This window comes from Bufo bufo, chromosome 3, assembly GCF_905171765.1.
Source record: "Bufo bufo chromosome 3, aBufBuf1.1, whole genome shotgun sequence".
NCBI classification, from domain to species: Eukaryota; Metazoa; Chordata; class Amphibia; order Anura; family Bufonidae; genus Bufo; species Bufo bufo.
Window position 1 is genome coordinate 277,019,109 of NC_053391.1, and position 1,107,740 is coordinate 278,126,848.

Consider the following 1,107,740-nt stretch of genomic DNA (forward strand, 5'->3'; position numbering starts at 1 on the left):
TATATTTATAGTTATATTTACATGTATATTATATTTTTTAATTTATTTAATGTATAATATGATCATTTTTAAAATTATGAAATGTACAGTTGGGTTTTATTTATATTTATGTATTGATTAATTTCAGTATTGATCCATTTTTTAATAATCACACATTATTTTATTTTTAAGTAATTAGTGTGCATGACCACACAGCACACAATCAGACCTAAGTAGTCTGCTCCAGGTTTCCAGATCAGGCACATGGAAGATGAAGCAGAACACTGTGTTTTCGCTTACAACGACATCATGTGTTTTCTCGAAGGCAGAGTGCTGTGGAATTGTCGGTGTTTAGCAGCGGCTCTTTTGTTCCTCCTCATGTCTGTGAGGAGGAATGTGTCCCGACGCTCCACCCACCCATACACGATCAGTATCGCACACACGCTAGTCTACATCCAACTCCTACACCCATCCCTCATGTGCCTTTGTGAGCACCAAAGGCAGTGATGAGCCAAGTTTCAGCGGGCGGAGTCTGGAAGCGTTCCGCCGTGATCCAACGGGGGAAACGCAATCTCCCTTAGGTGATGAAGCAGCGTTGTTCCAAAGCTGATGAAAGGGTCCACATTGGGGCTTCCACCAGTGAGCAACCTGCATGATCTCTTGACGGTCATAGGGTCTAACGATCCATTTAAAGTGGCTATTTTGAACAACCGGGGTATTGATGTCAGGCGCAAAGGGTGCATACTTGAGCATGGCACAGCGGATCGCCAACACTGTCATCCAGCATAGTGCATTTTTCAAGCTGTTTAGAGGGAAACATGTGTTCTTCAGTTACATAGAACTGACAGTAAACTGTTTGTGCTTTATTAATCACGGTTATGTTTTTATTATGTTTTTTATATAATTATAAAAAAATTCAAATATACATTGTATATCTATGTGCAGTAATACGGTCCAATAGAATGTTGATTTCAGCCTTATTAGCAAATTTGATTGCTTCCAGGGTGAAATGGGTGAGATTGATATATTAATATTGCATTATAGACAAAATCTATATATTTACCTACCACATCAGATCTATTTAAGTGCTGTTTTTTTTTCCTTCTACATACAACTGCATTTTAGAGGAGCGTATTACTGTAAATTTATATAAATCCTCAAAGAATAAAAATTTAATAAAACTAAAAAAGAATTAAACTTCTTTCTCATGGTCAATTGAAACACACGGTAGGAATGTGTGATGTCAACGCATAGCACACGCACTGAATACTGAACCATAAATTTTTATGGGTCCGTGTACAGGAGCCAAACTGCTAATCGTTATGCACAAACAGTTTACTGTCAGTTCTATGTAACTGAAGAACACATGTTTCCCTCTAAACAGCTTGAAAAATGCACTGTGCTGGATGACAGTGTTGGCGATCCGCTGTGCCATGCTCAAGTATGCACCCTTTGCGCCTGACATCAATACCCCGGTTGTTCAAAATAGCCACTTTAAATGGATCGTTAGACCCTATGACCGTCAAGAGATCATGCAGGTTGCTCACTGGTGGAAGCCCCAATGTGGACCCTTTCATCAGCTTTGGAACAACGCTGCTTCATCACCTAAGGGAGATTGCGTTTCCCCCGTTGGATCACGGCGGAACGCTTCCAGACTCCGCCCGCTGAAACTTGGCTCATCACTGCCTTTGGTGCTCACAAAGGCACATGAGGGATGGGTGTAGCAGTTGGATGTAGACTAGCGTGTGTGCGATACTGATCGTGTATGGGTGGGTGGAGCGTCGGGACACATTCCTCCTCACAGACATGAGGAGGAACGAAAGAGCCGCTGCTAAACACCGACAATTCCACAGCAGATCTATATGTACATGTTAATTCCTTTATATATTTACATACATTTTATCGATATCTATAATGTATAAAATTAATATCAATATGTCTCAGTTGAGGTATGGTGTTGCCCGGGTCTGGTGGGGGCCCATTCCCGGGAACACACTGCTGCTGCCCACATGTCACATGCTGTTGCTGCTGCTGCTGTCGGAGATGTCTCAGTTGAGGTATGGTGTTGCCCGGGTCTGGTGGGGGCCCATTCCCGGGAACACACTTCTGCTGCCCACATGTCACCTGCTGTTGCTGCTGCTGCTGTCGGAGATGTCTCAGTTGATGTATGGTGTTGCCCGGGTCTGGTGGGGGCCCATTCCCGGGAACACACTGCTGCTGCCCATATGTCACCTGCTGTTGCTGCTCCTGCTGTCGGAGATGTCTCAGTTGATGTATGGTTTTGCCCGGGTCTGGTGGGGTTCCATTCCCGTGAACACACCTTTGCTGCACACACATTGGCTGCTGCTGCCTGTCCCGCGGAGTTAGGCCTAGATATTTATAGGCCTTATACTGCAATTTAAATACAAGCTTCTGATGCTGCTGCTCATGTACCTCACGTTGAATTGTCTGTATGACTTTTAAAACAACGTTGGCTAGTGAAGCCTCTCCTGCCAAGTTAGGCCGAGATATATATAGGCCTTATACTGCAATTTAAATACAAGCTGCTGATGCTGCTGCTCATGTACCTCACGTTGAATTGTCTGTATGACTTTTAAAACAACGTTGGCTAGTGAAGCCTCTACTGCCAAGTTAGGCCGAGATATATATAGGCCTTATACTGCAATTTAAATACAAGCTGCTGATGCTGCTGCTCATGTACCTCACGTTGAATTGTCTGTATGACTTTTAAAACAACGTTGGCTAGTGAAGCCTCTCCTGCCAAGTTAGGCCGAGATATATATAGGCCTTATACTGCAATTTAAATACAAGCTGCTGATGCTGCTGCTCATGTACCTCACGTTGAATTGTCTGTATGACTTTTAAAACAACGTTGGCTAGTGAAGCCTGTCCTGCCGAGTTAGGCCGAGATATATATAGGCTTTATACTGCACTTTAAATACAAGCTGCTGATGCTGCTGCTCATGTACCTCACGTTGAATTGTCTGTATGACTTTTAAAACAACGTTGGCTAGTGAAGCCTCTCCTGCCCAGTTAGGCCGAGATATATATAGGCCTTATACTGCAATTTAAATACAAGCTGCTGATGCTGCTGCTCATGTACCTCACGTTGAATTGTCTGTATGACTTTTAAAACAACGTTGGCTAGTGAAGCCTGTCCTGCCCAGTTAGGCCGAGATATATATAGGCCTTATACTGCAATTTAAATACAAGCTGCTGATGCTGCTGCTCATGTACCTCACGTTGAATTGTCTGTATGACTTTTAAAACAACGTTGGCTAGTGAAGCCTCTCCTGCCCAGTTAGGCCGAGATATATATAGACCTTATACTGCAATTTAAATACAAGCTGCTGATGCTGCTGCTCATGTACCTCACGTTGAATTTGTCTGTATGACTTTTAAAACAACGTTGGCTAGTGAAGCCTCTCCTGCCCAGTTAGGCCGAGATATATATAGGCCTTATACTGCAATTTAAATACAAGCTGCTGATGCTGCTGCTCATGTACCTCACGTTGAATTTGTCTGTATGACTTTTAAAACAACGTTAGCTAGTGAAGCCTGTCCTGCCGAGTTAGGCCGAGATATATATAGGCCTTATACTGCAATTTAAATACAAGCTGCTGATGCTGCTGCTCATGTACCTCACGTTGAATTGTCTGTATGACTTTTAAAACAACGTTGGCTAGTGAAGCCTGTCCTGCCCAGTTAGGCCGACATATATATGGGCCTTATACTGCAATTTAAATTGAAGCTGCTGATGCTGCTGCTCATGTACCTCACGTTGAATTGTCTGTATGACTTTTAAAACAACGTTGGCTAGTGAAGCCTCTCCTGCCCAGTTAGGCCGAGATATATATAGACCTTATACTGCAATTTAAATACAAGCTGCTGATGCTGCTGCTCATGTACCTCACGTTGAATTGTCTGTATGACTTTTAAAACAACGTTGGCTAGTGAAGTCTCTCCTGCCCAGTTAGGCCGAGATATATATAGGCCTTATACTGCAATTTAAATACAAGCTGCTGATGCTGCTGCTCATGTACCTCACGTTGAATTTGTCTGTATGACTTTTAAAACAACGTTGGCCAGTGAAGCCTCTCCTGCCAAGTTAGGCCGAGATATATATAGGCCTTATACTGCAATTTAAATACAAGCTGCTGATGCTGCTGCTCATGTACCTCACGTTGAATTGTCTGTATGACTTTTAAAACAACGTTGGCTAGTGAAGCCTCTCCTGCCCAGTTAGGCCGAGATATATATAGGCCTTATACTGCAATGTAAATACAAGCTGCTGATGCTGCTGCTCATGTACCTCACGTTGAATTGTCTGTATGACTTTTAAAACAACGTTGGCTAGTGAAGCCTGTCCTGCCGAGTTAGGCCGAGATATATATAGGCTTTATACTGCACTTTAAATACAAACTGCTGATGCTGCTGCTCATGTACCTCACGTTGAATTTGTCTGTATGACTTTTAAAACAACGTTAGCTAGTGAAGCCTGTCCTGCCGAGTTAGGCCGAGATATATATAGGCCTTATACTGCAATTTAAATACAAGCTGCTGATGCTGCTGCTCATGTACCTCACGTTGAATTGTCTGTATGACTTTTAAAACAACGTTGGCTAGTGAAGCCTGTCCTGCCGAGTTAGGCCGAGATATATATAGGCTTTATACTGCACTTTAAATACAAGCTGCTGATGCTGCTGCTCATGTACCTCACGTTGAATTGTCTGTATGACTTTTAAAACAACGTTGGCTAGTGAAGCCTCTCCTGCCCAGTTAGGCCGAGATATATATAGGCCTTATACTGCAATTTAAATACAAGCTGCTGATGCTGCTGCTCATGTACCTCACGTTGAATTGTCTGTATGACTTTTAAAACAACGTTGGCTAGTGAAGCCTCTCCTGCCCAGTTAGGCCGAGATATATATAGGCCTTATACTGCAATTTAAATACAAGCTGCTGATGCTGCTGCTCATGTACCTCACGTTGAATTGTCTGTATGACTTTTAAAACAACGTTGGCTAGTGAAGCCTGTCCTGCCCAGTTAGGCCGAGATATATATAGGCCTTATACTGCAATTTAAATACAAGCTGCTGATGCTGCTGCTCATGTACCTCACGTTGAATTGTCTGTATGACTTTTAAAACAACGTTGGCTAGTGAAGCCTGTCCTGCAGAGTTAGGCCGAGATATATATAGGCCTTATACTGCAATTTAAATACAAGCTGCTGATGCTGCTGCTCATGTACCTCACGTTGAATTGTCTGTATGACTTTTAAAACAACGTTGGCTAGTGAAGCCTCTCCTGCCCAGTTAGGCCGAGATATATATAGACCTTATACTGCAATTTAAATACAAGCTGCTGATGCTGCTGCTCATGTACCCCACGTTGAATTTGTCTGTATGACTTTTAAAACAACGTTGGCTAGTGAAGCCTCTCCTGCCCAGTTAGGCCGAGATATATATAGGCCTTATACTGCAATTTAAATACAAGCTGCTGATGCTGCTGCTCATGTACCTCACGTTGAATTTGTCTGTATGACTTTTAAAACAACGTTAGCTAGTGAAGCCTGTCCTGCCGAGTTAGGCCGAGATATATATAGGCCTTAAACTGCAATTTAAATACAAGCTGCTGATGCTGCTGCTCATGTACCTCACGTTGAATTGTCTGTATGACTTATAAAACAACGTTGGCTAGTGAAGTCTCTCCTGCCCAGTTAGGCCGAGATATATATAGGCCTTATACTGCAATTTAAATACAAGCTGCTGATGCTGCTGCTCATGTACCTCACGTTGAATTTGTCTGTATGACTTTTAAAACAACGTTGGCCAGTGAAGCCTCTCCTGCCAAGTTAGGCCGAGATATATATAGGCCTTATACTGCAATTTAAATACAAGCTGCTGATGCTGCTGCTCATGTACCTCACGTTGAATTGTCTGTATGACTTTTAAAACAACGTTGGCTAGTGAAGCCTCTCCTGCCCAGTTAGGCCGAGATATATATAGGCCTTATACTGCAATGTAAATACAAGCTGCTGATGCTGCTGCTCATGTACCTCACGTTGAATTTGTCTGTATGACTTTTAAAACAACGTTGGCCAGTGAAGCCTCTCCTGCCAAGTTAGGCCGAGATATATATAGGCCTTATACTGCAATTTAAATACAAGCTGCTGATGCTGCTGCTCATGTACCTCACGTTGAATTGTCTGTATGACTTTTAAAACAACGTTGGCTAGTGAAGCCTGTCCTGCAGAGTTAGGCCGAGATATATATAGGCCTTATACTGCAATTTAAATACAAGCTGCTGATGCTGCTGCTCATGTACCCCACGTTGAATTGTCTAAATGACTTTTAAAACAACGTTGGCTAGTGAAGCCTCTCTTGCCCAGTTAGGCCGAGATATATATAGGCCTTATACTGCAATTTAAATACAAGCTGCTGATGCTGCTGCTCATGTACCTCACGTTGAATTTGTCTGTATGACTTTTAAAACAACGTTGGCTAGTGAAGCCTGTCCTGCCGAGTTAGGCCGAGATATATATAGGCTTTATACTGCAATTTAAATACAAGCTGCTGATGCTGCTGCTCATGTACCTCACGTTGAATTGTCTGTATGACTTTTAAAACAACGTTGGCTAGTGAAGCCTGTCCTGCCCAGTTAGGCCGAGATATATATAGGCCTTATACTGCAATTTAAATTCAAGCTGCTGATGCTGCTGCTCATGTACCCCACGTTGAATTGTCTGTATGACTTTTAAAACAACGTTGGCTAGTGAAGCCTGTCCTGCCCAGTTAGGCCGAGATATATATAGGCCTTATACTGCAATTTAAATACAAGCTGCTGATGCTGCTGCTCATGTACCTCACGTTGAATTGTCTGTATGACTTTTAAAACAACGTTGTCTAGTGAAGCCTCTCCTGCCCAGTTAGGCCAAGATATATATAGGCCTTATACTGCAATTTAAATACAAGCTGCTGATGCTGCTGCTCATGTACCTCACGTTGAATTGTCTGTATGACTTTTAAAACAACGTTGGCTAGTGAATCCTATCCTGCAGAGTTAGGCCGAGATATATATAGGCCTTATACTGCAATGTAAATTAGAGCTGATGATGCTGCTGTGTGTCTTTGTGCTGTTGACTTAGTTGTAGAACTTGGACCACTAAAGTTAATCTTCTAGTGGCATTGCTTTTATTTAGTCTGAATATTTAGTCCTATGTATGTGTACAACTTACACTATAGCGTTGACATTAATACGATTGGTTGATTATTGATCATGCCTGCGTAGTTTTATTAAAACTTTGGTAGTACTTTAAGTGAAGAGTTATCATTTATAAGCTGATGCCTGTCATGGCAGTGCTGGGTTATGCAGATCGATGGGTAGCCCTTGTTCTGTAGCTTTAGTATTTTAATTCTACTGTCTGCCATTATTCTGCTAAATTTTGATTGATCCATGTATTACATTACAACAAACAACTTTTTTAAGCAATATTTAAAAATTGTTTTGAGACAACCGGCATGGAAGACTATTTTTCAATACTAGTTACTCTAGTATATAGTATTTGAAGTATCAGAAATTAGTGTTCATGTTTGCTATTCTGACCTGTGATATGCTCAGAGTCATTATATATAATCATTGATCAATAGAATATTATTAAAATAATTAAACTTTCATTAAAGTGTTAATAATAAACATTCACAAATTTTTTATATTTTGATTTATTTATTTTATTTTGGTTTGTTATTTTGAAAAAGTTGTGTTTGGTTGAGCCTTGTTGTGGTTGTCATTGTTAAAGGTGGGGACTGCACCTGGCCTTCCATTGTCAGCAGTTGTTGTGCAGTTAAAACTGTACAGGACTGATTGATAAACACAAAAAATGTTGTTTTTTTTATTATTATTTATATTTTGTTTTATATAAGGATCGAGGTTCGAACATGGTGTCGTCAGTCATCCTGGGAGGGATGTCTGACTTCCGTGTTGGCCTCTCTCTACATGGTTTTGTGTGACTGGCGTCATACGCAGCCGTGTGGTAATCCGGTTTTGTGAATGTATAATTATTGGCACATTTTGATGTAGATATATACATTATTAATTTTGTTAATGAATATATGTAATGAAAATTATCACATGATTATTATAGAAATCATGTCACGATTTTTTGAAAGATTAAAATAAATTCATCACAGTCTTTGTTTGTAAATGAGGATGAAATTCTCCAAGAATTAAATTTGTGTAATCACTAAAATTATTTAAAATCCATGCTGGTTTTTTCTTAGAACAATCATTTATTTTTATTTTAGTAAAACTTATAAATTTTTTAGTAGATAATATATGTCATTTTTAAATGAGATGAAAAAATTCAATGCTCATACAGTTTTATAGTTAATAATCTCTACACTGTATGTATTAAATTTTTTAATACTAATTTTAATATTCAAATTTTGGATATATTGATAAATTAATAATTTAGCAGAATTTTGTTAACACACATAGTAATATATATTTTTTTTATTGACAAATATTAATATTTAACTAATTTAATTTGTACTTGGCACTATTACTTTTTTACACTACTTGACTGCTGTGTAATTTGTAACAAAATTGCTTACGGTTCATGAAAGAAAAAAATTTAAAAGTAAATTCCTACGCTTAGGAAATGTGGTCATGAAATTTAAAAGCTGAAGGGGCTGTCATTTGAAACTTGCTATCTGGAGAGAAATTGGGAGTGGATAGATAATACTGTATAGTTAACCTGCATGTAGTGAATTCAAAAACTCCCAAATAAATTTAAAAAACATGTGTAGCATAACTGAGAAATCAAAGTTTGTAATGCAACTGGTTTATTAGTCTTGGTTTGATTAAAATCTGCCTGTGGTAAAGAATAAACTGACACCTGTGTGTGGATAGTGAATAATTTAAGAAATACACTGCTAATAATTTTAAACCATGACGGAGGTGTTAAAAACATCGTCCTCATCCTACTCCTCGACTTCCTCGAGTGACTATGAGTGTAATGAAGGTGGTTGGTGAGAGGGTACTGCTTCACCTCTTAACCACAACTGGTGTGCTAGAGTCAGAAATTTATCTAGATGAAGGACCATGATTGGCGCAGGTATATTTCATATCTTTTTATTAAACATGTTTCAATGGGTCATGAAATTAAATCAACAGTATGCTATTAATAGTGAACGTACAACAGGCTAATTTTCTTGAATTTAACAAAGATGGGCCATATCTTTAAGTGTGCAATAGTAATGGAAAATTCGGCGCTTGTGCTGGGTCCACCAATAATTTATGAACAATTACACGCCACATCTCGGCCTTACAGGAGACAGTCACAACATTTCTCGTGTGAGTGGGGCCCCAGCATTTTCATGTCTAGGTTCTACCTTCTATCCTCGATACAGGCTTCATTTTGTGGTGGGTCTCATACCGATACCATAATAACGTCCCAAAATTTTTTTTTTTTCAAGGGTGGCTATTGGCTAATAGACTGTCCTTACATGTCTCATTATGCTAATCCTCCCTTAACAGCTCTCTGCATTTCTGAGGTGTAAATTAACCTGGCATAAAGGTAGGGGAAATTAGCATGTGTTTAGCTTGGGTGCCTAACAATAGCACCAGTAGACCTACGGTCTAAGGTTTCCTTATGAAGCTGCATGAGGTGTGAGGTGATCTCAGCAGATGGTTATTAGGGTCTGTTGTCTTCTGAGTCTAAAGGTGCGGCCATATGACATCCTGCTTCCTGGCTTAATATTCTTAATATTCTTATTTTACATTACAAGTTAGCCTGATTATAGTCCTTTAAATTTTTATGAGTGAGATCCGGATAGGGATATGACATTGCGTAAGACCTAAATCATAGCATATCGCTGTGTGGTTGTGTCATCATCCGTCATATGACTGAATATTTCAGGAGCTGAAAAGTGGTCAAAAGTTGTGATCAGTGCTTCTTGCAACTGGGGATAGGAGCTGAAACCATTTATTAACTAATAATACAACATGTGTATGGCTATTAGGATTGTATTGGCTATCATAATGTTATTTATTTTGGTATGTATCTAGATAGTACGTCCAAGAAAAATTAGAACACAGCAAGAATTATTTCCTGTTAGCAATGGATCTGTATTCAAAGTTTCATTTAAATAAATTTTTCCTTTTTTGGAGTTTTTGAGTGACATACATACATACATACATATGGTACATTTGATATATATATATATATATATATATATATATATATATCAGGGCCGGTGCAAGGATTTTTGCCGCCCTAGGCAAGATAAAAATTGACGCGCCCCCCCCCCCCCTTATCAGATGATCTGCCGACTCAGTTTTTAAATTAAAAGAACTGCTATGTTTCCCTTAGGGTTAATCCAGCTTCTTGTAGCTGTCTCTTTTTGCGGAACGGAATTGCGGGCCCATACAACGTGCGGCCCCGATCCGGAACTGCGGACCCGGATCCGCAATTCCGATCCTGAAAAAAATAGAATATGTCCTATTCTTGTCCGCAATAGTGCCGGCAATGTGCGGTCCGCAAAGTGCGGAACGCACATTGCCGCTGTCCGTGTTTTGTGGATCCGCAAAACACACACGGATGTGTGACTGGACCCTAAATATGAGGTAAATTAGTCTCCAATGTAGTATTAATAACTAAACAATTAAATAATAAACATATTGCATTGTTTACTTACCACCAGGACAATAAGATGATCTGGTCTCTGGCTGCAGTCTGGCTCTGGGGACTCCCTTGTCACTCTCTTCTCCCCCCCCCTCCCTCCCTTGTCACTTATTATTGCCACCCTCCCCTCCCCACTCATTATTTCCCCCCCATGTCACTCATTATTTCCACCCCCTCCCCCCTTGTCACTCATTATTTCCCCCCCTTGTCACTCATTATTCCCCCCCCCCTTGTCACTCATTATTCCCCCCCCTTGTCACTCATTATTCCCCCCCCTTGTCACTCATTATTCCCCCCCCTTGTCACTCATATTCTCCCCCCCCCTTGTCACTCATTATCCCCCCCCTTGTCACTCATTATTCCCCCCCCTTGTCACTCATATTCTCCCCCCCCCTTGTCACTCATTATTCCCCCCCCTTGTCACTCATTATTCCCCCCCCCTTGTCACTCATATTCTCCCCCCCCTTGTCACTCATATTCTCCCCCCCCCTTGTCACTCATATTCTCCCCCCCCCTTGTCACTCATATTCTCCCCCCCCTTGTCACTCATATTCTCCCCCCCCCCCCTTGTCACTCATATTCTCCCCCCCCTTGTCACTCATATTCTCTCCCCCCCTTGTCACTCATATTCCCCCCCCCCTGTCACTCATTATTCCCCCCCCTTGTCACTCATTATTCTCCCCCCCTTGTCACTCATTATTCTCCCCCCTCCCCCCTTGTCACTCTCTTTTCCCCCAACTCTAGTGTAGCGTGGCCGAGCTCTGTTCGATCCGCGGTACAGGAGCATTTGTTTCCTGTACCCGACCGGACTGACAGGAAGTGCACACTAAGTAAGCACTTCCTGTCAGTCCGGCCGGGTACAGGAAACAAAAGCTCCTGTACCGCGGACCGAACAGAGCTCGGCCACGCTACATTAACAGCACAGAGCAGGATTCTTTAGAGCGGCAAGCGCTCAGCCTCAGCCGCTCAGGCGGCGCCGCATGAGGGGCGCCGCCGGCCGCCCCCAACTTATATAAGCAATTTTTTTTATTTATTTTTTACCGCAACAGGCGCCGGGCGCCCCCTGCTGCATGGCGCCCTAGGCGACTGCCTAAGTCGCCTTACTGGTGGCGCCGGCCCTGATATATATATATATATATGTGTGTGTGTTTAAGGAATGATTTGCTACGTTTCTAACCATGTACAAAGTAAACAATTTGAGATGAATAAAAAAAATTACTTTCATAGGAGAACATGTACATTACTGAGTGTTGGTGATGTTATGTCAGCATTGTACCGGAACATTGTTTTCTCTCGTATCTACGTGATCCATTTAAATGGTCCAGCATATGGTTGTAGCAATTATTCACGATGACTATTTTATTGTGCCGGTGGTCATGTGTATGCCACAATTAAAAACGATTACTGTGGATTTTGGCGCTCATGGCAGCACGCGTGACGGGACCAGGTACAATCATAGACCTTGTACAACATGTATACATTTAATGCAAAAAATGAAAATACAAAGGTTAATTAATTTATGTGATCATGTCTCCAAAATAATCCAATTTTTTTTTATATCAATGTAAAATTTAGGATTTGAGGTTACCGTTGTAATATTGCATTCTATGGAAAATGTATGTTTGTGTTGTATGAAGAATGGTGTATTAGCCATCTGAGGAGAGGTGTACCTGTCTAGTGAATTGACGGTACTGTATGGGGTGTACGGCTGGTTCGCCTCCACGTGGTGCACCCTGGGTAACGCAAAATGAACCAGCATATACTGAAATACTGGAGGTCGATCATTACTTCTTCTAAACTGTGTATGTGTGTGTGTGATTGAGGAGGTGGGGGGTGGATTAATTGAAGGAGGTGGGTTTAAGGCGGTGAAGTGTTTAAGGGGGAAGATGGGGTTGGATGTGGGTTTTATAGCGTGGGATATACAGTGTGTATATCGTAAATTGAGGTGCTATTTGCATATGAGAGAAATTTGTCTGCTATTCAAACATACATTATACTGACATTGTAGTGTGATGTAATCGCTTTAATTTGTGCAAAAATCATTTACCACTTCAAACACAATGACGTAGCTATACTTCTTCGTCTGATGTCTGTGACCATCAGTAATACTTATGGTGGACATTTAACCCATAAGATGCAGTGGTAACTTGTTAACTGTAACAATACAAGCAATATGGAACTTTAAACAATACTGTTGGATTAGCAATGCAACCAAAATTATATCATTGCCAATCCAGCTTTGGCAAATTTGTTATAGGGGGTATTGGTAGACTTAACCTCTTCAGGACACATGACATACCGGGAACGACATGTTGTCCTGTTACTTAAGTTTATGGATTTACCTGCGGTTTTTTCGGCGGAAATCGGCGGTTGCATCGGGTCCCCATGCGGCTGTGGGGGGGACCATATGGCATTGAAGTCACTGGCAGCACGATGCCTAAGGAAGGCATTGCGCTCCCTTCCGTTGATGAGCCTGTGAGATCCAGCCCCCAGGATCTCCCAAGCCCCGGGAGCTTTATGAGTAACACACACAGTATTACTCATACAGCCAATTCATTCCAATACTAAAGTATTAGAATGCATTGTAAAGGGGATTAGACACCAAAAAGTATAATTTCAAAAAGTGGTTAAAATTTATTTTAAAAATAAAGTTTAAAAGAAAGAAATATTTTTCCACAACAAAAAAAAAATTATTGTAAAAATCAATTATTTTTTAAATAATAAATGTAAACAAAAAAGCTAAAAAGGACTGTGATAAAAATAAAATAATATTAGGTATGGAGCCAATTCTAGTGCCAATAAAACCGTCATCTCATCTGACAAAAATCATACCCTACCCAAGGTATTAGCCCCAAAGATTAGCAAATTAATTTTCTCAGACTATGTAAACACTAAAACATGTTTTTTTGGTTTGTAAAAATAACTCATTGTGTAAAAATTACAGGAATTAAAAAGAAAACCTATTAGGTATCCGTGACAACCTAGTCAATAAAAATATCACATGATATAACCTGTCAGAAGAATGTTAAAAATATTTAAAAAAATGGTACTAAAACAGGTTTTTTTTTTTTAAGCGGCCTAACGAAAAGTAAAATATAGAGCAAAAAAAAAACATATTTACCCTGAACTATTGCCAACAATACTGCCACCCTATCCCGTAGTTTGTAAAATGAGTCTATTTTTTAAATTTTGTACTCTGGGGGTGCATCAGGGGGGCTTCAAATGGGACATGGTGTCAAAAAAATAAAGTCCAGGAAAAAGTGCCTTCAAAAAATCATATGAAATTAATTTCATTCTGTGCCCTGCCGTGTGTCCGTACAGCTGTTTACAACCGCATATGGCGTGTTTCTGTTAACTACAGAATCAGGGCCATAAACACTGAGGTTGGTTTGACTGTTAACCATTGCTTTGTATCTGGAAATAAATTAATAAAATGATAAATATAACAAACAAGTGAAATTTAAAGATTGTATCTCTATTTTCCATTATTTCTTGGGGGACACCAAAAGGGTTATCAATTTTTTTTAAATAATTTTCAAATACCTTGAGGGGTGTAGTTTATAAAATCGGCTCAGTTTTAGCATGGTTTGTATTATGTAAGCCTCACAAAGTGACTTCAGAACTGAATTGGTACCAAAAAATTTCTTTGGTGAAAATGAATGAAAAATTTAAATATTTGCTTCTAAACTTCTAAGCCTTGTACCAACGCTAAAAAATTATATATCATTCACAAAATAATCCAAAAATTAAGTAGTCATGTTGGGTATGTAAAGTAATAACAAAATATTAGAGGCATTAATATGTATTATAGAAGTTGAGAAATTGAAAGTTATAAAATTTGTAATTTTTTACAAGTTTTTATTGAATTTGGTGTTATTTTATAAAATATAAATCATTATTTAGAATTCATTTTAAAACTGTCATGAAATACAATATGTAATTAAAAAAACTAAATCACAATGGCCTGGATCAATTGCTATTTTAATTTACAACTATCCAGATTGAATAAGTTTTAATCGCGTTCGAATGGAACATTAGAGCTATTAGTCTGATTTACTATTGTCTGACTCAATAGAATTGAGTTTCATTCGTAAGCGAATATAACTTAGAGCAAGTTAACAATATGAAATAAGTATCATTCGTACTCGAATTAAACTTAGAGCAAGGTAACAATATGAAATAAGTATCATTCGTATGCGAATATAACTTAGAGCAAGGTACCTATATGAAATTTGCCTGCCTATACAGTATACTATGTGTGGTTTGTTTTCGCGAAAATACGTCATTAAAAAAAATCGTTTGCGTGCATCTGTGCGTGCGTGCGTCTGTACGTGCGTCCCTGGGATTGCAAGGAGAGTGGAGAGAGGTCGATTTAAGTGACGAAAATGGCAAGAAGCAATTTCGATGCTGAAGAGCTTGAATATTTGATCACTGTAAGTAATTCTAACTGGAAAAAGTATGTCACTGTGCTGTTGTCCAAGTCCAAGGTGCGGTCAGTGTTCAAAGTCACTCTTAAAGGGCCGGTCCCAGTTAAAGTCACTGTGCTGTTGTCCAAGTCCAAGGTGCGGTCATTGTTCAAAGTCACTCTTAAAGGGCCGGTCCCAGTTAAAGTCACTGTGCTGTTGTCCAAGTCCAAGGTGCGGTCAGTGTTCAATGTCACTCTTAAAGGGCCGGTCCCAGTTAAAGTCACTGTGCTGTTGTCCAAGTCCAAGGTGCGGTCAGTGTTCAATGTCACTCTTAAAGGGCCGGTCCCAGTTAAAGTCACTGTGCTGTTGTCCAAGTCCAAGGTGCGTTCAGTGTTCAATGTCACTCTTAAAGGGCCGGTCCCAGTTAAAGTCACTGTGCTGTTGTCCAAGGTGCGGTCAGTGTTCAGAGTCACTCTTAAAGGGCCGGTCCCAGTTAAAGTCACTGTGCTGTTGTCCAAGTCCAAGGTGCGGTCAGTGTTCAGAGTCACTCTTAAAGGGCCGGTCCCAGTTAAAGTCACTGTGCTGTTGTCCAAGTCCAAGGTGCGGTCATTGTTCAAAGTCACTCTTAAAGGGCCGGTCCCAGTTAAAGTCACTGTGCTGTTGTCCAAGTCCAAGGTGCGGTCAGTGTTCAGAGTCACTCTTAAAGGGTCGGTCCCAGTTAAAGTCACTGTGCTGTTGTCCAAGTCCAAGGTGCGGTCATTGTTCAATGTCACTCTTAAAGGGCCGGTCCCAGTTAAAGTCACTGTGCTGTTGTCCAAGTCCAAAGTGCGGTCAGTGTTCAATGTCACTCTTAAAGGGCCGGTCCCATTTAAAGTCACTGTGCTGTTGTCCAAGTCCGGTCAGTGTTCAGAGTCACTCTTAAAGGGCCGTTCCCAGTTAAAGTCACTGTGCTGTTGTCCAAGTCCAAGGTGCGGTCAGTGTTCAGAGTCACTCTTAAAGGGCCGGTCCCAGTTAAAGTCACTGTGCTGTTGTCCAAGTCCAAGGTGCGGTCAATGTTCAAAGTCACTCTTAAAGGGCCGGTCCCAGTTAAAGTCACTGTGCTGTTGTCCAAGTCCAAGGTGCGGTCATTGTTCAAAGTCACTCTTAAAGGGCCGGTCCCAGTTAAAGTCACTGTGCTGTTGTCCAAGTCCAAGGTGCGGTCAGTGTTCAATGTCACTCTTAAAGGGCCGGTCCCAGTTAAAGTCACTGTGCTGTTGTCCAAGTCCGGTCAGTGTTCAGAGTCACTCTTAAAGGGCCGTTCCCAGTTAAAGTCACTGTGCTGTTGTTCAAGTCCAAGGTGCGGTCAGTGTTCAAAGTCACTCTTAAAGGGGAGGGCACTGTTATAGCCACTGTTAAAGGCGATGTCTTTCTCAAAGTCACTATTAAAAGGTGCAGACTCTGTCAAGGTCACTGTTACATGGGAGGCCATTGTTGAAAGTCACTGTTAAAGAGGCGTCCACTGTGGAATTTAATTCTTATATTTGCTTTTACTATAAATGTTTGTATTATTACATTACTTTCATATAGTTCTAAAGAGAACTATAAAAAAATCTACTATTTTAATAATTTCGTATAAAATTAAAATTTTTATTAGTTTTGATGACTATAATTACTAATAATTGTATTTTAGTACTTTTGCATTACATCCTCTAATTTTTATCTGGTAGACTCTATTGAAAAAAGGTTATGACGACATAACTAGACGCGAAGAAAAGCAGGCCATTTTAAGGAGAATGGCCAGCGCATTAAGTTTCAAGAATGGAAAGAGGCATTCTAAACAGGCATATCTGAAGAAATGGTCTGACCTAAAAAGACACAATATGAAACTAGTGAAAGAGGTCAGAGATAAAAACTGTCCAGGTACGATGCTTACATTAATTTTATAACTAACACCTATTTTTATTTATGTGTTGAGTTATGCAAATAAGTATTTCTATCCCTTTACAACATTTTACTTACTTCAGTAGTGTTGAAACGATGGAACGGGTGCTAGAGGCGGCACTCAAGCACTCTCTTTGGGCCGCATACCCTTAAAAATGTCTAATGTGTACTAATCGGCTTTACACATTCCCTACCATACAGCTTCGCAGGCACACTATTAAAAGCACAGTCAGCATATTGAATGTAGGCAGCTGTTACAGCAAAATGATAATTGTGTGGAAGACAGACTATACTGGTATTCTGGTACAATGGTAAAGTCGGAAATTTGCAATAAATAATTTAGTTGGCTTGCTCTTCTGCCTAAAAGTTCTCCAGAACGGATTTAGTAAATGCTGATTAAACAGTTAAAATATATACATTCACTCACAGTGAGAAATAGATATATGATGTAAACCCCGAACCAATGTCAAAACAGTTGACTTTGTACACCTCTTTCCAATAACCATGCAACAGTACCTTGCGAACCAATACCCCCTTCTACCTCATCCGAGATATAAACGTACTCAACTGTAAAACATATGAAAAACTTCATTCATAGTTCCATCTAACACCAAATCATGTGAAATCAAACATAGGGGTAATGATTATGTCATCCAGATCCCACCATAGATTAATTTTGTGTACCGTTAAGTTTTGTTTTTTCTTTGCTTGTTTATGTTGGTATTTTTGAATAATTTGGTCATTACAGGAGTGCCTCTTCCAAAATTAAGACCGAAACGCCCTAATAAGAAGAAGGTGGTGGAAGAGGAGATGATGGAGGATGAGGAGGATGAGCAGGAAGAGGAGCAGGCAGGACCATCAGGGCATCAGGCCCATAGCCCACCTGAGGGAGAGGAGGGGACGGTACAGGAGGATGAGGAGGATGAAGAAGACGAGCTGGTGACCACCCCCCGCCAGGAGGGTAAATATATTCTGTTGATGTTTTAATTTAAAAAATGTCTCAACACACATAGAGGTGTCAGTTTAGTCTTTAATTACCACAGGCTGATTTTATTCAATCAAAAAATTATAAACAAGTTCAAGTTCAACCTCAAAATTTTATTCAGACTTCAGATATTGCATAACCTAAAGTACCACACTTTGCGTTCATTCCAAGAAGTGTAGCTAAAATATTTGTATTTCACCACTCTTCAGGGTCTGTCAGAGACCATGCTCATTTATCTGCAGGTTATTTTTTCACATCTTTTGTCCACACTTGAAAAAAAATATATATTTATTCCAAACTTTATTAAAAAGGGTTGATGGAGTACGGGAGTGACCTGTGCCACTATATCTGTCTGTGCACTCAGTCTAAAAACCCAGACACAAATTAAATCCACGTAAAACATTTTTTTTACAGCTAGCTGATGTTACTGGTGTACTGATTTCAGTAAAGTATCTCAATGAGGCATACAATTTAATTAAGATGTAACTAGCATCCAATATATAAGAATTTAGTTAAACTAAAAAAATTTAAGTGCACAAAACAATATAAATAATTATCTACAGAATGGGGTAAAAACTATGAAACTGTGAACAAAGAACGTACAACACACAACAGTAATATAAAACATGAACAGTATAAAGTAATTAATATACAAAAAAACACAATAACTAAAATACTAAGTCCATAACCATAAATTCAAAAGAACTATTATTAATCCTAAATAAAAGAATATATAATGGATTAACATAGTAACATAGTACAGAAGGCCTAAAAAATAGATCTCTCCATCCAGTTTGGCCTGTTATCCTGCAAGTAGATCCAGACCATGGAAAAAAAATAACTGTGACTTATAAGCCAATTTTCCTCACTTTAGGGTAATAAATTATTCCTTCCCGACTCAAATCAGCCAATCAGAATAACTCCCTGGATCAACGACCCCTCTCTAGTAGCTATAGCCTGTAATATTATTACGCTCCAGAAATACATCCAGGCCCCTCTAGAATTCCTTTATTGTACTCACCATCACCATCCCCTCAGGCAGAGAGTTCCATAGTCTCACTGCTCTTACCGTAAATAATCCTCTTCTATGTTTGTGTACAAACCTTCATTCCTCCTGACGCACAGGATGTCCCCTCGTCACAGTCACAATCCTGTGGATAAATAGATGATGGGAGAGATCTCTGTACTGACCCCTGATATATGTATACATATTAGTTAGATCTCCCATCAGTCGTCTTTTTTCTGAAGTGAATAACCCTAATGCTGATAATCTTTCAGGGTCCTGTAGTTGCCACATTCCAGTTATTAATTTAGTTGTCCTCCTCTGAACCCTCTCCAGCTCTGCTATGTCAGCCTTGTTCACAGGAGCCCAGAACTGTACCCAGTACTCCATGTGTGGTCTGAAAAAAAGATTTGTAAAGTGGTAGGACTATGTTCTTATCACGGGCATCTATGCCCCTTCTCATGCAACCCATTATCTTATTGGTCTTGGCATCAGCTGCCTGACACTGGTTTTTGCAGCTTAGTTTACTGATTATTAAAATTCATAGGTCCTTTTACATGTCAGTGTTAACGAGTGTTTTAACATTTAGTATGTACGGGTGACTTGCATTATTCCTTCATATGTGCATAACTTTACATTTGTGAGTGTTAAACCTCATCTGCCAATTATCTGCCCAAGCCTGCAATCTATCCAGATCCCTCTGTAGCAGTATATTATACTCTGTAGTATATATATATATATATATATATATATATACACAGTATACTGTCCTCTTCATTGTTAATTCGTTTACACAGTTTATTTTCATCTGCAAAAATTGATATTTTACTATGCAAGCCTTCTACAAGATCATTAATAAATATATTGAAGAGAATAGGGCCCAATACTGACCCCTGAGGTAACCCACTATTGACAGTGACCCAATCTGAGTGTGTACCGTTAATAACCACCCTCTCTTTTCTATCACTGAGCCAGTTACTTACCTACATAAAGACATTTTCTCCCAGTCTGAGCTTTCTCATTTTATATACTAACCTTTTATGTTGTACAGTGTCAAATGCTTTGGAGAAGTCCAGATAAACGACATTCAGTGATTCGCCGCTGTCAAGTCTAGAACTTACCTCCTCATAGAAACTGATTAAATTAGTTTGGCATGACCGATCCCTCACGAAGCCATGCTGATATGGTGTTACTTGCTTATTTTATTTGAGATGCTATAAGATTGCATCTCTCTGAAAAAATTCAAACTGTTTAACCACAAGAGATGTTAAACTTAACGGCCTATAGTTTCCAGGCTCTGTTTTTTAACCGTTTTTGAATATTGGCACCACATTTGCCATGAGCCAATCCTGTGGGACATTCACTGTCAGAATACAGTCCACAAATATCATAAATAAGGGTCTGGCTATGACATTACTTAATTCACTTAGGATACGGGTGTGTATGCCATCTGGTCCTGGTAATTTGTCTATTTTAATATTTTTAAGTCGAAGATGTAACTGGCTCAGACAGCACTTTATCTGCTTTATACACCAAACAATGATTGTCTTTTAAAGTACATTGAAAAATTATATTTCCTTTACTTTTACAGCCATAAAAAATTTTAGTAAAGAAATGAAAATTGTGCAGCGGGAGCAGTGCGAACGCATGAGAAAGTTGAGGGCACTGCACATGAGAAGAATGAGGGAGCAGAAGCTACAACACTCCCATGAGTTGGCACAAGCAGAGGAGGTCAACCAAAAAGCCATGGATGGGCTGCTAAAAAAGCTAAAAAAAATTGAAAAATTGCCTTAATTATTTTTTTTCATTTATTTTTTTGGGCCTTCCTTCAGTTATTGATGTTAATATTTTTCTTTATTTAAAAATTGATTTATAAAAGTTTATTATTCTATAAAATTTGTTGTGTTTTTTTTTATTGTAACCAATGGGGTTACAGTACGGACAATTTAGTCAGGGCCAATGTAATAATTCATTATCAGTACATAAAGCAGACGCCGTTACATTGAAACTGGGTAATAGACATGGCGCCGCTTATGCTCGCACCACTTATTCACTATGACTATTTTATTGTGCCGGTGGTCATGTGTGTGCCACAATTCAAACCAGAATACTGCGAACTGTGGCGCTCTTAGCAGCACGCATGACGGTACCAGGTCCAATCATAGACCTTGTACAACAGGCACACATGTAATGCAAAACTTTCAAAATAGAAGTATTAGTACTACAAGTTATTAGTACTTAATGTGATCATGTCATCAAAATTTCAAAAAAATTAGGCCTATAAATGGAAAATATTTGATTTTAGGTTACCGTTATAATATTACATTGTATTTAAATTGCATGTGTGTGGGGTATGAGTAATGGGGTATTGGCCAATGGCCATCTGGGGAGAGGTGTACCTGTCTAGTGAATTGACGGTACAGTATGGGGGGTATACAGCTGGTTCGCCTCTACGTGGTGCACCCTGGGTTATGGTAAATGAACCAGCAAATACTGAAATACTGGAGATCAAACATTACTTCTCATAAACTGTGTGTGAGTGAGGAGGTGGGGGGGAGTTGATTGAGGGGGGTTTAAGGTGGTGGAGGGTTTAAGGGGGGAGGGGGGTTTGGTGTGGGTTTTATAGCGTGGGATATACAGAGTGTAGCACGTAAATAGATGTGCTATGTGCATATGAGAGATATTTGTCTGGTATCCATACATACATGTTACAGACATTGTAGTGTGATGTAACCTCTTTTATTTTTTGACTAGAGTTGAGCGAACACCTGGATGTTTGGGTTCGAGAATTTCGGGCGAACTTCACGGAAATGTTCGGGTTCGGGATCCGAACACGACCCTAACTTCGTCCCAAACCCAAACACCATTAAAGTGAATGTGGACCCGAACTTTTGGGCACTAAAAAGGCTGTAAAACAGCCCAGGAAAGAGCTAGAGGGCTGCAAAAGGCAGCAACATGTAGGTAAATACCCTGCAACAAATGTGGATAGGGAAATGAATTAAAATAAAAATTAAAAAAATAAAAATGACCCAATATCAATTGGACAGAGGTCCCATAGCAAAGAATCTGGCTTCATGTCAGCAGAGAATCCGTCTTCATATCATAGCAGAGAATCTGGCTTCATGTCAGCAGAGAATCAGGCTTCATGTCAGCAGAGAATCAGTCTCTTCATGCCATAGCAGAGAATCTGGCTTCATGTCAGCGCAGAATCAGTCTTCATGTCATAGCAGAGAATCAGGCTTCACGTCAGCAGAGAATAAGTCTTCATGTCATAGCAGAGAATCAGGCTTCACGTCACCCACCACTGGAACAGGCCACTGTCACACATTTAGGCCCCGGCACCCAGACAGAGGAGAGGTTCATTCAACTTTGGGTTGCCCCGCAATATAATTGTAAAATGAAAATAAAAATAGGATTGAATGAGGAAGTGCCCTGGAGTAGAATAATATATTGTTAAGGGGAGGTAGTTAATGTCTAATCTGCACAAGGGATGGACAGGTCCTGTGGGATCCATGCCTGGTTCATTTTTATGAACGTCTGCTTGTCCACATTGGCTGTAGACAGGCGGCTGCGTTTGTCTGTAATGACGCCCCCTGCCATGCTGAATACACTTTCAGACAAAACGCTGGCCGCTGGGCAGGCCAGCACCTCCAAGGCATAAAAGGCTAGCTCTGGCCACGTGGACAATTTGGAGAGCCAGAAGTTGAATGGGGCCGAACCATCAGTCAGTACGTGGAGGGGTGTGCACAGGTACTTTTCCACCATGTTAGTGAAATGTTGCCTTCTGCTAACACGTTCCGTTTTAGGTGGTGGTGCAGTTAGCTGTGGCGTGGTGACAAAACTTTTCCACATCTCTGCCATGCTAACCCTGCCCTCAGAGGAGCTGGCCGTGACACAGCTGCATTGGCGACCTCTTGCTCCTCCTCTGCCTTCGCCTTGGGATTCCACTGATTCCCCTGTGACATTTGGGAATGCTCTCAGTAGCGCGTCTACCAACGTGCGCTTGTACTCGCGCATCTTCCTATCACGCTTCAGTGCAGGAAGTAAGGTGGGCTTATTGTCTTTGTACCGTGGATCCAGCAGGGTGGCAACCCAGTAGTCCGCACACGTTAAAATGTGCGCAGGCACTGCAGCATGTAGTCGCTCATGTGTGCCAGGCTGCCCAGAGGTAAGGACAAGCTGTCCTCTGTGTGAGGCGTATCGTCATCGTCCTGCATTTCCCCCCAGCCACGCACCAGTAATGGGCCCGAGCTGCGTTGGGTGCCACCCCGCTGTGAACATGCTTCATCCTCATCCTCCTCCACCTCCTCCTAATCCTCGTCCTCCTCGTCCTCCAGTAGTGGGCCCTGTCTGGCCACATTTGTACCTGGCCTCTGGTGTTGCAAAAAACGTCCCTCTGAGTCACTTCGAAGAGACTGGCCTGAAAGTGCTAAAAATGACCCCTCTTCCTCCTCTTCCTCCTGGGCCACCTCCTCTTCCATCATCGCCCTAAGAGTTTTCTCAAGGAGACATAGAAGTGGTATTGTAACGCTGATAACGGCGTCATCGCCACTGGCCATGTTGGTGGAGTACTCGAAACAGCGCAACAGGGCACACAGGTCTCGCATGGAGGCCCAGTCATAGGTGGTGAAGTGGGTCTGATCCACAGTGCGACTGACCCGTGCGTGCTGCAGCTGAAACTCCACTATGGCCTGCTGCTGCTCGCACAGTCTGTCCAGCATGTGCAAGGTGGAGTTCCACCTGGTGGGCACGTCGCATATGAGGCGGGGAGAGGGAAGGCCGAAGTTACGCTGCAGCGCTGACAGGCGCGTGCAGCAGCAGGGTGTGAACGCCGGAAGCGCGAACAGACGGCCCGCACTTTATGCAGCAGCTCTGACATGTCGGGGTAGTTGTGAATGAACTTCTGCACCACCAAATTCAGCACATGCGCCAGGAAAGGGATGTGCGTCAAACCGGCTAGTCCCAGAGCTGCAACGAGATTTCGCCCATTATCACACACCACCAGGCCGGGCTTGAGGCTCACCGGCAGCAACCACTCGTCGGTCTGTTGTTCTATACCCCCCCACAACTCCTGTGCGGTGTGGGGCCTGTCCCCCAAACATATGAGTTTCAGAATGGCCTGCTGACGTTTACCCCGTGCTGTGCTGAAGTTGGTGGTGAAGGAGTGTGGCTGACTGGATGAGCAGGTGGAAGAAGAGGAGGAGGAAGCTGAGTAGGAGTAGGAGGAGACAGGAGGCAAAGAATGTTGCCCTGCGATCCTTGGCGGCGGAAGGACGTGCGCCAAACAGCTCTCCGCCTGGGGCCCAGCCGCCACTACATTTACCCAGTGTGCAGTTAGGGAGATATAGCGTCCCTGGCCGTGCTTACTGGTCCACGTATCTGTGGTTAGGTGGACCTTGCCGCTGATGGCGTTGCGCAGTGCACACTTGATTTTATCGGACACTTTGTTGTGCAGGGAAGGCACGGCTCTCCTGGAGAAGTAGTGCCAGCTGGGAACAACATACTGTGGTACAGCAAGCGACATTAGCTGTTTGAAGCTGTGTGTGTCCACTAGCCTAAATGACAGCATTTCATAGGCCAGTAGTTTAGAAATGCTGGCATTCAGGGCCAGGGATCGAGGGTGGCTAGGTGGGAATTTACGCTTTCTCTCAAATGTTTGTGAGATGGAGAGCTGAACGCTGCCGTGTGACATGGTTGAGATGCTTGGTGACGCAGGTGGTGGTGTTGGTGGTACATCCCATGTTTGCTGGGCGGCAGGTGCCAACGTTCCTCCAGAGGCGGAGGAAGAGGCCGAGGCAGCGGCAGCAGCAGAAGAGGCCGAGGCGGCAGCAGCAGAAGAGGTAGCAGGTGGAGCCTGAGTGACTTCCTTGTTTTTAAGGTGTTTACTCCACTGCAGTTCATGCTTTGCATGCAGGTGCCTGGTCATGCAGGTTGTGCTAAGGTTCAGAACGTTAATGCCTCGCTTCAGGCTCTGATGGCACAGCGTGCAAACCACTCGGGTCTTGTCGTCAGCACATTGTTTGAAGAAGTGCCATGCCAGGGAACTCCTTGAAGCTGCATTTGGGGTGCTCGGTCCCAGATGGCGGCGGTCAGTAGCAGGCGGAGTCTCTTGGCGGCGGGTGTTCTGATTTTGCCCACTGCTCCCTCTTTTGCTACGCTGTTGTCTCGGTCTCACCACTGCCTCTTCCTCCGAACTGTGAAAGTCAGTGGCACGACCTTCATTCCATGTGGGGTCTAGGACCTCATCGTCCCCTGCATCGTCTTCCACCCAGTCTTGATCCCTGACCTCCTGTTCAGTCTGCACACTGCAGAAAGACGCAGCAGTTGGCACCTGTGTTTCGTCATCATCATAGACGTGCCGAGGTGGTATTCCCATGTCCTCATCATCAGGAAACATAAGTGGTTGTGCGTTAGTGCATTCTATCTCTTCCACCACTGGGGAAGGGCTAGGTGGATGCCCTTGGGAAACCCTGCCAGCAGAGTCTTCAAACAGCATAAGAGACTGCTGCATAACTTGAGGCTCAGACAGTTTCCCTGATATGCATGGGTGTGATGTGACAGAGTGATGGGCTTGGTTTTCATGCGCCATCTGTGCGCTTTCTGCAGAAGACTGGGTGGGAGATAATGTGAACGTGCTGGATGCACTGTCGGCCACCCAATTGACTAATGCCTGTACCTGCTCAGGCCTTACCATCCTTAGAACGGCATTGGGCCCCACCAAATATGGCTGAAAATTATGGCGGCTACTGGGACCTGAGGTAGTTGGTACACTAGAACGTGTGGCTGTGGCAGAACGGCCACGTCCTGTCCCAGCACCAGAGGGTCCACTAACACCACCCCGACCATGTCAGTGTCCACGTCCGCGTCCCTTACTAGATGTTTTCCTCATTGATACCGTTCACCACAATAAGAAAAATATTATTCGGGCCAATGTATTGAATTAAAATTCAGGCCTTTTTTTCCTGACACCTATCACTGTCTGGCTATGTATTTAGGTACCGTATTGCACTAATACAGGCACACCAGTAATGACAGATTTGGATGAATATAAATGTGAGGCCTATTATTTAGGCGCTGGGTGACAGGTATACGTTTAATCACAGAATTAGACTTGGACCTGCACTGTAGCGTGTGTGTTAAGTTCTTGAGAATTACCCTATCAGCACCTTTAATCTAATATACCCTTTTAGGGATAGATTTCAAGTAGGCCTGATCCAGCAGATACCACTAAATTTGTTAATTGCAAATTTGGGAATTGTTTTTCAACCCAGAACAACAACTGTGCTTTGACGGTCACTAAAAACAACTTGACCAGCTAAAACAGTACTGATTTGGATGAATATAAATGTGAGGCCTATTTTTTAGGCGCTGGGTGACAGGCTCAACTTGCCCCCGATGTAGTATATGTCCAAAAAATAACCACACTATTGATGGTTAAATGCACTTGATGAAAGCTTGACCCTGATGTAGGATATAGCAAAAAATAACCACACTATTGATGGTTAAATGCACTTGGTGGCAGCTTGTGCTGGCGCACCACAAGACACAAAATGGCCGCCGATCACTCCATAAAAAAGTGACTGAAAAACGCTCTGGGCAGCCTAAAAACACTGAGCAATTGAATAGCAGCAGTTCAATGATCAACAGCTGTAGATCGATCTCTGAATGAAGTCTTTTGGAGGAGTTAATCTGCCTAATCTCGCCCTAACGTCTCAGCAGCAACCTCTCCCTATGGTTCAATCAGCAGAGTGACGTGCAGCGCTACGTGACGCAAGCTTATATAGAGGCTGGGTCACATGCTGCACTGGCCAATCACAGCCATGCCAATAGTAGGCAAGGCTGTAATGGCCTCTTGGGGCAAGTAGTATGACGCTTGTTGATTGGCTGCTTTGCAGCCTTTCCAAAAGCGCCAAGAAAGCGCCGAACACCGAACCCGAACCCAGACTTTTAGGAAAATGTTCGTGTGATGGTCCGTGTCACGGACACCACAAAATTCGGTACGAAACCCGAACTATACAGTTCGGGTTCGCTCATCCCTATTTGTGACATAATCATTTACCACTTCACAGCCAATGACGTAGCTATACTTCATCCTGCAGAATAATTAAACATAGATCAATCCTTATGCGGGCGCCGTGGCCACCTGCTTTGTGTGGCTGCATAAACCCTCGGCTAATGTCCGTGACCGTCAGAAAATACCGATAGTGGACATTTAACCCATAGGATGTAGTAGTCACTTGTTAACTATAAGAATACAAGCAATACGAATATTTTAGCAATAGTGTTGAATTCGAAATGCAAATAATTTTTATTGCATTGCTTGCAATTCCTGCTTAGGAAATTTTGCGATAGGTGGTATTGGTAGAATTATCTAATAAAACAAATATAGTACTGTATGTCAGAATATTGCAATATAAAAGTTGGATTAGCAATGTGGTTATTTTATTATTAATAATAATAGAAAATATTATCACATTGTGATTGAAAATTAGCAGATAGATTCAATATCAGTTAAGTTCGTTAATTCTAGACCCATCCCATTAGAGACCCATCAGCAGCCTCAAGTTGAAATCAAAGTTCGATTAATACAAGTTATAATAATCGAATTGCGATTTGAACTTTCAATATATTAAGAATATTCGAAAAGACGAAGTTAAAGCATTAGGAATATACGTAAAAAGTTGAAATCGCTATTCGATTGGTATAACCTGAATGAATCGAATTCCGATTTCAACTTATACAGTCTACCTTGTTTGATTTGTTATCGCGGAAATACGTCATAATAGTGTTTGTGCGACCGTGCGTGCGTGCCTGTCTTTCTCTTTGGATCGCAAACGGAGTGGAGAGAGACAGAGAAGAGAAGTTTATTCGAAAATGGCAAGGAGCAATTTCAAGCAAGAAGAGCTGGAAGCTTTGATAACTGTAAGTGATTCTACTGAAAAAAGTGTCACTGTTAAGGACGGCCACAGTTTTAGTCCCAGTTAAAGGGGCAACACCAGTTCTAATCACTGTTAAAGGGATGGGCAGAGTTCTTGTCACTCTTAAAGAAACGGTCACTATTGAAGTCACTCTTAAAGGGGCAGCCAACTTTCTTGTCACTCTTAAAGGGCCGGTAACTATTCAAGTCACTCTTAAAGGGGCGGGCAAAGTTCTAGTCACTCTTAAAGGGGCGGCAACAGTTCTAGTCACTATTAAAGGGGCGGCCAAAGTTCTTGTCACTCTTAAAGGGGCGGCCACAGTTGTAGTCACTTTTAAAGGGGCAGCCACAGTTCTAGTCACTGTTAAAGGGATGGTCACAGTCAGGGCCGTTTCTAGGGGCGGGCGGAACGGGCGGGCGCCCGGGGCGCTGTCAGAAGGGGGGCGCCCTCTTGTCGTTTCTCTGCCGTGGTTATATATAATTGCCGGCCGGCGGCGCCCCTCATGCTGCGCCTCCTGAGCGGCTGAGCGCTTGCCGCTCCTCTAAAGAATCTCCTGCCTGCGCCTGCTGTCTCTGCTCATGTTAGTGTAGCGTGGCCGAGCGCTGTTCGGTCCGCGGTACAGGAGCATTTGTTTCCTGTACCCGGCCGGACTGACAGGAAGTGCTCACTTAGTGTGCACTTCCTTTCAGTCCGGCCGGGTACAGGAAACAAATGCTCCTGTACCGCGGACCGAACAGAGCTCGGCCACGCTACATTAGAGGTGACAAACTGACAATAGAATGGAAATGAATGACAAGGGGGGGGGGAGGAATGGAAATGAATGACAAGGGGGGGGGGGAGGAATGGAAATGAATGACAAGGGGGGGGGGAGGAATGGAAATGAATGACAAGGGGGGGGGGAGGAATGGAAATGAATGACAAGGGGGGGGGAGGAATGGAAATGAATGACAAGGGGGGGGGGGAGGAATGGAAATGAATGACAAGGGGGGGGGAGGAATGGAAATGAATGACAAGGGGGGGGGAGGAATGGAAATGAATGACAAGGGGGGGGGGAGGAATGGAAATGAATGACAAGGGGGGGGGAGGAATGGAAATGAATGACAAGGGGGGGGGAATGGAAATGAGTGACAAGGGGGGGGGAGGAATGGAAATGAATGACAAGGGGGGGGGGCCCGGGGGAGGAATGGAAATGAGTGACAAGGGGGGGGGGAGGAATGGAAATGAATGACAAGGGGGGGGGAATGGAAATGAGTGACAAGGGGGGGGGGAGGAATGGAAATGAATGACAAGGGGGGGGGAATGGAAATGAGTGACAAGGGGGGGGGAATGGAAATGAATGACAAGGGGGGGGGGGAGGAATGGAAATGAATGACAAGGGGGGGGAGGAATGGAAATGAATGACAAGGGGGGGGGAATGGAAATGAGTGACAAGGGGGGGGGGAGGAATGGAAATGAATGACAAGGGGGGGGAATGGAAATGAGTGACAAGGGGGGGGGAATGGAAATGAATGACAAGGGGGGGGGAGGAATGGAAATGAATGACAAGGGGGGGGGAATGGAAATGAGTGACAAGGGGGGGGGGAGGAATGGAAATGAATGACAAGGGGGGGGGGGCCCGGGGGAGGAATGGAAATGAGTGACAAGGGGGGGGGGGAGGAATGGAAATGAATGACAAGGGGGGGGGAATGGAAATGAGTGACAAGGGGGGGGGGAGGAATGGAAATGAATGACAAGGGGGGGGAATGGAAATGAGTGACAAGGGGGGGGGGAATGGAAATGAATGACAAGGGGGGGGGAATGGAAATGAGTGACAAGGGGGGGGAATGGAAATGAGTGACAAGGGGGGGGGAATGGAAATGAGTGACAAGGGGGGGGAATGGAAATGAGTGACAAGGGGGGGGGGAGGAATGGAAATGAGTGACAAGGGGGGGGGAATGGAAATGAGTGACAAGGGGGGGGGATGGAAATGAGTGACAAGGGGGGGGATGGAAATGAGTGACAAGGGGGGATGGAAATGAGTGACAAGGGGGGGATGGAAATGAGTGACAAGGGGGGGGGATGGAAATGAGTGACAAGGGGGGGATGGAAATGAGTGACAAGGGGGGGGATGGAAATGAGTGACAAGGGGGGGATGGAAATGAGTGACAAGGGGGGGGGGATGGAAATGAGTGACAAGGGGGGGATGGAAATGAGTGACAAGGGGGGGATGGAAATGAGTGACAAGGGGGGGGGATGGAAATGAGTGACAAGGGGGGGGATGGAAATGAGTGACAAGGGGGGGGAATGGAAATGAGTGACAAGGGGGGGGAATGGAAATGAGAGTGACAAGGGGGGGGGAATGGGAGTGACAAGGGAGGGAGGGGGGGAGAGAAGAGAGTGACAAGGGAGTCCCCAGAGCCAGACCAAGAGCCAGACTGCAGCCAGAGACCAGATCATCTTATTGTCCTGGTGTTAAGTAGACAATGCAATATGTTTATTATGTAATTGTTTAGTTATTAATGCTATATTGGAAACTAATTTACCTCACATTTAGGGCCCATTCACACGTCCGTATGTGTTTTGCGGATCCACAAAACACGGACACCGGCAATGTGCGTTCCGCATTTTGCGGACCGCACATTGCCGGCACTAAGAGAATATGCCTATTCTTGTCCGCTATTGTGGACAAGAATAGGACATGTTCTATTTTTTTCAGGATCGGAATTGCGGCCCCATAGAAATGTATGAGTCTGCAATTCCATTCTGCAAAAAGGGACAGCTACATGAAGCTAGATTAACCCTAAGGGAAACATAGCAGTTCTTTTAATTTAAAAGCTGAGAAAGGGGTGGAACATATGTGATGTCTGATAAGGGGGGGGGGGGGGGGTGGCGGGAATTTTTATCTTGCCTAGGGCGGCAAAAATCCTCGCCGTGCAATGTGGTTCCACATTTTTTACAATGGGGAGACACTTATTTCATCGAGCAGTTTTGAGGGGGGGGGGGGGAGTTTTTTTGACACTCGCCCTGAGAGAAATTTTACCTAGAAACTGCACTGGTCACAGTTCTTGTCACTCTTAAAGGGACGGTCACTATTGAAGACACCCTTAAAGGGGCGGCCACAGTTCTTGTCACTCTTAAAGGGGCGGTCACTATTCAAGTCACTCTTAAAGGGGCGGACACAGTTATTGTCACTCTTAAAGGGACGGTCACTATTCAAATCACTCTTAAAGGGGCGGAAACTATTCAAGTCACTCTTAAAGGGGCGGCCACAGTTATTGTCAATATTAAAGGGGCGTCCACAGTTGTAGTCACTCTTAAAGGGGCAGCCACAATTCTAGTCACTGTTAAAGGGATGGTCACAGTTCTTGTCACTCTTAAAGGGACGGTAACTATTGAAGTCACTCTTAAAGGGGCGGCCACAGTTGTTGTCACTCTTAAAGGGGCGGTCACTATTCAAGTCACTCTTAAAGGGGCGGCCACAGTTCTAGTCACTCTTAAAGGGGCACTCACTATTCAAGTCTGTCTTAAAAGGGGAGGCCACAGTTCTTGTCAATCTTAATGGGGCGGTCACTGTGGAGTTTAGTTTTATATTTGCCTTGAATATAATTTTTTTTTTACTTTCATATAGTTTCCATAGGGAAACAGATAAATATCTACTATTTTACCGTTTCGATATTACATTATATTTTAGCTTGTTAACATGACTATAATTACTAATAATTGTATTTTAAAACTAAGGGATTACATCCTTTCACTATTATCTTGCAGACTATGTTGTCAAAGGGATATGATGATATAAAATGCCGTTTTGAGAAGCAAACAATAGTGCGGAGAGAGGCACGCCGGCTGTGGCAGCTGCATGGAAATGTGCATTCAAAAGAGGCAATATTAAAAAAATGGTCGGACATTAAACGACACAAAATGGATCTGGTGAAAAAGGTCAGAGACAAAAATTGTCCAGGTACGATGCTTACATTAATTTTATATCACCCACCTATTGTTATTTATGTGTTCAGTTATGCAAATAAGTTTTTCTATCCCTTTACAACTAATTATTTACTTCAGTGGTGTCGAACCGATGGAACGGGTGCTAGAGGCGGCACTCTCTTTGGGCCGCATACCCTTGAAAAGGTCTAAGGCGTACTAATCGGCTTTACACATTCCCTACCATACAGCTTCGCAGGCACACTATTAACAGCACAGTCAGCATATTGAATGTAGGCAGGCTGTTACAGCAAAATGATAATTGTGTGTAAGACAGACTATACTGGTATTCTGGTACAATGGTAACGTTGGAAATTTGCAATAAATAATTTAGTTGGCTTTCTCTTCTGCCTAAAAGTTCTCCAGCACGAATTTGCTAAATGTTGGGACACGTAGCTTATTTTCCCTTTAAAATATATACATACACTCACAAAGAGATACAGATATATGATGTAAAACCTTATCCAATGTCAAAACAGGTGACTTGGTTCACCTCATTGGAATAACCCTGCAACAGTACCTTGCGAACCAATACCCCCCGCTACCTCATCCTAGCTATTAACGTACTCAACTGTAAACCATCTGAAAGACTTCATTCATAGTTTCATCTAACACCAAATCATGTGAAATCAAACATAGGGGTAATCATTATCCCATCCAGATCCCACCATAGATGAATTTGTGTACCGTTAGCTTTTTTTTTTTGCTTTGCTTTTTTTTTCTTGGTATTTTTTAAAAATTTGTTCATTACAGGGGTGCCTCTTCCTAAAGTTAGAGCGAAGCGCTCTAATAAGAAGAAGGTGGTGGAAGAGGAGATGATGGAGGGTGAGGAGGATGAGCAGGAAGAGGAGCAGCCAGGAACATCAGGGCATCAGGCCCATAGCCCACCTGAGGGAGAGGAGGGGACGGTACAGGAGGATGAGGAGGAGGAAGAAGAAGAGCTGGTGACCACCCCCCGCCAGGAGGGTAAATATATTCTGTTGATGTTTTAATTAAAAAAATGTCCCCACACACAAACAGGTGACAGTTTAGTCTTCACCACAGGCAGATTTGATTCAAGAAAAAAATTATAAACAAGTTCAAGTTCAACCTATAATTGTTATTCAGACTTCAGATATTACATACCCTAAAGTCCCCCACTTTGCATTCACTCCAAGCAGTGTAACAAAAAGATTAGTATATCACCACTCTTTAGGGTCTGTCAGAGACCATGCTCATTTCTCTGCAGGTTCAGTTTTCACATCTCCTGTCCACACTTGAAAAGAACAGCATTTTTAATCCTAACTTTATTTAAAAGGCTTGATGGAGTACGGGAGTGACCTGTGCCACTATATCTGTCTGGGCACTCAGTCCAAAAACCCGGACCCTAATTAATTCAACGTAAAGTTTTTTTTACAGCTAGCTGATGTTACTGGTGTACAGATTTCCGTAAAGTATCAGAATGAGGCATACTGTTTAATATTGGATGTAACGAGCATACAATATATAAAAATTTTATTAGACTAAAAAATAAAGTGCACAAAACAATATTAATATTTATCTAAAAAATGGTGTAAAAACTATGAAACTGTCAACAAAGAACGTACAACACACAACAGTAATATAAAACATGAACACTATAAAGTTATTAATATACAATAAAAAATTAACTTAACTACTAAGTCCATAAACCAAAAGTCTAAATAACTATTATTAATCCTAACTAAACCAATATATAATGGATTAACATAGTAACATAGTATAAAAGGCCGGAAAAAGACATTTGTCCATCCAGTTCAGCCTGTTATCCTGCAAGTTGATCCAGAGGAAGGCAAAAAAAAAACTGTGAGGTAGAAGCCAATTTTCCTCACTTTAGGGTAATAAATTATTCCTTCCCGACTCAAATCAGCCAATCAGAATAACTCCCTGGATCAACGACCCCTCTCTAGTAGCTATAGCCTGTAATATTATTACGCTCCAGAAATACATCCAGGCCCCTCTTGAATTCCTTTATTGTACTCACCATCACCACCTCCTCAGGCAGAGAGTTCCATAGTATCACTGCTCTTACCGTAAAGAATCCTCTTCTATGTTTGTGTACAAACCTTCTTTCCTCCAGACGTAGAGGATGTCCCCTCGTCACAGTCACAGTCCTGGAGATAAATAGATGATGGGATAGATCTCTATACTGACCCCTGATATATTTATACATATTACTTAGAACTCCCCTCAGTCGTCTTTTTTCAAAAGTAAATAACCCTAATTTTGATAATCTTTCAGAGTACTGAAGTTGCCCCATTCAAGTTATTACTTTAGTTGCCCTCCTCTGGACCCTCTCCAGCTCTGCTATGTTTGCCTTGTTTACAGGAGCCCAGAACTGTACACAGTACTCCATGTGTGGTCTGACTAGTGATTTGTAAAGTGGTAGGACTATGTTCTTATCACGGGCATCTATGCCCCTTTTGATGCAACCCATTATCTTATTGGCCTTGACAACAGCTGCCTGACACTGGTTTCTACAGCTTAACCAAAATTCATTGGTCCTTTTCCATGTCAGTGTTACCGAGTGTTTTACCATTTAGTATGTACGGTTGACTTGCATTATTCCTTCCCATGTGCCTAACTTTACATTTGTCAGTGTTAAACCTCATCTGCCACTTCTCTGCCCAAGCCTCCAATCTATCCAGATCCCTATGCAGTAGTATACTGTCCTCTTCAGTGTTAATTACTTTACACAGTTTAGTGTCATCTGCGAAAATTGATATTTTACTTTGCAAGCCTTCTACAAGATCATTAATAAATATATTGAAGAGAATAGGGCTCAATACTGACCCCTGAGGTACCCAACTAGTGACAGTGACCCAATCTGAGTGTGTAACGTTAATAACCACCCTCTGTTTTCTATTACTCAGCCAGTTACTTACCCACATAGACGTTTTCTCCCATTCCGAGCATTCTCATTTTATATACTAACCTTTTATGTGGTACAGTGTCAAATGCTTTGGAGAAGTCCAGATATACGACATCCATTGATTTGCCGCTGTCAAGTCTAGAACTTACCTCCTCATAGAAACTGATTAAATTTGTTTGGCATGACCGATCCCTCACGAAGCCATGCTGATATGGCGTTATTTGCTTATTTCCCTTGAGATACTCTAACATAGCATCTCTCAGAAAACCTTCAAACTGTTTACCCACAACAGATGTTAAACTTACCGGCCTATAGTTTCCAGGCTCTGTTTTTGGACCCTTTTTGAAAATTGGCACTACATTTGCCATGCGCCAATCCTGTGGGACATTCCCTGTCAGTATAGAGTCCACAAATATCAGAATTAAGGGTCTGGCTATGACATTACTTAATTCCCTTAGGATACGGGGGTGTATGCCATCTGGTCCTGGAGAGTAGTCTATTTTAATCTTTTTAAGTCGCTGATGTACTTCTTCCTGGGTCAGACAGGGCTTCATCTGCTTTATACACCAAACAATGATTGTCTTTTAAAGTACATTGAAAATGTATATTTCCTTTACTTTTACAGCAATAAACAACTTATTAAAAGACATTAAAAAAGTGCAGCGGGAACAGTGCCACCAGATGAAAAGGGTGAGGGATGAGCTGACCCTAGCAGAGGAGGCCAACAAAAAGGCACTGGATGGACTACTCCAAAAGCTGGAAGCAATGAAAAAATTGCCTTAATTTTTTTTTCATTTGTTTTTTTGGGGTTATCTTGTTTATAGTCTTAATATTTTTATTTATTTAAAGATTGTTTTATAAAACTTTATTGTTCTATAAAATTTGTTGTGTTTTGTTTTATTGTAACCAATGGGGTTACAGTACGGACAATTTAATCTGGGCCTAATTTATTATACAAATATAAAAAAAAATATCAACAAAAAAAAAATAATCAAAAAGTAGTTACGCCTTTAACCCCTTCACAGATTATCAGGTAAAGGTATGTCATTGCGTGACAGGGGATGTATTGAGCGGGCCTCTGCAGTGAGCCCGCTCCATACGCACTATCTGCCGGCTATATGATACAGCCAACATCCGGCCGCACTAACAGGAAGCGACGATCGCGCCGCCCCTGCCATTCAACCCCTCAGGTACCGCGATCAAGGCTCATTGCGGCACCTGTGACATGTGCGCCTCCATCTTCCTTCCAATCGGAGCCACTGCAGTGAAATTGCGGGGCTCCGATCGGTTGCCATGGCAGCATGGACGCTGCTGAAGCTATTCAGGCCTGACATGGCTTTCTCCATACTGAGCTATGCACGAGGCATAGCGCAGAATGGAGTGTGTAAAAATCCTATTCACCGTAATAAATCTCTATTATAGTGAACAGAAGATGGGATCAATTAGCCTATGGGGGCTAATTGCTGTAAAAAAAAAAGTTAAATAAAGTTTAATAAACAACACTATATTAAAAGTTAGAATCACCACCCTTTCCCAATTTTACATAGAAAACAATTTTTTATAATACAAAACATGGTAAATTAAATGGTGTCATTAAAAAATGCATCTTGTCCCGCAAAAACAAAAAAAAACTGACTTTATATTGAAAGTCAATGGGGGACGGATCCGTTCGAAAATTGAGTCATATTGTGTGAAATTGAAACGGATCCGCCACCATTGACTTCCATTGTAAGTCTGGACGGATCCGTTTGCCTCCAAACGGCCAGGCGGACACCAAAACGCTGCAAGCTGCGTTTGGGTGTCCGCCTGCTGAGCGGAGCGGAGGCTGAACGACGCCAGACTGATGCATCCTGAGCGGATCCGCATCCACTCAGAATTCATTGGGGCTGGACGGATGCGTTCGGGGCCGCTTGTGAGAGCCTTCAAACGGAGCTCACAAGCGGAGCCCCGAACGCAAATGTGAAAGTAGCCTTATGGTCGAGTGTTGCTAATGCTAGATATTGTTCTGACATAACAGTGAGAATAATTTCTTCTTCATCCTTTTGAAATAAAATTTTGCCCATTTTCGATCGCCGATCGATTCCAACCTGCTTCTTGCAATAATATACGTTAAAAAGTTGAAATCGCAATTCGATTATTATAACTTGAATTCATCGAATTGCGATTTCTACTTGGACCTTGGTTGAATTAGCGAATATGACGAATGTATTCGTCATACTCCACAAAACGAAGATAACGAAGTATTCTGCATCTTCGTTTTAGCTACCTATTCATCAACTTCGCTAATTCTAGCAAGCCAATCATATAGCAGTCTACTATAGAGACAGCCAAGTTTAATTCGCTATGCGATTATATGACTTTTTTTTTTAATAAATAGAATAATTATACCTGATAATTATTCTATTTATAAAAAAAAGCAAAGTAATATAATCGCATAGCGAATTAAACTTAGCTGTCTCTATAGTAAACTTTCCTATATGATTGCTAGAATTAGCGAGGTTGTTGAATAGATAGCTAAAACGAAGATGCAGAATACTTCGTTATCTTCGTTTTGTGGAATATGACGAATACATTCGTCATATTCGCTAATTCTACCAAGCCAACCATAGTAAACCACTGAAACCAGGTCCAAGTTGCAGCGCTGTTAAAATCGAAAATCGATTATCAAAACTTGAAATAATCGAATTGCGATTTTACACGTAATTCTCAAATCCGACAGTACATTCTAGTATATGGAGACGTTCCCATGGTGATGGGGACGCTCCATGAGCACGGAAGTCGGCAGAAGCGGCAAAGGGCAATGACTGGAGCAGCCAGGAAGACAGGAATACAAAGGACAGGCAAGAGCAACTTTAGGAAGTAGGAAAGAAAAAAATATAACAAAAAAAAAAAAAAAAAAATCGAATATTCGAAATATCGAATTTATATCACCATATTCGAAATATTCGCGAATTAACGAAGTGCCGATATTCGCTAAAAAAATTCGATATTCGAATATTCGCGCCCAACACTAATGATCATTGCTGGCAGGCTGGTGACGAACTTGTTCTTTAACTTTTGCCGGCCCGCGATGCGCATGCTCGGGCCGGCTTGGAGCGAAATCTCGCGTCTCGCGAGATGACGCGTATATGCGTGACTGTGCGCAGCGCTGCCACCTCCGGAACGCGAATCTGCGTACAGCGGTCCGGAGGTGGTTAAGAAGGCCCCAAACCTTTCTAACCTGGTGGCACCTTCTATCACAATCAATAAACCACCCATACATAAACAAACTATGAAGAAGGGTTTTTATCCCTGTAAATTATGTGCCAACTGTAAACTGACCAAAAAATTCACAAAAGGACCAATAATGGAAATAAAAGAAAAAAACTCTGTTTTTAAAATCAACCATTACATGACATGCAATACCACAGGAGTCATATACTATATAAGATGTCCCTGCCAAAAAATATACGTGGGGAGAACAAAAAGACAGCTAAAAACCAGAATCAGAGAGCACATTAATAACATACACAAAAAATTTGAGGGACACCCACCATCCCGCCATTATGCCCAAAATCATGCGGGCAACTTTGCGGGATCCATATTTGGAGGCATTGAAAAGCAAACCAGATGTATGAGCCATGTGTTCATTCTTTTGTTTAAGGTCAATAGGGGAGGGGGGAAATGGGGATTACATTGCATTTTTCTAATCTACCTATGAACTTAGAGTTGAAGTTGCTGAAACTACTCCTATCAGGTTAAGGAGCCAATAGTCTCTTCTTAAGGAACACCCCTTTTGTGATGTCATGTCTGCTAGTTAAGTCAAGGTAATTTGAATAAAGCTATCTCCTCTACCATGGCTCAGGGGGGATGAGAAGATGCTTTCATGAAACCACCTAGTGTGTCTGGTCTCATTATGAAAGCAGTATGATACATACATACTTATACTTCTAATTGATTTGGCACCACACAAACAAGATGAGAATCGCATGAATTGCGCTGACAAAATGGCATCCCTGGGTGGGCAGACAGCTTGCATAACTTCCAATTCAAACGCCACGAGAGCGACTTAAACGTCAGATGAGATCACATGCCGGCAAGGTAAGAAAGCTTTATTTCTTACGATTCTCCTTCCGCTTTTGTGGGTTCTCGAGAGTTGAATTGGTGTTATCGCGATTCAAGGGTTCAAATTATAGCAGATCTGTCTGTTAGAACGAAAGAACCAGTTTGAGTATTCCTTCTTTGTGTGGCTTTTCATGCTGTATTGACGTGCTGAGCAGAACGGAAGTTGTTAGACAGCTGAGTCGGAAATCCGTGACATAGTATTGGATCCCAGCCAAGCTCTGACAAGAGTCTTGAGGACAGGGTTAACACCAATTATCATAGGCGATTGGATGTTATTAAAATTTTATATCCCGGTGAATGGACCAGGGGTCTTCACCAAGAGATATTGTGGGCTCGATACTATTATATATCTAAAATGTATCTGCCCACTCGCGCTACTGTGGCCATTTGACACTCCTCACCCGTAAGGGAATCGCTGCTAGGTCCCCAAACACAGTCTGCTGCTTGGACTGGTAAAATCTGCACACACATATATAAAGGGAGTCTGGTTTTTGAAACAACCAGAGTGGGAACCTGCGCTGATTACGGTGTAGTCAAGGGTTTAGAGACACAAATATAAAGTTGTGTGGATTGGTACCTTATAGAAGAGCGATCTATGCGTGGAAGATCCTCCTTGTTATTGCAGGGAAGCTGGTGTCCGGATGGCTTCTGGTTCAACCTTCTAGCGTGAGTGATGCTCCGGCTGGCAGCAAATCACTCGTGTGAGGGAACCACCAGTTTGAAGTCCAGGAATTTTGGCGTGTGATGTCACCGCACTCTGTATGGATGCCTTCAGGGGACAAAAACTAACTGACGCGTTTCTGAGCCAATCGGGCTCCTTTGTCAGGGATGGTGAGATTTGTCAGTCCTGAGAATAAATAGGCACTCGTTCCCATGACAACCACTGGTTTATTATAACAAGGAGTGTTTAACCCCGTTTGGTTTATGGGTTAGTATTATACATTAATCAAAGGCAAATAGTTCGATCTCCTGATTTAAGCCATATGGGCTAAACTATTTAATTTAAAAAATCCATTTACTTTCTTTCCGTGACATTTCCTTAATATAATTGCCACCTCTTTTATTGGTGGGCACCTTTTCAATGCCTCCAAATATGGATCCCGCAAAGTTGCCCGCATGATTTTGGGCATAATGGCGGGATAGTGGGTGTCCCTCAAATTTTTTGTGTATGTTATTAATGTGCTCTCTGATTCTGGTTTTTAGCTGTCTTTTTGTTCTCCCCACGTATATTTTTTGGCAGGGACATCTTATATAGTATATGACTCCTGTGGTATTGCATGTCATGTAATGGTTGATTTTAAAAACAGAGTTTTTTTCTTTTATTTCCATTATTGGTCCTTTTGTGAATTTTTTTGTCAGTTTACAGTTGGCACATAATTTGCAGGGATAAAAACCCTTCTTCATAGTTTGTTTATGTATGGGTGGTTTATTGATTGTGATAGAAGGTGCCACCAGGTTAGAAAGGTTTGGGGCCTTCTTAAATATGAATTTTGGATATTTTGTGATCATTTCACCAATTTGCTTGTCCTGTTTTAATATTTCCCAATGCCGTCTTACAGTTTTTAGAAAATTGAGGTGCCTTCACTATATCTGCTGATGATAGGGATTTAAATGGTTTGCGGTCCTACGTGTTTGTCATCTTTTGGTAATTTTACTTCATCTTTTCTTGTGTCTTTCTGTAATAACGCGGGTTTACTATCCGATAATAACCGTACGCATTCTGTACGATATGTTTCCTGATCCAGAACTACTATGCCACCCCCTTTATCAGCCGATTATGATCCCGTTATTGACCTGTAGTGTTTTTATGGCCTTTATTTCGCCCTTAGATAGATTCCCTGGGCCTCTCATTTTATACGGGATAATTTTACGTAAATCTCGAGTCACTAAAGTCTGAAAGGTTCTGATTGCATCAGAATATTCATTCATGGGATTAAAGTTGGATTTTTGTTTCAGTCCCGTATGGATGAATTGACCACCCTCCTTTGTTATTGGGTTATCGTTATCATTATCATTATGATTATCATTATGGATATCATTATCGTTATCATAGTCCTTGTCAAAGTCTTTGTCATTGTCATTGGTCTTCTTTTCTTTTGCCACATTTTTCTGATTTTTTTATGTTATTTCCATATTATTATTGGCCTTTTTGATTTTATTTGTAATATTTCTCTCTTTTAGGATTCCATCTTTTTTCAGAAAGTATTTTCTTAAGGCTAATTTCCGGGTAAATTTTCTTACACCAATAAAAGCATCAATTATTGGAGAATGTATTACGTTCATTTTGAAGCACAACTATTTTAAACATGGCAAAAATTAAAAGGGAAGGGATCCGCTCACCTCTATTCTCTCAGGATAGGTGCTCCAAATCAAAAATTGAGTCACCCCTCAAAATTCAGATATCAATAGTAAAAAAAAAAGTTATGAGATGGTCACTTGTATATGGAAATATAGGACAATTTATTGAACATATAAATTAAAATTGTATATGATAAAAATTATAATATGCTAAAATAATCTATTAAAACAAATTGACAAAGCACAATATACTTATTCCCTATCAAAGCACAATATACTTATTCTCACTATAAACAATGATGTATTCTGTGGGAGAACTGTTTGAGCAGATACTGGTGACTCCAAAACCCTCTCTCCAATAATCCCAGTTGGGCCTGTCAGGTCCTGAGTATAATATACGTGTTAATGATTTGTTTGGAGAGTAAGGTTGGTGCAAACAGTAACCGTCTGTTTGAATGACGATTCGCCCACCAACTTTATATAATGGCAAAATACACCAATTCATATAATTAATATAAAACTTGGTAAAATAATGTCCTATATTCGGTTAGAAAATCACACCGTTATACTGATCCGTCGCTGGACATTTTGATGTTGTCCTATGTCGATGCACAGTCTATCCAAGGATCGGTATCAAAGGAGCGCTCCAACCGCTACAAACTGATTTTAAATTGTGTCAGTTTACTATTCAGCCGTCTGCTGACTGTTGCAATATCAATTTGCTAAAGCAGGGGATTCTTCGCTAAATAGCTGGTACAGTTCATTTGTTAATAACTTGATGAAACACCTCCTAGTGTCATACCCACTCGTGTGGGCTTACCTTTGTCTGCGCCGTTGGTCTAATCGGGACTTGCTGCCGAATCTTTGCTCGGTTATGTAAGCCGGCGTCCCGCAAACCATTGAAATCCCTATAATCAGCAGATATAGTGAAGGCACCTCAATTTTCAAAAAAACTGTAAGACGGCATTGGGAAATATTAAAACAGGACAAGCAAATTGGTGAAATGATCACAGAATATCCAAAATTCATATTTAAGAAGGTCCCAAACTATGAAGAAGGGATTTTATCCCTGCAAATTATGTGCTAACTGTAAACTGACAAAAAAATTCACAAAAGGACCAATAATGGAAATAAAAGAAAAAAACTCTGTTTTTAAAATCAACCATTACATGACATGCAATACCACAGGAGTCATATACTATATAAGATGTCCCTGCCAAAAAATATACGTGGGGAGAACAAAAAGACAGCTAAAAACCAGAATCAGAGAGCACATTAATAACATACGCAAAAAATTTGAGGGACACCCACCATCCCGCCATTATGCCCAAAATCATGCGGGCAACTTTGCGGGATTCATATTTGGAGGCATTGAAAAGGTGCCCACCAATAAAAGAGGTGGCAATTATATTAAGGAAATTTCACGGAAAGAAAGTAAATGGATTTTTAAATTAAATAGTTTAGCCCCATATGGCTTAAATCAGGAGATCAAACTATTTGCCTTTGATTAATGTATAATACTAACCCATAAACCAAAAGGGGTTAAACACTCCTTGTTATAATAAACCAGTGGTTGTCATGGGAAAGAGTGCCTATTTATTCTCAGGACTGACAAATCTCACCATCCCTGACGAAGGATCCCGATTGGCTCAGAAACGCGTCGGACCATCACTCACGCTAGAAGGTTGAACCAGAAGCCATCCGGACACCAGCTTCCCTGCAATAACAAGGAGGATCTTCCACGCATAGATCGCTCTTCTATAAGGTACCAATCCACACAACTTTATATTTGTGGCTCTAAACCCTTGACTACACCGTAATCAGCGCAGGTTCCCACTCTGGTTGTTTCAAAAACCAGACTCCCTTTATATATGTGTACTATTATATATCATTTGATCTGTGTGCAACTGCGCTTAAGTTTGCGGGTTCGATAATAATTAGAGATCGTTTGATCTTTGTGGTACCACAAAAATGGGAAATTCTAGCGTTGGAGGATATAGAGAGGAGATAGCAACAGCGGCTCAGCTAATGCAGTTAAGAAAAAAAGTTGAAAGCATTTTGTCATACTAAGTAGCAGCAATTTCCGGTATTATCCAGAAATACGCAGTATTTTGTAAGAGTTCCCCCTAGAGGTTGCAAATGCAGTAGGAGATAGATTAAATGAAAGATTGTGGATAAGTGTATTGAAGGAAAAGGAATGTTGATTAAAGGATAATAGGCTGCTGCCAGCTGAGTTATGGTTGAAATTGTATATGAAAGTGATTGATAGAAGTTGAAGGCAAGATGGAGGATTTTAAATCATACAGAGAACAAAGAAGTTGCCATTGGCATCCTATTCCCCTTTCTCAAAATCTGCTGTAACCCTAACTGGTTAATCTGTGACTTATAGTTCCACAAGAACATTTCCTGTTTTTCCTCTGGAATGTTCTCCTCCAGAGAGAACCCTTTCCATCATGTATTTTGCTCCTTTCCTTTCCATGTGCTCTTCCTGACCTCCCCCCCTCAGGAATTCAACCCCCCTCCAGGGAGGGGGGCTTGTAATACATCTGAAAGAGCCAATTCAGGTTATAGATTAAATACAATGATGCATCTGCAAATAACCTTTCCCAGTTGTATGTTTCACTAGTTAAGAAAGTACCCGCAGTGATTGCCCCATGATGCCAATTGGAAGTGTCCAAGCCTATCAATCTAAGGTTGCACCCATTCTTAGTCCTTATTCAGACTTATTTGGGTTGCAGTAAGAGAAAAGTGTAGGGATATCTGCATCATTTTATGATGTATGACATCTACCACACCCAGTAGTAACATCAATTTTGCCATGGTGAATAAAATTCTCAATTCAGAGAACTTACTTACGCTGCTTTATAGAAAATTCGGTAAAATATGGAGAGTTTTCTCATATTATTGGTGAGATTTGGAAAATTTTGTCCAATGTAGAGCTGGGGATTTAATGCATAGTGAAGATCATTGAGTCTGGGAGGAAGCATTTAGCTGATTAGCCTGTCACAATGTCTGAATATGCATCAGGACAGAGAGCGTGGAGAAAGTTTTCACTAGACTCCAGGAAAGTTGGGTGGATATGGGAGTTTGAGCTTACCTTAGAGATGCATGAGAAAATCGTAAGTGCTGCCTTTGTGGATGGTCTTAAGGATCATATGGAAAGGTCTAGTATTAGTTAGGCTTGAGAGAAGTTCAGTCTGTCCCTCCATGTTGTTAAAGTTAAATCAAACAAAGGCCTAAGGCGGGCGTGGCTGCCTATTAGTCCTCCCAACTAGAGGGGGGAAGGAAGACTTTGTATGTACTTTCCCACTTCGTTGCCCGTGGGACGAGCCACAAATGTTCAGCCTTTCAAGGGCAATGCCCATAGGAAATTAACAATCCACAAACAAATGCTGGATCCCTATTATCTATACAATCCTTAGGATCTAATTCCATTGCCTCATAGCAAACATGTTCCATGATCTCGCCTGGCTAAGGGTAATATCACATGTGTAGGAGTAGATAGTAATGCAATTCCTACTCCTCTGACCAATTAATCACCATCTTAAGGGTGTACAAAATTAGATCCAACTACTCTGCTGCGTCTGGAGGTAGGGAGGGAGTAGTAGTAAATAAAAATACTTTCCCACCTCTGTAAATAAAAATAAAAAGTGCTTTCTGGGAGTAGTAAATAAAAATTCAAATTTAAATGACCAAATTTTTGAGTTTCTGGTAGATCATTTCGGGTTCTTGGAAGATGGATCATCTTGGACAGGATATGCGGTTCCTACTTAATCTGATGTTGTCAAGAAAGAACCCCTCTCTCTAGCAATGTTAGTGCAGGAGACAAACCTGAAGACACTTGCTGAGGTTTGTAAGATGGCTGAGGGTAAGACTCATCAATATTAATCCAGGTATGTCTTCGGTATCACTCATTATTATGGTCTAATCTGGTGAAGCTGAGATTTTGTTTGATCCATGGGTAAGCCCATCAATAATGAATGCTGAGTGTATGAAAGATGTTTGATGCCCTGATGCTGCCTGAGAAGGTAGAGGCTAAACGATTACCTGAAGTCTACGCTAAGTGGAAGTCTGTGTGATACAGGATGGCTTAGGGCCAGTGGACTTCCAAAAAGTTTGTCTTTTTAAGATACATGCTACAGAGGCTGAAAGGAAACCTCAAAGGATAGAGGTAAAAGGGATGATTGAGAATGGACTCTTGAGGGTTGGTAAGAAACTTTTCTTTCAGGGGGCACTCTACCTAAAGAGGATGGATTTAGAATTGTCACCGCCAGATCTCTGAGAAGCTCTGACAGACGTTCTTCAGTACCTCCTGCATGATCTTCTTTTGTTTTGGTTTCGCTTTGACATCTCTTCTCCCTCTCCCAGCTGTCATCTATTAACAGTGATTGCCTCCCTTTATATCCCCTCCCATACTGCCTCACTTTGCGGTTTATACTACTTCCTGGATTGTGCTCACTGCTAGAAGTTGCAACTGCTGGTTCCTCAGATAAGTCTATTCCTTTATTTGTGTTTTCCTGTTGGCTTGATTCTAGGTGACCCTGACTCCCTCCGTATTAAGTGCAGGGAGCCGGTGGTCGTGTCCCCTCACTATTATAGGGATTTCAGGTGTCCCTCAGTCTAGGTACGTGGACATGCAATTTTCTATCATAGAGATCTTTGCATGCGCTGAGCAGTCAGGGAGAGCTCTAGGGCTTTTATAGGGCTCACCCATTTGTTCCTTAGTTTGGGATCAAGTCAATCGATCTTTATTTGTTACTTCTTGTTTTCTGCAACACCATCCGTGACATTATAAACCGCCAAAACCGTGTTAAGCATGGATCCGGTTTCAGCCTTGACAGACCGCATGCGGGGTCTTTCACTGGAGGTAGCAGAGCTCCGTAAAACTGTCTCTCAGTTTCAGGTGACCGGTTCTGCTTGCGTTCATGGAGTTTGTTCTGAGCCTAAGATCTCGCTTCCGGATACCTTCTCTGGGGGTAGTGAGAATTTTGTTCATTTTAGAGAGGCTTGCAAACTCCATTTTCGCCTACTTCCCCATTCCTCTGGTGATGAGGAGCAGAGGGTGGGGATCATCATCTCACTGCTCAGGGATAACGCTCAGTCTTGGGCCTTCTCGCTGCCGGTGGGGGCACGGCCCCTCTGATCAGTGGATGAATTTTTTGTAGTCCAGGGTTAGATATATGATGATCCGGATGGTATTGCTCTGGCTAAATCTAAACTGCGTCTTTTATGCCAGGGTAAACAGTTTGCAGAGATATACTGTTCAGAACTTCGGAGATGGGCAGCTGATACTGGTTGGAATGATGCTGCACTCCGAAGTCAATTTTGCCATAGTCTTTCAGAGGGATTAAAAGATGCATTTGCCTTTCATGAGAGACCTACCTCCTTGGAGTCTGCCATGTCTCCGGCTGTTCGTATTGACAGGCGTCTTAGAGAGAGAGGAGAGATCACTCCTTCCTGTCATACTCAGTCCAAGGGCAGTGGGGCGGTCGCATTCAGTGCGCAGGGGTCTCAGTCTCTCTCAATCCCCTCTGAGCAGGAGCCCATGCAGCTGGGTTTGCTTGCCTCTAACAACAGAGGATTCAGCTCTCAGAGGAGAGTTTGTTTCTGTTGTGGAGGTATAAATCATTTGGCAAATGTTTGTCCCTCTAGAAGATTCAGAGAGTTTTTTGAGGGTAATAAAGAAACAAAAAGAAAAAAGTCCTCTAAGAACGTTCCATCTGTTACTATTGGCAAGGTTGATGCGGAAATTGAAGGTTTTCCGTTTGCTTGTAGTTCCCGTTTTGTCCTACCTGCCAGGGTGGCGCTAGAGAACAAGATCCTTGCTTGTGAGATTTTTGTAGATAGTGAAGCAGCTGTCAATCTCATTGCTAATCAATTTGCTATAACACATGGTTTCCAGGTATGCACTTTGGGAAAGGACATACAGTACCTGTTTTTGCTATTGATTCCGCTCCACTTTCTCAAAAATCGTTAAAGGGCATAGTTCATAATATCCGTTTGACTGTGGGTGATACTCATGTTGAGGATGTGTTATGTTTCGTCCTAAGCGGATTACCTACTCCTCTAGTGTTGGGGCTACCCTGGCTCACTAAACATAACCCCACCATTGATTGGCAAGCGAGGCAAATAAATGGTTGGAGTGACTTTTGCAGAGAGAATTGCCTCTCGATGTCTCTTTCAGAGGTTTCTACTAAGACTGTACCATCTTTTCTCTCGGAATTTTCGGATGTGTTTTCTGAGAGTGGTGTTCAGGAGCTGCCCCCTCACCGGGAGTACGATTGCCCTATTAATCTCATCCCAGGCGCCAAGCTGCATAAATCTCATTTATACAATCTCTCTCAACCTGAAAGGGTCGCTATGCGTACTTATATCTCGGAGAGCCTGAGAAAGGGACACATACGACCCTCGAAGTCACCTGTTGCTGCTGTTTTTGTTTTTTGTTAAGAAAAAAGATGGTTCTTTAAGACCATGTCTGGATTTCAGGGAGCTGAACAGTATCACAATTCGTGACCCTTATCCCCTTCCTCTGATCCCGGACCTGTTTAACTAGATTGTTGGGGCTTAAGTTTTTTCCAAGTTGGATTTGAGAGGGGCATACAACTTGGTCAGGGTCAGAGAAGGGGACGAATGGAAGAAGGCCTTCAATACCCCTGAGGGGCATTTTGAGAATTTGGTTATGCCTTTTGGTTTGATGAATGCTCCAGCCGTCTTCCAACATTTTGTGAACAGCATTTTTTATCATTTAATGGGGAAATTTGTACTAGTGTATCTAGATGACATTTTGATTTTTTCTCCTGATTTCAAAACTCATAGGGACCACCTACGTCAGGTCTTGCTCATTCTGCGGGAGAATAAATTGTACGCTAAACTGGAAAAATGTGTGTTTGCGGTTCCAGAAATTCAATTTCTGGGTTTTCTTCTCTCCGCTTCTGGTTTTCGCATGGACCCTGAGAAGGTCCGCGCTGTGCTTGATTGGGGGCTTCCTGAGAATCAGAAGGCGCTGATGCGCTTTTTGGGTTTTGCCAATTATTACAGGAAGTTCATTTTGAATAATTCCTCTGTTGTTAAGCCACTCACTGATATGACTAAAAAGGGGGTAGATTTTTCCTCCTGGTCGGTAGATGCGCGTAAGGCCTTTTCTAGTATCAAAGAGAGTTTTGCTTCCGCTCCCATCTTAGTACAACCTGATGTCTCTCTGCCCTTCATTGTTGAGGTGGACGCTTCTGAGGTGGGTGTGGGTGCGGTCTTGTCTCAGGGTCCCTCTCCTGCCAAATGGCGACCGTGTGCCTTTTTATCGAAAAAACTCTCCTCCACAGAGAGAAATTACGATGTGGGAGATAGGGAGTTGTTGGCCATCAAGTTAGCTTTTAAGGAATGGTGCCATTGGCTAGAGGGAGCCAGACACCCTATTACCGTGTTTACCGACCATAAGAATCTGGCCTACTTGGAGTCAGCCAAGCGTCTGAACCCGAGACAGGCCAGATGGTCTTTGTTCTTTTCAAGGTTTAATTTTGTTGTCACGTTCCGCCCTGGGGTTAAGAATGTGAAGGCGGAAGCCCTGTCACGTTGTTTTCCGGGAGGGGGAACTTTGAAGACCCGGGTCCCATTTTGGCTGAAGGGGTGGTTGTCTCTGCTCTTTATCCTGAATTGGAGGCAGAGGTTCAGGCAGCCCAGGCAGAGGCTACTGATCTTTATCCTCCTGGGAGGTTGTTTGTGCCTCTCGCTTTACGACACAAGGTTTTTAAGGAGCACCACGATACTGTCCTTGCTGGGCACCCGGGGGGTAGAGCCACAGTGGATCTCATTGTTCGGAGATTCTGGTGGCCGGCTCTTCGTAAGTCGGTTGAGGGTTTTGTGGCAGCCTGCGAGACCTGCGCTCGTGCCAAAGTCCCTCATTCACGGCCATCGGGTCCTCTCCGCCCGTTACCCATTCCTTCTCGTCCTTGGACACATCTGTCCATGGACTTCATTACGGACCTGCCTTATTCCTCAGGGAAGACTGTGATTCTGGTGGTGGTGGACCGTTTTAGCAAAATGGTGCATTTCATTCCTTTTCCTGGGTTGCGCAATGCTAAAACGCTGGCGCAAGCATTTATTGATCACATTGTCAAATTGCATGGCATTCCTTCAGACATAGTCTCTGATAGGGGCACGCAGTTTGTTTCCAGATTCTGGAAGGCTTTCTGTTCTCGCTTGGGGGTTCGGTTGTCATTCTCTTCTGCTTTCCACCCGCAGTCGAATGGCCAGACAGAGCGCGTCAATCAGAATCTGGAGACATATCTGCGCTGTTTTGTGGTGGAGAATCAGGAGGATTGGTGTTCTTTTTTGTCCCTTGCTGAGTTTGCTTTAAATAACCGTCGTCAGGAGTCTTCTAATAAGTCACCATTTTTTGGTGCATATGGGTTTCATCCGCAGTTTGGGACATTCTCTGGAGAGGGGTCTTCTGGTTTACCTGATGAGGAGAGATATTCCTCATCTTTGTCATCTATTTGGTAAAAGATTCAGGATAATCTAAAGAGCATGAGTGAGAGATATAAGCGTGTGGCGGATAAGAGATGTGTGCCTGGTCCGGACCTGAATGTTGGTGATCTGGTGTGGTTGTCTACTAAGAATATCAAATTGAAGGTTCCCTCCTGGAAGTTGGGTCCTAGGTTTATTGGGCCTAACAAAATCTTGTTGTCATCAATCTTGTTGCCTTCCGTCTTGATCTTCCTCAGACTTGGAAGATCCATAATGTTTTTCACAAGTCCCTATTAAAACCTTATGTCCAACTCACTGTACCCTCCTCTTTGCCTCCTCCTCCGATTGTGGTTGATGGTAATCTTGAATTTCAGGTCTCTAGGATTGTGGATTCTCGTATTATCCGCAGTTCTCTCCAGTACCTCGTTCATTGGGAGGGTTATGGTCCTGAGGAGAGGATGTGGGTCCCAGTGGCGGACATTAAGGCCACTCGTCTTATCAGGGCGTTCCATAGGTCCCATCCTGAGAAGGTGGGCTCTGAGTGTCCGGAGTCCACTCGTAGAGGGAGGGATACTGTCACCGCCAGATCTCTGAGAAGTTCTGACAGACGTTCTTCAGTACCTCCTGCATGATGTTCTTTTTTGGTTTCGCTTTGACATCTCTTCTCCCTATCCCAGCTGTCATCTATTAGCAGTGATTGCCTTCCTTTTTATCCCCTCCCATACTGCCTCCCTTTGCGGTTTATACTACTTCCTGGATTGTGCTCACTGCTAGAAGTTGCAACTGCTGGTTCCTCAGATAAGTCTATTCCTTTATTTGTGTTTTCCTGTTGGCTTGATTCTAGGTGACCCTGACTCCCTCCGTATTAAGTGCAGGGAGCCGGTGGTCGTGTCCCCTCACTATTATAGGGATTTCAGGTGTCACTCAGTCTAGGTACGTGGACATGCAATTTTCTATCATAGAGATCTTTGCATAGGCTGAGCAGTCAGGGAGAGCTCTAGGGCTTTTATAGGGCTCACCCATTTGTTCCTTAGTTTGGGATCAAATCAATCGATCTTTATTTGTTACTTCTTGTTTTATGCAACACCATCCGTGACAAGAATATGGACAAATTAAGTGAGAGAAGGTGTGATTGGGTTCTGTGGTGGATGGCTCCTGGGTTCAACAATGCTGCCACTAGGTTAGTTGAAGGTGAATTCTGTAATAATGATGGCAGAACTATGGGACTTCCAGGAAGGCATATGCCAAGGTCATCTTACCCATTTCAGAGACTGAGGATTGACTACATTCAGAACAAAAGTGGAACAGTGTGAATATGTCTGTGTCTGCATTGATCTCTTTCCAGGATATTTGGAGATTTGGCCTGTAGCAAAGGCTACAGCTAAAATATACTGACTGAGGTGAAAGTACCTACCCCTAGGGTTTTTCTCCATCTGATATACATCTAACCGGAAGATAGGCCTAAGTCCTTATGAAGTACTCTTTTGGAATGCCCCTGGATTAGGTCTCTATTTCCCCAATAGTTCCAGATGCAGCATAGTAGTTTTCAAATTATGTTGTCTGTTAATTGTCTAATGTGTATTTCCAAGTTTTAGTTGTTTTCTAGAATCCAGACTGTATAGAAGCGATTCATTCTTTACAATCAGGAGGATGGGTAGTGGTGAAACAAGTCCTGATAACTGCCGCCACTGCTGTCGAATTGGAAGGAGAGCCTGATCGTATTGCAATCAAAGATTTGTGAATTACATCTGCGATGCTGCGAAGGGAATGGTGGAACAACTGAGCTCTTTTTCTGTGATGACTCTATAGAACCGACTGGTCCTTGACAGCAGAAAAAGGAGGGGTCTACAGGAACTGCTGCATCTACATTCTGGACAACACTGTCCCTGATGGAAGGATCACCAAGGATCTGAAGAAACTGATGGACTTTATCAAATGAACTGACAGGAAAACTTCTGAAATGAATCACATTATGGCCAGAATAATGTTTTGGGAACTGGTTCAGCGACTACAATGTTTTTAGCATTTGGTTTTAACAGGCTATTATATAGTTCTCAATTTTAGGAAAATTGTTTTTGAGAATGTTTAATACATCCATGCCCACACTATATATATGTGCTGTGCCGCTGTCAAAGACAAAGATTATTCTATCTCGAAGTAAATAAAACCTTGTTGATGGTTGGGGGGGAAATAGGACAAGGTGAAGGCAAACCCGAAAGGGTGAAGCAATAAGGAAAGTCCAGCTCTTCGTTCTTTAGGGCGTTGGGAGAGTACCTCACTTTTGCCTATTCACCTTTGGCCTATTTCCAGCAAAAGGATGGATTTGTGAGAGATGGGCTTTGTTTCTCTATGTGTATGTGGTGTGAACATTCTGTAGTACACATTTTCTGTGTAGTACACATTTTTGTCCACTAGATGGCCACAAACCAGATGTATGAGCCATGTGTGCATTCTTTTGTTTAAGGTCAATAAGGGAGGGGGAAAATGGGGATTACATTGCAGTTTTCAAATCTACCTATGAACTCAGAGTTGAAGTTGCTGAAACCACTCCTATCAGGTTAAGGAGCCAATAGTCTCTTCTCAAGGAACACCCCTTTTGTGATGTCATGTCTGCTATTTAAGTCAATGTAATGTGAATAAAAGTCTCTCCTCTACCATGGCTCAAGGGGGATGAGAAGATACTTCCATGAAACCACCTAGTGTCTCTCGTTTCATTATGAAAGCCGTATGATACGTACATACTTATACTTCTAATTGATTTGGCACCACACAAACAAGATGAGAATCGTATGAATTGTGCTGACAGAGATGATAGGGATGAGCAACCCCATTAACCCCTTAAGGACGCAGGGCGTATCGGTACGCCCTATTTCCCGAGTCCTTAAGGACTCAGGGCGTACCGGTACGTCCTAACTTGAAATCAGTATTCCGGCACCCCAGGGGTTAATCAGAACGGGATTTCGGCTGAAATCCTTCAGCCGGCATCCTGTGACAACGCCAGGGGGGGTCATGTGACCCCCCCGTGTCGGCGATCGCAGCAAACCGCAGGTCAATTCAGACCTGCGGTTTGCTGCGCTTTTTGCAGTTTCTGATCCCCGCGGTCCCTGACCGCGAGGATCAGAAACTTTACAGTGCCTATAATCAATATTTTTCACCCCCCCCCTGCACCCCTGCACGATTTGATGCCGGCGGGTGGTGCGGGGGGGGGGGGTGTCGCATGCGGTGGGGGTGTTGCGGGAGGCGGGCGGTGCGGCAGGCGGGATCGCGATCCCCCGCCCGCCTCCCCATGAACGATCGTTGGCTTCTAGTGGGTATACCAGGGTGCCAGCACATTGCTGGCACCCTGGTATAAACGGCTGACATCTGTAGATGTCAGCCGTTTAACCCTTTCCATACCGCGGTCCGTACAGACCGCTGTATGGAAAAAGTTAACTGTCATCGGTCAGGGAGCTCCCTCCCTCTCCATCGGGGGGCTGCTGTGCCTTTGCAGCCCCCCGATAGAGAGGGAGAGAGCCCCCAGAGAGCCCCCCTCAGCCCTGTGCTTACCCTTCCCCGTCTGCGAAGTTGTGGCAGACGGGGAAGGTTCCCATGGCAACAGGACGCCTGCTCAGGCGTCCTGCTGTCCATGGTGCTGAACAGATCTGTGCTAAAAGCATAGATCTGTTCAGACAAGTGTAAAATACAGTACAGAACAATATATATTGTACTGTACTGTATTATACAGACATCAGACCCACTGGATCTTCCAGAACCAAGTGGGTCTGGGTCAAAAAAAAAGTAAAAAAAAGTGAAAAAAGTTAAGATAAAAAAAAAACATTCATCCCTGAATAAAAATTAAAAAAATAAAATACACTACACATATTAGGTATCGCTGCGTCAGTAACGACCTGATCTATAAAACGGTCATGTTACTTTCCCCGCACGGTGAACACCATAAAAATAAAAAAATAAAAACTATGAGAAAATTGAAATTTTGCCCACCTTACTTCCCAAAAAAGGTAATAAAAGTGATCAAAAAAGTCACATGTACGCCAAAATAGTACCAATCAAACCGTCATCTCATCCCGCAAAAATCATACCCTACCCAAGATAATCGCCCAAAAACTGAAAAAACTATGGCTCTCAGACTAAAGAAACACTAAAACATGATTTTTTTTTGTTTCAAAAATGAAATCATTGTGTAAAACTTACATAAATAAAAATAAAGTATACATATTAGGTATCGCTGCGTCCGTATCGACCGGCTCTATAAGAATATCACATGATCTAACCCCTCAGGTGACCACCGTAAAAAATAAAAAATAAAAACGGTGTAAAAAAAGCAATTTTTTGTCATCTTACGTCACAAAAAGTGTAATAACAAGCGATCAAAAAGTCATATGCACCCGAAAATAGTGCCAATCAAACCGTCATCTCATCCCGCAAAAAATGAGACCCTACTTAAGATAATCGCCCAAAAACTGAAAAAACTATGGCTCTTAGACTATGGAGACACTAAAACTTTTTTTGGTTTTAAAAATGAAGTTATTGTATAAAACTTACATAAATAAAAAAAATTGTATACATATTAGGTATCGCCGCGTCCGCGACAACCTGCTCTATAAAATTACTACATGATCTAACCTGTCAGATGAATGTTGTAAATAACAAAAAAAAAAAAAACGTGCCAAAAAAGCTATTTCTTGTTACCTTGCCGCACAAAAAGTGTAATATAGAGCAACCAAAAATCATATGTACCCTAAACTAGTACCAACAAAACTGCCACCCTAACCTGTAGTTTCTAAAATGGGGTCACTTTTATGGAGTTTCTACTCTAGGGGTGCATCAGGGGGGCTTCAAAAGGGACATGGTGTCAAAAAAAACAGTCCAGCAAAATCTGCCTTCCAAAAACCGTATGGCATTCCTTTCCTTCTGCACCCTGCTGTGTGCCCGTACAGCGGTTTACGAACACATATGGGGTGTTTCTGTAAACTACAGAATCAGGGCAATAAATAATGAGTTTTGTTTGGCTGTTAACCCTTGCTTTGTAACTGGAAAAAAAATATTAAAATGGAAAATCTGCCAAAAAAGTGAAATTATGAAATTGTATCTCTATTTTCCATTAAATCTTGTGCAACACCTAAAAGGTTAACAAAGTTTGTAAAATCAGTTTTGAATACCTTGAGGGGTGTAGTTTCTTAGATGGGGTCACTTTTATGGAGTTTCTACTCTAGGGGTGCATCAGGGGGGCTTCAAATGGGACATGGTGTCAAAAAAAAAACAGTCCAGCAAAATCTGCCTTCCAAAAACCGTATGGCATTCTGTTCCTTCTGCGCCCTGTTGTGTGCCCGTACAGCGGTTTACGAACACATATGGGGTGTTTCTGTAAACTACAGAATCAGGGCCATAAATAATGAGTTTTGTTTGGCTGTTAACCCTTGCTTTGTAACTGGAAAAAAAATATTAAAATGGAAAATCCGCCAAAAAAGTGAAATTTTGAAATTGTATCTCTATTTTCCATTAAATCTTGTGCAACACCTAAAGGGTTAACAAAGTTTGTAAAATCAATTTTAAATACCTTGAGGGGTGTAGTTTCTTAGATGGGGTCACTTTTATGGAGTTTCTACTCTAGGGGTGCATCAGGGGGGCTTCAAATGGGACATGGTGTAAAAAAACAGTCCAGCAAAATCTGCCTTCCAAAAACCAAACGGCACACCTTTCACTCTACGCCCCGCTGTGTGGCCGTACAGTAGTTTACAGCCACATATGGGGTGTTTCTGTAAACGGCAGAGTCAGGGCAATAAAGATACAGTCTTGTTTGGCTGTTAACCCTTGCTTTGTTAGTGAAAAAAATGGGTTAAAATGGAAAATTAGGCAAAAAAATGAAATTCTCAAATTTCATCCCCATTTGCCAATAACTCTTGTGCAACACCTAAAGGGTTAACAAAGTTTGTAAAATCAGTTTTGAATACCTTGAGGGGTGTAGTTTCTTAGATGCGGTCACTTTTATGGAGTTTCTACTCTAGGGGTGCATCAGGGGGCTTCAAATGGGACATGGTGTCAAAAAAACAGTCCAGCAAAATCAGCCCTCCAAAAACCAAACGGCGCACCTTTCACTCTACGCCCTACTGTGTGCCCGTACAGTAGTTTACGGCCACATATGGGGTGTTTCTGTAAACGGCAGAGTCAGGGCAATAAAGATACAGTCTTGTTTAGCTGTTAACCCTTGCTTTGTTAGTGGAAAAAATGGTTTAAAATGGAAAATTAGGCAAAAAAATGAAATTCTCAAATTTCATCCCCATTTGCCAATAACTCTTGTGCAATACCTAAAGGGTTAACGAAGCTTGTAAAATCAGTTTTGAATACCTTGAGGGGTGTAGTTTATAGAATGGGGTCATTTTTGGGCGGTTTCTACTATGTAAGCCTCGCAAAGTGACTTCAGAGCTGTAGTGGTCCCTAAAAATTAGGTTTTTGTAAATTTCTGAAAAATTTCAAGATTTGCTTCTAAACTTCTAAGCCTTGTAACATCCCCAAAAAATAAAATATCAATCCCAAAATGCTACAAACATGAAACATGGGCGGTTTCTATTATGTAAGCCTCGCAAAGTGACTTCAGAGCTGTAGTGGTCCCTAAAAATTTGGTTTTTGTAAATTTCTGAAAAATTTCAAGATTTGCTTCTAAACTTCTAAGCCTTGTAACATCCCCAAAAAATAAAATATCAATCCCAAAATGCTACAAACATGAAGTAGACATATGGGGAATGTAAAGTCATCAAAATTTTTGGGGGTATTACTATGTATTACAGAAGTAGAGAAACTGAAACTTTGAAATTTGCAAATTTTTCAAAATTTTTGGTAAATATGGTATTTTTTTATGCAAAAAATTTTACTTTTTTGACCCAATTTTAGCAGTGTCATGAAGTACAATATGTGACGAAAAAACAATCTCAGAACGGCCTGGATAAGTCAAAGCGTTTTAAAGTTATCAGCACTTAAAGTGACACTGGTCAGATTTTCAAAAAATGCCCAAGTCCTTAAGGTGAAATAGGGCTGAGTCCTTAAGGGGTTAAAGTCTAATCACTGTATTATTTTCCCTTATAACATGGTTATAAGGGAAAATAATAGCATTCTTAATATAGAATGCTTACTAAAATGTACCTTGAGGGGTTAAAAATTAAGAAATAAATTAACTCGCCTCATCCACTTGTTCGCGCAGCCGGCATCGTTTTCTTTCAGGACCTGCAAAAGGACCTTTGATGACGTAATCGCGCTCACCACGTGGTGAGCGTAGTGACGTCAGCGCAGGTCCTGCAGAATGAAGATAAAAGGTCCTTCTATGACGTCAGCGAAGGTCCTTCAAGAAGAACAAAAAAGAGGATCCCGGCTGCGAGATCAAATTGATGGGGTGAGTAATGTTTTTATAATTTTTTTTACCCTCAATTGACATTTGACTTTGCATTCTGTATTAAAGAATGCTATTATTTTCCATTATAACCATGTTATAATGGAAAAAATTAAAATATACAGAACACCAAACCCAAACTTCAGTGAAGAAATCTGGGTTTGAGTCTGGGTACCACATTCAGTTTTTTTTTCACTCGCGTGGAAAAAACTGAGCAACGGAACGCAATCACAGCCAAAACTGACTAAAATCGCATGCCTACTCGCGCGGGTTTTCCGCAATGCCCCCTAAATGGTCAAATGGCACAAACGAATCCTCGATGCAAGTAATCGTATGTCAATGACATGCTATGACAACGATGAGACAGTGGCATAAATTAACAACGTAAGTCACGCACAATAGGCAACTCACCTGCAATGTGTCTGCAACGTATTTTTGTGTTGCACAATTTGTTGCTGTGTAGCCATAGCCTTAGGCCTGTTTTACATTGGCGTTACATCCATGCGCTGCCTGAAGTCCATCTGACCCCATTCATGCAAATATGTTGAGAGGCGGACGGACAAATACTGCTACACAGAGCAGCCTGCCGTAACGAGTAACACAAGTGTGAAATAGGCCTTAAACTGTAGAGGTTTTTTTTTCCTTACCACTAGGATTGCCATCCGGCCAGTAACTCACGTCAAAGCCAGTAATTTAGACCCCCTGCCGGTGCCAGTAATTTTTTTCTACCAGCAATATTAATTGCCGGTATTTTCCTAAATGGATTAGTACAGCCTTTAACTTCTGCCGCCTCCACTACTTTTGTTAGGATTTTAAAAAAAAAGAACTCAGCTCAGCCATTTGCTTGCACTGCGATGAACACTCGCTGCTGACTGGATGTGCAGGACAGGACTTGGGAGACATCATTACAATGGAGCGCAGGTCCTGTCCTGAGCTTCCAGTCAGCAGCGAGCAAATGGATGAGGCGAGTTCTTTATATTTTTTTGCAGAGGCAGAGAAGGAGGCACTAATGGGGCATTAGTAATTCTGGGGGGGGGGGGGGGGGGGGGGGGGCACGAATAGGGGCATTACTATTATTGGGGACACTAATGGGGGTATTACTATTACTGGGGGGCACTAATGAGGGCATTACTATTACTGGGGGACACTAATGGTGGCATTATTAATTCTGGGGGGCACTAATAGAGGCATTACTATTACTGGGAGCACTATCGGGGGCATTACTATTACTCTGGGCACTAATGGGGACACAATTAATTCTGGGGGGCACTAATGGAGGCATTACTGGAGGCGCTAATGGAAGCATTATTAATTCTGGGAGGCGCTAATGGGCATTATTAATTCTCAGCAACACTAAGGCTACTTTCACACTTGCGTTCAGAGCGGGTCCGTCTGGTATCTGCACAGACGGATCCGCTCCTATAATGCAAACGCTTAGATCCGTTCAGAACGGATCCGTTTGCATTACCATGAACAAAAAAAAATAAAACATTTTTTTATTTTTTTTTGTTCATGATAATGCAAACGGATCCGTTTTGACTTTACATTGAAAGTCAATGGGGGACGGATCCGTTTGAAAATTGAGCCATACTGTGTCAACTTCAAACGGATCCGTCCCCATTGACTTCCATTATAAGTCTGGACGGATCCGTTTGCCTCCGCACGGCCAGGCGGACACCCGAACGCTGCAAGCAGCGTTCAGGTGTCCGTCTGCTGAGCGGAGGACAAACGCTGCCAGACTGATGCATTCTGAGCGGATCCGCCTCCATTCAGAATGCATTAGGACTGGACGGATCTGTTCGGGGCCGCTTGTGAGAGCCTTCAAACAGAGCTCACAATCGGAGCCCCGAACGCTAGTGTGAAAGTAGCCTAATAGAGGTATTAATATTACTTGGAGCCAAATTATAACATCAACTTAGAAAACCTTTCATGGGTCTAGACATTATGAAATAAGTAGCAGGAGGTTATGTAGAGCATAGAGCAGGGATCTAAGAGCGCTTACTATTTTTTATGGGCGCCGCTCCGTTCGCCCGCTGTGCCCCTGTTGAATTCTCCCGCCTGGTATTCTAATGAATAGCATCGGTACAGGTAGGAGGAGACTGCCCTGTTTCTCAATGGGCGTCTCCTTCTCCCTGGCTGTAGCGCGGTCCAATCACAGCATAGAGCGTCACAGCCAGGGAGAAGGTGAGTTTTTTTTCTCTCTGGCTGTGAAGCTCTCCTTTGTGATTGGACCGCGATACAGCCAAGTAGAAGGAGACGCCCATTGAGAAACAGGGCAGTCTCCTCCTCCCTGTACCGATGCTATTCATTAGCATACCAGACGGGAGAATTCAACAGGGGCACCCAGAAAAAATAGTAAGCGCTCTCAAATCTCTGCTCTATGCCCTACATAACCTGCTACTTATTTCATAATGTCTGGACCCATGAAAGGTCCTCTTTAACACCACAACCACATCCCTTTTGGGGTGTGGCTCAACTTGGCCAATATTTTTGGTTGGGAAAGGTGGCAACCCTACTTAAAGGGGTTCTGCAGTTATTTTAAACTCATGATCTATCCTCTGGATAGATCATCAGCATCTGATCGGCGGAGGTCCAACACCCCTGCCGATCAGCTGTTTGAGAAGGCAGTGGTGCTCCAGGAGTGCCGCGGCCTTCTCACTGTTTACCGCAGGCCCAGTGACGTCACGACTAGTATCAATGGCCTGGGCGGTGCTAAGCTCCATTCAAGTGAACAGAGCTTAGCCACGCCGAGGCCAGTTGATACTAGTCGTGACGTCACTGGGCCTGCTGTAAACAGTGAGAAGGCCGCGGCGCTGCCTTCTCAAAAAGCTGATACAGAGGATAGATCATCAGTTTAAAATAACAGTAGAACCCCTTTAAAGGGGTTGTCTGGGTTCAGAGCTGAACCCGGACATACCCATATTTTCACCCAGGCAGCCCACCCTGTTAGCATTGGAGCATCTCATGCTCCGATGTGCCCCCTTGCGCTAAATCGTGCAGGGCACGGGCTCTTTTGTTTACAATAACACACTGCCAGGTGGAAGCTTCTGCCCATTAGTGTGTTCGTTGACGTCACCGGCTCTGAATGGGCGTCCTTTAGCGCTGCCCTAGCTGTTTTACTGGCTAGGGCATCGCTAAAGCCTGCCCATCAGTGCCAGTGACATCACCGGGCTTCCTGGCAACCCCATGAAGAGCCCGGTTTGTCACCGGAACTCCTGAAAATGCCTTTGCCTTGCCCGATTAAGCGATGCTCAAGTCAGGGGGGCTGCCTGGGTGAAAATGGAGGTATGTCCGAGTTCAGCTCTGAACCCGGACAACCCCTTTAACACTGACATTTTTCACCTATAAAGGTGTTGTAAAAATGCCTTAAAAAAAAAAAATGCCAAGCGCTACGGCATGCTGCATTTTTCTAAAGAAACAAGACAAAAAACAAAAACACCACTAGCAAAACAGGCTTGTGTTTCATAGTTCCCAAAGAGCTTCAGATATCTGGAGACGGCATTTTTCCAGTGAAAAACTTATCAAAATGCAGGCATAAAAAAACGCAACAAAACCGTGTGAACCCACCCTCTTAATAGCCCACGCATATCGTGCATATTTCAGCACGGTTATCAGCAATTCAACACAGCCGCTTAGCAGCAGCATCTTGTGTTTGATATTCTGTTCACAATCTCGTATAGACGTATGTAGGTAGCACAGAAACTATTATGCGTTACCAGTATTGTATTTGAACAAGCTTTATTAATCCATGTCTGAGCACACCAGAACATCAGACATACGTGTCACGGCATTACGTTGCCCATACACAATACCAAGGATTAGTTGTTTGTGGAATGTCCGTGTGACGTAAGTACGTGGAGTCGGAAGTGGCGGTGGAGGCGTGGTTGCCGGGGTGACTGCGGGATGGGGAAAGAGCAGGAGCTGCTAGAAGCCGCTCGTACCGGAAACCGGGCAGTGGTAGAGAGATTGCTAGGGGGTAAGAGATTAAGTGGAGCCGGTCAAGGTGGATCTTCAGGGGGCGGGCCTGGGGCGAGTGGAGGAGTGTCTGTTAGTCACCCACTAAGTAGTCTGCTCAGGTAAGACGCTTACTATAACCTCGAGATAACTTGTTATTGCAGGGTAATATGGCGATGTTTCTGGTGTGAAGATGTTTTTTCCTGTGATTATTTTAATTAACATGTCATGTTATTGCCTTCTATTAATATCTGAAGCGCAATCTTAGATTAAGTGTAACAGTTCACCAGCCAGTGTTTAGCTCGCAGTGAATATGTTGTTCGTTTTTGTTCCCTGCAGGTGGTATTATAAGCTCTTCTGTGTCACTTTGGTATAGAATAGCATAAAGGTTAATTTACCAAAAGCAGATGAGATATTATATATATATATATATATATATATATATATATATATATATAAAATGTTAAAAACTACTTTATAAGTCTACTTTCACACTCGTGTTTTGGCTTTCCGTTTGTAAAATCCGTTCAGGGCTCTCACAAGCGGTCCAAAACTAATCAGTTTGCATTCTAATGCATTCTGAATGGAAAAGGATCCGCCCAGAATGCATCAGTTCAGTCTCCATTTCAATTTTGGAGTCTGACACACTTGCAGCGTTTTGGTGTCCGTCTGATTAAACTGAGCAAAATGGGTCCGTTCTGACACACAATGTAAGTCAATAGGGATGGATCCATTTTCACTGACATTCTGACACAATAGAAAACGGATCCGTCCTCCATTGACTTTCAACGGTGTTCAAGACGGATCCGTCTTGGCTATGTTAAAGATAATACAAACGGATCTGTTCTGAACGGATGCAGACGGTTGTATTATCTGAACGGATCCGCACAAAACGCAAGTGTCAAAGTAGCCTTACTTTCACACTCGTGTTTGGTGTGGATCCGTCATGGATCTGCACAGACGGATCCGTTCAGATAATACAAATGTCTGCATCCGTTCAGAACGGATCCGTTTGTATTATCTTTAACATAGCCAAGACGGATCCGTCTTGAACACCATTGAAAGTCAATGGAGGACGGATCCGTTTTCTATTGTGCCAGATTGTGTCATAGAAAACGGATCCGTCCCCATTGACTTACATTGTGTGTCAGAACTGATTTATGCCGGAAATATGTAATGAAGTGAAGAATATCGGAGAGGTCACGTTGCTGTACTCTGTGCATCTTCATGGGAAGGATTACATCAGGCCAGGTGGGTATGATGCATGAAATGGAGAAGAAATCCAGTTAATTTCTCTCCATTTCATGTTAAAACAGACAAACGGTGAATAATAAAATAAGGTGGTGGTGGGGGGGCAATGGGCATATAATAGTGATCCCGAACCAGTGTGCCTCCAGCTGTTGCAAAACTACACCTCCCCAGCATGCCCGCACAGCCAAAAGCTGTGCGGGCATGCTGGGAGTTGTAGTTTTGCAACAGCTGGAGGCACATTGGTTGCGAAGCACTGTTATATGCCCATTTATTCATTTATTAACCCTTGTACAAAGGAAAAGTAAAGCAGTTGTCCATAGCAACCAAATTCCAGCTTTAATTTTTTTCATTGCTATCAGCAACTGCGCCGCTATTTCTTTGTACAAAGTTTGATAAATCTCCCCTAAGACTAAATTAAATTTGAAGTAAAAACATTACCACACCATAATTGGTATCAGTAATTGGTATCGGTGAGTACTTAAGTAAAAGTATCGGTACTCGGTCTTAAAAAAAATGGTATCGGGACATCCCTACATTTTACTATTTTCCCTTATAACATGGTTATAAAGGAAAATAATAGCATTCTTAATACAGAATGCTTACTAAAATGTGGCTTTAGGGGTTAAGTTTTTTTTAACTTACCTCATCCTCTTGTTCGCGCAGCCAGCATAGTCTTCTTTCAAGACCTGCAAAGGTCCTTTTGCAGGTCCTGAAAGAAGAAGAAAGGAGACGGCTGCGCGAACAAGAGGATGAGGTGAGTTAAAAAAAAAATTTAACCCCTAAAGCCACATTTTAGTAAGCATTCTGTATTAAGGCCTCAAGCACACGACCGCTGTTTTGGTCCGCATCCGAGCCGCAGTTTTTTCGGCTCGGATGCGGACCCATTCACTTCAATGGGGCCACAAAAGATGCGGACAGCACTCCGTGTGCTGTCCGCATCCGTTGCTCTGTTCCGTAGCCCCCGCAAAAAAAATAAAACATGTCCTATTCTTATCCGATTTGCGGACAAGAATAGGCATTTCTACAATGGGCCGCCAAAAAACGGAACGGTCGTGTGCATGAGGCCTAAAAATGCTATTTTTCTTTATAACCATGTTCTAAGGGAAAATACTACAGTGATTAGACTTTACAGGGAGTGCAGAATTATTAGGCAAGTTGTATTTTTGAGGATTAATTTTATTATTGAACAACAACCATGTTCTCAATGAACCCAAAAAACTCATTAATATCAAAGCTGAATATTTTTGGAAGTAGTTTTTAGTTTGTTTTTAGTTTTAGCTATTTTAGGGGGATATCTGTGTGTGCAGGTGACTATTACTGTGCATAATTATTAGGCAACTTAACAAAAAACAAATATATACCCATTTCAATTATTTATTTTTACCAGTGAAACCAATATAACATCTCAACATTCACAAATATACATTTCTGACATTCAAAAACAAAACAAAAACAAATCAGTGACCAATATAGCCACCTTTCTTTGCAAGGACACTCAAAAGCCTGCCATCCATGAATTCTGTCAGTGTTTTGATCTGTTCACCATCAACATTGCGTGCAGCAGCTACCACAGCCTCCCAGACACTGTTCAGAGAGGTGTACTGTTTTCCCTCCTTGTAAATCTCACATTTGATGATGGACCACAGGTTCTCAATGGGGTTCAGATCAGGTGAACAAGGAGGCCATGTCATTAGATTTTCTTCTTTTATACCCTTTCTTGCCAGCCACGCTGTGGAGTACTTGGACGCGTGTGATGGAGCATTGTCCTGCATGTAATCATGTTTTTCTTGAAGGATGCAGACTTCTTCCTGTACCACTGCTTGAAGAAGGTGTCTTCCAGAAACTGGCAGTAGGACTGGGAGTTGAGCTTGACTCCATCCTCAACCCGAAAAGGCCCCACAAGCTCATCTTTGATGATACCAGCCCAAACCAGTACTCCACCTCCACCTTGCTGGCGTCTGAGTCGGACTGGAGCTCTCTGCCCTTTACCAATCCAGCCACTGGCCCATCCATCTGGCCCATCAAGACTCACTCTCATTTCATCAGTCCATAAAACCTTAGAAAAATCAGTCTTGAGATATTTCTTGGCCCAGATATCTCACTATTTTTGACTTTTCTGAGCCTGTCAAGTCCTTCTTTTGACCCATTTTGCCAAAGGAAAGGAAGTTGCCTAATAATTATGCACACCTAATATAGGGTGTTGATGTCATTAGACCACACCCCTTCTCATTACAGAGATGCACATCACCTAATATGCTTGATTGGTAGTAGGCTTTCGAGCCTATACAGCTTGGAGTAAGACAACATGCATAAAGAGGATGATGTGGTCAAAATACTCATTTGCCTAATAATTATGCACTCCCTGTAATGGGGTTGCTCATCCCTATCATCTCCTAGCAACCATGCATGAAAATCGCACCGCATCCGCACTTGCTTGCGGATGCTTGCGATTTTCACGCAGACCCATTCATTTCTATGGGGCCTGCGTTGCGTGAAAAATGCAGAATATAGATGCTGCGATTTTTATGCAACGCAGAAGTAATGCGTGAAAATCACCGCTCATTTGAACAGCCCCATTGAAGTGAATGGGTCCGGATTCAGTGCCGGTGCAATGCGTTCACCTAACGCATTGCACCCGCGCGGAATTCTCGCTCGTGTGAAAGGGGCCTAAATGCATTTTTGAACAGAATAAAATCTTGTTTTTGTGTTGCCATTACCTGACTGCCCTATTTATTATCATTATTTTTTTTCTGGCGATTGTCTTAGGTAGGGTCTCATTTTTTTTTGTGGGGTGAGATGGCGGTTTGATTGGTACTATTTTGGGGTACATAAGACTTTTTGATCGCTTGGTATTACACTTTGTATGAGGCAAAGGTGACCAAAAATTGGTGTTATCCCTTCGTCCTATGACAGCACCAGGAGAGAGGGATCCACCTCCCAGGACAGGAAACCCACAGGTATAAATCTTCACAGACGCCCCTCCTCCTCAGTGGTTTCCTGTCCTATGGGGACAACCTACAGGTGTTTGTTATTTTCGGTGGGGAGTAGTTTCTCCCTTTTAACATTGCAGGCTGGCTGGAGAAGGTGTGCGCCGGGTGACCCCCGCTCCACACACCCTGGAGAGGAGAAGGACGGCTAAATACCGGGTACTGATGTCCGCTCTACCCTCTCTTTAACCCTCCCAGCTCTGTACCTGAACAATATTGGGGATCCCGTGCGAGTACATGTGCGGCGCGGGCAGCGAGCACAGGGCAGAGGAAACAGCAAGGGAGTGAAAGATCCACTGACACAGAGAAGGGGCGGAGCTTAAGGGAAAGGTGGCAAATTTGAAAAGTAAGGAGCGCAGAGCGTCCAGAGCGGCACATAGGCTTCTGCCTGGCGTTTTGTGTGCAGTTTCTGAAGATAAAGCCATAATCCAGCCAGTCTCCCCTGTGATCTTTGCTGGGGTCTTCCAGATCCAGGGCTATAGGGATATTTCCAGTAGGGATCGACCGATATTGATTTTTTAGGGCCGATACCGATAATTTGTGAACTTTCAGGCCGATAGCCGATAATTTATACCGATATTCTGGGAATTTTCATTTTTGAGAAAAAAAAAAAATTCCTACACAAATCTGCTGAAAATTAATATGTTTATTGTTAATGTGTATTTTTTTTTTTTTTATAAATCTTTTTCATTTATACTTAATATTTTTGTTTTTTTTTTACTAACTTTTAACCCCCTTAGGGACTAGAACCTTTGTCCTATTCACCCTGATAGATCTCTATCAGGGTGAATAGGATCTCACACTGTCCCTGCTGCTCTGTGCATAGTGCACACAGCAGCATGGAGCTGAACATGGCAGCCAGGGCTTCAATAGCGTCCTGGCTGCCATGGTAACCGATCGGAGCCCCAGGCTTACACAGCTGGGGCTCCGATCGGAGGAGCAGGGAAGAGGGGACCCTGTGGCCACTGCCACCAATGATTAATACTGGGTGGGGGGGGGGGGGAGGGGGCGCACTGCGCCACCAATGTTTTCACTATTGGCCGGGATTGGGATGGGGGGCGCACTGCGCCACCAATGATTAATACTGGGGGGCTTGGGGGGGCGCACTGCGCCACCAATGAAGATAAGTCTATCGATCATTCATATACAGGAGGCGGGAGCTGGCTGCAGAATCACATAGCCGGCTCCCGACCTCTATCAGCGGTAGCTGCGATCCGCGGCACCTGAGGAGTTAACTACCGCGGACCGCAGCTATTGCTCATAGAGGTCGGGAGCCGGCTATGTGATTCTGCAGCCAGCTCCCGCCTCCTGTATATGAATGAATGAAAGGCTTATCTTCATTGGTGGCGCAGCGGCCACAGCCCCTCCCCTCCTCTTATGTTCTATCCCCTCATTGGCGGCAGCGGCAGCAGCAGCACAGGGGGAGGAGACACTGCTTCCTTCTCCCCTGTGCTGCGGAGGGAACACAGAACGCGCTGTCAGCAGCGCGTTCTGTGTTCCCCATACGTTATCGGTATATCGGCAAAATTGATGCCGATACCGATAACGTTCAAAATCCTCAATATCGGCCGATAATATCGGCCAAACCGATAATCGGTCGATCCCTAATTTCCAGCATGGAGAGTTCTGGAGAAAACCCTAAGGACCCAGTTACCCCTGCACCTATGGTAGGAATGGGTATGGGCCTGAAGAAATGTAAGTGATCTACATTTAACTTCTTTCTCTAGAGATGCAGATTTTTTAAATTTCCAGGGTGTAACTGAGAAACCCCAAAAAGCTACCGCTAAAATACGTCATAAGGAATGTGGTATCTGTAAGGTTAAACTAGATTCTTCATACACTAAGCCCCTATGTAAAGGGTGTATTGAGAGTACTATAGCGGAAGAATCCCCTAGTATGGTCAAATGTATGAGGAAAATGATTAGAGAAGAGTTAAGTCTTATGTCAAGTAAAGAACGCAGGCGAAAGAGCGCCAATGATAACACATCTTTTTCAATTGGAAATTCTGACCCCTCTAGTTCAGAGGACGGACTTGAAAGCGGTGAAAGGGAGTCCGTTACATCCTCTTCAGATGAGGAATGCAGTGGTAGGCCTTTTTTTCCTGTTCAGGAAGTAGATCAATTAATCAAGGCAGTGAGGGCGACTATGAATCTTGAAGATACAAAAGAGGTTTGCTCGATTCAGGATATCATGTTTGGGGGCCTGCAGACTAAGAAAAGAGCCTTTTTTATCCACAAGAATGTAGAGGCCATGATGAATAGAGTGGAAACATCCGGATAAAATAAGCTTTATCCCATCAGTAATCAAAAGAAAATATCCGTTTGAAGAGGGTGAATGTTCTCTATGGGATAGGGCCCCCAAAATTGATGTGCCCATAGCTAAAGTGTCTCGAAGGTCATCCCTACCCTTTGATGATTTGGGCAATCTTAAGAATCTGATGGACAGAAAGGCTGACACCTTTTTAAGGAGAACATGGGAATCCATAGGTGCATCCTTTAACAACGTCTGATATACCTGGTCCTCTTGTGGTCCCTTTTGCTTGGATCGACCACCAGAGGACACAGGCAGCTCTGTAAGTAGCACCAAGCACCACACTACACTACACTCCCCCCCCCCCCCCCCCCCCCCCGTCACTTATTAACCCCTGATCACCCCATATAGACGCCCTGATCACCCCCCTGTCATCGATCACCCCCCTGTAAGGCTCCATTCAGACGTCCGTATGTGTTTTGCGGATCCGCAAAACACGGACATCGGCAATGTGCTTTCCGCATTTTGCGGATCCGCACATTGCCAGAACTATATAGAAAATGCCTTTTCTTGTCCGCAATTGCGGACAAGAAAAGGACATGTTCTATATTTTTGCGGAACTGAAGTGCAGATCCGCAATTCCGGATCCGAGCGGGACAAAGTCTGTCCCCATAGAAATGAATGGGTCCGCAATTCCGTTCCGCAAAATGCGGAACAGAATTGCGTACGTGTGAATGGGGCCTAAGGGTCCCTTATCACCGCCAGTTAGTTAGCCACTTGTTAGGTAGTTAGCGCCCAGCCCACCGCACCGCAGTCACTGATTAGTCGCTGATTAGCGTCATCACTGTCGCTAATCAGCACTAGTACAATATACACTGCTCAAAAAAATAAAGGGAACACAAAAATAACACATCCTAGATCTGAGTTAATTAAATATTCTTCTGAAATACTTTGTTCTTTACATAGTTGAATGTGCTGACAACAAAATCACACAAAAATGTAAAAATGGAAATCAAATTTTTCAACCCATGGAGGTCTGGATTTGGAGTCACACTCAAAATTAAAGTGGAAAAACACACTACAGACTGATCCAACTTTGATGTAATGTCCTTAAAACAAGTCAAAATGAGGCTCAGTAGTGTGTGTGGCCACCACGTGCCTGTATGACCTCCCTACAATGCCTGTGCATGCTCCTGATGAGGTGGCGGACGGTCTCCTGAGGGATCTCCTCCCAGACCTGGACTAAAGCATCTGCCAACTCCTGGACAGTCTGTGGTGCAACGTTGGTGGATAGAGCGAGACATGATGTCCCAGATGTGCTCAATTGGATTCAGGTCTGGGGAACGGGCGGGCCAGTCCATAGCATCAATGCCTTCGTCTTGCAGGAACTGCTGACACACTCCAGCCACATGAGGTCTAGCATTGTCTTGCATTAGGAGGAACCCAGGGCCAACCGCACCAGCATATGGTCTCACAAGGGGTCTGAGGATCTCATCTCGGCACCTAATGGCAGTCAGGCTACCTCTGGCGAGCACATGGAGGGCTGTGCGGCCCTCCAAAGAAATGCCACCCCACACCATTACTGACCCAATGCCAAACCGATCATGCTGGAGGATGTTGCAGGCAGCAGAACGTTCTCCACGGCGTCTCAAGACTGTCACGTCTGTCACATGTGCTCAGTGTGAACCTGCTTTCATCTGTGAAGAGCACAGGGCGCCAGTGGCGAATTTACCAATCTTGGTGTTCTCTGGCAAATGCCAAACGTCCTGCACGGTGTTGGGCTGTAAGCACAACCCCCACATGTGGACGTCGGGGCCCTCATATCACCCTCATGGAGTCTGTTTCTGACCGTTTGAGCAGACACATGCACATTAGTGGCCTGCTGGAGGTCATTTTGCATGGCTCTGGCAGTGCTCCTCCTGTTCCTCCTTGCACAAAGGCGGAGGTAGCGGTCTTGCTGCTGGGTTGTTGCCCTCCTACGGCCTCCTCCACGTCTCCTGATGTACTGGCCTGTCTCCTGGTAGCGCCTCCATGCTCTGGACACTACACTGACAGACACAGCAAACCTTCCTGCCACAGCTCGCATTGATGTGCCATCCTGGATAAGCTGCACTACCTGAGCCACTTGTGTGGGTTGTAGACTCCGTCTCATGCTACCACTAGAGTGAAAGCACCGCCAGCATTCAAAAGTGACCAAAACATCAGCCAGGAAGCATAGGAACTGAGAAATGGCCTGTGGTTACCACCTGCAGAACCACTCCTTTATTGGGGGTGTCTTGCTAATTGCCTATAATTTCCACCTGTTGTCTATCCCATTTGCACAACAGCATGTGAAATTGATTGTCACTCAGTGTTGCTTCCTAAGTGGACAGTTTGATTTCACAGAATTGTGATTGACTTGGAGTTTCATTGTGTTGTTTAAGTGTTCCCTTTATTTTTTTGAGCAGTGTAGTATCTGTAAGTGATCAAGACTGATCGCAATCAGATCTATATCAGTACATTAGGGTCACCTTAGGCTCTGCAAAAAACGCAGTGTTCGCCTGATCAGGCCTGATCTTGTGCGCACACTTGCGTTCAGTCTGCCCCACCGCAGTGACAGAAATGTGTTTTTTTTCTGATCACTGCAAAAACACCGTAAAATCGTTGCGGCGCTATAAAGATCACTTTTGAGCTTTTTGGATGTTTATTAGCAATCGTAGTTTTTTTTTTTTTTTTTCACATTTTTTCATCCACATTGATCGATGCGAATGAAGAAATCTGTGCTGTTCATCTTTTCTTTCAGCCCAGAGGCTGAATGAAAAAAAAAAATCTCATTACCCGTATGTTCAATATAAGGCCTCATGCACACGACCGTGCCGTTTTTTGCGGTCCGCAAACCGCGGATGCACAAAAAGCGGAAAGACGCCCGTGTTGACTTCCGCAATTTACGGAACGGGCGCCGGCAATATAAATGCCTATTCTTGTCCGCAAAGCGCGGACAAGAATAGGACATGTTATATTTTTTTTAGCGAAGCCACGGATGTGGACAGCACACGGAGTGCTGTCCGCATCTTTTGCGGCCCCATTGAAATGAATGGGTCCGCATCCGAGCCGCCAAAACGGCGGCTCAGATGCGGACCCAAACAACGGTGTTCATGAGGCCTAAGGAGAATAGCAGAAACTCCTAATGCTGGCCATATATGTAATGATTGCGGAAACCCTCAAATGCCAGGGCAGTACAAACACCCAACAAATGACCCCATTTTGGAAAGAAGACACCCCAAGGTATTCGCTGAGGGGCATATTGAGTCCATGAAAGATTGAACTTTTTGTCACAAGTTAGCGGAATGGGAGACTTTGTGAGAAAAAACAAAAACAAAAAAATTTCTGCTAACTTGTGCCAAAAACAAAAATCTTCTATGAACTCGCCATGACCCTCACGGAATACCTTGGGTGTCTTCTTTCCAAAATTGGGTCACATGTGGGGTATTTATACTGCCCTGGCATTTTAGGGGTCCTAAAGCGTGAGAAGAAGTCTGGAATCCAAATGCCTAGGTGCACAAAGGTGCCCAAATTCCAATGAATACCTTTAGGATTTCACAGGGCATTTTTTATGCATTTGGATTCCAAACTACTTCTCACGCTTTAGAGCCCTCTAAAATACCAGGGCAGTATAAATACCCCACATGTGACCCCATTTTGGAAAGAAGACACCCCAAGGTATTTCGTGAGGGGCATGGCGAGTTCATGTAAAATTTAATTTTTTGTCACAAGTTAGTGGAATATGAGACTTTGTAAGAGAAAAAAAATATATATCATTTTCCGCTAACTTGTGCCAAAAAAAAAAAATTCTAGGAACTCTCCATGCCCCTCGCGGAATACCTTGGGGTGTCTTCTTTCCAAAATGGGGTCACTTGTGGGGTATTTATACTGCCCTGGTATTTTAGGGGCCCTAAGGCGTGAGAAGTAGTTTGGAATCCAAATGCTTAAAAAATGCCCAGTGAAATTCTAAAGGTACTCATTGGAATTTGGGCCCCTTTGTGCACCTAGGCTGCAAAAAAGTGTCACACATGTGGTATCGCCGTACTCAGGAGAAGTAGGGCAATGTATTTTGGGGTGTATTTTTACATATACCCATGCTGGGTGTGAGAAATATCTCTGTAAATGACAACTTTTTTAAATTTTTTATTCAAAGTTGTCAATTTACAGAGATATTTCTCTCACCCAGCATAGGTATATGTAAAAATACACCCCAAAACACATTGCCCTACTTCTCCTGAGTATGGCGATACCACATGTGTGACACTTTTTTGTAGCCTAGGTGCGTAAAGGGGCCGAAAGTCCAACGAGTACCTTTAGACTTTACAGGGTTGCTCAAAATTTAGCCCCGTCCAAAATGCCAGAACAGTAAACACACCCCACAAATAACCCCATTTCGGAAAGTGGACACCCGAAGGTATTCACTGAGGGGCATAGTGAGTCCGTGGGAGATTTTTTATTTTTTTTGCCAGAAGTTAGCAGAAATGGAAACTTTTTTTTTTTTTCCTCTGAAAGTGTCATTTTCCGCTAACTTGTGAAAAAAAATTAAATCATACATGAACTCACTATGCCCCTCCGCGAATACTTTGGGGTGTCTTCTTTCTAAAATGGGGTAATTTGGGGGGTATTTATTAGGGATCGACCGATATAGGTTTTTTAGGGCCGATACCGATAATTTATGAACTTTCAGGCCGATAGCCGATAATTTATACCGATATTCTGGGAATTTTCATTTTAAAAAAAATATAAAATTTCCCACACAAATCTGCTGAAAATTAATATGTTTATTGTTAACGTGTATTTTTATTTTTTTTGTAAATCTTTCTTTTTCATTTATACTTTTTTTTTTTTTTTACTAACTTTTAGCCCCCTTAGGGACTAGAACCCTTGTCCTATTCACCCTGATAGATCTCTATCAGGGTGAATAGGATCTCACACTGTCCCTGCTGCTCTGTGCTTTGTGCACACAGCAGCATGGAGCTGAACATGGCAGCCAGGACTTCAGTAGCGTCCTGGCTGCCATGGTAACTGATCGGAGCCCCAGGATTACACAGCTGGGGCTCCGATCGGAGGAGCAGGGGAGAGGGGATCCTGTGGCACCTGCCACCAATGATTAATACTGGGGGGGGCGCACTGCACCACCAACTTTTTTAGAACTGGGATGGGGGTGGGGGGCGCACTGCGCCACCAATGATTAATACTGGGGGGCTTGGGGGGGTGCACTGCGCCACCAATGAAGAGAAATCTCTCATTAATTCATATACAGGAGACGGGAGCTGGCTGCAGAATCACATAGCCGGCTCCCGACCTCTATGAGCAGTAGCTGCGATCCGCGGCACCTGAGGGGTTAACTACCGCAGATCGCAGCTACCGCTTATAGAGTTCGGGAGCCGGCTATGTGAATCTGCAGCCAGCTCCCGCCTCCTGTATATGAATTAATGAAAGACTTATCTTCATTGGTGGAGCGGTGGCCACAGCCCCTCCCCTTCTTTTGTCCTCTCTCCTCTAATTGGCGGCAGCGGCAGCACAGGGGGAGGGAGACACTGCTTCCTTCTCCCCAGTACTGCTGAGGGAACACAGAGAGCAGCTGAGAGCAGCGCGTTCTGTGTTCCCAATACGTTATCGGTATATCGGCAAAATAGATGCCGATACCGATAACTGTCAAAATCCTGAATATCGGCCGATAATATCGGTAAAATCGATAATCGGTCAATCCCTAGTATTTATACTATCCTGGCATTCTAGCACCTCAAGAAACATGACAGGTGCTCAGAAAGTCAAAGCTGCTTCAAAATGCAGAAATTCACATTTTTGTACCATAGTTTGTAAACGCTATAACTTTTGCGCAAACCAATAAATTTACACTTATTGGATTTTTTTTAATCAAATACATGTAGCACAATAAATTCTGACACAAACTTGTATAGAAATGTAATTTATATTTGAACAATTTAACCAGATAAAGTTAAAAATACTTTTTTTGAGAAAATTGCGGCCTATTTTGATTAATATCGGAAAAACAAAAAATCTTAGCAGCAATCAAATATCACCAAAAGAAAGTAGTGCAGAATTGTAAAAAGTGGTCTGGTCATTAAGGGGGTTTAAGCTAGGGGGGCTGAGGTGGTTAACCCCTTAGGGACCCATGACGTACCGGTACGGCATGGATCCCGAGTCCTTAAGGACCCATGACGTACCGGTACGTCATGTATAGTTCCGATCACTGCCACCCGGCGGGCGGTGATCGGAACCTGGTGCCTGCTCAAATCATTGAGCAGGCACCTAGGCTAAATGCCCCGGGGGGTGGGGGGGTCTAGTGACCCCCCTTCCCCCTTGTCAGCAATCGCCGCAAACCGCAGGGCAATTCAGACCTGCGGTTTGCGGCTTTTTATTGTGCTGCGGCGGCTGGCAGAGGTGCTATCGGGTCCCCATGGGGCTGTGGGGGGGACCCGATGGCATGGAAGGCAGCGCGATGTCTAAGGAAGGCATCGCGCTGCCTTCCGGTTACGAGACTGTGAGATCCAGCCCCCTGGATCTCACAGTATTACTCATACAGCCAATACATTCCAATACAGAAGTATTGGAATGCATTGTAAAGGATTAGACCCCCAAAAGTTCAAGTTCCAAAGTGGGACAAAAAATAAAGTGAAAAAATAAGTTGAAAAAATAAAGTTTTCCACTCAAAAAATTACGTTTCAAGTAAAAATAAACAAAAACATCATTTTCCTCAAATAAAGTAAAAAAAAATTGCCAAAAAATAGGGAAACAAAAAAGTATACTTATTAGGTATCGCCGCGTCCGTATCGACCGGCTCTATAAACATATCACATGACCTAACCCCTCAGATGAACACCATAAAAAATAAAAACTGTGCTAAATAAACAATTTTTTGTCACCTTACATCACAAAAAGTGTAAAAGCAAGCGATCAGAAAGTCACACGCACCCCAAAATAGTGCCAATAAAACCGTCATCTCATCCCGCAAAAATCATACCCTACCCAAGGTAATCTCCCAAAAACTGAAAAAATTATGGCTCTCAGACTATGGAAACACTAAAACATGATTTTCTTTTGCTTCAAAAAACTTACATAAATAAAAAGTATACATATTGGGTATCGCCGCATCCGTGACAACCTGGTCTATAAAAATATCACGTCCTAACCTGTCAGATGAATATTGTAAATAACAAAAAATAAAAACGGTGCCAAAACGGCTATTTTTATCTTGCCTCACAAAAAGTGTAATATAGAGCAACCAAAAATCATATGTACCCTAAACTAGTACCAACAATACTGCCACCCTATCCCGTAGTTTCTAAAATGGGCCATTTTTTTGGAGTTTCTACTCTAGGGGTGCATCAGGGGGGCTTCAAATGGGACATGGTGTCAAAAAATCCAGTCCAGCAAAACCTGCCTTCCAAAAACTGTATGACATTCCTTTCCTTCTGCACCCTGCCGTGTGCCCGTACCACGACCACATATGGGGTGTTTCTGTAAACTACAGAATCAGGGTTATAAATATTGAGTTTGGTTTGGCTATTAACCCTTGCTTTGTAACTGGAAAAAAATTATTAAAATAGAAAATCTGCCAAAGTAAAATTTTGAAACTGTTTCTCTATTTTTCATTAATTCTTGTGGAACACCTAAAGGGTTAACGACGTTTGTAAAATCAGTTTTGAATACCTTGAGGAGTGTAGTTTCTAGAATGGGGTCATTTTTGGGTGGTTTCTATTATGTAAGCCTCGCAAAGTGATTTCAGACCTGAACTGGTCCCTAAAAATTTCAAGATTTTGCTTCTAAACTTCAAAGCCTTGTAACATCCTCAAAAAATAAAATGTCATTCCCAAAATGATCCAAACATGAAGTAGACATATGGGGAATGTAAAGTAATAACTATTTTTGTAGGTATTACTGTGTATTATAGAGGTAGAGAAATTGAAACTTGGAAATTTGCAATTTTTTACAAATGTTTGGTAAATTTGTTATTTTTTTTATAAATAAAAATGAATTTTTTTTACTTCATTTTACCAGTGTCATGAAGTACAATATGTGACGAAAAAACATTCTCAGAATGGCCTGGATAAGTCAAAGTGTTTTAAAGTTATCAGCACTTAAAGTGACACTGGTCAGATTTGCAAAAAATGGCCAAGTCCTTAAGGTGAAATAGGGCTGAGTCCTTAAGGGGTTAAACCTAATATACGGTAGCTTCCACCTGTACGGCTAGGGCACAAATATTGTGGCTGAAACAGCTGGAGACGCAGATCCGGGATAAGACCCCTAGAGATAAATTATTAGAATCGGTCGAGGCTATTGGAATAGTAGCCGATTTTTTCTTTGGGCAGACGCCTCTGCGGATGCATTTAGGTTGTCCGCTAGGGCTTCATCCATGGCTAATTCTGCTTGTAGGGCTATTTGGCTCAAGAATTGGTCAGGAGATGTGGCCTCAAAAAATCGCTTATGTGGTATCTCTTGTGAGGGGAAATATTTGTTTGGGTCTTCCTTGGACGACATATTAGAGAAGGTAGGGTATAAAAAGAAAGGGTTCCTGTCTTCTTTTCAGTCGTCCTTTCGTAAGCAGGACCGTTTTTCCCAGAGAGGCAGAGGAAATAGGGATAGGAATCCAGCAAATAGGAGTGACAGATGGAAATTCTCCAGGTCCAAAGGGCTCCTGTTCAAAAATCAATCCAGGGACCCCCCTAAGAAAGACAGCTCCCAATGACGCCAGGGTGGGAGGAAGATTACAATCTTTTCTCCCAGCCTGGTCCAAAATATCCAACACCGCGTGGATCCTGCGTTCATTTGAGGAGGGATTCAGGCTAGAGTTCAAAAAGTTCCCTCCGGAACGATTCAAAATTACGCGAGTAGATCATTCAACTCAGACTGCCTTAGAAGAGGAGGTTTCAAACCTCATCCAAAAAGGTGCACTCCTTCAGTATCTGGAAAAAGAAAGGGGCGCAGGATATTATTCTACTGTTTTTAGTAAGAAAACCAAGTGGAGAATACAGGACTATCATAAACTTGAAGTCTCTAAACAAATACCTGTTATACCAACGCTTCAAATTGGAGACTATAAAGACGGTAATTCAGCTTCTTTACAAGGACTGTTTTATGGCAGTTTTAGACATCAAAGATGCCTACTATCACCTTCCGATTTTTCCAGGGCACCAGAAGTATCTGAGTGGCCTTAAGATTCCAGGGGGAGCTGAAGCATTTTCAATTCCAGGTATTACCTTTCGAAATCTCGATGCCGCCAAGGATTTTTACAAAATGAATCTCAGAGATGGCAGCCCATATCAGGGAAAGGGATATCCTGTTTTTATCCCATATTTGGACAACCCTGGGCTGGATCCTAAACAGAGAAAAATCGAGATTGATTCTAGAAAAGAAACAGTTCCTGGGAATCTTACTGGATTCAGTGTCTCAGAGATCCTTCCTAACCTCAAAAAAAAATGGTCAGGGGTTCACACCCTGATAAACAATCTGTGTGTATCCATAAGGAAGGGGATGTCAGTACTGGGAACTCTGACCACCTGTATACCAGCAGTTCAATGGGCTCAGATCCATTACATAGCCCTCCAAGAGGAAATCTTGGGGAACTGGTTAGGATGAATGGAGGACCTGGAAAGCAGTATAGTGATATCAGCCCAGACTTGTCAGACACTGAAGTGGTGGTTGTCAGTAGAGAACCTGGGGCAGGGAGTTTCATGGAGGATCAAAGATCCCCTTACACACTGCTTAAAAAAAATAAAGGGAACACTTAAACAACACAATGTAACTCCAAGTCAATCACACTTCTGTGAAATCAAACTGTCCACTTAGGAAGCAACACTGAGTGACAATCAATTCCACATGCTGTTGTGCAAATGGGATAGACAACAGGTGGAAATTATAGGCAATTAGCAAGACACCCCCAATAAAGGAGTGGTTCTGGAGTGGTAACCACAGACCACTTCTCAGTTCCTATGCTTCCTGGCTGATGTTTTGGTCACTTTTGAATGCTGGCGGTGCTTTCACTCTAGTGGTAGCATGAGACTGAGTCTACAACCCACACAAGTGGCTCAGGTAGTGCAGCTTATCCAGGATGGCACATCAATGCGAGCTGTGGCAAGAAGGTTTGCTGTGTCTGTCAGCGTAGTGTCCAGAGCATGGAGGCGCTACCAGGAGACAGGCCAGTACATCAGGAGACGTGGAGGAGGCCGTAGGAGGGCAACAGCCCAGCAGCAGGACCGCTACCTCCGCCTTTGTGCAAGGAGGAACAGGAGGAGCACTGCCAGAGCCCTGCAAAATGACTTCCAGCAGGCCACAAATGTGCATGTGTCTGCTCAAACGGTCAGAAACAGACTCGATGAGGGTGATATGAGGGCCAGAGGTCCACAGGTGGGGGTTGTGCTTACAGCCCAACACCGTGCAGGACGTTTGGCATTTGCCAGAGAACACCAAGATTGGCAAATTCACCACTGGCGCCCTGTGCTCTTCACAGATGAAAGCAGGTTCACACTGAGCACATGTGACAGATGGGACAGAGTCTGGAGACGCAGTGGAGAACGTTCTGCGGCCTGCAACATCCTCCAGCATGATCGGTTTGGCATTGGGTCAGTAATGGTGTGGGGTGGCATTTCTTTGGAGGGCCGCACAGCCCTCCATGTGCTCGCCAGAGGTAGCCTGACTGCCATTAGGTACCGAGATGAGATCCTCAGACCCCTTGTGAGACCATATGCTGGTGCAGTTGGCCCTGGGTTCCTCCTAATGCAAGACAATGCTAGACCTCATGTGGCTGGAGTGTGTCAGCAGTTCCTGCAAGACGAAGGCATTGATGCTATGGACTGGCCCGTCCGTTCCCCAGACCTGAATCCAATTGAGCACATCTGGGACATCATGTCTCGCTCTATCCACCAACGTCACGTGGCACCACAGACTGTCCAGGAGTTTGCAGATGCTTTAGTCCAGGTCTGGGAGGAGATTTCTCAGGAAACCGTCCGCCACTTCATCAGGAGCATGCACAGGCGTTGTAGGGAGGTCATACAGGCACGTGGAGGCCACACACACTACTGAGGCTCATTTTGACTTGTTTTAAGGACATTACATCAAAGTTGGATCAGCCTGTAGTGTGTTTTTCTACTTTAATTTTGAGTGTGACTCCAAATCCAGACCTCCATGGGTTAAAAAAATTTGATTTCCATTTTTACATTTTTGTGTGATTTTGTTGTCAGCACATTCAACTATGTAAAGAACAAAGTATTTCAGAAGAATATTTAATTAATTCAGATCTAGGATGTGTTATTTTTGTGTTCCCTTTATTTTTTTGAGCAATGTATTATTTCAAGCTAGACTCCTTATACTTAAGAACTGGGTAAAGGCAGACTCTCCGACAGTGGAGAAAGGCTGTGGATAATCTGATTAAAGAAGAACGGGCGATGGAGGGCCATAGTAAAAGATCACAAAATGTTGATGAACTATGGAAAAGATGGTTGCTTTAGGGCTGGACAGTTATGTGTTTTTTTTTTTTTTTGTTTTGTTTATTTTGCGTCCCCGTCCCTCCCCCTAAGGGTGGTGGGTGGGTAATAGGGGTTTGAAAATAGTTTTTTTTTTTATTACAGAAAATCAGTGTTTCTGATATAAATTGTAACTGAATTCTATTGTTAACATGGAAATTTTGAATTTTACTATTGTTGAGTTGACATGTTAAAATAAAGAATTAAATTTTTTTTAAAAAGTGAAAAATTTCTTTTTTTTTTTTTTGCAAAAATTTAGGTAACTTTTGATTAATAACAAAAGTAAAAATGTCAGTAGCAATGAAATACCACCAAATGAAAGCTCTATTAGTGAGAAGAAAAGGAGGTAAAATTCATTTGGGTGGTAAGTTGTATGACCAAGCGATAAATGGTGAAAGTAGTGTAGTGCAGAATTGTAAAAAGTGGTCTGGTCATTAAGGGTGTTTAACTCCTTAAGGACATAGGACGTACTGGTACGCCCTATTTCCCGAGTCCTTAAGGACCAAGGACGTACCGGTGCGTCCTAACTTTTAAATAGGCATTCCGGCGCCCCAGGGGTTAAACGGAACGGGATTTCAACTGAAATCATTCAGCCGCCATCCTGTGACAACGCCAGGGGGGGTCATGTGATCCCCCCGTGTCGGCGATCGCAGCAAACCGCAGGTCAATTCAGAACTGCGGTTTGCTGCGCTTTTTGCCGTTTCTGATCCCCGCGGTCCCTGACCGCGGGGATCAGAAACTTTAGAGTGGCTAAAATCAATATTTTTCACCCCCCCCCCTGCACCCCTGCATGATTTGATGCCGGCGGGTGGTGCAGGCGGTGGGGGCGTTGCGGGAGGCGGGATCGCGATCCCCCGCCCGCCTCCCCATGAATGAATGTTGGCTTCTAGTGGGTATACCAGGGTGCCAGCACATTGCTGGCATCCTGGTATAAACGGCTGACATCTGTGCAGATGTCATCCGTTTAACCCTTTCCATACCGCGGTCCGTACGGACCGCTGTATGGAAAAAGTTAACTGTCATCGGTCAGGGAGCTCCCTCCCTCTCCATCGGGGGGCTGCTGTGCCTTTGCAGCCCCCCGATGGAGAGGGACAGAGCCCCCCGACAGCCCCCCTCCGCCCCTTTGCTTACCCTTCCCCGTCTGCGAAGTTGTGGCAGACGGGGAAGGTTCCCATGGCAACAGGACGCCTGCTCAGGCATCCTGCTGTCCATGGTGCTGAACAGATCTATGCTAAAAGCATAGATCTGTTAAGTGTAAGTAAAATACAGTACAGAACAATATATATTGTACTGTATTATACAGACATCAGACCCACTGGATCTTCAGGAACCAAGTGGGTCTGGGTCAAAAAAATTAAAAAAAAAGTGAAAAAAGTTTAGATAAAAAAAAAAAACATTTATCACTGAATAAAAATTTAAAAAATAAAATACACTACACATATTAGGTATCGCCGCGTCTGTAACGACCTGATCTATAAAACGTTCATGTTACTTTCCCCGCACGGTGAACGCCATAAAAATAAAAAAATAAAAACTATGAGAAAATTGAAATTTTGCCCACCTTACTTCCCAAAAAAGGTAATAAAAGTGATCAAAAAAGTCGCATGTACGCCAAAATAGTACCAATCAAACCGTCATCTCATCCCGCAAAAAATGAGACCCTACTTAAGATAATCGCCCAAAAACTGAAAAAACTATGGCTCTTAGACTATGGAAACACTAAAACATGATTTTTTTTTTTTTTGTTTCAAAAATGAAATCATTGTGTAAAACTTACATAAATAAAAAAAAAGTATACATATTAGGTATCGCTGCGTCCGTATCGACCGGCTCTATAAAAATATCACATGACCTAACCCCTCAGGTGACCACCGTAAAAAAATAAAAATAAAAACAGTGTAAAAAAAGCCATTTTTTGCCATCTTACGTCACAAAAAGTGTAATAGCAAGCGATCAAAAAGTCATATGCACCCCAAAATAGTGCCAATCCAACCGTCATCTCATCCCGCAAAAAATGAGACCCTACTCAAGATAATCGCCCAAAAACTGAAAAAACTATGGCTCTTAGACTATGGAGACACTAAAACATTTTTTTGGTTTTAAAAATGAAGTTATTGTGTAAAACTTACATAAATAAAAAAAATTGTATACATATTAGGTATCGCCGCGTCCGTGACAACCTGCTCTATAAAATTACCACATGATCTAACCTGTCAGATGAATGTTGTAAATAACAAAAAAAAAAAAATGTGCCAAAAAAGCTATTTCTTGTTACCTTGCTGCACAAAAAGTGTAATATAGAGCAACCAAAAATCATATGTACCCTAAACTAGTACCAACAAAACTGCCACCCTATCCCGTAGTTTCTAAAATGGAGTCACGTTTTTGGAGTTTCTACTCTAGGGGTGCATCAGGGGGGCTTCAAATGGGACATGGTGTCAAAAAACCAGTCCAGCAAAACCTGCCTTCCAAAAACCGTATGGCATTCCTTTCCTTCTGCGCCCCGCCGTGTGCCCGTACAGCGGTTTACGACCACATATGGGGTGTTTCTGTAAACTACAGAATCAGGGCCATAAATAATGAGTTTTGTTTGGCTGTTAACCCTTGCTTTGTAACTGGAAAAAAAATATTAAAATGGAAAATCTGCCAAAAATTTGAAATTTTGAAATTGTGTCTCTATTTTCCATTAAATCTTGTGCAACACCTAAAGGGTTAACAAAGTTTGTAAAATCAGTTTTGAATACCTTGAAGGGTGTAGTTTCTCAGATGGGGTCACTTTTATGGAGTTTCTACTCCAGGGGTGCATCAGGGGGCTTCAAATGGGACATGGTGTAAATAAACCAGTCCATAAAAATCAGCCTTCCAAAAACCAAACGGCGCACCTTTCACTCTACGCCCCGCTGTGTGGCTGTACAGTAGTTTACGGCCACATATTGGGTGTTTCTGTAAACAGCAGAGTCAGGGCAATAAAGATACAGTCTTGTTTGGCTGTTAACCCTTGCTTTGTTAGTGGAAAAAATGGGTTACAATGAAAAATTAGACAAAAAAATGAAATTCTCAAATTTCCTCCCCATTTGCCAATAACTCTTGTGCAACACCTAAAGGGTTAACAATGTATGCAAAATCAGTTTTGAATACCTTGAGGGGTGTAGTTTCTTAGATGGGGTCATTTTTGGGTGGTTTCTATTATGTAAGCCTCGCAAATCGACTTCAGACCTGAACTGGTCCCTAAAAATTTGAGTTTTTGTAAATTTCTGAAAAATTTCAAGATTTGCTTCTAAGCCTTATAACATCCCCAAAAAATAAAATATCATTCCCAAAATAATTCAAACATGAAGTAGACATATGGGGAATGTAAAGTCATCACAATTTTTTGGGATATTACGATGTATTACAGAAGTAGAGAAACTGAAACTTTGAAATTTGCAAATTTTTCCAAATTTTTGGTAAATTAGGTATTTTTTTGTGCAAAAAAAATAATTTTTTTGACTTCATTTTACCAGTGTCATGAAGTACAATATGTGACGAAAAAACAATCTCAGAATGGCCTGGATAAGTCAAAGCGTTTTAAAGTTATTAGCACTTAAAGCGACGCTGGTCAGATTTCCAAAAAATTGCCTGGTCCTTAAGGTGAAAATGAGCCCGGTCCCTAAGGGGTTAAGCTAGGGGAGCTGAGGTGGTTAATATAGTTTTATCCTGCAATCCATGTACTAGTTTAGTAGCTCTTCTCTGAATTCTCTCCAAAGTATCAATATCCTTCTGGAGATGTGGTCTCCAGTACTGAGGACAATACTCCAAATGAGGTCTCACTAGTGCTCTGTAGAGCGGCATGAGCACCTCCCTCTTTCTACTGGTAATGCCTCTCCCTATACACCCAAGCATTCTGCTAGCATTTCCTGCTGCTCTATGACATTGTCTGCCTACTTTTAAAGGGAACCTGTCACCAGTTTTATGGTGTCCTAACTAAGGACAACATAAATAAGTGACTGATTCTCTTAGCACAATGCTGGGTCACTTTCTTTAATTGACCCATTCAATCTGCCAACATCTTGTATTGAAAAGCTCCAGCTGATAATGATGAGTCATGAATATTCATGAGCTCCTGACTCCCCGCCCACCTGCTGCTGAATGACAGTTTGTTTCCATAGGAACCAGCAGCAGGTGGGCAGGGGAGTGGCTATAACTCTGAATTAAATATACGCTGGACTCAATGACATCACGCCGGACTCCAATCAGCTCATTAGCATGCTGTATGCGGCATCTTTATGTGTACAGTCGTGGCCAAAAGTTTTGAGAATGACACAAATATTAGTTTTTTCACAAAGTTTGCTGCTAAACTGCTTTTAGATCTTTGTTTCAGTTATTTCTGTGATGTAGTGAAATATAATTACACGCACTTCATACGTTTCAAAGGCTTTTATCGACAATTACATGACATTTATGCAAAGAGTCAGTATTTGCAGTGTTGGCCCTTCTTTTTCAGGACCTCTGCAATTTGACTGGGCATGCTCTCAATCAACTTCTGGGCCAATTCCTGACTGATAGCAACCCATTCTTTCATAATCATTTCTTGGAGTTTGTCAGAATTAGTGGGTTTTTGTTTGTCCACCCGCCTCTTGAGGATTGACCACAAGTTCTCAATGGGATTAAGATCTGGGGAGTTTCCAGGCCATGGACCCAAAATGTCAACATTTTGGTCCCCCAGCCACTTAGTTATCACTTTTGCCTTATGGCACGGTGCTCCATTGTGCTGGAAAATGCATTGTTCTTCACCAAACTGTTGTTGGATTGTTGGAAGAAGTTGCTGTTTGAGGGTGTTTTGATACCATTCTTCATGGCTGTGTTTTTGGGCAAAATTGTGAGTGAGCCCACTCCCTTGGATGAGAAGCAACCCCACACATGAATGGTCTCAGGATGCTTTACTGTTGGCATGACACAGGACTGATGGTAGCGCTCACCTTTTCTTCTCCAGACAAGCCTTTTTCCTAATGCCCCAAACAATCGGAAAGAGGCTTCATCGGATAATATGACTTTGCCCCAGTCCTCAGCAGTCCCTTCACCATATTTTCTGCAGAAGATCAATCTGTCCCTGATGTTTTATTTGGAGAGAAGTGGCTTCTTTGCTGCCCTTCTTGACACCAGGCCATCTTCCAAAAGTCTTCGCCTCACTGTGGGTGCAGATGCGCTCACACCTGCCTGCTGCCATTCCTGAGCAAGCTCTGCACTGGTTGCACTCCGATCCCGCAGCTGAATCCTCTTTAGGAGACGATCCTGGCGCTTGCTGGACTTTCTTGGACACCCTGAAGCCTTCTTAACAATAATTGAACCTCTTTCCTTGAAGTTCTTGATGATCCTTTAAATTGTTGATTGAGGTGCAATCTTAGTAGCCACAATATCCTTGCCTGTGAAGCCATTTTTATGCAACGCAATGATGGCTGCACGCGTTTCTTTGCAGGTCACCATGGTAACAATGGAAGAACAATGATTTCAAGCATCACCCTCCTTTTAACATGTCAAGTCTGCCATTTTAACCCAATCAGCCTGACATAATGATCTCCAGCCTTGTGCTCATCAACATTCTCACCTGAGTTAACAAGACGATTACTGAAATGATCTCAGCAAGTCCTTTTAATGACAGCAATGAAATGCAGTGGAAAGTTTTTTTTGGGATTAAGTTAATTTTCATGGCAAAGAAGGACTATGCAATTCATCTGATCACTCTTCATAACATTCTGGAGTATATGCAAATTGCTATTATAAAAACTTAAGCAGCAAATTTTCCAATTTCCAATATTTATGTAATTCTCAAAACTTTTGGCCATGACTGTATATTATGAGATAACCATCTGTCACACCAGTAAGTGAATACATCTAAGGTACTTTTTAGTAGTTAATGATTGTATATAATTTGTTAGATTATAATCAAATATCCACATGACAGGTTCCCTTTAAGTCTTCTGAAATAATGACCCCTAAATCCCTTTCCTCAGATATTGAGGTTAGGACTGTATCATAGATTTTATTTTCTGCTCTTGGGTTTTTACGCCACAGGTGCATTATCTTGCACTTATCAACATTACATTTTAGTTGCCAGATTTTTGACCATTCCTCTAGTTTTCCTAAATCCTTTTCCATTTGGTGTATCCCTTCAGGAACATCAACCCTGTTACAAATCTTTGTGTCATCAGCAAAAAGACACCCTTACCATCGAGGCCTTCTGCAATTTCGCTGATAAAGATATTAAACAATATGGGTCCCAGAACAGATCCCTGAGGTACCCCACTGGTAACAAGACCATAGTTTGAATATACTCCATTGACTACAACCCTCTGTTGTCTGTCCCTCAGCCACTGCCTAATCCATTTAACAATATGGGAGTCCAAGCCTAAAGACTTCAGTTTATTGATAAGCCTTCTATGTGGGACAGTATCAAAAGCCTTACTAAAGTCTAGATAAGCGATGTCTACTGTACCTCCGCCATCTATTATTTTAGTCACCCAATCAAAAAAAATCAATAAGATTAGTTTGACATGATCTCCCTGAAGTAAATCCATGCTGTTTTTCATTTATCAATCCATGGGATTTTAGATGTTCCACAATCCTCTCCTTAAGTATGGTTTCCATTAATTTCCCCACTATTGATGTCAGGCTTACTGGCCTATAGTTGCTCGATTCCTCCCTACTACCTTTCTTGTGAATGGGCACAACATTTGCTAATTTCCAATCTTCTGGGACGAATCCTGTTGCCAGTGATTGGTTAAATAAATCTGTTAATGGTTTTGCTATTTTACCGCTGAGCTCTTTTAATAGCTTTGGGTGTATACCATCAGGCCCCTTTGACTTATTTGTATTAATTTTAGACAGCTGACTTAGAACCTCTTCCTTTGTAAAGACACATGCATCAAAAGATTCATTAGTCTTCTTTCCTAATTGAGGTCCTTTTTCCTTCTTTTTCCTTTGCAAAAACTGAACAGAAGTATTCATTGAGGCAGTCAGCTAGTTCTTTATCTTTTTCCATATACCTTCCTTTTTTTGTTTTTAATTTTGGTAATTCCTTGTTTTAGTTTCCTTTTTTCATTTATGTATCTGAAGAATGCCTTATCGCCTTTTTTCCCTGACTGAGCTAATTTCTCTTCTGCCTGTGCTTTAGAAGCTCTTATAACTTGCTTTGCCTCTCTGCCTAATCTTATAAATTTGCCTGTCATCCTCTTTTTTTTTTTTTTTTTTTTTAATAATTCCTAAATGCTATCTTTTTGTTTTTAATGATTTTGTCCACTTCTGCTGAGTACCACAGTGGTCTCTTCCTTTTTTTGCTTTTTCTGACCAGCCTAATGCCATTTTCTGTTGCCTTCAATAGTGCCACTTTTAAGTAGTCCCATTTCTCCTGGACTTCATTGAAACTATTCCAATCTGATAGGGACTCGTATACCACTAATCTAATTTTAGAAAAGTCAGTTTTTCTAAAAATCTAAAACTTTTTTGTTTGTGTGGTTTGACTCAGTCACTGTACTTATAGTAAACCACACTGACTTGTGATCACTAGATCCCAAGCTTTCCCCTACGGTAATATCTGATGCCAAATTCCCATTTGTGAATACTAAGTCTAAAATGGCCTCCTTCCGGGTTGGCTCCTCAACTACTTGCTGTAGAGATAATCCCAGTAGGGAATTTAGAATATCTGTACTCCTGGCAGAACTATCTATTTTGGTTTTCCAGTTTACATCAGGAAGATTGAAGTCTCCCATAATGATAACTTCCCCCTTCAATGTCATTTTAGCTATTTCCTCAACTAGTAGATCATCTAATTCTTTGACTTGGCTAGGTGGTCTATATATCACACCTACACGAGTTACCTTATGATTATCAAGCTGCAAGGTAAAACAAACTGACTCTAAATTGTTCTCGCTAACTAATATCAAATTAGATTTTATGCTTTCTTTCACATACAGGGCCACCCCTCCCCCTTCTTGCCTTCTTTGTCTTTCCTGTATAGAGAGAACCCTGGTATTGTTATATCCCAGTCATTACTCTCATTGAACCACGTCTCAGTAACAGCCACTAAATCTATATTCTCAGATGCCATTATAGCCTCAGGTTCATTATTCCCTAAACTGCGAGCATTTGTAGACAAGAATCTGAGCTTGTCATTTCTTAACCTTTGTGCTACTGGCATCTTCTGCCATTGTTCCGTGGGGCAGTTGGACTGCTGGATTATCACTCTTTTGCCCCCCTTTCCTAGTTTAAATGCTCCTTAGCAAATACAAGAGCTAACATGAGACACAAAGCCAAACCCTTGGTTCAGACACCATTCACCAAGCCAAACATTGAATTCCTTAATGCGCATCTTCCTGTCATGCTGAAGGTTATGCACAGGCAAAACTGCAGAGAATGAAACAGTTGATGCAACCTCCCAGATATCCTTTCCAAATGTGTGAAAATCTTCTTTCACCTTTGAAACCTCATTGCAAGCCAGATCATTTGTCCCAAGATGGACAATAACATCCACCTCCCTTTCCTGCTTTGCTTGCCTTTTTTCATTTATAGAATTGAAGAACATTTTAGGGTTAGTTTTACTCTCTTTGGCAATTAATCTCTCGGTCTTTAGTTTGACCGTTTTTATTTGTTTTTTACATGTTCTATTTTTTTCCTTTTTTATAGTTTTTCAGTGCTTCCTCGCTACCTTCTTGTTTTAGTGATTTTTATATGCTTTCTTTTTGTCATTTATTGCTTTCTTTACAGTTCTATTAATACACATTGGTTTCTTTTTGTTCCTTAACCTTTTATTCCCATACGGTATGTACCTCTCACAATTAGATTTTAGGATGCCTTTAAAGATATCCCATTTTTTTGTGGCTGGATTTGGAAGTTTATTACTTTATGGTCACTATGGTCACTATTTCCCAGGTGATCTCCTAACCTGCACGTCTGTTGTTCTGTCAGGCCTATTGGTTAATACGAAGTCCAGTCGGGTCCTGAACCAGTTGGGAGAGGTAATTGTCTTTGGTTATTGCCAAGAACCTGTTACCTTTATGGGATGTACAGCTTTCAGTTTCCCAGTCTATATCTGGGTAGTTGAAGTCCCCCATAATAACCACCTCATTATGATTTGCTGCCTTGTCTATTGCGTTTAGTAGTAGATTTTCTATGGACTCTGGTATATTAGGTGGTTTATAGTAAACTCCTATTAGTAATTTATTATTGTTTTTAGCTCCATGTGTCTCTACCCACAGTGACTCCCCATGTTCATGTCCCTCACTTATATCTTCCCGGAGTGTGGGCTTTAGACAGGACTTTACATAAAGGCAGACGCCCCCCCTTCCCACTGGTTTTGACGATCCTTTCTAAACAGACTGTAACCTTGTACATTAAGTGCCCAGTCATAGCTATCATCCAGCCATGTTTCCGTTATTCCCACTAACGATTTGATACATATGCAAATTAACCTGAGATGAGTCCTGTCCCTGACTCATCTCAGGTTAATTTGCTTATGTATCAAATCTTTTTTTTTTACACAATAAAAGCACACAGAGCTATGGGGATTGGGTATTGTGGATGTGCTAGCGGCCATCTAGCAACCCATGTCCTCAGCTCTATACACAAAATTCCGGTGACAGGTTCCCTATAATCATAGTGCTGGCAGAAGGAGGGGAAGGATTTTATTCAACATTTTCTCTGGTCCCCAAACCAAACTGGTCCTATCAGAAAATAACAAATCTGAAAGACCCGCGCTCGTGTCTGTCCTATCATAAGTTCCGGATGGAATCGGTAGCATCAACAATCCTTCATCTGTTCCCCAATTGCGTTATGGCTTTAATAGATATCAAGGACGCCTATTATCACATACCCATGCATCCCTCTTCCCAGAAGTTTCTCAGGGTTGCCGTGCAGACAAAAGATTCAGTCCTTCATCTACAGTTCAGAGCGCTTCCCTTTGGGGAGTCTCAGGCACCGAGAATCTTAACAAAACTAATGGTGGAGGTGATGGCGCAAATAAGGAGATTGAACATCATAATCATTCCGTACCTGGACGATCTCCTTATAGTGTGACAGTCTCCGAATATCCTTTCAAGACAGATTCAGGAGGTGTTGGGGACCTTGACAAATCTAGGTTGGCTCATAAACTGGGAGAAATCGTGTCTGACACCAAATTACCGATGTAGTTTCCTAGGGATCCAGCTAGATTCATTATCACAAAGATCCTTTCTTCTGTAAAGGGAGAGACTTTTTAATATAACAAAAGATGAGTGAATTCAGCGAAACCAGAGTCTCTACCCTAAGACAAGTCATGTCAGTGCTAGGGCTAATGACATCATACATTCCAGCAGTGAAAGGGGCCCAGTTCAGGTCCAGAATCCTTCAGGCTTACATTCTATCATGCTGGAGCTGAGATCTTGCATCCCTAGATTGCAGGATTCCGTTCCCGAGTCAGTGATGGTGTCCTTTTATTGGTGGATGGTTCAAGTAAACCTGACATCAAAGGGGGAATGGATAAAAGTCAATCCTATAATAAATACAACAGATGACAGCCCCAGGGGGAGAGTTCACTCAGATTTGTTTTTTTTCCAAGGTCAGCGGTCGTTTGCCCAAAGCCAGCAATCCCAGAATTTCAGAGAGCTGAGGGCAATATTTTGTGCTCTAAGGTATTTCTCCCCTTTTTAACCACCTCAGCCCCTATAGCTTAAACACCCTTAATGACCAGGCCACTTTTTACACTTCTGACCTACACTACTTTAACCGTTTATTGCTCGGTCATGCAACTTACCACCCAAATGAATTTTACCTCCTTTTCTTCTCACTAATAGAGCTTTTATTTGGTGGTATTTCATTGCTGCTGACATTTTAACTTTTTTTGTTATTAATCGAAATTTAACGATTTTTTTGCAAAAAAATGTCATTTTTCACTTTCAGTTGTAAAATTTTGGAAAAAAAACAACATCCATATATAAATTTTTCTCAAAATTTATTGTTCTACATGTCTTTGATAAAAAAAAAAAATGTTTGGGTAAAAAAAAAAAATGGTCTGGGTAAAAGTTAAAGCGTTTACAAACTATGGTACAAAAATGTGAATTTCCGCTTATTGAATCAGCGCTGACTTTCTGAGCATCTGTCATGTTTCCTGAGGTTCTACAATGGCCAGACAGTACAAACACCCCACAAATGACCCCATTTTGGAAAGTAGACACCCTAAGGTATTCGCTGATGGGCATAGTGAGTTCATAGAACTTTTTCTTTTTTGTCACAAGTTAGCGGAAAATGATGATTTCTTTTTTTTTTTTTTCTTACAAAGTCTCATATTGCACTAACTTGTGACAAAAAATCAAAACTTCCATGAACTCACTATGCCCATCAGCGAATACCTTGGGGTGTCTTCTTTCCAAAATGGGGTCACTTGTGGGGTAGTTATACTGCCCTGGCATTCTAGGGGCCCAAATGTGTGGTAAGGAGTTTGAAATCAAAATCTATAAAAAATGACCTGTGAAATCCGCAAGGTGCTCTTTGGAATATGGGCCCCTTTGCCCACCTAGGCTGCAAAAGTGTGTCACACATGTGGTATCTCCGTACTCAGGAGAAGTTGGGCAATGTGTTTTGGGGTGTCATTTTACATATACCCATGCTGGGTGAGAGAAAAATCTTGGTCAAATGCCAACTTTTCCCATTTTTTTATACAAAGTTGGCATTTGACCAAGATATTTCTCTCACCCAGCATGGGTATATGTAAAATGACACCCCAAAACACATTCCCCAACTTCTCCTGAGTACGGCGATACCACATGTGTGACACTGTTTTGCAGCCTAGATGCGCAAAGGGGCCCACATTCCTTTTAGGAGGGCATTTTTAGACATTTGGATACCAGACTTCTTCTCACGTTTTGGGGCCCCTAAAATGCCAGGGCAGTATAAATACCCCACATGTGACCCCATTTTGGAAAGAAGACACCCCAAGGTATTCAATGAGGGGCATGGCGAGTTCCTAGAATTTTTTTTTTTTTTTTGGCAGAAGTTAGCGGAAATTGATTTTTTTTTTTTTTTGTTTTTTCGCACAAAGTCTCCCTTTTCGCTAACTTGGGACAAAAATTTAAATCTTTCATGGACTCAATATGCCCCTCAGCGAATACCTTGGGGTGTCTTCTTTCCAAAATGGGGTCATTTGTGGGGTGTTTGTACTGCCCTGGCATTTGAGGGTCTCCGCAATCATTACATGTATGCCCAGCATTAGGAGTTTCTGCTATTCTCCTTATATTAAGCATACGGGTAATGAGATTTTTTTTTTTCGTTCAGCCTGTAGGCTGAAAGAAAAAATGAACGGCACAGATTTCTTCATTCGCATCGATCAATGTGGATGAAAAAATCTCTGCTAAAAAAACACAAAATGGAGGGGAAAGGCGTCTGCCAGGACATAGGAGCTCCGCCCAACATCCATACCCACTTAGCTCGTATGCCCTGGCAAACCAGATTTATCCATTCACATCAATCGATGTGAATGAATAAATCATTGCCGGGATTTTTTATTTTTTTATATACAAAGTGTTTGCCAAAGTATATCAACACCGCCACCTCCTCAGCTCATATGCCTCGGCAAACGTATCTTTTACTGCAGAGGAGAAATCTCGTCTTGAAGCGCCGCATACACCGACTTGTGTGTAATCTGACAGCAGCGCAATGCTTCTGTCAGAATGCACATCAGTGCTGCAGCTAGTCGATCGGTTGGTCCACCTGGAAGGTAAAAAAAACAAAACAAAAAAGAAAAAACCAGGCCGCAACGCAATAAATTTTTTTTAACTTTAGAATAACTTTGGAACAGAACATATAAACTTTATTGAACTGAACGTTTACTTTTATACTTACCGGTGATTTTTTTTTTTTTTTTACCTTTTATAGAATAAACCTCTCCTTCCCCATGGGACAATGTGCAAAGCGCAGATCGCCCAAAGATGTGGCGAAGTACGTTATGCACTTTATCCCAGGTGAAAGGAGAGGTTTGCAGCAGCTGTGAGTAAAAGGGCCCTAATAGCCCTGTGTGCCTGTCCTGTGAGATGCAATCCCTATGCTAGGTGTACCTGTGTGTGGTACTTCCGGAAACACTCTCCTAAGCATAGGGCAGGGTGGTCAGGACAGTCAGGACAGAAATAGCGGGTGTCACGCCTTATTCAACTCCTGCTACAGACACAACATTTTATTCGGGGTGGCGGTTAGGTTGAGGTACCAGGAACGACACTGGGGAAATGTTGCTCGTGTAGACGGCTAACTACATTGGTGGTTGGGGCCACGGAACCTCCTGGATACAGGAGGTTCTCGATGATCTCTTCCTGGAATTTTAGGAAGGATCGTGTTCTCCCAGCCTTACTGTAGAGAACAAAACTATTATACAGAGCCAATTGAATTAAATATACAGACACCTTCTTATACCAGCGTCTGGTGCATCGGGAAACTAAATAGGGAGCCAATATCTGGTCATTGAAGTCCACCCCTCCCATGAGCACATTATAGTCGTGGACACAGAGGGGCTTTTCAATGACACGGGTTGCCCTTTCAATTTGGATTGTCGTGTCTGCGTGAATGGAGGAGAGCATGTAAACGTCACGCTTGTCTCTCCATTTCACCGCGAGCAGTTCTTTGTTACACAAGGCAGCCCTCTCCCCCCTTGCAAGACGGGTGGTAACGAGCCGTTGGGGGAAGCCCACGCAACTAGTTCGCGCGGTGCCACAGGCGCCAATCTTTTCTAGAAACAAATGCCTAAAGAGGGCCACACTTGTGTAAAAATTGTCCACATAAAGATGGTACCCCTTGCCGAATAAGGGTGACACCAAGTCCCAGACTGTCTTCCCACTGCTCCCCAGGTAGTCAGGGCGACCGACCGGCTCCAGGGTCTGATCTTTTCCCTCATAGACACGAAATTTGTGGGTATAGCCTGTGGCCCTTTCACAGAGCTTATACAATTTGACCCCATACCGGGCACGCTTGCTTGGGATGTATTGTTTGAAGCCAAGGCGCCCGGTAAAATGTATTAGGGACTCGTCTACGCAGATGTTTTGCTCGGGGGTATACAAATCTGCAAATTTCTGGTTGAAATGGTCTATGAGGGGCCGAATTTTGTGGAGCCGGTCAAAAGCTGGGTGGCCTCTGGGACGGGAGGTGGTGTTGTCGCTAAAATGCAGGAAACGCAGGATGGTCTCAAATCGTGTCCTGGACATAGCAGCAGAGAACATGGGCATGTGATGAATCGGGTTCGTGGACCAATATGACCGCAATTCATGCTTTTTAGTTAGACCCATGTTGAGGAGAAGGCCCAGAAAAATTTTAAATTCGGAAACTTGGACTGGTTTCCACCGGAAAGGCTGGGCATAATAGCTTCCCGGGTTGGCGGTTATAAATTGTGTGGCATACCGATTTGTTTCGGCCACGACTAAGTCCAAGAGCTCCGCAGTCAAGAACAGCTCAAAAAATCCCAGGGCCGAACCGATCTGAGCCGTCTCAACCCGAACTCCAGACTGGGCGGTGAAAGGGGGAACTAATGGTGCGGCTGAAGTTGGTGACTGCCAATCAGGGTTTGCCAGCACCTTTAGGGATTCTAGGGGCTCTACGGGCCTGTCTGTGCGGTGGCTGCGACGGGGTAACTACTGCACGTGCCACCGTACCAGCTTCAACTGCCCTTCTGGTGCTCGCTACTTCACCATGTTGTACGGCAGTGCTGGTACTAGGTCCAGGAAGGGCTGCGCTGCTGGTGTATGCCTCACCACGTGATCCGGCAGCGACAGCCCCACTCTGCTGCTCTTGAAGCGGATCCTGCGCAACCTGTGGTCTAGCGACACGGGGCCGGATACGCCTGGTTCTATCAGGGACCTCCACCTCCTCGTCCGAACTTTGGTTCAGAGAGCCACTGCTTTCTACAGGTTCATATTCTGACCCGCTAGATTCGTCAGATGAGGGTTCCCATTCCTCATCCGACTGGGTCAGAATCCTGTAGGCCTCTTCAGAAGAATACCCCCTGTTTGACATTTAGGCAACTAAATTTAGGGGTATTCCCTGAGACTACCCAAGAAAAAAAGCAAGCCTGTCTTACAAAGGGGAGGCTAGCGAAGTACCGGAGGCCGCTGCGGTTGATAAAAAAGATCAAAACTGATTTTTTTATCGCCGCAGTGCGTGTAAAATGAATGTGCAGTGATCAAAAAAAAATAATTTTTTGTCACTTCGGTGGGGGGGGGGGCGTGGGTGAACGCACGTGTGGGCGACCGATCAGGCCTGATCGGGCAAACACTGCGTTTTGGGTGGAGGGCGATCTAAGGTGACACTAATACAATTATAGATCTGAGTGTGATCAGTTTTGATCACTTACAGATACTATAAAAGTACAAATGCTGATTAGCGAATAAAAGTGACTGCAGTGCGGTGCGGTGGGCGCTAACTACCTAACCAAGGGGCCTAAACTATCATAAAACCTAACAGCCAATACTAGTGAAAAAAAAAAGTGACAGTTTACACTGATCACTTTTTGTCTTTCACTAAGTGATTGACAGGGGGCGATCAAGGGGTTAATTTGGATGATGGGGGTGATGGAAGGTGATCTGGGGCTAAGGGCAGTGTTTGGTGGGTACTCACAGTTCAGTCTGCTCCTCTGCTGGATCCAACCGACGAAAAGGACCAGCAGAGGAGCAGAGAAGCCATTTAACACCTTATATTTACTGATATAAGATGTTAGTTGGCTTCTGATTCGGTTTTTTAAAAATCAGCAACCTGCCAGCAACGATCATTGGCTGGCAGGTTGCTGATGCAATACTCCTCGAACTTTTGCCGGCCCGCGATGCGCATGCGCGTCCCGGCTGTGACCGAAATCTCGCGTCTCGCGAGAGGACGCGCCGGCGCGTCCAGGAGGAAACAATCAATCAACCACCTCCAGGACGCGTCGCTGCGTTCGGCGGTCCGGAGGTGGTTAATAAACAAACATGTGAGGATATTTTACGACAGTGCGACATGCAGCCTTACTAAGCAGGCACAGGGTCAGACAGAGGAAGTGGTGCCTTTGTCAGGAAGTGTTCAACCAAATAATGGGTTTATGGTGGACCCCTTCAATAGACCTGTTTTGCTTCCAAAGAGAACAGCAAGTGTAATAGTTTTTTCTCTCTCAGTTCAGCGGATCATTCTCGGGATAGATGCTCTGTCTCATCCATGGGGTGAAGGTCTATGTTATGCGTTTCCCTCTCTGGCCTGCTACCCAGAGTAATTCAGAAAATCAGGAGGGAGGATGCTACATTAATATTAATAGCCCCTATTGGCCAAAAAGAGTGTGATTCACGCGGCTAAGGAGACTGTCCCTTTCAGATCCTTGGGTACCTACAGAGAGATACAATTGTTGTATTAAAGCCTCTACTTCATCCGGTAGTAGCAAAACAACATTTGACGACGGAATGCCTTAGATCCAGTGGTCTGTCAGAACAGGTGATTGGTACGCTTCTGGCTAGCAGGAAAATGATTACTTCTGATATATATTTGAGAATCTAGAAAGCCTTTATTATTTTTTTCCAGATCAGACTTGCATCTATCCTTTCCCCCAGATATGCCATTGATTTTAAACTTTCTACAGGAAGGGCTTAATAAAATGTTAAGACCTAGTACCTTAAAAGTTAAGGTTTCTGCACTTGGTGCTTTTTTTGAGGTTAGATTGGCAGTTCATCACTGGATAAAGAGGTTATAAGAGCATCCTCCAGACTGAATCTGTCCATTAGGCCCAGATCATCCCCTTGGGATCTTAATGTGGTCCTTTCTAGTATAACTTCAAGATCAGTTGAACCTTAAGATTCCATCCCTGTAAGAATGTTATCATACAAGACAGCCTTTCTGGTGGCAATTACCTCAGCTAGACGGGTTGGGGAGATTACGCCTTATCTGCCTTTCCTTATAACTCTGTGTTGGATGACAGGATCGTATTCAAACCAGATCCAGCTTTTCTACCAAAGGTAGTTTTGTTTTTCATGGATCCCAAGAGATAATTATTATCTTCATTCTGCCAGAACACCAAAAATGAAGGTGAAGAGGGGTTCCATAAACTAGATGTAAGAAGGTGTGTTTGCAAAAACTTAGTTAAGGAGTGGAGGAAGGCCCCTCAGTTCATTCTATTTCAGGGAGGCTGTGCCTCCATTGATCTTATTCGTAGGGCTGTGACTTGGAGCTCTCCAAACACCTTTTATAAACATTACACGTTGGACCTTCATCTAGTCAGGACTTGGTCTTGACTTCCCTTCCCTAGGCATCTATTTTAGTCTCACAGGTGCTGTCATGGGGCGTAATGGAAATACATAGATTACACTTACCGGTAATCCGTTTTCCATGAGCCCATGACAGCACCTACATTATTCCCCACCCTATGTATATAAAAAAAAAAAAAGGAAGGGGGGGCATGTAGATTTAGGCGCACATATGTATGTAATAGAAGTGAATGTTTCACTGTATATGCAATTATTTCAGTCCTGTCGATCTTGTCACAAATTGAGGAGTGGCGAGAGGAGGATCCTTTTAAAGATCTGGGAAGTTCCTCTTTCCTGTCCGGAAGGGGGAGGATTTCTCACAGGTGCTGTCATAGGCTTGTGGAAAACAGATTACCGGTAAATGTAATCTATGTATTTGCAAATATTTCAGTCATAAAAAGGGTGCACCTACATAAGATCGATAAAAAGTCACAAAAAGTAGACAACTGCAGATATAGTCTCAAACTTCTAAATTGTTAAATGAGGCACAAAAGTCTCCTAAACAGGCACTACTAAAAATTACTAAACAAAATTAGGCTGTCAAAGGCTGTGTTCACATCTGTTAGGAAATCCCTTAAAGGGGTTGTCCGAGTTATGAAAAAAAAATAATATAGCACTGAAAATCTGATATATAACTGATCTAAGCAAGTTTTATGCAAAAAAAAAATGTATTTTTTCCTCATTTCCCTGGTTCTTTTCTGGCCCTTTGTTTACATGCAATAAAAACAATCTCTGCCCCTCCCCCTGCACTGCTAAGGGAGTGAATACAAGAGCTGCCCTGAGTGACATGTCTGCCTGCTGGGAGACTCTGCAGCATGTTGTATGTGTAGGACTACAAGTCCCAGCTGTATAATGACACTGCTAAGGGAGTGAATACAAGAGCTGCCCTGAGTGCTGGGAGACTCTGCCGCATGTTGTATGTGTAGGACTACATGTCCCACCTATATAATGACACTGCTAATACACACAGGATCTTCCCCCTACCTTCTTGTGTAATGCTCTCTCTAGTATGTCAGCTTCAGTGCCCAGAATTGTCTCCTCACTGCCTGCAGTCTGTTCAGCTGAAGGGGTTAAGAATCCTAGCAGAGAGTAGACAGCAGTGAAAGGGGCGTGGCCAGCACAGTGACGTCTCCTTTACAGGCTTGTAAACGACCTTTATCAGAGCAGGGAGAGAAGCTGACATCACAGGTCATGTGACCCTCAGTCAAATCTGAGAAACCAGCCACTGCAGATAAAGTGAGTGAATTGGAAAGCTGTTACATTTGCTTAGTTAGGAACATAGAAAGAACAAAAAAATAACTCGGATAACCCCTTTAAGCTGTTATGCAGGGTGGATTTGATTTAAATCAAACTGATTTAAATCACTAGTCAGTAAGGCTGGATTTAAATCATAGTTTTCTACATAAAGACTAATTCTTGGTGGTATAACTTATAATATGCATGTAGATTTTTAGAATAACAACTTCTCATATTAGTTTGATTAGGTTGATTCTGTATTCATAGGTTTGTAGAAGTTAGGATTAAGGTCTTTTTCTCAACTCTGTTCATGTTATAACATTTTTGCTGTGAAGAAGAGGCATGTGATCTCTGCTGAGTCAAATTCAGTTTTGAGAACTGCAAAAGTAAACAAAGCATCTGTGATGATATCTTGTAGGCAGAGAAACTGCCCAATAATCTTAGAAAAACCTCTGGAAGAGCATGACATTGTGAATGGATTATTGGAATTTATTTACCAAAAAATTAAACATATACAGCCTTATTCTACATAATTAAAAAAAGAATCTTTATTTCATGATGGAATAACCTTTGGATGGTAATAGATTTTCCTGGAAAAAGCATTTTATATAAAAAAAAATCAGATTTAAATAAAAAAAAAAATCAGAATATTTTTAATTTTTTAAATCATTGATTTTTATCCACCCTGCTGTTAAGGCACAAAGCACTGTCGTTAGGAACGCTATATTTCTGATAAAACATTTACTTTATTAATCAGAAAAACAAAGGGAAGGGGAGCTAACCTATATTAAAATTCTAGGACGCCATCCACTCAGTATAGGGTCGATGATGAGGACCTATAAACCGCATGTACGGTAAATACGACTGCGGATGGGGTCACCAGAAGTGCCGCAGGCTAGTGCTGTACTGCAGGTTAAAGTAGAGGGCCATAGGGCCGTGCTAATTGGATCCACAGAAGTAAGCACTATAGCGCGGTCAGAGTGCTCTGAATCACTGCCAGCTGATGATCCCTCGACTAAAGTTATGGATAAACTAATCCAGTGATAAACATCTGCCTGCAGAAGCCGATCTCAATTGAATCCATCCGTTCATGTAAAACGGATGTCTGAGAGTCGGCCCTGCAAACACGAATCACTGGATCTAAGCTAAGCTGGGTGAAACAGACAGAACTGGATTGCCATTGCTCATTTACTTGCAGAGGGCTGAGAACCGCAGACCTCAACTGCAGTGTGAGCGCAATGCAGATGCATATGAACATTAATTCATCCCCACACCACACTCGACGTGTTTCGCCATAAGGCTCGTCAAGAGCGTGTATCTGTGGTTAACAGGATAAATATTCAAAGCTGCTGAGCCTCCGTTACAGAGACTGCAGCTGTAAGTACGAGGTGGCCGAACGCGGCCGCTCAGGTGCACAGAATATGAGGAGAGTCCTCCTCCCCTCTACTGAACCCCGCCTACAGAGCGGCCAATGAGGATGCAGGAGGCGCGGCTTCGCCGCATAATCCATCCCGCCCCCATTGTGCCGCCCCCTCAATGAGACCGGCCCAGATGAATGTAATAACATTCTACATTAGAGTTAGAGTAAATATACACGGCGACTTACTATCCTGGCGACATTGGTATGGCACCGATCGGGACGGGGATCATACAGTGGTATGAACCGCATTATATTTTGTTTTATTTTTATTTTATTTGTTTTATTTCAATGATTGAGGACATCAATCGGTAGTGGTGGAGACGATACAGAAGGATAAGGGAAGACCCAGCAGCATTTTTTACTGGATGGCGATGCTGTGATAAGGCTGATGTACATGACGATCCCTTCATACATAAAAGGGGCAGTGCGTGGTATAATGTGGTATGAGTATTCACAACCAATAATTGCACTATCCCGCCCCTAGTGTCTCCTGGCCCCATCAGTGGCCTAGGTGATCTGATAACATGAGATCATTACTGGTCAATCCTGCTGGGACACATGGATCGTGGGCAGTATGTCATCACCTCTAATATTCCCCTGTTGCACCTCCCCTCCAGGGATCTAGAGAAAACACACAAAGGAATTATACTCCTTCAGTCCCTGGGGCTGGAGCGTACACAGGCGGTAAATCCATTGTGTCTCTTTTTGTAATAAACGCCTATCAAAGTCGCCTCCTCTTGGTGATCTTCTGACCACCTCCACAGCCTGAAATTTGATGACATCCACATCACCATTGTGCATGGTCGATATGTGTCTAGCAATCGGGGTATCCGCCCCTTTGCGGATGTCATTAAGATGTTCTGCTACTCTTCTACGGAATTCTCTTGTGGTTTTCCCCACATATTGCTTTCCGCAAGTACAAGTGGCCAAATATACCAGGCCTCTTGTTTTGCAATTAACAAATGATCTGATCGTAAATCTCTGTTCAGTGACGCTACAGATAAATGTGGCGCCAGTCTGGATTGCAGGGCAAGCCACGCAACTGCCACAGCGGAAGGTCCCTTTAAGGCTGGTACTCAGCCATGTGGATGTAGTCGGGCCCTGAAAGAAGCTGTGGACCAGGCGATCTCTCAAACTACGTCCACGTCTGTACGTAATTAAAGGTACATCGCCTATCATATCCCCAATATCTGGGTCTGATTTAAGAATACCTTGTCCTTAAGGTCAATTGAGTGGAGCATGGTGAGGAGGAGTTTATGGTCTACGGTATCAAACGCTGCAGAGAGATCCAGCAGAATCAGTAGAGAATAGTCACCATTTCTTTTTGCTGTTAGGAGATCGGCAGTTTCTGTAGAGTGAAGAGGGCGAAAGGCAGATTGTAAGGGGTCAAGAAGAGAGTTTGCAGAGAGATAGCTTATTAAGTGAGAGTAGACAAAACGTTCAAGGAGGTTAGAAACAGGTTGGTAGTTAGCAGCAGGGCTGTGGAGTCGGAGGCAGAGGCAATTTTGGATACCTGGAGTCGGCAAAAAATGAACCGACTCTGACTCCTACTAGATTTAAATTGAAATAAAAAATAAAAAAAGCAAGTTTAAATGTCCCAATTCACAAAAAGTTATAATTAATTACTGTATTTTTCACCCTATAAGACGCACCTGCCCATAAGACGCACCTAGGTTTTTGAGGAGGAAAACAAGAAAAAATTATTTTGAACCAAAAGGTGTGCTTTTGGTGGGTTTTGAACTAATGGTGATCTGTGGATGACACTATTATGGGGCATCTGTGGGTGGCACTGTTATGGGGGCATCTGTGGGTGACACTGTTATGGGGGATCATTGTGGGGGCATCTGTGGATGAGATCCCCCCCCCGTAACAGTGTCCCTGTGTAGGGAATGGGGGCCGGCATCTGTTTCTGTAATGGCAGCGGGGCCTGGTGCCTGCTTCATTCATAAAGTGGGCGGAGCAGGTGCGTGACGTAGTGAGCTACGCTAAGAGCGCCCACCCGGCCGCCTGACTGCCAAGAAGTTAGTACTAAGTAGTACAGCGCTAGATTTAACCCCTTAGGGACACGGCCTTATTTCACCTTAAGGACCAGGCCATTTTTTGCAAATCTGACCAGTGTCACTTTAAGTGCTGATAACTTTAAAATGCGCTGATAACTTTAAAATGCTTTGACTTATCCAGGCCGTTCTGAGATTGTTTTTTTTCGTCACATATTGTACTTCATGACACTGGTAAAATGAAGTCAAAAAAATTATTTTTTTTGCATAATAAAATACATAATTTACCAAAAATTTGGAAAAATTTGCAAATTTCAAAGTTTCAGTTTCTCCACTTCTGTAATACATAATAATACCCCCCAAAATTGTGATGACTTTACATTCCCCATATGTCTACTTCATGTTTGAATTATTTTGGGAATGATATTTTATTTTTTGGGGATGTTACAAGGCTTAGAAGTTTAGAAGTAAATCTTGAAATTTTTCTGAAATTTACAAAAACCCAATTTTTAGGGGCCACTACAGGTCTAAAGTCACTTTGCGAGGCTTGCATAATAGAAACCACCCAAAAATGACCCCATTCTATAAACTACACCCCTCAAAAACTGATTTTACAAACTTCGGTAACCCTTTAGGTGTTGCACAAGAGTTATTGGCAAATGGGGATGAAATTTGAGAATTTCATTTTTTTGCCTAATTTTCCATTTTAACCAATTTTTTCCACTAACAACGCAAGGGTTAACAGCCAAACAAGACTATCTTTTTTGCCCTGACTCTGCCGTTTACAGAAACACCCCATATGTTGCCGTAAACTACTGTACGGCCACACAGTAGGGCGTAGAGTGAAAGGTGTGCCGTTTGGTTTTTGGAAGGAAGATTTTGCTGGACTGGTTTATTTACACCATGTCCCATTTGAAGCCCCCTTGATGCACCCCTAGAGTAGAAACTCCCTAAAAGTGAACCCATCTAAGAAACTACACCCCCAAAGGTATTCAAAACTGATTTTACAAACTTTGTTAACCCTTTAGGTGTTGCACAAGATTTAATGGAAAATAAAGGTACAATTTAAAAATTTCACTTTTTTGGCAGATTTTCCATTTTAATATTTTTTTTTCCAGTTACAAAGCAAGGGTTAACAGCCAAACAAAACTCATTATTTATGGCCCTGATTCTGTAGTTTACAGAAACACCCCATATGTGGTCATAAACTGCTGTACGGGCACATGGCAGGGCGCAGAAGGAAATGAATGCCATACGGTTTTTGGAAGGCAGATTTTGCTGGACTGTTTTTTTTTGACACCATGTCCCATTTGAAGCCCCCCTGATGCACCCCTAGAGTAGAAACTCCAAAAAAGTGACCCCATTTTAGAAACTACGGGATAGGGTGGCAGTTTTGTTGGTACTAGTTTAGGGTACATATGATTTTTGGTTGCTCTATATTACACTTTTTGTGAGGCAAGGTAACAAGAAATATTGTTATTTACAACATTCATCTGACAGGTTAGATCATGTGGTATTTTTATAGAGCAGGTTGTCACGTACGTGGCGATACCTAATATGTATACAATTTTGTTATTTTTGTAAGTTTTACACAATGATTTCATTTTTGAACCAAAAAAAATCATGTTTTAGTGTCTCCATAGTTTGAGAGCCATAGTTTTTTTCAGTTTTTGGGCGATTATCTTGGGTAGGGTCTCATTTTTTGTGGGATGAGATGACCGTTTTATTGGCACTATTTTGGGGTGCATATGACTTTTTGATCGCTTTTTGTGACGTAAGATGACAAAAAATGGATTTTTTTACACCGTTTTTATTAAAAAAATTTTTACGGTGGTCACCTGAGGGGTTAGGTCATGGGATATTTTTATAGAGCCGGTCGATACGGACGCAGCGATACCTAATATGTATACTTTTTTTTATTTATGTAAGTTTTACACAATGATTTCATTTTTGAAACCAAAAAAATAATGTTTTAGTGTTTACATAGTCTGAGAGCCATAGTTTTTTCAGTTTTTTGGGCGATTATCTTGGGTAGGGTATGATTTTTGCGGGATGAGATGACTGTTTGGTACTATTTTGGCGTACATGCGACTTTTTTGATCACTTTTATTACCTTTTTTGGGAAGTAAGGTGGGCAAAATTTCAATTTCCTCTAGTTTTAATTTTTTTTTTTTATCGCTTTCACTGTGCGGGGAAAGTAACATGACCGTTTTATAGATCAGGTCGTTACGGACGCGCCGATACCTAATATGTCTAGTGTATTTTATTTTTTTAATTTTTATTCAGTGATAAATGTTTTTTTTTAAACTTTTTTCACTTTTTTTTTTTACATTTTTCTGACCCAGACCCACTTGGTTCTTGAAGATCCGGTGAGTCTGATGTCTGTATAATACAGTACAGTACACTATATAGGGTACTGCACTGTATTTTACTTACACTTTGAACAGATCTATGCCTTTAACACAGATCTGTTCAGCACCATGGACAGCAGGATGCCTGAGAAGGCGTCCTGTTGCCATGGAAACCAAGACGGCATGGTTGCACCTAGGCCAACATGTCTAAGAACAGTGAACAACATAGGCCAGGGCTGGCCAACCTGCGGCTCTCCAGCTGTTGTAAAACTACAATTCCCACCATGCCTTGCTGTAGGCTGATAGTTGTAGGCTGTCTGGGTATGATGGGAGTTGTAGTTTTGAAATAGCTGGAGAGCCGCAGGTTGGCCAGCCTTGACATATGCCATCCCATCCGGTCTAATAACTTCTCTGCGTCTGTGGAAAGAAAGCACATGGGAACATGTTTTAATTTAGCATAGTGCACTAGCTTTAAAAGTTTAGTGATGTTATCCCAATATAGTTTGTAGGTAGCGGCTCACCCCACTCATCTAGTGGACCTAGGTTCTCGTGTTCCAGGACTACCCCACAGTCCTCTCAGAAAATAGGATTTGATGAATTGTAGTAGAACAGGCACTCTATCACCCGGAATTGTTAATAGAAAATCTGTGTTTTATTATTGCTATATCCACAGTTAAAAATTCCCAAAAATTATACAAGGAGTTAAAAACATACAATGTAAAAATAGGATGTATTCTAACAGACACCTCCCGATAGTGGCTATATTCCAACAGACACCTCCCAATAAGGGCTGTGTCTGTAGGGATAGAGAGAGCAAACCAATTTGTTTATTTAGTTGTTGCAGATAACATCCTTGATCGACATAAATTACATAGTAACATGGTACATAAGGCCGAAAAAAGACATTTGTCCATCCAGTTCGACCTGTCATCCTGCAAGTTGATCCAGAGGAAGGCAAAAAAAAAAAACCCTGTGAGGTAGAAGCCAATTTTCCTCACTTAAGGGGAATAAAAAATTCATTCCCGACTCCAATCAGGCAATCAGAATAACTCCCTGGATCAACGACCACTCTCTAGTAGCTATAGCCTGTAATATTATTACACACCAGAAATACATCCAGGCCCCTCTTGAATTCCTTTTATTGTATTCACCATCACCACCTCCTCAGGCAGAGAGTTCCATAGTCTCACTGCTCTTACCGTAAAGAATAAACAGACAAGAGGGATAAAACATAAAGTAAGATATTGAGTTAAAATTCCAGGATGGATTAACAGTCCTACACACTCCTGGGATCATATAACTGTAGGCTAGATTGTTATTTTATATCCCAATGGTCCTCCTTTATGAGGGTTATATCAAGACACTTTCCTGTATGGTAGAATTCATTAATCAATCAAGTCTCCTGTGACCCAATATGTCTCAGTTTGTGTCTATTTCAATAGTATTATCAAAATTAGGGGTCCATTGGTTAGTACCGTTTAGTACAATAAGCAGTTGTATAGATGTTACTCCTTGTCCAACAAGGTTACAGTTTGTAGGAATAATCGCAACAATGAATAGTTGGTTCGGTTTTACCGTGTCCTCTGCATCTCTTTTTGCAAATATCAGCCGGCTTACTAGGATTCCACTCGCTGCCGAAGTCTAAGGCTTGTCTCGCGATCTGCGAGTCTCTTCCGAGTGGCAGATCACGTGTAGTCCGGCGGGTCACGTGGCGTCCCACATGACAAGTTTGTGTGCAGGAGTTCCAATTTTTCAGCGTGCTCTTGCTGGCTTGTAGGTACTTGGTCACAATGTTTACATTAGATGTCAAAGTTTCTCAGGATAACGCAATTGGCCATACGCGTTTCGAAGCTGCCTGCTTCTTCATCAGTGGCTATCAACATTATCCCACATAGATGCGGATTTTTATATCCCCAATGGGGGTGTGACCAAATTCCCAATTGGACTTGAGTGAAAAGATGGACCGGATTCTCATATTATATACATAACTATAGTATGGCTATATAAAGCAGAGGATGTATCAATGGTATATATAGAGGAGACAATATATGAATAAAAATACTGGGCACTCTCAATATATGGAAACCATACAATGTATTATTTGTTATGCTAAAACACTAGTGTATAACGATATATAGATAAAGCTAAGGCTACTTTCACACTTGCGGCAGTGTGATCCGGCGGGCAGTTCCGTCGTCGGAACTGGCCACCGGATCCGCCGAACTGCCGCTGACTGAAAGCATTTGTGAGACTGATCCGGATGCGGATCCGTCTCACAAATGCATTGCAAGGACGGATCCGTCTCTCCGCTTGTCATGCGGACAGACGGATTCGTCTTGTATCTTTTTTCAGATTTTTACCGGTCTGCGCAGGCCGGAAGGACGGATCCGGCATTCCGGTATTTTGAATGCCGGATCTGGCACTAATACATTCCTATGGGAAAAAAATGCCGGATCCAGCATTCAGGCATGTCTTCAGTTTTTTTCGCTGGATAGAAAACCGTAACATGCTGCGGTTTTCTCTTTTGCCTGATCAGTCAAAACGACTGAACTGAAGACATCCTGATGCAAACTGAACGGATTACCCTCCATTCAGAATGCATGGGGATATGCCTGAACAGTTATTTTCCGGTATAGAGCCCCTGTGACGGAACTCTATGCTGGAAAAGATAAACGCAAGTGTGAAAGTACCTTAAGACGTTATTGTCCTAAAATCACATACATATTCAATATCCTAAAATCCGTGCATGAAAGATTCTAAACTTGTATAAAATCTACCTGAGTACAGACTATAAAATATATAATATATGTGAAGTAAAATATATATAATCTGGGATGGTACAAGATTGAGCCTCCGTAATAGATAACACAGCAATAGTCTTGAATTGTGAATCTGCGTTTCTAATAGTGACTTATACGGGTTCTCTGAACAATAGCATTTTTCGCATCTCCTCCGATTGCAGTGGTGATGCAATAAATATGTATTAAATCTCAGTAATTGTTTAGCTGCGTCCCCCTGTACTCACTGGTCAGCGGCGCCCCGCTGAGTTGTTTCAATAGTTGGCTTTGCAATTCTGATATTCCGGTTGGTATGCTGCTGTGAAACTTCTTAGGTGCCTCTACCGTATCCTTCAGTAGCTCTGGATGCCGCTCCGGTATAACGAGGAGCCGGTGTCTTACGAACTCGAACCCACCTTCTCCCGCGCTGATGTTTGTTTGCACGTGTTGATTTGCTGTATAGCCATGCAGTGATTTCTGTTAGTAGCGCGTCGGGTTTTTAGTTTTCAGGATTGGTTTGGCATCGAGTTATTCAGCAGATGATATTCCGATCCATCAGGGGGGTCTTGAACCAAACGCGTTTCGGGGCTTAAAATCACCCCTTCCTCAGTGGGGTGTCACAGATACATTTTTGAAGCGCACACGTTACACAGCAGTTGTGGCCCTGGTAAGGTCACTGTCAGAAGTGGACAACGTCTATGGAAAAAGTACACTGGATGTCACTGATATTTTAGGGATGCGCACTCTTTACTAGGGTTGTTGCGGGTATCGAAATTTCGATACCCAATCGATACTTTTATCCCGGTATCTGCGCAGTCTAGTATCTCTGAACATGAGCGTGCTGCTGTCGGCGCGCTCATGTTCTCTCAGCAGCACAGGGGAGAAGGAAGCTGTCCTCCCTCCCCCTGTGCTGCCGCCGCCACCAATGAGAAGAGAGGGGCGGAGGAGGGGCGGGCGCACTGCGCCACCAATGATACGACTTTTCCTACACAGAGCGGTGCCCAGCGATGTCCCAGCACTCACCATTATTCCTGGGCACCGCTCCGTGAATATATTTTGTTCAAAATCATTTGTGCCTGTCCGCCAACGACAAGGCAATTGCTTTAGGACAGAAACTTAAACTAAATGCTGCCTCCTCTGGTGCCATATTGGCTTCCATTAAGTTCAGGGAATACAGGTTCCACATGCATGCTGAGCCGACTCTGTATTCTGCCTCTTCTGGTGCCAAATGGCTTTCATTAAATTCAGGGAGAGCAGTCTACAGTTTTATACTTGAACTAATTAAAATCAGCCTATGGGACAGACAGGTTAGTTAGGAGTCCACGAACAATGGAGTCGGAAATACCTCCAATGCAGACTGCAAAGAAAAGAAAAAAAAAAAGTGGGGGTTAGTCAGCACATCCCAGTGCGCAGGTGCACGTTGCCATGGCTGAAAACACAAAAGCAAAAACAAACACAATATAACAGCACTCTGCAAACACAAATAATAAAGTAAATACAATAGTGCAATGCTCACTATAGAAAATGTACTAATCTTAATGCTACGTTATAAATGTGAGATTCTTTTGCAAATACATTTTATACAAAATAATTTGTGCCTGTCTGCCAACGACACGTCGCTCTCTTTAGGACAGGAACTACACTAAATACCACCTACACTGGTGCCATACTGGCCTCCATTAAATTCAGATTTCAGCTCTCCTAATGGATATATAAAAATATTTAATCCTTTACTGATGCATGTACATACATGGACAGGACTCGAACAAAATTATGTACGTGTTTTGCCCTAAAGAGGTCTTAATCATAGCATGTTCACCAAGACACTGACTTAGAGCACATTAAATAGAGGACATGCCCTCTTTAACAGCGAATCATATAACCTATGTCACAAAACACATTTTGTAAGTGAAATACATAAAAAACATACATCTATAAGTATGCCAGGGTGGTGGACTTTTGGTGGTTACACAGTTTATCGGGTATGGTGAATGGGAAGCCGATTACAGTGTACTTTAAATCACTATTACACGTGAAAAAAATATATAATAATAATAATAATAATAATAATAAAATATATATATATAATTTTTTTAAGCTGTAACAATGATTGATTTATTTTTCCAGCTATTGCGTTTTTAGGTGTATTACATTTTGCTAGAATTGTGCACCTGAATTTAGATGCATCTGAAGCCACACCACTTTCCCTGTGCCTAAGGACTGAGTGTGGGAATTTTGGCTTAGTTTCAGCAAGAATTGTAGTGCATTTGCAGTAGTACATCTAGCCTATTGTATGCATTTAAAAAAGAAATTGATTTGAAGTGAATGTATTTATTTCTGCTTTAGGTTAGGGCTACACAGTGACTTTTGGCAACAATTCATTTAAATTGGATTTGTCATTCTGCAATCACAGCTAATGATAGTGAACGTAACCCTGCAGTAACCCAGCAAGTCTCTGTGGACTGATGTGTTGTGGTAACCTGTAGGTAGTAGCACAATAGTAGTCACCGCGTAGCTGTGCCTTACCGACAAAAAAGGGTATTTACAGTAAAAAATATTTAATTTACTAGGCTGCTAGCAGCCTCATACCTCTCAGCATTATATTTTCTTATTTTGTTCTAAGCCTCCAACATGCAGAATGCCTTATTGTTAAATGGCTTCCATGTTTAATTATTGCATTTGCCTTCGTTCTGTTCGAGAAGACAGAAATATAAGCTATGCAGATGTATTGTTGTGTTGCAGTTGTGATTAAATGACTTTTCAAAATGTAATTCTTTATTTATTTTAATCCACTAAGGCTACTTTCACATTTGCGGCAGCAGGATCCGGCAGGCTTTTCCAGCGTGGGAAGAGCCTGCTGGATCCTTGCTAACGCTAGTCCACTGTACCGCTGGAAGTCCGGCAAACAAGAGGCGGACAGACAGAAATTGCAGCATGCTGTAGTTTTTGTCTCGGTACAGCCTGCCAGACCCTGCTACCGCAAGTGTGAAAGTAGCCTAAAAATCTTTTGCTATGCGTTCCTTTCTGTGTATATTGGTATATACATAAAATGTTTTTTTTTTTTTTTTTTCATTTCCTAGCATTTGGCGTGGACCCAATGTGAATTGCGTTGACAGCTCAGGATACACTCCTTTACACCATGCTGCTTTAAATGGTCACAGGTAAGCACCATGATCTGAAAAGTAAGAAAAGAGCTTGGAGCTTTTTTTTTAACCATTTTAAAATATGTTATAGAGCAGGAGTAGCTGAGCAGATTGAGATATCATTTTGTGGAAAAAGATTTTTATATGTGTCATTTCTGTACTCTGCTCTTTCTGTACTTAAAGGGGTTGTCCGGGATTGGGGACATTGTTGTAAGGGTACAACAAGCACATAAATATTACATACATTCCTGTCCTACCTTTGCCAGAGTTTTCTGATGCCCTGTATTTCTTTCATAAATTCTCAGCCGGAAGTTCAGATTTTCAAAGATTCAGTGACGTACCGACTCCTTACTGGTGTGCTAAGCCTCTTCCTTCCGCTTAGCAAGGAGCCCGGTGACGTCACCAGCACACAGGATCGTTCTGCAGCTAGCAAGGAGGCTGTCAGTAGGAGGGAAATGTCAGAGCTAAACCACGCCCCTCTGTGACATCACCGGGCACAGAGGGCGTTAGTCTGGGAGGAAGGAGGCAGTATTGGAGGAGGGAACTCGCCTCACTAAGGAACGCCCCCCTCTGCCGATGATGTCACCGGCCATAGAGGAGTGTTAGGAGTAGAAGGAGGCTCTATTGGAGGCAGCAAACTATGCTATTTAGCATAGTGCACGCCTCCCATGGTCATTTGCAATGAATGGGATGTGCTACAGCTCCCTGCCACTATTATCTTTTATGCAATGCTAGCAGAGAGCAGATACATGGAAGCAGGGAGGGATTCAGTTTGTAGGCTTAGAAAAAGGTGGTTTTAGGGGAGGAATACTGATGAGGAGTATGAGTGGCAGGAGGCGGAATACTGATTAGGGGGAGTGGAAAGGCTTGTAAGATCCAGCTGCAGAGTCACACAGCCTTGTGGGACCCATAAGGCAGTGTGGCCGGAAATGACATAGCACAGGAGCTGCTATGTAAACAATACTAACAGCAGTATTAGAGACTCATAGGAGCAAAGAGGATGAAAAAAAAAATACACAGAGCATCAGAATGACTTTACTGCGTAATATCAAGGTGATTATTAACGTTTTTAAAAATTACTTTGATCCCGGACAACCCCTTTAAAGGGAATGTGTCATCAAAAAATGACACTGTTTAAATCACATTTTTATGTTTAACATGATATTTAATGATATTAGTTTTCCATGTCTAAATGTAAACAAAAACCATACAATCCTGCAGTGTTTGCCCTGGTCACTAAGCCTAATAGGTTCTAGTTCGTAGTCTTTACTGCAGTTACTGGCTTATCTGTCATTCTAATTCTGCCTGTAATGATATCACCTCTATGTAAATAAGACAGGATCCAGGATTATCTATTCTTTTCTTGTACAATGACCTTTGCCCAGGTCACAGAGCATGCCTAGAAAACTCTCCTATACAAGTCAATGAGCCCTTCCCCCAGACCATTGGGTCTATGGCCCATGTGGCTGCCATAAAGCAGTTTTCTTAACCCCTTAGTGACCACCCATAGGTGTTTTTACGGCGGTCACTAAGGGGCCTTGGGCTGGTGCGCCACCTTCATGGCGGCACTTCAGCCCAAGCTAGTGCTATAAAAGAGCACAGGAGATCCCTGCCCGCAGCTACCGGAGGTAGCTCGGGGCAGTGATCAGAGACTGTGACAAGCGGTCTCTGATAACGTGATGGCTGTGATACAATGTATCATGGCGATCACCGAAAATGCCAGCAGCAGAGCTGCCGACAGTAGACTTTCTCCCTCCTCTCATGTAAGAGAGGAGGGATAAAGTCTCCAGTGCGAGGATCGGGTTCCCCAGCTTCCCCATAAGGGAAAGCTGGGGTCCTGATCCTCACCCCCCCCCCCCCTCCTTCCCCAGTACCTCAACATAAATGGCAGCAGCCCTTATAACAGTTCTCTCTCTCTCTCTCAGGAGAGGAGAGTTTGTGAATTATGCCCCGATCAGGTCCCCCAGCACTCCTATCGGGGCAATGTGGCCCCAACAAGTTTAATAAAGGGCAGTTCCCCCCCCCCCCATAGAATAAAATAAAATGACGCGGACATGCTCACTGGTTACTGTGCTGAAGATCTGTCTTTAGCACAGTGACCATCAGGGACCATTACTATTGGTCCCTGATCATGTGGTCTCCATGATAACCCTATCATGGAGATTGCATCTATTATATTTACTAAACAAAGCCGGGACAGAGGCTGTGCTACTCTCGCCCCTCAGTGCAGTTATTCTGTGAGGAGAGAGATCAGACTTCTGTCCTGGTTGTGCGATTTACTGTCAAAAAAAGAAAAATCATTTCTTAAACTGTCCGTCCGTAACTGGCGGGTAGTGGGCACCCGTCAGTAAGCGACTGTTAGTCAGTCAATGGCCGTCCATCATTAGGGGTCTATTAGGGATGGTTAGTTACCTCCATTCATTAGCGACCATGTGTCCGTCTGTTTCTTGCAGGCAGAGGCCATCTGTCACTGTCCATCTATTAGTTGGTCAGTGGGCATCTGTTTCTGTCCATCTGTTAGTCGGCATGTCGGTAATTTTTAGGGTGGGATATATATAATAATTTTTTTTTTCTTTCTGAGCTTTTTAACCGCCTCCGGACCGCCTAACGCAGGATTGCGTTCTGGCGGCGGTCGATTTGTTCCTCCTTCACGCATCGGCGCGTCATCTCACGAGACGCGAGATTACACGCATAGCCGGCCCGCGCATTCGCATTGCGGGCCGGCAAAAGTTACAGGAGGAGCTCGTCACCAGCCTGCCAGCCAATGATCATCGCTGGCAGGTTGGCGATTTTTAAAAAATCTAATCGCAAGCCATTTAACACATTATATTTATAAATATAATGTGTTAAATGGCTTCTGTGCTCCTCTGCTGGTTCCTTTTCGTCGGTTGGTCCCAGCAGAGAGCACACATCACTGTGAGTACACCAAGCACAACACATTTAGCCCCAGATCACCCCCCATCACCCCAATTAACCCCTTGATCACCCCTGTCAATCACTAGTGAAAGGGAAAAAAGTATCAGTGTAAACAGTCACTTTTTCCCCCCGCCAGTATTGACTGTTAGGTTTAGGATAGTTTAGGTCCCTTTAGTAGGTAGTTGGCGTCATTTAGCGCCCAGCCCACCGCACCGCAGTCACTGATTCGCTGATTAGCGTATCGCTAATCAGCATTGGTACTTTTATAGTATCTGTAAGTGATCCGAACTGATCACAGTCAGATCTATAATAGTAATAGTGTCACCTTAGTTCGCCCTCCACCCAAAACGCAGTGTTTGCCCGATCAGGCCTGATCGGTCGCCCACACGTGCATTCACCCACTCCCGCCCCGCCGCAGTGACAAAAATTATATATATTTTTTTTATCACTGCACATTCACTACACAAGCGCTGCGGCCTGCAGGCTTGCTTTTTTTCTTGGGTAGTCTCAGGGAATACCCCCTAAATTTAGTTGACCAAATGGCAAGGAAGGGGTATTCTTCTGAAGAGGCCTACAGGCTTCTGACCCAGTCGGATGAGGAATGGGAACCCTCATCTGATGAATCCAGCGGGTCAGAATACGAACCTGTAGAAAGCAGTGGCAGTCTGACCCAAAGTTCGGACGATGAGGTTGAGGTCCCTGATACCACCAGGCGTACCCGGCCCCGTGTTGCTAGACCACAGGTTGCGCAGGATGCGCTTCAAGGGCAGCAGAGTGGTGCTGGCGCGGTTGGATTATGTGGTGAGGCATACACCAGCAGCGCAGCCCATCCTGGACCTAGTACCAGCACTGCCGTAGAACATGGTGAAGTGGCGAGCACCAGAAGGGCAGTTGAAGCTGGTACGGTGGCACGTGCATTAGTTCCCCCGTCGCAGCCACCGCACAGACAGGCCCGTAGAGCCCCTAGAGTCCCTGAGGTGCTGGTAAACCCTGATTGGCAGCCCCCAACTTCAGCTGCACCAGTAGTTCCCCCTTTCACCGCCCACTCTGGAGTTCGGGTTGAGACAGCTCAGATCGGATCGGCACTCAGATCGGATCGGCACTGTTCTTGACTGCGGAGCTCTTGGACTTAGTCGTGGCAGAAACAAATCGGTATGCCACTCAATTTATAGCCGCCAACCTGGGAAGCTTTTATGCCCAGTCTTTCCGGTGGAAACCCGTCCAAGTTTCCGAATTTAAAACTTTTCTGGGCCTTTTCCTCAACATGGGCCTGACAAAAAAGAATGAATTGCGGTCATATTGGTCCACGAACCCAATTCATCACATGCCCATGTTCTCTGCTGCCATGTCCAGGACACGATTTGAGACCATCCTGCGTTTCCTGCACTTTAGCGACAACAGCACCTCTCGTTCCAGAGGCCACCCAGCTTTTGACCGGCTCCTCAAAATTCGGCTCCTCATAGACCACCTTAACACCAAATTTGCAGATTTGTATACCCCTGAGCAAAACATCTGCATAGACGAGTCCCTTATACATTTTACCGGGCGCCTTGGCTTCAAACAATACATCCCAAGCAAGCGCGCCCAGTATGGGGTCAAATTGTATAAGCTCTGTGAAAGGGCCACAGGCTATACGCACAAATTTCGAGTCTGAGGGTAAAGATCAGACCCTGGAGCCGGTCGGTTGTCCTGACTACCTGGGGAGCAGTGGGAAGACAGTCTGGAACTTGGTGTCATCCTTATTTGGCAAGGGGTACCATCTTTATGTGGACAATTTCTACACAAGTGTGCCCCTCTTCAGGCATTTGTTCCTAGAACAGATTGGCTGCTGTGGCACCGCGCGACCTAGTCGCCGGGGCTTCCCCCAATGGCTCGTTACCACCCGTCTTGCAAGGGGGGAGAGGGCTGCCTTGTGTAACGAAGAACTGCTCGCGGTGAAATGGAGAGACAAGCATGACGTTTACATGCTCTCCTCAATTCATGCAGACACGACAATCCAAATAGAACGAGCAACCAGTGTCATTGAAAAGCCCCTCTCGGTCCACGACTATAATTTGCTCATGGGAGGGGTGGACTTCAATGACCAGATGTTGGCTCCTTACTTAGTGTCCCGCCGCACCAGACGCTGGTATAAGAAGGTGTCTGTATATTTAATTCAATTGGCTCTGTACAATAGTTTTGTTCTCTACAGTAAGGCTGGGAGAAGAGGATCCTTCCTCAAATTTCAGGAAGAGATCATCGAGAACCTCCTGTATCCAGGAGGTTCCGTGGCCCCAACCACCAGTGTAGTGAGCCGTCTACACGAGCGACATTTCCCCAATGTCGTTGCTGGTACCTCAACCCAAGCGACTCCCCGAAAAAGATGTGTCTGTAGCAGGAGTGGAATAAGGCGTGACACCCGTTATTTCTGTCCTGACTGCCCTGACCACCCTGCCCTATGCTTAGGGGAGTGTTTCCGGAAGTACCACACACAGGTACACTATTAGTATAGGGATTGCGTGACACAGGACAGACACACAGGGGTCTTAGGGCCCTTTCACTCACAGCTGCTGCAAACCTCTCCTTTCACCTGGGACAAAGTGCATAATGTACTTCGCCACATCTCTGGGCGATTTGCGCTTTGCACATTGTCCCATGGGGAAGGGAGAGGCTTGTCCTATAAAGGTAAAAAAAAAAAAAAATCACAGGTAAGCAAAAAAGTTAATGTTCCAAAAGTTCAATAAAGTTCATAAAAGTTAATGTTCTGTTTCAAATGTTATATAAAGTTAATGTTAATAAATTGATTGCGTTGTGGATGTTGGGCGGAGCTCCTATGTCCTGGCAGACGCCTTTCCCCTCCTTTTTTTTTTCTTTGGCAGGGATTTTTCATCCACATTGATCGATGCGAATGAAGAAATCTGTGGCGTTCATTTTTTCTTTCAGCCCAGGGGCTGAACGAAAAAAAAATATCTCATTACCCGTATGCTCAATATAGAATAGCAGAAACTCCTAATGCTGGCCATACATGTAATGATTGCGGAGACCCTCAAATGTCAGGGCAGTACAAATGACCCCATTTTGGAAAGAAGACACCCCAAGGTATTCGCTGAGGGGCATATTGAGTCCATGAAAGATTAAACTTTTTGTCCCAAGTTAGCGGAAAGGGAGACTTTGTGAGAAAAAAAAATAAAAAATCAATTTCCGCTAACTTGTGCAGAAAAAATAATCTTCTATGAACTCGCCATGCCCCCCACAGAATACCTTGGGGTGTCTTCTTTCCAAAATGGGGTCACATGTGGGGTATTTATACTGCCCTGGCATTTTAGGGGCCCTAAAGCGTGAGAAGAAGTCTGGAATCCAAAAGTCTAAAAATGCCCTCCTAAAAGGTACTCATTGGAATTTGGGCCCTTTTGCGCACCTAGGCTGCAAAAAAGTGTCACACATGTGGCATCGCCATACTCAGGAGAAGTTAGGCAATGTGTTTTGGGGTGTCTTTTTACATATACTCATGCTGGGTGAGAGAAATATCTCTCTAAAAGGACAACTTTGTATAAAAAAACGGGAAAAGTTGACTTTTAGAGAGATCTTTCTCTCACCCAGCATGGGTATATGTAAAAATACACCTCAAAACACATTGCCCTACTTCTTATGAGTACGGCGATACCACATGTGTGACACTTTTTTGCAGCCTAGGTGAGCAAAGTGGCCCATATTCCAAAGAGTATCTTTACGATTTCACAGGGCATTTTTTACGCATTTGGATTCCAGACTTCTTCTCACGCTTTAGGGCCCCTAAAATGCAAGGGCAGTATAAATACCCCACAAGTGACCTCATTTTGGAAAGAAGACACCCCAAGGTATTCCGTGAGGGATATGGTGAGTTCATATTTAGTTAGTGGAATATGAGACTTTGTAAGAAAAAAAAAAAAAAAAAAAAGACCTGTAGAACAATAAATTTAGAGAAAAATTGATAGAAATGTAGTTTTATTTTAAAAAATTTACAACTGAAAGTGAAAAATTTCGATTAATAACAAAAAAAGTAAAAATGTCAGCAGCAATGAAATACCACCAAATGAAAGCTCTATTAGTGGGAAGAAAACCCCCTTAATGACCAGACCACTTTTTACAATTCTGCACTACACTACTTTCATGGTTTATTGCTCGGTCATACAACTTACCACCCAAATGAATTTTACCTCCTTTTCTTCTCACTAATAGAGCTTTCATTTGGTGGTATTTCATTGCTGCTGACATTTTTACTTTTTTTGTTATTAATCGAAATTGACCGAAATTTTTGCAAAAAAATGAAATTTTTCACTTTCAGTTGTAATTTTTTTAAAATAAAACTACATTTCTATATAAATTTTTCTCAAAATTTATTGTTCTACATGTCTTTGATAAAAAAAATGCAATAAGTATATATTTATTGGTTTGCACAAAAGTTATAGCGTTTACAAACTATGGTACAAAAATTTGAATTTCTGCATTTTGAAGCAGCTCTGACTTGGGTATATGTAAAAAGACACCCCAAAACACATTGCCCTACTTCTCCTGAGTACGGCGATACCACATGTGACAATTTTTTGCAGCCTAGGTGTGCAAAGGGGCCCAAATTCCTTTTAGGAGGGCATTTTTAGACATTTGGATTCCAGACTTCTTCTCACGCTTTAGGGCCCCTAAAATTCCAGGGCAGTATAAATACCCCACATGTGACCCCATTTTGGAAAGAAGACACCCCAAGGTATTCAATGAGGGGCATTTGAACAGAACATTAACTTTTTTATAAACTTTATTGAACTTTTGGAACAGAACATGAACTTTTTTGCTTACCGGTGATTTTTTTTTTTTTTTACCTTTTTTATAGGACAAACCTCTCCTTCCCCATGGGACAATGTGCAAAGCGCAAATCGCCCAGAGATGTGGCGAAGTACATTATGCACTTTGTCCCAGGTGAAAGGAGAGGTTTGCAGCAGCTGTGAGTGAAAGGGCCCTAAGAGCCCTGTGTGCCTGTCCTGTGTAACGTAATCCCTATGCTTAGTGTACCTGTGTGTGGTACTTCCGGAAACACTCCCCTAAGCATAGGGCAGGGCAGTCAGGACAGAAATAGCGTGTGTCACGCCTTATTCTACTCCTGCTACAGACACAACATCTTTTTCGAGGTGGCGCTTGGGTTGAGGTACCAGTAACGACATTGGGGAAATGTCGCTCGTGTAGACGGCTCACTACACTGGTGGATGGGGCCACGGAACCTCCTGTATACAGGAGGTTCTCGATGATCTCTTCCTGAAATTTGAGGAAGGATCCTCTTCTCCCAGCCTTACTGTAGAGAACAAAACTATTGTACAGAGCCAATTGAATTAAATATACAGACACCTTCTTATACCAGCATCTGGTGCGGCGGGACACTAAATAAGGAAGCCCACATCTGGTCATTGAAGTCCACCCCTCCCATGAGCAAATTATAGTCGTGGACCGAGAGGGGCTTTTCAATGACACTGGTTGCTCGTTCTATTTGGATTGTCGTGTCTGCATGAATTGAGGAGAGCATGTAAACGTCACGCTTGTCTCTCCATTTCACCGCGAGCAGTTCTTCGTTACACAAGGCAGCCCTCTCCCCCTTGCAAGACGGGTGGTAACGAGCCATTGGGGGAAGCCCCAGCGACTAGGTCGTGCGGTGCCACAGCAGCCAATCTGTTCTAGGAACAAATGCCTGAAGAGGGGCACACTTGTGTAGAAATTGTCCACATAAAGATGGTACCCCTTGCCAAATAAGGGTGACACCAAGTTCCAGACTGTCTTCCCACTGCTCCCCAGGTAGTCAGGGCAACCGACCGGCTCCAGGGTCTGATCTTTACCCTCATAGACTCGAAATTTGTGCGTATAGCCTGTAGCCCTTTCACAGAGCTTATGCAATTTGACCCCATACTGGGCGCGCTTGCTTGGGATGTATTGTTTGAAGCCAAGGCGCCCGGTAAAATGTATAAGGGACTCGTCTATGCAGATGTTTTGCTCAGGGGTATACAAATCTGAAAATTTGGTGTTAAGGTGGTCTATCAGGGTCCGAATTTTGTGGAGCCGGTCAAAAGCTGGGTGGCCTCTGGGACGAGAGGTGCTGTTGTCGCTAAAGTGCAGGAAACGCAGGATGGTCTCAAATCGTGTCCTGGACATGGCAGCAGAGAACATGGGCATGTGATGAATTGGGTTCGTGGACCAATATGACCGCAATTCATTCTTTTTTGTCAGGCCCATGTTGAGGAGAAGGCCCAGAAAAGTTTTAAATTCGGAAACTTGGACGGGTTCCCACCGGAAAGGCTGGGCATAATAGCTTCCCGGGTTAGCGGTTATAAATTGTGTGGCATACTGGTTGGTCTCTGCCACGACTAAGTCCAAGAGCTCCGCAGTCGAGAACAGCTCAAAAAACCCCAGTGCCGATCCGATCTGAGCTGTCTCAACCCGAACTCCAGAGTGGGCGGTGAAAGGGGGAACTACTGGTGCAGCTGAAGTTGGGGGCTGCCAATCAGGGTTTGCCAGCACCTCACGGACTCTAGGGGCTCTACGGGCCTGTCTGTGCGGTGGCTGCGACGGGGGAACTAATGCACGTGCCACCGTACCAGCTTCAACTGCCCTTCTGGTGCTCGCCACTTCACCATGTTTTATGGCAGTGCTGGTACTAGGTCCAGGATGGGCTGCGCTGCTGGTGTATGCCTCTTCACCTAATCGGACAGCGCCAGCCCCACTCTGCTGCCCTTGAAGCGGATCCTGCGCAACCTGTGGTCTAGCAACACGTGGCCGGGTATGCCTGGTGGTAACAGGGACCTCAACCTCATCGTCCGAACTTTGGGTCAGACTGCCACTGCTTTCTACAGTTCGTATTCTGACCCGCTGGATTCATCAGATGAGGGTTCCCATTCCTCATCCGACTGGGTCAGAAGCCTGTAGGCCTCTTCAGAAGAATACCCCTTATTTGCCATTTGGTCAACTAAATTTAGGGGGTATTTCCTGAGACTACCCAAGAAAAAAAGCAAGCCTGTCTCACTAATGGGAGGCTATCGAAGTACCGGAAGCCGCTGCGATTGATAAAAATATCAAAACTGATTTTTTTTTTTATTGCTGCAGCGCTTGTAAAGTGATTGTGCAGTGATTAAAAAAAATATATAATTTTTGTCACTGCGGCGGGTCGGGCGTGGGTGATCGCACGTGTGGGCGACCGATCAGGCCTGATCGGGCAAACACAGCGTTTTGGGTGGAGGGCGAACTAAGGTGACACTAATACTATTATAAATCTGACTGTGATCAGTTCTGATCGCTTACAGATACTATAAAAGTACCAATGCTGATTAGCGATACGCTAATCAGCGAATCAGTGAGTGCGGTGGGCTGGGCGCTAACCGACGCTAACTACCTAACAAAGGGGCCTAAACTAACCTAAAACCTAACCGTCAATACTAGTGGAAAAAAAGTGACCGTTTACACTGATCACTTTTTTCCCTTTCACTAGTGATTGAAAGGGGTGATCAAGGGGTTAATTGGGGTGATGGGGGGTGATCTGGGGCTAAGTGTAGTGTTTGGTGTGTACTCAGTGATGTTGGCTCCTCTGCTCGGACCAACCGATGAAAAGGACCAGCAGAGGAGCACAGAAGCCATTTAACACATTATATTTATAAATGTAATGTGTTAACTGGCTTGTGATTCGATTTTTTTGAAAATTACCAGTAGGGATCGACCGATTATCGGTTTTACCGATATTATCGGCCGATATTCAGGATTTTGAACGTTATCGGTATCGGCATCTATTTTGCCGATATACCGATAACGTATTGGGAACACAGAACGCGCTGCTGTCAGCGCTCTCTGTGTTCCCTCCGCAGCACAGGGGAGAAGGAAGCCAATGACAGGAGAGAAGACAAGAGGAGGGGAGGGGCTGTGGCCACCGCTCCACCAATGAAGATGAGTCTTTAAATAATTCATATACAGGAGGCGGGAGCTGGCTGCAGAATCACATAGCCGGCTCCCGACCTCTATGAGCAACAGCTGCGGTCCGCGGTAGTTAACCCCTTAGGTGCCGCGGATCGCAGCTACCACTCATAGAGGTTGGGAGCCGGCTATGCGATTCTGCAGCCAGCTCCCGCCTCCTGTATATGAATGAGAGACTTATCTTCATTGGTGGTGCGCCCCCCCCCCCCCCCCAAGCTCACCAGTATTAATCATTGGTGGCGCAGTGCGCCCCCCATCGCAATAGTAAAAACATTGGTGGCGCAGTGCACCCCCCCCACCCAAGCCCCCCCCCCCCCCCTATTAATCATTGGTGGCAGTGGCCACAGGATCCCCTCTCCCCTCCTCCTCCGATCGGAGCCCCAGCTGTGTAATCCTGGGGCTCCGATTGGTTACCATGGCAGCCAGGACGCTATTGAAGCCCTGGCTGCCATGTTCAGCTCCCTGCTGCTGTGTGCACAAAGCACAGAGCAGCAGGGACAGTGTGAGATCCTATTCACCCTGATAGGTGAATAGGACAAGGGTTCTAGTCCCTAAGGGGGCTAAAAGTTAGTAAAACAAAACAAAAAAAAAACCAAAAATATTAAGTATAAATGAAAAAGATTTACAAAAAAAAAAAAAAAACACGTTAACAATAAACATATTAATTTTCAGCAGATTTGTGTAGGAAATTTTTTTTTTTCTCAAAAATGAAAATTCCCAGAATATCTGTATAAATTATCGGCTATCGGCCTGAAAATTCACAAATTATCTGTATCGGCCCTAAAAAATCTATATCGGTCGATCCCTAATTACCAGCCTGCCAGCGATGATCATTGGCTGGCAGGCTGGTGACTAAATACTCCTTTAACTTTTGCCGGCCCGCAATGCGCATGCGCGGGACTGCTGTGAGCGTCATCTCGCGTCTCGCGAGATGACACGCCGGCGCGTCAAGGAGGAACAAAACGACTGCCTCTGGAACGCAATCCTGCGTTAGGCGGTCCGGAGGCGGTTAAAAAATGAAACTTTTTTTTTTCCCGTCTGCTTAGCATTAATTTCTACAAGAAACTAGGGGGTCTAAAAGCTCATTACACCCATAGATGAATATCTTAGTGGGTCTAGTTTTCTAAATTGAGTCATTTATGGGGGGTTTTCTATTGTTTTAGCACCTCAATGCCATTACAATTGTGCAAAACATTTTCAAGCAAATTTTGTGTTCTGAAAGCCACTGGGTGCTCCCTTTGTTTGGGCCCTGCCGTGTGTCAAGACATAAGATGAGGGCCACAATGGGGATATTTCTGAAGACAGGCAAAAAGGTTTGATACGTTTTGAGGCATACTTCTTCATTTTCATGTGCTCTGTAGAAAAAAAACCTGTCTTTAAATTGACACTTTTGTGTAAAAAAAAAAAAATTTCCCACCACTTTAGCATTCATTTCTTTAGACAACTAGGGGGTCAAAAACTCATTTCACCCATAGATGAATACATTAAGGGGTCTAGTTTTCAAAATGGGGTCGCTTTTGTGTGGTTCTATTATTCTGACACTTATAAGCCTCTGCAATTTTGGCTTGATGCAGGAAAAAATATGTACTAAAGTTAAAAAAAAAAAAAAAAAAAAAGTAAAAGTTTTATGTACGTGCAGCCAAAATAAACATGTGGAAATATTTCTGATTAAAATATTGAATAGTATTATGTATGTATGTGAAATATTGCAGTTGAAAATAGGAAAATATGGCAACTTTTACAAATTTTCATAGATTTTTAAGTTTTTTAAAAATAAAGACACACATATTGTATCAGTAAAATTTTACTGGTCGTAAAATTTTACCAGTGAAGTACAATTTGTGACGAGAAAACAATGTCAGAATTACTTTGATGTGCAAAACCTTTACGAAGTTATTCTCTGACCCATGCCAGATTTCCAAAATCTTGCTTGGTCATTAACCCCTTAAGGACATAGGACGTACCGGTACGCCCTATTTCCTGAGTCCTTAAGGACACAGGACGTACCGGTACGTCCTGACTTAAAATCGGAATTCCGGCGCCGCGGGGGTTAATCGGAACGGGATGCCGGCTGAAATCATTCAGCCAGCATCCCGTAACAATGCAGGGGGGGGTCATTTGACCCCCCCGCATCGGCGATCGCAGCAAACCGCAGGTCAATTCAGACCTGCGGTTTGCTGCGCTTTTTGCAGTTTCTGATCCCCGCGGGCCCCTGCACGATTTGATGCCGGCGGGTGGTGCGGGGGGGGGGGTGTCGCAGGCGGTGGGGGCGTTGCGGGCGGTGCGGCAGGCGGGATCGCGATCCCCCGCCCGCCTCCCCATGAACGATCGTTGGCTCCCCACGGACCGCTGTATGGAAAAAGTTAACTGTCATCGGTCAGGGAGCTCCCTCCCTCTCCATCGGGGGGCTGCTGTGCCTTTGCAGCCCCCCGATGGAGAGGGAGAGAGCCCCCCGACAGCCCCCCTCAGCCCTGTGCTTACCCTTCCCCATCTGCGAAGTTGTGGCAGACGGGGAAGGTTCCCATGGCAACAGGACGCCTGCTCAGGCGTCCTGCTGTCCATGGTGCTGAACAGATCTGTGCTGAAAGCATAGATCTGTTTAGACAAAGTGTAAGTAAAATACAGTGCAGAGCCCTATATATGGTTCTGTACTGTATTGTACAGACATCAGACCCACTGGATCTTCAAGAACCAAGTGGGTCTGGGTCAAAAAAATGTAAAAAAAGTGAAAAAAGTTAAGATAAAAAAAAAAACCATTTATCACTGAATAAAAATTAAAAAAATAAAATAAAGTACACATATTAGGTATTGTCGCGTCCGTAACGACCTGATCTATAAAACGGTCATGTTACTTTCCCCGCATGGTGAACGCCATAAAAATAAAAAAATAAAAACTATGAGAAAATTGAAATTTTGCCCACCTTACTTCCCAAAAAAGGTAATAAAAGTGATCAAAAAAGTCGCATGTACGCCAAAATAGTACTAATCAAACAGTCATCTCATCCCGCAAAAAATGAGACCCTACTCAAGATAATCCCCCAAAAACTGAAAAAACTATGGCTCTTAGACTATGGAAACACTAAAACATGATTTTTTTTGTTTCAAAAATGAAATCATTGTGTAAAACTTACATAAATAAAAATAAAGTATACATATTAGGTATCGCCGCGTCCGTATCGACCGGCTCTATAAAAATATTACATGACCTAACCCCTCAGATGACCACCGTAAAAAAAAAAAAAAAAAAACTGTGTAAAAAAAGCAATTTTTTGCCATCTTACGTCACAAAAAGTGTAATAGCAAGCGATCAAAAAGTCATATGCACCCCAAAATAGTGCCAATCAAACCATCATCTCATCCCGCAAAAAATGAGACCCTACTCAAGATAATCTCCCAAAAACTGAAAAAACTATGGCTCTTAGACTATGGAGACACTAAAACATTTTTTTGGTTTTAAAAATGAAGTTATTGTATAAAACTTACATAAATAAAAAAAATTGTATACATATTAGGTATCGCCGCGTCCGTGACAATCTGCTCTATAAAATTACCACATGATCTAACCTGTCAGATGAATGTTGTAAATAACAAAAAAAAAAAAAGTGCCAAAAAAGCTATTTCTTGTTACCTTGCCGAACAAAAAGTGTAATATAGAGCAACCAAAAATCATATGTACCCTAAACTAGTACCAACAAAACTGCCACCCTATCCCTTAGTTTCTAAAATGGGGTCACTGTTTTGGAGTTTCTACTCTGGGGGAGCATCAGGGGGGCTTCAAATGGGACATGGTGTAAAAAAAAAAACAGTCCAGCAAAACCTGCCTTCCAAAAACCGTATGGCATTCCTTTCCTTCTGCGCCCTGCCGTGTGCCAGGACAGCTGTTTACGACCACATATGGGGTGTTTCTGTAAACTACAGAATCAGGGCCATAAATAATGAGTTTTGTTTGGCTGTTAACCCTTGCTTTGTAACTGGAAAAAAAATATTAAAATGGAAAATCTGCCAAAAATGTGAAATTTTGAAATTGTGTCTCTATTTTCCATTAAATCTTGTGCAACACCTAAAGGGTTAACAAAGTTTGTAAAATCAGTTTGAATACCTTGAGGGGTGTAGTTTCTTAGATGGGGTCACTTTTATGGAGTTTCTACTCTAGGGGTGCATCAGGGGGGCTTCAAATGGGACATGGTGTCAAAAAAACAGTCCAGCAAAACCTGCCTTCCAAAAACCAAACGGCGCACCTTTCACTCTACGCTCCACTGTGTGGCCGTACAGTAGTTTACGGCCACAAATGGGGTGTTTCTGTGAACAGCAGAGTCAGGGCAATAAAGATAGTCTTGTTTGGCTGTTAACCCTTGCTTTGTTAGTGGAAAAAATGGGTTAAAATTGAAAATTAGGCAAAAAAATGAAATTCTCAAATTTCATCTCCATTTGCCAGTAACTCTTGTGCAACACCTAAAGGGTTAACAACGTATGTAAAATCAGTTTTGAATACCTTGAGGGGTGTAGTTTCTTAGATGGGGTCACTTTTAGGGAGTTTCTACTCTAGGGGTGCATCAGGGGGCTTCAAATGGGACATGGTGTAAATAAACCAGTCCATAAAAATCAGCCTTCCAAAAACCATACGGCGCACCTTTCACTCTACGCCCCGCTGTGTGGCCGTACAGTAGTTTACGGCCACATATTGGGTGTTTCTGTATACGGCAGAGTCTGGGCAATAAAGATACAGTCTTGTTTGGCTGTTAACCCTTGCTTTGTTAGTGGAAAAAATGGGTTAAAATGAAAAATTAGACAAAAAAATAAAATTCTCAAATTTCCTCCCCATTTGCCAATAACTCTTGTGCAACACCTAAAGGGTTAACAATGTATGCAAAATCAGTTTTGAATACCTTGAGGGGTGTAGTTTCTTAGATGGGGTCATTTTTGGGTGGTTTCTATTATGTAAGCCTTGCAAAGTGACTTCAGACCTGAACTGGTCCCTAAAAATTGAGTTTTTGTAAATTTCTGAAAAATTTCAAGATTTGCTTCTAAACTTCTAAGCCTTATAACTTCCCCAAAAAATAAAATATCATTCCCAAAACAATTCAAACATGAAGTAGACATATGGGGAATGTAAAGTCATCACAATTTTTTGGGGTATTACTATGTATTACAGAAGTAGAGAAACTGAAACTTAGAAATTTGCAAATTTTTCCAAATTTTTGGTAAATTAGGTATTTTTTTGTGCAAAAAAAATATTTTTTTGGACTTCATTTTATTAGTGTCATGAAGTACAATATGTGACGAAAAAACAATCTCAGAATGGCCTGGATAAGTCAAAGCGTTTTAAAGTTATTAGCACTTAAAGTGACACTGGTCAGATTTCCAAAAAATGGCCTGGTCCTTAAGGTGAAAATGAGCCCGGTCCTTAAGGGGTTAAGACCCAAACAGGCTTGGTCACTAAGGGTTAATGCTTTCTAGATGCTGTTAAGAACAGCTCAGGAAAGATGGCAGCCACCATAATCATGTTCAGGAAATGCAAAAAAATCTGCAATCAGAAAATTAAAACAGGGGAAGCCTTAATTGAGGTGATGACGTAGGTGGTGTGTCGTGCACCCCCTTCCTGCCATGCTGCGCCGCGCTCCTTGCTTTCCACCCGTTGGCTCTGTTCCGGAGTTATAGATCTGTGCCCCTGACAAGTTTGCCGTTTGTTGGAGTGCTACCTTTCTGGCTGTTACATGGAACCTGGGGGTCTGGCCGGAACGAGGTCTAGAGTCCCAAGAAGCCCTGTATCTTTCCGCTCTGCCATCTACGTCTCTGTATCTTGGAGAGGCTGGTATTGATTTCGATCTCTGTATTTCTTCATGGTTTGGAAGGTCTGCTCGCTGATCCCTATATCGTGTTCCTGTGTTCTCCTGGATAAATTGCTGCAGTCCGTGGCATGTTAGAAGAAGACTGGTGAGATCTTTTTGATTTGGACTGTTTTTCCTTTTTCTTTGTCTGTGTTGTTTTGCCTACTGTTCTCCCTTTAAAGCACCAATAATCAGGAATAACAAGAAGAGGGGGAGGGCAAAAGGGGACTTCAGATACTAATGCTAAGAAAAATATTTACGCTGAATCTACAGTGGAAGAAACACTGGATGATTACTCTCAGGCAGAGGGGCTGGAGAGCGTTGCTGAAAGTGATTCCTCCAATGTTGAATCTTTTCCTTCGAAAGAAATCTTCGCTGCGGTAAAAATAATAATAAAGAACTAATCCCAGACATCTCAACTCAGCTTGGGTCAATTCAGTCGGATGTGGCCTTCATAAGGGACGATGTCTCACAGATCCGTGATACAGTTGTAACCATAGAAAAATCTGTGGGGGCCCTGCAAAATGAAGTTAAAATGCTCAAAAATGAAACCCACATGTTGGATCTAAATATGCTTAAAAAAAGTGGTAGATCTGAAAGCTAGATCTAGGAGATGTAATGTGAAAAATTCTGGGGCTTCCTGAGGGCATAGAGGAGAAAGATTCTGTTCAAATGATACAGACTTTGATTTTGGAAAAATTTGGAAGAGATCATTTTTCCTCATTCTTTGTGGAAAGGGCACATCGAGTACCTGGGGGTAAAGCAATTCCCGTAAGGCAGCCACGGGCCCTCTTGGTGAAGATACTTGCCTCACGGGACAAAGGACAAGGGAGTCCCACCCTATTCTACATAATAGGAATAAGTTGTCCTTTTATCCAGACTTCTCTAAGGCGATCCAAGAGAGGAGACGTAGCTTTATTGTGGTTAAGAAACGTTTGTAGCAACAAGACATCAAGTATTCGTTTGTGTATCCAGCAAAAATGCATATTATTTTTGACGGCGATACCCCAGAACTTGCCTCAGAATGGATTGACTGCAATAATATCCGAGTAGATTTTTATTTTCTCTTGTGCAGCATTGGTGGGGGTGGGTGAGAGGGCGAGGGGTGGTCTTTGGTAAGATATCTGTTGCATAATGTGGCGGATGAGGAGATTGGGGGGGTTTAGGCGGTTGGGTTGCGATGCATCTCTTAGTATCAGGGAATGGGGTGTGATACCCCCTAGAAGCTTAATATTTTTTTGGGGGGGGGGGGGGGGGGGTCTTTTGCTCCATCTTGTCCTTGGACGCGTCCAATGCTTTTTACAGAGTGGAGATTCCTCTGCAGGGTTTTGGAGAGAATGGGATTTCAAGTTAGGTTCATAAATGATGTTTTTGTATAATTCTTAGTGTTGGGCGAGCATGCTCTGCCGAACACTAATTTTACTAGAGCATCGCGATGCTCGGCACATCACTGTGTTCTGCCGAACCCTGCGTGTGCTCGAGCACAATGCTCGAGACTCCTCCCCGCATGTTTGTTAGCTGCTATGCAGCCAATAAATGTGAGTGTAGGTGCTGGCATTCACTGTAATTCCGTTGCCATGTTGGCTACTGGCATTACAGTGATTGGCTGGCCGGAATGCGTCATCGGATGCTATATAGCACCCGATGACATGTTTTTGGCTCAGTCTTAGTCAGGTAGAGCTGTGCTGAAGAAGGGAGTGAAATAATATAATTTTATTTAAAAAAACTTGTTAGAGACACAAAAGTCCTTTTAAGAACTATTGTTGTATCTGACAGCAATATCATTATCAGCGCAACCTGCGCTAAATTGCGTGGAATTGTAAGTGCCACTTCTTATAGTGACACAACCTTTGGTACATCTTTTATTTTACATTTGTGCAGCCTAAATATCTGTGACATTCAGCGCAATTGTTTGGCCGCTGGTGACAGCGACATTACCAGCGCTACATCTCCTGCATAACGTTTGCGCATCCTAAATATCAGTGACATTAATTCAGTGTAATTTTTTATTAGCCGCTGGTGACAGCGACATTACTTGCGCGTTTGCACATCCTAAAATTATCTGTGACATTCAGTGTACTTTTTTCAGAGAGACGTTGCGGACAGCGACATTATCGATCTGTGCTAAATCTCCTGTTTAACGTGTGCGCATCCTAAAAAAAATCTGACATTCTGTGTACTTTTATTGCTCATACATTTACAAAACCTGCGCTACTGTACGTGTGACATACTTGCAAGCATATATACCATTTAATATGCGCAAGGCGAGCAGTAAGGGATGGGAAAGTGGCTGTGCTGCTGATGGTGCACGCAGAGGCTGCGGCCCTGGGCGCGGTGAAACTGTGTCTGCTGCCAGAGCACAAGAAACGCACTCATCCACGATACCTAGCTTCATGTCCCAGTTTGCAGGGCGGCGCAGGACACCACTCTCGAAGTCAGACCAGTGCGACCAGGTGGTCGGTTGGATTGCAGCAGATAATGCTTCCAGTCGGTTAACACCCCCCTGTCTTCCACAAAGTCTAGTCTCTGTAGCCAAGAGTCTGGTCAACAGAATCCTCACCCTAATACTCCTTCCTTCCACCATGGAGAGTCTTGCCAAACAAGTGATCCCACACACAGATATTCCGAGGAGCTCTTTTCATTGCCATTCCTTGATTTGGGCCTCTCGACAAGCTCGCGCGAAGAGGGACATGAGGAGATATTGTGCTCTGATTCCCAAACACTTGAGCATCCACAGTCACAATAAGATGACTGTGGGGAACGGTAATTAGTGTTTTATTAGGTGGATGATGATGATGAGACACAGTTGCCAATAAGTCAACCGCATTTAGTGTCTCAAGAGGTTCATGATGAGGAAGAGACAGTTGTCAATAACTGAGGTTGTTAGGTCAACAAGTCAGGAGGATAACAAGAGTGAGGAAGTGGAAGAGGAGGAGGAGGTGGTCACTGACCCAACCTAGGAAGGTAGCAAGCCGAGCGACGACAGCAGTACAGAGGGAGAGGGATCTGCAGCACTGCCACAGGCTGCAAGAGATGTCTATACCCCAGGCCTTTGAACGAAAGTGCAAATACCCAGCCACCCACCCACAGGCCATAGCACTAATTGCGCACCTTTCCAAATTACTGGCCCTGGAAATATTGCCATTTAGGCTTGTAGACACTGAGGCTTTCCGCAGCCTAATTGCGGTGGCCGTCCCACGTTACTCTGTCCCCAGCCGGCAATATTTTTCATGGTGTGCCGTTCCAGCCTTACACCAGCATATGTCCCGTAACATCACCTGTGCCCTGACCAACGCAGTTATTGGGAAGCTCCACTTAACGACTGACACATGGACAAATGCTTTTGGCCAGGGACGCTACATTTCCCTGACGGCACACTGGGTGAACGTTGTGGAGGCCTGGAGCGAGTCATACCCTGGGATGACACAGGTGCTACTGACGCAAAGGTTTGCGGACCCTACTTCCATCAGGGTTTCTGCCACCACCTACATTAGTGGCTCCAACCCTCCCCTTCTTCTCTTCCGCCTCTGAATTATCATCTTGTAGCACCAGTCAGAGATCAGTCAGTAGCTGGAACCAGTGTAGCACTGCAGTGGGGAAGCGGCAACAGGCCGTGCTTAAACTGATCTGCAGAGCTGTGGCAGGGATAAGGGACCAGACTGAGCTGTGGCTCTCGCCACTCAACCTAGAACCAGGCATGGTTGTGTCTGATAATGGCCGTAACTTGGTGTCAGCTTTGGAGCTTGGCAAGCTCACACACATACCATGCCTAGCCCACGTATTCAACCTAGTGGTTCAGTGGTTTCTCAAAACCTACCCCAATTGTCCTGAGCTACTGGTGAAGGTGCGCCGCATGTGTGCCCATTTCTGCAAGTCATCGACAGCTTCCGCCGGTCTGGCAACGCTGCAGCAGCGCTTGCAATTGCCAGCTCACCGGCTGTTGTGCGACGTAAGCATGCGCTTGAACTCGACGTTCCACATGTTGTCCAGCCTTTGTGAGTAGCAGAGGGCAGTGGTGGAATACCAGCTGCAACATGGTCGTTGCCTTTCCAGTCAGCTTCCGCTCCTCACAAGTGACGAGTGGGCATTGATGTCTCACCTCTGTGAGGTTTTATGTAACTTTGAGGAATCAACACAGATGGTAAGCGGCGATCATGCTATTTTCAGCATAACCATCCCACTTTTGTGTCTACTCCAACGCTCGCTGCTCACAATTAAAGCGGACGCTTTGCATGTGGAAGAGGGTGAAGACAGTACACAGGTTGATAGCCAGACCACCTTCATTTCGTCTTCTCAGCGCGAGACGGTTGCCTCCGCTAGAGAGGGTAGTACCCATGGAAGTTTTTTTTTTTCATCTGTTCAGTGGGAATGGGTAGAAGAGGAGGAAAAGGATAAGGAGATTGAGAGTCGTCATCCTGGGTTTTTCACCATATTTTTTGTATGGCCCATTTATATATTTGTATAGGTTAATCATGTCCCCCCTTAGATGTCTCTTAAGACTAAACAAATTGAATTCTTTTAATCTTTCTACACGTTGTGTGAAGCCTGATACTTGCTCCCTGCTGATCTCAAAACCAGTGGCGCTGGAAGAGGGCACATGGTGTCCGGCGCCATTTTGGTTGTGGGCACTTATGGTGCGGGTGGTGCGGTCTTCCATCAGGCAGCAGGTAATAAAGTTCTGGATGCAGGGGGCCAAGAATTTCTTCAGACGGGCTAGCAACGAGTCCAAGAGCAAGTAATATTGCCTCACTTTGCCCTTACTCGTCCTGCATCATGCTGGAAGTGACGAGGATATCGTAACTTCCGGTTTTAGCGTGCCGGCACCTCACATGGCCTTAGTTTATAAGATGGCAGAGGCCAGAGGTCGCACTACGTTTTTTCCAGAGGAGTAAAAATACTCCTCTGACCATTTTTGAGGAGTATTTTTACCCGAGGAGGAGTACGAAAGCTGCAGTAATACAAATACATAATACGTAGGCCTGCGCTTGTTCACATCTGCATTGGAGGCTGCGTTTGGAGCCTCTGTTGCAGATCATGTTAAGACAAGACAAAAAAGCCTTGTATTCAGCACTTTCTGGTCTGGTAAAAAGACAGATCCCGAACATAAACTGAACGGACTCCTTCATAGTCGTCGGAGTCTGTTCAGCTTCTTCCCAGTCAGGCTGGACTCGCATCACATTTTTGTCATACATTTAATTTACACAAAAAACTTTCAGACGCCTCAGACAGATGTAATACTGTTGCATCCGTCACCACAGAGTTCCATTGTAAAAAAATAAATAAAAATAAAGTATACGTTAGCCTTTGTTTTTTTTGCTGAACCATCTTGTAGAATGGAAAAATGTGGTACACTACACTTTCCAGTTCTGCAAAAACGTATACTTTTTTTAAATTTTTTTTACAATGGAACTCCATGGTGACGGATGACCACAGTATTTCATCTGTCTGAGGCGTCCTTTTAATGTTTACGGATTTTGTGTATGTTGACAAAAATCCACCCTTATGTGCCCGATCCAGCACTTCTGTTATTTTTGTTGCTCTGCTCATCTAACGGAGCAGAACAGAAATAAATATTGGTGGTGTAAACGTGGCCTAAGAGATGGGTATTTATGCAGGGGACCATTACTAAATACCATCAGGCAATTATAGCTAAGTGATAAAGTCCAGTCCAATATAGCGGAATTAACCCTGTCCTGTATCATTTGCAGTACTTAACCACTTCAGCCCCCAGTGCTTAAACACCCTGAAAGACCAGGCCACTTTTTACACTTCTGACCTACACTACTTTCACCATTTATTGCTCGGTCATGCAACTTACCACCCAAATGAATTTTACCTCCTTTTCTTCTCACTAATAGAGCTTTCATTTGGTGGTATTTCTTTGCTGCTGACATTTTTACTTTTTTTGTTATTAATCAAAATTTAACGATTTTTTTGCAAAAAAATGACATTTTTCACTTTCAGTTGTCAAATTTTGCAAAAAAAACTACATCCATATATAAATTTTGCTCTAAATTTATTGTTCTACATGTCTTTGATAAAAAAAAAATGTTTGGGTAAAAAAAAATGGTTTGGGTAAAAGTTATAGCGTTTACAAACTATGGTACAAAAATGTGAATTTCCGCTTTTTGAAGCAGCTCTGACTTTCTGAGCACCTGTCATGTTTCCTGAGGTTCTACAATGCCCAGACAGTACAAACACCCCACAAATGACCCCATTTCGGAAAGTACACACCCTAAGGTATTCGCTGATGGGCATAGTGAGTTCATAGAACTTTTTATTTTTTGTCACAAGTTAGCGGAAAATGATGATATTTTTTTTTTTTTTTCTTACAAAGTCTCATATTCCACTAACTTGTGACAAAAAATAAAAACTTCCATGAACTCACTATGCCCATCAGCGAATACCTTGGGGTCTGTTCTTTGCAAAATGGGGTCACTTGTGGGGTAGTTATACTGCCCTGGCATTCTAGGGGCCCAAATGTGTGGTAAGGAGTTTGAAATCAAATTCTGTAAAAAATGACCTGTGAAATCCGAAAGGTGCTCTTTGGAATATGGGCCCCTTTGCCCACCTAGGCTGCAAAAAAGTGTCACACATCTGGTATCTCCGTACTCAGGAGAAGGTGGAGAATGTGTTTTTGGGTGTCTTTTTACATATACCCATGCTGGGTGAGATAAATATCTTGGTCAAATGCCAACTTTGTATAAAAAAATGGGAAAAGTTGTCTTTTGCCAAGATATTTCTCTCACCCAGCAGGGGTATATGTAAAATGACACCCCAAAACACATTCCCCACCTTCTCCTGAGTACGGAGATACCAGATGTGTGACACTTTTTTGCAGCCTAGGTGGGCAAAGGGGCCCATATTTCAAAGAGCACCTTTCGGATTTCAGGTCATTTTTTACAGAATTTGATTTCAAACTCCTTACCACACATTTGGGCCCCTAGAATGCCAGGGCAGTATAACTACCCCACAAGTGACCCCATTTTGGAAAGAAGAGACCCCAAGGTATTCGCTGATGGGCATAGTGAGTTCATGGAAGTTTTTATTTTTTGTCACAAGTTAGTGGAATATGAGACTTTGTATGAAAAAAAAAAATAAAAATAAAAAATCAGCATTTTCCACTAACTTGTGACAAAAAATAAAAAATTCTAGGAACTCGCCATGCCCCTCACGGAATACCTTGGGGTGTCTTCTTTCCAAAATGGGGTCACTTGTGGGGTAGTTATACTGCCCTGGCATTTTCCAGGGGCCCTAATGTGTGGTAAGTAGGTAAATGACCTGTGAAATCCTAAAGGTGCTCTTTGGAATATGGGCCCCTTTGCCCACCTAGGCTGCAAAAAAGTGTCACACATGTGGTATCGCCGTATTCAGGAGAAGTTGAGGAATGTGTTTTGGGGTGTCATTTTACATATACCCTTGCTGGGTGAGAGAAATATCTTGGCAAAAGACAACTTTTCCCATTTTTTTATACAAAGTTGGCATTTGACCAAGATATTTATCTCACCCAGCATGGGTATATGTAAAATGACACCCCAAAACACATTCCCCAACTTCTCCTGAGTACGGCGATACCAGATGTGTGACACTTTTTTGCAGCCTAGATGCGCAAAGGTGCCCAAATTCCTTTTAGGAGGGCATTTTTAGATATTTGGATACCAGACTTCTTCTCACGCTTTAGGGCCCCTAGAATGCCAGGGCAGTATAAATACCCCACATGTGACCCCATTTTGGAAAGAAGACACCCCAAGGTATTCAATGAGGGGCATGGCGAGTTCATCGAAATTTATTTTTTTTGGCACAAGTTAGCGGAAATTGATATTTTTAATTTTTTTCTCACAAAGTCTCCCGTTCCGCTAACTTGGGACAAAAATTTCAATCTTTCATGGACTCACTATGCCCCTCACGGAATACCTGGGGGTGTCTTCTTTGCGAAATGGGGTCACATGTGGGGTATTTATACTGCCCTGGCATTCTAGGGGCCCTAAAGAGTGAGAAGAAGTCTGGAATATAAATGTCTAAAAAATTTTACGCATTTGGTTTCCGTGAGGGGTATGGTGAGTTCATGTGAGATTTTATTTTTTGACACAAGTTAGTGGAATATGAGACTTTGTAAGAAAAAAAAAAAATAATTCCGCTAACTTGGGCCAAAAAAATGTCTGAATGGAGCCTTACAGGGGGGTGATCAATGACAGGGGGGGTGATCAATGACAGGGGGTTGATCAATGACAGGGGGGTGATCAGGGAGTCTATATGGGGTGATCACCACAGTCATTGATCACGCCCCTGTAAGGCTTCATTCAGACGTCCGGATGCGTTTTGCGGATCCGATCCATCTATCAGTGCATCCGTAAAAATCATGCGGACATCTGAATGGAGCTTTACAAGGGGGTAATCAATGACAGGGGGGTGATCAGGGAGTCTATATGGGGTGATCACCACAGTCATTGATCATGCCCCTGTAAGGCTTCATTCAGACGTCCGGATGCGTTTTGCGGATCGGATCCATCTATCAGTGCATCCGTAAAAATCATGCGGACATCTGAATGGAGCTTTACAGGGGGGTGATCAGGGAGTCTATATGGGGTGATCACCACAGTCATTGATCATGCCCCTGTAAGGCTTCATTCAGACGTCCGGATGCGTTTTGCGGATCGGATCCATCTATCAGTGCATCCGTAAAAATCATGCGGACATCTGAATGGAGCTTTACAGGGGGGTGATCAGGGAGTCTATATGGGGTGATCACCACAGTCATTGATCATGCCCCTGTAAGGCTTCATTCAGACGTCCGGATGCGTTTTGCGGATCGGATCCATCTATCAGTGCATCCGTAAAAATCATGCGGACATCTGAATGGAGCTTTACAGGGGGGTGATCAGGGAGTCTATATGGGGTGATCACCACAGTCATTGATCATGCCCCTGTAAGGCTTCATTCAGACGTCCGGATGCGTTTTGCGAATCGGATCCATCTATCAGTGCATCCGTAAAAATCATGCGGACATCTGAATGGAGCTTTACAGGGGGGTGATCAGGGAGTCTATATGGGGTGATCACCACAGTCATTGATCACGCCCCTGTAAGGCTTCATTCAGACGTCCGGATGCGTTTTGCGGATCCGATCCATCTATCAGTGGATCCGTAAAAATCATGCGGACGTCTGAATGGAGCTTTACAGGGGGGGTAATCAATGACAGGGGTGTAATCAATGACAGGGGGGGTGATCAGGGAGTCTATATGGGGTGATAACCACAGTCATTGATCACGCCCCTGTAAGGCTTCATTCAGACGTCCGGATGCGTTTTGCGGATCCGATCCATCTATCAGTGGATCCGTAAAAATCATGCGGACATCTGAATGGAGCTTTACAGGGGGGTGATCAATGACAGGGGGGTAATCAATGACAGGGGGGTGATCAGGGAGTCTATATGGGGTGATCAGGGGCTAATAAGGGGTTAATAAGTGACGGGGGGGGGGGGGGGTGTAGTGTAGTGTAGTGGTGCTTGGTGGGACTTTACTGAGCTACCTGTGTCCTCTGGTGGTCGATCCAAACAAATGGGACCACCAGAGGACCAGGTAGCAGGTATATTAGACGCTGTTATCAAAACAGCGTCTAATATACCTGTTAGGGGTTAAAAAAAACACATCTCCAGCCTGCCAGCGAACGATCGCCGCTGGCAGGCTGGAGATCAACTCTCTTACCTTCCGTTCCTGTGAGCGCGCGCGCCTGTGTGCGCGCGTTCACAGGAAATCTCGGCCATCGCGAGATGACGCATATATGCGTGACTCTGCGCAGGGCTGCCACCTCCGGAACGCGATCCTGAGTTAGGCGGTCCGGAGGTGGTTAAATAGCCTGCCTGCATTCACTATACAGTGCAATACATACACTACACTACATGCATCAGTGTGTGATGTATGCATGTGTGTGATGTCTGTAGTGCAGTGTGTGATATCTGTAGTGCAGTGTGTGATGTATACAGGTGTGTGAGGTATGTAGTGCAGTGTGTGATGATCACACACTGCACTACACTATGCTGTCACCTTGATGTCCGGGGCTGTTTGTCACCTCTGAGGACTCCTCTTCAGCTCCTCCGCCGCCATGTTTCCCGTGGTCCTTATACAGCGCGCCTCGCTCTCCTTACTGTAAAAACTCCCGGGGAGCCGCCCCCTCCTCCTTTCAGCTCCCGCCGCCTTCCCCTGCTGCAGGGCGCTGTATCGTTCTGGTGCCCGCCCAAACCACCCAATAGTAAAGCTCCTTACTGTATGGAGCTTTGCTATTGGTCATTTCAGGCACAGGCAGCATCGCTGCGCTGCCTGTGCCGTTTCCTGTGCTGCTGAATGTAGGGGAAAAGTCTAAGGCGTATTGGTACTCCTTAGACTTTTTCCAGGCAGTAAAATGGCCTGAACAGGCATCAATGACGCTTGTACAGGCGTTATTGCGACCTCTGGCAGAGGTTGTTATGTACAGTGGCCAGAGATAATCCTAGATCGCAGCCCAGCTAATACAGGTCGAGCATCTCTTCAAACTGTGAGTAATCAGGATCTGGGTCCCATTTATCTCCCTGCTGGTACTTATCACAGCTTATATCTTTATCATTTCCTAGAGAGAAAAGGAAGCTGTTTTAAAAGAAAAATGTATGGCTTCTAAATGTGCTATTTGCAACAAAAAGCAGGAATCAGCATGTAAAAAACCTGTGTACTTCTTGTACATCAAATATTGTGCAGGATGAATCTCCTGTTTTGATGAATGATCTAAGATCTATGGTTAAGGATGAAATCCAATCCGCTATGTCTGGATTATCCGCATCATTATCTAAGAAGAAATCTAAGAAAAGGATTAGAGAGCCTTCATCATCTGATTCATAATGTTCGTCTGATGTGTTTTTTTCATAAAGAGAGGAAGGCGAACACTTAAATTTCATCTTCTAAAAAAGCCAAAAAGTTTTTTTTTTTATTTTTCTCTGAGGATTTAGACCTATTAATCAGAGCCATATGTAATACCATGGAAATTGAGCAAGCAAAGAAAGCGAAATCAATTCAGGATACTATGTTCGGAGGTCTTGGTGAAAAACAAAAAAAATAGTTTTTTCCAATCCATGAAAATATTCATAGCTTAATAAATAAGGAATGGAATACTCCTGATAAAAGATCTATTTTTCCTAGGGGCCTCAGAAGAAGATACCCGTTTAACGAAACAGAGATAGAAAATTGGGACTCTATACCTATGATTGAGCGAACCCGAAATGTAAAGTTCGGGTTCGTACCGAACTTTAGGTCTTTCGGCACCCGAACATTTACGTAAAAGTTTGGGTTCAGCGCTTTCTTGGCGCTTTTTGAAAGGCTGCACAGCAGCCAATCAACAAGCGTCATACTACTTGCCCCAAAAGGCCATCATAGCCATGCCTACTATTGGCATGGCTGTGATTGGCCAACTGCAGCATGTGACCCAGCCTCTATTTAAGCTGGAGTCGCGTAGCGCCGCCCGTCACTCTGCTCGGATTAGTGTAGGGACAGGCTGCAGCTGCTGTGAGGGAGAGATCAGGGAGAAATCTTATGAAGAACTGCTTCTTTACTCAGCGATCTACAGCAAATGTGTTTTGTGGGTGCAGTGCACAATTGTTTTAAGCCTGCCCTGAGCCAACTACTACTGAAAACAGTTAGTCAATATCAATACATAATCGGCAGCCATTTTATGCAACGATAGTGCATCAGCACAGGATATCTGCATGTCTCCAAGTCCAGAAATACTGCTTTGAGACACTGGGGTTAAAAAAAACCTTTTTTTCATATAGTGCACATCTAGGATTAGACATGCATAAGTGAGTGTCACATTTAGGCCAGAAATACAGCTTTTTGCTTACTGGGGTGAAAAAAAAAACATCTGTTTCATATAGTGCACAAACCTAGGTGCGTCTTATAGAGAAAAAAAATACAGTAATTTTCAGAGCCAAAACTGGTCAGAAATCTGGGAGGTGGAGTTAGTTTTTTTTTTTTTTTTACATCAATGGCGGTCAGTCACCAACAACAGTTGGGTTATTCAGGTTCTACTAAACGGACACAAAATTAAATTTTCGGTTTCTTCTCGTCAAAAATGTCTCACATCCTTTACTCCAGGTCCATTTTAATAAAATCAGCAAAAAGGGGTAAGAAAGTTATGGGAGTAAAAAGCCATAGAGTCAGTTCCAGAAATAGAAAGACACTTAGGGCATTACTCTCATCCATTTCTAGTCAAAAAGCCCAATGGTTCCTGCAGGACAATTATTTGGCTAGTTTCACACTAGCGGCAAGGTACTCCGGCAGCCTGTCGGATCCGTGCTGCCGCTAGTGCACACGTGCCGCCGGACTACCGCTCCAGCCCCATTGACTATAATTGGGGTGGGCCGGAGTTCCAGCGGCAGCACGAGAGGCGGCCAGAATAAAACTACGACATCTCAAACCTCTGAACAAATCTATTATATACAGAAGGTTCAAGATGGACTCTCTAAAGACTGCAATTCCTCTGATTTCCAAGAATGTGAGCTTGGTCACGATAGACCTAATAGATGCTTTTTTTTTCCATATACATGCAGATCATCGAAAATTTCTCAGATTTGCTATCCCAGAAAAGGGAGGTATATAACACTACCAGTTTACTTCTCTTCCCTTCAGAATGTCTTCCGCCCCCAGACTGTGAAATCATGGCAGAAGTAATTGCTTTTCTCAGGTTGAAGGGGGTTCTAGTTTTGGCCTATTTTGACGATCTATTAATAATAGAATCCCAGAACCACAACTTTCAATGTCAACTAGATCTCTTTCTAGCAACCTTACAATATCTAGGTTGGATCATAAATTGGAAAAAATAAGATCTCTCTTTCTCTAAAAAGAAAATGTTCCTGGGAATGATTCTAGATTCAGGGAAACAAAAAATGTTTCTTCCTCAGGAAAAGGTAGAAAACTTAATCCAGATGCTCAAATTCTTCAGAGGTCGGAAAAAGATCTCTTTAAGACAAGCCTAAGACAAGCCATGAAGATACTGGGACATATGATATCCTGCATCACGGTGGTCCCATGGGCACAACATCATTCCAGAACACTTCAGGATCCTACCTTAAAGGTATGGAGCAGAAACCCTTTACATCTGGATTATATGTTCAGTCTTTCTATAAAAGTGAAGAGATCCCTCGATTGGTGGCAGATGAAAAGCAACCTCTTATCAGGCATAGAGTGGATACAGGAACCCTCTCTATTAATGACAATGGATGCAAGCAGCAGAGGTTGGGGAGCACACCTGGGCCAGATATCTCTTCAGGGAGTTTGGAGCAGACGAATGAAGGAGGCATCATCAAACCAGCGAGAGTTGGCAGCTGTATGGTAAGCAATGAAAGCATCAGGAAAAATAATATCCAGATCCCACTTGAAGATTTATTTGGACAACATGACTACAATTGCGCTTCTCAGGGAAGTGCGAGGGGGCAACAACTGAAAAAAATTATCGGGAGAGATTCTTCAGTGGGCAGAAGAGAATCTATTATCTCTGACGGTGGTTAACCTCAGCGGTCAAGAAAATGTTTGGGCGCATTTTCTAAGCAGAAATTGGATCATTGCGGGGGGAATGGACCATTGCGAATCAAGCATTCGATTTAGGCTACTTTCACACTAGCGGTTTTTGCGAATCCGTCTTGCAAAAATGCTTCCGTTACAATAATACAACTGCATGCATCTTGAAAACCATTGAAAGTCAATGGGGGACGGATTAGTTTTCTATTGTGTCAGAAAAAACTGATCCGTCCCCTTTGACTTAAATTGTGTGCCAGGACGGATCCGTTTGGCTCAGCTTTGTCAGGCAGACAGCAAAACGCTGCAGGCAGCATTTTGGTGTCCGACTCCAGAGCAGAATGGTAACTGAACGGAGGCAAGCTGATGCATTCTGAGCATATCCTTTTCCATTCAGAATGCATTAGGGCATAACTGATCCGTTTTGGACTGCTTTGCCTTTCTTGTATAAAAAAAAATTATAATAAAAAAAAGACGGACCTTTATTCAGCCTGGTATCATCTTATGTGCATGTACAGAAATAAGACTGGATAGAATCATTACAGTCTCCAAAAAGTCCATTAGAGTAGTCCCTTAGCTGGTAGACCACTCCAGCATTAAAGGAAGGGTTGTTGACACCCCCCTCCCCGGATTTGCTCTACACTTTCAGGGTGCAATGACTTGCAACCACCAAGGATAAAATCTTGTTTCCCCATCCAAGCGGCATTTAATGGAAGTTGTCTCCGCTCTTGGCATCTAGGTAGGCACCACCGCAGGACTGGTCAAAGTGAATACTGCTGTGTTCAAACATACGGGCACAGAGCTTCTCCTCTGCATAGTTTACAAGGCTGGCTGGTGAGGGGCACTGAGCCTGAAGTCCCGCAAAGAGGAAAGGTACCAGGAGCACACAGCAGAGCAGCTTCATGGCGACAACAAACACTAATCTGATGGCCGCCACCATGTGTACAAATTTTAAATACTTAACTTTTGTTTGAGAAGCTGACCAAGGTTGCTGTGGATATAGAAGATGCACAGTCTTTATGGGAGGAGAGAGATTTAGATGCGCTCATTCCCACATTGAGTTTATCCTAAGAGTTTAAATGCTGTCTCTTGTGCTTGAGGATCTCAGTGGGGGTCAAAACCAAGTCCTTGTTGCATACATCACAGTGATAGATCTTGTGTAGAGAGGTCACTGACAAAACCTTGGTTCCTGGGTCTTCTACCTCCTGAAAAGTTCCCTCTTCTGCGCAGCTGTTCTGGTGAGCCATATGTTCCAGAGGGGTGAATGGCATGTATAGACCACAGCATGGACAGGTCCAGAAGGAGCGCAGACAGTCACTGTTGAAATCGGTGTTGCTCTGCAAACAATTATACACTGCTCAAAAAAATAAAGGGAACACTTAAACAACACAATGTAACTCCAAGTCATTCACACTTCTGTGAAATCAAACTGTCCACTTAGGAAGCAACACTGAGTGACAATCAATTTCACATGCTGTTGTGCAAATGGGATAGACAACAGGTGGAAATTATAGGCAATTAGCAAGACACCCCCAATAAAGGAGTGGTTCTGCAGGTGGTGACCACAGACCCCTTCTCAGTTCCTATGCTTCCTGGCTGATGTTTTGGTCACTTTTGAATGCTGGCCGTGCATGAGACGTAGTCTACAACCCACACAAGTGGCTCAGGTAGTGCAGCTTATCCAGGATGGCACATCAATGCGAGCTTTGGCAAGAAGGTTTTCTGTGTCTGTCAGCGTAGTGTCCAGAGCATGGAGGCGCTACCAGGAGACAGGCCAGTACATCAGGAGACGTGGAGGAGGCCGTAGGAGGGCAACAACCCAGCAGCAGGACCGCTACCTCCGCCTTTGTGCAAGGAGGAACAGGAGGAGCACTGCCAGAGCCCTGCAAAATGACCTCCAGCAGGCCACAAATGTGCATGTGTCTGCTCAAACGGTCAGAAACAGACTCCATGAGGGTGATATGAGGGCCTGACGTCCACAGGTGGGGGTTGTGCTTACAGCCCAACACCGTGCAGGACGTTTGGCATTTGCCAGAGAACACAAAGATTGGCAAATTCGCCACTGGCGCCCTGTGCTCTTCACAGATGAAAGCAGGTTCGCACTGTGCACATGTGACAGACGTGACAGAGTCTGGAGACGCCGTGGAGAACGCTCTGCTGCCTGCAGCATCCTCCAGCATGACCGGTTTGGCATTGGGTCAGTAATGGTGTGGGGTGGCATTTCTTTGGAGGGCAGCACAGCCCTCTATCTGCTCGCCAGAGGTAGCCTGACTGCCATTAGGTACCGAGATGAGATCCTCAGACCCCTTGTGAGACCATATGCTGGTGCAGTTGGCCCTGGGTTCCTCCTAATGCAAGACAATGCTAGACCTCATGTGGCTGGAGTGTGTCAGCAGTTCCTGCAAGACGAAGGCATTGATGCTATGGACTGGGCCCGCCTGTTCCCCAGACCTGAATCCAGTTGAGCACATCTGGGACATCATGTCTCGCTCTATCCACCAACGTCACGTTGCACCACAGACTGTCCAGGAGTTGTCAGATGCTTTAGTCCAGGTCTGGGAGGAGATCCCTCAGGAGACCGTCCGCCACCTCATCAGGAGCATGCACAGGCGTTGTAGGGAGGCCATACAGGCACGTGGAGGCCACACACACTACTGAGCCTCCTTTTGACTTGTTTTAAGGACATTACATCAAAGTTGAATCAGCCTGTAGTGTGTTTTTCCACTTTAATTTTGAGTGTGACTCCAAATCCAGACCTCCATGGGTTGAAAAATTTGATTTCCATTTTTTTTATTTTTGTGTGATTTTGTTGTCAGCACATTCAACTATGTAAAGAACAAAGTATTTCAGAAGAATATTTAATTAACTCAGATCTAGGATGTGTTATTTTTGTGTTCCCTTTATTTTTTTAAGCAGTGTATGTCAAGAAGCTGGTGACGCTGTATCCTCCGTTTTGGACCGCTTTTGAGAGCCCTGAACGGATGTCAAACGGAAAGCCAAAACGCTAGTGTGAAAGTAGCCTTAATCGTAAATGCCTGGGGATACCCATACATAGATCTCTTCACAAGGAGAGACAACCGAAAAGCTAAAGAGATTCCGCTCTCTTCTTCCAGAAGACATCCCGACTCGCATGGATGCGTTTTCCATCAAGTGGACTCCGATTCTCTGTTATGCCTATCCTCCGATAAACATACTATCCAGGGTACTTCATATAATAAAGAGAGACCATGCCAAAGTTATACTGGTTGCTCCATTCTGGCCCAGAAGAGCGTGGTTTTCACTCATAGCGGAAATTAACTCTCTTCCTCCTCTTCAGCTTTCTCATATTCCCAATCTGGTCATGCAAGGTCCAGTTCCACACCCAAGACTAAAAAAAGAGTCTGGATGTTGAATCTGTCTTCAGATAATTTGCAATCATAGAAAACACTCAAAGCTGCAGCCTGAACTCTAAGAGTACTAGGTTTAAGGCCAAAATCCAGTCCTTCCTGAAAAAAATCTAGAATTGTAGGAACACTAAGAAAAGAAAAATCTATATTTTTGTCTGTGCACCAAGAAGAAAATTTTCCACAAGTTTTACTGTAACTTTATTCTGCAGTAAGGTGTCTACCACTCTGGATAAATATCCTTTATTTTCTAAGCTGCCCGTTCAACATCCAGACTCTTTTTTTTAGTTTTGGGTGTGGAACTGGATCTTGCATGACCAGATTGGGAATATGAGAAAGCTGGTGAGGAGCTGCAGCTTTGAGTGTTTTCTATGATTGCAAATTATCTGAAGACAGATTCATTTCTAGATTTCTTTTAGCAACAGAACGTTTCCGTCCCATCATCCTTGACCTGGTCCCTCCATGGAATTTAAATCTGGTTCTGAATGCTTTAATGGGCCCCCCTTTGAGCCCATTGATGAGATCTCGTTAAGATTTTTAACTTTGAAAACTATGAGTTACAGCCACTTTCTACTGTTTTTCCATATTTTCAATCTTTTGAAGACAAGCTTGTTTTCAAATTCGTACCCACCTTTCTCCCAAAGGTAGTGTCATCTTTTCATAGGTCCCAGGACATAATTATTTCCTCTTTTTGTGATAAACCCAGTAATGACACTGGTGAAATGGAGTAAAAAAAAATATATTTTTATTTATTAAAAAAATACCAAATTTACCAAAAACTTCTCTTTTATAAATAGATAGTAATACCTCCAAAAATAGTAATTACTTTACATTCCCCATATGTCTACTTTATGTTCTGATCATTCTGAAAATTTATTTTTTTGGGACGTTAGAAGGCTTAGAAGTTTAGAAGCAAATCTTAAAAGATAACGGTCACATTTAGACCTTAATTTCAATTTTCATATATGTAGTTACTAATAACATGATATTCCAGAATCAGTTACTATTAGACTGACTTACCCCATATTTAATAAGATTCAACCCTTAGCAACCAGTCTGCATAAAAAAACTACAATTTCACTATTCAGTTAAGATGGCTGCCACTGCCCTTACCCTGAGGCTAATCCCGCCTGCCCTCAAAAGTGTCAGTAACCAGAGCCCTCCCCCCAGAGCCCTCCCCCCTAAAGGGTTAATCTTCTGAAGCATAAAGGGGTCCTCTTAACATATGTTGCTTTCATGTATACACTGAGCAGATGTTATCAGCTGCTGGGAAGGACCTGGCTTTAATCCCCTTTAAGGACCTGGCTTTAATTATTTTAATCCCCCCGGTAGTTTTTGCTAGACTTCTTGCCTCGTTTCCGTTTAGGCACCAACCATTTTCAATTAAATATTTGGGGGTACAAATTCCAGTGGACTTGGATGTTTTATATTATCTAATTTATTTTCCCTTACTGGAATGTACAAGCCAATAAAAACAGCTTGTCTTGGTTCGGTTGAGTAACTGGTTTACTATAGGCAAAGTTTAGCCTTAGAGGAGTACCCCGGCTGAGAACTATATTACTTTCCCCAATTCCCCCCCCCTTCCCATAGCGTTTTTCTTTTTTTTTTTTACTTTTTCTTTCTTCTACCTTTCTGTTTCTCTATTTCTCTATTTTCCTTCTTTCTTTCCATTCTAATTTCCAGTTTCTTTTACTTCTCTCTCTTTCTTCAATATATATAGTAATGTATATGCTAGGTTGCATATAGTAACATAGTACATAAGGCCGAAAAAATACATTTGTCCATCCAGTTCGGCCTGTCATCCTGCAAGTTTATCCAGAGGAAGGCAAAAAAAAAAAAACTGTGAGGTAGAAGCCAATTTTCCCCACTTTAGGGAAAAAAAATTCCTTCCCGACTCCAGTCAGGCAATCAGAATAACTCCCTGGATCAACGACCCCTCTCTAGTAGCTATAGGCTGTAATATTATTACGCTTCAGAAATACATCCAGGCCCCTCATGAATTCCTTTATTGTACTCACCATCACCACCTTCTCAGGCAAAGAGTTCCATAGTCTAACTGCTCTTACCGTAAAGAATCCTCTTCTATGTTTGTGTACAAACATTCTTTCCTCCAGACGCAGAGGATGTCCCCTTGTCACAGTCTGTCCTGGGGATAAATAGATGATGGGATAGATCTCTGTACTGACCCCTGATATATTTATACATAGTAATTAGATCTCCCCTCAGTCGTCTTTTTTCTAAAGTGAATAACCCTAATTTTGATAATCTTTCAGGGTACTGTAGTTGCCCCATTCCAGTTATTATTTTAGTTGCCCTCCTCTGGACCCTCTCCAGCTCTGCTATGTCTGCCTTGTTTGCATCAGTTCAGTCTCCATTTCGCTTTGGAGACAGACACCAAAACACTGCTTGCTGCGTCTGATGAAACTGAGCCAAACGCATCTGTCCTGGCACACAATGTAAGTCAATGGCGACGGATCAGTTTTCACTGACACAATCTGGCACAATGGAAATCGGATCCGTCCTCTATTGACTTTCAATGGTGTTAAAGATGTATCCGTCTTGGCTATGTTGAAGATAATACAAACGGATCCGTTCTGTATGGATGTAGACAGCTGTATTATCTGAACAGATCAGTCCATGGCGTGACAATGAAAGGAGAAGTTATCATTATGGGAGATTTCAATCTTCCAGATATAAACTGGAAAACCAAAATAGCAAGTTCTACCAGGAGTACAGATATTCTAAATTCCCTACTGGGGTTATCTCTACAACAAGTGGTTGAGGAGCCAACCCGGAGGGAGGCCATTTTGGATTTGGTATTCACAAACGGGGATTCGGTATATGATGTCATTGTAGGCGAAACCTTGGGATCTAGTGATCACCAGTCAGTGTGGTTTAATATAAGAACTGTGAAAGAGTCCCACCACACAAAAACAAAAGTTTTAGATTTTAGAAAAACAGACTTTTCAAAAATGAAATTAGTCATAAATGAGTCCTTATCAGACTGGAACAGATTACATGGAGTCCAGGAGAAATGGGACTACTTAAAAGGTGCATTATTAAAGGCAACAGAAAATTGCATTAGACTTGTCAGTAAAAGCAAAAAAAGGAGGAGACCAATGTGGTACTCAGCAGAAGTGGCCCAAATCATTAAAAATAAAAAGCTAGCATTTTGTAATTATAAAAAAACCCAGAGCAATGAAGATAAGGAAATCTACAAGATTAGGCAGAGAGAGGCCAAGCAAGTTATAAGAACTTCTAAAGCGCAGGCAGAAGAAAAACTAGCTCAGTCTATGAAAAAAGGGGATAAGACATTCTTCAGATATATAAATGAAAAAAGGAAATTAAAACAAGGAATAACTAAATTAAAAACAAAGGACGGAAGGTATGTAGAAGAGAATAAAGGGCTAGCCGACTGCCTTAATGAATACTTCTGTTCAGTTTTTACAAAAGAAAAAGGAGAAGGACCTCCACTAGAAAGAATGACTATTAAATCGTTTGATGCATGTATCTTTACAGAGGAAGATGTTCTAAGTTTGCTGTCTAAGGTGAAGACAGATAAGTCACAGGGGCCTGATGAGATACACCCAAAATTATTAAAAGAGCTTAGTGGTGAGCTGGCAAAACCGTTAACAGATTTATTTAACCAATCATTAGTAACAGGAGTCGTCCCGGAAGATTGGAAATTGGCAAATGTCGTGCCCATTCACAAGAAAGGTAGTAGGGAGGAATCGAGCAACTATAGACCAGTGAGTCTGACATCAATAGTAGGCAAATTAATGGAAACCCTATTAAAGGATAGGATTGTGGAACATCTAAAATCCCATGGATTGCAAGATGAAAAACAACATGGGTTTACTTCAGGGAGATCATGTCAAACAAATCTTATAGATTTTTTTGACTGGGTGAATAAAATAATAGACGGTGGAGGTGCAGTAGACATCGCATATCTAGATTTTAGTAGGGCTTTTGACACTGTCCCACATAGAAGACTTATCAATAAACTGCAGTCATTGAGCATGGACTCCCATATTGTTGAGTGGATTAGGCAGTGGCTGAGTGACAGACAACAGAGGGTTGTAGTCAATGGAGAACATTCAAAACAAGGTAATGTTACCAGTGGGGTTCCACAGGGATCTATACTGGGACCGATTTTGTTTAATATCTTCATAAGTGATATTGCAAAAGGCCTCGCTGGTAAGGTTTGTCTTTTTGCTGATGACACAAAGATATGTAACAGGGTTGATGTTCCTGGAGGGAAACTCCAAATGGAAAAGGATTTAGGAAAACTAGAAGAATGGTCAGAACTCTGGAAACTGAAATTTAATGTGGATAAGTGCAAGATAATGCACCTGGGGCGTAAAAACCCAAGGGCAGAATATAGAATATTTGACACAGTCCTGACCTCAGTATCTGAGGAAAGGGATTTAGAAGTAATTATTTCAGAAGACTTAAAGGTGGGAAGACAATGTAATAGAGCAGCACGAAATGCCAGCAGAATGCTTGGATGTATAGGGAGAGGTATAAGCAGTAGAAAGAGTGAAGTGCTTATGCCGCTGTACAGAACACTGGTGAGACCTCACTTGGAGTATTGTGCGCAGTACTGGAGGCCATATCTCCAGAAGGATATAGATACTCTAGAGAGAGTTCAGAGAAGAGCTACTAAACTAGTACATGGATTGCAGGATAAAACTTACCAGGAAAGGTTAAAGGACCTTAATATGTATAGCTTGGAAGAAATAAGAGACAGAGGGGATATGATAGAAACTTTTAAATACATAAAGGGAATCAACTCGGTAAAGGAAGAGAGCATATTTAAAAGAAGAAAAACTACCACAAGAGGACACAGTTTTAAATTAGAGGGGCAAAGGTTTAAAAGTAATATAAGGAAGTATTACTTTACTGAGAGAGTAGTGGATGCATGGAATAGCCTTCCTGCAGAAGTGGTAGCTGCAAATACAGTGAAGGGGTTTAAGCATGCATGGGATAGGCATAAGGCCATCCTTCATATAAGATAGGGCCGGGGGCTATCCATAGTATAGAGTATATTGGGCAGACTAGATGGGCCAAATGGTTCTTATCTGCCGACACATTCTATGTTTCTATGATCCGCACAAAACGCGAGTGTGAAAGTAGCCTAATTTTACCATGCCAAATATACTGCATCCCAAGGTTTACCTCTTTGGGCTTATTTATCTTCTTGCTGTGGCTTTACGCACCTTATTTAAACTACTACTCTGTTATGCCAAAAAGGTTATTCTGTATAATTGTAAGTACCCCAAGAGGCCCACCAAAAATGCCTGGCTTAGAGAGATGAATATGGTAATCACACTTTATAAGCTTAGCTGTTTATCCTGATAAATTTGACAAGGTCTGGGACCTTGGTTAAGGATTCTTTCCCACTGGTTTGGAACCTTTTGGCTCCTTAGCCTTTATTTCTTATAGATAGCCATGTTTCTTCCCCCCCCCCCCCCCTTTTTATTTTTTTTATTTATTTTTATATAATAGTCATGTCAAGTATCTATTTCCAGACAGTAGGACATGTGGCCATTAATAGAAAATACACAATTTCCTTAAATTAACTAAACATTGTGATTGGCCATCAAAGTAATAGCATATATGAGTGGTTACTTGTGTTTGATCTAGATTAGAGATGAGCGAATTTCATATTTTGAAATTTGTTCACACTTCATTTCTTGGTAAAAGGTAAATTACGTTATGGATTCCGTTACCACGGACCATAACGCAATTCTATGACGGAATGCATAACGAAATGCCTTTTAGAGGCATTCAGTTATTCATTCCGTCATAATAGAAGCCTATGGGCTGCAAAACGGATTAGACTTCTATTATGACGGAATGAATAACTGAATGCCTCTAAAGGCATTTCGTTATGCATTCCGTCATAGAATTGCATTATGGTCCTTGGTAGCGGAATCTATAACGCAATTTACCTTTTACCAAGAAATGAAGTGTGAACAAATTTCAAAATATGAAATTCGCTCATCTCTAATCTAGATCAAACACAAGTAACCACTTATATATCCTATTACTTTGATGCCCAATCACATAATGTTTAGTTAATTTAAGGAAATGGTGTATTTACTATTAATGGCCACATATCCTACTGTCTGGAAATGTATACTTGCCATGGCTATGTTTTTATTTTTTGTACATGCTTTTTTTCATACCGTTTCTTTGAATAAACTGTAAAAAAAAAAATTGTAAAACCTTAAAAAAATATAAATTTAGCATCTCCATAACTGTTTCAACCCACAGAATACAATTATCATATATTTACTGCAAGAGGAACCCCATAAAAAATAAAAATCAAAAACACTTACATAATTGCCATTTTTGCCCCCTTCACCTCAACAAAAAATTGTTTAAAAAGTGACTAAATAGATATTTATGTGTTAGTATTTGGTGATGCAAAATATTTATTTTTAACATAAGTGATTTTATGCTAAAAAAGTAGTAAAACATAAAAAAACTACATAAATTTGGTATCACCATAACCGTATCTACTCACAGAATAGAATCATATATACCACATAAGGAACTTTACCATACCTTACCATAACAAAAAAATTGTATAAAAAGTGATCAAAAAGACATATGAACACCAAAATGTTACCAATAAAAACTACAGCCCATCCCACAAAAAGCAAGACCTCACACAGCTACATTTTATAACATAGAAACACAGTTACAGTATCAATACTGATACGCGCCCTTCCCCCCAAAAGAGTTAAAAAAAAAAAGTAAATTGTGCATACCCCAACTTTTTGTTGCTAGGCTAAATACCTTTTGCGTCTAGCCCTGCTTGGCTGAACGCCTTTTGCGTCTAGGCCTGTGAGCCCAGGAGGTCTTAGACCTCTTGCAAGAGATCAGTGGGCTCCTCCCAGAGGGATGGATGCCACAGACTTCCATTATGGTTAGTGATTTGCAAAAATATTTGAGATTTTAGAGTCTGAAGTACTTCGGGTAGACGTAACAAAAAAAATAGATTGCAATTTTCACTTTGCACCACCTGCTGTAAATTCATTTCTGAAAAACACTTTTGGGATCAAAAAGGTCACTACACCCATTGGTAAATATTGTTAGGGTTGTCGTTTCTAAAATGGGGATATCATTTTTATTTTTATTTTTTTCTATTTTAGCCCAGATCCTTTATAATTGTCAGCCAGTGCTATATAAATTGCCAAACTAGGCCACAAATGCACATGTTGCTCTTTCTTTTCAGAACTCTGCAGTACGGTTGCATTGGGTATCGAATTATCGATACCCAATCTATACTTTTGTACCGGTATCGATTCAATACCGGGATTTTCCTTTTATCGATACTAGGCTGCGCTACTGCACAGCCTAGTATCACAGAACATGGAACACACTGCTCTCAGCGTGTGCCATGTTCCCTCAGCAGCACAGGGGAGAAGAAGGGAGACTCTCCCCTCCCTCCTGTGCTGCTGCTGCTGCAGCTGCCGCCATTGAGAGGAGAGAGGGGCGGAGGAGGGGAGGGACTGTGGCCACTGCGCCACCAATGAAGATAATTAACTTTTAATACAGATAGAGGAGGCGGGTGCCGGCGGCAGAATCACATAGCCGGCACCCGACCTCTATGAACGGGAGCCTAAATCAGCGACAGTTAACCCCTCAGGTGTGGCCTCTGTATTAAATGTTAATTATCTTCATTGGTGGATCAGTGCACCCCAACCCCCCCCAGTATTAAATCATTAGTGGCAGTGGCCACAGGGTCGCCTCCCCCCCCCCCCTCATCATTGGTGGTGCAGTAGCCGTTATGATAGGAGCCCCAGCAGTGTAATCGCGGGGTTCCGATCGGTTACCATGGCAGCCAGGACGCTACTGAAGCCCTGGCTGCCATGGTAAGCTCATTGCTGCTGTGTGCACAAAGCACAAGGCAGCAGGGACAGTGTAAAGTCCTATTCACCCTAATATATCTTTATTAGGGTGAATAGGACAAGGGATTAAAAAATTGCAGGTTCTAGCCCCTAAGGGGGGAAATACTTTTTAAATAAAAAGTAAAAAAATAAATAAAAACACCAAAATATTAGGTATAAATCATCCCCTTTCCCAATTTTACATAGAAAATATATAAACAATAAATAAATAAACATATTAGTCTACTTTCACATTGGCGTTTGTGAGATCCGTTCAGGGCTCTCACAAGTGGTGCAAAACGGATCAGTTTTGCCCTAATGTATTCTGAATGGATAAGGATCCGCTCAGAATGCATCAGTTTGGCTCCGTTCTGCCTCCATTCCGCTTTTTAGGCGGACACCAAAACGCTGCTTGACGAAACTGAGCCAAACGTATCCGTTCTGACACAATGTAATTCAATGGGCATGGATCCGTTTTCTATGACACAATATGGCACAATAGAAAACGGATCCATCCTCCATTGACTTTCAATGGTGTTCAAGACTGATCAGTCTTGGCTATGTTAAAGATAAGCAGATGCAGACTGTTGTATTATCTGAACCATCTGTCTGTGCAGATCCATGACGAATCCACACCAAACGCGAGTGTGAAAGTAGCCTAACATATCGCCACTTCCGAAAAGTCCAAACTATTAAAATATTTAAAAAAAATCTATGTGGTGAATGCCATAACAGAAAAAAGAAATGCGTGATTCGCTATTTTTTACGTTTCCTTGTCCCCTCAAAAAATAGGATAGGACTGTTCAATTATGGGCCGTAAAATGCTGAAAGCACGCAGCTTTTTTGGTGTTTTATTTTTTCGCGTGTTATTGAATGGTATCGAGTATCAAAATACTTTTTTATTATATCAAAATCGAATCAAAATTTTGGTATCGTGACAACCCTACTCTGCAGTGCTCAAACATCAGTTTATCACTATATATGGGTTGTTGCCGTATTCAGAAGAAAAAGGGTAACAAATTATGGTGTGTATTTTCTCCTGTTACCCTTTGTGAAAAATTTGGGCCTAAAGCGACATTTTCGTATAAAATGTTATTTTAAATTTTAATGGCAAAGTGTTCCTAAATTCTATGAAATGTCTATTGGGCCAAAGTGCTTACTACAATCCTTGAAATATTCTTTGGGGAGTGTAGTTTCCAAAATGGGGTCATTTCTTGGGGTTTTCCACTTTAGTGGTACATCAGGGTCTATTTAATATGTGACATGACACTCAAAAACCATTCCAGGAAAATTTGGCCTCCTTTTCTTCGGAGCCCTATGGTGTGCCCATTCAGCAGTTTAGGACCACATATGGAGTGTTTCTGTTAAAGGGGTTGTCCGGGTTCAGAGCTAAAACCGGACATATCCCCTTTTTTACCCAGGTAGCCCCCCTAATATGAGCATCGGAACATTTCATGCTCCATTGCCCTCCTTTGACCTGTGCTGGAGATCCTTGGGGAAAGCTAGATGGAGACGTCATCGGCACTAATGGGCAGGCATTAGCGCGGCTCTTGCCTGTAACTATCTGACCTGAAAAATACATATATTGCTGTTTACCCACACAGCAGGATATGAGCACATATGGGATGTTGGCACATTCAGGAGAAAATGGGTGACAAACAGTGTGGTGCTTTTTTTTTTTCCTGTTACCCTTTGTGAAAACAAAATATCTGGCCCTAAGGGTGCTGGCACACAGTGCAGTTCTGATATGCATTCAGAGTGCAGTTTTCAATTTAACCAGTTTAGCAGCCTCATTAACCCCTTCGCTACCAGCACCGTACATGTACGGCGTTGGAGCGAAGTGCAAACATGGCGCCAGCTTGTGCGTGCAGCGGGCGTCATGGCCGGTGGGTCTCCTCTGTTTCAAACAGCAGCAAACCTAATGACTGCAACCAGCAGTAATGCTGATTCTGGTCATTAAAGCCTTTAGATGTCGTGATCAAGCGTGATCATGGCATCTAATGGGTGAAAATCTATTGAGGATGATGATAATTGGTTTCAATACGCTGGATCTCTGAAGAGGGTATTGTAACTGCAATTCTTATTTGGGCCAGCAGGTGGCAGGACAACATAGGAAGTTAGAAATTTTCCTCATCATGGGTCTAAAAGGAAAAAATAAAATTAAAAATGGGGTTTTGTAGGCACAAATACAAGCTTCAAAACCATAAAGTTTAAAAAAAACTTAAATATAGAAAAAAAATTCAGTTGAGCATCACAATAAATACATAAATTACAAAAAATATAAACCTCATGGGTATAAACGCGTCAAACAACTGTACTAATAAAATATAAAAATATATTTCAAATACAGCGAATGGCGTAATGGAAAAAAGGGTCAATTGCTTCTCTTGGCCAAAAAAATTGTAATAAAATGTAATCAAACAATCACACACTCCAAAAAAAACTACAGATTGTCCCGCAAAAAATTAGCCCCCACACAGCTCTTCTACAGAAAACTTTTTTTTTTTAAAGTTTACAGTTATTTTTACACTATTTAGACATAAAAACGATACATATGTGGGATTTTTGTAATCGTACTGACCCAGAGAATGAAGGCTACAGGTCAGTTTCGCCACAAAGGGAACACTGTGGGAACAAAACCCATAAAACGGTGGAGAATTTGTTTTTTTTTTCCCCAATACCATCCCATTTGGAATTTTTTCCCCCTGCTTCTTACTACATTGTATGCCATATCAAATGGTGCCATTAGAAAGTACACTACTTCTCCTGCAAAAAATAAACCCTCATACAGCTATGTGAACAAAAAAAAAAAAAATGGTTATTGCTCAAGAAAAACACAGTAGGGAAGAAAAATGAAAATGCAAAAATGAAAAAACCTCTAGTATCCCTGGTGTTCTGCAGTGGGAATGATTTAATTAATTTCCCCTAGCTACAATAAAAAACTAAATTATTGTGTATAGATGGAGGGCACACAAAATATCTGGGGCAATGTGGACTAAACAATAAATATTTATTAATATACATAAAACCTATTTATACATAGATAAAAAGTCAGCAATCCATACCATAAGGAATAAATAGTAAATCCAGAATCGTATATCTGCAGAATAAATATGATACTTCAATAGTTGGTCAATGTCAAATAATTGCACTTGGTTATAAAAGAACAGATCGTTCATATGAAGCAGCGTATCTGTAAAGAAAATGTCCTGCTCAGCAGATCCACACCTCAAACGCGTTTCAGAACAACACTGTTCCTCCTTCAGTGGTCAACCACTAAAGAAGGAACAGTGTTGTTCCGAAACGCGTTTGGAACACAGCAAGGACAAACAAGGTGCCATCTTATCAAAGATATACATTAAGGATTCACTGTTTACAAGTTACATTTTGGCCGTTTTCGTCTCTTCCGGCACCAGCTTTTTCAGAGACTACTAGTACTAGCATCATTACACAGTTGATGGACTGAGTCACGTGATTCACTTTAACACGCGTGGGACGCCACGTAGTGCAAGCATAACGTGACTCCATGCTGAAAGATCCAATGCCGACTCCTCAGTCCCGCAGTGAAACTCCAAATGTGCAGCCACAACACCCACCGGACCGGTAATGTACACAAAAAATATCTGTGTGTATGTGTCCGCATTATAACACGTTTGGGTGTGAAAAGTGAACCACAGAGTGCTGTTAAAATTGTTAGGAAAACGGGTGCTTTCATTTGAGATCTTGAAGAGGTGTGGATCTGCTGAGCAGGACATTTTCTTTAGGCCTTATGCACACGACCGTTGTGTGCATCTGTGGCCGTTGTGCCGTTTTCCGTTTTTTTTCGCGGACCCATTGACTTTCAATGGGTCCGTGGAAAAATCAGAAAATGCACCGTTTTACAGCCGCATCCGTGATCCGTGTTTCCTGTCCGTCCAAAAAATATGACCTGTCCTATTTTTTTGACGGACAACGGTTCACGGACCCATTCAAGTCAATGGGTCCGTGAAAGAACACGGATGCACACAAGATTGGCATCCGCGTCCGTGATCCGTGGCCATAGGTTACTTTCTTACAGACGGATCCGAAGATCCGTCTGCATAAAAGCTTTTTCAGAGATGAGTTTTCACAAAGTGAATCCAACAGTATATTCTAACACAGAGGCGTTCCCATGGTGATGTATTGTATTATCATTGGTGGCCAGTGTGCGGTCCCCCGGCCCCCCCCCCCCTCCATTGTATTATAATTGGTGGCCAGTGTGCGGCCCCCCCTCTATTGTATTAATATCTTTGGTGGCCAGTGTGCGGCCTCCCCTCTCCCCCCCGATCATTGGTGGCAGCGGAGATTCCGATCGGAGTCCCAGTTTAATCGCTCTGGGGCTCAGATCGGTAACTTAGCAATATTACAATATTAGAAGCATGACTGAAGGGTTAATTGTGCTGATCACAGCCCCCTGTAAAAGATCGGGTGCTGCCAGGCAGCAGGGGGCAGTCATGTACACAGTTAGTAGTATATTCTAACTAGAAGCGTCCCCATCACTATGGGAACGCCTCTGTGTTAGAATATACTGTCGGATCTGAGTTTCACGATGTAACTCAAATCCGATGGTATATTCTAACATAGAGACGTTCCCATGGTGATGGGGACGCTTCAAGTTAAAATATACCATCGGATTGGAGAAAACTCAGATCCTATGGTATATTAACTCCTGACTTTACATTGAAAGTCAATGGGGGACGGATCCGTTTGAAATTGCACCATATTGTGTCAACGTCAAACGGATCAGTCCCCATTGACTTGCATTGTAATTCAGGACGGATCCGTTTGGCTCCGCACGGCCAGGCGGACACCAAAACGACTTTTTTTTCATGTCCGTGGATACTCCAAAAATCAAGGAAGCCCCACGGACGAAAAAACGGTCACGGAAAACGGAACCCGCAAAAAAATAAACGGTCGTGTGCATGAGGCCTTACAGATACACTGCTTCATATGAACGATCTGTTAATTTATAACCAAGTGCAATTATTTGACATTGACCAACTATTGAAGTATCATATTTATTCTGCAGATATATGATTCTAGATTTACTATTTATTGCTTATGGTATGGATTGCTGACTTTTTATCTATCTATGTATAAATAGGTTTTATATATATTAATAAATATTTATTGTTTAGTCCACATTGCCCCAGATATTTTGTGTGTCCTCCATCTATACACAATAATTTATTTTTCTTGCTACAACCTGGGGTGGGTTGTGGAGTGAGCACCTATATATATCCACTCGCCAAGTGTAGCCACTACTACCTTTATTCATACAATAAAAAACTGCATCCTGACTGCATGTCAAAACAGCGCTGTAACTTTTTCACAGCTGAGTGCTTCTGAATTCTTTGACAAGTGTTTCTAAATTCTGTGAGACACCTGTTTAGCCAGAAATACCCTTTCCACCCCTTAACTACCGTACTTTTAAGTACTGTTGGGGAATGGTAGGGGTTATTGAGCTGCTAGGCACTTTTGCAGATGTGCCATGGGCTCCATACCCATTCAGAGTATTCAGCAGTGTATTATACTGGTGTTTTTTCTCTTGATGTTTTTGCAGCTCTTATTGTTGCCTATATGTTTTGCAGCTGCTATTTTATTGGTCTCATGTATAAATGCTTGTCAAATTCCTATTGTGTACTTTAATTCTGTTGCTCATAAGTTGATGGTTTATCTCTTTGTATCCCTATAGGGAATTGGTAGAAGTTCTGTTGAGGTATGAAGCTGTAACAAATATCGCAGATTGTAAAGGATGTTTTCCATTGCATCTAGCTGCATGGAAAGGAGATGCCTATATTGTGCGTCAACTCATTCATCATGGACCTTCACATGCTAAAGTTAATGAGCAGGTATTTAAAAATTATCCTTTCTTTACCCTTTAAGAATATTTCTGAACTCTATGACAATGACTATAGAAATAAATAAAAAAGTACATTTGTATTTTTCTATTAACCCCTTCCCGACATATGACGTAATAGTACGTCATAGCGGGAAGAGACTTAATAAATGGGCGGGCACAAATACCCGGGCCCCTGCAGTATGTAAAAGCGCTGACCGCGGCATGGAAGGTGTTTGCTGCGGGTGAGGGTCTAAAGAAATGAAATGACATTTACAAAATGATTCAAACATAAAGTAGACATATGGGAAATGTTAAGTAATAAATATTTTATGAGGTAACACTTTCTGTTTTAAAAGCAGAATAATATAAATTTTTAAAATTGGGAATATTTTAAAATTTTTGCTAAATTTGGGATTTTGGATTTTTTTTGTAAATAAAGTGAAATATATTGACTCAAATTTAAGACTGTCATGAAGTCTAATATGTAATGGGAAAACGGTCTCAGAATGGTTTGGACAAGTAAAAGTGTTACAAAGTTATTACCTCATAAAGGGACACATGTCAGATTTGCAAAAAATGGCCTGGGCAGGAAGGTGAAAACTTTCCAATAAGGCTCATAATCTAAGTTCCCTATTAGTATGGTTTTCGAGTGTGGGAAGAAATTGGAGTATCCAGAGTACCACCCATAAATTGACATCTACAGTGGGCCCATAACAGTGACATTCACAGTGTTCTCATAACAGTTACATTCACAGTGCCCCCATAACGGTGACATGAACAGTGGTTCCAGAATGGTGACAGCCACAGTGCCCCCCATAACAGTGATGCTCACAGTGCCCTCATAACCGTGACATCCACAGTGCCCCCATAACAGCGACATGCACAGCAGCCTCAAGAGCAGTGGCATACACAGGTGCCGTTATAACAGTTAAGAAATATGACTGGGTTGTTATGGAAACCTGGTGTAAAACTGTGTGTATGTCAGTGAGGCTAAGGCTACTTTTACACTTGCGTTAGAGTATTCCGGCAGGCAGTTCCGTTGCCGTAACTGCCTGCTGGATCCAGAAATCCGTTTGCAAACGGATAGCATTTGTTTCCTGATCCGGCTGACAAATGCATTGAATTACTGTATCCGTCTCTCCGGTGTCATCCGGAAAAACGGATCTGGTATTTTTTCCCCCCTGGATTTTTAAAGGTCTGAGCATGCACAGACTGGGAAACCGGATTCGGTTTTCTGGAACACTTGGTACTGGATTCTGCATTAATAAATTTCAATGGAAATTAATGCTGGATCCGGCATTCTGGCAAGTGTTCCAGAATTTTGGCCGGAGAAAATACTGCAGCATGCTGCGGTATTTTCTCCAGCCAAATACCGTAAGAGGGACTGAACTGAAGACATTCTAATGCATACTGAATGGAATGCTTTCCATTCAGAATGCATTAGGATAAAACTGAAGAGTTTTTTTCCCGGTATTAAGCCCTTGTGACGGAACTCAATACGGAAAACTTTATCGCTAGTGTGAAAGTGCCCTTAGAATAAAAGACCTGCGAGCATCGGTAAATCAATAGGGGTAATTTAAAGGGTTGAGTAAGTTAATAAAAGGCACTTGCCAATGTATTGTGATTGCCCATATTGCTTTCTTTGCTGTCATTTTTTCCATCACATTATACACTGCTTGTTTCCATGGTTACGACCATCCTGCAATCCATCAGCGGTGGCCGTGCTTGCACACTCTAGAAAAAAGCACCAGCTTATGTGCCCTCCCACGGTCCCAATCACCAGAGAGGCCAACACTTTTTCCTATAGTGTGCAAGCATGGCCATCACTGATGGATTGCAGGGTGGTCATAACCATGGAAACAGGCAGTGTATAATGTGATGAAAAAATGCATCAAGCCAGCAAAGGAAGAAATATGGATAATAACAATACATTACTAAGTGGCTTGTATTAACTTTCTTTACATGTGTCACTTCAGCAAGTTGCATTTGTCAAGTGTATGTTACTAAGGCTAAGCCTTAACCCCTTAAGGACCCATGACATAGCTGTACATCATGGACCCAATCCCTAAACATGGCGCCCGCGTGCAGCCTTAGCCGCGGGGTCTCTGCTATTTTAAATAAGGCTGATCGCATACATCTTACCTTTCAGATGCTGTGGTCAAATGTGACCACAGCATCTGTACAGACCGGAACCGGAAATCGCGCGCTTACGGTCCGGTAACAGTGTTCCCCGACTGAGATCGGGGGACGGGTTACCTCGATCTACAGTAATTGACCGAAGCCTCAAGCCAGCTTCAGAGTCAATTAGATGTATATATCAATACAGGCCACTAGGTGGCAGCCTTGTATCGATGAAGTCTTCAATGATGGCTATTTATCCATCACTGAATACTATGGGCAATTGAATGATTGGCAGTTATTGTCACCCAAGGTACACCCAAGGCAATAAAAAAAAAAAAAAAAAAAACTAAGTTTAAATCACCCCCTTAACTTAAAATAAAAAATAAAAATACTTCACCAATAAAAAAAATAAACATCATGGGCATCGCCGTGTGCGAAAATGCCCATACTATTAAAATCTAACTATATATTAATGGCAAATAGAGTAGCGGGAAAAAAAATAAAAAAAAGCCAATTTGCAATTTTTTGTCACTTCAACTACCCAATAATTTTTTTATAAAAAGTGATCAAAAAGTCGCACACACTTAAAATTGGTATTACTGAAAAGAACAGATCGTCCTGCAAAAAATGAGCCCTCACACATAGCTGCAAAAAAGTTATAGGGGTCAGATTATGTTTATGAAAAAAAACAAATTTCCCTCAAAGGTTACATTTTTTTTCAGTATTAAAACGCAAGAAAAATTATCCAAGTGTGGTATCGTTGGAACCGTACTGACCTGAAGAATTTAGATAACAGGTCAATTTTACCGCACAGTGTACAATGTCTAAAAAATAAAAACCTTTATAATTTTTTCCCAATTCTACCCCATTTGGAATTTTTTTCCTGCTCCATGGTATGCAACCGTAAATGATGCCATTAGAAAGTACAACTTGTCCCACATAAATAAACCCTCATAAGGCTATGTGAAAGGAAAAATAAAAAGGTTAGGACTATGGAAAGGCGGGGAGTGAAGAACGAAAACGCAAAAATGGAAAATCCCAGGGTCCTGAAGGGGTTAAATAGACCCTGTCACCAAGCAAACTACCCAATTGAAATAAAGTTTTAAAATTTTTCCACCTAAATAATAATAATTATAAATATAAATAATAAAAAATATATATATTTCAATAATAATAAATAGAGTGAAGATCACACGCACCCCATTATATTTCCGACTACTTCAGAAGAGTCGCTGCCAGGAAGTTCCCAACATGCCTTAGGCCTCTTTCACACTTGCGTTGTCCGGATCCGGCGTGTACTCCACTTGCCGGAGGTGCCCGCGGGATCCGGAAAAACGCAAGTGTACTGAAAGCATTTGAAGACGGAACCGTCTTCCAAATGCGTTCAGTGTTACTATGGCACCCAGGACGCTATTAAAGTCCTGGTTGCCATAGTAGGAGCTGGGAGCGGTATACTTACAGTCCGTGCGGCTCCCGGGGCGCTCCAGAATGACGTCAGAGCGCCCCTTGCGCATGGATGACGTGATCCATGCGATCACATGATCCATGCGCTTGGGGCGCCCTGACGTCACTCTGGAGCGCCCCGGGAGCTGCACGGACGGTAAGTATGCTGCTCCCCGCTACACTTTACCATGGCTGCCAGGACTTTAGCGTCCCGGCAGCCATGGTAACCACTCTGAAAAAGCTAAATGTCGGCTCCGGCAATGCGCCGAAACGACGTTTAGCTTAAGGCCGGATCCGGATCAATGCCTTTCAATGGGCATTAATTCCGGATCCGGCCTTGCGGCAAGTGTTCCGGATTTTTGGCTGGAGCAAAAAGCGCAGCATGCTGTGGTATTTTCTCCGGCCAAAAAACGTTCCGTTCCGGAACTGAAGACATCCTGATGCATCCTGAACGGATTTCTCTCCATTCAGAATGCATTAGGATAATCCTGATCAGGATTCTTCCGGCATAGAGCCCCGACGACGGAACTCTATGCCGGAAGACAAGAACGCAAGTGTGAAAGAGCCCTTAATCCCATAATGTGTGCTATAATGCTAGATCTTGCGATAATTTTTGAGATCTTGCAGTTTTCCAACAAAGTACTGTGAATTGAAGCCAGAGAAGATCACTGGAGCAGCCTGAGCTTCCCCAGCACAATCAACTGAACATATGTAGAAAAGGGCTAGATCAGGTTAGTAAAAAGTGATGCCATTCAAATAACCCCCCCTCCAAAAAAATTCAATAAATGAGTATATATATATTTATGGTAATTATATTATTTATCCCATATATAGATATATATATATGTAACCCATATATCTATGGGTTACATATCACCACTATCCAGTGACATAACAGTGACATCTACAGCACCCCATCCCTTAACACTGACCCTCCCCCCAGTGCCCCGTCCCTTAAAATTGGACCTCCACAGCAGCCCACCCCCTTAACTTTGACCTTTACAGCATCTGTCCCCTTCAACAGTGAGTTTGGAGTGGCTTATTGGGACCTAGAAGTTAATTTTTAACTTTATTTTTTCAATCCGTGTTGGCTGAGGAGTGTGTGTGTGGGGGGGGGCGTGGCTTAGTGGGACCTGGGAGCGCGGTTTTAAGTTCGCCTTTTAAGGGTGGACACATTGTGGCAGGGGGTGTGTCTGGGCTCCTTCCTGCAAGAGTGACGCCCATCTGGGCACCTTACTGGCTCATTTGCATTTCAAATAAACTGGATTTTCAGAGGATAAAAACATCTATTGCTGGAACAAAGGCACATCTTGAAATACTGAAGGTACTAAGTGCTATTAGGCCATGGCTTTACTTCAATAGCGATTATCCTGGTGACTGATTTCCTTTTAACCACTTAAGGACCACAGGTTTATACCCCCCTAAAGACCAGGCCCTTTTTTACAAATCGGCACTCCACAACTTTAGCGGTTTATTGCTCGGTCATGCAACTTACCACCCAAATGAATTTTGCCTCCTTTTCTTCTCACTAATAGAGCTTTCATTTAGTGGTATTTCATTGCTGCTGACATTTTTACTTTTTTTGTTGTTAATCGAAATTTAACGATTTTTTTGCAAAAAAATGACATTTTTCACTTTGTTGCAAAATTTTGCAAAAAAAAAAACGACATCCATATATAAATTTTTCTCTAAAATTATTGTTCTACATGTCTTTGATAAAAAAAAATGTTTGGGTAAAAAAAAAATGGTTTGGGTAAAAGTTATAGCGTTTACAAACTATGGTACAAAAATGTGAATTTCCGCTTTTTGAAGCAGCTCTGACTTTCTGAGCACCTGTCATGTTTCCTGAGGTCCTACAATGCCCAGACAGTAAAAACACCCCACAAATGACCCCATTTCGGAAAGTAGACACCCTAAGGTATTCGCTGATGGGCATAGTGAGTTCAAAGAACTTTTTTATTTTTTGTCACAAGTTAGTGGAAAATGATTTTTTTTTTCTTTTTTTTTTTTTTTCTTACAAAGTCTCATATTCCACTAACTTGTGACAAAATAAAAACTTCTATGAACTCACTATGCCCATCAGCGAATACCTTGGGGTGTCTTCTTTCCAAAATGGGGTCACTTGTGGGGTAGTTATACTGCCCTGGCATTCTAGGGGCCCAAATGTGTGGCAAGTAGTTTGAAATCAAAATGTGTAAAAAATGACCGGTGAAATCCGAAAGGTGCTCTTTGGAATATGGGCCCCTTTGCCCACCTAGGCTGCAAAAAAGTGCCACACATGTGGTATCGCCGTACTCAGGAGAAGTTGGGGAATGTGTTTTGGGGTGTCATTTTACATATACCCATGCTGGGTGAGAGAAATATCTTGGTCAAATGCCAACTTTGATAAAAAAATGGGGTCCGCTACCTGTGTCCTCTGGTGGTCGATCCAAACAAAGGGGACCACCAGAGGACCAGGTAGCAGGTATATTAGACGCTGTTATCAAAATAGCGTCTAATATACCTATTAGGGGTTAAAAAAAACACATCTCCAGCCTGCCAGCGAACGATCGCCGCTGGCAGGCTGGAGATCCACTCTCTTACCTTCCGTTCCTGTGAGCGCGCGCGCCTGTGTGCGCGCGTTCACAATCCCGGCTCACGCGAGATGACGCCAATCGGCGTTAGCGTAGCCTGGGGGAGCCGCCGCGATGACTCCTTTCGGCGTTACAGTTGCGGCAAGTGGTTAAAAGAATTCTGTCACCAGGATTTACCCTACAGAGAGATTCATATGTGCCCATCAGTTTCCTTGTTTTGTATTAAACTCTTACTGCTCAGCGTGTCTTTTATTCGTCAAAAAACGTATTTATTCCTATGTAAATTACCTTGATAATGAGCCCAAGGGGTTGTCCCACGATCCGTTGGAGCCCTTTTTGGAGGGACGTCCACTTCTTGGTAATGTCACTGTTGTGCCATATTTTCACCACTTGATGATGACTGTCTTCACTGTGTTCCATGGTATATCTAATGCCTTGGAAATTCTTTTGGACCCTTTTCCTGACTGTTACCTTTTAACAATGAGATCCCTCTTATGTTTTGGAAGCTCTCTGTGGACCATGGCTTTTGCTGTGGGATGCGACTAAGAAATTTTCAGGAAAGACCAACTAGAGCAGCTGAACATTATTTGGGGGTTATTTAAGTTAAATCAGAGGCACTTTAAATGATGGCAGGTGTATGCTGACTCCTATTTAACCACCTCAGCCCCCATAGCTTAAACACCCTGAAAGACCAGGCCACTTTTTACACTTCTGACCTACACTACTTTCACCGTTTATTGCTCGGTCATGCAACTTACCACCCAAATGAATTTTACCTCCTTTTCTTCTCACTAATAGAGCTTTCATTTGGTGGTATTTCATTGCTGCTGACATTTTTACTTTTTTTTGTTATTAATCGAAATTTAACGATTTTTTTGCAAAAAAATGACATTTTTCACTTTCAGTTGTCAAATTTTGCAAAAAAAAACTACATCCATATATAAATTTTGCTCTAAATTTATTGTTCTACATGTCTTTGATAAAAAAAAAATGTTTGGGTAAAAAAAAAATGGTTTGGGTAAAAGTTATAGCGTTTACAAACTATGGTACAAAAATGTGAATTTCCGCTTTTTGAAGCAGCTCTGACTTTCTGAGCACCTGTCATGTTTCCTGAGGTTCTACAATGCCCAGACAGTACAAACACCCCACAAATGACCCCATTTCGGAAAGTAGACACCCTAAGGTATTCGCTGATGGGCATAGTGAGTTCATAGAACTTTTTATTTTTTGTCACAAGTTAGCGGAAAATGATGATTTTTTTTTTTTTACAAAGTCTCATATTCCACTAACTTGTGACAAAAAATAAAAAGTTCTATGAACTCACTATGCCCATCAGCGAATACCTTGGGGCCTCTTCTTTCGAAAATGGGGTCACTTGTGGGGTAGTTATACTGCCCTGGCATTCTAGGGGCCCAAATGTGTGGTAAGGAGTTTGAAATCAAATTCTGTAATAAATGGTGAAATCCGAAAGGTGCTCTTTGGAATGTGGGCCCCTTTGCCCACCTAGGCTGCAAAAAAGTGTCACACATGTGGTATCTCCGTATTCAAGAGAAGTTGGGGAATGTGTTTTGGGGTGTCTTTTTACATATACCCATGCTGGGTGAGATAAATATCTTGGTCAAATGCCAACTTTGTATAAAAAAATGGGAAAAGTTGTCTTTTGCCAAGATATTTCTCTCACCCAGCATGGGTATATGTAAAATGACACCCCAAAACACATTGCCCAACTTCTCCTGAATACGGAGATACCACATGTGTGACACTTTTTTGCAGCCTAGGTGGGCAAAGGGGCCCATATTCCAAAGAGCACCTTTCGGATTTCACTGGTCATTTTTTACAGAATTTGATTTCAAACTCCTTACCACACATTTGGGCTCCTAGAATGCCAGGGCAGTCTAACTACCCCACAAGTGACCCCATTTTGGAAAGAAGAGACCCCAAGGTATTCGCTGATGGGCATAATGAGTTCATGGAAGTTTTTATTTTTTGTCACAAGTTAGTGGAATATGAGACTTTGTAAGAAAAAAAAGAATAAGAAAATCATCATTTTCCACTAACTTGTGACAAAAAATATAAAATTCTAGGAAATCGCCATGCCCCTCACGGAATACCTTGGGGTGTCTTCTTTCCAAAATGGGGTCACTTGTGGGGTAGTTATACTGCCCTGGCATTCTAGGGGCCCAAATGTGTGGTAAGGAGTTTGAAATCAAATTCTGTAATAAATAGCCGGTGAAATCCGAAAGGTGCTCTTTGGAATGTGGGCCCCTTTGCCCACCTAGGCTGCAAAAAAGTGTCACACATGTGGTATCTCCGTATTCAAGAGAAGTTGGGGAATGTGTTTTGGGGTGTCATTTTACATATACCCATGCTGGGTGAGAGAAATATCTTGGCAAAATCCAACTTTTCCCATTTTTTTATACAAAGTTGGCATTTGACCAAGATATTTATCTCACCCAGCATGAGTATATGTAAAATGACACCCCAAAACACATTCCCCAACTTCTCCTGAATACGGAGATACCACATGTGTGACACTTTTTTGCAGCCTAGATGGGCAAAGGTGCCCAAATTCCTTTTAGGAGGGCATTTTTAGACATTTGGATACCAGACTTCTTCTCACGCTTTGGGGCCCCTAAAATGCCAGGGCAGTATAAATACCCCACATGTGACCCCATTTTGGAAAGAAGACACCCCAAGGTATTCAATGAGGGGCCATGGCGAGTTCATAGAAAAAAAAAAATTTTGGCACAAGCTAGCAGAAATTGTTTTTTTTTATTTTTTTTTCTCACAAAGTCTCCCTTTCCGCTAACTTAGGACAAAAATTTCAATCTTTCATGGACTCAATATGCCCCTTAGCGAATACCTTGGGGTGTCTTCTTTCCAAAATGGTGTTATTTGTGGGGTGTTTGTACTGCCCTGGCATTTGAGGGTCTCCGCAATCATTACATGTATGGCCAGCATTAGGAGTTTCTGCTATTCTCCTTATTTTGAGCATACGGGTAATGAGATTTTTTTTTTCCGTTCAGCCTCTGGGCTGAAAGAAAAAAATAAACGGCACAGATTTCTTCATTCGCATCGATCAATGTGGATGAAAAAATCTCTGCCCAAAAAAAAAAGGAGGGGAAAGGCGTCTGCCAGGACATAGGATCTCCGCCCAACATCCATACCCACTTAGCTCGTATGCCCTGGCAAACCAGATTTCTCCATTCACATCAATCGATGTGGATGAATAAATCATTGCCGGGATTTTTTTTATTTTTTTTTTATATACAAAGTGTTTGCCAAAGCATAGGAACACCGCCACCTCCTCAGCTCATATGCCTCGGCAAACTTATCTTTTACTGCAGAGGAGAAATCTAGTCTTGCAGCGCCGCATACACCGACTTGCGTGTAATCTGACAGCAGCGCAATGCTTCTGTCAGAATGCACATCAGTGCTGCAGCTAGTCGATCGGTTGGTCCACCTGGAAGGTAAAAAAAAAGAAAAAACCCGGCCGCAACACAATAATTTTATTAACTTTGGAAGAGAACATATAAACTTTAACTTTTTGAACTGAACATTAACCTTTTTGCTTACTGGTGTTTTTTTTTTTTTGTTTTTTTTTTACCTTTATAGAACAAACCTCTCCTTCCCCATGGGTCAATGTGCAAAGCGCAATTCGCCCAAAGATGTGGCGAAGTACGTTATGCACTTTGTCCCATGTGAAAGGAGACGTTTGCAGCAGCTGTGAGTGAATGGGCCCTATTAGCCCTGTGTGCATGTCCTGGTGAGATGTGATCCCTATGCTAGGTGTACCTGTGTGTGGTACTTCCGGAAACACTCTCCTAAGCATAGGGCAGGGTGGTCAGGACAGTCAGGACAGAAATAGCGGGTGTCACGCCTTATTCCACTCCTGCTACAGACACAACATCTTTTTCGGGGTGACGGTTGGGTTGAGGTACCAGCAACGACATTGGGGAAATGTCGCTCGTGTAGACGGCTAACTACACTGGTGGATGGGGCCACGGAACCTTCTGGATACAGGAGGTTCTCGATGATCTCTTCTTGGAATTTGAGGAAGGATCGTGTTCTCCCAGCCTTACTGTAGAGAACAAAACTATTGTACAGAGCCAATTGAATTAAATATACAGACACCTTATCCCAGCGTCTGGTTCTGCGGGAAACTAAATACGGAGACAACATCTGGTCATTGAAGTCCACCCCTCCCATGAGCAAATTATAGTTGTGGACTGAGAGGGGCTTTTCAATGACACGGGTTGCTCGCTCAATTTGGATTGTCGTGTCTGCGTGAATGGAGGAGAGCATGTAAACGTCACGCTTGTCTCTCCATTTCACCGCGAGCAGTTCTTCGTTACACAAGGCAGCCCTCTCCCCCCTTGCAAGACGGGTGGTAACGAGCCGTTGGGGGAAGCCCCGGCGACTAGGTCGCACGGTGCCACAGGCGCAAATCCGTTCTAGAAACAAATGCCTAAAGAGGGCCACACTTGTGTAGAAATTGTCCACATAAAGATGGTACCCCTTGCCGAATAAGGGTGACACCAAGTCCCAGACTGTCTTCCCACTGCTCCCCAGGTAGTCAGGGCAACCGACCGGCTCCAGGGTCTGATCTTTTCCCTCATAGACACAAAATTTGTGGGTATAGCCTGTGTCCCTTTCACAGAGCTTATACAATTTGACCCCATACCGGGCACGCTTGCTTGGGATGTATTGTTTGAATCCAAGGCGCCCGGTAAAATGTATTAGGGACTCGTCTATGCAGATGTTTTGCTCGGGGGTATACAAATCTGCAAATTTCTGGTTGAAATGGTCTATGAGGGGCCGAATTTTGTGGAGCCGGTCAAAAGCTGGGTGGCCTCTGGGACGGGAGGTGGTGTTGTCGCTAAAATGCAGAAAACGCAGGATGGTCTCAAATCGTGTCCTGGACATAGCAGCAGAGAACATGGGCATGTGATGAATTGGGTTCGTGGACCAATATGACCGCAATTCATGCTTTTTAGTTAGACCCATGTTGAGGAGAAAGCCCAGAAAAATTTTAATTTCGGAAACTTGGACTGGTTTCCACCGGAAAGGCTGGGCATAAAAGCTTCCCGGGTTTGCGGTTATAAATTGTGTGGCATACCGGTTTGTTTCTGCCACAACTAAGTCTAAGAGCTCCGCAGTCAAGAACAGCTCAAAAAATCCCAGGGCCGAACCAATATGAGCCGCCTCAACCCGAACTCCAGACTGGGCGGTGAAAGGGGGAACTAATGGTGCGGCTGAAGTTGGTGACTGCCAATCAGGGTTTGCCAGCACCTCAGGGATTCTAGGGGCTCTACGGGCCTGTCTGTGCGGTGGCTGCGACGGGGTAACTACTGCACGTGCCACCGTACCAGCTTCAACTGCCCTTCTGGTGCTCGCTACTTCACCATGTTGTACGGCAGTGCTGGTACTAGGTCCAGGAAGGGCTGCGCTGCTGGTGTATGCCTCACCACGTGATCCGGCAGCGACAGCCCCACTCTGCTGCTCTTGAAGCGGATCCTGCGTAACCTGTGGTCTAGCGACACGGGGCCGGGTACGCCTGGTGCTATCAGGGACCTCAGCCTCCTTGTCCGAACTTTGGGTCAGAGAGCCACTGCTTTCTGCAGGTTCATATTCTGACCCGCTAAATTCGTCAGATGAGGGTTCCCACTCCTCATCCGTATGGGTCAGAATCCTGTAGGCCTCTTCAGAAGAATACCCCCTGTTTGACATTTGGACTACTAAATTTAGGGGTATTCCCTGAGACTACCCAAGAAAAAAAGCAAGCCTGTCTTACAAAGGGGAGGCTAGCGAAGTACCGGAGGCCGCTGCGGTTGATAAAAAATATCAAAACTGATTTTTTTTATCGCCGCAGCGCGTGTAAAGTGAATGTGCAGTGATCAAAAAATATATATTTTTTGTCACTGCGGCGGGGCGGGCGTGGGTGAACGCACGTGTGGGCGACCGATCAGGCCTGATCGGGCAAACACTGCGTTTTGGGTGGAGGGCGAGCTAAGGTGACACTAATACAATTATAGATCTGACCGTGATCAGTTTTGATCACTTACAGATACTATAAAAGTACAAATGCTGATTAGCGATACGCTAAACAGCGAATAAGTGACTGCGGTGGGCTGGGCGCTAACTCACGCTAAACTACCTAACCAAGGGGCCTAAACTATCCCTAAAACCTAACAGCCAATACCAGTGAAAAAAAAAAAGTGACAGTTTACACTGATCACTTTTTTTCCTTTCACTAGTGATTGACAGGGGCGATCAAAGGGGTGATCAAAGGGTTAATTGGGGTGCAGGGGGGTGATCTGGGGCTACAGTGTAGTGTTGGTGCTACTCACAGTTCAGTCTGCTCCTCTGCTGGATCCAACCGACGAAAAGAACCAGCAGAGGAGCAGACAAGCCATATAACAGATCATATTTACTAATATGATCTGTTATATGGCTTGTGATTGGATTTTTTGAAAATCGCCAGCCTGCCAGCCAATGATCGTTGCTGGCAGGCTGGTGACGAACTTGCTCTTTAACTTTTGCCGGCCCGCGATGCGCATGCGCGGAACGGCTCTGACCGAAATCTCGCGTCTCGCGAGATGACGCACGGATGCGTCCAGGAGGAATCAATCAACCACCTTCCGGACGCATCCGTGCGTTAGGCGGTCGGGAGGTGGTTAACATGATTTTGAATGTAAGTGATTAATTCGGAACACAGCTACATCCCCAGTTATAGGAGGGTGTGCACACTTATGCAACCATATTATTTTATTTTTATCTTTTTTCTTCCCTCTACCTAAAAGATTTAAGTTTGTTTTTCAATTGAGGTGTACAGTTTATAGGTGACATTAAAGGTGGAAAAAGTTCTGAAATTATTTATCTTTGTCTCATTTTACATCACAGAAACCTGACATTTTAACAGGGGTGTGTAGACTTTATATATCCTCTGTATGTGTGAGTGTGTGTATGTGTGTGTGTGTGTGTGTGTATATATATATATATATATATATATATATATATATATATATATATATATATATATATATATACATACAGTCATGTGAAAAAATTAGGACACCCTTTGAAAGCATGTGGTTTTTTGTAACATTTTTAATAAATGGTTATTTCATCTCCGTTTCAACAATACAGAGAGATTAAAGTAATCCAACTAAACAAAGAAAACTGAAGAAAAGTCTTTTCAAGATCTTCTGTAAATGTCATTCTACAAAAATGCCTATTCTAACTGAGGAAAAAGATAGGACACCCTCACATGTATTCCCTCTTAAATTGGCTCAGATCTCACACAGGTATATCACACCAGGTGCACATAATTAGTAGATCGTTACTCTGCATGTTGAATGAGGCTTGCCCTATTTAAACCTCAGACATTTAGTTTGGTGTGCTCCTGACTGTTGAAGTGAGAGTGAGCACCATGGTGAGAGCAAAAGAGCTGTCAGAGGACTTCGGAAAAAAGATTGTAGCAGCCTATGAGTCTGGGAAGGGATTTAAAAAGATCTCAAAAGATTTTGAAATCAGCCATTCCACTGTCCGGAAGATAGTCTACAAGTGGAGGGCTTTCAAAACAACTGCCAACATGCCCAGGACTGGTCGCCCCAGCAAGTTCACCCCAAGAGCAGGCCGCAAGATGCTAAAAGAGGTATCCAAAAACCCTAAAGTGTCATCTCGAGAACTACAGCAGGCTCTGGCTACTGTTGATGTAGAAGTACATGCCTCTACAATCAGAAAGAGACTGTACAAGTTTAACTTGCATGGGAGGTGTGCAAGGAGGAAACCTTTGCTTTCCAAGAGAAACATCGAGGCCAGACTGACATTTGCCAGCGATAAAGTTGACAAAGACCAGGACTTCTGGAATAATGTTCTTTGGACAGATGAGTCCAAAATTGAATTATTTGGACACAACAGCAGAGGACCTGTTTGGCGTAAACCAAACACAGCATTCCAAGAAAAGAACCTCATACCAACTGTGAAGCATGGAGGTGGAAGTGTCATGGTTTGGGGCTGCTTTGCTGCAGCAGGACCTGGTCAGCTCACCATCATAGAATCCACGATGAATTCTACTGTGTATCAGAAGGTGCTTGAAGAACATGTGAGACCATCAGTTAGAAAATTAAAGCTGAAGCGGAACTGGACCATGCAACATGACAATGACCCAAAACATACTAGTAAATCAACCAAAGATTGGCTGAAAAAGAAGAAATGGAGAGTCCTGGAATGGCCAAGTCAAAGTCCAGATTTGAATCCCATTGAGATGCTGTGGGGTGACTTGAAAAGGGCTGTACGTGCAAGAAACCCCTCAAACATCTCACAGCTGAAAAAGTTCTGCATTGAGGAGTGGGGTAAAATTTCCTCAGACCGATGTCGAAGACTGGTAGATGGCTACAAGAACCGTCTCACTGCAGTTATTTCAGCCAATGGAGGTAACACTCGCTATTAGGGGCAAGGGTGTCCTATCTTTTTCCTCAGTTAGAATAGGCATTTTTGTAGAATGACATTTACAGAAGATCTTGAAAAGACTTTTCTTCAGTTTTCTTTGTTTAGTCGGATTACTTTAATCTCTCTGTATTGTTGAAACGGAGATGAAATAACCATTTATTAAAAATGTTACAAAAAACCACATGCTTTCAAAGGGTGTCCTAATTTTTTCACAAGACTGTATACACACTCACCTAAAGAATTATTAGGAACACCTGTTCTATTTCTCATTAATGCAATTATCTAGTCAACCAATCGCATGGCAGTTGCTTCAATGCATTTAGGGATGTGGTCCTGGTCAAGACAATCTCCTGAACTCCAAACTGAATGTCAGAATGGGAAAGAAAGGTGATTTAAGCCATTTTGAGCGTGGCATGGTTGTTGGTGCCAGACGGGCCGGTCTGAGTATTTCACAATCTGCTCAGTTACTGAGATTTTCACGCACAACCATTTCTAGGGTTTACAAAGAATGGTGTGAAAAGGGAAAAACATCCAGTATGCGGCAGTCCTGTGGGCAAAAATGCCTTGTGGATGCTAGAGGTCAGAGGAGAATGGGCCGACTGATTCAAGCTGATAGAAGAGCAACGTTGACTGAAATAACCACTCGTTACAACCGAGTTATGCAGCAAAGCATTTGTGAAGCCACAACACGCACAACCTTGAGGTGGATGGGCTACAACAGCAGAAGACCCCACCGGGTACCACTCATCTCCACTTCAAATAGGAAAAAGATGCTACAATTTGCACGAGCTCACCAAAATTGGACTGTTGAAGACTGGAAAAATGTTGCCTGGTCTGATGAGTCTCGATTTTTGTTGAGACATTCAAATGGTAGAGTCCGAATTTGGCGTAAACAGAATAAGAACATGTATCCATCCTCTGATGGCTACTTCCAGCAGGATAATGCACCATGTCACAAAGCTCAAATCATTTCATGTGGGGGGGCCAATGTGATTGGTTGACTAGATAATTGCATTAATGAGAAATAGAACAGGTGTTCCTAATAATTCTTTAGGTGAGTGTATATACACACATATATACAGTGCGGCCCATAATTATTCATACCCCTGGCAAATTTTGACTTCGTTACTTTTATTCAACCAGCAAGTATTTTTTTGACGGGAAATGACATAGGTGTCTCCCAAAGATAATAAGACTATGTACAAGAGGCATTATTGTGGAAAAAAAATAAAAAATTGCAGCTTTTATTTACATTTGAGCAAGAAGTGTCCAGTCCAAAATTATTCATACCCTTCTCAATAATCAATAGAAAAGCCTTTTTTGGCTATTACAGCAATCAAACGCTTCCTATAATTGCAGACCAGCTTTTTGCATTTCTCCACGGGTATTTTTGCCCATTCATCTTTAGAAATGAGGTCCATATCTTTCAGGTTGGAGGGTCTTCTTGGCATCACCCTGATCTTTAGCTCCCTCCACAGATTCTCAATTGGATTCAAGTCTGGACTCTGGCTGGGCCACTCCAAAACGTTAATGTTGTTGTCTGCTAACCATTTCTTCACCACTTTTGCTGTGTATTTTGGGTCATTGTCATGCTGAAATGTCCACTGGTGCCCAAGGCAAGTTTCTCTGCAGGCTGCCTGATGTTGTCGTTGAGAATCCTCATGTATTGCTCTTTTTTCATGGTGCCGTTTACTGTGATTAGGTTCCCTGGTCCATTGGCTGAAAAACACCCCAAAAGCATTCGGTACCCACCACCATGTTTGAAAGTGGGGATGGTGTTCTTTGGGTTTAAGGCTTCTCCTTTTTTACGCCAAATGAAGGAAACATCATTGTGACCAAACAATTCAATTAACGAAGACGACCAGAAGTCGTCGTCTTTGTCCAGATTAGCTTTTGCAAAGTCAAAGCAATCTTTTGTGTGCCTTATCTGGAGAAGTGGTATCCTCCTTGGTCTGCATCCGTGGAACCCAGCAGTGTGCAGTGTCCGTTGGATTGTCTGCCTTGAGACATTGCCACCAGCAGAGCCCAAATTCACCAGGATGGCCTTGGTGGTGATCCTTGGATTCTTTTTCACCTGTATAAGTATCCTCCTGGCCAGCACAGGTGTCACTTTTGGCTTCAGACCACGTCCTCTGAGATTTTCCACAGTGTGGAACATCTTGTATTTTTTGCTCAAATGTAAATAAAAGCTGAGATTTTTTTTTTCCCACAATAATGCCTCTTGTACATAGTCTTATTATCTTTTGGGAGACACCTGTGCCATTTCCCATCAATAAATGACTATAAAAATGACTATATATATGATATATATATTAGCAGAAGGACCCGGCTTTGCACAGTTATATTTAATCTATTTTATTTTATGTTTCCGTGTGTCGTAAAAAGATATCGACAGTTTCCCCCATAACAGTGACCTCTACAGTACCCGCCCCTTTAACAATGACTTCCACAGTGCCTGCCCCTTTAACAATGAACTGCTCAGTGGCTGCCCCTTTAACAGTGACCTCCATACTGCCCGCCCCTTTAACATTGACCGCCCTTTTAGCATTGACCACCCCTTTAACAGTGACTTTCTAAAAACTGTGTTTATGGCAGTTGGGATTTGAAGAGAAAGACTTGTAGGCTTGTATTGGCTAATGTGGGTAATTTTTTGGGAATATCTCAGGAACAGTATGTCCTAGAGAGCTGAGACCGGGTCTAAAACCTTCCCGGACACCTGATGTACTTGTGTGCCAAATTTGGTGAAGATCGGTTTAGTCGTTTGGTCGCGCATAAAGAACAGACAGACGTCTAGACGGGCAGACAGAAACTATATATATATATATATATATATATATATATATATATATATATATATATATATACACACACACATATACACATATATATATATGTGTTTGTGTGTGTGTGTGTGTATGTGTGTATATATATATATATATATATATATATATATATATATATATATACACATACAGTCGTGGCCAAAAGTTTTGAGAATTACATAAATATTGGAAATTGTTAAAGTTGCTGCTTAAGTTTTTATAATAGCAATTTGCATATACTCCAGAATGTTATGAAGAGTGATCAGATGAATTGCATAGTCCTTCTTTGCCATGAAAATTAACTTAATCCCCAAAAAAACTTTCCACTGCATTTCATTGCTGTCATTAAAGGACCTGCTGAGATCATTTCAGTAATCGTCTTGTTAACTCAGGTGAGAAGGTTGACGAGCACAAGGCTGGAGATCATTATGTCAGGCTGATTGGGTTAAAATGGCAGACTTGACATGTTAAAAAGAGGGTGATGCTTGAAATCATTGTTCTTCCATTGTTAACCATGGTGACCTGCAAAGAAACGCGTGCAGCCATCATTGCGTTACATAAAAATGGCTTCACAGGCAAGGATATTGTGGCTACTAAGATTGCACCTCAATCAACAATTTATAGGATCATCAAGAACTTCAAGGAAAGAGGTTCAATTCTTGTTAAGAAGGCTTCAGGGCATCCAAGAAAGTCCAGCAAGCGCCAGGATCGTCTCCTAAAGAGGATTTAGCTGCGGGATCTGAGTGCCACCAGTGCAGAGCTTGCTCAGGAATGGCAGCAGGCAAGTGTGAGCGCATCTGCACGCACAGTGAGGCGAAGACTTTTGGAAGATGGCCTGGTGTCAAGAAGGGCAGCAAAGAAGCCACTTCTCTCCAAAAAAAACATCAGGGACAGATTGATCTTCTGCAGAAAGTTTGGTGAATGGACTGCTGAGGACTGGGGCAAAGTCATATTCTCAGATGAAGCCTCTTTCCGATTGTTTAGGGCATCTGGAAAAAGGCTTGTCCAGAGAAGAAAAGGTGAGCGCTACCATCAGTCCTGTGTCATGCCAACAGTAAAGCATCCTCAGACCATTCATGTGTGGGGTTGCTTCTCATCCAAGGGAGTGGGCTCACTCACAATTTTGCCCAAAAACACAGCCATGAATAAAGAATGGTACCAAAACACCCTCCAACGGCAACTTCTTCCAACAATCCAACAACACTTTGGTGAAGAACAATGCATTTTCCAGCATGATGGAGCACCGTGCCATAAGGCAAAAGTGATAACTAAGTGGCTTGGGGACCAAAACGTTGACATTTTGGGTCCATGGCCTGGAAACTCCCCAGATCTTAATCCCATTGAGAACTTGTGGTCAATCCTCAAGAGGCGGGTGGACAAACAAAAACTCACTAATTCTGACAAACTCCAAGAAATGAGTATGAAAGAATGGGTTGCTATCAGTCAGGAATTGGCCCAGAAGTTGATTGAATTGCAGAGGTCCTGAAAAAAGAAGGGCCAACACTGCAAATACTGACTCTTTGCATAAATGTCATGTAATTGTCGATAAAAGCCTTTGAAACGTATGAAGTGCGTGTAATTATATTTCACTACATCACAGAAACAAAGATCTAAAAGCAGTTTAGCAGCAAACTTTGTGAAAACTAATATTTGTGTCATTCTCAAAACTTTTGGCCACGACTGTGTGTGTGTGTGTGTATATGTGTGTGTATGTATGTGTGTATATATATATATATATATATATATATATATATATATAATGACAAAAATTGGACTGCACTCCACAGGACTTACCAATGAGTCAATATGCTTTATTCACCCATTAAGTGGCACAGAGCGATGTTTCTGGCGGAGTTTACAAGGGAGTCGATGCTGCGCATGCGCCGCCGGCTCCAGTCGTCAGCTAATAGGCTTGGAATGTGATTCACGCTTGCGCCGCTTTGGTCATCGGTTGGCGACTTTGCGGCTCACTCGTGTCTCCATTCGGCCCTACTTTGATGACGTAATGCAGCCGGAACATACGCAAAGGTAATCTTTTGACGCGCCGATCGGTGCGACGGTATGTGTGGGCTTCATCGTTCATCCAGGTATCAATTTGTTCTCTCCTCCCACTATTGATCACATTGATTACGTGTATGCACTGATTGCACATATATGCGTTACAGATGGATCTAATTATGCACATTATATGGTGTTGTATGTAATGTACTGTACTACGTATCTGATTTACAATATGCACTTTGTCACTTTATCTTTTAGTGATGTTAATTAACCTTTTATGTATTTTGATATATTTTTTATCTGTATTATTACTCTAATTATGAATCATGTTATTTTTACTGATTACTTTGATTGTTACACCTTTATATGTTTGCTGTTCATTTTGTACCAATGCTTGAGAAAGGCTCATGTATGAGCAGAAACATCGCTCTGTGCCACTTGATAGGTGAATAAAACATATTGACTCATTGGTAAGTCCTTTGGAGTGCAGTCCAATTTTTGTCTTATACAAGTGGGTAAGCACCTATTGCCATACTCGGGCCTTGCACCCTCCCTTTTTCCTTTTCTCTTGGATGGTGCTGCTGGTGGTTTTTCTTTTGTATGTATGTGTGTGTGTGTGTGTGTGTGTGTGTGTGTGTGTGTGTGTATAAGTTCAGTGGCAGCACAGTCAATGGAATAGAGGCGGGTGCAGCTGGCCCAGTGTGGATATAAGCCAATCCAGATAGATAAAAATAACAAAAAGGGCAGCACTCCAAAAAGTTAAAAATGAAAAAATCTTTATTTACCCATATGGGACAAGCGACGTTTCGGCTCAGTATGTGAGCCTTTCTCAAGCAGTGAGTACAGACAAAATACTGAGTATATATACCAGTGGAGTGAATCCAATCAATGTGCAATACAGGTGTGTTCAATTCATAACAAATAAATTAATTAAATAAAAAATACAATACATATACCAAATTTACAGTGTATCTCATAATGGACATCAGTGCATAATCGTACAATAAATAATCAATTATAAAAATGAGTGTATTATTCTGTGGAATACACAAATATAAGCAAAAAATACATAATTATCAATCATATAGTGAACAGTGTCAGCTGTATATGCTGATAAAATGCTTAGTGCTTACTGCGTAGGTCAAGCAGACGGAGGGTGAAGGAGGAGGCAAAGCATAGACGGCTGTCATAATTCATGCGGTTCGGCGTGCCTGTAGCGCAACTGCGCATGTCTCGATGACGTATGTGACGTACTTTCGGGTTACGATGTGCTTGCAGTGCCGCAACTGCATGTTAGCCTTCTGATGTCTCTTGCGCCATCTTAATTTAGGGCATCTTGCCTTTATTGCCAGGAACTTCTGATGGTAGCAACCGATGCATACCAAAGCAAGGTAATGGCACATATTAGTGCTCTATAGCCTATAATGGTGGCGGGGTGAGTTCAGATACGGGCCGCAACAACATCAGAGCTGCAGCCCACATCCGTTGCCCCAGATCAGTTGCGCACCAACACGCTAGTGTAGGGTCACACTGCATCTGTGATCAAAGCCCACCCATTGCCACCCAATAGGGAGGGATCTCCTCATAAATACCTGCTATGTAAACAACGGACTGCGATTGCATTAGTACCAGGTACATACAAAAGTAAAAAATACACTATGAAAAAGAGACAGTCCTTGTATAAGCATGCCGTCCATAATTGCAGCCTCATACTTCCTCACTTCATACTCCGTGGCCCACCTACTGCAGAAGAAGAGAAAAAGAAAAAAGAAGAAAAAAGAAGAAAAAAGATCAATTTGTTATATTAAAAATGAAAATTCATAAAGAACATATGTTTTTGTCCTGTACAAAAAATCACACAATATACATGGATGCGGTCGACATCACAATATGCAGCAAAGAGGCAAACCACAAACCTAACCCACCCCGATTTTATAGTCCACATTTAGACCATATGGTTTAAGGGAATTAAGTGTGTGAATCTACTTCAACTCCCGTTTTTTTTTAACCGCTTCACGTCCGCCCATAGGATATAAACGTCCTATGGGTGGACGTCTATTTCTGAAAGCACGTTCTAAAACGTCCTTTCAGAAATAGCAGCTGCACGCTAATCGTGCAGCTGCTGATCGGGTTGCCCGCTGTCAGTGACAGCAGGGCAACCCTAAGACAAGGCAGGGACAGTGCCCAGGTGTCCCTGCCTTCTAGATCGCTGCAGACACAGCGCTCACCGAGCGCTGTGTCTGCAGAGAAGGAAGCGCTGTGCGCTTCCTGTTCCGGCCCGGCGGTCATGTGACCGCCGTGACCGGAGTGTACAGGAGCTGTGTGAGGTCTCTCAGAGACCTCGATCAGCCCTGCTGTGAGGCTGTACAGCGCAGGATTGCTGCTGTACAGCCTCTATAGGGGTGCATTTGTCCTGTAACTGGGGCTACTATGTCAGCCCCAGTTACAGGAGAAATCAACTGTGAAAAAAAAAAAAAAAAGTGAAGTAAATGTCCCCCAGAGGTCTTGTATGACCTTATGGGGGACGAAAAGTGTAAAATAAAAATAAAAGGTTGAAAATAAAAAAAATAAAAAAGTTTCACATGTTAAAAAAAAAAGTCCACAAGTAAGGAATGAGAAAAAAAAAATTAAAAATAGAAAAAAAAAAAAGTATACATATGTCCCACAAAATAGTACCAATAAAAGTCACCTCATCCCGCAAAAAATGAGCCCCTTCATAAGAAAATCTCTCTAAAAATAAAAAAACTATAGCTCTCAGAACATGGACACATTAAAACATAATTTTTTTGTTTCAAAAATGCTATTATTGTGTAAAACTTTAATAAATGAGAAAAAGTATACATATTAGGTATCGCCACGTCCATAACGATCTGCTCTATAAAAATGTCACTTGACTGAACCCCTCAGGTGAACGCTGTAAAAATAAATAAATAGAAACTGTGCTAAAACAACCAATTTTTTGGTCACCTTGCCCCATAAAGTGTTATAATGAATGATCAAAACATCATATGTACCCAAAAATAGTACTAATAAAACTGGCACCTTATCCCCTAGTTTCCAAAATGGGGTCACTTCTTGGGAGTTTCTACTGTAAGGGTGCATCAGGGGGCTTCAAATGGGACATGGCATCTAAAAACCATGTGGAGTTCCTTTTCTTCTGCGCCCTGCCGTGTGCCCATACAGCAGTTTATGACCACATGTGGGGTGTTTCTGTAAACTGCAGAATCTGGGTAATAAATATTGAGTTTTGTTTGGCTGTTAACCATCGATGTGTTAAAGAAAAAAATTGATTAAAATGGAAAATCTGCCAAAAAAGTGAAATTTAAAAATTTGATCTCCATTTTCCTTTATTTCTTGTGGAACGCCTAAAGGGTTAACAAAGTTTGTAAAATCGGTTTTGAATACCTTGAGGGGTGTAGTTTCTACAATGGGGTCATTTATGGGGGTATCTACTATGTAGGCCCCACAAAGTGACTTCAGACCTGAACTGGTCCTTATAAAGTGGGTTTTGGCAATTTTCTTATAAATTTGAAGAATTGCTTCTAAACTTCTAAGCCTTCTAACGTCCTAAAAAAATAAAATGACATTTCAAAAATGATGCCAACATAAAGTAGACATATGGGGAATGTTAAATAATAAATATTTTATGAGGTATCACTTTCTGTTTTAAAAGCAGAGAAATTGAAATTTAGAAAATTGCGAATTTTTCAAATTTTTGGGTAAATTTGGGATTTTTTCATAAATAAAGGTGAAATATTTTGACTCAAATTTATGATTATCATGAAGTACAATGTGTCACGAGAAAACAATCTCTGAATGACTTGGATAAATAAAGGCGTTCCAAAGTTATTACCACATAAAGTGAGATATGTCAGTTTTGCAAAATTTGGCCTGGTCAGGAAGGGGGCAAATGGCCCAGATGGGAAGTGGTTAAGAGATTGGCTCTATTGCCACCTCTCCTGGGCATTGGTATAAAGTCAATGATGCAACACCTAAGGTCTCTTTCTGTGTGTTTGAGGTCCGCAAAGTGTTTAGACACTGGCAAGTCAAGCAGTTTTTTTCTTATACTTAGACGGTGATTATTGAGCCGTGACTTAAAGTCAGTAGTTGTCTCGCCCACGTAAATTAAATTACATGGACATGTGAGCGCATAAATGATGTAGCTAGAGTCACAGGTTAAGTAGTGTCGTATCTGATATGTCACCCCAGTTTGTGGATGCACAAAATTTCTACCTTTTAGAATATATTTGCAGTTTACGCACGATAGGCACGGGAAGCATCCTGTACTGTTTGTTGTCAGTGTTGTCTGTCTTGATTTTTTTAGTGTGCCTACATCAGCCTTGACTAATTGGTCTTTGCTTTTGGACCTGCGGTAGGACATTAAGGGTGGGGAATGAAATTCCTTAACGGCACTATGGCATCCACCCAGTATATTCCAGTGACGTCGGATGATGTTTCCTATCGCTATACTCTGTTCAGGGTGCATGGAGATGAAAGGAATCCTGGTCGGTTTTGTTTGTTGTACTTTTCTTTTAAGAGTGTCATTCCTATTTAATTTCCTGACCAGTTCTTTTTTATCCTGAAGTAGTTTAGAAGGGATACCCTCGTTTCTTGAACTTGTTAATCAGTTAATCCAGTGTGTCATCAAACACATCTGGATCTGAAACTATGCGCCTTGCCCTTAAAAACTGGGAATAGGGCAAGGATCTGATCATGTTTTTAGGATGATTACTACTATACGTCAATAATGTGTTCCTGTCGGTCGGTTTCGTGAAAAGTGCAGTATGCAATTCACCGTCCGCCAGGATCACACACGTGTCGAGAAACTGCATTTCAGTGTGGGAATGCACTAAGGTGAATTGAAGTGCACTATCAATCCCATTGAGAAATTCATGGAATTCATAAAGCTGCTCAACAGTACCAGTCCAGATGAGGAAGATGTCGTCTATGTACCGCCACCACGCCCTGACGTGCTTGAAATGGTGGCTTCCATAGACGACATCCTCCTCAAATCGACGCATGAATATGTTGGCGTAGGTTGGGGCCACATTGGACCCCATTGCCACGCCCTGTTCCTGCATAGAGAAAGAATCTTGAAAAAGAAAATAGTTGGACCTCAGGACAATTTCAAGAAGGGACAATATAAACTGTTGGGCTTGACTAGTCAAGGAAGACCTATCTAGCATGTACGCAACTGCTGATAATCCCTTACAGTGATCTATTGAGGTGTAAAGAGAGGTGACATCAAAAGATGCTAATGTCACCTCCTGTACATCTGTCAAATCGATCATCTGCAATTTAAGTAAAAAATCGGTAGTATCTTGTATATAGGAACTACCTCCACATCCAAAGCTGCGTAGTATCCTATCTAAAAAGATAGCAACATGACTGAAAATTGAATCAGAACCTGATACAATAGGTCAACCGGGGGGATCGATGAGAGACTTGTGGATCTTAGGCAACACATACAGCACCGGGGTGACTGGATGCGTTACAGTAAGGTAATCCACAAGTCCCTCATCAATGACCCCCGCGTCCAAGGCACTGGCCAAAACATTTTTGATCAATTCAGCGATTTTAAACTTAGGGTCAGCATCAATGGGCCTGTAGATGGTATTATCACTCAATTGCCTCAAAATCTCTGCAATATATTTGCAGGTGTCTAGTACAACCACCGCACCGCCTTTATCTGCGGCCTTAATAGTAAGTTCGGGGTCACATTTTAATTCATTGAGGGCAACAATCTCATCAGCAGTCACATTGGGGCGACCAAAAGGTTGTGGAGAGTGTCTCTCTCAATGTCTGAATATCAGACTTAACCGCAGCCATTTACGCCTTAATTGCAGGATCACAGATGACAGGATTAAAGTTACTTCCAAGTGAGAGATTGAACATGCCAAGAGATAACTCACTCATCTTGGCATGCTCGATCCGCTCCTTGTTCTGGAACCAGACCTTTAGTTTAATGGCCCGGAAAAAAACATGCAGATCAAAATCAAGCTCCAACCAGTTGGCAACAGTTTTAGGGCAAAACGAAAGTCCCTTACTAAGTACACTCACTTGAGAGTTGGTTAAGTCCTTTGATGAAAGGTTCACCACAATCATTTCTTCCTGGATGGAATGTTCCTGCCTGGTGTTGGTCGTGGCTTGTTGCTCAGCAGCCTTTTGATTCCTTCGATGTCTGCGGCCTCCACGCCTGATGCGTTGTTTCCGGACAATTCCGGTTCTTTCAACCCTAAAAAAGATTGATCTGTAGATGGGGTTTGCGCATTCCTTTTCTTCCATCTGTCCTTGTTGGACTGCGTGTTTTTGTCATCCGATTGCCAGGAATATATGTTGCCTTTCTTATAGTCATCCGCATCGCGGTTCCACTTGGAGCGCTTTCTTTCCTCCATGTCTGTGCGAAAATTTTGTAGTTGAGTAGAAATCATGTCATAAAATTTCCCACATTCCTCTGCTGAGGACAAATTGCTCAGCTGCTGCTCAATTTTGGTTAAATCAAGTGTGACACCAGATAATTCCTCCTGCAAATATTCAATATTCAGCAGTATAAAGTCCAATGCATAGCGATTAAATAAATTTTCAAATCTTTTGCAGAAGGATGGACAGCCAGAAAATAAATTAGGACGTAAACTGGACCTCATCCCTCTCGGGATCCGTTGTACCTTGTAATATTCGCCCAAAGTGGTCATATGTAGACGTAAGGAAATAGATTTCTTGGACAGGAATTCATATTGCCTTTTCAACTCTTTAGCTGTAGGGGTGACAAGAAATGTAGCATCTCCTCCAATACCGCACAGTATCCTGTCGACCTCATCCTGTGTATACTTGGAGCCCCCGGGTGTAATTTGCTCGTTGGTAGACATGATAAAAAATTAATTAAACAGTAAAAAGACGTGCAGACGCCACAAAAAAGGGCTGTATATAGAAAAACAAAAAGTTCAGTGGCAGCACCGTCAATGGAATGGATTGGCTTATATCCACACTGGGCCAGCTGCACCCGCCTCTATTCCATTGACGGTGCTGCCACTGAACTTTTTGTTTTTCTATATACAGCCCTTTTTTGTGGCGTCTGCACGTCTTTTTACTGTTTAATTAATTTTTTATCATGTCTACCAACGAGCAAATTACACCCTGGGGCTCCACGTATACACAGGATGCGGTCGACAGGATACTGTGCGGTATTGGAGGAGATGCTAAATTTCTTGTCACCCCTACAGCTAAAGAGTTGAAAAGGCAATATGAATTCCTGTCCAAGAGATCTATTTCCTTACGTCTACATATGACCACTTTGGGCGAATATTACAAGGTACAACGGATCCCAAGAGGGATGAGGTCCAGTTTACGTCCTAATTTATTTTCTGGCTGTCCATCCTTCTGCAAAAGATTTGAAAATTTATCTAATCGCTATGCATTGGACTTTATACTGCTGAATATTGAATATTTGCAGGAGGAATTATCTTGTGTCACACTTGATTTAACCAAAATTGAGCAGCAGCTGAGCAATTTGTCCTCAGCAGAGGAATGTGGGACATTTCATGACATGATTTCTACTCAACTACAAAATTTTCGCACAGACATGGAGGAAGGAAAGCGCTCCAAGTGGAACCGCGATGCGGATGACTATAAGAAAGGCAACATATATTCCTGGCAATCGGATGACAAAAACACGCAGTCCAACAAGGACAGATGGAAGAAAAGGAATGCGCAAACCCCCTCTACAGATCAATCTTTTTTAGGGTTGAAAGAACCGGAATTGTCTGGAAACAACGCATCAGGCGTGGAGGCCGCAGACATCGAAGGCATCAAAAGGCTGCGCAACAACAAGCCACGACCAACACCAGGCAGGAACATTCCATCCAGGAAGAAATGATTGTGGTGAACCTTTCATCAAAGGACTTAACCAACTCTCAAGTGAGTGTACTTAGTAAGGGACTTTCGTTTTGCCCTAAAACTGTTGCCAACTGGTTTGAGCTTGATTTTGATCTGCATGTTTTTTTCCGGGCCATTAAACTAAAGGTCTGGTTCCAGAACAAGGAGCAGATCGAGCATGCCAAGATGAGTGAGTTATCTTTTGGCATGTTCGATCTCTCACTTGGAAGTAACTTTAATCCTGTCATCTGTGATCCTGCAATTGACGCATAAATGGCTGCGGTTAAGCCTGATATTCAGACATTGAGAGAGACACACTCTCCACAACCTTTTGGTCGCCCCAATGTGACTGCTGATGAGATTGTTGCCCTCAATGAATTAAAACGTGACCCTGAACTTACTATTAAGGCCGCAGATAAAGGCGGTGCGGTGGTTGTACTAGACACCTGCAAATATATTGCAGAGATTTTGAGGCAATTGAGTGATAATACCATCTACAGGCCCATTGATGCTGACCCTAAGTTTAAAATCGCTGAATTGATCAAAAATGTTTTGGCCAGTGCCTTGGATGCGGGGGTCATTGATGAGGGACTTGTGGATTACCTTACTGTAACGCATCCAGTCACCCCGGTGCTGTATGTGTTGCCTAAGATCCACAAGTCTCTAATCAATCCCCCCGGTCGACCTATTGTATCAGGTTCTGATTCAATTTTCAGTCATGTTGCTATCTTTTTAGATAGGATACTACGCAGCTTTGGATGTGGAGGTAGTTCCTATATACAAGATACTACCGATTTTTTACTTAAATTGCAGATGATCGATTTGACAGATGTACAGGAGGTGACATTAGCATCTTTTGATGTCACCTCTCTTTACACCTCAATAGATTACTGTAAGGGATTATCAGCAGTTGTGTACATGCTAGATAGGTCTTCCTTGACTAGTCAAGCCCAACAGTTTATATTGTCCCTTCTTGAAATTGTCCTGAGGTCCAACTATTTTCTTTTTCAAGATTCTTTCTGTATGCAGGAACAGGGCGTGGCAATGGGGTCCAATGTGGCCCCAACCTACGCCAACATATTAATGCGTCGATTTGAGGAGGATGTCGTCTATGGAAGCCACCATTTCAAGCACGTCAGGGCGTGGTGGAGGTACATAGACGACATCTTCCTCATCTGGACTGGTACTGTTGAGCAGCTTTATGAATTCCATGAATTTCTCAATGGGATTGATAGTGCACTTCAATTCACCTTAGTGCATTCCCACACTGAAATGCAGTTTCTCGACACGTGTGTGATCCTGGCGGACGGTGAATTGCATACTGCACTTTTCACGAAACCGACCGACAGGAACACATTATTGACGTATAGTAGTAATCATCCTAAAAACATGATCAGATCCTTGCCCTATTCCCAGTTTTTAAGGGCAAGGCGCATAGTTTCAGATCCAGATGTGTTTAATGACACACTGGATTTACTGATTAACAAGTTCAAGAAACGAGGGTATCCCTTCTAAACTATTTCAGGATAAAAAAGAACTGGTCAGGAAATTAAATAGGAATGACACTCTTAAAAGAAAAGTACAACAAACAAAACCGACCAGGATTCCTTTCATCTCCATGCACTCTGAACAGAGTATAGCGATAGGAAACATCATCCGACGTCACTGGAATATACTGGGTGGATGCCATAGTGCCGTTAAGGAATTTCATTCCCCACCCTTAATGTCCTACCGCAGGTCCAAAAGCATCAAAGACCAATTAGTCAAGGCTGATGTAGGCACACTAAAAAAATCAAGACAGACAACACTGACAACAAACAGTACAGGATGCTTCCCGTGCCTATCGTGCGTAAACTGCAAATATATTCTAAAAGGTAGAAATTTTGTGCATCCACAAACTGGGGTAACATATCAGACACGACACTACTTAACCTGTGACTCTAGCTACATCATTTATGCGCTCACATGTCCATGTAATTTAATTTACGTGGGCGAGACAACTACTGACTTTAAGTCACGGCTCAATAATCACCGTCTAAGTATAAGAAAAAAACTGCTTGACTTGCCAGTGTCTAAACACTTTGCGGACCTCAAACACACAGAAAGAGACCTTAGGTGTTGCATCATTGACTTTATACCAATGCCCAGGAGAGGTGGCAATAGAGCCAATCTCTTAAAAAAACGGGAGTTGAAGTGGATTCACACACTTAATTCCCTTAAACCATATGGTCTAAATGTGGACTATAAAATCGGGGTGGGTTAGGTTTGTGGTTTGCCTCTTTGCTGCATATTGTGATGTCGACCGCATCCATGTATATTGTGTGATTTTTTTGTACAGGACAAAAACATATGTTCTTTATGAATTTTCATTTTTAATATAACAAATTGATCTTTTTTCTTCTTTTTTCTTCTTTTTTCTTTTTCTCTTCTTCTGCAGTAGGTGGGCCACGGAGTATGAAGTGAGGAAGTATGAGGCTGCAATTATGGACGGCATGCTTATACAAGGACTGTCTCTTTTTCATAGTGTATTTTTTACTTTTGTATGTACCTGGTACTTCTGCAATCGCAGTCCGTTGTTTACATAGCAGGTATTTATGAGGAGATCCCTCCCTATTGGGTGGCAATGGGTGGGCTTTGATCACAGATGCAGTGTGACCCTACACTAGCGTGTTGGTGCGCAACTGATCTGGGGCCACGGATGTGGGCTGCAGCTCTGATGTTGTTGCGGCCCGTATCTGAACTCACCCCGCCACCATTATAGGCTATAGAGCACTAATATGTGCCATTACCTTGCTTTGGTATGCATCGGTTGCTACCATCAGAAGTTCCTGGCAATAAAGGCAGGATGCCCTGAATTAAGATGGCGCAAGAGACATCAGAAGGCTAACACGCAGTTGCGGCACTGCAAGCACATCGTAACCCGGAAGTACGCCACATACGTCATCGAGACATGCGCAGTTGCGCTACAGGCACGCCGAACCGCATGAATTATGACAGCCGTCTATGCTTTGCCTCCTCCTTCACCCTCCGTCTGCTTGACCTACGCAGTAAGCACTAAGCACTTTATCAGCATATACAGCTGACACTGTTCACTATATGATTGATAATTATGTATTTTTTGCTTATATTTGTGTATTCCACAGAATAATACACTAATTTTTATAATTGATTATTTATTGTACGATTATGCACTGATGTCCATTATGAGATACACTGTAAATTTGGTATATGTATTGTATTTTTTATTTAACCACCTCCGGACCGCTGTACGCAGATTCGCGTTCCGGAGGTGGCAGCGCTGCGCACAATCACGCATATACGCGTCATCTCGCGAGACGCGAGATTTCGCTCAAAGCCGGCCCGCGCATGCGCATCGCGGGCCAGCAAAATTCAAAGAAGAAGTTCGTCACCAGCCTGCCAGCAACGATCATTGGCTGGCAGGCTGGCGATTTTCAAAAAATCCAATCAAAAGTCATATAACAGATCATATTAGTAAATATGATCTGTTATATGGCTTCTCTGCTCCTCTGCTGGTCCTTTTCGTCGGTTGGATCCAGCAGAGAAGCAGACTGAACTGTGAGTACACCAAACACTTCACTGTAGCCCCTGATCACCCCCCTGCACCCCAATTAACCCTTTGATCACCCCTTTGATCGCCCCTGTCAATCACTAGTGAAAGGAAAAAAAGTGATCAGTGTAAACTGTCACTTTTTTTTTTTCACTGGTATTGGCTGTTAGGTTTTAGGGATAGTTTAGGCCCCTTGGTTAGGTAGTTAGCGTCAGTTAGCGCCCACCCCACCGCACCGCAGTCACTTTTATTCGCTGAATAGCGTATCGCTAATCAGCATTTGTACTTTTATAGTATCTGTAAGTGATCAAAACTGATCACGGTCAGATCTATAATAGTATTAGTGTCACTTTAGTTCGCCCTCCACCCAAAACGCAGTGTTTGCCCGATCAGGCCTGATCGGTCGCCCACACGTGCGTTCACCCACGCCCGCCCCACCGCAGTGACAAAAAATATATATTTTTTGATCACTGCACATTCATTTTACACGCACTGCGGCGATAAAAAAAATCAGTTTTGATATTTATCAACCGCAGCGGCCTCCGGTACTTCGCTAGCCTCCCCTTTGTAAGACAGGCTTGCTTTTTTTCTTGGGTAGTCTCAGGGAATACCCCTAAATTTAGTAGTCCAAAATGTCAAACAGGGGGTATTCTTCTGAAGAGGCCTACAGGATTCTGACCCAGTCGGATGAGGAGTGGGAACCCTCATCTGATGAATCTAGCGGGTCAGAATATAAACCTGTGGAAAGCAGTGGCTCTCTGACCCAAAGTTCGGACGAGGAGGTGGAGGTCCCTGGCAGCACCAGGCGTACCCGGCCCCGTGTCGCTAGACCACAGGTTATGCAGGATCCGCTTCAAGAGCAGCAGAGTGGGGCTGTCGCTGCCGGATCACGTGGTGAGGCATACACCAGCAGCGCAGCCCTCCCTGGACCTAGTACCAGCACTGCCGTACAACATGGTGACGTGGCGAGCACCAGAAGGGCAGTTGAAGCTGGTACAGGCCCGTAGAGCCCCTAGAATCCCTGAGGTGCTGGCAAACCCTGATTGGTAGTCACCAACTTCAGCCGCACCTGTAGTTCCCCCTTTCACCGCCCAGTCTGGAGTTCGGGTTGAGACTGCTCAAATCGGTTCGGCCCTGGGATTTTTTGAGCTGTTCTTGACTGCGGAGCTCTTGGACTTAGTCGTGGCAGAGACCAACCAGTATGCCACACAATTTATATCCGCCAACCCGGGAAGCTTTTATGCCCAGCCTTTCCGGTGGAAACCAGTCCAAGTTTCCGAACTTAAAATTTTTTTGGGCCTTCTTCTCAACATGGGCCTGACAAAAAAGCATGAATTGCGGTCATATTGGTCAACGCACCCGATTCATCACATGCCCATGTTCTCTGCTGCTATGTCCAGGGCACGATTTGAGGCCATCCTCCGTTTCCTGCATTTTAGCGACAACACCACCTCCCGTCCCAGAGGCCACCCAGCTTTTGACCGGCTCCACAAAATTCGGCCCCTCATAGACCATTTCAACCAGAAATTTGCAGATTTGTATACCCCCGAGCAAAACATCTGCGTAGACGAGTCCCTAATACATTTTACCGGGTGCCTTGGCTTCAAACAGTACATCCCAAGCAAGCGTGCCCGGTATGGGGTCAAATTGTATAAGCTCTGTGAAAGGGCCACAGGCTATACCCACAAATTTCGGATCTATGAGGGAAAAGATCAGACCCTGGAGCCGGTCGGTTGCCCTGACTACCTGAGGAGCAGTGGGAAGACAGTCTGGGACTTGGTGTCACCCTTATTCGGCAAGGGGTACCATCTTTATGTGGACAATTTTTACACAAGTGTGGCCCTCTTTAGGCATTTGTTTCTAGAACGGATTTGCGCCTGTGGCACCGCGCGAACTAGTCGCGTGGGCTTCCCCCAACGGCTTGTAACCACCCGTCTTGCAAGGGGGGAGAGGGCTGCCTTGTGTAACTAAGAACTGCTCGCGGTGAAATGGAGAGACAAGCGTGACGTTTACATGCTCTCCTCCATTCACGCAGACACGACAATCCAAATTGAGCGAGCAACCCGTGTCATTGAAAAGCCCCTCTGTGTCCACGACTATAATGCGCTCATGGGAGGGGTGGACTTCAATGACCAGATGTTGTCTCCGTATTTAGTTTCCCGCAGAACCAGACGCTGGTATAAGAAGGTGTTTGTATATTTAATTCAATTGGCGCTGTACAATAGTTTTGTTCTCTACAGTAAGGCTGGGAGAACACGATCTTTCCTCAAATTCCAGGAAGAGATCATCGAGAACCTCCTTTACCCAGGAGGTTCCGTGGCCCCATCCACCAGTGTAGTTAGCCGTCTACACGAGCGACATTTCCCCAGTGTCGTTCCTGGTACCTCAACCCAACCGTCACCCCGAAAAAGATGTCGTGTTTGTAGCAGGAGTGGAATAAGGCGTGACACCCGCTATTTCTGTCCTGACTGTCCTGACCACCCTGCCCTATGCTTTGGTGAGTGTTTCCGGAAGTACCACACACAGGTACACCTAGCATAGGGATTGCATCTCACAGGACAGGCACACAGGGCTATTAGGGCCCTTTTACTCTCAGCTGCTGCAAACCTCTCCTTTCACCTGGGATAAAGTGCATAACGTACTTCGCCACATCTTTGGGCGATTTGCGCTTTGCACATTGTCCCATGGGGAAGGAGAGGTTTGTTCTATAAAGGTAAAAAAAACTAAACAAAAAAAAAATTACCGGTAAGTAAAAAAGTTAAAAAAAAGTTAATATGTTCTGTTCTAAAGTTAATAAAGTTATTGCTTTGCGGCCTGGTTTTTTCTTTTTTGTTTTCTTTTTTGTTTTGTTTTTTTTACCTTCCAGGTGGACCAACCGATCGACCAGCTGCAGCACTGATGTGAATTCGGACAGAAGCATTGCGCTGCTGTCAGATTACACGCAAGTCGGTGTATGCGGCGCTGCAAGACGAGATTTCTCCTCTGCAGTAAAAGATATGTTTGCCGAGGCATATGAGCTGAGGAGGTGGCGGTGTTCATATACTTTGGCAAACACTTTGTATATATATAAAAAAAAAAATCCCGGCAATGATTTATTCATCCACATCGATTGATGTGAATGGAGAAATCTGGTTTGCCAGGGCATACGAGCTGAAGTGGGTATGGATGTTTGGCGGAGCTCCTATGTCCTGGCAGACGCCTTTCCCCTCCTTTTTCTTTTTTTGGCAGAGATTTTTTCATCCACATTGATCGATGCGAATGAAGAAATCTGTGCCGTTCATTTTTTTCTTTCAGCCCAGAGGCTGAACGGAAAAAAAAAATCTCATTACCCGTATGCTCAATATAAGGAGAATAGCAGAAACTCCTAATGCTGGGCATACATGTAATGATTGCGGAGACCCTCAAATGCCAGGGCAGTACAAACACCCCACAAATAACACCATTTTGGAAAGAAGACACCCCAAGGTATTCGCTGAGGGGCATATTGAGTCCATGAAAGATTGAAATTTTTGTCCCAAGTTAGCGGAAAGGGAGACTTTGTGAGAACAAAATCAAAAAAATCAATTTCCGCTAACTTGTGCCAAAATTTTTTTTTTTCAATGAACTCGCCATGCCCCTCATTGAATACCTTGGGGTGTCTTCTTTCCAAAATGGGGTCACATGTGGGGTATTTATACTGCCCTGGCATTTTAGGGGCCCCAAAGCGTGAGAAGAAGTCTGGTATCCAAATGTCTAAAAATGCCCTCCTAAAAGGAATTTGGGCCCCTTTGCCCACCTAGGCTGCAAAAAAGTGTCACACATCTGGTATCTCTGTATTCAGGAGAAGTTGAGGAATGTGTTTTGGGGTGTCTTTTTACATATACCCATGCTGGGTGAGATAAATATCTTGGTCAAATGCCAACTTTGTATAAAAAAATGGGAAAAGTTGTCTTTTGCCAAGATATTTCTCTCACCCAGCATGGGTATATGTAAAATGACACCACAAAACACATTACCCACCTTCTTCTGAGTACGGAGATACCAGATGTGTGACACTTTTTTGCAGCCTAGGTGGGCAAAGGGGCCCACATTTCAAAGAGCACCTTTCGGATTTCACAGGTCATTTACCTACTTACCACACATTAGGGCCCCTGGAAAATGCCAGGGCAGTATAACTACCCCACAAGTGACCCCATTTTGGAAAGAAGACACCCCAAGGTATTCCGTGAGGGGCATGGCGAGTTCCTAGAATTTTTTATTTTTTGTCACAAGTTAGTGGAAAATGATGATTTTTTTTTTTTTTTTTTCATACAAAGTCTCATATTCCACTAACTTGTGACAAAAAATAAAAACTTCCATGAACTCACTATGCCCATCAGCGAATACCTTGGGGTCTCTTCTTTCCAAAATGGGGTCACTTGTGGGGTAGTTATACTGCCCTGGCATTCTAGGGGCCCAAATGTGTGGTAAGGAGTTTGAAATCAAATTCTGTAAAAAATGACCTGTGAAATCCGAAAGGTGCTCTTTGGAATATGGGCCCCTTTGCCCACCTAGGCTGCAAAAAAGTGTCACACATCTGGTATCTCGGTACTCAGGAGAAGGTGGGGAATGTGTTTTGGGGTGTCATTTTATATATACCCATGCTGGCTGAGAGAAATATCTTGGCAAAAGACAACTTTTCCCATTTTTTTATACAAAGTTGGCATTTGACCAAGATATTTATCTCACCCAGCATGGGTATGTGTAAAAAGACACCCCAGAACACATTCCTCAACTTCTCCTGAATACAGAGATACCAGATGTGTGACACATTTTTGCAGCCTAGGTGGGCAAAGGGGCCCATATTCCAAAGAGCACCTTTCGGATTTCACAGGTCATTTTTTACTGAATTTGATTTCAAACTCCTTACCACACATTTGGGCCCCTAGAATGCCAGGGCAGTATAACTACCCCACAAGTGACCCCATTTTGGAAAGAAGAGACCCCAAGGTATTCGCTGATGGGCATAGTGAGTTCATGGAAGTTTTTATTTTTTGTCACAAGTTAGTGGAATATGAGACTTTGTATGAAAAAAAAAATGAAAAAAAAATGAAAAAAAAATCATCATTTTCCGCTAACTTGTGACAAAAAATAAAAAGTTCTATGAACTCACTATGCCCATCAGCGAATACCTTAGGGTGTGTACTTTCCGAAATGGGGTCATTTGTGGGGTGTTTGTACTGTCTGGGCATTGTAGAACCTCAGGAAACATGACAGGTGCTCAGAAAGTCAGAGCTGCTTCAAAAAGCGGAAATTCACATTTTTGTACCATAGTTTGTAAACGCTATAACTTTTACCCAAACCATTTTTTTTTTACCCAACATTTTTTTTTTATCAAAGACATGTAGAACAATAAATTTAGAGCAAAATTTATATATGGATGTCGTTTTTTTTGCAAAATTTTACAACTGAAAGTGAAAAATGTCATTTTTTTGCAAAAAAATCGTTAAATTTCGATTAATAACAAAAAAAGTAAAAATGTCAGCAGCAATGAAATACCACCAAATGAAAGCTCTATTAGTGAGAAGAAAAGGAGGTAAAATTCATTTGGGTGGTAAGTTGCATGACCGAGCAATAAACGGTGAAAGTAGTGTAGGTCAGAAGTGTAAAAAGTGGCCTGGTCTTTCAGGGTGTTTAAGCACTGGGGGCTGAGGTGGTTAATTAATTTATTTGTTATGAATTGAACACACCTGTATTGCACATTGATTGGATTCACTCCATTGGTATATATACTCAGTATTTTGTCTGTACTCACTGCTTGAGAAAGGCTCACATACTGAGCCGAAACGTCGCTTGTCCCATATGTGTAAATAAAGATTTTTTCATTTTTTACTTTTTGGAGTGCTGCCCTTTTTGTTATATATATATATTTTAGCAGAAGGACCCGGCTTTGCACAGGTATATTTCATCTATTTTATTTCATGTTTCCGTGTGTCGTAAAAAGATATCAACATTATCCCCCATAAGGGACCTCTACAGTAACCGCCCCTTTAACATTGACCTCCACAGTGCCCGCCCCTTTAACATTGACCTCCACAGTGCCCGCCCCTTTAACATTGACCTCCACAGTGGTCGCACCTTCAAAATTGACCACCACAGTGCCGTGCCCTATAACAGTGACCACATCTTTAACAGTGACCTGCAGAGTGCCACAGTGACATTCATAGTGACTGCTCCTTTAACAGTGACCTCCACAACGTCCGCCCCTTTGATAGTGGCCGCCCTTTAACAGTGATCTTCACAGTGCTCGTCCCTTTAACAGTGACTTTTCCAGTACCTTCCCCTTTAACAGTGACTTCCACAGTGCCCGCCCCTTTAACAGTGACCTCCGTCCGTTTAATAGTGCCCCTGCCCTCCATGCATGTAGCAGTGTTGTTGTCCCCTCATACGTCATATGACTGAATATTTAAGGACCTGCGAACTGCTAAAACCTGTGATCAGTTGTTATGGCAACCTGGAATAGGACCTGCGAGCTCCTATTGGCTAATAAGGAACATGTGACCGTGTAAATGGCAGTTCAGATTTAAGTGAAAGGCTTGCCGACTTCTATTGGCTAATGCAGGTCATTTTTGGGTAATTTCTCAGGAACGGTAAGTTCTAGATAGCTGAGGCCCGGTCTAAAACCTTCCCGGACACCTGATGTACCTGTGTGCCAAATTTGGTGAAGATCGGTCCTGTCATTTGGTTGCGCATAAAGAACGTCTAGACAGACAGAAACTCATTTTCATATATACATATATTTTGACTGAACTCCACGGCACTTCCAAAATCAAACGTGTAATTATTCACCAAGTGACAGCGACGTTTCGGTCCGCTCAATGGAACCTTTCTCAAGCGGTGATGACAATAAACCAGGCATCCTCAAACTGCGGCCCTCCAGCTGTTGCAAAACTTCAACTCCAAGCATGTCCTAACAGCCTACAGGGCATTATGGGAGTTGTAGTTTTACAACAGCTGGAGGGCCACAGTTTAACGATGCCTGCAATAAACTAATGCTTAGTGCAGGTATAAATACATGTCCACATGATCATAAGTAATTAAGATCAATTAAAGTTCAAAGTGTTCAAAGTATCTAAATATCCCCCAAAAAATCAATACAATTCATATTGTGTATAGCCATCTATTATAAAAAGATAAGTGCATCCATAAATATACAAAATTCATAAAATCAAAGTGAATCCTAGAGTTTTGTAATATAACCTCAAGATTACCTGAATAAAAAAATATGTGCAAATACCAGAATCATGATTGCATAAATAAAACCATGCTAATGCGCAAATACCAGAATCATGATTGCATAAATAAAACCATGCTAATGCTTATTAAAAACAAGACTGATAGGGAAGGACCTGTGTACTAACCAGCATGGTGTCTGTAGCATCCAGGGTTGCAAACTGAGCATGTCCAAATTGAGATAAAGAAAAAAACACATCCAGTCATGTGGCATGTAGAGATCACATGATCACAAGCCATAAATTCAGAGACTCCAGCCAAGTATGTATGAAGTACAATTCTTTTTATTTAGCAAGTAAGGTATTTGCTACGGCAATGTAAATAGTGACGTTTCGGCACATCCGTGCCTTCATCAGACTAGTGCCGCTTGTAGAGCAGAAGATCTCAGGTGTGGACGCAGTGGAGGGAGAGACATGCGGTTGTACCGCTGAAGTGAGTAGGCGACATGGCGCCTACTCACTTCAGCGGTACAACCGCATGTCTCTCCCTCCACTGCGTCCACACCTGAGATCTTCTGCTCTACAAGCGGCACTAGTCTGATGAAGGCACGGATGTGCCGAAACGTCACTATCATACATACTTGGCTGGAGTCTCTGAATTTATGATTGATAGGGGTGGGAACCCTACTCCAGCAGAAAAATCCACCGTGCTACAAGGGCTCTGCTTGCAACATGATCACAAGCCAGTGAGTGGTAGAAACAGTGCAGGTACAAGGGGAATAGCCTCGCTGTCCACATGACTCATCCAAACCAGGTGATACAAAGAATCACATGATCTGATTATATTACAAGGCCTGCAAGGGAATATTAACCCTTAAAGTGGTTGTCCTTGATTGGGGACATTGCTCTCATAGTACTAGTGTGGCATATACATTACATACAAGCATGTAGTACCTTTGGCACAGATTTCTGCAACCCAGTTTTCATCTTTGAAATTGATGGCCGGAAGTTACTGTTTACTTCTCATTGACATACCGGGTCCCTTGCAGGTAAGCAAAGCTTCCTCTTCCGCTGCTCAGGGAGCCCGGTGACGTCACTGGCAGCACAAGTAATTTATGCAGAATAGAAGGTAGGGGCGGTAACTAGGCTGGCCGACATCCCGCTAAGCCCGCCCCTCCAGTCTGGTGACGTCACCGGGCAAGGAGCTTTGGAATGAATGGAGGTGAATATTCATGAGGGGACGGAGTTACAGCAGAGCAGAGAGACAGCTGTAACCACCTGATACCGCGCTGCCCCAGGACCCACAGGGCAGTGCAGCCGGAAGTCAGGGAAAGATAAACAGATATATAAACAATGAGTGGGGGACCGTTGGAGCCACATAGAAGTGGCGAAAATAGTTGAAATTATATGGAGGCACATTGTGAGTAAACGTGTTTAAAAAAAATAAATAAATTTAACAGTGACTTTCACAGTGCCCGCCCCTTTTATCAGTGACTTTTACAGTGACCGCCCCTTTAACAGTGACATGTGGACATGTATTTATACCTCCACTGAGCATTAGTTTATTGTCATCACTGCTTGAGCGGGCCGAAACGTCGCTGTCACTTGGTGAATAAACACACGTTTGATTTTGGAAGTGCCGTGGAGTTGAGTTTGTTGGATCGCCTCTACAGCTGCTGGCACTCTGTTTTTACTCTTCTTACTGCTGTGCTGCCTGCCTCTTTTTATATATACAGTGCTGCCCGTAATTATTCATACCCCTGTAAAATTTTTACTTCAAGTTACTTTTATTCAACCAGCAAGTAATTTTTTGAAATGACATAGGTGTCTCCCAAAAGATAAGACAATGTACAAGAGGCATTATTGTGGGGGAAAAAAAAACATTTCTCAGCTTTTATTCACATTTGAGCAAATATTTTATTGTTTGGTCACAATGATGTTTCCTTCATTTGGCGTAAAAAATGAGAAGCCTTCAACCCAATGAACACCATCCCCACTGTCAAACATGGTGATGGGAACCTAATGCTTTGGGTTTTTTTTTTCAGCCAATGGACCAGGGAACCTAATCACAGTAAACGGCACCATGAAAAAAGAGTAATACATGAGGATTCTCAACGACAACATCAGGCAGTCTGCAGAGAAACTTGGCCTTGGGCACCAGTGGACATTTCAGCATGACAATGACCCAAAACACACAGCAAAAGTGGTGGAGAAATGGTTAGCAGACAACATTAACTTAAAGCAAGAAGACCCTCCAACCTGAAATATTTGGAGCTCATTGCTAAAGATGAATGGGCAAAAATACCTGTGGAGACATGCAAAAAGCTGGTCTGCAATCATAGGAAATGTTTGATTGCTGTAATAGCCAATAAAGGCTTTTCTATTGATTATTGAGAAGGGTATGAATAATTTTGGACTGGACACTTTTTGCTCAAATGTAAATAAAAGTTGAGAAATGTTTTTTTTCCCCCACAATAATGCCTCTTGTACATAGTCTTATCTTTTGGGAGACACCTATGTCATTTCAAAAATTACTTGCTGGTTGAATAAAAGTAACTAAGTCAAAATTTTCCAGGGGTATGAATAATTATGGGCAGCACTGTGTGTGTGTGTGTGTGTGTATTTATATATATATATATATATATATATATATATATATATATATATATATACTGCTCAAAAAAATAAAGGGAACACTTAAACAACACAATGTAACTCCAAGTCAATCACACTTCTGTGAAATCAAACTGTCCACTTAGGAAGCAACACTGAGTGACAATCAATTTCACATGCTGTTATGCAAATGGGATAGACAACAGGTGGAAATTATAGGCAATTAGCAAGACACCCCCAATAAAGGAGTGGTTCTGCAGGTGGTGACCTGACCACTTCTCAGTTCCTATGCTTCCTGGCTGATGTTTTGGTCACTTTTGAATGCTGGCGGTGCTTTCACTCTAGTGGTAGCATGAGACGGAGTCTACAACCCACACAAGTGGCTTAGGTAGTGCAGCTTATCCAGGATGGCACATCAATGTGAGCTGTGGCAAGAAGGTTTGCTGTGTCTGTCATTGTAGTGTCCAGAGCATGGAGGAGCTACCAGGAGACAGGCCAGTACATCAGGAGACGTGGAGGAGGCCATAGGAGGGCAACAACCCAGCAGCAGGACCGCTACCTCTGCCTTTGTGCAAGGAGGAACAGGAGGAGCACTGCCAGAGCCCTGCAAAATGACCTCGAGCAGGCCACAAATGTGCATGTGTCTGCTCAAATGGTCAGAAACAGACTCCATGAGGGTGATATGAGGGCCCGATGTCCACAGGTGGGGGTTGTGCTTACAGCCCAACACCGTGCAGGACGTTTGTCATTTGCCAGAAAACACCAAGATTGGCAAATTCGCCACTGGCGCCCTGTGCTCTTCACAGATGAAAGCAGGTTCACACTGAGCACATGTGACAGATGTGACAGAGTCTGGAGACGCCGTGGAGAACGTTCTGCTGCCTGCAACATCCTCCAGCATGACCGGTTTGGCATTGGGTCAGTAATGGTGTGGAGTGGCATTTCTTTGGAGGGCCGCACAGCCCTCCATGTGCTCGCCAGAGGTAGCCTGACTGCCATTAGGTACCGAGATGAGATCCTCAGACCCCTTGTGAGACCATATGCTGGTGCGGTTGGCCCTGGGTTCCTCCTAATGCAGGACAATGTTATATCTCATGTGACTGGAGTGTGTCAGCAGTTCCTGCAAGACGAAGGCATTGATGCTATGGACTGGCCCGCCCGTTCCCCAGACCTGAATCCAATTGAGCACATCTGGGACATTATGTCTCGCTCTATCCACCAACGTCACGTTGCACCAAAGACTGTCCAGGAGTTGGCAGATGCTTTAGTCCAGGTCTGGGAGGAGATCCCTCAGGAGACCGTCCGCCACCTCATCAGGAGCATGCACAGGCGTTGTAGGGAGGTCATACAGGCACGTGGAGGCCACACACACTACTGAGCCTCATTTTGACTTGTTTTTAAGGACATTACATCAAAGTTGGATCAGCCTGTAATGTGTTTTTCCACTTTAATTTTGAGGGTGACTCCAAATCCAGACCTCCATGGGTTAAAAAATTTGATTTCCATATTTTGTTTTTGTGTGAATTTGTTGTCAGCACATTCAACTATGTAAAGAACAAAGTATTTCAGAAGAATATTTAATTAATTCAGATCTAGGATGTGTTATTTTTGTGTTCCCTTTATTTTTTTGAGCAGTGTATATATATATATATATATATATATATATATATATATATATATATATATATATTTATATATATTTTATTTTTTTATTATATTTGACACCACATCCTGAGACTGACTTCCTCTGATAGGACAGGAAAAAACACAGAGAGGTTAAAGACTCCACCCCTCCCCCTCATCGCCAGTGTTTTTTCTTGTCCTGCCAGGGAAGGACGAAGTGAGAGGTGCTGGGAGCTTTATGGGGTTCATGGCAGTATCGTTCTTTGCGCATCTTTTATATAGATCGGAGGTTGGTTCCGGCGGCTTGGCTCTCCCTCCTCCTGCAAAGGTCTGTGCCCGGGCCCCTGCTGGTGTTGGTGGCCCCAGCGAAGTTCCTTCCAGCAGTAGTTCAGGCGGGCTATATACGGAGTGGTAGGGCGGCTGGAGTGACTCTAGAACGCACTTCCCTCCAGCTGCCGGGTGACGACGTCAGACCCCGAGGGGGTGTGGCTTAGCATCATGAAGTCACGTTGGTGCGTGCCCAGTGGAATAAAAAGGACAAAATGCCGGCAGAAGATGGTGCCCAGCGTTTTCACCCCTGCTTCTGCCTTCGGCGATTTTGGTGGGCGGGACCTGCTGAGCATGAGTGCCCCTACCACACCTGCCTCAGGATTGGAGCCTCCATCTACCCAGGGTCCAGTGAGTAGCCTGTGTCAGGCATCCTCCTTTGTGATGTTGCCCTGTGGCGGCTGACCCTTCTCTCCCTTATTTCTTTCAGGGAGAAAAGGAGTCTTCCTCCTCGGTTAAGGTTATGACCAGGAAGTACAGTGTTTAGACATTTTCTGGTTCTAAACCGCTGTGCAAGGAATGCACTGCATCTGTTGTGACGTCCGAGTCCTTTGGCCTGTTGGAAGACATCAAGGCCATGGTTAGAGAAGAGGTTCAATCTGCCCTGGCATCCCAAAAAAGAGATGAGTCACCCTCTCCCCCCAGGCCGCCTCCTCCTAGACAGAGATCTACTTGAGATCTTATCAGTGTGGGAAGTGATTCTGATTCAGTAAATCATGATCTGTCGGATCCTGAGATCCTGGATATAACCCAAGAATCTGACGAAGACAACGAATACAGAGGATTTCTGTTTAACCCTGCAGATATTGAAGAGTTAATTAAAGCCATAAGGGCCACAATCAGGATGGAGATTCCCAGGAAGCCCAAAACGGTTCAGGAGGAGCTATTTGGGGGTCTGGGAGATAGGCATCGGATAACGGATAACGTACAGAAGCTAATTAAAGCCAAATGGGATAAACCTAAAAAAGGTTCCTTCATTCCCCCGGCATTAAGAGGAGGTATCCTTTTGACGAGGCAGATTGCACAGACTGGGAGTCCATCACTAGAGTCGATGCTTCAGTGGCCAAAGTGGCCAAAGTCGCAAAACGCACGGTTCTTTCCTTTGAAGACGCCACACAATTGAAAGATTTCATGGACCGGAAGGCGGGAAGCCTTCTAAAGAAAACATGGGAAGCTATGGCAGCTCTTTTAAATCCGGGAGTAGCTGCGACATGTGTGGCCCGTACCTTAAAAATCAGGTTGGAGCAGTTTGAGCTCCATTTAATTAATAAAAGCTGCTGGAACAAATCTTGGATAGCCTTCCCTTATTAAAGTTGGCCACTAGTTTCCTAGCAGACGCTATCTGCCTGTACAACGGTCCTATCCAATACCATTAGAAGAGTCCTTTGGCTGAAGGCCTGGTCGGGTGAACATCCAAGAATAAGCTGATTTCTCTCCCGTTCCATGGCCAGTATGTCTTTGGCCCCGACTTGAATATAATCCTGGAAAACTCCACCGACAACAAAAGAGTGTTTCCCCAAGACAGATCCAAAAATAAGAGGCATTTTTTTTTTCGAAATAGACAACCACATTAGGATTCCAAAGCAGAAATCAGGAAGGTGGAGCTATACGAAAGAGGGGAAAGGAAGGAATTTCCTATTCAATCCCAATAAGGGGGATCCTTACTCCTCCTCCAAACAATGACGCCATCCGGGTTGGAGGAAGACTCAGCTCTTTATACACACCTGGGAACAGATCATCACAGACCCCTTTATTGTAAAAATTATAAGAGAGGGTCACATGATAGAATTGGAATCTCTTCCTCCACAAAAATTCACCTTAACCCGGCTCCCCTTATCTCAAATGTCCTTTCTGTCCGACGGCAAAAGAGAGTTATTATGCCTTGGAGCAGTAGAATGTGTTCCCAACCGAGAAATAGGAAGGGGTCACTATTCCTCATTATTTTTAGTCTGGAAACCAATCGGGAAATTCAGGACTATACTTGATGCCACTAAACAAATTTATCACTTATCGCAGATTCCAGATGGAGACAATAAGATCCGCCGTGAATCTCATCAAGAAGGGGGCTATGATGGCCACAATAGACCTCAAGGATGGTTACTTCCACATCCCAATCCACCCAAAATCAAGGAAATATCTAAGATTTGCAGTTCAGCTGTAGTGAAAGACCCATCATTACCAGTTCAATTGCCTTTCTTTTGGAATATCTTCTACCCCACAAGTCATGGCAGATGTAGCGGCCTCCCTATGCCAGAAAGGAATACTAATAATTCCATACTTGGATTAATTGTAGCATAAAATGTGGATCTCCTTCATTCCCATTTCCAGGTGGTCCTTTTTCATCTTCAGGCCCTGGGCTGGATAGTCAACTGGGAAAAGTCCAACCTCCTTCCCGACAACAGAAGAATATTTTTGGACATCCTTCTAGATTCTTTCCTACATAAATCCTTTCTACCTCTTCCAAAAGTCCAGGACCTTAAGCTCAGAATCCAACAATTCTTTAAGAGTACCATTTGTTCCATTAGAGATGGCATGAAGATGCTAGGACGCCTCTCATCCTGCATTCCTGCATTTGCCTGGGCGCAATACCACATGAGAAATCTACAGGACCTTATCCTCAGGAATTGGAGCAGGTCACAATTCACCCTGGACCAGAAAATAGCGTTGAACAGGGAGGTAAAAAGCTCTTTACAGTGGTGGCTCAGAGACAAGAATCTACAGACGGGGGTCTTCTGGAATCAGGAAGAGGTTTTCTCGCTGACAACAGACACCAGTTACTGGGGCTGGGGCACTCTTACAACCACAAGCTCCTTTCACGGAACTTGAACCGAACCTCTGTGGAGTATGTCTTCCAATTACAGGGAACTGGTTCTGACCGACCAAGGGACCCTTTTATGTCCAATTTGATGAGGGAACTCTGTAAGTTGCTGCACATAAAACATCTACAGACGTCTGTTTACCATCCGCAAACGGACGGTCTGGTAGAACCGTTTAACCAAACATAAAAAAATATGTTAAAAAATGTAGTGTCTAAAGATGAGAAGGACTAGGAGCTTCTTCTGCCCTATCTCATGTTCGCAGTGCGAGAGGTACCCCAGGCCTCTACTGGGTTCTTGCCCTTCAAACTGCTATATGGCAGACACCTTCTCGATCTCTTGGACATGGCCAAAGAGGCGTGGGAACAACAACCCACTCCGCATAAAAGTGTAAAGTACGTTACCCAGATACAAGATCTGATAGAGACAGTGTTGCTTCTTGTTAGGGAGTATAAGGAAGCAGCTCAGCGAGCCCAGAGTCTATAATCGGCAGGCTCGGGTCCGGAATCTTTAACCCGGGTGATGGGGTTTTGGTTCTGGTGCCGACCGTGGACAGTAAGTTCCTGGCTAGGTGGCAGGAGCCCTACGAGGTACTCGAGAAAATCGGAGATGTAAATTACAAGGTACACCAGCCAGGGTGGCGAAAGCAGGAGCAGGTTTACCATGTGAATTCATTCAAACCGTGGAAATATAGGGAAACCTGTACAGATAATCGCCCGCGGCCGGGTTTTCTAGGAGAAGAGGTTTCGGCCCCTCTGTCTGATGCAAGAGAGAGACACAGTAAAAATTGCTGACAGCCTCTCCTCTAAACAGACTCTGGATGCCAGGGAGTTCGTTAGTCGTAACACGGATGTGTTCTCGGACCTCCTTGAACGCACTTCCATAATCCAGCATGACATTGTCACTGAGCCTCAGGCAAAAGTCCAATTAAAACCATACCGGGTGCCCGAGGTCCGACGACAAGGTCGGAGAAGGTGCAGCTAGACGTCATTGAGGAGTCAAAAAGTGAGTGGGCCAGTCCTATAGTATTAATACCCAAGCCGGACAGGACGTTGCGGTTTTGTAACGACTTTCGAAAACTTAACGGAGGCTGCCAAACACAAAACTGCCTTCATCACGCCTGAAAGTCACCTACCCAAAGTGCAGGCTGTAGTGGACTCCTTTCGGAAAGCTGGCCTAACCGCTAACCCCAAAAAATTTGCGATAGGGTTAGAAGAGACTAAGTTCCTGGGGTATGTCATTGGGCACGGAGTAATCAAACCCCAATTGAACAAAATAGAGGCGATACGGAATTGGCCCCGACCTGTCACTACTAGGCAAATAGTCATTCCTGGGAATGGTGGGCTATTACATGAGGTTTGTGCCCCACTTTGCTACTCTAGCCGCGCCCTTGACAGGACTCTTGAAAGGACACAAGTTAATGATGGTTCACTGGGATGATGGGGCGGAAGAGGCTTTCTCTGCTTTGAAGTAGTCACTGTGCGGGTCCCCGATTTTGGTGACGCCCGACTTCAAAAGGGAGTTTATAGTACAGATCTATGCTTCTGAAGTAGACCTCGGTACTGTACTCTCTCAGGAAGTCAACGGGGAGGAGCATCCCGTTGTCTTCCTCAGCCGTAAGCTCACCCCAGCCAAGACTCGGTATAGTATAGTTAAGAGAGTGTGCCTGGCTATCAAGTGGGCACTAGAATCTCTCCACTATTATTTATTGGGGAGAAAATTCCGCCTGGTGACTGACCACTCCCCTCTCAAGTGGATGAGCCAGGCTAAGGACAGAAATGCCTGAGTCACCCGATGGTTTCTCTCCCTACAAAACTTTTCGTTTTCGGTGTAACACAGGGCAGGCCGGTTACAGGGAAACACGGATGCACTGTCCCAGGTACACTGTCTGGCGTGTGTTCACCCTCGCAGGGTTGAACAAAGGGGGGGAGGGGGGCTATGTGACACAGTGAAAGGTTTAGTCTGGGAAAACAGGTATTTTCTTCCCAACATGTGCTGCTGGGCTGATTTAGGCTACTTTCACACTTGCGTTCGGGGTTCCGCTTGTGAGTTCCGTTTGAAGGCTCTCACAAGCGGCTCCGAACGGATCCGTACAGCCCCAATGCATTCTGAGTGGTTGCAGATCCGTTCAGAATGCATCAGTTTGGCTCCGTTTGGCCTCCGTTCCGCTCAGCAGGCAGACACTCGAACCCAGCTTGCAGCATTTTCGTGTCTGCCTGGCCGTGCGGAGCCAAACGGATCTGTCCAGACTTACAATGCAAGTCAATGGGGACGGATTCGTTTGACGTTGACACAATATGGTGCAATTGCAAACTGATCCGTCCCCCATTGACTTTCAATGTAAAGTCAGGAGTCCCTATTAATATACCATCAGATCGGATCCTCACAATTAACCCCTCAGGTGCCGTATCATAGCCCCCTGGAAGAATTCAGGTGCTGCCAGGCAGCAGGGGCCAGACCCCCCCCCTCCCTCCCCAGTTTTAAATTCATTGGTGGCCAGTGCGGCCCCCCTCCCTCCCTCCCCAGTATTATATTCATTGGTGGCCAGTGCGGCCTCCCCTCTCCCCCTCCCCCTAATTAAAATGACCGACCCGCCATCATTGGTGGCAGCGGAGAGTTCCGATCGGAGTCCAAGTTTAATCGCTGGGTCTCCGATCGGTTACCATGGCAGCCAAGACGCTACTGCAGTAGCAAAAACAAAAAATGAAAATACAAAAAAACACCACCTGATGAACAAAATTGCAAGAGAAAAACATTGTGTGTCCTGTGTTTTACATTTTCTATAGTCCGCAATATACGGACACCGGCTGTTTGTGCACCACAACCCGGATGTTGACCCATGCGGCGCGGAACGGAGGGGCGGAACCCCATGGAAGTATTAGAGTGCTTCCGAGGGGTTTCTGTTGGTGCCTCCACAACGCAAAAAAGTAGTGCATGCGCTACTTTTTTGCAGTGCGGACCATCGAATGCGGATTGTGGATCGCGGACCCCTTTCAAGTGAATAAGTCCTGTGTCCGCATACAGTACAGACCAAAAGTTTGGACACACCTTCTCATTCAAAGAGTTTTCTTTATTTTCATGCCTATGAAGGCATCAAAACTTTGAATTAACACATGTGGAATTATATACATAACAAACAAGTGTGAAACAACTGAAAATATGTCATATTCTAGGTTCTAAAAAGTAGCCACCTTTTGCTTTGATTACTGCTTTGCACACGCTTGGCATTCTCTTGATGAGCTTCAAGAGGTAGTCCCCTGAAATGGTCTTCCAACAGTCTTGAAGGAGTTTCCAGAGATGCTTAGCACTTGTTGGCCCTCACTCTGCGGTCCAGCTTACCCTAAACCATCTCGATTGGGTTCAGGTCCAGTGACTGTGGAGGCCAGGTCATCTGGCGCAGCACCCCATCACTCTCCTTCATGGTCAAATAGCCTTTACTTTCAAAGTTTTCCCAATTTTTTCGGCTGACTGACTGACCTTCATTTCCTAAAGTAATGATGGCCACTCGTTTTTCTTTACTAAGCTGCTTTTTTTCTTGCTATAATACCAATTCTAACAGTCTATTCAGTAGGACTTTCAGCTGTGTATCCACCTGACTTCTCCTCAACGCCACTGATGGTCCCAACCCCATTTATAAGGCAAGAAATCCCACTTATTAAACCTGACAGGGCACACCTATGAAGTGAAAACCATTTCAGGGGACTACCTCTTGAAGCTAATCAAGAGAATGCCAAGAGTGTGCATAGCAGTAATCAAAGCAAAAGGTGGCTACTTTGAAGAACCTAGAATATGACATATTTTCAGTTGTTTTACACTTGTTTGTTATGTATATAATTCCACATGTGTTAATTCATAGTTTTGATGCCTTCAGTGTGAATCTACAATTTTCATAGTCATGAAAATAAAGAAAATTCTTTGAATGAGAAGGTGTGTCCAAACTTTTGGTCTGTACTGTACGTCCGCATGTGTGCATTGATGGCCATAATTTGCCGTCCACAGTACAAGCCTGGCCGGCACACGTTCATATGCATGAGCCCTAAGACTGAGTTCACATCACATTTTACTCTTGTAAAAAAAAACAAAAAAAAAAAAAAAACCCTTATCCTGTACATCCATTATGCACATTTTGCTGTTTTAGCCATTTCCATCTGAGGTCCTGCATGCAATACTTTTTTTTTTTTTGGGGCTAAAAAAATATATAAAATCGGCCAGTATCACGTGATCAGATTACATACAGAGGCTCAGTGGACAATATCACACATGGTAGGATTAGTTATAGAGGCTTAGCAGACAGTATCACATATAAGATTAGATTCAGTGTCTCATCATGCAGTGTCTCTGATTAGATACACAGAAGTGGCAGCACAGATACACCAAAACTACAGGGAGTGCATAATTATTAGGCAAATTAGTATTTTGACCACATCATCCTCTTTATGCATGTTGTCTTACTCCAAGCTGTATAGGCTCGAAAGCCTACTACCAATTAAGCATATTAGGTGATGTGCATCTCTGTAATGAGAAGGGGTGTGGTCTAATGACATCAACACCCTATATTAGGTGTGCATAATTATTAGGCAACTTCCTTTCCTTTGGCAAAATGGGTCAAAAGAAGGACTTGACAGGCTCAGAAAAGTCAAAAATAGTGAGATATCTTGCAGAGGGATGCAGCACTCTTAAAATTGCAATGCTTCTGAAGCGTGATCATCGAACAATCAAGCGTTTCATTCAAAATAGTCAACAGGGTCGCAAGAAGCATGTGGAAAAACCAAGGCGCAAAATAACTGCCCATGAACTGAGAAAAGTCAAGCGTACAGCTGCCAAGATGCCACTTGCCACCAGTTTGGCCATATTTCAGAGCTGCAACTTCACTGGAGTGCCCAAAAGCACAAGGTGTGCAATACTCAGAGACATGGCCAAGGTAAGAAAGGCTGAAAGACGACCACCACTGAACAAGACACACAAGCTGAAACGTCAAGACTGGGCCAAGAAATATCTCAAGAATGATTTTTCTAAGGTTTTATGGACTGATGAAATGAGAGTGAGTCTTGATGGGCCCGTGGCTGGATTGGTAAAGGGCAGAGAGCTCCAGTCCGACTCAGACGCCAGCAAGGTGGAGGTGGAGTACTGGTTTGGCCTGGTATCATCAAAGATGAGCTTGTGGGGCCTTTTCGGGTTGAGGATGGAGTCAAGCTCAACTCCCAGTCCTACTGCCAGTTTCTGGAAGACACCTTCTTCAAGCAGTGGTACAGGAAGAAGTCTGCATCCTTCAAGAAAAACCTGATTTTCATGCAGGACAATGCTCCATCACACGTGTCCAAGTACTCCACAGCGTGGCTGGCAAGAAAGGGTATAAAAGAAGAAAATCTAATGACATGGCCTCCTTGTTCACCTGATCTGAACCCCATTGAGAACCTGTGGTCCATCATCAAATGTGAGATTTACAAGGAGGGAAAACAGTACACCTCTCTGAACAGTGTCTGGGAGGCTGTGGTTGCTGCTGCACACAATGTTGATGGTGAACAGATCAAAACACTGACAGAATCCATGGATGGCAGGCTTTTGAGTGTCCTTGCAAAGAAAGGTGGCTATATTGGTCACTGATTTGTTTTTGTTTTGTTTTTGAATGTCAGAAATGTATATTTGTGAATGTTGAGATGTTATATTGGTTTTACTGGTAAAAATAAATAATTGAAATGGGTATATATTTGTTTTTTGTTAAGTTGCCTAATAATTATGCACAGTAATAGTCACCTGCACACACAGATATCCCCCTAAAATAGCTAAAACTAAAAACAAACTAAAAACTACTTCCAAAAATATTCAGCTTTGATATTAACGAGTTTTTTGGGTTCATTGAGAACATGGTGGTTGTTCAATAATAAAATTAATCCTCAAAAATACAACTTGCCTAATAATTCTGCACTCCCTGTATCATGCGTGATAATGTGCTAATGTATCTGATCCCTTGATTTTTAAGACAGTAATTTTTATCCAGTGTCTCTGCCTATATTGTGTAATGCTGTGCTACTATGCCAATATATCTTAGGCTACTTTCACACTCGCGTTTTGGGCGCATTCGTCATGGATCTTCAAAATAGTTACAATAATACAACCGCATTCATCTGTCATGAAAGGATCTGTTTGTATTATCTGTAACATAGCCAAGACTGATCCGTCATGAACTCCATTGAAAGTCTATGGGAGACGGATCTGTTTTCTATTGTGTCAGAGAAAACTGATCCATCCCTATTGACTTGCATTGTGTGCCAGAACGTATCTGTTTGGCTCAGTTTTGTCAAGCGGACAGCTGAAGGATCTCGTAAACAGAAAGCCAAAATGAGAGTGTGAAAGTAGCCTAAGCCTATCTAGGGTGATACTGTAGCAGATACATTGCTTTTGCAGCACAGCATTATACAGTCCTGATCAAAAGTTTAAGACCACTTGAAAAATGGCAAAAAAACATATTTTACATTGTTGGATCTTAGGGCTCTTTCACACTTGCGTTGTCCGGATCCGTCGTGGACTCCATTTGCCGGAAGTGCCCATTGGATCCGTAACACCGCAAGTGAACTGAAAGCATTTGAAGACTGATCCGTCTTCAAAATGCGTTCAGTGTTACTATGGCAGCCAGGACGCTATTAAAGTCCTGGTTGCCATAGTAGTAGTGGGGAGCGGGGGAGCAGTATACTTACCGTCCGTGCGGCTGCCGGGGCGCTCCAGAATGATGTCAGAGCGCCCCATGCGCATGGATGACGTGATCCATGCGATCACGTCATCCATGTGCGTGGGGCGCCCTGACGTCACTCTGAAGCGCCCCGGGAGCCACACGGACGGTAAGTATACTGCTTCCCCGCTCCCCACTACACTTTACCATGGCAAACAGGACATTAGCGTCCTGGCAGCCATGGTAACCATTCAGAAAAAGCTAAACGTCGGATCCGGTAATGCGCCGAAACGACGTTTAGCTTAAGGCCGTATCCGGATTAATGCCTTTCAATGGGCATTAATTCCGGATCCGACCTTGCGGCAAGTGTTCAGGATTTTTGGCCGGAGCAAAAAGTGCAGCATGCTGCGGTATTTTCTTCGGCCAAAAAACGTTCCGGTCATGAACTGAAGACATCCTGATGCATCCTGAACGGATTTCTCTCCATTCAGAATGCATTGGGATAATCCTGATCAGGATTTTTCCAGCACAGAGCCCCGACGACGGAACTCTATGCCAGAAAAGAAGAACGCAAGTGTGAAAGAGCCCTTAACAAGGTTCCAAGTAGAGCTTCAACATGCAGCAAGAAGAAATGAGAGTGAGACAAAACATTTTTTGAGCATTCAATTAATTGAAAGTAACGATTAAACTGAAACGGGCTGTTTTTCAGCTGATCCAAATTTTAGGACCACATGCCTTTTAAAAGGCGAAATCTGTGCAAAGATGTGGATTCATTGTCATTCTCTGTCAGGTAGTCACACTTTGTGATGGCAAAGGCAAAAAAACTCCCTTTTTGAACGTGGTCAGGTTGTTGAACTGCATAAGCAGGGTCTCTCACAGCGCGCCATCGCTGCTGAGGTGGGACGCAGTAAGACAGTAATTTGGAATTTCTTAAATGATCCTGAGGGTTATGGAACAAAAAACAAAAGTGGAAGACCCAAAAAAATTTCATCAGCACTGAGCAGGGGGATCAAATTGGCTGTCCGTCAAGACACTGGACGATCCTCGACCCAAATTAAGGCCCTTACTGGTGCTGACTGCATCCACATAACCATCAAACGGCATCTGAGACTGAAGGGCTTCTAAAACAAAAAACGTCTTCAAAGACCTCATCTCCTTGAACGCCACAGAACTGCTCGTTTGGACTTTGCAAGACAGCACCAAACATGGGACATTCAAAGGTGGAAGGAAGTTTTATTCTCTGATGAGAAAAAAATGGAACCTTGATGGTCCTGATGGTTTCCAACGTTACTGGCATGACAAGCAGATCCCACCTGAGATGTTTTCTACGTGCCACAGTGGAGGGGGCTCCATAATGGTCTGTGGTGCTTTTTCCTTCAGTGGAACAATGGAGCTTCAGGAAGTGCAGGGGCGTCAAACGGCCGCTGGCTTTGTCCAGATGTTGCAGAGAGCATTCCTCATGACTGACGTCCCTCGTCTGTGTGGTAACGACTGGGTTTTTCAACAGGACAACGCTACAGTACACAATGCCCGCAGGACAAGGGACTTCTTTCAGGAGAATAACATCACTCTTTTGGCCCATCCTGCGTGTTCCCATGATCTAAATCTAATTGAGAACCTTTGGGGATGGATGGCAAGGGAAGTTTCCAAAAATGGACAACAGTTCCAGACAGTAGATGGTCTTCGTGCGGCCGTCTTCACCACTTGAAGAAATGTTCCCACACACCTCATGGAAACGCTTGCATCAAGCATGCCAAAACAAATTTTTTAAGTGATAAACAATAACGGCGGAGCTACTCATTTCTGTGTTCATGTTTGGAAGTTGGATTTCAGTTTTTTTTTTTTGGGGGGGGGGGGGTGTTAGATTTTTTTTGGAGGTGTGGTCCTAAACTTTTGATCAGCTGAAAAACAGCCTGTTGTAGTTTATTTGTTGTTTTTATTAAATTGAATGCTCAAAAAATGTTTTGTCTCACTTCCATTTCTTCTTGTTGCATGTTGAAGCTCTACTTGGAACCTTGTTAAGATCCAGCCATGCTAAATATGATTTTTTTGCCATTTTTCAAGTGGTCTTAAACTTTCATCAGGACTGTACATTATAGGCTTAGGCTACTTTAATACTTCCGTCGCAATCTGCATGCAAAAGAACAGCATTTGTAGACTGATCCGGATGCGGATCCGTCTCACGAATGCATTGCAAGAACAGATCCGTCTCTCCTCCTTTTGTCATACGGACAAACGGATCTGTTTCTATTTTTTTCTTTTTTTATTTTAGAACTGATCCGGAATTCCGTTATTTTTAATGCCGGATCTGGCACTAATACATTTCAATGTAAAATAATGATGGATTCCAGCAACTGATCCGGAATTTTGGACGGAGAGAATACAGCAGCATGCTGCAGTATTTTCTCTGTCCAAAACGCCGTTCAGTGACTTAACTGAAGACAACCTGATGCATCCTGAACGGATTTCTCTCCTTTCAGAATGCATGGAGATGAAACTAATCAGTTCTTTTCCGGTATTGAGCCCCTATGACTGAACTTAGTGCCAGAAAAGGAAACCGCTTGTGTGAAAGTTCCGTTACATACACCGAATAAATACCACTGCCTCAAATACAGGAGACTAGCAGCACAATATCACACATGATAGGGCTACTTATCCAATATATCTAAGCCTATCAGAGTTATCATGCGGTTACACACTCACCTAAAGAATTATTAGGAACACCATACTAATACGGTGTTGGACCCCCTTTTGCCTTCAGAACTGCCTTAATTCTACGTGGCATTGATTCAACAAGGTGCTGATAGCATTCTTTAGAAATGTTGGCCCATATTGATAGGATAGCATCTTGCAGTTGATGGAGATTTGAGGGATGCACATCCAGGGCACGAAGCTCCCGTTCCACCACATCCTAAAGATGCTCTATTGGGTTGAGATCTGGTGACTGGGGGGGGGGCATTTTAGTACAGTGAACTCAGTCATGTTCAAGAAACCAATTTGAAATGATTCGAGCTTTGTGACATGGTGCATTATCCTGCTTTAAGTAGCCATCTGGATGGATACATGTTCTCATTCTGTTTACGCCAAATTCGGATACTACCATTTGAATGTCTCAACAGAAATCGAGACTCATCAGACCAGGCAACATTTTTCCAGTCTTCAACAGTCCAATTTTGGTGAGCTCGTGCAAACTGTAGCCTCTTTTTCCTATTTGTAGTGGAGATGAGTGGTACCCAGTGGGGTCTTCTGCAGTTGTAGCCCATCCGCCTCAAGGTTGTGCGTGTTGTGGCTTCACAAATGCTTTGCTGCATACCTCGGTTGTAACGAGTGGCTATTTCAGTCAACGTTGCTCTTCTATCAGCTTGAATCAGTCGGCCCATTCTCCTCTGACCTCTAGCATCCACAAGGCATTTTTGCCCACAGGACTGCCGCATACTGGATGTTTTTCCCTTTTCACACCATTCTTTGTAAACCCTAGAAATGGTTGTGCGTGAAAATCCCAGTAACTGAGCAGATTGTGAAATACTCAGACCGGCCCGTCTGGCACCAACAACCATGCCACGCTCAAAATTGCTTAAATCACCTTTCTTTCCCATTCTGACATTCAGTTTGGAGTTCAGGAGATTGTCTTGACCAGGACTACATCCCTAAATGCATTGAAGCAACTGCCATGTGATTGGTTGACTAGATAATTGCATTAATGAGAAATAGAACAGGTGTTCCTAATAATTCTTTTGGTGAGTGTATACAGGGGTATCTGTGAGCAGTGACACTGATAGGAGGCTGCAGAGTTCACAGGCCTAGAATGTGGGGACGGGGCTTGTATGCACACATCATGCTGAGCTGCCAGTCACAAGATTGCAGTCCATGAGCTGTTTTCTCTCATAACATAATGACTGAATTTACTGTCCCTATACTTCCAAAGGTATCTTCTTGTGTGTTTAATTATTTCTACCTCCTCCCTCCTGTAACTATCACTGAACATAAACCCCTATAATGTAACTTTTATTTCTATTCAGATAAAATAATAACAAAACCCCAGACTTATATATATTAAAGGTAAACAAGATGACCTATATCTGATGCCTGCACTGAAGATACAAAGTCAGTGTAGTACAATATTATACAATATCAGTAGAGAAAACTAACCAGCCTATCATCTGCATGTATGATAGACCTTGAAGCAATTCAATAAATAACCAGCGGTTGTCAGGTAAAAACTCACGGTTACTTGCATACAGATGGTCTCAAGATGTTGAGGGACTCACGGTTACCCATCACCAGGTAGTCTGTGGGCCAGCAGCCGAGAAAATGGGGTAGGGAAGATGTCCTCTCCCTGGGTTATCCCTGCCTAAAAGCAGAGCACCCCACTTCTTGGTGTCCCTTTTGACTAAAACAATCTTCCTACTGCGTTTCCCCAAAAGGAGATATCCAAGTGGTTCATCAAGGGACAGCGTTTAGTTGATGCATAAACGCTGCAAGTGATACGTAAGACAACACATATGATAAGGGCACCAAGATAAAAAGGACCGCACCAGTGATGTTATTATTGTTTCCTTTTATAGGCTATATTGAAAACCGCGCGTCTGACGTCACTTCTGGTCACGTGGTCAGCCGAACATTATGTTGGTTTTCAATACCTATATGATTGTCCATTAAATATCATGCACACCCAAATTTATAAAGGTAGCAGCGACATTATTTATAAAAATTGCAAGCGCTGTATCATACATACTGGTTCGGGCGGATGGGACGTCAGCCAGGCGCTGTGGAACGCATCTTGGAAGTGCCGACAGACAGTGGAACGCATTATGCGTTCCACTTACCGGAAGTAAGGTACACAAGACTGGATACGCCTCATACAAAGCAGCGCAGATACAGCACAGCGCTACCATGGATACCGGATGCAATTCCCATGCCCCATTACTTCTTAATACACAACAGCGGTATCGATTTGGGTAAATCACAGAGGAGCCAATTATGGTGCCCTAATGGGGAATAGAAAAAGGGACAAATTAAAGTAAAAAAAAAAACCTGGTATCTCATCCATGATAAGGTGGTCCAGGGTGTCCCTAATGGAATTGTGTACATTTTTTTTGCCTGTATTTTTGGTTATGAAACATAGGCAGGAGGATCATGGTCTGTACACGGACTTGGTACCCGTATACTTTTTTATATAATCAAAACACTGTTTTTTCACAACATGAACTACAGAAAGCAAGAGTCGGATATCTGTTTGTTGAGACCCATTGGATTCACAGTTTATATTTTATACTAGCATGGCAGGATTTCTACAGGGATGGTCAATTTGTATAGGTTAATCATGTCCCTCCTTAGACATCTCTTCTCAAGACTAAATAAATTTAATTAATTTAATCTTTCTTCATAACTAAGACCCTCCTTGCTCCTTTTCAGTTTAGTCGCTCTCCGCTGTACTTTTTCCAGCTGCAGAGCGTCCTTTCCATGGACAGGTGCCCAGAACTGAACTGCATATTCCAGATGAGGCTGCACTAAGTGGTAGTATTACATCCCTGCCCCGCGAGTTCATGCCTCGTTTAATGCATGACAGTATCCAGGTAGCCTTAGAAGCACCTGATTGACATTGTATGCTGTTATTTATTCTACCGTCTACAAGGACATCCAAATCCTTCTCTATAAGTGACTCTCCCAGTGTTACATCCCCTAGGACACATGATGCACAGAGATTATTACTACCAAAATGCTTAACTTTATATTTATCCACATTGAACCTCATTTGCCAAGTTGATGCCCAATCACTCAGTGTTCAAGTCAGCTTGTATTTTATGGACATCTTCCATAGACAGGTTAGTGTCATCTGCAAAATTAGAAATGGTGCTATTAATCCCGTCCTCAATATCATTAATAAATTAAATAATAGAGGACCCAGCACTGAAGGTTGGGGTACACCACTTATAAACTGGGACCATTCTGAATAGGAGTCATTGACCACAACTCTCTGGACACGGTCCTTCAGCCAGTTTTCAATGCAATTACAAACTATACTTTCCAAGCCTATAGACCTTACTTTACCTATTAAGCGTCTATGAGGGACTGTATCAAAAGCCTTTGCAAAAACCAGAAACACTACATCACTATGATGATGGATCATGTGATGGACCATGTGATGAGCGCAGTGACGTGACCACAGGTCCTTTTCCTCAAAGAAGAGAAGAGAAGAGAAGTCGGGCTGCGCGAACAAGTGGATGAGGTGAGTCAAATTTTATTTTATTTTTTTAACCCCTTCAGCCCTATTTTACTAAGCATTCTGTATTAAGAATGCTATTATTTTCCCTTATAACCATGTTATAAGGGAAAATAATAATTATGGGGTCCCCAACCCGATCGTCTCACGCAGCCCCATTCACTTCTATGGGGCCTGTGTTTCGTGAAAAATGCACACAATAGAGCATGCTGCGATTTTCACGCAACGCACAAGTGATGCGTGAAAATTACCGCTCATGTACACAGCCTCATAGAAATGAATGGGTCAGGATTCAGTACGGGTGCAATGCGTTCACCTCACGCATTGCACCTGCGCGGAAATCTCGCCCCTGTGTGAAAGAGGCCTAAATGTAATGCTGTGGAGTTGGCAGTTTTATGTTGACACTTTGTCATATCTTAACCCCTTCCTGACCCTGCCATATTTCACTTAATCTCCCTTTCTCCCACGGGCCACTATTCACCTTCCTTCCCAGGCCATTTTTTGCAAATCTGACATGTCACTTTATGTGGTAATAATTTTGGAACTTTATTTATCTAAGCCATTCTGAGATTGTTTTCTCATGACAAATTGTACTTCATGACGGTCATAAATTTGAGTCAATATATTTCACCTTTCTTTATGAAAAAATCCCAGATTTACCAAAAATTTGGAAACATTCACAATTTTTATTTTTTATTTCTCTGCTTTTAAAACAGAAAGTGATACATCATAAAATATATATTGCTTAACATTCCTCATATGTCTACTTTATGTTTGCATCATTTTGTAAATGTCATTTTGTTTTTTGGGGACGTTAGAAGGCTTAGAATTTTAAAAGCAATTCTAAAAATGTTTAAGAAACTTTCCAAAACCCACTTTTTAAGGACCAGTTCGGGTCTGAAGTCACTTTGTGGGGCTTACATAATAGAAACCCCCCATAAATGACCCCATTGTAGAAACTACACCCCTCAAGTTACCCAAAACAGTTTTTTTTACAAACTTTAACCCTTTAGGTGTTTTAGAAGAATTAAAGAAAAAAGGAACTGGCATTTCTAAATTTCACTTTTTTGGCAGATTTTCCATTTTAATCCATTTTTTTATTTAACACATCGAGGGTTAACAGCCAAACAAATCTCAATATTTATTACTCTGATTCTGAGGTTTACAGAAACACCCCACATGTGGTCGTAAACTGATGTAAGGACGCAGAAGGAAAGGACTGTCATATAGTTTTTGGAAGGCAGATTTTGCTGGACTGGTTTTTAGACACCATGTCCCATTTGAAGTCCCCCTGATGCACCCCTACAGTAGAAACTCCCTAAAGTGACCCTATTTTGGAAACTAGGGGATAAGGTGACAGTTTTATTGGTACTATTTTGGGTACATATGATTTTTAGTCCCTCAATATTAAAAAAAATTGTGAGGCAAGGTTACCAAAAAATGGCTGTTTTGCCACTGTTTTTATTTTTTTACATCTTTCATCTGCCAGGTTAGATTATGCACTATTTTTATAGAGCAGGTTGTTACGAATGTAGTGATATCAAATATGTCTACTTTTTTGGTTTGTTTCAGTTTTATGTAATAAAGCATTTAGAAAAAAAAAATGTTTTTGTGCATCCATTTTTGGAAAACGTCTTATCGTTTGATCGTCTTGTGCAGGGGCTTGGTACCATTTTTGATCATTTATTATTACACTAAAAAAATGTGACTAAAAAAATTGGTTGTTTTGGCACAGTTTTTATTTATGTTTACAGCGTTCACCTGAGGTGTTAGGTCACGTGATTATTTTTCTAGAGCAGGTTGTTACGGACACGGCGATATCTAACTTATCTACTTTTTTATTTTATTTATTTCACTTTTTTGTGTGATTGTCCTAAGTAGGGGCTCTATTTTTGCGGGATGAGGTGACTGGTATCATTTTGGGGGGCATACAGTAGGTGAACCCGATTTTGTGTCAATCTCGCTCTCTTTCTCGGCGAGATTGAGCACCTACGAGCCCCATCGCGGGAGCCAGCGCCGAGCTGGCTTGCCGCGATGGAGACAGAGCCGTCATAGAAGCGACGGGAGATCCGACTTGGATTCCCGCCAATTCTACACGTGTGCGGCGTTTGTTATGAATCCTGAGGGGGAAGTCCCCGCCGGATTTTAAATAAAAATCCGGCCTGGGTCCCCCCCTCAGGAGCATACCGGGCCCTTAGGTCTGTTATGGGTTGTAAGGAGAGCCCCCCCTACGCCGAAAAAAACGGCGTAGGGGGTCCCCCTACAATCCATACCAGACCCGTATCCAAAGCACGCTACCCGGCCAGCCAGGAAGGGAGTGGGGACGAGCGAGCGCCCCCCCCCCCCCTCCTGAGCCGTACCAGGCTGCATGCCCTCAACATGGGGGGGTTGGGTGCTCTGGGGCAGGGGGCGCACTGCGGCCCCCCCACCTCAGAGCACCCTGTCCCCATGTTGATGAGGACAGGGCCCCTTCCCGACAACCCTGGCCGTTGGTTGTCGGGGTATGCGGGCGGGAGGCTTATCGGAATCTGGGAGCCCCCTTTAATAAGGGGGCCCCCAGATACCGGCCCCCCACCCTAAGTGAATGAGTATGGGGTACATCGTACCCCTACCCATTCACCTGCAAGAAAAGTGGTAAAAACACAAATAAACCACACAGTGTATTAAAATATTTTATTTTTCTGCTCCGGAGGCCGCCCCCTGTCTTCTTTATTAGCTCTTTTACCAGGGGGGGGCTCTTCTTCTTCCGCTATCCCGACGGGTCTTCTCCGCTATCCGGGGGGTCTTCTCAACTCTCCGGGGTTCTCCTTCTGTCTTCTCCGCTATCCGGGGGGTCTTCTCAACTCTCCGGGGTTCTCCTTCTGTCTTCTCCGCTATCCGGGGGGGTCTTCTCAACTCTCCGGGGTTCTCCTTCTGTCTTCTCCTTCTGTCTTGTTGACTCGGCGCACCCCGGTTCTTCGTCTCGCGAGACTCGGCGCACCCCGGTTCTTCGTCTCGCGAGACGAAGAACCGGGGTGCGCCGAGTCAACAAGACAGAAGGAGAAGACAGAAGGAGAACCCCGGAGAGTTGAGAAGACCCCCCCGGATAGCGGAGAAGACAGAAGGAGAACCCCGGAGAGTTGAGAAGACCCCCCGGATAGCGGAGAAGACCCATCGGGATAGCGGAAGAAGAAGAGCCCCCCCTGGTAAAAGAGCTAATAAAGAAGACAGGGGGCGGCCTCCGGAGCAGAAAAATAAAATATTTTAATACACTGTGTGGTTTATTTGTGTTTTTACCACTTTTCTTGCAGGTGAATGGGTAGGGGTACGATGTACCCCATACTCATTCACTTAGGGTGGGGGGCCGGTATCTGGGGGCCCCCTTATTAAAGGGGGCTCCCAGATTCCGATAAGCCTCCCGCCCGCATACCCCGACAACCAACGGCCAGGGTTGTCGGGAAGGGGCCCTGTCCTCATCAACATGGGGACAGGGTGCTCTGAGGTGGGGGGGCCGCAGTGTGCCCCCTGCCCCAGAGCACCCAACCCCCCCATGTTGAGGGCATGCAGCCTGGTACGGCTCAGGAGGGGGGGGGGGGGGGGCGCTCGCTCGTCCCCACTCCCTTCCTGGCTGGCCGGGTAGCGTGCTTTGGATACGGGTCTGGTATGGATTGTAGGGGGACCCCCTACGCCATTTTTTTCGGCGTAGGGGGGGCTCTCCTTACAACCCATAACAGACCTAAGGGCCCGGTATGCTCCTGAGGGGGGGACCCAGGCCGGATTTTTATTTAAAATCCGGCGGGGACTTCCCCCTCAGGATTCATAACAAACGCCGCACACGTGTAGAATTGGCGGGAATCCAAGTCGGATCTCCCGTCGCTTCTATGACGCGCTTGCTGGGATGTGCTGTCACTATTCCAGTGAGTGCGAGATCTCGGCACCATGTTGCCGAGTATCAGCGCGACGCTGTCGTGCTAAAAGCACAATCTCACAAACACCTACTGTACACCTTTTTAATCGCTTGGTGTTGTAATTTTTGTGATGTAAGGTGACAAAAAATTGCTTTTTTTTTTTTTTACTGTGTTCGCCTGAGGGGTTAAGTCATGTGATATTTTTATAGAGCTGGTTGTTATGGATGCGGCAATACCTAATATGTATACTTTTTATTTTTTTCACTTTAACACAATAATTGCATTTTTTAAACAAAAAAGAAAATGTTTTAGTGTCTACATGTTCTGAGAACTATACTTTATTTTTTATTTTTTGTACGATTGTCTTAAGTAGGGGCTTTTTTTTGCGGACTGTTTTATTGGTACCATTTTTGGGGGCATATGCCTTTTTGATCGTTTGGAGTTTCACTTTTTTGTCATGTAAGGTGACAAAAATGGCTTTTTTTAAACAGTTCTTATTTATGTATTTTTTACAGTGTTTATCGGACTGGGGGGATAATTTTATATATTTATAGAGCCGGTCGTTACGGATGCGGTGATACTTAATATATGTGTTTTCTTTTTCTTTCTTTTTTTTTATATAAAATCAGGGGAAAAGGGGCATTTTTTTAATCTTTTTTTACTTTTACGTTTTTTTTATTTAAACCTTTTTTTTACTTTTTTTTTATACTTTATTTCTGTCCCACTCTGGGACTTTAGATTTGTGGGTCTGATCCCCTCTGCAATGCATTACAATACATCTCTATTTTAATGCATTGCCTGTTGGTGTAGAGTAATACTCTAAGGCTGGGTTCACACGGGCATTGCGGGAAAATGTGCGGGTGCGTTACGGGAACACCCGCTATTTTTCCACGTGAGTGCAAAACATTGTAATGCGTTTTGCACTCGCGTGAAAAAAATCGCGCATGTTTGGTACCCAAACCCGAACTTCTTCACAGAACTTCTTCACACAACCCCATTCACTTCTATGGGGCCTGCGTTGCATGAAAAATGCTGAATATAGAGCATGCTGCGATTTTCACCCAACGCATAAGTGATGCGTGAAAATCACCGCTCATGTGAACAGCCCCATAGAAATGAATGGGTCGGTATTCAGTGCGGGTGCAATGCGTTCAACTCACGCATCGCATCCGCGCGGAATACTCGCCCGTGTGAAAGGGGCCTAACAGGTTGCCTAGGAGACCTAGCCTGAGGCTGGATCTCCTGGGCACCTATAGAAGGCAGGTCATGATGCTGTGTAAGGCATTGGGCAGCCTCTGCACGGCATCGGGCTGCCTTCTCACCCATCGGGTCCCCGCCACAGCAGCACGGGGACCCGATGAGCTCCCGCTCCCGCGGCATAGAAGGGGTTAATCCGCCGGCATCGGCTTGTACAGCGATGCCGGCGGATACAGCAGGGGCCCGGCTATCAGAGACTGCCGGGCCCCTGCAGTGATCGGCCGTGCACCGCTCCGGTGCCCGCCCGATCACCATGACGTAAATAGTACGTCAAAATGCGGGAACGCACCTGCCGCCATGACATACTATTACATCATATGTCGGAAAAAGGTTAAAGAGGACCTTTCATTACAATAAAAAATCTAAACTAAGCATACAGACCCGGAGAGAGGCGCCCAGGGATCTCCCTGCACTTACTATTATCCCTGGGCACCACTCAGTTCTCCCGGTATAGGCTCCGATATCTTCTGATTTTCGGCTCGACTGGGAGGAGCCTGCAGGCGTCTCCTTCTCCCAGAGAGTGCTGGCCAATCACAGCGCTCAGCCCGTAGCCTGGGAGAAAAAAAACTCTCAGGCTATGAGCTGAGCGCTGCGATTGGCCAGCGCTACAGCCTGGGAGAAGGAGACACCGGCAGGCTCCTCCCAGTTGAGCCGAAAATCTGAAGATATCGGGAGAACTGCGCGACGCCCAGTGATAATAGTAAGTGCAGGGAGATCCATGTCTGTATGCTTAGTTTAGATTTTTATTGTAATGAAAGGTCCTCTTTAAGGACCAGGCCGTTTTTTGTAAACTTAACGTGCCATTTTATGTGGTAATATCTTTGGAACGCTTTTACTTATCCAAGCCATTCTGAGACAGTTTTCTCATGACACATTGTACTTCATGATAAAGATTAATTTGAGTCAATATATTTAATATGTCCTTTTTTTTTTATATTTATTTCACTTTTACACAATAAAAGCATTTTTGGAGAGAAAAAAAAGCTTTTATGTCTCCATATTCTGAAAGCCATGTTTTTTTTAATATTTTTTTTGGGCAATTTGTCTTACTGTATGTAGGGGGCTCATTTTTTTTCTGTATGAGGTGACTGGTACTATTTTGGGGTACATATGACTATTTTATAATTTGGTGACAAATTGTTTTTTGTTTTAGCGAATTTTTATATTTTTTTTTACAGCGTTCAGGTGACGACGCGGTAGTAGTATATACATTTTTATTTTTTTATTTTATTTTTACAATTTTTATTGTATAGTGTTTTATTATGTGTCCCACTCTGGGTCTTCAACTTCTGGGAGTCTGATCCCCTTTGCAATGTATTACAATACATCTGTATTGTAATGCATTTCCGGTCAGCTTTTAGATTGGCCTAAGGGGCTGGATCTCACAGGCTTTCGTAGAAGGCAAACCCTGATTCCTATGGAAGGCATCGAGCTGCCTTCTAAGCCATCGGGTCCCTGTCACTGCAGTGGGGGGACGTGGAGGAAACCCGTACCCTCCGCAAACCCCCTTCATCCTGCAGTCAGCTTTCACCACAGCATACAAGAGGTTAATACGCCAGCATCGGTGTGTTCATTGATGCCTGCATATGCAGCAGCGTCCCGGCTGTCAATGACTGATGAGTCTGGGCGGGTGCAGCTCAGGATAGGTCATAAATATCAGATCGGTGGGATTCCGGCACCCCTGCTGATCAGCTGTATGATGAGACGTGAACGCAGTGTGCACGTGTCGTCTCCCATCTCTCTTGCTGCTCGCTGCTGCTTTTCCATAGACATAGCAGCAGAAAGAAGAGAGACGAGAGATGGCACAAGCACTGAGGATAGGTCATCAATATTAAAAGGTTTCTGTCACCTGAAAAATGGGTATTAAGCTAGCTGACATTAGCGATGTGCTAATGTCAGCTGAACATAACTATATTAGAGCCATCTGACTGCCTGCCGCCGTTATTGAGAGAAATCTAGTGTAGCAGGACGTGGCCGGAGGTGGGAGAACTGAGCCTCGAGGAGCAGGGGCAATGTCTCCCCCCCCCCCCCCCCCCCCCCCTGCTCCTAGAGGCTAATTAGCATATTATAAAAGTTAGTTTTTTTTCAATAACTGCGTCAGGCAGTGAATTGGCACTAATATATTTATGTTCAGCTGACATTAGCACATCGCTAATGTCAGCCAGCTTAATACCCATTTTTCATGTGACAGAAACCCTTTAACCTGTTGGGGACATATAACGTACCGGTACGTCATGATGTCCTGGTACTTAAAGACACATGACGTACCGGTACATCATGTGTAGTTCCGATCACCGGTGGGCGGTGATAGTAACTGGGTGCCTGCTGAAATCAATCAGCAGGCACCCTGGGACAATGCGCGGGGGGGTCCTGTGACCTGATCGCCGCAAACCGCAGGTCAATTCAGACCTGCGGTTTGCGGCGTTTACAGGTCGTTCCGGCGAGGATCGGCGGTGCCATCGGGTCCTCATGCTGCTGCTGATAGCGGGAAAGGCAGCGCGATGCCTTCTGGTGAAGAGCCTGTGAGATCCAGCCTCCTGGATCTCACAGGCAGGAAGCTGTATGAGTAATACACATTGTATTACTCATACAGCCAATGCATTCCAATACAGAAGTATTTTTGAGTGGTTTCTATTATGTAAGCCTCACAAAGTGACTTCAGACCTGAACTGGTCCTTAAAAAGTGGGTTTTTGAACATTTCTGAAAAATTTCAAGATTTGCTTCTAAACGTCTAAGCCTTGTAACATCCCCAAAAAATAAAATGTCATTCCCAAAATGATCCAAACATGAAGTAGACATATGGGGAATGTAAAGTAATACCTATTTTTGTAGTTATTCCTATGTATTATAGAAGTAGAGAAATTGAAACTTGGAAATTTGCTAATTTTTCAAAATTTTTGGTAAATTTGGTATTTTTTTTATAAATAAAAAATAGTTTTTTTGACTCCATTCTACCAGTGTCATGAAGTACAATATGTGACGAAAAACCAATCTCGGAATAGCCTGGATAAGTCAAAGCGTTTTAAAGTTATCACCACATAAAGTGACACTGGTCAGATTTGCAAAAAATGGCCTGGTCCTTAAGGTAAAAAAATGAGCCCGGTCCTTAAGGGGTTAAAAGCCTGGAGAGCCCCTTTGACTATATTGCTGCTTTTAGTAATTGAACAAAGTAGGCTGGTGCTCTGATATTATTAAGCTGTGGTTTTCTGCTTCCATGGTCAGTTTGATCTGTAACTTCCATTCTCCTTCTCTGTTTTAACACACTTTTTGTTAAAATAATTACGGAAAAATTTGTTTTATTTTCTTATTACATGTGTGTGTGTGTATGTGTGTGTGTGTGTGTGTGTGTATATATATATATATATATATATATATATATATATATATATATATATATAGTTATTATTATTTTTTTTTAGAATTTCCCTGAAGTGAAAAAGTATGGCCCCTTCCATCCCTATGTGAATGCCAAGGTGTGTACACATTTTTTCTGTGTATGGGTTAAGTTAAAGTTAAATCTTTGTTTGCCCTGTGGCTTCAGGCTGTTAAGCTTAAACTACATTTTGGCTATGCTCGCGCATTTCAGCCACGATTCGGGTTTTGCAGTGGTTTTGCTAAATTTCAGGAAATTACACATTTAGAGCTCAACCTTAAACCTTGCTCGTTTACAGGTCGTTCCGGCGAGGATCGGCGGTGCCATCGGGTCCCCATGCTGCTGCTGATAGCGGGAAAGGCAGCGCGATGCCTTCTGGTGAAGAGCCTGTGAGATCCAGCCTCCTGGATCTCACAGGCAGGAAGCTGTATGAGTAATACACATTGTATTACTCATACAGCCAATGCATTCCAATACAGAAGTATTTTTGAGTGGTTTCTATTATGTAAGCCTCGCAAAGTGACTTCAGACCTGAACTGGTCCCTAAAAATTGGGTTTTTGAAAATTTCTTAAAAATTTCAAGATTTGCTTCTAAACTTCTAAGCCTTGTAACATCCCCAAAAAATAAAATATCATTCCCAAAATGATCCAAACATGAAGTAGACATATATGGAATGTAAAGTAATAACTAGTTTTGGAGGTACAGATGTAGCAACGTTACCGCTCCTTTCACAATCGCAAAAGCGAAGAACGATAATGAAAGTAAAAACAGAAACCAAAAAAATCTGAATGCAATTTACCTTTATAACCAGCAGATGGCACATAGAACTATTACATTCTAAGATTTGAACATACCTACAGACAATTTACAATGACCACACTAGCACTTAAACTATTTTTAATTCTATAATTAATTTAATAAACTATTAATCAAATTTTATAGTTTATATTTATCCTACTATTTATAATTATTTTATTAAAGTTACTTTTATTTAAATACCTATTTATAACACAACACAAAAAAACACACAGGCTATGTGCCAAAAGCCGGGTATAATGCAAGCCAGCACCTATTCATAAAACAGGTAAGCGGGATACCTTACAATGGCAGCATGGTGCACTATGAGACATTTAAAACCATCTCTCATCTAAGTGAAAGTCAGTAAGTCTCAATGTTGCCTGAGAGCTCTTGGATAGCTTGGGGGACCATGCACCTAAATCTTTATCATTAGGGTGACAAAATTATAATTTTTTTTTTTTTTTTTTTTTTTGCTAGCTAATTCTTCTCTAACTGCTTAGGAAGGCTGCATAAAAATTTACGGGTTTCTAATTGTTCTAATATATATTTAATAACCCATCTACGGTTTTGTTATGTCAACTAATTTGCATAAATATGAAAGACATAGCACATGTGATTAGCCTACCATGGATAGCGCAATCTATTGGATACATAGTCTTATGTCCTACAGTCTGCAGAGTATTATCATTTTCCTCATGGACAGCTCCATCTATTGGACAGCTGAAACACTGTTTGCAATATCTTGGCCATATTTATGCAAATGAGCTTACTTGACAAAACATTATAGAAAGGTTATTTGAATTGACTTGTAGTTCGGACAATTAGAAAACAGAACATTTTTATGCAGCCCTCTTAAGCAGTGAAAGAGGAGTTATCGTAAAAAGCGAAATGAGAGTATGAAAGCCTACATTGGCAAAAAAATACAAATGTTGTGGAATTTAAATTCTCCCCCCACCTAATCATTCTCCATCTACAGTATTGTTCTAAAAGAGAAAAAAAATAAAATAACAAAGGGTGTAGCGCATCTCCTTTCTCCCATCACAGCTTGAGACCAATAGATGGACAATGTTGGGGGTTGGTTGGTGTTAGTCACAACTGGTGTGAGATACATTTCTGTTGATTACAATACTGACACACACGTGCCTATAATTGTGTATAAAAAACAGACAATCAAACACAAAGTACAAACAATTAGTTTTTTTTTTATCTCTACCTTATATTAATAACCACTTATTATATAGCTCTCTTCCTACCATTTATAACTCCTTATTACTAAAATGACAAAAGACAACACAAAACAGTTTTTTTTTAACTGAAGGCTATATGCCATAAGTAAGATACGTGCAAGCCAATGTCCTATCTGTGAGACAGATACCATCAGCATACTTCACAGTGGCAGCCTGAGACATTTTAAACTAGCTCTCTATCCAAAAGAAGAGAGCCAGTAAGTCTCAATATTGGTTTACTTCGGATTTCTAGGGAGTCCTGTGCACCTGTCGTTACCATTAGGGTGAAAACAATTGTAATTTTTTTTTATTTTTTACGCTAGATAACTCCTCTTTCACTGCTTAAAGGAAATCTGTCACTAGCAATTTACCAATTATTTTTTTTCATGAATCCATGTTTAACAGAGTAGCTTTTTTCCATCTGTCTGATTCTTTTGATTGTCAGTCTTGTCATTTCTTCAAAAACTCGATTCTTATGATATGTAAATGACGCTGTAAGGAGCCCAGAGGGGCGTTTTTCTTTCTCCACGGTGCCCAGGAACGCCCCTCTGAAGTGCCGTGCCCGGCAAAATTTGAAAACTAATAACGCCTCCAAGTTCATCTAAATCGCCTCCCAGAGGCGCGGCTAAGTGCTCAACACCCCCCCTCCTCAGCGCCGCGCTCTGCGGCAAACACCCCGATCCTCCTCTCGCCGGCATCCCAAATCCCGCGCAGGCGCAGTGCCGTCACTCATCTCATAGCGCAGGCAATCGCCGGCACTGCGCCTGCGCGGGATTTGGGATGCCGGCGAGAGGAGGATCGGAGTTTTTGCCGCAGAGCGCGGCGCTGAGGAGGGGGGGTGTTGAGCACTTAGCCGCGCCTCTGGGAGGCGATTTAGATGAACTTGGAGGCGTTATTAGTTTTCAAATTTTGCCGGGCACGGCACTTCAGAGGGGCGTTCCTGGGCACCGTGGAGAAAGAAGAACGCCCCTCTGGGCTCCTTACAGCATCATTTACATATCATAAGAATCGAGTTTTTGAAGAAATGACAAGACTGACAATCAAAAGAATCAGACAGATGGAAAAAAGGTACTCTGTTAAACATGGATTCATGAAAAAAAAAAAAAGGGAAATTGCTAGTGACAGATTCCCTTTAAGATGGCTGCATAAAAATGTTCTGTTTTCTAATTGTCCGAACTACAAGTCAATTCAAATAACCTTTCTATAATGTTTTGTCAAGTAAGCTCATTTGCATAAATATGGCCAAGATATTGCAAACAGTGTTTCAGCTGTCCAATAGATGGCGCTGTCCATGAGGAAAATGATAATACTCTGCAGACTGTAGGACAAAAGACGATGTATCAAATAGATGGAGCTGTCCATGAGGAAAATGATAATACTCTGCAGACTGTATAGAGAAAATGAGGGGGCACACACACCAGGGAAACACTAGATGGATGAATAATGTGGTGTTTTTTATTTATTTAATACTCTAAAAGCAAACCCCTAAAATCACATAAAACGTACATTAAATAACTACAATAGCAGCCTATGTAACATGTACATATAACACCACAGATATCTGTACTGTGCAGTCGGTGTAGTGGTGTAGCACTACTGTGGGTAATATATATAGAAGTTCAATGAATAGCAGTTCATCCGAACAGTGTCCCAAATCATACAATGCTGCACAGAATAAACCAATTGATGGTAGTATAGGAAGTCCTGAAGATAGCCTCAACAAGTGTATCGGACGAGGCAATGAAAATGACACAATGTCAATGTCCGGTAATGAAAATAAGTGCAGAGATGCGTACGGGTAAAGCGCACAGGCACTGGCCTTCAGATTACTTACAATGTCCAGCCGCTTTCGGTCTCCCGGTCTCACTCCTCCTTGCTGCCTAGCCGCAGCACGATTTCCCAGGTGGCCGAACACGGCCGTCTGTGGCGTCCCACGTGACCTGGTGCTCTTGGGTTCCGGGTAGACGCTTAGATGACGTCACTGTTTTGCGGCGGTAATTTTGAATCTGAATCTGGATCCCTTGCGCTTTCAATTTGAAGTATAGTGTCTTTATCCTTTATCCTTTATCTTCTCCTTGAATCCACGCTCACTCTGTATGCCAGACGCGTTTCAGGGTCTTGCGCCCCTTCCTCAGTGGCCACCGAGTGAGTGGATTCTCACTCCTTATATATGGTATTAGCCCACCCTCAATTGTGCTTTGTTCAGCTTGTTGCAATATGTGGGATGGATTTAATTACTGCTGCATTTCTACTAACACTTAAAATTCAAATTAAAAGGCATAATATATAATACTCCCCTTTAATACATACAACGTTAAAGAATGTTAAAAAATGTTAAAAAATGTTCTTGGTATAGGACTGCAGGGTCAAAAACTGCATTATGGGGAAAATCGCATTAGAAACGCTTCAAAGACGCAACAGTGTGAATTGCGTCTTCACTGCGGTTTTTGTATTTTTATATTGTATAAAGTGGGACGACCCCACCTAAAAGATTCGGACCATAATTGTCAGTATAGCCTTCACATAAACAGATGTAGGGCAATGGTCTTCATCAGAAATCATATATTGCAGGGGTAGTTCATGATTGTATTGTTGTATATGTAGGGAGTCGTCCGGTGGGGAGGTGAATCACAGTGTCAATAGCTGACCCTCCTGTGATATCTCATCCCCACCGGACAGCCCCCCCCAAGGATATTTACAGGAACCCGAACACCTCCATCTCAGCATTGAGACCCCTCGGCATAATGGTGTCATATTCAAAAATTCTACGGGATTCCTGTCGTGACATGTGGGCAATATGATTCCCTCCTCTCCACATTTTTTTGACCCTTTCTATGGCAGTGAATTTTAAGCCAGTTGGGTCACTATTATGTTGAATTTTAAAATGTTTAGATAGGGAGTGTGTTTCTAGACCTTTTTTAATATTCGCCACGTGTTCGGCTACCCTCTTTTTAAGTGTCCTTTTAGTCCTGCCTATGTATTGTTTCCTACATCCGCATTCCAGTAGGTATATGACATCAGTGGAATCGCACGTAAGGCACTCTTGTATTTCTACACTAAAAGAATTTGTAGTAGATTTCACCCTAGTTGTTTTTTTGGGAAAACTGGTGATTTTACAATTCGTGCATCTACCACATTTAAAAAAGCCATTGGTTGTTAGCCAATTTTTTCTTTGTTGTTGTTGGCTATCCTTTTTAGCTTTAACGGTTGGGGCTATTTTACCTGCCAGATTATTTGCCCTTGTATAGGTTATTTTTGGGACATCACTCAAAAGTGGGCCAATTATTTTATCATCTAACAGGTGTGCCCAATGTTTTCGAATGCTCCGTTCCATTATTCTGTATTGTGAGCTAAAAGGGAGAATAATTCTCAACGTTTCTTCTAGCGGTTGTGATGGGCCTATCTCAAAGAAGCCTTTTCGTTCCATCTTTTTCACTTTCTCCAGTGATTTATCAATTATCTGGACGGGGTAGTCTCTCTCCAGCAGTTGTTGTTTCAAGTGTGCAGCCTCTTCATCAAACTTGCTATCTACCGTACAGTTTCGCTTTAGTCGGCGAAACTGACTGGTAGGTATATTAATTAGCCACCGCGGAAGGTGGCAGCTAGCGAATCTGATGAAGCTATTTTTGGCTACAGGCTTGAAAAACGTGTTGCATTGTAGCTGGTTGCCCCTAATCCATATCTCCAGGTCTAAGAACTCTATTTTTTCTTGACTGATAACTGGACTGAATACTAAATTTTTATCATTTTTGTTGATGTTATTGAGGAACAAGTGTAAAGATTCAGTAGTGTCACGCCAAATGAACAAAATGTCATCAATGTACCGCCGCCACAGCACCAGATCCGTCCCCAGCCTGGGTAGGATAGTATCTCTCTCCCATTGAGCCAAAAAAAGGTTGGCATAGCTGGGGGCGAATCTGGTGCCCATGGCGGTTCCGGTACACTGCAGATAGAACTCCTGCTCGAAAGAGAAATAATTGTGAGTTAAAATGTATCTCACTCCCTCCAGCAGGAACTCTAATTGTTCCACAGGCAATCCGGCAGCTCCTGACAGTTGCTCATATAGTGCCTGTATTCCCCTGTTATGTTCAATAACTGTGTAGAGTGATCCAACATCCAGTGTCCCCAAGATCCACCCATCTACCCACTTGACTTCCTCCAATGTCTTAATAATGTCAGTGGTGTCACGAATATACGATGGCACCTGCTTGACATACGGTTGAAGCCATTGATCGATGTACTTGGATAGGTTACATGATATAGATTGGATACCTGACACTATCGGACGACCTGGAGGTGCTTCCAGGTTTTTATGGATCTTGGGGACACCGTAGAACATTGGTATTCTTCTCTCAGTGTCCAAAATGAACTTGGCTTCCTGATCGGTGAGAAAATCTGCTTTTATCCCCTTTGCACAGTAATCTTTCAAGATATTATAATATTCCTGTGTCGGGTCTCCCTTTAATTTTTGATAGGTGTTCTCTGATCTTAATTGCCTATAGCATTCCTCTATATAATTTGTTGTATTGAGAATAACTATGGCGCCGCCCTTGTCCGCTGGCCTAATTACAATATTGTTTTCCTCCTGTAGAGATTTTATGGCCTTGATCTCTTCTCTACTTAAATTTGCATTAACCCTACGGCTTTTTATTCTTCTCAAGTCTCGTTCAACATTGTTCTTAAAGGTGGCCATTTCACTGCTTATCTCCTGTCTAGGGAATTTTTTCGATCTAACTTTGAGATCTGTGTTAGATCGAAAAAAGTTAGATCGAAAAAATTCCCTAGACAGGAGATAAGCAGTGAAATGGCCACCTTTAAGAACAATGTTGAACGAGACTTGAGAAGAATAAAAAGCCGTAGGGTTAATGCAAATTTAAGTAGAGAAGAGATCAAGGCCATAAAATCTCTACAGGAGGAAAACAATATTGTAATTAGGCCAGCGGACAAGGGCGGCGCCATAGTTATTCTCAATACAACAAATTATATAGAGGAATGCTATAGGCAATTAAGATCAGAGAACACCTATCAAAAATTAAAGGGAGACCCGACACAGGAATATTATAATATCTTGAAAGATTACTGTGCAAAGGGGATAAAAGCAGATTTTCTCACCGATCAGGAAGCCAAGTTCATTTTGGACACTGAGAGAAGAATACCAATGTTCTACTGTGTCCCCAAGATCCATAAAAACCTGGAAGCACCTCCAGGTCGTCCGATAGTGTCAGGTATCCAATCTATATCATGTAACCTATCCAAGTACATCGATCAATGGCTTCAACCGTATGTCAAGCAGGTGCCATCGTATATTCGTGACACCACTGACATTATTAAGACATTGGAGGAAGTCAAGTGGGTAGATGGGTGGATCTTGGGGACACTGGATGTTGGATCACTCTACACAGTTATTGAACATAACAGGGGAATACAGGCACTATATGAGCAACTGTCAGGAGCTGCCGGATTGCCTGTGGAACAATTAGAGTTCCTGCTGGAGGGAGTGAGATACATTTTAACTCACAATTATTTCTCTTTCGAGCAGGAGTTCTATCTGCAGTGTACCAGAACCGCCATGGGCACCAGATTCGCCCCCAGCTATGCCAACCTTTTTTTGGCTCAATGGGAGAGAGATACTATCCTACCCAGGCTGGGGACGGATCTGGTGCTGTGGCGGCGGTACATTGATGACATTTTGTTCATTTGGCGTGACACTACTGAATCTTTACACTTGTTCCTCAATAACATCAACAAAAATGATAAAAATTTAGTATTCAGTCCAGTTATCAGTCAAGAAAAAATAGAGTTCTTAGACCTGGAGATATGGATTAGGGGCAACCAGCTACAATGCAACACGTTTTTCAAGCCTGTAGCCAAAAATAGCTTCATCAGATTCGCTAGCTGCCACCTTCCGCGGTGGCTAATTAATATACCTACCAGTCAGTTTCGCCGACTAAAGCGAAACTGTACGGTAGATAGCAAGTTTGATGAAGAGGCTGCACACTTGAAACAACAACTGCTGGAGAGAGACTACCCCGTCCAGATAATTGATAAATCACTGGAGAAAGTGAAAAAGATGGAACGAAAAGGCTTCTTTGAGATAGGCCCATCACAACCGCTAGAAGAAACGTTGAGAATTATTCTCCCTTTTAGCTCACAATACAGAATAATGGAACGGAGCATTCGAAAACATTGGGCACACCTGTTAGATGATAAAATAATTGGCCCACTTTTGAGTGATGTCCCAAAAATAACCTATACAAGGGCAAATAATCTGGCAGGTAAAATAGCCCCAACCGTTAAAGCTAAAAAGGATAGCCAACAACAACAAAGAAAAAATTGGCTAACAACCAATGGCTTTTTTAAATGTGGTAGATGCACGAATTGTAAAATCACCAGTTTTCCCAAAAAAACAACTAGGGTGAAATCTACTACAAATTCTTTTAGTGTAGAAATACAAGAGTGCCTTACGTGCGATTCCACTGATGTCATATACCTACTGGAATGCGGATGTAGGAAACAATACATAGGCAGGACTAAAAGGACACTTAAAAAGAGGGTAGCCGAACACGTGGCGAATATTAAAAAAGGTCTAGAAACACACTCCCTATCTAAACATTTTAAAATTCAACATAATAGTGACCCAACTGGCTTAAAATTCACTGCCATAGAAAGGGTCAAAAAAATGTGGAGAGGAGGGAATCATATTGCCCACATGTCACGACAGGAATCCCGTAGAATTTTTGAATATGACACCATTATGCCGAGGGGTCTCAATGCTGAGATGGAGGTGTTCGGGTTCCTGTAAATATCCTTGGGGGGGGCTGTCCGGTGGGGATGAGATATCACAGGAGGGTCAGCTATTGACACTGTGATTCACCTCCCCACCGGACGACTCCCTACATATACAACAATACAATCATGAACTACCCCTGCAATATATGATTTCTGATGAAGACCATTGCCCTACATCTGTTTATGTGAAGGCTATACTGACAATTATGGTCCGAATCTTTTAGGTGGGGTCGTCCCACTTTATACAATATAAAAATACAAAAACCGCAGTGAAGACGCAATTCACACTGTTGCGTCTTTGAAGCGTTTCTAATGCGATTTTCCCCATAATGCAGTTTTTGACCCTGCAGTCCTATACCAAGAACATTTTTTAACATTTTTTAACATTCTTTAACGTTGTATGTATTAAAGGGGAGTATTATATATTATGCCTTTTAATTTGAATTTTAAGTGTTAGTAGAAATGCAGCAGTAATTAAATCCATCCCACATATTGCAACAAGCTGAACAAAGCACAATTGAGGGTGGGCTAATACCATATATAAGGAGTGAGAATCCACTCACTCGGTGGCCACTGAGGAAGGGGCGCAAGACCCTGAAACGCGTCTGGCATACAGAGTGAGCGTGGATTCAAGGAGAAGATAAAGGATAAAGGATAAAGACACTATACTTCAAATTGAAAGCGCAAGGGATCCAGATTCAGATTCAAAATTACCGCCGCAAAACAGTGACGTCATCTAAGCGTCTACCCGGAACCCAAGAGCACCAGGTCACGTGGGACGCCACAGACGGCCGTGTTCGGCCACCTGGGAAATCGTGCTGCGGCTAGGCAGCAAGGAGGAGTGAGACCGGGAGACCGAAAGCGGCTGGACATTGTAAGTAATCTGAAGGCCAGTGCCTGTGCGCTTTACCCGTACGCATCTCTGCACTTATTTTCATTACCGGACATTGACATTGTGTCATTTTCATTGCCTCGTCCGATACACTTGTTGAGGCTATCTTCAGGACTTCCTATACTACCATCAATTGGTTTATTCTGTGCAGCATTGTATGATTTGGGACACTGTTCGGATGAACTGCTATTCATTGAACTTCTATATATATTACCCACAGTAGTGCTACACCACTACACCGACTGCACAGTACAGATATCTGTGGTGTTATATGTACATGTTACATAGGCTGCTATTGTAGTTATTTAATGTACGTTTTATGTGATTTTAGGGGTTTGCTTTTAGAGTATTAAATAAATAAAAAACACCACATTATTCATCCATCTAGTGTTTCCCTGGTGTGTGTGCCCCCTCATTTTCTCTATACATTTTGCACTCTTTGTGGTCCTGAGGGTAGGACTAGAGGGTGAGCACCTATCCATACGTGATAGGGGTGAGCCGCTGTATCCCATTTACAATTTTTTACTCTGCAGACTGTATGACATAAGACTATGTATCCAATAGATGGCCATGTCCATGGTGGAAAGTAGGCTAATCACATGTGCTATGTCTTTCATATTTATGCAAATTAGTTGACATAACAAAACAGTATAGATGGGTTATTAAATATATATTAGAACAATTAGAAACCCGTAAATTTTTATGCAGCCTTCCTAAGCAGTTAGAGAAGAATTAGCTAGCAATAATAAAAAAATAATAATAATTATAATTTTGTCACCCTAATGATAAAGATTTAGGTGCATGGTCCCCCAAGCTATCCAAGAGTTCTCAGACAACATTGAGACTTACTGATTCTCAGTTAGATGAGAGATGGTTTTAAATGTCTCATAGTGCACCAGGCTGCCATTGTAAGGTATCCCAGTCACCTGTTTTATGGATAGGTGCTGGCTTGCATTATACCTTGCTTTTGGCACATAGCCTGTGTGTTTTTTTGTGTTGTGTTATAAATAGGTGTTCTGACTCTACAGTGGAAGCTGGCTTCTGCCAGCCCATACTCCCCGCCCATCAATTAATCAGAGCTGAGGCAAGCACTAGCAGCTATGAGTCACACAATACAGCGAGTGTTAGGGTCCATTCACACGTCCGTTGTTTCTTTCCTGATCTGTTCTGTTTTTTGCGGAACAGATCTGGACCCATTCATTTTCAATGGGTCCTGAAAAAAAATCTGACATTGAGCTGTCTGTTTTTTTTTCAGGACCCATTGAAAATGAATGGGTCCAGATCTGTTCTGCAAAAAACGGAACAGATCAGGAAAGAAACGGACGTGTGAATGGACCCTAAGAATGGAATGAGTAGAATCTAAAGATACAACTTAGTTAGAGACTCATTCGATTCTTTGAGTTAAAAAGAACCGTGAGTCACCGAGTCCCTGCCAGGCTTCCTGCTCTGCGGCTCCCTGTCTCCCGACAAGTCCGTCCGGGGGCAAGGGGGGGCATTAGTATAGCATGTAGCTGAGCTGTGTGTGTACAGGGTGCATGTAGCAGAGCAGGAAGTCTGGCAGGGACTCGGTGACACGATTCTTTTAACTCAAAGAATCCAATGAGTCTCTGACTTATTTGATTTTTTTAACTAATAAACTCTCAGACAATTATCTGAGTCCCTGCAATAACTATACATTGTAATTACATCACAGTCTGCTCCACTGCAGCAGAGCTGTGTTTGCCAGGAGACATTCTGTTAACTTGAGAGACGATTTAGCAAGTGAAACGAAGATTCGATGAGCATTGATATGGTCTTCACTTGCTTCTGCCGGCTCAGGAAGTGAACCGAAGATCCGATTCATGAATCGGTTCTTTTGAATGAAATGATTCAAAAGATCCGAACTTCCCGTCTCTAGTATATAATTGTGCATAAATAACAGACAAACAAAAACAAAGGACAAACAAATAGTTTTTTTTTTTACCTCTATCTAATATTAATAACCACTTATTATATAGCTTCCTTCCTACCATTTATAACGTCTTATTACCAAAATGACAAAAAATCACAATAGACAACACATAACAGTTCTTTTTTAACTGAAGGCTATATGCCATAAACAAGGTATGTTCAAGCCAATGTCTTATCTGTGAGACAGGTACCATCAGCATACCTCACAGTGGCAGCTTGAGACATTTTAAACTAGTTCTCTATCCAAAAGGAGAGAGCCAGTAAGTCTCAATATTGGTTTACTTCTGATTTCTAGGGAGTCCTGTGCACCTGTCGTTACCATTATGGTGAAAACAATTGTAATTTTTTATTTTTTTTACGCTAGATAACTCCTCTTTCACTGCTTACGAGGGCTGCATAAAAATGTTCTGTTTTCTAATTGTCCGAACTACAAGTCAATTCAAATAACCTTTCTATAATGTTTTGTCAAGTAAGCTCATTTGCATAAATATGGCCAAGATATTGCAAACAGTGTTTCAGCTGTCCAATAGATGGAGCTGTCCATGAGGAAAATGATAATACTCTGCAGACTGTAGGACATAAGACTATGTATCCAATAGATGGCGCTATTCATGGTGGAAAGTAGGCTGATCACATGTGCTATGTCTTTCATATTTATGCAAATTAGTTGACATAACAAAACAGTATAGATGGGTTATTAAATATATATTAGAACAATTAGAAACCCGTAAATTTTTATGCAGCCTTCCTAAGCAGTTAGAGAAGAATTAGCTAGCAATAAAAAAAATAAAAAAAATAATAATTTTGTTACCCTAATGATAAAGATTTAGGTGCATGGTCCCCCAAGCTATCCATGAGCTCTCAGGCAACATTGAGACTTACTGACTCTCAGTTAGATGAGAGATGGTTTTAAATGTCTTAGTGCACCAGGTTGCCATTGTAAGGTATCCCGGTTACCTGTTTTATGAATAGGTGCTGGCTTGCATTATACCTGGCTTTTGGCACATAGCCTCTGTGTTAATTTGTTGTGTGTTATTAAAAATGTTTTGAAATAATGAAAATAATATTATAATAATAAAATAATATGTAACTGTTTAAAAATTAAGCTTAAAAAATCCTTTAATATACAACTTAATGTGTTAAAAAGAGGTAGATATAGTTTAGTTTAAACAGTTACTGTGGTTTTCATTAGGATTGGTTATTGCTGCCATCTACTGGCTTTGTTATGAATTGCAGGTTAGTATCGCAATTTGTTGCTTTCATTATGCGAAAAAAGGGATCGCTAACGTTGCTATATCTGTATTACTATGTATTATAGAAGTAGAGAAATTGAAACTTGGAAATTTGCAATTTTGTACAAATTTTTGGTAAATTTGGTATTTTTTTATAAATAAAAATTTATTTTTTTGACTTCTTTTTACCAGTGTCATGAAGTACAATATGTGACGAAAAAACAATCTCCGAATGGGCTGGATAAGTCAAAGCTTTTTTAAAGTTATCACCACTTAAAGTGACACTGGTCAGATTTGCAAAAAATGGCCTGGTCCTTAAGGTGAAATGAGGCTGTGTCCCAAAGGGGTTAAAGAGTATTTCTTTAAATTTTAATGCTATCCTCTGGATAGGACATTACTATCTGATGGTGGGGGTCTGACACCAAGAAAGCCTGCCAATCAGCTGTTTGAGCAGGCAGCAGCACTTGCAGAAGCTGAATCAGGCTGAACCCAGATATCACCTCTTCTGTATTCAGTTAGTAGCTCCGATGCTCCCATTTGCCTGGCTGCATCGCCTTCAAAAGAGCCATAAGCAGCGCTATACACTTTCCATCTGTGGCGGTGACGTCACCGGGCTCACTGTAAGGGCTCATTCAGACGGCTGTGAAGCCCTACGACACCTAAACCTACTTTCTATTTTGGCCTGTTAGAGTGTACTACCAGTCATCCACACCATCTTTTGGAGCCATAGGGATGGAATTCTTACATTTATGGGGTCTATGTTTGAAAAAATAAATAAAAATGGTGGCAATTTTATACTATATCAGTTCACATGTGATTTATACACTCTATTCATATTATGTTCTATATGTAAAACATTTTTTTTCATTTACACTGATCAATTGTTATTCTTTGATGTATTTTTTTTAAAGTATTTTTAATAACTTCAGAAATATCTTCACTAGTACAGGTGTTCTGGTTGTAATATTGCTGTTTTTTGGCACATTAATTTTTCACGTGTGTTGCATGAGCACTTTGCACTATGTGGTGGTTGTCTATTTTTTTTATTTACTTACTAATTAAATTTTTTCTTTATTCCTCATTTCTTTTTAGTTTTTTTGTGCCCGTTACTTTACCCAATACCCCATGATTGTGTTCCACAGTGAAACTCATTATCTCTCCTGTTTTTGTAGCCACTGCTAGACTCCATTACATGTGCTCCACTGTGGAGCACATTTTCTGTGGTGGCACTGTAACCTACAGACCTTTAATAATGATTTCAGTGTTTCTGTTGGTTGGTGCCCGAATGCTGGAAGCCCTTATGCTCTGTTTGAATGACCCCTCTATTTTTTATGTATGTGTGTGCTGAGATGCCATAGTTATTAATAGTAGCATATTTCTATTGATAGGTAGGTTGGCTCTTGGTTCTCGTCAGGGTGGATTTGATTTGGGTTGGGATGGCTCACCCTCGAATTAACAAGGAATGGGTGCTCCCCCTAAAAAGATAACCCCAATCTTTAAAGGAGAATAAATTAGAAGAATTAGAGGGGCACACCTGCATCCGGAATTCACACAGAGCACTAACCAATGATGTTGCTAAATTATTTATTGGATATAACCATAAAAATAGGCGGTACCTCTATTAACAATAAAAATGACATAAAATACATACATTAGTAACTACTAAAATTGGTGTAACCGAACTAAGAAGTTAGTTATGTGCACAATAGTGATTGCCAACAGTCTTGTGAGTGACTGTTGGACCGTGGCCAATAGGTTTTGGGTAAATCTCCGGTTTTATTGCACTTGTGAAGTGCGTGGTTCCCCTTTATATCCGTGTTTTTTTTGCGACTGGTGTAAAAATTTCCAATGTAGCTGATGTTTTACAGATGAGTATAATTTCCTTTCGATTTGTTGAATATATATTCACGGCTATAGCATATTAATCTGCTACTACAAAATAGTCTATTCAAGCTAGGTTACTCACTGTTTAGAGCGATAAGGTTTCCAAGTGTTCGTACCTGGCGTGTTGCCCACGTGTTGCGGCACAGATAGTCTTACCTCCGATCTGCTCTTGAGGTGAGTGAACAAGCTCTTGCTCTTGCAAGGACTCTTGCTCTTTCCTATAAAAAATTCGGAAGCGCTTCAGAAATTCGCAGATGATCTGCAGGTTATAGAAACATAGAATGTGTCGGCAGATAAGAACCATTTGGCCCATCTAGTCTGCCCAATATACTAAATACTATGGATAGCCCCTGGCCCTATCTTATATGAAGGATGGCCTTATGCCTATCCCATGCATGCTTAAACTTCTCCACTGTATTTGCAGCTACCACTTCTGCAGGAAGGCTATTCATTCCATGCATCCACTACTCTCTCAGTAAAGTAATACTTCCTGATATTACTTTTAAACCTTTGCCCCTCTAATTTAAAACTATGTCCTCTTGTAGCAGTTTTTCTTCTTTTAAATATTCTCTCCTCTTTTACCTTGTTGATTCCCTTTATGTATTTAAAAGTTTCTATCATATCCCCTCTTTCTCGTCTTTCTTCCAAGCTATACATGTTAAGGTCCTTTAATCTTTCCTGGTAAGTTTTATCCTGCAATCCATGTACCAGTTTAGTAGCTCTTCTCTGAACTCTCTCCAAACTATCAATATCCTTCTGGAGATATGGTCTCCAGTACTGAGCACAATACTCCAAATGAGGTCTCACTAGTGCTCTGTAGAGCGGCATGAGCACCTTCCTCTTTCTACTGGTAATTCCTCTCCCTATACACCCAAGCATTCTGCTAGCATTTCCTGCTGCTCTATGACATTGTCTGCCTACCTTTAAGTCTTCTGAAATAATGACCCCTAAATCCCTTTCCTCAGATACTGAGGTTAGGACTGTATCACTGATTTTATATTCTGCTCTTGGGTTTTTACGTCCCAGGTGCATTATCGTGCACTTATCAACATTAAATTTTAGTTGCCAGATTTTTGACCATTCCTCTAGTTTTCCTAATCCTTTTCCATTTGGTGTATCCCTCCAGGAACATCAACCCTGTTACAAATCTTTGTGTCATCAGCAAAAAGACACACCTTACCATCGAGGCCTTCTGCAATTTCGCTGATAAAGATATTAAACAATATGGGTTCCAGAACAGATCCCTGAGGTACCCCACTGGTAACAAGACCTTGGTCTGAATATGCCCCATTGACTACAACCCTCTGTTGCCTGTCCCTCAGCCACTGTCTAATCCATTCAACAATATGGGAGTCCAAGCCCAAAGACTGCACTTTATTGATAAGCTTTCTATGTGGGACAGTATCAAAAGCCTTACTAAAGTCTAGATAAGCGATGTCTACTGCACCTCCTCCATCTATTATTTTAGTCACCCAATCAAAAAAAATCAATAAGATTAGTTTGACATGATCTCCCTGAAGTAAACCCATGCTGTTTTTCATCTTTCAATCCATGGGGTTTTAGATGTTCCACAATCCTCTCCTTAAGTATGGTTTCCATTAATTTCCCCACTATTGATGTCAGGCTTACTGGCCTATAGTTGCCTGATTCCTCCCTACTACCTTTCTTGTGAATGGGCACAACATTTGCTAATTTCCAATCTTCTGGGACGACTCCTGTTGCCAGTGATTGGTTAAATAAATCTCTTAATGGTATTGCTAGTTCACCGCTGAGCTCTTTTAATAGCTTTGGGTGTATCCCATCAGGCCCCTGTGACTTAGAACCTCTTCCTCTGTAAAGACACATGCATCAAAAGATTCATTAGTCTTCTTTCCTAACTGAGGTCCTTCTCCTTCATTTTCCTTTGTAAAAACTGAACAGAAATATGCATTGAGGCAGTCAGCTAGTTCTTTATCTTCTTCCATATACCTTCCTTCTTTTGTTTTTAATTTGGTAATTCCTTGTTTTAGTTTTTTTTTTTCATTTATGTATCTGAAGAATGCCTTCTCGCCTTTTTTCCCTGACTGAGCTAATTTCTCTTCTGCCTGTGCTTTGGAAGCTCTTATAACTTGTTTGGCCTCTCTCTGCCTAATCTTATAAATTTGTCTGTCATCCTCGTTTTTTTTAATTTTTTTATAATTCCTAAATGCTATCTTTTTGTTTTTAATGGTTTTAGCCACTTCTGCTGAGTACCACAGTGGTCTCTTCCTTTTTTTGCTTTTACTGACAAGCCTAATGCAATTTTCTGTTGCCTTCAATAGTGCCACTTTTAAGTAGTGCCATTTCTCCTGGACTCCAATGAAACTGTTCCAGTCTGATAGGGACTCGTATACCACTAATCTAATTTTAGAAAAGTCAGTTTTTCTAAAATCTAAAACTTTTGTTTTTGTGTGGTGTGACTCAGTCACTGTACTTATAGTAAACCACACTGACTGGTGATCACTAGATCCCAAGCTTTCCCCTACAGTAATATCAGATACCAAATTCCCATTTGTGAATACTAAATCTAAAATGGCCTCCTTCCGGGTTGGCTCCGCCACTACTTGCTGTAGAGATAATCCCAGTAGGGAATTTAGAATATCTGTACTCCTGGCAGAACTAGCTATTTTGGTTTTCCAGTTTACATCTGGAAGATTGAAGTCTCCCATAATGATAACTTCCCCCTTCAAAGTCATTTTAGCTATTTCCTCAACTAGTAGATCATCTAATTCTTTGACTTGGCTAGGTGGTCTATATATCACCCTTACACGAGTTACCTTATGATTATCAAGCTGCACGGTAACCCAAACTGACTCTAAATTGTTCTCGCTAACTTGTATCAAATTAGATTTTATGTTCTCTTTCACATACATTGCCACCCCTCCCTCTTCTTGCCTTCTCTGTCTTTCCTGTATAGAGAGAACCCTGGTATTGATAAATCCCAATCATTACTCTCCTTGAACCACGGCTCAGTAACAGCCACTACATCTATATTCTCAGATGCCATTATAGCCTCAAGTTCATTGATCTTATTCCCTAGACTGCGAGCATTTGTATACAAGACCCTGAGCTTGTCATTTCTTGACCTTTGTGCTACTGGCCTCTTCTGGCATTGTTCCGGGGGGCAGTTGGACTGCTGGATTATCACTCTTTTGCCCCCCTTTCCTAGTTGAAATGCTTCTTAGCAAATACCTGGAACTGTTCACCGAGGACATTCGTTCCTTTGATAGAAAGATGTACAGTTCTTTTCCATTCCAACAAGAGCTAACATGAGACACAAAGCCAAACCCTTGGTTCAGACACCATTCACCAAGCCATACATTGAATTCCTTAATGCGCATCTTCCTGTCATGCTGAAGGTTATGCACAGGCAAAACTGCAGAGAATGAAACAGTTGATGCAACCTCCCGTATATCCTTTCCAAGTGTGTGAAAAGCTTCTTTCACCTTTGAAACCTCATTGCAAGCCAGATCGTTTGTCCCAAGATGGAGAATAACATCCACTTCCCTTTCCTGCTTTGCTTGCCTAACAATATTAAGGATCCGTCATCTATCCCTGCTAGCGGTAGCACCAGGAAGACATCTCACAACACCATTCTCCTCAAACTTCACACCTCTTATGATGGAATCGCCCACCAACAGCTGCTTACTATCAATCCTCACCACCTCCTTTTTGTCTTTGGCTGCAGTCTTACATACTTTAGGCATGGGAAATGATGGTTTCTCACCCACTGTGCTTGAGCCATCCTCCATGTTGTTCTTGCACTCTGAAAGTGCTGCAAATAAATTATGGAGAGCCACAGACTGTGGGACATGCCTTCTATCTACAACTCTCAGTCTACCAGAACCTACAGTAACCCATCTTCCAAATTTAGGGGGCCTCCGTGGCAGTGGCATTGCAATGTTCTCAGCCTGAGTTTGTTTAGTGGTTAATTTAAAAATCTCATATTTCAAAAAGTTAATTTCCTGCTGCATTATGGAGAGCTGTCTACAGATCACACAGTATCCAAACCTCTGAAGAGTGGAACCTGAAATAAAAGCACAACAATTCCTGCACAGAACCAGGTCTGCCATTGTAAAGAGGGGAAAGATTTTAAACAAACAAATCTTACTTGTTTAGATTGTATCCACCTCCAGATTACCTCCTGAGTATCTCCTGAATATCTCCAATGCTCTTGTAGATCAGCTCTTGGTAAAGCAGTCTTGGAAAAGCAGCAAGCTATAATTAGCAAGCTAATACTGTGTGGGTATATATCCACACACTCCCACAAAGGCTCCTCCCCCAACAGCAAATTAACACCTTACTTGCCTATGCTAATTTGCAATCAGACAATAGAGATACTGTGTCTAGCAAATTCCTTACCTTTCTTGAAACACAGTGTCTGAGTATTCACCAGAAATACCACTGAAGTTCTGCTACAGTGGAAAAACTCTGTGTTAGACTAAGTTGGTCTCCTGAATATCTCCAATGCTCTTGTAGATCAGCTCTTGGTAAAGCAGTCTTGGAAAAGCAGCAAGCTATGTGCTGCGGTTTCTTCTTCCTTTGAGACCACTGAGGAAGGAGTCTTTGTTAACTCTGAAACGCGTCTGGTGTACACTAGTCTCAAAGGAAGAAGAAACCGCAGCACATAACCTGCGGATCATCTGCGAATTTCTGGAGCGCTTCCGAAACCTTATGGCTCTAAACAGTGAGTAACCTAGCTTGAATAGACTATGGTGTAGTAGCAGATGAATATGCTATAGCATTTAGTTTTTAGCTGAAAGTAATGGCTTTCTTCTGGCCACTCTGCCATAAAGTCCAACTCTATGGTGCGTAGGGCTTATTGTCGTCCTATGTACAGATACTCCAGTCTCTGCTGTGGAACTCTGCAGGGTAACCTTAGGTCTCTGTGCTGCCTCTCTGATTAATGCCCTCCTTGACCAGTCCGTGAGTTTTGGTGGGCAGCCGTCTCTTGGCAGGTTTGCTGTTGTGCCATGTTCTTTCCATTTGGTCATTAATAGATTTGATGGTGCTCTTGGGTATCATCAAAGATTTGGATATTTTTTATGACCTAACATCGTTGCTTACTTGTTTGGAGAGTTCCTTGGTCTTCATGGCAGTGTTTGGTTAGTGATGCCTCTTACTTAGGTGTTGCAGCCTCTGGGGCCCTTCAAAAAAGGTGTGTATATGTAATGACAGATCATATGACACTTAGATTGCACACAGGTGAACATCATTTCACTAATTTTGAAGGTAATTGGTTGCACCAGAGCTTTTTATGGGCTTTTCTATTTCTAAACAATAGTTTTATTTTATATATTTTTCTCAGTTCTGATCCATCACATAGAATTCAGATTAACAAAACATTGAACTTAAGGCTGTAATGTAACAAAATACAGAAAAAAGTCAAGGGGGTGAATACATTTGCAAGGCACTGTAGGTGTTTGGCACTTCTGGAGCATTGCTGGAGGAAGCAAGTTTGAGTTATAAGCCTGGGTTGTTTTTGTCTCTGTTTGGAGGCTTTGAGCCTAGGGGGCAATACTTCATCTAGTGCACTTCTGAAGGTTGTGCTGACTCCTTATAGTGTTCTTCAGCCAGTTCAGGAAAGAAGAGATTGTGGACAGAGATGACTGTAGAGAGTCTGTAAGTTTTGTTAGTGTCATTGGCATGTAGATTTCTCAATGTGTGAGAGGAGATAGTTGAATGGAGGTGTAACAGGGTGGTGAGTGTGGAGGAAAAGAGCACATAATAAAATGGACAGAGAGACCACTTAGAACTTAGTTATAGAAAAGGATGAAAGTGTTGAAGGGTGTTTTACATTACATACCTAGCTCTTGTCCTGTCTGTCTTACCTGCCAGGATTTATGACCTGGACAAAATGGCATCAATGTGATGGTAAGAGATTGAAAAGTATGGCAGGTAGTCGTAAAGCTCTGCGGTCTTACAGTATATTCTGGTTCAAGATACATAAAAAGAGATAATTTAAGAACAATTACAAAATTAAGACAAAAATGTGATTAATGGAACGAAAAGGGTCTGAAAAATATTCAACACATAATAAGGTAATAAGCCAACCCAATGAGAATCTTGAAAGAACTACAGGGCAAATACAGTCTTTCAGATTCATGTTCTTTTTATTATTTGCAATTTACCGGTAAATCTTTCTTCAACTCTTTGTTGGAATGTAAGGAAGTGCTGCTTGATAATTTAAGTTTTGATGACTTGCTTAAAGAGATTTTCTGAGATTTTCTTACTGATGACCTATGCTCAGGATAGGTTGTCAGTATCTGATCTGTGAGGGTCCAACACTCGGGACCCCCGCCGATCAGCTCAGCGATGCTCCTGTGAGCGCCTTCTCTCTGCGTTTCCTAGCCTGAGCGATGACACGGTCATGTCACATGGCCTATGAGCAGCTCAGCCCTATACAAGTGAATGGGGCTGAGTGCAATACCAAGCACAACCGCTAGGCTGTTAAACTGCGAGAAGGCAACTGATCAGCGGGGTAGCGAGGTGTCTGTCCCTCACCAATCAGATACTGATGACCCATCTAGAGGATAGGTCATCAGTAAAAAAAATAAAGTAAAATGGAAAACATTTTTTGGGGACTAGTCATGCAGATAATGAAGTCCAAAATAGATTAGGTAAGGGACTAACTAGAAATAATAGAAAATGTAAGTCAGAGAAGTGGATATTTTATGCTATATAAAAGTGCATATGTCGCTTATCACCTTCCATTAGAAGACTACATAGAAGGCTATAGACAGCAGTGCCCCGAATGTGGATTGTGTAGGACAGACATAATAGTGAAGTAGTGGTGTTCTCTGCAAGGTGGGATTGGCTTTTGAGTAAAGCTGGCCATACACTTGAGATAATATTCGGTCGCATTGCGGCCCATCAGTTGTCCATGGGATCGTTCATATGAACAGTTAGACCAATTAAACTGCCCAACTATAATATAAACAGACTCCCTGGTGCTTGAGAAGACCTATAACAGAACACTGAGACTAATTAGCTGTAAAAATATAAATTTTATTTTAATACATGTTAAAAAGCATTTAAATCGAGATGACAAACGTGTATATATATATATATGAAGTGCTGTACACCCCTGGGAGATACAAGTTATAGGTATTACATAAAGAGGAATGTGGAAAGAGGATACAAAGGTAAAACTACTGGATGGGCATCTAACCAAATAAAGTGCAAAGTGCCATGTAGATGATGTACAGAAATAACCCCCTATTAAACAACAGAGGTCGCATCCCTACACTGCCAAATAACTCACAAGTAGTGCATGATACAAAATGTATACAAATAATCACATACCGTTTGTAAGAATAATATCTCCACAGGAACACCGCACACCTCGACGTGCGTTTCGGTGGAAACCTTTCTCTGGGGGCACTGGTGCTTGAGCATAATTGCAAGTGATTGGCTGAATTCAGCTGATCATGCTATCAACAAGCAATTTCGGCTGATGAATGGCTGAAGTTTTCCAGCATGGCGGATTACATTTTCGCAGACAAGAGTCTGCCGTTAGCGATCATGAAGTCATTTGCGCTAGTTTTTCATTCCAGACTACTTTAAAGGGATCCTGTCACCATGTTATGACATATAAAACCCAATGTACCATAATGCTAGTTCCCAGCGATCGATCCATAATCTTCTCAGGACTAACCTGAGCCACATCTTACTTGTTTGATTTGAGAAGAGTCAAGCACCTCAGCTCCACCTAAGAAACGCCCCTATAGATAAGATCTCGCACATGCTCAATATTCATTTTGGGAAGAGCTCCTTTGCGTAAGTATTGCGAAGCGGATATTTGAGAATATTCCAGCTATTAGTGGCGTAATAGGGACATAAAAGGCAAGTGCGCGATTTCGGACGAGATTACAAGCAGTAAGGGCAAAAATAGGCTGTCAATCAAAGTTTAGGGTTCGGGAAATAGGCTATGATGGTGTGAGGGAAAAGAATGATTTATGCAAATGAGCCTAACGGCTGGAAAGGTTTATAGGGCGATAAAATGGGACAGGTTAGTCCTGAGAAGATTATGGATAGATCTCTGGGAACTATTAGGGTAACCAAGCATTAAGGTACATTCGGTTTTATATGTCAGAACATGGTGACAGGTTCCCTTTAATCTTGTGTGTATGGCCACCTTAAGAAAGAATGTAATAGCCTTGTTAGAGTTAATAACAATATAGTTTTAGGGAGGAGGGTGTGCTCCAATACTCGTGGGAAGGAAAAAGTAATTAATTTTATGGATGGCAGGGTGGAGAAGTAATGTGAATGGGGTGGAATAGTAAAACTGTATAATTTTGTATGGCCTTTTTTGAGAAAATACAAAAAATACTTAATGTTAGGTCAAATTGTAGTGTTATTTTATGATTTAAAACTCATGTACATATATGGTAAGATTAATCTACAAATGTATTGTCCTACAGAATAATGATAATGAGACAGCCCTGCACTGTGCTTCACAATATGGACACACTGAGGTGGTTCACGTTTTGCTGGAGGAATTGACTGATCCTACAATGCGAAATCACAAGATGGAGACACCACTTGATCTGGCAGCGCTTTATGGGCGTTTGGAAGTAGTGAAGCTCCTTCTGAATGCACACCCTAACTTACTGAGCTGCCACACACGGAAGCACACCCCTCTTCATCTGGCAGCTCGCAATGGGCACCGAGCCGTTGTCAGAGTATTGCTGGATGCATCTATGGATATCAACTATACGGTATTTTATCAGCCTATAAACAATAAAAATGCTTACATTGTAATTTTTTTGTCAGTAACATTGCTGTTAATTCTTTGTTTCTCCTCACAGACAGAAAAAGGAAGTGCATTACATGAAGCTGCTTTATTTGGGAAGGCTGATGTAGTTCAGATGCTTCTAGATGCAGGTTATTCATTTATATAGATTAATGATTTATTTGTACTGTACATAACTTTTTTTTTTCCTGACTGTTAAACATTTTATAGTTTTATGCACAGGCTTTAATGACATTAAAGTTCATGTGTTTATTCCATATAGTTAGGGTGAAATCACAGATTAAGTATATGCGTAAGAGGGAATGAAATGAACTATCACTGCACCACTAATGTGATCACAGATTATTGGAGATATAGGGTCCCTTCTTGATGTGTACTAATATCCTAGGTAAAGGACAGACTACATTATATTTGATTATAAATCCCATATTTACTCACTGTTCCCTTAATCGGGAAGTAGCCTGTAGAACTGATAAGTGGAGTCGGGAGATGTTTTTACCCTGCTCTTTACCTGTAGCTACATAGAAACATATAGAAACATAGAATGTGTCGGCAGATAAGAACCATTTGGCCCATCTAGTCTGCCCAATATATCTGAATACTATGGATAGCCCCTGGCCCTATCTTATATGAAGGATAGCCATATGCCTATCCCATGCACGCTTAAACCCCTTCACTGTATTTGCAGCTACCACTTCTGCAGGAAGGCTATTCCATGCATCCACGACTCTCTCAGTAAAGTAATACTTCCTTATATTACTTTTAAACCTTTGCCCCTCTAATTTAAAACTGTGTCCTCTTGTGGTAGTTTTTCTTCTTTTAAATATGCTCTCTTCCTTTACCGAGTTGATTCCCTTTATGTATTTAAAAGTTTCTATCATATCCCCTCTGTCTCTTCTTTCTTCCAAGCTATACATGTTAAGGTCCTTTAACCTTTCCTGGTAAGTTTTATCCTGCAATCCATGTACTAGTTTAGTAGCTCTTCTCTGAACTCTCTCTAGAGTATCTATATCCTTCTGGAGATATGGCCTCCAGTACTGCGCACAATAAGTGAGGTCTCACCAGTGTTCTGTACAGCGGCATAAGCACTTCACTCTTTCTACTGCTTATACCTCTCCCTATACATCCAAGCATTCTGCTGGCATTTCGTGCTGCCCTATTACATTGTCTTCCCACCTTTAAGTCTTCTGAAATAATTACTCCTAAATCCCTTTCCTCAGATACTGAGGTCAGGACTGTGTCAAATATTCTATATTCTGCCCTTGGGTTTTTACTCCCTAGGTGCATTATCTTGCACTTATCCACATTAAATTTCAGTTGCCAGAGTTCTGACCATTCTTCTAGTTTTCCTAAATCCTTTTCCATTTGGCGTTTCCCTCCAGGAACATCAACCCTGTTACATATCTTTGTGTCATCAGCAAAAAGACACACCTTCCCATCGAGGCCTTTTGCAATATCACTTATGAAGATATTAAACAAAATTGTTCCCAGTACAGATCCCTGTGGAACCCCACTGGTAACATGAGCTTGTTTTGAATGTTCTCCATTGACTACAACCCTCTGTTGTCTGTCACTCAGCCACTGCCTAATCCACTCAACAATATGGGAGTCCATGCTCAATGACTGCAGTTTATTGATAAGTCTTCTATGTGGGACAGTGTCAAAAGCCTTACTAAAATCTAGATATGCGATGTCTACTGCACCTCCACCGTCTATTATTTTAGTCACCCAGTCAAAAAAATCTATAAGATTTGTTTGACATGATCTCCCTGAAGTAAACCCATGTTGTTTTTCATCTTGCAATCCATGGGATTTTAGATGTTCCACAATCCTATCCTTTAATAGGGTTTCCATTAATTTGCCTACTATTGATGTCAGACTCACTGGTCTATAGTTGCTCGATTCCTCCCTACTACCTTTCTTGTGAATGGGCACGACATTTGCTAATTTCCAATCTTCTGGGACGACTCCTGTTACTAATGATTGGTTAAATAAATCTGTTAACGGTTTTGCCAGCTCACCACTAAGCTCTTTTAATAATTTTGGGTGTATCTCATCAGGCCCCTGTGACTTATTTGTCTTCACCTTAGACAGCAAACTTAGAACATCTTCCTCTGTAAAGATACATGCATCAAATGATTTATTAGTCATCCTTTCTAGTGGAGGTCCTTCTCCTTTTTCTTTTGTAAAAACTGAACAGAAGTATTCATTAAGGCAGTCAGCTAGCCCTTTATTCTCTTCTACATACCTTCCGTCCTTTGTTTTTAATTTAGTTATTCCTTGTTTTAATTTCCTTTTTTCATTTATATATCTGAAGAATGTCTTATCCCCTTTTTTCATAGACTGAGCTAGTTTTTCTTCTGCCTGCGCTTTAGAAGTTCTTATAACTTGCTTGGCCTCTCTCTGCCTAATCTTGTAGATTTCCTTATCTTCATTGCTCTGGTTTTTTTTATAATTACAAAATGCTAGCTTTTTATTTTTAATGATTTGGGCCACTTCTGCTGAGTACCACAGTGGTCTCTTCCTTTTTTTGCTTTTACTGACAAGTCTAATGCAATTTTCTATTGCCTTCAATAATGCACCTTTTAAGTAGTCCCATTTCTCCTGGACTCCATGTAATCCGTTCCAGTCTGATAAGGACTCATTTATGACTAATTTCATTTTTTAAAAGTCTGTTTTTCTAAAATCTAAAACTTTTGTTTTCTTGTGGTGGGACTCTTTCACAGTTCTTATATTAAACCACACTGACTGGTGATCACTAGATCCCAAGGTTTCGCCTACAATGACATCATATACCGAATCCCCATTTGTGAATACCAAATCCAAAATGGCCTCCCTCCGGGTTGGCTCCTCAACCACTTGTTGTAGAGATAACCCCAGTAGGGAATTTAGAATATCTGTACTCCTGGTAGAACTTGCTATTTTGGTTTTCCAGTTTATATCTTGAAGATTGAAATCTCCCATAATGATAACTTCTCCTTTCATTGTCATTTTAGCTATTTCTTCAACTAGTAGATCATCTAGTTCTTTAACTTGACCCCTGCCTAAAAGCGGAGCACCCGCCCAGAAAGGGGCGACCCCACTTAACGGTGGCTAAACCCTGGATTGGCCCTTGCCAGATCCTAAAGAAATCTTCAATAGGCTTCAAACAGCCAGTCCTGACGTGTTTCCCCAGTTGAATGTGTTAAGTGGTTCATTAGGAGACTCATATCAAAAAGATAGGTACATTTTTAGATAATGGCAACTTACATAGAATGGGCGCACCTGAGTATTGTGTGGTGTCAATATTTTTAGTCCTAAGATCTGGAAATTGGATATTGCCGCCAGTAATAGCAGTATTTCCGGTAGGTGACGCACTTCCGGTTTGGAAGACGCCGAAAAGCGGTCCACAAATTCAGCCATTGCAAAGAAGAGGTTAATGTGTAAATATTGATTGATTGAATTAATCAAATATAAAGCGAATCTACACTATAGCAGGCAGTTATAGTAAAGGGCTTGAGGTGAAGTATGGTGGAATGCATCGTGCTTTCCACCACGCTGAAAGCGCTTTCCGCGCATGTGTAATAGGAAAGACAGAGACAGGGGAAGAAAAAAGAGGGTTAATCACTGGGCCTTTCAAAGCGATGGTCCAGGGATAACTTCGCAGGGCGCCAAAGGTAGGGCAAAAACTATGTATGGTATGTTTATACCTGAGTTTTTGGAACTAATATACAGGGAGTGCAGAATTATTAGGCAAGTTGTATTTTTGAGGATTAATTTTATTATTGAACAACAACCATGTTCTCAATGAACCCAAAAAACTCATTAATATCAAAGCTGAATATTTTTGGAAGTAGTTTTTAGTTTGTTTTTAGTTTTAGCTATTTTAGGGGGATATCTGTGTGTGCAGGTGACTATTACTGTGCATAATTATTAGGCAACTTAACAAAAAACAAATATATACCCATTTCAATTATTTATTTTTACCAGTGAAACCAATATAACATCTCAACATTCACAAATATACATTTCTGACATTCAAAAACAAAACAAAAACAAATCAGTGACCAATATAGCCACCTTTCTTTGCAAGGACACTCAAAAGCCTGCCATCCATGGATTCTGTCAGTGTTTTGATCTGTTCACCATCAACATTGCGTGCAGCAGCAACCACAGCCTCCCAGACACTGTTCAGAGAGGTGTACTGTTTTCCCTCCTTGTAAATCTCACATTTGATGATGGACCACAGGTTCTCAATGGGGTTCAGATCAGGTGAACAAGGAGGCCATGTCATTAGATTTTCTTCTTTTATACCCTTTCTTGCCAGCCACGCTGTGGAGTACTTGGACGCGTGTGATGGAGCATTGTCCTGCATGAAAATCATGTTTTTCTTGAAGGATGCAGACTTCTTCCTGTACCACTGCTTGAAGAAGGTGTCTTCCAGAAACTGGCAGTAGACTGGGAGTTGAGCTTGACTCCATCCTCAACCCGAAAAGGCCCCACAAGCTCATCTTTGATGATACCAGCCCAAACCAGTACTCCACCTCCACCTTGCTGGCGTCTGAGTCGGACTGGAGCTCTCTGCCCTTTACCAATCCAGCCACGGGCCCATCCATCTGGCCCATCAAGACTCACTCTCATTTCATCAGTCCATAAAACCTTAGAAAAATCAGTCTTGAGATATTTTTTGGCCCAGTCTTGACGTTTCAGCTTGTGTGTCTTGTTCAGTGGTGGTCGTCTTTCAGCCTTTCTTACCTTGGCCATGTCTCTGAGTATTGCACACCTTGTGCTTTTGGGCACTCCAGTGATGTTGCAGCTCTGAAATATGGCCAAACTGGTGGCAAGTGGCATCTTGGCAGCTGCACGCTTGACTTTTCTCAGTTCATGGGCAGTTATTTTGCGCCTTGGTTTTTCCACATGCTTCTTGCGACCCTGTTGACTATTTTGAATGAAACGCTTGATTGTTCGATGATCACGCTTCAGAAGCTTTGCAATTTTAAGAGTGCTGCATCCCTCTGCAAGAAATCTCACTATTTTTGACTTTTCTGAGCCTGTCAAGTCCTTCTTTTGACCCATTTTGCCAAAGGAAAGGAAGTTGCCTAATAATTATGCACACCTAATATAGGGTGTTGATGTCATTAGACCACACCCCTTCTCATTACAGAGATGCACATCACCTAATATGCTTTATTGGTAGTAGGCTTTCGAGCCTATACAGCTTGGAGTAAGACAACATGCATAAAGAGGATGATGTGGTCAAAATACTCATTTGCCTAATAATTCTGCACGCAGTGTATATATATATATATATATATATATATATATATATATATATATATATATATTGAAAAGTTATTAAGTACGATGGTAGAACACAGAAAGGCAGGCTGCCAGTGGTCTCGACCCACCCTGATGCCCTCAAGGTGGGTGATTGGGAAGAAGACAGTGGGGTAGCGTGGAGACGCTAAAAAGGACCACAGAAAGGCGCCAAAATCCCTAGTATTTAGGGTTATGATGTATATAACCGAAGAAAAAATTTGAAACTTGAGTTATTTGATACACCTAAATGGGGTGGCGATATTTTCACACTCACGATTGTTGTGATTCTCACGGTAAATTCGTATATGGTATGCAGTTAAGCAGATATGGTATAAGGTAAATGTAAAATATTATACAAATATAAAATCAAGGTATAAAATCAAATCAAAATTTTAGTGACTCACTTCACCCAGGAGGGTAATGTGGGATAAAGCACATAACACCCACATCACACCTCCTGCGCCTGGATCGCCAGTAGAGTCTCACGGATGAACAATGATCACTCAGGAATTCTTGTTCATTCTTTAAGTTCTTTTATTCCAAAGCCAGGGTGGGGGAGTGAGCAGCTCGGTGCGTTTCGGGGCCTCTTAATGGGTCCCCTTCATCAGGAGCATGTCGTAATAGGAAAGAGGCGGGGATGGCAGCGCTAAGTGAGTGGAACGCATACTTGGTGCATACTGCGTTCCATTAAGCCGGAGGCAGTCTCCAATTGGTGTGTCAGCCCACATTTAGCTATAGGGAAAGAGACACTTTCAAAGTGCCAGCAATATCAGTACACATGAGCAAACATAGATACATAAGGAGAACTTCACAAAGATATTAAGGACCATGATTGGATGAACATAATTTAATCGATATACAAACCTTCATAAGAGAAAGAAGAATGAAAAATGCATAAATTCATATAATTCCAACCATGTTTAGCTACACGATTGCCTAGAGAAAAAGGGGTATAAGGAATTACTGATAGTTATAATAAACCCAAAAGTGTCAGAAATTAATGACTCAAATGGGATCCCTAAAGATATAATTGTGTATAATATTAACCATTCATGCTTAGATAGAGTAACAGGTAATCTAACTATACACAGAAGAATAGGTACCGTGTTCTAATGAATAAATATGTATATACCGGGGACGGTATAAGTGAAATTAAAGAAAGCAACCAAATGAAATCTGTTCATTTAGGCCCATTAGGCTCAAGGTCTTAAGACAGTGAATCCACTGGGCCTCCTTACACAAGATCCTCTTGTCTAGATATCCACCCTGGTGAGATCTACGCACCAACTTAAAATTTAAGGGACTTATAATTCCCATCATGATGTTCAAGAACGTGGTGAGCTATGGATTTATCCCTACGATTATTGATATCCCCAATATGGTCTCCAACTATTCGTCTCAACTCTCGTTTTGTTTTCCTGACCTAGTTAAGAGGACATTGACCGGTACATAGATACAGTTTGCAAAATCCCTCATGGAATACTTTTTTCCAGCGGAGATACTAGTAAACTCCGTGGACTAAAGTATCAGGGGTCAACATATACAGTTACTCCCACATTTGAAGGTCCCATATGGTTTGCTATTCAGCCATGTGCCTTCATTTTATGGTCTCTGATAATGATTATGTACCAATCTATCTCTAATTGATCTTCCTCTCCTATATGTGATTAATGGTTTAGAGGGAATGAAATTCCTTATGTCAGGGTCCAAGAGGAGAATACTCCAGTGTCTTCTTAGGAAACTCAAAACTATTTGATTCTGTGCGTCATACGTGCCAATAATCCTCAGTGTATTACTGCCCTGGTTCGAACGTTTGCGGTAAGTAGGGAATGTCTGTCTCTTCTGAGGGAGTAATTATACGCTTCTTTCAAAAACTCAATGGGGTATCCTCTCTGGGAGAACCTATCACACATATCCCTTGCCTGAGATCTAAAGGATTCAGTTGATGGACAATTTCTTCTGATGCGTAAGTATTGTCCCTTGGGAATACCCTCTTGTAAGGCCATTGGATAGTAACTGTCCCATCTTAATAAGCTATTTGTAGCTATGGGTTTTCGGTAAGTTTCTTCGTGTAACTCATCATTCGTTTTTGTTACACGAATATCAAGGAATGCAATGCTATCATGTTGGATCTCATAGGTGAATTTTAAACCGACATCATTAACATACAATTGTTGAATGAAGCCTTAAATAAATTACCAGTGCCATCCCATAATATCAGGATGTCGTCAATGTAATAACCCCAGAATAATGTGTGAGATCCATTCCATATTTTTGTCTCCAAAAACCAAAACATCTTCCCACCAGCCCAGGAAGAGATTTGCTTAACTGGGGGCACAAGGGCTTCCCATAGCTGTCCCCCTGAGCTGGTGGTAGAAACCGCCTTCAGATAAGAAGTAATTATGTCATAAAACAAATTTTAATGCCTTCAGTACAAATGTATTGTGTTTCTGAAATTGAGTGCCCCTAGTTTTTAATAAATATTCTGCAGCAAAAAGGCCTTTTTTATGTGGAATACTTGCATACAGGGCTTCTGTGTCAATTGAGGCCAGGCAGATTCTCTCATCCACCATGATGTTATCAATTTTTTTCATCAAGTCTGTTGTATCCCGTATATAGGACGATAGAGAGGAAGCAAATGGATAAAGGATCTCATCAACATAAAGTCTAACATTCTGAGTAATGGAGTCCACTCCAGATACAATGGGGCAGCCCTTCAATGGGGGATACCCCTTATGAATTTTTGGGAGAGCATAAAAAGTGATAGTCTGTAGATGTTTTGGTGTCATAAACTTCATTGCATCACTCGAAATAATCTTATTCTCAAGATCATTAATCAGGATTTATTCTAGTTTTTCAGAGAAGTCTATCATAGGGTTATTTTTAAGAACATTAGAACAGGATCATTTAGAAGGGTGGCGGCCATCATAGTGCCGGGGCTATGTTTGTTGATGCAGCACGCCGTCTCCCACACTAGGGTTTCGGTTTAGGCAGATTCAGGTGTACTGCTACTTTGGCTCCTGACGAAGTGCACGAGATATGTGCACAGAAACGCGCTGAGCCGTAGCGAAGTGTTACTAGGGACTGCTGGTAGCTGGTGGTACAATAGCCAGACCAGCAATCACCTTTTATTGTGTTGCACCGCACGTGTGTCAGTGTCTGAGGGGCGGTATAGTGCACAGCAGTCCCTCTTGCTGACTATAACTGCCCAGTGACTGATTAGGTACTGGACAGTTTGGTAATGCTGTGTATGTTACCCCACTGGGTTCCTCTTTGTGAGATACCACATCTCTAGTAGCGGTGGGATTTGTATAGTTCAATATCTGGGTCCTTATCAATTACAGCTTGTTCACAGTGTTCCCCCATACTACACACTGAGTGGGGACTTTGACAAGATTTCTGTGCACCCTATTGAGTATTACTGGACCGTTATTTGGCCCAACACGACTATATTTAGGTCATTCACCTCTATACGTTTTTCTACTTTACACAATTAAGGCTACTTTCACAATGCCGTTTCTGGGTCCGCCTGTGAGATCCGTTTCAAGGCTCTCGCAAGCGGCCCAAAATGGATCACTTCAGCCCCAATGCATTCTGAATGGATAAGGATCCGTTCAGAATGCATCAGTTTGCCTCCGTTCAGCCTCCATTCCGCTCTGGAGGCGGACACCAAGACGCTGCTTCAGCGTTTTGATGTCCATCTGACGAAACGGAGCCAAACGGATCCGTCCTGACTTACAATGTAAGTCAATGGGGACGGATCCGTTTTTACTGACACAATATAGTGCAATTGAAAACGGATCCGCCTCCCATTGACTTTCAATGTAAGTCAAAACGGAACTATTTGCATTATCATGGTAATGCAAACGGATCCGTTCTGAACTAATACAAGCGTTTGCATTATAGGTGCAGATCCATCTGTGCAGATACCAGACGGATCCGCACCTAAACGCAGGTGTGAAAGTAGCCTAATAAAACTTTATTTTTTTTTGCTTATTTTAACGTCCCTTCATATATTTGCTCTCATTGTAACCAACGTCTAGGGACGTATACCTTCACTACCTTTTTTTTTTTAACCATTTAGAACGGTGAGACACATTACAGTAGGTATGGTGATCCATAATTACAACGTTCCCCCCATCATGGGACGGCTTACTAATGGTAGATTAATCTGAGGGCTACCAGCTCTTCTGAATCAAGATTTGTTACTGCACTTTTGATTAAAGGCTGGAATTTTTTCAATCTGATCAATGACCAGATTGGTAAATATCTCCAATGCAGGGCAAACCTGTGGTGGGGGCATTTTTGTAATATATATATATATATATATATATATATATTTATATATATTTTTATTTTTTTAAGGTGGTAAATGCTCCTTGCCCGGGGATTTGTTCATTTTCGACCAATAGTGAGTTTAACCGCCTCAGGACCGCTTAACGCAGGATTGCGTTCTGGCGGCGGTCGATTTATTCCTCTTCGGCGCGTCATCTCTCGAGACGCGAGATTTCCTGTGAACGTGCGCACACAGGAGCGCATGTTCACAGGATCGGAAGGTAAACGAGTGGATCTACAGCCTGCCAGTGGCGATCATTCGGATCCGCAAAACACATACGGACGTCTGAATGGAGCCTTACAGGGGGGTGATCAATGACAGTGGGGTGATCACCCCATATAGACTCCCTGATCACCCCCTTGTCATTGATCACCCCCCTGTAAGGCTCCATTCAAACGTCCGTATGTGTTTTGCGGAATCGCAAAACACGGACTCCGGCAATGTGCTTTCGGCATTTTGCGGATCCGCACATTGCCAGAACTATATAGAAAATGCCTTTTCTTGTCCGCAATTGCGGACAAGAATAGGACATGTTCTATAGGCTCTACAAAAAACGCAGTGTTCGCCCGATCAGGCCTGATCCTGTGCGCACACTTGCGTTCAGTCTGCCCCACCGCAGTGACAGAAATTCTTTTTTTTCTGATCACTGCAAAAACACCATAAAATCGCTGCGGCGCTATAAAGATCACTTTTGAGGGGCATGGCGAGTTCATAGAAGATTTTTTATTTTTTTTGTCACAAGTTAGCAGAAATAGATTTTTTATGCCAGGGCAGTATAAATACCCCACATGTGACCCCATTTTGGAAAGAAGACACCCCAAGGTATTTTGTGAGGGGCATGGCGAATTCATGTAAAATTTTATTTTTTGTCACAAGTTAGCGGAAAGGGAGACTTTGTGAGAAAAAAAAATTAAAAATCAATTTCCGCTAACTTGTGCCAAAAAAAATAAAACTTCTATGAACTCGCCATGCCCCTCACGGAATACCTTGGGGTGTCTTCTTTCCAAAATAGGGTCACATGTGGGGTATTTACACTGCCCTGGCATTTTAGGGGCCCTAAAGCGTGAGAAGAAGTCTGGAATCCAAATGCCTAAAAATGCCCTCCTAAAAGGTACTCTTTGGAATTTGGGCCCCTTTGCACATCTTGGCTGCAAAAAAGTGTCACACATGTGGTATCGCCGTACTAAGGAGAAGTAGGGCAATGTGTTTTGGGGTGTATTTTTACATATACCCATGCTGGGTGAGATAAATATCTGTGTAAAATGACAACTTTGTATAAAAAAATGGGAAAAGTTGTCTTTTACACAGATATTTATCTCACCCAGCATGGGTATATGTAAAAATACACCCCAAAACACATTGCCCTACTTCTCCTGAGTACGGCGATACCACATGTGTGACACTTTTTTGCAGCCAAGAAGCGCAAAGGGGCCCAAATTCCAAAGAGTATCTTTACGATTTCACAGGGCATTTTTTACCCATTTGGATTCCAAACTACTTCTCACGCTTTAGGTCCCCTAAAATGCCAGGGCAGTATAAATACCCCACAAGTGACCCCATTTTGGAAAGAAGACACCCCAAGGTATTCCGTGAGGGGTATGGTGAGTTCATGTAAAATTTTATTTTTTGTCACAAATTAGTGGAATATGAGACTTTGTAAAAATAAAAAATCATTTTCCGCTAACTTGTGACAAAAAATAAAAACTTCCATGAACTCATTATGCCCATCAGCGAATACCTTAGGGTGTCTACCTTCCGAAATGCCGTCATTTGTGGGGTGTTTGTACTGTCTGGGCATTGTAGAACCTCAGGAAACATGACAGGTGCTCAGAAAGTCAGAGCTGCTTCAAAATGCGGAAATTCACATTTTTGTACCGTAGTTTGTAAACGCTATAACTTTTGCACAAACCAATAAATATACACTTTATTGCATTTTTTTTTTTCATCAAAGACATGTAGAACAATAAATTTAGAGAAAAATTTATATAGAAATGTAGTTTTGTTTGAAAAAATTTTTTGCTAAGATTTCGGTCAATTTCGATTAATAACAAAAAAAAGTAAAAATGTCAGCACCAAACGAAAGCTCTATTAGTGAACAGAAAAGGAGCTAAAATTCATTTGGGTGGTAAGTTGTATGACCGAGCAATAAACCGTGAAAGTAGTGTAGTGCAGAATTGTAAAAAGTGATCTGGTCCTTAAGGGGGTTTAAGCTAGGGGAGCTGAGGTGGTTAATGTACGGACCCCTTCTAAGTCTTCAATTGTAATTCCCAATTTCTCACAAGTTTCCTTATCATGGGTCTTATACATTTTTTTTTCAATTTCAACTTACGGATAAAAATATGAATATCTTTGACCCAATTAAAGGAATTAAATCTGGTCGTGGGTACAAACGAAAAACCTTTGGTCAAAACTCTATTTTCTGCATCAGTTAGTAAGCGTGTGGGAAGATTTGTTATTTGGTTTTCTTGTAGTTCTACTTTGGTTTCGATACCTTTTAACTGATTCCCACATCCCTGTTCCTGAGTTTTTACGGGAACGTATGTGCGCCTCTTCCCCGCCAGTCCAAAAAAAGGACTAAGAGGATAATGGGGATAGGGTAGAAACCACAGATGTAGGTGTAATTCCAAACATTGTTCTCTGTATGGGGGGCTGGGAAGGATTTTCTATACTACCTCCCTTTCCCTTGGATCCCTTCGTGGGCCATCACCTTCCTCTCCCCCTGCCTCTGATACTTGTTTTATAAGTTGAGACAGACTTTTTTTTGTGTCTAAGGAGTCTAAGTCAGTGGTGGAATATTCCACTGACTGACTGACTTGGGTATCGGTTGTAATCAAATGCTTGTTTTTCTCTAAATTCGGTGAGGTCCCGAATAAACTTTCTATGCTTTTCTTTCCTATAATATAGTGTGGTATCACTCCACACTATTCAAACTAGATTCACGTCTGTTAAAATCAGATTTAGTTTTTGTCTTAGAGCAGACTCAATAAGGTTATTCAAATGCCTTGAAGATTTAACTAATATCAGACGTTCTTCATCCAGTAATAATTACATAAACTGTGTACTAATGTGTATCCAGGATATTAGTACACATCAAGAAGGCACCCCATATCTCCAATAATTTGTGATTACTGTGATCATTAGTGGACACTGGATAAATTGTGCATCTGTATTTATACTATCTACATTTCATTGTTGTGGGGAATTTAGATTTTGTTTATTATTATTACTATTTTAAATGAAAAATGAATGGTTATATTTTAGAGGATATTTTATTCAAGCAGTGATAGTTCATATAGTTAGGGTGCATTAACACGACTGCATTGACTTCTATGGATCTGTGGTCCACATGTTGAGGCAAAGTATAGCGGAGCGGCTGCATGGATGCACAAGCATAGGGAATACCGCAAACACTTATGGTTGTGTGAATGCCCCCTTATGATGATGATTCTAGTAATAAACCAATAACTACTGTTAACTAGCTTCCTAGAGACTTAATAGCAATTTTGAGCCTGTATCACTTACAGTAGGTATTAAATGGGATTTTCATAGAGATGGCCTATTCTCAGGATAGGCCATTAATATGAGATTGGTGGGGGTCCGATTCCTGTGAGCGCCACAGCCTCCTCACAGTTTACCAAGCACATCGCCATCCATTGAATAGCGGCTGTGCTCAGTATAGCAACTCAGCCCCATTTACTTGAATGGCACTGAGCCGCACCTAGGCCATGTGACTGATGAACATGTCACATGGCCAAAGTTATGTCTTGCATATCTATGTGACGATTTTGTGTGTCTATTTCCACATGAAAAATATTTCTTAATTATCCATTAGTGGTTGAATTTTAGCAGAGAATTAACTGTTTATTAAAGGGGTTCTCCAGGAAAAGTTGATAATGACAATACTGAAAAAACATGCTATTATAAATAAACTTTTAAATGCCTTTAATTATTTAGAATGGGTCATTTAGTCTAAGGGACAATCAGCGAAGGAGATGAAATGGTGGCTTAGATTTATGATCATACAAAGCATCCTTCTTGTGATACTGCACGACAGCCTGCGTGAGAAAGCAGAGCACAGAGCCTTATGTAAAGCCTGCCTGTCTCAGCACTGTGAAATTCTATTTAATGTGCAGATTACAGCTGAGATAACGGCTCCTCTGTGTCCCTGCGCTTCAGAAAGGAGTTTGCCTCATCCCGTATTTGGAAACTGAAGGGTAGGAATGAGGATCAGACGTGCTGCTGTAAGGAGAGGGACATCTTTAGAAAACGGCCTCTAAAGCTAAGCCCGCCCCTTACCCCTCCTCTCTACAATTAGATGGACATGCTGCCGTGATGCCGGGATAGTGCTCTTGTTACAGCGCGATCCTCACTCACCCGCCTGCATTTTGCTGACGGACAGTTCGATCGCGCGCCCGGCCGTCACGCTGTAACAGGCAGCGTACCGCGCATGCGCTAGAAGAGCGCGATCCTGGCATCACGGCAGCATGTCCATCTAATTGTAGAGAGGAGGGTTAAGGGGCAGGTGTAGCTTTACTTGAAGCAAGGAGACCGCTGACCCCTTGACTTCAAGCCTGACTCGGAGACAGCGCCAACAGACATTAAAACAGCGTTTTTAACAAGTATGAAGAAACACAAAGAAAGAAAAACATGATTAGCAACAGACTGGGGGATACTGTAAGGTACTGTGGTCGGTTTAATATGCATTTTGCAGGTGACGGGTTCCCTTTAACTTTGAGCATAATTTCCTCATCCACGTTTATGTATGCTTGAAAAAGACTCCATGAGGGGTTAAAATGTCATATATTTTGGATTAACATAGCACTGGGACTGTAAAGCAACATTGTCAGTATTTTTATTTATTATAAAGTACATATAAAATGTTTACAGAAATCAATATTTTGTTTGTAATCCAGTTGAACTCCTTTCTCATAACAGGAATTGATGTCAACATAACAGACAGCAAAGGAATGACAGCACTAGACATTGTCCAGGAGTTGCCGTCTCAGAAGAGCCAGCAGATAGCTTCACTTATACAGGGTAATACAGATGCTGTTCCACATACACATGCATGGAAGCATATTCAAAAAACGATCAAGGCAGTTGGAAGCTGAAAAACATATCAAATTGCATGAATAGAGAGACTTCAATTCCAGATAGTTCCTTGTATACAGCAGAGTAATTGGTAAAAAAAAAAATCGTCAAAGGCGGGTTGCTTGTGAAGACTGCACTTTTGCTAGACTATTAAGTCCTAATACTCAAGTTGGGCCAGTAAGCACATTGATCTACCTTTTTTCCATTTGCTATTTAAAGGAAATCATATCTGCATTAACATCACTATAATCCTCTAGCCACAATGCCTGGTATGGTTGTCTCAGTAGATTATGTGCATAACTGTATTCCCAATTTGTTACTGCAATCCAGTCAAAACATGTTTTTAATCCATATGCTATAATTTGACTGCTATATTTGGTCAAACATATAAGTGACTTAGGGGTAAGTTAGAGAAATTAAGCTTCAATTAAAAAAAATCTAGAGCACTGTATTTTTGCTGCACAAAATGGCGTCTGCAAAATAAATATATATATATATATATATATATATATTTATATATTTATATTTGTGGTCATGGCTGCGGATGAGAGAACCTTGTGTGGAAGAAGTGGTGAGGATCAGACCTGACCTGTTATCCTACGACTGGATGGCTGGTGGTGTGCCCTTAGCCATGAACGAGGGTAGGCCTATAAGGGGGCAAATAGCAAGCCAGGTAGCGTAGAAAGGAGTTTATTAGAAACGCATAAAACCAAACTACAGAAGGCCTCAGATATCTCCACGTGAGGGTTCGGAAGGTACCGACTGTAACATAAAGAGTGCCAGCGACTCATTTTTTTAATGATGTCACCTGGAACATTGTGCTTTGAAGCTGCAGATGCAGCCCCAAAATGGTTTTCGGGTCATACCCTAAACCGCCCGCTAGTAAGCGGATGTGCGAAATAAACTGGGATGAAGTGATGAACCTAACCTTGAACGGGAGCAAAGGGCTGTCTTGGGCCGAGTCGCCCAAAGCCACCAGTAACTTTCCTGAAAACCTGAACCGGACACCATTCATTGAAAGTCTGGAAGTACCTGATTTCTACCGGTGGCCCAACTTGGGACGTTTTGGAAGAAGCGAGGTACAGTACGAATTGGTCATTGCACCGGACTAGTTGACCCCTGGTTAAACCCTTGACTCTGGCAGGGGTGCTGGTGAACTCCCCTGGCCTTAAGAAACTGTAAAAGCTAAAATACATGGCCGCTTTGATAACTGTGCTACAAAGGAGCCCAAAAGGATTACCATCTAGTGAGGTGGATAATTTCCTGAAAAGCTCTCCTGATACTGGCTGTCTGCAAGTGCCAGTCCCCCCGCTGCTCTTTTGTATGCCCCTGAGGGTAGCTTTTATCGCCTGTGACAAGAAAACCGACCTACTGTCTGGATCTTCTAACGTGAGGAAATGCTGTACCCCGGCCAGGTATCATTTTATGGAGTTGTAGGAAAGTTTGAGTTCCGAGTGGCAATACGCCAAAAAGGCCATGATGTATGCGGTCCTGCCGGTATTATGTCTTGGGTGAAGGAGTGTGAATTTGTTGAAACGTTCCAGCCGGTTTTATAATTTCTAGACGTGTTGATAGACAAAGACTTTTGCACCAGATTTTTTTGCTGAATCAATGTAAGATTTTAATCCATGACCAATGTTTGGAAAGCTAGAGGGGATAAACCCGCTCGTTCCGCCTCCGGCATTGCCTGGAAAAAATTGCGAAAATTAAATCGTGACAAGGCACCTTTGAAGATGTGACGGGGACGTTAATTTCAGAGAAGATCTGGAGAAGGGACCTGAGTTTGCTGGGTCTGCAGTCTGGTGGCTCTACCAACAGGAAATCATCCAGGTAATGAATGACCAGCTTGCAATCACAGCAGTTGACTAAAACCCAATGCAGAGCCTGCACAAATTGATCGAACAGCCAGGGACTGCTCTTGGACCCGAAGGTCAAATGGCTTGCAAAATAGTACAGGTCTTGCCATTTAATGCCGTAAAACTTCCAGAGCTGCGGGTGGATAGGCAGCAGCTTGAAAGCGTCCGCGATGTCTGCTTTGGATAGCAAAGCCCCTCTGCCTACCTGGAGGATGAGATGGATGGCATCATCGACTGAGGAGTATCGCATAGAGAATTCCTCAGAGGGAATTAGAGAGTTGAGGCTCGGAATGCTGGAACCATGAGGCGCATAGAGATCTTAAATCAGACGTTTTTTATTGGAGAATTTTTTAGCCACAATGCCAATGGTGCTGACCCTCCAATAATCAAAGGGAACAGTGGAAAATGGCCCGATAAGGAACCCCTTCTCTAATTCGAACTGTATTAAGACTCCTACAGAGTCGGGATCCCTGGCGGGTGAGAGGAGATTAGGACCCTCCCAAGTGGACTGGGGAAGAGCGACTAGACCCATGTGGAACCCCTCGGCAAACCCGGATATTAAGAAATGGACGAATCGGGAATTGGGATGGTCTTGGAGGAGTGCTGCCAACAGGTCCAAGTTAACCCTGGCTAGTCATGAGGTCCTGGATGAACGCTGTGGGAAGGCTGTCAGGGGGTGGGCTCTGAAACAAATTACATTTGTTGTAGTTACAGATGGCCATGTTGTAATTGTTGCAAATTTGGCTGTTGCCCAGGAAAACTATGGAGCGGCCCAATTTATCAGTGGATGGGGCAGGTCTCTGCGGAAAACCAGAGGTACTGGCAAGGAATCTGCCCTGAGAGACGGGAGGAACTGCGTTAGGGCACTAATCTGAAGAGTGAAGGATGGAGTGGCAAGAAGCACATGCTGGAGCCCTGAGGCCAGCGAAATGGTGACAAAAGAGCTCCATATCCATGGAAGCCCAGTTGGTGGTGTGCTGAAATTGAGCAAGAGTGGCGGCCGCCTTGGCGGAAAACGAGCGGTGGTAGTCGTAGGAGGAGTGGCCACCATACTTGTGACCTAGATCCGTGACCCTGTACAGATAGGTGTCCAATTCCTCTCGTCTCCCAGGGTGGGCAGAACAGGTGATGTCCCTGTATAAACTAAAGGCCAGAACAAATTCAGGGATGGACAGTTGTTTATTGAGGCGGACGTCCCTGGCTTTTAGAATGATGGAAACGTCGCCGCAAACTATGGTCCTGTTGTCTACTGTGTCGTGGGTGGCTATAAGGATGGAAGATAGATTAATGTATTTTCCCTCTAGGATATCCTTCCTGATGTTGTCAGGGACAAAATGTGCTGGAGCTACCTCAGGTGTGTATGAGGCCCTACCTGGAGAATGAGAACAGGAAGCAGAAGCCACTGGAACAGGAGGGGCAGAGGGACTAGGTGTTAATCCCCTGGACTCTACAGCAATCAACCTGGCCTGCATGTCTGACACAGAGGTGGCAATGTTGTTGATGGTAGAATGCAACAGTGCCAATGACAGTTGGATGGTCAACATGGGGACACTCTTCCGCCGGTGGAGCCGTTGGCTCAGACACCAAAAGTCTGTATAGCTCTGCCTTCCGGGCCGACGCTGATAGCGAAATCCCTCGCCTGTTGAGTTCCGTAATCAGTTTGGGCACTGTCCAACTTCTTAGCGACATGGTGCAGCCATGTCCGGAAGCGTACGTTTTCTGGGATTGATAGGGATTCCTAACGTCTGATAAGTGAGACATGCTGCGTAGTGTGAGATAATGACAGAATATAACGTTCGGATGGACGGCCCTGGTGTAAAGAGAGAGACCCAAAGACCTTGAAGTGAAAAACTAACAAAGTGATGGTGCTGGTGAAGAACGGAGTGTGGGCCGCTTACCAGTGCGGGAACCTGGGAAAGAAAGTTACAAAACTAGGCAATGACTATGACTTGAACGGAGAAGGGGGTCGGACAGTGGAAAAAGGTGCGCACCAAAGTGATAACTGACTAGATGGTACCTGAAGAATGAATCGGGAAAAAAACAAGGATGAAAAAGAACTGGCCCCGGACCTGAATTGTACAGGATGATGATGTTAGTTCTCATGAGCATGAGAGTGGCGGACGAGAGTGATGTAAGGTAGATGTATATTTATATAAAATCATATGTATATTTTTTTTGGTAACCAATGTGATCTGAAATGTAGCGACCAAAAGCATTGACCTTTATAAATGTAAGCCTGAAAAATGTACCAGGCAATGGATATTAATGAATTAAAACGTGAGCCTGAATAAACGTGACAGGAAACATACATTAATGATTTAAAAACGTAAGCCTGAATAACGTACCAGGCAACAAAAATTAATGAATTAACGTAAGCCTGAATAACGCCAGGCAACATACATTAATGATTTAAAAACGTAAGCCTGAATAACGTACCAGGCAACAGACATGTAATGAATTGAAACGTAACCTAGTTAAACGTGATCGGCAACAGACATTGAAGAATTGAAAAACGTAAGCCAGAAACGTAACGGCCTTAGACATTAATGGATTAAAAACGTAAGCCTGAACGATGTAGCAGGCAACAGGCATTATTAAAACTGAAAACATGAGCATAACTAAGTGGTGGCCCCTGAATTTAATGACTTAATGAGTGTGAACATGACTAACGTGGCGGCAGCCGAAATTAATGAAATGAACGTAAGCCTGAATAAGGTGACAGGCAAATCTAAAAATAACAGTCACAGGCCCCATAAGATATATAAGATGAGATGCTCCGATGCTAGCCTCGGGGGCTGTCTGGGTGAAACTATATATATATATATATATATATATATATATATATATATATATATATATGTGTATATATATATATATATATATATATATATATTTATATGTGTATATATATATATATATATATATTGTATGTATGTACGTATGTATATATAATATATGATCAATATGTATAGTGCAGGCGCCATTTTGTGCTGCAAAAATACAGTGCTCTCGATTTTTTTAATTGAAGCTCAATTTCTCTAACTTACCCCTAAGTCACTTATATGTTTGACCAAATATAGCAGTCAAATGTTTTAGTTGAGAATGTTATATATTTTGTTATTTATTTGGCATTAATGGCAGCCAAGCTAAAGCCAGAGAGGGGTCCACAGAGAGGTTCATCCAGCTTTCACTCTCCCTGCCTCTTTCTTCGCATTCCTTTGCTGTCTGCCTTTGTCCCTTTCTCAACCTCGGATCTGCCCCCCACCTCCATCAGCCTCAAATCCGCCTCCTATCAACCCCCCCAGCATACATCAGCCTCAGATCAGAGCCTCTCCAGCCTTAGATCAGACCTCCAGCCTCAGATCACACCCCCAACAGACCTCCCAACCTCAGATCAGACCCCCATCACACCCTACCCAAGCCTCAGATCAGCCCCCATCAGATGCCCCTGCCTCAGATCAGACCCCCCAGCCTCAGATCAGACCGCCCATTAGGCCGCCCAGCTTCAGATCAGACCCCCCATTAGGCCGCCCAGCTTCAGATCAGATCCCCCATTAGGCCGCCCAGCTTCAGATCAGACCCCCCATTAGGCCGCCCAGCTTCAGATCAGACCCCCATCAAACCCCCAGCCTCAGATCAGACTCCCCAGCGTACATCAGCCTCAGATCAGAGCCTCCCTAGCCTTAGATCAGACCCCCAGCCTCAGATCAGACCCCCAACAGACCTCCCAGCATCAGCTCAGACCCCATCAGACCTCCCAGCTTCAGATCAGCCCCCATCAGACCCCCCAGCGTACATCAGCCTCAGATCAGACCCTCATCAGAGCCTTCTCAGCCTTAGATCAGACCCCCAGTTTCAGATTACACCCCCAACAGACTTCCCAGCATCAGACCTACTCAGACTCCCCAGATCGCCTCAGATCAGCCCCTTCCCACCCTCCATTAGCCTCAGATAGGCCCCAATCAGACCTCAGATCAGACATCTAAAAAAAAACAAAAAAAAAAAACTTACCTCTCCAGCTCCAAGCAGCACTGCCTCTTGGCAGATTCACTTACCCTCCCTAGTCTTCTTCCTGCCACGCTGTACTGTGACCTGACAGCGCACAGTGTCAGGTCATAGTGCGCGTCTACGTGCACTACGTCCTGACACTGTATGTGTCAGGACACAACGTGGGGCTGGAAAAAGACTAGTGAAGCGGAGTACAGCCAGTGCAGCGCTGTTCTCATCTTCATTTGGCTCCCGCATGCTAATGACCGCTTCCATAATGGAAGCGGTCATTAGCATTTTCACAATATGTTCTGGCAGGGGGCCCGGAGCCCACATGAAATGGTTCCGCGGGTTGGAGGTTCCCCACCCCTGTTATAATCCATGGATATTTAATCATACTGCGGCTTTTTAGGTCCAAATAATTTGTTGCTCGATGGGTCACAAAAGCCACTTGCAACGTGTGTGAATTTACCATATCTGCAGCACTTTCCATTTATCTATAATAATCTCGGCAAGGAGGGTTTTCTTGGTCCATAAACTGTGCATTAGTAATGTTCTCCTGCTGTTGTAATTGATATTGATATTGGTATTGGAGCATTTGTACAGATGTGCTGTCTTATTCCATTTTGTGCTATTACCCATTTGTATTTTCTTGTGTCTTAAAGGTCACACGTCAGTGTGGACAGCAGCAAGAGAGCCAGAACTGAAACCTGCACCATTGCCTAGTAGATCTATGTGCACTGATTCTCAAGGGGGTAAATAAGCGTAAATATTTTCTTTTATGTTTTTATTTTTACAATAAGAAAAAAATACTAAAAATTCTGCCAGTCACACACCCAAGTCTTGTATTTCATTGCACCATTTCACTTGAGATAACATACCGTATTTTTCGCCCTATAAGACGCACCTGCCCATAAGACGCACCTAGGTTTTTGAGGAGGAAAATAAGAAAAAATATATATTTTGAACAACAAGGTGTGCTTTTGGTGGGTTTTGAACTAATGGTGGTCTGTGGATGACACTATTATGGGGGATCTGTTGAGGACACTGTTATGGGGGGGATCTGTGGGTGACACTGTTATGGGGGGATCTGTGGGTGACACTGTTATGGGAGGATCTGTGGGTGAAACTGTTATGGGGATCTCTGGATGGCTCTTATTGGGGTCTCTGGATGACACTGTTATGGGGATCTGTGGATGACACTGTTATGGGGGGATCTGTGGATGACACATACATGTGTCATCCACAGATCCCCTCCATAACAGTATCCCTGTAGTGTGAATGACCCCCAATACAGGGGGTGGGGGTCGCATCTGGTTTTATAATGACAGCGTGGCCCGTGCAATGACTGTATTCTACTACATGGGCCCCGCTCACTGTATATACCGTAATCTTATCTATAATTGTGGCATTGTTAATAGTAATCAGCGCCTGTATTACCTACAACAATCGCTCGGTAGCAGAGAGGAGGGAGGAGGCAGGACGGGCACTGGCAGTGTGAGTCACTACGTCATGCGCCCACGCCGCCTGCTTCATTCATAAAGTGGGCGGCGCAGACGCGTGACGTAGTGACTCACGCTGCCAGCGCCCGTCCTCCCGGCCTCCCTCCTCTCTGCTACCGAGCGCTTGTTGTAAGTAATACAGGCGCTGATTACTATTAACAATGCCACAATTATAGATAACATTACGGTATATACAGTGAGCGGGGCCCGTGTAGTAGAATAGAGTCACTGCACGGGCCCCGCTGTCATTATAAAACCAGAAGCCCCTCCTCCCTCTCAGCTGATACACTCGCCGCGCGGCATCGCGGTGCGGCTTATCATTGACAGTTCGGCAAAATGCAGCATTCGCCCCATAAGACGCACTGCTATTTTCCCCCTACTTTTGGGGGGGGCGGGGGGGAAGTGCGTCTTATAGGGCGAAAAATACGGTACATGTTTGGCTGAAGAGGTCCTTGAATCAATAGCTGATGGCCAAGTTATCTTTTGGTGGTCTTACAGTTAAAGAAGCACTTCCACACAATGTGGATAGGAAGTCAATTTCTCTTTGTATTTCTATAGAACCCTCAATGGCCGTCTCATAGGAATGAATAGTGAAGGTAACTGATTTCCTGTCCTGTGTCATTTGGAAATCATAGTGTTGGTCAGATGACACAGCTAAGGATCAGAAGGGAGGTTATAACTCACAAGTACAGTCACAGATCAGAAAATTACTTTCACTACAGTTTACATCATGTACCTTTCTAACAGTTCAGTGAAGGAAAAATGTTGTGGGAGTTCTACTTTAAAGGGGTTATCTGAGGCTTGAAAAGCCCCTTGATATGCCCGGGTCCCTCACACTGATTCTACTCACCTGGCTCCCTGTGCGGCTCCCAGTCGCTGCTATTGGCTGCCCTCCCCCCACAGCTTTTAAAGGGAACGAGTGCGCCATGCTAGCCTTTCCTTCTCATCATTGTTTACCTGCTTGCTGTCAGAACCACAGCGGTGAGCAGGTGTAATTACACCTAAGCTGTCCCATTCACTTCAATGGGACAGCTTGTTCCTGTACCATTAAATAGGAATGAGCAGTCACCTTGAAGTGAATGGGATGGCTTAGGTGTAATTACGATCAATGGAAAAAAAAAAAAAAAAAAAAAATATATATATATATATATACACTCACCTAAAGAATTATTAGGAACACCATACTAATACGGTGTTGGACCCACTTTTGCCTTCAGAACTGCCTTAATTATACGTGGCATTGATTCAACAAGGTGCTGATAGCATTCTTTAGAAATGTTGGCCCATATTGATAGGATAGCATCTTGCAGTTGATGGAGATTTGAGGGATGCACATCCAGGGCATGAAGCTCCCGTTCCACCACATCCCAAAGATGCTCTATTGGGTTGAGATCTGGTGACTGGGGGGGCCATTTTAGTACAGTGAACTCATTGTCATGTTCAAGAAACCAATTTGAAATGATTCGAGCTTTGTGACATGGTGCATTATCCTGCTGGAAGTAGCCATCAGAAGATGGATACATGTTCTCATTCTGTTTACGCCAAATTCGGACTCTACCATTTGAATGTCTCAACAGAAATCGAGACTCATCAGACCAGGCAACATTTTTCCAGTCTTCAACAGTCCAATTTTGGTGAGCTCGTGCAAATTGTAGCCTCTTTTTCCTATTTGTAGTGGAGATGAGTGGTACCCGGTGGGGTCTTCTGCTGTTGTAGCCCATCCGCCTCAAGGTTGTGCGTGTTGTGGCTTCACAAATGCTTTGCTGCATACCTCGGTTGTAACGAGTGGTTATTTCAGTCAACGTTGCTCTTCTATCAGCTTGAATCAGTCGGCCCATTCTCCTCTGACCTCTAGCATCCACAAGGCATTTTTGTCCACAGGACTGCCGCATACTGGATGTTTTTCCCTTTTCACACTATTCTTTGTAAACCCTAGAAATGGTTGTGCGTGAAAATCCCAGTAACTGAGCAGATTGTGAAATACTCAGACCGGTCCGTCTGGCACCAAAAACCATGCCACGCTCAAAATTGCTTAAATCACCATTCTTTCCCATTCTGACATTCAGTTTGGAGTTCAGGAGATTGTCTTGACCAGGACCACACCCCTAAATGCATTGAAGCAACTGCCATGTGATTGGTTGACTAGATAATTGCATTAATGAGAAATAGAACAGGTGTTCCTAATAATTCTTTAGGTGAGTGTATATCACAAGGGGTTAATACGAGTGGTTCCAGATAGGTAACGTCAAGGTATTCAGATAAAGTATACCACAAAAAGCAATGTTCTGGTATATAATAATAAGTACTAATACAGGTGATCAGTCTGTATAGTATATCTCTAATGTTTACGTCAATGTGCACAGTGTGTGGTCCTATGTGCACAATTGGTGGTGATGTAGATATACGGATATCCAAATAAAATAAAATAAAATTGTATCAGATAGCTCGTCTTACTGTGGGTATTAGAATCCCTTGTTATGTCCGAATATAATTGAGTCAGCTGTATATGGAGACTGGAACAGTCTTACCCCATTTGTAGTGGGTCCCAAGTGGTGGCTATCAACGTTGTATGCTGACGGTGATCCAGTCCTGGGGGGGCGTTGGTGCGCACGTGTCCTGCTGCTTGCTCGGCGTCTCTCTCCGTTGCGGCGTCTCTTGGTTGCGTCCCACGTCCCATGTGACTCGAGACGTATCTGCGTCACTGCGGTCAACTGACTGAGAACGTCATCTATTGCGGCCGGCTCTGTTCTGTGACTTCGGATTACAGTCTGTTTTGTAGAGATCTTTAGCTACTGAACAATTTGATAAATGGATCGGAATACTGTCTGAAATAGTACCAAACGCGTTTCGGTGCACACTTGCACCTTCATCAGTGGCAGACAGTATTACTGATCAACATCCTATTTATAGGGGAGGGATCTGTAGGGTGTCTTGGGTATTGGTAAAATCCGGAATGGATCCAATTGGTTATATACAAAGTTCACATGTATTCACCATGGTGACTGTATGTATATGTAACATTGCCGTGTGTGCAGCCATAGTAGGGTGCATGCACCATAATTAGGTGAAAATATGATAACAGATCAAGAAATAAAATAAAAGTAAGGATAAAAATAGGGTGTTCCCCATAAAGTTATAAAAGTATACATATGTATATAAAGAGGTCAGTGGAAATGATGTTAGTCGCTACGGTATGCAGGAGATGAGATATATGGGTTGTGAGAGGAGAATCCATTATTCGATTATGGTGCAGACGGATACTGTCGAAACAATTATCCCCGCTGGCCTGAACGCAGAACTCGAATTATTCGGATTTCTATAGGGAGGTCTGTTCTTCGGGGACGGGTTGTCGAGGTCCAGCTGTCTTCAGCACCCCGATTCCCTCTCCCTGTTGGGCCCCCCTCCCCCCATCTACCAGGCAGATTTCACTGGGCAGATTTCACTGGGATAATTTTAAGTTGCCATGTCGCTTTAGAAGACCTCCTGATGCACATCTACAGTAGAAACTATTACAATGTAACCCAATTTTGGAAATGGAAAAGAATACGATGCCAAATAAAAGAGGACATTTGTGACCTAAAGGATAAAAAAACAAAACATAGCTAAATTGAATGGAAGTGCATGGAGAGTACACATTACATGTGGCAATATTAACATCTTATACAAGACAATGCTGCCCATCCAGCTTGGCTCATATCGTGTAAGGCGATATACCGTATTTCCTTTTGTAGGGATAAGAGCAAGGGAGAAAAGTTTGCTCAGACTAGTTGTTTAATTGAGGGAGTAAGTTGGATGCTTAAATAAGGAATAGAACCGATTGCCTATAGAAATGGGGTTGACATTGAGATATTCTGTTTCACTGTAGGGGGTATATGAAGCCCAAGCATTTGCGATTTGTACACATTGACCTTGTTGTAGGAAACCATACTAAATTGGTCAAGAACATCCTTCACCACTGGGAGAGACTACCTTGGTTCAGATAATCATAAAATCAGCCTACGGTATTTGCAGATGACGTTATATTCTGTCTAAGAGAATTAATTGTAACTCCTTACTAGAGTTGTTGCGATACCAAATTTTTGATTCGGTTTCGATACCATGAAAAAGTATTGCGATACTCGATACCATTCGATACCACGCGAAAAAAATAAACAAAAAAAGCCACGTGCATTCCTCATTTTTAAAAATGGCGAATCGCGCAGTTTTTATTTTATTTTTTCTGTTCCGGCATTCACCACCTAGATTTTTTTTTTATATTTTAATAGTTTGGACTTTTCTGACGTGGCGATGTAATATGTTTATTTATATATTTTATATGTGAAGTTTTTTTTTTTTTCACTTTTTATTTAATAACTATTTCCCCCCTTAGGGGCTAGAACCTGGGATCTTTCATCCCTTTTCCTATTCACCCTGATAGATCTCTATCAGGGTGAATAGGACTCCACACTGTCCCTGCTGCTCTGTGCTTTGTGCACACAGCATCAGGGATGTTACCATGGCAACCAGGGCTTCTGTAGCGTCCTGGCTGCCATGGTAACCGATCGGAGCCCCAGGCTTACACAGCTGGGGCTCCGATCAGAAGCTGCCACTGCACCACCAATGAGGGGGAGTGGAGAGGTCCCTGTGGCCACTGCCACCAATGATTTTAATACTGGAGGGTTGAGAGGGGCCGGCGCACTGTGCCACCAATGATTTTAATGGGATGGGGGGATTGAGGGGGGGGGGGGCACACTGCACCACCAATGATTTTACCCCTTTATACAGGAGGCGGGTACTAGCAGATCAGCGGCAGTTAACTGCCGCTGATCGCAGCTCCCTGTCAGGGGCAGGGTGCCGGCAATGCGATTCTGCTGCCGGCACCCGCCTCCTGTATGTGTTAAAGACTGACTACTGTATATGAGTCCAGACTTTCACTATTAGGCCACACAGAGCGGCGCCCAGCGATGTCTCAGCACTCACCATTTAGTCCTGGGCGCCGCTCCGTTCGCCCGCAGTGCCCCATTACTGTCTCCTCTCCTGCTCCACATGCTGCTGATTACTATCGGAGCGATGGGAGGAGACATCAGCTTCACTAGTGGGCGTTCCTTCTCCCTGGCTGTAGCGCTGTCCAATCGCAGCGCAGGGAAAAGGAACGCCCACTAGTGAAGCTGATGTCTCCTCCCATCGCTCCGATAGTAATCCTATCATTGGGGGCGCAGTGCGCCCGCCCCTCCTCCGCCCCTCTCTTCACATTGCCGCCCCTCCTCCACTTCCTCTCTTCTCATTGGTGGCAGCGGCAGCAGCACAGGGGGAGGGAGGACAGCTTCCTTCTCCCCGTGCTGCTGAGAGAGAACATGAGCGCGCCGATAGCAGCGCGCTCATGTTCAGAGATACTAGACTGCGCAGAAGCGCAGCCCAGTATCGAAAAAACGGAAATCCCGGTATCGTATCGATACCGGGACAAAAGTATTGATTGGGTATCGAAATTTCGATACCCGCAACAACCCTACTCCTTACACTGAGCTATGCGTTCCAATTTTTTTCTGCTAAGGGTTCCATGAAAATCAAGCCGTGAAAATCAGTGCTGAAGGTGGGCAGCCTTGAAGAGTCCCATTTGTGATGTGGAAGGGGTCCGATAGGATCCCATTAACCATTACCTGTGCCAAGGGACAAGAGTAAAAGTCTTTGATAGCTAATAGGATAGGTCCTCAAAAAATCAAACTTCTCCAGAGTCGTGAAGGCATACCCCCAATGCACTCTGTCAAGTGCCTTCTCTGCATCTAATGAAAGCAACAGAGAGGGCATTTAGTGTTTATTGACATAGTGTATCAGAATGATTAGCCATCTAGGGCCGTTGGGTGCTTGGCAACCTCTTGTGAAGCCAACTTGATCTTCCTAGATGAGGAAAGGCAATATTGGCAACAGGCGGTTGGTTAGGATTTTTGCATACAGCTTTATATATCGGAGTTCAGGAGCAATATGGGCCTGAAGTTAGAAGGCGTATATGGTGTCTTGCCAGCCTTAGGTAGCATAATGATATTTGCTTTTAACATTTTGTCAGGAAATTTTCCTTCAAACATAGCGAAGTTAAATATGTCACATAGAAGAGGTGTTAAAGCCTCCTGAAAATGCTGGTAATACTCCCCAGTAAAGCCGTCCGGGCCTGGCACCTTACCCACTTTTGTCGATTTTATTGCTCTGGGTTTTTCTTGTGGAGAAATGCTCCTGTTCAATATAGAGAGTTGGCTAGGTTGTAGAGAGGGCAGTTGGATAGAGTGTAAAAAAGTACTAATATTCTCAAATGTCGGTTGAGGGGTCGAACGATCTTCCCGCAAGTTACACAGATTGTGGTAATATTTACAAATATCTTTAGCTATGTTAAACGGGTTGGTAATATCTCTCTGCTGTGTTGTGAACCACAAGGCTACTATGTTTGTGTTAAGGTGAGTGTCCTACACCCTTTGTGCTATAAGCCTGCCTGGTTTGTTATGGGATACGCAGTATGTTATCTTAGGCTACTTTCACACTGGCGTTTTGGCTTTCCTTTTGTGAGATCCGTTCACGGATCTCAAAAGCGGTCCAAAACGGATCAGTTTTGCCTTAATGCATTCTGAATGGAAAAGGATCCGCTCAGAATGCATCAGTTTGCCTCCGTTCCGTCTCCTTTCCGCTTGCAGTGTTTTGGTGTCCGTCTGATGAAACTGAGCCAAATGGACGGGTCGGTTTTCTATGACACAATCTGGCACAATAGAAAACAGATCCGTCCTCCATTGACTTTCAATGGTGTTCAAGACGGATCCGTCTTGGCCATGTTAAAGATAATACAAACGGATCCGTTCTGAACGGATGTGGACGGTTGTATTATCTGAACGAACCGTCTGTGCAGATCCATGACGGATCCGCACCAAACGCGAGTGTGAAAGTAGCCTTAAGTGTTTGTCAAAGGATACTGCTAAATGATTTTTAAGAGTTATGGGGAATTCTTGTAATTGGACTAATATTTGTGGGTAGGGAGTCTGTTTATGAGTATTTTCTAAAGTAGCTATCGTTGCCAGAAGATCGTGTAGTTCTTTAGTTCTTATCTTGTTAAATCTGTCAGATTGTTGCGTAAAAAGGCCTCTCATAAATGCTTTATGAGAATTCCAACTGTATCCAGTGTTAAAGGAAATATGTTCAGTACCTACACATAGGTGTTAGCTGGATAGGCAGGAGTGCGTACAACTAAGGATATAGGGACTTGATCTGACCATGTGATATTGTGTATCTGGCAGGATTCAATATCTGGTAGCAACCATTTAGAGTGCAGAAACTTGTCTATTCTAGGATTTGTATTATGGTGGTGGGAGTAGAACGTGTTATCTTTTTCGTTGTTTTGCGTGCACCTCCAACCGTCATATAGATCCTGTGTGGTCATCAAAGAGCCTAGGCTAGAGAAGGGCCTGTTGCGCTGAAATGTGGAGTCCATATGTGCGTCCGCTACTATATTAAAATCACAGCACTATTTATTTTCCCTGGATCTTGGGCTCCACTTTTTTCATTAAATTGTTCAAGTATGAGTTTTGAGAGGTATTTGGCACATAGACATTAATTTTAGTATAAATGGTGTTGTTCAAAGTACAAACCGTCCCCTTTTGCCCATTATCACCTCATGCTCCATGAATGTCACTGAGTCATGAATTTCTATGCATACCCCTGCTTTTTTAGCAGGTGCCATTGAGCAATAAATATTAGGATAACTTTTATGAGCAAATTTAGGTGCATTACCCCTTTTAAAATGAGACTCTTGAATACATAATACATCTGCTCCATGAGATCTCGCTTTCTTTCACAAAAAGGATCTCTTGTATGGGCTGTCTAAGACTCTAAGATATGAGTTTAATAGATTTAGGCATTCTTCACTGTGCTCCCTAATAAATGTCCTCTGCTACTCTTCAGTAGAGAACAAAATCCTGTGTCGGCATAAGTAATGAGTGTGCGTGTCTATAGACATTTGGCTAACTAGGCCGGTGCTTTGAGAACAAACTGAAAAGGAAAAAAAAGGAAAAAAACAAAAATGAGCAGTGTGTAAGACTGCACATACCATGGAGATGGTTTGAAGAATATAGTAACAGTGTCCTGTACACTGCGTACAGAATTATTAGGCAAATGAGTATTTTGACCACATCATCCTCTTTATGCATGTTGTCTTACTCCAAGCTGTATAGGCTCGAAAGCCTACTACCAATTAAGCATATTAGGTGATGTGCATCTCTGTAATGAGAAGGGGTGTGGTCTAATGACATCAACACCCTATATTAGGTGTGCATAATTATTAGGCAACTTCCTTTCCTTTGGCAAAATGGGTCAAAAGAAGGACTTGACAGGCTCAGAAAAGTCAAAAATAGTGAGATATCTTGCAGAGGGATGCAGCACTCTTAAAATTGCAAAGTTTCTGAAGCGTGATCATCGAACAATCAAGCGTTTCATTCAAAATAGTCAACAGGGTCGCAAGAAGCGTGTGGAAAAACCAAGGCGCAAAATAACTGCCCATGAACTGAGAAAAGTCAAGCGTGCAGCTGCCAAGATGCCACTTGCCACCAGTTTGGCCATATTTCAGAGCTGCAACATCACTGGAGTGCCCAAAAGCACAAGGTGTGCAATACTCAGAGACATGGCCAAGGTAAGAAAGGCTGAAAGACGACCACCACTGAACAAGACACACAAGCTGAAACGTCAAGACTGGGCCAAGAAATATCTCAAGACTGATTTTTCTAACTTTTTATGGACTGATGAAATGAGAGTGAGTCTTGATGGGCCAGATGGATGGGCCCGTGGCTGGATTGGTAAAGGGCAGAGAGCTCCAGTCCGACTCAGACGCCAGCAAGGTGGAGGTGGAGTACTGGTTTGGGCTGGTATCATCAAAGATGAGCTTGTGGGGCCTTTTCGGGTTGAGGATGGAGTCAAGCTCAACTCCCAGTCCTACTGCCAGTTTCTGGAAGACACCTTCTTCAAGCAGTGGTACAGGAAGAAGTCTGCATCCTTCAAGAAAAACATGATTTTCATGCAGGACAATGCTCCATCACACGCGTCCAAGTACTCCACAGCGTGGCTGGCAAGAAAGGGTATAAAAGAAGAAAATCTAATGACATGGCCTCCTTGTTCACCTGATCTGAACCCCATTGAGAACCTGTGGTCCATCATTAAATGTGAGATTTACAAGGAGGGAAAACAGTACACCTCTCTGAAAAGTGTCTGGGAGGCTGTGGTTGCTGCTGCACGCAATGTTGATGGTGAACAGATCAAAACACTGACAGAATCCATGGATGGCAGGCTTTTGAGTGTCCTTGCAAAGAAAGGTGGCTATATTGGTCACTGATTCGTTTTTGTTTTGTTTTTGAATGTCAGAAATGTATATTTGTGAATGTTCAGATGTTATATTGGTTTCACTGGTAAAAATAAATAATTGAAATGGGTATATATTTGTTTTTTGTTAAGTTGCCTAATAATTATGCACAGTAATAGTCACCTGCACACACAGATATCCCCCTAAAATAGCTAAAACTAAAAACAAACTAAAAACTACTTCCAAAAATATTCAGCTTTGATATTAATGAGTTTTTTGGGTTCATTGAGAACATGGTGGTTGTTCAATAATAAAATTTATCCTCAAAAATACAACTTGCCTAATAATTCTGCACTCCCTGTATTAATAATAGCATTTATGCCTTACGTGCTCGAAGACGCACTGTTCCAATCCGTCTGGATCCTGAATAGTGGGGAAGGCACCAGTTTTGGTGAGTGCGCAGAACTACTAGTTGGGACCCCATTGTTGAAGGTCCAGACCTTTGTCTAGTGTGGAAAAAAGATGTGTTTCGCTGTTCTTGTTTATAGTCAGCTTCGTGGGGTACCCCCACTTGTATGGGATCCCCTGTTGGCAAAGGCCTTGCGTAAGAGGCAGTAATTTCCTTCTGGCTAACAGAGTTGCTTGTTATAAATCAGCTTTAAATCCTGGAATGGTTTTGGGAGTCTGCATAAGCTTATCCTTGATATGATAAAAGTGGACCCACACAATAGTGTCCCTAGGTAGAGAGTTCGGCATGTCTTTGGAAGCCTATGGGCCCTGTCGATAGTGATGTCTGTGACATGTGGGAGAGTTGCTTTGATCAACTGTTGGAGGTACCTTGAGAGATCAGCCTCACTGACCGTTTCTGGTATCCTGCGAAATTTGACATTGTTGCAGCGGTTATGGTCTTCTAAATCTGCCATTTTTGCTACTTGAAGGGTTTCTACCACCAGAAATACTGTTATGTAGCTGACTGATATAGCGATGCGCTAATGTCAGCACTACATAACAGTATGTTTCTAACATTAGTCCCTGCAGCCGTTTTTGTAAAAAATGCACTTTTATTATATGCTAATGAGCCTCTAGGTGCTATGTGGGCGTAAAATCAGCACCTAGAGGCTCCGTCCACTCACCCATTATCCCGCCCAGGTCCCCTGTTCTGCCCGCCCCGCTCTTTTGATTGATGCCACGTCCACCGCATCATTAACGAAATCCCGCGCCTGCGCCGTTCACTTCGGTCTTCGGCGCAGGCGCAGTGAGTGAATGATGCGCTCCTGGTGCCGGATTCCTCACTGCGCCTGCGCCGACTACGTCACAGTGAGGAAGCCGGCATCAGGAGAGCAGCCTTCACTCACTGCGCCTGCGCTGAAGACAGAAGTGAACGGTGCAGGCGCGGGATTTTGTCAATCGAGAGAGCAGGGTGGGCAGAACAGGGGACCTGGGCGGGATAATGCGTGAGTGGACGGAGCCTCTAGGTGCTGATTTTACGCCCACATAGCACCTAGAGGCTCATTAGCATATAATAAAAGTGCATTTTTTACAAAAACGGCTGCAGCGACTAATGTTAGAAACATACTGTTATGTAGTGCTGACATTAGCGCATCGCTATATCAGTCAGCTACATAACAGTATTTCTGGTGGTAGAAACCCTTTAATCTGCCAGAATGTTATGGGCGTCAACCAGCTCAATGTGAGCTGAGGAAAATTCTCCCATCCTTCTATAGTATTAGATATATTGGTGAGGGCACGAGTTATGTCCTTCTTAATTGATCTTCATAGGGCTAGCATTGCATATATCATGAAGTCCTCAGTGGCTGTCTGGTTAGAAAGTGATGCTGCAGATAAAGCGTCATCCAGGTCTATAGCAGGATTTGTGCCTTGCTGGTCTTTTTTTTAAATCAGATAATTTTTATTAACAATTTTCTATTAATTGCAAAAAAAATGCTTGTACAATATCCATGTAACAGCCAATAAAGGGATTACCAAAACATCACATGTTCAGTCACGTTGTTAATTGCATGGGTATAATATACAGCAACCAGCATAGTAGTAGACCTAATTGAGATTAATCATCACTGTAACACAGTGCCAATTGTACAAACCAAATTTTCCACCTTTTTTTATTTAAAAATAAAGGACCATCCCTCCCCCCCTCCCTCCACCCAAGTGATGGAACGGGCATGGCTCCCCCATCTGAGTACCTTATCCAAACTTCAAGAGGTCAGCATATGGTGTACTCCTCGCATCAGTCTAAAAGGCCACCTTGCACCCATCATATGTCCTTCCATTCATATTGAGTCAACATTCAAGACAAGAAAAAAGAAAAGCTAACAGAAATAAAAAAGATAAAAGGAGGAGAGAAACAGGGCCCTCGCTACTTCCCTAACACATTATATTTGGGAAGGGAGGCTAATCTGGACACCGTATCCTGTAGTTTTCCCAGTTTTCCCATATCTTATCAAACTTCGCCACTCACTTTCTCTTGGTATATACACCTTTTTCTAGGGGCAATATGTCCAACATCCTATTTATAAATTCTTCCTGGATGGAGACTGGGGTCTAAGCTAGTATCTGTCTATTAGTTTCCTAGCTTGGAATAGCAGGCGCTGTATTCCCAGGCAGTGATGACGATTTTTGATGTCCAATATCCCGACCACACATGTTCTCGGCCCAGGCGGAACCGCAATATTGTAGGCATCTTTTATAGAGGCCAAAACCGCGGTCCAGAGGCTCCGGAGCTCCGCACATTCCCAAAACGTATGCAACAAGGATGCAGGACTTATACTGCATCTAGGACAATCCGCATCTGCCTGAACACCTATCCGGCATAAAAATTCCGGAGTCCTATACACCCGGTGTGATGAAAACAGTTGGGACATACGTTGCCCCTCACACACCGACCGTTGCGGAGTAAGTGCTAGGAGCTACTTCCATTGCTCCTCTGAAATCGGCCTGACCTCATCTTCCCATATGTTTAACTGCTAAAACGTCTTGCTTCAATGATTTCACATACAAGTCCCTGTAAATGGATGATATCAGACCACTCGAGGAATTGTTTGTGAGAAGCTGCTGAAACAGCGGAACCGTAGTAAATTTCAGCAATACTGATTTCGCCTGCGTATGGAAAGCGTGACGTAATTGCAAGAATTGATAAAAGGCCATGTGTGGGAGACCGAATTCACTTCTTAGCTCTTCGAAGGACTTATAGACGCCAGCACTCTGTAGCTGACATAAATATCTCACTCCTTTACGTTCCCATGGCGAGAAGCCATCTAAATGGAATAGTTCAGGCAGGTGCGGGTTTTTCCATATAGGGGAAAACTGTGTAAACATTTCTGCCATACCTTGTGTATCATGAAAAGTGTGGGATGACCTGTCATCTTGCCAGCAAGCCCACTGTTTTCCAATAGAGTCACCGGGGAATCATGACCTATGATGTGTGCCACCAATCTTGCTGAAGCACTATCCCCAGGAGTCCTCCCCCATCCCCTCAGCTGTTGCAATTGGGACGAGATGTAGTAGAGCGATGCGTTCGGAACTGAAAGCCCTCCCGCCTCTTTCCCCCTTTGCAGAGTGTCTAGTCTAATCCAAGCTCTTTTATGACGCCAGATCAGGTCCTTAAATAGTCTATCTAATAGTCTATGGACGGGCCCTACTGGGCTCTAATAACCCTTGCTAGTAGCTTCCCAGAACTTTCCCCTGCCTCAATACTTTTGTTTTAAAAATAAAAAAACTGCGATGATCCGCCGTATGCAAGAAATGTTGCTTCAACCCCACTTGTGCTGCTATAAGGGATTCCTCACTTGCCCTGTCAGGTGAATTTACAAATCTTTCCTCCGCCTGCACTACTAAAGCTTGCAACTTTTTCTGGGCGTCCCGGGATTTCGTTTTATGACAACTAATCTTTTGGGTGTAAAGACCTCTAGCGTATGCTTTGCATGTATCCCACACCACCCCCATAGACGCCGACCCCACATTCTGCGCCAAAAATTCCCTCAGTTCCTCCACCATACCATTCTCCCCATCTACCAGCTGCAACCAGAATGGTTTAAGCTTCCATGTACCAACGCCAGGGGGACGCCTGGTGCCCAAGTGCAATTCTACATATATCGGGGAATGGTCGGATAGACTTCTAGGTAAGTATTTAACCTCAGCCACTAGCGACAATACCTCAGGCGATCCTATAGCTAAGTCAATCTGAGACAGCGAATGATGAGAGCTAGAGAAACATGAGAACTGATGTGAAGTTGGATTCCTCACCCGCCAAATGTCATGCAGGTCCAATTCCCGCAGCACACTGGCGAAAATTGGAGTCCCTACTCGCTCCTGACATCCCACCCCTATCTAACGTTGCAGAGGGACAAGTATTAAAATCTCCTACTATCAGTATAGAACAGTGAGGTAATTCCTCAACATACCTCATAATTTCCTTTAGCACCTCACTACTATAGGGAGGGGGAATGTACACTGCTACCAATATGAAGGACTAATGATAAGTACAGTGGAGACATACATATCGTCCACCATAGTCTATATGGAACGAATGACACACAAACGGCAGTGATTTATGTACCAGAACACTTACACCCCTGAATGTGAAGGAAAGCATGGATTGATACTCATGACCAACCCTCGGCCTGTGTATGACCAATGTAGTGTTAGGAGATAAATGAGTTTCTGACAGATTTATAAGCGGGGTGAAAGCTTATGCAACGCCAGAAACATTGCGGTTCGTTAGTCACCTAACATTCCAGGCCTATTATCTAAGACTATTCACCATAAGGACTCACAGTAACAATTAATAGCCAAGCACACCACTCCATTCATACATGTTACCTCACACTCCCTTCATTACCACAGAAGAACCCCAAACCCATTCCATCGCTCATCCCACCATTCCCAACCCCAGAAACTAACCCAAAAAACATAACCGCTTCCGGCAAGGATAGAATTCTTCTACCCTGAAAAAAAAAAAATTATTTCCCTACAGTCGGCCAAATATGATGGGGCTGCATAACTGCCAAAGGAGAACCCGTGAAAGAAACATAAATCGGGTTGCTTTTGCTGACCCGCCTATAGGCAAGTAAATCTGCAGCGTAATATGCATGAACAAAATGCAAAGACATATCGGAACATCACTAGGTGACACCCATAACTAGTCACAAAGATAGCACAGGGCCTAAGGACCCGACATATAGAACACATATAAGATAAACAAGAGGTCATAAAAACATTAGGTAAGAAGGAGGTACATCCTATACGTAAAGCAATATTATGCTAAACATATCAGGCGCGTCCCATAATATTTTCAGCATAGCTCACGTGTCCCATCGATGGCAGAGGCAGGACACTCATCCCACAGTTGCCGAGTTCTTGAGCAATGATTCATTGGCGTCGATCCACTGCGCCGCCTCTAAAGGAGTATCAAAGAAGCAGACTTCTCCATGTGCCACTACTCGATGCTTAGCAGGATACAGCATAGAGTACGGAATTTGTAGATTCCGGAGGCGACGCTTCACATCCAGGAACTTGACTCTCTTCCATTGGACCTCAGCAGAGAATCCGGATAAATCGCGATTTTATTTCCATTAATCAATAGCTCAGGATGGTCTCTCGCTTTTTTAAGAATAGTATCTCTGTCCCTGAAGTGTAACAATTTCATTAAAACTAGACGAGGTGGGGCCCCTGGTGGTGGAGCGCGGAATGGCACTCTGTGCGCCCTTTCAATAGCAAACATCCTGGATAACGAGTCCTTGCCAAATTTAAGTGTAAGCCAGTCTTCAAAAAAAGTTACCTTATCAGAACCTTCTGCCTTCTTGGGAACCCCCACCAAACCGAGGTTGTTCCTCCTTGATCGATTCTCCAAGTCGTCCGTTTTTTACATCAACAGGGTCACATTATGAATAATCCTGCCCAGATCCCTTTTTACAGGAGGCAATTGGTCCTCAAGGGTGCCCACTCTGACTTCAACCTCAGCCATCCTGTCAGTGACTTTTTTTAAGGTCTTGACGAAGAAAGGAGACATTCTCTTGCAGGCTGCCCATGTTAGTAGCAAGAAGAGCAAGCAAACTACTACACTGCTGTACAGTATTAATGATATCTTTAGATGTGGGCTCATCAGTGCCATTAGCAGGCTGTCCATGCTGGATACACATACAAACCGGATTCCAAAAAAGTTGGGACACTATACAAATCGTGAATAAAAACTGAATGCAATGATGTGGAGGTGCCAACTTCTAATATTTTATTCAGAATAGAACATAAATCACGGAACAAAAGTTTAAACTGAGAAAATGTACCATTTTAAGGGAAAAATATGTTGAATCAGAATTTCATGGTGTCAACAAATCCCACAAAAGTTGGGACAAGGCCATTTTCACCACTGTGTGGCATCTCTCCTTCTTCTTACAACACTCAACAGATGTCTGGGGACCGAGGAGACCAGTTTCTCAAGTTTAGAAATAGGAATGCTCTCCCATTCTTGTCTGATACAGGCCTCTAACTGTTTCAATCGTCTTGGCCTTCTTTGTTGCACCTTCCTCTTTATGATGCGCCAAATGTTCTCTATAGGTGAAAGATCTGGACTGCAGACTGGCCATTTCAGTACCCGGATCCTTCTCCTACGCAGCCATGATGTTGTGATTGATGCAGAATGTGGTCTGGCATTATCTTGTTGAAAAAAGCAGGGTCTTCCCTGAAAGAGATGATGTCTGGATGGGAGCATATGTTGTTGTAGAATCTGAATATATTTTTCTGCATTTATGGTGCCTTTCCAGACATGCAAGCTGCCCATGCCACACGCACTCATGCAACCCCATACCATCAGTGATGCAGGCTTCTGAACTGAGCGTTGATAACAACTTGGGTTGTCCTTGTCCTCTTTGGTCCGGATGACATGGCGCCCCAGATTTCCAAAAAGAACTTTGAATCGTGGACTCGTCTGACCCACAGAACCAGTCTTCCATTTTGCCACACTCCATTTTAAATGATCCCTGGCCCAGTGAAAACGCCTGAGCTTGTGGATCTTGCTTAGAAATGGCTTCTTCTTTTGCACTGTAGAGTTACATGCTGGCAAACGGCGGATGCACGGTGGATTGTGTTCACTGACCATGGTTTCTGGAAGTATTCTGAGCCCATTCTGTGATTTCCTTTACAGTAGCATTCCTGTTTGTGGTGCAGTGTCGTTTAAGGGCCCGGAGATCACGGGCATCCAGTATGGTTTTACGGCCTTTACCCTTACGCACAGAGATTGTTCCAGATTCTCTGATCTTCGGATGATGTTATGCACAGTTGATGATGATAGATCAAAGTCTTTGCAAATTTTTCGTATCACCTTCTGATATTGCTCCACTATCTTTCTCGCGCAACATTGCGGGAATTGGTGATCCTTACCCATCTTGGCTTCTGAGAGACACTGCCACTCTGAGAGCTCTTTTTATATCCAATCTGTTGCCATTGACCTAATTAGTGTTAATTGGTCTTCCAGCTCTTTGTTATGCTCAAATTTACTTTTTCCAGCCTCTTATTGCTACTTGTCCCAACTTTTTTGTGATTTGTTGACACAGTGAAAATTGGAATCAACGTATTTTTCCTTTAAAATGATACATTTACTCGGATTAAACGTTTGATCTGTCATCTACGTTCTATTACAAATAAAATATTGACATTTGCCATCTCCACATCATTGCATTCAGTTTTTATTCACAATTTGCTTAGTGTCCCAACTTTTTTGGAATCCGGTAGGTGGAGCTAAGGGGACAGAGGCTGCAGCTTCAGCCATTTCTCTATGCTGTGAACACCCATGAGTAGGCCCCATTGCAAAGGCTGGCTGACACAGGGATGTCTCCCCAGAGATAGCAGGGGGTGGAACAGGCACATCAGAGGGAGGTATTGCAGAGGCTGTACGGACATATTTACCCAGGCGGGCCGCCACCTCCGATGCGGCGCCATCTTGTTTGACCGGCGTGGAAGTCCCGGCTTCTCTCAGCTCCCTCTCCTTCTTGCCAGTGCGGGTCATAATGTTTCCTGCAGGTTCTGCACACTCCCCGGCGTCTCCCAGCGCTGACCGGCGCAGGAGCACTCACTGTAGATGAAGGATTCCTCAGGATAGCAGACGGCAGGTGAGGAGCTCCCCGCAAGCACTTCCGTTCAAATGCCCGACCAGGCCTTGCCCCCCCCCCCTTGCTGGTCTTTAGTTACTGAGGAGGATAGGGTTGTGTCCCACCTGGGCTTTTGTTTAGCTGGTCTTGTTGTCCCTTACTCCATGCCCAGGGGAACTTGTGGTGCAGCAGGTTTTTCTGCCCATACCGCTTGCTGGCAAGATGGAGGCTCCACCTGCGTTGCTCCTCTCTTGCTTCCTGCTGTCTGGTCTGCAGGTTTGGAGATTGGTGAGACCTTTACTGGGCTGCTGCTGTCCGAGCCGCTATCCGGGCAAGTCTGTGAGGGTTTGGTAGCATCCCATACCCAGTCATTGTGTTCCACGGCCTCTGCCCCATGTTACCTCTAGTCTTGAGGCTGCTAGATTTCTCCCGCTATTGCCAGCTGTTGGGAAAAAGGCAGTGAGTAGTTTCAGGGCCTCTTTTTTTCCCCCTTCCTTGGCATCCTGGGTGGTAAAGAGGGTGGATGATCCAGGATCAGTGGCTGAAGAGCTGTGAGGAGCCGCTGTGGTTGTCGCTATACAGGTTGCCTGAAAGTAGCGTAAGAGCTAAGCAGCCATTTTGCTCCCACTCCAAGCCATGATCCCGAGTAGATATTTTTTATTGGTACTATTGTTGGGTACATTATATTTTTTAATCATTAAATATTATCCTTTTTTGGGGCAAGGTGACCAAAAATGGCAGTTTTGGCACAGTTTTATTTTTACGGCACTCACCTGAGGGGATAGATCATGTGACATTTTTATAGTGCAGGTTGTTACGGACGCAGCAATACCTAATTTCTATTTTTTTGTTAAGTTATACAAAGTAAAAGCTTTTTTTTAAAGAAAAAAAAAATTGCTTTTGTGTTGCCAATTTCTGAAAGCCATATATATTTTTTTTTCTGCCGATTGCTTGATTGATACCATTTTGGGGTACATCTATAGGCACTGGCACAGTCATTATGAGCGCGGCAAGACCCAATGGATACGGGGAAGGAGCCCGTTCCCTCCACATGCCCTATGTATGCTGCGGCATACAAGGACTTAATACCTTAATACACCTGTATCGTTGAATTCTGCATATCACCTGTATTCTGCTAATACCCCTGTATCGTTGAAATTTTGCATATATGACTTGTCATTTTATGTGGTAATAACTTTGGAATGCTTTTACTTATTCATGTCGTTCTGAGAAACTTTTCTCGTAGTACATAAAAAAAAAAAGATATAGAAAATTTTGAAAAATTTGCAATTTTTACATTCCCCATATGTCTATTTTATGTTGGCATCATTTTGTAATTGTCATTTTATTTCATTAGGATGTTAGAATGCTTAGAATTTGAATAGCAGTTTTTAAAATTTTCTAGAAAATTTCTAAAGCCAACTTGTTTTACGGACCCGTTTAGTTCTGAAGTGAGTTTGAGGGGCCTATATACTAAGAAACCACCCAAAAATTACTCCAAATTACCCTAAATCAAAACAGATTTAAGATTGATAAAGGAGAGCTATTGCTTTTTAATATCGATAATTATCAATAGGAATATCTGAAGTTACTGGTATATAAAGAGCAAAATATTTCCAATCATCAGATGATAATGGCCAATGTTCTACTTTTCCCCCTAGATCGTGGGATTATTATCAGTTTTTACCACAGTTACAGTATGCTTCTTTGGTATCACCAGGAATAACACACAACTCTTGCAGATGTAGCATAAACGACACCTTTATTTTACTACAATGTACTACAACATATACAAATACTTTCAGTATCATGGTCATATCAGTATACATACACCATGTAACCGGCCTTTAGTCTAACAATATAGACAAATTATACTTAGCCTTAGAATGTAAGGTGGCCCCACTTTTTACACCTAAGACTTAACAGGAAGCTGGTCTGGGTGAGGAATGCCCCCATGGCTAGGTGTATTGCTACTACACTGCTCAAAAAAATAAAGGGAACACTTAACCCCTTCACGCAACATCACGTACATGTACGTGGGGGGAATGTGGTGCCTCACCGCATCCCCACGTGCATGTACGTGATCGGCTTTCACTGTCAGCGCAGGGAGCGAAGCGCTGAAGCTTCAGTGAAGCCGGCGTGCTGGGGTTGCTAGGCAACCAGAGAAGCCGGCAGGAGCTGTATTGGAGCTCTGACCCGCCCACGATCGCTGTGATTTGTACATTACTGCAGAGGGACCAATCGCAGCGCATCGGGGCAGGTAAGGCGGGGTTAGGGAGGGACTATGTGCTTCTCCTTCTCTGATCGCCCCAATTCCTGTCAGGGAAACGATCAGAGAAGGAGAAAGTGTGAAAATATTCCCGACCTATGACGAGTATACTCGTCATGGAGCACTGCTACTTAGCGCGCCATGATGAGTATACATGTCATGGCATAAACTGTCACCATGTCTGCAGACATGGTGACAGCGCTGAGATCCCGGCTGTCACACACAGCCAGGCACCTTGGGTCAATGCCGAGGGGGGTCCTGTGACCCCCCCCATCGGCGATCGCTGCAAACCGCAGGTCAATTTAGACCTGCGGTTTGTAGCGCTTTCTGCGGTTTCTGATCCCCGCGGTCCCTGATCGCGGGGATCAGAAACTTTAGTATGTCCAAAATAAAGATGTTTCACCCCCCCTGCACCCCTGAATGATGATATGTGGGCGGGTGGTGCAGGGGGGGTGTCGCAGGCGGTGGAGAGGTGCGGTAAGGTGCGGGAGGCGGGCGGTGCGGCAGGCGGGATCGCGATCCCCCGCCCGCCTCCCTTTCAATGATCGTTGGCGTCTAGTGGGTATACCAGGGGGCCAGCACATTGCTGGCACCCTGGTATAAACGGCTGACATCTGCGATGCGATGTCAGCCGTTTAACCCTTTCCATACAGCGGTCCGTACGGACCGCTGTATGGAAAAGGTTAACAGCGCAGGGAGCTCCCTCCCTCTCCCATCGGGGGGGCTGCTGTGCCTTTGCAGCCCCCCGATGGGAGAGGGAGAGAGCCCCCAGAGAGCCCCCCCTCAGCCCTGTGCTTACCCTTCCCCGTCTGCGCAGTTTTGACCAGTACTGAGCAGACGGGGAAGGTTCCCATGGCAACAGGACGCCTCTCAGGCGTCCTGCTGTCCATGGTGCTGAACAGATCTATGCTAAAAGGCAGAGATCTGTTCAGAAAAGTGTAAAATACAGTACAGTGCAATATATATTGTTCTGTACTGTATTATACAGACATCAGACCCACTGGATCTTCAAGAACCAAGTGGGTCTGGGTAAAAAAAAAAGTTAAAAAAAGTTTAAAAAGTAAAGTTTCAAAAAAACACATTTATCACTGAATAAAAATAAAAAAAATAAAATACATTACACATATTAGGTATCGCCGCGTCCGTAACGACCTGATCTATAAAACGGTCATGATACTTTCCCCGCACGGTGAACGCCATAAAAATAAAAACTATGAGGAAATAGAAATTTTGCCCACCTTACTTCCCAAAAAAGGTAATAAAAGTGATCAAAAAAGTCGCATGTACGCCAAAAAAGTACCAATCAAACCGTCAAGTCATCCCGCAAAAAATGAGCCCTTACATGAGACAATGGCCCAAAAAATAAAAAAACTATGTGTCTCAGACTATGGAGATACTAAAACATGATTTCTTTTTTGTTTCAAAAATGATATTATTGTGTAAAACCCTGATAAATTATAAAAAGGTAGACATATTAGGTATTGCCATGTCCGTAAGAACCTGACCTATAAAAATACCACATGACCTAACCCCTCAGGTGAACACTGTAAAAAAAATTAAATATATAAACGGTGTCAAAAAAGCTATTTTTTTGTTACCTTACATCACAAAAAGTGTAATAGCAAGCGATCAAAAAGTCATATGCACCCCAAAATAGTACCAATCTAACCGTCATCTCATTCCACAAAAATGATACCCAACCTGAGACAATCGCCAAAAAACTGAAAAAACTATGGCTCTCAGACAATGGAGACACTAAAACATTTTTTTTTTTTGTGTCAAAAATGATATTATTGTGTAAAACCTAAATAAATAAAAAAGTATACATATTAGGTATCGTCACGTCCGTAAGAACCTGCTCTATAAAAATAGCACATGATCTAACCTGTCAGATGAACGTTTGTAAAATAATAAAAAATAAAAACAGTGCCAAAACAGCTATTTTTTTGGCAAATTTTCCATTTTAATTCATTTTTTCCCATAACAAAGCAAGGGTTAACAGCCAAAACAAAACTCAATATTTATTGCCTTTGATTCTTTAGTTTATAGAAATTGCCCCATATGGGGTCGTAAACTGCTGTATGGCCACACGGCAGGGCGCAGAAGGAAAAGGAGCGCCATATGGTTTTTGGAAGGCAGTTTTGCTGGACTGGTTTTTTGACACCATGTCCCATTTGAAGCCCCCCCCGATGCACCCCTAGAGTATAAACTCCAAAAAATTACCCCATTTTTGAAACTACAGCCATCAAGGTATTCAAAACTGATTTTACAAACTTTGTTAACCCTTTAAGTGTTCCACAAGAGTTAATGGCACTTTGCCTCACAAAAAGTGTAATATAGAGCAACCAAAAATCATATGTACCCTAAAATAGTACCAACAAAACTGCCACCTTATCCCGTAGTTTCCAAAATGAGGCCACTTTTTTGGATTTTTTAACCTAGGGGTGCATCAGGGGGGCTTCAAATGGGACATGGTGTCTAAAAACAATCCAGCAAAATCTGCCTTCCAGAAACCATATAGCATTCCTTTCCTTCTGCGCCCTGCCGTGTGCCCGTACAGCAGTTTACGACCACATATGGGGTGTTTCTGTAAACTACAGAATCAGGGCCATAAATAAAGAGTTTTGTTTGGCTGTTAACCCTTGCTTTGTTACTGGAAAAAAAATATTAAAAGGAAAATCTGCCGAAAAAAAGTGAAATTTTGAAATTGAATCTCTATTTTCCATTAATTCTTGTTGGAACACCTAAAGGGTTAACAACTTTGTAAAATCGGTTTTGAATACCTTGAGGGGTGTAGTTTCTTAGATCGGGTCACTTTTATGGAGTTTCTACTCTAGTGGTGCATCAGGGGGGCTTCAAATGGGACATGGTGTCAAAAAAAATACAGTCCAGCAAAACCTGCCCTTCCAAAAAACCGTATGGCATTCCTTTCCTTCTGCGCCCTGCGTGTGCCCGTACAGGGCTTTACGACCACATATGGGGTGCTTCTGTAAACTACAGAATCAGGGCCATAAATAATGAGTTTTGTTTGGCTGTTAAACCCTTGCTTTGTAACTGTAAAAAAAATATTAAAAATGGAAAATCTGCCAAAAAATGTGAATTTTGAAATTGTGTCTCTATTTTCCGATAAATCTTGTGCAACACCTAAAGGGTTAACAAAGTTTGTAAAATCAGTTTGAATACCTTGAGGGGTTTGTAGTTTCTTAGATGGGGTCACTTTTATGAGTTTCTACTCTAGGGGTGCATCAGGGGGGCTTCAAATGGGACATGGTGTAAAAAAAACAGTCCAGCAAAAATTAGCCCTCCAAAAACCAAACGGCGCACCTTTCACTTCTACGCACCGCTGTGTGGCCATACAGTAGTTTACAGCCACATATGGGGTGTTTCTGTGAACAGCAGGAGTCAGGGCAATAAAGATACAGTCTTGTTTGCTGTTAACCCTTGCCTTTGTTAGTGGAAAAAAATGGGTTAAAATTGAAAAATTAGGCAAAAAAATGAAATTCTCAAATTCATCTCCATTTGCCAATAACTCTTGTGCAAACACCTAAAGGGTTAATGACGTATGTAAAATCAGTTTTGAATACCTTGAGGGGTGTAGTTTCTTAGATGGGGTCACTTTTATGGAGTTTCTACTCTAGGGGTGCAATCAGGGGGCTTCAAATGGGACATGGTGTAAATAAACCAGTCCATAAAAATCAGCCTTCCAAAAACAAACGCGCACCTTTCACTCTACGCCCCGCTGTGTAGCCGTACAGTAGTTTACGGCCACATATTGGGTGTTTCTGTAAACGGCAGAGTCAGGGCAATAAAGATACAGTCTTGCTTGGCTGTTAAACCTTGCTTTGTTAGTGGAAAAAATGGGTTAAAAGGAAAAATTAGACAAAAAAAAATGAAATTCTCAAATTTCCTCCCCATTTGCCAATAACTCTTGTGCAACACCTAAAGGGTTAACAATGTATGCAAAATCAGTTTTGAATACCTTGAGGGGTGTAGTTTCTTAGATGGGGTCATTTTTGGTGGTTCTATTATGTAAGCCTCGCAAAGTGACTTCAGACCTGAACTGGTCCCTAAAAATTGAGTTTTTGTAAATTTCGGAAAAACTTCAAGATTTGCTTCTAAACTTCTAAGCCTTTATAACATCCAAAAAATAAAATATCATTCCCAAAATAATTCAAGCATGAAGTAGACATATGGGGAATGTAAAGTCATCACAATTTTTTGGGGTTTACTATTGTATTACAGAAGTAGAGAAACTGAAACTTTTAAATTTGCAAATTTTTCCAAATTTTTGGTAAATTAGGTATTTGTTTTGTGCAAAAAAAATAATTTTTTTGACTTCATTTTACCAGTGTCATGAAGTACAATATGTGACGAAAAAACAATCTCAGAATGGCTTGGATAAGTCAAAGCGTTTTAAAGTTATTAGCACTTAAAGTGACACTGGTCAGATTTCCAAAAAAATGGCCTGGTCCTTAAGGTGAAAATGAGCCCGGTCCTGAAGGGGTTAAACAACACAATGTAACTCCAAGTCAATCACACTTCTGTGAAATCAAACTGTCCACTTAGGAAGCAACACTGAGTGACAATCAATTTCACATGCTGTTGTGCAAATGGGTTAGACAACAGGTGGAAATTATAGGCAATTAGCAAGACACCCCCAATAAAGGAATGGTTCTGCAGGTGGTAACCACAGACCACTTCTCAGTTCCTATGCTTCCTGGCTGATGTTTTGGTCACTTTTGAATGCTGGCGGTGCTTTCACTCTAGTGGTAGCATGAGACGGAGTCTACAAACCCACACAAGTGGCTCAGGTAGTGCAGGACTTATCCAGGATGGCACAATCAATGCGGCTGTGGCAAGAAGGTTTGCTGTGTCTGTCAGCGTAGTGTCCAGAGCATGGAGGCGCTACCAAGAGACAGGCCAGTACATCAGGAGACGTGGAGGAGGCCGTAGGAGGGCAACAACCCAGCAGCAGGACCGCTACCTCTGCCTTTGTGCAAGGAGGAACAGGAGGAGCACTGCCAGAGCCCTGCAAAATGACCTCCAGCAGGCCACAAAATGTGGATGTGTCTGCTCAAAAACGGTCAGAAACAGACTCCATTGAGGGTGATATGAGGGCCTGACGTCCACAGGTGGGGGTTGTGCTTACAGCCCAAACAACCGTGCAGGACGTTTGGCATTTGCCAGAGAGACACCAAGATTGGCAAATTCGCCACTGGCGCCCTGTGCTTTTCACAGATGAAAGCAGGTTCACACTGAGCACATGTGACAGATGTGACAGAGTCTGGAGACACCCCAACCGTGGAGAAACGTCTGCTGCCCTGCAACATCCTCCAGCATGACCGGTTGGCATTGAGTCAGTAATGGTGTGGGTGGCATTTCTTTGGAGGGCCACGCACAGCTCCATGTGCTCGCCAGAGGTAGCCTGGACTGCCATTAAGTACCGAGATGAGATCCTGAGACCCCTTGTGAGACCATATGCTGGTGCGGTTGCCCTGGGTTCCTCCTAATGCAAGACAATTGCTAGACCTCATGTGGCTGGAGTGTGTCAGCAGTTTCCTGCAAGACGAAGGCTTGATGCTATGGACTGGCCCGCACGTTCCCCAGACCTGAATCCAATTGAGCACATCTGGGACATCATGTCTCGCTCTATCCACCAACGTCACGTTGCAACCACAGACTGTCCAGGAGTTGGCAGATGCTTTAGTGAAGGCCCTGGGGAGGAGATCCCTCAGGAGACCGATCCAGCCACCTCATCAGGAGCATGCACAGGCGTTGTAGGGAGGTCATACAGGCATGTGGAGGCCACACAACACTACTGAGCCTCATTTTGACTTGTTTTTAAGGACATTACATCAAAGTTGGATCAGCCTTTAGTGTGTTTTATTTCCACTTTAATTTTGAGTGTGACTCCAATCCAGACCTCCATGGGTTTAAAAATTTGATTTCCATTTTTTATTTTTGTGTGATTTTGTTGTCAGCACATTCAACTATGTAAAGAACAAAAAATTTCAGAAAAATATTTAATTAATTCAGATCTAGGATGTGTTATTTTTGTGTTCCCTTTATTTTTTTGAGCAGTGTATATTAACACCTATCTACCACAAATTCATTGTACTTGTAATGTAAGCACAGGAAGGGACAGGTCAAGACTATGGACCACATGGCGATGTGATGTACTTCACTTAAACCATGTGTCTAATTTAAATATCAAAACAGGACTTAATCTCAGACCTAGTAACAGAGATATTTTCCATTTAGGTGTTCCACAGGAATTAAATTGGTACTCTGGGCTTTTAATATTGATGACCTGTCCCCAGGATAGGTCATAAATATCAGATCAGCAGGGGTCTGACAACTGGCATCCCTGCCGATCAGCTGTATGAAGGGAAGGCACTCGCAGTGTGCACATGCCATCTCTTGTCTCTCTTCCTGCTGCTTTGCCACTTTTCTTTTTTGCAGATTTTTCATGTTAATCAATTTTTTTCCTGCAAGACTTAACAGTAACACAAACCTCAATATTTAATACCTAAATAATGCAGTTTACAGAAACACAATATGTGGTCCTATAGTCCAAACCCCAGAAAAACAACCCTATTTTGGAAAGTACACCCCTCCAAAAAAAAATTAAAGGAGTTTAATGAGCTTCTTGACCCAACAGACGCTTTATAGAATTTTAGGATATTTGGCTGTAAAAATGAAAAATTACATTTGTTCAAATAAAATGTTGCTTTAGATCACATTTTTCATTTTCACAACGGGTAATGGGAGAAAATCATCCCTCATTTTTTTACCAATTAACAAGACAACAGCCACCCATCTATAGCACAATGCAGGGTTCATAAGGGAAGGAGTGCTTTATTGCATTTGGAAGACCAATTTTGCTGAAATGTTTCTGCCATGTCGCAGTTGAAGAGACCCTAAGTACCTCTGCAGTGGAAACCCTCAAATTGGAACCCCTGCCCTTCCCCCCCAAGGAATCTTTTAAGTTGTATATTTAGAGAGCATTTTGACCACACAGATGTTTTGCAAAACAGATGGTGCAAAGTGAGAATTGCTATTTTTCCACAGATATGCCATTTCAGTTCTAAATATCTTGTGCTCATTATGTGCCAATGTGAATTAGTCAGTCATCTAAATATTTTACTGTGCTTTCTGGTTTTAGAAGCCCCAAACATGGTTTTAGAAGCACCAAGCCATTTTGTGAGAACCATTCTTTTTTTTTTTTCTATCGACAGAGCTTATTTTTGAGTTAGTACTATTTAGCTGTATATACATTTTATAAAATTCAATGGAACCCGCGCTGCCGTAACAAATTGGGAGAGAGATACTGCACTATTTAGCACTAGATTGTGTCACTGCTTGGTCTAGAGAGGGTTAATTGCCAATACCCTCGGTTTAATTCAAGATCAGAAAAAAGTAAAAAACTAGACCCGTGCTGACTTGTAGGGGCTGTACAATAATGTAAGAGTATTTAGATATATAGTTCCCTAAATGAATTGTTCAACAGTATTACACTGATTAGTAGTAATGTGTATTATTACTGCTATATAGTAGGGAGAGAGTTGCAGCCGATCAGATTCAATACTCCAGAAAAAAACACACTACTTGCCTGTATTGCTGCAAGCGCTCTGTCTTCACTAAACCGGAGCGGTGGCATTGTTCTACTATTCAGCGGTAGGTTTAGGAATCTTCAGCCTCCAACGCGCCCGGCCCCAGCCGGTGACTCGTTTGCGTTCGAGGAAAGCCGCGCTGGTAATCCGATCGAGCGAATTTTCTGTGTGATGTCACACCAGGTACGGATGGTGTGATTTTTCCATTTTAATCCATTTTGGGGTTAACAGCCAAGCAAAGCTCAATATCTATTACCCTGATTCTGCAGTTTACAGAAACACCCCACATGTGGTGGTAAACTGATGTAAGGGTACACAGCAGGCCGTAAATAAAAAGGAGCGCCGTTATGGTTTTTGGAAGGCATATTTTGCTGGACTGATTTTTACTGACCCAGTTTGAATTTTTTAGTTTTTTACAATGTTCATCTAACAGGTTAGATCATGTGCTATTTTTATAGGGCAGGTTGTTGCGGACCAACAATATCAAATACGGTATGTCTACTTTGTTTCAGTTTTACATAATAAAGCATTTTTGAAAAAACAATTATGTCTCCATTTTCTGAACGCCATATTTTTTTTATTTTTCGGCCTATCGTCTTCTGCAGGAAGAGGTTTTTTTTTTAAATATATTTTATTGAAATTCAAAGGTTCATAAAGAAAACCTATCTCTTTCATATTAACAAGCTTACAATCATCAATGTCATATGCCTTACATTTTTTCTGACAATATAACAGGATAAAGCAACTAAAATCTAAACCCAAATCCCAGTGCCAGTGTCTCATTTTCTAATTCTGAAAACTCTTCTCCTCGCCTCTCTCCATCTCCTATGAGGACCGCTCTGTAACTCTAGTGTGTTAAGAGCTACCATCCTTCTGTCCGTGGTGTGTTTATACTGTATGGTCACCATCTGTTCCCTAATGTCTTTAATCCATGGGGAACTTTAGCATCTCAGCATCCCCAATGATCCTCTCTGCTTCTCCCTGATGTACCACGGGAGACGAAATGGAGACACAATGGCCCTGATTTCCTCACCTAAACAGCATGATTCCAGGAGCCTACACCATTTGTTAAAGAGAACGTCTAGATGTATGCTCTTTGTGATGCTTAGCTTCCCGAGTGCTCTAAATGCAACAGTTTTTTTGAGACCCTCTATTACCTGGTCACAAGTGGGTACTGAAGGCTGTAGCGAATTGACCAGTATTCGCCTCTTGGTTAGCCTCATACACACGACTGTTGTTTGGGTCCGCATCCGAGCCGAAGTTTTGGCGGCTCGGAATGCGGACCCATTCACTACAATGGGGCCGCAAAAGATGCGGACAGCACTTGTCCGCATCCGTGGCTCCGTTCCACGGCCCTGCAAAAAAAATATAACATGTCCTATTCTCGTCCGCGCTTTGCGGACAAGAATAGGCATTTATATTGCCGGCTTCCGTTCCGCAAATTGCAGAAGGGAACACGGGCGGCTTCCGTTTTTTTTTGCGGATCCGCGGTTTTGCGGACTGCAAAAAAACGGCACGGCCGTGTGCATGAGGCCTTATCATGATAATAGCATGAGATAAAGATGGTAGATGTGCCACCCAGTTTCGCCAAAACCCCCCGCCCCTGAATACTATGAAAACAATGCTTCATTAGGGCCAATAGAGCCTTGGTAGTCACAGAAAGACTTGATTAGTTTCCCACCTGTTCCCACAAGGACTTCACGCGTGGGCAAGACCACAAGCCGTGGTATAAATCAGATTGGGATTCTTTGCAATTTTCAGGAAGACAGTGATCCTGTTAGGGGCTTGTACTGAAGGCGGTAAGTTTGAAAGCGTATATCGCCCTATGCAATATTTTTCAATGTGTTTCCCTCCACTATTTATTTCTTCCACTTTTTATATGCTACTTCTGGAGTTACACATGCTAAGGCCTCATGCACACGACCGTTGTTTTATTCCGTGTCCGTTGTGCTGTTTTTCGTGAATTTTTTTGGCGGACCCCATTGACTTTTAATTGGTCAGTTGAAAACTCGGCTATTGCACCGTTTTGCCATCCGCGTCCGTTGAACAGTGGTTCCAGTCCGTTCAAAAAAAATATAACATGTCCTATTATTTTTGTGGGAAAACGGTTCGCGGACCCATTCAAGTCAATGGAACCGCTAAAAAATGCGGAGGCACACAAGATTGTCGTCCGCGTCGGTTTTTTTTCCTTTCCTTTGCATGGCAAACTTGACTTAAACTTTTTTTTACTTTCCTTTATGTCTGGTGGTCCTCCAAAAATAAAGGAAGACACACGGAAACAAAAACGGAAATGGATCACGGAACAACTGAACCCCATTTTGCGGAACGGTCGTGTGCATGAGGCCTAAGGCTACTTTCACACTTGCGTTTTGTGTGGATCCGTCATTGACAGATCTGTTCAGATAAGGGTACTTTCACACTTGCATCAGAGGATTCCGGAAGGCAGTTCCTTCGCCAGAACTGCCTGCTGGATCCGGCAATCCGGACGCCTACTGATGGCATTTGTACTGATGACGTTTTTTGTTTTGGTTGCATATGATTTTTTGATTATGCAATATTACACTTTAAGGGGCAAGGTGACCAAAAAAAATTGGTTGTTTGGGCACAGTTTATATATATATTTTTTTTTTACAGTGTTCAGCTGAGGTCATATTTTTAGAGGTTTTTTTTTTTAAATGTATGTAGCGATACCTAATATTCTAGTTTTTTTATTTTACTTTAGAACAATAAAAGCATTTTTAAAACTATACTAAAAAATAATATATATTTAGTGTCTTCCATAGCCTGAGAGCCTTAGTTTTTCATTTTTATTTTTTGGACTATTGTCTTAGGTAGGGTCTCATCTTGATCACTTGATACCTAATATGGGTGTTTTTTCTTTTCTTTTTTTTATTCTGAAATCAAGGGAAAAGGGGATTTTTTTTTTTTACTTGAAACTTTATTTTTTATTATTTAAAACACTTCTTTTTACTTTTTTTCTGTCCCACTCTGGGTTTTGGGGGTCTGATCCCCTCTGCAATGCATTAAAATAAATCTGTATTGTAATCTATTGCCTCTTGGTGTATTACACTGAGTAATACACTAACAGGTTGCCTATGAGACCCAGCTTTGGGCTGGATCTCCTAGGCTTCCGTAGAAGGCAGGTCCCTATGCCTCTGCAAGGCATCGGGCTGCCTTCTCACCCATCGGGTCCCCGTCTCCACAGCTTGGGGACCCGATGGTATCCCTCACCCGCCGTCAACACCAGTTATGCCTCGGTCAGGGCTAACAGCAGCATAAAAGGGGTTAATCCGCCGCACAGTGAATGCCGGGCCCCCGCAATAGTAAGTCAATTTGCGGCATGTCACCTTTAAGGCTCCTTGCAGACGAGCGTGTCCAGATTAGGTCCGGATGCGTTGCGTCTGTGATCAGGGAAAATTGTGCGAGTAGGTACTCAATTGCAGTCAGTTTTGACTGCGATTGCATTCTGATGTTCAGTTTTTAATCGCGCGGGTGCAATGCGTTTTGCATGCGCGTGATAAAAAACTGACTGTGGTACCCAGACTCGAACCCGGACTTCTTCACTTAAGTTCGGGTTTGGGTTAGGTGTTTGGTATATATTATTATTTTCCCTTATAACATGGTTATAAGGGAAAATAATAGCATTCTTAATACAGAATGCTTACTAAAATGTGGCTTTAAGGGTTAAAAAAATATAATAACTCACCTCATCCTGTTGTTCATGCAGCCAGCATCATCTTCTTTCTTCTTCTTTCTTTTTCTTTCAGGACCTGCCAAAGGACTTTTGATGACGTAATCGCGCTCACCACGTGGTGAGTGCGGTGACGTCATCGCAGGTCCTGCTGAATGAAGATAAAGATTACGTCATCAATGGTTTTTTGGCAGGTCCTGAAAGAAGAAGAAAGAAGATGATGCCGGCTGCGCGAACAACAGAATGAGGTGAGTTAATATATTTTTTTTTAACGACTAAAGCCACATTTTAGTAAGCATTCTGTATTAAGAATGCTATTATTTTCCCTTATAACCATGTTATAAGGGAAAATAGTACAGTAAATTGACTTTTATCAATTTACTTACATCATCTCCTAGCAACCATGCATGAAAATCGCACCGCATCCGCACTTGCTTGCGGATGCTTGCGATGTTCACGCAGATCCATTCATTTCTATGGGGCCTGTGTTGCGTGAAAATCGCAGAATATAGAACATGCTGCGACTTTCATGCAACGCACAAATGATGCGTGAAAATCACCACTCATCTGAACAGCCCCATTGAAGTGAATGGGTCTGGATTCAGTGTGGACTGCTGATCTACATTGTGTCCAGATCTAGATTTAACTTATCAAGGGTGTTAATTACCCTGTCCCTGCTTTCTCCATCACTCTATACACATGTACAGTACAGACCAAAAGTTTGGACACACCTTCTCATTCAAAGAGTTTTCTTTATTTTCATGACTATGAATGCATCAAAACTATGAATTAACACATGTGGAATTATATACATAACAAACAAGTGTGAAACAACTGAAAATATGTCATATTCTAGGTTCTTCAAAGTAGCCACCTTTTGCTTTGATTACTGCTTTGCACACTCTTGGCATATGACACTCAATGTATGGCATATGACATTGATGATTGTAAGCTTGTCAATATGAAAGAGATATGCTTTCTTCATGAACTTTGAAAGCTGTACCAAATTTCAATAAAATATATTTAAAAAAAACTAAAAACTCTTCCTGCACAAGACGATCGGCAAAAAAATAAAAATAATATGGTGTTCAGAAAATGGAGACCATCATTATTTTTTAAAAAAAATGCTTTATTATGAAAACTGAAACAAACATAAAAAGGAGACATATTTGATATAGTCGGATCCGTAACAACCTGTTCTATAAAAATAGCACATGATCTAACCTGTCAGATGAACATGTAAAAAACAAAAAGTAAAAACTGTGCTAGAGCAGTTATTTTTTGGTTACCTTGCCTCACAAAAATCATATGTACCCCAAAATAATACCAATAAAACTATCACCTTATCCTAAGTTTACAAAATGGGGTCACTTTTTGGGAGTTTCTACTCTAGGGTGCATCAGGGGGCTTTCAAATGGGACATGGTGTCTAAAAACCAGTCCAGCAAAACTTGCCTTCCAAAAATCTACGGTGCCCTTACATCAGTTTACCACCACATGTGGGGTGTTTCTGTAAACTTCAGAATCTGTGTAATAGATATTGAGCTTTGCTTGGCTGGTAGCCCTTGATGTGTTACAGAAAAAAAATGAAATTTAAATGAAAATCTGCCAAAAAAGTGAAATTTTAAATTGAATCTCCATTTTCTTTTAATTCTTGTGGAATACCTAAAGGGTTAACAAAGTTTGTATAATTAGTTTTGAATACCTTGAGGGTGTAGTTTCTAAAATGGGTCAATTATGAGATCTCAGGTGGCAGGTCTGGAGTGCAGTAAAAAGTGGAGACAATGAGGCGGATAACAGTAGGAGATGGTTACAAATTCCCACAGCTCAGGTAGGGGAAAGTACCCCTCCTCTATGTTGCAAGGAAACTCTGTCTTTCCATTTTTTTTAGGGCGTATGTCACTTCTAATTAGCATGATATTTAGAGAGGCACCTTTTTATAGGCAAAAAGGGGGTTGTCAACAAACATTCTCCCAAATTTTTGATCATGTGTAAGCATTTCCCAATATTTCCAAATTACCTTTTTTATTATTTTATAATGTCGATCATATTTGGAAACATACACAAATTGTTTCTTTTGCTTAGCCCTATTTTTAACCTGTCTGATGTCCTGTCTTGTTTTGTTTTTACCAACCTCTATTTCAATTTCAGTCACCTCTTTCTTGCCCCTCTGCATGAATTTATTAGCCATCAATAAACAGTTTTTTTTAATATTTTCTTTTTTTATCTGTGCTAAATATCCTTCTGGCCCTGTTAACTGGCTCCTTATAGATATTCAAAAAAGTGTCAGGGACATGTTGGCTGGAATGAAGAAGCAGGTTATTTCGATAAGTGGTTTTTGTGAATAAATGTGGTCTCAATCCTCCCTCTAAGCACTGTAATTCCACATCAAAAAATGAATAACGTTTTCATCATTGTAAATGTGATGGTATTATGACACTCGTTTAAATGGTTTAACAAACTGTAGAAGGAAAATTAATCACCCCTCCTTAGCATGACACATCGTCTATTCACAAAAAACCACAGATCAAAATAACCTGATTCTTCATTCCAGCCACCATGCCCCTCACATATTACCCAGTTATGCTTTTGAAATAATCTGTTTTAAAACTGGTGCAACCTTTTTTTCATTACCAAATGTTCTACTATTTTTAGGGAGTATGCAAAGACCATTCCTGGATATGCGTTTGGATTTAGACAGCATATCGCAGTCGGAATCCCCTTATGAAGCGCTATAACAATGCCTCTTCTTGTCAATCTTTGGATTGTATATGTAGCGGGCACTCCTCTGACAGGATTCCCTATGCCATGAAAATCCAAAAACTGCGACATGTAAGTGAACTTGCCACTTTGACTGTTGCGTTTATCCATTGTCATAGCACCAACTTTTTATTGTTATTTGTTTTTATATACAGAAGGAAAGGCCACCTCCACCTGCTAAGCCTCCACCAGAAGATGAAGAAGAGTTACAGAGAAAACTGAGTGTAGGTGCTTTTCAGGAAGTATGTTGGCTTTTTCTAAAGTTAATGGGGGTCATTTACATAAAAACGACATGGGTACAGATGTGACCAATTTTTTTAAGGAGTTTAAACCTACTAGAAGCAATGGTGCAAATACCCAAAGCAGAAACAGTCACAGAATATATAATTATTTTCCTTTATTGAATGCAAATAAAATACATGTATGGAAGTTAAAAAATTGGAGGAATCCACACAACAGTAGGGAAATAAATTTATGTGAGGGACAAACTCAATGCAGATAAGTAAACAGATAGTGTAAAGTGCAAATGCTCGAAATATATAAGTTAATAGTCAAGGGATCAGATGTAGACACTTCCAAAAACGGATTGCAGTACAATGCAGTGCAAAAAGTGCAAATATGGTGAATGCTGCTGTGTGAAGGTGCTTAATTTTTATATATTTTTTGTTTTAAGGTCAATAGTAATATACCCATTAGTCGGGAGGAAGAGAATCCCTATGAGCTGCTACTGACTGCTGAGACCAAGAGGCCAGATAAGCAAGGTAATGGAGTTGAAGCAACACCATACATATTTGTTCAATGTGGTGCTGAACACGCCAGTTTGTTTTGGTTGTCTGCCTTTTATACACCTCCTCCAGTGTACTTCATCTTCTATAAAAATCTTTTATGGACATGAACATTACTTTTGCATAAATTTGTATTTATTTTGCTATAACAAACAGCTGATTAAACACATCTATTGTGATTCTGCTGTAGGCATGGAAACAAACTGCTTCCAGGCTTCCTGTAGCCTAGGATCCTCTCTGGGCTATTATCCTGGGGAGATTTTCACTGTAGCTGTCAGTAATTCAACTGTACATAAAATCTTCTCTTTATGATGGCGTACAATGCAATGCTTACCAGAGGAAAGTGGTTGATTCAATGCCAAAACACATTGGGTCAGATTAAATATTGAAAATGCACCAGTTTTTTTTTTGTGTTGTGCCAAAAAGCTGTCGTGCATGCATTTTGGGCCATTCGTTTTTCCTATCACACACACTCTTTACACATTGCCCGGCCAGGGGACGTAGCTTCATAGGAAAGTGGGTGGGCCCTAAATGTCCCTTTATGTGCCAAAATGTAGGTGATGTAAACAGCTTGTCTAATATTAACCTTTTCAGGACCCTGCCATTTTTCACCTTAACCCCTTAAGGACATGGCCATATTTCACCTTAAGGACCAGGCCATTTTTTTGCAAATCTGCCCAATGTCACTTTATGTGTGAATAACTTTAAAATGCTTTTACTTATCCAGGCCATTCTGAGATAGTTTTTTCGTCACATATTGTACTTTATGACACTGGTAAAATGGAGTGTAAAAAATATTCATTTTTATTTATAAAAAAATACCAAATTTACCAAATGTTTGGAAAAATTTCCCAAATTTCAATTTCTCTACACTTTTATAATATATAGTAATACCTCCAAAAATAGTTATTATTTTACATTCCCCATATGTCTACTTTCATGTTTGTATCATTTTGGGAATGCCATTTTATTTTTTGGCCTTAAAAGTTATGAAGCAAATCTTGAAATTTTCAGAAAAGTTCTAAAACCCACTTTTTCAGGACCAGTTCAGGTCTTACATAATAGAAACCACCCGTTTACTGCACTCCAGGACTGCCACCTGAGATCTCATAATTGACCCATTTTAGAAACTACACCCTCAAGGTATTTCAAAACTGATTTGACGAACCTTGGTAAACCCTTTAGGTCTTCCCACAAAAATTTAAGGAAAAATGTAGATGAAATTTCACCCCTAGAGTAGAAACTTCAAAAAAGTTATCCCATTTTGGAATCTACACCCCTCAAGGTATACAAAACTGATTTTAAAAACTTTGTTAACCCTTTAGGTGTTCAACAAGAATTATGTAGATGATATTTCAGAATTTCACTTTTTTGGCAGATTTTCTATTTTATATCCATTTTCCCCTTCACTCAGGACAGCACCATAGAGAGATTGTTCCACCCCCCACAACTGGACAGAAAGGCTCCAGAGCAATCAAAAAGGGAACACCCCACTTCCTCAGGGCTTCGGGGCCTGGTTGACTGGCTCAGGGCTTCCGGGGCCTGGTTACTGCCTCAGGGCTTCGGGGTCTGGTTGACCTGCCTCAGGGCTTCGGGGTCTGGTTGACTGCCTCAGGGCTTCGGGGCCTGGTTGACTGCCTCAGGGCTTCGGGGCTGGTTGACTGCCTCAGGGCTTCGGGGCCTGGTTGACTGCCTCAGGGCTTCGGGGCCTGGTTGACTGCCTCAGGGCTTCGGGGCCTGGTTGACTGCCTCAGGGCTTCGGGGTCTGGTTTTGACTGCCTCAGGGCTTCGGGTCTGGTTGACTGCCTCAGGGCTTCGGGGCCTGGTTGACTTCCTCAGGGCTTCGGGGCCTGGTTGACTTCCTCAGGGCTTCGGGGCCTGGTTGACTGCCTCAGGGCTTCGGGGCCTGGTTGACTGCCTCAGGGCTTCGGGGCCTGGTTGACTGCCTCAGGGCTTCGGGGCCTGGTTGACTGCCTCAGGGCTTCGGGGCCTGGTTGACTGCCTCAGGGCTTCGGGGCCTGGTTGACTTCCTCAGGGCTTCGGGGCCTGGTTGACTTCCTCAGGGCTTCGGGGCCTGGTTGACTTCCTCAGGGCTTCGGGGCCTGGTTGACTGCCTCAGGGCTTTGGGGCCTGGTTGACTGGCTCAGGGCTTTGTGGCCTGGTTGACTGGCTCAGTGTCACGGATGTTGTAGGGGAGAACACCAAAGGACAACAAGAAGGAAGGGAAAAGACACTAGGCCTCACCGCTAGGGACAGAAAAGGGTCACCACCTATAAAACCCTGCTCCTGGCCCTAACTCCTATCCGTATGGGCACCTCTCGATGGTAGAGATGCCCATACACAGGTAACTAGAAAAGCCTGGTGGCCCTCAGTTGCCCTAATAGTAATGACCGGGCAGAGACAACCCGCTCTTTCCCTGGTGAAGGAACCAGCGTCTCGCTGAGGCCTAGTAAACAACAAAGGTGGGGGGGAATACAAAACACAACAAGCGGAACACTTATCTTCTGAGGCTGATGGATGATGGACGAACAGGACTTCACCATGAACCATACTCCAGCTCTTCCAAAAACCATATGAAGCTATCCAGAGCAAGGAGTGATGGGTAAAGTCAGACTAAATAGGGGGAGGTGAAGGTCACATGATCCACACCTGAACAGGGGGTGTGGACATACCAGCAACACACAGACAAAGTGAAACCAAAAGAGGCTGTCAGATAACTAATGTGCAGATATTCTTTCAGACCTTCTCAAACCTGTCACCGGCGTGACGCTTCGGGGCCTGGTTGACTGGCTCAGGGCTTCGGGGCCTGGTTGACTGGCTCAGGGTTTCGGGGCCTGGTTGACTGGCTCAGGGCTTCGGGGCCTGGTTGACTGGCTCAGGGCTTCGGGGCCTGGTTGACTGGCTCAGGGCTTCGGGGCCTGGTTGACTGGCTCAGGGCTTCGGGGCCTCTTTGACTGCCTCTTGGTTTTTTGGGCCTGATATCTTTGGAGCCTGGTTGCTTGCCTAGTTGGCATGGTCACAAAGCTAGAGCGCCGAAATCTCGTGATGCACGACCTTGCGCATGCGCAGTGTCGGCATAGTGTTCCTTCCCTGTGCTGGCATCAGCCTCAGGGAACGAACTGTGCATGCGCTAACTCGCGCATGGTGAGATTACGGCGCTCTAGCTTTGTGATGTCGTGGAGCAAGAAGAAGATTCGGAGGGTGCGGTGCTGGGCTCCTTCACAGTGGGCGTGACTGGACTCATCTCTGAAGCATGGAGGAGACGAGACTCATCTAAGGTTCATTTACATATATATATATGTGTAATTATCATTTTATCCGCCAACAAAGAAAGGTTTAACAGCCGAACAAAACTCAATATTTATTACTTTGATTCTGTAGTTTACAGAGACACCCCATATGTGGTCGTAAACTGCTGTATGGGCACATGACAGGGCACAGAAGGAAAGGAACACCATATGGTTTTTGGAGGACAAATTATCGCTGGAATAATTATAAGTTGCCATGTCACAGTTTTTTTTAATCCGATACTTTTTTATTATTTTGTAAAAATAAACAATATAATTTTACAAAATTCTTGTGTCATATATTATGTGCAAAAATACTCATTGTACAAAACAGGATAGTCAATAAACAGGATCCTTAACATAAAGATCCCAACAACCAAACTCCCCCCCCCCCCCCCCCCCCCCCACCCACTGTGAAACCTTGTTGTGAGTAGATAAGCATAAACATAAGTTCTATATACCCTGTGTATCATATACAGTTAGGACAGTCTAGCCGCTTCGCTAGGGGTTAGAGTAGGAATCTGTGCAAGATCTTCTTCCCATTGCTCATATAGCAAAGTATTATAAGCATCCGAAATAGCTCCTTTTACAGGACCTGGTTCTATCCGTTTTTTAAGCATGAGAAGTGATACAAATTGTAGGGTTTTATTTACAGTTGGTCATTGAGACCATTAAGGTCCCTGGGTGACACGTGTTACTAAATATAAAATTTTACATTTATTTCTTATCCTTAAAATATTTAGAACTAAAATTTAAATTATCAGCTCTGCCTGCCTTGTATATATTAATAATCACTGTGGGTCTGATTATTAGGTTGATCCACTAGGGGGCACTCTTCACTTGTAGCTATTGAGGTCTCTTTTCTTTTAATATCATCTGCGCTCAGTTAATGCACCCTGTTCCTTTCACAGCGCGCTACTTACTAACAGTGTTTACCCTTGTGGAGTACACTCCTCTTGCTAATATATCTACCAGACCTCTATTGGCTAGGCATCCGCTGGCTAAAACTCACTAACAACACTTTCTGCTCCCCGATATGTTTCGCCAAACACTTGGCGTCTTCAGGGGTATGAGCAGTGAAACATATCGGGGAGCAGAAAGTGTTGTTAGTGTGTTTTAGCCAGCGGATACCTAGCCAATAGAGGTCTGGTAGATATATTAGCAAGAGGAGTGTACTCCACAAGGGTAAACACTGTTAGTAAGTAGCGCGCTGTGAAAGGAACAGGGTGCATTAACTGAGCGCAGATGATATTAAAAGAAAAGAGACCTCAATAGCTACAAGTGAAGAGTGCCCCCTAGTGGATCAACCTAATAATCAGACCCACAGTGATTATTAATATATACAAGGCAGGCAGAGCTGATAATTTAAATTTTAGTTCTAAATATTTTAAGGATAAGAAATAAATGTTAAATTTATATTTAGTAACACGTGTCAACCCAGGGACATTAATGGTCTCAATGACCAACTGTAAATAAAATGTATGTAAAGTCCCAACACGTGTTAGGGAGCTCTATGCAAATTAAGTTAGACAAATTGTAGGGGGCGCACTTTATCCTGCGAACTAATAGCGTGCCTTAACTGAAGGTATTTATAGAAATGGGTAGACACTAGGCCATATTCAGTGCAAAGTTGTGCAAATTGTTTTAGGATACCTTGTGAATATAGTTGACCTAATTTCCATAGTCCTTTACGTTCCCAATCAGAAAATCCCTGCAGTTTTGACAATTCTATTAAATGAGGGTTATTCCAAACAGGAGACAGGTCCAATAGTTCCTGAACACCCAGAATTTCCCTAACTTTTCCCCAGACCCTCCTCATTAATCCTACTACTGGGAGAGGTTTAAAATAGTCAGGTAAATCTTTCTCCATAATCGAAATAGGCTGGCAGACCCCAGGATGCCCCACTTCACCAATTCTCCACATCTTCCCATCTCTCTCCAGGGACCCCCAGCCCTTAAGGTGTTGCAACTGAGCTGCTAAGAAATATATAAAGGGGTTAGGTAACGCCAGTCCCCCCGCTTCTTTACCACGCTGTAAATGTTTCATATCGGATTCTACTATTTTTATTTTTCCATAACAAGGATCTAAATATTCTCTATAACTTATAATAATAATGCATGGGAATCCATACTGGTGAGTTATGCAGTATGTAGAGCAATTGCGGCATCCATATCATCTTAAGTAGATTACCTCTACCTATCATTGACAATGGAAGCTTATGCCAGGTGACCGCTTTCTGTTCAAATCTATCCATTAGTGGTACTAGGTTATTCGCTACTTAAGATCGGGGGCTGTACTGAAATAGTGACTCCAAGATATTTAAAGGAGGAGACCACTTTCAGGTTAACATGATCTAAGCAAAGAGATTCAGAAGAGGGGACAGCGGAAGAATAACTGACTTATTCCAATTGATAATAAACCAGACAGTTTTCCAAAGTCTGAGATTAACGATATAATGGGATCTATTGATGATGTCAGATCACCCACACATAATAACATATCGTCCGCATATAGCGAGACTCTTTCCTCCACCGCCCCCCTCTCCAGACCTCGAATCAGTGGCATAGAACGCAAAATACAAGCCAGGGGCTCAATAGCAATGGCAAACAGGAGGGGTGACAAGGGCATCCCTGCCTGGTGCCTCTCTCCCAGTGTCATAATTGGGGATAGCTTACTATTTATTCACAGCCTAGCTCTCGGTGACTAGTAGAGCAATTTTACCCAATTAATGTATCCAGGGCCGAATCCTAGTGTTTGCCATAACCGCCATAAGTATTCCCATTTCAACACTATCAAAGGCCTTTGCAGCGTCTAAAGAGACACTGCAGGGCATCCCACATCCCATTCTGTTCCCCTCATCTGAATATTGAGGAACAGATGACTAAGGTTTAATGACGTGGATTTTTCCTGGCATAAACCCGCACTGATCTTCATGTATAATGTGGGAGATAACATTCAGGCTGCCTATTAGCAAGTACCTTGGCCAACACTTTTATATCTACTGTTAAGAGTGAGATGGGTCTATTATGAATCTAACCATATTGGGATCCTTATCTGGTTTAAGGATCACCACCACCAATGCTTCTCTCATAGAGCTAGGTAGAATACCTGTCCTATAAGATTCATTAAACACCTGTAGGAGATGCGGGAGCAAAACTTCTTGATGTTTTTTGTAGAATTCCCCAGGCAGACCATCTTCCCCGGTGCTTTTCCGTTAGGAAGCGACTGCACCGCCAGTACCATCTCTTCCAATTGAATGTCCCTATCAAGTAATAACTCTGATCATCAGACAGACTGGGCATCTGGATATTAACCACCTCAGCCCCTATGGCTTAAACACCCTGAAAGACCAGGCCACTTTTTAACACTTCTGACCTACACTACTTTTCACCGTTTATTGCTCGGTCATGCAACTTACCACCCAAATGAATTTTACCTCCTTTTCTTCTCACTAATAGAGCTTTCATTTGGTGGTATTTCATTGCTGCTGACATTTTTACTTTTTTTGTTATTAATCGAAATTTAACGATTTTTTTTGCAAAAAAAATGACATTTTTTACTTTCAGTTGTAAAATTTTGCAAAAAAAAACGACATCCATATATAAATTTTGCTCTAAATTTATTGTTCTACATGTCTTGATAAAAAAAATGTTTGGGGTAAAAAAAAAAAATGGTTTGGGTAAAAGTTATAGCGTTTACAAACTATGGTACAAAAATGTGAATTTCCGCTTTTTGAAGCAGCTCTGACTTTCTGAGCACCTGTCATGTTTCCTGAAGTTCTACAATGGCCAGACAGTACAAAACACCCCACAAATGACCCCATTTCGGAAAGTAGACACCCTAAGGTATTCACTGATGGGCATAGTGAGTTCATAGAACTTTTTAATTTTTTGTCACAAGTTAGCGGAAATGCTGATTTTTTTTTTCTTTTTTTTTTCTTACAAAGTCTCATTTTCCACTAACTTGTGACAAAAAATTAAAAATTCTAGGAACTCGCCATGCCCCTCACGGAATACCTTGGGGTGTCTTCTTTCCAAAATGGGGTCACTTGTGGGGGTAGTTATACTGCCCTGGCATTCTAGGGGGCCCAAATGTGTGGTAAGGAGTTTGAAAATCAAATTCTGTAAAAATGGCAAGTGAAATCCGAAAGGTGCTCGTTGGAATGTGGGCCCCTTTGCCCACCTAGCTGCAAAAAAGTGTCGCACATGTGGTATCTCCGTATTCAGGAGAAGTTGGGGAATGTGTTTTGGGGTGTCATTTTACATATACCCATGCTGGGTGAGATAAATATCTTGGTCAAATGCCAACTTTGTATAAAAAAATGGGAAAAGTTGTCTTTTGCCAAGATATTTCTCTCACCCAGTATGGGTATATGTAAAATGACACCCCAAAACACATTCCCCAACTTCTCCTGAATACGGAGATACCACATGTGTGACACTTTTTTTGCAGCCTAGGTGGGCAAAGGGGCCCATATTCCAAAGAGCACCTTTTGGATTCACTGGTCATTTTTTACAGAATTTGATTTCAAACTCCTTACCACACATTTGGGCCCCTAGAATGCCAGGGCAGTATACTACCCACAAGTGACCCCATTTTGGAAAGAAGTCACCCCAAGGTATTCGCTGATGGGCATAGTGAGTTCATAGAAGTTTATATTTTTTGTCACAAGTTAGTGGAATATGAGACTTTGTAAGAAAAAAAATAAAAATAAATCATCATTTTCCACTAACTTGTGACAAAAAATAAAAAATTCTAGGAACTCGCCATTCCCCTCACGGAATACCTTGGGGTGTCTTCTTTCCAAAATGGGGTCACTTGTGGGGTAGTTATACTGCCCTGGCATTCTAGGGGCCCAAATGTGTGGTAAGTAGGTAAATGACCTGTGAAATCCGAAAGGTGCTCTTTGGAATGTGGGCCCCTTTGCCCACCTAGGCTGCAAAAAAGTGTCACACATGTGGTATCTCCGTATTCAGGAGAAGTTGGGGAATGTGTTTTGGGGTGTCATTTTACATATACCCATGCTGGGTGAGAGAAATATCTTGGCAAAAGACAACTTTTCCCATTTTTTTATACAAAGTTGGCATTTGACCAAGATATTTATCTCACCCAGCATGGGTATATGTAAAATGACACCCCAAAACACATTCCCCAACTTCTCCTGAATACGGAGATACCACATGTGTGACACTTTTTTGCAGCCTAGGTGGGCAAAGGGGCCCAAATTCCTTTTAGGAGGGCAATTTTTAAACATTTGGATCCCAGACTTCTTCTCACGCTTTGGGGCCCCTAAAATGCCAGGGCAGTATAAATACCCCACATGTGACCCCATTTTGGAAAGAAGACACCCCAAGGTATTCAATGAGGTGCATGGCGAGTTCATAGAAAAAAAATAATTTTGGCACAAGTTAGCGGAAATTGATTTTTTGATTTTTTTCTCACAGTCTCCCTTTCCGCTAACTTGGGACAAAAATTTCAATCTTTCATGGACTCAAAAAGCCTCTCAGCAAATACCTTGGGGTGTCTTCTTTCCAAATTGGGGTCATTTGTGGGGTGTTTGTACTGCCCTGGCAATTGAGGGTCTCCGCAATCATTACATGTATGGCCAGCATTAGGAGTTTCTGCTATTCTCCTTATATTGAGCATACGGGTAATGAGATTTTTTTTTCCGTTCAGCCTCTGGGCTGAAAGAAAAAAATGAACGGCACAGATTTCTTCATTCGCATCGATCAATGTGGATGAAAAAATCTCTGCCAAAAAAAGAAAAAGGAGGGGAAAGGCGTCTGCCAGGACATAGGAGCTCCGCCCAACATCCATACCCACTTAGCTCGTATGCCCTGGCAAACCAGATTTCTCCATTCACATCAATCGATGTGGATGAATAAATCCTTGCCGGGATTTTTTTTTTTTATATATACAAAGTGTTTGCCAAAGTATATGAACACCGCCACCTCCTCAGCTCATATGCCTCGGCAAACGTATCTTTTACTGCAGAGGAGAAATCTCGTCTTGCAGCGCCGCATACACCGACTTGCGTGTAATCTGACAGCAGCGCAATGCTTCTGTCAGAATGCACATCAGTGCTGCAGCTAGTCGATCGGTTGGTCCACCTGGAAGGTAAAAAAAACAAAACGAAAAAAGAAAAAACCAGGCCGCAACGCAATTAATTTATTAACTTTTGAACCAAACATATAAACTTTTTTAACTTAATGTTAACTTTTTTACTTAGCGGTATTTTTTTTTTTTGTTTAGTTTTTTTTTACCTTTTTATAGAACAAACCTCTCCTTCCCCATGGACAATGTGCAAAGCGCAAATCGCCCAAAGATGTGGCGAAGTACGTTATGCACTTTATCCCAGGTGAAAGGAGAGGTTTGCAGCAGCTGTGAGTAAAAGGGCCCTAATAGCCCTGTGTGCATGTCCTGTGAGATGCAATCCCTATGCTAGGTGTAGCTGTGTGTGGTACTCTCGGAAACACTCACCAAAGCATAGGGCAGGGTGGTCAGGACAGTCAGGACAGAAATAGCGGGTGTCACGCCTTATTCCACTCCTGCTACAGACACGACATCTTTTTCGGGGTGACGGTTGGGTTGAGGTACCAGGAACGACACTGGGGAAATGTCGCTCGTGTAGACGGCTAACTACACTGGTGGATGGGGCCACGGAACCTTCTAGATACAGGAGGTTCTCGATGATCTCTTCCTGGAATTTGAGGAAGGATCCTGTTCTCCCAGCCTTACTGTAGAGAACAAAACTATTGTACAGAGCCAATTGAATCAAATATACAGACACCTTCTTATACCAGCGTCTGGTTCTGCGGGAAACTAAATACGGAGACAACATCTGGTCATTGAAGTCCACCCCTCCCATGAGCAAATTATAGTCGTGGACTGAGAGGGGCTTTTCATTGACACGGGTTTGCTCGCTCAATTTGGATTGTCGTGTCTGCGTGAATGGAGGAGAGTATGTAAACGTCACGCTTGTCTCTCCATTTCACCGCGAGCAGTTCTTCGCTACACAAGGCAGCCCTCTCCCCCCTTGCAAGACGGGTGGTAACGAGCCGTTGGGGGAAGCCCACGCGACTAGTTCGCGCGGTTGCCACAGGCGCAAATCCGTTCTAGAAACAAATGCCTAAAGAGGGCCACACTTGTGTAGAAATTGTCCACATAAAGATGGTACCCCTTGCCAAATAAGGGTGACACCAAGTCCCAGACTGTCTTCCCACTGCTCCCCAGGTAGTCAGGGCAACCGACCGGCTCCAGGGTCTGATCTTTTCCCTCATAGATCCGAAATTTGTGGGTATAGCCTGTGTCCCTTTCACAGAGCTTATACAATTTGACCCCAAATGTATTAGGGACTCGTCTACGCAGATGTTTTGCTCGGGGGTATACAAATCTGCAAATTTCTGGTTGAAGTGGTCTATGAGGGGCCGAATTTTGTGGAGCCGGTCAAAAGCTGGGTGGCCTCTGGGACGGGAGGTGGTGTTGTCGCTAAAATGCAGGGAAAACGGAGGATGGCCTCAAATCGTGCCCTGGACATAGCAGCAGAGATTATGGGCATGTGATGAATCGGGGTGCGTGGACCAATATGACCGCAATTCATGCTTTTTAGTTAGACCCATGTTGAGGAGAAGGCCCAGAAATTTTTTAATTTCGGAAACTTGGACTGGTTTCCACCGGAAAGGCTGGGCATAATAGCTTCCCGGGTTGGCGGATATAAATTGTGTGGCATACCGGTTTGTCTCTGCCACGACTAAGTCCAAGAGCTCCGCAGTCAAGAACAGCTCAAAAAATCCCAGGGCCGAACCGATATGAGCCGTCTCAACCCGAACTCCAGACTGGGCGGTTGAAAGGGGGAACTACAGGTGCGGCTGAAGTTGGTGACTGCCAATCAGGGTTTGCCAGCACCTCAGGGATTCTAGGCGCTCTACGGGCCTGTCTGTGCGGTGGCTGCGACGGGGTAACTATTGCACGTGCCACCGTACCAGCTTCAACTGCCCTTCTGGTGCTCGCCACGTCACCATGTTGTACGGCAGTGCTGGTACTAGGTCCAGGGAGGGCTGTGCTGCTGGTGTATGCCTCACCACGTGATCCGGCAGCGACAGCCCCACTCTGCTGCTCTTGAAGCGGATCCTGCATAACCTGTGGTCTAGCGACACGGGGCCGGGTACGCCTGGTTCTATCAGGGACCTCCTCGTCCGAACTTTGGGTCAGAGAGCCACTGCTTTCCACAGGTTCATATTCTGACCCGCTAGATTCGTCAGATGAGGGTTCCCATTCCTCATCCGACTGGGTCAGAATCCTGTAGGCCTCTTCAGAAGAATACCCCCTGTTTGACATTTTGGACTACCCAAGAAATACCCCCTGTTTGACATCCCTGAGACTACCCAAGAAAAAAAGCAAACCTGTCTTACAAAGGAGAGGCTAGCGAAGTACCGGAGGCCGCTGCGGTTGATAAAAAATATCAAAACTGATTTTTTTATCGCCGCAGTGCGTGTAAAGTGAATGTGCAGTGATCAAAAAAAAAATATTTTTTGTCACTGTGGTGGGGCGGGCGTGGGTGAACGCACGTGTGGGCGACCGATCAGGCCTGATCGGGCAAACACTGCGTTTTGGGTGGAGGGCGAACTAAAGTGACACTAATACTATTATAGATCTGACCGTGATCAGTTTTGATCACTTACAGATACTATAAAAGTACAAATGCTGATTAGCGATACGCTAATCAGCGAATAAGTGACTGCGGTGCGGTGGGGTGGGCGCTAACTGACGCTAAACTACCTAACCAAGGGGCCTAAACTATCCCTAAAACCTAACAGCCAATACTAGTGAAAAAAAAAAGTGACAGTTTACACTGATCACTTTTTGTCTTTCACTAGTGATTGACAGGGGCGATCAAAGGGGTGATCAAATCGTTAATTGGGGTGCAGGGGGGTGATCTGGGGCTAAGGTGTAGTGTTTGGTGTACTCACTGTGAAGTCTGCTCCTCTGCTGGATCCAACCGACGAAAAGGACCAGCAGAGGAGCAGACAAGCCATATACAGATCATATTTTACTAATATGATCTGTTATATGGCTTGTGATTGGATTTTTTGAAAATCGCCAGCCTGCCAGCCAATGATCGTTGCTGGCAGGCTGGTGACTAAATTGTTCTTTAAATTTTGCTGGCCCGCGATGCGCATGCGCGGGCCGGCTTTGAGCGAAATCTCGCGTCTCTCGAGATGACGTGTATATGCGTGACTCTGCGCAGCTCTGCCGCCTCCGGAACGCGATCCTGGGTTAGGCGGTCCGGAGGCGGTTAAGCAGGTATTGCACTCTGTCACTACAGTCAATCACTAGTCTGGACTTATAGACATCTGCATAGTGCTCATGGAATATGTTCATTGTTATCATCTCCCGATACCTGTACGCCCATTTTATTAGTGATTCCTAATACACAAGAGGGGCCCGATTGGGTTTTAATAATAGTAGCTAGTAGGTGACCCGTACATTCCCCTTCCATAAAATAATGTTGAGTCTTAAAAAATTGTTTGTCCCCAGCTCTATTAATCAAATGTTCCTTCAGTAGATCTTGCGCCTCCGTCCAGTGCGAGGATTTTTCTAGGGAGGGGTCAGAGATGTACTTATCTTCCGTAGTTTGAACTCTATCGAGTAGTTCTGTCGTAAGTGCCCTGCTTTTAGTTTTATGGGAACTAATCCGTTTAACCCTTTAAGGACTCAGCCCTATTTCACCTTAAGGACTTGGCCATTTTTTGCAAATCTGACCAGTGTCAATTTAAGTGCTGATAACTTTAAAACGCTTTGATTTATCCAGGCCGTTCTGAGATTGTTTTTTTCGTCACATATTGTACTTCATGACACTGCTAAAATTGGGTCAAAAAAATTAATTTTTTTGCATAAAAAAAATACCATATTTAACAAACATTTTGAAAAATTAGCAAATTTCTAAGTTTCAGTTTCTCTACTTCTGTAATACATAGTAATACCCCCAAAAATTGTGATGACTTTACATTCCCCATATATCTACTCATGTTTGTAGCATTTTGGGAATGATATTTTATTTTTTGGGGATGTTACAAGGCTTAGAAGTTTAGAAGCAAATCTTGAAATTTTTCTGAAATTTACAAAAACCCAATTTTTAGGGACCACTACAGGTCTGAAGTCACTTTGCGAGGCTTACATAATAGAAACCGCCCAAAAAATGACCCCATTCTATAAACTACACCCCTCAAGGTATTCAAAACTGATTTTACAAACTTCGTTAACCCTTTAGGTGTTGCACAAGAGTTATTGGCAAATGGGTATGAAATTTGAGAATTTCATTTTTTGCCTAATTTTCCTATTTTAAAACCATTTTTTCCACTAACAAAGCAAGGGTTTAACAGCCAAACAAGACTGTATCTTTATTGCCCTGACTCTGACGTTTACAGAAACACCCCATATGTGGCCGTAAACTACTGTACGGGCACACAGTAGGGCGTAGAGGGAAAGGTGCGCCGTATGGTTTTTGGAAGCCAGATTTTGCTAGACTGGTTTTTTGACACCATGTCCCATTTGAAGCCCCCTGATGCACCCCTAGAGTAGAAACTCCATAAAAGTGACCCCATCTAAGAACTACAACCCTCAAGGTATTCAAAACTGATTTTACAAACTTTGTTAATCCTTTAGGTGTTGCACAAGATTTAATGGAAAATAGAGATACAATTTCAAAATCTCACTTTTTGGCAGATTTTCCATTTTAATATTTTTTTTCCAATTACAAAGCAAGGGTTAACAGCCAAACAAAACTCATTATTTATGGCCCTGATTCTGTAGTTTACAGAAACACCCCATATGTGGTTGTAAACCGCTGTACAGCACGCGGCAGGGTGCAGAAGGAAAGGAATGCCATACGGTTTTTGGAAGGCAGATTTTGCTGGACTGGTTTTTTTGACACCATGTCCCATTTGAAGCCCCCCTGATGCACCCCCAGAGTAGAAACTCCAAAAAAGTGACCCCATTTAGAGACTACGGGATAGGGTGGCAGTTTTGATGGTACTAGTTTAGGGTACATATGATTTTTGGTTGCTCTATAATACACTTTTTTGTGCGGCAAGGTAACAAGAAATAGATTTTTTGGTACGTTTTTTTTTTTGTTATTACAACATTCATCTGACAGGTTAGATCATGTGGTAATGTTATAGAGAAGGTTGTCACGGACGCGGCGATACCGAATATGTATACAATTTTTTTTATTTATGTAAGTTTTACACAATGATTTCATTTTTAAAACAAAAAATATGTTTTAGTGTCTCCATAGTCTAAGAGCCATAGTTTTTTTCAGTTTTTGGGCGATTATCTTGGGTAGGGTTTGATTTTTGCGAGATGAAAATGACTGTTTGGTACTATTTTGGCGTACATCGCGACTTTTTTTGATCACTTTTATTACCTTTTTTGGGAAGCAAGGTGGGCAAAATTTCAATTTTCTCATAGTTTTTATTTTTATGGGCGTTCACCGTGCGGGGAAAGTAACATGACAGTTTTATAGATCAGGTCGTTACGGACGCGGCGATACCTAATATGTGTAGTGTATTTTATTTTTTTTATTCAGTGATAAATGTGTTTTTTTAATCTTAACTTTTTTCAACTTTTTTTAAAACATTTTTTTGACCCAGACCACTTGGTTCTTGAAGATCCAGTGGGTCTGATGTCTGTATAATACAGTGCAGTACAATAATATTGACTGTACTGTATTTTACTTAAACTTTGTCTGAACAGATCTCTGCCTTTAGCACAGATCTGTTTTAGCACCATGGGACAGCAGGATGCCTGAGACTGCGTCCTGTTGCCATGAGAACCTTCCCCGTCTGCTCAGTACTGGTCAGAACTTCGCAACGGGGAAGGGTAAGGACGGGGCTGTCTAGGGGCTCTCTCCCTTTCCCATCGGGGGGCTGCAAAGGCACAGCAGCCCCCTGATGGGGAGAGGGAGGGAGCTCCCTGAGCCTGTTTAACCTTTTCCATACAGCGTCCGTACGGACCGCTGTATTGGAAAGGGTTAAACGCTGACATCGCATCACCGATGTCAGCCGTTTATAACCAGGGTGTCAGCAAGAGTGCTGACACCCTGGTATACCACTGTACACCAACGATTATTCAAGGGGGAGGCGGGCGGGGGATCGCGATCCCGCCTGCCGCACCGCCCGCCTCCCGCACCTACCGCACAGCCTGCGACCCCCCCCCCCCTGCACCACCCGCCCACATAATATCATTCAGGGGTGCAGGGGGGGTTAATAAAACTTTATTGGGGCATTTTAAAAGTTTTGATCGCGGGGATCAGAATTGGCTACAAGCGCAGCAAACAACAGGTCTGAATTGACCTGCGGTTTTCTGCGATCGTCGATACGGGGGGGTTAAATGACCCCCCCCTGCGTTGTTACGGGGATGCCGGCTGAATGATTTCAGCCGGCATCCCGTTCCGATTAACCCCCTCGGCGCCGGAATCGCGAATTAAGAGCCATGACGTACCGTACTTAAGGGGTTAATGTAGTGTCCCTCTAATATAAGCTTTCATTGTATCCCAGATAATGGAGTGACTAGCTGAACCTTCATTATTGGTAAAAAAGTCAGTCAGAGTAGCAGATATCACAGTACCAGTATAATTAACTGGATCCAAAAAGGGTTTAGTCGCCATGGTTTGTCTCGACCCAGTAGCTCTCTCCTAAATCCAGTACTACCAATAACGGGGAGTGGTCAGAAATACTTCTGGTTAAGTACCTAACATCCTGGACTTATCTAACACACCCCTTAGATCCACAGCGAGATCTATCCCAGAAAAGAGAACTATGTATGACGAGTAGCAGGAGTATTGCTTCACACCGGGTTTTCTGACCTCCACAAATCATACAAGTCTATTTCAGCGAGCGTCTTGGCTAATGAGGATAGAGAAGGGCTAGATGCCCACTATCAGATTGGAATTTATCTAGGGATTTGTCCAAGACATATTAAAATCACCAATTTATGAGAACTGGCAGATCTGGAAATTTGGAAGTGAAGGATATTACTTTTTTGAGAACTTCACTGAAATATGGGGGAGGTATATAAACAGCCACTAGTATCATTTGGTAATGAAACACAGAACAGTTAATACAGATAAAGCGACCCTCCTCATCCACATGTAACCTCGCTCGATATAAAGGGAACATTTCTATGCACCAACACGCTCACCCTTCTCGATTGCGTGGGGTAGGAGGAATGAAACATCTGTGCCACCCAAGCTTTATGAATAAGAGTGTTTCTCTCAGAAGTGAGATGAGTTTCTGAGAGGACACAGAATTGCCGGTTGGTACGTTTGCAAGGCATAAAAGACGCATTGCGTTTAGAAGGGTGATAGCATAATAACTTGTGGCAATCAGCAGAGTTAAGTGCCCTCCCTTAAATCCTTTTCAGTGGAGTCAACCACTGACATGCCGCACCCGGATCCTCAAATAAGGCGTTTATCTTTCGCCACGACTCGCATTTTCGCAGGATATATCATAAAATATGGAAGCTGTAATAGTCGCAGTCTGCGTTTAAACATCAATAAAACGTGCACGCTTCTTTTGGATGTCAGGTGAGAAGTCCGGAAACAAAGAGATCCGGTTCCCATCAATAGTCAGATCAGTGCAGTCTCTTGCTCCACTCAAAATGGTATCCCGATCACGAAAATGGAGGACTCTAAGCAATAAAGGGCGCGGTGGTGCACCTGGTGGTGGGGGGGCGAAACGGCACCCTGTGTGCCCGTTCCACAGCAAACAGATGGAGACATCTTTTCCTTTCCTATTTTCTCTGTTAGCCACTTTTCCCACAAATGTAACAGCATCTGTTCCTTCGGTACATTTGGCACACCAATCATGCGCACACTTTTGGGGAGGGAAGGAAAAAAATTGCTGTTTTGACAACCGTTTTTATTTTTTGTTATTTACAATGTTCATCTGACAGGTTAGATCATGTGGTATTTTTATAGAGAAGGTTGTTACAGACACACAATACCAAATATGACACTTTTTTTGGTTGTTTCAGTTTTACATAAAAAAGCATTTTTGGGGAAAAAAACATTTTTAGTGTCTCCATATGCTGAGAGCCATATATTTTTTTTTTTGGGGGGGGGGTGGGGGGGGGGGGGGGGGGGCGATTGTCTTAGGTAGAGAATAATTTTTGCGAGATGAGATATGATTTGATTTGCTCTATTTTGGGGGTGCATATACAGTTGCAAGAAAATGTATGTGAACCTTTGGAATTATATGGATTGCTGCACAAATTGGTCATAAAATGTGATCTGATCTTCATCTAAGTCACAACAATAGACAATCACAGTCTGCTTAAACGAATAACACACACAGAATTAAATGTTACCATGTTTTTATTGAACACACCATGTAAACATTCACAGTGCAGGTGGAAAAAGTATGTGAACCCCTAGACTAATGACATCTCCAAGAGCTAATTGGAGTGAGGTGTCAGGCAACGGAGTCCAATCAATGAGATGAGATTGGAGGTGTTGGTTACAGCAGCTGCCCTATATAAAGCGACACACCAGTTCTGGAGTTTGCTTTTCACAAGAAGGCATTGCTTGATGTGAATGATGCTTCACACAAAAGAGCTCTCAGAAGACCTACAATTAAGAATTTTTTGACTTGCATAAAGCTGGAAAGTGTTATACTAGTATCTCCAAAAGCCTTGCTGTTCATCAGTCCACGATAAGACAAATTGTCTATAAATGGGAGAAAGTTCAGCACTGCTGCTACTCTCCCTAGGAGTGGCCATCCTGTAAAGATGACTGCAAGAGCACAGCGCAGACTTCTCAATGAGGTGAAAGACGAATTCTAGAGTGTCAGCTAAAGACTTACAAAAGTCTTTGGAATATGCTAACATCCCTGTTAGCGATCTGTGATACGTAAAACACTAAGCATGAATGGATTTCATGGGAGGATACCACAGAGGAAGCTACTGCGTCCAAAAAAATACATTGCTGCACGTTTACAGTAGGCACAAAAGCACCTGGATGTTCCACAGCAGTACTGGCAAAATATTCTGGTGGACAGATGATGAAACGCAAAGTCGAGTTGTTGGAAGAAACACACAACACTATGTGTGGAGAAAAAGAGGCACAGCACACCAACATCAAAACCTCATCCAACTGTGAAGTATGGTGGTGGGGGGCATCATAGGTTTGCGGCTGCATCCGGGCCTGGACGGATTGCTCTCACATCGAAGGAAAAATTTAATTCCCAAGTTTATCAAGAAATTTTGCAGGAGAACTTAAGGCCATCTGTCCACCAACTGAAGCTCAACAGAAAAATGGGTGTTGCATACAGGACAACGACCCAAAGCATAGAGCTAAATCAACAACATAATGGCTTAAATAGAAGAAGATACGCCTTTCTGTAGTGGCCCAGTCAGAGTTCTGACCTCAACCCGATTGAGATGCTGTGGCATGACCCTCAAGAAGCAATTCACACAAGACATCCCAAGAATATTGCTGAACTGAAACAGTTCTGTAAAGGGGGAATGGTCAAGAATTACTCGTCTGATCTGCAACTACTGGAAACGTTTGGTTGAAGTTATTGCTGCCAAAGGAGGTTCAAACCAGTTTAGTTAAATCCAAGGTTCACATACTTTTTTCCGACCTGCACTGTGAATGTTTACATGGTGTATTCAATAAAAACATTGTAACATTTAATTCTTTGTGTTATTAGTTTAAGCAGACTGTGATTGTCTATTGGTGTGGCTTAGATGAAGTTCAATCACATTTTATGACCAATTTGTGCAGAAATCCATACCATTCCAAAGGGTTCACTACTTTTTTTTTTGCAACTGTAACTCTTTGAATCACTTGCTTTTACACTTTTTGTGATGTAAGGTGACAAAAAATGGCTTTTTTGACACCTTTTATATTTGATTATTTTTACAGTCTTCACCTGAGGGGTTCGGTCATGTGGTATTTTTATAGAGCAGGTTGTTACCGACACGGCAATACCTAATTTTTTTTTTTTTTTTTACATTTCACATAATAAAAGAACTTTTGAAACAAAAAACAAACGTATTTTAGTGTCTCCATAGTCTGAGAGCCATAGTTTATTTTTATTTTTTTGGGCGATTGTCTTAGGTAGGGGCTAATTTTTTGTGGGATGAGGTGACTGTTAGATTGGTCCTATTTTGGTGAGTTTTTTTCTCCCTGGCTGTGACGCTCTCTGCTGCGATTGGACAGCGCTACTTAGTTTATAATGTTTGGACCCATGAAAGGTCCTCTTTAAGAGGTTAAGATTGTCATTCGTATACTTAGTATAAACTGCCAACACTATTAGTAAATCTGCCCCTTTTATTTGTATATGTACACTATAATAAAGATTGTATGTTCACTAATCCAGTTTTTTAGATTATTCGGATAGCACAGGCAAATCTCCCTATTTTACTGTTGATGGATCTCTAGTTAGTTCTTTTAGGTATGTTTATTAGTTCATTCAGTTCTTTAACCATAATGCAGTTTTACCTTTTTTTTTTACTTTTTTATTTTTTTTATTTAAAAAATCATAACAAACCCCTTCCGAACCAAGACTCTTCTCGCCTTAAAGGAGTTGTCTCACTTGGAACAATGGTAATTATGTTCAATATAACCCCATAATAAACAACTTACTAATATACTTCATGCTTCAAAACTGCCTCCTCTCCTAGATAATCCTAATCTTGTAGCCCTTTAGAGCATGCCCGTTGTCAGGGGTTACGGCCACCACTGCAATCTAATAGCGGTGGCTGCGTCTTCTCATTGCGAAGTACAGAGCTGGCTTGTATGGTGGCCGGGATCACGGAAGCGAGTTCTCAAAGCTGCTCATGCTCGCCTATCTTCTGTCCCGGACACCTCCTATGTACTGTGTTGAACAGCTCCCGATAATGTCAGAAGCCTGGGACCTGTTCAACACAAGAAAAAGCAGCTCCAGGCATGGGGGTGAACTACTACATGTTCGGAATCTAGGCTGTCATCTGTGATAGATGACAGTTCTTCTGCCTGCTTTTAACTTAGTAATATAGTGCGCCCTTGCACTCTCAGCCAGGGGAGCGAGCATGGCACAGGCAAGCTGTGGGCGTGATTACAGCTCTCCCTGTGCCATCAATCTAATGAAGTGTGACGGCCCCCAAAATGAACTGAAAGTGCACAGCTAAAGATCCAGGCTGTGCTCAAATTGCAAGGTGAGACAACCTTTAAGGCCCAGGCCGATTTTTGCACTCCATTTGGTAATAAGTCCATAAGGTAATGTCCAAGCCATTCTTTGATAGTTTTCTTGTGACACATTGTACTTCATGTTAGTGGTAAATTTGAGTGGCTATGTCTTACACTTATTTTCTTACCCGTTTTTATTTTTCTTCTCTATCTTCCTGAAGCCATAACATTTGTATTTTTCCGTACGCGTATCTATATAATGGCTTGTTTTTTGCGAGACAAGTTAATATTGCATACAAATGTGTTGGAATTGGAGAAAAAAATAATTCCTCCACCGTTTACTGGTTTGTCTCTCGCCTGTTCTCTTCATTCTTTGGGTCAGTACCATTTCAACGATACCACATATGTATAGGTTTTAGATGTCTAATTACTGTAAAAATTAATTAATACTTTGAAAAGAAAAATATTTATTTATTTTTACATCGCCTTATTTTGACCCCCATAACTTTTTTTTATAGTTATGTCTCCTGAGCTGTGTGGGGCTAATTTTTTTCAGGACAAGCTGTTGTTTTTAGTGATTAAAATTTTGGAGTGTGTTTGATCACATGTTTTTCTGTTATGCCATTCACCGTATTGGAAAACATATTTTTATATTTTAATAGTACCGTCATTTTTGGTGATGCCCATGATTAGGAATGAGCGAATTTCATATTTTGAAGTGCTTTTTCTTGTTGTGGTATTTACTGAATTGCGTTATGGATTCCGTTACCATGGACCATAATGCAATTCCATGAATAACGGAATGCCTTTAGAGGCAATGGCCTGCATAACGGATCCGTCCGGTTTCCGTTATGCATTTTGTCATGCAAACCGTTTGAGGTTTGAATATAATGCCTATTACAGACTAAAACTCATATATCCGTTCTCCCCAAATAAATTATCATCCTAATAATTAGATCTTTAAATCTTTTGCTTTATAACCTTAAATAAGAAAGACCTGTTACTTACTGGAATGGGATTGTTTTGCACAGGGTTGCTCTACTTGCAAGCAGGTGGTGGTAACGCTCAACCTCAGGTATGATTATTTATACCAATCTTGAGTTTTAAAATGTCTTGATAGTATCTTATAAAAAATCATTGTTAATATGCAGTAACAATGCACCATTACTTTAATACTCTTAACTGTATTATTAACGCCAGGTTCGAGCACGACTGACAACACTGTTACAAAATCCACGTTGCCCTGCGAACTGTCGCGGTTCTTCTGATTTGTCCAGTGGCCATTCTGAAGGAGAGTCACATGGCTATGAAAGGCTGAACAGTAAAAACTCACTATTAAACATATCTTCAAAACCTACCTCTCTAAGATTTTTTTCCATATTTGCTAAATGATAGAGATCAGGCTTGAACAATAGTAGTCACTGTTAAGCTGTTGACAGTATTTCTGCGGCTGACTGTGTCTTAGAAGGATTGGTATTTTAGTTGTAGTTCATTTCTAGTCTTTCTGTTGGGTGGCTCTCTTCTTGGTTTGTATTTTTTCTGTTATTAACTGTGTTATGTACCAAACTTGGTTTCTATAATTTTTTGGGTTTCTTAGAGAGTTTTCTCTTTTTTACCTCTTTTAGGTGGGCAACGGAGGAACAGTTCAGGGGGTTGGAGTTTAGCCTCAGGTGATAGTTCTGATTCCCACATGCTTCAGCACTTCTCTGGACTTCTACATGGTTCTTCTCCAGTTTGTGAAGTTCGAGATCCTCCAGTTCCTTGTGAACCTCCTTGCACAGACAGTGGAAACAACGGTGCTGCCTCGCATATGGAGTTGCCTCTTCGTCGCAGTTTGTCCAAATCTGATTCAGACCTGTTAACGTGTTCCCCCCCAGCTGCTGGTGATGGAGAAGACTGGAACCGCAGCGAGTCTTTCAGCAATTGTGCTGCTGGGAGCAGCAAGAAAAGACTAGAGAAGTCTCCTTCCTTCACATCTGAGTGGGATGAGGTCAGTCACTTAAATGAAGTGTGAGTGGACAGTAAAGGGGAAGGATGTTTAATTTAGCAAAATAGGGGTATTTTACTCTATTTCAAATTGTGATTTGGAAAGAAAATAATATTGCTTTCACTTAGCTCTTAAAATAAGGCCCTTTTGGATTTTTATGGTCTATGCTTTGGTCTGAAATGAACACTTTCATTTTAAATGGGTAGGGGGTTTGTTTAGATCACTCTAACAATGCTGCTTTTCCAGCAGAACCACCAATTGGTCACAGAATCTCTACCCAAGCATTACGTAAGGACAGTGAGCTTGGGTCTGCTGGTACTTAAGGGCGTCTTCTTGTTTGTGAAATTTCTTTTGTTGCATTGTTCTACTTGTGTTTTGGTGGTGGAGACTGTAACTTTATGTGAAAATACACTTGGGAAACCATCTTTCTTCTCCGCTGATGCCTGGGCATATGGGTGTAAACATATACATAATGACCCCTGCTTGCTTTTAATGTTTTGGAAAATTTTCTTTAACATAAATATTAATGCTACTTTAATGTATAAAAAATGTTTTCTGTTACACTGTGTTTAGAACTTTTATTTGTGAAAAATTACACAAACTGAGAGTTCACATTCTACATTATACATCTACTGTATGCAACTTGCCCAGACAAAATTGTCCTTAGTACCGGTAGCAGCTAATCTGCCATGGAAAATGAAAGCAAAATGGTGATAGGTTGCAGTATAACCTTTTCTCTGAGCCAATTGTTGCCACATGAGCAAAGCCAGCCATACACTCAGGACAAGATTGAGCTGAATCTGATGATAAGCTTAGGTGTGTATGTTGAGGGGGCGGACATGTTGGATTTCTGTATATCTGATCCTTTGTTCCAGTGGGAGAGAAGCCACTACCAAAGAATTCTAGCATTGGTTTATCCCCCATTATGTTTGCTCTGCTTAGTCAAAGAATGTTCAGTTGGAAAGTAGCCAATGTGTATGGCTGACTTAAATGGCAAGTGGAGTTGAGAAAGTAAATAAGATATACTGAGCTGTTTTTTGGTTTTCAAAAGCATTTTGCTAGTTTTCTACTGTAATATTGCATCATATTCAGAAGTCTTCAGAATCTTTGTTAATTAAATTTTTTTTTTTACTAATTGAAATAACTTTTCAAGTTATCTCATAGGAATTCCCTCAGATGCTTGCTTACTGCAGCCGTAGCGTTGGTAGAACTGCTGCAGTTCTTTTGCCTTGACTATGCCATCATGGCATTGGTCACGTTTTCCAGATGTGTAATATGCCACATTGGGATGAGCTTGTTGTAAGTGAGCTGAAAATATGGATGGCAGCTAGCACTCAGGAATAACTTTATTTAGGGCACCTAGAAATTTTTAAATCCAAGTTGACTACTTTTTCTGTGTCCTAAATAAAAGTATTGGATTTTATTCCTGAACACTGGATGCCTTACTTTTTTGCAGCTAGCTTTGTAACTGAGAGCCAACCCTGTTTGTCCATGCAGTGAGAGGATTTTTTACCTCCATCCTACCACATTTGGCACATCAGCAAAGATGTGATATACATAGAAGAGGGATAGTTTCGGAGCTGCTGCACTTGCACTACAGTAGCTTTGATGCATGCACAGTGCTCAGTCAATTCATTTCAATAGATACTATAACAATGCATGCATTGTAGATGTGAAAGAAATTGGGCGTGACAGTTCGTGTAGTTTTCAGCAAACCTGCAGTCCCGCTCCTCTTCAGAAGGGAAAGAAGATTAATCGGGCAAGGAACCAGGAGGCAGGTGAACAAAAAACTAAAAGCTTGCACAGATGTTTGCTGTACAAACAGTAAGGACCCCAGAAAATCCCCTAAAACTTAGTAGCAATGCCAACATTTTAAACTATAATCCATCCCCATGAAAGTACTTATTTACATCCTTTGCCTTTGTTCTAGTTTTTCTTTCTTTCTTTCTTTTTTTACAGATTGATAAGATAATGAACTCAATTGGAAAGGGCATAGAATTCTCTCAGGAGCTACAGGTCATGGCAGGTAACAATACAATAAAAGCATAATATTTCATAAAATCCTTTCTGCCGTCTTTGCCATAGTAATCTTTTTCCCCATACTGCATCCACAGGGTCTCGTATGCCTTGTCAGAGTGTAGCCCAGTGGTTGCAGTCTCTGGATCTTCCTCAGTATGAGAGTAAATTTGTGTTGAATGGTTTCGATGATGTCCGTTTTTTGGTGAGTTAATCTTTTGAATTAGTATTGTTCATTTGACAATTCTGAAAGAGAAAGTTTAAGGGTTACTTCCACTACCAGCAGTGGAAAGGACAATGCTTATTTTGGCCTTTAAAGGGGTTATCCCATCTTAGACAATGGGGGCATATCGCTAGGATATGCCCCCATTGTCTCATAGGTGTGGGTCCCACCTCTGGGACTCGCACCTACAAGGAGAACTGAGCAAGAAAAGTTGAGGAGGGCGCACTGCGCATGCGCAGCCGCCCTCCATTCATTTCTATGGATGGAGGACGCACTGCGCATGCGCAGCCGCCCTCCATTTATATGGAGCCGCCGAAAATAGCCGAGCGCTGGCTCGGCTATTTCCGTTGGCCCCATAGAAATGAATAGGAGTAGTGGCCGCGTAACCCCTTTAAGGCTAAAACCCCATTATGTGGTAATTTTGGGAACACTTTTACATATCCAAGCGATTGACAGTTCTTTCTTTACATATTGTACTTTATAGTAGCGGCAAATTTTTGTAGGTATGTTTCTATATTATGTTGGCATAATTTCTCAAAAGTACTTTATTTTTGTTTGGGGGAAGGGGGGGTGTCATTAGAGGAGAACTTTTTCCAAATCCTATTTTCCATTCCACCACCATTACAGCATAGATATGGAACAAATTGACTCCTGACCTCTGTAGCGGGAGGAACAGAGAGAGGTTAAATTGCTCCCTCCCACCACCACAACTCAGTGTTATCTGTCCCTACAGTGGCCAGGGCAGAGAAAATGATGATTACACTTACCGGTAATCAGATTTTCCTGACCCCATGACAGCACCACTGAGAGATGGCTCCGCCTCCATGGACAGGAAACCTGTAGCATAAAAAGGTGGAGCCACTCTCCCACCTCAGTGGGTTTACAGAGTAAGAGAGGGACTCCCCTTTTGGTTAATACAATATATATAAAAAAATAAATTTCATCTCACCACGTGAAATTTAACACCAACCACCACCTTAGGGAGGGAATTAGACGGGTGCTGTCGTGGGGTCAGGAAAATCCGATTACCGGTAAGTGTAATCATCATTTTTCCCCTCCCCCACGACAGCACCACTGAGAGAGATTACATAGGAATCAAGGGTGGGTAACAACTTCTAACACCTTTGTACCGAAAAGGAGGTCAGAGATAGAGTCAAGCTGAAGTCTATAGTGCCTATAGAAGGTAGATGGAGAAGCCCAGGTGGCAGCTCTGCAGATCTGGTCAATTGACATGCTGGACCTTTCTGCCCAGGAGGTAGACACCGCCCTAGTAGAGTGAGCTTTTAAGGATAGCGGAGGAGAAACCCCAGAACAAGAGTAAGCTAAAGAGATTAGCTCTCGAATCCACCTAGCGATGGTACTCTTAGAGGCAGCATTACCTTTCCTAACCCCAGCGTAAAAGACCAATAAAGATGAGGATTTTCTCCAGTCCTTGGTTTTTTTCTAGGTACTGGATCAGACACCTCCTTACGTCTAGGAGATGCCATTTTTCTTCATCCTCATTCTTTGGGTCTGGAAAAAAAACTGGGAGAACTATCTCCTGTAATCTGTTGGTCTTAGAATGAACTTTAGGAATAAATTTGGGATCTGGCCTTAATACTACCCTAAACAGGGCCTGAATCTCGCTAATTCTCCGCGCAGAAGTGAGAGCTATCAAAATCACCAACTTTAGAGTGCGAATTTTTATAGAACTATCATCGATAGGTTCAAATGGATGACTAGTCAGAGCTTTCAACACTAAATTTAAGTCCCAGGGGGGGAATCTAGGTCCCTTAACCGGAGCAACCCTATCCACTGCCTTGAAAAACCTGACTATCCAGGGATCCATGGCCAGACTCCTACCACTTAATCCTGAGAGGGCCGAAACCTGAACCTTCAGAGTGCTTTTTGCTAAACCTAAAGACAACCCGCGCTGTAAAAATTCTAACACCTCTCTAGTAGAATTTTTTTCTGGCCAAACATTGCTGTCAAGACCTGCAAAGGATAAAAATCTTTTCCATATTCTAGCATATATAGTGTTAGTCACTTTTTTCCTGCTTTTAAGTATGGTATAAACCAGAGCCTCAGAAAATCCCTCCTTGATTAAGTGCGCCCTTTCAATCTCCATGCCGTAAGATGTAAGAACTCTACCTCTGGGTGCATTACTGGGCCCTGCTTCAGGAGATTCAGGATCTCGGGAAGAACCCACGGTTCTACCACTGACATGGACCTGAGAAGAGAGAACCATGCCCTCTTTGGCCAAAAGGGGGCGATAACTATCATGTCTGATTTCTCCTCTCTTATTTTCCTGAGAACCCTGGGAAGGAGCTGAAGCGGAGGAAAGGCATATGCTAGATGAAACTTCCATTCTAGGAGGAAAGCATCCACCCCAAACGGGGATTCGTAAGGGCTGAGAGAGCAAAATTTCTCCACCTGCCTGTTCTCCCTGGTGGCGAAAAGATCTATCTCCGGGTTTCTCCCTAACTCCACAATCTTCGCAAATGCTAAGGGGTCTAGAGACCCCTCTCCCTGTCTCAAGCGATGGCGACTTAAAAAGTCGGCCTGGATATTCTCTTTCCCTCTTATATGCAGAGCCGATATATGTGTTAATTGGACCCTTATTTCCAAGAATATTAATTCTGTTTCCCTCATTAAAGATTGGAATCTGGTACCTCCCTGACGATTCAGGTATGCTACTACCGTTCTGTTGTCTGACATAATCCTGACATGCTGGTGTTGTATCTCTGGAAGAGCTGCTCTTAAGGCTAATAACACTGCTCTTAATTCTTTCCTGTTGGAGGAGAATTGTCTCTGCAACGAAGACCAACTTCCCTGCCTTAACTGACCCTGGAAATGTGCCCCCCACCCCCATGGGCTGGCATCCGTCGTAATAACTACAGGATCTGGGTAATTCCACGGAATACCCTGGTCCAAATTCTTTACCTCCAACCACCAGTTGAGGAAGATAAGAGTCCTCCTGCAGAGATTCATCTGGGAGTCCAAGGTAATCCTTTTTTGTCTTGTTAGCTCCAAAATCTCCTCCTGCAGCTGTCTTGAATGGAACTGTGCCCATTGTACTGCTGGAATACAAGCTGTCATTAGACCTAGCAGTGACATGGCCTTCCGGACAGACATACTCGGAATCTCCTGAGCTCTCCGGGCTTCGTTCCGAACTTTCTCTATTTTTTCTAATGGAAGAAAAGTCCTCTGTTGCAAGGAGTCCAGTTGCAACCCCAAAAATGTCTGGCTTGTGCTGGTTTCTAACCTGGATTTCTTTACATTGATTATCCATCCTAGATGTTCCAGAATCTGAATCACTCTCTGAACAGAATTTTGACACTTCTCCCTTGACTTCGCTATTATCAAGAAGTCGTCTAGATAGGGCAGGAACAGAATATCTTCCTTGCGGATAAAAGAGGCCACTTCTGCCATCACTTTGGTAAAGGTTCTTGGTGCACTCGACAGCCCAAAAGGCATCGCCTGAAACTGCAGGTGTCTGATTCTTTTGTTCTCGACTACTGCAACCCTTAGGAATTTTTGGAAGGAAGGATGCATCGGGATATGCAGATACGCATCTTTCAAATCTAATACCGCCATAAAACATCCCTGAAAAACTAAATGAATTGCAGACTTTACGGACTCCATTTTGAATTTCTTTGTGACTAGAGATCTGTTTAATTGTCTTAAATTTATAATCGTCCGAAAGGAGCCGTCCGTTTTTTTTCACCAAGAACAGAGTCGAGTAGAAGCCTTTCCCCCACTCGGCTTTTGGCACTGGTATTAACACTCTTTTGCCTATCAGCTGATCCACTTCCTTTGACAATTTTTCGGATTTTCTTGTAACCACAAACCTTTGTGGACAATGTCCTTTGAACTGCAGTTTCAAGCCCTCTGACAATCTCTCTCACCCAACTTCCTCCGATTTCCTTCCAGGCAGAAAGAAAGAATCTTAGTCTCCCTCCTACCTGCAGCCTGGCGTCATTTCTTGGACAACTTGTCCTTCTGGGAGGAGGAACTCCTGAACATGAAACCCTTACCTCCTGATCCTCTAGACCTGGGAAACTGATCTCTGTCCCCCGACTGCCTCTTTCCCTGAAATCTGAATGCATTACGAAAGGGACGTCTGTAGGGTCTAAACTGTGAGAAGGAGGACACCTGTGGCATTCTCTTCTTTCTGTCGGCTGCCTTTTCTAGGAGGGCATCAAGTTCTGTGCCAAACAGGAACTGTCCCTGACAGGGAATACTGCACAAGTGTTGTTTAGAAGCCATGTCTCCTCCCCTCCAGTTCTTCAGCCATAAGGCTCTACGGGCCGAGTTTGAAATGGAAGCAGACCTGGCCGACAACCGAACCGCCTCAACAGAAGCGTCGTATCAAAAATCCGCTGCTTTTTGCAGGGACGGCAATGAAGTCAGAATCTGATCCCTAGGGCACTTCTCTCTTAACTGCCCCTCTAGCCTTTCAAGCCAAATGGCCAAAGACCTGGCTGTATCTGTTGCAGCTATGTTGGGTCTGAAGGAAGCCGTAGACGCCTCCCATGTATTTTTGAGACAGGAGTCTATTTTCTTATCTAGTGGGTCCTTTAAAAACCCCATGTCCTCAAATGGTAAGGAGGATCTTCTGGAAACTTTGGATATGGCAACGTCCAATCTAGGCACCTTATCCTACGATGTAGTGGCTTCCTCCTCAAAAGGGTATTTTCTCTTAAAATTTTTGCTTACAAAAGCCTTTCTGTCTGGCTTCTTCCATTCTTTTTCTATTAGAGCAGATATACTTTTATGTAAAGGAAAACATCTTCTTTTTTTTTCCCGTAAACCCTCAAATACTGTGTCCGCCATAGATCTGTCCTCTCTGACGTCCTCCAGCTCTAGAGTAGCCCTAATAGTTTTAAGTAGTTTTTCCGTATCTGTTACTGGAAACAGGAATTTTTTCTCATTCTCCTCTTCTGAAAAGGACGAATCCTCAGATCTCTCATCCTTATCCTCCTCACTAGCGTCTACAGACTCCACATCTGAATCTGTCTTTTCCACAGATTTTTTTAGGTTTTTTAAACGTTTTAAGGGATTCCTTAACCTCCGACTTAATCAATGCTCTAATATCCTTCATGAAATTCGGGGATTCCTCTGCCAGTGTCCTTTCGATACATTCCTGGCATAATTTTTTAGAATATGACGAAGACAAGGGGCATCTACATAATGCACACTCCTTATTTTTCCTTTTTGGTACGACTTTTTTAGGTGCCATCTAAGGAACAAATAGTAGATACGAAGAACACTAATCAGTATCCTCAAAAATCATTGTATCTTACCCCCTCAGAAGCTCTTTATACCGGCGTCTGCTTTTCTGACTCCACTTCCTCCGACCTCTTGTCCTCCTCCATTATATACCTAGAGGCATAGAGGTTAAGAGTCAATATGAAGCAGGGAACAGCACCTCTCCTTAGAGAGTTCCACATGTTCCCTGGGAGCTGCTGTGCCAGAAACCATCTGTGGTTCTCACCAGTCGTCGATCCGGTTGTTTAACAAGTGCTTCCCTGAAATAGGGGAATAAACTGATAGCCCAGAGTTAGAAACACTATCCACAGCAGACCTTAATGGTGTCTGCAACTCTGAGAACACTGAACAGCCTGTTCACACTTTTATTTCCGGCCACCTGACCGGAACTTGACTGTGGAACGCACGTCTCACCTCGTGACGTCATTCCTGCGACTTCCGGTTTCCGCTCCGGCACGCTCCACTGCTCCTGCGCCGACAGTCTGCAGCCCACACGTGCGCGCCCGGAACAACTGCCCTCTGGCGTGTTCCCAATCTGCCGCTCTCCTGCTCTGCGGCACCCACAGTGTCTCACTCCTCTGAGGGACCGGTGTCCTCAGCCTCCGGATGAAGAGTTGGCCCGGACCAACCCGCAACCTTAAAGAAAAAAGACCTGGCACCCGGTCTCAGGCTGGTAAGACCCATGACTCTCTAGGCTTTCCTAGGATTTCCAAGCCATGGGCCCCTAAGGAAAGAAAACTACAAGTCTCCTGCTCCAGGGACAGGAAACCTCACTGAGGTGGGAGAGTGGCTCCACCTTTTTATGCTACAGCATGTCAATTGACCAGATCTGCAGAGCTGCCACCTGGGCTTCTCCATCTACCTTCTATAGGCACTATAGACTTCAGCTTGACTCTATCTCTGACCTCCTTTTCGGTACAAAGGTGTTAGAAGTTGTTACCCACCCTTGATTCCTATGTAATCTCTCTCAGTGGTGCTGTCGTGGGGGAGGGGAAAAATGATGATTACACTTACCGGTAATCGGATTTTCCTGACCCCACGACAGCACCCGTCTAATTCCCTCCCTAAGGTGGTGGTTGGTGTTAAATTTCACGTGGTGAGATGAAATTTATTTTTTTATATATATTGTATTAACCAAAAGGGGAGTCCCTCTCTTACTCTGTAAACCCACTGAGGTGGGAGAGTGGCTCCACCTTTTTATGCTACAGGTTTCCTGTCCATGGAGGCAGAGCCATCTCTCAGTGGTGCTGTCGTGGGGGAGGGGAAAAGTCCTCTCTCTGAACAGTCAAGAGAGGTGAAATGGAAATTTGAGTCTTTGTTGTTTAACAGATTTTTTATTTTAACTGATGGTGTATTGGAGGTATACAGTTGCAAGAAAAAGTATGTGAACCCTTTGGAATGATATGGATTTCTGCACAAATTGGTCATAAAATGTCATCTGACCTTCATCCAAGTCACAACAATAGACAATCACAGTCTGCTTAAACTAATAACACACAAAGAATTAAATGTTACCATGTTTTTATTGAACACACCATGTAAACATTCACAGTGCAGGTGGAAAAAGTATGTAAATCCCTAGACTAATGACCTCTCCAAGAGCTAATTGGAGTGAGGTGTCAGCCAACTGGAGTCCAATCAATGAGATGAGATTGGAGGTGTTGGTTACAGCTGCCCTGCCCTATAAAAAAAACACACCAGTTCTGGGTTTGCTTTTCACAAGAAGCATTGCCTGATGTGAATGATTCCTAGTCCAGCAGTTCAGTACGAAAAGGTCTCTAAGGGTTTAGTATATGCAAAACTACTTCCAGCAACTTATATAACCCATTAAAAATTATATACTTTAATTATATTCCTTAAAAAGTGAAATAAATACAAAAAGGACAATACTAACTGAGGGTCCACTCAGCCCAGCGATGACACATAATGGTGGGGACTCCCTGTCCTCGAACCTGGGCTAATCTAAACCTCACACAGCCCTGACACGATGGTCCTAAGAGGGTGGGGAGGTAAAAGGGATGGTGCTTGAAAGTGGGCAGATACAGAAAAAACAAAAAACTACAATACTACATATAGCTACCCTAATGATATAGGGCCTATTAATGAACTGTGTATACAGCCCTCGCACTGCTGGTTATTACAGCCAACTAGCTACACAGTGCATCGTTATTTGTACATATAAACGTCATTAATACCACAACGCGTTTCCCCTACTCTGTGGGATCATCAGGAGGTCAATACATTATAGATGCCGGATATCTATATGATATTATGATATCCTATATTCTCAATACATTCATTGTGGATGTCGGATATCTATATGATATTGTGATATCCTATGTTCAATAGATGTGCAAAAAGGTAATAGGGGGACCACTCATTGATAACAAGGGGAGAGATTACAATCAGACGGACTAGGTAAGGCACATAAGATCGTTAGCCAATTTCGCTGGAGTCCCGTGCAGGTATCTGTGGAGGAAAAGTACAATGGTATAGAACAAGATATGTCCAATGCATAGCCTACACCAGTGTCCACAGTTAAAAGGTAGAACTCAGTCTTTTTTAAACTCGTTTTATTGAGAATAACAAATGAAAATTGGTACAATTACATATGTGACAGTATCATATTACATACACGTGAATATACATACTCCACAGTGGAGTCTCCTGGTACAATCTAAATGAGGTACATTTCCTCAATTAGGACATTTGAAAGCGACATATAATAAAGAAGGAGCACAACAAGTGGTATCTCTAAATGAAGTACAGTCCCCTCCCACCCCCTCTCCCCCACACAAACAATGAAGTACTGAGGTAGGTAGTATTATGCGTTTTGCACCGAGAGCATATGGGATGGCATTGCAGTAGCTGATGAAGAACACCAAGAATCCCAAATCTTTTCAAATTTTCTATTGCCATACATTATTTTTTCATAGGTCAATATCTGATTTACCAGTGCTTTCCACTGACCTATGGTAGGCGGTCTATCCGCCATCCAACGTAAAGCTATAGCTTTTCTGGCTAGGAATAGGGTCTTTCTTAAAAAGATGCAAACATGCAGGGAACGGGTATCACTATCCACTACCCCCAGAAGGCAAATTTTAGGACAACATGGGATCACCTCTGTGACTAAAGTGGATAAAGTATCCACTACCTTTTTCCAAAAGGGTTGTACGTATCGACAGTCCCAGTTAAGATGCCAAAAATCTGCATTGTTTTGAGCGCATCTGTGGCATCTCGTGTGGTCTAATCTGCCCATCTTGTGTAACCTGGTGGGTGTCAGGTAACTCCTGTGAAGAGTGAATAATTGAATAAGCCTGTTGTTGAGGGAAGGCGACACAGTTGATGGTGCACTCAAAGCTTCAGCCCATTCCTCATCAGTGATCTGTGTCACTTTCTCCTTCCACCTAGCTTCCACCAACAAAGGTTTGGATCGTACTTTGAGATCAAGAAGGTGTGTGTAAAGATTCGAGATCATTCCCCCTGGACCCTGTGTCTTGAGTATGCCTATTAATGGGTATTTGGAAATACTTCTTGTTATCCCATGGAATTGAGACTGAAGAGCATGTCGCAACTGCAATAATCTGTAGAAGTGAGGCCGCAGAACTCCAAACTTCTCCTGTAACTGAGAGAATGAGTATAGAACACCCCTCTCATACAGGTCCCTCAATGCGAGCACGCCATAATTTTCCCAGATAGTTCTCCCTTCACAGGGCTGCAAGTATGGAAACATAGGATTGTTCCATAATATTATATCTTCAGGAAGGTCTTGGTATTGCTGAAGCTTAGCAGCTCCCCAAACCTGATGAGCTAACCTGTGTATGGGTAGTATTCGGCCTTCTATTGTTTGTAGGTTTTCCAGAACCAGCCACAAGGTTGACAGACCCAAAAGACATTTCAGGTAAAATTCAGAATTTGGCAAGGGAGTCTGCGAAACCCAAGTGGTCAAAAATCTAAGCTGTCCTGCCAAGAAATAAAGAAAAAAATCTGGCATGGCCGCTCCCCCCTGCTGCCAGCCCCTCTGCAAGTTGTCAAAGGCCAGCTTCCTTCTCTCCTTTCCCCACACAAATCTCGCTATAGCAGAGTGTAGCCTTATGAAGAAACTCCTCGGAACTGGGGTGCATACATGTCCTAATAGATATAATGCTTTGGGTAGGAGAATCATCTTGATAAGGTTCAATCTGCCCATTATGGATAAAGGCAATGTGGTCCAGACTTGAATTTGTTTCAGCATAAGACTGAATAGGGACAATGTTAAGCTGGTGTGACATTGCTGGTTCCTTTGGTAATAATGACACCCAGATATTTAAAATGTTCCACCACCATAAGATTGTGATATACAGGGGGGCCAGCTCGGGGACAAATGATGGCATGAGGGCCTATTTGGACACAATTAATACTTAGGCCAGAAAAATTACCAAATCTATCGATAAAATCAATTGCCCTTGGTAGGGATAAATCTACTGAGTCCATGAACAGAATAAGATCGTCTGCATACAACCCCAGTCCTATCCTCCCTGCCTCCCATTGACACTCTTTAAAGATATTGTCTTGGCGTATTCTAATGGCTAAATGTTCAATCGCCACTGCAAAGAGCAGTGGAGATAGGGGACATTCCCTACCGGGTACCCCTGTTCAGAGGAAAGGTAGAGGACAAGGAGCCCATTGACCATAATATTAGCTGTAGGGCCGGTGATAGAGTACCCTTATCCATTTGATAAAAGTGGGACCAAAGCCGAAGCATTCATGACATGCAATAGGAACGCCCACTCTATTGAATCAAATGCCTTGGCTGTATCTAAGGATGCCCAAAGCCCACTGTCTGCCGTCCATACATCCCACCTGCGCCACTACTTGGGCTCTCCTGATATTGCAAGAGGTGATCGACCTGTATGAACCCAGATTGATCCTCATGAACAATTTGAGGCAATCACTTCTATTCAATCTATTTGCAAAAAATCTTAGTCAAGATTTTGTAATCTAGATTCAATAGTGATATTGGCGCTAAGACCCACATTCTAGGGGATTTTTATCTGGCTTTAGGAGGACTACAATAGAGGGCGTCGTTGTATCTGGTAACTGGCCCTTGTCCCAGAGAAGCAGCATACATCTTGCGTAGCTGAGGACCCAAGATATCCTCATATTTAGAATATACCTCCAGGGGGATGCCGTCTGGGGGGCCCTGGGGACTTTCCTAAGTTTAAACCATTAATCTGCAGCAGTTACCTCCTCTAGCGTAATCTTTGTCAAGAAGCCCCCTATCCAAGGGGGATATTGAGGATGAGCCACCTCCTCTAAGTACGTTCGTAGATCAGACAATGTATACTGGTTCTTGAGGAGTATAATTCACTATAGAAATCTCTAAATCTTTTAATATTCACCAGGGGTCCTCCACTACGGTTTCCATCCTCATTCTGGATGCGAATGATCGAGGAGCCATAGTGTTGCGTCTGACAACCTGTGCTAGGACCTTCCCTGTTTTACTACCTTGCTCAAAAGCTTGTTGTTTAAGGAAGAAGAGCTTGTGATCGCTCTTTTCTTGCAAGCATAACATATACTGCCTGCCCTTTCTGCATCCAATCTAGTCTGTTCTCTTCAGAGGGGGTCAGAAACGTATGCATTCTCTGCTGTTTTACATATTGCACACAGCTCCTCTCCCTTAAGCCTCGCGGTCTTCTTAATGTAAGATATGGATGATTTGACGCAGCCTCTCATAAAAGCTTTCAGGGTGTCCCATAATATAAGAACATCGCTATCTCCCTCTGTGTTAAGATCTAGGAACACTCTCAACTGGTCAGGTATACGGTCATTTATGTTCATCAGGGACAGCCAGAATGGGTGAATGCGAAGACTGTGACCACGTGACCCCCCATCAGATGGGAGCAGCGTCCCCACAATAGGCGCATGGTCAGACGGTCCCCGAGGCACATACTTCACATCAGAGATTGTGAGATAAGCTTGCACATCACATAACAGATAATCTATACGGGATAGCGCCCCTTTAGAGGGCGTGAAGCAAGAGAACTCTCTATTAGACGGGTTTCTTTCCCTCCACACATCTAGCCACCCCAGCTCCGATATGAAGCGTCTAAGTCGCGAATCAACCATTTGTAAGCCATCCGCACGGGGATTGGCCTGAAACCTATCTAATGTCTCGTCTCCTACCAAATTAACCACCTCCGGACCGCCTAACGCAGGATTGCGTTCCGGAGGTGGCAGCGCTGCGCAGAGTCACGCATATACGCGTCATCTCGCGAGACGCGAGATTTCGCTCAAAGCCGGCCCGCGCATGCGCATCGCGGGCCGGCAAAATTAAAAGAAGTATTTCGTCACCAGCCTGCCAGCAACGATCATTGGCTGGCAGGCTGGCGATTTTCAAAAAATCCAATCCAAAGTCATATAACAGATCATATTAGTAAATATGATCTGTTATATGGCTTGTCTGCTCCTGTGCTGGTCCTTTTCGTCGGTTGGATCCAGCACAGGAGCAGACTGAACTGTGAGTACACCAACACTACACCTTAGCCCCAGATCACCCACCTGCACCCCAATTAACCCTTTGATCACCCCTTTGATCGCCCCTGTCAATCACTAGTGAAAGGAAAAAAAGTGATCAGTGTAAACTGTCACTTTTTTTTTTTCACTGGTATTGGCTGTTAGGTTTTAGGGATAGTTTAGGCCCCTTGGTTAGGTAGTTAGCGTCAGTTAGCGCCCACCCCACCGCACCGCAGTCACTTTTATTCGCTGTTTAGCGTATCGCTAATCAGCATTTGTACTTTTATAGTATCTGTAAGTGATCAAAACTGATCACGGTCAGATCTATAATAGTATTAGTGTCACCTTAGCTCGCCCTCCACCCAAAACGCAGTGTTTGCCCGATCAGGCCTGATCGGTCGCCCACACGTGCGTTCACCCACGCCCGCCCCACCGCAGTGACAAAAAATATATATTTTTTGATCACTGCACATTCATTTTACACGCACTGCGGCGATAAAAAAATCAGTTTTGATATTTTTTATCAACCGCAGCAGCCTCCGGTACTTCGCTAGCCTCCCCTTTGTAAGACAGGTTTGCTTTTTTTCTTGGGTAGTCTCAGGGAATACCCCTAAATTTAGTAGTCCAAAATGTCAAACAGGGGGTATTCTTCTGAAGAGGCCTACAGGATTCTGACCCAGTCGGATGAGGAGTGGGAACCCTCATCTGACGAATCTAGCGGGTCAGAATATGAACCTGTGGAAAGCAGTGGCTCTCTGACCCAAAGTTCGGACGAGGAGGTGGAGGTCCCTGGCAGCACCAGGCGTACCCGGCCCCGTGTCGCTAGACCACAGGTTACGCAGGATCCGCTTCAAGAGCAGCAGAGTGGGGCTGTCGCTGCCAGATCACGTGGTGAGGCATACACCAGCAGCGCAGCCCTTCCTGGACCTAGTACCAGCACTGCCGTACAACCTGGTGAAGTAGCGAGCACCAGAAGGGCAGTTGAAGCTGGTACGGTGGCACGTGCAATAGTTACCCCGTCGCAGCCACCGCAAAGACGGGCCCGTAGAGCCCCTAGAGTCCCTGAGGTGCTGGCAAATCCTGATTGGCAGTCACCAACTTCAGCCGCACCAGTAGTTCCCCCTTTCACCGCCCAGTCTGGAGTTCGGGTTGAGACGGCTCAAATCGGTTCGGCCCTGGGATTTTTTGAGCTGTTCTTGACTGCGGAGCTCTTGGACTTAGTCGTGGCAGAGACCAACCAGTATGCCACACAATTTATAACCGCTAACCCGGGAAGCTATTATGCCCAGCCTTTCCGGTGGAAACCAGTCCAAGTTTCCGAACTTAAAATTTTTTTGGGCCTTCTCCTCAACATGGGCCTGACAAAAAAGCATGAATTGCGGTCATATTGGTCAACGCACCCAATTCATCACATGCCCATGTTCTCTGCTGCTATGTCCAGGACACGATTTGAGACCATCCTACGTTTTCTGCATTTTAGCGACAATACCACCTCCCGTCCCAGAGGCCACCCTGCTTTTGACCGGCTCCACAAAATTCGGCCCCTCATAGACCATTTCAACCTGAAATTTGCAGATTTGTATACCCCTGAGCAAAACATCTGCGTAGACGAGTCCCTAATACATTTTACCGGGCGCCTTGGCTTCAAACAATACATCCCAAGCAAGCGTGCCCGGTATGGGGTCAAATTGTATAAGCTCTGTGAAAGGGCCACAGGCTATACCCACAAATTTCGGATCTATGAGGGAAAAGATCAGACCCTGGAGCCGGTCGGTTGCCCTGACTACCTGGGGAGCAGTGGGAAGACAGTCTGGGACTTGGTGTCACCCTTATTCGGCAAGGGGTACCATCTTTATGTGGACAATTTCTACACAAGTGTGGCCCTCTTTAGGCATTTGTTTCTAGAACGGATTTGCGCCTGTGGCACCGCGCGAACTAGTCGCGTGGGCTTCCCCCAACGGCTTGTAACCACCCGTCTTGCAAGGGGGCAGAGGGCTGCCTTGTGTAACGAAGAACTGCTCGCGGTGAAATGGAGAGACAAGCGTGACGTTTACATGCTCTCCTCCATTCACGCAGACACGACAATCCAAATTGAGCGAGCAACCCGTGTCATTGAAAAGCCCCTCTGTGTCCACGACTATAATGCGCTCATGGGAGGGGTGGACTTCAATGACCAGATGTTGTCTCCGTATTTAGTTTCCCGCAGAACCAGACGCTGGTATAAGAAGGTGTCTGTATATTTGATTCAATTGGCGCTGTACAATAGTTTTGTTCTCTACAGTAAGGCTGGGAGAACAGGATCCTTCCTCAAATTCCAGGAAGAGATCATCGAGAACCTCCTTTACCCAGGAGGTTCCGTGGCCCCATCCACCAGTGTAGTTAGCCGTCTACACGAGCGACATTTCCCCAGTGTCGTTCCTGGTACCTCAACCCAACCGTCACCCCGAAAAAGATGTCGTGTCTGTAGCAGGAGTGGAATAAGGCGTGACACCCGCTATTTCTGTCCTGACTGTGCTGACCACCCTGCCCTATGCTATGGAGAGTGTTTCCGGAAGTACCACACACAGGTACACCTAGCATAGGGATCACATCTCACCAGGACAGGCACACAGGGCTATTAGGGCCCATTCACTCACAGCTGCTGCAAACCTCTCCTTTCACCTGGGATAAAGTGCATAACGTACTTCGCCACATCTTTGGCGATTTGCGCTTTGCACATTGTCCCATGGGAAGGAGAGGTTTGTTCTATAAAAGGTAAAAAAAACTAAACAAAAAAAAAATACCGGTAAGTAAAAAAGTTAAATGTTCAGTTACAAAAAGTTTTAAAAAAGTTTCTATGTTCTGTTCAACAGTTAATAAAGTTATTGCTTTGCGGCCTGGTTTTTTCTTTTTGTTTGTTTTTTTTACCTTTCAGGTGGACCACCGATCGACTAGCTGCAGCACTGATGTGCATTCGGACAGAAGCATTGCGCTGCTGTCAGATTCCACGCAAGTCTGTGTATGCGGCGCTGCAAGACGAGATTTCTCCTCTGCAGTAAAAGATTCGTTTGCCGAGCATATGAGCTGAGGAGGTGGCGGTGTTCCTATACTTTGGCAAACACTTTGTATAATATAAAAAAAAAAATCCGGCAATGATTTATTTATCCACATCGATTGATGTGAATGGAGAAATCTGGTTTGCCAGGGCATACGAGCTGAAGTGGGTATGGATGTTGGGCGGAGCTCCTATGTCCTGGCAGACGCCTTTCCCCTCCTTTTTCTTTTTTGGCAGAGATTTTTTCATCCACATTGATCGATGCGAATGAAGAAATCTGTGCCGTTCATTTGTTTCTTTCAGCCCAGAGGCTGAACGGAAAAAAAAAAATCTCATTACCCGTATGCTCAATATAAGGAGAATAGCAGAAACTCCTAATGCTGGGCATACATGTAATGATTGGCGGAGACCCTCAAATGCCAGGGCAGTACAAACACCCCACAAATAAACACCATTTTGGAAAGAAGAAACCCCAAGGTATTCGCTGAGGGGCATATTGAGTCCATGAAAGATTGAAATTTTTGTCCCAAGTTAGCGGAAAGGGAGACTTTGTGAGAACAAAATCAAAAAAAATCAATTTCCGCTAACTTGTGCCAAAATTTTTTTTTTTCAATTGAACTCGCCATGCCCCTCATTGAATACCTTGGGGTGTCTTCTTTCCAAAATGGGGTCACATGTGGGGTATTTAATACTGCCCTGGCATTTTAGGGGCCCCAAAGCGTGAGAAGAAGTCTGGTATCCAAATGTCTAAAAATGCCCTCCTAAAAAGGAATTTGGGCACCTTTGCCCACCTAGGCTGCAAAAAAGTGTCACACATGTGGTATCTCCGTATTCAGAAGAAGTTGGGGAATATGTTTTGGGGTGTCATTTTACATATACCCATGCTGGGTGAGATAAATATCTTGGTCAAATGCCAACTTTGTATAAAAAAAATGGGAAAAGTTGTCTTTTGCCAAGATATTTTCTCTCACCCAGCATGGGTATATGTAAAATGACACCCCAAAACACATTCCCCACCTTCTCCTGAGTACGGAGATACCAGATGTGTGACACTTTTTTGCAGCCTAGGTGGGCAAAGGGGCCCACATTCCAAAGAGCACCTTTCGGATTTGGGTAAAACTTTTACCCAAACCATTTTTTTTTTACCCAAACATTTTTTTTTTATCAAAGACATGTAGAACTATAAATTTAGAGCAAAATTTCTATATGGATCTCGTTTTTTTTGCAAAATTTTACAACTGAAAGTGAAAAATGTCATTTTTTTGCAAAAAAAATCGTTAAATTTCGATTAATAACAAAAAAAGTAAAAATGTCAGCAGCAATGAAATACCACCAAATGAAAGCTCTATTAGTGAAAGAAAAGGAGGTAAAATTCATTTGGGGTGGTAAGTTGCATGACCGAGCAATAAACGGTGAAAGTAGTGTAGGTCAGAAGTGTAAAAAGTGGCCTGGTCTTTCAGGGTGTTTAAGCACTGGGGGCTGAATTGGTTAAGGTCCCCCATGCATAATACCCCGGCGAATGGGAACTGAGCTGCAAAGCCCGCCGCAGCCTGTAGGACAGAGAGGTTAGCAGGAGGATATACACTAGTATAACATAAGGCATGCCATTCAAGTGTGCAAATACAAAGACATACTGGCCTTCAGGATCTATCACCTCCTGTTGTACCTCCCACCTGACTGATCGGTGAACCAGTAAGGACACGCCCCTAGAATATGATGTACCATATGCACTTCTTGCCCATTGTGCCCATGGTTTATGCAATCTACCCTCTGTTTCGGTTGTGATATGGGTTTCCTGGAGGCATAGTATGTGTGGATTATATATACGGATTTGTGCGAATACCGCCATACGCTTCCTGGGACCTCCTAAACCACGCACATTCCAGGACATGCATATTACAGATGCCATGTGTTCTGTGTAGATATCATTAAATAGAATAGGCCAGGAAACCCATATTCACATGCAGTAAGCCTACCACAGCAGTGTATACTATAACAATAGATGATGCACCAATTGACATATAAACAGTTAAACTGAGAACTAAACATTAAATCCCAGCGAACCGGGCAATAAACATATTTGAAGCATGGAACATTTGTGACCATGATAGTGGGGGACCTGCACAGTGTAGAGATGTTATAAACAAGTGCAGGTGAAAGAGCTGGCTCCCAATATTAATTATAAGCATGGTCAGTAGCATATTGCATCTTAAACATAACCTGAGACATATGTCAGACATACCTACGGGTCTCTCACACCCGATTGCTGACAGATGTAATGATCATATGGTAGTCCAATAGAACCCTCAACGCTCATAATAAGAAGAAACATATGATCAGCAAGTCCCGACCTGGATCCAGGACATATATTATTATTTCTACTGAAGTGTCACCTCATCTCTGGGGCGCATTCCGGGGCCTCACTAGGAGCCAGTCCTCGGCCTCCCTAGGGTTGCTAAAGAAATGTGATTTCCCGCCATCTAGGACTCTCAAACGGGCCGGATAGGCCATTGAATATTGCAAATCGAGATCACGCAAACGTTTCTTTATAGATATAAACGTAGCCCTCTTCTTCTGTAGCTCTGCTGAGAAATCCGTGTATAAGGAGATGTTAGCAGATCCGAGGTTGATGGTTTGCTTGATTCTTGCCTTGGAAAGAATGAGGTCACGATCCCGCCAGTTAAGCATGCGAGAAAGGAGCGGTCTTGAAGGAGCCCCAGGTAGGGGCATTCGAGCCGGGACCCGGTGAGCCCTCTCCACTGCATAGGCCGCCGAGAATGATGCGTCCGGGAACGTTGATTTGAACCATCCCTCTAAAAATGAAGCACGGTCAGATCCCTCAGACCTCTCAGGCATTCCCAATACACGTATATTATTTCTTCTCGAGCGGTTTTCTAAGTCGTCGCATTTCTGACGCCACATTTCAACCGCTCCCTCTACAGCAGACACCCAAGCTGCCAAGGGTCTGGTCGAGTCCTCCAGCTCTGACACCCTTTCCTCTGTGAGCCGAACCCGCTCCCTCAATTGCTGAACGTCATGGCGCAAGAGGCCCAGGTCCACTCTGACCTCCTCTATCTTGCCTGTGAGTGACGACTGGCATCCCATGATAGCTGCCATCAGCTGACTGTGGGAAGTCTGCAGGGTAAGTTCGGGTTCCTCCTCCGTCTCTGTCGCTGGGGCTTGTCCAGCTTGTCCCCTGGTTAGCGGTGCACGAGGAGTGGAGGTAGCGGCGGCGCCATGTTGGTGACTTCTGGTGGGCATATTCCTTCAGGCCATCCGCCGCTTGTTGTGCCTTGCTGGGACCCATGACCAGGATGTACGGTCTCTGGGGGTTCTTTGGCTCAGGTTAGAGTGAAAATAGCTTTACCAGCTCAGGATGGAATTATGGAGCCGGAGCAGCTCTCAGACACGTCCGGCCATGTCGGCAGTTAGCCACGCCCCCTAGAACTCACAGTCTTAGAACCAGCATTAAGAGTCCAGTAATTCTTGAATGGCCTTAAGTAAAGTAAATTGCTAGACTGTAGAGGGTAAAAATTCCTAGTCACCAGTCACACTAAAGATAGTAAAGACTAGACTAGTATAGATATCCCTACTTACAGTTAGTTGTCCGTCTCAGGGTTCAGTCACCCCTTCTCCTCCAAAGGCCCATACATGTTTGCGCCAGGTGCCCCATTTAAATACACACGCTCATCACTCTTAAATTTCCCACCCAGAATCATCAAGACGCGACCGCGTCCACTTCCTGGTTCCATCACTTCCGTTCGGTCTATGGATATAACCACTTCCGGCCGGTGGAAACGCAAAGCAGCGCTCAGCTCTGAGCGCGCTGTTGCGGTCACATGCTTCCGGTCCCTGGAACGCAGTGGAACGCAGTAAGAGAGAAAGCATAGGACATTGGGCATAGCCATATTGATTGCTTATATTCATACGCACAGATCAGTCCCCCCTTATGGATCACCCCTCAGTTACGTACCGTAGAGGGAGGAGTATAAAAGATCGTCTTGTCCATAGCCACTTTACACCCCCGGCTAAGAAGGGGACATGGTTGGATCGAAAACTCTATAGGTGTCTACAGATGTGGTTCATGCAAGGCATGTGACTACCTTTCAACTGCCAAGACTATTACGTGCTGTGTAACCAAACAGATTTTTTCAGGTCAGGGATTTTGTCAACTGTAGAAGTAAAGGGGCAATCTACATTTACCACTGTACTTGTCCTATGGACTATATAGGCAAACAGAGAACTCAGGAGAAGGATCTTCGAACACGTGAATGACATTGTGAAAAAGAATGTCACACCCGTGCAACACATGTTATTGAGTGTCATGGGGGGGACCCGAAGTGCTTAAGATTCTCAGTTCTCAAGTTTGGTACCACCGACTGGGATAGGAAAACCTCCAGAAGCAATGTGAATAGATCCATCGCTTCCGGTCCCAGGTCCCCCCTCAGGATAAACGAGAAACTGACATTCTCCTGTTTTCTCTAACTGTTACGACGAGTACAATCTGTGGCCCCCCCCCCCCCCTTCCTTTTTCTTTCCCTCTTTGTTGCCTTTTTTCTCCCTGTCTGAAATTGCCGGGCCCGTAAAAATAATTTTAGATCCCTTAACTGGCCAGGATGCGGGAATTGAATATCATCAAAATCATTGATCATTATCTTTTTATTTGATAACTATTACACCCTTTACATAATTTATAGGGTTTTACGGGTTTTACTCTCTTACTGCGTTCCAGGGACCGGAAGCATGTGACTGGAACAGCGCGCTCAGAGCTGAGCGCTGCTTTGTGTTCCACCAGCCGGAAGTGGTCATGTCCATAGACCGGAAGTGATGGAACCAGGAAGTGGACGCTGATTCTGGGTGGTAAATTTGAGAGTGATAAGCGTGTGTATTTAAAGGGGGCACCTGGCGCAAACATGTATGGGCCTTTGGAGGAGAAGGGGTGACTGAACCCTGAGACTGACAACGAACTGTAAGTAGGGATATCTATCCTCGTCTAGTCTTTACTATCTTTAGTGTGACTGGTGACTAGGAATTTTTACCCTCTACAGTCTAGGCAATCTACTTTACTTGAGGCCATTCAAGAAATTACTGGACTCTTCATGCTGGTTCTAAGACTGTGAGTTCTACCTTTTAACTGTAGACACTGGTGGAGGCTATGCATTGGACATATCTTGTTCTATACCATTTGTATCTTTCCTCCACATATACCTGCACGGGACTCCAGCGAAATTGGCTAACGATCTTATCATGTGCCTTACCTAGTCCGTTTGATTGTAATCTCTCCCCTTGTTATCAATGAGTGGTCCCCCTATTACCTTTTTGCACATCTATTGAACATAGGATATCGCAATATCATATAGATATCCGACATCCACAATGAATGTATTGAGAATATAGGATATCATAATATCATATAGATATCCGGCATCTATAATGTATTTACCCCGTGATGATACCACAGTGTGGGGGAAACACATCTGGTATTAATGACGTTTATATGTACAAATAACGCTGCACTGTGTACCTAGTTGGCTGTAATAACCAGCAGCACGAGGGCTGTATACACAGTTCATCAATAGGCCCTATATCATTAGGGTAGCTATATGTGGTATTGTCGCCTGATGGTGAATGATGCCTCGCACAAAAGAGCTCTCAGAAGACCTACAATTAAGAATGTTGACTTGCATAAAGCTGGAAAGGGTTATAAAGTATCTCCAAAAGCCTTGCGTTCATCAGTCCACGGTAAGAACAAATTGTCTGTCTATAAATTGAGAAAGTTCAGCACTGCTGCTACTCTCCCTAGGAGTGGCCGTCCTATAAAGATGACTGCAAGAGCACAGCGCAGACTGCTCAATGAGGTGAAGAAGAATTCTAGAGTGTCAGCTAAAGACTTACAAAAGTCTCTGGCATATGCTACATCCCTGTTAGCGAATCTACGATACGTAAAACACTAAACTAAAAAGAATGGATTTCATGGAAGACACCACAGAAGAAGCTACTGCTGTCCAAAAAAAACATTACTGCAAGTTTACAGTTTGCACAAGAGCACCTGGATGTTCCACAGCAGTACTGGCAAAATATTTCTGTGGACAGATTAAATCAAAGTTGAATTGTTTGGAAGAAACACACACTACTATGTGTGGAGAAAGAGGCACAGCACACCAACATCAAACCTCATCCCAACTGTGAAGTATCATGGTTTGGGGTTGTTTTGTTGCGTCAGGGCCTGGACGGATTGCCATCTCGAAGGAAAAAATGAATTCCCAAGTTTATCAATAATTTTGCAGGACATCCTAAGGCCATCTATCCACCAGCTGAAGCTTAATAGAAGATAGGTGTTGCCACAGGACAACGGCCCAAAGCATAGAAGTAAATCAACAACAGAATCGCTTAAACAGAAGAAAATATGCCTTCTGGAGTGGCCCAGTCAGAGTCCTGACCTCAACCTGATTGAGATGCTGTGACATGACCTCAAGAAAGCCGATTCACACCAGACATTCCAAGAATATTGCTGAACTGAAAGAGTTCTGTAAAGAGGAATGGTCAAGAATTACTCCTGACCGTTGTGCACATCTGATCTGCAACTACAGGAAACGTTTGGTTGAAGTTATTGCTGCCAAAAGAGGTTCAACCAGTTATTAAATCCAAGGGTTCACATAATTTTTCCACCTGCACTGTGAATGTTTAAATGGTGTGTTCAATAAAAACATGGTAACATTTAATTCTTTGTGTGTTATTAGTTTAAGCAGACTGTGATTGTCTATTGTGACTTATGAAGATCAGATCACATTTTAAGACCAATTTGTGCAGAAATCCATATCATTCCAAAGGGTTCACATACTTTTTCTTACAACTGTATTGTGCCCCCATTACATATATACACTTCTTACATATCTTAACAAATCCCCTGCTTGCTGGCAATCTCGTACTAATGGTGGGCTGTGGGAGAAGTTGGCCTGTTGAACAGTCGCCTGGTCCATATGCTTCAAATGGCCGCCTTTCCCCACTTGGTACAAGAATCTGGAGTCTGACATCACATGTGGGGGTGTGGCGTAACGTGAGCCGGGCTATGGTACAGGCTGTGTCCCAATTGATCATGCAAATTCCCACTCCGTCGGAAAGTTAACTTGAGATGGTCTGATATAAGATCACGTATATCAGTGTCTGACCGGAGGATTCCCCAGTTGTCTTGTAATATATCACGTGCTTTTCAGTTGGCCTTATCATATGTCCCTATAATTCTCAGCTCGTTGTTTGTTGTCTATCAGTTTTGGGGCATAATAATTGTGTACGATTTAGAACACGGAGAGTGGTGGTAAGCCTGTTTTGATAATGTATTGCGGATAACTCCGTTTAGTAAACAGAGTTCTCTAATCCTGGGCTGCGTTTCTAAAGTCTCCCAGCTCTGAGCAATTATGCCGCCCCCTCAAATATTGCCCCTTTGGGATTTCTTTTTTCCTTACACTCATGACAGCACCCTTGAGACCACCTCCATCCAGGACAGGAAACAGGAACTTTCTTGGAGAGCTCTAAAGGAGGGGCTCTGCTCCTATACCACCAGTTCCTGTTTCCTGTCCTATCGATAGGACATCTAGTAGAGAGCTAGGATCAGCTGCAGGAGCCCCTGATGGGCAACAGTTAGTCGGGCGTTACCTGGTGCGGCATAAGACTCCACTAGGGAGCCGCCTGCTAAGTCTGGGGCCGTGTTCCTGGGCAGTCCCAGCATAACCGGGAGGTTATCCCAATTAACTGGTTGTATAGGTGCAGAGCCCATCCACGAAAGTTCCTGCTTCCTGTCCTAGATGGAGCAGTCTCTCAAGGGTGCTGTCATGGGATCATGGAAAAACGATTACTGGTAAGTAGAATCATTTATTTTAGGGCTGACGGATGTCCACTCTCTCATCGAAACAGATTGTTGGTAGCCGTCTTTTTGCGAAACATATTTGTAACAATCTGTCCCCCACTATCCAAAGAAATAGACAGATCAAGGAATTGATGCATGGGCAGGGATGTCAGAGTAAAAAAACAAACCCAATTGGGGTTGTTCAGTATTGTCACAAAATCCATGAACAATACTTATTGCTCCATTTCTATATTATGAACACATCGTCTATGTACCTGATCCATAACAGTATCAGTGACAAATAATTGTCCATGGATTCGTTAAAGACAACTTCATTTCCCACCACCCAGTAGAGATTGACAAAAGTTGGGCGCATGGACTCCCCATTGCCACTCCACTCCCCTAAGCTGTGTGGACATATCTGCCGATCAAAAAGGAAGACATTGTGCGTCAGCACAAATTCAATCACTTCCAAAAGGAACACATTTTATCTCTTGAGGTGGTCCCCTCTCTGTGAAGAAAGGCAGATATAGCTCGACATCCCGTATCATGGGTATCGAGCTATACGAGGCCCATATTGAGGCTAGCCAGCCTTGTGCCTCTATCACAGTGTATCCCCTCCAGTCTGTTGAGAACTTCCATAAGTGTCTCTGCATATGAAGGCAGACTTGTCGCAAAAGGCCCTCAGTACCATGTCAATATATGCGCTGATATTAGTCGCGAGGCTGCTTATCCTGAGACAATTGGACGATCCCTTCAGTGTTTAGCCCTTCCTTGTGTAGTTTGGGCAAGCTATAGAACGTTGCCAGTGTAGGGAACTCTGGCAGAAGATACGTCCAGTTCGATTCTCCTTGATAAAATTTGCCTGATAGCCCTGTCGAGAAATCTGAGACAGTTTTGCTTTTAAAAACGGTCCATTGGATCATGAGGCAGCCGCCTGCCTATATGTCATTGTGTCTTTCAGGATCCTGAGAACATGTCTCGATATTGTATATGGTCTAGAACGACAATGTTCCCCCCTTTGTCGGAGGGTTTGATGGCAATCGAGGGGTCTTGTTCAACTACTTTTTATTTTTATTTTTTTTCAATTTTCTTTATTTAACCATTCATATATGTCATATAACAAATTATATCAATTTCTTTTTGCTTTTATAGCATATTCATTTTACATCCAATTTCTTTTTACATATACCGTCGATCCCTCTTATTTCCCTGATGCTTTGTCCTCTCCCGGGAAGGAAGGAGGAGGGGGAGAAAAAAAAATAAAAAATTAATTCTATATATCGTTTTTCTCTCCTACTTCGCGCTCCCCCCAAATCATTTTATCCACTTCTGCCATAATCTAGCAAATCTATGTTTTTTCTTGCTTGATACCAGAATGGAATTCCTCTCGGATCAGCGAAGCTCTAGTCAAATTTTCCCATTCCTTAACTGTAGGTCCCACTTTATCTCCCAGTGTGCAATATATACATTTCCTTGCATAAAATATTAGTTTAGATATTTACAACCCGATCTTGTGGGGTGTCTATTTTATCCATCATTCCCAGGACACACATCTCCAAACATATAGGAGTTTTAATCAGATATTTTTTCTCAATTGTTTTTTACCTTCCCCAGAATTTCTGTATTTTTATACATGTCCAAGTTATGTGAATATCAAGCCCCTTCTCCTCCACATTTTTTACAGCTAAATTTCCACTTTTTTTTTAACATTTCATAAGAATCCTGGGGGAATAATATAAGCGGTACAGTATATTAAATTGAGTGATTCAATAAGAAAAAATTTTTTGAATACCCTATTTTTTTCCTGGATGGCTTTTTCCCCGAATTTCTTCCTGTTGCGTATTTAGCACTTTTTGCCATCTATGATTTAAAGTAGTAATGGCGCTTTTATATGTCTTCTGTTTATGTTGAAAACCGCCATCCATGTTATTTTAGAGGTCAGTTTCCTACCCACTAATAAATTGGAGATGTTTATCAACGGTCTTGGCAGGACGACAAATTGAGTTTCCTTTTCCTATCTCAGCTCGCAAAGCATGTTTCAAATGTAGGAAAAAAAAACCTCCAATTTTATTTCCTATTTCATATTCATTTTTAAGATCTTGATAGGGGATTATATCCCCCTCTTTCCATACTTGACCTCCTTGATAATTCCGTATTTCCACCACACTTTTTGTTCTATTGATTTTAATTCCCTAAGGTGAACGTTGTCCCACAGCAAAGTGTCGAGATGTATTACCCTCTGAGGCTCATAATTCTCTAGCAGTTTTCCAGACTTTGTCCACAGCTCAAATAATGTATTTTACTTGAGTTTTGTTTGACAAGATATCCGCTTCACAATTGAAAAATGCTACAGTTTCCCAGATTTTCATTAATCCCCGCTATCATGATCTTATTCTATGTGACTTACTCCACATTATCATATTTTTATCTGCCCAGAAATAAAATACAATTCTACATCCGGGACTGATAATCCGCCCTCTTTCTCATGAATATACAGTATTTGTGCTCTTATTCTCGTTTTTTCGCTCTCCAAATCAGTCCGTTATTAAAGTGACTATTCTTTTAATTATGCTTTTGGGAATTATTACCGGTGCAATTCCAGAAAATATAATTCAAAGATGGTAATATGCTCATTTTCAACAGCGAAATGCGCCCCCTCCCATCGAGAGAAGTTTTTTTTCAAACTTCTATTTTCTTCCGAATCTCCTGTATTTTAGAAGCACATTCAACTGTACTAATCCCTAGAATTAGATGTTATCTGAATTCCTAAATACTTAACCGGATCTTGTTTCTTTTTATTTTCTAATAGTCCTGGTACAAACCCGTTCAGAGGGGTCAATCGGGATACAGGCCGATTTACACCACTTTATTTCAAACCAGCATGATCACCATACTCCTCAAGAAACCATAAAAAATCTTCAAAGTGGAGGCGTGTGACCCCTCAAACAACATGATATCGTCTGCATACAGAGCAATTTTTTCCTCCTGGGACCCATACCTAAAACCCTCTATTTCTTTGTCTTGTCTAATCAGATCAGCCAAAGGTTCCATGGCTGTGGCAAATAGCAAAGGAGACAGAGGGCAGCCCTGCCTTACTCCTCTCCCAATATGGAATTATGGAGTGTTCACCATTCAATATTAACCTTGCAGAGACTTCAGTATATAATAACTTAACTTAAGCTACAAAACTTTCTCCAAATCCCATTCTCCCTCAGTGTTTGCAAATAAAAATGGCCATTCTATCGTATCAAAGGCTTTGAGGCATGCTATAGTTACGATCATGCGTTCACCACAATTTATAGGCTCCAACTGTATATTCATAAAGTATCTAATTATATTGTCAGTTGTGGCCTTTACTGCCATAAAACCCGACTGATCCCCATGAACGATATCAGACACTACTTTCCCCAGTCTACTTGCCAGAATGTTTGCTAATATTTTATTGTCTGTATTAATTAATGAAATGGGACGATATGAGTCCATGAGTTCTGGATCTTTCCCTGTTTTTTTTTTGTTTATTTTTTAACATATCCTTTTTATTTTATTTATAATGTATCATCTTACATGGCATTTTCATTGCATGTCACATAATGGTGAGTAAAGGATACATTATATATTTTAAGTATATTAACATAGTGCAAATACATCGAGTGCAATACATGTTTTGAAAGAAAAAGTACAAGTAAAAGCAAAAGCCCCCCCCCCTCCCTCCTCCTAGCCCTCCCACCCCACCCTAAAGGATGTCTGTTCTTACTTCCCCCTTCTCATATTATATCGAACGGGATTAATTTTATTTAATTTACGTGATGATGACATAGGATAGGACCCCCCGATTACCACCAGATAATCTCCCAATGCTCTCGGTCAACAACGCCTTTGAGTACCACTCTGTATATCTGAAGGATGTCATCAGTTCCTCAATATCTCTCCGTGGGAGATGTTTTTCAATAAAGGTTTCCATTTGCGGAAAAATCCTTTGTTTTTTTCTTCTTTTGATGTTCCGTGTCAAGTTTGTCTATGTACATAAAATGAGACATCTGGGAAATCAGTTCACTAATTTGAGGGTGTTAGGTTTAAGCCAACTGTTTAGAAGGCCACGAGAGATATCAACAGGGCCACATTAACTATCAGCCTGGGTTTAGAGGCATTGTCAAAAATGTGAAAAAGTAATGTCCCAGGACTGTGGGATAAAGATTCCCCCCATGTGCCCCTAACCCAATCAGAACACTGTTTTCCAGAAGGTCTGGACAGATGCACATTCCCACACACAATGCAGCAAATCTGCCTGATCTGCACCACATTTCGGGCATTTTGTTAAATAATCTTTTTAGGTATCCTTCTTGAAATATTGAATGCATAAATCGCTGAATGCATGAGGCGGAAATGTGGACTCTCTCCATTTTTCACAGGGCACTGCCTTACAAACTCTCATCCACCCCGTCAAAACTTCCTCCACTGGCAACGATACCTTCAGTTTCCTCCCCCCAGACCGGCTTCTACTTTCTTGTCAACTGATTCTCTCATAGTATGGGTAATATGGGAAATAGAGTATATAGCGTTCCCATGCATTAATGAGAATGCCAAAGATTGATTTGTACATTCGCTAGAGACATCTAGTAGTCCTCTGTCTACAAAAATGAATAAGTTGTTGATAAGCCAGAAACTGGACTTTTCAAGGCCAAGTTTGTCACATAATTCTGGGAACGTCAGATATCTTTTCTCTGATATATGGAGCACATCTAGAAATGTGTGTATTCCTCTGGATTTCCAGATGTTAAAACATTTTGTTTTGCGCCCCTAAGGGGAATTCCGGGTGCCTCCATAATTCCATGTTTCTGGAAATCAGGAATGGTCTCTTGGCTAACTTACGTACCTCCTTCATGCAACCATGGTGTCTCTAGTATCAGTGAGTGTTTTAGATGGGGGTGGGAGTGTCTGCCTCCTAGTATGCATCAAATTCACCAACGGCCAGTCATCAGCCAGTTGCTGTTCCAGAGTGGGGGTCTGAGTAAAAGTGAGACTTATGCGTCCAGTCTAGGCAGTGTCTGAATAGACAAGCAAGGTTATAAAGTCGTATATTTGGGATGTTCAAACCCCCTTGGTGCCTGGGCAACATTAGCTTGGATAGGGCCACTCTAGGTTTTTTTCCTGACCATAAAATGATGTTGAACATGGACTGAATACCCTTGATGTCAGAGTGCTTCAAGAGTAGCGGCAATGTTTGCATAGGCTACAAGAGTTTCGGGAAGCAAATCATCTTGATGAGATAACCTCTGCCCGTTAAGGACAGTGGCAGATTTTTCCACCTCTCTAAATCATTCTTTATTGCTATAAATAATGGGGTATAATTCAGGGCGTAAAGTGACTCAGGGGTTATCCCTATTTTAATACCTAAATATTTGATATGTGCATCAGCTACCACGATCTGACTGCATGACTCCGGCAGCTTAAGTTTTGACGAGGAAGCTCTCAATGTGAGTAGCATACATTTGTCCAGGTTATTTTAAAGCCTGATACCGGGGGCAAATGATGTCAAGGAGTCCGCAGCACTTTATCATGGTCCATCAACGGGTCAGCAAGAAAAATGAGGCAGGTCGTTCAGCAAATAGCGATGTCCGCAACTCTCACTTTTACCTATTTTTATACCTTGAAAGATATTTCCCTCCTCTAGCAATCTAGATCAAAGGCTCCAGGGCTATATTAAATAATAATGGCGAGAGGGGACAACCCTGACGCTTTCCCCTGGCTAGCTTAAAAGGTACTGATAGGAATCCGGGTGTTGAGATTTTACGCTCTAGGGTCACTATATACTGCTGAAATGAAAGTTCTAAAGGGACCAAGGATCTGCATCCTCTCCAAAACGCTATCCAACCAATCCATCTCACGTTATCAAATGCCTTCTCCGCATCAAATGCAACTAACGAGGGCATAATAGATCTGTCAAATTCCCCTCTTACTGCATCTAGTACTGTGAGGACTTTGCGAATATTGGAAACCGCTGCTCTGTTCTTGATGAATCCCGACTGGGATGGAGATACCAGGTCAGGCATTACAAATGAGAGTCTATCTGCCATTATTTTAGCTTCTAACTTTAGATCGACATTGATAAGTGAGATGGGACGGTACGACGATGGAAGCATAACATCTCTTCCGGGCTTGGGAATTAATTTAACGTATGCTACATTATCCGACGATGACAAAGGTGAACCCGTGAGGATACCATTAAAAACCTTTGTGAGAGGTTCTGCTGTTTCTCCTGCCAGCATCTTATAGAACTCTATTGAATACCCTGGTGCTTTGTGTAATTTCGAGTTTTTTTATTGCCCTCAGAACTTCGGTGTATTTAAAGTCGGTGTATTTAAAGTCTCTAGCTGAGCCTGCGATGGCGACGGGAGAGTGGTGCATCTCAGAAAAAACTTGGACATTGGATCTATTGGGCCAGGGTCCTCATATAACTTAGCATAGAAGTCACGTAAAACTGATACTATTTTCTCTGTTTTTTGTGTACCTCACCCCAAGGATCAGCTATGGGACTTTAATGATGTTGTCGCCTAGCATTTTTCACTAATGACGCCAAAAGTCACCTGACCTTATTACCTTCTCTAAAAAAATTTGGCTGTGGTAGATTGACATATCCATCTTCGCCTTTCTCTCATACCATAGCTTGTAATTTTCCCTGGCTACCCTCCATTTTATTCTACTTTGGTCTGAAGGTATGGTCATATGCTCAGTATAGGCCGAACGGAGCAATTGACTATGTTTTGTCAACTCATGCGCCACTTTCCTCTTGAGTCCCTGCGTATATGCCATAATGCGTCCTCTTAGCACCGCTTTAGCTGCATCCTAATAGATGGACGGTGAATCCTGGTAGGAGCTGTTATATCCCTTGTATTCCCAATACCAACCCCTAAGCAGGTCCGCGAAATTCTCATCATGATATAAGAATGATTGGAAACGTCATATAATGTCTGAACCCCTGGGCTGCTGTTCTGCTATATTTATGGAGATGGGGGCGTGATCGGATATGATTAGATCATGGATCTTGGTTCCTAAGATCCTGTTAGTTAGATTACCAGAGGCAATAAGGTAGTCAATTCGCGACCACGAGTCATGGGGGTTAGAGTAGAAAGTGTATTCCCTACTATCTGGGTTTCAAAGTCGCCAGGAGTCTATCAGTGCCGTATCTTCCATAAATATTACCAACGCCCCTTCAATTATGGATAATCGCTCATTAGGTTTCCGTGAAGATTTCCTGTCTTCCCTCGGGGAGTATACGGCATTGAGGTCTCCCCCCACCACCTTATTGGCTGACGCATCTTTGGCAATAATCCCAGCTAAATCAGATAGGAAGGGCCTATTATCCCCGTTAGGGGCATAAACGTTATAAATCGTGAATTCATCCGTTCCTAGCGAGATTCTCGCTGTACACCATCTCCCCTCGTCATCACACGACTGGTCCAGGACAATAGAGGATAAATTCTTATGCAATAAGATCAACACTCCAGCTTTGCGGTTGATCGCAGCGGAGCCCACCACAGTACCCACCCACGTCTTCTTCATTCTGACATAGTCCTCCTCTGCCAAGTGAGTCTCCTGTAAGAGGGCTATATCAGTACGAAGGTTCTTTAGGTGCCGAAGTATTTTGTTGCGCTTTTGAGGAGAGCGTAGCCCCTTAACGTTCCAGGAAACTATTCTCATGGGGGCTTCCACTGGACGTTAAATCGCAAGTGAATACGGAGAGAGGCAGACATCCTATAGTTAAGAGCAACATTAATATTTCCCATAATCCCTTCAAAATAACAAAAAACAACAACAAATAAAGAACTTAAGGGCTCTAGGCCCTAGATATGACCCTAAAGGTCATTTTCTATCTTTTTGAGTCTTCACTTTTTTCCCCATGTGTAAGCGAACGATCAAAATACTATGATCGCTACACTCCCCAAACTACCCTGCAGCTGAAAACATAATTCCATCATTGACTGAACAGAGCATACAAATAATGAAGATGTGGTACAGTATGTCCCGTCCATTGGACCACCCCTCTGGCTCAGGAAACCAGGGCCTCAGGGATTAGAGAGTAAACTAATATCCCTGCAGGAGCAAATTTTGCCCCCGGTCACCTGAGCCCAGAAGTCTGGCCCGAGCAAACGCAGTATTTCTTGCAAACCACGTTCTGAGATATCTTCCTGGCCCCTGAGATTAGGCATAGCAAATAATCACTTCAGATAGGTCAACAACTGAACAGACCGTACTAACAATAAAGTGACATGACATACTGTTTTAATGAATCCACCTCCCGGATTCGGGAAACCGGGGCACCAGGGATTAGATGAACCTTAACCCCTTCCCGACTGCAATCTGTATATATACGTGATAGCTGCACATGCCCCGTGCAGCTATCACGTCTAAACGTCAAGACAGTTCTTTAATCCAAGCGATGCAAAACGCTTGGATTAAAGCTTCTGCCCCTGCCCTGCTGCTGTTACGGACAGCATACAGTTCAGTAATGCCGGCAAGGGACCAATCAGAGTGGCCCCTTGCCGACAATCGATCCGATTGGTTAGTCTGTGCAGACTAACCAATCGGATTGTGGCAGTGAAAAAATGCCGGTTTCAGGCTCTGATCTGCGCTCTGCAGATCAGAGCCTGAAATCAGGTAATGTGTCCTCGTGCCCCCCCCCTCCCCGATCTGTGCCCCCCATCTGTGCCCCTTCAAGCCCCCCCTTGTGTCCGCATGCTTTATCTCCTGCCTCCTGCGGTCCGCCCCCTCCCCATACATTCCTCCTGCTGGCCGTGACACTTCCCCCCTACCTTTCCAGCGCTGCCCCCTTGCCGTGCGGTCCCCCTGCTGTGTGTGATGGCGGCGGCTCCATTCCTGAGCCGCCGCCATCAGCAGAGAGTGTCAGCTCTATGCTGACACTCTGCTCTAACCCCATAGATGCCGCGGCAGTGGCATGCCATGGCAACCGGACGCTTTCCAAAAGCGTCCGCTGTTGCCACCTACAGGGCATCTGATTGTATTATACTTTGCAATGCAAGAGCATTGCAAATTATAGTACAGCCATCAGCCCCACTGGATTTTCAAGATCCAAGAGGGACTTGATAAAAAAAAAAAGTGAAAATAATAAAAGTAAAAATAAATAAATAAATAAAAATGTAAAATTAAAAAAATAAATTGCCTTTTCCTATAAAAAATAAAAATACACATATTAGGTATCACCATGACTGTATCGACCGTCTCTCAGACTATGGAGACACTAAAACATCTTTTTTTGGTTTCAGAAATGCTATTATTGTGTAAAATTAGATAAATAAAAAAAAGTATACATATTAGATATTGCCACGTCCGTAACGATCTGCTCTATAAAACTGTCACATGACCCAACCCCTCAGATAAACGCTGTAAAAATAAATAAATAAAAACTGTTCCAAAACAGCCAATTTTTTGGTCACCTTGCCCCATAAAGTGTAATAATGAATGATCAAAAAATCCTATGTACCCAAAAATGGTACCAATAAAAACCTCAACTCTTTCTGCAAAAAACGAGCCCCTGCACAAGACGATCGGCAGAAAAATAAAAAACATATGGCGTTCAGAAAATGGACACACAAAAACATAATTTCTTTTTCAAAAATGCTTCATTATGTAAAACTGAAACAAACCAACAAAGAAAGTAGACATATTTGATATCATTGTGTCCGTAACAACCTGCTCTATAAAAATAGCACATGATCTACCCTGTCAGATGAATATAGAGCAATTAAAATTTATATGTACCCCCAAAATAGTACCAATAAAACTGGCACCTTATCCCCTTGTTTCCAAAATAGGGTCACTTTTTGGGAGTTTCTACTGTAAGGGTGCATCAGGGGGGCTTTAAAAGGCATCTAAAACCAGTCCAGCAAAATCTGCCTTCCAAAAACCATATGGCGCTCCTTTCCTTCTGCGCCCTGCCGTGCGCCCTTACATCAGTTTACGACCACATATGGGGTGTTTCTGTAAACCGCAGAATCAGGGTAATAAATATTGAGTTTTGTTTGGCTGTTAACCCTCAATGTGTTAAAGAAAAAAATGTAATAAAATGGAAAATCTGCCAAAAAAGTGAAATTTAGAAATGTCATCTCCATTTTCCTTTAATTCTTGTGGAACACCTAAAGGGTTAACAAAGTTTGTAAAATCAGTTTTGAGTTACTTGAGGGGTGTAGTTTCTACAAGGGGTCATTTATGGGGGGTTTCCATTTTGTAAGCCCCAGGAAGTGTCTTTAGACCTGAACTGGTCCTTTAAAAAGTGGGTTTTGGAATTTTCTTAAAAATTTAAGATCTGCTTCTAAACTTCTAAGCCGTTCCAACGCCATAAAAAATAATATGACAATTTCCATAATGATGCCCACATAAAGTAGACAATGGGGAAATGTTAAGTAATAAATATTTTATTAGGTATGACTTTCTGTTTTAGAAGCAGAGAAATGTAAATTTAGAAAATTGTGAATTTTTCAAAATGTTTTTAAATTTGGGATTTTTACATAAATAAAGGTGAAATATTATTGACTCAAATTTTTGACTATCATGAAGTACAATATGTCACGAGAAAACAATCTCAGAATGGCTTGGATAAATAAAAGTGTTCCAAAGCTATTACAACATAAAGTGACGCATGTCAGATTTGTAATATTGACCTGGGACACTGGGGCATCAATGACCCTTGGTCATGAAAGGGTTGATCATACCCCTCGGGAGCGAAATCGCCCCTGCCTCCCTTATCCAAAAGGCTGACCCCACAACATACCGATTCTAGCACTTTGGCAGTTCGTGTTGTCCCCTGGACCTATGCAATGAAGTATGTTACGTAACACAGCAGTTAGTTCATCTTGTCTCGCGATGCTGACTTGAACCGACCCAGTCCACAAAGGGTCGCTCGTGTGTTCCCGACATCGGCGGATCTTCTGTAAGGCCACTGGATCCCCAGTCCCGATCACGATGTCGCGGCGATTCTCGACAATCCCCGAGGAGATGGCGTGCTTCTTTCCAAGGAGTTGGACGCTTCATCCGGAGAATTGATACAGCGGTGGAAGAGCCGTCTGAGCGGTAGATTCGGAGAGAGGCCGGGTATATCAGTGCGACTCTGATATTTCTGTTATGTAGCTGCATACAGATCGGAGAGAAAGGCCTTCCGCCTCTTAGAGACTTCCGCAGAATAGTCCCCAAACAGCGAAATTTTCGCCCCTCTCAGCATGAAGGGCCTTGCGCGCTTTATAAGCTCTAAGGATGGCTTCCTTGTCAGAGTAATCTAAGTAGCGCATAATGACCTGTCTTGGTCTGGCGGGCTGACGGTCGTCACTGCGGTTATTCGGGCCCACTCGGTGTGCGCGCTCCACTTTGCAATGGCGCAAAATCCCAGGACACCGGGTAGTTCATTTTCACAGATGGCCAATAGTTCTCCCCGCCGGGATCGCCTGCTGTAGCCCCACCAATCTCAAATTATTGCGTCTGGAGAGGTTTTCTAAATCCTCCATCTCTCACACAATCTCTCCGTGAGTACTTTTTGCAATTTGTGAAGGATCGATTCTGCAGTGTCTTCCATCATCTGTATTCTGGACGTCGGCCACATCGCAGTCTGGCATCATGTTGTTGCACGTGTCCTGCAGCTGTGCATAACATGGTGACAGAAGAGGCCAGGGTTTCCCGCAGGTCGAGGAGCCAGGTGAGCAGCGACCTCCACTGCGAGCGCTTTATAATCAATATATTTTATCAGGGAGTCCGGCATAGTATTCTGTACCTCGTTCCCCTCTGTTAGCTGCTTCGGCTGGTTTGGGCCGCGGCAAAGTCCGCCGCGCCTGAGTTCGGTGCCATGTTAAAAGGGCATCTCGTCCTACTGCAGCGGCGATGAAAGCACTCTGCTCTTTAGTTTTTTGCCCATGCTTACAAGGTACCGATCCATGCAGCGTGATCGTACCCTGGTGTTCCCTTTCCCTACTTGCAGAATGAAGCGCAAGGGGCAGTATGTCTCGGTTTGTGGCAGGCAGTTGGAGAGCTCAATTTCCAAGCGACTTCAAATGGCGGCCCCCGGAACCGGAAGTCCTCCCTGGTTTTAATATGAGGGCTTCTCTCAAAGACTCGGGAGTTTTCCTTGTTTCCTTGCGGAATTCCACATTCTAAGCATTTTCGGGATCATTAATTCTTTGATATCATCTCCACTTCTATTGGGTCTAGAGGAGCCTCCAGACTTTCCCTCTGATCAGAAATTAGCGTAGTAATAGTAATTTCTCCCAGAAACTGTTCTAATTCCCCCGATATCTTTTTTATTTTACTGCGGTACATCTGTTCATAATATTCCTTAACATGGCTAGTTGTGCAGTATCCTATGCCCAGATTTATCTTTTAAACAGTAGATATAATTATTTTGTTTAGTTTGTGTGGCTGCCAAAGCTGCTAACTTTTTCACAGGAATATGTGCATAGATATAGTTATCCCTTACATAATTTTCTCTTTGCTGTTCCGCCATTAGCAGCAAATCACTTTCCAATTTAGCCGCTTTATCTCTCCACTCTCTATAATTTTGTACATGGGGTTTTGGATGTATTTTCTTTCGGATTTTTCCACCTCGTTTTCTAACTCCACTATATTTTTCCTTATTCCCTTCTTGAATATTGCCGAATATTTTGTGATAATTCCTCTTATAAAGGCCTTTGCGGCCTCCCCATACTATACGACAATGTTCCCCCTTTATTGAGGGTTTGATGACAATCGAGGTGTCTTGTTCAAGTACTTTAAGCGCTTCCTTTCTTCCCTATTCAGATTGTCAGGGCCTGATCTAATGTGTTCTAAATGGCGCAATTTATCAGTAACCACTGATACAAAGGTGTCATAGGGGGTATTATCATTTAAGTGGAGGATATTTTTTAGAAGGCATTCTAGAAGGCACACCTCTTTGTCCTTCCCTATATAGGTCAGGCAGAATTTGGACATCTGATAGGTCTTCATTTCATACGCTATTCCTTTCTCCTGCTCTCTCCTGTCATGATTGAGGAATAATTTTATCCATTTAATTTCTTGCAAAAAGTTTTAGATCTTTGATCCAATTAAACAGATTGATCTTCTACAGGGGGACAAAGGAAAGACCCTTCATTAGAACTTGCATCTCGGATTCTGTGGAGATGGAGATCAATTCGGAATTCGTCCGTTTGGGATAGAGGACTTGTTTCTCAGCAGATAATCTGAGACTGGTGGGATATTCTCAAAAAAATAAAAATAAACCTCCTCTCCCAGTTCTCCCTCTGTGCCTAGATGGGCCAGACCTTAAGGGGCCCTGTGTATATGTACCTCTGCTTCTTATTGTCCCTGGCCCTTGATCTGTATCTGTGTCACACTCAGAAGAGGATTGCTCCGTTTCCACCTCTGACCCTTTTTGTCTTAATTGTATAATCCAAAATCATCCCCTCTTTGAAGTCCCTGATGTCTCTCTTGAAAATGTTTCCTTTGCTTAATCTGGGCTGTAAACTTTCCAATGTTCTGCTGTTATTGGATCTCTTTTTTATTGAACTCAGGATTACCATTAAACTTCTTAACCAGTTCCACACTCTTTAAGTTCTATCTCGCTTTTTAATAAAAAGGTGTTTTTCTTCCTCCAATAACAACTTCATCAGGCGGAGGGAGCCCTCAATTGACTCCTTCCCCCACCTCTTGAGAAATTCATCCGATCGTAGGCGTGCTGCTGGTGTGGTGGGAATTCTGGGGCCTCTTGGGACAATGTTCTTCTTAATATATGCCTCAACATTCTGAACTTCCCACCACCCACAAATAAAGTTTTTATACACTCGTAATGCTAATATTCTGTGATTGTGGAGGTAACTCCTTTTCCGAAAAAACCCTCTGCTGGATTGCCCAACAATTCGTCCGTACCAATGTTGCTAGATAAAAAGCCTGACATTCCCCTTCAAAAGGAATTCATCTCAATTAACTAACAGGTTAAATCAGTGTAAAAAGTGGATGTTCACAATTGTCTTTAACCCCTTAAGGACTTAGGACGTACCGGTACGCCATGTTTGCATCCTGTCACAATGCCGGGGGGGGTCATGTGAGTCAATTCAGACCTGCGGTTTGCGGCTTTTACCTGTGGTTGCGGCAGCGGGCGGTGCCATCAGGTCCCCATGTGGCTGTGGGGGGACCCGATGGCATGGAAGGCAGCACGATGTCTAAGGAAGGCATCGTGCTGCCTTCCGGTGACGAGCCTGTGAGATCCAGCCCCCTGGATCTCACAGGCCGGAAGCTGTATGAGTAATACACACAATATTACTCATACAGCCAATGCATTCCAATACAGAAGTATTGGAATGCATTGTAAAGGATTAGACCCGCAAAAGTTCAAGTCCCAAAGTGGGACAAAAAAAAAAGTTTCAAGTAAAAAAAAAAAAAAAAAAACTTAATTTTCCCCAAATAAAGTTAAAAAAAAATAGTGGGGGGAAAAAAGTATACATATTGGGTATCGCCGCATCCGTATCGACCGACTCTATAATCATATCACATGACCCAACCCCTCAGATGAACACCGTAAAAAAAATAAAAAAAAACTGTGCTAAATAAAATAAAAATTGTCACCTTACATCACAAAAAGTAAAACAGCAAGCGATCAAAAAGGTGTTTGCCCACCAAAATAGTACCAATCTGTCACCTCATCCCGCAAAAAAAGACCCCCTACCTGAGACAATCGCCAAAAAATAAATAAAACTATGGCTCAGAATATGGAGACACTAAAACATCATTTTTTTTGTTTTCAAAAAGCTGTTATTGTGTAAAACTTACATAAATAAATAAAAAAGTATACATATTTGGTATCGCCGCGTTCATATCGACCGGCTCTATGAAAATATCACATGACCTAACCCCTCAGATAAACACTGTAAAAAATAAAAAATAAAAACTGTGCTAAATAAACCATTTTTTGTCACCTTACATCACAAAAAGTGTAATAGCAAGCGATCAAAAGGTCACACGCACCCCAAAATAGTGCCAATAAAAGCATTATCTCATCCCACAAAAATCATACCCTACCCAAGGTAATCGCCCAAAAACTGAAAAAAATATGGCTCTCAGACTATGGAAACACTATCTTTTTGCTTCAAAAAAGAAATCATTGTGTAAAACTTACATAAATAAAAAAAGTATACATATTGGGTATCGCCACATCCGTGACAACCTGGTCTATAAAAATATCACAGGATCTAACCTGTCCGATGAATGTTGTAAATAGCAAAAAATAAAAACGGTGCCAAAACAGCTAGTTCTTGTTATCTTGCCTCACAAAAAGTGTAATATAGAGCAACCAAAAATCATATGTACCCTAAACTAGTACCAACAATACTGCCACCCTATCCCGTAGTTTCTAAAATGGGGCCACTTTTTTGGAGTTTCTACTCTAGGGGTGCATCAGGGGGGCTTTCATCTCAATTTGCCAATAACTCTTGTGGAACACCTAAAGGGTTAATGAGGTTTGTAAAATCTGTTTTGAATACCTTGAGGGGTGTAGTTTCTTAGATGGGGTCACTTTTATGGAGTTTCTACTCTAGGGTTGCATCAGGGGGGCTTCAAATGGGACATTGTGTCAAAAAAAACAGTCCAGCAAAATCTGCCTTCCAAAAACCGTATGGCATTCCTTTCCTTCTGCGCCCTGCCATGTGCCCGTACAGTAGTTTACGACCACATATGGGGTGTTTCTGTAAACTACAGAATCAGGGCCGTAAATATTGAGTTTGGTTTGGCTGTTAGCCCTTGCTTTGTAACTGGAAAAAAATTATTAAAATGGAAAATCTGCCAAAAAAGTGAAATTTTGAAATTGTATCTCCATTTTCCATTAATTCTTATAAAATAAGTTTTGAATACCTTGAGGGGGGTAGTTTATAGAATGGGGTAATTTTTGTGTGGTTTCTATTACTATTTATGTAAGCCTCGCAAAGTGACTTCAGACCTGAACTGGTCCCTAAAAATTGTTTTTTTGAAAATTTCTGAAAAATTTCAAGATTTGCTTCTAAACTTCTAAGCCTTGTAATATCCCCAAAAAATAAAATATCATTCTCAAAATGATCCATACATGAAGTAGACATATGGGGAATGTAAAGTAATAACAATTTTTGTAGGTATTACTATGTATTACAGAAGTAGAGAAATTGAAACTTGGAAATTTGCAATTTTTTACAAATTTTTGGTAAATTTTGTATTTTTTTCATAAATAAAAATGATTTTTTTTTTTACTTCATTTTACCAGTGTCATGAAGTACAATATGTGACGAAAAAACAATCTCAGAATGGCCTAGATAAGTCAAAGCGTTTTAAAGTTATCAGCACTTAAAGTGACACTGGTCAGATTTTCAAAAAATGGCCAAGTCCGTAAGGTGAAATAGGGCCGAGTCCTTAAGGGGTTAATTCTCAGCCTGGTAACGAACGTTAAAATAAAACAAAAGCGCACTTTTTTGCGGATTTAATAATAAGATCTGTGGTAAAACAGCCCACCTAAAGCGTCAAATGCAGGCTAGGTTGCAATAGTTAATCAGAGGTATGTCTATAAATAGTCCCCTCAATTCTATTGCTCCCCATAAGGTTTAAGGATACACGAACAGTGTGTTAGCCAGGTAGTTTCCCACACTGGTATACACCTCAGCTACATAGCTGCTACAAAGAGCAGCAATCACGACCAGCCTTGCTTCTTAACAGCCCAGTCTATACCAGTGAGGTTTTAGGCAGTAAGTAATCACTCTGTATTGTGTTTATCTGCCCTACACACTATCACCCTGCCCATGGAATACTATCTTCTAGATGATGGTTCATCATGTCCACTCAGCATGTGAACCTAATAGCTGCTCAACATGTTTCTACTGAGGGGGTTTTATTTGATTCTGAAGAATGAAATCACCAAAATTGATGTTCAGATGGCTAAGGTGGTTAAAGAAACTTCCCTATTATTTGAAGATTCTTCCCAATTAAGAGACTCAATGGAGAGAATAGCTAATAGTCTTTTACGGAAATCCTGGGAAGCGTCTATTTATGGATTAAAAACAAATCCATGTACCTTTTGGCCTATTGAACTGAAAAACCAAGAGAGAATTTAATTGATTCAGTCCCTTTATTGAAATCAGCTACAGCCTTCCTTGCGGATGCCTCTTCGGAGTCAGATTTGTCGCAAAGGATGCTGGCCTTTTAAATGCAGCTAGAACGGCGTTATAGCTGAAATCGTGGTCTGGCGATAAAACATCCAAGATGAAGTTAGGTTCCATAGCCTTCTCAGGAGATTGTGTTTTTGGGCCTATACTAGATAAAATTCTAGAAAAAGCAGCAGACGAGAAGCCCTTCAGACAAAAATTGCCCTTTCAAACCTATAACAATTCCGAAAGGTGTAATAGAGGTAAATGCAAGATGGGGTGCTGGAGCTACCAAAAAGGGGGGAAAGGAAGAGGGTTTCTTCTTAATCCCCAGAATAAAACAGGAGATAAACAATGACGCCAAGATAGGGGGGAGGCTAAGGAAATTTCTACCCAAATGGGAAGGTGTAACTTTAAACCCTTGGGTCTTAAATATTATAGAAAACGGATACAGAAAAAAAAATTCTATAGCCCCTCAAACAGATTTATAGTCACCGCACACAAGTCAGATTGCTCCCAACAAAACATCTGGCCGGGGGTTCAGGGCCTAATAAAAATAGGAGTTGTCACGCAAGTTTCATATTCTCAGAGGGGCCAGGGATATTATTCCAACCTGTTCCTAGTGAACAAACCAGACTGTTCATTCCGTACAGTAATAAACCTGAAAACCCTAAACAGGTACATAAGATACAAAGAATTCAAAATTGATTCTCTGAATTCCATAATTCCCCTGATAGATGAAATGCTTTCATGTGTGCTGTAGACTTGAAAGATGCTTACTATTATGTCCCAATACATCTGCAGTCTCAAAATTCCCGAGATTTGCCCTAAGAGATCTAGCAGAGAAGATAAACCATGTCCAATTTGTGGCGCTCCCCTTTGGCATCTCTTCTGCTCTAAGGGTTTTCACCAAAATAATCTCAGAGATGATAGCATTCTTAGGAAAGAAGAAAAATATATCATTCCTTATCTACACAATTTTCTTATTTTAGGAAACAGTCTATATCGGATAAAATATTATTTACAAAAACCTTTTTATCCCTGTTATAAGGGTGGGTAATAAACCTGAAACGATCTTGTCTCTATCCAACGACAAAAATGAAATTTCTAGGCGTAGCATTAAATTCAGAAAAACAGACTTTCTCTAAAACAGAAAATTAGAAAATTCCAATTAAGAAGGATGTGTTCGATTTGAGAAGCAATGAGTTTACTTGGACTGTTGACATCATTTATTCCTTCAGTAACATTGAGCCAGACTCACTTTGGTCATCTCCAGTCATGGTTATTAAAAATATGGGACATACTTCCCTAGACCACAAAGTTTATGTTCTGGGACATGTAAAATCCTCCCTTCAGTGTTGGACAAGATTTGAGAATGTGTCAAAAGGAGTTGTATGGCAAAAATTTCTGGTGATCCAGATTCACACAGACGCAAGCTAGACAGGTTGCGGTGCATGTAGTAGCAACCAGTCTTGAAACTATTGCGAACTATGAGTGGTTTGGAAAGCCTTAAAATCAACATCAGAAACCTTGAGAGGTCATCACATAAAAAATTTTCTCAAACACCACCACTACTGTTGCTTACCTCAAACATCAGGGGGGAACAAGATTAGTTAAATTACTATGCCTATCAGGAAAAATATTTTTCTGGGTGCAAAGGACAGTGGAATCAATAACATCAGTCCACCTCAAAGGATCTCAAAACCAAATAGCGGACTTTCTCAGTCAAGAAAAATTGGATCAAGGGGAATGGTCACTAAACCCAGAAATATTCAAACTAATAACAGAAAAATGGGGCCTTCCATCTGTGGATCTATTTGCCTCAAGAAGAAACACAAAGGTCTGGAAGTTCTGCTCCATAGATCCAAGGGACAAACCTTGGGCGATAGACACTTTTTTTTTTTTGACTTAGAACCTGGATCTAGCCTATGCGTGCCCACCATTTCCACTGATCCCAAAAGGAATACAGCTGGTTCTTCAGGAGATGGTAACTCTAATATTAGTGACACCATTCTGGCCCAAGAAAAGTTAGTTTTCCCTGTTAAAAAAATGTGTAATTAAAAGAGATACTTTCTCAGGGTCCAATTCTTCACCCACATCCAGAATTTTTCAGGCTGACTGCCTGGATCAATAAAAACATCTTTCTTATAAGACAGCCTTTTTAATCACAATTACGACAGCAAGAAGACTAGGAGAAATTCAGGCCCTTTCGATTAGAGAACCATACCTCATCATTTCTGAAGAATAGTTCTTAAGCTAGATCCGGGGTTTTTACCAATGGTAACTGATTTCCATCGAGATCAAGAGATTGTCCTCCTTTCATACCTTAGATGTCAGAAGGACTGTCTTGAGATATCTAGAAGTAACAAAGGATTTTATACAGGATGACAATCTTTTGATCCAGTTCGACAGGAAAAAAACTAAGGAAAGAAAGTATCCAAAGCTTCTATAGCCAGATGGATAAAGAATGCTATTGAAAACTGTTACTAGATTCAAGATCTTGCATGTCCGGATAAAATTTTTAGCTCAGTCTACAAGAGCAATGGCTTCTGCCTATTCAGAAATAGCAGGAGCCTCATTAGAACAGATTTGCAAAGTCGTAACCGGGTCAAATGTTCATACCTTCATAAGGCACTGTAGACAAAATCTCTGGCGTACTTTGAACTTGTCCTTTGGTCGTAAAGTCCTTCAGGCAATGGCCCCCCTCCTCCCTAAACTAGTTATTTGGTAACTCTCCATATCTGTTCCATGATGGTGGTGAAATAGAAAATCGGAATTAGTCTTACAGATAATAAAATTGAACTAATATTCCATATTTATTACTCGGATTCTGCAGTATTTAAAAATATCCCATTTGTATCAAAATACAGTAGGCAAAATTGAAGAACACCTTGTGGATTTTGGGTCTCCATTTTTTAGGGCAACATTTCAGGTTTGCAGAAGCCTTGAGGTGCTAAAACAGGCCCCATTTTATAGGAACAAACCAACCCAACTACACCTCTCATTGATTTTATTACAAGTTGCAATGAGCATTTTGACCCTGGAAGTTAATGGTGCAACACTGTTCCTTTCTTTCAGTATCTAGTGTGACCTTCTTGTGAAGTAATAACTTCTAAACGTTTCTGGTAATTGTTGATTACGGTAGTTCTGCACTTAGGCTTGGAGGAATTTTGGTTCATTCCTCCCAAACCGCTTCAACTCTGGTAAGTTGATGGGTTTCCTCCCATGAAACCTTTTCTTCAGATCCTGAGACAATGGAGGCAAAGGTCTATCTCCTAAACAGAGCCCTTACAAATTGTGGAGGGTGCACTGCGCATGAGCAGCCACCTTCCGTTAATTTAAAAGGTGCCATGAAAATAGCCTGTCCACTGTTCCTGCTGTGACAACATCCTGAGGAAGTCTATTCCACAGATTCATAGTTCTTACAGTAAAGAAGCTTTGACGCTTCTGGAGGCTGAACTTTTTCTTCTCCAGTCGGAGGCAGTGCCCACTTGTCTTTTGAGGGCATTTTATTTTACATGGAACAGTTTATAACCGTATTTTTTGTATGGTCAATTTGTATATTTGTATAGGTTAATCATGTCCCTCCTTAGACGTCTCTTCTCAAGACTAAATTAATTTAATTAATTTAATCTTTCTTCATAACTAAGACCCTCCTTGCTCCTTTTCAGTTTAGTCGCTCTCCGCTGTACTTTTTCCAGCTGCAGAGCGTCCTTTCCATGGACAGGTGCCCAGAACTGAACTGCATATTCCAGATGAGGCTGCACTAAGTGGTAGTATTACATCCCTGCCCCACGAGTTCATGGCTCGTTTAATGCATGACAGTATCCTGGTAGCCTTAGAAGCAGCTGATTGACATTGTATGCTGTTATTTATTCTACCATCTACAAGGACACCCAAATCCTTCTCTATAAGTGACTCTCCCAGTGTTACATCCCCTAGGCCAGGACATATGATGCACAGAGATTATTACTACCAAAATGCTTAACTTTACATTTATCCACATTGCGGCACCTGAGGGGTTAATTGTGCTGATCACAGCCCCCTGTAAGAGATCGGGTGCTGCCAGGCAGCAGGGGAAAGTTATGTACACAGTTCTTGGTATATTCTAACTTGAAGCGCCCCCATCACTATGGGAATGCCTCTGTATTAGAATATACTGTCGGATCTGAGTTTTGACGATCTAACTCAAATCCGATGGTATATTCTAACATAGAGGCGTTCCCATGGTGATGGGGACGCTTCAAGTTAAAATATACCATCGGATTGGAGAAAACTCTGATCCTATGGTATATTAACTCCTGACTTTACATTGAAAGTCAATGGGGGACGGATCCGTTTGCAATTGCACCATATTGTGTCAACGTCAAACGGATCCGTCCCCATTGACTTGCATTGTAAGTCAGGACGGATCCGTTTGGCTCCGCACGGCCAGGCGGACACCAAAACGACTTTTTTTTTTCGTCCGTGGGTCTTCCAAAAATCAAGAAAGACCCACGGACGAAAAAAACGGTCACGGATCACAGAACAACGGAAATCCGTTTTGCGGACCGCAAAAAAAAAAACATCTGTGTGCATGAGGCCTTAAGCAGTAATTTATTTCTATCTCCACCTCGCCTTGGGAGGGGTACACTCTCAATGATTTGATAACGTAGTTGTGCTACTGTATGTCTCTGCTCGTGGAAGTGAAATGGTACGGGGAATAGTAGATTTTGCTTTCTGATAGTGGATTTGTGGTTGCTCAATCTATCTTTCATCCTTGTAGAAGTTTCTCCCACGTACAGTAAACCACAAGGGCACTTCAAAATGCACACAACAAAACGGCTATCGCATGTAAAAAAGCCTTTAATAGGTATACGTTCACCCGATTGTGGGTGTGTAAAATGTGTACCCCTGATTACACTGGAACAATGTACACAGTTTAAACAAGGGAAAGTTCCCATTTTGGGGGTAGACAATACTCTTTGTATGGGTCCGGTTTTATTGCTGCCAATATCTGCCCGCACATTCCTGTCACGTATGTTATTTGCTCTTTTAAAACACATCATGGGTGGTTGTTGAAATTCTACCACTTGAGGGTAAGATTTTGATACCACATGCCAGTGTTTGTTTATTATCCCTCTCAATCTCTGGGTCCATGGATGGTACTTAACTACAATTGGAATCCGTGATTGTTTCGGGGGTTTATCCTGTTGTGTATCCTCAGCCTTGTTCCTTTGTTCCTGTAATAAGTGATCAGGCTGAGGATACACAACAGGATAAACCCCCGAAACAATCACAGATTCCACTTGTAGTTAAGTAGATGGAACTCTATGCCGGAAAAGAAAAAACGCAAGTGTGAAATTACCCTTACTCTTTAGCTGCGGATTCAGTAAAAGAAAGTTACGCATTATGGGAGCCTCGTGTACTGTAAAAAAAAATACATTTCATTTATTTGCCATTGAATACAAGAAATTACTATCATCCTGTGACATGTCAGAACAGTTGTACACAGTCCTGTATAAGTTCGGATAATTGTTACAGAAAATAACTGGGTCATCATATTGTCTAAATCTTGACTCTTAGGATATTATCACCCCTTATATGTCTGCCACCCATAATACGCTGCAGTTCCTCCCTACTTAATTCTGCTCCTTTACAATTATCACCCATATATGCAGTTGATAACAGTGCTGCGAGTGGCCATGGAAGCCAAGCTTGTTCAAATTAAACTGTTTGACTACAGCTTCTAATCTATTGGAGACAGTTATTGGTGATTTATTTGTATTTAATTCTCCTATAACCTTACACAGAAGAAGTTTATCTTGGTTGGTAGGGTTGGGGATTTATCAATTAAATTTGCACACTATTCTACCACCTCCATGAACAGATGTGACAGTGCAAACATTTGCTTCTTCACAGTTATGTTTCTGTGGGGTGGGGGACAGGATGTGCTGCTCTTTGCTAAACAATTGGGACTTTGCCTATAACAACTGACCCTCCAGAGTTTCTGTTAACACCTCCTTTTGATTGATCTCCCTTTCTAAATAATAAATCTGAGTCTCACTTGAGGTGGATCTCAATCTACACTCCTTCAATTGTTCCTCTAATTCTTAATTTTTTATTGATAATTCATCGATAAATGATTATAAACCACCAGTTTCTCTAGTTGTGTTATCAGAAATTTTAATTACAGAATCACAAATTGTTTCTATATCAGGGGTGCACAACCCTTTCTGGTTGGAGGCCACATTGTCAGCCTTAACTAATTCCAAGGGCCAACAATAAAACTTAAAGGGGTTTTTATGGCATATTGAATATACAGTGTATATATATATATATATATATATATATATATATATATATATATACACACTGCGTGCAGAATTATTAGGCAAATGAGTATTTTGACCACATCATCCTCTTTATGCATGTTGTCTTACTCCAAGCTGTATCGGCTCGAAAGCCTACTACCAATTAAGCATATTAGGTGATGTGCATCTCTGTAATGAGAAGGGGTGTGGTCTAATGACATCAACACCCTATATTAGGTGTGCATAATTATCAGGCAACTTCCTTTCCTTTGGCAAAATGGGTCAAAAGAAGGACTTGACAGGCTCAGAAAAGTCAAAAATAGTGAGATATCTTGCAGAGGGATGCAGCACTCTTAAAATTGCAAAGCTTCTGAAGCGTGATCATCGAACAATCAAGCGTTTCATTCAAAATAGTCAACAGGGTCGCAAGAAGCGTGTGGAAAAACCAAGGCGCAAAATAACTGCCCATGAACTGAGAAAAGTCAAGCGTGCAGCTGCCAAGATGCCATTTGCCACCAGTTTGGCCATATTTCAGAGCTGCAACATCACTGGAGTGCCCAAAAGCACAAGGTGTGCAATACTCAGAGACATGGCCAAGGTAAGAAAGGCTGAAAGACGACCACCACTGAACAAGACACACAAGCTGAAACGTCAAGAATGATTTTTCTAAGGTTTTATGGACTGATGAAATGAGAGTGAGTCTTGATGGGCCAGATGGATGGGCCCGTGGCTGGATTGGTAAAGGGCAGAGAGCTCCAGTCCGACTCAGACGCCAGCAAGGTGGAGGTGGAGTACTGGTTTGGGCTGGTATCATCAAAGATGAGCTTGTGGGGCCTTTTCGGGTTGAGGATGGAGTCAAGCTCAACTCCCAGTCCTACTGCCAGTTTCTGGAAGACACCTTCTTCAAGCAGTGGTACAGGAAGAAGTCTGCATCCTTCAAGAAAAACATGATTTTCATGCAGGACAATGCTCCATCACACACGTCCAAGTACTCCACAGCGTGGCTGGCAAGAAAGGGTATAAAAGAAGAAAATCTAATGACATGGCCTCCTTGTTCACCTGATCTGAACCCCATTGAGAACCTGTGGTCCATCATCAAATGTGAGATTTACAAGGAGGGAAAACAGTACACCTCTCTGAACAGTGTCTGGGAGGCTGTGGTTGCTGCTGCACGCAATGTTGATGGTGAACAGATCAAAACACTGACAGAATCCATGGATGGCAGGCTTTTGAGTGTCCTTGTAAAGAAAGGTGTATTATTGGTCACTGATTTGTTTTTGTTTTGTTTTTGAATGTCAGAAATGTAAATTTGTGAATGTTGAGATGTTATATTGGTTTCACTGGTAAAAATAAATAATTGAAATGGGTATATATTTGTTTTTTGTTAAGTTGCCTAATAATTATGCACAGTAATAGTCACCTGCACACACAGATATCCCCCTAAAATAGCTAAAACTAAAAAAAACTAAAAACTACTTCCAAAAATATTCAGCTTTGATATTAATGAGTTTTTTGGGTTCATTGAGAACATGGTTGTTGTTCACTAATAAAATTAATCCTCAAAAAAACAACTTGCCTAATAATTCTGCACTCCCTGTATATATATATATATAAAAAATGTCTAGTTAGGCTACTTTCACACTGGCGTTTTGGCTTTCCTTTTCTGAATGGAAAAGGATCTGCTCAGAATGCATCAGTTTTTTTTTTTTTTTGCGTTTTTGTTTTGCGCTCCCTGCCTTCCCAGAGCCATAACTTTTTTTTATTTGTCTGTTCACATTTTTTGCGAGACAAGTTTTACTTTCCAACGCCACAATTTAATATTGCATATGATGTAGTGGGAAGCGGGAAAAAAAATAACAAATGGGGTGAAATTGCAAAAAAAAAGCTATTTCACCACATTTTTTTACAGGTTTTTTATTTTCGATGTCCGATAAAACTGACCATTTACTTTTATTCTACAAGTCAGTACGAATCGGGCAATACCTTATATGTATAGTTTTTCTTGCTTTTTGATAGTGATAAAAAAAAATAAAAAACAGTGGGGAAAAAAATCTGTTTTATTTTTTTGTTGCCATATTTTGACCCCTATAACTCTTTTGAAGTTATGTGCACGGAGCTGTGTGGAGGCTAATTTTTTGCGGGACGATCTGAACTTTTCATTCACTTTTTGATCACTTTTTATTTTTAAATTTTTTTTTTTGTAGAAAATGAAGCGACCCAAAATGGCGAATCGGCCATTTGGACGCTTTTGCTGTTTGCCGTATCGGGAATATATTTTTATACTATGGGCGTTTTCGCACATCACGACACCCATGATGTGTATTTTTTAAAAATTTTTAGTTTTTATTTATATTTTGGGAAAGGAGGGTGATTTACAATTTTATGGTTTTTTTAACTTTATTTTTTTTTAGTTACCATAGGGAACTATAACAGTAAATCATCTGATTGCTATTATCATAGACTCCAATACACTTGCATTGGAATCTATGATGAATTTACTACTTTCCTATGGAACCCTATTACAGGCAAGGGCTCCATAGGAAATACTATGCAGCTGACTCCTGTCCTTCACAAAGACAGGGGCTGCTGCACACAAGCTCTGGCTCCACCGATCGCCACACGGGGAGTCGGAGCATAACCGAAAGCGCTTTCGGTTTTCAGCATGCTCAGATGCCGTGGTCAGGATTGACCACTGCATCTGAGGAGTTAAATGTCCGCGATCGGCATTACTGCCGGTTGCAGACATGAGCTTCAGGTGTCTGCTATATGAAGCAGGCGGCTATGGCGCCCGCAGCGCACGCGATCGCGCACCATGTTTAAAGACCAAACCGATGACGTACATGAATGTCATCGGGCATGAAGGAGCAAACGGCAAACACAAAGGATCACACAAACAACAAAATGGACTAAACGGCTAACTGACTGCACTTCACACTATACAAAACTATTTTCAGTAGCTCAAGCTTTCCAACATTGACTACATATAGTTCCGAGACACATTCATTCTTTATTCCTTGAAATAATATTTTAGTTGCTTAGAGGTGGGGAATGAAATAATGATCTTGAATTACTTCCATTTGTACATAATCTGTCTGACTGTGGATTATTGGAGTCCAAACTCTTTTGAGATGGTTTTATAACTGTTCCAGCTTGATAAGCTTCAACAACTCTTTTTGTGCGGTCCTCAGAAATCTCTCTTGTTTGTGCCATGACACACTTCCACAAATATGTTGTGAAGATCAGATTTTGATAAATCTGTTTAAATAAACCAGGTTGTCTACTTAAAGGGTACAGTATGTACATGTGCAATCAAAAAGATAGAAAAATCAGCGGCACTCACCAGTTGCAGGTTTTCAACATATCATCACTTTATTTGTGATAATAGGTGCATGCTTACAGGGCTGGGGCGGACAAGCCTTTCACTAAGATCAGAAAACCGCCTGAGCGGTATGTGGCAGCGACGGCCGTTTCGCACAGTGTGTGCTTCTTCCGGCTACCTGAATGAAGTGCACAGGTGCGCCTGTCCATTTAAAGAGGAGCGTGAGAATTAACCCTATACAGGGTAACTGGATCTCAATCGCAAATTAAAGCCAAGCACCTGTGTACATATACAATTGAAATTCAATCAAACATTATCAGTACATTCAAATGAAAACATTAAGGTCATTCCGATCGTTCAGACCCAGGGGTCCCATGGCATCTGTGCGGATAATCCATCTCGCTTCTTTCTGTAACAGGAGGCGATGCCTGTCACCTCCTTGTTTTAGCTGTGGAATCACCTCAATTCCAGCAAAGCCCAGGCATTTTTTATTACCCCCATGTTTCTGCCATACATGGTCTATTAAACGTGGGCAGCCCTTCTTGGTCTTGATGGAGTTGAGGTGTTCAAGGAACCTCTCCAGCATAGGTCTTATTGTTTTTTCTATATAAAATGATCCGCAATCACACTTCACCACATATACAACATATGTGGTCCTACATGTGCAAAATTGCTTCATTCTGTGTGACACCTCCCCTATGGACAAGATTTTGTCCCGGAGCATGTGATCACAGAAGGAGCAATTACCGCACCGATGGTTACCTACTGGTTTCTTAACATTTAGCCATTGACTAGGACACTGTTCACACTTCATGTGACTACTCACTAATTGATCCCTAAGGGTGTGTGATTTTCTGAAGGCGATGATGGGTTTCTTGGCTGTGAATTTATCCAGACATTTCTCACTTTTTAGTAGATCCCAATTATCATAGATGTTTTTTTTTTATTACATCGGCCATGGGGCTGTATTTGAACACAAACACACATCTGTTGTCTTTTTCGGGTTTTTCTCCCTGATGCAATAATTCTTTCTGTGTTCTTATACTGGCCCTACTTAGAGCCGCATCTAACATTCTTATAGGATATGCCCTTTTCGCCAAGCGATTCTTCAGTTCTACAGCTTGTCGCATGTAGCCCTCATTGCAGCTATTAATGCGTCTTAGTCGCGTAAATTGCCCGCACGGTATGGCCTCCTTTACGCTACGTGGATGGAAACTTTCATGGTGTAGAAGGGAATTCGAAGCGGTAGGCTTCCGAAAACCTTCTGTTATGATCTCGCCATCTCGAATAATGACACGGACATCGAGAAATTCCAAAATAGCACCTCCAAAATTTAAAGTAAAAGACATGTTCATGTCATTTTCGTGATTCAAGTATGCCACATAATCTTCGCATAATGCCTGACTTCCCCTCCACACCATGAAGACATCATCCACGTAGCGCAAAAACATCTGGATATTAGGTAGGAAGGGGTTACTTGTGCTGAATACATACTTGTTTTCTAAGGTGTTAAGGTATATATTGGCAAAGGTACACGACACTGGCGTCCCCATCGGCGTGCCGTGCACCTGCCGATACCATTGTTCACCAAATCTGAAAACATTGTTGCTTAGCACAAACAGTAATGCTTCCTCTACAAATTGGATATACAGCTCATCAATACAGTATGTACACCTTTGGGGGCAATCTTTTTCTTATTGCATGTTACTCATTTTGAGCTAAAAATCATTTTTTCAATAGTTTTTTTATAAAAAAAAAAATATGTAACCCTTTTTTCTGTACAGAGCGGAGATGCTGTAATAGCTGTAATAGCCTCTGGATTTTTTTTTAATTTTCCATCATTTGGGGAACTAAGGGGCTCCTTATCTCCTTGCGCTCTGACATTATGAATACTCATCAAAGCTCAATCCTTATCTTACTGAGTGTTTATGATCTCTTATTAGTTTAGAGATGATGTTTATTAGATGACCAGCACAAAGTGAAAGTTCCAATCACACAGAAAAACGGTTAACCCTTTGTGACAGAACAGCTCAATATTTTTAATAAAGGCCAATTGAAATTTTTTTTTTAGCCAAAATGAATAAAATGCAATCATAAACAAAAATTGCCTCCAAAGGTGTACATAAGCTTTAAACCTGATTGTGATCCTAATGATTGAACATACCTGACTCGAATTCCAACTTCAAATTAACTGCTAATTCTAAAGGTTCACATACTTTTTACATCTCCGATGTTATTATTGAATCATTTTCCTCAGGAAATAAATGTCTAATAGTTTTGACTTATTACTTAATTTGGTTACATATACCTATTTTAAATGGCATCTGTCATCAGTTACCAGTAGGTGGAATGGTTGATTGTTGTAGATCGGTGCTCATCTTCAGAGTCTGATGATATCTCTGGTATCTGCATACAGTCAGGTCCATAAATATTGGGACATCAACACAATTCAAAATTTTTTGGCTCTATACACCACCACAATGGATTTGAAATGAAACAAACAAGATGTGCTTTAACTGCAGACTGTCAGCTTTAATTTGAGGGTATTTACATCCAAATCAGGTGAACGGTGTAGGAATTACAACAGTTTATATATGTGCCTCCCACTTGTTAAGGAACCAAAAGTAATGGGACAATTGACTTCTCAGCTGTTCCATGGCCAGGTGTGTGTTATTCTCTCATTATCCCAATTACAATGAGCATATAAAAGGTCCAGAGTTCATTTCAAGTGTGCTATTTGCATTTGGAATCTGTTGCTGTCAACTCTCAAGATGAGATCCAAAGAGCTGTCACTATCAGTAAAGCAAGCCATCATTATGCTGAAAAAACAAAACAAACCCATCAGAGAGATAGCAAACACATTAGGCGAGGCCAAAACAACTGTTTGGAACATTCTTAAAAAGAAGAAACGCACCGGTGAGCTTAGCAACACCAAAAGACCCGGGAGACCACGGAAAACAACTGTGGTGGATGACCGAAGAATTCTTTCCCTGGTGAAGAAAACACCCTTCACAACAGTTGGCCAGATCAAGAACACTCTCCAGGAGGTAGGTGTATGTGTGTCAAAGTCAACAATCGATAGAAGACTTCACCAGAGTGAATACAGAGGGTTCACCACAAGATGTAAACCATTGGTGAGCCTCAAAAACAGGAAGGCCAGATTAGAGTTTGCCAAATGACATCTAAAAAAGCCTTCACAGTTCTGGAACAACATCGTATGGACAGATGAGACCAAGATCAATTTGTACCAGAGTGATGGGAAGAGAAGAGTATGGAGAAGGAAAGGAACTGCTCATGATCCTAAGCATACCACCTGATCAGTGAAGCATGGTGGTGTCATGGCGTGGGAATGTATGGCTGCCAATGGAACTGGTTCTATTGTACTTATTGATGATGTGACTGCTGACAAAAGAAGCAGGATGAATTCTGAAGTTTTTTGGGCAATATTATCTGCTAATATTCAGCCAAATGCTTCAGAGCTCATTGGACGGCGCTTCACAGTGCAGAAGGAAAATGACCCAAAGCATACTGCAAAAGCAATCAAAGAGTTTTTTTAAGGGAAAGAAGTGGAATGTTATGCAATGGCCAAGTCAATCACCTGACCTGAATCTGATTGAGCATGCATTTCACTTGCTGAAGACTAAACTGAAGGGAGAATGCCCCAAGAACAAGCAGGAACTGAAGACAGTTGCAGTAGAGGCCTGGCAGAGCATCACTAGGGATGAAACCCAGCGTCTGGTGATGTCTATGCATTCCAGACTTCATGTTGTAATTGAAAGAACTTGATAGACAGGCACTCAAACTGCTGGATTTTAAACTAATAAAATGTGGACAATCTCTGATATAGTTAAATATACAATATACACCTTTAATAATATAGCTAATAAAATATGGGTAAAAAATATATAGATAAAAATATGGATGAGAAATATATTTGAGTCGATGTAGGGAAGGTGATAAGAAAAAAGTTGATAAAAAGTTGTATAGATAAAAATTCAGTCGGTATTGACATAGTTAGAAGAGTCTTTGTAGTAGAAGTGCCAGTAGGGAATCCGGACGTCAAACTAAGTAATAGGTAGAATCTTCATAGACTGTCCATTCATAGTTATATATATATATATATATCTCTGGTTGCCCAGGAGGGGTAGTACCCGTATATAGGGGATGTAACTGTGTAGTTAAAACGAGATGGGGGAGAGTAGGCCCCTTTAAGAGTAAACTTCCCTTTGAAATTTTAGAAGAATACACCCCTTTAGGGGAACACGGTCCTCTTATTTGTAATACAATGTACTTAAAAGCAGAGGTTTAGGTGATGGGCATATGCTACCTCAGTGTGGCGTCCCACACTGAAACTGTATTATGCCCTAGTACCTTTACTTCCCCCGCAGTCTGTCCTTAGTGGTCCGGTGTTCGCGCGTAGCGGCGGCCCCTAGGCGGCTCGTACGTAGCGCGCGTCTTCACTGCCCGGCGTACTGCGTGGCGGTGACGTCACCGGATGTTTGGTGTCTGCGTCAGCGGGGGGATGTGTTCAATTGGCGGTATGGTAGTGGTATGTCTGTTATCAAAAAATGGGGATTCCCTGTGTCTGGATCGTTATGCGCAGTCTTCCATTGCTAATCTGGGATATGCAGGGTTCTTGGGTCGGTACCAAACGCGTTTTGGGGAGTATCCTTCCCCTTCATCAGTGGTACCTGCATACTCCTATTTTGGACTTTAACCGCCTCCGGACCGCCTAACGCAGGATTGCGGTCCCGAGGCGGCAGCCCTGCGCTCAGCGACGCATATACGTGTCATCTCGCGTGAGCCGAGATTTCCTGTGAAAGCGCGCGCACAGGCGCGGAAGGTAAGAGAGTGGATCTCCAGCCTGCCAGCGGCGATCGTTCGCTGGCAGGCTGGAGATGCGATTTTTTTTAACCCCTAACAGGTATATTAGACGCTGTTTTGATAACAGCGTCTAATATACCTGCTACCTGGTCCTCTGGTGGTCCCTTTTGCTTGGATCGACCACCAGAGGACACAGGTAGCTCAGTAAAGTAGCACCAAACACCACTACACTACACCCCCCCTGTCACTTATTAACCCCTTATGAACCACTGATCACCCCATATAGACTCCCTGATCACCCCCCTGTCATTGATCACCCCCCTGTCATTGATCACCCCCTGTCATTGATCACCCCCCTGTAAGGCTCCATTCAGACGTCCGTATGATTTTTACGGATCCGCAAAACACATACGGACGTCTGAATGGAACCTTACAGGGGGGTGATCAATGACAGGGGGATGATTACCTCATATACACTCCCTGATCACCCCCTGTCATTGATCACCCCCCTGTAAGGCTCCATTCAGACGTCCGTATGATTTTTACGGATCCACGGATACATGGATCGGATCCGCAAAACACATACGGACGTCTGAATGGAGCCTTACAGGGGGGTGATCAATGACAGGGGGGTGATCACCTCATATACACTCCCTGATCACCCCCCTGTAAGGCTCCATTCAGACGTCCGTATGATTTTTACGGATCCACGGATACATGGATCGGATCCGCAAAACACATACGGACGTCTGAATGGAGCCTTACAGGGGGGTGATCAATGACAGGGGGGTGATCACCCTATATAGACTCCCTGATCACCCCCCTGTCATTGATCACCCCCCTGTAAGGCTCCATTCAGACGTCCGTATGTGTTTTGCGGATCCGATCCATGTATCCGTGGATCCGTAAAAATCATACGGACGTCTGAATGGAGCCTTACAGGGGGGTGATCAATGACAGGGGGGTGATCAGGGAGTCTATATGGGGTGATCACCCCCCTGTCATTGATCACCCCCCTATAAGGCTCCATTCAGACGTCCGTATGTGTTTTGCGGATCCGATCCATGTATCAGTGGATCCGTAAAAATCATACGGACGTCTGAATGGAGCCTTACAGGGGGGTGATCAATGACAGGGGGGTGATCAGGGAGTCTATATGGGGTGATCACCCCCCTGTCATTGATCACCCCCCTGTAAGGCTCCATTCAGACATTTTTTTGGCCCAAGTTAGCGGAATTTTTTTTTTTTTTTCTTACAAAGTCTCATATTCCACTAACTTGTGTCAAAAAATAAAATCTCACATTAACTCACCATACCCCTCACGGAATCCAAATGCGTAAATTTTTTTAGACATTTATATTCCAGACTTCTTCTCACGCTTTAGGGCCCCTAAAATGCCAGGGCAGTATAAATACCCCACATGTGACCCCATTTCGGAAAGAAGACACCCCAAGGTATTTCGTGAGGGGCATATTGAGTCCATGAAAGATTGAAATTTTTGTCCCAAGTTAGCGGAAAGGGAGACTTTGTGAGAAAATACAAAAAAAAATCTATTTCCGCTAACTTGTGCCAAAAAATAAAAAAATTTTATGAACTCGCCATGCCCCTCATTGAATACCTTGGGGTGTCTTCTTTCCAAAATGGGGTCACATGTGGGGTATTTATACTGCCCTTGCATTTTAGGGGCCCGAAAGCGTGAGAAGAAGTCTGGGATCCAAATATCTTAAAATGCCCTCCTAAAAGGAATTTGGGCCGCTTTGCGCATCTAGGCTGCAAAAAAGTGTCACACATCTGGTATCGCCGTACTCAGGAGAAGTTGGGGAATGTGTTTTGGGGTGTCATTTTACATATACCCATGCTGGGTGAGATAAATATCTTGGTCAAATGCCAACTTTGTATAAAAAAATGGGAAAAGTTGTCTTTTGCCAAGATATTTCTCTCACGCAGCATGGGTATATGTAAAATGACACCCCAAAACACATTCCCCAACTTCTCCTGAGTACGGCAATACCAGATGTGTGACACTTTTTTGCAGCCTAGGTGGGCAAAGGGGCCCACATTCCAAAGAGCACCTTTCGGATTTCACAGGTCATTTTTTACACATTTTGATTTCAAACTAATTCAAAATAATTTTTTATTTTTTGTCACAAGTTAGCGGAAAATGATGATTTTTTTTTCTTACAAAGTCGCATATTCCACTAACTTGTGAACAAAAAATAAAAAATTCTAGGAACTCTCGCCATGCCCCTCACGAATACCTTGGGGTGTCGTCTTTCCAAAATGGGGTCACTTGGGGGTAGTTATACTGCCCTGGCAATTTAGGGGCCCTAATGTGTGCGAAGTAGTTTGAAATCAAAATCTGTAAAAAATGGCCGGTGAAAATCCTAAAGGTGCTCTTGGAATGTGGCCCCGTTGCCCACCTAGGCTGCAAAAAAGTGTCACACATCTGGTATTCGCCGTACTCAGAAGAAGTTGGGGAATGTGTTTTGGGGTGTCATTTTAACATATACCCATGCTGGGTGATGATCTTGGTCAAATGCCAACTTTGTATAAAGAAATGGGAAAAGTTGTCTTTTGCCAAGATATTTCTCTCACCCAGCATGGGTATATGTAAAATGACACCCAAAACACATTCCCCAACTTCTCCTGAGTACAGCGATATCAGATGTGTGACACTTTTTTGCAGCCAGGTGGGCAAAGGGGCCCACATTCCAAAGAGCACCTTTTGGATTCACAGGTCATTTTTTACAGATTTTGATTTCAAACTACTTTGCACGCATCTGTGCCCCTAAAATGCCAGGGCAGTATAACTACCCCACAAGTGACCCCATTTGGAAAGAAGACACCCCAAGGTATTTCGTGATGGGCATAGTGAGTTTCATGGAGTTTTATTTTTTGTCACAAGTTAGTGGAATATGAGGAGCTTTGTAAGAAAAAAAAATAAAAATCATCATTTTCCGCTAACTTGTGACAAAAAATAAAAAGTTCTATGAACTCACTATGCCCCTCAGTGAATACCTTAGGGTGTCTACTTTCCGAAATGGGGTCATTTGTGGGGTGTTTGTACTGTCTGGGCATTGTAGAACCTCAGGAAACATGACAGGTGCTCAGAAAGTCAGAGCTGCTTCAAAAAGCGGAAATTCACATATTTGTACCATAGGTTTGTAAACGCTATAACTTTTACCCAACCATTTTTTTTTTTTACCCAAACATTTTTTTTTTTTATCAAAGACATGTAGAACAATAAATTTAGCGCAAAATTTTATATGGATGTCGTTTTATTTGCAAAATTTTACAACTGAAAGTGAAAAATGTCATTTTTTGCAAAAAAATCGTTACTTTTCGATTAATAACAAAAAAAGTAAAAATGTCAGCAGCAATGAAATACCACCAAATGAAAGCTCTATTAGTGAGAAGAAAGGAGGTAAAATTCATTTGGTTGGTAAGTTGCATGACCGAGCAATAAACGGTGAAAGTATTGTAGGTCAGAAGTGTAAAAAGTGGCCTAGTCATTAAGGGTGTTTCAGCTAGGGGGGCTGAGGTGGTTAAATACCTTCTGGTTGAATATATTATCTAATCATCAATTATCCAATAAAGAAATCAAAAATGTTATTAAAAAAATGGGTTGGTTATTATAGTGATAATAGGTTGAAGATGATATAATCGTTAATTTCTAACGATAATTTGTTTTCCCTTAGTCCTAACAGCAGCACTGATGGGGGTTAACTGCCCCCTGTGGACTGGTAGGACCGGCGGAATTTAATGAGCCCAAGAACCAATAAACGATCTTCAGCTCCCTGAAAGGGAGGAGATCACCCCCCAGCCCACCGTGTTTTTAACAAGCATAATGTATTTAGGGTGGGATATTTGTGTGCTGCTGTTAGGACTAAGGGAAAACAAATTATCGTTAGAAATTAACGATTCCCTTACGTCCTCAACAGCAGCACAGATGGGAGATAGCAAGAAGAATCCCTAGGGAGGATCCTCATGCCTGGCAGAACTAAGAACAGTCTGCCCAAAAGCCGAAAACTCTGCCATCCTAGCATCTATCCTATAATGGAGATGAAGGTTGACTCAGAGCTCCAGGAGGCCGCCTTACAGATCAACTCTAAGGGGAGGAGTCTTCTCTCCGCAACCGAGGTGGAGACCGCCCTAGTAGAATGGCTCTCACAAAACTCAGGAGGATCTAAGGATTGGGAGACAAAAGCTTCCATAAATGGCCTCCTTGATCCAGCGACTAATGGTGGCTTTAGACGCTTTACGGCCTTAGACTTACCGGCAAACAGGATAAGAAGATTCTCATCTATCCTGAACTCACTAGATCTATCCACATAGATCTGGAGGCATCTTGAAATATCCAGCGGGTCTCTAGCTGGAGTATCAGAGGAGGAGGCTGTAAACAAAACTGGTAAAGATATTACCTGATTGATGTTCTGGAAAGTAGGCACCTTAGGCCTGAAGTAAGGTAAAAAACTTCAGGAGTACTCTATCCTGTAGAAAAATAATGTACGGGTGAATTGCGGAGAAAGCCTGCAATTCAGAAACTCTTTTGGCTGAAGCTATAGCCAGAAGAAAGACCATCTTTAAAGTCAAAATTTTAAAATTTACCTCCTCCAAGGGCTCGAAGGGGGGAGATGCTAGCCCCCTGAGCACTACTGAAAGATCCCACTGAGGGATAGGTTTCAGTATAGTAGGCTTTAGTCTTTCAGCTCCCTTCAGGAAGCGTTTGATGAGTGGGTCCCGAGAATGTGGCCTGTTGAGACAGGCCGAGATGGCATAAACCTGTACCTTCAAGGTAGCTGGAGATAGGCCTCTATCTAATCCATCCTGAAGAAATTGAAGTATCGCAGGAAGGGGCGGATCTGCAGACGCCACCTGTCTGGAATCACACCATGCCTCGAAGATTCTCATGATCCTGGAGTAAGCCTTCTTTGTAGACTCTGCTCGGGAATGCGACAAAGTTCTCAGGACCGACTCGGAATGCCCTTCTATGTATGGGAAGGGACTGATCAACCTCCAGGCTGTCAGGTTGAACCTGTGCAGATCTAGGCAGAAGTGAGTGTCCCACGACACCAGGGTCTGCTCCGGGGGGAGTCCTCCAGTATTGTCCCCGACTCATCTGAATGAGCTGGGTAAACCAGGATCTTCTGGGCCAAAACGGTATGATGGCTATTACCAAGGCCTGATCCTGACGGATTTTCATCAATACCCTCGGTATCATGGAAAAGGGAGGGAAGATGTAAGCCAGCCTGAACCTCCACGGTATTGACAGAGCATCTATCGCCAGGGGGTTGTCTTCCCTGTAGAGGGAACAGAACCTCATCACCTTGGCATCTGTGAACTAGCTGCCTGAAGATCTCCGGATGCAGAGACCACTCCATGGTCGGTAATCCTCGACTTAAGCGGTCCGCTATCATATTGAGGGAGCCTCGAATATGAACGGCAGATAGATGGGAAAGGTTCAGCTCTGCCCACCGAAAAATTACCCCGATCTCTGACAGAAGGGGCAATGATCTTGTGCCTCCCTGTTTGTTTATATAGAGACTGCAGTCATATTGTCTGACTGGACTTTCACTGCTTTGCCCCGGATCTGAGGCGCAAAGTGAAGGAGGGCTAGCCGGATAGCTCGCATCTCGCGAAGATTGGAGGAAAGATGCCGCTCCAGAGGAGACCAAGATCCCTGAATTGGGGATCCGTCCAGGTGAGCGCCCCAGCCTACAAGGGACGCGTCTGTAGTCAATATGACCCAAGCTGGTTGGGTCATAGACTTCCCTGCTGGTAGCTGAAACCACCATCTGAGGGAATTTCGGGTTTGACCGGACAGGGAGCACAGGGAATCTAGCCCCGCAGGGCTGCCGTTCCATAGGTGTAAGACCTCCGACTGAAGAGGACGGAGGTGCCATAGCGCCCAAGGGACCGCATCCGCAGCCGCTGACATGAGCCCCAGCATCTTCATGAGAGTCCGGATAGAGACTCGACGAGGGACATAAAGGACCTTTGCCAGGTCCTGAATCCGCGCTCTCCTTTCTGGAGTCAACCAGAGGGACATCTCCACAGAGTCGACCACGAATCCTAAGTAATGGATTGAAGTCGATGGGCTCACATTCGACTTCTGCCAGTTGATAATCCAGCCTAGGCGGAAGAGAAAAGAGATTGCGACCTGAAGATGGTGGGTAAGGATCGGAACTGAAGAGGCTATGAAAAGCCAATCGTCCAGATAAGGAATAATAGTCAGTCCTTGGAGTCTCAAAGCTGCCACCACCGAAACCACCACCTTGGTGAAGATAAGGGGGGCAGAAGAGATTCCGAAGGGAAGCACGGCAAACTGAAAGTGCCTGCAAACCCCTGAAATCTGGACCGCGATCCTGAGGAGTTTCCGGGAAGCGGAATGGATCGGAATGTGAAGGTACGCATCCTTGAGGTCCAGAGTAGCCATGACGTCCCCAGGATTGAGGATATGGCTGACTGACCTTATGGTTTCCATGCGAAACCTTGTTTTCCTTATAAATCGATTGAGGAATCTCAAATCGATGATCATCCGGAGACCTCCTGTCTTCTTGGGAACCAGGAACACTGGTGAATAAATCCCTAGGCCCCTCTCCCCTGCCGGTACCTCCTCTAGGGCTCCCTTGGAAATATAGTCCTGAATGTAAGATTCTAGGACCACCTGTTTGGCAGACCCGAACTTTCGTGTGGCGATAAATCTCTCTGGGGGGAGAGAGATAAGATCTACCCGGTACCCGGCGGAAACTATGTCCTGGACCCAGGGGTCTGCAATCAACCGGCTCCAAGAGTCTTTGAAATGGGTAAGACGGCCCCCCACGGGAATCTGGGGGAGGAGTACGGGAAAATCTAGAGGAGACACTGCAGGGGCAGTAGGGCTTATCCAAGAGCCTCGAGGAGGCCCATAGTCAGGAGGGTTTTGCCTCCCTGGTGGGTTTGCGGGGGCGTCTCGGATATTTACGAGACGGCCCCCCCCCCCAATCTCTGCGCCTAGACTGCTGCCCAGGACGACCTCCGCCCTTCTTTTCCTGTCTGGGGCGTCCCCGAAAGGGCTGCTGGGGGAGGCTCTTCCCTTTTTTATCGGAGAGCCCCTCCATTATTTTGTCCAATTCGGACCCGAATAACCTATCTGGTTCGAAGGGGAGCCCACAAAGGTTAAACTTGGATGCGTTATCCGCGATCCACGGTTTCAGCCAGAGTGGTCTGCGGGCAGCTGAAATTAGGGCCATAGTTTTGGCGGCCAGCTTCAGCTGCATCTGGGAGGAATCAACTAAAAAGTCCATAGCCAGGTTGGCTGACTTGAAGGCTGCCAGGATGTCGTCTCTTGATACGCTCTGGTCCACATCCGTCTGGATTTGATTAAGCCTAGAGCGTAGATAGGTGGCTACCTCAGTGGCCGCAATGGAAGTAGATGCGGAGGCAGCGGCCGCCGCGTAACCCCTCCTAAGGGTGCACACTGCCCTCCGGTCTAGAGGGTCCTGCAGGCTAGACCCATCGTCTGCAGGGACTAGAGTGCGCCGGGACAACTTGGCTATAGCCATGTCCACCTTGGGAAAGGAACCCCACGATTCCACCAAGGGTTTAGCCATCGGGTACATGAGTCTGAATTTTCTGGTAAGCACTGGACCCTTCTCAGGCCTTTTCCACTCTGTGCGCATCACAGAGAGGAGGGTCTCATCCGCTCTAAAGACACGCTGTGTCCGACCGGCGGGATCGGAGGACTCCCCCCTGTCAACATCCTGGTCCCCCGACCTGATGGACTTGAGTAACTTCTGCGTCTTTTCTGGAGGGAAAAAGCAAGAAGTAGATTCTTCTTCCTCAGAAGAAGAAGACCCCACTGAACAGGGGGTAGGTCTTTCGACCGGTGCGACCACCTCCATGGGAGTCTGAGAGGGACCTGGTAGCCTCTCATTAAGCAGCTGAACTACTCCCTTGATGGAATCATCCACGTATGTCTTGGTCCATTGGAACATCTCCTGCATCGTGCGTTCCGTGGATGCCGTGCGACAACTCTCACATCTGGAGTAAGGACAGCTGTCATCTAGGGGTGTGTTACATTCGTAACATGCCAAATGCTTCCTCTTGGCCCCAGCCTTCCGCTGATCCTGCTCCTTAGGGGAAGCCATAGTCTGTAATGGAAGAAACAAAACCGGTCATAACACCTACAATATCAGGAGGTGGAGAAAACCAGACCTTAAGGGGGCCCACCAGCACTAGAAGAAATAGAGCTGAAAGAAGAGGAAGTACAAAACCCAAGCAAAGCAATACTGCAGGAATATCACAAAGCACAGGAGAGCTCTGGAGCTAACTTGTGAAAGCAACGCAACCAGAGCACTGACTGATGGGCTCTGGGCGCTTAAAAGGAGAAAGCCCCGCCCAATGGGCGGGTTCCTGAAACGAGATCAGCACCACTCCCTTTTTTTTTTTTTTCCTCTTGTAGAAAAACCAGAGGCTATACTGGCTCTACCTATACGAAAATTGTCTCCCCAGACTAATCCTAAGTCCAGGATGTCCTTCTAGGGAGCCAGTTTAAAAGAAAGGTGAGTTTTATACATCACCGCAACGCTTAGGAAAACCGGAAGTGACGTAGCGCACCTAGGGCGCGTCACTTCCGGAAAATGGGCGGCGCCCATAGAGGCCGCACACATGCGGTAACGGAAGGACGGAGCACCGTCTACAGATGATGGGAGAAGACGCCCCCCTCCCCGACGGTACCCCAGACCGAAATCGCCATGATCAGGCCTAAAATAAAGGCACTGAGATCCATAGAAAGCGAGCTAAGCTTAAGGAGGGGAAAAGAACCCCTAAGCAATCTTCAGCTCCCAGAGAGGGAGCGACACGCCAGTCCACCTGTCCAGAGGACAGAAAAAAACACGGTGGGCTGGGGGGTGATCTCCTCCCTTTCAGGGAGCTGAAGATTGTTTATTGGTTCTTGGGCTCATTAAAATTCCGCCGGTCCTACCAGTCCACAGGGGCAGTTAACCCCCATCTGTGCTGCTGTTGAGGACGTAAGGGAATATAATATATATCTTCTTTTATTATTAAGTGCATAATAGACAAATAAATACAGGAATAAAAAGAACAATAAAGGGAACAATAAGATATTAAGATGATATATATATATATATATATATATATATATATATATAGTAAAAAAATATGTATGGATCCTCATAATTAATCTAAGTGTATATAATGATATATGATGGTATATCTAGAAAAGTGTTGGTATACGTGTTGTATATATTCTTTGTGTTAGATCTGACTAGCTGGAACTAGTAGTTCTACGGTCATGAAGAATTTGTATTTGTCTTTATGGAGGGATTTGTTATATTTTGCATATTGCTGCTATTCTATTAGTTATCAATTTATTGTTATTGGTGGTTTGCTATGCAATGTTTGATGGTCTGTTTCTATATGTTAGTGGTCTAATTCTATAATATTTTGAGTCAGTTAGGTAGAAAATGGAAAGTAGAAATTGGAAAAAGTTGCAAAAGAGATAGATAGTCTAAAAGACACTATAGACAAATTACCCAAAAATGAAGAATATAATACATAGCAGGATAGACTATGCAAAAGTTTAGATAGATTAGAACATGAAATTATAGATAAGAAAACTATGAAATTTAAGAACTATAACAACACAACCCAGAACATTAATCAAATGAACCAGACAAAGAATACGCAAGATACCTCAATAAGAAATAGATTAGAGGATAAAGAACTCACTAAAAAAGGTCTCACAACCGCACCATCTAAATACACTATTCCTATCATGAACAGGTTTGAATCACTTACTAATGAAAATTTTTTTGACAAAACACCCCCTCACCACAGAACAAGATTACGACGGTCTCACACAAAATCACCAAACCGCACACAATATCACAATCCAACTACCTCTCACCAATACAACCTAAGATACCGACAGGACAATCAAGAATGGAACAACAGGCATAATCACTGGCACAAATCCCCAAAGACCAGAACACCAACACCAGAGACAAACACAAGTGACTCCACCAAGATATCACCCCCACCAAACACGAAGAGACGGAAGAAAAACATAGAGGACGGGGAAAATCGAAGGGATCACAACAGGGAATAACCCCAAACCAAGATGCTATTATTAATCTAAGTAAAGTAGAACTAACAAAAGCACAAACCAAACTTCTAAATAAAGGACTCAAATTCGCTCCCACTAACACACTAAATAAATTCCAAACATTTATCGGAATAGAGAAATTTATGAGAAAGCTCTGCTTGAAAAAATATTTTAAAAAAAACAAACCAATAGAACAACCATTACATTGGATTCCAGATTTAAACATACAGATTTAAAACAAAAATCCTCATTATATACTAAACAAGAGAGAGGTCAAGAAATTGCCACATTCAGGAAATCAGTCGAATCAGATATTGGAAAGCTAAATATTAGAAATAAGAATTTTACGAACAATTTATCAAATCAGGAAATTGAGGCTATCAAATCACTACAAGCACAAAATTCTATCACCATACGCCCCGCAGACAAAGGGGGCGCTATTGTGATATTAGATACGAAGAAATATAATGACGAATGTAAAAGGCAACTATCCGACCTATCAACCTATGAAAAACTAACTAAAGACCCAACTAAAGATTTCTCTAAAGCACTCAACAATCTTTGCCAACAAGGGAAAGAAATAGGTACCTTACTTGAACAAGAAGCTAAATTCATATTGAATGCAGAACAAAGAATTCTGATGTTCTATTGTTTACCTAAGGTACACAAAAACCCAGACAACCCCCCGGGACGCCCAATTATCTCGGGAATTGGGTCCCTAACTTCAAATCTATCAAAATATATCGATACACTTTTACAACCAGTAGTAAAAAAACACCAGAACTTACATGAAAGATAGCACCCAAATTATTAAGGTTTTAGAAAAATTGGTATATGACCCAACATGGACTCTAGAGACCTTAGATGTGCAGTCCCTCTATACCACAATTAATCATATGGACGGTCTAGCAGCCATGAGTAGACAATTAGAAAAAAGCAGCTCATTTCCTGAGGAACAAATTGACTTCCTGGTAGAAGGGGCAAGACGCATTCTAACCCACAACTATTTCTCCTTCGAGGATGATTTTTTTTCCTCTAGGTGAAGGGCACACCGCGATGGGCACCAGGTTCGCCCCCAGTTATGCTAATGTATTTTGTCCCAGTGGGAGGAGCAGCATATCGACCATAGACTGGGGACAGACCTGGTGCTCTGGTTGCATTATATAGACGACGTCATCTTCATTTGGAAGGGGAATGCGGAGGAACTCAATGAATTCTTTAGGGAAATCAATAACAATGAGGTAAATCTAAGTTTCACATCCAACACAAGTAAATCCCATATAGAATTCTTGGATCTACATATCAAAATTCAAAATGAGAATTTAATCTGCAGCACATGCCAGGAACAGTTTTATATTATATTCGAGTTGCCACCTACCTAGATGGCTACTCAACATTCCAGGTAGCCAGTTTAGAATTCTCAAGAGAAACTGTTCTGAGAAGGAGACTTTTGAACAGGAAGCAATAGTAATGACTCAACAATTCATTGCAAAGAACTATCCAGCCCATCAAATTGAGAAATTATTAGAAGTCGCTAGAGATCTAGACAGAATGATCTTTTTGAGTGCAAGATCTGGAGAAAATGAAAAAACGGAAACAAATGAGAATGATATAACCCCTAAAATGTATTCTCCCTTTAAACAATAATTATAAGTCAATAGAAAAGATTATTAATAACCACTGGCACTTTTTACAGAAAGATAAAACTATAGGCTCTATTCTCACTACAAAACCACAAATTGTTTACACTAAAGCCCCCAATTTAAAACTCAGAGTTGCACCAACAGTGAAGCCACGGACAAACCAAAAACTTCATTCCTTGGGGAGGTTGGCTAAAATTAAATGGGTTTTTCAGATGTGAAAGATGCCCAAACTGTAAGAAATTTCCCTAAAACTGCGAAATCTATCACCTCTACTTCTGGTCACTATAAACATGAAATAAAACAAGCTTATAACCTGCAACAGTATAAGCGTGATATATGCGATCAGATGCCCATGTAACAAATATTACATAGGGAGAACCAAAAGGACATTAAGAATAAGGATAGCAGAACACATCAATAAAATAAAATCAGGCTATGAAAAACATCCTCTCTCGAGACATTTTAGAAGACACCACAACCAAGATCCCACTGGTCTCTTTTGCTGCTATTGAAAAAGTAGAGAGAGACTGGAGAGGAGGTGACCATATTAGAAAGATGTCACGTATAGAATCCAAATACATTTTTGAATTCAACTCCATCATCCAGAGGGACTGAATTCCGAATTGGCGATCTTCGGCTTCCTCTAAAGGGTGTGGGGCCCCCGCATCGACGTGTAGTCATAGTCCGGGTGTTTACCAGCACTATGACCCCCCTCGACCGCGTGCCTCCACCCATTTTCTACTTTTGTACCTAACTGACTCAAAATATTATAGAATTAGACCACTAATATCTAGAAACAGACCATCAACATTGCATAGCAGACCACCAATAATAATAAATTGATAACTAATCGAATAGCAGCAATATGCTAAAGATAACAACAAATCCCTCCATAATGACAAATACAAATTCTTCATCACTGTAGAACTACTAGTCCCAGCCAGTCAGATCTAACACAAAGAATATATACAACACGTATACCAACACTTTTCTATATATACCATCATATATCATTATATACACTTAGATTAATTATGAGGATCCATACTTATATTTTTAATATATATATATATTTTTTATCATCTTAATCTCTTATTGTTCCCTTATTGTTCTTTTTATTCCTGTATTTCTTCGTCTATTATGCACTTATAATATAATATATATCTTCTCTTTATTATCATCTTCAACCTATTATAACTATAATAGCCAACTCATTTTTTATAACATCTTTGATAATATCTTTATTGGATAATTGAATGATTGGATAATTATTTTCAACCAGAAGGTATTTAAAGTGCAAAGTAGGAGTATGCAGGTACCACTGATGAAGGTGAAGGGGTACTCCCCGAAACGCGTTTGGTACCGACCCAAGAACCCTGCATATCCTGGATTAGCATTGGAAGACCGTGCATAAGGATCCAGACACAGGGGATCCCCATTTTTTGATAACTGACATACCGCAATTGAACACATCCCCCCCGCTGACGCGGACACCAAACGTCACCGCCCACGTCAGACGCCGGGCAAAGGAGATGCACGCGCTACCCCGCGAACACCGGACTGCTAACGACAGACTGCAGGGGAATCAAAGTTACTAGGGCATAATACCATTCTGTGTGGGGCGCCTCACTGAGGTAGCATATGCCCATCACCTAAAACTCTGCTTTTAAGTACATTGTATTACAAATAAGAGGACCGTGTTCCCCTAAAGGGGTGTATTCTTCTAAAATTTCAAGGGGAAGTTTACTCTTAAAGGGGCCTACTCTCCCCCATCTCGTTTAACTACACAGTTACATCCCCTATCTAGGGGTACACCCCTCCTGGGCAACCAGAGATATATATATATAACTATGAATGGACAGTCTATGAAGATTCTACTATTACTTAGTTTGACGTCCGGATTCCTTACTAGCCCTTCTACTACAAAGACTCTTCTAACTATGTCAATACCGACTGAATTTTTATCTATACAACTTTTTTTTTTTTCTGATCACCTTCCCTACATCGACTCAATATATTTCTCATCCATATTTTTATCTATATATTTTTCCCATATTTAATTAGCTATATAATTAAAGGTGTATATTTTATATTGAACTATATCCGAGATTGTCCACATTTTATTAGTTTAAAATCCAGCTGTTTGAGTGCCTGTCTATCAAGTTCTTTCTGTCTTTCAAACCCTATTTATTCTGGTTCGGGTGAACCAGTTAGACAGCAGCACCTCATCCACTACACTAGTAAGGTGAGCCACCACCACAGTTTGTTACGTACCATTCATGCTGTAATTGACTGCAAAGGATTTGCAACCAGGTATTAAGAAGTGAAAGTTTGATTTATGATGATTATTCTGTCCATCACTTTGGTTCCTTAACAGTGTGAGGCACTTATGCAAACTGTTGTAATTCCTACACCGTTCACCTGATTTGGATGTAAATACCCTCAAATTAAAGCTGACAGTCTGCAGTTAAAGCACATCTTGTTCGTTTCATTTCAAATCCATTGTGGTGGTGTATAGAGCCAAAAATGTTTAGAATTGTGTCGAGGTCCCAATATTTATCGACCTCACTGTTATGTGCAGACAATCTTTACAAAAAGGACTTTAGTATAATTACTTATTAAATTAATGAGGGTGGTGCTTTTGCACCCAAAGGCTCCGCTTCCTGTCCTGCTATGCTGTGCCCCCACCACTGTGACATACAGGCACGGGAGTAAAACATTCACGTCTTGCCTTGATGTCTCGTGGGAGCACTTCGGAACATGTGCTGTAACGGTATGGTGGTTGCCCATATGCCTGGCAGTCTCCTTGTATGCATGCTAAGTGTAAACAAAAGTGCAGTGAATCCGGCCTAAATTCCATTATTTTTTAATTTTCCCTAGTTTTTGTGATTTTAAATTTTGTGTGATTTTATATGGGAAAATATTGTTAAATTTCCTATAGCAATTATGAAACAAGTGCATATTCGCAGTATTTTTTTTTACTTATTTTTGTATGTTGCACATTCACAGCTGATATTTTATTATTTGCCTCGGGTAGATTGCTGCCTACTTATTGTTTTGATTGTTTTCTTGCAGACAGATAATATTATGGAAGATCAGGACCTGATAGACATTGGGATTCTGGACTTACAACATCGTCGACAAATTCTTCAAGCAACTCATTCTCTAACCAAATGTGAGCACAATGAGTATTTGTAGAAATCCACAAATTCCAACACAGGCTTTATAATTTGATCAGTTGTTTGTGTTCTCTAGTAAAATTACATTTGTAGTTTTGATCATTTTATATATTTTTGTGTTGCACATTTATTATAGAACTGTATTTTTGGACTACATGACAAAAAAATTTGCTCCGCTCTCTGCATTCTTTTTGTCCTTCTCTGCGCTCCACTTCACCCCTCTGTCCTGCTCTAACCTCCACTCCCTATGCCTGCACTGACTTCTTTGCACTTGCTTTGTGTTTGGGGCTGCCTCAATAGTAATACGGTAGATACCTATTGTATTGCTACTGTAACAGTGAGGCCATCAGTACGGCCGCCATCAGAGCAGAAGATGCCTATATTCTAGTTAGGCAACATTCATAAAACAGAGGCAGGAAGATGTATATGTTGAGCAATTATACAGTAACAGACCAAAAGTTGGACACACCTTCTCATTCAAAGCGTTTTCTTTATTTTCATGACTTGAAGGCATCAAAACTATGAATTACACATGGGGAATTATATACATAACAAACAAGTGTGAAACAACTGAAAATATGTCATATTCTAGGTTCTTCAAAGTAGCCACCTTTTGCTTTGATTACTGCTTTGCCACACTCTAGGCAATCTCTTGATGAGCTTCAAGAGGTAGTCCCCTGAAATGGTCTTCCAACAGTCTTGAAGGAGTTCCCAGAGATGCTTAGCACTTGTTGGCCCTTTTGCCTTCACTCTGCGGTCCAGCTCACCCCAAACCATCTCGTTGGGTTCAGGTCCGGTGACTGGGAGCCAGGTCAGCTGGGCGGCTGCACCCCATCAAGCTCCTTCATGGTCCAAATAGCCCTTACTTTCATAGGGTTTTCCCAAAGTTCTTAAAGTAATGATGGCCACTCGTTTTTCTTTACTTAGCTGCTTTTTCTTGCCATAATACAAATTCTAACAGTCCTATCAGTAGGACTATCAGCTGTGTATCCACCTGACGTCTCCTCAACGCAACTGATGGTCCCAACCCCATTATAAGGCAAGAAATCCCACTTATTAAACCTGACAGGCACACCTGTGAAGTGAAAACCATTTCAGGGGACTACCTCTTGAAGCTCATCAAGAGAATGCCAAGAGTGTGCATAGCAGTAATCAAAGCAAAAGGTGGCTACTTTGAAGAACCTAGAATATGACATATTTTCAGTTGTTTCACACTTGTTTGTTATGTATATAATTCCACATGTTCATAGTTCATATTTTGATGCCTTCAGTGTGAATCTACAATTTTCATAGTCATGAAAATAAAGAAAACTCTTTGAATGAGAAGGTGTGTCCAAACTTTTGGTCTGTACTGTATATGTGAAGGAGGGGAAGGTCACTACAGCAATAGTTGAGAAATTGTTGTGTTGCTCCATGCAGCTTTGACTGCTACAAAGGAAGAAGTCTTTAGTATAAGACTAAGGCCTCATGCACATGACCGTATGTATTTTGCGGTCTGCAAAAAACAGATCCGCAAAGAATACAGATGACGTCCGTGTGCATTCCGTATTTTACGGAACAGCCAGCCTCTAACAGAACAGTCATATCCTTGTCTGTAATGCGGACAATAATAAGACATGTTATATTTTTTTGCGGAACGGAAATACGGACATAATGAAACAAAATGCACATGGAATATCTTCTGTTTTTTGCAGACCCATTGAAATATATGGGTCCGTATTCGGTCCGCAAAAAAAAACCTTGAATGGACACGGAAAGAATATGCGTTCATGTACAATGAGCCCTAAATTAAGAACACTCTGTGCTATAGATCATTGAGAGCTTGATAAGAGCTCTGCCACTCAGCACTGATTGCTGAGTGCAGTAATATCTTTTTCCCCAGTCCGTCTCCATGACACCAAGTCCGAGATTGACTTCCTTCTGATTGGACAGGAAAAACACAGAGAGGTTAAAACCCCCACCCCCTCCTCACATCACCAGTGTTTTTCCTGTCCCATCAGGATAGGAAGCAGGAGAGGTGCACGGAGCTCGTTTGGGCTCACCTGGAGTTATTATTCATCTGCAGGCCGAGGTCGGATCTGCAGTGCAGCTCTCCCTCCTCCGTTCGGTTAGGCCTGGGCTCGGGCGCATAGGTAGTGCCCCTGCGAAGATTCCCTCTGCGGCGGTCCCGGAGGGCTTGATGCAGAGGGAAGGAGGAACACGGCGGATCGGCACTGTGATGTGTCCCTTCCGGCCGGCAGGCGGATGACGTCAGACGCCGGGGGCGGAGCTAAGCGCGCTGACGTCATCAACATGCGCCACAGGTCCTGCAGCATGAGAAGCACATGGAGACGCTATAAAAACGCTCAGGACCTGTGTAACGGCGCCCTGCATAGCGTGGCTCTCACATTTGGTGAAGCATCTCTGAAGCGGTCGGGAGTCAGGATGAGCACCCCCCTCACGCCGGGCTCTGGAACCGAGCCTGCATCAAACCCTGGGACAGTGAGTAACCTGTTCTCAGGTACATGCTTTGTATGGTGGGTTCAGTCTGCTCATCCTGTCCTCCCTTACCATTTCAGGGAGAAAAGGATTCGGCTTCTGCAGCTAAAAAAACTAGAAAATGTGGTATTTGCTGCAAAAGATTGTCTAACACTGGATCCAAGCCCCTGTGTAAAGAATGTACCGCCAATGTCATCAAGGCTGAGTCTTCTAGTTTAATTGAAGACATTAGAAAAGTGGTAAAAGAAGAGGTTCAGCTAGCCTTAACTACCAGAGAACCTACTCCCCCCAAAGTTCCCCCCACTCAGGACTCCCGTAGTGTTAAATCACTTATCCTGGATTCCGACTCTGAGGGGCTGGCGGTCTCAGACTCCGAATCTATCTGAAAACACCCGGTATCTTCAGATAAAGAGGGTGAATATAAGCGCTTCCTGTTCAATCCTGAAGATATTGATGAACTTATCAGGGCCACCATTCAGATGGAGATGCCTAAACTCCTAAGTCTACCCAGCAAGAAATTTTTGGGGGTCTAGGTGAAAGGAAGAAGGCTGTTTTCCCAGTCCCTGATAGTGTCCAAAAATTAATTCGGTCAGAATGGGAAAAACCGGATAAAGGGTCCTTTATCCCAAGGGGAATTAAGAGGCGCTACCCCTTTAGCCAAGAGGATTGTACGGATTGGGAGACCATTCCAAAAGTAGACGCGCCAGTGGCCAAGGTAGCAAAACATACGGCCCTACCGTTTGAGGACTCAGCACAATTGAAAGATCCTCTAGACAGGAAAGCGGAGAGTCTCTTGCGAAAGACCTGGGAGACTACGGCGGCCCTTCTCAAACCGGGCGTTGCCTCTACATGTGTGGCCAGAACACTAAACCTTTGGCTAAACCAGCTGGAGATACATCTGGTCAATAAGACACCACGGGATCAAATCCTAGAGAGCTTGCCTCTATTAAAGATGGCAACCTCCTTTCTAGCAGACGCAGCAGCTGAATCAGTTAAACTGTCCGCCCGTACAGCTGTTCTCTCAAATACAGCGAGAAGGGCACTATGGCTTAAAGCGTGGTCAGGAGATATCACATCTAAAAATAAATTAATCGCACTCCCCTTCCACGGTCAGTATGTTTTCGGAGAAGATTTAGATAAAATCTTAGACAACGCGACAAATAAAAAAAGAGGGTTTCCAGAGGAAAGATATAAACAAAAAAGGCAGCCCTTTCGTGACCGATTTTTTCAGCCCGAGAATAAAAAAGATAAAGGGAAGACTGGGAGGTGGAGCTATGCGAAGGGAGGCAGGGGGAGAAGTTTTCTCTTCAACCCAAATCGGGCTGAAGCCTCCTCATTCAACAGCAAACAATGACGCCATACCAGTGGGGGGAAGACTCAGCTCCTTTCTAAGATCTTGGGAGCATGTAACAAACAGCCGGTGGATTTTAAGTATTATACAAGAGGGTTATCTGATAGATCTTCTCTCTTCCCCTCCACAGAAATATGTGATCACTACCCTTCCCCCATTTCAAACTGCGACCTTAAAAAACGACATAAAAAACCTATTAACCTTGGCCGCCATAGAGCCAGTCCCAAAAAATCAGACAGGACTGGGATTCTATTCCCGCCTCTTCATTATAAAGAAACCAAACGGGAAATCCAGGGTAATTATAAATCTGAAACATCTAAACAAATACGTAAGATACCAAAAATTCAAAATGGAGACCCTGAAGTCAGCAGTGAAACTCTTAAAAAAGGATGCAGTGATGGCCACAATAGATTTAAGCGACGCCTATTATCATGTCCCAATTCACAGGTCGTCAAGGGAATTCCTAAGGTTCGCGATAGAATTGGACGGAAACATTCAGCATTTCCAGTTCAGGTGTCTCCCCTTCGGGATCTCTTCTGCCCCAAGGGTTTTTACCAAAATAATGGCGGAAGCCTTGACAACCTTGAGAGAAAAGGCAATTTGTGTGATCCCCTATCTGGACGACCTACTGGTAGTGGCAGACAACATAGAGACCATGGGAATCCATCTCGGGTTAGTCCTGGATCATCTACAGAGCCTAGGTTGGCTCATCAATGGGAAAAAATCGGATTTAATCCCATCCAAACGGAAGGTTTTTCTGGGCATTACGCTAGACACAGTCTCCCAAAGATCCTTTCTACCGCCTCAAAAGATAGTAAAACTTCAGACAGCTTGAGGAAGTTCAAGAAGGAGATATTCGTTCAATAAGACAGGCCATGAAGGTACTAGGGAGTCTGTCCGCTTGCATTCCAGCAGTTGCCTGGGCAACAGTTCCATCTAAGACCACTCCCGTTCATCTTAGACAAATGAACAGATCGCAATTAACCCTAGAGAGGATAATAATGCGTAGATACAGAGACCAAAAAATCACTAACTTGGTGGCTCAGCAAAATCGAACCTAGAAAACTGGATTTTCTGGGCACAAGATCTCCCTCTAGTCATCACAACAGATGCCAGCCTCGACGGGTGGGGAGCGGTCTTCCAGGGGAACTCCTACCAGGGAACATGGGGGGAATTACGTGAGTCAGCAATCCTCTCAAATTTCAAGGAGCTGAGGGCAGTGTGGGAAGCACTGAAACACACAAGTCAGCTGCCAGAGGGTCGTCACGTCCTAGTCTACTCGGACAACGCTACAGCCGTGGCCTTTTCCAACACCAGGGAGGCACAAGGCATCGCCTGCTACAGAACCTGGCAAACAAAATCTTTTCCTGGGCAGAAGGCAACATTCAATCTCTTTCAGCGGTTCATCTGAAGGGAGTCTTAAACATTCAGGCCGATTAACCTAAGCCGCACAGAGTAGACCCAGGGGAATGGATGTTAGCTCCAGAAGCCTTCCACTTAATCACAAAAAAAAATGCGGCAGGCCGACGATAGACCTGTTTGCATCCAGGAGAAATCATCAGCTAAACCAGTTCTTCTCCCTCAACCCCAAGAATCATCCTCGGGCAATAGACGCCTTCAACCAGAGTTGGACAACAAACTGAGTCTACGCCTTCCCCCCATTTCCGCTTATCCCCAGAGTGTTACAGAAGTTCCTAAAAGAAAATTGTACACTAATCCTGATAACCCCCTTCTGGCCCAAGAGAAGTTGGTTCTCCTCTTGAAAAGCCCTCAGCGTGGAAGCTCCTCTCCTTCTACCTCAGAGGCCGGACCTTCTAAGTCAGGGGCCCATTACTCACCCAGACCTGAAAATACTAGTTAACAGCCTGGATTCTGAAGAATCCAACTTATTAAACTTTGGTTTATTAAAAAAAGTAGTGAACACCTTACTCCTTAGTAGGAAACAGAGTACCAACAGACAAGTACCAAAAAATATGGAAAGAAATTTGCTGATTGGTCTGGAACCTCCTTCAACCAGTTTAGAGCCAACATCTCACTAATCCTGGATTTTCTTCAAGAAGGGCTAGATTTAGGTCTATCCCCCAATACCCTTAGGGTCCAGGTATCGGCTTTAGGAGCACTATATATACCAAGCTAACGGATACATCCCTGGATATCCAGATTCCTTAAGGCAGCAGATAGGATCAGACCTACGATTAGAAACATGGTGCCACCATGGAACCTTAATACGGTACTAGGGGGTCTAACCTCCGATCCATTCGAACCTCTGGACTCTATTCACATCATATGGCTTACCATTAAAACGATTTTTCTGGTGGCAATAACCTCAGCCAGAAGGGTCTGTGAGCTGCAGGCCTTGTCCATCCAAGAACCATTCTTGCAATATTTGAGGACAAGTTAATTTTCAAATTAGATCCGACTTTCCTCCCCAAGGTGGTCTCGACCTTCCTCCCCTCGTTCTGTGACAATCCGAAAAACGATCAGGAAATCACTTACCACACATTAGATGTCCGGGGAGCGGTCTTAAAGTACCTGGAAGCTACCAGTCTTTGGAGAATAGACAAAAACCTGTTTGTCCAATTTTCAGGTCCTAACAAAGGGAAGAAAGCGGCAAAAAGTTCCATCTCCAGATGGATTAAGATGGCAATCTCCGAAGCATATAAAGCTCAGGGAAAAGATGTCCCTGCTTCCCTAAAAGCACATTCTACGAGAGGCATGGCTGCCTCCTGGGCGGAAAAAGCCTCAGCCTCCTTACAACAGATTTGCAGGGCAGCAACATGGAAAAGAGTCCATACTTTCACTAAGCACTACAGACTAGATGTAGCTGCTAATGATGACCTAAGATTTGGACGTAAGGTCCTGTCGGCAGTCGTCCCCCCCCTAATTGTATCTTTGATATTGTCTCAGGACTTGGTGTCATGGAGACGACTGGGGAAATGAGTATTACACTCACGCGGTAATTCCGGTTTCCTGGAAGTCTCCATGACACCACATATATCCCACCCTTTTTTTCTGCTATTAGCTATTATCCTTTCATCCTGGGGTTCTTCGTTAAAATACACTGGTGATGTGAGGAGGGGGTGGGGGTTTTAACCTCTCTGTGTTTTTCCTGTCCAATCAGAAGGAAGTCAATCTCAGGACTTGGTGTCATGGAGACTTCCAGGAAACCGGATTACCGTGAGTGTAATACTCATTCTCTTTAGCCATCCTAGCCAATTGGAGCTACCCAGCAGCATATCGATGACCTACAGTACAGACCAAAAGTTTGGACACACCTTCTCATTCAAAGAGTTTTCTTTATTTTCATGACCATGAAAATTGTAGATTCACACTGAAGGCATCAAAACTATGAATTAACACATGTGGAATTATATACATAACAAACAAGTGTGAGACAACTGAAAATATGTCATATTCTAGGTTCTTCAAAGTAGCCACCTTTTGCTTTGATTACTGCTTTGCACACTCTTGGCATTCTCTTGATGAGCTTCAAGAGGTAGTCCCCTGAAATGGTTTTCACTTCACAGGTGTGCCCTGTCAGGTTTAACCACCTCAGCCCCCAGTGCTTAAACACCCTGAAAGACCAGGCCACTTTTTACACTTCTGACCTACACTACTTTCACCGTTTATTGCTCGGTCATGCAACTTACCACCCAAATGAATTTTACCTCCTTTTCTTCTCACTAATAGAGCTTTCATTTGGTGGTATTTCATTGCTGCTGACATTTTTACTTTTTTTGTTATTAATCGAAATTTAACGATTTTTTTGCAAAAAAATGACATTTTTCACTTTCAGTTGTAAAATTTTGCAAAAAAAACGACATCCATATATAAATTTTGCTCTAAATATATTGTTCTACATGTCTTTGATAAAAAAAAATGTTTGGGTAAAAAAAAAATGGTTTGGGTAAAAGTTATAGCGTTTACAAACTATGGTACAAAAATGTGAATTTCCGCTTTTTGAAGCAGCTCTGACTTTCTGAGCACCTGTCATGTTTCCTGAGGTTCTACAATGCCCAGACAGTACAAACACCCCACAAATGACCCCATTTCGGAAAGTACACACCCTAAGGTATTCGCTGATGGGCATAGTGAGTTCATAGAACTTTTTATTTTTTGTCACAAGTTAGCGGAAAATGATGATATTTTTTTTTTTTTTTCTTACAAAGTCTCATATTCCACTAACTTGTGACAAAAAATAAAAAGTTCTATGAACTCACTATGCCCATCACGAAATACCTTGGGGTCTCTTCTTTCCAAAATGGGGTCACTTGTGGGGTAGTTATACTGCCCTGGCATTCTAGGGGCCCAAATGTGTGGTAAGGAGTTTGAAATCAAATTCTGTAAAAAATGACCTGTGAAATCCGAAAGGTGCTCTTTGGAATATGGGCCCCTTTGCCCACCTAGGCTGCAAATAAGTGTCACACATGTGGTATCTCTGTATTCAGGAAAGTTCAGGAATGTGTTTTGGGGGTGTCTTTTTACATATCCCATGCTGGGTGAGATAAATATCTTGGTCAAATTGCCAACTTTGTATAAAAAAATGGGAAAAGTTGTCTTTTGCCAAGATATTTCTCTCACCCAGCATGGGTATATGTAAAATGACACCCCAAAACACATTCCCCAACTTCTCCTGAGTACGGAGATACCAGATGTGTGACACTTTTTTGCAGCCTAGGTGGGCAAAGGGGCCCATATTCCAAAGAGCACCTTTCGGATTTCACAGGTCATTTTTTACAGAATTTGATTTCAAACTCCTTACCACACATTTGGGCCCCTAGAATGCCAGGGCAGTATAACTACCCCACAAGTGACCCCATTTTGGAAAGAAGAGACCCCATGGTATTCGCTGATGGGCATAGTGAGTTCATGGAAGTTTTTATTTTTTGTCACAAGTTAGTGGAATATGAGACTTTGTATGAAAAAAAAAAAAAAAAAAAATCATCATTTTCCACTAACTTGTGACAAAAAATAAAAAATTCTAGGAACTCGCCATGCCCCTCACGGAATACCTTGGGGTGTCTTCTTTCCAAAATGGGGTCACTTGTGTGGGGTAGTTATACTGCCCTGGCATTTTCCAGGGGCCCTAATGTGTGGTAAGTAGGTAAATGACCTGTGAAATCCGAAAGGTGCTCTTTGGAATGTGGGCCCCTTTGCCCACCTAGGCTGCAAAAAAGTGTCACACATCTGGCTTCTCCGTACTCAGGAGAAGGTGGGGGAATGTGTTTTTGTGGTGTCATTTTACATATACCCATGCTGGGTGAGAGAAATATCTGGCAAAAGACAACTTTTCCCATTTTTTTTTATACAAAGTTGGCATTTGACCAAGATATTTATCTCACCCAGCATGGGTTATATGTAAAAAGACACCCCAAAACACATTCCTCAACTTCTCCTGAATACAGAGATACCTGATGTGTGACACTTTTTTGCAGCCTAGGTGGGCAAAGGTGCCCAAATTCCTTTTAGGAGGGCATTTTTAGACATTTGGATACCAGACTTCTTCTCACGCTTTGGGGCCCCTAAAATGCCAGGGTAGTATAAATACCCCACATGTGACCCCCATTTTGGAAAGAAGACACCCCAAGGTATTCTATGAGGGGCATGGCGAGTTCATAGAAAAAAAAAATAATTGTCACAAGTTAGCGGAAATTGATTTTTTTGATTTTGTTCTCACAAAGTCTCCCTTTCCGCTAACTTGGTACAAAAATTTCAATTTTCATGGACTCAATATGCCCCTCAGCGAATACTTGGGGGTGTCTTCTTTCAAAATAGTGTTATTTGTGGTTTTGTACTGCCCTGGCATTTGAGGGTCTCCACAATCATTACATGTATGCCCAGCATTAGAGTTTCTGCTATTCTCCTTATATTGAGCATACGGGTAATGAGATTTTTTTTTCCGTTCAGCCTCTGGGCTGAAAGAAAAAAATGAACGGCACAGATTTCTTCATTCGCATCGATCAATGTGGATGAAAAAATCTCTGCCAAAAAAAAAGAAAAAGGAGGGGAAAGGGCGTTCTGCCAGGACATAGGAGCTCCCGCCCAACATCCATACCCCACTTGCTCGTATGCCCTGGCAAACCCGATTTCTCCATTCACATCAATCGATGTGGATGAATAAATCATTGCCGGATTATTTTTTTTTATATAGCAAAGTGTTTGCCAAAGTATATGAACACCGCCACCTCTCAGCTCATATGCCTCGGCAAACGTATCTTTTACTGCAGAGGAGAAATCGTATTGCAGCGCCGCATACACCGACATTGCGTGTAATCTGACAGCAGCGCAATGCTTCTGTCAGAATGCACATCAGTGCTGCAGCTAGTCGATCGGATTGGTCCACCTGAAAGGTAAAAAAAAAACAAAACAAAAAAGAAAAAACCAGGCCGCAACGCAATATCTTTATTAACTTTAGAACAGAACATATTAACTTTTTTTATACTTTTTAACTTTTTTACTTACGGTAATTTTTTTTTTTTTTTTTTTTTTTTTTACCTTTATAGAACAAACCTCTCCTTCCCCATGGGACAAATGTGCAAAGCGCAAATCGCCCAAAGATGTGGCAAAGTACGTTATGCACTTATCCCAGGTGAAAGGAGAGGTTTGCAGCAGCTGTTGTAAAAGGGCCCTAATAGCCCTGTGTGCCTGTCCTGTGAGATGCAATCCCTATGCTTGGTGTACCTGTGTGTGGTACTTCCCGGAAACACTCACCAAAGCATAGGGCAGGGTGGTCAGGACAAGTCAGGACAGAAATAGCGGGTGTCACGCCTTATTCCACTCCTGCTACAGACACAACATCTTTTTCGGGGTGACGGTTGGGTTGAGGGTACCAGGAACGACACTGGGGAAATGTCGCTCGTGTAGACTGCTAACTACACTGGTGGATGGGGCCACGGAACCTCCTGGGTAAAGGAGGTTCTCGATGATCTCTTCCTGGAATTTGAGGAAGGATCCTGTTCTCCCAGCCTTACTGTAGAGAACAAAACTATTATACAGCGCCAATTGAATTAAATATACAGACACCTTCTTATACCAGCGTCTGGTTCTGCGGGAAACTAAATACGGAGACAACATCTGGTCATTGAAGTCCACCCCTCCCATGAGCAAATTATAGTCGTGGACACAGAGGGGCTTTTCAATGACACGGGTTGCTCGCTCAATTTGGATTGTCGTGTCTGCGTGAATGGAGGAGAGCATGTAAACGTCACGCTTGTCTCTCCATTTCACCGCGAGCAGTTCTTCGTTACACAAGGCAGCCCTCTCCCCCCTTGCAAGACGGGTGGTTACAAGCCGTTGGGGGAAGCCCACGCGACTAGTTCGCGCGGTGCCACAGGCGCAAATCCGTTCTAGAAACAAATGCCTAAAGAAGGCCACACTTGTGTAGAAATTGTCCACATAAAGATGGTACCCCTTGCCGAATAAGGGTGACACCAAGTCCCAGACTGTCTTCCCACTGCTCCCCAGGTAGTCAGGGCAACCGACCGGCTCCAGGGTCTGATCTTTTCCCTCATAGATCCGAAATTTGTGGGTATAGCCTGTGGCCCTTTCACAGAGCTTATACAATTTGACCCCATACCGGGCACGCTTGCTTGGGATGTATTGTTTGAAGCCAAGGCGCCCGGTAAAATGTATTAGGGACTCGTCTACGCAGATGTTTTGCTCGGAATTTTGTGGAGCCGGTCAAAAGCTGGGTGGCCTCTGGGACGGGAGGTAGTGTTGTCGCTAAAATGCAGGAAACGGAGGATGGCCTCAAATCGTGCCCTGGACATAGCAGCAGAGAACATGGGCATGTGATGAATCGGGTTCGTGGACCAATATGACCGCAATTCATGCTTTTTTGTCAGGCCCATGTTGAGGAGAAGGCCCAAAAAAGCTTCCCGGGTTGGCGGATATAAATTGTGTGGCATACCGGTTTGTCTCTGCCACGACTAAGTCCAAGAGCTCCGCAGTCAAGAACAGCTCAAAAAATCCCAGGGCCGAACCGATTTGAGCCGTCTCAACCCGAACTCCAGACTGGGCGGTGAAAGGGGGATCTAATGGTGCGGCTGAAGTTGTTGACTGCCAATCAGGGTTTGCCAGCACCTCAGGGATTCTAGGGGCTCTACGGGCCTGTCTGTGCGGTGGCTGCGACGGGGTAACTAGTGCACGTGCCACCGTACCAGCTTCAACTGCCCTTCTGGTGCTCGCCACGTCACCATGTTGTACGGCAGTTCTGGTACTAGGTCCAGGGAGGGCTGCGCTGCTGGTGTATGCCTCACCACGTGATCCGGCAGCGACAGCCCCACTCTGCTGCTCTTGAAGCGGATCCTGCATAACCTGTGGTCTAGCGACACGGGGCCGGGTACGCCTGGTGCTGCCAGGGACCTCAACCTCCTCGTCCGAACTTTGGGTCAGAGAGACACTGCTTTCTACAGGTTCATATTCTGACCCGCTAGATTCGTCAGATGAGGGTTCCCACTCCTCATCCGACTGGGTCAGAATCCTGTAGGCCTCTTCAGAAGAATACCCCCTGTTTGACATTTTGGACTACTAAATTTAGGGGTATTCCCTGAGACTACCCAAGAAAAAAAGCAAGCCTGTCTTACAAAGGGGAGGCTAGCGAAGTACCGGAGGCCGCTGCGGTTGATAAAAAATATCAAAACTGATTTTTTTTTATCGCCGCAGTGCGTGTAAAATGAATGTGCAGTGATCAAAAAATATATATTTTTTGTCACTGCGGTGGGGCGGGCGTGGGTGAACGCACGTGTGGGCGACCGATCAGGCCTGATCGGGCAAACACTGCGTTTTGGGTGGAGGGCGAACTAAAGTGACACTAATACTATTATAGATCTGACCGTGATCAGTTTTGATCACTTACAGATACTATAAAAGTACAAATGCTGATTAGCGATACGCTAATCAGCGAATAAAAGTGATTGCGGTGCGGTGGGGTGGGCGCTAACTGACGCTAACTACCTAACCAAGGGGCCTAAACTATCCCTAAAACCTAACAGTCAATACCAGTGAAAAAAAAAAAGTGACAGTTTACACTGATCACTTTTTTTCCTTTCACTAGTGATTGACAGGGGCGATCAAAGGGGTGATCAAAGGGTTAATTGGGGTGCAGGGGGGTGATCTGGGGCTAAGGTGTAGTGTTTGGTGTACTCACTGTGAAGTCTGCTCCTCTGCTGGATCCAACCGACGAAAAGGACCAGCAGAGGAGCAGACAAGCCATATAACAGATCATATTTACTAATATGATCTGTTATATGACTTTTGATTGGATTTTTTGAAAATCGCCAGGCTGCCAGCCTATGATCGTTGCTGGCAGGCTGGTGACGAACTTGTTCTTTGAATTTTGCCGGCCCGCGATGCGCATGCGCGGGCCGGCTTTGAGCGAAATCTCGCGTCTCGCGAGATGACGCGTATATGCGTGATTGTGCGCAGCGCTGCCACCTCCGGAACGCGAATCTGCGTTAGGCGGTCCGGAGGTGGTTAATAAGTGGGATTTCTTGCCTTATAAATGGGGTTGGGACCATCAGTTGTGTTGAGGAGAAGTCAGGTGGATACACAGCTGATAGTCCTACTGAATAGACTGTTAGAATTTGTATTATGGCAAGAAAAAAGCAACTAAGATAAGAAAAACGAGGCTGGGCCATCATTACTTTAAGAAATGAAGGTCAGTCAGTCAGCCGAAAAATTGGGAAAACTTTGAAAGTAAGGGCTATTTGACCATGAAGGAGAGTGATGGGGTGCTGCGCCAGATGACCTGGCCTCCACAGTCCACCGGACCTAAACCCAATCGAGATGGTTGGGGTGAGCTGGACCGCAGAGTGAAGGCAAAAGGGCCAACAAGTGCTAAGCATTTCTGGGAACACCTTCAAGACTGTTGGAAGACCATTTCAGGGGACTACTTCTTGAAGCTCATCAAGAGAATGCCAAGAGTGTGCAAAGCAGTAATCAAAGCAAAGGTGGCTACTATTGAAGAACCTAGAATATGACATATTTTCAGTTGTTTCACACTTGTTTGTTATGTATATAATTCCACATGTGTTAATTCATAGTTTTGATGCCTTCATAGTCATGAAAATAAAGAAAACTCTTTGAATGAGAAGGTGTGTCCAAAACTTTTTGTGATCTGTATTGTATCTTGGGAGTGCGGAGTATTAGAACTGGACCAATCAACTATTGATGACCTTTCCTGAGGAGAGATCATCAATATCAGGAGCCTGAAACCCTTTTAAGAAAGGGGAGCAAGGCTCTTATCTTATTTATGAAAAAAAAAAAAACTGTTAGTGGACCTTGTGATTATTAAACTATTATAGATTCAGTATGTTTTGAACATATAACTGGATTTTATTGTGTATAACAATTTGCCAATTACCTGAGAACTATTAAGAGTCCTTTCACATGTATCTCAGCCCCAGAATGAGCCGCGATCAACCATATACAAGTTGCTCAAAGAGCTTTTTACACTGCATACTTTATGGGGATGACATTTAGTTTGCATATGGTCATTCACAAATCTCCCGGTTACACAGGGAAACGTGTTGGCAACAGGGATTATTATATTTTTTTATTTAGGCCAGCATAAAATAATAAGCCAAGTGTTCTTAATACGTGCATTCAGCTGATTACCACCCCAGTGTAAAAGGGCTACTCCTTTGGAACACCAAGGACGTTTTAAATTGCATGCATTTTATTTTTATTTTTTTTACTATTTTCTGTTTGTCTATTTACCTTTGTGTGTCTTGTCCAAAAATACAGTAAGTATACAGTTCACTAAGAATTGCATAAATCTGTAAAGAACAGCCTGTGGTTAAATAAGTTATCACATGACTAATGTTAAAATGTAAATATGACATCATAATAGTATATGACAAGAATAACAAGCAGCTAACATGATACGGATGCATTTTATTGAATAACTATACCAAATTTTAATTACATGAAACTACAAAATGATTCAGATCTAGTTTCTAGTTTGAAGAATGTAGAATTTTTTTCATAGGACAACATTGGAGAGCCTACTACAGAGAGAAACAAACTTCCTTTAACCCTTTCACTGCCAAGGATTTGTGCAATACATTATCACTTTAAATGCTTGCCACAGTTACAATAGAAGTTCTTGAGCTCATTATCTTGGTATCATAGACTGATAGGGATAAAAATGTTTTGAGCTATTTACTTTGAGACTCCATATCTCACCACCCATTACAGCTTCAGACGTGAGACTGCCATCATTTTATAGACAATCATTTTGATTATCTCATTCATAAATTGGACCTGGAACTATTTAGTAAATGATTAGTTATTCAGATTCTTGTCACGTAACTGCATTGTTACAGCTTTGCTCCTGGTGGTGGATCAATCTTTTTTTTCTTGTATACTACATCAAGATTCCCTAATAGCTCAGTGTGTTATTGGGTTGATTTCCAAGTGAAAAATCACTGGTTCGAATCCAGGAGCAGCCATGAAGATGATTTCCCAAGAAAAGAGGAACATCATCCAGCTCATTGATAGTGGTTAGAGATAAGTGAAATTTTCAAATATTCTATTCAGACGGTTTGCCAAATTATCCCAATTTTTTTTATTCCATACGACTCTTGTGCATTGCAGAAACATGCATAGGCAGTCCGCTGTGGTAGTCTAACAGTTACTTTGATCTAGTCTGATGCATCAAGCACTGGTGTGTGGAAATCCTGGCTGATCCACGCCTGATTCATCTTTACAAAGGTCAGTCGCTCCACATTTTAGATCGAAAGGCGAGTTCTCCTTGGGGTAACTATGCCCCCAGTCACACTAAACACCTGCTCTGATCCCACACTACTGGCCGGGCAAAATAGCTTGTCCAGGGCAAACTCGGCCAGTTGCGGACAGAAATCAAGTTTGTCTGCCCAGAAGTCCAGGGGATCTTGGATGTGAGGTGGCAGGCTGCAGTTAAAGTATGCCACCATCTGCTGGTTCAGGTTCTGCTCCATGTTTTGCGGCTGCTGGTGGGTGGTTTCTTCAGTAGGCAATTAAAGAAAACTGCTCATTATAGACTCCAGACTTAGGTTGCTGCTGGTGGATATGGTGCTAGTCCTGCCACCCCCACCCCACTCCAGCAACCATGGCAGTGGAATGTGAGCACAGAGGGATTCCCCCTCACCCCCGCTCAGACCTTCGTGAGGATGGGCAATGTTGCACATAGGCAGCGGCCAACTGACTACATAGAATGTCTCGATAGTAGTTGAGTATATCGTCCCTCTCAGCAGGTACAAAAAAGTCCCTCATTTTGGAGCGGTAGTGAAGGACTAATGGTGGAGAGATAGTAGTCATTCTTCAGCCGAATGGTGGTAATACGGCTGTCACCACGCAAGCAACTCAGCATGCATCTGGCCATTTGCGCCAGGAACTCGGAGGGACATCTTGCCTGGTCTTCCTAATCATCCTCTAGCTCCTTCTGCTCCTCTCCTGTCACTTGTGCAGAAAAACCACCCATTTCTCTATACATTGCTTGTGCATGAATGTCCTCCTCCAGTTCAGCCCCTACAGGGCTCAGATGGCAGTGAGATGTAGGCACCACATCTCCTGTTCCCTGGACAGCCAGATTTTGTAGTGCCCTGGAGAAAGGAGTACTTTGACATTTGTAGACATTTGCCTATATCCCCTATGCAAAGTTAAAACTTCTTACTTTATTTCTCTTGAAAGGGTTAACATATACTGTTTATTACTGTGTTACTGCATTCTATATATATATATATATATATATATGTTGTGATATATATCCGGTTCATGATGCCAAATTGCAGTGGCCAGGTTTGCGGTCCCCAGGTCACCGTCGAGGTGTCACCACGTGTTGCTGCTCTCCGGAAGGGGTGGTAAGGCGTGGTGCACCCTAATGGGAAATAAGTCCAGAGAGTCAGGATCTGCAGTAACCAGACCATGGGTTACTATCCCTGTGACTAAGGAGCCACCCGGACTACTGAGCTACAGACCGTGGGCCTTTGAACCCTTGACCAGGATGCCAGCCTTCTGAGAGAGAGAGAGGGACAGCTTGCCTCAGGCCTTTCCTCAGCATCAAACCCCACTCTCTTTCCAAGGAGGAGACTGGAGAAGCCAGCCCAATGCCTCGCCTGTAATGTTTTTTGTACCGAATTCCTCCAATAAAGAAGCACCTGGTTTTACTGCAAGACCCCTGACTCTCTGGACTTATTTCCCATTGGGGTGCACCATGCCTTACCTTCCCCTTCCGGAGAGCAGGCAATATGTGGTGACACCTCAACGGTGTCTGGGGGAATCAGTGTAGCGTGGGGGCCACCCCAAACCTGGCCACTGCAATTTATCAGCATCTGCTTCTGGATGTGAACGAGTGTATTGTGATGTTGTTCATTCTCATAGTCCTGGCGACTAAGGCTACTTTCACACTAGTGTTTTTTTTGCGTATCTGTCATGTATCTGCAAAAAACGCTTCCGTTACAATAATACAACCGCATGCATCCGTCATGAACGGATCCGGTTGTATTATGTCTTATATAGCAATAATGGATCCGTCATGAACACGATTAAAAGTCAATGGGGGGCGGATCCGTTTTCTATTGTGTCAGAGAAAACTGATCTGTCCCCATTGACTTACATTGTGTCAGGACGAATCCGTCTTGCTCCGCACCACATTGGAACGGAATGCATTTTGGTGCATTCCGTTTCGTTCAGTTCAGTTTTGTTCCCATTGACAATGAATGGGGACAAAACTAAAGCGTTTTCATCCGCTATTGAAATCCTATGACTGATCTCAATAGCGGAATTAAAAACGCTAGTGTGAAAGTAGCCTAACAAACAAAAAGTTGGCCTCCTGAAAGGGCCTGTGCAAAGGCAGGTGTCACGCATGAGCTGCCACTGGCTAATGTCGAAGTTACACAGGTTAACACATTGCTCCTGTCCGCCTGCATCATCAAAAAATCGTTTACGGCCTTCCTCTGCTCATATTGTCGGTCCAACATGTGGAAGGTGGAGTTCCAACGTGTGGAAATGTCGCATGTCAGGTGACGTTGGGGAACGCTATTTTGCCTTTGTGGATCAGGGAGGCTGTGCTTTGCTGTGTAAGAGTAGCTGAAGTACATGTACAGTTTCCTAGCCTTTTTAAGGATGTCTTGCCGTTGAAGAATTCAGGAACCGCTTTATAATCAGATTAAAGATGTGTACCATGCAGGGTGCATGGGTCAGCTCCCCTTGATGCAGCTCCATCACAATGTTCTTTCTGTTGTCGGTGACCATAGTTTAAGTTGGCGAGAAGAGAGCCTGAATTTGATTTCCTCTTGAAGGATGCAGAGCAGTTTCTCCCCAGTGTGACTGTTTGCCCAGGCAAATCAGGTGCAGAACAGCTACTGGAGTAGCATTCTGAATTGTGCTTGCAGTGGAGGCTGAGGAGGAAATTGGCACAGGACTCACAGCTTGAGAACACAGAGGGCGGGAGCAGTGCTGTCACCTGGTCAAGTTGCTGGTGTGGCTAGGCAGAAACCACATTTATGCAGTGGGTCGTAAAGGACATATATTGTCCTTGACCGTAATTACAGCTCCATACGTCAGCACTGCCGTGAACTTTAGCAGACACTGACAAGCTCAAGGACTGGCCAACCTTTTATTCAACATACGTGTGCAGGGCTGGTACAGCCTTTTTGGAGAAGTAATGACTGCTTTGGACTCTCCACCTTGGCTTGGCACAAGCCATTAGTTCTCTAAAAGGTCCACCACATGGAAAGGGAGGGACTGCAGTACCAGCAGCTTGGCCAGGAGCAAGTTCAGCTTCAGCGCCGTTGAGCTTACACATACGGTTGTCTTTTTGCAATTGCCTCGGTGAACGATTGCCGACGAAACGAGTGGCGCGGAGGAGCCAGGAGCATCAGGACCAGTAAATGGTGGGAAGGAAACAGTTACCTTTTGCTGAGGTGGTGGAGCCTTGACTGCAGGATAAAGGGTGTGAGCTACTGGGTAATGCAGCAGTTGCTGCGTCAGACTGTGCCACTACATTGCGCCACTGTTTTCACAGGCCACTTCATGGTGATGTTGCATGTGTTGACTCAGGTCTGTGGTGCCAACATTGGCACCCTGGTCACGCTTCACCTTCTGCCCACAGATTCTACAAATGGCCACGCTCCTCCGTAGGCTTGATAAACTTCTGACTCACGGACTCACTACTACCCTGCTGGCTCAGCCGCTGCCTCATGTGCAAACTGCCACCCTCTTCTCCTGATGAAGCCCCCTCTTTACCCAGCTCCCATGTGCGATCGGCTACATCATCATCCACTACTGTTTTCACGTCACTGTTGTCACCCTCTCCAGTCTCAGGGCCATACTGTACTGTAACTGTAAGGGTAAACAAGCAGTAGTGTCAGGCCTCAATTTAACACCAGAATCAAGGATGAATGTATGTACTTATGTAGAATAAAAAATGAAACACCCCAAAACTTAGTATCATGCCACATTTTCACCCAAATTATACAATTGGGGATTATACAGTCCAACAGTACTCATAGTAACATAGTACGTATATACTTACATATAATTAAAAGTGAGTACCCTAAAATCTCTATTATCAAGTCGCAATTTCACCCCAAATAGAGAATCAAGGATTAATGTTATTGTTCGAGAAACACTAGGTAATAGTAACCACAATATAATTATATTCCCTAAACTATAAAAAGCAAACTCTGTCAGGCAGAGCAAAAACACTGAATTTCAAAAAGGCTAATTTCCCTGGGTTGAGGGCAGCATTTCAGGGCATATACTGGGAGCAGCTACTGTCACAAAATACTACTGAAGATAAATGGGAGAGCCTCAAATCCACATTGAGTAATTGCACTAAATAATTTATCCCTTTTAGGTAACAGGTATAAACGGCTAAAATTAACACCCCCCCCCCCCCCCCCGTGGCTTACAGCTACTGTAAAAACGGCAATAAAAGACAAAAAGAGAGCATTTAAAAAAAATACAAATTTGAGGGGTCAGCTGTTGTGTTTGAAGATTAGAAAGGGCTTAATAAAATCTGTAAAAAGGAGATAAAATTAGCAAAAATACAAAACGAACAGAAGATAGCAAAAGAGAGCAAAACAAATCTCAAAACATTATTTAAATATATAAATGCTAAAAAAAAAAACGAGGTCTGAGCAAGTAGGTCGGCTAAATAATGGTAAAGAGGGGGTAGTCACTGAAGATCAGGAAAAGGCAGAGTTAATAAATGTTTTTTTTTTAGCTCTGTATATACAAAAGAAGTGAAAGGAGGTCATATCTGTACCCCAAGGTTCAGTGCTGTACCCTTTTATTATTTAATTTATTTATTAATGGTATTGAGGAGGGGATTAATAGCACCATATCTATTTTTGCTTATGACACTATGTATGTCTAGAACTGTACAGTCTATGGAAAATGTCCATAAACTACAAGCTGACCTCAACACTGAGTGATTGGGCATCAACTTGGCAAATGAGGTTCAATGAAGACAAATGTAAAGTTATGCATCTTGGTAGTTATAATCTCTGTGCTTCATATGTCCTAGGTGGTGTAGCACTGGGAGAGTCACTTATAGAGAAGGATTTGGGTGTCTTTGTGGATGGTAGATTAAATTACTGCATGCCATGTCAATCAGCTGCTTCTAAGGCCACCAGGATATTGTCATGAATTAAGCGAGGCGTGGACTCGCGTGGCAGGGTTTTAATATTACTAGTGATCGACCGATTATCGGTATTACCGAAATTATCGGCCGATATTCAGGATTTTCAAAGTTATCGGTATTGGCATCTATTTTGCTGATATACCAATAACGAATCAGGAACATGGATCACGCTGCTGTCAGCGCGATCCGTGTTCCCTTAGCAGCACAGGGTAGAAGGAAGCAGTGTCTCCCTCCCCCTGTGCCGCTACTGCCGCTGCCACCAATGAAAACAGAGAGGAGAAGAGGAGAGGAGGGGCTGTGGTCACTGTGCCACCAATGATGTTAACTCACTCATTCATTCAAATTCAACAGGAGGCCGGAGCTGGCTGCAGAATCCTATAGCCGCACCCGACCTCTATGACAAGTAGCTGCCATCCGTGGCAGTTAACCCGTGCCACAACTGAAGGGTTAACTGCCGCGGATTGCAGCTACCACTTATAGAGGTCTGGTGCGGCTATAGGATTCTGCAGCCAGCACCCGTCTCCTGTATTTGAATTAATGGGCGAGTTATCTTCATTTGTGGCGCAGTGCGCCCCCCCCCACCCAAGCCCCCCAAGTATTAATCATTGGTTGCAGTGGCCACAGGGTCCCCTCCTCTTCATTGGAGGCAGTGGCAGCTTCTGATCGGAGCCCCAGCAGTGTAAGCCTGGGGCATCGATCGGTTACCATGGCAGCCAGGACGCTACTGAAGCCCTTGCTGCCATAGTCAGTTCCATGCTGCCGTGTGCACAAAGCATAGAGCAGCAGGGAGAGTGTGACGTTCTATTCACCCTAATAGAGATCTATCAGGGTGAAAAGGACAAGGGTTCGAGCCCCTAAGGGGGCTAAAAGTTAGTTAAAAAAAAAAAAGCAAAATATTAAGTATAATTGAAAAAGAAAGATTTACAAAAAAAAAGCTAAACGTTAACAATAAACATGTTCATTTTCAGCAGATTTGTGTAGGATTTTTTTTTCCCCAAAAAATGAAAATGCACAGAATATCGGTATAAATTATCGGCTATCGGCCTGAAAGTTCACAGATTATCTGTATCGCCTCTAGAAAAAATCTATATCGGTCGATGCCTTAATATTACCACTTTACAAAGCGTCAGTGCCTCATCTGGAATATGCAGTTCAGTTCTGGGCACCAGTACATAGAAAGGACGCACTGCAGGTGGAAAAAGTGCAGAGGAGAGCGACTAAACTGATAAGGGGGTTATAAGGAAAGATTTAAATAATTGAATTTATTTAGTCTTGAGAAGAAACGTCTAAGGGGAGACATGATTAACCTATACAAATATATAAATCGGCCATACAAAAAATACGATGAAAAGCTGTTCTACAGATATATCATCGTTACCGCTCCCTTTTTTCGCAATTCGTTAATACCGAAACGCGATTTTATCTCCTTCAGTGTAGCAATACACAGCAAAGCCACTAGATGGCGGTGTTTAGTTAAAGTATTCAAATTATCGTAGTTATTGGCCAGAGCGGCTTCCCGTTTTACCGGCTCCCGTCATCCCTCCCTGCTCTGCCTATCACCCTTAATGTTTGTTCTCCCCTAAACTTAGTGCCCCCCCCCCGTATGTGTACAGTAAGCACCTACAGTATATCATTATCTACAGTACTTGCAGCTGCGTTAAGCCATATGGTCTGTCGGGTAGCCAACTTCATCATCCTCCTGTTCGCTATACTCTGTTGGACTCTGTACTGTACAGTACATGTGCTGTATTTAATTAAAAGTATGGCAATACGTGAATAAAAATACAGCCATGTACAGTACAGTACATACACATGCATGAATTATCGCTGCTGCACAGCTTACTGTAATTACCGCCTGGTCGCGTTCACCCTTATGGAAACACCGAGGTGGCGGAGATCACAGTAACCTGCGTGGCATTGACAATATACGGTAATGTACAGTATACTGTCCCCTTCAACACGCACGCGGCCAAAAATAAATAATCGGGTGGTGGGGGGGGGGGGGCGGGAGTTCACCAGACATCTACTGTACACTGTACAGTAGCTCCGGCTCACGATGTTGCGCCTAGGACTAAGTTGAAATCGCAATGCGATTCATAGAACTTGAATTAATCGCATTGCGATTTCAACTTTCTCAAATCCGACAGTACATTCTAGCATGGAGCCGTTCCCATGGTGATGGGGACACTCCATGAGCACGGAAGTTGGCAGAAGCTCTAAGTTGAAATCGCAATGCGATTTATAGAACTTGAATTAATCGCATTGCGATTTCAACTTTACATATACTGAAAAGGGACACCCCATCCCTCCTCTTTATAGAACCTCCTCCCTCACACAGACTTCATACACCGGCTCCATCTGGCAGCCGCTGCTCTCTCTAGTGATTGGAAGCCATCGCTCCGGCAATGAAATAGGAACAGCCACTCAGCGGGCCCCTCCATACTCTGAGGGTCTGATCACCACCAGATATTTAGGTCATAGCTCTTGTTTATCAATGTATATATATTTTTTAAATGTATACTTAAATGGTACACACACTAATCAGCCATCTACTTCTTTAAATATATTAATTATTAATTTAATCATTAATATAATAATAATTGTGCCATATTGATATCACTGATGGATAGACAGTTAGACAGTCCATATATGACTACAGTACATCAAATGTCACAATTGCGATTCCATAGCATTCATGTGTACTCCTGCCATTTCTGTTTGTGTGTAATGTGGAGGAAGGGAAGCAGAAACAATAGGCTTGTTAATGAGCGAATTAAAAAGCCTATTGTTTTCTGTCCCCTTCCCCCAAATACACACTCATGGTGGAGGACATGTGGAATGAAATGGCAGGAGTACTGTATACTAAAAAGTATCTATCTATTTCAGAGTTTATAGGGGGAAAAAGTTTTTTTTTTTTATAATAAAAAAAACATACAAAATAAAATTATCGAAAGTAAAACAAGATGGATTCAACTCGTGTTTTGCTCATTTTATCCATATCCTTATTTATTTTTTAATAAAAAAATAATAATTTTTACAAATAAATGCATCTGTATACTCTGTGCAACACCAGATAGTATAGTGCCCTCCAACATATATATTCTCATTTTATGTGTGTATATATGGATGTATGTGTATATATATATATATATATATATATATATATATATATATATACACTGCTCAAAAAAATAAAGGGAACACTTAAACAACACAATGTAACGCCAAGTCAATCACACTTCTGTGAAATCAAACTGTCCACTTAGGAAGCAACACTGAGTGACAATCAATTTCACATGCTGTTGTGCAAATGGGATAGACAACAGGTGGAAATTATAGGCAATTAGCAAGACACCCCCAATAAAGGAGTGGTTCTGCAGGTGGTGACCTGACCACTTCTCAGTTCCTATGCTTCCTGGCTGATGTTTTGGTCACTTTTGAATGCTGGCGGTGCTTTCGCTCTAGTGGTAGCATGAGATGGAGTCTACAACCCACACAAGTGGCTCAGGTAGTGCAGCTTATCCAGGATGGCACATCAATGCGAGCTGTGGCAAGAAGGTTTGCTGTGTCTGTCAGCGTAGTGTCCAGAGCATGGAGGCGCTACCAGGAGACAGGCCAGTACATCAGGAGACGTGGAGGAGGCCGTAGGAGGGCAACAACCCAGCAGCAGGACCGCTACCTCCGCCTTTGTGCAAGGAGGAACAGGAGGAGCACTGCCAGAGCCCTGCAAAATGACCTCCAGCAGGCCACAAATGTGCATGTGTCTGCTCAAACGGTCAGAAACAGACTCCATGAGGGTGATATGAGGGCCCGACGTCCACAGGTGGGGGTTGTGCTTACAGCCCAACACCGTGCAGGACGTTTGGCATTTGCCAGAAAACACCAAGATTGGCAAATTCGCCACTGGCGCCCTGTGCTCTTCACAGATGAAAGCAGGTTCACACTGAGCACATGTGACAGACGTGACAGAGTCTGGAGACGCCGTGGAGAACGTTCTGCTGCCTGCAACATCCTCCTGCATGACCGGTTTGGCATTGGGTCAGTAATGGTGTGGGGTGGCATTTCTTTGGAGGACCGCACAGCCCTCCATGTGCTCGCCAGAGGTAGCCTGACTGCCATTAGGTACCGAGATGAGATCCTCAGACCCCTTGTGAGAACATATGCTGGTGCGGTTGGCCCTGGGTTCCTCCTAATGCAAGACAATGCTAGACCTCATGTGGCTGGAGTGTGTCAGCAGTTCCTGCAAGACGAAGGCATTGATGCTATGGACTGGCCCGCCCGTTCCCCAGACCTGAATCCAATTGAGCACATCTGGGACATCACGTCTCGCTCTATCCACCAACGTCACGTTGCACCACAGACTGTCCAGGAGTTGGCAGATGCTTTAGTACAGGTTTGGGGGTGACTTCAAATCCAGACCTCCATGGGTTAAAAAATTTGATTTCCATTTTTTTTTTTTGGTGTGATTTTGTTGTCAGCACATTCAACTATGTGAAGAACAAAGTATTTCAGAAGAATATTTAATTAATTCAGATCTAGGATGTGTTATTTTTGTGTTCCCTTTATTTTTTTGAGCAGTGTGTATATATATATATATATATATATATATATATATATGTATGTGTGTACTGTACATATGTGTGTTCATGAGTGTATGGCTGGCCCACGCAGGAACTCCTTCAATTTACAGCAAAGAATAAGAAATATACTTTAAATTCATGCAATCAAGCTTTGTACATTTTCTGGATTAAAAGGATATTTTTAAGATAAGAAAATCAAAAATTGTGCCTGGCATTGTGCAGTTACACTGAATGTAGTTCATTTAACCACCTCCGGACCGCCTAACTCAGGATCGCTTTCCGGAGGCGGCAGCTCCAGGCAGAGTCATGCATATATGCGTCATCTCGCGAGACGCGAGATTTCGCTCAAAGCCCGCATCGCGGGCCGGCAAAAGTTACAGGACAAGTTCGTCATCAACCTGCCAGCCAATGATCGTCGCTGGCAGGTTGATGATTTTCAAAAAAACGAATCACAAGCCATCTAACACCTTATATTTATAAATATAAGGTGTTAAATGGCTTCTCTGCTCCTCTGCTGGTCCTTTTGGTCGGTTGGTTCCAGCAGAGGAGCAGACATCACAGTGAGTAGCCACCAAACACTACACTTAGCCCCCAGATCACCCCCCATCACCCCAATTAACCCCTTGATCACCCCTGTCAATCACTAGTGAAAGGGAAAAAAGTGATCAGTGTAAACTGTCACTTTTTTTTTCCACTGGTATTGACTGTTAGGTTTTAGGATAGTTTAGGTCCCTTGGTTAGGTAGTTAGCGATCGTTTAGCGCTCAGCCCACCGCACCGCAGTCACTGATTCGCTGATTAGCATATTGCTAATCAGCATTTGTACTTTTATAGTATCTGTAAGTGATCAAAACTGGTCACAGTCAGATCTATAATAGTATTAGTGTCACCTTAGCTCGCCCTCCACCCAAAACACAGTGTTTGCCCGATCAGGCCTGATCGGTCGCCCACACGTGCGTTCACCCACGCCCGCCCCGCCGCAGTGACAATTTTTTTTTTTTTTTTTTTATCACTGCACGAACACTTTACAAGCGCTGCGGCGATAAAAAAATCAGTTTTGATATTTTTTAGCAATCGCAGCGGCCTCCGGTACTTCGCTAGCCTCCCATTTGTAAGACAGGCTTGCTTTTTTTCTTGGCTAGTCTCAGGGAATACCCCTAAATTTAGTAGTCCAAATGTCAAACAGGGGGTAGTATTCTTCTGAAGAGGCCTACAGGATTCTGACCCAGTCGGATGAGGAATGGGAACCCTCATCTGACGAATCTAGCGGGTCAGAATATGAACCTGTAGAAAGCAGTGGCAGTCTGACCCAAAGTTCGGACGAGGAGGTTGAGGTCCCTGATAGCACCAGGCGTACCCGGACCCTTGTTGCTAGACCACAGGTTGCACAGGACGAGCACCAGAAGGGCAGTTGAAGCTGGTACGGTGGCACGTGCAATAGTTACCCCGTCGCAGCCACCGCACAGACAGGCCCGTAGAGCCCCTAGAGTCCCTGAGGTGCTGGCCAACCCTGATTGGCAGTCCCCAACTTCAGCCGCACCTGTAGTTCCCCCTTTCACCGCCCAGTCTGGAGTTCGGGTTGAGACAGCTCAGATCGGTTCGGCACTGGGATTTTTTGAGCTGTTCTTGACTGCGGAGCTCTTGGACTTAGTTGTGGCAGAAATAAATCGGTATGCCACTCAATTTATAGCCGCCAACCCAGGAAGCTATTATGCTCAGCCTTTCCGGTGGAAACCAGTCCAAGTTTCCGAATTAAAAAAATTTCTGGGCCTTCTCCTCAACATGGGTCTAACCAAAAAGCATGAATTGCGTTCATATTGGTCCATGAACCCAATTCATCACATGCCCATGTTCTCTGCTGCTATGTCCAGGGCACGATTTGAGGCCATCCTGCGTTTCCTGCACTTTAGCGACAACACCACCTCCCGTCCCAGAGGCCACCCAGCTTTTGACCGGCTCCAGAAAATTCGGCCCCTCATAGACCACTTCAACAACAAATTTGCAGATTTGTATACCCCTGAGCAAAACATCTGTGTAGACGAGTCCCTTATACATTTTACCGGGCGCCTTGGCTTCAAACAATACATCCCAAGCAAGCGTGCCCGGTATGGGGTCAAATTGTATAAGCTCTGTGAAAGGGGCACAGGCTATACTTACAAATTTTGGATCTATGAGGGTAAAGATCAGACCCTGGAGCCGGTCGGTTGCCCTGACTACCTGGGGAGCAGTGGGAAGACAGTCTGGGACTTGATATCACCCTTATTTGGCAAGGGGTACCATCTTTATGTGCCCCTCTTCAGGCATTTGTTCCTAGAACAGATTGGCTGCTGTGGCACCGTGCGACCTGGTCGCCGGGGCTTCCCCCAACGGCTCGTTACCACCCGTCTTGCAAGGGGGGAGAGGGCTGCCTTGTGTAACGAAGAACTGCTCGCGGTGAAATGGAGAGACAAGCGTGACGTTTACATGCTCTCCTCCATTTACGCAGACACGACAATACGAATAGAACGGGCAACCAGTGTCATTGAAAAGCCCCTCTCAGTCCACGACTATAATGCGCTCATAGGAGGGGTGGAGTTCAATGACCAGATGTTGGCTCCTTATTTAGTTTCCCGACGCACCAGACGCTGGTATAAGAACGTGTCTGTATATTTGATTCAATTGGCTGCATATAATACTTTTGTTCTCTACAGTAAGGCTGGGAGAAAAGGATCCTTCCTCAAATTTCAGGTAGAGATCATTGAGAACCTCCTGTATCCAGGAGGTTCCGTGGCCCCAACAACCAGTGTAGTGAGCCGTCTACATGAGCGACATTTCCCCAATGTCGTTGCTGGTACCTCAACCCAACCGTCACCCCAAAAAAGATGTCGTGTCTGTAGGAGAAGTGGAATAAGGCGTGACACCCGCTATTTCTGCCCTGACCACCCTGCCCTATGCTTTGGGGAGTGTTTCCGGAAGTACCACACACAGGTACACTTAGCATAGGGATTGCATCTCACAGGACAGGCACACAGGGCTATTAGGGCCCTTTCACTCACAGCTGCTGCAAACCTCTCCTTTCACCTGGGACAAAGCGCATAATGTACTTCGCCACATCTTTGGGCGATTTGCGCTTTGCACATTGTCTCATGGGGAAGGAGAGGTTTGTCCTATAAAGGTAAAAAAATAATAAAATAAAAAATCACCGGTAAGCAAAAAAGTTAACGTTCTGTTCAAAAAGTTAAATAAAGTTTATATGTTCCGTTCAAATGTTATTATAAAGTTAATAAATTTATTGCGTTGCGGCCTGGTTTTTTCTTTTTTTTTTTTTTTTTTTTTTTTACCTTCCAGGTGGACCAACCGATCGACTAGCTGCAGCACTGATGTGCATTCTGACAGAAGCATTGCGCTGCTGTCAGATTACACAAAAGTCGGTGTATGCGGCGCTGCAAGACGAGATTTCTCCTCTGTAGTAAAAGATACGTTTGCCGAGGCACATGAGCTGAGGGGGCGGCGGTGTTCATATGCTTTGGCAAACACTTTGTATATAAAAAAAAAAAATAATTAAATCCCGGCAATGATTTATTAAACCACATCGATTGATGTGAATGGAGAAATCGGGTTTGCCAGGGCATACGGGCTAAGTGGGTATGGATGTTGGGCGGAGCTCCCATGTCCTGGTAGACGCCTTTCCCCTCCTTTTTTTTTTTTGGGCAGAGATTTTTTCATCCACATTGATCGATGCGAATGAAGAAATCTGTCCCGTTCATTTTTTCTTTCAGTGTTTTGGGGTGTCATTTTACATATACCCATGCTGGGTGAGAGAAATATCTCGGTCAAATGCCAACTTTGTATAAGAAAATGGGGAAAGTTGTCTTTTGCCGAGATATTTCTCTCACCCAGCATGTGTATATGTAAAAAGACACCCCAAAACACATTGCCCAACTTCTCCTGAGCACGGCGATACCAGATGTGTGACATTTTTTGCAGCCTAGGTGGGTAAATGGACCCACATTCCAAAGAGCACCTTTCGGATTTCACAGGGCATTTTTTACACATTTTGATTTTAAACTATTTCTCACGCATTAGGGCCCCTAAAATGCCAGGGCAGTATAAATACCCCACAAGTGACCCCATTTTGGAAAGAAGACACCCCAAGGTATTTTGTGAGGGGCATGGCGAGTTCCTCGAATTTTTTATTTTTTGTCACAAGTTAGCGGAAAATGATGATTTATAATTATTTTTTTTTTTTCTTACAAAGTCTCATATTCCACTAATTTGTGACAAAAAATTAAAACTTCCATGAACTCACTATGCCCATCAAGAAATACCTTGGGGTGTCTTCTTTCTAAAATGGGGTCACTTGTGGGGTAATTATACTGCCCTGGCTTTTTAGGGGCCCTAATGCGTGAGAAGTAGTTTGAAATCAAAATATGTAAAAAATGCCCTGTTAAATCCGAAAGGTGCTCTTTGGAATGTGGGTCCATTTGCCCACCTAGGCTGCAAAAAAGTGTCACACATCTGGTATCGCCGTACTCAGGAGAAGTTGGGCAATGTGTTTTGGGGTGTCTTTTTACATATACCCATGCTGGGTGAGAGAAATATCTCGGCAAAAGACAACTTTTCCCATTTTTTTATACAAAGTTGGCATTTGACCAAGATATTTATCTCACCCAGCATGGGTATATGTAAAATGACACCCCAAAACACATTCCCCAACTTCTCCTGAGTACGGCGATACCAGATGTGTGACACTTTTTTGCAGCCTAGGTGGGCAAATGGGCCCACATTCCAAAGAGCACCTTTTGGATTTCACAGGGCATTTTTTACATATTTTGATTTCAAACTACTTCTCACGCATTAGGGCCTCTAAAATGCCAGGGCAGTATAATTACCCCACAAGTGACCCCATTTTGGAAAGAAGACACCCCAAGGTATTTCTTGATGGGCATAGTGAGTTCATAGAAGTTTTTATTTTTTGTCACAAGTTAGTGGAATATGAGACTTTGTAAGGAAAAAAAAATAAAAAAATCATCATTTTCCGCTAACTTGTGACAAAAAATAAAAAGTTCTATGAACTCACTATGCCCATCATCGAATACCTTAGGGTGTCTACTTTCCGAAATGGGGTCATTTGTGAGGTTTTTCTACTGTCTGGGCATTGTAGAACCTCAGGAAACATGACAGCTGCTCAGAAAGTCAGAGCTGCTTCAAAAAGCGGAAATTCACATTTTTGTACCATAGTTTGTAAACGCTATAACTTTTACCCAAACCATTTTTTTTTTACCCAAACATTTTTTTTTATCAAAGACATGTAGAACAATAAATTTAGAGAAAAATTTATATATGGATGTCGTTTTTTTTGAAAAATTTTACAACTGAAAGTGAAAAATTTCATTTTTTTGCAAAAAAATTGGTAAATTTCGATTATTAACAAAAAAAGTAAAAATGCCAGCAGCAATGAAATACCACCAAATGAAAACTCTGTTAGTGGGAAGAAAAGGAGGTAAAATTCATTTGTGTGGTAAGTTGCATGACCGAGCAATAAACGGTGAAAGTAGTGTAGTGCAGAAGTGTAAAAGGTGGCCTGGTCATTAAGGGTGTTTAAGCTAGGGGAGCTGAGGTGTTTAAAAAGGATAATAATCTGCTCTTAAACTCCAGTCGCTGCCAAAGCTGCTTTTCCTGTTATATACTGTAGGCTGACACTACGAGGGAAACTTATGTAAAGAAAAAAGCCTAAAAACTGTAAACTTGCCCTAATACTCCATTCCTTTCCAAAAACTGCATTTTCAGTTCTATAGTTTGGCACTATGAAGGAACCTTGGGTAATGAAAAATAGCATAAAAAAACATTGAACCTGCGTTTATACTACAGTCACATCCAGATCTTCATTTTCAGCTCTGTAGGCTGACACTATGCTGGAAAAAAAAAGAATTAGTAAATCTGCTGTTATGCTCCAGTCACTCCCAAAGCTGCTTTTCCAGTTTTGTAGGCTGACACTATGAGGGAAACTCACGTAAAGAAAAAAAAGCCTAAAAACTATAAACCTGCCCTAATACTCAAGTCCCTTCCAAAACTGCATTTTCAGTTTTATAGGCTGGCACTATGAAGGAACCTTGGGTAAAGAAAAATACCATAAAAAACAGTACTCCAGTTGTTTTACTTTATTTTTTTTTTTACTTTTGATAATTTTATTTTGTATGTTTTTTTTTATTATAAAAAAAATAAAACATTTTTCCCCTATAAACCCTGAAAGAGATAAAGATACTTTTCAGTATACAGTACTCCTGCCATTTCATTCCACATATCCTCTACCATGAGTGTGTATTTGGAGGAAGGGGACAGAAAACAATAGGCTTTTTAATTCGCTCATTAACAAGCCTATTGTTTTCTGCTTCCCTTCCTCCACATACACACTCAAACAGAAATGGCAGGAGTACACATGAATGCTATGGAATCGCAATTGTGACATTTGATGTACTGTAGTCATATATGAACTGGCTAACTGTCTATCCATCAGTGATATCAATATGGCACAATAGTGATTGCTATTCCTATGCTGGACATTGCTATTCCTCCTCTGGATATAGGTAGAGGAAAATTAGCACTCCTACTGTATGTGCAGGCATTATTTTTCCTTTTTCATATTCTTTCTTTTTTATAATCATAGTTGTGTATTCTAATCATTGTTCCTATTATCAGTTTTATTATTAATTTGTCAGAACATGATCATTAAATGTAGCTCATAAACTCATCCTATAAAGTCTAGTCATTTTTTTTCCATTTTTTTATTGTACATTTACTCTATTATTTAATATTATTAATATCTATTTTGGTAATATTTTCATAATGTCCATTCCAATTGCTTTGATCTTGTTTATCAATGTATATATTTTTTTAAATGTATACTTAAATGGTACCCACACTAATCAGCCATCTACTTCTTTAAATATATTAAATATATGAATTATTAATTAATTTAATCATTAATATAATAATATATTACAGGAAGAGGATCGCTGGTTAATGGTGTAGGTGCAGAACTAGAGGATCGCTGAATAATGGTTAATGGAGAAGGTGCAGAAGACAGATGATCTATATAGTAGTAGCTGGCTTCTACTGATATTTATATATATCAACATATATACTGTACATACACACATGTTTGGTTAAAAAAAGGACTATTTCTTAAACCATTTTAAATATATAAAAAATTATATATATATTTATTTTATATGTCTGCCAATATACACTGCTCAAAAAAATAAAGGGAACTCTTAAACAACACAATGTAACTCCAAGTCAATCACACTTCTGTGAAATCAAACTGTCCACTTAGGAAGCAACACTGAGTGACAATCAATTTCACATGCTGTTGTGCAAATGGGATAGACAACAGGTGGAAATTATAGGCAATTAGCAAGACACCCCCAATAAAGGAGTGGTTCTGCAGGTGTTAACCACAGACCACGTCTCAGTTCCTATGCTTCCTGGCTGATGTTTTGGTCACTTTAGAATGCTGGCGGTGCTTTCACTCTAGTGGTAGCATGAGACGGAGTCTACAACCCACACAAGTGGCTCAGGTAGTGCAGCTTATCCAGGATGGCACATCAATGCGAGCTGTGGCAAGAAGGTTTGCTTTGTCTGTCAGCGTAGTGTCCAGAGCATGGAGGCGCTACCAGGAGACAGGCCAGTACATCAGGAGACGTGGAGGAGGCCGTAGGAGGGCAACAACCCAGCAGCAGGACCGCTACCTCCGCCTTTGTACAAGGAGGAACAGGAGGAGCACTGCCAGAGCCCTGCAAAATGACCTCCAGCAGGCCACAAATGTGCATGTGTCTGCTCAAACGGTCAGAAACAGACTCCATGAGGGTGATATGAGGGCCCGACGTTCACAGGTGGGGGTTGTGCTTACAGCCCAACACCGTGCAGGACGTTTGGCATTTGCCAGAGAACACCAAGATTGGCAAATTCGCCACTGGCGCCCTGTGCTCTTCACAGATGAAAGCAGGTTCACACTGAGCACATGTGACAAACGTGACAGAGTCTGGAGACGCCGTGGAGAACGTTCTGCTGCCTGCAACATCCTCCAGCATGACCGGTTTGGGATTCGGTCAGTAATGGTGTGGGGTGGCATTTCTTTGGAGGGCCGCACAGCCCTCCATGTGCTCGCCAGAGGTAGCCTGACTGCCATTAGGTCCCGAGATGGGATCCTCAGACCCCTTGTGAGACCATATGCTGGTGCGGTTGGCCCTGGGTTCCTCCTAATGCAAGACAATGCTAGACCTCATGTGGCTGGAGTGTGTCAGCAGTTCCTGCAAGACGAAGGCATTGATGCTATGGACTGGCCCGCCCGTTCCCCAGACCTGAATCCAATTGAGCACATCTGGGACATCACGTCACGCTCTATCCACCAACGTCACGTTGCACCACAGACTGTCCAGGAGTTGGCAGATGCTTTAGTCCAGGTCTGGGAGGAGATCCCTCAGGAGACCGTCCGCCACTTCATCAGGAGCATGCACAGGCGTTGTAGGGAGGTCATACAGGCACGTGGAGGCCACACACACTACTGAGCCTCATTTTGACTTGTTTTAAGGACATTACATCAAAGTTGGATCAGCCTGTAGTGTGTTTTTCCACTTTAATTTTGAGTGTGACTCCAAATCCAGACCTCCATGGGTTGAAAAATTTGATTTCCATTTTTTTATTTTTGTGTGATTTTGTTGTCAGCACATTCAACTATGTAAAGAACAAAGTATTTCAGAAGAATATTTAATTAACTTAGATCTAGGATGTGTTATTTTTGTGTTCCCTTTATTTTTTTGAGCAGTGTATATGTGTATATATATATATATATATATCGGCAACAAGGCCAGCGAGGGGAGGCTGAGTAGTATCCACATATTCCTCATGACTTCCCTTTGTAAGGCTGCACGGTGACACCACAGGAACTTCTGCTACTCTCCCACTTGTGGCTGTAGGAATCACCTGATAAAATACCCATAGCATAATTACATAAATTATAACTTATGTGGGTAAAATGTTCCTGTTTGGATGTATCACTCTAAATTTAAATAAATAGATGAATGAATAAATAGACAAATAAATAAAAAAAAGAACTATGTTACTGGCTTCAGAGCAAAATGTTATAAATGATACATTTGTATTATCTTATAGATACGTTTACATTTGATAGCTGCATCTTGCTTTTATATTTATATATAGATTTTTTTTCTACAGTGGTTCTTGTGCATTTTCTTTTTATATATGGACGATTGTTCAGAAATATTTGACAGATTATCATAAATTTTTTAAAAAATGTTTCCTATTAAAAATAAATGCCATGACAATTTCCTACAAGTTGTGCACTCATTTACATGGGTTGGTTCACTGCTGCACTCATGTCTGAAAAGCCAAAACGTCATGTGCACTTCTCATTATGTCACTCATTGTCAGCACTGCTGCTTCTGACAACAGCAATTCTACTACTGCATAACATGACATTACTTTATATTATGTTACATTTTGCAAACCCAGCTCTACTACATAAGACAATTAGCTCTGCTCTTCTCACAAACTCATTTCTACTGTACATGGCACACTAATTCATCCTATAGCTGGCAATCTCAGCTCTGCTACATCTGACAAATTTAGCTCAAATTCATTTCTGCTATAAATGGCACATTTATCTCATCTACAGCTGGTAAACCCAGCTCTTCTACATCTGACAAATTGAGCGCTGCTCTTCTGAAAAACTGATTTACTTTTCCTGGATCTACACTGTAACACATCTCTGCCATTAATGACAAACTCTGCTCTACACAGCTAACATATTCTGCCTTTCAGCATCTTAAAAATTCAGCACTGCTACATCTGTCCTATTCACCTCCGATCTTCAAACCATCTCAGTTGTACTGTATCTGACAGAAACTCATCTTTGGCATTGCCACATCTGACAAATTCAGCCCTGCTACATCTGATCATTATGCTGCTAAACTCCCAGTCAGCACCTTTATACTAGAGAGGCAACCACCTCTCTATATACTGTACCTATATACATTCACCTAAAGAATTATTAGGAACACCATACTAATACGGTGTTGGACCCCCTTTTGCCTTCAGAACTGCCTTAATTCTACGTGGCATTGATTCCACAAGGTGCTGATAGCATTCTTTAGAAATGTTGGCCCATATTGATAGGATAGCATCTTGCAGTTGATGGAGATTTGAGGGATGCACATCCAGGGCACGAAGCTCCCATTCCACCACATCCCAAAGATGCTCTGATGGGTTGAGATCTGGTGACTGTGGGGGCCATTTTAGTACAGTGAACTCATTGTCATGTTCAAGAAACCAATTTGTAATTATTCGAGCTTTGTGACATGGTGCATTATCCTGCTGGAAGTACCCATCAGAGGATGGGTACATGGTGGTCATGAAGGGATGGACATGGTTAGAAACAATGCTCAGGTAGCCCGTGGCATTTTAACGATGCCCAATTGGCACTATGGGGCCTAAAGTGTGCCCAGAAAACATCCCCCTCACCATTACACCACCACCACCAGCCTGCACAGTGGTAACAAGTCATGATGGATACATGTTCTCATTCTGTTTACGCCAAATTCGGACTCTACCATTTGAATGTCTCAACAGAAATCGAGACTCATCAGACCAGGCAACATTTTTACAGTCTTCAACAGTCCAATTTTGTTGAGCTCGTGCAAATTGTAGCATCTTTTTCCTATTTGTAGTGGAGATGAGTGGTACCCGGTGGGGTCTTCTGCTGTTGTAGCCCATCCGCCTCAAGGTTGTGCGTGTTTTGGCTTCACAAATGCTTTGCTGCATACCTCGGTTGTAACGAGTGGTTATTTCAGTCAACGTTGCTCTTCTATCAGCTTGAATCAGTCGGCCCATTCTCCTCTGACCTCTAGCATCCACAAGGCATTTTTGCCCACAGGACTGCCGCATACTGGATGTTTTTCCCTTTTCACACCATTCTTTGTAAACCCTAGAAATGGTTGTGCGTGAAAATACCAGTAACTGAGCAGATTGTGAAATACTCAGACCGGCCCGTCTGGCACCAACAGCCATGCCACGCTCAAAATTGCTTAAATCACCTTTCTTTCCCATTCGGACATTCAGTTTGGAGTTCAGGAGATTGTCTTGACCAGGACCACACCCCTAAATGTATTGAAGCAACTGCTATGTGATTGGTTGACTAGAGAATTGCATTAATGAGAAATAGAACAGGTGTTCCTAATAATTCTTTAGGTGAGTGTATACTGTACATTCCGACTATAGCTAATTTTATCAGCCAAAGCTGGAAGAGAAACCAGGGAAGATACTCTGGGAGCGCTTGATTGAATGGAGTCCCCTCGCTCTGTGGAGGTGACATAGGCGGAGCCTGCCGGGAGGCCGTAAATGTTTGGTGTCGGGAACATCTCTGCGCTCAGCCCTGGGTTCACACTGCTGCCACAGCTGATACAGTATCTAACAACAACATATACTGTATTGATACATCGCAACATAACCTGCACTTTGAATTCAGGGAAGCCTTTTGATCATTTCTCCCTGCCCGCACCCTCCTCACCCGCATTCCTGTAATTTGGCAGATAGCTTTTCTCGTAGGGGACAATCCTATGCTAATGGTATAATGAATATATACTTATAATATAATGATAAACTGTATATATGCATGTATATGTATATATATATATATATATATATATATATATATATATGGGTGGCTAGAGTTTCCACTATAACCTAGACAACAGCGCATATCCTGGAGTGACTTGAATCACTTTACACACCTCTCTATAACTAAGCAACATTATTAATGTCATTATTAAATAATAACTAATATTACTAATAAATATTAATGAATAAAAAAAAAAGAGGCAGCATTCCTGCCTGCAAAATAATTTGGACTGACATTTTCTTTTCTGTCTGATCCTTATATACCAGGAGGTGTGTTTTCATTGGTCTCACAAGTCACATGCCCTCCCCTGCTCTGCCTATTCTGTGGATAAAACCTAGTTTTTAATGTGAATGGACAGGCATGTGACTTGTGGAACCAATGAAAACACACCTCCTGGTATATAAAGATCAGCCCAAAAAGAAAATGGCAGTCCAAATTATTCTGGAGGCAAGGATGCTGTCCCCCTTTTTTATTATTTTTTTTATTAGTATTTATTAGTAATATTACCTATTAATTAATAATGGCATTAATAATGCTGCTTAGTTGTAGAGAGGTGTGTGATGTTAATCAAGTCACTCCAAGATGTCTGCTGTTGTCCTGGTTATAGGGGAATTCTAGCCACCCCTATATATATATATATATATATATATATATATATATATATATGCACAATATCATTATATTCTAAAAATATGCGCACTATATCATTAGCACAGGATTGTCCCCATTAACCATTATCCAGCGATCCTCAACATGTTGCTTTTGCTAAAAGACTTGTACTGTAGGTGTATTGTGTTGGTAATGAGCCATTTAACAAGCCTTTTGTCTTCTACTCCCCTTCCCCACCATACACACAGATGGTAGAGAACATGTGGGGGGCACCATCTATTGTATTAAAAGTAAAAATAGCTCTGGATAGGCTGCACTTCTATTAATGATATATGCTGGCACTTGTAGTTTCACCACAATAGACCACTCCATCATAAAATAAATGCTTAAAATTAATATATACAAAAATCATAAAAATCAATGGTCCGATACACGATTTACATAGATCTGTCACAATTAGAAGCCACAGAAACATCAAGGTTGAGAGTGGGGGGTAGGGTGTAAAGTTAACTCACCTTGATCCACTTGATCGCGCAGCCGGCATCTCTTCTGTCTTCTTTCTTTGCTGTGTGCAGGAAAAGGACCTGTGGTGACGTCACTCCGGTCATCACATGATCCATTACCATGGTAAAAGATCATGTGACGGACCATGTGATGACCGGAGTGACGTCACCACAGGTTCTTTTCCTGCACACAGCAAAAAAGGAGACAGAAGAGAAGCCGGGCTGGGCGAGCAAGTGGTTTAACCACTTACCGCTACGCTAACGCCGAAAGGCGTCATTGCTGCGGCGCTCCCAGGCTACACTAACGCCGATTGGCATCATCTCGCGTGAGCCGAGATTTCCTGTGAACGCGCGCACACAGGTGCTGGCAGGCTGTAGATGCGATTTTTTTTTTTTTTAACCCCTAACAGGTATATTAGACGCTGTTTTGATAACAGCATCTAATATACCTGCTACCTGGTCCTCTGGTGGTCCCTTTTGCTTGGTTCGACCACCAGAGGACACAGGCAGCTCAGTAATAAGTAGCACCAAACACCACTACACTACACCCCCCCTGTCACTTATTAACCCCTGATCACCCCATATAGACTCTCTGATCACCCCCCTGTCATTGATCACCCCCTTGTAAGGCTCCATTCAGACGTCCGTATGATTTTTACGGATCCACTGATACATGGATCGTATCCGCAAAACACATACGGACGTCTGAATGGAGCCTTACAGGGGGGTGATCAATGACGTTGATACATCGCAACATAACCCCCCTGTAAGGCTCCATTCAGATGTCCGTATGTGTTTTGCGGATCCGATCCGTGGATCCGTAAAAAACATACGGACGTCTGAATGGAGCCTTACAGGGGGGTGATCAATGACAGGGGGGTGATCACCCCATATAGACTCCCTGATCACTTCCCTGTCATTGATCACCCCCCTGTAAGGCTCCATTCAGAATTTTTTTTGGCCCAAGTTAGCGGAAATTTTTTATTTATTTTTTTTCTTACAAAGTCTCATATTCCACTAACTTGTGTCAAAAAATAAAATCTCACATGAACTCACCATACCCCTCACGGAATCCAAATGCGTAAATTTTTTTAGACATTTAAAATCCAAGACTTCTCACGCTTTAGGGCCCCTAAAATGCCAGGGCAGTATAAATACCCCACATGTGACCCCATTTCGAAAAGTAGACGCCCCAAGGTATTCGCTGAGGGGCATATTGAGTCCATGAAAGATTGAAATTTTTGTCCCAAGTTAGCGGAAAGGGAGACTTTGTGAGAAAAAACAAAAAAAATCAATTTCCGCTAACTTGTGGCAAAAAAAATAAAAATTCTATGAACTCGCCATGCCCCTCATTGAATACCTTGGGGTGTCTTCTTTCCAAAATGGGGTCACATGTGAGGTATTTATACTGCCCTGGCATTTTAGGGGCCCTAAAGCGTGAGAAGAAGTCTGGGATCCAAATGTCTAAAAATGCCCTCCTAAAAGGAATGTGGGCCCCTTTGCCCACCTAGGCTGCAAAAAACTGTCACACATGTGGTATTGCCGTACTCAGGAGAAGTTGGGGAATATGTTTTGGGGTGTCATTTTACATATTCCCATGCTGGGTGAGATAAATATCTTGGTCAAATGCCAACTTTGTATAAAAAAAATGGGAAAAGTTGTCTTTTGCCGAGATATTTATCTCACCCAGCATGGGTATATGTAAAATGACACCCCAAAACACATTGCCCAACTTCTCCTGAGTACGGCAATACCACATGTGTGACACTTTTTTGCAGCCTAGGTGGGCAAAGGGGCCCACATTCCAAAGAGCACCTTTCGGATTTCACCGCCCATTTTTTACAGATTTTGATTTCAAACTACTTCGCACGCATTTGGGCCCCTAAAATGCCAGGGCAGTATAACTAGCCCACAAGTGACCCCATTTTGGAAAGAAGACACCCCAAGGTATTGCGTGATGGGCATAGTGAGTTCATGGAAGTTTTTATTTTTTGTCACAAGTTAGTGGATTATGAGACTTTGTAAGAAAAAAAAAAAAGAAAAAGAAAAAAAAATCATCATTTTCCGCTAACTTGTGACAAAAAATAAAAAGTTCTATGAACTTACTATGCCCATCAGCGAATACCTTAGGGTGTCTACTTTCCGAAATGGGGTTATTTGTGGGGGTTTTCTACTGTCTGGCCATTGTAGAACCTCAGGAAACATAACAGGTGCTCAGAAAGTCAGAGCTGCTTCAAAAAGCAGAAATTCACATTTTTGTACCATAGTTTTTAAACGCTATAACTTTTACCCAAACATTTTTTTTTTATCAAAGACATGTAGAACAATAAATTTAGAGAAACATTTATATATGGATGTCGTTTTTTTTGCTAAATTTTACAACTGAAAGTGAAAAATCGTTAAATTTCGATTAATAACAAAAAAAGTAAAAATGTCAGCAGCAATGAAAAACCACCAAATGAAAGCTCTATTAGTGAGAAGAAAAGGAGGTAAAATTCATTTGGGTGGTAAGTTGCATGACCGAGCAATCAACCGCTAAAGTTGTGGAGTGCCGATTTGTAAAAAAGGGCCTGGTCTATAGGGGGGTATAAACCTGTGGTCCTTAAGTGGTTAAGGTGAGTTGAATTATTTTATTTTTATTTTATTTTTTAACCCCTCGGCGCTATTGCACTATGCATTCTGTATTCAGAATGCTATTATTTTCCCTTATAACCATGTTAAAAGGGAAAATAATAATGATCGGGTCTCCATCCCGATCGTCTCCTAGCAACCGTGCGTGAAAATCGCACCGCATCTGCATGGTGAATGTGGGATTTGGGAGACCTACATTTAGGAGAGCATAGTTTTGTTAAAAAAAACAATTATATATATATATATATATATATATATATATATATATATATATATATATATTATATATACAGTACAGACCAAAAGTTTGGACACACCTTCTCATTCAAAGAGTTTTCTTTATTTTCATGACTATGAAGGCATCAAAACTATGAATTAACATATGTGGAATTATATACATAACAAACAAGTGTGAAACAACTGAAAATATGTCATATTCTAGTTTCTTCAAAGTAGCCACCTTTTGCTTTGATTTCTGCTTTGCATACTTTTGGCATTCTCTTGATGAGCTTCAAGAGGTAGTCCCCTGAAATGGTCTTCCAACAGTCTTGAAGGAGTTCCCAGAGATGCTTAGCACTTGTTGGCCCTTTTGCCTTCACTCTGCGGTCCAGCTCACCCCAAACCATCTCGATTGGGTTCAGGTCCGGTGACTGTGGAGGCCAGGTCATCTGGCGCAGCACCCCATCACTCTCCTTCATGGTCAAAAAGCCCTTACTTTTAACGTTTTCCCAATTTTTCGGCTGACTGACTGACCTTCATTTCTTAAAGTAATGATGGCCACTCGTTTTTCTTTACTTAGCTGCTTTTTTCTTGCCATAATACAAATTCTAACAGTCTATTCAGTAGGACTATCAGCTGTGTATCCACCTGCTTTCTCCTCAACGCAACTGATGGTCCCAACCCCATTTATAAGGCAAGAAATCCCACTTATTAAACCTGACAGGGCACACCTGTGAAGTGAAAATCATTTCAGGGGACTACCTCTTGAAGCTCATCAAGAGAATGCCAAGAGTGTGCAAAGCAGTAATCAAAGCAAAAGGTGGCTACTTTGAAGAACCTAGAATATGACATATTTTCAGTTGTTTCACACTTGTTTTGTAATGTATATAATTCCACATGTGTTAATTCATAGTTTTGATGCCTTCAGTGTGAATCTACAATTTTCATAGTCATGAAAATAAAGAAAACTCTTTGAATGAAAAGGTGTGTCCAAACTTTTGGTCTGTACTATATATATATATATATATATATATATATATATATAATATATATATATATATAATTTTTTATATATTTAAAATGGGTAAATAAATACTCAATTTTTCAACCAAAAATTTGTATATGTCAGATTGTGCTAAAAATATTGTCTGAGGGAACAACAGTGGTCGAGCTTCTGAAACCTGTGGATGAGCAGCTGTTGTGACACCACAAGTCTCAGCATTCCCTGAAACCATAACTTGTACTTGAAGCAGAGTTCCTCATTTCCGAGGGTGCAGGGTTAGGTTAATGCACTTAACCCCTCCTCCTCTGGTGTCAGCGCTAGGTGATTTAGTTTTTCGCTATAATAGTAGCCGACTTCTAATTTGCGGCTTCTATATATATACAGGGAGTGCAGAATTATTAGGCAAGTTGTATTTTTGAGGATTCATTTTATTATTGAACAACAACCATGTTCTCAATGAACCCAAAAAACTCATTAATAACAAAGCTGAATATTTTTGGAAGTAGTTTTTAGTTTGTTTTTAGTTTTAGCTATTTTAGGGGGATATCTGTGTGTGCAGGTGACTATTACTGTGCATAATTATTAGGCAACTTAACAAAAAACAAATATATACCCATTTCAATTATTTATTTTTACCAGTGAAACCAATATAACATCTCAACATTCACAAATATACATTTCTGACATTCAAAAACAAAACAAAAACAATTCAGTGACCAATACAGCCACCTTTTTTTGCAAGGACACTCAAAAGCCTGCCATCCATGAATTCTGTCAGTGTTTTGATCTGTTCACCATCAACATTGCGTGCAGCAGCAACCACAGCCTCCCAGACACTGTTCAGAGAGGTGTACTGTTTTCCCTCCTTGTAAATCTCACATTTGATGATGGACCACAAGTTCTCAATGGGGTTCAGATCAGGTGAACAAGGAGGCCATGTCATTAGATTTTCTTCTTTTATACCCTTTCTTGCCAGCCACGCTGTGGAGTACTTGGACGCGTGTGATGGAGCATTGTCCTGCATGAAAATCATGTTTTTCTTGAAGGATGCAGACTTCTTCCTGTACCACTGCTTGAAGAAGGTGTCTTCCAGAAACTGGCAGTAGGACTGGGAGTTGAGCTTGACTCCATCCTCAACCTGAAAAGGCCCCACAAGCTCATCTTTGATGATACCAGCCCAAACCAGTACTCTACCTCCACCTTGCTGGCGTCTGAGTCGGACTGGAGCTCTCTGCCCTTTACCAATCCAGCCACGGGCCCATCCATCTGGCCCATCAAGACTCACTCTCATTTCATCAGTCCATAAAACCTTAGAAAAATTAGTCTTGAGATATTTCTTGGCCCAGTCTTGACGTTTCAGCTTGTGTGTCTTGTTCAGTGGTGGTCGTCTTTCAGCCTTTCTTACCTTGGCCATGTCTCTGAGTATTGCACACCTTGTGCTTTTGGGCACTCCAGTGATGTTGCAGCTCTGAAATATGGCCAAACTGGTGGCAAGTGGCATCTTGGCAGCTGCACGCTTGACTTTTCTCAGTTCATGGGCAGTTATTTTGCGCCTTGGTTTTTCCACACGCTTCTTGCGACCCTGTTGACTATTTTGAATGAAACGCTTGATTGTTCGATGATCACGCTTCAGAAGCTTTGCAATTTTAAGAGTGCTGCATCCCTCTGCAAGATATCTCACTATTTTTGACTTTTCTGAGCCTGTCAAGTCCTTCCTTTGACCCATTTTGCCAAAGGAAAGGAAGTTGCCTAATAATTATGCACACCTGATATAGGGTGTTGATGTCATTAGACCACACCCCTTCTCATTACAGAGATGCACATCACCTAATATGCTTAATTGGTAGTAGGCTTTCGAGCCTATACAGCTTGGAGTAAGACAACATGCATAAAGAGGATGATGTGGTCAAAATACTCATTTGCCTAATAATTCTGCACGCAGTGTAGATAGATACTGTATATTGTGTGTATATATACACAATATAGGGGTAAGTGCATTAACTTAACCCCGCACCCTCAGGAATGATGAACAGCGCTTCAAGTACAAGTGACATTGCGGCTTCTAAGGAGCATTTTCCTTTTTTTGCGGCTTTAGTTTTGCATGTAATTTATTTTTCAGCATTTTTCTTTTTTTTTTTTTTTCTGGGCAAACTTCTATACATCGCAGGATCATAGTGGGAGTAGTATATTAATAAATCAATACAGCAGTGCTGCCTAAGGTGTAAAATACACCAAATGTTGACAGGCTAAAATAGAACAATATGCTCATGTTGTATTGATATATTAATATACTACTTCCACTATTTATTTAAACTAATTAAATGTCTATCATTTTTAGATATTTAAAATGGGTTAATAAATAATCCTTTTTTCAACCAAACATGCATATATTAATACAAAAATATACACTATCTACACTCACCTAAAGAATTATTAGGAACACCTGTACTATTTCTCATTAATGCAATTATCTAGTCAACCAATCACATGGCAGTTGCTTCAATGCATTTAGAGGGGTGGTCCTGGTCAAGACAATCTCCTGAACTCCAAACTGAATGTCAGAATGGGAAAGAAAGGTGATTTGCGCAATTTTGAGCGTGGCATGGTTGTTGGTGCCAGACGGGCCGGTCTGAGTATTTCACAATCTGCTCAGTTACTGGGATTTTCACGCACAACCATTTCTAGGGTTTACAAAGAATGGTGTGAAAAGGGAAAAACATCCAGTATGCGGCAGTCCTGTGGGCAAAAATGCCTTGTGGATGCTAGAGGTCAGAGGAGAATGGGCCGACTGATTCAAGCTGATAGAAGAGCAACGTTGACTGAAATAACCACTCGTTACAACCGAGGTATGCAGCAAAGCATTTGTGAAGCCACAACACACACAACCTTGAGGCGGATGGGCTACAACAGCAGAAGACCCCACCGGGTACCACTCATCTCCACTACAAATAGGAAAAAGAGGCTACAATTTGCACGAGCTCACCAAAATTGGACTGTTGAAGACTGTAAAAATGTTGCCTGGTCTGATGAGTCTCGATTTCTGTTGAGACATTCAAATGGTAGAGTCCGAATTTGGCGTAAACAGAATGAGAACATGTATCCATCCTCTGATGGCTACTTCCAGCAGGATAATGCACCATGTCACAAAGCTCGAATCATTTCAAATTGGTTTCTTGAACATGACAATGAGTTCACTGTACTAAAATGGCCCCCACAGTCACCAGATCTCAACCCAGTAAAGCATATTTGGTATGTGGTGGAACATGAGCTTCATGCCCTGGATGTGCATCCCTTAAATCTCCATCAACTGCAAGATGCTATCCTATCAATATGGGCCAACATTTCTAAAGAATGCTATCAGCACCTTGTTGAATCAATGCCACGTAGAATTAAGGCAGTTCTGAAGGCAAAAGGGGGTCCAACACCGTATTAGTATGGTGTTCCTAATAATTCTTTAGGTTAGTGTATATATATCTATTGAAGCCGCAATGTCACTTGTACTTGAAGCACAGTTCATCATTCCTGCGGGGTTATGATAATGCATTCCTAGGGTATAGTCATCTGCCTTGTGCTTCTGCCGACTTCCGTGCTCATGGAGCGTCCCCATCACCATGGGAACGGCTCCATGCTAGAATGTACTGTCGGATTTGAGAAAGTTGAAATCACAATGCGATTAATTCAAGTTCTATGAATCACATTGCGATTTCAACTTAGTTCTAGGCGCAACATCGTGAGCCGGAGCTACTGTACTGTACAATGTACAGTAGCTGTCTGGTGAACTTCCCAGACACCCGATTTCTTCTTTTTGGCCGCGTGCATGATGAAGGGGACAGTATTCTGTACATTACCGTATATTGTGAATGCCACGCAGGTTACTGTATTTTCCGCCACCTCGGTGTTTCCATAAGGGTGAACGCGACCAGACGGTAATTACAGTAAGCCGCGCAGCAGCGATAATTCATTCATGTGTATGTACTGTACTGTACATGGCTGTTTTTTGATTCATGTATTGCCATACTTTTTAATTAAATACAGCACATGTACTGTACAGTACAGAGTCCAACAGAGTATAGGGAACAGGAGGATGATGCTACCCGACAGACCACACGGCTTAACGCAGCCGCAAGTACTGTAGATAATGATATACTGTAGGTGCTTACTGTTACTTACAGGGGAGGTTGCAGTTTACAGCCTACTCTCCCATGTACAGTAGTTCCAAGCGGGTTCCGGGTAGTTCCAAGCGCCATCTGGTGTTCACTCAGCAAAATTGCACCACCAAGCGCTTCGGGTTCACAAATGAAATTCGCTATCGTTACGCGCTGATGCGAGTCTGCAGAGATCGCTAACGATGATACAACTGTATGTAAAATGTGCTCAAAAGACAAGGGGGCACTGCCTCTGATTGGAGAGGAAAAAGTAAAGTCTCCGGAAGCGTCACAGCTACTTTACTGTAAGAACTGTGAAGCTGTGGAATAGACTTCCTCAGGACGTGGTCACAGAAGGAACAGTATACAGTTTTCTAAAAGGGTTTAGTCAAATTTTAAAAAGTAAAAAACAAAACATTAATGCTTATGAAAACATGTAGAAATTGGAGTTTCAATTCCTTTTGGGATTCGCATCTCCGCCTATCCCTTGGTTGAAATTGATGGACATATCTCTTTTTTTTAACCGTATTAACTATGTAACGGATTGAATTACGTAAAAAAAAAACTCGAAGACCCTAAAATCTGTAGTATCCGGCCGCAATTTCATCCCAACTAGACAATCAAGGATTAACGGATTGACAGAATTAAGAATTATTGGAATTACTGATGTATCAAATAATGCAAACATCCTAAAATCTGTACTATTAGATCACTTTTTGTAACCCCAGTTAGCCATACTTTACACAGTTCAATTGTCTCTGCTCTCTTCCCTATAGTGTGGATAATGCCTTTCTATTATATCCCTACACTATGAATAAGCTCTCCCTGAACTGCTCACTAGTAATTTTTGTTAATAAAGTCTTTCCTAAACACTATCCCTAGTGCCAATAACGTCTTTACCTACACTAAGTTAACTGGAAAATGACAGAGACAGGGCAAGAGGAGAAATGTTATAGGGCTGTGACATCACAGGGGCTGGCTATCTGCTGGTTGGCTGTTTGCATGTCATTATGGGTGCTCCCGGGCTTCTTACTTCCTCTTTGTAACATGTACAGCAGCCATTTTAAGAAAAATGCGATCATTTACCATGAGCGTGAGGAAATTCAACTTTGGAACAAATAAAATTTCCTGTTATTGCCAAACCGCATCATCTAAGTGCCGTGACAGTTGGAAGAATATGAAATGTAGTCTGTTCATCCATTTCAAATCCAAGAGGTGGACATCCAGCAAAATGTCAGAATCGCCAATACGGCTCATAACAAGGTCTATCTTATCTGGCGTAAGAAACATGGCAGTGGAGGTGGCTTGTATGTTTTGTAATAGTGAGATCATAGACGTCCATGCAAGCACTGTGTGACGCACATTACACGAGTCTGGAAGAGTGGCCCAAAAAAAAGGTGAAGAAGCCTTGACTTCAGTATCGTCATAAGAAGCGTTGGCTCGTGTTTGCAAAAATGTATGAACAGTAAAGCATTGGAAATGGGTGATTTCGAGCGATGAGACGAAAGTCAATAGCCTGGGCTTAGGTGTATGGAAACGGGGGCTAACAGATTGAGAAAATGAAGGAACTGACAAGTTTGGTGGAGGAAGTTTGAACATATGGGGTTGTTTCATAGCCAAAGGCGTTGGGTACTTGACCAGAATCAATGGTGGTCTTAATGCTGAGCTACTGTATATGTGAGTATCCTACAAGACAAGTTACTGTGTATACTCGAGTACTATCGGTATGAAAAGGACGCCATCGTGTTCCAGTAGGACAACGACCTGAAGCATATGTCTAGATTGGCGAAGAAATGGTTCAATTACAATGCAGTAGAGGTGCTGGATTGGCCCCACAGTCCCCAGACCTCAACCCATTCGAACACTTGTGGGTAGAGTTGAAGAAACAGCTATATTCGTACGCCAGCGAATCAACCAATATGCAACAGCATTGGGAACGTATAGAAGAGACCTGGGGATAAATTTTGGTCGAGACATGCTTGAATATGACCGAGAGCATGCCCAGAATGATTCAGGCAGTGTTGAAAGCCAAAGGTGGATTTACAAAATACTAACAAAATAATAAAAAATTTAATTTAGATTTTTAGCAGCAAAACAGTAACCATGCATTTACATGACAAGAATCTGCATAACTAATCATATGCTAAATAGTTGCAAGTCCATGTGTATGTGATAGCAAAGTTTATTGTAAAATGATGGTAGTTTCACAATCGAAGCTGTAGTGGATGGTGAGATATGGAGCCTGTCACGTACCGAGGACCAGACCGGCCCACCGCGTCACTTGACAAGGGTTGCCCAAGCCATTCAGGCCGATTCACCTCACGCCCTCACACGCTGTTATGCCCCTACGCCAGGCCATAACTCGAGCATAAATCGCCACCTCAAGCCTGCAAGCACACCCACGCGCTAACACGAAACTTTCACTGCCACCATCCGTTAGTTATAAGGTCGACAGGACACCCCTGAGTGTTCCACTCGCAAGCAGACATACACACACGGTAGTAAGCCTCACGGAAAAACAACATACAGCCTCAGACTGCTCACACACTCTTCATGGAGCTAACAGGTTCTTAAGGTTTTAAGACAAACCATCAAACTTTTAGGTTTAATGTATAAAAAATACAGTACTTGGTTACAAAAAAATTATTAACAAAAGACATACATAAATGGCAAAACAATTGTAATATAAAAAGGAGAAAACAAAAAAAGTTCTAATACTTAACATTTGTGTGGTAAAAAGTCCTTTCCTCCCAGGAGATTTGGGCAGAGTAATGGTGCACAAATCAATTTGATTGGATCTCCCACTTTGTGACACCCAAATATCCAGGGATTGCATGTTTATGCCTTTCCTCCAGGGGCAGGCCTGAGGGGGATTTTCCCTCCCACTTCTGTCTCAGCCCCTCTGGGCTGAGCTTCATTACCCATGCAGTCGGCCCACTGGCCATCTAGGGAACAGGTAAGAAAATATCAAAAGATAGTTTGCCAGTTGCCCTGGTGAAGATACAGACCCCAAAAAAAGAAAAGTGAAAAGTGATGAAGTTCTATTTTCTTGTACTCTCTGAAATCATGATGTACAAAACATCTGGGTATTCGAACCTCTCTCAAGTTTTGCAAGTCTCTTCCAACTCTCCCACCTTGGCTTCAAATTTTCAGGTATGGGCTCGTCCCATCCCAACTTGTGTCTGTAAAATTCTTGTAGTATTTCTCTAGTGCCAAGAATTCCAATGGATCATATATAGAAGCCACTGTGGAAAGAATGGTACGTCTAGTTGCAAATTTCTCTTCAATAGATACTTCAAAGAAGAACTTATCATTCTCGACATTTCATCCCAATCCAAGTACGTTCTGGACTGGAAGATGATCGTAATTGAGATCTACATTCTTCATTGTTGCTGCACTTCAGAGTCACTGATGGATTCCAGTACCTCTCTGTTTGAGATAAATTTGTGAAGGCACAGGTTTCCTTTTTTTCACTAGTTTGATTGCAGATTCTGTGGACTTTAGACTTATACGACCATCATCTACATAAGTTTTTCTATAGAAAATGTGCTGCTGATGGGCAATCCTTTTCATTCTGATTGGCCGGGTACTTCATACTACAATTGGCGCAACCTGGAGACGATGCTGCTACAAACAAGTTTACTTTCACTCTGTATCTCAGTCCTCCCACCATAGAAACCTCAGGAAGTCTCTATATTCATTCTTTACATGAAACTGGTGGAACATCTTTTCAATGTCACACATGACCTATACAGGATACTTTCTGATTCTACAGAGTACTCCAGGCAGAGCGTTTGTAAGATCTGGTCCTTTTAGTAGATGATCATTCAATGCAACACCATCGTACTTTGGTGATCACTCAAATACTACTCTAATCTTATCTGGTTTCTTTGAGTGGTTTACACCTTGATGTGGGATCTACCACATTTCTCCTTCTTTAGTTTGGTTATTAACTCTCTCTGCATGCCCTTCAGCGATGCCTCCCATGAATTTCAAATAATCATTCTTGAGTTTGGGATCTTTTCCCATCCTTTTCTTCAAACATTTCAATCTTGCTAGGGCAAGATTTCTGTTATTTGGCAGACGAGGTCGTTCTCTAAAAGGTAAGGGCATTTCAAGATGACCTTGTTTATTCTGCTGAATACTTTCTTCTAGAGTGTTTACGAACTTTGTCTTCTTGGGATACACTCTTTTCTTTAGAACTTATGTCTGCAAAGTTGGTTTCAAGGATCTTAATGACTTTTGCTAGACTTACATTTGGTAACTCTTGGACAGATATTCGATGACCCAATCCTGTCACCTGTCTTGAGTTTGCGATCAGCTGTTTTCCTCCAACAAAACCCCATTTTAGATCAGTTTGAACATTGTACGGTTCACCCTTTCCTCCTGTGATTACCTTTTGTGGTATCAAGGCTTCGGGACAATCATAACCTATCAACAGTCCAACACCAAACTCCTTCAGCGGGGACATTTCATGTGATATGACAGATAGGTGCTCCCATTTATTGGCTGTTTCACAGGTAGGTATGCAATCTTGATCTAGAGGTATATCATCTTTTGTAGAAGCTGAAGGTAGATCTAATGTGAAGTTTGAATTAAGTCCTCTAATTCTCTGTCCTTTGACTGTTCAGTAATGTGTCTCTTCCAGTCATTGTGGTGAGTTTGAGCTTCACTGGTTGTCTAGCCACTTGTAATTTCTTGCAGATTTCTTGATCAATGAAGGTGGCGTCACTCTGGGCATCCAGTAGCGCATAGGCGTATACCTTCTTGTTCCTCCTTTTAGGATTTGAAATGCAAACTGGTACAACCATTGATGTGCCATTGCTTTCTCCTTCCCTCACTCTTCAAGAGAATATCGATACTTTCTTTCCTTCCTCAGTATCTTTAGGTATTGAAAATGTATCCTTCTTTGGACGTTCCTCATGTGGTGGTGTAGGATGGCTTCCTTTGCAAACGCTGCATGTGGCCATTTTCTTACACTCCTTAGTAACATGGCCTTTTCTTAGACATCCGAAACACAGTTGGCTATCCAGTACAATTATATTTTTTTTCTTTTGGGGACTTCTTCAATTTTTGGCACTTTTGTATGGAGTGGTTCTCTCCACAAAACATACATTTGAAGATTTGTCGGTTCTGTCTCTCTACTGATCCCAGTAGTGACTTTGAACTTGCTCTGGTAGGTATCTGGACCTTTAGCAGTTGCGTTGGTTGCAAATCTAGTTGCTCTTGCACGTCTCATCTCTCATGCAGGCCTTTATTCTAAGGATTATAAGATATACAATGTTACTGAATTACATGCTATCAATGCTTCCTCATTGACAAACTCAGAGAACTCTTTAAAACTTGTGAAGTTCTTACCTATATCTAACTGTTTAGTCACATAGCGATTCCATCTAGAAGCCACTTCTTCATGTAGCTTAGTTAGCATCCTAAGGTTTTCTAGATAGTCGTTCAGTACTTCCAGTCCTTGAACATATGGGATGGCAATTACTGCATGCTTGCAGGAAGTCACCATACCTTTGGAGTCTGAGGTGTTCTTTAGGACCTATTTTAGGCCAGTTATTCAGTTTCTCTCTAAAGGCTCTTTGTACTAAGAAAGGATGACCATATCTTGCATTAAATTTTTCCCAAGCTTGCTTGTAGGCTGCTTCTTCTCTTCTATAGTAGTTACCTTCAGGAACTTCCTTTGCTTCCCCATCAACATATCTCTGAAGGTAGAATAACTTGTCAACTGGACTGAAGCAATTGTGCTCAATGATCATTTCAAAACTTGCCTTCCACTCTATGAACTTCAGTACGTCTCTTGAAAATACAGTGGGTAATTGAACGGGAAGTCTAACTAGGACTGTTCTCTGTTGTATTGCTGGGACAATGGTTGTAACACTCTCCTGAGCATTTCAGTGACATCTAGGAATAGAATCATCCGGTTCTATTTTCTCACTTTGTTCTGAATTGAGTCCCTTTCTTAATCTTTTACGGTAGAGATATAAGGTACATTCACACATCTTTTTCCTGACACTGGACTAGGCCTCTTTGTTTTTCTGAGCAGGGAAAGAAGGATAATGACTTATTTCTTCACTACAAGCTGGAGATTCCCTTCCATCTTCGCGGGCGTATGGAGGAAAGTAGAAGTCTGTTTCTTCACTTGGTACAGATTTGAACCTATGACTACTCTGATTCATACTCTCTTTGTGTACTCGGAGCTTCTATTTCAGATTCCATCTGATGGCGTTGTGCATCCTTTTCAGCCATCAGTTGGTGGCGCGCCTCGATGGCAGCTTCAATTTCTGCTCTATAGACAGCAAGTTATTCAGCAAATTCTTTTGGCTGAAGTACTTGAGGACTCTGATATATGGGTGGCACTGCTGCTAGCGACGAAAGTCACACTTGAAATTGTGGTTCCCCCTAATAATCTAGCATAGTCTCTCATAAAAAGCTTGTTCATTCTCCTTCTTGCTTTAACTTCATCATAGTTTGCTGCAGATGTTCTAGTTCTCTCATGAGCTTTACTAAATCTTTAGTGACCGCAGTACATGTGTCCAGGTTCCTTACAATATCCTGGGAAGGTGTCGTAGATGACCGCAGGTTGACATATGCTGCCATAAGCTCTGATTCAGATTCTTCTACCGTCTCTACCATATCACTCAAGTTCATTTTTATACTTTCTTGTTTTAGCTTTCCACGAATGCCTCTAATGTATAATTTCCACTTATCATACATTCGGGCAAACTTTTTCTCTTTTAATGCTGCTTCTTGCTCCAAATGTTCCAGTATCTTTGGGGTCTGTTTTCTCGCACGTGATGAACGTCTTAAATCATTTGTTTGGACTAGATTTGTTTGAGGCAAGACTAGTGCTGCGTTAGACTCTTCTAACTCAGACAGGTTCTTTTGCTCTTCACCTTCTACCCTATCTATCTTTGTATCCTCTAACAGTGGCATGGTAATACTAGGCTCAGACATTTTACTTTTAAATGCTATAACAATCAATACAAATAATAGGATACCTTTCACTTTAAATGCAATATTAATAAATGCAGAAATAAATGACTAACTTTAAATGTAACAGTGATGAATGCAGGCAATAAATGACTTTCACTTTAAATACTTTAGAGTCCATATACTACAAACTGTCCTTTTTTTTTTACTTTAGCCTCTTATTTCTGAACACAAAAATGTCTCTTTATGCCAAAACCTATGTGCAATGATAAGTAATAAAAGGAAAGCTGTGACCTTATTGTGACGCTCTGTGCAGACTTGCGACGCTCTGTGCAGACTTGCGACGCTCTGTGCAGACTTGCGACGCTCTGTGCAGACTTGCGACGCTCTGGCTTAGATACGCTGCTGCAGGATTTGGGCCTAGTGGTGGGAAACTAGCTGACTGCAGTACATTGCCTCTTCGTGGATAGCGATGCGGGCACTCTGGCTCTGGACTTTGGCCTCCCACATGCGTTTCTTTCTCTCTAGGGATCGCAGGAGGGTTTGCGCTCTTTCTCTGACTATTTTGCCTTTCCCGTTCTACCACTTTGAGTCGGCTGCAGTTTGACTAATGCACAGGTTCTATGGCCTCTATGGTAGCTGCGCTGAGGTGTCTTTGCTTGCTCACTCAGGGAACAGTTGCTGCGTGGCAGTATATACTGGCGCTCCACTGCTTTAATGTGCTTTTTACTGTGCAAGTTGAGGAGCGCTATCGCCCTCTGTGGGTAATAGTTCCACTGTGGCAGGCGCAGCACTATGAAATGCCTTTTGCGCTGTGGCACTAGAAGAATTTTGATTTCTCTAACTTTTTAGTCCAACCAGACTATCTGTTACTCTGTAATTCTTCTAGCGCCGTTCTATGGAAACAGTAGGTTTAACCCCTTAAGGACTCAGCCCTATTTCACCTTAACCACCTCAGCCCCCAGTGCTTAAACACCCTGAAAGACCAGGCCACTTTTTACACTTCTGACCTACACTACTTTCACCGTTTATTGCTCGGTCATGCAATTTACCACCCAAATGAATTTTACCTCCTTTTCTTCTCACTAATAGAGCTTTCATTTGGTGGTATTTCATTGCTGCTGACATTTTTACTTTTTTTGTTATTAATCGAAATTTAACGATTTTTTTGCAAAAAATGACATTTTTCACTTTCAGTTGTAAAATTTTGAAAAAAAAACGAGATCCATATATAAATTTTGCTCTAAATTTATTGTTCTACATGTCTTTGATAAAAAAAAAATGTTTGGGTAAAAAAAAAATGGTTTGGGTAAAAGTTATAGCGTTTACAAACTATGGTACAAAAATGTGAATTTCCGCTTTTTGAAGCAGCTCTGACTTTCTGAGCACCTGTCATGTTTCCTGAGGTTCTACAATGCCCAGACAGTACAAACACCCCACAAATGACCCCATTTCGGAAAGTAGACACCCTAAGGTATTCGCTGATGGGCATAGTGAGTTCATAGAACTTTTTTATTTTTTGTCACAAGTTAGCGGAAAATGATGATTTTTTTTTTTTTTCTTACAAAGTCTCATATTCCACTAACTTTTGACAAAAAATAAAAAGTTCTATGAACTCACTATGCCCATCACGAAATACCTTGGAGTCTCTTCTTTCCAAAATGGGGTCACTTGTGGGGTAGTTATACTGCCCTGGCATTCTAGGGGCCCAAATGTGTGGTAAGGAGTTTGAAATCAAATTCTGTAAAAAATGACCAGTGAAATCCGAAAGGTGCTCTTTGGAATATGGGCCCCTTTGCCCACCTAGGCTGCAAAAAAGTGTCACACATGTGGTATCTCTGTATTCAGGAGAAGTTGAGGAATGTGTTTTGCGGTGTCTTTTTACATATACCCATGCTGGGTGAGATAAATATCTTGGTCAAATGCCAACTTTGTATAAAAAAATGGGAAAAGTTGTCTTTTGCCAAGATATTTCTCTCACCCAGCATGGGTATATGTAAAATGACACCCCAAAACACATTCCCCAACTTCTCCTGAGTACGGAGATACCAGATGTGTGACACTTTTTTGCAGCCTAGGTGGGCAAAGGGGCCCATATTCCAAAGAGCACCTTTCGGATTTCACTGGTCATTTTTTACAGAATTTGATTTCAAACTCCTTACCGCACATTTGGGCCCCTAGAATGCCAGGGCAGTATAACTACCCCACAAGTGACCCCATTTTAGAAAGAAGAGACCCCAAGGTATTCGCTGATGGGCATAGTGAGTTCATGGAAGTTTTTATTTTTTGTCACAAGTTAGTAGAATATGAGACTTTGTAAGGAAAAAAATTCTAGGAACTCGCCATGCCCCTCACGGAATACCTTGGGGTGTCTTCTTTCCAAAATGGGGTCACTTGTGGGGTAGTTATACTGCCCTGGCATTTTCCAGGGGCCCTAATGTGTGGTAAGTAGGTAAATGACCTGTGAAATCCGAAAGGTGCTCTTTGGAATGTGGGCCCCTTTGCCCACCTCGGCTGCAAAAAAGTGCCACACATGTGGTATCGCCGTACTCGGGAGAAGTTGGGGAATGTGTTTTGGGGTGTCATTTTACATATACCCATGCTGGGTGAGATAAATATCTTGGTCAAATGCCAACTTTGTATAAAAAAATGGGAAAAGTTCTCTTTTGCCAAGATATTTCTCTCACCCAGCATGGGTATATGTAAAATGACACCCCAAAACACATTCCCCAACTTCTCCTGAGTACGGCGATACCACATGTGTGACACTTTTTTGCAGCCTAAATGCGCAAAGGGGCCCACATTCCTTTTATGAGGGCATTTTTAGACATTTGGATCCCAGACTTCTTCTCACGCTTTAGGGCCCCTAGAATGCCAGGGCAGTATAAATACCCCACATGTGACCCCATTTTGGAAAGAAGACACCCCAAGGTATTCAATGAGGGGCATGGCGAGTTCATAGAAATTTATTTTTTTTGCCACAAGTTAGCGGAAATTGATTTTATTTATTTTTTTCTCACAAAGTCTCCCTTTCCGCTAACTTGGGACAAAAATTTAAATCTTTCATGGACTCAATATGCCCCTCACGGAATACCTGGGGGTGTCTTCTTTCCGAAATGGGGTCACATGTGGGGTATTTATACTGCCCTGGCATTCTAGGGGCCCTAAAGCGTGAGAAGAAGTCTGGAATATAAATGTCTAAAAAATTTTACGCATTTGGATTCCGTGAGAGGTATGGTGAGTTCATGTGAGATTTAATTTTTTGACACAAGTTAGTGGAATATGAGACTTTGTAAGAAAAAAATAATAATTTCCGCTAACTTGGGCCAAAAAAATGTCTGGAGCCTTACAGAGGGGTGATCAATGACAGAAGGGGGATCAATGACAGGGGGGTGATCAGGGAGTCTATATGGGGTGATCACCACAGTCATTGATCACGCCCCTGTAAGACTCCATTCAGACGTCCGTGTGCGTTTTGCGGATCCGATCCATCTATCAGTGGATCCGTAAAAACCATGCGGACGTCTGAATGGAGCTTTACAGGGGTGTGATCAATGACAGGGGGTTAATCAATGACAGGGGGGTGATCAGGGAGTCTATATGGGGTGATCACCACAGTCATTGATCACGCCCCTGTAAGGCTCCATTCAGACGTCCGTGTGCGTTTTGCGGATCCGATCCATCTATCAGTGGATCCGTAAAAATCATGCGGACGTCTGAATGGAGCTTTACAGGGGTGTGATCAATGACAGGGGGGTAATCAATGACAGGGGGGTGATCAGGGAGTCTATATGGGGTGATCACCACAGTCATTGATCATGCCCCTGTAAGGCTCCATTCAGACGTCCGTGTGCGTTTTGCGGATCCGATCCATCTATCAGTGGATCCGTAAAAATCATGCGGACGTCTGAATGGAGCTTTACAGGGGGTTGATCAATGACAGGGGGTGTAGTGTAGTGTGGTGTTTGGTGCAACATATTACTGAGCTACCTGTGTCCTCTGGTGGTCGATCCAAACAAAGGGGACCACCAGAGGACCAGGTAGCAGGTATATTAGACGCTGTTATCAAAACAGCGTCTAATATACCTGTTAGGGGTTAAAAAAATCACATCTCCAGCCTGCCAGCGAACGATCGCCGCTGGCAGGCTGGAGATCCACTTTCTTACCTTCCGTTCCTGTGAGCGCGCGCGCCTGTGTGCGCGCGTTCACAGGAAATCTCGCATCTCGCGAGAGGACGCGCCGGCGCGTCCACTCGGAATCAATCAACCACCTCCAGGACGCGTCTGTGCGTACAGCGGTCCGGAGGTGGTTAAGGACTTGGCCATTTTTTGCAAATCTGACCAGTGTCACTTTAAGTGCTGATAACTTTAAAACGCTTTGACTTATTCAGGCCATTCTGAGATTGCTTTTTTGTCACATATTGTACTTCATGACACTGGTAAAATGAACCAAAAAGTTGTAAAAAATTGCAAATTTCCAAGTTTCAATTTCTCTACCTTTATAATACATAGTAATACCTCCAAAAATAGTTATTACTTTACATTCCCCATATGTCTACTTCATGTTTGGATCAATTTGGGAATGATATTTTATTTTTGGGGGATGTTACAAGGCTTAGAAGTTTAGAAGAAAATCTTGAAATTTTTCAGAAACTTTCAAAAACCCACTTTTTAGGGACCAGTTCAGGTCTGAAGTCACTTTGTGAGGCTTACATAATAGAAACCACCCAAAAATGACCCCATTCTAGAAACTACACCACTCAAGGTATTCAAAACTGATTTTACAAACTTTGTTAACCCTTTAGGTGTTGCACAAGAGTTATTGGCAAATGGAGATGAAATTTGCGAATTTTCCATTTTAATCCATTTTTTCCACTAACAAAGCAAGGGTTAACAGCCAAACAAAATGCTATATTTATTGCCCGATTCTGTAGTTTGCAGAAACACCCCATATGTGGCCGTAAACTACTGTACGGGCACACAGTAGGGCGTAGAGGGAAAGATGTGCCGTATGGTTTTTGGAAGGCAGATTTTGCTGGACTGGTTTATTTACACCATGTCCAATTGGAAGCCCCCCTGATGCACCCCTAGAGTAGAAACTCCATAAAAGTGACCCCATCTAAGAAACTACACCCCTCACGGTATTCAAAACTGATTTTACAAACTTTGTTAACCCTTTAGGTGTTGCACAAGATTTAATGGAAAATAGAGATACAATTTCAAAATTTAACTTTTTTGGCAGATTTTCCATTTTAATATTTGTTTTTCTAGTTACAAAGCAAGGGTTAACTGCCAAACAAAACTCAATATTTATGGCCCTGAATTCTGTAGTTTACAGAAACACCCCATATGTTGTCGTAAACTGCTGTACGGGCACACGGCAGGGCGCAGAAGGAAAGGAATGCCATATGGTTTTTGGAAGGCAGATTTTGCTAGACTGTTTTTTTTTTTTTTGGACACCATGTCCCATTTGAAGCCCCCTGATGCACCCCTAGAGTAGAAACTCCAAAAAAGTGACCCCATTTTAGAAACTACGGGATAGGGTGGAAGTTTTGTTGGTACTAGTTTAGGGTACATATGATTTTTGGTTGCTCTATATTACACTTTTTGTGAGGCAAGGTAACAAGAAATAACTTTTCTGGCTCCGTTTTTTTTGTTTGTTATTTACAACATTCATCTGACAGGTTAGATCATGTGGTATTTTTATAGAGCAGGTTGTCACGGACGCGGCGATACCAAATATGTTTGAATTTTTTTATTTATGTAAGTTTTACACAATGATTTCATTTTTGAAACAAAAAAAAATCATGTTTTAGTGTCTCCATAGTCTGAGAGCAATAGTTTTTTCAGTTTTTCGGCGATTATCTTAGGTAGGGTCTCTTTTTTTGTGGGGTGAGATGACGGTTTGATTGGCACTATTTTGGGTTACATTTTTTGTGACCTAAGATGACAAAAAATGGCTTTTTTTACACCGTTTTTATTTTTATTTTTTTACGGTGTTCACCTGAGGGGTTAGGTCATGTGATAGTTTTATAGAGCCGGTTGATACGAATGCGGAGATACCTAATATGTATACAATTTTTTTTTATTTATGTAAGTTTTACACAATGATTTCATTTTTTAAACCAAAAAAATCATGTTTTAGTGTTTCCATAGTCTAAGAGCCATAGTTTTTTCAGTTTTTGGGCGATTATCTTGGGTAGGGTATGATTTTTGCGGGATGAGATGACAGTTTGGTACTATTTTGGCGTACATGTGACTTTTTTGATCACTTTTATTACCTTTTTTGGGAAGTAAGGTGGGCAAAATTTAAATTTCCTCATCGTTTTATTTTTAGATTTTTATGGCGTTCACCGTGCGGGGAAAGTAACATGACCTTTTTATAGATCAGGTCGTTACGGTCGCGGCGATACCTAATATGTGTAGTGTATTTTATTTTTTTAATTTTTATTCTGTGATAAATGTTTTTTTTTTATCTTAATATTTTTTTTACCCAAACCCACTTGGTTCTTGAAGATCCAGTGGGTCTAATGTCTGTATAATACAGTACACTATATAATGTATTGTACTGTATTTTACTTACACTTTGTCTGAACAGATCTATGCCTTTAGCACAGATCTGTTCAGCACCATGGACAGCAGGATGCCTGAGAAGGACGTCCTGTTGCCATGTGAACCTTCCCCGCCACAACTGAGCAGACGGGGAAGGGTAAGGAGGGGGGCTGCCTCCCTCTGTCACCCTATCCTGTCGGGGGCTGCAAAGGCACAGCAGCCCCCCGATGGGAGAGGGACGGAGCCCCCTCTTACTGTTAACCTTTTCCATTCAGCGGTCCGTACGGACCGTGGTATGAAAAGGGTTAAACGGCTGACATCACAGTACAGATGTCAGCCGTTTATACCAGAGTGTCAGCAATGTGCTGACACTCTGGTATACCACTGGACGCCAATGAATATTCAAGAGGAGGCGGGCGGGGGATCGCGATCCCGCCTGCCGCACCTCCCGCACCGCCTGCAAAACCCCCGCACCACCCGCCGCCATAAAATAATTCAAGGGTGCAGGGGGGGTTGAAAAAAACTTTATTTGGGGCATTTTAAAGTTTGATCCCAGCGGTCAGGGCCCGCGGGGATCAGAATCGGCAAAAGCGCAGCAAACCGCAGGTCTGAATTGACCTGTGGTTTGCTGCGTTTGCCGATTCGGGGGGGGGGGGGGTTATATGACCCCCCCCCCTCCCGGCGTTGTGACAGGATGCCCACTGAATGATTTCAGCAGGCATCCTGTTCCGCAATCTCGATTTAAACGTCATGGGTCCTTAAGGACTCGGGAAACATGCCGTACCGGTACGTCATGCGTCCCTAAGGGGTTAAAGAGCACACCAAGTGCTTGAAATAACTTCTTTATTAACTTCAACTTTTCTTAACCACTTGCCATCTGGGCCATTTGCCCCCTTCCTGACCAGGCCTAATTTTGCAAAACTGACATATCTCACTTTATTTGGCAATAACTTTGGAACGCCTTTACTTATCCAAGTCGTTCAGAGATTGTTTTCTTGTGACACATTGTAATTTGAGTCAAAATATTTCACCTTTATTTATGAAAAAATCCCAAATTTACCAAAAAATTTGAAAAATTCGCAATTTTCTAAATGTCAATTTCTCTGCTTTTAAAACAGAAAGTGATACCTCATTTGTCTACTTTATGTTTGCAACATTTTGGAAATGTCATTTAATTTTTTTAGGACTTTAGAAGGCTTAGAAGTTTAGAAGCAATTCTTCAAATTTTTAAGAAAATTGCCAAAACCCACTTTTTAAGGACCAGTTCAGGTCTGAAGTCAATTTGTGGGGCCTACATAGTGGATACCCCCATAAATGACCCCATTTGTAGAAACTACACCCCTCAAGTTACTTAAAACCGATTTTACAAACTTTGTTAAACCTTTAGGCGTTCCACAAGAATTAAAGGAAAATGGAGATCAAATTTTTTAATTTCACTTTTTTGGCAGATTTTCCATTTTAATCCAATTTCTTCTTTAACACATCGATGGTTAACAGCCAAACAAAACTCAATATTTATTACCCAGATTCTGAGGTTTACAGAAACACCCCACATGTGGTAATAAACTGCTGTATGGGCACACGGCAGGGAGCAGAAGAAAAGGAACTCCACATGGTTTTTAGATGCCATGTCCCATTTGAAGCCCCCCTGATGCACCCTTACAGTAGAAACTCCCAAGAAGTGATCCCATTTTGGAAACTAGGGGATAAAGTGCCAGTTTTATTGGTACTATTTTTGGGTGCATATGATTTTTTGATCATTCATTATAACACTTTATGGGGCAAGGTGACCAAAAAATTGGTTGTTTTAGCACAGTTACAATTTATTTATTTTTACAGCGTTCACCAGAGGGGTTCAGTCAAGTGACATTTCTATAGAGCAGATTGTTACGGACGTGGCGATACCTAATATGTATACTTTTTCTTATTTATTAAAGTTTTACACAATAATAGCATTTTTGAAACAAAAAAATTATGTTTTAATGTGTCTAATGTTCTGAAAGCTATAGTTTTTTTTATTTTTTGAGAGATTTTCTTATGTAGGGGCTCATTTTTTGTGGGATGAGGTGATGGTTTTATTGGTATCATTTTGTGGGACATACGCTTTTTTGATCACTTGGTGTTGCACTTTTTGTGATGTAAGGTGACAAAAATTGCTTGTTTTGACACTTTTTTATTTATTTATTTTTTTATGGTGTTCACCCGAGGGGTTAGGTCATGTGATATTTTTATAGAGCTGGTTTTTACAGACGTGGCATTACCAAATATGTCTATTTTATTTTATTTTTTATTTTTAAAAAAAAAAAAATTTATTCCTTACTTGGGGAATTTTTTTTTTTTATCGCCGGGCCGGAACAGGAAGCGCATAGCGTTTCCTGCTCTGCATACACAGTGCTCGGTGAGCGCTGTGTATGCAGCGATCCAGAAGGCAGGGACACCTGGGCACTGTCCCTGCCTTCTCTCTGGGTTGCCCTGCTGTCACTGACAGCGGGCAACCCGATCAGCAGCTGCATGATTAGCGTGCAGCTGCAGTTTCTGAACGGACGTTCTGGAACGTCCATTCAGAAATAGAGATCCACCTCCCGGACGTTTATATCCTATGGGCAGACGGGATGTGGTTAATATAATAACACTGCTGCCTCCGCAGCAGATAGTCCATGTACAAAACAAGTGTTGAATAAAGTATCACAAAATGGCGGTATGCATAAGATGGTGGTTCAACTGTTCAATCTTGTCATTCAACATAAAATGGTGGATATATTTATCTTTTCAGTATCTGTACTCTCATTTTAAGTTATTTAAGCACTTTATGAGCGCTCTCAGAGGTATATCTGAGGTTTAGGGCTCTTTCACACTTGCGTTCTTTTCTTCCGGCATAGAGTTCCGTCGTCGGGGCTCTATGCCGGAAGAATCCTGATCAGGATTATCCCCATGCATTCTGAATGGAGAGAAATCCGTTCAGGATGCCTTCAGTTCCGGAACGAAATGTTTTTGGGCCGGAGAAAATACCGCAGCATGCTGCACTTTTTGCTCCGGCCAAAAATCCTGAACACTTGCCGCAAGGCCGGATCCGGAATTAATGCCCATTGAAAGGCATTAATCCGGATCCGGCCTTAAGCTAAACGTCGTTTCCAACATTTAGCTTTTTCTGAATGGTTACCATGGCTGCCAAGACGCTAAAGTCCTGGCAGCCATGGTAAAGTGTAATGGGGAGCGGGGGAGCAGTATACTTACCGTCCGTGCGGCTCCCCGGGCGCTCCAGAGTGACGTCAGGGCGCCCCACGCTCATGGATGACGTGATCGCATGGACACGTCATCCATGCGCATGGGGCGCTCTGACGTCATTCTGGAGCGCCCCGGGAGCCGCACGGACTGTAAATATACTGTTTCCCCGCTCCCTACTACTACTATGGCAACCAGGACTTTAATAGCGTCCTGGCTGCCATAGTAACACTGAACGCATTCTGAAGACGGATCCGTCTTCAAATGCTTTCAGTTCACTTGCGTTTTTCCGGCGTGTAATTCCAGCAAATGGAGTACACGCCGGATCCAGACAACGCAAGTGTGAAAGAGCCCTTAACTAATATTTCTACTTGCTCTACTTGGTTTGCAGTTTGCTCTATACAATTGCTTTGAGGAGTTTGCTTTTATGGCTTAGTATGATCTGATATGAGCAGTTCATCATTTGGTTGCAATTTGATCGCAATTTGGTGAAACTGTAATTAAACACATAACTGGTTCAGTATACAGTTCTAATCACTACATTAACAATAGGAACATTATATAACTGCTCTAAATACCTATTTTGGCCTCTTGTTCCCATAAAACTGATCTCTGACTGTAAATGTGTTTGTTCAGCTCCTCTCTCTGGTGAATAATGATTCCAGCTAGGGGATTTCCCACACAGGCTGTGTGTGAGACTGGCTATGATTGGTCAATACTCCTGGGCAGTAACAACAGTTTAACTCTATGCTTTATTTTGCTGTGTCATTGAGCTTACCTTACATTCACATAATTAATCTATATTATCTTTTCTGCTTCTGTGAGCACAATATATAACTGTTACATTACCTCAAAAAACATGAAGTCACAGTAAATAACTCTGCTTTTGTCTTTAACATATAAACATGTAAACTGTATTCCGTTATTAGGTTTAGCTGTATACACATATAAGCCATATTAGCAACCTAGGACAAATCTTAGCTGGCCAGCTACAAGGTGAGCAGGGAGAGCAGGAATTTACAAATAACCATGACTCTTCTCAGGTAGATTTGACTCTTTTCCAGGCCTAATTTGCAATGATTGTGATGTTGGTTCTCGTCAACCACTTAATTTTTACTTATAAATGACAGACCGCTGAAATCAACTCGCCTGTCTCTACTTTGTTCTGCCGTTAGTAAGGGCAGCATAAAGTTGATGACAGGTTCCCTTTAAACCATATGTCCATAGTCAGGGACTGAGGTAGTGACAAGGTGGCTGTTAGCTTCTACATGTTACATACAGGACTGCTCTGAAGATAAATTATCCTTAGCAACACTATTACAGCTTTATATAACAAAGTCAGTGGCTCCACCAGCCTAGTAAGGTATGGGTTGGTGCTCTCCCCGCGACTCACCCTGTTGTCGAAAAGAAGATTATTAGCAAAGTAGACTTGGTTTGGGGCGCACTCAGCTATCTGGCGCTGTATGGACTAGTAATGGTCAATTTACTGTACAACTGTAAATTTATTGAAAAATACATGTACACAAATTCATGTGGATGTACAGCATCCACCTTAATTCTAAGAAGTATAGCACATAACGATAAAAACGGTTGACCAACCAAAGAAAGGAATGGTAATAAAAAAAATTGTAAAAAGATATATATGCCATACCTGTGAGGTGGGATGGATTATCTCGGCAAAGGAAAATTGCTCACTAACACAGATTTAGACAGATTTGTGAACAATACAGGTGAAACTCGAAAAATTTGACTTGTGCAAAAGTCCATTTATTTCAGTAATGTAAATTAAAATGAATTGCATTAATGCAGCTTAAAATTTGAATTTGGTGAATAGGTTCAATATTCTAGGCTCAAAGTATCACACTCTTGTCAACTAATTAATCCATATTAATTTGTTGACTGTAAGCCATAATCATCCAAATTACAACAAATAAAGACTTGAAATATCTTGCTTTGCATGTAATGAGTATCTCATATGTTAGTTTGACCCTTTTAAGTTGCATTACTGAAATAAATGAACTTTGCACGATATTCTAATTTTTAGAGTTTCACCTGTATTTGAGAGTAATGGGCCTTTTGTGTATGTAGAAAATGTTTCAGATATTTGAGTTCAGTTCATGCAAAATGGGAGCAAAACCAAAAGTGTTGCGTTTATATTTTTGTTCAGTGTGTGTGTGTATATATGTATATATATATATATATATATATATTCAAAGAATGAAGAGGCAGCACTTCCAGTTGTTAGGTGATAGGGTGACGACCCCAAACTTTATTCCAGCTACGTTTCTGCCTTCTCAATGAGGCTTTGTCAAGCCTCATTGAGAAGGCAGAAACGTAGCTGGAATAAAGTTTGGGGTCGTCACCCTATCACCTAACAACTGGAAGTGCTGCCTCTTCATTCTTTGAATATATATCTTGGAGGACAAGCCAGCCTCTGTGAGGATTTCTTGCACCCAGAGCTCCACATCTGACTGTGCTGCTGCATTATTTGTGGTATTATATATATATATATATATATATATATATATATATATATATATATACACTCACCTAAAGAATTATTAGGAACACCATACTAATACGGTGTTGGACCCCCTTTTGCCTTCAGAACTGCCTTAATTCTACGTGGCATTGATTCAACAAGGTTCTTTAGAAATGTTGGCCCATATTGATGGGATAGTATATTGCAGTTGATGGAGATTTGAGGGATGCACATCCAGGGCACGAAGCTGTCACTACCAGAGCTTTGGGACGTTCTCACAGCTCTGTTTCTCCACCCCTGTGATGATGTCACTACTAGAGCTGGGAGGCGTTCTCACTACTCTGTTCACTTCTGGTTCCTTTCACCACAGCTGTCCTTCATGTGTTTGATTTCCCTCTCTTTATATCACCCCTCCTCCTATGATAGGATGTGGATTATAGTTCTCACTTCAGTTGTGGCTCTTGCTTTGGTTTCTTCACTTGTAGCTATCAGTCCACTGGACCTGTGTTCTGCTGCAGCTAGCACTCCGGATTGTGCCAGCCTGTCCTTGGATCCGTCTTCTCTGCGGCTACAACACCTTCAGCTAAGTCTGCAGACATTGTTGTATTCCTGTTTGTTTTCTGACTGGATCTGAGGTGGCCACGGTTCCCTCCATATTCTGAGTAGGGCACTGGTGGCCGTGCCCCTTCCACTATTGTAGGGGTTACAGTGGTCATTAGTCTTAGGCACGTGGGCATGCCTCGTTCCGCCTTTTGGATCCGGGCATGTGCTTTAGCAGAATAGGGAAAGCGTTGAGGGTCAGACAGGGGTCACCCTTTATCCTCCCTAGTTCTGGGTCCAGTCAGTTGCTCTGTACTGTGAATTACTATCGTTGCTCACATACACCCGTGACATTATAATCCACCAAAACCGTCCTTTTTTGACATGGATCCGCTTTCTGACCTGGTTGACCGCATGCAGGGTCTTTCTTTGGAAGTAGCGGATCTCCGTCAATCTATGACCCAGCTTCAAGCATTGGGCCCTGCTCCGGCTCATGGAGTCTGTTGCGAGCCAAAAGTCTCACTTCCGGAGACGTTCTCCGGGGGCAGTGAGAATTTTGTTCGTTTCAGAGAGGCATGCAAACTCCATTTTTGCTTGTGTCCTCACTCTTCTGGTAATCAAGAGCAGAGGGTGAGGATTGTCATCTCCCTGCTCAGGGGTAATGCTCAGACTTGGGCTTTTTCGCTGCCATCAGGGGATCCCTCCCTTCGATCCGTGGAGGGATTTTTTGTGGCCCTGGGGCAGATTTATGATGACCCGGATCGTGTTGCTCTGGCCGAATCTAACCTACGTGTTTTATGCCAGAACAAACGGTCTGCGGAGCTTTATTGTTCTGAATTTCGGAGATGGGCAGCTGATTCGGGTTGGAATGATGCTGCACTCCGGAGTCAGTTCTGTCATGGTCTCTCGGAGAGATTAAAAGATGCGTTTGCTTTCCATGAGAGACCAACGTCCTTAGAGTCTGCCATGTCATTGGCGGTACGCCTTGACAGGCGTCTAAGAGAAAGAAACGAGACCTCTCTGTCCAGCCATTGTCAGTCTAGGGGCAGTGGTGCGGACTCATTCAGTGTGCAGGGGCCTCATCCTGTCTCGCTCCCCTCTGAGGAGGAGCCCATGCAGCTAGCTCGACTTGCCCCTGATAAAAGAGGATTTAGTCCTCAGAGTATGGTCTGTTTTTGTTGTGGGGGCATAGGTCATTTGGCAAATGTTTGTCCGTCTAGGAGATTCTTGAACCGTACTAAGAGCGATAATAAGAGAAAAATCTCAAAAGGTAAATCATCAAGTTCTGCTTCATCTGCTACTTTGGGCAAAGTTGATGTAGGATTTGATGCTTTTCCTCTGACCTGCAGTTCCCGTTTTCTCCTGTCTGCCAGGGTGGCGCTAGAGAGCAAAGTCATTTCTTGTGAGATTTTTGTCGATAGTGGAGCGGCCGTCAATCTTATTGACACTCAATTTGTAGCCATGCATGGTTTTCAGGTTTGCACATTAGATAAAGATATACCTGTTTTTGCTATCGACTCTGCTCCACTCTCACAGAGATCTCTGAAGGGCATTGTTCACAATATCCGGCTAGCTGTAGGTGACACTCATGTGGAGGATATATCTTGTTTTGTCCTTAACGGATTGCCGTCTCCTCTAGTTTTGGGGTTACCCTGGCTCACTAGACATAACCCCACTATTGATTGGCAAGGAAGGCAAATAAATGAGTGGAGTGATTTTTGTAGAGAGAATTGTCTCACAGCGACTTTTGCAGAGGTGTCTACTAAAACGGTGCCATCATTTCTCTCTGATTTCTCGGACGTGTTTTCCGAGAGCGGTGTTCAGGAGCTACCTCCTCACCGGGAGTTTGACTGTCCCATTAACCTCATTCCCGGCGCCAAGCTGCCAAAAGCACGCCTCTACAATCTCTCACAACCGGAAAGAATCGCAATGCGAACTTACATCTCCGAGAGTCTCGAAAAGGGGCATATTCGTCCCTCAAAGTCACCTGTGGCCGCGGGTTTTTTTTTTGTTAAAAAGAAAGATGGCTCTCTGAGACCTTGCCTAGATTTTAGGGAGCTGAACCGTATCACGATTTGCGATCCCTATCCCCTTCCTCTGATCCCGGACCTCTTCAATCAAATTGTTGGGGCCAAGGTGTTTTCCAAATTGGATTTGAGAGGCGCGTACAACCTGGTCAGGGTCAGAGAGGGGAATGAATGGAAAACGGCCTTTAATACCCCTGACGGGCATTTCGAGAATCTCGTTATGCCTTTCGGCCTGATGAATGCTCCGGCCGTCTTTCAGCATTTTGTTAATAGTATTTTCTATCATTTAATGGGGAAATTCGTATTGGTATATCTTGATGATATTTTGATTTTTTCCCCTGATGTTCAGACCCATCAGGATCATCTTTTTCAGGTTCTGCAGATTCTGCGGGAAAATAAATTGTACGCCAAGCTGGAGAAATGTCTTTTTATGGTATCGGAGATTCAATTTCTGGGTTTTCTCCTCTCTGCTTCTGGTTTTCGCATGGATCCCGAGAAGGTCCGTGCTGTACTTGAGTGGGAGCTTCCTGAAAATCAGAAGGCATTGATGCGCTTTCTGGGTTTTGCGAACTATTACAGAAAGTTCATTTTGAATTATTCCTCTGTTGTCAAACCCCTCACTGACATGACAAAAAAGGGGGCGGATTTTTCCTCTTGGTCGGAGGAGGCGCTTGCAGCCTTTTCTAAGATTAAAGAGAATTTTGCGTCTGCTCCCGTCTTGGTGCATCCCGATGTTTCCTTACCTTTTATTGTTGAGGTGGATGCTTCCGAGGTGGGTGTGGGTGCGGTTTTGTCCCAGGGCCCTTCCCCTGCCAAGTGGCGACCCTGTGCCTTTTTCTCTAAAAAACTCTCCCCGGCAGAGAGAAACTATGATGTGGGAGATAGGGAGTTGTTGGCCATCAAGTTGGCTTTCGAGGAATGGCGCCATTGGTTGGAGGGGGCCAGGCACCCTATCACCGTTTTTACCGACCATAAGAATCTGGCATACTTGGAGTCGGCCAGGCGTATGAATCCGAGACAGGCCAGATGGTCTCTGTTCTTCTCCAGATTCAATTTTGTTGTTACATTCCTACCTGGGATAAAAAATGTGAAGGCTGATGCTCTCTCTCGCTGTTTTCCGGGAGGAGGAAACTCCGAGGACCCGGGTCCCATTTTGGCGGAGGGGGTAGTTGTTTCTGCTCTATATTCCGATTTGGAGGCCGAGGTCCAGGCTGCCCAGACTGAGACACCTGCCCGTTGTCCTTCTGGGAAGTTGTTCGTGCCTCCTGAGCTACGTCACAAACTCTTTAAGGAGCATCATGATACGGTTCTTGCTGGTCACCCCGGGAGTAGAGCCACGGTGGATCTCATTGCTCGGAGATTTTGGTGGCCGGCTCTTCGTAAGTCGGTGGAGGGTTTTGTGGCTGCTTGTGAGACGTGCGCTCGCGCTAAGGTCCCTCGTTCACGGCCTTCAGGTTCCCTTCTCCCGTTACCCATTCCTTCCCGTCCTTGGACACACCTGTCCATGGACTTTATCACGGATCTTCCTCGTTCCTCGGGGAAGTCGGTGATCCTGGTGGTGGTGGACCGTTTTAGCAAGATGGCTCATTTCGTACCTTTCCCTGGTTTACCCAATGCTAAAACGTTGGCGCAAGCTTTTGTCGACCATATTGTTAAATTGCACGGCATTCCCTCTGATATTGTTTCCGATAGAGGCACGCAGTTTGTGTCCAGGTTCTGGAAGGCTTTATGTTCTCGCCTGGGGGTTCGGCTGTCCTTCTCTTCTGCTTTTCATCCGCAGTCGAATGGTCAGACTGAGCGCCTCAATCAGAATCTGGAGACATATTTGCGCTGTTTTGTTTCAGAGAACCAGGAGGATTGGTGTTCATTTCTCCCTCTTGCTGAGTTTGCTCTGAACAACCGTCGTCAGGAATCTTCTGATAAGTCACCATTCTTTGGTGCATATGGGTTCCATCCGCAGTTTGGTACATTCTCGGGAGGGGCTCTTTCTGGTTTACCTGAGGAGGAGAGATTTTCCTCGTCTTTGTCTACCATTTGGCAAAAGATTCAGAGTAATCTTAAAAAGATGAGTGAGAGGTATAAGCGTGTGGCTGATAAGAGACGTGTGCCTGGTCCGGACCTGAATGTGGGTGATCTGGTGTGGTTGTCTACTAGAAACATTAAGTTGAAGGTTCCCTCCTGGAAATTGGGTCCCAAGTTTATTGGGCCTTATAAAATCTTGTCAGTCATCAATCCTGTTGCCTTCCGTCTTGATCTTCCACGGGTTTGGAAGATACATAATGTATTTCACAGATCTCTCTTAAAACCATATGTCCAGCCCACGGTACCCTCCTCTTTGCCTCCTCCTCCGATTTTGGTTGATGGCAATCTGGAGTTTGAGGTTTCCAGAATTGTGGACTCAAGCATGGTCCGCGGTTCTCTTCAGTACCTCGTTCATTGGAAGGGTTATGGTCCTGAGGAGAGGACGTGGGTTCCGGTGTCGGACATTAAAGCCACTCGCCTCATCAGGGCATTTCATAGGGCTCATCCTGAGAAGGTGGGTCCTGGGTGTCCGGAGTCCACCCGTAGAGGGGGGGGTACTGTCACTACCAGAGCTTTGGGACGTTCTCACAGCTCTGTTTCTCCACCCCTGTGATGATGTCACTACTAGAGCTGGGAGGCGTTCTCACTACTCTGTTTACTTCTGGTTCCTTTCACCACAGCTGTCCTTCATGTGTTTGATTTCCCTCTCTTTATATCACCCCTCCTCCTATGATAGGATGTGGATTATAGTTCTCACTTCAGTTGTGGCTCTTGCTTTGGTTTCTTCACTTGTAGCTATCAGTCCACTGGACCTGTGTTCTGCTGCAGCTAGCACTCCGGATTTTGCCAGCCTGTCCTTGGATCCGTCTTCTCTGCGGCTACAACACCTTCAGCTAAGTCTGCAGACATTGTTGTATTCCTGTTTGTTTTCTGACTGGATCTGAGGTGGCCACGGTTCCCTCCATATTCTGAGTAGGGCACTGGTGGCCGTGCCCCTTCCACTATTGTAGGGGTTACAGTGGTCATTAGTCTTAGGCACGTGGGCATGCCTCGTTCCGCCTTTTGGATCCGGGCATGTGCTTTAGCAGAATAGGGAAAGCGTTGAGGGTCGGACAGGGGTCACCCTTTATCCTCCCTAGTTCTGGGTCCAGTCAGTTGCTCTGTACTGTGAATTACTATCGTTGCTCACATACACCCGTGACAGAAGCTCCCGTTCCACCACATCCCAAAGCTGCTCTATTGGGTTGAGATCTGGTGACTGTGGGGGCCATTTTAGTACAGTGAACTCATTGTCATGTTCAAGAAACCAATTTGAAATGATTCGAGCTTTGTGACATGGTGCATTATCCTGCTGGAAGTAGCCATCAGAGGATGGATACATGTTCTCATTCTGGTTACGCCAAATTCGGACTCTACCATTTGAATGTCTCAACAGAAATCGAGACTCATCAGACCAGGCAACATTTTTCCAGTCTTCAACAGTCCAATTTTGGTGAGCTCGTGCAAATTGTAGCCTCCTTTTCCTATTTGTAGTGGAGATGAGTGGTACCCGGTGGGGTCTTCTGCTGTTGTAGCCCATCCGCCTCAAGGTTGTGCGTGTTGTGGCTTCACAAATGCTTTGCTGCATACCTCGGTTGTAACGAGTGGTTATTTCAGTCAACGTTGCTCTTCTATCAGCTTGAATCAGTCGGCCCATTCTCCTCTGACCTCTAGCAACCACAAGGCATTTTTGCCCACAGGACTGCCGCATACTGGATGTTTTTCCCTTTTCACACCATTCTTTCTAAACCCTAGAAATGGTTGTGCGTGAAAATCCCAGTAACTGAGCAGATTGTGAAATACTCAGACCGGCCCGTCTGGCACCAACAACCATGCCACGCTCAAAATTGCTTAAATCACCTTTCTTTCCCATTCTGACATTCAGTTTGGAGTTCAGGAGATTTTCTTGACCAGGAGCACCCCCCTAAATGCATTGAAGCAACTGCCATGTGATTGGTTGACTAGATAATTGCATTAATGAGAAATAGAACAGGTGTTCCTAATAATTCTTTAGGTGAGTGTGTGTGTATATATATATATATATATGTGAAAATAAGAGTCACATGCTGGTATTACCAATTTAATCTTCTGATACAGTTTCAAGAAAAAGTATGTAAACCCTTTGGAATGATATGGATTTCTGCACAAATTGGTCCTAAAATGTGACCTGATCTTAATCTAAGTCACAACAATAGACAATCACAGTCTGCTTAAACTAATAACACACAAAGAATTAAATGTTACCATGTTTTTGTTGAACACACAAGGTAAACACTCACAGTGCAGGTAGAAAAAGTATGTGAACCTTTGGATTTAATAACTGGTTGAACCTCCTTTGGCAGCAATAACTTCAACCAAACGTTTCCTGTAGTTGCAGATCAGACGTGCACAACGGTCAGGAGTAATTCTTGACCATTCCTCTTTACAGAACTGTTTCAGTTCAGCAATTTTCTTGGGATGTCTGGTGTGAATCGCTTTCATGAGGTCATGCCACAACATCTCAATCGGGTTGAGGTCCGGACTCTGACTGGGCCACTCCAGAAGGCGTATTTTCTTCTGTTTAAGCCATTCTGTTGTTGTTTTACTTCTATGCTTTGGGTCGTTGTCCTGTTGCAACATCCATCTTCTGTTGAGCTTCAGCTGGTGGACAGATTGCCTTAAGTTCTCCTGCAAAATGTCTTGATTAACTTGGGAATTCATTTTTCCTTCGATGATAGCAATCCATCCAGGCCCTGACACAGCAAAGCAGCCCCAAACCATGATGCCCCCACCACCATACTACACAATTGGGATGAGGTTTTGATGTTGGTGTGCTGTGCCTCTTTTTCTCCACACATAGTGTTCTGTGTTTCTTCCGAACAACTCAACTTTGGTTTCCTCTGTCCACAGAATATTTTGCCAGTACTGCTGTGGAACATCCAAGTGCTCTTGTGCAAACTGTAAATGTGCAGCAATGTTTTTTTTAGACAGCAGTGGCATCCTCTGTGGTATCCTTCCATGAAATCCATTCTTGTTTAGTGTTTTACATATCGTAGATTCGCTAACAGGGATGTTAGCATATGCCAGAGACTTTTGTAACTCTTTAGCTGATACTCTAGGATTCTTCTTCACCTCATTGAGCAGTCTGCGCTGTGCTCTTGCAGTCATCTTTTAGGGAGAGTAGCAGCAGTGCTAAACTGTCTCCATTTATAGACAATTTGTCTTACCATGGACTAATGAACAGCAATGCTTTTGGAGATACTTTTATAACCCTTTCCAGCTTTATGCAAGTCAACTATTCTTTTTTTTATTTATTTTTTCCCTTTTTTATTTTTATTTTTATTTCCTTCTTTTCCATTTAAACATATCAACTCAACAATCATATATTTCAGTATCCACAGGAAATAGTTACATTTTCATTTTATCCAAAACCAACTGGTTTTTCTATACATACAAAATTATTTTTTAATCCCCTTTTACCCGCCCACCACCCTTGTGAAGGGGGGGGGGAGAGGCGGGACGTTTGAAAAAATAAATAAATTAAATAAATAAAAAATATATATATTACGTTTTTCAACAATTCAGCCCTAAAGTAACCAGTTTTTCCAAACTTCATCAAAAGTCATCTATTCTTAATCGTAGGTCTTCTGAGAGCTCTTTTGTGCGAGGCATCATTCACATCAGGCAATGCTTCTTGTGAAAAGCAAATCCAGAACTGTTGTGTGTTTTTTTTATAGGGCAGAGCAGCTGTAACCAACACCTCCAATCTCATCTCATTGATTGGACTTCAGTTGGCTGACACTTCACTCCAATTTGCTTTTGGAGATGTCATTAGTCTAGGGGTTCACATACTTTTTCCCCACTTGCTCTGTGAATGTTTACATTGTGTGTTCACTAAAAACATGGTAACATTTAATTCTTTGTGTGTTATTAGTTTAAGCAGACTGTTATTGTCTATTGTTGTGACTTAGATGAAGATCACATGACATTTTATGACCAATTTGTGCAGAAATCAATATCATTCCAAAGGGTTCACATACTTTTTCTTGCAACTGTATATAAAGAAAATGGAAAGATTTAGAGTAACGAGGATTACTATATACTATAGAAAGAATATCAATAAAAAACATTTTAGACAATACATCTATAAGGGAAGAATATTTGCAACATATCCTCCCTTTTATATTATATACTTCTTGTATACCACTTCCAAAACTCCTCTTCTCCTTTTTTTCTACCAAGCGGCAGACACATAACAAAAACACACTATTAACGCTAGTGTGCTCTTTTACAAGCATATTTATGTACTTTCATTTGTTCCCTTTGGTGTATGCAGTATTTGCAGATCAAGATGACAATTTATGTTAATGGAGACATTCAGTTGTAGTTTTTTATATTTTTTATGTTCAGAGACATATGTTTATCCAACATATATGTAGTTGGATATTATACAAACAGAGTGGTAAAAAAAATCCAGTCCACCTTTTCACTGCAACCTTTTTGGGGGATACTCCCCCCAGCCCCCCCCCCCCCCCCCCCTTCCCGGATGATGTAACTTCTCTTTAAAAGAACTATTCATTCAATCACTACAGGCCACTGAGGAAGGAGCAATACGCTCCGAAACACGTTTGGTAACCTAGCAGTGAACAAATATAGAGGAACACATTCAAATATCCCTCATAATTCCATAAACATCCGACCAGTATATTCAACATCATTTCAGCTTGAGAAAAGCACACTAAAGCATCTGTATACTTGGTATCTACGCACCTCATCCTGAGAAAAGAACACCGCTGCGGCTCCTGATCACATGGGATGCCATGCTACAACCCGGCGAGCGCAGCAGAAGAAAATGGCGTGCATCTAGCCACATTGGTGAAAATCTATGCTCACATAACATAAAGACTGGTAACGTACAGGCTACAAGCCTCAAATCAGTGGTCACTTAGTTTGCTAATTATCATATGGAACACTATATATAAGAGACTAATGTTCTTTCTATTACAAGAAAGCAATATATAGATTGAAATACAACATAAAGACCATCAGCGCCATCTATCCAATATTATATACTGACAGATATTAGCGCAACACTATCAGGTTTAATAAAATCTGGACTACTATCCTATCTTTTTTATGTTTCTGTTTCATTTCATATATCAGAAGATTAAATTGGTAATACCAGCAAGTTACTCTTATTTATATATATATATATATATATATATATATGTGTGTGTATTTTCGCCCTATAAGACACACCTAGGTTTTTGAGGAGGAAAATAAGAAAAAAAATATTTTGAACCAAAAGGTGGGCTTTGAACTAATGGTAGCCTGTGAATGACACTATTATGGGGGTCTGTGGATGGCACTGGTATGGGGGTCTGTGGCTGACACTGTTATGGGGGCGTCTGTGGATGACACTGTTATGGGTGCATCTGTGGATGGCATAACACTGCTATGGGAGGATCTGTGGATGACAGATAAATAGCATCTTATGCTATTTGACATCCACAGATCCCCCCCATAACAGTGTCAGCCACTGCTAATGACCCCCAATACAGGAGGTGGGGGCTGGCATCTACACTAGTTTTTAAATGGCAGCGGGGGCCCAGTGCAGTCATTGTTATCCATTGCACCGGGCCCCGCTCACTGTACTAATGCTATCTACTGTAACTGCAGGCAGGCAATGGTTAACTATAGATATGTTCTTTCCAGCACTGAACAGCCTGTACTTACATTCATAGCAGGCTGGAGGCAGGGCGGGCACTGGCAGCGTAACTTCCTACGTCACGTGCCTGCGCCGCCTGCTTCATCCATTAAGTGGGCGGAGCAGACACGTGATGTAGGAAGTTACGCTGCCAGTGCCCTCCTGCCTCCAGCCTGCTATGATTGTATGTACAGGGTGCTCAGTGCTGGATCGAATATATCTATAGTTAACCATTGCCTGACTGCAGTTAAAGTAGATAGCATTAGTACAGTGAGCGGGGCCCGATGCAATAGAATACAGTGACTGCCCCGCTGCCATTACAAAACTAAAGGCCGGCCCCCAGCCCCTCCTCCCTGATACACACGCCGGCCGCGCTGTGCAGCTTGCGGTCGGCGGTGTATCAGTGTAAAAATGGCAGCCTTTGCCCCATAAGACGCACTGCCATTTTCCTACACCATAAGGCGAAAAATACGGTGTATATATACACTCGCCTAAAGAATTATTAGGAACACCATACTATTACGGTGTTGGACCCCCTTTTGGCTTCAGAACTGCCTTAATTCTACGTGGCATTGATTCCACAAGGTGCTGATAGCATTCTTTAGAAATGTTGGCCCATATTGATAGGATAGCATCTTGCAGTTGATGGAGATTTGAGGGATGCACATCCAGGGCACAAAGCTCCCGTTCCACCACATCCCAAAGATGCTCTATTGGGTTGAGATCTGGTAACTGTGGGGGCCATTTTAGTACAGTGAACTCATTGTCATGTTCAAGAAACCAGTTTGAAATTATTCGAGCTTTGTGACATGGTGCACTATCCTGCTGGAAGTAGCCATCAGAGGATGGGTACATGGTGGTCATGAAGGGATGGACATGGTCAGAAACAATGCTCAGGTAGCCCGTGGCATTTAAACAATGCTTAATTGGCACTAAGGGGCCTAAAGTGTGCCCAGAAAACATCCCCCACACCATTACACCACCACCACCAGCCTGCACAGTGGTAACAAGGCATGATGGATACATGTTCTCATTCTGTTTACGCCAAATTCGGACTCTACCATTTGAATGTCTCAACAGAAATCGAGACTCATCAGACCAGGCAACATTTTTCCAGTCTTCATCAATCCAATTTTGGTGAGCTCGTGCAAATTGTAGCCTCTTTTTCCTATTTGTAGTGGAGATGAGTGGTACCCGGTGGGGTCTTCTGCTGTTGTAGCCCATCCGCCTCAAGGTTGTGCGTGTTGTGGCTTCACAAATGCTTTGCTGCATACCTTGGTTGTAACGAGTGGTTATTTCAGTCAATGTTGCTCTTCTATCAGCTTGAATCAGTCGGCCCATTCTCCTCTGACCTCTAGCATCCACAAGGCATTTCCGCCCACAGGACTGCCGCATACTGGATGTTTTTTCCCTTTTCACACCATTCTTTGTAAACCCTAGAAATGGTTGTGCGTGAAAATCCCAGTAACTGAGCAGATTGTGAAATACTCAGACCGGCCCGTCTGGCACCAACAACCATGCCACGCTCAAAATTGCTTAAATCGCCTTTCTTTCCCATTCTGACATTCAGTTTGGAGTTCAGGAGATTGTCTTGACCAGGACAACACCCCTAAATGCATTGAAGCAACTGCCATGTGATTGGTTGACTAGATAATTGCATTAATGAGAAATAGAACAGGTGTTCCTAATAATTCTTTAGGTGAGTGTGTGTGTGTGTGTGTGTGTGTGTGTGTATATATGTATATATATATATATATATATATATATATATATATATATACACACACAGTGCCTTGCAAAAGTACACTGCTCAAAAAAATAAAGGGAACACAAAAATAACACATCCTAGATCTGAATTACTAATTTTTCTGAAATACTTTGTTCTTTACATAGTTGAATGTGCTGACAACAAAAATAAAAAAATGGAAATCAAATTTTTTAACCCATGGAGGTCTGGATTTGGAGTCACACTCAAAATTAAAGTGGAAAAACACACTACAGGCTGATCCAACTTTGATGTAATGTCCTTAAAACAAGTCAAAATGAGGCTCAGTAGTGTGTGTGGCCTCCACGTGCCTGTATGACCTCCCTACAACGCCTGTGCATGCTCCTGATGAGGTGGCGGACGGTCTCCTGAGGGATCTCCTCCCAGACCTGGACTAAAGCATCTGCCAACTCCTGGACAGTCTGTGGTGCAACGTGACGTTGGTGGATAGAGCGAGACATGATGTCCCATATGTGCTCAATTGGATTCAGGTCTGGGGAACGGGCGGTCCAGTCCATAGCATCAATGCCTTCGTCTTGCAGGAACTGCTGACACACTCCAGCCACATGAGGTCTAGCATTGTCTTGCATTAGGAGGAACCCAGGGCCAACCGCACCAGCATATGGTCCCCCCAGCGGTCTGAGGATCTCATCTCTGTACCTAATGGCAGTCAGGCTACCTCTGGCGAGCACATGGAAAGCTGTGCGGCCCTCCAAAGAAATGACTCCCCACACCATTAGTGACCCAATGCCAAACCGGTCATGCTGGAGGATGTTGCAGGCAGCAGAACGTTCTCCACGGCGTCTCCAGACTCTGTCACGTCTGTCACATGTGCTCAGTGTGAACCTGCTTTTATCTGGGAAGAGCACAGGGCGCCAGTGGCGAATTTGCCAATCTTGGTGTTCTCTGGCAAATGCCAAACGTCCTGCACGGTGTTGGGCTGTAAGCACAACCCCCACCTGTGGACGTCGGGCCCTCATATCACCCTCATGGAGTCTGTTTCTGACCGTTTGAGCAGACACATGCACATTTGTGGCCTGCTGGAGGTCATTTTGCAGGGCTCTGATAGTGCTCCTCCTGTTCCTCCTTGCACAAAGGCGGAGGTAGCGGTCCTGCTGCTGGGTTGTTGCCCACCTACGGCCTCCTCCACGTCTCCTGATGTACTGGCCTGTCTCCTGGTAGCGCCTCCATGCTCTGGACACTACGCTGACAGACACAGCAAACCTTCTTGCCACAGCTCGCATTGATGTGCCATCCTGGATAAGCTGCACTACCTGAGCCACTTGTGTGGGTTGTAGACTCCGTCTCATGCTACCACTAGAGTGAAAGCACCGCCAGCATTCTAAAGTGACCAAAACATCAGCCAGGAAGCATAGGAACTGAGAAGTGGTCTGTGGTTACCACCTGCAGAACCACTCCTTTATTAGGGGTGTCTTGCTAATTGCCTATAATTTCCGCCTGTTGTCTATCCCATTTGCACAACAGCATGTGAAATTGATTGTCACTCAGTGTTGCATCCTAAGTGGACAGTTTGATTTCACAGAAGTGTGATTGACTTGGAGTTACATTGTGTTGTTTAAGTTTTCCCTTTATTTTTTTGAGCAGTGTATTTACATCCCCCCCCCCGACTTTTTATTTGTATTTTGGTGCCTTACAATCTGGAATTAACATGGATTGTCATTAAGGCTGGGTTCACACCTGAGCGTATTCGATAAGCGCTGTTTACAGGCGTTTTTATCGGGCGTATTTTGGGGCGTTTTTGTATTTTGGAAATGTGCATCGTACTCGCGTTCTTTCTATTGACCACAGAGGCGTACAATGAAAGACAGAGGTGTTACGCGCGACAATACGCCCCAAAGAAGCTCCTGTACTTCTTGGGGGGTAGGGCGTTTTACATCGCGTTCGTACGCGCTATAAAACGCTCAGGTGAGAACCATGCCCATAGGGAAACATTGTTTTTTCTCTGTTGAGCGTTTTACAGCGTGTAGGAACGCGCTGTAAAACGCTCAGGTGTGAACCTAGCCTTAATTTACAGAACATGCCCACAGCTTTGAAGATGTTTTTTTTTTTTTTATTTAAACAACAAATAGGACAAAATAACAGAAAAAGTTAATGTGCATAACTATTCACCCGCCTGAAGTTAATACTTTGTAGAGCCACCTTTTGCGGGAATCACAGCTCCAAGTCGCTTTGGATAAGTCTTTCTGAGCTTGCCACATCTGAGATTTTTGCCCATTCCTCCTTGCAAAACTGCTCCAGCTCCTACAAGTTGGATGGTTTGCATTTGTGAACAGCAATCTTTAAGTCTGACCACAGATTTTCTATTGGCTTGAGATTTGGGCTTTGACTAGGCCATTCCAACACATTTACATGTTTCCCCCTTAAATCACTCAAGTGTTGCTTTAGCAGTGTGTTTGGTGTCATTGTCCTGCTGGAAGGTGAACCTCCGTCCTAACCTCAAATCCCGCACAGATTGGTACAGGTTTAGCTCAAGAATATCCCTGTATTTAGCACCATCCATCTTTCCCTCAACTCTGACGAGTTTCCCAGTCCTAGCTGCTGAAAAAAATCCCCACTGCATGATGCTGCCACCACCATGTTTCAACGTGGGAATGGTGTTCTGTGGGTGATGTGTTGGGTTTGCACCAGACATAGCATTTTCTTTGATGGACGAAAAGTTCAATTTTAGTCTCATCAGACCAGAGCACCTTCCTCCATACATTTTGGAAGTCTCCCACATGCCTTTTCGCAAACTCACAACGTGCCTTTTTGTTTTTAGCTGAAAGTAATAGCTTTCTTCTGGCCACTCTGCCATAAAGCCCAACTCTATGGAGCGTAGGGCTTATTGTCGTCCTATGTACAGATACTCCAGTCTCTGCTGTGAAACTCTGCAGCTCCTCCAGGGTAACCTAAGGTCTCTGTGCTGCCTCTCTGATTAATGCCCCCTTGTACAGTCCGTGACTTTTGGTGGGCGGATGCCTCTTAGCAGGTTTGCTTTTGTGCCATGTTCTTTCCATTTTCAGGTCAATTCAGACCTGCGGTTTGCGGCTTTTATCTATTGCGGTGGTGGCGTGTGATGGTGCCATCGGGTCCCCATGCGGCTGTGGGGCGGACCCGATGGCATGGAAGGCAGCGCGATGCCTTCCTGAGGCATCTGCGCTGCCTTCCGGTGACGAGCCTGTGAGATCCAGCCCCCTGGATCTCACAGGCCCCGGAAGCTGTATGAGTAATACACACAGTATTACTCATACAGCCAATGCATTCCAATACAGAAGTATTGGAATGCATTGTAAAGGATTAGACCCGCAAAAGTTCAAGTCCCAAAGTGGGACAAAAAATTAAGTGAAAAAAAAAAGTTGAAAAAATATAAAGTTTATCCCCCCCAAAATTAAAAGTTTCAAGTAAAAATAAACAAAAACGTAATTTTCCCCAAATAAAGTAAAAAAAGGGGGGGGGGGGGGGGAGTATACATATTAGGTATTGCCGCGTTCGTATCGACCGGCTCTATAAACATATCACATGACCTAACCCCTCAGATGAACACCGCAAAAAATAAAAACTGTGCTACAGAAACCATTTTTTTTGTCACCTTACATCACAAAAATTACAACAGCAAGCGATCAAAAAGGCGTTTGTCCACCAAAATAGTACCAATCTAACAGTCACCTCATCCCACAAAAAATGAGCCCCTACCTGAGACAATCGCCCAAAAAATAAAAAAACTATGGCTCAGAATATGGAGACACTAAAACATGATTTTGTTTTTGTTTCAAAAATATTATTGTGTAAGACTTACATAAATAAAAAAAGTATACATATTGGGTATCGCCGCGTTCGTATCGACCGACTCTATAAAAATATCACATGAGCTAACCCCTCAGATGAACACCCTAAAAAATTTATAATAAAAACTGTGCTAAATAAACAATTTTTTGTCCTCTTACATCACAAAAAATGTAATAGCAAGCGATCAAAAAGTCAAACGCACCCCAAAATAGTGCCAATAAAACCATCATCTCATCCCGCAAAAATCATATTCTACCTAAGGTAATCGCCCAAAAACTGAAAAAATTATGACTCTGAGTATGGAAACACTAAAACATGATTTTTTTTTTGCTTCAAAAATGAAATCATTGTGTAAAACTTACATAAATAAAAAAAAAGTATACATATTAGGTATCGCCGCGTCCGTGACAACCTGGTCTATAAAAATACCACATGATCTAACCTGTCATATGAATCTTGTAAATAACAAAAAATAAAAACGGTGCCAAAACAGCTATTTCTTGTTACCTTGCCTCACAAAAAGTGTAATGTAGAGCTACCAAAAATCATTGTACGCTAAACTAGTACCAAAAAAACTTCCACCCTATCCCGTAGTTTCTAAAATGGGGTCACTTTTTGGGGGTTTCTACTCTAGGGGTGCATCAGGGGGGCTTCAAATGGGACATGGTGAAAAAAAAACAGTCCAGCAAAATCTGCCTTCCAAAAACCGTATGTCATTCCTTTCCTTCTGCGCCCTGCCGTGTGCCCGTACAGTAGTTTACAACCACATATGGGGTGTTTCTGTAAACGACAGAATCAGGGCCATAAATATTGAGTGTTCTTTGGCTGTTAACCCTTGCTTTGTAAAATTAAAAAAAATATTAAAATGGAAAATCTGCCAAAAAAGTTGAAATTCTGAAATTGTATCTCTATTTTCCATTAATTCTTCTGGAACACCTAAAGGGTAAACGACGTTTGTAAAATCAGTTTTGAATACCTTGAGGGGTGTCGTTTCTTAGTTGGGGGTCATTTTTATGGAGTTTCTACTCTAGGGTTGCATCAGGGGGGCTTCAAATGGGACATGGTGTAAAAAAAAACAGTCCAGCAAAATCTGCCTTCCAAAAACCGTATGGCATTGCTTTCCTTCTGCGCCCTGCCGTGTGTCCGTACAGCGGTTTACCACCACATATGGGGTGTTTCTGTAAACTACAGAATCAGGGCCATAATTGAGTCTGGTTTGGCTGTTAACCCTTGCTTTGTAACTGAAAAAAATTATTAAAATGGAAAATCTGCCAAAAAAGTGAAATTTTGAAATTATATCTCTATTTTCCATTAACTCTTGTGGAACACCTAAAGTTTTTGAATACCTTGAGGGGTGTAGTTTATAGAATGGGGTCATTTTTGGGTGGTTTCTATTATGTAAGCCTCGCAAAGTGACTTCAGACCTGAACTGGTCCCTAAAAATTGGGTTTTTGAAACTTTCTGAAAAATTTCAAGATTTGCTTCTAAACTTCTAAGCCTTGTAACATCCCCAAAAAATAAAATATCATTCCCAAAATGATCCAAACATGAACATAGAGAAATTGAAACTTGGAAATTTGCAATTTTTTTTACAAATTTTTGCTAAATTTGGTATTTTTTTACAAATAAAAATGATTTTTTTTTACTTTATTTTATTAGTGTCATGAAGTACAATATGTGACGAAAAAACTATCTCAGAATGGCCTGGATAAGTCAAAGCGTTTTAAAGTTATCACCAGTTAAAGTGACACTGGTCAGATTTGCAAAAAATGGGCTGGTCCTTAAGGTTAAATAAGGCTGTGTCCCTAAGGGGTTAAAGAGAGACTATTAGCTGAAACTACAACTGCAGTAAAAATTTAGGTTAATAATATGATTTTAATATCTTTTTTTTTTTAAGTTACAACAATAGTATATACAAGGATAGAACAAAGGATATAAGAAGTATATACACTGCTCAAAAAAATAAAGGGAACACTTAAACAACACAATGTAACTCCAAGTCAATCACACTTCGGTGAAATCAAACTGTCCACTTAGGAAGCAACACTGAGTGACAATCAATTTCACATGCTGTTGTGCAAATGGGATAGACAACAGGTGGAAATTATAGGCAATTAGCAAGACACCCCCAATAAAGGAGTGGTTCTGCAGGTGGTGACAACACTATGCTTCCTGGCTGATGTTTTGGTCACTTTTGAATGCTGGTGGTGCTTTCACTCTAGTGGTAGCATGAGACAGAGTCTACAACCCACACAAGTGGCTCAGGTAGTGCAGCTTATCCAGGATGGCACATCAATGCGAGCTGTGGCAAGAAGGTTTGCTGTGTCTGTCAGCGTAGTGTCCAGAGCATGGAGGCGCTACCAGGAGACAGGCCAGTACATCAGGAGATGTGAAGGAGGCCGTAGGAGGGCAACAACCCAGCAGCAGGACCGCTACCTCCGCCTTTGTGCAAGGAGGAGCACTGCCAGAGCCCTGCAAAATGACCTCCAGCAGGCCACAAATGTGCATGTGTCTGCTCAAACGGTCAGAAACAGACTCAATGAGGGTGATATGAGGGCCCAACGTCCACAGGTGGGGGTTGTGCTTACAGCCCAACACCGTGCAGGACGTTTAGCATTTGCCAGAGAACACCAAGATTGGCAAATTCGCCACTGGCGCCCTGTGCTCTTCACAGATGAAAGCAAGTTCACACTGAGCACATGTGACAGAGTCTTGAGATGCCGTGGAGAACGTTCTGCTGCCTGCAACATCCTCCAGCATGACCGGTTTGGCATTGGGTCACTAATGGTGTGGGGTGGCATTTCTTTGGAGGGCCGCACAGCCCTCCATGTGCTCGCCAGAGGTAGCCTGACTTCCATTAGGTACCGAGATGAGATCCTCAGACCCCTTGTGAGACCATATGCTGGTGCGGTTGGCCCTGGGTTCCTCCTAATGCAAGACAATGCTAGACCTCATGTGGCTGGAGTGTGTCAGCAGTTCCTGCAAGACGAAGGCATTGATGCTATGGACTGGCCCGGCCGTTCCCCAGACCTGAATCCAATTGAGCACATCTGGGACATCATGTCTCGCTCTATCCACCAACGTCACGTTGCACCACAGACTGTCCAGGAGTTGGCAGATGCTTTAGTCCAGGTCTGGGAGGAGATCCATCAGGAGACCGTCGGCCACCTCATCAGGAGCATGCACGGGCGTTGTAGGGAGGTCATACAGGCACGTGGAGGCCACACACACTACTGAGCCTCATTTTGACTTCTTTTAAGGACATTACATCAAAGTTGGATCAGCCTGTAGTGTGTTTTTCCACTTTAATTTTGAGTGTGACTCCAAATCCAGACCTCCATGGGTTGAAAAATTTGATTTCCATTTTTAAATTTTTGTGTGATTTTGTTGTCAGCACATTCAACTATGTAAAGAACTAAGTATTTCAGAAGAATATTTAATTAATTCAGATCTAGGATGTGTTATTTTTGTGTTCCCTTTATTTTTTTGAGCAGTGTACAATAATACACAATTACATCAATACTTGACTACATCCAGAATGAAGGTACTTAGATCCCCTAAACCTCATCTGATAGCGACACATCAGCTGGGAGGCCCTTTTCAGTGAAAGCAGTCAGAGTCTTGATCAGGAAAACACTGGGTTCTACACAAGGCATCCCCTCATAGATGAGCCTCAACTACTCACTGAAAAATGTCTACTTTTATACTGTTAAAACAAAGCGCTTCACTACATAGTGGACATTTGTAGTATAAGTATCACTGTGTACATCCTGTGCATCTATTATCTATTATAATTGAAGCAGCCAATTCCCAGATCTGCAATGAATCAGAATCTCAAAAAAACCTTGAGAAAATATGCAGACAAAGCCTCACTCTCTTGCACATGAAATTCCAAACAAATCTTCAGTTCATGGTCTGGCCATAATGGCTATAACAGTAATAAAATGGAGTCCAAATGTTTAGAAACTACACCTTCTCTCTTTAACCTATTCAAGTGAAAATGTTCCCCCTTTTGAAAATAAAAAACAAACTGAGGTTAAAGCGCTATTTTCTCATAATTAATTAATTTTTTTCTTAAATTTCCACAGCCTAGCATTTCTAGATTCTAGGAAATACTTGTTCGGTCCAAGTGCTCAGGACACCCCTTATAAAATTATTTGAGAGGTCTAGTTTCACATTCTTGGGCTTTCCACTATAGAGTTGCCCCAGGGCGTCTTTAAATGTGACATAGTGCCCAAAAACCATTCCAGCAAAATTTGTCCTCCAGAAACCATATGGTGCCCCTTCCATTCTGCAACAAAAAGTAAAAATCTGAAACTTAACCTTCATTTTCCTTTAATTCCTGTGGTACACCTAAGTACACCTAAAGTTTGAAAAGTTAGGCCACGCTGCCTGGAAGAAGCCATTACTCCAAAAGAAACATAAAAAAGCCACATTAATGTTTGCAAATGCACACAAGAACAAAGTGCTACATTTTTGGAGAGATGTCCTGTTGTCTGACAAAACTAAAATCTAACTTTGTGGCCATAATAACCATCGTTACGTTTGGAGGAAAAAGGGAGAAGCTTGGAAGCCTAAGAACAGCATCCCAACTGTGAAACACGGGGGTGGCAGCATCTTGTTGTGGGGTTGTTTTTGCTGCAGGAGGGACTGGTGTACTTCACAAAATAGATGGCATCATGAGAAAAGAAGATTATGTGGAAATACTGAAGCAACATCTCAAGACATCAGCCAGTAAGTTAAAGCTTGGGTGGAAAGGGGTCTTCCAAATGAACAATGACCCGAAGCATACTGCCAAACTGGTTACAAAGTGGCTTAAGAATAACAAAGTCAATGTTTTGGAGTGGCCATCACAAAGCACTGATTTCAATCCTATTGAAAATATTTGGGCAAAGCTGAAAAGGCAGTTGCGAGCAAGGCAACCAACAAACATGGCTCAGTTACACCAGTTTTGTCAGGAGGAATTGGCCCAAATTCCGACCAACTATTGTGAGAAGCTTGTGGAAGGATACCCAAAATGTTTTACACAGGTCATACAGTTTATGGGCAATGGTAATGAAATGTATGTAAACTTTTGCAGAAAGTAATAAAACATTATCTCTCTCTCATTCTGGCATTTGACAAATATTATATAATAATAAAATCCCTGTATGAGTGCACTGTGGGCATGTGCGGCGTCCAATCAGGACACAGCGCTGCACTGCACACGGATACAGCACATCTCACAAGTTTTACTACATTTATTAAACCTATAGGGTGGCCATGGCTCACCTGCTGTTGTCGGCTGCTAGCCATAGCTCCCTTATCGGCCTTCCCTGCTTCAAGAATGTCCCCATCGCTCTCCCCTTCTAACATCGTTACACTGCGCATGCGCCGTCTTCGTTGCACGGACTTGTGGTTATTGAAGTCCTGGTGAGCGGCCGTGGAACAGACGCATGCATGCGCAGTAGTATAGCATGCATGCGTCGCCCACACCACGCTGAAAAGAAGCCGCCTGTACCGTTGACCCATTGTGCTCACTGCCCACAAACGGCCCAGGTCAGATTGCCGCCGTTTTAGAGCCGTTAGTGAGAGGAGTGCCAGTGAGAAGTGTGCCATTACAGTTGTTTATAGGAGCCTGTGTCAACAGCCATTTATTTCCCTGTCAGCAGCCATTTCTGTTCGTGTTAGCCACCAGTCAATGCCTGCAGTCTCAGCCACCAGATTTAGCCAGTAGTCTCAGTCATAGCCACCCTTCAGTGCCAGTGGTCTCATCTACAAGCTGCAGTCTCAGCCACAGCCAGCCACAGTCTCAGCCATAGCCACCGGTCAGTGCAAGCGGTCTCAGCTACAAGCCACAGCCAGCAGTCAGTACCAACAGTCTGCCCAACAGCCAACAGTCTCGGCCACAGCTACCAGTATCAGTCAGTATAGAACCAAACAAGAAAAAGGCCTCACTTATAATGCCATGATCTAGGGCAAACAAGAAAACAACTCTATCAACCTAAAATGTTGTCTAACAAACAATAAATGAATGCCCAATATATTTAAAATTATATATTTTATTTCATAATAATAATCAATACATAATTATTGGGATATTGAAAATAACAGAAAAAGGTTTGAAGAGTCAGCAGAAAACCCCGGATGCCGCAGTCACCCGGCCGGTGTCTCTGTAACCCGCCAAAAGATGGAACACATGTCAGGTACGTATGAGGTATGCAGTATGGAGATTCACAGAAAAAAGAGGGTGTGTAAAATACAAACCACAAAAAAATAGTAATAACTGTGATCATCACCTTAGTGTATAGCTGTAGGATGAGTCTCAAGCGCTGAATCCTAATGTTTCACAAGTGGAAAACATAGACAAAAAGTAATGTCCATATGGGATTCTCAAATGGAATGAGACCCCATACACCAGACCTTCAAATGAAGGCTGTGAGCAAAAACACATCATTGGATATCTGATGGACAATCACAACATACCATGAGACATGATGGAGGGCAGAGACAGCAGGCACAGGACAGGCAAAGGACCCCGACGCGAGTTTTGCCTCAGCTTAGTCAGGAGGTAATGTAAGTGTGGCCATAGGCTCCTATTTATATCCCCCCTGTGGCTTCAGGGCATAACATGATTAGATACAGCAGCTGGTACTTACTATCGAGCGCTCCTGCCTGATGATGCACGCCGAGTCAATCATGGCGGCGCCGCATTCGTCAGGAGGAGAGGTAGAACGCAAACCATGGAAACCCAAGGAAGCGTAGCGGCGCCCCCACGTGACCCGGTGCACAGCGCATCATAGCATAGCGCTGTATCAGCCAGTCAGAGCAGGAAGAGGTCGGAGCTGTAAAAATCTCAGAACCGCATCCACCATGCTAGACACTATTATTCATATTAGGAAGCCCGGTATACGAAGTCCACATAGGGGATAATTTCAGTATAGGACAACAATGGAAAGCTGAATTTCCATGTACTGGTGTGTTGCAATAGGGCTCTTCTCTAGTAATGTATGATGTCTATTTGTGATATGCACCTTGATTGTACGGTCATGTGGTTGGGCATGCGTGGTTGGGCAAGCGCTTAATCCTAATGTTTCACAAGTGGAAAACATAGACAAAAAGTAATGTCCATATGGGATTCTCAAATTGAATGAGACGCCATACACCACACCTTCAAATGAAGGCTGTGAGCAAAAACCCATCCGTGGATATCTGATGGAAAATCACAACATACCATGAGACATGATGGAGGGCAGAGACAGCAGTCACAGCTACCAGCCACAGTCAGCATCCACAATCACCGGTCATTGCCAGTGGTCTCAGCTAAAAGCCACTGCCACCAGCCATAGCCAGAAGTCACAGCTACTAGTCACAGTCAACAGTCTCAGCCATAGCCACCGGTCAGTGCCACCGATCTCCGCCACAGCCAGCAGTCGCAACCACCAGTCGCAGTCAGTACCAACAGTCTGCACAACAGCCAACAGTTTTGACCACAGCTACTAGTATCAGCCACCTCAGTCCAGCAGTCACAGCTACCAGCCACAGTCAGCAGTTTTAGCTACAGCCAATCACAGTCAGCAGTCTCATCCATAGCCACTGGTCAGTGCCAGCGGTCTCAGCTACAAGTCACAGCTATCAGCCGCAGTCAGTACCAACAGTCTTCGCCACAGCTATCCGTCTCAGCCACAAGTCAGTGCCTGCATTCTCAGCCACCAGACATAGCCAGTAGTCTCAACCATAGCCACCGGTCAGTGCCAGTGGTCTCAGCTACAAGTCACAGCCACCAGCCGCAGTCTCAGCCACAGCCAGCAGTCATAGCTATCAGCCGCAGTCAGTACCAACAGTCTGCGGAACAGCCAACAGTCTCGGCCACAGCTACCAGTCAGCCACCAGTCAGTGCCTACAGTCTCAGCCACCAGACACAGCCAGCACTCTCTGCCATAGCCACCAGTGAGTGCCAGTGGTCTCAGCTACAAGTCAAAGCCAGCATTCACAGCCACCAGCCACAACCAGCAGTCATAGCTACCAGCTGCAGTCAGCAGTCTCAGCTACAGCCAGACGCAGTCTCAGCTTTAGCCATAGCCACCGGTCAGTGCCAGCGATCTCAGCTACAAGCCACAGCTAGCAATCGGTACCAACAGTCTGCACAACAGCCAACAATCTCGGCCACAGCTACCAGTATCAGCCACCAGTCAGTGCCTGCAGTCTCAGCCACCAGACTTAGCCAGTAGTCTCAGCCAAAGCCACTGGTCAGTGCCAGTGGTCTCAGCTAAAAGCCACAGCCACCAACCGCAGTCTCAGCCACAGATAGCAGTCAGTGCCAACAGTCTGCGCAACAGCCAATAGTCTTGGCCACAGCTACCAGTCTCAGCCACCAAACACAGCCAGCAGTCTCCACCACAGCCAGCAGTCATTACCAACAGTCTGAGCCACAGCCAACAGTCTTGGCCATAGCTACCAGTCTCAGCCACCAGTCAGTGCATGCAGTCTCAGCCGCCAGACAAAGCCAGTAGTCTCAGCCATAGACACCGGTCAGTGCCAGCAGTCTCAGCTACAACCTACAGCCAGCAGTCACAGCTACCAGCTGCAGAAGGCAGTCTCCGCCACAGACAGCAGTCAGTACCAACAGTCTGCGCCACACCAGTCAGTGCCTGCAATCTCAGCCACCAGACATAGCCAGTAGTCTCAGCCATAGACACAGGTCTGTGCCAGCAGTCTCGGCTACAAGCTTCAGCCACCAGCTGCAGAAGGCAGTCTCAACCACAGCCAGCAGTCAGTACCAACAGTCTGTGCCACACCAGTCACACATAACATAATGAGGGATCTCCTCATACCATCACAATCATACTTAGCATATCATTTCAGTCTCCTATCACAGGCAATAAGATAATGAAAATTGATGCCAAAAAAGGGGAGTTCTGGGATTAAAGTTGCGTTGATTGCACATTCCACTGCTCATCCATCATGTGGTCCTTGGCCACTTACCACAATAATCTGTATAAATAAAAAGAGAGAAGAAAAATAATCAGTACAAATATACCCTCCACATATTACAAAATAATAGTTACATTACTACCTAACTCAAAGGTGAAGGGACGAGCGAACCTACAATGGGACAGGGCAAGCTATCATCCAAATACCTATCCTAAATTGAATTATGCATTGAGGCCATGTGGTCTCAAAGAATTGAAGGTATGTATCCAACGTATCTCTTAAAAACTGTGATCCTATAGCCACACCTCCTGGGCATTGGTACATGGTCTATAATCCAGCACTTGAGGTCTCTTTCCTTATGATTGAGATCCGCAAAGTGCTTGGAAACAGCCAAATCCAGTCTTTTTTGACAAATATTTAACCAGTGATTATTTATTCTGGATTTAAAATCCGTAGAGGTTTCACAAACGTATAGATTACTGCACGGACAAGATAGTATGTACACTACATAATCCAAGATACATGTCAAATGAAAACGAATGGGGTAATTCACACCTTTGGATGGATGGTTAAATGTAGTAGATTTACACATGTATCTGCAATTGACGCAACCTAGACAAGGAAAACATCATAGTCCAGGTTGTGTCAAAGTAGATTGCCTGAGGACATTTTTTGTTCTAAAATCTGCCCTAACTAGCTGATCCCTTAAACTCATGGATTTCCTATACGAAAACAATGGGCCAATGTCGTCTAATAATATGACAAATGTCATTTCTCGCCTCAGTGTAAGTAGACACAAATGGGATCCTGGATATTGTGCGTTTCACGGATGGATTGGACAGGATTTTCTTCCTATCCAATTCCGTCACCATATTGCGATATTCATCCAGTAGCTTTTTGAATTTCTGTATCATGTTATCCATAGTTTGTCTGGAGTCCAACTCATCGGAGACAATTCTTTTAATACAAAGTATGGAAGAGAGCATATCAGTTTCCTAGGATGACAAACTACTATACATAAATGTGGTGTTCTTATCAGTTGGTTTGGTATAGAGTTGTGTATGGAAAGTTCCATCCAAAATTACCACCTTTAGTATCCAAAAATTGCATTTCAGTAGTCAAATGCACTAATGTAAATTGCAGCGATCTGTGAACACTGTTGAGAAACCTATAGAAATCTATCAACTGATCCTAGCTACCCATCCAAATAAGGAAAACGTCATCTATGTATCTCCACCACCTCAATACATACCTGAAGTGGCTGGACAGATAGATGACGTCCTCCTCAAACACACGCATGTAAATATTAGCGTAGGTGGGGGCCATGTTGGACCCCATTGCCACACCCCGCTTTTGGATATAAAAAGTATCCTGATACAAGAAATAGTTATGTTCCAATAAAATAGTGAGTAGTCTCAGAATGAAGTCTACAGCCATGTCAGACAATTTGGATGTAGACAACATCCTCTTTACCACATCAATCCCCCTGTGGTGTTTGATTGAAGTATATAAAGAAACAACATCAAATGATGCTAAAATCACATTTTTAAAATAAGAAATATCCACTTGATTTAATCCGATAAGAAAATCGTTAGTATCACAGATATATGAGGTACCACCAATAGTAAAACCCCGTAGTAATTTGGGACAGGGCAAGTTATCATCCAAATACCTATCCTAAATTGAAGTCTGCATTGAGGCCATGTGGTCTCAAAGAATTGAGGGTATGTATCCAATGTATTTCTAAAACTGTGATCCTATTGCCACCCCTCCTGGGCATTGGTACATGGTCTATAATGCAGCACTTGAGGTCTCTTTCCTTATGTTCGAGATCTGCAAAGTGCTTGGAAACAGCTAAATCCAGTCTTTTTTGACGAATACTTAACCGGTGGTTATTTATTCTGGATTTGAAATCTGTAGAGGTTTCACCAACGTATAGAATATTGCACGGAAAAGATAGTATGTACACTACATAATCCGAGATACATGTCAAATGAAAACAAATGGGGTAATTCACACCTGTGGATGGATGGGTAAATGTAGTAGATTTACACATGTAATTGCAATTGACGCAACCTAGACAAGGTGAATAAACACATCCTTTTTTTACCACGATTTCAATTTTATATTCTGGGCAAGCTATTCCCCTTGGAGCTAGCACCCATCTTCAAACACAGGTTGGTGCTGCCATATCTTTATTTTTTATAGATATGTCTGTGTGTGTGTGTGTGTGTGTGTGTGTGTGTGTGTGTGTGTGTATATATATATATATATATATATATATATACACTAAACAACTATTAACCTTTTTAATTGAGATCTTTGTGGTATTTCTCTGTTGACTTTAACCTATTTTCAGTATGTGTCATTTAAATCAATCTGTTTCTATCCCTTAACCAATTCTTTGCCCAAGTACAAACATCATCCCCTAGTCTATTTGCTTTTGTTGAAATGTCTGAGATGCTTCAAGAACAACAGCTTTGAAACATTTTGTAGAAAGTGACTGTACTATTTTAGTATCATTAATGTTTTTGCCTTATAAATGTTTTTTTCTTTTTTTTTTTCTAGCCTTTCCCACTTTCATGGGAGATGTCTGTAGCCTCATGGCTGTATTCACTGTCCCTGCAGCAGTATGCTTCCAGCTTTCTTAGCAGTGGTTATACCTCTATGGAAACGCTACACAATTTGTGGGAACTAGAGATCGTAAATGTGAGTAATCATATATCTTCTTTATGACGATTGACTAGTTGCTTTCCATCCTCTTAGTCTAGGTTAGGTTCACATTTGCCCTATTTTACAATTTTTGTTTTTTGTTATGCCACAGATATTAATCAATCTGAAAATCTAATGACCAAATAATTTTTCCAGCTCATCACCCATTAACCTTAAAGGGCATCTGTCAGTAGATTTGTACCTATGAAATTGGCTGATCTGTTGTATGTGCTCTTGGCAGCTGAACGAATCTGTGTTGGTCCCATGTTCATATGTGCCCTCATTCCTGAGAAAAATAATGTTTTACTATTTGGAAATGGGCCTCTAGGAGCAACAGGGGCGTTGCCTTTGAATATATTAAAACATAAGTTTCATCATTAATGCGGACAGATATGAACATGGAACCAACACAAATTATTTCAGCTGCCAAGAGCACATGCAACAGATCATCCAGTTATTCGGGTACAAATCTGCTGACAGATGTACTTTGATGATTTTAATTAACCTGTAGGCAACCAGCACTATACATGTATGGCACTGTGGGCCTTGACTCAAGGGTGCCGGCATATTAACCCCTTGCACAGGGTTTGCGGAGCGTACGGGCAACCTCCACTCTTTCATGTCCCAGCGCTGTGGTGACCAGGACCCGATGGCTTGGAACAGCAGGTGCTTGCCTCCTACAAGCTGGGTATTATAGGCACTCTGTCAGTGTATAAGCTGATAGACAGTGCATTACAATACATGATGTACTGTAATGCATTGTAGAGGGGATCAGACCCCCAAAAGTTGAAGTCCCATGGTGGTGAAAAAAAGGTGTTTTTGCATAATGAAAAATAAGTTTCAATTACATAAAATTGTAAAAAAAAACTAGGAAAGAAAAACAGTCACATTAGGTATCGCCGCATCTGTAATGACCGGTTCTCTAAAAATATCACATGATCTACCCTATCAGGTAAACTCCGTAAAAAATAAATAAATAAACTAAATAAAAACTGCCAAAATGGCCATTTTTTGTTTCCTTGCCTCACAAAAAGTGTAAGGTAATAGAAAAGTCTTATGTACCCCAAAATCTTACCTGTCAAACCATCACGTCCTCTTGCAAAAATGAGCCCCAACATAAGACAGTTGCTCGGAAAATAATAACATTTTACTGTAGAAAAATGTGGGCACAAAAATTTTTTATGCTTTTATTCTGTAAAACTGAAATAAACAAAATAGACATATTGGGTATCCCTGCATCCGTATTGATCTGCTGTATTAAATTTACAGAAAATTTTGAAAAATCTGCTATTTACGAAATTTTAAATTCTTAGCTTTTAACCTCTTAAGGACTCAGCCCTATTTCACCTTAAGGACTTGGCCATTTTTTGCAAATCTGACCAGTGTCACTTTAAGTGCTGATAACTTTAAAACGCTTTGACTTACCCAGGCCGTTCTGAGATTGTTTTTTCGTCACATATTGTACTTCATGACACTGCTAAAATTGGGTCAAAAAAGTAATTTTTTTTACATAAAAAAATACCATATTTACCAAAAATTTTGAAAAATTAGCAAATTTCAAAGTTTCAGTTTCTTTACTTCTGTAATACATAGTAATACCCCCAAAAATTGTGATGACTTTACATTCCCCATATGTCTACTTCATGTTTGTAGCATTTTGGGAATGATATTTTATTTTTTGGGGATGTTACAAGGCTTAAAAGTTTAGAAGCAAATCTTGAAATTTTTCAGAAATTTACAAAAACCCAATTTTTAGGGACCACTACAGGTCTGAAGTCACTTTGCGAGGCTTACATAATAGAAACCGCCCAAAAATGACCCCATTCTATAAACTACACCCCTCAATGTATTCAAAACTGATTTTACAAACTTTGTTAACCCTTTAGGTGTTGCACAAGAGTTATTGGCAAATGGGGATGAAATTTGAGAATTTATTTTTTTTGCCTAATTTTCCATTTTAACCCATTTTTTCCACTAACAAAGCAAGGGTTAACAGCCAAACAAAGACAGTATCTTTATTGCCCTGACTCTGCCGTTTACAGAAACACCCCATATGTGGCCGTAAACTACTGTACGGCCACACAGCGGGGCGTAGAGGGAAAGGTGCGCCGTATGGTTTTTGGAAGCCAGATTTTGCTGGACTGGTTTTTTGACACCATGTCCCATTTGAAGCCCCCCTGATGCACCCCTAGAGTAGAAACTCCATAAAAGTGACCCCATCTAAGAAACTACACCCCTCAAGGTATTCAAAACTGATTTTACAAACTTTGTTAACCCTTTAGGTGTTGCACAAGATTTAATGGAAAATAGAGATACAATTTCAAAATTTCACTTTTTTGGCAGATTTTCCATTTTAATATTTTTTTTCCAATTACAAAGCAAGGGTTAACAGCCAAACAAAACTCATTATTTATGGCCCTGATTCTGTCGTTTACAGAAACACCCCATATGTGGTCGTAAACCGCTGTACGGGCACGCGGCAGGGTGCAGAAGGAAAGGAATGCCATACGGTTTTTGGAAGGCAGATTTTGCTGGACTGGTTTTTTTGACACCATGTCCCATTTGAAGCCCCCCTGATGCACCCCCAGAGTAGAAACTCCAAAAAAGTGACCCCATTTTAGAAACTACGGGTTAGGGTGGCAGTTTTTTTGGTACTAGTTTAGGGTACATATGATTTTTGGTTGCTCTATATTAGGGATCGACCGATTATCGGTTTGACCGATATTATCGGCCGATATTCAGGATTTTGAACATCATCGGTATCGGCATCTGTTTTGCCGATATACCGATAGCGTATTGGGAACACAGAACGCGCTGCTCTCAGCGCTCTCTGTGTTCCCTCCGCAGCACAGGGGAGAAGGAAGCAGTGTCTCCCTCCCCCTGTGCTGCCGCTGCCGCCAATTAGAGGAGAGAAGATAAGAGGAGGGGAGGGGCTGTGGCCACCGCTCCACCAATGAAGATAAGCCTTTCATTAATTCATATACAGGAGGCGTGAGCTGGCTGCAGAATCACATAGCCGGCTCCCGACCTCTATGAGCAATAGCTGCGGTCCGCGGTAGTTAACCCCTCAGGTGCCGCGGGTCGCAGCTACCGCTCATAGAGGTCGGGAGCCGGCTATGTGATTCTGCAGCCAGCTCCCGCCTCCTGTATATGAATGATTGAGAGACTTATCTTCATTGGTGGCGCAGTGCGCCCCCCCCAAGCCCCCCAGTATTAATCATTGGTGGCGCAGTGCGCCACCCACCGCCATCCCAATAGTAAAAATATTGGTGGCGCAGTGCGCTTCCCCCCCCCCCAGTATTAATCATTGGTGGCAGTGGCCACAGGATCCCCTCTGTCCTGCTCCTCCGATCGGAGCCCCAGCAGTGTAATCCTGGGGCTCTGATCGGTTACCATGGCAGCCAGGACTCTATTGAAGCCCTGGCTGCCAGGTTCAGCTCCATGCTGCTGTGTGCACAGAGCACAGAGCAGCAGGGACAATGTGAGCTCCTATAGAGATCTATCAGGGTGAATGGGACAAGGGTTCTAGTCCCTAAGGGGGCTAAAAGTTAGTAAAAAAAATAAATAAAAAATATTAAAGCGAACCTTTCACCTCATTTTCACTTTATAAACTAGCAACAGTACCTTATAGATCATCTTCAGTGTGTTTTTATACATCCTTGTGCCGCTTTCATGCGCTGTATCTGCCTGAAAAAAATCGTCTTATAAAGTTATCATTTCCTGCTCCAACAGTCACGCGAGAAGTCAAGGGGGTAGCCCTTCCCTCACCTCTGGCTGTACCTCCCCTGCCCTAACCCCGCCTCTATGCACTGTAATTGACAGCCGACTCAGTCACCGGGACCGCGCTTGTCAAGGCTGCGCATGCGCCGTCCTCCTCATTCGCCGGCGAGAACACACTGAAGATGATCTATAAGGTACTGTTGCTAGTTTATAAAGTGAAAATGAGGTGAAAGGTTCGCTTTAAGTATAAATGAAAAAGATTTCCAAAAAAAAATTAAAAATACACATTAAAAATAAACATATTAATTTTCAGCAGATTTGTGTAGGAAATTTATTTTTTTCTCAAAAATGAAAATTCCCAGAATATCGGTATAAATTATCGGCTATCGGCCTGAAAGTTCACAAATTATCGGTATCGGCCCTAAAAAAATCAATATCGGTCGATCCCTACTCTATATTAAATTTTTTTGTGCGGCAAGGTAACAAGAAATAGATTTTTTTTTTTTTTTTTTTTTGTTATTTACAACATTCATCTGACAGGTTAGATCATGTGGTAATTTTATAGAGCAGGTTGTCACGGATGCGGCAATACCTAATATGTATACAATTTTTTTTATTTATGTAAGTTTTACACAATGATTTCATTTTTAAAACAAAAAAAATGTTTTAGTGTCTCCATAGTCTAAGAGCCATAGTTTTTTTCAGTTTTTGGGCGATTATCTTAAGTAGGGTCTCATTTATTGCGGGATGAGATGACTGTTTGATTGGCACTATTTTGGGGTGCATATGACTTTTTGATCGCTTGCTATTGCACTTTTTGTGACATAAGATGACAAAAAATTGCTTTTTTTACACCGTTTTTTTTAATTCTTTTATGGTGGTCACCTGAGGGGTTAGGTCATGTGATATTTTTATAGAGCCGGTCGATACGGACGCGGCAATACCTAATATGTATACTTTTTTTTTATTTATTTAAGTTTTACACAATGATTTCATTTTTGAAACAAAAAAAAATCATGTTTTAGTGTTTCCATAGTCTGAGAGCCATAGTTTTTTCAGTTTTTGGGCGATTATCTTGGGTAGGGTATGATTTTTGTGGGATGAGATGACGGTTTGATTGGTACTATTTTGGCGTACATGCGACTTTTTTGATCACTTTTATTAACTTTTTTGGGAAGTAAGGTGGGCAAAATTTTTATTTCCTAATATTTTATTAATTTTTTTATGGCGTTCACCGTGCGGGGAAATTAACATGACTGTTTTATAGATCAGGTCGTTACGGACGCGGCGATACCAAACATGTGTAGGGATTTTTTTTTTTTGCATTTTTAATCAGTGATAAATGTTTTTTGATTTTTACATTTTTTTCACTTTTTTTTCACTTTTTTTTTGACCCAGACCCACTTGGTTCTTGAAGATTCAGTGGGTCTGATGTCTGTATAATACAGTACAGTACAATATATATTGTACTGTACTGTATTTTACTTACACTTTGTCTGAACAGATCTCTGCCTTTAGCACAGATCTGTTCAGCACCATGGACAGCAGGATGCCCGAGACGGCGTCCTGTTGCCATGGTAACCTTCCCAGTCTGCTCAGTACTGGTTAGAACTTTGCAGACGGGGAAGGGTAAGGACGGGGCTGTCTGGGGGCTCTCTCCCTCTCCATCGGGGGGCTGCAAAGGCACTGCAGCCCCCCGATGGGAGAGGGAGGGAGCTCCCTCTTACTGTTAACTTTTTTCATACAGCGGTCCGTATGGACCGCTGTATGGAAAGGGTTAAAAGGCTGACATCGCATCACCGATGTCAGCCGTTTATACCATGGTGTCAGCAATGTGCTGACACCCTGGTATACCCACTCTACACCAATGAATTTTCAAGGGGAGGCGGGCGGGGGATCGCGATCCCGCCTGCCGCACCGCCTCCCGCACCGCTCCCACCGCCTACAACTCCCCCCCCCCTGCACCACCCGCCGGCAAAAAATCATGCAGGGGTGCAGGGGGGGTGTAAAATCTATGTTTGAGGGACACTAAAGTTTCTGATCCCCGCGGTCAGGGACCGCGGGGATCAGAAACTGCAGAAAGCGCAGCAAACCGCAGGTCTGAATTGACCTGCGGTTTGCGGCGATCGCCGATAGGGGGGGGGTCACATGACCCCCCCCGGCGTTGTGACAGGATGCCGGCTGAATGATTTAAAGTTAGGACGTACCGGTACGCCCTGAGTCCTTAAGGACTCGGGAAATAGGGCGTACCGGTACGCCGTGCGTCCTTAAGGAGTTAAGATGGATAGTGATATCTCATAAAATAGTTATAAAATAGTTATCAATTAACATTCCTCATGTCTACTTTATGTTGCCATCGTTTTGTAAATGCAATTACATTTTTTTAGGCTTAGAATTTTCGAAGCAATTTTAAAAATTAAAAACTTTTTGAAGGACCAGTTCAGTTATGAAGTTACTTTGTGAGGCTTACATAATAGAAACCACCCATAAATTACATTTTGGAAACGGCACCCCTCAAATTATTCAAAACTGATTTTACAAGCTTTAACCTTTTACATGTTTCACAAGAAGTTGAAAGGGTTATCCAAAGTCTAAAATATGCCATCCTGTTCCCCGCCACCCGCGTCTCTTAGGCTGCCTGCATGGCCACTGCTAAGTTGCAGTTGACACTAGGGAGGCTTGTTGATGCCTGGCCTTGGCTGCTCCAAACCAAACCCCCCCCCCCCCCTTTCCCGTCGACTGATGTTTTTATTTTTGATTTTCCATTTTAATCCAGTATTTCCTGTAAGGCAACAAGGGATAACAGCAAAGCAAGCCTCAAAATGTATTACCCCGATTGAGCAGTTTATAGAACCACCCCCATATGTGGTTGTTAATTGCTGTTTGGACACACAGCAGGGCTTGAAGGGAAGTAGCACCGAAAAGTGACCCGATTTTGGAAATTATACAAGGAATTTATTGAAGGGTGTACTTACCTCTTTGACCCCACAGACATTTAATAGAATTTAGGAATGCTTAGCTGTAAATATCAAAAATTTCATTTCCTCCACTAAAATGTTGCATATGCCCCCAATTTTTCATTTTCAGATTTTTATTAGGTTTTTCAGTACAAATCGGTACAACAATCTGAGATGCTGTTCAAACATTACAATAAATAAAAGAGAAAGCATTCAGCATTCTTGTAGTTTGTACAATGTTTAGAGCTATAATAAACAATCAATATTGTTAACAAATAGGACAAGGTGATCCATGAGAAAATAGTGAATATAGTAAAGTGCCTCGTAGCACAACAAGTAAGGAACAACACCAGTAATCGTGATATTCCAGAACCGCTCACCTAGTTCTCCTCCAAACACTCTTCAATTGTTTTTCCAGATATTAATAGTTTGTATGATGTTTCTCATAAGACTGTGGAATATGGGATGCATAAGAGGACGTGCACCATAAATCCTATCTCTGCAACAATTACAATCTAGCTTGGTGTGAAGCAGCATATATACATTCATGCTGCATATATTTATTAACTAGGGCTATCAAGTCTGAAAAACTCAGTGACAGGTAATTTCCAATAGGTACAAATTTGTTTCCGTGACGCCGTTAAGATCCCCGCTATTACCTAGCGATGGGTGCATGGGAGGGTCTCAATCCGAATAGAGAGTATAGCTAATGCTGGGGACAGGGGAAGGTGAAAACCAGCTACTTTAGTCATAAGGTCAAAGACTTCCTTCCAAATTGGAAATATGGTTGGACAATTCCACCACATCCCCGTCAGCAATATGGGCTGTATGTACAGTTAATATGCGCTATATGGGCCAGGGTTAGACACCAACGAAGCCTGGATTTTTCGATTTTTCTCTGCATGATTAATGCAATTGGAGCCAGTCACCATCCAATAGAAAGCATCTCGCCATTCATTAATGGTTCATTCACATCCCAGATCCTCCTCCCATTTCACCATAAAACCTGACTTGCCATCCAGGCTTGGACCCAGGCCTTTCCCTGCAGTTCTTTGAGTGTTAAAAAGCCTGCTAATTGGGGTGGTCTCAGGTGATTGGACAGGAGGGAGCTCAATGCTATGCAACAGGTGCCTGATCTGCTAGTATTGGTAGAAACATGAATTAGGTAGCTGGTGAGAATGGTGCAAGACCTCAAATGTTTTAATATTGCAGTTCTTTAGTATCTTGTCTAGGTATAATAAACCCACCCCTTCCCAAGCATCGATAGCAAGTTATGGAATAAGGTAAGTGAGAGCCGTTACAGGGATTTCTGAGGTAGTAGGGGAGAACAGGTTTATATCCCTAATATGGTGATGCCCGGTCCATTTTGCGACCTGCATGATCAAAAGAGAGGGGCCACCAGGAATCGGCGCTAGGGAGTAGGCAGCTAGTAATCCTTTGTGAGTTTTTAATCGCAACTATAGATTCCACCTCAAGCCACTTATGATTCGAAGAGGGGGACCACCATTCTGTAGTCTGATCTATGAGGTTAGCTTTATAGTATTCAGTAATATCTGGAACTCCCAGTCCTCCATCATGGAGACGTGGATAAAGTGCATGGCAATCCACCCTAGGTGACTTATTTCCCCAAATAAATTTTATTTGTACATTCATCTAATATCCTAAATTTTATAGCGTATTCATCTAATATCCTAGTAACAGCCGGAAGAGACCTGTCTGGCTTGATAAGTGTTAATATGACATCATCTGCGTAAAAACCTAAGTCGTGAGTTAGTGTTCCACCCGAGATGCTGGCAACCGCTGGGTCTGCACTTATCTTTGTCGCAAGGGGTTCCATAACCAATGCGAACACTGTGAGAGTGGGCAACCCTGATATGTACCGTTTGATATATTAAAACATTTGGAATAAAACCCAGACGCTAGAACCCGCGCAGATGGAGTGGAGTACAGTTTCATTATGGCTTTTAGTATAGAACCCGAAAACCCAAACCGATCCAGCACCACTGCCAGTAATACCCAGTGCATTCTACCAGTTGCCTTTTCAGCATCAAGCGAGACAAATATCGAGGGTGCACCTGCGGTCTCTGATATCTGGATTAAATCTATCATCTTCTTAGTCCCATCTCTGCACTGACATCCCGGGATAAAACCTACCTGATCTGGGGATATCAATTGTGGAAGCAGAGGTTGGATCCTCAAGGCTAGTAGCTTAGAAAATAATTTAATATCATTGTTTAGTAATGAGATGGGGCAAAAGTTAGCTGGAACATCTTGGGTTTTCCCCGGTTTGGGAATAGTAGTAATGACGGCACTCAACATTTCTTTTGGGATGGTATTTCCGGAGAATAAAGGCATTAAAGAGACGGACGAGAAGAGGCGTTAGTTCTGCTTTAAAGGTTTTATAATAATGCCCAAAGAATCCGTCCGGACCCAGAGCTTCATGTGATTTAAGGGCTTTTATCCCTACTTCTATCTCCTTTTTTTGTAAAAGGGGTATTAATAGAAGAGAAGTCTTGAGAAGATAACGCCGGTAGTGAAACGGAGTCTAAGAAGGCATAAATTAGTTGTGGTGTAGCAGGGTCCTCTTTCAGATTATATAAGCAGCTATAATAATCTGCAAACGCGTCCGTGCCTCATAGATTCGATACATGAAGTCAACAGGCCAACATATCTCCTGCTCTATCGCCCAGGTTTTACTGCTTAATCTTGGAATGGAATAAAGCCTGTTCATATATGTGTAAGAGAAAAGAACACAGTTGGAGCCATAAATCAATTAATTATTTCATAAGGACATCAAAGGGGGACGTTTCATATTGTGCTTCTATGATAGCTAAACGAGAGAGTAGGTCCTGTAAATGTTTTTCCCTCTGTCTCTTAATTCTGGAAGCAGACGGTATAAATAAACCTCTCATGTAGCTTTCATGGGAGCACCATAAGGTGGAGATGTTAATATCGGGGGTGTCATTAAGCGAGAAAAACTCCTTAAGTGAGTCAGAGAGAGAGCGAAAACAGTCGTCATGTCTCAGTAAATAGGAGTTGAAATGCCAAAGGGGTGGAGTAGGGGTAGGAATATATGTGTCTTGTAGATGTAGAAAGATTGGGGTGTGGTCAGACCATGTGATGTTACCAATCGTGGAGTATGCGGCCTTATGTAGAAGGTCTTGTGAGATGAGGAAATATCCGAGATTGTGATATATGAACTTGAGACGAGAAAGAGAAATCCCTTTCCGTTGCATGCTGGTATCTCCAAATATCATGTAGAGGTGTGTTTTTAAGGAGCTTGCCCAACTCTGGACGATATTCCACTGCCACCTGGGAGCAGTTAATTAATGCATCAATAGTGACGTTGAAATCTCCACCCAGTACAAGGGATCCCTTTGCTAGCTTCAATAGAAACGGTTAATAAAAGAGAGTTGGTGAAAGTTGGGAATTTATACATTGGCTATGGTAGAATCGATATGATTGATAGAACATGAGAGGATAATGAAATGACCTGCCGGGTCAGTAATGCATTGAAAAGAAAAGGTGGGGGAAATGCCTATTCAAGCATCTGTGGGTGTCGGAAGCCAATAAATGTGTTTTCTGAGATAACAATATATTACATCTAGTCTTATTGGCGTCCGACCTCATCTCTGTACACTTGGCAGAGGAGTTAAGAGCCTTCATATTTAGAGACATCAATTTCAGAACCATGGAGGTTTATAAACGTGTAAGAGTTTGACTACAGAGAGAGGAGGAAAGAGAGGAGCGACACTAGACAGACTGGCATTCGAATCACAACACCACTGAGAAGTAAAACAGGCACAAAAACAAGAAAAAAATTAAAGAAATAAACAGCAATAAAGCCTATATGATCCCGAAAAAAATAATAATAAATATATATATATATATATATATATATATATATATATATAGTCATAGCCCTACCTTCCAAAAACTGATCCCGGAACTATTAGGCCAGTAAGTTTAACATCTGTCGTGGGTAAACTGTTTGAAGGTTTGCGATGAGATGCTATCTTGGAGTACCTCAATGAAAATAAGCAAATATCGCTATTTCAGCATGGCTTCATGAGGGATTGGTTGTGTCAAACTAATTTAATCAGTTTCTATGAGGAGGTAAGTTCTAGACTTGACCGCAGCGAATCAATGGATGTCGTTTATCTGGACTTCTCCAAAGCATTTGACACTGTACCACATAAAAGGTGAGTAAATAAATTGAGAATGCTTGGACTGGAGGAAAATTGTCTGTATGTGGGAAAGTAACTGGCTCAGTGCTAGAAAACATAGAAAACAGAAGGTGGTTATTAATGGTACACACTCAGATTGGGTCACTGTCACTAGTGGGATACCACAGGGGTCAGTATTGGGCCCTATTCTCCAATATATTTATTAATGATTTAGTAGAAGGCTTGCATAGTAAAATATAAATTTTTGCAGATGACACTAAACTATGTAAAGTATTTTGCCTGGAAGACGACAATATGCTGCTGCAGATTGATCTGGATAGATTGGTGTCATGGGCAGATAAGTGGCAGATGAGGTTTAACAATGACAAATGTAAGGTTATGCACATGGGAAGGAATAATTCAAGTCACCAGTACATACTAAATGGTAAAACACTGGGTAACACGGACATGGAAAAGGACCTATCAATTTTAGTGAATCACAAACTAAGCTTTAGAAACCAGTGTTGGGCAGATGCTGCCAGGTCCAATAGGATAATGGGTTGCATCAAAAGGGGCATAGATGCCCGTGATGAGAACATAGCCCTGCCACTTTGCAAATCACTAGTCAGACCACACATGGAGTACTGTGTATAGTTCTGGGCTCCTGTGAACAAGACAGACATAGCAGAGCTGGTGAGGGTTCAGAGAAGGGCAACTAAAGTAATAACTGGAATGTGTGGACTACAGTACCCTGAAAGATTATCAAAATTTGGGTTATTCACTTTAGAAAAAAAGACAACTGAGGGGAGATCTAATAACTATGTATAAATATATCAGGGGTCAGTACAGAGATCTCTCCCATCATCTATTTATCCTCAGGACTGTGACAAGGGACATCCTCTGCGTCTGGAGGAAAGGTTTGTACACAAACATAGAAGAGGAATCTTTACGGTAAGAGCAGTGAGACTATGGAACTCTCTGCCTGAGGAGGTGGTGATGGTGTGTTCACTAAAAGAGTTCAAGCGGGGCCTGGATGTATTTTCCCCTCCCCCACGACAGCACCACTGAGAGATGGCTCCACCTCCACGGACCTGAAACCTGTAGCATAAAAAAGGTGGAGCCACTCCCACCTCAGTGAGGTTTCCTGTCCCTGGAGCGGGAGACTTGTAGCTTTTTCCTTTTAGGGGCGCATGGCTAGGAAATCCTAGGAGAGCCTAGAGAGTCATGGGTCTTACCAGCCAGAGACCGGGTGCCGGGTCTTTTTTCTTTAAAGGATGGAGGTTGGTCCGGGCCAATTCTTCATCTTTTGGGCCCTCAAAGGAGTGTGACCGCGTGGGGGACCGCAGAGCAGAAGAGCGGCTGAGAAGGAACACGCCAGAGGGCAGTGTTCCAAGCGTGCACGTGTGGGCTGCAGACTGTAGGCACAGGAGCAGTGGAGCGCGCTGGGAGCCGGAAACCGGAAGTCGCAGGAATGACATCATAAGGTGAGACGTGCGTTCCACAGGCAAGTTCCAGTCAGGTGACCGGAAATAAAGGCTGCAGAGGCTGGTTAGAGTTCCCTGAGTTGGAGACACCATTGAAACTGGATGTTGCTTGTTTTCTTTAACTCTGGGCGAGCAGATTATTGTCTTTTCAGTAGAAGCGCTTGGTTGACAACCGGATTTGACGACTGGTGAGAACCCCAAATGGTTTCTGGCACAGCGGCTCCCAGGGAACATGTGGAACTCTCCAAGGAGAGGTGCTGTTCCCAGCTTCACATTTAATTTTATCCTCTATGCCTCTAGGAATATCATGGAGGAGGACAAGAGGTCGGAAGAAGTGGAGTCAGAAAAGCAGACGCCGGTATAAGGAGCTTTTAAGGGGGTAAGATACAATGGTTATGAGGACACTGATACGTATTTTTGTATCTGCTATTTTCCTTAGATGGCGCCTAAAAAAGTCATATCTAAGGAAAAATAAGGAGTGTGCATTATGTAGATGCCCCTTGTCTTCGTCATATTCAAAAAAAGTTATGCCAGGAATGTATCGAGAGGACACTGGCGGAGGAATCCCCGAATTTTATGAAAGATATTAGAGCACTGATTAAATCAGAGGTTAAGGAATCCCTTAAAACATCTAAAAAGCCTAAAAAAACAGAAGAACGAGCAGATTGAGAGGTGGAATCTGTAGGCGTTAGTGAAGAGGATAAGGATGAAAGGTCCGAGGATTCGTCTTTCTCAGAAGAAGAGAGTGAGAAAAAATTCCTGTTCCCAGTAACGGATACGGATAAACTGCTTAAAACTATTAGGGCTACTCTAGAGCTAGAGGACGTTAAAGAGGACAGATCTATGGCAGTCTTTGAAGGATTACGGGAAAAGAAAAGGAGATGTTTTCCCTTACATAAAAGTATATCAGCTCTAATTGAAAAAGAATGGCAAAAAAACAGACAGAAAGGCCTTTGTAAATAAGAATTTTAAGAGAAAATACCCCTTTGAAGAGGAGGCCACTACATCATCAGGGTAAAGGCGCCCAAATTGGACGTAGCAATATCTAAAGTTTCCAGAAAATCTTCCTTACCGTTTTAGGATGTGGGGTTTTTAAAAGACCCACTAGATAAAAAAAATTGACTCTTGTCTCAAAAATACTTGGGAGACATCTACGGCTTCATTCAGACCCAACATAGCAGCAACAGTTACAGCCAGATCTTTGGCTATTTGGCTTGAAAGGCTAGAGGGGCAGTTAAGAGATAAGTGCCCTAGGGATCAGATTCTGACTTCGTTGCCGACCTTACAAAAAGCGGCAGATTTTTTATCCGACGCTTCGGTTGAGGCCGTCCGATTGTCGGCCAGGTCTGCCTCCATTTCAAACTCTGCCCGTAGAGCCCTATGGCTGAAGAACTGGAGGGGAGGAGACAAGGCTTCCAAACAGCGCTTGTGCAGTATTCCCTGTCAGGGACAGTTCCTGTTTGGCCCAGAGCTTGATGCCCTCCTAGAAAATGCAGCTGACAAGAAAAAGAGATTGCCACAGGAATCCTCTTTCTCACAGTTTAGACCCTACAGACGTCCCTTTAGTAATGCATCTAGGTTTCAGGGAAAGAGGCAGTTGGGGGACAGAGATCAGTTTCCCAGGCCCAAAGGGTCAGGGGGTAGGGGATTCATGTTCGGGAGTACCTCCTCCCAGAAGGACAAGTTGTCCAAGAAATGACGCCAGGCTACAGGTAGGAAGGAGACTAAAGTTCTTTCTTTCTGCCTGGAAGGAAATTGCAGGAAGCTGGGTGAGAGATATTATGACAGAAGGCTTAAAACTGCAGTTCAAAGGACATTGTCCACAAAGGTTTGTGGTCACAAGAAAATCCGAAAAATTGTCAACGGAAGTAAATCAGCTAATAGACAAAAAAGTATTGATACCGGTGCCAAAAGCAGAGTGGGGGAAGGACTTCTACTCGACTCTATTCTTGGTGAAAAAACCGGACGGCTCCTTTCGGACGATTATAAATTTAAGACAATTGAACAAGTCTCTAGTAGTAAAGAAATTCAAGATGGAGACCATAAAGTCTGCAATTCATTTAGTTTTTCAGGGATGTTTAATGGCGGTGTTAGATTTGAAAGATGCATATCTGCATATCCCGATGCATCCTTCCTTCCAAAAATTCCTACGGGTGGCGGTAGTCGAGATCAAAAGGACCAGACACCTGCAATTTCAGGCTATGCCTTTCGGGCTGTTGAGTGCACCAAGAACTTTTACCAAGGTAATGGCAGAAGTGACCTCATTTATTCGCAGGGAAGATATTCTTTTCCTGCCTTATCTAGACGACTTCTTGATAATAGCGAGTTCCTGGGAAAAGTGTCAGAATTCTGTTCAGAGAGTGATTCAGATTCTGGAACATCTAGGATGGATAATCAATGTAAAGAAATCCAGGTTAGAAACCAGCACAAGCCAGACATTTTTGGGATTACAGCTGGACTCCTTGCAACAGAGGACTTTCCTTCCATTAGAAAAGATAGAGAAAGTTCAGAACGAAGCCCGAAAAGCTCAGGAAAATCTGAGTATGTCCATCCGGAAGGCCATGTCCCTACTAGGGTTAATGACAGCGTGTATTCCAGCGGTACAATGGGCACAATTTCATTCAAGACAGTTGCAAGAAGAGATATTGGAGATAACAAAACGAAAGGGGATTACCTTGGATTCCCAGATTAAACTCTGCAGGAGGACTCTTATCTCTCTCAACTGGTGGTTGGAGGTAAAGAACTTGGACCAGGGTATCCCGTGGAATTACCCAGACCCATTAGTTATCACGACAGATGCCAGCCCATGGGGGTGGAGGGTACATTTCCAGGGTCAGTTGAGGCAGGGAAGTTGGTCCCCGCGGGAGAGAGAGTTCTCCTCCAACAGGAAGGAATTAAGAGCAGTATTATTAGCCTTAAGAGCAGCCCTTCCAGAGATACAACACCAGCATGTCAGGATTATGTCGGACAACAGAACGGTGGTGTCCTACCTGAACCGTCAAGGAGGTACCAAATCCCGATCTTTAATGAGGGAAACAGAATTAATATTCTCGTAAATAAAGGTCCATTTAACACACATATCTGCTCTGCATATAAAAAGGAAGGAGAATATCCAGGCCGACTTTTCAAGTCGCCATCGCTAGAGACAGGGAGAGTGGTCCCTAAATCCCTTAGTATTTGCGAAGATTGTGGATTTATGGGGAAACCCGGAAATAGATCTTTTTGCCACCAGGGAGAACAGGCATGTGGAGAAATTTTGCTCTCTCAGCCCTTACGAATCCCCGTTTGGGGTGGATGCTTACCTCCTAGAATGGAAGTTTCATCTAGGGTATGCTTTTCCCCCACTTCAGCTTCTTCCCAGGGTTCTCAGGAAAATAAGAGAGGAGAGATCAGACATGATAGTGCTTGCCCCTTTTTGGCCAAAGAGGGCATGGTTCTCTCTTCTCAGGTCCATGTCGGCGGTGGAACCTTTGGTTCTTCCCGAGATTCCGAATCTCCTGTTGCAGGGCCGAGTAATGTACCCAGAGGTGGAGTCCTTACATCTTACGGCATGGAGATTGAAATGGCGCACTTAGTCAAGGAAGGGTTTTCTGAGGCTCTAGTTTCTACCCTACTTAAAAGCAAGAAGAAAGTGACTAACACTATTTATGCTAGAATTTGGAAAAGATTCCTATCCTTTACAGGTCTTGAAACCAATGTTTCGCCTGAAAGAATTTCTACTGGACAGGTGTTGGAATTTTTACAACGAGGGTTATCTTTAGGGTTAGCAAAGAGCACTCTGAAGGTTCAGGTTTCGGCCCTCTCAGGGTTAAGCGGTAGAAGTCTAGCCATGGATCCCTGGATAGTCAGGTTTTTCAAGGCAGTGGATAGGGTTGCTCCGGTTAAAGGACCTATATTTCCCCCCTGGGACTTGAATTTAGTATTGAAAGCTATCGAGGATAGTTCTATAAAAATTCTCACCCTAAAGTTGGTTATGTTGATAGCTCTCACTTCTGCGAGAAGAATTAGCGAGATTCAGGCCCTGTCTATTAATCCCCCGTTTATGACCATACGCAAGGCTAGAGTAGTATTAAGGCCAGACCCAAAGTTTATTCCTAAAGTCCCTTCTAAGACCAACAGATTACAGGAGATAGTTCTCCCAGTTTTTTTTCCAGAACCAAAGAATGAGGATGAAGAAAAATGGCATCTTCTAGATGTAAGAAGGTGTCTGATCCAGTACCTAGAAAAAACTAAGGACTGGAGAAAATCCTCATCTTTATTGGTCCTGTATGCTGGGGCTAGGAAAGGTAATGCTGCCTCTAAAAGCACCATCGCTAGGTGGATTCGAGAGCTCATTTCTTTAGCTTACTCTTGTTCTGGTTCTTCTCCTCCGCTATCCTTGAAAGCTCACTCTACTAGGGCGGTGTCTACCTCCTGGACAGAAAGGTCCAGCGTGTCAATTGACCAGATATGCAGATCTGCCACCTGGGCTTCTCCATCTACTTTCTATAGGCACTATAGACTTCAGCTCAACTCTATCTCTGACCTTCTTTTTGGTACAAAGGTGTTAGAAGTTGTCACCCACCCTTGAATTCTATGTAATCTCTCTTAGTGGTGCTGTCGTGGGGAGGGGAAAAATGATGATTACACTTACCGGTAATCAGATTTTCCTGACCCCACGACAGCCCCCGTCTAATAGCCTCCCTAGGGTGGTGGTTTGGTGTTAATTTTCACGTGGTGAAATGCAAAAGAAAAATTTTAAAAATATATAGATACAGTACAGACCAAAAGTTTGGACACACCTTCTCATTCAAAGAGTTTTCTTTATTTTCATGACTATGAAAATTGTAGATTCACACTGAAGGCATCAAAACTATGAATTAACACATGTGGAATTATATACATAACAAACAAGTGTGAAACATCTGAAAATATGTCATATTCTAGGTTCTTCAAAGTAGCCACCTTTTGCTTTGATTACTGCTTTGCACACTCTTGGCATTCTCTTGATGAGCTTCAAGAGGTAGTCCCCTGAAATGGTTTTCACTTCACAGGTGTGGCCTGTCAGGTTTAATAAGTGGGATTTCTTGCCTTATAAATGGGGTTGGGACCATCAGTTGCGTTGAGGAGAAGTCAGGTGGATACACAGCTGATAGTCCTACTGAATAGACTGTTAGAATTGGTATTATGGCAAGAAAAAAGCAGCTAAGTAAAGAAAAACGAGTGGCCATCAATACTTTAAGAAATGAAGGTCAGTCAGTCAGCCGAAAAATTGGGAAAACTTTGAAAGTAAGGGCTATTTGACCATGAAGGAGAGTGATGGGGTGCTGCGCCAGATGACCTGGCCTCCACAGTCACCGGACCTGAACCCAATCGAGATGGTTTGGGGTGAGCTGGACCGCAGAGTGAAGGCAAAAGGGCCAACAAGTGCTAAGCATCTCTGGGAACTCCTTCAAGACTGTTGGAAGACCATTTCAGGGGACTACCTCTTGAAGCTCATCGAAAGAATGCCAAGAGTGTGCAAAGCAGTAATCAAAGCAAAAGATGGCTACTTTGAAGAACCTAGAATATGACATATTTTCAGTTGTTTCACACTTGTTTGTCATGTATATAATTCCACATGTGTTAATTCATAGTTTTGATGCCTTCTTAGTCATGAAAATAAAGAAAACTCTTTGAATGAGAAGGTGTGTCCAAACTTTTGGTCTGTACTGTATATACTGTATTAACCAAAAGGGGAGTCCCTCTCATACTCTGTAAAACTCACTGAGGTGGGAGAGTGGCTCCACCTTTTTTATGCTACAGGTTTCCTGTTCATGGAGGAGGAGCCATCTCTCAGTGGTGCTGTCGTGGGGTCAGGAAAATCCGATTACCGGTAAGTGTAATCATCATTTTCTGGAGTGTAATAATATTGTAGGCTATAGCTACGAGAGAGGGTTTGTTGATCCAGGGAGTTATTCTGATAGCCTGATTGGAGTTTTTTTCCCCTAAAGTGAGGGAAATTGACTTCTACCTCAGTTTTTTTTTTTTTGCCTTCCTCTGGATGAACTTGCAAGATAACAGGCTGAACTGAATGGACAGATGTCTTTTTTTTTAGCCTTATAAACTATGTTACTGTGTTAACGCTGAGTGGACACTTTGTAAAGGTCCAAGGTGTTGGTGATGTACCTGGAGTTCCCGAGGAAAAGGTGATGTGTGCCGTTGTTAAGGGCAACCAACGGGAGCAAAGTGAGATAGAGAGAGGTTCAGCTCTCAGCAGTTCATATGTTTCCTGCAAATGTGTACAGATTCATAGAGAGGTTGTGCGGAGGTGCCATAATGTCATTGCTAGGAGCAACCAACCACTACAGCATGCAGCTGTCCAGCAATAGAGAGTGCTGCTGGAGATGCAGTCAAGTGGGAGTGTGCACCTGATTGTCCTGTGATCAGGAGATCTGACAAAACATGTGAAAGATCTTGCGATTTGGTGATTGGGGGAATCCCGCTGGGAGTCACTCTAGACGCTCGCCAACAAGTATCCCGGGTTATGCCCACCATAGTGGACTTCGTGGATAGGGGGCCAGAGACAGATACCATTCTGGCTCTGACCTTTGTAAAGGACTATGGCTCTGTACAGTGGACGCTCTTGAAATGCGAGACCCTGGAGGTAGAATTTGTGCAGGGCAGAAACTTTCAGTTTTTTTGCAGCTATGGAGCAGAGAAAGTGCTTCAAATTGTGCTGCTGGAGAATCAGAGAAAAAATTTGTGACTCATCATCCTGAGAGAGAACACTGGATTCAAGGCGTTTCCCATGACAACCACTGCATTGAGGAACCTTTATGTGATTGTGGCACAAGGAACCAAGTCAGATGGTTCCCAAGATCCAGGAGAAGGATGATTACCTTGGGGGAGATGTCCCTGGAGCACCCTTATCTCCCCGAAGTTCAAGTGTTAATACTGTTCCTCTTATCACTGGGGTAGCAGACAATGTGATAGTGAGCATGGCTCTGGAGGTTCGTCATGTTGCTGACCAGTGCCCTACTACCACTGAAGCCGTGAACTGTGGTATGAGCCTGCGGCAGTTGCTATCTGCCGAGTCGGTAGGTGTTAAGACACCTGGACTAAAGACTGCGACAAAAATGTGTGACATTGTGGTGGATGGCAGTCTAATCCAATTATTGTTGGACAAAAAGCTAAGTGTGCTGGACATCATGGGCGCCTAATTACCGGGGATAAAGATATTCTGGGGGTATTCCATGCTCATTTTAAGGAGGTCTTTCAGTCTAGACTCACAGTTGGTCCGACAGATTGAGAGAGGTATCTGATGGATATTTCCTTGCCCATTTTATCTGTGCAGCGTAAGGAGATGTTAGATGGTGATATCTGGCTGGAGGAGCTTGAGCTGGCATTGAGATCTTTTCCTAAGGAAAATGCACCTGGAGCTTCTTCTTCCGCAGCTACTTAATGTTTTTATGGACTCATATCGGGCAGGTATTTTACATAGTTCGATGAGAGAGGCGATTGTGTTAGTGCTTCCAAAACCAGGCAAGGATCCTACACAGGTAGACTCTTATCGTCCTGTTTTCATTTTAACGGCAGACGTAAAAGTATTGGCCAAGTTTCTAGCTAATAGATTATTAAATGTTAATACTATTATTAATGAAGACCAATCTAGCTTCATGCCTGGAAAATCCACGTCCCTAAATCTTAGACGCCTGTTTCTGAATCTCCAGTTAAATTGGGGGAATGGAGGGAGCTGTGGGGCTGTGATCTCATTTGATGCTGCCAAGGTTTTGATAGCGTTGAGTGGGATTACCCCTTGGGCAGTTTTGTCTAAAATGTGATTCAGCCCAGGTTTCATAAGATGAGTGCAACTGCTCTATAACCAACCTAGAGCTAGGATGAGAGTAAACAGAGGGATTTCTCCAGCGCTGGCACTAGAAAGGGGGACAAGGCAGGGCTGTACACTTTCGCCTCTCTTATTTGCTATAGCGATAGAACCGTTGGCTTGTCTTCTTAGAGCTACACCGATTTCCCAAGGCCTTAGAAGGGGGGATTTGGAGGAGCGTGTGTTGCTGTATGCAAATGATATGAGAGTCTGTCTTGTTCATACTAAACTCTGGGTAGTATCCTGATTTAAATATCTGGGGGTAGACATCTCCAAAAATCCCTATAATTACATACCCGATAACATACTGCCTCTACTAACTAAATTTAGAACTAAGGCTGCATTGTGGCATAAATTGCCCATATCCCTAGTGGGTAGCGGTAACCTGATTAAAATGGTGCTGATGCCGCAACTCTTGTATATGCTCCATAACTCTCCAGTATGGATCCCTGCACATTTTTATTTTTTTACAAAATACAGCAAATATTTTGTTTTTTGTTGTGGAAGGATAAGAGAAGTAGAGTTAAATATGAAACTTTGCAGAGTGCCAAGGTTGCGGGTGGTTTGGCATTACCTAACTCCTTTCTCTATTTTCTTTCAGCTGCAACACTTTAAGGGATGGAATATGTCGGGGGGAGTGGGGAGAGGAGGTAGGCTAGTTGCATGGGCAGCGGGTTGTTATTCGCCATTAGCAGTCATTGTGTGGGATGTAGACCCTAGATTTAAATCTGCTCCAATTTTGGGGCTTATGAGGAAGGTGTGGACTAAAGTTAGAGAGATCTTGGGTATCTCTGGACTGTTGAATATTTCTCCCATCTGGAATAATCCTCTTATATCTGAATTTTCCAAATTAAAGGGGTTCACACATTGGGGAAGGAATGGGTTTTGGAATATTGGCAAGTTGTGCTCTCGGGTTATTCTAAAGCAGTTCCAGTAGCTGTACTCTGAGTTTGGCCTCCCCTCTATGCACTTCTATATATACTTGCAGCTGAGGCATGCATTGGATGTGCAATCCAAACTTTCCTCACTACAATACACGACTAATCAGACGCTCGATTTTATGGTGGCAACAGGGTCTGTAAAAGGAACAATCTCAAAAGGCTATCTTTCATTGCCTGACTAATACATGAAGAAATTCCAGATTCAGATTATAGCAAAATGGGAAAAAGATGTGTGAACAATTACTGACACCCAGTGGGAAGACACACTTGCATTAACCCCAAATTTATCTCCTAGTGAAGCAGCTAGGCTATCGCAGCTGTTTATGTTACATAGAGTATATTAAACCCCGACATTCCTCTTTAAAATTGGGTATAGAACTAACTCCTGCTGTCCGAAGTGTGGGGAGGCAGGGGCTGACCTATTTCATATGCTGTGGAGCTGTTATAGTCTGAGAGTATACTGACATGATGTTGTACAATTAATAAATAGGACATACTGCACCGACTTTTCCCCTGATCCTAAAATGTGTCTGCTTGGTATCATTGAAGCAGATAGTTTACAGCCGCCGATTATTACAGGTATTAACAGAATGCTATACCAGCCACGTAAAACGTTGGCAGCGAAGTGGATTCCGACGCTTCTTCCAGCCATAGCACAGTATATTGCTAGGCTGAAGGTAGTGATTCCATTGGAAAGGGGGGTGTATCTCAAATTAAATTGTATTTCAAAATGTGAGAGTATTTGGGGTCTCTGGATAGACAGATCTGGAGTATGTAGTCCTTGTCTGGCTCTTAATAGAGGCATAATACGCATTATGGGATAACAATGCTCAAAATGTTAGGTGAATGGAAGCTATTGATAGAATGCTGCCGCTGCCCCTGGAGTGTGCCACTGCCTGTGTTCTCTCATTAATTGACAAAGAAATGTATGTTATTCTTATTCTTACCTGCTGCTATATACAGTGAGGAACAGAAGCATTTGAACGCCTTACGATTTTTCAAGTTCTCCCACTGAAATTCACATTGTAGGTGCATTCCCACTCTGAGAGACAGAATTAAAAAGAAAAAAAAAAAAAATCTGGAAATCACATTGTATGATTTTTAAAGAATTTATTTGTCTTGCACTGCTAAACATAAGTATTTGAACAACTGAGAAACAGGTGTAAAAGGCAAATCCCAGTATCGTATCGATACCGGGACAAAAGTATAGATTGGTTATCGAAAATTTGATACCCGAAACAACCCTAATATACTGTACATCTTCCTTACACCTTCATTTAAAGGGACAGGTACAGGCTCTGCAGGAGTTTCGTCACTTGCTGGAGAAATGTTTCCATTTCCCCACAACTCCCAGAGCAAGGGGAAATCACGGCCCAACATTACATCATCCATGAGCGTATTTGCAACACCAAGTTCATAAGTCCCAGTTCTCATTGGAGTCTCATACTCGGTGAGAGTCACAGGATAGTTCTTGCTATCCCCATGTATGTTCAGCACACTTTTTTATATCATATAATTTTTTATTAATTAAAAGATTTCTTTTGAAAACATGTACAAAACAAGTGCGCTTCAGATCACAAGATACAAGTTATTCAGATAAGACACCGCATAGATAAGCAATTATAGTCATCAAGTAAACCGTGAGTATAATCAACAACAATAAATCCTCTCCCCCCCCCCCGAGACAGATAACATAACTGCATGTAGCCAATATATCCCATACATACAGTCAGGAACAGAAGTATTTGAACACCCTGTGATTTTGCAAGTTCTCCCACTTAGAAATCATCGAGGGGTCTGGAATTCACACTATAGGTGCATTCCCACTCTGAGAGACAGAATAAAAAATAAAATCAGGAAATCACATTGTATGATTTTTAAAGAATGTATTTGTCTTGCACTGCTGAACATAGTTATTTGAACACCTGATAAACAGCAAAAATTCTGGCTCTCAAAGACCTGTTACTGTGCCTTTAAAAAGTCCACCTGTACTCCACTCATTAATCTAACTTAGTAGCACCTGAGCTCTTTAAAGACACCTGTCCACCCCACAGTCAGTAAGACGCCAAGTACTACCATGGGCAATACCAAAGGGCTGTAAATAGACAACAGAGACAAAATTGTGGACCTCCACAAGGCTGGAAAGGCTACGGGGCAATTGCCAAGCAGCTAGGTGAAAATAGATCAACTGTTGGAGGAATTGTTAGAAAATGGAAGAGGCTAAAGACGACTGTCTTTATCGATACTACTGCACAGCCCAGTGTCAGCGCAGCCATGTTCCCTCAGCAGCACGGGAGAAGAAAGAAGTCTCTCCCCCCACCTCCCCCCTTTATGCCGCTGCTGCCACCAATGGGAATGAAGAGGAGGGGAGGACACACTGCGCCACCAATGATAACTAACGTTTAATACATTACAAATACAGAAACACATTGCCGGCACCCGACCTCTATGACAGGGAGCTGCGATCAGCGGTAGTGCCGCACCTGAGGGGTTAACTACCGCTGATTGCAGCTCCCTGTCATAGAGGTCGGGTGCCGGCAATGTGTTTCTGCCCCCGGCTGTATTTGTATTAAATGTTAATTAGCATTGGTGGCGCACTGAGCCCCCCCCCCCCTTCCCCAGTATAAAAAACATTGGTGGTGCAGTTCTCCCTCCCCTTCCCCCTCCCCAGTATTAAAATCATTTGTGGCACAGTCCGCCCTCCCCCCCAGTATTAAAATCATTGGTGGCAGTGGCCACGGAGTCCCCTCACCTCCTCTCATTGGCGGCAGTGGCAGCTTCTGATCGGAGCCCCAGCAGTGTAATCCTGGGGCTCCGATCGGTTACCATGGCAGCCAGAATGCTACTGAAACCCTGGCTGCCATAGTCAGCACCCTGCTGCTATGTGCACTATGCACAGGGCAGCAGGGAAAGTGTGAAGTCCTATTTACCCTAATAGAGCTCTATAGGACAATTGATTAAAAGATCCCAGGTTCTAGTCCCTAGGGGGGGAAATAGTTATTAAATAAAAAGTTGAAAGTAAAAAAAAAAAAAAAAAAACACACACCAAAATATTAACCATAAATCACCCCCTTTACCAATTTTACATATAAAATATATGAACAATAAATAAACATATTGCATATCGCCACGTCCGAAAAGTCCAAACTATTAAAATATTTTAAAAATCTCCTATGCGGTGAACGCCATAAAAGAAAAACTGCGCCATTCGCCATTTTTTTTGGTCATTTTGTCTTCCCAAGAAATAGGATAGGACTGTTGGATTATGGGCCCCACGTTCCATGAAATGCAAATTGCACGCGGCTTTTTTTTGCGGTTTTTATTTTTTTTGCATGGTATCGAGTATCACAATACGTTTTTATGGTATCGAAACCAAATCAAAATTTGGTTATCAAAACAACCCTACCAGTATATACAACGGTTTAGGTGAAACAATTATTGAAAAAAATTGTGCAGATAAGGTGCAGAGTGAACATGTCAACTTAATTGAAATGCATGATGAAAATGTTGGGTCATCTGAAATGTATGCTGATGATTATTATTATTACACCCCCTTTCCTTTGCAGGCTGTGATCGGGGAAAAAGCTCCCCCTGCTGGTAAAAATGTATGTGATTTAAAGTTGCTGATTGATGTTGAGAGCACACAGCTGAGGGTACTCACTGTGATAAATGTTAAATGTGCAGGAAAGTGTGGCAGTGCTACTGGTGTACCACACGTGCCAGGTGCGGACAAGAACTTTACCCAGGCGCAGAGGAAGACTTCCTAGCAGGTCTGACCATCCAAAAGGAGTGTCTAAAAGAGCAGTATCGACTGCTAGCAGAGGCTCACTACCAGCTGGGCCTGGAATATTAGTATAGCTGCAAACATAAGGATGCTTTCTCTCTCTCCACACAGTCCATAAATAAAATAGAGAAGAGATTATCTGTCTTTACAGAACAACTGAAGGCGGCTTCAGAACAGTCAAAGAAGGAGACCCAGAAGTAGATGGAACAACTGAAGGGTCTACTGCCTGATAACAAGGAGAAGATTAAAGACTCCAAAGAAGCACAGAAAACTGCAGAAGACACAGACAAAGCTCTTAAAAAGACCCGGGATGAAACTTCCTCACGGTTTCCAAAAGAGAACGGTGGTACTCCTGCATCTGCTGCAGCAACAGAGAAGAGTGGTGACTACATTGAACAGGGAACCAACTGTGTATCAGACATCTCTCATCTAGTATGGAAGAAGGTAAGTAAGAAACCTGAGGAGGAGAGTCCTCTGAAATATGCCAAGAAGTCTAAGCCAGAGCCTGTTAAGAATGGGTCTGGAGACAGTGATGCTGCAGTGGCGGCCGAGGCAGAGAAGATGGAAAAAGTTGATGGGGCTGATGTGAATGGAGACACCAGGAGCCTCCTGGTGTCTCCATCCACATCAGCCCCATCAACTTTTGAGCCTCATGGCAGTGAGTAACCAGGACCTGGTCATGAAAGACATCCCCTCTGTCGTCAATGCCTCCCAGGAAGCAAGCAGCCTTCTGGGGAAGAAATACGGGGAGACGGTTGACCAGTGTGCAGATGCCATCTACTTCTATGGGATGGCTCTCCTGGAGCTGGCACGAATGGAGAACAATATCCTGGTTAACACTCTGGAGGGAGTGCCAGAAGAGGAAGATAAAGAGTCTGATAAGGACCCTAATATCCACAGTGCCTCCAACCTCGTTGAGAAAGAAAGGGAGGAATTAGGAGTGCAGGTATATGATGCCATGTCCGAGAAGGATGAGAAGGCTAACAAAGAGACACTTCGGCAGAGACTTCAAAGAGACAAAGGCTGAAGAAGCTAAGGCCGATGAGCTGGAGTGGGAGAAATCTTCAGACACTGCCGAGGCCAAAGATAAGGCTGAAGAAGAGACTGCCGAAGTGGAAAAAGCCACTGAAGAAGCAAAGGACTCTGAAGCTGCCGCCAAACCTGAAGAAACCACTGCCGAAGAGAAGAAAGCGAGTGAAAATAGAACGTCTGATCGTTCCAGAATTAGCAAGTCTGGAAGCAGAGATGCTGAAAGATCTGTCAAAGAAGTGAACCAGATGCGTTTAAGGCTACTTTCACACTGACGTTTTGAATTCCGTTTGTGAGATCCGTGTCAGAGTAAAATAAAGAAACCTAGAGAGTGAGCTCAAAGGATTTGAAAGTGCATCGTCACTCGTGAAAGAGTGGAACGAGAGTGTCTGGCCATTAATTGGGCACAGGATTCCCATAGACACGATTTGCTGGGTAGAAAGTCTGTGTTTGTGACAAACCGAGCTGTACTGGCCTGGGTGTGGCAGAACAAAGGGAAAACTGTAGGTAATGCGGATGTCCTGTCACGAGCATCCTGGTTTGGTGCCAATGTTCACTCCCACAGGTTTGAACAAAGGAGCGGGGTATGTGAGGCAGTGACAGGCCTCATACATGATAGAGGTGTAGAGGGGGTGGATATTTCAGTCCACACTCCTATTGCACCACAGGCGAGGCCAGCTGGCTGTAATGACTGAGGAATAAACCAACCCTCAGTGTAGGAGTCCAAGGGAGAGGAAGTGACCTTAGAGAGGGCGAAGCCTGCAGAGGCTCTGTGTGGTGTCAACCAGGAGGGCTGAGGGGCCACGAGGCTGTGTGAAGCTGGATCTCTCCCCTGTTTGGGACTGTGCTTGATGGTCTGACCTGCTGAGTGTTGGAACCTGATACCCTCTTTGTGAACTGTGCTCTATAGGTGAGATGGAGACAACACATGTATTAGGTAGAGCTTAGACGGGCAGGTGACATAGTAACATGGTATATAAGGCCGAAAAAAGACATTTGTCCATCCAGTTCGACCTGTTTTCCTGCAAGTTGATCCAGAGGAAGGCAAAAAAAAAAAAAAAACTGTGAGGTACAAGCCAATTTTCCCCACTTAAGAGGGGAAAAAATTCCTTCCCGACTCCAATCAGGCAATTGGAATAACTTCCTGGATCAACAACCCCTCTCTAGTAGCTATAGCCTGTAGTATTAATACACTCCAGAAATTCATCCAAGCCTCTCTTGAATTATTTTATTGTACTCACCATCACCACCTCCTCAGGCAGAGAGTTCCATAGTTCTCACTGCTCTTACAGTAAAGAATCCTTTTCTATGTTTGTGTACAAACCTTCTTTCCTCCAGATGCAGAGGGTGTCCCCTCGTCACAGTCCTGGGGATAAGTAGATGATGGGAGAGATCTATGTACTGTCCCCTGATATAGTTATACATAGTAATTAGATCTCCCCTCAGTCAACTTTTTCTAAAGTGAATAATTCTAATATTGATAATCTTTCAGGGTACTGTAGTTGCCCCATTCCGGTTATTACTTTAGTTGCCCTCCTCTGAACCCTCTCCAGCTCTGCTATGTCTGCCTTGTTCACAGGAGCCCAGAACTGTACACAATACTCTGTGTGAATTGTAAAGTGGTAGGACTATGTTCTCATCACGGGCATCTATGCCCCTTTTGATGCAACACCATTATCTATTGGCCTGGCAGCAGCTGCCTGACACTGGTTTTTACTGCTTAGTTTACTTAGTTACTTAAAATTCCTAGGTCCTTTTCCATGTCAGTGTTACCGAGTGTTTTACCATTTAGTATGTACTGGTGATTTGCATTATTCCTTCCCATGTGCATAACCTTACATTTGTCAGTGTTAAACCGCATCTGCCACTTCTCTGCCCAAGCCTCTAATCTATCCAGATCCATCTGTAGCTGTATAATGTCCTCTTCAGTGTTGATTACTTTACACAGTTTAGTGTCATTTGCAAAAAAATATTATTTTACTGTGCAAGTCTTCTACAAGATCAATAATAAATATATTGTAGAGAATAGGGCCTAATACTGACCCCTGAGGTACTCCACTAGTGACAGTGACCCAATCTGAGTGTATACCATTAATAACAACCCTTTATTTTCTATCATTGAGCCAGTTACTTACCCACATACAGACATTTTCTCCCAGTCCAAGCATTCTCATTTTATATACTAACCTTTTTATGTTGTACAGTGTCAAATGCTTTGGAGAAGTCCAGATATACGATATCCATTGATTCACCACTGTCAAGTCTAGAACTAACCTCCTCATAGAAACTGATTAAATTAGTTTGACATGACCGATCCCTCATGAAGCCATGCTGATATGATGTTATTTGTTTTCATTGAGATCCTCCAAGATAGCATCTTTTAGAAAACCTTCAAACAGTTTACCCACAACAGATGTTAAACTTACCGGCCTATAATTTCTGGGGTCTGTTTTGCACCCTTTTTGAGTATTGGCACCAAAATTTGCTATGCGCCAATCCTGTGGAACACTCCCTGTCACTATAGAGTCTGTAAATATCAGAAATAAGGGTCTGGCTATGACATTACTTATCTTAAGATACGGGGGTGTATGCAATCTGGTCCTGGCGATTTGTCTATTTTAATCTTTTAAAGTCGCTGTTGTACTTCTTCCTGGGTCAGACAGGGCACTTTTAATAGGGAATTTACTTTAACATTCTGCATTTCATCTGACAGTTTATTTTCCTCAGTGAATACAATGGAGAAAAAAATATTTAATAGCTTTGCTTTCTCCTCGTCGCTCTCTGCAACTTCCCCCTCATTGCTCTGTAGAGGGCCGACACCTTCCCATTTATATAATTGAAGAACATTTTAGGGTTAGTTTTGCTCTCTTTGGCAATTAATCTCTTGGTCTCTAGTTTTTTTTACATATTCTATTTTTTTCCTTTATAGTTTTTCAGTGCTTCCTTGCTACCCTCCTGTTTTAGTGTTTTAAATGTTTTCTTTTTGTCATTTATTGCTTTCTTTACAGTTCTATTTATCCACATTGGTTTCTTCTTGTTCCTTAACCCTTTATTCCTATAAGATATGTACCTCTCACAATAAGATTTTAGGATGCTTTTAAAAGCATCCCATTTTGTGGCGGTATCTTAATTTTTGAGGACTTTGTCCCAGTTAGTTACGCCTATGGTCTCTCTTAGTTGGCTAAATTTATCTTTTTGAAGTTTGGTATTTTTGTTCCTCCTTGTAGAAACACTTGTTTGAAGGATAATTGGAAGGTTATTACGTTATGGTCACTATTTCCCAGGTGTCCCCAAACCTGCATATCTGTTCTGTTAGGTCTATTGGTTAATACTAAGTCCAGGATTGCCGTCCCTCTAGTTGGGTTCTGAACCAGTTGGGAAAGGTAATTGTCTTTGGTTATTGCCAAGAACCTGTTTCCTCTATGATATGTACAGCTTTCAGCTTCCCAGTCTATATCTGGGTAGTTGAAGTCCCCCATAATAACGAAGTCATTATGAATTGCTGCCTCGTCTATCTCATTTAGTAGTAGATTTTCTGTGGACTCTGTTATATTAGGTGGTTTATAATAAACTCCTATTAGTAATTTATTATTATTTTTGCCTCCATGTATTTCTACCCACAGTGACTCCACATGTTCATGTCCCTCACTTATATCTTCTCGGACTGTGGGCTTTAGAGTGGACTTCACATAAAGGCAGACCCCTCACCCTCTCCGATTTTGACGATCCTTTCTAAACAGACTGTAACCTTGTACATTAACTGCCCAGTCATAGCTATCACCCAGCCATGTCTCAGTTATTTCCACTATGTCATAGTCCTCCTCACGCATCACTAATTCCAGTTCCCCAGTTTTATTAGTTAGGCTTCTGAAGGTGTTTATTTTGTTATGTTTTTGTGCTGGTGCTGGTGCTGAAGTGCCAGAATAAAGCACCCCGTTGTCTGAGAAGGAATCTGTCATCGCCACCCTGCTTGAGAGAGCGATCCCTTACAAGGGTTACAGGGGCTAAATCCTGGAAGAGAGCTAGTTGATGGCCTTCAAAGTTCCACAGTGGCATATTCCTGTCTTTCTTTAAAATATTTTCTCTGACTCTGAAATCAAGAAATCTACAGATGACATCTCTTGGTGGTTCACAGGGTTCTGGACATGGACGTAAAGCCTTGTGTGCTCTCTCTCTATCTTAATGGAAGGGGGATATTGGTCCCCTAGAAGATTGATAGCAAGTTGTTTATTGGCATTCAGCAATGATTCCAAGGCATATGTTTTAGGGAGATCTCGAATTCTTAGATTATTACGCTGATTACTGTTATCTTGATCTTCAACATGAGCTTAGAGTAGATTGAGTTGGTCTTGGCTGGATTGGAAATGAGTAGCCACTTATTGGTCCATTGCGTGGTTCTGGTCAGCGGCAGCAGGTCCACAGGGGTCCGGTCGGCCCTAGGTTCTCCTTGACGGTAGGAGGGGATTGCTGAGATCAGTTTAGTAGTTAACCGAAACTCCAGGCCGCAATTTCTCAGAGGTAGCCTAAAGTTCTACAATGGGGACTGCAAGCTCTGTTGTGGATCGTAGGTGGTCACGGTGAGTTTATTGTACCCTGGTAGAGAACAGGTAGCTGCGGATAGCTAAGGGATTCTTGCCTTAATCAAATAAAGAAATGTATTTCAGCTCACCATGAAATCCCTCTGCACGGAACAGACTAGAGCGGTCCTTGGTGTATAAACAAAAGAAAAAATTCTAGCATCCAGGATAAAATGTTGGCAACTTCTTTATTAACCTTCGGTTAGGCTACTTTCACACTAGCGTTGTTCGAATCCAGCGTTCAATTCAGTCACCGGAACTGCCCGCCGGATCCGGAAAAACGTGTGAAAACGGATCACAATGAAAAAATGCATTGGAAAAACGGACCTTTTAACTTTTTTTTTTCACATTTTTCGGGTTTAACATGCAAAAGCCGGATCCGGTTTGACGGAACACACGGCGCCAGATCCGGCGTTAATGCAAGTCATTGGGAAAAAAGCCGGATCCGGCGTTCAGTCAAAGTATTCCGGATTTTTGGCCGGAGGTAAAAATACAACAGGCTACGGTTTTCTGAAAAGCCTGATCAGTCAAAAAGACTGAACTGAAGACATCCTGATGCATCCTGAACGGATTACTCTCCATTCAGAATGCATGGGGATAAAACTTATCAGTTTTTTTCCGGATTTGAGCCCCTAGGACGGAACTCAGCGCCGGAAAAGAAAAACGCTAGTGTGAAAGTACCCTTACCATCCAATTAAACAGACATGATCTCCCTCCACCGCTCGGTTAACATGTTTTGAACCAACCAGGTTCTTACTCATAGCCTGAGATATGGCTTGGCTTTCAGGGTAAAATAGCCCAAATCCTCCAATGGAACACAAAAAAGGGGAGGGGATAAACATGGAGACGGGGGAAGGGAAAGGGTAAGCTAATTGGAGGACAAGGCTTAACCCTTAGAATGCCAAACCACCCAACTAACATTTGTAAAATTGTGTTTTCTTAAAAAGTAAACTGCAAGAGCAAAAGTTTGCAGTAATCTATATTGATGTAATAGAAAAAGCAATGTAATTGGTCAATTGTAAAAATTAGCTGACAAACTCCATATAAGTCTCATACATCAATTGTCAAAAACCTCTGCATCCCCATGCAGAAAACCCTTAAAAACTAAGCAAAATGCTAACAAATGATGGTTAAAAAAGCTTTGCATTATCGACCTGCAAAACAGGTAGAAAAAGACAATCTGGAAACCAAAAGAGAAAAAAAAAAAGGGGGGGGGAAGAAAATCATATATAAATATAGCTTGAAAACAAACCAAACATACTCGCATTATTGATTCTGCTCTGAAATATTCCATTCAATGCTGATACAAATACATGAGCTCTTTTCTAAGATTGAGTCCCATAGGATACAGTGTATTCAACTTAAAAATCCAGTATGCCTCTCGCAGGAAGATTTTGTTTGATATCTCCTCCCCTTGGCGGTATGACCACTTTTTCAAAGGCATATGTGGGGAGACTATCTATTATTCTACCATGTTCATTAATAAAATGGATTCATTAATAAAAATCCTATGGGACTCAATCTTAGATAAGAGCTCATGTATTTGTATCAGCATTGAACTGAATATTTCAGAGCAGAATCGATAATGCGAGTATGTTTGGTTTGTTTTCCAGCTATATTTATATATATATATATATATATATATATATATGCATTTTCTTTCCGTGGTTTGGCATTCTAAGGGTTAAGCCTTGTCCTCCAATTAGCTTACACTTTCCCTTCCCCCGTCTCCATGTTTATCCCCTCCCCTTTTTTGTGTTCCATTGGAGGATCTGGGCTATTTTACCCTGAAAGCTAAGCCACATCTCAGGTTATGAGTAAGAACCTGGTTGGTTCCAAACATGTTAACCGAGCGGTGGAGGGAGATTATGTCTGTTTAATTGGATTGTAACCAAAGTTTAATAAAGAAGTTGGCAACATTTTATCCTGATTGCTGGAACTTTTTCTTAAATTCTTGCCTTAGTAGCCGGAGGTCACCGTCTGCGAGTTTTCCTCCATCAGCAACTAGCGCTGCGCCCCATTTTTCATTTTCACAGGAGGTAACAGGAAAAAAAGCACCCCAAATTTTGTTAAGGATTTTCTCCTGGACATGGCAATACCCCATGTGTAGTCCTAAAATGCTGCTTGGGCACATGGCAGTGATCAGAAGAGAAGTAGCGTCATATGGGTTTTGGAGGGCAGATTTTGCTGAAATGGTTTTTGGGCACCATGTCAAATTTAAAGACACCCTGAGGTACCCCTGCAGTGGAAACCTACAAAATGTGGACCCTATTTTGGAAACTACACCCCTTAAGTACTTTATTGGAAGGTGCACTCACTGCTTTGACCCCATAAGTCTTTCATAGAATTTATAGACACATGGCTGTAAAAGTTAAACATTTCAAATCCTCCAATAAAATGTTGTATAAGCCCCAATCTTTAATTTCATGAAATGTAACATTATAAAAAGCACCCCAAATTTTGTTAAGCATTTTCTACTGAACACAGCAACACCCTATTTGTGGTTTTAAACTGATTCATGGGAACGTGGCAGGGATCAGAAGAGGAGGAGTGCCATTTGGTTTTTGGAGGACAAATTTTGGTGGAATGGTTTTCGGTCACCATGTCCCCTTCGGAGATACTCAGAAAAAAAACACAGTGGAAACCCCCCAAAAAGTGGCCCCATTTTAGAAACTGTGTCCCTCTAGGAATTTTTGGAAGGTTATACTGACCACTTTGACCCCACAGGTGTTTCATAGAACTTAGAAAAACATGGCTGTAAAATTTATTTACTCCAAAAAAAATGTTGTATAAGTCCCCATGTTTCATTTTCACAAAGGTAACAGGATAAAAAGCACACCACATTTTAAGCATTTTTTTCTGAACATGGCAACACCCTATGTGTGGTTGTAAACTGCTTTTTGGGCGCACGGCAGCTATCAAAAGGAATAGAACCAAAATTGTACTCCGAAACGCGTTTGGTTCGTTCAAAGAAATCGACTTCCAGTACCAACTGAGAAACAAACAACTTTAAGAAATACTGCCGGCAGCAAACATCTTGGAAAGACCAGCCTGATATGGAAACCTTCGTTAACAGACACCAAGCAACCAGGAAGTGAGACACAGAGGTGATCCAGCGATAATATACCCTGAATCTTCGGGTAATGAAAGCAACACACGCTGACAACATGCGGTAAATTGGAAACCTTGGAACACGTGCAAGGTCAAATAATCGTGAGTACTTCATGAACATTGTTTTATCGTGTCTACAACAACTGCTTGTAAGGCCAAAAAAATAGAGAGGCCGAGAAAAATCGTGAGTACTCTACGAACTCTGTTCTATTGTGCCTATACTAAATCTTTGGCATCAGAAAGTCCGCATGAATAGTATAGTCGTGGCCAAAAGTTTTGAGAATGACACAAATATTAGTTTTTACAAAGTTTGCTGCTAAACTGCTTTTAGATCTTTGTTTCAGTTGTTTCTGTGATGTAGTGAAATATAATTACACGCACTTCATACGTTTCAAAGGCTTTTATCGACAATTACCTGACATTTATGCAAAGAGTCAGTATTTGCAGTGTTGGCCCTTCTTTTTCAGGACCTCTGCAATTCGATTGGGCATGCTCTCAATCAACTTCTGGGCCAATGCCTGACTGATAGCAACCCATTCTTTCATAATCACTTCTTGGAGTTTGTCAGAATTAGTGGGTTTTTGTTTGTCCACCCGCCTCTTGAGGATTGACCACAAGTTCTCAATGGGATTAAGATCTGGGGAGTTTCCAGGCCATGGACCCAAAATGTCAACGTTTTGGTCCCCGAGCCACTTAGTTATCACTTTTGCCTTATGGCACGGTGCTCCATCGTGCTGGAAAATGCATTGTTCTTCACCAAACTGTTGGATTGTTGGAAGAAGTTGCTGTTGGAGGGTGTTTTGGTACCATTCTTTATTCATGGCTGTGTTTTTGGGCAAAATTGTGAGTGAGCCCACTCCCTTGGATGAGAAGCAACCCCACACATGAATGGTCTCAGGATGCTTTACTGTTGGCATGACACAGGACTGATGGGCGCGCTCACCTTTTCTTCTCCGGACAAGCCTTTTTCCAGATGCCCCAAACAATCGGAAAGAGGCTTCATCAGAGAATATGACTTTGCCCCAGTCCTCAGCAGTCCATTCACCATACTTTCTGCAGAAGATCAATCTGTCCCTGATGTTTTTTTTGGAGAGAAGTGGCTTCTTTGCTGCCCTTCTTGACACCAGGCCATCTTCCAAAAGTCTTCGCCTCACTGTGCGTGCAGATGCGCTCACACCTGCCTACTGCCATTCCTGAGCAAGCTCTGCACTGGTGGCAATCCGATCCCACAGCTGAATTCTCTTTAGGAGACGATCCTGGCACTTGCTGGACTTTCTTGGACGCCCTGAAACCTTCTTAACAAGAATTGAACCTCTTTCCTTGAAGTTCTTGATGATCCTATAAATTGTTGATGGAGGTGCAATCTTAGTAGCCACACTATCCTTGCCTGTGAAGCCATTTTTATGCAACGCAATGTTGGCTGCACGCGTTTCTTTGCAGGTCACCATGGTTAACAATGGAAGAACAATGATTTCAAGCGTCACCCTCCTTTTAACATGTCAAGTCTGCCATTTTAACCCAATCAGCCTCACATAATGATCTCCAGCCTTGTGCTCGTCAACATTCTCACCTGAGTTAACAAGAAGATTACTGAAATGATCTCAGCAGGTCCTTTAATGACAGCAATGAAATGCAGTGGAAAGGTTTTTTGGGATTAAGTTAATTTTCATGGCAAAGAAGGACTATGCAATTCATCTGATCACTCTTCATAACATTCTGGAGTATATGTAAATTTCTATTATAAAAACTTAAGCAGCAACTTTTCCAATTTCCAATATTTATGTAATTCTCAAAACTTTTGGCCACGACTGTATATATGAACTTATGCATCACAAAATCGCGAGCACCTCATAAATACTGTCCCACTGTGTCTATATCGAATTCCTCGAACAAGAAGGTTTGCATAAACGCAATCTACGAACATTCGATATAATTACGAATATATAAGACTGGCCGTTTAAATAAATGTGTACACTGAACTTTTGATTCAGCAAGTTTTCAAGCCACTTTAATAGAACTGTGTATCCTTTTGCAAGTTATCCAGCTACCTCTGCTTGCCTTAAAGGGGCCACACCTCTGTTCGTCTTAAAGGAGCAATTTGTAACATTTGATGAACCATTAGCCATATATGCAAATTTACATTTTTATATATGAGTCTCAGGATTAATGTATGCACAATGTTTTAAATATTGAGTATTGGCCAATACATACTGTTATTTTTTATGTATAGGGAATTTTAATACTGTTGCATCTGCGTGACCCCTGTATTTGTGAGTGCCAATCTAATTATCTAACACTATTTTGTTTATTGTTTTCAATAAAATTTAGCTTTAGCCTTAATTTTTTTATTTTTACAAGGGGTAACACGAGAAAAAAATCTGCAATTTTTTACACAATTTCTTCATACACAATTTCTTCAACACACCATATGTGGTCATAAACTGGTGTATGGGCAAGACTCAGAAGGGAAAGCACAATATGCTTTTGGAAGGCAGATTTTTTTTGAATGGTTTCCAGGCACTGTGTCGCATTTGTAGAGACTCTGAGGTACCTCTACATTGGAAACCACGTTGATGGTAGGAGTTTTTAATAATTGTCTTGATCCTGAATTGGACAGGTTTTCATCGTCGCAGGCTGCGGCGCCATCTGGAGAAACCTCATTGGCAACACTATTGAGAGAGGTAGATTTATATGATCTCTGGAGGATTAGATTTCCAATGGAGAGACAATTTTCTTGCTTTTAGGCCTCACACTCCTCTCTGTCCAGGATAGATTTGCCTATTGGGTCGCTGGAGGCCTCTTCTTATGTATCAGTAGTGGAATACTTACCCCACAGCCTTTCTGACTACTCCCCCATTCACCTTGAATTGATGCTTGAGGAATTCGGGAGTCGTCGGGGTATGTCACTGTGGAAGCTTAATTCATTCTGGATTCAATTATTGGATGAGGAAGAGCCGTTGACCAGATACATCATAGAATTCTTTGATAATAATGTAGGGTCTGCATCTCTCAACTCGGTTTGGGATGCTATGAAGGCGTATGTAAGGGGCCTCTTTATTCAAAGAATACAGAGGCGAAAATCTAAGTCTAGGGCACTTACTAAGGCCATGCAACTAGAGGTGCAGACATGGGGACACAGGTTCATAGACGCTCCGTCCCCACATGTAGAGGCCCAGTGGAAAGAAGCACAAGCTAGGCTTAATGAGCATTTACTACATATAGCTAATAATAAACGATTCTTCTTACAACAAAAATATTTTGAGGCGGGTGAAAGTACAGGTAGCTTACTAGAAAGGGGGGTCCTTTCACAAGATGGTCCTTCTAGAATTGCAGCCATACGGACTCCTGGCAGAGATCTTTCCGTGGAGGATGATACTATATTGAAGACATTTCATTGCTTGTATAGGGAGTTGTACATCTCAAAAATAACAGTGAATAAAGAGGATATTCAACGATATCTTGCTCATATATCACTTACTAGGCTATCACCGGAATCCGCTGCTCTCCTGGAAGAACCCTTAACACTAGAAGAATTAGAGATTGCCTTGATCTCCTCTCCTAATGAGAAATCCCCAGGATCAGATGGACTCCCGGCGGAATTCTTTAAGCAATATAGGGAGTGTCTCCTTCCTCATCTATTAAATACATTTAATGAAGCCCTACAAGTTGGTATACTCCCCGCATCCATGCGTGAAGCTATAGTGGTAGTGATTCCAAAACCAAATAAGGATTTAACTCAACCCGTATATTATAGACCCATTTCACTACTACCACATGATGTTAAAATATTAGCTAAAGTATTGGCCAATAGGCTTAATAAAGTTATATCTCCGATAATTCACAAAGATCAATCTGGGTTTATGCCAGATAGAAGCACGACAGTTAATCTAAGGAGATTGTTTCTCAATACACAAAGACCAGTACGCAGGGGGATGTCGGGCTGTAGTGTCACTAGACGCTGCTAAGGACTTCGACAGTGTAGAATGGAGTTATCTATGGGAGGTCCTGACCGCTATGAGTTTTGGTAAAGGCTTTATCTCCTGGGTACAGTTATTATATTACTACCCAGTTGCAAGAATCAGGGCAAATGGGTTGCTGTCCGAATATTTTCCGCTACATATGGGTACTCGGCAGGGATGTCCCTTGTCACCCTTACTATTCGCAATGGCCATTGAACCCCTTGCCTGTCTGTTGCGTACATCGACACACTGGCGGGGTTTTCAGCTGGATCAATGGGAAGAGAGAGTCTCATTATACGTGGACGACCTATTACTATAAGTAGGGGACCTACAATACTCCATAGATTCTATAATGCAGTAAATTGTTGGATTTGGGAATTATTCCGGACTCCCCATTAACTGGGATAGGTCCACGATTCTTCCACTTGATCCACTCCCAGCCTCACTAGATGTAGAAGGCCTACCCTTACAAGTAGCTGATAGATTTAAATATCTAGGGATGAGGGTGACTTCATCTCCGACCGATTACATTAAATTAAACATAGAACCACTGATTGCTAAATTTGTCACTAAATCCAATACTTGGTGTAAACTACCTCTTTCAGTTATCGGTCGCAGTAATCTTATAAAAATGGTGCTTATGCCTCAGTTGTTGTATCTCCTCCATAACTCTCCAGTTTGAATTCCACAAAGGGTGTTTTTTAAAATTCAAAGGATTTTTAGATCCCTAATTTGGAAGAAAAAGCAGCCGAGAATAAGTATTGCAACGCTCCATAAAAATAAAAAGGGGGGCGGACTATCTTTACCAAATCCATGGCTCTATTTCATAGCTGCCCAGATGCAACATTTTAAAGGATGGCTCCGGACTGAAGAGTTGGATTCTTCGGCTGCCATTATCTCATCCATAACAAAACAAAGGGCTGCGATTGCCACAGTGGAAATGGGATCCTTGCGCTTGACCACGTTCCCTACTCTGTCCTTAGTGACCAAAGTATGGTCTAAATTTAAAAGTATGATTGGTATCAATGGTTTTTGTGGTGCTACCCCTTTATGGCGTAATCTCCAAATGTCTGAGATATTTCGCCTGGAGGGTTTTTCTCCATGGGAGAGAAAAGGTTTATTGTTCCTGGGACAACTTCAATCAGAAGGAGTTTCAAATCCTTTACGCAGATGCAGGAGGAGTTTAGTTTACCTAACAAATGTAATGACCGGCGTCACGCACAGGGAGGGAAAAGAGAAAGCCCTGCCCAAGGGAGAGGGAAAGGTGGTGACCCCTGACTCACCTTGCGGCTGGCACCTGACTGCCCTGACGTCCCTAGACGGGTTCCTCACCCGTGCGGCGATCACGTGCCTAAACCCTGGCTTTCCCTAGAATGAGCCCTAGATAGTGAACGGGCCGGTGGGATCGCTAGTCCGCACCACTGACACTAAGAGGGAAACACCAGGGAGAGGACAGACAATACAGACAAACACATACACCCAGGTGGGCGACCACAGCAGACCACCAAGGTCCAACAGGGATCCGGAGGGTAACGTTCTGGACCAACTACCAGAGAACGCAGCAACACAGCTCCAGAGGGTCAGTATAGAAATCCAGGCAGGAAGCTCTATATCTGGCAACCAGAGAAGTGTGAGAGGGGAATATAAGGAGGTTGGGAGTGCTGGACAAGGAACAGCTGAGGAGAAGGAGCTACGGATCCCTGAGTGAGCCAAAAAGGGTTGCAAAGCAAACCCAGAAAGCTACCATAAGGAAACAGCCCTATCTTACATAGAGCGCGCAGCCAACCGCTGGGACTTCCTGACCCCGGGTACAACGGAGTCAGGCGTGGGTCTTGACATCCTCGTGACAACAAATTTTTCTACCAATATTTACAACTGAGACACGCGTTTCAGACGCAATTTCCCAGGGGTTTACGGATCTCTGATTTCCCCCCTGTGGTTAAACAGTTATTAAAAGCCTCTTCCACTAAGGGCCTTATATCTTTGCTATATAGTAGGGATCGACCGATATTGATTTTTTAGGGCCGATACCGATAATTTGTGAACGTTCAGGCCGATAGCCGATAATTTATACCGAAATTCTGTGAATTTTCATTTTTGAAAAAAATCCTACACAAATCTGCTGAAAATGAATATGTTTATTGTTAATGTGTATTTATTTTTTTTGTAAATCTTTCTTTTTCATTTATACTTAATATTTTGGTGTTGTTTTTTTTTTACTAACTTTTAGCCACCTTAGGGACTAGGACCTTGTCCTATTCACCCTGACAGATCTCTATCAGGGTGAATAGGAGCTCACACTGTCCCTGCTGCTCTGTACTTTGTACACACAACAGCATGGAGCTTACCATGGCAGCCAGGGCTTCAATAGCGTCATGGCTGCCATGGTAACCGATCGGAGCCCCAGGCTTACACTGCTGGGGCTCCGATCAGAGGAGGAGGGGAGAGGGGACCCTGTGGCCACTGCCACCAATGATTAAAACTGGGGGGGCTGCGACATTGCTCCATATGATTTGGAACCGTGTACGATTGCGATCCTACTGGGAGGATGTCAGACGTATTATAACAATGGCAATTCAGATACGTCTACCCGATGACCCTAGGGTTTGTATACTGGGGATACTGGAGTCTCTGGGACTGAGAGACAGGAACTCCCTATGTATTCATAGACTCCTGTTCCAGGCTAGGGTACTAATAGCTAAACACTGGATACGAGAGGCCCTGCCTACAAAACAAGAGTTTATTAATAGGATGAATATAATTTTGAGATTAGAAAAGGGAGTATACGCTAAACAAAATTGTCCAAATAATTTTCTATCTTTATGGCAGGGGTGGGTTGAGTCAACGCAACTAGCGTCTCAGGCATTAGTTCAAGACTGTATACGGGGACAAATGTCTTTCTTACACTCCCTCTCCAGGGGAACCATATAGTTACCGTATAATGTTCAAAAGGCTGACCTATTGTAGATAGACGGAACTGTTTTGGCGTCCAATTGTATAACTACTCTTTAAACATACAGATGCGGATGTCTCTCTGCTCAAGTTGGGGTGGGGGGGAAGGGTGTTGCTGTGTTATTTCATACAAGGTACAACATTCAATTAAATGCTGGAATATTCATATGGATCTTGATTTACCATAATTGTCATGGGTGTCTGCGTACACCAATGTTTTTGTAAGTTGATGTACTTATGTCCAACTATACAAAAAACTACGGACTCCTTGATGATATTCATGTGATAATGTTTATTTCAATAAAAAATGAACTGATTTATAAAAAACAGAAAGCGGGGTAGAGGGAAGAGTGCCAGGGAGGCTAGCCCTGATCTGACACACCCCAGCAAGTTTACAAGGTTGGCAGATGGGGGGGATGTCAGTTCAGGGAGAGCAATGCTGCAGCCGGACACTTCCTCTACCAGTCAGGGGAATGCCCGCTCCAGTAAGCAGGGGGCCAGGAGAGCAGGGCAGGCAAGACAGGTGCTGGTAGTGGGAGACTCAATTATTATATTCCAACTAAACTGTAAAAAACAAACTTGGGTCGGTAGGGCAAAACATCACAGTTTAAAAGGGTAAATTTCTCAGGGTTGAGTGCTGCACTTCAGGACATAGACTGGGAGCAACTATTGTTACATAACATAGTAACATAGTACATAAGGCCGAAAAAAGACATTTGTCCATCCAGTTCGGCCTGTTATCCTGCAAGTTGATCCAGAGGAAGGCAAAAAAAACCTGTGAGGTAGAAGCCAATTTTCCTCACTTTAGGGCAATAAAAAATTCCTTCCCGACTCCAATCAGGCAATCAGAATAACTCCCTGGATCAACGACCCCTCTCTAGTAGCTATAGCCTGTAATATTATTACGCTCCAGAAACACATCCAGGCCCCTCTTGAATTCCTTTATTGTACTCACCATCACCACCTCCTCAGGCAGAGAGTTCCATAGTCTCACTGCTCTTACCGTAAAAAAAAATCCTTTTCTATGTTTTGTGTGTACAAACCTTCTTTCCTCCAAACGCAGAGGATGTCCCCCTCGTCACAGTCACAGTCCTGGGGATAAATAGATGATGGGATAGATCTCTGTACTGACCCTGATATATTTATACATAGTAATTAGATCTCCCCTCAGTCGTCTTTTTTCTAACGTGAATAACCCTAATTTTGATAATCTTTCAGGGTACTGTAGTTGCCCCATTCCAGTTATTACTTTAGTTGCCCTACCTCTGGACCCTCTCCAGCTCTGCTATGTCTGCCTTGTTTCACTGGAGCCCAGAACTGTACACAGTACTCCATGTGTGGTATGACTACGGATTGTAAAGTAGTAGGAATATGTTCTCATCACGGGCATCTATGCCCCTTTTGGATGCAACGCCATTATCTTATTGGCCTTGGCAGATACTAATACTAAATAGAAGTGCTTTAAATCTACTTTGGATAAGTATATTGTTAAATAAATTTCTAGAGGTGACAAGTACAAGTAAATAACATTAAACCCGGTTTGGCTTACAAATAGTCTAAAAAGGGCAGTAAATGACAAAAAGAGGGCCTTTAACACCTTAAGGACCTTGCCATTTTTCACCTTAAAAAGGACCTTTCATGGGTCCAAACATTATAAACGAAGTATCAGGAAGGTTAGGGCATAGTGCAGGGATCTAACTGCACTTAATATTTTTTTATTCTCCCGTCTGGTATCCTAATTTTCGCATTGGAACAGTGAGGAGGAGACTGAGTCTTTCTCCATGGGCGTCTCCTTCTCCCTGGCTGTAGCGCTGTCTAATCGCAGCAGAGAGCCTCACAGCCAGGGAGAGAAAAAAAACTCACCTTCTCCCTGGCTGTGACACTCTCTGCTGCGATTGGACAACGCTACAGCCAGGGAAAAGGAAACGCCCACGGAGAAAGATTCAGTCTCCTCCTCATTGTTCCGATGCTAAAATTAGCATACCAGGCGGGAGAATACAACGGGGGCCACAGCGGGTGAACGGAGCGGCGCCCAGAAAAAAATAGTAAGTGCAGTTAGATCCCTGCACTATGCCCTACGTCAGGCATGGCCAACCTGCAGCTCTCCAGCTCTTGTAAAACTACAACTCCAACCATGCCCTGCTGTAGGCTGCTTGCTGTAGGCAGTCTGGGCATGCTGGGAGTTATAGTTTTGCAACAGCTGGAGAGCCTCAGGTTGGCCATCCCTACCCTACGTATTCTGATACTTAATTTATAGTGTCTGGACCCATGAAAGGTCCTCTGTAAAGAGGACAGTTCACTCTTGACATGTCTGTTTTAACCCCTTCCCGACCACTGCCATAATAGTCGGGAGCGGAGCGGGCGCCATATCTGTGGGTGGCCGCCTGCTTCTTCTAGCAGACACCCTCAGCTCATGTCAGCAACCGGCAGTAATGCAGATCGCAGACATTTAACCCCTCAGATGCCGTGGTAAATCCTGACCACGGCATCTGAGTGCGTGAAACACCAGAAGCGCGTGTATGCAGCAGCCCCTGTCTTTGTGACTGACAAGAGGCTGCTGCATAGTATTTCCTATAGAGCCCTTGCCTGTAATAAAATGTAAAACAATTTTCTCATAGACTCCAATGCTAGTGCATAGGGGTCTATGAGGAAGAAAATAAAATTAAAATTAAAATGACCCCCCCCCCCATTCCCAAAATAAAAGAACTAAAACACATCATGGGTGTTGCGATGTGCAAAAACGCCCAAAGTATAAAAATATATTCCCCATACGGCAAACAGGATAACGGAAAAGAGCATCCAAATGGCCGATTCGCAGTTTTTGGTAGCTTTATTTTCTACAATTTTTTTTTATAAAAAGTGATCAAAAAGGCATACACACCCCAGAATGGTATCAATGAAAATTTCAGATCGCCCCGCAAAAATTGAGCCCCCATACAGCGCCGTTCACATAATTACAAAAAAAGTTATAGGGGTCAAAATATGGCGACAAAATAATGATTTTTTTCCCACTTTTTTTTTTTTATCACTATCAAAATGCAATAAAAATTATACATATAAGGTATCGCCAGATTTGTACTTACCTGTAGAATGATAGTAACTGGTCAGTTTAATCGCACATCGAATGTCGTAAATAAAAAAAAAAATTAAAACTGTGGTGGAATTGCATTTTTTTTTTGCAATTTCACCCCATTTGGAATTTTTTTCCCGCTTCCCACTACATCATATGCATTGTTAAATGGTGCCGTTGGAAAGCACAACTTGTCCCGCAAAATGGCTATGTGAACAGACAAATAAAAATGTTATGGCTCTGGGAAGGCAGGGAGCGCAAAACGAAAACGCAAAAAAAAAAAAATAACCTCCGGGGGTGAAAGGGTTAATATCCACATGCATTTCCCATGTAATAACAATTTTGGAGCACTCAAATAGTTTAGGACTGTTTAGGATAAATATCAAAGACAAAGGTCCAGGGGCGGAGCCTAGCGGCGCATGGAGTAGGACGCATGCCGCACTACTCCGGCAAGTATCCTGGTCTATAATACCTAAAACGGTGGAGATATATCCTTACAACACCTGAAGGAGCGGGGGACATAGCCGCCAAGCGGTCCGGTGTGCTGAGAAAAATCATTATGCCTGCAAAGAGAGGCAAAACGCCGAGCCGGCAGGACAGAGAGGCAAGATCCCAAGATGGCGCTGAGGAGGAAGAGTGAGCCTGATCTGAGGGCGGCGGTGAGTCAGGAGCGGCCAGCGCGGCTTAGAGCGCTTCGCTCACAAGTCACACCAGTCCCCCAGTCAGGTATGGGGAGAAGGAGAGGACACCCTGGCACAAGTGGAGGAAGGCTTAGGGGAGCAAGATGGCCCCTGTAATGACGACCAGCAATTCCCAGCTCAGCATGAGGGGGGGGCGAGTGCCACCGGGTGCAGCACTGAGAAGTGCCTGCCAGTGATTAATGCCCCTGAGCCCACCTTGAAAGATGTGATGGCAGCTATTGCTTGCTGCAACGCCACCCTCCAGAACATGAATATTATATAGGAAGTCTAAAAGCGGACATGTCCATTATCCGTCATGACTGCATAAAGTGGCTGAACGCACCTCAGAGGTAGAGAGGAGGGTCTCGGATCTGGAAGATGGGGCTGTTAACCCTACAGAGAGAGAGCCGGGCTGCGTCAAAGGATATAGCGGCACTCTATGCTAAAACAGACGACCTAGAAACCGCTCTCGCCGCAACAATATAAGGCTGGTGGGCATTCCTGAGAAATCTGAGGGCCCAGAGGCTACTGATTTTATTGAAAATGGCTTGCGGAAAAAAATTCCGTGATAGAGGACTCTCTGCACTTTATGCTGTGGAACGAGCACATAGGGTCCCCACCAGGCCTTTGCCGCCAGGACGTCGCCACGTCCAATACTGGCCAAATCCTGCACTATCGAGACAGAGACACTATACTGAGGGCCGCAAGGTCTCATCCTGATTTAAAAATTAATGGAGTTCAGGTGTCTCTGTTCCCTGACTATTCGTCGGATGTACAAGAAAAAAAGAGCTCGCTTTGTGGAGATTAAACGGAGGCTGAGAGATTTGCAAGTACAGTACTCCATGATGTTCCCGGCCAGGCTCAGGGTGGTGGCGTTTGGATCCGCGGTGTCTTTGAGGAATCGGACGCTGCGGTCAAGTGGCTGGATCAAAATGAGCGTCGCCTTAGGATTCCATCAACAGACACCTGAGACTGTTTGGACATTCCTGCTCCTGATTGAAGTTCTGATGTCCACTGGACCGTCCACCCACCGTTGTGGACATTTCTTTTTTTCTTTAGCCGGTTGCTGAAGAAATTTTTGTGGGTAGAGCATACGCCCGAGGCTGCTCCCCACCTTTCTAATGTGCCTGCGTACGGAATCGTGCTGGATGCTGTGCTGCTTCAGGCGCTGTTTGGCCAGGTTCACAATGTTGGCCCCAAGTTCATTACTGAATCTAATTATGCTGTATATGTTCATTGCCTGGGGAGGGATATTTGGGTGGGGGGAGGGAGGGGGGATGGGAGTAGCGGGGGTTATTATCGTTAAAGGTGCTTATGATGGCAATTCTAAAAATGCTGAAACGTACAGGTCCTGGTATATTTTGTCCGGGGGGGGGAAAAAGAAGAAGAGATGGAATCTGTAATCTGGTATTTAACATTGTTTTTTCCCTGCGGCTGCTGGAGGTGGAAAAGTTGTAGATCTCAAATGTACTTTTATATATGTTGCATTCTTATGGGACCTGTTTACGAGAATACTTAGCTGGAATGTGAGGGGAATGGCGGATGCTACAAAGAGACACGGTCTGTTCCGTTACCTGTCTAGATATCAGCCGGCAATAATATGCTTGCAAGAAACGCATAAGACCCAAACAATCTATACATGTCATGCAAAAGCCGTGGTTGGGTTATTCGGTGCATTCCGTCTTCTCCTCGCATTCCAGGGGGTTAGTATCTTAGTTCATAAGAATATCATATTTGAATGCTGAGGGTATGTGTGGATGAAGAGGGAAGGTTAATAGGAATGCATTGTGTGGTCCAAGGGATGAGAATGGTGTTAGCAACAATCTATATACCCCCACCATTTTCCTCGGTGCCTTTAAGGAAGCTTATAGAATTCATGCAGAGTTTCCTGAACTTCCAATGTTAATAGTGGGAGATTTTAATAATGTACTTGACAGTTCGCTTGATAGATGCCAGATCACACCTAGTGGTAGTAGTACGGGTGAAACCTCGTTTTCAAGAATACTGAGGGAAGTAGTCTGATGGATGTATGGAGAGAGACCCACCCCCCTGGACAGGAAGTACTCGTGTTGCTCCTCGACATATGGCTCCCTGTCGCGTATAGACCTGGGTCTGGTAAATGCTCATATGTTCCCGTTTGTACAGACCTCAGAGTATCTTTCTAGGACCCCTATCTGACTATTCCTTATTTAGCATCGCCCTTGATATCTCTGTGACAGCCAGGCCGGGGGTTAGATAACTGGCGACTTAATGCCTTTTGGTTTAAAACTGATGGGGGACCCGTCCGATATGCTTCAATCCCTTAGGGAATATTTTTGTATAAACGAAGGGACTGCGTCTTCGTTAGTCGTCTGGGATGCGATGAAGGCCCTTCCTCAGAGGATCCTTTATTAAAACAGTCAGTCGGATTAAATCTAAATCTAGAGAGCTTGATCGACAGAAACATGACAATATGAAGATAGCGGAGGAAGCTTTTGTGTTAATCCTTCTATCATGACAAGCAATACCTTGAAGACTAGGCAGAGGAGTTGAGGTGTCACCTTTTGGAGGTAGCAGAGAGGAAACGACTGTTTTACAAGCAGCAATTTTTTACTGAAGGTGAGAGTGTAGGCCATATGCTCTCTGTTATCGCAAAAGCGCAGCAAGATCACAATGTATATCTGGCCTGTTAGATGCTGGCGGCGGTCCTCAGGCGTGATACGGATAACATTCTGAATATACTAAATAATTTTTATTCCTCTCTGAATGCTTCCAGGGTGACATGCTCAGATGAGGAGATCGACACCTTTTTGGCCACTTTAGATCTCTCCTAAGCTTTCTAGGGAAGACAGTATGCGGTTAGAGGAGCCGATTGAGCTAGAAGAATTGAAGGCGGCATTGGCCTGCTATGCTAATGACAAGGCTCCGGGTTTGGATGGGCTTCCGGCGGAAGTTTATAAGTCCTTTGGGGAAGTGTTTGCTCCCCGGAACTTCTGAAGGTATTCAATTGTTCCAAGGAGAGGGGGGAGCTTCCTCCGTCTATGCAGGAGGCGGTAATAGTAGTCATTCCTAAACCGGACAAGGATCACTCTCTCCCTGACTCCTATAGACCGATATCGTTACTCTCCAACTGATGTTAAGTTGCTTGCAAAGGTCTTGCATGCGTCTGTCTAAAGTGATTCTGTCTATCATACACTCTGCCAGACTGGCTTCATGCCTCAGAAATCAACGTCAATTAATATTAGAGAGTGTTTGCCAGTATTCAACTTCCAGCTGATAATGTTGGAGATAGAGCTATCCTTTCATTAGATGCGGCCAAGGCCTTTGACAGCATTGAGTGGCGATTCCTGTGGAGAGTTATGGCATATATGGGATTTGGAGATGAGTATATATCCTGGGTTCGGGTGCTCTACTCTAAGCCCGAAGCATGTATCAGGGCGAAAGAGGGTGTCCCCCAAGTTCTGTCTGGTCGGGGTACTAGACAGGGGTGCCCGCTGTCGCCTCTGCTATTTGCAGTTGCGATTGAGCCATTAGCCGCAGCAATTCGTAAATCAATGGACATCCGGGGGTTCCAATATGGGACAGTTAATAATAAAGTGGCGATGTATGCAGATGACACCTTGCTTTTTCTGGGAGATACTGGTCCATCGTTGGAAGCGGCTATGAAAATCATTGATTGCTTCGGGGATCTGTCGGGTCTGACTATTAACTGGAGTAAGTCGGCAATTATGCTGCTCGACGGGCAAGTGCAATCACAGACAGTGAGAGACAGAAATATTCCATGTGTAGCGACCTTTAAGTATTTGGGTATTCATATATCTCCGAAAATCCGAGACTTTGGGCGCCTTAATTTTGACCCGTTGGTTATCAAATTTCGTAATAAGACTAAGGCATGGTGTAAACTATATCTGTCGGTGGCGGGAAGAGCTAATCTCATTAAAATGGTGTTGATGCCCCAGCTACTCTATGTTCTACATAACTCCCCGGTCTGGCTGTCAAAAATCCAAATTTGTTCCTATCAATGCTACTTTCAGGGAGCTCAAATGGCGGAAGGGGCAACCGAGAATTAAGCTTGAAACGTTGCAATATCCTAAAACAAAAGGGGCCTTGCAGTCCCAAACCCCTGGGTGTACTTCCTGGCTGCACAATGCCAACATTTTAAGGGGGGGATGGAACTGGAGGTCAAGTGAGATTGTCGTGTCCGTTGTTTAAACATTGCTTGTCTTCTAATGACCTAATGATGATCCTGAGACTATGGGGCTGGAAAGAGTGTCCGATGGGCGGCATTTGGGACACTTGATGCAGTCCGTATGGAATAAGGTCAAGCTCCTGAGGGGGGTTTTCGGCATACGGAATATACTCCACTGTGGGGCAATCCTGTGCTGCCGGAATTCCTCTCCCTGTCTGAGTTTGGGGCATGGAAAAGGAAGGGTATTCTGAGGTTGGGCCATCTTTTGGAGGAAAACGAGTTCATGTCATTTGCCAGATTTCAAGAGAAGTATGATCTGCCTAGAACTCACTTTTATAAGTACCTTCAGGTGAGACATGCATACAACTCCACATTTAAAGGTACGACTGTGGTGGCTGGGAGAGATGCTGCACTGCACCAGATTCTGTCCAGGGGGGCGAGGAGAGGTATGATTTCCTGTATATACAAGTTGCTGCTTGAGAAGTTTCTAATGTCACATCCGCTTACGGCTAAAAGTAAATGGGAGAAAGATGTTGGCGAATTAACTGATGACCAATGGTCTGACATACTGGAGGCGATACCTCTCTCTTCGTTGAGTGAAGGACGTAAACTCTCGCAACTGTTTATTGTCCATAGGGTCTACAAAACACCGTTTTTTTTGTTTCGTATAGGGTTCAGACCCACGGATGAATGTCCAAGATGTTCTGTGGTGTCTGCAGATCTGTTGCATATGATGTGGACGTGTGAGAGGTTAGGGAGATACTGGGAGTTGGTACGTCAGACAATACAGGATGTATACAAGGTACGAATACCCTCTGACCCGAAAGTGTGTGTGTTAGGATATGTCTCTGAATTGGCCACTGGGCAGGTGCATAAAATAGCTATAGGGAGAATGTTATATGTCGCTAGGAAGTTAATAGCCCTACATTGGATACAGACAGCGCCGCCAATCCTAGGCGAATTCCTAAGTGCGGTTGACACAATGCTGAGTTATGAACGGATGGTGTACCAGAAGCGTGGATGTCCAGCGAAATTTGAAAAATTGTGGGATCCATGGCTGTCGTTTCGATGTCTGAATAGAAATGTTTAAAAATGTGCCTTTGTATTTTGTAGGTTAGGGTGGGGTGGGATGGGGGGGGGGGGGTTGGATTGGAACTGGATTAATACACATAATTTGGTGCCCTTTTTGTTATTAGTCCTATGGACAATATGTCTTTATGTCATCCTTGTATGTATTGTGGAAAAACGTGTATTTACACTGTAAAATGTTCAATAAAAATGATCTGATTTAAAAAAAAAGACAAAGGTCCAGAAATTTGGCATGGAAGGGGTTCTTGTTCGGAAACTCTTCCTTGTCAAATAGGAAACAGTCGCAGCAATGACGCCAGGCTAAAAGTGGGAGGGAGACTAAAATTCTTCTTTCCCGCCTTGGAAAAAATTGCAGGACCATGGGTTTTAGACATTATTCAAACAGGCCTAAAACCAGAGTTTCGCTCCTTGCCGCATCAAAGGTTTGTCATTACAAAAAAAAATTCTGTAAAAGGTTCTTTTCCCATAATAAAAGAAGTGCAAGATCTGATAGAAAAAGATGTCCTTGTTCCTTTTCCGCACAAAGAGCTGTACAAGGGTAATTTTTCCCCGCTGTTTCTGGTACCCAAGACAGATGGTTCTCACAGAACTATTATCAATCCGAAGGATTTGAACAAATTCCGGGTGTTCAAAAAACTCAAGATGGAAATGATGAGGAACACAATACATCTTCTGTTTCATGATGGTAATAAATCTAAAAGATGCCTATTTTCACATACCCATGCACCAGGAATTCCAGAAGTGTCTCAGGGTTGCAATCTCTATGAACGATCATCTGCAGCAGTATCAATTTCAGGCGTTACCCTTCGGTCTTTCTATGGCCCTGAGGATCTTTACCAAAGTGGTGGCGGAAATTATATCGTTCATAAGACTTAAAGATGTGTTCATAATACTGTACCTAGATGACTTTTTAACATTGCAAAATCCCACAACAGTTGCAGGGAGGCAGTTCAATTAGTAATGAAAACTTTTCAGGAGTTGAGCTGGATGGTGAACAACAAAAAAATCCAGGCTAAAACCGATAAGGCGGCAGAAGTTTCTTGGTCTAATCCTGGACTCAGTGACACAGAGGGTATATCTCACAGAAGAAAAAATTTCAAAGATCTCAGTCCAAATCAGATCCCTTTATTCTACATCTCTGACGATTCGGAAGGCTATGTCTATCCTAGGGTCCCTGGTATCTTGTATCCCGGACGTGGAATGGGCGCAGCTGCATTCCCGTCAGTTGCAGTCGGAAATTTTGATAGCATTTAAGAAGCACAAAGGAGCCCTAGATGTCAGGATAAAAATATCGAAGACAACCTTAAAGGGTCTCTCTTGGTGGTTGTACAGAAAAAATTTGAATCTGGTTATTCAGTGGGCATATCCAGTACCAATTGTCCTAACTACAGATGCAAGCCCCTGGGGGTAGGGAGCTCATGTTCAGGGGCACAGCTTTCAGGGTCAATGGTCCCCGAGTCAAAGTCTTTTTTCCTCCAACTGGAAGGAGTTAGTGGCAGTAAAATTGGCACTGGAGGCTTCCCATTCCCTTCTAGGCCCAGGTCATGTAAAGATATTATAAGACAATCAGGTGACTGTAGCCTGTATGAACCACCAAGGGGGAACAAAGTCAGTAGCCCTGGGTTGGGAAGCAAACCTATTATTGACAAGGTTGGAAAAGCAGGTCGGTCATGTTTCAGCTCTCCATATAAAGGGAAAATAAAAAGTGCAAGCAGACTACCTAAGCAGATGTCCCCTAAGACAGTGAAAATGGTCCTTGAACAGTTTAATATTTTCCAAGATCTCAAGATTGTGTGGCATGCCAGTAATAGACCTGTTCGCCTCGGGCAAAAACAAGAAGGTAGATCTGTTTTGTTTGAATCTAAGGAGTCCCTTATGGGGTGGACGCCCTACTACTGAAATGGGACTTTCCTCTAGCTTATGCCTTTCCCCCCTTCCAATTACTGCCGGTAGTTCTGAAGAAGATCAGGAACGACAGAGCGAGAGTAATCCTCATAGCTCCCTTTTGGCTGAGAAAGGCCTGGTTTAGTTTTCTCAGGACAATGTCTGTCTAAGATCCGTGGATTCTTCCGGAGATTCCTGATCTACTGTCCCAGGGTCCAATCTTCCATCCAGCAGTAAGTGGTCTACACTTTTGGAATTTTAAAGGAGCCTATTAGACAGGAAAGGGTTTTCTCATGAGCTTATTTCCACACTGCTTAAAAGTAGGAAGCCAGTAACAGTCTCTATTTACACTAGAACATGGAAAAAATGTATAGACTTTTGTAAACTTAACCCTGAAAAATTACTCCTTTCAGTTCCTATTTCTTATGTTCTAGAATTTCTGCAGAAGGGTCTGACCACGGGGCTGGCAAAGAGCACTTTAAAGGTGAAGGTCTCGGCTTTGTCGGTACTATTTGAATAAAATGTTGCTGCAGATCCTTAGGTCCTTAGATTTTTTAAAGCAATGGATAGGATAACTCCAATATCAGTTCCACGAGTCCCCCCATGGGATCTAAACCTTGTCATTAATTCCTTAACTCAGCCTCCATTTGAACCCATCGGGTGAGTCTGCTACGATTAAACATCTTACCTATAAAATGGTTCTACTGGTAACTCTCACAACAGCTAGGAGGATTAGCGAGCTTCATGCTATTTCTATAAATCCTCCCTTTACCACTATTCTTGAAGATAGTCATCTTTCATCCTGACCCAGCCTTCCTGCCTAAAGTCTCCTCAAAATTTCATAGATTTCAGGAGATCATTCTTCCTACCTTTTGTGACGATCCTAAAAACTCTAAGGAGTAAGAGTTTCATGCTCTTGATATTAAAATTCAAAATTTCTGAAGGATGAAGAAAGTCATCTGCCTTGTTCGTTCTTTTTTCTGGTCCGAATAAGGGTAAGAAGGCTACCAAAAATACCCTGTCTTGATGGATTTTGCAAGCTTACTTGGAGGCTGGTCTTTCACCTCCAACCTTGGTAAAGGCTTACTCAACTCGTGCTGTTTCCACCTTTTGGGCTGAAAGGTCGGGTGCTTCCATAGAACAAATCTACAGGGCAGCAACCTGGTCTTCTCCCTGTACTTTTTTCCGACACTATCGTTTGGATCTGTACTCTTCCTCTGATCTTTCTTTTGGTTGGAAGGTTTTACAAGCGGTGGCCCCTCCCTAAGGAAGGGCGTTCTCCTCTGTAATTCTATTTGTGGTGCTGGCTTGGGGTGAGGGGAAAAATTATGATTACACTTACCGGTAAACAGATTTTCCAGACCCCACGACAGCACCCTTCCTTATTTCCTCCCTATATAGAGTTCTGGGTTCCTTTCTGAGCACAAAAAATAAAATTATATATATATATATATATATATATATATATATATATATATATATATAGGAAGATGAAGATGAAGAAAATGAGCAGGACTCCGGTCTTGTGGTAGAAAATAGGTGATATTTTATTCACACCCAAACGCAATGCAGCATTTCAGCCCTCTCAATGGAGCCTTTGTCAAGCTAGTGAATCCAGTGCTCTCAATACATTATATAGGTGAAGCTCATTACAATAGCATAATTGTTCATTAAGGACATATTCAGTGAACAAGAGTATAAAACAGTGAAAATATAGTTCTTTCTTCATAAAATATTGCAGTGTGTCAATATATGTGGACCATAATAGTGTCCATATCTAGTACATATATACGAGTCAGTTATAACCCAGTATTACATACATAATTAGTGTTACTCCCCCTCATATATTACAGGTGCAAAACAGTGTTAATTAATTATAAATTAAAGAGGGACAAACCCACAGTACGAAATCCCATAGTGCGATCCGATATTGGCGTCTTCTAGTGTGTACTGCGCAGGCGCCGGCTAACATCTGCGGATCGCGAGAGTCCGCAACATCCCGCGCATGTGCACAAACGCTGGGATGCTTCCAATGTTCGCGGCTTCTCTCCAGATCCCAGTAGCCACCCACGCATGCGCACAATACAGTGCGTCAGTGCTGGGATGCTTCCAAAGATCGCGGCTTCTCCCCAAATCTCGCGCAAGCGCGCACAGCTTACTACGCATAATCAGGAGGTTAGAGACCTTAGTTGTCACAATGTGACATGGTAACCGTGCTAACGTGAGGTAGAAGGATCAGTGAATGCATGGAAAACGTTGACTGCAGCCAGATCCTTAGGCCAATCCAGACCCCAGGTATCCGATCACTGCTCCTCCGCTTCCAGCAACATTAGACGGGGGTAGTGAGGATGCCGGTGTTACACACAGGACCCGCAGTCATTTCTGAGTGCTTGGACCTATGCGGAACAGGGGACCGTGACATTCTCATGTCACATGTCCCTCGCTCTCCCACCTAACATCAACACACCTCCCCCTCTGACCCATACACAAACCTCCACCTTATTCCAGAACTGGATAGTATTTTATATACAGGTCTCAAATCCCCTCAGCATGTCTTATAATAGTTAAATACAGGGAGAAGTCCACAAAATAGATAATATGGGCACAAACAATATATGTAGATCGCATAGGGATTTCATATCGGGCGATGTCCTCTCAGTTAAGACAATGATCTCCATTGAGATAGTCTGAAAAAATGATGATGATCTGAAAAAGATGAAAAAAAGGAGATAAATAAAGAGCACAATCTTGTCCTTTCACACTTTCAGAAAAAGGTCAAGAGAGTCCCACTGGTACAAAATTAGGTCACTCTAAAGTCAACATTAAGTCCACGAGGCTTCGAAGTTTGTAATTTGTAAATCCAATATAGTTTCCGTTGCTTCAGTGTCAGTGACCTGTCACCCCCTCGTCGTGGCATGGTGACCTGGTCTATGACCCTGAAGCGTAGGTCCTTCTCAGTATGTCCGACTTCAGCGAAGTGTTTTGACACCGGTAGATCCAGTCTCTTTTTCCTGATTGAGTATCTATGGTTATTCAATCTTGTCTTGACGTCCCATGTCGTCTCTCCCACATAGTGAAGACGACAGGGACATTCCAATAGATACACTACGTAGGAAGAATCACAGGTCACATGATGTTTAATTGTATGCTCTTCTCCTGTCTGGGGGTGTGTTACGGAAGCCCCCCTTAACATAAGTGGGCAATTCACACATCCATGGCAGGGGAAGCAGCCTTTTCTGGATGCACCAAAGTATGTGCTGAAGGAGATCTTATTAGTCCCGATGTCTGCCCGTACTAGCTGATCTTTGATATTGCGTGTACGCCTATACGACATCAGTGGAGGATTGGCAAATTCGGGAATGCATTTGAAGTTACTACCCAAAATGGGCCAATGTCCCTTCAAGATGTCACCAATTTTGTTGCTCAGAGGTGAGAACCGTGTAATGAATGGGATACGTTTAGTGTCCCTAGTCCTATCTACCTCTTTTGCTAATAAGGTTGTTCTGGACTGCTGCATGGCCTTCGCTGTGTGTTGTTCCACCAGTCTTTTAGGGTAGCCTCTTTCAATAAATTTACGGCCCATAGTGTTGAGCCTGTCCACTGTCTCCTGCTCCCCTTGCACTATTCTTCTGACACGAAGCAACTGGCTATAGGGTAATGATCTGACCATGCTTTTAGGGTGGCAACTGTCATACCTCAGGAGTGTGTTCTTGTCCGTTTTTTTAGTGAAAAGATCAATGTGCAAACAATCACCCTGTCTACTAACGGTCACATCGAGAAACTCTATTCTGGTCTCAGAAGAAACCAGTGTGAACTTGACCTCAGGGTCGATCTCATTGAGAAAATTGCCAAATTAGCCTAGTTCCTCAATAGAGCCCGTCCACACTAGGAAGATGTCGTCTATGTAACGCCACCACCCCAGAACTTGTCTGAAGTGGTGGCTAACATAGACGTACATCTCCTCTAGATGTGACACTCCTGAGGTATGACAGTTGCCACCCTAAAAGCATGGTCAGATCATTACCCTATAGCCAGTTGCTTCGTGTCAGAAGAATAGTGCAAGGGGAGCAGGAGACAGTGGACAGGCTCAACACTATGGGCCGTAAATTTATTGAAAGAGGGTACCCTAAAAGACTGCTGGAACAACACACAGCGAAGGCCATGCAGCAGTCCAGAACAACCTTATTAGCAAAAGAGGTAGATAGGACTAGGGACACTAAACGTATCCCATTCATTACACGGTTCTCACCTCTGAGCAACAAAATTGGTGACATCTTGAAGGGACATTGGCCCATTTTGGGTAGTAACTTCAAATGCATTCCCGAATTTGCCAATCCTCCACTGATGTCGTATAGGCGTACACGCAATATCAAAGATCAGCTAGTACGGGCAGACATCGGGACTAATAAGATCTCCTTCAGCACATACTTTGGTGCATCCAGAAAAGGCTGCTTCCCCTGCCATGGATGTGTGAATTGCCCACTTATGTTAAGGGGGGCTTCCTTCACACACCCCCAGACAGGAGAAGAGCATACAATTAAACATCATGTGACCTGTGATTCTTCCTACGTAGTGTATCTATTGGAATGTCCCTGTCGTCTTCTCTATGTGGGAGAGACGACATGGGACGTCAAGACAAGATTGAATAACCATAGATACTCAATCAGGAAAAAGAGACTGGATCTACCGGTGTCAAAACACTTCGCTGAAGTCGGACATACTGAGAAGGACCTACGCTTCAGGGTCATAGACCAGGTCACCATGCCACGACGAGGGGGTGACAGGTCACTGACACTGAAGCAACGGGAACTATATTGGATTTACAAATTACAAACTTCGAAGCCTCGTGGACTTAATGTTGACTTTAGAGTGACCTAATTTTGTACCAGTGGGACTCTCTTGACCTTTTTCTGAAAGTGTGAAAGGACAAGATTGTGCTCTTTATTTATCTCCTTTTTTTCATCTTTTTCAGATCATCATCATTTTTTCAGACTATCTCAATGGAGATCATTGTCTTAACTGAGTGGACATCGCCCGATATGAAATCCCTATGCGATCTACATATATTGTTTGTGCCCATATTATCTATTTTGTGGACTTCTCCCTGTATTTAACTATTATAAGACATGCTGAGGGGATTTGAGACCTGTATATAAAATACTATCCAGTTCTGGAATAAGGTGGAGGTTTGTGTATGGGTCAGAGGGGGAGGTGTGTTGATGTTAGGTGGGAGAGCGAGGGACATGTGACATGAGAATGTCACGGTCCCCTGTTCCGCATAGGTCCAAGCACTCAGAAATGACTGCGGGTCCTGTGTGTAACACCGGCATCCTCACTACCCCCGTCTAATGTTGCTGGAAGCGGAGGAGCAGTGATCGGAACCTGGGTCTGGATTGGCCTAAGGATCTGGCTGCAGTCAACGTTTTCCATGCATTCACTGATCCTTCATACCTCACGTTAGCACGGTTACCATGGTCACATTGTGACAACTAAGGTCTCTAACCTCCTGATTATGCGTAGTAAGCTGTGCGCGCTTGCGCGAGATTTGGGGAGAAGCCGCGATCTTTGGAAGCATCCCAGCACTGACGCACTGTATTGTGCGCATGCGTGGGTGGCTACGGGATCTGGAGAGAAGCCGCGAACATTGGAAGCATCCCAGCGTTTGTGCACATGCGCGGGATGTTGCGGACTCTCGCGATCCGCAGATGTTAGCCGGCGCCTGCGCAGTACACACTAGAAGACGCCAATATCGGATCGCACTATGGGATTTTGTACTGTGGGTTTGTCCCTCTTTTAATTTATAATTAATTAACACTGTTTTGCACCTGTAATATATGAGGGGGAGTAACACTAATTATGTATGTAATACTGGGTTATAACTGACTCGTATATATGTACTAGATATGGACACTATTATGGTCCACATATATTGACACACTGCAATATTTTATGAAGAAAGAACTATATTTTCACTGTTTTATACTCTTGTTCACTGAATATGTCCTTAATGAACAATTATGCTATTGTAATGAGCTTCACCTATATAATGTATTGAGAGCACTGGATTCACTAGCTTGACAAAGGCTCCATTGAGAGGGCTGAAATGCTGCATTGCGTTTAGGTGTGAATAAAATATCACCTATTTTCTACCACAAGACCGGAGTGCTGCTCATTTTCTTCATCTTCCTATATTTACATTGCTCCCTGTCCAGGAGTATTTTGGGATTTGCACCTGGCACATCATTGGAGTGCTGCTGACCTTTCTTTTTTCTATATATATATATATATATATATATATATATATATATATATACAGTACAGACCAAAAGTTTCTCATTCAAAGAGTTTTCTTTATTTTCATGACTATGAAAATTGTAGATTCACACTGAAGGCATCAAAACTATGAATTAACACATGTGGAATTATATACATAACAAACAAATGTGAAACAACTGAAAATATGTCATATATTCTAGGTTCTTCAAAGTAGCCACCTTTTGCTTTGATTACTGCTTTGCACACTCTTGGCATTCTCTTGATGAGCTTCAAGAGGTAGTCCCCTAAAATGGTTTTCACTTCACAGGTGTGCCCTGTCAGGTTTAATAAGTGGGATTTCTTGCCTTATAAATGGGGTTGGGATCATCAGTTGCGTTGAGGAGAAGTCAGGTGGATACACAGCTGATAGTCCTACTGAATAGACTGTTAGAATTTGTAATATGGCAAGAAACAAGCAGCCAAGTAAATAAAAACGAGTGGCTATCATTACTTTAAGAAATTAAGGTCAGTCAGTCAGCCGAAAAATTGGAAAAACGTTGAAAGTAAGGGCTATTAGACCATGAAGGAGAGTGATGGGGTGCTGCGCCAGATGACCTGGCCTCCACAGTCACCAGACCTGAACCCAATCGAGATGGTTTGGGGTGAGCTGGACCGCAGAGTGAAGGCAAAAGGGCCAACAAGTGCTAAGCATCTCTGGGAACTCCTTCAAGACTGTTGGAAGACCATTTCAGGTGACTACCTCTTAAAGCTCATCAAGAGAATGCCAAGAATGTGCAAGCCAGTAATCAAAGCAAAAGGTGGCTACTTTGAAGAACCTAGAATAAGACATATTGTTTGTTATGTATATAATTCCACATGTGTTAATTCATAGTTTTGATGCCTTCATAGTCATGAAAATAAAGAAAACTCTTTGAATGAGAAGGTGTGTCCAAACTTTTCGTCTGTACTGTCTATATATATATATATATATATATATATATATATATATATATATATATATATATGTGTGTGTGTGTTGTTTGAATATATTTGTCTTTGCTTGATTAATTTAAGTAGGAGTCCCTCTCTTGCTCTGAAATCCACTGATGGGGTAGAGAGGCTCCACCTTTTTGGATCTGGAAAATCCAATTACCGGTAAGTGTAATCATCATTTTTCTTTTTTGTTCTACAGCCTGCTGGGCTTCCTATGCATAACCAGCTGCTCTCAGTGAATTTACAGAGAATCTGTAATCTGACGGATTTTCTATAACCTCTCCTAGCTCCATACGATAGTGCGCGCTTTCTCTCTCCCTCCTCTGCAGTGGTTCTCCCTCCACCCTCTCCCCCTCAACAGGATGGCCCATGGTGCACAGTGTTAGCTGTAACAGACAATAACCTCTTCCATGCCGTCCTCCTTGGGGACCGCTGTATGGAAGGGACTAACCACGGACAGAACCCCCCCTCCCCCTTCCTTTCCTTCAGGATAGCCGGAACAGCGGTCCTCTATCACTCCTGCCCTCTGAAGGCTGCTGGACACCAAACTAAACCCTCCCCCATTCAGGATGGCCATACCTCCCGTCCTCCACTCTCTGAAGGCTGCTGGATGCCAATCCCCCCCCCCCTCCCCCAACCCCAATTCAGGATGCTAAAGGCAGGAGCCTGATCAGGCTAAATGTACATGCAAATGCAGTACACTGCTGTACACTATACAGTGTACTACAGTGTATTGCAGATGCATCAGACCCACTGGATCTTCAAGAACCGAGTGGGTCTGGGTCAAAAAAGTGTGGAGAAAAAGTAAAAAACAAAACAAAAAACAAACAATCTTCTTCCTATAATAAATATATATATATATATATATATATATATATATATATATATACACTGCTCAAAAAAATAAAGGGAACACTTAAACAACACAATGTAACTCCAAGTCAATCACACTTCTGTGAAATCAAACTGTCCACTTAGGAAGCAACACAATCAATTTCACATGCTGTTGTGCAAATGGGATAGACAACAGGTGGAAATTATAGGCAATTAGCAAGACACCCCCAATAAAGGAGTGGTTCTGCAGGTGGTGACCACAGACCACTTCTCAGTTCCTATGCTTCCTGGCTGATGATTTGGTCACTTTTGAATGCTGGCGGTGCTTTCACTCTAGTGGTAGCATGAGACGGAGTCTACAACCCACACAAGTGGCTCAGGTAGTGCAGCTTATCCAGGATGGCACATCAATGCGAGCTGTGGCAAGAAGGTTTGCTGTGTCTGTCAGCGTAGTGTCCAGAGCATGGAGGCGCTACCAGGAGACAGGCCAGTGCATCAGGAGATGTGAAGGAGGCCGTAGGAGGGCAACAACCCAGCAGCAGGACCGCTACCTCCGCCTTTGTGCAAGGAGGAACAGGAGGAGCACTGCCAGAGCCCTGCAAAATGACCTCCAGCAGGCCACAAATGTGCATGTGTCTGCTCAAACGGTCAGAAACAGACTCCATGAGGGTGATATGAGGGCCCGACGTCCACAGGTGGGGGTTGTGCTTACAGCCCAACACCGTGCAGGACGTTTGGCATTTGCCAGAGAACACCAAGATTGGCAAATTCGCCACTGACGCACTGTGCTCTTCACAGATGAAAGCAGATTCACACTGAGCACATGTGACAGACGTGACAGAGTCTGGAGACGCCGTGGAGAACGTTCTGCTGCCTGCAACATCCTCCAGCATGACCGGTTTGGCATTGGGTCAGTAATGGTGTGGGGTGGCATTTCTTTGGAGGGCCGCACAGCCCTCCATGTGCTCGCCAGAGGTAGCCTGACTGCCATTAGGTACCGAGATGAGATCCTCAGACCCCTTGTGAGACCATATGCTGGTGCGGTTGGCCCTGGGTTCCTCCTAATGCAAGACAATGCTAGACCTCATGTGGCTGGAGTGTGTCAGCAGTTCCTGCAAGACGAAGGCATTGATGCTATGGACTGGCCCGCCCGTTCCCCAGACCTGAATCCAATTGAGCACATCTGGGACATCACGTCTCGCTCTATCCACCAACGTCACGTTGCACCACAGACTGTCCAGGAGTTGGCAGATGCTTTAGTCCAGGTCTGGGAGGAGATCCCTCAGGAGACCGTCCGCCACCTCATCAGGAGCATGAACAGGCGTTGTAGGGAGGTCATACAGGCACGTGGAGGCCACACACACTACTGAGCCTCATTTTGACTTGTTTTAAGGACATTACATCAAAGTTGGATCAGCCTGTAGTGTGTTTTTCCACTTTAGTTTTGAGGGTGCCTCCAAATCCAGACCTCCATGGGTTAAAAAATTTGATTTCCATTTTTTTATTTTTGTGTGATTTTGTTGTCAGCACATTCAACTATGTAAAGAACAAAGTATTTCAGAAGAATATGTAATTAATTCAGATCTAGGATGTGTTATTTTTGTGTTCCCTTTATTTTTTTGAGCAGTGTATATATATATATGGAAGTGCTGCCTCGTCATTTGTGAAGTGTATATATATATATATATATATATATTTTTTTTTTTTTTTTGGGGGGGGGGGGTGATTGTCTTAGGTAGGGAATAATTTTTGTGGGATGAAATGATGATTTGATTTGCACTATTTTGGGGTGCATATACAGTTGCAAGAAAAAGTATGTGAACCCTTTGGAATGATATGGATTTCTGCACAAATTGCTCATAAAATGTGATCTAATCTTCATCTAAGTCACAAAAATAGACAATTACAGTCTGCTTAAACTAATAACACACAAAGAATAAATGTTACCATGTTTTTATTGAACACACCATGTAAACATTCACAGTGCAGGTGAAAAAAGTATGTGAATCCTTGGATTTAATAACTGGTTGAACCTCCTGTTGCAGATCAGACGTGCACAATTATCAGGAGTAATTCTTGACTATTCCTCTTTACAGAACTGTTTCAGTTCAGCAATATTTTTGGGATGTCTGGTGTGAATCGCTTTCATGAGGTCATGCCACAGCATCTCAATTGGGTTGAGGTCAGGACTCTGACTGGGCCACTCCAGAAGGCGTATTTTCTTCTGTTTAAGCCATTCTGTTGTTGATTTACTTCTATGCTTCGGGTCATTGTCCTGTTGAAACACCCATCTTCTGTTGAGCTTCAGCTGGTGGATAGATGACCTTACGTTCTCCTGCAAAATGTCTTGATAATCTTGGAAATTCATTATTCCTTTGATGATAGCAATCCGTCCAGGCCCTGACGCAGCAAAGCAGCCCCAAACCATGATGCCCCCACCACCATACTTCACAGTTGGGATGAGGTTTTGATGTTGGTGTGTTGTGCCTCTTTTTCTCCACACAGTGTTGTGTGTTTCTTCCAAACAACTCAACTTTGGTTTCATCTGTCCACAGAATATTTTGCTAGTACTGCTGTGGAACATCCAGGTGCTCTTGTGCAAACTGTAAATGTACAGCAGTGTTTTTTTTGGACAGCAGTGGCTTCCTCTGTGGTATCTTCCCATGAAATTCATTCTTGTTTAGTGTTTTACGTATTGTAGATTCGCTAACAGGGATGTTGGCATATGCCAGAGACTTTTGTAAGCCTTTAGCTGACACTCTAGGATTCTTCTTCACCTCATTGAGCAGTCTGCGCTGTGCTCTTGCCGTCATTTTTATAGGACGGCCACTCCTTGGGAGAGTAGCAGCAGTGCTGAACTTTCTCCATTTATAGACAATTTGTCTTAACGTGGACTGATGAACAGCAAGGCTTTTGGAGATACTTTTATAACCTTTTCCAGCTATATGCAAGTCAACTATTCTTAATCGTAGGCTCTTTTGTGCGAGGCAACATTCACATCAGGCAATGCTTCTTGTAAAAAGCAAACCCAGAACTGGTGTGTGTTTTTTATAGGGCAGGGCAGCTGTAACCAACACCTCCAATCTCATCTCATTGATTGGACTCCAGTTGGCTGACACCTTACTCTAATTAGCTCTTGGAGATGTCATTAGTCTAGGGGTTCACATACTTTTTCCACCTGCACTGTGAATGTTTACATGGTGTGTTCAATAAAAACATGGTAACATTTAATTCTTTGTGTGTTATTAGTTTAAGCACACTGTGATTGTCTATTGTTGTGACTTAGATGAAGATCAGATCAGATTTTATGACCAATTTGTGCAGAAATCCATATCATTCCAAAGGGTTCACATACTTTATCTTGCAACTGTATATATTACATAGGCCCACATAACATTATGAGGCTGCTATTTCTGCAGGGAAAATGTATTCTGTGTAGAAATAGTAAATGTAGACAATTTTACATTTATCCAACATGATACAATAGTCCACTGCCGCCATAATGCTGCCATACAAAGCGCCCACATAATGCTGCCATACACAGCGCCCATATAATGCTGCCATAAACAGTGCTTCCATATGCAGTTGCCCCATGTGATGATTTTGTATGCAGCGCCCCCATAACAGAGCCATAAACAGCGTTCCCAAGACTATTCTGTAATAATAAGTCACCACAACAGGGCTTATAGATCTACCAGTGCCCACACTGCCTACATCACCTCTTACAAGAGGATGCTTAACACACCAGGCTGCCACTCCACTAGCAGTATCGGTGCAAATGGCGGCCCCACTGTACAGGCATCCTCCACAGAGTAGTGCAGCAAATGGCCCAGCAGCCCACACAAATTGACAAATCAGTAGCCTCCTTACCAATAACAAAGCTCAATATGTAGCTCTGCTACATATTAAGCATATACAGAGATCTACTACATGATAATTGCGCACACAGCTCTGCCATGTGGTGCATATTACACACACACACAGCTCTGCCACATGGTGCTCATTGAGCACACAGCACTGCTACATGGTACCCACTAGATACACAGCTCTGCCACATGGTACCCACTACATACACAGCTCTGCCACATAGTGCTTACTACATGCAGCACTGCCACACAGTGCCCACTGCATATAAAGCTCGACTGTATGTTTCCAATTGCACACACTTCCCTGCAACATGGTGCTCAGTGTGCACACAGTTCTGCCACATGGTTCCCACTGCATACACAGCTTTGATGCATGGAGCCCACTGCACACATCGATCTGCCGCATGGTGCCCACTGCTATACATAGCATTGTGTGTCTTATTCGCTCACTAAATCGTCACGCTATACTAATGTGTGGGAAAAGTGACAGTTCACTCTGCGGACTGCAAACAATATATTTTAAGAACAGAGTGCACGTAGTGAGAGCTGTCAGTAAAGGAGATCTATATCAGGATTATAACACCATGGTTCTGACTGTAGATCGCTGCACTAATTTTATCAGCAAAAATATCTTGCTGTCCACAAAAAATGAACTTTCTACTGAAAGGAAAATGAGAAATAGAGCTGCTGATTATAGGTTGTAGCATACAAGCAGTCTGTATGTAAGTGGCTGCTAGTTGTGCAATGTACGTAACAGGATGTGGGGGCGGGGCTGTGGAGCAGAGCTGTGCTTGTGCATGTGAAATTAACAGGAACGCCCACAGAGCTGAGGAGACATGAGAAACAGTGAGTGAATTTCATAGAAAAGCATTTCTGAGGGCATGTGAAGCAAAGCTGATACCAGTAAACAAACAAGTGCAATTTTATTATGTGCTGCATTACAGTAAGATATGGGTTTATTGATTTTTATTGCACAAAGGTGTCCATAAGGGGAGATATATACTGCTTAAAGGATCTATAGAAAATCAAGTTTATACTTTTATTAATCTTTACGCCACCAATGCTGGTCAGGCTGCTTGGATGATAGAGGTTTTATCCTTACTGGAACCACATAGAGAGGGAGTGGTGATTCTGGAGGAAGATCTCAATATAACGCTAGAACCAGATATTGACTCCACTTCTAAAAGATCAGCAATATCAACTAAAGCTCTGACATCTCAAGAAATTCCTACACAACTGGTCGGTTTGTGATGTCTGGAGACTCTTTAACCGCCTCCGGACCGCCTAACGCAGGATCGCGTTCCGGAGGCGGCAACTGCAGGCAGAGTCACGCATATACGCGTCGTCTCGCGAGACGCGAGATTTCGCTCAAAGCCCGCCGGCGCATGCACATCACGGGCCGGCAAAAGTTAGAGGAGTATTTCGTCAGCAACCTGCCAGCCAATGATCGTCGCTGGCAGGTTGCTGATTTTTTTAAAATCTAATCACAAGCCATCTAACACCTTATATTTATAAATATAAGGTGTTAAATGACTTCTCTGCTGGTCCTTTTGGTCGGTTGGTTCCAGCAGAGGAGCAGACATCACAGTGAGTACCCACCAACACCACACTTAGCCCCCAGATCACCCCCCATCACCCCAATTAACCTTTTGATCACCCCTTGATCACCCCTGTCAATCACTAGTGAAAGGGAAAAAAGTGATCAGTGTAAACTGTCACTTTTTTTTCCCACTAGTATTGACTGTTAGGTTTTAGGATAGTTTAGGCCCCTTGGTTAGGTAGTTAGCATCAGTTAGCGCCCAGCCCACCGCATCGCAGTCACTGATTCGCTGATTAGCGTATGATTTGTACTTTTATAGTATCTGTAAGTGATCAAAACTGATCACAGTCAGATCTATAATAGTATTAGTGTCACCTTAGTTCGCCCTCCACCCAAAACGCAGTGTTTGCCCGATCACGCCTGATCAGTCGCCCACACGTGCGTTCACCCACGCCCACCCCGCCGCAGTGACAAAAAATATATATATTTTTTGATCACTGCACAATCACTTTACAAGCGCTGCGGCGATAAAAAAAAAATCTGTTTTGATATTTTTTATCAATCGCAGCGGCCTCCGTTACTTCGCTAGCCTCCCATTTGTAAGACAGGCTTGCTTTTTTTCTTGGGTAGTCTCAGGGAATACCCCTAAATTTAGTAGTCCAAATGTCAAACAGGGGGTATTCTTCTGAAGAGGCCTAAAGGCTTCTGACCCAGTCGGATGAGGAATGGGAATCCTCATCTGACGAATCTAGCGGGTCAGAATATGAACCTGTAGAAAGCAGTGGCAGTCTGACCCAAAGTTCGGACGAGGAGGTTGAGGTCCCTGATAGCATCAGGCGTACCTGGCCCCTTGTTGCTAGACCACAGGTTGCGCAGGATCCGCTTCAAGAGCAGCAGAGTGGGGCTGGCGCTGTCGGATTACGCGGTGAGGCATACACCAGCAGCGCAGCCCTCCCTGGACCTAGTACCAGCACTGCCGTACAACATGGTGAAGTGGCGAGCACCAGAAGGGCAGTTGAAGCTGGTACGGTGGCACGTGCAATAGTTACCCCGTCGCAGCCACCGCACAGACAGGCCCGTAGAGTCCCTAGAGTCCCTGAGGTGCTGGCAAACCCTGATTGGCAGTCCCCAACTTCAGTCGCCCTTGTAGTTCCCCCCCTTTCACCGCCCAGTCTGGAGTTCGGGTTGAGACGGCTCAAATCGGTTCGGCACTGGGATTTTTTGAGCTGTTCTTGACTGCGGAGCTCTTGGACTTAGTCGTGGCAGAAACAAATCGGTATGCCACTCAATTTATAGCCGCCAACCCGGGAAGCTATTATGCCCAGCCTTTCCGGGGGAAACCAATCCAAGTTTCCGAATGAAAAAAATTTCTGGGCCTTCTCCTCAACATGGGTCTAACCAAAAAGCATGAATTGTGGTCATATTGGTCCACGAACCCAATTCATCACATGCCCATGTTCTCTGCTGCTATGTCCAGGGCACGATTTGAGGCCATCCTGCGTTTCCTGCACTTTAGCGATAACACCACCTCCCGTCCCAGATGCCACTCAGCTTTTGACCGGCTCCACAAAATTTGGCCCCTCATAGACCACTTCAACAACAAATTTGCAGATTTGTATACCCTTGAGCAAAACATCTGCGTAGACGAGTCCCTTATACATTTTACCGGGCACCTTGGCTTCAAACAATACATCCCAAGCAAGCGCGCCCGGTATGGGGTCAAATTGTATAAGCTCTGTGAAAGGGCCACAGGTTATACCCACAAATTTCGGATCTATGAGGGAAAAGATCAGACCCTGGAGCCGGTCGGTTGCCCTGACTACCTGGGGAGCAGTGGGAAGACAGTCTGGGACTTGGTGTCACCCTTATTTGGCAAGGAGCAGGGCCGGATTAACGTAGGGGCTGATGAAGCTGCAGCTCCAGGCCCCTACCATAAAATAGGCCCATCCGCCAGCCAAAAGGCCGTCGGGAGCGGCCCGCGCTAAAAGTACTCTGTTGTCAGCTGTCACATAGAGCACAGACAATGCAGAGACGCTCACCTCACGCTGGCAGCAGGGAGTCTGAGGGAGGGGAGGGACTCGGGAGGAGCGTAATATGATCCTAGAGTGGAAACTGCTTCTGCCAGCCCCTCCCCGCCCACCAACCAATCAGAGCTGAGGCAAGGCAAGCACTAGCAGCTCTGAGTTGTACAGGGAGTCTAAGAATAAAAATGAATCGAATGAGTCTCAGGTTAAAAGAATCTAAAGATCCGATTAGTTAGAGACTCATTCGATTCTTTGAGTTAAAAGAGCCGTGAGTCAGACTCTAGAACAGGTTACACTGAGGCTCTAGGCTGCTTTTGTTGCAGCAGTGATAAGATTAAGGGACAGGAGCAGAGAGATAAGAGAAGTGACAGATGACACAGAGTTTAGATTACAGGTTGAATTAACCCTTTAGGATCAAATTGGCTTCTCAGGAGATATATATGTTAAAGGCATCTCATTCAGTAGCTATATAACTAAGGGTGGGTTCACATCTCCTTTATGGATTCCGTTAAGTGGGGACTATTGTATTATCAGCCAGTGACTGTGTTACTGTAATACTGTTATCAATTCAGCACATAGTTTTCCCTGTTAGTGCATTCACATTTCACTTCACTTGGTTCGTTGTACTACTGTCAGTGTCAGACTGTTGTCACTGTGGGTAACAATGCACACCACAGTGACAGCTCCTGAGTCCTCCTGTCCGGCGTCAGCCTCAGCTTCCCTTCACTATCACTATAATCAATCACTCTTCCTGATCCTGACTCACTCATTAGAGAGCTGAAGAGCCGACTGAGTCAGCAGCAGCAAGTGAATCGAATGGATAGCATCTGTGCATGCGCACCGGCACCTAGAGTCTTCGGTTCACTTGCGAGTCAGCTCAGCAGTCAGTGACTCAGCAAGTGAACCGAAGATCCGATTCATGAATCGGTTCATTTGAATGAGCTGATTCAAATGAACCGATTCATCTGAAAAATCCGAACTTCCCATCACTATTATACACAGCGCAGCGTGCAAGAGGGATAACCGCGCGCGCACGGAGGTCATATCCGGCAGGCCGCGGCATTACAGGAACAGCACCAGCTGCTCTGACGTCCTGCCGCCGGATATACATCACAGGATATCCGGCGGCAGGACGTCAGAGCAGCTGGTGCGGTTCCTGTAATGCCGGCCCGCCGGATATGACCTCAGTGCGTCCGCGGTTATCCCTTCTGCACGCTGCGCTGTGTACAACCTGCTCAGCAGTTTCGACCAGCACACGGCCCACAGCGCTCAGCCACACCAGCCCGCGAGACAGCAGGAGCTTCTGGAGAAGGGCAGGTATCAGATAAACTCATCCAGTTGGAAGAGAGGGCAATCATAGTGCTGTTATGATTTATGGACACAGCTCTCAGCATGCTTAGCCAGCCTTCTATCTGGCTTTGCATCTTGAGAGTCACAGTCCACAGGCTGTTTCTGAGCCTGTGGACTGTGACTCTCATGAAGCACAGCCAGATAGAAGGCTGGCTAAGCATGCTGAGAGCTGTGTCCATAAATCATAACAGCACTATGAAAATTACTGACTGGCTAGGCATGCTGAGAGCTCAGTCTAAATGACATAACACATAAAGAAATTACTGTTTCTAGCTGCTAGTCCATAGCAGCTAGAGACAGTAATTTCTTTAAAGGGATTCTGTCACCAGGTTTCACCCCTGTCAGCTAAAAATATGCTGATGTTCAGGGCGTCTTCACGATTCCTAATGTGGGCTTATAAATGTCATCTGTGGGCTTATTTAGCTAAAAAACAGCTATTACTAACCTGTCATTCAAACAAATAAGGTGCCCAAGGGGATGTGAAGCGATGCCAGGTGCCGGCCGCACCCGCCGCCGTTCGTGCCCAGCGCCGCCTTTCCGGACTTCTGCGCCGCCTCCTAATCCTCTGTGCCGCCTCTCGCTCTCCCTCCCTCCCCCTCATTCTGCTGTAAGATCTCGCGCTTGCGCGCAGGGCTCTGCCAGTGCGGACTTCTCCATTTGGCTTCTTACAGCGAAATGCGCATGCGCCGGCACTTCACTCAACCCCTGTATGCGCGAGATCTTACAGCAGGAGGAGGGGGGAGGGAGGGAGAGCGAGAGGCGGCACAGAGAATTAGGAGGCGGCGCAGAAGTCTGGAAAGGCGGCGCTGGGTACGAACGGCGGTGGGTGCGGCCAGCACCTTGCTTCCATTAACATCCCCTTGGGCACCTTATTTGTTTGACTGACAGGTTAGTAAAAGCTGTTTTTTAGCTAAATAAGCCCACAGATGACATTTATAAGCCCACATTAGGAATCGTGAAGACGCCCTAAACATCAGCATATTTTTAGCTGACAGGGGTGAAACCTGGTGACAGAATCCCTTTAATGTGTTGTTATTTAGACACAGCTCTCAGCATGCTTAGCCAGCCTTCTATCTGACTGGCTAAGCATGCTGAGTGCTGTGTCCATAAATCATAACACAGCTCTATGAAAATTACTGTTTCTAGCTGCTGTTGTCCACAGTCCACAGCAGCTAGAAAACAGTAATCTTCATAGTCATGTTAAATGATCACTATAGTGTCAGGAAAACAAAGCGGTTTTCCTGACACTATAGTGCCCTGAGGGTTCCCCCACCCTCAGGGTCCCCCTCCCGTGGTCCCCCTCCATGTTGCCAAGATAGACGCCAAATGAAGGGGTAGTTGCAGGAACAAAATACTTTAATGGTATCGATAAAATATATATGTAATTAAGACACTGAGTGCAGTTCCATAAAACGGCCCAGCAAAATCCTCAGCACCAGGCCCATGATGCTCTTAATCCGGCCCTGGCAAGGAGTACCATCTTTATGTGGACAATTTTTACACAAGTGTGCCCCTCTTCAGGCATTTGTTCCTAGAACAGATTGGCTGCTGTGGCACCGTGCGACCTAGTCGCCCGGGCTTCCCCCAACGGCTCGTTACCACCCGTCTTGCAAGGGGGGGAGAGGGCTGCCTTGTGTAACGAAGAACTGCTCACGGTGAAATGGAGAGACAAGCGTGACGTTTACATGCTCTCCTCCATTCACGCAGACACGACAATACAAATTGAACGGGCAACCAGTGTCATTGAAAAGCCCCTCTCAGTCCACGACTATAATGTGCTCATGGGAGGGGTGGACTTCAATGACCAGATGTTGGCTCCCTATTTAGTTTCCCGACGCACCAGACGCTGGTATAAGAAGGTGTCTGTATATTTGATTCAATTGGCGATGTACAATAGTTTTGTTCTCTACAGTAAGGCTGGGAGAACAGGATCCTTCCTCAAATTTTAGGAAGAGATCATCGCGAACCTCCTGTATCCAGGAGGTTCCGTGGTCCCAACCACCAGTGTAGTGAGCCGTCTACACGAGCGACATTTCCCCAATGTCGTTGCTGGTACCTCAACCCAACCGTCACCCCGAAAAAGATGTCGTGTCTGTAGCAGGAGTGGAATAAGGCGTGACACCTGCTATTTCTGTCCTGACTGCCCTGACCACCCTGCCCTATGCTTAGGGGAGTGTTTCCGGAAGTACCACACACAGGTACACTTAGCATAGGGATTGTATCTCACAGGACAGGCATACAGGGCTATTAGGGCCCTTTCACTCACAGCTGCTGCAAACCTCTCCTTTCACCTGGGATAAAGTGCATAATGTACTTCGCCACATCTTTGGGCGATTTGCGCTTTGCACATTGTCCCATGGGGAAGGAGAGGTTTGTCCTATAAAGGTAAAAAAAAAAAAAAACACCGGTAAGCAAAAAAGTTAACGTTCAGTTCAAAAAGTTAAATAAAGTTTATATGTTCCGTTCAAATGTTATTATAAAGTTAATAAATTTATTGCGTTGCGGCCTGGTTTTTTCTTTTTTGTTTTGTTTTTTTTTACCTTCCAGGTGGACCAACCGATCGACTAGCTGCAGCACTGATGTGCATTCTGACAGAAGCATTGCGCTGCTGTCAGATTACACAAAAGTCGGTGTATGCGGCGCTGCAAGATGAGATTTCTCCTCTGCATAGGCCGAGGCATATGAGCTGAGGAGGTGGCGGTGTTCATATACTTTGGCAAACACTTTGTATATAAAAAATAAATAAAAAAATCCCGGCAATGATTTATTCATCCACATCAATTGATGTGAATAGAGAAATCGGGTTTGCTAGGGCATACGAGCTAAGTGGGTATGGATGTTGGGCGGAGCTCCTATGTCCTGGCAGACGCCTTTCCCCTCCTTTTTTTTTTTTGGCAGAGATTTTTTCATCCACATTGATCGATGCAAATGAAGAAATCTGTGCCTTTCATTTTTTCTTTCAGCCCAGAGGCTGAACGAAAAAAAAAAAATCTCATTACTCGTATGCTCAATATAAGGAGAATAGCAGAAACTCCTAATGCTGGCCATACATGTAATGATTGCAGAGACCCTCAAATGCCAGGGCAGTACAAACAGCCCACAAATGACCCCATTTTGGAAAGAAGACACCCCAAGGTATTCACTGAGGGGCATATTGAGTCCATGAAAGATTGAAATTTTTGTCCCAAGTTACCGGAAAGGGAGACTTTGTGAGAAAAAATAAATAAATAATCAATTTCCGCTAACTTGTGGCAAAAAAATAACATTTCTATGAACTCGCCATGCCCCTCATTGAATACCTTGGGGTGTCTTCTTTCCAAAATGGGGTCACATGTGGGGTATTTATACTGCCCTGGCATTTTAGGGGCCCTAAAGCGTGAGAAGAAGTCTGGGATCCAAATGTCCAAAAATGCCCTCCTAAAAGGAATGTGGGCCCCTTTGCGCATCTAGGCTGCAAAAAAGTGTCACACATTTGGTATCGCCGTACTCAGGAGAAGTTGGGCAATGTGTTTTGTTTGTCATTTTACATATACCCATGCTGGGTGAGAGAAATATCTCGGTCAAATGTCAACTTTGTATAAAAAAATGGGAAAAGTTGTCTTTTGCCGAGATATTTATCTCACCCAGCATGGGTATATGTAAAATGACACCCCAAAACACATTGCCCAACTTCTCCTGAGTACGGCGATACCAGATGTGTGACACTTTTTTGCAGCCTAGGTGGGCAAAGGGGCCAACATTCCAAAGAGCACCTTTAGGATTTCACAGGTCATTTTTTACACCTTTTGATTTCAAACTACTTACCACACATTAGGGCCCCTGGAATGCCAGGGCAGTATAACTACCCCACAAGTGACCCCATTTTGGAAAGAAGACACCCCAAGGTATTTCGTGATGGGCATAGTGAGTTCATGGAAGTTTTTATTTTTTGTCACAAGTTAGTGGAATATGAGACTTTGTAAGGAAAAAAATAAATAAAAAAATCATCATTTTCCGCTAACTTGTGACAAAAAATATAAAATTCTATGAACTCACTATGCCCATCAGCGAATACCTTAGGGTGTCTACTTTCCGAAATGGGGTCATTTGTAGGGTGTTTGTACTGTCTGGCCATTGTAGAACCTCAGGAAGCATGACAGGTGCTCAGAAAGTCAGAGCTGCTTCAAAAAGCGGAAATTCACTTTTTTGTACCATAGTTTGTAAACGCTATAACTTTTACCCAAACCATTTTTTTTTTTTACCCAAACATTTTTTTTTTTATCAAAGACATGTAGAACAATAAATTTTGAGAAAAATTTATATATGGATGTCGTTTTTTAAAAAAAAATTTACAACTGAAAGTGAAAAATGTCATTTTTTTGCAAAAATTTTGTTAAATTTCGATTAATAACAAAAAAAGTAAAAATGTCAGCAGCAATGAAATACCACCAAATGAAAGCTCTATTAGTGAGAAGAAAAGGAGGTAAAATTCATTTGGTTGGTAAGTTGCATGACCGAGCAATAAACGGTGAAAGTAGTGTAGTGCAGAAGTGTAAAAAGTGGCCTGGTCATTAAGGGTGTTTAAGCTAGGGGGGCTGAGGTGGTTAATCCAAAAGAGCGAGATTACTCCTCCTTCTCTCCAGTACATGGGTCTTATCATAGACTCGACTACCTATTCATATCAAAAGAACACCTCCAGTTTTGTAGCCTGGCCAGCATTGGTACTATGCACCTTTCAGATCACTCCCCGGTATTCTTGACATTAACTGCCCCCACTCTAGAACCACGTCCCTTTAGAGGGCGCCTAAATGAGCAGTTGATCTCTCCAGGTGACCCTCTAATCCAAACACGAAAAGTTTTAGAGGAATATTTCCCTCTCAATTATAAGTCAGTTACATCTTGTCAAGTGTTATGGGATGCTCATAAAGCTTTTATGAGAGGTAATTTTATCTCTATGGGTACTAAAGCCAAGAATGCCAGAAGAACCCAAATAGACTCCCTATTAGCCAAAATCCAAAAACTTGAATCCCTACATAAACAGTTTCTGTTAGAATCTCACCTTACAGAATTAACTGAAACAAGTAAAGCCTTAAAAAAGATTTTAAACAATGCCTCAGCCAAATATTATTTACAAGCGCAATTTAAGTATTATGCCCATGGTGACAGAGCTTCTAAATTTATGATGCAACGCATAAAACAGAGGAAAGCCCATAATTACATTCACCGGATTAAAACTTCAAGCGGTGGATTGGCCTACACCACCACAGACATTGCTGCCCAATTTAGAGAATTCTATCATTCTCTATACAATCTAAAGGACCCTGAAATAAGATTGCATTATCCCTTCCCGCCACATGAGTCCATAACAAATTTCCTGCGTTCCTTGTCCCTCCCGGTCCTTTCTAAACAACAGGTACAAATATTACAAGCCCCTTTTACGTTGGGTGAATTAGAAGCCACTATTAAACATCTACCTAGAGGGAAATGCCCAGGCCCAGACGGCCTCCAGCCTCCTACTATCGCTCACTTTCCAAAATATTAAGCCCCCACCTACTTGAGGTGTGTAACAGCTCCCTATCTGGCACAAACATGTCTACAGGTATGACTAAAGCCCATATCTCCCTGATCCGTAAAGAGGGGAAAGATAGCTCCAATTGTGCGAACTATTGTCCAATTTCCCTGCTAAATTTAGACTTAAAGATTTTAGCTAAGATGTTGACCACACGTCTATCCGCATTTCTCCCTACTCTGATCCAGAAAGATCAGGTAGGTTTCGTGAGGGGCAGGGAGGGTAAGGACAATACTTCTAGAGTCCTAAATAGCATATTTCATGCAAAAAGATTTAAATGTCCTTTGATCTTTCTCGGCACTGATGCTGAGAAGGCATTCGACAGGTTAGACTGGGATTTTATGAGCAAGGTACTATCCATGTTTGGGATCCCAGCTCATTTCATAAATGCAGTGTTTTCCTTATATTCAAATGCATCATCTTCGGTTATTATTAATAACTCCTTGTCCTCTCCCTTTGCTATTCATAATGGGACCAGACAGGGTTGCCCCCTCTCTCCCCTGCTATTTGTACTGGTTATGGAATCCTTGCTACAGGCTATTAGGAGAGATGGGGGAATTCAAGTGATCCGGGTAGGAAGATATGAACACAAGGTCGCAGCCTTCGCTGACGATCTACTCATTATGTTTACAAATCCAGCATCAGCCCTTCCCCACATCTACCGTATAATTGAGCAATTTGTCACTTTTTCAAATTTTAAAATGAATACAAATAAATCCCACATTCTAAGGCCGAATGCACACGGCCGTGTTCCGCGGCCGAGAGTGGTCCGTGGTAACCCGGCCGGGATTCCTGCTGACAGCAGGAGCGCACGGCGTCATTGGTTGCTATGACGCCGTGCGCTTCATGCCGCCGCTGCTGTACAGTAATACACTCGTATAGTGTATTACTGTACAGCAGCGGCTGCATGAAATGCACGACGTCATAGCAACCAATGACGCCGTGCGCTCCTGCTGTCAGCAGGAATCCCGTCCGGGTTACCACGGACCACTCTCGGCCGCGGAACACGGCCATGTGCATGAGGCCTTAATATTGGCTTTTCCTCATGAACTAAACAAGAACTTAAGTCTAACTCCCCCTTTAACTGGGATACCCCACACATTACTTATCTGGGAATTAAAATAGGTCTTGACCCTGGTTTATTGTTTCGCCTAAATTATGTTCCACTGCTAAACTCAATTAAAGATCAACTTTCCTCACTTAATAATCTTATGTTGTCCTGGTTTGGTAGGAAGAATATAGTAACCTCCCTTATAATACCCAGATTGACCTACGTCCAGCAAGTTCTACCAATTCCGGTGCCAAAGTCATTTTACAAAACAATGAATCAAATGATCAGATCCTTTATCTGGGCAGGAAAAAAAGCTTGTATAGCATTCACTACCCTAAACAAACCTAAACCTTATGGTGGGATAGGGATGCCCAATCCCGAGATATACAATAATGCAGTTCTTTTGGCTAGGTTGGTGGGTTGGATTAAGGGAACACTGGATGAACCTTGGGTTGACCTTGAGCAATCACATTTTGGTCTCCCCTTCAGAGGACTTCTAGTGGGAACTGGAATTCCTACGAACACAGTCAAATCCTATAATCCCATAATCAAATCACCCCTGAAAGCTTGGGAATGGTTTCAATCCTCCTCATACGCCATGCTGTTACCTTCCCCTTTACTCCATATCAGAGATATTTTATGGACTTGCACCCAAAGCCTTATTAAGTAGCCTACCTCCATCTATAAGATACTCACCTCACTTAGTAGTGTCCCTCTTTGATGATTGTGGAAAGTTATTGGAACCGGTATCCTTAACCCAGCTCTTCCCAGAGTGTAAATTCCCACCCCCTTTAATTTCCTTTTTACATTCATTTATCTCTAAACATATTACAAAAAGTTCCTTGATACGCCCGCTTACCTGGTTTGAGAACCTGTTATCAAGGACCGCCCCTCAACCTAAATTGATCTCTCTGATATATAAAAACTTATGTACCCCTATTCTCATGCCAAAACCTGCCTTTATTGGTTTATGGGAGAAAGATCTTGAAACCTCCTTTACCCAGGCAACAACCTCAAAGATTCTTCTGAGACCTCATAAAGCGTCAAGATGCGTTTGAATACAGGAGAATGCCTACAAGATTTTAACAAGATGGTATAAAACCCCAGACACAACCTGTAGATTCAACACAGATCGGTCAGATAAGTGTTGGAGGTGCAGTAGTGATAAAGGTTCATTTTTTCACATCTGGTGGACATGCCCTAGAATCAAAATATGGTGGTCAGATATATTTGAAAAATGTAACCAAATATGTCATTCAACCATCCCAATGTCTCCCTGCACTTTTAGGGACATACACGCTCGTTTCTACGGAGATTATTCCCCCTTGTCACGGAACCATGAACCAGACGTACAACAAGAGATAAGGAAAATAAGAAGGCTTTATTGAAAATAAAGCTGTAAAGCAAAAGTCCAAACGGATGGTGAAACCGAAGCAGAGTCTTTGAGAGGCCAGGGGTCAGGAACCAGAAGGGTAGTCAGACGAAGCCAGGATCAGGAACCAGCAGGGTAGTCAGAAGAAGCCAGGATCAGGAACCAGCAGGGTAGTCAGACGAAGCCAGGATCAGGAACCAGAAGCAGCAGCAGTCTTAGAAGCATGTGAACACAGGAGGACCAAGCAAGGAACTGAAGCCACAGACCTCCTATATATATGAGCTAGGCATCCAGCTCCTCCCAGTGGGAAGGAGGAGCTGCAGGGTGGAAGGCTACAAGAAACCCAGAAACCAAGATGGCCGCCAGCACATGTCAAACGAAGGAGAACAGCAAGAAGGTAAGACCATGACAGTACCTCCCCCTCAAGGGCCCCTCCTCCGCGGAGCAAAAAACGGTTTCTGAGGGAAGCGTGCGTGGAAGGCTCGGAGCAAGGCAGGAGCATGGACATCTGCAGAGGGAACCCAGGAACGCTCCTCTGGACCATAACCACGCCAATGGACCAAAAACTGCACCCGACCGCGGACCAGGCGTGAGTCCAGGATATTGCTCACCTCATACTCCTCACGATTGCCCACTCGGACCGGACGAGGCCGAGGAACCGAGGAAGTGAAACGATTACACACCAGTGGCTTCAACAGGGAGACATGAAACACGTTAGAGATCCGCATGCCAGGAGGAAGCGCAAGGGCATAGGCTACCGGGTTTACCCTGCGAAGCACTCGGAAGGGACCAACAAAGCGAGGCGCCAGCTTGGGAGTGGGCACTCGAAGGTTGAGGTTGCGGGTGGACAACCATACACGGTCTCCGACCTGGTAGGAAGGAGCAGGCGCTCGTCTGCGATCAGCCTGGAGTCTCTGGCGCTGCGCAGAGGCCTCAAGGGACCTCTGGATCTGTACCCAAGAAGCACGTAGGACGGAAAGGTGATCCTCCACAGCCGGAATATCCTGGGGAGAGAATACCTCCGGTAACACGGCAGGTTGGAACCCATAATTGGCCATGAAGGGAGACGTCCCAGAGGAAGAGTTCACCGCCGTGTTCCTGGCAAACTCAGCCCAAGGCAGGAGGTCAACCCAATTGTCTTGGTGATCGGAGACATAGCAACGAAGGAATTGCTCCAAGGCCTGATTGGATCGTTCTGCGGCCCCATTGGACTGAGGGTGGTAGGCCGAGGAGAAGGAGAGATGAATCCCCAACTGGGAGCAAAAGGCGCGCCAGAACCTGGACACAAACTGACTCCCCCGATCCGACACAATCTCCTTGGGCAAACCGTGCAACCGGAAGACCTCCCTGGCAAAAATCGTGGCCAACTCTTGTGCAGAGGGTAACTTCTTGAGAGGAACACAGTGGCACATTTTGGAAAACCGATCCACAATCATGAGAATGACCGTATGGCCTCGGGATGCAGGGAGGTCCACAATGAAATCCATCCCCAGGTGTGACCATGGGCGCTCCCCGGTGGCTATGGGTTGCAGAAGGCCCAACGGAAGGTGCCGAGGGGACTTACTCTGGGCACAAACGGAGCATGCCGCTACATATGCGGCGATGTCGGAACGTAGGGAAGGCCACCAGAACAGACGTGAAACAGCCCAGGACAGCTGATTCTTTCCAGGATGCCCCGCGGTCTTGGAGTTATGGTAGGTTCGCAACAACCGAGTGCGCAACTCCTCAGGCACAAAACATCTGCCGTTGGGTCTCCCAGAGGGAGCACCAGATTGAGCCGCCAAAATCTGCTCACCCAGGGGAGAGGTCAGGCTGGTGCGAATGGCGGCCAGGATCTGATTCGGAGGTATGACCGAAGTCGGAATCGACTCCTCCCTGGACAGCTCGGAGTACTGCCGTGATAGGGCATCCGCCCTGATGTTCTTGGAACCGGGTAGGTAGGAGACCACGTAATTAAAACGTGACAAGAACAGAGCCCATCTGGCCTGACGTGGTGTCAATCTCTTGGCCTCAGAAAGGTAGGTCAGATTCTTATGGTCCGTCAGGATGAGAACCGGAACCACCGAACCCTCGAGCAAGTGCCTCCATTCTTTAAGGGCCTGCACGATGGCCAATAACTCCCTGTCACCAATCTGATAGTTGCACTCCGCGGAAGACAGTTTCCGGGAGTAAAACCCACAAGGAAGCAGAGGACCCTCTGGTGTTCTACGCTGAGACAGAAGGGCGCCTACTCCCGTCTCAGACGCGTCCACCTCGAGGACAAAGGGCAACCCTGGGTTGGGAACGCGACAGAATCGGAGCCGACACAAAAGCGGACTTTAGGGCCTCAAAAGCTCGGATGGCCTCGAGCGGCCAGACCTGGGAATTACTGCCCTTCCTGGTCAGATCCGTGAGAGGCTTGGCCAGCATGGAAAAGTCCCTGATGAACTTCCGATAATAATTGGCGAAGCCCAAAAAGCGCTGCAGGGAACGAAGACCACTGGGCTGGGGCCACTGTAAGACAGCCGAAACCTTCTCAGGATCCATGGAGAACCCCTCAGCGGAAATGATGTAACCTAAGAAGGTTACCTGGGATCGGTGAAATTCGCATTTCTCAAGCTTACCGAACAGCTTATTCTCTCGTAACCGTTGCAACACTCGTCTGACATCCAGAATGTGGGCCTCCATGGATTCAGAATATACCAAGATGTCATCCAAATAGACCACCACACACTGCTGCAACAGGTCACGGAAAACATCGTTGATGAATTCCTGAAAGACTGCGGGCGCATTGCACAACCCAAAGGGCATAACCAAGGATTCATAATGACCGGTCCTGGTGTTAAACGCGGTCTTCCACTCATCGCCCGCCTTGATCCTTACCAGGTTATATGCCGCCCTCAGGTCGAGTTTGGTAAAGACCGTGGCCCCTTTAAGGCGATCGAACAGCTCGGAAATCAAGGGTATCGGGTAAGCGTTCTTGATCGTGATGCGATTGAGACCCCTGTAATCGATGCAAGGCCTCAACTCACGCCCTTCTTTTTCACAAAGAAAAATCCAGCCCCTGCCGGGGACGAGGATTTGCGAATGTGTCCGCGTGAAAGCGCCTCCCTCACGTACTCCTCCATGGCCTCATTCTCCGCTACCGACAGTGGATAGACTTTGCCACGAGGAGGAACGGCACCAGGTTGTAACTCTATGGCACAATCGTATGGGCGGTGCGGAGGTAGGGCAACCGCGCGCACCTTATCGAATACATCCCGGTACTCCTCGTATTCAGGAGGCAACAGAGAGTCCGAGGAAGTACACAGCAACTTGACAGACCCATGGATGCAACTAGCCCCACACTGCGGTGACCACGAGAGGATCTCGGCCGATCTCCAATCGAAAGTCGGATTATGCTTCTGGAGCCAGGGGTACCCCAAGACCACCGAGTAGTGTGGAGACGAAATAACCTGGAGGCAGACCGACTCTCTGTGAACGGCACCAATGGCTATCCCCACTGGAAGGGTCTCATGAGTCACGTGTGGCGGCAGAAGGGGTCTGCCGTCTATCGCCTCAAGAGCCAGTGGGGAACCTCGAGCCTGCAGAGGAATGGAATTGGCGGCAGCGAACACACTATCAATGAACAAACCACCAGCACCAGAGTCCACCAACGCCTGGGTCGTCACCGAGCCCCCGACCCAGGAGAGGACAACAGTGATCAGTGGTTTGTCAACACGGGAAACCGGGGATGAGGAGACTCCACCCAAGATCTGCCCCCGACAGGATCTCAGGTGCGAGCGTTTTCCCGGACGGTTCGGACATGCCAACCGAAAATGCCCACCGAGACCACAGTACATGCATCGGCCCTCGCGTCTCCGGAGTACCCTCTCCCCCTCGGACAGGCGAGCAAACCCCAGCTGCATGGGTTCACCCCCAGACAAGTCATCCCCAGGAGGCGTGGGAGGAGAGGGAGGCACGGGTGGGACAGCAAACGTAGGCGCCAATCTGTTAGAAGACCTCCGCAGGCTCTCCTTAAAGGAAGGTCTCTCCCTGAGTCTGGTGTCAATCAAAATCAGGAAAGAAATAAGAGACTCGAGCTCCACTGGTAGGTCCTTAGCTGCAACCTCATCCTTCAAGGCATCCGAGAGACCATGAGAGAAAGCAGCGACCAGAGCCTCATTATTCCAGCCCACCTCTGCTGCCAGGGTACGAAACTCAATGGCGTATTCAGCTACGGATCGTGAACCCTGTCTGATGGACATAAGGAGCTTCGCAGCAGAGGCAGCACGAGCCGGCACATCGAATACCTTCCGAAGAGAAGCAACAAAACCGGAAAACTCGGCAACCACCGGATTGTTGTTCTCCCATAAAGGGCTGGCCCAGGCCAAGGCCTTGTCCGAGAGCAGCGAGATCAAGAAGCCCACCTTTGATCTCTCAGTAGGAAAGGCATGTGGCAGCAACTCGAAATAAATGCCCACCTGGTTAAGGAAACCTCGGCACTGAGTTGGCTCTCCCCCAAAGCGCTGTGGAAGAGGGGCAGAACCGGTCATACCCCGAAACACCGCAGGCGCAACAACAGGTGTCGGGGTAGACTCTGGCGCAACAACCGGAGCGGCAGTAGGAGCGACAACCGACCCATCGGCAACGGGAGCGAAATGAGCCGTGCGTTCAAGCAGGGTTAGCAACGCCACAGCGAACCGACCCAACAGGTGATCCTGCTGATCAAGTCTGGCAACCAGCATGGGTAGCGAGGATGGCCCTGTACCGTCAGAATTCATGGCTTGGTCCTAATGTCACGGAACCATGAACCAGACGTACAACAAGAGATAAGGAAAATAAGAAGGCTTTATTGAAAATAAAGCTGTAAAGCAAAAGTCCAAACGGATGGTGAAACCGAAGCAGAGTCTTTGAGAGGCCAGGGGTCAGGAACCAGAAGGGTAGTCAGACGAAGCCAGGATCAGGAACCAGCAGGGTAGTCAGACGAAGCCAGGATCAGGAACCAGCAGGGTAGTCAGACGAAGCCAGGATCAGGAACCAGAAGCAGCAGCAGTCTTAGAAGCATGTGAACACAGGAGGACCAAGCAAGGAACTGAAGCCACAGACCTCCTATATATATGAGCTAGGCATCCAGCTCCTCCCAGTGGGAAGGAGGAGCCGCAGGGTGGAAGGCTACAAGAAACCCAGAAACCAAGATGGCCGCCAGCACATGTCAAACGAAGGAGAACAGCAAGAAGGTAAGACCATGACACCCCTCTATTTAATCACCTTCTAGACGCAGCCTGTCTCTTGATCCCTCGCTACTGGTTATCTGAAGATACACCACCCATACCTCCATGGATATCTAGAATTGACCAACTATATAGATTTGAGGAATTAGCCTCATGGGAAAACAATAAAATAGTTGTGTTCAGGAAGTTTTGGCTACCTTGGTCTTCTTTCAGGAACTATAACTGATCCATTATCTGTATCTATTACCCCTTTCCAGGCATTTTCCCTTTGTAATAGTTTAGCTTTTTAGTCATGTCTCATTAAGATAATCTGTATCCCATGATTTTTAACACCATATTATGAAGTAATGGATAGGGTTGTTATTATACCTTTGAAGTATACATTTGTAATTCACCTAACAAAGAAGTTTCTTTACATTATATTTTTGCTATGTACCTGATAATGTTATTTTACTTTGTCTATGGACTATTCACAGAATTTTCTGTAAAATCTTAATTTTCTTCAATAAAAAAAAAAAAAAAAAAAAAAAAAAAAGTGTCCGTAGCCTTTAAAGGGAACCTGTCATGTGGATATTTGATTATAATCAAATAAAGTGCCTTAGATGTATTCACTTACTGGCAATTGGATGAATGAGCTGATTGGAGTCCAGCGTGATGTTATTGAGTCCAGCGTATATTTAATTCAGAGCTATAGCCACTCCCCTGCCCACCTGCTGCTGATTCCTATGGAAACAAACTGTCATTCAGCAGCAGGTGGGCGGGGAGAGTCAGGAGCTCATTAATATTCATGACTCATCATTATCAGCTGGAGCTTTTCAATACAAGATGTTGGCAGATTGACTGGGTCAATTAAAGAAAGTGACCCAGCATTTTGCTAAGAGAATCAGTCACTTATTTATGTTGCCCTTAGCTAGGACACCATAAAACTGGTGACAGGTTCCCTTTAAGGACCAGGCCGTTGTTTGGAAATTTGACATGTCGTTTTATGTGGTAATAACATCGAAATTCATTGACTTATCCAAAACATTCTGAGATTGTTTTCTCGCAATACATTGTGCTTCATGATAGTGGAACATTTTAGTCAATATAATTCACCTTTATTTATTTAAAAAAAATCCCAAATTTACAGAAAATTTTGAAAAATGTACAATTCTCAAAATTTGAATTTCTCAGTTTTTAAGACCTCATGCACACGACCGTGCCGTTTTTTGAGTGCTGTCCGCATCTTTTGCGGCCCCATTGAAATGAATGGGTCCGCATCCGAGCTGCCGATGCGGACCCAAACAACGGTCATGTGCATGAGGCCTAAGGCAGATAGTGATGCATCATAAGAGTTATTACGTTACATTTCCCATATGTCCACTTTCATGTTTGCATCCTTTTGTAAATGTAATTTTATTTTTTAGGATCTTATAAGGCTTAGAATTTTAAGAAAATTTCTGAAACCGACTTTTTGAAGGACCACTTCAATTGTGAAGTCACTTTGTGGGGCTTACATAGTGGAAACCACCCATAAATGATCCCAATGTAGAAACTACACCCCTCAAGTTATTCAAAACAGATTTTACAAACTTTGTTAACCCTCTAGGTGTTCCACAAGAATTAATGGAAAATAGAGATAACATTTCTAAATTTCACTTTTTTGGCAGATTTTCCATTTTAATAATTTTTTTCCAGTTACAAAGCAACGGTTAACAGCCAAACCAAACTCAATATTTATGGCTCTGATTCTGTAGTTTACAGAAACACCCCATATGTGGTCGTAAACTGCTGTATGGGCACATGGCAGGGCGCAGAAGGAAAGGAATGCCATACGGTTTTTGGAAGGTAGATTTTGGAAGGTATGGTCTCAGGTAAGGTGACAAAAAATGGCTTTTCTTACACCGTTTATTATTATTTTTTTTTACGGTGTTCACCTGATGGGTTAGGTCATGTGATATTTTCTATAGAGCAGTTTATTACAGACGCGGCGATACCGAATATGTATACTTTTTTTTATTTACTTAAGTTTTACACAATAACAGCTTTTTAAAAACCAAAAAAAGTGTCTCCATATTCTGAGCCATATTTTTTTTTTTTTTTGGGCGATGGTAGGGGCTCATTTTTTGCAGGATGAGGCGACTGTTAGATTGGTACTATTTTGGTGGGCATACGCCTTTTTGAACTCTTGCTGTTGTACTTTTAGTGATGTAAGGTGACAAAAAAATGGTTTATTTAGCACAGATTTTATTTTTTACGGTGTTCATCTGAGGGGTTAGGTCATGTGATATGTTTATAGATCCGGTCGATACGGACACAGTGATACCTAATATGTTTTCCTATTTTTTTACAATTTTTATTTTTATTTTATTTGGTGAAATTTACTTCTTTTTTTTTTTTTACTTGAAAATTTTAATTTTTCGGTGGAAAACTTTATTTTTTCAACTTTTTTTTCACTTAATATTTTGTCCCACTTTGGGACTTCAACTTTATAAAAAAAAATACTAAATTTACCAAAAATTTCATTTCCAATTTTCAATTTCTCTACTTCTATAATACATAGTAATACCTACAAAAATAGTTATTACTTTACATTCCCCATATGTCTACTTCATGTTTGGATCATTTTGGGAATGATATTTTATATTTTGGGGATGTTACAAGGCTTAGAAGTTTGGAAGCAAATCTTATATAATAGAAACCACCCCAAAATGACCCCATTCTAGAACTTACACCCCTCAAGGTATTCTAAACTGATTTTACAAACTTTGTTACTCTTAAGTGTTGCACAAGAGTTATTGGCAAATGGGGATAAAATTTGAAAATTTCATTTTTTTGCCACATTTTCCATTTTAACCCATTTTTTCCACTAACAAAGCAAGGGTTAACAGCCAAACTAGACTGTATCTTTATTGCCCTGACTCTGCCGTTTACAGAAATACCCCATATGTGGCCGTACACTACTGTACGGCCACACAGCGGGGCGTAGAGGGAAAGGAGTGCCGTTTGGTTTTTGGAGGGCTGATTTTTATGGACCGGTTTATTTACACTGTGTCTTGTTTCAACCCCCCTGATGCACCCCTGGAGTAGAAACTCCCTAAAAGTCTCCCCATTTTGGAAACTACGGGATAAGGTGGCAGTTTTGTTGGGATTATTTTTAGGGTACATATGATTTTTGGTTGCTCTATATTACATTTTTGTGAGGTAAGGTTACCAAAAATTTGAATTCTGAAATTTCTTCTCCATTTTCCATTAACTGTTAAGGAACACCGAAAGGGTTAATAACGTTTGTAAAATCAGTTTTGAATACCTTGAAGGGTGTAGTTTCTTAGATGGGGTCACTTTTAGGGAGTTTTTACTCTAGGGGGGCATCAGGGGGGCTTCAAAAGGGACATGGTGTCAATAAAAAAAGCCATCAAAATCGGCCTTCCAGAAACCATGTCGGTCCTTTCATTTTGCGCCCTGCCTTTTAGTGATACCGCAGTTTACGACCACAAATGTGGCGTTTCTGTAAACTGCAGTATCAGGGTAATAAATATAAAGTTTTGTTTGGTTGTTAACCCTTGCTTTGTTACCGGAAAAAACTGATTGAAATGGAAAAGTGCCAAAAATAGCTGTTTTGGCATATTTATATATATTTTTTTGACCGTGTTAATCTGGGGGATTAGGTCATGGGGTATTTTTATAGAGGAGATTCTTACGGACGCGGCGATACTTAATAAGTCTACTTTTTTACAATTATTTAGGTTTTAGACTATATTATCCTTTTTCGATACAAAAAAATGTTTTTGTATCTCTAAAGTCTAAGAGTCATTTTTTTGTTTTTTAGCCGATTATCCTATGTAGGGGCTCATTTTTTGCGGGATGAGAGGACGGTTTTATTGGCTCTATTTTGGGGGCTATATGACGTTTTGATCGCTTGCTATTAAAATTTTTGTTATGTAAGGTGACAAAGAAAGTTTTTTTTGGACCGTGTTAATCTGGGGGGTTAGGTCATGGGGTATTTTTAAAGAGGAGATTATTACCGACGCAGAGATACCTAATTTGTATACTTTTTTTTAATTATTTTAGTTATTACAATTTTTTTTTGTTGTCTCAAGTCTGAGAACCAGTTTTTTTATCCGATAGTGGCTAAATTGGGATATAAATTTAGTACTCCATGGAAGTGTGATACTCCCTAAAGCAACCGTCAATGCAGAGGCCCGGATGATCGGGGCACGTGTCGCACTGAGTAGTGGTGTCCTTCCGTATCCCCCTCCTGCGACACACTCTGCACTTTTTTTGGGACGATCCGGGCGCCTTCAGTTCCCGAGGTACTCCGGCCTGCTCTTTCCCGGTCCGAAAAGATCAGTGCCTTGAGGACTGCCTCATAGAACTGAAGGAATGTCCCTGTGTTGCCAGCGCTCCCGGACAGCACAAAAGAGTTGTACATGGCAACCTGCACCAAGTAGACCGCAACTTTTTTGTACCCATGGTTTTGCGCATGGCGTTATATGGCTTGAGGACTTTATCAGAGAGATCAACTCCTCCCATATACCGATTGTAGTCGACGATACAATCGGGCTTGAGGACCATTGCTGCGGTATCTCGCACAGGGACAGAGGTGATGCCGTTACCATGAATTGTGGACAGTACAAGAACATCCCTCTTGTCCTTATATCTGACCAGAAACAGGTTTTCACTGGTAAGGGCACGGGGTCGCACCCCTGGGGATAGGTACCTGGAGGGGGTGGGCAGGGAGGCCGCGTTGATTTTTCTGCACGGTCCCACAAGCGGACGTGGATCTGGCGGCGAGGGACTGGCACCAGGGGATACTAGTATAAAAGTTATCCACGTAAAGGTGGTAACCCTTATCTAGCAGTGGGTACATAAGGTCCCACACAAGTTTGCCACTAACACCCAGAGTGGGGGGACATTCTAGGGGTTGAATACGGGAATCTCGACCCTTGTACACACGAAACTTGTAAGTGCACCCTGAGGTACTCTCACAAAGCTTGTACAGCTTCACGCCATACCTCGCCCGCTTTGAGGGAACATACTGGCGGAGAATGAGTCTCCCCTTGAACGCAAAGAGAGACTCATCAACCACGACCTTCCTTCCAGGTACATAGGCCTGTACAAATTTGTCTCCAAAATGATCGATGACCGGCCGTATCTTATACAGACGGTCATAGACAGGATCACCTTGGGGGGGACATGCTGCATTATCTGAATAATGCAGACATTTCCGGATGGCCTCAAACCGGGAGCGTGTCACGGCCGTAATGTAAAGTGGGGCCTGGTAGAGGACGTCCCCACTCCAGTAATGCCTGACACTAGGTTTCTTGACCAGGCCCATATGCAGCACGAGGCCCCAAAATGTCCTCATCTCGGCTGCACTGACCGGCGACCAGCCACCGGGCCTAGCCAAAAAGGAGCCCGGGTGTTGGGAGTACAGGTTTGTCTGCTCCACCATTAGTTTTACCAGTTGGTCACATTTTTTTTCTCCTAACTATTGCTCCCTAGACAAAATACATTTCATTAGCTATAATGGTTTATAATGGTTTATGTGGGAATATATTTATACTAAAGTAGTAATCAAGTATTTTCATTTTCTTAATTCCTGGAGAACCCATTTTAATTATGATCCCTTATTGTTTCTGTTTTAAGCTTTCACCCCCTAAATAGATTATCTCTTTAATAGGTATTGAAAGTAAATTTATTGGGTCATCGAAAAAGAATATTGGCATCACTGGCAGAGAGACCATGTGAGGATCCTCCACAGAAACCACCTCGATTCTCTCATTTACGGGTAAGCAAAATATTTTAATCCAGTAGAAATCTGCTAAGCTGTTGTACATTACTCATATCTCATGTCTAGAGCAACATAATTCAATATTTAGCATTATACTGCCACTAAAAGCCATAGCTGTAAGTAGTGGAGAAATAACTTGAAAAACTTACATCCGTCCACTGTGCTGTTGTGGCTTCCCATTTATAGCAATGTGAGGTTGATTACACATATTTTTGGTGGGGAAATAGTGTCAAAATTCTGATGACAAAACTACCATGTGAACGGGCCTCAGAGATTTTTCTTTGTTCCTGAGTAAGCCGTATGTAACTACACTGAACAGAAATATAAACACAACACTTTCGGTTTTGCCCCCATTTTGCATGAGCTGAACTCAAAGAACTGAAACATTTTCTACATACATAAAAGACCCATAACTCTCAAATATTGTTCACAAATCTGTCTAAATCTGTGTTGTTGAGCACTTCTCCTTTGCCAAGATAATCCATCCCACCTCACAGGTGTGGCATATAAAGGTGCTGATTAGATAGCATGAATATTGCACAGGTGTGCCTTAGACGTTACACAATAAAAGACCACTATGAAATGTGCAGTTTGATCACACAGCACAGATGTCACAACGTTTGAGGGAGCATGTAATTGGCATGCTGACTTCAGGAATGTCTACCAGAGCTGTTGCCCGTGCAATGAATGTTCATTTCTCTACCATAAGCCGTCTCCAAAGGCGTTTCAGAGAATTTGGCAGTACATCCAACCGGCCTCACAACCGCAGACCACGTGTAACCACACCAGCCCAGGACTTCCACATGCAGCATGTCCACCTCCATGATCGTCTGAGGCCAGTAACCAGGACAACTGCAGCAACAATCGGTTTGCATAACCAAAGAATTTCTGCACAAACTGTCAGAAACCGTCTCAGGGAAGCTCATCTGCATGTTTGTCGTCCTCATTGGGGTCTGGACCTGACTGCAGTTCGTCATCGTAACCGACTTCAGTGAGCAAATGCTCACATTCAATGGAGTCTGACACCTTGGAGAGGCATTCTGTTCACGGTTTTCACTGTTCAGGGCAGATGGCAGACAGCGTGTGTGGCGTCGTGTGGGTGAGCGGTTTGCTGACGTCAGCGTTGTGGATCAAGTGGCCCATGGTGGCTGTAGGGTTATGGTATGGGCAGGCGTATATTATGGACAACGAACACAGGTGCATTTTATTGATGGCATTTTGAATGCACATAGAAACCATGATGAGATCCTGAGGCCCATTGTTGTGCCATTCATCCACGACCATCACCTTATGTTGCAGCATGATAATGCATGGCCCCATATTGCAAGGATCTGTACACAATTTCTGGAAGCTGAAAACATCCTAGTTCTTGCATGGCCAGCATACTCACCGGACATGTCACCTATTGAGCATGTTTGGGATGCTCTGAATCGGCATATACAACAGCGTGTTCCAGTTCCTGCCAATATTCTGCAACTTCGCACAGCAATTGAAGAGGAGTGGACCAACATTCCACAGGCCACAATTAACAACCTGATCAACTCTATGCGACGGAGATGTGTTGCACTGCGTGAGGAAAATGGTAGCCACACCAGATACAGACTGGTTTTCATGTAGAGAAAGTTAATACAAGCCACTAACTAATACACTGCTCAAAAAAATAAAGGGAACACAAAAATAACACATCCTAGATCTGAATTAATTAAATATTCTTCTGAAATACTTTGTTCTTTACATAGTTGAATGTGCTGACAACAAAATCACACAAAAATTAAAAAATGGAAATCAAATTTTTCAACCCATGGAGGTCTGGATTTGGAGTCACACTCAAAATTAAAGTGGAAAAACACACTACAGGCTGATCCAACTTTGATGTAATGTCCTTAAAACAAGTCAAAATGAGGCTCAGTAGTGTGTGTGGTCTCCACGTGCCTGTATGACCTCCCTACAACGCCTGTGCATGCTCCTGATGAGGTGGCGGACGGTCTCCTGAGGGATCTCCTCCCAGACCTGGACTAAAGCATCTGCCAACTCCTGGACAGTCTGTGGTGCAACGTGACGTTGGTGGATAGAGCGAGACATGATGTCCCAGATGTGCTCAATTGGATTCAGGTCTGGGGAACGGGCGGGCCAGTCCATAGCATCAATGCCTTTGTCTTGCAGGAACTGCTGACACACTCCAGCCACATGAGGTCTAGCATTGTCTTGCATTAGGAGGAACCAAGGGCCAACCGCACCAGCATATGGTCTCACAAGGGGTCGGAGGATCTCATCTCGGTACCTAATGGCAGTCAGGCTATCTCTGGCGAGCACATGGAGGGCTGTGCGGCCCTCCAAAGAAATGCCACCCCACACCATTACTGACTCAATGCCAAACCGGTCATGCTGGAGGATGTTGCAGGCAGCAGAACGTTCTCCACAGCGTCTCCAGACTCTGTCACATCTGTCACATGTGCTCAGTGTGAACCTGCTTTCATCTGTGAAGAGCACGCAGCGCGCCAGTGGCGAATTTGCCAATCTTGGTGTTCTCTGGCAAATGCCAAACGTCCTGCACGGTGTTGGGCTGTAAGCACAACCCCCACCTGTGGACGTCGGGTCCTCATATCACCCTCATTGAGTCTGTTTCTGACCGTTGAGCAGACACATGCACATTTGTGGCCTGCTGGAGGTCATTTTGCAGGGCTCTGGCAGTGCTCCTCCTGTTCCTCCTTGCACAAAGGCGGAGGTAGCGGTCCTGCTGCTGGGTTTTTGCCCTCCTACGGCCTCCTCCATGTCTCCTGATGTACTGGCCTGTCTCCTGGTAGCGCCTCCATGCTCTGGACACTACGCTGACAGACACAGCAAACCTTCTTGCCACAGCTCGCATTGATGTGCCATCCTGGATAAGCTGCACTACCTGAGCCACTTGTGTGGGTTGTAGACTCTGTCTCATGCTACCACTAGAGTGAAAGCACCGCCAGCATTCAAAAGTGACCAAAACATCAGCCAGGAGGCATAGGAACTGAGAAGTGGTCTGTGGTCACCACCTGCAGAACCACTCCTTTATTGGGGGTGTCTTGCTAATTGCCTATAATTTCCACCTGTTGTCTATCCCATTTGCACAACAGCATGTGAAATTGATTGTCACTCAGTGTTGCTTCCTAAGTGGACAGTTTGATTTCACAGAAGTGTGATTGACTTGGAGTTACATTGTGTTGTTTAAGTGTTCCCTTTATTTTTTTGAGCAGTGTATATTGTTATCTATATTGCTTCCTTTGCTGGCTGGATTCATTTTTCTAGCACATTATACATTGCCCGTTACCAAGGTTACAGACCACCCTGCAATCCATCAAAAACACTACCCTATGCGCGCTCCCATGGTCCCGGCCACTAGAGTGGCTGACACTTTTTCCTATAGTGTGCAAGCACGACTACCACTGATGAAATGCAGCGTGGTCTGTAACCATGGAAATGAGCAGCGTATAATGTGATGGAAAAATAAATCCAGCCAGCAAAGGAAGCAATATGGATAATAACAATACTTTAGTAAATGGCTTGCATTAACTTCCTGTACATGATAAATGCAACTTACTGAAGTAAGACAACCTCTTTAACCCTTTCCTGATGCAGTGATTTTTCATTTTTGCGTTTTCATTTTTCCCAGAGCTATAACTTTCAAATTTTTCCGTTCACATAGCCATATAAGGGCTTGTTTTTTGTGCGACAAGTTTTACTTTCTAATGTCCCTATTTAATATTGCATAGTATGTAGCGGCATGCTGGGAAAAAAGTAAAATAGGCGGAATTGGAAAAAAATGCAATTCTGCCACAGTTTTTTTTTTTTTTTTTTTTTTTTTTTTTTAGGGTGTTCTCTTTGCAGTAAAACTGACTTTGTGCTCTTCTGCCAGGTCAGTCCTAATTCGGCGATACTACATATGCATGTTTTTTTCTTGCATGTTAATACTGGGAAAAAAAATTGATATTTAGAATAAAGATAATATGATTATCCTTTCATCGCCATATTCCGACCACAATTTTTTATATTTATGTCTGGTAAAGTTTTTTTGCAGGACGATCTGTATTTTTTGATAATACCATTTTGGGATGTGTATGACTTTTTGATCACCTTTTATTAAATTTTTGGGGAGATAAAGTGATGAAAAAACTGTCATTTGACCAATATTTTTTCTTTATACCATTCAGCGTATGGCATAACTTTTTTTTTTATAGGATTTTTTGGCATGCGGTAATGCCCATGATGATTTTTTATTTTTTATTTTTATTTTGTTTAAAGGGGGTGATTTAAATTTTTACCTTTTTTATTTATATTTTTTTCTAAACTTGCAATCATCAGATATCAGAAATCCCAGTTCAATGCTGCCACAAGCTGGCCTGAACTGGGATATACTAATAATCAGCCTGGAAGCCTAGTACAGGGTCCGGCTCATTATTAGAACGGCAAGCCTCTTGCTTGGCTCTGTAGATGTAAATATGAAAAAGTTAAGGGGGTCAAAATAAGGTGATGAAAAGAAAGATTTTTGTTTTCAAAGTTTTTATTTACATAGTAGCATTTCCAACAAGCTCTGCATCATTTGATATTACCAGATCCAACAGAGCATTGCCCCTAGTGGGAGCATCTACAAACTGGCCCATAAAGTGGTCCTGCAGCAAGTTGAGGAATTTTCTTCCCTTTGTGGTTGAGGCAGAATCATGACCCCAGTCAATGTCTGGGAAGTTAAAATCTCCCATTATGACCACTGTACCAGCTTGTGCAGCCCGCTCTATTTGGTTATACAGTTGCGTTTCTAATTCTTCTGTGATGTTATAGGGGGTCTACAGATTACACCAAGTATTATTTTTTCAGTGTTTTTATCCCTTTGAACTTCCACCCATAAGGTTTCCATATCCTCACCATCCACACCCATAATTGCCTCTTTCACATTTGTCTTCAGATGACACGCCACCTCCTTTTTTATTGACCCTGTCCTTCCTAAATAGTGTAAAATCCTCAATATTTTCAGCACAGTCATGCGAAAAATCCAACCTTGTCTTAGCCACACCAACTACACTGCCTGTCCAAATAAATAAAAAGTCGCCACCTGAATTTAACTAAGCAAATAGTTATGAGCCTCCTATTGGATAATTACTGCATGGGTGATTATCTTTTAGCTGGCAATAAGTTATTTAACCACAACTGGTGCAATGAGTTGCTTCTCATTTCTTAGGGCTCTTTCACACTTGCGCTGTTTTGTTCCGGCATAGAGTTCCGTCGTCGGGGCTCTATGCCGGAAGAATCCTGATCAGGATTATCCCCATGCATTCTGAATGGAGAGAAATCCATTCAGGATGCATCAGGATGTCCTTAGTTCCGGACCGGAACGTTTTTTGGCCGGAGAAAATACCGCAGCATGCTGCGCTTTTTGCTCCGGCCAAAAATGCTGAACACTTGCCGCAAGGCCGGATCCGGAAATTAATGCCCATTGAAAGGCATTAATCCGGATCCAGCCTTAAGATAAACGTCGTTTCGGCTCATTACCGGATCCGATGTTTAGCTTTTTCTGAATGGTTACCATGGCTGCCAGGATGCTAAAGTCCTGTTTGCCATGGTAAAGTGTAGTGGGGAGCGGGGGAGCAGTATACTTACCGTCCGTGCAGCTCCCGGGGCGCTTCAGAGTGACGTCAGGGCGCCCCACGCGCTTGGATGACGTGATCGCATGAATCACGTCATCCATGCGCATGGGGCGCTCTGACGTCATTCTGGAGCGCCCCGGGAGCCACACGGACGGTAAGTATACTGCTCCCCACTACTACTACGGCAACCAGGACTTTAATAGCGTCCTGGCTGCCATAGTAACACTGAACGCATTTTGAAGACGGATCAGTCTTCAGATGCTTTCAGTTCACTTGCGGTGTTACGGATCCGGCGGGCACCTCCGGCAAATGGAGTACACGATGGAACCGGACAGCGCAAGTGTGAAAGAGGCCTTAAACAACCATGTCGAAAGACACATCTCGTGGTTGTGGAAAAGATGTTAGTCTGTTTGAGAAGGGTCAAATCATTGGCATGCATCAAGCAGAGAAAACATCTAAGGAGATTGCAGAAACTACTAAAATTGGGTTAAGAACTGTCCAACGCATTATTAAAAACTGGAAGGATAGTGGGGACCTATCGTATTCGAGGAAGAAATGTGGCCGGAAAAAAATCCTGAATGATCCTGATCTGCGATCACTTAAACGTTTGGTGAAATCAAATCAAAATAAAACAACAGTAGAACTCAGGGCTATGTTTAATAGTGAAAGTAAGAGCATTTCCACACGCACAATGCAAAGGGAACTCAAGGGATTGGGACTAAACAGCTCTGTAGCCGTAAGAAAACCACTAATCAGTGAGGCAAACCAGAAAAAAAGTTTTCAGTTTGCTAGGGAGCATAAAGATTGGACTCTGGAGCAATGGAAGAAAGTCATGTGGTCTGATGAGTCCAGATTTACCCTGATCCAGAGTGATGGGCGCATCAGGGTAAGAAGTGAGGCAGATGAAGTGATGCACACATCATGCCTAGTGCCTACTGTACAAGCCTGTGGGGGCAGTACTATGATCTGGGGTTGGTCAGGTCTAGGTTTAGCAACAGTATGTGCTCCAAGAATGAGGTCAGCTGACTACCTGAACAAACTGAATGACCAGGTTATTCCAACAATGGATTTTTTTCTTCCCTGATGGCACAGGCATATTCCAAGATGACAATACCAGGATTCATCGGGCTCAAATTGTGAAAGAGTGGTTCAGGGAGCATGAGACATCATTTTTACACATGGATTGGCCGACACAGAGTCCAGACCTTAACCCCATTGAGAATCTTTGTGATGTGCTGGAGAAGGCTTTGCACAGCAGTCAGACTCTACCATCATGAATGCAAGATCTTGGTGAAAAATGAATGCAGCACTGGATGGAAATAAATCTTGTGACTTTGCAGAAGCTTATCGAAACAATGCCACAGCGAATGTGTGCCATTATCAAAGCTAAGGGTGGTCCAACGAAATATTGTGTGTGACCATTTTTTTTTTTTGGTGGCAATTTTTTTTTTGGACAGGCAGTGTATATCTGTGTTCTTCTACTACCATAGCCTCCAGCTCCCCAATTTTGCTAGCTAGACTTCTGGCATTTGTGAAAATGCATTTTAAATTACTATTACCTGTAAAGTGAATATCCGGGATTTGTGGGTTACCTTGGTTGATGTTTGTATGTAACAGGTTCTTGTTGCCAGCAGTTCTATTTTTCATAAGTGTATAGTTCTGCCCAGTCTTCTCCCTACTTTCCTCGCTAACCCCATCTTCCACTAAATCCCTACTGTCCCCTTCTATATCCCACTCTCTATCTACACTATCTACCCCCTTATTAGTATGACCCCCCACTCTCCCCCCAGATCCTAATTTAAAAGCTCCTCCAGCCATCTAACCATTTTTTCCCCCAGGGCAGTGTCACCCTCCCCATTAAGGTTCTGCCCGTCCCTACTGTAGAGCCTGTAACCGACAGAAGTTGGGCAAGTTCTCCATGAACCCAAACCCTTCCTTCCTGCACCAACTTCTGAGCCACTTATTTAACTCCCTAAGCTCCCGTTCTCTCTGGTGACTCTCGTGGTACTGTGGTAGTATTTCTGAAAACACTACCTTGGGGGTCCTGGACTTGAGCTTCTCTCCTAGTTCCCTAAAATCATTATTAAGGACCTTCCATCTCCCCCTGACTTTGTCATTGGTGCCAATGTGTACTATGACCGCCGTGTCTTCCCCAGCCCTACCCAGCAATCTGTCAATCCGATCCGCAATATGCCGAACCCGAGACCTCGGCAGACAACACACTGTCATATATCTTCTATGTGAAAAAGAATCTTCATATAAAAGAGAGGATAAAAAAAAATATAAAAATTATATTATCCTTCAGGCGGACATAAAAAATACTTTTCATCAAGTATCTTAATTTGATTTGTGCAAGCAGTGAAACAAAGGAACAATCAATTGTATATGCAAAATATATAATTGTTTATTATAAAAACAAAGAATATAAAAACAATACAACTGCAAAACAAATGATGAAGTTACAACGTAACATCCAAAATGTACCACACGGAGGTGTTAACACACCCCTATCTGATCAGCACAGTATGATTTATTGATTTATGCCAACCAGTGTCATACTTTTAACAAACGGACTCATATACCAAGAGAAACTTAGGATCTTCTGTTATCAAACAGGCTATAACAATAAAACACGGATTTACAGGAAAATAACTGTTATCCCTTGACTGTTTTCCTATGACCAATCAAAAATATATGATATTAATATGATAAAATATTCAGCTCTGCAATCAGACTAAGGAAAATAACTTTCCAAGGGTTTAGTCCTCTTTTCAAATTATGTCAGATCTTCCATTAACAATATGCATCTTTGCTAAGAGAATAATCAGCATTATGGAGGCACCTAACACTATATATTCCCACAATATGGGAACTCTTGGCTATATACCGAGAGAAATATCTTATTAATATCACGAGTAGTAAACAAAATATACGTTACCGGGTCAAAGGTAGACCAAGTTCAGATGGGACCAGTTCTGAAGCACTTTCCTAGTAATCCAAAAAGAATAATCCAAGTTTCTTCTGGTAAAGTTTTTCTTTTTGATTGAATGAATGGATGGATCAATAGATATATAGATCTTTTCCTCTAGCTCTTTTTTTTTCTGCTACCCCGCACACGAGTAATTATTCCCCCCCTTATCTAAGAATCATCCCCTTTAGATTAGGGATTCCCAATCAGGTAGGGTGGGTGTATTTGCATGCTAATAACATCATGACGTTATATCAACTCCTAATATGGTATAGAACAAATAATGAAATAATATAATGTTGTCCATCTGCCTCCAGATGGCACTGCGGTACTGTAGATGAACATCCCAACTTTTAAGCATTAAAATTAAATATCTAATAATATGTTCACTGGACCTCGTTGACCTTCCTTAATAAATCATTGAGGAAGGTCTTTTCCTGACACTTTAATTACCTATATCCTGGACTTGTTGGAGTTGACGGTCTTCTCCTATCTTTTTGAAATATAGTTTGACTTGATGAGAATTTTATATAGCGGCTTTGATGCTTGACATCGGAACTTGTACATTTCACTTATCTACATCCATGAATAACTATTATTTTGAAATGGCATTTACTTTTCCCAGAAACCCAATTAACATAAACTTGTTTCTGTACCTTCTACAATACCTTCTAAATGGTAAATACATGGTATAACATATATATAAATCGATACATTGTTACACATAGATAACACATTATATGAATTATTGATTAACATATGTTGTAAACTAAATATACCATGCAGAGATATATATATAATATAATTATGAATATATAAATTGAACCTCATGCAGCAGGTGTGCCCCAAGGATATGAACCCTTATCAAGTAACCTTGTTCCCTCCAGACAGACATGTCTTAGGGAGTTGACTTAGTCCTTAACAGATGGTCTCATATCTTTAGCAATAACTTTTAATACAATGTCCGTTTATGTTCACCATTATTTTTTTTTAATATAAACTGAACTTGCCATGAACTCATCTTGGCTTCCTCAGCCATATAATATAACTTTGGTTCAGGCTGATCTTATTCTTAAAGGCAATGAGATGAGCATTCATTTATAATGTCATTAGATAATATTGTATACGTATGAAAATGCACAACAACACTGTTAGGAATTTACGGTCTCTGCGACAGATGGCCCTGTCTTTCCTCCTAATAATAGAGCCCCCTACGAACAGCATCTATCTAACCTTTGCTGCACTCCTTTTCCCATCCTTCCTGCAGCGGTCATTCTCCTGGTTGCTAGGAGAAACGCCCTGCTGAAGTTTTGAGGCCCTGGGCTTTCATCCTTTTTCAGTATTAAAACACAAGAAAAACTATATAAATTTGGTATTGTTGTAATCATACTGATCCTGGTAATGAAAGTTGCAGGTCATAGGGAACACCGTAAAAACAAAACCCATAAAACTGTGGCAGAATTGCGTTTTATTTCCCATGCCACCCCATTTGGAATTTTATTTCCCTACTTCCCACTTTGTCACATGCAATATTACATGGTTTCTTTAGAAAGTGCAACTTTTCCTGCCCAAAAATATGCCCTCATAAAAGTTATGTCTCTGTAAAGGCATGGAGTAGAGATGAGCAAATTGAAGCTGACAAAGTGGAATTTGTTTAGAATTTCAGGAAAAATTTGATTCGCAACGAATGCGAATTTCCTCGTGCTTCGTGGTAACAAATTGCAATTTTCCTAAAATGGCGGCTACATGTGTGAGGACTTGAGGATATTGGGCATCTAACTCTGGGAAGGCAGGATCATCCAGATTGACATGCCTCCATGCAGCCAATCATCAGCCAACCCTGTGATGCCAAAGCCCTATAAATATGGCAGCCATTTTAGATTCTGCCATTTTCCATAGTTCAGAGTGCAGGGCCAGACGTGTGAAGGCCTATTGGAAAAACAATTGTAAAAAAAAAAAAGACATACAAAAAACTATTTATAAGTTCAGGGAACGGATAGGGAGGAATTATTTCAAAGCATCTTAGTACAGGGAGAGACGTCAGAAGGCGCTAGGGACATTGATAGGAAAGTGATTTACAAGTGCCGGGAACGATTATTTGGGGATCCAAAAAGTCATTAGACAGCTCAGTCATTCAAGCTTTTTGTTATTGGGCTGCAAGTCTTATGTTGAAAAGCCTTTAGAGGCTTATATCGTAGTATCTTATTCAGTACTACAAGAAAAATATATATGCATTTCACTTCTGCAGTTATTTCTGGGTGTATTTTAGTAACAAAAAATATACACACTGCACTGTTGCAGTTACTTTTGGTGTAATCGTATAGGGGCGTATTTCAGTACAAGAAGAAAAATATATACATACTGCACTGTTGCAGTTATTTCAGGTGAAAGCATATAGGGGCGTATTTCATTAACAAAAGAAAAATATATATGCACTGCACTGTTGCAGTTATTTCTGTCGAAAGCGTTATAAGGGCGTATTTCAGTACTACCAGAAAATATATACGCACTTCACTATTTAATTGTTTTCTGGTTAAAGCGTATATTGGCCTGATTTCAGTCCAACAAGAAATATATATTCTCAGGTCACTTCTGCAGTTATTTCTGGTGAAAGTGTATAGGTGCGTATTTCAGTAAAAAAAAGAAAAATATATACACACTGCACTGTTGCAGTTATTTCTGTTAAAAGCATATAGGAGCGTATTTCAGTAAAAAAAGACAAATATATAAGCACTGCACCGTTGCAGTTATTTCTAGTGAAAGCTTATACGGGCGTATTTCAGAACTACCAGAAAAATGTATACGCACTTCGCTATTTAAATGGGTTGCCCGGATTTCACCCCGGCAGCCCCCCTGACTTGAGCATCGGAGCAGTTCATGCTCCAATGCTCTCCTTTGCCCTGCGCTAAACCGCGCAGGGCATGGTGTCACGGATGATGTTGCAGATAGCTGGAAGTTATGAATAAACATCCGACTGGCTTGATCCCAAACTAAGGAGCATAAAGGTGACCCCCATAAAACCCTAAGAGCTCACCCTGACTGCTAAGCACATACAAGGGTCTCAGAGGTAGACGATTGCATGTCCACGTACCTAGACTGTGTGACACCTGAAAACCCTATAATATTGAGGGGACACGACCACCGGCTCCCTGCACTTAATACGGAGGGAGTCAGGGTCACCTAGAATCAAGCCAGCAAGGAAACACAATACATGAAAAGACTTATCTGAACAAGCAGTAACAAAAGTCTCCAGCAGTGAACACTTCAATCCAGGAAGTAGTATAAACCGCAAAGTGAGGCAGTATGGGAGGGAATATAGAGGAAAGAGGATTAGTCTAAATAAGTGACACCTGGGAGAAGGAAATGAGATGAAAAAGTGAAACCAAAACAAAGAACATCATGCAAGAGGTAGAAAAGGACGTCTGTCAGACCTTCTCACAGAAGTGGCAGTGACACAAGGGCTCTTTCGTTTACAATCACACACTGCCGGGCGAAAGCTTCAGCCCAGCAGTGTGTTCGGTGACGTCACCGGCTCTGATGGGCGTGCTTTAGCGCTGCCCTAGCCGTTTTACTAGCTAGAGCAGCGCTAAAGCTCGCCCATCAGTGCTAGTGACGTCACCGGGCTTCCCGGCAGCCCCATGGAGAGCCCGATATGTCACCGGATCTAAAAAACATGCCTTTGCCCTGCGCGATTTAGCACAGGGCAAAGGAGACCCTTTAATTGTTTTTTGGTTAAAGCGTATATTGGCCTATTTCAGTCCAACAAGAAATATATATTCTCAGTTCACTGCTGCAGTTATTTCTGGTGAAAGCGTATAGTGGCATATTTCAGTATTGCAAGAAATATATATAAGCACTTCACTCTTTAATTTTTTTTTCTGGTCAAAACGTATAGTGGCCTAATTCAATCAAACAAGAAATATATATTCTGAGGGCACTGCTGCAGTTATTTCTGGTGAAAGTGTATAGGAGCGTATTTCAGTAAAATAAAAAGACAAATCTATACGCACTGCACTGTTGCAGTTATTTCTGGTGAAAGCGTATAGGGGCATATTTCAGTAAAAAAAAAGACAAATATATACGCACTGCACTGTTGTAGTTATTTCAGTTAAAAGCGTGTAGGGGAGTATTTCAGTAAAAAAGACAAATATATGCGCACTGCACTGTAGTTATTTCTGGTGAAAGCTTATAGAGGCGTATTTCAGTACTACCAAAAAAATGTATATGCACTTCACTATTTAATTGTTTTCTGGTTAAAGCCTATAGTGGCCTAATTCAGTCCAAGAAGAAATATATATTCTCAGTTCACTACTGCAGTTATTTCTGTAGAAAGCGTATAGTGGCGTATTTCAGTACAAAAAGAAAAATATATTTGTTGCTTTTAGGGGTATTTTAATTTTAGTTTCATAGGTTTAGTTCAGCTACAAGTATGTTAAGCAGAGAAGTGCCAGGCCATGCACAGAGGAATGGCAGAGGCCTGAATGTTTCTGGTGCAAGCAGAGGTCGCAGCAGAGTAAGGGGTCGTGGCAGCAATAGTCGCAGCGAGAGGCCTGAGCTCCCGGTGTCATCTAGCGGTTGTGTCTTGACCAGTAACCCTGCGGTTCTTGATTTGTTAACTTTGTCTTCCACTTCATCCCAAGTGACCTCAGACACCCCCCAGCCAACAGTCGTTGGGTTCGTCAGACACAACCCTTAGTTGCCATGGCCTGGGAGGAGGCCTTGTGCCCTCACCTGTCCTCAACCTGCCTCTGGCCTTTTCGGTTCCATCTCCACAAGAAGTACTACATGCAGTGTGCTCTGCTTCACTTTTCAGCTAGGATGAGCTACTAGAGGACAGTCAGCAGCTACTGTGGAGGAGACATCTGCCGCTTCCTCCGCTAGGCGGGCAAGTGGTTATGAGGAGAGTGGCACGGGATCTTGTGTTGCAAGTGGTCAGGCTACTGACCCAGAGACCGTTGAGGACATCAGTGATGTGCAGACACTACTCAATGATGGAGCCGGGTGAAAAAGGGGCTTCGTCATCATCAGGAGAAGAGGGTGGCAGCTTGCCCGTCAGGCAGTGGCTGGGCAAGCAAGTCACTAGCATGGCCGGGAGTCAGCCGGGTGGCAGCAGTGGGAGGTCGGGAGCCAAACGGGCACGGGGTAGATCATCCGCTTTGCAGCAGCCTACCTGCCCTGAAAGGAGTGTTGCTGGGTTCACGGAAGCAGTGGCGGTAGCAGTCCGCCAGTGAGTAGTGTGTGGGGGGGGGGGAATCAGGCACTCGGCGGTGTGGCAGTTTTGGCACCACGGCCCGACGTCAACATATACAGCGTCACTATAAAGTGGCCTGGGAGAACCATGGCTCCGATGTCGTGGTCCAGCCTGCCGCAGCTACCTCTACATCACCCAGTGGCATGCACGCAGTTTCAGGAGCAGCTAGAGGAGCTACAGGGCGATGAGGAAGACGAGACAGAGGACCCGGACACACCGTGGCAGTATGCAGTGGAGATGGAGGCAGGGAGTCCCTCCGAGTCACTTGCACAAATTGCATGATGCATGCTCACTTGCTTGCGTAGTGACAGCCGAATTGTCACCATTCGATGGAGGGGTGACTTCTGGCTCTCCTCCTTGTTGGACCCTCGCTACCGGTCCAGAATGGGGGCCTTTTTTACACCCACCAAGAGGAAGGACAAACTGAACTTCTACAGAGACATCCTATGTAGTCATTTGGACGCTGCCTATCTGCACCATCGTCCATCCTCTCACAGATCTGACTGGGGGGGCCCTCTGCACTCATGTTCCACTGCCATGGCTGCTGGAGATGGGTGGGGTGGCAGGAGGAGTACCAGCTCCATCAGCAGCCTGAGTCTACAGTTGCTGATGAGTAGCTTTCTTCACCCGCATAGTGAAGAAACTACTCGCCAGCAGCAGCGGGTAGACCTGGAGCAGGACTTGAACCATCAGGTGGTGGCATACTTGGACAGCACCCTGCCACCCCACATTGAAGATCCGCTGGACTACTGTGTAGGCAAACTGTATTTGTGGCCGCAACTAGCAGAGTTTGCCCTGGAAAGGCTTTCCTGCCTGGCCAGAAGTGTGTCATCAGAGCGGGTGTTTAGTGCGTCGGGGTCCATAGTTACCCCAAGGAGAACTCGCCTGTCTAGTCAAAATGTGGAAAGACTAACCTTTGTCAAGATGAATCAGGTGTGGATCAGCCTTGATTTCCAACCACCAATTCCTGATGCATCAGACTAGATCATCCATGGTGCCACACCAACACTTTGATACAAGAGACTGGTTTCTCAGCTACTGCTTTGATGCTGCAACCTGCCTGATGCCACACATTCGATGCCAAATGCTCCTTATTTCACCCAACTTCGTCAGCGGGTACTGGTATTGCCACCCACCGACCCACTCTGTTATCGGGTCACTTTGTGGTCTCCTGATGCAGCTGCTGCTGCCATTTATAGACTATGTCACCTTGCCACTCTGTGGTATCCTCATGCTGTTGCCATATCCACATTATTTCACCTTGCCACTCTGTGGTCTCCTCCTGCTGCTGCTATATCCACACTGTCACGTTGCCACTCTGTGGTGTCCTCATGCTGATGCTATCTCCACAATGTAGCCTTGACACTCTGTGGTATCCTCATGCTGCTGCCTTCTCCACACTATGTCACCTTGCCACAGTATGTCACCTCTGTGGTATAACCTCCCGCTGCTGCCATATCCACGCTGTCACCCAGGGCCGGTTCTAGGTGAAATGGGGCCCTAGGGCGAAAAACAATAAGACCCCCTTCCCATGACACTTGCTGACTTTAATGTCCCATATTAACTCTGGAGATTTAATTTGTGGATATTCATACAGAAGAAACTGTATATTGTGTGGAACAGTGTATGCTATATGTGTATAACAAACATATTTCACATGAAAACTTACAATTACTTGGCTTCGTCCTTGGGGATCTCAGACACCAGTTCAATACTTTGGCTGGCGGGCTTGGTGGAACTGATGTTGTGTTTTATCCTAATGAGAAAGATTTCATAATAAGGATTTGGAGAAGGGGTAGGGGGGATAGCAGAGCAGAGAGAGGCTGGTGCTGCTACTACGGGGTCATACCATGGGGGAGTAATAAAGCCCACCATAATGCCCCCCCCCCCAGTAGAAATAATTATCCTTATAATGTGCAAAAAATACCCCCAGTAAATGCCTCCATAGTGCTCCTCTCCCCCCTCCCTCCTAGTGCCCCCCATAATGTACCAGTATAAAATGCCCCATATATAGTGCCCCAGTAGATGCCCTCAGTGTCCCCCATAATTTGTAAGTATAAAATACACCTTCTTAGTGCCCCCGTAGATGACCCCATAGTACTCCTCTCCCCCCTTTCTTATAGTACCCACCATAAGTAGATGCCCCTATAGTGCCCACCAATAATGTGCCAGTAAGAAGTGCCACCCAATAATGTGCCAGTAAAAAGTGTCCCCAATAATGTGCCCCCATAGATGCCCCCCAATCATGTGCCAGTAATAAGAGCTCCCCCCACCATCATGTGCCAGCAACAAGAGCCCCCCCATATCATGTGCCTGTAGCCAGAGCCCCCCATATTATGTGCCAGTAGCCAGAGCCCCCCATATTATGTACCAGTAGCCAGAGCCCCCCTCACATCATGTGCCAGTAGCCAGAGCCCCCCTCATATCATGTGCCAGTAGCCAGAGCCCCCCCCATCATGTGCCAGTAGCCGCCAGTATTGTACACATATAAAAAATTAAAAAAACACTTATACTTACCTCCTCCACACAGTGATGTGATGCAGGCCTCTTCCAGCCGGTGTCCCGCGCTTTACGGCTCAGGCGGCGCGATGACGTCATTGCGCCACCTGCACCGGCCTCTGATAGGCTGCCGGCCACCTATCAGAGGAACAGGGAAGGGACACACCTCTCCCTCCCCTGCCCCACAGCAGAGCCATCTGTATTGCTGTCCTGAGGACGGCGATACAGATGACTATGGAGGTGAGCGCTTCCACAATGGCAGCGCTCATCTCCCTGTGTGACTGTCCTGCCGCCGCTGCCCCCACTTGCCGCCACTTAAATATAGTTAGTTGCGGGCGGGCGCCCCTAAGGACTTGGGGGCCGGGGTCAATTGCCCCCCTTGCCTATATGAAAGCGCCGGCCCTGCTGTCACCTTGCCACTCTGTGGTGTCCTCATGCTGCTGCCATCTCCATACTATGTCACCCTGCCACTCAGTGGTGTCCTCATGCTATTGCCATCTCCACACTATGTCACCTTGCCACTGTGTGGTCTCCGGATGCTGCTGCTATATCCACACTGTCACCTTGCCACTCTATGGTGTCCTCATGCTGCTGCCATCTCCGAACTATGTCACCTTGCCACTCTGTGGTCTCCTCCTGCTGCTGCTATATCCACACTGTTACCTTGCCACTCTGTTGTCTTCTCCTGCTTCTGCCATATCCACACTATGTCGCCTTGCCACTCTGTGGTCTCCTCTTGCTTCTTCCATCTCCACACTATGTCACCTTGCCACTCTGTGGTCTCATCATGCTGCTTCCACCTCACCACTATGCCATAGGTCCATTTACCTGTCATCTCTGTTTTACTTCCTCCTGTTTTTTTTTTTTTTTTGGGCTTTAGCAATACTGATGGATTATTGAGCAAATGCTGACCGAATGAAGGCGTATGTTCCACAGACAGGACCGTTTTTTTAGTGGGTTATTGTTCTGACGGATCAGAGGAAGGGCCAAATAACCAACACAAACTTACTACTGACACCCTCTCCCCTCTGTTGGGGGGCTCTACTTGTATAAGCGTTTAATAGAACACGTTCTGTAGACATCTATGTGGAATCCGCTGATGGCGGTGTAAAAGGTGTGCGCTGCTTCTTGGCGTTAACATCGACCTGTAAGGCTGAGTTCATACTTGAGTTATTTGGTCAGTTTTGGCCCCATGACTTCCCAAATAAGTGAATTGTGCAGTGATTCTAAGAGCGACGCCTGTCATCTGCATGTCATACTGACTCATAGTATTATTTTACTACCAAAGCAGACTCCCTATGCGTGTTACTGCAAGGCACCATGTTCTACACCTCTATAAAGGCTCTCAGCAGCCAGGAAATAGACGTTTTCACGTAATTTGCCACAAATATATTCGCATATTTTTTGAAAAATTCACTCATCTCTAGCATGTAGTAAAAACAAAAATGCAAAAACAAATAAATCCTCCAGGAGTTAAAGAGGCAATGTTAAAAAAAAAACATTAGATTTTATCACTTCAGCTGCACTTAGTAAAAAGATGGGCATGTTTGAAAATACCGTACTGTTAGATCATCTATTTTATCATGGTTTGGCAGTGTAGGTGTTATCATGACCTAACAGGTAAAAATAGAATCACTTCTCTGGTACCAAAATTCAGACATCTAGATGCTGCATAAAAGGTTAGCAAGTTCCTCTTTCTTTTGGGCAAGAGAACGTTCACTGCAAAGTTAACAGATAAAAGTCAGTTAACATATAATTTGCCATTCTCTAGCATGATCTTAAACTCATGCAACTGCTCGGGCGTCATTGAGTCCATCAAACTGATTATGCTCAGCCCATAATAGTAGTTTGGGCTGCGTTGAATCGCCGACTCCGCCCCCTCCCAGCGGCGAATCAAGTCAGCACTAAACTCCTTCTGATGTCCGGCAAAACCTTTTAGAGCGTCGGAAACTACCTCTACAAGGTTCGCATAATCAGTTCGATTTGGCCTACCGGATCTCTGCCTGCTCACCAGGGCTCTCAAATTTTGGTGAAAACCAAAGAGCCTCTGTTGAGCGGAGGGATCCGGTAGGGGACCCGGATTGTCCTGAGCCGATGCATGAGGGACAGGAGGGCTGGCGCTGGCGATCTGTTCCGGTTCCGCCTCAGGGGGTTGTTCAGGCTCCCGAGTGCTGCAGGCACTTCTGTAAAAAAAAAAAAAAAAGGAAAGTAAAGAATTATCCTTTAAATAAAACATCCATGTTCTATGCTATGTCTACCTTATACCGTAGGGGGCTGGCCAAAACAGGGGAGCCAAACGCTCCACTGTCTCAGGCAGCCCCTTTAAAAAAATTATTTTTACAGTCGTTAAAAATATTTACTTTCTTGGTGCTATTGTCTGTCGTAGGAACCCCATGGCCGCCCTATGGATGTATGTGGTCCCTGAGGTTCCTCCGGAGGCACTCGGGGCCTAAAGCTCCTTCTTAAAATCCCTCCTGAAGTGGTCCCATAATGATGGACACGCTTCCACCAGTTGGATAAGGAGCTGGTTATCGATGGTAGGGACCCCGAACTCCTCATCTTCCCTGGTGGAGCCTCTGGAACCCTGTGTAAGGGATTAGGTAGCGGGGCTGTCGTCTCCTGGGTAGACGGGCACAGTTTAGCAGGCACACCGAAGCAGTTACAGTCCACACGGCAGGAACTTCGTTTAACTGACCTCAGCCAGTTTTATTGTCAGGTTGAGGTACAGAACATAAAATATAACAAACAAAAATCCTAAGCCTGTCCGGCTCTAACTATACAGCATGAAACCTCCCTGACCAAGTGCCGGCCTAATACCAAGCACCCAAACAAAATAGCAAAGTCCGTACCTCTCGAAGTGCTCTCACAGGCTCCATGCAGGTAACCTGTTCCCAGGCTGAGAGAGCTGTGTCTGCATTCTCAGCCTTATATCAGGCTAACACACCTGAGGAGTAATTACCTGACAGCCCAAAACTCGGACTGTCCGGATGGAGTGGAGCCCACCCTTCTCTCCCCACTCCAGCAACACAGGCCCTAAAAACAGGTTTTATGCAGACCCGAATTGCAGAGACCTCTCTTGAACATTTCCCTGGTTGCTTTTAAATGACAGAAGTGAGGAATCTTGGGCACACATAGACCCCGTCCACTACTTTTCCAGACACTCTGTCACATATCCTCCCCCCCTGTTTCAGACCTGGGGCTGGAACACATCTGGACATCAGACAATGTACACGTGACAAGGCATCTGCATTTCCCATTTGGGTCCCTGGCCTGTGCTTTAGGGTAAACTGGTACTCTTGCAGGGCTAAGAACCATCTTGTTACCCTCCTATTTTTTTCCTTATTCTCACACATCCATTTTAAGGGAGCATGATCCGTGACCAATTCAAAGTGACGGCCAAGCAAATAGTAGCGGAGTGCTTCCAGGGCCCATTTAATAGCGAGGCACTCTTTTTCCACAATTGCATATTTTTGCTCATGGTCATTAAGTTTCCTGCTCAGATACAGTACAGGGTGTTCTTCTCCATCCCGTACCTGTGACAGTACTGCCCCCAGACCCACCTCAGACGCATCCGTCTGTAGGACAAACCCTTTCTTAAAGCCTGGGGTTATCAGCACTGGCTGAGCACACAGGAGGGTTTTTAGAGTCTGAAATGATTTTTCCGCCTCTTGTGACCACTTGACCATGACAGAGTCTTTCCCTTTTGTCAGGTCCGTTAATGGGGCTGCAAGGGAAGCAAAATTAGGTATAAATCGCCGGTTATAGCCTGTAATCCCCAAGAAGGCACGGACTTGCTTCTTGTTTACCGGTTGAGGCCATCTTTGTATGGCTTCGATTTTGTTTAACTGGGGCTTTACTAGGCCTCGGCCTATGATATAACCTAGATACTTAGCATCTTCAAGACCAATGGCACATTTTTTGGGATTGGCTGTGAAGCCTGCCTCACACAGGGAATTGATAACCGCCTGCACCCTAGGTAGATGGGATTCCCAGTCTGGACTTTGGATGATGATGTCATCCAGATATGCGGCTGCGTACCGTCTGTGGGGTCTTAAAATCTTATCCATCACCCTCTGGAAGGTTGCAGGGGCTCCATGCAAACCAAACGGCAAGACCACATAATGAAACAACCCATCAGGAGTGGCAAAGGCAGTTTTCTCTTTGGCCTCATTTGTCAGGGGAATTTGCCAGTATCCCTTGGTTAGGTCTAGAGTGGTTATATACCTGGCATTTCCGAGCCTGTCAATGAGCTCATCAACACGGGGCATTGGGTAAGCATCAAACTTAGATATGGTGTTCAACTTCCGGAAGTCATTGCAAAACCTCCAGCTGCCATCTGGTTTAGGGATCAGAACTATAGGACTGGACCACTGGCTATGGGACTCTTCAATTACCCCAAGTTCCAACATTTTCCTCACCTCTTCAGAGATAAGCCCTCTCCTGGCCTCTGGTATTCTGTAGGGTCGCAGCTTAACCCTTTTCCCTGGTTCTGTAATGATGTCATGTTTTATGACAGAGGTGCGACCTGGGATCTCTGAGAAAAAATCACTATTCTTAAAGAGAAACCCCTGCACTTCTACCTTTTGTGTCTTGGCCAGGGAGTCGGGTACTGTTACCTCTGGCAACAGGGGCTTCCCAGAGCACCGCTGCTCTGGTGGGAAGGAGGTGTCAGCCGCAAGTGATAGTCGATCTTTCCACGGTTTTATAAGATTGACGTGGTATATTTGCTCAGGCTTCCTCTTACCTGGTTGACGGATTTTATAGTTTACCTCATTTACTTTCTCTATCACCTCAAAGGGGCCTTGCCACTTAGCCAGGAATTTACTCTCTACCGTAGGGATCAGTACCAGAACCCGGTCACCTGGCGCAAAGGTACGTACTCTGGCACTGCGGTTATACACCCTTTGTTGTGCCCCCTGAGCCTGGGCCATATGTTCTCGTACAATAGGCATCACCGCAGATATACGATCTTGCATTTGTGCCACATGTTCTATGACACTTCTATAGGGGGTAGCTTCTTCTTCCCAAGTTTCTTTTGCTATATCTAGCAGACCCCTAGGGTGGCGACCATATAGCAACTCAAATGGGGAGTAGCCTGTAGAGGACTGAGGCACTTCACGGATGGAAAACATAAGATAGGGGAGAAGGAAATCCCAGTTTTTCCCATCTTTGTCTACCACTTTTTTAAGCATGGCTTTTAGAGTTTTATTAAATCTCTCTACCAGTCCATCAGTCTGTGGATGGTAGACAGAGGTACGCAGCTGTTTAACTTTGAACAGTTTACATAACTCCTTCATGATGCGTGACATAAAGGGGGTACCCTGATCTGTTAGGATCTCTTTTGGTAGTCCCACGCGACTGAACACCTGCACCAACTCTTTAGCTATGGCCTTGGATGACGTATTACGTAAGGGTATAGCTTCCGGGTAACGAGTAGCGTAGTCCATGATTACGAGAATATGTTGGTGGCCTCGAGCAGATCTTACAAGGGGCCCCACCAGATCCATGGCTATTCTCTCAAATGGTATCTCAATGATTGGTAGAGGTACCAGGGGACTACGATAGTGTGGCCTAGGAGCCGAAATTTGGCACTCGGGGCAGGTGTCGCAATAGTCTTTAACATCTTTATGGACCCCAGGCCAAAAGAACCTTTGAAGGACTTTGTCTGTAGTCTTTTCAGCTCCCAAATGCCCCCCCATAAGGTGACCATGAGCAATATCTAGTACCGTTCGTCGGTACAGTTTAGGAACCACCAGTTGTTCCACCAGATCCTCTCCCCTTTTTACCACTTGGTACAATAAGTCATGTTTCACAGCCATATGCGGGAAACAAAGTCTGCCGTCCGGTTCCACCAGTTTACCATCAATAAACTTCACATTTTCCCTGGCTCTAGTAAGGGTGGGATCTTTTAATTGCTCAGCACCAAATTGCTCTTTCCGTACTGCCAGGTCTGGCAAATTGTCATTAAGGGAGTCTTCCCTCTCTGGACTGCTCTGACCCTCTTCTATCCCATCACTATGGTCAGAGACCTCAGGCTCCCCCACCATGACAGACAAGGGAAACGATTCACCATCAACAGAAGTCACTCTTAAATACCCACACCTCTCGGTACCCAGTGGTAGGTCATCTCCTTCCTGACAGGCATTTGAAAGTTTATGTTCCCATAGCTGCCAGAAATGTGGGAAATCCCGCCCTATGATGACATCATGCATTAACCTAGGCACTAAACCAACCATAAATTTTCCTGCCCCGAACCGGCTATTTACATCTACCACAGCAGTGTGATAATTACGGGTGTCTCCATGTATGCAGGTTACCGCAATGGCTTTCGTTTGCCATTTCCTGGGGTTTACCAAATCCGTTTTTACTAAGGTGACCAGACTGCCTGAGTCCAACAAGGCACTCACATCTTTACCTTCCACCGTAATAACACACATTTGTTTCTCCCCCCCAGTATTTGATAAAGCCACACACGCAGGCTGAGCATACAGTGATAAACGGCGGTTTATTTATGAGGCATCACATTGCATTGGTTCACCATACATTGGGCAATTGGCAACAACATGACCTGGCATTTGACATCTGAAACATTTTATTAAGTCCCTATTAAGTCTCTTATAGGCCACAGACCTCCCTGGCACGGCTTGCCAGCTTCTAGAGCCTGGGCCTCCAGTTTCTCCACTTGCACCCACAGATATATCACTTCTGCCAGCCCCCTTTTCCCTTAAAACAGTCTTACCAGGTAGTCCTGGAGATCTCCGCTGCGGGGCTGGGGGGCGCTGTGGCAGACTCAATAGCTCCTCTGCGGATGTGTACCTCTCCACCATCTCCACCATCTGGTCAGCATTCTTGGGGTCACCATGGCTCACCCACTTGCGCAAGGTAACGGGGAGGGCCCTTAAGTACCGGTCCATCACAACCCGTTCCACCATCTGAGGGCCTGTCAGGAACTCCGGCTGCAACCACTTCTTGGTCAGGTGTATGAGGTCGTGCATTTGGGAACGTGGAGGTTTATCCATACTGTAGTCCCAGTTGTGCACACGCTGTGCAGGTACCGAAAGAGTAACACCAAGGCGTGTAAGGATCTCCTTTTTTAGCATAACATAGTCCATAGCATCATGATTCTCCAGGTCAAAATATGCCTTTTGGGGTTCTCCTGAAAGGAAGGGGGCCAACAATCCGGCCCACTGTGCCTTTGGCCAACCCTCTCGCTCGGCAGTCCTTTCGAAGGTGGTCAGGTAGGCCTCCACGTCATCTGCGGTTGTCATCTTTTGCAGAAAGTGACTAGCCCTTATGGCGGCATGAGGGGCCTCTGCCATACCTGGGACCCGTCCAGCGACACTGGTAAGTTGCTGCACCACAACTGCTAAGGTCTCTCGGTCTTTTCTTTGCGCCTCTTGTGCAGCCTCCAGTTGGGCCGTCAGCCTGCGGCTGGTTTCCTCAAGCGCCTTTTGCTGTACTAGGGTAGCCTCCCGCTGCACTCGGGTAGCCTCCTGTTGAGATGCAACAGCTTGCAATATAGCTTTAACCACATCCTCCATTTTCCAAGAGGCAGAAAACAGTCTTTGGTGCACAGCACAAAAATGGACTCTGTCCCTTTAAATGTTCAGTTTTTTTTTTTTTCTTTCTTATGCCAGAATTTGGGTTGCCCGCATCCTCCACCAAATGTAAGGGATTAGGTAGCGGGGCTGTCGTCTCCTGGGTAGACAGGCACAGTTTAGCAGGCACACCGAAGCAGTTACAGTCCACACGGCAGGAACTTCGTTTAACTGACCTCAGCCAGTTTTATTGTCAGGTTGAGGTACAGAACATAAAATATAACAAACAAAAATCCTAAGCCTGTCCGGCTCTAACTATACAGCATGAAACCTCCCTGACCAAGTGCCGGCCTAATACCAAGCACCCAAACAAAATAGCAAAGTCCGTACCTCTTGAAGTGCTCTCACAGGCTCCATGCAGGTAACCTGTTCCCAGGCTGAGAGAGCTGTGTCTGCATTCTCAGCCTTATATCAGGCTAACACACCTGAGGAGTAATTACCTGACAGCCCAAAACCTGGACTGTCCGGATGGAGTGGAGCCCACCCTTCTCTCCCCACTCCAGCAACACAGGCCCTAAAAACAGGTTTTATGCAGACCCGAATTGCAGAGACCTCTCCTGAACATTTCCCTGGTTGCTTTTAAATGACAGAAGTGAGGAATCTTGGGCACACATAGACCCCGTCCACTACTTCTCCAGACACTCTGTCACACCTGAAAAAAAAGGAAATACAAAATTAACTGTAAATCCTAATACAAAATGCAAATTAAAACTACTTAATCAAGACTTACACGTCTACGACCGCCACTCTCATTCCCGCGGACTCTGGAGGCGACTGGGGGATCCTCGCTGGCGGCTCTAGGTTCAGATTGCTGAAACAAAAACAAAAAAATGTTTTAACCAGAATGTATTTAAATAAAATAAAAAATTTAAATATATATATATTAATTGACTGGCGAGTCCACCACCGGTGAGCGGGCCCCGGCAGGTGAGCCGTCCACAGCAGGAGAGCCCTCCGATGATGATGAAGAAATCTATAATAAGAGCACATACTGATTAATGCAACGAATCAAACAGTACAAACTCCAAGCGTTGATTTTATGCTTACTGGCCACTAAATACGACGGCGCCTTTTGGGTGGGTGTCTCCAATCAATGGTTTGTTTCTTTGATGACATCTGTACGCAACATAATACCAGACAAAATGCAGATAACGTTAAAGGAACTTGTTTAGAGCACTATTTCCACATATATCAACAAAATTCCACTATTTCCACATATATCCACATATATCAACAAAATATATATTTTTTTAACCCCTTCCCCTGATGTGTATACTCGTCATGGAGCACTGCTACTTAGCGGTCCATGACGAGTATACACATCATGGCATTAAACTGTCACCATGTCTGCAGACATGGTGACAGCGCTGAGTCCCCGGCTGTTACACACAGCCAGGCACCTTGGGTCAATGCCGAGGGGGGTCCTGTGACCCCCCGTATCGCCGATCGCTGCAAACCGCAGGTCAATTCAGACCTGCGGATTGCAGCACTTTCTGCAGTTTCTGATCCCCGCGGTCAGAAACTTTAAAATGCCGAAAATAAAGATTTTTCACCCCCCCCTGCACCCCTGAATGATTTTATGCTGGCGGGTGGTGCAGGGGGGGGGGGGGTTGCAGACGGTGCGGGAGGCGGGCTGTGCGGCAGGCGGGATCGCGATCCCATGCCCGCCTCCTCTTGAATATATTCATTGGTGTCCAGTGGGTATAACAGAGTGTCAGCACATTGCTGACACTCTGGTATAAATGGCTGACATCTGTGCTGTGATGTCAGCCGTTTAACCCTTTCCATACCGCGGTCCGTACGGAGAGGTTAACAGTCAGGGAGCTCCCTCCCTCTCCCATCGGGGGGCTGCTGTGCCCTTGCAGCCACCCGACAGGAAGGGATCAGAGAGAGAGCCCCCCCCCTCCTTCCCATCACCCGCTGCTCTGTTCTGGCAGTGGGTGATTGTTACCATGGCAACAGGACGCTTTCACAGGCGTCCTGTTGCCATGGTAGTGGTAAGTGTGAACTGATTTCTGCTAAAGGCAGAAGTCTGTTCACACTAAGTGTAAAGTAAAAAATACAGTACAGTACACTAGTGTACTGTACTGTATTATACAGACATCAGACCCACTGGATCTTCAAGAACCAAGTGGGTCTGGGTAAAAAAAAAAAAATATTAAAAAGTGAAAAAAGTCAAGATAAAAAAAAAACACATTTATCACTGAATAAAAAAAAAATACACTAAACATATTAGGTATCACCGCGTCCATAACGACCTGATCTATAAAACGGCCATGTTACTTTCCCCACACGGTGAAAGCCATAAAAATAAAAAATAAAAACTATGAGGAAATTGAAATTTTGCCCACCTTGCTTCCCAAAAAAGGTAATAAAAGTGATAAAAAAAGTTGCATGTATGCCAAAATAGTACCAATCAAACCATCACCTCATCCCGCAAAAAATGAGCCCCTACATGAGACAATGGCCTAAAAAATAAAAAACTATGGGTCTCATACTATGGAGACACTATAACATGATTTTTTTTTGTTTCAAAAATGATATTATTGTGTAAAACCTAGATAAATGAAAAAAAGGTAGACATATTAGGTATTGCCACGTTCGTAAGAACCTGCTCTATAAAAATACCACATGACCTAACCCCTCGGGTGAACACTGTAAAAAAAAAAAAAAAAAAGTGTCAAAAAAGCTATTTTTTGTTACCTTACATCACAAAAGGTGTAATAGCAAGCGATCAAAAAGTCATATGCACCCCAAAATGGACCAGCAGACCCCCCAGTTCTAGCCACACACACCACCGCAGTGGCAGCAGCCCCCACAGTGCCAGCAGACCCCCCAATTCCAGCCACACACACCCTCCCAGTGCCAAAAGCCCCCACAGTTCCAGCTACACCCGCAGTGCCAGCAGCCCCCACATTTCCATCCTCCCAACCCCAGTGCCAGCAGCCACCCCCAGAGCCAATAGCCCCCATAAAGGCAGCCCCCACCCCCAGTGCCAGCAGCCCCCACTGTTCCAGACACACACACACACACACCCACACCCCTTCCCAAGTGCCAGCAGCCCCCGCCCCCCCCAGAGAGAGATAGATAGATAAATAGATAGAAAAAATGAAAGATAGACAAAACTTCATATACTTACCAGTGTTCAGCAAGTCGATAATCCAAGATGGCCGACGATGAGGGGAGGGACAGGAAATTACTGGGAATGCGCAGAGACGTGAACAGTTTCAAACGGATCCGTGTCAAAGTGGAGCTAGGACAAACGGATCCGTCCCCATTGACTTCAATTGTGAGTCCGAACGGATCTGTTTGGCTCCGCATTGTCAGACGGCCATGAAAACGCAGCAAGCAGCGTTTTGGTGTCCGCCTGCAAAACGGAACGGTGACCAAACCCAGCCCAACTAATGCATTCTGAGCGGATTCTTATCCATTCAGAATGCATTGGGGCAGAACTGATCCCTGAAACGGATCTCACAAACGGAATTCAAAACGCCAGTGTGAAAGTAGCCTTAGTCGGTCACGCCCCTCCCTCCTCCTCGGAGGATTCTACTCCTCCTCCCCTTGGCCTGGCAGCTAGAAATCCAAAAACACATTATGGATTATAGCTCCTCACCGGAAGGTCATACGGAGATGGTTCTGGTGCCAACAGATCCACCTGGATCCCTGGGGCAAATGGAGACTAAACACACCCTGAGTTCTCCGTATCCCCTGTTTCCTCTGCCAGCCACCCCTCACCCAGAGCAAATGGATAGGCATTAAATCATAACTCCACATATTCCTCACACCTTCCCCCTTTAGAGGGTGCTAGAAGGGCAGCACATTCCTGTGTTCCCCCAAGCGCCTATCCGCAACCTCTCCTTTCCGGCGTTCCCGTGGTCACGGCCCGTCTTATGGCGAAGTGGTACTGCTGGAGCGCAAAGCTCCAGCGTAGCAACCTCCCATTTGCTCCTGGCCCATAGTCGACCTGATTGAGCACAGTGCTCGGAAGGCCATCCCAAAGTTGTTTGTCCAATCGACTGCGGAGGGCAGCTTCTTTTTGGTGCGTTCCGTCAGTGGCTTCCCCAGACTACTGTAGTGGGGAACAAACCTCTCATAGTACCAGCGGTGCCCAGGAAGGACATCACCAGTTTTTTTGGTCCTGGGGGTGGGATCCACTTTTCCGTGCTCTGGTTTCAATGCTCCCCCACCTACGCGGTGCCCCAGGTAGTGGACCTCACTCATGCCCAGCTGGTTCTTTTGTGGCTTAATCGTCAAGCCTGCCTGGTGGATCTGCCCAAGCTGATACTCCCATGTGGGACGGAAGGCGGCATTGTCATCCAAGTAAACAGCCACATACCCTTCACGTCCCTTAAGCAGCGTGTTGACCATCTGTGGAAAAAAAGTGGCAGGGGCATTCTCCATGCGGAATGGCATCACAGTGGACTCTGTCTTTCCGGGCTTGTTGCTGAACAATTCCTGAAAGGGGTGGAGGGTTGACCACAGCTGGGTCCGTTGGTCCTTCAAGAGCTGTAGCCCAACATCTACATCCTCAATGGATCCACCCGCCCTAATCTTGGTGAGCATATCCAGGAGGGTCTCCTTCTCCTCTGGAAGGTGGCATTCTGGCAGGGCACCTGCCTCCCACTCATGATGCGCCTGCATCATGTTCACGTTGAAGGCCTTCCTCAGGCATGGTCCAGGGTGAACAGGTACGTCACAGTGTTGAGCCGCTGGTGCAAGAGATTCGGGCCTCCCTAGGCCACATGAAGATTGTCCTGAGATACGGGGATCAGTACCAACAATTTTTGACCCACCTGGGAGGTCCACTCACAACCAATCTGGTCGTACCATCGCTTCTGGTCGGCCAGACTGGGACAAGACCTGCATCTTGTCCTGGAAGCACATGACATACTCGACGACCGGCACCCGGCTATGTCTCCCTCCCAGGCCTCTTTCTTAGTGACCCCTAGGTGTCCGCCCATCAGAATCCTATGCGCAACCTGCAACAACTCCGCCCTGAACGGATAGGAAACCACTGACTGTCGGTCCCTAGGGCACGCCTCCGGTGAGCCCTGCTGGACTGTACAGTACAGCCGCCCTTGTTCCCAGACCACCCGCTCGAGGTCTGAGTCCGAGGGAGACTGTGCCGCTTGCTCCTTGAGAGCTTTGACTGGATGTGTCTGTTTACTGGGATTTGTTTCTTGCCCTCCGTCTGACTCGTCAGCCACTTGGTCGGAAGGGGAAAGCCATCAGACCCCTGAGGGGCCCTAGGCCCCCAGTGGTTCCACTAGGCGTGACAGCGGCTATGTCCGCTGCAACTGCTGACCAAGTCACCAGTCCAGACAGACTAACCCGGCCCTCTGACATCCGGGTTGTGGAGGAACCCTGCATTGTGGCCTTACCTGGGATCCATACTTTTGACCTCATTTGCATTCTCACCCTCCGCAGCTGTCTGCCCCTGCTTGGTCCCTCAGTTACCACATCAGAGGACAACAGGTTCCAGCATGCTTGCTGGCCACACCTTGGGGCCTCAGCACAGCTGGCTTTATTTGACCCCCTCCCTACAGAGTGAAGAGGCACGCATTACTTCCCCCACATCACCATCAACAGGCATGTTATTTACATTGTCAACAACAACAGGTAGGAATATTGCATCATATTCTGGGAGAATCAGACCTTGGGGTTTCAGCAGCCGCGTACTTAGACGCAAGCCGCCCAAAGTCTGTCACCAGCGAAACACTAACAGGGATATTTAAGGATATGCCCACCTCCCTCACTCTTCGTCAGACGCCCCAGTCCAAATGCACCGTGGCAACGGGCAGCTCCCGTTCTACTCCTCTATTCCCGGAGACAGCAAGGGATTTCCTGGGGATCAAATCTTCTCGGGCCACCAGTTCAGGCCGTACTAGAGTCATCTCAGCGCCATTGTCCCCAAGTCCAATGGCCATAGCCTGGCCTATAGTTACGAGCCAAAAGTTGTCAAGGGACCTCCCACTACCCCCACCTACACCCAACACAGTGGATGGTTTCCGGGATGGGTTCCTCTGGTACTGGGGACACATGGCCTTTAAGTGTCCTGGCTGCTTGCAAAGGTGGCAAAGTCTGGGTTCCCCCATCAAATTGGAAAGGGGAGCAGGGGCAGTTGCCCACTTGGGCTTAGGGGCAGGTGCAGCAGGCATCATGTACGTCTTACCCCCTCTCCAGACGACAGGTTTCCTGGCCTCTGAAGTCCTGTTGGTGTATTGGTTGGCCAGGGTTGCTGTTGCGGAGGCTACCTTTGGTCATGGAGATACTGATGGTGGTCCTCCGGGCAATTCCACAAAAACTGCTCTGTGGCGATGAGATCCTTCAGCTGCTGGACAGTGGTAAGCTCTAATCTCGAGGTCCATTGGTCCACCGCTCTCAGCAAGACCCGCGTGTGATCAGCCCAGCTCTGGTTAGGACCCTACTGCAAGCTCCGGAGCTTCTTCTGGTACGTCTCAGGGGTCAAGTTTTACTGTCGGACCAGAGCCTGCTTGATATCCTCATAGCTCAGGGTGGGCTCGCTGGCGAGGTACCCAAAGATTTCCAGGGCTTTTGCCCTGAGATGAGGGGTTAGGAATCAGACCTACCGGTCCTCCGGCAAATGATACGGTTTCAAACGCCAGCAAGAAGGTGTACAAGTCCACATATTTGTCCAGCAGGGGGAAGTTCTCTGCACGTAGCTTTGGGATCCGAGTCTCTGGAGACTCTCGACTGGCTGGGGTGGGCTGCTGGAGTTGGAGCTGGAGTATTTGCAGTTGGTGATCGCCACGTTCGGCAGCCGCCATGAGGATCTTGTGTGCGGCCTGGTTTCCAGGACAGCTTGTAAGAGGGCAGCTGATCATTCCTGGCAGGTAGAGAGTGGCCCACCGTGGGCCTGACCGCCGGCAACTGGCTCCTTGGGGAGCTTTCGCTGTGCTCGCCCTCGCCTAGAACATTGCCTTCCACCTCCTCTTGGCCCCTCATCTGCACTGCATCCTCTCCGCCACGTTCATAATATTGGCCATTTTCTTAGCTTTGCTCCTAGTGTTAGAGGCCATCATTGAAACCGATGGTCACTGATGGAGAGCTACAACCTGATACACCCACACACCTTATCGTTTTTGCACCCAGACTGTAGTGTTGAGCTGATCTTAAATCCCCAGAGGTGAAAGCTTCTGCTGGTAGTCTTTAGTGTCTTAGAGTATGGGTGGGAAGGGATGCAAATGAGCTCTTAGCAAGCTCTGCCTCTATTGCCACCAGATGTAAGGCAGCTATCCTATAAGTCAATGTTCAGCTCTAAAAATAAGCCATGAGACATGACTTGGATATTAAATAAGCCAGCACCTCATCTGTAGACAGCTGTTTCGGGGTGATTGCCCCTCATCAGTGCAGAGAAGAGAGTACTGGCTTAACTGGGTGAGAGGCCTGTGTCCGCGTCAGGGGGGAACTACTCTCCTTAGGAGAGAGCACCTTAATCAGTGTAAAGAGACTTGGGCTAGGTTCACACCTGAGCGTTTTACAGCGCGTTCCTACGCGCTGTAAAACGCTCAACAGGCAACAGGCAAAGACCAATGTTTCCCTATGGGCATGGTTCTCACCTGAGCGTCTTACAGCGCCTACGAACGCGCTGTAAAACGCCCTATGCCCCAAGAAGTACAGAAGCTTCTTTGGGGCGTATTGTCGCACGTAACACCTCTGTTTTTCATTGTACGCCTCTGTGGTCAATAGTAAGAACGCGCGTTTCCAAAATACAAAAACGCCCCAAAATACGCCTCAAAAACGCCGGATAAAAACGCCTGTAAACAACGTAAATTGAATATGCTCAGGTGTGAACCCAGCCTTATAGGCCATACTTGCTCCTCTGGAATTCTGGGAGGGAAGGGATGCAAATGAGCTCTTAGCAAGCTCTGCCTCTAATGCCACCAGATGTAAGGCAGCTATCCTATAAGTCAATGTTCAGCTCTAAAAATAGCCCATACTCTATTTCAGTTAGAGTATGGGTTACACACTCAGACACGCTATTATCTCGAATCCACTTTGTTGCCACCAATATGTGACAAACCGCACCACGCAGTTTCGTCACTAGTTACCAAGACTTGACATTTTGCCCTCCCTGGGAGTACGTAAGGTTAGCTTGGCACAGTTTTGCACCAACACCCCCCGTCCACACAGCACAAGGAGGCACGGGTAGTGAGAGCTGGTGGCCCACGCGACATCCTGTCTGGAAAAAACTCGCTCTTTCACTGCCCCAGTGAAACAGAGCTCTGCCAGCCCAGTAGGCTGCCACCAGTTCCTCGTTGCATATAGGCCCGGTCCATTAACAGGGTTATGTCAGGTCAGAAACCAACCCAGGTAGCATATAATGTAATACCGAGACACTAACATGTGGCTTTGTGGATTGAGATAAAGAACATATCCACCCTCTGCTGAAGGGGGATAAAATGTGGGATTTGGAACCTTTCATTGACACAATTTGGGGATCCGATCAAAATTGGGTTGTGTTCCATATAGGGTTGCATCGGGTATCGAACTTTCGATACCCAATCAATACTTTTGTACCCGGATTGATCCGAATTTTCTATTTTTCAATAATAGCCTGCGCTGCTGTGCAGCCTAGTATCTTTTAGAGAACATGGCAAGCACCATGTTCTCATCAGCCAGCACAGTGGAGAAGGAGGGAGTCCCTCCCTCTCCACTGTGATGTCGCTGCCGCTGGCCGCCAATGAAAATAGCACTAAGGAGGAGGGGAGGGACTGTTAGCTACTGCACCACTAATGCATATAATTAAGTAATAATTAAGTTCAAATGTGGGCTGCGGGTGCCGGCCGTATCACACAACCGGCACCCGGCCTCAATGACAGTGCACAGAGATCCCACGACCCTCGTCAATTAACCCCTCAGTTGCAGCACCTGAGGGGTTAATTGATGTTGTTTGGCGGGATTCCGGTCATTGAGGCCGAGTGTTGGCTGTATGATACGGCTGGCACCAGCCTACATTTGTATTAAGGGATTAATTATATTCATTGGTGGTGCAGCATGCCTCACCCCTGTATTGTAATCATTGGGGGTAGTGCCCCCCCCCCCCAGTTTTAGTCTTTGATGGCAGTGACCACTGGGTCCCCCCTCCTCAGTATTCTTAGTGGCAGTGGCAGCTTCCCATCGAAATCGCTAAGCTCCAATTGGTTGTTATGGCAGCCAGGACGTTACTAATGCCTTCCACGGCTGCCATGGTAAGCTCCCTGATGCTGTGTGCACAAAGCACAGGCAGCAGGGACAGTGTAAAATTCTATTCACCCTAATAGTTGTCTATTAGGGTGAATAGGACAAGAGTTCTAGCCCCATAAGGGGGCTAACAGTTATTAAATAACAAGTGGGGAAAAAAAGTTTAAAAAAACACCAAAATATTACATGTTTAAATCACCCCCTTTCCCAATTTTAAATATGTAATATCCTTATTTCTTATTGTTTATATATCGCCACACCTTAAAAAGTCAGAGAACAATTAAAATATAAAAAATATCTCCTATGCCGGTAAACGCTGCAACAGAAAAGAATTGAAATTAAACACACGATTCCCCCCAAAAAGTAGGATAGGACTGTTCTATTATGGGCTGGATGTTCCATAAAAATGCGGAATGCAAACGGCTTTTTTGGCGTTTTATTTTTTTCGCATGGTATTGAATGGCATTAAAATCGAATCAAAATTTTGGTATCGTGACAACCCTAGTGGTAAGAACCTTTCTGTTTTTATCCTTTTATTGGTATAACTCTTTTATGCATGTGTATGTATGTCTCTTATTAATTTTTATTTTTATAACTAAGTACCATACCCTTTTTAGTACATTAAAGCACATCTCTAATGGTTTGTGCCCTGAATGAGACCAGTACATTTAAGTGTATAGGTGCAGTTTGCGTTACTGTGTATTTGCTAAAAGTGTGGCCTGTGCTACTGTGAGCCTGCTTGCGAGTGGGGAGCTGTGGGGTTTTCTATGAGCCCCTAATTATTTGGTGTTTTAATTTAAATGTCATAGATGATGGCAGCGTGTTAGGGTGTGATCTAGGACCAATCTGAGACCTGTGTGTAGAGGAGTGAGAGACTGAGTGCGTGAAATAGATCAACCCTTGGCAGTCGTATCCAGGTCATGTGACAGGGTGGTTCCCGTATTTGAAAAATAAGGTGATCACCTGACGTTGAGCGGATATAAATATAAAAATATGGTAATCTAGAAGAATTGCTTTATATCTTTATCAATTGGAAATGGGCTGTTGGCTATCATATAGACTTATACCTGTACAAAAACTGCCTATATTGGGGCTGGAATGAGCTGGTCACTCATAAATAAATATAGAACTTGTACACAACAGCACATGTAAACTCAGCAGTGCTCCAGAAATGACCAAAACTAAAATAAAACATTTAGGAGCCAAATTAAATGTTTTAGTTGCCAAATTTAATGCATATAATTTAAAAAAGGACTTGACGGAGAAGATGAGACACAGGTCACAGTAGTGAGCCAGCACTACATATAGGAGAATACAGCACCACATACCTCTCACATCCAGTGACATCTTTTGGGGGACAAGGTGACTAAAAATGCCGAATTGCGTGGTTTTGATTTTTTTTTTCTGTTACGACCTTCACCAAAAAGGAAATATTTTTTAATATTTTAATAGCTCACACTTTTTTGGATGTGGGGATGTGTGATATGTTTATTTTTTATTGTTTGTAAATTTTATATGTAAAATTGGGAAAGAGGGCAATTAAAACTTTTAGTATTTTGGTGTTTTTTTTTTGTTTTTTTTTTACTTTTTAAACTTTTTATTTAATAACCATTTCCCCCCTTAGGGGCTATAACCTGGATCTTTTCATCCCTTGTCCTATTCTCCCTGATAGAGCTCCATTAAGGTGAATAGGACTTCACTCTCCCTGCTGCCTTGTGCATAGTACTCACAGCAGCAGGGAGCTTACCATAGCAGCCAGGGCTTCAGTAGCGTCCTGGCTGCCATGGTAACCGATCGGAGCCCCAGCAGTGTAATCTGCCACCGCCACCAATGGAGGGGAGGGGACCCGGTGGCCACCATATAACAATGTGGGAGGGGAGGGGCTGTGGCCACTGTGCCACCAATGATACTAATAATGGGGGGCAGGAGGGCTTTGGAAGGCGCACTGCGCCACCAATGAATGTAATTAAAGAGGACCTTTCGTGGGTCCAAAGAATATGAACTAAGTAGCAGGCTACATAGAGCGGCGCCCAGGGATCTAAGTGCACTTACTATTATTCCTGGGCAACGCTCCATTCGCCCGCTGTGGCCCCCTGGTATTTTCAACATTCAGAGCAAGGAGGAGGAGACGCCAGTGTCTCCTTCTCCCTGACAACAGCGCTGTCTAAACGCTGCGCTGTCAGGGAGCAGGAGAGACACTGCCGTCTCCTCCTCCCTGCTCTGAATATGGAAAATAACAGGGGGGCCACAGCAGGCGAACGGAGCGGCGCCCAGGAATAATAGTAAGTGCACTTAGATCCCTGGGCTCTGCTCTATGTAGCCTGCTACTTAATTCTTATTTTTTGGACCCATGAAAGGTCCTATTTAACTCATTTATACAAGTGTCGGAAGCGGTGTTACAGAACCGACACCTGGCCTCAATAACAGGGCATGCGATCCGCGGAAATTAACCCCTCAGATGTGGCACCTGAGGGGTTAATTGCCGCGTATCACATGCCCTGTTATTGAGGCCGTGTCTGTGATACCGCTGCCTATACTTATGTTAATATGTTTTACATTCATTGGTGGCGCAGTGGCCACAGCTCCTCCCCTCCTCCTCCCTGCTATCTCCCCATTGGTGGCAGTAACGGCCACGTCACAGTGGGGAGGGAGGGACTCCCTCCTTCTCCACTGTGCTAGTGAAGAGAACATGGCGCGTTCCATGTTCTTTAACCGCCTCCGGATCGCGTTCCGGAGGCGGCAGTGTCACGCATCGGAGCGTCATCTCGCGAGATGCGAGATTACGCTCAAAGTCGGCCCGCGCATCGCGGGCCGGCAAAAGTTAGAGAAGTATTACATCACCAGCCTGCCAGCCAATGATCATCGCTGGCAGGCTGGCGATTTTCAAAAAAATGAATCACAAGCCATATAACACCTTATATTTATAAATATAAGGTGTTAAATGGCTTCTCTGCTCCTCTGCTGGTCCTTTTGGTCGGTTGGTTCCAGCAGAGGAGCAGACATCACAGTGAGTACACCAAACAGCACACTTAGCCCCCAGATCTCCCCCCATCACCCCAATTAACCCCTTGATCGCCCCTGTCAATCACCTAGTGAAAGGGAAAAAAGTGATCAGTGTAAACTGTCACTTTTTTTTTCCCACTGGTATTGACTGATGGTTTTAGGATAGTTTAGGCCCCTTGGTTAGGTAGTTAGCGATCGTTTAGCGCCCAGCCCACCGCACCGCAGTCGCTGATTAGCGTATCGCTAATCAGCATTTGTACTTTTATAGTATCTGTAAGTGATCAAAACAGATCACAGTCAGATCTATAATAGTATTAGTGTCACCTTAGTTCGCCCTCCACCCAAAACGCAGTGTTTGCCTGATCAGGCCTGATCGGTCGCCCACACGTGCGTTCACCCACGCCCGCCCCGCCGCAGTGACAAAAAAATAATTTTTTTTGATCACTGCACAATCACTTTACAAGCTCTGCGGCGATAAAAAAATCTGTTTTGATATTCTTTATCAGCGGCCTCCGGTACTTCGCTAGCCTCCCATTTGTAAGACAGGCTTGCTTTTTTTCTTGGGTAGTCTCAGGGAATACCCCCTAAATTTAGTTGACCAAATGGCAAACAAGGGGTATTCTTCTGAAGAGGCCTACAGGATTCTGACCCAGTCGGATGAGGAATGGGAACCCTCATCTGACGAATCTAGCGGGTCAGAATATGAACCTGTAGAAAGCAGTGGCAGTCTGACCCAAAGTTCGGTCGAAGATTTTGAAGTCCCTGATAGCACCAGGCGTACCCGGCCCCGTGTTGCTACACCACAGGTTGCGCAGGATCCACTTCAAGGGCAGCAGAGTGGGGCTGGCGCTGTCGGATTACGTGGTGAGGCATACACCAGCAGCACAGCCCACCCTGGACCTAGTACCAGCACTGCCGTACAACATGGTGAAGTGGCGAGCACCAGAAGGGCAGTTGAAGCTGGTACGGTGGCACGTGCAATAGTTACCCCGTACAGACAGGCCCCTAGAGTCCCTGAGGTGCTGGCGAACCCTGATTGGCAGTCCCCAACTTCAGCCGTACCATTAGTTCCCCCTTTCACCGCCCAGTCTGGAGTTTGGGTTGAGACAGCTCAGATCGGTTCGGCACTGGGATTTTTTGAGCTGTTCTTGACTGCGGAGCTCTTGGACATAGTCGTGGCAGAAACAAATCGGTATGCCACTCAATTTATAGCCGCCAACCCGGGAAGCTATTATGCCCAGCCTTTCCGGTGGAAACCCGTCCAAGTTTCCGAATATTTTTTTTTTCTGGGCCTTCTCCTCAAAATGTGTCTAACCAAAAAGCATGAATTGCGGTCAAATTGGTCCACAAACCCAATTCATCACATGCCCATGTTCTCTGCTGCCATGTCCAGGGCACGATTTGACGCCATCCTGCGTTTCCTGCACTATAGCGACAACAGCACCTCTCGTCCCAGAGGCCACCCAGCTTTTGACCGGCTCCGCAAAATTCGGCCCCTCATAGACCACTTCAACAACAAATTTGCAGATTTGTATACCCCTGAGCAAAACATCTGCGTAGACGAGTCCCTTATACATTTTTCCGGGCACCTTGGCTTCAAACAATACATCCCAAGCAAGCGTGCCCGGTATGGTGTCAAATTGTATAAGCTCTGTGAAATGGCCACAGGCTATACCCACAAATTTCGGATCTATGAGGGTAAAGATCAGACCCTGGAGCCGGTCGGTTGCCCTGACTACTTGGGGAGCAGCGGGAAGACAGTCTGGGACTTGGTGTCACCCTTATTTGGCAAGGGGTACCATCTTTATGTGGACAATTTTTACACAAGTGTGCCCCTCTTCAGGCATTTGTTCCTAGAACAGATTGGCTGCTGTGGCACCGTGCGACCTAGTCGCTGGGGCTTCCCCCAACGGCTCGTTACCACCCGTCTTGCAAGGGGGTAGAGGGCTGCCTTGTGTAATGAAGAACTGCTTGCGGTGAAATGGAGAGACAAGCGTGATGTTTACATGCTCTCCTCCATTCACGCAGACACGACAATACAAATAGAACGGGCAACCAGTGTCATTGAAAAGCCCCTCTCAGTCCACGACTATAATGCGCTCATGGGAGGGGTGGACTTCAATGACCAGATGTTGGCTCCTTATTTAGTTTCCCGACGCACCAGACGCTGGTATAAGAAGGTGTCTGTATATTTGATTCGATTGGCTATGTACAATAGTTTTGTTCTCTACAGTAAGGCTGGGAGAACAGGATCCTTCCTCAAATTTCAGGAAGAGATCATCGAGAACCTCCTGTATCCAGGAGGTTCCGTGGCCCCAACCACCAGTGTAGTGAGCCGTCTACACGAGCGACATTTCCCCAATGTCGTTGCTGTTACCTCAACCCAACTGTCACCCCGAAAAATATGTTGTGTCTGTAGCAGGAGTGGAATAAGGCGTGACACCCGCTATTTCTGTCCTGACTGCCCTGACCACCCTTCCCTATGCTTAGGGGAGTGTTTCCGGAAATACCACACACAGGTACACTTAGCATAGGGATTGCATCTCACAGGACAGGCACACAGGGCTATTAGGGCCCTTTCACTCACAGCTGCTGCAAACCTCTCCTTTCACCTGGGACAAAGTGCATAATGTACAGTCGTGGCCAAAAGTTTTGAGAATTACATAAATATTGGAAATTGGAAAAGTTGCTGCTTAAGTTTTTATAATAGCAATTTGCATATACTCCAGAATGTTATGAAGAGTGATCAGATGAATTGCATAGTCCTTCTTTGCCATGAAAATTAACTTGATCCCAAAAAAAACTTTCCACTGCATTTCATTGTTGTCATTAAAGGACCTGCTGAGATCATTTCAGTGATCGTCTTGTTAACTCAGGTGAGAATGTTGACTAGCACAAGGCTGGAGATCATTATGTCAGGCTGATTGGGTTAAAATGGCAGACTTGACATGTTAAAAGGAGGGTGATGCTTGAAATCATTGTTCTTCCATTGTTAACCATGGTGACCTGCAAAGAAACGCGTGCAGCCATCATTGCGTTGCATAAAAATGGCTTCACAGGCAAGGATATTGTGGCTACTAAGATTGCACCTCAATCAACAATTTATAGGATCATCAAGAACTTCAAGGAAAGAGGTTCAATTCTTGTTAAGAAGGCTTCAGGGCGTCCAAGAAAGTCCAGCAAGCGCCAGGATCGTCTCCTAAAGAGGATTCAGCTGCGGGATCGGAGTGCCACCAGTGCAGAGCTTGCTCAGGAATGGCAGCAGGCAGGTGTGAGCGCATCTGCACTCACAGTGAGGCGAAGACTTTTGGAAGATAGCCTGGTGTCAAGAAGGGCAGCAAAAAAGCCACTTCTCTCCAAAAAAAACATCAGGGACAGATTGATCTTCTGCAGAAAGTATGGTGAATGGACTGCTGAGGACTGGGGCAAAGTCATATTCTCCAATGAAGCCTCTTTCCGATTGTTTGGGGCATCTGGAAAAAGGCTTGTCCGGAGAAGAAAAGGTGAGTGCTGCCATCAGTCCTGTGTCATGCCAACTGTAAAGCATCCTGAGACCATTCATGTGTGGGGTTGCTTCTCATCCAAGGGAGTGGGCTCACTCACAATTTTGCCCAAAAACACAGCCATGAATAAAGAATAGTACCAAAACACCCTCCAACAGCAACTTCTTCCAACAATCCAACAACAGTTTGGTGAAGAACAATGCATTTTCCAGCACGATGGAGCACCGTGCCATAAGACAAAAGTGATAACTAAGTGGCTCGGGGACCAAAACGTTGACATTTTGGGTCCATCGCCTGGAAACTCCCCAGATCTTAATCCCATTGAGAACTTGTGGTCAATCCTCAAGAGGTGGGTGGACAAACAAAAACCCACTAATTCGGACAAACTCCAAGAAGTGATTATGAAAGAATGTGTTGCTATCAGTCAGGAATTGGCCCAGAAGTTGATTGAGAGCATGCCCAGTCGAATTGCAGAGGTCCTGAAAAAGAAGGGCCAACACTGCAAATACTGACTCTTTACATAAATGTCATGTAATTGTCGATAAAAGCCTTTGAAACGTATGAAGTGCGTGTAATTATATTTCACTACATCACAGAAACAATTGAAACAAAGATCTAAAAACAGTTTAGCAGCAAACTTTATGAAAACTAATATTTGTGTCATTCTCAAAACTTTTGGCCACGACTGTACTTCGCCACATCTTTGGGCGATTTGCGCTTTGCACATTGTCCCATGGGGAAGGAGAGGTTTGTCCTATAAAGGTAAAAAAATATTTAAAAAATCACCAGTAAGCAAAAAAGTTAACGTTCTGTTCAAAATGTTAAATAAAGTTTATATGTTCCGTTCAAATGTTATTATAAAGTTAATAAATTTATTGCGTTGCGGCCTGGTTTTTTCTTTTTTGTTTTGTTTTTTTACCTTCCAGGTTGGATCGACTAGCAGCAGCACTGATGTGCATTCTGACAGAAGCATTGCGCTGCTGTCAGATTACACAAAAGTCGGTGTATGTGGTGCTGCAAGACGAGATTTCTCCTCTGCAGTAAAAGATACGTTTGCCGAGGCATATGAGCTGAGGAGGTGGCAGTGTTTTTTTTGGCAGAGATTTTTTCATCCACATTGATCGATGCGAATGAAGAAATCTGTGCCGCCAGAGGCTGAACGAAAAAAAAAAAAAATCTCATTACCCGTATGCTCAATATAAGGAGAATAGCAGAAACTCCTAATGCTGGCCATACATGTAATGATTGCGGAGACCCTCAAATGCCAGGCCAGTACAAACACCCCACAAATGACCCCATTTTGGAAAGGTATAAACACCCTAAGGTATTCGCTGAGGGGCATATTGAGTCCATGAAAGATTGAAATTTTTGTCCCAAGTTAGCGGAAAGGGAGACTTTGTGAGAAAAAACAAAAAAATTATCAATTTCCGCTAACTTGTGCCAAAAAAAAAAATTCGATGAACTCGCCATGCCCCTCATTGAATACCTTGGGGTGTCTTCTTTCCAAAATGGGGTCACATGTGCGGTATTTATACTGCCCTGGCATTTTAGGGGCCCAAAAGCGTGAGAAGAAGTCTGGGATCCAAATGTCCAAAAAATAAAAACTTCCATGAACTCACTATGCCCATCACGAAATACCTTGGGGTGTCTTCTTTCCAAAATGGGGTCACTTGTGGGGTGGTTATACTGCGCTGGCATTTTAGGGGCCCTAATGTGTGAGAAGTAGTTTGAAATCAAAATGTGTAAAAAATGCCCTGTGAAATCCGAAAGGTGCTCTTTGGAATGTGGGCCCCTTTGCCCACCTAGGCTGCAAAAAAGTGTCACACATGTGGTATCGCTGTACTCAGGAGAAGTTGAGCAATGTCTTTTGGGGTGTCATTTTAAATATACCCATGCTGGGTGAGAGAAATATCTCGGCAAAAGACAACTTTTCCCATTTTTTTATACAAAGTTGGCATTTGACCGAGATATTTATCTCACCCAGCATGGGTATATGTAAAATGACACCCCAAAACACATTGCCCAACTTCTCCTGAGTTCGGCGATACCACATGTGTGACATTTTTTTGCAGCCTAGGTGGGCAAGGGGCCCACATTCCAAAGAGCACCTTTAGGATTTCACAGGGCATTTTTTACACATTTTGATTTCAAACTACTTCCCACACATTAGGGCCCCTAAAATGCCAGGGCAGTATAACTACCCCACAAGTGACCCCTTTTTAGAAAGAAGACACCCCAAGGTATTTCGTGATGGGCATAGTGAGTTCATGGAAGTTTTTATTTTTTGTCACAAGTTAGTGGAATATGAGACTTTGTAAGGAAAAAAAATAAAAAATCATAATTTTCCGCTAACTTGTGACAAAAAATAAAAAGTTCTATGAACTCACTATGCCCATCAGCGAATACCTTAGGGTGTCTACTTTCCGAAATGGGGTTATTTGTGGGGTTTTTCTACTGTCTGGGCATTGTAGAACCTCAGGAAACATGACAGGTGCTCAGAAAGTCAGAGCTGCTCCAAAAAGCGGAAATTCACATTTTTGTACCATAGTTTGTAAACGCTATAACTTTTACCCAAACCATTTTTTTTTTATCAAAGACATGTAGAACAATCAATTTTGAGAAAAATGTATATATAGATTTCGTTTAAAAAAAATTAAAATTATAACTGAAAGTGAAAAATTTCTTTTTTTTGCAAATATTTCGTTCAATTTTGATTAATAACAAAAAAAGTAAAAATGTCAGCAGCAATGATATACCACCAAATGAAAGCTCTATTAGTGAGAAGAAAAGGAGGTAAAATTTATTTGGGTGGTAAGTTGCATGACCGAGCAATAAACGGTGAAAGTAGTGTAGTGCAGAAGTGTAAAAAGTGGTCTGGTCATTAAGGGTGTTTAAGCTAGGGGAGCTGAGGTGGTTAACTGATACTAGGCTGCGCAGCATCGCAGCAGTCCAGTCGCAAATGGCGACAAGACTAAAAAGTATTGTCGCCATATGCAAATTTTGGTCACCATCTGGAGCCCTGCTCAGTGTAATAACAAAGCATGGGTTGTCCGGATAATGCACTTAAATCACTCCTATGGAGTAAATGTTCCTTGTAGGGGTATGTTTCCAGAACAAAGGTTCGATCGTGACAGACTTGCGATAAAACGCTCACCTGTATTACAGTAATAAATAGTGACAGTATTTGGTGTACGTTACCGCTCCCAGTTGTCTATGGAGTAGTCCCGTACTGACTTGTCCTGCAGAGTGCCGCTGGATTGCGGTTCCCAGCAAATCTCGGCGTCCCACGTGTTCTCGGCGTCCCACGTGGTTCGCCTCCTCCTTTTAGTGTTCGCCGCTTGATTGAAAAAATCACTCGCAGCTAACAAAGTCCTAGAATACATCGGGAAGTGGCCACTTCTGGGATAAATGTATACTATAGGTGAATTATGTCACATTGTTACAGGTTGTCTAGTTTGGTTCTTCAGAAGCGTTTCGGAGCTATTCTGGCTCCTTCCTCAGTGGGTCCCAGACTGCCAACTCAACTCGCTTCTTTATACTGTGTAATCAATCAATCAATCAATCTTTTCGGTGTCAACCTGATTAGTTGTGTGCTGGAAAAAATGGACTGGATTGTTCATCATCTGTCCTGTTGGGTCTAGTCTTCCTTATGTAACCACATATTCCAATGTTAAATATATGTAAAAGTATGGCTATGCACATACATAAAACAAGAACTAAAAAAAATATATATATAAAATATACAATATATGTCTTTCTGGAGTATGAATAATTCCATAGATATAGAAAACAGTAAAAGGAGTGTTTACATTATGCCTCTGTATCATTAAATATAGTATCGACTGAGTGGTTGATACGTAAAAGTTCCTAATGTGTGTATGTAGAGTAATGCGATATATCTTGATTGGTAACTATACGTTAATCTTTGGGGAAGTCTGCTTTTTTATGTGTATTTTTCTTAAGGGGTGTGAGTAGGGATGGGGGCTTCCCAAGGAGGGGAGATCGAGGTGCTGGTAGAACAGCCGGACACTCGATGCCCCTTCATCAAAGGACACCCACCCCAAGATCTACAGAAATCCAAACCGTTCCATTTCTGCATTCAGAACTCGAGGGATGATGGTATCAAACATCTGCCTAGATTCTTTCTTGGACATATTAACTATGTGATTGCCGCCCCTCCAATGTCTCCTAACTTTTTCGAAGGCTGTGAAGGTAAGTTGGAATGGGTCTTTGTTGTGGAAATCCTTGAAGTGTTTAGAGAAAGAATGTTGTTCGTAACCTTTAGTGATGTTTGCCATATGTTCGGATATTCTTTTTCTGAAGAGCCTCTTCGTTCTCCCTATATATTGTTTGTGGCACGGGCATTGTAGTAGGTATATGAAATCAGTCGAGTCACATGACAGGTGGTCTCTAATGTGGTATGTGTGGGAGTTCTGTGTAAATTTGATGATGGTTGTTGTTGTTTTTTTGGGAAGTTGGTCATCCTGCAATTTTTACATCTTCCACATTTGAAGAATCCTTGAATTGCCAACCAGCTGGTTGGGCCTTCCGATGTTTTGTTTTTGATAGATGGTGCTACTTGTATCCCTAAATTAGGGGTCTTAGTATATGCTATTTGTGGGTTTATCGTCAGTGTTGGTCCTATTAATTTGTATCTCAAGAGGTGGTGCCAATGTGTCTGAATGATCTTTTCGATTGTCTTATATTGTGCATTGAATAATAATATAATTCGGGTAATGTCTTCTTTTTTAATTGTTGTTTGTTTGGGAATGAAAAAGTCCTTCCTGTTCAATGCTCTTACTTTATTAAGTGATTGTTCTACTATTTTCAATGGATATTCCTTCACTAGAAACTGTTGTTTAATTTTCTCGGCTTCTGCTTCAAATTGTTCTGTTTCTGTACAATTACGTTTACGTTTCCTAAATTGGCTCGTAGGGATATTGGTCAGCCATCTGGGCAAGTGTGCAACTGGAGTATGAGATGTAGTTGTTCTTCATGACAGGTTTTTGGTAGGTGTTGCAGATCAGTTTGTTCCCAATAATATTCACTGTTAGATCTAAGAATTCTATATGTGTGTGGCTTGTGTTTGTAGTAAAACTCAGATGTCTATCAGTATCATTGATTTCTCTGAGGAATCTACCTCTTCAGTATCTTGCCAAATGAATATGATCTCATCAATATAGCGCCGCCTCAGCACCATGCTGCTCCCCAGCTTAGGGGCAATGACCACCTGTTCTCCCATTGTGCCATAAAGATGTTGGCGTAGCTGGGGGCGAACCTGGTGCCCATGGTGGTTTCTCCTGTTTGTAGAAAAAAATCGGAATCAAATTTTAAATAGTTATGTGTCAAAATGAAATTGATTCCCTCTACTATAAAGTCAATCTGTACTTGATCTAGATAAGCTTCTTGTCTTAATTGTTTCCTAAGTGCGTTAAGGCCATGACTATGGTCAATGATAGTGTAGAGGGAATTGACGTCCATCGTCCCTAGGATCCAATGTTCCTGGTGGTCAATCTGTTCGAGTATTATAATATCTGATGTATCTTTAATGTATGATGGTAGTCTTTTTACTGTCGGCTGTTGAAAGCGATTGATATATTGGGATAGGTTGGAGGTAGGGCTGCACGATATGGGAATTTTGTGCGATTGCGATTAGGGCCCTAAAAATTGCGATAACGATATGCGATGCGATATTTTAAGGGAATTGTGCTAGAGGTCTATTTGCTTGGATTTTCCCATATGAGCCGCTGACGCGGCTGGGTATGACATAGTTATGTGGGGGATCTGTGGATGGCGCTGTTATGTGGGGGATCTGTGGATGACGCTGTTATGTGGGGGATCTGTGGATGACGCTGTTATGTGGGGGATCTGTGGATGACGCTGTTATGTGGGGGATCTGTGGATGACGCTGTTATGTGGGGGATCTGTGGAGGCCGCTGTTATGTGGGGGGTCTGTGGAGGACGCTGTTATGTGGGGGATCTGTGGAGGACACTGATGTGGGGGATCTGTGGAGGACACTGTTATGTGGGGGATCTGTGGAGGACACTGTTATGGGGGATCTGTGGAGGACACTGTTATGGGGGATCTGTGGAGGACACTGTTATGGGGGATCTGTGGAGGACACTGTTATGGGGGATCTGTTGAGGACACTGTTATGGGGGATCTGTGGAGGACACTGTTATTGGGGATCTACGGAGGACACTTATGGGGGACCTGTGGATGGCACTGTTATAGGGGATGTGTGCTATGACACATGGGGCCATGAGGGGGGCCAGCATAAGACACACATATAGCATCTTATGCTTGTCCCCCTCATGGCCCTATGTGTCCCCTCATGTGTCCTAAACTGCGCACATAACTCTCCTATTCATAAAATGGCCAGCCTCTGCTCACTATGAATGCACTGCAGAGAGCGGCAGCGAGCGAGCCGATAGGCGCGTGACTGACGTCACTGTCACGCTCCTCCCACTTAATTCAGGAAGCAGGAGCGTGAATAAGTGACGTCAGTCACGCGCCGGCCGCCTCGCTCCCACTCGCTGCAGTGCATTCATCGTGAAAGTAAGTACAGAGGCTGGCCATTTTATCAATAGGACAGAGGACATTTTATCAATAGGGGCCCCTTCATATATAATCGCGGCATTTTCGGGTCGGCCGAATCGCCATATCGCATTTGCCGATTATCACGATTCGATTATTTTTGCGATATATCGTGCAGCCCTAGTTGGAGGTTATGGATCCGATACAATCGATCTACCCGGTGGGTTAATTTTATTTTTATGGATTTTGGGTAGACAATAAAAAAATAGGTAATCTGTTTTGGGCTCCTGTGATATATCTGAATTCTTGTTCCAATAGAATATTTTTATCTCGTCCCATCGGACAATAATTCAGGAGTTCTCTGATACTCTTTTGTCGGATCTTTCTTCAGAATGTGATATGTTGTATGATCGTGTAACTGCCTCTTGCATTCGTTGTTATAGTCGTTTGTCTCCAACATAACGATGGTTCCTCCTTTATCTGCTTTTCTGATGGTTATATTGTGTGTAGCTTGTAACTGTCTAATTGATTCTTCTTCTTTCCTAGTCAGTTTTTTATGTATTTTAGTGTTTTTCTGATATCTGATTCGACACATTTCCGTAACCTTGCTATATCATTCCCTATTTCTAGTCTGGGATATTTTCTATATTCAAATTTTAAGTCTGTATGTTGATATTCCGTCGGTGCCTCTATAACACTGGTTATTGGGTTTTTCATGTGATATATTTTTTTAAACAGAGTTTACGAATGAATTTCTCTACCCCGATATATGTATTGAATTTATCTAATTTAGCAGTTGGAGAGAATTTCAGACCTTTGTTTAATAATTGTGTTTGTGTGATTGTTAGGTTTGTCTTGCTAAGGTTAATAATTATATCTTCAATGACTAGTGGGTCCTCTGATTTCTGTATTGGTTTCTTTTTGCGTCTTCCCCTGCGTATCCTCTTGTGTGCTCTTGATTGTGATTCAGGGGTCTGGTGCTGATGTCCGTCCTGTAATGATGCTTGTTCTGTTTCAGTATCTTGCATTGTGTATTGGTATGCCCCCCCCCCCCCCCCTGTTTTCAGGCTTCTAGTTAGTTTAGCCTAGCCACTCTCTGTTTTCCCAGTGATGCCTTGCTCTTAGTGTGCTCAGCTTTCTGAGTAGCAGCATCCATTTTCTGAGCTAGTTTATTGTTGGCATAATTCTTTTACCATTTGGATTACCCTGCAACATCTTGTAATACAATCTCTGGATTAAAAGGCTAGTTGATAACGCCTGGGTGTCTGATGCGTAAGCTGTAAGTGGAGAAAGTCAAATTCAACAAGTCTGTCACGTGCGCATAGAGGTTGCTCTACACAGGTGCGTGATTGTATATAGCTGACTTTCGAAACGCCACAGTAAAAGAATTGCCTTAGTACTCTCCTTCTCTTGCTAAGGATAGAATATTCCCCTCCAAGTAATAAGACATCATCATTAGTCTCCTGCTTGCTGCAGTGAAGGGTAATTGCACCGCTTGTCTAAGACTTTTTCATCATATCATGCTCTGCACTGCATTCACTGAGGATCGCAGAAGCTTCTAGCAATTGCAGTTTTCATACAGGCAAGGAACTGCATTCAGCCCTGTTTTTCTGAGGCAAATATCATCATATTGTTACATTGCAAGGCTTAACTCAAGGCTTAACTCAGAACACCACCTGCAGTAGGAGGTCATGTGACTGCCTTTCTGGCACCCGGTCAACATTGTAAGCTACTAAAAGACTGAACTACCACTAGAGGTAGCTGCTGTGTTACAAATGGAAATGGAAGGCACAGCTAAAAGGATTTCCAAGCCCTCATTAAAAATGAAAGAGGCCCTCCTAACTAACAAAATTGAGATATGTAATAACTTATCCAGTTTGTGGAAAAAGAATAAACAATGTATGGATGCAGCACATGGATCAGGCTATAATGAAGATCAATTAAAGGCCATGTGTACAAAATTGAATAAGACCTATGAAAGTTATAAGAGACTGTCTGAAAAATATTCTTCTCTGTTATCAAGTCTCGACTCAGAGGAATTCATCCTAGAATTGAAGACCCACACTGCACTTAAAGGGGTATTCCCATCTTGCTACTTCATCCTCAATTGCTGCCAGCTATGCTGTTCACTTCCTGGTTTTCTGCTGCTAAGGCTGGGCGGGCTTAGGCAGTTTGAGTGAAGGCCGGCCACACCTCCTTATGACATCACACTGAGAACTCAGTCCTTGCGTGCTAGTTCATGTGAAGAGTATGACTCAACAGTCTGGCAGCCTGCAGTGTCTGTGAGGCCCCTCCCCCATGCTGGGGAATCATCAGAGAGCCATGTGAAGTGAGCTCAGCGTACAGTAACACCTGGCTGTTTTGCACAGTTTTACACACAAAATCTCAGTCTGATCTTTTACAAACCCATTCTGTGCATCAAAAACTATAATTTGATATTATACATTAGCTCAAAAGCTTGACCAACCCCCACCCACCAGCACTGATGCAGATTTGTTTCCATTACAGCTGTACTGCAGTTGTGTATAAACCTTACACTATGTATCTTTATAGATGCATATATAGCTCAGCTACCTGTGTCTTCTCCAGTCCCCTAACATCACTTTGGCTGAATGGCTTCCTATACAGCCCTGCTACATCTTTATTCTACTCCCCCACTAGCACTGTGTCTGAAAAGCTTCATATACAGCTCTGCTACATCTGTCTGTTTATCTCTTCAACCAGCACTGTGTCAGAACAGCCGCATATTCAGCTCTGCTACATCTGTTTCTCTCTTCCACCAGCATTGATGCTGACCCGCCAAATATACAGCTCTGCTACATCTGTCTATTCCCTTCCCCATTAGAACTCCAGCCACCCATATGGCTCCAAGTGCCTCCATCAGCTCCCCAAGTGCCTCCATCATCCCCCCAATCATTGGTGGAATTGGTGGTGCATGTAAAAATAATACTCGCCCCTTATGAAGTAGGGTCCCATTCCTCCGCTGGCTCTCCAACACTGTCCGGACTCGTCTGAACTGTTCGGGCGGCCGCGCATGCGCAGGAATATCTTTCTTTGTGCTGCGTTGGAGCCGTGCATGCATGGCTGTATTTGAGACTCGGCTTGAAAGAAAAAGGAACAGCTCATGCGCAGCCGGCAACGTGCGCTCTCCCAGTTAGGAGAGGCTGGCCACTGGATCACCAAGGGAATGCGGCCGGCGAGCGGTGGCCGTATCCATGGGCAGCGCAGATCAACAATAGAATCGAAAAATAGGATTTTAATAAGAACAGTTGTTTTTTTATATATATATTTTAAAAAACATTCACCTGTGGGTAGATCATTTTAATTAAATATGATGAGGAAGATGGGAATACCCCTTTAATGATTAAAGATTTAGCAGATTTGTTGCAGTCATGTCAATGCTAGAGGACAAGATATCACAACAATATGAAACTGCGTCCCGCCATTCTAACCTTTCAAGGCACTCTAAGGCTTTATCCCGTTCCTCGAAATCTATTGCTCAGTCCTTATTGCTAAGGTCTCACTCACAGCACTCTTCGCTGAGTAACTCACTGGTGTTAGCACGCGCGGAAGCAGCGAAGGTACAAGCTCACTGCATTAGAAAGGAAGCAGCCATTAAGGCACAAGTCACAGAAACACAAGCCCAGTCTCAAGCTAATCAAGCAGCTATACAGGCTCAAGTGCAAGCGACCACAGCCAAGGCCGAAGCTGAGTTGGAGGTCCTTCAAAAGGAAAGGGAAGAAGCAGTAGCAATGGCTGAACTCCGAAATCTAGAAGCTGCTGAAGAAGAAGAAGCTTATCATCCTATGTCCAAGATATCTAATGACTCAGAAAGGCGTACCCTGCAATTTGTCCTAAACCAAAGCAAAGTCAATGCATGTGCACCAGAAGATTCAGCCTCTGCATGCCAGCCTGCTGAATTCATGCAAGTAGAAAAAGAGGCCGCCAATAACTATACGGTTGACCCTCATGATAACCTCAGGAAGAAGAGCTAATGGTTTCACCTTGAACCCCATGAAAGGAGATAAGAAACTCTGTCTTCCAACCCTTATTGAGTGTGACGAATTGCCAGACGCAAGGGATGAGATTCCCACACCTGAAGCCACACAGCATCACCCTCATCTCAGGAACATAGCCAGAGAGATTCCTCCCCTTGATAACCATGCCGAGATCTGTCTCTACCTAGCAAGAGAAATTCTCGAGGCTTATAAGGTCCTTGAACTTCGCAATGGCCCTTTCAACGCTCCATATGCCTAGAAATTTACAGTGGGTTGGGTCATCGTGGGGATGTATGAATGGACAGAGCCTGCAGACCCTGCCAAGTACACTTCTTATTGGAATCACGTAGTGATCACGGCACTCTATCTAAAACTGACTGGTTTTGGGTGCACTTCTTGGTGCGTTCCTTGCTCCACCTCTTGGAACAGGTAAGTGTTTAACAATTTAGACAGCACTCCAATATTTGATTAAATGCTTTTTATTAGTCGGACATAGTGGTCCTTTTTAGAACTGATGCAACGTTTCGGGCAAAAGGCATGCCCTTCATCAGGCTGATGTGAAAAAAGTAAATAAATATGTATAAATACAATATGATTAACATGATTTCAAGATATATAGAAAAATAAAAAAGATAGAGATTCTTTAAGTACATGATTCACAAAAGTAGAAATAAATAGTTCCAATATATGGTGTAGTCATATATAACATGATTCAAACAAAAGTACATGATTCTTAATAGGATTTCATTTGTTCCATGGAACAGGTTTCCAGCTATGTAGCTGGCAGGCATCATGTAAAGAAAATATGCATATTGGATGCAACAATTACATCAGGCATCAGAACAAAAAGGATCACTAAATAGAATGTACAACAAATAGAGTGAAAGGAAGCAGTGAGGGTTTATAAGTAGGGCCAATGAGTATATACACTATATATACTATATGTGTATATATATGTATAGAGAGAGAGCACTATTCCTACTGGAGGTAATATAAAGGTAAGGTTAGGCAGAGAGTATGGAGGAAATAAGGAGAGGAATGTAGGTATCTGCTCCTGTTTAGCTTACCTAGTTGTGTATTCAGGTGGGTGAATGGCCGGCATGTCTGGAGTGTGTAAGGACGCGCTTTAAATAGACGGATTGCCGCCTTTTGAGTGGCGCTCGAAATCTCGCGGTATTGCGAGAGTCATAACCGGGCCCCGGCCTAGTGTAGTGACGTGTTGTCTAGGGATGGGCTGTATGCGCTTGCGCACAATGGCCGGAAGGTAGGAGTCAGCCATTTTTGTTGAGGAGATGACTCTACTCTGGGCACATGCGTACGGAGAGCAGACGACAATGGTCGGCCATTTTGGATATGGGAGAATTGCTCTAAAGTGAGCGCATGTGCTCTAGGGTCTAATGGTTGGCGGCGGCCATCTTGGAATCTGGAAATAATTCATGTATTGAGGAATGATCTGAATCAGTATGTATATTTGAAATGACAGCATTACAAGCACCAATTATTAGTATAGTATAGTTAGATAAGGGATATCTGTTTAATAGTGGGGGTGTATGGAAGTATATGATTGCTTGATTTGCGATCATATGGTATAGATGGTATGAGATGTAAAGAATCCATGATATATGGAAGGAAAATTTATTAGCTCCCAAAGCTAAATAAGATTGATTGAATGTATGTCATATTGATGGAATGACACAAAGGGTGCTTCCACCTATGTGTATATAGGTGCTTGTGTGTATTAGGGCCCTAGTGTGGGGTCACTCATATTTAGAGAATGTGACATCACAACATGTGAAGGGAAGTAGAATGAAGCTACAACAGTATAATTATTTTAACATAATTAAAGTATGAGTACAAACATCACATAAGACATATACCAACGGCTAGGGCGTGCTTCACGAGTGTCGCCACCCGTTATTAGACGACTCTGGCCCTAGAAGAAAACATAAAGAAGGGTTAACATAAACGAAGAGGATGATTTGTTAGTCTAAAACATATTCTCTATTAAGACCATTTGGTTCAAGAGTGTTGAGGCGTCGGATCCACGACATCTCTCTCTCCTGTAACTGCAGCTCGCGATTACCTCCACTTCTTACTTCAGGCAGTGTTCCAACCACTACTATGTGCAAGAGAGCCCCAAGCGGAAAAACAAGACATCCACATCCAGAGAGACAGAACCCTTTGTTAGGCAGAAAGAATTAAATAACGGAATAGGGGAAATGGTTTTCCAAGTTACTGCTAAGGATAATAAATTACCTCCTTCAGCAGAAGATAAGGAATTTGTTCGCCTCATGAACAGGGAGTTCTTCAAGGATAAAACCAAAAGTTGGGTAGCACCTCTGCCCTTCCGAAATCCAAGAGCAACCCCCCTGGAGCAGCCAGCAAAGCCCTGCAAATATACCTTAGACCCCGCAGGACATGATGGACGGAAGAGACGGTATCTGGAGTATATTCCCACAGTCCTGTCTCCTGGACGCAGGTCCCACAAATACATCATCGATAATTCCAAACCTTCCACAGACATGGAGTATGACCCCATTATGAGCTACTCCGCCAGGCTCCTCAGCAATGAGAAACCTGACAAGGCGGCCAAAAGAAGTAAAACCCATAGTCAAGGTGAAGGCCAAACAGCTTCTACTAAAAGAAGTAGGATCTATAGTCTGGGTGAAGGCCATACAGCCTCTTCTAAAAGGAGTAGAACCTCTAAGATAATGGTGGAAGCTAAATTTTCTTCTGACTCAGATTCTCCTTCTCCAGATGTAAATGAAGGAGGAGACACTGTTGCACAGTACGATGTTGACAATGCTGGAAACTCCTTGAAGTCCTTTAAATAACTAGACAAAGATCTAAAGCCAAAATCCGGGAAGAGCGAGCGTATAAAAGAGCACAACCTTTATAAGTTTTGTTGGAAGTAGGTACAACATCTCGCCAGTTAGTTCTGGAAAAGGTGGAGAAGAGAGTATCTTCCTCTTGCAAGAATGCAGAAAGTGGCAAGAACCAAGGCATAATTTAAAGGAAGGAGATTTTGTTCTGTTAAGAGACAAACAAGTTGATCGTCTCGACTGGCCTACTGGACTTATTACTAAAGTCGTTTCCAGTTCGGATGGGAAGGTTCATAAGGTGGAAATAAGAACCGCGAGAGGTGGAGTAATCAAGACCTTCTTCCGCCCTGTTACAGAAGTTGTGTTACTCATGCCTGCAGAACTTCCATGTTGAGATCCCTTCTTCCCAAGATGCTCAACATCTTCTAAGTACCTGCTCTATGGCCCGAACTGAAGACTTATCCTTTTTTGATTTCATTTAGCTCCAGCATACAAACCTCTTATCACCAGGATTAAGCCTACTTTGCATACAATCAAAGTTTGGCCTTAAGGAGCCACAATGAGACTACAGGATTGTTTTGAGGACACAGATTGGGATTTGTTTAAACAGGCAGCTACAAAGGAAAATCACACAGACTTAGGCTACTTTCACACTAGCGTTCGGAGCGGATCCGTCTGGTGTCTGTACAGACGGATCCGCTCCTATAATGCAAACGCTTGCATCCGTTCAGAACGGATCCGTTTGCATAACAGTTTTTTTCAGATCTGATTTTTCACTTCGTGAAAACTCAGATTCGACAGTATATTCTAACACAGAGGCGTTCCCATGGTGATGGGGACGCTTCAAGTAAGAATATACTAAAAGAACTGTGTACATGACTGCCCCCTGCTGCATTGCAGGTGCTGCCAGGCAGCAGGGGGCAGACCTCCCTCCCTCCCCTGTATTTAACTCATTGGTCACCAGTGCGGCCGGTCCCCCCTCCCTCCCTCACCTATATTTAACTCAATGGTGGCCAGTGCGGCCGCCCCCCCCCCCTCCCTCCCCCCCCTGTTTATAACTCATTGGTGGCCAGTGCGGCCGCCCCTCACCCCCCCCCTGTTTTTAACTCATTGGTGGCCAGTGTGGCCGGCCCTCCCTCCCCCCCTGTTTTTAATTCATTGGTGGCCAGTGCGGCCGGCCCCCCTCCCTCCCCCCCTGTTTTAAACTCATTGGTGGCCACCAATGAGTTAAAAACAAGGGGGGAGGGGGGGGGCGGCCGCACTGGCCACCAATGAGTTAAAAACAGGGGGGGGGGCCGCACTGGCCACCAATGAGTCACAAATGACTGTAAACCTATTCACAATACCAATACCATTATAAAATTTGCAGATGACACCACCGTGATAGGCCTAATCTCCAACAATGATGAAACAGCCTATAGGAAAGAGGTTGAGAACCTAGAAAGATGGAGTAAGAACAACAACCTCATACTCAATACCAAGAAAACAAAGAAGCTAATTCTGGATTTTAGGAAGAAGAAAAGAAATGGACACCATCCCATTAGCATTAATGGTGGAAACGTGGAGATAGTTCAAAGTTTCAGATTCTTGGGAGTTCATATTAGTCAGGACCTGTCATGGATAAAAAACACAACAGAAATTACCAAAAATGGCCTTCAGAGGCTTTATTTTCTGAGGAGTCTGAAGAAAGCACAACTCCCAAAACAGCTGCTAGTCAATTTTTACAGGTGCACCATAGAATCTGTTATCACATACTGTATTACAGTGTGGTACTCCGGCTGCTCTTCTGAGGACAAGAAGACCCTTAAAGAGGACCTTTCACCGAATCTTACCCTATGAACTAAGTATACATACATGTGGAGCGGCGCCCGGGGATCTCTCTGCACTTACTATTATCCCCGGGCGCCGCTCCGTTCTCCTGCTATGCCCTCCGGTATCTCCGTTCCCTAAGTTATGGTAGGCGGAGTCTGCTCTAGTGCTGGCCAATCGCATTGCAGATCTCACAGCCTGGGAGAAAATAACCTCCCAGGCTGTGAGCTCTGCGCTGCGATTGGCCAGCGCTAGGGCAGACTCCGCCTACCATAACTTAGGGACTGGTATCTCCGCCTACTATAACTTAGTGAGCGGAGATACCGGAGGGCATAGCGGCAGAACGGAGCGGCGCCCGGGGATAATAGTAAGTGCAGGGAGATCCCCGGGCGCCTCTCTACATATCTGTATAGTTAGTTCATAGGGTAAGAATCGGTGAAAGGTCCTCTTTAAGCGCATCATCAGAATGGCTGGCAGAATCACTGGTACTCAGTTACCATCACTGGATGACATCTTCACTGCTCGCTGCAGCAACAGGGCACAAATTATCTGCGGGGATCAAACTCACCCGGGCCACAGCCTTTTCATTCCCCTACCCTCTGGTAGGCGTCTTAGAGCCCTACACGCCCGCGCCACTAGGCTGAAGAACAGCTTTTACCCCAAAACAATCAGTCTCTTAAATGCTCAGAGACTATTGCCCCTTCCTAGGATAGAAACTACCACAGACTGAAAGTGACTGCTGCATTCATGAACCCATGATGATCTCTTGTCTGCAGTGGTGTCTGAATCAGTGTGTATATATACTCATAAGCACTTCCTACTTTGCTCTTGCTATATATATGATGTGAACTGTGAATCGTAATGCTTTCTAGTGCAATGCACTTTTCTAGTGTAATGCTTTAGTTTAAATGTCAGTTCTTGTTCCTCTGTTTATGGCATCTAGGATTGCTCCAAACAACATTTCATTGTATTGTACATTGTATTACATTGTATTGTACAGTGACAATAAAGGAGGCATCTTATCTTATCTTAATGTTCATTGCATGTTTACTTTTCAGGTAGATGGACATTATTTGCATCTGCAAGCTATTGTTATTGTATAAAATTCTTTTGTATGCATATATGTAGTGGTATCTACCGATGGGGAGTGTTCTGTTCCAGTATCTTGCATTGTGTATTTTATTTATTTATTTAATGCACTTATATAGCGCTACTATATTCCGCAGCGCTTTACAGACATTGCTCCTCTTCCCCCACCCGAGTTTTCAGGCTTCTAGTTAGTTTAGCCTAGCCCCTTCCTGTTTTCCCAGTGATGCCTTGCTCTTGGTGTGCTTTCTGAGTAGCAGCATCCATTTTCTGAGCTAGGAGTTTATTGTTGGCATAATTCTTATACCATCTGGATTACCCTGCAACATCTTGTAATACAATCTCTGGATTAAAAGGCTACTTGATTAACGCCTGGGTGTCTGATGCGTAAGCTGTAAGTGGAGAAAGTCAAATTCAACAAGTCACTCCCGTGCGCATAGAGGTTGCTCTACACAGGTGCGTGATTGTATTTAGCTGACTTTCGAAATGCCACAATGATCTTCCTGGTGATTTCTCTGGTGCTGGTGGTTGTTTGGAGTCTCTTTTAATCGTTTCTTCAGATGTTATCTCTGTGCACTTTCTATCTGGGTATTGTGTCGGTGTCTCAAGTTGTATCCGTGTGGGGATGATCTTATACTGGTGTGCCTTTGTGGGGATTGGGGTTGGTATCGCAATCTCGTCCGGTGCTGTGGTGGGATCTGGTCTAAAAAATGTGGTGATGATAGTGTCTCAAGCCTGTTTGTAGTGGGAATGTTATAGTGTGCAAATTATAGTATACCCACTGAGGAAGGATCCAGAATATTTCCGAAATGCGTCTGGAGAACCACACTAGCCAACCTGTAACAATTTGACATAATTCATCTATTGTATACATTCATCCCAGAAGTGGCCACTTCCCGATGTATTCTAGGACTTTCTGTTAGCTGCGATTGATTTTCCAATCAAGCGGTGCATTCTAAGAGGCGGAGGCGAACCACTTGGGACGCCGAGAGCACGTGGGATGCCGAGATTTTCCAGGAATTCCCGGGAACCGCAATCCAGCTGCACTCTGCAGATTGAGTCAGTACGGGACAGACTACTCCATAGACAACTGGGAGCGGTAACGTACACCAAATACTGTTACTATTGATTACTGTTATACAGGAGAGTGTTTTATCGCAAGTCTGTCACGATCGAACCTTTGTTCTGGAAACATACCCCTACAAAGAACATTCACTCCTTAGGGGTGATTTAAGTGCATTATCCGGACAACCATGCTTTGTTATTACACTGAGTATACATGTGCTGTTGTGTACAAGTTCTATATTTATTTATGAGTGACCAGCTCATTCCAGCCCCAATATAGGCAGTTTTTGTACAGATATAAGTCTATATGATAGCCAACAGCCCATTTCCAATGGGATAGAGATATAAAGCAATTCTTCTAGATTACCATATTTTTATATGTTTATATCCTCTCAACTTCAGGTGATTACCTTATTTTTTTTATCCCATTTTTTTCCCTTTTATTCTTTTTTCTATATTCCCAAGTGATTTGGGCTTTTTCCGGAACCAGTGGAACTTACATTTTATTTTAGATGAATTTTTCTTATTTTTAACCAGTATCAAATAAATGGATAATATTGTATTTTATATATTTCTCATGTTTTTATTCATTTTGGATTTTGCATGTATTGAATTCTAATCCATGTCATACCAAATAAGAGTGCCCTCCACCACTTTGTTATTATCATATATTGCATGTGCTTGTACCGATGCTTATACTGAGCATCGGTACAGGGAGGAGGAGACACCAGGGTTTTTCATTGGGCGTCTCCTTCTCCCTACCTGTGCCGCGATCCAATCACAGCGGTGAGCGTCACAGCCAGGGAGAAGGTGAGTACCCGCAAGTAAAGATATTTTTCTGAATTAATATAAGACCATGGAAGGGCCTCTTTAAGTGTTTATTTTTTTTACTGTTGATGAAGATTTGATTCGGTCACTTTCCAAAAAATTCACATTGATTCAAATTAATTTGTCATGAAGCGCATTAATCAGGTCTATCCCGGCCTGCATTTAAACTTTGAAAATGTTTCCTGGTGTACATTACTGTGCAGTGCAGCAACATGTATATCTAGTTCTTTCTCTGTGTGCATGTCCATTCTGCAAAAAAATAAAACGTCCTATTCTTGTCTGTTTTGCAGATATGAACAGGCATTGTTACAATGGATCCTCAAAAAAAAAAAAAAGACAGAGGTCACATTGATGTCACCCCCCCCTTTTTTTTAATTTTAATTTTATTTTTTGGAATACCACAAAATACATACGGTCGTGTGCATGAGCCCTAATTGTTAGATTGTTGTCAAATAATATTGTACAAATTGTATATGCCAAAAATCTCACATTTATAACGTAGAATTAGTACATTTTCTATAGTGACTATTGCACGGTTGTACTGTATTTACTTTACTATTTGTGTTTGCAGAGTGCAGATAAAAGTACCATAGTATCAGACCCCAGTGGCGTAGGGATCGCCATAGCAATCATAGCAGTGGCTATGGGGCCCTACGCCACTGGGGGCCCGTCCGGGCCGCCTTCTGTTGATTTTTTATTTTTTTTAATCTATTTTTTTTATTTACATACACACACACACAGGCAGCCAGGCCCGAGCCGCGGACCGCCCGCCCACTACACCAGACTAGTGTAGTGGGCGGGGCGCGGGGGCGGTCCGCGGCTCGGGCCTGGCTGGGGAGGAGTCAGGACTGGAGCAGGGCGCACGCAGGGCTGGGCCGACACAGTGGCTGGGGAGGCTCCAGCCAGGCCACTGAGTAACTCAGAAGATCTGATGGTATATTCTAACCCCCAGGCGTTCCCATGGTGACGGGGACGCTTGCCTGGGGGTTAGAATATACCATCGGATCTGAGTTTTCACGAGCTCAGTGAGATCGTAAAAACTCAAATCCGATGGTATATTCTAAACCCCAGGCGTTCCCATGGTGACAGGGATGCTTGCCTGGGGGTTAGAATATACAAGGGCCACGCCGCTCACAGGAGTATATTTATAAACTAATCAATAACTAACTACTTTAACTTTAATCATTGACATTGCTGATCTCTTTTCTGGGATATCTTACTCTGTCTTAGCTCCGGTAACAGCAGGCAGTGCGGGAGGGCGGCGTTCACTCACTGACATCACGCGCCTACGCCGCCTAGTGGGAGGAGCAGGCGCGTGACGTCAGTGAGTGAGTCGCCGCCCTCCCGCACTGCCTGCTGTTTCCGGAGCTAAGACAGAGTAAGATATCCCAGTAAAGAGATCAGCAATGTCAATGATTAAAGTTAAAGTTACTGATTAGTTTATAAATGTACTCCTGTGAGCTTCGGGGAGGGGGATCTGTGGATGTTACTGTTTAGGGGAGGGAGATCTGTGGATGGCACTGTTTAGGGGAGGGGGATCTGTGGATGGCACTGTTTAGGGGAGGGAGATCTGTGGATGGCACTGTTTAGGGGAGGGGGATCTGTGGATGGCACTATTTAGGGGAGGGAGATCTGTGGATGGCACTGTTTAGGGGAGGGAGCTCTGTGGATGGCACTGTTTAGGGGAGGGAGCTCTGTGGATGGCACTGTTTAGGGCAGGGGGATCTGTGGATGGCACTATTTAGGGGAGGGGGATCTGTTGATGGCACTATTTAGGGGAGGGGGATCTGTGGATGGCACGGGGGGGGGGGGGGGGCATACATTTTTTTTGCTATGGGGCCCATGCATTTCTAGCTACGCTCCTGTCAGACCCTCTTTTAAATATACAGTATTAAAGGGAACCTGTCACCGGGATTTTGTGTATAGAGCTGAGGACATGGGTTGCTAGATGGCCGCTAGCACATCCGCAATATCCAGTCCCCATAGCTTTGTGTAAAAAAAACGATTTGATACATATGCAAATTAACCTGAGATGAGTCCTGTCCCTGACTCATCTCACATACAGGACTCATCTCAGGTTAATTTGCATATGTATAAAATCATTTTTTTTTTTCATAATAAAAGCACACAGAGCTATGGGGACTGGATATTGCGGATGTGCTAGTAGCAATCTTGCAACCCATGTCCTCAGCTCTATACACAAAATCCAGGTGACAGGTTCCCTTTAATGTTGTCGAGGGGTTGCACAGTAAAATGTAAATTTTTGCTGACGATACTAAACTATGTAAAGCAATTAACATGAGAGAGGACAGTATACTGCTACCGATGGATCTGGATGGATTGGAAGCTTGGGCAGAGAAGTGGCAAATTAGGTTTAATACTAATATGTGACGTTTCGCACATAGGAAGGGAACATTGAAGTCAACAGTACATACAAAATGGCAAAACACTGGGTAACACTGACATGGAAAAGGACTTGGGGACTTTCGGGGGTGGGGCATCGCACATGGCCACATCTTAATGGCGCTTTCCTCTCGCCCACTAAGAATCTGTCTCCATCGGGGCACACAAACAAAGCAGTGCCTGCATTTAAGAGGGGGCATACCCCCCAAGACACTGACGGCCCAGAGAGCGCTACCTGACATCACCCCGGGGTCCGTGGCGGTAAGCCGCACGGTTTTTATGTAGGCCGCTAGAACGTGCGGCTGAGGCCTACTTTCTCTCCCTGATGCCGGCTCTCCTCATACAGCTCTGCATCCGGCAGCGGCACACAGACCTTCCCCAAGATACACAGCAGGAGGATCCACACAGGGAAGAAGGCACACAGCTGCAGTTGCCACAAAACAACAGGGCTGCCTAGAGCTGCACCCTCACCACCGAGGCCTGCGCCCCCCTCTTAACCTGTAACACAAGTTGATTGGCCGAGACATGCCTGCCAGCAGCACCAATGATCCCACGCCGACCCCCCCATTTTGTGGGGAGTGAAGCATGACTGGAAAAACCTATGAGTACCTTTGATCTATCACGTACTCCTCCATGCCAGAGTCAGCTTATTTGTCTTCACACAGTCACATAGGCCAGATGGCTTTTTTTCCCCTGCATGTTACTTTCAACGAAATCACGACACTAGACAGCCATGCTTAATGCTGACAGTGATTATGGACAAATTTGTGGCTAAGAACTCTTCTAAAACCACACACAATACCTCCCAGCGGCACTCTGTTCTAACCGCCACTGGTACGACGACCAAAATATCTAAACCTAAGGAGAAACTGACAAAAAAGTGCCCAAGACTACTCAAGGACTCTCCCAACCAGCCTCAGACATACCTTTCTCTGGTGAACTTATAACAGACGGTGACATCACAGCACCTTACCTCTCCCCTAGATACGCCCCATTCGCTCTATCCTGAAGAGGACTCTAACCACGCTTCTACTGTGGCACAAGAACTTTCTTGGGTTCTCCTACCCCTTTTTGACAAAAGACTGGAGGTACTCCACTCCTCTATCAACCCTGCCTTACAACTGATCACCATGAACTCCCATAAATCTCAGACCTGGAGAATAAATACGCAGCCCAGGAGATAACTATATCCAATATGGAACGCACCATAACACAATGCAGAGAATTAGAGTCTACTCTAACCGCTAAACTGGAAGATCTTGCACGATAATGCACCTGGGACGTAAAAACCCAAGAGCAGAATATAAAATCTGTGATACAGTCCTAACCTCAGTATCTGAGGAAAGGGATTTAGGGGTCATTATTTCAGAAGACTTAAAGGTAGGCAGACAATGTCATAGAGCAGCAGGAAATGCTAGCAGAATGCTTGGGTGTATAGGGAGAGGAATTACCAGTAGAAAGAGGGAGGTGCTCATGCCGCTCTACAGAGCACTAGTGAGACCTCATTTGGAGTATTGTGCTCAGTACTGGAGACCATATCTCCAGAAGGATATCGATACTTTGGAGAGAGTTCAGAGAAGAGCTACTAAACTGGTACATGGATTGCAGGATAAAACTTACCAGGGAATATTAAAGGACCTTAACATGTATAGCTTGGAAGAAAGACGAGACAGAGGGGATATGATAGAAACTTTTAAATACATAAAGGGAATCAACAAGGTAAAAGAGGAGAGAATATTTAAAAGAAGAAAAACTGCTACAAGAGGACATAGTTTTAAATTAGAGGGGCAAAGGTTTAAAAGTAATATCAGGAAGTATTACTTTACTGAGAGAGTAGTGGATGCATGGAATAGCCTTCCTGCAGAAGTGGTAGCTGCAAATACAGTGGAGGAGTTTAAGCATGCATGGGATAGGCATAAGGCCATCCTTCATATAAGATAGGGCCAGGGGCTATCCATAGTATTTAGTATATTGGGCAGACTAGATGGGCCAAATGGTTCTTATCTGCCGACACATTCTATGTTTCTATGTTTCTATCTTAAAAATTGGGATTGCCGCAACAACCTTAGATTCATAGGCGTCCCAGAGAGAATCGCAGAGGAGGATTTACTTACGTACCTCACCGTAGACCTACCTACAGCACTGGCCTTGGAGCTGTCGACTGATAAACTTCACATTGAACGGGCGCACAGAATTGTACCACCTAAGCCAGCTGGTGTGGACAACCCGGGACCCCGCCTGGTCCTCACAAAATACCTGAACTGGGCGATCAGAGAGCAGATTTTACACGCCTATCGACGCCAGCGGCCACTCTATTTTACTCTTTCAAGACTTTTCTGCATCAGTCTTCCAAAAGTGGAGACCATTTACCCCAATATGTAATAGTCTCTACGACCGGGCGATCCGATTCCAGCTGATCTATTCGGCAAAGTTACGTGTGCTGGATAACGGCAGACAACTCATCTTTGAGGATGCACTTGACGCCCGCAGCCACTTCCAACTTGACCGTGAGAACTGAAGCCTGTTCCATCATACTGGGAGGGTCCCTTACACCTCTCCATGCTCATGATCTTACCAACATGGGAGGCCCACGGGTCTCACTAGCCACGCAGTAATAGACTGCGGGGTGATGTCTCAATTTTACTGAGGCTCACCGTTGTTAGCACTAATGTGCAATTGTTTCTATGGTTTTCAATATGTTTTGTTTCCTTTATGGACCACTAATCACCTCTTGTTCTTTTTATCCAGGCATTTGGCCGCGGCATGCGGACCCCTGAACACTCCATCTCGGACTTCCAACTCTGTTCTCTGTCGCTGCTGGGGCGACGGGGAATGGTTAGTTATGTGACACTCTTTGAACCTTTACATCACTATCCTGAGGTCAGATGACATCATACACACTCCATGACATGGGGGATTACAATACCCCCACCACACTTTTATATCCTGGAATGTGGCGGGCCTTAACTACCCAATTCAACGTAATAAGGTCCTCACCACCCTTAAAGCGAACAAAACCTGATATAATAATCTTACAGCAAACACACTGGAATCAAGGGTCTAATAGCGGACTACGGGTAGCCTGGCTTGATGCTACTTGTCGGATTATACGTCTAAATCCAGATGGGTAGCCATATTATTTCGTAGAGGTTTAGGGGTATTGATAGAGGTGGCAGATATTTACTGCTGCAAATACAAATAGCGAAGAAGGCGTATACACTCTTAAACATATATGCCCCTAATTAAATGAACACAGATTTCTTCACTAGGCTCCAGGCCCTTCTCTTACCCAGGTTAGATCTCAACCTAATCATTGAGGGCGATTTTAACATCACTATATATCCAATTTTAGATAATTACACTTTACAAGCATCACCTAGAACGTCCTCTAGAGATCTCACTAATTTAATGGAAGCAGTCTCATTATGTGACCCATGGAGAATCCAACACACCACCACCCGAGAATATACTTTCTATTCGGCAACATACGCTAGCTTCTCAAGACTGTATATTGGGCAGACTAGATGGGCCAAATGGTTCTTATGTGCCGACACATTCTATGAATACCTTAAAATACACTGGGCCAATTTTGTGGACAATAATATTGAACACTTAGATAGTCTGCCACTTTTATGGGCAACCTCTAAGGCAGTCCTCAGAGGTTATATCATCAACTACATATGCCTGAAACGCAAAAAGGCGGCTGAAAAATGATCTTCCCTACATAGAGATCTACTTAAAGCCCAACTGTTATATATTCACTCCCCTTCCTCTTGTGCCAAACGAGTATACAAAGAGACCAAACAGGTGTTGGAATCATTTGTCCAAAGCCAGGCAGTCTGGCTGACTCAGCTGGATCAGAATAGATATTATAGAGAAGCAAACAGGTCGGAAGGTCTCCTGGCACGTCTAGCCCAAAACTGTACTAAACATGTACATATCCACTCCGTGTACGACCCTACCTCTGCAAGTACCACTACCGAGACAGGGAAGATTAGAGATATATTTCACTCGTACTATGAGGATCTTTACAGGGCTGCCCCAACAGATCTGGACAAGATAGCCTCCTTTCTCGATTCTCTTGAGCTTTCCACTCTTACTGAGGACCAAAGGACAGCCCTAGACGCGGCTATCATAGAAACTGAGGTGCAAAATGTGATCATCTCCTCGCCCAATAACAAGGCCCCAGGTCCTGACGGGCTCTGTAATGAATATTACAAAATGCTCAACCCTGAGATCATCCCTATACTGACTCAGCTGTACAATGCCATATATACACAACATGCTATGGTAGACTTGTTTCTAGACTCTAGGACAATATTGATTCCTAAGCCCAACAAGGACGTGTCACTGCCACAATCTTATAGACCCATATGCCTTTTTAATAGCAATTACAAATTCTTGGCGAAAATCCTATCTAACAGACTACAAAACATTCTCCCCAGAATCCTACACCCCTCCCAGAGAGGATTCATTAAATCTATACAATCTGTCAAAAACATCAGGACAGCCTGCGTTTTACAAAGTGTCATGGCCCTTCTTGAACTCCGCTTTATCTCACAAACGGTTTGGCCCTGTGTTTTCTGACCTTATCTGTCATCAACAATCGGATGTTCGCACCACACTCAAGGGAAACGGCTACAACACCCCCTATCTAGACATTTTTAGGGGCACCAGACAGGGATGCCCTCTTTCCCCTTTACTTTTTAATATCTCTTTAAACCCCCTTCTACATTATCTACAGCCGCTCAACACCTCTCCACAAGTCTTCCAGTCGCCATGGCCGCATTTGCCGACGATATATTGTTAATTGTAAAACACCCAGAAACCACTCTCCCACAAACACTACAAGACCTTATAGATATCGGACAGCTTTCGGGTTACACACTTAACCTGGATAAATCCGAAGCTCTGCTCCTTAAAGAGCCCATACGACCGAGATGGACTGCTCCCTTCCCCTTTCAATGGCGCTCGCACTCTATTTTATACCTGGGGGTACAGATCACCAAGTCACCTGGTCAGCTATATAATGCAAATATTGCACCTTATGTGTTTACGCTGGAGGACACGTTAGCAGGCTGGCGATATCTCCCTTTGTCGTACATGGGGCGGACATACCTTATTAAGTTGGTGGAATTTCCCCGCTGTTATATCTTCTACAATCCCTACCAATATATTTACGCCCCAGAGATGAGAAGAAAGTTAACTGCTTATACAGCTAATTTATCTGGCATGGTCGTCGCCCCCAGATACCTTATATTATTTTACAACAACCTAGACTGACTGAACGGGGGGAAGAACTTTCCCAATATCAGGGCTTATAATATCGCAGCTTTGATGAGAATAGCAATAGACTGGATACATCATACATCCATGTTCTAAAACAGATGTCAGGAAAAGGCCTTTATACCCAGACTGGCTCTGACCAATTTACTCCATACCCCATATGGCGAGATTCCAGAGCAGGCCAGAGAGAACTTTTTACTAATGTCAACCTGGCGGGCTTGGCAAAAGATAATGCTTCTCAAAAACTTAACCCTCATTTCCAAGCAGAGTCACCCCCTAGGGATTTCTATGATTGGCATAAGGGAGGAATAACTCTGATTAGTCACTTGGAGGACCACACCACACACAAGATTCTGCCATTTGAAGATCTTAAATCTAAATACCCCAACATTTGTTTTAACTTCTTTCCCTTTCTACAAGCCAGCAGTTAGTCAGGTCCATAAATATTGGGACATCGACACAATTCTAACATTTTTGGCTCTATAACACCACCACAATGGATTTGAAATGAAATGAACAAGATGTGCTTTAACTGCAGACTGTCAGCTCATAATCATACTGCCCCTTCAGTTAGAAGATGCATCTAGGAATGTTTTTAACTCTCTTCCTGGTATCAGACGCATGTCTTATTAAACGATCCGCCAATCTCAGAGATTTGATTCTTCTTGAGGGCTCAGCGGGAGTCCCTGCGCGCCGCGTGCTTGCTTGGATTCTAACTCAACTAACTGTGGAGGAGAGGTGAATATGTCTGACCAAGGAGGTAGTGATGGTGAACTCAGTAAAAGACATAGAAAGGCTTGGGTGGATTTGTAGAGTGTAAAAATATTACAGATTATAGTTACAGGCTGTAGCTACTAGAATTCTGAAGAAGAGTCATTGATCCAGGGACCTATTCTGATGGTCAGTCATGAATGGGATCGAGCCACGTGCAGGTGAATGAGTCGCAACTAGGAATAACGGAGTTCAGCAGACATGTATAGAACTCATCTACATTCCCCTCCATGAGTGGGCCAAGTCCCTTTATTTATACACCTTCCAACAGGGTGTAACTTCTCAAAGTATCATCATAATTGGTTAACACACATCCAAATAACACTCATAATTGGTTAATACTGAAGCCATACTTTGCATAATTCATTATGGCTAATTGGCCTATTGCTAGCACAAACACAGCTAATCTTATCTTAACATAGGACCACTAACTTCTACATTTTTTAGCAACTCATTTAAATTGGGAGACGACCAGTCGCCATCTTCTTCTGCGGCATCTCCCTCCCCTCAGTTTGCTCCTTCAATTGATCGCCTCTGGCAGCGGTCAAGTTCAAATGTCTCTGTTCATGATTGGTTGAACCCAGTGATTGGCAGGGACCTAGACTGGTCTTCCTTCCATCTTGACAGCAGTGGGTGTTGTCAGTTGCACCTGATATGGACCATCAAATCTTGGTTCCAAGGTCTTCCCCACATTTCTCTAAAGAATTACCCAATCTCCAGGAACAAGAGAGTCCGTACCTTCAAGAGAATTAGGGTCTGGTATAGAAGAGAAAACATGTGAATACACTTTTGACAGGTGTTCCTGTAACTCTACCAGATAAGAGGTGCTTGTACTACCTGGTGTGGCAAATATAACCCTGTCCTTGGTGAAGAGCCAAATAAAATTTCAAACAGACTAAGCTTTTTTCGTCCAGGAGGAGTAGTACAGATGGCATATAGTACTATCAGTAAGGCTTCTACCCACTTCATAGAAGTATGTCTTTCCAAGTACTTGTGTGATCCCTAAGGTCTTAAGTATGTTTCCCATTATCTCCTCTGTAAAGTGGGTACATCTTATATGATTCTATCACTTCTGAAGTCCCATATATCTACAGATTATTTCTGATATTTTCTTAGCTTGGTAGTAACTGGCCAGGCTTCCAGCCAACCTGAGAGTACATTAATTGGCTACAGAGACATACTCATATGCGCCCACCTTGGGTAGCTGTATGTAATCCACCTGCACTCTCTGGAATGGGTACAAAGGTTAGGGAGTGTGTTTCTTGGTGGTCTTTATGACCCTCCCAGGGTTATGTCTGACACATGTAAGACAACCCTGAACAAACTTATCAAAGCGGGTCTGAATTCCAGGGCATACCAATATTCTAACACCAGTGCGCTCATAGCTCCTTTTCATACAAACTTCGAGGCAGACAGGTTCAGCCATTTACCTGCCAGAATTCTCCTGCCTTTGTGGCCCCCACCTCCATCCATACCTTTTTGTCTTGAGGCATTACCTGGGCCTGCAGTTCTTGCAAGAGCGATAAGTCTGGCGTAGTTGCCAAAGACTGTGTCAGGATTGGCGGGCCAGCTGCTTGTTCGGCTTGGTCTGCTTGAGCATTTCCCACGGCTTATCTTTCTTCAAGTGGGCTGGTACTTTGATAATGGCTATCTCTGTGAGCAGCTCTAGATCCTCAAGGAGGCTCTGTACTGCTTCTGATTTCTTAATTGGTTTGCTCAAGGAAGTCAGAAATCCTCTGTTTTTCCAGATAACACCAAAGTAAGGTGTACCTGGAATCTGTATAACAATTAATTCTCAGTCCCTTACCCAAAGTACATGCATCAATAAGTGCCTTCAATTCCAGACACCCACGATGGAAGTGATTTTTAGAATAATTACCTTATCATCTTGGATTACCACATACCCGGTGACAGTGTCCTTGTTAAGCATTCCACTATCTGGAGCCATCTACAAAAATACTCAGCATCAGGGTTAGTTTGTGGTGTTTCAGTAACACGTGGTAACCCTTTTGTTTCCATACCCATCAATGCTTGACAATCATGTTGGTGTGTCAGGTCAAATCGGCATTCCTCATTGGGGCCTGGATTTAACCTTGTTCCCCACTCTTTATCCAGGCCCTCCCCCATTTTCTGAATCAACTAGCAGCAGGGTGACTGGACTCAGAACATTGCAACACTTAATAACTAGACTGGGCGGGATAGGTAAAACCTCATATTTGGTGAGTCTAGCCATGGATAGGTATCTGGTTTGGGCTTTCTGTAGAATTTCAGACACATCATGGGGCACTTGCAGCCAAGATTGCCAAGAACTATATTTTCGGTCTGTTTAAACAGGTTCAGCTGTAGCTGCTCACACACCAAAGGGGGGGGGGGGGTCTCATGATTACAGGGTCCATACCTATGGAGTAATACCTCAACAGTTTCTGTCTGTCTCCATGGCTTTGGGTGAGGATTCTAACTAGTAAGTGGTCAATGCCTATTTCAAGCTATATAAGGCATCTATTGACTTCTGGAATACCAACCTGAGACATGCAAAGAACATGGCTAGAAGAATTATGGATTCAGAGGCGACAAGCACATAGTGTTTTTTTTGGCTTAACATGACACTGTTAAACTGTAACACAACATAAATAATCAAATAATCATCCACATACTGCAATAGAACCAGAAGGATAAGGTTAGCTGCTCCCTCCCCACAATGTCATCTAAGTCCACCCCTTTTGGTTGGACCGTACGTCTCTGTCTTTTACCAGCCATCTGCAAGTAGCTTCTCACGGCTGAACAACACGAACTTACAACACTAGAGAACTGGATGGACTACAGTACCATGAAAGACTATCAAAATTGGGGTTATTTACTTTAGAAAAAAGACAACTGAGGGGAGATCTAATAACTATGTATAAATATATCAGGGGTCAGTACAGAGATCTCTCCCATCATCTATTTATCCCCAGGACTGTGACGGTGATGAGGGGACATCCTCTGCGTCTGGAGGAAAGAAGTTTGTACACAAACATAGAAGAGGGTTCTTTACTGTAAGAGCAGTGAGACTATGGAACTCTCTGCCTGAGGAGGTGGTGATGGTAAGTTCAAGAGGGGCCTGGAGTGTAATAATATTACCGGATATAGATACTAGAGATGGGTCGTTAATCCAGGGAGTTATTCTGACTGCCTGATTGGAGTCTGGAAGGAATTTTTTCCCCTTAAGTGGGGAAAATTGCCATCTACCTCAATTATTTTTATTTTTTTCTTCCTCTGGATCAACTTGCAGATGGACATATGCCTTATAAACTATGTTACTATGATCACGGGACAGGGAATTAGAAGTCATATTTTCTATGCCCTGAAAGTCTGACTCACCTGGATCTTTATGTCCCTACCCAGTGGACAGATACAATTATCATAATCTAACAAATCTGCATCTTTATAATCTCTGTATCTGTTCAAATGAAAATTTATGTCGTAAAGCAGAATGCCAGACCTTATGAATTTCATTGCTACTACCGCACTGCAACCCACTAAAAATATGAAGAATTCCCCACTTACACTACTATGTACACTGCTCAAAAAAATAAAGGGAACCTGTCACCGGGATTTTGTGTATAGAGCTGAGGACATGGGTTGCTAGATGGCCGCTAGCACATCCGCAATACCCAGTCCCCATAGCTCTGTGTGCTTTTATTGTGTCAAAAAAAAGATTTGTTACATATGCAAATTAACCTAAGATGAGTCCTGTCCCTGACTCATCTCACCTACAGGACTCATCTCAGGGTAATTTGCATATGTATCAAATTGTTTTTTTTACACAATAAAAGCACACCGAGCTATGGGGACTGGGTATTGCGGATATGCTAGTGGCCATCTAGCAACCCATGTCCTCAGCTCTATACACAAAATCCTGGCGACAGGTTCCTTTTAACCACTTAAGGACCACAGGTTTATACCCCCCTAAAGACCAGGCCCTTTTTTACAATTCTGCACTACACTACTTTCACCGTTTATTGCTCGGTCATGCAACTTACCACCCAAATGAATTTTACCTCCTTTTCTTCTCACTAATAGAGCTTTCATTTGGTGGTATTTCATTGCTGCTGACATTTTTACTTTTTTTGTTATTAATCGAAATTTAACGATTTTTTTGCAAAAAAATGACATTTTTCACTTTCAGTTGTAAAATTTTGCAAAAAAAACGAGATCCATATAGAAATTTTGTTCTAAATTTATAGTTCTACATGTCTTTGATAAAAAAAAAATGTTTGGGTAAAAAAAAAATGGTTTGGGTAAAAGTTATAGCGTTTACAAACTATGGTACAAAAATGTGAATTTCCGCTTTTTGAAGCAGCTCTGACTTTCTGAGCACCTGTCATGTTTCCTGAGGTTCTACAATGCCCAGACAGTACAAACACCCCACAAATGACCCCATTTCGGAAAGTACACACCCTAAGGTATTCGCTGATGGGCATAGTGAGTTCATAGAACTTTTTATTTTTTGTCACAAGTTAGCGGAAAATGATGATTTTTTTTTTTTTTTTTTTTCTTACAAAGTCTCATATTCCACTAACTTGTGACAAAAAATAAAAACTTCTATGAACTCACTATGCCCATCACGAAATACCTTGGGGTCTCTTCTTTCCAAAATGGGGTCACTTGTGGGGTAGTTATACTGCCCTGGCATTCTAGGGGCCCAAATGTGTGGTAAGGAGTTTGAAATCAAATTCTGTAAAAAATGAACTGTGAAATCCGAAAGGTGCTCTTTGGAATATGGGCCCCTTTGCCCACCTAGGCTGCAAAAAGTGTCACACATCTGGTATCTCTGTATTCAGGAGAAGTTGAGGAATGTGTTTTGGGGTGTCTTTTTACATATACCCATGCTGGGTGAGATAAATATCTTGGTCAAATGCCAACTTTGTATAAAAAAAATGGGAAAAGTTGTCTTTTGCCAAGATATTTCTCTCACCCAGCATGGGTATATGTAAAATGACACCCCAAAACACATTCCCCAACTTCTCCTGAGTACGGCGATACCAGATGTGTGACACTTTTTTGCAGCCTAGGTGGGCAAAGGGGCCCATATTCCAAAGAGCACCTTTCGGATTTCACAGGTCATTTTTTACAGAATTTGATTTCAAACTCCTTACCACACATTCGGGCCCCTAGAATGCCAGGGCAGTATAACTACCCCACAAGTGACCCCATTTTGGAAAGAAGAGACCCCAAGGTATTTCGTGAGGGGCATGGCAAGTTCCTAGAATTTTTTTTATTTTTTGTCACAAGTTAGTGGAAAATGATGATTATTTTATTTTTTATTTTTTTCATACAAAGTCTCATATTCCACTAACTTGTGACAAAAAATAAAAACTTCCATGAACTCACTATGCCCATCAGCGAATACCTTGGGGTCTCTTCTTTCCAAAATGGGGTCACTTGTGGGGTAGTTATACTGCCCTGGCATTCTAGGGGCCCAAATGTGTGGTAAGGAGTTTGAAATCAAATTCTGAAAAAAATGACCTGTCAAATCCGAAAGGTGCTCTTTGGAATATGGGCCTCTTTGCCCACCTAGGCTGCAAAAAAGTGTCACACATCTGGTATCGCCGTACTCAGGAGAAGTTGAGGAATGTGTTTTGGGGTGTCTTTTTACATATACCCATGCTGGGTGAGATAAATATCTTGGTCAAATGCCAACTTTGTATAAAAAAATGGGAAAAGTTGTCTTTTGCCAAGATATTTCTCTCACCCAGCAGGGGTATATGTAAAATGACACCCCAAAACACATTCCCCACCTTCTCCTGAGTACGGAGATACCAGATGTGTGACACTTTTTTGCAGCCTAGGTGGGCAAAGGGGCCCATATTCCAAAGAGCACCTTTCGGATTTGACAGGTCATTTTTTTCAGAATTTGATTTCAAACTCCTTACCACACATTTGGGCCCCTAGAATGACAGGGCAGTATAACTACCCCACAAGTGACCCCATTTTGGAAAGAAGACACCCCAAGGTATTCCGTGAGGGGCATGGCGAGTTCCTAGAATTTTTTCTTTTTTGTCACAAGTTAGTGGAAAATTATGATTTTTTTTTTTTTTTTTTTTTCATACAAAGTCTCATATTCCACTAACTTGTGACAAAAAATAAAAACTTCCATGAACTCACTATGCCCATCAGCGAATACCTTGGGGTCTCTTCTTTCCAAAATGGGGTCACTTGTGGGGTAGTTATACTGCCCTGGCATTCTAGGGGCCCAAATGTGTGGTAAGGAGTTTGAAATCAAATTCAGTAAAAAATGACCTATGAAATCCAAAAGGTGCTCTTTGGAATGTGGGCCCCTTTGCCCACCTAGGCTGCAAAAAAGTGTCACACATCTGGTATCCCCGTACTCAGGAGAAGTTGAGGAATGTGTTTTGGGGTGTCTTTTTACATATACCCATGCTGGGTGAGATAAATATCTTGGTCAAATGCCAACTTTGTATAAAAAAATGGGAAAAGTTGTCTTTTGCCAAGATATTTCTCTCACCCAGCATGGGTATATGTAAAATGACACCCCAAAACACATTCCCCACCTTCTCCTGAGTACGGAGATACCAGATGTGTGACACTTTTTTGCAGCCTAGGTGGGCAAAGGGGCCCATATTCCAAAGAGCACCTTTCGGATTTGACAGGTCATTTTTTTCAGAATTTGATTTCAAACTCCTTACCACACATTTGGGCCCCTAGAATGCCAGGGCAGTATAACTACCCCACAAGTGACCCCATTTTGGAAAGAAGACACCCCAAGGTATTCGCTGATGGGCATAGTGAGTTCATGGAAATTTTTATTTTTTGTCACAAGTTAGTGGAATATGAGACTTTGTATGAAAAAAAAAAAAAAAAAAAAATCATCATTTTCCACTAACTTGTGACAAAAAATAAAAAATTCTAGGAACTTGCCATGCCCCTCACGGAATACCTTGGGGTGTCTTCTTTCCAAAATGGGGTCACTTGTGGGGTAGTTATACTGCCCTGGCATTTTCCAGGGGCCCTAATGTCTGGTAAGTAGGTAAATGACCTGTGAAATCCGAAAGGTGCTCTTTGGAATGTGGGCCCCTTTGCCCACCTAGGCTGCAAAAAAGTGTCACACATCTGGTATCTCCGTACTCAGGAGAAGGTGGGGAATGTGTTTTGGGGTGTCTTTTTACATATACCCATGCTGGGTGAGAGAAATATCTTGGCAAAAGACAACTTTTCCCATTTTTTTTATACAAAGTTGGCATTTGACCAAGATATTTATCTCACCCAGCATGGGTATATGTAAAATGACACCCCAAAACATATTCCCCAACTTCTGCTGAATACGGAGATACCACATGTGTGACACTTTTTTGCAGCCTAGGTGGGCAAAGGTGCCCAAATTCCTTTTAGGAGGGCATTTTTAGACATTTGGATACCAGACTTCTTCTCACGCTTTGGGGCCCCTAAAATGCCAGGGCAGTATAAATACCCCACATGTGACCCCATTTTGGAAAGAAGACACCCCAAGGTATTCAATGAGGGGCATGGCGAGTTCATTGAAAAAAAAAAAATTTGGCACAAGTTAGCGGAAATTGATTTTTTTGATTTTGTTCTCACAAAGTCTCCCTTTCCGCTAACTTGGGACAAAAATTTCAATCTTTCATGGACTCAATATGCCCCTCAGCGAATACCTTGGGGTGTCTTCTTTCCAAAATGGTGTTATTTGTGGGGTGTTTGTACTGCCCTGGCATTTGAGGGTCTCCGCAATCATTACATGTATGCCCAGCATTAGGAGTTTCTGCTATTCTCCTTATATTGAGCATACGGGTAATGAGATTTTTTTTTTCCGTTCAGCCTCTGGGCTGAAAGAAAAAAATGAACGGCACAGATTTCTTCATTCGCATCGATCAATGTGGATGAAAAAATCTCTGCCAAAAAAAGAAAAAGGAGGGGAAAGGCGTCTGCCAGGACATAGGAGCTCCGCCCAACATCCATACCCACTTCAGCTCGTATGCCCTGGCAAACCAGATTTCTCCATTCACATCAATCGATGTGGATGAATAAATCATTGCCGGGATTTTTTTTTTTATATATACAAAGTGTTTGCCAAAGTATATGAACACCGCCACCTCCTCAGCTCATATGCCTCGGCAAACGTATCTTTTACTGCAGAGGAGAAATCTCGTCTTGCAGCGCCGCATACACCGACTTGCGTGTAATCTGACAGCAGCGCAATGCTTCTGTCCGAATGCACATCAGTGCTGCAGCTAGTCGATCGGTTGGTCCACCTGAAAGGTAAAAAAAACAAAACAAAAAAGAAAAAACCAGGCCGCAAAGCAATAACTTTATTAACTGTTGAACAGAACATAGAAACTTTTTTTAAACTTTTTTAACTGAACATTTAACTTTTTTACTTACCGGTATTTTTTTTTTGTTTAGTTTTTTTTACCTTTTATAGAACAAACCTCTCCTTCCCCATGGGACAATGTGCAAAGCGCAAATCGCCCAAAGATGCGGCGAAGTACATTATGCACTTTATCCCAGGTGAAAGGAGAGGTTTGCAGCAGCTGTGAGTGAATGGGCTCTAATAGCCCTGTGTGCCTGTCCTGGTGAGATGTGATCCCTATGCTAGGTGTACCTGTGTGTGGTACTTCCGGAAACACTCTCCATAGCATAGGGCAGGGTGGTCAGCACAGTCAGGACAGAAATAGCGGGTGTCACGCCTTATTCCACTCCTGCTACAGACACGACATCTTTTTCGGGGTGACGGTTGGGTTGAGGTACCAGGAACGACACTGGGGAAATGTCGCTCGTGTAGACGGCTAACTACACTGGTGGATGGGGCCACGGAACCTCCTGGGTAAAGGAGGTTCTCGATGATCTCTTCCTGGAATTTGAGGAAGGATCCTGTTCTCCCAGCCTTACTGTAGAGAACAAAACTATTGTAGAGCGCCAATTGAATTAAATATACAGACACCTTCTTATACCAGCGTCTGGTTCTGCGGGAAACTAAATACGGAGACAACATCTGGTCATTGAAGTCCACCCCTCCCATGAGCGCATTATAGTCGTGGACACAGAGGGGCTTTTCAATGACACGGGTTGCTCGCTCAATTTGGATTGTCGTGTCTGCGTGAATGGAGGAGAGCATGTAAACGTCACGCTTGTCTCTCCATTTCACCGCGAGCAGTTCTTCGTTACACAAGGCAGCCCTCTGCCCCCTTGCAAGACGGGTGGTTACAAGCCGTTGGGGGAAGCCCACGCGACTAGTTCGCATGGTGCCACAGGCGCAAATCCGTTCTAGAAACAAATGCCTAAAGAGGGCCACACTTGTGTAGAAATTGTCCACATAAAGATGGTACCCCTTGCCGAATAAGGGTGACACCAAGTCCCAGACTGTCTTCCCACTGCTCCCCAGGTAGTCAGGGCAACCGACCGGCTCCAGGGTCTGATCTTTTCCCTCATAGATCCGAAATTTGTGGGTATAGCCTGTGGCCCTTTCACAGAGCTTATACAATTTGACCCCATACCGGGCACGCTTGCTTGGGATGTATTGTTTGAAGCCAAGGCGCCCGGTAAAATGTATTAGGGACTCGTCTACGCAGATGTTTTGCTCAGGGGTATACAAATCTGCAAATTTCAGGTTGAAATGGTCTATGAGGGGCCGAATTTTGTGGAGCCGGTCAAAAGCAGGGTGGCCTCTGGGACGGGAGGTGGTATTGTCGCTAAAATGCAGAAAACGTAGGATGGTCTCAAATCGTGTCCTGGACATAGCAGCAGAGAACATGGGCATGTGATGAATTGGGTGCGTTGACCAATATGACCGCAATTCATGCTTTTTTGTCAGGCCCATGTTGAGGAGAAGGCCCAAAAAAATTTTAAGCTCGGAAACTTGGACTGGTTTCCACCGGAAAGGCTGGGCATAATAGCTTCCCGGGTTAGCGGTTATAAATTGTGTGGCATACTGGTTGGTCTCTGCCACGACTAAGTCCAAGAGCTCCGCAGTCAAGAACAGCTCAAAAAATCCCAGGGCCGAACCGATTTGAGCCGTCTCAACCCGAACTCCAGACTGGGCGGTGAAAGGGGGAACTACTGGTGCGGCTGAAGTTGGTGACTGCCAATCAGGATTTGCCAGCACCTCAGGGACTCTAGGGGCTCTACGGGCCCGTCTTTGCGGTGGCTGCGACGGGGTAACTATTGCACGTGCCACCGTACCAGCTTCAACTGCCCTTCTGGTGCTCGCTACTTCACCAGGTTGTACGGCAGTGCTGGTACTAGGTCCAGGAAGGGCTGCGCTGCTGGTGTATGCCTCACCACGTGATCCGGCAGCGACAGCCCCACTCTGCTGCTCTTGAAGCGGATCCTGCGTAACCTGTGGTCTAGCGACATGGGGCCGGGTACGCCTGGTGCTGCCAGGGACCTCCACCTCCTCGTCCGAACTTTGGGTCAGAGAGCCACTGCTTTCCACAGGTTCATATTCTGACCCGCTAGATTCGTCAGATGAGGGTTCCCACTCCTCATCCGACTGGGTCAGAATCCTGTAGGCCTCTTCAGAAGAATACCCCCTGTTTGACATTTTGGACTACTAAATTTAGGGGTATTCCCTGAGACTACCCAAGAAAAAAAGCAAACCTGTCTTACAAAGGGGAGGCTAGCGAAGTACCGGAGGCTGCTGCGGTTGATAAAAAATATCAAAACTGATTTTTTTATCGCCGCAGTGCGTGTAAAATGAATGTGCAGTGATCAAAAAATAATAATTTTTTGTCACTGCGGTGGGGCGGGCGTGGGTGAACGCACGTGTGGGCGACCGATCAGGCCTGATCGGGCAAACACTGCGTTTTGGGTGGAGGGCGAGCTAAGGTGACACTAATACTATTATAGATCTGACCGTGATCAGTTTTGATCACTTACAGATACTATAAAAGTACAAATGCTGATTAGCGATACGCTAAACAGCGAATAAAAGTGACTGCGGTGCGGTGGGGTGGGCGCTAACTGACGCTAACTACCTAACCAAGGGGCCTAAACTATCCCTAAAACCTAACAGCCAATACCAGTGAAAAAAAAAAAGTGACAGTTTACACTGATCACTTTTTTTCCTTTCACTAGTGATTGACAGGGGCGATCAAAGGGTTAATTGGGGTGCAGGTGGGTGATCTGGGGCTAAGGTGTAGTGTTGGTGTACTCACAGTTCAGTCTGCTCCTGTGCTGGATCCAACCGACGAAAAGGACCAGCACAGGAGCAGACAAGCCATATAACAGATCATATTTACTAATATGATCTGTTATATGACTTTGGATTGGATTTTTTGAAAATCGCCAGCCTGCCAGCCAATGATCGTTGCTGGCAGGCTGGTGACGAACTTGTTCTTTGAATTTTGCCGGCCCGCGATGCGCATGCGCGGGCCGGCTTGGAGCGAAATCTCGCGTCTCGCGAGATGACGCGTATATGCGTGACTCTGCGCAGCGCTGCCACCTCCGGAACGCAATCCTGCGTTAGGCGGTCCGGAGGTGGTTAAGTGCTGATAACTTTAAAGGGAGTCTGTCACCACAATTTGCCCTTATAGTAAGTAACATAGTAGTACATAAGGCCGAAAAAAGACATTTGTCCATCCAGTTCGGCCTGTCATCCTGCAAGTTGATCCAGAGGAAGGCAAAAAAAACCTGTGAGGTAGAAGCCAATTTTCCTCACTTTAGGGGAATACAGGGCGGGCCAAGCAACAGGCTGGGGAGGGGTTATGTGAGAAGAAGGAAGAGCGACCTGGGCACTTACAGCCCAAACGCCGCCCCTGGGCACTTGCGAGCCCTCATTTACATATGAATAAAACTCTGTTTTTGCCCCTGGTGAACATCCAAACAAAAAGACAAAGATACCATTTGACTGATCTATAGTTATGCTATAGTGCTATGTAAGTGGTCTTTAAAACGCTTTGACTTATCCAAGCCATTCTGAGATTGTTTTTTCGTCACATATTGTACTTCATGACACTGGTAAAATGAAGTAAAAAAGAATCATTTTTTTTTTTTTTTTAAATACCAAATTTACCAAAAATTTGTAAAAAAAATTGCAAATTTCCAAGTTTCAATTTCTCTACTTGTATAATACATACACTGCGTGCAGAATTATTAGGCAAATTAGTATTTTGACCACATCATCCTCTTTATGCATGTTGTCTTACTCCAAGCTGTATAGGCTCGAAAGCCTACTACCAATTAAGCATATTAGGTGATGTGCATCTCTGTAATGAGAAGGGGTGTGGTCTAATGACATCAACACCCTATATTAGGTGTGCATAATTATTAGGCAACTTCCTTTCCTTTGGCAAAATGGGTCAAAAGAAGGACTTGACAGGCTCAGAAAAGTCAAAAATAGTGAGATATCTTGCAGAGGGATGCAGCACTCTTAAAATTGCAAAGCTTCTGAAGCGTGATCATCGAACAATCAAGCGTTTCATTCAAAATAGTCAACAGGGTCGCAAGAAGCGTGTGGAAAAACCAAGGCGCAAAATAACTGCCCATGAACTGAGAAAAGTCAAGCGTGCAGCTGCCAAGATGCAACTTGCCACCAGTTTGGCCATATTTCAGAGCTGCAACATCACTGGAGTGCCCAAAAGCACAAGGTGTGCAATACTCAGAGACATGGCCAAGGTAAGAAAGGCTGAAAGACGACCACCACTGAACAAGACACACAAGCTGAAACGTCAAGACTGGGCCAAGAAATATCTCAAGACTGATTTTTCTAAGGTTTTATGGACTGATGAAATGAGAGTGAGTCTTGATGGGCCAGATGGATGGGCCCGTGGCTGGATTGGTAAAGGGCAGAGAGCTCCAGTCCGACTCAGACGCCAGCAAGGTGGAGGTGGAGTACTGGTTTGGGCTGGTATCATCAAAGATGAGCTTGTGGGGCCTTTTCGGGTTGAGGATGGAGTCAAGCTCAACTCCCAGTCCTACTGCCAGTTTCTGGAAGACACCTTCTTCAAGCAGTGGTACAGGAAGAAGTCTGCATCCTTCAAGAAAAACATGATTTTCATGCAGGACAATGCTCCATCACACGCGTCCAAGTACTCCACAGCGTGGCTGGCAAGAAAGGGTATAAAAGAAGAAAATCTAATGACATGGCCTCCTTGTTCACCTGATCTGAACCCCATTGAGAACCTGTGGTCCATCATCAAATGTGAGATTTACAAGGAGGGAAAACAGTACACCTCTCTGAACAGTGTCTGGGAGGCTGTGGTTGCTGCTGCACGCAATGTTGATGGTGAACAGATCAAAACACTGACAGAATCCATGGATGGCAGGCTTTTGAGTGTCCTTGCAAAGAAAGGTGGCTATATTGGTCACTGATTTGTTTTTGTTTTGTTTTTGAATGTCAGAAATGTATATTTGTGAATGTTGAGATGTTATATTGGTTTCACTGGTAAAAATAAATAATTGAAATGGGTATATATTTGTTTTTTGTTAAGTTGCCTAATAATTATGCACAGTAATAGTCACCTGCACACACAGATATCCCCCTAAAATAGCTAAAACTAAAAACAAACTAAAAACTACTTCCAAAAATATTCAGCTTTGATATTAATGAGTTTTTTGGGTTCATTGAGAACATGGTTGTTGTTCAATAATAAAATTAATCCTCAAAAATACAACTTGCCTAATAATTCTGCACTCCCTGTAGTAATACCTCCAAAAATAGTTATTACTTTACATTCCCCATATGTCTACTTCATGTTTGGATCATTTTGGGAATTATATTTTATTTTTTGAGGATGTTCTAAGCCGAAGCAAATCTTGAAATTTTTCAGAAATTTTCAAAAATCCAATTTTTAGGGAACAGTTCAGATCTGAAGTCACTTTGCGAGGCTTACATAATAGAAACCACCCAAAAATGACCCCATTCTATAAACTACACCCCTCAAGGTATTCAAAACTGATTTTACAAACTTAAACTCTTTAGGTGTTCCACAAGAATTAATGGAAAATAGAGATACAATTTCAAAATTTCACTTTTTTGGCAGATTTTCCATTTCAATAATTTTTTTCCAGTTTCAAAGCAAGGGTTAAATGCCAAACCAAACTCAATATTTATTGCCCTGATTCTGTAGTTTACAGAAACACCCCATATGTGGTCGTAAACTACTGTACGGGCACACGGCAGGGCGCAGAAGGAAAGGAATGCCATACGGTTTTTGGAAGGCAGATTTTGCTGGACTGTTTTTTTTTTACACCATGTCCCATTTGAAGCCCCCCCTGATGCACCCCTAGAGTAGAAACTCCAAAAAAGTGGCCCCATTTTAGAAACTACGGGATAGGGTGGCAGTATCGTTGGTACTAGTTTAGGGTACATATGATTTTTGGTTGCTCTCTATATTACACTTTTTGTGAGGCAAGATAACAAGAAATAGCTGTTTTGGCACCGTTTTTTTTTTTTTGTTATTTGCAACATTCATCTGACAGGTTAGATCATGTGATATTTTTATAGACCATGTTGTCACGGATGCGGCGATACCTAATATGTATACTTTTTTTATTTATGTAAGTTTTACACAATGATTTCTTTTTTGAAGCAAAAAAAAAAAATCATGTTTTAGTGTTTCCATAGTCTTGAGAGCCATAATCTTTTCAGTTTTTGGGCGATTACCTTGGGTAGGGTATGATTTTTGCGGGTTGAGATGACTGTTTTATTGGCACTATTTTAGGGTGCGTGTGACTTTTTGATCGCTTGCTATTACACTTTTTGTGATGTAAGGTGACAAAAAATGGTTTATTTAGCACAGTTTTTCTTTTAAATTTTTTACGGTGTTCATCTGAGGGGTTAGGTGATGTGATATTTTTATAGAGCCGGCCGATACGGACGCGGCGTTACCTAATATGTATACTTTTTTTTTATTTATGTGAGTTTTACTTAATAATATCATTTTTGAAACAAAAAAGAAAATCATGTTTTAGTGTCTCCATATTCTGAAAGCCATAGATTTTTTCAGTTTTTGGGCGATTATCTTAGGTAGGGTCTCATTTTTTGCGGGATGAGATGACAGTTTTATTGGCACTATTTTGGGGTGCATATGACTTTTTTATCGCTTGCTATAACGCTTTTTGTGATGTAAGGTGACAAAAAATTTGTTTATTTAGCACAGTTTTTATTTTTTATTTTTTACGGTGTTCATCTGAGGTGTTAGGTCATGTGATATTTTTATTGAGCCGGTTGAGCAGCTTTTTTAAAACAAAAAAAATCATGTTTTAGTGTCATATTCTGAGCCATAGTTTTTTTTATTTTTTGGGCGATTGTCTCAGGTAGGGGCTCATTTTTTGCGGGATGAGGTGACTGTTAGATTGGTGGGCAAACGCCTTTTTGGTCGCTTGCTGTTGTACTTTTTGTGATGTAAGGTGACAAAAAAATGGTTTATTTAGCACAGTTTTTATTTTTTACGGTGTTCATCTGAGGGGTTAGGTCATGTGATATGTTTATAGAGCCCGGCGATACCTAATGTATACTTTTTTTTCCCCCTATATTTAAAAAAAAATTTAAACTTTATTATGGAAAAATGACGTTTTTGTTTATTTTAACTTGAAACTTAATTTTCTTTGGGGGGGGACTTTTTTTTTCAACTTTTTTTTTTTTTTACTTTCTTTTTTGGGGGTCTAATCGTTTACTTCTGTATTGGAATGCATTGGCTGTATGAGTAATACTGTGTGTATTACTCATACAGCTTCCTGCCTGTGAGATCCAGGGGGCTGGATCTCACAGGCACGTCACCGGAAGGCAGCGCGACTTCCTTAGGCATCGCCCTGCCTTCCATGCCATCAGCCCCATGGGGACCCGATGGCATCGCCAACCACCCCCGCCGCACCAGGTAAAAGCCGCAAACCTGCTATAACTATAGATGACGTACCGGTACGTCATGGGTCCTTAAGGACTCGGGAACCATGCCGTACTGGTACGTCATGGGTCTCTAAGGGGTTAATGGGGTTGTGTCACTTCAGCATGTGGCATTATATCATGTAGAAAAAGTTAATACAAGCCACTTACTAATGCATTGCTATTATGCATATTGCTTCCTTTGCTGGCTGGATTCATTTTTCGATCACATTATACACATGGTTACGACCAACCTGCAATCTATCAGCTTTGACCATGCTTGCACACTGTAGGAGAAAGTTTCAGCCTCTTTCGTGGCCAGGGCCGTGGGAGTATTCTTAGAATGGTGTTTTTTTTTTATAGTGTAAAAGTACTTGCTGATGGATTGCAGGGTGTTCGTAATCATGGAAACGAGAAGTGTTTAAAGTAATGGAAAAATTAATCCAGCCAGCAAAGGAAGCAATATGGACAATCACAATATATTAGTAAGTGTCTCGTATTAACTTTCTCTACATAATAAAGCTACATGCACACGACGGTGAAAAATGGCCGTGTGACGGCCGTCTAAGTAACGGCAGTCACACGGACATTTTTAGCACCAGTGAAAGTCCATTCTAATTCTTTTAACGGCCAGTGAATAGCGTCCATCCAAATATAGGACGGACCACATTGAAATCAATGGGACAGTTTTTAACGGCCGATTGACAGGAGTGCACCCCTCTAACAGCCGTTAAAAACGGATACACAGACCATTTAGGTGTTAAAAAAAACAACTCACCTCATCCACTTGCTCGCTGTGCGGCAGTCTTTTCTCTCTTCATTGAGCAGAACCTGCGATCTGCGTGGTGACGTAACCACGTGGGCGCACGCAGTGACGTCATCGCGCACCTTTGGCAGGTCCCGTTCTGTGAAGAAGAAGAGACTGCTGCAGCGCAAGCAAGTGGATAAGGTGAGGGTTTGTTTTTTTTCTTTTTTTGGCTGCGGGACACTATGGGGGCATTATTTAAACCATGGGGGACATTATAAAGCTAGAGTCGGACCCCCGCCGATCAGATGCTGATGATCTATCCAGAGGATAGATCATCAGTTTAAACGAACTGCAGAACCCCTTTAAGTATATTGCAATTTACTGCTGCCACCTGCATTGGAATATACATTGGAATATACCTGTAAAAGACATTCGACCCTCAACAGGCTGTGGCCTTTCACAGACAACTAACTGTGCCGCTCTCTTTGTTTTGTGCTCTCAGATGATGTGTTCACATTTGACCACAGCATCTGAATGGTTAAATGCATGTGATATAACCTATGCCATACTGTTACGTCAGAGTTCGGGAAATGGTTAATAATTATATTTTTTTGTGGATTTGGGTTAAATTTTTTTGTGTTTTTTTGGACACATTATTACATTAGAGCGTAATGTCTTTCTAAAATGGATCCATGATGACCCTGGTGGTGGTTTTACATGCTTATATCTTTATTTTTGTATCTATTTATTTATTGCTTCTTTTTGGATGCTTCTTGTCTTGTGGTTTGAAGATTCTTGGATGATATGAATGTATTTTTTTTTCTCTCAGCATTTTCTTATGCAGATCACACATCAGATTGCTATTGGCAAGATCATTATGTAGAAGAATATTGGGAGGACAGTGATCCTGTCCTATTGGCGTATTTCACTTCCCCACCTGACTATTTCTATTGCAGAAGACTTAAACATCCTCCATTTAGGTTCTAAGGTTGAACACAGTTGTCACTTTCAGCTCACTGTCACATAAAGAGAGTCAGGATGAAGTATAAGCTTGCTCTCTTTAATGTCAGAGTTTTATATAGCCTAGTCTGCCATTATAGTTACTGTTATGTACAGTAGATGTAGCCCCAGCTTCAATAGGCATATTTTGGTTTGGATGTTTAGATGCAGATTGGCATGCATGGATAAATGATACTTAGTCTCCTCAACCACTCCTTAACCTAATTATATTTCTACAGTGTCACGATGTCCTCCCACATTCTATGCCTTCCATTCCATTTGGAGATCGCAATACTGGGTTTGATTCCAGAAAAAGTAGATCAGATGGATCAGAAAGCAGAGAGCACCATAAGGTGCTAACATCTGTAAAGGTTTGTTGTCATTTTGTACATATGTGTTAACAATTCAGTTGGCATTTATTAAGTCTAGTAATAAATATGTTTAGGAGTTGCACAACTAAACCAGAAATAACGGTAGGTGCTCTGATCGATATGATACCTCCAATCACGTAAAAAAGTTATATTAAAGAAAATCGATTGGCACTCAATATCTGTTCCAAACGGCCAGTATTTTATTAAACAATAAAACAATAAATGCAATCTATTCAATTGCAATTTTTCACACTAAAAACAGTTGTGCACGCTAAAAACAAAATTCACACAATTCAAAACATGCGTATGGTTGGCCTGATATGTGCTAGTATAAACACCAAAGTCCTGAATAGAACAAGTTTGAATGTCACTTGTAAAATGATCAATCCAAAAAAAATCGCTATAAAATGATTAATCCAAAAAATCGCATCCGGACAATATTGTAGTTCGTCCGATTTTGTTGCGATTATTTGGTGGCGGTTTATTGCGATTGATGTTTGCGATTTTTTCTATCGATGCACCTTGTTTCTGTGTTGCGGATGGACTTGAGTCCTATATTGGAATTATACGATGATTGCTCAATACAATCCCAGTTTTCAGAATGTCTGCGAATTTCGATTTTACCACTTTAAACTTTCGTATGTATATGGTACTCACTGATAGATGGGTCTCTCCGAGTATTTCTCTATGCTGTGTGGCGTCCCACGTGTAAAACAGCCGGTGTACGCTTACCTCTGAGATCCCAATATATCTCGCGATTTTACCGCAGGTGTATAGCTTAATTGGACATTTCGCAATCACAGCGTCATCGAATCTCCTCTGTTTGCTCCACCGTTATGGAGTGGCAAGTTCTTGTTAATTTAAAGTAGAAGATCGCTTCAAAGTTCGATGAAAGAAAACATCTATGCCGGCATATTATAGTTGATCATCTTGTAGATGGTGAGGTATTTTTCAGTGCTGACCAGATTTTATATCCCAGAGACTCCGCCTCTCAGATTTATAGTAATCTCCGGTTTGGATTTTATTCATGGATCAAATATTTCTTTGAATTGGGATCACTAAATCTCGTATACATTGCACATATGGTCTATAAGTTGTTTGTTAGGTGTTTATAAGGTATAGCATTAAAATCTAACACCAACTAAGCAAAAAACGCATATGCGTTTTTCTTGCGATACTCATGCGTTTTTTCCTAATGCGTTTTTTTTGTTTATAAGTAAGAGGGAGTATGCTCCACCATCCAATAAAGTCCAACGGCTGTATGCCTCTGCTTTCCACAGATAAAGCAATTTGTTCTTATTCTCTTTACCATTAAATCGCAATAGTGGGTAAGAAAGAGCAGACTTTCTCTACTTCAAATTCGTGCCCTTAATCATCCGTGCATGTTAGTATTCAAAAATACAATAAATACAATCATAAAAACAACTGATTAGAATATTCGATAAGACTTATGATTAAAAATATATCGACATATATTTATGTGATTTTCTGCGATTGTTGTAGAGACCTTTTCATTTTGATGGTAGTATGGTAGTGAAGGGAACCCGCCCCATACCATCAGTCTCCATTCTCAACAAACTTCTATGCTACCATCAAAATGAAAAGGTCTCTACAACAATCGACGAAAATCACATAAATATATGTCGATATATTTTTAATCATAAGTCTTATCGAATATTCTAATCAGTTGTTTTTATGATTGTTTTTATTGTATTTTTGTATTTTTGAATACTAACATGCAAAATCGGATGAACTACAATATTGTCCGGATGCGATTTTTTGGATTGATCATTTTATAGCGATTTTTTTTGGGGATTGATCATTTTACAAGTGACATTCAAACTTGTTCTATCCAGGACTTTGGTGTTTATACTAGCACATATCAGGCCAACCATACGCATGTTTGGAATTGTGTGAATTTTGTTTTTAGCGTGCACAACTGTTTTTACTGTAAAAAATTGCAATTAAATAGATTGAATTTTATTGTTTATTAAAATACTGGCAGTTTGTAACAGATATTGAGTGCCGATCAATTTTCATTTAATATAAATTTATTAAGTCTGTTTTATTGTTTAACCCCTTCCCAACCAGTGCCGTAACAGTACGGCGCAGCGGGACGTGACTTGCCGCATGGCACATCAATGCGAGCTGTGGCAAGAAGGTTTGCTGTGTCTGTCAGCGTAGTGTCCAGAGCATGGAGGCGCTACCAGGAGACAGGCCAGTACATCAGGAGACGTGGAGGAGGCCAACAACCCAGCAGCAGGACCGCTACCTCCGCCTTTGTGCAAGGAGGAACAGGAGGAGCACTGCCAGAGCCCTGCAAAATGACCTCCAGCAGGCCACAAATGTGCATGTGTCTGCTCAAACGGTCAGAAACAGACTCCATGAGGGTGATATGAGGGCCCGACGTCCACAGGTGGGGGTTGTGCTTACAGCCCAACACCGTGCAGGACGTTTGGCATTTGCCAGAAAACACCAAGATTGGCAAATTCGCCACTGGCGCCCTGTGCTCTTCACAGATGAAAGCAGGTTCACACTGAGCACATGTGACAAACGTGACAGAGTCTGGAGACGCCGTGGAGAATGTTCTGCTGCCTGCAACATCCTCTAGCATGACCGGTTTGGCATTAGGTCAGTAATGGTGTGGGATGGCATTTCTTTGGAGGGCCGCACAGCCCTCCATGTGCTCACCAGAGGTAGCCTGACTGCCATTAGGTACCGAGATGAGATCCTCAGACCCCTTGTGAGACCATATGCTGGTGCGGTTGGCCCTGGGTTCCTCCTAATGCAAGACAATGCTAGACCTCATGTGGCTGGAGTGTGTCAGCAGTTCCTGCAAGACGAATGCATTGATGCTATGGACTGGCCCGCCCGTTCCCCAGACCTGAATCCAATTGAGCACATCTGGGACATCACGTCTCGCTCTATCCACCAACGTCACGTTGCACCACAGACTGTCCAGGAGTTGGCAGATGCTTTACTCCAGGTCTGGGAGGAGATCCCTCAGAAGACCGTCCGCCACCTCATCAGGAGCATGCACAGGCGTTGTAGGGAGGTCATACAGGCACGTGGAGGCCACACACACTACTGAGCCTCATTTTGACTTGTTTTAAGGACATTACATCAAAGTTGGATCAGCCTGTAGTGTGTTTTTCCACTTTAATTTTGAGGGTGACTCCAAATCCAGACCTCCATGGGTTAAAAAATTTGATTTCCATTTTTTTTTTTGTGTGATTTTGTTGTCAGCACATTCAACTATGTAAAGAACAAAGTATTTCAGAAGAATATTAAATTAATTCAGATCTAGGATGTGTTATTTTTGTGTTCCCTTTATTTTTTTGAGCAGTGTAGTTATGTTCAGCTTACATTAGCACATCGCTAATGTCAGCCAGCTTAATACCCATTTTTCAGGTGACCGATACCCTTTAAATCACCTTGGACGACAATTATTGGCATATATATATATCTACCATTTAACACTTCATTTGCACTATACCAATACAATGCTGCCACCTAGTGGCCTGTATTGGTAAAGTCATCTAATAGGCACCGAAGCCTGCTTGAGGCTTTAGCCTATTAGATCAATGTAACAGGTTCATCGGGGAACGCTGTTACTGGAGCGGAAGTACGCGACTTCCTCTTCCGGACTTCGCAGATGCCGTGGTCATATTTTACCAGGGCATCTGAAAGGGAAAATGTATACGATCAGCCTTATTGCAGAAACCCGGCGGCTATGGCGCCCACTGCACGTGAGAGCGGGCGCCATGTTTGGGTACCGGACTACCCCCGTACTTGTTCAACGGAGGTCCTTAACACTGGGTTCAGACCTGAGCGTATTTGATATGCGCGTTTAACGCGCGTTTTTGTCGCTCGTTTTTGTGCGCGTTTTTGTCTATAGTCAACGCGCGTATTACGCGCATTTGTGTGATTGACAGCAGTGTCCTATGGCCGCAAACACGCGACAAAACGCCCCAAAGAAGCTCAAGAACTTGTTTATGCGTCGGGCGTTTTTCAGCGTGTTCGAACGCGCTGTAAAACGCGAAAATGTGAACCAGTCCCATAGGGAAGCATTGGTTTGCATCGGTTATGCGTTTTACAGCGCGTTCGAACGCGCTGTAAAACGCGCAAGTGTGAACTTAGGGTAAAGGTTTGTTATACATGCAAAGCTTATTCAGTTATAATATTAATGCATTATATTGGAGATACCGTATTTTTTACCCTAAAAGAAGCACCGGCCCATAAGATGCACCTAGGTTTTTGAGGAAAATAAGAAAAAATAAATTTTAACCAAAAAGTGTGCTTTTGGTGGGTTTTGAACTAATGGTGGTCTGTGCATGACACTATTATGGGGGATCTGTGGATGACGCACTGTTATGGAGGGGATCTGTGGATGGCACTGTTATGGAGGGATCTGTGGATGGCACTGTTATGGGGGGGTAATATTAATGCATTATATTGGAGATACCGTATTTTTCGCCCTATAAGACGCATCGGCCCATAAGATGCACCTAGGTTTTTGAGGAGGAAAATAAGAAAAAAAATATTTTTAACCAAAAGGTGTGCTTTTGGTGAGTTTTGAACTAATGGTGGTCTGTGCATGACACTATTATGGGGGATCTGTGGATGACGCACTGTTATGGAGGGGATCTGTGGATGACGCACTGTTATGGAGGGGATCTGTGGATGGCACTGTTATGGAGGGATCTGTGGATGGCACTGTTATGGGGGGGTGATCTGTGGATGGCACTGCTATATATGTGTCACCCACAGATCCCTCACCCCATAACAGTGCCATCCACATATCCCCCACCCCATAATAGTGGCATCCACAGATGCCCTAATATACATTAGCTAAACCTGTGGGAGGCAGGAGGGACCGGTGTCATGCAAATGCGGCGGGGCCGGTGCGGTCACAGTACTCCGGGCCCGCTGCTCACTCACTGCTTTATTGCTTAAACCTTTTATAATAATAACTTTAATTGAAGTTCCGATCCCCAGCCCCATCTGTACTACTTACTAAATGTCCTGTTGCAGGCAGAGCAGGGCGGGCGGCCGGCCGTAACTCACTGATGTCACGTGCCTGCGCCGCCTACTTTATGAATGAAGTAGGCGGCGCAGGCACGTGACGTCAGTGAGTTACGGCTGCCTGCCCTGCTCTGCCTGCTACAGGACATTTAGTAAGTAGTACAGATGGGGCTGGGGATTGGAACTTCAATGAAAGTTATTATTATAAAAGGTTTAAGCAATAAAGCAGTGAGTGAGCGGCGGGGCCGGAGTACAGTGACCGCACCGGCCCCGCTGCATTTGCATGACACCGGCCCCTCCTCCTTCCCCCCCTCCAGCTGATACATCGCAGTCTGCGATGTAAAATAGCAGCATTCGGCCCATAAGACGCAGGGGCATTTCCCCCCCTCTTTTGGGGGAAAAAAGTGCGTCTTATGGGGCGAAAAATACGGTATTCCAACGGACATGTCCAGACCTGTTTGGATATACTCCGGCTGATGTCAGCAGTAAGTATATAAGGCAAGCTGGACAGATTATGATAAAGTGATCTGTTATAGTACTATCAGTTTTGAAACTTAAGATGGATAAACGCAAATGTGTTAACGATCCAGACAATTTCTGCTACATATGTGGCAAATACACTACTTACGATCAGCAAGAATCTGACAATGCAAGTGCGTCTTGCAGCTTGGGATGCATTTGTGCTAGTAGTGCAGAACTTCCTTGGGAACAGACGAGCTGCAAACTATGATTGAAAAAGAAAAAAGAGAATTTGATCGCACATCCACAAGTTTAGCTTTGATCTATAACTGCTTCTCAGCAAAATTAACATCGCTTCTCAGCGCAATAATTAGTGTATGTCCCCCTATACTGCATGCTATATAAGAGGCGTTAGTGTACTTTTTGATCAAAAGGCATTGGCGACCACAGGCGCCACAGCAGGCGGCGGGATCCAGCCGTCAAACAGCACCCCTGCTGCCTGGAAATGCGACCCTGGCACCAGGTCCCACTAGCGCAGCAACAACAGCTGCAACCCAGCACCACACCATGTGAACGGTTGTCAAAGCTCACATTGTTACCTGCTCTCAGAAACTCGGACTGAGGGCTGGTAGGTCACTTCACACTTATATTCAGGCTACTGCTAATTAAAAGCACCTGTACCGAATGGGAGGAGTGCTGATCCTGGACTGAATAATCATACATGATTCAAAAAGAAAAAAGAGAATTTGCCTCTTATACACTCACCTAAAGAATTATTAGGAACACCATACTAATACGGTGTTGGACCCCCTTTTGCCTTCAGAACTGCCTTAAATCTACGTGGCAATGATTCAACAAGGTGCTGATAGCATTCTTTAGAAATGTTGGCCCATATTGATAGGATAGCATCTTGCAGTTGATGGAGATTTGAGGGATGCACATCCAGGGCACGAAGCTCCCGTTCCACCACTTCCCAAAGATGCTCTATTGGGTTGAGATCTGGTGACTGTGGGGGCCATTTTAGTACAGTGAACTCATTGTCATGTTCAAGAAACCAATTTGAAATGATTCGAGCTTTGTCACATGGTGCATTATCCTGCTGGAAGTAGCCATCAGAGGATGGGTACATGGTGTTCATGAAGGGATGGACATGGTCAGAAGCAATGCTCAGGTAGCCCGTGGCATTTAAACGATGCCCAATTGGCACTAAGGGGCCTAAAGTGTGCCCAGAAAACATCCCCCACACCATTACACCACCACCAGCAGCAGCCTGAACAGTGGTAACAAGGCATGATGGATACATGTTCTCATTCTGTTTACGCCAAATTTGGACTCTACCATTTGAATGTCTCAACAGAAATCGAGACTCATCAGACCAGGCAACATTTTTCCAGTCTTCAACAGTCCAATTTTGGTGAGCTCGTGCAAATTGTAGCCTCTTTTTCTTATTTGTAGTGGAGATGAGTGGTACCTGGTGGGGTCTTCTGCTGTTGTAGCCCATCCGCCTCAAGGTTGTGCGTGTTGTGGCTTCACAAATGCTTTGCTGCATACCTCGATTGTAACGAGTGGTTATTTCAGTCAACGTTGCTCTTCTATCAGCTTGAATCAGTCGGCCCATTCTCCTCTGACCTCTAGCATCCGCATACTGGATGTTTTTCCCTTTTCACACCATTCTTTGTAAACCCTAGAAATGGTTGTGCGTGAGAATCCCAGTAACTGAGCAGATTGTGAAATACTCAGACCGGCCCGTCTGGCACCAACAACCATGCCACGCTCAAAATTGCTTAAATCACCTTTCTTTCCAATTCTGACATTCAGTTTGGAGTTCAGGAGATTGTCTTGACCAGGACCACCCCCCTAAATGCATTGAAGCAACTGCCATGTGATTAGTTGACTAGATATATTGCATTAATGAGAAATAGAACAGGTGTTCCTAATAATTCTTTAGGTGAGTGTATATAGCATGCAGTATAGGGGGCCGTACACAAATTTTTGCGCTGAGAAGTGATGTTAATTTTTCTGAGAAGCAGTTATAGATCAAAGCTAAGCTTGTGGATGTGCGATCTTATTCTCTTTTTTCTTTTTTGAGCTGCAAACTATGCTGAATTAGTAGACAACATGCTTACAGAACATGAACAACTTGGCTGCCGAATGTCATTCAAAGTGCATTTCTTACATTCCCATCTTGACTTTTTCCCAATTTGGAACACGTCAGTAACGAACATGCAGAGCGGTTCCATAAAGATATTTCTACAATGTAGAACAGGTATCAAAGCCGCTGGAATCCCAACATGATGGGGGACTACTGCTGGTTTTTGCAACGGAAAAATATGACCGTTCACAAATGCAAAAGCAGATGCCCGAAGCACTTTTAACAGTACTGGGCCTTGCGCAATTAAGACTTTTAAACTGAAAAATTAGACTTTTGGAAATTTTGTTATTCCATTCCAATTTTGACTAAGGATTTGTAATCCGCACGCTGGATTTAGTGTAGGACAAATTATTTTTGCCCAGTAGCAGACGAAAAGTTGTTTTTTTGTTGCGTAGTGTTATGATCTGCCACTGCCCATGGAGCTGTTACTGCAAGAGTTGCGGTCACAGGATCCTGGAGATCAGCCAAAGTAGTCTCCCTTGGTGGCATTGCTGTAACAGGGTATTACAGCGATCCATCTCAATGTAAAATCGGAAAACTGGCAGAAACATGCTCTCCTTGATGTGAGAGCGCCTTCTGCTGGCTTTAAAATTAACTGCAAGCCTAAAGTCTGTGAATTAATCTCTTCCTGAATCACTGCGAAAGGTGCACCACAATGATATGCAACTGACAACTCTGGCTAAATCCTTCAAGCTGATGTTAAGAGCTAAGACTTTAGCCAATGTATTCCTGTCAGAAACACATTGGAGCCCTTTTGCACCACCATCAAGGTATCTCAGTGTGGCATGGGTTCCTACCACTAGACAACATAAGGTGTGTGAACACGGTCTGAGAGGTGCTAAGATATAACTTACAGCCAAACTCCCACATACCTCTATAGTAAAATCACTCATGTATATCCATAGTAAAATCACTCACCTATAACAGGCCATGTCACACAGGCTACCAGTTGAAACAGAATGCTACCAGCAGTACGCAATGCACATTCTAAACATATCACGAAAAATAACTGAAATAAAGTGGCCTAAATGGGAGGAAACGCTCAAAAACCCCAAATTCTGTGGCGTGTTTATAACCGGGGGAGCAATTCCTCCTTATGTGTTCTGTTGCTAACGGCAATCCCCAGCAAAAATGCATACAATGGAGGATGTTGACATAGACCACATGCACCACAATGGCATCCTACACAAGATGGAATAGTGTGTGGATGCAAATATAAAAATACATAAATCACTGCGAAAGGTGCTCCACAATACTATGCAACTGACAACTCAGGAGGAATTGCTCCCCCGGTTATTAATACACCACAGTGTTTGGGGATTTTGAGCGTTTCCTCCCATTTAGGCCACTTTATTTCAGTTACTTTTCTTAATCTCTTCCTGCCCTGACTGTGGCCGGAAGGGGTTAATTCACTTTTTTATGAAAAAAAAAAAAATGAAATAAAGTTATAGTTACTATATAATTATAGCAGACTACAGGTCGCAGCATGGAAGGGGTTAAATGGCTGCCAGTTGCAGCAATGATTTTGGCCATAGCAGCAGAGTGCACTCTGCTGGTCCCGCTCGGCCATCTTAAATTGGGGGTATGGTGACATTGGGGACTCTACATCAGCGAAGCCCCTTTCTCCTAAACACTCACTGCCAGGTTGAGGAGATAGGAGCTACGCTGTAGGTTTTGAGCCTGCCGCTAAGCAAGCTCACGCTGCGATTGGTCAGTCAAATCTGACTGACCAATCACAGCGATCGAAAGGCAGAGATCGCTGTGATTGGTCTCCTGCCGGGTGCCCAGACAGCTCAACTGTCCTTGACACCGGTTTCCATGTCGGTATCACCACAGGTATAATTGCAGTGACACTTTGATTTCTGTGTACTTCATGATGCAGTAACTAACACCTGATCAAGATGTACATAGTACGTCATAGGTCATTAAGGGGTTAATGTCATCTGTCCCTTTCCATTGGTCCTCTAAAAGACCGTTGCAATGGTTTTTCTGTTTCCAACTCAATATAAACAGAAGACAGAGGGGCGGTCCTTCACAGTGCATGCCTGTGTGTAGGTGGTATCAGGCTTCAGAGTAAGGAGGCGTTTCTCTCAGTAATTCAACCTGATTGGCTATCAAGGAGTTACTGGCTAAAGCAAATGTGTATGGGAAGTGAGGGAAGGCAGTTATATCCTCAGAGTAGCTTGAGAAAATTATCATAATGCAGGCTTCGAAACTGTGGTAACTAATGGAAAAGCTCAAGGAAACCGTGGTAAGTGAAGAAACAACATTGATTTATGCATAATGCTGCAGCAGCAGTAACATATGCTAATATAGATTTTGTTTTATTTTATGAAAACACGATAGTTCCACTTTAAATATAATAAGTAGTATATACATACAGCGATATAATGTCTCAGTCTTTTGCACTTATCTATATACAAAGGATAAAGGACATTATACATAATAACATTAATGCTTCAACTAGAGTCCTGACTACATCCAAAATGAAGGTACTGATATCAATGATGTAAACATCATATGACAGCGACGCATCAGCTGGGAAGCCCTGAAAACAGTGTCTGATTAGGTCTCAATGTGAGGCATTTCCTTTAGGATGAGCTTCTGACTCCCCCCCCCCCCCCCCCCCCAAAGGGTTACAGCTTTTAGATTTATATAGCTTTTAATGAAAAACTTCATTCCCTAGTTCAATGTGTTCTGGTTCTGGTCAGGCTGCCAGTTCGGTTGATGTACTGCTCCAAATTAATTAATTAATGTACGTGCACGGAGAGATCAGACTGAGACAACTCACAGCTAGGAGTTAAACAGGATCTCTAGTTTATTTCGTAAAACAACACACAATACATAAGTTTTACGACAGGGAGGGGGGGTGAAAGATAAAGTATATCTTTTCTATTGGCTACAAACACTCTATGCTTCTCTGTAACCTTGACGGCCAGAAGAAGAAATTCCTCCACCCTCCCCCCTGGCTCGTGGGAGATACCGTTACTTCTTATTCTTTGTAACTGCTTGCTTGAGCTGAACGGAAACCTCTTTGTAACTGCTTGCTTGAGCTGAACGGAAACCACAAAGAAACACATGATAAAACACAAAAAAAGATTCTAGTTTATAGGTGTTGGCTGAATGCCTGGCCGCCATCTTAGCTAAACATAGTCCTCAACAAGCAAGTATCCATTTTGTATCAATAGTCCATAACAGTCCCCCCTTGGAAACTTGATTGTAGACTTTCCCTTCGCCTAGCGAATCCCCTGGGCATACCATTCGTATCCTCTTCACCCGCAGTGGCGACAACCTACCCCTTATAGGTAGGCTCCCGTTTGCTCGGACTTGTGGTAATACCCTGGCATTCATCTCACCCTATCTCAGCCAGGCATCATTGTGAGGAGGGGGAGCTGTGTTGAACGATGTTTCCTTCTGTCCTTCCTCATCGTAGAGGAGCATAATAGGTCGTTCATCAGTTTTCTTCATTCTTTTTGAAAAGCGGGTCACACAAATAAGAACGAGCTTAATCACTACATATATCACCAATATTATTAGGGCTACCTGCAATATTACTTGGACAATTCCCATGAACCAACCCCCAATACCTTTGAACCAGTTATTGGGGTTAAGGGGAGAGAAGGTATCAGACCACCATGTATCTTTATCAGCTTTATGTGCATCCAGCCATTTATCTCTTAAATCCGCCATCTTCTCTATATCCACCTTAACTTGCAAATTACCCTGCGGGTCTATGTAATGGCAACAAGAGGGTCCCACAATCTGGCACATACCTCCATCTTTAGCTGTAACATAATCTAGAACTAATGTGTGTTGGTTGGTGACGATGATTAACTGGTTTTGCACAATGTTTGAGGTATTCATAAGTCTCATCACCTCCCATATTTGGTCATCCAGGTAGTCTGTTGCTACTACCAGATGATCCCACATCTGCATTATCATGGGATATATGAAGATGGAACTAACAATTTTGTTGGTAATGCTCATCTCTACTACATGTGGCTTGCCATTTGGTCTGGGTGTGTTATCTTTGGCCCTACGATACAAGGTGTGTTTAGGTACTGCATTTATGTCAATTTCAGAGTGTGGTACTATAAAGGTAGCAGGAGTAAGCCTGGCGATGGTGCACAGTCATGTGACATTCTCGGATAACCATTTGTATGCTTTGTGTCCACACACTAAGTATATGTCGTCTGGAACTGCTACTGCTGTGCCATTGAATAATCGGGTAATTAGTTTGGCTAATTGTGTCCCTTTCGCCAACTCATATCCTTTTGACTGACTTTCGGTGTCGTTAGCTAATATACCTGTCCGGAGATCCTGTACAGTACGGTTGTTACAGGGCAGATCCTTTCCGTTCACAGCATCTACACCAATACACTGCACGTGGCTGTCTGTTTTTGAATCATTGCAACCTGAGTGTATGTGTGGACTAAATGTCATACCTTTGGTTTGTACTTGGAGACAATAACAGTGTGTCCAGCTAGGAAAACATGTGACATTAGCCCAGTGTCCCTCTTGCCAAGGAGTAGAGCTATGATCTACCGAGGGTCCTGATCTGTTTATCATGAGCCATGGGGCATCTGCCCACCCTGCAACAGGTAAGGCTACTTCCTTGTCCTTGTTTGTACTGGTTTTAACTTGGTGTATACTAGTGAGAAAGATGGTAGAATTAGACAGGTCAATCAGTTCAGAAAGGTCCAGGGGTATTGCAAAATAAGGCATACTGGTTGAACTCACGGGACTGTGGGTACAGATCCAACAATCTCTGAGTTTCAGTCTCCTTCAACCCCTGGACTAAAATTTGATGGTGCCGTATCAGTGAATTGTCCCATTCATCACCCAGTCGCGTGAATACTGCAGATATGCCCACTGTCAAAGTCATGATCAGTATGTGAATCCTCATGGCTTATGGTTCCTGGGACGGTGGGACAGCCTTCACTCTTTTTTACAATGTGAAGCGTGGATCCAGGTGGGTCTCCCTTCGAGTTTCACAGAGGTTGGGGTGGTCAGCAACACCTGGTAAGGTCCCTCGTATCGTGGTTCGAGGGTGCTTCTGACGTGTTTCTTGACCACCACCCACTCTCCAGGTTTGAGAGTGTGGCTTCCCTCCAGGGAGTTAGGATCTGGAATGGAAGAGAAAACTTGTGCATGTATATTAGACAATTGCTTGCTCAAGGCTATCACATATTTTGCAACAGATTCATAATGCATTTGTAACTGTTGTGGGAAATACTGTCCCATTCTTGGCCCTGTTCCAAATAAGATCTCATATGGGGTTAGTTTGTGTGGGGGCCTTGGTGTATGCCTAACTGAAAAGAGGGTTATAGGCAAACACTGAACCCAATTAAGCCCTGTCTCCCTGGTCATCTTCAGCATTTTAGATTTTAACACCCCGTTCAATCTTTCGACTTTGCCGCTGCTTTGGGGCCTGTATGGGGTATGATACGCCAGGTGTGACCCTACCATCTTCCAGACCTCTTGGGTTAGACTAGCAGTGAATGCTGGGCCCTGATCAATCTCAATGACCTCAGGTACTCCGAACCTACAGACAAGCTCCTGCATCAGTTTTTTTGCAGTTGTGGTTGCTGTCTGGTTTCGGACGGGGTAGGCTTCTGGCCACCCAGAGAACAAGTCTATCACTACTAGCACATATTGAAACCCTTGGCACATTGGCATCTGGATATGATCGATTTGTATCCTCTGAAAGGGATATAAGGCTTTCGGGAGACATTTTCTGGGAGTGGGCTCGGTTCTGCCGGGGTTACACTCTGCACAAATGAGACACGCTTGGGTATGTCTCACCAAGACAGGGGTTATCCCTGGGGCCACCCATATTTTGTCAATTAGTTCTTTCATGATGGTTTTGGATTGGTGGGTGGGCCCATGGGCCACTGAGGCTATTAGGGGATAAAGAGCTCTGGGTAGGCAGACTCTCTTTCCTTGTGTCCAGAGTCCAGATTCTTCTTCGAGGGCTGATTCTTTCAGCCAGATTTCCTTTTACCTGGGAGTGGCCTGTTTCTGCATTTGTTTCAGTAGGTCCCATGTGATTTCTTCTTGTTCCAGGTCTTCCTGTGTTATCATAATCTGGTCTGACTGGACTCTTTCCTCTTTCACTGCTGCTTTATTGGCCGCTTGGTCAGCTAGGGCGTTTCCTCTGGCCTCAGGGGTGTCAGCTCGAGTATGGGCCTTTACTTTGATCACTGCCACTTGGTTGGGCAGGAGTACTGCTGCCATTAGGGCCGCTACTGCTGCAGCATTCTTAATTGGGGTTCCTGCAGCTGTGATGTAATCCCGGGCCTTCCATATTAGTCCAAAGTCATGAACCACTCCAAAGGCATATCTAGAATCTGTGTAGATATTGGCGGTAGAGTCTTTTGCCATGAGGCAGGCTTCAGTGAGGGCAATAAGTTCAGCTTCTTGTGCTGACTGGTCTGGGCGCAATTGTCTTGCACACAGCACTTCATGTTCACTTGTGACTGCCATGCCTGTATGGAACTTCCCCTTGTCATCGGCGTACCTTGAGCCATCCACAAAGAGAATCCAATGAGGGTTTGTCAGAGGAGTGTCTTGGACTGATGGTGGTGTCCCTACTTCAGCTTCCATCATTGTGATGCAATCATGTTCTTGTTCCTTGTAAAGAGAGTCGGTTGAGGCCCATAGTTCTTCTTCCTGAAGATCCTCTTCAGCATGTAGATCAATAAAATCTTCAGAATCTCCATTACACTCCCCCCTTGGAAGAGGAAGGCGTGCAGCAGGATTGAGGATGTGGCACCTCTGAATGGTGACATTATCTGGCAGAAGCAAACTACACTGAAGCCGGAGGTGGCGCTGTGCAGTGAGGTGTTTAGGTTGAGTCTGCTGGAGGATGGCAGAAATGTCATGGGGAGCCAGAATAGTGAGGGGATGACCCAGCACAACGTCAGATGTGACGTTTAGAAGAGAGCTGGCAGCATGGATAGCTCTGACACAGGAAGGGGCGGCTCTGGCTACCGGGTCAAGACGCTTAGAATAGTAACCCAAGAGTCGATTGCGGCCACCATGAGTTTGAGTGAGGACTCCAGTGGCGTGACCTTGGCGTTCCATGACATACAGCCGGAAAGGAAGGTTGTAGTTGGGGATGCCAAGAGCAGGGGCAGATGCAATGGCGGCCTTCAATGACTGAAAAGCTTCTCCGGCCTCCATTGTCATCTGGAAAGGAGTAGCAGCATTGCGAGGTATACAGTCATATAAAGGCTGCATGAGGACAGAAGCATCAGATATCCAAGGCCTGCAGTAGGAGATGAGTCCCAGAAAGGTTTGCAGCTGATGAGGAGTGTCCGGGAGTTGGATGTCAGAGATAGCCTTCTTCCTCGCCTCAGTTAGGTGCTTGTGACCTTGAGAGATGCAATGACCTAGGAAGACAACTTTGGGGAGACACAGTTGTAGTTTGGCTTGTGAGACTCGACATCCAGCAGAGGCTAGGAACTGGAGAAGTGAGACAGATTTTGTCATGCAGATTTGGGGAGAGACCGCACAGAGGAGAAGGTCATCCACATACTGGAGGAGTTCCACATCCGGGTGATCTGCTTGCCAGGGTTGCAGAACAGAGGACATAGCCTTGCTGAAGCAGGAAGGGCTGTTTTGAGCCCCTTGAGTCATAACAGTCCAGGTGTACTGTTTGCCTGCATGTGTGAAAGCAAAAAGAAACTGACATTTCTCATGTAAGGGAACAGAAAAGAATGCATTGGCCAGATCAATGACAGTGAAAGTAGTGGCAGTGGGTGGAATGCCAGCAAGGAGTGTGTGCGGATTGGGGACAATAGGTGTCTCAAGAACAGTAGCCTCATTGACAGCTCGGAGGTCCTGCACCATGCGGTACGTTGGAGGCTGTCCTTTCTCCCTTTTTCTTCCGTACTGGGTAAAGGGGTGAGTTACAGGGAGAAGTAGTGATCTTGATTGCCCCATTCTGCAGGAGGGCCTGCACCTGGAGGGTAATAGCATCCTGTTGTGAGATAGAAAGCGGATATTGCGCTTTGTATGGCAGAACCTTGGGATCCTTCAGGGTCACAGTGACCGGTGGGACATTGAGGCGTCCGATATCCTGGGGTCCTTTGGTCCAGAGAGTATCGGGGATGAGGTGCAAAATGGTTTGCAGCGAATCCCCTTGTTCATATGAGTCAGCGTCCTGAAGTGTGGTTAATGCCATAAGGAGGCAAGTATCTTCCGGGTGTAGGGCTGTACCGAGGGTGACTGTTCCATCCTCTTTGAACTGTATGTTAGCCTGGATTTTCTGAAGAAAATCAGAGCCTAACAGATTGAAGGGGCATGTTTGGCTGACAACAAACTGCGACATGACTCCTGCAGGGAGGTGGAGTTGGGGGGTTTTAGTCCGGGAGAATCTAGGGGGAGTGACTGTGAGTGGCTTGGTCACGGAGTTATGTTGCACAGCCCCCTCTAGTCCAGAACAAGGTAATTGAATGTCAGTGAGCCAAGAATGAGGTACGGCAGTCTCACATAATACACTGCGGGCTGCACCAGTGTCCACAAGAAATGAAAGTTCCTTCCCTGCAACCTCGAGCGTCACTCGAGGGGTGGGACCGGTAGGAGGGGTAGAGACTGTCATATATGGAATGTCCCCTCCCTGCACTGGTTTGCCAGCGTCCTATTGCGATGAAGGGGGCTGAGTGCCCCCCTGTCGCCGTTGATTGGTTGGCCACAGATGTTTGCTACGGCAGTGTCGTTTTATGTGACCGGGCTTGCCGCACCCATAACAGACATAAGGGGGTGGGTGTTCTCCACCATCTTCTCCTGACATTACGGCTATCACAGCAGCACGGGTTTTCTTTGTGTTACTCTCTAGACCCTTTGCAATCTGCTCCAACATATCTAGTGTCAAGGATTTCCACTCGGGGCGACAGGTCACAAGGGCTTTGTTTATCTCTGATCGTAGACCATCGACAAACGAGCGGGCCAAGAGTCTGAGATGAACAGGCTCATTCTGACTAAAACCCATGTCTTTGTAACTTTGTTTAATCCTCTGAGCAAATTTCTCGACAGTTTCAACTTTTTCCTGTGTCATATCCTGTAATGTGGTGGATTGGTCTGCTAATCTTGCTTTCGCCCATTTCTGCAGTTGTTCTATAAAGAATTCTCCAGACTCATGATCCCGGGGGTCAAAGTTAGCACCTTTAAGTTCAGTGATGTGGATTTGATCCATTATCAGTGTGGAGTATTCACCTGTCTTGTTTTCCACTATACTTTGCAGGTCCGACCATGTGCACCCATAGGTTTGATGCACTTGGGACAGTTTCCTGAAAAAGGGCATGGGATGGGTCTCAGGGTCAGGCAGTAAATTCACTATGGTGAATAACTGTTGTGGGGTGAAAGACACATATTTTGGTGGTCCCTGTGGCCGGTTAAGTGCTAGGGCTTCTTTCAGTGTCTCAAGGTTTCCCTGCTCAATTTTCTGTAAGTTCTTTTGTAACTCTGTAATCTGACCCTGCAGTATTTGATCTTGTGAGCGTTGTGATGGGCGCACGACCATGGGCACAGTCCACTGTGGTGCCAGGGATAAAGTTGGCGGATCACCGTAGTCTGTCAGGGTACCCCGCGAAGGAGTCTGCATATTACCCGGTGCATTTTGTATGCCCATTGTGGATTCTGCAGCACCGTCTGCATCCCCCTGTTCTGCTTCATCAGGTTGCCCCCCTACCATTATAGGAGTCAGGGTGGCAGGTGAGTGTGGTAGCATGAATGTACCGTCCGGGTTAACCATGGGGTACAAGGTAGTAGGAAGGGGCAAGGGTGACATAGGAGTGACGGGGGGGTCCGGACCGGATGATATTAAAGGTCCGTTCATGGGCGTTGCCTGGGGACAAGATGGCGCTGTAGCTAACACGGGAAGTGATGGGACGTGCCGGGGAGTAGTTACCAAGGTGTGGTTTTGTGGGTGGGGAGCCCCACAGGCAAGGCACGTATTTCGGGAGGAGGGATTCTGTTGACCACATGTTTTGCAGGTCCACCCACCTGCTTTCTTCCCGGCGCCATGATAGGGTGTTGGCAAGTCATGTATCAATGCAACACCAGGTTTACAGAAATATCTCTGTCTTTTCTCATCAAAATTTTGTTCTCCCCCCCGTCTGTTCAAATTCTTTACTACAGTCCAACCACACACGGACCATGTCTGTCAATTTATCATCCTCTAACTTCTCTCTTTTCTCGTTTAACAACACTTGCCAGGTGGCACTACAAAGGATGCCTCCTTTACAGACACTATAACTCTTCTCCAACTTAGTTAATCCTTTTATGAAACGTTTGCCTCTCCTGTCCACCACGTACTGTTCAGGAGAACAGTAACCCTTCGGGACACTTTCCTCATTTCCCATCTTCTGGATCCTTCACCTTGTTCTGGACAACACAGAAACCCGATATAACACGTTGAGCCTAATGTCCCACACACTCTGGGTAGACACTGGCCGGTCTCCTCCCTTCTGTCGCCTCTCGGTCACAACACCAGGGTGACCGATTGACACAGGCACTTTAGGAGACCTTTGGGTTTCTATCAGTCTGTGTTTCCGTTACAAAGGGTCGCACATTAAAAACAATAAACCACAATACATCAAGGAAGAACACTTGCGTACTGTCTAATCGTCTCTCGCACCTACTGGAGCCGCCTAAAGACCTCTGTATATAGTAATCACTGGACGTGAAGACCTTTGAGTCCCGGCAGCACACTCTGGGCTACCCCGAACCGCTCTCCACCCATCTGTGATCGTCCCCTTTATGGAGATTTGAGTCAGACGCCGGGCTGAACTCCGATACAGGCACACAGGAGAACTCCGTGTCTCAGTCAGTGATACTTGTCAACAGGGTCTTCACAACTCATAGGCACAACACAGTACATCAAGACTTTAAAAAACATATGGGGTTCTTACTTTCATGCCCTCGAGGACGTCCCAGACTGCTTCCGCACCCCTCCCTCAGACGAACTCCAAGAGGCTACACCAGGGGACACTTTATAGGCAAGATGACTCAATTTTCTCACCTCATATCACGGGTTGCGATCCCGGTGTCCGTTAGTGCGCCTCTCCTTGTCTGGTCTCCGGGGGTACGGGAACAGAGGGTCCAATCCTCGAGCCCCACGTTTGGGCACCAAAATTGTTCTGGTTCTGGTCAGGCTGCCAGTTCGGTTGATGTACTGCTCCAAATTAATTAATTAATGTACGTGCACGGAGAGATCAGACTGAGACAACTCACAGCTAGGAGTTAAACAGGATCTCTAGTTTATTTCGTAAAACAACACACAATACATAAGTTTTACGACAGGGAGGGGGGGTGAAAGATAAAGTATATCTTTTCTATTGGCTACAAACACTCTATGCTTCTCTGTAACCTTGACGGCCAGAAGAAGAAATTCCTCCACCCTCCCCCCTGGCTCGTGGGAGATACCGTTACTTCTTATTCTTTGTAACTGCTTGCTTGAGCTGAACGGAAACCTCTTTGTAACTGCTTGCTTGAGCTGAACGGAAACCACAAAGAAACACATGATAAAACACAAAAAAAGATTCTAGTTTATAGGTGTTGGCTGAATGCCTGGCCGCCATCTTAGCTAAACATAGTCCTCAACAAGCAAGTATCCATTTTGTATCAATAGTCCATAACAAATGGTCACTAATATATCCTGTTCATCCATTATTATTCCGGAACCTGGAATGGCCAAGTTCCCCATCCGGATTAAATCCAAATTCTTAAAACAACTTTGAGCAGATGAAGTATGACTCTGGATTCTCAAAAGAACCTGGAGCTTATCAAAACAACCTAGAGCTTCTCCCAACAACCTGGAGCTTCACAGGCCAGAAACGAAATGGAATCCTAATGATCAGAAGCTAAATCTTCACACTTTAAATATTTAAGGCAAAACAGTTAACATTATTTAAAAAATGTATATTTTTTCTTATCTATTTTCTTATCTTACAAAAGATTTCAAAAGAAAACATTTCTGAAACCATTACGATATGTTATACTATGAAAATTAATTTATTTAATTCATCTACTGGCTGGGCCTACGGCAAGACTTAAAAGGACTGGAGCGGATTTTGGTGGCATATTATTCTATTGCTGGTTCTATGGCACAGTACTGCCAGAACAGATGTTGTACAGTGCCAAAACATTAGAAACTCTTTTAAAGAGGACCTGTCACCACTCCTGACATGCCTATTTTAATAGTTACATGCATTCCCTGTGTAATACCGATTCTGGAGCATATATTTTTATGGCTCTATGTTGCGCCATTCCTGTGTACCTATCCAATCAGTGCTGCCATTTTCAGACTGTGCAGGGACCCCCCCCCCCCCCCCAACTGGTTACCTCCCCTCTGTACCCTTACTGACGGCTACTAGCAATTCATTCATAACTTATAGTGCAAATAATAAAGAAATGGCACATCATATAGCCATAGGAATAGATGTTCCAGAATTGTTGTTACTTGGGGAATGCATGTAGCTATTAAAATTGGCATGTCAGGGGTGGTGACCTGTCCGCTTTAAAGGGATTCTGTTACCAGGATTAATGATATGTAGATATTTATATGTGTCCATTAGTCTTCATGCAGTGTTCACAATGATCCCTCTGTTTATGCTCTGTGTGCCTTATATTCTTATAAAAAGCGATCTTATTCATATGTAAATCACCTCGGTCAGGAGCCCAAGGGGTTGTCCCACGATCTCCTGGAGCCCAGCACCGCCCATCGATTCGGAGCCCAGCACCGCCTACTACTTAATTTATTCACTGCACTATCCTGACGTCATTTAATCTCTGCTCCGTAGTCTCGCACAGGCGCAGTGGACATTGTAGTCTGCGCCTGTGCGGACTACTGGCACCGGCTTCAACTTGTCCACTGCGCATGCGCCGACTCCCTGCGCATCCCGATCGGACCGGAAAATACACTGCTCAAAAAAATAAAGGGAACACAAAAATAACACATCCTAGATCTAAATTGATTAAATATTCTTCTGAAATACTTTGTTCTTTACATAGTTGAATGTGCTGACAACAAAATCACACAAAAATAAAAAAATGGAAATCAAATTTTTTAACCCATGGAGGTCTGGATTTGGAGTCACACTCAAAATTAAAGTGGAAAAACACACTACAGGCTGATCCAACTTTGATATAATGTCCTTAAAACAAGTCAAAATGAGGCTCAGTAGTGTGTGTGGCCTCCACGTGCCTGTATGACCTCCCTACAACGCCTGTGCATGCTCCTGATGAGGTGGCGGACGGTCTCCTGAGGGATCTCCTCCCAGACCTGGACTAAAGCATCTGCCAACTCCTGGATAGTCTGTGGTGCAACGTGACATTGGTGGATAGAGCGAGACATGATGTCCCAGATGTGCTCAATTGGATTCAGGTCTGGGGAACGGGCAGGCCAGTCCATAGCATCAATGCCTTCGTCTTGCAGGAACTGCTGACACACTCCAGCCACATGAGGTCTAGCATTGTCTTGCATTAGGAGGAACCCAGGGCCAACCGCACCAGCATATGGTCTCACAAGGGGTCTGAGGATCTCATCTCGGTACCTAATGGCAGTCAGGCTACCTCTGGTGAGCACATGGAGGGCTGTGCGGCCCTCCAAAGAAATGCCACCCCACACCATTACTGACTCAATGCCAAACTGGTCATGCTGGAGGATGTTGCAGGCAGCAGAACGTTCTCCACGGCATCTCCAGACTCTGTCACGTCTGTCACATGTGCTCAGTGTGAACCTGCTTTCATCTGTGAAGAGCACAGGGCGCCAGTGGCGAATTTGCCAATCTTGGTGTTCTCTGGCAAATGCCAAATGTCCTGCACGGTGTTGGGCTGTAAGCACAACCCCCACCTGTGGACGTCGGGCCCTCATATCACCCTCATGGAGTCTGTTTCTGACCGTTTGAGCAGACACATGCACATTTGTGGCCTGCTGGAGGTCATTTTGCAGGGCTCTGGCAGCGGTCCTGCTGCTGGGTTGTTGCCCTCCTACGGCCTCCTCCACGTCTCCTGATGTACTGGCCTGTCTCCTGGTAGCGCCTCCATGCTCTGGACACTACGCTGACAGACACAGCAAACCTTCTTGCCACAGCTCGCATTGATGTGCCATCCTGGATAAGCTGCACTACCTGAGCCACTTGTGTGGGTTGTAGACTCCGTCTCATGCTACCACTAGAGTGAAAGCACCGCCAGCATTCAAAAGTGACCAAAACATCAGCCAGGAAGCATAGGAACTGAGAAGTGGTCTGTGGTTACCACCTGCAGAACCACTCCTTTATTGGGGGTGTCTTGCTAATTGCCTATAATTTCCACCTGTTGTCTATCCCATTTTCTCAACAGCATGTGAAATTGATTGTCACTCAGTGTGGCTTCCTAAGTGGACAGTTTGATTTCACAGAAGTGTGATTGACTTGGAGTTACATTGTGTTGTTTAAGTGTTCCCTTTATTTTTTTGAGCAGTGGTTTTTCTTTCTCTGCGCCCTATGGTCAGAAAAGGTCAGTAACACACATATGGGCCATAACGCAGACATCACGCGTAAATGGATCCCATGACATATGAACAGGACCCGCATAGAGGTATTTACCTCCAGTACAATAGTTACATTGATTTCAGGGGAATTTAAATTGATCAAACACAAATATGGGCATCCTTAACTCATAAGTGGGAATATATAACAAATATACCGTGGCTCACCCAAATCCAAAGTATGGTTAACGTGCTCTGCTTTTTGATGATTCACCTAATCATCTGGTTATAAAGACAGTATATAAATTTAAAAACAGGCACTCCCCATCTAACAATTTAAAATAATTTTAAATTTATTAGGAAATACAGTAAAATTTACCCCTACAATATTCTGTGACTAAAATAATTTTTGCAATATTCGGCGATAATAATTATTCTGCGATTAATATAACTTCGAATTTCAACTCTTTGCAGTCAAAAAATAAAAATTACAATTACATAAGTGCAATGTGAATAAATCAATATAAATGAATCGATATAATTATCTACAAAAGGTGTTTAAATATATCAGTGATCAAAAAATCCTGTGTACATATAATATACCTCTTAAACTAAAGATGAATAAATAATACAATAAAGTGATTGTAAGTTCTTCCCAATACTTGTCACTGATATTATGTGACAGTCTTGTGAATTAATTGTGATGAATAAATATTTTTTTTTGTTGCAAATTTGTTGCATAAAATTCGATATAGGCAGATAAGTCGTTTAGGAGGTCAGGTATCTAAAGTAAGCCCGTGACGTCTGGGGCGTCCCCCTTGTACAGCCTCTTACCTGTTCCCTCCGTTCACTGCTCTGCAGACTGGGTCTCTTTATAAGTTTCTGTACTCCTGCAGTAATTGCTGTGTTTCGATATATCACTGGTTATTCACCGCCACTCGAATTTTCCAGCTCTGTAAGGCATAGATAGAGATGTCTCTCTCAGGAGATGTTTTAAAATCTTCGCCACAAGATCGCAGCTATAGCATATCAGCTCAGATCAGATGCTGGTTTCACTCTGGTTCGAGTGTAAAGTGCTCAGTGCTCTTAAAGGCCCAGTGTCCTATATAGAGTCTTAGTCAGAATATAAAATATAGTCACTTTAAGGTGGTCTTAGGTGGGTAGTTGTAGATCCAAGCACGGCCAGACGCGTTTCGAGGTAACAACCTCTTCCTCAGTGGCTTTGTTTTCAACTGCAACTACCGCCTTCTTATATAGTCAATATCCTTCTATCACACCTAAGACATGGTCTGGAATCCAATAATTACCATCCAATCACCGAAAATTTATTCCTCACCTGTTACGGTGAGATTTTTACTTTGTCTAGAGGAATTTTGTTTCCTTTTTTAAACTTAAGAATATACTTTAATAACAAATATGCAGAGATTCAATAATCATTTCTCTTACATCTAAAAATACATTTTCCATTTGATAAAAATATATATAAGGCCTGTACTTAAAATCAGTACCATGTATATATATATAATTCATACAATATACGCATTTTGTATATATGTATGCATCAAACCAACATTTTTAGAGAATTTATCTATTGCCGTTCAATATAATATATCATCCGGCAGTTCTCTTACTGTGTGATTGATGTTTAAAAAATGCTAATTAGAACTGCCGGATGATATACTATATTGAACGGCAATAGATAAATTCTCTAAAAATGTTGGGACAAACAATATGGATTGAATTTTATATAAAAAAGAAAAAAAACGCATCAAAAACGCAGAAAGACCGCAGGTGCGTTTTTTGGTTAAACTGTTGTATATGATGCTTTTTTTCATGGTCATCTCATATCCCTTCCCCATTTTGATATAATGCAAATATAAAATATAGAATACAAAATGGAAAGCTCATGTTAAGATAAAGCAGATTTTAGAAGACTATAAGGGATGTGGATATTTTATTCCCTGCTGTTTCACCCTGACTTTGCTAAAAAATACCAACTAAAATAGTTGAATTATATACTATAATGAATGGCAATTGATAAACGCTCTAAAAATGTTAGGGCAAACAACATGGTTGAATTGCATGAGAAAAAGAAAAAAACGCACCATTAGGTAAAAAAACGCATCAAAAACGCAGAAAAATCGCAGGTGCGTTTTTTGGTAATTTTTTTTTTTTTTTTTTTGATGCTCCCTTTCATGGTTTTAGTTATTTTTATATTTTTACAAGTTTTTAATGGAAGTTGATGCATACATATATACAAAATGTGTATATTGTATGAATTATATATATACATGGTACTGATTTTAAGAACAGGCCTTATATATATTTTTATCAAATGGAAAATGTATTTTTAGATGTCAGAGATATGATTATTGAATCTCTGCATATTTGTTATTAAAGTATATTCTTAAGTTTAAAAAAGGAAACAAAATTCCTCTAGACGAAGTAAAAATCTCACCGTAACAGGTGAGGAATACATTTTCGGTGATTGGATGGTAATCATTGGATTCCAGACCATGTCTTAGGTGGGATAGAAGGATATTGACTATATAAGAAGGGGGTAGTTGCATCTGAAAAAAAAGCCACTGAGGAAGAGGTTGTTACCTCGAAACACGTCTGGCCGTGTTTGGATCTACAACTACCCACCTAAGACCACCTTAAAGTGACTATATTTTATATTCTGACTAAGACTCTATATAGGACACTGGGCCTTTAAGAGCACCGAGCACTTTACACTCGAACCAGAGTGAAACCAGCATCTGATCTGAGCTGATAGGCTATAGCTGCTATCTTGTGGCAAAGATTTTAAAACATCTCCTGAGAGAGACATCGATATCTACGCCTTACAGAGCTGGAAAATTTGAGTGGCGGCGAATAACCAGTGATATATCGAAACACAGCAATTACTGCAGGAGTACAGAAACTTATAAAGAGACCCAGTCTGCAGAGCAGTGAACAGAGGGAACAGGTAGAGACTGTACAAGGGGGACGCCCCAGACGTCAGCCTTACTTTAGATACCTGACGACCTAAATGATTTATCTGCCTATATCGAATTTTATACAACAAATTTGCAAAAAAAAAAAAATATTCGTCACAATTAATTCACAAGACTGTCACATAACATCAGTGACAAGTATTGGGAAGAACTTACAATCACTTTATTGTATTATTTATTCATCTTTAGTTTAAGAGGTATATTATATGTACACAGGATTTTTTGATCACTGATATATTTAAACACCTTTTGTCGATAATTATATCGATATTTATATCGATTCATTTATATTGATTTATTCACATTGCAGTTATGTAATTGTAATTTTTATTTTTTGACTGCAAAGAGTTGAAGAGTTTGAAGTTATATTAATCGCAGAATAATTATTATTGCCGAATATTGCAAAAATTATTTTAGTCACAGAATATTGTAGGGGTAAATTTTACTGTATTTCCTAATAAATTTAAAATTATTTTAAATTGTTAGATGGTGAGTGCCTGTTTTTAAATTTATATACTGTCTTCATAAGTGGGAATACCGCAGAAGGAACAGGGCGATACCCGAAATCAACGAGAGGACCTGGTTTCCTCAATGTAGCAGCCAAATGAAAGCTGCTCATTGAGGCCAGTGGGGTGGGAAGTCTTTAACTCGAATATCCACCATGTCTCCCTCTGCAGTATCCTCCTATCCCAATTACCCCCTCTCTTCAGGGGAGGGATCAGTTCAATGCCCATAAAAGTCATGCCCTTGAAATTTCCATTATGGCTCAGTTCTACGTGCTTAGCTAATGAGGTGTCTCTATTGTGCCTAATGTCACCAAGATGTTCCCCCACCCTCCTTCGAAGTTCCCGGGTGGTTTTGCCCACATATTCAAGGCCACAGTGAAAAGTTACCTTGTAGATTACTCCCCTGGATCTACAATTCAGAAAGCACTTGATAGAGTAGGTCTTGCCTGTACATTACAGCAGAAGTCACAACCCTTGATGATAAAGGGGCAGGCAACGCAGCCACTGCAGCGAAAGCAGCCCTCCAGTGGTTTAAGCCATGTTCCCACATGTTCGCTGGTCTCACTGAAGTGGCTGCGAACTAACCGGTCTCGTAGACTGTGACCCCTGCGATATGTGACCTGTGCGGTTGGTGCAACAATTCCTTTGATATCGGGGTCCAAGAGTAAAATATTCCAATGTTTGGAGATGACATTACGCACTTCTCTTGCGGCACCATCAAAGGTGCCTATCAGGCGTATTTGATTATCCACCACATGTGTTTTATTAGGGTGGAGAAGTTCCGTTCGACTCCTCGAGCGGGCTCTCTGATAGGCTAATTTAAGAGTAGATTCGGGATATCCCTTTTTCCTAAATCTATCACGTAAATCATCAGTCTGTTGTTTATACTCACTCAACGTGGAACAGTTCCTCCTCATACGTAGGTACTGCCCCGTAGGGATACCTTTTTTCAGAGGGAGGGGATGGTGACTGTTCCAATTCAATAAAGAGTTTGTGGATGTTGGTTTCCTATACGTTTTAGTCTGAAGTTCCCCCCGCTCACCTCTCATGATGACTATATCCAGGAAAGGGAGAGTGTCCTTTTTAATCTCCGAGGTAAATCTCAACCCCACATTATTGATGTTGAGCACCCCCACAAAGTGCTGCAATTGTTCAGCATTCCATAGTAGGAAAATGTCATAGATGAATCTGACCCACGTCGCAACTTGCGCAGCCACATGGGTCAGAGACTCACCGAAGACAATAGTCTCCTCCCACCAGTCCAGGAACAGGTTGGCATACGATGGGGCACAGGGACTCCCCATCGCAGTACCCCTGAGCTGGTGGTAAAAGACGCCGCCAAAGAGGAAGTAATTACAGGTGAGCGTAAATTCCAGAAGTCTAAGTACTAGACAGTTTTGAGCGTGGAAGTGGCAACCTCTGGTTATCAAAAACGTCTCTACTGCCCTCAATCCTAGATGGTGTGGGATTGAGGAGTAGAGTGCCTCCACGTCATTGGAGGCCAACCAGGTGTCATTTTCCACGGAGATACCTTCCAAACGACCCAAGAGATCACCTGTGTCCCTAATGTAGGAAGGTAGAGTCTTGACGAAAGGGGCCAAGATGTGATCGATATAGATCCCCACATTTTGTCCTCTACTGTTCACCCCGGACACTATAGGTCTTCCCTTGAGAGGGGTTGTTCCCTTGTGAACCTTGGGAAGGCTATAAAAAGTTGGTATGGTAGGGTATTTCTTGTAAAGAAGATCAAATTCATCCTCAGAGATTAAGCCTGCTGATTTTGCCTCACAGAGAATAGTTTTAAATTATTTTTGATATCGAACAGTGGGATCACTTTTTAATTTCTCATACGTGTCCCTATCACTCAGAAGATCAAGGCAAAGTTTTTTGTATTGTGGCGTATCTAAGACAACCACATTACCTCCTTTATCGGAGGATTTGATCATGATGTTATTATCACGTTCCAGACTCTCAATTGCCTTATATTCTGCTTTGGAGCAGTTGAATTTAGGTTTCTCAAGAACCAAATGTTCTAATTCTCGGGAAACCTGATTCATAAAAACATCAATACAAAAGGGGTCGCCTGCTGGTGATATTCTTGTGCTCCTATTCTTGAGCGCGGTAAATGGCCCTATCCCCTCTTGTAAAGTGCTATCACTCAGATTAAATAAGAGTTTAACATCCTGTAAGATATCTGATGGAATACCCAATTCTCTACTTTCCCGTCTATTGGTCAAGGCAAAGTGTTTATGCCATTTGAGTTTCCTGGCAAACAGACTCAAATCCTTGATCCAGTTAAACAGGTTAAAGAAAGAAGTGGATACAAATGATAGGCCTTTATTAAGTATTGCCATTTCGGCCTGTTCAAGTCTCCTTGATGATAGATTTAGTATCTGCCCACACTGTTTTGTATTGGGGTCATGGGCGACGCAGGTTGATTGCGATTCCGTAGATGGTAGGGTATTCCCTGTTCTAAAAAACGTGAAACACTGTTGTCATAGGATCCCCGTGAACCACTGTTGTCATAGGATCCACGTGACCCTCTCCCCCTTCTATGTCCACGACCTCTTCCACTGTTCAGTTGACCACCCAATTTTTCCCTCTCAGAGGCGTCAGTTTCACTTGAGGAAATGTCAAATCAGGTTTTTTAGTCTTTTGTGTTTCGCGATCAATAGTGGTATAGACTCGATTTTCTCTAAAATCTTGGAAATCCCTATTGAACTAGCGGTGCGTCCTCTCCTTCAGGTGAAACTGAAATCTCTCCAATGTAGTTTTTAATTGAGCTTCCTTATTGGCAAAATCAGGTTCCTGTTTTAATTTATTGGTAACCTTCATTTGTTCCTTCAGTTTAATATCTAATAAGGCCAAATTAGCTCTCTCCTCTTCCAGTAGCAGGGACATGAAGCGTAGGGAGCTTTTGGTTGCCTCCTCCTCCCATTTGGTCATTAAAATAGAGCTCCTGCACCTGCTAGCTGGAGTAAGTGAAATCCTCAAGCCTCTGGGTACTATTTGATATTTAAAGGGGTTGGCCACCATACGCAAAAAAAAAAAAAAATAAAAATTGTCCCAGATAATAACTAAAGCCAAGAGGATATACTTGTATGAGAGATATACTGTGTATGTATAATTTTTCTAATGTGTTCAACATAGTATGCTCCCATAGATGACAGTCTGTGTGGGTGGAGCAGCAGCAAAGTGAAAGTAAAAATCCCAGCATGCATCACAGCAAGCATCTTCAGAGGAGTGGTCACATGACATCCCTGGCCAACTATGATACCATAGTAACAACAGCACCTCAGGCGTCATTTCATCACAGACAAGTCAGTATAAGGGAGCATTCACACGACCGTGTTGGTTTTGCGGTCCGCAAATCACGGATCCGTCTGTGCCGTATGTCTTCAGTTATCTTTCCGTTTCAGTTCCGTAAGTCCGTATAATACGGACGTGGTGCTTCCGTGGGTCATCCGTTTTTCACGGTCCGCAAAAAACTGAAATGTGGTTTCCTAGAATGTTCAAAAAACGGATGACATACGGATGCATTTCCGTGTGCTATCCGTTTTTTACAGACCCAATGACTTTCTATGGGGCCACAGACCGCAATTTGCGGCCAAGTATAGGACATGTTCTAAAATAAAAGGAACAGACACACGGAAGGGACAGCACACAGATGACAATGAAAGGCATTTTGCAATTTTTGCGGACCCTAAGAAATGAATGGGTCCGTGCATTGTCCGCAAACTTTGCGGAACGGACACGGAAGAAAAACACGGTCGTGTGAATGCTCCCTAATGATGAGACTCTCCCATTACCAGCAATGAATAAAGATTATTACCGTTCACAGAAAATAGTGATCAGTACAGTACAAACATGTAGTCTATCTATGAAATATCTACCTATCTGCCTATCTATTTATCATCTATCTCTTATATATCTATATATCTCCTATTTCATATATCTATGGTTCATCTGTCTGTCTATTTATCTCATATCTATCTATATATAATCTATCTCATATCTATCATCAATCTATCCATCTTGTATCTATCTCCTATCTATCTTATATCTATCTAATATCTATCTATCTATCTTCCATCTATATTCTATCTATATCTCATATGTATCTATCTAATATCTATCTATCCCATATCTTTCTATCTATCTAATATCTATCTCCTATTATCTATCTAGCTATCTATCTCCTATCTACCGTATTTTTCGGCTCAGACCTCAGCTCAGACCCCAATGTGAATGACCCCCACTCTGACCTCAGATAAGAGCCCCATGCCTCTCATCAGTCCCCCAGCCTCTCATCAGCCCCCAGCCTCTCATCAGCCCCCCAGCCTCTCATCAGCCCCCCAGCCTCTCAACTGCCCCCCAGCCTCTCAACTGCCCCCCAGCCTCTAATCATCCCCCCAGCCTCTCATCATCCCCCCAGCCTCTCATCTTCCCCCCCAGCCTCTCATCTTCCCCCCCCAGCCTCTCATCTTCCCCCCCAGCCTCTCATCTTCCCCCCCAGCCTCTCATCTTCCCCCCCAGCCTCTCATCTTCCCCCCAGCCTCTCATGTGCCCCCTAGCCTCTGATCAGCCCCCCAGCCTCTCCCTCTTATCAGCCCCCTCTGGTAACTGAACCCCCCCTAGTATTAATCATTGGTGGCAGTGTCCACAGGGCCCCCCCCCCATCATTGGTGGCAGTGGTCAGTTCCGATCGGAGTCCTTGTTCTGTCTGTGCGGCGCATTGCTAATGCGCCACACAGACCTATGAGAAGAAGGAGCGCCCGGCGACCACGGCGCACGTAAGTATAATGCTGCTCACTAACATACTATGGCAGCCAGGACTTCAGTAGCGTCCTGGCTGCCAAGGTAACCGATCGGAGCCCCAGCATTGCACTGCTGGGACTCCGATCGGAACTGACCACTGCCACCAATGATGGGGGGGGGGGAGGGGGACCCTGTGGCCACTGCCACCAATGATTAATACTGGGGAGGGGGGGCACACTGCCCACTGCCACCAATGCAGAGACTGAAGAACAGTACCGGCACCCGACCTCTGAGAGGACGCTGTGATCCGCGCAATTAACCCCTCAGGTGCCACACCTGAGGGGTTAATTGCGCGGATCACAGCGTCCTCTCAGAGGTCGGGTGCCAGCAGGAGTTTTTAGGAGTGGAACCAAGATCTTTTGGGGCCAGAATGGAGTTAACACAATAATCTGGCTTGTTCTCTAGTATTTTTGAAATCAGCCTTGGAATTAGTACAAAAGGTGGGAAGGCATATAAAAGACACTTTGGCCAGCAGGCTGATTGGATTGTCTCGAGCTAGTAGGGAGAAGTCATCTCTGACCTGGGATTTTTTCTTTGTAGCAAATATATCTACTATCGGAAATCCCCATCTCTAAGTTAACTGAAGAAAGATGTTTCCATCCAGTACCCATTATCCTTCTCTTAGGGTACATTCACACGAGCGTATAATTTTATCCGATTCCGATCCACATCCGTTCCGCATTTTGCGGAATAGATGCGGATCCATTTATTCCTATGGGTGAATTAAATGTGCGAACAACATTAAGTATGTTGTCCACATCCGTGTTTCCGCATTTCTAGTCCGCAAAAATATGAATCTTGTACTACTATTGTCCGCACAGATCGGTCCGCAGAAAATGAGACCATACCTAAGACAATCGCTAAAATTTTTTTTTAAAAATACAGCTATCAGAAAACGGTAATACAAAATTTTATTCTGTTCAAAAATGCTTTTACTGTATAACAGAGCTGAACCCGGACATACCCTTATTTTCACCCAGGCAGCCCCCCTGAGGCTAGCATCGGAGCATCTCATGCCTCGATACGCTCCCTTGCCCTGCACTAAATCACGCAGGGCAAGGGCTCTTTTGTTTTCAATAACACACTGCCGTGCGGAAGTTTTACTGGCTAGGGCAGCGCTAAATCCCGCCCATCAGTGCCGGTGACGTCACCGGGGTTCCTGGCAGCCCCATGGAGAGCCCCGGTACGTCACCGGAACTCAAAAAAATGCCTTTGCCCTGCGCGATTTAGCGCAGGGCAAAGGAGAGCATCGGAGCATGAACTGCTCTGATGCTCCGCTGCCGGGGAGAAAATGGGGATATGTCCGGGTTAAAAAATAATAGACACATTACTGTAGATATTGTAGTGTCCGTAACAACCTGCTCTATAAAAATATCACATGATAATTGATAGCGTCAGATGAACGCTATAAAAATAAATTAAATAAAAACAATGCCAGAACAGTCATTTTTTGTTACCTCGCCTTTTAACCACTTGCCATTTGCCCCCTTCCTGACCAGGCCTAATTTTGCAAAACTGACATATCTCACTTTATATGGTAATAACTTTGTAACGCCTTTACTTATCCAAGTCATTCAGAGATTGTTTTCTCGTGACACATTGTACTTCATGATAGTCATAAATTTGAGTCAATATATTTCCCCTTTATTTATGAAAAAATCCCAAATTTACAAAAAAAAATTAAAAATTCTCAATTTTCTAAATTTCATTTTCTCTGCTTTTAAAACAGAAAGTGATTCCTCATAAAATATTTATTACTTAACATTCCCCATATGTCTACTTTATGTTGGCATCATTTTGGACGTTAGAAGGCTTAGAAGTTTAGAAACAATTCTTCAGTTCTGAGGTCACTTTGTGGGGCCTACATAGTGGATACCCCCATAAATTACCCCATTGTAGAAACTACACCCCTCAAGTTACTTAAAATCGATTTTACAAACTTTGTTAACCCTTTAGGCGTTCCACAAGAATTAAAGGAAAATGGAGATCAAATTTCACTTTTTTGGCAGATTTTCCATTTTAATCCAATTTCTTCTTTAACACATCGATGGTTAACAGCCAAACAAAACTCAATATTTATTACCCAGATTCTGAGGTTTACAGAAACACCCCACATGTGGTAATAAACTGCTGTATGGGCACACGGCAGGGCGCAGAAGAAAAGGAACTCCACATGGTTTTTAGATGCCATGTCCCATTTGAAGCCCCCCTGATGCACCCTTACAGTAGAAACTCCCAAGAAGTGATCCCATTTTGGAAACTAGGGGATAAGGTGCCAGTTTTATTGGCACTATTTTTGGGTACATATGATTTTTTGATCATTCATTATAACATTTTATGGGGCAAGGTGACCAAAAAATTGGTTGTTTTTATTTATTTATTTTTACAGCGTTCACCTGAGGGGTTCAGTCAAGTGACATTTTTATAGAGCAGATTGTTACGGACGTGGCGATACCTAATATGTATGCTTTTTCTTATTTATTAAAGTTTTACACAATAATAGCATTTTTGAAACAAAAAAATTATGTTTTAATGTATCCATGTTCTGAGAGCTATCTTTTTTTTTATTTTTTGAAAGATTTTCTTATGTAGGGGCTCATTTTTTGCGGGATGATGTGACTGTTTTATTGGTACCATTTTGTGGGACAAACGCCTTTTTGATCACTTGGTGTTGCACTTTTTGTGATGTAATGTGACAAAAATTGCTTGTTTTGACAGTTATTATTATTTTTTTTTTATGGTGTTATTTCGACTGGGTTGATTATGTGATATATTTATAGAGCCGACCGTCACGGACGCGGCAATACCAAATATGTCTATTTTATTTTATTTTTTATTTTTTTAACATTTTTTTTTATTTTTATTCCTTACTTTTTTTTACACTTTTCGTCCCCCCATAAGGTCATACAAGACCTCTGGGGGACATTTACTTCACTTTTTCTTTTTTTTTTCACTGTTGATATTTCCTGTAACTGGGGCTGACATAGTAGCCCCAGTTACAGGAGAAATGCACCCCCCCAGAGAGGCTGTACAGCGCAATACAGCGCTGTACAGCCTCAGTGCAGGGCTGATCAAGGTCTGTGAAAGACCTCACACAGCTCCTGCACTTTCCGGTCCCGGCGGTCATGTAGCGCTATGCGCTTCCTGCTCTGCATACACAGCACTCGGTGAGCGCTGTGTATGCAGCGATCTAGAAGGCGGTGACACCTGGGCACTGTCCCTGCCTTCTCTTAGGGTTGCCTGCTGTCACTGACAGCTGTCAACCCGATCAGCAGCTGCACGATTAGCGTGCAGCTGCAGTTTCTGAACGGACGTTCTGGAACGTCCATCAGAAATAGAGAACCGGACGGGAGGTGGTTAAAATGCATAATATCGAGTGATAAAAAAGTCATATATACCTCAAAATGGTACCAATGAAAACGTCACCTCATCCCGCAAAACAAACAAACCCCCACATAAGTTAATCCCTCCAAAAATACAAACCAATGGCACTCGTAAACCAATCCTTCAAAATATGCGCTGCAAAAGCATATGGCGCTCCTTCCTTCCTGATTCCTGCATGTGCCCCACAGCAGTTTACCACCACATATGGGGTGTTGCTGTATTCAGGAAAAAATGGATAACAAATTCTGGGGGTGCTTTTTTTCCTGTTACCCCTTGTAAAAATAAAAAGTGCTCAGTACACTGCTTAATGTATTCTTTGAGGGGTGTAGTTTCTAAAATAGGGTCACTTTTGAGGGTTTCCACTGCAGAGGTACGTCAGGGTCTCTTCAAATACAAAATGGTGCCAAAAACCATATGGATCTCTTGAAAAAAGCCTGCTCAAATAGAGCAAGTAAACTATCACTAGAACCGCATTGAATATAAGAGACACTTAAAATATATGGTGTATCAAGTATGTAGCAACATGTTTCATACAACAAGAAACAATTGTTGCCAAGGACTGCATGCAGGACTTTCTTCTCCACTCAAAATTCATATTCTGAGCGGACCACCGAATTTAAAACGCTTTTACTTATCCAAGCCATTCTGAGATTGTTTTCTCGTCACATATTGTACTTCATGACAGTGGTAAATTTGAGCCAAAATATTAAATTTTTATTTATTAAAAAAAATACTAAATTTACCCTAAAAATTAAAAAAAAATTGCAATTTTCTAAATATCAATTTCTCAGCTTTTTTAACAGATAGTGATACCTCCTAAAATAGTTATTACTTTGCATTTCCCATGTTTGGATCATTTTGTAAGTGACATTTTCTTTATTTGGGACGTTAGAAGTTTAGAAGCACACATTGAAATTTTTCAGAAAATTTCCAAAACCCCCTTTTAAAGGACCAGTTCAGGTCTGAACAAAGATGAAGGTTGACGCTAGCATATCCAAGCAGATTTCTTTTATTCACAAAGGGTCCATAAAAAGTGTGTTTCTCTAGCATAATAAGGAGTGTATCATGAGGGTTTATATAGTGCACATACCACCCCCTCTCATTTAAACAAATCAATTAATCATGCTAATTCATCATATTACCGCCTTTACCTTACTATAAACGAATCACAGTATCAAACAACATGATTGTCAGTGCCACTTACCAATCTCTAAAGTATTTTAAATTGGGACCTCATGGGAGATGGACCTCGGAATCTACATCATGCCTCCAGGTGTCGGCATCTCAATTGTGTTACTTCGAATTACAATGCGCTCTCCCCACCTCCATTGTCCATGTGATCCACCCCGATCACATGATCCGTCACGTGACCTTCTCTATGTCACATGCGCATCAGTCACCTTGACGTGAGCAATAGACCGCCTCTCTGTGTGCCTATAGCGCACGCCCGGCGGTGGAGCATGCCATTACCATAGTGACCTCCCCAGCTGCACAGCGCCACAACAGTGTCTCAACTGTCACTCCATTGTGTCACAATCCATCAGCCTCATTCAAAGATCGTCATCACTCACCTCAGGGTAAATAAGAGCAGTGGAGATTAATATAACTTTACTCAAAATATATTATCATATATATGATCACTATAATTATATCCATATTCACCATATTCATACTGCATGATGAAGATTCATATAATCCAGATCCCACCTGTCGCAAACAAAATAGCAATTAATAAAACATCTTAAAAACAAACTCCATCATACTGGTGTTATTCAAACATACAATATTATTCTATACCACTTACATTGAATTCAATATTTAACCCATGAGGTTGCAATGCTCTCAAGTCATGGATCCATCTTAATTCATTTTTCCTCAAAATCTTCTCTTTGTAACCTCCCCTCTTAAAAAAAAAAAATAATAATAATAAATTCTGCCATATTGCCATACATTATGTTATTAATATTTTTCGTTCAGTAGATTTAGCAAAAACTTACTTTTATGATATGCTAATTACCTTTCTACCAGCAAGTAGGGCATCTACTTAAAAAAAAAAGAGTTTAGTGGGGTGACAGAAGCCCTTTAATCTTAATTGATAATTGAATGTCCCTTTTCAATAAGTGTTTCGCAACAGGCTTATCCAACGTCTTTTTCCTAATAGTACTTTTATGCTTACTAATCCGTTCCCGGACTTTCATAGTGGTTTCTACCATGTAAATCAAACTGCAAGAACATTGTATCATGTAGATCACATCACGTGATCTACATGTATAATAATTTTTAATGTTGTATACATGACCAGTATAAGGATGCGCAAACATGTCACCCTTAGGCCTCATGCATACGACCGTTGTTGTGCTCCGTGTCCGTTGCGCTGTTTTTCGTGATTTTCTGCGGACCCATTGATTTTCAATGGGTCCGTGGAAAACTCGGCTAATGCACCCTTTGCCATCCGCGTCTGTGATCCATGAATCCAGTCCGTCAAAAAAATATAACCTGTCCTATTTTTTTTGCGGAAAATTCAAGTCTATGGGTCTGCAAAAAATGCGGATGCACATCTGTTTGTCATCCGCGGCCGCATTTTTTACGGAACCCTTGGCTTGCAGTTGGCAACTTGTCAGCCGGTCTTTTGGCAATATGTAAAAAAAAAATCAGGAAGTGGAGAGCCACCAGGCTTTGCAAATAGATTGCAGATCCCTCTCCACCGTGTGGCAAGTTGTCTGTCTGTGTGTAGATACTAAAATTTTGTCAGGATGCCAAGGCGGAATGTTGATAAGTTAATAACCTTGGTCCAGGACGCCCAGAACTTTGGGACAGCAGGAGTAGTGGCTACCAGGACTGTGTACGCAAGGAGGTATCCTGGGAGCAGGTGGCACGTCGCATTCGGAGTGGCGAATGGGAGAAAGGCGACAGCTGATCTCGTGCAGAATTAGGTAAGTGCCAGCTATGTATTTTTTCAGTCCTGCCCTTGAGTTCTCACTTTTCTTTATCTCCAACTTAAAGTAGGCCATGCTACTGTCTCATTGGTTGTTCGCCTTGTAGCTTTCTTCAGGCCATTATTTTTTTAAATGTACTGATCCCTGGGGGACAGAGGGTAAAACTTAACATTTAATATGGGTAATTCTAAAATAAGTGGACACTAGAGGATGGGCCTCTGTAACAAACAACATGAAAACAGCCCTAGGGGCCTAGACTGAACATGCACAAACAGTATGGGAAAGATGGTATAAATAAACAAGAACGTTCTCACCCAGGGGTTCTCTCAGACGTTGTTGAGGATAGAGACGGACCTGTGATGGTGGATCGCCATACTGGAAGGTACCAGGCGTATGTGCCCCTTTGCGTTGTTGGGTAACAGGGTGGTTTAACCCTAGACAACCCTAAGTAAGGGACAGGGGCTAATACGCCCTACCTATCTACACGAGGAACTTGCCCCGCAAGGGGCGTCCCCGTCCGGATGCCTGACCCTGTGAGGGCGGAATCCCTTATAAACCATATGAGGGTGCTCCCTACGTGTCACGTTTCAATTCGTGAGAGAAAATCATCAGGGGAGAAAAATTGAAATAACAAGGCTATGGATGGGGCTTGTATAACCAAAAAGAGATGGTAGAGGAGGGGATGTGAGGGTCAGTCAATGTCAAATAGGACAAAGGTGTGTAGTTAGTCGGACATAGACACACAGAGTGACCGCAACAAAAACCTCCTGTTTAGGGTATAGGTGCACCAGTGGGTGACATCTATAGAGGACAGAAATGACCACAGGATAATCAAAATCCAAAGGGGGGGGCTGTCAGCCTTTGGATTTTGATTATCCTGTGGTCATTTTCTGTCCTCTATAGATGTCACCCACTGGTGCACCTATACCCTAAACAGGAGGTTTTTGTTGCGGTCACTCTGTGTGTCTATGTCCGACTGACTACACACCTTTGTCCTATTTTGACATTGACTGACCCTCACATCCCCTCCTCTACCATCCTTTTTGGTTATACAAGCCCCATCCATAGCCTTGTTATTTCCATTTTTCTCCCCTGATGATTTTCTCTCACGAATTGAAACGTGACACGTAGGAGCACCCTCATAGGGTTTATTAGGGATTCCGCCCTCACAGGGTTCAGGCATCCGGACGGGGGACGCCCCTTGCGGGGCAGAGTTCCTCGTGTAGATAGGTAGGGGCGTATTAGCCCCTGTCCCTTACTTAGGGGTTGTCTAGGGTTAAACCACCCTGTTACCCAACAACGCAAAGGGGCACATACGCCTGGTACCTTCCAGTATGGCGATCCACCATCACAGGGTCCGTCTCTACCTCAACAACGTCTGAGAGAACCCCTGGGTGAGAACGTTCTTGTTTATTTATACCATCTTTCCCATACTGTTTGTGTATGTTCAGTCTAGGCCCCTAGGGCTGTTTTCATGTTGTTTGTTACAGAGGCCCATCCTCTAGTGTCCACTTATTTTAGAATTACCTATATAAATGTTAAGTTTTACCCCTCTGTCCCCCAGGGGATCAGTACATTTGCCATATTAATTTTGGGAGTAAATAGGTCTGGTCGTCAAGCCCGGCCCTCTCTGTGTTTCAATATTTTTTTATAAGTTTTTTGTCAAAAGTTAAAACATACACTCTCATTTACATTGAAATATGCATGTTCAAGCTTTTTAGTATATAGCATACACTCACCTAAAGAATTATTAGGTAACACCTGTTCTATTTCTCATTAATACAATTATCTAGTCAACCAATCCCATGGCAGTTGCTTCAATGCATTTAGGGGTGTGGTCCTGGTCAAGACAATCTCCTGAACTCCAAACTGAATGTCAGAATGGGAAAGAAAGGTGATTTAAGCAATTTTGAGCGTGGCATGGTTGTTGGTGCCAGACGGGCCGGTCTGAGGTATTTCACAACTGCTCAGGTTACTGGGATTTTCTCGCACAAACCATTCTAGGGTTTACAAAGAATGGTGTGAAAAGGGAAAAACATCCAGTATGGCGGCAGTCCTGTGGGCGAAAATGCCTTGTGGATGCTAGAGGTCAGAGGAGAATGGGCCGACTGATTCAAGCTGATAGAAGAGCAACGTTGACTGAAATAACCACTCGTTACAACCGAGGTATGCAGAAGAAGCATTTGGTGAAGCCACAACACGCACAACCTTGAGGCGGATGGGCTACAACAGCAGAAGACCCCACCGGGTACCACTCATCTCACTACAAAAAGGGAAAAAAAGGCTACAATTTGCACAAGCTCACCAAAATTGGACTGTTGAAGACTGGAAAAATGTCTGCCTGGTCTGATGAGTCTCGATTTCTGTTGAGACATTCAAATGGTAGAGTCCGAATTTGGCGTAAACAGAATGAGAACATGTATCCATCCTCTGATGGCTACTTCCAGCAGGATAATGCACCATGTCACAAAGCTCGAATCATTTCAAATTGGTTTCTTCAACATGACAATGAGTTCACTGTACTAAAATGGCCCCCACAGTCACCAGATCTCAACCCAATAGAGCATCTTTGGGATGTGGTGGAACGGGAGCTTCGTGCCCTGGATGTGCATCCCTCAAATCTCCATCAACTGCAAGTTGCTATCCTATCAATAATGGCCAACATTTCTAAAGAATGCTATCAGCACCTTGTTGAATCAATGCCACGTAGAATTAAGGCAGTTCTGAAGGCAAAAGGGGGTCCAACACCGTATTAGTATGGTGTTCCTAATAATTCTTTAGGTGAGTGTATATGATATATATCTCCCCTAGAATATTGCCTGTTTGATTATGTGACATCTGTGCGCCTGTAATAATAGTGCATGCAATAGTTGTCCCCATCCTCTATGGTGAAAAGTGTGTGTTTTGTAAACAGGCCTCCGCAAATATTCACCTTCTTCCTGCCATGCTTGTACATTCCTCTCACCACTCTGTATCCTACTGTACCATGCAAAATGCATTGGTTTGTATGTATGTTTTATTTTTAATTTTTTCAACGTGGATAGTTGGTTTGGCTGTAAGATTAGGTTTTTATGGTTATTCCTTATCTTTTTTTTTTTTTTGGTGTATTTTCTGGTGTGTATTTGAAATTTTTTTTTTTTACATTTCCACAGTCAAACAAACAAAAACAAGATGAAAAAGCTGCCGAGATCAGTTTCGGCGAGAGCTCAACGAGCGGGGGCAAAGTGGGCAAGGCAGCTCCAAGGAGAGGCCCTATCTATATACTGCGCAACTTCAATTTCTGAGGCCGTAAGTACTCTTTCCACCCCACCCTTTGTTGACGTACATATTTAACGTTATATGTAATGTAGTCCATTACCAGCTCTAAACTTTAGCTTTTTGGCTGTTTGGCCCTGCTATATGATTAGCTGTCAGATGCGCTGGGGCGTGCTTTGCGCATATGCCTGCTACATTCTCTCTTCATGTGGGGCCCTCCCTTCTATGCCACAGACCTGTGCTATCTACAAGCAGAGCCAGAAGAGAGCGGGTGGATGACACGTGTGACCTGCATGTCTCATCTCTTCATACAGTTGTCGTTCTGGGGTGCACGGTGTTGTTCCCCATACAATCCCATCTTGGTCACCTATCCCGCTAATAGGTGATCAATCTTCTAAAGGGGTCCCCTTTTGCTGTTGGTGTGCACCAGGCTTTTTTTATTTTGGCACTAGTGTCAAGTTTTCTCCAATGCTTTGTTCTTTTATTTGTACCGGTAAGCTTTTTCTATAAGCAATACAGTACATGTTAATAATTTTAATGTTGTGGTCCAATCTAATTCTTCTCCTTGTCTTAATGTCAAATTGCCTGCCTCCACCCCGTCCCTGTATAATAACTACTTCTCCTGGCATGTGCATGTGATGGCTCCTACCTGGTTTTGTTGTGTGACCCAAAATTACACTGTTCTTGTTCTCAATGAATTTGAGGAGTGTGATGTTTGGTTGGTTGTGAAACTGCCCTTTGAAAAGACTGATCTAACATCAGCATTTGGTAAACTCCTTGTATTTGTCTAGATACTTTTGTGCTGGACAGCTCTAAACACTAAGTAATGTTCCTATAAAGTGTTTGTCAATTTGCCATTTTGCTATAATTGCGAACGTATTTTCCTGGCATTTTTGAGGCCTTAATTCAGGCAAAATTTTTACATTCATTCGAAGCAGATATTTCATTATGTGGGGCCTGTCGCTTATGTAATAGACATACCGCTGGATTCCATGTTTATTATAAAAGTATAGCAAGCTGGAGAATAGTCCCAGAAAGTAAATATTTCTTTTTTTCCCTTTTCCATACAGTACCATGGATAGTTTGGATGATCCGGACGACTCTGATGTCGGGGGCAGCGAGACACCGGCTGTCTTTCCCCCAGCCACCAGCCCAGCAACAACACCTGCAGAGGAGTCTCAACCAGCTCCACCCCAGGCAGACATAACATCCCAGCACAGGCCAGAACAGGGGACACAAGCACAACCCAGTCGGAGGCGTCAAGCACAACCCAGTCGGAGGCGTCACAAGCACAACCCAGTCGGAGGCGTCAGGCCCAACCCTCTTCCTCTGGGCAACAAAGTCGGGAAATGATTGATTCCCGAGTTATTGAGTTTCTTGCCCAGAGGAGGAGTGAAGGGCAAGAAGAGGCCATGCTGAGGGGTTTTGCACTTCTATTAAGGCGGGTTCCCCTGGAGAAATACAACGACTGTATGGCCGCTATCTCAATGCTTTTAGATATGTTTGCCTCTTCCTATCAGGGAGACCTACTTTTAGAAATGATATGCGCAGGCGGGTTATGAGGCCACCACCGGCAACACATGCTCAACCCTGCCAGCCAGCTCCTCAACCCACTCATGGCCCCTCTTTCCACCAACCACCACCGTATCAGGGGTCCCATCAGCGGAGCACGTGATTCGGGCCATGTGGCACCTTCTAGTTCATATGGCCCTGGCTCTTTTACACGTGATCTTTTTGACCTATAAAATTGGTTTTTGTATATCCTCTTTATTTCTAAAGTTATTTATACATATTTGTGTTTAAACTCAGTGGAGTTGTTCATGTTGTTTTTGATTTTTTTGACTAAAATTTAGTCTTAAAGTGTCCATAGACTGCTATTCTTGTTCTTTTCATACATCACACACATTTATGTTTAAAACACATTCACCATATAGAAACAGAGACACACACATGATTTACATGTCAATAATTTATTTAGAAAATTATTCTGATTTTAGAGTCCGGTAAACATGAGGTATTAGAAGATTTGGGGGACCATATCCTTCCCAAAAAAGACATTGTAGTCACCACACAATGTTGGTGAATCAATGTTTATGCTCTTTTGATTTAGTTGGAAAGATATTCTGTCCCTAAAACCTCAGCCCGCAAGCCCACGTCAAGGGTCCTCATTCACTTGCCAGTCCCTACACTCAACTAAAATCAATAAACTTAGCTAATCTACCTCAAAACAAAAAAAAACAACTAACGAGAACAGAAGATATCAAACACTGCCACGAATAGCTTCCCTCTGCCATGGCAAGGACCCCTCTGGGCTCAAAAAGTAGTCTGCAAAGAGTTCCCGAACTGCAATACCTGCAGTACCAGGTTGTCTATGCAGGGTCCGATCCAAGCCTAAAACTGTTGACGTAGGAAATTCGTCCATGTCAACAGAAGAAGAGGAGGAAGCCTCGTGAATCCGGGTGAACTTGTGTAGAACTACACAAGCTTGAATTACCAGGGTAGCATTCTCCGGATCCATTTGTATGGTTGTCAAAAACACCCTCCACTTGCTAGAGAGTATTCCAAAAGCCTCCTGACATCCAAACCACGCTTTGGGAAGGGCCGCATAACATGGTGAGTCAATGCAAACCCTTCATCCGCCACAAAGACAAATGGAGCCGGCGGACCTGCATATCCGGGCAGTCTTCTGGACTCGGGAAGGGCAAGCTGGGTGGCACGAAGCCGCTCACCCATTCTAGAAGCACTAAAGATGCGAGCATCCGCTGTGCTTCCATAGGTCCCGATATCAACCATTATAAACTTATAGTTACTGTCAGCAACAGCCATCAGCACTATAGAAAAATAATGCTTATAATTGAAGAAACGGGACCCAGAGTGAGGAGGCTTCTTCACACGAATGTGCTTGCCATCCATTGCCCCCAGGCAGTTGGGAAACTGCGCAGAATCATTGAAGCCCTCAGCGATCCGAAACCAATCGTCCACCTTGGGCTGTGGCATCACCGTCTCTCAGAATTGTTGCCAGATAACCTGGCAAGTGTGATGCACAATCCAAGAAATCGTCGAGGTTCCCAAAAGAAACTCAAAATGCAGTGATGCAAACGAGTTCCCAGTAGCAAGGAATCTGTGGGGAAATAAAAAATAAAAAAACATTAAAGTAACCCAAGAAAGGGAACAGCATAAACATAGTTGCTATAATGCAGGGGTAGGGAACCTCAGGCTCTCAAGCTGCTGTGAAAGTACAATTGCCAACATTTTTTTTTTTTAGGGGTAACTGCATTATTAAGTATCCATGCTGGGAGTTTCAGTGTAAAGCCATCCAGAGAGCCGGAGGTTCCCTAACACTCCTCTAATGCTTGATATGCCATGTGTTCAAACTGTCTATGGCTATTGTGAACGAATATTCGCACAAAAATTAGATTAGCATGGATACTATAAACACCGCCACCAATGGCGGTGTAGCCACGACTATAATAAGAAATGATACACCTCCTGTGCGGACAACATTTACATGCACTATGTATATTAACCTCCTCAGGACCGCCGTACGCAGGATTGCGTCTTTGCGGCGGTCCTGTTGTTCTGGGTGGACGCGCCGGTGCGTCCTCTCGCGAGACGCGAGATTTCCTGTGAACGCGCGCACACAGGCGCGCGCGTTCACAGGATCGGAAGGTAAGCGAGTGGATCTCCAGCCTGCCAGCGGCGATCGTTCGCTTGGCAGGCTGGAGATGTGATTTTTTTAACCCCTAACAGGTATATTAGACGCTGTTTTGATAACAGCGTCTAATATACCTGCTACCTGGTCCTCTGGTGGTCCCTTTGTTTGGATCGACCACCAGAGGACACAGGCAGCTCAGTAATATGTTGCACCAAGCACCACTACACTACACCCCCCCCGTCACTTATTAACCCCTTATTAGCCCTTGTTCACCCCTGATCACCCCATATAGACTCCCTGATCACCCCCCTGTCATTGAATTAACCCCCCTGTCATTGATCACCCCCCTTTAAAAAGCTCCATTTCAGATGTCCGCATGATTTTTACGGATCCACTGATAGACTGATCGGATCCGTAAAAATCATACGGACGTCTGAATGCAGCCTTACAGGAGTGATCAATGACGAGGTGATCACCCATATAGACTCCCTGATCACCCCCCTGGTCATTGATCACCCCCCCTGTAAAGCTCCATTCAGATGTCCGCATGATTTTTACGGAGCCACTGATAGACTGATACGGATCCGTAAAAATCATACGGGACGTCTGAATGCAGCCTTACAGGGGCGTGATCAATGACTGTGGTGATCACCCCATATAGACTCCCTGATCACCCCCCTGTCATTGATTACCCTCTTCATTGATCACCCCCCCTGTAAAGCTCCATTCAGATGTCCGCATGATTTTACGGATCCACTGATAGAACTGATCGGATCCGTAAAAATCATACGGGACGTCATGAATGCAGGCCTTACAGGGGAGTGATCAATGACTGTGGTGATCACCCCATATAGACTCCCTGATCACCCCCCTGTCATTGATTACCCCTCTGTCATTGATCACTCCCCCCTGTAAAGCTCCATTCAGATGTCCGCATGATTTTTACGATCCACTGATAGACTGATCGGATCCGTAAAAATCATACGGACGTCTGAATGCAGCCTTACAGGGGAGTGATCAATGACGAGGTGATCACCCCATATAGACACCCTGATCACCCCCCTGTCATTTGATTACCCCTCTGTCATTGATCACCCCCCTGTAAAGCTCCATTCAGATGTCCGCATGATTTTTACGGATCCACTGATAGACTGATCGGAATCCGTAAAAATCATCCGGAGCGTCTGAATGCAGCCTTACAGGGGGGTGATCAATGACAGTTGGGTGATCACCCCATATAGACTCCCTGATCACCCCCCTGTCCATTGATCACCCCCCTGTCATTGATCCCCCCCCCCCCCTGTAAGGCTGCATTCAGTCTTTTTTTTGGCCCAAGTTAGCGGATTTTTTTTTTTTTCTTACAAAGTCACATATTCCACTAACTTGTGACAAAAAATAAAATCTCACATGAACTCACCATACCCCTCACGGAATCCAATGCGTAAAATTTTTTAGACATTTATATTCCAGACTTCTTCTCACGCTTTAGGCCCCTAGAATGCCAGGGCAGTATAAATACCCCACATGTGACCCATTTCGGAAAGAAGACACCCCCAGGTATTCCGTGAGGGGCATATTGAGTCCATGAAAGATTGAAATTTTTTGTCCCAAGTTAGCGAACGGGAGACTTTGGAGAAAAAAATAAAAAATATCAATTTCCGCTAACTTGTGCCAAAAAAAAAAAAGTTCTATGAACTCGCCATGGCCCCTCATTGAATACCTTGGGGTGTCTTCTTTCCAAAATGGGGTCACATGTGGGGTATTTTATACTGCCCTGGCATTCTAGGGGCCCCAAAGCGTGAGAAGAAGTCTGGTATCCAAATGTCTAAAAATGCCCTCCCTAAAAGGAATTTGGGCCCCTTTGCGCATCTAGGCTGCAAAAAAGTGTCACACATCTGGTATCGCCGTACTCAGGAGAAGTTGGGCAATGTGTTTTAGGGGTGTCATTTTACATATACCCATGCTGGGAGAGATAAATATCTTGGGTCAATGCCAACTTTGTATAAAAAAATGGAAAAGATGTCTTTTGCCAAGATAATTTCTCTCACCCAGCATGGGTATATGTAAAAAGACACCCCAAAACACATTCCCCAACGTCTCCTGAATACGGCGATACCAGATGTGTGACACTTTTTTGCAGCCTAGGTGGGCAAAGGGGCCCACATTCCAAAGAGCACCTTTCGGATTTCACTGGTCATTTACCTACTTACCACACATTAGGGCCCCTGGAAAATGCCAGGGCAGTATAACTACCCACAAGTGACCCCATTTTGGAAAGAAGACACCCAAGGTATTCCGTGAGGGGCATGGCGAGTTCCTAGAATTTTTTATTTTTTGTCACAAGTTAGTGGAAAATGATGATTTTTTTATTTTATTTGTTTTTTCATACAAAGTCTCATATTCCACTAACTTGTGACCAAAAATAAAAACTTCCATGAACTCACTATGCCCATCAGCGATAACTTGGGGTCTCTTCTTTCCAAAAATGGGGGTCCACTTGTGGGGTAGTTATACTGCCCTGGCATTCTAGGGGCCCAAATGTGTGGTAAGGAGGTTTGAAATCAAATTCCTGTAAAAAATGACGAGTGAAATCCGAAAGGTGCTCTTTGGAATATGGGCCCCTTTGCCCACCTAGGCTGCAAAAAAGTGTCACACATCGGTATCTCCGTACTCAGGAGAAGGAGGGGAATTGTGTTTTGGGGTGTCATTTTACATATACCCATGATGTGGTGAGAGAAATATCTTGGCAACAGACAACTTTTCCCATTTTTTTATACAAATTGTTGGCATTTGACCAAGATATTTATCTCACCCGCATGGGTATATGTAAAAAGACACCCCAAAAAAAAAACACATTCCCCAACTTCTACTGAATACAGAGATACCAGATGTGTGACACTTTTTTGCAGCTAGGTGGGGCAAAGGGGCCCACATTCCAAAGAGCACCTTTCGGATTTCACTCCTCATTTTTTACAGAATTTGATTTCAAACTCCTTACCACACATTTGGGCCCCTAGAATGCCAGGCAGTATAACTACCCCCACAAGTGACCCCCATTTTGGAAAGAAGAGACCCCAAGGTATTCGTGATGGGCATAGTGATGGTTCATGGAAGTTTTTATTTTTGTCATAAGTTAGTGGAATATGAGACTTTGTAAGAAAAAAAAAAAAAAAAAATCAGCATTTTCCACTAAACTTGCGACAAAAAATAAAAAAATTCTAGGAACTCGCCATGCCCCTCACGGAATACCTTGGGGTGTCTTCTTTCCAAAATGGGGTTCACTTGTGGGGTAGTTATACTGCCCTGGCATTCCTAGGGGCCCAAATGTGTGGTAAGGAGTTTGAAATCAAATTCTGTAAAAAATGACCTGTGAAATCCGAAAGGTGCTGTTTGGAATATGGGCCCCTTTGCCCACCTAGGCTGCAAAAAAAGTGGTCACACATCTGGTATCTCTGTATTCAGAGAAGTGAGGAATGTGTTTTGGGGGTGTCTTTTTACATATACCCAGCTGGGTGAGATAAAATATCATGGTCAAATGGCCAACTTTGTATAAAAAAAAATGGGGAGAAGTTGTATTTGCCAAGATATTTCTCTCACCCAGCATGGGTATATGTAAAATGACACCCCAAAACACATTCCCCACCTTCTCCTGAGTACGGAGATACTCAGAGGTGTGACACTTTTTGCAGCCTAGGTGGGCAAGGGGCCCATATTCCAAAGAGCACCTTTCGGATTTCACAGGTCATTTTTTACAGAATTTGATTTCAAACTCCTTACCACACTTTTGGCCCCTAGAATGCCAGGGCAGTTAACTACCCCACAAGTGACCCCATTTTGGAAAGAAGAGACCCCAAGGTATTTCGTGATGGGCATAGTGAGTTCATGGAAGTTTTTATTTTTTGTCACAAGTTAGTGGAATATGAGACTTTGTAAGAAAAAAAAAAAAAAAGAAAAAAATCATCATTTTCCCGCTAACTTGTGGACAAAAAATAAAAAGTTCTATGAACTCACTATGCCATCAGCGAATACCTTAGGGTGTGTACTTTCCGAAATTGGGGTCATTTGTGGGGGTGTTTTGTACTGTCTGGCCATTGTAGAACCTCAGGAAAACATACAGGTGCTCAGAAAGTCAGAGCTGCTTCAAAAAGCGGAAATTCACATTTTTGTACATAGTTTGTAAACGACCTATAACTTTTACCCAAACCATTTTTTTTTTACCAAACATTTTTTTTTTATCAAAGACATGTAGAACAATAAATTTAGGAGCAAAAATTTATATATGGATGTCGTTTTTTTTTGCAAAATTTTACAACCTGAAAGTGAAAAATGTCATTTTTTTGCAAAAAAAATCGTTAAATTTCGATTAATAACAAAAAAAGTAAAAATGTCAGCAGCAAATAAATACCACCAAATGAAAGCTCTATTAGTGAAAAGAAAAGGAGGTAAAATTCATTTGGGTGGTAAGTTGCATGACCGAGCAATAAACGGTGAAAGTAGTGTAGTCAGAATGTAAAAAGTGGCCTGGTCTTTCAGGGTGTTTAAGCACTGGGGGCTGAGGTGGTTAAAGGGAGGCAGATGGGGGACACTCAGCATGATGCTGACATTAGGGCAAATGTGCTATGAAAGCGGATTAGTAGACACAAAAAAAGCTAAAAAATTTCACAATGTTATATGCCCTGGATACCAAATAAAAAACTGAATTTAGAATGGTACTAACATATTAAACTCAAAAAAAGTATCTTCCAGTAACGGAGTCTCATATTTTACTACATTCAATTAGGTTCTGTAATTCACTGAGCACAAAAGTCCTGCACATTAAAAAAGGGCACAACATTAATAAAATCTTGATTTACCTCAACCTGACGATGAGGGGGGCCTTTCCTCTGTAGTAATGCTGCGCCTCATATTGGGGTCCATGAAGGTAAGACAGTACATAGAGACGACAGCAAACTATCAAAGGTACCCACTGACATCCGACAGATGCAAAGAACTTCTCAGGATGCAGACGAAGATCTTGGTAAAGGCTATGGCAGTGTCCTTTCTGGGTAGCGTTGAGACACATGGGATGGACCCAAAAACGCTGCCTTCTAGTCGGTTCCTCATCCAAAAGGGAACGCTGGCCCCAGCGACGAGAAACAAGCCAGTGCAGTACAACTTCTTCCTCTGAATCATCCCGCCATGGTGAGGCCCAGGACAAAAAAAAGGAGAATACAACGACAGCAAAGCCAAGCAGCCAACAGAAACTCTGTACCACTGTGGAGAGTAAAAGAAAATGGCCACCACAAAAAAAATCAGGTGCCCAGCATATATACCTATATTGCTGGGTGTGGATATTCAAATGACATAGATGATTTATATATTTTTTTGGTTGGATCATGTCCGCCAAAAAAAAAACGGAAGACACACGAAACAGAACGGAAACAGATCACGGGAACAACGGTACCTACCTTTCCGTTTTTTGTGGAACTCTAAAAAATACTGTTGTGTGCATGAGACCTAAATCATATTGCCACAATTGCGTAATGCAGGGCAGGGAAAATTACCATTTTATGGGAGCTAAATATTTCTGTCTCTCATCTCCTTCCACCAACATCCATCTTAACCAACCTATCTCTCAGATGGTATTCCTCCTGTATGCCATTAGAGGAGTACACAAAACGGACTTATTGAGGGAAAACCCTTCTGTAGAATATCCCATTCTTTATTCAAAATCTCTAATATGTCTGGCACTATGTTTACCAAAAGTCGATACAAATGGAATCCTATATGCACCTTACTTTTCTGCAATATGGTTTCCCTAAACAACTCTTTCTCTCTATTACATGATTTTTGCAATAATTTCCGAGGATAACCCTATTATTGAACTTGTGGACATATTTCATCTATCCGCTTATCAAAAAATCTTATCATCTGAAACGACTCTCCTAACCCTAAGGAGCTGACTCCAGGGAAGTGATTCAATCATTCGTCGTGGGTGTGCACAGTCATACCTCAATAGATTATTCCTATCCATTGGTTTTTGATGTAAGTCAGTCATAATGTCTCCACCCTCAACATACAGTTGCAAGAAAAAGTGTGAACCCTTTGGAATGATATAAATTTCTGCACAAATTGGTCATAAATGTAATATGATCTTCATCTAAGTCACAACAATAGACAATCACAGTCTGCTTAAACTAATAACACACAAAGAATTAAATGTTACCATGTTTTTATTGAACACACCATGTAAATATTCACAGTGCAGGTGGAAAAAGTATGTGAACCCCTAGACTAATGACATCTGCAGAGCTAATCGGAGTGAGGTGTCAGCCAACTGGAGTCCAATCAATGAGATGAGATTGGAGGTGTTGGTTACAGCTGCCCTGCCCTATATAAAAAACACACACCAGTTCTGGGTTTGCTTTTCACAAGAAGCATTGCCTGATGTGAATGATGCCTCGCACAAAAGAGCTCTCAGAAGACCTACGATTAAGAATTGTTGACTGGCATAAAGCTGGGAAAGGGGTATAAATGTATCTCCAAAAAGCTTGCTGTTCATCAGTCCACGGTAAGACAAATTGTCTATAAATGGAGAAAGTTTCAGCACTGCTGCTACTCTCCCTAGGGAGTGGCCATCCTGTAGAGATGACTGCAAGAGCACAGCGCAGACTGGCTCAATGAGGTGAAGAAGAAGCCCAGAGTGTCATCTAAAGACTTACAAAAGTCTCTGGCATATGCTAACCTCCCTGTTAGCGAATCTTACTATACGCAAAACACTAAACAAGAATGGAATCATGGGAGGATACCACAGAGGAAGCCACTGCTGTCCAAATAAAACATTGCTGCATGTTTACAGTTTGCACAAGAGCACCTGGATGTTCCACAGCAGTACTGGCAAAATATTCTGTGGAGAGATTACCAAAGTTGAGTTGTTTGGAAAAAACACCACAACACTATGTGTGGGGAGAAAAAGAGGCACAGCACACCAACATCAAACCCTCATCTAACTGTGAAGTATGGTGGTGGGGGCATCATGGTTTGGGGCTGTTTTGCTTGCGTCAGGGCCTGGACGTATTGCTATCCCTGAAGGAAAAATGAATTCCTAAGTTTATCAAGAAATTTAGCAGGAGAACTTAAGGCGATCTGTCCACCAGCTGAAGCTCAACAGAAATGGGTGTTGCAACTGGACAACGACCCAAAGCATAGAAGTAAATCAACAACAGAATGGCTTAAAAACAGAAGAAAATCGCCTTCTGGAGTGGACTAGTCAGAGTCCTGACCTCAACCCAATTGAGATGCTGTGGCATGACCTCAAGAAAGCGATTCACACCAGACATCCCAAGAATATTGCTGAACTGAAACAGTTCTGTGAAGAGGAATGGTCAAGAATTACTCCTGACCGTTGTGCACGTCTGATCTGCAACTACAGGAAACCTTTGGTTGAAGTTATTGCTGCCAAAGGAGGTTCACACCAGTTATTAAATCCAAGGGGTTCACATACTTTTTCCACCTGCACTGTGAATGTTTACATGGTGTGTTCAATAAAACATGGTAACTTTTAATTCTTTGTGTGGTTATTAGTTTAAGCAGACTATGAGTGTCTATTGTTGTGACTTAGATGAAGATCAGATCGACATTTTATGACCAATTGGTGCAGAAGTCCATATCATTCAAAGGATTCACATACTTTTTCTTGCAACTGTATTCTACCATCCAAAAATTGTAAGTCGCTACTTGATGACGTTATTGTAAAATCTAGGAATAGCACTGTTCAACTGCTGATGAAAGCTCTCCAGCTCCATATAGGTGCCTCTCCAAATCAAGAAAATGTTGTCGATGTAGCGCCACCAGCATAGGGTCTTCTCCATAAACTCTTAATTGTACACTAATCTGTCCTCCACCCTCGCCATGTAGATGTTAGCATAATTAGGGGCCATATGTGACTCCATCGCGGTCCCCCGCTTCTGTTGGTAGAAGAGGTCCCCAAAGAGGAAATAATTCCTCCTGAGGACCACCTCCAGAAGTTGGACAAAACGTGCACCAGCCAGAGAGAACCCTGTCTGTCAAGCGCCACACTGACTGCTCTGGAGACATGATGTAGATTCCGAGGTCCATCTCCCATGAGGTCCCAATTTTAAATACTTTAGAGATTGGTAAGTGACACTCACAATCATGTTGTTTGATACTGTGATTTGATTCATTTATAGTAAGGTGAAGACAGTGATATGATGAATTAGTATGATTCATTGATTTGTTTAAATGAGAAGGGGTGGTATGTGCACTATATAAACCCTCATGATACACTCTTTATTATGCTTGAGAAAGACTACTGCCTAGTCAAAACGTTGCTCTTTATTCTGGTGTTTGTATGCACACTTTTTATGGACCCTTTGTGAATAAAAAAGATCTGCTTGGATATGCTGCCATCAACCTTCATCTTTGTGCTATTCTACTGACCGTATGGATCTGTGGTCAAAGGACTAGCTGTTGCATTCCTGAAGCAAGTCTCGGTGGTCACTTGTGCTGCTCTAATGAATATTTCTAACAGTTCAGGTCTGAAGTCACTTTGTGAGGCTTACATAATATAAACCACCTATAAATGGCCCCATTTTAGAAACTACATCCTCAAGGTATTAAAAAATTTAATTGACAAACTTTCTTAACCCTTTCGGTGTTCCACAAGAATTAAAGGAAAATGTAGATGAAATTTCAGAATTTCACTTTTTGGCTGATTTTCCATTTTTTAACAGCCAAACAAAACTCAATATTTATTGCCCTGATTCTGTAGTTTACAGAAACACCCCATATTTCTTATTGGGCAGACTAGATGGGCCAAATGGTTCTTATCTGCCGACACATTCTATGTTTCTATGTCTATATTGTGGTCGTAAACTGCTGTACGGGCACACGGCAGGGTGCAGAAGGAAAGGAACACCATATGGTTTTGTAAGGCAGATTTCACTGCGATAATTTTAATTTGCCATGTCACATTTGAAGACTCCCTGATGCACCCCTAGAGTAGAAACTCCAAAAAAGTGACTGCATTTTGAAAAGTACGGGATAAGGTGTCAGTCACATATTGTACTTCATGACACTGGTAAAATGGAGTAAAAAAAACAAACATTTTTATTTATAAAAAAAATACCAAATTTACCAAAAATATGGAGAAATTTGCAAATTTCCAACTTTCAATTTCTCTACTTCTATAATAAATAGTAATACCACCAAGAATAGTTATTACTTTACATTCCCCATATGTCTACTTTATGTTTGAATCATTTTGGGAATTACATTTTATTTTTTGGGGACGTTACAAGGCTTAGAATTTTAGAAGCAATTTTAAAAAACCACTTTTTAAGGACCAGTTCAGGTCTGAAGTCACTTTGTGAGGCTTACATAATAGAAACCACCCAAAAATGACCCCATTCTAGAAACTACACCCCTCAAGGTATTCAAAACTGGTTTTACAAACAATGTTAACCCTTTAGGTGTTCCACAAGAGTTATTGGCAAATGGAGATGAAATTTGAGAATTTAAATTGTTTGGCAAATTTTCCATTTAATCCATTTTTTTCCAGTAACAAAGCATGGGTTATCAGCCAAACAAAACTCTATATTTATTTTCCTGATTCTGTAGTTTGCAGAAACACCCCATATGTGGCCGTAAACTACTGTACCGGCACAGGGTAGGGCTTAGAGGGAAATGTGCGCCGTGTGGTTTTTGGAAGGCAGATTTTGCTGGACTGGTTTATTTACACCATGTCCCATTTGAAGCCCCCCTGATGCACCCCTAGAGTAGAAACTCCATAAAAGTGACCCTATGTAAGAAACTACACCCCTCAAGGTATTTAAAACTGGTTTTACAAACTTTGTTAACCCTTTAGGTGTTCCACAAGAATTAATGGAAAATAGAGATAACATTTCAAAATTTCACTTTTTTGGCAGATTTTCCATTTTTAGAATTTTTTTCCAGTTACAAAGCAAGGGTTAACAGCCAAACAAAAACTCAATATTTATGGCTCTGATTCTGTAGTTTACAGAAACACCCCCATATGTGGTCGTAAACTGCTGTACAGGCACACGGCAGGGCACAGAAGGAAAGGAATGCCATACGGTTTTTGGAAGGCAGATTTTGCTTGACTGTTTTTTTTTGACACCATGTCCCAATTGAAGCCCCCCTGATGCACCCCTAGAGTAGAAACTCCAAAAAAGTGACCCCCATTTCAGAAACTACGGGATAGGGTGGCAGTTTTGTTGGTACTATTTTAGGGTGCATATTATTTTTGGTTGCTCTATATTACACTTTTTGTGAGGCAAGGTAACAAAAAATAGCTGTCTTGGCACCGTTTTTATTTTTGTTATTTACAATGTTCATCTGACAGGTTAGATCATGTGGTATTTTTATAGAGCAGGTTGTTTCGGACCCGACAATACCAAATATGACAACTTTTTTGGTTGTTTGTTTCAGTTTTACATAATAAAGCATTTTTGAAGAAAAACTTTTTTTTTTAGTCTTCATATTTTGAGAGCCATATTTTTTTGTTTTGTTTTGGGGGTTTTTAGGCGACTGTTATGTAGGGGTTCATTTTTTTGGTATGAAATTAAGGTTTTATTGGTACTATTTTGGGGTGCATATGACTTTTCATTGCTTGGTATTACACTTTTTGTAAAGTAAGGTGACAAAAATGTAAGGTGATATTTTTATACAGCAGGTTCTTACAGACGCGGTAATACCTAATATGTATTCTTTTTTATTAAAAACTTTTGCACAATAACAGCATTTTTGAAACAAAAAAATCATGTTTTTGTGTCTCCATATTCTGAGAGCCATAGTGTTTTTTATTTTTTGGGCAATTGTCCTAGGTAGGGTTTCATTTTTTGCGGGATAAGATGACTTCTAACGTCCTAAAAAAAAATAAATGACCTTTACAAAATGATGCCAACATAAAGTAGACCTATGGAAAATGTAAAGAAATAACTGTTTTGTGAGGTATCACTATCTGCCATAATAGCAGAGAAATGCATATTTAGAAAATAGTGAACTTTTACAAATTTTCTCTAATTTTTAGATTTTTAAAAAATCAATAACGGTAAAACATATTGAGTCAAATGTATCACTAACATGAAGTACAATGCGACATGAGAAAAACACGTGAGATTTGCAAAAACGGTCTGGGATTTAAGATGAAAAGTGGCTCGGTACTGAAGGGGTTGAAAGAAGAGAATTTTATATTATTTTTTTTATATAATAAATAAAGGTGATTTACAGTATCTCACAAAAGTGAGTACACCCCCTCACATTTTGTAAATATTTTATTATATATTTCCTGGGACAACACTGAAGATATGACACTTTGATATAATGTAAAGTAGTCCGTGTACAGCTTGTATGAGGCTACTTTCACACTAGCGTTTAAGTTTTCCGGTATTGAGTTCCGTCATGGGGGCTCAATACGGGAAAAAACACTTCAGTTTTGTCCCCATTCATTGTCAATGGGGGGCAAAACTGAACTGAACGGAATGCTCCAAAATGCGTTCCGTTCCTTTTAGTTGTGTTCCCAGATCGGAGAGCAAACCGCAACATGTTGTAGTTTGCTTTCCATCCTGGGATGCGGAGCAAGACAGATCCGGCATGACACCCAATGCAAGTCAATGGGGACGGATCTGTTTTCTCTGACAAAATAGAAAATGGATCTGTCCTCCATTGACTTTCAATAGAGTTAATGACTGATCCGTTTTGGCAATGTTAAAGATAATACAACCGGATCCGTTCATAATGGATGCAGATGGTTGTATTATCAGTAACGGAAGCGTTTTTGCTGAACCCTGCCGGATCCAGCAAAACCGCTAGTGAGCCTAACAGTGTAAATTTGGTGTGCCCTCAAAATAACTCAACACACAGCCATAAATGTCTAAACCGCTGGCAACAAAAGTGAGTACACCCTTAAGTGAAAATGGCCAAATAGTGCCCAATTAGCCATTTTCCCTCCCCGGTGTCATGTGACTCGTAAGTGTTACAAGGTCTTCGGTTTGAATGGAGAGCAGGTGTGTTAAATTTAGTGTTAACGCTCTCTAACTCTCCCCCCCCTCCCTCCCTCTATTGTAATATCATTGGTGGCCAGTGTGCGGCCTCCCCCGGCCCCCCCTCCCTCCCTTTATTGTATTATCATTGGTGGCCAGTGTGCGCCCCCCCTCCCTCCCTCTATTGTATTATCATTGGTGGCCAGTGTGCGGCCCCCACCCCCGGCCCCCTCTCCCTCCCTCTATTGTATTGTCATTGGTGGCCAGTGTGCGGCCCCCCCTCCCTCCCTCTATTGTAATATCATTGGTGGCCAGTGTGCGGCCTTCCTCGGCCCCCCCCTCCCTCCCTTTATTGTATTATCATTGGTGGCCAGTGTGCGGCCCTCCCTTTATTGTAATATCATTGGTGGCCAGTGTGCAGCCCCCCTGGCCCCCCTCCCTCCCTCTATTGTAATATCATTCGTGGCCAGTGTGCGGCCCCCCCCCCCCCCCCCCGATCATTGGTGGCATCGGAGAGTTCCGATCGGAGTCCCAGTTTAATCGCTGGGGCACCGATCGGTAACCATGGCAACCAGGACGCTACTGCAGGCCTGGTTGCCATGGTTACTTAGCAATATTACAATATTAGAAGTATCATACTTACCTGCTGCGCTGTCTGTGACCGGCCGGGAGCTCCTCCTACTGGTAAGTGACAGGTCTGTGCGGCGCATTGCTTAATGATCTGTCACTTACCAGTAGGAGGAGCTCCCGGCCGGTCACAGACAGCGCAGCAGGTAAGTATGATGCTTCTAATATTGCTAAGTAACCATGGCAACCAGGCCTGCAGTAGCGTCCTAGTTGCCATGGTTACCGATCGGAGAGCAATAAAACTGGGACTCCGCTGCCACCAATGATCGGGGGGGGAGGGGTGGCCGCACACTGGCCACCAATGATATTAATACAATAGAGGGGGGGCCGGGGGGGGGGGGGCGCACACTGGCCACCAATGACAATGCAATAGAGGGAGGGAGGAGGGGCCGGGAGAGGCCGCACACTGGCCACCAATGATAATACAATAGAGGGAGGGAGGGGGGGCCGCACACTTGCCACCAATGATAATACAATAAAGGGAGGGAGGGGGGGCCGGGGGGAGGCCGCACACTGGCCACCAATGATATTACAATAGAGGGAGGGAGGGGGGGCCGCCCTGGCCACCAATGAAATTCAAACTGGGGAGGGAGGGGGGTCTGCCCCCTGCTGCCTGGCAGCCCCTGATCTCTTATAGGGGGCTATGATATGCACAATTAACCCCTCAGGTGCAGCACCTGAGGGGTTAATTGTGCGGATCACAGCCCCCTGTAAGAGATCGGGTGCTGCTAGGCAGCAGGGGGCAGTCATGTACACAGTTCGTAGTATATTCTAACTAGAAGCGTCCCCATCACTATGGGAACGCCTCTGTGTTAGAATATACTGTCGGATATGAGTTTTCACGAAGTGAAAACTCATCTCTGAAAAAGCTTTTATGCAGACGGATCTTCGGATCCGTCTGTATGAAAGTAACCTACGGCCGCGGATGCCAATCTTGTGTGCATCCGTGTTCTTTCACGGACCCATTGACTTGAATGGGTCCGTGAACCGTTGTCCGTCAAAAAAATAGGTCATATTTTTTTGACGGACAGAAAACACGGATGCGGCTGCCAAACGGTGCATTTTCAGATTTTTCCACGGACCCATTAAAAAGTTAATGGGTCCGCGAAAAAAAACAGAAAACGGCACAACGGCCACGGATGCACACAACGGTCGTGTGAATGAGGCCTAAAGGTGCTAGACTAGCCAAGCATGTCTCCAGACTTAAAGGGGTTATCCGAGTTAATGAAAAAAAAAAATTCTTAAAACCCATCAGGATATACATATAATTTGGTTAAGCTAGATTTCATCAAGTTAAAACCCATATGTCCACCTTTTCATGGTTCTGTTATTGTTTACATGCTGAAGTACATGCTGAGGGGGCGTATAACAACAAAGCCTGAGCTCTGCCTCATGAATATTTGTGGGCGTGAACAACCTGACCTTTCCCTCACCCTGCTCTGCACTTTGCATAAAAAAAAAAACACACCATCATCTCCTAGCTCACACTGGCAGAAGATCTTCCTGCACATTGCAGCTGGAGCTGCCTGCCGGGTGCGGATCCATCTACAAATGCATTGCAAGAACGGATTCGTCTACAGATGCAGTGCATGAACGGATCCGTCTACAAATGCAGTGCAAGAACGGATCCGTCTACAAATGCATACACAGACCAGAAGGACGGATCCATCCTTCAGTTGTTTTGCAATGCCGGATCCGGCCGGCAGTTCCGTCGTCGGAGCTGCCTGCCGGATCCACCGATCAGTGTGACAACTGACAGCATTTGTAGACGGATCCAGGTGCGGATCCGTCTAGAAATGCATTGCAAGAACGGATCCGTCTATCCGCTTGTCATGCGGATGAACGGATCCGTGTGGCAGTCTTTTTCACAGTTTTTATGGTCTGCTCATGCGCAGACCGGAAGGACGGATCCATCCTTCAGTTGTTTTGCAATGCCGGATCCGGCAGGCAGTTCCGTCGTCAGAACTGCTCTCCGGATCACTATGCTGCAAGTGTGAAAGTAGACTTAGTCCTGCGACCTCTCGCCGTGCTGCGCCGGAGCTCCGCCCCGTCCCCATTATAGTCAATGGGGACGGAACGGCAGTCCAGCGGCACGGCCAAATAGTGGCAGGGCGGATCCGACATGGTGAACAGCCTGTCGGATACATCCTGCCACTAGTGTGAAAATACACTTACGCTAGTGTGAAATGTACCATTAGCAGTATCTGTATCTAAGCAATATCTATATTATTCAAATATACACTGCTCAAAAAAATAAAGGGAACACTTAAACAACACAATGTAACTCCAAGTCAATCACACTTCTGTGAAATCAAACTGTCCACTTAGGAAGCAACACTGAGTGACAATCAATTTCACATGCTGTTGTGCAAATGGGATAGACAACAGGTGGAAATTATAGGCAATTAGCAAGACACCCCCAATAAAGGAGTGGTTCTGCAGGTGGTGACCACAGACCACTTCTCAGTTCCTATGCTTCCTGGCTGATGTTTTGGTCACTTTTGAATGCTGGCGGTGCTTTCACTCTAGTGGTAGCATGAGACGGAGTCTACAACCCACACAAGTGGCTCAGGTAGTGCAGCTTATCCAGGAGGGCACATCAATGCGAGCTGTGGCAAGAAGGTTTGCTGTGTCTGTCAGTGTAGTGTCCAGAGCATGGAGGTGCTACCAGGAGACAGGCCAGTACATCAGGAGACATGGAGGAGGCTGTAGGAGGGCAATAACCCAGCAGCAGGACCGCTACTTCCGCCTTTGTGCAAGGAGGAACAGGAGGAGCACTGCCAGAGCCCTGCAAAATGACCTCCAGCAGGCCACAAATGTGCATGTGTCTGCTCAAACGGTCAGAAACAGACTCCATGAGGGTCATATGAGGGCCCGACGTCCACAGGTGGGGGTTGTGCTTACAGCCCAACACCGTGCAGGACGTTTGGCATTTGCCAGAGAACACCAAGATTGGCAAATTCGCCACTGGCGTCCTGTGCTCTTCACAGATGAAAGCAGGTTCACACTGAGCACATGTGACAGAGTCTTGAGACGCCGTGGAGAACGTTCTGCTGCCTGCAACATCCTCCAGCATGACCGGTTTGGCATTGGGTCAGTAATGGTGTGGGGTGGCATTTCTTTGGAGGGCCGCACAGCCCTCCATGTGCTCGCCAGAGGTAGCCTGACTGCCATTAGGTACCGAGATGAGATCCTCAGACCCCTTGTGAGACCATATGCTGGTGCGGTTGGCCCTGGGTTCCTCCTAATGCAAGACAATGCTAGACCTCATGTGGCTGGAGTGTGTCAGCAGTTCCTGCAAGACGAAGGCATTGGTGCTATGGACTGGCCCGCCCGTTCCCCAGACCTGAATCCAATTGAGCACATCTGGGACATCATGTCTCGCTCTATCCACCAACGTCACGTTGCACCACAGACTGTCCAGGAGTTGTCAGATGCTTTAGTCCAGGTCTGGGAGGAGATCCCTCAGGAGACCGTCCGCCACCTCATCAGGAGCATGCACAGGCGTTGTAGGGAGGTCATACAGGCACGTGGAGGCCACACACACTACTGAGCCTCATTTTGACTTGTTTTAAGGACATTACATCAAAGTTGAATCAGCCTGTAGTGTGTTTTTCCACTTTAATTTTGAGTGTGACTCCAAATCCAGACCTCCATGGGTTGAAAAAGTTGATTTCCATTTTTTTATTTTTGTGTGATTTTGTTGTCAGCACATTCAACTATGTAAAGAACAAAGTATTTCAGAAGAATATTTAATTAATTCAGATCTAGGATGTGTTATTTTTGTGTTCCCTTTATTTTTTTGAGCAGTGTATATTCAATATAGATATTGCTTAGATAAATATATGTATTGGTGGCAGATATGGATTATGTATAGCTGAATCCAAAAATATGATTGACATTTATTTATTTTTTCCCAGGGGGTGTTCAATGTGTAATGTCTACTAGTGGGGGGGGGGAGGGCTGTAAGAACAGGGAACAGGGCTGTAAGAACAGGGAACAGGGCTGTAAGAATGATCCATGTGTTCAAACTGGCACCTCTAGCCCAGTGAGTGCAGGAGCGATAACATACCCTGCTGCTGGAGAAGAGGTCGCCTCGGCTCTGGTATGTACCGCACATGACCGATCGCATACCATCGCCGAGGCAGTGTGAGGAGAGCTGGAGAGGGGCGGGCACCAGAGGCTCTGACGTCTCGTTTACAGAGCCTGGCCACTCCCTCAAGCAGGGAGAAGCCTGTAAACGAGACGTCAGCACCAGAGCCGGCTTGCTGACGTCAGGGGTCACATGACCCAGAATTAAACTGGCCAAACGGGGAAAGATAGCTTATAGAAGTGATTTAAAGAAACTTTCAGTGAACTAGAATAAGAGTAATTAGAATAAATTTATTTAAGTCGGATAACCTCTTTAAACCCTATTGAGCATCTGTGGTGCATCCTCAAACGGAAGGTGGTGGAATGCAAGGTCTCTAACATCCACCAGCTCCGTGATGTCTTCATGGAGGAGTCGAAGAGGATTCCAGTGTCAACCTGTGAACCTCTAGTGAACTCCATGCCCAAGAGAGTTAAGGTAGTGCTGGAAAATAATGGTGGCCACACAAAATATTGACACTTTGGCCATTTTCACTTAGGGTTGCCCTCACTTTTGTTGCCAGCGGTTTAGACATTAATGGCTGTGTGTTATTTTGAGGGCACACCAAATTTACACTGTTATACAAGCTGTACACTGACTACTTTGTATCTTACATTGACTTACATTGTATCAAAGTGTCATATCTTCAGTGTTGTCCCATGAAAAGATATAATAACATATTTACAAAAATTTGAGGGGTGTACTCACTTTTGTGAGATACTGTATATTGACTCAAATTTACCACTATTAGGAACTACAAATGTGTCACAAGAAAACAGTCTCAGAATAGCTTGGATAAGTAAAAGTGTTCCTAAGTTATTACCACATAAAGTGACACATCAGATTTCCAAAATTTGGCCTGGTCCTTAAGCCCTTAAGGACTTAGGACGTACCGGTACGCCCTATTTCCCGAGTCCTTAAGGACTCAAGACGTACCGGTACGTCCTAACTTGAAATCGCGATTGCGGCGCGGCGGGGGTTAATCGCAACAGGATGTCCGCTGAAATCATTCAGCCGGCATCCTGTCACAACGCCGGGGGGGCCATTTGACCCCCCCGTATCGGCGATCGCAGAAAACCGCAGGTCAATTCAGACCTGTGGTTTGCTGCGTTTCCGTTCCATTCGGGTCTCCGGTGACCCGATGAATCGGGAAAAGACTGTGATCGGTGGTGTGATTACACACCACCAATCACAGTACGAACATTTGGGAGAGGCGGTGCTGGCCGTGGTGCTGAATGCCGCTGTCCAGGGTGCTGATTGGTGCAGGGAGAGAGGCGCGAGATTCAAACTTCCAGCGCTCCTCTCTCCCCTCCTCTTCCTGTAAAGCACCTGCACCGTGCAGCACCGTCCTCACCAGGCTCCTGCGATCCCCCCCATCGGCACCCATCACCCTCCAGCACCCATCACCCTCCAGGTAGGTTAGGGTCAGTGAGGGAGAGGCACCGTTAGGCAGGGCTAGAAGGGGAAAGTTAGTTAGGAAAAAAACAAAACACTTTATCTGAATTTAATGTTTTCTAGCTTTCAGACCCTAGACCCCCCTGCTCCTTGCCCCCCCCCCCCCCCCCCCACCACCAGCCCCCCCACCAAATAAGCCCACCGGAGCCCCCTGCCAGTGAACTTAGCTGGTGTCCCCCAGTGGATTTTGAGCCCGAGATTCTGGATTTTGCTGGCAATCCAGGAATCCAGATTCCCACAGTGGGGTTTACTGAAATGGACTTGTTTAGTTTTTTTTTTCAGTGACTCATTTGTGAATCTGATGGTGGAGCAGACGAACCTGTACCCAACAGTTCGTTGCTCAGCACCCGGGCTCCTTTTTGGCTAGACCCGGTGGCTGGACACCGGTCAGTGCAGCCGAGATGAGGACATTTTGGGGCCTCGTGCTGCACATGGGTCTAGTGCAAAGACCCAGTGTCAGGCAATACTGGAGTGGGGACGTCCTCTACCAGACCCCACTCTACAGTATGGCCATGACACGTCCCCGGTTTGAGGCCATCAGGAAATGTCTGCATTATTCAGATAATGCAGCATGTCCCCCCGAGGTGATCCTGCCCATGACCGTCTGTATAAGATACAGCCGGTCATCGATCACTTTCGGGGCTAAATTTGCGCAGGCCTACGTACCTGGAGTCTCTCGTTGCATTCAAGGGGAGACTCAGTTTCCGCCAATACATTCCCACTAAGCGGGCGAGGTATGGCGTGAAAATGTACAAAATTTGTGAGAGTACCTCAGGGTACACTTACAAATTTCGTGTGTACGAGAGGCAAGATTCCCGTATTGAACACCCAGAATGTCCCCCCACTCTGGGTGTTAGCGGGAAACTCGTGTGGGACCTTATGTACCCACTGCTAGATAAGGGTTACCACTTGTACGTGGATAACTTTTATACTAGCATTCCATTGTTCAGGTCTCTTGCCGCCAGATCCACGTTCGCTTGTGGGACCGTGCGGAAAAATCAACGCGGCCTCCCTACCTACCTACCCCCTCCAGGTACCTATCCCCAGGGGTTAGACCCGTGCCCTTACCAGTGGAAACCTGTTGCTGATCAGGTATAAGGACAAGAGGGATGTCCTTATACTGTCCACAATTCACGGTAACAGCACCACCCCTGTCCCTGTGCGAGGTACCGCGGCAACGGTCCTCAAGCCCGATTGTATCGTCGACTACAATCGGTATATGGGAGGAGTTGATCTCTCTGATCAAGTCCTCAAGCCATATAATGTCATGCGCAAAACCCGAGCATGGTACAAAAAAGTTGCGGTCTACTTGGTACAGGTTGCCTTGTATAACGCTTTTGTACTATCCCGAAGCGCTGGCAGCACAGGGACATTCCTCCAATTCTATGAGGCAGTCCTTAAGGACTTGATCTTTTCAGACCGGGAACTGGAGGCGTCCGGATCGTCCCTGACCAATATTTTCCAGGTGTGGTCCCCCATACTGGAAAGAAGGGACGAACCCCAAAAAAGTGCAGAGTGTACCACAAGAGGGGGATACGGAAGGACACCACCACTCAATGGCTTGAAAGGGTACATGGTGTAAATAAACCAGTCCAGCAAAATCTGCCTTCCAAAAACCATATGGCGTTCCCCTTCTTCTATGTCCTGCCGTTTAGCCAAATAGTAGTTTACGACCACATATGGGGGGTGTTTCTGCAAACTACAGAATCAGGGCAACCCATATTGAGTTTTGTTTGGCAGTTAACCCTTACTTTATTACTCGAAAAAATGGGTTAAAATTATAAATTTTCAAAAAAATTGAAATTCCAAAATTGTTTCTCCATCTGCCATTATCTATTGTGGAACACCTAAAGGGTTACCAAAGTTTGTAAACACAGTTTTGAATACCTTGAGGGGTATACTTTCTTAGATGGAGTCACTTTTTTGGAATTTAGATTCTAGGGGTGCAACGGGGGACTTGAAATGGGACATGGTATAAACAAAACCAGTCCTGCAAAATCTGCCTTGCAAAAATTATATGGCGTTCCCCTCCTATGTCCGCCCGTTTGGCCAAACAGTAGTTTACGACCACATATGGGGTGTTTCTGCAAACTACAGAATTAGGGAAACCCATATTGAGTTTTGTTTAGCAGTTAACCCTTGCTTTGTTCCTGGAAAAAATGGATTATATTGGAAAATTTTCCCAAAAATCAAAATTCTTAAATTTTATGTCCATTTGCCATGAAGTCTTGTGGAAGACCTAAAGGGTGAACAAAGTTAGTAAAATCAGTTTTGAATACCTTGAGGGGTGTAGTTTCTAAAATGGGGTCATTTTTGGGTGGTTTCTATTACGTAAGCCTCACAAAGTGACTTCAGACCTGAACTGGTCCATAGAAAGTGGGATTTGGAAAATTTCTGAAAAATTTCAAAATTTGTTTCTAAATTTCTAAGCTATGTAACATCCCCAAAATTTTACAAACATGAAGTAGACGCATGGGGAATGTAAATTCATAAAAAATTTTTGAGGTGTTACAGAAGTAGAGAAACTGAAACATTGAAATTTGCAAATTTTTTGAATTTTTTGGTAAATTTGGTATTTTTTTGTGCAAAAAAATTAACTTTTTTGCCCCAATTTTAGAAGTGTCATGAAGTACAATATGTGACGGAAAAACTATCTCAGAACGGCCTGGGTAAGTCAAAGCGTTTTAAAGTTATCAGCACTTAAAGTGACACTGGTCAGATAGGGCTGAGTCCTTAAGGGGTTAAGATTAAAAATTGGCTTGGTACTGAAGGGGGTTATCCATTTGTCAATATACTTTTTTATGAACTTGCATTGACTTCTGTGACTTAACCAGCTTTCAAAATATTTACCTCTAGTTCTCTCATTGGCAACTTCCTTATTGTGAAAAACTGCACATAATCCTTTTGTAGAATCCAAAAATATCTTTCATAAGATTAATGTATATTTTATAGTATTAGAACTTCATGGTATTTCAAAGATCACATGCAATCAACATTTTTTACATTCTTCAGTGAAGTTATTAGCTGGAATTCAATACTTTTGTGCCTTATGTTTATTCATTTCCTGTTTATTTGCAGGAAGAAACTAAGTTAACTTTCCGGCCTCCCAGTTTGGCTACTTCATATTCTCCCTTACAAAACTGGCAGCACCAACCAGAGAAGTTGATATTTGAGTCATGTGGTTATGAAGCCAGTGTGAGTATTACCTGAGAAGTTTTATCTGTACAATAATTAAAATCATTTTTTTCAGCTTTTTTATTTTCATTATCCTCAAGTCAAGGGCTGGGCAAATATCACTCAGTGTAATACACTAACAAGCAATACATTATAATACAGATGTATTGTAATGCATTGCTGAGGGGATCAGACCCCCAAAAGTTGAAATCCCAGAATGGGACAGAAATAAAGTTTTTTAAAACGTCAAAAAAAGTGTTTTTAATAAGGTGAAATATATTGACTCGATTTATGACTGTTATGAAGTACAATGTGAGAAAACAGTCTCAGAATAGCTTGGATAAGTAAAAGTGTTCCGCAGTTATTACCACATAAAGTGACACATGTCAGATTTTCAAAAAATGGCCTGAGCAGGAGGGTGAAAACTGGCCCGGGGTAGAAGGGCTTAAGCAGTTGTATGGGGTGAGCCGACGCACTGAGCTCACTCCATATGTGGCGGGTGCCGGCTGTCTAATACGGCAGAAAGCCTTTGACAGTGACAGGGCTCGGAGATAACTCAGATCCTGGTACTAAAACTGCTTAGATGCTGCTGTCAGTAGTGAACGTGGCATCTATGGGATTAGATAAAGGAACGTTGCTCCCTCTGAATGATGTCCTGTGGTGAAATTGCGGGACTTCAATCAGTTTGACAGCCAGGGGCCTTGTGAAGTCTCCCAGGCCTGGTCATTGCGAGCTGCCTGCTAAGCCATGCCAAAAGCATGGCCTATCTGGCAGCCTGTGAAAATTTCTTAGACTGCAGTAGTATTTTATTGCAGTCTGTGGTGTAAGTGATCAGAAGATCGAATGTACAAGTCCGCTGTAATCATACGGATCCGTTAACCATTGACATTCAACGGATCCGGTTTGTTCCGTTTAGATTTTACACAACCACATCCTAACAGAACGGATGCATACTGATGTGTAATCAAAACTGAACCGTTTTGGTCATGCATATGTGAAAGTAACCTTAGTGTATTTTTGTGCTTTTTTTTTTTTTTTTTACTTTTGTTTTAAATGGAATGAATGAGCTGCAGTGAGCGCTAAATCAATTTTATTGTGTCGTAGAAAAGTACATGAGGTGACATGATCAACAAATCACAATTCTATATTATAGGACTGCTCAAAATCTTTCAGCAATAATTTTGTTAAGATATGTAGATAAATTTCAGAACAGTTTGTTACCAGATGAAAATCAGCCACATATTGCAGAATATTCAATGGTTGTCGTTAGATTCTAAATTCGTTGTTCCACAGACTGTTTTACTCACACACCCTCATTAACCCCATAAGTACCAGCGCAATACGGCGCAACCGGACGTGACTTAAGGACCAGCGCCATACATGTATGGCACAAGGTCTGCGCGGCTCTGGGGAACAATCGCCGGGGAATCGCCGTACCATGGCTGCTCTTACCTACAGGCAGTCATGGGGTAAGGGCACCATGGTGCTGCACCACGCCCCCTGCAGCTCTAAGCACTGCGATTGGCCGGTCAATGAAGACCGGCACATCGCAGCGCAGGAAGCTGTCACAGGCATCAAGGGGGGGGGGGGGTCAGGGGGAGGTGGCCGGTGCTGAACTGGTCAGCATCGGTCTCCTCAGAGGTAAGGCAGGGGACACTGGTGTTTTGGGTCCACTGCCAGCGCTGCGATTGGTTGGAGCCAATGGCAGCGCTACAGCTGCACAGGAAAGGGCTAAATTTCCCTGCATGCAGCCATTCTAGCTGGTGACTTCATGCAGAGAGGTTCTGTGCTTTTCTGTGCTGCTGTTGGCTTGCTGGGACTTGTGGTGCACACCATTTCAACTTTAACCCTTTCCTGGTCAAAGAAAGAACATCTGGAATTGCTGCACTGATTTTTTTTTCATTTGCAGCTGTTACAGATCCCTTCCCTATTCTGTACATACCTGCCTGATCAGCACCTGGGGATTATTCGTTGCATTTTTTATTTTATTTTTTTCACATCTGTGTTGAATTTTTTGGGCAATTTCTCCTTTTTTTTCGTTACAAAAGAAGAAATAGTAGTTGGGGCGTTATATATAAAAAAAAAAAAAAATATATATATATATATATATATATATATATATATACACACTTACCTAAAGAATTATTAGGAACACCTGTTCTATTTCTCATTAATGCAATTATCTAGTCAACCAATCACATGGCAGTTGCTTCAATGCATTTAGGGGTGTGGTCCTGGTCAAGACAATCTCCTGAACTCCAAACTGAATGTTAGAGTCTGAATTTGGCGTAAACAGAATGAGAACATGTATCCATCCTCTGATGGCTACTTCCAGCAGGATAATGTCACAAAGCTTAAATTATTTCAAATTGGTTTCTTGAACATGACAATGAGTTTACTGTACTAAAATGGCACCCACAGTCACCAGATCTCAACCCAATAGAGCATCTTTGGGATGTGGTGGAACGGGAGCTTCGTGCCCTGGATGTGCATCCCTCAAATCTCCAACTGCAAGATGCTATCCTATCAATATGGGCCAACATTTCTAAAGAATGCTATCAGCACCTTGTTGAATCAATGCCACGTAGAATTAAGGCAGTTCTGAAGGCAAAAGGGGGTCCAACACCGTATTAGTATGGTGTTCCTAATAATTCTTTAGGTGTGTGTATATATATATATATATATATATAGTACAGACCAAAAGTTTGGACACACCTTCTCATTCAAAGAGTTTTCTTTATTTTTATGACTATGAAAATTGTAGATTCACACTGAAGGCATCAAAACTATGAATTAACACATGTGGAATTATATACATAACAAACAAGTGTGAAACAACAGAAAATATGTCATATTCTAGGTTCTTCAAAGTAGCCGCCTTTTGCTTTGATTACTGCTTTGCACACTCTTGGCATTCTCTTGATGAGCTTCAAGAGGTAGTCCCCTGAAATGGTTTTCACTTCACAGGTGTGCTCTGTCAGGTTTAATAAGTGGGATTTCTTGCCTTATAAATGGGTTTGGGACCATCAGTGGCGTTGAGGAGAAGTCAGGTGGATACACAACTGATAGTCCTACTAAATAGACTGTTAGAATTTGTATTATGGCAAGAAAAAAACTGCTAAGTAAAGAAAAACGAGTGGCCATCATTACTTTAAGAAATGAAGGTCAGTTAGTCAGCCGAAAAATTGGGAAAACTTTGAAAGTAAGGGCTATTTGACCATGAAGGAGAGTGATGAGGTGCTGCGCCAGATTAGCTGGCCTCCACAGTCACCGGACCTGAACCCAATCGAGATGGTTTGGGGTGAGCTGGACCGCAGAGTGAAAGCAAAAGGGCCAACAAGTGCTAAGCATCTCTGGGAACTCCTTCCAGACTGTTGGAAGACCATTTCAGGGGACTACCTCTTGAAGCTCATCAAGAGAATGCTAAGAGTGTGCAAAGCAGTAATCAAAGCAAAAGGTGGCTATTTTGAAGAACCTAGAATATGACATATTTTCAGTTGTTTCACACTTGTTTGTTATGTATATAATTCCACATGTGTTAATTCATAGTTTTGATGCCTTCATAGTCATGAAAATAAAGAAAACTCTTTGAATGAGAAGGTGTGTCCAAACTTCCAAACTTTTGGTCTGTACTGTATATATATATATATATATATATATATTAGCCAGTGTTCACTGTAGTGAATTTTTATACTACAGTTATTGCACGCACGCACAATCTGTGTGCTTGCGTGCTGCAGAGCACCAATCAGTAGTGTGTATATATAAATTTCGGTTAGTGTCAGTTTAGATTTTTGCACGAACGTACCATCTGCGTGCGTGCATTTTGCAGAGCACTGTAGTGAATTTTTATACTACAGTTTTTGCATGCACACATGCACAATCAGTAGTGTGCTCATTTGCAACAGCACATTAGTTTTTCTTATTTTATTAACTTTTTTTTTTCATGCGAAAAAGACCTGCAGTTAGTGGTAGTTATATATACGTAGGGGAAACTACATGTGACCTGAAAACCAGGTTAAATAATCATAGACAATCCATCAGAAATAAGAGGAAAGACCTGCCGGTGTCAAACATTTTGTGGAAAAAGAAAATGAGTTGAGATTCATGATTTTGGATCATGTAAAACCGTTAGAAAGAGGGGGCGTTAGGTTAACTGTATTAAAGAAAAATGAATTCGGATGGATTTTCCGTTTAGATACATTGAAACCCAAGGGTCTAAATGTTGAATTTAGGGTAACAGGGGGGATGGTGGACTAGTGCCCCCTCCTCTATTGCTCATGTCCTTGTGTATCCAGAATTCTGTATTAGGTGGATCCAGTGGAAGTTACGCGGATCAATTATGCCACAATGTGATTTTATGTATTATTGTAGGATTTGATTGTGCAATCAGGGATTTGCCTTGCTGGGTTGGATATTTGTTTCGCATAAAGTGGTGGAAATAAGGAGGATGACAGGTTCATTGCCCAAAAGATTGCCCTTATGCAAAATGATGGAAAAGGCAAACTAAGCAGTTCTGGTAGCGGTGACGACAGGTTCGCCGACGCTGCATTGATTCCAGGTGTTCCGGCGTTTGGCCTCCGCCCTTTGGTGACGTACAGCAGTTATGTACCACCCAATAGGAGGGGTAAGGGATGACACATGCGCATTGGCGAGGAACAGACGCGCAGAACCAGCATGTACCTCCGCGAACTAAGACGCCATCCTCCTGGTTCACTCCACAATTCCCCAGCAAGGTACAGTTATATGTAATTGGTTTTAATGCACTATGCACTTTATTATCATGAAAAGTTTGTAATTAATATCACTGCTAAAATATTATGGTGTATATGCAGGACGCTTGTCTGTCCGTGTTCACATTGAGACGTGGTGTAAATGAATGAATTGTAACATTCCTATAAAGGGGAGTGCTTGTTTTTGTATTGGTTAATGAACTAATTGGTAACAATATCACTATGTACTTATACTGGCACTATTGCACTTTATGTTTCACCTGACTTGAGAAAGGTTCTGTGAGAGAACCGAAACGTTGTCACTTGATATGTGTGAATAAAGAGCACATTTTATCTTTTAAGGAGTGCCGCGGACTTTCATTGCCTATATATATATATATATATATATATATATACACTCACCTAAAGAATTATTAGGAACACCTGTTCTATTTCTCATTAATGCAATTATCTAGTCAACCAATCACAGGGCAGTTGCTTCAATGCATTTAGAGGGGTGGTCCTGGTCAAGACAATCTCCTGAACTCCAAACTGAATGACAGAATGGGAAAGAAAGGTGATTTAAGCAATTTTGAGCGTGGCATGGTTGTTGGTGCCAGACGGGCCAGACTGAGTATTTCACAATCTGCTCAGTTACTGGGATTTTCACGCACAACCATTTCTAGGGTTTGCAAAGAATGGCGTTAAAAGGGAAAAACATCCAGTATGCGGCAGTCCTGTGGGCGAAAATGCCTTGTGGATGCTAGAGGTCAGAGGAGAATGGGCCGACTGATTCAAGCTGATAGAAGAGCAACGTTGACTGAAATAACCACTCGTTACAACCGAGGTATGCAGCAAAGCATTTGTGAAGCCAGAACACGCACAACCTTGAGGCGGATGGGCTACAACAGCAGAAGACCCCACCGGGTACCACTCCTCTCCACTACAAATAGGAAAAAGAGGCTACAATTTGCACGAGCTCACCAAAATTGGACTGTTGAAGACTGGAAAAATGTTGCCTGGTCTGATGAGTCGCGATTTCTGTTGAGACATTCAAATGGTAGAGTCGGAATTTGGCGTAAACAGAATGAGAACATGTATCCATCCTCTGATGGCTACTTCCAGCAGGATAATGCACCATGTCACAAAGCTCGAATCATTTCAAATTGGTTTCTTGAACATGACAATGAGTTCACTGTACTAAAATGGCCCCCACAGTCACCAGATCTCAACCCAATAGAGCATCTTTGGGATGTGGTGGAACGGGAGTTTCGTGCCCTGGATGTGCATCCCTCAAATCTCCATCAACTGCAAGATGCTATCCTATCAATATGGGCCAACATTTCTAAAGAATGCTATCATCATCTTGTTGAATCAATGCCACGTAGAATTAAAGGGAACCTGTCACCGGGATTTTGGGTATAGACCTGAGGACATGGGTTGCTAGATGGCCGCTAGCACATCCGCAATACCCAGTCCCCATAGCTCTGTGTGCTTTTATGGTGTAAAAAACCGATTTGATACATATGCAAATTAACCTGAGATGAGTCCTGTACGTGAGATGAGTCAGGGACAGGACTCATCTCAGGTTAATTTGCATATGTATCAAATCATTTTTTTTACACAATAAAAGCACACAGAGCTATGGGGACTGGATATTGCGGATGTGCTAGCGGCCATCTAGCAACCCATGTCCTCAGCTCTATACACAAAATCCCCGTGACCGGTTCCCTTTAAGGCAGTTCTGAAGGCAAAAGGGGGTCCAACACCGTATTAGTGTGGTGTTCCTAATAATTCTTTAGGTGAGTGTATGTATGTATATATATATATATATATATATATATATATATTGTGACAGAGTGTCTGGAGAAGTAGTGGACGGTGTCTGTGTGCCCAAGATTCCTCACTTCTGTAATTTAAAAGCAACCAGGGAAATGTTCAGGAGAGGTCTCTGCAATTCGCGTCTGCATAAAACCTGTTTTTAGGGCCTGTGTTGCTGGAGTGGGGAGAGAAGGGTGGGCCCCACTCCATCCGGACAGTCCGGGTTTTGGGCTGTCAGGTAATTACTCCTCAGGTGTGTTAGCCTGATATAAGGCTGAGAATGCAGACACAGCTCTCTCAGCCTGGGAACAGGTTACCTGCATGGAGCCTGTGAGAGCACTTCAAGAGGTACGGACTTTGCTATTTTGTTTGGGTGCTTGGTATTAGGCCGGCACTTGGTCAGGGAGGTTTCATGCTGTATAGTTAGAGCCGGACAGGCTTAGGATTTTTGTTTGTTATATTTTATGTTCTGTACCTCAACTTGACAATAAAACTGGCTGAGGTCAGTTAAACGAAGTTCCTGCCGTGTGGACTGTAACTGCTTCGGTGTGCCTGCTAAACTGTGCCTGTCTACCCAGGAGACGACAGCCCCGCTACCTAATCCCTTACAATATATACACTCACTTAAAGAATTATTAGGAACACCTGTTCTATTTCTCATTAATGCAATTATCTAGTCAACCAATCACATGGCAGTTGCTTCAATGCATTTAGGGGTGTGGTCCTGGTCAAGACAATCTCCTGAACTCCAAACTGAATGTCAGAATGGGAAAGAAAGGTGATTTAAGCAATTTTGAGCATGGCATGGTTGTTGGTGCCAGGCGGGCCGGTCTGAGTATTTCACAATCTGCTCAGTTACTGGGATTTTCACGCACAACCATTTCTAGGGTTTACAAAGAATGGTGTGAAAAGGGAAAAACATCCAGTATGCGGCAGTCCTGTGGGCAAAAATGTCTTGTGGATGCTAGAGGTCAGAGGAGAATGGGCCGACTGATTCAAGCTGATAGAAGAGCAACGTTGACTGAAATAACCACTCGTTACAACCGAGGTATGCAGCAAAGCATTTGTGAAGCCACAACACGCACAACCTTGAGGCGGATGGGCTACAACAGCAGAAGACCCCACCGGGTACCACTCATCTCCACTACAAATAGGAAAAAGAGGCCACAATTTGCACGAGCTCACCAAAATTGGACTGTTGAAGACTGGAAAAATGTTGCCTGGTCTGATGAGTCTCGATTTCTGTTGAGACATTCAAATGGTCAAATGAGAACATGTATGCATCCTCTGATGGCTACTTCCAGCAGGATAATGCACCATGTCACAAAGCTCGAATCATTTCAAATTGGTTTCTTGAACATGACAATGAGTTCACTGTACTAAAATGGCCTCCACAGTCACCAGATCTCAACCCAATAGAGCATCTTTGGGATGTGGTGGAATGAGAGCTTCATGCCCTGGATGTGCATCCCTCAAATCTCCATCAACTGCAAGATGCTATCCTATCAATATGGGCCAACATTTCTAAAGAATGCTATCAGCACCTTGTTGAATCAATGCCACGTAGAATTAAGGCAGTTCTGAAGGCAAAAGGGGGTCCAACACCGTATAAGTATGGTGTTCCTAATAATTTTTTAGGTGAGTGTGTGTGTGTGTGTGTGTGTGTATATATATATATATATATATATATACTGCTCAAAAAAATAAAGGGAACACTTAAATAACACAATGTAACTCCAAGTCCATCACACTTCTGTGAAATCAAACTGTCCACTTAGGAAGCAACACTGAGTGACAATCAATTTCACATGCTGTTGTGCAAATGGGATAGACAACAGGTGGAAATTATAGGCAATTAGCAAGACACCCCCAATAAAGGAGTGGTTCTGCAGGTGGTGACCACAGACCACTTCTCAGTTCCTATGCTTCCTGGCTGATGTTTTGGTCACTTTTGAATGCTGGCGGTGCTTTCACTCTAGTGGTAGCATGAGACGGAGTCTACAACCCACACAAGTGGCTCAGGTAGTGCAGCTTATCCAGGATGGCACATCAATGTGAGCTGTGGCAAGAAGGTTTGCTGTGTCTGTCAGCGTAGTGTCCAGAGCATGGAGGCGCTACCAGGAGACAGGCCAGTACATCAGGAGACGTGGAGGAGGCCGTAGGAGGGCAACAACCCAGCAGCAGGACCGCTACCTCCGCCTTTGTGCAAGGAGGAACAGGAGGAGCACTGCCAGAGCCCTGCAAAATGACCTCCAGCAGGCCACAAATGTGCATGTGTCTGCTCAAACGGTCAGAAACAGACTCCATGAGGGTGATATGAGGGCCCGACGTCCACAGGTGGGGGTTGTGCTTACAGCCCAACACCGTGCAGGACGTTTGGCATTTGCCAGAGAACACCAAGATTGGCAAATTCGCCACTGGCGCCCTGTGCTCTTCACAGATGAAAGCAGGTTCAGACTGAGCACATGTGACAGACGTGACAGAGTCTTGAGACGCCGTGGAGAACGTTCTGCTGCCTGCAACATCCTCCAGCATGACCGGTTTGGCATTGGGTCAGTAATGGTGTGGGGTGGCATTTCTTTGGAGGGCCGCACAGCCCTCCATGTGCTCGCCAGAGGTAGCCTGACTGCCATTAGGTACCGAGATGAGATCCTCAGACCCCTTGTGAGACCATATCCTGGTGCGGTTGGCCCTGGGTTCCTCCTAATGCAAGTCAATGATAGACCTCATGTGGCTGGAGTGTGTCAGCAGTTCCTGCAAGACGAAGGCATTGATGCTATGGACTGGCCCGCCCGTTGCCCAGACCTGAATCCAATTGAGCACATCTGGGACATCATGTCTCACTCTATCCACCAACGTCACGTTGCACCACAGACTGTCCAGGAGTTGTCAGATGCTTTAGTCCAGGTCTGGGAGGAGATCTCTCAGGAGACCATCCGCCACCTCATCAGGAGCATGCACAGGCGTTGTAGGGAGGTCATACAGGCACGTGGAGGCCACTCACACTACTGAGCCTCATTTTGACTTGTTTTAAGGACATTACATCAAAGTTGGATCAGCCTGTAGTGTGTTTTTCCACTTTCATTTTGAGTGTGACTCCAAATCCAGACCTCCATGGGTTGAAAAATTTGATTTCCATTTTTTTATTTTTGTGTGATTTTGTTGTCAGCACATTCAACTATGTAAAGAACAAAGTATTTCAGAAGAATATTTAATTAATTCAGATCTAGGATGTGTTATTTTTGTGTCCCCTTTATTTTTTCGAGCAGTGTGTGTGTATATATATATATATATATATATATATATATATATATACAAAGAAAGAGCAGCAGCACTTGTAGATGTAATCGGGTGCAGAATCCCCTGACCTTAGGCAATTCGGTCAAATATGGTTATAGAGACTTCAAAGAAGAGGCAGCACTCCAGAGTATCAGTAAAAACGACCCCCTTTAATTCCCCTGTGCAACGTTTCAACTGCTCCTTGCAGTCTTTCTCAAGCATAACATTCAGTGTCTCAGCATATATTTATACCCACAATCCTTAGTGAGTTGATTGACAAAGTGATTAACAATAACATGATCAATACCATATAAAACATACAAATTCTTTACAAAATCATCTGTGAAATCCTGACTTCATCTCATACAATAAAACCACTATTTTATACATCGTAAAATTTCATGAATCATATGTAAATAATACCATATTCATAAAGTGCCTCGTGCTTTCAATTAACGTGATCACCTGCATGTGCTAATTTTGCGGTCAATAGGCCGCGTGGTTTAAAAACTTACAGCAAGGAGTAGGATGATGGCGGCAGCCGTCTCCGCGTCCCCATACCTCCACCGCGCATGCTCCATATCTTGGCAACCGGTGTCCAAACTCCCAGGCCGCGCTCAATTGACGTCAGCCATGACGTTCGCACCAGCCGCCAAGCCCCGCCCCCGAAGCCTAGTGATGCGGGAGGGCGCATTCATGTCCGGCCCCCGGGTCACATGACTAGTCATGGGAACCGTAGCCTGGCAACAGGAAGACGCTCACCCCTAATACACCACAGCCTCCAGAGTTGGAGAGAGCCGAGCGGTGAGGTTTGTATAAGGGGAAATGGAAGCCACATATGAGAAGTCATTGGGTTGTCAATAAATCCTAATTCAATTCTTCATACTGAGTGATTATTGTAAATACAAGGATATCAAGCCATAAATATCGGAGGGTGTAATCCTATATAGGGCTTACTTATTTTGGAGAATAGGGGGTGTGGCATACATGGACATCTCACAAAGTGATACTCCATGCAGACCCGCAGGACCACAGGGTGCTGAGCGTTTTCACACCCTTCCCCTGTAGCCTACATCCACCCCCCCACATCTCCACAATTCGTAAATTCCTCCATTCATGACTCATCCATTTCATTAAATGTAAAGCCATAACTCCAACCCTATTCTCTCATGGGGCCTCCTTGAACGATCGCCATCATCTTCTTCCGCCGCAATAATATACTTGAAATATAATAGGATCCCTTTCAGAGTAGAATCGTTCTGAAAGTATATAGAGAAAGAGAAAAATTAATTAATTAAAATGCCAGACTCCAAGAGTGATCACATAACCAAAAGAGCCAGAGGAAAGCAAACCCCCAGGGGATCATGAGCAAAAGAAAAAACTCCAACAAACTACATTATATTCCATTTAAAGTCCACATTTAGGCCCTGTGGTTTGAGTGACTGTAGGCGGTGAATCCATCGCAATTCCCGTTGTTTAAGAGTAACTGTGCGGTCACCACCTCGTCTGCCTCTTTGGACCTGATCTATGATCATACATTTTAGATCTTTTTCCGTATGACCAAGTTCTACAAAATGTTTTGGAACCGGTAGATCCAGTCTTTTACGTCTTATCGAGAAGCGATGGTTATTCAGACGTGTTTTCATGTCACATGTGGTCTCCCCCACATAGAGGAGGCCACATGGGCATTTCAGTACATATATGACATACGTGCTATCACACGTGAGATAGTGACGAATATCATATTGTGCCCCAGTACCTGGATGTATGAACACATTACCCTTCATCATATACGTACAATTCACGCATGTGAGGCACGGGAAACATCCCGTCCTTCTTGTGCCTAGAAATGTTTGTACCTTCTTCTTGGTAGGGACATCAGCCTTCACCAGCCTATCACGTAGATTAGTTGGCCGTCTATATGAAAGGAGTGGAGGCCTAGCTAATAATTTAATCTTGGGAAAATTTCTCTGCAGGATAGGCCAATGCTTTTTCAATATATTGGCTATATCCTTGCTCTGCTCTGAGTATGTTGATACAAATGGGATCTGTTTTGCTTTCAATTTCACTTTATTTCCCTCCTATTTCTGTGGGAGCTGTATTCTCCTTAGATGTTTTTCGAGATTTCTTTGTGGGTACCCTCTTTGTCTGAATTTGTTGACCATCTGTCCATATCTTACAGGCAAGTTTTCTGGATCCTGCACGATTCTCTTCACGCGCAGTAATTGACTGCGCGGTAAGGACTCGATACAGGGTCTAGGGTGACAACTTTCATACCGCAATAATGTATTACAGTCAGTAGACTTGGTGAAGATGTCCGTAGACAATCTATCACCAACTATCGTCACCATTGTGTCAAGGAACTGAACCTGTTCACTGGAGTGTGTCAATGTAAACACAATCTCACTATCCATATTATTCAAGTAGTAGTGAAATTGTTCCAAAGACTCTGTATCACCTTGCCAAACGAGGAAGACGTCGTCTATGTATCTCCACCACCCCAATACTTTGTTGAAGTGGTGGGACACATAGACAAGGTCCTCCTCGAGTGACGCCATAAATACATTTGCATACGTGGGGGCCACATTGGACCCCATTGCGGTCCCACGCAATTGCAGAAAAAACTGCTCCCCAAACATAAAATAATTATGTCTCAGGACCAGATTCAATAGTTGAATGATAAAATCACGACAATCTTCAGAGTAGTCACTACGTTCCAGACATCTCCTGACCGCATTAACTCCACGTTCATGATCTATAGATGTATAGAGACTGGTGACATCAAATGATGCCACCAGACATCCATCAGGCAATACCACGGTGGAGATCTTTTCCAAAAAATCCTCCGTGTCCCTGATTATATGATTTTGTGTTGATAGCGTAAGTACGGAGTATGCGGTCCAAGAAGATGGAAATGTGTGAACAGATGGAGTCAATACCCGACACAATAGGTCGTCCAGGCGGGTTTGTCAGGGATTTATGTATTTTTGGCAATACATAAATCATTGGCGTGCGTGGATTCTCCATAAGTAAAAAGGAATACACCCCTTCATCAATGATGTCATGGTCACGTGCCATATCTAATACACTTTTGATCTTTTTAATATATTCAAATTTTGGATCACCTGGCAATGCCTTGTACACTTTTTGATCGTTCAGTTGTCTCCCTATTTCTCCCATATACCAAGACGTGTCCATGACAACAACCGCACCGCCCTTATCGGCCGGCTTAATGGTAAGGTTGTTGTCATGGCACAACTCTTTCAATGATCTAATTTCAGCTGAAGTCATATTCGGGTGCCTCAGAGGTGTATCAAGGACCCTAGATTTGAGTCCAGTAATATCCAATGTGACAGCTTTCATGAACGTTTCCACCGTATGATGATTTATTTGTGGTATGAAGTCACTCTTGGGCAACAGATTAACCTGTCCCAGAGTGAGCTCAGACCCACCTGTGGCTGGTCTATGGTCAGCTGGAGGTGGATGTTCAGAAAACCAAATTTGTAATTTGATATTCCTGAATAGACGTTGCATATCCACCTCAAGCTGAAACCAGTCAGCTTTTGTAGAAGGACAGAAGGACAAACCCTTTGACAATAAGGTGATCTGCGCATGGGACAAGGGAACAGAGGACATATTTACCACCGTAGGTTTGGAAGTTTGGGACTCATCCATCACTACTGATTGTCCTTTCTGCGACGTGTCATTTGCTTCTGTACTCTCTGTTTTTTGGACTTTTCTCCACTTGTGGTGCTTCCTCCCTCCCCGTCTGGTTCTTTTAATGTAGGTCCCTGGCCTAAAAAAGGCATCGATGAAGGTAGTGTACTGTCCATTGTGGGTGCAGTTGTCACATTATTCTGTTGTTGTTGCTGCTGATACTGGTTGGATTGTGAATATTGTTTCCTTGCTGCAGGACGATAAGATGGCACCTGTCTCCTTTGTATATCCTCCTGCCAGGTGTATATTTTTCCTTTTGCGTAATCATCAGAATCTCTAAGGCATTTTCTTCTCTTAATGATCTCCTGTTCTTTGACAAATCTGTCCAGATATTGAAAACAATTTTGGTCATACCGATTCCATTCTTCCGTATCAAGTAGTTGCTGGAGTGCAGTCTTCGTTTTTAAATGTCTTTCTTTAACTTCCACCAATTCTTGTTGTAAATATTCTAGGTTAAGCAATATAACATCGAAGGCATATTTATTTGATATCTGTACAAACTTCAATGCACATGCTGAGCCGCCAGGGAATAAGTTGGGTTTTAGTTGTGAGCGAATCCCCCTGGGGATTCTATGTTCTTTATAATATTGACCCAATGTCATTAGATGTAAATCCATAGAAGCTATTTTTTTGGCATCAGCTTCATATTGCTTCTTAAGATCAACAGTGGTGGGAGTAGATAAAAACTGCGGATCACTCACCAAACCCTGTAGGATTCTTTCCTCATCTTCCTTGGTATACGTGAACACGTCGGGGGGGTCCATGATGTTATCAAGTAGTAAAAAGGATGGCAGTGCAGAGCTGTTCAGGTCCAATAATACAATACAAAGAAAGAGCAGCAGCACTTGTAGATGTAATCGGGTGCAGAATCCTCTGACCTTAGGCAATTCGGTCAAATATGGTTATAGAGACTTCAAAGAAGAGGCAGCACTCCAGAGTATCAGTAAAAACGACCCCCTTTAATTCCCCTGTGCAACGTTTCAACTGCTCCTTGCAGTCTTTCTCAAGCATAACATTCAGTGTCACAGCATATATTTATACCCACAATCCTTAGTGAGTTGATTGACAAAGTGATTAACAATAACATGATCAATACCATATAAAACATACAAATTCTTTACAAAATCATCTGTGAAATCCTGACTAACAGGGGTCAGTATTGGGCCCTATTCTCTTCAATATATTTATTAATGATCTTGTAGAAGGCTTGCATAGTAAAGTATCAATTTTCGCAGATGACACTAAACTGTGTAAAGTAATTTACACTGAAGAGGACAGTATACTACTACAGAGGGATCTGGATAGATTGGAGGCTTGGGCAGATTAGTGGCAGATGAGGTTTAACACTGATAAATGTAAGGTTATGCACATGGGAAGGAAAAATGCAAGTCACCCGTACATACTAAATGGTAAAACACTCGGTAACACTGACATGGAAAAGGATCTAGGAATTTTAATAAACAGCAAACTAAACAGCAAAAACCAGTGTCAGGCAGCTGCTGCCAAGGCCAACAAGATAATGGGTTGCATCAAAAGGGGCATAGATTCCCGTGATATGAACATAGTCCTACCACTTTACAAATCGCTAGTCAGACCACACATGGAGTACTGTGTACAGTTCTGGGCTCCTGTAAACAAGGCAGACATAGCAGAGCTAGAGAGGGTTCAGAGGAGGGCAACTAAAGTAATAACTGGAATGGGGCAACTACAGTACCCTGAAAGATTATCAAAATTAGGGTTATTCACTTTAGAAAAAAGACGACTGAGGGGAGATCTAATTAATATGTATAAATATATCAGGGGTCAGTACAGAGATCTATCCCATCAGCTATTTATCCCCAGGACTGTGACTGTGACGAGGGGACATCCTCTGCGTCTGGAGGAAAGAAGGTTTGTACACAAACATAGAAGAGGATTCTTTACGGTAAGAGCAGTGAGACTATGGAACTCTCTGCCTGAGGAGGTGGTGATGGTGAGTACAATAAAGGAATTCAAGAGGGGCCTGGATGTGTTTCTAGAGCGTAATAATATTACAGGCTATAGCTACTAGAGAGGGGTCGTTGATCCAGGGAGTTATTCTGATTGGAGTCGGGAAGAAATTTTTTATTCCCCTAAAGTGGAGAAAATTGGCTTCTACCTCACAGGGTTTTTTGCCTTCCTCTGGATCAACTTGCAGGATAACAGGCCGAACTGGATGGACAAATGTCTTTTTTCGGCCTTATGTACTATGTTACTATGTTACTATGTTACTATGTAAATACACTTTCATACAATTTCATGTTATAGTCTCCAATCAATATGAAACAAATTGCAAATCCACAATTATGGGCACAGTGGTTAACAGGTTAAGCAAATGTTAGTAATATTAGATAAAACAAATCTTGTTATAAACCCACATGGAGTACCTCATACTGGGTGGCATCTTCACAATCATTCTCTATAGTTTCTTAAAATTTTCCTAGGATAAAACAGGAACAGGGAAATTAAGAATAAAGAATTGAAAATTGATAAACTCCACGGCACATCCAGAGGTAGAAAAAGTAACAAAAATGTTTATTCACCAGACATACAGCAACGTTTCAATCCTCTCAGTGGGATCTTTCTCAAGCAAATGGTGATAACAAAGTGGTGCTCACATATAGGGGCATATATACACACCCACAAAACAATCAATCAGCAAAGGTAATCAATGTAAAACAGTGTAAAAAACATAGTAAAAAAACTGTGATCTTCTATGTTTTTTACACTGTTTTACATTGATTACCTTTGCTGATTGATTGGTTTGTGGGTATATATATACCCACAATACATAGCAACAAATCAAGGGACAATAATTAAATTAAAAATATTCTATGGATAAAAACCAGTGTAAAATACAACAAGCATCTCAATATTGTGGAAGTTACATCAGTAGTGATTTACATAATATAATACATCATGTCCAGAAATGATAATCATAATTCAAACATAACTGTGTATTAATTTGTGAAAATAGGACACATCATTACAATGTGATATCACCTGCGTGTCAGTGTTGAAAGTAATCATAATCAATAAAGTTAAAAAGCTCACATGGCGATGCATGGACCGAGGCGCCAGAGGTCCGCGTCCTCACAATCGGACGCGCATGCCCGGAATCCCAGCAACGTCACCCACACAGACGCAGCCCAGCGACGTCACCACGGACATGTGAACAAACACATGACCAATGCGACGATCACCTGACCAGTCCAGGGGAGGCGTCGGGCTCCGTCACGCCAACGGGGCGAGGCAAGCGTCGCCCGGCCACCGACATCAGCAATACTGGCGTCGTTGCCCCAGTAACCGCAAGCCAAACACCGCAGGCAATGACGGGCCCAAGCTAAAGAAGCAGGGCCGGCGCAGCCAGAATAGAACGGGAGGGGGAGAAACACAGGGCACAATATTATAAAAAAAAATCAGAGAAACAAACAAACGGGAGCATATAAGCACCCTATACGGTCACTGTATGCAGGTTTAGGAAATAGAGTGAACGTGGTATATAAGTATATCGGCACTGAAAAGGAACACCTTCAAGATCTGTGCCATACTGATACAGAGAAACAGGGGACTGGTCACGTGATCGTCGCATTGGTCATGTGTTTGTTCACATGTCCGTGGTGACATTGCTGGGATTCCGGGCATGCGCGGTCCGATTGTGAGGACGTGGACCTCTGGCGCCTCGGTCCATGCATCGCCATGTGAGCTTTTTAACTTTATTGATTATGATTACTTTCAACACGGACACGCAGGTGATATCACATTGTAATGATGTGTCCTATTTTCACAAAGTAATGCACAGTTATGTTTGAATTATGATTATCATTTCTGGACATGATGTATTATATTATGTAAATCACTACTGATGTAACTTCCACAATATTGAGATGCTTGTTGTATTTTACACTGGTTTTTATCCATAGAATATTTTTAATTGAATTATTGTCACTTGATTTGTTGCTATGTATTGTGGGTATATATACCCTTGTATGACACCTTGTATGCTTGAGAAAGACCGCACTGAGCGGTTGAAACGTTGCTTTATGCTTGGAGTGCTGCATCATCCTTTTGATGCTATATATATATATATATATATATATATATATATACATTAAATAAAGCTGAGTGTGTGTGTAAAGGAATCCGCACCGTCGGATTTACAATCACGAAATTTGGCACACAGGTACATCAGGTGTCCGGGAAGGTTTTAGACCGGGTCTCAGCTCTCTAGGACGTACGGTTCTTGAGATATTCCCAAAAAATGCATTAGCCAATAGAAGCTTGGTCCCATGACCCTTATCAGCCAATAGAAGATCGCAGGCTGTTAGCCTCCACATACACAGTTTTACTCAAGGTTTCCCTAAGAACCCAGCCATTTTTCTTCACTGCTGTAGGTGAGCTTTAAATCACCGGGATAATCGCTATTGAAGTAAAGCCATGGCCTAATAGCACTTAGTACCTTATTTCAAGATTAGCCTTTGTTCCAGCAATAGATGTTTTTATCCTCTGAAAATCCAGTTTATTTGGTATGAAAATGAGCCAGTAAGAGCCCAGAGGGGCATCACTCTTGTAGGAAGGAGCCTAGACACACCCCCTGCCACAATGTGTCCACCCTCAAAAGACCAACTTAAAACCCCACCTCAGTCCACGCTAAGCCAAGCCCCTGATCATAGGCCACACCCCCCACTCCTCAGCCGACTGGTATTGAAAAAATGAAGGTAAAAATTAACTTCTGTCAGCTGCAGGGGTGGGAGGGAGGGGGACTTTCTCCCTGCAGCTCAGACAGCACAGTACTGCTATCTTAGAGTGAGCTGTTCAAAAGGACACGCCCCCGATCTGGTTAGGCCACGCCCTCTCCCACTCCTCAGCCAACAGGAATTTAAAAAATGAAGTTAAAAATCAACTTCTAGTTCCTGCTAAGCCACACCCCCGATCTGGTTAGGCCACGTCCCCTCCCACTCCTCAGCCAACAGGAATTGAAAAAATGAAGTTAAAAATAAACTTTTGTCAGATGCAGGGGTGGGAGGGACGGTGACTTTCTTCCTGCAGCTCACACTCAGACAGCACAGTGCTGTTGTCTGAGAGTGAGCTGTTCAAAAGGACAACCTTGTATCCAGGCAGGCCCTGCTCCAGACGGAGAACAGTGAGTCTGAAGGCCGGACTGTCTAGCCTAAAACTGAACCTCTGGGCACCCTAGGGGCAGGCTGCTGTGGGTGTCACAGTTAAAGGGATGGTCCACAATGGAGGTCAGTGTTAAGGGGCAGATTGTTGTAAAGGCCACTGTTAAGGGGGCGGGCCCCTGTGGAGGTCACTGTCAAGGGGGTGGTGTGCTGTGAAACTCACTGTTAAAGGGGAAGGCTGCTGTAAAGGTCAGAGTTAAGGGGGTGGGCTGCTATGGAGGTCCAATTTTAAGGGACGAGGCACTGTGGGGGGGGTCAGTGTTAAGGGGTGGGGGGCTGTGGAGGTCTCTGTTAAGGGGGCGGGGTGCTGTAAATGAAATAGATTAAATATACCCGAGCAAAGCCGGGTCCTTCAGCTAGTGTATATATATATATATATCAATCAATTTCAGTTAGTGTCCGTTTAGAATTTTGCACGAACGCACCATCTGCGTACATGCAATTTGCAACCACTGCGCACTGATCAGTAGTGTCCTTTACTGATCGCTTCTGCCCAGTTTGCACTGTAAGTTTTGTTTTTGTGCAAAATACTTTTTCCTAAAAAAAATTCTTCTAAATTTAAAATTTATTACAAGCCCCTTCATGTGTGAAAACACAACATACAAACCCCTCACACTAAATAAAGGTTTACACATTTCACACGTCGCACCCCAATTAAAAAAAATGGCCCGTCCATCCGAACGAGTATACTCAGCTGAAGAAGCATATGCCAACCTTGCCTCCGATACTGAGTCTGCCAGTGAGGGAGAAGAGGATGCCACTTTCCTCTACTCCTCTACCCCCTCATTATCATCATCATCCTGTGATGAGGGACCCTCCAGAAGATGCCCCAGGGTAGCAGCGGAGGCAGCCCCCCAGAGTGAACCCTTATGGACTGAGTTTGTGGGCAATTCAGGAATTCAGATAGATTGTGTGGGCTTCACAGAAACAGATTTTTTCTAAATCTTCTTCTCTGAAGATTTTGTAAATTTAATGGTGACCCAAACCAATTTATACGCCAACTAATTGCTCAGAACCCTACACTGCCATATGCTAGACCCCTAGGTTGGACCTCAGTAAGTGCAGCAGAGATGATGACATTTTGGGGACTCGTGCTGCATATGGGCGTTGTAAAAAACAAACAAATGTAAGGCAATATTGAAGTTCGGACATTTCCTACCAGACTCCAATTTACAGTAACATCATGACCCGGAACCGATTTGAGTCAATTAGGAAATTTCTACACTACAATGACAATGCACAGTGCCCACCCCAAAACGACCCAACATTTGACAGTCTGTTCAAAATTAGGCCCGTCATTGACCACTTTAACACCAAGTTTGCTGAGATGTACAACCCAGATAAAAATGTCAGTGTAGATGAGTCCCTAATACTCTTCAAAGGGAGGATTAGATTCCGCCAGTACCTGGCCAGCAGACAGGCAAGGTATGGAATAAAGTTATGCAAACAATTGTGAGAGTAGCTCCTGGTACCCCCACATGGTCCGCATTTACGAAGCGAAAGATTCCCGAATAGAAGCCCCAGAATGCCCCTCCCCCATCCTAGGAGTTAGTGGGACTTACTGCACCCACTGCTGGATAAGGGTTACCACCTTTATGTGCATAACTATTAGACCAGCATACCCCTAACTACCAGAGGTACTGTGGCTTGCGGCACAGTGCGCAAAAATGAGAGAGGCCTCCCTAGATCCCTGGTAGGGCAACCGCTGAGAATGGGTGAAAGTAGGGCTCTCCTCCGTGAGAACATTCTGGTGGTAAAGTACAAGGACAAGAGGGACGTCCTTGTACTGACCACCATTCGCACTAACGCCAGCTCCCCTGGCCCACTACCACTGTCCCCTAACCAATTTAAATCCTGAACTACAATAGGCACATGGGAGGGGTGGATCTTTCAGATCAACTTCTGAGCCCTACAGTGCCACACGAGAAACAAGAGTGTGGTACAAAAAACTGGCCGGACACATTGTAAAGATGGCAATGTGCAATGTGTACGTGCTATTTCAATCTGCAGGCCACACAGGAACTTTCCTTCAGTTCCAAGAGGTCGTTAAAAAGACCTAATTTTTCAAACCCAGGCCGGGTAGGGTCCCAGTACTTCTGGTAGTCATGGTGCCCATGTCGTACTAGGGCAACATTTTCCAGGTCAAGTCCCCCAGACAGCAAGGAAGGAACCCAAAAAAGATGCAGGGTGTGTCACAAAAGGGGGATAAGGAAAGACACCATTTACCACTGCAAAACCTGCCCTTAAAAACCTGGCCTGTGCATGCAGGACTGTTTCAGAATCTACCACTCATCCATGGAGTATTAATTTAATCCTTTATGCTCCCTGTAATATTTCCACTTTATATCTCTGATTTAGTCCACTTTGCTTGCATATCCACTTTCCAACAACCACTACATATTCTTTTCTATGAAACAACTTTTAGGTCAAAAGTGCCCTTTCCACTCATTGAAATGTTCGTATGGGGGTGCTCTTTTCAAAATGGGGTCACTTCTTGGGGTTTTTAATTTCTGGGGACCTCGGTAATCTTTTAAACGCGACATGGCACCTAAAATCAATGTCTGCCAATTAAGGCCAGCAAAATCCATATTTTGCTGTTTGACTCTAGAGACCTGCTGTTCGCCTATCCCTCATTTTTTGAGCACACATGGGGCATTTAGCACGCATTGCTGTATTCGGAGGGAAATGGGGAACAAAATGTAGGGTGCATTTTGTCTGGTTAAAGTGAAAAATGTGGGTGTAAATCAACTTTTTTGTGAAAAAAAATACACTTTTTCCTTTTCACAGCCAAGTGTTTCCTAATTCTGTAAAAAACCTGATGGGTCAAAGTGCTCACTACACACCTTGAAATATTCCTTGAGGGGTGTAGTTTCCGGAATGGGGTAACTTTTTGAGGATTTCCTCTGTGGGGTCACCTCAGGGTGTCTTGATATGCGACATAGCTCACAATTACCATTCCAGCTAAATCCGCTCTCCAAAAGCCATATGGTGCTCCTTCCACTCTGAAGCCTGCTGTGCACCCATACATCAGTTTTTGAGCGCACACGGGGTGTTTCTGTAAACTCCAGATTCAGGGTAATAGATTTTGAGTTTTGTTTGGCTGTGTTGCAGAAAAAAAAATAGATTAAAATGTAAAATCTGCTAAAGAAAGTGAAATTTTGAAATTCCCATTTTCCTTTAAAGGGAGTCTGTCACCAAAATATGACATTGTCAACCACTTACATGGCTCTCTAGCACACCTATCCATGATTCAAATGGCACCTTTGTAATTTTATTATGCATTTCACCAGCAGGAAAAACGCACTTTAATCCATATGCAAATGAGGGCTCGCAAGTGCCCAGGGGCGGCGTTCTGTGTGTGGGTACCCAGGCTGCTCTGCCTTCTTTTTACATTACTCCTCTCCAGCCTCTTCCTTGGCCCGCCTTGCAAGTCCCTTGCGTCATCCACAGGACCGGCCGATATCCAGCGCGTGCGCAGTGCACACTACATGTAGTGCGCTTTCGTCGGCCTCCAGTCCTCCTGTTTGCTTCTGGTCCGCCCTCTAGTCACTGGTTTCATTCCTGTGCTGGCGCATGCGCACTACATGTAGCGACGCCGTGCCCAAAATTGGCATCACAGTGCGCATGCCCGTGTCGGCGACGCACTGCGCACGCACGGTATATCGGCCGGTCCTGTGGATGACGCAAGGGACTTGCAGGGCGGGCCAAGGAAGAGGCTGGGGAGGAGTAATGTAAAAAGAAGGCAGAGGAGCCTGGGCACCTACACACAGAACGTCTCCCCTGGGCACTTGCGAGCACTTTACCGGAGTTCTGTACCATTGTGTTAGAATTTTATAGTTCAATTCCTGTAGGCGACAGGAAACAGTTGATTTATGAGTAAATCAGAGCGACCTATCCCATTGGTCCGCAGGAATGGTAACTGCCAATTCACTTTCCCATTCAGAGGTAAACTCCACAGCATTCAATTGCTCTCGTGTGGAGCCATCCCCAATCTCCCCCGCGACCAGAAGACCATAAACCAAAGAGATAGTGTGACCAGGGCACGCAGAAGCCACACACAGCTTTTCAAAGGCCGTCAGAGGGCCGGATAATGGCTGTCCAGGAGCCAGGGACCTCAGGAAGTTACGGAGCTGAAAATAATGCATCCAGCGTCTCGGGGAGTGGGGGAACACGTGAGTAAGGGAGTTGAGAGGACGGAGGCCCGAGTCAGAAATAAGGTCTCGTATGGTTATCGGGCGGGGACAAGATACTGTAAAAGCTGGGAGGTTTTTAAGAGACATAGGGAAGTTCGGGAGACTGGAGGGTATCGTAAGCGGGCCCGGAGAAGTGATGAGCGCACTTTTGGAGGCAAATTTACTCCACGAGGAAGCTAAAATTCGTAGTAGCGGGGACTTAATAAGTGAGGGGATTTGAGGCCGGCAAGAGGGGGGAGACCATAAAATACCAGTCACTAAGTCGGATTCTAGGGTATGTTCCATATCCACCCACAGTTTCGGATCCCGGTTATGAAAGAGGTCGAGAACACCGCTTGCCACTACAGCTCGATAGTAAGAGAGGAAGTTGTGTAAGCCAGCCCCTCCTAGACGCTTCGGTCGGGACAAGGTGGTGCAGCTTATTCTCGCTCTAGAGCCGCTCCATACAAAGCGGAAAACCAGCTTCCGAAGCTGTGTGAAGAATGCATGGGGAATGTCAGATGGGACTGTCTGGAATAGATATAAAAGTTTCAGCAAGATGTCCATTTTAAGGGATTTAATTTTGCCAAACCACGAGATTTGGAGGTGGGACCATGTTTGGAGAGTAGTTTCAATGGAGCGGAGCATCGGTTTATAATTTAAAGCGAATAGGTGGGAGGAATTAGTAGGGAGACGTATTCCCAGATGTTTGATGGAGGTAGAGGCCAGTTTAAACGAGAACGCATCTTTGATGTGGGTAACTTCGCTCTGGGGAAGGGAGATGTTCAAAATTTCCGACTTCTGAATGTTTACTTCAAAATTGCTTAGACAGCTAAATCTGTCAAATTCTCTGAGCACAGAGGGGAGCCCTAATTTCGTCTCAGACAAATATATCAAAAAGTCATCTGCAAAAAGGGAGAGTTTGTGTTCGGTATTCCCTACTTTGGCTCCTTTAATTGACGCGTTTTCCCGAAGGGCGTTGGCAAGGGATTCCATTGTGAGAATATATAAGAACGGGGAAAGGGGACAGCCTTGACGTTTCCCATTATGTATGGAGAATGTATGCAGAATAAAGTGCCATGATCCGATGGGTCATTTTGGGGCGTAGTCCAATATGTTCCAGAGTGCGGAGAAGAAAATGCCAATTGACCCTATCAAAGGCTTTCTCTGCATCCACCGAAAGAAGACACAGAGGGGCCCCAGAGAGTCTAGATCTAGTAATGAATCCTACTGATTTCAGGGTGTTGTCCTGAGCTTCCCTACCAGGTACAAATCCCACCTGATCCCTATGTACACATGTGGGAATGAAGGGGGAAAGTCTAAGAGCTAATAATTTGGCATATATTTTCAAATCCACATTCAGCAACGATATTGGCCTATAACTGGCTCATTGGGTCGGGTCTTTATCCGGTTTAGGGATGACAGTAATGTGGGCTTGTAGGGATTGAGTTGGGAATGGCGAAGTCCGAGAGATGGAATTGAAGGCCTGGAGGAGGATAGGGGTCAGCTCTTCTTTGAGCAGTTTGTATAACTGAGAGGTCAGGCCATAGGGACCTGGACTCTTCCCGTTTTGGAGATTAGTAATAACGTGGGTGAGTTCAGAGAGGGAGAAGTCATCCTCTAGGGACGATGCCTCCTCCTCGGGGATACGTGCAGGACCAAAGTGGGTTAAATAGTCTCGGGAGTCTGTTTAAATGGATTTCGAATCAGGGTCCCTCCCGGGGTTGAGGTTGTAGAGTTTTTTCATAATAGGTTCAGAATTCCGAGGATATGTCTGATGGTGCGTGCACTTTTCCCCCTGAGGCGGAGTTTAGGGATGCCACAGGGGAACTGGGTAATCGAGGATGAAGAGCTCTTGCCAACCATTTCCCGCTCTTCTTGTCTAAGCAAAGAGATATCAGTCTTGAGTTGATTGGTGGGGGCGGATTTATTTAGGGCTTCTTTACCGTCTAAGTCTGCGATCAGGGAGGAGAGTTTATGAGCACGTTCCTTCTTAAGTCTAGTCCCATGGGATATAAACACCCCTCTGAGCAAACATTTTAAAGCTTCCCATTTAACCGGAGGAGGGGTAAGATCTAATTGATAATTACGGATAAAGTCTGAGACGGTGGCTTTAATATCTGATAAACAAACCACATCATTTAGCAGATTGTCATAAAGACGCCATGTAAAAGGACGTCGGGTCGGAGGTAGAGTGTGTAAAGACCCGTAAAGGTCCGGAGGGGCAACAGATTCAGGGACTCCCCGTAAGCGGAGATTATTCCTCCGGTTCCGGTTTTCTATGTCGTCCATGTGAACCAAAACGCTCTGGAGCTGTTTTGCCTGCTCATTAATGACCAATCGATGAGAATCTGGAGTAGCAAGAACGTGCTCTTGAAGGTTTTCCACCGCCTCCACTCTATGACCCACATGTTGAATATCCTGACGTAGAGCCTCCATGTCCTGTTTTTATGTGAGGCCTCAAATCTGCTAAGCAGAGCATCCACCTCACTTTTGGTGGGTAGGGCTCGAAGATGGAGCTGCCAGTCCCAGTCATCCTGTTTGCTGTGTGGGGTACGCGGCCCCTGCATGCTGGGGGAGAGGGCCGGAATATGGCGCTGGCTGGGTGAGGAGTCAGGTGTAGCCCCAGTGACACAGGAGCGTGGGGGGGATAGTGTGGGAGCTGAGAGAGGACTCACCCCTGTCGCCTGTGAAAGAGGAAAGGCGCTCACCCCCTCTGTCCTCCGAGTCCGCGCGCAGGGTGTGTGTTCAGCTTCATAGCCGCCTGCCATCTTAGATCCGATGGCGTCTATATCCTGTTCCCTGACCTGACTCTGTGACCCAAAGAAGCGGGCTATGTCGGCCGGAATCCGCTCAGCCGGTGCCGGGGTGGCTGCAGAGGCTTTCTTGCGTCCCATAGCGATGTTTCCCCGATGTGTGCTGACTGCTGACAGGATAAATGCCGGGGAAGCGCCGGAGCTAATGCGGTAAGTGTCCTACTCGGCCATCGGCAAGCTCTGCCCCCTCTAGTAGTTCTAAAAATATTTCTTTTTAAACATAGAGATCCACACAATACATGAAGGAGGGGCAACTGGTAAGGGGGCTGGCCAATTTCATTTTCTGTGTATATCAATGACTGATTCCTGTATTGGTGACCCAGCATAAAGCAGGTGGTACATAGCCTTGGTATCAACAATATAGCATACATGTCATAGAGAGTTACCAAAGGCTATAATATGTGCAATCAAATACCTAGTTGTAAAGAGGGCCCATTAACTATAACAGATGAGTATCAATTACATGAATATATTAAGTCAAAGATGCAAGTGTTAGTATAGAAAAAAAATATTTTTATGTAATATCAATAGATATATTCTTAACTATATTTTGTTGTGATTATTGTATGGATTGGGCATACACATACTGTTGATAGGTGATGCTTTAAGATTTATGTGGCCCCTTTAGGTCAAGTTAATGGTTATCTATTATAAAAGTAGAGAAATCAAAATTTAGAAATTTGCAAATTTTTCCAAATTTTGGGTAAATTTGGTATTTTTTTAAATAAATAAAATGAAAACAATCTCAGAATAGCCTGGATTTACTTATCCAGGCTATTCTGAGATTGTTTTCATTTTAGTGTTTTAAAGTTATTACCACAAAAAGTAACACATGTCAGTTTTGCTAAAAATGGCCTGGTCCTTAACCACTTCAGCCCCCAGTGCTTAAACACCCTGAAAGACCAGGCCACTTTTTACACTTCTGACCTACACTACTTTCACCATTTATTGCTCGGTCATGCAACTTACCACCCAAATGAATTTTACCTCCTTTTCTTCTCACTAATAGAGCTTTCATTTGGTGGTATTTCATTGCTGCTGACATTTTTACTTTTTTTGTTATTAATCGAAATTTAACGATTTTTTTTTGCAAAAAAATGACATTTTTCACTTTCAGTTGTAAAATTTTGCAAAAAAAACGAGATCCATATAGAAATTTTGCTCTAAATTTATAGTTCTACATGTCTTTGATAAAAAAAAAATGTTTGGGTAAAAAAAAAATGGTTTGGGTAAAAGTTATAGCGTTTACAAACTATGGTACAAAAATGTGAATTTCCGCTTTTTGAAGCAGCTCTGACTTTCTGAGCACCTGTCATGTTTCCTGAGGTTCTACAATGGCCAGACAGTACAAACACCCCACAAATGACCCCATTTCGGAAAGTACACACCCTAAGGTATTCGCTGATGGGCATAGTGAGTTCATAGAACTTTTTATTTTTTGTCACAAGTTAGCGGAAAATGATGATTTTTTTTTTTTTTTTTTTTTTCTTACAAAGTCTCATATTCCACTAACTTGTGACAAAAAATAAAAACTTCTATGAACTCACTATGCCCATCACGAAATACCTTGGGGTCTCTTCTTTCCAAAATGGGGTCACTTGTGGGGTAGTTATACTGCCCTGGCATTCTAGGGGCCCAAATGTGTGGTAAGGAGTTTGAAATCAAATTCTGAAAAAAATGACCTGTGAAATCCGAAAGGTGCTCTTTGGAATATGGGCCCCTTTGCCCACCTAGGCTGCAAAAAAGTGTCACACATCTGGTATCTCCGTACTCAGGAGAAGGTGGGGAATGTGTTTTGGGGTGTCATTTTATATATACCCATGCTGGGTGAGAGAAATATCTTGGCAAAAGACAACTTTTCCCATTTTTTTATACAAAGTTGGCATTTGACCAAGATATTTATCTCACCCAGCATGGGTATATGTAAAAAGACACCCCAAAACACATTCCTCAACTTCTCCTGAGTACGGAGATACCAGATGTGTGACACTTTTTTGTAGCCTAGGTGGGCAAAGGGGCCCATATTCCAAAGAGCACCTTTCGGATTTCACAGGTCATTTTTTACTGAATTTGATTTCAAACTCCTTACCACACATTTGGGCCCCTAGAATGCCAGGGCAGTATAACTACCCCACAAGTGACCCCATTTTGGAAAGAAGACACCCCAAGGTATTTCGTGAGGGGCATGGCGAGTTCCTAGAATTTTTTATTTTTTGTCACAAGTTAGTGGAAAATGATGATTTTTTTTTTTTTTTTCTTTCATACAAAGTCTCATATTCCACTAACTTGTGACAAAAAATAAAAACTTCCATGAACTCACTATGCCCATCAGCGAATACCTTGGGGTCTCTTCTTTCCAAAATGGGGTCACTTGTGGGGTAGTTATACTGCCCTGGCATTCTAGGGGCCCAAATGTGTGGTAAGGAGTTTGAAATCAAATTCAGTAAAAAATGACCTATGAAATCCAAAAGGTGCTCTTTGGAATGTGGGCCCCTTTGCCCACCTAGGCTGCAAAAAAGTGTCACACATCTGGTATCCCCGTACTCAGGAGAAGTTGAGGAATGTGTTTTGGGGTGTCTTTTTACATATACCCATGCTGGGTGAGATAAATATCTTGGTCAAATGCCAACTTTGTATAAGAAAAAATGGGAAAAGTTGTCTTTTGCCAAGATATTTCTCTCACCCAGCATGGGTATATATAAAATGACACCCCAAAACACATTCCCCACCTTCTCCTGAGTACGGAGATACCAGATGTGTGACACTTTTTTGCAGCCTAGGTGGGCAAAGGGGCCCATATTCCAAAGAGCACCTTTCGGATTTCACAGGTCATTTTTTACAGAATTTGATTTCAAACTCCTTACCACACATTTGGGCCCCTAGAATGCCAGGGCAGTATAACTACCCCACAAGTGACCCCATTTTGGAAAGAAGAGACCCCAAGGTATTCGCTGATGGGCATAGTGAGTTCATGGAAATTTTTATTTTTTGTCACAAGTTAGTGGAATATGAGACTTTGTATGAAAAAAATAAAAAATAAAAAAATCAACATTTTCCACTAACTTGTGACAAAAAATAAAAAATTCTAGGAACTTGCCATGCCCCTCACGGAATACCTTGGGGTCTCTTCTTTCCAAAATGGGGTCACTTGTGGGGTAGTTATACTGCCCTGGCATTCTAGGGGCCCAAATGTGTGGTAAGGAGTTTGAAATCAAATTCTGAAAAAAATGACCTGTGAAATCCGAAAGGTGCTCTTTGGAATATGGGCCCCTTTGCCCACCTAGGCTGCAAAAAAGTGTCACACATCTGGTATCTCCGTACTCAGGAGAAGGTGGGGAATGTGTTTTGGGGTGTCATTTTACATATACCCATGCTGGGTGAGAGAAATATCTTGGCAAAAGACAACTTTTCCCATTTTTTTTATACAAAGTTGGCATTTGATATTTATCTCACCCAGCATGGGTATATGTAAAAAGACACCCCAAAACACATTCCTCAACTTCTCCTGAGTACGGAGATACCAGATGTGTGACACTTTTTTGCAGCCTAGGTGGGCAAAGGTGCCCAAATTCCTTTTAGGAGGGCATTTTTAGACATTTGGATACCAGACTTCTTCTCACGCTTTGGGGCCCCTAAAATGCCAGGGCAGTATAAATACCCCACATGTGACCCCATTTTGGAAAGAAGACACCCCAAGGTATTCAATGAGGGGCATGGCGAGTTCATTGAAAAAAAAAAATTTTGGCACAAGTTAGCGGAAATTGATTTTTTTGATTTTGTTCTCACAAAGTCTCCCTTTCCGCTAACTTGGGACAAAAATTTCAATCTTTCATGGACTCAATATGCCCCTCAGCGAATACCTTGGGGTGTCTTCTTTCCAAAATGGTGTTATTTGTGGGGTGTTTGTACTGCCCTGGCATTTGAGGGTCTCCGCAATCATTACATGTATGCCCAGCATTAGGAGTTTCTGCTATTCTCCTTATATTGAGCATACGGGTAATGAGATTTTTTTTTTCCGTTCAGCCTCTGGGCTGAAAGAAAAAAATGAACGGCACAGATTTCTTCATTCGCATCGATCAATGTGGATGAAAAAATCTCTGCCAAAAAAAGAAAAAGGAGGGGAAAGGCGTCTGCCAGGACATAGGAGCTCCGCCCAACATCCATACCCACTTCAGCTCGTATGCCCTGGCAAACCAGATTTCTCCATTCACATCAATCGATGTGGATGAATAAATCATTGCCGGGATTTTTTTTTTTATATATACAAAGTGTTTGCCAAAGTATAGGAACACCGCCACCTCCTCAGCTCATATGCCTCGGCAAACGTATCTTTTACTGCAGAGGAGAAATCTCGTCTTGCAGCGCCGCATACACCGACTTGCGTGTAATCTGACAGCAGCGCAATGCTTCTGTCCGAATGCACATCAGTGCTGCAGCTAGTCGATCGGTTGGTCCACCTGAAAGGTAAAAAAAACAAAACAAAAAAAAAAAACCAGGCCGCAAAGCAATAACTTTATTAACTGTTGAACAGAACATAGAAACTTTTTTAAAACTTTTTTAACTGAACATTTAACTTTTTTACTTACCGGTATTTTTTTTTTTGTTTAGTTTTTTTTTACCTTTTATAGAACAAACCTCTCCTTCCCCATGGGACAATGTGCAAAGCGCAAATCGCCCAAAGATGTGGCGAAGTACGTTATGCACTTTATCCAGGTGAAAGGAGAGGTTTGCAGCAGCTGTGAGTGAATGGGCCCTAATAGCCCTGTGTGCCTGTCCTGGTGAGATGTGATCCCTATGCTAGGTGTACCTGTGTGTGGTACTTCCGGAAACACTCTCCATAGCATAGGGCAGGGTGGTCAGCACAGTCAGGACAGAAATAGCGGGTGTCACGCCTTATTCCACTCCTGCTACAGACACGACATCTTTTTCGGGGTGACGGTTGGGTTGAGGTACCAGGAACGACACTGGGGAAATGTCGCTCGTGTAGACGGCTAACTACACTGGTGGATGGGGCCACGGAACCTCCTGGGTAAAGGAGGTTCTCGATGATCTCTTCCTGGAATTTGAGGAAGGATCCTGTTCTCCCAGCCTTACTGTAGAGAACAAAACTATTGTACAGCGCCAATTGAATCAAATATACAGACACCTTCTTATACCAGCGTCTGGTTCTGCGGGAAACTAAATACGGAGACAACATCTGGTCATTGAAGTCCACCCCTCCCATGAGCGCATTATAGTCGTGGACACAGAGGGGCTTTTCAATGACATGGGTTGCTCGCTCAATTTGGATTGTCGTGTCTGCGTGAATGGAGGAGAGCATGTAAACGTCACGCTTGTCTCTCCATTTCACCGCGAGCAGTTCTTCGTTACACAAGGCAGCCCTCTGCCCCCTTGCAAGACGGGTGGTTACAAGCCGTTGGGGGAAGCCCACGCGACTAGTTCGCGCGGTGCCACAGGCGCAAATCCGTTCTAGAAACAAATGCCTAAAGAGGGCCACACTTGTGTAGAAATTGTCCACATAAAGATGGTACCCCTTGCCGAATAAGGGTGACACCAAGTCCCAGACTGTCTTCCCACTGCTCCCCAGGTAGTCAGGGCAACCGACCGGCTCCAGGGTCTGATCTTTTCCCTCATAGATCCGAAATTTGTGGGTATAGCCTGTGGCCCTTTCACAGAGCTTATACAATTTGACCCCATACCGGGCACGCTTGCTTGGGATGTATTGTTTGAAGCCAAGGCGCCCGGTAAAATGTATTAGGGACTCGTCTACGCAGATGTTTTGCTCAGGGGTATACAAATCTGCAAATTTCAGGTTGAAATGGTCTATGAGGGGCCGAATTTTGTGGAGCCGGTCAAAAGCAGGGTGGCCTCTGGGACGGGAGGTGGTATTGTCGCTAAAATGCAGAAAACGTAGGATGGTCTCAAATCGTGTCCTGGACATAGCAGCAGAGAACATGGGCATGTGATGAATTGGGTGCGTTGACCAATATGACCGCAATTCATGCTTTTTTGTCAGGCCCATGTTGAGGAGAAGGCCCAAAAAAATTTTAAGTTCGGAAACTTGGACTGGTTTCCACCGGAAAGGCTGGGCATAATAGCTTCCCGGGTTAGCGGTTATAAATTGTGTGGCATACTGGTTGGTCTCTGCCACGACTAAGTCCAAGAGCTCCGCAGTCAAGAACAGCTCAAAAAATCCCAGGGCCGAACCGATTTGAGCCGTCTCAACCCGAACTCCAGACTGGGCGGTGAAAGGGGGAACTACTGGTGCGGCTGAAGTTGGTGACTGCCAATCAGGATTTGCCAGCACCTCAGGGACTCTAGGGGCTCTACGGGCCCGTCTTTGCGGTGGCTGCGACGGGGTAACTATTGCACATGCCACCGTACCAGCTTCAACTGCCCTTCTGGTGCTCGCTACTTCACCAGGTTGTACGGCAGTGCTGGTACTAGGTCCAGGAAGGGCTGCGCTGCTGGTGTATGCCTCACCACGTGATCCGGCAGCGACAGCCCCACTCTGCTGCTCTTGAAGCGGATCCTGCGTAACCTGTGGTCTAGCGACATGGGGCCGGGTACGCCTGGTGCTGCCAGGGACCTCCACCTCCTCGTCCGAACTTTGGGTCAGAGAGCCACTGCTTTCCACAGGTTCATATTCTGACCCGCTAGATTCGTCAGATGAGGGTTCCCACTCCTCATCCGACTGGGTCAGAATCCTGTAGGCCTCTTCAGAAGAATACCCCCTGTTTGACATTTTGGACTACTAAATTTAGGGGTATTCCCTGAGACTACCCAAGAAAAAAAGCAAACCTGTCTTACAAAGGGGAGGCTAGCGAAGTACCGGAGGCTGCTGCGGTTGATAAAAAATATCAAAACTGATTTTTTTATCGCCGCAGTGCGTGTAAAATGAATGTGCAGTGATCAAAAAATATATATTTTTTGTCACTGCGGTGGGGCGGGCGTGGGTGAACGCACGTGTGGGCGACCGATCAGGCCTGATCGGGCAAACACTGCGTTTTGGGTGGAGGGCGAGCTAAGGTGACACTAATACTATTATAGATCTGACCGTGATCAGTTTTGATCACTTACAGATACTATAAAAGTACAAATGCTGATTAGCGATACGCTAAACAGCGAATAAAAGTGACTGCGGTGCGGTGGGGTGGGCGCTAACTGACGCTAACTACCTAACCAAGGGGCCTAAACTATCCCTAAAACCTAACAGCCAATACCAGTGAAAAAAAAAAAGTGACAGTTTACACTGATCACTTTTTTTCCTTTCACTAGTGATTGACAGGGGTGATCAAAGGGTTAATTGGGGTGCAGGTGGGTGATCTGGGGCTAAGGTGTAGTGTTGGTGTACTCACAGTTCAGTCTGCTCCTGTGCTGGATCCAACCGACGAAAAGGACCAGCACAGGAGCAGACAAGCCATATAACAGATCATATTTACTAATATGATCTGTTATATGACTTTGGATTGGATTTTTTGAAAATCGCCAGCCTGCCAGCCAATGATCGTTGCTGGCAGGCTGGTGACGAAATACTTCTTTTAATTTTGCCGGCCCGCGATGCGCATGCGCGGGCCGGCTTTGAGCGAAATCTCGCGTCTCGCGAGATGACGCGTATATGCGTGACTCTGCGCAGCGCTGCCACCTCCGGAACGCAATCCTGCGTTAGGCGGTCCGGAGGTGGTTAAAGGGGTTTTCCCATCTCAGACAATGGGGGCAAATCGCTAGGATATGCCCCCATTGTCTGATAGGTGCGGGTCCCACCGCTGGGACCCGCAACTACAATGAAAACGGAGCCGGAAAATGAACAGAGACGGCGCATTTCTATGGGGCCGCCAAAAATACCCGAGCACTGGCCATTCACTTCTATGGGAGCAGCTCTTGGTGGTGAAATCCGGGGTCCTCCAGCCACAGCACTCCCCGCTTCATTCTCGTTGTAGGTGCGGATCCCAGCGGTGGGACCCGCACCTATCAGACAATGGGGTCATATCCTAGCGATATGCCCCCATTGTCTGAGATGGGAATACCCCTTTAAGGTAAAAAATGTCAGGGTCCTTAAAGGTTAATATCAGTCTCTGCGTACTTTGACCCTAAATATTTTGCCTTATGCTGTTACTAAGCATTTTGTGCAATCTGTTCCTTCAGAAAAAATCATAAAGCACTCCTGCAGGAACAATGACAGTGTGGTATGCACTGATGGTAGTCTCTGTTAGCAAAAGCCAGAAACTACATACAGTGCTGCCCATAATTATTCATACCCCTGGCAAATCTTTACTTAACCCCTTAAGGACCGGGCTCATTTTCACCTTAAGGACCAGGCCATTTTTTGGAAATCTGACCAGTGTCACTTTAAGTGCTAATAACTTTAAAACGCTTTGACTTATCCAGGCCATTCTGAGATTGTTTTTTCGTCACATATTGTACTTCATGACACTGGTAAAATGAAGTCAAAAAAATTATTTTTTTTGCACAAAAAAATACCTAATTTACCAAAAATTTGGAAAAATTTGCAAATTTCAAAGTTTCAGTTTCTCTACTTCTGTAATACATAGTAATACCCCAAAAAATTGTGATGACTTTACATTCCCCATATGTCTACTTCATGCTTGAATTGTTTTGGGAATGATATTTTATTTTTTGGGGATGTTATAAGGCTTAGAAGTTTAGAAGCAAATCTTGAAATTTTTCCGAAATTTACAAAAACTCAATTTTTAGGGACCAGTTCAGGTTTGAAGTCACTTTGCGAGGCTTACATAATAGAAACCACCCAAAATGACCCCATCTAAGAAACTACACCCCTCAAGGTATTCAAAACTGATTTTGCATACATTGTTAACCCTTTAGGTGTTGCACAAGAGTTATTGGCAAATGGGGAGGAAATTTGAGAATTTGATTTTTTTGTCTAATTTTTCATTTTAACCCATTTTTTCCACTAACAAAGCAAGGGTTAACAGCCAAACAAGACTGTATCTTTATTGCCCTGACTCTGCTGTTTACAGAAACACCCAATATGTGGCCGTAAACTACTGTACGGCCTCACAGCGGGGCGTAGAGTGAAAGGTGCGCCGTTTTGTTTTTGGAAGGCTGATTTTTATGGACTGGTTTATTTACACCATGTCCCATTTGAAGCCCCCTGATGCACCCCTAGAGGAGAAACTCCCTAAAAGTGACCCCATCTAAGAAACTACACCCCTCAAGGTATTCAAAACTGATTTTACATACGTCGTTAACACTTTAGGTGTTGCACAAGAGTTATTGGCAAATGGAGATGAAATTTGAGAATTTCATTTTTTTGCCTAATTTTCAATTTTAACCCATTTTTTTCACTAACAAAGCAAGGGTTAACAGCCAAACAAAACTGTATCTTTATTGCCCTGACTCTGCTGTTCACAGAAACACCCCATATGTGGCTGTAAACTACTGTACGGCCACACAGCGGGGCGTAGAGTGAAAGGTGCGCCGACTGTTTTTTTGACACCATGTCCCATTTGAAGCCCCCTGATGCACCCCTAGAGTAGAAACTCCATAAAAGTGACCCCATCTAAGAAACTACACCCCTCAAGGTATTCAAAACTGATTTTACAAACTTTGTTAACCCTTTAGGTGTTGCACAAGATTTAATGGAAAATAGAGACACAATTTCAAAATTTCACATTTTTGGCAGATTTTCCATTTTAATATTTTTTTTCCAGTTACAAAGCAAGGGTTAACAGCCAAACAAAACTCATTATTTATGGCCCTGATTCTGTAGTTTACAGAAACACCCCATATGTGGTCGTAAACCGCTGTACGGGCACACGGCAGGGCGCAGAAGGAAAGGAATGCCATACGGTTTTTGGAAGGCAGGTTTTGCTGGACTGTTTTTTTGACACCATGTCCCATTTGAAGCCCCCCTGATGCACCCCTAGAGTAGAAACTCCAGAAAAGTGACCCCATTTTAGAAACTACGGGATAGGGTGGCAGTATTGTTGGTACTAGTTTAGGGTACATATGATTTTTGGTTGCTCTATATTACACTTTTTGTGCGGCAAGGTAACAAGAATTAGCTTTTTTGGCACCGTTTTTTTTTTTTTGTTATTTACAACATTCATCTGACAGGTTAGATCATGTGGTAATTTCATAGAGCAGGTTGTCACGGACGCGGCGATACCTAATATGTATTACATTTTTTTAATTTATGTAAGTTTTACCCAATGATTTCATTTTTAAAACAAAAAAAAGTTTTAGTGTCTCCATAGTCTAAGAGTCATAGTTTTTTCAGTTTTTGGGCGATTATCTTAAGTAGGGTCTCATTTTTTGCGGGAGGAGATGACGGTTTGATTGGCACTATTTTGGGGTGCATATGACTTTTTGATCGCTTGCTATTACACTTTTTGTGATGTAAGATGACAAAAAATTGCTTTTTTTACACAGTTTTTTTTTTTTTTTTTTTACGGTGGTCACCTGAGGGGTTAGGTCATGTGATATTTTTATAGACTCGGTCGATACGGACGCGGCAATACCTAATATGTGTACTTTTTTTTTTATTTATGTAAGTTTTACACAATGATTTCATTTTTGAAACAAAAAAAATTATGTTTTAGTGTCTCCATAGTCTAAGAGCCATAGTTTTTTCAGTTTTTGGGTGATTATCTTAAGTAGGGTCTCATTTTTTGCGGGATGAGATGACGGTTTGATTGCTACAATTTTGGCGTACATGCGACTTTTTTGATCACTTTTATTACCTTTTTTTGGGAAGTAAGGTGAGCAAAATTTCAATTTCATCATAGTTTTTTATTTTTTATTTTTATGGCGTTCACCGTTCGGGTAAAGTAACATGACCGTTTTATAGATCAGGTCGTTACGGACGCGGCGATACCAAACATGTGTAGGGAATGTTATTTTTTTAATTTTTAATCAGTGATAAATGTGTTTTTTGATTTTTACTTTTTTTTCACTTTTTTTCACTTTTTTTTTTACCCAGATCCACTTGGTTCTTGAAGATCCAGTGGGTCTGATGTCTGTATAATACAGTACAGTACAATATATATTGTTCTGTACTGTATTTTACTTACACTGAACAGATCTATGCTTTCAGCACAGATCTGTTCAGCACCATGGACAGCAGGACGCCTGAGAGGCGTCCTGTTGCCATGGGAACCTTCCCCGTCTGCGCAGTTCTGAGCAGACGGGGAAGGTAAGGATGGGATCTGGCGGGGGGGCTGTCTGGGAGCTCTCTCCCTCTCCATCGGGGGGCTGCAAAGGCACAGCAGCCCCCCGATCGGAGAGGGAGGGAGCTCCCTCTTACTGTTAATTTTTTCCATACAGCGGTCCGTACGGACCGCTGTATGGAAAGGGTTAAACGGCTGACATCGCATCACCGATGTCAGCCGTTTATACCAGGGTGCCAGCAATGTGCTGGCACCCTGGTATACCCACTCTACACCAACGATTATTCAATGGGAGGCGGGCGCCTGCCGCACCGCCCGCCTCCCGCACCGCCCCCACCGCCCGCAACACCCCCCCTGCACCTCCCACCGGGCTAAAATCATTCAGAGGTGCAGGGGGGGGTGATAAAAATATATTTTCGGCACACTAAAGTTTCTGATCGCCGCGGTCAGGGACCGCAGCGATCAGAAACAGCAGAAAGCGCAACAAACCGCAGGTCTGAATTGACCTGCGGTTTGTTGCGATCGCGGACATGGGGGGGTCACGGGACCCCCCCCGCGCATTTAGCCGAGGTGCCTGCTCAATGATTTGAGCAGGCACCTTGTTCCGATCACAGCCGGCCGGGCGGCAGTGATCGGAACAACACATGACGTACCGGTACGTCATGTGTCCTTAAGGACTCGGGAAACATGCCGTACCCATACGTCATGTGTCCTTAAGGGGTTAAAGTTACTTTTATTCAACCAGCAAGTCATTTTTTGACGGGAAATTACATAGGTGTCTCCCAAAAGATAATAAGACTATGTACAAGAGGCATTATTGTGGGAAAAAAACATTTCTCGGCTTTTATTTACATTTGAGTAAAAAGTGTCCAGTCCAAAATTATTCATACCCTACTCAATAATCAATAGAAAAGCCTTTATTGGCTATTACAGCAATCAAACACTTCCTATAATTGCAGACCAGCTTTTTGCATCTCTCCACAGGTATTTTTGCCCATTCATCTTTAGCAATGAGCTCCAAATTTTTCAGGTTGGAGGGTCTTCTTGGCATCACCCTGATCTTTAGCTCCCTCCACAGATTCTCAATTGGATTCAAGTCTGGATTCTGGCTGGGCCACTCCAAAAGTTTTTTTTATGTTATCTGCTAACCATTTCTTCACTTTTGCTGTGTGTTTTGGGTAATTGTCATGCTGAAATGTCCATTGGTGCCCAAGGCCAAGTTTCCCTGCAGACTGCCTGATGTTGTCGTTGAGAATCCTCATGTATTGCTCTTTTTTCATGGTGCCGTTTACTGTGATTAGGTTCCCTGGTCCATTGGCTGAAAAACACCCCCAAAGCATTAGGCTCCCACCACCATGTTTGACAGTGGGGATGGTGTTCTTTGGGTTGAAGGCTTCTCCTTTCTTACGCCAAATGAAGGAAATATCATTGTGACCAAACAATTCAATTTTTGTTTCATCTGACCATAACTCAGAAGACCAGAAGTCTTCTTCTTTGTCCAGATGAGCTTTTGCAAAGGCCAAACAAGCTTTTGTGTGCCTTATCCGGAGAAGTGACGTCCTCCTTGGTCTGCATTGTGCAGTGTCCGTTGGATTGTCTGCCTTGAGACATTGCCACCAGCAGAGCCCAGATTCACCAGGATGGCCTTGATGGTGATCCTTGGATCCTTTTTCACCTCTCTAACTATCCTCCTGGCCAGCACAGGTGTCACTTTTGGCTTCCGACCACGTCCTCTGAGATTTTCCACAGTGCGGAACATCTTGTATTTTTTGCTCAAATGTAAGTAAAAGTTGAGAAATGTTTTTTTTATTCACAATAATGCCTCTTGTACATCGTCTTATTATCTTTTGGGAGACACCTATGTCATTTCCCGTCAAAAAATTACTTGCTGGTTGGATAAAGGTAACTTTAAGTCCAAATTTTCCTGGGGCATGAATAATTATGGACAGCACAGTAGATCTGTCAACAGCTTGTATGTAGCTTTTTGCATGTGGACAGGTGGTGGATTCCCCACAAAAAACCAAGCTGCTTTCGCCAAACTGTCTCTGGCCATTTATTTAAACACAGCGCTTCCCCAGGTCTGACATCCGGACGCCGGGGGCCCACTTCCGGCAACCGGACTGCACCCTGGAGCGCATATCCTCTTGTCCATGTCACTACGTTCTAGGACGTCATTTCCGGCTCCCTGATGGAACGCATCAAATGGAACGCATCATCAGACGCAAGGTCTATATGGGGAAGCCGGACATAAGGGTTACAAAATAATGATAGAAAAAGCATAAGACCATCAATTAGATACAGAAGGCCATCCGACTCAAAGTTTTCTTATGTGAAAAAGTGGCCCCCACAACAAGGGCCAGAGACATAATGGGACTATCACACACAAAGGTTTTCCAAATAGTAATGGGTATAAGGAAATAAGGAAAAGGGGATAATAATCACTTAGGTCGTCTCCCTAATGACGATATAGGAAGGGGAAGGACACCAAGTTCAAAAGGATATGCTGAACTGATATTTGTTCACCAATAGTAAGATGCTTCTCGCATCAATTAGGCCAGTTTAAAGGGCCACTTACAAGATTACTTACATAATTCCTGAAGAAAAGTGTATATAAAATGAACAGGGAATTCAGATAAAACATGTGAAATTTAGTCTTTCATTTAACCCAAGGGGGGACTGGTACTGAAAGCGGTAGATCCATGAAGTTTCTTTTTTAAGGATCTTCTTATCCCAAGCACCTCTTCTTTCAGGAAGGGGGACCACCTCGAGGACAGAGAAGCGAGCAGAGCCCACATTGCCCATATGATAGTTGTTAAAGTGATGGGCTACAGGTGTATCTTTTAATTTTTTAATATCATTAATATGTTCGCAGACCCTTCTTCGAAATTCTTTTTGTCTTGCCAATGTAGTCCATAGGACATTTACATTGGCAGATATATATAACGCCTTTCGTTCTACAATTTGCAAAGTCCCGGATAACAAAGGGACGTTGTGTAACGGAACAAGTTACTGTCTTTGAGGTGTTGATGAAATTGCAAGCCTTGCAAGATCCGCATTTGAAGACGCCCAAAGGCTTGCGGTCTAGCCAAGTACCCTCTTTTTTGGGACCCTCATAGTGACTATGAACTAGACGATCCCGCAAGCTCCTTCCTTTCCGGTAGGTAACTTGGGGATATTCCCTAATCACCTGTGTTAGATCTGGGTCCATCGTGAGTATTGGCCAGTGTCTTCTCAAGATGGATACCACTTCCTTGTTGCCAGAGTCGAAGGTGGAGATCAGGCGTATCAGACCCTCGTCTGACTTGTCCCTGGGCCTTGGCATCAGGAGGTCCTCCCTTCTCTTGGACTCTGCAAATTGGAAGGACTCTCTTAAGAGAGTCAATGGATAGCCTCTCTGTATCAGTCTGTTTTTTAGTTTTTTTTATTCTGAGTAAAAATTACCTCCCGAGGAACAGTTCCTGCGAACCCGCAGGTACTGTCCCCTAGGGATCCACCTCTTCACGGCAGTGGAATGGTGACTATCCCAGTGAAGGATACTGTTGGTGGCCGTCGGTTTTCGATGTAACGTCGTGCTAAGGGTCCCCTCAGTTTTTTTCACCACTACGTCAAGGAACGTAATTTTCTCTGTCTGAGTCTCAAAGGTGAAGCTCAGGCCAATATCATTTTGGTTTAAGGTATTGATAAACTTATGAAAAGCGGATATACTACCCTCCCAGATCAGAAACACATCGTCGATGTAACGAGTCCAAAAGGTGATATTATCGTTCCACCAATGGTGCTGATCTGGGAAGACGTATTTATCCTCCCACCAACCCAGGAGGAGGTTAGCGTACGTAGGGGCACATGAATTCCCCGTTGCCGTCCCCCTGAGCTGGTGGTAAAAGGAACCGTTAAATAAGAAAAAGTTACGGGTTAAGGTGTATTCCAGGAGACGTAAAATAAATTTGTTATGTTGGGAGAAATTAGCCCCTCTGGTATTTAGAAAATTGGTGACAGCTCCGATTCCTCGGTCATGTGGAATAGACGTATAAAGCGATTCCACATTTATGCTCGCCAATATACTGTTGGGGTTAACAGTTAGAGTTTCTATTTTACGAAGAAAGTCCATCGTATCCCTAGTAAAAGATGGTAAAGTCAGGACAAAGTCACGAAGTACCTTGTCTAGAAAGATTCCACTGTGGTGTGTCGGGGAATCAATACAGGATACGATTGGACAACCCCTAAGGGGATGTATCCCCTTGTGTATCTTGGGTAGACAATAAAAAGTAGCGGTTTGAGGGGCTTTGGGAAGTAAATACTCAAATTCAGTTTTGTTGACAATACCTTGTTGTAAACCCTGGACCAAGATTCTGGTCAGGTCTGCAAGGAAACTCTCGGTAGGATCTGAAGGGATTTTTTTGTAACTATTTTTGTCGTTTAATAATGTCAAACACATTTGTTGATACTTATGATGATCCAGGAGTACCATATTGCCACCCTTATGTAGCTTCTTGGCAACGGGGCATACTGCAGTAGATGAGTACATTAGAAGCAGGTGTTTTACAGGTTGCAGCAGACTTTCACAATGAATAAAACAGAAAAATGCTAATTTGGTAATGATAAACCCCGTTAACAAAATGGATCTTCAGTTTAATCCTTTTCAGATTTAGGCCTTTGTGTGGTATGGTTGATGCATCTGTTAATATGAAAGCAAAGTAATCCTTTATTTATAATTACTTGAGTGTCACATGTCTGGTCTTCATGTAATGTATATGGAGGCATAACAACTCTCTCCCCATGGCAGAGGAAGAGAAGAATTAAGGTACTTTCACACTTGCTTCTTTCTTTTCCGTCATTGAGTTCCGTCACAGGGTCTCAATACCGGGAAAAAAAGTTTTATCCTAATGCATTCTGAATGGAGAGCATTCCCTTCAGTATTTATCAGGATGCATCCGTTCCATCCCTCTTGTGTTTTTTGGCCGGAGAAAATACTGCAGCATGCTGCAGTTTTCTCTCTGGCCAAAAATCCTGAACACTTGCCGGAATGCCGGATTAATTTCCATTGAAATGCATTAATGCCGGCTCCGGCCCCAAGTGTTGCGGCAAAACTGATCCGTTCTTCCGGTCCGCACATGCGCAAACTATCTGTGAAAAAAATAAATACCAGATCTGTTTTTCCGGATAGACGGATCCGGTATTTCAATGCATTTGTCAGACGGATCCGGATCCGCATTTGTGTCCGGATTGCCGAATTCTCTGCCGCAAGTGTGAAAGTACCCTTAGGGAGATGGATTTCAGCATGCCCAAGTCAATAAGCAGCCACTGATGATGTCTGGTAGCAGCTTATCCCTTTTACATTATACATTTCTCTTTCATGATTACCACTTGACCAAACATGCATGTGTATTGAGCAATCAGCAGCAGCTATCTAAAATGTTTGTCTCGCTTTTAAACTTTAACAAAAAACAACCTTTGAGTCATGGTGCACACCTCAAACCGTTATTCTACTACCTAAAGTCTTGATACAAAACACTAAACGTGCAGTTTATAAAAATACAGCCCAATAGTTTACGCTCAAAACAGCCTTCATGCAGTTTTGCACCAACTTTCAAGCGTTAAAGGGTTTGTCTTACTTCAGAAAATGGCACTTATCATGTAGACAAAGTTACTACAAGGCACGTCTTGTGATTGTTCATATTGCCTCCTTTGCTGGCTTGATAAATTTTTCAATCACACTATACACTGCTCGTATCCATGGGTTACAACCACCCTGCAGTTCAGCAGTGGTGACTGTGCTTGCACACTATAGGAAAAGGCCGGGACCGCTGGAGTGGTCGACGCTCTTTCCTGTAGTGTGCAAGCCTGGCCACCGCTGCTATGTATTTAGTATCGCTGTCAGATGTTTTTTATGCTGCAAAACCGTTAATAAAAGTTAATTAGTAAGTTATATGTACCCCAAAATGGTGCAATTAAAATCTACAACTTGTCCTGCAAAAAAAAAAGCCCGCTTATGGCTACATCGATGGAATAATACTAAAAAGTTATAGTTCAATGTCCAAAACAGGCTGATCACTGAGAGGTTAAAATATTATAAAAAATTTCTTAAATTTATATTATTATTATTTAATGAACTGACCCTTTTCTCTTGAACAGTATTTGGGATCTATGCTAATTAAAGATCTACGAGGGACAGAATCCACACAAGATGCGTGTGCTAAAATGAGGGTGAGATTTTTAATTTTTTTTTCATTTGTGTGATGTATTAGATGATCTATCACTCGGTGTTTCAGAGATGTTGTGTTTACTGATTGTAATAAATGTACTTACAGAAGTCCACAGAACATATGAAGAAAATTCCAAGGATTACCCTTTCCATAAGCTACAAAGGTGTGAAGTTCATTGATGCTTCAAATCAGGTTAGAGAAAAATTTGAAAACCCTGTAAAATTATGGCACTGTGAAGAATTAAAGTACTATAAAACCATATAGGTATATAAAAATATATTTATTTTAGTACCAGTGCTAGTACCGCACATACTTTATTTACTATTACTTATTACAAGCAGTCCAGGAACCATTAGTAGACAGATCTTTTCTCTTAAAGTTGTTGTTGATCTTCTTTGAGACCCCTGTCCCCCATATCTGGACCCGCAGAGGGGAGGCTTTTAACCTGGTCCCACGCTGAGTCCCAATTCCTTTGCTTCCCCTGCTGTCAACATTCAGTTTGATGCTGGTGCAGCCAATGACTGGCCACAGCTGGGACCTGTCCCCCTTGCTTCATGTCAGTTGGTCACGTGACACAAGGGGGCAGGTCACTACTATGGCCAGTCATTGGCTGCAGTGGCGTCAAAACTGATGGTGACCGTAGTGGACCCCAGCGCTGCCAAATTACTGCCGAAAGACGAACAATCCTTTTGAAAGTTAAGGGGTTATTCTCATCTGGACATTTATGGCATATTTGCTTTTTTTTTTTTTTTTTCGTGCGGATTTGATGGAGAATTTTTTATTTTATTTTTTTTTTGTTTGGGGGGGGGGGGTTGTTGATTATATTTAAACCAGCATATACCTGTTTACTACACATGGTATCACACAAAATTATCTGTGGGTGATAACAAATTTAAGCCTAAATTTGTTTCCATTTATTTCTGTCTCCACACGTTTCCAATCAAATTTTCCAGTTCTTCCCTCATGACAGCACCACTAGGAGGATGTTTCACTTTGACCTTCTTGGAACAGGAAACAGAGGTTAAAAAGACCCCTCTCACCTCCAGTGTTTTTCCTGTCCCTACAGAGGATAGACACAGAGATTCCCTGCTCTGGGATGAAGACATTTCTACAAGATAATTTCAGGGCCTAAGTCTGGGACTAGGATCGGGGGGGGGGGGGGGGGTGGGGTTTATGGCCTCTCCTTCCAGTTACTTAATAGCCTTGCTAACACCTCTTGGGGTAGAGGTTCCTTAGCAGCCTGGAGCCTATAGGTGCATTCTCTGTTGGCCTAGGTTTGATCAGGGGGGGTTCATCTTCTTCTTTTCTACCATATAAGTCGCCATTCCAGCACCTTCTCTGTTAGGGGTCTCCTGGCTTGCTCCTAACCCTAATGAGTGAGTAATGCAGCTAGTGGTTACCTCACTATTGATGGCTATGGGTTTATAAAGCTTATATACCAATTTTCAGGGCAATTGGAACAACTTCATTTCAGTCAGAATTAATTAGTGTCCAAACCAAACTTTTTAAATGATACCAGCTAATTCTCAAGCAAAATATTAGGACATCTGTCCACAAGCTGAATCTCAAGAGAACATGGGTCATGCAGTAAGACAATGACCACTCATGCTATTCTACCAAAGAATTGTTAAAGAAGAAAAAAGTTAGTTTGCCAAAGAGAGCAAAAACTAACCTTAAAATGTTCTTCAATTATATAAATGGTATAAAGTATAAATCTGAAGTTGTCGGCCCTCTACAGAGTAATGAGGGGGGAGTTGCAGAGAGCGATGAGGACAAAGCAGAGCTATAAAATACTATTTATTTTTTTTCTCCACTGTATTCACTGAGGAAAATAAATTGTCAGATAAAATGCAGAATGTAAAAGTAAATTCCCCAGTAAGTGCCCTGTCTGACCCAGGAAGAAGTATAGCGGCATCTTAAAAAGATTAAACTAAACCCCCCCCCCTGAGATTGTGCTCTATTCCCAACTCTATGATAAGAAATTCCTTGAAAATTTGGAAGTGGTTCTCAGCCAAAGAGGGATCTCTATCCTTACCCTCCCCTTTGCTACTTATTAAAGATATAGTTTCTCTAGCCCCTAAAGAGCTTAGAGGATGCTTTCCCCTCTCCTTACTGTTTTCTGACACCCCTATAAGAGAACTGTTAGACTCTGGAACCCTACCTCCTGACCAGAAAATATGCGAGTTGCTTAAAATAAAAGCCTGTAACCCCATTCCACTGAGATTCCTCAGAACGGAGATCCTTTCCTCCCTTAAAAACACCCTACCTCAAGGAGAACTCTCCTGGTTCGAAAAATTATTAAGTAATTCCCTTTATCCCCCTAAACTTATCTCCACAATATATAGGAACCTAAAATCTCCAATTTCTGATCCCAAACCAGCTATAGTGGGACTATGGGAAAGGAATCTACAATGCAATCTGTCGAGTACAGAAATTTCCAGCATGTTGATCTCTCCGCATAAGATCTCCAGATGCACTCGAACCCAAGAGAATAGTTATAAAATCCCCTCTCGGTGGTATAAAACCCCGGATAAAACATGCCTTTATAAAAAAGACTCATCCGACCTTTGTTGGAGATGTAAAAAAGAAAAAGGCTCTTATTTCCATATCTGGTGGTCTTGCGAAGTGATCAAACCGTGGTGGGAAGAAATAGTTACCAATAGAATTTGCCAAACCACCATTACCTGTTCCCCAGAACTAGTTCTGCTCACTTTAGGGATCCAAAAAACCACCAAACATCAAGCGTCCCTTTTCTCTCTTATGCTGGGAGCAGCTAGATTATTGCTTCCAAAGTTCTGGCTTACCCCAGATATCCCCAGTTTTGAGAGTTGGTACACCAAAATTGACCAGATATACAGACTTGAAGAAATCTCACACTGGGAGTTAAGAACAAGATCCGTTTTTCTTAGTATCTGGAATCCCTGGAAAAAATTCAGGCATTACATTTAAAATTCACAAGCAAAGTATTCTGCACTCCTACAAATCACAGAATTTATCTTCCGACTAGAAGATTCCCCCCCCTTTCTCTCCCCTCCCCTTGACTACTCTTATGTATCCTCACCTCATCTCATGTTGATTTGTCGGTACATCCCATGCATGCATATCCTACAACCTGTATTGATGGCAATTGCTACACCCTGCCATGAATATGATTATGTTATGCATGTCATATGTATACCTGTAATGTTGACTGTTTTTTATATGTTCTCTGAAAATAAAAATTGTCAATATAAAAAATAAAAATAAAATATTAAACTAGACAAATTGCCAGGACCAGATGGCATACACCCCCGTATCCTAAGAGAATTAAGTAATGTCATAGACAGACCCTTATTTCTGATATTTAAGGACTTTATACTTTAACATCTGTTGTGGGTAAACTGTTTGAAGGTTTTCTAAGATATGCTATCTTGGAGTACCTCAATGAAAATAAGCAAATAGCACCATATCAGCATGGCTTTATTAGGGATCGGTCATGTCAAACTAATTTTATCAGTTTCTATGAGGAGGTAAGTTCTAGACTTGACAGAGGCTTGACTTGACAATGGATGTCGTATATCTGGACTTCTCCAAAGCATTTGACACTGTACCGCATGAAAGTTTAGTATATAAAAGAGAATGCTTGGACTGGGAGAAAATGTCTGTATGTGGGTAAGTAACTGGCTTAGGGATAGAAAACAGAGAGTGGTATTAATGGTACACACTCAGATTGGGTCATTTTCACGAGTGGAGTACCTCAGGGGTCAGTATTGGGCCCTATTCTCTCCAATACATTTATTAATGATCTTGTAGAAGGCTTGCACAGGAAAATATCAATTATTGCAATGACACTAAACTGTGTAAAGTAATTAACACAGAAGAGGACAGTATACTGCTACAGAGGGATTTGGATAGATTGGAGTCTTGGGAAGATAAGTGGCAGATGAGGTTTAACAATGAGAAATGTAAGGTTATGCACATGGGAAGGAATAATGCAAGTCACCCGTACATACTAAATGGTAAAACACTGAATAACACTGACATAGAAAAGAACCTAGGAATTTTAGTGAACAGCAAACTAAGCTGTAGAAACCAGTGTCAGGCATCTGCTGCCAAGGCCAATAAGATAATGGGTTGCATCAAAAGGGACATAGATGCCCGTGATGAGAACAGTCCTACCACTTAACAAATCACTAGTCAGACTACACATGGAGTATTGTGCGCAGTTCTGGGCTCCTGTGAACAAGGCAGACATAGCAGAGCTGGAGAAGAGGGTTCAGAGGAGGGCAACTAAAGTAATAACTGGAATGGGGGGACTACAGTACCCTGAAAGATTATCAAAATTAGGGGTATTCACTTTAGAAAAAAGACAACTGAGGGAAGATCTAATAACTATGTATGAATATATCAGGGGTCAGTACAGAGATCTCTCCCATCATCTATTTATCCCCAGGACTGTGACAAGGGGACACCCTCTGCATATGGAGGAAAGAAGGTTTGTACACAAACATAGAAGATTTTTTACAGTAAGAGATGTGAGACTATGGAACTCTCTGCCTGAGTAGTTGGTGATGGTTAGTTAACTAATAGAGTTCAAGAGGGGCCTAGATGTATTTCAGGAGTATAATATTACAGGCTGTAGCTACTAGAGATGGGTCATTGATCCAGGGAGTTATTCTGATTGCCTGATTGGAGTCGGGAAGGAATTTTTTTCCCCTTAAGTGAGGAAAATTGGCTTCTACCTCACAGGGGTTTTTTGCCTTCCTCTGGATCAGATTGCAGGATAAGGCTGAATTCGCACATCCGTGGAACACGGTCCGTGAGATACCGGACTGGTATCCTGCTTAGTGCAGGAGCGTACGGCGTCATTGGTTGCTATGACGCAGTGCGCTTTGTGTACAGTAATGCACTCGTATAGATCATACGAGTGTGTTCCACAGACGTTTGAATTCAGCTTAACAGGCCGAACTGGATGGACAGATGTCCTTTTTCGGCCTAATAACCTATGTTACTATGTTTTGTGTATTGACCAAGTCAGACTCCTAACCTTAACCCTTTCAAGACCGGGTAAATTTCTGTGTTTCTGTTTTAATTTTGTACTCCCAGCCCTCACATAGCTGTATGAGGGCTTGTTTTTTGTGGAACAAGAAGTACTTTATAATGGCACCATTTACAGTTGCATACAATGTGGTGGGTAGCGGAAAAAAAATCCAAAATGGGGTGGAATGATAAAAAACCACCATTCCATCACACTTTTATGTGTTTTTTTTTTTACACTGTTTCCTACGCGGTAAAACCTGTTACTTTTATTCTCTGGGTCAGTACAATTACAAGGATACCCTACATGTAAAGTTTTTCTTGCGTTTTAATCAGAAAAAAAGTAAATCTTTGGAAAAAACTAATTTTTCTTTTGCATTGCTTTATTAGGATACCCATAACTTTATTTTTATGTAAACTAAGCAGTGTGAGGGCTAATTTTTTGCAAGCCATTGCCCGGCTGTGGCCGTATTGCGGCTCGCATCACTTGAATGGGTCTGCAATCCGGAAGGTCGGTGTGGAACAGTGGTACGTAGTTTTTGTTCGTGCCTCCACACCACAAAAAAGTAGTGTATGCACTAGAGATCGACCGATTATCGGTTTTACCGATATTATCGGCCGATATTGAGGATTTTGAACGTTATCGGTATCGGCATCTATTTTGCCGATATACCGATGACATATTGGGAACACAGAACGCGCTGCTGTCAGCGCTCTCCGTGTTCCCTCAGCAGCACAGGGGAGAAGGAAGCAGTGTCTCCCTCCCCCTGTGATGCTGCTGCCGCTGCAGCCAGTGAGAGGAAGAAGTACAAGAGGAGGGGAGGGGCTGTGGCCGCTGCGCCACCAATGAAGATAAGTCTCTCAATCATTCATATACAGGAGACGGGCGCTGGCTGCAGAATCACATAGCCGACTCCCGACCTCTATGAGCGGTAGCTGCGATCTGCGGTAGTTAACCCCTTAGGTGCCGCGGATCGCAGCTACCGCTCATAGAGGTCGGGAGCCGGCTATGTGATTCTGCAGCCAGTTCCCGTCTCCTGTATATGAATGATTGAGAGACTTATCTTCATTGGTGGCGCAGTGCACCCCCCCCCCCAAGCCCCCCAGTATTAATCATTGGTGGCGCAGTGCGCCCCCCACCCCCATCCCAATAGTAAAAACATTGGTGGCGCAGTGCGCCCCCCCCACCCAGTATTAATCATTGGTGGCAGTGGCCACAGGATCCCCTCTCCCCTCCTCCTCCGATCGGAGCCCCAGCTGTGTAAACCTTGATTCCTGTGAAAGAGAAGGAGACTTCCAAGCAACTTATTCTTCAGTTTTACTGAGGACTTTGATCAGATTAGTAACATACTCCTCCCTGATCAGGTCCAAGTCCCCTTCCTGTACTACCAGGGGGCGTCTTGCCCATGGTGTGGGGAAAGGCCTACCCATGAGTATCTCAATGCTGTTTATGTCCTACTCTGTGGAAATGTGCTACTTAAGATGGAAGCACTGTATTGGGGGAATGCATAACTTCCCCTCTTTGCAGACTAATTCTAATCCTGTCTTAGGATTTTTCTGCAATACTGGATAACACCAGTCTTGCTGTTCCTGTTCAGTGGCATACCACTGAAGATCAGTAAGCATGTGCAACATCTCAGGGGTTGGAGGTGCCAAACATGGCACCTCCCAATGGTTATACAAACCTGTGAGGTTGCTTTTGGCCACTCATTTCGCCATCTTAACTGCCAGCGCATTGCCCTGTGAGACATGTTCCTTACCATCTACTGCCGTAAATCCTCTCCTCTGCCAGATCATACCATGGTCCCACACTACCCCATGTGTGTACCTACTCTCAGTATGAATGGTGACAGGTCTATCAGCATGTAGAATACATGTCCTAGTGAGTGCAATAAGCTCAGCTGCCTGCTGTGTTGAGTGCGGATGTCCTTGAGTAGGCCTACAACATCATGAGTGGTGTGCAAAATGGTGTAATGTCACATTGTGAAAGAATTTGCCGACTCTACCATCATAGCACAGGCTGCAAGAGAACGCAGACATGCCGGCATCCCCTGGACAGAGGTGGGCATTACCTTTGAGAAAAACACACAAGGACGCAACTTGCCTCCGTTTTCTTGTGTCAGTACACCCGCCATGGTTTTACAATTTTGGCGTGCAAACATGTGGAAGGGCATATTATAGTCAGGGAGGCCCAGCCCTAGGCTCGACATGAGTAAACATTTCAAATAATCAAATGCATTGTACATTTCAGAAAACCATTTAATCAAATCTGGATTTCCATCCAGAGTGGCTTGCCTCAAAACATTGTCAATAGTGGGAGCAATCAGTAATCCATTGTCTACCGTTTATCATACCAAGGAAAGATAACATTTCTTTCCTGGTGTGCGGGGCGACCAAACCCGCAATAGACTGGACTCTTTCTGTGCTGATTCTCCGTTCACCTTTTGTGAGGACAAAGCCCAAGTATTCAACCTGCATTTTACACCATTGCATTTGCTTAAGTGTCACTTTGTGACCACATCCTGACAACCATTATAACAGTGATAAACCATCCTGAATGCTGGCCTCCGCTGACATGCTACACAGTAATAAATCATCGACATATTGCAGCAGCACAGAACCTTGGGGGGATGTACCATGACTCTAACATCGCTTGGAGGACTATGCTGTACACTACAGGTGAATCAGCATATCCCTGGGGCATTTCTGCACCAGGTCAGTTGGCGTCTGTCAAAGGAAAAAGCAAAAAGTAGTCTGGTTATCTTATCAACTGGGATAGAAAAGAAAGCATTTTTCAGATCTATCACACTGAACCAAACAGCGTCTGCTGGAATGGCAGATAATAATTAAGTGACATCAGGTACAACAAGGGCTATAGGCACAATGATGTTGTTGATGGCCCTTAAATCCTGTACAAAGCGGGTAGCACCATCTGCCTTTGTCACTGGATTCACGGGCGTGCTGTAGGGTGAAATCACCTCTGCCAGGATTCCCTTTTGTAGGAATTCCTTTATCATTGGCCTAAGCCCATCAAGTTTCTCTTTTAACAGCAGGTATTGTTTCTGGAACACTGAGATGACACCTGGTTTCACAGTAGCTGTGTAATGTGTGCAATCTATTAATCCTGTGTCATATTCATTTGAGGACCATAATGCAGGGTTAATGTTATTCTGGGTGGTCCTGTATGTTTGCAAGAATCAGTGGCACTGGTGTAGAGACTGGAATGAGACCTGAGTGTACTCTTATGTCCTGATTCTTTGCTGATACCTGCAAGTTAAGCCTAATGAACAAATCTCTCCCTAATAGGCTGACTGGGCAATCTAGTATAATGCTAAATACATGACATGATGTATTCCCTGTCCATGGTTTCTACTGGTAAGGAATCTGTTCTGTATGTCCTTGTCAGTACCCCATTTATTCCCATAGAGGGCTCACATTTCCTTCCTGACACTCTGAGTCACCTAAGTCCGCCCCTTTCAGTCGGACGCTTTGGTCTGTCTTCTGTTCTGCCATTAGTATCTTAGCTGTCCATACGAGCAGAGCTCTGATGTTAAGCACAACACTGAACATGTAACATGTAACTGCAAACATTGAAACAAACAGATCTGACAATACAGACATGAACACACAAAGGGCCCATAAAAACTTTTCATTGAAATAAAAATGTACAGCTTGATCAATGCTGTTGGTACCAATAAAAAACCAAAAAACTTCCAAGAAAATAAAATAAAATTCTTAATGCGCATATTTAAAAACAAATACCGTATTCCATACGCATTCATATACATTTTCATGTACTCATCTTCACAAACCAGCTCATAACCACGCCCTTATACATAAAATATGAATTGCACACACACAGCTCTGCTACGTACATACAACTCAGAGCCACACCCATTCACATTCCACTGAATCATGTATCTTTCACCCAATCACACAATCTCTTTGTTACATCCCAAAACTTGCAGCACAGACAAACACAGCAATTGCTGATGGTCTGTCGCTGTAAAACTAACCCTTCCCCCATTTCCTCTGCCTTGCGTCTCCTATTTCAGGAGTGTTCAAACAGGGGAAGTAAAGCAATACATCAAGACGTTCAGCTGTCTCACATGTTTCTCAAACTTTTACTCACATCTGAATAAGAACTTATTGGGTGCAACCTTAGATTGATACGAGTGGACACTTCCAATTAGCATCATCACTGCAGGCACATTTTAAACCATTGGAACATACAATTTGGAAAGATACAATTAATACTGGAGCCCTGTCTGGAATATCTTATAGATAACACAGGTTAGTATCTTCACATTGCTGCTTATGCATTACCAATTAGCAGCCCCCCTCCCCCCTCAACCCCCATATGAAATTCCTGAGCAGAGAAGGGGGGTGAGATGGGAGGGGGCTCTCTCTGAAAACACATCTCAGACAGAACAGGAAGAAATTTTTTTTTTTTTGTGGGACTACAAGTGACATTTTGGAGTTTACTGCAGATGTGGTGGTGGGGGGGGGGGGAGGGATGCCTCATGGCAACTTCTTTGTTCTCTATAGGATTCAAAATCCTCCATCTTGAAATAAGAAATGCTGCTCATTTCATTTCTCTAACTTCAATTATCAATACACTTATGCATTAACTGTCAATCTTTTAGTGCTGTAATCTCTAATTCTAGGACTATAAATCGTCACTATTTAAACACACACAGATCATTAGGGCAACAAAACTTAACCAGTTCATTTCTGAACGTTTAACACAAGCCCTTTCTAATTGCAAACACTGAAACACTTTTTCCCTTGCCATGAATTAACTTCCTGACTCTGCTGTGTCTTGTCACTCACTATAGCCCAATTGTCTACTCATGTGTTAACTAGGAAATAATTTGTGGGACTAGACCGTGCAACAAAGTTTACATGTTGGCAGTGATAGAAACAGAATGATTTCAAAGCGGGATGCGACCGTAAACTTACCACCCAGCCAACATCTCACACAGACAGATAATCTTAATACTTCTAAAATACTTATACTATATATACATAAGAGTTAATTCAAGCTTGTATACTTCTGTTCCCGGAACAGATATCCTTAGTGCACTATCTAACGATACGGACTCAAATGAGCCTCTTACAATCAACATTTTATAACGATATGGACTCAATGATATGAGCCGCTTACAATCAACAAGCTCCCTGAGCTTTTGCGCGTGTCCCAGACATCGCAATTCACCGAAATCATAAATAGATGGTTCGACTTACTTGGATGAGATTTTGGTCATTGCTCCCAGGTCCAAGCAGGACAAAAATTGATGTCTTTCACTGTAGACCTGAAGAGTTGACCCTCCCAATCCCGGAAACTGAGCCCCCAAAGCTGTTAGGCCTAATTTACTCTCTCGCCTAACGTGTGTCCCTGACACATGATTTCAGTGATCAGCTTGAATTAAGTCTAACCGGTACCGGGAGAATGAAGAAGATAGACCACATGAACACATGTCTATTTCCAATCCATTCTGGTTTATTCACAGCTGGCAAACAGTTTTAATAGAGGGGGTTGAGCTTCCTTTACATCCAATCATATGTTAGCATTAGTATTTGACCAATAGTATGGTCACACATAAGCTCTGCATTAACATCATAGCTGACTCATAGTAACAGCATTTGACCAATCAGGTATATACACATAAGCTAGCATACAGTTGAGCGAGATGGCCTTTTATGGTAGGAAGGCTGTTCAAACTTACAACCTAAGGAATGTATGGATTTCATGAAACAGTTTAAGGAAGCGTCTCACATTCATAGGGGGAAGGGAGGTTTTGTAGTGCACTAACCAAATGTAATACACGTGGCTAAATGAGACAAAATGGAGTCACATATATCCCATCACCTAGTATGCACTACTTTTTTGCGGTGCAGTGCGGTCCGTCGAATGCAGATCGTGGACCTCATTCAAGTAAATGGGTCCACAATCCACATACGGCGGCCCTACCGTCGGTGCCCATGCATTGCGGACCGTAATTTGCGGTTTACAGCACAGGCCTGGCTGGCACATGTTTGTGTGCATGAAACCTAAGTGTAATTTTTTGGACTCATTTATTGGTTTGGTTATCTTTATCTACTTATTAGGACATGTGTGAAATTTTAGCAGAAATATAGAAAATTCTGTAGGATTCGCAAACTTTCAAGCAGCACTATATGTATGCTAATGTCATAAGGCATTTAGTATGTTTGACAGAATTTTTTTATTAATCTGGGTGCATTGTAAAGTTGGGAGAAACTTTATTTTATTATTTGAAGATTACTTGTTTTGTGGATGCTTCCAAATTAAAACCCCTTTATATTTATGAATATGACATACGAGCCACAATTTATAAAAGAGGGAACTGTAGGATTTTCTTATAAACCTTTAAAGTGTAACTGCCATTTCACTACCAAAAATGAAATTCCTAACATATTTGATGCTGAAGGGAAGATATTCATGAAGCTTTATTTTTCAGTTAATTTTACCTTTCTTATGTCTGTATTCAGCCCTTAGCAACCCTATTTCTCTGTGCCTCTATTTCAACATCTTCCTAAGATGGCCTCTGCTGCACTTCCTGTGGGGATCTTTGCTCTGTCCTTGAGGCCATCCCGTATTTCCCTCACTTCCCATAACGCCTTGCTCTCCTCAAATGAACTAGCAGAACCAATCAGAATGTAGATAACCTCCCCCACTACCCCAGAGCAGTGTGTATCCTCTCACATACAGCTAACCAGAGACAGAATCAGAATGCAGATAACATCCCCCACTACCCCAGTATTAAATAACTTTTATTTTTTTATTTTTAGGGGGGGGTAACAGCAATTTTTACATTATTTTGTGGAATTTTTTTATGCCGTTTTTTATGGTGTGGTAAAAATAACATAATTTTTTTATGTGGGTCACTATATTATGATAATAGAAAACAGATGCAGCCGGCACTCTGGTATATCAGCCTGCGGTGCTCGCGTCCAGGGTCAGCGTCCCACAAATCAATGTGAAGTAAAGGACCAGCACTCGCGCTGTTCGAGTGCCGGTCCTTTACTTCACATATATTATGATAATATCACACACATTTCCATATATTTTTCTTAACTTCTGCAGCCTGTCAGCTCTGCAGATGCTCCCTAATTCTCCTCCACACTGACAGGGAAGGGGGGGGGCTGCTTTAACTGCTCATATCTCTGCTTTGGTACCAACTAGACCAGGGGTATGCAACCTCCAGCACTCCAGCTGTTGTGAAACTACAACTCCCACCATGCATACTTGCTCTGCTCTTCTAAGAACCCGCACAGAAATGAAAAAAGCATGCTGGGAATTGTAGTTTCACAACAGCTGGAGTGCCGAAAGTTGCTGATGCCTGAACTAGACATATGTTCAGTATAAGGGAAGATATCACTGATATAAATCGAGATGCTGTGAATAAAGCTGAAAGTGAAAATAAAAGCAGATTTTGCCAGCGATTATTTCCGATTCTATTTCTAACAGTGATTTCTAACAGTGATTTCTCTGTTGCTTGAACTTTAGACTCTTGTGTGAAAGCCTGGAATGTCAGCTTTCAAACAAGACCAGTTGCATGTGTCTAGCTGCTACCATTTAGGAGATAGCAGTATCTAAAGCAGTCCTCCCCCTTCCACTTTCTGCCAGAGCCCAGGCACTCAGGGCTGTGCTCCTCTTCCCAGTGCTCTCCCCGTCTCTTGTTTATAATACAGAGGAGACGGCCTGCACATGACAACGCTGTGAGAAGAGGGCTGCAGAATAGGAAAGTAGCATGCATTTGTGGGAGTTATTATCAGGTAAAACTGAACATGATTGAATTTTAAAGCACAAAAGCACTTATACAGCAGGGTGTACTATACCATTAGGGTATAAAAAAATGAAACGGCAGTTACACTTTAAATTACTACTCACATTTTTACACCACTACTTTGTCTTCTGCCCACAACCGCATCAGTTTTGCGGTCCCCAAATCATGGACCGGCAATATACGGATGTGGGCGGTGTGCATCCCACACTTTTCATCCCCCATTGTAGAAATGCCTATTCTTGTCTGCAAAACAGACAAGAATAGAACATGTTCTATAATTTGCGGCACGGCCGCACGGATGCAGACAGCACATAGATGACATTTGTGTGCTGTCCACATTTTTGTGGCCCCATCAAAAAATGTGGATCGGATGCGGACCCAAAATACGGTCGTGTGCATGAGGCTTTAGGGTCCATTTACACGTCCGTAAGTGTTTTGCGGATCCGCAAAACACAGACATCGGCAATGTGCATTCCGCAATTTGCGGACCGCACTTCGCCGGCACTATAATAGAAAATGGCTAATCTTGTCTGCAATTGCGAAAAAAAATTTGCGGAAACGGAAGCACGGATGCAGAAGTGCGGATCCGCAAATGCGGATGCGGACAGCATATTCCGGCCGCATTGAAAATTAATGGGTCTGCGCCCGTTCTTCAAAATTGCGGAACGGATACAGACCTATTTTGCGGATGTGTGAATGGACCCTTAGACTCCTTTTTTTGTACAATCAAATATTATAGTCCATATATGTGTCCTGTATAATGTGTCAACAGACTAACTGAATAGGACTAAGCATGTTGTTGGTCACATGGTTCACAATGGTCATGTGAATTCAAGTACCAGCTGGGTTACATAACACAGCATCAAGGCATGTGCAGGGTCAATGCACATGATGCCGTCATGGGCTAAAGGTGGCTATACACAATAGTTCAACATTTATCAAAACTGACATTTGCATCCAAAAAAATAATTATTCTGATGAAATTTATCAACTAAGGGTACTTTCACACTAGCGCTGTTTGAATCCGGCGGGCAATTCCGTCGCCGGAACTGCCCGCCGGATCCGGAAAAATGGATTACATTTGAATCCTGATCAGGATTCTGATCACAATGAAAAAATGCATTGTAAAAAACAGATACGCCATTTATGGACTTAAACTTTTTTTAACATTTTTCGGGTTTAACATGTAAAAGCCGGATCCGGTTTGACGGAACACACGGCACACGGATCCGGCATAAATTCAAGTCAATGGGAAAAATGCCGGATACGGCGTTCAGTCAAAGTGTTCCGGATTTTTGGCCGGAGGTAAAAATACAACATGCTACGGTTTTCTGAAAAGCCTGATCAGTAAAAAAAACTGAACTGGATGCATCCTGAACGGATTGCTCTCCATTCAGAATGCATGGGGATAAAACTGATCAGTTCTTTTTCAGATTTGAGCCCCTAGGACGGAACTCGGCACCGGAAAAGAAAAACTCTAGTGTGAAAGTACCCTAAAAATGTTTTAGCCAGCAATGACAGATCATCATAGTCTGGAAAGAAGCTGGCCGTGTCTACAGTTTTTGTGCCATTAAGTTTTCTGCATGTATCATATTACTTGACACACATCCTATGTTGTTTAAACCCTTAAGACTCAGGCCAATTTTCATTATGTCATTTTCTTTTTCTCATACCTGTCATTGGGGTACACTGGCAAAGAGGAAATGCTGCTGCTACTAAAAGGAGGGCACTAACTGAACAATGGAGGAGATTTATCAAGCTAGTATAAAGTAGAACTGGCTTAGTTGCCCATAGCAAGCAGTTAGATTCCACGTTTCATTTTTCACAGCTCAAATTGAAAATGAAAGGTGGAATCTGATTGGATGTTATGGGCAACTACGCCAGTTCTACTTTACACCAGTTTGATAAATCTCCCCCAGTGTTATCTTCTCTTTTTAGTTATATTCTTCTTAGGCCCCTTTCACATGGGTGAGAATTCCGCATGGGTACAATGTGTGAGGTGAGCGCATTGCAACCGCACTCAATCCGGACCTATTCACTTCAATGGGGCTGTGCACATGAGCGGTGATTTTCACGCATCATTTGTGTGTTGCGTGAAAATCGCAGCAGGTTCTATATTCATTTTTCATGCAATGCAGGCCCCATAGAAATGAATGGGTATGCGTGAAAATCGCAAGCATCCGCAAGCAACTGCTGTTGCGGTGCGATTTTCACGCATGGTCGCTAGGAGATGATAGGGATAAAAGCAACCCCGGACCCCATTAAAGTGTATTCCCTGTATTATTTTCCCTTATAACATGGTTATAAGGGAAAATAAAAGCATTCTTAATACAGAATGATTAGTAAACTGTAGATTGTTAAGAAAATATTATAATAATAACTTACCTGTTCCAATTGATCGCGCAGCCGTCATCCTCTTGCTTCTTCTTTCAGGACCTGCAAAAGGACTTTTGGTGACATAATCGCGCTCACCAAAGGTCCTTTTGCAGGTCCTGAAAGAAGAAGCAAGACGAGGATGCCGGCTGCGCGAGCAATTGGAACAGGTAAGTTAACACCTCAATCTACAGTTTACTAAGCATTCTGTATTAAGAATGCTATTTTTTTCCCCTTATAACCATGTTATAAGGGAAAATATTAAAATCTACAGAATACCTAACCCAAACCCGAACTTCAGTGAAGAAGTTCGGTTTCGAGTCTAGGTACCACAGTCAGTTTTTTATCACGCGGTTGCAAAACGCATTGCACCCGCGCGATAAAAACTGAACATAGGAACGCAATTACAGTCAAAACTAAATGCAATTGTGTACCTACTCGCACGATTTTCCCTGAACGCAGACGCAACGTATACGGACCTAATCCGGACACGCTCGTCTGCAAGGGGCCTTACAGGAACTAAGCTTTATGTTTTGTGTCTGTAGGAGGTAGAGATTCCTGCTTGGCAAGTTTGTTTGTAGCACTAATTCTATTGGATGTATTTATTCTTAACCCCTTAAGCCCCAGAGTTTTTTTTTTTTTTTTTTGCATTTAAGCCATTTAATCCCTGCCTTTCAAGGGCCATAACTGTGGGACAAGTTATTAAAGCAGAAGGATCGAATGAAAGGGACAATTAAAGACGATTTTTTGAAATTTAAGTCCCTGTCACCTATGCAGAGCAGGGGTTTTTCATCGCCAGAAATGGGTTCATGTCACCCACCAATGGAACAGTTTATTTTTTAAAATTTCGGTCCCTGTCATCTATGCAGAGCAGGGGTTTATTCACGGCAAAAATTTTAAAATGTCAACCCAAGAGTGTAAAGGAAAAATTAGTGACATTTATTAACCTGTCTAATAGGTAGAGCAGGGGTCTATCACAGCCAAAAATTGGCGAATTTCACCCAAAAATGTAACAGACAAATTAGTGAATTTTTTTTACCTGTCTACTAGGTAGGGCAGTGGTATATCACACCCAAAAATTGGTGAATTTCACCCGAAAATTTAACAGACAAATTAGTGAAATTTTTTTACCTGTCTACTAGGTAGAGCATGGGAATCAATATATACCCCAACCAGGGAATAATTACTAAAGAGTAATTGACTGGCATAAGCCTATGGCAAACTACCACAATACAGAACCTACAAAAGACTGCCAGACCGCTTTTGATATTATTACTTTATTACAAAATTACATGAATTGACAAACATGATTAAAAGAAAGTATGGTGCAGGAGAAAATAAGAGACGACATCACTGGAGGATAAACACAGCGGGTACATGTCCATATATCAATCCATCTGTGTGATACATTGAAGGATAAAGTGCAAATGCAAACATGTCATATATGATCAAAATGGTCGCCAATGCGACTTAGAATTTACAAATGGTGACAAGACTTTTTAGTCTTGTCGCCATTTGCGACTAGACCCAACGCCGCAGCTCTGCAGTTGAATACAGCAGAGGGCACCGGAGATGATAATTCTCTGCCCCGCCGCCGATGTTCTTCTCAGCAGCGCAGTGGAGGAGTCTCTTCCTCCCCCCTGTGCTGCTGCCGCCGCCAATAAGAAGAGAGACAGGAGGAGGAGGGAGCTCATCACATCACTGAGCTCATCACATGGTCCATTACCATGGTGATGGATCATGTGATGTACCATGTGATGAGCACAGTGATGTCACCACAGGTCCTTTGACAGGTCCTGAAGAAAGAACAGGAGAACGTCAGCTACGTGATCAATTGGAGGAGGTGAGTTCATATTTTTTTTATTTTTTAACCCTCAATTGACCTTCTACTAAGCATTCTGTTTTAAAGAATGCTATTATTTTCCCTTATAACCATGTTATAAGGGAAAATAATACAGTGAATAGACTTTCATCCTCGCAACCATGCATGAAAATCGCACCGCATCCGCACTTGCTTGCGATTTTCACGCAGCCCCATTAACTTCTATAGGGCCTGAGTTGCGTGAAAAACGCACAACATAGAGCATGCTGTGATTTTCACACAACGCACAAGTGATGCGTGAAAATCACCGCTCATGTGCACAGCCCCATAGAAGTGACTGGGTCCGGATTCAGTGCCGGTGCAATGTGTTCACCTCAAGCATTGCACTCGTGCAGAAATCTCGCCCATGTGAAAGGGGCCTAAGGGTGAATAGGACAAGGGTTCCAGCCCCTAAGGGGGCTAATAGTAAGTAAAAAAAAAACAAAAAAACACTAAGACTACTTTCACACTTGTGGCAGTGTGATCCGGCAAGTAGTTCCGTCGTCGGAACTGCCTGCCGGATTCGCCGATCTGGATGTGACTGAAAGCATTTGTAAGACGCATCCGGATGCGGATCCGTCTCACAAGTGCATTGCAAGAACAAATCCATCTCTCCGCTTGTCATGCGGACAGACGGATCCGTCTTCTATCTTTTTACAAATTTTTACTGATCCGGCATTCCGGTATTTTGAATGCCGGATCTGGCACTAATACATTCTTTTGGGGAAAAATGCCGGATCCTTTTTTTTTTCGCCGGAGATAAAACTGCAGCATGCTACGGTTTTATCTTTTGTCTGATCAGTCAAGATGACTAAACTGAAAACATCCTGATGCATCCTGAACAGATTACTCTCCATTCAGAATGCATGGGGATATACCTGATCAGCTCTTTTTCTGTATAGAGCCCCCAGGACGGAACTCTATGCCGGAAAAGAATAACGCTAGTGTGAAATTACCCTAAAATATTAAGTTTAAATCCCCCCTTTTCAAATTTTACATATAAAATATATAAGCAATAAATAAATAAACATATTATATAGCGCTGTGTCCGAAAAGTCCAAACTATTAAATTATTAAAAAATATCTCCTATGCGGTGAGCGCTGTAACAGAAATAAATAAATAAAAAACATGCGATTCGCCATAGTCAACTTGTCACCCCAAAACATAGGATAGGACTGTTCTATTATGGCCTGAACGTTTCATAAAATGCACGCGGCTTTTTTTGGTGTTCTTTTTTTTTTTTTGCGTGGTATTGAGTATCGCAATACTTTTTTATGGTGACGAAAGCAAATCAGTTCAGGAGCCAATAGCTACTAAATTATTTTTTTTTTGTCTGGAGCACTGATGTAATTGCTCATGTGTGCCAGGCTGCCCAGAGGCAACGTTGTCCTCTGTCGGAGGTGTATCGTCTGTGTCCTCTGTATCCCCCCAGCCACACACTAGTGATGGTCATGAGCTTGTCTGGGTGCCACCCTGCCGTGAACATGGTTCCTTCTCCTCGTCATCGTCCAGAACTGTGCCCTGGCTGGACAAATGTGTACCTGGCGTTTGTGGGTGCAGGAACCCACCCTCGGAGCCACTTGTGAATGACTGGCCGGAAACCCTATGAAATTATCCCTCTTCCTCTTCCTCCTCCTGTGCCACATCCTCTTCCATCATCACCAGCAGCGTTTTTTCAAGGAGGCATAGAAGTGGGATAGTAATGCTGAGAACTGCGTTATCGGCACTGGCCATGTTGGAGGAGTACTCGAAACAGCGCAACAAAGAACACAGGTCTCGCATGGAGGCCCAGTCATTGGTGTTGAAGTGGTGCTGTTCCGCAGAGAGACTCACCCGTGCGTGCTGCTGCTGAAACTCCACTATCGCCTGCTGCTGCTCGCACAGTCTGGCCAGCATGTGCAAGGTGGAGTTCCACCTTGTGTGCACGTCGCATATGAGGCGGTGAGCTGGAAGGCCAAAGTTACGCTGCAGCGCCGACAGGCGAGCAGCAGCAGGGTGAGAATGCCGAAAGCGCGCACAGACGGCCCGCACTTTATGCAGCAGCTCTGACATATCGGGGTAATTTTTAAGGAATCTCTGCACCACCAAATTCAGCACATGCGCCAGGCAAAGGGATGTGCGTCAAACCGGCTAGTCCCAGAGCTGCTACGAGATTTCGCCCATTAATCGCACACCACCAGGCCGGGCTTGAGGCTCACTTGCACCATCCACTCATCGGTCTGTTGTTCAAGGCCCGTCCACAGCTCCTGCGCTGTGTGGGGTTTTTCCCCCAAACAGATAAGTTTTAAAACTGCCTGCTGTCGTTTACCCCTGGACTGTGCTAAAGTTGGTGGTGAAGGTGTTAAGCTGACCGGTTGAGGAGCCGGTAGAGGATGAGGTAGCAGAGTGGGAGAAGGAAGCAACAGGAGGCAAACTGAAGCACCCTGCAATCCTCGGTGGTGGATGGACATGCGCCAAACTGCTATCCGCCTCAGGCCCAGCCGCCACTGCATTTACCCAATGTGCTGTTAGGGAGATATAACTTCCCTGACCGTGCTTACTGGTCCACGTATCTGTAGTGAGGTGCACCTTGCCACAGATGGCGTTGCGCAGTGCACACCTGATTTTGTCCCCCCACTTGGTTCTGCAGGGAAGGGATGGCACGCCTGGAAAAGTTGTGGCGGCTGGGCACGACGTACTGTGGGACAGCCACTGCCATAATGCTTTTAAAACTCTCCGTCTCCACCAGAAGGAATGACAGCATTTCAAAGGCCAGTAATTTTGAAATGCTGGCATTCAGGGCCAGGGATCGCGGGTGGGTAGGGGGGTACTTCCTCTTCCGCTCCAGTGTTTGGGAGGTGGAGAGCTTAACGCTTCCGTGGGACATTGTGGAGACGCTTGGTGACCCAGATGTTGGTGTTGCTGGCAGATCCTCTGTTTGCGGAGTGGCAGGTGGCACTGTCACTCCAGAGATGGATGAAGAGGCTGAGACTGCAGCAGAAGAGGAAGCAGGAGGAGCCAGAGATCTTTCTTGGTTTTTGAGGTGTCTACTCCACTGCAGCTCGTGCTTTGCACTTAAATGCTGTCACGGATTAGAATGGGGGTAACTCTAATCCGTGTGATGGTAAGTTAACATAAAGCTGCTTGACCAGGACAACAGATTTAGGGAGCAGGTCACCTCCTAGCGCATCCCTAATCTGACCCTGACTCCTAGCTGTATGAGCCAACCTTCATGGTAGGAGGGCTCATACTCAGGAACCTGGCTTCCCTGCTAGCCCTGGACAGATCCCTGAGCTAGGAGCTGGGTAAGACTACCTGTTCCTCCTGGATAGGGACGGACAGGAGTCTAAACTGGCCAAGCTGCAAGGGAAGAGAAACATCAACAGCCTATGGATATGGCAGGAGAGTGAAGGACTTCCACCCCTACCTGCCACAGACACACTGACTGGATCCCGTGCTCACAAGATGATGTCCACACCCAAACATAAAAGGACACAGCACACACAGGAACCCAGATCCATAGCTGCTATAATAATAGACACCACATAAACATAAAATAACATCAATACATAGGTTTATGACCACAAGGGTGGGCCTCACTGGCAGATGGTATTAGAGACCAGGAGGATGCCTCCAGCTTACTACAAGGCTGGAGTACCCCTCAACTACAGGTCTCCACAGAGGCTAAATAGCCCAAAGTGGCCACACCCACACAGACACACACTGGAAAGAGAATTAACCCTGCCAATACCAACCAGGGAAGTGAAACCACTAAAAGGAGAATACACACACAATAAACACACTGGAGCTGTTACCGCCGGCAACGACATGCGTGGCAACCATGTCCTAGAGACACTGCCACCACATGTACACAAATCCAAACGTTGCCACGGACAACCGCAAGAGAAAGAAAGTCTCAACAGTACAGTCGTGGCCAAAAGTTTTGAGAATGACAAAAATATTAGTTTTCACAAAGTTTGCTGCTAAACTGCTTTTAGATCTTTGTTTCAGTTGTTTCTGTGATGTAGTGAAATATAATTACACGCACTTCATAAATTTCAAATGCTTTTATCGACAATTACATGACATTTATGCAAAGAGTCAGTATTTGCAGTGTTGGCCCTTCTTTTTCAGGACCTCTGCAATTCGACTGGGCATGCTCTCAATCAACTTCTGGGCCAATTCTTGACTGATAGCAACCCATTCTTTCATAATCACTTCTTGGAGTTTGTCAGAATTAGTGGGTTTTTGTTTGTCCACCCACCTCTTGAGTATTGACCACAAGTTCTCAATGGGATTATAATCTGGGGAGTTTCCAGGCCATGGACCCAAAATGTCAACGTTTTGGTCCCCAAGCCACTTAGTTATCACTTTTGCCTTATGGAACCGTGCTCCATCGTGCTGGAAAATGCACTGTTCTTCACCAAACTATTGTTGGATTGTTGGAAGAAGTTGCTGTTGGAGGGTGTTTTGGTACCATTCTTTATTCATGGCTGTGTTTTTGGGCAAAATTGGGAGTTAGCCCACTCCCTTGGATGAGAAGCAACCCCACACATGAATGGTCTCAGGATGCTTTACTGTTGGCATGACACAGGACTGATGGTAGCGCTCACCTTTTCTTCTCCGGACAAGCCTTTTTCCAGATGCCCCAAACAATCGGAAAGAGGCTTCATCGGAGAATATGACTTTGTCCCAGTCCTCAGCAGTCCATTCACCATACTTTCTGCAGAAGATCAATCTGTCCCTGATGTTTTTTTTGGAGAGAAGTGGCTTCTTTGCTGGCCTTCTTGACACCAGGCCATCTTCCAAAACTCTTCACCTCACTGTGCGTGCAGATGTGCTCACACCTGCCTGCTGCCATTCCTGAGCAAGCTCTGCACTGGTGGCACCCCGATCCCGCAGCTGAATCCTCTTTAGAAGACAATCCTGGCGCTTGCTGGACTTTCTTGGACACCCTGAAGCCTTCTTAACAAGAATTGAACCTCTTTCCTTGAAGTTCTTGATGATCCTATAAATTGTTGATTGAGGTGCAATCTTAGTAGCCACAATATCCTTGCCTGTGAAGCCATTTTTATGCAACGCAATGATGGCTGCACGTGTTTCTTTGCAGGTCACCATGGTTAACAATGGAAGAACAAAGATTTCAAGCATCACCCTCCTTTTAACATGTCAAATCTGCCATTTTAACCCAATCAGCCTGACATAATGATCTCCAGCCTTGTGCTCGTCAACATTCTCACCTGAGTTAACAAGACTATTACTGAAATGATCTCAGCAGGTCCTTTAATGACAGCAATGAAATGCAGTGGAAAGGTTTTTTTAGGATTAAGTTAATTTTCATGGCAAAGAAGGACTATGCAATTCATCTGATCACTCTTCATAACATTCTGGAGTATATGCAAATTGCTATTATAAAAACTTAAGCAGCAACTTTTCCAATATTTATGTAATTCTCAAAACTTTTGGCCACGACTGTACACACATACAACAACCTCGTGCACAACAAACAGGGAAAGTGCACACATACAAAGAGAGGTTTCCAGGTGCTACCGCATGGCCTTCACAGGAAGCTGCCTAGCAACAGCTCAGGCTGCTATACTGGGAATACAATCATGTTGCCAGCGGAAACCACATGTGAGGCAACATACCAGCAGTCCTCACCATGTGGTTGACAACAGACCAAACCGCAGGCAACTGCATGCGGGTCCAGGAGTCACGACCATGACCATGGTCGTGACAAATGCCTGGTCATGCAGGTTGTGCTCAGGTTGAGAACGTTTATGCCTCGCTTCAGGCTCTGATTGCACAGCGTGCAAACCACTCGTGTCTTGTCATCAGCACATTGTCTGTAGAACTGCCATTCCAGGGAACTCCTTGGAGCTGGCTTTGGTGTGCTCAGTCCCTTGCTGCGGTGGGCAGTAGCAGGCATTCTGTCTAGGGGACGGCCGCTCCGCTTTTGCACCCTGCTTCCTCTTCTGCTGTGCTGGTGGCTCTGTGCGACCACCACCTCTTCCTCCGAACTACACAGGTCACTCGCATGACCTTGATTCCGTGTACGGTCGAGGACCTAATCGTCCTCCACATAATCTTCCACCCAGTCTTCACCCCTGCCCTCCTTGTCGGTCTGCACACTTTCGAAAGCCCCAGCAGTTGGCACCTGTGTTTCGTCATCATCCGAGACGTGCTGCGATGGTCCTCCCATGTACTCATCTTGAAACATAAGTGGTTGGGCATCGGTGCACTCAATCTCTTCCACTTCTGGGGCAGGGCTAGGTGGATGGCCCTGGGAAACCCTGCTAACAAATTCATCAAAAAGCAGAAGAGACTGCTGAATGACTTGGGACTCAGACTGCTTGGCTGATTTGCAAGGGGGTGAGGTGAAAGACTGATGGACATCGGCTGCAGGTGCCAACTCTGATCTTTTAGCAGGCGACTGGGTGGGAGACAATGTGAAGGAACTGGAGGCACTGTCAGCAACCCAATCTACTATCGCTTGTACTTGTTCTGGCCTCACCATTCGTAAAGCCGCATTAGGCCCGACCAAATACAGCTGAAGGTTCTGTCGCTTACTCGCATCTGAGGAACGTGTTTCACTTGTGCGTGTAGCTGGCACAGATCGACCACGTCCTCTCCCTGCAACAGGAGCTCCACCAACAGCACCACAACCGGGGCCACGTCCCTTATTTGACGCTCTCCTCATATTTTTCGAATTTAGGATCTTTCCCTAAATGTTTTTCTTTTTTTATACCAGAATAGCACAGCAGTATCTAAAGCGTGTATCTCACATGTACAGATGCAGACAAGGCCTCAAATTAAGATTTTTGCCCAAAATGGGTGTTTATTTAATACCAGTATAGCACAGCAGTATGTAAAGGGTGTATCTCGCAATGACATCTGCAGCAAAGGCTGCAAAATTAAGATTTTTGCCCTAAATGGGTGTTTTTTTTATAGCAGAATAGAACAACCGTATCTAAAGAGTGTATCCACACATACAGATGCAGACAAGGCTGCAAAATTAAGATTTTTGCCCTAAATGTGTGTTGTTGTTTTTTTTTTTACCAGAATATGACAGCAGTACATAACGTTTGAATTTCACACTGACAGATGCAGACAAGGCCGCAAATTAAGTATTTTGCCCATAATGGGTGTTTTTTAAAACCCAGAAAATTATAGCTGTATTTCTAGCTTAAATTGCACACTGACTAATGCAGCAGAAGCCCATCTTGGAGGTTATTGCCAAAAATTGGTGTTTTTTCAAAGCCAGAAAATTATTGAAGTATTTCAAGCTTGTTTTTAACAATCACAGATGCAGCAAAGGCTGCAATATTAAGTATTTTGCACAAAATTTGTGTTTTTTTAATAAAAGAATATGACAGCAGTATATAACGCTTGAATTTCACATGCACAGATGCAGCAAGGGCTGTAAAATTGTGTATTTTGCCCAAAAAGGGTGTTTTTTAAAACCCAGAAAATTATAGCTGTATTTCTAGCTTAAATTGCACACTGACTAATGCTGCAAAGGCACCAGATGTAGGATTTTGCCAAAAATGGGTGTTTTTTTAAACCCAGATTATTAACCACTTCAGCCCCCCCCTAGCTTAAACACCCTTAATGACCAGGCCACTTTTTACACTTCTGCACTACACTATTTTCACCGTTTATTGCTCGGTCATAAAACTTACCACCCAAATGAATTTTACCTCCTTTTCTTCTCACTAATAGAGATTTCATTTGGTGGTATTTCATTGCTGCTGACATTTTTACTTTTTTTTGTTATTAATCGAAATTTACAGATTTTTTTGCAAAAAAATGACATTTTTCACTTTCAGCTGTAATTTTATTTTTTTTAAATGACATCCATATATAAATTTTTCTCTAAATTTATTGTTCTACATGTCTTCGACAAAAAAAAGTTTGGGTAAAAAAAAAATGGTTTGGGTAAAACTTATAGCGTTTAAAAACTATGGTACAAAAATGTGAATTTCCGCTTTTTGAAGCAGCTCTGACTTTCTGAGCACCTGTCATGTTTCCTGAGGTTCTACAATGCCCAGACAGTAGAAAAACCCCACAAATGACCCCATTTCGGAAAGTAGACACCCTACGGTATTCGCTGATGGGCATAGTGAGTTCATAGAACTTTTTATTTTTTGTCACAAGTTAGCGGAAAATGATGATTTTTATTTTTTTATTTTTTTTCCTTACAAAGTCTCATATTCCACTAATTTTTGACAAAAAATAAAAACTTCCATGAACTCACTATGCCCATCAAGAAATACCTTGGGGTGTCTTCTTTCCAAAATAGGATCACTTGTGGTGTAGTTATACTGCACTGGCATTCTAGGGGCCCTAATGTGTGAGAAGTAGTTTGAAATCAAAATGTGTAAAAAATGCCCTGTGAAATCCGAAAGGTGCTCTTTGGAATGTGGGCCCCTTTGCCCACCTAGGCTGCAAAAAAGTGTCACACATCTGGTATCGCCGTACTCAGGAGAAGTTGGGCAATGTGTTTTGGGGTGGCATTTTACATATACCCATGCTGGGTGAGAGAAATATCTCGGTCAAATGCCAACTTTGTATAAAAAAAATGGGAAAAGTTGTCTTTTGCCGAGATATTTCTCTCACCCAGCATGGGTATATGTAAAAAGACACCCCAAAACACATTGCCCAACTTATTCTGAGTACGGCGATACCAGATGTGTGACACTTTTTTGCAGCCTAGGTGGGCAAAGGGGCCCACATTCCAAAGAGCACCTTTCGGATTTCACAGGGCATTTTTTACACATTTTGATTTCAAACTACTTCTCAAGGATTCGTGCCCCTAAAATGCCAGGGCAGTAAAACTACCCCACAAGTGACCCCATTTTGGAAAGAAGACACCCCAAGGTATTTCGTGATGGGCATAGTGAGTTCATGGAAGTTCTTATTTTTTGTCACAAGTTAGTGGAATATGAGACTTTGTAAGAAAAAAAAAAAAATCATCATTTTCCGCTAACTTGTGACAAAAACTAAAAAATTCTAGGAACTCGCCATGCCCCTCACGGAATACCTTGGGGTGTCTTCTTTCCAAAATGGGGTCACTTGTGGGGTAGTTATACTGCCCTAGCATTTTAGGGGCCCGAATGCGTGAGAAGTAGTTTGAAATCAAAATCTGTAAAAAATGCCCTGTGAAATCCGAAAGGTGCTCTTTGGAATGTGGGCCCATTTGCCCACCTAGGCTGCAAAAAAGTGTCACACATCTGGTATCGCCGTACTTAGAAGAAGTAGGGCAATGTGTTTTGGCATGTCTTTTTACATATACCCATGCTGGGTGAGAGAAATATCTCGGCAAAAATACTTTTCACATTTTTTTATACAAAGTTGGCATTTGACCAAGATATTTATCTCACCCAGTATGGGTATATGTAAAATGACACCCCAAAACACATTGCCCAACTTTTCCTGAGTACGGAGATACCACATGTGTGACACTTTTTTGCAGCCTAGATGCTCAAAGGGGCCCAAATTCCTTTTATGAGGGCATTTTTAGACATTTGGATCCCAGACATCTTCTCACGCTTTAGGGCCCCTAAAATGCCAGGGCAGTATAAATACCCCACATGTGACCCCAGGTGGAAAGAAGACACCCCAAGGTATTCAAAGAGGGCCATGGCGAGTTCATAGAAATAATTTTTTTTTTGGCACAAGTTAGCGGAAATTGATTTTTTTTGTTTTTTCTCACAAAGTCTCCCTTTCCGCTATTTGGGACAAAAATTAAAATCTTTCATGGACTCAATATGCCCCTCACGGAATACCTTGGGGTGTCTTCTTTTCGAAATGGGGTCACATGTGGGGTATTTATACTGCCCTGGCATTTTAGGGGCCCTAAAGCGTGAGAAGAAGTCTGGAATATAAATGTCAAAAAAAATTTACGCATTTGGATTCCGTGAGGGGTATGGGGAGTTCATGTGAGATTTTATTTTTTGACACAAGTTAGTGGAATATGAGACTTTGTAAGAAAAAAATAAATAAAAAATTTCCGCTAACTTGTGCTAAAAAAATGTCTGAATGGAGCCTTACAGGGGGGTGATCAATGACAGGGGGGGTGATCAGGGAGTCTATATGGGGTGATCACCCCCCTGTAAGGCTCCATTCAGACGTCTGTATGTGTTTTGCGGATCCGATCCATGTATCCGTGGATCCGTAAAAAACATACGGACGTCTGAATGGAGCCTTACAGGGGGGTGATCAATGACAGGGGGTGATCAGGGAGTCTATATGGGGTGATCACCCGCCTGTCATTGATCACCCCCCGTAAGGCTCCATTCAGACGTCCGTATATGTTTTGCGGATCCGATCCATGTATCCGTGGATCCGTAAAAAACATACGGACGTCTGAATGGAGCCTGACAGGGGGGTGATCAATGACAGGGGGGTGATCAATGACAGGGGGGTGATCAGGGAGTCTATATGGGGTGATCAGGGGTTCATAATTGGTTAATAAGTGACGGGGGGGGGGTAGTGTAGTGTGGTGCTTGGTGCTACTTATTACAGAGCTGCCTGTGACCTCTGGTTGTCGATGCAAGCAAAAGGGACCACCAGAGGACCAGGTAGCAGGTATATTAGACGCTGTTATCAAAACAGCGTCTAATATACCTGTTAGGGGTTAAAAAAATCGCATCTACAGCCTGCCTGCGAACGATCGCCGCTGGCAGGCTGCAGATCCACTCGCTTACCTTCCGATCCTGTGAACGCACGCTCCTGTGTGCGCGCGTTCACAGGAAGTCTCGCAACATGACGCACGGATGCGTCCAGGAGGAATGAATCGACCGCCTCCAGGACGCATCCGTGCGTTAGGCGGTCCGGAGGCGGTTAATGCAGTATTTCAAGCTTGGATTTTAATGTCAGAAAAGCACATATGCAGTGCTGGTGCACTGAGATTGCATAAAATGGCCGCCGCCGCCCACATAACTAACAGACGGATAAAAGTTATTTTTCTCTGTTAGTGGGCTCAGGGCAGGGTAAAAAGATTGTGCACTGCACGCACACAACTAAATCTATGTACATCGCTGAGTTCAATTGCAGTTCTGATTAAAGTTTCTTTCCTATTCTCTCCCTTATAGCAGCAGCATCCTCTCCCTACACTAGTAACAGCAGAGTGATGTGCAGCGCTACGCGACTTCAGCTTATATAGAGGCTGGGTCACATGCTGCACTGGCCAATCACAGCCATGCCATTAGTAGGCATGGCTGTGATGGCTTCTAAGGGCACAGAGTTAAACGCTTGTTGATTGGCTGCTCTGCAGCCTTTCAAAAAGCGCCAATAAATCGCCGAACACTGAGCCCAAACTTTTATTGAAATGTTCGGGTCCGGGGTCCAAAAATCCTACAGTTCGGTACGAACCCGAATTTTACAGTTGTGGTTCGCTCAACCCTAGTCAAGACACAACCTCTAGATGACACCAGGATCTCAGGCCTCTCGCTGCGACCCCTGCTGCCATGTCCCCTTACTCTGCTGCGACCTCTGCCTGCGCCAGAAACATTTAGGCCCCTTTCACACGGGCGAGTATTCCGCGCGGATGCGATGTGTGAGTTGAACGCATTGCACCCGCACTGAATACCGACCCATTCATTTCTATGGGGCTGTTCAGATGAGCGGTGATTTTCACGCACTTATGCATTGCGTGAAAATCGCAGCATGCTCTATATTCTGCGTTTTTCACGCAACGCAGGCCCCATAGAAGTGAATGGGGTTGCGTGAAAATCGCACTGCATCCGCACTTGCTTGGTTGCTAGGTGACAGTCTATTCACTGTATTATTTTCCCTTATAACATGGTTATAAGGGAAAATAATAGCATTCTGAATACAGAATGCTTAGTAGGTGATCAATTGAGGGTTAAAAAAATAAATAATAATTAACTCACCTTCTCCTCTTGTTCGCGTAGTTCCCGGTCTCTTCTTTACTTCTTAAAAGATGAACTATCGGCTAGGACCTGTGGTGACGTCAGATCACATGCTCCAATCACATGGTCCATCACCACGGTGATGTACCATGTGATTGGAGCATGTGATCTGACGTCACCAAAGGTCCTTTAGCCCACAGCTCATCATTAAAGAAGTAAAGAAGAGACCGGGAAGTACGCGAACAAGAGGAGAAGGTGAGTTAATTTTATTTATTTTTTTTAACCCTCAATTGATCACCTACTAAGCATTCTGTATTCAGAATGCTATTATTTTCCCTTATAACCATGTTATAAGGGAAAATAATAACATCTACACAACACCTAACCTAAGCCCGAACTTCTGTGAAGAAGTTCGGGTTTGGGTACCAAACATGCGTGATTTTTTTCACGCGAGTGCAAAACGCATTACAATGTTTTGCACTCACGCGGAAAAATCGCGGGTTTTCCCGCAACGCACCCGCACATTTTCCCGCAACGCCCGTGTGAAAGGGGCCCTTAGGCCTCTGCCACTCCGCTGTGCAGGGCCTGGCACTTCTCTGTCTGACATACTGTTAGAACAAATAAATGAATAAAAAGGAAATTAAAACACCCCAAAAAACTCTGTAATTTTCTCACTTCAGCACACAACGGCCAATAAGCCTTTTTTTTTACCACTAATACACGCCAAAAAGGGCTGTAATTTTCTTATTTCACCACACAACGGCAATTCTTTTTTGTGCCACTAATACATGCCAAAAAGGGCTTTACAACATATAACTGCACCGCTGAATGGCAAATAGGCCCTTATATTTTTCCACTTATACACAACACAAAAGGCTTTAGAACATACAGTCAGGTCCATAAATATTGGGACATTGACACAGTTCTAACATTTTTGGCTCTATACACCACCATAATGGATTTGAAATGAAACGAACAAGATGTGCTTTAACTGCAGACGGTCAGCTTTAATCTAAGGGTATTTACATCCAAATCAGGTGAACGGTGTAGGAATTACAACAGTTTGCATATGTGCCTTCCACTTGTTAAGGGACCAAAAGTAATGTGACATAATAATCATAAATCAAACTTTCACTTTTTAATACTTGGTTGCAAATCCTTTGCAGTCAATTACAGCCTGAAGTCTGGAATGCATAGACATCACCAGATGCTTGTCTTCAGTTCCTGCTTGTTTTGGGGGCATTTTCCCTTCAGTTTTGTCTTCAGCAAGTGAAATGCATGCTCAATCGGATTCAGGTCAGGTGACTTGGCCATTGCATAACATTCCACTTCTTTCCCTTAAAAAACTCTTTGGTTGCTTTTGCAGTATGCTTTGGGTCATTGTCCATCTGCACTGTGAAGTGCCGTCCAATGAGTTCTGAAGCATTTGGCTGAATATGAGCAGATAATACTGCCCGAGACACTTCAGAATTCATCCTGCTGCTTTAGTCAGCAGTCACATCATCAATAAATACAAGAGAACCAGTTCCATTGGCAGCCATATATGCCTATGCCATGACACTTCCACCACCATGCTTCACTGATGAGGTGGTATACTTAGGATCATGAGCAGTTCCTTTACTTCTCCATACTCTTCTCTTACCATCACTCTGGTACAAGTTGATCTTGGTCTCATCTGTCCATAGGATGTTGTTCCAGAACTGTGAAGGCTTTTTTAGATGTAGTTTGGCAAACTCTAATCCGGCCTTCCTGTTTTTGAGGCTCACTAATGGTTTACATCTTGTGGTGAACCCTCTGTATTCACTCTGGTGAAGTCTTCTCTTGATTGTTGACTTTGACACACATACACCTACCTCCTGGAGAGTGTTCTTGATCTGGCCAACTGTTGTGAAGGGTGTTTTCTTCACCAGGGAAAGAATTCTTCAGCCATCCACCACAGTTGTTTTCCGTGATCTTCCGGGTCTTTTGGTGTTGCTGAGCTCACCGGTGCGTTCCTTCTTTTTAAGAATGTTCCAAACTGTTGTTTTGGCCACACCTAATGTTTTTGCTATCTCTCTGATGGTTTTTTTGTGTTTTTTCAGCCTAATGATGGCTTGCCTCACTGATAGTGACAGCTCTTTGGATCTCATCTTGAGAGTTGACTGCAACAGATTCCAAATACAAATAGCATACTTGAAATGAACACTGGACCTTTTATCTGCTCATTGTAATTGGTATAACGAGGGAATAACACACACCTGGCCATGGAACAGCAGAGAAGCCAATTGTCCCATTACTTTTGGTCCCTTAACAAGTGGGAGGCACATATGCAAACTGTTGTAATTCCTACGCCGTTCACCTGATTTGGATGTAAATACCCTCAAATTAAAGCTTACAGTCTGCAGTTAAAGCACATCTTGTTTGTTTCATTTCAAATCCATTGTGGTGATGTATAGAGCCAAAAATGTTAGAATTGTGTTGATGTCCCAATATTTATGGACCTGACTGTATAACTGCACCGCTGAACAGCAAATATATATTTTTTTCTTTTTCCACTGACACACTCCACAAAAGATTTTAGAACAGATAACTGAACCACTGATTGGCAAATATATTTTTTCTTTTTCCACTAATACATGCCACAAAAGGCTGTAATTTTAGCACTTCACCACACAACGGCTAATAAGCCTTTTTTTCCCAATAATACAAGACAGAAATACAGCACTTGCACCCTAATACGAACGGTTTGCTGGAATTACAGAGTTGTATTATGGCAATTTGGATCCCCAGTCAGTGCAGCAAGGTGTAATATGATTGTTCCTATTACCCAGGCTGTAACCTCCCCTACTGAACCCTGTTCAACATAAATGCTATGGAATGATTCCTCCCTATCCTTTCCCTACACCTTGAATAATCTTTCCCTGCACTTGTAAATAGTTTTTTAGCACAATGACGTTATTTCTAACGCCTGCTGACGTCTCTCCCTGCACTAAGTACACTGATAAACGGCAGAATCTAAGATGGCTAACGCTATTTATAGGGCTGTGACATCACAGGGCTGGCTGCTGATTTGCTATATGCATGGCATCATGGGTGATCCCGCCTTCCCAGAGCTCCTTTCTCCATGTCCTCACACGTGCAGCAGCCATTTTAGTAAAAAAATTTGATTCGTTGCGCGTAGTGCTTCGGTGCGAAACAAATTTTTCCTGAAATTCGGATCGAATTCCACTTCGATTCGCTCATCTCTAATAATCAGCAACGCCATTTGCTATTAGATAAACATCTAGTTCTTTTTTAAATGTTGGCATAGTATTGCCATTTCTACCTTTTGGAGTAGTGTATTCCATAGTTTGACTACTCTAACTTTAAAGAGCCCTTTTTTTGTATTGATGTCTAAAGTGCATTTTCTCCACCTGTAACAAGGCCTTGAAAAAATTCAATCTCTTGACAGTTCTGTGCATTGACCACACATGTATTTTTACATGTAAGGCTACTTTTACACTCGCGTTTTGGCTTTCCGTTTGTGAGATCCGCTCAGGACCAGTTTTGCCCTCTGAATGGAAAAGTATCTGCTTAAAATGCATCAGTTTGCCTCCGTTCATTGCGCTCTGGAGGCGGACACCAAAACGCTGCCTGCAGCATTTTGCCGTCCGCTTGACGAAATTGAGCCAAACGGATCCGTCCTGGCACACAATGTAAGTCAATGGGGACGGATCCGTTTTCTCTGACACAATCTGGCACAATAGAAAACTGATCTGTCTCCTATTGACTTTCAATGAAGATCATGACTTATCTATCTTGGCTATGTTACAGATAATACAAACGGATCCGTTCATAATGGATGCATGCGATTGTATTATTGTAACCGATCCGTTTTTGAAGATCCATGATGGATCCGCCCAAAACGCGAGTGTGAAAGTAAGTAGAAGTAAGAGACAGGAAAATAGTTTTTAGTCAGAAAATTTGACGTGGCATATATAAAGTTTAACATTTTGTACTTTTGTCCAGGGAAATTTTTCATATAATGGAAGAAAGAAGGTTTTTCCTTTCAGCGGTCCATTTAAAAGGGAAGGAAAACTTGATAGAAGACTTTCTGAGTCTTACATTCCTCAAACAGGGGGACATTTTTCTGGAAGTAGTTAAAAAAAATATGGTCTTCCCACAGTAGATCTGTTTGCTTCAAAGACCAATAGTAAAGTGGTAAGGTTCTTCTCCCTAAATCATTCGGACAGCCCTCTTGCAGTAGATGTGTATCCCATCTACTGCAAGAGACACATGGTTGCTGTCATAGCTTTCAAGAAAAACTGTTACTGGTAAAGAATAATTTTTGTTCTCCTGTAACACATCAACAGCCAAACAAAACTCAATACTTATTACCCTGATTCTGAAGTTTGCAGAAACACCCAATGTGTGGTCGTAAACTGCTGTATGGGTACATGGAAAAGCTCAAAAGGAAAGGAGTGCCATATGGTTTTAGGAGGGCAGATTTTGCTGGACTGGTTTTTAGGCACCATGTCTTAAGACCCCCTGATGCCATTTTGGAAACTTTCCGATGAGGTGACAGTCTGCTGCTATTTTGGGGTACATATGATTTTTGATTGCTCCATATTGTGCTTTTTGTGAGGCAAAGTAGCCAGAAAATGGCTATTGTGGCATGTTTTATTTTTTCTCCTGACAGTTGTACGTAATTTCTGAAAGCTACATTTCTTTTATTTTTCCAACGATCTTCTTGTGCAGGAGTTTTTTTTTGCAGGAAGAGCTGTTCATTCAATATTACACTTTTTGGGGCACGGTGGTCAAAAAATGCCTATTTTACCACATTTAAAAAAAAATAAAAATTATTATATATATATATATATATATATATTAGCGGCGTTCACCTGTGCAGGTAGATCATGTGATATTTTTATAGGGCAGGTCATTATGGACATAGCAATACCTAATATGTCTATTTTTTTAATTTTAGTTTTATATAATAAAAACATTTTTGAAAAAAAACATGTTTTTTGTGTAACCATTTTCTGAAATTATTATTTTTATTTATTTTTTCTGCTGATCGTCTTGTGTAGGGGCTCATGTTTTGCGGGAAGAGTTGACGTTTTTATAGGTACCATTTTTAGGTACATATGATTTTTTTATTACTCAGAATTTCACTTAATGGGCCAAAGTGACCAAAATTGGTTGTTTTGGCACAAAACTGGATCTCCTGGGGTGCTGCGATCAGGCAGACGCAGCTCCTACTTTCTTTTCAAACAGCTGATTGGCAGAGTTTCCGGGTGTCAGACCTGTCTGATCAGATATTGAAAAACTATCCTGATTTGGTACGATTACTGTGTCCTAGGTGCATTACTCTACATTGAGCAAAATTAAAATTCATATGTGGGCAGCATGGTGGCTCAGTGGTTAGCACTGGTGCCTAGCAGCGCTGGGGTCCTAGGTTTGAATCCGACCATGGGCAACATCTGCATGGAGTTTGTATGTTCTCCCCGTGTTTGCGTTGGTTTCCTCCGGGTACTCAGTTTCCTCCCACACTCCAAAGACATACTGATAGGGATCTTAGATTGCGAGCCCCATTGGGGACAGTTGGATGCTAATGTCTGTAAAGCGCTGCGGAATATAGTAGCGCTATATAAGTGCATAAAATAAATAAATAAAATGTCTTGTTCTTGCTCATGTTACCACTTTATCTAGGTCTTTCTGTAATAACTGACAGTCAAGCTGAGTTTTAAGTATCCAACACAGTTTTGTGTCATCAGTAAGGTCTGACACTTTCCCCTTAATCCTGTCCACAAGATCATTAACCCTTATTGCAAAATAACATAACTGTAAATTATTTGTATATAAGGGATGTATGGAGCAGGCTTAAAGGGGTTCTCTATAAATTAAGAAAATTAAAATACTTAAATATTACTTCATTATAACTATATTACCAAATACCTTCCATTAGGTATAATGGCTCGTTTTGTCTGAGGACCAATCATTAGGCAAAATCAAATGTCCGCCATTCTACTAGTCCACACAAAACCTGTCCTAATTACACAGGAAGACAAGTTAAAGAGCTCTGCCATGTTCCTCTCTTAGGTCTCATGCCGCAGTTTTAGCGGTTCGGATGCGGACCCATTCACTTCAATGGGGCTGCAAAAGATGCGGACAACACTCCGTGTTGCGGACCGCATAACACACAACAGTCGTGTGTATGAGGCCTTACTTGTCAGGGATTATGATCCTGAATACAGTTGAATATGACCTTCAGATGAATCTCTGTAGGAATGCAGTTCATTAGGAGACATGAAGTACAGAGAGGATAGTGGGGGTATAGATAATGAGTAGCTCCACTTGTATGCAATCTCCATTACCACAGCCCCACATTACCTGTCCTGTCCGTCCTCTCTGTACTGCATGTCTCCTCATGAACTCTATTCCCACAGAGATTCAGCTGAAGATCTTATCAGCTGTATTCAGGATCATAATCCCTGACAAGTAGAGCACAGAGGAGGATGAGGCAGCTCTTTACCTCAGTCTTGTGAAGTAACTTGTCATCCTGTGTGATTAGGATGACGACCATTTTATTTCTCCTAACGATTGCTCCCTAGACACAATGAACCATTATAGCTAATGAAATGTATTTGTGAATATATTTATACTAAAGTAATATTTAAGTATTTTCATTTTCTTAATTCCCTGAGAACCCCTTTAGGTTCTCAGCCCGCTTCATACGTGGTGGACACCAGCTGCAGTGACCGGGATTGGAGATGACTGAAATCCCATTCATTTATCCACTCAGACGCCACGGCCAGTTGTTACTGCAGCAACGGTAGACAGAGGGAGAGGGCGATTGGAACCCCCATGAAGAAATACTGGGATTCTGATTGCTAGCCATGGTAGCCTGGGTCCTCGTAAAGGCATCTGTGGCAGGATGTCATAGGAAGCCTGCAAAATTTCCATAGACTGCAACAGTATTCTACTGTATTGCATGGTGGACACGATCAAAGAATCGCATGTTAAAGTCCTGTCAGGGGATTAAAGGGCTTCTGTCACCCCACTAAACTCATATTTTTTTTTTTTGGGTACTTATAATCCCTATCCTGCGATATAGCTATACATTATTTTATTAATCATTTTCGTTCTGTAGATATGCCCAAAAATGTACTTTTATAATATGCTAATTACCTGTCTACCAGCAAGTTGGGCGTCTACTTGTTGGTAGCAGCCGCAAAAAACTGCCCACTCCTCTTGTTGATTGACAGGGCCAGCCGCGATCTCCTCCTCCGGCCGGCCCTGTCATCATTTCAAAAATCGCGCGCCTGTGTTCATTCGGCGCAGGCGCTCTGAGATAAGGAGGCTCGCCTCCTCAGCACTCCCTCAGTGCGCCTGCGCCGATGACGTCTTCTCTTTCGGTGATGTCATCGGCGCAGGCGCACTGAGGGAGTGCTGAGGAGGCGAGCCTCCTTATCTCAGAGCGCCTGCGCCGAATGAACACAGGCGCGCGATTTTTGAAATGCTGACAGGGCGGGCGGAGGAGGAGATCGTGGCTGGCCCTGTCAATCAACAAGAGGAGGGGGCATTTTTTTGCGGCTGCTACCAGCAAGTAGACGCCCTACTTGCTGGTAGACAGGTAATTAGCATATTATTACAGTAAATTTTTGGGCATATCTACAGAACGAAAATGATTAATAAAATAATGTATAGCTATATCGCAGGATAGGGATTATAAGTACCCCAAAATAAATGAGTTTAGTGGGGTGACAGAAGCCCTTTATAGATATATTTTTAAAAATATAAGTAAACACAGAGGTATTAAAAATGCTGATGTTACTCTTTGGTGCTGCAGACATTGGCTCGCTCACTGCATCTTATCTTTATTTTTTTGCTACACTCAGGACTGGTTTTGAATTTCCCATGGTCTTGCCTATGTCCCTCTTTTGGTACTTATAAGACAACTGGATTTTGGAACTTACTGTAAAGTCTTAAAATTATTTTCTCTTCCATTCATTTACACAGCACCCAACAAGATGTTTGGTCTTTCCCCTTTCTGTTTTGATTTATGTGGATACAGGGTCATCCATAGAAATCATTGGACCCCATAGCAAGAAACTGAATTGGGCCCCATGCCTGCACCCACCCTGAGCCCCTTTCACTCCCTGCCCGCCCAGGGAGTACCAATCCATTTTCTCAACCACCACCCTTCCATTCATGCACTGGTGTCCGAATAGTTATTGGCAAACTTCCCCCACAACATCATGGACTGCTATAAACTTTCTAGCCACTTCCCATCACCCACTGTCAAGACCTAATGTAGTCTTATATGGCCCCTACTTGAACTGTGTCTGCAAACCTATCAGCCCGACCATGAACTATGCTGCGGCTGCAGAGGTTTCAGCAGAAGCCTCAGTTCCAGTTTCTGGCAAAAGCAAAGGGCAAAATATAGCTGCATGCATCAGTATTTTGTCCTGCAAAATATCTGTACTAACACTGGATCCTGACGGACCCCATTGGATCCAACGCATGCTGTCAGTGTTTGGCATATGCAGGATCCGGTATTCAGCTCCTATGCTGGGACAGAATACTGAAATCCGATCGCAGCTGTGCACCTAGCCTTACTCGATAAACCGTGCTCATTGCTGATGCCTTTTATATAGTGTGCAATCCTTCCCCCGTGGACTGCACCTCCTGCAGATTATTATATAGTATTTCAATTCGCACTCCCTTGATCTGGTCCTGTATCCCCCTCCCCCAATGCTGACTAACTGTTTTTGCTGCTGTAGCTATTTGTCACTGTGAAGATCTGCCCCAGGCCCTGATTGCGCTTTACCAGTGCTGGACTGGTGACAATGCTGGTCAGATCAGAGTGCAACTTGTCCTAACAAAGGAACAGGTTCAGGACAATGTATGTCAGTACCCCAGGCCGATTAGGCAAATGGGGCCCCCTTTGTAGAAATAAATAAAAACTACCTTACTTGATGATGAAATGAATTTAAAAACATTTTATGAGGTAAAGACACAGAATACTAAAGAAATTAATCCAGTGACTCACAGATGATATTTCTCTGACTGCTGCAGAACCTCACAGTAAACACCTCAGTTGCTGCAGAACCTCCTGCCACAGCGTGGTGTGGGAGGGGGACTCCACACCAAACACAAAAGGGAGGGAGAAGTTACCAGGCCTGCAAACTAGGGAAAGGGGGAAGGTCACCGCCTAATAAATCCCAACCTGAGCTCTGACTGCTAACAGAATGAACAGACACCGATGGTAGGACTGTTCATCCGCAGGAACCTAAGCCTGGCTCACCCTAGAAGGCCCTGAAGTTAGTGATTGGGCCAGAGACAACCTGTTCCTTCCAAGCTGAAGGAAGAAGAGTCTGCCTCAGGTCTGGTACCAAGAGACAGTGAAAAAAAAACAGTACAAAAAGGAAAGACACTTACAGTCAGGTCCATAAATATTGGGACATCGACACAATTGTAAAATTTTTGGCTCTATACACCACAACAATGAATTTGAAATTAAACGAACAAGATGTGCTTTAACTGCAGACTGTCAGCTTTAATTTGAGGGTATTTACATCCAAATCTGGTAAACGGTGTAGGAATTACAACAGTTTGCATATGTGCCTCCCACTTCTTAAGGGACCAAAAGTAATGGGACATAATAATCATAAATCAAACTTTCACTGTTTAATACTTGGTTGCAAATACTTTGCAGTCAATTACAGCCTGAAGTCTGGAACGCATAGACATCATCAGACCCTGGATTTCATCCCTGGTGATGCTCTGCCAGGCCTCTACTGCAACTGTCTTCAATTCCTGCTTGTTCTTGGGGCATTTTCCCTTCAGTTTTGTCTTCAGCAAGTGAAATGCATGCTCAATTGTATTCAGGTCAGGTGATTGACTTGGCCATTCCATAACATTCCACCTCTTTCCCTTAAAAAACTCTTTGGTTGCTTTTGCAGTATGCTTTGGGTCATTGTCCATCTCCACTGTGAAGTGCAGTCCAATGAGCTCTGAAGCATTTGGCTAAATATGAGCAGATAATATTGCCCGAAACACTTCAGAATTTATCCTGCTGCTTTTGTCAGCAGTCACATCATCAATAAAAACAAGAGAGCCAGTTCCATTGGCAGCCATACATGCCCACGCCATGACATTACCACCACCATGCCTCACTGATGAGGTGGTATGCTTAGGATCATGAGCAGTTCCTTTCCTTCTCCATACTCATCTCTTCCCATCACTCTGGTACTAGTTGATCTTGGTCTCATCTGTCCATAGGATGTTGTTCCAGAACTGTGAAGACTTTTTTAAGATGTCGTTTGGCAAACTCTAATCTGGCCTTCCTGTTTTTGAGGCTCACCAATGGTTTACATCTTGTGGTGAATCCTCTGTATTCACTCTGGTGCAGTCTTCTCTTGATTGTTGACTTTGACACACAACCTCCTGGAGAGTGTTCTTGATCTGGCCAACTGTTGTGAAGGGTGTTTTCTTCACCAGGGAAAGAATCCTTCAGTCATCCACCACAGTTGTTTTCCGTGGACTTCCGGGTCTTTTGGTGTTGCTGAGCTCACCGATGCGTTCCTTCTTTTTAAGAATGTTCCAAATAGTTGTTTTGGCCACGCCTAATGTTTTTGCTATCTCTGATGTGGACACTGCTCTATGTGCGCATATGTATACAAACAGAAGTATCTGCAGCTGGGACATGTAGGGCATGTAGTCAAACAATTTATACACTGTAAGATCCAATATGTTGTGTATGCGATTTGGTGCCCATGTGGGAGATTTTACATTGGAAAGACACACCGGTGCCTAAATGTACGTTTTAGGGAACACAAAAAATCTATTATTACCAGAAATGGATCAACTAGATTAATTGAGCATATACATAATGAACATGCAGGGAACAGTGAAATTTTGAAATGTGCGGGTATTGAAGTGGTCCACACCCCCATGAGAGGGGGGGACAGAAAACGCATTCTCCTGCAGAGAGAAGCTGCATGGATAATCAAAACACAAGCCATGGGCCCTCTAGGGTTAAATGACAAGAATGACAGCTGTTTTCATTTGATTGGTTTTAGCACACATGTTTTTTATATCACTTAAATTGTAACCAGTGACGTGCATGAGATGAGGGTATAAAAATAAATATCACATAGTCCTACCCTGTCAGATGAACACTTGTAAAAAAGAAATTAAAATTGTGCCAGAACAGCCATTTATTTTAATTTTTTTGTCAACTCACCTCACAAAGAGCACAATATTGAATGATCAAAAAGTACTATGTACCCCAAGTTGGTACCATTGAAAACGTCACACAAGGCCATTGCTAGAAAAAAAATAGCTTTTATTATGTAAAACTAAACTTAGGGATTTTTGGCTTTCGGATGAATTTTATGGAAAACGTAACGTTCATGCTGCAGTGATATTATATCATGAAAGTAGGGAAATTAAGTAGAAGCATGCAATGGGGATTTCCTCATCTCAAACAATTTAATGAAACAAAACCCAACAACAGAGATGGGTATACCCCCACAAAAATGTCAATGTCTTGATCACTTGTCATGTGGCCTTGAGCATCAATTACAGCTTGGAAATTATGTCTCATGCTGTTCACAAGTCGACTTATTGTCTGTTGAGGCATCCCACTCTTCTTGAAGGCCAGCCCTCAGGTTATTGAGGTTCTGGGGTGCAGAGTTACGAGCTTCTACACTGCAATTTAGCTGATCCCATAGGTTTACAATGTGATTCAGATCTGGAAAAAGTGCAGGCCCCTCCGTTTGAGGTACCCCAGTCTGCACTAGCTTTTCCAAAATGATGCAACCTCGATGAGCTGACACATCGTCGTCAATGAAAATGAAATTAGGCCTGTGTTGTTCATGCAGAGGCACAATGACTGGATTAATTATGTTATTCAACTAGTATGGGTTTGTCACTGTACCATTCACAAAGTGTGGGGCAGTTCTAACTCCTACCCCACACTGTAACACCACTGATGCATAGCACTCTCCTTGACGTCTCCCACATTGTTGGCGGCCATTATTTCTGCTCAGCGTGAATTGACTTTCATTAGTGAACAGCACTGAGGCTCATTGGTCCCTCGTCCAATGTAGATGCCAGGGAGGCCCATGCAAGACGATCACTCCTGTGCCTGGTGGTGCTTGCAGGTCGTCTAGCACGCAAACCACACTGATGTAAACAGTTTTTAAATGTGCTTGAAGTTGTGTGACATTCTTTATCCAGTCCAACAGGGCATTGTTCACAGCACTCATCAGTGTGGGATGTGACCAAAGGACATCCACTTCTATGTCTATCTGTGACTCTTCCAGTCTCTCTCTATCTGTTGCAACCTTCTGATTGCAAACATCCGTCTGAGAATATCCTGCTTGAAGCCTTGCTATGGCGAGTTACTGTTGATCAATTGTTAGGTGTTTTGGTCTTATGATGTCCAAATGTGAACAGCATCATGAGGAGGATAGTTTAAATACCAATTCTAATTAAACCAGGAAGTTTATTGGACGATTCATGGATCAAACACCTCTTGGGAATTTTGCCGGTAACCACCTTGTTAGAGAACAGCAAGTTGTGCAAAAAGTACTGAAACACTGAACAGTTGGACATGTGCATTAAAAGGTTTAAAGAAGGTCACATTAAAAAGGTTAGAGTTAAAGGGATTCTGTCACCTCATGTTAGCTTATAGAGCTGCGGACATGCACGGCTAGATCGCCGCTAGCATGTCCGCAATATACCTGTCCAATAAAGCTGTGTCCTTTTATTGTGTAAAAATTATTTTATAGATATGTAAATGAGCCTGGTAAGGTGCCCAAGGGGCTGTCCTAACCTTCTTGGAGCCCAGCCACGCCCCCCTGTGAAGGAGCCTCAGGGAAGGAACTGTGCGAGCTCGCGCATCGTGAGATTACGGCAATCTAACTGTGAAGAAAGGAGGAGATTCGGAGCAGGCGGTTCTGGGCTCCTTCACAGGGGGCGTGGCTGGGCTCCAAGTAGGTTAGTACAGCCCCTTGGGCAACTTACCAGCCTCATTTACATATCTATAAAAACATTTTTTAAACACAATAAAAGGACACAGCTTTATGGGACAGGTATATTGTGGACATGCTAGTGGCGATCTAGCCATGCATGTCCGCAGCTCTATAAGCTAAAACATTTTGAAATTTTACCCACGAGCCAAATATCCCTAACTTTTTGTGAGTAGTATGTAGCTACACCATTCTCTGTGCAGTTCCTTCACTAGATGCTGCAGAACCTGTGATGATGATGTAATCACAGGTCCTGGCAGATGCACTTTTCTAACCTGGGAACTACACTACTCTCTGTGCAGATCCCTTACTAGATGTACAGGAGTTGTGATGACATCATCACAGGTCCTTTTAGCTTTCTCCACTTTTGATAGAGCTTCTAAACTGAAGCTGGACAGGAGCCTGTATTTAACGTAATTAGGGGGCGGGGCCTTTGGAACACTGCGGGCCCCATAGCAGCTGCGTGGTCTTCCTCCATTGGAGGTACACCACTGGCCTGAACAGCCATCTTGGGTCACCTTGCTTCCAGAAAATCATATCAAGCGATCAGAAAGTGATATGACTGCAGACTAGTAGTTATGATAATGCCAACTTATTCTACAAAAAATATCAGAATACTGCAACCTACTGTTTTTCAGTCACTGTACGACAGGCACTCAATCTCTTGGGACCATCAAGAAATTGTAATAAACATATAGAATTTATTAGAACAATATTATGAAATAAAATAAAAAAATCTTAACAAATTGTTTAAAATGCGCAAACTGTATCCCAAAAATATATACGGTATATAAAAGTATAAGAAGTACAATAATAGCATACCAGAAGATTTCAATCGAGCAGCGGTTCACATTATATAATAAATGTGGTAAGTATGTAAGAAATGGGTATGCAGCAAAATATGCTCTCTATTCAGATGAGCACCTCCAGTATCCACCTCCAGTATCTTGTATATATTATCTTTGCAGTTTATAATTTGTGCCTCAGGACTCACTGCCTTCCATCACTTTAAAGCAACCTGAATGTCAATCCGGCATGCGAGTAATTAGTGTAACAATGGAAAAATGGGCGATACACTTGGCAACCAAATTGACATATGCAGAAAATATTAATTGTTAAATCCCCAGAAAATTCAACTAATAAAAATAATAAAAACAGTGTATTATATCAATGACATACAAAAACTACAATCACATAAACTATAGTAGATATAATTGTATAGTTGATATTGTATTGAATGCTAAAATATATGATAATAAAATATTCAATACTAGTCTATAGTCGATAAATTCACTGATATAAATCACACACCAAATACTAAAAGTATTGTCCAGGTCTTATATATGCTGTTATTGTGAAGGGGGAGGTAATTCCTCTGTGAATCTATCTCAGATTGGTAAAATGAGTGTCACTTTAAATATTGTAGGTGTATTTCCCCTGGGAACGTAGTGTATTCATAAAATGTCCACAGGAATCCTGATAATGTTGGAATAAAAAGTCTCTTATGGTATTTCCTTTTAAAGTCGAGGTAAACTTTAAATCGGTATTTGGCTTACCGTCTGGTGTCTGCTGTCTCCCTGTTGCTTAAGTGGAGCTTTAAATGTCTGCCGGCTTATTTGATCGCTCCTTCCAACAAGCTGGTTCAAATTTCACGGGAGTTCCAAAGATCGCTGGAGTTGACACTCTGTTCCGCAATTTCCTTCAGTACAGTTTTTCGACGATAAAAGTAGTTGTTCCTTTACTGTAAAATTTTTTTCTTTCTCTGTATGGCCATACAGTGTTATCGGAGGCTTCTCAATACAGGTACATCACTTGTTTCACCATACGTGTTTCGGGTAGATTCGCCCTCCCTTCCTCAGTGGTCAAGTGTCTGCCTGCCTGGCCTCCATTTTTATCCATTCCTTAATTACTTCCCAACTCTCAAACACCTGCTGTTTATGCTGTTCCCAATTGGTCAGGAAATCCTCCCACATAATCAGGGGATAATTCTATACAGCATTGAAAAAAAAAAAAATCTTTTTTTTTTTTTCCTTTTCCTACTTGCAGTTTCCATGCGTTTTTATGGGGACACATGCGTTTTTTTTGCCCAGATGTCCCAATTGGTGTGATATACTGATGTATGAAATATAAACTTAATATCTAATTGCTAACACTTATAAAATCACATTTTAATGATAAAATATTATTAAACAAATTATTTAGATTAAAATCTGGATCTAAAACTATAAATACTCCCCAACATTTATAATGGATTTGAGGAATCTTGAAAGGATTCTTGGAATTTGATAAAATTCTTGGAATTTGATAGAGAAGGAAGGGTGGGTATCTAGGAGCCAAGGACACCTCGCAGCGCCGATAAATGGCCTAGCATGCGACGTGCCGTCGGCCACAAGACACCCAACCTACATGAATCCAAAAATCTCCAAATCCGAATTAAGACCTTTCGGTTGTAGAGATCCAAATTCATAAATGCGTCTGGATTCTATCCTAGACATCTGTCTAATAAAATCACCGCCTCGCCAGTGTTTCTCCACCTTCTCCAGTGCCACAAACATCAGACTGGATGGATCCTGGTTGTGTACGTCTTTATAATGTTTTGATAGGGAATGTTTATCGTACCCCTTCCTGATGTTAGCAATATGCTGGGCCACTCTTTTTTTGAATGGCCTCTTAGTGCGTCCTATATATTGTCTATTGCAAGGACACTGGAGAAGGTAGATAACTCCACTGGAGTCACATGTAAGACAACCTTCTATCTCCCAGTTAAAATCATTCTGAGTCGAGGGGACAGTCGTCGTCAGGCGGGGTTTCTTATTCATTCTACAACCCATGCACCTTCCACATTTATAAAAACCCTTCAGACTCAGCCAGGTTCCTGAAAGACTCAACTTGTTCTGTTTCCAAGGTTTTACAGTAGGGGCCACCTTAATACCTAGATTAGGTGCCCTAGTGAAGGTAATCGTCGGAACAGTCGGAAGTAGATGTCCCACAATTTTGTCATTCAGCACGTGGTGCCAATGGGTTTTAATAATTTTCTGAATCTTCCTATAGTTCTCATTAAATGGAAGAACAACCCTAATAGCTTCTTCTTTGTTTTGTGTTTTATCTGTCTCATTTTTATCTTTGTTGACTTCCTTCTCAAAAAACTCTCTTCTATCTAGTTTCCTAATTTGATTCAGTGACTCCTCCACTAAGTTTTCAGGATATTCCTTTTCAATAAATTGACTTTTCATCTCAAATGGCCTCTATCTCAAAAGTGTGTCCCTCTGTGCAGTTCCGCTTTATCCTACGGAACTGACCAGAGGGAACATTTGTCAGCCATTTTGGCAGGTGATATATATAGCTATTTCTAGCTGTGGGTTTGCGAAACGTCTCACATATGTATTTATTACCAGATTTTGTGATTAGTAAATCCAAGAATTCGGTGCTCTCCTGTATGTTTGAGGTAAAGACCAAATTTAAGTTATTAATATTAATTATTTCTAGGAATTTTTCCAATTCTTCTTTACTTTGTTTCCAGATGAAGATCACATCATCTATGTAACGGTGCCACAGGGCCAGATCCGTCCCCAGCCTCGGCTTGATGTGGTTATATTCCCACTCGGCCAAGAATAAATTAGCATAGCTGGGGGCGAATCTGGTCCCCATGGCGGTACCCTGTTTCTGCAAGAAGAATTCCCCTCAAAGAAAAAGTAGTTGTGGCTCAGGATATACTCTATTCCTTTCGTTATAAACTCTTTTTTTATTGCTCCATACGAGCCATCTCTTGTTAGTTGCATTTTTACAGCATCAATTCCTTGGTGATGATCAATCACAGTATAAAGTGATTGAATATCAAGTGTGCCCATAATCCATTCAGACTGGACATCTAGGTTTTCCAGAATCTGTATGATTTGGGTCGTATCCTTGATATAGGAATTGGTTTTCTTAACTGTTGGCTGTAACTGCACATCTATATATTTGGACAGGTTGGATGTAATGGATCCAATCCCTGAGACGATAGGACGTCCTGGGGGATCATTCGGATTTTTATGAACTTTAGGAAGGCAGTAGAAGCATGGTAGCCTCCTCTGCGTGCCCAAAATAAAATCCAGTTCCTGCTGTGATATTGTACCATTGTCCAACCCGTCCATACTGTATCTCCTGAGCTCCAACTCAAATCTCTCAAGGGGGTCTCCCCCCAATTTTTGATAGGTCTCCCCATCTGAAAGTTGTTGGAGGCATTCCCTATTGTAATTAATTGTGTCCATCACCACTACCGCACCTCCCTTGTCCGCGGGGCGTATGGTGATGGAATGGTTCTTTCGTAATTGTTTTAATGCCTCAAACTCTCCTCTGGTTAGATTGTTTGTGGCTCTTGGTCTGGCCTTTAATTTACATATATCTTCCTCTACACACTTTTGAAAGGCTCCTATTTCTTTGCTGATTTCACTCCTTGGGAACATGTTTGACTTATTTTTTAGGAGGTTTTTATTAGGATTTTTGATCTTTTTTTTGTAGTTTTCTCAGCTATCACTTTCTCATTCCTCATGATTGGGTTTTTGATATAAAAAATTTTAAGGCAGATGTTCCTTATTAGTTTTTGGACTCCTATATATGTAGAGAATTTATCCATCTTATTTGTGGGGGCAAACTTCAAACCTTTCTCTAACAGATTATTTTGGGTTTTGGTTAAGGTAATTGAACTCAGATTGATTATTGGGCTGGAATCAGTTACTAGTGATGTCTTTTGTGGTATGTGTCTCTTCCTCTTACTTCGTCTTGTCTTTCTGACCCTCCTCTGTGCCTTGGGTGTTGATATCTTGGCTGTTCTATGTGGTTCATCTTTTGAGGTGCATAGTGATCCTGTCTCTGTGGTATGTGATGTTGCCTTTTCCCTGTGTTCTGGTATTAATAGGTGCTCTTGGGTCTTAAATTGTAATGATGTGTCGGTGATTCTAAATTGTGATTGGGAGGTGTCCTTTCTGTGTGCCGTATTCGTGCTCTGTGATGTGCTGGGGTATGATCTAAAAAATGCTGATCAGACAGCTCCTCATATCTGTTGGTCACAGAGATTGAGTAGCTGTCTGATAAGCCCTGCCGATCCCTATCCCCTTCCTTTTTCTTCCTCTTTGGGATTTCATTTTGTGATAAGGGAACTTGTTCCTTGGATCTTTCACCCTGGGGATTTCTCTGTGTATTCTGGTGTTTTTTAGTTTTTTTATTAATGATCTCACTCTCAATTTTATCTAATCCACTACAGAGTCTATGTTGCCACATTTCAAATTCACTGTTTCTAGAGAACTTTTCAAGGTGGTCTTTTAATTTTCCAATTTTTTGATTCAGCACTTCCAATAGTGCTGTTCTCCTTTTAATTATGAGTTGCATGAGTGAGATGGAGTGAGAAAAGAGTAATCTATTCCATTCCCCCTCAAACTCCTCATCCAGGAGATCTTGTGCTGGGGTTTTATTCAAAATTAACCCCTTAGGGATTTTACCATGTTCTATATACTGCTGTAGGGACCTTATCTCCCAATACTGTCTGAGTTGTTTCTGTAGCAGTCCCTCTAATTCTCTAAAGACATCTGCCATAGCTTTATCGCTACTAAAAACATTATCCTGCATATCATCAAATTTAAAATTTTCGTCTTTTTACTTTCAATGTGGTGCCAAATGTCCATAATCTACTATGGAGGAGCTCACTCACAGGGGTGAAAAGAACGTTCAGAAAATAGTAGTGGGTTGTAGTGGCTCACTCCTTAGTAGTTACAGGGTGGTGCTGCAAGCTCATATAGAGGGAATCACCCCACCCTCTGTTAAAAAGTAAATGTGGCAACCAAATATGGCAACCAAATTGACATATGCAGAAAATATTAATTGTTAAATCCCCATAAAATTCAAGTAATAAAAATAATAAAAACAGTGTATTATAGCAATGACATTAAAAAACTACAATCACATAAACTATAGTAGATATAATAGTATTTTGCTAGTCTCAGTATCAATACCAAAAGAGAGTCAGGAATTCACTTACATACATCTCCAGTGTTAGTAGTAGTTGGTATAGTAAAAGTAATCGCTTCCTGTCGGTATATTGTTGGCATCCCACAAAACAGGTCGGGTGCTTATTTGTATTACCTCTCTCTTGTCGAGTTGTTTGTGATTGTAGCGTTACCTTCCAACCGATTTAACTTCAGCGTCTCACGTGACACGTCCGGCGGTAGGTCTAGCTGGTCGCATACAAGGCTCTCTTTTGTTTGTAGCGTTACCTTTCAGACGGTTTGATTTCAGCGTATCATGTGACACATCAGGTGATAGGCCTAGCTAGCCACGTGTAACGGCACTGATGCCTTCACTTCATCCTTGTGGTGATGTGCAAGCTAGCTGCGATGTATATTCAGAATTCCTCCATTAAAGTTCATTGATAGTCCAGGGAAGCAGGTACACACGTCAGACACATTTCAGGGACTAATCTTGCCCCTCATCAGTGGCTACCTGCTTTTGTTTGAACACCATCTTTTATACCCTTTTGAGTTATGGGCAGTTTCCTGCAAAGCCTGGATAAATGGCGGGAATGAAATCCCGGGATGGATTTTTGGACATTGTATTTCTTTTTGTCCAATATCTCGATAATGAAGTTGGGTATAGAAAAAGTCTTTATAAGGTATATGTATCTTACAATTCTGCACTTTATCCCCAAAAAATGCATGTACTTTTTGATGCGTTTTTCGTGTGTTTCTCATATTTTAATAAAAATTAGGTTATATATAACATAAATAAAAAAATCCCATGATACATATTCATATTTCAGTCTCTTATAGTTAAATCAAGTGTTTTCATCATGTATGGTGAACCAAACTTTCAACATTATCTTATAGTTCCGCATTTACTCCCAAAAAAATGCATATGCGTTTTTGACGCGTTTTGTATGTATTTCTATAACAAATAACATATTTTGGCGAGAAATGGAGAACTGATGGTATATGTTGATATTTCAATCTTTTATAATGTGATAAAGTAAACAAATGTATAGTAGAATAAAATACAGCTGGTATACAGTTTCTTTCTTCAAGGTATATACGTCTAATAATAGAATTTGGGCTTCAGTGTTTGATAGTTATTGCAAGGGAGGGGGAGCCGCCCGTGAAGGGGAGATCGGGGCGCTGGTAAAAACAACCTGGCACCGATCTCCCATCAACGAGAGGCATCCACAACCATTCATTCGAGAAAGCCAAATAATTCTAATTCGGCCCTCAAACCACCCGGTACTAGGGTGTTGAATTCAAAGATTCTCCTAGACTCTAAATGTGACATTGCTTTAATATGGTCACCTCCTCTCCAATGTCTCTCCAAGGCCTCATGAATTTTGGTTGTGATAGCATCTAAAGTGGTCTGATAATGTATGATTTTTATAGCCTTTTTTTTATGTTTGTTATGTGTTCGGCAATTCGCTTCTTAAGGGTTCTCTTAGTTCGTCCTATATATTGTTTCCCACACGAACATTGGATAATATATATTACGTTGGTGGAGTTACACATTAGAAATTCCCTGATGTCATATGTAAAGTTGTTTTGTGTGGAGATTAGTTTATTGGTTTTATTTGAAGCCATTTGTTTAATGATGTATTGTGTTTCTTAATAGGTTTGATAGTTGGTGCTATTTTTAATCCTAAATTGGGAACTTTGGTATATGTAATCTGAGGAAATGTTGGTAGTATGGAACCTATCATTTAATCTTTCTTAACCACCTCCCGTCCGCCCACAGACTAAAAACATCCGGGAGTTGGTTCTCTATTTCTGAATGGACGTTCCTGAAGGTCCATTCAGAAACTGCAGCTGCACGCTAATCGTGCAGCTGCTGATCGGGTTGCCCGCTGTCAGTGACAGCAGGGCAACCCTTAGAGAAGGCAGGGACAGTGCCCAGGTGTCCCTGCCTTCTAGATCGCTGTATACACAGCGCTCACCGAGCGCTGTGCATACAGAGCAGGAAGCGCTATGTGCTTCCTGTTTCGGCCCGGCAGTCATGTGATCCCCGGGACCGGAGAGTGTAGGAGCTGTGTGAGTTCTTTCAGAGACTTCGATCAGTCCTGCACTGAGGCTGTACAGCGCTGTATTGCGCTGTACAGCCTCTCTGGGGGGTGCATTTCTCCTGTAACTGGGGCTACTATGTCAGCCCCAGTTATAGGAGAAATCAATAGTAAAAGAAAAAAAAAAAAGTGAAGTAAATGTCCCCCAGAGGTCTTGTATGAAAAAATAAAGTGTTAAAAAAATCAAATAGAAAAAAAAGGTTTCACATGTAAAAAAAAAATTCCCCAAGTAAGGAATAATTTTTTTTTTTTTTTAAATAGACACATTTGGTATTGCCGCGTCCGTGACGGCCGGCTCTATAAATACATCGCATAATCGACCCAGTCCGATGAACACCATTAAAAAAAAATTTAACTGTCCAAAATTTTTTTTGTCACCTTACATCACAAAAAGTGCAACACCAAGTGATCAAAAAGGTGTATGTCCCACAAAATGGTACCAAAAAAAACCGTCGCCTCATCCCGCAAAAAATGAGCCCCGACATAAGAAAACCTCTCAAAAAATAAAAAATAAATATAGCTCTCAGAACATGGACACATTAAAACATATTTTTTTTGTTTCAAAAATGCTATTACTGTGTAAAACTTAAATAAATAAGAAAAAGTATACATATTAGGTATCGCCACATCCGTAACAATCTGCTCTATGAAAATGTCACTTGACCGAACCCCTCAGGTGAACGCTGTAAAAATAAATAAATGAAAACTGTGCTAAAACAACCAATTTTCTGGTCACCTTGCCCCATAAAGTGTTATAATAAATGATCAAAAAATCATATCTACCCAAAAATAGTACCAATAAAACTGGCACTTTATCCCCTAGTTTCCAAAATGGGGTCACTTCTTGGAAGTTTCTACTGTAAGGGTGCATCAGGGGGGCTTCAAATGGGACATGGCATCTAAAAACCATGTGGAGTTCCTTTTCTTCTGCGCCCTGCCGTGTGCCCATACAGCAGTTTATGACCACATGTGGGGTGTTTCTGTAAACCGCAGAATCTGGGTAATAAATATTGAGTTTTGTTTGGCTGTTAACCATCGATGCGTTAAAGAAAAAATTGGATTAAAATGGAAAAATCTGCCAAAAAAGTGAAATTTAAAAATTTGATCTCCATTTTCCTTTAATTCTTGTGGAACGCCTAAAGGGTTAACAAAGTTTGTAAAATCGGATTTAAGTAACTTGAGGGGTGTAGTTTCTACAATGGGATCATTTATGGGGGTATCCACTATGTAGGCCCCACAAAGTGACTTCAGACCTGAACTGGTCCTTAAAAAGTAGGTTTTGGCAATTTCTTAAAAATTTTAAGAATTGCTTCTAAACTTCTAAGCCCTCTAACGTCCTAAAAAAATTAAATTACATTTCCAAAATTATGCCAACATAAAGTAGACATATGGGGAATGTTAAGTAATAAATATTTTATGAGCTATCACTTTGTTTTAAAAGCAGAGAAATTGATGTTTAGAAAATTGTGAATTTTTCCAAATTTTTGGTAAATTTTAGATTTTTTCAAAAATAAAGGTGAAATATATTGACTCAAATTTATGACTATCATGAAGTACAATGTTTCACGAGAAAACAATCTCTGAATGACTTGAATAAGTAAAGGCGTTCCAAAGTTATTACCACATAAAGTGAGATATGTCAGATTTGCAAAATTAGGCCTAGTCAGGAAGGGGGCAAATGGCCCAGATGGGAAGTGGTTAATAAAATGCCCATGGCCATTGATGATATTCATTATTCTTTTATTGTGGGGATTAAAAGGTAAAATGATTCTGATTGTATCTTTGTTTTTTATTTTATTTTCAGAATTCTTCTCAACTGAGAAAAAACTTTTACGGTCTACTGATCTTATTTTGGATAGTGATGATTCAATCATTTCCAATGGGTAGTCTTTCATCAAAAACATTTTTTCATAATTTCAGCTTCCTTTTCAAACAGTTTATCAGTACAATTGCGTTTAATGCGTCTAAATTGACTAGTCGGAATACCCAGGAGCCATCTGGGCAAGTGGCTACTAGAATATATTATATATCCATTTTTGGTAACTGGTTTATGGTAGGTGCTACAAATTAATTTGTCATTCACCGTAATCTGTAAGTCCAAGAATTCAATAGATGTTTTACTTACGGTACCATATTTTTCGCCCTATAAGACGCACCTAGGTTTTTGAGGAGGAAAATAAGAAAAAAAATATTTTGAACCATAAGGTGTGCTTTTGGTGGCCTTTGAACTAGTGGTAGCCTGTGAATGACACTAGTATGGGGGTCTGACACTGTTATGAGCGTCTGTGGATGGCACTGTTATGGGGGTCTGTGGCTGGCACTGTTATGGGGGTCTGTGGCTGACACTGTTAATAGGGTCTGTTGCTGACACTGTTAATAGGGTCTGTTGCTGACACTGTTAATAGGGTCTGTTGCTGACACTGTTAATAGGGTCTGTTGCTGACACTGTTAATAGGGTCTGTTGCTGACACTGCTAATAGGGTCTGTTGCTGACACTGTTAATAGGGTCTGTTGCTGACACTGTTAATAGAGTCTGTTGCTGACACTGTTAATAGGGTCTGTGGCTGACACTGTTAATAGGGTCTGTGGCTGACACTGTTAATAGGGTCTGTGGCTGACACGGTTAATAGGGTCTGTGGCTGACACTGTTAATAGGGTCTGTGGCTGACACTGTTAATAGGGTCTGTGGCTGACACTGTTATAGGGGCGTCTGTGGATGGCACTGTTATAGGGGCATCTGTGGATGACATGACACTGCTATGGGGGGGATCTGTGGATGACAGATAAATAGCATCTTATGCTATTTGACATCCACAGATCCTCCCCATAACAGTGTCAGCCACTGTGAATGCCACAGACCCTGTGCAGCATGCGGTCGGCGGTGTATCAGTGTAAAAACGGCAGCATTTGCCCCATAAGACGCACTGACACTTTCCTGCCACGTTTGGGTCTAGTGCGTCTTATACGCGAAAAATACGGTATATTTGATGTGAATTGTAGGCCATAGGTATTAGTGTTAATTTCTTTTAGGAATGTCTGAAGTTCGACTTCTCCGCCTTACCAAATAAAGACAATGTCATCAATATATAACGTTGCCAGAGGACCAGGTCTGCCCCCAGTCTGGGGTTAATGGATATTTCTTCCCATTGAGCCATAAATAAATTCGCATAGCTGGGAGCAAACCTGGTCCCCATGGCAGTACCCTTGATCTGTAAATAAAACTCGGATTCAGAGTAAAAATAATTATGTTCCAAAATGAACTTTTCTCCCTCTGCTATATACTCAATCTGTTCTGGATGAAATTTACTGGTACTTCACAATTGTGCTTTCATAGCATCTATACCTAAATTGTGGTCAATAATGGTATATAATTAGTACACATCTAAAGTGACAATTAACCAGTGGGTTTCAAACGTCAGTTCTTATATTATCTTGATGATGTGAGTCGTATCCTTTGTATATGATTTTATATTTTTAAACGTGGGTTGTAGTATCTGTAAAGAATAAATCAGGGCAACTGGACTTACTGTAGATTTCTTGAAAACGTTTCACTCAATCTTCAAACGAGCTTTCTTAATTTTGAGTGACTGTACAAGAATTCTCTGGGAATAAATATGTAACTGAATCAACATCTGGTAATTATACCCAGCATGGGGTCAGAAGTCATTATACCCAGCATGTGGTCAAAGGTGTTGATTCCATTATCCTAATTGGAGTCAGTAGGTGATAATGACCTCCCAGAAAAAGGTGTCAAGACAGCATTGTATGTGGCAGACAATAGATGTCTAAACCCCCCCCCCCCCCCCGCCTCTATTCGAGCTTGGCTTCTCCATTTTTACGTAGATGGCCTCCTTCACACCTCGTTTGTACCAATCGGCCTCCTTATCCAAAACACGTACTTGACTGTCTTCAAAGGTGTGACCTGTTTCTTTTAGATGTAAGTACACGGTTGAATCTTGACCAGAGGTTTTAGCTCTTCTATGCTGAGCCATACGCTGATGTAGTTGTTGTTTTGTTTCGCCGATATACAGTTCTGAGCAATCCTCATTGCACTAGACTGCGTACACAATGTTGTCCATCTTGTGTTTAGGCGTTGGGTCTTTTGAGTGAACCAGTTGTTGCCTCAGTGTGTTGCTGGGTTTAAAGCAGACAGGGATGTGATGTTTATTAAAAATCCTTTTGAGTTTCTCAGACACCCCAGCTACATATGGGATAACCATATTCTTGCGTCTGTCATGCTTCTCGCCCTTACTGGTAGTCTTGGTGCTCTTTCTTCTTCTTCCTTCTGTTTTGACAAGGGCCCAATCTGGATACCCACAAGTTTTAAGTGCCCCTCTGAGGTGTTTAATTTCCTTCGCCTTGGCCTCTGTGCTGGTGGGGATTTTCTCTGCCCGGGGTTGTAGTAGTTGATCTATATATTGTTACAAATTTGATGTTAATGAATTAATACCTGAAATGATTGGTCATCCTGGAGGATTATTGTAGTTTTTGTGTATCTTCGGTAAGCAATAAAAAGCTGGAATACTTTGTTGTGTATTTAAAATGAATTGATATCCACGGTCCAACAATATTTGGCAGTATTCTGTAAATTTTTAGCTAAAAGCATTAGTAGGGTCATTCTCCAATTTTTTATACGTCAGTTCATCTGCTAGTTTGTCTTTTGCATTTTTTGGTGTCTAAGATGACAATTGCTCCGCCTTTATCGGCTGGTCGTATCACTATATTTTCTTCCTTTTGTAGTTGTTTAATAGCCATTATTTCAGTCTTAGTCAGATTATTATATTTTATAGATGTATTATTTATTTTCCTTAGATCAGATTCTACACATTTGCGGAAGGATGTTATCTCCTGGCTAATTTCTTACCTAGGGAATTTTTGGGATTTGGGTTTCAATTCAGTATTTACATTATTTGTTTGTGTGTATAGTTGTTTGGGTTATAGTGGTCTTCAAAAAATATTTCTTTAGACATAATTTCCGGATAAATTTTTCGATCCCTATATATGTATCGAATTTGTTTAGTTTGGGTGTTGGTGCGAACTTTAAACCTTTGTTTAATAGTCTCTTTTGTGCTTCTGTCAGTGTGGTACTATTTAGGTTAACTATAGAATCTTGTTCTGTGATATCACTGACTACCTGTTGTATCTGTTTCTTTTTTCTTTTTCCCCTTCGTATCTTTTTTCTATTTTCTTGTTCGTGATCCCTGTGATGATATGGTTGTGAACGTTCCTGTCGGTGATTGTGCATTACTTGTTGATGGGTGTTCCTCCCATATAGTGGTTTTGGTTTGTGTTGCGTATTGGATGCTTGTTTCAGGTTCATGTGTCTGTATCTCAGATTGTATTGGTGTGTTGTGGGTGGAGATCTGTGTGGGGATCGTCGTGGTGATCGTTGTGAATCTATCCGGTTTCGTGCTCTGTGATAGGGTGGGGTCCTGTCTAAAAAATCATTTTCTGTTAACACCTCAAAACGATTTGAAATAGGGACCGCAAACTTGGAGTATGAGGGGTTAATATTTGCTTGACTGCCTTGGTTATTTTCCCTTTGTGTATCTTCCTGTATTCCATGATATTCATCCACTTGTTGATCCGATCTAATAGTATGTCTGTATTTTTTCATCTTTTTATTAATAATCTCTTGCTCTATTTTATCTAGACTCTTACAGAATCTTTCTTGCCATTGGTTGTATTCTTCATTTTTGGGTAATTTGTCAGTTGATTCTTTCATCAGATTAATCTTGTCTGTGACTTCTTTAAGAATTTGGGTTCTTCTCTTGATGATCAACTTGATCAAATTTGCATCACCAAGAGAGAACTCCACTCTTCATCAAACTCAGGGCTATGTAGGTATTGGGCTGGCTGCTTAGTTAATAGAAGACCTTTTGGAATCGTATTACATTTAATATATTGACTGAGAGACTTAATCTCCCATCTTTGCCTTAATTGTTTTTGTAATAGGGTTTCTAGTTCTTTAAATTTCTCAGATGTAGTTTTACTCTGTGATGATATTTGTTATTCAGTGCATGTGAATATAAAATTTTCAACTTTAAGCCTTTTATTTTCTACATCGTTCCAGAGATCCATACTTAATACACTGGGGAGCAAACCTCTATATGGGTGTAAAGGTAAAATACTATATATATTTGTCAATAGAGGCTCACCCGTATATTAGTGATGGTAAGGTGTTCGTGTCGTGGTATTGATACACCCAATCAATTATATAAATTATAAATTTCAGTCACTGTACGACAGGCACTCAATATCTTGGGACCATCAAGAAATTGTTATAAACATATAGAATTTATTAGAACAATATTATGAAATTCCAAAAATCTTTACAAAATCTTATTTATTTATTTTTTTAAATGCGCAAAATGTATAAAAAAAATATATACGGTGTATAAAAGTATAAAAAGTACAATAATAGCATACAAGCAGATTTCAATTGAGCAGCACTTCACATTGGGCGGAGGTTCACATTAAGTTCATCTGTTTAGATGTCTATAATAAATGTGGTAAGTATGTAAGAAATGGGTATGCAGCAAAATATGCTCTCTATTCAGATGAGCACCTCCAGCGTCTTGTATACAGTCAGATCCATAAATATTGGGACATCGACACAATTCTAAAATTTTTGGCTCTATGCACCACCACAATGGATTTGAAATAAAACGAACAAGATGTACTTTAACTGCAGACTGTCAGCTTTAATTTGAGGGTATTTACATCCAAATCAGGTGAACAGTGTAGGAATTACAGCAGTTTGCATATGTGCCTCCCACTTGTTAAGGGACCAAATGTAATGGGACAATTGGCTTCTCAGCTGTTCCATGGCCAGGTGTGTGTTATTCCCTCATTATCCCAATTACAATGAGCAGATAAAAGGTCCAGAGTATATTTCAAGTGTGCTATTTGCATTTGGAATCTGTTGCTGTCAACGCTCAAGATGAGATCCAAAGAGCTGTCACTATCAGTGAAGCAAGCCATCATTGGGCTGAAAAAACACAACAAACCCATCAGAGAAATAGCACAAACATTAGGTGTGGCCAAAACAACTGTTTGGAACATTCTTAAAAAGAAGGAACACATCGGTGAGCTCAGCAACACCAAAAGACCCAGAAGAACACGGAAAACAACTGGTGGGTGACCAAAGAATTCTTTCCCTGTTGAACAAAACACCCTTCACAACAGTTGGCCAGATCAAGAACACTCTCCAGGAGGTAGGTGTATGTGTGTCAAAGTCAACAATTTAGAGAAGACTACATCAGAGTGAATACAGAGGTTTCACCACAAGATCTGAACCATTGGTGACCCTCAAAAACAGGAAGGCCAGATTAGAGTTTGCCAAAGGAAAGGAACTGCTCATGATCCTAAGCATACAACCTCATCAGTGAAGCATGGTGGTGGTAGTGTCATGGCGTGGTCATGTATGGCTGCCAATGGAACTGGTTCTCTTGTATTTATTGATGATGTGACTGCTGACAAAAGCAGCAGGATGAATTTTGAAGTGTTTCGGGCAATATTATCTGCTCATATTCAGCCAAATGCTTCAGAACTCATTGGACGGCGCTTCACAGTGCAGATGGACAATGACCCAAAGCATACTGCAAAAGCAACCAAAGAGTTTTTTTAATGGAAAGAAGTGGAATGTTATGCAATGGCCAAGTCAATCACCTGACCTGAATCCGATGCATGCATTTCACTTGCTAAAGACAAAACTGAAGGGAAAATGCCCCAAGAACAAGCAGGAACTGAGGACAGTTGCAGTAAAGGCCTGGCAGAGCATCACGAAGGATGAAACCCAGCGTCTGGTGATGTCTGTGCGTTCCACCCTTCAGGCTGTAATTGACTGCAAAGGATTTGCAACCAAGTATTAAAAAGTGATAGTTTGATGTATGAATATTATTATGTCCCATTACTTTCGGTCCCTTAACAAGTGGGAGGCACATATGCAAACTGTTGTAATTCCTACACCGTTAACCTGATTTGGATGTAAATACCCTCAAAATAAAGCTGACAGTCTACAGTTAAAGCACATCTTGTTCGTTTCATTTCAAATTGTTTGTTTCATTCGAATTGTGTCGATGTCCCAATATTTATGGACCTGACTGTCTATTTTTGCAGTTTATAATTTGTGCCTCAGGACTCACTGCCTTCCATCACTTTAAAGCAACCTGAATGTCAATCCGGCATGCAAGTAATTACGGTAGTGATATTCACTTGTTAGTCTCAGTATTAATAGCAAGAGAGAGTCAGGAAATCACTTACATACATCTCCAGTGTTAGTAGTAGTTGGTATAGTAAAAGTAATCGCTCCCTGACGGTATATTGTGGCGTCCCACAAAACATGTTGGGTGAATATCACTAATTACTTGCATGCCGGATTGACATTCAGGTTGCTTTAAAAAGTTTAAAGTGATGGAAGGCAGTGAGTCCTGAGGCACAAATTATAAACTGCAAAGATAATATATACAAGACGCTGGAGGTGCTCATCTGAATAGAGAGCATATTTTTCTGCAAACCCATTTCTTACATACTTACCACATTTATTATAGACATTTAAACAAATGAACTTTAAAGGAGTTATCCCATGTTTTCATGTATGCCTAATTGTGTAGTTTTTGACACCACCATCAACTTACCCAATCAATGTTATTAGTGATTCCTCCTCCTTTCTTCTATATTTGATCCTCTTTTTTAGCTTTGTTTACTGCTGGTTGTTAGTAGTTACGGCCACCCCAGCGACACCGGAGCAGTGGCCGCACTTGCGCGCCATCCTCCTCTTTTTTTTCTACGCAGCCCGACCTGACTCACGGGCTTGCGCATTTTCACACATGCGTGATGGATTCCTTTAGTCCGTCCGGTGTTTTTTTTTTTTAAATCTGAGAAGAAGTCTCTGCTACGCACGCTCGCTTGTTATTTCTCCTGCGCTTATCAGTCCTGGAATGATTTCCGGCTAACACGGGAGCGCGCACGCAAAGGAAGGAGGCAGAGTCAGTAGATCAGCAGAGAGCTGATCCTGCTGTCAATCAATAGAAATGTAAATGCCCACCGACTGAGCAGTTTCTTGTACAGGAGAGAGCAGCAACGGCATGGTAAGGAGAAGGTGGGATAACCCCTTTAATGTGGTTAATGTGAACCGCCGCCCAATGTGAAGTGCTGTTCAATTGAAATCTGCTTGTATGCTATTATTGTACTTTTATACACCGTATATATTTTTTGGATACATTTTGCGCATTTTAAACAATTTTTTAAGATTTTTTAAAGATTTTTTGAATTTCATAATATTGTTCAAATAAATTCTATATGTTTATTACAATTTCTTGATGGTCCCAAGATATTGAGTGCCTGTCGTACAGTGACAGAAATTTATAATTTATATAATTGGGTGCATCAATACCACGACACGAGCACCTTACCATCACTAATATACGAGTGAGCATCTATTGACAAATATATACTGTTTGTTTTTGTATCCTTTTTCATTGTCTAGCTACTGAGATGACTGCGCATACTCAGTTTCATTCTTCAACTGCCTCTTGAGGTTGCGATAGGGATAGCTGAGACACACCACCTTAGCTGCAGAAGAAAAGACACTCCCCTTGAGCTGTCACCATGATACAAATCTAACAGAGCAATGAATTGGGCGATCTCTGGATCCATGTGAGGTAGAGGGCTAGTTGTAGCTTTGTGAGAGAGAGGTAGTCATCTACTATGTGATGTCTGATTTAAATTTTTTGCGTTAGTTCTGGGATAATTAATTTAATGAATACCTTGAGGGGTGTAATTTCCAAAATGAGGTCACCACATATATGGTATGTATAAAACCAGGAAGCACAGCTTATGACCATTACAGACTACTCAGATCAGGTTCTCCATTACTTTCCCCAGATTACTATGGTACCTTTCATATTGCAGTCAATCGCCGATTTGCTCTAAAAAACACTTTTATACCATATGGTAATTAGGTTCTGAAGGTGCCCAGGGTCAACGTTCATTCGGCCGGTGCCCAGGCCCCTGGCCGCTTTGCTCACCAAACCCCTCCTCTTTCACCCCTCTGGCCCGCCCTTGTTTAATCTGATTACCTCCTCCTCGCCGTCTGAAATCCCGCATCCTAGCCGCTCCACACATTCCCGGCACGTGCGCACTGCATTGCCCATTATGGGCAGAGGAACAGGGACTTTCAATGCGCATGCGCCAGCCTGCGCAACCCTATCCAGCCGGCGGAGGCACGGCATTTCAGACGGAGAGGAGGAGGTAATCAGATTAAACAAGGGCGGGCCAGAGGGATGAAAGAGGAGGAGTTTGATAAGCAAAGCGCCGAGGAGCCTGGGCACTGGCTGCATGAACGCCACCCCTCGGCACCTTCAGAACCTAATTACCATATGGTATAAAAGTGTTTTTTGGAGCAAATCGGCGATGGACTGCAATATGAAAGGTACCATAGTAATCTGGGGAAAGTAATGGAGAACCTGATCTGAGTGGTCTGTAATGGTCATATTCGGTGAAAGACTCCCTTTAATAAAAAGAGGGCTTACGTTTCACACTGGCACATGATGATCACAAGATATTGGGCACTGAAATGGCATGCAAAGAAAGAAATGGGGGTAAGTCAGCACATCCCAGTGCGTAGGTGCATGTCTCTATGGCTGAAAGCACAGAAGCAAAAACAAGCAATGCAACAGCACTCTGCATACACAACTAATCAATTAAATCCAATAGTGCCATAGTCACTATATTAAATGTGCTAATGCTAAGTTGTAAATGTGAGATTCTTGGCAAATACATTTTGTAGATCACTTGCGTAAGGGAAACGCTATAAAAATATAACTTTATTATGGTAATCTAAAAACAGTGCTTGGGTAAAGGTCACTAATCTGCAAATAACAATTATATAAGGAAAGAATGTAACCCCTGGAAGGGAGGTGGTCTGCCCAGAGGATTATAACCAAATAAATCTTGGATAGACACCTGAGAGCACAGGTGTAATAAATCGTGTCTCAATTTACTGCTCCCCAGAGAGTAAAAACACAAACTGGTGTGTCACTGCTATCAAAATGGCTTGAAACAAGTGAAACAACTGAGGGGTGTAAATACAACCCCTATATTCAGAGGTCACAGCCTAGATAGCTGGGCACCACCAGATGGGGTGAAAAAGAATGTGCTTCTGGGTACAAAAATTGGGCTAATGAGCATAAGCTCCTATGAACAGCCCACAGAGCACAGGGCTACTATGAGGCTGATAAAGTTAGGTAAAGCCTCAACAATGTAGCCAGTATGCTAAATCACCCTCAACTATCTAGCATTAGGAACTAGCTGTCACCCTCACTAACAGGTGTCATACTCGACGTGTTTCTTCATTAGAGAATCATCAGCAGTGTACAGCGCTGAAGGTTAGCATTAACAAAGCTGCCAAACTAGTGGTGTGTGGCTGCACGTCCGGCGCTAGGTTGGCCGTAATACCGCCGCTGAAAGCGCCGACTTATGAAGTGAAAAGACCGCCCACAAGGTGAGGGGCTCCAGTGAGACACAACCAATCGCGATGCTAGGAGGCAGGAGCATGCACTATGTACCTGCCTTCATCGTGCTGGCGAGTAGGATAAACACTTTGCCCCTGAATGATTGAATATCAGCGCAGGCATAGTGAAAGGAGTGCTACAGGGACAGAGGGGACGAGGTGAGAAAAGGCAAGAGGAAGGATTTGTTTTGGGTGAGAAAAATGACATATAGTGTGAATAGTGGAGGGTGAGTATATGAATCAAAGTAATAAATCGCCCCCTATTCTATATACACACGTAGCCACCCCCATTTTACATATATAAACTGGATTAATAACTCATATTTTAGGTGGCACATCTAAAAAATAGCCTCAGAAGGGCGATGTTTTTGCCCACAAACAGCCCCTCAAACTAGGGGGGAGGGGACGGTGCCAGGTGTTCTCCCAAATGGGACCACCAACTCAAAATTCATTAATAAAACAGGCAAAGGAAATATGTTTGTTTAATCCATGTGGTCGGATCGTATTAAGGCGGAAGGTCCACTGAGCTTCCTTTTAAAGAATCCAGGTTCTAGGCGAGGGTCTGACTACCTCAACCTTCTGAAACTGGATTGAACGGACATCTCCTGAATGCTGTGTATAGATGTGACGTGCCACGTGGGGTGTCTGTCTGTTTTCTGAGGTCATTAAGGTGCTCGCCTATCCGCCGGCGAAATTCTGTTGTAATCTGCAGACACACGTTGCTAGGTATACCATACCTGAAGTGCTACCATTAATAAAAGATCTAATTGTGTAGGATTTTGATGTAGAGGTACTGGTAAAAACCCGTCCCGTCTTGATGGAGTCACATGCTATGCAACCACTACAATGAAAAGTACCTGTGGTGGAATTCACCAGCCATGTACTTGGGGTGTGTGGGTTGAACGAGTCGGTCTTTTAGGTTACGACCACTGCAGAAGTTGACTGCTGGCGCACTGCCCACCAGATCTCCGATATCCTTGTCCATTTACGTAAGATATCTAAAATGGGGCCATTCGCTCCGTCAAATGTTGCAATCAAACGGATTTGTTTCTCACTCTCATTCTTCTGTTTAGGGACCAGGAGCGACTCGCGTGTGCATGATGTGGCATGTTTATAGGCCAAAGACACAATTTTTTTTAGGGTACCCTCTACGCAGGAAGCGGGACTGAAGTTAATTAATCCTAGTCTGGAAATTCGAAAAAGCAGAGTAGTTGTGGTGAACACACAGGAACTGCCCCTTCGGTATGCCTCTTTTAAGAGGAAAAGGGTGGCAACTACCCCAATGCAGGAGGCTGTTTGTGGCCATTTGTTTGCGAAAAAAGGTCTGTGTGCATTTTAACATTACTACCTTTGATAATGAATGAAGGTAGAAAGGTGTGGGCAGCACAGCTGTCTGTAAATTGCAGTCGGAGTGCCAGTGGCTGTGGGGGCGATCCACCTCCAATGTAGATAAATGAAAAAATTCCACAGCACTTCCAAGGCGTAAAAAAAGTAGAAAAGGCTTTATTCACCAGACCCGCGACGTTTCGATCCGCTTTCTGGGATCTTTCTCAAGCAGTGACATAGGTAGTGCATTGTGCATATTTATGCAGCTTTACATAGTTAAGTGATAATCAAATCAATTACATTAATCAAGCTCAGTTATCTCAAAATACCAGTATAAAAACATTACTTGAGTACTTTTACAATCTAATTTTATGATAAAACATAGTGTAGTGATATAGGCACCAATGCCGCATTATAAAATCATCATTACAATCATATATTCATACTTCATTATCCTGATTGTAATTACAAACATCTGTGCAAATCTTCATATTAACCAAGAGTGTACAGGTGTACCTTAAAAACACATTGATGAGGCAGGTCCTGGAGTGGGCGATGGAGATGGTCCACATGGATCTCGGCGTACTGATCACTGTATTGCGCATGTCACAGGACCTTTCAAAACTTCCAGGTCACTGTGATCGCGCACGCGATCACCTAATCACAAACACTGTCACGTGACCGGAGCCCTCATCAGGCATCAAGCGTTCCACCGGACCGTGGAACGCACGCTTCACTACAGGTGTCCTAGCAACCAATCGCAAGGGATTACCAAGGAACAGCGGCACACAATGACTTGCAGAGACGTCGGTCAGGTCATCGGTACTGTAAGACTGGATCAGCAGTGGATATGAGAGGTGCAAATTAGTGACATATTGCACGGCAGTACCGTAATGTTAATGCGGGGTACAGAGTATTAGTACCGCAAGTCTCCAGTGTAAATACACGAATCAATCAATATTATTAGTATTATTATTCAAGAACCCCCTAGTCTTGCGAGGAGTCCAACAAATGTGGCATATGTTAATCACACATAGCCACAAGTTAGAGTACCAAATCTGTCAGCAGACCGCCATTCCTGGACGTCTAACATGACAGTTAAGGAACCATCCTCTAGATTACGGGGGGAGAATTATTCAAGCAGGGTCTAAAGCCCCTATTGTCACCAACCTCTCGAATACATGCTAATTCCTAATGTCTCAAAGTCCGGACACTTGACCGCAACATGCAAATCATATGCATAGGACACTGAGACAATGCCACAATGATACTGTGTATGGCGAATCTCATGCGACTGATATAAAAAATAAGGACCAAAAATATAGCTCCCATAGTGTAAATGTAGCTCCCAGAGCCAAAGTACAAATGTAAAAAAATTGTCATAATAAGTAAGAGGCACCAAAATAGCATATTGCAGAATCACATAGTATACATTTATTGATGCAATCATTCAGGCACCATCTTTATCCAGTTGACCAGTATCCCACCACTCACTCCTAACAGAAGGGCCAAATCCTCATTGTGATTCTAGAAACAAGTGAAAAAAGATAAGATGTGAAAAAATTTATAAAATCACCCTGTTGTTTAAGCAGGGGGCACTAACAAACAAATTCCCAATTAGCAGCAAGCAAACAAAATCGGGAAATGCCTACTCAGGCCAGTAGCCAGGGTTTATAGTCTACATTTAACCCTTGTGGTCTTAATGTATTTAGTCTGGCAATGCAACGGATCTCACATTTTTTTAATAATGTATGTCTATTGCCACCACTCCGAGGAGTGGGGACGTGATCTATTAGTATGCACCTCAAGTCTCGTTCTTTGTGACCCATGTCAGTGAAATGTTTTGGAACTGGGAGGTCCGTACGTTTTTTGCGGATAGTATATCTATGTTGGTTTATTCTGGTTTTAAAATCCAGAGAAGTCTCGCCAACATATAGCAACTGGCATGGGCACCAAAGTATGTACACAACAAATGTAGAGTCACATGTCAAGTAGTGTTTGATGTGATATTTCTTCTGTGTCAATGGATGTAGGAAGAAACTGCCTTTCTGCATATAGCGACAATTTACGCAGTTTAAACAGGGAAAACTCCCCAGTTTAGGACAGCGTAGAAAAGTTTGACCAGATTCCTTTTGTGGACCAATATCCGTATGAATTAATTTATCCTTTAGATTTCTGGCTCTTTTGTACGACATGAGGGGAGGAAGAAGAAATTCTTCAATCTCCCCATGTCCACTTTTCAAAATAGGCCAGTGTCTCGTAATGATCTGTCTAATGTGCACACTGTCCTCAGTGTAAACCGTGACTAAGGGGATTCTATTTGTGTGTTTCTTAATCCCACTTTTCTTTTTAAGAAGGTCAGTGCGTGGTTTGTCCTGTAGAGTCAACAGGTGTTCATCCAATAGAGATAGAGGAAAATCTCTATCTATGAAGGCCTGTGTCATCCGATTCAATGTGCCTGTTAATTCATCCTCATTACTTACTATGCGTTTTGCCCGGAGGAATTGGCTCAAGGGCGGAGATTTAATCATTGCCCTTGGGTGTGCACTGTTGTAGCTAAGTAATGTATTGCGATCAGTTGGCTTGCAATACAACCCAGTCGACAACCCATGATCTGTCACTGTGATGAGGGTATCTAAAAAGTGTATCTGTTCCCTGGAATGTTCCAAGGTGAATTTAATGTCTAAATCAATGGTATTAAGGAAGTGGAAGAACTCCAGAAGTAAATCTTCAGATCCAGTCCAGATCAAAAAAATATCATCTATGTATCGCCACCACTTCAGAACATGTCGGAAGTGGGGCGATACATAGATGTAAGTCTCCTCGAGGAAGGAGACCGCCATGTTGGCATAAGTTGGGGCCACATTAACATTACGGTACTGCCGTGCAATATGTCACTAATTTGCACCTCTCATATCCACTGCTGATCCAGTCTTACAGTACCGATGACCTGACCGACGTCTCTGCACGTCATTGTGTGCCGCTGGGCCTGCCCCATGATGTATCTGTTCTTTGGTAATCCCGTGCGATTGGTTGCTAGGACACCTGTAGAGAAGCGTGTGTTCCGCGGTCCGGTGGAACGTTTGATGCCTGACGAGGGCTCCGGTCACGTGACAGTATTTGCGATCAGGTGATCGGGTGCGCGATCACGTGACCTGGAAGTTTTGAAAGGTCCTGTGACATGCGCAATACAGTAATCAGTACGCCGAGATCCATGTGGACCATCTCCATCGCCCACTCCAGGACCTGCCTCATCAATGTGTTTTTAAGGTACACCTGTACACTCTTGGTTAATATGAAGATTTGCACAGATGTTTGTAATTACAATCAGGATAATGAAGTATGAATATATGATTGTAATGATGATTTTATAATGCGGCATTGGTGCCTATATCACTACACTATGTTTTATCATAAAATGAGATTGTAAAAGTACTCAAGTAATGTTTTTTTCCTGGTATTTTGAGATAACTGAGCTTGATTAATGTAATTGATTTGATTATCACTTAACTATGTAAAGCTGCATAAATATGCACAATGCACTACCTACTATGTCACTGCTTGAGAAAGATCTCAGAAAGCGGATCGAAACGTCGCGGGTCTGGTGAATAAAGCCTTTTCTACTTTTTTTACGCCTTGGAAGTGCTGTGGAATTTTTTCATTTACCTTTGATAATGGTGAGATCTAGGAAGGTAATACACACAGGATCTATTTCAGAGGTGAAAAAAGCCCACATTTGTTGATATTAAAGGCCTTCACAAAATTAGTGAAATCCTGCTGCTTACCATTCCAAAAGATGATCACGTCATCAATATATCTCAACCATAATGTGATATATGGAAACCAGGCTACAAAATCATCCCCAAACACAACTGTCCTCTCCTACCAGCCCAGGTACATGTTAGCGTATGACGGCGCGCATGGACTGCCCATGGCCACACCCCTGAGCTGGTGGTAAAAACGGTCATTGGAGAGGAAAACGTGGTGGTGGAGTATGTAATCCATAAACAAATCCATTTTGTACAAAATTATTTGTGCCTGTGCCACTGGCAAGGCAATCTCCTTAGGACAGGAACCTACTCTACCTCCACTGGTGCCATACTGGTCTCTATTAAATTCCGGGAATGCAGGTTCCACATGCTTACTTAGCTCATTCTGTATTTTACTTCTCCTGGTGCCAAATGGCCTCCATTAAATTCAGGGAGAGCAGGCTACAACTGTATATTTGCGTTAATTACAATTGGCGTGCACGACCAATGGAGTCAGCCACTAATACAGTCTGCAAAGAAAAAAAGATTGAGGTTAGTCAGCACATCCCAGTGTGCAGGTGCACATCCCCATGGCTGAAAGCACAAATGCAAAAAACAAACAATGCAACAGCACTCTGCAAACACCAATAATAAAGTAAATACAATCGTTCCATATGCACTATAGAAAATGTACTAATGCTAATTGCACGTTCTAAATGTGAGATTCTTGGCAAATGCATTTTGTATGAAATTATTTGTGCCTGTTCACGTGCACTCCAAACTAGCCTGTCTGTCCCTCAGGGTGATTTTAATTAGTGCAAGTAAATGGTGTAGCCTTATCTCCCTGTATTTATTGGAGGCCATTTGGCACCTGGAGTGGTAAAATACATAGTATGCTCCGTGTGCATGTGGAGCCTACATTCCCTGAATCTAATGGAGGCCTTTGTGGCACCAAAAGAGGTATAATATAGTGTGGGCTGAACATGCATATGGAACCTAAATTTAATAGAGACCAGTATACCACTAGTGGAGGTAGTATTTAGTGTAGGTTCATGTTCTAAAGACATCACCTTGCCAGTGGCGAACAGACATATATAATTTGGTACAAATGTATTTGCCAAAATCTCACTTTTATAATGTAGCATTAAAGGGGTTGTCCGGGTTCAGAGCTAAACCCGGACATCCCTCCATTTTCACCCCGGTAGCCCCCCTGACATGAGCATCGGAGCAGTTCATTCTCCGATGCTCTCCTTTGCCCTGCGCTAAATTGCGCAGGGCAAAGGCATTTTTTGGAGATCCGGTGACGTACCGGGGCTCTCCATGGGGCTGCCAGGAACCCTGGTGACATCACCGGCACTGATGGGCGGGATTTAGCTCTGCCCTAGCCAGTAAAACGGCTAGGGCAGAGCTAAAGCCCGCCCCTCAGAGCCGGTGACGTCACCGAACACACTGCCGGGCGGAAGTTTCCGCCCGGCAGTGTGTTATTGAAAACAAAAGAGCCCGTGCCCTGCGCGATTTAGTGCAGGGCAAGTGAGCGCATCGGAGCATGAGATGCTCCGATGCTAGCCTCAGGGGGGCTGTCTGGGTGAAAATAAGGGTATGTCCGGGTTCAGCTCTGAACCCGGACAACCCCTTTAACATTAGTACATTTACTACTGAAATTGAATATCTGTGGAAAAATAATAATTTTCACTTTGCACCATATTCTGTGCAAAACACTTGTGGGGTCAAAATGCTCACTTCACTCCTTAAATACTCTGTGTGGTGTAGTTCTTGCCTCCTCTTGTTTTTTTTATTTTTATTATTCCACCTCTACAATCATCACCACAAGCAGTGTAAATCACCACATTGGGCCTCAAAATGTGCATGGTGCTCTTTTACTACTGAGCCATCCTCATATTTTCAGGCAAAAGAATAGGGCCACATAATGGGTGTTTCTAAAACCAGGAAGCACAGCATAATAATTGGAGGCCTGACTTTTCACAGTGGAACACAATGGACATAAGATAATGGTCACTAAAAAATGGCTAATCTGTGGAAAAATGGCAATTGTAAGTTTTCACCATCCATTTGAAAAATTATTTGGGGAGTGTAGTTTTCAAAACGGGGTCATATATTGGGGGTTTCCACTGTAGGGGTACCTCAGGGCCTTTTCAAATGCGATGTGGTGCCCAAAAACCATTTCATATAGCATATATAGGGTGTTACCATATTCCCAAAGAAAATGGGTAAGAAATTGTGGAGTGCACTTTCTCCTGTTATCCCTCGTGAAAATTGTAAATTTGGGGCTAAAACAGCATTTTATTGTGTTTTCTTTCATTTTCACAGCCAAGTGTTTCTAAATTCTATGAAATGGCTGTTGAATCAAAGTGCTTCATACACCCCTTGAAATATTCCTTGGGGGGGTCTAGATTTCAATATGGAACTTTCCACTGGTATGGGTGTCTTCAAATGCAGCATGGCACCCAAAAAAATATTTCGGCAAAATATGCCCTCGCAAAGTTAAAAGCTCCTTCATTTCTGAACCCTGCTGTGTGCCCATACAGCAGTTTATGACTCCATAAGGGATGTTGCTGTATTCATGAGAAAATGGGTAACAAATTTAGAGGTGATTTTATCCTGTTATACCTTATGAAAATGAAAAAGCAACATTTTCTTTTGAACAAATATAATTTTTCATTTTTACAATCAAGCGTTTCTAAATTCTATTAAATGCCTGTTAGGTCCAAATCCTCACTACAGGGGTACCTCAGGGTCTCTTCAAATATGACATGTCTCCAAGAACTAGTCTAACAATATCTGCCCTCCAAAAAATCATATGGTGTTCCTTCCCTTCTGAGCCCTGCGATTTGCCCACACAGTAGTTTATAGTACCACATATGGGTGTTCCTGTAAACTGCAGAATCAATTAATAAATATTGAGGTTTATTTGGCTGTTAACCCTTGCTGTGTTACAGGAAAAAAATGGATTGAAATGGAAAGTCTGCAAAAAACAAAAGTGAAATTTTAAAATACTGCAATATGTTAGCGCTGTTAAGAAACAGCGGCATCTCGGGGTTAAAGAGCAGAATGACAGTGCTAATGAATCAATATGCACGTATATAGTATGGAGAAACAGTCACCATTGTCTGAATCTCACAAGACCCCCCACCGATACTGATGATTGATCCAGAGGATATGTCATCAGTATTAAAATCTCAGAAAAACCTTTTAATTCCTGTGGAACACCTAAAGAGTTAAGAACATTTCTAAAATCTGGTTTGAGTGGTGTAGGTCATTTATGGATGGTTTATATGGTATATGTCAGTCTCTCAAAGTAAATACGGAACAAAAGTGGTCCTTAAAAACTGAAAAAAATAAAATAAATGCTTTTCAAATTCTAACCTTTCTAATCCTTCTAAGCAGAGATATGTAATGTAAGGGAGGTGGTTTTAATTATTTTTTTATATATTTTTTACATTGTTTTTACTTTTTTATGGTTTTGTAGCTTGTTTGAGGCTACAAGACTCTCATTTTTATTTATTTTTTCCCTGTTCCATTATGTTTCTTATTGATCCATATTGGTACTAAAATAGCTCATTTCTTATGTTGGCCTGCCACCTGCTGGCCAAAATAAGAATTGCAGCTCCAATACCTGGGTGTCTTCAGAGAGACCCAGCGTATTGAAATCAATTACTGGCATCCTCAATGGCTGCAGAGGATGCCGGTAATAAGCCCAGAAGCTTACTTAATCACTGCATCTAAAGGCTTTAATGGCCGTGATCAGCATTATTGCCGGTCATATCATTAGCCGTGGGTATCTGCTGTTTGAAAGAGCAAAGACCCGCCTGCTGAACGTCTGAGTGGGTGCCAGGTTTACCCATCGCTTCAGCCCCATACATGTAGCTGGGCAATCTGTAATCTTGACCTATCTTCAGGATAGGTCACCAATATCTGATCGGCGTGGATCTGACATCCAGCACCTCCATCAATCAGCTGTTTGAAGAGGAGGTGGCGTCCATGCGAGGGCTGCTTCCTCTTCATTACACATCTGTCATCTCAGAAGTGTACTATAATTACAAGTACTCACTCCATTCACTACATCACTGCTACAGGAGAGATGACACCTAGTGTAATGAAGAGGAAGCAGTGCTCACATGGAGCACTGCCTCCTCTTCAAACAGTTTATCGCCGGCCGGGTGCCAGATGTCAGACCCCCACAGTTTAGATATTGATAGCCTATCCTGAAGATAGGTATTTAATATGTACCACCTGCACAACCCCTTTAATAGAAAGTTTCCTATGGCAATCCTTAGAACCTTCACAAGCCACAATCTGCCATAGCAACCTATTGGAACCCTTTGATTTATGCAGCGAAGCCAGAGACGGAGAGAGCACCTTCACTCTAACCAGTCTGATGATCAGGATTGACTATGACATCTGATGGGTGTTATCTCTAATCTCGTTTGTTGCAGTCAGATGTCAGTTGCATTACACAGCACCCTATGAGCCTGTTCCATACGTTCCCCACCCTCAAATGACTTACATGCACATAATTTCCCATTAACTGCTGGAGGCCACGTATTGGGGGAGGGGTCACATTATTTAGTCCCATTGAGCCATTTGATTCAGTTTGACTTTGAAGGCTACTTTACTGCATTTGAGTAGGATTTTAACCTCATGTATAATTCTGTTTTATGACATAGAGTAACTTTTGTTTTACTGTGTCGACACAATACTTTCTTAACATTTGTCCATAATTCATTCTTACATTTGTTTCAATCCATTCAGAATGTAATTGCAGAACATGAGATCCGGAACATATCTTGTGCCGCTCAAGATCCTGAAGACCTTTGTACTTTTGCTTACATCACAAAAGATCTGCAGACCAGCCATCATTACTGCCATGTTTTCGGCACTGCTGATGTGGTGAGATAAATATGTTGGCCTTTACTGTTTTTTCTGATTATATCCTCATTTTTAGCACATACACATATGTAAACTGAACTACTGTTGTATAAGCAGTATTATGAAATTAAATATGATGCATAGACCAGCACTCCTCATCTGTTCTTATGCAGAAATATTTATTGGTTAAAAGATATATAAAATATTTTAAAAGAGAATATATTGAAAGAGGGTATAATGTACAGATAGCGTATACAGTTGCTTATTAAGATTTCCACAGACGCATAGAATGATGTGAACTTGATCGCATAAATATAATTGTGTACAAAAAAGTGCATGTGCGGTAAAGTGGTATCAATAATTTGATAAAAATATAAAATAAAATATAAAAATGTGAAAAAACGGGATTGAAAAGTTTTAGGTATAAAAATATAAAATAGTAAAGGTATGTGAGTGTCCAATCTATTGAAAAAGGTTAATCCTGGTGTTGGTATAACAGTTGTTGTTGAATTCTTGATAGAAGATCAGAAAGCGAATAAGTGCAAAAAATAGTAAATGAAGTATATATCGTTGTGATTTAAATAGTTCAGTGTCTTCTCTTATAGAATTGTGTTCTCCTTTCCTCTGTGGAGTGATTCTATTCCTTGTGCAGGTTAGTGTTGCTAATAGTCATAAATAGCATTCATATTGCACAGTGTCCCAATAAGTTAACAGTGGTTTAGCAGTGAATATATTGTACAATGTCCCAGTGTATTGGCAGTAATTGATATAATTCTGCTGGGTAATACTGTTGCAATATTTCAATACAGCGGCATTCCCGCTTATTTGTGACTTTCGAAGATGATATCCGGTTCTGCTAGATACTATAGTATTTCAAATGCAGTGGTATTCAATGAATAAATATAATTCACAGGCAGCGGGTTGTCAGGTCAGCTGTGGCATCCCACGTAGCCGCCAATAACAACTCCAAACTGCCGTTACCTTTGTGATGTCTTCACAACTATCCTGCTTGTGTTTGCCCTTGTGCAGTCGGCGGGCGTGTGGATAAGACTTCAGTCTTTCGGCGTCCCACGTGTGTAGTCACGATCTTGTGCTGGCCGATCCACAGACAGGTTTTCTTATGATGATTGGAAGCGCTTCCAGAGGCAAGTGAAGTTATGCCAAAATATTCATATACAGTGCGGGCAAGGATCCTTCTTTACACCATACGCGTTTCGGAGTCTAAGGCTGACTCCTTCCTCAATTTTTATATTTTATATTTTATTTTCTATTTTTATCAAATTATGGATACCTCTTTACCGCACATGCACTTTTTTGTACACAATTATATTTATGCGATCAAGTTCACATCATTCTCTTCTTCTGTGGAAATCTTAATAAGCAAGTGTATACGCTATCTGTACATTATACCCTCTTTCAATATATTCTCTTTTAAAATATTTTATATATCTTTTAACCAATAAATATTTCTGCAGATGAGGAGTGCTCGTCTATGCATCATATTTTAGAACTTAATCCACTGATTGGGTGAATCAGATAGACTTTGAGCACCCGATACATGGTTAAAACCAGGTGAGCCACCTATTTTAACCTTTAATAATCAAACAGTATTATGAAATAGCTATTTGGCACTTTCTAATGGTTTTCAAAGCCATTGTTTGCCATCAGTTAGTGGAAATGTTGCTGTTTATCAAATTTTGTAAGAAAAAGTTCAGTTAGTGAGCTGCACAGTTGTGTGACCAGGGTATGTTCAGAGCAGGTAATCAGCCTCTGGATGTGTAAATAAGGATGTTAAACTATTTTCATTTTGTGTTATTGGCTGGTCCTTAAAGACTGACATGTGTTGCTGGTACTGTGGGGTCAGCTTCAGAAGCAACTGTAGCATACAGTTGACACCCTGGTGTCCTGATGAAACGATTAAGATCAGAGCTAGTTTAGATCCCAGTCATTCGTATTTTCCGACGTATAAGACGGGTGCATAAGACGACCCCCAACTTTTCCATTTAAAATATAGGGTTTGGGCTATACACGCCGTATAAGACTACCTCTGCCTGCCCAGCCCTCCTTGTCTCCAAGACTATCTTCTCCAGTACAGGTAACTGACCATGGCAGCCAGGGCTTCAGTAGCGTCCTGGCTGCCATGGTAACCTATCTTTTAATTTTCACATTCCCAGTTTCCCACATAGGAACTACTAGGGGCTGGGAAAATATGATGGGTCCATTGCCCTTGCTGTATCTGTGGATGGCACTGTTATCGGGGGGGGGAGGGATCTGTGCATGGCACTGTTATGGGGGGGATCTGTGCATGGCACTGTTATGGGGAGGGGGATCAGTGGATGGCACTGTTATGTGGAGGGGGGGTCTGTGGATGGCACTGTTATGGGGAGGGGCATCAGTGGATGGCACTGTTATGGGGAGGGGGATCTGTGGATGACACTGCTATGGGGGGGATCTATGGATGACACTATATAGCATCTTATGCTATATGTGTCATCCACAGATCTCCCCAATAACAGTGTCCCCCAATACAACGGCCCCGCCGCTCACAGCAGTATAATATCTAAAGACTATTCCTTAACCGGCAGTAACTTAAACTTTAAATCAGCACTATGATCTTTATTACCTTACAATGAAGCTCCGGTAACAGGCAGAGCGGGCGGCGGCGTAATGTCACTCACTCACGTGACGCGCCTGCACCATTCATAAAGTGGGCGGAGCAGGTGCGTCACATGAGTGACTGATGTTACTGCCGGTTAAAGAATAGTCTTTAGATATTATACTGCTGTGAGTGGCTGATACATCGCTGCGCTGTAAAGCTGTTGCAGCCCTACAGTGAATAAATTGAGAGGGGCGGTGCTGGGATCCAGGATTCGGGGCACGGCAGCACAGGGGGGGGAGGAAGGGACAGGCAAGCGTCCCCGTGAAAACTAGTGATGAGAGTCAGGGGCCATATTCGTTATATTCGCGAATATTCTAAAAACAAATATATAGCACTATATTCGATAGTATATACAGTTGTTTCACTTTGGCATACTCCTCCCCGACAAGCGTCCCCATCACCATGGGAACACCTGGGGGTTAGAATATACCATCGGATCTGAGTTTTCACGATTTCACTGGCTTTTTTTAATTGCCGCACAATTGGGGTCATATACCTAATCATGTGTCAATGTGGTCTCAAGTATGTGGGCAAGACACGCAGAGAGCTTCGCCGATGCTTTGGGAAACACATGGAAGATATATGCAATGAAAGAGATACAACAGTGGCCAGACATATAGTGGAGTTGCATGAGGGTAACACAAAATATATCCGGTTTATAGGCATTCAAAAAATTCCCCGCCCACCTAGAGGGGGTGACTGGGATAGAGTCATGATGGATCTTTAAACTCAGGACAGTTACATTTTGGTTGCTTCTTATAATCCCCGAATTGTTTTGATTTATTTTTTTAGAAAAAAATTCTTTACATTTTTTGTATCTTTCAATACTACACAAATTTTTTTCTGTTATAACATCTTTTGAAAACACCCTTCATGTAACATATATCAGTAGGGGTGTGTTTTGTTACTATTTTTTGTTTTTGCCTCCCAAAAATAATGAGAGATATCCATATTCATCTATAGGGTACATTTGGAACATATAGCCTTTGTTCCTCTCAGCAGTAAGGGATTCCACCACTTAAATGTCCTTCAGAGTGTGAATATATGATATGTATAATAACAGGACGCGCATACGGCTTCCTTCTTAGCGAGATGCCAGTGGTGGTGTCGTGTTTTGTTAGGCAGTGCTGATGCTACACTGACACCTCTGTCACGCCCTCTACTCCCATGTGACACACTCCAGCTACCCCGCACTCCCGGAAGTATTACTGGTGACATCACCGGGCAACCAGGAACTGGCAGGTGAGGCGCGATCCTCGTATCTATTTAAACGGCGGCGTGGGGTTCCACGCTGCCGCCACACATCAGACCCTGCCAGACCACTTTTTTCTTTTCTTTACACCTAGGGGTCGTGGGGCTTTTCACTGGCCCTCCCTCGGTGTATACAGTGATATTGGATTAGACAGTGGTGATCACTATTAGCCTCTCTGCACTGGTCCCCTGTCCCCTGATGAGTCTGGGGGAACTTGATTACACGAAACACCTTGGGATGTTGGTGATTTACATTTTTTTTACCTTGTTTGAGTTATTTTGATTTGAAATAGATAGGGTCTAATTATTTATCCCTTTTCCCTAACAGGGTTTTCTAGGGATTTTTAATAGGGCAAGGTTCCTGATGGGGCCGCCCTTGTCAGGGCGATGACTCCGTATTAGGAGTTCATCCGGGCAAAATAGACCTGACAGGGCTAAATTGGGATAGTATACACACATTGGATCATCCCTTATTCCCCCTCCCCCTCCCTATGCCAACCATTCCGGTACTCGTGCACTAATTGATTCATCAGCATACCAGTAAGATTGTTTCATTTCTATTTGTGTATTCAGTGTGTCATTTAATTTTAGATACGATTTATTAAAAGTTAAGTCTTAATTTTATTAGATTACTCCAATAGTGCTGTTATTGGTTGATTTCAAAGGGAGTACAGTACGAGTATATCTCTTGTCACCCGTACGTTGTCACACGTTTTTGAATTTGTTTAAAGAGTCGTTCTCAAGCAAGTGTTTTACAGCAGTGTAAAGCATATATATATTTTTATATATATATATATATATAATTAAGGCTGCGTGCAGCCTGAAATTGTGGGTGGAGCGACCTCCCCTATTTAAACCCCCCAGTTCAAGCAGGAGGGCGCCCGTTTTCTTTGCCTAGCATCACCTGACGTCACTTCCGGTCGCATCTTCAGACGTGTCTCCAGTCCTCATCTCGGTTCGTGCAGCCAGCCGCATCGCCTCCCGCGAGTTCACCGCTCTGCGGCCCGGGCGGACGCGCCTGCCACGGGCACCTCGTGTTCCCTATTCACAGCCCGGCCGGAAGCTCCACGCCGGCTCCCGGCCTCACGACTGCTACCGGAGCATGCGTCACCCAGACGCCTCCCCCCTCCAGCTTCCGGGCCCTCTGGCGCACGCGCCGCAAGTTGGTGCGGCGCGGCTTGGGAGAGAGGGGGGCAGGCGGGGACGGCGCCGCAGGTATGAATGGTGGGGCTGTGGTGCTAGGCGCTATCCGGCGACACCTTGCAGACGCCTGCAAGCAAACAAGTCAGGACCTTGAGTGCAAACACAGTAATGTTAGTCATCTGTTGGCCAGGGTGGTGGGGTGGCTGCAAGGGAAGGTTAGCACCGTGGCGATTCATGCCGTCTTCCTGCCTATGTTGCTCAGTGCGGGGGTCCGAGCGGCAGGAGCAGCGGGGGGGGGCTCCGCTTCTCCGTGCGGGCGAGTCGCCGATTGGCTGCCTGGCTGTTGGCCTGCTGCCTCTTTTAACCCCAGCACTGCTGAAAATAAATAAATAAATAAATAATAATAATAATAAAATAGAATCACGCTATTACGTTGCCAATATTCACCCCCTGGGTGGCTGGGGGGGCTGTGGTATTCAGGGGTCAGGTTCCTGAACCTCTCAGGCGTTACGGCTGCCCTTAAATCACCCAGGGTCCCGTCTTCACTGAATCGCTCAGGTTACGTCCTTCCTGATACCGCTCAGGTGTCTGATTTGCTCAAGGTAATGTCTTCCCTGATTTGCTCAAAGTAATGTCTTCCCTGAATCGCTCAGGTATAATGTCATCCCTGAATCGCTCAGGTGTAATGTCTTCCCCGAATCGCTCAGGTGTAATGTCATCCCTAAATCGCTCAGGTGTATGTCTGCCCTAAAAGTCACTCAGGTGTAATGTCTTCCTTATAAAGTCACTCAGGTGTGATGTCTTCCCTAAAAGTCACTTAGGTGTAATGTCCTCCCTGAATCGCTCAGGTGTAAATGTCTTCCCGGACTCGCTCGGGGGTAATGTCTTCCCGGAATCGCCAGTGTAATGTCTTCCCGGAATCGCCAGTGTAATGTCTTCCCGGAATCGCCAGTGTAATGTCTTCCCGGAATCGCTAGTGTAATGTCTTCCCGGAATCGCTAGGGTAATATCTTCCCGGAATAACTAGTGTAATGTCTTCCCGGAATCGCTAGTGTAATATCTTCCCGGAATCACTAGTGTAATGTCTTCCCGGTATCGCTAGTGTAATGTCTTCCCGGAATCGCTAGTGTAATGGCTTCCCTGAATCGCTAGTGTAATGTCTTCCCGGATTCGCTAGTGTAATGTCTTCCCGGAATCGCTAGGGTAATGTCTTCCCTGAATCGCTAGGGTAATGTCTTCCCTGAATCGCCCTAGTGTAAATGTCGTCCCTGAATCGCTCCAGTGTGATGTCTTCCCGGAATCACCAGTGTAATGTCTTCCCTGAATCGCTCAGGTTTAATATCATCCCTGAATCGCTCAGGGGTAATGTCTTCCCTATAAAAAAAAAAAAAAAAAAAAAAGTCACTCAGGGGTAATGTCTTCCCTGAATCGCTCTAGTGTAAATGTCGTCCCTGAGTCGCTCTAGTATAAATGTCGTCCCTGAATCGCTCTAGTGTAATGTCTTCCCGGAATCGCTAGTGTAATGTCTTCCCTGAATCGCTCAGGTGTAATGTCTTCCCTGAATCGCTCATGGGTAATGTCTTCCCTAAAAAAATCACTCAGGTTATGTCTCCCCTAAAAGTCACTCAGGGGTAATGTCCTCCCTGAATCGCTCAAGTGTAAATGTCTTCCCTGAATTGCTCGGGGGTAATGTCGTTCTTGAATCGCTCGGGGGTAATGTCGTCCTTGAATCGCTCGGGGGTAATGTCTTCCCTGAGCCGCTCGGGGGTAATGTCTTCCCTGAATCGCTCGGGGGCGATGTCTTTCCTGAATCGCTCAGGGGTAATGTCTTTCCTGAATCGCTCGGGGGTAATGTCTTCCCTGAATCGCTCAGGGGTAATGTCTTCCCGGATTCGGTTTTGTCTTCCCGGATTCGCTCAGGCGTCGTGTTTTTCTCCAAATTACAGGTGTCATTTTACCCAAGAACCGCATGTGTCATGTCTTCCCGGAATCACTCAGGGTTATGTTTTCTCCAATTTACAGGTGTCATGTTCCCAAAATTGCATGTGTCATTTCTTCCCTAAGTGACTCAGGGGTCAGGTCCCTGAATCGCTCTGGTGTTATGCCTCCCTTAGTCACTTAGGGGTGAGGTTCCCTGAATCGCTCAGGTCTTGCGTGTTCCCTGAATCGCTCGGGTCTGGCGTGTTCCCTGAATCGCTCAGGTGTGGTGTGCTCCCTGATTCGCTCAGGTGTCATGTATCCCCTGAATCGCTCAGGTGTCATGTATTTCCCTGAAATCACTCAGGTGCCATGTTCTCCCTGATTCGGGTTTGTTTTCCTTCCTCTTGCAGGTCGGTTGTTCCCAGGTTGCATATTTCCTGAACAGTCTGGTTAGGTATTCCCCTGATTCACGCAGGCCAGGTTGGCCTGATTCGTTCAGGCTTCTGTTTTTCCCTGGTCCCAGGGAGTAAGTAGTGGCCGGGTACAACCAGATTCAAGGTACTTCCCGATCCTCCCAGGTGTCCGTCATCTTCATGAAGGTGCATGTAATTGCCTGCGTTGCTTAGGATTCCATATCGCCTGAACCGCTCAGGAGGGACGCGGGTTCCATGCATCAGCCTGTAACGCTCGGGGATTTGTTCAGCAGCGTCCGGCTGGTTCCTGGCATGTCTGGATTTCTGTTTCCACAGGTCTGTTGCATACGGCGCGACTTCGGGCTCTGATTCTGGCTGTCCTGGGTCACCCAGCAGTTGGCCATGACGCCCAGGCTGCATCCCGGTTCTCCATCGCCTCTTTCCAGTGCAACCAGATCGCACCTCTCTCCGGGTCTCGTACCGACGCAAGCTTATTTGTCCTGTAAGCAGGGCCTCAGGCCACCGGAATGTCGTTCCATCCTCCGTTATATCGCAGGGCTCCTCCATGCCCGGTCACTCCACGGTGCCGGGTTTCAGGTAAGTTCCAGCCGAGTGGCGGCGTGACGCTTCTCCGCAGCTCAGAGCCTTCCTTCATTTATCACAAGCCACCATTCCTACGTCTTCAGTATCGCCGAAGAGTTGGCAGCACTGTCCGTTGATTCGGTTAGGTTGCGATCCTTTCTATACCATGTTCATTTCTGTTTCCTTCTGATTCTCAGGTTCATGTATTTCCCGGATTAGCTCAGAATTCACGTTTTTTTGCCCATTCACCCAGGTCTAATTCCCGGAGTCACGCGGGTTTTGCCGTTTCCTGGATCGCTTGGGTCCATGCTTTTCCCTGGGTCGCTCGGATTCGTGTATTCACCTGGTTTGCTCAAAGAAGAAAAGAAAAGGGAAAAGCAGGTTTTGTATTTTCCTGTCTTTCAGGTTGCCGGTATCTTCAGGTGGTATGTTTTCCTGATTCACCCAGGTTACGTATTTTCCGGAATCACTCAGGTTTTGTTTCCTGTCTTCAGAGTGGCGGTATTTCCAGGTTAGGTGTTTTCTTGTTTCACTCAGGTTACATATTCCCTGAATCGCTCAGGTCTTTCCCACAGGTGGTTCGCGTTTGCCCGAATCGCTCAGGTCTTTGTCCCACAGGTTGTACGCAGTTGCCTGAATCGCTCAGGATCCGATATATTTGCCTGGAACGCTCAGGGTTTTTCCAGCAATATCCAGTGGCTTTCATAGCCTGTTGCCACACGCACAATCACCTGTCAATTAACACCATCAAGCTGTATTTGGCCGGCATTCAACACCATCGGATGCGCGGCGACCCCTCTGCCAAATCCATTTCTTGTATCAGGCCACCAAGCCACCCTCAGAGTTAGCGCGGCGGTCCAGGTGCGTAGCCAACCAGTGTCAGGCGAGCTTTCCGCAGATTGTCCGTAGCCCTAGACGGTCCCCCTTTCGGGCACTCAGCAAGCAGCATCACCAAAGCAGCCATGTACCTAGGGTTCTATGGGTTCTTAGACCCGGGGAGTTCACCTGCGGCACGGTCAACCGTGCGACCACTTCATACGGTCCATCTCAGCCACCAAGTCCAATCAGACTGGTCCTCCCACCGAGGTAGAGTTGAGATTGTCAGAGCCTTTTGTTCTTTGGGCTTTTAGGTCCCATGATGCTCCAATAAATACATTGCACCCTACTCCGAGCCGGTTCTCTTTGCCCACTTATCTAGGCCTTACCTCGTCACTGGCACTGGGCACACTCCAGCCAGTTGGTTCAGGGCAGTACATAGGCATGCCTACTCTGTTCCTCGATTAGCTCCTACCACAAATAATTAAGGCTGCGTGCAGCCTGAAATTGTGGGTGGAGCGACCTCCCCTATTTAAACCCCCCAGTTCAAGCAGGAGGGCGCCCGTTTTCTTTGCCCCTCCCTCCCATCCCCTTTTTCATTCACTCCTCCTGGGTGGCCCACTTATCTAGGCCTTACCTCGTCACTGGCACTGGGCACACTCCAGCCAGTTGGTTCAGGGCAGTACATAGGCATGCCTACTCTGTTCCTCGATTAGCTCCTACCACAAATATATATATATATATATACACTCACCTAAAGAATTATTAGAAACACCTGTTCTATTTCTAATTAATGCAATTATCTAGTCAACCAATCACATGGCAGTTGCTTCAATGCATTTAGGGGTGTGGTCCTGGTCAAGACAATCTCCTGAACTCCAAACTGAATGTCAGAATGGGAAAGAAAGGTGATTTAAGCAATTTTGAGCGTGGCATGGTTGTTGGTGCCAGACGGGCCGGTCTGAGTATTTCACAATCTGCTCAGTTACTGGGATTTTCATGCACAACCATTTCTAGGGTTTACAAAGAATGGTGTGAAAAGGGAAAAACATCCAGTATGCGGCAGTCCTGTGGGCAAAAATGCCTTGTGGATGCTAGAGGTCAGAGGAGAATGGGCCGACTGATTCAAGCTGATAGAAGAGCAACGTTGACTGAAATAACCACTCGTTACAATCGAGGTATGCAGCAAAGCATTTGTGAAGCCACAACACGCACAACCTTGAGGCGGATGGGCTACAACAGCAGAAGACCCCACCGGGTACCACTCATCTCCACTACAAATAGGAAAAAGAGGCTACAATTTGCACAAGCTCACCAAAATTGGACTGTTGAAGACTGGAAAAATGTTGCCTGGTCTGATGAGTCTCGATTTCTGTTGAGACATTCAAATGGTAGAGTCCGAATTTGGCTTAAACAGAATGAGAACATGTATGCATCATTCCTTGTTACCACTGTGCAGGCTGGTGGTGGTGGTGTAATGGTGTAGGGCAGTGATGGCGAACCTATGGCACGGGTGCCAGAGGCGGCACTCAGAGCCCTCTCTGTGGGCACCCGCACCCTGGAAAAAGTCTATGGTGTACCAATATGCCTTAGACTTTTCCTGCAATTCATTCAGCGCAGGACGCACTATGAACAGCACAGGCAGTTCACTGAATGTGGGCAGGCTATTATAGCTAAATAATAAAGTTCATGCAAGATCTACTATACTGGACTGTAATAGTCAGGGTAAATTGCTGTGTTGGCACTTTGTGATAAATAATTAGGTTTTGGGTTGCAGTTTGGGCACTCGGTCTCTAAAAGGTTCGCCATCACTGGTGTAGGGGATGTTTTCTGGGCACACTTTAGGCCCCTTAGTGCCAATTGGGCATCGTTTAAATGCCACGGGCTACCTGAGCATTGTTTCTGACCATGTCCATCCCTTCATGACTACCATGTACCCATCCTCTGATGGCTACTTCCAGCAGGATAATGCACAAAGCTCGAATCATTTCAAATTGGTTTCTTGAACATGACAATGAGTTCACTGTACTAAAATGGCCCCCACAGTCACCAGATCTCAACCCAATAGAGCATCTTTGGGATGTGGTGGAACGGGAGCTTCGTGCCCTGGATGTGCATCCCTCAAATCTCCATCAACTGCAAGATGCTATCCTATCAATATGGGCCAACATTTCTAAAGAATGCTATCTGCACCTTGTTGAATCAATGCCACGTAGAATTAAGGCAGTTCTGAAGGCAAAAGGGGGTCCAACACCGTATTAGTATGGTGTTCCTAATAATTCTTTAGGTGAGTGTATGTATATATATATATATATATATATATATATATATACTTAAAATCTAATAGCAAATGGGGGTAAGGGACCACCTTGAATCGGTCAGCCCCACCCACTTATGGTGCCACCTGTGTACATGTTTATAATAAAGTGTAAACTCACATATAGAGCAGTATTGTGCATACTTCAATAATAGAGGCATCACCTGAGATATAAAGAAAGAAGAATATTACATACCACACTCGTGCAGAAAGAGAGCAAGGGGGATCAATTCCTGAGCAATGTAGGTTGGCGTTGCCTTGTATCTATAGGGCATGCACACCTAACTCAGGGAGGTGTGGGTATATTTTTCCCACTTAGAGATACCATGAACAGGAAAAATTCAAACTGGCCAAATACTAGGGTCTAATCCTTCTCTTATTAATACCCTTAACAGACACCAGACTCCACAGATCTGTGTGTATTTTATATCACTAATATGCCCCAAATCTTCAAAGGCCTCTCTCCACTAACTATAGGTAATGCCCACCTCTATTATCCTGACCTCCCGTCCACCAATACATTCTGTATCCTGTATGGAAGTGAGCGTCCCCCACTGCTTAGCAACATGCTGCCCTGCGCATGCGCAGTAGGTTCCATGAGGACTCTTCACCTCCCATCAGAACGTACATTCTATCACAAGCACGGGGCTGCATACACTAGAGCGCCAGCACCATTTTTAATCGCACTTGAGCCCAATAACATTGAAGTGTGTGTCATTTTATTGGCTGTGGGGATTCGCTCTGGTATTTAGAGGTGTTCAATAAGTTTTTATTGAGTTATAACAAAAAAGGACAGCACAGTATACATAGGCGCGAATAGCGCAATTACAGTATTACAAATAATAACAATATAGTGCAAAAGAAAAGAAAAGGCGTATATGATAAAACATGTGCAGCACAGTCTGAGTCCATATATATGGAGCGACATAGACAGTGAGAACTTCAGTAACAATGCAACACTATCAAAGTATAGAGGCCGGTAGAGGAGTAGCATAGTGACTGGATAACCACGTAACCCACTGATTATGTATTCGTATTCTGGAACGTACATTTTCCGCAAAAACCATTTCACAATGCATATGTTCATTAACAGATTGCACCACCGCAGCTACCTCCGGAGACTGCGCCAACTTCCATTGGCGGGCTATAACATTACTGGAAGCGCTAAGTACATGCGCTACAGTCTCCCTTATCTTGGGAGGGGAGTTTTCCAATACCTAGGATTGACAATTCAGGGGAGAGATCTATTTGTGTGGCAGTGACTTCTCTAAGGAGGGATCCAACATCTGACCAAAAAGAGGTGACTGAGGGACATGACCACCACATGTGCAAGGGGGTGCCCACCATCCCGCAACCTCTCCAGCAAAGGGGGGAGTAACCTGGAACCAGGTGGGCCAGTCTATTGGGCGTCAGGTACCAGCGTAATTGAATCCGCCTAGCCTGCTCAACGTGGTTAATACATCTGGTGCATTTGTAGGACCAGTGTAAAGCTGCGTTCCATTGCCGTACAGAGAATACTTTCCCCAATTCCAATTCCCACCGATGGGCAAAGGGTTAAAATGTAGAGATTTTGGGCCTAAGGGGGCAAGACTCCCTCATAAAGAGCTGGAAGGAATTAGGAGTGGGCAGTTGGCGGTCGGCAAATGAGTTTAGAAAATGCCGGATTTGCAAGAATTGATAAAAGCAGGTATTTGGGAGCGCGTACTTGGTGTGTAGTGTGGTAAATTCCACTAGAACAGTCCTAGAGTACAAGCAACCAAGGTGCTTGATACCCCTAGCCCTCCATATTTCTAGGGACAGATCAGGAATATGATATTCCAGCGCAGTTAAAGGGGCATCAGTTAGGGGCACATTGAATAACTGGAAAGAATCTATGAGCTGCTTCCAAATATGCATCATAGCCCGAGTGGTGCAGAGTAAGGGGGAAAATTGAACAGCTTTCAGACTACAGGCTGCAAGCAAAGCTCTCAAAGAGCGGGATTTTACAAAGGATTCTTCTATCTCATGCCATTTTTGGGGGGAGGTAGGGGACCAGGATTCAAATGCCAGGTTTGCCAGGTAATATAGCGGATGCAGTATAGAGGCAAAGTTCATAGTTCTTGAATCAAACAGCGGTGTTTATTCACACATTGGTGTATAACAAAATGCAGATAAGGTGTATCACAAAACGCAGGTGGCTTGGTGTTGGTTCACACACTAGGAAAGCCCATAAACAATAAAAGTCACCTTTTCTCCTTGGTGTTAATTCACACCCTGTTAGCAGTTAAGCCTCATCAAGTCCATAGGCGGCCTGTTCGCCTTTAGAGGGGCCTGAATCCTCCAGCCCGACTCAAACCTCAAATCCCAGCACAGCCCTCAGTTCACAGCACACAGACTCCTGAGCTCCACTGTCAGAGGGAGGTAAATCCACCACACCTGGCAGTGCTGGCTGTTTTTTATGTCGGCCTGGATCATGGGGAGTAGTCACCCACCCAGCACTTTGACTACTCCGAGTAAGAGCCCTCCCGGATCAGCTATGACAGCCATGCTAAATCTCAAGGTGTCAATTAGCAATAGCTGCTGCTGACACACAAAATACCGGCTCTTACTTCACCGAGGCCAGAAACCTCGATGGAACCTAACTTCCATCCACGGTGATTCCAGATAACTTCTTATAGGGCATAGACCATAGTGAACATTAAGTATTTGGCCAGTTTGCATTTTTCCTGTTTGTTATCTCTAAGCGGGAAATATACCTGCTCCTCCCTGAATGAGGTGTGCATTCCCTATATATACAAGGGGACTCCAACCTATGTTGCTCAGGAATTGATCCCCCTTGCTCTCTTTTAGCACGAGTATACTATGCAAAATTTTTATTTCTTTATATCTCAGGTGATGCCTCTATTATTGACTACACAATATTGCTCTATATGTGAGTTTACACTTTATTATAAACACGTACACGGGTGGCACCATGAGTGGGTGGGGCGGCTCTTACCCCCATTTGCAATTAGGTTTTAAGTATATTTATATGCTCTACACTGCTGTAATACACTTTTTTTTAAAGACTTTTTGAAGTTGAAACGTCGCACAGTTGGTGAATAAAATCTCTATACTATTGAAGGCACTGAGTGCTGTGGTCATGGATCTTTCCTACAAATTGTCTGGAGCCCAACGGGCTAGAGCTCGACACCGCTGGCACCACCAACATTGGAATCTACCATATTGGATTAAGGATACTTTCACACTAGCGTTATTTTTTTCCGACATTAAATTCCGTCCGAGCGGCTCAATACCAGAAAAGAACTGATCAGTTTTATCCTAATGCATTGTGAATGGGGAGCAATCCGTTCAGGATGTCTTCAGTTCAGTCTTTTTGACTATTCAGGACGATAATACTGCAGCATGCCGGAACCGGCATTTTTTCCTATTGAAATGCATTAATGCTGAATCCGGCCCGAGTGTTACGGCAAAACGGATCCGGCATTGCGGTCTGCACATGCTCAGACCGCAAAAAAAAAAAAAATGCCGGATCCGTTTTTCCGGATGACACCGGGGAGACGAATCCGGCATTTCAATGTATTTAACTGCATTATTTTCTGCTTTATAAGACCTACTTTTCTTTCTCCTAAAAATTTTGGGGAAAATGACAGTGCATCCATTATGGAATGGGGTCTTCTCCGGGCCCACGCTGCACTGTCCTGACTCTGTACAGTGTCAGGACGTAGAGAGCGCATTAGGAAATGATACTGCATGCAATCAGGTAACAGTCCGGCTTTCAGCTAGAGAAGATCAGGGAGTGTGACTAGAGGAGAGACCATTTGACCTGAGGAGTATCGGCGGAGCAGGTAAAGTAAGTGAATTTAGTGGCATTCATTTCTGATGGGCATCTGATCTGAGGTGGGGGGTCTGATAAGGTGTGTGATGAAGATTGATGGTCTAGTTTGGGGGTCTGATAAACATCAGGGGTCTTTTCTAAGGTCTGATGAAAAATATTTTCTTATTTTCCTCCACCAAAACCTAAGTGTGTCTTATCATCGGCTGTGTCTTATAAAGTGAAAAATATGATAGTTTGTTATGACTACTGTATATTATTTTTATATGTTGTGATTTTGTTATGATATATCATGTTCACATGTGAACAATTAATTATAAATTTTTTTATCAATGTACATGTATTTTCACTGGTATAGTCAATTACAGTTATGCTGTTACACAGTTAATATTTACATTAATGTAGATGGGAATTTATATAGTTTATTCTTTGAACCATTTCCATGGATATTTCTATGGTTAGTTATATGCTGCTATCTCTTGGCCTTTTTGGTAATGTGCTTGTTTTCCATGTTCCCTTCCCTGAGATCTATTACTCATTTCCTTTGCAATGCTCCACCCTTATTCTGGAGTACAGCACTTTCTGTAGCATGGATGCAGCTAAAAGGCCACATGTATTCTGCATGGTACGCTAAAGAAAGTATCATCTTTTGACCGCATAATACTGAGATCCATTCATTCTGCTGTATCCTTTTGTCTGATGTACAGAATAAAGCAACTTTGTGGATGATCACGATGTTGGTGAGTTCAGCTATCTGATAAGGATTGTCCGCAGTGATTACATCTGCTTATACAGGCTAGGCATAAAGGACGTAAATGTTGAAAACTGTGTTATCTCACCTGTCTAAGCTGCTGTTCGTCTTTTTAAAGAGACAGTACAATTTTTTGCTAAAAACGTAAAAATAAATAAATGTCTAGACAAGGCTCTGAACACTCTTTTAGGGCCAAACCAACGCATATACATCATGCCTCTGAACCGGCAGACGTACAGGGAGCAGATTCTGCAGATAGTTCCGAACAGAGTGTAAGACCCAAACGTACAATAAAACCGACACAGAAACTCAGAGAAAACGATGAACCCACTAGAGATGAGTTTTCCAGTAATCTGTCAGACCTCTGGGACAGAACCTCACACTGCATGTCAGTTTTGTCACACTTTAATGATTAACTAGCTGAATTAAGAGACTCTATAAATCGCATATTTGCTGCGTATGAACGCTACCAGCGGCTGTCTGCAAAATACTTGGCTTTCTTCCAGGACTCTAATATAGAGGATTCATCAGCAGAAATGACCAGGACTGATGCACTGAACCAACAAAGGGATCTTGCAGTGCAAAATGCTAAGTTTAAGGTAGAACTCCGTATTACTCAACTGCAGGAGACCAGATCTCACAGATCCACCTCAACCAAGCACACTGCACTTTCTTCTAGATCCTCTCGCTCCAGAAGGTCAACATTAAGCGACAAGCTAATAGAGGCCCGGGCTGATGCAAAATAAAAAAAAAGCGCAAAGCCCTTTTACCAGAAAGGAAGCAGAGGAACAAGCACACAAGGCAGCTCGTCATGCTGAGATGGTAGCTCAACAAGCAGAGTCAAATTCACAAATAAAGATTCTGCAAATGGAAAGGGAGGAAGCAGTTTTCCTAGCTAGGCTGAAAGTCATTGAACAAGCAATGGGATGAAGTACTAATTCAGACTGCCTTATCCCAGCAGAACTGGAAGATCCAGTTGAACGCACCAGTGAATACGTACTAAAGTATAACATTTGCAAAGATACAAAGTCATCTCCTACTAAGAACACTGTTCTGACTCTCAACACAGAGACTTCTCAGCTCTATATGCCCAAGACTCTTTAAGGCTACTTTCACACTAGCGTTCGGGGCTCCGCTTGTGAGCTCCGTTTGAAGGGTCTCACAAGCGGCCCCGAACGCATCCGTACTGCCCTAATGCATTCTGAGTGGACGCGGATCCGCTCAGAATGCATCAGTCTGGCAGCGTTCAGCCTCCGCTCCGCTCAGCAAGCGGACACCTGAACGCTGCTTGCCTGGCCGTGCGGAGGCAAACGCATCCGTCCAGACTTACAATGTAAGTCAATGGGGACGGATCCGTGTGAATTTGACACGATATGGCTCAATTTTCAAACGGATCCGTCCCCCATTGACTTTCAATGTAAAGTCTGGACGGATCCGTCTGAAGCTACTTTCACACTTAGAATTTTTTCTACAATATAATGCAGACGGATCCGTTCTGAACGGATCCAAAGTCTGCATTATATGAGCGGATCCGTCTGGGCAGACCCCAGACAGATCCGCTCTGAACGCTAGTGTGAAAGTAGCCTAAGTCTATAACGCAAGTACATCTATGCAGCAAACCACATGAACTCATGCCAACAACAAGGTGACTTCCAGTGATAAGCCGCAGCTCAAGCCAAAGCCAGCACAAGCCTTAGAGACTACATCACAGTTAAACTCTCATGCAACATCATTTTACCCTGTTAAACCTCACCCTATATCACCAGAGCACTTTCACGCCCAAGCTGTTCCATAAGTTACTTTGGCACCAACGAGTGAGAGATCAGACTTGAATGCAGAAATATATGGTACCTCGTGAGCTCGTTAACACCAGCCTCTCAAGGTTTGACGACTGTCCAGAGAGCTAAAGGGCCTGCAGATCAACCTTCAAGGCTGCTATTGCTGATCTCAACCTTACTGCTAAGGAGAAACTTGATTTGCTCATTAGGTGGCTGGGACCAGAATCTGCAGATCGTGTTAAAAGACTTAGACCAGTGCATGTTGACTACCCAGATGCAGGTCTTGTTGCTGTATGAGCAAGACTTGAGCAAGCCTATGGTAGCTCTGAAGCCATAGAAAGCACTCTATTCAAGAGACTGCAAAACTTCCCAAAAATAGGGAACAAAGACTATCGCAAGCTCCAAGATCTAAGTGACCTCCTCATGGAGCTAGAGTTAGCAAAGACAGATCATGGATGGTAACAGCCCGCAGAACTTGAGGTGGCCAAGCAAATAGCAAACGATGGGCAGTGCTGTTCACTTGCATGAGCACTACACATTGAAGTAATAGAATTTATGGATGCCTCAAGCTTCATCAATGCTCTAAGATGAATTCTTGCCATCAGAGGACCAGTCAAGGCACTAAGGTCTGACTGTGAAACAAATTTCGTTGGAGCCTATCGAGAGTTACAGCTCAACTCTAGGCCAATCCAAGACCTTTTAGCTGAAAAAGGCTGTATATGGATTTTCAATCCTCCTCATTCTTCCCACATGGGTGACTCGTGGGAGAGAATGATAGGCATCACACATAAAATACTGGACTCTATGCTTAGGGACTTGAACTCCACAAGACTTACTCATGAGATTCTAACCACCTTCCTGGCAGAAGCATCTGCCATAATCAATTTAAGACCACTTGTTCCCGTGGCTACAGATCCAGAGACCCCAACTATCCTTACCCCAGCTACCCTGCTTGGGTCCATTCCTGTTCCACCTGGAAACTTGAAAGAAGGAAATCTGTGCTATGACCAGTTGAAGCGAGTATAACACCTCGCCAACTGCTTCTCAAATCGTTGGAAGATGAAGTATCTTTCTACTCTGCAAGGACGCAGGAAATGGCAACGCCTGAACCCTAACATACAAGTTGGAGATCTCGTTCTGCTCAAGGACCAGCAAGCTGAAAGAATCGAGTGGCCTATGGGACTTATTGTAAAAAGCATTCCTAGTGATGACGGTAAGGTACGCAAGGTGGAGGTGAAAGTTGCAAGACAAGGGACTGTAAAGACTTTGATCAGATCTATCACGGAACTTATTCTGCTCTTGCCCTTTGGAGAATAACTTACTTGTGTATGCTGCTGGATCCTACCTGTGACTTCAAGAAGGAAGTGTCTTGAACTTTAATTGATACAAGTCTTACATTATAGTTGTTGCATTATATGCATGTTCTCTTTTATGTCTTTCAGGTCTTCAGACATCAAAGCAAATTGGACTGTTGTTTATTTGCATTTGTATAACTACCGTTATGGTGTAAATAGTGACATTTACAATGCCAGACGGGGACCATGCTATTACACAGTTAATATTTACATTAATGTAGATGGAAATTTATATAGTTTATTCTTTGAACCATTTCGTATGGATATTTCTATGGTTAGTTATATGCTGCCATCTAGTGGCCTTTTTTTTTTTGTAATGCACTTGTTTTCCATGTTCCCTTCCCTGAGATCTATGACTCATTTCCTTTGCAATTCTCCACCCTTATTCTGAAGTACAGCACTTCCTGTAGCATGGATGCAGCTAACAGGCCACATGTAACATAGACACATATATTCTTCATGGTACGCTAAAGAAAGTATCATCTTTTGACTGCATAATACTGAGATCCATTCATTCTGCTGTATCCTTTTGTCTGATGTACAGAACAGAACTTTATGGATGAACATGGTATTGGTGAGTTCAACTATCTGATAAGGATTGTCTGCAGTGATTACATCTGCTTATACAGGCCAGGCATAGAGGTCTTACAAGGGATAGATCGCTATCACAACAATCGGAGTCAGAATAACTGTAATGTGACTTATGTATTACCACTTGTTTTGTTCTGTTGAGATACAGCACTATACTAGACTGGGCACTTTATGCATTTATGAGATGCTGTGTATTAATTGCTAGTATTATTGTTTTAATCACTGATTCTTTTCCAGTGAGAGATATATATACAGTGGGGGAAATAATTATTTGACCCCTCACTGATTTTGTAAGTTTGTCCAATGACAAAGAAATGAAAAGTCTCAGAACAGTATCATTTCAATGGTAGGTTTATTGTAACAGTGGCAGATAGCACATCAAAAGGAAAATCGAAAAAATAACTTTAAATAAAAGATAGCAACTGATTTGCATTTCATTGAGTGAAATAAGTATTTGAACCCTCTAACAAAAAAAGACTTAATACTTGGTGGAAAAACCCTTGTTTGCAAGCACAGAGGTCAAACGTTTCTTGTAATTGATGACCAAGTTTGCGCACATTTTAGGAGGAATGTAGGTCCACTCCTCTTTGCAGATCATCTCTAAATCCCTAAGGTTTCGAGGCTGTCTCTGTGCAACTCTGAGCTTGAGCTCCCTCCATAGGTTTTCGATTGGATTAAGGTCCGGAGACTGACTAGGCCACTCCATGACCTTAATGTGCTTCTTCTTGAGCCACTCCTTTGTTGCCTTTGCTGTATGTTTTGGGTCATTGTCGTGCTGGAACACCCATCCACGACCCATTTTCAGTTTCCTGGCAGAGGGAAGGAGGTTGTCGCTCAGGATTTCACGATACATGGCTCCGTCCATTTTCCCGTTTATGCGAATAAGTTGTCCTGTGCCCTTAGCAGAAAAACACCCCCAAAGCAAAATGTTTCCACCCCCATGCTTGACGGTGGGGACGGTGTTTTGGGGGTCATAGGCAGCATTTTTCTTCCTCCAAACACAGCGAGTTGAGTTAATGCCAAAGAGCTCTATTTTGGTCTCATCAGACCACAGCACCTTCTCCCAGTCACTCTCTGAATCATTCAGGTGTTCATTGGCAAACTTCAGACGGGCCTGCACATGTGCCTTCCTGAGCAGGGGGACCTTGCGAGCCCTGCAGGATTTTAATCCATTGCGGTGTAATGTGTTTCCAATGGTTTTCTTGGTGACTGTGGTCCCTGCTAATTTGAGGTCATTAACTAACTCCTCCCGTGTAGTTCTAGGATGCTTTTTCACCTTTCTCAGAACCATTGACACCCCACGAGGTGAGATCTTGCGTGGAGCCCCAGAGCGAGGTCGATTGATGGTCATTTTGTGCTCCTTCCATTTTCGAACAATCGCACCAACAGTTGTCACCTTCTCTCCCAGCTTCTTGCTAATGGTTTTGTAGCCCATTCCAGCCTTGTGCAGGTCTACAATTTTGTCTCTGACATCCTTGGACAGCTCTTTGGTCTTTCCCATGTTGGAGAGTTTGGAGTCTGCTTGATTGATTGATTCTGTGGACAGGTGTCTTTTATACAGGTGACTAGTTAAGACAGGTGTCCTTAATGAGGGTGACTAATTGAGTAGAAGTGTCTAACCACTCTGTGGGAGCCAGAACTCTTAATGGTTGGTAGGGGTTCAAATACTTATTTCACTCAATGAAATGCAAATCAGTTGCTATCTTTTATTTAAAGTTATTTTTTCGATTTTCCTTTTGATGTGCTATCTGCCACTGTTACAATAAACCTACCATTGAAATGATACTGTTCTGAGACTTTTCATTTCTTTGTCATTGGACAAACTTACAAAATCAGTGAGGGGTCAAATAATTATTTCCCCCACTGTATGTATACTGGGTACATATGCACTGTTGCTTTATGCTTGACAAAGTCTCATTTAAGGCGAAACGTTGCATGGATTGATTAAAGCATGTATTAATTGGAATTCTGCCTTAATTTTAATCAATAAATATATGGCTCTTGGAATATGAAGATGAAAAACAAACAAGTAAAAAATGCTTGATTCTTAAATAGTTTGATTCTACTCTCAGTTAGGCCTCTTGCACACAAATAGTGTGCATCCGTTCCGTGCATTGGGGACCGCAACATGAATATGTAAATCCCGGAAAATCCCTCTAAAGCCTCATGTACACTTCCGTGGAACAGAATAGTACATTACAGCAGCGGCGGCACAAAGAGCACGGCGTCATGCGCTCCTGCACTCAGCAGGAATCCAGGCCGGTATCTCATGGTCCGTGTTCCACGGACGTGTGCATGAGGCTTAAGGTAACTAAAAGTGTATTTGGAAGCTGTAGAGCTTTTCATTTTTTTGGGGTCCTAAGGCAAGGTTTATTTTCCAGTAACAAATTCTAAACTGCATTTTCTGTCTTGATTCAAATGTAAGATATGTTCTTTCTGTTTCTACAGAACCAGGCCTATGAAATAATTCTTACTCTAGGTCAGGCATTTGAGGTTGCATATCAACTGGCTATACAGGCACAGAAATCCCGTCATCCTGAAGCAGTAGTCTCTCAACCCTCAAAACCGATTCCTAAACCACGTGGCAGTATAAAGCGACAGAATGTGAGTAATGGATGATAGCTTTTATGTCCATGGTTGTTCCTAGATACCTAGTGCTCGTTTTATTAAGAATAATATTGATAAGCAACTATTAGATAGAATAGTCAAAGCCTGAAAAATGTGCTTCCATTGTTCATATTTTTAAGAGACAGAGGGTTACTTCATGGCAGAGAATAACAAGCACATTAGGCTTGGTCCATACCATATCAGTTGATTATATTCTGCTGTTATATATGTTTTAGACGTGTTCAACTCTTTGCCTTCACAGTTACAGCTGTTGACTTTCCAAAAACTTTCTGCATCATACTGTATGTTTTTTATGTTTGTTTGTTTTTTGTTTTTAATTTTATTCAGTCCTTTTTTTTTTTTTATAACGCTCAGTCCTCATATGTCTAAGGGTACTTTCACACTAGCATTTTTCTTTTCCGGCGCTGAGTTCCGTCCTAGGGGCTCAAATCCGGAAAAGAACTGATCAGTTTTATCCTAAGGGCTCTTTCACACTTGCAATGTCCGGATCCGGCGTGTACTCCATTTGCCGGAATTACACGCCGGATCCGGAAAAACGCAAGTGAACTGAAAGCATTTGAAGACGGATCCGTCTTCAAAATGCGTTCAGTGTTACTATGGCAGCCAGGACGCTATTAAAGTCCTGGCTGCCGTATCTAGTAGTGGGGAGCGGGGGAGCAGTATACTTACCGTCCGTGCGGCTCCCGGGGCGCTCCAGAATGACGTCAGGGCGCCTCATGCGCATGCCTGACGTGATCCATGCGACACGTCATCCATGAGCGTGGGGCGCCCTGACGTCACTCTGAAGCGCCCCGGGAGCCGCACGGACGGTAAGTATACTGCTCCCCCGCTCCCCACTACACTTTACCATGGCTGCCAGGACTTTAGCGTCTTGGCAGCCATGGTAACCATTCGGAAAAAGCTAAACGTCGGATCCGGCAGTGCGCCGAAACGACGTTTAGCTTAAGGCCGGATCCGGATTAATGCCTTTCAATGGGCATTAATTCCGGATCCGGCCTTGCGGCAAGTGTTCAGGATTTTTGGCCGGAGCAAAAAGCGCAGCATGCTGCGGTATTTTCTCTGGCCAAAAAACGTTCCGGTCCGGGACTGAAGACATCCTGATGCATCCTGAATGGATTTCTCTCCATTCAGAATGAATTAGGATAAAACTGATCAGGATTCTTCCGGAACTCTATGCCGGAAGAAAAGAACGCAAGTGTGAAAGAGCCCTTATGCATTCTGAATGGAGAGTAATCCGTTCATGATGCATCAGGATGTCTTCAGTTCAGTCTTTTTGACTGATCAGGCTTTTCAGAAAACCGTAGCATGTTGTATTTTTACCTCCGGCCAAAAATCCGGAACACTTTGACTGAACGCCGGATCCGGCCTTTTTCCCATTGACTTGCATTAACGCCGGATCCGGCGCCGTGTGTTCCGTCAAACCGGATCTGGCTTTTGCATGTTAAACACGAAAAATGTGAAAAAAATGTTAAAGTCCATAAATGGCGGATCCGTTTTTTCCAATGCATTTTTTCATTGCGATCAAAATCCTGATCAGGATTCAAATGTAATTCGTTTTCACACCTTTTTCCAGATTCGGCGGGCAGTTCCGGTGATGGAATTGAACGCCGGATTCAAACAACGCTAGTGTGAAAGTAGCCTTAGGCATGAGACAGAAGCACTAAACCTTACAGCTTTTTGGATTTAGTGCAGCAGATAGAACAGAAAGATCGTGTAATTGGGCACTGGACAAGTGTATCCATGCCTGTTTATTAAAGAGGCACTCTTTAAAAAAACGCTTTGTCCCCACAACCCATTTGTAAATGTAAATTTGTAAATACATAATTGATCATTTTAAAATATTGATGTACACTATTTTCAACCTCCGTTTGTGCTGGCCTTTAGATCAGAAGAGTTTAAATGGGGATCATATGATCTAAAGGCCTCCACAAGCAGAGGCTGAAAATAGAATACTAATAGGTTTTTAACCTGTAGGCAACCTGAGGGACATGATTAAAGGACAAGCGCCATACATGCACGACGCAAGGGAAATCTGGTCACCGCCACAGTTAAAGGCTTCAGGAGGTTTTACCACCCCTCTGCACCCATGATTGTTGTGATTGGCCAATCAGTGAAGCCTGGCCCATCACAGCAGCGGCAGACTTTTTAACCAGTTATGGTGCTGAAGAGGGGTCAGATGGGGATGACTGGTGCTGAATCAGCCAGCATTAGTCTTTCCCGAGGTTAATGGGACACCAGTGTTTAGCATCCGCTGCCAGTGCTGCATTTCGCTGCGACAGCTCTATAGCAGCAGAGGGAATAGGAAGAACCACTGGGTAGGCAGCTATTTTAACTGGTGACTGCATGCAAAAAGGTTCTTTGGTTCTCTGTGCTGCTGGTTGGATTGCTGGGACTTGTGGTGCACCTGCTCTATTGCAATCTCCATTGCTGTCCTGTGGAAGAAGAAAGAAGAAATCTCTGGGACTACTGCTGTGATCTTTTATTTAATTTTTTTTGTTCATCTGCAGCAGTTCCAGATCCCAAATCCACCCTATTCCCCCATGTCCGCTTTTGCAGAGGACGAACTTGTACTGTAAGGTGAAATCGAATTGGGTAAGAAACTCCAGTGGTGGGATGGACAAAGGTAGAACCCCTACCCATATATTTGCAGTCAATACAACATAAACAGGGAAAACTACCCTTACCATGTGTGGTTAAGGAGGTTTGAACAGACTTGGACCTAGGCCCAATGTCTGCTCTGACAAGTTGGTCACGCAGATTTCTGGATCGGCAGAAAGAGAAGAGGGGAGGGGATCTAAATTCTAAGATCTCACTATGACAACCACCCAGGATCCCCCAATGTCGCTTAATAATGCGATTGATGGCCTCACTTTGCTCCGTATATTTGGAGATGAAGGGTATCCGATTGACAGACCTATCGGACACCCTCCTCTCCAAAGTGCTGCTCCTATCTACACTACGGACCTTTTGTATGTGAGAATCAAGGAGCTGGGTGGGATACCCCCTATTCTGAAATTTCCTGGACATGTTGTCCAAAGCCAGGTCAACCTGTTCAGGTTCAGAAACAATGCGTTTCACTCTAGGGAACTGAGAAAAAGGCAAACATTTAAGCATACTTCGGGGATGCCCACTATTAAAACAAAGGAGGGTGTTTTTGTCCGTGGGCTTGCTGTATAGCCGTGTATGCAGCTTACCCTTGTGATATATAGACCACCTGGTCAAGTTAAAGAACTAGATGATCTACTAGTTGAAGAAATAGCTAAAATGACAATGAAAGGAGAAGTTATCATTATGGGAGATTTCAATCTTCCAGATATAAACTGGAAAACCAAAATAGCAAGTTCTACCAGGAGTACAGATATTCTAAATTCCCTACTGGGGTTATCTCTACAACAAGTGGTTGAGGAGCCAACCCGGAGGGAGGCCATTTTGGATTTGGTATTCACAAATGGGGATTTGGTATATGATGTCATTGTAGGCGAAACCTTGGGATCTAGTGATCACCAGTCAGTGTGGCTTAATATAAGAACTGTGAAAGAGTCCCACCACACAAAAACAAAAGTTTTAGATTTTAGAAAAACAGACTTTTCAAAAATGAAATTAGTCATAAATGAGTCCTTATCAGACTGGAACGGATTACATGGAGTCCAGGAGAAATGGGACTACTTAAAAGGTGCATTATTGAAGGCAACAGAAAATTGCATTAGACTTGTCAGTAAAAGCAAAAAAAGGAAGAGACCACTGTGGTACTCAGCAGAAGTGGCCCAAATCATTAAAAATAAAAAGCTAGCATTTTGGAATTATAAAAAAAACCAGAGCAATGAAGATAAGGAAATCTACAAGATTAGGCAGAGAGAGGCCAAGCAAGTTATAAGAACTTCTAAAGCGCAGGCAGAAGAAAAACTAGCTCAGTCTATGAAAAAAGGGGATAAGACATTCTTCAAAAGGAGGAGAGCATATTTAAAAGAAGAAAAACTACCACAAGAGGACACAGTTTTAAATTAGAGGGGCAAAGGTTTAAAAGTAATATAAGGAAGTATTACTTTACTGAGAGAGTAGTGGATGCATGGAATAGCCTTCCTGCAGAAGTGGTAGCTGCAAATACAGTGAAGGGGTTTAAGCGTGCATGGGATAGGCATATGGCTATCCTTCATATAAGATAGGGCCAGGGGCTATCCATAGTATTCAGATATATTGGGCAGACTAGATGGGTCAAATGGTTCTTATCTGCCGACACATTCTATGTTTCTATGTTACCCTGATTGTAAATGACCGTGGTATCTAAGAACTGTAATTCAGTCTCAGAGTGGACCAAGGTAAATTGAAGGTCCCTATTGACACTGTTGAGAAACAGGTGAAAATCATCAAGTTGGGCAACACTACCTGTCCATATGAGGAAGATGTCGTCGATGTATCTCCACCACCGCAGCAAATGGCTGCTGTGGTGTGATACAAGGACGACATCTTCCTCAAAGCACCTCATAAAGATGTTTGCATACGTAGGTGCTACGTTAGAACCCATAGCCACGCCCCTTTGTTGTTGAAAAAACGTGTCCTGAAAAAGGAAATAGTTATGTCTTAAGATAATCTGTAGTAGATCAATAATAAACTGTCTAGCAGCCGTGGAGTAAGATGAAGAACCCAACATACGTTCAATGGCACCAATACCCAAATCGTGATCAATCGAGGTATATAACGAGGTGACATCGAAGGATGCCAGGTGGACCTCATGGACACCAGTAAAATCAATCTTGTCCAGCCTACACAGGAAATCAGTCGTATCCTGTATATACGACTCCGCCCCTGTAGCAAAATCATGCAAGATTTTATCAAGGAAGATGGCGATGCAACTAAAGATGGAGTCCGAACCGGACACAATAGGGCGTCCGGGTGGATCCACAAGCGACTTGTGCACTTTGGGAAGAATATACAGAACAGGTGTGACCGGATGGTCAACAGTAAGAAAAGTGCACAAGTCCTCATCAATAGTGCCAGCCAGCCTGGCATCAGCCAAACATTCCCTGATAAGTCTAGCTATTCCAAATTTGGGGTCAGTCTGAAGGACCGAATAAACATCCTTGTCATCCAGCTGACGTAGAATCTCACTGATATATTTACTGGTGTCCATGATGACGACAGCGCCACCCTTGTCCGCAGGTTTAATTGTCAAAGAAGGGTCCCGTCTAAGTTGGTCAAGTGCCTCAACCTCCACCTTGGAAAGATTAGGATGTTTGAAAACATGATCCCTACATCTCAATTTATATGCATTTATGTCAGATGTAACAGCAGTGATGAATGCATCAACAGAGGCCTCATTGACAATGGGAGTAAAATGGCTCTTAATGGACAGATCGAGGCGTCTCAGGGAGAACTCGCTAACCTGAGGCGCCGCGATCCGTGCCCTAGTGTTGAACCATACTTTTAACTTGATTCTGCGAAAAAATGCAGATAAATCTGAGTCCAGATCAAACCAGTTAGGGGAAGACATGGGACAAAAAGAAAGTCCTCTATTGAGAACACTCACTTGTGCTGGGGTGAGCATCCTGCTGGATAAGTTGATGACCGTCACTTCCTCTTGTTCACCAGAGATTTGCTGGTCTGAGCTCTGGTTTTGTTGATTCTGGACACAGTTGGTTCTACGGTGTCTACGACCCCCTCTCCTGGTCCGACCTCGTTTTTTCTTTGTGAGTCCACATTGTTCCCTAAAAAAGGAGTAGATGCTGCAGAAGTAGCTGGTGTATTCCTTTTTCTCTTTCTTGGATCTTTGTAGTTGGAATTCATGGTGTCAGCCTGCCAAGTATAAACCGCATCCCTTTTGTAATCATCGGAGTCACGATTCCATTTAGATCTTTTGCCTTCCTCCAATTCGGTTTTGGCACGTGCCACATGAGCCAATACGTTATCGCTGAACAATGCATATTCCTCAGTGGACAAAGATGTCCGTAATGTGAGGTCAATCTCAGCTGTATCATTGGCAATGGTGGATAATTCCTGTTGCAAATACTGGATATTTAGCAGGATAAAATCAAGTGAATACCGATTGGATAGCATTTCAAACTTCTTGCAGAATAATGCATTATGTGAAAATAAATTAGGTCTCAAATTGGACCTCATGCCACGTGGAATTCTCTGCATTTTAAAATATTCACCAAGTGTGGTCATGTGTAGTCGTAGTGAAGCCGTCTTTTTGGACAGAAACTCAAACTTCTTTTTGAGCTCATGGATAGAGGGGGTGTTCAAAAAAGCAGCATCTCCCCCAATGTCATGCAATATGCGATCGGTCTCCTCCTGGGAGTACATAGAGCCACATGGGAAATCAATGTCCGTCATAATGAAATGTCAACGGACAATATTCACAGTATAGAAGTAAAAAGGTAAAAAATCCGTGCTCAGCCACCCAAGCGATATGAAAAAAAGAAAATAATGGCGGCACCGGAAGAATAACACAAGGAGGGTGCTATGTCCAGGGATGTAGCAGCTTACCCCGTCAATGGAAGATGAAAAAACAGACAGCACTCCAGGTAAAAGTTAGTGGTGTTTATTCACCCATGTGGATGGCAACGTTTCAGCTCATACAAGAGCCTTTGTCAAGCAATGAACACAATACAAAAGGGGGTATATATAGGCCAACCCCTATGACATCACAGTGTAATCAATTAACAGCCAAATACAATAAAGTGCAAATAGTGCATGTATAATACATAAAAATGTAGATATAGCAGTGTAAAATACAGAGATGAATCAATAATATTTATCAAATACATTATATAGTGAATGCATAATCGCAAACAAAGTGCAAAAAGATAAATTGATTAATCAATACATATCAGGTGTATACCAGAGTGTGAGGGACCGAAACGATGCTGCCAAAGGGAGGAGGAGCGATGACATACCCAGTGTCACCATCCGTGCCACACATGTCGAACACCGCCACGTCCGGCGTTCAGGTGGATGCAGTGCGCAGGCGCCAAGTCGCGTGAGGAGCAAGATGTAACTTCCTCATGTGACGTAGCCGGAGCATGCGCATAAGTGTAAAAAGCTATGTCGGCCATCTTGGAAGTGGTAAAAACATTATTTATTTTCTCCCTGTTTGATTTAAGTGTCCTGTCATCTTGCGCATATTCTCACCGTTATTTGTGAGGTTATTACACTATATCGCGTTTATGATGCGGTCTATTGTCTGCGTTTTTTTCATCTGAGGTTTTTACCACTTCCAAGATGGCCGACATAGCTTTTTACACTTATGCGCATGCTCCGGCTACGTCACATGAGGAAGTTACATCTTGCTCCTCACGCGACTTGGCGCCTGCGCACTGCATCCACCTGAACGCCGGACGTGGCGGTGTTCGACATGTGTGGCACGGATGGTGACACTGGGTATGTCATCGCATCTCCTCCCTTTGGCAGCATCGTTTCGGTCCCTCCCACTCAATATACACTCTGGTATACACCTGATATGTATTGATTAATCAATTTATCTTTTTGCACTTTGTTTGCGATTATGCATTCACTATATAATGTATTTGATATATATTATTGATTCATCTCTGTATTTTACACTGCTATATCTACATTTTTATGTATTATACATGCACTATTTGCACTTTATTGTATTTGGCTGTTAATTGATTACACTGTGATGTCATAGGGGTTGGCCTATATATACCCCCTTTTGTATTGTGTTCATTGCTTGACAAAGGCTCTTGTATGAGCTGAAACGTTGCCATCCACATGGGTGAATAAACACCACTAACTTTTACCTGGAGTGCTGTCCGTTTTTTCATCTATATATATATATATATATATATATATATATATATATACAGTTGCAAGAAAAAGTATGTGAACCCTTTGGAATTATATGGATTTCTGCACAAATTAGTCATAAAATGGGATCTGATCTTCATCTAAGTCACAACAGTAGACAATCGCAGTCTGCTTAAACTAATAACACACAAAGAAATAAATGTTACCATGTTTTTATTGAACACACCATATAAACATTCACTGTGCAGGTGGAAAAAGTATGTGAAACCCTAGACTAATGACATCTCCAAGAGCTAATTGGAGTGAGGTGTTAGGCCTCTTTCACACTTGCGTTGTTGGGATCCGGCGTGCACTTCCGTTGCCGGAGGTGCCCGCCGGATCCGGAAAAACGCAAGTGTACTGAAAGCATTTGAAGACGGAACAGTCTTCCAAATGCTTTCAGTGTTACTATGGCACCCAGGACGCTATTAAAGTCCTGGTTGCCATAGTAGGAGCGGGGAGCGGGGGAGCGGTATACTTACAGTCCGTGCGGCTCCCGGGGCGCTCCAGAATGACGTCAGAGCGCCCCATGCGCATGGATGACGTGATCCATGCGATCACATGATCCATGCGCTTGGGGCGCCCTGACGTCACTCTGAAGCGCCCGGGGAGCCGCACGAACGGTAAGTACACTGCTCCCCCGCTCCGCGCTCCACTTTACCATGGCTGCCAGGACTTTAGCGTCCAGGCAGCCATGGTAACCATTCAGAAAAAGCTAAATGTCGGCTCCGGCAATGCGCCGAAACGACGTTTAGCTTAAGGCCGGATCCGGATCAATGCCTTCCAATGGGCATTAATTCCGGATCCGGCCTTGCGGCAAGTGTTCCGGATTTTTGGCCGGAGCAAAAAGCGCAGCATGCTGCGGTATTTTCTCCGGCCAAAAAACGTTCCGTTCTGGAACTGAAGACATCCTGATGCATCCTGAACGGATTTCTCTCCATTCAGAATGCATTAGGATAATCCTGATCAGGATTCTTCCGGCATAGAGCCCCGACGACGGAACTCTATGCCGGAAGACAAGAACGCAAGTGTGAAAGAGCCCTTAGCCAACTGGAGTCCAATCAATGAGATGAGATTGGAGGTGTTGGTTACAGCTGTACTGCCCTATAAAAAACACACACCAGTTCTGGGTTTGCTTTTCACAAGAAACATTGCCTGATGTGAATGATTCCTCGCACAAAAGAGCTCTCAGAAGACCTACAATTAAGAATGGTTGACTTGCATCAAGCTGGAAAGAGTTATAAAAGTATCTCCAAAAGCCCAGCTGTTCATCAGTCCACGGTAAGACAAATTGTCTATAAATGGAGAAAGTTCAGCGCTGCTCCTACTCTCCCTAGGAGTGGCCATCCTGTAAAGATGACTGCAAGAGCACAGCGCAGACTGCTCAATGAGGTGAAGAAGAATCTTAGAGTGTCAGCTAAAGACTTACAAAAGTCTCTAGCATATGCTAACATCCCTGTTAGCGAATCTACAATATGTAAAACACTAAACAAGAATGGATTTCATGGGAGGATACCACAGAAGAAGCCACTGCTGTCCAAAAAAAACATTGCTGCACGTTTACAGTTTGCACAAGAGCACCTGGATGTTCCACAGCGATACTGGCAAAATATTCTGTCGACAGATGAAACCAAAGTTGAGTTGTTTGGAATAAACACACAACACTATGGCCCCTTTCACACGAGCGAGTATTCCGCGCGGATGCGATGCGGGAGGTGAACGCATTGCACCCGCACTGAATACTGACCCATTCATTTCTATGGGGCTGTGCACACGAGCGGTGATTTTCACGCATCACTTTTGCGTTGCGTGAAAATCGCAGCATGCTCCTCTTTGTGCGTTTTTCACGTAACGCAGGCCCCATAGAAATGAATGGGGTTGCGTGAAAATCGCAAGCATCCGCAAGCAAGTGCGGATGCGGTGCGATTTTCACGCACGGTTGCTAGGAGACGATCGGGATGGAGACCCGAACCTTATTATTTTCCCTTATAACATGGTTATAAGGGAAAATAATAGCATTCTGAATACAGAATGCTAAGTAAAACAGGATAGAATGCGTACTCAATAAAGAAGTGAAGATAAGTAGCGGCACTCACCCGTGCGTTTAGAACAGCTTTATTATTCAAAAATCACATGAGGCAGGGGGCGGACAGATCCAGAGCAAGCATTGAACAGCGGCGGCCGTTTCGCGCTACAAGCGCTTCTTCTGGCTGTTTGTCAATGCGTGCTCACGCATCGTTCCTTTTAAATGCTGGCGCAATCTGTTGCCATAGAAACCGACAAACCAGGCTGCGTCTGCACAAAGGTTATAACTGGGAATAATATAGATACAAGTATAAAAACAATGACATGTGCAACGTCAAGTATGATAAACAATACAAATAATATGGTGAAAAATTAATACACAGGGTATTACAAAAAGGGGCTGAGATCATTCCTATCGTTCATACCCAGATCCCCTAAGGCATGCGTACGTAGTACCCATCTAGCCTCTCTCTGTAGGAGTAGACGATGTCTGTCTCCTCCTTGCGGGGGCGTGGGTACTGTTTCTAAACCTGAGAAGGAGATACAGCTGACATCACCGTCATGAGCTCTTCTAATGTGCTCTATAAGTCTCGGACATCCTTTACCTGTCCTAATGGAATTAAAATGTTCCCTGACTCGTTCATATAGGCATCTTATAGTCTTCCCGATGTAGAAGCGGCCACACGTGCACAATAGCAAGTATACTACATAGGTGCTACGGCAATTGATAAAGGTGTTAACTTTATATGAAATGCCGGCAAACTCCACCCATTTTTTCTGAGAATTGCTAGTGCACAGTGAGCAGCTTCCACACCTGAAGTTGCCCTTAGGAAGATTACTATTGAGCCAACTCTTGCTCCTGTCTGATTGAAACCTACTCCTGACCAGCTTGTCCTTCACAGTGTGGCTTCTTCTGAAGGAAATCAGGGGTTTCTGTTGTGTCAATTCATTTAAAGTTACGTCCCTTCTCAGTATGTCCCAGTTTTTGAATATGACTGACCGTATGCGTTCAGCCATAGGGCTGTACTTAAATGAAAATGCGAATCTGGTACTATTATTCCCCCTTTTCACCCTTTTCATCTGATCCTTTTTCTCACGACCACTCTTCAGAAGACTTTCTTGTGTGAAGTTTTGTGCTACTCGTTCCATCTCCCTCTCTAATAACTCTTCAGGATAACCTCTCCTAACCAATCGCTGTTTCAGATCCTGAGCCTGTTTATGGTACCCACTGTCAGTGCTGTTGATCCGTCTCAATCTAATGAATTGACCGTAAGGTACGGATTTCTTGACACTCTGTGGATGGAAGCTGTCATGGTGGAGCAAGGAGTTGGTCGCCGTGGGTTTGCGAAAACCCTCCGTGACCAACCCGTCGCCTTCCACCAGGACAGCCACATCCAAGAATTCTAACCTACCTCCTCCAAAATTGAGGGTAAAGGTCATGCCCATATCATTCTTATTGAGATATTTCACAAATTCACCGCACTCCTGTTCTGTACCTTGCCAGACGAGGAACACATCATCTACAAAGCGTGAATACGCCTTGAGTTTTGAGAGAAAAGGATTGTTGGTAGAATAAACGTACCTGTCCTCTAGTCTGGCAAGGTACATATTAGCAAATGTACAGGAGACCGGGGTCCCCATAGCCGTGCCCACTTTCTGTCTGAACCACTCGCTCCCAAACTGAAAAGTATTATTAGTTAAAATAAACCTCAGTGCTTCGCCAACAAATTCACAGTACAAATCACTCTTACCCAGGTTCGCCACGATGTCGATGCACTCGCGCGGAAAAATCGCGGGTGTTCCCGCAACGCACCCGCACATTTTTCCGCAACGCCCGTGTGAAAGAGGCCTATGTGTGGAGAAAAAGAGGCACAGCACACCAACATCAAAACCTAATCCCAACTGTGAAGTATGGTGTTGTGGGCATCATGGTTTGGGGCTGCTTTGGTGCGTCAGGGCCTGGACGGATTGCGATCATCGAAGGAAAAAATAATTCCCAAGTTTATCAAGACATTTTGCAGGAGAACTTAAGGCCATTTGTCCATCAGCTGAAGTTCAACAGAAGATGGGTGTTGCAACAGGACAACGACCCAAAGCATTCTGGAGTGGCCCAGTCAGAGTCCTGACCTCAACCCGATTGAGATGCTGTGGCATGACCTCAAGAAAGCCATTCACACCAGACATCCCAAGAATTGAACTGAAACAGTTCTTTAAAGAGGAATGGTCAAGAATTACTCCTGACCGTTGTGCACGTCTGATCTGCAACTACAGGAAATGTTTGGTTGAAGTTATTGCTGCCAAAGGAGGTTCAACCAGTTATTAAATCCAAGGGTTCACATACTTTTTCCACCTGCACTGTGAATGTTGACATGGTGTGTTCAATAAAAACATGGTAACATTTATTTTTAGGATGATCACTGAACTGGGATGGATACAAGTCAAATTATGGTGATATATATGGCACCCGTAAATATTAGAAATATAATTGAATAGTGGGATTACCTTAAAATTAACTTTTATTGGTCAATAGTTAAAATATTAGGCCCATTAACTTACTTAAAGACTACATACATTCGTAGTCAAACGCCACCAATGAAAAAAGGTGGAGAGGAGATGCAGGTGTGAAATGTAAACACTTGCTTGGAGGGTGAGTTTACGAAATAAAGGGACACAGATAAAGAGGGAGACAGATACTGGGTCTCTTCCCCTAGGGTATCCCCTAGTTCTAACTCAATTTGTGCCCTCGCTGTATGTCCCTTAGTGTCCCTTGCAGGCAATGACAATGACTGCCCAGCTTCGTCAGAAATGCAAAGGTGTCACACATTCAAGGACATACACATCATCTAGTACCAAGCAAAAACATAGTCCCGACGCGTTTCACTGGAAATCAACCAGGTCATCAGGGGACAGGGCAAAACAAAACAAAGTATACACATATGCACATATAGAGAAGTGTCTACGGCGCCTCCAAGTATGTTGGGGCCAGCAAGAGAAATTGCAGTATTGTAAAACTGATAACTTAGCTTATCAGTGTGCAGCGGTTCAGGGTCCACTCATCCTGCGGATGGCAGTGAGTGCCCGTACCAGCGTTCTTTTAAACCAGCGCAGGCCTAGATAGATCCGCCCCTTCCAAGAGTCACATGATACTCCGATCACGCGAATCTTGACGTAGCTAGTCACGAGTGCGCTGCGTCACAACAAGAAGTCACATGACTGGGTCTCTGACTAGAGGTGTGGCAGAATCACCCCGTGTCCATCTCCTACAGTTACGTAGCGGTAATTCGGATAGTGTTAGGGGGGCAGGGATATGGAGATCAGGGGTTGGGAGATGGGCTAACTCACCAACCCCTCACATCCACATAAACATAATGGCATAGAAAGCCCAATGAGGTGCTTCGTTCCTATAGAATCATAGAGAAGCGCTACCCAGGTATTTAAAAAGCAAGGTATTTGGACAGGTAAGAATAAGATTAAAGCAATGAATAAGTATATTGCCCAATGGTCTCCGATGCAGCTGAATACATGTATCGGCAGACAATTTGACAAGGGGGACCTAGTTGGACCACTTCTTAGAAAGAAAGAAAACTAAACAGGCAGATTGGTCCCTGTAAGTAACATAAAGCCTGGACAGTGCAGGCAATACATCCAACATATAGGGTCGGGGATGGATATTGAGGATGGCAGCTATTCTTCGACAGCCACCTTCAACAGCTATCCTCATCAGCGAGAAGACCTAGTCTCCTCAATGAAGCACCCAAAAGACAGCTGTTCATTTAAGCCATTTGGTTGTGCGGTCTTCAATTCAAATATCTACCAACTCTCCCTTTGCAGGATTTTCTTATCCCAATTGCCTCCTCTTTTCAACGGAGAAACAAGTTCAATGGCCATGAATGTCATGCCCTCAATTCTCCCATTATGGCTTGCTTCGACATGTTTAGCCAGTGTGGTGTCTCGACCATTTCTGATGTTACCTAAATGTTCTCCCACCGGTCTACGGAATTCCCGGGTGGTTTTGCCTATGTATTCTAGGCCACAGTGACATGTTGCTTTATAGATCACTCCTCTTGATATACAGTTGAGAAAGCACTTGATGGAATACATTTTGCCTGTTACATTACTGCAAAAGTCTCTACCCCTCAAAATGAAGGGGCAGGCCACACATCCATTGCAGCGAAAGCAGCCAGTTAGTGGTTTTAGCCATGTACCCATATTCCCACTGGTTTCGCTGAAGTGCCTATGCACCAGACGATCCCGGAGGCTGCGACCTTTACGATACGTGATTTGTGCATATGGTGCAACAATTTGTTTAATATCAGGGTCCAGAAGAAGGATACCCCAATGTTTTGCGATAACACTTCTCACTTCCCCTGCTGCACCATCGTAGGTACCAATCAATCTTATGGTGTTCTCCGCAATCTTTGTTGTTTTGGGGTGTAAAAGTTCAGTTCGACTTTTTAGTCGGGCTCTTTGGTAGGCTTGTTTGAGGACAGAGTCAGGATAGCCCTTTTCTTTAAATCCAACTCGTAAGTCCCCTGCTTGTTGTTTGTAATCATTCACAGTGGAGCAGTTTCTCATCATCCTAAGATACTGTCCAGTGGGAATTCCCTTTTTGAGGGGGAGGGGGTGGTGGCTATTCCAATTCAGTAGGGAATTGGTAGAGGTAGGTTTTCTATAAATTTTAGTCACCAATTCTCCCTGATTCCCTCTCATAATGACAATATCCAGGAATGGGAGGGCATCTTTTTTCAACTCAGCGGTGAATCGCAAGCCAACCTCATTGACATTGAGGATACCCAAAATTGATGTACAGTCGTGGCCAAAAGTTTTGAGAATTACATAAATATTGGAAAAGTTGCTGCTTAAGTTTTTATAATAGCAATTTGCATATACTCCAGAATGTTATGAAGAGTGATCAGATGAATTGCATAGTCCTTCTTTGCCATGAAAATTAACTTAATCCCAAAAAAACCTTTCCACTTCATTTCATTGCTGAGATCATTTCAGTAATCATCTTGTTAACTCAGGTGAGAATGTTGACGAGCACAAGGCTGGAGATCATTATGTCAGGCTGATTGGGTTAAAATGGCAGACTTGACATGTTAAAAGGAGGGTGATGCTTGAAATCATTGTTCTTCCATTGTTAGCCATGGTGACCTGCAAAGAAACGCGTGCAGCCATCATTGCGTTGCATAAAAATGGCTTCACAGGCAAGGATATTGTGGCTACTAAGATTGCACCTCAATCAATAATTTATAGGATCATCAAGAACTTCAAGGAAAGAGGTTCAATTCTTGTTAAGAAGGCTTTAGGGCGTCCAAGAAAGTCCAGCAAGCGCCAGGATAGTCTCCTAAAGAGGATTCAGCTGCGGGATCGGAGTGCCACCAGTGCAGAGCTTGCTCAGGAATGGCAGCAGGCAGGTGTGAGCGCATCTGCACGCACAGTGAGGTGAAGACTTTTGGAAGATGGCCTGGTGTCAAGAAGGGTAGCAAATAAGCCACTTCTCTCCAAAAAAAACATCAGGGACAGATTGATCTTCTGCAGAAAGTATGGTGAATGGACTGCTGAGGACTGGGGCAAAGTCATATTCTCCGATGAAGCCTCTTTCCGATTATTTGGGGCATCTGGAAAAAGGCTTGTCCGGAGAAGAAAAGGTGAGCGCTACCATCAGACCTGTGTCATGCCAACAGTCAAGCATCCTGAGACCATTCATGTGTGGGGTTGCTTCTCATCCAAGGGAGTGGGCTCACTCACAATTTTGCCCAAAAACACAGCCATGAATAAAGAATGGTACCAAAACACCCTCCAACAGCAACTTCTTCCAACAATCCAACAACAGTTTGGTGACGAACAATGCATTTTCCAGCACGATGGCGCACCGTGCCATAAGGCAAAAGTGATAACTAAGTGGCTTGGGGACCAAAACGTTGACATTTTGGGTCCATGGCCTGGAAACTCCCCAGATCTTAATCCCATTGAGAACTTGTGGTCAATCCTCAAGAGGCGAGTGGACAAACAAAAACCCACTAGTTCTGACAAACTCCAAGAAGTGATTATGAAAGAATGGGTTGCTATCAGTCAGGAATTGGCCCAGAAGTTGATTGAGAGCATGCCCAATCGAATTGCAGAGGTCCTGAAAAAGAAGGGCCAACACTGCAAATACTGACTCTTTGCATAAATGTCATGTAATTGTCGATAAAAGCCTTTGAAATGTATGAAGTGCGTGTAATTATATTTCACTACATCACAGAAACAACTGAAACAAAGATCTAAAAGCAGTTTAGCAGCAAACTTTGTGAAAACTAATATTTATGTCATTCTCAAAAAACTTTTGGCCACGACTGTAGGTCCTCAACCTCCCCCTCATTGGAGAAAAATGTCGTCGATGAATCTGACCCATGTGACCACTCTGTCACATGGGCCAGAGGATCACCGAAGACAATGGTCCTCTCCCACCAGCCCAGGAATAGGTTTGCATACGACGGGGCGCATGGGCTCCCCATCGCTGTGCCCCTGAGCTGGTGGTAGAAGACCCCCCAAAAAGTGAGTGCAAGTGAGTGTAAACACTAGGAGTCTCAGGACTAAACAGCTGTGTGCACGAAATTGGCAACCTCTGGTCATCAAAAATGTCTCTACTGCCCTCATCCCAAATTGATGTGGGATGGAGGAGTAGAGCGCCTCCACATCGATAGAGGCCAACCAGGTGTCACCTTCAACAAAGATTCCTTCGAAACGACCCAAAAGGTCCCCCGTGTCTTTGATGTGAGAGGGTAAAGTTTTAACAAAGGGCGCCAAAATGTGGTCGATGTATACCCCTACATTTTGTCCTAAGCTGTTAACCCCGGAAACTATGGGCTTTCCTTTAAGGGGTGTCACCCCCTTATGAATTTTTGGGAGGCTATAGAAGGTCGGTATAGTCGGGTATTTTTGTAGAGGAAGTCAAATTCGTCCTCCGAAATTAAACCCTCTGATTTGCCTTCACACAGGATGGTTTTCAGTCTTTTTTTTATATTTGGCAGTTGGATCAGTCTTGATTATTTCTTAGGTGGCCTTATCTCCCAGGAGATCCAGGCAAAGTTTTTTATATTTGGAGGTATCTAAGATGACTACATTGCCTCCTTTATCTGAGGGCTTGATCGTGACCTTACTGTCACGTTCTAAGTTCTCCAATGCTTTATATTCATCTTTGGTACAATTAAACCTAGGTTTATCAAGAGTTAGATGTTCCAGTTCCTGGGAGACCTGGTTTAGGAAAACATCGATGCAACAGGGGTCGCCTACTGGGGGTAACCTAGTGCTCCTATTTTTGAGTGTAGTGAACGTCCCTTTCCCCTCCTGCATATTGCTATCACTTAAGCTGAATAAAAGTTTCACATCCTGTAGAATATCTGATGGAATCCCCATCTCTCTACTCTCCCGCCTACTGGCCAAGGCAAAGTGTTTATGCCATTTCAGTTTCCTACAGAATAGGCTCAGGTCCTTAGTCCAATGGAATAGGTTAAAAAATGAAGTGGGTACGAAGGAAAAGCCCTTGTTAAGTATTGCCATTTCTGCCTGTCCTGCCAGTTTTCTAGATGATAAGTTTAATATCTGCCCACACTGTTTAGTGGCGGTGTCACAGATGGTGGAGATCTCGGTTGATTGCGGTTTCTCAGATGATAGGCAACTCCCTGTTCTAAAAAACGTTGTCCGCTGTTATCATACACACCTCGTGACCCCCTCCCCCTTCTACGCCCCCGACCTCTTCCGCAATGGATTTGGCCGCCTTTCTTGTCACTTTCGGATATGTCAGTTTCACTAGAGGAGACATCAGAATCCTGTTTCTTTGTTTTTTGTACTCCCTGGTCAATAGTAGTATATACACGGTTTCCTCTAAAATCCTGTAGGTCTCTATTGAACTGGCGGTGCTTTCGCTCTTTCAAATGAAACTGAAATCTCAAAAGTATATTTTTTAGTTGTATTTCTTTGTTAGCAAATTCTGGCTCCTGTTTAAGTTTATTTGTTACCTCTATTTGCTCTTTCAGTTTAATATCTAATAAGGCCAGATTTGTTTTCTCTTCCTCCAGTAGCAGGCTCATGAAGCGTAGGGAGCTTTTAGTTGCCTCCTCCTCCCATTTAGTCATCAATGTTAAGCTCCTGCACCTGCTCGCTGGAGTCAGAGTAATCCTTAAACCCCTGGGAACTATCTGATATTTCAGATAGTTCTCGAGTGATTGTATCTCCCACCAGGAGCTAATCTGTTCCTTAAAGGTTTTAGTTAGTTCCTTGAAAGCGGCTTTAAAGGAGGGGGTGTATCTCTTTAGGGAAAGGGTTTTATCAGAAAAAACATCACCTGCTTCAGAAAACCATTGATTCTTATCTAAACCTGTTGCCAGAAATCCTGCCATACCTAATAAACGTAAATCAGGATGATCACTTAACTGGGATGGATACAAGTCAAATTATGGTGATATATATGACACCCATAAATATTAGAAATATAATTGAATAGTGGGATTACCTTAAAATTAACTTTTATTGGTCAATAGTTAAAATATTAGGCCCATTAACTTACTTAAAGACTACATACATTCGTAGTCAAATGCCACCAATGAAAAAAGGTGGAGGAGAAGCAGGTGTGAAATGTATACACTTGCTTGGAGGGTGAGTTTACGAAATAAAGGGACACAGATAAAGAGGGAGACAGATACTGGGTCTCTTCCCCTGATGTATCCCCTAGTTCTAACTCAATTTGTGCCCTCGCTGTATGTCCCTTAGTGTCCCTTGCAGTCACTGTCATTGCCTGCAAGGGACACTAAGGAACATACAGCGAGGGCACAAATTGAGTTAGAACTAGGGGATACACTAGGGTAGGGGTGGCCAACCTGTGGCTTTTGAGCCACATGCGGCTCTTTGCTTCTTCAAGTGAGGCTCTAGCTGTGAAGCCAGGAAGCAGTTATGCTGGCTCACTCTCCACCCCATGCTCAGATCTCTTTTCCTGATCGGGTACTGTTGCTACTTTGCAGTTCCAGCTCACTCTCTTATATATACATACAGTCGTGTCCAAAAGTTTTGAGAATGACACAAATAGTAGTTTTCACAAAGTTTGCTGCTAAACTGCTTTTAGATCTTTGTTTCAGTTGTTTCTGTGATGGAGTGAAATATAATTACACGCACTTCATACGTTTCAAAGGCTTTTATCGACAAATACATTACATTTATGCAAAGAGTCAGTATTTGCAGTGTTGGCCCTTCTTTTTCAGGACCTCTGCAATTCGACTGGGCATGCTCTCAATCAACTTCTGGGCCAATTCCTGACTGATAGCAACCCATTCTTTCATAATCACTTCTTGGAGTTTGTCAGAATTAGTGGGTTTTTGTTTGTCCACCAGCCTCTTGAGGATTGACCACAAGTTCTCAATGGGATTAAGATCTGGGGAGTTTCCAGGCCATGGACCCAAAATGTCAACGTTTTGGTCCCCGAGCCACTTAGTTATCACTTTTGCCTTATGGCACGGTGCTCCATCGTGCTGGAAAATGCATTGTTCTTCACCAAACTGTTGTTGGATTGTTTAAAGAAGTTGCTGTTGGAGGGTGTTTTGGTACCACTCTTTATTCATGGCTGTGTTTTTGGGCAAAATTGTGAGTGAGCTCCCTTGGATGAGAAGCAACCCCACACATGAATGGTCTCAGGATGCTTTACTGTTGGCATGACACAGGACTGATGGTAGCGCTCACCTTTTCTTCTCCGGACAAGCCTTTTTCCAGATGCCCCAAACAATCGGAAAGAGGCTTCATCAGAGAATATGACTTTGCCCCAGTCCTCAGCAATCCATTCACCATACTTTCTGCAGAAGATCAATCTGTCCCTGATGTTTTTTTTGGAGAGAAGTGGCTTCTTTGCTGGACTTCTTGACACCAGGCCATCTTCCAAAAGTCTTCGCCTCACTGTGCGTGCAGATGCGCTCACACCTGCCTGCTGCCATTCCTGAGCAAGCTCTGCACTGGTGGCACTCCGATCCCGCAGCTGAATCCTCTTTAGGAGACGATCCTGCCGCTTGCTGGACTTTCTTGGACGCCCTGAAGCCTTCTTAACAAGAATTGAACCTCTTTCCTTGAAGTTCTTGATGATATTATAAATTGTTGATTGAGGTGTAATCTTAGTAGCCACAATATCCTTGCCTGTGAAGCCATTTTTATGCAACGCAATGATGGCTGCACGTGTTTATTTGCAGGTCACCATGGTTAACAATGGAAGAACAATGATTTCAAGCACCACCCTCCTTTTAACATGTCAAGTCTGCCATTTTAACCCAATCAGCCTGACATAATGATCTCCAGCCTTGTGCTCGTTAACATTCTCACCTGAGTTAACAAGACGATTACTGAGATGATCTCAGCAGGTCCTTTAATGACAGCAATGAAATGCAGTGGAAAGTTTTTTTTGGGATTAAGTTAATTTTCATGGCAAAGAAGGACTATGCAATTCATCTGATCACTCTTCATAACATTCTGGAGTATATGCAAATTGTTATTATAAAAACTTAAGCAGCAACTTTTCCAATTTCCAATATTTATGTAATTCTCAAAACTTTTGGCCATGACTGTACATACACAGTTGCAAGAAAAAGTATGTGAACCCTTTGGAATTATATGGATTTCTGCACAAATTGGTCTATAAATATATAAATATATAAATATATATATATATATATATATATATATATAAACACAAATAGTGCAGCAGCACAGTCAGATAAGGTGTACCGGGTGCAAAATCCCCACAGAGGTCGGCTATTCCTCCACGAAGTATATCAGACGAATGAAGAGGCAGCACTTCCAGTATAGCATAAACGGGTGAGGACCCCAAATTTATTAAAGCGACGTTTCGGCCTGCTCAATGAGGCCTTTCTCAAGCTGGCCTGCTCAATGAGGCTGGAGCTTGAGAAAGGCCTCATTGAGCAGGCCGAAACGTCGCTTTAATAAATTTGGGGTCCTCACCCGTTTATGCTATACTGGAAGTGCTGCCTCTTCATTCGTCTGATATATATATATATATATATATATATATATACACATACACAGTATCTCACAAAAGTGCGTACACCTCTCACATTTTTTAAAATATTTTATTATATCTTATCATGGGACAACTCTGACGATATGACACAATATAAGGCTACTTTCACACTTGCGTTCGGGGTTCCGCTTGTGAGTTCCGTTTGAAGGCTCTCACAAGCGGCCCCGAACGGACAGCACAGCCCTATTGCATTCTGAGTGGACGCGGATCCGCTCAGAATGCATCAGTATGGCTCCGTTTGGCCTCCGTTCCGCTCAGCAGGCGGACACCCGAACGCAGCTTGCAGCGTTCGGGTGTCCGCCTGGCCGTACGGAGCCAAACGGATCCGTCCAGACTTACGATGTAAGTCAATGGGGACGGATCCGTTTGAAGTTGACACAATATGGTGCAATTTCAAACGGATCCGTCCCCCATTGACTTTCAATGCAAAGTCAGGACGGATCCGTCTGACTAAATTTTAGACTTAGATATTTTTTTTTTATATAATGCAGACGGATCCGTTCTGAACGGATACCATCGATTGCATTATAGGAGCGGATCCGTCTGTGCAGACACCAGACGGATCCGCTCCGAACGCAAGTGTGAAAGTAGCCTAAAGTAGTAATTTCACTGATTGTATAACACGGTAAATTTGGTTTTTCCTCAGAATAACTCAGCACACAGCCATTAATGTCTAATCCGCTGGCAACAAAAGTGAGTACGCTCCTAAGTGAAAATGGCCAAATTGTGCCCAATTAGCCATTATTCCTCCCTGGTGTCAAGTGACTCATTGGTGTTACAAGGTCTCGATTGTGAATGGGGAGCAGGTGTGTTAAATTTGTTGTTATCCCTTTCACGCTCTCTCATACTGGTCACTGGAAGTTCAAAAAGGCACCTCATGGCAAAGAACTCTGAGGATCTAAAGAAAAACAAAAACAATTGTTGCTCTACATAAAGATGGTCTAGGCCAGTGGTGGCGAACCTATGGCACGGGTGCCAGAGGTGGCACTCAGAGCCCTCCCTGTGGGCACCGACATCCTGGAATAAGTCTGTGGTGTACCAATATGCCATAAACTTTTCCTGCCATTCATCAGCGCAGGGCGCACTATGAACAGCGCAGGCAGCGCACCGAATGTAGGCAGGGTATTATAGCTAAATGATAAAGTACATGGAAGATACACTATACTGGACTGTAGTATTCAGGGTGAATTACCGTGTCGGCACTTTGCGATAAATAAGTGGGTTTTGGGTTGCAGTTTGGGCACTCAGTCTCTAAAAGGTTCGCCATCACTGGTCTAGGCTCTAAGAAAATTGCCAACACCCTGAAACTGAGCTGCAGCACAGTGGCCAAGACCATACAGTGGTTTAACAAGACAGATTCCACTCAGAACAGGCCTCACCTTGGTCAACCAAACAAGTTGATTGCAGGGGTTGTCTTTTCAAAATAGACTTATGAGTGCTGCCAGTATTGCTGCAGAGGTAAAGAGGTGGGGGGTCAGCCTGTCAGTGCTCAGACCATACGCCGCACACTGCATCAGATTGTTCGTCCAAGAAGTAAGCCTCTTCTAAAGATGATGCACAATAAGCCTGCAAAAAGTTTGCTGAAGACAAGCAGACTAAGGACATGAATTACTGGAGCCATGTCCTGTGGTCTGATGAGAACAAGTAAAACTTATTTGGTTCAGATGGTGTCAAGTTTGTGTGGTGGCAACCAGGTAAGGAGTACAAAGACAATTGTGTCTTGCCTACAGTCAAGTATGGTGGTGGGAGTCTCATGGTTTGGGGCTGCATGAGTGCTGCCAGCTCTGGGGAGCTACAGTTCATTGAGGGAACCATGAATGCCTACATGTACTGTGACATACTAAAGCAGAGAATAATCCTCTCACCTTGGGAACTGGGCCGCAGGGCAGTATTCCAACATAACAACCCCAAACACACCTCCAAGACGACTACTGCCTTGGTAAAGAAACTGAGAGTAAAGGTGCTGAACTGGCCAAGTATGTCTCCAGACCTAAACCCTATTGAGCATCTGTGGGGCATCCTCAAACGGAAGGTGGAGGAGCGCAAGTTCTCTAACATCCACCAACTCTGTGCTGTCGTCTGGTTCCAGTTGCTACCTGCAGGGGCGTAGCGCGGTGGGGGCCGTTGCCCCGGCCGCAAAATTGCAGGGGGCTCCAGGCAGCTGAAATTTCAATAAGGGCCCTCTGTTTTTCCTCATAGGTTTCAGGCTAGTGGGCTGAAGCCTATGAGGCAGCAGAGCGACCGTAGTGTCTAGAATGGAGTTGATCCTAGGAGGTATGATGTCAGGGGAAGAGGCGGAGTCTCATCATCCAGGGGGCGGGGCCTAAAGATGAGCGAGAGATTGTACAGAGCAGGATGTTGGAGAGAAGAGCAGAGTCTGCAGAAGGTCAGTATGTGGGGGAGAATAGTGACTGTTATTTTTACTTGGGCTTTTTTGCAGGGGCTGAAGGGAGAAGGAATAATCTTTGTACTGGAGACTGTATGTTAGAGGGGTCTGAAGAGAGGGTAGTGGGGGTGATATTATTTACATGGGACTGTATGCTGGAGAGGCTGAAGGCGGGGGGGGGTGATATTATTTTGCATAGGATTGTATGCTGGAGTTGCTGAAGGCAGGAAGAGTGCTGAATTTTACATTGGACAGTAGACTGAAGACAGGGGGAGTTTTGTATTTTACATGGGAGTGTATGTTGAAGGGGCTGAAAGCAGGGAATTAATGTATTTTACATGTGACTGTATGCTGGAGGGGCTAAGGCAGGGAAGTGATGTGTCTTACATGGGACTGTATGCTGGAGGGGCTGAAGGAGGGGGGGTTGTATCTTACATGGGACTGTATGCTGGAGTAGCTGAAGGCAGGGGGAGTGATGTATTTTACATGGGACTGTATGCTAGAGGGGCTGAAGGCAGGGGGAGTGATGTATTTTACATAGGACTGTATGCTGGAGGTGCTGAAGGCAGGACGAGTGATGCATTTTACATGGGACTGTTTGCAAGAAGGGCTGGAAGGCAAGGGGTGTGATGTATCTTTCATGGGACTGTATGCTGGAGAGGCTGAAGGCAGGGGGAGTGATGTATTTTACATGGGACTGTATGCTGATGGCAGGGGGAGTGATGTATTTTACATTGGACTGTATGCTGGAGCGGCTAAAGGCAGGGGGAGTGATGTATTTTACATGGGACTGTTTGCAAGAAGGGCTGGAAGGCAGGGGTGTGATGTATCTTACATGGGACTGTATGCTGGAGTTGCTGAAGGCAGGAAGAGTGCTGAATTTTACATTGGACAGTATGCTGAAGACAGGGGGAGTTTTGTATTTTACATGGGAGTGTATGTTGAAGGGGCTGAAAGCAGGAAATTAATGTATTTTACATGTGACTGTATGCTGGAGGGGCTAAGGCAGGGAAGTGATGTGTCTTACATGGGACTGTATGCTGGAGGGGCTGAAGGAGGGGGGGTTGTATCTTACATGGGACTGTATGCTGGAGTAGCTGAAGGCAGGGGGAGTGATGTATTTTACATGGGACTGTATGCTAGAGGGGCTGAAGGCAGGGGGAGTGATGTATTTTACATAGGACTGTATGCTGGAGGTGCTGAAGGCAGGACGAGTGATGCATTTTACATGGGACTGTTTGCAAGAAGGGCTGGAAGGCAAGGGGTGTGATGTATCTTTCATGGGACTGTATGCTGGAGAGGCTGAAGGCAGGGGGAGTGATGTATTTTACATGGGACTGTATGCTGATGGCAGGGGGAGTGATGTATTTTACATTGGACTGTATGCTGGAGCGGCTGAAGGCAGGGGGAGTGATGTATTTTACATGGGACTGTTTGCAAGAAGGGCTGGAAGGCAGGGGTGTGATGTATCTTACATGGGACTGTATGCTGGAGGAGCTGAAGGCAGTACGAGTGATGCATTTTACATGGGACTGTTTGTAAGAAGGGCTAGAAGGCAGCGGTGTGATGTATCTTACATGGGACTGTATGCTGGAGGGGCTGAAGACAGACGGCAAAGAGTGAGTGTGATATTATTTACATAGGACTGTATGTTGGAGGGGCTGAAGGCGGGGAGTGATGTATTTTACATGAGACTGTATGCTGGAGGGGGGAGGGGCTGAAGGCAGGAGAGTGATCTACCTTACATGGGACTGTATGCTGGAGGGGCTGAAGGCAGGGAAGTGATGTGTCTTACATGGGACAATATGCTGGAGGGGCTGAAGGCAGGGGGAAGGTTGTATCTTACATGGGACTTTATGCTGAAGGGGGGGCATAATTATTACTATAATACTACAGAGGGGGCCATTATAATATAAATAATAATAATAATAATAATACATAGGAGGAAATAATAATAATAATGCAAAGGGGCCAGTATATATTATAATTATACAGAGGGCATTATAATTATGGGCACATACGGGGGAGGGGAGGTCTGTTATCTGAGGATGATAGTAAAGGGAGAAATCCAAAACATTTTCTGTGAAACTCTACAGAGACGAGACGCGGCTGAAAGAAGTTATCATGACGGTCCTATCTCCGAATGAAGATGCTGAGGAAAATCTACATCACAGGAGATGTCACTGGATGTAAGAGGTATGGTGCTGTATTCTCCTGTATATTTCATAGCAATGTATGTTATGTCCATCCAAATATATGTTTTGGGGGGGGTGGATATAGAATTTGGGCCATACTGCCGCAGTCTGGCCCCAGACTTCAGGTCACATTGTGTGTGTTCTGAATTCTGGGGCCTCACACCCATCTACTACATTATATGTACTCAGAGTTATCCCTGTGTTATCTGTAGTGTTACATAGGACTGCAGGTGACATCTACTGCATTATTTGTAAAAAGGGGCGTGGTCATAGTTTGGGGGGGGGGTGCAATACTTGGCTTGCCCCGGGTGCTGGCAACCTACGCTACGCCACTGGCTACCTGTGAAGCTCTAGTGAACTCCATGCCCAAGAGAGTTAAGGCAGTGCTGGAAAATAATGGTGGCCACACAAAATATTAACACTTTGGGCACAATTTGGCCATTTTTACTTGTTGCCAGCGGTTTAGACATTACTGGCTGTGTGTTGAGTTATTTTGAGGGCACACCAAATACATATATATATATATATATATATATATATATATATATACACTGCTCAAAAAAATAAAGTGAACACAAAAATACCACATCCTAGATCTGAATTAATTAAATATTCTTCTGAAATACTTTGTTCTTTACATAGTTGAATGTGCTGACAACAAAATCACACAAAAATAAAAAAATGGAAATAAAATTTTTGAACCCATGGAGGTTTCGATTTGGAGTCACACTCAAAATTAAAGTGGAAAAACACACTACAGGCTGATCCAACTTTGATGTAATGTCCTTAAAACAAGTCAAAATGAGGCTCAGTACTGTGTGTGGCCTCTACGTGCCTGTATGACCTCCCTACAATGCCTGTGCATGCTCCTGATGAGGTGGCGGACGGTCACCTGAGGGATCTCCTCCCAGACCTGGACTAAAGCATCTGCCAACTCCTGGACAGTCTGTGGTGCAACGTGACGTTGGTGGATAGAGCGAGACATGATGTCTCAGATGTGCTCAATTGGATTCAGGTCTGGGGAACGGGCGGGCCAGTCCATAGCATCACTGCTCAAAAAAATAAAGTGAACACAAAAATAACACATCCTAGATCTGAATTAATTAAATATTCTTCTGAAATACTTTGTTCTTTACATAGTTGAATGTGCTGACAACAAAATCACACAAAAATAAAAAAAATGGAAATCAAATTTTTGAACCCATGGAGGTTTCGATTTGGAGTCACACTCAAAATTAAAGTGGAAAAACACACTACAGGCTGATCCAACTTTGATGTAATGTCCTTAAAACAAGTCAAAATGAGGCTCAGTACTGTGTGTGGCCTCCACGTGCCTGTATGACCTCCCTACAATGCCTGTGCATGCTCCTGATGAGGTGGCGGACGGTCTCCTGAGGGATCTCCTCCCAGACCTGGACTAAAGCATCTGCCAACTCCTGGACAGTCTGTGGTGCAACGTGACGGTGGATAGAGCGAGACATGATGTCCCAGATGTGCTCAATTGGATTCAGGTCTGGGGAACGGGCGGGCCAGTCCATAGCATCAATGCCTTCGTCTTGCAGGAACTGCTGACACACTCCAGCCACATGAGGTCTAGCATTGTCTTGCATTAGGAGGAACCCAGGGCCAACCGCACCAGCATATGGTCTAACAAGGGGTCTGAGGATCTCATCTCGGTACCTAATGGCAGTCAGGCCACCTCTGGCGAGCACATGGAGGGCTGTGCGGCCCTCCAAAGAAATGCCACCCCTCACCATTACTGACCCAATGCCAAACCGGTCATGCTGGAGGATGTTGCAGGCAGCAGAACGTTCTCTACGGCGTCTCCAGACTCTGTCACGTCTGTCACATGTGCTCAGTGTGAACCTGCTTTCATCTGTGAAGAGCACAGGGCGCCAGTGGCGAATTTGCCAATCTTGGTGTTCTCTGGCAAATGCCAAACGTCCTGCACGGTGTTGGGCTGTAAGCACAACCCCCACCTGTGGACGTCGGGCCCTCATATCACCCTCATGGAGTCTGTTTCTGACCGTTTGAGCAGACACATGCACATTTGTGGCCTGCTGGAGGTCATTTTGCAGGGCTCTGGCAATGCTCCTCCTGTTCCTCCTTGCACAAAGGCGGAGGTAGCGGTCCTGCTGCTGGGTTGTTTCCCTCCTACGGCCTCCTCCACGTCTCCTGATGTACTGGCCTGTCTCCTGGTAGCGCCTCCATGCTCTGGACACTACGCTGACAGACACAGCAAACCTTCTTGCCACAGCTCGCGTTGATGTGCCATCCTGGATAAGCTGCACTACCTGAGCCACTTGTGTGGGTTGTAGACTCCGTCTCATGCTACCACTAGAGTGAAAGCACCGCCAGCATTCAAAAGTGACCAGAACATCAGCCAGGAAGCATAGGAACTGAGAAGTGTTATGTGGTCACCACCTGCAGAACCACTCCTTTATTGGGGGTGTCTTGCTAATTGCCTATAATTTCCACCTGTTGTCTATCCCATTTGCACAACAGCATGTGAAATTGATTGTCACTCAGTGTTGCTTCCTAAGTGGACAGTTTGATTTCACAGAAGTGTGATTGACTTGGAGTTACATTGTGTTGTTTAAGTGTTCCCTTTATTTTTTTGAGCAGTGTATATATATATATATATATATATATATATATATGTATGTATGTATGTTCATTTTTAGCTAGTGTTCAGATATTTTTTTAACTGTAGTAAACTTTTATACTGCCTTCTTTGCATGGAAACGTCGGCATGCGCACAAGCGTGCTGCACCATATTTATATAGATAGATTTATATACATATTTTTATATTTGATATATCTATCTAAGATTGATAACAATTTCTTTCCCCCACCCCCAAAAAAAATAAAGGAAATAAAAACTGAGCACAAACATGACCATTAAAAAATATGGTGAAAAATAAACTCCATGTCTTCAAATTCAGGCCAGCAAAATTTTTATTTTGCTTTTTCCCCTCCTAAACCCCTCTGTGCGTCCATACAGAAGGATAAGAGCACATATGGAGTGTTGCCATATAATTGTTTATCAATAGCTCATTGCCATATGTAAATTCAGATGCGCTGCTGAATAATTAAACTGTATGTGAATAAACGTCACATTAACAATTGTTCGGTCACAAACACTACTGCCTGTAAATGAAGCTAAACAATCACTGATCAAACTTGCTATTTCGTTGATGAGTGCTTGTTATTGGCAGAAAATTTACAAGGTCCCTTTCTGAAGAATTAAAAATGGATTTATCAATAAATCGATGTAATGTGAATTCGAAAGATTTGAGAATGAAAAAACGTATGCAATCTAAGTGAATAAATATATTTACTAAGTGTTTAAATATACGAAAACACAAACAAATCGCATACTGAATGATAAAAAGTAAATAGATATCAGTAGCCTAAATATGCAGTATGGGGTGGCACTCTGGTTGCCATGTCGTAGCACATGGGCGACACCCCAGGGTGTACAAGAAATAGGGCAAATCAATACTTAAGTATTGATTTGCCCTATTTCTTGTACACCCTGGGGTGTACCTAGAATGAAGTCTTCAATGGAGTGCCCTGAGTGAATGTGTGTCACAAAGTTTAAACCTGTTAGCCCCTCCTCTAGTAAGTATCACGCATGTCTCTGAGATTACTCAGGAATGTGTTCTAATCAGCACAGTGGGGGAATGGGTTACAAAGCACATCATTACACACAATGGTAATAATAAAAGGGAACAGAATTAAAGAGACAGAACCAATCAGTACTTATAAAATACCTTTACAAACATAGAAGAGTACACAAACTTAGAATAGGATTCTTTACGGTAAGAGCAATGAGACTATGGAACTCTCTGCCTGAGGAGGTGGTGATTGTGAGTACAATAAAGGAATTCAAGAGGGGCCTGGATGTATTTCTGGAGTGTAATAATATTACAGGCTATAGCTACTAGAGGGGGGTCGTTGATCCAGGGAGTTATTCTGATTGCCTGATTGGAGTCGGGAAGGAATTTTTTATTCCCCTAAAGTGAGGAAAATTGGCTTCTACCTCACAGGTTTTTTTTTTTTTTTGCCTTCCTCTGGATCAACTTGCAGGATGACAGGCCGAACTGGATGGACAAATGTCTTTTTTCGGCCTTATGTACTATGTTACTATGTTAATATGTTACAATACAACCAAAAACACTTCTTATAAAATTGAGGTTTTGGTCACCGTCAGTGTGTCATATGTAGGAGTTTTTATTTTATTTCTTATCATGAAACCTCATGTCCATTTGTCACCTAAATCATCTTTATATCCTCCTATACAATATTTTTTGTGCACGTTAGATTCATTTTTGTCTCATCGCTGATGAAGCAAATATATGGTGTTCATTTATTTTTAATTTGTTAGAATGTTTAGTGACGCACTTTGTACTGTATTCTACTTTGAAAAAATATTACTGAATGGTTCAGCTGTGAAATTCTCTACTTCAGTAACTTTTTATGTCAAAGTTTTTACCCATGTAATAAAGAATATGCTTATGACATCTTATGGAAAATATATCCAGGGAGTTGTCTGACTACCTATGTGCAGTATTTTGATTCTCAATCAACTAAAGTTTTGCTTTGCCATTCATTGGATCAAATATGTATGTTGTACTTGACAAGTAGTATTTTTTCATCCTGTGCAACTCTCTACAGTAGGTGTTCTTGTGCTTATTTGGAGTTTATCAGTGTATAAAAGTTTGTAAAATAAACCATTAATAAAGCGTAACTAACTTTGCGTTAGAGAAATGCAGTTCTACCGAGAAAGGCGGTTCGGAAAAAATGCATTTGTGTTCAGATGTAAACTTCCTATTCAGCTCTTTATGGCAAGATAAAAATGGGGAGAGGCGCTCATAGGGTAGTAAGCATCCATAAAACGTCTTAGCGTAGTGGATGGAATATGCTCACCTTTGGGTGTTGTGCGTGTGAGAGCACAAAGTCCGTAGGGGCAGATACTCAGGGAAAAGGGGGACCGTTCAGTCCTTTTGGATGGAGTTGCCAAAAAACTCCTAAGGACTGTGGAAGAAGTAATGAATGGTTTGTGTGCTACCACACAGTATGGGTACTTCTTTGGCACACGGAAACGACCTAAATTCGGAGACTTTTGGTGTAGTTGCTATCTATTGTACAATGGACAACACGTTTCGGAGTTTATAACTCCTTTCTCAAGTCTTGGGGACACCAACAGCAAGAATGGCCAGATGGCTGGAGTCCTCCTCTGGTGCGTGCCATACACAGCAGCACGCACCAGAGGAGGACTCCAGCCATCTGGCCATTCTTGCTGTTGGTGTCCCCAAGACTTGAGAAAGGAGTTATAAACTCTGAAACGCGTTGTCCATTGTACAATAAATAGCAACTACACCAAAAGTCTCCGAATTGAGGTTGTTTCCGTGCGCCAAAGAAGTACCCATACTGTGTGCTAGCACACAAACCATTCATTACTTATTCAGCTCTTTGTCTCTGCCTGTCTCTTTTGACTCAGTGCTGCTACTGCTCACTCCTCACCCCTCCCCTCTCTATAGATTTGTATTGACATGTGTAATATTATACCTCATCAGAGCTAGTCCCATCTTGGCCGATTTTCAAGCATATTTCAAAGTGAACAGCAGTTAGCAAGTGAGAAAGGAGGTGTGAAGAAGTAAATAGCTGAGAGCATGAGAACTAGACATTTCTCTTATATTACAAAGTTTTTTGTGGTTACTTGTACTATTGACTTATGCTTATTTGTATGAAAAGTTATTGACCCATGTCAGTGTAAAATGTCTAGATATTTTGCAAAAGTATTTGTAATGTGTAGGTAGGCAAATGTTTTCTGATTGTAAAAGTATATTGCATAACACATTAATTTCCCATATCAGATAGAGTCTTCAGAATGTGAGGAGCCTCTAGTCTCTCATGGAAGTGTACCATGGACAGTGAATCCCAAACCATAATACTGAGCCAATGTAAGTAGTGAGCATTTAGTATGGCTTTACTGTAAAATGTGTGTATGTGTAGACATATATAGATATATTGAAGATACTGTATACTGTATAATGAATCTATTGTTACCTACATAGTTTTATACCGTAGTACCTATCCTACCGCCAGCTGCTGCTCCAAGGAGCAAGACCAGCCAGTCTTTGAGTAGGCACCAACAGAGTCGACAGGCAGCTCACACTAACACTTCCGCAGGATAGGCCACAAGTATTAGATGGTGAGAGTCTGACCTCTGGAACCTAACCAGTCACGAAAATGGGGGCCTTGTAAACTCCTAGGGTCCCTAAAATGAAAGTAGCAGCTGGTCAAGAATGCTGAGTACAGTGCTCAGTTCCAGCAGTCCCGTTGACCGTGAATGGAGAAGCACAGCATTTTAAGGGAACCCTGTGGGGTATAGGGCCTCTGTTCCCTTGGTCAATGGAGATCCTAGCGGTCTGACCCCCTCCAGTCTAATAGTTATTCTCTGTCTCTGTTGATGGTGGATAACTTGATATAAATGAAATACTTTTAAAGGGTTTGGACACCTTTGGGGGCATACAGTGAATTAGGAAAGTCTTCAGACCCGAGACCCTTTTAGTTTTTTAACATTTTGTTATGTTGCAGCATTGTGCTAAAATAAAAATCTGTTTTTCGCCTTCAATCAGCACTCATTATCCTATAATGACAAACTGAAAACAGAATGTTCATAATCTTTGCTAATTATTTATTTTTTTGAAAAAAAAATATTACATTGACATTCTTGGGTAAATGCCACAAGGTTTGCACACCTGGTTTTCTGGATATTTTCAGCCATTCTTCTGTGCAGATGCTGTATAGCTCTGTCAGATTCATCCAGAGATGATGTTCAAATTCAAGTCAGGGCTCTGGCTCTGCGACCACTCAAGGACATTTCACCGAGTTGTCTGTAAGCCATTCACGTGTTGTCTTGGCGGTTGTGCTAAGGGTCATTGTATTTGTTGGAAGGTGAAACCTTCAGCCAGTTGATGTCTACATCACTTTGGATCAGGTTTTCATTTACAATATCTCTGTACTTTGCTCCATTCTGCTTTCCCCTCACCCATGACTAGTCTCCCTGTCCTACGCTGAGAAACACCCCATAGCATGATGCTGCTACCACCATACTGCACTGTAGAGATGGTATTGAACAGATGAATGAACAGTGTCCTGGTTTATTCTATATGTGATTATTAGAAGTGATGCCAGGCAGTTCAATTTTAGTTTCATCAGTCTGAGAGTTCCTGTAGGTGCTTTTTTACAAACTCCAGATAGGGTTTTCATGTGTCTTTTACTGAGGAGAGGCATCTTTAAGGCCATTCTGCCATAATGCCCAGATTGGTGGAGTGCTGCAGTGATGGTTGACCTTCTGGAAGTTTCTCCCATCTGCACAGGGGATCTTTGGCGCTCAGCCAGAGTGACCATTGGGTTCTAGGTCACCTATCCTTTACCAAGGCCCTTCTCTTCGGATTACTTATTTTACCTGTAGAACTCTAGCAGGAGTCCTGGTTCCAAACCTCTTCCGTATAAGAAATATGGAGGCAACTGTGCTCTCGGGAATGTTTATTGTAGCTGAAATTTCTATCTACCCTTCTCCAGATCTGTGCCTCCAGACAATTTTGTCTTTGAGTTCTACAGGCAGTCCTTTTCTCTTCATGGCTTGGTTTTTGTGCTGATATGCATTGTTAACTTTGAGACAATATTTACAAAGGGTTATGTCTTTCCAAATCATGTCCAATCAACTGAATTTACCACAGGTGGACTCAACTCAAGGTGTAGAAATATCTCAAAGATAAGCAAGAAAAATGGGAGGCCCTAGAGCTAAATTTCATGTGTTATAGCAAAGGGTCTGTATACATATTTCCATGCAAAAAAAATAAAAAATTCTGTTTAACCACCTCAGCCCCCCTAGCTTAATCCCCCTTAATGACCAGACCACTTTTTACAATTCTGCACTACACTATTTTCACGGTTTATTGCTCGATCATATAACTTACCACCGAAATGAATTTTACCTCCTTTTCTTCTCACTAATAGAGCTTTCATTTGGTGGTATTTCATTGCTGCTGACATTTTTACTTTTTTTTATATTAATTGAAATTGACCGAAATCTTTGCAAAAAAATGAAATTTTTCACTTTCTGTTGTAAAATTTTTCAAATATAACTACATTTCTTTATAAATTTTTCTCTAAATTTATTGTTCTACATGTCTTTGATAAAAAAAAAAATGCAATAAGTGTATATGTATTGGTTTGGGTAAAAATTAGTGTTTACAAACTATGGTGCAAAAATGTGAATTTACGCACTTTGACTTTCTGAGCACCTGTCATGTTTCCTGAGGTTCTACAATGCCCAGACAGTAGAAACACCCCACAAATGACCCCATTTCGGAAAGTAGACACCCTAAGGTATTCGCTAATGGGAATAGTGAGTTCATGGAAGTTTTTATTTGTCACAAATTAGCGGAAAATGATTTATTTATTTATTTATTTTTTTCTTACAAAGTCTCATATTCCACTAACTTGTGACAAAAAATAAAATTTTACATGAACTCACCATACCCCTCACGGAATATCTTGGGGTGTCTTCTTTCCAAAATGGGGTCACTTGTGGGGTATTTATACTGCCCTGGCATTTTAGGGGACCTAAAGCGTAAGAAGTAGTTTGGAATCCAAATGCGTAAAAAATGCCCTGTGAAATCGTAAAGATACTCTTTGGAATTTGGGCCCCTTTGCGCACCTAGGCTGCAAAAAAGTGTCACACATGTGGTATCGCCGTACTCAGGAGAAGTAGGGCAATGTGTTTTGGGGGGGACTTTTACATATTACCCATGCTGGGTGAGATAAAATCTCTGTAAAAGATAACTTTTCCCATTTTTTTTTATACCAGTATGGGTTATGTAAAAAGACACCCCAAAAACACATTGCCCTACTTCTCCTGAGTACAGAGACTACCACATGTGTGACACTTTTTTTGCAGCCTACATGCGCAAAGGGCGCCCAACATTCCAATGAGACATTTAGCGCCAGGGCATTTTAGCCATTTCGGATTCGACTTCTTTTCCCGCTTTAGGGGCCCCCCTAAATGCCTGGGCAGTCATGTATAATACCCCACATGTGACCCCATTTTGGAAAGAAGACACCCCAAGGTATTCCGTGAGGGGCATGGCGAGTCAATAGAAGTTTTTTTTTTTTTTGGCACAAGTTAGCGGAAAGTCTCCCTTCCGCTAAACTTGTGACCAAAAATAAAATTTTACATGACTGGCCTATGCCACTCACGGAATAACCTTGGGTGTCTTACTTTTCCAAAATCCGGGGGTCACATGTGGGATATTTATACTGCCCTGGCATTTTAGGGGCCCTAAAGCGTGAGAAGAAGTCTGGAATATAAATGTAAAAAATGTTTTACGCATTTGGATTCCATGAGGGGTATGGTGAGTTCATGTGAGATTTTATTTTTTGTCACAAGTTAGTGGAATATGAGACTTTGTAAGAAAAAAAAAAATTCCGCTAACTTGTGCCAAAAAAAATAAAAAATCTTCTATGAGCTCGCCATGCCCCTCAAAAGTGATCTTTTTATAGCGCCGCAGCGATTTTACTGTGTTTTTGCAGTGATCAAAAAAATATATATTTCTGTCACTGCGGTGGGGCGGACTGAACGCAAGTGTGCGCACAAGATCAGGCCTGATCAGGCAAACACTGTGTTTTTTGTAGAGCCTATAGAACATGTCCTATTCTAATTGCGGACAAGAAAAGGCATTTTCTATATAGTTCTGGCAATGTGCGGATCCGCAAAATGCGGAAAGCACATTGCCGGTGTCCGTGTTTTGCGGATCCGCGGTGTCCGTGTTTTGCGGATCCGTGGATCCGCAAAACACATACGGACGTCTGAATGGAGCCTTACAGGGGGGTGATCAATGACAGGGGGGTGATCAGGGAGTCTATATGGGGTGATCAGGGGTTAATAAGGGGTTAATAAGTGACGGGGGGGGGGGGTGTAGTGTGGTGATTGGTGCTACTTTACAGAGCTGCCTGTGTCCTCTGGTGGTTGATCCAAGCAAAAGGGACCACCAGAGGACCAGGTAGCAGGTATATCAGACGCTGTTAACAAAACAGGGTCTGATATACCTTTCAGGGGTTAAAAAAATCGCATCTACAGCCTGCCAGCGAATGATCGCCGCTGGCAGGCTGTAGATCAGCTCGTTTACCTTCCGATCCTGTGTGCGCGCATTCACAGGAAATCTCGCGTCTCATGAGATGACGCGCCGATGCGGCGAAGAGGAACAAAACGACCGCCCGCAGGACGCATCCCTGCGTTAGGCGGTCGTGAGGCGGTTAAGGCTACATGCACATGACCGTATGTGTTTGTTATAAATTAGAATTTACCTCTACATATTTTAAATCTGATTTAACTATTTTTATTGAAGAAGGCACCATACATACTAAGACATATAGCAAGCCCATTGACACTTTTTAGCTTTAGTGCCATGACTAGTTGTCATTTGCCTCAATGACTGTTAAATGTAACCAGAAGTCAATTAATGCACCTATATAGAAATTATAGCAAAAAAGAGGATTCGGAACAGGAATCAAATATACTACAAAATAAATTTGAAACCAAAGAATACACCTGTGACCTCCTCAATAAATAAAGAGAAGGTAGAAGGAAGCTCTGACAGACAAGTACTAATTGAGGATGATGTAGACATGATGTAATAAAATGAATAAACAAAATAATAATACAACAATAATTCCTTCAATTATTTCAGGTTACAATAATCAATCCAGTATACTTAGAAATATAGTTAAAAAATACTGGGGTATCCTCCATCAGGATAATTTTATCGGAGGACAGATTCCAGAAAATACCAGATTTCTATATAAAAAAAAAGATCCAAATATAGGCAATAAGTTCGCACCAACTGTTAAAACAGTAAAAACGAGTAGCAATATAGGGATCCCAAAATGGTTTTTTTCCTTGTAAAAAATGTATGAGCTGTTGTAGACTGGGTTGTACAAAACCAGTCTATGAAATAAAAGAAAAAAAAGGCATTTACAAACAGACAATAAAACAATATATTACATCTCATACTAAAGGGGTCATATATTTAATAACCTGCCCATGTGAGAAATTTTATGTAGGTAGACAAAAAGACCTCTGAAAGAACATGTAAGGGAGCACATATATAATATAGAATGAAAATATGAAGGACACCCTATATCTAGACATTATTCTGAGGTACATGGGGGAAATGAAAGGGTCTTCTGTATGCGGTATAGAGAAAGTTACAGTGAGTATAAGAGGAGGAGATATCAAAAAATATCAATCGAGAGCAGAGACTAGGTGGATTTTTAATCTTAATAGTCTAGCTCAGTGCAGTCTCAGTAGTGAGGTTAAATTGTTTGCCTTTGACAACTAAAAGAGTCACATATGTGTATATCCAGACAACTGACATGGATTTGCATAACTCCACCCAGGAACCCGGCTAGGACTTATATAGAGGAGCAGTAATGGGAGAATGGTATCCCTGGGGAAGAGAAGCGATACTTCTCGAAACGCATTGGTTTTTTCCCCATTTCAACTTTTGTAGCTGTGCTTAGGTGATGTCACCCTGCTCCAAACCAGAGTTTGAGCATCAAAAAGGAGGCGTGCTACCGACTGGGGTACGCTTCTATCTGAAAGAAAGAACTAAACTGCCTCTAAAGTACTCTGGGATTGAGCCAAGCCATTGAAGCTTTTACCACAGCAGAACTATTGAAAGAACAGACCCCGGGAGAAACGAAGGTAGGAGTGATTTATATCACAAACCAACTGCACTATTCGTATAGGGGAATATTGGATGTGGTGGAATCTCAACAGGAGCCAATTAACCCTTTGAGGACCAAGGGACGTATTTGTCCCATGTTTTTAATTGCCTGTATCGTCTGATTAAGAACTTAAAGGGAACCTGTCAACAGGATTTTGGGTATAGAGCTGAGGACATGGGTTGCTAGATGGCTGCTAGCACATCCGCAATATCCAGTCCCCATAGCTCTGTGTGTTTTTATTGTGTATAAAAACCGATTTGATACATATGCAAATTAACCTGAGATGAGTCAGAGCTTGAAGTTCTTATCAACAAATGGTTCTAGCTTTTCGCCAGTTATTTCATGAAATGGCTTAGTTACAGCAACTGAACTGTACACCAATGAAAAATAGAGCTACTGGTTACATGAATCTGTTACATACAAACACCAACCAAGGTAACCAAAAAATCATGGATGTTCCCTTTACAGGTAATAGTAATTTAAAATTTATTTTCACAAAAGCCAGAAGTCTAACAAGCAAAATGGGGAAGCTGGAGGCTATGGTACTAGAAGAACACACAGATGTAGTTGGTGTGGCTGAGACATGGTTGGACTCTTCGCATTACTGGGCTGTTAATATTGAGGATTTTACACTATTTAGGAAAGAGAGGGTCAATAGAAAAGGCGGTGGCATGTGCCTATATGTGAGGAGTGATAAAGGGATATAAACACTGAAAAAATAATACTTGGTGTAATCTATAAACACCCTAACATCACAGAGGAGATAGAAGCTCAACGGTATAACCAAATAGAGCGGGCTGCACAGGCTGGTACAGTGGTCATAACGGGAGATTTTAACTTCCCAGACATTGACTAGGGTCATGATTCTGCCTCGACCGCAAAGGGGAGAAAATTCCTCAACTTGCTGCAGGACCACTTTATGGGCCAGTTTGTAGAAGCTCCAACTAGGGGCAATGCTCTGTTGGATCTGGTAATTTCTAATGATGCAGAGCTTGTTGGAAATGTTACTGTTCGAGAAACACTAGGTAATAGTGACCACAATATAATTATATTCCCCCTAAACTAACAGAAGTAAATTCTGTCAGGAAGAGCAAAGACAATGAATTTTAAAAAGGCTAATTTTCCTGCGTTGAGGGCAGCATTTCAGGGCATAAACTGGGAGCAGCTACTGTCACATAATAATATTGAGGTTAAATGGAAGAGCTTTAAATCGACATTGAGTAATTGCACAATTTTTTCCCCCTTTAGATAACAAGTATAAACAGCTAAAATTACCCCCCCCCCCATCCCCCCCATGGCTTACAGCTACTGTAAAAAGGGCAATAAATGACAAAAAAAGGGCATTTAAAAAATAACAATCTGAGGGGTCAGATGTAGCCTTTGAAGTTTACAAAGGGCTTAACAAAATCTGTAAAATGGAGAAAAAATTTGCAAAAATACATTACTAAATAATGGTAAAGGGGGGGGGGGGTTAGTCACTAAAGATAAGGAAAGGGCAGGGTTACTAAATGTTTTTTTTTTAGCTCTGTATATACAAAAGAAAGGATCTGATATATGTGTGTTAGTACATCCAGTAATTTACTCAATTGGCTAACTCTAGATATGGTCCAAGCTAAGTTACATAAACTAAATATGAACAAGGCTCTGGCTCCAGATGAATTACACCCAAGAGTTCTTAAAGAGTTCAGTTAAATCATTGATATGCCCCTGTTTATAATTTTTAAAGATTCTCTAGGTACTGTTACAGTGCCAAGTGATTAGTGCAAGACAAATGTGGTGTCCATATTCAAAAAAGTATCTAGGTCCGTCACAGGTAATTATAGACCAGTTAGTTTAACTTCTGTTGTGGGAAAAATGTTTGAATGACTCTTAAGGGACTATATGCAGAAGTATTTGACTGTAAATAATATTATAAGTGAAAACCAGCATGGGTTTACCAAGGACAGAAGTTGAGAGTCTAACCTAATTTTTTAGATTTTTTTTATGAGGAGGTGAGTAGAACTCTGGACAGAGGGGCAGCTGTGGATGTAGTGTTTCTGGATTTTGCAAAGGCTTTTGATACTGTCCCGCATAGACGTTTAATAGGTAAAGTAAGGTCTATAGGCCTGGAGAGTATACAGTTGCAAGAATAAGTATGTGAACCCTTTGGAATGATATATGGATTTCTGTACAAATTGGTCATAAAATGTGATCTGATCTTCATCTAAGTCACAACAATAGACAATCACAGTCTGCTTAAACTAATAACACACAATTAAATGTTACCATGTTTTAATTGAACTCACCATGTAAACATTCACAGCTCAGGTGGAAAAACTATGTGAACCCTTAGATTTAATAACTGGTTGAACCTCCTTTGGCAGCGATAACTTCAACCAAAGGTTTCCTGTAGTTGCAGATCAGACGTGCACAACGGTCAGGAGTAATTCTTGACCATTCCTCTTTACAGAAATGTTTCAGTTCAGCAATATTCTTGGGATATCTGGTGTGAATCGCTTTCTTGAGGTCATGCCACAGCATCTCAATCGGGTTGAGGTCAGGACTCTGACTGGGCCACTCCAGAAGGCATATTTTCTTCTGTATAAGCCATTCTGTTGATTTACTTCTATGCTTTGGGTCATTGTCCTGTTGCAACATTCATCTTCTGTTGAGCTTCAGCTGGTGGCCAGATTGCCTTAACCCCTTAAGGACTCAGCCCTATTTCACCTTAAGGACTTGGCCATTTTTTTCAAATCTGACCAGTGTCACTTTAAGTGCTGATAACTTTGAAACGCTTTGACTTATCCAGGCCGTTCTGAGATTGTTTTTTCGTCACATATTGTACTTCATGACACTGCTAAAATTGGGTCAAAAAAGTAAATTTTTTTGCATAAAAAAATACCATATTTAGCAAAAATTTTGAAAAATTAGCAAATTTCAAAGTTTCAGTTTCTCTACTTCTGTAATACATAGTAATACCCCCAAAAAGTGTGATGACTTTACATTCACCATATGTCTACTTCATGTTTGTAGCATTTTGGGAATGATATTTTATTTTTTGGGGATGTTACAAGGCTTAGAAGTTTAGAAGCAAATCTTGAAATTTTTCAGAAATTTACAAAAACCCAATTTTTAGGGACCACTACAGGTCTGAAGTCACTTTGCGAGGCTTACATAATAGAAACCACCCAATAATGACCCCATTCTATAAACTACACCCCTCAAGGTATTCAAAACTGATTTTACAAACTTTGTTAACCCTTTAGGTGTTGCACAAGAGTTATTGGCAAATGGGGATGAAATTTGAGAATTTCATTTTTTTGCCTAATTTTCCATTTTAACCCATTTTTTCCACTAACAAAGCAAGGGTTAACAGCCAAACAAGACTGTATCTTTATTTCCCTGACTCTTCCGTTTACAGAAACACCCCATATGTGGCCGTAAACTGCTGTACGGGCACACGGCAGGGAGTAGAGGGAAAGGTGCGCCGTATGGTTTTTGGAAGCCAGATTTTGCTGGACTGGTTTTTTGACACCATGTCCCATTTGAAGCCCCCCTGATGCACCCCTAGAGTAGAAACTCCATAAAAGTGACCCCATCTAAGAAACTACACCCCTCAAGGTATTCAAAACTGATTTTACAAACTTTGTTAACCCTTTAAGTGTTGCACAAGATTTAATGGAAAATAGAGATACAATTTCAAAATTTCACTTTTTTGGCAGATTTTCCATTTTAATATTTTTTTTACAGTTACAAAGCAAGGGTTAACAGCCAAACAAAACTCATTATTTATGGCCCTGATTCTGTAGTTTACAGAAACACCCCATATGTGGTCGTAAACCGCTGTACGGGCACACGGCAAGGCGCAGAAGGAAAGGAATGCCATACAGTTTTTGGAAGGCAGATTTTGCTGGACTGGTTATTTTGACACCGTGTCCCATTTGAAGCCCCCCTGATGCACCCCTAGAGTAGAAACTCTAAAAAAGTGACCCCATTTTAGAAACTACGGGATAGGGTGGCAGTTTTCTTGGTACTAGTTTAGGGTACATATGATTTTTGGTATACTATATTACACTATATTACTATATTACTATATTACACTATATTACACTTTTTTGTGCGGCAAGGTAACAAGAAATAGATTTTTTGGCACGTTTTTATTTTTTGTTATTTACAACATTCATCTGACAGGTTAGAACATGTGGTAATTTTATAGAGCAGTTTGTCACGGACGTGGCAATACCTAATATGTATACAATTTTTTTTATTTATGTAAGTTTTACACAATGATTTCATTTTTAAAACAAAAAAAATGTTTTAGTGTCTCCATAGTCTAAGAGCCATAGTTTTTTCAGTTTTTGGGCGATTATCCTAAATAGGGTCTCATTTTTTGCGGGATGAGATGACGGTTTGATTGGCACTATTTTTGGGTGCATATGACTTTTTGATCGCTTGCTATTACACTTTTTGTGACGTAAGATGACAAAAAATGGCTTTTTTTACACCGTTTTTATTTTTATTTTTTTACGGTGGTCACCTGAGGGGTTAGGTCATGTGATATTTTTATAGAGCCGGTCGATACGGACGCGTCGATACCTAATATGTATACTTTTTTTTATTTATTTAAGTTTTACACAATGATTTCATTTTTGAAACCAAAAAAATCATGTTTTAGTGTTTCCATAGTCTAAGAGCCATAGTTTTTTCAGTTTTTGGGCGATTATCTTGGGTAGGGTATGATTTTTGCGGGATGAGATGACTGTTTGATTGGTACTATTTTGGCGTACATGCGACTTTTTTGATCACTTTTATTACCTTTTTTGGGAAGTAAGGTGGGCAAAATTTCAATTTTCTCATAGTTTTTATTTTTTTATTTTTATGGTGTTCACTGTGCGGGGAAAGTAACATGACCGTTTTATAGATCAGGTCGTTACGGACGCGGCGATACCTAATTTTTTTAGGGATTTTTTATTTATTTTTTATTCAGCGATAAATGTGTTTTTTTTTTATCTTAACTTTTTTTCACTTTTTTTTACATTGTTTTGACCCAGACCCACTTGGTTCTTGAAGATCCAGTGGGTCTGATGTCTGTATAATACAGTACAGTACAATATATATTGTACTGTACTGTATTTTACTTACACTTTGTCTGAACAGATCTCTGCCTTTAGCACAGATCTGTTAAGCACCATGGACAGCAGGATGCCTGAGACAGCATCCTGTTGCCATGGGAACCTTCCCCGTCTGCTCAGTAGTGATCAGAACTGCGCAGACGGGGAAGGGTAAGGACGGGGGTGTCTGGGGGCTCTCTCCCTCTCCCATCGGGGGGCAAAGGCACAGCAGCCCCCCGATGGGAGAGGGAGGGAGCTCCCTGAGCTGTTAACCTTTTCCATACAGCGGTCCGTACGGACCGCTGTATGGGAAGGGTTAAACGTCTGACATCGCATCACCGATGTCAGCCGTTTATACCAGGGTGTCAGCAATGTGCTGACACCCTGGTATAACCACTAGAAGCCAACAATTATTCAAGGGGAGGCGGGCGGGTGCCGCACCGCCCGCCTCCCGCACCGCCTGCGACACCCCCCCTGCACCACCCGCCCACATAATATCATTCAGGGGTGAAGGGGGGGTTAATAAAATGTAATTTCGGGTGTTTTAAAGTTTGATCCCCGCGTTCAGAATCGGCTAAAAGCGCAGCAAACCGCAGGTCTGAATTGACCTGCGGTTTGCTGCGATCGCCGATACGGGGGGGGCACATGACCCCCCCTGCGTTGTTACGGGATGCCGGCTGAATGATTTCAGCCGGCATCCAGTTCGGATTAACCCCCGGGGCGCCGCAATCCTATTTTAAACTCATGACGTACCGGTACGTCATGGGTCCTTAAGGACTCGGGACCCATGCCATACCGATACGTCCTAAGTCCTTAAGGGGTTAAGTTCTCCTGCAAAATGTCTTGATAAAGTTGGGAATTCATTTTTCCTTCGATGATAGCAATCCGTCCAGGCCCTGACGCTCCCCAAACCATGATGCCCCCACCACCATACTTCACAATTGGGATGAGGTTTTGATGTTGGTGTGCTGTGCCTCTTTTTCTCCACACATAGTGTTGTGTGTTTCTTCCGAACAACTCAACTTTGGTTTCATCTGTCCACAGAATATTTTGCCAGTACTGCTGTGGAACATCCAGGTGCTCTTGTGCAAATTTTTTTTTGGACAGCAGTGGCTTCCTCTGTGGTATCCTCCCATTAAATCCATTCTTGTTTAGTGTTTTACGTATCGTAGATTCACTAACAGGGATGTTAGCATATGCCAGAGACTTCTGTAAGTCTTTAGCTGACACTCCATGATTCTTCTTCACCTCATTGAGCAGTCTGCACTGTGCTCTTGCAGTCATCTTTACAGGATGGCCATTCCTAGGGAGAGTAGCAGCAGTGCTGAACTTTCTCCATTTATAGACAATTTGTCTTACCATGGACTGATGAACAGCAAGGCTTTTGGAGATACTTTTATAACCCTTCCCAGCTTTATGCAAGTCAACAATTCTTAATTGTAGGTCTTCTGAGAGCTCTTTTGTGCGAGGCATCATTCACATCAGGCAATTCTTCTTGTGAAAAGCAAATCCAGAACTGGTGTGTGTTTTTTATAGGGAAGGGCAGCTGTAACCAACACCTCCAATCTCATCTCATTGATTGGACTCCAGTTGGCTGAGACTTCACTCCAATTAGCTCTTGGAGAGGTTATTAGTCTAGGGTTTCACATACTTTTTCCACCTGCACTGTGAATGTTTACATGGTGTGTTCAATAAAAACATGGTAACGTTTAATTCTTTGTGTGTTATTAGTTTAAGCAGACTGTGATTGTCTATTGTTGTGATTTAGATGAAGATCAGAACACATTTTATGACCAATTTGTGCAGAAATCCATATCATTCCAAAGGGTTCACATATTTTTTCTTGCAACTGTAGTTTGTAATTGGATTGAAAACTGGCTGAAGGACCGTGTCCAGAGAGTTGTGGTCAATGATTCCTATTCAGAATGGTCCCGGGTTATAAGTGGTGTACCCCAATGTTCGGTGCTGGGTCTTCTATTATTTAATTTATTTATTAATGATATCGAGGACAGGATTAATAGCACCATTTTTTATTTTTTTTTGTTGTAGATGACACTAAACTGTGTAGTACTGTGCAGTCTATGTAAGATGTCCAAAAATACAAGCTGACTTGAGCACTCTGAGTTATTGGGCATCAACTTGGCAAATGTGGTTCAATGTGGATAAATGTAAAGTTATGCACCTTGATAGTAATAATCTCCTGCTTCATATATCCTAGGTGATGTGACACTAGAAGAGTCACTTATAGAGAATGATGTGGGTGTCCATGTAGATGGTAGATTAAATAAAAGCATACAATGTCAATCAGCTGCTTCTAAGGCTACCCGGATATTGTCATGCATCAAGCGAGGCATGGACTCGCGGGGCAGGGAAGTAATACTGCCACTTTACAAAGCGTTGGTGTGGCCTCATCTGGAATATGCAGTTAGTTCTGGGTGCCAGTCCATAGAAAGGACGCTCTGCAGCTGAGAAAGTACAGAGGAGAGTGACTAAACTGATAAGGGGCATGGAGGGTTTTAGTTATGAAGAAAGATTAAAATAATTACTTTAATTTAGTCTTTAGAAGAGATGTCTAACCTATACAAATACACTGCTCAAAAAAATAAAGGGAACACTTAAACAACACAATGTAACTCCAAGTCAATCACACTTCTGTGAAATCAAACTGTCCACTTAGGAAGCAACACTGAGTGACAATCAATTTCACATGCTGTTGTGCAAATGGGATAGACAACAGGTGGAAATTATAGGCAATTAGCAAGACACCCCCAATAAAGGAGTGGTTCTGCAGGTGGTGACCCCAGACCACTTCTCAGTTCCTATGCTTCCTGGCTGATGTTTTGGTCACTTTTGAATGCTGGCGGTGCTTTCACTCTAGTGGTAGCATGAGACGGAGTCTACAACCCACACAAGTGGCTCAGGTAGTGCAGCTTATCCAGGATGGCACATCAATGCGAGCTGTGGCAAGAAGGTTTGCTGTGTCTGTCAGCGTAGTGTCCAGAGCATGGAGGCGCTACCAGGAGACAGGCCAGTACATCAGGAGACGTGGAGGAGGCCGTAGGAGGGCAACAACCCAGCAGCAGGACCGCTACCTCCGCCTTTGTGCAAGGAGGAACAGGAGGAGCACTGCCAGAGCCCTGCAAAATTACCTCCAGCACCACAAATGTGCATGTGTCTGCTCAAACGGTCAGAAACAGACTCCATGAGGGTGATATGAGGGCCCGACGTCCACAGGTGGGGGTTGTGCTTACAGCCCAACACCGTGCAGGACGTTTGGCATTTGCCAGAGAACACCAAGATTGGCAAATTCGCCACTGGCGCCCTGTGCTCTTCACAGATGAAAGCAGGTTCACACTGAGCACATGTGACAGACGTGACAGAGTCTGGAGACGCCGTGGAGAACGTTCTGCTGCCTGCAACATCCTCCAGCATGACCGGTTTGGCATTGGGTCAGTAATGGTGTGGGGTGGCATTTCTTTGGAGGGCCGCACAGCCCTCCATCTGCTCGCCAGAGGTAACCTGACTGCCATTAGGTACCGAGATGAGATCCTCAGACCCCTTGTGAGACCATATGCTGGTACGGTTGGCCCTGGGTTCCTCCTAATGCAAGACAATGTTAGACCTCATGTGGCTGGAGTGTGTCAGCAGTTCCTGCAAGACGAAGGCATTGATGCTATGGACTGGCCCGCCCGTTCCCCAGACCTGAATCCAATTGAGCACATCTGGGACATCATGTCTCGCTCTATCCACCAACGTCACGTTGCACCACAGACTGTCCAGGAGTTGCCAGATGCTTTAGTCCAGGTCTGGGAGGAGATCCCTCAGGAGACCGTCCGCCACCTCATCAGGAGCATGCACAGGCGTTGTAGGGAGGTCATACAGGCACGTGGAGGCCACACACACTACTGAGCCTCATTTTGACTTGTTTTAAGGACATTACATCAAAGTTGGATCAGCCTGTAGTGTGTTTTTCCACTTTCATTTTGAGTGTGACGCCAAATCCAGACCTCCATGGGTTGAAAAATTTGATTTCCATTTTATTATTTTTGTGTGATTTTGTTGTCAGCACATTCAACTATGTAAAGAACAAAGTATTTCAGAAGAATATTTAATTAACTCAGATCTAGGATGTGTTATTTTTGTGTTCCTTTATTTTTTTGAGCAGTGTATATAAACGGGCCATACAAAAAATATGTTGAAAAACTACAAAGAAAAAATGTGGGGGGTTCAGTCAGCAAAACCCTGTATGCAGGTGCACATCGCTATGGCGAAATACACATACAAACACAAAAACACAAATGCAATAGCACTCTGCAACCAGCACTCTGCCCTGCCTCTATGCTGGATGTTGAATGAGGCATTGATGTAAATTTTGGCCAAAGCGTAATAAGCCACTCACCACGTCAAGTTCGCCTCTATGAGTGGTCCCTAACACTAGTACCTACCTGTTATGGGCCATGATAGCCACACAAAGTCCAGAGAGCGCAGGTACAGCATGTTGAAAAACAGTTTCATGTCAAATGCCCTCAAAAGACATGGGGGCACTGCCTCCGACTGGAGAAGAAAAAGGTTAAGTCTCCAGAGGCGTCAAAGCTTCTTTACTTTAAGAACTGTGAACCTCTGGAATAGACTTCCTCAGGACGTGTTCACAGCAGGAACAGTGGACAGTTTTATAAAGGGTTTAGATGAATTTAAAATTTTTGATGACATTTATGCTTATGAAAACGTGCAATAATCTGAGTTTCACTTCCTTCTGGGATTTGCGTCCCCACCTATTCCTTGGTTGAACTTGAAGGACATGTCTTTTCAACCGTATTAACTATGTACAAAGCTCAACACAAAAAAAAAATTAGCCCAAAATTTATAAAATGCAATTATAGAAAAAAATGCCCTCCAAAGTTGTTCATAGGCATTAATGGGGTTGTGCAGCCAGTAGTATTGGTGACCTATCCTCAGGATAGGACATCAATATTAGATAAGCAGGCGTCCATCTCCTGGCACCCCCAGTGTCAGCTGTTTGAAGAAGAGACTATGAGTGCTACTTCCTCTTCAAGATTACACTGCACAATGTCTAGCTTGCAGCAGCGGTACAGTTCAATTACAAGTGCTTGTTTCATTCAAGTGGATGTAACAAGAACTTTTAATTATACTGCGCTGACAAGACTTAAGAGAAGACGCACAATGTAATCTTTAAATGAAAGTAAAACACATACAAGTGACACCTCTTCTTCAAAACAGCTGATTGTCAGGCTCTCAGAACCCCACCAATCAGATATTGATAACCTATTCTGTGAATAGGTGTTCAATATTACTGGCTACTCAAACCTTTTAAGTTATTGGAGCATCCATCTCTGAGATTGCTGCTATCAAATAGAATTGCAGTACTGAATAGTAGCTAGTCAGCCCTAAAATTGTATGTAAAGTGACTAGGGGTGCACCGAAATGAAAATTCTGGTCCGAAACCGAAACCGAAAATTCAGGATGCCCTTGACCGAAAACCGAAACCGAAACTGCCTTTTTGCCCAAATACTTTTAAAATACTTTTTTTTTAATGATTTTATTAATAATTCTTTTTCATGAATGAAATTCATCTGTGGGTGGCGCTGTTATGGAGAGGGGGATCTGTGGGTGGCTCTGTTATGGAGAGGGGGATCTGTGGGTGGCGCTGTTATGGAGAGGGGGATCTGTGGGTGGCGCTGTTATGGAGAGGGGGATCTGTGGGTGGCGCCGTTATGGAGAGGGGGATCTGTGGGTGGCGCCGTTATGGAGAGGGGGATCTGTGGGTGGCGCTGTTATGGAGAGGGGGATCTGTGGGTGGCGCTGTTATGGAGAGGGGGATCTGTGGGTGGCGCTGTTATGGAGAGGGGGATCTGTGGGTGGCGCTGTTATGGAGAGGGGGATCTGTGGGTGGCGCTGTTATGGAGAGGGGGATCTGTGGGTGGCGCTGTTATGGAGAGGGGGATCTGTGGGTGGCGCTGTTATGGAGAGGGGGATCTGTGGGTGGCGCTATGGAGAGGGGGATCTGTGGGTGGCGCTGTTATGGAGAGGGGGATCTGTGGGTGGCGCTGTTATGGAGAGGGGGATCTGTGGGTGGCGCTGTTATGGAGAGGGGGATCTGTGGGTGGCGCTGTTATGGAGAGGGTAATCTGTGGGTGGCGCTGTTATGGAGAGGGGGGATCTGTGGGTGGCGCTGTTATGGAGAGGGGGATCTGTGGGTGGCGCTGTTATGGAGAGGGGGATCTGTGCACTGTTATGGGCATAACAGTGCACAGATCCCTTTCCCCATAACAGTGCACAGATCCCTTTCCCCATAACAGTGCACAGATCCCCCCTCCCCATAGCAGTGCACAGATCCCCCCTCCCCATAGCAGTGCACAGATCCCCCCTCCCCATAGCAGTGCACAGATCCCCCCTCCCCATAGCAGTTCCATAGACCGATCCCCCTACCCATAACAACCAGCCCCCAGTCCCTGCTGCTCACCAGCATCCTTTATTTTACCTTACTATCGTGAGGCTCCAGTAAACTAACAACCTACACTGCAAGGCAGAGCGGAGGGCGGCGTAACGTCACTTACTCACGTTGACAGCCACCTCAGCTCCGCCCACTTTATGAATGAAGGAGCGGAAGCAGGGCGCGTCACGTGAAGTAAGTGACGTACGCCGGCCTCCGCTCTGTCCCTGCAGAGTTGTTAGTTACTGGAGCCTCACGATTGTAAGGTAAAATAAAGATTGCTGTGACAAAGTAAAACGCCCGCCCGGCGCCGCGCGACCCGCCCGCAGATGGTGGGTGACAAATCCCACACCCCATATTTTCGGCCGATATGTAACAATATCGGCCGAAGTGGATTAGGTGCATTTTCGGCCGATATTTTCGGCTGCCGAAATTTCGGTGCACCCCTAAAAGTGACTATATTCTCTGTATGCTCCTATATACTATATATATACTAATGGGTTGTTACCATATAAATAATTTATAAAATAAGAATAAAAAACCTCCCTATCCTCTCACACTGCTCTAAGGCAAACTCAATACAGTTGCTTTTTGCTTTGGTTTCAGGACCAGAGCATTTAATTTCTTGCTCCCCGCCTTCCAAGAGCCATAACTTTTTTACTTTTCCACTCAGAGGGACAGCTGTGTAATACAATAGACATGTGTTGACAGTGACCAGAATCTGAAATGATTCCAGTCATGTAACCCATCAGGTGCTGCAGGCCCTCTCTATCCTCCGATCAGAGTGCCCACTGCAAAATCGCAGGGCTCTGATGAGTTGTTTCGGCAGCCTGGGGCCTGTCAAATTCCTATAGACTGTAATAGTTTTCTATGTGATCTGAAGTTCACATATTCAAGTCCCGTAAGGAGACTAAAAAGTACAGTGAAAAAAGTGAAAAAAAATTATTTTTAAATTAAAAAAAAATAATCAAATCATCGTTCTCTTCCCAATATTACCCAATATTACATGTAAATATAAATAAAAAATGTAATTGGTATCGCTACTAATGCTTCAAGATGGCAGCTTCTAAATGTAAACAGTAGAGCTTGTAATGTAAACAGTAGACAGAGGGGCGGTCCTTCACACTGCATGCCTGCATTAGGCTTCAGTGTGAGGAGGCGTGTCTCTCAGTAATCCAATCTGATTGGCTGGCATGGAGCTGCTGGCTACAGCAAGTGTGTATGGGAAGGGAGGTAAAGCAGTTTTGGCCTCAGAGAAATGGCAGAGGGGCCATCTTGAGAAGGTCCTCATATTGTAAATGTTTAAACAGCCGTAACTAAGGGAAAAACTCAAGACAAACAGTGGTATGTGAAGAAACTAAAGATTGCTTTATGTATAATGCTGCTGCAGCAGTAACATATGTGAAAATAGATTTTTTTAAATGAAAACATGACAGTTACCCTTTTAAGGTATTTCCAAACCAAAAGCCATGGTTTGATATTGGATATGATAGTAGGTACTTGCTTAGAGTAGGGTATAATAGTAGGTACTTGCTTAGAGAAAAGATTGTTACATATAAATCAGGACATGCATTGACCTATAGCGAGACCCAAAGAGAGCTGAAGAGGGGTATCAGAGCTGTGAGTACAGGGGTGAGTACAGGATTTTTTTTTAAAGTAACAACTTAAGGAATATGTGGAAAGGTATTAAGATCTTAAAGGGGTATTCCCATCTCAGACAATAGGGGGATATGCCCCCATTGTCTGATAGGTGCGGGTCCCACCGCTGGGACCCGCATTTACAACGAGAACGAAGCAGGGAGCACTGTGGCTGGAGGACCCCGGATTTTCCAGGGTCCATCCACCTCCAAGAGCTGCTCCCATAGAAGTGAATGGGAGCGCACCGCGTGCCCCATGCTCCCATTCATTACTATGGGGCAGACGGCAATAGCCGAACCAGCGCTCAGCTATTTTCGGCGGCCCCATAGAAATGAATGGAGGGTGGCTGCGCATGCGCAGTGTGCCCTCCGTTCATTTCCCGGCTTTGTACTCATTGTAGGTGCGGGTCCCAGTGGTGGGACCCGCACCTATTAGACAATGGGGGCATATCCTAGTGATATGCCCCCATTGTCTGAGATGGGAAAACCTCTTTAACTGATTGCAAAGGGGCACGGAAAGGAAAAGTTTAGATGCTGTGTCTCCTGGTACTCTGAATCAATTTTTTGCATGCATTGATAGTGATACAGGTGAGGAGTTTACACTGGGGTGTTTTGAAGAAGGGGACCCCGAAGCTGTAAAACAACAGTTTTACAGTGTCATCAGGTTAAATCAGCAATGAAGAAAATTGATATTACTAAAATCAGCAATGAAGAAAATCGATATTACTAAAACATGTTTTAAGATTGTGTGCTGAGCAATCTTTTACTTCAATTGGCTGTAGTCCCCAGGTGTTTGAAAGCCACCATCATTGTCCCCTTACCAAAAAAGCAGGATATCAGAATTCTAAATGACTATGGCCAGTGGCGCTTATGCCAATTATCATGAAATCATTCAAGAGACTTGTGTTGTCATCTGTTTTTGCCACTATCCCTGTTATGTTGCATAGATACAAGTTTTCTTATAGGAATAATAAATCTACTGAGGATGCAATTTCTATTGCCCTCCACACTGCTGTGTCACATGTGGAAAAGCCAAATACATATGCTAGAATGCTATTCATTGATTTTACTGCAACTTGGAACACTGTAATTACCCAGAAGTTGGTGGAGAAGAAGGGAATGTGTTATCAGAAAGTGACCTGGTGTTTAAAGGGGTTATCCCATGACTAATGTAAAGAATGAAAATCAGACATAATGACAATATCAACAAAGCTAGAACCAGTCCTGTACTGCAGATTGGTCCAGAGATCTCCCCATTCATTGCTCTGCTAGATTTGTATCAAGCCGGCAGCTCAAGGGGATTGTCTTTTCTGCTTCAGCTCAGGGGGCATGTCTCAGCTCTCCCTGTCACAGCTCAGGAGGCAGTTGAAGGATGAAACTGAGCATGTGTGGCCTTCTCAGTGAGCAGGTTAAAGAAATAAGAGAAAAACAAACTGCAGGTGGTGCTATACATATACATTTTATTGAATTAGGCCTCATGCACACAACAGTATTTTTTCACGGTCCGCAAAACGGGGTTCCGTTGTTCCGTGATCCGTTTCCGTTTTTGTTTCCGTGTGTCTTCCTTGATTTTTGGAGAATGACCAGACATGAAGGAAAAAGTCGTTTTTGTGTCCGCCTGGCCGTGCGGAGACAAACGGATCTGTCCTGACTTACAATGCAAGTCAATGGGGACTGATCCATTTGACGTTGACACAATATGGTGCAATTGCAAACGGATCCGTCCCCCATTGACTTTCAATGTAAAGTCAGGAGTCCCTATTAATATACCATCGGATCGGAGTTTTCTCCAATCCGATGGTATATTTTAACTTGAAGCGTCCCCATCACAATGGGAACGCCTCTATGTTAGAATATACCATCGAATTTGAGTTAGATCATCAAAACTCAGATCCAACAGTATATTCTAACACAGAGGCGTTCCCATAGTGATGGGGACGCTTCAAGTTAGAAAGTTAGAATATACTGAGAACTGTGTACATGACTGCCCCCTGGTGCCTGGCAGCACCCGATCTTACAGGGGGCTGTGATCAGCACAATTAACCCCTCAGGTGCCGCACCTGAGGGGTTAATTGTGCGTATCATAGCCCCCTGTAAGAGATCAGGTGCTTCCAGGCAGCAGGGGGCAGACCACCCCTCCCTCCCCAGTTTTAAATTCATTTGTGGCCAGTGCGGCCCCCCCTCCCTCCCTCCCCAGTTTTAAATTCATTGGTGGCCAGTGCGGCCCCCCCTCCCTCCCCTGTATTAAATTCATTGGTGGCCAGTGCCAGCCCCCCCTCCCTCCCTAGTATTAAATTCATTGGTGGCCAGTGCGGCCCCCCCTCCCTCCCCAGTATTAAATTCATTGGTGGCCAGTGCGGCCCCCCTCCCTCCCTCCCCTGTATTAAATTCATTGGTGGCCAGTGCGGCCCCCCCCTCCCTCCTCCCCTGTCTTAAATTCATTGGTGGCCCAGTGCGGCCTCCCCTCCCCCCCCCTTCTAATTAAAATCACCCCCCCCATCATTGGTGGCAGCGGAGAGTTCCGATCGGAGTCCCATTTAATCGCTGGGGCTCCGATCGGTAACCATGGCAACCAGGACGCCTACTGCAGTCCTGGTAGCCATGGTTACTTAGCAATTTTAGAAGCATTATACTTACCTGCGCGTCTGTGACGGCGGGCGCTCCTCCTACTGGTAAGGACAGGTCTGTGCTATAAGCAATGCGCCGCACAGACCTGTCATTTACCCAGTAGGAGGAGCGCCCCGGCGGTCACAGACAGTGCAGGTAAGTATAATGCTTCTAAAATTGCTAAGTAACCATGGCAGCCAGGACTGCAGTGGCGTCCTGGTTGCCATGGTAACTGATCTGAGCCCCAGCGATTAAACTGGGACTCCGATCGGAACTCTCCGCTGCCACCAATGATGGGGGGGGGATTTTAATTTGGGGGGGGGAGGGGAGGCCGCACTGGCCACCAATGAATTAAATACAAGGGAGGGAGGGGGGCCGCACTGGCCACCAATGAATTAAATACAGGGGAGGGAGGGAGGGGGGGCCACACTGGCCACCAATGAATTTAATACAAGGGAAGGAGGGGGGCCGCACTGGCCACCAATGAATTTAATACAGGGGAGGGAGGGAGTGGGGTCTGCCCCCTGCTGCCTGGCAGCACCCGATCTCTTACAGGGGGCTATGATACGCACAATTAACCCCTCAGGTGCGGCACCTGAGGGGTTAATTGTGCGGATCACAGCCCCCTGTAAGAGATTGGGTGCTGCCAGGCAGCAGGGGGCAGTCATCTACACAGTTCTTAGTATATTCTAACTTGAAGCGTCCCCATCACTATAGGAACGCCTCTGTGTTAGAATATACTGTCGGATCTGAGTTTTCACAATGTGAAAACTCAGATCTGAAAAAGCTCTATGCAGACGGATCTACGGATCCGTCTGTACGAAAGTAGTCTACGGACACGGATCACGGACATGGATAACAATCTTGTGTGCATCCGTGTTTTTTCACGGACCCATTGACTTGAATGGGTCCGCGAACCGTTGTCCCTCAAAAAAATAGGACAGGTCTTTGACGGACAGGAAACACGGATCACGGACGTGGATGAACAACGGTGCATTTTCCGAGTTTTCAACGGACCCATTGAAAGTCAATGGGTCCGCAGAAAATCACGGAAAACGGAACAACGGACACGGATGCACACAACGGTCGTGTGCATGAGGCCTAACTCAGTGGCTATGGTAAATTTATAATTATGTGCAATTACAAAAGTATTTAGATGCAGGTGTTGGCTTGACAACTGTAGATGATTTTTTTATGGGACAACCCCTCTAAATCACTTTTTTATGTTTAGCTTATTTTCAAATAATTATTGATGTTATTTTTAATTTTCCATGTCACTTTTTATATTTAAACTAAAACCAAAAATCCTGCAGTTTTTGCACTGGCCACTATATCTAATAATTGGTGCCACTTCTTGGTTGGTACAGATTACTTTACTGCAGTTAACTCATTTTAATCCTGCCTGTAATGATAAGGATCATCTCTGTGTATAGATAAGACAGGATCCACCATTCACAATAGGTGGTTCTCAAAACTTATCTATTCTTTCCTTGTATAATGACCTATGCACAGGTCACAAAGCATGCCTAGAAAACTCTCCCAATTAAGTCAGTAGGGTCCCCTCCTGTCCATTGTGTCTATGGCCCATGGGGCTGCCATAAAGCATTTTTAAGAACTGCTCAGGCAAGATGGCAGCCCCCATAATAGTATTCAGGAAATAAAATTAAAAAAATCGACAATCAGAAAATAAACACAGATGTGTGTGTTTCTGTCTGGTTTTAACTGGCAGATAACATTTTTGGTGACACATTTCCTTTAAGAACCTTGGATCATGAAATAAGCTCTGTTTATGGATTCTGAATTTCCTCCAGAATCGGCCACAAAGGGCCACAAATTGTGAGTCTTCCATCTTACTATTAAGCGCAGGGATGTGTTCATAGTCTGGTTCTTTTTACATCTTCACCCATGATTATGTAGCAATATATCCATCTAACGCTATAGTAAAGTTTGCTGATGATACCACAGTAGTGGGTTTGATATCAGGAAATTATGAGAGCTACTACTTTTTAATGTTGTTAAAACAAGAGAGGTTATAATAGATTTCAGGAAAACAATACTTTCCTTCTACCTTTATATAAACGAAGAAGAGGTAGAAAGGAAGAGTATGACGTTTCTGGGGCTTTTTATTTCACATGATATGAGATTGTGTATTAAGATGTACTATTTGGTAAGGAAGGCCCAGCAACAGCTCTTCTTTTTGAGGCCACTGAGGAAGGCCAGGCTCAGATTTTGATTAATTTTTATAGATGTGTGATAGAGAGTATTCTCTCCTACTGTATTACAGTGTGGTATGGTAGTGCTACAGGAGAGATATGGATAGTCGAGACTGCAGATAACAGAGGGGGTTGAGCTTCTGAGATTGGATATGGTTTAAGAAGAGAGATTGCACAAGAGAACATGAGGTATAATTAAGGATTCAAGCCACCCAGGCTGTGATATGTTTGACTTGTCACCATCTGGTAGGAGATGCAGGACCTTTAAAGCACAGACAAATAGGCTGAGGAACAGCTTCTTTTGTAGGGCTGTAAAATAGCAGTTGAAATTGATTGGATTGGTTGATACGTTGTTTGTGTCACAGACGTTCCCGCTATAGGTGGCAGGAGATCGGTGAGACTGTCAACACGTGGTTTTAATCTGACAGGTTTTCCTTGTGGATCACTAGGCGTCTGTGTTGTTTCTGGTAATGGCCACACCCCTTGCCTCAGGTGTTGCTAATGTGGTCATTTAACCTTCCTTATTTATTGTTGCTTCTCCCATAATGCTGTGCAGTTTATAGCTTCAGTTTCAGTTGTAGATTGCTGGTGTGTGGATCTCGGCGGAGCTCCTGGTGCTTCCATTGCTCCTTTGAAGTTAAGTATTTCCTTTCCCATTTTGTTTGGGTTGTGTGTGTTGCATTTCCCTATTGTTTGTATTAGGCCTGAAGGAGACTCCTGTTCGTCCTTCCTTTTGGAGGAACAGATAGTCTCCTCCCTGCCATTAGTACTAGGGTCCTATAGGGCTAGATAGGACTCTAGGTATTCCTGTGTATGAACACACCTACCTCTGGGGTCTGTTCATACTGGTAATCAGTCAGGATTTTGGTTAGGGTTTTACTAGGAGGTGTCCATCTTCCTTCCATAGTTTTCAGGCCTGATTCCCTGTTTTCCCCTTCCCTCTTATGCTTGGTGTGGTGTCTCCCTCCCACACCGAAGCGTGACAGTATGTTGGAGTGGGATGGTGTATTTAGCGCAGTATTGGATTTTTGTTGAGGTCTATTTTGCTGGATTAAGATTAGGAGGATGGCACATATGCACTTCTGTAATTATGAAATAGAAATATGGTTCTGTACCTGTATATGTACAGTGGCATGCAAATGTTTGGGCACCCATGGTCAAAATTACTGTTACTGTGAACAGTTAAGCAAGTTAAAGATTAAATGAGCTGAAATGCAACATCAGTGTAATGTAGCTGAAGTTGATAAGAGGATGGTTTCTACAAATGGATAATGATCCTAAACTCACCTCAAAATCCACAATAGACTACCTCAAGAGGCGCAAGCTGAAGGTTTCTCCATAGTCCTCACAGTCCGCTGATCTAAACATCATTCAAAAACTATGAATAGACCTCAAAAGAGCAGTGCATGCTAGATATCCCTGACATTTACAAGGAAAAATGGATGTAAATCCCTCAAACAAGAGTTGAAAGTCTCTTGGCTGGCTACAAAAAGTGTTTGCAAGCTGTGATACTTGCCAAAGAGTTGCTACTAGGGTGCTTGGGTCCTTTTCCTTTTCATTGACAATGTAAAACATGAATATATAAAAAAAATATATGTTTTTGCTTAACCCCTTAGTGCTATCATGGTAGGGGGAAGGCGCTAAAAACATATACTTTATACATATATCTAGTTAAAAAGATGGGGGAATGAAAATCCTAAAGAATTATTCACTAAATGTCAAACAACTTAGCACATGCACGGGCACCAGAGTGCCGATGAAAGACCGCTAATTAACGCAACGTCTTTAAAAGGTTCACTCTATGCCGGTTGCTGCCAAAGCACACGTGCCACAAATATCGCATTAACACCAGTATATACTGGCAGCGAAAAAGTGGCAAACAATACCACCCAAAAATAATGAGGCTGTGCGATCACAACCCACTGCTGGGTAGGCAGTGTGGTGGTTGTGGAGAAAAAAATGTGCATCAGTCGTCATCCCAGGACAGCATGCGTCCAATGTAGCTGGGAATGACTGACCTCTTTCACCGGAGCTAACAGTCAACTATCATTGTGACCAACCCAGGAATAACCACCTTTTCCAAACACCTATCTGCCTGCCCAAACTAAGGCTAGAACTCCCACAACATGTAGCGTCTATTTAGGCTCGACGCGTTTCTTCACTGGGAATCATCAGAAGCATGTGGTTAACAGAGTGCACGTGGAGCGTACTAGTAGAACGCTGCCACACTGATGGTGTGTGGCAGCATTACCGGCGCTATGACAGACGTGAAACGGCTGCTGAGAGCGCACTGCTTTATAGGGGAGAAGGAACACACTCCCCGACGGAGGCAGGGCAGACAGGAGACCAATTGAAAAGGAGCAGGCGGGATTCATTCATACTCCTACTCCCCATGATCTCGTAAGATGATCCGCCCACACTATTTACAAAAAGATAAGTGGGATATTATAGGCAGGAATGCAAAAAAGCTTATATGGATAAAAGAAACAGGGACAGAACATCACCGATGTCACTGATAATAGTGGGAACAAGCGGAAATCATGGAGAACTGTAACAACATCGCTCGGGTATATGCGCGGTGAAAGCACAGGCGTGCTGTCATGGCAGGGGAAGAATACAAAGTATGTATTACAGAATATAAATATTATTCACTTGGTGATGTTTATCACAATGTTACAATATACAGTTAGCATCATAGGTGAGAGAAACAATGTAACAAAATGTAGTTAGCATCATAAGTGAAAGAAGAACTCACTATATGTTCATAAACCCAGGTTTAACAATACATACAGAGCCCTACCAAAGCCATACTAAGATTGTTAATCAATGAAGCAGGCAAAGGAAATGTGGTCATTCAGTCCTAAAGGTTGGTACAGTACTCAGCCTAAATGTCCACTGAGCCTCTTTGCGGAGGACACATTGATCAAAGTTACCTCCTCGTGGGGACTGTCTGATAATCTCAATACCCTGGAAAAGAATGGGGTATCCGCATTTTTTTCTAATATCATTTAGATGCTCGCCTATCCGTGAAATTCACTGATGGTTTTCCGACATATTGTTAACCACATGTACAGGTGGCTAAGAGTACAAGGCCGGAGGATCTTCAGTTCACAAAGCATTTAATATTGTACGACTTAGAAGTGACCGTGCTCATGAAAGATTGACCTGGTTTAATGGAATCGCATGCCACACACCCATTGCAACAAAAAGTGCCATGCATAGAATTGGTCAGCCATGTCTCAGGATGCGAGGGCTAAAAGAAGCTATGGACTAGTCTATACATCAAACTACACCCCCTACGATAACTTATGGCTGGACAGTCCCCCACCAGATGTGCAATATCAGTGTCCATTTTCAGAACACCCCAGTGTTTGCGTAGAATGTCATGGACCGACTCGTTGACCACATCAAAAATTGCAACGAGGTGGATACTGTCATCATCTCCCTCTCTACTTCTGGGATTAAGGAGAGAATCACGTGAGCATGCAACTGAGTGTTGGTAAGCAGATGCAAGTACTTTTTGGGGGTATCCCCGTCTCAGAAATCTTTGGCTTTTACATGAAAGTCTGAGGTGGAGGAACAGTTGCGACGAACTCAAAGGTACTGTCCCTTCAGAATACCTCTCTTCAAAGGGAGGGGGTAGGAACTGTCCCAATGCAGCAAGCTGTTAGTTGCTGTACTTTTACGAAACAGGCTGCTTTGAATTTTTCCTTTCTCAGTCTTCATAATATTCAGATCAAGAAAGGTAATCTGAGAGGGGTTGATCTCAAAAGTGAAAAAAAGGCCAAACTGGTTAATATTCAAGGACTTGATAAACTCACTAAATTCTTCCACTGTCCCTGTCCAAAAAATCAGCACATCATTGATGTACCTTAACCACATTAAGATGTTGGAGTACCAAGCCACAAGTTCATCTCCAAAGACGACCTCTTTTTCCCACCAGCCTAGGTATAAGTTGGCATAGTGAAATGATATAGAAAAAGATTGAGGACGCTCACCGTCTTATTGGACCTTTTTATTTATTTTCATTTTCATTTTTATTTTCAGTTTTTTTAAATTTATTTTCAACTCTATCAACTGGCATATTGAAACACAGGAGGGTATCTAATAAAAAATACAGTATGCAAAAATGTTGGATAACGCATAAAAATTTGGTACAAAAATATACAATAAAAAGTTAATTCCCATGAGGCTACACATAAATTGTAGTGTTTGATATACAAAACCTGAAGGATGTATAATGCGAAGATTTAATGTATATAAATTATTATTTGATATAGGCCAATTAGTAAAAATGCCATATAAAGTATAATTATATAATAAATCTGTAGTACCTTGCCATCTACAAAATCCTACACACTCATATCACTATATTACTAATGATCTGTTTGATTGTAAAAATCGCAATGTGATTATCTGTAGGAACTTAATCAGAGTGGATACAATGTAGGTGTTGTATATGGAAGTCCTGATACTATGATAGGAAGATCTGGTCCATGTTTTATATTCTACCTGAATTTTTTAAAAATGGTTACAATAGTGGATTCTATTTCTATTTGGAATTTTATACCACTGAGGAAGGTACATACGTGTACCAAAATGCGTCTGAGAGCGGTTGTGTAAAACTGAAATAAATAAATAAAAAAGTAAATATATTAAGTATTGCTGCGTCCATAATGACCTGCTCTATAAAAATATTATGACTTACCTCCTAAAGTGAACACCATAAAAAAATTAAAACTGTGCAAAAAATGCAATTGTTTTCACTTTTCATCACAAGAAGTGTAATCCCAAGCGATAAAAAAGTCATATGCAACCCAAAATGGTACCAATCAAAGCGTCATCTCTTCCTGCAAAAAATGAGCCCCTACATAAGACAAAATCCCAAAAAGTTTTAAAAAAATATGGCTTTCAGGAAATGGAGATGCTAAAGCGTTATTTTTCTTTTCAAAAATGCTTTTATTTTGTAAAACAGAAATGCATAACAAAAGTTGACATATTAGGTATTGCCGCATCCGTAACAACCTGCTCTATAAAATTATCACCTGATCTAACCCCTAAGGTGAATTCCATAAAAAATAAAGATAAAAAAATAAACTGCCAAAACAACCAATTTTTTGGTCACTTTGCCACATAGACTGTAATACTGAGTGATCAAAAAATCATATGTACCCAAAAATGGTACCTACAGTATAAGAACTCAACTCTTTCCACACAAAAAATTAGCCCTTCCACAAGACAATCGGCAGAAAATTAAAAAAATATATAGCTTTCAGAAAATGGTGACACCAAAAACATGATTTTTTTTCCACAAATGCTTTCATTGTATGAAACCAAAAAATTATGACATTAAGTAATGCTACGTCTGTAATGACCTTCTTTATAAAAATAGCACATGATCTACCCCATCAGGTGAATTCTGTAAAAAAAAAAAACTGACATTTTTTGGTCACCTTGCCCCAGAAAAGTGTCATATTGAATCAAAAAAATCATATGTTTCCAAAAATGTTACCAATAAAAATGTCAGCTCTTCCTGCAAAAAAAGAGCCCCTGCAGAAGACGATCGGCAGAAAAATAAAAGAAATGTAGCTTTCAGAAAATGACGACACAGAAAAAAAAAATTGTTTTCAAAATTGCTTTATTATGTAAAACTGAAACAACAAAAAAAATACACAACATTGTCGCATCTGTATCAATCTGCTCTATAAAAGCAACACATGATCTATCCTGTCAGGGGAACTCTGTAAAAAAAAAAAATAATAATTAAAACTGTGCCATTTTTTTGTTACCTTGCCTCACAAAAAGTATAATATATCGGGCATTTAAAAATCATATGTACCCAAAAATAGTACCAATAAAAGTGTCACCTCACCCCGTAGTTTACAAAATGGGGTCACTTTTTGGGAGTTTCTACTCTAGTGCATAAGGGGGTCTTCAAATGTGGACATGGCAACTTAAACGGAACCTGTCACCTAGAAAATGCATATAAAACCGCCAGCAGTACCTTTTTGCAGCCTACAGCATGATTATAAAGGTGTCTGTGTCTTTTCTGTACAATGCACCAAAATTCTGAAAAAATACTTTTATTCAACTGGGTGCGCTATGTAAACGATAGTCTTGAAGTCAAGGGGGCCACGGCTTTCTCGCCTGAAGTCAAGCTTTCCCTGCCCCCTTTCCGGCCCCTTAGCGTTTGATTGATAGGAATTCCAATTCCTTCACCACTGGATGCTCAAATGTAGTCTTGCGCGTGCGCTGTGTCCCTGCAGTGCCTGCGCACTGTTCCACTCTGCTGTGAGGTGGGCTCAATGATCAGGCACTTGCACATAAGAGCATGCGCGAGACTACACTCAAGCGCCCAGCAGTAAAGGAATTGGACATCCTATCAATCAAATACTAAGGAGTGGGCAAGGGGGCGGGGCATGCTTGACTTAAGGTGAGAAAGTCGCTGCCCCCTTGACTTCAAGACTATGTTTACATAGCGTGGCCAGTTAAATAAAAGTCTTTTTTCAGACTTTTGGCGCATTGTACAGAAAAGAGACAAGCACCTTTATTATCATGCTACAGGCTGCAATACGGTACTGCTGGCGGTTTAATATGCATTTTCTAGGTGATAGGTTCTCTTTAAAATTATCCCAGCGACATCTGCCCTCCAAAATTCATATGGCGCTCCTTTCTCTTTACACCGTGCCATGTGCCCATACAGCAGTTTACGACCACATATGGGGTGCTTCTGTAAACTGCAGAATCGGGGTAATACTGAGTTTTCTTTGGGTGTTAACGCTTCCTGTGTTACAGGGAAAACTAGATTAAAATGGAAAATCTGCAAAAAAAAAAAGGGACATTTTGAAATTTCACCTCCATTTTCCTTTCATTCTTGTGGAGCACCTAAAGGGTTAACAAAGTTTGTAAAATCAGTTTTGAATAATTTAAAGGGTGTAGTTTCTAAAATGGGGTCATTTATGGGTGGTTTCTACTATATAAGCGCCACAAAGAGTCTTCATAACTGAAGTGGTCCTTAAAAAGTGGGTTTTGGAAATGTTATTAAAAATTTAAAAATAGCTTTTTACCTCTTCAGGGCATAGGGCGTACAAGTACGCCCTTATGTCCTGGTACTTAAGGACACAGGGTGTACCTGTACGCCCTGTGTATTTCCGATCACCGCCGCGCAGCCTGCAAGCCGGTGCCTGCTCAAATCATTGAGCAGGCACTTTGGCTAAATGCCCAGGGGGGTCCCGTGACCCCCCCATGTCGGCGATCGCCGCAAACCGCAGGTCAATTCAGACCTGCGGTTTGCGGCTTTTATCTATTGCGGCGGGCGGTGCCATCGGGTCCCCATGGGGCTGTGCGGGGGACCCGATGGCATGGAAGGCAGCGCGATGCCTTCCTTAGGCATCTGCGCTGCCTTCTGGTGACGAGCCTGTGAGATCCAGCCCCCTGGAACTCACATGCCCCGAAATCTGTATGAGTAATACACAGTATTACAGTATTACTCATACAGCCAATGCATTCCAATACAGAAGTATTGGAATGCATTGTAAAGGATTAGACCCCCAAAAGTTCAAGTCCCAAAGTGGAACAAAAAATTAAGTGAAAAAAAAGTTGAAAAAATAAAGTTTTCCCCCCAAAAAAGTTTCAAGTAAAAATAAACAAAAACGTCATTTTCCCCAAATAAAGTAAAAAAAAATTAGTAAAAAATAGGGGGGGGGGGGAGTATACATATTGGGTATCGCCGCGTTCGTATCGACCGGCTCTATAAACATATCACTTGACCTAACCACTCAAATGAACACCGTAAAAAATAAAAAATAAAAACTGTGCTAAAGAAACAATTTTTTTGTCACCTTACATCACAAAAAGTACAACAGCAAGCGATCAAAAAGGCGTTTGCCCACCAAAATAGTACCAATCTAACCGTCACCTCAACCCGCAGAAAAATGACACAATCGCCCAAAAAAAACAAAAAACTATGGCTCAGAATATTGAGACACTAAAACATCATTTTTTTTGTTTTAAAAAAGCTGTTATTGTGTAAAACTTACATAAATAAAAAAAAGTATACATATTAGGTATCGCCGCGTCCGTATCGACCGGCTCTATAAAAATATCACATGACCTAACCCCTCAGATGAACACCGTAAAAAATTTAAAATAAAAACTGTGCTAAATAAAAAAAAATTGTCACCTTACATCACAAAAAGTGTAATAGCAAGCGATCAAAAAGTCACACGCACCCCAAAATAGTGCCAATAAAACCGTCATCTCATCCTGCAAAAATCATACCCTACCCAAGGTAATCGCCCAAAAACTGAAAAAATTATAGCTCTCAGACTATGGAAACACTAAAACATGATTTATTTTTCTTCAAAAATGAAATCATTGTGTAAAACTTACATAAATAAAAAAAAAAGTATACATATTAGGTATCGCCGTGTCCGTGACAACCTGGTCTATAAAAATACCACATGATCTAACCTGTCAGATGAATGTTGTAAATAACAAAAAATAAAAACGGTGCCAAAACAGCTATTACTTGTTATCTTGCCTCACAAAAAGTGTAATATAGAGCAACCAAAAATCATTGTACCCTAAACTAGTACCAAAAAAACTTCCACCCTATCCCATAGTTTCTAAAATGGGGTCACTTTTTGGGGGTTTCTACTCTAGGGGTGCATCAGGGAGGCTTCAAATGGGACATGGTGTTTCTGTAAACTACAGAAGCTGGGCAATAAATATTGAGTTTTGTTTGGCTGTTAACCCTTTGCTTTGTTACTGGAAAAAATGGATTAAAATGGAAAATGTGCCAAAAAATTTAATTTCTGAAATTTCATCTCCATTTGCCAATAACTCTTGTGGAACACCTAAAGGGTTAACAACGTTTGTAAAATCAGTTTTGAATACCTTGAGGGGTGTAGTTTCTTAGATGGGGTCACTTTTATGGCGTTTCTACTCTAGGGGTGCATCAGGGGGGCTTCAAATGGGACATGGTGTCAAAAAAACCAGTCCAGCAAAACCTGCCTTCCAAAAACCGTATGGCATTGCTTTCCTTCTGCGCCCTGCCGTGTGCCCGTACAGCGGTTTACGACCACATATGGGGTGTTTCTGTAAACTAAAGAATCAGGGCCATAAATATTGAGTTTGGTTTGGCTGTTAACCCTTGCTTTGTAACTGAAAATAAATTATTAAAATGGAAAATCTGCCAAAAAAGTGAAATTTTTAAATTATTGCTCTATTTTCCATTAATTCTTGTGGAACACCTAAAGGGTTAACAAAGTTTGTAAAATCAGTTTTGAATACCTTGAGGGGTGTAGTTTCTAAAATGGGGTCATTTTTGGGTGGTTTCTATTATGTATGCCCCGCAAAGTGACTTCAGACCTGAACTTGTCCCTAAAAATTGTGTTTTTGAAAATTTGTTCTGGGGCAGGGCTGACTGATTCACGCGCATAACAAAACACAAGGTGCATATTAAAATATATAACACTATATAATGAGTTATATAAACTGACTATGGTCTCTGCTGCACTGTACCGTATTTTTCGCCCTATAAGATGCACCTAGTTTTAGAGGAGAACAATAAGAAAAAAATATTTTTCATTGCTGGTCTGACCTGAGGTGTAATAAGACCCCCAATGTTAATCAGACCTCAGATCAGACCCCCAATGGCTCAGATCAACCCCCAAACCTTTAGCCATCTATCAGCCCCCAATGTCAGCCATAAACCCCCCCCCCCCATTGTCAGCCATAAACCCCCCCAATGTCAGCCATAAACCCCCCCAATGTCATTCATAAGCCCCCAATGTCACCCATAAGCCCCCCAATGTCAGCCATAAGCCCCCCAATGTCAGCCATAAGCCCCCCAATGTCAGCCATAAGCCCCCCATTAGCCCCTCATGTCAGCCATAAGCCCCCCATTAGCCCCTCATGTCAGCCATAAGCCCCCATTAGCCCCTCATGTCAGCCATAAGCCCCCATTAGCCCCTCATGTCAGCCATAAGCCCCCATTAGCCCCTCATGTCAGCCATAAGCCCCCATTAGCCCCTCATGTCAGCCATAAGCCCCCCATTAGCCCCTCATGTCAGCCACAAGCCCCCCATTAGGCCCTCATGTCAGCCATAAGCCCCCCATTAGGCCCTCATGTCAGCCATAAGCCCCCATTAGCCCCTCATGTCAGCCATAAGCCCCCCATTAGCCCCTCATGTCAGCCATAAGCCCCCCATTAGCCCCTCATGTCAGCCATAAGCCCCCCATTAGCCCCTCATGTCAGCCATAAGCCCCCCATTAGCCCCTCATGTCAGCCATTAGCCCCTCATGTCAGCCATAAGCCCCCCATTAGCCCCTCATGTCAGCCATAAGCCCACCATTAGCCCTCATGTCAGCATAAGCCCCCCATTAGCCCCTCATGTCAGCCATTAGCCCCTCATGTCAGCCGTAAGCCCCCCATTAGCCCCTCATGTCAGCCATAAGCCCCCATTAGCCCCTCATGTCAGCCATAAGCCCCCCATTAGCCCCTCATGTCAGCCATGATTAGCCCCTCATGTCAGCCGTTAGCCCCTCATGTCAGCCATAAGCCCCCCATTAGCCCCTTTATGTCAGCCCCATGTCCCTCATGTCAGCCCCATGTCCCCCAGGTCAGCCATCAGCCCCCAGTGCAAATAAAATAAAATAAAAAAAACACTTACCTCTCCTGCTCCTGGTCACCATCGCGATCCTCTTTATTCTGCTGTCGGCTGGCTGTGTATAGCGGCGCACAGCGTGAGGTCACAGAGAGACCTCACGCTGTGCGCAGCCATGCACAGCCGATAGCCGAGCCGAGGACCAGGAAGCGGTGAGTATAGATCCTTCACCGTTCCCTGGTCCTTCTGTACTAATGAAGCGCTTCCATAATGGAAGCGCTTCATTAGTACAGAGTTAAAGACTGCCCTGATCGCCGCGGCCCGGCTAACAATCCTCCACGGCCCGGTCCTGGGCCGCGGCCCGGCGGTTGGGGACCGCTGACTTAAATCACATGTCAGATTTGCAAAATGTGGCTTGGTGCTTATTGTGAAAACTGGCTTGGTCTTGAAGGGGTTAATAACACCATCAGTTGTTTTTTTTTTCTTTTATCACTCTTTTATCACTGAGCCAGTTTACTTACCCACATACAGACATTTTCCCCCAGTCCAAGCATTCTCATTTTATATACTAACCTTTTATGTGGTACAGTATTAAATGCTTTGGAGAAGTCCAGATAGAAATTACCTCCTCATAGAAACTGATTAAATTAGTCTGACAACCGATCCCTCATGAAGCCATGCCGTGTCTGCAGGCGTTAGGGACAGTGATAGAAACAAAGTCATTGTGCTGGAAAAAAAAATGATTTACAAGTGCATGGAAAGATTATTCAAGGTGTAGTGAAAGGATAGGGTGGAATCAATCCACAGCATTTTTGTTGTACAGAGTTCAGTCGGGGAGGTGACAGCCTGGGTAATAGGAACAATCCGATTACACCTTGCAGCACTGACTGGGGATCCAAATTGCCATTATACAGCTCTGTAATTCCAGCTAACCATTCTTATTAGGGTGCAAGTGCTGTATGATACAGGCATTAACAGGGTTTATTACAAGGCAATATTTATATGTCTTATTTGCCCTTGTGCGGTGCACTTATCTGTAGTAAAGGCTTTTGTAGGGTGTTTTAGCGGAAAAAGAAAAAATATATTTGCTGCTTAGCTGTGCAGTTATTTCTTGTTAAGCCTTTTTTGACGTGTATTAGTGTAAGGCTAGTTTCACACTAGCGGCAGGGGAGTCCGTCAGGCTGTTCCAGCTGGTGAACAGCCTGTCAGATCCGTCCTGCCGCTAGTTCACGTGTGCCCCGGACTGCCGCTCCATCCCCATTGACTATAATGGGGGCGGAGTTACAGCAGTGCACGGCAAGAGGCAGCCGGACTAAAAGTACAATGTCATACGTTTAGTCCAGCTGCCTCTCACCATGCGCTGCTGCCGGAACTCCGCCCCCGCCCCCATTATAGTCAATGGGGATGGAGCTGCAGACCAGGGGCACATGTGAACTAGTGTTGTCGCAAATTCTACGACACAACTTCTTCTTTTGTGTGGCTCCAAATCAGTTAGAATTATAAGTATGAGCTCATACAGCTTTCTCAATGAGACCAATACAGGCTGGTATCATGGAAAATATGCAGTCCTTTATTACAGTTACATACACTTATATAGGCAATATGAGGTAGACAAAAGGTTAGTCCTAGATGAAAGTTTATTGGCTCTGTGACAAAAAGGGAGTAGTTTACTAACTTTATTCCTGAGTTTGATTGGCACATTTGAAACTAGCAACTTAACTCCTCCTTTCTTTCACTAATGATCTTAGAACAAAGAAAATGTACACGAGGCTCTTAATTGATTTTTGCCATCTAGTGGAGACAAATGTGTACTACAGCAGAAAGAGTGAAATAAAATACTGTCTCTCACAAATCCCTCCTTTTTGCGGTTAATAGATACAAGATGAATAAGCAATGTTAGGTGCTCTCCCAACGCCCTAAATGGCGAAGAGCTGGACTTTCCTTATTGCTTCACCAGGTCCCCCCAACTCCCTTTCGGGTTTGCTTTCATCTGGTTCTATTTATTCCGCAACTATCAACAAGATTTTATTTTTTTTAGGACGGAATCGCGTTCCTCAAAGAGGTTCTCCAAATAATCTTTAGGTTTGTCAGTGTCACAATGCATGTACATGGTTGTTGCAGGTGTGGTTGAATTGAACATTTTAAAAACAATTTTTCTAAAACAAGGAATCACACAACACCCTATTAATGCCAATACCACAAATACTACCACCAGTGTCATTAACAGATTGGCTAACACACTAGACCAGTTCCCAAACCACTGTTCTAGCCATGAAGTAAATGGGTTGTTGATTCCAGAGTTTTCCTATAGTTCATTTGATAAAGCAGTCAGTCCATTCAAAGCCTTTGTGATGCTTCCGTCAGGGGCAGTGTTGTTCGGAATAAAGGTGCAGCAGGAACTTCCAATCATCTTGCAGACGCCTCCTTTTTCCGCTAGGATCATGTCGAGGGCCAGTGGATTCTGTAACGCCATCATCGATGAAGAGCTCAGTTGTTCCGCTATTCCTTTTACTGCATCTTGGGTATAATTTACGAATCTCTGTTGATTATAGTACAAATAGTTAATCCAGCCTACATTTTTATTTACACCAATTATGGGAAATATTGATTCGAAACCAGCAGCTATCTGGTTTCTAGCCTTGAATTCATCAGGAACTCCTCTAGGGACTCCTATAGCATCTATGTATACGTGAGAATCAAAAGCTGTAGGGAGTGACCTCCTTAGCCGTGACCGGACACTGGTTTGCTTATTCACTTGATCACACTCAAGAGTCGAAAATAGAACAAATGGCATCAGCACCTTAATCAAGGTACATTGGCCAATCCATTCCATTCGCATCCTGGGTCGGAGCTTCATGTCTCCACACAACCACCAGATATCCGAATGTTGATAATCTTGGTGGACAAACCATTTGTCAGGGTAAGCATCAGAGTCACTACTTGTCTCATTTAAATAGATGTTATAGGAACAATATCCTGGAGGGAAAACACCAATGTCTTTGCCTGTACCGTTACGATTGAAACAGGTATAATTTCCAGGGTATGGCGTTATACCGAAACCCATATGATCTTTATCATGAACAATAGGATAAAGTAATTCTAATGTTCTGCAGCGGGAGGTGTCATTACTGGGAATGGTTTCAGTGTACATCTTAAGGATACACTTGAAACCCTCAGTATCGGTAACCTCACTCAAAGGGAAAGGTACCGTACCCAAATGAGGTCGAGCTACAGCACATGCTATGCAGTTGGATCGCTTCTGCGAAAGAACCGTATAGCGGATCCACTCTAGCCATACATTTGTGTCTGAAAACCCTGTCTCTAAGGCCATTTTGTCTATCATGGGTGAAGCTGTAGGAGATACAAATGCAATTACACTCTGATTCCCTTGTATTAATATTGCTCTAAATACGGAATTTGGGACTTGATCTGATGTGCATTTTCCCCTGTACAATATAAAATGAACAGTAAGACATGAAAAAATATTACGGCCCTTGCAGTCATTCCAGCACTTGAGGTTCTGGTACTTTTTTGCAGTGAGATGCGTGGACCCAATTAGGCTTTCCTTCCAACTTGACAGCAGTGGCGGTGGTTAACAGTACTTGATGTGGACCCTCAAATCGTGGTTCTAGGACTTTCCGCATGTGCCGTTTCACCACTACCCAATCTCCTGGTTGTAGAGAATGAGTTGCCTCTATGCTGTCTGGATCTTGAAGAGAAGCAAAAACTTGGAAATACACATTAGACAGTCTGTTTGTAAGACAGATAACGTACTTTGAAAGACTATTATGCTGCATCTGGAGTTGTTGTGGAAAATAGAGTCCTAATCTAGGGGCATTCCCAAAGAGTACTTCATATGGACTCAGGCATGTCCTCGGTCACTCTCAATTGTCTCTGGGACCCCATACCGGCAAACTATCTCATTCAGAAGTTTCTTGGCTGTGTTTTGTGTAGTGGCTTTGGCCATAGGATAGGCTTCTGGCCACCCTGAAAACAGATCTACACATACCAAGACGTATTCTAGGGTCCCCACTTTGGGTAGATGGATGTAATCTATTTGCAGTCTTTGGAAGGGGAAATCGGGCCTGGGAGTGTGCCTCAAAGGTGTTTTTACCGTCCTTCCTATGTTGTGATGTGCACAAATCATACAAGCCTGAGTGAATTTGGCTGCAGTTACACTGAATCCTGGGGCATACCAGTGATTATTAACAAGAGCAGTCATCGCAGTTTTGGACAGGTGAGTATTCCCATGAGTGGCCTGGACTGGGACTGGGAACAAGGCATGGGGCAAACACAGCTTTCCTTTAAGTTCCCATGTTCCTTTTGGGGTCATCACAGCTCCTTTCTCTAGCCATACTGCCTTTTCCTCTTTGGTTGCTTGAGACTGTAAGGTTTTAAATGTTTCATAGTTGACTGGCAGGGAAATTTGCTCTTGTACTGCTGCTATCCCTTCAGGATCATCTCTGGGTTTCTGTGCAGCAGCTTTTGTTGCCAGATCAGCTCGATGATTTCCCCGAGCTTCAAGGGTTTTTCCTGACGAATGGCCTTTAATTTTCATAATGGCCACCATCGTTGGCAACAGCAGAGCATCCATTAGGGCTTTCACCCCTTTGCCATTTTTAATTGGCTTGCCATTTGCTGTAAGGAAGTCTCTAGCCTTCCAAATTGGACCATAATCATGGGTGATCCCAAAAGCATACCTGGAATCTGTATAGATGTTTGCAGTTTTTTCCCTCCGCATACCTGCAGGCCTCTTCCAAAGCCTTAAGTTCAGCTTCTTGTGTAGACATGTGAGAGGGCAATGATTCCGCTTTGATTGTATCGTCCTGAGTGACAACTGCATACCCAGTATAAAACTTCCTCCACAAAGAGCTCTAAATCTGGGTTTTCTAAGGGAGTATCTACCACGTATCAAACCCTGCTGTCTCTTGGGACATTAATTGGAGACAGTCGTGTTTATCTTCCAGGTCAGGAAGATATTCAGCTAGATGACTCATACTACTACTCCCTCCCCCCTCCAGAGGCAGCAGAGTAGCTGGATTCAAAGTTGTGCACCTTTTGATGGTGACATTTGGTGGCATAAGTAGTGCACATTCTAGTCTCAGGTGTCTGGCAGTGGACAGGTATTTAGGCTGTACTTGTGTGAGAATGGCCGTGATGTCATGAGGGACAAAAACAGTAATTGGATAATTGAGCACAATCTCAGAGCTTTTGTCAAGCATGAGTTGTACAGCCACTACCGCACGGACACAAGATGGCGCTCCTCTAGCCACTGGATCGAGTCTGGCAGAGTAATACGCCACTGGACACTGTTGGCCAGCCCTAGCTTGTGTGAGAACAGCTGAAGCATGGCCAAGACATTCAGTGCAATAAAGTCTGAAATCTTTATTGTAGTCTGGTAGACCCAATGCTGGTGGGTAACTTTACAGCCATTTGCAGCTAGGAAGGTGAGAAGAGACACCGAAGTTTGTTTACACACCTCCTCTCCCGGACAGCAAAGAAGTAAGTCATCTATATATTGGAGTAAGACAACTCCTTCAGATGGAATGGGCCAATCCGCTAAAACCTGAGCTAAGGCTGAGCTGAGCTGTACATACTGGGGAAATTATGTGCACCTTGTGGTAAGACCGTCCAGGTGTATTGCTTCCTGTCATGTGTGAAAGCAAAAAGATATCTGCATCTGGATGTAACAGATCTGAGAAAAATTCATTTGCAAGATCCACCACAGTGAAATGGGTAGCACTGTGGGGAATCTGTGGCCAACAACGTATGTGGGTTTGGTACCACAGGGGTATTAAAAACTGTAGCCTCATTAACAGCCCTAAGATCATGTACCATTCTATACTGCACTGGCTGACCTTTTTCCCCCCCTTTTCTTAATGGGGTACAAGGGAGTGTTACATGGAGAGGTGGTTTCAATTAGTACCCCATTACTGACAATCATGTACTATTTGGTGATGGCATCCGTTTGTTGTATACTGAGGGGATACTGTGCCTTTCGAGGTAAAGGAGCATCAGGTTTACGTTCATATCATCATTGGAGGGACAGATAAACGGCCAACATCTGTAGGTCCGGAGGCCCACAGATGTGCAGGTACTTGTTGCAGCAGAAGGGACCACGTGCCCTCTTCAGAGAATGTAGACACGTACATGTGGAATGGATTGTAATCACAGGCTGCTTAAGAGACATATCTCCTCTTCTCCTAGTTTTCCTTGTAACTTCAGAGTACAATCAGGAAGATATGTTATCTGCGCATATATTCTCTGCAACAAATCTGCTCCTAGCAAATTAACAGGGGCGGTGTCACTGACTAAGAGACGACATTAGCATTTGTTGTTTGGGGCAAATGCAGTTTGTATTGGCTTTGTATACTCCTACACATGGAATACTATCCTTAGACATGAGGGATCTTTTTACATTTTTCTGCGAATAACTGTTTTTGGCTGCTCCAGTGTCAATCAAAAAGGGGATGGGCTCCCCCCATTGATTGCCAAGGAGACAACTGGGCAGGCCTCTAAGGTTTGGATTTTTAATAGGGGCACAGCATTTGACTCTGGATTGCCAACTCCCTATGGGTGTCCACACTTGAGGGGCCTGTACATTCTCCTCCTCTTTCCTCCTTCCATGGGCGTGGAGATCGGCAAGTTCGTGCAATGTGCCCCACCCTGCCACAGTTCCAACATCTTACAGAATTATAGTATGGTTCCTTCCTCCTTTATTGGGGAGAGGGCTGTAAGCGGCCACACCCGCCTTAGGTCTTTTGTTCAATTCAGCTTCTACCCCCCTTTGCTACTTTGTAACAAAATGGAGGCTGTATAGTTCTCTGATACCAGACCCTTGCGAATGCTTTCCCCTAAACCATCCACAAAAGGCAGCACTCAAAATTCTTTCATGCATGTCTGAGGTGTACTCAAAGCCCAAATCCACCCATCTTTGCTGGAGTCTAGTGTAAAATTTCTCCACATTTTCCGTTTTATCCTGACGCATATCCGACAACGTAACAGACTGATCACCTAATCGCTTTCTCCCCCATTCCGTGAGCTTCACTATGTATTGCTCACCGGACAACAAAGTAGTATCATCTCCCTCATAAGATCCCACTGCAGAGGCTATAATATGAAAGAAGGAGTCACCAGCTTTACACTGGACTAAATCTTCTAAATCCCTCCAGCAACATGAGAAAGCTTTCCGTATCTTTGCTAACTCTCTACAGAACGGCATGGGTAAGTCCTCTGGATTGGGGATTCTACTCATCATGGCCAGCATCTCACTAGGGGACCAAAGGCGATACACAGGCTCATCAGGGATGTCATTTGGACCTCTGAGAGGGGCAGCTCCAAGGGTTAGGTGCCTGGGCGTACGATAGGGTAGATTAGGTCGAGGTGGATTTGGCGTAGATGATATAACAGGGGAAACTGGGTGCATAAGATTTCGTATATCCAACAATGATGTTGGATACCCCATACTTTCCTGTGATAGAAAGTGGGTGCATCCCTAGATTGAGTAGACTGGTCTGGAATATTTCTAGTAGGCATCATAGGGGCAATTACTGCAGGAACATTTTTAACTGTTGGGACATACAATTTGGAAGGGTTATTTGCAGACATCACTGGATATAATCCAGTGCTGGGAACTATGATAGGAATCGTGTCCTGTCTTTGAGATCCACAAACACACATGTTACTCGTTTCAGCATTTCTGTGCCTGCACACACACTCCCATCCCCCATAAGGAGGGGTTTGGTGTTCTAAGGAAGAAGTTTTGGGGGATGGGGAAGGGATGGAGGGAGCAGAAGGCACAGTGGGAGGTGCTGATAAGCACATTCCCGAACATGGTGTAGAGGAGGGGCTGACAGAAGAAGCAATAGTATTGTTTGATGAACCACAAGACCCAGGATTACTTTTTAAAGTTACAACAGATGTGGTGGGGGAAGGGATGCCACATGGCAAACTCTCCTGTTTTGTTCCCTACCACACCCAAATCCTCCATCTTACTATACCAATATTGTCCATTCTTCTCAACTTCTTTCAACTTTCCATCAGTCACATCTGCAGACATCTTCCACCATAACTCTGCTTGCACCAGCCTATTATCTCTCAACCAACCTTTCTTTACCTGCAATATATTTTTCCATAAACTTTCATCTAATCTTCCAGTTTCAGGCATACCAATTGCCTGCATGAATGATTTTAACTTAATTACTGAAACTTTTCCTTCTCTTTCTCTCATCAACTGAGCTGCTGTTAACATCTCCTCACTCTGTCCTGCAACATTAGAATTTCCCATATTGTATGTTAACGTCTAGATTCTTCCTAGTCAGGGAAACCACAAATACTTTTAACCTAGATTCTTCCTAAACGGGAAACCAAAAGATGTTTAGATTCTTCCTGAACGGGAAATCACAAAATTCTCAACCTAGATTCTTTCTAATTGGGAATTCTCAAAAAATAAAAAAATTCTAACTAAAAGTCATCCAATTAGGGGAAACTCAAACCTATATAATATAGATTCTTCCGAATAGGGAACTCAATACTATATATCTACACTGCTCAAAAAAATAAAGGGAACACAAAAATAACACATCCTAGATCTGAATTAATTAAATATTCTTCTGAAATACTTTGTTCTTTACATAGTTGAATGTGCTGACAACAAAATCACACAAAAATAAAAAAATGGAAATCAAATTATTCAACCCATGGAGGTCTGGATTTGGAATCACACTCAAAATTAAAGTGGAAGAACACACTACAGGCTGATCCAACTTTGATGTAATGTCCTTGAAACAAGTCAAAATGAGGCTCAGTAGTGTGTGTGGCCTCCACGTGCCTGTATGACCTCCCTACAACGTCTGTGCATGCTCCTGATGAGGTGGCGGACGGTCTCCTGAGGGATCTCCTCCCAGACCTGGACTAAAGCATCTGCCAACTCCTGGACAGTCTGTGGTGCAACGTGACGTTGGTGGATAGAGCGAAACATGATGTCCCAGATGTGCTCAATTGGATTCAGGTCTGGGGAACGGGCGGGCCAGTCCATAGCATCAATGCCTTCGTCTTGCAGGAACTGCTGACACACTCCAGCCACATGAGGTCTAGCATTGTCTTGCATTAGGAGGAACCCAGGGCCAACCGAACCAGCATATGGTCTCACAAGGGGTCTGAGGATCTCATCTCGGTACCTAATGGCAGTCAGGCTACCTCTGGTGAGCACATGGAGGGCTGTGCGGCCCTCCAAAAAATTGCCACCCCACACCATTACTGACCCAATGCCTAACTGGTCATGCTGGAGGATGTTGCAGGCAGCAGAACGTTGTCCGCGGCATCTCCAGACTCTGTCACATCTGTCACATGTGCTCAGTGTGAACCTGCCTTCATCTGTGAAGAGCACAGGGCGCCAGTGGCGAATTTGCCAATCTTGGTGTTCTCTGGCAAATGCCAAACGTCCTGCACGGTGTTGGGCTGTAAGCACAACCCCCACCTATGGACGTCGGGCCCTCATATGACTCTCATGGAGGTCTGTTTTCTGACCGTTAGGAGCAGACACATGCACAATTGTGGCCTGCTGGAGGTCATTTGCAGGGCTCTGGCAGTGCTCCTCCTGTTCCTCCTTGCACAAGGCGGAGGTAGCAGTCCTGCAGCTGGGTTGTTGCCCTCCTACGGCCTCCTCCACGTCTCCTGATGTACTGGCCTGTCTCCTGGTAGCGCATCCATGCTCTGGACCACTACGCTGACAGACAACAGCAAACCTTCTTGCCACAGCTCGCATTGATGTGCCATCCTGGGATAAGCTGCACTCCAGAGCCACTTGTGTTGTAGACTCCGTCTCATGCTACCATTAGAGTGAAAGCACCGCCAGCATTCAAAAGTGACCAAAACATCAGCCAGGAAGCATAGGAACTGAGAAGTGGTCTGTGGTTACCACCTGCAGAACCCACTCCTTTATTGGGGGAGTCTTGCTAATTGCCTATAATTTCCAACTGTTGTCTATCCCATTTGCACAACTGCATGTGAAATTGATTGTCACTCAGTGATTGCTTCCTAAGTGGACAGTTTAATTTCACAGAAGTGTGATTGACTTGGAGTTACATTGTGTTGTTTAAGTGTTCCCTTTATTTTTTTTGAGCAGTGTATAATCTAGATCGTTCCGATCTAGGAATAGAATCCTTCCTTTTTCCAAAAACTCATCAGATTCTGGCTGGGATCCAATTCTACGTCACAGGATATCTGACTCAGCTGTCTAACAACTTCCGTTTAGTTCCAGCATGTCCAACCACACAAAGAAGGAATATTTCAACAGGTTCTTTTGCTATAAGACAGATCAGCTATAATTTGAACCCTTATATCGCGATAACACCAATTCAACTCTTGAGAAACCACTTGGGCAAAAGACTCAAAGGAGGTTTGTAAGAATTAAAGCTTCTTACCTTGCTGCAGCTTGTGCCTGATCTGATGGTTTTACGCAAGTCCTCTCCTGGCGTTTGAATCGGAAATTACGCAAGCTGTCTGCCCCACGTTGCGCGCCAATTTGTTGTCGCAAAATTCTACGACATAACTTCTTCTTTTGTGTGACTCCAATCAGATAGAATTAAAGTATGAGCTCATACAGCTTTCTCAATGAGACCAATACAGGCTGGTGATCATGGAAAATATGCAGTCCTTTATTACAGTTACATACACTTATATAGGCAATATGAGGTAGGACAAAAAGGGTGGTTCTAGATGAAAGTTTATTGGCTCTGTGACAAAAAGGGAGTAGTTTACTAACTTTTTTCCTGAGTTTGATGGCACATTTGAAACTAGCAACTTAACTCCTCCTTTCTTTCACTAATGATCTTAGAACAAAGAAATGTACACGAGGCTCTTAATTGATTTTACCATCTAGTGGAGACTAATGTGTACTACAGCAGAAGAGTGAAATAAAATACTGTCTCTCACACTAGCGGCAGGACGGATCCGACAGGATCAGCCTGACTGACTCCCCTGCCGCTAATGTGAAAGTACCCAAAAAAAGAAAATATATTATTTGCCGCTCAGCAGGGCAGTTATTTCTTTAAAGCTTTTGTGATGTTTATTAGCGCAAAAAGAAAAAATACATTTGCCGCTCTGCGGTGCACTTTTTTTCTTGTTAAGCCTTTTGTGCCATGCATTAGCGTAAAATAGAAAACATATATTTGCCGCTCAATGGTGCAGTTATTTCTTTTAAAGCTTTTTGTGACGTTTATTAGCGCAAAAAGAAAAAATACATTTGCCGCTCTGCGGTGCATTTTTTTTTTTGTTAAAGAGGACCTTTCACTAGAATAAAAAATCTATACTTAGCATACAGACATGGAGAGCGGCGCCAGGGATCTCCCTGCACTTACTTATTATCCCTGGGCGCCGCTCCGTTCTCCTGGTATAGGCTCCGGTATCTTCATATGGCCGGCTCAACTTGGTGGAGCCTGCGCCCGTCTCCTTCTCCCAGGCTGGAGCGCTGGCCAATCGCAGCGCTCAACTTATAGCCTGTGAGAAAAAAAAACTTTTCAGGCTATGAGCTGAGCGCTGCGATTGGCCAGCGCTACAGCCTGGGAGAAGGAGACGCTGGCAGGCTCCTCCCAGTTGAGCCGAAAATCTGAAGATACCCGAGCCTATACCGGGAGAACAGAGCGGCGCCCAGGGACAATAGTAGGTGCGGAGAGATCCCTGGGCGCCGCTCTCCATGTCTGTATGCTTAGTTTAGATTTTTTATTCGAGTGAAAGGTCCTCTTTAAGCCTTTTGTGACGTGCATTAGCGTAAAAAGAAAAAATATATTTGCCGCTCAACGGTGCAGTTATTTCTTTTAAAGCTTTTTGTGACGTGTGTTAGCGCAAAAAGAAAAAAATACATTTGCCGCTCTACGGTGCAGTTATTTCTTGTTAAGCCTTTTGTGACGTATATTAGCTCAAAAAGAAAAAGTACATTTGCCGCTCTGCGTGCAGTTATTTCTTTTGTATCGCTTTTGGACGTGTATTAGCACAAAAAAAAAAAATACATTTGCTGCGCGGTACAGTAATCTGTAGTAAAGGCTTTTGTGGGGTGTTTTAGAGCGCAAAAAGCAAAAATACATTTGCCAATCTGCGGAGCAGTTTATTCCTTGTTAAGCCTTTTAGTGATGTGTATTAGCAAAAAAAGGAAAAATACATTTGTTGCTCTGCGATGCAGTTATTTCTTGTTAAGCCGTTTGTGACGTGTATTAGCGTAAAAAGAAAATATATATTTGCTGCTCAGCGGTGCAGTTATTTCTTTTTAAGCCTTTTGTGATGTGTATTAGCGTAAAAAGGAAAAATACATTTGCCGCTCTGCGGTGCAGTTATTTCTTGTTAAGCCTATTTTGTGACGTATATAAGTGCATAAAGAAAAAGTACATCACCGCTCTGCGGTGGCAGTTATTTCTTGTTAAGCCTTTTGTGACGTATATTAGCGCAAAAAGAAAAAGTACATTTGCCGCTCTGCGGTGCAGTTATTTCTTAAGCCTTTTGTGACGTATATCAGCACAAAAAGAAATAATACATTTGCCGCTTATTTTATTTTTTTCCGCTTAGTGGTGCTGTTATTTCTTTTAAAGCTTTTTGTGACGTGTATTAGCGCAAAAATAAAAAATTACTTTGCTTCTCTGCGTGCAGTTATTTCTTAAGCCTTTTGTGATCGTATATCAGCACAAAAAGAAATAATACATTTGCCGCTCTGCGGTGCAGTAATCTGTAGTAAAGGCTTTTGTGGGGTGTTTTAGCGCAAAAAGAAAAAATATATTTGCCGCTCTGCAATGCAGTTATTTCTTGTTAAAGGGATTCTGTCACCAGGTTTGACCCCCTCCAGATAAAAATATGGTTATGTTCAGGGAGCTTTCAAGATTCCCAATGTGGTTCTTATAGAATGTAATCTGTAGGCTCATTTTGCAAAAAAAACGCTATTACTAACTTCCTGCTCTAACATCTCGCGCGTGCGCACAGGGCTCTGCCAGTGTGCAGGTCATCGAGAGGTTGAGCGAAGTGCCGGCGTATGCGCACTTCGCTCTATGAAGCCGAACGGAGGAAGTCCGCACAGGCGCATCAGGCAGAGCCCTGTGCGCACGCGCGAGATGTTAGAGCAGAAGGAAGGACGGTGGGAGGGAGGGAGAGCCGGAGGCGTCAGCTCAGGATTATGAGGCGGCGCTGAGGTCGGGAAAGGCGGAGCTGGGCACGAACGGCGGCGGGGTGCTGGGCGGCAGCTTGGATCCATTTACATCCCCTTGGGCACCTTATTTTGTTGAATGACAGGTTAGTAATAGCGTTTTTTTAGCAAAATGAGCCTACAGATTAAATTTATATGACCACATTAGGAATCGTGAAAGCTCCCTGAACATAACCATATTTTTATCTGGAGGGGGGTGTAAATCTGGTGACAGAATCCCTTTAAGGCCTTTTGTGACGTGTATTAGTACAGAATAAAAAATTTATTTGCCGCTCTGCGGTGCAGTAGTCTGTAGTAAAAGGCTTTTGTGAGATGTTTTAGCGGGGGAAAAAAATAAATTTTCCGCTCTGTGGTGCAGTTATTTCTTGTTAAGCCTTTTGTGACGCTTATTAGCACAAAAAGAAAAAATACATTTTGCCGCTCTGCGGTGCATTTTTTTCTTGTTAAAGAGGACCTTTCACTAGAATAAAACATATAAACTAAGCATACAGACATGGAGAGCGGCGCCCAGGGATCTTCCTGCACTTACTATTATCCCTGGGCGCCGCTCCGTTCTCCCGGTATAGGCTCCGGTATCTTCATATGGCCGTCTCAACTTGGTGGAGCCTGCCCCCGTCTCCTCTCTCCTCAGGCTGGAGCGCTGGCCAATCGCAGCGCTCAACTTATAGCCTGAGAGAGAAAAAAACCTCTCCGGCTATGAGCTGAGCGCTGCGATTGGCCAGCCCTACAGCCTGGGAGAAGGAGACGCCGGCAGGCTCCTCCCAGTTGAGCCGAAAATCTGAAGATACCGAGCCTATACCGGGAGAACGGAGCGGCGCCCAGGGATAATAGTAGGTGCAGGGAAAAGGCAAAAAGAAAAAATACATTTGCCGCTCTGCGTGCATTTATTTTCTTAAGCCTTTTGTGACGTTTTTCAGCACAATAAGAAATAATATATTTGCCGCTCTGCGGTGCAGTAATCTGTAGTAAAGGCTTTTGTGGGGTGTTTTAGCGCAAAAAGAAAAAATACTTTTGCCGCTCTGCAATGCAGTTATTTCTTGTTAAGCCTTTTGTGACGTGTATTAGCACAGAAAGAAAAAAAGTAAATTTTGCCGCCCTGCGGTGCAGTAGTCTGTAGTAAAGGCTTTTGTGGGGTGTTTTAGCGGGGGGAAAAAAATACATTTTCCGCTCTGTGGTGCAGTTATTTCTTGTTAAGCCTTTTGTGACGTGTATTAGCAGAAAAAGAAAAATTACATTTGCCGCTCTGCAGTGCAGTAATCTGTAGTAAAGGCTTTTGTGGGGTGTTTGAATTTCCTTTTTATTTATTTGATCTAACAGTATGTCAGACAGAGAAGTGCCAGGCCCTGCACAGGGTAGTGGCAGAGGCCTAAATGTTTCTGGCGCAGACAGAGGTCGCAGCAGGGGTCCATTTCGAGAGGGCGTCATGTCGTGACCAGCAACCCAGCGGTTCATAAGTGGTTGACTCTATCTTCGACTTCGTCGCAAGTGACATCAGACACCCCCACCGAAAAGTCTGTGGGTTCGTCAGGACACAACCCTTAGTTGGCATGGCCCGGGAGCAGGCCCTGTGCCCTCACCTGTCTTCAACCTGCCTTTGGCCTTTTCTGTTACCAGAGCCACAGAAGTATTGTAATGCTGTGGGCTCAGCTCCACTATACAGCGAGGGATGGGGTACTAGAGAACAGTCAGCAGTTACTGCCCAGCCCAGGATCTGGAGGAGACGTCGTCCGCTTCCTCCGCTAGGTGGGCAAGTATTGATGAGGAGAGTTGCGTGGGAGCTGGTGTTGTGAGTGGTCAGACTCCTCACCCAGAGACGGTTGAGGAGGACATCAGTAACGTGCAGACTGTTCTCCGATGATGATGATGTAGATGATTGCACTTGGCAGCCGGGTGACGAAGGGGCTTCATAATCATCGGGGGAAGAGGGTGGCAGCTTGCCCGTGAGCCAGGCAAGTTGCTAGCGTGGCGGGAGTCAGCAGGGTGGCAGCAGTGGGACGTCGGGAGCCAAATGTGCCCTGGTTAGACCACCCGCTTTGTGGGAGCCTACCTGCCCGGAAGTAGCGGTGCAGGGGTTCACGGAGGCAGCGACGGTAGCAGTCAGTTAGTGCGTAGTGTTGGGGATAAAATCACTTACTCGGCGGTGTGGCAGTTTTTTGTTCAGCTGTCGGAGGAGGTGAACATGGCTATATGTAGAATCTGTGAGCAGAAGGTGAAGCATGGCCAAAGTGCCAATGTTGGCAGCATGGCCCTGCGTCAACATATGCAGCGTCACCATAAAGTGGCCTGGGAGAACTGTGGCTCCGATGTGGTGGTCCAGCCTGTCGCAGCAACCGCTGCTTCACCCAGTGGCACGCACCGGGTTTCAGGCAGTCAAGGCTCCACCACCTCAGCTGAAGGGAGCTGTCTGTCATTCCCATCATCTGCTGTTCCTGATGTTCCTGCTCCTCCTCGTCACTTATTCCAACGGCGCAGAATCTGGAGTGCTCCTGTCCAAGTTGCTGGTGCTGCAGTTTCTCCCTTTCCAAGCATGGCACACGTGTTCAATCTGGTTGTCAAGCGGTTCCTGAGTCTTCAACCCATCTGCAAGACATCATAAAAATGGCCAGGAAACTTTGCATGCATTTCAGCCGCTCGTACACTGCGAAGGCCACACCCTTCTTGAGCTGCAGCTGCAGAACGGCATCCCCCAACATAGGCTGATATGCGACGTTGCCACCCGTTAGAATTCCACCCTCCATATGTTGGACCGATGTACGAACAGAGAGAGGCCATAAACAATTTCCTGGTGATCAAGCAGACAGGAGTACTTCCCTGTGTAACTTCGACGTCAGCCAGTGGCAGCTCATGCGTGACACCTGCCGTTTGCTTAGGCCTTTGAGGATGCCACGTTATTTTTCAGTCGCCAGGTCTACAGATGAATGACGTCATTCCACTGATTCATGTCCTGGAACAGATGCTGCTAAATCTGGCTGGTCCGGGGACTGGAGACGGCCACATCAGCCTTGTAGGGGCTGAACTGGAGGAGGAAGGACATTGGAGCACAAGCAATATGTAGTGAAATGGGTGGTTTTTCGACATGGGTGACAGGAGAGGAGGAGCAAGAAGATGATGAGGCAGATGACCCAGGCACACCGTGGCAGTATGCAGTGGAGATGGAGCAGAGAGTCACTTGCGCAAATGCTCACTTGCTTTGGTAGTGTAGGGATTTGCTCTGTTAGGCAGGGTAAGCGGACGCAATACAAGAGGCAAGACCACAGTTGAAAATAAAAAGTTCAGTGTTTATTCACACAAAAAGGCAGAAAAGAAAAAGCAATACTTTGCAGGGTCCTGTGTTAATTCACACAGCAAGAGTCCAGGTGTTAATTCACACAGCAAGAGTCCACAGAACAAAACATGTCACCTGGCAGTCCACAGCAGGCTTTAGGGTGCCTGACTCCCAGCAGGGCGGCTCTCATGCGGCTCTCAGCCTTGCAGCATGGCGGACTCCTCAGCTCCCAAACACAGAGCTTCCATAGCTCCACTATCACCTGGAGGATCATTCCACACCCAGCTGAGCTTCTGGCTTGGTTTTTAAATTCCAGCCCAAAACCTGGCCTGGAACGTGGGGAACAGTCACCCACCCTGCTCTTGGCTGCTCCCAATAAGAACCGGCCCGGATCGGCTTTACAGCCACACTAAGTAAAAACAGTGTCAGCGAAGCACTATCTCACCGAGGCCAGGAACCTCGGTGACACGTACCTTCCGTCAATGATGAATCCTTGGGCGCCTTCCTTCAGTAGTGACAGCCGAATTGTCCCCATTCAGCAGAGGGATGACTTCTGTCTCTCCACCTTGTTGGACCCACACTACCGGTCCAAATGGGGCCTTTTTTACACCCGTTGAGAGGGAGAACAAAGTAAACTACTATAGAGACATCCTATGTAGTCAGTTGGCCGCTGCCTATCTGCACCATCGTCCATCCTCTCGCAGGTCTGACCAGGGGGGCCTCTGCACTCACATTCCACTGCATGGCTGCTGGGGAGGGTTGGGGTGGCAGGAGCAGTACTAGCTCCATCAGCAGCAGCCTGAGTCTAGAGTCGCTGATGGAAGCTTCCTTCACCCGCATAGTGAAGAAACTACTCACCAACAGCTAGACCATAGAGCAGGACCTGGTGGCATACTTGGACAGCACCCTGCCACCCTACATTGAATATCCGCTGGACTACTGGGCAGCCAAACTGTATTTGTGGCCGCAACTAGCAGAGTTTGCCCTGGAAAAGCTATCCTGTAGCCAGTAGTGTGGCATCAGAGCGGGTTGTTTAGTCTGGCAGGAGCCATAGTTACCCCAAGAAGAACTCGTCTGTCCACCCAAAATGTGGAGAGACTGACCTTTGTCAAGATGAATCAGGCGTGGATCAGCCTGGATTTCCACCACCAATGCCTGATGTATCAGACTAGATCATCCATGGTGCCACACCAACACTTTGACAAAAGAGACTGGTTTTCTTCTGGATACCTGCCTCAGCTACTATTCTGTGCTGCCACCCGCCTGATGCCACACATCTCATGCCAAGTGCTCCTTCTTTTCACCCACCATCTTCATCGGGTACTGTATGCCACCCACCTCCACACTATGTCACTGTGCCACTCTGTGGCTTCCTGATGCTGCTGCACCTCCACACTTTGTCACCTTGCCACTCTGTGGTCTCCTGATGCTGCTGCCACCTCCACACTCTGTCATTGGGCCACTCTGTGGCCTCCTGATTCTGCCGCCACCTCCACACTCTGTCATTGGGCCACTCTGTGGTCTCCTCATGCTCATTGTGCCACTCTGTGGCCTCCTCCTGATGCTGCTGCAGCCGCCACCCTTCCACACTCTGTCATTGTGCACTCTGTGGCTTCCTGATGCTGCCGGCACCTCCAGACTGTTCATTGTGCCACTCTGTGGCCTCCTCCTGATGCTGCCACCACCTCCAGACTCTGCTGCTTCCACCCCACCACTAGGTCATAGGGCCACTCTGTGGATTTCTCATGCTGTTCCCACCCCCACACTTCATGACTGGGCCACTATTTGCCTTTTTGGCTTGGCTGACATCATCATTTATTTAACCTATCTTCTGACTGTCAGAAGGAAAGGAAAAATGATACTCACAAAGGATCATCTCTGTGTAGCAGCTGTAAGGCCTGTATGGTCCATCAGAATTGGCTTATAATTTCATAGCCAAAAGCAGGAGTCGGTACAAAATACAGAAGACATAGCAAATATTCCGTTCACGTGTCATCTCTGTCATCTCTGTTTTGGATCCACTCCTGTTTTTTTTGCATTAGCAATACTGATGGTTTGCTGACCGAATAAAGGCGGATGCTCCACAGACAGGATCCGTTCTGATGGGGAGGCTCAATTTGTATAAGCGTTTAATAGAACAGGGTCTGTAGACATCTATGGAATCAGCTGATGACGTGTAAAAGGAGTGCGCTTTTTCTTGGCGCTTACATTGACCTGTAAAGCAGAGTTCATACGTGACTTATTTAATCAATTTGGGCCCCTTGACTGCCCAAATAAGTGAAGTGTGCAGTGATTCGAAGTGCAACACCTGTCACCTGCATGTCATACGCACTCAACAGTATTATTTCACTACCAAAGCAGACTTCCTATGCGTGTTACTGTAAGTCACAGTGTTCTACGCCACTATGAAGGCTGTCTGCAGCCAGGAAATAGCAGTTTATTAACATAATTCGCTGAGAATTTATTCGGATCGTACCCAATTTTGTTTTTTTATTCGGAGAACCGGCGAATCGAATTTTTGAAAATTTCGCTCATCTCTGTGAGTGATTGGGCATCAACTTGGCAAATGAGGTTCAATGTGGATAAATGTAAAGTTGTGCATCTTGAGTATTTGTAATACTCTCTGCATCATATGTCCTAGGGGAGGTAACACTGGGGGAGTCACTTATAGAGAAGGATTTGGGTGTCCTTGTAGATCACAGATTAAATAACATACAATGTCAATCAGCTGCTTCTAAGGCTACCAGGATATTGTCATGCATTAAAACGAGGCCACATATACACAGTATGCTATCAGTCACTGATAAGTTTAACACCTCTCATATCAACAGTCAAGTCAGAAATAGCAGAGATTTAAATGTATAAATTAAACTTTTTACTAAATCTTTTCTTTAAAGTTATATCACATTCTTTTCAGCTTATCCAGCTCTATAACTTGCTGCCTGTTGATTGCACCACCTTTTGTGGTAACCTGTCCTCTTCAGCTATACAACGGTTAGTCTCGTCTGGCCCTGTTTCTATTTAGATTGCAGCTTCTCAGGTCTGCAGGCTATAATGTAGGCACTAATGGGAGTATCACCCTCTTTGTTGCCATCAGTAGTGGGCCAGATTTATCACTACACTTACATCTTTTCTCACTTTTTCATATGTCCAAAGTCACTTTTTGCTAGTCAGATTTATTAATGGTCCTTTAGTACTGTGATAAATGTGGTTTGACGGTAGTAGTATTTTTATCCTTCAGTAAGCGGCCTTTACAAAAGTTGCACATCTTTACAAAAATGTTGCATGTTCTATTAAAAAGTCGCATAAGATAAGCATGGTCTCACTGAGTGAAATTGCGCAATTTTTTGCAACTTTTTTAAATTGTCGCAATAGTAAATCTTTCGAGAGATTAATTTACATAAGAAAACACAGGCACTTTTTCAGAAACTGGCGAGCATAGCACGGTTTTAGAGATTGCGAAAAAATTTGCAATTATATTTTGGACTTGAGCTAAAGATAAATCTGACCCATAGAGTTTTACCATTCATGCTCACTAATGGCATCACTGGTTCTCCCCACTTCCTCCTCTCGGTATGCACCACAACATGCAGTAGGCAGCAGCCCATTTTGACAGCCAGCTCCGGAAGCCTCCACTTGTCTGTTATTCTGTGCCAGAGTCCTACAGCTCATGCTGCCTAACAGTAACGTGCATTTGCTTAGGGGTTTACACAGTGTGCCTGAACTGCGCTAAGCTCTGCTCATGGCAATACTCCTCCTGCAGCCCTACTCTCCTGCAGTCTACTTATTTTCTAGTGTCAATAAAGAGCACATTTTCCTCTGCACATATGACACTCCCAGGCAAGGTGTTTATTGCTCCCGCTGCAATACTAAATTTCAATGTGGCCAGTCTGAAGGCCCTTCTGCTTTTTCCTGCCTGGATCAAAACAACTTACTAATTGACTCTCCCCTTGTTCCAGAAAATATTCATTAGAGACGCACAACACAGAATCATACAGTTTGTTTGATGTCCAGTATTTGTGTGGATTCTGGTTGTTTTGTACATTTTGTCTCTCATTTATCAAACTGGTGTTAAAGTACAACTGGCTTAGTTGCCCATATTAACCAATCAGATTCCAGACCAGTTCTACTTTACACCAGTTTCATAAATGTCCCCCTTAATGTTTACTACCCTTGTTGGAAATTGGCAGCAGCAACACCAGACTTCTTGAGACGACTACTTGAGAAGATTTTTTCATTATTCAGAGACCAGAGCAGCAAGACACTGTTAAAATAAATATAAAAGTCAGGCAGAATATGACATGAGGTAGATGGAAGTGTGAAGCAGCAGTAGATAAAAGGCAGTGCTGTGTGTGTGTGTGTTCGGTTATGTTCTCAAACACACTCTTTTATACCCCAAAGAACAAAGGAATAATTTGTATTATAATACAGGTTTGTCGCAATATACCACAATCCATAGGAGTGAATGGTAACACACCTAAATTACATTATTACATCATTATTATACATAACATGTGACCTCACAAATACTTTACTATTCATAACATTAATGTATGAATATGCACCTCCAACATCAATATGCATCAGCAATAGGGGTTGAGCGAACCCGAACTGTAAAGTTCGGGTTCGTACCGAACTTTAGGATTTTTGGACCCCGAACATTTCAGTAAAAGTTCGGGTTCGTCGTTTGGCGATTTCTCTGCGCTTTTTGAAAGGCTGCAGAGCAGCCAATCAACAAGCGTTTAAACTGTGTGCCCTTAGAAGCATCAAAGCCATGCCTACTAATGGCATGGCTGTGATTGGCCAGTGCAGCATCTGACCCAGCCTCTATATAAGCTGGAGTCACGAAGCACTGCACGTCACTCTACTGTTACTAGTGTAGGGAAGAGAATGCTGTGGTGATTTCAGGGAGAGAATAGGACAGAATCTGTGATCAGAACTCGAATGTAACTCCGCGATCTACATACATTTAGTTGTGTGGGTGCAGTGCACAATCTTTTTACCCTGCTTCGAGCCAGTGACAGAAAAAAATAACTTTTATCCATCTGTTAGTTAGGTGGGTGGCGGCCATTTTATGCAAGCTCAGTGCACTAGCACTGCATCTGAGCTTTTGTGACATTCAAATCCAAGCTTGAAATACTGCACTAATAATCTGATTTTTTTTTTTAAAAAACACCCTTTTTTTGGCAATATACAACATCTGGTGCATTTGCAGGATTAGTCAGTGTGCAATTTAGCTGTTTTTAAAAACACCCTTTTTGTGCAAAATACACTATTTTCAGCCCTAGCTGCATCTGCATGTGTGAATATTCAATCGTTTTATACAGCTTTCATATTCTAAGAAAAACAACCTTTTTTTTCAAAATACTTAATATTGCTTTAACAATTGTTTTAACAATTTTAATAATTTTCTGGCTTTGAAAAAACACAAATTTTTGGTATTATTCCAACATCTGGATTATTCAGTGTGCAATTTAAACTAGAAATACAGCCATCATTTTCTGGGTTTTTAAAACACACTTTTTTGGTAAATACACAATTTTACAGCCTTTACAGCCCTTGCAGCATCAGCTTCAGGGTTAATACTGCTGTCATATGCAGTTATTAAACACCAGTTTTGGGCAAAAAAGTTTATTTTGCAGCCTTTGCTGCATATGTCATTGTGAGATACACACTTTAGATTACTGTGGTTCATATACAGATATTTGCAAAACAGCCCATTTTGTGCAAAAAACTTAAATTCGCGGCCTATTCTGGATCAGCCCGTGTGAGATACACCCTTTAGATACTGTTGGTTATATTCTTTTATTAATAATACCACCCTTTTTGGCAAAATACAAAAATTTTTCAGCTCTTGCTGCATCAGCACGTGTGAAATTTAAGGGTTATATACTGCTATCATATTCAGTTATTAAAGAAACACCCATTTTCGGCCAAAAACTTCATTTTGCATCCTTTGCTGCATATGTCATTGTGAGATTCGCCTTTAGATACTGTGGTTCTATTCAGTTATTTGAAAGACAACCATTTTGGGCAAAAAACTTTAATTGCGGCTAGTCTGGATCAGTCGGTGTGAGATGCACCCTTTAGATACTGTGGTTATTTTCAGTTATTTAAAAAAAATGCCATTTTGTGCACAAAATTAAATTTCCGGTCTAATCTGGATCAGTACGTGTGAAATACACCTTTTAGACACTGTGGTAATAATTTGAAAAACAGCCATTTTTGGCCAAAAACTTTAATTGCGGCCTAGTCTGGATCAGGGTGTGTGAGATACACCCTTTAGATAGTAACATAGTACATAAGGCCGAAAAAAGACATTTGTCCATCCAGTTCTAAAAAAAACCTGTGAGGTAGAAGCCAATTTTCCCCACTTTAGGGGAATAAAAAATTCCTTCCCGACTCCAATCAGGCAATCAGAATAACTCCCTGGATCAACGACCCCTCTCTAGTAACCATAGCCTGTAATATTATTACGCTCCAGAAATACATCCAGGCCCTCTTGAATTCCTTTTTTGTACTCACCATCACCACCTCCTCAGGCAGAGAGTTCCATAGATACTGTGGTTCTATTCAATAATTTGAAAAAACAGCCATTTTTGACAAAAAAACTTTCATTGCTGCCTAGTCTGGATCAGGGCGTGTGAGATACACCCTTTAGATACTGTGGTTATATTCTTCTATTAATAAAAACCCCTTTTTGGACAAAAAAACTCAATTTTGCAGCCCTTGGCAGCATCAGCACGTGTGAATTTCAAGGGTTATATACTGCTGTCATACGTTTTGGGCAAAAAAGTTAATTTTGCAGCCTTTGCTGCATATGTCATTGTGAGATACACACTTTAGATACTGTGGTTTTATTCCAGTTTTTTGGGAAAACAGACTTTTTATGCAAGAAATTAAATTCCGGCCCTAGTCTGGATCAGGACGTGTGAGATACACCCTTTAGATACTGTGGTTCTATTCAGTTATTTGAATAACAGCCATTTTGGTCAACAAACTTTAATTGCGGCCTAGTCTGTATCAGGACGTGTCAGATACACCCTTTACATACTGTGGTTCTATTCAGTTATTAAACACCCATTTTGGGCAAAAAAAATTAATTGCGGACTAGTCTGCATCTGTACATGTGAGATCCAACCTTTATATACTGTCGTTCTATTCTGCTATTAAGTAAACACCCATTTAGGGCAAGATCCTAAATTTGAGAACTATGAGGAGAGCGTCAAATAAGGGACGTGGCCCAGGTCGTGGTGCTGATGGTGGAGCTCCTGTTTCAGGGAGAGGACGTGGTCGATCTGTGCAGCTACACGCACAAGTGAAACCCCTTCCTCAGGTGCGAGTAGGCGACAGAACCTGCAGCGGTATTTGGTTGGGCCTAATGTGGCTCTACGAATGGTGAGGCCAGAACAAATACAGGCGATAGTAGATTGGGTTGCTGACAGTGCCTCCAGTTCCTTCACATTGTCTCACACCCAGTCTCCTGCTGAAAGATCAGAGTTGGCACCTGCAGCCGATGTCCATCAGTCTTTACACCTCACCCCCCTTGCAAATCAGCCAAGCAGTCTGAGCCCACAAGTCATGCAGCAGTCTCTTCTGCTTTTTGATGACTGTTAGAAGGGTTTCCCAGGACCATCCACCTATCTCTGCCCCAGAAGTGGAAGAGATTGAGTGCACCGATGCCCAACCACTTATGTTTCAAGATGAGTACATGGGAGGAACCATCGCAGCACGTCTCGGATGATGACGAAACACAGGTGCCAACTGCTGGGGCTTTCGAAAGTGTGCAGACCGACAAGGAGGGCAGGGGTGAAGACTAGGGTGGAAGATGATGAGGTCCTCCACCCCACATGGAATCAAGGTCATGTGAGTGACCTATGTAGTTCGGAGGAAGAGGCGGGTGGTCACACATAGCCACCAGCACAGCAGAAGAGGGAGCAGGGTGCAAAAAGCGGAGGCGGCCCGCCCCCTAGACAGTACCGCCTGCTACTGCCCACCGCAGCAAGGGACCAAGCCACACCAAAGGCCAGCTCCAAGAGTTCCCTGGCGTGGCAGTTCTTCAGACAATGTGCTGACGACAAGACACGAGTGTTTGCACGCTGTGCAATCAGCCTGAAGCGAGGCATAATGTTCTCAACCTGAGCACATCCTGCATGACCAGGCATTTAAGTGCAAAGCACGAGCTGCAGTGGAGTAGACACCTCAAAAACCAAGAAAGGTCTCTGGCTCCTCCTGCCTTCCTTTTCTGCTGCAGTCTCAGCCTCTTCACCCACCTCTGGAGTGACAGTGCCACCTGCCACCCCGCAAACAGAGGACTCTGGCCAGCAACACCACCACCTGGGTCATCAAGTATCTCCACAATGTCCCACAGAAGCGTTCAGCTCTCCATCTCCCAAACACTGGAGAGGAAGAGGAAGTACCCCCTACCACACTCCGCGATCCATGGCCCTGAATGCCAGCATTTCTAATTACTGCCTTTGAAATGCTGTCATTCAGTCTGTTGGAGATGGAGAGTTTTAAAAAGGCCTTAGGTGGTGGCTGTCCTACAGTACGTCGTGCCCAGCCGCCACTACTTTTCCAAGCGAGCCATCCCTTCCCTGCACAACCAAGTGGGGGACAAAATCAAGTGTGCACTGCGCAACGCCATCTGTGGCAAGGTGCACCTCACTACGGATACGTGGACCAGTAAGCACGGTCAGGGACGTTATATCTCCATGACAGCACACTGGGTAAATGCAGTGGTGGCTGGGCCTGAGGCAAATAGCAGTTTGGCGCATGTCTTTCCACCACCGAGGATTGTAGGACGCTTCAGTTTGCCTCCTGTTGCTTCCTACTCCGCTTCCTCATCCTCTACCGGCTCCTCATCCGATCAGCGTAACACCTTCACCACCAACTTCAGCACAGCCAGGGGTAAACGACAGCAGGCAGTTTTAAAACTTATCTGTTTGGGGGACAAACCCCACACCGCGCAGGAGCTGTGGAGGGGCCTTGAACAACAGACCGATGAGTGGTTGGTGCCAGTAAGCCTCAAGCCCAGCTGGTAGTGTGCGATAATAGGCGAAATCTCGTAGCAGCTCTGGGACTAGCCGGTTTGACGCACATCCCTTGCCTGCGGCATGTGCTGAATTTGGTGGTGCAGAGGTTCCTTAAAAATCCTACCCCGATATGTCAGAGCTGCTGCATAAAGTGCGGGCCATCTATGCGAGCTTTCGGCGTTCTCACCCTGCTGCTGCTCACCTGTCAGCGCCTGCAGCGTAACTTCGGCCTTCCCGCCTCACCGCCTCTGATGCGACGTGCCCACAAGGTGAGGAACTCCTCCTTGCACATGCTGGCCAGACTGTGCGAGCAGCAGCAGGCGATAGTGGAGTTTCAGCTGCAGCACACACGGGTGAGTAGCTCTGCACCACTTCACCACTAATGGACTAGGCTCCAATGCGAGACCTGTGTTCCTTGTTGCGCTGTTTTGAGTACTCCACCAACATGGCCATTGCCGATTAACGCCGTTCTCAGCGTTACTATCCCGCTTCTATGCCTCCTTGAAAAAACTCTCGTTGGCGATGATGGAAGAGGATGTGGCACAGGAGGAGGAGGAAGAAGGATAATTTCATAGGGTTTCTGGCCAGTCATTCACAAGTGGCTCCGAGGGTGGGTTCCTGCACCCACAAACGCCAGGTAGACAATTGTCCAGCCAGGCACAGTTCTGGAGGATGACGAGGTGGAGGATGAGAAGGAGGAACCTTGTTTCACAGCAGGGTGGCACACAGACCAGCTCATGGCCATCACTGGTGCGTGGCTGGGGGGTTACAGAGGACACAGACGATACACCTCCCACAGAGGACAGTTTTTCGTTGCCTCTGGGCAGCCTGGCACACATGAGCGATTACATGCCTGCAGTGTCTCCGCAACGACCGCCGAGTTGCCCACATTCTAACTTGTGCTGATCACTGGGTTGCCACGCTGCTGGATCTCTGTTACAAGGATGCGTGATCTAAAGATGCGCGAGTACAAGCCACCTGACAGCGGGGGGCACAGTGGAAGCACAAGGCAAAGGCAGAGGAAGAGGTCGCCAATGCAGCTGGGCAATGCCAGCACCTCAGAAAGGCAGGGTTAGCTTTCCCGAAATGTGGAAAAGCTTTGTCAGCACGCCACAACAACCAGCCACCACCAGCTGATATGGAATGTCTTAGCAGGAGGCAGCATTTCAGCAACATGGTGGAGGCAGTATGTGTGCACACGCCTTCACGTACTGAATGACGGCTCTGCCCCCTTCAACTTCTGGGTCTCCAAATTGGGCCATAGCCTGAGCTTGCCCTATACCGCCTTGGAGGTGCTGGTCTGCCCTTGCAGCCAGTGTATTATCTGAACGTGTGTTAAGCACGGGCAGGGGGCGTCATCACAGACGAGCGCAGCCGCCTGTCCACAGCCAATGTGGACAGGCTCACGTTCATTAAAATGAACCAGGCATGGATCCCACAGGACTTGCCCGTAGCTTGTGCAGAATAGACATTCTTGTATTTTGGATATTTCACACTCTTTTGGAGTGTACCCTAATAAAAAATAATAATAATTAAAACCACAAACCAGTGTTGGCTACCCGGTCCGCCTCCACCGCCGCTCACCTACACCGCTACGTCCACCGCCTCCTCAAACTCCTACTCCATATGGAACTCCATCCTCATAAATCAATTTTTTCAATTTTTTTATTTGTACGTATTTTATTTTATTTTATTTCACTACTTTGTTACATTTTCGGGTCAGATTCACCAATTTTTGGGTGTGATGTACCACTGCTATACCTAGTAGACAGGTTAAAAAAAATTACTAATTTGTCTGTTACATTTTCGCGTCAAATTCACAAATTTTTTGGGTGTGATATACTCCGGCTGTACCTATTAGACAGGTAAAAACATTTCACTAATTTGTAATATACCCTCCTCTACCTAGTTGACAGCTTACTAAATTTCAATAATTTTTCTTTTACATTTTCGGGTGACAATAAACAATTTTTTTCTGTCATAGACCCCTGCTCTACCAAGTAGACAGGTTAATAAATTTCAGTAATTTTCTGTTACATTCTTGGGTTGACATTTTACAATTTTGGACGTGAATAAAACCCCTGCTCTGCATAGGTGACAGGGAATAAAATTTCAGAAAATTCTTCTTTAATTGATGCGCGCCACCTCCTTTCATTCAATGCTTAAACTTTAACAAGGTTGTCCCACATTTGCGCTTTAATACTTTGTCCATATTTCCACTCTATCATTATTTAATTTGAAACAACCTCCTTGGATGTGGTCTCTCTTTCTCACGCTCCCTCTCCGGCGTTGAATCCCTGATTCACCGTTAACCACGATCAACATGGTAGGCTCAGAAAAGACACATCAAATTGATAGGAGAGATATCCAAATGGATGGTGGAGTCACAGGACTTGCGATGAGGGCCAGAAGTTATCGAGAGTCAACGAGAGTGCCAGCAGGTCCTCTCCTGTCAAACGTTTCCTAATCCAAAATACGCAGTAACATTCCCTGTAATTTGTTAATTAATAATTCCAATAACAGGGCATCTTAAAGTGTTTTGTATTGTTATTTATCGTCACTACCTCCCCAAGTCGGGAGTGGGTAATTGCCGCGTGCCCCCTCCTTATCTTGGTAGCTTATGCTTCAATACTTTGTCCCATATTTCCGCTCGATAACATTTAATTTCCCTTGGATGTGGTATCCCTTTCTCAGGCTCCGTCTCCGGCCTGGAACCCTGAATCCACGCCACCCGTGATCACCATGGTAGGCGCATAAAAGAACATCGAAAGTTGATAGAGAAGATATCTAATTGGATCGTGGACATCACGGGGACGTGCGACATGGTGGAGCAGTTTGTATGCACACGCCTACACGTACTGACTGATGGGTCTGCCCCCTTCAACTTCTGGGTCTCCAAATTGGGCACATGGCCTGAGCTTGCCCTTGGAGGTGCTGGCTTGCCCTGCAGCTAGTGTATATTCTAAACGTGTGTTTAGCACGACTGGAGGAAGTTATCACAGGTTATATTTCCCAATGTTTTGGGGTGTACCCTTATTTAAAAAAATATTAATATATGTAAAACCAAAAAGCAGTGTAGGCTACCTCCTCCACCAACAACGCCACATTCCACTGCCTCCTCAACCTCCTACTCCATATGGACCTCGTACCTCCTAGATCAAGATGATTATTTTTTATTTTTACGTATTTTATGTTATTTAAAGTCATTTCCCTATCCCACTTTTGTTTGCCAGAGCACTTGCCATGCTCTTAACCACATTTTGATGCCATTTGCAGCCCTCTACCCTTTCCATGACATTTTACAGCCATTTTTAGTGCGCAAACAGTTCGGGTCCCCATTGACTTCAATGTGGTTCGGGTTCGGGGTCAAGTTCGGATCCCGAACTCGAACTTTTTTCTGAAGTTCAGCCAAACCCGTTGACCCCAAACATCGAGGTTTCCGCTCAACTCTAATCAGGAAGAACTTACGCCTCTTTATACTTCCATACTATTTAATTGGCTAAAAGTTTTGTAACATGTATAAGAATGAATATCTAAATGCATTTTAAACATTTAATCCATTATCCTCGGATCCATTATGCTTGAAAGTGTTCATTTGCCATAAACTATAAAAGCTGACAAGTGCCAATATTCCAGATCTAAAAGAAGCTATGGAGTACATAATATGTCACTAAGACTCCATGACCTCATAATTAGCTTCTTCCTAAACAGAAAACATGTTTTAATTTATCACCTTAAGGACCTCTATTTTCTTAGCAACAGTACTTCAGTATTCAAGGTGACTCTTTAGCTAAACTTTAGTGTAAAAATGTAAGATGTCTGACTAAGAAAACATGGCGGACCCACAGATTATATCTTGCAATCCAGAATTGAAATGGAATTTTTCCTGATAATGTTTTTTCAGTTCAAGCACATTGGATGTAATACTCCTATTGGCCTAAAAAGAGTCCTTTACCCAGGCCAGCTCTAGGTTCACATGGGCCCTTGGGCGATAAAGTCTCAGTGGGCCCCCTTGTAGGCAGTTCCAGTATTTTCATTGTTCTCCTCCCATGTTACAGCAGAACACCAAAAAAACTAACGCAGATGTGAATCTCAGGGTAAATTGTCCCAGTAGTGTCCATATAGTGCCTACAGTAACGTCCCCCAACTGGTCCTAGCAATGTCCCTATAGGGCCCCCAGTAACGCCCCCCAAATGCCCCTAGCAATGTTCACCCCCCAATAACCTCCCTACTGTGCCCTCATTTCCCCTCATCTACAACTACAGTTTCGGGCCCCGTTACCAGTGAGCACAGACATGAACATAGCCTCCAGCCCAGCCAGTCACCCCCTGACGGCAGTACAGTCAGTAGTGGGATTATATAACTGGCTCTGAACATAATGTCTCCGCTGGCTTATAACAGGGAACAGTACATTGTATTCCAGCTTTACTTTTCAGCCCATGCTCCCGATACTCCACCGTTACCGCAGCAGCATATGCAGCTCTTACTTACAGTCCCTTTCAGTAATTATTAAACTACAGGAACACAGGCACCATTTTCTCCATGGGAACACTACCCTCAGCATCCACAAAGTACTACACTACTGCAAACTATCGGAGCGAGCAGGCCAGAAACAAGCGCGTATTATCACAGGGATTCATGATACACATAATCACAGTACAGACACTGCATTCTCACCTACTCCTCTTTCTTACTGTGTTGTTTACTAAATGAAAACCCACCTCTTTTTCCTTTTTCTTTTTTTTGTTACTTCAATAACTTTATACACACTTTGATTCATGTGACGAGACCAATCTTGCCACATTGCATTGGAGATGCCTGGTTGCCCGCTTGCTTCCTTTAGACTATGGCCCCACGCTTGATTTTCCCCTGCAAAGACTATGTGAAAGAATTTGGCTCCATGGCAATTGAACTGTATTCGTGTAGTCTGAGTGCCATTCACCTAATAATTGAATGCACTCAGACCTGAGCTATCTGGGAATATGTTAAATGTCTATGTTTTATGCAATAGCTGCACAGTTAAATATTCTTATGTCTTTGATTGTCTTTTGCTACCATGTGGCTAATGAAGTTTTGCCTCTGCCCTTGGAGATAAATTGGATTACTTCCCAATTGTCTCCAGGACAGAAGACATTGTGTAAAACTGTGTATTCTCCTGCCTGTGATAATTACATTAACCCATTGTGTAAGGTAATTGTATCACAGGCAGAGGGGAGGATTTTGTGTGGGAGTGTATTGTACGGGGTTACTGGTTGTTTTACAAAACCCTGTGGGTGGTACTAATGTGTAAGAATGTGTATATAAGAACAATAAACACACAGCTCTGGCTGTCCACTGCTTTACCCTCAACACAGAGCTTGGTCTCGTTCTTGGGGGGGATTGTATGCGGTTCCAGTTCGATTGCTAGGAGTGTAAACCTTTCATATGGTTTTTCCTATTCGGCTGTATGCAGCATTCATATGGTTTCCAGTTCGGGAGATTGGTGTCTTTAGTAGCTGCCTTTGCATCTAGAAAGGGAATATCTCTTAAACGTCTTTTACCCCCTTTTATGCCTGGGGTGCCGTTACAATAAGTGTAATCGTAAGTACTATCCCAGTACTACCCTGATAGCGGCCATAACATTCGGAGCCCTGGTCAAAATATCCGGGGCTCAAGCCTTCAATGTTTTGACTTGGTGACGCCTCCCACTGAGATGCAGTGGGATCCCCCAGGAACAGTGGGCCCCGGCACTTGCTCGGGTATGACGGGTGCTGACGCCGGCCCTGCCATTACCCTGTGTTATGCTTTCAGCACAAAGCCGTTTTTTTTTTTGTTTGTTTTTTTTAATCATCGCATTTCAATAGCTAGAACTTACTTATTTTTCCATCAATTAAGCTGAATAAGTTTTTTTTTGTTTTTATTCGAAACAAGGTGTAGTGTATGATGACACCATTTTGGGGTACACAAAACTTACTAATTAACTTTTATTAACTCTTTCTGGGGGTATGGGAAAAATAGCAATACATGAGTTTTTAAGTTATAAATCTGGTGACGTTCATTTTTTGGGATAAACAGCGTAAATTTATTCTGTAGAGTCAGTACGATTACAGTGATGACAGGCAATGTTCTATAATACACTGTACTGCTTAAGGCCCGTTATTGACCTCCGTAAAAAGACATATTGGGGGTCAACAATGGTTAAAAAGTGGTTGTCAGAAATCATCCTGCTATGTCTGTTTAGTTCAGATTGGTCTTGCCCTCAAGTTTTCCCTCAGTTAAGATGGTGGATTGTGTCTCAGCTGCTATCTTCCTGTTTCACATTTAAACCTCTCAAGCCTGTTACTAATTGCTTGAGTATTGTGCTTGTGCAGTCCTCTCACTTGGAACTTGCTCTCTGGTTTGTTCCTCCTCCTTGAGGTTTACCCTGCTACCTCCTGTTGCCGACCCGGATTGCCTGACTACGTTCCTGTGCCACCTGCCCTGACCCATTGCTCGTCTGACCTCGGCTCTGCTTCATCCTTCAATCCTGCATCGTTGCTACTGGTAACGTCTCCGCCTGTCTGTATCTGCTGCATCCTTCAATCCTGCTACCTCCTGTTCAAGACTCCGGTGCTTCCTGTGTTCAGGCCTTGTCCCTGCCGTTGGATTCCAGCAGTATTCCACTAGTATCGTGACAGTGGTCTTCTCCTGCCATTGATCATGCAAAACACACTACCTAACCCATGGCAGACACTACTTTGTTCTAAGATCAACATGATAGCATCCTTTGCTAAGTCCTCCTTTTGAAGTTGCAGAGCCACCTCTGAATGGGCGAAGCAAGTAAACAGGGGTACTGTGTCAGTTGAATGTCTAGAAGAGTTAGTGGATATAGCTTTAAAGCATGTCCCATGCTGACAGATTCATTTGTGAGGCTTCTTTGGACACAATTGCCATATTCCTCAGCTCTCTCTCTGTGGGCATTGACAGGATGCTGTGGTTAAATGCAGGTTCTCGCCAGTTTGGCAAACAGTTTGACAAAAGTATCTTGGAAGCCACAGAGGGAAAGTCCTTCCATATTCCACACATGCAAAGCGGGCACCCATTTTTGCTCCTTGAAGCATAAGGAGCATAAGGCGTCCTTGAAGCCATGTTTGGTCTGGCTTTTTTGTCCCCAGGCCACCATGTTCACTTTTGAAAGAACCACAATCCCCAACCAATCTACTTCAAATAGTGTGAAGATTTGTTTTTGTTTCTTCAGGCTTATATGACTTTCACACATTTCCGCTGCCTGGGTGTGTGAAGCAGTTTCCACGTACTACAAACTCCAATTTTCTTCAGTGCTGTAAAATAATTCTTTCTTCTCAACCCCCAATTGTCCCTTCAAAGGCATCTGCATGCTTTAAAGTCATTTACTTGCCCCTTCTGCAGGGGGTGATCGTTTTGTCTCATGAGTGTTTAATAGAGTTTTATTACAGCCTTTTTGATAGTTCTCTAAAGTCAACTGTTTCTCCATCTCAGCATCTGAATTTTCTGGGTATGTTCGACGAGCAGCATAGAAAGAGGAGAAGCTGGTGAATGAATGCCAATTTTATCTTATAGCCATTAAAATGCAATGCCCACCAAAATATAAATGAATAATAAACCAGTGATTATGATAGCCCTCATGTATCAAATCTAGTTTCTAAGGAGCTTACACCAAACAGTACACAAAGTTGATGGTACTAGCAATTAAAGGGATACTCTGCGGCAATCCAGTCTAAAGCAGTAAATGGTGTATGTTAAACCAACAATGTATTACCATCTCCAGTGTTAAAGGTGGATGTCCCTTGATCTGTTCTAGTTGTGAATGATATTCCTGACTAATTGAACAAATAAAAAAGATTTGCAGCATGTCCTGTAACATCCCTAAAAACAGGTGGCTGCTCTGTCCCCGATAACCTAAACCGAAAGCACTCGTGCTAACAAAGCCAACCTTGTCGAGAGCCTGTCCCTAACCTACACGCTGTAGTTTGACCCTATCCTAATTTCCCAACATACCATATTTTGCTGTCTAGCTCATCAGGGGACAATTAGTTTCTTTTTTTTTTATTCAAAACGTTTTCAAAAAAGTTACAGAGGCAAGCAACCCCCATTTCAACCCACAATCCCCCCCATAACCCCCCCTATAGACTGTGATATAAATAAAGTCCATTCTTCATGTTTCTTGGGTGTCCATTTGGCATATAGTGCACTGCATCGCATCCGAGGGCCAACCCGTCCAGGCCTAGTTATATATCCAAAATATACAGTCTCTTAGGGTCTCAGAGATGTAAGCATTATCCTGCAGCATACGATTTCAGTTCGAAAGGAGCGTTCCGCTAATAAAGTCAGATTTTCCACAGGTAGGAGAAATAATCTGACTGGAATCGTTCAGTAAAAGAGGAGGCAGTACAGAAAAATGGTGCATCTTGCCGAATATAGACACATCTTAGCTTAATACAATACAATACAGCACCATACCCTGTCAGACCCAATCGACAAGTCTATCTACTCCCATTATTCTGTAATCTAACAGCAAGGCAGACCTATAATACCAGAGTATAGTGATGAGCCCAGAGGTACCAGATCTTATGAAATTTCTTATTGTTGCCCCTTTTCTGATATACAAAACTTTCTAATTTCACCAAGTTGTGTACACGGTCCACCAATTCCGCCACTTTCGGAGGATGCAGAGCAGTCCAATAGTATGCAATCAATTTCCTAGCAGTGTACAAAATGCGCCTAACTTTCAGTTTTCAGTTCTGCCACTATTGGGAGTGTCTTAACTATACCGAGTATACACACTAGAGCAGACGGCTCCAGGTGGACCTCAAATATATTCACAATAAGTGCTATTACATCTAGCCAATATCGTCTTAGTCGCGGGCAGTTCCACATGAGATGGATAAGATCTGCATTAGGTGTCCCACAGCGAGCACATAGATAGTCTACCCAATATCCCATTTTCTTTAGCAACCTCGGGGTCCTATAGACTCGATGCAGAAGAAATAGTTGGGATACTCTGTGGGCCTCACTGAGCGCTACTTCCGGGAATTTCTTTAATACTGCCTCCCAGTCCTCCTCCATCAAATCTGGGATGTCTCTTCGCCATTTACCATAAAGAGTCAGTGGGGCTTGCTTCCACTTTGAGTCCATAAGACTCCAGTAATGAAGCGAAATTACACCACTAGTGGTGCCGTGCGTTGTACTAAGATCTATAATGGCGTGTTTTGCAGCTGGTACAATCTTCTCCTGTCGTTCCTGAGAGTTAATGGCATATCTAAGTTGTAAATACACATAGAAAAGAGTTTTCGGGATCGCAACTCTCGTTGCAATTGACTAAATTCTTTAAGCGTACCATCTTGGAACAGTTGGTGCACATTATTAAGACCGTACTACCTCCATGCCGACACCTTATTCAATTCTCCATATATTAGATTTGGCCAAATTGGGGCGAACTGAGTAAAACCACTAACTCCCGCAACCCCTCTAGCTTTCCACCACACTTCTTGGATTGTACGCAGCATTGGGTAAGTGACTCCTAATCTCAGGAAGGTACCATCCTCCAACGCCGATAGCAAACCTTTCCCTTTCAGTAGATGTTTCACCAACCGGCCTGCAGTATTCAGCTTACCCTCATTTCCCCACCCTCGAATATGTTGCATCTGAGCTGCCAAATAATAAATCTCAGGGAACGGGACTTTAAGTTCTCCCTGAGTCTTTGGCCTAGTTAGTGTAGAAAGTTTAATGTGAGGAATTCCCTTTTTCAAAATGAGATCTCTGCAGATCGCATTTACAGGGCAGAAAAAAGTTTGCGGTATCCAGGACGGGGCACTGTGAAGCAAATACAGGAGTTGTGGCATAAGCGTCATCTTAATCAAATTAGTGCGCCCTACTAATGTAAGAGGAAGGCGGATCCAAGCATGGACCTTCTTCCAAAACCTATCCAGCAGCGGGGTCAAGTTCAGGTCCTGAAATTCTCTACTATCAGCCGTAAACTGAATCCCTAAGTATTTGAAGGATGTAACTACTTGCAAATCCGTCACAGCAGATTGGTCCACCCCTCCTGACCGAGATAAAAGCATTACTACCGACTTTGTCCAATTTATGGTTAGACCAGACATCCTGCCAAAACTATTAATAATCGCCATTGCTGCTGGAAGAGAAGCACGCCATTGATCCAAAAACAATAGTAGGTCGTCCGCATATAGAGCAACCTTCTCCACCAGGGCCCCGTATTGTAATACTTGTACACTTGTCGCTTTTCGTAGTGCATCTGCAAGAGGTTCTATTGCTAGGGCAAACAGCAGGGGCGACAAAGGGCACCCCTGTCTGGTTCCCCTATGCAAGTCAAAGGGTTTCGACAGACACCCGTTCACCCTGACTCTGGCCTTAGGCCCAGTATACAGTATTCACACTTATTTGATGAAATCAGGACCAAACCCCATCACTTGCAAAACCTTCCGCAGATAGCACCATTCCACGCTGTCGAATGCTTTGGCCGCCGCATCCAAGGCGTGGACCTGGGCCGCCTGAATATTCAGGTAAAGTCTCCTAATATTGATTGCAGTGGACATGTTAGGCATGAAGCCCGCTTGATCAGTGTGAAGGAGGTCCGTGATCACTGTATTTAGACGGTTCGCTAGGACTTTCGCTAGTATTTTGACATCTACCTGCAACAGCGAAATGGGTCTATAGGATCCAGGTTCCAAAGTGTCTTTTCCCGGTTTCGGGATCACTACTATGACCGCTTCAGTCATAGAGGTGGGCAACCTACCTTCCACATGAGCTTCTTTAAGCACTTCTAATAACTCTGGCAACAGTATTGGGCCAAACTGTCTATATATTTCTACCGGCAGGCCATCCCTTCCAGGGGCTTTATTATTGGGCATGTCCCTTATCGCCAGTTCTAATTCTTTAACTGTTATCAGGGCATCCATGAGATCTATTTGCTCGACTTGTAGGGTAGGGAGCTCCAGCCCGCTCAGGAACCCACCTAACTCACTATCCGACACATCCATTTTAGATTCATATAGAGAAGAATAAAAGGTATGCATAACCTCTAGGACTTGTTCTGTCTTATGACACAGCTCCCCCTTAGTATTACGCAAAGAAGCTATATAAGAGGATGGTTGCTATGCCCTAGCTACCATGGCTAACATCCTGCCTGCCTTCTCCCCCTCCTCATAGTAGGATTGTTTTTGGAAAAACCATTTATTTTGGGCGTTCAACAGTAACCTCTCATTTAATCTGCTGTGGCTCGTTCTATGTAATTCACTTCCGTCAGCTCAACCTCTAAATGTAGTTGTTGTGTCCGAGCTCTTGTTTCGTTTTTCATCTTATTAACCGCCGCTATCAGAATGCCTCTGAGGAAGGCCTTCATGGCATCCCAGACATCTAGTCTTGATACCGTGTGTAAGTTATGTGCAAAGAATTCCTTCAGCTGTTCACCTATGTCCGTCACATCTGCTAGGACCTGCAACCAGTACGGGTTAAAGTGCCATAACTGGCAGGGCCGGTTCTAGGTGAAATGGGGCCCTGGAGGGGAAAACAATAAGAGCCCCCCCCCCCCCCCCCCCCACGACACTTGCTGACTTTAACATCCCGTATTGTAAACAAATGCAAGTGGCAAAGCAACATTTCTCCAGTCAAACTGACTCCAAACAGAACCAGGGCTGGCTAGTACACTGGCACGGGTGAGATGGTGCCTGGGATGGATCCGATCCAGTTTAATCAACCAACCTACCAGACTGGGATGGATCCCGATCCAGTTTAATCAATAAACCAGTTACTGGTAGGTTGGTTGATTAAACTGGATCGGATCCATCCCAGGCACCATCTCACCCATCCTAGTGCCAGTATACTAGCCCACCCTGGTTCTGTTTGGACAGTTAGACTGGAGAAATGTGCATTTGGGGGTGTGAGGGGGCCAGTTACTGGTAGGTTGGTTGATTAAACTGGGTCGGATCCATCCCAGGCACCATTTCTCCCGTCCCAGTGCCAGTATACTAGCCCGCCCTGGTTCTTTTTGGACAGTTGGACTGGAGAAATGTGCATTTGGGGGGGGGGGGTCGGGCAGTTATTGGTAGTACCAGTAACTGCCGTCCCCCCGCCACCCCCCCCCAAATGCACATTTCTCCAGTCCAACTGACTCCAAACAGAACCAGGGCCGCAGGGCGGGCTAGTAGTACACTGGGACGGCCCAGACGGGTGAGATGGTGCCGGACTAAGTAAGTCAGTGAGTGGGAAACACTGGGAATGGATGGATGGATCATGGATCCGATCCAGTTTAATTAACAACAAAACAATATAACCAATGAATTATGGGGGCTGGCCTTCCCTGGCGCTGCTGGCAGAGTCAGACTGGGCTGTGGCTGGCTGGCTGCCAAATGCCAATGGCCAATGGTGCTTGCTTGCTTTGCTTGCTCCTTGCCTCAATGCCAAGTTCTCTGCTCTGGGCGGGGGGGGCGGAGCGGAGCCTGTGGTAACGTACGTCAGCCAGACGCTAGACCGTGCATGCCGCTGCTCCAGTCTCGAATCTCCAGCCACTTGACTCCAGACTCCAGCCCAGTTAGTTTTAATTGCATTACTGCGGCGCGGTGTCGGCCCATCTCTCCAGACACAGGCACACAATAGAATTATTCAATTATAGATAATATAGTAGTTGCGGCCGGGCCGGCGCTGGGGGCCCCTAAGGAGTCGGCGGCCCAGGGGCAATTGCCCCCCTTGCCTCTATGGTAGCGTCGGCCCTGATAACCGGCCCCCACAAGAGTGGGGCGGTAAAAAGTCAACTATGGCTAACACTGGGGTGTGATCTGAGAGTTTCCTCGGCAGGTATTTTATGTCACGGATAAAGTGACCCATCCTGTCATTCCCTAGGATTAAATCAATCCGGGATAAGGTACCGTGTGTCTCGGAGTAACAGGAGTATTTTCGGACTGTGGAGTTTCGTAGTCACCAAATGTCTACTAAGGCCGCTTCCCTTAGAAGACGCCCGAATGGGGTGACTGCACCCACAACCGCGACACCCGTCCTATCTACCCTATCCAAGGCTGGTGTGGTCACATTAATAAAATCGCCTAACATTATCACAGGCACATCAGGCAGGTCTACATAGAAGGAGAGAACCTTCCGGATCGTGCACGGCGAATAGGGAGGAGGGATATACACTCCTATTATGACACAGGGGTGGTGGTAAAGTTTACTATACAGACAGACAAAACGTCCATTCTCATCTAATTTTTGTCGGACTCATTCAAACGCCACATTTTTATGGATAAGAATACTGACATCTCTCGCATAGGAGGAGTAAGTCGCATGAAGCAGTATCTAGCCCAATTAGGTGTGAGTAGATTAAGCTGTTCTTTAAGCAGGTGCGTCTCCTGCAAGCAGCAAATGGACGATCCGTGGGACCTAATGCAATCAAGTACTGCACGTCTCTTAGTCGCATCCTTGATACCTCTTACATTCCAACTAAGAAAATTTATCACGCTAGCCATAGCAGTTGTAGGATATTAGTCACCAAGATACAATTGAGACCCCGAACATAGCGACTAAGGATGCCCACATGATGGACCCCACCTAGAGACTGCAAACCCTGACGGCTCATAATCACAGTCTAGCAACCAATTCCCCCCCCAACGAACTAGGAACATTAACAATGTGCATACCAACTTCTCCGGCAGGTTCCCACTTGGACAGAATAGTCCGTACCACGAGAGCAGCAAGCACCTGCCGGCGGGGCGGCAAGGAGCGGCGAGTTAAATCGCCGACAAAGTGAAAAGTAACTCAGTAAGTAACAATTATAGAACTCTTGATAAAGGTAGATTCCTACCCTCAGAGATAACAGTATAGGAGGCTCACTTAGACAATTTAAGCTCTCCTGCAACTCTCGGCTATAGATAATGAAAGCACATCACTAGATCCCTATTGACTACTGCTGCCCAAAGAAAAAGGAAATATATAGACAGCTCACAAATTAACATAGCAGGATCCATAGACTGAACGTAACAGCAAGTAAATACAAATTCAAAAAGAGAATCGCAGGCAACAGTCACGAATCATCCCGTCTTCTATCTTGTCGCAGCTGCTGTTCGTGCCTGTCCAACCATTTCATGGCTTCTTTAGAATCCTCAAAAAACATAGTGGATCCCATCGCTGCCACACAAAGTTTTGCAGGGAAGATCATTAAATAGCTGACGTTGAGGGTCCTCAGTTGCCTTTTTACATCAGGGAACTTCGCTCTCCGTTTCTGGACTTCAATGGAATAATCAGGGAACAGTGATACTCTGTGGCCATTAATAGATATGTCAGGCAACTCTCTGGCCCTCCGGAGAATAATGTCCCTGTCTCTGTAATGGAGGATCTTCATAATCACCGTTCTAGGGGGTGCACCCGGTGGCAATGGGCGAGTAGGCACCCTGTGGGCACGTTCCACAGCAAACATAGGTGTCAAAGTGGTTGACCCGAACAAATTTTTCAGCCAGGATTCAAAGAACCCTGTGGGGTTAGTACCTTATACTTTTTCCGGTACGCCCACTAGACGCACATTGTTTTGGCGTGACCGATTCTCTAAATCGTCCTGTTTAGCTGCTAGCATGTCCATACGTCTGGTACAATCAGCAACATCACGTTTAAGAGGATGGATAGACTCCTCCACATCGCCCATACGATTTTCCAGGTCGGTCGTGCGGTCCGCTAGTTTTCACAGGTCGTGGCGGACGATAGTTACATCTTCTTTAATGGCTCCCACTTGAACAGTAAGAGCATGCAATGATTTACGACATTTAGTGATAGCATGCAGGACATCTTTAAGTGTTGTTTCAGCCACTGTATTATCTGTGTCAGTGAGCTGTGTTGAGGGATCACTGGCTTGTGCAGCTTCAGGGACAGCAGAGCCTCCTTCTGGCCATGCAGCAGTTTCCCCTTCCCCCTCCTCCTCAGCAGCATGATCGGCAGCAGCTCCCTGGGAGGACAGACGTCTTTCTCTTGCCCCTTTAGAGGTGAGTTGGGCAGCAGGTCGGGCAAACTTTCCCAGCTTGGCCGCAGTCTCCCTATGTAGTTCAGCCAAGCGGTCTGCGCGGTATGGAGTTGCGCTGCCGGCGCCATCTTGGAGCTCGCGTTCAGCCGCTCTCCCCTCTCTCCTCTTAGTCATTTTTGCCGATTTCGAGTCACAGGCGGCACCGGAGGGAGGAAGGTCGGCACTGGGCACACTTTGGGCACTTTTTGAAGAATGTCAGTGGGATCAGCCAGGATAATATGCAGAGTGCAGGCCGGAGCCGAGCAGACACACGTCCTGTTACATGCCCGGTTACTAACAATTAGTTTCTAGTGAGTCACAAAAAGTAACTGGACCAAAGGTAGTGGTCAGTGTTACCTTCAACACTGACCATAGACTATTTACCCCCTCAGTTTGGATGCAGCCAAGTATCACTTTAATTGACAGTACTATTGACTTTATACTGTTTAGTGTATACTGTACTTCTCAGAAACTATATCTGGAAGAGAGGGATATAGGGCGGCTCTTCCTCTGATTTGGGATAGCCAGGTGCACCAATCTGATGTCGCACTCAGATCACCAGAAAATTATATCAAAGGAATAGATGGGCACTCTAATATCCGGAACACAAATTTAGTGTAATCACACTATTTATATTTATTGATAAATATATGGACAGCATTATTTGTAGGCTAAAGATGCTGTGGAACAAAAAACGCACTAACCCACAAAAAAACGCAAAGGAAACGCAATAAAACCGCAATGCAAGGAGAAGCCCATTTAACAATGCCAGATCCACCAGATCCACCCCAGAGTTAATATGGAGCCCTCTTGGGGGTTATAGGAATAAAAGCCAGACAGCCAGACAGTTCTTACAAAGCCACTGAGGAAGAAGGTAGGATAACCTTCGAAACGCGTCTGGCGTGGAAAGATAAGAAACCTGATTCTGGCAATAACCGGCAAAACTAGAATAACAACAGTGCTGTTATCTGGAGAAAGCGCTTTCACGGAATAAAGAAGTTCCAGATCTATTGGCCATAGTCTGGTAACCTACGGATAACACCAGGAAGCCGGTGTAATCAAACCACCTGCACGGGCGATGCGGAGGATATGAGAAACACCCACTACAAACAGAGGATTAGACCGTGAATTTACTACGGCACAAGCAGAGACAGACCTCTGACCTGCAGCCGGACCTGTCCAACAGCCAAAACGGACTACGCAGACTCGGCACATAGCAGTAAGGCAGTCTTGCAATCTGTTCCTAAAAGGTATGCTTGCCTTTTACCCACGCTACGGACTGGACATCACTACCAAGCGTGAGTACTATTCCACCGTATGACATTCAAATAGTGCTGATTATTGCCGAATACTCGGTATGGAAGTCTCCTGCTAGATAATTGCGGTCAGCCTATAGTGTTGAACTTAAATCACAAGGATTGCAACACTGTAGCAAAAAGTTTTATTTCCAGGAAAGCGGTTACGAGTGAAATATTATCTTGTTACCAATATTGTTGAGCCCCTGCAGACCGTGGGCAATACAAGATCTATTATTGTGACTGAACAGCTTATCATTTAGGCACAGCTACACAGTATAATTTACCCTATTGGATTCCTATGCACGTTTGTAAAACATATCTAACACAGATGGACTTGGATTGATTAACAGTGATTTTTTTCTATTTTCGGCGCTATTTATACCAGCACCTTTTCATTACTAGCACTTTTGGACTTAGTTTTTTTCCCTTGGAGGTTAATATTGATTTCACATACTCAGTCACACCTTATCAGAATATTGTAGCAGGAGCGTCTAATTTGTTTTGCGGACTGGATGGATTTGGCTAAATTTACCTGAGCAGCTATTCCTTTCAACCCGCAACAACTTATTGTGCACTTTCAGTAGCTATCTCAGCAAATCGATACAATCAGTATTTTATTGTGTATTTACAGGCCTGTATCTTATTTACGATATTTGGTTTTATTTTAATAGATATCGGATATATTAATTAGGCTGTCACATATATATATTCCTGATTTGGATTTATTTTATGCACTTGGAATTATTATCATATGTATCAATAAATATAAATAGTGTGATTACACTAAATTTGTGTTCCGGATGTTAGAGTGCCCATCTATTCCTTTGATATACTTCTCAGAAACTGTTAGGTTTGATACCCAGTGTCTATCATCACCACTGGTTTATAATTCCTTTATATTTTGTTGTGCATTGCTTTTAATCAGGCATGCTCAACCTGTGGCCCTCCAGCTGTTGCAAAACTACAACTCCCAGCATGCCTGAACAGCCTATAGCTATCAGCCTACAGCAGGGCATGGTGGGAGTTGTAGTTTTACAACAGCTGGAGAGCCGCAGGTTGAGCATGCCTGCTTTTAATGGTTATATTAAAAGTTAAAGGGTATCCCTGTAGGTACACGTTCACAGGGTAGGGGAGAACTATCAGATTTGTGGGGGTCCTACCACTACGATGCCCATCTATCAGGAGAATGGGGGGCCCATACTCCCTGCAGGCACCTTGCTGCTCCCCTAAAATTACTGGAGCGGCATGGAACTCTAAGCCATACATCTTTTTCTCAGCCATTGGACTCATAGTCCATCCAGTACAGGTGTGATAGTGGTTGCCTACCTCAATCATGAGGGGGAATTAGCAATCTTGCGGTCACGCTGGAGACAATGCACATCTCCAGGTGGGCAGATGTAAATTCCCCAGGGTGGACAACAGGAATGCAGACTTCTTCCACAGCAAACAGGTTTGTTAGCAATACACCTAGTGACAGCAGTAAAGACCCTGTTCCCCAATTTGCTAGAGAGAAAAAAGGATCTTACGGAACAAAAATGAATTTTATATGCTAAGTGGGTATGGAGACTATTATGTGAATGATTGAGTTCATATGGAGTGAGTAAAATAAATATATTTATGTAGTAGTAATAGAAGAGACATGTTATGGCTAGATGTGGGACGACGAATCAGTCGAATCCACAAATCCCTCGAATCTAACAAGATTTGAGGATTTGTGGACTCGAATCCCGACCTATTTTGTAAAATTCGAATCCGACGAATCCCGACAGCGGGGACTGGTGCAGTCCCTGTATTCTAATGCACCGGCCACGCTCACTGTTGTATAATCTTATTCTTATCTAACCTGTAAGCATTGTTAAAATATAATACTCATTTGTAATCCAACCGTTCCGTAGCAGGGAGGAGGCAGGCCGGGAGGACGGGCGGGTTGCGCGTCACTCTCTACGTCCCGTGCCGACTGCTTCATTCATAAAGTGGGCGGCGCAGGTGCATGACGTAGTGAGTGACGCGCCGCCCGTCCTCCCGGCCTGCGTCCTGCCTGCCTCCTCCCTCCTCCCTGCTACGGAACTTAGCTGTAAGTACAGCTGGATTTCAAATGATTATTATATTTTAACAATGCCTACAGGTTAGATAAGAATAAGATTAAACAACAGTGAGCAAGGCCTGTACATTAGAATACAGGGACTGCACTGGTCCCCGCTGTCATTACTAATCCAGATGCCAGCCCCTGTATTGGGGGTCATTCACACTGCAGGGACACTGTTATGGGGAGATCTGTGGATGGCACATAGCATAGGATGCATATGTGTCATCCACAGATCCCCCCCCCCATCACAATGCCATCCAGAGATCCCCCATAACAGTGCCATCCAGAGATCCCCCATAACAGTGCCATCCACAGATCCCCCCATAACAGTGCCATCCACAGATCCCCCCCATAACAGTGCCATCCACAGATCCCCCCCATAACAGTGCCATCCAGAGATCCCCCATAACAGTGCCATCCAGAGATCCCCTATAACAGTGCCATCCAGAGATCCCCCATAACAGTGCCATCCAGAGATCCCCCATAACAGTGCCATCCAGAGATCCCCCATAACAGTGCCATCCAGAGATCCCCATAACAGTGCCATCCAGAGATCCCCCATAACAGTGCCATCCAGAGATCCCCTATAACAGTGCCATCCAGAGATCCCCCATAACAGTGCCATCCAGAGATCCCCCATAACAGTGCCATCCACAGATCACCATAACAGTTGCCATCCACAGATCCCCATAACAGTGCCCATACTAGATCCCCCATAAAAGTGCCATACACAGATTCCCCCCCCCCATAACAGTGCCATACACAGATCACCCCCATAGCAGTGCCATCCACAGATCCCCCCCATAAGTGTTTGGATCACTTTGTTTCTTACACCGTTCACACAATTCTTATGTACAGGATTCGTAGGATGATAGATTCGAGAACCTATTCATATTCGAAAAAAATTGGATTCGTCCCACCTCTAGTTATGACTATGTATGTATTCATGTAGGCTTTGTGTTCTATAAAAACATAATGCAGCATCTTTATGATTTTATATGACTCTCATATTTTTTTTTATTCTTGCTTCTTCTTCCAAGTTCTGATACAATACGTGCTGCAGTTGAGAATCTCTTTCAGTTCTTCAGTTTTCCTCTTCTGGGAAAAGCATAAACATGTGGAGCCCTGAATGATCAAAGAAATGGAGTTGCCCTGTAGCATTATTATGATTCAGAACTAACAAAAAAGGGATCCGAATATTCCATCCTAAATGTGATGAAAAGTTAATATACAAATAGGCAGTTATCATATCTATTTTTTTATGCACAACCACTCACAATGTAACACATTTTTTTGAGGTTTTTTTGAGCTTGAGGGTAACTGTTTAGGACATGACCATTGAAAGCATTGTGAGGTATATGTTGTGTGTTTGTCTCTTCTTTAAATACATACGATAGCTTAATAATCCTACAGTAATCATCTATTCTCTACATTTTAACTATTGATCAAACATTTTCATACCAGCGGGTTCAATGTGATAAACTCGCAACATGTGTCAGTGATAGGTCCCGTCCTGACCTCGCTGCTCTTGACAGGATCGCACAGCAATATACTGATTTATAATGTTGTGTAACCCTAAAAGTCCTGAAATTAATTGTATTACACTGACATAATACTGTCGGAGTAATACCAAAGATTCCAGAACTCTGAGGGTTACACAGCATTATAAATCGTTATAATGCTGTGCGATTCTGTGAAGAGGAGTGAGTTCAGGACGGCACACCTCAGTGACACATTCTGCAAGTTTATCCCATTGAACTTGCTTGTGTGTCCCTGGCCTAATGCAGTACACAGGTTTTTTTTATTTTTATAATCAATAGACAGGCTTTGAATTATGGAGAACATGTCCAGGCTGATGTTGTGGTTGATACTATGAAAATTGCTCATTGCCTTAAGTCCTTAAAACATATGCATGGAACTTGCTATTAACTCTGTTCATTGTAAGGAGTTTTGCATACTAAAGCATTATGCATCATTATGAGTATGTTTTCATCATTTTATATTACTCATTAAGTGAATGAAAAAAAATGGCAAACCCTATTTTTCACAACATCCTTAAAGGCCAGGTCAACAGTTATAACATTGTCATCAATTTTTTAAAATTTTATAGTTTTAATAAATTCAGCTTCCTGTATTTTTATGGGAGGCATACGAAATGTCATATACGTTACATTCAAATGTCAATATTATTCCTTTGTATATGAGGATTTAGCTTTAGAAAAATATATGATTTTCCATTTCAGCTGTGTTAAAAAAATATATAATCTCAGCTCTTCCAACCTGGTGACCTATGTTTAACTTGGGAAGACTGTTGTGCTTTAGTCCAGTTTAAAGAGGACCTTTCACCACTCCTGACATGTCTGTTTTAATAGCTTCATGCATTCCCCACGTACTAACAATTCTGGAGCATCTATTCTTATGTCTGTATGTTGTCCCATTCCTCTATTATTTCTACTAGAAGTTATGAATAATTGCTAGCTGTCTGCAGTAAGGGTACAGTGGGGAGGAAACAAGATGGAGGCGTGTACCTGCACAGTCTGCAAATGGCAGCACTGATTGGAAAGAGTGAGTCTGTGCAGGTACACACCCCCAACTTGTTACCTCCTCTCTGTACCCTTAGGCCCCTTTCACACGGGCGAGATTTCCGCGCGGGTGCAATGCGTGAGGTGAACGCATTGCACCCGCACTGAATCCGGTCCCATTCAATTCTATGGGGCTGTGCACATGAGCGGTGATTTTCACGCATTACTTGTGCGTTGCGTGAAAATCGCAGCATGCTCCTCTTTGTGCGTTTTTCACGTAACGCAGGCCCCATAAAAATGAATGGGGTTGCGTGAAAATCGCAAGCATCCGCAAGCAAGTGCGGATGCGGTGCGATTTTCACGCACGATTGCTAGGTGACGATCGGGATGGGGACCCGATCATTATTATTTTCCCTTATAACATGGTTATAAGGGAAAATAATAGCATTCTGAATACAGAATGCATAGTAAAATAGGGCTGGAGGGGTTAAAAAAAAAAAAAAATATTTTAACTCACCTTAATCCACTTGTTCGCGCAGCCGGCATCTCTTCTGTCTTCTTTCTTCAGGACCTGGGTAAAGGACCTGTGGTGACGTCACTGCGCTCATCACATGGTCCATCACATGATCCATGGATCATGTGAATGACCATGTGATAAGCGTAGAGCCGTCATTAAAGGTCCTTTACCCAGGTCCTGAAGAAAGAAGACAGAAGAAATGCCGGCTGCGCGAACAAGTGGATTAAGGTGAGTTAAAATATTATTATTTTTTTTTTAACCCCCCCAGCCCTATTTTACTATGCATTCTCTATTCAGAATGCTATTATTTTCCCTTATAACCATGTTATAAGGGAAAATAATACAATCTACACAACCTTGAACCCAAACCTGAACTTCTGTGAAGAAGTTCGGGTCTGGGTACCACAGTCGGTTTTTTATCACGCGCGTGCAAAACACATTGCACCCGTGCGATAAAAACTGAACAACGGAACGCAATCGCAGTCAGCAATGCACCGGGACGCATCCGGACCTAATCCGGACACGCTCATGAGAAAGAGGCCTTACTGAAAGCTAATAGCAATTCAATTATAACTTCTAGTAGAAATAACAGAGGAATGGCACATCATATAGCCATAAGAATAGATGCTCCAGAATTGTTAGTACGTGGGGAATGCATGAAGCTATTAAAACAGACATGTCAGGAGCGGTGAAAGGTCCTCTTTAAGAAACTTTTCTGTACCGTATCTGGCACTGCTTTTGTGTCATCTGTCCCACCACCACACTGACACTTTTTGCCAGTACTAGTTTAAGGCCTCTTTCACACTTGCGTTGTCCGGATCCGGCGTGTACTCCACTTGCCGGAATTACACGCCGGATCCGGAAAAACGCAAGTGTACTGAAAGCATTTGAAGACGGAACCGTCTTCCAAATGCGTTCAGTGTTACTATGGCACCCAGGACGCTATTAAAGTCCTGGTTGCCATAGTAGGAGCGGGGAGCGGGGGAGCAGTATACTTACAGTCCGTGCGGCTCCCGGGGCGCTCCAGAGTGACGTCAGAGCGCCCCATGCGCATGGATGACGTGATCCATGTGATCACATGATCCATGCGCTTGGGGCGCCCTGACGTCACTCTGAAGCGCCCCGGGAGCCGCACAGACGGTAAGTATACTGCTCCCCTGCTCCCCACTACACTTTACCATGGCTGCCAGGACTTTAGCGTCCCGGCAGCCATGGTAACCACTCTGAAAAAAGCTAAATGTCGGCTCCGGCAATGCGCCGAAACGACGTTTAGCTTTAAGGCCGGATCCGGATCAATGCCTTTCAATGGGCATTAATTCCGGATCCGGCCTTGCGGCAAGTGTTCCGGATTTTTGGCCGGAGCAAAAAGCGCAGCATGCTGCGGTATTTTCTCCGGCCAAAAAACGTTCCGTTCCGGAACTGAAGACATCCTGATGCATCCTGAACGGATTTCTCTCCATTCAGAATGCATTAGGATAATCCTGATCAGGATTCTTCCGGCATAGAGCCCCGACGACGGAACTCTATGCCGGAAGACAAGAACGCAAGTGTGAAAGAGCCCTTAAGCTGCTATATATAATCCTGTATTTAGTGTAGTGTATGATTGGTATTTTTGAGTTGAATCTGATTGTACATCTCAAAATGCATATTCAATCAACCAATTTCCTTAATTATGTAGATTCTGGCTTCCTACCTTTTCAATTAATGGGTTGCTCATCTTAAGGAACTATGAGGTGATGTTTAAAGAGGACCTGTCACCACAAATGTAATGCACTCTGTAGGAAGAAAGTTATATATTGTAAAAGATTCAGTAAAACTTGTGATTTATTTCTTTATATCTCCCCTCTTTCTGACTTAAGGGAGATGTTATCAGTGATTGATAGCATTCTCTCTGTGTATATACATAGATAATTGTCAGTCCCTGATAACACTTCCCCCTTGAACAATGAAATCAGAAAAAGCAGAGGTTAACAGACAGATTTTCTGAGCAGTCATTGGTCAGATGGCCTATTACACACACAGATCCTTTGTTATACACACCACCATTGATCAGATAATCTGTTGGTGTAATACAGGCCTAAGGTCTGTATTACATTAAAATATTTTGCAGGCAATTATCAGGAAGGAAGCATTCCTTCCCGGCAATCGCCTGCTCGTTATATATGCAGCAGTCTCCTCTACAGTATGGAGAGGAGCAATCGCTATTGCTCCTCTCCATACGGAATCATTGTTTGCCGGCAGCAGATTAGACAATGTGATCTGCCGCTGACAAATAATTATTTTTTAGCATGCTGCCAGATCATCATTAAAGGGATTCTGTCATCAAGATTTTCGATATGAAGCTGTTCATATCATCCTCTCAGTCTCCATTATCTAATTAAAAATATACTAGTTTTACCCCCACCTGTCCCTTCATTTTGGATAAAAATCGGTTTTATTAATATGCTAATTACCTTACTAACATGCCCAAGGGGCTGTCTCTCCAGCAGTTTGTGCCCAGCCGCGCCCCTTATCTCGCCGCCCCACTGCTAATTATGTACTCCTCTCATCGCCGATGGTGCGCCGTAATCTCGCGCATGCGCCATAAATCCACTGGTCAGTGCCCGCGGGCGAAGTGCGCAGACAGCTGGTGCATGCGCGCTTCGTTCACTGAGGCTGCTGCCAGGACACCGCGCGGGAGCTGACCAGTGGATTTAGGGCGCATGCGCGAGATTGCGGCGCAGCATCGGCAATGAGAGGAGTGCATAATTAGCAGTGGGGCGGCGCTGGGCTACGAGATAAGGGCCCGGCTGGCACAAACGGCCGGAGGGACAGCCCCTGGGCACGCTAGTAAGGTAATTAGCATATTACTAAAACCAATTTTTAACCAAAATGAAAGGACAGGTGGGGGTTCTTAAAACTAGTATATTTTTAATTAGATAATGGAGACTGAGAGGATGATATGAACAGCTCCATATCGAAAATCTTGATGACAGAATCCTTTAACCAAACATTCCTATGAATGCTCATTAGCGATGATCTGACTACCATCGGTCATAAGCAGTTGTAAGAGAGATCTTGCAGACAAAGCACTTTGGGGGAAATTAATAATTCCCCTTACCTCCTCTTTCTGGCCAATAGATGTGCAATGTTTAAATGCTTGTGCAAAATTTTCTAGTCACAGTCTGCATTTTACATTGCCCTCACCAAATCTACTAAAAGGAGGAAATTGGTGTAAAAAAATGACCGAAGTCTGCAGCAATCTCTGAGCTGGTGTAGATCTTTATTTGAGTGCATGAAGAGCGGAGGAGGGAGATAAATTTATTATGAGGCCTGCTCCTTGTTTTAAATTACCGTACATGTCGCCTCTGGCAGAGCAGACCCTATCAAGGCCAGCGCTTGTAGTATTACATTATCAGATGGGTTAGATGGTTGATGGGAAAAAAGGGTTCTTTCCCATCAGTCAGCTGCTCATCAGTGAGGAGACAGCTGTTATTACATGCAGCAATCACTTACCAGTATAGAGAGAATGATCACTAATGCTATTGCTCGTCCCCATATAGAATCATATTTGTCGGCAGCAGATCATTATTGCAAGCACGATCTGCCCACCGGCAAGCAATGAGACTATTACACAGGGTGGTTCCTCACTAACAAGCGTTCGTATGAACTCTTGTAAGCAATGATCTTCTGACAATCACCTGGAGTAATTCAGATTAATACACACCGGTCTTGATAAATCAGGGCCTTTGTCTTTCCCATAGTCCCCATCTTCGGCTGGGTGTGAACAAGTGCCTTATGTAACACACACACTGAGCAGGAATTTCAGGAGAGCAGCAAGGCTTTAACCAGACTGATTGAAATGCCAGCGGATCAATGTGTCTGCAGTGCCACAGGAGTCACTGCCAGGGGCGGATTGGCCATAGACCCTACAGCAGGGGTGGGGAACCTCCGGCCCGAGGGCCGTATGCGGCCCACAGTATCATTTCATGTGGCCCCCGGCCCCCTGCCAGAAACATAATGTGAAAATGCTTATGACCCCTTCCATTATGGAAGCGTCATTAGCATACGGGAGGCACAGGAAGGTGAGAACAGCACTGCACACTGGCTGTCCACACCTTCCCTGTCTTCTTTCAGCCCCACACTGTGTCCTGACACATCCAGCGTCAGGACGCAGTGCACGTAGACGTGCACTATGACCTGACGCTGTGCGGTGTGAGGTGACAATATAGTGCGGCAGGAAGAAGAACAGGGAGGGTAAGTGAATCTGCCAAGAGGCAGCGCCGTACGGAGCTGGAGAGGTAAGTTTATTTGTTTATCTTAAATACAGTATCTGATCTGATGTCTGATTGGGGCTGATCTGAGGCTAAAGGAGGGTGGGGAGGGTCTGATGGGGGTCTGATCTGAGGCTTGGGAGGGTCTGATCTGAGGCTGGGGGTGTCTGATCTGAGGCTGGGGTTTGATAGGGGTCTGATCTGAGACTAGGGGGGCTGATGGGGGCTGATCTGAGGCTGGGGAGGGTCTGATGGGGGCTGATCTGAGGCTAGGGAGGGTATTATGAAGGTCTGATCTGAGGCTGGGGGGTCTTATAGGGGCTGATCTGACCCTGGGGGGTCTGATGGGGGCTATCTGAGGCTGGGCGTCTGATCCGGGTCTGGTCTGAGGCTAGGGGTCTGATGGGAGTCCTGATCTGAAGCTAGGAAGGGTCTGATTGGGGTCTAATCTGAGGCTTAGAGGTCTGATTGGGAGTCTGATCTGAGGCTGATGTAGGCCTGTGGGGTCTGATAGGAGGCTGATTTCAGGCCTGATGGAGGTGGGGGCCAGATATTTTGCTGAGAAAGGGACAAAGGCAGGGACAGTTGCGCAAGAAAGAGGCAGGGAGAGTGAAAGCCTGGGTGAAACCCTCTCTGGACCCCCTGGGGTTTAGCTTCCTGCCATTAATGTCAAATAAGTAACATTCTGAACTTAACAATTAGACTGCTATGTGTGGTCAATATGGTGCCTGTATTGTATGTAATATACTGTATATATATAGTGCAGGCGCTATTTTGTGCTGCAAAAATACAGCCCTCTAGATTATTTTAATTGAAGTGCAATTTCTGTAACTTATCCCTAAGTCAATTATATGTTTGACCAAATACAGCAGTAAAAATTTTTTATTGAGAATTTTGTATGGCCCCCGAATGATGTTACAAATATCCAAATGGCCCTTGGCAGCAAAATGGTTCCCCACCGCTGCCCTACAGGGAAATTTCCCAGTGGGCCGATGCCACCCAAGTCCTCCTCTCTGCCACTGACCAGGTACATAATTAGCTCTTAACAGTAATTAACGCTTTAGGCTACTTTCACACTGCCGTTTTGAATTCCGTTTGTGAGATCCGTTTCAGGGATCTCACAAACGGTTCAAAACTGATCAGTTCAGTCCCAATGCATTCTGAATAGATAAGGATCCGTTCAGAATGCATCAGTTTGGCTCCGTTCCGCCTCCATTCCGCTCTGGATGCGGACACCAAAACGCTGCTTGCAGCGTTTTGGTGTCTGCTTAGTGGTGCGGAGCCAAACGGATCCGTTTTCACTGACACAATATGGTGCAATTGAAAACGGATCCGTCCCCCATTGACTTTCAATGTAAGTCAGGACGGATCCGTTTTCACTTAGACTTTTTTTTTAAAAGAATAATGCAAACGGATCCGTTCTGAACGGATACAAGCGTTTGCATTATAGGTGCGGATCCGTCTGTGCAGATACCAGATGGATCCGCACCTAACGCAGGTGTGAAAGTAGACTTAAGAATCAGGTACTCATGTACCCAGCCAGTGACCACACAGATGGTAGCTATTAATGGCCAATACAGAGGCCCAGCTTTTAGCACAGTTTATTGTGCTACCTTGTGTCATTTGGTTCTGTTGGCATGGTATTTTGCACTATGGTTTTATTGACCCTGCCAACTCGTGTTTCACTGCCTTCTGTTCATTTGGACCTGCCTACAAAATGGGCCCACTTTTAGTTTTTTTCCAGGGCCACTTTAAGTTCCCAGTCCGCCCCTGGTCTCTGCCCTTGGTCCCCACCTCCACTTTCTCTCCCAGTCCCCTGATATATATACAGTCTCTCTCCCTGCATTGCTCATCCAATTTCATTTAACCCAGTTACTCTTTGAGATAGAGCTCAGCAGTGCAGAGAAGAGATGAAGCAACTGTAGGGAACTGACTGATGCCACATTGTGCGCGGAGCTCTTGTGCTGTGTGTGTGTATGAGGTTAGTGTGTCCCTCTATGCTTTGTCAGATACCAGGAGTTGTAGTTCTTTCCTTATACTCACCCCTGTAATGTGCTCTGATAGCCCATAATAACATCCTAGAAATGCTGGTAGTTGTAATTCTGTCCTCTTACACCCCTGTCCCTAATGTCCCTTGATGCCTCATAATAACAGTCTGGAAATGACAAGCTGGGAGTTGTGTTTCTCTTCTATTATAGCCCTATCCATGTAATGTTATCTAGTACCCCATTATTAATGTCCATGAGCGCCTGGCAGCAGTCCATTTTTCTAGCATCTTCAGCAGATGTCACTGTAATATTCATCTGAAGCAGCCATTTGATGTATAGATCATGTGTATACGTTAAACATAGGACAACATAGGTATACATGCTTAAATAATACCTGCTATTACTAAAGAGGAAGACCTGATTTCTGACAGATGGGGAAGCTTTCTGTTACCACATGCATTTTTTCTCACTGACTCTCTCGCTGTCACTACAATCTATTGTTTGGCATATATTAGTATATATTTGAGTGGGGAGACGGATTTATCTTGCTAGATTTAGTATCCTGTTATCTATCATAGCTTCACATGGTGGTAACCCAGCTTTTTCCAAGATCTTGAAAGACCAATCTGCCTGGCTATGGCACTAGTTAGGAATAGGGGGGAAGATTTATCTTGATAGATTAAAGGGGTTCTGCAGTTCTTTTAAACTGATGATCTATCCTCTGGATAGATCATTAGCATCTGATCGGTGAGGGTCCGACACCCGGGACCCCTGCCGATCAGCTGTTTGAGAAGGCAGCGGTGCTCCAGGAGCACCGCGGCCTTCTCTTAGTTTCCCTCAGGCCCAGTGATGTCACAACTAGTATCACTGGCCTGGGCGGGGCTAAGCTCTGTTCACTTGAATGGAGCTTAGCCGTGCCCAGGCCAGTGATACTAGTCGTGACATCACTGGGCCTGCGGTAAACAGAGAGAAAGCTGCGGTGCTACTGCCAGCGCCGCTGCCTTCTCACAGCTGATCGGCAGGGGTCCCGTGTGTCGGAGCCCCTTTAAGTATTCTGCAGTCCTTTGTTACAGCTCCACATGGTTGTAATCCAGCTTTTCCAGGATCAATAAAGGTGTATCTGCCTAGCTATTGCACTATTTAGGAGTATTTGTTTTTGTTTTTTAGATTTAGGATTCTGCAGTCTATTATAGTGTCACATGATTGTAAGATTTCCCATATTAACAGGAAAATCTGCCTTGCTATGGCACTATTTAGAAATGGTTAGGATGATTTACTTTGATAGATTTAGTGTTCTGCAGTCTATTACAGCTCCACATTGTTGTAACCAAATCTATTTTGTATTATTAACTAGGAGATTCCTTCCAACAAAATGGCCATACTCACTGTGTACACAAGTTATCAGGACAAAAACAAGCCCCCTCCTACGCTCCCTGGCTTACGTGCACTAGGATGGGAGAGGGTAGTAGACATGGCTGGAGCCTGAGAGAACACTGCACTTTTTTTCTAGTTTATTTTTCTTGGTCTGCAATTGTGATATCTGACTAAACAAGATAAAGTAAGAAAGACACATAAGGAGATTTCATTTTGTTAGTTCTTTTTTTTGTGTTTCGATTGTGGCTTTAGTTCCTCTTTAAAATGTATAAATCAAAAGTTTACTCTTTTCCATTAAAACGATATATCAATCTGATCAGCTTCTCCTGCTCTATAACATATTGCCTGCAGATTGCATTGCATGTTGTGGTTACATGTCCTCTGTAAGAGGACATTCTGCTGTCTTTCAAAGAAGTTGGACAATGTCTAGTAATATTGGACATAGTGAACTGTTTCGGTAATGGTGTATATCCTACTGTACAAGAGAGCCTTATCACTGCTGCATAATGAAGCAGTTTCCTTGCATTAATTATATTCTACACTGTATAAAAAATCTTTACACTAACAATGATCTGTTTATCTCTATACAACTCTTTACAACTGTTCAGGAAAGTAAAGATAGGATTTACACCTTGCAATATTGCAATAATCAAGCAGATTATCAGGAACAAACATAGTGACATAGTTTAATAACAGTTTATAAGGCTAAAAAAAGAGACATCTGTCCCATCTAGTTCAGGCTGTTACCCTCTCGTTCCTACAACCTGGCCATGTAAAGGTGCCACCGATTTAAAGGCTCGTTCATCAGGTAATCCTGTTTTTCATGCAAGCGCCTAAATTATTGTTTCTAGAGAGCAGATCATGTTGTTTAAACAGCGATCTGCTCCACAGAAACAATGCAGCTCTAGAGAACGACCGATTTGAATTAGCGATCCCTTGTTCTCATTCTCCTTCACTGAACGAGCAGTGGGAAGGAATCTCCTGCTTATGCATGGTGTAAATGTACCTTAAGTCCTAGGTGGAAAAAAAATGCTCTGTTCAAGCATAAAACATGGTAAACCCTTCCAGGTACAAAATTCCGGGTCTGATATGTCAGGATATTGTACACTTTTTTTTTTCTAGTTAAAATCGTACAGTTTCCAACCTAAGTTGGTAAATGTTTACTTAGCGTGAAAAGAGGCAATGTAAAATGTTACATTTTATTGTACCACAAGAGCTCCAATGTTGTATACCTTTGAAATGGTTGTTACTGGCCCACTTTTTCAATAATTTTACTTCATTTAAACTCCAAAATTTTTACAAAATGCATGTGGTGGTGTGAAGTGTTACTGTATGGCTCACATATGTGCTTTGAACTCCGGCAGTCTATTCTTCGTATTCGTCATACATTTCGGCAGGACAAAAAATATTACATGTAGCATTTTTTTTGTGCAGACCGAAAGCCCCAATAAACGGTATGCCGGAAAGTGGCCAAATGCCATTACAGTGAATGGGGATTCAGCAGTGCACAGTGGTATCTGGCTATGCTGGATACAGTAAACTCCGCTCAGTCTGTTTCTCTGCCAGAACAGACTGAAGGAGTTCAAAGCACATATATGAACTCAGCCTAAGACCCCTTTCACACGAGCAAGTTTTCCGCGCAGGTGCAATGTGTGACGTGAACGCATAGCACTGACTCCTGACCCATTCATTTCAATAGGTCTGTGTACATGAGCGTTTTTTTTTTTTTCACGCATCAGTTCTACTTTGCGTGAAAAACGCAACATGTACTATATTCTGCGTTTTTCATGCAGCCCTGACCCCATAGAAGTGAAAAACGGATCGCATCCGGAAGCAAGTGCGGATGCAATGTGTTTTTCACTGAAGGTTGCTAAGAGATATTGTTTGTAAAGCTTCAGTTTTTTATCACGCGCGTGAAGAACGCATCAAAACGCATTGCACCCGCATGTTAACAACTGAATGCAATCGCAGACAAAACTGACTGAACGCATCCGGACCTAATTCGTCACACTTGTGTAAAAGATAAGAAATGATCCCAGCAGACGTGCTTGTTCTTCAGAATGTGCTTTATTAACGGTTCACAGAACGCGTTTCTTCATGTCAGCCTTCCTCAACTGGTAGTTGAGGAAGGCTGACATGGCGAAACGCGTCCTGTGAACCGTTAATAAAGCACATTCTGAAGAGCAAGCACGTCTTCTGGGATAATTTCTTATGCATCATATGGGGATTGCTTCTTTCCCGTGCAGACATTGAAAAGGTTGTGAGCTGTCTTATTTGGGAACTTTTACTTGTGTGAAAGAGGCCTAACTTGTAAGATTTTCACTAGCAAAGAAGTATGCATATTCTGTAGAACAAATCTTTAATCGTGAGTTTAGAATGTCACCATAAGGTTTCAAGATTGTATATGATTAAAATTGTTTTGTTAATTTTTTCTTTAAAAAAAATCCCTTTTCTGTTTGAAAGGTGGAATTTATGCTGTATTTCTAGGCACTATGAAATTCTGCAAGCATAGACTAGACTGTTTAGAAAACTTAAAGAGGACCTTTCATGGGTCCAGGCTTTATAAGATAAGTAGCACGTTAGGTAGGGCATAAAGCAGGGATCCTATAGTGCAGGCATCCTCAAACTGCGGCCCTCCAGCTGTTGCAAAACTACAACTCCCGGCATGCCCGAACAGCCTACAGGTATCAGCCTACAGCAGGGCATTGTGGGAGTTGTAGTTTTACAACAGCTGGAGGGCCGCAGTTTGAGGATGCCTGCTATAGTGCTTACTATTATTCCTGGGCACCTCTCCGTTCGCCCGCTGTGCCCTCCCTGCTAATTACTAGCATCGGAACAGGGAGGAGGAGACGCCAGGCTCTGCTCTGCGATTGGACAGCGCTACAGCCAGGGAGAAGGAGACGCCCATTGAGAAACCCTGGCATCTCCTCCTCATTGTTCCGAAACTCCTCAATATAATACAAGGTGCCAAAATCAACGTGGGGCCATGGCATCAGTGGGGGCCGCCCTATAAGGTAACATCCGAATTAGACTTTTGCAAAACTGATGAAAGGTCCTCTTTAAATGCTGAGTACTTACAACATGATATAGAGCAGGAAGAGCATAGCAGAGTGATATGTAAGATTGCGTAACTTGTAATTTATTCATTGAAGTCTCTGCTCTTTTATACTTAGTTGTCAAGTGAACAGCTGTCCACATGCCGTCCACATAAAAAGAGCATTGATTTTAATGATTTTTTTTTCCCCATTCAATCTCCTCTTTAACACCTGCAGATTGCATTGCATTTTCATGGTGACAGGTTCAATTTAAAGGAATGTGTTACTAATTTTATACTGCCCTAACAGCTCCAACACTTGTCAGTGAGTCCTGATATTCATGAGCTTCCTACCCCCTTCCACGTTTTATTTTTCCTCCTGGAATCTGCAGGAGAAGGGGGGGAACTTATAATTATGATGACTCATTGGCATGCGCTGGAGCTGTTCAGTACAAGATTTTAGCAGAACAGCTCAGACAGGAAGGATTTTCTGCACAGATTTTGATGCATATTTCTTTGCATTTCCATACCAAAATCCACATGAAATTTGCAATAAAGTATGCAGAAACAAATGAAATGCTGCTTATTACAAAACATGTATGGGAGGTCAAAAGTGTACAAAAGATTTGTCAAATCTGATTCACCGTGCCTTATTACGCTGCATGAAAATCAGTGCAAAAATCCACAAGTAATCTGCTGTGTGTGCAGGTTACCTAAAAAGCCCAAATGTATATAAAATGACACTGATTAAACAATGATGTAAAATACAGGAAATTTCAAGCAATACAAGTTCTTGATCAGGATTAAAGTCCAAACAGGCTCCCATTGGGTGCTAAAGAACTCTAATGTACTAAGCCCTATAATATTAGAGATGTATGAAAAAACACAATTCATCAAACTGGCTTAATTGCCCATAGTAACCAATCAGATTCCACCTTGGAAAAATAAAAGGTGGAATCAGATTGGTTGCTATGGGAAATTAAGACAGTTCCTACTTTGGAAAAATGCTGCAAAGTAAGAAGGAGCGCCGCTGCCTTCTCAAACAGCTGATCGGTGGTTGTCCAGATGATCAGATACTGATGACTAGAGATGAGCGAATTTCATATTTTGAAATTCGTTTGCTTTTCGTTTTGTGGTATTTAGTGAATTGTGTTATGGATTCCGTTACCATGGATCATAACGGAATTCCATGACAGAATGCATAACGGAATGCCTTTAGAGGCATTCCATTATTCATTCCGTCATAATAGAAGTCTATGGGCTGCATAACGAATCCGTCCCATTTCCGTTATGCTGGAGTTCTCTCCTGCATAACGTAAATGGGATGGATCCGTTATACAGGCTATGCATTCCATCATGGAATTTCGTTATGGTCCATGGTAACGAAATCCATAACGCAATTTTAGTTTTTCAACAGTGCTATTCGGTTTTGTTCATATGGGGCGGATATTCTGCAGCTTTTCCATCCGGACTTTGCAGGAAAAACTCAAATCCTTAACATGTCAATTTAAGCTAAGACTACGATCATAGCGGCAACACCCTCCGCATGACCAATGATCTCTATGTAGCAGTGCAGCCATTTAATTGAATAAAGTCACATCACGACTCATAAGATACCCTGACCTTAGAATTCTGGTGTCATGGTTACAGCAACTTGCAAATCACACTGCAACCCCTTCAGTTCATTGATTGCACTGATATACAGTGATGTTTGGTCATGCGACTGGTTTCATAGATCTCTGTCTATTCCCATCCTTATGTTGTGAATTTTTCCCACAGATTTCCCCCTTTGCAATGCATTTGGTGAAATCCACTGCAAATATGCATGTAAATTGTGCAGATTTTGCCATGGATTTGTGGCTAAACTGGCACATTTGCAAAGAAAATTCATCAAAGAAGCCACAAACATGGTTTTTAATCACCCTTTACAAGTTGACTTCGGGTTGTCTGAGTAAATAAAAAGTTATACACATTGTACTAAACCCCTCCGTTCCACTCCGATCTGCTGCAGCTAGGATGTGCTTTTGACTGATGTGGCCCAGTGGGGAAGATGTAGCTGTAATGCTGGAACTGAGTAGTACTGATTTCTCCTTCAGTAACTAAAGGCATATTCCCACAAATAATATTTATAACTGATCCACATGATCACTACAATAGGGATTTCAAGCACCCCATTTCTCCTTGCTGCAAAGCCACAATGAATAAACGTTTCAATGGAGAGACAGTTAATCATGCGCACTGCTTTGTCTTTCAGTGTTTATGGGACTGACAAACATACGTAGCTGAGCTATGCCCTCCTAGAGTTCCCAGTGATCAGACATTTATCACCTGTGGCTGTGTATTTTGTATATCTAAACTCTGCTTAAAAAGCATCTAGCAGCATGTTCATGTAGTTTTAGACAAATATGTACTTTTGTGTTTATGTTAATGAGGTGCTCAGACCCCACTCCCCATCATAGCTACTCTTCACACACTGATTGATAGGCCCAGACATCCTCACCATATACTTGGCCCTGAAATCTTATGCATGCGTGCAAGGCCGGTGCTACCATAAGGCAGACCAAGCGGCTGCCTTAGGGCGCACCCTGGGGGAGGGCGGAAAAATGTGACCTGGAGGGGGAGAAATGTAACATGGAGGGCTGATGTGACATAGGGGGGTGATTTGACATGGGGGGCTAATGGCTGACATGGGGGCATGATGAATGGGGGCTGATGGCTGACATGGGGGCATGATGGCTGACATGGGGGCTGATTTCTGACTGGGGGTCTGATCTGAGATCTGATTAACATTGGGGGTCTGATTGGGGCTGTGAGCTGAGATCTGATTAACATTGGGGGTCTGATTGCTGGTCTGACCTGAGGTGTAATGGAATTTTTTTTTTTATTATTATTATTGTCCTCTAAAACCTAAGTGTGTCTTAGAGGGCGAAAAATACGGTCCTCAAACCAGCAATTGTCTGAAGCAGAGAGAAGATACCAGGACCACACAGAGAAGAAGCCAGCTGCTGCAGACGGGACCAGGGCCAGGTGAGCTGCGAGGGGGGCACCAAAATGTAGCTTCGCTTGTGTTTGGCAAAAATCCTTGCACCGGCCCTGCATGCGTGGGCAAGAGTGCGGCCGGGGCATGCACCGTTCAGATCTTATATAGGCGACATCTGTCCCTGCTCTAATATTAGTGTAGCCACTGGCTTTACCTCAGAAAGCCGGACCTCACTGACCACGCCCACCGCCGTGAAGCTGCGCCCCTCCCCAATCACCGGCAGGGAAAAAAACGAGGGGAGGAGAGGGAAGAACTTTCTTAATGGAAGGTGAGCTGGGGGCAGCCGGGGTGCTTATCTCTACTGAAAGGGTGGACATCCCTGTGTCCGTCCAGGCCCTGCGCCGGACGGAGGACAGGGAGCCATAATACCGGACTGTATGGCCTAAAACTGGATGTCTGGCCACCCGATCTAATATGTGGTGACAGTACAGTCAATGCATGCACTAAAATCTGAACTGTGCATGAGATGACTGTACTGCGAACAGTGACAATCCCTGACCCAGTCAATTAGTGCAGGAGGTGAAGTGGTGCTATGAAGGACTAAGCCAGCTGCTAGCACCTCATTAACATACAAATAGAAGTACACATTTCTGTAAAAAAAAAAAAACTGATTGCTGCACCATGGGTTTCATTGTACTCAGTATGATCAACACTGGTTTACTAGGGTTGATCATGTTGACAGATGCTGTTTAGGCTGTTTGACTAAATATTTTGGGGGAGATTTAGGCTGTTTGACTAAATATTTTGGGGGAGATTTATCAAACTGATGTTAAATAGAACTGACTTAGTTTCCCATAGTAGTCAATCAGATTTCATTTTTTACAGCTCCTTTGGAAAATGAAAGGTAGAATCTGATTGGCTGTTATGGGCAACTAGGCTAGTTTAATAAATCTCCCCCTTTGTTTATATGGGGCAGATCTTCCAATCCTACACTAACAAAAATTAAACAGCATCCGAACTCCAACAGATTTGATGAAAGTTTAATTTTGGAGACTCATAGTTTCTCATTTATGTAAGTAAAACCTTCCAATGTATATGCTTTATAAAAGGTAATTTTCCCTTGTATGACTGTTTTTGTAAAAGAACATTATTTTCCATGGAGCAGAACTGTTCCACAGCTTGCACGCCCGATTAAGCTAGAGTGGCATCTTATCTGGAATGATCCATTCCTAACATTTAATCTTTGTACTAAGATACTTGAATAGTTTGTGTTATATAGGCTGATCAATTTTCGTCTTTGTAATGAACAAAATGTAGGTGGCCTCAAGCATGAGCATTACTAAATCCCTTTATGGATGGAGCCACTGTAAATAATACCAGCCTTTCTTAAAAGGCCTTTTGGTATTTTCTTTTGTGTAAAACATTAATAAATGATACATGTTTTAGGACCAACATGCATTGGGCTTTTTTTAAGAGTTGAAAATGTGGTTTAGTGAGATTACATGCAAGAGTATAGAAGATTCTGCTGCTTGTGTAATATCCTACGGCAGATCTGGACAAATCATGTACAGTTGTTTGTGCCAGCAACAACAAGCTATAGGGCCAAGTCTACACAATTTGAGGTGCAAATGCAGTATTGCTATCTTCCTTCCCTCGTAGGCACAATCACTCCCCACTTTCCCCAGTTGTCAGATGTTGAATACTTTTGCTTTAATAAATACAAAAGTATAAAGGGATTGATACCTTTATAGGCTAACCAGAAAAAAGCATATTGCAAACTTTCAGAGCACAAAGGCTCTTTCTTCAGGTGAATTACATAATCTTTTGTACTTTTGCGTGAATAAGGAGTCTTTGTGCTCTGAAAGCTTGAAATATGTTTTTTTCTGGTTAGCCTATAAAGGTATTGCTTCCTTAATACATTTGTATTTATTAACGCAAAAGTATTCAGTATCATATTTTCTTTGCGGGCTAACACGGTACTATGCAATCCTTGCCACACACCCAGTAGTCAGCGCAAACTACAAACCTGCTTGCCCAGTAGAGCCCACACACTTTTCCAGTTTTCATAGCATGTCCCCATTTTTCCAGTAAACATAACAGGTTTCCTTAACCCACATTGCCAGTAGTCATTGCATGCTCCCTCTTCCTTTCCACTATTAATTATAGCAGATCCACTTAGGATATGGATATAAATCCACTGTGAAAATCTTCTCAGAATACGGAATTATTTGAATTAATAGTAAGGCCTGAGAACAGACTGCTGGAGCTCTCTGGATCCCGCATTGCTGGCTCTATTGACTATAATGCAGTCCAGAGGAGAACCAGCAGTTACCCAGCAATTATAGTTAATAGGGCCTGCTGCATTCCAGTACCATGTGGCAATTCCGAATCCAGAGAGCTCCAACAGGCTATTATCTGCCAGAACAGCTTGCCAAAACTCATAACGGAAGTGTGAAACGGGCCTAATGAGCTGTGCAAGGGAAAAATGTAGGCATTGTAAATAGCCACAAATTAATTTCTGGCTTTTATGTTCAGATGACACTCACAAAACTATATCAGTATAATGTGTTGTTATGGTGAATTTCTTAACTTTTTTCTTTGCACTATTTTTATACTCAAGGGCTTATGCACATTGCCGTAGCAATTTTTGCAGTCCACAAAACACAGGTATCAGCCGTGCGTGTTCTGCATTCTACATAACGCAACGTCCGGCCCAGAATAGAACATGTTCTATATTTAAGGCCATGGAACAGACAAACAGATGCGGATGGTGTGCTCTCTGCATCAACATATAAGTAAATGGGTCCACCTCCGACCTGGAAAAAATGTGGATCAGATAGGGACAAAAAATAAGTTAATGTGCATGAGCCCTAAGTGTGTTTTTCTGTGTGTGTGTGTCATAAGTGAAATGCAGAATGTTAAATCTTTTTCTTTTTAAAGCAGATCACATTAATATTAATCAAATTGATATGTTGAATTATTAGAAGAGAAAGAGAACATTATGTCTGTAAGTGCATAAATCTTAAAATTACAAACTGAACTACAGTATCAGGTCTGCCCATTTACACTGTATCATATAACCATCTAATTTGTGAAACAATGGATAGATTGATGCCTCCTGCTCAAGACTTGTAGTTGATTCTAATTATGACAGCATTTGAGTGAAATGGAAAATATTTGACTTAATTGAATTAAATTCATGTAGAAGGTGTGCATATTGCTTCTTTGAGTCATCATTCAAAAATGTTAGAAATGAAAGGGGTTGGCCACTTTCTGGTCACTGTTGCCAGTGTGTTTGTAAGATGTCTATATATCATTTACTTATATCGTCTAATATATATTCTACATTTCATAATATATGCCCCTTGTTGGACAAACCTTTTGTGCTGTCCACATAGAGAATCCTGTCCATAAAATGGCTGCTGATGGGGGGTCATGTACCAGGCAAATCACCTTCATGTGATGTCTCGTGCTTTCAAATACACAGCACTTGCCGTCTGTACTTGCACTGTTCGGAATCTAGCATGTGTTAGAATGGAGGCGGCTGAGTGATTTTACTGTTCACTTAACCCTCCATCAATGGCCTTCTTATGGACATGACCTCTATGCATGCGGACAGCACCGAAGATTTGCCTAAGAAAGGGGCATGGCTTATGAAAACAATAGCAAATGATATAGAATATTGACAAAAGCTATATTAGTAAGTGCCATATTTTACCTACACTTTGGTCACATGTAGCCAGAAAGTAGCCAACCCCTTTACAGAATCTAGATTTTAAAGGTTAGTTCAAGCAAAGCGAAGGAAACTTAAAGGGGTCGTGTCACTTCAGCAAATTGATTTTATTATGTAGAGAAAGTTAATACAAGGCACTTACTAATGTAGTGTAATTGTCCATATTGCTTCCTTAGGCTACTTTCACACTTGCGTTTTTCTTTTCCGGCATAGAGTTCCGTCACAGGGGCTCTATACCGGAAAAGAACTGATCAGTTTTATCCCCATGCATTCTGAATGTAGAGTAATCCGTTCAGTTTGCATCAGGATGTCTTCAGTTCAGTCGTTTTGACTGATCAGGCAAAAGAGAAAAACGCAGAATGCTACGGTTTTCACTCCGGCGAAAAAAACTGAAGACTTGCCTGAATGCCGGATCCGGCATTTTTTTCCATAGGAATGTATTAGCGCTGGATCCGGCATTCAGAATACCGGAATGCCGGATCCGTCCTTCCGGCCTGTGCATGCGCAGACCGATAAAAATGTGAAAAAATGTACAAGACGGATCCGTCTGTCCGCATGACAAGCGGAGAGACGGATCCGTCCTTGCAATGCATTTGTGAGACGGATTCGCATCCGGATCAGTCTCACAAATGCTTTCAGTCAGCGGCAGATCGGCGGATCCGGATCACACTTCCGCAAGTGTGAAAGTAGCCTTACCTGGCTAGAATTTTTTTTCCGTCTAATTATACACTGTTTGTTTCCATGGTTACAACCACCTGCAGGGTTGTCTGTGCTTACACACTATAGGAAAAAGTGTCAGCCTCTCTGGTGGCCAAGAGCATGGGAGATCACATAGGATGGATCATTTATTCTATAGTGTGCAAGCACGACCACCGCTGCTGGATTGCATGGTTATTGTAACCATAGAAAGGAGCAGTGTAATATGTGATGGAAAAATTTATCCAGCCAGCAAATGAAGCAATATGGACAATCACAATACATTAGTAAGGGCTCTTTCACACCTGCGTTATTGTCTTCCGGCATAGAGTTCCGTCGTCGGGGCTCTATGCCGGAAGAATCCTGATCAGGATTATCCTAATGCATTCTGAATGGAGAGTAATCCGTTCAGGATGCATCAGGATGTCTTCAGTTCCGGTACGGAACGTTTGTTGGCCGGAGAAAATACCGCAGCATGCTGCGCTTTTTGCTCCGGCCAAAAATCCGGAACACTTGCCGCAAGGCCGGATCCGGAATTAATGCCCATTGGAAGGCATTGATCCGGATCCGGCCTTAAGCTAAACGTCGTTTCGGCGCATTGCCGGAGCCGACATTTAGCTTTTTCAGAGTGGTTACCATGGCTGCCGGGACGCTAAAGTCCTGACAGCCATGGTAAGTGTAGTGGGGAGCGGGGGAGCAGTGTACTTACCGTCCGTGCGGCTCCCCGGGCGCTCCAGAGTGACGTCAGGGCGCCCCAAGCGCATGGATCACGTGATCGCATGGATCACGTCATCCATGCGCATGGGGCGCTCTGACGTCATTCTGGAGCGCCCCGGGAGCCGCACGGACTGTAAGTATACCGCTCCCCCGCTCCCCGCTCCTACTATGGCAACCAGGACTTTAATAGCGTCCTGGGTGCCATAGTAACACTGAAAGCATTTGGAAGACGGTTCCGTCTTCAAATGCTTTCAGTACACTTGCGTTTTTCCGGATCCGGAGTGTAATTCCGGCAAGTGGAGTACACGCCGGATCCGGACAACGCAAGTGTGAAAGAGGCCTTAGTGCCTTGTATTAACCTTCTATACATAATAAATGCTTTTTGCTGAAGTTGATTTGGATCTGATCAACCTCAGATTAAAAGTGGTCATCTATCGTTGAGCCTAATTAGTAGAATGTGTGCACACCGGAAGAACACACTGACACACACTGTTCAGTTGGAGCAGTTCATGATTGGCTGGTTCCATATAAGGTCGTCATCTCCCAGAGTCCTTATCTCATGTGCACAGGGTGGGTCCCAGATGGAGGAGTCATCTTAGTTTCTGTAACCTTCACTCGGGGGAGGAGAGGAAGAGCTGGCAACCATTTTTGAGTAAGGAATGTATAGGCAAGTGAAATGAGCATTTTATAATTCCCTCACTGTCCCCCCTTAAAATGCCATTTTACTGTCCCTAGATGAATTGTCCTATCACATCTGTCTATATATATGTGCCTAGGAACTCTTTCAGACGTGTGATGGCTTGTCCATCACCCCCCTCCTTTGCCCATAGAAAAGTCAGATGTCTGTCCCTCATGGCTGAATGACTCGATAATTAACTGGAAGTAACTGTAAGGGAGTGTAGGGTTTTCCTGTTTCAGTGTCATCATATTAGAGGAAGGTGGGTCTGGTTACCTCAACAGTCTTCTCCATCATCTTACGGACACAAGGCAGGACACAACACACCACACTACCAATGCTAGGATAACCAGGATTATTAGAACCATAATCCCTATTTGGGCAAGGATTTTCTGCCACCCATTCATCCAACTAAAGTACTTGTCCTAGGGGTCAATAATCCCTGAGTTCTTTTTTTTGTTCTATTGACAAGTCCTCCAACTTTTTAATAGCTGGAGTGACCTTCCCATTTGGACCAGTATTGTCAGGAATATACGTACAGCATACACCAGCATCAGGGAGCATCTTACAGACCCCACCTTTCTCTGCCAGAACCATGTCTAGAGCTAGTCTATTTTGAAATGTCATCTGTGAGGTGGCTTTCAATTGTTCCGCTAGGCCTTTCAGAGCATCCCTAGTGTAGTTCACAAACCTCTGCTGGTTGTAGTATATGTAGTTTATCCAATCGACATTTTTGTTGATGGTAATTATGGGAATCAAGGACTCAAATCCTGCCTTTACCTGATCTCTGGCTTTAAATTCATCTGGTACCCCCTGGGAACTCCAATGGTATATATGTGTGGATCAAAACTCCCTCCTGGGGAAACTTCCCTTTTCCTTCGTTTGTTTTCTGCCATAGGGGCCTTCTCTCCTAGGATGTGCAAGGGCATAATGGCCTTTGTCAGAGCACATTTACCAGTCCAGTTACCTTCTATCCGGGTTCTGATTTTCATGTCCCCACAGATCCAATAGATGTTACCAAGGGATTGCACCTGATTCTGTGTCTCTTTCCTGTCAGTCATTAAATTAATATATAAAGTGAGCACTTATATCTAACCTACTGATTAAAACTCTCTACTGCAGACCCTTTTATAGTTACCAAGCCGAGGGGCTGCGCAGCTATGAGAAATAAGCCCAGTCAATGAACAGGGAAACTCAAGCTATCAGCTGGCAACAATTGTAGCGATTCTACAGCCACTAGCAGGCAGAAAGTGTAGCGATTCCTCAGCTACTAATACAGTTACCAAGCTGAGGGGCTGCGCTGCCATGAGAAATCAGCCCAGTCACTGAACAGGGAAACTCAAGCTATCAGCTGGTGGCAAGTGCAGCGATTTAACAGCTACTAGCTGGCAACAATTGTAGTAATTCCACAGCTACTATTACAGTAACCAAGCCAAGGTTCTGTGCTGCTATGAGAAATTAGCCCAGTTACTAAATAGGCAAACTGAAGAATTTAGCTGCCAGGTAGTTTAGCATTCAAACAGCTAACATTATAGTCACCAAGTTAAGCTACATGAAAAAGAGATGTGTTAGCAATCACAGACAATGCCAAGATAGCAGGCAGTATAAAATCAATAGTGTTATTACAGTAAGTTTAGAAGGTGTACATATAGGCACTCAGCAGAGAAGACATAAAGTCTATAACACGTTGACACAGTTATACTAGCCTGCACTAGAAGTAAACCCATCACAATGTTGCACACAAAGGGTCTGCAGTAGAGAGTTTTAATCAGTAGGTTAGATATAAGTGCTCACTTTATATATTAATTTAATGACTAATAAAAGCTAAATTTTATAATTAGAAAATAACTGTTAGCAAATCAAGAGCAGGCAATCAATAGTCTCTGACTAAATGTAAATACATGCAAACAAGTGCCTCTACATGTACAGGGTACCAATAATTGTAATAAAAATCTTTCCTGTCAGGTCACTAAAGGTGCAACAGTACCCTATTATAAAGTTCCCTAAGAACCTTTTCCTTTTCCCATAGTTTGTTTAGCAGGTGTAATCACCGGGGTATATGGTCAGACCTCCACCGGGCTTCAGAGTTTTGGTAACTATGGGGTATCTAGCCTTCTAATCCTCACAAGTAGAGTGATTGGTTGAGGTGTTTTTGTAAAGACTGAGAAAGCAGCTTTCTATGTCCTTGGGAAGGTTCAGGGGTACGGTACCCAGGTGGGGACGAGCTCCTCCACATACATAGCAGTTGGATTGGTTGTGTAAATTTGCACTGTATTTCATCCACTCCAACTACAGGTTGATATCTGAATATCCTGTTTTTGAGGCCATAGTGTCCTCAAAGAAGTGGAGACGTGAGGTTCAAGGGAATTAACAGGTGCACTTGTCGCCACGGGTTGCAAGTCTGAAGTTTTGTACATATCTTTTATCTGAAACTTCCCTTGTCTGCCTCTGGTTCCCCCTGCCATCCAAGCACCAAGAATATATGTACCTGTGTCCCCAGGACTGGGATTTTCTATGTTTAGTGTAAGGTTAATGCTCGTCCCAGTCCTTTGTTTGGCCGAATGTTTTTGTGGGGGCTTCTCAGTGCAACCTGGATTGCATTTTTCACATATTGCACATGATTTGCAGTATTTGTCTGTCGCTGAAGTTATCCCAGGGGCCACATAAAGTTTGTTGATCAAGTCATGCATCAATCCCTTGGATAGGTGTCTAGCCCCATGTGCCCACTGGACCACTGCCAGGTATAATGTCTGTGGGAGGCAGAGTCTCTTCCCTATCCTCCAGATGCTGTCTTCCTGCGCATAGGGGAGTAGGGGCCCATTGTGGAATTTGTATTCCTTCCTTCCAAGGCTAAATCCCTCTCTTGTGTAAGTGCAGGTTAAACATAGATATAAGATGAATAAGTATACAAAATAGACGCCTTATAATTTCCCTCACCAATCCCCCCTTTTGTGAATAATTTCAGGTATTGCTCAGGAGGTACATTGACATGTGCTAATCACACATCCAGGACTTGCTACCTCTTCACCTGATTCCCTCCTGAGCATCCTGCAAATTAAATCACATATACATGCATCACCATAGGATATAAGAGTAGTGTACAGAAAAATCTATTTGCCTCCTTCATCAACACTACATGTGGCCTCCCACTTGGTCTGGGGTGATTCTCAGCTGCCCTCTTATATAGGGTGTGCTTGGGGACCACATACTTTATCATGTGGTAAGATAAAAGTGGCAGGTGTCAGCTAGACCAGGGTGCATGTTCCAGAGGCCACAAAAGGGATCCACTTGTAGGCTGCGACTCCACAGGCAAAGGAAAGGTCATCAGTCATCTCCCATACTACAACAAATTGACAGGAGTAATTTAAACCTGGTTCTATTATGGACCCATTATTGTAACCCTAGTCACCTTCACTGCCTAGAGGAAAGAACTAGTTGTGTTCCCATGACTGGTTGTGGAGGGTTCTGACTAGCCCCTGCATACTGCCTCGGTCTGTGCGGTCTGTGCCTATCCTTTCTAAACGTTCAAATGAGACCTGGATAGTGAACCCTAATTATCCCAAATGAAGTCATGGCACCTTTTTTTCTAGCTCACTTCTGTCCATCAAAATCCCACACCCGTACTGTTTCATCTTTCTGAGCAGTGACATTTGCTTGCCACCAAGGGGCCTCTACCCACCCAGCTATGGGAAGGACCACTACTGTGGAGTTATATTTTTGGTCATCCTGTCCCTCTCTCCTCTTTGAGGCAAACTGCCAGCAAGACATATGGGTGAGTCCATAAAAAGTCAGAGGAATTGCAAGAAAAGGCATAGTGCTTGAGCTCACAGAGCTGTGGATACAAATCCAGCAATTCCTAAGATTCAAGTCTCTATGCAATATTTGGTTATGTTTAAGAAACTTATTGTTCCAGTCCCCCTTCAACATCTCATTAAGAGTCCATATTGTTGGCACCAAGATTAATAGTCACACATGGAAAATGAGAGGCATCATAGTAACATAGTACATAAGGCCGAAAAAAGACATTTGTCCATCCAGTTCTGCCTGTCATCCTGCAAGTTGATCCAGAGGAAGGCAAAAAACAAACAAACTGTGAGGTAGAAGCCAATTTTCCTTAACTTTAGGGGAATAAAAAATTCCTTCCCGACTCCAATCAGGCAATCAGAATAACTCCCTGGATCAACGACCCCTTTCTAGTAGCTATAGCCTGTAATATTATTACACTCCAGATATACATCCAGGCCCCTCTTGAATTCCTTTATTGTACTCACCATCACCACCTCCTAAGGCAGAGAGTTCCATAGTCTCACTGCTCTTACCGTAAAGAATCCTCTTCTATGTTTGTGTACAAACCTTCTTTCCTCCAGACGCAGAGGATGTCCCCTCGTCACAGTTACAGTCCTGGGGATAAATAGATTATGGGATAGATCTCTGTACTGACCCCTGATATATGTATCCATAGTAATTAGATCTCCCCTCGGTCGTCTTTTTTCTAAAGCGAATAACCCTAATTTTGATAATCTTTCAGGGTACTGAACCCATTCCAGTTATTACTTTAGTTGCCCTCCTCTGGACCCTCTCCAGCTCTGCTATGTCTGCCTTGTTCACAGGAGCCCAGAACTGTACACATCAACACTGAAAACGTTCTTGAAATGCATGGACCCAATCTGTTTACTTGTAGTAGCAGTTGTGAAGAAGACTTGGAAGGGTTCATCAAACTGGGGGTCGAGGCTTTTCCTGGGGTGTCTCCTCAGAACCACCCAGTATCCTGGTTCCAAAGAGTGGCTCTCTTCAGGACTATTTGGATCTTAGGTAGCTGTATGTAGTCCACCTGCAATCTCTGAAACAGGTAATCTGGTCTCGTGGCGCTCTTCCTGGGTACTTGGGTAGGCTTACCAGTTTTATGCCTTGCACATGTAAGGCATACCTGTACAACTTTTTCTCAGCTGCATTCTGAAACCCTAAGGCAAACTAGTTCTGTAACTGAAGTTATGGACCACTGACTGGGACAAGGCGGCCATCATGAAAAACAAACAACAGGGCAGACAGACCTTAGTGCGTATACGCCAGGACCCTCCTTCTCCTTGTATGGCACCTCCATCCATACTTATGAGGGGATGTCTGGTTCTGAAGGGTCCATAGCAGTTCTACTTCTACTGCAGGCATGGCCGATGGGGCAGCCACCATTCAAGTGGAATAATGCTGCCTTTCTGGCCGTCTGATCTGACAATGTATTCATCAGAGTTTCAGCGGGTCTACTCTTTGGTGTATGCGGACACCTTCACATTGGCTGCCCTTTTATGTAATATCAGTCTAATAACTGTCGTACAACCTCAGCATTCTAAGTTTACCTACAGAGCTCAAGAAACTGCAGCTCTGCCAAATGGCTCCAAAGTCATGTGCTACACCAAACGCGTACCTCAAGTCCACATAGATGTTCACCTCTTTTCCGTTACGCAGATTACATGTTGCAGTGATTGCCTTCAGCTCCACATCTTGTGCCAAGCAACTAGAAGGGAGTGGTTTCTGTATCACTACCTCACCAGTTTGGACTACGGCATACCCTGTGACAAATCTTCCTTGGTCTTTGTCCCATGATCTTGAGCCATCTATAAAATATTCAGCAGAAGGATTATTGAGTGGTACACCAGGAATGTTTTCATACCTATCAATACAATCATATTTTTATACCTGGGCATTCCTTACTTACTAATTGGAAAATTAGAGACTGGATGTCAACTTGTTCTCCGCTTTCTCCATGTCCTCCCCCCTTTTCCAACTACACGAGCAGCAAGGTGATTGGATTCAGAATATTCTAACACTTAACTAGATTGGAGGGTAAGAGAAGTGAAACCTCATATCTGATTAATCTAACCTTGGAAAGGTGTCTGGGCTAGCTGTAGCCAGGTGTCTGGTTTGGTAAAATTTCAGACACCGTATAGAGCACTTTTTAACAGGTTAGGCTGCAGCCACAACTGTTCATGCACAAACGTAGATTCTATGGTTACAGGGTGCAGAACCACTGAGTACTACCCCAAATCTATTTGAAACACAAGGTCAGAACTCCATTCCACACAGACATAACAAGGAACCGACACAGCATTCAACGTAGAACACACATAGAAACATCATCTGGGGACTGACACAAAGAAACGTTTCCAATACATTAACACACACAATTTCCTTTAACTAACAACAAACAAAAGGTTTTCCTGGAGCTCCATACACATTATATGAAAACACATAAAACACACATGATTATTAACTCTAAACACTCAGTGTCTTATCAACCATTCACAGTCGGCCTTGTCTACAAACTTCACACACTCAAACAATTAATTCATGACGACAAATCTTTAGCTACACATTCCATTATCCCTTGTCAGGGTCATGAGGTCACTCCACTCACAGCTACTTACCCCCACTGTCTCCCTTCATACAAGTACCCAGCTTTCCTGTAACTCAACAATACATTCACACACAGATATTCAGGGAGAAAGTAACACAATTTCTGGCTAATAATGGACATTCTTCTTATCTTCTCTCCTACAAACAGAAACTTAAAAAATATACAAATCATTCAAGACAAGATAAACAAAATGAATACAATGCCACGTGGACTTACTGATATATATATATATATATATATAAGGGATATCCCAAACTATATACAAACATCATCATTAAAATTACTTATTAGTTGGGTACACATATAAAAGTACAGTTCTCTCTCTCTTCTTTTTTTTCTTCACATGTTGCACATTCCCCTTAAAAAGAATTAGAAATTGGGAAAGAAATAATCAATCTCTACTCTGATTCTTCTGGTTTACAATCTATAGTAAACAAAATTAAGACAATTCATAGCCATCACTTCAAGCCTCAGTTTAAATATTTAATTCACTATATATCCACCTTTCCTACTCTCTTGTACGGTTTGAGGTGGCACCAAGGGCAATATATAGGATCTCGTCCAGCCTCTCTTTCTCTCTCTTACACCTCCTCTATTGACTGGCCCGGGGGTTCCTCCACCTGATTATGAACGTTCAGTCTAATTACCTGAAGGTTTGGGGCTACGGGGTTATCTTTTTTTGGGTATCCCCCTTAAACAACCTTCACTAATCCCCAACCCTTCTCATGGACACTAAACATTAACTCCACAAACACATTCAGGATATGACCTGCCATTTTCTTGAGTTCATCAGGAGTATTCCCAAACTTTTACAGTTTGTCTATTTTCCCAGCTGCCACTTTCTTATGGCGCGTATTATTTTCCCTGCTGCCACTTTCTTATGGCGTGTATTAATTTTTTCCCGCTGCCACTTCCTTATGGTGCATATTTTTTATTTTTCCCGCTGCCATTTTCTTATGGCGCGTATTTTTTATTTTTTTTTATCCCAACACCCTCTCTTAAACCAGAGAAAGTCTTACTACTAATCTTCTGGCAAGGACTCTTTGTGTCACCCTCACTGACGGACTCGGAAAGAAGCAGACAAAATACACACAAATCAACCGGCAGATGACCCGTAATGACAGGTGAATTCAACCTAGACTCAATTACATTTACCTGTCTTTGGTGGCCTTCAACAGCCAGACAAGACTAAAACCCCACCGAACCACAACACGGGGATACACAGGTAAGGAACTTAAATAGTTTAGATGGTGTCGCGGTCCCTCTCGGTCGGCTGGTTGTCGGTCACAACTCAGAGTCCCTGTTCCGGCGCCAAACTGAGTTGGATCTGATCAATCTCAGATTAAAAGTGATCATCTACTGTTGAGCCTAATTAGTAGAATGCGTGCACGCCGGAAGAACACACTGACACACACTGTTCAGTTGGAGCACTTCCAAGATTCTCTCCCTTTAATAGGGCAGGGTGATGCCTTATATAGGACACACAACATAGGTTTACATAGGCAATGTGCTATAGTACATTTGGCAGTTCATGATTGGCTGGTTCCATATAAGGTCGTCTTCTCCCAGAGTCCTTATCTCGTGTGCACAGGGTGGGTCCCAGATGGAGGAGTCATCTTAGTTTCTGTAACCTTCACTCGGGGGAGGAGAGGAAGAGCTGGCAACCATTTTTGAGTAAGGAATGTATAGGCAAGTGAAATGAGCATTTTATAATTCCCTCACAAAGTGACACGACCCCCTTTAAGGCTACTTTCACACTAGCATTTTGGCTTTCCGTTTCTGAGATCCGTTCAGGGCTCTCGCAAGCGGTCCGAAACGGATCAGTTTTGCCCTAATGCATTCTGAATAGAAAAGGCTCCGCTCATAATGCATCAGTTTGCCTCCGTTAAGTCACCATTCTGCTCTGGAGGCGGACACCAAAACGCTGCCTGCAGTGTTTTGCTGTCCGCCTGACGAAGCGGAGCAAAACGGATCCGTTCTGGCAACCAATGTAAGTCAATGGGGACGGATCAGTTTTCTCTGACACAATCTGGCACAATAGAAAACTGATCTGTCCCCCATAGACTTTTAATGGTGTTCAAGACGGATCCGTCATGGCTAAAGAAGACATAATACAACCGGATTTGTATTGTATTATTGTAACAGAAGCGTTTTTGCAGATCCCTGACGGATCCGCAAAAAACGCTACTGTGAAAGTAGCCTAAGCATTTTTCAGAAGTAAGATCTCTGTCTTGCTGGTATATGACTACCTAGTACAGGGGCATAGCAAATTTTCTATATCCCCCTGCTTCCCTCCCTTCCCTCCCTTTTATATTGATGACCTATCCTAAGGACAGGTCATCAATAGCAAAAAGCTTTTTATTTTTTTTAATTTTTTAAGGTATCTGTCACAATATCAGTGTCTTAAATATCTGGATAGGAGTAGTAGTGCTCTAATTCCATATATATATATATATATATATATATATATATACCGTGTTTCCCTGAAAATAAGACCTACCTCTAGTTTTGCCTATCGCTCAAAAATAAGGCCTCCCCGATTATAAAGCATCCGCCGAACATACCGTAATGCCTCCCCGATTATAAAGCATCCGCCGAACATACCGTAATGCCTCCCCGATTATAAAGCATCTGCCGAACATAATGACTCCCCGATTATAAAGCATCCGCCGAACATAATGCCTCCCCGATTATAAAGCAAGCCACCCCAGAATGTAAGAAGCTCACTGATTGGCCGCAGCGCAGGCGGTGCGAGGTTCTTTAGAGCCCGCGCCGCCGCCAGGACAAGCTGCCGCCTTCTTCCGCCCGCTGCTCACTCTGCCCTGACGGAGTCTCACAACTTGGCTGGCACGGACACACAGGGGACGGGGTAACAGGTGGGGGGGGGAATATCTGATGGAAGGTGGGGGATGTCTGGTGAAGATGGGGGGGGAGACTAAAAACGGTAATTAAAATGACACAGGGTGATCAGAGGGGGTAATGAAAATGACACAGGGTGATCAGAGAAGGGAATCAAAATGACACAGGGGTATCAGGGTGGGGAGGGGGATCATTTGAAATGACACTGGGGGATCAGAGGGGGGAATCAAAATGACACAGGAGGATCAGAAGGGGGTACTAAAATGCTATAGTAATCCCCCCCTCTGATTCTCCTGTACCATTTTGATTCCCCCTTCTGATCCCCCTGTGTCATTTTAAGTGATCCCCCTCCCCACCCTGATACCCCTGTGTCATTTTGATTCCCTTCTCTGATCACCCTGTGCCATTTTAACCACCTCAGCCCCCCTAGCTTAAACACCTTTAATGACCAGGCCACTTTTTACACTTCTGCCCTACACTACTTTCACCGTTTATTGCTCGGTCATGCAACTTACCATCCAAATGAATTTTACCTCCATTTCTTCTCACTAATAGAGCTTTCATTTGGTGGTATTTCATTGCTGCAGACATTTTAACTTTTTTTTTTATTAATCGAAATATTAACAAAATTTTTACAAAAAAATGACATTTTTCACTTTCAGTTGTAAAATTTTTCAAAAAAAAACGGCATCCATATATATTTTTTTCTCTAAATGTATTGTTCTACATGTCTTTGAAAAAATAAAAATGTTTGGGTAAAAAAAAAATGGTTGGGGTAAAAGTTATAGCGTTTACAGACTATGGTACAAAAATGTGAATTTCCGCTTTTTGAAGCAGCTCTGACTTTCTGAGCACCTGTCATGTTTCCTGAGGTTCTACAATGGCCAGACAGTACAAACAACCCACAAAATTGACCACATTCGGAAAGTAGACACCCGAACGGTATTCGCTGATGGGCATAGTGAGTTCATAGAAACTTTATTATTTTTTTGTCACACAGTTAGCGAGGAAACATGATGATATATTATTTTATTTTTTTTTCGTTACAAAGTCTCATATTCCATCTAACTTGTGACAAAAAATAAAAAACTTCCATGAACTTACTTTGCCCCTCACTGAAATACCTTGAGGGTGTCTTCTTTCCAAAATGGGGTTCACTATGTGGGGGTAGTTATACTCGCCCTGGCATTCTAGGGGCTCCTAATGTGTGGTAAGTAGTTTGAAAGCAAAATAAGTAAGCGACGAAATGACCTGTGAAATCCTAAAAGGGTGCTCTTTGAGAATGTGGGCCCACCTTTCGCGCCCACCTAGGCTGCCAAGAAAAGTGTCACACATCTGGTTATCGGCTCGATCTCAGGAGAAGTCTGGGGAATGTGTCTTTTTTGGGGTGGCCTTTGTGTCATAAAACCCAAGCTGGGTGAGATAAATATCTCGGCAAGAAGAGCAACATTCCCCATTATTTTTATACAAAGTTTGGCATTTGACCGAGAGATTGGTTCTCTCACCCAGGCATGGGTATAGGCATGTAAAATGACACCCCAAAGACACATTGCCATCAACTTCTCTGAGTACGGCGATACTAGATTGTGACACTTATTGTTGACAGCCTAGGTGGCACAGGGGCCCACATATCCAAAGAGCATCCTTTAGGATTTCACAGGTCATTTTTTACACAGTTTGATTTCCAACTACTTACCACACATTAAGGCCCATAGAAATGCCAGGGCAAGAATAACTAGCGACGCCACAGAGTGACCGCCCATATTGGGAAAGAAGACAATCCCAAGGTACCTTTCCGTGATGGGCCATAGTGGAGTTCATGGAAGTTTTTATCTTTTTTTTGATCACAATTTAGTGGAATATTGATGACTGTGTAGAAACAAAAAAAAAAGATAAATCATAATTTTCCTGCTAACTTGTGAGACAAAAAAATTAAAAAATTCTAGGAACCGGCTCGCCTATGCCCCCCTCACGGAATATCCATGGGGTGGTCTTCTTTCCAAAATGGTGGTACCACTTGTGCAATTTACGCGGGGCCCCTAATGTGTGGTACGTCAGTGTTGAAATCTAAAAGTGTAAAAAATGACCTGTGAATCCTAAAGATGCTCTTTGGGAGAATGGTGGGCCCCTCCCACCTAGGCTTGCAAAAAAAGTGTCACACAATCTGGATATCACCGTAGCTCACGAGAAGTTGGGGCAATGTGTTTTGGAGGAGTGTCCATTTTAACATAAACCACCTCATGCTGGTGATGATGAAATATCTCGGTCACAAACGAAAACTTTTTTTTTCCTTTTTTTTATACAAAGTTGGGGCATTTTTAGATCGCAAGATATTTAATCTCACCGCCTCATGGTTTTACCTGATTAAAATGACTCACAATAAGACACTTGCCCCACAACTGTTCTCCGTCTGAGTACGGCGATCCCGAAATGTGTGACACTTTTGCAGCCTTAATCGATGCACAAAGGGGACCCACATTCCATTTAGGAGGGCATTTTTATAGACATGTTGGATCCAGACTTCTTCTCACGCTTTAGGGCCCCTAAAATGCCAGGGCAGTATAATTACCCCACATGTGACCCCATTTTGGAAAGAAGACACCCCAAGGTATTCAATGAGGGGCATGACGAGTTCAAAGAAATTTTTTTTTTTTGCCACAAGTTAGCGGAAATTGATTTATTTTTTTTTTTTCTCACAAAGTCTCCCTTTCCGCTAACTTGGGACAAAAATTTCAATCTTTCATGGACTCAATATGCCCCTCAGTGAATACCTTGGGGTGTCTTCTTTCCAAAATGGGGTCATTTGTGGGGTGTTTGTACTGCCCTGGCATTTGAGGGTCTCCGCAATCATTACATGTATGGCCAGCATTAGGAGTTTCTGCTATTCTCCTCTGGGCTGAAAGAAAAAATGAACGGCACAGATTTCTTCATTCGCATCGATCAATGTGGATGAAAAAATCTCTGCCAAAAAAAATAAATCTCTGCCAGGACATAGGAGCTCCGCCCAACATCCATACCCACTTAGCTCGTATGCCCTGGCAAACCCGATTTCTCCATTCACATCAATCGATGTGGATGAATAAATCTTTGCCGGGATTTTATATTTTTTTATATATACAAAGTGTTTGCCAAAGTATATGAACACCGCCGCCTCCTCAGTTCATATGCCTCGGCAAACGTATCTTTTACTGCAGAGGAGAAATCTCGTCTTGCAGCGCCGCATACACCGACTTTTGTGTAATCTGACAGCAGCGCAATGCTTTTGTCAGAATGCACATCAGTGCTGCAGCTAGTCGATCGGTTGGTCCACCTGGAAGGTAAAAAAAAAAAAAGAAAAAAGAAAAAACCAGGCCGCAACGCAATAAATTTATTAACTTTATAATAACATTTGAACGGAACTTATAAACTTTATTAAACTTTTTGAACTGAACGTTAACTTTTTGGCTTACCGGTGTTTTTTTTTGTTTTTTGTTTTTTTTTACCTTTATAGGACAAACCTCTCCTTCCCCATGGGACAATGTGCAAAGCGCAAATCGCCCAAAGATGTGGCCAAGTACATTATGCACTTTATCCCAGGTGAAAGGAGAGGTTTGCAGCAGCTGTGAGTGAAAGGGCTCTAATAGCCCTGTGTGCCTGTCCTGTGAGATGCAATCCCTATGCTAAGTGTACCTGTGTGTGGTACTTCCGGAAACACTCCCCTAAGCATAGGGCAGGGTGGTCAGGGCAGTCAGGACAGAAATAGCGGGTGTCACGCCTTATTCCACTCCTGCTACAGACACAACATCTTTTTCGGGGTGACGGTTGGGTTGAGGTACCAGCAACGACATTGGGGAAATGTCGCTCGTGTAGACTGCTCACTACACCGGTGGTTGTGGCCACGGAACCTCCTGGATACAGGAGGTTCGCAATTATCTCTTCCTGAAATTTGAGGAAGGATCCTGTTCTCCCAGCCTTACTGTAGAGAACAAAACTATTGTACATCACCAATTGAATCAAATATACAGACACCTTCTTATACCAGCGTCTGGTGCGTCGGGAAACTTTTCAATGACACTGGTTGCCCGTTCAATTTGTATTGTCGTGTCTGCGTGAATAGAGGAGAGCATGTAAATGTCACGCTTGTCTCTCCATTTCACCGCGAGCAGTTCTTCGTTACACAAGGCAGCCCTCTTCCCCCTTGTAAGACGGGTGGTAACGAGCCGTTGGGGAAAGCCCCGGTGACTAGGTCGCACGGTGCCACAGCAGCCAATCTGTTCTAGGAACAAATGCCTGAAGAGGGGCACACTTGTGTAAAAATTGTCCACATAAAGATGGTACCCCTTGCCAAATAAGGGTGACACCAAGTCCCAGACTGTCTTCCCACTGATCCCCAGGTAGTCAGGGCAACCGACCGGCTCCAGGGTCTGATCTTTTCCCTCATAGATCTGAAATTTGTGGGTATATCCTGTGGCCCTTTCACAGAGCTTATACAATTTGACCCCATACCGGGCGCGCTTGCTTGGGATGTATTGTTTGAAGCCAAGGTGCCCGGTAAAATGTATAAGGGACTCGTCTACGCAGATGTTTTGGCATCAGGGGTGATACAAAGTCATCAAATTGTTGTGAAGTGGTCTATGAGGGGCCGAATTTTGTTGGAGTCGGTACAATAGCGTGTGGCATCTGGGACGGAGGTGGTGTTTGTCGCTAAAGTGCAGGAAAACACAGGATGGCCTCAAATCGTGCCCTGGACATAGCAGCAGAGAACATGGGCATGCATGTGATGATTGGGTTCGTGGACCATATACCGCAATTCATGCATTTGGTTAGACCCATGTTGAGGAGAAGGCCCAGAAATTTTTTTCATTTGGAAACTTGGGACTGGTTTCCACCGAAAGGCTGGGCATAATAGCTCCCCGGGTTGGCGGCTATAAATTGAGTGGCATACCGATTCGTTTCTGCCACGACTAAGTCCAAGAGCTCCGCAGTCAAGAACAGCTCAAAAAATCCCAGTGCCGAACCGATCTGAGCTGTCTCAACTCGAACTCCAGACTGGGCGATGAAAGGGGGAACTACAGGTGCGGCTGAAGTTGGGGACTGCCAATCAGGGTTTGCCAGCACCTCAGGGACTTTAGGGGCTCTACGGGCCTGTCTGTGCGGTGGCTGCGACGGGGTAACTATTGCACGTGCCACCGTACCAGCTTCAACTGCCCTTCTGGTGCTCGCCACTTCATCATGTTGTACGGCAGTGCTGGTACTAGGTCCAGGGAGGGATGCGCTGCTGGTGTATGCCTCACCACGTAATCTGACAGCGCCAGCCCCACTCTGCTGCTCTTGAAGCAGATCCTGCGCAACCTGTGGTCTAGCAACAAGGGGCCGGGTACGCCTGGTGCTATCAGGGACCTCAACCTCCTCGTCCGAACTTTGGGTCAGACTGCCACTGCTTTCTACAGGTTCATATTCTGACCCGCTAGATTCGTCAGATGAGGGTTCCCATTCCTCATCCGACTGGGTCAGAAGCCTGTAGACCTCTTCAGAAGAATAGGAGAAAATGTATATCGTGGTTCACCCGTATCTGATGTACGATAATGGTGCTATATTTTATGGGTGGTTCACCTATCCACCCAGTAACAAAAAGTTAAATTGGATCAATGAATAAAAATAAGCACTCACCACCTGGTATATTTGTCAATACTTTATCTCTTTAAAATTTAAAATTGGTTACAACACATATAAAATTAATATATCCTAAAACATAATTGTATAGATTCCTATATATTGGTGAATATATCTGGTGATATATCTGGTGAATATATCTTGACTCTTAATATCTGGATAAATGTCCTGCCTTTGGTATACTACAACTAGTACATTTACACCCTGTGTAATACCAAAGTATCAAATAAATATCAAGAAATACATCCAAGAGTGTCCATAATGTGACAAAATGTTCAAGTGATTCCAAATGAAAAAATGCTGTTTCAAAAAAATATATAGACAGACAAAGTGTCAAGGTTAAAAAAATATCAATGTGATAAAATCCTCGGTGCAGTGTTTAAATATCAGGACAGACGAAATTAAGAGCTTAGGATAACGTATAGGTCTCCCAGTATCCGTCAATATTCCTCCAATATTGGCAATCAATGTAGCTTGGAGGTTAGCTGTTAGTATTTGGGGTTAGGTATTAGTATATAGGGGGTTGCGTCTGGGGCGTCCCCCTGATGCTCACCCTCTTACCTTCCCCTGCGTGGTGTTCGTTGCTTAGGTGGTCTGCTTCGGAGGCGACTCGCTATATGTCACCGCTGGATATAGTTAAAGTCCGATAGTTGTTCTCGGGGATCTTCGGCGTTCTTAGTTAGTCTCGTGGCCTTCCTCTGACGCCATCAAACCTCGTCTGGTTTTGCGTGTCATTCCTCCCCGGCAACTCTCGTATTAGCTCGCGATATGTCAAGCACCGCTCCTGATTGTGGATAAGTGTATATATCGGTCCGTACAAGGAGCGATTTTCTCGATTACACTTTCTTTAGGTTATCTTTAGGTTTAGATGGGTAGTTGGTCCTCTCCAAATCAGGCCAGATGCGTTTCGAGGGTTATCCTCTCCTCAGTGGCTATAATGTGGGATCCAACTACCTCCTACTTATATACTGTGTGGTTCCCAACCACCCACCTAAACCCTGCATGGATTTATGCTACATAATATTCATTTTGAGGCTTTTCTAAAAGTCCAAAGTTCTTCAATTTATATATAACAATCAGAACTATACAATCAAATCTTTTTAAAAAACTAATCCAAAGCACTCATCCCATTGTTTCATTTGATTTAATTTTATCTCCTCTCCACCTTTTAGTTGTTTCCCAATGGATATTTCTCAAATAGGAAGAGTGGGATGGTCTCTCTCTAACAAAACACATATTTAGTCATAATCAGTGTTCTATATATCTATTCATTTTTATTACTTTTCATTGCCCTCTTTATAATGACAATTTCTACATCGTAAAAATATCCGTTTGTCTCATTTCCAAATGTGCGAGGATCTCTCAGAAAAAAACGCATTAATTCCCCAAAAAACGCACCTGCGTTTCTTGTGCGTTTTGGCTGCGTTTTTTCCGGAAATCACTCAGAAATCATTCCCAAGGAGTTTCGCTTTGGGGGGCACCCTCTCAATACGCTCCTAGATAGATTTTAATATGAGCATCATAAAATATATACCCAATATTTCTATCACAAAAGTTTTTGTTTTAATTTAGTTTTTATTTTTAGTTTTTATGATTGAGGGCGCAGAGATTTCATCCTCTTTGATCCTATATCTCCCCATCTCCTGCTGTATATTGGAAACTTCCCTTAGTAGTAATCTATCCCATTATAGAATATTGTGATGTATCTCATTGTAGAGTATTGTATACTAGGGTTCAGTGTTGCATTGAGTGTTGCGTTGTGTAAGGGAAGGGAGCCTCCCCCCGAAAGAGCGTCCCGGTACTGGTAAACAGCCTAACTCAGGACGCCTCCATCTGAGGAAAGGCACCCCCCCACCCCCCCCCCCCCCCCAGGCTACAGAAAACCAAATAGTTCAAAATCAGAGTTTAAGCCGTGGGGAAGGAGTGTTTCAAATTCAAAGATCCGTCTGGATTCCTGTCTCGACATCCTGGCGATATGGTCTCCCCCTCTCCAGTGTACATCCACTTTCTCAAAGGCTGCGAAGACCATACCCCCAGGATTTTTGTTGTGATATTGTTTGTAATGCAGTGAGAGAGAGTGCTTCTCATACCCATTTTTAATGTGGTGATATGTTCTCCAATCTTTTCTTGAGGACCGTTTCGTTCGCCCCACATATTGTTTCTTGCACTGACATTCATTATATATTAAGATTTCTTTGAACTGCAGGTAAGAAAAATCTTTATTTTCCATTTAAAGGAATTAACCTTTGATTGGATTTTTATGGTTTTTTTAGGGAATGATGTCAGTTTACATACACCACAACTACCACACCTATAGAAGCCCTGCAGATTTAACCAATTGTGTATAGTTGGATTGCCTGTTTTGTTCTTAATTGTTGGGGCTACCTTTAAAGATAAGTTCTGGGCCCTTGTGTAGGTTATCAAGGGACCCTCACTTACCATGGGACCTATTAATTTGTCACCTAATAAATGGTCCCAATGTTTTTTCACAATTAATTCAATTTGCTTGTGTTGTTTATTAAAAGGCAGAATTATTCTCAGATTCTCTTCTTTTTTCCCCCCTATATTTTGAGTGGTGTTTTCCCAAAAAAAGACTCTCTCTGCATGTTTTTTTACCTTTGTCAGTGCTTTTTCTAGTATATTAATGGGATATTCTTTCTCTAGAAATTGTTCTTTCATAATTCTAGATTCCCTTTCGAAGTCTTCTTCCTCTGTACAGTTTCTTTTTTACGTTTGAATTGTCCCGTAGGAACTTCAAGCAGCCACCTGGGTAGATGGCAGCTTGAGAAGATAATATAACTGTTCCGAGAGACTTCTTTTTGGTATGTACTGCAGACCAATTGATCGTTCTTTACTCTAATCTGCAGATCTAAGAATTCAATCCTCTCTGTACTCACATTAGCTGAAAATTTTAAATTGTATATATTAGTATTAATGTCCTCCAAAATACGTTTAGATCCTCTCTCGTACTCCTCCAGAAAAACAGGATGTCATCAATGAACCTGTGCCAGTAGACCAGGCTGCGCCCAGCATGGGGAAGATCTTCTCACACTCCCATTGCGCCCATGAACAAATTGGCATAGCTGGGGCGCAAACCTGGTACCCATGGCGGTCCCTCTGATCTGGAGGTAGTGATCGAGGGTTATATGCAAAATAATTGTGGGTTAAGATTAATTTTACCCCTTCTGCTATAAATTCCACTTGGTCCTCAGGGAAATTGCTTATGCATTTTAGGCTGAGTTTTTAATGCGTTGATTCCTTGGTCAGATTCTATAACCGTGTAAAGCGAACTTCACATCAAGAGTCCCCAGTATCCAGTCGGTCTCATATTTGAGTCCCTCCACTATTTCTATACATTTGTGTTGTATCCCTGATATACTGCAAAGTTTTTCTTTACGCTGGGTTGGAGATGTTTATCTATATACTCTGACAGGTTTGAGGTAAGTGATCCTATGCCAGAGATGATTGGCCTCCCTGGGGGGTTAAGCTGGTCTTTATGCACTTTAGGGAGGCAATAAAAGACTGGTAACCGTTGTTGGGTCATAGTGATGTATTTGAATTCTTGCTCATTTAGAATTCCCCGCTCCCAACCATCTCTGGCATAGTCACTCAACTCTTGGTTGTATTCTTTGGTGGGGTCTCTCATCAATCTCGAATATGTGGTGGCGTCCGACAATTGTCTCAGACATTCCTCCTCATATTTCTGTGTTTCGAGTATGACGATGGCCCCTTCTTTATCAGCAGGTCTAATAGTGATCTTTTCCTGCTTTTGAAGTTGTTTTATCGCCTGTATTTCCTGAGATGTTATATTATTCCCATTTTTTGCATTGCCTTTCAACTTCCTTATATCATTTTCTACAGATTTTTTAAAGGCTGCAATCTCTTGGCCGATTTGCTGTCGCGGGTACATCTTACTCCTTGGTTTTAAACTAGTGTGAATGTATGTATTCTTCTCAATGGAGTTTTCAATTATGGGATTCCTCATGAAATGTTTCTTGAGGCATAATTTTCTAATAAATTTTTCTATACCGATATAGATATCAAATTTATTCGGCTGTGTTGTTGGGGCAAATTTCAATCCCTTATTCAGCAAGTTGATTTGTGTTGGAGTGAGTACTGTATGGCTCAAGTTAATAATTGAGTCTGTCTCTGTGTGTATCGTCAATCTCTGCGACCCTTCCTTCTTCCTCTTTCCCCTTCTAGTTCTCTTTGATCTTGTTCGTAATGGTATTGATATCGATTTGAGATGTTGTTCTCCCTCCTTCCCTGGGGACCTCTTTCCCTTGGATTGTAATAGTTTTCTTGGTAATGCTCCCTGTGTCTTAGATTGTATTGATGACCCCTGGGGGGATAATGGTCTGAATCTGAAGGAGATTTCCTCTGTTCGGGTGTTCTCTCTCTCAACTGTCGGGTTTTTGTTTTTATTTTGTGGTGAGGAGGGGTCCCATCTAAAAAATGATTATTACTAATTGTTTCATAGCGGTTTCTCACTGGAATATCATAGTCCATCTGGATATTATCTTCTCTTATATGTTCTATGTTTGACTCTACAGTGGATACATATTGGTCTAATACTAATATATACAATTTAAAATTTTCAGCTAATGTGAGTACAGAGAGGATTGATTTCTTAGATCTGCAGATTAGAGTAAAGAACGATCAATTGGTCTGCAGTACATACCAAAAAGAAGTCTCCCGGAACAGTTATATTATCTTCTCAAGCTGCCATCTACCCAGGTGGCTGCTTGAAGTTCCTACGGGACAATTCAAACGTATAAAAAGAAACTGTACAGAGGAAGAAGACTTCGAAAGGGAATCTAGAATTATGAAAGAACAATTTCTAGAGAAAGAATATCCCATTAATATACTAGAAAAAGAACTGACAAAGGTAAAAAACATGCAGAGAGAGTCTTTTTTTGGGGAAAACACCACACAAAATATAGGGGGGAAAAAAGAAGAGAATCTGAGAATAATTCTGCCTTTTAATAAACAACACAAGCAAATTGAAACAATTGTGAAAAAACATTGGCACCATTTATTAGGTGACAAATTAATAGGTCCCATGGTAAGTGAGGGTCCCTTGATAACCTACACAAGGGCCCAGAACTTATCTTTAAAGGTAGCCCCAACAATTAAGAACAAAACAGGCAATCCAACTATACACAATTGGTTAAATCTGCAGGGCTTCTATAGGTGTGGTAGTTGTGGTGTATGTAAACTGACATCATTCCCTAAAAAAACCCATAGAAATCCAATCAAAGGTTAATTCCTTTAAATGGAAAATAAAAGATTTTCTTACCTGCAGTTCAAAGAACATCTTATATATAATTGAATGTCAGTGCAAAAAACAATATGTGGGGAGAACGAAATGGTCCCTCAAGAAAAGATTGGGAGAACATATCACTAACATTAAAAATGGGTATGAGAAGCACTCTCTCTCACTGCATTACAAACAATATCACAACAAAAATCCTGGGGGTATGGTCTTCGCAGCCTTTGAGAAAGTGGATGTACACTGGAGAGGGGGAGACCATATCGCCAATGAGTCGAGACAGGAATCCAGACGGATCTTTGAATTTGAAACACTCCTTCCCCACGGCTTAAACTCTGATTTTGATACTATTTGGTTTTCTGTAGCCTGGGGGGGGTGCTTCCTCTGATGAGCGTCCTGAGTTAGCTGTTTACCAGTACCGGGACGCTCTCTCGGGGGAGGCTCCCTGCCTTACACAACGCAACACTCAACGCAACACTGAACCCCTAGTATACAATACTCTACAATGAGATACATCACAATATTCTATAATGGGATAGATTACTACTAATGGGAAGTTTCCAATATACAGCAGGAGATGGGGAGATATAGGATCAAAGTGGATGAAATCTCTGCGCCCTCAATCATAAAAACTAAAAATAAAAACTAAATTAAAACAAAAACTTTTTTGATAGAAATATTGGGTATATATTTTATGATGCTCATATTAAAATCCATCTAGGAGCGTATTGAGAGGGTGCCCCCAAAGCGAAACTCCTTGGGAATGATTTCTGAGTGATTTCCGGAAAAAACGCAGCCAAAACGCACAAGAAACGCAGGTGCGTTTTTTGGGGAATTAATGCGGTTTTTTCTGAGAGATCCTCGCACATTTGGAAAATGAGACAAAAGGGATATTTTTACGATGTAGAAATTGTCATTATAAAGAGGGCAATGAAAAGTAATAAAAATGAATAGATATATAGAACACTGATTATGACTAAATATGTGTTTTGTTAGAGAGACCATCCCACTCTTCCTATTTGAGAAATATCCATTGGGAAACAACTAAAAGGTGGAGAGGAGATAAAATGAAATCAAATGAAACAATGGGATGAGTGCTTTGGATTCGTTTTTTAAAATGATTTGATTGTATAGTTCTGATTGTTATATATAAATTGAAGAACTTTGGACTTTTAGAAAAGCATCAAAATGAATATATATGTAGCATAAATCCATGCCAGGGTTTAGGTGGGTGGTTGGGAACCACACAGTATATAAGTAGGAGGTAGTTGGATCCCACATTATAGCCACTGAGGAAGAGGATTAACCCTCGAAACGCGTCTGGCCTGATTTGGAGAGGACCAACTACCCATCTAAACCTAAAGATAACCTAAAGAAAGTGTAATCGAGAAAATCGCTCCTTGTACGGACCGATATATACACTTATCCACAATCAGGAGCGGTGCTTGAACATATCGCGAGCTAATACGAGAGTTGCCGGGAGAATGACACGCAAACCAGACGAGGTTTGATGACGTCAGAGGAAGGCCACGAGACTAACTAAGAACGCCGAAGATCCCGAGAACAACTATCGGACTTTAACTATATCCAGCGGTGACATATAGCGAGTCGCACCGAAGCAGACCACCTAAAGCAACGAACACCACGCAGGGGAAGGTAAGAGGGTGAGCATTAGGGGGACGCCCCAGACGCAACCCCTATATACTAATACCTAACCCCATATACTAACATCTAACCTCCAAGCTACATTGATTGCCAATATTGGAGGAATATTGACGGATACTGGGAGACCTATACGTCTATCCTAAGCTCTTAATTCGTCTGTCCTGATATTTAAACACTGCACGAGGATTTTATCACATTGAATATTTTTACCTTGACACTTTGTCTGTCTATATATTTTTTTGAAACAGCATTTTTTCGATTGGAATCACTTGAACATTTTGTCACATTATGGACACTCTTGGATGTATTTATTTGATACTTTGTTATTACACAGGGTGTAAATGTACTAGTTGTAGGTATACCAAAGGCAGGACATTTATTCCAGATATTAAGAGTCAAGATATATTCACCAGATATATTCACCAATATATAGGAATCTATACAATTATGTTTTAGGATATATTAATTTTATATGTGTTGTAACCAATTTTAAATATTTAAAGAGATAAAGTATTGACAATATACCAGGTGGTGAGTGCTTATTTTTTTCATTGATCCTCTTCAGAAGAATACCCCCTATTTGACATTTGGACTACAAAATTTAGGGGTATTCCCTGAGACTACCCAAGAAAAAAAGCAAGCCTGTCTTACAAATGGGAGGCTAGCGAAGTACCGGAGGCCGCTGCGATTGATAAAAAAATATCAAAACAGATTATTATTTTTTATCGCCGCAGCGCTTGTAAAGTGATTGTGCAATGATTAAAAAAAAAATTTTGTCACTGCGGCGGGACGGGTGTGGTGAACGCACATGTGGGCGACTGATCAGTCCTGATCGGGCAAACACTGCATTTTGGGTGGAGGGCGAACTAAGGTGACACTAATACTATTATAGATCTGACTGTGATCAGTTTTGATGACTTACAGATACTATAAAAGTACAAATGCTGATTAGCGATACTCTAATCAGCGAATCAGTGACTGCGTTGCGGTGGGCTGGGCGCTAACTGACGCTAACTACCTAACCAAGGGGCCTAAACTATCCTAAAACCTAACAGTCAATACTAGTGGGGAAAAAAAGTGACAGTTTACCCTGATCACTTTTTTCCCTTTCACTAGTGATTGACAGGGGTGATCAAGGGGTTAAATGGGGTGATGGGTGGGGCTGATCTGGGGCTAAGTGTGGTGTTGGTGGGTACTCACTGTGATGTCTGCTCCTCTGGAACCAACCGACCAAAAGACCAGCAGAGGAGCAGAGAAGCCATTTAACACCTTATATTTATAAATATAAGGTGTAGATGGCTTGTGATTCGATTTTTTAAAAAATCAGCAACCTGCCAGCAACGATCATTGGCTGGCAGGTTGCTGACGAAATACTCCTCTAACTTTTGCCGGCCCGCGATGCGCATGCGCGGGCCGGCTCTGAGCGAAATCTCGCGTCTCGCGAGATGACGCGTATATGCGTGACTCTGCCTGCAGCTGCCGCCTCCGGAACGTGATCCTGCGTTAGGCGGTCCGGAGGCGGTTAAGTGATCCCCCTCCCCACCCTAATTTCCTTTGTTTTTGTTCAACAATAAATGTGTACCGTATTTTTCTTCATGGAATAAAAAGACATCCATGAAAATAAGACCTAGCGAATCTTTGGGAGCAAAAATTAATATAAGATACTGTCTTATTTATATATATATATATATATATATATAGAGAGAGAGAGAGATAGATATGTTGGTAAGGCTGAGGTTCAGCCTGCATTTGTGGGAGGGGCTTGAGCCTTTTTAAAACCCCCACTCACCTCATCTCAGTGGGCGTTCCGGTTCTTGGATATTCATTCGCTATTGTTCGTGTGTCTCATGGTACCTACGGTCGCCTCATGCAGAGTTCCGTCTCTTCTGGTGGTAAGTGGGGGGCTCTTTCGCAGGGCAAGGACTGCGGCAGTCTGGCTCCTTCCGCCGCCTCATTCCACGGGTGCGTCCCAGCGTGGAACGCATGCGCTTCCGGGTCCCCCCCCCACTGCCCGTCTCCCTGTGGCCTGGCGGCGTGGTGATGGGGAGCGCACCCGGTAGCCTGCACGGTTCTTCCTTGCAGGAGGAGGGGGGGGGGGTCGCACTTGTCTGCCTGCTCGCCGCTTCACCGACTTCGGCGCACGAGGCGTGTGTTTCCAGGGTGGCACGCACGCACTTCCTGGGCCGGTCCCCGGCTGCTCCACAAGCTTCCGGCGGCCGGGCCGGCATCTCCCCGACCGGGGGGGGGTTCTTGGGGGGGGGGGGGAAGGAACCTCGGGCCGGCACCTCCGGCCTAGCAACCGGCGCACGGAAGCGTGCGTTCCAGGTTGGAACGCACTCGTCTTCCGGCGCCAATGGTGACGTCACCCGCCCCCCTGGCCGGTCTCCCTGGCTGCGATGTCAGCTTGCGTTCCACGTGGAGCGCGGGGTCACGGGCAGCCGGGCCGGACAGGGGGGGGGAAAAAAGGGGGTGGTGGGGGGAGTTGGAGAAGAGAGGGGTCAATTCTCCTGGTGGCGGCACGGTCCTGGCCCACAGGGCAGGACCTGGGCAAGTCACACATTGATGGTTGTAAACCCGCCAGCAGGGCAAAGACGTTAAAAAAAAAAAAAAAAAGAAAGATAAATAAATAAATAAATACGTTTTCTCTCCTTTCAACCAAACCTGCCATGTATGATCAGTAAAAAAAAAACAAAAAAAAAAAAACCATATATAAAAAAAAAAAAAAAAACGCCATAAGTAAAAAAAAAAAGTTATAATTAAGTCATCAAATAGAAGTCAAATAACTATTTAACTGCCATGAAAAAATATAAAAAATAAGTGTTTGCCCGTTCTAATACAAGGATGGGTGTCCCACATAGGACCAGCCCGGCTCCATCCCACCTCCGGCACCTGGTCACGTCCAGGGTTGTCTGGTCTTCCTGGTTCGCCCAGGCCACCGTGGTTTTTCATTTCGCTAATTTTTTATTTATTTTTTTTGTCTGATGGCACAGTCGGTGTCCGGTCACGGTTTGGTGGCGCCTCCTTCTTCCCTGGTACGCCCAGGGCTCGGTTCACTCCTGGTACGCCCGGGTCTTCATGTTTTTCTTGTCTAACACACGGGTTCACGCACCTGTCCTTCGACTTTTCGAGTCTTCAAAGGGGCCGTCCTTCGGCTTCTTCCCTGGTCGTTCTTGCTTTCCGTCAACTCCTAGGTTCATGTCTTACCACTGCCCTTCGCGGGCCGCTGCTACGCGCAGCCTCTATTTTCATGGCTACGCGCCTTCTCTCCTGTCAACCGCCTGGTACGCTCAGGCGGCTCTCTTCGGTCAGGTGTCCGGTCCGATGCGCTCGGATGGTTTACTTGCCTTAGGGTGCGCCCCGGCCTGGCCAGTTCGCCTGGTTTCACAGGTTGGAGGGCACCCATTTCCACTGCACCTTCAAATGTTTCTCGCCTATTGCTTTATTTACAGGAGTTTGTTCCCATTTCTCCGTTCCTTTCGATCCTATTCAGGTAAGTTCGCACTGACACCACCTCGCGAATGCCATTACCGGTACGTGTTTCTCTGTCGTGCACCAATCCGATTTCCAGTACGTCATCACCCTCTCTTTTTTTTTTTTTTTTTTCTCCTTTATTTTGTCATACCTTGTATTTTTTAGCTGCTCTGCCATGTCTCGCGCCTCGGATATGGAGGACGGCCTTTCCATCTCGGCTCGATCATGTCAAGCCAAGCGGGTCCCTCATCCCTTCGGAGCTGGACCATCCCAAAACTGTTGGCTGAATTAAACCGAAGAGGCATTCCACACCCGGCACCGCAAGGAAGGCAGAGCTATACAAACTCTCATGACCAGCCCCAGCACCGCGGCAGTGCAGCAGGAGGCGTCGGCCACCAGTTGTCCCTGGTGCAGCTATAGTCGACCCTGAATTCCTTGGTAGACTCAGTTGCGGCTGTTCGGGCAAGAGTTTCGGAGCTAGAATCCCGGTCACCCGTGGCACCCCCGCTTCCGTTCCGCTGATGACTCCATCCACATCGGGTTGGGCTGGCTACAGGTACGCCAAGACCCATTTCACAAGTGTCCCCCTCTCACTTCATTCCCGATAACCTCAAGAGGGACATCCTGGCGGGAAAAGATGTCAATCTGGCATCAATCCTCATTGCCGCTCAAGATGTACCCGAGAACCGGGTCATCAACTGTGGCGATGTGTCGGTGGTCCTTCGGGCCACGAATTCACAGCTCAACCGCAAGTTGACCATCCCGGAATTTGTCCTGGCTTTCAGCCTCTTCAGGGACATCGTCTGCACCTTGCAGCCGGAGAGAAGAGAGGAGCTGGACAGCTATTTATACCTGGTCACTGACCTAGGTCACAAGTATGGTGGGTCGGCCTTCTATGTCTACCACCGTTCCTTTGCAGCTAAGGCGGCGGCAGCTCTGGCCCAGTTCCAGTATGTCACCAGCTGGTCCTTGATTGACACGGAGCTCTTTTGCCGTCACTTCGCTGGCCTCAGGGCTCCCAACTGTGCGACGTGTCAATCGATCTTCCACTCCTCTGAATGGTGCCCTAATACCGCACACCCGTATCAGGATAGGGCCATCCCGGGGACCTCCGGGTCATTTCCATCCAAACCCCTCCACGGACAAGCTCGGCAGACCTATTGTCTACTTAGGGAAGAGCCAGGTCTGCAATAACTTTAATTCAGGGGGGTGCTCTTATGACAGCTGCAGGTCACTCCATGTCTGCTCCCTGTGCTTCAGGGCCCACCCACGGTCCGCTTGCCCAAAAAAGTCTTCCAAAGGTTCCTGACTAGCGGACATCAACGTGGACCTCTTGGGCGGCACTCCTTCGCGATCACCACGATCAGGATTTCGTGGCGTTCCTGTTGGCAGGCTTCCGCCAGGGGTTCCACACAGGGCTCATCACTCTGCCGCAAGTGCCCTGGGAGGGCAGGAATCTGCTGTCCACCACCCTGGACCCTCCAGCAACTAGCGAGTTGCTCCAGTCGGAGGTAGCCAAGGGGTTTCTCATAGGCCCGTTCCCGCGCATCCCATTTTCCTCTTGGCGTATTAACCCCATCGGCTTAGTGGCAAAGAAGAACACCAATAAAAAAAAGATTAATTTATGATCTGTCCGCCCCTCATGTGTCCGGTATTCCTAGCCTTAATTCCCTGATTCCCTCGGAAGAATTTTCCATGCGTTACTCCTCGGTGGATGACGCAATTCAGGCCATCCTGTTGCATGGTAGGGGCGCTTGGTTGGCAAAGGTTGAAATCACAGATGCGTTTAAACTCCTCCCCATCCTACCGCAGTTGTGGGCAATTCTACGGCATTGAGTGGGCTGGCCAGTATTTTTTCGCCAACAGGCTCACGTTTGGATCCAAGAGTAGCCCATGGTTATTCGACCAGCTGGCCAAAGCGCTACATTGGATCCTGATCCATCACGGGGGCCTCCGGTCGGTCATCCACTACCTCGATGACTTTCTAGTCATCGAGGATCCGCAGGGCGGGTCCGGCATTCTCACCGTCCTCCTTGGGATGTTCGCCAGTCTGGCTGTTCCGATCGCTGAGTCAAAGACTGAGGGTCCCGCACGAGAGTCTCGTTCTTGGACATCGTCCTGGATTCGGTTCTGTTGCAGGCCAGCCTACCAGAAGAGAAGCTCATTCAGTGTCGGGAGGTCATTTCCCATGCGGCAGCCGCAGGGTGCCTCACTAGAGTCGAGTTGCAGTCTCTTCTGGGGCGGCTCAACTTTGCCTCCAGGATTATGCCCCAGGGAAGAACCTTTGTGTCGAGGCTGCTCCAGCTTCTTCCCTCGGCACCCGAACAGGACAGCATCATCTGGTTGGACGGCCAGGCCATGGCGGACCTGGCCAGGTGGGAGTTGTTCCTGTCCCGTTGGAACGGCGTCTCCTTTTTCGTGTCACCTTGGTCTCCCTCCTGCCCGACCATGTTTTCAGATGAGGTTGCATCTTGCGGCTACGCGGCCATTTGGGGTTCCCAGTGGCTAGCGGATCGTTGGCCCAATACCATCTTAGAGGAGGCTGAATCCATCCGCACCTCCTCCCTGTTGGAGTTGTACCCCATCGTGGCAGCTGCTAAAGCATGGGGTCACCTCTGGGCTAACTTGCCGGTGATGTTTGTGACAGATAACCAGGCCTTGGTTGACATCTTGGCCAAGGGCAAGGCCAAGTCCCCCAAGATCATGGCGCTTTTACGCCAGCTGGTTTGGCTGGCTCTGTCACACAACTTCCACGTGCATTGTAGCCACATCCCGGGTGAGAAGAATGTGGCAGCCGACGCGCTGTCTAGATTTAATTTCAAACTCTTTTTCCAGGTCATGCCGGAGGCCGAGCCGCTCAGATATCCCACCCCGCCTTTCAGTTCCCTGACAATGGACTAGGCATGCTCGTCTCTTCAGCAAGGGACCTGGCGCAGCAGTCCCTTGCCCCCAACACGGCCAGGAACTATCTTTCAGGCCTGAGAACTTTCCAGGAGTTTTCACGTCTGAACCCGCAGGCTAGCCTGGCGGACATTCCTTACATCATGGCCTTCATCGCCCATTGCCATGAAGCAGTTACACCTATTACACAACACCAGGCGGGCGTCCAACACCACACCATGCTCCGCAACCCAGGGGGGTGGGTCCATTTTTTCTGCGCACGCAATCAATGCCACCTTGCGAGGGGTCCAGAAGGGTGGGTCCAATCCCCCGTCCCGCAGGCAGGGCGTCACGGGGGAGATGTTCCGGAAATTGTCTTCAGCCCTGGATGGTGCTCCTTTTGGGCCCTTCTCAAGCTTAATCATTAAAGCGACCATGTACTTAGCCTTTTACGGCTTCCTTAGGCCAGGCGAGTTCTCATGCAGTTTGGCAGGATGGTGCAGTCTGCACAGAGAGCAGCTGGTGCGGGATGTTGACCATTACGCGCTGAAGATAATTACCACCAAAACCAGTCAAACTGGCCCCCCGGTGGAGGTCCAGTTTTTCCCCACTGGTAATGAATGGTGCCCGGTACAGGTGTTTGACCAGCTCATCCTCGCCCTCTGGGATGCGCCACCTCACAGCCCTCTGCTACCCCATCTCAAGGGAGCTCTCACCACGGCGCAATTTATCAGCCACATCCGTACGGTTGCTGCTGGCTTAGGATTAGACTCAATCGCTATATCCGGTCATTCCTTCCGCATTGGAGCAGCCTCCGAAAAATGGGGAGATGGCGGTCATCTTGCTTCACCAGATACATACCTAACCCGCAGGTGGAGATTTCGCAGGCGTTTCGGTCATTTGGTGTTATAAGGTAATAAAGTCTTGCACCTTACTATATCGTTGTCATTTTTGCCCCCTTTTAGGCTACTCTCATACCCGGCTCCCGGCACACCCCAGCCGGTTAGGTTCCAGGCAGGCGCGCTGCCCAAGTTCATATTTTAGCCTTGACCACAAGTTGGTAAGGCTGAGGTTCAGCCTGCATTTGTGGGAGGGGGCTTGAGCCTTTTTAAACCCCCACTCACCTCATCTCAGTGGGCGTTCCGGTTCTTGGACCCACCCACCCATTCCCTTCATTTCAAGGGTCCTCCTTAGGGTAGCCCCCTTTTAGGGCTACTCTCATACCCGCTCCAGGCACACCCCAGCCGGTTAGGTTCCAGGCAAACGCGCTGCCCAAGTTCATATTTTAGCCTTGACCACAAATATATATATATATATATATATATATGGTTAAGGCTGCGTGCAGCCTGTATTTGTGGGCGGGGCCGAGGTCCCCCTTTTAACCCCTGCTCCTGCCTTTACACGGCACGTACACCGTTTCTACCATTCTGCATTGCGGCCTACGTCACGTCCGGTATAGCGCACAGGAGAGGTAAGTTATGGCGCACGGCCGCCCAGCTCACGGGTTTTCCTCCCCTCGTTTCACCCAGCTTACCCCTCTCCCTTGTTCTCACAGATTTCTGCTTTTACACAGACCCTGTCTAGTTGGTCCTGGAGGCTATTTCTGTGTCTGCCAGCCACATATTTTAGCACAACCATGCGGCCAGCAGGTCCTGGTATAGTGCTATTGGCTCTGGGCCATTCAGCTTTGTGTAAACTGTCATTTGTTCTGCATTTTTCCCAGCTATGATACTCCGCCGTTTGTAGGGCTCCGTACCTGACCTCGCCCGGCGAGCCTCTGCTCTCAGTTAAGATTAATAGCTCTTAATTGTGTTTTTTTTTTTTCTCAGGTTCCGTTTAGCGTTCGTGGCTTCTATCGTGTTCTTGACCTTCACACATCTCAGGTTTAGGTTCGGGATTGGATTCATACGCCTATCGCATGGTTAAAAAAAAACATATTTTTCCCGCAGGCTCTTCTGAGGGTTCCTGTCAGTCGTTCAAGTGGATTACTTAGGCCTGGGTGTCTTCTCAGGTAGGTATTTTTAGCGCTAATTCTAGCGCGGCACTCCGCATTCCTCTAGTTCCACCTGCTACACTAGGGTTCCTGGGTGTCAAGCTATCCACCACAATTGTAGCCTGCTGGTCCTCTGCTCTTCTTTCTCCCACTACTGCGCTATGGCTCAGGGGTCAGGTCTCTGTAAAAAAAAAAAAAAAACACAGTTGCCTGGTTCCAACCTGAGGCTTTCAGGTCACTCTAATTCTTTACTGCACAGGGCTTACGGGTTCCTATGGTTCTTGGCCTGGAACGTTCAGGTGTCACAGTTTCTCCCTTACCTAAGGTGTTCAGGTGTCGTATCTGTCCTTTTAGCCTGAAGCGTTCAGGTGTCCTCCCTGTCCTGCTTAGCCTGAAGCGTTCAGGTGTCTTCTTTGTCCGTCTTAGTCTGTAACGTCAGATGTCTTCCTTGTCCATCTTGACCTGAAGCGTTCAGGTGTCTTCTTTGTCCGTCTTAGTCTGTAACGTTCAGATGTCTTCCTCATTCCATCTTGGCCTGAAGCGTTCAGGTATCTTCTTTGTCCATCTTAGTCTGTAAACGTTCAGATGTCTTCCCTGTCCATCTTGGCCTGAAGCGTTCAGGTGTCTTCTTTGTTCGTCTTAGCCTGAAGCGTTCAGGTGTCTTCTTTGTCCATCCTAGCCTGAAACGTTCAGGTGTCTTCTTTGTTCGTCTTAGCCTGAAGCGTTCAGGTGTCTTCCCTGTTCTTCTTAGCCTGAAGCGTTCAGGTGACATTGCTACCTGTGAGCCTGAAGCGTCAGGTGATGTATCTCTCCTCCTTGCCTGAAGTGTTCAGGCCCCCTTTTTTCACTACGGCGACTGTGTCTCCTCCTCCTCCTTGCACCCTAGTCGCTCTTCTGCACCTTCCTTTCTTCCCTGCCTGTGTATCTGCTCGTCTCACGCGAGCCTCTATTAGTTCCTGCCCTGCGCATCCAAGCGTCACTTCTGCTTCTCAGTTCAATCCAGCACGTCGTGCGACCATTCCCTCGTTCTCTGGCACCGCAATTGTTTCTTGTTAATCATGCCCCCGCATAACGCACTCACGTCGGCTCCTAACATTTTCAGTTCCCAGGGCGAATCGGGTCTCATCTGTCAAGTTTCAGCTGTAAGGCCAGGGTGTCCGGTCCTTAGCCACAGGTATGTTCTCAATTACGATTGCTCATGGGCTTAGCGAGTGCGGAACGTGGTCTACGCGACCTCTCCAGTTGCCATGTTTTTTCTTTATTTTCAGGTTCAACGTGAGGTCTTCCAAGCCATGTCTCAGGTGTCGGACGTGGACGACGCGTTGTCCCTCCCGGGTACTTCGGTCTCTGGTCAAGGCGGCCCAGAATCTCTCAGGAGGTGGACCGTACCAAGGCTCGTAGCAGAGTTGAACAGAAGAGGCATCAGGCATCCAGCGTCGGCAAGGAAAGCCGAGCTATTCAGGCTCTTGATGTCGGTACCCGGTCCTTCAGAAGGGGAAGATTCGTCCCCATCCATTCAGCAGTGTCTGGTGCAGTTGCAGGCCACCATGGATTCCCTCGCCTCATCCGTGGCTGACATCAGGGTCAGGGTGGTGGACTTGGAATCCAGAACCCATACGACTCGCCAGGCGGAGGTTCCACTCACTGAACCCTCATCATTTCAGCTACCGGCACCAGGTACGGCTCCGGCAGCTCCAGTAATTGCCCCAGCACACTTCGTGCATGACAATATCAGAAAAGACATCTTGGCGGGAAAGGATGTCAACCTGGCTTCAATCCTGATAGCATCACATGATGCTGCCGACAATAAGACCTTTGATTGTGGGGAAATCTCGGTTGTTCTCAGGGCCAAGGATGCCCGACTTAACCGCAAGCTATTCGTCCCGGAATTCGTTTTGGCCTTTAGCCTGTATAGGGACGTGATCTGCTCCGCCTACCCGTTGCGGAGGGAGGAGCTGGATACGTACCTGTACAGGATTACTGATCTTGGGCACAAGTACGGCGGCATGGCCTTCTACGATTACCACCGCTCCTTCTCTGCCCAGGCCGCCGCTGCGCTGGCTCAATTTCAGTTTACCACTAACTGGGCCACTCTTGATATCGAGTTATTCTGCCGGCATTTTGCAGGCCTCCGGGCTCCCTCCTGTTCGACTTGCCAATCGATCTTCCATTCCACTGAGTGGTGTCCCCAAGCAGCCGCTGCCCAACCAGATAGGGCCACCCCCGGCCCCTCCGGGGTCTCACGCAGCCCCTCCTCCACAGACAAGTTAGGAAGACCCATTGTCTATCTTGGCAACAGCCAAGTCTGTAATAACTTTAACTATGGCACTTGTCTCTTTAGTGGCTGCAGGGCTCTACACATCTGCACTATTTGATTCAGGGCTCACCCCAGGTCCACGTGTCCGAAAAGATTTTCTAAACAACCGTGACTAGCCGACTGTAATATTGATCTCCTGGCCTGTTTGTTGCGAGAACATCCGGTTCCGGGATTTGTGGATTTCTTGATTTCCGGGCTCTCCTTTGGCTTTGACACTGGGATGGTGGCACTCCCCCACTCTAATTGGGAGTGCGACAATCTTCAGTCGGCCAGGTCTGAGCCCGCCGCTGTTCAGGAGCTCCTGGACTAGGAGGTCACGAAAGGGGTCCTTCTGGGCCCATTCAATCAGATTCCATTTTCTCATTGGCAGATCAGCCCCATAGGAATTGTATCCAAAAAAGAATCTAATAAAAAGCGTTTGATTTATGACCTCTCAGCCCCTCATGATTCCGTCATCCCTAGTATCAATTAATTAATTCCATCTGAAGAATTTTCCATGAGGTATGCGTCCATTGATGAGGCCATTGCTCTTATTCTCAGGGCTGGGAGAGGCGCCTGGTTATCTAAAACCGACATAGCATTCGCATTTAAGCTACTACCAATTGCACCGCATTTATGGGAATACTACGGCATACAGTGGGAGGGCAGGTATTATTTTGCCAATCGTTTGACATTCGGCTCAAAAAGCAGCCCATGGTTGTTTGACCAACTGGCTCAGGCATTACATTGGATTCTGGTGCAATTCGGCAGCACTCCATCGGTCATCCACTATCTGGACGACTTTCTCCTCATAGAACAACCACAATGCCACCCGTCAGGTCTTCACTCCCTCCTGGAACTTTTTTCCTCCTTACACATTCCCTTATCGCAGGGCAAGACGACAGGTCCTGCCACCTCTATCACCTTCCTGGGCATAATCCTGGATTCCGGCAGGATGGAAGCTAGGCTGCCTGTAGATAAGTTGGCACAAATTCGTGAAGTCGTTTCCGGGGCATTAGCATCTTCCCAGTTGACCAAAGTAGAGCTACAGTCCCTTCTGGGTAGATTGAATTTCACCTTGAGGGTAATGCCCCAGGGTAGGGCCTTTATTTCGCGGCTGCTCTCGCTCCTCCCAGCAGCCCCATAGCCAGATAGCATTGTTCACTTGGACAGGTCTGCCATGGCAGACTTACTCATGTGGAACGGCTTCCTTTCAGCGTGGAACGGGGTAAGCCTGTTCGTCCTATCCTGGACCCAGTCTTCAGCCACGGTGTTTTCCGATGCCGCGGCTTCCCGTGGATTCGCGGCAATCTTCAGGAGCCACTGGTTAGCTGGACCTTGGCCACCCCAGATCAGTACAGACCCTCAGTTCCTCCCCGTTTCTGGAATTTTATCCTATCGTGGCAGCGGCCGCGACTTGGGGTCACCTGTGGGCCAATTCCAGTGTCATGTTCATCTCGGACAGTCAGGACTTGGTGGACATCATTTCTAAGGGTCGAGCCAAGTCTTCAAGAATCATGTCCCTTCTGCGCAAGCTGGTCTGGCTGTCCATGACAAACAACTTTCACTTTTCATGTTCACACATTTCAGGTGCTAGTAACACGGTGGCCGATGCATTGTCTCGCTTCAATTTTCACACATTTTTTCAGGTATATTCAGAAGCCGACCAGACCGGGGCGCGGATTCCCAGATTCAGCGACCTAATGTTGGATTAAGGTTTCTGCTGGCGACAGCCAAGGACCTCATGCACCGATCCCTCTCTGTCAATACGGCCCGCAATTATCGCACCGGTTGGAACCTTTTTTCAAAATTCGCCAGGGATCATCCCCAGGGAGACACAGCATTCGCGTCCTATGTCATGGCCTTCATGGCCTATTGTCATGTCAATCTTAAACTGGCTCCCAACACCATCCGTTTGTACCTGGCCGGGGCGCAGCATTTCTTAGTATTGCAGAATCCGGAACATCGCTCTGCGTTCACGTCTCAAGCCGTCAAAGCCACACTCAGGGGCATTGAGAAGAGCAGTCGGGACACGACCCTTTCCCGACAGCCGGTCTCCGGCGAACTTTTCAGACAACTGTCAGCAATCTTAGATGGAAATCCTTTTGGCCCTTCCTTCAGTCTGGTCATCAAAGCCGCGATGTATTTGAGTTTCTACGGCTTCCTGCGCCCGGAAGAATTCTCCGTTAGTTCCCCAAGTGCTATGTTCCTGAAGAGAAAACAACTGTCCTGGAACCAGGATCACCTTGTATTAAGCCTACCTTCCACGAAGACGTCTCAGACCGGACCCCCAACACTGGTTCGCTTTTTTGAAACAAAGAACGCTTGGTGTCCGGTTCATGTGCTCAGGCATCTCTTGGACACCATACTATCTCCAGACCCCGAATCACCTTTACTTCCGTTCCAAGGGAAGCCCCTATCCACGCTACAGTTCGTGTCTCACATCAGATCCCTGGTCGCGGGGTTGGGGGTGGACCCCAAAACGATAACCGGACATTCTTTCCGTATAGGAGCGGCATCCGCAGCCTCCAAACACAAGACACCTCCACATGTCATACGTCATATGGGCAGGTGGAGATCTGCCTGTTTTTCCCGGTACATTGCAGATCCGCAATCGGAAACCCGTGAAGTTTTCCGTTCTTTGGCTTTGTGATGTTTATTAAATTATGCTTCTCTCCTACTTGGTGTCTTTTTGCCATTGTTAGGGTCCCTTCCCTTCGTGTTACGGACCGTAGCTGCGGACACAAATGGTTAAGGCTGCGTGCAGCCTGTATTTGTGGGCGGGGCCGAGGTCCCACTTTTAACCCCTGCTCCTGCCTTACACGGCACATAACGCCGTTTCTTACCCCCCCACCCCCACCCCCTTTTTTTTGTCCTTTTTTACTCTACCTAGGGTGGGCCCTCTTTTAGGCCTGCCCATGTGACGTGGCTCCGGCACACATCAGCCATTGTTAGGGTCCCTTCCCTTCGTGTTACGGACCGTAGCTACGGACACAAACATATATATATATATATACAGTTGCAAGAAAAAGTATGTGAACCCTTTGGAATTATATGGATTTCTGCACAAATTGGTCATAAAATGTCATCTGATCTTCATCTAAGTCACAACAATAGACAATCATAGTCTGCTTAACCCGGCGTACCGGTACGCCCTATTTCCCGAATCCTTAAGGACTCAGGGCGTAGCAGTACGTCTTAAGTTTAAATCGCGATTGCTGCCCGGCGGGGGTTAATCGCAACAGGATGTCCGCTGAAATCATTCAGCGGGCTTCCTGTCCAAACGCCGGGGGGGGGTCCCAATTCCAGACCTGCGGTTTTGCGGCTTTTACCTATTGCGGTGGTGGCGTGTGGCGGTGCCATCGAGTCCCCATGCGGCTGTAGGGGGACCCGATGGCATGGAAGGCAGCGCGATGTCTAAGGAAGGTTTCGCGCTGCCTTCCGGTGGAGAGCCTGTGAGATCCAGCCCCCTGGATCTCACAGGCCGGAAGCTGTATGAGTAATACACACAGTATTACTCATACAGCCAATGCATTCCAATACAGAAGTATTGGAATGCATTGTAAAAGGGATTAGACCCCCAAAAGTTGAAGTCCCAAAATGGGACACAAAAAAAAACTTGAAAAAATAAAGTTTTTCCCTCCCAAAAATTTACAGTTTCAAGTAAAAATAAACAAAAACGTCATTTTCCCCAAATAGTAAAAAAAAATAGGGGGAAAAAAAAAGTATTCATATTAGGTTTCGCCGCGTCCGTATCGACCGGCTCTATAAAAATATCACATGACCTAACCCCTCAGATAAACACCGTAAAAAATAAAAAATGAAAACTGTGCTAAATAAACCATTTTTTGTCACCTTACATCATAAAAAGTGTAATAGCAAGCGATCAAAAAGTCATATGCACCCCAAAATAGTGCCAATCAAGCCGTCATCTCATCCCGCAAAAAATTAGACCCTACCTAAGATAATCGCCCAAAAACTGAAAAAACTATGGTTCTCAGAATATGGAGACACTAAAACATGATATTTTTTTTGTTTCAAAAATTATATTATTGTGTAAAACTTACATAAATAAAAAAAAAGTATACATATTAGGTATCGCCGCGTCCGTATCGACCGGCTCTATAAAAATATCACATGACCTAACCCCTCAGATGAACACCATAAAAAATAAAAACTGTGCTAAATAAACAATTTTTGGTCACCTTACATCACAAAAAGTGTAATAGCAAGCGATCAAAAAGTCATATGCACCCCAAAATAGTGCCAATAAAACCGTCATCTCATCCCGCAAAAATCATACCCTACCCAAAGTAGTCGCCCAAAAACTGAAAAAATTATGGCTCTCAGACTATGGGTACACTAAAACATGATTTTTTTTGCTTCAAAAATGAAATCATTGTGTAAAAGTTACATAAATTAAAAAAAAGTATACATATTAGGTATCGCTGCATCCGTGACAACCTGGTCTATAAAAATATCACATGATCTAACCTGTCAGATGAATGTTGTAAATAACAAAAAATAAAAACGGTGCCAAAACAGCTATTTCTTGTTACCTTGCCTCACAAAAAGTGTAATATAGAGCAACCAAAAATCATATGTACCCTAAACTAGTACCAACAAAACTGCCACCCTATCCCATAGTTTCTAAAATGGGGTCACTTTTTTGGAGTTTCTACTCTAGGGGTGCATCAGGGGGGCTTCAAATGGGACATGGTGTCAAAAAAAAAACAGTCCAGTAAAACCTGCCTTCCAAAAACCGTATGGCATTCCTTTCATTCTGCACCCTGCCGTGTGCCCGTACAGCGGTTTACGACCACATATGGGCTGTTTCTGTAAACTACAAAATCAGGGCCATAAATATTGAGTTTGGTTTGGCTGTTAACCCTTGCTTTGTTACTGGGAAAAATTGATTAAAATGGAAAATTTGCCAAAAAATTGAAATTCTGAAATTTCATCTCCATTTGCCAATAACTCTTGTGGAACACCTAAAGGGTTAATGACGTTTTTAAAATCTGTTTTGAATACCTTGAGGGGTGTCGTTTCATAGATGGGTCACTTTTATGGAGTTTCTATTCTAGTGGTGCATCAGGGGGGCTTCAAATGGGACATGGTGTCCAAAAAAACTGTCCAGCAAAACCTGCCTTCCAAAAACCGTATGGCATTCCTTTCCTTCTGCTCCCTGCCGTGTGCCCGTACAGCGGTTTACGACCACATATGGGGTGTTTCTGTAAACTACAGAATCAGGGCAATAAATATTGATTTTGGTTTGGCTGTTAACCCTTGCTTTGTAACTGGAAAAAAATTATTAAAATGGAAAATCTGCCAAAAAAGTTACATTTTGAAATTGTATCTCTATTTTCCATTAATTCTTGTGGAACACCTAAAGGGTTAACGATGTTTGTAAAATCTGTTTTGAATACCTTGAGGGGTGTAGTTTCTAGAATGGGGTCATTTTCGTGTGGTTTCTATTATGTAAGCCTCACAAAGTGACTTCAGACCTGAACTGGTCCCTAAAAGTTGGGATTTGTTTCTAAACTTCTAAGCCTTGTAACATCCCCAAAAAATAAAATATCCCCAATATTCCCAAAATGATCCAAACATGAAGTAGACATATGGGGAATGTAAAGTAATAACTATTTTTGGAGGAATTACTATGTATTATAAAAGTAGAGAAATTGAAACTTGAAAATTTGCAATTTTTGAAAATTTTTTGGTAAATTTTGTATTTTTTTGAGTCAATAAATTTTTTATTGAAGTATATCATAAAGGCAAATAATGCTGTACAACACACGCAGCTGAGCACAGGCATGCTTAGAATTAAATCTCCTAAACATGGGAGTTTAAAACAAGGATCAAAGCAATTGATAAAGCAAAATGACAAATAATAAAACAAAATGCATCAGCAATTCCTCAAAGTGTACCAATAGGGGAGGGGAAAGAGGAGGGGGGGGGGACACAAGGGTATAGGTTGTAAGCCTTGCTTTAGCTGTGAAAGTTAGGAGGGGGACATATGTATTGAGGATTTCCATAATCTCCATGTTTTCTCATATTTTGTGGTATTGCAGGTAGTATTACTAGATGCAGAAGCCATAATTTGTTCAAAAAGACAGGTTCTGTTAACCCTTTGGATTACTTCTAATATAGTAGGCGGGTGCAGGGATTTCCACTTTGAGGTGATGGCTAGTTTGGCTGATAGGAGGATATGACAAACCAAACCCCTACATGCTACGGGTATGTCAGAAATTCCAATCATAAGCAATGCCAACGAGGGGGAGGGGGAGCACAGAGTTGGTTGTGGACCCAAGAACTGTGCGATTAGGGAGAAGACTTCTATCCAAAAGGGTTTGACTATTGGGCAATCCCATAGGACATGGAACAACGTGCTTTTGTGTCCGCATTTCCTCCAACAAAGGGGGGAAACGGACGGGTATATGAGATGCAGCCTTTCAGGGGTGAAATACCATCTTAATGTGGTTTTGACAAATGATTCATATTGAGTTACACAGGTAATATTTTTTGAGACAAACTTAAAAGCTGTCTGCCGATGTAAAGGTGTAAACTTTGCTTTTAGATCTCGTTCCCAAGATAGCAGCGGTGCAGACAAAGTGAAAGTGTCTTTGCAATTAAGCTGAGAATACAAGGGACGAAGGGTTTTAATATTCTGTTTGGTGATGACCCACATCTCCAATATCCGTCCGTTTATTGCAGGAAAGGATGGGTTTTCCCCTAGGTAGTGTCTTATCCTAAGATATTTATAAAAGTCTACATTGGGGACTTTAAAGGTAAGGTGAAGGCTTTCTTAGGTAACTAAGCTATCCTTTTGAAATAGTTGTACAGTTTCTGTGATACCATATTTACTCCAAGCCCCCACTCCTAAGTCCGGGATAAGGGATCTAGTACAGCTAACGGGATAGGGCCCCGAGAAGGAAGAGTTCCATTGACCGTGAGAGTGTGGTACTTAATCCAACAATCTAAGGCATTAGAGGCCAGGAAGGATAAGCTTGGTTTAACAAATGACTTCCCTAGAGAGGCTATCAATAATGCTCTAAGATTACCTCCTGAGATTTCCGAGGAGTCAATATGGGTCCATTGTTTGGAAAGGTCCATCCTTCACCAGCTCTCCAGCTGGGCTATTTGTGTCGCCAGATAATAATCATAGACATTTGGTAAACTGATACCACCTAATTGTTTCCTGACCTGCAGGATTTTTGTAGCAATTCTGGGTTTCTTACCCCGCCAGAGAAAGGAGTTTAATAATTTATTACACTGAGAAAAGTATGACACTGGAAGCTTTGTAGGGAGAACTCTGAAAAGGTAGAGAAGTTTAGGTAGAGCAAACATCTGGAAAGTAGCCAGTCTACCAAGCCAGCAAATTTCGAACTATTATATTGTTCCAGGGCCTTTTTTCAGACCTGAGAGTAAAGGAGGATAATTGGCTGGATATAGCTTATGGATTGAGGAGGTGAGGTTAATGCCCAAATATTGGATTTGGTCAGATTGCCAATCTAACATGAATTTTTCTTGGAGGGGTTTAATTGTTGAGGGGGGCAAGGTTTAGGGGCATGGCCTGGGATTTAGAGGAGTTCAGCTTGTAATAGGAAAAGTTGGCCAAATTGGGCGATAATGTCTAAGGCTGAGGATAGAGAGGATGACGGGTCAGTGAGCGTGAGTATCACATCATCTGCATATAGGCTCAGAGTGTGGGTGCGATCAGCTATCTGGGACCCCCGACACTTTACTGTCTAATCGCAAGGCTTGGGCAAGGGGTTCAATAGATAAAATAAACATGAGAGGGTACAAGGGGCATCCCTGTCTGGTCCCGTTGGATATGGCAAATGACTTGGACAGGGACCCATTTTACCCAGACTCTGCAGAAGGATCTGTATAGAGTGCTTGGATAGAGGCTAATCAGGGCCACTTATTCCCCATCTTAGAGAGAACCGCTAAGCAAAGGACCAGCAGATGTGGTCGAACGCTTTTTCGGCATCAAGCGTCACAAAAGCGCTGGTTTTCTTTCGCTGAAGATATGAGAGTATGTTTAAAACACTTCTAGAGTTTTCCTGAATTGCCGGCCTTTAACAAAGCCGACCTGGTCGAGTGTATTAGCGAGGGGATGAGGGGGCTAGTCTAGTGATAAAAATCCTGGCAAATATCTTTATATCCGTGTTTAGAAGAGATATGGGGGCGGAAATGTTTCGGGTCATCTGTCGGGCTTATTGGGTTTGGGAATGGTCACTATTAAAGCTTCAAGCATTTCTCTGGGGAATGAACCCGTTTCTCTGGCGGATTGAAAGGATTGTAGCATGTAGCTGGAGAGCTGGTCAAAAAACCCTATAATAAGAATTGGATAGTCCATCCGGACCTGGGGCTTTATTTGGGGGTAATTTTTTAACAATGGCGTGGAGTTCTTCAACGGTCAGGGGGGCATTGAGGGTTTGTAATTGGGCAGTGGTCAACTGTGAGAGACCTAATCTGTCCAAGAAAGCATCAATTAGTTCTGGTTGTGGTGGTGTGACCACCTTGTTAGGAGACAGGTTATAGAGGGAGGCATAGAAATCCCCAAAGCGTCTGCTATGTCTGTTGGGGATGTTAGTTTCTTCCCTGATGATGAGTCCCAGAGAAAGGGGATCTTAGATTTGGCTACTCTTTGTTTTAAACGGTTAGCTAGCAGTTACCTGCTTTGTTATCTTGATAATAGAAAGAGGCCTGTGTCCGTTTTAGTCTTAATTCGTGTTTATACAGGAGGCAGGCGGATAGTTGAGATCTGAGAGACTTGAGATCCTCTGTGTAGGAGGGGGATATAGAAGCTTTATTAAGGGTCTCAATTCTCCGGATCTCATTTAATAATTTTCCTATTTTTTCCTTACGTTCTCTCTGGAGTCTACTACCTATTTTTATAAATACTACTCTGATATAGGCCTTATGGGCACACCAAAGGGTGGATGGATTGGAGACAGAACCGTCATTTAACAGGAAGAACTCCTTCAATGCGGCTTTAAGTTCCTGAGAGAGTTGAGGGTGGTCTATAACATATGTGTTGTTTCGCCAAGGAGAATACGGTTTGGCTAAATGAGACTCCTTCAGGGATAGGGAAATTGGGGCGTGATCTGACCATGTGATCGTATGGATGGATGATGAAATCGCATTAACAATCACTGACCTGCTAGTTAAAAACATGTCAATTCTAGAATAGGACTGGCCTGTTGGTGAGAAAAAGGAGTAGTCCCTTTCTGTACCATGTTGGATCCTCCAGATGTCATACAAATCTTCTTGTAGAAAAAGAGAGGAGATAGCTCCCGGAGTATCTCTGGAGTAATTCGTAGAGTCTACGCTTGGGTCCATAATGGAATTGAAGTCACCGCTCCAGATCACATGGCCAGATCGCAGCCCTCGTACTTTAGAAGCGAGACGCCTAAAGAAGGATAGCTGATGCTTATTAGGGGCATATATAAAAACTAACGTATAATCAACATTATTAATAGAGCACACTAGGATAACATATCTACCTCCAGGGTCTAGGACCGAGGATTTCAAAGCAAAGGCTACTGAATGGCTGGCCACTAATACTCCTCTCTGTTTTTTAATATGGTGGGATTGAAAGATATGTGGGAACTTAGGGTGGTGAATTCTATGGCCATCAGATTGGAGTAAATGAGTTTCAGTGGCGCAAAAAATATCACATTTCAGTTCGTGAATTTCCTTCCACAGCATGGATCTCTTAAAGGGGCTGTTCAGCCCTTTAACATTTAGAGCGAAATTTTGAGAACCATGTTTGTGGGAGGAATGGTGAATCTGTAAGGTCAAATCTAAATATACTGAAGGGGCATTTCAAGGTTTCAGCATGTCTAAACTCTAGTTCAAATCTCTTTGGAGTTTTCCCCAAAGGTACATGAGGAGGACAAATATAGGACATATTAAGGTAACAGCAAAAGGAATAAACATAAAGGGGATAGTAAAACTAACACAGTGAAAAGGCACCTGATAGCCATCAGGCACTATGGTGTGGGCTTATGAGGCAGTTTCTGCCCGACTGACCACTCGAGCCCTACACAAAGTGAAAATAATAATAAGAACTCTGACAGTTCCCACAATCATCGTTTACGCCGGTCAACGATGAGGTTTACGCCTGGGTGGAACCGTCTGCCAGTCTGATGCCATCTGGACCGGACCTCTTGATTGAAGATCAGGGATATCTTTGATGGGAATGTTCCAATCTGTTAGTAGCTTTTTTCCTGAGTCCAGGAGTGAACTGCATGTAGAGTGCCCAGGTGTTGGATTAGCACTTTAGTAGGAAAACCCCAGCGATATGGTATGTTATGGTCCCGAAGGGCTGCAGTAAAAGGGGCCAGGTTTCTTCTTTGCTGGAGAGTTGGGGCAGACAGATCTGCAAAGATTTTAACCCCTTCATGTGGAGCCGGCAGGGGGCCCTTCTTCCTGGAGGCGTTCATGAGCAGCTCTTTGATATGGAAAAAATGGACTCTGGCAAGTACATCTCTGGGAATTGCGTCTGGGAGATGTTTCGGTCTGGCCACTCTGTGTGCCCTGTCTAGGGTGAGATCCCTTTCGCTCATGTTTGGTAAAAGTGAACGCATAAGGTCCAGTATGTAAGCCTCTAGCTCCTTTGGTGATATTTCTTCAGGTAGTTTAATGTTATTGCAGCGAGACCTATCTTCTAGGTCTACCACTTTATTCTTGAGCCTCTCCACTTCTGAGGATAATTCCTCATGCGCATCCACCAGATGATTGTGGGATGCCGCGAAATCTCCCATTTTGGTTTCAACATGGGTGAGCCGTTTATCTGCCTCAGTAATTGAGGCCTGCAGGGGAGACAGGAGGGCCGCAATCTCATTATGCATGGAGCGGCTAAGCACCACCAACATCTCTTTAATCATGTTGCCTGTGGCTAGGTCATCTGTGGTGGGAAAGTTCACAAGAGATGGGGTACCCCGATCGCTCACCTCCGCTTGTACCTGCACGTCTTCCTGAAGTCGAGGTCTCTGCTTTAGTGGGCTCTGGCTGGGAGATTCAAGAGCGCGGGCCTGGAGATCCGGAGGGCTGCATCGGTCCGGTGTAATCATCGCGGGCATGGTAAGGTGGGACTCAGCCGGCGAAGCGGGGTGTGAAGATAGAGGATGGGAGGCAGGAAGGTACCAAATAAACTGGCCCTATTGCCTCCCTGCTTGTCCTGAGTCGCCCTATAGACTGTGTCCAGAGGACGGGGTCCAAAAAGCCCCGCAAAGGGTGGCCCAGACAGGATCTCTCTCCCTGTTAAATGACCCTGATGAGGCCCTAACAGAGGGGAGAGTGTCCGTCCAATGGATTGGCATATACATACAAAAAACAAAGAAAATGAATACCCAGCCATAGACACAACACATAATCCCACCATCCCTCCTTCGCTCTGCTTGGACAAACGGGTCATAAATCTTTCTTCCCGCGTACTAACACAAACTGAACTTAAGTTGTTGGGACGGGGATTATCTTTTGTTCCTACGAATAAATTTGATATTTTCCGGTGGACTAGGGACCTGCACCTCTTTGCCTGGAGATTAAAGTGGCACAAGTTTTACAAACTGAAAGAGAGGAGGGAAAGTCGAGAACTGGGCGTGCCTATCGACATTCTGAAGGACGTCCATCTTCTCTTCAACCTCGATCAGGCCCCACCCAATGCAGAGGGGCTAGGTCCCTTTACGTCCCTGAGGAATATAAGTACCAGAATGCCCCCTATGGGCGATGTATCCTGTGTGGATGTGTTTCTTCAGCACACCACTGCAGATTTGGCCACTATACATCCGGTCCCCCCTAGGTTCAATTGCAGCAGGGAGGAGAGAAGGGCCATTGCCAGTCTTGAAGGTGATAAAGATATTATCATTAAACCTTCAGATAAAGGGGGTAATGTTGTTGTGATGGACATGGTGGCATATAAAAGAATGTGTCTCTCTATCCTGGAAGATGATACGGGGTATGAGATACTCACTCATAATCCTACTAACAACCTGCAAAGGACCTTGAGACACATTCTTGAGAAGGCCAAAAAAGCCTCTCTAATCAGTGGGGAGGAGTATGATTTTCTGTATCCATCTCACCCGGTTACAGCTACTTTCTATTGCTTACCGAAAGTGCACAAGGAAACTGTCCCCTTGAAAGGACGACCAATTGTCTCGGGAGTGGGGAGCCTATCCCAGAATTGTGGCGTTTACGTAGATGAGGTGCTACGTCCGTTTGTGTCAACTTTACCGTCCTACGTGAGGGACACTGGGGACCTTTTGGGGAAGCTGGAGGATATCTGCATCGAACCACACTGGTTCCTGGCCTCTATCGATGTAGAGGCCTTATACTCTTCCATTCCACATGACTGTGGGTTGGAAGCCACTAGCCATTTCCTCAAAACTAGGGGCCAACAATTCATGAAACATAATGAATTTACCCTTGAACTGTTGAATTTTATTCTATTGAATAACTTTTTTCTGTTTGACGGCCGACTGTACCACCAGCTCAGGGGTACGGCGATGGGCAGTTCTTGCGCCCCGTCGTATGCCAACCTACTCCTGGGCTGGTGGGAAGAGTCTGTAGTGTTCGGTGACCCATCTTTGTGGTTCGCCGAGCATATCGCCCTCTGGTCACGTTACATTGACGATATATAGTTGAATTCAAACTGCTTCAATCTCAGATTTACCTCTGTGATTGTCAAGGACCGTCTCCCTTTTTTGGACGTGGTTATTTGTAGGGACCTAAAGGGTGGTCTGAGCACATCCATTTATCGGAAACCAACCTCCACCAACTCTCTGCTGAGGTGGGACAGTTATCATCCGGTCCCCCTTAAGAGAGGGATCCCAACCGGACAGTACCTTAGGCTTAAACGCAACTGCTCGGAACTCGACTATTTTAAATGCCCGGCTAGGGATCTTAGATCGAGATTCCAGGAAAGGGGATATCCGGACAGGACCCTGAGACTGGCATATGAAAAAACTAAGATCCGTACGAGAACCGAGCTTCTCCACCCCACAACCGGTGGGGCGAGTGAGTCTGAGGGTACTGTCCGGTTGGTAGGTACCTTTGATGCCGCGGCTTCTCAGGTAAAAATAATCCTGGGATACCCTCCTCATGGACCCAGATCTCTCAGATGTCCTAAGTCCCACAGTCTCTCTAACGTTTAGGAGAGGCAGCAATTTGAGGGACCGATTGGTGCATAGCCATTTTACTCCACCAGCTAGGCCACGGACGTGGCTGGACACACCCGTGACGGGATGCCACAGGTGCGGTTCATGCAGCTTCTGTGGCAGCTTGTCACAAGCTAAAAGCTTCACTGGGGAACCTAACAACACGGTTTACCAGGTGAAGGGCTTTATTAATTGTCGCACAGTGGGTGTGATTTATCTTGTGACATGCATCTGTGGGCTTCGCTACGTGGGCAAGACCTCTAGAGAATTGCGTAAACGTATGGGGGAACACTTCGGGGACATCCGAAATAATAGGGATACCCCCATAGCACGTCACGTACAGCTTTCTCACGATGGACGCGTCTCGGCAATCAGTTTTATGGCAATTGAACGGGTGCCCAAACCCACACGGGGAGGCGACTGGAACAGACACATCCTGCAAAGGGAATGCTGGTGGACGTTCACCCTCAATACGGTTGCCCCCCATGGTCTGAATGAACAAATTAACTATAGCTGTTTTCTCTGAGTGCTGGCTGTTCGTGTCTTGCATCCGTGGTCGAGATGTACGGCGATTTAACCCCTGTACCTTTGGTCTCAATATATGTGGGACGCCGGACGTGTACCGTCATGTCCCCATATGTAATAGGGACAAGGGGGCTAGGGTCCTAATAGACCGTTGAGGTGATTCCCTCCCCCTTGGTGCATTTCTCCTTTACCCTATTATTTAAGTTGCTATGAGCGCTGTGTCCCTCCTATTGATACACTCTTAATGGGGGTATGACCCAGCTATGAGGCATGCAGACCGGGGGAGCGGTTCTGCATGTACTCTATGACACCCCTGGATGATATTATACTGACTAAGTATAGTGCCTTACCCGGGTAGTTAATCACCAGGGACGCCTCTATTGCTGTGGCTTGGTTCCAATCATGTGACCTCCGCTGTGACGCGTCAGCCCTGTGGGCGGCGTTCTGCGGCGATCACATGGTAAGGAAGTACAGCTATGCGTTCCACCCTGGGCCCCATGAAACGCATGGGTGACTCAATGCGCATGCGCGAACGTGCGCCCGTGCGATCACATGGGCGCGCTGGAATATGCCTCCTCTGACGTCATAGGTAGGCGCAGGTCGCTATGGGACGCTGAATAGGGCCCCACAGTCTTTATAAGGGGGCGGTTTCCGCCCCACTCGTTGCCGGTCACCCCACCTCAGCAGACACCACCACCCTGGGTCTTTGCTGAGAAGGTGGATGTACAGCTGAATGCCGACCGCTGCCAACAATATGTGAGTACCTTTCCTCCAGAGCCCCTTATGGGTGGTTAAATGGAGGTTTGTCTATGTTAAGTGACTTACTTTGGCGTTCTGTTGCTTTTGTGTTATCCCTAGACTCAGCCACACCAGGACTGAAGTATCCACGCAGGCCATTCCCCTGCCTCGGGGCTAACTAGCCTGAAGGGATAACTGCCATTCTTGCCCCGTGTCCCCTGATGAATCTTTGGGCATCCTGTGAGGAAACGCGTCGGGACACGAGTATCTGCCCACCCTCCTTACCCTTCCTGGGGTGACTGAGTGGGGTCACATTTTTACTCATTTTCTTTGTTTTTTGTATGTATATGCCAATCCATTGGACGGACACTCTCCCCTCTGTTAGGGCCTCATCAGGGTCATTTAACAGGGAGAGAGATCCTGTCTGGGCCACCCCTTGCGGGGCTTTTTGGACCCCGTCCTCTGGACACAGTCTATAGGGCGACTCAGGACAAGCAGGGAGGCAATAGGGCCAGTTTATTAGGTATCTACACTGTTCTGCCCGTCTCTTGGTATCATCAGTCTAGTCCATCACCTATATGTGTGTGTGTTTGTTTTTTGCTAACTGTTTTTGACCACTCAGCATACCTGTTGAGTGTGCACAGGTCTTACGTGTAGTTTGTCTGTGGGGCCGTTGTTTTATCTCCTATATCTCATTAAAAGTGAATTTTTAGTCTTAGCATACTGCCCCTTATAGTTTATTGATTCTTGTACTTGAGCAGTATTTAGGGAGTTACTCTTATATCTCCTGACCGACCATCTTTTTCCTTGTTGATTTACTTCTATACTTTGGGTTGTTGTCCTGTTAAAACACCCATCTTCTGTTGAGCTTCAGCTTGTAGACAGATGCACTTAAGTTCTCCTGCAAAATGTCTTGATAAACTTGGTAGTTAATTTTTCCTTCGATGATAGCAATCCGTCCAGGCCTTGACGCAGCAAAGCAGCCCCAAACCATGATGCCCCCACCACCATACTTCATAGTTGGGATGAGGTTTTGATGTTGGTGTGCTGTGCCTCTTTTTCTCCACACATAGTGTTGTGTGTTTATTCCAAACAGCTCAACTTTGGTTTCATCTGTCCACAGAATATTTTGCCAGTACTGCTGTGGAACATCCAGGTGCTCCTGTGCAAACTGTAAATGTGCAGCAATGTTTTTTTTTTGGACAGCAGTGGATTCCTCTGTGGTATCCTCCCATGAAATCCATTCTTGTTTAGTGTTTTACGTATCGTAGATTCACTAACAGGGATGTTAGCATATGCCAGAGACTTTTGTAAGTCTTTAGCTGACACTCTAGGATTCTTCTTCACCTCATTGATCAGTTTGCGCTGTGCTCTTGCAGTCATCTTTACAGGACGGCCACTCTTAGGGAGAGTAGCAGCAGTGCTGAACTTTCTCCATTTATAGACCATTTGTCTGACCGTGCGTGGACTGATGAACAGCAAGGCTTTTGGAGATACTTTTATAACCCTTTAGAGCTTTATGCAAGTCAACAATTCTTAATCGTAGGTCTTCTGAGAGCTCTTTTGTGGGAGGCATCATTCACATCAGGCAATGCTTCTTGTGAAAAGCAAACCCAGAACTGGTGTGTGTTTTGTATAGGGTAGGGCAGCTGTAACCAACACCTCCAATCTCATCTCATTGATTAGACTCCTGTTGGCTGACACCTCACTCCAATTAGCTCTTGGAGATGTCATTAGTCTAGGGGTTCATATACTTTTTCCACCTGCACTGTGAATGTTTACATGGTGTGTTCAATAAAAAAATGGTAACATTTAATTATTTTTGTGTTATTAGTTTAAGCAGACTGTGATTGTCTATTGTTGTGACTTAGATGAAGATCAGATCACATTTTATGACCAATTTGTGCAGAAAGCCATATCTTTCCAAAGGGTTCACATACTTTTTCTTGCAACTGTGTGTATATATATATATATATATATATATATATATATACACTCACCTAAAGAATTATTAGGAACACCATACTAATACAGTGTTAGACCCCCTTTTGCTTTCAGAACTGCCTTAATTCTACGTGGCATTGATTCAACAAGGTGCTGATAGCATTCTTTAGAAATGTTGGCCCATATTGATAGGATAGCATCTTGCAGTTGATGGAGATTTGAGGGATGCACATCCAGGGTACGAAGCTCCCGTTCTACCACATCCCAAAGATGCTCTATTGGGTTGAGATCTGGTGACTGTGGGGGCCATTTTAGTATAGTGAACTCATTGTCATGTTCAAGAAACCAATTTGAAATGATTCGAGCTTTGTGACATGGTGCATTATCCTGCTGGAAGTAGCCATCAGAGGATGGGTACATGGTGGTCATGAAGGGATGGACATGGTCAGAAACAATGCTCAGGTAGCCCGTGGCATTTTAACAATGCCCAATTGGCACTAAGGGGCCTAAAGTGTGCCCAGAAAACATCCCCCACACCATTACACCACCACCACCAGCCTGCACAGTGGTAACAAGGCATGATGGATACATGTTCTCATTCTGTTTGCGCCAAATTCGGACTCTACCATTTGAATGTCTCAACAGAAATCGAGACTAATCAGACCAGGCAACATTTTCCAGTCTTCAACAGTCCAATTTTGGTGAGCTTGTGCAAATTGTAGCCTCTTTTTCCTATTTGTAGTGGAGATGAGTGGTACCCGGTGGGGTCTTCTGCTGTTCTAGCCCATCCGCCTCAAGGTTGTGCGTGTTGTGGCTTCACAAATGCTTTGCTGCATACCTCGGTTGTAACGAGTGGTTATTTCAGTCAACGTTGCTCTTCTATCAGCTTGAATCAGTCGGCCCATTCTCCTCTGACCTCTAGCATCAACAAGGCATTTTCGCCCACAGGACTGCCGCATACTGGATGTTTTTCCCTTTTCACACCATTCTTTGTAAACCCTAGAAATGGTTGTGCGTGAAAATCCCAGTAACTGAGCAGATTGTGATATACTCAGACCGGCCCGTCTGGCACCAACAACCATGCCACGCTCAAAATTGCTTAAATCACCTTTCTTTCCTATTCTGACATTCAGTTTGGAGTTCAGGAGATTGTCTTGACCAGGACCACACCCCTAAATGCATTGAAGCAACTGCCATGTGATTGGTTGACTAGATAATTGCATTAATGAGAAATAGAACAGGTGTTCCTAATAATTCTTTAGGTGAGTGTGTATATATATATATATATATATATATATACACTGCTCAAAAAAATTAAGGGAACACAAAAATAACACATCCTAGATCTGAATTAATTAAATATTCTTCTGAAATACTTTGTTCTTTACATAGTTGAATGTGCTGACAACAAAATCACACAAAAATTAAAAAATGGAAATCAAATTTTTCAACCCATGGAGGTCTGGATTTGGAGTCACACTCAAAATTAAAGTGGAAAAACACACTACAGGCTGATCCAACTTTGATGTAATGTCCTTAAAACAAGTCAAAATGAGGCTCAGTAGTGTGTGTGGCCTCCACGTGCCTGTATGACCTCCCTACAACGCCTGTGCATGCTCCTGATGAGGTGGCGGACGGTCTCCTGAGGGATCTCCTCCCAGACCTGGACTAAAGCATCTGCCAACTCCTGGACAGTCTGTGGTGCAACGTGACGTTGGTGGATAGAGCGAGACATGATGTCCCAGATGTGCTCAATTGGATTCAGGTCTGGGGAACGGGCGGGCCAGTCCATAGCATCAATGCCTTCATCTTGCAGGAACTGCTGACACACTTCAGCCACATGAGGTCTAGCATTGTCTTGCATTAGGAGGAACCCAGGGCCAACTGCACCAGCATATGGTCTCACAAGGGGTCTGAGGATCTCATCTCGGTACCTAATGGCAGTCAGGCTACCTCTGGCGAGCACATGGAGGGCTGTGCGGCCCTCCAAAGAAATGCCACCCCACACCATTACTGACCCAATGCCAAACCGGTCATGCTGGAGGATGTTGCAGGCAGCAGAACGTTATCCACGGCGTCTCCAGACTCTGTCACGTCTGTCACATGTGCTCAGTGTGAACCTGCTTTCATCTGTGAAGAGCACAGGGCGCCAGTGGCGAATTTGCCAATCTTGGTGTTCTCTGGCAAATGCCAAACCTCCTGCACGGTGTTGGGCTGTAAGCACAACCCCCCACCTGTGGACGTCGGGCCCTCATATCACCCTCATGGAGTCTGTTTCTGACCGTTTGAGCAGACACATGCACATTTGTGGCCTGCTGGAGGTCATTTTGCAGGGCTCTGGCAGTGCTCCTCCTGTTCCTCCTTGCACAAAGGCGGAGGTCCTGCTGCTGGGTTGTTGCCCTCCTACGGCCTCCTCCACGTCTCCTGATGTACTGGCCTGTCTCCTGGTAGAGCCTCCATGCTCTGGACACTACGCTGACAGACACAGCATACCTTCTTGCCACAGCTCGCATTGATGTGCCATCCTGGATAAGCTGCACTACCTGAGCCACTTGTGTGGGTTGTAGACTCCGTCTCATGCTACCACTAGAGTGAAAGCACCGCCAGCATTCAAAAGTGACCAAAACATCAGCCAGGAGGCATAGAAACTGAGAAGTGGTCTGTGGGCACCACCTGCAGAACCACTCCTTTATTGGGGGGGGGGGGGGGTCTTGCTAATTGCCTATAATTTCCACCTGTTGTCTATCCCATTTGCACAACAGCATGTGAAATTGATTGTCACTCAGTGTTGCTTCCTAAGTGGACAGTTTGATTTCACAGAAGTGTGATTGACTTGGAGTTACATTGTGTTGTTTAAGTGTTCCCTTTATTTTTTTGAGCAGTGTATATATATATACACACACACTACCCATATCCAGATATTTCTTATATACACAATAAGCAGATGTTGACATAGATGCACAAACACACGCACAGATATATACAGACACATATACATACACACACAGAAGCACACACACACATATATATATATATATATATATATATATATATATATACACAGACAGACACATATGTACTGTATACACACAGATAAATACATACACAGATAAACATATACACACACAGATATATACACACACTTATTTACTTACAGGCTGCAGGTTCTCTGTTCTCCTCTGATGTTGGAGGCTAAAGGACCTTTGGAATGCTGTAGTTGTAGGCTAAAGGACCTTCAATCATGTTACATGATGACATTATCAAAGGTCCTGTAGCCTACTATTACTGCATTCCAAAGGTCCTTCATACTGGTATGTACATCTTTTCTAGTACATTTTAGGACTGAATTGTACTAAAAAAAACACTGTTCCCAGGCCCCTTCTCCACTCGGTCCCCGAAGCACCTGCTTCTCCTGTAGTTACGCCACTGACCTAGTAAATATAAACTTGGTACAACTGCAGTCATAATATTACAATGGCTTACTGAATTTATACAGTCTTTATAAAGTCGTTATACAGCTATGCCATTGAAGAAAGCAAGTTATGGCACTTTGAATGTAGAGATACAGAAACATTTTCCATAAAACATGCTTTTGTAGTGCAAAAGTATTACAACAAACAAATGGATTGCTCATCTGTTACCATGTCTCAGAAAAAAGTGGGGGGAAGCTGCAGACATTTGTAGTCACTTCTCCATTCTTTCTTTCCTTTTTTACAGAATCTGGCAGGCATCTCACCAGATGGGACTGGACCCTTTTGTTCTGAAGGTGGAAATTACATCTATTAGAGACATATGGACTATCCTTTGGGTAACAATACCTAAAAAAGATTTACTGCCTGAAATAGGAAACGTTAAGAACTGAAAAATACGAAAAATGAAAAATATGATTACAAATGTTGCTGTCCACCTAGATGCTCAATTCAGGCTGGGTGAAAGAATCGAGGAATGTGTGTATTGATATGTATATTTATCACACAGCTCCTGCATCTATCACCAAAGATCTAGAGCAAATACACATAATATATGGAGGCGTTTTTTCCTATTGTCAATTCCAACTGTGTGTCCCCTTAACCATCTGTCAGGGTCAATGTCCTCAATACAGTAGTGGGATCGTCCAGCATGTATATCTGCCTAAAGCGATAAGTGCTATTGTTAGTGGTTCAGCTTAGCCTACAACACAGATATCACCTCTCATCAACTCCTAAAGCAATAAGTGCTATTGTTAGTGGTTCATCTTAGCCTACAACACAGATATCACCTCTCATCAACTCCTAAATAGAGTATTATTGGCAGGTTCCATTATTGTAGAAAGACAAATAGCTACACTGATTCAATATGTTACATAATCTAATCATTCGTCTGCTCAACATGTTTCTGTGCTAACCTAAGTGTTGGCATGTCATCAGGAGCAGGTATAACAAACAGGAGCGTGCAGCTGTTGTAGTGTGTAGCCTCCGGCACTATGATGGCCATAGCGCAGCCGCTGAAAAACGCTCTATAAAAGGATAGAACCACACACCCAGGGCAGAGCCAATTTGGCAGGACGCCAATCATGCAAGAGCAGCGACATCGCTATATATAGTTGTATATATTGTACCAGAGATGCTGCAGGGTACAGAAACCAAAGATGTATATATAGTGAGGAACAGAAGTATTTGAACACCCTGCGGTTTTGCAAGTTCTCCCACTTAGAAATCATGGAGGGGTCTGAAATTCACATTTTAGGTGCATTACCACTCTGAGAGACAGAATTTTTTTTTTTCAATCAGGAAATCACATTGTATGATTTTTAAAGAATTTATTTGTCTTGCACTGCTGAACATAAGTATTTGAACACCTGAGAAAATCAGTGTTAATATTTGGTACAGAAGCCTTTGTTTTCAATTACAGAGGTCAAAGGTTTCCTGTAGTTCTTGACCAGGTTTGCACACACTGCAACAGGAATTTTGGCCCACTCCTCCACACAGATCTCCTCTAGATCTGTCAGGTTTTGTGGCTGTCGCTGAGCAACACGGAGTTTCAGCTCCCTCCAAAGATGTTCTATTGGATTTAGGTCTGGAGACTGGCTAGGCCACTCCAGAACCTTGATATGCTTCTTAAGGAGCCACTCCTTGGTTATCCTGGATGTGTGCTTCGGGTTGTTGGAAGACAGAGCCACAACCCATCTTCAATGCTGTCTGAGGGAAGGAGGTTGTTGCTCAAAATCTCACAATAAATTGCCCAATTCATCCTCTCCTTAATACAGTGCAGTCGTCCTGTCTGCTTCGCAGAAAAGCACCCCCAAAGCATGATGTTACCACCCCCATGTTTCACAGTAAGGATGGTGTTCTTGGGATGCAACTCATCCTTCTTTTTCCTCCAAACTCGACGAGTGAAGTTTAGACCAAAAAATTAGACTTTGGTCTCATCTGACCACATGACTTTCTCCCATGCCTCCTCTGGATCATCCAGATGGTCATTGGCAAACTTCAGACAGGCCTGGACATGTGACGACTTGAGCAGGGGAACCTTCCGTGCAATGCATGATTTGAAACCATGACAGCGTAGTGTTCTACCAACAGTGACCTTTGAAACTGTGGTCCCAGCTCTCTTCATGTCATTGACCAGCTCCTCCCTTGTAGTTCTGGGCTGATTCCTCACCTTTCTTATCATCAGTGATACACCATGAGGTGAGATCTTGCATGGAGCCCCAGTCCAAGGGAGACTGACAGTCATGTTTAGCCTCTTCCATTTTCTAACAATTGTTCCAACAGTTGATCTATTTTCACTAAACTGCTTGGCAATTGCCCGGTAGCCCTTTCCAGCCTTGTGGAGGTCCACAATTTTGTCTCTGGTGTCTACTGACAGCTCTTTGGTCTTGCCCATGGTAGTAGTTGGTGTCTGACTGACTGTGGGGTGAGTAGGTATCTTTAAAGAGCTCAGACAGGTGCTACTAAGTTATATTAATGAGTGGGGTAGAGGTGGACTATTTAAAGGAACAGTTACAGGTCTTTGAGAGACAGAATTCTTGCTGTTTCTCAGGTGTTCAAATACTTATGTTCAGCAGTGCAAGACAAATACATTCTTTAAAAATCATTCAATGTAATTTCCCGATTTGTTTTATTTTTATTATGTCTGAGTGGTAATGCACCTAAAATGGGAATTTCAGACCCCTCCATGATTTCTAAGTGGGAGAACTTGCAAAATCGCAGGATGTTCAAATACTTCTGTTCCTCACTGTACATCAATTGTGACATCTAATAAGTAAATGTTGCTACTCAGCATGCATCTACAATGTACCTAAATAATGTTATAGACTACATAGGCCAGAGGTAAATATATATATATATATACAGTACAGACCAAAGGTTTGGACACACCTTCTCATTCAAAGAGTTTTCTTTATTTTCATGACTATGAAAATTGTAGATTCACACTGAAGGCATCAAAACTATGAATTAACACATGTGGAATTATATACATAACAAACAAGTGTGAAACAACTGAAAATATGTCATATTCTAGGTTCTTCAAAGTAGCCACCTTTTGCTTTGATTACTGCTTTGCACACTCTTGGTATTCTCTTGATGAGCTTCAAGAGGTAGTCCCCTGAAGAGGTTTTCACTTCACAGGTGTGCCCTGTCAGGTTTAATAAGTGGGATTTCTTGCCTTATAAATGGGGTTGGGACCATCAGTTGCGTTGAGGAGAAGTGAGGTGGATACACAGCTGATAGTCCTACTGAATAGACTGTTAGAATTTGTATTATGGCAAGAAAAAAGCAGCTAAGTAAAGAAAAACGAGTGGCCATACTTACTTTAAGAAATTAAGGTCAGTCAGTCAGCCGAAAAATTGGGAAAACTTTGAAAGTAAGGGCTATTTGAACATGAAGGAGAGTGATGGGGTGCTGCGCCAGATGACCTGGCCTCCACAGTCACCGGACCTAAACCCAATCGAGATGGTTTGGGGTGAGCTGGACCGCAGAGTGAAGGCAAAAGGGCAAACAAGTGCTAAGCATCTCTGGGAACTCCTTCAAGACTGTTGGAGGACCATTTCAGGGGACTACCTCTTGAAGCTCATCAAGAGAATACCAAGAGTGTGCAAAGCAGTAATCAAAGCAAAAGGTGGCTACTTTGAAGAACCTAGAATATGACATATATATTCAGTTGTTTCACACTTGTTTGTTATGTATATAATTCCACATGTGTTAATTCATAGTTTTGATGCCTTCATAGTCATGAAAATAAAGAAAACTCTTTGAATGAGAAGGTGTGTCCAAACTTTTGGTCTGTACTGTATATCAATTGCGGCATCTCAGAATAGATCTAAGGTGGGATGACGACCAAGTCATTAAATTCGCCAGACAAATGTAAGGGGGAATGACCAAAAGCTCCAAAGAATTACCCACAGACGCAGAGTACAGCCCAGACTAAATGAAACATGTATATGAAATGGAATCATTTAGTCCGAGAGGTTTCAACTTTTGCAGCATAAATGTCCATTGCGCTTCTTTGTGCAATAGCAGATTATAGATATTTCCACCTCTTGGGGACCCTCTCACCTGTTCCATTCCCTGAAAGCTAATACAATCGCTAAGTCCAGCATGGCATTTCAGTATGTGTTGCGCATTTGGGGTATCGTCCTGCTTACTAATATATTCAAGAGGTGTTCCCCTATGCGCCTCCTAAATTCTCTTTTGGTCTTTCCAACATATTGCTTTTGACAAACACATGTAGCCACATATACCACCCCTGTAATTTTACAATGATCTGATGTTATAACTACGCACAGTGGTTGTACTCATGACTAAATCCCCCTCTTAATTGCTTTGCAAGCAATACAATTCCCACATTTGAACGTGCCATGTGGTTTATTTGATAACCAAGTTCCTTTGGTAGGAGCGTTATATGCTCTGTGCACCAGTTTGTTTTTGAGGTTACACCCCTGTTGGTAACTAATCAGAGGATAATCTCCTACTAAGTGACCAATCACAGGGTACGATTTAAGAATATCCCAATGATCCTTCAGGATTTCTCACACCTTCTTACGCTCCAAATGATACGTACCTATGATCCGTGTTTTCATGTCCATTATATCACCTTTTTTTGGGTGCAGGAGTCCCTCCCTATAACATGCCGCTGCATGTTGATAAGCTTTTCTAAGAGAGGATTCTGGATAACCTCTATGAATAAATCTTCTCTGAAGGTCATTGGCTGCTAACTTGAAATCTACCTATTCTGAGCAGTTACGTCAGGCTCTCAAGTATTGACCTTTCAGGATCCCCTCTTTGAGTCTGTTCGGATGCACACTTTCCCACCTAAGCAAGGTATTCATTGCTGTAGGCTTACAGAACATTTGTGTTTTTCTTCTGGATTCATCGATATTAATAGAAAGGTCCAGGAATGTAAGATGGGTTTCATTGATCTCACTAGTAAAGAATAGGCCCAGTTCATTCTTGTTGAGCTGTGAGACAAACTCATCAAAGGAACTACTCGTACTGTTCCACAAGATAAAGACATAGTCAATGAACCTCAACCACACAGTGATTGACGAGGTCCACTGTTCCATTTCTTCGCCAAAGACCACTTCTTTTTCCTTCGAGCCCAGGTAGAGATTGGCGAACGTAGGGGCACACGGGGACCCCATCACCACTCCCCTGAGCTGGTGGTATATCTTGTGATCGAAGGTAAAGATATTATGACCTAAAATGAACTCAAGTAGTTCCGTCACAAAATCATTATGTACAGATAGATGTGACCCCCTTTCTGCTAAGAATGTTTTGACAGCTTCGCATACTTTGTTGTTTGGTATTGAGCTGTACAAAGCCTCAACATTGAGGCTAGCTAAAAGGGTATCTGTATCAAAATAGATGTCATTTAGCTAGCTTAAAACATCCATTCAGTCCTTTACATATGATGGAAGACTTGTCACAAAAGGTCTCAGTATCTCATCAACGTATATACTGACTTTTTCTGTGAGGCAATGTACCCCTGATACTATGGGTCTACCCTTTAGGGGAGTGATGCCCTTATGGATCTTAGTTAGTCTATAAAAAGCTGCTAGTATAGGGTGTTCCGGTAGCAAGAACGCATACTTAGTCTTGTCAATGAGATGTTGTCACATCTCCTCTTTTAAGATGTTCATCAGCTTACCTTTGAAGCTCTACATCGGATTATGGTCAAGTTTTCTGTAACACGTCTTATCATTTAAAATGCGCATACACATCTCCACTAGCATCATCTAAGAGCACCACCTTACCCCCCCCTGTCCGAGAGTTTTATCACAATAATTAGGTCCTTGTTCAACATGTCTAATGCCACCATTTCTTCCCGCTTGACATTTGATGTGTGAGATTTGTTTAGCTAAAGTGATCTCAGTTTATCTGTGGTTGCCGTAAGAAACGCATTGAGAGGGGAGTATATACTTGTATTGGGATTTTCTCAGCCTGAATTGAGTATCATGGTGGACCGCCACATTTTAAATAGTATTTTTCAAATAAAGTAGTTCTTAGTGTTTCCTATTTCAGGCAGTAAATCTCTTTACTTTAATGTAAATGCACACATATTTAATAATATATTGATTAAACAATATTGTCTACCCATCGAGTTCGTTTGAGTGATGACAGGTTTCTTGTCAGGGTATTTCAATTCTGATAATTAGCTAGGCAATCCAAAAGAAGTGTACTCAGACAAAGGACTCCGCAAATTGCGGATTCACAAAACACGGATGGTGTCAGTGTGCGTTCCGCAATTTGCGGAACAGCACGGACAGCCATTGATATAACTTCCTAGTATTTAGGACAGGTTATATTTTTTGGGCAGACCACGGAACTAAGCAACGGATACAAACAGCACACGGAGTGCTATCCGCATCTTTTGTGGCCCCATTGAAGTGAATGGGTCCGCATCCAAGCCGCAAAAACTGCGACTCGAATGCGGACCAAAACAACGGTTGTATGCATGAGGCCAAAGAGTTACCCTTACAGCTCAAGGAACTGAGCATTACATCTGTCTTTAGGAACCTTACCAGGGGGTACAAAAACCAAGTACGCTCCAGGTGGAAAACTCAGACATTAAAGTCATACTTAAAGAATAAAATAGTACCACAGGGATTGAGAAATCCAATTCTATCAAATGTGAGTGTATGGTCAGAGGAATTTATAAAAAAGTGGGAAAAGGAATCAATAGAGTCTTCCCTTCGCTTAATAAAACTGCTTTTAGAGGAGGAAAAGGAAATACTAGCCAGAAATACGTTGTATTGAAGCAGCGAAGAAATTCTCCTCTGTGGTAGATTTTGAAAGAATGGAAATAGAGCTACAGCAAGCGGTGGAGAAGTCAATTGGTTTCTTAAAAGAGAGAAAACGTTATCAGTAGAGATAAGCGAATTGAAGTTGACAAAGTGGAATTCGATTCGAATCTAATCGCATTTTTTCCTAAAATGGTTGCTGCATGTGTTAGGACATGAAGCAAAGAACTTTGGGAATGAGGGATCACCCATAATGCCATGCATGCAGCCAATCAACTTCCAGCCAGCCCCTGTGATGTCACAGCCCTATAAATAGCCTCAGCCATTTTGGATTCTGCCATTTTCCAGTGTGCTTAGTGCAGGGAGAGATGTCAGCAGGCGCTAAGGACAGTGCCTTTCATTGTGCTGAAAAAAACTATTTACAAGTTCAGGGAAAGATTATTCAAGGTGTAGGGAAAGGATAGGGAGGCATCATCTACACTATAAAAGGAGAACAGGGTGCAATAGGAGAGTGTACAGCCTGGGTAATAGGAGGAATTACTATTACATCTTGCTGCACTAATTGGGGATCCAAATTGCAGTTATACTGCTGCTTTTAGGTTGTTTGCACTATATGATACATCAGTAATTCCAGCAAACCTTGCTTGTGATTCGGGTACAAGTTCTGTATGTGAAAACAGCCATTTACGGGGTGTATGAATAGGAAATATACGTACGTCCTATTAGCCGTTCTAAGTTGATTTTATATTGTTTTACTTTTTTTGGTTTATGTATTAATAGGAAAAAAATATATGTCATAATTGCCCTTCAGCGGTGAAGTTACATTGTACTACAGCCATTTATGGGGTATATTGAAGGGAAATAAACCTATTTCCTATTATCCGTTCTGCAGTGAATTGTGATTATTATTATTATTATTATTATTATTTTTTTGGGGGGGGGCGGAGTTTATTAATCAGAAAAAAATATATCTATACACTCACCTAAAGAATTATTAGGAACACCTATTCTATTTCTCATTAATGCAATTATCTAGTCAACCAATCACATGGCAGTTGCTTCAATGCATTTAGGGGTGTGGTCCTGGTCAAGGCAATCTCCTGAACTCCAAACTGAATGTCAGAATGGGAAAGAAAGGCGATTTAAGCAATTTTGAGCGTGGCATGGTTGTTGGTGCCAGACGGGCCGGTCTGAGTATTTCACAATCTGCTCAGTTACTGGGATTTTCACGCACAACCATTTCTAGGGTTTACAAAGAATGGCGTGAAAAGGGAAAAACATCCAGTATGCAGCAGTCCTGTGGGAAAAAATGCCTTGTGGATGCTAGAGGTCAGAGGAGAATAGGCCGACTGATTCAAGCTGATAGAAGAGCAACGTTGACTGAAATAACCACTCGTTACAACCGAGGTATGCAGCAAAGCATTTGTGAAGCCACAACACGCACAACCTTGAGGCGGATGGGCTACAACAGCAGAAGACCCCACCGGGTACCACTCATCTCCACTACAAATAGGAAAAAGAGGCTACAATTTGCACGAGCTCACCAAAATTGGACTGTTGAAGACTGGTCTGATAAGTCTCTATTTCTGTTGAGACATTCAAATGGTAGAGTCGGAATTTGGCGTAAACAGAATGAGAACATGTACCCATCCTCTGATGGCTACTTCCAGCAGGATAATGCACCATGTCACAAAGCTCGAATCATTTCAAATTGGTTTCTTGAACATGACAATGAGTTCACTGTACTAAAATGGCCCCCACAGTCACCAGATCTCAACCCAATAGAGCATCTTTGGGATGTGGTGGAACAGGAGCTTCGTGCCCTGGATGTGCATCCCTCAAATCTCCATCAACTGCAAGATGCTATCCTATCAATATGGGCCAACATTTCTAAAGAATGCTATCAGCACCTTGTTGAATCGATGCCACGTAGAATTAAGGCAGTTCTGAAGGCAAAAGGGGGTCCAACACCGTATTAGTATGGTGTTCCTAATAATTCTTTAGGTGAGTGTATGTCTTAATTGCCGCTCAGTGGTGAAGTTACATTGTACTACAGCCATTTACGTGGTGTAATAAAAGGAAATATACATACATTCCATTAGCCGTTCTGCAGTGAATTGTGATTGTTATATTTCTTTTTTTTGGGTGTAGTAATAGTAAAAAGAATACTTCTTGACGTTCTGCGGTGAATTGTGATTATAATTTTTTTGGGGGTTAATAAAAAAAAATACAAATATATATATATATATATGTCTTAATTGGCGTTCAGCGATGAAGTTACATTGTACTACACCCATTTACGCGATGTATTTAAAGGAAATATACAGGGCGTGGCTTGGCTGGCACCTAAGATAGCCGCTAAGTATGTGAGCTCCGGGACCCGTAGTGAGCTTCTTCCGCCCAACGACTTTATCAGCTACCTGCAGAGCAGCTAAATATTCGGAGATGCCACCGAGACAGATGGGGAGGAGGAAGGTGTTGAAATCTAAAGGCTCAAGGCCTCTGGAACACTTTTTCTACGGCGAGGAGGTGAGCAAAGATGGCGCCATGGAAAGAGCGCATATGCTCAGAGCTGCCTCGGCAGATCCCCCACTGCAACCAACTCGCCTCGATGTGGCATCAGCCCCAAACTCCTCCGCGGCACAACAATTTTCTCTAAATGTCATCAAGGGTAGAAGAAAAAGAGAAAACAAGGCGGCACTCACCGAATCTTTGTTAAATCGTAGCTTTATTCGGTCTAAAACATAGCGGGTGCGGGTCACAAAGCAGAAAGAAAGGCAACAGCCGTTTCGCGCTCCAACAGCGCTTTGTCGAGCCTGCTGTGACGTGAAAGGGGAGCGCCCAATATACCCATTCAAAAGGACCCATCAATACAGGATATAGAAGAATTTGGCAAACTAATTAAGTCAGCAGAAACCATCTTAAACAAAAAAGAGAAAGAATATATTCTTGTCAAAGAGGCAACACTCGCCACTTTCTATCATCTTCCCAAAATTCATAAAGATCTAAAAAATCCCCCCGGGAGACCCATCATCTCTGGGGTTACTTCTCTCACTAGGAATCTTTCTCATTATATTGATATACACCTTCAAAAATATGTCTTAAATCTAAAATCCTATCTGAGAGACTCCACGTCCCTGATTACATCACTTAAAAATAATAAATGTAAAGACAGTTATCTCCAGCTTACTTTAGAGTAAATCATTTTTATTGGTATTTCAATAAAGCATAACAATAAAGTCATACATCTGATATTCTTCATCAAAAAAGAAAGCATTAATACACGCTTATACAATAGGTTTGCTCCTAAAGCGTAGTATATATATAGTTATCGTAGTATTAAACATAGTATATTAAAGTATACAACAAAAGACCATCTCCAGCTTACTTTAGACGTGTCGGCACTCTACACTAATATATCCCATGACCTGGGATTGAAATGTGCATCTACTTTTTTGAACAATGACCAAGATATGCCTATACAACAGAGATCATTTATCATTAAAGGGATGGAATTCATCCTAACACATAACGTCTTCACATTTCAAGACCAAATCTACAAACAGACAAGGGGGACCGCGATGGGGACGCGTTTCGCTCCGAGCTATGCTAACTTGTTCATAGGAGCTTTTGAAGAAACCCTTATTTATCAAACAACATTCTGGTCGGATAACATTATTTTTTTTTAAAGATATATTGATGATCTTATTTTTATTTGGGATGGTGATCAGACAACAATAGAAAATTTTATTTCTCACCTTAATACAAATAACTGGGGTATATCACTCATAGAGACTTATGATCCGAAAAAAAATAATTTTTTGGACCTAGAGATCTTCATACAAAATAAGGAAATCAAGACTCGCACATTTTTTAAAAAGGTAGATAGCAATAGCTATCTTGATTTCCGTAGTTCACATTATAGGAAATGGAAATCCGACGTTCCATTTAGCCAATTTAAGCGCCTCCAGCGAAACTGCACACTTGATTCAGATTTTACGCTACAATGTGATACCCTCACATCTAGGTTCAATCAAAAAGGGTACCCAAGAAATATTATTATGGGCGCCAGACAAAAAGACTCCCCGCTTCACCTATAGAAGAGCAAAAACCTTAAAAAAATATTCTGGCACCCAGCAAATTAAGATCCATCACTCATCCCACCCACGATCAGGACACCAGGGCCCCCAAGGCAGTTATAAATGCGGTCACCGGAGATGTTTATGTTGCACTAGCATCCACCAGAGGTCACCTTTCCAAAGCCGTACCAGTGGGGAATCCTTTCAAATTTTACATCATTTAACCTGCAACTCTAATTATGTAATATACCTGCTCGAGTGTCCTTGTCACCTACAATACGTAGGCCGTACCATTCAGACCCTCCGTAACAGATTTAACAAACATAGATCAAATATCAAAAAGAAATTTATGAAACATGCATATCCAGACATGCAACTGAACACCATGAGGGCAACGTAGTTGGATTCTCTGTGACACCTATTGAACAGATCCCGATCCATCTTCAAAAAGACCTCCAGTACATCAGACGCCGAGAGATGTACTGGATTTTTTAATTAAATAGCCTCAATCCCTATGGTCTTAATGAGGCTTTTGAAATTAATTTGTGAAGTCCAATTATCCAACGTTACAGATATATATATTAAAATAAATAATAAAATGTCCCATAATAATAATAAAAATAATAAAAACAAAATAATAAACCAATAAATATTATATTATATCTTGCGTCTACCGACTATCGCCTTCTAATACATAAAAACGACCAGAATTAGATAAATGGCACATTCCCAAATACTTTAAATATTTTTATTTTTAATAAATATATTTTTATCTAATATTTTTATTAATCATTGAGTAGTCTTTTTATCAAAATAGCGCTATATACTTATATTTATATTCATATATGTATATAGGAACATTTTTATCGAATCATTCACTACTTCTATATGCATCTAATTATTTATTTACATAACCCTTCATCTTTTATTTATTTATTTATTTATTCATAATAACTATTATTATTTTACCATACAATCCGAGTATATAATATACAATATGAAGTGTCACCCTAATATGTATATTGAGTTGTATACTCGGTCAATCGAACTTGCAGATACACCCAGCCAAGCTGTTCAATCGCCCCCTAATCGCGGCTTAAAACCATTTAGCATTTTCATTGTCTTGCCAACGGACCATGTGACCGCAAGGTTGCGATCACGTGGTCCTGACATCATACATAAACACACACCCCTTCCACGGCCTGCGGCGTCCTTTGTACAGCCGAGCATGCGTTTTCACACAGACAGGAGCATGCAGTGATCGGCCTCTCTCCTTCTCCCCCTGTATCTTCATATGAGAGAGGGCCGATCACTAGAGGATGCAGTGGTTTCCGGTCTGTTCCGATCATGTGACCACCTGCGGTCACATGACGGATATGTGAATACACTTACAAAAAGGTTCTATATTAGATAATTACTTAGGATGCTCTTTTTTTAATGAATTTTTAGACAATCATGTGTGTCCAAACTATAGAACCATCTGCATAATCGAAATAGAGATTTGATCTGATTGGATCTACCTGCTGTTTGAGGTGATACCTGGAGGTAGCTCCGCCCCTAGGGGGAGGCCCCCAGGTGCATGTTTTGGCGATTTTTTGTTGTTCTTTACCTATAAATATTAATTTGTGTATTGCATTGACTGTAATATTATGAAACCTGATGAAGGGGAAGTTTTAATCCCCGAAACGCGTTGTTTCCATTTAAGAAGAAGATTTATACCATTGAGACCGTTTCCATTTGTGGACTTGCGCCGAAGCAGAACCTCCTTTCTTTTATTGCAACTTTTCCTTTTGGGGGACTGGACATACCATCAAAAAGAATATACAATCGGCGGCTGCAGTTCCGGAAAATAGGTCTCATCAATACAAGCCTTCAATAGAGTTGTGCCTATTTTAGCACAACTCAAAAAGGTGAGCCTTCACAATCCTCCCAATATTATTTTAACTGTATATATATATATATACTATCCTATTGTATGCCCCTTTCTCTTCTATTCTCTATTTCCCTCATTCGTTTGAGAGCAATTTAGATTTGTCCAACACACAAAGATTTTGAAAAATACAGGCAGAGGAAGAGGCAGGTCATTCCGCAAGGGTGGTAGGGGTCGGGCAGGTGCACCAGGCCAGAGCCTAAGTGGTAAGTTGCAGAAGGTGCGTGCAATTACGTCAAAGGACGCACCAGACTTGGTTGAGTGGCTCAATCAGCCTTCCGCTTTTGCACCCTCCTCATCCTCTCTATCTGCACCCTCTTCACTCTGCTGAGTGCACCCCTAGAGACACCACTACCATATCCCCTCCGCTCGAGTCAGAGGAATTATTTTCCCATCCATTACAAGACCTTACCGATGCGCAGCCATTCTTGGCATCGGATCTGGAAGAGGATGTATCAATGGTCACCACCCAGCAGTCTGACGACAGTACCCAGATCAGCCCAAGGAGGGTGGTCCCCGCTGTTGCTGCCTACTCTGAGATCTCTAATGTCAGTGGTGGTGAAATTGACATTGATGATGTGTCTATGGACGTAATGTGGGTGTACACTAGACAGGAAGAGGAGGGGAGTTCAGAGGGAGAGACGGAGCAGCATATAGGGAGGAGTAGGAGGAGAAGCAGGCAGAACTTACAGTGCACAGGAGGCAAAAATCAGACTGCAAATGTATCTGGAATGAGCCATCCACCATGCACGGTCACATCTGGAGCTCCCAGGACGCCGGCACATGGCTCCGCAGTGTGGGCTTTTTTTAATGTGTCCGCTGTTAAGTGTTGCCATCTGCAGCCTGTACTGTCGACCCATTTGTCACGGTAAGCCCAACACTCACCTAGGGACGACCGCCTTAAGAAGGCACCTGGCCTCCCATTGCCAAGCCCAGTGGGAGCAACACCGTCCGAACCCACAAAGACACACTCCTGGTGCTCCACGTCCTTCTCCTTCTCCATTCTCCTCCCATTTGTCGTCCATTCCACCGTGCCGTCGTCGTGTTCATCTGGCAAAAGGCAGGCTTCCGTGGCCCACGTGTTCGAGCGAATAAAAATGATGACGGATAACCCTCCTGACCGCTGTCTTGTCGGAACTGCTAGCCTGCCAACTACTGCCATATAAACTGGTGGACTCGGAGGCCTTTAGAAAATTTGTGTCCATTGGCACACCGCAATGGAAGGTCCCCGGAAGGAAATATTTTTCCCAGAAGGGCATACCGGAGCTATATGGCCACGTTCAGCAGCTATTGAATGTATCTCTGGCACACCGTGTCGGTGTCCAGATACATCTGACCACAGACACATGGTCTAGCAAACACAGGCAGGAAAGGTACATAACTTTTACTGCCCACTCGGTGAACCTTCTGACGGCTGTCAAGCATGCAACCCGTGGCAACCGTGTGGATTTGGTGTTACCGCCACGGATTGCATGCAGGCCTGCCTCTTCTTCTTCTACTTCTACTCCTACTCCATCCTCCGTCTCCTCCTCGGCTGACTGCTCCTTTTCCTACTGCCTCTTCTGCAGCACCCCCCAAGCTCCCCAAAACCTATTCGACGTGCCAGGTGAGAAGTTGCCATGCTGTGCGCCAGTGTCTGCTCATGCGTGATGCATTCAGACTTCTGCGCCCATTTGATGAGATCACCAAACTGGTCAGTCGCAGCCAGGGCGCCATCAGTGACATCGTACCTTACGCCTTCTTTCTGGAGCGTGCATTGCATCGTGTCATTGATCAAGTCGTCGAGGAGCAGGAAGATGAGGAAGTCGCAATGCTGGATGAATTCCCAGGGGGGCTACTCCATCTTAGACAAGTGAACAGGAGTCTGATGAGGAGTCAGAGGAGCATGGTGCCAGGGTGGAGAAGGAGCAAGAAGAGCATGCTTTAAAAGTTTCTGGGAACCCTGGTGGTTGTCCGTGGCTGGGGGGGAGGAGACCGAGGACGACATTATCCTGGACGATGAGCAGGAGCCAGGCCACTCCACCGCTTCCAGTTTATTGGGGGACCGTGCCAAATGGGGACCTTCATGCTCCAGTGTTTGAAGAGGGACTCCCGTATAAAAAGCATAAAGGGCAAGGGCCAGTACTGGGTGGCAACTTTCTTAGACCCCCGGTACAAACACAAAGTAGCAGACATGTTACCAGCATCACAGAGGGCTGGCAGAATGCCGCACTTCCAGGCCTTGCTTCGAGAAATGCTGCATTTTGCTTTTGGTCCCTTAGGATATGAGATCATTCTTGCAGCCAACCCATCGACAGCCGCCCTCCAGATCCAGCCTCAGCGAACGCGTAGACCGACAGGTGTCCGACTACATTCGGTTAATGGCCGATGTGGATGCTCTGAGAAGCGGGGAATCCCTGGACTACTGGGTGTGCGGCTTGACCAGTGGCCAGAGCTGGCACAATTTGCCATGGAACTCTTGGCTTGCCCCTCGTCCAGTGTCATGTCCGAAAGGACGTTTATTGCAGCATGGGGTGTCGTGACCGATAAGCGCACTTGCCTAGCTCACGACAGTGTGGACTACCTCACATTTCTAAAAATGAATGAGGCATGGATCTCGGAGGAATTCAACACCTGTGACGACCACATTTAATTGAATTTCCTCATGCTAGCCCACAAATATCCGTCTCCACCCAGGACAAATATTGGTCCCTGTCTTAGGTAAATACAGCGGCATAAAAGGCCTTTTCTGTCCGTTTAATGCCTAATGTTTTGGGCCTGAGAGGAATTCAACACCTGTCACGACCACGTGCTTCAACTATTATCATTAGGGTTTTTTTTCAAGAGGTGGGATTTCGTTAGCCATGCATTTAATCCAATTTTATATTTTTAGTTCTTTTAAACATATGTATTTTACCTGTATTTGTATAGGCCTTCATTAAAATTTGCCATCTAATAGACCTCCAGCCACATACTTACTTATTCTTTTATGTACGCTGAATGCATAATTTTTGGGGCCTGTAGTACACTGACCTGCTGGAAAATTTATATCCAATGACCGTGTAATCTACCTCCAGCCACTTAATTACTTGTTCTTTTATGTACGCTGAATGCATATTTTTTGGGACCTGTAGTACACTGGCCTGCTGGAAAATTGATATCCAATGACCGTGTAATCTACCTCCAGCCACATACTTGTACTTTTATGTACGCTGAATGCATAATTTTTTGGGCCTGTAGTACACTGGCCTGCTGAAAAATTGATATCCAATGACCGTGTAATCTACCTTCAGTCACTTACTTACTTGTTCTGTTATGTATGATGAATGCATCATTTTTAGGCCTGTAGTACACTGGCCTGCTGGAAAGTTGATATCCAATGACCGTGTAATCTACCTCCAGCCACATACTTACTTGTTCTTTTATGTACGCTGAATGCATAATTTTTGGAACCTGTAGTACACTGGCCTGCTATATAATTGATATCCATTGTCCGTGTAATCTACCTTCAGCCACATACTTACTTGTTCTTTTCTGTACGCTGAATGCATAATTTTTTGGGCCTGTAGTACACTGGCCTGCTATAAAATTGATATCCAATGACCATGTAATCTACCACCAGCCACAAACGTACTTGTTCTTTTATGTACGCTTAATGCATAATTTTTAGGCCTGTAGTACACTGGCCTGCTGGAAAATTGATATCCAATGACCGTGTAATCTACCTCCAGCCACATACTTACTTGTTGTTTTCTGTACGGTGAATGAATAATTGTTGGGGCCTTGGAGGAATTCAATACCAATGATGACCACATGTTATCAAATTTCAACTATTATCATTAGGGTTTTTTCAAGAGGGGGGAATTCGTTAGCCATATTTTTAGTTCTTTTAAACATATGTATTTGACCTGTATTTGTAATGGCCTGCATTAAAATTGATATCCATTGAACGTGTAATATACCTCCGGACACATAATCACTTGATATTTTCTGTCCGGTGAATGCCTAATGTTTGGGACCTATAGTTCAGTGGCCTACAGTAAAATTTTTATCCATTGACCGCATAATGTACCTCGAGCCACATAATTTGAATTTATGTCAGGTGAATGCCTATTTTTTAAGGCCCGTTCTCCCGTTGGCCCGAATTTCCCTTTAAGACGCATAAAAATGTCCCCTGATTAAGATACATATTTTTTGTTGGAATTTTTGTCATTGATCATTTTTGTCATTGATCCCCCTCTAGTATGTCACTGTCCATGTTGTGGGACTATTTGTACACTTCTAAGTATTTGGTGGCTGCAAATATGAGCTGGAGGTTTTTCAGGTTCTCCTGCCATTAAAGTGAAAAGGGCCCGCCGCAAACTTGCGGTTTGCAAACATTTGATCGCGTTCACACACCGTCCCGGCCTATGTTCGTCCATCACTGGATGTTACTGAAATTTTAGGGATGTGCACACTTTAAACAGGAGATGTGGCTGGGATAATTTAACTGTCCGCAGGGGACACTGTCTACTAAAAAAGTGTACTGGATGTCACTGAATTTTAGGGATGCGCACACTTTAAACAGGAGATGTGGCGCGGATAATTTAACTGTCCGCAGCGGACACCATCTATGGATAAAGTGCACTGGATGTCACTGATATTTTATGGATGTGCACACTTTAAACAGGAGATGTGGCGTGGATAATTTAACTGTCCGTAAGGAACACTGTCTATGGAAAAAGTGCACTGGATGTCACTGATATTTTAGGGATAGTGATGGACGAACATCGGACGGGACGGTTCGCGAACGCAATCGCGATCAAGTGTTCGCGAACCGCAAGTTCGCGGTGGGCCCCATTCACTTTAATGGCAGGAGAACCTGAAAAACCTTCAGCTCATATTTGCAGCCACCAAATACTTACAAGAAGTGCACAAATCGTCCCACAACATGGACAGTGACATACCAGAGGGGGATCAATGGCAAAAATTCCCACAAAAAAAATGTATTTTAATCAGGGGCCATTTTTATGCGTCTTAAATTGAAACGCTCAAAAATGTGCCCTGCTGGAGCCTAGAAAATTTTTATTTTAGGCCACAGGAGTACAGGCCCCAAACATTAGGCATTCACCGGACAGAAAACATCAAGTGATTATGTGGCTGGAGTTATATTAGACAGGTCATTAGATATCAATTTTACTGCAGGCCAGTGGAGTACAGGCCCCAAAAATTATTAATTCAATGTACAGAAAAGAACAAGCCTTGTCTTCTTCTCATTGTCTATTGCTAGTAGAGGCCTAAGGCTGGCAGGCAGGTTCCCCCAGAAGTATCTTGCTGGATGAGCAGCCAATACCGCACTTGCATCAATCTTGACAGGATTCGGCACCAGGTGTAGAGGAATCGCAACACCCTCCACGTCGTTGAATAAACTGAAGACTGTCCGATTCTCTCCTAAGAAAAAAATTTAATGTTATTATTCAATTTATTAAACATTTTATTATTCAATTTATTCCAAATATATTATAAATTTTGGTGCCTCCATGATCAATCTTCAGCGTGGGGGTCCCACACGGGTTCTACACATTTCCAAAATAAACCTATACCGAAAATGAACTGAGACTAAATGGGTATATCATCAAAATATACATTTCTTTATTAAATACAGGTTACATATATAAAAGAGAGAACATGATACATCAGATAAAAAATGGACTACACCTGAGGAGGTATAACAACATGTGCATATAGAGGAAAATAGAAAAAGGGGGATACAGTGATGAAAAGTAAGTCATCTGGCCCAATGCTGTGCATACATCTGTGTACACAGTTGATATGTATATATATATATATATATATATATATATATATGTACATATAACACCCAGTGGGTATAAAGTGCAATTGCATGTAATAAATTAAATCTCCATATCAACAAGTAGTCACCAACAGCGCAGCAAAGTGCATAATATCAACTAGATCTCCATATCCGCAGACAGTCGCTCATGGCACAGTAACAAGGCTACCATAATAGCCTAAATGTGTGTACATAGAACATTATTTAAGGGCCAGAACTAGAATAGTATATATCAAGTCTTTAAACGATCACAACACTTTAACCTCACAGTAATACATAATATAAACGCATACCCATTGTATATAGGATATCCACCTCAGGAGAGCCACGTACCCCTGACAGAAAATTATTCATTCAATGTACAGAAAAGAACAAGCTTGGTCTTCTTCTCATTGTCTTTCGCTAGTAGAGGCCTAAGCATGGCAGGCAGGTTCCCCCAGAAGTATCTTGCTGGATGAGCAGCCAATACTGCACTTGCATCAATCTTGACAGGATTCGGCTCCAGGTGTAGAGCAATTGTTTTTTTGGAATGCTTTCTCCATCGCAGCACCCTCCACGTCATTGAATAAACAGAAGACTGGACAATTCTCTCCTAAGAAAAAAATTTAAAGTTATTATTAAATTTATTAAACATTTTATTATGAAATTTATTCCATATATATTTGTCACGGATTAGAGTGGGGGTAACTCTAATCCGTGTGATAAGTTAAGCGGAAGCTGCTTGACCACGTCAACAGAATTAGGGAGCAGGTCACCTCCTAGCGCATCCCTAATCTGACCCTGACTCCTAGCTGTATGAGCCGACAATGATGGTAGGAGGGCTCATACTCAGGAACCTCGCTTCCCTACTAGCCCTGGACAGATCCCTGAGCTAGGAGCTGGATAAGACGACCTGTTCCTCCTGGATACGGACGAACAGGAGTCTAAACTGGCCAAGCTGCATGAGACAAGAAACATAAACAGCCTATGGATATGGCAGGAGATTGAAAAGCACTTCCACACCTACCTGCCACAGAAACACTGACTGGATCCCGTGCTAACAAGCTGATGGACACAGCACACACACAAAAACACACAGGAACCCAGATCCATAGCTGCAATAATAACAGACACCACATAAACATAAAATAACATCAATACATAGGTTTATGACCACAAGGGTGGTCCTCACTGGCAGATAGTATTAGAGACCAGGAGGATGCCTCCAGCTTACTACCACGCTGGAGTACCCCTCAGCTTCAGGTCTCCACAGAGGCTTTATAGCCCAAAGTGGCCACACCCACACAGACACACACTGGAAAGGGAATTAACCCTTCCAACACCAATCAGGGAAGTAAAACCACTTAAAGGGGAATAAACACACAATAAACACACTGGAGCTGTTACCGCCGGCAACGACATGCGTGGCAACCATGTCCTAGGGATCAGCCAGAAGGCCGAGACACTGCCACCACATGTACACAAATCCACACATTGCCACGGACAACCGCAAGTGAAGGAAAGTCTCACAGTACACACATACAACAACCTCATGCACAACAAACAGGGAAAGTGCACACATACAAAGAGAGGTTGCCAGGTGCTACCGCATGCCCTTCACAGCAAGCTGCCTAGCAACAGCTCAGGCTGCTATACTGTGAATACAATCCTGTTGCCAGCGGCAACCACATGTGAGGTAACACACCAGCAGTCCTCACCATGTGGTTGACAACAGACCAAACCGCAGGCAACTGCATGCGGGGGAGTCACGACTATGACCATGGTCGTGACAATATTATAAAATTCGGTGTCTCCATTCTCCATGATCTATCTGCATCATGGGGGTCCCACACGGGTTCTACACACTTCCAAAATAAAGTGGGACGAATAGATGACGGATGATCGGGACGCTCCATGATCTTCCCAGGAGCTGCTTTTGTGAGCCGCGGTTCATTTCTGAGATGTTTGTGTGGGAATCGGAAGACCAAGTCCATCTCCATCTCTGTGCACCACAGGATGTACTCCTCCTCCTGTGTTAGGAAAAATGTCATGTTTATTAGAAAATGTATTAAATGTACATTTTATTATTACATTTATTAAATATAATAAGGATGCCCTCCTTTCCATTCAATGATGACTGCGAACCCTTGACAAAGATACTGGGCCCTGGTTGGTTTGTGATTAAATTCGCAACTCTTCCGGGCTCCAAGCAATCTTGAAGCTTTGTCTTCTTCTCATTGTCTGTCGCTAGTAGAGGCCTAAACATGCCAGGCAGGTTCCCCCAGAAGTATCTTGCTGGATGAGCAGCCAATACAGCACTTGCATCAATTTTGACAGGATTCGGCTCCAGGTGGAGAGTAATGTTTTTTGGGGAATGCTTTCTCCATCGCAACACCACGTCGTTGAATAAACAGAAGACTGGCTGATTCTCTCCTGTCTTACGCAACATTTAATTTTTATTTTTAAATTTATTAAATATTTTAACATTGATTTTATTAAACCCAAACTTGATTACAATTATAAGAAAGTATACTTAAATTTGCCAAAACTGGCCTAATAACTCAAGTATGAACTCTGCCTTATAGGTCGATGTTAGTGTCAAGAAGAAGTGCACTCCTTTTACACCCTTGTCAGCTGATTCCACATAGATGTCTACAGAACCTGTTCTATTACACGCTTATACAAGTAGAGCCCCCTGACAGAGGGGAAAGGATGTCAGCAGTAAGTTTGTGTTGATGTCACTAATTAATTTGCCCTTCCTCCGATCTGTCAAAACAATAACCCACAAAAATATGGATCCTGTCTTTGGAGCATATGCCTTCACCCGGTCAGCATTTGCTCAGTATTGCTAATGCCAATAAAAACAGGAGTGGATCTAAAACAGAGATGACTGCTTTTGTCTACCAAATCATAAGCAAATTCTGATGGGACCATACAGGCCTTACAGCTGCTACACAGACAGCCAGGATCTGTTGTGCGTCTCATTTTTTTCTACCTTCTGACAGATCAGAAGAAAGGTCAAATAAATGATGATGTCAGCCAGGCCGAAAGCCAAAATAGTGGCCCAGTCATGAAGTGGGGAGGGTGTGTACAGCATGAGAAGTCCACAGAGTGGTGAGGTGGAAGCAGCATGAGGAGATCACACAGTGGCCCAATGACAAAGTCTGGAGGTAGCGACAGCATCAGGAGGCCACAGAGTGGCACAATGACAGTGTGGAGGTGGCAGCAGTATGAGGAGGCCACTGAGTTGCGCAATCACATAGTATGTAGTTTACAGCAGTATGTGGAGGCCAGCGAGTGGCCAGGTTACATAGTGTGGAGATGGCAGCATCAGGAGGCAAGAGTGGCAAGGTGACAGTGTGGACATGGCCGCAGCAGCATGATACAACAGAGTGGCACTGCGACATAGTGTGGACATGGCAGCACCAGGAGGCCACTGTAGCAGGCCAGCTAGGACCTGTCCTAGGTTGCTAGTATAGCTTATACAAACCGGATTCCAAAAAAGTTGGGACATAGAAACATAGAAACATAGAATGTGTCGGCAGATAAGAACCATTTGGCCCATCTAGTCTGCCCAATATACTGAATACTATGGATAGCCCCCGGCCCTATCTTATATGAAGGATGGCCTTATGCCTATCCCATGCATGCTTAAACCCCTTCACTGTATTTGCAGCTACCACTTCTGCAGGAAGGCTATTCCATGCATCCACTACTCTCTCAGTAAAGTAATACTTCCTTATATTACTTTTAAACCTTTGCCCCTCTAATTTAAAACTGTGTCCTCTTGTGGTAGTTTTTCTTCTTTTAAATATGCTCTCTTCCTTTACCGAGTTGATTCCCTTTATGTATTTAAAAGTTTCTATCATATCTCCTCTGTCTCTTCTTTCTTCCAAACTATACATATTGAGGTCCTTTAACCTTTCCTGGTAAGTTTTATCCTGCAATCCATGTACTAGTTTAGTAGCTCTTCTCTGAACTCTCTCTAGAGTATCTATATCCTTCTGGAGATATGGCCTCCAGTACTGCGCACAATACTCCAAGTGAGGTCTCACCAGTGTTCTGTACAGCGGCATAAGCACTTCACTCTTTCTACTGCTTATACCTCTCCCTATACATCCAAGCATTCTGCTGGCATTTCGTGCTGCTCTATTACATTGTCTTCCCACCTTTAAGTCTTCTGAAATAATTACTCCTAAATCCCTTTCCTCAGATACTGAGGTCAGGACTGTGTCAAATATTCTATATTCTGCCCTTGGGTTTTTACGCCCCAGGTGCATTATCTTGCACTTATCCACATTAAATTTCAGTTGCCAGAGTTCTGACCATTCTTCTAGTTTTCCTAAATCCTTTTCCATTTGGCGTTTCCCTCCAGGAACATCAACCCTGTTACCTATCTTTGTGTCAGCAAAAAGACAAACCTTACCAGCGAGGCCTTTTGCAATATCACTTATGAAGATATTAAACAAAATCGGTCCCAGTACAGATCCCTGTGGAACCCCACTGGTAACATGACCTTGTTTTGAATGTTCTCCATTGACTACCACCCTCTGTTGTCTGTCACTCAGCCACTGCCTAATCCACTCAACAATATGGGAGTCCATGCTCAATGACTGCAGTTTATTGATAAGTCTTCTATGTGGGATAGTGTCAAAAGCCTTACTAAAATCTAGATATGCGATGTCTACTGCACCTCCACCGTCTATTATTTTATTCACCCAGTCAAAAAAATCTATAAGATTTGTTTGACATGATCTCCCTGAAGTAAACCCATGTTGTTTTTCATCTTGCAATCCATGGGATTTTAGATGTTCCACAATCCTATCCTTTAATAGGGTTTCCATTAATTTGCCTACTATTGATGTCAGACTCACTGGTCTATAGTTGCTCGATTCCTCCCTACTACCTTTCTTGTGAATGGGCACGACATTTGCCAATTTCCAATCTTCCGGGACGACTCCTGTTACTAATGATTGGTTAAATAAATCTGTTAACGGTTTTGCCAGCTCACCACTAAGCTCTTTTAATAATTTTGGGTGTATCTCATCAGGCCCCTATGACTTATTTGTCTTCACCTTAGACAGCAAACTTAGAACATCTTCCTCTGTAAAGATACATGCATCAAACGATTTATTAGTCATTCTTTCTAGTGGAGGTCCTTCTCCTTTTTCTTTTGTAAAAACTGAACAGAAGTATTCATTAAGGCAGTCGGCTAGCCCTTTATTCTCTTCTACATACCTTCCGTCCTTTGTTTTTAATTTAGTTATTCCTTGTTTTAATTTCCTTTTTTCATTTATATATCTGAAGAATGTCTTATCCCCTTTTTTCATAGACTGAGCTAGTTTTTCTTCTGCCTGCGCTTTAGAAGTTCTTATAACTTGCTTGGCCTCTCTCTGCCTAATCTTGTAGATTTCCTTATCTTCATTGCTCTGGGTTTTTTTATAATTACAAAATGCTAGCTTTTTATTTTTAATGATTTGGGCCACTTCTGCTGAGTACCACAGTGGTCTCCTCCTTTTTTTGTTTTTACTGACAAGTCTAATGCAATTTTCTGTTGCCTTCAATAATGCACCTTTTAAGTAGTCCCATTTCTCCTGGACTCCATGTACCCCGTTCCAGTCTGATAAGGACTCATTTATGACTAATTTCATTTTTGAAAAGTCTGTTTTTCTAAAATCTAAAACTTTTTTTTTTGTGTGGTGGGACTCTTTCACAGTTCTTATAATAAACCACACTGACTGGTGATCACTAGATCCCAAGGTTTCGCCTACAATGACATCATATACCGAATCCCCGTTTGTGAATACCAAATCCAAAATGGCCTCCCTCCGGGTTGGCTCCTCAACCACTTGTTGTAGAGATAACCCCAGTAGGGAAATCGTGAAAAATCGTGAAAAAAAACTGAATGCAATGATGTGGAGGTGCCAACTTCTAATATTTTATTCAGAATAGAACATAAATCACGGAATAAAAGTTTAAACTGAGAAAATGTACCATTTTAAGGGAAAAATATGTTGAATCAGAATTTCATGGTGTCAACAAATCCCCAAAAAGTTGGGACAAGGCCATTTTCACCACTGTGTGGCATCTCCCCTTCTTCTTACAACACTCAACAGACGTCTGGGGACCGAGGAGACCAGTTTCTCAAGTTTAGAAATAGGAATGCTCTCCCATTCTTGTCTAATACAGGCCTCTAACTGTTCAATCGTCTTGGGCCTTCTTTGTTGCACCTTCCTCTTTCTGATGCGCCAAATGTTCTCTATAGGTGAAAGATCTGGACTGCAGGCTGGCCATTTCAGTACCCGGATCCTTCTCCTACGCAGCCATGATGTTTTGATTGATGCAGAATGTGGTCTGGCATTATCTTGTTAAAAAATGCAGGGTCTTCCCTGAAAGAGATGACGTCTGGATGGGAGCATATGTTGTTCTAGAACCTGAATATATTTTTCTGCATTGATGGTGCCTTTCCAGACATGCAAGCTGCCCCTGCCACACGCACTCATTATCACGGAACCATGAACCAGACGTACAACAAGAGATAAGTGAAAATAAGAAGGCTTTATTGAAAATAAAGCTGTAAAGCAAAAGTCCAAACGGATGGTGAAACCGAGCAGAGTCTTTGCGAAGCCAGAGGTCAGGAACCAGAAGGGTAGTCAGACGAAGCCAGGAACAGGAACCAGCAGGGTAGTCAGACGAAGCCAGGATCAGGAACCAGCAGGGTAGTCAGACGAAGCCAGGATCAGGAACCAGAAGCAGCAGCAGTCTTAGAAGCATGTGAACACAAGAGGACCAAGCAAGGAACTGAAGCCACAGACCTCCTATATATATGAGCTAGGCATCCAGCTCCTCCCAGTGGGAAGGAGGAGCCGCAGGGTGGAAGGCTACAAGAAACCCAGAAACCAAGATGGCCGCCAGCACATGTCAAACGAAGGAGAACAGCAGGAAGGTAAGACCATGACAGTACCTCCCCCTCAAGGGCCCCTCCTCCGCGGAGCACAAAACGGTTTCTGAGGGAAGCGTGCGTGGAAGGCTCGGAGCAAGGCAGGAGCATGGACATCTGCGGAGGGAACCCAGGAACGCTCCTCTGGACCATAACCACGCCAATGGACCAAAAACTGCAACCGACCGCGGACCAGGCGTGAGTCCAGGATATTGCTCACCTCATATTCCTCACGATTGCCCACTTGGACCGGACGAGGCCGAGGAACCGAGGAAGTGAAACGATTACACACCAGTGGCTTCAACAGGGAGACATGAAACACGTTGGAGATCCGCATGCCAGGAGGAAGCGCAAGGGCATAGGCTACCGGGTTTACCCTGCGAAGCACTCGGAAGGAACCAACAAAGCGAGGCGCCAGCTTGGGAGTGGGCACTCGAAGGTTGAGGTTGCGGGTGGACAACCATACACGGTCTCCGACCTGGTAGGAAGGAGCAGGCGCTCGTCTGCGATCAGCCTGGAGTCTCTGGCGCTGCGCAGAGACCTCAAGGGACTTCTGGATCTGTACCCAAGAAGCACGTAGGACGGAAAGGTGATCCTCCACAGCCGGAATATCCTGGGGAGAGAATACCTCCGGTAACACGGCAGGTTGGAACCCATAATTGGCCATGAAGGGAGACGTCCCAGAGGAAGAGTTCACCGCCGTGTTCCTGGCAAACTCAGCCCAAGGCAGGAGGTCAACCCAATTGTCTTGGTGATCGGAGACATAGCAACGAAGGAATTGCTCCAAGGCCTGATTGGATCGTTCTGCGGCCCCATTGGACTGAGGGTGGTAGGCCGAGGAGAAGGAGAGATGAATCCCCAACTGGGAGCAAAAGGCGCGCCAGAACCTGGACACAAACTGACTCCCCCGATCCGACACAATCTCCTTGGGCAAACCGTGCAACCGGAAGACCTCCCTGGCAAAAATCGTGGCCAACTCTTGTGCAGAGGGTAACTTCTTGAGAGGAACACAGTGGCACATTTTGGAAAACCGATCCACAATCATGAGAATAACCGTATGGCCTCGGGATGCAGGGAGGTCCACAATGAAATCCATCCCCAGGTGTGACCATGGGCGCTCCCCGGTGGCTATGGGTTGCAGAAGGCCCAACGGAAGGTGCCGAGGGGACTTACTCTGGGCACAAACGGAGCATGCCGCTACATATGCGGCGATGTCGGAACGTAGGGAAGGCCACCAGAACAGACGTGAAACAGCCCAGGACAGCTGATTCTTTCCAGGATGCCCCGCGGTCTTGGAGTTATGGTAGGTTCGCAACAACCAAGTGCGCAACTCCTCAGGCACAAAACATCTGCCGTTGGGTCTCCCAGAGGGAGCACCAGATTGAGCCGCCAAAATCTGCTCACCCAGGGGAGAGGTCAGGCTGGTGCGAATGGCGGCCAGGATCTGATTCGGAGGTATGACCGAAGTCGGAATCGACTCCTCCCTGGACAGCTCGGAGTACTGCCGTGATAAGGCATCCGCCCTGATGTTCTTGGAACCGGGTAGGTAGGAGACCACGTAATTAAAACGTGACAAGAACAGAGCCCATCTGGCCTGACGTGGTGTCAATCTCTTGGCCTCAGAAAGGTAGGTCAGATTCTTGTGGTCCGTCAGGATGAGAACCGGAACCACCGAACCCTCGAGCAAGTGCCTCCATTCTTTAAGGGCCTGCACGATGGCCAATAACTCCCTGTCACCAATCTGATAGTTGCACTCCGCGGAAGACAGTTTCCGGGAGTAAAACCCACAGGGAAGCAGAGGACCCTCTGGTGTTCTACGCTGAGACAGAAGGGCGCCTACTCCCGTCTCAGACGCGTCCACCTCGAGGACAAAGGGCAACCCAGGGTTGGGATGCGACAGAATCGGAGCCGACACAAAGGCGGACTTTAGGGCCTCAAAAGCTCGGATGGCCTCGAGCGGCCAGACCTGGGAATTACTGCCCTTCCTGGTCAGATCCGTGAGAGGCTTGGCCAGCATGGAAAAGTCCTTGATGAACTTCCGATAATAATTGGCGAAGCCCAAAAAGCGCTGCAGGGAACGAAGACCACTGGGCTGGGGCCACTGTAAGACAGCCGAAACCTTCTCAGGATCCATGGAGAACCCCTCAGCGGAAATGATGTAACCTAAGAAGGTTACCTGGGATCGGTGAAATTCGCATTTCTCAAGCTTACCGAACAGCTTGTTCTCTCGTAACCGTTGCAACACTCGTCTGACATCCAGAATGTGGGCCTCCATGGATTCAGAATATACCAAGATGTCATCCAAATAGACCACCACACACTGCTGCAACAGGTCACGGAAAACATCGTTGATGAATTCCTGAAAGACTGCGGGCGCATTGCACAACCCAAAGGGCATAACCAAGGATTCATAATGACCGGTCCTGGTGTTAAACGCGGTCTTCCACTCATCGCCCGCCTTGATCCTTACCAGGTTATATGCCGCCCTCAGGTCGAGTTTGGTAAAGACCGTGGCCCCTTTAAGGCGATCGAACAGCTCGGAAATCAAGGGTATCGGGTAAGCGTTCTTGATCGTGATGCGATTGAGACCCCTGTAATCGATGCAAGGCCTCAACTCACCGCCCTTCTTTTTCACAAAGAAAAATCCAGCCCCTGCCGGGGACGAAGATTTGCGAATGTGTCCGCGTGAAAGCGCCTCCCTCACGTACTCCTCCATGGCCTCATTCTCCGCTACCGACAGTGGATAGACTTTGCCACGAGGAGGAACGGCACCAGATTGTAACTCTATGGCACAATCGTATGGGCGGTGCGGAGGTAGGGCAACCGCGCGCACCTTATCGAATACATCCCGGTACTCCTCGTATTCAGGAGGCAACAGAGAGTCCGAGGAAGTACACAGCAACTTGACAGACCCATGGATGCAACTAGCCCCACACTGCGGTGACCACGAGAGGATCTCGACCGATCTCCAATCGAAAGTCGGATTATGCTTCTGGAGCCAGGGGTACCCCAAGACCACCGAGTAGTGTGGAGACAAAATAACCTGGAGGCAGACCGACTCTCTGTGAACGGCACCAATGGCTATCCCCACTGGAAGGGTCTCATGAGTCACGTGTGGCGGCAGAAGGGGTCTGCCGTCTATCGCCTCAAGAGCCAGTGGGGAACCTCGAGCCTGCAGAGGAATGGAATTGGCGACAGCGAACACACTATCAATGAACAAACCACCAGCACCAGAGTCCACCAACGCCTGGGTCGTCACCGAGCCCCCGACCCAGGAGAGGACAACAGTGATCAGTGGTTTGTCAACACGGGAAACCGGGGACGAGGAGACTCCACCCAAGATCTGCCCTCGACAGGATCTCAGGTACGAGCGTTTTCCCGGACGGTTCGGACATGCCTACCGAAAATGCCCACCGAGACCACAGTACATGCATCGGTCCTCGCGTCTCCGGAGTGCCCTCTCCCCCTCGGACAGGCGAGCAAACCCCAGCTGCATGGGTTCACCCCCAGACAAGTCATCCCCAGGAGGCGTGGGAGGAGAGGGAGGCACGGGTGGGACAGCAAACGTAGGCACCAATCTGTTAGAAGACCTCCGCAGGTTCTCCTTAAAGGAAGGTCTCTCCCTGAGTCTGGTGTCAATCAAAATCAGGAAAGAAATAAGAGACTCGAGCTCAACTGGTAGGTCCTTAGCTGCAACCTCATCCTTCAAGGCATCCGAGAGACCATGAGAGAAAGCAGCGACCAGAGCCTCATTATTCCAGCCCACCTCTGCTGCCAGGGTACGAAACTCAATGGCGTATTCAGCTACGGATCGTGAACCCTGTCTGATGGACATAAGGAGCTTCGCAGCAGAGGCAGCACGAGCCGGCACATCGAATACCTTCCGAAGAGAAGCAACAAAACCGGAAAACTCGGCAACCACCGGATTGTTGTTCTCCCATAAAGGGCTGGCCCAGGCCAAGGCCTTGTCCGAGAGCAGCGAGATCAAGAAGCCCACCTTTGATCTCTCAGTAGGAAAGGCATGTGGCAGCAACTCGAAATAAATGCCCACCTGGTTAAGGAAACCTCGGCACTGAGTTGGCTCTCCCCCAAAGCGCTGTGGAAGAGGGGCAGACCCGGTCATACCCCGAAACACCGCAGGCGCAACAACAGGTGTCAGGGTAGACTCTGGCGCAACAACCGGAGCGGCAGTAGGAGCGAGCCCAGGAGCGACAACCGACCCATCGGCAACGGGAGCGAAATGAGCCGTGCGTTCAAGCAGGGTTTGCAACGCCACAGCGAACCGACCCAACAGGTGATCCTGCTGATCAAGTCTGGCAACCAGCGTGGGTAGCGAGGATGGCCCTGTACCGTCAGAATTCATGGCTTGGTCCTAATGTCACGGAACCATGAACCAGACGTACAACAAGAGATAAGTGAAAATAAGAAGGCTTTATTGAAAATAAAGCTGTAAAGCAAAAGTCCAAACGGATGGTGAAACCGAGCAGAGTCTTTGCGAAGCCAGAGGTCAGGAACCAGAAGGGTAGTCAGACGAAGCCAGGAACAGGAACCAGCAGGGTAGTCAGACGAAGCCAGGATCAGGAACCAGCAGGGTAGTCAGACGAAGCCAGGATCAGGAACCAGAAGCAGCAGCAGTCTTAGAAGCATGTGAACACAAGAGGACCAAGCAAGGAACTGAAGCCACAGACCTCCTATATATATGAGCTAGGCATCCAGCTCCTCCCAGTGGGAAGGAGGAGCCGCAGGGTGGAAGGCTACAAGAAACCCAGAAACCAAGATGGCCGCCAGCACATGTCAAACGAAGGAGAACAGCAGGAAGGTAAGACCATGACACTCATGCAACCCCATACCATCAGAGACGCAGGCTTCTGAACTGAGCGTTGATAACAACTTGGGTTGTCCTTGTCCTCTTTGGTCCGGATGACATGGCGTCCCAGATTTCCAAAAAGAACTTCGAATCGTGACTCGTCTGACCACAGAACAGTCTTCCATTTTGCCACAGTCCATTTTAAATGATCCCTGGCCCAGTGAAAATGCCTGAGCTTGTGGATCTTGCTTAGAAATGGCTTCTTCTTTGCACTTTAGAGTTTCAGCTGGCAATGGCGCATCGCACAGTGGATTGTGTTCACTGACAATGGTTTCTGGAAGTATTCCTGAGCCCATTCTGTGATTTCCTTTACAGTAGCATTCCTGTTTGTGGTGCAGTGTCGTTTAAGGGCCCGGAGATCACGGGCATCCAGTATGGTTTTATGGCCTTGACCCTTACGCACAGAGATTGTTCCAGATTCTCTGAATCTTCGGATGATGTTATGCACAGTTGATGATGATAGATGCAAAGTCTTAGCAATTTTTCGCTGGGTAACACCTTTCTGATATTGCTCCACTATCTTTCTGCGCAACATTGTGGGAATTGGTGATCCTCTACCCATCTTGGCTTTTGAGAGACACTGCCACTCTGAGAAGCTCTTTTTATACCCAATCATGTTGCCAATTGACCTAATTAGTGTTAATTGGTCTTCCAGCTCTTCGTTATGCTCAAATTTACTTTTTCCAACCTCTTATTGCTACGTGTCCCAACTTTTTGGGGATTTGTTGACACCGTGAAAATTGGAATCAACGTATTTTTCCTTTAAAATGATACATTTACTCGGATTAAACGTTTGATCTGTCATCTACGTTCTATTCCAAATAAAATATTGACATTTGCCGTCTCCACATCATTGCATTCAGCTTTTATTCACAATTTGTTTAGTGTCCCAACTTTTTTGGAATCCGGTTTGTATGTGTATACAGCTAGATCTGCCCATAGCCTTAATACTGTTCCTATGTTTATGTGTTAAAGACAAAAGCAGAGTTATTTACTGTGACATCATGTTTTGGATGTCATATAACTGTTATATTTTGTGTTCACAGAAGCAGAAAAAGATAATATGCCTTTAAGATTCATTTTGTAATGAAAGGTAAACTCAGTGACACAGCAGAAACAACACAAAGTATAGTGTTAATCTGTTGTTGCTGGGCAGGAGTATAGACCAATCACAGCCAGCCTCACACACAGCCTGTCATGGAATTCCCCCAGCTCCTGCTGATGTGTTTTACTTACAGTTTCACCAATTGCAACCATACAATTGCAAACTACAAATTGCAAGCATAGAAACCAGATTCCATACAAATTGCATGCAAACTGTGAACTGCTCATACCAGATCATAAACAAGTTGAGCAATCAGAACTATTAGTTAGACCTCAGATATACCTCTCAGAGAGATCATAAAGGGCTTCTGTTATTTTTTAGCTTGTTAAAATCCTTTTATAACGACTATTCCCTACATAGGGATGTTAACTTTGGCTTCTTTTCATTAAAAAACTGTTGAGGAAGGGTTGAGACGCATGCATATATATACATATATGCATGCAAACACGTGCATGCGTGTATGATATATATGCATGCATTAATGGTCCTTTCTTAGGATGATGTGCGCGGATGTGCCCAGCATCTACGCACATCTGCCCTTAGTGGCCCACAGGGGCTCATGTTGGGCCCTGTGGGAAATGTGTGGTTCCTGGTTGATCTGTGCCCCCCTTATATGTGTCCCCTTATAGTTAGTATATATTTCCTGTCCCTCTCATGTAGATATATGTATATATATATGGGGATGTGTGTATGCAGTGCATACATCTATATGTGTATCTGCCATGGCTCTCCCCCATGTATATATATATATATATATATATATATATATATATGTGGGCTTATAACTGCCCATTTATGATATTGTGTATATGGACATGCATGTAGATGTGCCCCAAACATCTATATGGATGTATATACCTAAGTGCCCCCAGGTTGGGTAGTATGTATATGTGTACATATATATTGATCAGCCTGGTTCGTTTATGACGTGGGAGTGTGTGATGTTATGTAGCAGCTGGGGGCTTACAGCTTGTGCAGGAAGTCCTTTGTTTCAGTTCTAGCATTCCGTCACACGACCCCACGATGATGTCATCACCCTCCTGTTGAAGAAGGAGTAGGGGGGCTGGTTTTGGGCTATAAAGCCCCAAGCAGGGCAGAGGCGCGGTCTCTTGGATTCCTGGACTGCAATGAGAGACACATGGGAGCTGCACCCTGAAGGATGGCTGAGTACCCCTTTTCCCTCCAGACTTCTAATACACCTGCCCTGATTCACCCCTTCCGTGCCACCAACTCATACCCCTGTAGCTGCCCTGTAATCTGCCTGCATACCCCAGTAGCAGCTGAGTGTGTGCTGCTAAGGAATGTATGTATGTGTATTGTACAGCTAGAGTGTGGGGTGGAATTGGGAATTGTCTAGTGTAGTGAGGTCTGTATTGTGGTGTGTGCGTCTATATGTATATATATTTATAACCATTGATCTATAAATATATATAGATATAGAGTATAAGTAGACTTGTATTGTTGTAAGTGACCCCCCCTGGTTAACCCCTATTTCCCCCCCTGGTTATCCAAACCCCTACTCCCCTGAATAACCCCTGGGCCTCACTGTACACTTGTAGGGTATTAACCCCCTGCATTGCTGAATCCCCTTATACTTGCAAGGCATTAACCCTTGGCTTGTTTGTGTTCCCTGATCCTGTGTCCCTGATTGTATTTGTGGTTCAGTTACACCCCCCTGATGACCCCCACTGTATCTCACCCCTATTACTGTATTAGTGTCTGTGGACTACATACACTCCTGTAGTGCCACCGTGTAACCCTCGTCATACCCTGTAGGGACAGTGAATAGTCAGGTGGGGTGGGTTGTTATATACTTGTATGTGTGTGAAAATTAGGGATTTGAGCAGCTCTCACCTGCCGAGGATTCCACTGGTATAGCACGGACCGGCTCCTTCACCCGGAGTAGGAGAAGTATAGAAATGAAGAAAAAGGGATTGGTTGGTCCAGCTTGTATTCGTGATAATCCAAAGGCTTTATTCAATATTCAATAAAATCCAGGTACAAGAATGCAGGTCTACATGTTTCGGGCACAATACAATCTTAGCCCTTACTCATGACAACTTCCAGTACACTGCAAGAGGTTTTTATAGAGAGGAGGGAGGGACTGACTTCCTCACCTGAAGTGATCAGGCTGAGGTTCAACCTCTCCCGTCCGCAAATCAACACTTGATTAAAAACATACCATAAATTTATGTGATTCATAAAAACATATATTCAGAGAAATAACAATGACATATTCAGAATAATGGTAGTAAAGGAGCAGGGTGAGGAAATAAGAGAGGGAGGAATACTGTATGGTGGATAAATTAAGGATCAATATTGTAGGATAAGGTCAAGTTTTTTATTGAGACCATGGGGTTGGCGACTTTCTAGTTGGAAGATCCAATAAGATTCTCTGTTTAGCAGTTTGCGTTTTCTGTCACCACCTCTTAAGGGTTTTTTGACTTTTTCAATACCTTGTGCTGACATACATGAGACATCCCCACCATGCACTGTGGCAAAGTGGAGACTTGCCGCAGATACATTGCGGTTTGCATGGTGCGGTATGTCTGATATATGTTTTCTGATGCGCGTTTTTATGGCATTTGTTGTACATCCTATATATTGCAACTTGCATTTGGTGCATGTTATGCAATAGATAGCAAAGGTGGTGTTACAATTGAGAAAAGAATGTATCTTGAAAACCTGACCGTTAACAGTAGATTCAAAGTTCTGGCTAATTTTCATGTATTTGCAACAAATGCAAATGGAATGACCACATTTGTAGTTCCCTTTTGTAGATAACCATGTACTCTGAGTAGAGCGGAATTTATCGTTTCTAAAAAGGGAGGGACTTACTGAGCTGGCTATGGTAGGTGCTTTTTTGGCTGCACATTTTACGTCTTTTTGTGCCATTGCTGCCCATGCCTTGTCGCATGCCAAGACCGGAAAGTGTTTTTTAACAATATTGCAAATTTGGGTATATTCTTTGCTATATTGTGTTACAAAGATATTTTTTCTTTCTTGGTCAAGTGTCTCTCTGACACTATGGTTATGTTTTTTTGCATTTGTAGTTAGTAGTGAGTTCCTATCGATGTTTGATACCTCTCTGTTGCACTTGTATGTGTGAATTGTCTAGTTTATGGGTGGAATATGGGAATGTGTAGTGTAGTTTAGGATTGTATATTTAGTGCTGTATTGTTAGTGTATTGCGTGCTTAGTGTATTGTAAGTAATAAATACTGTGTTACTTGTAACTATCTGTGTAACGTGTAGTTATTGGCGATAGTTAGTTAGTTAGGCGCATGCAGCTAGCGTAGCAATCAGTGTAAAGCATAGCGAAAGTATGTTATTATTAATATATAAAGGTATAAATGGGCGGAGTCATCGATAGATGGCTCCTCCCATTTATGAATATTAATTACTGATATTTGCATAAATATTGGTGATTAATAGTCCCCCTTTACATTGGCGAGCCAGGCCCACTGCGTGGACTTTGCGTTTATTTTTGGTCTTAAGGCTGAGGGTCGCTGGTACTGTGAATTAGCGGGCAGGAGAGACGCGGTCAGCGGAGTGTCTGAGCGTCTAGGACCCGATAATTCGTACAGGAGAAGCGATATTTCCCTTAGAGTACCAGAAATAAAACAAAATCTTTTGCAGAGAATCTATAATCTATCTGTGTATTAATATTTTTGTATTTGCTTTACACGGTCACCGTCGCTGGGGTAAGAGAAGAAGGATACGTCAAAGAAAGAGATCCATCTTCGTTGGAGGTACATAAAAGTCCAGCTGGTCGGGAAGAAGCGATCCGGAAGAAAAGGACTTCTTTCAAGCAGCTGCAAGGGACGGGAAAGTACAGCACCAACAAGAAGATGGAGGCTCAGAAAAATGTGAGTATGAACTTCTCCACACTCCAACACTTAGACAAAAACAGCACTTTTAATCCCATTGTTCCTACTACATACAAATCCGCTGAGCTGCTGTGGTCCGCTTTACTGGACCAGGTGTACGCTCATGACCGGGTTTGTATTAGTAGGAGTGTCTTTAACAAGACCACCAAACGCCTCCAAATGCTAGCCAAATTGGTTCTTTCCTATGAGGATACCATTTGGAGGGCGGAACACACAGAGACACTTGCCAGCACAAGAAAGGCAGGGGAGGTTGCGGACAAAGCAAACTTCCACTGCAATTGTTGTGTTGATAACTATAGAAGAATTCACACACTAGAGGTTCAATTACAAGAGGAAGCCCAGTGTACAGTCGAGAGGGGCAGAGAAATCTGTGTGCAGAGAAATCAGAGACTCTCGGATAAGGACAATCTCTACTCTGACATGGACAGAGAGCTACTCCGGCTGTACACTGAGATTAATCAGTACAGGAACAATACGGTATCTACGGATTCCCTGATTGTTCAGATGAGGGAGGACCTGGCTGCAAAGACGCAAACTATTGCAGACTTTCAGCGGGCAATCTCCAATTTGTCCAGGCCTAGTACCAACGGTATGGTGCCCACGAAACAAGTTTGTGTTTCGGGAACGGCACAGGGGGAGACAGCGGCGACAGCGCCAAAGTCTTCGACGGATAATACATCCGCAGTGGTAGACACTAGGGAACAGGTGGAGCGGTCTCTACAATTCACCCCGTCACCCGGGGAGAATAGGGGTAGCAACCGTTACCAGGAAAGGGACAACGGTTGGGGAGAGGAAAGTGGAGGGGTACATTCTGCTTCCAATCCGCCAACACGTCCGGAGAAACAGGAAGAGGTGTATCCTAACCATTCCAGTATGGAAAGGATAAACTTCCTGTTACGGATCTGCAAGGAGATCCCGAAATATGATCCCCATGTAGATCCGTTTGCTTCATGCGATATTTTCGAAGGTCACTGTAACAAATATTCAGTGGCTCCGGAATATCGCATGGAGCTGTTCAGATTATGGTTACCAACACACCTTAATCAAAGGTATGAGGTAACGGGGAGGATGCGACCCACGAATGGCCAGTTTCATGATAAGGAGGAGCGCCTCTCCATACTCACGAGACTGGCCACGGGTCATTGGGATGTCACTCCAGAGGTCCTGTCCAAGTTCAAGCCTACTATACATGATGAACCCTTGTCATTGTGTAGTCGGTTTGAAGCGATGTACAGGAGGGTTACCAAAGATCAGGGTATTGGGATTCCACAGGGCATGGTGCGCATGTTTGTGGAAAAATTCCCATATCTTGATACTGCAATTCGGCTGAGTGCAGCTAGGGAGCCATCCCTCACGGACGCAGCCATAATTATTGAGCAGTGTAGACAAGACATACTGCTCAGTAAGAAGTCTGTGAAAGTGAGGGAGCGTGTGCCTGTATACAGTAGGTCGCAAGACGAACGGGTACAACACACGAGGTATGCATCAACTGTTCGCCCCACGGCCCCACCGTTGGAAAGGGCAGGAAACTTTTGTTGTTTCTTGTGCTTACAAGAGGGGCACATAAAAAGAAATTGTCCACAGTGGTTAAAGATTAACCGGACAAATTCGGAGAAAAATGGCAATAATAACGGTTTCAGGATGAAACCTTATTTTGCCAGGCCTGTGGGGGAACAGGTTGATATGAATCTGAGACATTCATCAGGTCAAGCACCAAAATGCTTGGCGGTCATGAATGTCCCAGGGGGCGTGGAATCAAGAGATTCCATACCTAAGGATCAGGAACAGAGCGCAAGAGTGGCAGTATGTACCACACAAATACCTACTGGGAGTCTGGTGGATATCGATTGAAGATTAGGGGTCCCGGAAGAATTGGCACCAGTATGTCCAATCATACTGGATCCTTCAGGGAGACCCCATATAAAAGCCACGATAAAAGATAAAGAAACGGAAATCATGCTTGATACTGGGGCCGAAATTTCCATTACCAATATCAAACATGATCTACTCCCCAACAGCCCTCAGTGTGTGGTGATCGGATTTGATCACCAACAAGGGGGGGTGAAGGCCCACAGAATTGATGAGGTAATAGTTCAGATTACCAGGTGCACTACCCTCAGGATACCCATGTGGTATTACCCCGGTTCTGATAACATTATCGGAACCGATGTAATGACATAAAATGGGTGGATCCTGGATCTGGCAAATTGCATTGTGTGGAAGGGTCCCAGACAAGCCAAGGTGTTTGTCATTCAACGCCAGTGTCTGGGACCACCTTTGCCAGCAGTAGATAACTCTACTGATGTGCTGGAACACAAGTGGCCTGAGGTCTCACACAATCCAGACCTTGAGCCTATTGTGTACAAGCACCCTGATCTGTGGGCCCAAAATAAGAATGACTGTGGCAGATTGATTGGCGTTTTGGTGGACATACAGGGTCCTGACCCTCCACCTCAACGCCAATATCGATTTCCACCAGAGGCCACCCATTCAATTATGGACACTGTCCTTGAATTGAAGACTAGGGGTGTGGTCATTGAGGGCAACTCGAAGTGCAACAATGCCCTCTGGCCAGTTAAGAAAAAGGACACAAACGCATGGAGGCTGACCATAGACCTCCGTGTCCTTAACAAATACACCCCAATGTCAGCCCCAGTGGTGGCCCAAACTCCCGACATCATGGCCAGAATAAGTGGCGAAAGCCGCGTATTCTCGACCATCGATGTTGCCAACGGGTTCTTCTCCATCGAACTCACGGAGTCGTGTCGGTACAAATTTGCTTTTACGGTGGGGGACAAACAGTACATGTTTGCTGTACTGCCCCAGGGGTTCCATAGCAGCCCCACGTATTTCCATCAGGCATTGGCGGCTGTGCTGAGTGTGTTCTCACGGCCGGAATGCCTCCTACAATACGTGGATGACCTGCTTTTGCATACAGAAACCATGGAGGAACACTTGGTTCTGTTGAAAGAGCTGCTGGGACTCCTGGCAAAGTCAGGACTCAAACTGAGTCCCCATAAGGCAAATTTGGCTAAAGCGGAGGTAACTTTCCTTGGGGTCCAAATTTCCTGTGGAACCAAAGGAATCATGACGTCCCGTGTGGAAGCCATGGTAAAGTTACCCAGGCCTGGCACCCTTCAGGATTTGAGAAAATTCCTGGGGGTTGCCAACTTCATGAGGGAGTTCATAGAGGATTTTGCGGCCAAAGCGAAACCTCTCTACGAACTCCTTCGAGGAGAGGAACCCTCAATCAAAGGGTGGTCCGATGCGCAGGAGGAGGCCTTTTTAACCCTGAAAAGGGACCTCTCCTCGGCGCCTGTGTTGGCCACTCCACATTCAGATGGGGAAATGGCCATACAGGCGCATGCAGGGATGGAGTCTATCTCAGCGGTCCTTGTACAGAAAGTAGGTTACGAGACCAGACCGCTGGGATATTTCTCCAGGCTGCTTTCGCCCGTCGAACGAGGGTTCGATGAATGCGCCAAGCAATTGGCAACCATACACTATGCGGTTAAGACCACAGAGCATATTAACCCAAGGGCGTCTGCCCTGAAGCCGGTGTTACAGCGGGTTCCTCCTGCTGATGGTCCATGGTCCGCTATCCAAATTGATTTCATTGGACCTTTGCCAACTGGGAGTCGTAACTGTCGTTACGCCCTGGTGGTAGTGGATGTAGTGGAAGTGGGTAGAAGCCATCCCTACGGTCAATGATTCGGCCTCCACCACTGCCCGTGTTCTCTGGGAACAAGTTCTGTCACGATGGGGGATCCCCAGATTGATAGAATCCGACAGAGGGACTCATTTCACGGGTAAGGTCATGAAAGCGCTTTGTGGTCTCCTAGACATAAAGCAAAGGTTTCATGTCCCTTACCACCTTCAGTCAGCGGGCATCGTGGAGCGGATGAACCGGACCATCAAAACCCGGCTTTCCAAGGCACTGCTGGAGAAAGGTTCCTCTTGGGTAATCTCCCTTCCAGCTGTGCTAATGGGTATCCGAGCCACAGAGGCCTCTAGTACCGGTATCTCCCCATTTGAACTCATGACCGGACGTAAGATGCCCCTATGTCTACCAAACAAACCCCAAGTGTCGGAGCCCACGAAGAACGCCATTGCCAGAGACTTGTTTCTTCAACAGGTTTAGCAGAACCTGAAGGAGTTACTGCCTCATGCAGCTATACGGTTACACAAACCGTATCTACAGGGGGAAACGCCTATGCCCTCTGTAGGAGAAATGGTAATGGTGAAAGTCTTTCGTCGGGTCGGCCCATGGGACGCAAACTGGGAGGGACCGTACAAGGTCCTTGAAGTGATGGGGGACACCATGCTGAAGGTACAAAGGCCTATCACAAGCAAGAAGAAATCCCGTAGACGCCAGGAAGTTTTTTGGATTCACATCGACCAGGCCAAAGCCACCCGAGCCTCCCCAACTCAATAACGCATACTGTTCCGAGTTGGGTGAGGGGGGGGGGAAAGGGCTTGGTGGGTCGAGTGTGAATCCAATCCACTTAACACATTCCATCTCATTGCAGAACACAAGAGGGAGACACTCCATGGGACCACACTGCCAGGGAAGAGCTAGGCATCCTCTGAATGAGATACGTATCCAGCTTGTGACACTAGTGGTAAGCATGTTGATGGCGTGCTCAGCCTCCTCAGGGGAGGACCTGGGGACTAATATTGGTATGGCCAGCATATCACTTGATGGACCCGGCCTTTTAATGGTGGAATGTTTGGATGGCAAAATCCTGGAACCATACAAGAATGTTACCTTTACACCAGGTCAATGGTATCTGTATGGTTTCCAGAGAGAGGGTTTTGCCAATGGTGTAATTCAGCATTATACCCCGGTGGAGAATGTGTCTGCCATACAACATGACTTGCACGCCCTCTGTCTCAAGGAATACAGGCATTTTCAGGACTTGGACCCTGTACCTATCAAATCCTTAAGATGGGTGTCTAGGAATCCACACTTGCACCCTTACCAGCAAGTGAGAGCCAACACTACCACAGTGTTGTGTACCAAGGAGGGTTTGCTGAGTCCTGAAGATGTCACTGGGGCAGAGTACAGCGGTTGGTATATCCTGAAAGCTACCTTCCTAGGGAAGGATAGCAGAGACGGGTTGAGGGTTAGGACATATTTCGATAGGCCCATTCCGGTAAAAGGCACCCTGAAGGCTTATTGTATGTTGAGGGATTCCCAGATGATTATCACCAGGGAATCCAGTTATGTACAGGGACATGTATCCACAGATTACTTGCAAACCAGCATAATGATGTTAAAGTTAAACTGCAGTGACTCTGATCAGGCCATTTGGAATGATCAGAGTGGTCCGGTAAAACTGGAGGGTTTGTATCGAGCCACAGTTTTAAAGGTACGGACCGATGCCAAGGACCCAAGGTATGCGCAGTTAAAGGGGTCTCCATCCATACGGTCTTTCATGATCACGATCATGAGAGACAACTGCGTTCCTGAGGTGACGGGATACTATTTCGTCACCTATGCCCACTGGGAACAGGATACCCAGATGGTGATGTTGGACACTAATCCCTGGAGGTGGGATTTAGTGTGCAATGGGGTGGACACCCCTACAGTGGATGTATGGATGGATGGTACCCCTATGACTGAGGAATACCGGGGTAGGTATGTGTCTTCCGATTGGACAGACCCCAGGGGCAGGGACATTAACTTTGACATCAATATAGATGGTTCATTCAAGTGGCCTTTTTGCGAGGCAGCCGACGAAGGGTGCTGGACCTTTACTCAATGGGTCTATCTGTCTCAAACCAAACCCGTAGGGAAACTAGTGTTACAGGCTGGAGAAGACGAACAATGGTATCCATTCAAAGGACGGGGACGGGTCTGTGTTACTATAGTAAGGGTCCCCTACGAAACAGAAGGTCTCCAACCAGTAAGACCACATTCGGACTCTTGCACCACCCCATCCATCAATTGGCAGACCCTGTAGCTCCTCAACTGTCATCCCCCTGGAAGATCATCACGGATGCAAAATTCATCCTGTTTACCTGGAGAATTTCCGTAGATGACTTCCGAGTTGATCACTGGGATCACAGGTGTGAGGAGTTCGTTAGGAACCAAATTGACATGGTAAGAGGTTGGATAGAGGCGGGGCAAGAGGTCAGGAAAGACGACTCTCGACTCAGGAAGAACAGGGGGAGGAGAGACCTGATGGCTATGGGACTTGGCGGAGGTGCTTTGGTAGTGGGTGCCCTGAACACTATGGACATGGAAGTCCTGAGAAGTAAGCTTGGGGAGGTTGCGCGACACGCCAGGAAGGATTCAAGACCCAGATTGATGTAGACCACGTCTTAGAGGGTTTACAACACTCGCACATTGATGCCACTACCTCTCTATCTTCTGCTATACGTGAGAAGTTTAGGAGGTTAGTTGTGGGTCTTTTGGAGGAGCAGGATCGGTCTCAGCTTGCTCTGGTGTGTACGCAGGTCCAAAGTGAACTCTCGGACAACCTTAAACATATTGTCACGGCACTTCACAACGGCCACTTCCCATTCAACCTCCGTCAGCGAATAAGTCCACTGATTTCTCCTTTTGCCATTAATCACACCAACTGGTGGGTGGTTCAGTGGCATGGATGTCAAAATTTAACCTGCACTGCTTCATCCCTGGCACCTGTATCCGGTCGCATCAGACCAGGATACAGTGTCATCAATCTAGGAACGATGATTAACAACCAGACGGTGCTTCATCCCCAGCTCCCCTCGGGCGTTCTAACCTATGAGGAGGGCCATCCCTCTTTGTTTGATACAGAGGGATGTCGGATAAGGGAGAATGCCATCCTCTGTCAGGGTAGTCGGGAGCGGATGCTCAGACACCAGTGTTGGAACACCGAGGGGTCCTGTGAGATGAAGGCCAACCCAATGCCCTCATCCTCTTTGAAATATTTGGGGCAGGGGTATTGGTGTTGGTACCAAGGGAGTGATCCATCGTATGCAATTTTTGGGCTTAACTGTACCGAACGAGGAACACTCCGCCCCGGAGCGTACTGCACCCTTAGTCCGGTTTTAGGTTTGAACGTCGCAGAGCAGCAGGGAAGAACCCCGATTACCCCAGAGAAAAGACTTGACATCCGCCCCGATGTTCCTGTAAGACTTCAGAAGATTCCTCTTGGCTTCGGCAAAGAACTTAGACATCTCCTGATGGATTTCAGCCAAGAGGAAGAGATCATACAACGTCTTCGGGAGACGGAGAAGCAAGCCACCATTCAACTCACCCATGACCGAACAAAGATTATCGCGGTTGCCACAGCATTGGACAAGGACTCAAAGGTTTCGTGGTGGGATAGTCTTTTCGGATACAGTCCTAAGGCAACGTCATTTTTCAATTTATTGATTCACCCGGTGATAGTGCTTCTGGTTCTGGTTGGACTCATGTACCTTGGACTATGGTGGATGTATCGGAGGGTCAAGAGACTAACGGACCAACTAAACCAGAACCAGACGGCACTTCACGAAAACAACCGCCGAAGGCTCAGGACTTGACTTCACAAAAAGTCCTGAGGCCTAATCGCCCAAAGGACAGGACAATTGGACTGAACTCTTGGGTTTAGGGGGGTTGGGGGTTATTGTGTAAATAGGTGGTGTGAATGGGGATAAGATTAGGGCACGATAGGGACAGGCCCCCTCTGGTTGCCATTTGCCACTTTGACCCCTGAACGGTAAGGATCATAAGTAGAGTTGAGCGAACACCTGGATGTTCGGGTTCGAGAAGTTCGGCCGAACTTCCCGGAAATGTTCGGGATCCGAACCCGACCCGAACTTCGTCCCGAACCCGAACCCCATTGAAGTCAATGGGGACCCGAACTTTTAGACACTAAAAAGGCTGTAAAACAGCCCAGGAAAGAGCTAGAGGGCTGCAAAAGGCAACACATGTAGGTAAATCCCCTGCAAACAAATGTGGATAGGGAAATGAATAAAAAAAATAAAAAATAAAAATAAATTAACCAATATCAATTGGACAGAGGTCCCATAGCAGAGAATCGGGCTTCACGTCAGCAGAGAATCAGTCTCTTCATGTCATAGCAGAGAATCAGGCTTCACGTCACCCACCACTGGAACAGGCCACTGTCACACATTTAGGCCCTGGCACCCAGACAGAGGAGAGAGGTCCCGTAACAGAGAATCTGGCTTCATGTCAGCACAGAATCAGTCTTCATGTCATAGCAGAGAATCATGCTTCACGTCACCCACCACTGGAACAGGCCACTGTCACATATTTAGGCCCCGGCACCCAGACAGAGGAGAGAGGTCCCGTAACAGAGAATCTGGCTTCATGTCAGCACAGAATCAGTCTTCATGTCATAGCAGAGAATCAGGCTTCACGTCACCCACCACTGGAACAGGCCACTGTCACATATTTAGGCCCAGGCACCCAGGCAGAAGAGAGAGGTCCCGTAACAGAGAATCTGGCTTCATGTCAGCACAGAATCAGTCTTCATGTTATAGCAGAGAATCAGGCTTCACGTCACCCACCACTGAAACAGGCCACTGTCACATATTTAGACCCAGGCAGAGGAGAGAGGTCCCGTAACAGAGAATCTGGCTTCATGTCAGCACAGAATCAGTCTTCATGTCATAGCAGAGAATCAGGCTCCACGTCACCCACCACTGGAATAGGCCACTGTCACATATTTAGGCCCCGGCACCCAGACAGAGGAGAGAGGTCCCGTAACAGAGAATCTGGCTTCATGTCAGCACAGAATCAGTCTTCATGTCATAGCAGAGAATCAGGCTTCACGTCGCCCACCACTGGAACAGGCCACTGTCACATATTTAGGCCCAGGCACCCAGGCAGAGGAGAGAGGTCCCGTAACAGAGAATCTGGCTTCATGTCAGCATAGAATCAGTCTTCATGTTATAGCAGAGAATCAGGCTTCACGTCACCCACCACTGGAACAGGCCACTGTCACATATTTAGGCCCCGGCACCCAGACAGAGGAGAGAGGTCCCGTAACAGAGAATCTGGCTTCATGTCAGCACAGAATCAGTCTTCATGTCATAGCAGAGAATCAGGCTTCACGTCACCCACCACTGGAACAGGCCACTGTCATATATTTAGGCCCAGGCACCCAGGCAGAGGAAAGAGGTCCCGTAACAGAGAATCTGGCTTCATGTCAGCACAGAATTAGTCTTCATGTCATAGCAGAGAATCAGGCTTCACGTCACCCACCACTGGAACAGGCCACTGTCACATATTTAGGCCCCGGCACCCAGACAGAGGAGAGAGGTCCCGTAACAGAGAATCTGGCTTCATGTCAGCACAGAATCAGTCTTCATGTCATAGCAGAAAATCAGGCTTCACGTCACCCACCACTGGAACAGGCCACTGTCACACATTTAGGCCCTGGCACCCAGACAGAGGAGAGAGGTCCCGTAACAGAGAATCTGGCTTCATGTCAGCACAGAATCAGTCTTCATGTCATAGCAGAGAATCAGGCTTCACGTCACCCACCACTGGAACAGGCCACTGTCACATATTTAGGCCCAGGCACCCAGGCAGAGGAGAGAGGTCCCGTAACAGAGAATCTGGCTTCATGTCAGCACAGAATCAGTCTTCATGTTATAGCAGAGAATCAGGCTTCACGTCACCCACCACTGGAACAGGCCACTGTCACATATTTAGGCCCCGGCACCCAGACAGAGGAGAGGTTCATTCAACTTTGGGTTGCCCCGCAATATAATGGTAAAATGAAAATAAAAATAGGATTGAATGAGAAAGTGCCCTGGAGTACAATAATATATTGTTAAGGGGAGGTAGTTAATGTCTAATCTGCACAAGGGATGGACAGGTCCTGTGGGATCCATGCCTGGTTCATTTTTATGAACGTCAGCTTGTCCACATTGGCTGTAGACAGGCGGCTGCGTTTGTCTGTAATGACGCCCCCTGCCGTGCTGAATACACGTTCAGACAAAACGCTGGCCGCCGGGCAGGCCAGCACCTCCAAGGCATAAAAGGCTAGCTCTGGCCACGTGGACAATTTGGAGACCCAGAAGTTGAATGGGGCCGAACCATCAGTCAGTACGTGGAGGGGTGTGCACAGGTACTGTTCCACCATGTTAGTGAAATGTTGCCTCCTGCTAACACGTTCCGTATCAGGTGGTGGTGCAGTTAGCTGTGGCGTGGTGACAAAACTTTTCCACATCTCTGCCATGCTAACCCTGCCCTCAGAGGAGCTGGCCGTGACACAGTTGCGTTGGCGACCTCTTGCTCCTCCTCTGCCTTCGCCTTGGGCTTCCACTGGTTCCCCTGTGACATTTGGGAATGCTCTCAGTAGCGCGTCTACCAACGTGCGCTTGTACTCGCGCATCTTCCTATCACGCTCCAGTGTAGGAAGTAAGGTGGGCACATTGTCTTTGTACCGGGGATCCAGCAGGGTGGCAACCCAGTAGTCCGCACACGTTAAAATGTGGGCAACTCTGCTGTCGTTGCATAGGCACTGCAGCATGTAGTCGCTCATGTGTGCCAGGCTGCCCAGAGGTAAGGACAAGCTGTCCTCTGTGGGAGGTGTATCGTCATCGTCCTGTGTTTCCCCCCAGCCACGCACCAGTGATGGGCCCGAGCTGCTTTGGGTGCCACCCCGCTGTGAACATGCTTCATCCTCATCCTCCTCCACCTCCTCCTCATCCTCGTCCTACTTGTCCTCCAGTAGTGGGCCCTGTCTCGCCACATTTGTACCTGGCCTCTGCTGTTGCAAAAAACCTCCCTTTGAGTCACTTCGAAGAGACTGGCCTGAAAGTGCTAAAAATGACCCCTCTTCCTCCTCCTCCTCCTGGGCCACCTCCTCTTCCATCATCGCCCTAAGTGTTTTCTCAAGGAGACATAGAAGTGGTATTGTAACGCTGATAACGGCGTCATCGCCACTGGCCATGTTGGTGGAGTACTCGAAACAGCGCAACAGGGCACACAGGTCTCGCATGGAGGCCCAGTTATTGGTGGTGAAGTGTGTCTGATCCGCAGTGCGACTGACCCGTGCGTGCTGCAGCTGAAACTCCACTATGGCCTGCTGCTGCTCGCACAGTCTGTCCAGCATGTGCAAGGTGGAGTTCCACCTGGTGGGCACGTCGCATATGAGGCGGTGAGTGGGAAGGCCGAAGTTACGCTGTAGCGCAGACAGGCGAGCAGCGGCAGGGTGTGAACGCCGGCAGCGCGAACAGACGGCCCGCACTTTATGCAGCAGCTCTGACATGTCGGGGTAGTTGCGAATGAACTTCTGCACCACCAAATTCAGCACATGCACCAGGCAAGGGATGTGCGTCAAACCGGCTAGTCCCAGAGCTGCAACGAGATTTCGCCCATTATCGCACACCACCAGGCCGGGCTTGAGGCTCACCGGCAGCAACCACTCGTCGGTCTGTTGTTCTATACCCCGCCACATTCCCTGTGCATTGTGGGGCCTGTCCCCCAAACATATGAGTTTCAGAACGGCCTGCTGACGTTTACCCCAGGCTGTGCTGAAGTTGGTGGTGAAGGTGTGTGGCTGACTGGATGAGCAGGTGGAAGAAGAGGAGGAGGAAGCTGAGTAGGAGGAGGAGGAGACAGGAGGCAAAGAATGTTGCCCTGCGATCCTTGGCGGCGGAAGGACGTGCGCCAAACAGCTCTCCGCCTGGGGCCCAGCCGCCACTACATTTACCCAGTGTGCAGTTAGGGAGATATAGCGTCCCTGGCCGTGCTTACTGGTCCACGTATCTGTGGTTAGGTGGACCTTGCCACAGATGGCGTTGCGCAGTGCACACTTGTTTTTATCGGACACTTGGTTGTGCAGGGAAGGCACTGCTCTCTTGGAGAAGTAGTGGCGGCTGGGCACAACATACTGTGGGACAGCAAGCGACATGAGCTGTTTGAAGCTGTCTGTGTCCACCAGCCTAAATGACAGCATTTCATAGGCCAGTAGTTTAGAAATGCTGGCATTCAGGGCCAGGGATCGAGGGTGGCTAGGTGAGAATTTACGCTTTCTCTCAAATGTTTGTGAGATGGAGAGCTGAACGCTGCCGTGTGACATGGTTGAGATGCTTGGTGACGCAGGTGGTGGTGTTGGTGGTACATCCCATGTTTGCTGGGCGGCAGGTGCCAACGTTCCTCCAGAGGCGGAGGAAGAGGCCGAGGCTGCAGCAGCAGAAGAGGCCGAGGCGGCAGCAGAAGAAGAGGTAGCAGGGGGAGCCTGAGTGACTTCCTTGTTTTTAAGGTTTTTACTCCACTGCAGTTCATGCTTTGCATGCAGGTGCCTGTTCATGCAGGTTGTGCTAAGGTTCAGAACGTTAATGCCCCGCTTCAGGCTCTGATGGCACAGTGTGCAAACCACTCGGGTCTTGTCGTCAGCACATTGTTTGAAGAAGTGCCATGCCAGGGAACTCCTTGAAGCTGCCTTTGGGGTGCTCGGTCCCAGATTGCGGTGGTCAGTAGCAGGCGGTGTCTCTTGGCGGCGGGTGTTCTGATTTTGCCCACTGCTCCCTCTTTTGCTACGCTGTTGGCTCGGTCTCACCACTGCCTCTTCCTCCGAACTGTGAAAGTCAGTGGCACGACCTTCATTCCATGTGGGGTCTAGGACCTCATCGTCCCCTGCATCGTCTTCCACTCAGTCTTGATCCCTGACCTCCTGTTCAGTCTGCACACTGCAGAAAGACGCAGCAGTTGGCACCTTTGTTTCGTCATCATCAGAGACGTGCTGAGGTGGTATTCCCATGTCCTCATCATCAGGAAACATAAGTGGTTGTGCGTTAGTGCATTCTATCTCTTCCACCCCTGGGGAAGGGCTAGGTGGATGCCCTTGGGAAACCCTGGCAGCAGAGTCTTCAAACAGCATAAGAGACTGCTGCATAACTTGAGGGTCAGACAGTTTCCCTGATATGCATGGGGGTGATGTGACAGACTGATGGGCTTGGTTTTCATGTGCCATCTGTGCGCTTTCTGCAGAAGACTGGGTGGGAGATAATGTGAACGTGCTGGATGCACTGTCGGCCACCTAATTGACTAATGCCTGTACCTGCTCAGGCCTTACCATCCTTAGAACGGCATTGGGCCCCACCAAATATCCCTGTAAATTCTGGCGGCCTGAGGTAGTTGGTACACTAGATCGTGTGGCTGTGGCAGAACGCCCACGTCCTCTCCCAGCACCAGAGGGTCCACTAACACCACCACGACCATGTCCACGTCCGCGTCCTTGTCCCTTACTAGATGTTTTCCTCATTGTTCCCGTTCACCACAATTTTGAAAATGGCAAATTTGGGAATAGTTTTTCAACCCAGAACAAAAACTGTGCTTTTACGGTCACTACAAATAATTTGACCAGCTAAAACAGTACTGATTTGGAGGAATATAAATGTCAGGGCTATTTTTTAGGCGCTGTCTGACAGGTATACCTTTAATCACAGAATTAGACTTGTATCTGCACTGTAGCGTGTGTGTTAAGTTTTTCAGAATGACACTATCAGCACCTTGAATCTAATATACCCTTTTTGGGATAGATTTAAAGTAGGCCTGATATAGCAGAAACTACTCATTTTGAAAATGGCAAATTTGGGAATACTTTTTCAACCCAGAACAAAAACTGTGCTTTTACGGTCACTACAAATAATTTGACCAGCTAAAACAGTACTGATTTGGAGGAATATAAATGTCAGGGCTATTTTTTAGGCGCTGGGTGACAGGCTCAACTTGCCCCTGATGTAGTATATGGCCAGAAAATAACCACACTATTGATGGTTAAATGCACTTGGGTGACACAGGCTCAGCCTGCACCTGATGTAGTATATGGCCAAAAAATAACCACACTATTGATGGTTAAATGCACTTGGGTGACACAGGCTCAGCCTGCAGCTGATGTAGGATATAGCAAAAAATAACCACACTATTGATGGTTAAATGCACTTGGTGGTAGCTTGTGCTGGCGCACCACAAGCCACAAAATGGCGGCCGATCACCCCAGAAAAAAGTGATATAAAAACGCTCTGGGCAGCCTAAAAAAAGTGAGCAATTCAATATCAGCACTTCAATGATCCACAGCTGGAGATCGATTACAGAATGAAGTCTTTTGGAGGAGTTAATCTGCCTAATCTCGCCCTAACGTCGCAGCAGCAACCTCTCCCTATGCTTGAATCAGCAGAGTGACGTGCAGCGCTACGTGACCCAAGCTTATATAGAGGCTGGGTCACATGCTGCACTGGCCAATCACAGCCATGCCAATAGTAGGCAAGGCTGTGATGGCCTCTTGGGGCAAGTAGTATGACGCTTGTTGATTGGCTGCTTTGCAGCCTTTCAAAAAGCGCCAAGAAAGCGCCGAACACCGAACCCGAACCCGGACTTTTACGAAAATGTTCGGGTTCGGGTCCGTGTCACGGACACCCCAAAATTCGGTACGAACCCGAACTATACAGTTCGGGTTCGCTCATCCCTAATCATAAGGGAATAACCTGGATGTGTAGTGTAACGGAGGTATTCCCGTTGTTAGAATTTAGGTACCGTGACATCACCTCTATTGAAAGAAAAATATATATATATCTGACCTGCCTTGTAAAGACCGATTCAGCTGTCCATGGGAGAACCGCACCCATCCTTCGATCAAGATGGAACAAGACATGCTTAAGGAGAGTTGGCGCAGAATAGAGACTGAGACTGTAAGGGTGGACCCACTCCAGATTCCTTGGGCGTGGACGACACCTGAAGATCGACAGCAATGCCGAGAGACAGCGAGGGTGTGGTCATTCTAAACTTATCAGGAGTGACCGACACCGGAAGAGTGAGAGAAAGAGCTGCAAGTACTACCTTCAAGTACTACATTAAGTACTACATTAAGTACAGTAAAGAGATATTGCAGGAGACTGAAGAGATTGAAGACATACTGCAAGAGATTGGCTTAGAGTCTGCATCTGGCTCATCTGTGTTGTTTTTTCTGACCATTGCTTGAAAAGAGGTAAGGAATTTGGTCAGCTGTTTGCTATTGTGCGTTTGCTAATGAGCCTAGCTCACTAAGGTGTTACATTTGTTGCTGGGGGAGGAGCTTGGGAAGCAGTGTGTGTATATATAGAGACAGACTCATTAGCTGGCCTAATTCATTAGCTGCAAGTACTACCTTCAAGTACTACATTAACCACTTCAGCCCCCAGTGCTTAAACACCCTGAAAGACCAGGCCACTTTTTACACTTCTGACCTACACTACTTTCACCGTTTATTGCTCGGTCATGCAACTTACCACCCAAATGAATTTTACCTCCTTTTCTTCTCACTAATAGAGCTTTCATTTGGTGGTATTTCATTGCTGCTGACATTTTTACTTTTTTTGTTATTAATCGAAATTTAACGATTTTTTTGCAAAAAAATGACATTTTTCACTTTCAGTTGTAAAATTTTGCAAAAAAAACGAGATCCATATAGAAATTTTGCTCTAAATTTATAGTTCTACATGTCTTTGATAAAAAAAAAATGTTTGGGTAAAAAAAAAATGGTTTGGGTAAAAGTTATAGCGTTTACAAACTATGGTACAAAAATGTGAATTTCCGCTTTTTGAAGCAGCTCTGACTTTCTGAGCACCTGTCATGTTTCCTGAGGTTCTACAATGGCCAGACAGTACAAACACCCCACTAATGACCCCATTTCGGAAAGTACACACCCTAAGGTATTCGCTGATGGGCATAGTGAGTTCATAGAACTTTTTATTTTTTGTCACAAGTTAGCGGAAAATTATGATTTTTTTTTTTTTTTTTCTTACAAAGTCTCATATCTTGGTCAAATGCCAACTTTGTATAAAAAAATGGGAAAAGTTGTCTTTTGCCAAGATATTTCTCTAACCCAGCATGGGTATATGTAAAATGACACCCCAAAACACATTCCCCACCTTCTCCTGAGTACGGCAATACCAGATGTGTGACACTTTTTTGCAGCCTAGGTGGGCAAAGGGGCCCATATTCCAAAGAGCACCTTTCGGATTTCACAGGTCATTTTTTACAGAATTTGATTTCAAACTCCTTACCACACATTTGGGCCCCTAGAATGCCAGGGCAGTATAACTACCCCACAAGTGACCCCATTTTGGAAAGAAGAGACCCCAAGGTATTCGCTGATGGGCATAGTGAGTTCATGGAAGTTTTTATTTTTTGTCACAAGTTAGTGGAATATGAGACTTTGTATGAAAAAAAAAAAAAATCAGCATTTTCCACTAACTTGTGACAAAAAATAAAAAATTCTAGGAACTCGCCATGCCCCTCACGGAATACCTTGGGGTGTCTTCTTTCCAAAATGGGGTCACTTGTGGGGTAGTTATACTGCCCTGGCATTTTCCAGGGGCCCTAATGTGTGGTAAGTAGGTAAATGACCTGTGAAATCCTAAAGGTGCTCTTTGGAATATGGGCCCCTTTGCCCACCTAGGCTGCAAAAAAGTGTCACACATGTGGTATCGCCGTATTCAGGAGAAGTTGGGGAATGTGTTTTGGGGTGTCATTTTACATATACCCATGCTGGGTGAGAGAAATATCTTGGCAAAAGACAACTTTTCCCATTTTTTTATACAAAGTTGGCATTTGACCAAGATATTTCTCTCACCCAGCATGGGTATATGTAAAATGACACCCCAAAACACATTCCCCAACTTCTCCTGAGTACGGCGATACCAGATGTGGGACACTTTTTTGCAGCCTAGATGCGCAAAGGTGCCCAAATTCCTTTTAGGAGGGCATTTTTAGACATTTGGATACCAGACTTCTTCTCACGCTTTGGGGCCCCTAGAATGCCAGGGCAGTATAAATACCCCACATGTGACCCCATTTTGGAAAGAAGACACCCTAAGGTATTCAATGAGGGGCATGGCGAGTTCATAGAATTTTTTTTTTTTTGGCACAAGTTAGCGGAAATTGATATTTTTAATTTTTTTCTCACAAAGTCTCCCGTTCCGCTAACTTGGGACAAAAATTTCAATCTTTCATGGACTCAATATGCCCCTCACGGAATACCTGGGGGTGTCTTCTTTCCGAAATGGGGTCACATGTGGGGTATTTATACTGCCCTGGCATTCTAGGGGCCCTAAAGCGTGAGAAGAAGTCTGGAATATAAATGTCTAAAACATTTTACGCATTTGGTTTACGTGAGGGGTATGGTGAGTTCATGTGAGATTTTATTTTTTGACACAAGTTAGTGGAATATGAGACTTTGTAAGAAAAAAAAAATAATAATTCCGCTAACTTGGGCCAAAAAAATGTCTGAATGGAGCCTTACAGAGGGGTGATCAATGACAGGGGGTTGATCAATGACAGGGGGGTGATCAATGACAGGGGGGTGATCAGGGAGTCTATATGGGGTGATAACCACAGTCATTGATCACGCCCGTGTAAGGCTTCATTCAGACGTCCGGATGCGTTTTGCGGATCCGATCCATCTATCAGTGGATCCGTAAAAATCATGCGGACATCTGAATGGAGCTTTACAGGGGGGTGATCAGGGAGTCTATATGGGGTGATCACCACAGTCATTGATCATGCCCCTGTAAGGCTTAATTCAGACGTCCGGATGCGTTTTGCGGATCCGATCCATCTATCAGTGCATCCGTAAAAATCATGCGGACATCTGAATGGAGCTTTACAGGGGGGTGATCAGGGAGTCTATATGGGGTGATCACCACAGTCATTGATCATGCCCCTGTAAGGCTTCATTCAGACGTCCGGATGCGTTTTGAGGATCCGATCCATCTATCAGTGGATCCGTAAAAATCATGCGGACGTCTGAATGGAGCTTTACAGGGGGTTGATCAATGACAGGGGGGTAATCAATGACAGGGGGGTGATCAGGGAGTCTATATGGGGTGATCACCACAGTCATTGATCACGCCCCTGTAAGGCTTCATTCAGACGTCCGGATGCGTTTTGCGGATCCGATCCATCTATCAGTGGATCCGTAAAAATCATGCGGACGTCTGAATGGAGCTTTACAGGGGGGTAATCAATGACAGGGGGGTAATCAATGACAGGGGGGTGATCAGGGAGTCTATATGGGGTGATCAGGGGTGATCAGGGGCTAATAAGGGGTTAATAAGTGACGGGGGGGGGTGTAGTGTAGTGTAGTGGTGCTTGGTGCTACTTTACTGAGCTACCTGTGTCCTCTGGTAGTCGATCCAAACAAAGGGGATCACCAGAGGACCAGGTAGCAGGTATATTAGACGCTGTTATCAAAACAGCGTCTAATATACCTGTTAGGGGTTAAAAAAAAAACACATCTCCAGCCTGCCAGCGAACGATCGCCGCTGGCAGGCTGGAGATCAACTCTCTTACCTTCCGTTCCTGTGAGCGCGCGCGCCTGTGTGCGCGCGTTCACAGGAAATCTCGCGTCTCGCGAGATGACGCATATATGCGTGACTCTGCACAGGGCTGCCACCTCCGGAACGCGATCCTGCGTTAGGCGGTCCGGAGGTGGTTAAGTACAGTAAAGAGATATTGCAGGAGACTGAAGAGATTGAAGACATACTGCAAGAGATTGGCTTAGAGTCTGCATCTGGCTCATCTGTGTTGTTTTTTCTGACCATTGCTTGAAAAGAGGTAAGGAATTTGGTCAGCTGTTTGCTATATTGCGTTTGCTAATGAGCCTAGCTCACTAAGGTGTTACATTTGTTGCTGGGGGAGGAGCTTGAGAAGCAGTGTGTGTGTATATATAGAGACAGACTCATTAGCTGGCCTAATTCATTAGCTGCAAGTACTACCTTCAAGTACTACATTAAGTACAGTAAAGAGATATTGCAGGAGACTGAAGAGATTGAAGACATACTGCAAGAGATTGGCTTAGAGTCTGCATCTGGCTCATCTGTGTTGTTTTTTCTGACCATTGCTTGAAAAGAGGTAAGGAATTTGGTCAGCTGTTTGCTATTGTGCGTTTGCTAATGAGCCTAGCTCACTAAGGTGTTACATTTGTTGCTGGGGGAGGAGCTTGGGAAGCAGTGTGTGTATATATAGAGACAGACTCATTAGCTGGCCAAATTCATTAGCTGCAAGTACTACCTTCAAGTACTACATTAAGTACAGTAAAGAGATATTGCAGGAGACTGAAGAGATTGAAGACATACTGCAAGAGATTGGCTTAGAGTCTGCATCTGGCTCATCTGTGTTGTTTTTTCTGACCATTGCTTGAAAAGAGGTAAGGAATTTGGTCAGCCGTTTGCTATTGTGCGTTTGCTAATGAGCCTAGCTCACTAAGGTGTTACATTTGTTGCTGGGGGAGGAGCTTGGGAAGCAGTGTGTGTATATATAGAGACAGACTCATTAGCTGGCCTAATTCATTAGCTGCAAGTACTACCTTCAAGTACTACATTAAGTACAGTAAAGAGATATTGCAGGAGACTGAAGAGATTGAAGACATACTGCAAGAGATTGGCTTAGAGTCTGCATCTGGCTCATCTGTGTTGTTTTTTCTGACCATTGCTTGAAAAGAGGTAAGGAATTTGGTCAGCTGTTTGCTATTGTGCGTTTGCTAATGAGCCTAGCTCACTAAGGTGTTACATTTGTTGCTGGGGGAGGAGCTTGGGAAGCAGTGTGTGTATATATAGAGAAAGACTCATTAGCTGGCCTAATTCATTAGCTGCAAGTACTACCTTCAAGTACTACATTAAGTTCAGTAAAGAGATATTGCAGGAGACTGAAGAGATTGAAGACATACTGCAAGAGATTGGCTTAGAGTCTGCATCTGGCTCATCTGTGTTGTTTTTTCTGACCTTTGCTTGAAAAGAGGTAAGGAATTTGGTCAGCTGTTTGCTATTGTGCGTTTGCTAATGAGCCTAGCTCACTAAGGTGTTACATTTGTTGCTGGGGGAGGAGCTTGGGAAGCAGTGTGTGTATATATAGAGAAAGACTCATTAGCTGGCCTAATTCATTAGCTGCAAGTACTACCTTCAAGTACTACATTAAGTACAGTAAAGAGAGATTGTAGAGATTTTCTGACCATTGCTTGAAAAGCGGTAAGGAATTTGGTCAGCTGTTTGCTATTGTGCGTTTGCTAATGAGCCTAGCTCACTAAGGTGTTACATTTGTTGCTGGGGGAGGAGCTTGGGAAGGAGTGTGTGTATATATAGAGACAGACTCATTAGCTGTACTACATTAAGTACAGTGTAGAGATATTGCAGGAGATAGTCAGGAGGTAGGCTGGAAGGTGGAAACAATACAAAAAAAAAAAGTAAGATTTGTTTGATTTAAATTTACAATTTTTTTTTTCTCCTCTTTAAAATGGCAGACTTGGTTCAGTGCAGGAATTGTTGTGCATTTATTTCATGTTCCACTCTTTGGAGATTCGGATGCTGTCAGATCTGTAGACAGTTCTCCTTACTGCAGCAGGAAATTGCATTTTTGAAATCTGAAATATTTAAATTATCTGTTAAACAAACTCCAGCTAGGACTGCTGCAATGCCACTGCCACAGAGGACCCCAAGGAATGGCAGATGTAGGTTCTGGAAGACTTAGAGTGGTGGATAGAAGACATGTCCCACAGTCGGTGGTTCTCCATAATTCATTTGCAGCACTCTCAGAATGTAAGGACAACATGGATATGGACTCAAGCACAGAGGGTGAGAAACCATCGACTCCTATGTCTAATGTATGCAACAAAAAAGATAAAGTGAAGTCTCAAAGGAAGCAGCTGTTGCTGGGTGATTCAATCATAAGAAGTGTGGAGCTTAAAGAAAATGGTTTTGTGAGATGTCTCCCTGGGGCTACTGCTAGAAGAGATAGAAGACGTATTATTAATATTGTTAAGCAAGGAAAGCAGGAAGGGGACGTGGATGTTCTTGTCCATCTAGGGACAAATGACCTGGCTTGCAATGAAGTGTCAGAGGTGAAAAAATCTTTTATCACACTTGGTAATGACGTACAGGATTTTGCATCCACCATTTCATTTTCTGAAGTTCTGCCTGTTCATAATGTTCAGAATGATAGGCAGAGGCGCATAAAGGAGTTCAACATATGGCTTGGTAAATGGTGTCAAGAGCAAGGATTTGGCTTTGTTTCTCATGATAGCTCTACTTGGAATAGAAAGGAACTGTACAAAAAAGATGGTTTGCATCTTTCTCTCAAAGGAACAAATGTACTTAGTGAACAACTCCAAGAATTTGCGAAAGAGTATTTAAACTAGGAAGGGGGGGCAAAAGAGTGAAAATAAAAGAGTCCAATTGCCCCCCGAAACAATGCCAGAACAGGTCAGAAGCACAGAGGTTAAGAAATGATAAGCTCAGAGTCCTGTCTACAAATGCTCGCAGTTTAGGTAAAAAAATCAATGAACTTGGGTCAATAATGGCATCTGAGAATGTAGATTTAGTGGCTGTTACGGAGACATGGTTTAATGAAAGAAATGACTGGGACATAACCATACCGGGGTACTCTTTATACAGAAGAGACAGAGAAGGCAAGAAAGGAGGAGGAGTGGCCCTGTATGTGAAAGATAGCATTAAATCTAACCTAATACAAGTTGGTGAGGCCAACATAGAGTCAGTTTGGGTTACGTTGCAGTTTGCTAACCATGCAGTAACTCGTGTAGGTGTGATATATAGACCACCTGGTCAAGTTAAAGAACTAGATGATCTACTAGTTGAAGAAATAGCTAAAATGACAATGAAAGGAGAAGTTATCATTATGGGAGATTTCAATCTTCCAGATATAAACTGGAAAACCAAAATAGCAAGTTCTACCAGGAGTACAGATATTCTAAATTCCGTACTGGGGTTATCTCTACAACAAGTGGTTGAGGAGCCAACCCGGAGGGAGGCCATTTTGGATTTGGTATTCACAAATGGGGATTCGGTATATGATGTCATTGTAGGCAAAACCTTGGGATCTAGTGATCACCAGTCAGTGTGGTTTAATATAAGAACTGTGAAAGAGTCCCACCACACAAAAACAAAAGTTTTAGATTTTAGAAAAACAGACTTTTCAAAAATGAAATTAGTAATAAATGAGTCCTTATCAGACTGGAACGGATTACATGGAGTCCAGGAGAAATGGGACTACTTAAAAGGTGCATTATTATAGCTCAGTCTATGAAAAAGGGGATAAGACATTCTTCAGATATATAAATGAAAAAAGGAAATTAAAACAAGGAATAACTAAATTAAAAACAAAGGACGGAAGGTATGTAGAAGAGACTAAAGGGCTAGCCGACTGCCTTAATGAATACTTCTGTTCAGTTTTTACAAAAGAAAAAGGAGAAGGACCTCCACTAGAAAGGATGACTAATAAATAATTTGATGCATGTATCTTTACAGAGGAAGATGTTCTAAGTTTGCTGTCTATGGTGAAGACATATAAGTCACAGGGGCCTGATGAGATACACCCAAAATTATTAAAAGAGCTTAGTGGTGAGCTGGCAAAACCGCTAACAGATTTATTTAACCAATCATTAGTAACAGGAGTCGTCCCAGAAGATTGGAAATTGGCAAATGTCGTGCCCATTCACAAGAAAGGTAGTAGGGAGGAATCTAGCAACTATAGACCAGTGAGTCTGACATCAATAGTAGGCAAATTAATGGAAACCCTATTAAAGGATAGGATTGTGGAACATCTAAAATCCCATGGATTGCAAGATGAAAAACAACATGGGTTTACTTCAGGGAGATCATGTCAAACAAATCTTATAGATTTTTTTGACTGGGTGACTAAAATAATAGACAGTGGAGGTGCAGTAGACATCGCATATCTAGATTTTAGTAAGGCTTTTGACACTGTCCCACATAGAAGACTTATCAATAAACTGCAGTCATTGAGCATGGACTCCCATATTGTTGAGTGGATTAGGCAGTGGCTGAGTGACAGACAACAGAGGGTTGTAGTCAATGGAGAACATTCAAAACAAGGTCATGTTACCAGTGGGGTTCCACAGGGATCTGTACTGGGACCAATTTTGTTTAATATCTTCATAAGTGATATTGCAAAAGGCCTCGATGGGAAGGTGTGTCTTTTTGCTGATGACACAAAGATATGTAACAGGGTTGATGTTCCTGGAGGGAAACGCCAAATGGAAAAGGATTTAGGAAAACTAGAAGAATGGTCAGAACTCTGGCAACTGAAATTTAATGTGGATAAGTGCAAGATAATGCACCTGGGGCGTAAAAACCCAAGGGCAGAATATAGAATATTTGACACAGTCCTGACCTCAGTATCTGAGGAAAGGGATTTAGGAGTAATTATTTCAGAAGACTTAAAGGTGGGAAGACAATGTAATAGGGCAGCACGAAATGCCAGCAGAATGCTTGGATGTATAGGGAGAGGTATAAGCAGTAGAAAGAGTGAAGTGCTTATGCCGCTGTACAGAACACTGGTGAGACCTCACTTGGAGTATTGTGCGCAGTACTGGAGGCCATATCTCCAGAAGGATATAGATACTCTAGAGAGAGTTCAGAGAAGAGCTACTAAACTAGTACATGGATTGCAGGATAAAACTTACCAGGAAAGGTTAAAGGACCTTAACATGTATAGCTTGGAAGAAAGAAGAGACAGAGGGGATATGATAGAAACTTTTAAATACATAAAGGGAATCAACTCGGTAAAGGAGGAGAGCATATTTAAAAGAAGAAAAACTACCACAAGAGGACACAGTTTTAAATTAGAGGGGCAAAGGTTTAAAAGTAATATAAGGAAGTATTACTTTACTGAGAGAGTAGTGGATGCATGGAATAGCCTTCCTGCAGAAGTGGTAGCTGCAAATATAGTGAAGGGGTTTAAGCGTGCATGGGATAGGCATATGGCTATCCTTCATATAAGATAGGGCCAGAGGCTATCCATAGTATTCAGATATATTGGGCAGACTAGATGGGCCAAATGGTTCTTATCTGCCGACACATTCTATGTTTCTATGTTTCTAAGACAAGTCAAAGACTGCGAGGGCCAAGCCACTCCGGAAGTCCAGAAAGAAATGACAGTAGGAGGGGCTGACACCGTAACAATCAAGGCAGAAGAGAGTTCCTGGGAAACAAAGACAACGGTGTATCCTGTGGATGGAGGAGTCGGTTACGGTGAAGGGCAGGTCGGAGGAAGTTGTTGGGTTAGATGATGTCTAGGTACCTAAGAGACAGGGTGCACTCCGGTTTTCCTGGACCATCACCGAGGATGGGGTTGAGGGGGGCAAAGATGCCTCCACCCTTCCCCCAAGATATTGTCGTATCACCGACAACAGGGGGATTGTTGAGGAAGGGTGGCAGGTATACATAAATATATATGCATGCCTACTGGGGCATGCATATATATATGTATATATTAGCGGTGCATAATGTTCCCCTCAGAGGGCAATGTGCGCAGATGTGCCCAGCACCTGCGCCCATCCGCCTCTGATATTCCCCAGGGGCTCATTCATGCCCCTGTGGGAATTCATATAATGTGCCCCCTGATATATATGTATGTGCCCCCTTAATAGATATATATGTATCATATATGCCCCCTGTATCATATAATGCCCCCTGTATCATATTATGCCCCCTTATCATATATAGCCCCATACCATATAAATCCCCCCCCCCCTACATGGACACAGATGCATCAATGTAAATGTGCCCCAAGCATTTACATTGATGTAATCTGGGTGAAGGCGCCAGGATGACCGGACAAGGTCCGGTCATTCTGGTGAACTCAAAGGATTCAAATTCAATAGAATTTGAATCCTTTTGTTCTAATTATCTGCAGCCCTGCTGGAGATAATTAAGCATAATAGAGAGAGAGGAGATACCTCCGCTCCCTCTATTATGTGCATTCTGGCATCGCAATTACCATTGCGATGTCCGGAATGCTGAGAGCTACAGGCGGGAGATCAAAGGATCTCCCGCCTGTCAGCAAGTGCACACGGCCCTGCGGCGCGCGTGCAGGGACGCGCGGGCAGGCGCGGTGACGTCATCTCACCGCGCCGGCCCACGTGTCCTTCACTGTGTGTAAAGTATAGCAAAGGTATTGTTATTATATAAAGGCATAAATAGGCGGAGTCATCAATAGACGGTTCCTCCTATTTATGAATATTAATTAGCAATATTCGCATAATATTGGTGATTAATATTCCCCCTTTACAAGGGTAGGCACATA

At 43.5% G+C, this 1,107,740-nt stretch overlaps 1 protein-coding gene across 1 annotated transcript; it reads left to right on the forward strand.

Annotated features, from left to right (window-relative positions):
* The first annotated feature begins 60,862 nt into the window (after nt 1-60,862).
* ANKS1A (ankyrin repeat and sterile alpha motif domain containing 1A) lies at nt 60,863-974,171 on the forward strand. Its single transcript, XM_040424152.1, is given in 28 exon segments — nt 60,863-61,070; nt 109,045-109,125; nt 156,337-156,493; nt 246,528-246,824; nt 246,915-246,990; nt 261,429-261,530; nt 268,093-268,182; nt 302,557-302,636; nt 302,638-302,733; nt 302,817-302,903; nt 303,335-303,422; nt 324,936-324,979; nt 325,105-325,225; nt 325,530-325,894; nt 327,851-327,917; nt 328,006-328,112; nt 397,147-397,246; nt 405,064-405,083; nt 489,634-489,753; nt 576,861-576,968; nt 661,037-661,168; nt 726,119-726,235; nt 769,212-769,283; nt 769,388-769,474; nt 840,626-840,763; nt 862,581-862,736; nt 894,111-894,197; nt 973,547-974,171. Coding segments are annotated over 27 exon segments (3,156 nt in total). The 5' UTR covers nt 60,863-60,897; the 3' UTR covers nt 894,186-894,197; nt 973,547-974,171.
* Nucleotides 974,172-1,107,740: the final 133,569 nt, after the last annotated feature.